The following is a 1,153,433-nucleotide window of genomic DNA, read 5'->3' on the forward strand; positions in this document are numbered from 1 at the left end:
CACCCCATCTGCCATGGGCCTCTCCTTCGTGCAGCTGCTCAAATGACAATTCCATATTTGTTCTTATATTATTGAAATTAGGGGCACCTGGGTGGCTCAGTTCATTAAGCATTTGAGTTTGGCTCAGGTCATGATTTGCAGCTCGTGATTTGGAGACCCATATTGGGCTCTGTGCGGACAGCTCAGAGCCTGGAGCCTGCTTCTGATTCTGTGTCTCCCTCTCTCTCTGCCCCTCCCCTGCTTCTTCTCTGTCTCTGTCTCTCAAAAATAAATAAACATTAAAAAAAATTAAAAAAAAAAAAAAGAAATGAATGTCTCTTCTCCCTCACTAGACCACAAGCTTTATGAGGGTAGGGCCTTGCCTATTTGACTCCATATTATCTATCTAGCAGAAAGTTTCACAAATACTTTTCGTTGTAGGAAAAAAAATCTCTTCTTCTCAACACATCTCATGTGTGTGATTTCTGCTGTCCTGCCTCACTTGCCTCCAGCTTCTTCAGAAAATAAAAATTCAACTGGTAAGCTCTCCCTTCTTTTCTCCCCAGTGATTTCCAAAGAGCCTCTTTCCCATGAGCTCCGTTTCCAAACTGACGTTATGACTGAGGCACCACACGCATCCTACGAGGCCCTTTTCACAGAGACTGCAGTGTGCATGGCACCCCTGGGCCGGGCAGGGCCCTGTGAGCCAAGACTATTCGGCCTTGTCTTTATTTCTGTCTGATTTAAGTCTGACCCAGAGCTTGGGGTTTGGGGGCTCCCATTCCTGTCCCGAAACCCCACCCCCACTGCACTTGCACAGAAATCCACTCAAGCTTTTGCTTGGGTCCTTTGGGGGAATTGGGGTGTTTTCTTTTTCTCTTGCTTGCTCTGGTTGGTTTGATCCTCAGGTCAGCCCCTATCTTTCCCAACTTCAGGCCTTAGTGCAGGCTGTTTCTTTCTGGGAGGGCCACCCCACCCAACACCTAACCTCCTTTCTTGCTATGGTTGAACTCCCACTCATCCTTCAGGCCTCAACTTACATGCGGCTTCTTCAGGGTGGTCCTTGCTGACAAATCAGTTTTAGGTCACCCCGCTATTCCCTCTCGTGGCATTCCACACTTTTCCTTCAAGACGCTCATCCCCGTTTGTACTTCCATACCGTGTATGTATTTATTCATTTAGCAGTTATCTCCCTGCTAAACCATCATCAACCCCTTAAAGGCAGGGCCAGTGCCTATTTTTCACGAACCCTGTGCTCAGCCCAATGTCTGTTTATAGAGCAGACCTTCCCTAAATGTGTGCTGAAAGAAAGACAACAAATTAACCAATGAATGTAGTTGCTCTCAAAACAGCTTTTGACCCTTGGAAATCTGCCTGGCTTGAAAACAACTTCGAGCCCAAGCAAAACTGAAGGAAGTGTAATTTGAAGAAGCAAATTGTGTCTTGAACTTGTCAATGCCAGTTTTCTATTTTGATTTATTTTTTTCACCTCTTGGGTTCCGAGGGACCTTGCCAGTGTGTAATCTCCGGGGTCACGTACTTCCCTTCTGCCCTGTACTAATAGGCCGCCTGGGGGCTTACTGGCCTGGGGTTTAAAAAGTCCACAGGTGGCTTCTCTCCACAGCCAAAGGGGATGTTCTGGAAGGCAGGACTGGGTATCCCCCTTCCCGTGCACCCTGGCCCTCAGAGGCAAGGCTGGGTACGTGTGCCTTCTGTTTTGTAGAAACAGACTTGTACCCTCTTGGTTCTCTGTTTGGGGCCTGAATTCATTCTTACTGTGAGAGCAAAGCGACTCCAAAAGCATTTCTGTAGTAAAGCTGGTAGCAGAAAATGCCAGTGCCCCACCCACACTCACCCCCCCCCCCCCCCCCCCGATCCTTCTTACCATGTCTTGTGCGCCCAGGCCTTGGTATGCTTTTGCTTCAAAGCGAGCCCTGTGGTTCCTTCTGACATGGTCCTCAGGGCTCTGGAGCTGCCTTAGCTGCGTGGAGGGAGGGCCCAGAGCACACTTACAGCCCATGGGGTCAGGCTGAGGCCACCCTCTGGGAGCCTTGGCCTGCATTCCTCCCCAGTCCTGCCTTGCACCCGCCATTCCCTGCCAGTATCCTTGTATTGCGTGCACACAAATCCTCACCTGGGGCCTGCTTCGAGGGCCTAACCTAAGACGGTTGGTGTCAGGAATGGAACTGGGAAGCAAAAGCACACTGAAGCCGGGAGTGAACAAAAACCACAAAAAGGACTCCAAGAGGACCTGGCGGAGCATAGACATTGCCCGCTAGCATCCCACATTCAAATTCAGAGTCTCCATGATGGAGATTGACCACAGTTTATGGGAAAACTTACAAGAGGAGGGTTGGTCGGACAAGTTACGGTCCTCACCTGCTGCAGCTGGTTTGGAGAAGAAATTGATCTTCTCATAGCCCTCTTCTACCCCTCACCTTTGGCTAGGTGGCACTGGTACTGGTTGTTCCCTGGCAGGGTGACCCGGCCCTTCATCCTCGAGGAGTCTGAGTCCCTGGTTACCATGGCGGTGCTTGCTAGAATTGTCAGGTCATAGTTACACTGGGCATGGAAGTAACCTGGAGCTGCCCAGAGTTCCACACCTACTCCTGCCTGGCCCGTGGTAGAGGGACAGAGACTTCCCTTAATTATTCCTGCCAGGATGGGAGCTCCTTTCTTTTCCCAATGGTTTCCCAGTATGCGAGGCCCCCAAATGACCAAGTGGTTACATAGATTTTGGTTTAGTGGAACTCTTTCCATGTTTCTTGCTGAAAGTGTGGTCTCTCTTGTGGAAATTAGTGTCTCCAGACCCACAGATCCGGGGGGATTGTGGCCAATGGGAAACACAACTTCTCCCAAGTAGATCACCGGGAATGATGGTGAACAGAGCCATGCCCACTTACCTGTCTGTACCCCAGGCTCCCTTCCCCTCAGGTGGGGACAAATCATATGCTCCAGGTCCCCCTGCAGGGTCAGTCTAAAGCTGGCCTCTGTGGAACTGCTGAGACCTCACCCTTGTGTGGCCCCCTTATTTCCCCTGTTCTGATGCCCCTACTCCCTTAAGGTTACCTCTGGGAGCACCGACTTGATGAGTTATTTGCACTCAAAGTCTGCTTTCTGGGGAAGCCAACCTAAGACAGGCCTGGAGGTCATGACAAAGTGGGAGTGGACAAAGCACCCCCATTTTGAAAAGACAAAGTGGAGTGAAGTCAGGGCGAAAGGAAGGAAGTTTGAGCTACTGGGTAGAGCCTCAAACTGGAAGGTGGGGGTCACACCACTATTGTCACCTCAGTGAAAACCCAAAAAATGGGGCCTCAGCCTTATCCCATGTCTGACAGGGATCATGTTTAACTTTGAGCAATACAGAAAAACTATTCTCATAAAGTACTCATGGCACATTTATTTAAATGTCATGAATTTTAAGCATTTAATCGTTTGCAGATAATAATATTTAATAATATACAGTGGACCCTTGAACAATGTGAACATCCCTTAAGGACATCCCACCCTCATGGGGGAATATTCATGTATAACTTTTGACTCTCCCAAAACTTAACTACCAATAGCCTACTGATGACTGGAAGCCTTACCAATAACATAAACCATCGACTGATACATATTTTGCACGTTGTATGGATTATATACTGTGTTCTTACAATAAGGTACACGAAAGAAAAGGAAATGTTATTAAGAAAATTGTAAAGAAGAGAAAATACATTTATAGTACTACATTGTGTTTATTAAAAAAAAACCCACATGTAAGTGGACCTGTCCAGTTCAAACCCATGTTGCTCGAGGCTCAACAGTAACATAACAATATTATATAAGATAACAAAAAATATCGGTGTATTTCTCTGGCTATGCACTGTGCTGCATACTCCACAAGAGCCCCTCCTGTGATCCTTACATCCAGCCCATGCAGAAGGTATGATTACTGTTTATTAGTCCCATTGACAGATGTGGATACTGAGGGATAGAGGGTGATTTGGCTGCAGGAGCTGAAGGCCGGGGTTACATCCAGGCCTGTGCTCTGACCTGCCTACTATACCATAAGCAGAGACACATAAATGTTCCATCTCTCCCCCAGTATATCTGTGGGGTGCAGGGTTTCTGCCATTCTGGTTTTTAAGTTTGCACACACAGAATCCATGGGTTATTTGAATTGACAAGAAAATGCTACTTGGCTAGGCCCTCCAGGGAAGCCACAGGGCGGCCCCAGAAGCTCCACCGATTCTACTCCAGTGCAAGAATTTGGCTGATAATAGTATCACTTCATTTTACTAATGGCTTTCCTTAGTTCTTGGGTCAATAGGTGGGCCCCTCCTGAGGAGCACTGCAGTGACGTTAAGGGCTTCCGGCTTCCGCATCCTTTTGAATGTGCCAAAATCTCTTCCAGAGTCCAGAGTCACCAATAAAACACACCTAAGCTTAGAGCTGTTTTCTTCAAAGAAGATTAAATTTTGGCTCCTGAGAAGTAGTTTGTCAGGAATCTTGACCACCAAGTGAATTTGAATTTGGTTTGGCAGTTTGTGAGTCTTAGTTCCCACTCATCCTGGTCTGCTCTCCCCGACAAGACACGTATGGAATGAACATCCTTGTTAGACTAAAAGCCTTGGTGGTGAGGGTTGTGTTTTATTCACTTCCTGGGATGGAGCCCTGCCACATAGTAGGCTCTTTATAAATGGTGTTGACTTAACAAACAGATTGATAAATGACAAAAGAGATCCCGTATAGTTCAGGGTTAAAAGCTCAGATTCTGGAACCACAAGCCTGGATCCAAATCCCAGGACCTGTGTGACCACAGGCAGGTGACTTAACTTCTCAGGAGCTCGCTTTTTCCATCTGTACGATGGGTGCAACATCCCTCAAGATCGATGAGAGGATTAAATGAGTTAGTATTAAATGAGTCAGTAAAGTACCCATAACAGTACCAGCCACACAGTAAGTATTATTTCATTGAATTTCTTACAGGCTGTGACATCAGAGTGTGGCACTGGGGTTGGGATACCCTCCTCACGATTGTTGCCCTCCCCTTATACCACACTAGAGGAAACAAAACTAGAAAAAAACCTAAAGTTTTGTCGTGTCTGCATTAGCGTGAAACCCCCTCATTCTCATTCTCCGCTAAAGTGTCTTTGTAGCTGGAGGTGGGGTTGGTGGGCTGCTAGATCTCACTGTTTGCACAAAAAAGTGCTGAGATCCTTAAAAATCTCCCCGGAGAGGATCGAGAAGAGATACATTCTGTTTTTCCTGAAGCAAAGCTGACAGTTTATCACTGCCTGCCAAAATCTTCTGCTAAGCCATCACTTCTCAAACTTTGTAAACCCTCTCCCTGACAGCCCCACCAGAACAACAGGGCCCAGAGTCCTTTGAGAGAAAGGAGTTGACAGGGTTGGATTGGCGGCCTGAAGCCAGGTGCATCGTGCTTCGGTGAGGAGGGAGGGACAGCTGTGACTACGGTGCACAAGAGTCTGCAAGCTGCCAGAGGTAGGAATCGGCAGTCTGCTAATGGCTACCATGGTGGGCCAATTGAGCTCAGAGGGACTGCTTTACACGTGCTTAGAAAGCTAGCATTCCTTTCTTTGTTTTGTTTGCTCTTTATTTCCTTGTTGTTCTTTTCTTTGTTCACTCAACAAATCTTCTAAATCTTCTAAGCGCTTACTGTGTGCCAAGTGCTGGGGATGGAGAGGTGACCAAGATAAATGTCTCAGCCTACAGGGAGCTTACATTCTATGATCAGTAGATATTCACGCCTATGGATTCAATACCTACTGAAAACACTGCTCGCGGGGGAATGGTTCGTGGAACCATAGCAGATCCTCAGGGATTCTCTCTGAGACTAAGTTGTAACATGTCCAGGGATTTTAAGCAAGTCAGCAAGAATCACTTGGCTTCTTTGGTCGTGGAGAAAATGTGACAGGAACTATTGTTATCATGTGTGAGTCTCAATCCTGGCATTGGGAGGCCCAAGACTCCTGTCAGTCTGTGTAGGACTCCATGCTCGTAAGTTAGGGCTCCATACTTCACACCCATCAGGATGATCACAATAAAAAGCAAAATCAAAAACAATAACAGAAAATAGCAAATGCAGATGTGGAGAAATTGGAATCTTTGTGCACGATCTGTGGGAATATAAAATAGTATCACGGCTATGGAAAGCAGTATGGAGATTCTCAAAGAATTAAAAATAGAATTACCATATGATTACAACAATCCCCACTTTTGGGTATACAACCAGAAGAATTGAAAACAGGATCTCAAAGGGATATTTACACACCCATGTTCATAGAAGCATTATTAACAATAGCCAAGAGACAGAAGTCACCAAATGTCCACCAAGAGATGAATGGATAAACAAAAGGTAGTATATACAGGCCATGAAATATAATTCAGCCTTTAAAAAGGAAGGAAATCCTATCACATGCTCTCACATGAATGAACCTTGAGGACATTATGCTAAGTGGAATAAGCCAGTCACAAAAAGATAAATATTGTATGATTCCACTTCTATGAGCTTTCTAAAATAGTCAAACTCATAGACACAGAAAGGAGAACGGTAGTTTCTACGCGTTGGGGAGTGGGAGAGTGAAAAAGAGCTGCTATTTAATGTGTGTGGTTTCAGATTTGCAAGTTGAAAAAGTTCTGGAGATATGTTTCACAACATTGTGAATATACTTAACACTACTGAACCATAGTCTTAAAAATGATTGATGTTAGGGGTGCCTGGGTGGCTCAGTTGGTTAAGCGTCTGACTCTTGATTTTGGTTCAGGTCACGATCTCATGGTTTGTGAGTGCAAGCCCCACGTTGGGCACTGCGCTGGGAGGGAGGAGCCTGCTTGGGGTTCTCTCTCTCCCTCTCTCTCTGCCCCTCCCCCACTTGCGCGTGCGCGCGTACTCTCTCTCAAAATAAATAAACTTAAAAAAAATAGAAAATGGTTGATGTTAGATTTTATTATACACATATATATTTATCACAATTAAAGAAAAAGAGTTAAGGCTCTAGTGGCCAAAGGCTGTGGCTGCTGCCTGGACCCAAATGGAGGAGCGAGGGTGTGTGTGTGTGTGTGTGTGTGTGTGTGTGTGTGTGCAGGGGGTCGGTGCGGGGGGAGGGGTGGGAGTGGGTTCTGCTCTGCTTCCATCCTGTTCCAGAGGTCCTAGATGTTGAAATTAACTTGGTCACCAGAGAGTCTGGGGTTATTTTTACTCGGACTAGGCCCCAGAGGGAGTGAATCAGGGCCCACTGCCTGGTGGTTGTCCCTGCCAGGTCTCAAGGTCCCCAACTTTCTATCATAAGAGAAGAAATAGAATACAGTGCAGAGCAAGCTTTCAAGAGTCCACATCCCGCCTCTGCCATTTACGGCTACGTGGCCTTCAGCACAGTACCTAAGCTCTCAAGTGCCTCAGTTTCTTCATCTGTAAAATGGGGGCAGTAATAATACATCATAAGCAAAGAGTGAGGACTAAATAGTCATCCTATGAAAACCCTTCAACTTTTGCCTAGTGTGTTATGTTACTGCTTAGAAAGGTCAGGGATTCTTGGCCAGGTTAAAGCATGTATGGGAGAATTCACGTTGCATCTGAAGAAGTGGGCCTCTGGGTGGATGGACATGGGTTCAGTGGGAAGAAAGTGTGGCTACTTCCCAGGTTGGAAGGCATGCACTATCCAAAGCCACTTTGTTCAGTCTTGGGAGGCCAACCTAAGGGCAGGTTGGAATGAGGGCAGGAGGGAGAGGCGGCCGGTGCCCTCCCCAACCGTGCCTCCCCTGGGCATATTTCATTCCCCTTCTGGGCTCAGAGGAGGCGGCCCAGGTGTGTGGGAGGTGATAGGCCACACGTGCAGGAAGCTGCCAGCCCCTCAGGCGGGGGCGGGACACATGCCATTTCTGGGGCTTGGCGCCTCCCATCCAAGCTCCAGTCTCCTCTGAAGAATCACCCAGACCAGCTCCTGAGGGCGCATCTTAAAACCGGTTCTCCCAGCTATTCACCCTGCAACTCCTGACAAAACACACACCCAGGTGGAGCTAATTAGGGTGAGATGGGCCATCAGGACTCCTAGGGGTTTGGTGCCAGCTTCCCCGAAGGTCACTCAGGGGTTGGGGCCTTGCCACACAACAAGCAGGCCCCACCTCTGTGTCTGGGAGGCAGCTCCTTTCACAGAGCCCACGGCCTCCTCAGGCTACCTCAGGGGGATGCTCCCTGGTTTGGGGGAGCTTCAGAATCCTGCAAGGAGACCACCGTGTAATCGTTAACACCTAAGGATGAAGGATTTGGATAAAGGACCACACCTTGAGCACTTTGCCTCTGGAGCCAGGCACTTTACAATTGGCTCCAATTGGTGGGTACAATGATTATGCCCATTATACACATGAGAACACTGAGGCTCGGGGATGGCAGGGTGCTTGGTCAAGGCTCCCAGCCTGTAAATGATGGAGTTGGTACTTTAAACCCAGGTCTGTCAGACTGCAAATTCCACTCATAGCTGCTTCCTCTTTCTGCCTCTCCCTGAAGGTAAAATGATCTGATGCTATACACTTGGCTAGTATGTTTTGCCCTGCCTGTCATATGCTTATAGGCAATTCTAGTGTTAAATGTTAATGCTGAGAGCAGTGCACTCAGGATGTAAAACAGTCAAAATTTTAAACTTTAAAGCTCTTCACCTAAGGTAGGATCACATTAGTCCTGTTTTCAAAACTCTTCGACGACTACTTACCAGATCAAGCCCAAACTCTTTGGCCTGCAGTACAAAGCAGTAAAGAGACCATGAACTCCTGTTGCTCTTTTCACTTTCAAGAACGATCTTCGGTCTGGAAAGGGAAAAATAAGCCTACTGAGTTGGATTTGGAGCCTGAGGTTGGTGCGAAGATCCCAAGACAGGGTTGGAAGAGAGTCCAGATTCCCTCCCACTGCTCGTCAGCCCCAGCGCAAGGTGGAGACGGGAGCCCCGCTTGCTCTGTGGCTATTGTTAATCTTTCATAGATTGTAGCAAATGTGAAAGCGATCCAAAGACTGGGGTGGGCAAAAGTCCTTGTTTTCAAAAGGGACAGTACTTGGATTCCGCAAACTAGATACCTACAGGCTTGAGGGGGAGTGCCAAAAAAAAAAAAAGAAGCTGTGGGGGTCCACTCGAAACAAATCATGCTGGCCTCACTTCATTTCCTGCTCTGATGGGGTTGTTGGGCTGGTAGGTCAAGGAGAAGTGAATGATGGTATATCCAGAGTTAAGCAGGACAGCTGGTAATATCTCTCATGACTTTCTTGTAGGCAAAATTGGGATATTGTGAGCTAGATGTGCTTTTATTTAGAAGAACTCATAGCCAGTTGACTATGTAGCCTGATGAACGCTGACTAATGTAACTCAGAGGAAGTCTGTCGTGGTGGGCCACGAGTCTCTGCCCAAGGCTGTGGTTTTGGATAATTTTATCAAGAACAGAAAGGGAAGGTGATGCAGCATCGGCAAGGATAATTAACAGCCTGGATGCAGAAGTAGGATCCAGACCTCCTGAAATCATGGGCAGGATCTAATAGGATGACAGTGAATTGGAATAAACGAAAAGTTTTGGAGTTTGGTTTAAGTAATCAATGACACAGGGTGAAAGGACTTAAGGATTTTAGTGGACTAAAAACTCTATGAGTTAATAGAAATCAAGCCATAGGAAAAGGCGTGAGGCTCCCCTCTGCCTTCAGGGTGTCAGAGACCTCCATAGGATCAGATTGAGATGGGTTCTGACTACCATTTATTCAACAGATTCTGGAATGGGCCGTGGCCTTGCCCACCTCCCTACCTCTGCACACATTGTTCCCACTTCCTTCTCTAGCTCACCTGATGGGTTCCCTGTTCACTCTTTAATGTCCATATCCCAACCACACCTGCCACAGAGCACTTGCTCCTCTGGGCTCCCTCATGGCACTCACATTCATTTTGTTCCAATGACCCATTCCCCTGTCTGTCTGCTTCACTGGACTATCTACTCCTTGAGGACAAGGGCTTTCTCATTCACAGAGTGAGTGTTCAACAAGTGTTTATGGACAGGGTCTCGCTAAGGGCTAATCCTATCTTTTGCTATATACAAAACAAGAATGATGGGCAGAAATGATTTCCTAATTCTGCTCACACATAGAAGATCAGACAACTTGAATATGGATTTCAGTTCTGGGTCCCACTGTTCAAAAAAGACAATGAGATGGGATGGAGTGACCCCAGGCTGAGGGGTAAAGGATTTAGATGATCTATCACATGAGGAAAAGCAAAAAGATGGGAATGTTCAGCCAGGAAAAGAGAAGCTCTTGGCCAAGGACACAGGAATGTCTTTCTTTCAATGTTTGGGAGAATGACAGAATGGCCCCTCACTGTCTTGGCAGGTGGGGGTGTCAGAGACTTCTTTAAGCACTCAGTGAAGCTCTGGACACGCGTGCGTGCGCGCGCGCGCGCACACACACACACACACACACACACACACACACACGTGCTTTCATGGAATGGGAAGCAGTTTAAGGTGTGGTTAAGGGCCCAGCTTGAGACTCAGACTTGTGGATCTGAATCCTGGTTGTGCCTTGGGCAAATTGCTTAACCTCCTTGTCTGTTTCTTTATCTGTGAAATGGAGATAATGATATTGATCACCTCATAGGAGGATTACATGTGACAATACGTCAAATGTGTTTAGAACCAAATATGCCAAAATTCCATAAATGTTAGCTCAGAAATATCAAAGGGTGTGCTGTCCTGCAAAGTCTAAAGGAGTTTGCTCAAGAGTGCTGTAGATACCAGATTCAGAAGCCCCGGACCCACTGCCTGTGTGGGTATAGAGCTCTTGTGCATCCCGGGCCTATGAGTATCTTTTCTCCCTGCTTTGCCTGAGCCCCATATTCTCCAGAGCCCAGCCTCTGGTTAAAGAACTAGCCCACTTCTGGCCCAGGTCTGCACTTAACAAGTATGGCAGCCCCTAATATATGAAAGTTACAAGTCAAGCTAACAACCACTAAATAAAATATGTTCTATCCTTACAACTCAACAGTTACAGGCTCAAACTGAGAACTCCTTGAAATTCTGTGCCAGAGTGTCATGGCACGTGGAGAGCTGACCCCAACACCCAACTCCTGGAAGGCAGCGTGTACCCCTTCTTTGTACACCCCCAGTTATATCCCTCAGCATGAGGAGCTTCACATGCAGGTGTGTGGACACACCAGGAGTGTGGTGTGTAAGCCGTGTTTTTAACCATAATCCTTCTTTCCCTCCTCACTCCTCCATGAATGGTTGCCCCTCACTAGCACTGTAGGCATGGCCCTCCCTCAGGTGGGGCAGAGCAGGAGGAAAGACCAATGAGGCCCTGTAAATGTGCTCCAGCCTCCTTGGGTAGGGAATTTGATGTCTTGATCACTGAGAGCAAGGTGGGGGATGGGAGTTGCCAGTTCCCCTTGGCTCTTAGAACCATGGCCTTTTATTATTATTTTTAAATATTTATTTATTTTGAGAGAGAGCGCATGTGCGCATGTGTGAGAGAGGGTGGGGCAGAGAGAGAGAGAGGGAGAGAGAATCCCCAGTAGGCTCTGCACTGCCAGCACGGAGCTCCATGTGGGGCTTGATCCAACAACCATGAAATCATGACCTGAGCTGACACCAAGAATTGGAGGCTCAACCAACTGAGCGACTCAGGCGCCCCAAGAATCAGAGTGGGGGCACCCCAGCCCAAGTCCGAGGGCAGCACTGTGCCTATGAATCCTCAAAAGCCTGTGTGCTTCCAGTCTAGCTGCACCCTGCCCATCCTGCCCAACATGATGGGTTTAGAGTGGGGCCACATGTTTGCCTCCAGGGAGCATTGCTTAGAAAGAGGAAGATAAATCTATTTACTGTGGGGTCAGTTTAGAGAAGGATATAAGGTGGTGACACTTTGGAGAGAGGGACAGCAGGGGCAATGCCTGAGGCCTTGGAGACAGCCAGGGAGATGGCAGCCCTGAGCCCGGAGAGGCCTCTGTGTGGCAAGAGGTGAGAGAGAGCTAGGGATGGGAGGAGGCAGGGCATTTCCTTCCCCTCCCCCTCTGCCTTGGGTGTCATCTCTGGTGGCAGCTGTCTTCTCGAATGCTCCTGGCTCCCCTGTGGCCCCACTTTCCTTCTAGTGACCTTCGTGCTTGTGCTTGGAGAGTGCGTGCTTCCTGTGACACTCCAGCCTCAGGCAGTGGTGGCTTCCAACTGTTGCTGCTCCCTGGGTTGCCTCACTGTCCCCTGGTTGACTTCCTAACCTTTCCAATCATCTCGAAATCAATTCCTTGCATTAAATTCCTCCAGTTTCATATGCTCAAAAGTCAGTTTCTGTTTCCCTGAAACCATGCACTGAGCACTATTATGTATCAGCTGATTTCATATATCGTCAGTTTTAATATTCAGACTCAAATGAATGCATGTAGCATTTATATATAGAGAGAGAAAACTGAGTTTGAAAGATACAACATACATGTCTAAGCTACATACATGTCTAAGATTACCAGCTAATAAGTGGTAGAACAGCTAGGATTTGAATATAAGTTTGCTTCACCCCCAAGTCTATTCTCTTTGCAATAGGCCTTACTGCTTTCTTGGACAACGTGTCGGGAAATATTTGAGGCAGTGTGGGAAGCCAGTAGAAGGAGAGTTTTGGGGTGAGGATGGCTTTTGAACTCCCCAAATTACTCCAGCAGACACCTCTTTGATGTTAGGGAAAGCATAAACAAGTATAACTTTAAAAATTCTCATTTTAAGTCCCCCAGGTGGCTCAGTTGGCTGAGCATCCGACTCCAGCTTAGGTCTTTATCTCATGGTTCATGAGTTTGAGCCCTGCATCAGGCTGTCCGCTCCCAGCATAGAGCCCACTTCAGATCCTCTGGCCCCCTCTCTCTGCACCCCCAACTTGTTCTCTCTCTCTCTCAAAAATAAATATTTTTTAAAAAGTTTTTTAAAAATTCTCATTTTAAGTATTTTCAGGATATCTGAATAGCAAGAAATCCCACGGAGTCCACCCCAGACTTCCATTCAGACTGCTGGAAATAGATGTAAATTGTTAAGCTGAATGGAAAGCTGGGTGAAACACTATGATTTTTTGAGAAACAAGAAGCCTGGCTGAAAGGAAATGCCTGCTATCATTAGACAGTTTTAGATTTCATCCATTTAATACACATGGAAATAATTCTCCCCCCTCCCCTTTCTCTCTCTCTTGTTTTTTTTCCTTCAAACCAATGGCTCCCAGCTGATGCTGGTGCATCACAAGCCAGATTGGGGTGATTTTTTCCTGAGGCAAAGAACCTGGGTCTTTTCCTAATTCATGGGGGGCTGGAGGGGGTGAGAGGGGGAGGAGAAAGTGGGAAATTCAATTCCTGGTATAATTTTCCTCAATTTGAAGAATTTCCTTATTTAATTTTTCTTAAAAACGACCTGAGATGCTTATGCAAGCCAAAATCTAGACTCTAGTGTGAGGTGCCATTTGATTTATCAGGAGTGTACTTGGGAATAATGCCATATGCAAGTATGCAAATATGCCTCAGAGTGGCAGGGCCGCAGTCACGCTGCCCTAAAAACAACCTCACAAACCACTGCGTTCAAAGGCACGCCAATATGGCCGCCTGCCTGCATGCACTATTCGGATTCCATTTTAGGAGGGAAGACATTGTGAGGTACAGTTATGGTGTCTCCCAGCTTCCCGGACTAGCCCGGCCCCAACTCATGTGACCCTCCGAATCTACTGTTGCACACCAGACCAGGAGTCCTCCCAGCCCCCATTTTGGTTCAGAAAATATCGCAGTCCCAGGTAGAGGAACCTGCTCCAGGTAGGATGACCCACACACATCTTGGAGGGCATTGTTCTGGAGTGACCTAGAAGCATTGAAAGGACTTAGGAAATGCCTTCCTTGCTGAGGTATGGGGAAAGAGGCTCTGTTGTTGGTCAATGTCTTTCTCTCCATCACTCCTTGCACTGACCCAAAAGGTGGCCACGACCTATGAGTGGATTGGTAAAGCTTCAGTTTCACCTTTTGAGCCTGGTGAGTCTGTGTCAGGTCCATGGCCTGGAGAATCCCTGAACATTTCCTTTGGAGCCTGAACTTCTCCCTCCCCCAGATGTTTGCTGATGACCCCCTGTGTGAGGGAAGAAGACTCTTGTCAAATTAAACACAAGGAATTCACAGCTTATTTTGCTGTGTGCTTCGCCAAGGACAAAATCAATTCCCACCAATCAATAGTTGGTGGTGTTTGAAGAGCCTATCCCAAACCCCATCTCAGCAAACCAGGGCACTCTGTTCAATATTTGCACCACATCCAGGTAGGGGTCAATGGGACTTAAATCTATCCTGCAGGCGATTGTCTTTTATCATTCCTAATAAGTCACAAGAATTGGCAGATGGAAGGACAGTTTTTCAGAACAGCCAATATTTAATAGACTACCTCGGATGATTAAGTGAAATGATTTCTTGGAGTGGTCCCAGAGATAGCTCTAAAAGTTGTCTTGGCTAATTATCTCAAAACTAAAGGAGAGAGTCATAATGCCACTTGCCAGTTAAATTTGGTTTCTGCCAAGAATAGGGCTTCTTAATTTGGTATCTACATGCCCAGAAGGTCCATGGTGAGGCCACAGACAGACAGTGCCTTGGGTTTACATAAAGTTCTGTGCATTTGTATCAATCATCATCAGATTCCCACCGGATCCACGACCCTACAGAGGATAAAACTGCCTACCTGGGGCTTTGGTATCATTCATTTTACAGAACCATTTCTACAAGCTCTGATTAATTTTCCATGTTTATCTCTGCTTTTATCCGCTTACCCTGGGTGGCTTTTGTAGATGGACCCAAGAAAACTGCCGGATGATTTATCAAACTGTTTTTGCAGCTAAGTAAGAAACTGCATCACTTGTTTGGGAAGCTAACACCTCACTGCCTGTTCCTCCCTTCCCCTGCCCAACATTAAAATGTTCACATCTAAACCTGGAATAGTGTGGTAATGTTCAGCGTCTTCAAAATAGAGGCAAACCCGAGCTCCCCCCTCCACCCACAAATTACATTTAAAGTCAGATTTCCAAACATCTGAGGACAGTGTCTGTTTCGTGTCTCAGTGGGATTACTAAATTACGCTTAGCTCCCTCTGATGAGGTCTTTCCTTCCCACACCCTGGCAATCACTTGCCAATTAATACAATCCAGTAACCACTGCATGAACAACTTTTAATTTTGAATATCAGGTTGTACATTTTCTTCACTCTCTTCCACCCACAATTTCCTGAATTTTCAAGGCCTGGGCTTTCCTCTCTCTCCTCTTCATATTCAGCTGAAAACCGGGCAGGGCTGGGGTAGTGAGGAATGTTCATGCGAACATCTGGGCAAAGGACTTCTGCCTACTTCCTTCCGCCGTGTAGTAGTCATAGAGGCATAGGCAGTGAGGTCAACAAGGGCTGCATAAAAAGCCTCACAAATCTGAGAGCTGGGTCGGGTTTGTGAGCCTTGAATTGCGGATCAGAGTGACGGTTTTCTTGCTACTCTCTGGTGTCTCCAGAAAACAAAGCCCCCTTGTTCAGGTAGCTCAAAGCTCTTTAACACCAACCTGTTCATTCCCTCTTCCCCTCAAAGCCCCACCTGGGAGGGATGCCGAGTGGGGGTGGGTCATTATCACCTGCACGGTGCTGTCCTCCTGAGGGACTTCCACCTGTGTCTGTGTCCGTTTTTGTCCCAGTGGCCGGCTCACCTTGGGTGGATGGAGGTAATGATGACTCCCTTTCTTTCTCTCTGCCACTAGTTGTGTGACCCTGGACAAGTCACTTAATTTCCTTCCACTACTGTCAAATGGCAATAATGATGCCTACATTACTGGGGTGCTGAGGTGATTAACTTGCATGAAATGTATCAAGTGGTTAGCATTCTATGTTAGGTTTCTTCTCATTTGTAGAGTCGGGATGATAATACTTGACAATAATATCATCCTATGTATTAATAGCCTACGAAGGGTTGGGTTCTGTGGAAAGCTGCAAGGAGTGAACATGACTGAGTTTTTCTAAAAATGTTTGACTTGGAGGTTGAAACTTTTGAAGTCTAATGTCACTAAGACATATGTAAAATTGCCTCCCTAAAGCTCGTACCTTTGGAACCGAAGAGACCGTGATTGTGAAAGAGTTCTGAAATCAAATGTGGCATTTGGGAGACTCTATAGCCTATGTATTCCTCTTGAAAGTTCACATTGTGCACTGGTATCTTAAAGTCCTGTGATTTAAAAAGAATGTTTAACTATGATTAACTCAGTGTTTGCACATTGATTTGACCACTTAATAAAAAGGACCCTTTTATTCGTGTCACACTGTTCATGTCCCTGATTTGATGCAGCGCTTTGAGATATGCTAAATTACCCCACTCCCAGTGTAAGCTATTCCGAGGATTGGATGACACTAATTGCTGTGATAATTTTAAAGATAGATCTTAAATTGAATTGGAAATCCAAAACGGGGGTGTTCTGTGACTGTATATTTAGTCATCAGGAATTTTTGTTAACTATGATTTTGAAAGACGGTCTTCTTACAAAAGATGGGTTTTATACCTTCTGGATTCAGATACGCCAGCATCTGAGCATTTTGTTCAATCAAAAAGCAATGGGGGCGCCTGAGTGGCTCAATTGGTTAAGTGCCTGACTTCGGCTCAGGTCATGATCTCACAGTTTGTGAGTTCAAGCCCTACATCGATCGGGCTCTCTGCTGTCAGCACAGAGCCTGCTTGGGGTTCTCTGCCCCGCCCCCCACCCCGCCCCTCCCCTCTCATGCACTCTCTCAAAAATAAGGAAACATTTAAAAAATGCCATTTGGGGATGTATATGCCTTTCTATCTAATTGGTCTGCTACTCGGGATCATCAAGGCACACAGGAAAGAAGTAGAGAGGCCTTCATCCAGATATTCACATGAGTTATTTTTCTCCGCCCTGAGTAGAAGTGGCATTGGGGTGTTTGTCATCACCGTGGTGAGCACTTTGTCTTCACTCTCGAGGTCCCACACCAGAGCTTCAGGTCTAGCAGTGTGTGCAATGGTGTCCACCGTTCGTACTTGCTAGACACGACATGGTGCACTTTGACCCTCACCACAACTGTCCCACGTGGGTATCATTCCCTCTATCTTACATCTGAGAAGACGGAGGCCCGGAATGGTTCTGTCACCTTGCTGATGGTCGGATGTATAACTAGGTCTCAAAGGCCACATCTGCTGACTGAAAAGCCTGTGCTCTTTCTAGTCCTTAGGATACTTTGACACCTCTTCCCCCGAGAAGTCTGGAGCCTTCCGTGATGGCAGGATCTCATATGCCACACTTTTTCTTACCTCCATGAAACTATATCTCTCTTAGGGCCACAGACTGTATGTGTCCCCCGGCGCCACTCCCCCAATTCGGATGTTGGAGTCTCATCCCCAGTGTGATGGGATTAGGACGTGGGGTCTCTGGGAGGTGATGAGGTCGTGAAGGTGGAGCCCTCATGAATGGGATTGGTGGCCTTCTAAAAGAGGCCCTAGAGAACTCCCTCGTCCTTTCTGCCATGTGAGGACACAACAAAAAGACAGCCATCTGTGACCCCAGAAGTGAGACCTCAGCAGACATCAAATCTGCTGGTGCCTTGACCTTGAATTTCCCAGCCCACAGAACTTTGAGAAATGACTTTCTGTTGTTTATAAGCCAATCTGGTATTTTGTTATAGCAGCCTGAATGGACTAAGACACTTAGTAAAGAAGGAAAACCATTTCACCATTTCAATCAATACAGAAAAAGCATTTAATAAGAGGCAGCACCCATTTATGACGGAAACTCTCAGCAGGGCACCTGGGTGGATCAGTCCATCGAGCATCTGACTTCAGCTCAGGTCATGATCTCACAGTTCATGACCTAGAGCCCCACAGCGGGCTCTGTGCTGACAGCTCAGAGCCTGGAGCCTGCTTTGGATTCTGGGTCTCCTTCTCTGTCTGCCCTTTCCCTGCTTGTGCTCGCTCTCTCTCTCTCTCTCTCTCTCTCTCTCTCTCAAAAAGAATAAATAAACATTAAACATTAAAAAAAAAACCTCTCAGCAACTAGAAACCTCCTCAAGTCGATAACGAGTATTTACAGAAAACCAATACTTAACGTCATACTTAATGGTAAAAGATTAAGTGCTTTCTCCCTCAGATCAGAAACAAGGCGAGGATAACTGTTTTCACTTTTATTTAATATTGTACTGGTGGCTCTAAACATTGCAATCAGGCAAGAAAAAGACATGAAAGGCATAAAGATCCAGAATGAACACGTAAGGGACACCTGGGTGGCTCAGTTGGTTGAGCATCTAACCCTTGATCTCCGCTCAGGTCTTGATTTCAAGGTGGTGAGTTCAAGTCCCGCATTGGGCTCCATGCTGGGTGTGAAGCTTACTTAAAAAAAAAAAAAAGGAAAATATAAAATTTTACCTTTTTGCAAATGTTGTGATTGTTTATATATAAAATCCCAAGGAATCTACAAAATAACTAGAGGAACTAATAATTGAATTTAGTAAGGTCACAGGATACAAAGTTATTATAGGAAAATCAATTATATTCTTAAGTACTAGCAGCAAAGAATTTGAAAATGAAACTTCAAAAAAAATTTTTTTAACGTTTATTTATTTATTTATTTAAAAAAATTTTTTTTTCAATGTTTTTTATTTATTTTTGGGACAGAGAGAGACAGAGCATGAATGGGGGAGGGGCAGAGAGAGAGGGAGACACAGAATCGGAAACAGGCTCCAGGCTCTGAGCCATCAGCCCAGAGCCCGACGCGGGGCTCGAACTCACAGACTGCGAGATTGTGACCTGGCTGAAGTCGGACGCTTAACCGACTGCGCCACCTAGGCGCCCCTTAACATTTATTTATTTTTGAGACAGAGAGAGACAGAGCATGAATGGGGAAGGGGCAGAGAGAGAGGGAGACACAGAATTGGAAGCAGGCTCCAGGCTCTGAGCCATCAGCCCAGAGCCCGACGAGGGGCTCGAACTCACGGACCGCAAGATCGTGACCTGAGCTGAAGTCGGACGCTTAACCAACTGAGCCACCCAGGTGCCCCTGAAAATGAAATTTTTAAAAAGCAATTCCATTTATAACAGCACCACAAAACATAAAATTGTTAGAAGTTAGAAATGAATCTAATAGAAATGTCCAAGTCTTCCATGCTGAGAGCTATAAATCATTGCTGAGAGAAATTAAAGAAGATATAATTACATGGAAAGCTATACTGTGTTCATTGATCAGAAGATCCAGTATTTTTCCTGAACTGGTCTACAGATTCCACATATTTTCAATCAAAATCTTAGGAGGCTCTTTTCTAAAGATTGACAAGCTTATTCTAAAATGTGTGTGGACACGGGGAGCCTGGGTGGCTCAGTTGGTTGGGTGACCGACTTCGGCTCAGGTCATGATCTCACAGTTTGTGAGTTCGAGCCCCGGGTCGGGCTCTGTGCTGATTGCTCAGAGCCTGGAGCCTGCTTTGGATTCTACCTCTCTCTACCCCTCCCCTGCTCACGCTCTGTGTCCCTCTGTTTCTCAATAATAAATAAACGTTAAAAAAAAAATTAGGGGCGCCTGGGTGGCTCAGTCGGTTGGGCGTCCCACAGGTCACGATCTCGCGGTCTGTGAGTTCGAGCCCCGCGTCGGGCTCTGTGCTGACGGCTCGAAGCCTGGAGCCTGCTTCAGATTCTGTGTGTGTCTCTCTCTCTTTGACCCTCCCCCATTCATGCTCTGTCTCTGTCTCAAAAATAAATAAACATTAAAAAAAAAATTAAAATGTGTGCGGACATGTAACACACATAGGACAACCAAAGCTAACTTTAAAGAGAGCTGAGTTGGAGCACTTACTCTACCTGAGAGGTCATGGGAGGAGATGACCCAGCCACCTTGAGCTTGAGCAATAAAGAAAGGAAGTGAGACTGATATACTCACCAACACTCTATTCAAAAGCTTGATTTGACAGGTACACATAAGAGAAAAAGCATGGAATTCTAGGAACAGCGAGAAAGAGTGAGTATAGGGAGGACTCAGGGAGCTAGCCTTGGACAATTTGGACTTTGACTCTGAGAGCAGAGCAGCAATGGGGGATTTAGAGCAGGGGAGTGACATAGGTGGGGAGTTTTAATAGCCTTCCCTGGACTCTGGAGGGGAGATAGTGAAGGCAGAGGAGGCCGGTGGTCCAGAAGAGAGAGGATGGGGCCTGTGTTGGACAATGTGTTCTCAATCCTGTCCTTGGCCCCTATCACAGTAGCCTGTGACACTAAGCGGTCTCCCAGGAGGATGGAAACGGTAGGTCTCCTACCCTTTGTCTCCACACCCACCCCTCCCGCTCAGGCGTTCTGTATTGCCATGAGCATTGTCCGTCTGAGCTGATCTCTGAGAGCCTCAACCTGTGCCCCTTAAAAACATGTGTGGGTTTTGGTTTTGGCCTTTCCTCAGCTTTTGCCCCATTGAGTTGGAATTGCTTTCTGGCCTTCGACTTTTGGGACACAGAGGCAAATGATAGGAAAACTAGACAATATTGGACCTGTTAAAAATCAAACAACCTTGGGGCGCCTGGGTGGCGCAGTCGGTTAAGCGTCCGACTTCAGCCAGGTCACGATCTCGCGGTCCGTGAGTTCGAGCCCCGCATCGGGCTCTGGGCTGATGGCTCGGAGCCTGGAGCCTGCTTCCGATTCTGTGTCTCCCTCTCTCTCTGCCCCTCCCCCGTTCATGCTCTGTCTCTCTCTGTCCCAAAAATAAATAAACGTTGAAAAAAAAATATTAAAAAAAAAAAAAATCAAACAACCTCTAGGGCCAGGATTCTCGGGGCAGTTGTAGGGCCGCGTGCAATCACACTGTTCAGTTAGGATGAGCACGATAGAGTCTCCAGGTAGAGAGGTCCTCGTGGCCCCCACAAGTGGAAGAGGAAAGCAGAAGTATAGATCCTCTCTCCTGCAGGAGGACAGCTGTCCCATTCCAAGAGACTCTCACTTAGTGGTTTGCGACCGAGGGCAAGTTTGCCCTCCGAGAAACGCTTGCCAATCTCTGGAGACATTTCATGGCTATGACTAGGGGTGCTACTGGCATCCGGTGGATAGAGGCCAGAGATGCCACTAAGTATCCTCCAATACACAGGACATCCTCCCACAACAAAGAATTCCCCAGCCCCAAATGGTAGTAACGCCAAGGTTGAGAAACCCTGGGCTAGTGAGAAAACTGGGTACAAATTCCAGATCTGTCATTTATAGCTGTGTGACACTGGGCAGGTCAGTTACTTTTCTGGGCTTGTTTCCACAATGAGGATGATAGTGGTTAGTACCCCATAAGGCTGTTGTGAGCATTAAATGAGTTCTAGCACGTACAGTGTTCAGATCAGTGACTGGGCCACGTGGAAGCCCTATCTCGGAGTTTGTACTGAACCATCCCTCATTAGAATCACATGGATGATTGTGACCCGGAAGAGTCCTAGCTCTTCCCCCAGGAACTACCCCATCCCCAGATAAGTCCTCTCTTCTCTGGGCTGTACATGTCCCTTCTCTTCAAATGACTCAGCTCCTAGGTATTTTACCATGCTGGCCTCTTTTCTGGAAGGATTCTAATGTGTCAGGATTATAATAAGCCTCCCACAATTGTACCCAACAAACCTGATCTCCTGAAAGTACAGAGGGACCACGCTATTACCTCACTCTGTTAGATGAACCCTTTGATGGATGTGTCTAAGTGGGGTTGGCTTTTACTATCAGAGCTAAGTGCTGCAATTGGCTACTTAAACTTTGACCAGCTGGGGTTTCCATGCCATTTTTCTGCAGAGGAGGAGTCCCAAGGTAGAGAGTGTTCTGGGCAGAAATCGCAGAGAACATGGCTCTCTCATGACAAATGCTGTACCTAAAAAGAATTTCCCACCTCGCCTGAAAATTCAGTAAAACAAAACTCTGCTTTCCTTGAGGTTAAGTGCAGTGTTGTTGAACTGGAAAGAACCTCATGGAAAAGGCCTATCACCAGGAAGGAGACCCTGACACCTGCATGCCTTGTTGGTCCCCCACCATTGCCTCCTAGGTTGGTGCATTGCTCTGATTTACTGTTTTTATCATTTCCTAACACCTCAGAGAATAGCCTCTTCTAGAGCAGGAGCTTATAAAAGATTTTCCTTTGTCTAACAGCTTTATCCTACAGCATCCTGGAGAGTGGCTGTTTGACCCAAAAAATAGACTCTGCTACTGTAAATAGCAAGAGCAAGTTCACTTCCAAACTTTCTGAAGTCTTGGGGGAACCCACTTAAGCATTCCTCCCGTAGGCTTCTGAGAGGGTCTGTTAAGCTGTAATGGCTTCAATTTGGTCCAATTAACCTCACACTGAGCTAACTTCTGCCTTTAGCTGTGTGTTGGCAGCTACTGCTGATTCCAGGTACAGTAGTGGGCAGGGAACAATGGAAACTTAGTGTATCACAGGAAAAAATACTAACCATGTCTCCAAGCACAAGAGAACAAACAACCTGGCTGAGGCAGCCTGATCAGAAGTGCACAATCCATCCAGAAATCTTCACAAAAGCCAAATCAAGTGGAAATGAAGTACATGGCCAACTTCAAACATGAGCGAGATTTGTTTGTTTCATATTGTCAGTCGTCTTTTACTTAGAATATGTTGATTGGCTATTATTTCCAGCTCTCTGTGATTAAGGAAAGTCTGAACCAATTTCTTTTGCTTAAAAAAAAAAAAAAAAAAAAAAAGCCTTTTTCTTTTTTTATTTTTAAAAAAAAATTTTTTTTCAATGTTTATTTATTTTTGCGACAGAGAGAGACAGAGCATGAACGGGGGAGGGGCAGACAGAGAGGGAGACACAGAATCGGAAACAGGCTCCAGGCTCTGAGCCATCAGCCCAGAGCCCGACGCGGGGCTCGAACTCCCGGACCGCGAGATCGTGACCTGGCTGAAGTCGGACGCTTAACCGACTGCGCCACCCAGGCGCCCCAAAAGCCTTTTTCTAAAAACCCAGTTTTCTTTGGGTATCCTTCACTCTAAGCTTAGGCATTCTGTGTAAGGCTGCCCCACCCAAGCAGGACCCACAGCTTTTCTGTGGGAGACCCAGAGTCTGTTGTTTCCTTTCTCACTCAGCATCCTTTGTGGTCTCCTCCACATCCAGGGTGAAGGTCTTCTTTGCACACATCTGAATGGTGGTTTTTAACTTGAGGGCTACGGTTTATAACTTGCTAATGAGAAGTCACAATAGAACCGTGGGCACAGGGCCTGGAGGGCTGAAGGCCTCTGACCCAGCCATTCACCTTCTATAATGTGGAGGAATCAGGACCCAGATTCTTTTTTTTTTTTTTTAATGTTTATTTACCTTTGACAGAAAGAGAGAGAGAGAGACAGAGCGTGAGTGGGGGAGGGGCAGAGAGAGAGGGAGACACAGAATCCAAAGCAGGCTCCAGGCCCAGAGCCATAAGCACAGAGCCCGACACGGGGCTCGAACTCACGGACTGAGAGATCATGACCTGAGCCAAAAATCAGATGCTCAACCAACTGAGCCACCCAGGCGCCCCAGGACCCAGATTCTAAGTGGGGTTCTGCAGAACCCTGGGATCCCTAGGGAGTGAAGGGGAGGGTGGCGGTGGGATAAGGCTGAGCAAATCCCAGCCCCCTCTTCCTGTCCAACCAGAGCATCTCCACTTTGATTTGTAATTTTTCAAGTTTAGCATATATTAAGAAAACTGCACGGGTCATAAATGTAGAGCTCAATGAGGCTTTACAAACTGCACCTACCTGTGGCACCAGCCCAGCTCCAGAAATAGAACATTTCCTGGTCCCCTGGAACACACAGGCTCCTTTTCAACACTGCCCCTGAAAGGGAGCCACTCGTTCTCCCGACTTCTAGTAGCATCACATCGATGTATTTTATATATCGGGGCCCCACATAGATATTTTTTTTTTTTTTACTTTTTATTTTAAAATAATTACAGATGCCCAGGAAGTTACAAAGAGAATACAGAGAGGCATTCTTTTCAGATGTTCAAAAATCTTTTTTTTTAAAAAGAAGTTTAAAAGCCAATGGCGTAGTAGAAGAAAACGGATGGGTTTTGGAGCCAGGCCTCATGGGACTGAATCCAAATTCTTTTCCTGACCAGCGTGTGACCCAGTGTGTCCCTTATCTGTCCTGAGCTGCAGAGAAGTGTTCGTTCTAGTTTCCTGCAGTTAGGAGGAATCAAGGTGAGACAGTTTGTGAATGTGTACACATAGGGCACTAGCTGAAGGTCAGGCCTCCCCGGGGCTCCAAGTGGAGTGATGGATGGAGCGTGGACGTTCCAGCAAGGCCTTGGCATTTTTTGGTTTCCGATCAAGTATCACCGAGCACTCAGCACCCCAGCTCTTCCACCATTCTTCTGCCTCCCACAAATGCAACAGTGTCTCCCTGTAGCTATTTGGGCAGGTGGGGTGTGTAGGAGTTACTGCCTGGGCAGGAAGGCGGGGAGGGCTGACCAAGCAGGCCCAGGAGGCATGTCCCTCTGAGACTACTCCTGCCAGGCCTGTCTTTAGTCCCTCACCTTTGGGCTGGCCATTGTGAAATCAGCCCTGCTCACGTGCCACCTGGAAAGGCCACCCACCCCCCATTTCTGGATGGGGGAAGGGTGTGGCTCACTGGTAATTAAAGGAGAATTCCCATTGTGGATGAGTGACAAAAGACAGCCTCAAGGAGTGTCCTTACTAAATCCAAAGGAATCTGACCTCTCATTATCGGGAGGGCAGCTGAGGGCGACTCTTGGCCTGCTGGCCCTGAGTCATCTCAGGGAAGACAAGCCAAGCCCACATGACCCATCTTAGAGGCCTGAACCTGGGCAGACAGGTGCCTGGAGCCACCCAAGAGATAAAATCTGGGCTGGCCAGATCCGCCAGTGGTTAACAATGGACAAAGGCTGTGGTTCGTCTCCTGTCCACTTTGCCCACCTCAGGCTGTACCTGCCACACCTCCAGACCAGGAAAGGGGATGGACATAGAGGAAGAACTCTGTTCCTCTGGTAGCCTGCCATCTTTCTGGCTTCAAAGTGTGGCACACAGCAGTGCCACCTCTGGAGACCAGCGCGTGGCTCAGTCTCCCTTTGAGGCAGCCAGGCCACTCTGGGAAATACCTCCTGCCTCTTCCCTTCCTTGGCAGTTAACCTTTCCAGGATATCTTAGGGTGGCAGTCTTAAGTCTAAGGTCATGGGCCTGTGGGGCGGAAGGGGTGAGGATGTTGATGGTGATAATGACAGTAATAGCAATAATAGGATGGTTGGGAGAGGCAGTGAGCAACAAGGGAGAGAAGAGGGGTCCTGGGTGGAGCCTCAGGTAGCCTGGATGCCCTGCTACTAATCATGGCCGCCATCACTTATGGAATGCCTTCAGGGACGGTGCGTTGCGCTGAGAACCCTGCATGTATTGTGTCCTTCAATCCAAGAACACTATGGAGGTCATTGTCCTAATTATGATGTCCTTCAAGTAACTCGCCTAAGGTCGTGTAGCTGGTAAGAGCTGGAACATGACTGACGTCTGTGTGGCTCCAAGCCCTTTCTTCCTTCTCCCTCCTGGCTCCTTATCCACCACACAGAAACTCTCAACTTTTCCAGCTTTTTCTTCTGGAAAGGGTTTATTCTTAACTAACTGCCTGCTACACCTGTTGCAGATGACTGACACCTGTTAAAGCGTAACAGCGCGTTTTTTAGGAGCCTGGGTGATACAGCAGCGACCAGCATCTCTGTAGGGCTGTGGTTCTCAAAGTGAGGATGTTGGCATGTGCAGTTTGCAGACCCCTTTCACAATCATTATCTCCTTGCTCAATAGCAGTGCTTCTCTGACTCCACAGGGCGTTGGAATCACCTGGGGGACCTGTTCAAACACAGATTAGCTTGACCACAACCCAGAGTTTCTGATTCTGGAGGTCTGGGTGGGGCCTGAGGATTTGCATTTCAAACAATCTCCCAGGTGCTGCTGCTGCTGTTCCGGGAACCACGCTTGGCAAATCACTGCCTTGTAGCAATCCTGTAGGATTAGAAGCGCAGGGATTATTGTTTCCATCCTTTATTTTTTTTTTAATTTTTTTTAACGTTTATTTATTTTTGAGACAGAGAGAGACAGAGCACGAATGGGGGAGGGGCAGAGAGAGAGAGGGAGACACAGAATCGGAAGCAGGCTCCAGGCTCTGAGCCATCAGCCCAGAGAGCCCGACGCGGGGCTAGAACTCACGGACCTCGAGATTGTGACCTGAGCTGAAGTCGGACGCTTAACCGACTGAGCCACCCAGGCGCCCCAATTCATCCTTTAGATGAATACATTGACTTGCAGGGAGGTTAGGTGACTCGTGATTGGGTGACAGAGTTTTCGAAAAGCATAGGAGGAACTTGAACCCAAGATGTACACTACTTCTCAACAGGTCTGTGCAGTACTGAGATTTCTGCAGTTATGATCCCTCCAAACGATAGGTGTCCTTTCTGGGTCATCTGGGTGACCACCGAGGCCTGGGTGCCGCCGGCTCTGTGTTTGTGTCTGTGAAGGCATTGCCCCTGGTGAGGGACACCTGGGCCTACCCAGAGCACGTGGCAGGAAAAGCTTGCCAGACTCAAAAGTCCACATTCACATGCCTGCAGACACGTCTCACACATCTGTATCTTTACCTTGTTTTTTATCTAACGGCTTGCAGCAAGTTCTGGCCAGCAGGATGTGAACCGAACCTTATCTTCAAGTGGAAAAGGCAGAGGTTTCAGATGGTCGCGGTTAGAACTGGCTTCAAGGCTCTCACGGCTTGCTCCTGGCAGAGCTTTGGCTAGGCATGAGTCTGAAGACCCAGAAGTGGCCAAAGAGCCCTGAGGTTATTCATAATGCTGTTTCCCCACAACGTGTCCAGAGCACAGCACCACGAGCTAAATAAAAGTGGCGCGAAGGCCAAATGCAGAAACAGACGCGGACCCACACATTTAACCTAGCATTGGCAGTTTAGTTTCGGCAAAGCCAGACGCTAACCTAAGAGCCGTGAAGTTTAAGAAGTTTCTTATGACATTTCGAATTTAGCTTCCGTTTAGTTTGGACACAGTCAAGAAACATAGTGAAAATCATTGAAATCAATACTGAGGGGCTTGAGGGTTTGCCGCTGTTGTTTATTAAACAGAGATACACACTTTTTTCTAAGTTTAAGAAATTCTCTATTCATGCTTCCCCCTTTAAGTCTATATAGTAGGATCTCTAGGGATGGAGAAGGCAAATCCAAAGTGCCACGACTCATCTTACAGAGGTGAAATTGAGCTACAAGAACACAATGGGAAGCTTTGATGAACGGAATCAAAGAACATAAATTATAATAAACTGGGGTAAAAAGGCATTGAAAAAGAAAGAAGGGGGCGCCTGGGTGGCTCAATTGGTTAAGTGTCCGACTTTGGCTTAGGTCATGATTTTCCAGTTCTTGTGTTCGAGCCCTGCACCAGGCTCGCTGCTATCAGCACAGAGCCAACGTTGGATCCTCTGCTCCCCTCTCTCTCTGTCCCTCCCCCACTCATTCTGTCTCTCTCTCAAAAATAAATAAACACTTAAAAAGAAAGTATGAAAGAAAGAAGAAAGAAAGAAAGAAAGAAAGAAAGAAAGAAAGAAAGAAAGAAAGAAAGAAAGAGAGAGAAGTGTTTCCACAAAGCACCCTGTGGCCTGGCACGGTGCAAGGTTACTAGCTCCCCAGGGACCAGGGTGAGGGGTTTTATGTCTGGAGAGTCAAAGAGTAACTTAGCAAGTCTTCCTGGCCCAGTGAAAAAGGACATCAGATCTAACCGCAGGTTTGGATTGTAGACTCTGCCCTACCATTTTCTAGTCGCATGACTTAGAATAGCTCACATAGTTTCTGAGCCTCAGTTTTATGATCTATAAAATGGGGATTGTACTCAAAGTGCTTCTCTACTTTTAAATGAAATAATGTAAATGAAAGCCTGACTTAACTGTGAAAGGTCATACAAATGTTCATCCTTACTGTTTTCTCCCAGCTTTGAGATATAATTGATGTATAACACTGTATGAGTTTAAGGTGTACAACACAGTGGTAATTTTATACACACACACACACACACACACTTATATTGCAAAATGATTACCACAACGAGGCTAGTGAAAACATCTAACACATCACATAGTTACAATTTTTTGCATGTGTGGTGAGAACTTTTAAAATCTACTCTCGGGGCACCTGGGTGGCTCAGTCGATTGAGTGGCCGACTTCAGCCAGGTCATGGTCTCACGATCTCTGAGTTCGAGCCCCGTGTTGGGCTCTGTGCTGACAGCTCAGAGCCTGGAGCCTGTTTCAGATTCTGTGTCTCCCTCTCTCTCTGACCCTCCCCCATTCATGCTCTGTCTCTCTCTGTCTCAAAAATAAATAAATGTTTAAATTTTTTTTTTAAAATAAAATCTACTCTCTTTTAGCAACTTTCAAGTATATAATAAGGTATTATTAACTATAGTCACCACACTGTACATTACATCCCCAGAACTTACTCATCTTGTAGCTGGAAGTTTGTACCTTTTGACCGGCTTCATCCATTTTCCCCACCCCCACCCTTGGCAACCACCAATCTGTTCTCTGTTTCTATGAGTTTGATTTTTTTAGTTTCCACATATAAGTGAGATCATCCAGTATTTGTCTTTCTCCCTCTGTACTGTTTTATAGGTCCATTTTTAAAGCTCTTATTGGCTGACCCACCGACTTCTATAATTCTGCCCTTCCCCCTCACTGCCCCTCTGCCACATTCAGAGAGTAGGACCAGCCACTCAGTCCCTACAGCCATGAGGGGTCAGTTTTATGGAGGCCACTTTCCAGAACTCTCAAGGGAGGGTAGATTCTATCTTGCTAGACCTGGGCGGGGCCTTGGAGGTCTTCTGGTCCAATACCTCCTTGTGAGAGATGAGGAAGTGAAACCAGAGACACTGGACGTGACCTTCTAAATGCCACAAGGGAGTTAGTGGCAAGCCAAGAATGTACTCTCTGGGATTCTTTTTCAATAAATTCTTTTCCCCATTCTTCCTGTTATACACAAGAATGGAAAAAGGTGCCAAATTTTCTGAAGGTTCAAGATCCCTTTGTCAGAGGTTGAAGTACACAGAAAAACCAGAGAACCCTGCCTGGCAGGATGGAAGATGCCAGTCAGGACTCCTGTTGTGTCCAGGAATAGAGGGCAAGATGGCAGAGAGTAGACATGGAATGAGCCCCTGGAACTGTTCCAAGTCCTTAGAGGCTTCAGAATGAAGGCTGAGGTATTTCTGTTAAGGATATGCTGAGAAGACTCTCCCTGTTTTGGTAGAAAAGTTCATTTTTTTCCTTCTATTTATATCCATTAAAATGGTAATTTCAAAGGATCACTTGTGGGGAGGGGAGGAGGAGGGCCTGTGAGGAGCAGGAGAGTGAGTCATTCCAGAAAACCTGAGGGGCCCCGGGATGGGGGGAGAGGCTAAGGATCTGAAACCAGAAAGGTCAGGCCCTCCTTAGTTACAGGATGTGTCAATCATTTCAGCTTGGCACATGGAAGTGAACTTACAAGGTCTTTTCTTTCACGCTGAAATCAGGAACCTAAGACTTTAGGACATAGTGAATTTAAATAAAAATTATTTGGCTGGAAGTTGAAAGAAAAGTGAGTTAAAAGGATAAACACATTTAGAATATGTAGAATCCAGAGAAGTTAGGCTAGGCAATACCTTACGAGGGAAATGTTTTCTTTCTTTTTTTTTTTTTTTTTAATTTGTAAACCATTCTATCAGAAATTCATATGTGGAAGATGCTGCTGAATGAAATGTTTCTCTTTTTTTTAAATTTTTTTTTAATGTTTATTTATTTTTGAGACAGAAACAGAGCATGAGCAGGGAAGGGGCAGAGAGAGAGGGAGACACAGAATGTGAAGCAGGCTCCAGGCTCTGAGCTGTCAGCACAGAGCCCGACGTGGGGCTCGAACTCACGGACTGTGAGATCATGCCCGGAGCCGAAGTCGGACACTCAACCGACTGAGCCACCCAGGCGCCCCTGAAATGTTTCAATAGTAAATGGTTTTAGCTATTCAAAGATGTAGATATTTATCAGAAACACAAAAACTGTCCAAAGCACTTTTTCAGGTCATATTATACAGTTAGAAGCCTAGAATTAGTCTTGAATCAGATGTGGCCAAGAGATTATTGGTATTTAGAAGACTAAACTATCCTCAAGAACTATGGGATGTATTCAGTAAAAATACATTCATTGTATTTTTTGAAAAATACATACATACATTGTATTGTAAAAATACAATAAAAATACCTTCAGTCTCAATTCTGAAGGTAGATTTCTACTACTAGTGGTGACTTTTAACTTCATTCTGATTTATGGTATACGTGAGGCTTAGAGTTTGGCTCATAGCAGACAATTCAAGTACTGTTTATTCTCCGATGTATCTCCAAGCTTCTGGAACTATCCTCTCCTCTAGGTGGTCAATCCAATGAAACTGAGTCATCCTCATGGGGCAGATGCTTGATAATTCAGCCACACCCCCAAGTTTAAACTCCAGAGGCGGGGAGAGAAACTTACGCATGATTCACATCACTTAATCTTTGACTCTCTTCTTAAATTGTGACTTCATTTCTACCAAATAGCTCTGCAGTGGTTCGAACCTGTCACTTTGTGGCACCCAAAACAGTTCAGGAATGGGAAAGAAAGGCTGTTTCTGTTTGCTTTCCAAACCACATGCCCACGTGAATGTGGAAACCTATATACTCCCACATTCACATTAGAAATGCTCGCTTTCCCCTGGCGGTGTCAATTCCACGTGCTCAGCTAATTTATATCATTGTAGGCAGGTACAACCCTGTGAGCCACATCAGAGCACGTTAATGCTAACAAGACCTGGATCTGAGGAAGCCGCTTTGTAGATCTCTCCAAGTTTCTGCAACCCAGCCATTTGCCTGTAATAAAATAAACTGAGTGTGCATACTCTGCTTTAACTTCTTCCAAGTGTCCCACAACCGGCTGCACTGGAGGCCAGGAGTGTGAAGGAAACTCACCACCTTAATCACTTCCTTAACCCTTCATACCAGCAAGGAGCCTGACTCACCAGGTCTCCAGGTCTTCTGATGAGACTCCAACAGGAAGTGGGCACAGCTGTCTTCTCCTTGAATTTGAATAAACCGTTCCTTCTGCATCAGGTGGGCTCCCTTTTCACGTTGAGACCAAATGTCTCAAAGTTCTTTTTTTTTTTCAATATATGAAATTTATTGTCAAATTGGTTTCCATACAACACCCAGTGCTCATCCCAAAAGGTGCCCTCCTCAATACCCATCTTATAGGCAGGTAGTTAGTCCCCGACTAATTCATATGCACTAACTTGGTAAATGTTAAGATTTGCTAAGAACCTCAGGCCGGATGCACCCTGGCAGAGGAGTAGGGACAAGAAAGACAAATGCCTATCTGTCGGACCCTTAAGATAAGAGGCAAAGAAGCCAAGCTTTTACTGCAAGGTGGATGCAATCTTTGTAACTGGCTGATGAATGTTTCTCACTCGGAACACCTAGGGTATGTGAGAGGGTGGGACAGGAAGGAAAAAGAAGTTTAACTCATATGCCTTATACTTTTTTTTAAAGTTCATTTATTTATTGAGAGAGAGAGAGGGAGAGAGAGAATCCTAAGCAGACTCACACTGTTAGCACGGAGCCTGGTGAGGGGCTCGAACCCATGAACCATGAGATCATGACCTGAGCTGAAATCAAGAGCCAGACGCTTAGATGACTGAGCCACCCAGGTGCCCCTTATGTGCCAAATCTAAAGAGCTGCTCGTGGCCACTTATAGCACTTGTTAAGAGGGATTCTGGGGCATTGTCCAGACTCCGTAGGAAACAGATCTGTGATTGTTTCTTTGGGTCTGCTGTGGGCTCCAGATGAAGGTGCAGAAGTATCTAGCATCCTGGGTAGGTGTGCCTTAGACAATGGCCAAGAATTCTCCTGCTCAATTTTTCCAGCAGGGAAGCCAGATCAAATTTAACTTGGCTTCCAATTCCACAGGTTTGCCCAACACCCAACACCACCTGAAAGAAACTCCTGGAGGCTGCATAAAAAGGAAAAAGTCAGGCTCCAATCAGGGACATGCCTTGGAGAGCTGAGGAGATTCCTTAAGCTGTTGTGGCTTCCTCATGCTTGTTACTTTGGGCGCCCACCATCAATTTCCATAGCGGGATTAGCTGTAAGTTCTTTAATGGGGAATTTATTGCTGATTTGCTTGTTTTGAGGAATGAGGCAGAAAGGAGTTGCTAGGGAGACTGTGCCTTGCCCAGAAGCTGGTCATGGAGGAAGAAAAGTGCTCTTTGTCCGGTAGCAGCTCTGGAATGGAAAGAAAAGCAGCTCAAGTGCCTGGGGCCTGTGTCCCAGGAGACGTGCTGCCCACCTGGGCAGACAGGTGATGATGAAGGGGGTGGGCAGGTGAGAAGAGGGTGACAGGGAGACTGAACAGGTAGGAGTCCTGTGTGATTTTTTTTTTTTTTAATTACAATCATCATGCTTTCTGACTTTTATAAGGTGATGGTTAACAGGAAATATTGATAGTTTGGGTATGTCTGTGGCAATAAAAAGAGCTGACTTACATTTTGGGCAAAGAGGACATCCATGTAGGTATGAAAATATCAGCTTCACAAATGAAGACTTTGCTTTTCCTTCTGTAGAAATAGCTAATTCTATAAATTTATACAACTATGGAAATGAACTATCGCATGCTAAAGAATTTTCTTCCTGTTTGTTTTTTGTTTGTGAATATCAGGGTGGCGAAACTGATTTCTAATTTCTTTTTTTTTTTTAATTTTTTTTTTCAACGTTTATTTATTTTTGGGACAGAGAGAGACAGAGCATGAACGGGGGAGGGGCAGAGAGAGAGGGAGACACAGAATCGGAAACAGGCTCCAGGCTCTGAGCTGTCAGCACAGAGCCCGACGCGGGGCTCGAACTCACGGACCACGAGATCATGACCTGGCTGAAGTCGGACGCTTAACCGACTGCGCCACCCAGGCGCCCCTGATTTCTAATTTCTAAATCACAAAAGTTTATATCCCTATCAAACTTGCTTTTTTTTTTCACCATTCTATATTCTTTCAAAGACACTGGGGGCATTGCCCAATTAAGTCTTCTAAGGTAACTCAGTATGAATTCTTTGCATGGCTCAAATATTGCTTAAAGAACGAATGGGAAACAAAGTATGTTCATTTTCCTTGGGAAATTAGCTGGGGCTATTTTATGAATTGAAATTCTTAAAATTAAATCATTTCACTTGAAAGAAGCCAGAACTCATATTCAGTCTTGATGCTTCCTGCCTCCTGGTGAGATGGTAGACGTTTCCAGAAAATTGCCATGCCAGAGTTCCACAAGTCTGGTCTTTAAACCTGTTTTCCAAGCCTGCCCTCCAGTTGTTTGTGGAGAAACATGCCTTTCATGGTAAATGGAAACATATCCAGTGTCAAGTTCCAAGCTCTTAGCGCTAAAATTAGAAAGTATTTCAGGGAAGGGGGGTGTGGTGACGAGTGTAGGACTGATGGTAGTTACTCAGAAACTCAAATTAGATGGGATTGTACAGATTTGTGTAATGTGTGTTTTGTTTTATTATTCTCATAAAGGCCAGGGACTTTCATAAGAAGAGTAAAGTGGGGTGGGGGTGGGAGGAGATGTGCTTCCAGGGAGAGTATGAGTAGAGAACTGTGGTCCTTAATTTAGTTTATATTAAAGTAGGAAGCTCTACCCCCTGCCCCAATTCTTCCTACCTGTCAAATACTCTAGTTCTCTAGTTTCTTTTTATTTTTACTTCTAAAAGCAAAAAGTGATGGATGGACGGATGGACGGACGGACAGGCAGACAGATAGGTGTGTGTGTGTGTGTGTGTGTGTGTGTGTGTGTGTGTATTTAACCTTGGGAACGTTCTAAAAATTTGCCATTGGGCCTCTGAATTTTCTCTGCCAATGAACTTCCTCCTGTCTTCTTCATCCTAGTGCACCTATCTCCAGGACACTGGACTGTCCTGACCTTTCTGTGCTTCTGAGCAAAACCATGATGGTGAGTGTCCCGACTGCCAGAGCCACAGAGATGATATGGGAGAGAGGAAGGGGCTGTTGTCCAGAAACATTCTCCTGTTGGGGCTAGAATGTGGTTCTCTTTTCCCTTTGGCTCTACCAAAAGGGGGAAGTAAGTAGAATAGGTCCTTGCCCCCAGTCCCAGGTAGCATGAGCAGTTTTTTTGCCCTGCCAATCAAAATTTTCCAGATGCATTCTATGCCTGCTCATTTGTTTACTTCCTCCTTTGTGGAAGATCTTAGGTCATTTTATCTCAACGTTAGCTCTCCTCTTCATCTCTGACATGATTAGAGAGCCATCTGGAGTGCAGGGACTGGGCTTGATTTACCTAAGTCTGTCTTCAGGGTTTGAGGCAGCGTCCAGTACATAATGAGGATTCAACAAATATTTGAACGAGCAAATTCTCTTTAGCACATGGTTACTGTCCTCAACTGTATGCAAGGCCCATACTCAGGCCTGTGTGTGTCGGGGGAAGGAGTGCCCTGGTGACTCGGCACCCACACCTTGCAAGGTCATAGTCAAGTGAGGGAGAGGAAAGGCATCTACTGTGGCTCTCAAGGCAGAAATAGCACCTGCTGACAGGTGCACATACACATGCACATAGCAATAAGATGCTTGTTGGTTAAGTTGGCATGTTTTAAACCCAAGATTTCTGAATGGTGTTTCAGCCTTCTAACCTCCATACTCCTAAAATCAGCCAAGTCACTCTGGAAGCTGCACTTTGATGAGTCCCTTCTCTTTCCAGTCTTTGTGGGGTCTTTGGCTTGAATCTAAAACATGCCCCTTTTATCCTCCCCTAGATTCTGTGGCACCTCTTTCCCATTTCCAGTGGCCCTTGCCCGGGGATACTTAGCCCACAGCTCTAGAGGCAGAGGTCTTCTAAAGAACAAATGTGTATACTGTTTGCAACAATGGGTAGCGGTTGTAGTAAAACAGCCAAAATTAATCTCAGGTGGGGTGTGGGCTTTGTTCTGGAGAAGTCCATCACTACTGTGGGTCTATAGAGCAAGGGCATCTGCAGACAGGATTTACAGCCTGGCCAGCTGAGGAAGAGCTTGAGAGGAGCAGGGTGAAGGGGAGGAGGCCCATTTACTCTCAGGAAAAGAAAAATCCAAAAGGCCTGATGGACTTCTGTCGGTTGCAAGCTAGTGGTGGTGAGGGCAAGGGCAGGAGGAGAGGCTAGGGTCTGGTTCGGAGCTGCTGGAGGAACTGGAAATCATGGGTGGAGTCTGTTGCTTCGTTTTAAACAATTAGGATGATGTTGCCAAAGGGGGAAAGTTTGAAATCTGAACCTTGTGGCAGAAGTTATTCGGGAATTCTCCATTCGTTTGGCATTAAAATGTGGTGTAAATAAACACCCTTGGGTAGTCTGGAAACCCAGGAAGTCCCAGAGGCCCAATGGGGCCACCTGCATCTGGAATGCCCCCAGGTCTTTATTTTCATGGCTAATACATGTCCAAGGAGGGAGGGCATGAAGTGACTTTTGTGCCCCTCATCTGGGCTGAGGATGGGGAGCGGGGGAAGAGGGTGGTAGTGAGACTCTTCTGAAGCCTGGCCCTGGAATGTGGCCTCAGAACAGGGAGGCCTTTTGAGAAGCCAGGGAAAGCTATAGACTTGCCTTTGTGTTCACCCACACATACCGTAGACAGAGGCTCTCCTGGCTCCCCTGAGCCCACCCAAGGGCCCTGAGCACTTCATAATTCTTCTGCTCCCCCAAATTTGGCCTCCCTTCACCTCCAGAATCAACTCTTGAGTCTTCATCGTAGTGTTCAAAACCTCCCATGGCAGGGCCCCAACCTCCCTCCCCAGCCCCTCCCGTAGCTCATTTGTTATGGCCACCCTCAGGCTCTGGGCTGCTGTTCCTAATACCTGCTCTCCCCGTCAGAGCCCCAGCCACCTCTCAGTTTTCCTTTGCTACCCGCTGTTTAAATGAGGTCTTCCCCAGCCCTTTCAGAAGGAAGTACTTGCTCTCTTCTTAACAATCTCTGCGTGCTCGGACTTTAGTATATTTGTCATATGATGTTGGCTATTACTTCACTGTCTAGGTGCATCATATGACATCTATCCATGCCAGTGGAGGATGAGCCGCTTGAGGGCAGGCAGTGTCCTCAGGCTATCATGTGTTCCCCGTGTGAATGGTACTTAGGGTCCAGGGTAATGGCCAACTTTAAGGTTTGAGGGGCTTAGGAGATCGGAGAGAATAAATGATAATGGCAGAAAAATCTTAGCTACCTCAAGATTGGCAGGGCTGTGGGCAGGGATGAGCCTGTTAACTACAGATGCCTGGAGTCCTACAAAGATGCAAGAGGGGGCGTGGCTGTGTGTGCTGGCAGGACCCCCCACCCCCACCATGGCCAGCAGAGCCCCAGATCCTGACACCCTGTGCGGGACTAAAAAGCAAAGGGAAAACTCACAGGATGCAAGATGGCATGAAATGGATTTTGCTTTTTTTTTAAGATCGTAATATACATTCTTTGCATATTGCATTGAGTAAAAAGTTTTCTGGCAAAAAAAAAAAAAAAAAAAAAACCAAAAAACAAAACTACCGTCGTCCATATTTCATGCGAAGCTCCAGGCCTTTACAGCATTTTTGACTTACAATCTCCCTCTCTTTTTCTTAAACCAAAGGGTTCTTTGCTCTTTACCAAACAATTTAGGCCTTGTTCTCATTTTTCACTTGGGATGTTTAAAATGCTCTCGGGAAACAGTCCTACCATTCAGAAATTCCAAATATATCCGTGAGCCTTTATTATTCTTCAAGGTTACGGGAATTTTCCTTGGAAACTGTTTGAATTTGAGTGCAAGTTTTGCCTTTCACGGCTCCTCTTGCTTTCAAAATGAGTTTCAGTAAATCAAAGTCTCTGAACTTGTATTTACTTATTTGTTTATTTTGCCACATTCCGTCTGTCTAAATATGCGTGGTCATTAAAAAACAAACAAGCACAAAGTAATTTCAGGCCTCCCCCTAAATTTCCTTTTAAAAATTAACCGGGCCTGCCATTTGTTACCTTCAGCATTAAGCTGGTATTGACATTAAAAGATGAAGCCAACTGAACATAAAAAAGACATCTTTTGGCATCTTTTTTAAACAGTCTGAACAAAACCTCGAAAGCCGTCCCAGCTTTGCAAATGAGACCCCTGACTATGCCAAATTTCGGGAACTGTTTTTATGCCGAGACGCTCCTCCGAAGAGAAGGCGATCCTATGGGCTGTTGCGGGGAGAAACAAAAGCATGTGCATCTGAGGCACCAAGGGGAGAATGCTGCCCGTGTCACTCCTCACCTGACATTTTGGAGTGGAAAATGACAGTGTTGGCACAGTAGCCTCTCCCATACGGCAAGTGTGTTGGCTCCAGAGCCACTTCCGCGTCCCAGCAATCTGTCCTGCCCAGGCACAGCGCAAGCTGTGGAGGCCCGGCTTGGAACCAGTTTCTGCAAACAGGCTCCTGGGCTACGACAGGGAGCCAGGAGGAGGGACCAAGTGCAGCTCTCGCTGGGAAGGGGGGCACTGCCTGGCTGTGCTCCTGAAGGGGCAGACTCGAAGGGCTCCTAAAATGGGGGAGACCCAACACTGGCCTGTAACCGGAAAGGGCAACCAGTGGGGCCTGCGATGTGCCCTATGCTCTCGTCCTGTTGGGTCTGACCAGGTCTGGTGAGAAGCTGACCCACGAGGTCATCATACTTCCTCCTTTACTAGCTGTGTGTCCTTAAGGACACCATTTAAACCTCTCTGGGCCCGTGAAATGTGGATAATAATGTCAGCTCTACCTCCCTCCAGATTGCTGGGAAGAGTAAGACAGTCTGTGGCTAGGAAAGCATTTGGTAATTTGTGAAATGTCATTAAACAGAGGTGGCGTGCCATTATAACTGTCTGGGGGCTCTGTGCTAAGAATCTGTGCTCTGGTAGAGGGCCCTGGCCTCCAGGCAACAAGCTTTTGGCTTGTGTTTACTGAGACACTTACCTTCATAGTTATTTTTCAAGGCCCATCCACATATTCTAGTCTCCCCTGCCCTCCTGCTTCATCTGGGGCCTTGGCCAAAACACCCCACCTGTCTGTCTGTGCCTCAGCTACTCCCCCTGGAATATGGGTGTGCTCTGTAACTCCACCTGTCTTAGGGGAGACCCATCAGAACGAATCCCGTTCATTCGCTGAGCTAGCACTTATTGAGGGTCTACTTTGTGCCTGGCGCTTAGGGTAGGGTTATGAATAAAAGAAAACTTCTGCCCTAGAAGAAGAGCCAGAATGATGGGTCAGCTCCAGGGCAAGGCAGTTAGGTTACAAAGAAACGTGGGGATGATGCCATGGAGGCCACCGTGAGCCCTGCACTTAAATAGCGGCCTTAGAAGGGACCTTCTTGCCTGCTTAATTTCACTGACCCCTCTGCAAAAGAACCTGTGCCGTGCTCGTTAAGGAGCAATGGTGAAAGCGGGAACCATTTGCCCTTCTCACATGGGATTGGTCTCCACAACACGCAGAGCCCCAGGGAGGAGGTTACTACACTTCTTATAGGGTTGTCAGGCCTATTGTACAGAGACTGTCCTGAGCAAAGTGCACCCGACGTAAGGCGATGTCACACATGGGCACTTTGCTAACTTACCTGCTGAAAGTCGTTTCTCACTGGGGCCAAAGTCACACTAAGCAGTTACAGTGTTTGATAAGGTGGTGGTGAATGATCAACCCACAGCGCACCTGGGAGAAGTCAGTCAGCCTTCCCTGAGTCACTGACTTGGTGACTTTTCCTGGCCACATCTCAAAGTTTGTGGAGAGGTCATCTCCTGTCCTTTGCCTGAAGCTGAGGGGAGGATGCTGTCTGGATATAGGTTGAGCAGGGCACTTGATGGTGGCCATAGAGTCAACCAAGTTAGAGATGCTTTCTTTCGTTCATGCATGCATGCATCCTTCCATTTGCTTATAACTATTATATCAAATGGGCTGGACTTGATGGGGTTAACGGGAAACAGCTTCTTCTTTTTTTTTCTTTCATCACTGTCCTTCCAAACTGCTCTGTCTGATCTTCCACTGGTCAGCATCTCAGGCAGATCCCATACTTTTCAGTCCCTTGCTCTCTCCCAGCTCAGGCCTGACCCAACCTCAGAAAGCTTGCACAGCCGGTCTTTAATCTTCGTGTTATCTCTCGCCATTCATTAGCTGCTCCTGACTCCCCAAGGCAGGGCAGAGAGTGGGGAGAATAGGAAAAGAAGCAAATGGTCTTTTTACTTAGCTGGGCCTGCTGTAATCTAGCCGTTGGTGTCCTCTAAATACAGATGCTCAGATACTGCTTTTTTCTCTCGAAAGGCACCTTAATGGGCCCCATGGACCTGTCCCACCCAACCCAGGGCCTATGTCTTGAAGTGTCTGGACCCGGAATGATGCCCCTCTGGCTGACTCTTATGACTCCACCCTGGTTCCAGTGCCAGTGGGATACTCCACATGGCCATCTAATGCCAGGTTCACCTCTCTCTGGCAGTAAGGCCACTGGCTGGTCCTACTAAGAGGATTTAAGCCTAGCTACCAATGACAGGGTCCACGTCGTCCACAGAGAAGTTTTTCACCTGTTGTCCCAGCAAATTCTGGAAGTGCAGGCCTCGTCTGAGAACTTTTTGTTCCCAAAGATGGTGGCAGCCAGGGCAGGCCTACAAGGCCATGCAGTTCAGCAAGCATCCACCAGAGATTTTAATCTCTGCTCCTGGCACACTCCCCATTCTCTGAATGGTCCTTTTAGGGCCATCTTTACTTGATTCAATGATAGGACAAGCACTCCCTCCCCTCCTCCAATGAGACGAAAAGGAAATAAAGCCATGATACTTCTTACTAGAACTCCCTTACATTCAATCCAAAACTACATCTAGGTTCACATCTATTGTTTTGGTCAACTCTTTTTTTTTTTTTTTTAAGTTTATTTATTTATTTTGAGAGAGAGAGAGAGCAAGCAGGGACTGAGCTGTAAGTGTAGAGCTCGACGTGGGAGTTTATCCCATGCACTAGATCATGACCTAAGCTAAAATTAAGAGTCAGATGCTCAACCGACTGAGCCAACCAGGTGCCCTGCCCCAGTTTCGGCCAGCTCTTAACAAGTCTTGCAGGGATGAAGGCTGCATCTCTCTTTAGAATATGGGGTCACCTATTATCCATCTCAGCTTTGGGTATCAGCAGAAATTCTCAAACCACAGAAGCATTCCAATTTAACTTTCTGTTATTCATTAATCCATTCATTCATAATATTTATTCATCGAACACTTACCCAGCATGTACCATGTGCCCAGGTATACCGGGAAGGAGCAAAACTGGCCTGGCCTTGGCCCTCTTCTTGGTATGCTAGGTGGATATACCAAATGCTGGCCTCTTGAAACCTCTTAACATCTAAATGTGATTATCGCAACATCCTACCAACTGGAACTCTATTATTCTTCATGGGTGTGTGACTACAAAGACAGAGAGATCTTCATGTTTGTAATAATGGTCCCAATTGCTGCAAGATCCCAAAGTGCCTTTGGAGTCATTGCTAATAACTTAATCATTGGTGTTGAGTATATGTTGTTGATATCTGATTCTTTAGCAAGTATAAACTTCCCTGTGCTTCTGTCTTAATACTAAATAGATGCATGCTCCAAGGCAGAGGTGGTTCCCTATAATCAGAATATATGCAAAATCCTAATACCCCATTATTTGAGAGACTGAGTTCAGTTTTCCTGTTTATTTATAAAGTAGTTTGTAATTCAACAAAAGACATATATATATATATATATATATATATATATATATATGTATTTGTAAATTGTTCCCACTGTTTGGTGTATTTTCTTTTATTAGATTGAGTTTTCCTGGTTGAAATTTTCCCTTTTATCAAAAAAAAATGGATAACTCATTGAAATAATTAATTTAACTTGATTTTTTAAAGGCAAAGTCCTATGTTTTTAAAACACTGCTTCTGTTCCTGGGCCTGCCACTCAAAAACATTAAACTTAGAATGTCTGCCTTGTTCCTGAAGTTAGATTCTATGTGTTTTGATTTTGTGGGATTTTTTTTTTTTCATCTCATTAAGCCTCAGCAGAGATGAAAAGTTTTGATCTCGTACAGGGAAAAACACCAGAGAATCTTTATTGTCGCCAACCATTACATTTTAAAAAGTCTTGCTTTCTAACCCCGGTTCCCTGATGTAATATATAAATCTTGTTAACCTTATAAATATGACTTTTCAAAAGCAAGGAACTTCTCCTTTCTTCCTTTATTATGTCTAATTTGCATACCAGCACATAGTCCAAGTGTTGGCAGATAATAATATTTTAAAGGGCATCGAAGTATAAGAATAACTACATACTTGCAGATGTGTTATGAAATATACCCCATTAGTCACTTTATATTTGAAAGGCAGAAAAATAGGCACCTAGCAACAGCATGCCATCATTCAGGATTAGAGAAAAGCCATTTTACATCTAGGAGATATTACCCCCTCTTTTGGGGGCTGTCAGGCTAGTACATTTAATTACACAAAAGATCCTCACAAGAGACTCGGCTGTTGATTGTCCATATGCACGGTGAATGGCAGTAATGACATCCCCCAAAGGATGGCTTTTGGCAGGCAGGGGGCTTATTGGGAGGCTTCCAGACAGGTTCACAAGTGAGTTCTGTGCAGAGAGACTTCGAGGCTCTGCTTGAGAACGGTGCTTTCCCTTCTGGAAAGCCACCATCCTTCTTCCCTCTCTCCCCCTCTGAGTAGATTGACAGGAGGGAGTGCACCACCCCCCCCCCCAACCCAGAACCCAGAAATAAGGATCCAGCACCAAAGACCCACCTTCCCCCATCAGCCACAGAGCAGAGCATCAAAATGCTGAGCCCACATTAACATCCAACTAGACTATATTTCCGGAATGTTCTCTTCTCATACCAGTTAGGACAGGTAAGAAGTAACAGGAGGCAAGTAAAGATGTTGAAGAGAAGAAAGGTCAAAATCTGACATTCAGCTGGGAAGAAATTCCTTCAGGAATCTCTGTAGATGCTTGTATCTGTGCCACACAGTAGAGGGGAGAGCTTCAGGGCCCCAAAGGCCATTCAGCAGGCATTAATAAATTTAGGGGTTCAGACTGAAGATACATAGCCCTGCCCTCAAGCAGTTCCCTTTTGGACAGAGGAGCTCGGCATCAGAAATGTCCCAGAAGCAGTATGTTCTCTCTGCATCATGGAGACTTGGGAGCTGCAGAAATTCACATATGATCAAGTCAGCATCTTGCCTTCAAGTCTTGGCCTTTGTTGGTTCAGTAGAAGAATGGAAAGTGAAGCAGTGCAGTGGAGATTCACATGCATGGAGAAGCCAGAGCTTGGGGGAGATGCACTTCCTTCTCTACTTAAAGACAAAAAAGGAAAGAAGAAAGGGAGAGAGAGAGAGGGAGAAAAGAGTGCAAGAGCAAAAAATGGTACCCTTTAGAAGTAGACACTGGTGATGGTTGCCCAACATTGTGAATGTAATTAATGCCACTGGACTGTACACTTAAAAATTGTTAAAATGGGGCACCTGGGTGGCTCAGTCGGTTAGGCGACCGACTTCGGCTCAGGTCATGATCTCACGGTTTGTGAGTTAGAGCCCTGCGTCAGGCTCTGTGCTGACAGCTCAGAGCCTGGAGCCTGCTTCGGATTCTGTGTCTCCCCCTCTCTCTGTCCCCTCCCCTGCTCACGCTCTGTGACTCTCTGTCTCTCAATAATAAATAAACGTTAAAAAAATTTTTTTGTTAAAATGGAAAACTTTGTTATATATAGTTTACCACAATTTAAAAAATACTGTAATATACGAAAACTCTTTGAATTGTACATGTTTATTTTAATTTTTAAAAACTTTTATTTTTATTCCAGTATAGTTAACATACAGTGTTCTATTAATTTCAGGTGCACAATATAGTGATTCAACACTTCCATACATCATCCTGTGCTTATTACAATAAGTGCACTCCATAATCTCCATCATCTATTTCACCCATCTCCCCACCCACATCCCCTCTGGTAACCATCTGTTTGTTTTCTGTTGTTAAGAGTGCTTTGTTATCTCTTTCTCTCTCTTTTTCTTTTGTTCATTTGTTTTGTTTCTTAAACCCAGATATGAGTAAATTCATATGATATTTGTCTTTCTCTGACTGCTTATTTTGCTTTGCATTATACATTCTAGCTCCATCCATGTTGCAAATGACAAGATTTTATTCTTCTTATGGCTGAATAATATTTCATTGCATATATATATATATATATATATATATATATATATCACATCTTCTTTATCCATTCATCCATCAATGGACACCTGGGATACTTCCATTATTCAACTATTGTAAATAATGCACAATAAACATAGGAGTGAATATGTCTTTTCAAATTAGTGTTTTCATATTCTTTGGGTAAATACCCAGGATCATAGGATAGTTCTATTTTTTTTTTTTTTAATTTTTTTGAGAGACTGCCACACATGTGCCTGGGAAAGAGGGAGAGGGAGAGAAAAAGAGAGGGAGAGAGAGAATCTTAAGCAGGTTCCACACACAACGTGGCTTGGACTCACAACCATGAGATCATGACCTGAGCCGAAATCAAGAGTTGGACACTTAATTGACTGAGACACCCATGCGACCCAGGGTAGTTCTATACTTAATTTTTATTCTTTTTTTTTTTTTTAATTTTTTTTTCAACGTTTATTTATTTATTTATTATTATTATTTTTTTCAACGTTTATTTATTTTTGGGACAGAGAGAGACAGAGCATGAACGGGGGAGGGGCAGAGAGAGAGGGAGACACAGAATCGGAAACAGGCTCCAGGCTCTGAGCCATCAGCCCAGAGCCCGACGCGGGGCTCGAACTCACGGACCGCGAGATCGTGACCTGGCTGAAGTCGGACGCTTAACCGACTGCGCCACCCAGGCGCCCCTCAACGTTTATTTATTTTTGGGACAGAGAGAGACAGAGCATGAACGGGGGAGGGGCAGAGAGAGAGGGAGACACAGAATCGGAAACAGGCTCCAGGCTCTGAGCCATCAGCCCAGAGCCCGACGCGGGGCTCGAACTCACGGACTGCGAGATCGTGACCTGGCTGAAGTCCGACGCTTAACCGACTGCGCCACCCAGGCGCCCCTATACTTAATTTTTAAAGGAGACTCCATACTGCTCTCCACAATGGCTATGCCAATTTGCATTCTCACCAACAGTGCACAAGGGTTCTTTTTTCTCCACATCCTTGTCAACACTTGTTGTGTCTTGTGTTTTTAGTTTTAGCCATTCTGACAGGTGTGAGGTGATATATCATTGTAGTTTTGATTTGCATTTCCCTGATGATGAGTCATGTTGAGTATCTTTTCATGTGTCTGTTGGCCATCTGGATATCTTTTTGGAGAAACGTCTGTTCACGTTTTCTGCCCATTTTTTAATTGGATTATTTGTTTTTTGGGTGTTGAGTTGTGTAAGTTCTTTATATTTTTTGGATACTAAACCTTTATCGAATATGTCATTTGCAAATATCTTCTCTTATTCAGTAGGTTGTTAGTTTTGTTGATTATTTCCTTTGCTGGCAGAAGCTTGCTATTTTGATATAGTCTCAATAGTTTATTTTTGCTTTTGTTTCCCTTGCCTCAGGTGACATATCTACAAAAACGTTGCTATGGTTGATGTCAGAGAAATTACTTCCTGTGCTCTCTTCTAGGATTTTTACGTCTTTAATCCATTTTGAATTTGTTTTTGTGTATAGCGTAAGAAAGTGGTCCAGTTTTATCCTTTTGCATGCAGCTGTCTAATTTCCCAACACAGTTTGTTGAGTGGACTTTTTCCCACTGCATAGTCTTACCTCCTTTGTCGAGGATTAATTGACCATATAATCATGGGTTTATTTCTGGGCTTTCTATTCTGTTTCATTGATCTACAGGTCTATTTTTGTGCCAGTACCATACTCTTTTGATTACTACAGCTTTGTAGTATAACTTGAAATCTGTAATTGTGATACCATTTTCTCTGGTTTGGGCTTTCTTTTTCAAGATTGCTTTGGCTGTTTGGGGTCTTTTGTGGTTCCATACAAATTTTAGAATTGTTTGTTCTAGTTCTGTGAAAAATGCTGTTTGTATATTGATAGGGATTACATTAAAACTATAGACAGCTTTGGGTAGTATGGACATTTTAACCATATTTGTTCTTCCAATCCATGAGCATGAAATATCTCCATTTGTTTGTGTCTTCAATTTCTTTCATCAACATTCTATCGTTTTCAGAGTATAGGTCTTTCACCTCCTTAGTTAAGTTTATTCCTAGGTGTTTTATTATTTTGGGTGTAATTGTAAATGGGGTTGTTTTCTCAATTCTCTTTCTGCTTCTTAATTATTAATGTATAGAAATGCAACGGATTTCTTTACATTGATTTTGTGTCTTGCAACCTTACTGAATTCATTTATCACTGCTAGCAGTTTTTTAGTGGAGTCTTTCAGTTTTTCTACATGTGGTATCATGTCATCTGCGAATAATGAATGTTTTAATTCTTCCTTACCAATTTGGATCCCTTTTATCTCTTTCAGTTTGTTGTCTGATTGCTGAGGCTAGGAACTCCAGTACTTTGTTGAATAAAAGTGGTGAGAATGGACATCCTTGTCTTGTTCCTGACTTTACGGGAAAGTTTTCAGTTTCTCACCATTGAGTGTATGTTAGCCATGGGGTTTTCATATATGGCCTTTATTCTGTTGAGTATGTTCCCTCTAAACCTACTTTGTTGAGCATTTTTATCATGAATGGATGTTCTACTTTGTCAAACGCTTTTTCTGCATTTGGTTTGAAATGATCATATGGTTCTTATCCTTTCTATTATTGATATGATATATCACATTGATTGATTTGCAAATATTGAAGCACCCTTGCATACCAGGAATAAATCCCACTTGATTGTGGTGAATTATTTTTTTAATGTGCTGTTAGATTCAGTTTGCTAATATTTTGCAGAGGATTTTTGCATCTATATTCATCAGAGATATGGGCCTGTAGTTCTCTTGTTTGTAGTTTCTCTTTATCTGGTTTTGGGATGAAGGTAATGCTGGCCTCATAGAATGAGTTTGGAAGTTTTCCTTCCTCTTTTATTATTTTTGGAAGAGTTTGAGTGAATTGTACATTTTAAATGGGTGAATTATATGGTCTCTGAATTTATATATCAAAAAGGCCTTTTAAAAAAATGGCATCCACAACCAGTGTGTGTGTGTGCGTGCGCATGTGTTTGTGTGCACACACATGTGCCAACTGCCAATTTCTGAATTAGTCTACCTTGGGTAGAAAATGTCAGTGAGGACCAGACAAAGGCAGGGAGGAGAAATGTAACCTGTCTGCCCATTGTTTACAGGCGCTCTAGAGGAGGAAAGAAGTAAAATACAATAAATGCTAAAGTGATATCATAATAGTACAGGCTCCACATATTTTTATAAGAGGGAGGATTCCACACCCAAAGTCCATGCCCAGTTCTTCTTTCTGTATGTACTTTGTCTTCAAAGTCAGAGGCATGGCCAGCTGTGCCTGCATAGGCTCATGAAGATGTAGTAATGGTCATGTGGTGGTGACCAAGCCGAAGCTCCTAGTTCTTTTTGAAATATCTGATTGTGCTTAGAAATGCAGCATATCACCTTTGATTATACCTTGGGGCCAGAGTTCCTGTTCTTGGAAGCACACCACCAAATGTCAAGGGCTCAAGGTAGAGGTGATGCTGGGTCTGGGTCAAAGACCTACCTCCCTACCTGGGAGACCTTGAACTGTCCTCACCTGGGATTCTTTGGCCATAAAATGCAGATGATGATACTTCCCTTGCCTTCTCCCTGGAGTAGCATGAGAAACAAAATCCAAACAAGATAACATGTGAAAGTGTTCAGTAAACTGTGAATCACGCACTGCCTTCGTGGAAGTTTTTCTGGATGCATGTAAGAGAAACCCAATAAATAAGCAAAAAGGAAGGCACTGAGTTGAAGGATACTGGAAAACCTCTCAGAAACCATGGGCAGGAAGTGAGGCTGGATCCAGAAAAGGAGTCTGGAGAGCCGGGACCACAAGCATCCCACCCCCTTTGGCTCCTCTGGTTTTCATTTCTCTCTCTCTCTCTCTCTCTCTCTCTCTCTCTCTGTGCAGACTGGCTTTTATTCTTCTAGCTTGTAGGGCCAAATGTAGTCACCCCATGGCACTATGATTACACACCCTACATTGAAGCCATGAGCCCATCCGTTTATATCAGGTCCTAATTCAGATTGGTTCAGCCTGGGCTGGGGGTTCGCTCCTTGTCTGATGAGTTGTAAGTGTGGGCAGGAGTCACATAGGATAAACTCAGCCATCCTTTGTCCATCACTGTGGGAATGAGCTGGGCAGGTATCAGGAGAGGTACTGTCTACAAACATTATGACAATACCTAGTGATATGATTCCAACAGTCACTAGAAGAGTAAGATTCGGTTTTGAGAAACTCCTTTCATAGTGTCCCGGTCTCTGCTGTCTTCTGTGAGTTCTAGCATATGAGCTCTGTAGAGGCTGGCCACAGCTGGGCATTGAGGCCAAACTGAACAAAGGTGAGGTTGGAGGGCCCACGGGGTGCCTTTGGGGTCCTGCAGCCACCTCGATGGGTCCTGAAGCTCCCTCAATGTGATCAGGCTATTCTGCTCGTGCCAAGGGGTCTGTGTTGCATTTCTCACAAAACGTATTACAAAGAAGAGTGGGCACAAGTCTGAGAAACTCATCTTAAGTTAGCTTAAACAAAAAAGGAGATTATTCAGGGGCTCCTCTTCCAGATCCCTCTATCTCTTCCTGACTGCTGTCTTCTGAGCCATCCTATTTTCCAGCTCTCCACCAAAGACAGACACGGCAGGCTCTGCATTGATCTCCCATGAAAGGACAGTGGGAAGATGCTAAACCAAGGGCCGCTGATTCTTTTTTTCCCCTTCTTTTTCTTTCGTTGCCTGTGGTCTGCAATTACCCATTCCCCTCTTGGCCTTCATAGCTGTGAGAGGGTGAGCAGGTGTTGAGAGCAACTTTGTTCTTTTTGAGTCAATCTCATTACATGGAAAAGATCCAACTCTCTCTGGGTAGCTGGCAGCTCCTCCAAGGCCAGACCACTGGGCAGGGCTCCCAAGAGCAGTGCTAGCCTGGTTGGTGTCCCTGCCCCCCAGAGCAGGCTGCTTTTCAAACAGATGCACAAATAATTGGATGGCCCGGATAGACTGCAGTGGTGTGAGGTAGCGACTCTAGGAGGCTTGCAGAAAAGGAAAAAAGAAAATCTCAGCTGAGGACCCTTCTTTTATCCCACTCAGTTCTATGCTAGCCCTCAGTCTCTTCTATCCTCCTCTGCTGTTGAGCACAGGTGAGCCAGTGACTTAACCCTGGCCAGGAGACCTGCTCCGGCTACTGTCAAAGATGTTGGTGACGGGAAGGCCAAGTGGAAGAGTGAGGCCAAGCAGAAGACTTTTCCTTGCCCAGGATCAAACTGGGCAAAGTTCCCTGCAAGACTTAACCCTTAAGAAGCCACAAAGGTAGGGGGCGCCTGGGTGGCTCAGTTTGTTAAGCATCCAACTCTTGGTTTTTCTACTCAGGTCATGATCTCACAGGTCTTGGTTTCAGCTCAGGTCACAATCTCGCAGTTTGTGAACTCGAGCCCTGCATCAGTCTCCGCACTGACAGTGCAGAGCCTGCTTGGGATTCTCTCTTTCCCTCTGCGCCTCTCCTGTTCGCGCTCCTCTCTTTCTCTCATTCTCTCTCAAATAAATAAACTTAAAAAAATTTTTTTTTAAAGAAGCCACAAAGTTAAACAAGTAAATGATTACATTCATGGCTAGTTACTTAAGAATAGTAACTGATATCTGGTCCTTGCACCAGTCAGTTTACATTGATCGGTTCATTTAATCCTCATAGTGCTTTGAGGTAGACACTTTTATCAGTCCATTTTACAAATGAGAAACTGGAGGCAGAGGTTGATTATATAACATGCCTAATTTCACCCAGCAAATAGGTGGCAGAGCCAGGGTCTGAACCCAGAGAGCCCACCTCCAGAGTCCTACACAAACTCCCTCCCACATTATCAGCCTCCCAGGATGCAAAAAGAACACTGCGGACAGGACAGGATGGAATCAATCTTTGCTCTTGTGGGCCTGTGATAATTTGCTTGATTAAAAGTTGCTACTAGAGGGGTACCTGGGTGGCTCGGTCAGTTAAGTGACTTGGCTCAGGTCATGATCTTGTAGTTTGTGGGTTCGAGCCCCGCGTCGGGCTCTGTGCTGACAGCTCGGAGCCTGGAGCCTGCTTTGGAATCTGTGTTTCCCTCTCTCTCTGCCCCTCCCCCACTCATGCTCTGTCTCTCTCTCTCTCTTCCTCTCAAAGATAAATAAACATTAAAAAAAAATTTTTTTTAGTTGCCACTAGAGAGGAAAATTATTTTAAAAATCTAACCATTGGAAAAAGTACTTTTAGTGGCTGAACATTTCATGACCTATCCAAAGCTTGGCAGTAAGTTTGCCATTCTGCTAACTTCCCACCAGGGTACAACTGGCCGCTCTCACTGCCAGTAACGGAGAAAGGCTGTGACCTTGATGTACAAGAGGAGGAGGAAGGCCGGGTCGTTATTTGAGCAATGTGATCTGAGGGGAGGTGCTGGAACATGAACAAAGGTGGGAATTATTCCCTAGCAGCTCACTGACGTTTATTGTGACTTAAAAATCTGTGAACATATGGTAACTGCTGGAAGCACAGAACAGCAGTTGGAAATGTGTAGACTGGAGGACAAAACCAGACACCCCCCCTTCCCCACTTGGCCGCTGCCTCTCCCACAAGCCACAGAATGCTCCCAAATCTGAAGGAAGCCCAGGAAGAAAGTACAGGACAAAATATCCCCTTTTTCTCAACACCCTATGCATCAGTGTAAGGGCTTCCCCGCTCCTGCAGAAAAAGTTGGTGTTTTGGTTCTCAGCTATGGTGTTTCTAATGTACTGTGCCCTTCCCTGGATTTTGTTCAATCTTGTTAAGGCCACTTGTTTGCCTCACGTGGCTGGATGGGGAGTTGGAAATGTAGGGATGGCACTTTGTCTAGAATCTATGGTGGCCCTTGGGAATTCAGGATAAGCACTGTTTCTCTTGCCAGTTGAGGGAGCCCTACTGTGTGTTAGGCAACAGCCTTCGCTCCTGGTCCCCTCCCACTCTGTTCAGCCAGCAAACCCTGCATCTTCCTGCTCCTCTCGGACACCTTCGGGAGCATCCTGGTGATGATAACCACTCCCTTCTCTGTGCCTGCGGCTGACTCCATTTAGCGTCTGTCTTAGTCTGTTCAGGCTTCTATAACAAAAATCCCGGAGACTGGGTGACTTATAAACAACAGAAACTTATTTCTCACGGTTCTGGGGGCTGGGAAGTCCAAGATCAAGGTGCTGGCAGATTCCACGTCCAGTGAGAGCCTGCTTCCTGGTTCACAGACGGCTGTCTTATCGCTGTGATCTCACATGGCAGAAGGGCCGAGGGAGCTCTGTGTTATATGCACACATATATGTACATGCACTAATTCCATTCATGAGGGCTCCATTCTCATGTCCATGACCTCATCACCTTCCAGAGCCCTCCCCACCACCTCCTAATACCATCATACTGGAGGAATACATTTCAACTTATGAATCTACATGTTTTGTCTCTCTCTTCTAAATTGTAAGATGATGGAGGTTCAGAACCATGTTCTGTTACATCCGCTGCCTGCCCCACTCCATCAGCAAGTAGTGCCTACCGTGTCTGTGAACACATTCATCTTTGTATGCTCTGTGCTGAGCACACTGTCTCTGATCAGGGAATGAATCCACCACTTTTCAGAGACTTCCCTGGTTTCTGAATACTTTTTTCCTATATAGGTGGCCTTGGGAACTAGGGGCACTTCTAGAATGGAAGCCAGTTTTGCCCCTGTCAGAGGGAGAGGGGCCTGAAAGTCAGTATCGTGGATAAACTAAGGCTCCCCAGACACCTACCCTTTCATATAACAAACCATCCCAAAGGGATCAGTCCAGGCAACAGTTTCTTGTCTAAGCACACCTCCCTAGGAAGTCCCACACAGAGAGTGCTAGTTTCTTATGTGATTTCCACTCTTTCTTTCTGAGTAACAGAGCCCTAGTACCTTTGCTGGATGCCTCCAGCGAAAAGACTGTTTCTCTGCCTCTCTTGTAGAAGATGAAAGCAGAAATCATTGGATGGGACTTCTGGGAAAGCTTTTATTGCCATTCTATCCTACCTGCTTCCTGTTGTTTGGGATGTGGCTATGATGGCTGGAACTGCAACAGCCACATTGAGTGAGACCATGAAGGAAAGACTGGAAGAATCACAAAGACTCGGCCCTGATTTTCCTGATTTTTTTTTGATTGACCAGAAATTACCCATGTCTGCATTTCTCACGACTGAGGAGAAAAAAAAAAACAACACTTATTTGTCTGAGCCACTACAGTCAGTTTTCTGTTACTAGCGACCAAAAGCGACTCCTAATCAATACGCCAAATTAGAGAGAAGGTAGTTCAGTGATACTCAAAGGCCTTAGCTACAGGGAATCGAGCTCTTACGAAGCCACAGTTCTCAGAATTTTTTCCTTTGCTGACAAGTCCCAGCGTCAATCTTCTCTGGGTGAAGTGACATCCTTTTCGGTGTTCCCAAATTTAACTTCTTCAGTGAAAGTGAAACATGAAAGCCACTGGGCACCCTCCCGAGAGGCAGTTTTAGGAAAGCAAGTCGTCTCCCTTTGACACGTAGTCACCTGCGAAAGCATTGCTGGTACCATGCTCACGCGCTACACGCTGAAGTTCGCCAACATCTGGCAGCTGAGATGCTACTTGCTTTTTTAAGCACAAGTAAAACCAAGCATTCAAATGTTCCCAGTTTAGCCTGTTAAGCATAATGTTGGGCGCCTCTACCTTGGCCCACAGCTGCCAGCAATTCAAAGCTCTCCCTTCTACAGACATTTTTAGTGTTTTTAAACACTGTGCATTCTCTTCACCCCCAAGTAAAGAGAGTGGTTGGTGAAGTCACATTGGAGGAATTTTTACAGAGGCAGTCTGTTGTGTCTCACCAGGATCAGGTGTCCAAAAGCTTTCTCTGAGGCGGTGGGAAGGTCCTCAGAAGAAGGAAGAAAAGGTTGCCCATGAAACCAGAAGCCCCATTTGCTGTTAGCCCCCCTTTAAAGAGACTACTCCTCTCTGTAGCCAGGCCCTCGTCTCCAGCAGCCAGTTTCCATGATAGTGGTACCATGGAGGTGGTGGTGGCAGAAATAGGAAACCCCACCTTCTTTCTGCTTCATACCTGGGTGGGCTGAGGACCCGGGTCAGAGAGAGGCAGAGCTCTGGAGCAGATGAACTCCATCCTCAAAGACCAGCCATAATTATGCAAATCCTTTCAGCCCCCATGGATGCAGCCCAGGGCCGAGGGGCTCTTAGACCACCCTTCGCCCCCCGACATTCTTTTTCTTGTCATGCTCCAGGTTAGTGCCACCTTCCGCAAAAATGGGTGGAACCAGAGAATATCCACTGTACAGGGGGCCTCAGAGATTGCCTCATCTTGCCTTCTAATTTGACACTTGGATAAACTGAAGTCTGTGCCAGAGAGATGACCTCAGGGCACATCACCAGATGGTGGCCTCGCGTTAGGTCCTGGCCCACATGTTTGGCCCAGTAACAAATGATAACTAAGTCTTCTATAATGTTTAAAATGGGTAAGGTCCGTTGTAAGACGTGTGTACACACACAGGCATATTTAGTCTTTCCCATTTTGTGCATGAAGATTATAAAGCAGAAAGGGGTTAGTAACGTGTCCAAAATCACAGCTAGGAAGTCGTAGGGTCAGGATCCAAACTCAGGCAACCTGACTCTGTTCTCTACCAGTATATTACACTGACATACTAATGTCCAGTCTTTGAGTATTCACTCCAAGTCTGGATGAGTTGTCTTTAATAAGTTCCTCGGCCAGAGGATGACTGGTTTAGTGTCTTAACCCTGGAGGAGCACTTCTCAAAACAAAAACAGGAATAAATTCCATGGTCGAATACATTTGCAATGCTGTATTAAACCATGTCATACAGGGTTTTGTTTTTGTTTTTGTTTGTCTTGCTACCGAACTTCTCAGAGCCTTTAATATGCTAGTGGACGTTGTGAATTCTCTAAGAGTATCTAAAGGCACTTGCTAAACTTTTGGGACCACAGAATCCCTTCTGATGAGATGATGTTCATCACACATCACGTGGCCTCTGGAAACCTCAACTGAGTGAAACACACAAATTGTGTCTTATTATTATGAAGATAGTTTTGACCTCAAAGATGTCCTAAAAGGGACTAAGACCTCTCCCACTCAGAGTTCCCTGGAACACACTTTGAGAACTGCTCTCCTAGAAAAATAAGACTTAAAAAATAAGACTTGAAGCACATTATCATGGAGCTAAATAGCATCTTGCCCCTTGCAAGGGACAAAAGAGAAAAGCAAACAAAAGAATATAGATGTGTGTTTAAGAATCACTCGTTCTACTCATTCCTTATTTATTGTCCTTTTTTCTTTCTTCTCTTCCCTTGTTTCTTCTTGTCATATAAAAATTCCTTGCTGTCTCATAGGATTTAAAGTAGCTGACTCTTCCAGTAAGTCAATATTCTCGTTGACATATTTAAGTAAAGTGTTATTGTTTTAGGGAGACTCCTGACCTTCCACTCTACCCCCTAAATTCTTCTTAACTAGCACCCTATTGGTCAACCTAAAATTCTATCATTAGCATTTTGTTTATTTGGGTAAGTCACATCTTTCTAGAAAGAGGCCTGAGCTCAGATACAATTTCAATATGGTGAGAGGTGTGAACGTGTTGGGCTGCTACCTGCTCAGCATGTGTGTAAGTCCCTCAGATTAAGGAGCCCATCCAGGGAGAGAATCCTCAGGGACAGGGAGTCTGGTTGGGGAAGCACTGCAGTGAGTAGCTGCATGCAACCCTGGAAAATGAGGTTCCCTGGTAAGAAGTAACTTCTCTTTCCTTTTTAGGAAGATGTCCAAAGATACATTTTGTTCATTTAACAATTTTATCTAGGGCCTGTCCTTGATCGGAGGTCACTGTGTGTTTATCTAAGACCAGAGGTCTTTGAACCCGATCTCAAAGCTCAGGTCAAAGCTACTATGGCATTTTGGGTACTGCAGTCAAATTTGACAACCCATTTTTCCAGGTGGGAAAAATGAAATCTGCTTAGGCTGGGTGTGCCAGGATCTCCCTTTGTTATACTGGCCTGCAGCAATGTAACATTGCCCTATGCTCACAAGGCAGGTAAATCGCAGGAGGATGTTCTGGTCCACACAATCTGGGCCAGACGGAGAATCACAGACTAGAGGGGACACTAAGTGTCCTCTCCCACCTGGGAACACCACCGCTGCCTTCCACGCTTCTTTGCCTTTCCCATCCTCTTAGGTTTTGGGGCTCTGTCTGTAACTGGTGCGTGAGAGGGCGTGCCTGTAAGGCAATGCTAACTCTGAGTCACCAAACTCTTTTACACTTGCCATTGTTGTGCACCATTTGCTGGCTTTAAGCTCCGGCTGTGTGTGAGGGGAGTCCTTTGCCGTTTTGTCTCGTGTTGTATGGTTGGTGTGGTCCTTATCAAGGTAAACTCATCCAACTAAATGCTTTATAAACAACGAAACAAGTTTATTAGTTTTTCCACATACGTTAATACACACGTAAATAACATACATTCCTTTTAGAAAATTTAGAAATTACACGTAAGAAAATGGAAAAGTCTTCCATAACCTTATTACCCAGATAGCCATAGCTGATTTTAGCTCTAAATCCTCCCTGCCTGTCCTTTCTGTTTCTAGCTCTGACTTCATACCCAGCTGCATACCCGCGTGAAGGTCCCAGATGGGATCCATATGTGTCCAGAGTATAATTGGCCACTACCCCCACCCCCACCCCCTGCACTGATTTGCAGCAGTGGTCTACATAGGGAAGAGGCCAGGTTTTGTGTTTGGATTCTCAGGCCTGGAGGGTAAATGGAGTGGACAGCGTGGAGTCTGGCCCCCTGAGGCCTGAGGGGTGTGTCTGACCCTGGAGGAGAGGGGAATGCGCTCCTCAGTTCTGGGTGGAATTCACTGTGGCTCCCTTCCAGTGAGGACCCAAACTACAGCTCCTCTCCGACAAGTAAAGGGAGGGAGGATGTTCATTCTCCGTAATATTTGAAGCTGCTCTTTTCTGTCTTGGCACAGCAGGGTCATGGAGCAGGTCCTCAGGTGGGGACACCACCCTCTTGGCCACGTGCCTGCCACGGCAACTCACGGTTCCTCCAGTGCTCATCACGGACGCTACTTTGGTATTCCTTTTAGATTTCTTAATTCAGCGTCTATATTTAGTCTTTTCTGCACTAGAACACACATAGTAGTTAAATATGAAATCTAAGACGTCACAAACTAGCAGCCTACTACTCCATAGAAAACGTGTGGAGGACATGAGCGTTCCCGGGGAGTGATGAGTCACTGCAGGTTCTCAGGATGCCACCATCACTCTTCATTCTTCAAATGAAGCAGAGAAAGAGCTGAGGAAAGCTGGGCTCTTTTAAGGCCAAGACCAGTCAGCTAGAGTGAGGCTCCTCTGCTGGCTCACCGTCTCTCTCCAGGCAGCCCCTGCTGGTTTATGTGTTTATTTTGCAATTAGTGCTAGAAGGAGACTCATGGGGAAATTTTTGCTTGGGGGCCCAGAATTTATATTTTAGAACTCTTCCCCCTCCTTAGATCACCAGATTCTGTAGGATGGTTTGAAAACAATAGCTCTCAGTACTCTTTCCAACAAGAGTTGGTACCAATCTTTAGTGGTTTCAGTATCCACAAGCACAGTCCTTCTCAGGCCTCCCTGTTCTTTGACTTCCTCTCCAACAATCTTGCCCTTTATGGCATTGTGGCCACTCACACCCATGGCCATGCCCTTGACCTTATCATTGCCAACAATTGTGCTCCCTTCATCATCTCAGTTTCAAGTATCCTGCTCTCTTGTCACAATCCCTCAATCCTCTGCTCTCTCTGATCATCCTTCAACCTCACTGAGATCCACAATTGATTGATTTCCCACATTTTCACTGTTCCTTACTTTCCCACCACTGGCCTCAAGTCCTCCCTGTCTTCCTTACCACTTGGATTCTGTGGTCCCTCATTACCCTCATGCCCATTAATATATAGTCAATATCCTTTGACCCTTAATTGTACCTTCCTGGCAAAACCATGGCCTTGGCTGAATCTACACTCTGCCCAATATGAGTGTACCTGCACAACTGGGTATGGCTGCTTGGTCTTTTTTTTTTTTTTAATTTTAAAGTTTATTTACTTATTTTGAGAGAGAAAGAGAGCACACAAGCAGGAGAGGAGCAGAAAGAGAGAGAGAATCCCAAGCAGACTCCATGCCACCAGTGCAGAGCCTGATGCAGGGTTCAAACTCACAAACAGTGAGATCATGACCTGAGCTGAAATTAGGAGTCAGATGCTTAACTGACTGAGACACCCAGGTGCCCCCCTGTTCTTACTTTAAAGTCAGTATCACAGCGGCAGGTCGGTCCTTGGTGCTCAACTGCACTTCTATTCACTTCCCTACACCGCTATTCCCCCATTCTTCAAGACGATGATTTCATATTTTCTCTTCCCTCTTTAAGCCCTCAGTCTTCCTCCCCATCTTCATTTTCAGCCTTGTTTCTTCATCCAGAAAGAATGGCCTTGTTTTCTGATCCACTGAGATAATAGAACAATGAACTGAGAAATTCCATGTTTCCACCAACATACCCACCTGCTCACCTTCATCTCTGCCTGCCCATTCTGCCTTCCCTCCTAGGATAGGATGAATTTCCCAAGCTTCTTTCAGTGGTACAATGTGGTCCACAGTCCTGACTGGCAACATCAGCATTACCTGGGAGATTGTCTGAAATGTAGATTTATCAACCCCACTCCAGACCTGCTGGATCAGCCTCTCTAGGGTGGAGTCTGGGAATCTGTGTTTCAACTGTTTCTCCAGGTGATTCTTGTGCATGATGAGGTTTAAGAAGCACTGAGCTAGATCCCTTTCTCTCACACCTGCTCAAGGATATCCCTCCAGAGGTTGCCACCTCTCTGCAACATCATAACACTTTGCCCCTCTTTTCTGGATCATTTTCTATTATCATATAAATATCCCGGAAAAAAAAAACCCTCGACCCTAAATCCCAGTTTAGCCACCACCCCATTTCTCGACGTTTCTTTTTTCCTTGAACTCCCCTCAATCAGTCTTCTGCTCCCACCAGACCCCAAAACTGATCTTGCTAAGGACATTATGATAGAAATTGGCCAGATGGTCACAAAACTGTATCCTCTCCCTGGGCACACAAATAAATGATGTTTCCTAATTTCTTTGCATCTCAATGAGGCCATGTGACAAGTTCTTGCCATAGAAACATGAGTGGGGGTAATGTGCCAGCTTCAGGCTGAGACATTTGAGTATGGGAGTGCTCCAGTATGGACCACCTCTTCCCTTTCCAAGGTGAGCTGGGAGCCACACGCTGAAGATGGAAAGAGGTTGAGTACCCAAGTTACCACACAGAAAGCCATCCACCAAACACTTGGTTGGACTACAACATGAGCAAGAAATAAGTTTTTATTGTGTGAAGTCAGTGATTTGGGGGTTATTTGTTAAAGAAGTAAGCCTATCCTAATAAAATTACCAGTGACCTTGAAATTTCTAAATCTAATAGTGAATTCTCAGTTTTTTTCACATGTGACCAAATAGCAGTGATCAGCAAAATTAATCAGTGGTTTCTTTTTGAGAAATTTTCTTCACATACTTTAGGCCTTTTTTTTTTTTCTAATTCTTAACTCCATTTAATTTCCTTTGCTAATCTTCCTTTGTGTTAGCTTACCCCAGAGCTCAGCCCTTGTACCTCTTCTTTATTAGTACTCACTTTTCTAGTAATATCCTTGCTCTTGGCTCTAAATACCATCTCTACAAAGATACTCCCAAGTTCACATCTCTTGCTAGGACCCAAGACTTGCTTGTCCAACTGCCTGCCAGACATGTCCACTTGGCATCTAACAGACACTTGAGACTTAGCGTATATGAGACCATACTCCTGATGCCTTTCATCCTGCTTCACCCACAATCTTCCTCTTCTCAGAAAAATGTTAATGCCATTCTTCCAACTGCTTGACCCAAAGTCATGGGCAAATCCTTGATTCTGTCATTTCCCACATCCTATTACTCTCAATTCCTATAGGTCTTGCTTTAAAAATATCCAGATCGGGAGCACCTGGGTGGCTTAGTTGGTTTAGCATCTGACCGTTGATCTCAGCTCAGGTCTTGATCTCAGGATCATGAGTTCAAGCCCTGTGTTGATCTCCATGCTGGATATAGAGCCTACCTAAAAAATCCAGATCCTCCCCTCCATCTCCCTATGCTCTGCCATAGTCCAAGCCACCACCATCTTCTCTTGCTTACATTTTGCGTTATCTTCCTAATGTTCTCCCTGTTCACATTCTTTCCTGCCTACATTCTGTTCTCAGCAGAACAGCCAGGAAGAGCTTTGTACATATAAATTATCTCACTCTTCTGTTCCAACCTCTCCCCTTCCTACTCAGTGTTTTCCCAGATCACTCAGTATTAAAACCAAAGTTCTTAAAATGGCTCTCAGGCCCTATGTGAACTGGTTCCCGATTACCTCTCTGACTTCATCTCCTCTGACTCTCTCCTTGGCTCGCTCCATTCCCATAACACCATCTTCTCTGCTCTTTCAGGCATGCTCTTGCCAGGAACACACTCCTCCAGATAGTCATAGTTCACTGTCTCACTTCCTTCAGACCTACCTTAATGGTGTCACCTTCCCTGATATAAACTCAAGGTCACCCACACCTACTCTCCTTGTACCTCTTAGCACTTACCACCAGCTGGCACACTCTATATTCACTTATTTATCTGTTTATTGTTTGCCTGCTCCCACCAGAATCTAAGGAGAACAGGAACTTTGTTTATTCTGTGTCCCAGGACATAGAACCATGTTAGACATATAGTAGATGCTTAGTAAACAATTGTAGAATAAAGGAAAGGACGAATAGCTAAATGGCCAGCTATAGCCTCATTGGCACAGGTGAGGAAACAAGCTTCACTAATTGAGTTTTGCATGTGTGCTTTATCCCTGGAGAATCTGGAACCCTTTCTTGCTCTCCCCAAAATTTTCATCTTAAGAATCTTGTCTTCATAGCCTCTTGGGTATTCTACTTTGAGTTGTCCTGGGAGACGTGTCCACCTTCTCCCAGATTAGGATTCACAGACATTTGTGACATCCTGTGTGAGCCTCCAGCACAGATTCTTGCTCACGAGGCTCCAGGGCTCCATTTTACACCGGGTGGGGTGGTGGTGGGGGAGATGCTGATTCCCCAAGCTGTTCTCCTGCCGGGAGTACCTTAAGATCTGACCGGAAGACCAATGCGTGGCACTGGGTTCTAACTTTTGAAAAAATGCGGACAAGAAATCATGAAACTTTCAGAAGAGAGGATGGAGGTTTGGAGGCCAATTCAGTCACAGCTGAGCAAGACTGGGCAGGTTTCTAGGTGCTGCTTCCTGGTCCTCCCTGCTCTGTCTCTGGGAAAGGTTGTTGGAACCAGAAAACACATAGGCTTGGTTGATGAAAAGCCTGTTTATTCCTAGTACACTGGACACTTTGTTCAGGAATAGTTCATCCATTTGAAAATATTGCCCTTGTAATGGTGCCAAGGTCGTTGCCTGCTGGGGTTATCAGCAGAGTACGTGCCAGCTCTGACTGGGGTATTTTAATAGGTGTATCATTTCCCTGCCAAAGTGACTACAGAACATTGCATAGCTAATTTGTATTCGGTGCTCTCCCTGCATGCATTCTTAATATTCAGTTTTTGTTGGGACTTTAAGAGAAAAAGGAGAAAGAAATGAATAAATAGGTTAGGATACAATGAACTGCTTTAAAAAGGAACTTTAAGAGGTACTGACTCATTTTGGAGTTCTCTGTGCTCATTTGATAATAATAAACTTTGCAAAGCATTGGATAGCTTTCAAAAAAAATTTATATTCGTTCTCTTCCTCTCGTGTTCAAATCAACCCTGTAAGGTAGGGAGGAGTGGCCCCCTATTTTAGGTGAGAAAACTGAGACGATTAGAAATTAAATGGCTTATATTGAACAAGGTCAAGGAATTCGATATGGTGCAATGAGCATTAGGGCCTGAGTCTCTTAATACCTAGGTCAAATCGTGTCTATTCCATGTGGTGACCTGGGCAGGTATAGGGGGGTCCATGGAGGGGAAGGATCTGGCTGGGTTTGGTCAGAAACTCTTGAAGTCTAGAAGCAAAAGTGAGTAGAAAGAAACTTTGTTATTGACCATTAGAGCTCTGTGTCAGCCAACACGAGGTAATAGATACAGATTCTTGTCCTGAAATCTATGTGGAGACCCCACCTGCTGAATGGATAATGGGCATCCACTCAGGTATAGCAGGGCCTGTGGGAAGTAAGCATCCCCATGGTAGCCCCATGGCACTGTGGGAAATTTTCTGCCCTGGGCTTCAGGAGACTGGAATTCCAGTGCCAGCTCCACAGTGTGTAGGTCAGTTGTGTGACCTTGAGCAGACCCTGCATGAGAGAAATTTGATCACATCTGCTCATTCCCCTGGTTTATTCAGCCAACTTTTATTGCAATGTATCCGTGGCTGGAATAAAGAAATAAAAACCGACCCATCAAGTTTGTGAATGCCACACAGCTGGAGAGTGTAGCTTATAATGAATGACACATGAAAGATCAGGTTTCTAGATGATCTTGAGACTGGTTGGAACATTAGGATGAAACCCTAAGGTAAATGGGCAGAACCACACTCAAGTTTAACAATAACTGCACCAGAGGGAGCATTTGTTATTGATCCACACCTTTCTTACTCTTAGAAAGGATTTGGGAGGGGCACCTGGCTGGCTCAGTCAATAGAATATGCAACTCTTGATCTCAGGGCTGTGTGTTCAAGCCCTGTGTTGGGAAGGAGCCTACTTAAAGTAAAACAAAACAAAACAAAAAGGATTTGGGAAAGCAAAAGTCACATGCTTGGGCTGGAGAATATTGATGAGTTTCGGTTGATGACTGGAAGCTCAATATGACTGGGGTTGACAAAGTTAGTGCAACCATAGGCTCTATGACAGAGGTGCAGAGCCTAGGAGGACTCACCTTGAGCTTGCATGCACAGCCATGTGGGCATTGGGCTCCAAAAGAATGCCCTTTGAGAAAGTCTTTGACAGATTGGAGATGGGGCAAATGGTGGGGTAATCAAAGTCTATGTCAAGGGTTATATGGCCTGTAAAGGGGAATACTCAATGGGGTGACTTGATGGTGGTCTTTATATAATTAAATGATCACGAAAATGAAAAAAACAGAGTCTATGCAGAAAGCTGCCGGATCAGAGCTAGGCCAGTGAATGGAAACTAGAAGGTTTCAGGGTTTAGCGGTAAAATTGGGGGCAGGAGGCCCTGGGAGGAGGCAGTGAGCTCCTTCCCAGCACATGTGCAGCCTTCCCGGCAAGGACTACCCTGTGTGGGGTTGGAGCTAAGGGAGGTCACTTGACTGGCACTAGCAATCTAGGAAATGAGAGAATGTGTGTGACACGACATATAAATGCTCTTGCCCAGGTTGTACTGTCTGAGAGAGGAGCCGTAGAGGCTGCCCATGCCTGCCTTCATCAACACACACTATTCTCAAGGCAAGAGAGAAGTATCTGTCTACACTTACTCATCACTAGTCTTAGAGTCAGTCTCTATGCTCTGCCCACCCCTCTGAACGTGCCTGGAGACAATAATGTCGTCCAGACCAGACTTTTGATCATGTTTTATTTCCATTTAACAACTGAGGATACTGAAGTTCTAAAACCTTCATGATGGGGAAGAATTCAGAGGCAGCTCCTAAAAGAGCTCACCCTTGAGTGTGAGTCCGTTCTAAGTAAGTCAGGTGGGTTGGAAGCTTTGTGAACATGAATTTATTGGGGTATCTTTTTTTTTTTTAATTTTTTTTAAACATTTATTTATTTTTGAGACAGAGAGAGACAGAGCATGAACGGGGGGAGGGCCAGAGAGAGAGGGAGACACAGAATCTGAAGCAGGCTCCAGGCTCTGAGCTGTCAGCACAGAGCCTGATGCGGGGCTCGAACTCACGGACCGTGAGATCGTGACCTGAGCGAAGTCGGACGCTCAACCGACTGAGCCACCCAGGCGCCCCTTGGGGTATCTTTTTTTTAAGGGAGTGATATAATTAAGGGTTGAGATTTTTCTGTTTTTCTTTTTAGAGGTTTTTTGGTTACCTAATAGATCAGCCTAATGAATCTAGAGAAAAGAAATTTATCTTTCAAACAGAAGTATTTAGGTGCATGAGTAATGAACTAAATGCTATTGGCACAATGAAGCTTACCTCTTAGGCTGAGAACAGTGTGGAAATCATGCCCGAAGCTTCAGGGATGAAACCAGATAGGCTTCTGACTGTGGGACCTTCCGGAGCGTGTATTTGCATTTTGGCAGGAAAATATCTGTGGTATGCACACCCCTGCTGTTTGTTCCTCATAACCCACAGTTGGGTTTCATCTGGATTCCCCCCCCCCCCACCTCTAGCCCATCGTCTCTTGCTCTAAGAATTGCTACTGCCCCTGCCCAAACCCACAGAGGTGTGCTTCTGAGGCAGGCTTACATCAAAAGGGCCTGCCCCACTCTTGACTGGGGGAAGCCATCTTCAAATTGGGCTGGACCAAGCAGAGAATGTCTCCTGGAGAATGGTGTTGGGCCTGGCCAGTCAGGTGGTCAGTGGCTGGCTGGAGCCAGGCATGAAATGGAGCCAGGGTTGAACCAGACATTTCTACCTGTGCCTTCAATCAAACAAAAATCTCCCTCTCAGTTATAAGAGCTAAGAGAGAACCTGATATGGACCAGGATGCCTTCCTTCTTCCGCTCAGTAATTGTGATTTCCCTAGGGTGTGACTGCTAACAACTGAATTCTACCACAATAAGAACCTGGATGCTATTGGAATTTATTAGACTCCCTGTCACTAGAAGTACATGTAGGCGGTTTTGAGTTCAAGCTGATAGTCACGAACAGGTGTTATAACCTCGAATTTTGTTTGAGACAGGCTGCTTCCTCAGCCTTTTAGAAGAGAGGTACAAGTAGGCCAGGGGCTGTGTTAGTGACTAATCTCACAGGGCTCCCCAAAGGCTTCTATTCAGGTTTTTTAAGTGATAGGCTTGCTAACAGGGCTGATGCTTATTACTTTGAATCAGGTACTAATGCCTTATTCTTGTTATTACTTTCACAAAACATGAAAACTCATTCTGAGATTAAAGGGTTTTCATAATTTTTAAGATAATGGTATATCAACGAGAAATTGTACTTGGCTGTGAGTAACAAAGACATGAAAAACAGACCTACAAAATTAGAGGCTTTATTTCTCACATTAAACAGAAACCTTAAGGTGGCATCCAGGGCTTGGTATGGTAGCTTCACGGCCCAGTTTCCTTCCATCTGCCATCCTTAGCATGTGGTTCCCATCCTCGTGGACATCAGATGGCTACTGGAACTCTAGCCATCAGGGCCACATTGCAAATGGAAAAAGGGGAAGGGCCAAGAGCAAACTATGCATGCCAGTTAGTTGGGTCCCACCCAGTAGCTTCTACTTATATCTCATTGGCTAGATTTAGTTCCAAGGTCATCTGGCAAGAGAGGCAAGAATATAGAAATACTCAGCCTGGCTCATTGCTGCCTCAGACAAAATTAGAGTTCTATTAGCAAAAAAGAAGCGGGGAGGGGTTATCCAGCAGTCTGTGCTCTGTGTCTAAAGAAATATTTCTGTGGGAAGCATTCTATTGGCTTAACATTTTATAGTCAAAACCTATGAGAATTTCATATAAAATTTTCACATAATATTGTAAAATCTCTGATAGGGTTTCCACAGCTGACTTACTGTCATTTCGAATTAAAACCATGCATTAGATTCTTAATCGTCCCATCCAGACATCCCTGTGTCTGCCAGTTCTCCAGACTAAAAGCCATAGTTTTCTCTTTCTTACCTTTTATTTTTCATGTTAAACCACTCCTTAATGTTATCTGCCTACTATCCAGAGTATCTCTTAGATCTATCTGTTTCTTTCCACCCCAGCCATCAGTCCAATTTGACATCCACTATGTAAGGCACTGTGCTAGGCTCTGTGTATGCAAAGATCATTAAGGCACTTAGTTGCAGGACTTCAGTTCTGGGTTATGCACTCACACCAGCTGAGGAGCTAATCTTCCTGTTTTTACCTTCAGACCTGCCACTCCTTGTGCATGCAACCCTTAGTCAGACATTTCTTCCCCATCTTCCCACAAGTTGTGTGTCAAAATCTGTGTTTTTCAGTTGCCCCACAGCCTGCATCCATTGTGGTTATGCAGTCTTAGCTTCCCGTGGCCATGTGGAGTTAGGGCAGATACTGGAAAGATCCCTGTCCAGCCATTTCATGGCACCGTCACATTCATCAAAATGTCTGGCTCCAAGTGTTGTGTGTGAACAATGGTGATGGGTAGCAAGGAACACTTGAGTGAATTTGTCAGAAGTAGGAACAGCAAGAAAATTTGAAAGGGCCTCCTGTTTTCAGAAGGCACTTGACTACCTTTGGATCAATTCAGAGAGGCTTCAATGACTCTTAAGAGGATTAGGCCAGAGGACTTCAGTGAAACTTTTGTGCTTTTGTTTCATAGAATGGAAACCCTTGACAAGTGTTACATACAAACAACACTTAAGGTGGAACAAGAGCTTTTCAATGACCTATCTGGGGCGCATCATACAATTGAGCATCTCTTAAGAGCTTTAGAGTCTATAAACATTTTCAAAATATTTCATTTCACAGTCATTGACATGCTTGAAAAATCCCACATTTTAAGAAGTTTCTATCAGAACTATCACCAGGAACCTCAACAGCCATTCAAAAGGATGAAGTCTCCAGACCTGTCACTCTCTTCCTCTTCCTCTTCCTCTTCCTCTTCCTCTTCCTCTTCCTCTTTTAGGCAACTTTTTTTTAGAGAAACTGCCTCAAAAGAGGTAAAGCAAACATCACCAACCCCATTTGCAGTTGTAGACATTGAGATTCAGAGTGGCGAAGTGAGGTTTTTGGAATTACAGCAGTAAATGGCAGAATTGTGGAGCTAAATCTGGTCATCTGACTCTTGTTCTGTTGAGAAGATAGTGAGAGAAAAGGAAAATGGTGACAACGAGGTAATAAAACCATGTCATCATCCTAATACCCCTATCTCAATTCTTGCTAAGGCTTCAGAGTAACCAGGAAGAAGGGATCACACAGGTTAGGGACATGCTACCATTGGAAGAGCTGTGTGTGTGTCCTGGAGAGGATGGGTGTAAAGAACGCGGCAGTGTAAAGGGAGTGGGGTCACAGATCCAGAGCCAGGATCATGGAAATGGCGTTAGAGGACCAAAGCAGGAAGACTATGTTCTTCCAAGTAGCTTTAGGCAATGTGGACTTAGAGACTGGATCTGGCCAGGAAAGTGGACAATTGTTATTTCAGTTGTCCAATATCAGTTCAATTTTCTCCTGGGAACCACATTCTAACTTCCTGCTTGGGAACTACCACTAACTCCATCCTCAGTCTATGGATTTCTGGAGGAACTGAATTTAGCCCTGGCCTGGGAATCAAGGAAGTGACCTGGGCCTAGATTAATCACTATCAAATTTCCCTGGGCAAAGTGATTGGTTTAGAAATGGGCAGTGACCCAACTAGAGCCAATGAGATTTTCCTAGGTATGCCAAGACAAAGACATTCCTTTTTCTGCTGAGTGTGGACCTGGAATCGTGTAGTTCAGGGAGTTCAGGGAGTTGCTGACTCTTATGGTCATAACTCCAGCCATCTTATGGTCATAAATTTGTTTAAAAATGGCTTTATCATTATTCTACATGAAGCAGAGCAGAGATGAAGATAAAAGTGAATCCTGATAAACTTCATTTGAAATCTTGTATACAATTATCTTCCTCCTGAAATTTTCAGTTATATGAGCAAAAAATTATTTGTTTGCTTGTTTGACCCAATTTGGGTCATGTCTTCTCTCAACTACAGTCAAATGGATTCTGCTTCATGAAGTAAGATTTTCACTTTACATATACTCTGCACAGTAAGTGTTTGTCATATAGATTTCTTATAATAAACTTCTGTTTTAAATGGAATTGTGTTAGGAAGATTTGCAAAGGGCTTCTGCTTCTGGCTATAAGGGAGTGGCTCCTAACAGACTACCTTCCTGTCAAGAACAACCATAAAAGCTGTCCTTGAAAATACAGCTGTCTGTCAGCAAAGAGAAATGTCAAGGCAACCAGGACTGGAGGGGATTGGATCTCCGAGAGAATAAAGTACAATTCTAGATACAATTCTAAGAATTATGAGTGGATGGTGAAATTCTTCATTGAGTTAAGGAACATGGTAGGAAGCATGTTTTGGTGGAAGGGTAAAATAATGAATTTTATTTTGGGGCACATCAGTTTTGAACTGCTATTGGGACCTCTTATTGGAAATGTAGGTCTAGGGATAGGGAGAGAAATCAAAGCAGAGATGTAGATTTGGGAGTTACCATGTATATGGGACATGCATATTATGTACCTCCTCAGATTCTCTTGGTACCACTGCCTATTTAGGACCCTCAACCACTTGTTCTGCTCCAAATGGGGTCATCACCAGTTGACTGAATCTGCTCACACTTAGGCAATTATGCCAGGCCCTTCTCCTTGGCTGCCATTGTACAGTAATGCTAAACAACAACATACTTATACTATAGCTTATGGCTTCCCCCCAACACTTCCAGACTTGGATGAAATGGCTCATCATAGCTCATGGGTCCTGGCATTCCAAATGGCCACCAAAGAGGTCAATGATATAATCTGAAAATATGGGGGAGCTAACTCCCCATGGAGTAAATGATGACCAAGGGGTAATAGGAGAGCAAAGGAAATTCTTTGGTCCTGTGAACTAATATAAGGCATAGTGTGTCTAGATAGCTTGTTTGGAAATATCCACGTGGTCAAGCAGACATACTTGCTAAGAACCTGTGTGTCTCTTCACAGTTCATTGTGAAGCAATGACTGGTGTGGTGATGCATCATCTTGCATTTGCTTCACATCCTTCCCTGTCTCACTTCCCAAATAAAGTATCGGTACTTAATCCTTGCCTCAGGCTCTGTTTTTGAAGAAACCTGATCAAAGACAGCAGATGATAGGTAGTAGTTGAGGCTAAGGCTATTGATGAATGAGCAGAATATGAAGAGAGGTGAGCCTCACAAGAACCATAAAAAATACCACTAGGGAAGGGATGATGGAAAAAGAGGAAACAGAGAGAAAGACAAACACATAAAAGTCAAACACACATGAAGATCCCATATTCAGGGATGATAGGCTCTTTCTCACTGGATGCAATTCAAAATCTGAGGACATGGGTCCTGGACACTGTAAATGGTAATAGGGAAGTTAAGGACAAACTGCTCAAACTGCTCCATGCTTATCTTCTGTATTTTTTTTTCATTGTCATATATCTATTTTTTGGTTGTTTAACTTAATTCTTTTTGAGACAGAAAGCTACATTTGTCTCAAATAGGTATTACTATAAGACCCCATAAGCTCGAGCATCCTTATTAAAGTGGATCATATTAATAGTGTGTTTTGATGTCTTTGGGATCAACAGCCTCCATCAACCAAATGGCAAAGTCCCTCCTTCCCTTGTATGGCTCCAAGAACCCGCAAGCAAGAAGAGGAGTGGATCACATTAAACTTCTGCCACTTGTAGGGTCCCAACCATTCCTCTGCTCTAGCTGAAGCCTTCCCTTTGCTTCATAGCCATTGTTTCCATCCTTTTGGTTGCTCTATTGATGCCCACCTGCCCCATCGACCTCCATGCCTTGCTAACTCTTCCTTATCTACCATTTGGGGGTGTCTTCCACTAGCAGAACCCCAACACCAGCTGCCTACAGATATCCAGTACTCTAGTATAGCCGGGCTCTGTCTACCTGTCATTCGGTATCTATTGCGGAGATTGGCACGTGGTCAGTGCTTGATAAATGTCCATTGAATGAAGCATCGAGTGGGAGAAGCAACGTAATAATAATGGATGGTAAGTTGGTGTGGGTACAGCAAGGGTAGCAATCATAGAATAACAGAGAGAAAATACCGCGTCCGTCTCGAGTACATTTTAGCAAAAGATACACAATTTCCTCAAGGAAGAAAAAGTCCTGGTACATTTGAGGAAAAAGTTAATGGGGGTGAAGCCAAGGAGGCTCTGAAGCCAGCCCAGCACATGGAAAATTAAAAAGGAGGCTTATTATAAAACTCTTGTGATGACTCTGGCCTTTTATCTTGTGTAACTTCATTTAGAATTTCTGTCCTTGTATTTTGTAGGTATTTTGGGAATGGGAATAATATTATATTTGTTATTAGTGAATAACCAATATATTCCATTTTTTGGTGTTTTTGCTTACAAAGTACCACAACAACCACTACTGTTTAGTTACGTATACCGATAGCTAGTGCTAATAAGCAACTGTGTAAGTTTGTGCGTATGGGTGTGATTGTGTGTGACTGAGAGAGAGAATGAGAGAGAGACAGACAGAGGGACAGAGCCCAGCGATGAGCAGTGCGAGTGTAGTGGATTTAAAACATGTCTGAAGGGGCGCCTGGGTGGCTGAGTCTGTTAAGTGGCCAACTTCGGCTCAGGTCATGATCTCGCAGTTCGTGAGCTCAAGCCCCGCATCAGACTCTGTGCTGACAGCTCAGAGCCTGGAGCCCGCTTCAGATTCTGTGTCTCCCTCCCTCTCTGTCCCTCCCCCACTCACGCTCTGTCTCTCTCAGTCTCTCAAAAAAAAAAAAAAAAAAAAAAGGAATAAACATTAAACAACAACAAAAAAAACATATCTGAAAATTTTTTGATGCTTATCCCATTGAGAGGTAGGGTGAGTATCCCCTCCCCTTGAATCTGGGCCTTTGTGACTTGTTGATCAACTTTCGTGGCTGGTTGGCTAATAGGATAAGGCTAGAATTATACTCTGTGTCTTCTGGTGCTGGGTCATAAAAATCAATGAAGCGCCTGCCTGGTTCCCTTGGGATTCTTGCTTTTGGAGCCCTGAGCTGCCATGAGGAAGTCCAAGGTCATCAAGCTGTGAGGCAGTCCCAGCCACACTGAGAGCCCAAGCGTAGGTGTTCTGGCTAACAGACCCAATTGAAGGCCCACCAGACAAACGAGTGACGATGCCTGCAGATGATTTCTATCTCTAGTTGCTGAGTCGCTCCACTTCCCAGTCTTTCCAGCTGAGACCACAGACATTTTGAAGTGGAAACAAGCTGTTCTTCCCCGGCCTTTTCCAAATTCCCGATCCACAGAATCTTTGAACATACTACAATGGCTGTCTTTTACTGCTGAGTTTTGGGATAGTTTGTTACACAAAAGTAGATACTTGAAAACAGTCCTAGAACTTTTATCAGAGCATAGTTTTCAGTAACTACTCTCACCATGAACAGACATTTGCTTTTATGCTTCAAATACGTGTCTATTTAGTATCTAATAGTTTTATTTACCCTAGGTAAAGTGATGTCAATTTCAGTGGCTTCTCAAATGGAAATCTCCTAAATACAACATCCCTTCCAGGGTTTCTACCCAAAATAGCCAAATATGTGTACATTTGTATTGTATTGTTTATGTAAACATTACTCATGAGACTGAAATAGGAGCATACACATAACACATTCATTCTCAATTTTCAAGTAAGTGTTCTGCATTTTGACTTAGGCTCAGAGGGTGTTTATGGTGGTCTAGTATGAAACCCATAGCGAGCGGGGCTGACATGCTAGTTCACAAGGTAGCAGGATAGAAATACATTAAGAAAGGAATATAGGGGAACTGGTGTTGGAGGCAAGGGGCAGAAAGCTGGGAGGAGAACATCCCAGTGGCTAGAAATGGCCAGGCTGAACTAAATATTAAAGTCAAATGCCCCTATGGGATATGTATATGTATATATATGAAACACACATGTCTTTGAAACTTAAAGTGTGTCTTTGAAAACTTGAAAGCAGAAAGACAGGTAAAATCAGACAAAGACAAATAACAGGAAAATAGGCTTCATATGCCCCAAATCAAACAAGGTTGAATTTAAGGCAAGAAGCACTAAGTTCAGCATTAAAGTAAGCATTAAAGCAGAGCATGCTGTTTTAGAATGTTAAAGTTGTAAATCACAATAGAGATCTAACAATTATAAATATGTAGTTAATAATATAGCAACAAATTCATGAAGCAAAGGCTACAGAACATAAAGAGAAGAGAAAGAAAAATATTAATGGTAAGAGATTTCAATTTTTAAAAATCTGAGCCCAGACAGATACATAAAAATAAAATAGTAGGGGTCCCTGAGTAGCTCAGTCGGTTAAGCGTATGACTTTGGCTCAGGTCATGATCTCAAGGCTCCTTGAGTTCCAGCCCCATGTTGGGCTCTGTGTTGACAGCTCAGAGCCTGGAGCCTGCTTTGGATTCTGTCTCTCTCTCTCTCTCTCTCTCTCTCTCTCTCTCTGCCCCTCCCCCACTTGTGCTCTGTCTCTCTCCTTCAAAATAAATAAACATTTTTTTTTAATAACGTTTATTTCTTTTTGAGACACAGAGAGACAGAGTATGAACGGGGGAGGGGCAGAGAGAGAGGGAGACACAGAATCAGAAGCAGGCTCCAGGCTCTGAGCCATCAGCCCAGAGCCCGACGCGGGGCTCGAACTCACCGACCGCAAGATCGTGACCTGAGCTGAAGTCAGACGCTTAACCGACTGAGCCACCCAGGCGCCCCAAATAAACATTTTTAAAAATTTTAAAAATAAATAAAAATAAAAATAGTAAAGTCCTATATAACATAATTAATAAGACAGAGCTCATGAATATATATTCATGTATTAGAGAATACATATTCTTTAAAGAACCCATGCAATAGTCACAAAAATGTGACTCAATATTAAACTGAAAGAATATTTCATTTACTTGAAAAACATATATTCTCTAACAGCATTTCAATTAAATCCATTTTTAAGTAATTACAAATCTAAAAACCTTACCATTTGGAGATTTTAAACTCTCCATCAACCCTTTGATCTAGGAGGAAATTGAAGCATAGGAAATCTACAAAGTAATGATAATGCTATATATTACATGTCAGAAGTATGGAGTATAGCTAAATCAGTGAATTTCAGAAAGAAATTAAAAGTCCTAAATATTCATATCAGTAAACAAGAAAGAATAAAAATAAATGAAAAATCCAGTACTAGAGGTTAATGAAAGAGCAGTAAAACCAAGGCAAGCAGATGGAAAAACACTAAAGATCAAAGCCTAATGTTTTACATTAAAAAACAGAAACATTGTAATACCAATGAATAAATGAAATCTAGAACTGTTTCTTCAGTGGAAAAAAATAAAATATATATAGATGTCAGGTAATCTAATCAAGAAAACACAAACATACAACATTTTTAGATGAAATGGAATCATAAGTGATAAGTTTGCTGAACTCTATGCAAATAAAATGGATACGTGGATGTTTTCCTAGGAAATATCAATTGTCAAAATTGGTCAGGCCAGAAAGAACATCTAAACAAAGCAATTAACACGAAGGAATTACAAAATTGTTAATGAACTAGCCCACAAATAGCAACAGGCCCATATACTTTCTTAGGCAAGTTCTATGAAATGTTTAAGGAACTGGTAACTTCAATGCAAGCTAAACTGTTTCAAAAAAAAAGGAAAAGAGCCAAAGGTGTATATTCTTATGAGACCCATGGAACATTGGTATTAAAACTCAACAACAATGATGGCCCCAAATAAATAAAATTATAGCCCAATCTTACCTATGAATATTGATGTAAAAATTCAGAATAAAAGAAACAATTCTATTAAAGCCAGGAAATAGCTAAAAATGTGTATTGTTATCATTATTTCACAATTGATTGGAAGCATTAGCCAACATAATTGAACAAGATGAAAAAAATTAGGGGTATAAAAACTTGAAAGTAGGAGGTAACATTATCACTTTGAAAATAATGTTGTTTACCTAAAGAATCCAAGAGATCCATTTAAAAATCTATTATAAGTAATAAGAAATTTTATTTAGGAAGCTTGGTACAGAGTTAACATTAGGATATTAGTAATCTGATTATGTAGGAGCAATAACCAGTTAAATATGTGATGGAAAAAAAGACCTCAAGTGCAATAGAAACAAAAACATAAATTGAATAAATTTTAAAGGAAATTGTGCAAGGACTATGTAGAGAAAACTTTCAATGCAAATGAAGACCTTGAAAAAATGGAAAAATGTATTATGTTCATGGATAGGAATATTTGACATCATAGAGATGTCAATTCTCCCTGAGTTAATCTGTAAATGTCAAACAATGACAATAAAAATACTATCAGAATAATCTTTTACAGTTAGATTAGCTGGATTATATAGTTTATCTGAAAAAATTAGTAACCAGAAAAAAATTCTAAAGAATAGATGTAATAGGTGTATTAGTTTTCTATTGCTGCATAACAAATTGCTACAAATTTAGTAGCTTAAAACAACACCTACTTATTAGCTCACAGTTCTGTAGGTCAGAAGTCCAGGCATGGCATAACAGGGTTCTCAGATCAGGATCTAGTGAGACTAAAATTCAGATGTCCACCAGGCTGCATTTCCTTCTGGCGTATGGACTGGGGAAGAATCTGTTTCCAGTTTCCTTCAGATTGTTGTGAGATTTTAGTTCCTTGTGGTTGTAAGATTGAAGACCCCATTTCCTCACTGGCTATTAGCCAAGAGCTCTTAGCTCCTACAGACCTCCCTTTTACTGGCCACAGAACTCCTTCCATCTTCAAAGCAAGCAGTGGGGAATCTCCCTGATAGTGATTTCCTTTCATGTTCTGACTCTGTTTACAGGAACAGCCAAGTCCCACTTAAGGTTTCACCTGATTAGGTCAGGCCCACCCAGGATAATCCCCCTTGCTTAAACTAAACTTATACCAAACAATGTAACTTAATTATGGGGGTGACTAGCCCATCATTCACAAATCCTAGGGATTATAAAGGATATATATAGGGAGCAGGAATCTTGGGGGTCAATTTAGAATTCTGCCTACCACAGGGAGTAAGAAATCAATAATAGTTAAAACAGTGTGATACTAGTGGAAATATAGGTCAATACTGATTGATTGATGAATAAATCTGAGTTGAAAGTCCAGGAATAAACCCTAAAATATGAATACATAGGACATGAGAAAGGTGATTTTCAAATAACTGATGAGAATAATAGATTATTCTATAAGTCGTATTGGAACAAATTGGAAGCCAACCGGAAAAAGTAGATTAGGATCCTATAGTAGTTACATAAAGTCATCCTACCTGCTATAACAAACCCCAAATTCTCAGTGACTTAACACGATTAAGGTTTGTTCTTGTGTATATAAAATAAAATTGGCTGTTCTACAGTTTTCCACATGGTCATTCAGGGACCCACGTTCTATTCATGTGGATATTCTCTAGAGCTGAGCTGCCCAATATATTGACCCTTAAGCTCATAAGACTGTTGAGCACCTGGAATGTGACCATTGTAAAGTGAGATGTGAAGTAAGTATAAAATACACATCATATTTCAAAGACATAGTACGAAAAAAAAAGGAAAAACTTCTCATTAATACATTTTATAATGATCGCTTGTTCAAATGAGTGTATTTTAGATACATATTCGGTTAAACAAAATAGATTATTATAATTAACTTTGCCTGTTTCTGTTTACTTAATATGGTACTAAGAAAATGTACAATGATAAATATGTTTTGCTCTTATGGCTCACATTTATTTCTACTGGACAGCACTGTTCTGGATCCCCAGTCTTCACCATGGTGAGTGGACATGGCAGATAGAGAAAGAGAGAGGATGAGGGGGTCTCATGACTCCCTTCACATTCCGTTAGCCAGGACTCGGTCACATGTCCACACCTAACTTCAAGACAACAGGGGAAATGTAGTCTAGTCTTGTAGCCAAGAAGGGAAGATGGATTTGGTTAATAATGAGTCAGTTTCTTGCACAAATCCCTAACTCATACCTTATACCAACATTAATTATGATGAAAGGGTACAATATTTAAAAGGAAAGGAGAGAGAAGGAGGGAGGAAGGAAGGGAAGAAGAAGAAAACATGGAAGAATTTTTCTAATTAAAAAAAATCAAAAAATAAGCTTCAGAAATATTTTTTGGAATTATTGTAAAAATCTGAGAATGAAGACAGCCTTTCTAAGTATGCCTCCAAATGTAGAAGTCTTAAAAAGAGTGACATTTTTTTAAGTTTACATGTTTATTTTGAGAGAGAGAGGGAGACAGAATCCCAAGCAGGCTCTGCACTGTCAGCACAGACTCCCATGCCGGGGCTCGAACTCAAGAACCATGAGATCATGACCTGAGCTGAGATCAAGAGTTGGACCTTAACTGACTGAGCCACGCAGGCACCCCAAAGAATGATAAATGTAACTAATTTTAAAATATTCTTCCTTCCCAAACAAAACACAACACCATAAACAAAGTAAAGACAGGTAAAATTCCAACTGGGAAAAACCTAGCGTGTTGAAATCGTAACCAAAGTGTAAATTTCCTAAAGTATAAAGAATGCTTACAAATCAATTTTAGAAAAGGCAAAACACTCAGTAGAGTACTGAGCAAAGGATAGAAACCTACAGTTCGCAGAAAAGGAATGCAATGGTTCTTAAAGGTAGGAAGAGATTCTTGACTTCACTTATGAGAAGAGAAATGTAAAACTACATTTTTAACCTGTCATACTGGCAAAGAGGAAAAGTTTGATAACGTGTTGGCAAGAGTGTGAGGTCATGCTGGTGAAGGTATAAATTGGTCTAAGCTCTGCAGAGAGCAAGTCAGCAGTAAAAATTAACATATCCTTATCTTTTGATCCAGTAAGCCCATTTCTAGACATTTTCTATAGGAATTTACATACAGATAAACTTGTACATAAATGAAAAGACAAACTACAACAGTACAATAATCATGGTGAAAGATTGGAAACATTTAAATGTTCATCAATGTGGTAACAGGTAAATACAATGGAATCAGGTAAAACGATAACAAGAATGAGGTGTAAAATATTTTAGTCATAGAGCATTAGTTAATATACACTCTCAAGTGACTAAGGCAATGTAAGAATAGTGTATATATAGTGTGGAAAAGTAGAACAGAGACTGACTTCTGGGAGAGGAATGGGAAGCGAGAAGGTAATTAGGTGGCTTAAGGAAAGGGATGTGAAAGCAACTTTCCTTTTCTTCCTTCTTTCCTTCCTTCCTTCTCTTTTCTCCTTTTTATTTTTGAAAGAGACAGCAAGAAAAGGGGAGGGGCAGAGAGAGAAGGGGACAGAGGATCTGAAGCAGGCTCTGTGCTAACGGCAGAGAGCCCGATGCAGGGCTCAAACTCACTGCGAGGTCATGACCTGAGTGGAAGTCAGATGCTCAACCTACTGAGCCACCAAGATGCCTCGCGACTTTCCTTTTCTAATACACCCTCGTAAATTTTGTGTTGTTTGAATTTTGTAAAGTGGGTATGGGTTGCCCATTCAAATAAGTAAATAATATATGTTTTTAAAATTTGGAAGCAAATGCGTTATTTGGGTCCGCTGAGAAGCAAACTCCAGATGAGATAAGATGCTCAGGTGATTTACTGGGAAAAATGGGGAGGGAGCCAGAGGCATCAAGGAGAGCCCTCAGATGCTGATGAAGTTCTGACCCCTGAGAAAAAGAGAGGGAGGGAAGGGAAGAAGGGAGGGAGGGAGGAAGGGAGGAAGTTAGTTAATTTCTGGCAAGGCCAATGGGAGTCCTTGAGCTAAAACCCCAGTCAGAAGAGTCCCACTTCGTGCAGGAATGGGTGTGCCTTAGTCTACCCACTGCACTCGGTCATTGGCCAGAAGCCCCTGGAAAAGCAGCCTCAGAACTTGCGGTGGATTCAGAGACAGCAACTGGAGTTCTTGATCACTGCACTCCTTGCAGCAGATCCGGTGGCCACAGCGGCTCCAAACTCCGTTCTAACCATTCCTGCCCATGTTTGCAAATACTTCTCTTATATGATGAGTTACTTTGATTTTATAGTTGTGTGATTTGGGCTTTTCTGGCGTTGAATGCTTTTTTCTTTAATCATTCACTCGTTCATGTGTTCATTAATTCATTAATCCATCCACTCAATAGTATTTATTTAAATTTTTTTCAATGTTTATTTTTGAGAAAGAGACAGAGAGAGAGAGAGAGAGAGAGAGAGAGAGAGAGAATGAGTGGGGGAGGGGCAGAGAGAGAAGGGGACAGAGGATCCAAAGCAGGCTCTGCACTGACAGCCTGATGTTGTGCTAGGATTCATAAACCGTAAGACCATGACCTAAGCTGAAGTTGGAGGCTTAACCGACTGAGCCATCCAGGCAACCCCAACCAGTAGTTATTAAGTACTTACTATATATTATGCATTTTGCTAAATGCTGGGGACACAAAGGTGAGCAAAACAGACATGGGTCCAGACGCCTGGACCTTATGGTCTGAGCAGGCTGACGTGAATCAGATGATCAGACAGCATGTAATTTCAAACTCTAGTCAGTGCCGTACGGAAGAAGTAGAGTAAGTCGTGCATGCATCTAACACCAATTTGGGAGGATGGAGAAAGCTCCCCAAAAGAAGCGAAACACTAGAAACATAGGCTTATTCAGAAAACGGAGGACAAGAGTCTAAAAAACCAAAGTAAAATCACCTGTAATTCTAAAACCCAGAGGTAACCTCAACCAGTAACTTTGTTCATTTTAAAAAATGCAATTGTCTAATACAGCGCGGTCCAAAAGAAATAGAATCTGAACTGTATGTGTAATTTAAAATTTTTCTAGCAGCCACATTTTAGAAAAAGTAAAAAGAAACAGGTGAAATTAACAATAGAGTTTATTTAACCCAATGTGTCTAAAATACTATCATTCATTGCATAATCAGCATAAAGATTATTAATAAGGTACTGTATATTATTTGTTCATATGAAATCTTTGAAATCTGATATGTATTTTACACTTACAGCATCTCTTACTTTGTAGTAGCCAAAGTTAAAGCACTCAATAGCGACACGTGACTAGTGGCGATCATATTAGATAATACAGGTTATATGCACATATATAGATACATAAATATACGTCTGCATAAATATGTAACATCATAGCTGAGATCTTAAGTATATTCAGTTTTCTGTCTTATTTTTTCAGTTAACACTACATCACATGCATTTTCCCATGATAATAAGTGTTTTTAAAAAGCGTCATAATGTACAGCAGCATTCTATGGTACAGATTCACCATCATTTATTGAACCTTTTCCATAGTGTTGGGGATTTTGGTTATTTTCAACTTTTCAGTACTATAAATCATGCTGGCAATGAACATAATAATAAACACAAATCTTCATTTGCATCCCAGCTTGCTACCGTACAAAACATTCTCCTTGGAGTTACTGGATCAAAGTGAATGGAGATTTTTAAGGCTCTTGCGACGTTTCGTAAAATTACTTTGAGAAAGGCTGCCCTCGCTGTACCGCCAGCAGCCCTGACAGTGTGGGTCTCACTGTGACTCTGGCAACAATGACCACTGTAATTTCTTCTAAATTTGTTAATTTGATTTGCCAAATTTGGTATTTCCTTATTTTCACGGACAAGTCTTTGAATTTCAGGGGGACTGAACATTCTTTGTCTTTCTCTTCATTAGCTAATTCATTTTTAGCTTTAAATTACTGATTTTCTTCCGCTAAAAGTGAATTAGTGGTGCCTCTTACATTGAATAGGGAAGGATTAGGCCTGACATTTGTGTTTATTTTTATAAGCTAACGTGGTTTGACTGCAAATTCCACCAACAATTGTTGAGCTTTTCTAACTGGACAACATTGGACTGGGTATTAGAGGAGATACACTGAGACATGGACGACCCTCTCCAAGAGCTTAAGATTGTGAAGGAGAAATGCCACGTGCACAGCCTGCTCACCCGCCAGGCTGTGTGCACAAAAGATTCCAAGGGCCCTGGAGAGCACAGAATAGGGCTGGGTAACTTACTCCAGAGGGATCGGGCTTCAGGAAGGAAGTGAAATTTGAGACAGGCCTTGAGGAAGAAGTAGGATCTTGGCAAGTGAAGTAGGGTGAGAGGGCCCAGCAGATACGTATAGGTGTGGAAATGCTCCTGGTATTTCAAGAACTGGGAAGACTCTGACAAAAGGTCAGTGGTAGGAGATGAAGTGGGAATGCTGCTGGGCTCATGTTCCAGCAGAATATGAATACCCAGCTAAGGCTTTATTTTATAGACTTTGAGGATTGGAGGTGCTTTTAAGCACTTCTTTTTGCACATGAGAAAGAAAATCTGAATTCACAGAGCTTTTCAAAGGAACGGGTCTAAAGGGAGGGAAGAGTGTATGCTCTTAGATCTTCCGCATTCGTTCCGCATGTTGACACGCACCCCCAAGGTCAATGGAAAATGCAGAATGGTAAATCATCATGGAGGTATAATCAACCAGGGTCTGATTTCAGAGAGAAGAAATTAATCTGAAATCCTGTTTTGTTTTGTTTTGTTTTGACAACATTTTCATCTACAGCATCTGTGCAATATTGGTTTCATCCAATGATTTCCTACATCCTAAACGAATATAGCCACTGAGACAATGGACCTCCCTGATAGAATCTCTCTTGTAAATAACCAGATCTTTCCATCTCAGAAATTCTCAACTATGGTTGAAAATGAAGTCACCGCAGCCCTGTGGATCTTGTGTCTAGAGGGCAGCACTCCTGACTGGCTGCCCCTCTCACAGGCTTCCAGCCAACACCACCAGCTGGACTATGGGGACCTTCTCCCCTGAAGTCAGCCTAGCAAGAAGAGATTGGCTTTGGTTCCTCAGAACCATACCCATTGAGTCCAAGTCATGCCATAGACTGGCCAAGTATCTCAGACACTATCCTAAAAGAAGACTCCTGGTGGTGGCAGAGGCTTCCCCGTCATGGCCACTGCTCTGTCACGTTCCAACTTGAACCAGGTTTCTGCCAGGCCTCTTCCACTCTCTCTTTTAACCCCTGCCCCTTTCTATCTTGACCCCTCCACCTCAACCATTTCCACCTCCACTACCCCTCCATGTCTATCCCTTCTACCTTCACTTCTCCACCAGCTCCTCCACCTCCACCACCATTGACACCCCACCAACCCAGGCTCTAGTCCTCTGGAGAAATATGAATTTGCTCCCCTTTAGAAGAGGCTGACCACCAGCTACCTCCGATTCAGGGATGCTCTCTCTAACACTCAGGACTTCCAAGTGTAACTTCCTTCCTCCAAACCTAACCAACAATCTCTGAGCCTACCCACCCCTGGAGAAGTAGGAGACAGGGTATCTAATTAGGTTTCTAGTCTGGGGAGAAGAAGCACCTAGAAGGAGAGAAATCCTCCTTCCAGCATAGACAAGGAAGTCCTTTCGTTAGCAGTGTCTTTTTCAGAACCCAGGTGTTAATAAGATTAAAAAGATATTCTGTTTGTTAATTCAAGTGGAATACACAAAACCCACCCCAGCACTAGGTTCTGATTTTTGTTGAGGCGAGTTTTACAAATGCTAATGAACCACTCCATTTGGCATCTTAGACAAGCACAATCCTCAGGCAATTTGACTGCTTGCTAATGATTGAAACTCCCTTTGGCTCCATAAACAGTGGGGGTGGGGGGAAGACAATTGGTGCTGGCTGATTAGAAGCCCACTGGGCAGGCTCTCCTAGAAAGGCCTAGGGCTGGTTTAGTATCCCAGCTGTCTTCTCTTCTTGGGTGTGGAGTGAGTGGGGTAGAATGAAGGTGAAAAGGTGGTGCCCTTTCTTGATCTCCCGGTTTCCCTTGGACTCCCTATCTGCTAGAATTCTCTGCAAAGAGGGGTAGGAGGATTCTTAACACACACACACACTCCCTTCATCTCTGCTTCTGACTCTTCTCTATTTTGTCAGATAGGCTAGGTGAGGGCTCGGGCATATTTGGGGAAGACTGTCTGGTCACAACCCATTCACAAAGATTAATCCCAAATCTGTGGGTGGGTGTTGGCAGAGAGGTGAGGGACAAGACAAAACAGGGAGGATAAAGACTTGTATTGGCATGATTGCTTTTTAAAAATTATGACCTTTTGAGAAGGCTTTATTTTCTGTTTGGAGTGAAAGACACTCCTTGCCATTTACAGAGCAATTCTGCAAGAGGGCTCCGCTGGAGATCTAAACCAATCCCAAAGAGGAGGGCACAACCGGTCCTTCTGTCTTTGGCGGGATCCAGATGAAGTTTCTTTTGTCACTGCTGCACTCCCCAGCTGTGGGCTCTACCCGCTGTGGGGAGGAGGGGGGGTTGGTGGGGGCGGGGGGAACATTAAATATTAGGAAAACGGAAGAAAAGAGCAAAGGAAACCTAGATTGCAGTCCGCCCTTCTGAGGTTTGTGGTCCAGGAACGATGAAGGGAGACTGCCACCTATGGGCCAAGTCCTGGAGCAGCCCGCACATGGGGCTCGGCCAGGGGCGATCTCCCCGTAGAAGTGGGTCTTCTTCGTGGCACAGTCACCGCACCCTCTCTGCAGACAAAAACACTCATTTGTGACAAAGGAGCATTTTCCCGAGTTAAGGAAAATTCTTTTCCTGCAAGAGTATGATCTTGTGAGTTGAGTTCTGTGTATAAAGAAAATAAGATAACAGATACCTCTAGAAAAAATTGCGCAGATGTTCACATCATTTGGCTTCTAGATGCCCCAGCAGATGCCACTCCAGCACAACACCTAAAATTTTATGGCTGCTTAATAAAAATGAATCAGTAATGAGTCAGAGATAAACATCATCTTGCTGTGCCATCCTAGTAGACAAGCAATAGGATAAGTAACGATCGAGCAGACATCAAACACATTACAGAGGATGCATGTGAGGGACGGGAGGGACGGAAAAGTGGAATCAGGCACAAAGGGGAAAAATAAAGTAAAATAGAACTACAGAGGGGCCTCACATAACGGTCATGGTAATGGGGTAAGAATTGAAGAATATAATTGAATCGAGTCTGCTCCCAAAGTGAAAAAGAAAAGAAAATTCACAGGATTTGAGCTTGTATAAGAGGATGGGTCTATTGTGTCATAATGGTTTCAATGGTATCATTGATACTTGAGATCTATGCGTTCGCGAATAGTAAATTCTATTATTCCCATTGTGTTCCATTATAAAATCAGATCTGCCACACAATACCTACACAAGATTGAATTTGAGTGATTAAGCAAGCCCAACTCCTGTTGCAGAGAAAGGAGTGGTGTAGGTATGTATGTGTGTGTTTCTTTGTACATGCAAGTTTGTGTATGGGTGTGTATATGTATAGAAATGTGTTTGTGTGAATATGAAAGTATGTGTGTGCACATGTTTAATGGAGGAACTCAGGAAGGATCACGGCTCTGCAACTCCAAGCCAAAGGGAGTTTAAAGGCCCTCTGCTGATCGTTGTAGCTCAGGAAAGGTTGGCCAACCCAGGGAAGCAACACCTCCCCTGAAAAGCTCAAGCATAGCCCCTGGGCATGGGTCAGAGGTAGAGCTAAGCTATGGAATCTTCTGTAGAAGTCAGCACGTAAAACTTGGAGTGTCAGGCTGTACTTCTGGTGGATGTCTAAGGAAACACAAGAAGGAAAGTTCCCAGGGCAAACCAGGCTGGGTGCCAGAGAACAACCTGGAGTCTGCAGGAGAAGACAGGAGCTAGGCTAGAGCCATTCTCTTAGCCCTGCTCATGGAGGGTTATTATCCTTGATTCCTTAGTGAAGAGGAACTAGCCATTGATACTAGAACCCACCAAATGTCTTTACGGTTCTTTGTACATGAGCACATAAATAGTGCTCATTAGTGGCTCAGTTCTAAAAAAAAAAATTCCTCTTATCTTTTATGGTAAATTCAAGGACCTCTCTAGGTGTTGTAGTCGCAGGACACCTGGATTTAGAGGCTCCTCTCTCTCCACCTCAGAGGTGTGAATAACAACCAGCAAGAGTTGGGTATCTTCAATGTATTTGTAAATAATAGGTACTATTATTTTTACTTATTTTCAATTTTATGTAAATGACATCACATATAAATACTTATCTTGCATCTTTTTAGCTTATCGTTATACACTTTGGGTTTATCCATGCGTATGACATAGAACTAGTTCACTCATATTAGCTGCCGTGCAGTATGGCATTAATATAATGCCATTGTAAATAATGCACACTTTATTCCCCTATCTTACCTGGGAAGGTCAGGTACTTGTTTCCACTTTTTAAGCTATTGCCTGGAGTGCTGAAAAGAACGTTTTTTTGTTTGTATCTCCTTGGGCCCATGTATCTCTCAGGAACTTCTAGATACATAAAAGTGGAGCCATTGTTCATAGGTTATACATTAACTTTACCAGGCATTGCCAGATTGCTCTCTGCAGCGGTTATATAATTTTATACTCCCACTAGCAGCAGATGAAAGTTTTTATTTCTCTGTTCTCACCAACCTGTATTGTTGGTCATATCAGTGTTAAACATTTCCCCCCACTCTAATGGTTGTGAAATAACGTCGATCTGTCTCCTCGACTGCTAGTGAAGTCGAGCACACTTCCGTGTGTCTCTTGACCATTAAATGTCCTCCTCTGCTAATTGCTTCTTCATGTCTTTGCCTTTTTGGTGTTTCATTATTTCTCTTCTTCTTGCTTATTTTTAGGAACTTAATATAGATTTTGGGTACCTATCTTTGGTTGGAAATGGAGGTTGCAGATAGCTTCTCTAAGTGCTTGCCTTTTTACCTTGTGATTGTTGTCAACTGTCATTGAGAGGTTTTTGAAGATTATGCAGTTCAATTTATCCCTTTTCCATGATTTTTTGCTTTTTGCCCTTCTAGGATATCACATGTATTTTCCTACATTTTGTCTAAATGTTTACAACTTTCCCTTGACATATCTGAAATTGACTTTTGTGCATGATGTGAGGTGTGAATATAATTTTTCCCCTTAAGAATATTGTTAGCAAATAGTCTCCATGCCATTTATTAGTCAGCCTTCCCTATTGATTGTAATGTCACCTCTGTCATATTCCAAGTTCTATTTATATGGTAATGTTTCTGGGTTTTCCAGAAAATCTGTCCCATTGATCTGTTTATTCAGATACTGATACTAGAGTATTTTAATTACTATTAATTTATGATGAGGCTTGATACTTGTTAGGGTGAATCCTTTCTCTGTTTCAAAATTGTTTTGGCTATTCTTCTGCATGAACTTTATGATCTGCTTATCCAGGTCAGTGAAAAAAAACCTCCCCAGGGATTTTTAATAGAATTTATTAAATTTATAGTGTTAACCTAGGAGAACACTTGCTGTTAAGCTCTTGTCTTCCCATACATGAACATGTCCTATCTCCATTTATTCAGGTTATCCTTTATGTCTCTCAATAAGCTTTTAGAGTTTTCTTCACAAAAGCTTTCACATCTTTTGTTATATTTACATCTAGGTACCATCTAGTTCTTTTATAGTGTTGCATTCTTTTGACTTCAGCCTCATTCTCGAGTGACAGTTTAACTGTGTATAGAATTCTAAGTTGACAGTTATTTTGTCTCAACATTCTGAATATAATTTCTCTTAGTGAACTAAGAATTGAAGGAAAACTCCTTAACCTGAAAAAAGAGCATCTACCAAAACCATAAACAAATATTATTCTTAATGGTGAAATGCTAAGAGCATCCCATTTAAAGTCAAGAACAAGACAAGGAAAAATATTCAAATGCAATTTCATCCTAATTACCTGGAACAGATGGTTAGAAAATGTAATTTTTAAAAACCTGCTACAGGGGCACCTGGGTGGCTCAGTTGGCTAAGTGTCTGACTCTTGGTTTTGGCTCAGGTCATCATGATTTCATGGTTCCTGAGATCAAGCTACAGCACAGAGCCTGCTTAGGATTCTCTCTCTCTCCCTCTCTCTCTGCCCCTCCCCTGCTCATTTTCTCCCCACTCCCCTCAAAATAAATAAATTGGCATTTCCTTTAAAAACCCACTACATACAGCTGGACTTATTTAAATTAAATTGGAGTCTCAGTCTCTTTACTGGCATATTTAGTCCATTTATTTATTGTGATTACATACTGTGATGGATTTATTCTTTTTTGTGTGCTTTCTGTTCACCATGTTGGGTTTTTTTCCTCCTTTTCTGCTGTAGAACTGATCTTTTTTTTTTTTCAAGTGATTCTATTGCTATTTTTTCCTGTTTACTTTTAAGTTTAGCAAGTGCACTGTTCTACAATGTTGTAGGTGGATCAGTAGCTCTTGCTTTCTTTGTAAACAAAATAAGGATGTTGGAATGCTTTATCTCTAATCCTTCATCTGTTCTCACATATTATTGTTTCAGTATTTTAGTTCCATCTTTTTAAATAACTTCTGTTAGTGCTTTTATTACTATTTCATCCATTCAATGCTTATTTAGATTTGACTACATACTTACCAATTTCTTTACTCTCTGTTGCTTTTTAAAATTTTTTTTTTCAACGTTTATTTATTTTTGGGACAGAGAGAGACAGAGCATGAACGGGGGAGGGGCAGAGAGAGAGGGAGACACAGAATCGGAAACAGGCTCCGGGCTCCGAGCCATCAGCCCAGAGCCTGACGCGGGGCTCAAACTCACTGACTGCAAGATCGTGACCTGGCTGAAGTCGGACGCTTAACCGACTGCGCCACCCAGGCGCCCCTCTGTTGCTTTTTAAAAATCATCTTTACTGAAATATATAAGTTGACTCTTGAACAACATAGGGGTTAGGGACACCAACCCCCCACACACTCAAAAATTCACATATAATTTTTGACTGTCCAAAACTTCACTATGAACAGCCTACTGTTGACTAGAAGACTAGTCAGTAATATAAATAGTCAATTAACACATGTTGTGTATGTTATTTTATTTACTGTATTCTTAAAGTAAGCTAGAGAAAAGAAAATGTTAAGAAAATCCTAAGGAAGAGAAAATACACTTACAGTACTGTCCTTTATTTATATGAAAAAAATCTGTGTAGAAGTGGACTCACACAGTTCAAATCCAAGTTGTTCAAAGGTCAACATTCTATACAATTCACCCATTTAAAGTTTACAACCCAATGGTTTTTAGTGTATTCACAGAGTTGTGCACCTACCAGCAGAATCAACTTGAGAATATTTTCATGACCCCAAAAAGAGACCTCATATCCATCAGGAGTCACTCCCCATTTTCCTCCCAGTCCTAGGCACCCACTAATCTGCTTTCTATATCCACAGATTTGTCTATTCTAAACATTCATAGAAGTGACATTATTAAATACATGGTCTTTTGTGTCTGGCTTCTTTTGTTTACCATAATGTCTTTAAGGTTTATCCATGTTATACAATGCATTAGTGCTTCATTCCTTTTTATGGCTGAATAATAGTGTTTGGATATATGACCTTTTATGTATCCATTCATCAACTGATGGACATTTGGGTTGTTTCCACTTTTTAGCTACTATAAATAATGCAGCTATGAATATGTGGACAAGTTTTTGTGTGGACACATACTTTAATTTCCCTTGGATATATATCTAAAAGTGGAATTACTGGGTCAAATGGTAACCTTCAGTTTAGTCTCTTGACAAACTGCCAGGCTGTTCTCTAAAGAGGCTGTATTATTTTACATTCTCACCAGCAATGTATGAGAGTTCTAATTTCTCCATATCTTTACCAACACTTGTTACTATCAGTCTTTTTATTATAACCTTTCTTAGTTTGTATAAAATAGTATCTCATTGTTGTTTTGACTTGTATTTCCCTAATGACTAAAGATGGTAAGCATCTTTTCATGCATTTATTGGCTGTTTGTATATTTTTCTTTGGAATTCATACCCATTGCCCATTTTTAAATTAGGTTACTTGTCTTTCTATTGTTGAGTTGTAAGAGTTTTTGTATGCTCTAGATACAAACCACTTATCTGATATATGATTAACAAATATTTTTTCCCATTCTGTGGGGTTTTTTCATTGCCTTAATAGTGTTCTTTGAAGAACAGTAGTTTTTAATTTTGATGAAACCCAATTTACATATTTTTTCTTTTTTGCTTGTGCTTTTGGTATCATATCTAAGAATGTTTTGCCTAATCCAATGTCATGAAAATATATCCCTATGTTTCTTCTAGGGATTTTATAGTTTTAGCTCTTACATTTGCATCTATGATTAATTTTGAGTTAATTTTTGCGTATAGAGTGAGGAAGAAGTATAACTTCATTCTTTTACATGTGGTTATCCAGTGCCATTTGTTGGAAAACATTATTCTTTCTTCATTGAATATTTTGGACCCTTGTTGAAAATCAATTGACCATAACTATAGGGTTCATTTTTGGACTATTTCATTGATCTATATGTCTATTCTTAATCTAGTATCACATTATATTCATTACTTTAAGTTTGTAATAAGTTTTGAAATCCAGTTTTCCAACTTTGTTCTTCTTGTTCAGAGTGCTATTCTGAGTCTCTTGTACTTAAGTATGAATTTTAATATCATCTTAATTTCTGCACAAAAATTCAGGTGGGATTTTGGTAGCATTGTATTGAATCTGTAGATGAATGCAGGAGTATTGCCATCTTGACAATAGTAACTCTTTCAATCCATGAACATGGGATGTCCTTCCATTTATTTAGGAATTCTTTAATTTCCTTTCAAAATGTCTTCAGTTTTCAGAGTACAGGTTTTGTACTTTTATACTTTTTTATACTTTTTTTAAATTTATTCCTAAGTATTTTATTCTTTTTGATACTAGTATAAATAGAATTGTTTTCTTAATTTTATTTTTGGATTGTTCACTGCTAATTTATTGCTTATTAAATCCCTTTTTTATGGGTTCATTTTTCCTATTCCCTGAAGTATAACTTTATGTCGTTCTTTCATATAGATTCTGTGAGTGGAAAATTCTCTTAGTCCTTGTTTGAAAATATCTTTATTTTTGAGTCCCTAGGTGGCTCAATGAGTTAAGTGTCTAACTTCAGTTCATGTCATGGTCTCATGGTTCATGCGTTCAAGTCCCGCATCAGGTTCTGTGCTGAACCTCCGTGCCCCTCCCCGGCTCTCTCCGTGCCCCTCCCCGGCTCATGTTCTGTCTCTCTTGTCTCAAGATAGAATTCTAGGTCAGCAGTTCTTAAAATGTTTTCCTATTTTATTTTGACCTCAGTTTTTGCTGCTGAAATGTCAACTCTCTGTTTAATTGTTGTTCCTTTGTAGACATTGTGTCTTTTTTACCAGCTGTTTTTACATTTTCCTAAGATTTATTTTTTTAATTTTTTAAAGTTTATTTATTTGAGAGGGAGAGAGTAAGCGAGTGACCAGGGGAGGGGTAGAGAGAGAGGGAGAGAAAGAATCCTAAGCATGCTCTTGTGCTGTCAGCACAGATCTCTAAGGTTTATTTTTGATATTCCATAGTTTCACCAGATATACCTAAGTAAGGTTTATTTTTTTTAATTTCCTTTATAGTTTACTTATTTTGAGACAGAGAGAGAGAGAACAAGTGGGGTGAGGGAGAGAGAGAGAGAGAGAGAGAGAGAGAGAGAGAGAGAGAGAATCTCAAGCAGGCTCCATACTGACAGCACAGAGCCCAATACAGGGCTCGAAATCACAAACTGAGATCATGACCTGAGCCGAAATCAAGAGCTGGACACCAACTGAGCCACCCCGACGCCCCAGGAAGGTTTATTTTATTTATTCTAGTCAATATTTGTTATGCTTTTTCAATCTGAGGATTTTTTTCTTATTATTTCTTATTCTCAGCTACTAGTATTTGAATATTGCCATTCTCTCTAGTCTCCTTCTAAAACTCCTGTAAATATTATACTTCTCCATTTTATTCTCTCATTGCCTTTATTTTTGTCATTAAAAAATCTCATTCTGAATTGTACTTTGAATATTCTAGTTCTTTCTTGTGATTTTTGACTTAATACAAAGTAGGGGAACTCACTCTCCTAAAAAAGAATATTAAATCTGAAAAGGAGAACTAAAATCCGGGGGGGAAAATCCATTGACAACACTATACCTTCTCCAGTTATACCTTTTAAAAATAGAGTGGTCCTACAGTGGCTATAATTTTTTTAACATAAATATTTGTTAATTATTAGATCTATGCTAGGAGAATATCTCTGAAAATGATTGGGGGAAAAGACCACATGTTTTATACTTATAGCTGTTGAACCTGAGAGATCGGTAGAATGCTAAAAAGGCATACATACACTTTGGGGTCAGCTGGACTTGGGTTTCATTATTTTGCCATTAACCAGGTATGGGAGTTGGACAATTCATTTTAACCTCACTGAGTCTCTCTGAATCTTAATTTCATTATCTGTAAAATAAACCCATCAGCATCAACACGAGAAGCCAATGATAAGGTATGTACAAAATGCCTCGTGCAAAGTCCAGCTAATGGCGAGTTCTTCATAAAGGGTTATTATTATTTCTTGCATGAGAATCTTAATCAGAACTGGTGCCATTATGTGGGTTATCCCCATTTAGTATTTGAGATCATCTCATTAGTCATGTCCCATCATAACTCCTTTGCTATAGCTCTGATCTCCCTAAAATACACAGATTAATAATTAATCTAGGTGAGGGGTAGAATAATTGCTTGTGGGAATGTCTGTGGTTAAGTGATGTTTCACGCACTTTTCTCCTGGAGCAGCCCCCTTGGATAGCTATTGAAGGCCCAGGATAAAACATTGTGGGTCCTTTCTTGCAGCAGATGGTGTCATGCAAAGCCTATCTGGGAGGCACACCCTATAAGCAAGACCTCTAGGACTCCTAAAAGATAAACGCTTAGAAAATTGATTCCATCAAAATGGAACTGCTATAAACACGCTTTCTTTGTAATTTTTCAAACTAATGTATTTAATTCTGTCTGGCAGCGTCCTCTAAATTGAATTCACATTAGATGGATGAATCCATTGGAAGAATATAATATATTGATGCAGGAATCACTCTGCCTTTGGCGGGGGCCCTCAGTATCTCCAAAAGCTGAGGCTGCTTTCTGCTCAGGGTGTGACGGCAGATATTGCCTTTACTAGGCTGCTCTCATGAATTCTTTCTCTAGTGATAATTATGACAGGAAATGGGATTTTTCCTGCTAGCACATTTTAGTGACTAACATCCCTATATGTGTAGTGTATTCAGGTCTTTTTATGGATGGGATTCTTGATTGTACAGCCACCAGAACATAGAATAAATCCCATTTTTATTAAACAAGATCAATTAGCCTATTATCTGCAACCCACTATTGCACATGTCATTGCTACCTGGAACCCAGAGAATGCTTGACCTTTTGCCATTGGCAAAAGGGTGATCCCATTGTTCATATTACTAAGCTATTTAAAGTGGGGAAACTTTAAATAATTTAGTGATATTAGTAATCATAAGAGTTAATACTTATCGTATGGTCTCTATGTATCTGATATTATGCTAGGCATATTAATGTGCTAAGCATATTAATATGTATTTATATGTATATAATAAATATTAAATTTAGTCTTCATAGTCACTCTGTGAGGGAGGTACTATTATTAGCCCCATTTTACAGATGAGGAAAACGAAGCACTCAAGTCAAGTGCTTTGATTAAGTGCTCAAGGTTGCACAACTAAGCCGTGGTGAAGCTGGATCCACCAGGAAATTTGCCTTACCTTTTCCATGTGGATGTGGGGAGACTCAACAGTGCGGAGGGCTGGCCTCTCCATGTTCAGTGATTCCTGCAGCCACCTCCATGCTTCTACCTATTAGTCTAGTGTATAATACCTCTAGATATATTGTTCCAAAAGCTGAAATTCAGAAATTTTAGCTCTGCTTAATTTCAATTTTGTACTTACCTTACCTTACACTTAACAACTCCACTGGCACTTAGGCAATAGTTCTTCTCCCTCCATCCTTCCTTCCTACCTTCTTGCCCTTCCCTTCCCTTCCCTTCCTCTCTCCCTTCTTCCTTCCTTTTCCTTTCTTCATGTTTGCTGAGTGCTTATGGATAAAAAGGGAAGAAAGAGGAGGAGGAGGAGGAGGAAAAAACTTTTCATTTGGGAAGCTTGCATTGTAGGTTAGGAGACAGGCTGCATGAATGTGAAACAACTAGAGAATGACATGTCAGTGTTTGGTCACAAGCTGATCATGAGTCAGGTAGCTCGGGCAGGACCATTTCAACGTCTCCAGCCTCTTCTTCATGCAAATTTGGCCTCTAGCCTCATCCCTCTCCGGTGGTGTTAATGCACCATGTCCACGCTCTGTAACCTTCCCAGCCCCATTGCCTTGACTCGCCAGAATCCTCCTTCCTTTTCTTGGACCTCATAGGGTCTTCTTGATAGAGCAGAGGCCAAAGTATCCTGACCAAGCTGGTATCATAAATTTCAAACCACTTGAAGTGAAATGGAATTCTACCTCCTAAACTGACAGGAGATACAATAAGAACATGAAACTGGGGGGCACCTGGATGGCTCAGTCAGTTAAGCATATGACTTGATTTTGGCTCAAGATCATGATCTTATGGCCATGAGATTGAGCCCCATGTTGGGTTCAGTGCAGAGTGCAGAGCCTGGTTGGGATTCTCTCTCTCTCTGCTCCTGCCCCTCTTGTGCTCTCTCTCTCTCTCTCTCTCTCTCTCTCTCTCTCTCAAAATAAATAAATAAATAAATAAATAAATAAATAAGCTGAAAAAAGATTTTAAAAAATAAAGAACATTAAATTGGTTTTAGCCAGGGCACCTGGGTGGCTCAGTCGGTTAAGCATCCGACTTCGGCTCAGGTCATGATCTCACAGCCTGTGAGTTCGAGCCCCGGGTTGGGCTCTGTGCTGACAGCTCAGAGCCCGGAGCCCGTTTCAGATTCTGTGTCTCCCTCTCTCTCTGCCCCTTCCCTGTTCATACTCTGTCTCTCTTTGTCTCAAAAATAAATAAAAACGTTAAAAAAATAAAATAAAACAAAATAAATTGGTTTTAGCACACAGACTAATTTGCATATATCTTTAGAAGGATCCGGAAACATTGGGCCATAAGGCAGCATTTCAAAAAGACCTCTTTATTTTTTAAAAAAAAAAATGTTTAGGGGCGCCTGGGTGGCGCAGTCGGTTAAGCGTCCGACTTCAGCCAGGACTTCAGCCAGGTCACGATCTCGCGGTCCGTGAGTTCGAGCCCCGCGTCGGGCTCTGGGCTGATGGCTCAGAGCCTGGAGCCTGTTTCCGATTCTGTGTCTCCCTCTCTCTCTGCCCCTCCCCCGTTCATGCTCTGTCTCTCTCTGTCCCAAAAATAAATAAACGTTGAAAAAAAAATTTAAAAAAAATTAAAAAAATTAAAAAAATGTTTAAATGTTTATTTATTTTTGAGACACACACACACACACACACACATACACACACACACACACACACACACACACACACACACACAGAGCACAGTGGGGGAGGGGCAGTGAGAGAGGGAGACACAGAATCTGAAGCAGGCTCCAGGCTCTGAGCTGTCAGCACAGAGCCCAATGCGGGGCTCAAACTTGTGAACCACAAGATCATGACCTGAGCTGAAGTCAGATGCTTAACTGACTGCCCCACCCAGGCGCCTCAAAAATACCTCTTTAAATTTTGATACGCTGATTATAAAATAAGGAGATTTCTGGTCTCATCCTCTGTTCTAGTTTGTATTTCGTCAGCTGGGGCCGCCATAACAAAATTCCATAGACTGTGTGTCTTAACAGAAATTTACTTTTTTGTTTCAGAGAGGGAAGCGAACCATAAAAGCCTCTTAAATACAGAGAACAAACTGAGTGTTGATGGGGGAGAAGGAGGAAGATGGGTGATGGGCATTGAGGAGGGCACTTGTTGGGATGAGCGCTGGGTGTTGTATGTAAGCAGTGAATTATGGAAATCTACCCCCAAAGCCAAGAGCACACTGTTTACACTGTATGTTAGCTAACTTGACAGTAAATTATATTAAAAGAAATTTGTTTCTCACAGTTCCAGAGGCTGGAAGTCTGAGATCGAGACGCCAGCATGGTTCTGGTGAGAGCCCTCTCCTGGTTTGTAGACAGCCACCTTCCTGCTGTGTCCTCACAGAGCACAGAGAGAAAACTCTGGTGTCTTTCCTTCTTTACATAAGGGCAGTAATGACATCATGGGGCTCCACTCTCGTGACTTCATCTAAAACTTAACACTTCCCCAAAGCCCCACCTCCCAATACCATCATATCAGGGGTTAGGGCTTCAACATACGTGTTTGAGAGACACAACCATCCAGATCATAACATAGGAGGAGGTACTTTTCACTCTTAGAAGTGAGAGCAGCCTTCTGGCTTCTCCTCGTCACCTCCCCAAACCTGCCAACCACTTCCCCACTGTCAGGGCCTCCATGCTTTCTCACGTGGTTTACTATCATGTGGGACACTTACCTAGAAGATCAGAATAACTGATCTTCCCAAAGTGGCCCCCGTCTGCTACTAGTTCACAGAGCAAAGAAGGTATCTTATGTAAATATTTTATTCCATAGAAATTCCGAAGAACCTAACTCAGATATTTTTCCTCAAAATTATTTTTTGTAATACATGCACAAAGTCAAAGAGTACAAAAGAGCATAACATTCATTTGTAAAACCTCATCCAATGTATCTCAATGAAGGTGACTTAAACTGGAAAAAAAAACCCTGGTTATGATATTAAAGCAAGTTCCTCTCACATTCCTGTCACCCAGACACCCTATGCCTCCCTGGAGGCCACAGCTACATATTTGGGGGTGGGGGGTGGAGGGTGGGTAGGGACTGGGGAATAGCCTTTCAGAGATATTCCCTGCACACATTTAGAATCTTTTGTAACAACAAAATATACATGGCAGTATTTTATATGCTCTTCTCCTCGCTTTTGTCTTTTTAATAATGAATTCTTGATATGATTCCCTGTCATACAGTCAGTACTGCCTTGTTCTTTTGACAAAGACATTGTTTTCCCCTCTATAGATATAACACAGCATCCATACCCATTATTATTTTTTTAAAGTAAGAATACAAGCCTAGCACAGAGCCCAATGAGAGGCTTGAACACATGACTCTGAGATCAAGACCTGAGCTGAGATCAAGAGTCAGACACTTAACCAACTGAGCCACCCAGGCACCCCCATACCAGTTTGTTTTAAAGAACTTTTAGGTTGTTTGCAATCTTTCCTTATTTCAAACAATGCCCATATATATAAGCATATCTATAGACTACATTACTTTAAGTGGAATTATTGGATCCATGGTATGTATACTTCAAGAGCTGCAAAATTGTTGAAATATACAAGAAGATGTAAAGATTAATGTGATTAATCTACCCAGCATTATTTCATCTCAACAAGGAAAATGGGCCTCAGTGATGTCCAAAGTAGATTATTTTTTTCTAAATCATCACCTGTGTGTTCCTCAATATAATTCTTTGGTGTGCTTGGCCCTACTCAGTGGGAGTATCTAGGCCTGGCCTGACGATGTGTAAGGCTGCAAAGAGACCTGAATTAGCTAAAAAGTGACTTGGGCCACATAGAGTCCACCCCCAGAGTCCAGCCATAGCAGTAAGTGACTTTATGGGAATTAGTTTTATTCCTTATAAAATGAATGAGTTTTCAATTTTATTCTTATCTTTTAAATTGATTGTGGCTGAATCTCTTTGTAAAGGTGTGTGTGTGTGTGTGTGTGTGTGTGCATGTAATTTCCATTATACTTGATGGCAGAACTCATTTCTTCTACAAAGATTTTGATAATACTTTTCTGAATAGGAAAATAGGAAACTAGGGGTTCTGTCTGTCCCCATCTCTCCTACTATGTTCACTTTACTGGCAGGTTGAATGGATAGGGTTAAGGTTTTCCAGTTTCCTTTTGAATGATGATTGCTGTATTAAACACAGCCTGCTAACTTTCAGCCTATTATTTGTGTAGATGGCACTCCAGCGCTTTTAAATTTACTTAATTAAAATTCTAGAATGATATGATTCCAGTGGGTTACATTAGTCTCTCTCTTACCTTCTTCAATCATTTTTCTCTTACAGCCTTTTTCTGTGCAAGTATTCTTATTGAAGATGATGATAGCCTAGCAGACTGCTTAACTCATAATTCATTACTTTCAAAAAAAACCACTAAAATAATTAAAAGTGTTCATTGTTGAGTACAGTGAAGTTAAACTCAGCTTGATATTTATGCAGTGTCTTACTGCTCCAAGGAGGTAGCTAACTTATCCTTAAAATGAAAAGAGAAAGGCTGTAGTTTCCAGAGATTTCCTATCCGTCTTTTATTTCTTTTCCTTTTTTTTTTTCTTTTTTTGAGCTAAAATTATTCTATCCATTCACTACCAGGTTTGATTGTATTATCTGCTTGCAGTTCAACAGGAGGGAACAAAGGATGTGCATGATCCTCTCCTTTTATACCCAGGATATAGTAAGATTAACACAACACAGTTCATTGTCCAGGCATGCAAGTATCGCCATGCACAGACAGACCTCTTGTGCCTTTATGTTTTTCCCTCCCTTAGTGACAGAGAACCCATTGGACTCTAGCAGCAGCTGAGCCGTGACAGCCATTGGCCCCAAAGCTCTACCTCCTGCATTTCAGTAGCTAGAGGCCAGCTGGGGAGGTGGCCAATGCCTCCCTTGTATCCAGGAGAACATGGCACAGTTGGCTATTTACGCCCAAATGGGGTGATATAAGCAAACAGAGCTGAAGGGGCTAGGAGAAAGGGTAAGGGAAAGGAGACATTTTATCAGGCTGCATGATTTAGAGAGCTGTGCTGAGGCTAAGCAGAGACTAAGGCACCCCACCACCTGTGCACTGAGCCAAACTCCTAGCCCTACATGCTGCCTCCGTCTAGCGTCCAGAAAGGAGGGATGGCTGTACAAAATAATCCAATGCTAAATTGTGTGGGGAGGGTTTAATTCTTACATGATTTTTTGTCAACTGGAAGAGCGGGTCTCTGGTCTGCAAATTGCTTTAGTTTCGCAGGAAAACAGGGCTGACTTTCACTCTGATAAGAGAAAAGCATTTGCTCTTGCTTCTGGAAGTCTGTGGTCCCAATAACTTTGTGTGAAACTTGCAAAAAGGGTTCTCCGCTTGGCTGTTGTTTTGCAGCACGAGCAAATGTTCAGGCTCAGGAAATGATGCTAAAGACATTTTGAAAAATGCAAGATGGGCTTGACACGGCGTTGGCACAGGATATGTGACGGGAAGCAGCGTGTGAATGGAGATAACGGTCCCCTGGGGCCAGGCAGGGAGCTGGTTTCACACCCAGCCCGAGTCCCCACAACAGGAGCCTCATTGGACTGCGGGGTGAGAACGGAAATCTGGCCATGCCCCTGGGGGGCTGAGGCAGGGGACAGGCCACGAGGAAGGAGGCTGAGGCCCCCGGAAGGAGGCTGAGGCCCCCGAGAGCACCTTCTTACCAATAAGGACTCGATCTTCCACCGGTACACACATCACGCTTTGAAAAGTTGTTCCGGGTTTGGTTGTTTGGGGCTCTGCTAACACCTACTTTGCCAAATCACCTGCTGTAGACAAAGCTGGCTCGGGAACAAAAAGAGATGGGAATGCAGTGTTTGTCCTTAGGGTCCCTCTGGGAGAGGCTGCACAATGCCACTTACACAGGTGCTCAAAAAGAATTAGGTGGAGAGGACACACTGGTTACTCTTAATCACCGGGTAAGTTAATAGCGGCAAGACATCTGTTTCTGGGGAAACCTGCCCCACTGTGCTGGAACCTGCCACCCATCTGCTTAGGAGGGTAGTTCTTCTTCCAGATGGCCATGGCCTTTGGTCAGAGAAGGGCTTTCCTTCAAGGTCTGGTGCTCCAGGTTGTGATGCAGATTAGGAATCCATTTTTACTTGCCACTCTTAAAACATAAACATGCTGGGTACAAGAATGGGAGCTTTGCAACCCTGAGAGGGTTGAGTGTATTTGCGTACATATGACAAGACCCCGTCTTAGGTAATTAGCAAGTGCTCCTGGCTCTCCACATTATTCCATGCTTCCTCCTCCAGCACTGTTCCCACATCTCTATTCTTTTTTTTTTTAATTTTTAGTGTTTTATTTATTTTTGAGAAAGAGAGCGGGGGAGGGGCAGAGAGAGGGAGACACAGAATCTGAAGCAGGCTCCAGGCTCCGAGCTGTCAGCACAGAGCCCAATGTGGAGCTCGAACCCACAGACCGTGAGATCATGACCTGAGCCGAAGTTGGACACTTAACCAACTAAGCCACCCAGGCGTGCCCTCACCCCCAACATCTCTATTCTTAAAGGTGAGCTACTATTCATTTGGTAACTTTTGCTGCAGAGAGGAGATGGGAAAACTTGATGATGATATGAATTTAGAGCAATTATTATGTTTTGTTTCTCCAGCACTATTCTTTCTTTAAGAGTAAGAAGGGAGGCATTAGTATCTATTTGCCATTTTGTTTCCCTTAATGTTGTTATTGCTTCTGTAATTTTAACAAGTGTGGGAAGGCAGAACTATCCAAGGACCCTTCTAGCCAACAAATTCTGCATGAATTCTTCAGTGGTCACTAAATTTAAATGATACAAAAGAACCAGTTTAGGATACTCAGAACTCTGTCTGAAGTGACAGAGATAGCAAGGAGTACACAATATTGCAAAATCAACAGACAGTATCTCATCTCTGTCAAGCATGCCCAGGCACAGGAAGATAAAATCTTTATCTCTAGATCGACACAATTCCTGCTTCAAGGTGCTCAAAATCCGGTGAAGGAAACAGACACATATACAAATGACTGTAAGACAAGGCATGTACATGACAAAAGTGAAGCATAAACTAAATGCAATAAGAGTTCTAAAGACGCAATGATTCATTCCAGGACTGAGGCCTCTGAGTTGGACCTTAGAGATAAAGAGGGTTTCAACAGGCAGAAAGGAAGATTTCTCATATGAAAATCTGCAGCCTTAAAAAAAGGGTACTCTAAGTCTATATCAACACGTAGAGCACGCTCTCTGATATAGACGACATATCAAAGGAGATTACTCAGCAATGTGTGTAGAATTCTTACTTTTAGAGTTAAAATACACACACACACAGACACACACACACACACACACACACACACACACACAATAGTGGAGCTTTTAAGCTCCAGAGGCAGACTGTGTTAAAAAGTAAGCTCAGTACTTTCAATGAATTGTGTTATTATTGAAAATATTTACTGTCTCTCCCTGGGGGAAGGTTATTCCTTTCTGTTCATTGATAACAGGCTGCTCATGTGACCTGCTTAGGCTAATGAAATCAGAAGCGAGGTGACGTATGCCCCCTGTGAGTAGGCACTTTAAGAGCCATCCTGTTCTCTTTTCTTTGTATTCTGGCGATTGGCTGAGTTCCCAATGGAAGGTGTCTTTTGGGCATCACCCTGTGTCCTGGAATGAAGACAACACGGAACAGAGCCGTGATTGACCCGGTTCATGAGCATAAGCAAGAAACACACCTTTGTTAACGTCAGCCACTGAGATATTGAAGATGCTGTTACCATGGTATAACAGTCTATATTGACTGCTAGATACCTTACAACCTATGGGATCTTATTTGACCTTCTTAAACCTCAGCTTCCTTATAAAATGGAGATGATAATAGTACCTACCTTGGAGGATCATTGCGAGGTGAAAACGAGTTAATTTTATTTATTTTTTTTAAACATTTGTTTATTTTTGAGACAGAGAGAGACAGAGCATGAACAGGGGAGGGGCACAGAGAGAGGGAGACACAGAATCGGAAACAGACTCCAGGCTCTGAGCGGTCAGCACAGAGCCTGATGCAGGGCTCGAACTTTAGGACCGCGAGATCATGACCTAAGCTGAAGTCGGACGCTTAACCGACCGAGCCACCCAGGCGCCCCAAAACGAGTTAGTTTTAAAGCACGTTGTATGGTGTCTAGTCCATAAGAAGAATTCAGTAAGTGTTAGTTATCTTTAAGTATGCACAGAAATCTGTCTGAAGAAGTACACTCCGACTCCTTAACGACAGTTTTTTCATGAATGTGAGATTATGTGTGACTTATAGTTTCTATTTCACTTATTTCTTTAATCAAATTGTTTATAATGAACATACTCTATTTTTTGAACATATGCTATCTTAATCATAAAAATGGATATTTCCACTTTGGAGGAATGAGCAGTAGCATCTTGTACACAGTAGCATCTCTATCACAATGCTTAGTCATCAAACTTGGCTCCTTGAAGGAAGGGGCTATGTGCATTGCCCGTGGTACTAGGGTCTGGCCTACTGCATGGCACAGTATACGTACTCACCTGTTTACACAAGTGTAACTGATCAGTTTCTCATCTGGATACCAGAGCGAATGGCAAACAATGAGGCCCTGTTTCTGAGATAAGAAGTCTGAAGACAGTACTACATGGAGTACAAATTCAGAATATGGGCATTCTGAGTTTTTCATTGATACATTGAATGGGCATTGAAGATATGAGTTTGGAGATCAGAGATATAGATGTGAGGGCCACTCAAATAGAGGTGATTGGTTGAACATGTGGGTGTAGGAGAAGAAGCATAGCATGGGCTTTGGGCTTCACTCTAGTCCCCCGGCCCCCAATTGTCCTAGAAAGACCAAGTCCAAACATTTATTCCAAAATTATTTATTGAGCACCTACTAGCGGCCAGGTACTCATGGTACAGGAGTAAATAAGAACATAAATTATCTCTACCCTCAAGCAGTTTATGTTTGATGGTAGGAGGCAGACATTAACCGATATCAAAATAAATAAGTAAAATATGGGTCTATCCTATAGTGATAAAGACAAAAACAAAACATGAAAAGGGAATGCGATCACTGGGTTGGGGGTGCTGCAATTTTCAACAGAGTAGGCCTTGTTGAAGACATGACATGTGAGCATAAGACCTTAAAGAGGGGCAAGGTATCTGTGACTGCTGGGGGAACAGTTCAGATAGAGGGAACAGAAAAGGCAGAGGCCTTGAGGGGGAAACATGCTTGTATTTAGAGGAACAGCAAGGAGGTCAGTGGCTGGAGCAGAATGAGTAAGGAGGTCAGTGGTAGAAAAGTTCAGAGAAGAAATGAGAGGTGGAAGAGGGATGCTGGACAGATCACATATGGTCTCACTGGCAGATCTGGAAGGAATTTTGACTTTTATTCTAAGTGCTACGGGAAGCTCCTGAAATTTGATGAGAGAGGTAATGTAATCTGACTTGTGTTTGAAACAGACCAGTGTAGTTACCATATTGAAAACAGATGGATAAAAAGCAAGTGTAGGAGCTGGGCAAACATAAAGGAAGTTGTTGCAGAATTAGGTGAGGTATGGCTTGAGCTGACAGGTGGCAAAAACGATGAGAAGAGATTGGATCCTGGACCTATTTTGCAAGTGCAGCCAACATGATATATTCATGGACTTCATGTGGCCTATGAGAGAAAGCGAGGCATCAGGGATAACTCTATGGTGTTTGGCCTTAGCAGCAGGAACAATGGAGTTGCTGAGATGGCAGAACTTTAAGAGGAGCTAGTTTGGGGTCAGAAGTTAGGAGTTCTGTTTTAGGCAGGATGACTTGGAGATGCCCTGAGACATCCAAGCAGAGATATGAAGTGGGCTGTTGGAAATGTGAGCCTAGAGCTCAAGGGAGTGATCCAGGCTGCGTGCATACATTTGAGAGTTCCCTGCAGGTGAGTAGTATTGAAGTTGTGAACATGGAGAAGATCACCTGGGGAATATGTGAATCAAGAAAGGGAGTCTGGGCTCTGAGCTCTGGAGCTCCCAACACTGACAGCAGGGGACAGAAAGATCAATCAGCAAGGGAGAGGAAGGGAGTAGGCAGAGAGTGAGAGGAGAACCAGAGGTGAGCAGTGTCCCCCAGATAAGTGAAGAAAGTGTTTCAAAGAGGAGGACCTGCTACCACAGGGTCAAGTGTGCTGAAGACAGAGAATTGTCCACTGGCTTAGCCACAGGGAAGTCACCGATGACCAGACAAGAGCAATGTAGGGAAATGGGGTGGGTGGGTAGAGAAGCCTGACTCTGAAGGAGGCTCAAAAGAGAATTGGAGGAGAAGAATCACAAAAGAGAGACGAGACCAAGAAAGTATTTCTTCCCTTTTCTTTTCTTTTCTTTTCTTTTCTCTTTTCTTTTCTTTTCTTTTTTCTTTTCTTTTCCTTTCCTCTTTCTTTCTTTCTTTCTTTCTTTCTTTCTTTCTTTCTTCCTAGACAGGAGAAATCATAGTGGTTTGTATACTGATGGAAAGAATCCGTTGAAGAGAGACAAAGTGGTGATGCAGGAGAGCTAACGGGGATGTTAGTGTTATGGACATGGATGGATGGAAAGAAGTGGGATCTGTTGCAGAGAACGAGGCTGCTTTTACATGAGGTCTCCATCCAGAGCTGGGAGAAACAAAATGAGGAGCAGCACATGTGGACATAGGTGCAAGTAAGTTGGCAGAAGCAGTGGCATTCTCTACCGATTGTTTCTTTTTTCCTCTGGGAAGTCAGAAGCAAGATCACCAGCTGAAAGGTAGAATGGAGGAAGGGGTGTTGGGGGTTTGAGAGGGGAGGAATACATGGGGACTAGGGAAAGAGACAAAGTGTCAGGCCAGCCCCCACGTACCCTGAGTCCAGTGGCCGTGAATTTAAATGATCATCAGGATTGTAAGTTAATCTCCACAGTGGGTGTGCAGGTACAGCCTGGGTGGGGATGTGGATTTAAAGAACTCAGAAGCTGGACAAATAACCTGAGAGAGAGAGAGAGAGAGAAGGGAGTAGGATCAAGGGCAGATGTGGATGGTTTGGGAGCTGGGGAGGAATTGGAGGGGGGCATTTATGATTTTGAGAAAGGAAGGAAGGAAGGGTGTATTAGTTATTTTCTGCAATGTAACACATTACTACACAGGTAGCAACTTAAAACAATGCACATTTATTATCCCATTGTTCCCTTGGGTCAGGAATCTGGGCATGGTCCTCTACTTCAGGGTCTCTCACAAGACTGCAGTGAGGTGTCAGGCAGGCCTGGGGTCTCACTGAGGCTTGAATGGGGAAGGGTACACCTCCCAGCTCCCTGGCTGTTGGCAAGATCTGGTTCCTTGTGGGCTATGAAACTGAGGGCCTCCCTTCCCTGCTAGCTGTCAGCTGGAGACTTCCCTTACTTCCTTGCCATGTGGGTCTCTCCATATAGTGGATTATTTCCTGTAAAGGAGAGTCAATAGAGTCAGCAAGCAAGAAGGAAGTTGCAGTGTTAAGTAACGTGATCATAGAAATAACATCACCTTTGCCATATTCTACTGTTGGAAACAAGTCAGAGGTCCCACCCACACCCAAAGGGAAGGCAATTTCACAAGGGTCTGACTACCAGGAGGAAGGGATTATTGGGACCCATTATAGGGTCTGTCTGTGACAGGCAAAAATGAAGAAATGTATTTTTGAATACAAAGAAGGGAAAGTGAGGAAGCTAAAACAAAGTAGAGGGCCTCTCTCCCAGTGAAGAAAGATGAGGTCACCCCTTGAGAGGGAAAGTGTCAAAATGGAAAAGAATGGGGAAAAATGTATGTGACAAGGAAAGGGTGAGGTGAGTAGGTGTCTCCTGAAAGGCACCACAGGGCCAGCCAGGTGAGGAAGTGTGGATTTGCTGAGGCACCTGGGTGGTTCAGTCAGTTAAGCATCTGACTCTTGATTTCAGCTCAGGTCATGATATCATGGGTTTGTGGAATCGAACCCCACCTCGAGTTCTGTGCTGGCAGCGTGGAGCCTGCTTGGGATTCTCTCTCTCCCCGCCCCCTTCTCTCTCTCTCTCTCTCTCTCTCAATATAAAAATAAACATTAAAAAAAGAAGAAGAAAGTGTGGATTTGCTTTAGGGCCAATTGGCGGTTAAGTTATTTGCTTTAGCAATAGATGGTGCCCTATTTTCAGAAAACTAATGGATGGAAGGATTGGCCCAGGGTTGGGTGTGTCAAAAGGTCAGAGTCAAGAGTCTCTATGGTGTTGCTAAGAAAGAAACTCAAGTGACTCAGAGTCATTTTTTTGCTTCCTACTTCCACATTTCTACTTCACCAACTATTCCAAAGTAAGTCTGGGGGTTCCTGGGATGGCCTGGCTCTGGGAAGGCCAGCAGTCCGCCATGATGCAGGATCAGGTTGCTGTGGGGCTTCCAGGCAGCCTCTCTGGGGACACTGCCACACAGAAGCTTTTCTGCGGAGCCAGGATCTCCCTTAGAGGCCCTGAAGTCCCCTCCCTACCTCTAAGAACCTCCTGGTGCTTCCAGTGGCTCTCACCAACCCTTCCTCAAGTACCAAGACCTCTCTCACCTTGACCTCTTCCTCAGCCTTTACCTCAGCCAGTGTGTCAAGCTCCTTTGGGTGGTTGGCCCCATTCCAGACACAGTTTAAAGTGAGTTATTGACAGTTCACTGACCTTGAGTTCACAACCGGTCAAGGACATTAAAATGCGGAAGTTAAGTAGAAGATACTGTGATTAGTTTGGCAAATAATTTCTTTCTCAGTTTCCTGGATTAACTTTGAGCAAGGATGGTAGCAGAAATAATAATCCTGTGTGGGATGACTTCAGGAGGAGTACGTAAGCCCTGGCTACATGTAATTCTGATGGTTGAGAAGTGTTTCATTTAAAACTTAGAGTCAATGTAGAAGTTTTCTTCAGAAAATTCTTAGGGAATGGATAATTATCTCCTACATGAAGAGAGCTACTCTGGGTCTCATTCATCTTGGTACCCTTAGCACCCAGCCCACCCTAAGCCCTGATTACTCCTTCAATGAGCATTTGCTGAACTGATGAGATGATCTAAGGGTAGACACTGGCAAATATGAGTTATCCGTGAATGACGTTGAATAAGTGAAAATCCTGGTGCTTCTCATACTGAATATTAATATGTGGTGATTTGCTGCTCTGTGGATTCCTTTACTGTCTTCCTGCTTTAAAAAGATACCGCTTTTTTTTAAAGACGCAGGGTTAGGCTTTATTTTTAAGAGAAAACTTTGGGTTGAAAAAAAATTTTTTTAGACGGGGTGCATGCACATGAATGAGCAGGGGAGGGGCAGAGGAAGAGAGAGAGAGGATCTTGAGCAGGTTCCACACTCAGTGCGGCACCTTTTGCGGGGCTCAATCCCAGGACCCTGGGATCATGACCTGAGCCAAAATCAAGAGTTGGATGCTCAACTGACTGAGCCACCCAGGTGCCCCTGGGTTGAGTTATTTTTTAAGTTTAATTATTTATTTATTTTGAGAGAGAGAGAGAGAGCAGGGAGGGGCAGAGAGAGAGGGAGCGAGAATCTCAAGCAGGTTCTGCACTGTCAGCACAAAGCCTGAGGAGAGGGGCTCACACTCAAGAACTGTGAGATCATGACCTAAGCCGAAATCAAGAGTCGGACGCTTCTTGGACTGCGTCACCCAGGCACCCCTGAAATGTTTTAAAGGCACGCAGATATAGAGACGAAAATAGTAATGACCCATATTCTTTTTTTTTTTTTTAATTTTTTTTTCAACGTTTATTTTATTTTTGGGACAGAGAGAGACAGAGCATGAACGGGGGAGGGGCAGAGAGAGAGGGAGACACAGCATCGGAAACAGGCTCCAGGCTCTGAGCCATCAGCCCAGAGCCTGACGCGGGGCTCGAACTCCCGGACCGCGAGATCGTGACCTGGCTGAAGTCGGACGCTTAACCGACTGCGCCACCCAGGCGCCCCAATAATGACCCATATTCTTAATGCAGAATTAAGTACTATTAACATCTGGACGTATTTGCTTCCTGCCTTTTCGTTCAGTACTCTGGTTTTACAAGCTACAGGAGTGCCATGATGCCGGAAAAATACATGTGTGCACAGTGTGAACTCACAAACTCGTGCTCACACATTTGTGGCTTTTGCTTGTAATTCCCCAGAGTTTCTGAATTGGAATGTGCTGTGTTACAAACTGCTGTGGCCACAATGGAGTAATGAAGCCAGGACTTCACATGTCAATGGAAGGAATGTACTATCCAAATGATTCGTTTTTAAAACATGAAAACTGTAAATAATCCATACACACAGGAAAAAAGTTTAACACGACCCTTCTGGCCTTCGGTCTTTTCAATTTTTCTCTCCAGAGGCAACCAGCATTGCCAGGCCCTTGTGAATGTTCCCAGAGATATTATTTGCAGATACAAACCTATATTTCCTATCTCCCTACACAGCTGGTACCATGCTATGTAGTGTTTTGTGCATAAGCATAGGGGTTTTAAAATTTTGGCAAGTGCTTCTTAATGGTGAACTTTTTTTTTTTAAGCTTCTTGATTTATTTTGGGGAGAGAGAGCAAAGGCAGGGGAGGGGCAGAGAGAGGGAAACACAGAATCTGAAGTAGGTACCAGGCACTGAGCTGTCAGCACGGAGCCTGATGTGGGGCTCGAACCCACGAACTGTGGGATCATGACTTGGGCCGAAGTCAGATGCTTAACACACCGAGCCACCCAGGTTGCCCCAACCGTAAGCCTTTTTTTTTTTTTTTTAAATCCAGTTTGTTGAGGTATAATTGACTGACATATAAAAAGCAAGTTTTTTGGTTGTGAACATTTGTAGTCACAGCTTTCCTTCTTCCTCGGTCTTAACTTGGGTGGTCAGAGAAGGTACTCCACTGGCTGGACAGGCCCCTAAAATCACAAATTCCCATGTCAGCACTAGACAGTCCACTTTTACTCTCTCTGATGGAACTTATTCACTTAAAAGCCCACAAGGAAACCCGTCATATTTTTGATAGCTAAACCCAAATCCTGCAGAACACAATAAAGCCAAACAGAGGGAAATTTGGGGCTCAGCCTAAAATACAGCTGGGCAAGCCCACACTTAGCTGCTGGAATAACAACCAGCTGGGAGGGCTAAATTTAGCTTGGAGCCTTAAATATGGTCAGCTCTAGAATGTCCGTAGCCTCAACACGGAGAACTCTTACCCCTCTTTAGAGCTGGTAGTCAGAAAGGAGCCATGTTTGTCCAAAACGCTGATTTGTGAAAACGACCTAATCGATCTGGTGTGATTTAATAGGCTGTAAAAGTTTTGATTTACAGCTGATCAATAGGCAAACAGTGTGATTTGTTGTTGGGGAATAGAGAGCACAGGACTAGGAGGATGCCAAACAGTGGAAAAGTTAATTAACATTGTAAAGTTCATTGAAAAAATTTTTAATGTTTATTTATTTTTGAAAGAGAGACAGAGTGCAAGCAGGGAAGAGGCAGAGAGAGAGAGGGAGACACAGAATCCTAAGCAGGCTCCGGGCTCTGAGCTCTCAGCATAGAGCCCGATATGGCGTTCTATCATGACCTGAGCCGAAGTTGGACACTTAACCGACTGAGCCACCCAGGTGCCCCTGGAAAGATCATTTTAAATTTTGATTAAAAAAAAAAAAGAAAAGCTGGGGCGCCTGGCTGTGGCTCAGTTGGTTTAGTGTCCGACTTTGGCTCAGGTCATGATCTCACAGTTTGTGAGTTCGAGCCCTGCATCAGGCTCTGTGCTGACAGCTCAGCGCCTGGAGCCTGCTTCAGATTCTGTGTCTCCCTCTCTCTGTCCCCTCCTCCCACACTTGCTCTCTCTCTCTCTCTCTAAAAAATAAACATTAAAAAAAAAAAGAAGAAGAAGAATAACAAGCTGGAACTGGAAGTAGGTCCCTGGCTTGAAGGGAAGTAAAAGGTGGACAGAATTGGTCTCCTCCATATGACCCTCCTGGGAGGCCACCACTCATGCTGTGTCCCATATCCTAGGGGAGGGCTGCAAAGGACTGGGAACCCCCAAACATGGGCTCAAGTCTTGATTTTACAATTTGGTTAGCCTCAGTTTCCTGGTTCTTTTCAAGTGAGAGGGTTGGAGATGAGCTCTGAGCTTCAGACCTCTAGGTTTGGGATTTCTAATGCTTTTGTGTCCTACAACTAACTGCCTCGCAATCTGGCATTGCTCTATACCCTCTACCCTAGCCCTCTGGAACGTCCAGTGCTGAGCAAACCAGAGGCCTTGGTGCCTCAAGATGAGACCATGTGTTGGGGCACCTGGATGGCTCAGTCGGTTAAGCATCCGACTTTGGCTCAGGTCACGATCTTGCAGCTTGTGAGTTTGAGCCCCGCATTGGGCCCTGTGCTGACAGCTCAGAGCCTGGAGCCTGCTTCAGATTCTGTGTCTCCCTCTCTCTCTGCCCCTCCCCGACTCATGCTCTGTCTCTCTTTCAAAAATAAATAAATATTCAAAAAAATTTTTTAAAAAGTTGAGACCACGTGTTGAAAATATAACTTAGTAAGGGGGGAGCATAAGGACACTGAGAGAGCCTGGCATCTACCCTGATCCTGAAGACGGCACCAAAGAAGACCTGACATCCCACACCAAATTCCAGATGGCATCCGGGCTTCCTCTAGGAGAGGCGTGTGACACAAAATAATCAGGATGAGGTTGCCAAGTACAGCCTAGGTAGTGCCCAGGGAGCAATAGCAGTGACTTCTGATCTACTTACTACACTCACATGTGCAAAGAAAATGTCTATCCTCGTCCTCCTGAGGCCTCTACTCACTGGATGGTGATAAAGAGAAGCTGATTGAGTTTGACCAGTTTAAGACTTAGATGCAATGATTTAAATACTGTCTTTGGGGTTACTTCACCTCCATGGTTCAGTTGGTCAGTCTTCTAGACTTCTCTTCTCCCTCTTCTCCTCTCCTGGAAGGTGTCTAGTGGAGGGGGTGGCAGGAGAGGCTTTATAGGCTGTCATGGCCTTGGGAATAGGGAGGGTCCCCTGGTGTGTGTGAACACTCTCCATGACCCCCAGGCTGTGGCTGGGCTGCTTTGGTGTTCTCTTGATCTCAGCTGCTCATGAACTCCCGGCGCATTCTTTCTCAGCCAGTTTGAGGTCCTGCTGCCCCTTGCCGTGGATCTGGGCTCCTCTTGCCTCTTTTTGTCACCACAAACACCTCTGAGTCTCTGTCACCCTCTCCCTCTGGGCCCTGGCCAGGCTGCCCACCACAGCGTTGGCTCCAGAATGACTTTGCCCCAGCCATATTGGGGCCCTGGCAAAGCTCCTGGCTCAGGGGAGGAAAAAGATGTTCAAGATACAAGCTAGACTCTTTCTCTGCCTGTGAGCTAAACATCTTGGGGGTGGGGTACAGGGCGCAAATGTCCTCCCAGAGAGGCTGTGCTGCTTCCTCAGGCTCTGGAAGAACAGTGGAGGTCCTGGCTGGTGGGGAGGGGGTGCTGTGGTCAGGACCATGGGTTCCACATTCTCACAGGCCTGGCTTCATCCCCATCTTTGTATTTAGCAGTGGTGTGGCTTCAGGCCAGGACCTTGACCACTGCCTAACCAGAACAATACATGCTTCACAGGGATGCAGTGATGGTCCATAAGGCTTTTGTCAAAGCAAGCATCTCCTCTCCTTCGGGAGGCAGGAAAGCTGGGGTGGAGAAGAAAGAACTACCCTTTGCTAGTGAAGCAGGTGTGGCCACATTGCTCGCTAAGAGTTCTCACCCCAGCCTGCCCCATCCCCATGCAGCACCCTGAACGGGCCATGTGCCTAATTTTCTGCTCTTTCTGTATCTGTTTGTTAATGTTTCAATGACTGAAATACCCTACTGTGATCGGCCAATAAACCATTTCTTCAAAGAGTAGATTTTATGCTACCTCAATTACTAAATCTTCTGGGGACAAAGTCAATTTATACAGTGATTGGTTGATGCTACAATAAAGGGGTCATTTCTTCGCAGAACTCTGAGACAGCTTGCAGAGACATGGCTGAATGCACCAAGGTCTGAATCGTCAGCAGACACCGGACTGGTTAGGGCATCTCTCTCAGGAAAATGGTGAAGAATATTGAAATCAACCTGCACACCCAAGGACACTTGCTCCTTCTGTAACAAAATCAAAATGAAGAGATGAGAATCCTGCATGAAACAGCAGCCAGTGGGGCCTGGATCCACACTCCCAATTCTGCCAACCCAGTGAAGTCTGCCATCAGGTGACTGAAGGAATGGAAAGACCAGTAGAAGCTCGCCCATCTGAAACATGGCTGGCTAGAATAAATGGGTGAATTTATGTAACCAAAGAAAGGGGGGTCATGTGACCCAGCACTGCCTTCTTTGGACCAATCCCAGGCACAGCGTGTTCTGTCTTGGGTCCACTGAAGGTAACAGGGGACTCCCCAGAGTCATGATACCTTCCAGGTCTCCCTCCAGAGGCAGATTCTTCACTTTGCAAATGTTCCTCCTCTCTGTGGGTAGTCCACCCCTCGGTGAGTCTCCAGTTCCCTGCCGCCACCTTTGGCTACAGGGAAGGATACAGTAACCTGCTTATTCATAAGAAGTGTTGTCCCTGCAGGCTTTGCATGTTAAGGCTTCTATCATTAAATGAAATGAAAGCCTTTTCTTTCCTTAATGGGGTTTTAGGTCTCAGTAGGCAGGGGAGATGTTCCATATTAAGGGCAATGGCCCTGGGTCCACGCGTGCTCCTGGAATTTTCCCTCGCTTGTGTGGTGATTGGTTGGCCCGTAGGGAACCTTGTCATAGGGAGCCAGAGCCTAAGGGTCCTCTGCTTCCTCCAACCAGGTGGCCCAGGAAGGATGGGGCCTGGCCCCAAAAGAGCCAATGAGAGAATTCTCACATTCACTTCTTGACCTAAAGGCGGACCCACCTCCTTCCTGTCTCTTCACATCAGTCCCTGCCTTGCTGTCTTTGACCCTGAGACTCCTAGATACATGCATTATCATACAAGGGACAGCTTTTTAGATCATATATAATAACTTCTTTGTACCAAACTTCCTGGCCTTTTTTCCTGTACCTTACCTCTCCTCTCCTTCGATGTTCATTTTTCTTCTGCTAACAAAATGTCTGTGATGGGAATGTCATTGAAATCATCATTTTTCTTAATAGCGGTATTATTTTATAGGAAAATCATGGAACCATTATGGGTACATAAAATGCCACATCAATAATATAACTAGAACAGGGAGCCTGGGTGGCTCAATCACTTAAGCGTCCAACTTCAGGTCAGGTCATGACCTCATGGTCTGTGAGATCGAGCCCTGTGTGGGGTTCTGTGCTGACAGCACAGAGCCTGCCTGGGAATTTCTCTCCCTCTCTCTCTCTGTCCCTCCCCTACTTGTGCTCTCTCTCCCTCTCAAAAATAACTAAATAAACATATATATATATATATACATATATATATATATATATATATATATATATATAAAATATATACTAGAGCAGAAAGTCTGGCTGGAGAATGAGAACCCAAAAGAGAAATTAGAAACATATTGTGTCCTTAACTTTAGGGTGCAGAGAAGTGAAGGAAGCAATTTAATCTAAGGGCAATTCCTGACAGGGAATTCAGTTGTGTCAGGAAAGCTGCAAATCAGAGGAAGAATTTGGTAAAATCAAAGGAGGCTTGTTGTGTAACAATGCTATTAAAATGTCAGCACTCTTCTTGGAAGTAGACTGAAGCAATCCAAATGAAGGCAGGCAGGTTAAAATGTCACGCTGCTTGGCTAAGGGAAACTGCCCTCCCGAACATGCTATTTGACTTCTGGTTACTTTTCTCCATGATTCAAGTTATTTACATACTGCGTTGAATCAAAACAAGACCATGATAGCTCAGGAATAAACTGGTTCATTATCAGTTGGCAGAAGTGTAAGCTGGGACTTAGGCTTTTCATTCCATTTCTTCTTTTTCTTTTTTCTTTTTTAATAGCTTTATGGTTTTGTCATAAGCGACCACAAAACCTAATCTGGAAGTATATAGTGTCTAAATAAAATTAAATGATTTCTTTGCTGTCAAACACACAATTCTCCAGTTGCAAAGTCTTTAGTGTCTCCTCCCCACTACTTACTGCAAAATTGAGAATAAATGCTTTTATCATAAATTCGAGGATCTCTATGGCAGGTCTCAGCATTGATCCTTTCTCCCTGTTCCCCAACTGGAAATAACAACCTCCTTCTTCCATGAAGCCTGTGTGCATCCCAGCTCCCAAACCAGACCTTCTCCTCTTCTACATTCACAAAGGCTTGTCTTTCTTCATAGCATCTTTCTGATTTTGTCTGGCAACGCATGTATTTACTTCTCTTTATGTCTACCTCTCCACCTATAACACCTCCCAACCCTACATTGTAGGCCCTCAGAGGGCAAGAACTGAAGTTACTTATCTTCGCAATCCCTTTGGATGCTGAGAATAATACCTTGAACGTAGTTAACTCTTGATAAATATATGTTGATTGATGGTGGGTCCAACTTTTTATAAGGACATTGTCAAGAAAGTGGCACCTCGACTGTTGATGGCAATTGTCTGTGCTAATTGTGGAAGGCACATGGGATAGAATTCCACAGCCTACTAGATAAGCCTACTTTTTACATTAATCACTTTTCACAACAGGCTTTTATTGTTTTGGCAAACTGGAGTAAGATGTTTTTGCAATTTTTCTTATTTTCTCTCCTTTCAACTTTCATAAAGTTAGATGCTAGTTGACCCTTTATAAACTTGGAGCAAGATATTAAATCAGAATTTTAAGAAGCTAGGAAAGCAATTTAGTCTGAATAAGAAGGAATCAAAAACCCTAAAGGACACTGGGCTTTGAGATGGGCAGGAGACCATTGGGCACATTTAAAAATTATTTTCCTACTTTGGGGCACCTGGGTGGCTCAGTTAGTTAAGCGGTTAACCAACTTCGGCTCAGGTCATGATCTCATGGTTTGTGAGTTTGAGCCCCGCATCGGGCTCTGTGCTGACAGCTCAGAGCCTAGAGCCTGCTTCTGATTCTGTGTCTCCTCTCTCTCTGCCCCTCCCCCACTCGCTCTCTCTCTCTGTCTCTCAAAAAAAATAAGTAAATGTTAAACATTTTTAATAATAAAAAAAATTATTTTCCTACTTAAAAGCAAGGCTTACTCCATAACTCATTTGACAAAAGCATACCAAAAAACTCTAGTCCTTTTGTGCCAAATAATGATGCATACTAAGGATATTGTCAGACAATCTAAAGAAGACTTATTTATTTCTGCCATCTCACTCGCCTAAGGATCTCAGTTGACTTTCTATAAATATATACAATGTAGCGAACTAAAAATGAACAGAGATAGGGAAAAGGAAAATGAAGGAAAATGAATACAGAATTGTAAGATAAAGACAAGGATAAAGTTAGTATGCAGACATGTATGCTAAAAATTCTTGAACTTCTCAGTTTGGATCGGAGTTTCCTGGGGACCAAAGCAAAGAAGGGAACACAGTGGGTAATGAATTTCACAGTGTGTTTAAAATCAAACCTACTTCTTCTGTGTTTGCATGCCAAATACTGCATACCGCTTCTCAGCGTTTTTCTCCACTTAGGGTTAGTTAATCTGATACCTGCCATGGTGGATCACAAGTGTTTGAAACTGTAGTGTGGAGGGGAGCCCTCAGGTCAGTCTGTGGAGCAGCTGTCCTGTGTATAAGTACCATGCCCATTCTTTTCATGAGTCACCCCAATGAGGTTAGCTTTTTGAGAAAGGTCGGAGAGAGAAGAACTCATTCTCCATGACGGTAGCACATACAGGGTTGTCACCAGTGGTCACAGACATGAGAGTTACTCCCAAAAAAACCCAGAAAAGTTGAAAGAGGCAAGAGTCTTTAACATATCCTTTGCACTTGACATCTTTCCTCTCTCTGCCTTTCAGAAACTAGGAGATTCTCTGGTGCTGAAAGTCCCAGTGGGCTTCTCTCAGAGTCCTCTGCCAGGTGCCCGTGGCCCCACGACTGCCTCTCTTCCTTTTCCAAAGGGGGGAAAGATGACACATTCTCTGTCAGATGGCTGGGAGGAGGAAAGCCATGTAAGCAAAAACAATTAATACAATGATGTGCATGACTGATACATAAGCCTCCCGGGAATAGATTTTATTTTTTAAGAGTGGCTTTTTAACCCACTTACAACTCTAATTGACTGACTAGAAGGTTGATTGAGTAATAGATTGTGAGCGTGTAGAGCAGAGTTAGAGACCGTAGAACAATGGCATCTTCTCTGTATCTCTCACACATTTTAGTGACCATTTTGTCATCCGTCAAAGGCAAAGCATTCAGCAACTTGAACTCCAATGTCTAAAAATTTATAGCTATTGCCCTAGTGGTACATGAAATATACTGGGGTCACCTAAGCCAGTTACCTCACTAAGCTTTAATCTTATTTATAAAGGGGAATAATGATAGAATCATTTTAGGAAATTTGGACATGAGAGTAATAGGAATACTGTCTCTTCCCTCTTTTCCTATCACTTACCCTACCTCCCTCATGCTGTTGTCAAATGTAAACCTAATTGGGGCGCCTAGGTGGCTTAGTTGGTTGGGGGTCTAACTTCACCTCAGGTCATGATCTCGTTGTCTGTGGTTTCCAACACTGCATCAGGCTCTGTGCTGACAGCTCAGAGCCTGGAGCCTGCTTCGGATTCTTTGTCTCCCTCTCTCTCTGCCCATCCCCCACTCATGTTCTGTCTCTCTCCATCTCTCAAAAACGAATAAACGTTTAAAAATGTTTAAATGTAAACATGATTAATAACTGGTTTCAGGCTTGAAATGAATGGCCTTAAAAGCACTTTTATCTTTTCTACTTTTGTTTTTTGAGAGAGAGAGAGTTTGCATGAGAGCAGGGCAGGGGTAGAGAGAGAGGGAGAGAGAAAGAATCTTAAGAAGGCTTCGAGCTGGGCAAGGAGCCCATTGTGAGGCTCGATCTCATGACGGTGAGATCATGACCTGAGCCAAAATCAAGAGTCTAAGGCTTAACTGACTAGACCACCCAGGCACCCCAAAGCACTTTCCTTTATACCATTCCTAAAGTTGCTCTGCTTCTGGAGAGTATACCATTTCTGCTCATGTATGACTCCACTGTCCAACTTCCACATAAATCATTCCAATTTGGTGTTGTCTTGCAATTAAGGCTATAATCCTGATGGTAGGGTACTTGTGTCAAGGGGTTAGATGTGGGGTACTCACTGCTTACCACTCAAGGTGGCCCGTGCCACCTACCCCAGACTGCTCTGTCCTGCACCACTTGCCAATGGAATTGTCAGCAGCAATTATCAAGGGACAGTACCTTGTGGAGATACATATATTCTATGCAATTTTTTGTACTGAGGCCCAAATTTTGCTATAGTTTGTCCTATATATATAGCTAGGTTCCAGAGATGTGCAATTGGGGTCATTTTGAACTTCTCAATAAACAATTTCCAATATTTTGAACACACTCTATTTATTATTTTTAAATTCCAGTATAATTCATGTACAGTGTTATATTTGTTTTAGGTACACAATATAGTTGATGCAACAATTCTATACATTACTCAGTGCTCATCACAATAAGTATAATCTTAATCTCCTTACCTATTTCTCCTATCCCTCTACCTACCTCCCCTCTGGTTACCAACAGTTTGTTGTCTGTATTTAGAGTCTGGTTTGTTTGTTTGTTTGTTTGTTTTTTTGTCTCTTTTTCTTTGTTCATTTGTTTTGTTTCTTAAATTCCACATATAAGTGAAATCATATGGTATTTGTCTTTCTCTGACTGACTTATTTCACTTAGAATTATACCCTCCAGGTCCACCCATGTTGTTGCAAATGACAAGATATCATTGTTTTTTATGGCCGAATAATATTCCATTGTATATATACATATACCCTCTTCTTTTTAGATTCAACTATCGATGGAAACATGGGCTCCTTCCATAATTTGGCTATTGTAAATAACACTGCTATAAACATATGGGTGCACATATCTTTTCAAATTAGTGTTTTCATATTCTTTGGGTAAATACCCAGTGGTGGAGTTACTGAATCATATGATTAATCCTATTTTTGATTTTTTGAGGAACCTCCATACTGTCTTATACAGTGGCTGTACCACCAAGTGTGCATTCCCACCAAGAGTGCACAAGGTTCCTTTTTCTCCCTATCCTTGCCAATACTGGTTGTTTCCTGTGTTTTTTATTTTAGCCATTCTGACAGGTATGAGGTGATATTTCACTGTGGTTTTGATTTACATTTCCCTGGTGGTTAGTGATGTGGAGCATCTTTTCATGTGTCTGTTGGCCATCTGGATGTCTTCTTTGGAGAAATGTCCATTCATGTCTTCTGCTCATTTTTTAATTGGGTTATTTGGGGTTTTTTGGTATTGGATTATGTGCTATTTATATATTTTGGATACTAACCCCTTTTTGGATTTATCATTTGCAAATATCTTCTCCCATTCAGTAGACTGTCTTTAGTTTTGTTGATTTCTTTGCTCTGCAGAAGGTTTTTATTTTGATGTAGTCTCAACAGTTTATTTTTGCTTTTGTTTCCCTTGCCTTAGGAGACGTAGCTAGAAAAATGTTGCTAGGGCCAATGTCAGAGAAATTACTTCCTGTGCTCTCTTCTAGAATTTTTATGGTTTCAGGTCTCACATTTAGGTCTTTCATCATTTTGAGTTTATTTTCATGTATGGTGTAAGAAAGTGGTTTCATTCTTTTGCACTTAGTTGTCTATTTTCCCAATGCAATTTGTGGAAGAGACTCTTTTTCTCATTGCATAGTCTTGCTTTCTTTGTTGATGATTAATTGACCATATAAATGTGGATGTATTTCTGGGCCTTCTATTCTGTTTCATTGAACTATGGGTCTACTTTTGTGCCAGTACCATACTGTCTTGATTACTACAAGTTTGTACTATATCTCAAAATCTGGAATTGTGATAACTCCAGTTTTGTTCTTCTTTTTATTTTGAACATATTTAAAAGTAATAGCCAGTAGTGACAGAGTTCATTGGTTAAAAAAGCCTTCTCAAATACTAGTGATATCTGGGAGAAATTTTTTTTTTTATAAAAATGACTATTAGAAAGCACTGAAGAATAACCAAAGCTGAGAGAAACTGGACAAGAATCTACCCTGGTGAGATTCTCTATTTGCAGCAGATTTTTGCTTTTGATAACTTTTCTTTTTTTTTTAATTATTTATTTAAATTACAGCTAATTAACATATAGTGTCGTATTGGTTTCAGGAGCAGAACCCAGTGATTCATTCCCTATATATGACACCCAGTGCTCATCCCCACAAGTGCCCATTTAGCCCACCCCCCCAGCAACCCTCAGTTTGTTCTCTGTATTTAAGAGAGAAGACTCTTAAATACAGAGAACAAGAGAACACATACAGAGAACAAACTGAGGGTTGCTGGGGGGTTGGGAGAGAGGGGAAAATGGGTGATGGGGATTGAGGAGGGCACTTGTGGGGATGAGCACTGGGTGTTGTATGTAAGCAATGAATCATGGGAATCTACTCCCAAAGCCAAGAGCACTCTGTACACACTGTATATTATCCAGTTTGACAATAAATTATATTAAAAAAAGAGTCTCTTATGGTTTGCCTCCTTTTCTGTTTTTATCTTATTTTTCCTTCCTTCCCCTATGTTCAACTGTTGTGTTTCTTAAATTCCACATATGAGTGAAATCATATGGTATTTGTCTTTCTCTGACTGACTGTGCTTAGTACAATACACTCTAGTTCCATTCACATTGTTGCAAATGGCAAGATTTCATTCTTTTTGATCGCCGAGTAGTATTCTATTGTATGTATATATGTATACACACGCACGCACACACACACACACACATACACACACACACACACACACAGATACACACCACATCTTCTTTATCCATTCATTAGCATTCATTAGTCAATGGACATCTAGGCTCTTTCCACAACTTGACTATTGTGATAGCACTGCTATAAACATTGGGGTACATGCATACCTTCAAGTCAGCATTTTTTGTATCCTTGGGATAAATTCCTAGTAGTACAATTTTCTGGGTTGTAGGGTGGCTCTATTTTTAATTTTTTGAGGAACCTCCGCACTGTTTTCCAGAGTGACTGCACCAGTTTGCATTTCCACCAACAATGCAAAAGTCTTCCCCTTTCTCCACATCCTCACCAACATCTGTTATTTCCTGACTTGTTCAGTTCAGCCATTCTGACAGGTGTGAGGTGGTATCTCACTATGGTTTTGATTTGTATTTCCCTGATGATGAGTGATGTTGAGAGCATCTTTTCATGTGTCTGTTAGCCATCTGGATGTCTTCTTTGGGAAAGCATCTATTCATGTCTTCTGCCCATTTCTTCACTGGATTATTTGGCTTTTGGGTGTTGAGTTTGGTAAGTTCTTTATAGATTTTGGATATACTAATCCTTTATCTGGTATGTCATTTGCAAATATCTTCTCCCATTCCATCGGTTGCCTTTTAGTTTTGTTGTTTGCTTCACTGTGCAGAATCTTTTTTATCTTGATAAGGTCCCAAGAGTTCATTTTTGCTTTTGTTTCCCTTGCCTCTGGAGATATGTCTAGTAAGAAGTTGCTGCTACTAAGGTCAAAGAAGTCACTGTCTGTTTTCTCCTATAGGATTTTAATGGTTTCTTCTCTCACATTTAGGTCTTTCATCCGTTTTGAGTTTGTTTTGTGTATGGTGTAAGAAAGTGGTCCAGGTTCATTCTTCTGCATGTTGCTGTCCAGTTTTCCCAGCACCATTTGCTGAAGAGACTGTCTTTGTTCCATTGGATATTCTTTCTTGCTTTGTCAAAGATTAGTTGGCCATATGTTTGTGGGTCCATTTCTGGGTTCTCTATTCTGTTCCCTTGATCTATGTGTCTGTATTTGTGCTAGTACCATATTATCTTGATTACAACTTTGTAATACAGCTTGAAGTCCAGAATCGTGATACCTCCAGCTTTGGTTTTCTTTTTTAACATTACTTTGGCTATCCAGGGTCTTTTGTTCAATTTTAGGGTTGAATTTTAAAATTGTTCTAGCTCTCTGAAGAATGCTGGTGTTATTTGATAGGAATTGCATTCAATATGTATATTGCTTTGAGTAGTACGGACATTTTAACAATATTTGTTTTTCCAATCCATGAGCATGAAACGTTTTTTTCCATTTCTTTGTGTCTTCTTCAATTTCTTTCGTAAGTGTTATATAGTTTTCAGCATTCAGATCTTTTACCTCTTTGGTTAGGTTTATTCGTAGGTATCTTATGGTTTTTGTTGCAGTTGTGAATGAGATCAATTCCTTGACTCTCTTTCTGCTGCTTCATTATTGGTGTATAGAAATGCAACTGGTTTCTGTACATTAATTTTATACCCTGAAACTTTGCTGAAATCATGTATGAATAGCAATTTTTTGATGGTCTTTCAGGTTTTCCACACAGAGTATCATGTCATTTGATAACTTTTCAATATGTGCGCAGCTTTCTTCCAGGGGCAGCAGACAACCACAGTCTCACTAAGTTGAGGAGTCAAATGGCTGGGTTTGGGGGAGAGGAAAGATTTAGGAAGGGAAGGAGACCTAGATACAATGAATACCAAATCTGTAAAAAAAAGAAAAGAAAATCTTAGACTGACCATTAGATGATATACTTGTGAAGAAATCTTAGGGCCCTGATGGAAAAACAGCAGCTGGAAATAAAACAAAATTAACAGCCTAAATCTCAGCTGCTTCCCATTACAGGGAAAGCAAAGCTTGAAGTTTGATCCAATAATGTTAACTATTTGCTAAAACAAAAATCACTCTTTAAAGTAACACAACAGAATCCAGAGACCCTGTTTTGAATCATTTATAATGTCCAGTGTGCATTTTTAAAAAGTCACATTTTAAAAAGTGAGAGAAACAGGAAAATGTAACCCATACTCAAGAAAAATAAAATTAATAAATTCTAATGCTGAGAAGTTGCAATAGTAGAAAAGGACTTTAAGTAAAGCAGCTATTATAAATATGTTCAAGGAGTGAAAGAGAACAATACATAATAAACAGGCGAAGGTGAAACTCAGCAGAGAAATTAGCTATACAAATAAAACACATAGAAATTCTAAAGGAGAAAAGTGTAACAATTAAAACAATAAATTCACTCAATAGATTTAACATTACATTGGAGTCGGCAGAAAAACGAGTTAATAACTGGAAGGTAATTGAATAGCAATCCAATCTGAAGAACAGAGAGAAAAAAAAATTGAAGAAAAATAAATAGTCATAGACTTGTTAGGATAATATCAAATCATCTAACATATCATTGGAGTCCAAGAAGGAAAGGAGAGAGAATCAATAAGAAAAAGTATCTGAAGAAGTAAGTCAGAACTTTCCAATGTAGTTAAAGATATAAACTTACACGTTGAGGTAGTTGAACAAACTTTAAGTAAAATAAATATACATCTAGTGGGATAGAAAACAGATCTAGGCATATTATACAAAATCTCATGCACCATAAGAAAGTTTTGAAAGTTTTCAGAGTAAAACAATACATTTCATATGGGGGATTAACAATACAAATTACATTTTTCCTGTTCTAAGAAACAATAGAGGCTAGAAGACAATGGAATAAAATTTTTAAAGAACTGAAAAAAGAAATAAACGCATTCACTATTGAATTCTGTCAGACATTTAGTGAAGTAATAATACCAACTCTATACAAAATCCTTTAGAAAACAAGAAGAAAAATACTCTTTAGAGGCCACGATAATCCTGGATCCAAAATCCGACAAAGGCATTAACAGAAAAGAAAATTAAAGATCAACATATCTTGCGAATATAAGACACAAAAATTCTTTTAAGTAGGCTTCACACCCAGTGTGGAGCTCAATGTGGGATTCAAACTCATGACCCTGAGATCAAGACCTGACCTGAGATGGAATGTTGGATGCTTAACCGACCGAGCCACCCAGGTGCCCCAAGACACAAAAATTCCTAATAAAATAATGCATTATCACAAAGAAAATTTTATCCAAAGAATGCAAGATTGGTTACCATTTAAAATTCCAATAAATATATTCCGTTGTAATAACAGAGTAACAAACGGATGATCAATAGAAAAGTCGGTTGACAGAATTCAACACTCATTCATGAAAACTTGAAATGAAACAGAACACCCTCAATCTGATGAAGGGCACCTATGAAAACCCTACAACTAATACCATACCTATTGTTGTAAGATGAATACTTTTCTCTAGGATATTGGGGAATATCTGCTCTTATCATTTCTATTCGACATTATACTAGAGCTGTTAGCCATCGTTATAAAGCAAGATGTGAAATTCAAATTAATAAACATTAGAAAAGAAGAAGCAAAACTGTCCCTATTTGTAGATGTTCATAAAAATCTATAAACAAAGATAATTTGTATTTCTATATAGTAGCCAAAAATAATTGGAAGAGACAATGAAAACCTCAAATGATGTAATTTATAAAGGTAACAAATTATAAAATGTTTCACATTAAATTTAGCAAAAGACCCTTTATGTGGGTACAAAACCTCTGCACTGCAAACTCTGTAACACTGCTGAGGGAAATTAAGGGACACTTAAATGAATAGAAAGGTATATTATGTCCACATGTTGGGTGATTTGATGTTTTTAAGGTGAGTATTTCCTCCAAATTAATGAATAGGTCCAATGGATCCCAACTGTAATCCCAGCAGGATTATGATTTTTGTGATAGTAATTGACAAATGGTTCTAAAATGCATATAAAAATGCAAAAGACCTGGGGCACCTGGGTGTCTCAGTCAGTTAAGTGTCTGACTTCAGCTCAGGTCATGATCTTGCAGTCAGAGAGCTGACAACTCAGAGCCTGGAGCCTGCTTCTGATTCTGTGTCTGCTTCTCTCTCTGCCCCTCCCCCACTTGCTCTCTGTCTCTCTCTCTCTCACAAAAAATAAAAAACATTCAAAATTTTTTTTAAAAAATTGAAAAGACCTAAAATAACCAAAACGTTCTTGAATAAGATCAAAGGACTTACCTACCGTGGTGGGCTAAATAATAGCCCCCTAAAGATGTTCATGTCCTAATCTCCAGAACCTGTGAATATGCTACCTTATTTGACCAGAGTCTTTGCAGACGAATTAAGAATTGTGAGATAGGACAATATTGTAGATGGTTCTGGCAGGATGAATCTGAAGGTTTGTGTAAGAGGGGCAATAGGATTAGAGTCAGAGAAGGTGATATCATTTCAGAAGCAGAGATGGGAATGCCATAGTCATGAGCCAAAGAATGCTGGCAACCTTTGGAACCTGAAAGAGGCGAGCAATGAATTCTCCCCTGGAGGCTCCAGAAGGAACCAGCCTGGACAGCATCTTGATTTTAGCCCTTAGCACTCACCTCAGACTTCTAACCTCCACAACTTTAAGAGACTAAATTTAGTGTGTTTAGCCCCCAAGTTTGTGGCAATCTGTTACAGCAGCATTAGAAACTAATACAGCTACTCTAAAAGATATACATTAGAAAGCTACATAATAAAGACAGTGTGGTATTAGCATAGAAATAGTCATCACAATTAATGAAACAAAATAGAATCCAGAAATAGAGCCCCACATATACAGTCTATTGATTTTTCAGAAAGGTGCCAAGGTAATTTAATGGAAAAAGGGTAGTATTTTCAAAATGGTGCTGAACAACTGGATATGCACACTTGAAAAATGAACCTTCACTTCACATAATACACAATAATTATTTTGAGATGGACTATAGATAAAAAATAAGAGCTAAAATAAAAAATACCTATAAGAAAATGTAAGATAATATCTTTACATCCTTGGATTTGGCAAAAATTGCTCAGATAGGAAATAAAAGTCATAACCATAAAAGAAAATAATTAACAAATTAGTCTTTATCAAAATTAAAATATTCTGCTTGTCAAAAGACATCATTAGTAAAGTGAATAGACAAAGCACAGACTAGAAAATATTCATAAAATATGTTCTGACAAAGGTCTTACATTAGAATATATAAAAGAATCCTTACAACTCCATAATTTAAAAAATGAACAACATAATTTATTAAAGAAAAGGCAAAATACTTGAACAGACATTTCACAAAAATGAAGACACACAACAAATAGCATGTGAAAAAGTACTTAACCTCGTTAGTCACCAGGGAAATGGAAACTAAAACCACAATGAGATACCACACTATATCCATCAGAATGGCTAAAATTTAGAGGATCAATAAAGCTAAATGTTAGCCAGGATGTGGAGTGACTGGAACCTTCATATGTTGATGTATAATGTTGGATATATATGTTGGACTATAAAATAGTACAATCACTTGGAAAATGGCTTGACAGTGAGCTACGCTTTTACTCAGCAATTCCATTCCTACATATTTATTTACCCAAGAGAAATGAAAACTTACACACACACACACACATACACCATTTGTACAAGAATGTTCACAGCAGCCTTTTCCTCAACAGTCAAGCTGGAAGCAAATCCGTGCCCTCAATCAGATAGTAAGACCCATCTTACTATGGTTCTTCCACTGTAAGAACCAATATTCTCACCCTGAAATACTGCTCAGCAATAATAACGAAGGATTTACTCAAAAATATGGATGAACTAGGGCACCTAGAAGGCTTAGTTGGTTAAGCGTCCAACTCTTGGTTTCAACTCAGGTCATGCTCTCACTGTTCTTAGTTCCAGTCCAGCTGATAGCACAAAGCCTACTTGGGATTCTCTCTTTCCTTCTTTCTCTGCCCTCCCCCTCCCTCAAAATAAGTAAAAAAGAGTAAAAAAATATAGATGAATCTCCCAAACATTATGGTAAATGAAAGAAGGAAAATTCAAAAGAGTATGGTTCCATTTATGTGAAGATCTAGAACAGACAAAAATAACCCAAAGTGGAAAAGCCAAACCAGTGGCTGTCTCCAAGGAGGAGACATGAGGGAGCTCTCTGGGGGAAATGAAATGTTCTCCATTGTGATAGAGATGTAGGTTATGTGGGAGTATTCATTTGTCAAAATTGTACAGTTAACATTTGTATATTTTAATGTGCTGAAATTACTTTCAAAAATGAACAGCAAAAATTATAATAATTGGTGGAGTGGGGGATAAAGATATACATGAAGCAATTTTGGCAGAATATTAATAATTGTTGAAGCTGTGGGTTGAGAACTTGGGGGTTCATGATACTGTTCTGTTTGCTTTGTATACATTGGAAATTTTCCATAACAAAGTTTAAAAAATATAATAGTCAATGTGTAATTCCTTTTGGCTATAGCAATACCCACTGAACATTCTCTAGTATTTTTTTTAATTTTTTATTTTATCTTATTTTTTAAATAGGCTTTACACCCAGCATGGAGGCCAACATGGGTCTTGAACTCACGCCCCTGAGATCAAGACCTGAGCTGAGATCAAGAGTCAGTTGCTTAACCGACTGAGTCACCCAGGTGCCCCTCTATTTTTTTTAACTAGCTGGAGGTTAAAAATAAGAAATTAAGTGGCTTGCATCAGGAATGCATTTCTCTTTATTTCTTGCATCATCTTCATTTGTTTCCATGTTCAGAAATAGAAGGGATCACAGGAAGGCTGGAACTCTACAAGAAAGTGTATTGAGCTTTATAACTAACATTTCCTCAGAGAGCAGACTCCAGAATCTGATTTTATCAGAAAATTCACAAGTCTTTATGTTAGCAAACTGCATGAGAATGTATTTAATAAACCCAAAACATTAAATTTTCTGATTTTAAAAATTCCACTGAACTACAACACTTAAAAGTGGTTAGGATGTTAAATTTTATGTTATGTTATGTTATGTTTGCCACAATTTAAAAATATTTATGCAAGTAAAAGTTCCAAATGAAGAAATGAAATGTTTTCCTTTTTCCTCCATATACTAAATATTTATTTCTCGCGCCCTTAGATGTCACACGGGACTCACTGTCACCGTTCCTGGAAATAAAATACTTAAAAAAATATTTCAGATAATTGTCAACTTTCCAAAAAAGATCTGGGATACCAACATTCCTTGAAATTTATAAACATAAATGTTTCATGAATAGTTGATTCGTCTGTTTATGCTTCTTGATGATTTTAAGTTTAGCAGTTTGTTTTATACCAGTCTTTTTATTTCATAATTTACAAGTCCCAATTTTGGGGTGGGAGCAAGTAGAAGAAACAGGATGGATTCCATGTATAAAGAATATTTCCATATAAATTCACTGAAGCAATCCTTAGAGAAAGAGGTAGAATTGTCGAACTGACTTTTCACAAGGCTCTAATTTAGATTTTCTTCAAGTGTGTAAGCTTTCACACTGGAATGTCTCTGGCTGGGCTGCTGGGGGTTTTGAAATCTCTGTTTCCTGGGAACGTGGTGGTTTTAGAAACAGAACAGATATTCCTCCAGGGCAGCTTTGGGTAACCAGGGATCAGGAACAACTCAGCAGACCTGGCCGGATAGTAGCCCTGGAGTGGGAGTTTTCTGAAATGAATAAACACCCACTGCTATATTCTGTCCTTGAGTCACTTGGCTGGAGATGTAAAGTCCTGAGGGAAAGAGTGTAATTGACTGAACTTAGGTCTTGAGTCCGCCCCTGGCTGCTCTGGAGAGTAACAGGAGGTTTCTGCCAGAAAGAACCTCCAGGAACTCCTTCAGCCTTCTTCGTGATAGGATAGGCTGTCTCCAGTTACTGAACATAATGGAGGAAATGAAATTTCACAAAAGGAAATACGGTGCTGTTGCAGAAGGGGTGTGGATACTGAGTCTACTTCTGAGAGGGAAAGCTGTTTAGAAGGAACGCTTTTAATGTGGCCACATGTTACCTATCATTTCATTTTCACTGGTAACATCCTCAGGCTCCGCCAGCCCCCAAAGATAGTCATGACTGTGTTCCTGTTTCTCTCAGCCATCCTTGCAACACTGGACAGAGTGGGTAGATCAGGGTCCTTGGAGCTGCAAGGAAAGCCTCAATTCCATAATACGGAAAAGTATTATTTCACATAACAAGTAATCTGGAGATAAGATGGGTTGGTTGAGTCAGTAGCTAAGTAACATTATTAAGGATTTAGATTAATTCCATCTTTCGGTTCTGCCATTTTAATTATGTCAGTCACTAGATGGCTACAGTAGCTCCAGGCTTCAAATCCTCACACACCACTATCCAGAGGCAGAACAAGGGGATTATTATGTCCTTGTGTCTCTTTTTAAAAGCTAAGAAACCTTTTTCAGAAGTCCCTCAACAGATGTCTCTCCATGCCTTATTGGTCAGAATTGGGTCATATGCCTCTTTTGCATCAAGGAGAATGGAATTTCCACAACTGGCTTAGTTAAAAAAGGTTTTTGTCCACCTAGACAAAGTTGGGTAAAGCTTTATGGGCACTTGTCATATTTATGGCTCCCTGCATTTGAGAAATTTCCCCCATTAAGAGTCCTGCCTACCTAAGATGGAAGCAAAACTCACCGGTAGGCAGGTATGTTTGGGTTACATGTATGCTACCTGAACTCCACTAATAAGACACACCTACATAAGTCTTAAATTCAGAACAGAACAAAGTAAGGAATTAGGTGCCAGCCAGGATCCTTTTTCTAGTGAAGGTGAAGGAGCATTGCAGAAAGGCAGCGTGTTTTTCAGAGACAACTGCGTGGGAACATTCTGCGCATCGCATCCATGTTATAGGCAGCAATGGCCCTTGGTCTCCACTGCAGCAGTTTGGTGGTTTAATTTGGGTACTATTCCAGGTTATATAGCTTTCAAGCCTGAGTTTCCAGCCCTCCTTGGGATTTCATAAGCTCCCTACGTTCCTAAATAAATTCCTTTCCGGCTTAAACTAGCTTGAGTTGGTTCTGTTGTTCGCTACCAGGAACTCTGCAAGGAAGAAGTGAAGGATGCTGTTGGGTGGGCAAAACCATGTCTACTGCAGTAGGGGACCAATATGTGCTTGGCATTATAAAATACCAGCGGGCTATATTCTGTTGGGGATACCCCACTTACAGAGAAGGAAAGGTAAACAACGCCCCAGAAGTGGTGTCCTGCTGCCCAACCTGGCTTCCTTTGGGATGACCCGAGGACTTTTACCTTTCTCTGGAAATCTGCTCTTCCTACTTCTCTCCTTAAGTGTTTCCGATGAATGGCTTCACACCCTGAGAATTTTTCCCCTTTGCCTAATGGGTAGGTGTAACTTAATCCCAAAGAGATCACAGACCAGTCTAACCAAGTCAAGCCAAGCGTCAATTTAAAAAACTGAGGTACTGTATATGCTCAATTTTGTATCCTCTTGCAAATAACTAAAAGGAAATGAAGCTCCCTTGCAATGTATTTCACATTTTTATTAAGAAAAAAAAAATCATGGAAGCGAATGCAACTTCCAGTAACAGAAGGAACCGCTTTTATGATTCTGTCTCCTGGCCTTGACAGGGTCACCTGTGCCTCTTAACATTGCATTATTTGCATATCCCCACTGGGCCTTTATATTCACTGAGTTCAACATAGTTTACCTAACCACCAACTACCCCTACTAGATATTTAGGAGGCTGCCAGCTTATAAACATTCTTATTTTAATTTGATATTAAACAGGTATAAAGCATTGTCCTCCTTTCGGATAATGCAAGTCACTGAATCACATGACTATTTTGAATGCATTTGCCTAAAGTTGCTGTTTTGCATTGCCATCAGAAATGTACGTGTAGAGGGGCACCTGGGTGGTTCAGTGGGTTAAGCGATCACTGTCAGCTCAGGTCATGATCTCGCCGTTTCTGAGTTCGAGCCCCGCATAGGGCTCTCTGCTGACAGCTCAGAGCCTGGAGCCCTGAGGCTTTAGATTTTGTGCCTCCCTCTCCCTCTCTTCCCCTTCCCCACTCATGCTCTGTCTTTCTCTCTCAAAAATAAATAAACATTAAAAAAAAATTAAAAAAAAAAAGAAATGTACGTGTGGACAGGTTTTACTACACCATCTCCAGCAATGAGTATGTTTTAAATATTTCACTAATTTAATAGAAGCAGAATGGAACATTATTGCTCTTCTATTTTGTAGGTTTTAATTATTGTTGAGGTTTTCCTATGATTCCAAGTGTAGAGTCCCTCATTCAATATTGTCATAGAATGTTCTAAGACAGAGTGAGCACCAGGCTCGTGGATTGCAAATATAATAAAGATGTGCACATTATCAAGAATGTTTCAGACAGTGCCATGTGGTTTTTTTCAGGAGCTGGTTTTAGGCAGAATTAATCCTTTTAGAGGGTTATTATATTGGATTGTCCTACTTATGTCAAAGGATGGCCTGGGGGAGGGGATTTCTTCAATTTGTCTGAACATTGCTGTACATTTAATTTCAAATTTTCTGCTTAGTGCATAATGGAAAACATTCACCGAATTCATAGGAGTGAACGCAAACTGTATTTTTGGCATTTGAAACATTTAAAATAGATTAATATTACAGAACTACATAGGTTCTCTCGGACATCCCTTCCCAAAAATAAAACTGCTCTTTTCCAGATAAATTACTCCTCCTTTTTTTTTTTTCTTATTTTCTCCACTATAGACATTAGCAGTCACTTAAAAAAAAAATTGCCATTGAAAGAAATTTATATTCTGGCAAATGTGGCTTATTTTTGAATGCTTGTATAGAATTTCCCAGGTCCTGGAAACAGAATGTTCTTTTTTGAACCACATTTTGAAAAGGGAAATTAATTGTAACTCTTGCTTTTCCAGGCTGTGCCCTCTTGGGGGCGGACAGGCAAAAAGTAACAAAAATAGTTTTTGGCTCCGAGGGTCCACCAGTGGAAATGCTGAAACTCACGTCCTCAAAATCCTTCCTTCTCCTAGGAGAGGCCCCTCTGGGTAAAACCTGCACAGTGGTGACCTGGCTGTTTATTATGCTTCCACTTAGAATCCTCTTCAGCTCCACCCCGTGGTGGCCTCAGGCTACCATTGCTGCTGCTTCCACTCAATTTGACCTTGTTGCTGTGCAAAAGCCACCAGTTCTCTGTCACTGCCCCCACCCTCCTGCCAGCCTCAGGTGTCTTGCTGAAGCTGTTCTGGCTGAGGGAGGAGCAGGCTTTGTTTCTTCAGTGTGTTATGCAACTCCAGTGGAGGCCCTCTTTGATAAGCTCACACCCTGAGGATCTTACAGCCCCTTTTCTTGAAACGCTCTACTCAGGTGGTTCCCCTGGCCCTGGATCAAAGGACATTCAAGTGGCACAATGTTTTATAGCCTCAAAGCCTTTCCCCTTCCTCAACAGCTGGGACAACTGGATAACCACTGTAAAAGAATGAAGTGTGACCGTTACCTACATTATATATAAGAATGAACTCAGAATGGGTCGAAGACATCTAAAAAAGAGCTAAAACTAGAAAACTCTTAAAAGAAAATAGGAGAGGGGCGCCTAGCTGGTTCAGTCGGTTAAGCATCTGACTTTGGCTCAGATCATGATCTCAAGGTTTGTGAGTTGGAGCCCCACATTGGGCTGTCTGCTGTCAGTACAGAGCCTGCTTCAGATCCTCTCTCTCCTTCTCTGCCCCACCCCCATTCACAGACACACACTCCGTCTCCCTCAAAAATAAACATTTAAAAAAAAAAGAAAAGAGGAGAAAATCGTCATGACCTTGGATTTGGCAATGGATTCTTAGGTATGACACCGAAAGCACAAGCAATAAAAGAAGAAAAAAAAAACAACCTGGAGTGTGGCCAGCCATCTTGTATGACTGCACAAAGAGCCACGTCTGCTCTCGCACCTGCAGAAGCTCCTGGAAGCTGAATGGTGAACCTCCCCTAAGAGGTGACTTTGACTTCTACCTCTGCACTTGGCTACGTAAGCTGCCGTGGTTAGCTTCTGGGTGGGCTGTTTCCACTCAGTGCCCAGAGGAACGAACCCTCCTGACATGCCTTTCTTGGCTAACCGTTGATTTCCCACCACTCAGTCTCCTTTCTGTGCTTTTGTCTTCACTTCTCTCTCATATATCCCATGGGACCATAGACTGATAAAACCCATTTTATTTAGCAGACCCAGGAACTGAGGGCCACAGAGCTCCCATGCTTTCTCCCACATTACCAAGTGGTTGAAAGAAAGAAAGATGTGAGGCTTGCCCTTGGACCCCAGGCCCTGAGCCCGGGGCTCTTTCCTGGATAGTTCATACCGGCACTCTGCTGAGTATAGATCTGGGAGGCTGGTGGCCAGGTACTTATTTGCAGGAGCATCACTGGCTCTGGCTGGTGTAAAAGGAAGGAGTTTTTTGGTGTGGAGAGGGGAAAAAATGGAGTGAGAGGGAAGTGAGAGAGATGGAGGAGAGTCTGACCCTTAGCCAGGCCTGTGGACTGGTTTTGAGCTCCTCGAGGGAGGTGCAAGGGAGAAGCTGAGGGTGCTGCCTGTGAGTGGCTGTGTCAGACTCTGGGCAGAAGCATTGCTGCCCCAGGGCTCTGTGACAGGTGTGCACAGAATCGGGGGAGCCTGCCCCACCCCAGAGTGGCACCAGTGGGGAAGATGGCAGAACCATACTTTCCTGAAGGAAGGGCTCCCGTGGCTGGGGCAGCAAGGGGCCCTTGAGATGATGGGAGTTGGGGAGCATGAGCAGGCTTGTTCCTAAGCACAGGTGAGACGGCAGAGCCATGGGCATGCCTAGAAATAACTGGCAGGAGGCTAAGGGTGACTGTCAATGGAAAGATATCCTGGCTCATAAGGGCTACATATTATGATATTCTGACCCTGAATATCATGTTCTCAAGCCCACATTCATTTGTTCACTTATTCAAAAAATATTGACCATCCACATGCTCCAGCCACCATGCCTGTAGTGAGGATACCCAAAAGTGAGCAAGAGGACAAGATCTCTGCTCTCAGGTGCTTACCCGAGCTTAGCATTCCTATTCTACTCTTCTCGGGGCTCTCCTCTCTGTGACCCAAATGCACAAAAAGCATAATATAGGGTGAAAAACACAGTAACCAAAAAGACATGGTTTGGAGCATCTCTTAAAACATTCTGCAGAGGCATGGATCTTTCTTCTTGGTAAGGTGCTTGAAAGCAAGGACTATGTGTCAGCATAGGACTCCTGTACTGAGTGCTTGGGGAGCATGAAATGATGCTGCTCCCTTCAGGATGAGCTTTCCTCGAAGCCAATCATGACCTCAGGGTGGCTTCTGGCTGGAGAACCGCAGTGCCCTCCGTCTGGAGCTGCTCTAGGAGACCAGCTGGTACAAGATGCAGTCACATGGCTTAAGAACTTAAGCCACTTAGTGCAAAGCCTGGCAGCGCTTTAATGTGGGTGCTAGGCCGAGGCAGGAGGTGGTGCGTGGAGTGGTGAGCCAGGGTTGACTGGGGGCGTGGTCCCAGCAGCTTAAGAGGGACATAGGACCAGTGTGGGGCCTGGAACAGCTGCAGCCAATGGGCAGAGAGCAGCGGGGGGCCTGGTGGAGCCAGGGAGGGGGTCTCCACTCCTGATAGAAAATGAGTTGCTTTGAACACTGCTGTCTATGCCAAAAATTCCTTCTCTTCGTTTGAGTCTGAACTCCCCAAATCAAACATGGTTTAAAAATTGAAAAGTTTGTTTCTTTCTATACCCTAATAAGAACTGTGACACTGATAATAAAAAAAAAAATTATAAGCCAATTATAACTCAATAAAGCTGAAAGTTTTAAAAATAAAATTAAAAAAAAAAACCCTGTGATTGACACACTGTTCATTTTAACAATCTCTGGGTGTGAACTTTGAAAACGTCAAGAAACAATAATTTCACTGAGGTTTTCAGTGCTGAAATCCACTTTTCTTGGTCAGTTGAGGCCAATCCACCGCTTTCCAAGTTCCAGACAGAAATTGTTTTATCCAGACTTCATCGTGGAATAATCCTCCTGTTTATTTCCCGATTTCTATGTCCTCTACGTTGGCATCTAGGAGCCTTGCGGAAATGACATAGGAAGTGAGAGTGAAGCAGCTTATTTTAAACTTTTTATTTTGAGATCACTGTGGATTCACATGCAGTTGTAAGAAATAATACAGAGAGGTGCTGAGAAGTCCCACACACGCTTTGCTCAGCTTCCCCAAAGGTGCCCTTTTGCAGAACTACATAGCACAATATCACAGCCAGGATATTGACATGGATTCAGTCCATCACCATATTCAGATTTCCTCTGTTTCACGTGTGTGTGCGTATGTGTGTGTGTATTTAGTTCTATGAAATGTGTTTTGAGCTCTGATGAAGAAAAGCGTTTTGTGAGTGCACAAGTGATTATTATGAGGTTTTAATTTTTTTGTGGCTATTACTTTTGCATTCTTGGTAGATAATATTTATATACCTATTTATCTAATACCTTCTGCTGAATAGCATAAAGAATCGTGACTATTCTCTTCCCAGTGAACATGTGTGCTTAACATCTTTAGCTCTTAAAGATGTTGCTATCAGAAGTCCAAACACTTTTGAGGCGACTGGGTGGCTCAGTCGGTTCAGTGTCTGATTTCGGCTCAGGTCATGATCTCAAACTCATGAGTTTGAGCCCAGCGTTGGGCTGACTCTTGGAGCCTGGAGACTGTTTTGGATTCTGTGTCTCCCTCTCTCTTTGCCCCTCCCCCATTCACACTCTGTCTCTGTTTCTCAAAAATTAATAAACATTAAGGAAAAAAAAAAAAGAAGCCCAAATACTTTCAGTTAGATTTAGGACCTTCTGGAATTCCTCCTGTCTGAATATTTAAACCTCAAGCTGGACTCCATATTTCCTTGACCACCCGAATTCCCACAGTTGAATTACACTTTGTTTTCCTCTATTTAAAGTTCCTTCTTGTCATATTGCCAAGAGAATATATTCTTGGGCTGATAACTCAATAGTGTGTAAGCATATTGTTTTTTTTTCAACTTTTTTTTGTTTATTTTTGGGACAGAGAGAGACAGAGCATGAACGGGGGAGGGGCAGAGAGAGAGGGAGACACAGAATCAGAAACAGGCTCCAGGCTCCGAGCCATCAGCCCAGAGCCCGGGACCGCGAGATCGTGACCTGGCTGAAGTCGGACGCTTAACCAACTGCGCCACCCAGGCGCCCCGTAAGCATATTGTTTTAAGAAAAAAAAAAAAAAAAAGCTAAATTTGCAAGCTCCAAGAAACGGCAAAATCAGTGTCCTGGGTGGCCCTCTCTAAGCCCACAGGGTCTCCACACTAGTTAGAGGGTTCCTTCTCAGGGCAACCCACTGCTGTCATCACCCAGGAGAAACAGGAGGCCTATCTCTCCTGGAGTCCCAAGCCCTGGGGGCTGAAGGCTCTATAGGGTGGCCCCAGTACACAGGTGTTAGCATAGCACAAGAGTCTTGAGGAGCACACTACTGACAGGTCCGGTTCTTCTCTTCCCCTGCTCCCTCTCCATCAGTGCCTCCCATCACCCTGACTTTCTCCAGGGCAGCGGCCAGCCAGGCCACACCTTGGACCTCCTTTGGCTCTCACAACTGAGCCACCTCCCAAATCTCTCACCCTCAGTCCCCTCTCTGACTATAGCCTGTCCCATTCTGGAGAATTCTAGAGCTTGGCTGTCTCTTGGGGGTCGTTTAGTTCAACCTCCATATCTCACAGGTGAGAAAACTGCAGCTATTAGGTGATGCGCCCACAGTCACCCAGCTGAATGACGGCAGAAGCAGCAGTTGAATTAAGGTCTCCTGACTCTCAGCTCAGGGCTCTCTCTACCAAAGCACGCCTCTCACTGCCTGCCTCAAACCGCCTTATCTGCTCTGGGCCCTGGTGTGGCCTCAGTCCTCCACCCTCTCCCAGACCTCACAGACCAGCATACTCCCCTCTCACTCTACTTCCCCGTGCAGCCCAGGCTTTCTGCCTTTACCCTCTGAGCCATCCCCAGTCCTAGGTACTGCTCTTCTTTCTGGGCTGTGGGGTGTTGTATAGAAAGCCACAGAAGTGTCTTGACTGGATCCACCATGAACTTGACCGGTGGAAAACAGGAGGCAGGAGGGAATGGGCAGATATATTTCATCTTCTTTGTCTCTCCTATGGACTACTCCAGGGTAAGTGCCTCCTTGCAATACTTCCGATGTTCCATGAACATCATGGCTGAGTGCCTGGGGTTTCGAAGAGAGAGGCACCATCCAAAGCCAAGGCACAAAGGTGGGGAGATGCAGGGAGAGTCCAGGCAGTGGCAGTAGTCAGTCTGGCTGAGCACATGGTGTGTGTAGGGATATGGCCTTCAGAGTCAGACCAACTGGGCTTGACGCCTAGATCCACCATTTTTACTACCCATGTGACCGGAGCAGGTGAGGGCACTAAACCTCAATTCTCTTGCATGTAAAGTGAGGATAATACTTGTGCTTTTAGTTTTGAAAGATTTACTGGTTTAAAGTCATCAAAGCACCTAGCACAGGGTCTGTTAGAACCGTCAAAGTAATCCTAGTTATCATAATAAGACAGAAGTATAGGCTGTAGTACAGATTTCAGAGGATCTGGGATTTAATTTGGTGGTCAGCAGGCAGACACTGAGAGCTTGTGAGCAGAGACAGGCACATCCAGGAATGTGGTTCATGACAGTTACTTTGGTGGTGGAGTGAGAGAGGGGGAGAGAGAGAGCGGGAGACAGAAGTCTGAAGCAGGCTCCAGGCTCCAAGCTGCTAGCACAGAGCCAGATGTAGGGTGGCCTTGGAGCAGGTGGAGAATAGAGTGGGATCAACGGGGCCTAGTTGGAGAGTAGATCTAAAAAGTGCCCAAGACGGCAGTGAAACAGAAGGGAGGGATACCGAGGATAGCATGAGAGTCAGTGAGACCCATTCTTTCATCTCTGGGCATGCTGAGTCCTAATCTTTTTGCTCTGAAAGCCAAGGATTCTTTTTACATCCCTGCTTCTTCTTGGGTCCTGGCTGAGGCCCTCAGGTAGGAGAGCTCTGGTCTTCCCTAAGGCTGGGTTTCTCCATGCTGGCTGCTGCACATTCCAGCATTTTCCACGGCCCTAAAAACTGCAAAACCCATTCCCCTGTGCTCCCTTCTCCTGCAATGGAATCGGAAAATCTGGGGTGCTGGGCGGAGATGGCTTTGGAAGCTCCCAGGGTAATTTAAACGGCAGCTAAGATTGAGCAGTGGTGAGACCAGGGACCATGGCCTCACTTTGGGAGTTAACACCAGACTAGGGTATCCGGCCTTGGTGTTACTTTCAGCTCTCTCCTTCCAATCAGAATGAGTAGCCTTCAAAATCTCTTATCAGGAGATACTCTTGGGGCACCTGGGTGGCTCAGTAGGTTAAGCTTCCAACTGTTGATTTTGGCTCAGGTCATGATCTCATGGTTCATGAGTTCAAGCCCCATGTTGGGCTCTGCGCTGGCAGTGAGGAGCCTGCTTGGGATTCTCTCTCTCTCCCTCCCTCTCTCTCAGCACTTCCCTTGCTTGTGTTCTGTCTCTCCCTCACAAAATACTAAATAATAAATTAAAAAAATAATAAAGTTAATTTAAAAATTAATTAAAAAAAAAAAAAAGGAGACACTCTTCACTAGGTTAAGTTCACCCAGGCCATTGCAGCTGATGTCAGCATCTAACCCAACAGATGCTGGAAAGAACTCCCATTTGGTTCAGGTTGTGGCAGCAAAGTGTGCAGAGAAGATGGAATCCCCCAGGAGGCCCCAAACCCCAGGGGATGAACATGGACTGATGTAAATCAATCATAGTAATAGTGATCCATTTGTCTCTGGCAGGAACTGGCACTGTGGGCATGTGACACAGTTCTGAACAGCAAGATGTAAGGACAACACAACTAAGAGGCTTCTGGGAAAATTTTCCCTTCCCCCATGTAAAGAGCTGTACATGGAGAGGGCCGTGCCCTGCCCCTACTCTGTCTTCCCTGTTTTGAGATGCTATCATGTGAGAATGCACAGCTTAGTCCTGCCACAGCCATCTTGTGACCATGTGGGGAGGCATTACTGATAGTTTTTAATGCCATCCCTGAGTTGCAGGAACAACACTGAAGCAGCCTGCTTTGAGATTTATTGTTTTTTTTTTTTCGTTAAAAAAATTTTTTTAATGTTTATTTTTTGAGAGAGAGAGAGTGTGAGCGAGGGAGGGGCAGACAGAGAGAAGCAGAGTGAGAGTGAGGGAGGGGCAGAGAAAGAGCGGGAGATAGAAGTCTGAAGCAGGCTCCAGGCTCCAAGCTGTTAGCACAGAGCCAGATGCAGGGCTTGAACTCATGAACCATGAGACCTTGACCTGAGCCAAAGTTGGATGCTTAACCGATTGAGCCACCCAGGATCCCTAAGATTTATTGTTAAAATAATAAATGTCCTTGGTATTTAAGCTACTTTGGATGGGGCATTCTGTCATTTGCAGGCCCAAGCTCCCAGGCATGCTCACTTAGTAATCTTAGTAATCTAAGCAGTCTCACAGGTGAGGATGACCAAAAAAAAAAAAAAAAAAAAAAACGCTGGTTTCTGGTCTTAGTAGGTCTCTTTCAACATATCAGTCGGCAATTTATGATGAAGCCATTCAGACGTAAGACTCCTACTGACTCAGGGGCGCCTGAGCGGCTCAGTCCATTGTTGATATTGGCTCAGTTCATGATCTCACAGTCATGGGATCAAGCCCCATGTGGGGCTCCACGCTGAGCATGGAGCCTGCTTGGGATTCTATCCCTCCCTCTCTGCCCCTCCTCCCTGTGTGTCCACTCTCTCTTTCCTTCTTTCTCTCTCTCAAAATAAATAAATGAACTTAAGAAAAGACTGACTCCTACTGACTCAATCCCTGAAAACTAGAACACTCTCTCCTCCAATGAAATCCCAAGTAGTTAGAAATTCTTTGTAATAAACTGGTAATTAAATGAACCCTCATTCATTAGCATCCCCAGCAACAATTTGACTTGACTACTTCTGAGAACATGGCCTAGGGGGGTAGGGCTGCTCGGGTGGGAATGATGTGCTTAAAGGCAAAGTAACACTTAAGATGCACAGGTAAAAGCTGAGCCCCATTAAACAGAGAATTTTCATGTAGTTTTTTTTTCAGCTGATAAATTTTAGCACCATTCCACAGTCTTGTAGTTATGCAGTTCCACTGAAGTTAGTTAATTTTCATTGCATTGTAAATTTCCACCAAGTTGCATTTCAATGTATTTGTACCTTGAAATTTGTATGCAGAGATTGCACAGGCTATGAATTTGATGAACTCCTCACAGAAATTATGTGATAAATATAATTAAAGCACCGAGATACCATATTGACAACAGCAGAAAGTGTCTTGAAGTGAATGTTAAAGTTCTAAATTGGTGATTTTTATTCCATGCCAGAAGCAGTTCCCCCACCCCGGGAGTCCATCTCTGTTATGTCATAAAAATCACTGGGGGAATTGTGAGCATCAGGGAAGTATTTATTTAACATGCATCTTTTCAAGAATATACCTAATATATAAACCAAGACAAACTTACAGATATTAAATATGAGATGTGTGTGATGGAAACTATAATATAAACTATAAAATCCACTGGTAGCCTGTGGATAAAAGCAGGAGTTCAATATCTTGTTGCATTTTTGCATCGTAGAGTGTGTAAGATAACATTATTACCCATCCCAACACCTGTGTAATTCTCATCTTAACTCAAAATCCAAAAGTCCAACAGGCATTTTCAAGTGAATGTAAAGATTCTTAAGTTCCTCTTGATCCCTATAGCCCTACACAGGATGTACTCAGAGATAAGTGAAAGGAGAAAATGAACAGCACATCTTAACTGTTTCAGCAGCCTAGGAAGTACCTCTCAGTGCCTCTCAGAGGCGTCAGCCTGAAAAATTGCATTTATCTGTGTACAATGACAGGTGGCACATGGGACTGGGCATCAAAAACACCAGGTCTTAGGTCACTTTACTAGCTCTGTGGCAGTGGGCAGATCAGATCACTTACCTTCTCTGAACTTCAATTTTGGCCAGTTTCAAATTGGGATAAGAATCCCAGAACTAATCACCTCTCAGGCTAATTGTAAACTCCAAATAACGCAATGAAAATGAAATGCTTCAAATAGATGCAATTTGGAAATTATAAAATGCTTTATAAATGTCAGGTACTTACAGTTAATATTTTGTTTTCCCCTTTAATCTTTCTAAGGTGTAAAAAATAGCAATTTTGTGTCTAAAATAATTCCACTTGCAAATTTAATTATGTCAGATTCTGTTAAATAGCCATCAGGTAGCCATGTAGGAATAGCCAGGTCAGTATAACAGTCCATTGTTATGATAGCCTCAATATTTTCTCATGTCATGTCTTTCAGTGAGATAATCTGGGCAGCTTTATTGCTTTAAATAATTTCTTCCTAAAAGTCTTCCCTTGTCACTCTTTTCAATTGTTCTAATCTGTCTGGCAGACATTTTCCTGGCTATCTGAGTTGGCTGGCTTCAGGGTCCAGGAGTGAGCTTTCTTGTGTATTTTAGACCAAGACCCTGGGTGCAAAACCATAGTTAGCAATTGGCTGCACCACAGATTTTTAAACTGCAGTTTCAGCTGAGATGGTAATTGAATAATCACCAGTCCCAAAGTAAAGGTAAGACAGAGTCTCCATAGGGCAAGTTATAGGGAATTATATAGACTCCTTGGACCCAAGTGTCCAGGCTGAAGCTAAACATGAGAAGCTAGAGAATGTGTGGGGAGGATGGGTGAGGAGATTTCTTTGGAGAATAGTGTGGGGTGCCAACTCCTTCACCTCAAACCCAGTGTGAGGACTTCCCAGAGGGGTCTACAAGAGACTGCAGTTAGGTAGTCTAGAAGACTGGAGTCTGACTTACTCAGGGAAAGCTAAAGCTCCACCCTATGACAGCATGGGGGGCCACAGGAGGCTGCATTAGGATGTGCCTGCCCTCTCACTCTCAGAGTCACCGGGGAAAGAGATGTCTGTTGTTTTTCTTGGACAAGATGTGGTGCTGTCTTGGGACCCATCTCAAGGGGCTGGAGTAAACCCTGGATTTCTAGGGTCAGAGGAGGAGTTGTAAGCAAGCGGTGGATATCTCTGCATCCACCTGAAAAGTTCCCTTGGAGAGAGATCTTCATTAATGGGAAACTATGAAGAACCCAGGAGTGACCTGCATGGGCTGCTTTAATCGTAGCCCAGGCACAGCAAGCTCAAGGCTATTCAAATCCCGGAAGAAGAGCTCCATCTCCTGGCTTCTCTTCTCCCCACTTCCTGCTCACCTCCGTCCAGGTGGTGTCTTTTTTTCCTTTATGTTTATTTATTTATTTATTTTAAGAGAGAGAGAGAGAGAGAGAGAGCAGGGGAGGGGCAGAAAGAGAGGGAGAGAGAGAATCCCATGCAGGCTCCACATTGTTAGTGCTAAGCCAGATGCCAGTCGTGAGATTGTGACCTGAGCCGAGATCAAGAGCCAGACAGACAATCACCTGAATAAGCCACCCAGGGACCTCCACCCAGGTTGGGTCTTAAAGTAGCCTCTAGTGAATGGGGGAGTGGAGCCTAAGCCAACTGCATCCCTGCTGGGAAAGTCATCTGGAGACCTGTTACTGGAGAGGGGAATGAAGGGGGCAACTATCAGGTATCTAAAAATGAGCAGAAAATACAAGGACTTGACCCAACTTTCCATGTGGGGTCAGGGGAAGATAACCAACACTGAATATATCTTAAAACAGCTGTGAGACACAAAAATATAGTTGCATTTTAATTACATGTCACAAGTTGTGAATTCAAAACATTAGTTATGGTTTTATATTAAGTAGTCAAAGTTCCCTTTGCACAATGGAGTCCAGTGGCAGTAAAAGGGAGTTGATGATGTGATAAGTCATGTTGACTCACCGGAAAAAAATTCCAACCCGGAAGAACACAAATACTTCGCTTCAGATCTTAAAATTACCCAACCAACTAAGTGTGTATTGTCTGCTATGTGTAAAGTCCTATTGGATACTTTGAAGAATACTTACATTCCTTTAGTTTTCAGTTAGTATTTCCCAGCTAGCATGATGCCTTACACATAATATGCACTCAAGAATATTTTCAATTTAATTATTCTTTACAAGATACTTACCACCAAGGCATGTGGCATTTTTTATGTTGACAACACTTCAGCTGAAAAATCCCCATATTTATAAAACGCAGTGCAAACCTGAATGGAGTGATTATGGTCTCACTTGTATTTAACACTGTAAATAAAGTGTTGCTGAATAGTCTAAATAGGAGAGAACAGAATTTAAACCAAAAACATATAAATGGGGTACTTTTTGCCAATCAACGGTAATGGCGCAATAAGAACAAAAAATGTTTGTCTATGGGAAGCCAAGACTTGAATCTATCACTGTCACTCACTACACCCTGGAACCCTATTTTGTCTCCTGTGAATGGGGACACCAGGCTTGCTAGGTCAGAGTGGCAGGGACGCTTCAAAAGAAAATATACAGTAAAACACCCTTTGTAAACTCTAAAGCGCTGCACCCATGCAAGGGCTTAAAAATAGCTAACAGTTCAACATTCATTCCTTGCTACGTGCATAGCGCTTTGTATCTATTTTCTCATTCAGTCTTGCCACAGCCACAAGACCTAGGTAGGTACTCCTAATTCCTTTCATTTTACACATGAGGAAACTGAGAGGTTAAGCAACTAGTTCAAGTCTATACAGCCCTGCAACTTGAATGAGTATACCCTGACTCTTAACCCTAAAGCACTAAGCTGCCATCCTGCATATTGTTACTTAATAGTGGTGCTGAGTTCTCGTAGGGTCTCAACAAATGTGGTTCCTAAGCTGCTAATTTAAAAGGTAACTCCTCGCCACCCGTCTTCCAGGGCGATGCAGCGCACTACGGCTCGCAGCTCTCGCCCAGGATCCTCCCGCCAACGCACTGACCCGCCAGAGCCTCAGCATTTCTACGCATGCGCGGGGAAGGGCGGGGGCGGTGGTGGTGGGGGGTGGGGTGTTGTGGGTGACCCGCGCAGGCCCAGTGGCCGAGCGACGCCGGGAGACCTCCCAGTCTTGCCTCTCCGGGCCCCGCCCCGCCCCGCCCCACCCTGCCCGCGCCTTCGCGGCAGACGCTGCCTCGGGAGAGCTCGAGGATGAGCTGAACCTCCGCAGCTGTTAATGTCACCAGCGCTAATCACAGGGACTTCGGGGCTGGCCGGAAGCCCCCTTCCCTGCGCCCACTCCCAGTTCATTTCCTGTCCCGTTCCGCCCGCCCAGCAGCGACCTGGCTCAGCAGGCAGGCGGCCCAGGCGCCCCGGGTAGGTAGTTTGTGTACGGTTACCATGGAGACGCTGGCAGGCCTAGTGGAGCGGGCGGGCTAGCGGGCCGGGAGGAGGGTGGGCTGGCAGGCAGGGTGACCACGCTGTACCCTGGCCTGAACCCGTGGAGGAGGGGGCATTGCCGGGAGTGGGGAAGCTGCTGTCCGCACGGGAGGTGAGGCGTCCCTCGTGGGTTCACCGGGGACCTCTCCTGCCCTGGTCCGCCTTTCTGCCCCCAATGTGGGGAGAGAGGCCCTGTGTATGCTCTCGGGGTCGGTTCGCGGCTGTCCTTATTTCTTCTGTACACTGCTCATTTAGCTAAGTGCATGGCGCTTAACAGAAGCTTGGAAATACTTGTTGGATGCCAGAGTGGTAAACCAAGGGGCTTTGTCTAGACAGCGACCTCGCCACCGTCACACAGATTGTACCCTTTTAGGCAACAGATAAGGAGGGCCCCAATAAATAAAAAAAGGTGTGTGTAACAATATACAGTAAACTATATCGTATGTACATATAATGCCTCTTATTATCAGTTCCCACGACTATCACAGCAGGCCTTCCATCCCTAGAATTGTTTTAACTTGGTAGAAAAGCAAGTAGCACTCTGTTTGTATCCTATTTTGTGAGTCTACAAAACTGATTAGTTGTTGATTTGGCCTACCTGATATTCGATAAAATACCTATTAAAAATTCTCCCTTTTCATAAAAAAACACTCCTCATTTAAACTTGAACTTGTGAAATTTTTGGAAACACTGAAGAAACATCATTTACTTTCATTTTGCCATTTCTTATTTTAAATGCATTTTTTTTTTTTATTCATGGGAGAATTCTTATTGTATCCTTTTATGATATAGTGCCTGGGTAGTAGTTAACTCTTCCTTAAGGGCCAGGCACCATGCTAAAGCACTTTACATGAATTATGTCATTTCGTTATCAGAACAATCCTATGAGGCAATCAATTATTGTCACCATCGTCGTTTTACAGATGAGGAAAAGGAAGCTTAGAGTCATTACAATCCTTGCCAAGGTCACCTAGCTGTGAATTGCCAGAGAGTATTTGGGCCCCTGTTCCAGCACTGCACTTTAACCACTACCCCTCTGGGTGCTCAGATCAACAGAAAAGTATTTCAAAATCATGGAAAGGGTCTTGAGTACAGATGGCCCTGACTCACAGTGGTTCAACTCAAAAAATTTCAGCTTTACAACGGTGTGAGAGCAATATATATTCAGTAGAAACCATGCTTTGAATTTTGATCTTTTCCCGGGCTTGCACTATGTTCTACGATACTCTCTTGTGATGCTGGGTAGTGGCAGCCAGCGGTAGCCCTCCAGCCAGCCATGAAATCATGAGGGTAAATGATTGATACAACCATCCTGTACTCATACTGCCACTCTGGTTTTTATTTTCAGCATAGTATTCAATAAATTACATGAGCCCTTCAACACTCATTCTAAAATAGGCTTTGTGCTAGACCATTTTGCCCAACTGGGGGCTAATGTAAGTATTCCTGAGCATGTTTAGGCTGTGCTGTCCTATGATGTTCAGTAGGTTAAGTGTATTGAATGAATTTTCAACTTAATGATATTTTCAACTCACGACGGGTTTTTCAGGATGTCACTCTATTAGAAATTGAGGATGATCTGCATTTGATTTGCAAGGAATAGAGGGGTGGAGATGGTCAGCCTTTCTCTTGTCGCCGACATCTTGATAGTGCAGTGCTGCGTTTAGCAAGAAGGCTCTGGTTCAGGTGACTACTGGCAGCAAAGGTAAAGACAGGTCTTTATAATGAACTATGAATTTTTACAAATAATGACTCTGAAATGTTCCCCCAATGAGTGAGAAATGTTTTGTTAAAAATGAAGGTCTCCAGCTTCAAGTGTCCTACTGCTGGTGGTGTTCATCCTCTAGGGATCCTATGGACGTCGTAAACTCAGGACAATGATGCAAGACAGAACGCAACCTTTTTCTTCTTTCCCTTCAAAGTCTACTCCTGTTTTCTTTTAAAAAAGATCCCCTTGCCCTCTGATCCCACCCCTTCAGGTTTGCATAAAGTGTCACCTCTGGCTCCTTCCTGTCCTCTCCGACACCAAATCCTATTAGTTCTTCTGTTCTTGTTGTCCCTCACTTATTCTCATCTCTCTTCTTCCCTTTGTTTTGCCTTTACTCCTTTATCTCAGGCTTTCCATGCTGCATTCACAGATCACCCCGTTGATCAAGTCTTACTCCATGCCAGGCAACTTGAAGTAAAGGCAAGGAAGGAAGAGGCGACTGAATTTGATCTCATATCACCACATGGCTCAAGAATCAGATACCATTTGAGATAAAGTCCCATATGCCTTTCTAACCCATTGTAACAAATGTCTCCAATGAAAGAAGCCATATTGCCTTCAGCTGGATATTTCTTAGATCTATATTTGAATATGGAGTTCAGCGATTCTACGAGTGTTGACCTCCACACCTTCAGCTGTGCCTCACATAAAGAATTGTGGCTCAGAGTCTGGTGAGGCAACACCAGGAGCACAGTGGGAGGGTGTACTGCTAGAGGCCAACCAGTGACCTTGCAGAGTATGGAGGAGGAACACCTAACTGAGGCTGGAGGAGGGGGAGAGGCATGTCCAGGAATGCTTCCTTGAGGACCTCTAAGAGTTAGTTGGCTGATTACACAAGAACTACCTGATTTTGTCCCTTCTAGTCTTTTTCCTTTTCGTCCTACCCACCCCTGCCGGATCACAACATGCCTCAAAATCTATTAATTAATTTGCTCAGCAGATTTTATTTATTTTCTTGACCTGCTATTCCATTCTCTCTCTGGTCCAACTCCAGTTTATATTTCCAGAGCTCATTCTTGTCCAGCACACACTCCATATGTTCTTGGCACTCTGCCTTGGCTCACCCATTGACTTTCCTGGAAATTCCTTCTCTACTGCAGCCCTGATATCAGCCATTGCCGCATGCTTCAAATTCAGCATTTTTCAGAACCCAGCTCAAGGACCAGCTCCTCCAGGAAGTCTCCCTGACACCTTCTCCCAGTCAGAAATCCCTTCCTTTTTTTGTAATAACATGGGAGTTATCTCAGTTTTTTTCATTGACCCCATAGTTTCTACATTGTATTAAGATTATTTGGAAGCAAGGCTGACATTTAACTTGTACACTCCAAGAAAGCTGCTCCTGATGTGAAAATATTGGCATGTCTCTATATTGGTGCATAAATAGCTGTAGCCCCAGGGCCTCTGACTGCCCTGCTCCTCCCACCCCATCTCATGAGTAACAGTTTGAATATCATCTCTCGGCATATGTCATAGCTTTTGTACTATTGTCTAAGACTCCCTCCCTCACAGAACTGCTGTAGGGATTAACTGAGAGGATGTACTCGAGACTGTTTAGCATAGTGCTTGGTATTTAATCCATACTAACTGAATGGATTTGTTCCAATTGTTAGGAGAATTTTTATAAAGTTAAAATTTCTGTGATACTATTGTCTTCTAGTTCAGGTGTACTTTACTATAAACAGACAAGCTTTCAAACTCTGAGTGATTGTTGAAGTTGGCAAAAATCCTCTTTGATAAGAATTTGTAATTTAACAAATATAAAGAAAAAAAATACTTCCCTACCCCCCCAAAACAAACTTCTAACTCAGTTCACTTATATCACTGAACATTTCCATATTTGATTTAATGACATATTAACATTAATATAATAATAGATTAACTGTGTAGATCTTACATTATTGAAACTGCTTCTCACAATGTAACTGTTAAGGTTTGGGAGGAGGAGAAAGGAAGAGGGAGAGAGAAAGTTGTGTTAGAATTAGTGGTAAAATTTTTGTACAAACATATTTTTAAGCCCATTATCTATATTATTTCCTCCAATATTTAATCAATTTAAATTCCTGTGTGCCCAAATAAAGTACAAAATTGTTAGCATTTGACCTGAGTAAATATTCCTGCTTCCTTACTCCATGAAAGAATATAGTTTTCCATGCAAACTAAAATACAAAACCTCAGTCAGGAATGATGGTCCATTATCACTCATCCAAAGCACTTTCTCTAATCTTTATTGTTTGCCAGATTACCTTTGATATTGCTAGACTTATTAGTGCTATGTGGGGCCAAAGGAATCACAAACCTGATTTGGGCTCTGGGGGACACCTGTTCATTATATAGAACTTCTCACTGAGTGGTATACTTTCTTTACTGCAGTGGGCCTTTTAAAAAGTGATATGGCCACTTGAATTAGATGTGATGGGACTGAATTTATATTATTTTGCATCCAGAAAGAATACAGGTATGTCCTACTTCTGAAGATTCATGTTATATCACTTTGCTTTTATGCAAGACCTGCATTAGGGCTTTCTTTGTAAAAGTGAAAATCCTCTTCAGATTTCTACTGGTGAGTGAAAACAGGTTATTAATGTAGGTCTTTTGTAAAAGCAAACTGGCAGAAAGTGGGGAATACGGTGGGGAATACGGTGGCAGAAAGTGGGGAATTACGCCATTTCGGCTTACCAGAATTTTCATAGGAATGCTCTACTTTTCGATAGCAGGGGAAACATGTATATATGGCTCTATAAAAAACACTTTAGCGGTGCCTGGGTGGCTCAATCAGATAAGCATCCGACTTTGGCTCAGGTCATGATCTCATGACTTGTGGGTTCGAGCCCCGCGTCGGGCTCTGTGCTGACATCTCAGAGCCTGGGGCCTGCTTTGGATTCTGTCGCTGTCTCTCTCTGCCCCTCCCCTGCTCATGCTCTGTCTTTCTGTCTCTCAAAAATAAATAAACATTTAAAAAATTAAAAAACACTTTATACATATTTTTAATAATTAACATTGAATATTTTAAAAAGAAACAGGCAATCATATCAGAAGCATTAGAAGCAAAATGTACTTGGCCTGTCAGTTTTTTGTGTTTTATTTTTAAACTTTTTTTATTTAAGAGAGAGAGTGAGCATGAGTGGGGGAGGGGCAGATGGAGAAAGAGTGTGAATCCCAAGCAGGATCTGTGCCATCAGGGCAGAGCCCCATGTGGGGCTCAATCATATGACCCTGGGATCATGACCTGAGCCCAAATCAAGAGTTGGATGCTCAACTGACTGAGCCATCCAGGCGCCCCTGGCCTGTCATAGTTTTTGTTATTTGTATTAATCTACATGATTTTGGAGACTTTGCTTAAATTCAAAATCCTAGATCAAAAATTCCTAGAATATGACTGCTGAAAGTAATTTTTTACTGTTTTACCTCACTGGGCCTTTCCATATGAAAGGAATGGCATATTGTTTGTGGTTTTCATCATGCTCTTTTCCTCAAAAACTTTTAGGGTAGGGCCTGGGTAGAATGAAACACATGTTCTTGTTGTCTGTTGTTATATAACAACTTAATGTATACAATCATAATATAGTAAATCCTCTTTACTTGTCTAAGGAATCATCTGTTGACTCTACTTATGGAAATGAAGTCTTTTTAGTTTCCTTGGGCATATGTCACAAAAATTTTTTTCTTTTTTGCAGAAGTTATTCTAAAATTGGGCACTGAAATATAGGAATAATTTCCAGTCCTCTTTCTCCTTAGAGATATAACATTTTCAGGACATCTGAGTTGTTACTGTTTTTTTTTTTAATGAACACCTATTACCATATACTAATTAGAGTTATGTTTTTAAAATCCCTTTTTAAAGTTTAGAGCTGTAGAGGTGTCTTGCCATGTTAACCAGACCTCCATGGGGACACATCAGCATTTAAGAAGGATCTGCATTCTCAGGGTGTCTGGGTGGCTCAGTCAGTTAAGCATCCAACTCACAGAATCTGAAGCAGGCTCCAGTCCCCAGCTGTTAGCACAGAGCCTGACACAGGGCTCAAACTCATGAGCTGTGAGATCATGACGTGAGCTGGAGTCAGATGCTTAACCGACTGAGGCACCCAGACACCCCAAGCATCCAAATCTTAATCTCAGCTCAGGTCTTGATCTCAGGGTCTTGGGTTCAAGCCCCGTGTTGGGCTCCATGCTGGGCATGGAGCCTACTTAAAAAAAAAAAAAAAAAAAAAAAAAAAAGAAGGATCTGCATTCTCATTGCCCTTGGACATGACTTTAACTCCTTAACTGAGAGAGTGAGCCTGGAAAAGGATATTTGATATTGATATTTAGCATTTATTCATCTAAGACACTATCTCAAATTGAAGGGGACTTGAATCAATTCATTCAAATACATCATGGGCAAAGGTGGGGCAGAAACTTAACCTGAGTTTACAAACTACATTTAGAAAAGCAAATATAGCTTGGAAATAGGACTCATCTGCCTAAATCTAACCTTATACTAGCAATTTGTGTGGAGGACAGTGGGGGGGAAAGGAAACTTTAGTTAAAATTTTAACAGATCCCCCCAGTGTTGTTGTTGTTGTTGTTTTAACATATTAGAGAATATGAGATGATTTTCTCTTCCTAGTCTGTCTTCTTTCACGATCTATTGTCTTTCTCTCCAGGTTTAGCTTTCATCTTGACTCTCTTCCTTGAACATCATTTCCCTCGAGTAAGTATATTCCCATAGGCATAACTGTGCACATCAACCTATATTGTTGAAAGCTTTTTTTCCACCCTGATCTTGTAACTGTAACTGTCTGGTAGATTTTTAATTAAAAAATGTTTGTGACTTTTTCTAGTTTAGTTATAGAGGAATGGCTTAAGCATGTGTGGATGAGTTTAAGTACTCCTTTCTTTCTTTTTTTCTTATATTTTAACTTTATTTTTTAAAATTTACATCCAAATTAGTTAGTATATAGTGAAACAATGATTTCAGGAGTAGATTCCTTAGTGCCCCTTACCCATTTAGTCCATGCCCCCTCTCACATCCCCTCCAGCAACCCTCAGTTTGTTCTCCATATTTATGAGTCTCTTGTTTTGTCCCCCTCCCTGTTTTTATATTATTTTTGTTTCCCTTCCCTTATGTTCATCTGTTTTGTCTCTTAAAGTCCTCATATGAGTGAAGTCATAGGATTTTTGTCTTTCTCTGACTGACTAATTTCACTTAGCATAATACCCTCTAGTTCCATCCACGTAGTTGCAAATGGCAAGGTTTCATTCTTTTTGATTGCCGAGTAATACTCCATTGTATATATATACCACTTCTTTATCCATTCACCCATCGATGGACATTTGGGCTCTTTCCATACTTTGGCTATTGTTAATAGTGCTGCTGTAAACATGGGGGTGCATGTGTCCCTTCAAAACAGCACACCTGTATCCCTTGGATAAATGCCTAGTAGTGCAGTTGCTGAGTTGTAGGGTAGTTCTATTTTTAGTTTTCTGAGGAACCTCCATACTGTTTTCCAGAATGGCTGCAGCAGCTTGCATTCCCACCAACAATGCAAAAGAGATCCTCTTTCTCCGCATCCTTGCCAACATCTGTTGTTGCCTGAGTTGTTAATGTTAGCCATTCTGACAGGTGTCAGGTGGTATCTCATTGTGATTTTGATTTGTATTTCCCTGATGATGAGTGATGTTGAGCATTTTTTCATGTGTTGGTTGGCCATCTGGATATCTTCTTTGGAGAAGTGTCTATTTGTGTCTTTTGCCCATTTCTTCACTGGATTATTTGTTTTTTGGGTGTTGAGTTTGATAAGTTCTTTGTAGATTTTGGATACTAACCCTTTATCTGATATGTCATTTGCAAATATCTTCTCCCATTCTGTCAGTTGCCTTTTATTTTTTTATTTTTTTTTTAATTTTTTTTTTCAACGTTTATTTTTTTGGGGATAGAGAGAGACAGAGCATGAACGGGGGAGGGGCAGAGAGAGAGGGAGAGACAGAATCGGAAACAGGCTCCAGGCTCTGAGCCATCAGCCCAGAGCCTGACGCGGGGCTCGAACTCACGGACCGCGAGATCGTGACCTGGCTGAAGTCGGACGCTTAACCGACTGCGCCACCCAGGCGCCCCATCAGTTGCCTTTTAGTTTTGCTGATTGTTTCCTTCGCTGTGCAGAAGCTTTTTATTTTGATGAGGTTCCAATAGTTCATTTTTGATTTTGTTTCCCTTGCCGCTGGAGACGTGTTGAGTAAGAAATTGCTGCGGGCAAGATCAAAGAGGTTTTTGCCTGCTTTCTTCTCTAGGATTTTGATGGCTTCCTGTCTTACATTGAGGTCTTTCATCCATTTTGAGTTTATTTTTGTGTATGGTGTAAGAAAGTGGTCCAGGTTCATTCTTCTGCATGTTGCTGTCCAGTTTTCCCAGCACCACTTGCTGAAGAGACTGTCTTTATTCCATTGGATATTCTTTCCTGCTTTGTCAAAGATTAGTTCCCATACGTCTGTGGGTCCATTTCTGGGTTCTCTATTCTATTCCATTGATCTGAGTGTCTGTTCTTGTAAGCACTCCTTTCTAAAGTCCTGGATGAAAACAGTTAATATTTTGTACCATATGTTTGCAGAGTGGGGTGTCTACCTGAAGAACATTTTATTTTAAAAGGAAAGATGCTATCTCCAAATGATAAAAAGTTAGAAAAGCTGGATCCATTTTATCGACCTTCTATGTCCAAGCAGAAGACCAGCGCAGAGATCATAAGTGAAGCACGAAATGCATTAAGAACAGTTAGGACCCAACGACCATTTACACCACGGGAAGACCAAAGAAAGCTATTTGGGCCTGCATCTTCAAGAACACCAGAAAATAGACCTCCTTCCTCCTTTAGGTAATGACATTTCTCTTGCCTGTTCACTTGGATATGTAAGCTACCAGATGACATTTTCCCTTAATTCTAGTTATGGATAGTTGCTTTCTAAAGTTGGATGTCTGCTAATTGCACCTCTTGTATCTATTCAAGATTCCTAAATATTAAGTCCAGACCTCAGGTCCCAGAAGTTGCTTTGGTTTAAAATGGTAAATAGTGGTTGTCATAGCAAATCTGTAAAGCAATATGAACAAAGCTTTTTTAAAAAATCACTGTATACATTTCTTCTCTTCCTTATTCGGTAACTTGTAATCCCCCTAAAAGTAATGAAAAGACTTACTAATAAAATGTTCTAAGTACTGTGATTTTTTTAAATTGTTTCTTCCTCAAGGCTTATGCATTAAATGCTTTTACTTGTTTTGGGCTAAAGTTAACTAACATATACTAGAAATAAATGATTCTTCACAAACTAATATTTCTGTTCCATCTCCTCTGCTAGCCTCCATGCATCCAGTTTTGAGTCATCTGATTCCAGGCCTATCTCCAGTGCTCGTCTCAGTCCACTAGAGCTTGTGAGTACTTTATATTTAAGTGCTGTGAAATGGAATTGGCCCAAAATACTTGGAATCAGTACCTATATATGCTAAGAAAAGGATCACGTAGACCTAAGTATACTAATAATTTAATATGAAAGCAATTTATTTTTTTTTCAAATATATTTCATGTCTAATGAAACACTTCTATTATTTATCTATAATTTCATAATAAAGAAGAATTTAGAAATATACAGTGACCTGGCAAACAGAATGTTTTGCAACATTTTTTTGTTTTTCACAATTTTGGGGGTTTTTTAAAGTTATGCATGTATATTATTTTTAATAGTTATGTATACAAATAAATTATATGTATATGTACATAAAGTTTCAAAGATTTGTTACCCAAAACATTCCAGTGGTCTCCTGTCCTCTTATTCTTCATTTTATCCTTCCCATTGGTTCTCACTTTAAACTCTTTTAGCACATTCTTTTGGTATATACATCCAAAATTTTAAATAACAGTGTCTTGCTCCTCTCTGGCTTATGAGATTGAGGAATTATCTAATGACTTCTCACTAAGGAAGATGAGGATTTAACTCTTGTCTGTCCTCCCACACATCATTACAACACATTCATCTTTTCTGTCCCCACTGCTACTCTCAATATAGATACATCATAATTTTGGTTAATCTCTTTTCTCTATGATTATATAAACCCTGTTTATAACTGAGCCTTGAACTATTGATGATTACTTCTCCTTCCCTGTACCACTTTTTGTTTTCCCTGGTATTAATAATTGCCTTGCTTTTTTAGTTTTGTATTATTACCATTTCAACCCTAAACTCTTCTCCAAGATCTAAATCTCCTTCATATATCCAGGTACGTAAGGTATTTTATTGATTAATCTCTTTGGAGAACTTTCCCCACTTTCTCTCAGACCATTTACCCTGGGCACCTGGCACACATGTAGCTCTCCTTCTTGTGATAGCTTTCTTGTTTTCTGTATCCCAGATTTTTCTCTGTCTTGATTTGCTTTTGGAATACTTGCTCCAGTAGCTTCTAGAGAAAGAGTGTATGGGAAGTACATTATTTGAGATCTTGATGGCTGTTTTTGCTCTCTAGAAGTTTGTAAGATTTTTCTCTTTGTTTCCAGTGTTCTGAAATTCCATGACAATGGACCTATGTCATGATGGGTATTCTCAATGGAATCTCATGCCCTTCAACTCTGGGAAAGGTCCTTAAATTATTTTGGTGTCTCTTCCCCTCTTTTTTGTTCTGTTTGCTCTTTCTGGAATTTATTATTCCAATATAGGATTCCCTGGACTTGTACTTTAATTTTCTTTTCTTTTTTTAAATTTTTATTTCCCTTCTCTTTTTGGAAGAGACTTTATCTTCTAATCCTTTTGTTGAGTTCTTTTCATTTCTGCTATCATATTTTAAAGATATTTATTTTTAATTTTCCAGAAGCTTTTCCCCACTCTTAAGTTTTTTCTTTTTTTAAAAAAAAATTTTTAATGTTTATTCATTTTTGAGAGAGAGAGCCAGAACATGAGTGGGGGGAGGGGCAGAGAGAGAGGGAGACTCAGAAACCAACGCGGGGTCCAGGCTCTGAGCTGTCAGCACAGAGCCTAATGTGGGGCTCGAACTCACAAACTACGAGATCATGACCTGAGCTGAAGTTGGAAGTTTACCTGACTGAGCCACCCAAGTGCCCCGGTTATCTTTTCATATGTATATATGTATGTATGTGTATATATACATATATATATATATATATATATGTATGTGTGTGTATACACACACACACAAACACACACATACATATACATATACGTATACATATATATATATATACATGTATATAGTGTTCTTGTGTTTCATGGTTGTATCATCTTGTCTGAGTATATTAGTGATAATTTTGGTTTTTGAATTGTTTCCTTCTCCCTTTAAAATTTTTGCTGTTTGTGTGTGCGCATGCATCTTAAACAAGAGAAATTTATTTTCTCACAGTTCTGAAGATTAGAAGTCCAAGATCAAGGTGGCAGTAGGGCTGATTTCTACTGAGGCCTTTCTCCTTGGCTTGTAGATGGCCATCTTCTCCCTGTGTCTTTACATGGTTTTCCCTCTGTGTCTCTGTTGCATTTTTATGTTTATTTTGCTCTCTGTTTTTCATATCAGAGGCTCTCCCCTGATAGCTCATGCTGCTTGTTTGGCTGCTCTTATTTGGAAGTAGAAGCATGTGGAATGGGTTGATCAACCGGTAGGTGATACCTACTCATATCAGGGAAGTTTAGCTGGGCTGTGTTGTTTGTGAAAGCCCCAGTGGCGGTAACTTTAGGAATTTTCTGTGGCTAGTTTATTGGAAGTATCTCAGAATATCTTCCAAGCTCTTGCCTACAGGATAAAAGCTGGTTGCTAACTTATAAGAACCAGCTGGAGGATGAAGTTAGGAATGTCTACCATTCAGTAGGTAAATATTCAATTAATATCTATGTTTATAATAAGTACCCTGACACTCAACTCTGGAAGGCAGCTATGCTTAGCACTATACCACCAATGCCTGCTGTGACACTCAACTCTGTATGATTAGCCTGATGAAGAGACCCTCTGTTTTACCTTCTCTACAGAACAAATCTCCCATCCATGTGGCCTGACTTCATGGAACTGGGAGGGAAGGAGTTACACAGATTTTTACCCACTCGTCCTTATTTCAGTCACCTCCCCTTATAGCCCTGCTGCATAAGTACCTGGTGATACCAGTCCTTTAGACTTTCATGGAATTGGGGTGTTAGTCAAGCTACTTTTCAATTTTTTCTAAAGTTTTATTTATTTTTGAGAGAGAATGAATAGGGGAGAGGCAGAGAGAGGGAGAGAGAGAATCCCAAGCAGGCTCTGTGCTATCAGCGTGGAGACCAATGTGGGGCTCAAACTCATGAACCTTGAGATCATGACCTGGGCCGAAATCGGGAGTTGGAGGCTCAACCAGCTGAACCACCCAGGTGCCCCTGCTTCTCGATTTTTATTACTATGCATGTATGCATATTTGTGTGTGTGTGTTTGTTTTTGATGAACTATTTGTGGGTTTTTTTGCTGAACTATTTGAAAGCAAGTTGCAGATCTTTTAAGACTTCATCCATAAAAGTTTAATTTGCATGTCATGTGAACAAGGACAGTCTCCTACATCACCACCACATTATCATCACAGCTCAGAAAATTAACATTACTCGGTAGTATCATTTAATGCACAGTCCATGTCCAAATGACCCCAACTGTCTCAAAATGTATCTTATATTCTTATGCTTCTTCTTATATTGCAGATGGCAAAAATAGGGTTCCAAAATAGTAAGCATGAGCCGATATGCAATAAATACTTTTGCCAGCCATTTATTTATATGTAGTTTCTTACACTTACAGTCTTGGAGACCACTTGGGTTCTGGGCCAGCTACAACAAGAGGGAACCCCTGTTTGGCAGCCCAGTGGGTCCACCTTATCGTAAAGTGGCTCTCTATTTTATGATTCTGTCATTGGACTCCTATGAATTGTTTTTAACATTCTGTAGTTGTGGGTGATTCACTCAATAGGCCTATTGTTTTCTAAAAATTTCTAGTTGTAGAGTTAACCTGGTCCTTGTTACACTGGTACAGTCTTTAGACTGCAGGATTAGATGTTAGACAAAGATAATATGGACATTTGCCTCTGTTTAGGGTCATTATAATTTCATTATAAGTTTAGGGTCACTATATTTCTTTACTGCAGAATGTCTAGGTGCTATGTACAAAGTAAAAGTGGACTCAGAAGTCCCCATGTCAAGTAAAATAGCTCTTTTAGTTTGAAATCTTTTTGTTATAGCAGACTATGTGAGGGTCTTAAGTATATTTCATTTTAAACATAATTAAAGTTTGGAGCCCCCAGTCAAAAAAATCCTAAAAGTGAACTTATGCTATTGCCCCTCCACCTTCTTTCCTCTTTTCCATCTCACCCCTGAGAGAACCTCTACTCTGGGGACTACTATCCTGGCAAAGTGGGGAAGTAGGAATGGAGGAGGAAGGAGTGGGGAAAAAGGAGGCAGCTGGAGGCTGGGGCTGGGGTAGCTCACAGATAAGGGGCTCACTTGTGGAAGGAATCTGTGAATACCTAACCAACAGAACCTCAGTACTTTCTGGCTCTAGGTTCCTTTCTCAGGCTAGTTTGGCTTTTAATGATGCCTTGACTATCAGTCAGTCGAGGAAGAGGGACCAAGAAAGCAACCCATTCCAGCTCCTACATTTAACAAATCAGCTCTACTTCTTTGAGCGTAAATGTTTCCCTTCTCCCTGTTTCTACCCCCCCACCCCACCCCTCCCCCCGGATCTGGCCTGTGCTCCTCCCACTGCCCATCCTCCTGCAGGTGGTGGACTGTCTCTACTCAGGGGCACTCTGGCTCCTGACCACCCAGGCCTTGACTGCCCATTAGCACCTGTAATCCTATAAGACAGGAAGTAAACATGTATACCTACTTGCTATATCAGTATGCCCTGGTACCCCTGTTTTCTTTTGTAGCAGCGCCCCACGTTCCCACGACAACTCGACATGTGGGGCTGCTGGGTGGTGGTTGTTATGGCTGCTTTCATTCTGCTCCCCTGGTTATAGCTGGTGTTCAGATTTATATTTATACAGGAACAGCTGCTCTCTTACTTTGGATTGTATAAAGTAGGAAAAGAGATGTGGGCCTGTGCATAAATAGGAAGTTTTGTCTTTCATCATTATTATTGTCAAAACTGAATTCTCTTGTGTTTCCTAAACTTACAAAGTCTAGTTGTTTAAACCCCAAGTGTTTTTTTATTAAACTTTTTATTGCCACACTAAAAAGACACAGATCATGAGTGCAGCTTGATAAATTTACACAGACTCAACATACTCTGTAACCAGCATTCAGAAAGGAAAAATAGATCATTACCAGCATCCCAGAAACTGCCTCCCTAGGGTGAATATTGTCTTGATTAATCACAGCATAGATTAACTTGAGCTATTTTTAAAATATTTTATAGGAACCATGCTCCAATTATTTGACAAGGAAAACAATGTGGTTTATTTTTAAAAGAAAGGACTTGGGGGGCGCCTGGGTGGCTCAGTCGGTTGGGCGTCCGACTTCGGCTCAGGTCATGATCTCACGGTCCATGAGTTCCAGCCCTGCATCGGGCTCTGTGCTGATGGCTCAGAGCCTGGAGCCTGTTTCAGATTCTGTGTCTCCCTCTCTCTCTGCCCCCTCCCCCGTTCATGCTCTCTCTCTGTCTCAAAAATAAACGTTAAAAAAAAAATTAAACAAAAAAAAAAGAATGGACTTGGAATCCCATATATACCTTGGGGATAGGAGAGATCCAGGGTAAGAAAAAGAATGAGAATGAGAATGTCAAAGCAATGTTCTTTCTGTCACCATTTCTGAATGGGAACATTACAACAGTGAATCACATGCTGAGAGTGACAGAGGAGCCCAGCGTACCTGTGGAGAAAATCATAGTAATAGAGGTGCACATACAGTTACCACATCCAAGGGTTATAGGCTTGAAGGAATTGTTTTAACAGCTTTACCGAGGTATAATTTATCTACAATTGTATCAAGACTCGGAGTTTTCCAGAGAAAAAGACCAGTAGATAGATAGATAGATAGATAGATAGACAGACAGACAGACAGACAGACACAGATAGATATATAGAAAGAGATTTATTTTGAGGGATTGGTTCACATGATTAAGGAGCCTGAGAAGTCCCCCTCGGTCTGCTGTCTGCAAGCTGGAGGCCCAGGAAAGCCAGTGGCCTAATTCCACTCAAAGCCTAAAGGCCTGAAAAACTGGGAGGGGTGGGCTGGGGGGAGAGGGTAGCAGGTAGCCAGTGGTTTGAGTCCCCATCCGAATGTGAAGGCTTGAGAACTGGAAGTATTGGTGTCCAAGGGGAAAAAGATGGATGTTCCTGCTGAAGCAGAGAGGGCAAAAACACCCTTCTTCATTTCCAGGAATTTTTAATATTTGCTTTCTAACTTCCAAGAGGTCTTGTGTGTGTGTGTGTGTGTGTGTGTGTGTGTGTGTGTGTGTGTGTTTTGTTGCTCTGCAAATTAAATCATAGCAACTTCCTGAGGTGGGATATGGCAGATTCCCCTTCCTGTAGAATAGGGGAGACCCTGCCTTTCCATCTGGTGGTCCAGAGGAGCCGTGCCAAAAATTGGTCAAGGCCCACAATACTGGGAGAAAAGTCAAGGCCAGGCAGATTCCTTAAATGTTCTAGGAATTCTGTCTTTTTCGATTGGGTTATTCTATGAAAATTCTTTTTTTCTTCAACAAACTCTAGCAGTTTGAACAGCCAGAACAGAGCTTAAAATCTGACTTTATCAGTGTCCTTGATTATATTCACGTCACTGGTTAGTGTCATGACACACAAAGTGACTGAGGTGAGGTTCTCAAGTGAAAATTTCAACTTACTTACATTGTTCTCTGAAATTCTAAAATAAAGTGAATCTTATAAGAAAAAAAGTTCTTTTACTGTTTTGCTTCATAAAAGCCAGTTTGCTCTACAAAGTGGAAGAACATTTTGTAGAACCTGGCAGGATAGAAATTGATGTCTTGTTCAGTGGTTTTCCCTTGAAGAACTAAAAACACTTACATGTATTACTTATACTTTAAGTAGTCCAGTGAGGTATATGTTTAAATGGGGTACATGATTTTAGTTAAGGACAATAGTCAAATGGGACTCATTTTTCACTATACAATGACTAATTTTGCACTAGGAAAATGATATCTTTTATCAACGGGCAGTTAAAGGGATTTATCTTGCCATGCAGAGATAATTGAGTTATTTTCCTTTGGATAAAAATTAGCTTTGCATATTTTCCCTTTTTATAAGATCTTTTACTTAGTACCCAAAACATTTATAACTGTTAGGGCATCTATCAAAGAAGTCATCTACTTTATTTACATTATTATTAATTGGCAGACTTCTCAATCTTTGTTTCAGATTCAGGGTACCTGCAGAGCACTGGCATTCTGAGATAAGAAAACCTCCTATCTACATTCAATATTAACATTATCCTTATATACTTCACCTTTCATAAAGCTCTTATTTTCCTATATTATAGTTTTTGCTTTTTTTGTTACTATTAGTTTCATGACCTAAGTGGCATTCTTATGAATATTTTGTAACAATTAGACTAAACAGTAAAGGGACTATTACGTAAATATAGCATAATTTATACAGACAAATGAGTGTTGCCCCTTCAGAAGAGACCCCTCTGAATTCAAAATCTCTTTTTCCAGCCAAGTTGTGTCAGAGGCTAGGGCCTTGACTTTTGAGACTTAAAAGTAACTTGGAACCAAATCTGGTTAATAAAGGGTGAGCAACTTACATAGGGAAGGGAGCTTCATTTCTTGAGTTTCCATAGAGGGAATTGTATGTATGTCAGCGTCCCTGAAAGAAGAGGCCTCCTATCTCCATTTGGTAGCTGGGCAAGTTCAGAGAAAGGAATGGCCTGCCCAAGTTCACTCCACTACTAGTAAATCGACTGCACTCCAGTTTGGGTTTGATCTCAGAGTCATTTACTCTTCCCCTATATTAGGCTGATTATTTTATTTACCTTTAGAGAAGGTTTATTTACCTTCTTTATTTAAAGCCGCTTTATTTACCTTTAGAGAGGACACACTTCTCTAAAGTCATGAAGCTAATATTTTTCTATCTGGCTTATGGGTTGATTCTAATTGCAAATGAATGAAATGATACAAAAAAAATATTTTGAAAAATATCATCAGTGTTGAAAGAAGCAACTTATTGGAAGGAGAAGTCTAATATAGATGTCGAGGCTCTATTAATGTATACGAGAAAATGAGTGTTGGGAATTATGTGCCATATATGATAGATAACCTCACTCATTTTTCCAAATTGTCTGACTTAAATTTCACACTGGATTTTTAAGAAATTTGTTGATTAACCTACCAGATTGAGAATCACTCATTTCACATATTACATAAGTAGCTTCAGGAACTCTAACTCAGTTGTTTTTGGTTAGAGAGCTAAAAGCACCTGCTGCCATAAAATTGCTCGTTCATAAGCAGATGATCTTGTTAAGGTTGGAGGGAGGCAGGGTGGATCACCAAGCCACACCAGAAGTGGGAGTTGAGGCCCACGTGAGGTTCTGGCGCTGGGCTGGGCGCTGGGCTGGAGGGCACCACCACCTGAAAGTGGGACCGCAGGGTGCTCTGGGTGGCACAGTGCTTGGTGCTGGTATTTCTATTTATTTATTTTTAAATGGTTGATTTATTTTTGGGAGCGAGGGAGGGAGGGAGGGAGAGAACGAGCAGGGGAGGGGCAGAGAGAGAAGGGGACAGAAGATGCAAAGCAGGCTCCATGTTGACAGCAGCAAGCCCAGTGTGGGACTTGAACTCATCATGACCTGAGCCCACGTCAGCCGCTCAACTGACTGAGCCACCCAGGCGCCCCGTTGTGCTGGTACTTTTAAAAGTCTTTAAGGAATTGGAATGTTGCCCATAATATTCCTTTTCAAGGGGTATCAGCATAGAATTCTGAGAGGTAGAAAATAAAACATTTTTATATCATAAGTCCAAGACAACTTCTTGCTCTTAGGTTTTATGACTTTATAATCTAAATTATTCAAGGATATTTATACTCTTAAAAAAATACTTTTCTGGAGTCCAAAATATGTTAAGGCAGTATTTATATTCCCCATAATTCTTGACATGTATGGGTGCCAAGTAACTGTTTTCTGAGCTGGCAGGAACACAAAAATTTACAAAGCATTTTGAGTATACTGTGTCAATATTACAGTCTCTTATACAGATACCTGTTTCCTAGCGTGCATAAATTTTTTTTTCGAATATGCTAAGCCCGATAGAGGATTTAATACAATATATTTGACAAAAGCAATGGGAAGTTGCTATACATACACATACGTGAGATAAAATGGCCCGTGAGGTGTAGAATTGAGTGGCGGGGTGAAGCGAAGCTGGAAGCCCCCCTGGAGGTGTCAGTGCCAGTGCCAGGGTGGGGGTCTTATTTGAGACGCGGAAACTCATGCCAATCATTTGAAAAATCTCTTTCCAGAGACCGAAAGCTCCGGCATCTCCCGCCCCGGAGGAGGACCTGTGCTTTTCCTTTCCCAAACCCCCAGTGGACGCTGCAAAGATGAGAAGAATAAGCAGTGCCCGGGCGCGCTTATTCAGGGCGGCCTCCCAGGGGGCTCTTCTGCCTGACAGGACGCTTCCTCCCGCTGAGTGTAAGGCTGGGTGACATCCTTTAAACTGGGGGGTGGGCAGGTGATTTGAATTTGCACATACAAGTTATTTTTACAGGACTTTTTTTCAAACCCCACAGGATTTTTACAGTAACACTTAGTTAATATTATGCAAAAGCTGGTGAAGAAACATTGTTCATATATTTTTCTGAGCATTCATGAAGAGTACCTAAATATCACAGTTTTTCTAAAAAAGTTACTTGGTAGGAAAAGAGTATTAGGGTTAAGTGTTTTCTAATGAAGGAGTTCACCTGTATTGGAAACAAGTGATTTTTTAAATTAGTTCAAACAGTTGTTCGTTTCATTAGGCACATTTAAAGATTCATACAATGTGCCCTAGGCTTAGGTCTTTGAAGATACCTTTCCAATCCCATGTGACAAAGTAAGCTAAAGTTGGAGGCTTTTCCAGTTCTTTCCCACAGAATTGCTGGCAGGTATCTACACCTGGAGGCAGAGGTGCTACAAACCTCAAGCTCTAATGTGTGCCCCAAACATTGGAATCAACCCCTGTCCAGAGTACACTAAGAGTTTTTCAGATTCTGCAGGAAATGTCTCTTCAGTGGGATGACAATGAGTCTAGAGCATCACACCAGTATTGAGAGAAAAAAAAAAAATGAAATAGAATAGAATGGAAGACATCAGGGCACATCACAGATCGTAGGGCAAGTATTGCTTCAAGGAGACCTTACTGTGGTCACGTACATGTGTGTTCAGGGTCATATTATTAATTTATTATATATTACACTTAATTTATATTATGAACTTATTTTTACTGCATGTAGTCCAAAAAGTTGGAAAACCACTTTACTAGGGGCTGCAGAACGGGCCCTCCTTCAATCAATAAGATGAGTAGGGGTAGGTGTACAGTCACAGAGAGGAGATTATTTGAAGATGGATCCCAAAAGTTACAAGTCACTGCCTGAGGATCCTACTTGTTTGATATTCAAGGGTTTTCTTTTAATGAGTCACCAACACTTAAAGGTAGAAGATCTCATGGAAGCATCCAGATTTATGACTTCTTATGAAAAAATTAGAAGATCTGGCAGTCCTGGGCCTTTGTTCCGTGTGGCACCCATCCACTCCCATTAGCCCGGGGTATGGGCTGCAGTTCCCTATGTCTCCCCAGCCCACTTTACTCATGTTCTGGTCCCTCTGATCCCTGTAATCCCTGACATGGCCAAAGAGACTCATGAAGAAGTCATGAAGAAAGGGAAATAGGCAATCCAGGGCACTCATGTCACACGGTAACAGATGCTGTCACGGGATATATAATTAGGCAACTTGCTTTACCTCAATGTCCCAATTTGTTTCCTTCTAACAGTCAGTCAATCAGATATTTATTGAACCCCTTCTAAGTGCCAGATACCATTCTAGGTTCACAGGGTCCTGCCTTCAAAGAGCTTGTGAGGGGGGATAGACAGTAAACAGGAAAACAAAGAAATAAGATAATTTGGGTCCGACGAGGGCTATGAAGAAGATACGCAAGATGACAGGATGGAGAATGTCATGGCGGGAGTAGCTCAGGTGGCACAGGAATGTGCTTGAGGAGGTGACCCCTGGGTTGAAACGTGACTAGGGAGAAAAAGGCAGGTCTATAGAAACCTGTGGATGAGGTGCCCGTACTGAGGGACAGCGAGGCCCGAGACGGGGGGGAGGCTCGGATGGTGGAGGCTGGGAAGGCCAGTGTGGCGGGAAGGTGGTTAACCATGGGAACGTGAAAGGAGCGGAGGCCACAGCCCGGCAGGGCCAAGCTGTGGAAACCAGCCCAGACTTTACTCTGCTTGCACTGAAGAGCCAGGGCAGGGTTTAAGTGAGGGAGAGACCTCATCTGACTTCAGTTTCTCAGCTATAGCCGCACCTTAGGATCACCTGAGGAACTTTTCAACCGTTCCCCCACCAGGGCCCCAGTTAGACCAGTTAGATCCAGAAGGATTGGTAATTGCAGGAGCAAAGCCCCTGCCAGCAGGAGAGGGGATGGGATCTGGAGTCCGGGGTCAGGGGTTGAGGTCAGACCTAGAGAGCAACAGCGTCTCTCCTTGTAAACGGGTGGTAGAGCTGGTGTGCCGGTACTGTTGTTTGCTAGATGTCTTGCTATCAAGCCTGAATGCCGCCTCCGCGGCGTTTAACTCCTGGTTGCTCACCGTGGGAGCCTTGCTCCTTCCTGAGCTGTTCATGTCTACAGGGGAGTGACTGGAGAGACAGTGCTTCACCCACCATTCCCATCTTCTTTGCTTCCCTTGTGGCTCTGTGCCTTCCCTTCGAGGCCACCTGGCCCTTGACTGTGCACCCACAGCACACCTGTGCTTGGGAGGTGCCATCTGCGGGTGTCATTTCCCAGCACCGAGGCCGTCCCCACGCCTCCGAGCGGTCAGAAACAGGTCTTTGTTGCCGTCCTTTTATCCACCCTGTCTGCAGGTGCTCCCTGCTCATCAGCCCTGGGGTCTGTGTCAGCACTCAGGAAACAATGGCAGTAAAAAGTCAGAGTCATTTTAAAAGCACCATTGCCCAATTAAAAAAATATGTTATATATTATTATATATGGTATACATGTATATTTTAATGCTGCAGCCTTGGAATTATTGTCATTTGTGCAGGAGCTCCCTGGGCTTTGCGTCAGAGACTCTATTGTTTAGTAAAGGTGTCTTTCAGTGGGTGACTGGGGTGTAAAGGCAGCCGTGCTGGAGACAGAGGGTGTGCCCCTTCCTTTGATGTGAAGTCATCTGTAGCCGACTCTGCCTCGGGCAGGGCTGGGGGTGTGGTGGCAGGCTTGGAATTCCTGATTTAAGAAAATGAAAGGGGAAGACAGGTGTGTAGTGATCTTCACAGGACCAGCAGTTTAATTGCTCTGTGTTGAAATAGGCTTTTCGCCTGGACATGGCAGTGATGCTAAGGCCGCCTCAGTTACTCTAGCTGGACAGAGACCTCAGGGCAGTCTCCCCACCACCCCCCCACCCCCCCCACCCCCCCTCCGCCCATTCCCTGCCCTCTTTGCCTTCACAGGGAGAGCCCTCGACAGGCTTCCTAAATGGGCTTCCTAAGCATCTTCTGGGTCCGCATTTCCCTTTCTCACCACTGCTGCACTTCTGTTCTCACCTCTTGCCTTGTGCTTGGCCTTCTAGGCCCCTTTCTCATCCTCCCTCAGCTCACTGATGACCCTCAGCCCTTAGAGCAGCCAGAAGAGCCTGGAGAAACCAAGCTGCCAACCACACATGGCTGTGAGCAGCCGCCTTCTCCCTTCATCCCAGTGGACCGTGAAAATGATTATTTTCTGTGTGTGCCATATGGGCCAGGAAGCAAATAAAAATCAAATTGCATCATCTTCTTGCTGAAAACCCTTTGGAGGGCTCCCTGTGCCTTAAAGGAGTGTTTGCCAAACTGAGTTCCAGCATTCCCTTGGAAAAGTGGTTCAGCACTCAAATCAATCTGCCTGCTTCCTCTCCCTCTTGGAGAGTCCTGGCGCACATGGGCATATTTGAGGGTCAGTAAAGATGCCTATTTAATTTTAATTCAACCCAGCATTTTACAAATGTACTTGACTGTGGAATCTATCTTTTGAAAAATGCAGTTTGGGAAATGCTGACCTAGCACAGAAGTTGGCAGACTTTTTCTGTAAAGGGCCAGAGAGTAAATATTTTAGACCTCATGGGCCGTATAGTCTCTGCTCAACCTACTCAACTCTGCTGTTGTAGTGGGAAAGCCACATAGACTGATTTATGGCCACTGAAACTTGAATTTCCTGTAATTTTCACATGACACAAGATAGTGTTCTCTTTTTGATTTCTTCCCAACCATTTAAAAATGTAAAAACCATTCTGAGTTTGTAGGCAGTACGAAAACAGGAGGCAGACTAGATTTGGTGGTTAGTTTGCTGACTCCCGGCCTAGGGGATAAAATCTCTGCTCCTCATCACGCACAGCTCCGTAGTGATCTAGCCTAACATTCCAGGCCCTTCTTTTGACTCTCCTTTCCCTACCCTCCACAGCCTGTGCACCAGCGGTTTGGAACTCCTTGCAGTTTCCCATCCTGGTCCTGCTGATTCAAGCCTCTTGCAGGAGCTGCTCTATAATTGCTGGACCCAGTGCAAAATGAGAATGTGGGGCTCTTTATTAAATTATTGGGAATTTCAAGATGGTGACAGCCAAGCATAGGGCCCTTCTTTGTGTGGGGCCCTGCTTGACTATACAGCATGTATGCACATAAAGCTAACTCTGACTCCAGACTTTTGTTCCTTTTTCACAGAACTCCTTTTTGCCTCCTGTTAATCCCTGAAGAATACTTCTCAGGCTCTGCCTCCTCTATGAATCTTTCCCTGACCAACTTCCACACCCCTCAGGACTCTCCTGTTCTCTATACCACCCTTACTGGCTCAGACTATGCTGTACTGCATTTCTCTCTTTACATGTCCGCCTCTCTATCTCCCCTACTAGACTGAGCAGCTTCAGTAGGAAGAGAGGTTTTCTTTATTTCTTTCGGTAGGAAAAGAGCCTGAGAACCTAAAACAGGGTCTAATATATAGTAGGTGCCAAAGCAATATCTGTGAAATGGAACCGTTCCTGTATAGTAATACTATTTGTTGTAGACTTCTTTTTTTTAATATTTATTTATTTTTGAGAGAGAGAGAGACAGAGACAGAGTGCGAGCAGGGGAGGGGCAGAGAGAGAGGGAGACACAGAATCTGAAGCAGGCTCCAGGCTCTGAGCTGTCAGCACAGAGCCAGACGTGGGACTCAAACTCACGAGCCTTCGAGCCATGAGGACATGACCTGAGCTGAAGTTGGCCACTTAACTGATTGAGTCACCCCTGTTGTAGACTTTTGAAGTTGAGCCATGATCCATTACAAAATTAGTAAAATGTGCTACAGGTATTTACCAGGGACACACAGGGCATTGTTACGAATGCTCAGTTTAATGGTGGACATCCACCATCCACCCTGGAAGACTGAGCCCCAGGGCAGCTCTTCGCTGTAGTAATAAGTGACAGCTCACCCCAATAGATTGTGAAGTTAGAGGGGGCCGCAGCAACTCCCCCTATGAGTATGGGTGTGTTTCCCCTCTAGAAGAGAAGCTCCCTGACTGCTGGGACTTCTTGGTTAGACCGCCAGCACCTGGAGCAGCACCTGGCATGTAGCGGTGAGTGCCTAGTAAATATCCATGGAGTAAATGAAGGAAAGAAACAGATGTTAAAATACAGGAATAGGCTAAAGATGCTTTGTGACCTAAAACAAAACACGTGCTTTGTTATTCAGTAGGAAAGATATTTAAGGCAGAGTGGTGCTACTGAGCGTGCCCTGGACCAGAAGTCGGGATTCTTGGGTTCCCTTAATGATGATGAAATAACTTCTGGGTTTTGAGTAAATCACTTTGCTAGGCCACATTGTTTAATTCTCACCACATCCCTAAGAGGCGGGGACTACTGAGAAAGGTGAGAGAAAGGTTGAGTGACCTGCCTGCGTGGGTCAGCCAGTACTTGACCCCAAGTCCGATGGAAGGGCAAAGCCTACGCTCCTCCTACTGTATGGTCCCAGCTCTCCCCAAACTTGCTCTGTGAACTGAGACTGGTCACTTAACATTTGGGTTTTCAGTTTTCTCATCTGAAAATTGAAATTTGGGCTAGCTGATCTCTAAAGTTTCTTGCAGTTTTGAAATGCATTGTTTTGAAAGCAGGGGGCTTGGTCAGAGTGGACCAAGTGGTTTTGTTGGTTTTTATTGGTTTGCTCGTTCAAGTGCAGAAAAAGACACTTTGGGTGTTTGCAAAACAGTGTTTTTCTATAAAATCTCATCCCTCCCTGCCCTTTTGAAAAAAACATTCTCTCAGAGATTCAAGCATGGTAGCAGCATCACAGATGAACTATGCCTAATGGCCATTTGTTGATAAACACTGTTGTATCACAAGTTTAAGAATCTGCCGTCGTAGACACAATAGACGTTTCAGTTTAGAGACTGGACTTTTTGCAACTCTTATTATCTTACTCCTCTTTAGAAAGCCTTATAAGCCAAAGCTGTCTTCCTACCACCTAGCAGTGGTGTGTAAGGCCTCCACCATCTGGCTGCTGCCCCTCTGATCACCTCTCTTCTTCTTCTCCCTCACATACTCCACTCCTATTGTGCCTTAAGCATGCCAGGCACACTCCTGCCTTAAGACCTCCATACCTGCTAATCCCTCTGCAAGGAAGATTGTCCCTCATCAACTGATAACCAGATGCCTTGCCTCCATTAAGGGTTTGCCTACCATACCCACCCTGTTCAAAACTGCTACCTGCCCCCATCCCCAATCCTCTTTAGTTTTCTCCATTTTTCTACTTATGCTTTGTTTTGTTTTGTTTTTTCCGTAGCAGTTATTCTATAATATACCTCATTTATCATGGTATATTATTTATTATCTCTTCATACCTATTAGGATATAAGCCCTAAGAAGTCAGGGATCTTTGTTTTGTCACTGCTACATCTTGAATGTGTAGACCAGTGCCTGATATCATGGAGGCACTCAAGATTTTTTGAATGAAAAATTATTAACATGATCAAATTCAGGAAAAGGAGTCATCACTCTGGGATGCAGATGTATGTAAATGTGGGCGGAGTTATTCATAAACCTAATTTGAGTGTTTGTCCTCTGGTAGACTCAGAGAGTCAAGAGAAGATCCCACTCGTTTCTGATGAATTGGTGCCACCAAGCCTGAAATAGTGGTGAGGTATTGTAGGTGTCCAGGTAGGCTTTGGCCGTACAATTCCAGACTTGGTTATAAGTAACATATAACTTTTGCATTGTACCAATTCTCAGACTGAAAAAAAAAAAAAACATTGAAATAGTGATTCTTAAAGTAAGAAATACTTTGACGAAACATTTCCTTGATTGTTACAGCAAAGAAGACAGTGGAATCCAAAGAAACCATTGTGAAGGGGGACCCTATGGTGAAAACAAATGGGATTTATTTAACAGAATCAAACGCCATGGGCCACTTAAAGAGTCACCCACTTCAGCTAACTTACGACGGAGGCTTCAGTGAAATTCAGGAGCAAGAAATGTTTAAAGGGACAACATCCTTGCCATCTCATCTCAGAAGTGGAGGGTCAGTATTCTTTTGATTTGATTTTCTGGTCTGGATAAGTGTCAATACCAGTTTGTTTCCTTATCTTATGGAGATGATTGATTTGCATTTTCCCTTTTACATAAACAAATTTTTCAGTTAATGATGCATGAATAGGAAAGACTTTTTTTCTTCATGGCTAGATGGAGTTGATTTTACATCATTCCCTATTTAATTCTTGGGAAAACGTTTGTTCATACCTGCCAAGTGCTGCATTGATAGGACTGTCAATAGTCTTTGCTTTAGACTGTTCCAGCCAGCCCTTGAGTGATGAGTGATTGTTCTGTTTGTGCGTTATTTGGGATTCTTGCCTGGCCTGGAATCTCTTGTTCCCTCCCTTTGGACTAGTTCACTGTTGTTAATTCCATTGAAGAGTGGACACTTATTTTATTCTCCAGTAGATACTTGGATTTAAACATTCATTTTGTCAATGGGTAAACAGTTAAAACAGAAGAATCCTATAGATTTCTGTTATCCATGGTATCTGTCCACTAATACCTCATAAAATGAATTATTGGGAATTACTTTATTTCATACCACGTTCCTAGGCAGGGCTTTCTAGGGCTTCCCCTAAAAAATTGAGGAACAATTTTCTTATCATATTAAAGATTTGTGGAGAAATGTTCACTGTACAGACCATGTGAATTCTCACCCTGGTGTTTTCCTAAAGAAGCCTTGAATAACTAGGGATGGGGGTCAGGGGTGGAGTTGGGAGAGAAGCCTCTGTTCTCCAGTCCCAGCCAATAATGATGCCAAGATAGGCAGAAGGTCCTGGACTGGACAGGGTCATTCAGTTAGAGATATTTTTCTTTGACTTTCCATTGGGTCATTATGGACAATTGCCTGGTTCAAATTTGCTTAACAAGATTAAATTCCATGGGCCATTTTAAGACCGAGTGCTTGTTGCCCTCACTTTAGATTTTGGGTCTGACTTTGGCTTGTACACACGCAGCGTGCTTAAAATTTTCCCGGAACTGGCTGCTTGGCAGCTGGTTAGTTTAGCTAAACTGACCTTGTCTGCTGACACAGCCTGAAGAGTGTCGCGCATGTGGAATTTATATTAGGCAACCCAGCGGTCCTTGTAATGTTGCTTTGCGTTCAGAACATTTTTTAAATTAAAGGAAAAATGAAATGTCTCCTTAAGTGGAAGAGAATGACTTCCAATTGGGACTTTGGGAGCTGAGCACAAAACATCAAACTGGCCATTGCAACCAATCTTTTCCAGTCGGTGAGTAAGAATAGGCTGCAGACCTCAGAGCTTGCACATGAAAGACTGCGGGAGAGCTCGTGTTGCTCCAGCACTGAAGCGAAAAGGAAACATTTCTCTTGCTGCACCCATCCTTATAGTAATTAAAGTTGACGAGGAAAAACCAGACAAGAGCTGTTTTATTTTATTGTACTTTATTTTATTTTGCAAACCTTCAGATGTTGCAGAATAATCTGGCAAGCCAGAGTTCATTATGTCTTCCGTCAGGGACAGCAAAGGCATTTTCAGTTACATATTTGATCCCACAAACGGCAAAGGAGAAATCAATTAGGGACTGGAATCACCTCTTCCTGACTGTCCAGAATTATGAGGTGTTGGCAGCGGCACTAATTGTTTTTTTTCTGTTTTGTTAGGATGGCTTTTGCGTCGTGTAATGATTGTGTCTGAGTTGGGTTTGCAGTGCACCCTGGCAAGTTTAACTTCCAGTAACATTTCTGCTTTATGAATCTGTACCTCCTTTCATCATCGATGGGTTTTTGGTGGAGTGGCGCCAAAAAGACAGTTTATACAGTAGAATTAAAACAAACCGGAAAATGGAAACTATTAGCAATTCCTTCATTAATTGCATTTGTGAATCAGTCTGGGACACTTGATAATTGTTTCTTGTAAACATTTAAGTGAATAATTCCAAGAAATGATCTTTGCTATGCAGTGGAGTATTCCCAGTTTTGATGCTAAAGCCTTACTCAATTAACATTTTTCCATCTTTAAACCATAATGTGGAAAATGAAGGCTCTTGTCAGTGAGCTGGGCTGGCAGGAGAAGGGAGGGAGGGGAATGCAAAGTAGAAAAGGAGGAGGCATGAGATGACTCCGGCTTGAGGAGACCAGCAGATCTCTTCAAGGGGACAGAGGAAGTGAGCGCCTGCTGCCCGTGCACGGTCCTTACACCGTGAATGGGGGAGCGGCCCTTCCCGCTGAGTGCTTCTCAGCTGGGGAGTAAAGGGTCAGTTTGTTCCAGTGAACGAGAATTCACTTAGAATATGGACAACTCAGACCTGGGATGGACTGGAGTTTCACTTTATGCCGGTCGTGATGGAAAAAGGATTTGCTAAGCAAGGCATCATCATAAACAAGATCTTGGGGGACTATTTAACGTTCCAAAAGAGAACATACTCTCAAGCACTTATCAACCTGTCATCTTCAAACAGCGGTGCAATTACGCCACTCTCTGTGTGTCCATTTAAGGATCCATTTAAGGTTTGGCAGGCCTGCCCCGTAGCAACACTACACTGTCTCTTACTTTGAGTTGGCATGTGGATTGAAAATAATAAAGCTTCCATTAAAATACATATGTATATATATCTCTGTCCATCTGTCCAACCATCCATCTATCCATCCATCCAGTGGTTCAGTCTGATGAACCCTTTCATATATCTGCTTAAAAACCTTTTAAGGCTTTCTGTGTAAATATTCAAACTATTGCGGTTTGGAAATGCAGTCTTCAGGAGGAAAGCCCAAGAGCAGTCAAGAACTCTTTGCTGGGAGCTGTGATCCTTGGATTTAGGTTCACTTCTCTCTCTCAGCCATTTGATTTATCTGCATGCTGGGCTCAGTTTTCTAATCTGTAAAATGGAAACAACTGTGCTCCTTCATTCCCATCTCCTCCCAGTTTTCACTGTAGGTGGTAGAATGATTATTAAGGCTTAAAAGCCTTATTTGTAAGTTGTCAAGTGCCAGTGGTGTTTTGGGAGTCAAACATAAGAAAAGAGGAGGGCATCGGAGTGGCTTATTTGGTTAAGTGGCCAACTCTTGATTTCGGCTCAAGTCACGATCTCATGGTTTGGGGATCGAGCCCTGTGTGGGCTGTGCATTAACAGTGCACAGCCTGCTTGGGATTATCTCTCTCCCTCTCTGTCTGCCCCTCCCCAGCTTGCATGCTCTCTCTCCCTTTCTCTCAAAATAAATAAATAGACATTAAAAAAAATAAGAAATGAGGGCTTCTGGTTAAAGATGGTAAAGCAAAGGCATTCTGCAGAAACTGAACAAAAGCAGCAGAGAATGAAAAACACAGAAATAAATGCCATCAATGAAATAGAGAAATAGTTCCAACCCCAAACTACAAAACATGGAGCAAACTTTACACTGCATATGGGCTTGGTTATTTTTGTCTACCTAGCATACTTCTTTTTGGAGGGCGAGCCGCCTTGCGTCGTATAATAAGTCCTGCTCAGTCAGTGTTTAGAGAGGGACTCTATGTTCCCTAGATACCTTCCCAGGTGTGATTATGAGGCCCCGGACTGGCTATCAGAGTTCTCCAGCCCACCAGTCACAGCAGTTGGTCTCAGGGTGTGCACATGATCCCAAACAGGCCAGCTGAATTCCTCTCTGGGCCTTTTGCCAAAGCCTTTGAGGAAAGTGCTCTTTCAAGTTCATAAGTGGTAAAGATGATGTGGTCTTAGAGCCAACAGTGGCCATTTCATTGCCTCGTGGAGGATAACTCTGAGAGGGGAAGTGATGTGTAAACAGAGCCAAGGAAATGGAGCTACTGATCAAGTTTAAGGATGATATATTTATATACCCCTAGATCTAGCTGTGCCTGAGACCACCATATCCACATTGTAGATAGCTCTGTTTTGTGAACCAATGTGTTCGTTCGTTCTTTCTTTCTTTCTTTCTTTCTCCCTTCTTCCTTCTTTCTCTCTCTCTTTCTTTCTTTCTCTCTTTCTCTCTCTCTCTCTCTTCTTTCCTTTATTTATTTTGACAGGGACGGCTTACGGTACTTTAGGTTTTTGTCACTTGGAATATTGCAACCAGAAGAGTCTAGTTAACCTGCCAGAGTCTATGGAATGTAGATGAAAACAAGGGGTAATTTGAGAGCAGACATTGACCTCCTCAGACATAGAGCAAGAAACAGATTTCCCCAAGAGTGAGTCTCTTAGTTCAGAAAGGTACATATCCAATAGTCTTTAATTAAAGAAATGAAACCTAAGGATGTGGGCCAGCCACAGAAGAAGGGGGGATGCCCCTGTTAAGACCCCATTCAAGATCCAGATGGTGAAAAGACAGGAGAACAGTGCTGAGGGTGATGGTCTCCTCCAGCTGGTGCGCGTCTGTATACATGGGGAAGAGGGTTTGCTAGATTAGAACTCAAGCAGCCTATCATGTAACAGGGCTTTTCTGTGAGTCACAGAAACTTGCTACACACAGACCAAGGGAACACATGCTTCAGGTTAAGAAAAAAAAACAGAAAATGGATTGTTCAAGAAAGCTAACTGAAGTTGAAGTCACAGAACATCCTAACTCTCTGCCTTGGTGGATCCTGTTCATTCTTCAACAAATAAATTGTTCTGTTTAAAGATAAATAATATGAGGACAAGCATTAACAGAGGACTCAAGCATAGATATGTAAAAAACATAACAAAAGACAGATGAAGAAAATGGATCACAAAAGGAACTGCCCTTTAAAAACAAGAGTTAGAACAGTTTCCCATAGTGTCAAAAATTTTTTTTAAAAAGGAAAAAGGAGCTCTTCTTTGGGTTATAAGAATTCAAATTAGAGATTCTAAGCCAACCTAAAGAGATGAAAAATATGTTTTCAGTTCTCAAGAAATGAAAGAAAAATGTGTAAACATGGAGAATAAAGTCATATTAGAAATAAAGTGAGAATGAAAACAGTTGAAAATGTAATGAGACATGGCGTACAGGTTAGAAGGAACCACACAAAAAGAAATGAATGAAAAGGTATGAAATGAGTGGAGCAATTGAAATTGATACGGGAGGCATGGCATTGGTGTTCCTGAAGGAGAGGGTCCTCTTCCACACCCCCTCCTAGTACTATCTTACTTTCAGCTAAGTGCCAGCCACTCTTCCAAGTGATTTACATACATTAACTCCTTTGGTACTCACAAGAACCAATTGAGAATGGAAGAGACCACTTTCTGCAATAAAAATTTGAATCTGAACCTCAATGGACACATCCTGTCCCAACAAAGTTTGAGGCGGAATACTCCACACTGAGATACTTCCGACGGTGTTTGGCACTAGAATACCCGGGACGTAGTACACACTCAATTAGTAACTGTTGATTGGGTGGATAAATGGAAGAAGGTATCCTATGACCATTCAGGCTGCACAAGTGAGTCACATAGAAGGAGGAAGAGGCAGGCTGCCTCTGGCTTTATTAGAGCACCTCTGAGTGTCAGAAGACAGTGAAGTAGTGTCAATGAAGTTCTAAGTATAAGAAGGATAACCCAAGACTGTATCGCCAGCCAAGTTGTTTTTGAGTACAAAGGCAACAGATAGACATTTCCAGATGTGAATGAACTTGGGGACTATAGTACACATGCACTTTCTAGGAAAGTCTTGACATCAAAATGATGAGTCAAAATTCTGAAATGAAGCTGTGGTAAAGGCATTCATGGTGAGTATTGACTTTATTTTCATAGTGAGTTAAAAGTCTGAAAATGATGGCTATGGAACAGAAACGTTAATGATGTAATAGTCATGTAAATAACCGAAACCAGTACTTGGGAAGAAGTGTGAGTCCTAATTATTTCACTTCATGAGAGGAAATAGATTTGTCAGTAGCTACAGTCTGGAAGTGAAATATAAATTTAAAAAAGAATACTTCAGCATCCTAATGTTTTTCATTATTTTTTTTTCTTAACTTCAGAGAGATCTTTTAGAAACTAATATCTCTTGGGAAGACCCATCCATCTGAAGTTCTACAATTCCTTCAGTTTCATCTCAGTTTCTGTTTCTCTGTTAAATTTATACTTAATACTTTAGGGGCGCCTGGGTGGCGCAGTCGGTTAAGCGTCCGACTTCAGCCAGGTCACGATCTCGCGGTCCGTGAGTTCGAGCCCCGCGTCGGGCTCTGGGCTGATGGCTCAGAGCCTGGAGCCTGTTTCCGATTCTGTGTCTCCCTCTCTCTCTGCCCCTCCCCCGTTCATGCTCTGTCTCTCTCTGTCCCAAAAATAAATAAATGTTGAAAAAAAAAAATTAAAAAAAAAAAATATACTTAATACTTTAAAATTACAATGACACGTATGGTATGATCCCATTTATATGTGCCCTTTACTGCCCTCCCTCCAAGTCCCTCTTCTTTCTTTTCTCTTTTCATCTGAATATATGCAAAATATGTCTGGAATGATGTTTACCACATATTAATACTTATGGGTGGTTGGGTTCTGGATGGTTTTTTGAAAAATCTTCTTTGTACTTTCTTATATTGCCTGGCCTTAAAAATTTAATAAATGAATCATTTTTGTTTTCAAAAATAATGAAGTCATTATTATTTTAAGAAATTAAGGGTAATGTGCCTGAAAAACTGTTTCCATTTGGAAAAAACAAGCACTGGCCAGGAGGATTTTGTAGAGTCCCACCTTACTCCACCGTTTCCATTTGATAAGCATTTCTCGGTAAGCAAAGCTGAGGGGTCGGGGTTGGGGGGGCGGTGGTGGGAGACAGAGAAATGGACCCTGCCCATGAAGCGCTTGCACGGCAGCAGGCTGGCTGCTCAGGTGTGGGCTCTGGAAGAGCAACGTCAGCATCACCTGGGAGATAGTTACAAATGCAGAATCTCGGGCCCCATCCCAGACCTGTTGGATTGGAATCTGCATTTTTAGAAGATATCCAGATGATGTGAATGCACACAAAAGTTTTGGAAGCACTGTTCAGTGATGAACTCCGATGCTGGGGGAACGGAAGCAGAGCTGGAAGCTGTGCCCTGGGAGTTTAGATGTGAGAGCACTTCATTCTGACCTGAAGATCAGGGGAGGCGACCTGGGGTGCGTGGTTTTGGGATGCCTCTTGTGGCTCACTTTCCGTCGGGGTCGGACATTGTGCTTTTTGCTAACAGAACGGCAGAAGCTGAGGATGTTTGACTTGGTGGCAGCAGGTTCAAAGAAAGGCAGGTGGCCCGGTGCGGCAGGAGCATGGGTCCGGAGGCTGTAGACTGCAGGGAGCCACTGACAGGTTTTCAGCAGAAGACAAGACGGACTCTGGCAGCAGAGTGAAGGGCAGGGAGAGGGGAGAGCCTGGGACAAAGGAGCCCACTGAGAAGCAGCGGTTGCAGCAGTTCTGGCGGAAGATGGCCGTGTGTCAGTACCCCACTAGGACGTGAGGGAGGAAACAGAGAGCGGAAGGTGCAGGTGCCCAGAACCAGCATAGGCAGTGACTTGCTCTGGAAGAGGGCAGCCACAGCTCCTCTCCTGGACGAGGGAGCCCCCATAGCTACCACCGTGGGAAGTCACAGGCTTTTTGCCTGAGGTGTCTTGAAGCCATGGACTTGTACTCTAAGCTAGGGGAATTTGAGTCTTATAGATCTCCCTTTATATGTTAGGGCACGTTTATCCCTTGCTGCTTTCAGAATTTTCTCTTTATCCTTGTATTTTGCCAGTTTCACTATGATATGTCATGCAGAAGATCGATTCAAGTTACGTCTGAAGGGAGTTCTCTGTGCCTCTTGGATTTCAGTGCCTTTTTCCTTCCCCAGATCAGGGAAGTTCTCAGCTATTATTTCTTCAAGTACCCCTTCAGCACCTTTCCCTCTCTCTTCCTCCTCTGGAATACCAATTATGCGTAGATTATTTCTCTTTAGTGCATCACTTAGTTCTCTAATTTTCCCCTCATACTCCTGGATTTTTTTATCTCTCTTTTTCTCAGCTTCCTCTTTTTCCATAGTTTTATCTTCTAGTTCACCTATTCTCTCTTCTGCCTCTTCAATCCGAGCCATGGTCGTTTCCATTTTATTTTGCAGCTTGTTTATAGCATTTTTTAGCTCCTCCTGACTATTCCTTAGTCCCTTGATCTCTGTAGCAATAGATTCTCTGCTGTCCTCTACACTGTTTTCAAGCCCAGTGATTAATTTTATGACTATTATTCTAAATTCACTTTCTGTTATATTGTTTAAATCCTTTTTGATCAGTTTGTTAGCTGTTGTTATTTCCTGGAGATTCCTTTGAGGGGAATTCTTCCATTTGGTCATTTTGGATAGTCCCTGGAATGGTGCGGACCTGCAGGGCACTTCCCCTGTGCTGTCTTCAGTAACTGGAGTTGGTGGGCGTAAGCTAGGGGAATTTGAGCTTCACTAAGTTAAGCTAACATGGTTAGCTATGAAGCCATGTCTAATCAAGTTTATGCAAGTACCACTCGAAGAGTAACCTCTTAGTGATTACCGAACAGGGTATTGAGATTATATGTAGAATTTCTAAATATGTGCTTTTTAAAGCTTGGGCCACAAACCTTGGAAGACTTAAAATTTTGATCGTATGGGCATTTCTTTAAAATCATGTTTTTCAATTTTGTTATGTTTGTATGTAGCTGTTTAAGTAGAATTCTATTTTTAACATTAGTTATTAAGACAGAATGCTAATGGGGCGCCTGAGTGGCACAGTCAGTTAAGCGTCCGACTTCAGTCAGGTCACGATCTCACGGTCCGTGAGTTCGAGCCCCGCGTCGGGCTCTGGGCTGATGGTTCCGAGCCTGGAGCCTGTTTCCGATTCTGTGTCTCCCTCTCTCTCTCTGCCCCTCCCCCGTTCATGCTCTGTCTCTCTCTGTCCCCAAAATAAATAAATGTTGAAAAAAAAAAAATTAAAAAAAAAAAAAAGACAGAATGCTAATATGTCTGGAAACTGTATGTCTGGGGCTTCAGGCTATGAAAACATGATTAAAGCCCCCCCCCCCCCCCCACCACAACTCCTTGGTGATGGCCTTCTCAAATTGCAGTCAAAGAATCTAAAGAGATTACAAAGCAGGGGTAAGCAAACTGAGCCCCGTGAGCCAAATCCAGCCTATTACCTGTTTCTGTAAGTAAGGTTTTATTGGAACACAGCCACACCCATTCATTCACCTATTGTCTGTGGCTGCTTGCCCACTTCAGCAGCCAAGTTGGGTAGCTGTAGAGACTGTGTGGCTGCAAAGCCTAAAATATTTACTTCCTGACTTGAATCTATACAACTTGAGTCTAATTCTAAAAATGAAGTGTCTTTTTCTTAGGGTAAGGAAAGTTTAGCTCAAAATTTGCTAAATTTTCTTTTTATCGTATGCTTATGATAATTAGCACATTTAAAATTTAAATAGGCTTTAAAATTTTAAACATACCTTTAAAATTTTCTTTCCCATTTTCTTACATGTGATTTTTTTCCAAATGGAAATAAATGTATTGCTTTTTTTCCCCTCGCTTCCAAATCCTTCTTAATGTCTTTATAGTTCTGCTTTAAAGCAGGAGTCAACAAACTACAGCCCAGGAGCCAAATCTGGCCAGCCACCTGTTTTGTTTTGTTCTGTTATACAGCCCTTGAGCTAAGAATGGTTTATACATCTTTAAGTCATTACACTTAAATGGTTACAAAAGTACTTACATAATAGCTTCTATTTTGCCATTTGGCCTGCAAAGTGTAAAATATATACTGTCTGGCTCTTTAAGAAAACGTTTGCTGAACTCTGACTTAATCAAAATAATTGAAAAACCTGTCTAAATAATAGAGAAATCTGAGTTTTAGAATATTTTTAAAGAAATATACTTTATTTCTTCAGTGCATATGTGGTCCAGAAGTAGGTGTTGCTATTGTGACTGATTGGTGGATGAGCAGTCAGCCTGTGTGTGGCATTGCCTTGACGACAGAACTTGGTTCTGGTGTTCAGAGTGAAATGTAGGACTCCGGTCAGTGACTGGGAAGAGAACACCTTACTTTTGCTCTGATTGGTAGTCGATCAGAGGCCTGGGAATGCCATATAGCCATTTCACCTTCTTCACTACTCCAGCCTGATTACAAAACGAAGGAAGGGCAGAACCGATAGAACTGCAGAAAGATGGAGCCAAAGCCCTGATCACACCACACCTAAAACCCACCCTAGTGTTCAACTTTTAGATTATATGAGCCAGTATATTCCATTTTTGAGGTAAGTCTGTTAGAATTAGGTTTTTGTTGTTGTTATTGTTATTTGTAGATGAAGATACCGTAACTAATTAAATGGTGTTATTCTGCCTCCTAGAAGAATTTCACAAAAGAGCTTTAAAGAATGATTTTTGGAATTGTTTTATTATTGGACATCAAAAATCATTGCACGAAAATTAATTATGGTCTTTGACAACATGGGACAGGAAACTGGGAAGAAGAACAATTATACTGGATGACTGAATCAAAATACAGAAACATCTGATAGACAGGAACCCTTTGCCAAATATAACTGTGAAATTTAATGAATCCACCATGGATGGAGAAAATCTGCATTTGCTGCATATGTGAGAAAAAAAACAAGAATTGACCAACACTGTGATGTGACCACCAAAACCACTAATGTAGCTCTAGGCTGCATTATTTAGAATCTCTCTTCTTTGTTCCTCAGGCCATACCTTTATCTCAGTGCCGGGTTCCAGACTCTAAATGGGTCCCGACAAACTGCCACTCACTCAGAGTAACTGAATAGGCTGGCAAGGAGATTCGAAACCACGTCCCATGAGGATGCATTGAGGGACTGGAGAAATTCGTTGCTGACATCAGTGATGGCAGCTGTAATAACAGTAAACATTTACTGGGTACTTACTAGGTACCTGGAATTCTGCTAGCAATCCCACATTGGATCATTTAATTCTCATGACAACCTTATATAGAGGGTTACTATTATTTACCACCCCCTCATATATAGATGAGGAAACCAAAGCTTTCCTGGTTTGGAAAACGGACCTGGAGTCACACAGCTAATTAGTATGATGATAATTAGCTAATGATGTAGCTAATTGAACCATGGGATTTAAACCATAGGAGATGATGTTAAGTGGTCACACCACATTTTTAAATATGTGAAGGATTGTCAAGAGGAAGAAGGATAAAGATGTGTTTCATATGGCTCCATTTAGTACATAGAACCAGGAAGTTACAGGAGAACAGATTTCCACTAACTATAAGGCCACCCATTCTTCTCTTCTCTGGCAGGGAGAGGATTTTCTTTTCTTGATGCCCCTCTCCCCACCTCACTCCTATTGTGGGACTTCTGTACTGCTCCCCAGAAGCCCTGTAAGGCATACCCTGGCCAGACTAGACAGTTCTTCCTCAGTTTTCGTCTTGTTTGACCTGAGTTAGTCATGCCTGTCTTCTCAGCATGCTTGAGATGCATGAGAACATATTTTATTTCTCTTCTTCCTTTGCACTCCTTTTCCCCTTGCGATCCTTTATATGAGTATTTGACAAGGCCTTGTCCTGAGATTCTGGTCTCCAAGCCACAAACCTGATGACTCTAGTCCCTATATACCACTCTGAGCTTTAACAGAACTCTTTTCCTGATTTCCACATCTTCTTTGCCGATACTCCATTTTTCACCAGAAATCAATATGGCAAACCTCACGTGTGCTTTACTCCTCAAACCCCCTAACCTTCCCATTTCTGTTGATGGCAACCCTGCTATCCTGCTTCTCCAAGTGCGCTTTCTGTCCTTTCTTCTACCTGAAATCAACCACCAATCCTATCAGCTTTTCATTTACAGAATCTCTTCAATTTGTTGTTTTCTCCAGTCCCACTGGCGCCCCCGAAGAATTAGTTCTTGTTACCTGTCTCCAAGTCTCCTAAATGTTCTTGGCACCACTCCAGATCCCATTACTTCCTTGTGATAGAACCTAAGACAGCTCCTTACTGCACAACAGACCAGCCCATTGCCTCCACCCAGAGTTTCAGGCAGCTGTTCCCTGTATGTCCCAGCAGAAACCTCCTATTCCTTCCTTGCTGGCCCTGTGCAATTATCCCTTACTCTGAGTACCAGGCTGTTCATGCTTCTCTCCTGAGAGTAGTGTTATCACTTGCTGGTTCAACTTTTATTCTTTAAGACCCACTTTGTGGCCCACATCTCCCTCTCACTAATCACTTCCTTCTCAGCATCCCTCCAGTTCTTATAAACTGCTGACTTTCACGGTCTAGTACTTGATTAGAGACTCCATTGGAATTTTCCATTAAAAAAAAAGGTGCTTAATTCCTTCAAGTAGATTTTAGACTTCTTCAGGGCAACTCTTCATATATTCTTTATCACAATAACATCCAGCATTGGATTATTCAGACAGGTGCTTGTTGACCCAGAACAAAAGAAAATACTAACATTGACTGTGAAGTTCTTCAAACGTACCAGTCACTGTACTAAGGAGAGGAATTGCCCTCATATTGAGATTAGAAAACCAAGGCTAAAAGCTTAAGTAAGTGGCCCAAATCCACATAGCTGATAAGTGTTGGACCCAGGACCCAGGGAGTTTGGATTCAGAGCCTGCAAACTCAATCACTGTATACTGATGATCACGGAGGGTATTAGTAAATCCCAACCCATGCTCTTTTTGAGAATTAGTCAGACCCAGCACTGTTGAACTTTGGTATATCATAAGAAAAAGGACCCTTCTTTTTTCCCCCCCACCCAGAAGTGGGGATACATAAATGTGGTATAATTTAGGGAGGCAACCTCATCACTGGCCATGACTCAGAGGGAGTGGACCAGTGACTTTGGAAAGCTATTAGTTGAAAACTGTCCTGCTTGGGGCGCCTGGGTGGCGCAGTCGGTTAAGCGTCCGACTTCAGCCAGGTCACGATCTCGCGGTCTGTGAGTTCGAGCCCCGCGTCGGGCTCTGGGCTGATGGCTCAGAGCCTGGAGCCTGTTTCCGATTCTGTGTCTCCCTCTCTCTCTGCCCCTCCCCCGTTCATGCTCTGTCTCTCTCTGTCCCAAAAATAAAAAATAAAATAAAACGTTGAAAAAAAAAGAAAACTGTCCTGCTTGATTTCAGTAGTTGCTTAGGACAATAGTGAAAAGAAGGACTTGCCTCTATTGTTCTCAGACTTTCTTGTTATTTCTAGGAGTGATGAGTGTGAGAACTTCCTTGGCCTCACATCCTGTCACACTCTTGGTATTTTACCTTCTCATAGGGTAGGTTTACTTTATTTTTGTCTTCTTTGAGATCTGTTCCATTTGAATCTCAACTCTTAGAGTGTTGACAAAGAAGATCCATCTCAACCCACACTCTTTCTTTGATTCGCCAGGGAGATCTTGCTACCAGATCTATGTTTTTCCACTGAATAAAAATAAAGCAATAGTCTCAGAGTATGAAATAATTAGACATTTTGAGGAAGATTAGCTTGATCTTTAGTCTACTAAATGATAAAACGAAGTGTCAAATGTTTTTAAAAAAAGGACATTTTATGGCAAAAAGTGATATTTGGAGAAGCTAATCTTTAGGGCAGCAGTAAAAGCCAAGGGCCAGGACGTAGCATTGAACATTTCCTAGGAATCTTATTACACAGGCACACATTTGGATGCTTGTCAGTGACCCTGGCCACAAGTATATCCATTCTTTGTGATTTTTTGATAAAAAAAAAATGTTGTAAAACTTGCTCTCAGTGTTTTTTACCTTGGAATTTTGTACAGATGTTTAAAATAAGTGCTTTTAAGTATCACTGTAGCTAAAGAAAAGTTGTATCCTTCCCAGATGGTCTCTACATTAACTATAACCTTAAAAAGGCGGGGGGGGGGGGGGGGGGCAATATAATCCTGCTATTGGCCAGCCACTAGTCTTTTATTTGGAACACAAAATATTATCATCTGGGGGCTTCCTGAATTTACCTTCAATTTTTTCACATTTAGACTGTTTCTAAAAATAAAGCATTTTGAGGAACACTAATGAATTTTTTAAATGGAAACAGGATACTCTGTGATGAAGTAGAAGGAACTGTGAATTGGAAATTATGAGACCTGGGCTCCACACCTGACCCTGCTTTTTGACCTTGGGCACATCTGACCAATTTGGGAATAATTTTCTTGTGTGCAGGGAGAGAGAGGAAGGGCCTCTTATAGCTCCTGAATGCTGGTCTTTTGTGATTCCTGCATACCAGAGTTCTTTCTTATTGTAACAGTGACCTCTTGTGGTATATATCCTTATCAGTTTTTTGATTTGCAAAGTAAACTTAGGATGTATGTCTGTATGGCTGTATTTATTTATTTACTTACTTTTTGGTGTTTCTGGTAACTATATTTAATATTTTAAGCAAATCTGACTTGTTTTTCGATCAATAAATCTTAGTTGGAAATCAGATGTTATAATTAAAGGGGTATAGAGTATCAAACCACATCTTATAAACAATTCTCTGTGGTTTCTTGACAAGCTACATATAACCAGCTCTACACTTATAGAAAGAGAAATACTTTGGTTTTTGTGCTGAATGGTGTGCGTATTCCTCTTCCTCCTAGGGAGCAGGGGAAGAGGTGTTCGAGAGCCTCATCATATTCCAGCAGCTCAGACGTGAGCCGACTGGCAGCCAGAGCAGGTGAGGTGCTTGTGTTCTTGAAGGTCTCCAGTGGTCCTTCCTCATCAGCATCTCCATTTGTAGGAAAGACATTTACACTGAACATGTCTGCTGTCGGCTCTCTGTTTGAAAACTCTAGTAACTTCGTCCAACTTGGTCTCACATCAACATTTGTTTTTATACATTTTTTATTATTTTTACAAGTCTTAAAATTCCTACCATTACCCAGTTCTAGTGCCCCAAACATTTATAGATTACAGTATTAGTGATTGTACGAGAAATTATTTTGTAAAAGCACTTGGAAAATTGTAAAACCTGACACTGACATAGTTCTTAAGTTCAAAACCTGAGTTCAAAATCATTGCTCACTTAAAGGAAACTATTAACTGTGTGAATTCAGCCTTTTGGGGCTTTAATCTGAGAAAAAAATATATGACAATATAAATCACAGACTAGAAATGATGCAAAATGTATTCATGCAATGAAATATGGCGGTTAGAAACATGAATTAGACTACACTTATAATATTGACTGAAATGAGTGCACATAATATTACATGAAAACATTAAGTTGCAGAAACAATGACATTATGCTGTTTATGGATGCAGATCCAGGTGGTGACATGTGAAGTCAAACATCATAAAAATAACCACCTGATTTAAAATGGCAGTGACCCGGGATGCTGGGTGGCTCAGTCAATTAAGCGTCTGACTTCGGCTCAGGTCATGATCTCATGGTTCGTGAGTTTAAGCCCCTGCGTCAGGCTCTGTGCTGACAGCTCAGAGCCTAGAGCTTGCTTCAGATTCTGTGTCTCCTTCTCTCTCCGCCCCTCCCCCACTCACACTCTTTCTCTTTCTGTCTCAAAAATAAATAAACACTAAAAACAAAGAAATTTAGAATGGCAGTGACCGTTGGAGGGAGAGGAAGGAGGGGGAATGGACAGGGGGAGGCACCTATATCTGTAATGTTTATTTCTTTGAAATAAGGGAGAGGCTAAAAATACGATTCATATTTGACCAAACTATTTGTGGGTACACAGGTGTTTGTTATATTCTTCGCACTATTTTTATGCACATGAAATTTTATGAAACCAAACTATCAGGCTAGAAAAGTATTTTATTACTTTCACAACTAACTTCTTATCAATAAAATGACTTTTGTGGCCAATGGGAATTTCTGTAACACTCAGGAAAATCTTAGACTGATTTCCACATCAGAATTGTTGCTAAGGATTTTACACTTACTTGCTAAAAACATCAGCCAATAAACATTGTGTCAAGTTTTTGTATCCAGAACTCAAAGCTGTGGTTAAAACCTATAACCACTGAGACAGCAAAATCGTCAAAAACATGCTGAAATTTCTGCTTGACTTACCCAATTTCCTGTTGAATCATAATTTTTATATTTAGCAAACTGTGAACCTAGAGGAAAGTGCTTTCTAAAATATTAGGTTGTTGCCCAAGACTGAGGCAAAGTTTATTTATTTAGTTTTTGTAAATCTTAAAGAGTAATCACAGGATTCCATGCTTCAGTTGCTAGAATGGAGACTGGTTAAGTATATAAAATGGGATTTCTGCAGAAAGCAGAGTTGGGGGAGGGGCACAAGGGGGGGAAGACGTGGAAAGGCTGGGGCTGGGCACCACTCCTCACACTGATTCTTGGGAGAGGGCTGAACCCTTACGCCACAGTGTCTGGTTCACTTCTCTGAGAGGAGACAAGTCGGAAGGGCCTGCAAGAACCTTTCCCTTCCCAAGGTTAAACAAACTGTTCTGTGATTTCTGGCTCCCCCCTGTAATTCAGTTCTTCCCAGGGTGAGCATGTTATTGATTTTGTTTGTCCTGAGAAGCAGATTGATAATCATGGTTTCTCACAGAGCTGTTTTATTTAACAGCATATTGCATGGGAGGTAAAAATGCTGATTTGGACTTACTGGACTTGGAGTCTGTATTTCTAGTAAACTTAAGTATGTCATAAATATTTGGTGATTAAATTATTTGTCTGAGTTATTATCTTCTGGCTTTTCACTTGCCTTGATATATGCTGACTTTATTCACATTCTTTGGACTTTGTGTCAGATACTTGGGACTATGAGCAGCCTTGTATTCTGCTTGAATATTCAGGTTTACTTTTAGACTCCGTACCTGTAATTTATCAGGTTAGGGTAGGCTCATAAAAGTAATGACCCAAAAGATTGAGATGGTGGTCTAGCATCCATTACCTACGGTTCTGAAATCCCAAAGCTGCAGCTTGGGAATGCTCTGAAAGCTGAAGTATTTTTCAGACTCATTTAGTGGCCGTGCCAGACCTGAACTGATGGTAGGCCAAGATTAGTCTTTCTTTTATTGGTGTGAATACGCACATATCTTGCTGCAGGGTGCTGCCGGAAGACCCTACTGGGGGTGGTGTGTAATATGCGGTGCATGTACCATTTTGCCTTACTAAGGTTCGAAACTTTTTGAATCCCAAACCACGTCTGCTCCAAAGGCTTTGGATAAGGGATTGTGAGCCCGTACTAACGTGGACCGATTTTGTCCTAAAGACATTGCACCTTTGTGTATTATGGTGAATTTTTCTTTATGGGTTAGACAGATTATGTGAAGCTGTGCTATGCAAACTGTTGACAGCACACCTACACTGTTTAATTATAGCTTCGTTGACAACCCCTTTCTGTCTACTTTTTCTGCTCAAATGCTCTTCAGACCCAGTGTACATCATCCCCTCTTCGTATCAGGAAGCCTTGATAAGAGGCAAGCCTGGACTCACTGCAACTGGAATGGCTATTCCCAGGGTGGAGCGGATTAGAGGGGGCCTCCATGCGCTGGGAGGCATGGGTAAATTGCATAGTCTCCCTGCTTCTCCTGGGTGACATCGTCACCGTGCACCCGGGAAGTTTAGACTGTATGGTATATTTCTTTTCTTCTCAAGAGTAATATAAATACAGGAGCACAAAAGAAATTAACCCCTAATCCTAACTTGGAAATGACCCTTGTTACCTCATTTTACAGAGCAAAGTGATGCGACTTGCCCACAGTCTACCAGCTAGTAGGTGGGAGAGCTAGGATTCAAACCCAGACAGTGAATCTAGAACCTGTGCTCTTAACAGGCCTCCCTGGTCAGCTGGTTGTTTGTTTTGTTTTGTTGCCCAGTTAAAACAACCTAAAAATAAATAGGCCATACACCTTTTCATTGCTCTCTCTCTCTCTCTCCTTCCTCTCTATGAAACCCTCGTTGTACTTATCATTTCTTTTCTTTCTTTGTGTGTTTATTTATTTTTGAGAGAGACAGAGCACAGGCAGGCAAGGGGCCTGGGAAGGAGGGAAGGAGACGCAGAATCTGAAGCAGGCTTCAGGCTCTAAGCTGTCAACACAGAGCTGGGTGCGGGGCTTGAACTCATGAACTGAGAGATCATGACCTGAGCTGAAGTTTGACACTTAACCAGATGAACCACCCCATCTCTATCATTTCTAAGTCTTCATGTGATATATGTAGGATCTAGGCACCCACTGTGGACACTTGACTGATCGGTACCGGGTCCACTCTGAGCGGGCACAGACTCTAAACCAGTATAGACTGGGCACCGTGTGAAGGCCTTATGGGGCAGACATCAGAGAAGGGAGGCTAAGCACTGCTCCTGAGGGTTCGCACAGCAGTGCCTCCTCCAACTACACTGTCTTGCTTTAGATAGTGAGATATAGCCTGTGTGAAATGTAATCATGATTTGCAGTTTCTAATATGATTCACATTTCCCTCCTACCTTTCAGTTTACCGTTTTTGCTGTAGGGGTGGAATAGCATAGAGAGAGGTCAAGTGCAAGGGCTATGGAACTATATGACCGTGGGCAGGTAACTTAATACCCCTGAGCCCCACTTTCTTCATCTGGAAATGGAGGCAATTTGGGCACCTCCTCATAATGTTGTTACAAAAATTAAATAGAGGCATGCTGCATCTTAAAGTACCCAATCAATGGTAGCTATTACTCTTCTACGGCCTTCATTCACGGGCAGCATCTGTTTTTGATAATTCGCTGGTATCATGCAGCTGGATAAACTTCAGACAGCAGTGGCCTGTTGCTTTTTAATTAGGAAAATGAAATTCACATTTGTTGTTGCTAGACGTTAGGCACTGGGCTCTGAGCTTTACCTGTATCATGTCTTTTAATTCTCATAGCCCTGAAGGCAAAGATTTTCGTCTTCTGTTTCACCGATGAGGCTCAGAAAGGGTGAAAAACCAGACCCCGGTCACCCAGTACATCTGTGATGAAGCTGTGATCTGAACTGACATCTGTCAATGCCCAAAGCACAGGCTTTTCCCACCACGCCGCACAAAATCTCAACAGCCCCACAATGATGTGGACATTTTATTTTCTATAGGAAAGAAAGTTTCTGCAGGCCTTCTTCCTTTGAGAAAAATTTTCATCAAACATTTTCAAAATCCTTATTCTTTACATATCTATAGTTTTCTATTTGTTCCATATTACGGAGAGTGCAGAGTGGTACATTTAAAATAAAAAATAACTGAAAACTATCTGCCTTCCTGGGCACCTGGCTGGCTCAGTCAGTGTAGCACGTAGCTCTTGATCTCAGTGTCATGAGTTCATGCCCCGTGTTGGGTGTAGAGCTTACTTAAAAACAAACAAACAAACAAACAAACAAAACAAAAACCACCTGTTTGCCTTACAATAATTCCAACATTGACAAAGCTTAAGACATTACACAATGTCCCAGCCAGAGTTTAAAGTTCTAGTTTCTTTACATGATCTTATCTTGAGTTTGATTTGAGGTGATTTTATTAAGAGACACATAGTTCTAATTAGAATTAGTTGGGCTTAGGGGGCGAGGTATAATTTAATTACAGAGTTGGTTAATTTTAGTGATGAATAGCAGACCTGGGATGGTGCTCTAGGTACAACTCCTTTTTCACAGCTTTCTCCTGATCTGGGTTTCTTTTGCAGTCTCAAAAGCCAACTTGCAAGAAAAGGATACAGAAATAGAAGTAGACGAAGTCTTTTGGAATACAAGGATCGTACCGATTTTGCATGAATTAGAAAAGGGTAAAAAAAAAAAAGTTTGTTTTAAATTGAGAATGTCTGTAGTTATTTATATGTTCCCCATTGCACTGATATTTTTAGTATGCTTTGACTACCATTTCTGTGAACATGTTCAAAAACAAATGGAGTTATCTCTTTATTCACCTAATAATGTATATATGAAGTACATGCAAACCTAATTTTTAGTGACTAAAAATTACACTTTAAATGCTGGGAGAGAGCTTACTTCTAAAATCCCCCATGGAATATAAATGAATTCATCACCTTCTATCTGCCCAAGGAAATGCTGGTTTGAACTCTCCACGGTGACAGTTAATACATGAAAGTGAAAGATTAAAACAGACTTCAGGCCCCTGAAACTTTGACTAACTCTCATAGACTGGCATCTGTGGCAGGTGTGCCGATGGTTTTCTAGATCCAAAGGTGTATTTCCTACTCTTGTAAGGCTCCCACACCTGTTGGGAATGCCACTCAGAGCTGGAAGCAACCTGGAGTGCGCCCAGCCCTCACACTCTGAAGTGTCCCAGCAGTAAAGGCCAGTGATCAGTGGGTCTCTGCAAAAGGTGACCTGTGGAAAGGTTGTCAGGAGCATGACCCCTGCCGTCTCTCCTTCGCGGCTCCTTAGGGATTCCATTTCTGTAGTGAAAATGGGCTCCCTCTGGAGCTGTAGTCACGGCTCTGGGCTAAGCTCAGCAACTGGCACACACACACAGTAGGCCCTCACCAGGCATTGTGGAATGAGTGCTCCATGGAGGAGCAAACCGCAGGATAGCCTTGGGAAGAGGACCTCAGAGAAGCAGGGTAAGTAAGTCCTCCCCAGCAAGCAACGAAGTCCTGTAAAAGACCTACTTCCCAAAAGGTTCGAATGGCCTCACGGCTCCTTGGCTCCCTGTTGTACTTGGCTGTGTTTGTGGTTCATGCGGGAGCCCTGGGCAGGGTTTCTGGCTCCGGTGTTGCTACTAACTAAGCCTGTGGCTGTGGGGGAACCACCTAATCTCTGCACGGCAGTGTTCTCATGCCAGGTGATGGTGGCTTAGACTGGACCATCATCTCTGTCCACTGCAGCTCAAAACCACTGAGTGATGACTTTCCTCCCTCTGCAGCTACTAATTTTCACCCTCAGATTAGCGAGCCAGCTTAACTTTGGGCCCTTTATTTTAGGAGATGTGTGCAAAAACTAGTGACAAGAGCAATCAGTCTGGGCAAAGGTTAACAAAGGAGAACATGCTAGGGAGAGCACAGTAGGAAGAGTGGTCTGGGGCACGAAGGCCTGTCTCAGAGGAAGTCTTCAGTCTGAAAGATTTTACGAGAGTTCTGAGAACACCAACAGAGAAAATTGAACTGGAGTTTGGGATTTGAAATGTGGGTGAATCTGCCTTCTCGGAGGATTGTTGGCCCTGAAGTATGGCATCTCTCCCTCTCCCAGATGCAACTTTAAGAACAGTACATGGGGGAAGGACTGGGTTACTTGAGCTTTTGAGCATCTTTCTTTCTTCTTTCCCCTTCCATCCTTCCTTCCTTCCTTCCTTCCTCCCTCCCTCCCTCCCTCCCTCCCTCCCTCCCTCCCTCTCTCTCCTCCTTGCCCTCTCCCCCTCCCTCCCTCCCCCTCTCTCTCTTTCTTTTTCCCTCCCCTTTCCTCCTCTCCTCTCCTCTTCCCTTCCTTTAATTCTTATTTTCCTTTTTATTTTTCCATAATTTCAGAGTTATAGAAAAGTTTCAAGAATAGTACAAAGAAATCCTGTATGCCCTTACCTCAGATTTCCCAAATATAAATGTTTTACCACATTTACTTCATTATTCTCTTTCTCTCTTCCCCCCTCTTGCTCTCTTTTTCTCGGTATCCCCCCCCCCACCACCACACACACATAGGCATTGTTTTTTTTCCTTTTTTGAACCATTTGAGAACAAATTGCCAACGCGATGCCCCATATCCCTAGGACTCTGGCACACATTTTAAGAAACAAGGACATTCTGTTACATATCTGCAAATTATCCTACAACGCTATACAAACCATATTCAGATTTTGCCAGTTACCCTAATAATTTCCTCTATAGAAAAAGCAAATCCCGGATCATAAGTTCAAGTTATTTGTCATAGCTCTTTCATGATCTTGACATATTTGCCAATTATGTTATAGACTGCCCCCACAAGCTAGTTTTCTCTGGTATTTTCTCACAGTTAGACCCAGACTAGGCATCTGGGGAAGGTGTGTGGCATGAGTACTGCTGTGTCCTTCCCAGTGCATCATAGCAGAAGGCACATGATGCTGACCCGGTCCATTACTGGGGGTATGAACTTTGATCACTTGGGGAAGGTGGTATCTAGGTCTTTCCACTGTGAAGTTACTGTTTTCTCCTTTGCAATTAATAAGTATCTCATGGGGGAGAAGTTACTTTGAGGCTACATTGCTTTCTGTTACTTATCAAACTTTCAGCCACTAGCTTCAGCCCTGTGAGAATCTTGAAAGCTCTTAAGTTCAAGTTGTCTTTTGAGGCTATATGGCATTTATTACAAACCAACTGGTGTAAAGTTAATTTGATCAACAGTTTAAAATTTGACCCGTGAGCCTTTCCTTTTTAACTTATTTTAAGCTAAAACAGCTACTCCTAGTTGAATGCACCATGCTGAAGAGTTTGCAGAGGGAAGTATTAGACAAATGCCTTGAGGTGTACCCTCTACCAGAGAGTGGTCCACGGCCTGGACTTGGGGTTTGTGAAGAAACTGCCAGTAACAGAAGAATCAAACAACAAAACAAAAGCGTTCTTACAATAGAGCTCAGGTTTTCCTCTTTATTTAAAGTTAGTCTAAGTCATTTCCCAAAAATTCATTTATTTAAGTGCATAACTGAAAGGCATTGAAGGTTACTGAGCTATTGAGGTTTAAAATTTTTTCTTAGATGTTATTGTTGAAAAGAGCTAAAAATGGCCTGAGTCATTTCCTTCTTCAGGCACACACTTCCTCTATGTGGGCTTTTAAGAGCACATTATGGTATTTATTTAAGATCGGTTTCCTAATTTTAAATTCTGTGATGGAATCTACCAGATAATATTTTTCAACTGAATATCTTAGACCTTGGATTCTTATATTTCCCCTCATATTCCATTTTGTGTGGTAATTTTCTTCCTTTATGCCTATTGGTATGGATACCACTTTCAAAAATTGTTGCCCTCAGACTTCTACCTATAAAACAAGATGTTCTAGGTTTCTCCTATTTTCCAACTAATGCCTTTTTTTTTTTACTCTCCCCTCTCTTGTAATAACCACCTGTAAATAATGGTGGGTGAGGTGACATTTTGAGATTTTGTTCCATTTGAGCCCTCTTTTCTCAGATAATGAACATTGTTCTCAGAGAAAAACATTGATCATTGTTTTCATCAACAGATATATTAGAAAGCCAGTATATATGAAACTATGTTATAGATTGTCAGTACAGTATTCTCATTGTACCATGCTCTGTTGATGCAAAGATATGTACAGTATTCTCATTGTACCATGCTCTGTTTGATACAAAGATACAAAGACACAATTCCTACTCACTTAGCATGGCATCTGTTTGAGAGCACTGGGCATATAACACAACACTCGTGTGTATGTGAAAAAAAAAAAAAAAACAGGCTACAGAGTAATGTTTGTTGAATGTAGAAGGCTGCGACTTTTCTGGAGGAGCCAGAATATAAACAGAGCCTTAAAGGACCAAAATCAGTAGGAATGAAGATGAGGAGAACATTCTAGGCCAGTGGAACTATGCCACAAAGGGTTGGAGGCAGAGACACAGTGCCGTGCCTCGCTGAGACTGAACCAACCAAGCACTGTGAGGTGGAAAGCATTTGGAACAAAGCAGACCCAACTGGAATAGGTGCAATTCATTCTTTACCGCACTCTTTGAAAGACTGTGTGTTCTAGATAAGCTGACCGATGCGTAAATAAGTCAACATTATAGGGGGTGGATCAACAAAAAGGAAAAACAAAAGCAGGTCGATGGAAATTACAAGAGAAGGGGAAAAAAACATTCAGGGATTTGAAGATGTTCTGGGAAATAACAACGGGGTTTTACTTACACTGTGTTTGACACACTTGAAAGCTTGACCTTAATTAGTAAGTGCCGCTTTACTCTCTTTGCTCTGACAGAAGAAAACATTGAAACAATTTGTGCTGCTTGCACACAACTTCATCACGCTTTAGCAGAAGGAAACATGCTTGGAAATAAGTTTAAGAGAAGAAGTATTCTCCTGAAGACCCTATATAAACTAGTTGATATTGGTTCAGACTTGCTCAGCCTTAAACTTGCAAAACTTATTCTAGCAGTAAGTTTTTCTTTCCTCTGGTCTAGTAGACTGTAGCACTTAAAAGTTTTATCTAACGCTTTGTTTGTAAATATTACAAAGAAGATTAGAAATGCAGTGTGTTCATTTAGAAGCTTGAAAAGAAATTAAGGTAATAAATTGACATCTCAGAATTTGGGAAGTACTATCTAAGGAACTAAGGCTGAGTACGTGGAAAATGCTCAAATAAACGCTAACATTTGGACTGTGGCTAAGCTTCAAAAAAAGGTGACAATAGGCAAATACATGCAAAACAGCTTGTCAAGTAACTTGAGATCAGTATCGGAGCATGCAGGCTGTGGTTTCTGCCCCATGGTTTCTGCTCGGTGCTTGATTCTGCTACATGATTTAATAAATAACTTAGGATAATGTGGGCCATGGACACAATGGCCAGGTGCTTTATGAACCAGTATGAAACAGAGAAACAGCTGCATGTGGTCATGGGAAGGTGGTAACAGAAGGCTCCCGTGAGGTGTTAGAAGAAAAGGCCAGACACCAAATAAAAGTCTGTAGAAACTCTGTCTCGAACAAAATGATATCATTGTTTGAGGGGAACGCTTTGTTGCCACAGCCATAAACAGTTGGAAACAAAAGATAAGCCACAGTTATTATAGAATGTTCTAAAAGAGCCGCTAAAACAAATGAATGAAGCTTTGTTGACCTAGTTTCATAAAAGTGATAGCTGTTATGTTAACACCCATAATTCATATAATTTAAAATCTGAAAGTACACAGGGAAGGTAAGCATTGGCATACTTACTCAGAGTTTAGTAAGAGTGCCCGCTGTTCCTTAGTTTGATGTCTTTGATGAAGCAGAATATTCTGACTACGTACTCTATGTAATTTTTTTTTAAATTTTTTTTTCAACGTTTATTTATTTTTGGGACAGAGAGAGACAGAGCATGAATGGGGGAGAGGCAGAGAGAGAGGGAGACACAGAATCAGAAACAGGCTCCAGGCTCTGAGCCATCAGCCCAGAGCCTGACGCGGGGCTCGAACTCAGGGAGCGTGAGATCGTGACCTGGCTGAAGTCGGACGCTTAACCGACTGCGCCACCCAGGCGCCCCGTACTCTATGTAATTTTTTGAAGAAGCTACATTCTTATTCAGCTGTCATCAAAAACTATTCACCCTCTTGTAAAAAAAAAAAAAAAAAAACAAACAAACTGTAATATGTGACTCAGAAAGTAGCATTTCTTTGAAATAGTGATTTTAGCAGTATTTTAATCCCTTCATTGAGGATAACTGGTCAATCAGTTTTAATGAAGCAAAAAGAGCATAAGCCACAGAGATAATTCAAGTCAAAAGTTGTAGGTAGACTATATATGTTAACTAACTGGAATTTAAACATAAGCTTGAAAAAGAAAAGAAAAAGTTGTAGGTAGAGGCAAAAAGATATCTGCCTGCTCACCCTGTTTCCTCTCTGACCCTGGGTTTGGGGTACTCCCTTGGCCCAGAAGAGCCCCTGTGAGCTGGAAGCCTCTACAGTGTAGCTGCCCCAAGATGCCAGCTGCTGAGGGATTGACTGCCTTTGGTTTTTCATCCTGATCCTAGACGTTTTGCTCCAAACCAAGCCAAAAACTAGAGAGAGGAGGAGGAAAATGCCACAAATTAATCAGTGCTTTGCCGAGAAAATATCATTTTGGTTATAAAAGGTGCCATTCAAATTAATTATACACATGACACAATTTATTTTAGGGTAAAGGGCTAAGTGATTGCCAGGCAGCGATCGATCGCGTTCTGAACTAAATTTGATTAGATAAGGCTCTCTCTGTGACATTGACTGCCTTGCTGAATCAGAGTCAAGACTGGCTAGGCTGCACTCCAGAGTGCAGAGATGGGCAGGTTGTTCCTTCTGATTAACTATAGAACCAGGTCAGGAGGGACTTCCAAGGCCATCAATCCCAACTTCCCATCTGCTACCTGAATCTCCCCTAATGTTCCAAGCAAGACACTGTTTTGCATGGGCCTTGGTGTTGGAATTCTATGTAAGTTTTAAAAAGGCCACATCATAAAAAGCTGTCGAAAAAGCAAATAATAGTAATAATAATAATAGTAATAATAATAATAATAATAATAAAAAAAAAGCAAATAATAGTAAGATATATGGAACCAAGATGTTTTTAATATCTTCTCTAGTGTCTGCCAATATTTTACCTACCAGTGTAGTGTTACAATTCAGACATTTAAAATTATTTATAGTTAAAAAAAACTTGGTGAGCATAATGTCAGTTTTTCTGATTTCTTGCCTTGTTTTTCTTTTTGGTTAAGTAAGTTGGGGGGTTTGCCAGACAGCGATTTTAATTTTAACTTTTGTGTCAAAAGATCTTTCTGGGGCGCCTGGGTGGCTCAGTCGGTTAAACGTCTGACTTTGACTCAGGTCACGATCTTGCGGTCCCTGAGTTCGAGCCCCGCGTCGGGCTCAGGGCTGACGGCTCAGAGCCTGGAGCCTGCTTCCGATTCTGTGTCTCCCTCTCTCTCTGCCCCTCCCCTGTTCATGCTCTGTCTCTCTCTGTCTCAAAAATAAATAAATGTTAAAAAAAATTAAAAAAAAAAAGATCTTTCAAAAATTTATCAGTCTACATTAAGAGATTTTTTAGGGGCACCTGGGTGGCTCAGGTTAAGTGAATTGGTTAAGTGTTTGACTTTGGCTCAGGTCATGATCTCATGGTTCATGGGTTTGAGCCCCGCATCAGGCTCCTCACTGATGGTGTGGAGCCTGCTTGGGATTCTCTCTCTCTCTCCCTCTCTCTCTCTCTGCCCCCCCCACCCCCAAAATAAATAAATAAACTTTAAAAAAAAGATATTTTTTAGTACAAATGTACACACAATGAATGCAGCTATATTCAGGAGGGGGGAAAATCTAGTTCTCTGTACAGGGGGGAGAAACAGAAAAACAAAAACAAAAACCAAAAAACACCAATATGTCAACAGTGATTATGCATAGTAAGTAGAATTATAAGTGTTTTTAAACTTCTCTTTAGTTTTCCAAATTTGCTTTATAGAGAAAAGACTGCAGTCTTGAATGTAAGAAATAAACTACCCACTGTAAGAACTTACTTTGTGCCAGGGGCCCTTGACCCTGGGGATACAAGTGAATGAAGTAGCCTCTGCCTTCCTGGCTGGCACTGTGGCAGGAGAGATTCTGCTAAACGCAGAAAATGCCCAACGGGGAGGATGAGTACTGGGGGCCAAGTGCACTGCACAGGAAAGGGGATGGACAGTGTGGGGGAAAGAGCTGTTTCATGTGAGGTTGTCTGCGCTCCTTGCATGCAACTTAAGATTACTTTTTCATGCCCCAGAGTCATAATTTTACAGTGATCAAAAGAGAAGGTATAGGAATGCGCTTTGAAAGTAATTTGACCTTAGAGCAGACTTGGAAATTGTAGACTGACTGTTTGATTGATTTTTTTAATGAAAACCCTGACATGAGTTGTTGTCATTTTTCCTCTGTCACTTTTCACTAAAAATGTAAGACTTGGGTGGGGGGCGGGGGTGAGGTTAGTTGTATTCATTCATTCATTCATTCATTCATCAAGTTTTATGTTTTTTGTTTTTTTTGTTTTTTTTTTTGGGACAGAGAGAGACAGAGCATGAACGGGGGAGGGGCAGAGAGAGAGGGAGACACAGAATCAGAAACAGGCTCCAGGCTCTGAGCCATCAGCCCAGAGCCCGACGCGGGGCTCGAACTCCCGGACCGCGAGATCGTGACCTGGCTGAAGTCGGACGCTTAACCGACTGCGCCACCCAGGAGCCCCATATGTTATGTTATTTTTAAGATTATTTATTTATTTTGAGAGGTGGGAAGGGGCAGGGAGAGAGAGAATCCCAAGTAGTCTCCGCACTGTTAGTGTGGGGCCCCGCGCAGGGCTCGAACTCACCAACCACGAGATCATGACCTGACCGGAAATCAAGAGTCAGACGTTTAACTAAGCCACCGAGGCGCCCCTGTTCAACAAGTTTTATTAAGTACACAACACGTGCTACATATCACAGTGTCATAGGGGACTGTTAACTGATTAAAATATATTCCCCTTGTTATGATGAGCACTGGGTGCTATATATAAGTGATGACTTGGTAATTTCTACACCTGAAACCAATTTTATCAAATTTGTTAACTAGAATTTAATTCAAACCTTAAAATACATTCCCAAATATCAAGGACAATATATATTTCCATTCATTTAGAATTTCTTTCTATTTTCTTTACTCAGTTTATTTTCTCAGTTTTTAAATAATTTTTTAAACACCTAAGCATTAAATTTTTTTGTTTAATTTCCATTTCCTTTTTCCTCCTGAGAACAGAAGGAATCCCCATGCTGCCATGTGTTAACAGTTTGTGAGGCTTCCACAAGGGAGCTTCTCAGACTTGCATGCGCACTGGATCCCTGGGCAGCTTGTTAAAATGCAGATTCTGATTCAGCAGCCGCTGGGTGGGGACTATGAGTCTGCACTTCTAATACCCAGATTCCTCAGGTGCCAGATGGAAATGACAACACCTAAAGTGCAAGGTGGCTCTGAGGTAACGTGTGGAGGGGCCCAGTGCAGGGAGGCGCATGGAGGCCACTCTCTGGATAAATGCTTCCATCCCTCTGCCCCTCCGGCACAGGGCTGGCCATGTTCGTCCTTGTGCTGGCCATGTTCGTCCAGTGAACAGCACTGTGCTTGATACACGGTAGGAGCCCATTAGTATTTGCGGATCAAGCTCACAATGAATCTTTAAAAACGTGTCTGACAAATCCCATTATCTTTTTTTTAACGAACTGATGTTGAAGACGATTTTAAGGATACTTTTTAATGATAAAATAATGACCCATATGCCATCTTTTTCACACAGATATTTATTTAGATGACCTCATTCCTACTAACATCTTTTACATTCTTGCAATGAGGGCACATAATGTTTCCATTTTGCAGTAGGTTATAAATGTCTTTTTTTAACATTGTGTTCACAGTTACACTTTTTATGACTGCTCAATATGAGTAGTATTGATGTTCCACGGTTTATTAAGCTATTTCCTAATATCACTTAGGATGTTTTTTATTTTTAATTTTCACTACTTTATTTTTAAATTTTTTTTTTTTCAACGTTTATTTATTTTTGGAACAGAGAGAGAGACAGAGCATGAACGGGGGAAGGGCAGAGAGAGAGGGAGACACAGAATCGGAAACAGGCTCCAGGCTCCGAGCCATCAGCCCAGAGCCTGACGCGGGGCTCGAACTCACGGACTGCGAGATCGTGACCTGGCTGAAGTCGGAGGCTTAACCGACTGCGCCACCCAGGCGCCCCAAATTTTCACTACTTTAGAGAGACATACAGCTGATTGAGACCATTCGATGTACTTAGTCCCCCTCTACTGTGCTTATTTGACGTATACTTTATTTCCCCTGTGCTTAACTTACTTGAATATTTTTCTATGATTTAGAAGGTAATTTTAAGCTTTGAACGTTACACGCCATTATCTCAAAGCATTACAGGAATAGCCTTAACAATGAATATATAGGTATTATCTAATTAAAGAGTATTACTTTTTTGGTTTTCTTTTATTTAAATGATAAGAATTGTACTTTCTCCCGTCTAGGTATTCTTTTCTAAGTTAATTCAATCTGAATTTTGGTATCTGTGTTCCTTTACTCTTGTACGTTAAAGCAATCGCCCCATTTAGTTAAGTTTCTCAACATCCTCCCCGCTGTTATCCTCACATACTCTTTAAAAAGTAACTAATAACCACACGTGTAAGGATGAGACTTCATGAACTGAGAAATAAAGGCTTATCATTAAAGCATGCTTACGCTAAAGATCATTTATATTGTATTTACCATAAATGAGTTAATGAAATACTATAGTTGGCAAGTTTGTAGCCTAAACTTAGAATTCTTCTTTACATTTTAAAAATACTCCTACAGCACTTTTAAAATAGATGTGCGTGTTAAAAAATTACGGCGCGTCTTTATTTCCCTGTGCGATAAAAGCATAAGCGTTTCCTTTCTCCGCAGCTTAAAGTGAGTAGAAGGAATCTCCTTAATGTCTGCAAACTTATATTCAAAATTAGCAGAAGTGAGAAGAATGACTCTCTGATTGAAAATGACAGCATTCTGGGTGAGTATCAGTCAGCACCACCACCGAGTGAATGTCGCACTTGAGTGTGAATGAGAAGTTTGGGGAGCAAAGTTCTCACTAATGGTGGCTAGAATATCTTTATTTTCTACTAATTCCAGAAGTGATGCGATGCCTATTGTTGCTCTGTCCGTCTCTGTGTTTTCCACATTCCTTTGAATGTATCCTTGTTAGCTATTTGTTTTCAATGTCTGTATTAACATCATGTGACTATCAAGTGTTGCCTATTTAAAAATTCATCTCCTGGTCTTGGATTGACTGTCAGACAAAATACACTTAATGGTATTTAACATAATTGACATTTAACATAACTTTTGGTCTTTTGATGTAGTAGAAATGTCAAAAACTTGGAAGACAAACTGGAAGACAGGTGTTGTAGGCATTTGACATCAAAGTGTCTCAAATGTGTTTCAAATATGTAGGTAGAGAAATTTTATTGCCCTGTAGCTAGCTACATAATGTTTAAATAGCTAATAATGTTTAAATCTTAAACATTAAATAATTAAGATGCTTCAATAGTTATCTAAATAGAAATCTTTTATGAATTAGTATTGCTGATCGAAGGGAAGGCAGCGGAGTTCTTTTTTTGCAACATAGGATAAATGACCTCTTTTTTTGACCTCAGCAGACAGTTTTTGAGAGAGACAGAGACGGAATGTGAGTGGGTTAGGGGCAGAGAGAGAGGGGGACACAGAATCCGAAGCAGGTTCCAGGCTCCGAGCTGTCAGCACAGAGCCTGATGCGGGGCCCGAACTCATGAGCTGTGAGATCATGACCTGAGCCTAAGTCAGATGCTCAACCGACTGAGCCACCCAGGTGCCCCAAGAACATGTTCTTATTTATATATTAATTATCCCATCCTTTTGCTGTCACTGTTATTACAGAGATTTGTCTTTGCTACACGTAAGCTTTCCTCTTTACATCACATGAGTAACCCTTAACAAGCATCTGTGTGTAGGTTCTCACTAACATTTTAGAAATTATGTTTGGTGTTCACATGCAAGTGCTTTAAAATGTCTCTCTCCAGCTGTTATACATTTGTCATAATTCATCTTGACAGAATCATTATTGGAGGTCCTGAGAAATGAAGACCTGCACACTAACACTGAAGCTTTTTTATACTGTATGGGGGCTATCAAATTCATTTCTGGAAACCCAGGATTTCTCGATGAAATGATCAGCAAAGGTGCTGTGGAAATATTGGTGAATTTGATAAAGCAAATCAATGAGAACACCAGGAAATGTGGCACATGTCTGCCTAACTCAGGCCACTTGTTAGTCCAAGTGAGTATTTTACTTGAAAAGGTTATATGTGTAAAATTAGTTTTTATGTTACCTAACGCTAGTTACCTGCCAGGTGTAACAGGTAACAAGGGGGCTGTTACCTAGTCAGGTGGGGGTGCCTGGCCTTGGGGTTCAAGAACAGCAGCCACTGCTCCACCTCTGCCCCCGTGTGTGCCCATTTTCCCTGGAAAGGCCACTCCATGGCTTTTCACCAAACAGCTCTCTGTGTGGCTTTGAAATCCATTTCCGCTACCCTGCAGAGAAAGTAGGCCTGAGACAATAAAAAGTAGCCTCTCTCTGCAAAACAATTGCATGCTATTACCAGAATTTTAACATGCAGAGTTTTAACTTTTAGAGCTTCAAAGACTGAAGATTGTTCATGGTAGCTAATGTCATGGATCTCGTACCTCCAGTAAAAAGCAGAAGTTAACAATACTGGGGTGTGGAGATGACCCACAGGCCTGAGACTATAAGCATGAAGGTTAGCAAAACTAGATCTGTTTAACATGACCAGGGGCAAGAAAAAAGAGATTTGGTCCGTGTTAGTTTTATTACTTCTTTTGTGGCAGATTAAATTTCATAGTTAAATTATTTTCATTGGAGCTGCTTCAGCTCTCATGTTCATTTTTAGATGAGATTTTACTTTTTAATAGGATTTGTATATCAGATAATAGCATCTTTGATGTAATGCTTCATGAGATTTGAAATGTGCCTGCCAATTAATGAGGATTGATTGAGCACTCAGGGTGCTGGCAGCTTTGGGGAAAGTGTGTTAAAAATTAGATTTGAGCCCTGCCTTAAAGATGCTTAAAGTGTTTGTGATGATCATTAATTTTGGACTTTGTGGTCTGTCTCCATTTTGAAAAAAGATTATGAAAACCCCTTTTAGTCGTGAATGATTCAGAATTATATGGGATGAGCCATCTTTTGTCTAGGGAGGCTTAGAAACATTATTTTCTTACTGCCAGTGTTATTGAGTTATTCAAAAGTTTTCCTCAATGAAAATAATTACTTTGGTTATATAATTATTATATCTCCTTATTAAAATGCAAAAAAAAGTATAAGGAAGAGTGTAAAATTGCCTGAAATATTTTTACCCTGAGATAATACACCTCCAGCATTTTAGCAAACATTTTCCCATGCATTTTATGTATATATACTTACATATGCATAACTTTATATAATTCTTAACGTTTTTATCATGAACCATCTTATTTTTAATAGCTATTCTCACTTATTTTCCCTTATTTTCCATTACCCTCTTCCTTCCTCATTTCTCCTGTTCCAACCAGTTATTGTCCACACTGATGTGCTCAGCACCTTTTAATGCAATCATAGGTTTTCAAAAATGGGATATTCTATGCACTTCTCTGTTCTCATTTAACAATACATTGTAAGAACCCCTTGGAGACTTATTTTACTTTTTTTTTAATGACTGCACAATATTCTGTGTTAAGGATGTACCTCAGATTCTGAACTGTTCTCCTTTTGGGATATTCACTCTTTTTAATTTTTATGCAATGGCTTTTAGAATTCTTGTCTGATTAAAAAATCTCTTTCCAGCCCATTTATATACACATATATAAATATATATGTAAATATACTATACTATAATATATGTTGTAATATACAACAAAATAAAATATATGCAAATTTATATGTTTATTTATATTTATATTTATTTATATATTTATATACTTATATATGTTAAAATATATGCTATATAGAAGTAGGATCAGTTGGTATAAAGGAACACTGACCGTTTTTCAAAATATTTATGTATTTATTTTGAGGAGGGGGAGGGGCAGAAAGGAGGGAGAGAGACAATCCCAAGCAGGCTCCAGGCTGTTAGCGCAGAGCCTGATGTGGGGCTGGAACTCACAAACTGTGAGATCACGACCTGAGCCAAAATCAGTAGTCGGACACTTAACCAAATGAGCCACCCAGGTGCCCCAAGGAGCACTGGGTATTATTGTAACCTGGATCGCCAGTCCCGAACTAGGACCAGTGTATACCAGTAAGTACAGTGTAATCCCCATGTTCCCCTTCTTTCCCTTCCACCTACACTCAACATCCTTAGGTTCACTAGGTTAGATGTCTTTTTCCTTTCCTGGCATCCATGCACCCCGCTAGGTGGTGTAACAAGGGGCACTCTAGTAACTTCTTCCTCTCTGCCTGCCGCTGCTCACCAGGCACTGTCATTGTCCCCAGATCCCTCCTCTGAACCTGTCTAGGATCTGGCATAGCCAGGGCTTACATGCCTGAGGTTTCTCCCTGGAGCACAATCCAGCAGGAGAAAGTGCCACCACCTGAGAATGCACTCCTGCGATGGGCACCAGGCCCCATTTGCACCATCTGTACAGTGTCACTCTGTGTGTGTGTGTGTGTGTGTGTGTGTGTGTGTGTGTTTACAGATCTGGGAGGAAGGAGATCTTGTTTTAGGCTATTTTATCATGGGACCCCCTGAACTAGACATTCCCTCATATTTAATTAAAAGGAAGAAAAGCTGTTGTGTATCATACAGTTGATAAAATGTAAGCAACATGACTTCATTATAGGAGCAGATGAAAATCTCTACTCCTGTGAATGTGTAACACTGACTGGCTGTTCACTAGCCAGCCCATGTGCAAATTCAACCAAACAGATCTGGCCATGCACAGAACTGTTTGTTCATACTAGTTTTCAGAACTTGGTAACTCTAGCTCATGAGACATTTTTAAAAAGCAACTTTGTTCAATAGAAAAAATAAGTTGATTACAGTGGCTGTACCAATAAAATGTCTGTAAGCCAGAGAGAACGTGGCAAGACCAAAACAACAAGGGTAGGTAACTGTGACTACAAGGGTAGTCACAGTTGTGACTTCCTCTTTTCTATGACTTTCAACCCGGAGAACCTCAGTAGCTTCAGCACACTTTCTGGGCACCTCCTGTTATAGAACTATACGTTCTAGCATGTGGCCCAAATGCTGGAGTCATTCTGTTTCCCCAAAGCTGCCCTCTTGGGCACCCAGAAGCTGGAGCCTGAAGCTTGTGTAGGATTTGGGAAACTGGAACGAAGGGAATGGGATAAGGTGTGTTTGGGGAATGCCAAGCAGGTAGCTTGTCCAGAGCCGAGAGGTTCTGTGAGGTTCAGAGGCCACAGCCCTGAGTCTCGAACACCAGGCTATGGAGTGTGGACTTGGAGGAGCCGCTGGAGGTGGGGGGCATGGGGAGGAGGAGGGGAGATCAGAGTGGCAGAAAGACGAACATGCACGAGACAATAAATTGGAAAAGACCAAGAAGCTGACAAGCGATGGGAGGGGACTGTGTCAATCACACAGACTGGTTGGAGGGCAGAGCTCTCACACACAGCAGCCCCAGTTACAAGGCATTGCTGCAGTTATTAGGGTCGGGGCAGATTATAATAGAGCTAACGGGAAGAGGTCAAGGAGTAGGTGTGGAAGGAAGACTCCTCCACAGCATCTGGGCTAAAGCTGCTTACAGGAAAACACGAAGTTCTGAGATCTTGAAGGTTTTCTTTATGTTGTTTCTCACTTGTATATATATATGGAGAGGGAGAGGGGTATATATATATATATATATATATATATATATGTATATATATGTTTATGTTGTTCACTGTGTGGCTGAAATCAAGAGACATTGATTTCACAGGTGTTGCTCTGTGCCAGGCGTGTTCTGGGTGGGGTAAGGAACACAGTTGCCAGTAGGGGCCTACCGTCTGGAGATACCCCATGTCCAGATAATAGTATTCTGATGCCGCATTTTTCTACCATGGAAATCATGGTATTTACACACGTTCAATGCTGCATTCAGTTCTGCCTACCATATACTTAATAGCATTTTGAGAGGGTGACTGTAGCTGCTCAGAGGAACCGAGGCATCGCTGCCTGTGTGCCAAGTACAAGTATTAATACAGAACTGGAGATACGACTTTGTAAAATGGCAGGAGTAAAGAAGTTTAAACTGTGTATGTTTACTGAATTCTAGAGTGCTAGGATTTCAGGAGAGCCCTCCAAAAGTTGGAAAAAGACAAATATAGGCCAGACAAAAGGCAAGGCCCCCTAAATGCCAGTAGTAAATTGTATCACCCAAGGAGGTGACAGACAGAAATAGGGATTTGTCAATGTTGGTCTTAAATGAATTATCAGGAGGTGTTAGGTCCATGTCTGACTTCTAAAGCCTAGCATTTGGGAAGGTATAACATGGGAGTGGAGGTAGACTGCTAGAATCACCTCCATCATAAAGTTTGTTGTGGTCTCCATCATACCCCCTTCCTAGGGAATGGGGAAGAGTCTTCTATATATGTCATAATCACAACCCAGCTCTGATTGCCCTGGTGTCTTGTCTGTCCTCTTGCATTTTGAGAACATCATGTACACAGCTGCTTTACTGTAATTGAAGAAATCTCAAGGTATCACATTTATAGTTAGGTAATTTATAGGTATATAATGTAACTATTTTTTAACCTTTTTTTTTAAGTTTATTTATTTATTTTGAGAGAGAGAGAACACAAGCCAGGGAGGGGCAGAGAGAGAGGGAGAGAAAAAATCCCAAGAAGGCTCCACACTGTCAGTGCAGAGCCCGACCAGGGCTGGATCTCACCAACTGTGAGACCATGACCTGAACCGAAACCAAGGGTCAGTTGCTTAATGGACTGAGCCACCCAGGAGCCCCTATAATGTAACTGTTAAAACCCAGATTGTCTTGAACTAACATTCCTTCTTTTTCTTATTCCTTTGTATTTCCACCCTTTCTGCTTTACAGCTTGACCCACTTGATTTTGAGTTTAATCCATAGAGAAATACATTCTTTCCCTGCTTCAGATACAACATTTTTTACTGTTTTGTGACATCCAGATAACATGGTTTGCTTCCTTCCCTTCTTCTCATGTCCGCTCACTTCTCTGGCCTCAAAGCCTTCAAGGTCACCCCAGAGGGTCCTTCACACCCTAGTCGCCTCCCTCCTTTGCCCAGTGCATCTCCTGAGTTATCTTCTTCCTTTTTCTCAGAGAAAATTTCTTAGTAATGTTAGTCCTCATGGCCCTCGTCATTCCCTGCTCCATTCCTTCACTTTGGCTTGCGTTTGGGAGAAGGAAAGTGAATTAAACCAAGAGAGATGACTCAGACATTTTGAGCCCGGATGGTTCAGAAAATGATACTATCATCATTAGAAATTAGAGAGTTATACAAGGAACTCATTTGGTGAGAGAAGGAAATTAATTACGTAATTAGTCTTAACTGAAAATTTTAAAGTGCCAGCAGAATAGCCAAGTGGGGCTGTCCAGTAAGCGACTGCAGTTATGAACGGGTGCTTAGCAGAGAAAGTAAAGCTGAGAAAACAGATTTAGGGCCGTCTGCATGGAGGTGATAGTTGAAGTCAAGAAAGACCAAGGGGAGGGGTGACTGGGTGGCTCAGTCGGTTAAGCGGCCGACTTCGGCTCAGGTCATGATCTCACGGTCCGTGAGTTCGAGCCCCACGTCGGGCTCTGTGCTGACAGGTCAGAGCCTGGAGCCTGTTTCAGATTCTGTGTCTCCCTCTCTCTGACCCTCCCCCGTTCATGCTGTCTCTCTCTGTCTCAAAAATAAATAAATGTTAAAAAAAAAAAAGAAAAAAGAAAAAAGAAAGACCAAGGGGAGAGTATAGAAAGTTAGTAGAGGAGGTCAGAGAACAGATTCTATAAAATGGCCACATTTATGGAATGGGGGAAGAAAAGAGAAAATGCAGAGGCCCGGAAACTAAGAAAGGACCATGTACAGGAGAGTAGAGATCTTAAAAGCACGGACTGGGTTGGTCAGCTCCGGGAAATGCTGTGGAGAGCACCCACGGGAAGAGGACACGTGTTCTTCGTGTGGGGAAGTTGGAGTAGGTGGGTGTGATGGAGTCATGCTCCAGTGCTCCGTGCTGTCTTGGAAGCTTGTAGGAGTTCTTTATCCCTGTTTTTTTTGTTTTTTTTTTTTTTTTGTTTGTTTGTTTTTTAATGAAAAGGTGTTTTGATGTAATTGATTTTTTTAAAAAAATGTCTAAGCCCCAGAGTAGACTCCCTGCTTTGAGTCATTGGAGTTCACTGCTGTATTCTGTGTGTGGCCCTCCTCCACCCCGTCTTCAAAAGCCTGAAGGTCCATTTGGCTTTGTACCCAGCGCTGGGACAGGACTGTCTAGTGAAGAGAGCACACGCCTGAGCTGGCCTTTCGTCTCTGACGCTAGCAGCGCTTCTCAGCCTCTGAGCCCCGCTTTCCTCGTGTTTAAAGGACCAGCGTAACGTGTAGTTGGGAAAATTAATGAGCTAATCAAAGCACTAGAATAGGATACAGCACATAGTTGGTACTCAGCAGAAATTTATTAAATAAAATAAAATCAGAGTTTCCAAAACCTGAAGTTTTAATTGAATAGCAATTTCTTCTGGTGAGAAAAAAAAAAAAATTAATCACAAGAAATTAAGATGATAGAAGTAGATTCCAAATCTTGGATCTTTTTATGTTCTTCCGTCTTTGACAAGCTCTGTGGAGAACCGTGCTGAATAGAAACTAAAATCTGGAAGGGGGTGCTATATTGGCAACGTAGGATTCTGGGTACTTCACGGACCCCAAATTCTCAGAGTCAACTATTCTCTGCTTCAAGGATTTAGGGAATTTAAGTGATGCCTTTGTCTGAAGGCTGGAGATTCAGTGAAGCGGTGATTTACATTATGTTAGTAATTAACAACTGTACCTGTAAATCTTGCTTGGGGTCCTTTAAATCTCGTGTTAGTTATATTTAGTCATTTTAAGATGTATTTAGGTAGTTAATTATTATGAGTATGCACACTTAACTAGGAAAGTATGTTAACTCCCTTTCTGTGGCTTACCCTGCCTATGGGAAATCTACCTCTCAGGCCATAAAATCAGAACCAAGGCAATAACTTCCACCTGATGGAACCTTGTTCTGGTTATTGGAGGAAATAAACTGCATACCTATAAAAGGAGAGCAAATATTCCCATGCTTATATTTCTTAAATTCTTATAATTTTCTTGGAGATTTGATGATTAAGCAGAAATATTTTTAAAGCATCTTTTTTAAAGGTTTTGTTTGAGTAGGAAGAGGCAAATGAGGTCATTTATTTTCTTATTGTTTTAATTGAGGCATATAATTTACGATCCAATGAAATGCTCAGATCTTATATGTTTGATGAGTTTTTTTATATGTGATTTCTTGTCAAATTGGCTTCCATACAACCCAGTGCTCATCCCAACAAGTGCCCTCCTCAATGCCCATCACCCACTTTCCCCTCCCTCCCACCCCCCATCAATCCTCAGTTTATTCTCAGTTTTTAAGAGTCTCTTATGGTTTGCCTCCTTCCCTCTCTGTTTATAACTTTTTCCCCTTCCCTCCCCCAATGTTTGATGAGTCAAAAGCATACAGGGGGGTGGGAGGGAGGGGAGGGTGGGTGATGGATATTGAGGAGGGCACCTTTTGGGATGAGCACTGGGTGTTGTATGGAAACCAATTTGACAATAAACTTCATATATTGAAAAAAAAAAAGCATACAGCCATGTAATCCACACCCTGTCAAAATTCAGAAGATTTCTATCACCTCAGAAATTTCCTCCCACCGCTTCCCAGTTAATTCTCATTCTCCTACCCACAAAGGGAACCATTTTTCTGATGTCTTTCACCATAGATGAGCTCTGCCTATTCTAGAATTTAACAAAAATGGAATATATGGTGTGTGCTTTTTTGTGTCTGGCTTGTTTTCTTTAACTTTTATGTCGAACCAAATATAGGTTCACAAGATGTTGCAAAAATAGTACAGAGGAGTCCTGTGTACCTCTCACCCAGCTTCTCCCAGTGGTGACATTTTACATAACTATCGTACATTATGAAAACCAGGAAATTGAATTGTATAGTACAGTTAACTAGAGTACTATTTCTGGCTCAATTTGCTTATCAGTATATTGTTTTTGAGATGAAATGAAACTTTTTTTGTCACAATCTTTGGTATTGGCCACTAGGCTTGCTAATTTTGTAACGATGTATTTGTTAGTGGAGAGGGGACCAGCATTTGCTACTTAGGAGGCTTCTTTCCTATAAGGAATACCCAGTATAACTAAAAAACCTAATCAGCCAACTGGCATGGGGGGGTGGCAGTCATAGCCCTGGCCCTTCCTCTTCATTTCTCCTCCCTTTCTTGGGAAAGACCTATGAATAGGTAACTCTTGCTCACCTCAGATTCTCCAGGGATAGCATACTAAAGATTTGGGGAGGGGTGCCTGGGTGGCTCAGTCAGTTAAGCGTCCAACTTCAGCTCAGGTCATGATCTCATGGCTCAGGTCATGATCTCATGGCTTGTGAGTTTGAGCCCCGCATCAGGCTCTGTGCTGACAGCTCAGAGCCTGGAGCCTGCTTCAGATTCTGTGTCTCCCTCTCTCTGCCCCTCCCTGACTCATATTCTGTCTCTCTGTCTCTCAAAAATAAATAAACATTAAAAAAAATAAATAAAACAAGTAAAAAGATTTGAGGAGACTCAGAGACTCCAGACATGTAATGTAGTGTCTTGGGTTTGAACATAGAAATAAGAGAAAAACTAAGGCAGATGGGGATGGGGAGAAAGTTATCATCATGGTTGGAACTTATAATTTATAGGTGAGGCAGACATACATTCTCAACCTGAATCCCTGAATTAGACCATCACAAGCTGTATCTGCCTCAGAAGGAGCAGAGGAGAGCATCCTGTGCTCCCTAGTCAGGAAGTAAGGGATGGAGATGGGTCGGGAGTATTATGCTAGAGAGTATCTCTTCACAAGGAAGGAACATCAAGAGTGGGAAATAAATATTCCTGTGCCTACTGTTTCTGGGAAGAAACATTTACTTCTTTAAAAAAAAATTTTTTTTTATGTTTACTTATTTTTGAGAGAAAGACAGAGAAAGAGCTTCAGTGGCGAAGGGGCAGAGAGAGAGGGAGACACAGAATCCAAAGCAGGCTTCAGGCTATAAGCTGTCAGCACAGAGTCCAACCTGGGGCTCGAACCCACGGGCTGTGAGATCATGACCTGAGCCTAAGTCTGTCACTTAATCAACTGAGCTACCCAGGCACCCCTAAAAAAAATGTTTTTTTAATGATGATTTACTTTTGAGACAGAAAGAGTGGGAGTGAGTGAGGGGCAGAGAGAGGGAGACACAGAATCCGAAGCAGGCTCCAGGCACTGAGCTGTCAGCACAGAGCCTGACGAGGGGCTCAAACCCACAAACCGTGAGATCATAACCTGAACCGAAGTCCGGTACTTAACCAACTGAGCCACCCAGGCATCTGACATTTGCTTCTTAATTACTGTCATATCTGCTCAGCCTCATCTCTTCATTGTAGACATATCAGTTCTGGCAATAAAGAAATGTCACTAACTTCAACATGTAATTAGGAAAATTGGTGTTATGGTCGTTCTTGGTATTACATTATCTTTTTCCGATTCATTTTCCTCATTTTACCATATTGACATAGTACATAGTTTATACAACACTCAAAACTTCAAGCATGCTGATACATGTAATAGCTGCAACTAGCGGAATCAGCTACCTCCTCATTTTACCAAAGTAACTGACATAGAGACAGTAAGTGGAGAAACAATCACGAACACAGGCGAGTGTTAGTCTCTGAGCACGGCATTGGGTGTTGGAGGAGGACGGAACCACTTCCTGCTGAAGTAGGACACCCATGATAGGAATGTGCCAAGTGGGCTCCATAGCCAGGCACCAAGCATTATCAAGGATTATGAATTATTATCACATTCATGTGCATATATCTTAACTCCAATAAAACGCTTAGGAATTTGGGTGCTGGTGGTTTCATGTGTAGGTGGCATCATTGATTTCTCTCATCTCAGCCAGAACTGTATTAATCATATATGAGACAATATGAAACTTCTTGGGTTACCACAGAGGCTCTGGGTTAGGCATATATTGTGGTCGCAATTGGGCACAAATCCAAAAAATGAGTGTGCTTTTATTAATAGAGGGAGATGGTTTTGCTGAGGTTGGAAAATGGTGTGGCTTTGGCTCTTAAATCATTTTACACTGTCTGTGGTCTCTGGCGGCTGTGTTTATTCTTTCACATCATCAGCGGGAAGTGAACCATTTTGCAGTTGGCAGTTAAGTCGAGATAAAGCTCGAGGGATTTTGGTTATGGATATTCCAGGTGATTGAGAAATAAAATGAATGCTTTTAGAGATAGCCAAAAGGAGAGGGGGAGACAACAAACAAGGAGTCAGAGCTTAGGATGTTCACCTACCTGGTAGCAGCCGGTGGGCTTTCTGAGCCTCAGTTTTCTCATCTGAAAAGTGGGGCTCATAATACCTTTCCTGTCTGCCTTAGGGGGCTGGTATAGGGAGCAAATGAGATCACGTTCACAGGATAGATTTAAAAACCATAAAGTAAGCTGCTCAAATTCTTTCATGATAGCATTCAATATAGAAAAATAACTAAAACTGAATCTTGATGCCGATTTTGGTAGAGGAAACATAATAATTTTCAAATTAATGGTGCAGTCTTCAGTTGTGTTGTGTTCAAACCGTTTCTTTGAAACCTGGTTTTTTTGAAATAGGGAAAAGTGTTTCTCCAAGGAACAATACCATGATTGATGGTGAAGTTCCAGGGCCAGCCAAAAAGCCTGTTGAACTTCTGCTGCACCGCAACGGGAGTTCTGTGGTGGACTGTGATCTGCAAGCCCTTCTGCTCTGGAGCAGTCCTCAGGGTGGAATGTCTTCTAGGGCAGAGGCTGATTAGTCCCCTGGGGGCTGAGGATTCTGATGGACAAAGGTCCAAAGGGAAGAGAGAAGGCTGTCCTCTCTGGAAATGCACAGTGCGTGGAGGCTCAAGTCAACCAAACAGCCCACCCTGCCATGTGCCCCCCTGCCCCTTGCCGCTGCAGGAGAGGCTGCAGGAATGAGGCCCCAGCTGCTGGGCCTATGCTGTCATTCTTTTAAATATTTTTTTTAATGTTTCTTCATTTTTGAGAGAGAGAGACAGAGTGTAAGTAGGGGAGGGGCAGAGAGAGAGGGAGACACAGAATCCAAAGCAGGCTCCAGGCTCTGAGCTGTCAGCACAGAGCCTGACGTGGGGCTCGAACCCATGAACCGTGAGATCATGACCTGAGCCGAAGTCGGACGCTGAACCGACTGAGCCACCCAGGTGCCCTATGCTGTCATTCTTAAATCCTGTGATGTAAATCAGGAAGGCCTCATATTTTAAGACAATGATTTCTTGTGTTTGCTGAAGTATTTCAGTTAATAGTTAAGAACATAATTTGAAATTGATAATTAAGTGCCTATAATGAAAAAGTGCCTATTTGAAAAAAATAGGTGCTTTTGAATTCTAATTTTACTGGGCGCCTGGGTGGCTCAGTCGGTTGAATTCCAATTTTACTGTACTAAAATGCTGTTTATAAATTATAAAAGCTTCATGAATCATCTCATCACTTCTCCATGTAATCTTTCCCTTTAAAATGCGTCTCCCATGGAGCACCTGGGTGGCTCAGTTGGTTAGGCGTCCAGCTTCGGCTCAGGTCATGATCTCACAGTCTGTGAGTTCGAGCCCCATGTTGGGCTCTGTGCTGACAGCTGAAAGCCTGGAGCCTGCTTCGGATTCTGTGTCTCCCCCTCTCTCTGCCCCTCCCCCGCTCATGCTCTGTCTCTCTCTGTCTCAAAAATAAGTAAACATTTTTAAAAAATTAAAAAAATAAAATAAAATGCATCTCCCAGTGTTGACTACACAGTGAGAACGTTCAGTGCTAGATAGGACAGCTTTGCCAAAGCCATCAGGCGTTTTCTTGGAGATTCTGATGGAGGGTGAGGCCCAGTACCTCTTATGAACAAGAAATTTGGGGAAACTGGAGAGAAGAAGCTGCCTCAGAAAAAATGAGCACCATAAAGTTGTAGAGTGTAGCTCTGTCATTTTTCAGGAGTAAATTAGTAACGGGAATCACACCAGAATGTTTCTTTCTTGATATATACCAAAAATGTGGGCGATGCCTCAGACATCATCTAACCACTACTAATAAGCAAGGACGACTAAATTCTTATTAATCATCTTGGGAGACGATCAGTTCTATATTCTTCTCCTTTTTCTTCTTCCCACTGCTTGCCTCGCTGCCCCCATGCAGTTGCACTGTTAGGAGACAGGAAAAAAAGAATCGAAACTCATGTTCTTTGGTTTGCTATTTCTTTGTGAGATGACACCTGGGAACTGCTCCTTTAGAAGCTCAACAGGCATCTATGTAACCATGTCACTTGCGCTTCTTTTTTGTGTCCCAAAATAAAACAGAAAAGTACATAACTAGGGTTAGGAACAATATAAATTACAATGGAAAGTTAAGAGATGGATACACTTCCACGAGCATAAAGCTTGGATTTTGGTGAACTCCTGTTTTAGGGACAGGCCCATTGGGTGGGCTTTCCAGGGGGGATGGAAAACTCATTAGTGATTTCTGCAAATATATCTCTGTTAAAAGTTGGAGCAAGGCTGAGAGTTAAGTGGGTTGACTAGAAATTTGCCTTTACTGTCACGGCAGTATTTAACTAGACTCTCCTCCCACCGATCTTTTACATTTTTCCCAGAAACAGCCCCTTGTCTGTGCTCGGTGGTCAGCCCCACCCCCACCCAGCAGTGAGATTGGTGGCTCCCTGCCAGCCTCTCAAAATGGGGGGCCTGCATTGCTTCCTCCCCCTGGTGACCTCCTCCTGATCTGCAGCCCTCAGGGCTTTGAGCTCTGGTTTACCACCAGGCCTCTGTTAATCCCCTGCACTTTTTTGCCAGACTCTTCTTAAAGGGGAAGGTCCTCCTTTTCTGCTCCCTTGTCCCTTCAGCTCCTTGTCCTCCTTTTCTTCTTTCTCCTGCTCATCTCCTTTTTATCCCCTTCTTCTGTGCTTCATCCTGCCAGCTTTTTGTGGGCTTTTTATTTACCATCTTCATAGTAGAAAGAGTAAGAAACCATTTGTATACAAAGGAGCTCACAATGGGAGAGAGGGTGCATGAAACCGTGGCTTTGCTTCTGTGCTGGGCATGGTACAGGCATGAACAGGATGGTCTGTTAGCCTAGAGGAGATCGTGACCAGGTGCCAAAAAGTCTGCACAGAAAAGTAAGCCTGAGCTGGTCCAGAGAAATGAGCAGGGGATGGGCAGGCTGGAGAAGAGGTGGGAAAGGGATTGAAGAGGCCATTCTGGACTTGTCAAAGGATGTGAGTGTGGTGCAGCATTTGAAAAGAGGAAGGGGGACAAGAGGTGAGCTTGGAGGCGTGAACTACACTGTGAAGAGTGAGCACCCTTAAGATATGCATTGTGCCTGATAGGCCAGCAGAAGTCAGAGGAGGCCTTTGAACAGGGAAGGTTAGAGTTTGAGATGCTTCCTGTGGCCACAGGGAGTCATGTGGAGAGATGACAGGGGAGAGGCTGGAAAGAGCCTGTCGAGAGGTCTGTAGAGTTTGGGAAGGAGGTGACACAGGCTTAAATGGAACCAGCAATCCCGGCGATGGAAAGAAGAGGAAGAACAGGTGACCCTTAGGTGTGAAGGGGGAAGAGTTTAGCTCCTAGAAAGGAGCTGCTATAATCAATAAGATGGAATAGAGAATGCACAGAGAACTGGGCCCCCTCCAGGAAGTCCATTTTTCTTTCATCCGTTATTTTTTATTCCTCTGCTCCTTTAAAATCACCTTAGAATCTACTTCAGAGATATTGTCTGATTAATTCGTGGCTTTCTGATATCCTAACCTTTCTATTTATCCCAGTCTTTCCTTTATAGGTATTCACCCATTCAGTCATTCCATCCACAAATGTTTATTGAGGACCCACTGTGTGCCAGGCACTGGCTTTGGGCATAGGGGCACAATGATGAAAAGACTGTGCATAGGCCCTCACTAAAGCTTCGAGTATAGAGGAGTGGACAGACAATAAAACATAATACTAAATAACCTAACATTAAACAGCTTGTGGGGGGGTGTAAGGTAGGAGATGAAGTTTGAGGGGTTGGTGAGAGTCAGATCATACAGGGCCTTGTAGACCATGGTCTGAAGATGGAATCTTATCCCAGGAGAAGTGGACAAAAAGCTAGTAGGGCTTGTGGTGACAGAAAGCAGAAAGACATGGTTCTGGGATGCCACTGAGGTTGGGGCTTGAACAACCAGGTTGACGGTAGTGGCATAGATTGAGGTGTTACTGTGTATTTTTCAAGTATGTGGCTCATGTTGCACTTAAGTTATTCTACCAGCATCACAGCTGACACACCTGGCAATACTTGATGTCACAACTCACTCAGCTCTGCACACTCCCCACAATGTGACACGTACAGTACATGGCGAGGCCATGTCACATGTAAACGTGTGCCTCCACTCTTGACTTGGGCCATTGAATCAAAGCTGCGTTTGGGAGTAGAAGAACCTTGAGCTGTTTTAACTTTTTCTAATGAGGTAAGAAAAATGGTCGAGAGAGGGAAAAACTGAGGCCGAAACAAGAAAATAAAAGCTCCTGGGGCGCCTGGGTGGCGCAGTCGGTTAAGCGTCCGACTTCAGCCAGGTCACGATCTCGTGGTCCATGAGTTCGAGCCCCGCGTCAGGCTCTGGGCTGATGGCTCAGAGCCTGGAGCCTGTTTCCAATTCTGTGTTTCCCTCTCTCTCTGCCCCTCCCCCGTTCATGCTCTGTCTCTCTCTGTCCCAAAAATAAATAAACGTTGAAAAACAAATTAAAAAAAAAAAAAAAAAAAGCTCCTAAGAAAACTGTTCCTTTTGCTGACAGCAGAGGCTGGATGTGGGGAACAAGAGGATGGTAGTAGATCGAGGTGCCCAATCCGTGAAGCCTTAGGGACCAGGCAAGAGGACATGTTTCTGTGCATGATGATTAGAATGCATGTTCCCTGGCGTCTGATGGCCTGGCTTCAGGTCAGGATTCACATGGGCATCTGAGCTCTTTGGACTCTGAGTTGGGAAAGCTTGTGAGTCATTCCTCGGGTTGATATAAACAGCGGTGCTTGAGTGAGTGCCTGGGCTGTCTCTGGAGAAGGAGAACAGATAGAGCCAGGGTCTGATGATGAGAATTTTCCATTTTATGGTGGTGATGGCCTGGAAAGCCTAGAATGATTTATTAGCCTTCACACAAGACCATTCCTTAGCTTAGGAGACTATATTGTATAGAGCCACAGTGAAGTGGAATGCTCAAGTGGTTTGTTTTCCCCTCCAATGTTTTGGATGCTGAAGCTTTCAGGGAATACTTTACTGAATTGCTGTGTAATTGAATTGACTTCAAAAGGCTTGAACACATTTACTTGAAGCATTATTTTTATTTTCTCTGATTTCAAGGTAGTTATATTTTAACTAAATCTTTTTGTTGCTGTTGTTACAAAGGAAAACTAATCAAAGATATGTACCTTAATAATTGTTTTTAAAGTTTATTTATGACTATAATGAAGCCTTATATTTACATAATGCTTTACAATGCACAAAAACATTGTCCCATGTTTCCATTTTATACACACAACCACCCCAAGAGGTGAGCAGGGATTGGAACCCCTTTTCACAGATGAAAGGATGGGGAAGTTGTGCAATGAGTGGGTGCCTCAGTCACATAACTAGAAAGAGATTTGGGACTTGAGTCTCTACCATTTGACTCTAAGGACAGGTATCTCTCTTCTGTATTTTGGGTGTGAAGTCCCACAAAAAAATGTGGGAATGGGACACACGATGTTTGAACTCCTGTTTGGTGATGGGCATTGGTAATGCCCTTCACACATCTTGTCTCATTGAATCCTCACAACTCTAGGGCAATTATCACCATCCCCACTTTATTGATGAGAAAAAAGTTCCCCAGAAGGTTCACAAACTAACCAAAGCTAGTGAGTGGTGGGGCTGGGATTTGACCAGGAATCCAAATCCTGAGTTGACTCTTCTTAACCAAGAGCCTGTCTGTACTGTTCCATGAGGAAAGATCACACTGCATCAAAATCCTAGAGGAGAACACAGGCAACAACTTCTTTGATCTTGGTCACAGCATCTTCTTACTAGACACATCACCAAAATCAAGGGAAAATGAAAGCAAACATTATTGGGACCTCGTTAAGATACAAAGCTTCTGCACAGTGAAAGAAACAATCAATAAAACTAAAAGGCAGCCTAAGGAATAGGAGGAGATGTTTGCAAACAACATATCTGATAATGGGTTCATATCCAAAATCTATAAAAAAGTATCAAAGTCAACACCCAAAAGACAAACAACCCAGTTAAGAAATGAGCAGAAGCCCTGAATAGACAGTTTTCAAAGAAGACATCCAGATGGCTAACAGACACATGAAAAGATGCTCAAGATCACTCATAATCAGGGAAATACAAATCAAAACCTTGATGAGATACCACCTCCCACCTGTCAGAATGGCTAAAATTAACACAAGAAACAATAGGTATTGGCGAGGATGTGGAGAAAGGGGAACCCTCTTGCACTATTGGTGGGAATGCAAACTGGAGCAACCACTCTGGAAAACATTATGGAACTTCCTCAAAAAACTAAAAATAGAACTACTCTATGACCCAGCATTTGTACTATTAGGTATTTACCTAAAGAATACAAAAATACAGATTTGAAGGGGTACATGCACCCCAGTGCTTACAGCAGCATTTTCAACTGTAGCCAAACTGTGGAGAGAGCCCAAATGTTCATTGACTGATGAACGGATAAAGAAGATGTGGCATATATATACAATGGAGTATTAGCCATAAAAAAGAATGAAATCTTGCCATTTGCAATGACGTGGATGGAGCTAGAATGTATTATGCTAAGCAAAATAAATTAATCAGAGAAAGACAAATGCCACATGATTTTACTCATGTGTGAAATTTAAGCAACAAAACAGGTAAACATATGGGAAGGGGGGGAGAGAAGAAGGGGAAACCACAAGAGACTCTTAATGATAGAGAACAAACTGAGGGTTGATGGAGGATTGTGGGAGATGGGCTAGATGGGTGATGGGTATTAAGGAGGGCACTTGTTATGATGAGCACTGGGTGTTGTATGTAAGTGAAAAAGCACTGAATTCTACTTCTGAAACCAATATTGCACTGTATATTAACTAACTAAAATTTAAATTGAAAAGGAGAGACTTAAAAAATAAACGTATTAGGTAACAGCAGCATTAATTTTACTAAACTTTACTAAATTGGATTTACTAAATTATTCTCTTCTTCACTTTTAGACAAAGATAGCTCTCCTAAACATTTTTTATAAAATAAGACGAATATGCAAGAAATAAATACTTGTCTCTTGGAAGAGAATGAAACTAACAGTCTTAAATATCCTTCGGTCACAGCAATATTTGATGCTACTCTTAAGACTATGGACTGAGGGGCACCTGGGTGGTTCAGTCAGTTGAGAGTCCGACTTTGCCTCAGGTCGTGATCTCGCGGTCTGTGAGTTCAAGCCCCGCGTCGGGCTCTGTGCTGACAGCTCAGAGCCTGGAGTCTGATTTGGATTCTGTGTCTCCCTCTCTCTCTGCCCCTCCCCCACTCATGCTCTGTCTCTGTCTCAGAAATAAATAAACATTAAAAAAAAAAAGACTATGGACTGAGAGGTTTCTTTTTTTAATATTTTTCAAAAAGTTTATTTGTTTTGAGAGAGAGTGTGCATGCACATGTGTGCATGTGAGTGGGGGAGGGGCAGAGAGAGAGAGAGACAAAGAATCCCAAGCAGGCTCCCCACTGCTAGTGGGGTCCAATACAGGGCTCAAAGTCACACCGTGGGATCATGACCTGAGTGGGAATCAGACGTTTAACCGACTGAACCACCCAAATGCCCCTGGAAATGAGATTTCTAATCTGTGGAACTGATGTCACATGTCTCAGTGTGAAGTGAAAGTCTTATTATGGACAGCTAACAAACCCGGATGATGATCTATTTAACCCTAGGGTTTTGGTATAATAATTGCTTATTAACATGAATTTCTCATTCTTCACCTTTGAACCAAAGTAGGCTCTCTTTGTATCCATTTTTTTTTTTTTTTTCATGCTACTTGTCCTTAGGCCCATGTTCTCTAGTAGGAGATGCTTAAAAGGGGCTTGGTTTTGCTACTGATTTAATGAAGCTTGTAGGATGAATCGTGTTGTACTGATTAGTATTGCTGTATTTTCCAATTAAAAACAAAATGGCGCAAATGTGCTTTTATCCCAGATGACTGCTACACTGAGAAACTTGGTTGATTCACCACCAGCAAGAAGTAAGTTGCTAAGCATCAGTGCCCTCCCCCAGCTCTGCGCGGTGATGGGACAGTACATGGCTGACAAGGATGTCTGCACCAATATTGCCAGAATATTCAGGTAGGTGGACTAGGAAAACAAAGCAGCCTTACACAAATGCTAAGGCTTAAATTTGGGGGGGTATCTTTAATATTTGCGTGTGTGTGGCTGGCAAGGAATCCTATTTTGCTTCTTACTTCACCTAAAAAAAAAAAAAGTAAATCTAATGGCCTAAGTTCAAAAAAAATGATTTAAACTGATGACTCCATTTCATGTGGTTTTCTAATGCGATTCTAAATTCATCCATTGTAAGTCACCTTAGTTCTTTGGTGAGTCAGGAGTTATCCTAGGGTTTTTACGCAAACAAAAATTCCTCTTAGCTTATTGGAGATAAATAGCTATATCACAAAACATGGTAAACTTTCTAGTACACTTGGAAACGGTACTTAAGGGGAACATTGCTTAGAAAGTCTCATCTGACCTGATTTGTAAGAGAAGGTTATTTTATTTCAGTTGTTTGACTGAACTTTGGCTCACACATTCACTAATCATGTTCACACTTCACTCCAGGAGTGATGACCATCTGAATCCAGGTTGCTTTAAAGCAAGATGTTTAATTTCAGAACAGTCTTTAAATTATTATATTTGCTCCCTCACTGCTCCTTGAGCCAATGTTTTAACATAATTATCCTTCTCAAGAGACCTGGGCATTTCTTGAACTTCACTGTAATTGTTTAGCAAAATAGAAGAGTTCCCGAACACTGAATTGGTAATTGACCACACTATGAGGATGAGTCCAGATTTGATTTTCAGCACTGTGCTTTCCTGCCTGGGTATTTAATTTGGGGTACTTATCACTCTCATTTTGAAGCACTGTAAAATCATAAGTTTTGTGTTTATCCATGGTGGCATGTAGGGATCCAATTTTCATTTTTTTTCCACGTGGATAGTCGGTTGTCCCAGCACTTTTTATTGAACATGGCATTTTGTTTTTGCACTGATTCTAAATGCCTAGTTAGTTAAACACAAGCAAGTTTCCTTATACTTGTAGGTCTGTTTCTAGGCACTTTGTTCGGTCCGTCCTCAGACCAGTACCACACAGTTTCCAGTGTTATAGATTTAAGTCTTGCTATAAGGTAAGATGAGTCCTTTGCCTCTTTTCTCCTTTAACGTCCAAATTCTTCCCTCTTTCTCATGAATTGGAGAATCAGCTAAGGTCTGGGATAGGAACTTTAGCATTTTTCAGAGAACAGCACTGAGTATGCAGAGCAATTGGGATGCAAGAGTGGAGAATTGACACCTTTATGATACTGAGTCTTCCACCAATAAACATTTATGATGTCTTCTTTTATATTTTTCCATAAAATTTTATTATTTTCTCCAAAAAGATTTTGCACATCTTTTGTCAGATTTATTTTTTCATGGCTTTTGCTGCAATTATGAATGCAATCTCTAAACATATTTTTAAGGGGACTAAGAGGTACAAACTAATACTTATAAAATAAATAAGTCATGGGGAAGAAAATACAGCATAGGGAATACAGTCAGTAATATTGTAATAACTTTGTATGGTGACAGATGGTGACTACACTTATCATGGTGAATATGTTATAATGTATGGAATTGTCAAATCACTGTGTTGGAGACCCGAAACTAATGTAATAGCACGTGCTGACTATAAAATATATATATATAAAATATTTCCTAATAGGCTGTTGCTGGTGTACATAAATAGTATTTAATTTTTGCTTATTAATTTTAATCCAGGAATCTTAATGAAATTTACATCTAAGCATTAGTCTATAGATTGTCTTGGATTTTGTATGCAATTTGTCTGCAAATAAGAATAGTTTCGGGTTTTTTTCCCCATCATTACAACTCTTCCCTGCTGTCCCCACCTCTTTCTAATTGTATCACTCAGGATGTCCCATACAAAGTTGTAAGAGTGTTGGACCTGGTGCCTTTCTCCTGCAGAGAAATATTTGAAAGAAAATATTTGAAAGAAATACTTTTGTGGTTTTACCAGTTAAAAATAATATTTACTGCAGGTTTTTGTAGATACCCTTCAGAAGGTTAAGGAACAATTTTCTTGCACTAATGGATGTTAGATTTTCTTGAATGCTTACCTAGTATCTATTTTGATTATGTAGATTTTCTTTTCTAAATTCATTAATATAGTAGATTACAGATTAATAGGTTGTCTGACGTTAAGCTGCTATACATTGCCAGGTTGAATTGACTAATATCTTGTTTAGGATTTTTCATCTATGCGTTAGATGAAACTTGTACTTTTCCTTTTGCATTGTCCTTGTTTGGTTTTAGTGGCAAGTTTATACCAGCCTCATAAAATGAGTGGGGAAGTGTTCCCACTTTTTCTCTATTATCGAAGAATTCCTGAAAATTGAACTTATCTGTTTCTTGAAAAGTTTGTAGGACTTGCTTGGAAAGTTCTTTTATCCTGGTGTGTGTGTAAGATTTGTGTGTATCATTGACCACAGATTCACTTTCTTTAGTGGCTATGTATCCAGGCATATTTCCTCTTGGGTTAGTTTCAAAAAGTTATGTTTTTATAGGAATCTGTAAAAATCTACAGCACTACTAGGAATTTACCCAAGGGATACCGGAGTGCTGATGCTTCGGGCACATGTACCCCAATGTTTATAGCAGCACTTTGAACAATAGCCAAATTATGGAAAGAGCCTAAATATTCATCAACTGATGAATGGATAAAGAAGATGTGGTTTATATATACAATGGAATATTGGCAGTGAGAAAGAATGAAATCCTGCCATTTTGCAGCAACATGGTTGGAACTGGAGGGTATTATGCTAAGTGAAATAAGCAGAGCAAGATAGATATCATATGTTTTCACTCATGTGTGGGTCTTGAGAAACTTAACAGAAGACCATGGGGGAAGGGAAGGGGAAAAAAATAGTTACAAACAGAGAGGGAGGGAGGCAAACCATAAGAGACTCTTAAATACAGAGAACAAATTGAAGGTTGATGGGGATGGGGGAGAGGGGAAAGTGGGTGATGGGCTTTGAGAAGGGCACTTGTTGGCATGAGCACTGGGTGTTGTATGAAAGCCAATTTCACAATAAACTATATTTAAAAAAAAATAAAGTAACCCTATGTGTATTTGAGCTTTCTGGAAACCAAAACAAAACAAAACAAAAAAACCAAAGTTTATTTTTATTTTCCCATTTGGCATTTCTGCAGCAAACTTACTTCTTACCATGACTGCTGTGCAGCCTTGGCCAACTGTTCCAGATGTTATGCCTTGTTTTTGAAAGTGATAAACAAATACCAGAAGAAACAGGTCAGTTCTTCATGTATTTAATTCTTCAGTTTGTCTTTGCATTGGGGTATTTGTATAAGCCCATGTTAAATGACCTTATGTTTTGAACGTACAGGTTTCTATCAGAAGCTTCCATTTGATGTGTAATGGGCAGTCCCAGGAGTCAGAGTTATCTGTAGGAGTTGAGGAGAGACTAGTTGGAGGGAGAAATGGCTACCATGGGATGTTAATGCGGTAGGATCCCTGGTTTAGGGAAGAGGATGGATGCACAGTGTTGTTGCTGCCAGTGATCCCTAGACACTTAGACGAGAGTCATCCTGGGGTGGGATGGGGGTTTTTTGCAGGCCCAGTCCCAGGCTTGCTGAGTGGGTGGGAAGGGGCCTGGCCATCCACACTTGACTGAGAACCACGGGGACTTCTGATGCAAAGCACAGTTTGGGATCCCCTGCACGGGTATACTCTAAAGATTCTTCTAGACTGGAAATTCTCTAATTCTTTGACACTTTAGTATTTAGAAGATGAATCATTCCAAACAAAGGTAAATATTAGAAAGAAAACAGAGGCGCCTGGGTGACTTAGTTGTTGAGCGTCTGGTTCTTGATTTCATTGCAGGTCATGATCTCACAATTCGTCAGATCGAACTCTGCATCAGGCTCTGTGCTAGCAGCCCAGAGCCTGCTTGGAATTCTCTCCCCTCTCCCTGCCCCTCCCCTGCTTACTCTCTCTCACTCCGTCTCTCGAAATAAATAAATGAACGTTTAAAAACGTTTTAGAAAGAAAATAATTTGGTTTTAATGAATTGGGTAACAGTATATAGAGCTATTTAAAAAAGGGAAGATGTCACAAATGACTCCGCCTTAATATAATCATAATAGTACAGACATTAAGTTTTATTATGAGTCTTTGAATATTCATTAAATGCAGTTTATTCCGATTTATAAATGATTACAGTTACATCAACTGTTTAGTGACATATTTTATACATGAACACAATATATATTTCAAATATGGTAAACTTTCAGAATCGCACACTAAGTTTCATCAGCTTTAAACCAAATAATTTATATGTATACTAAGAACATTTTAATATAAAGCTTTTGTGTTTGTTTATATTGGCCATCTCAAAACCACCTCAAAATATAACCCATGTTTCCACAAATAGCGCTGAATTTATTTTTACCCAGCCAAGTACTTCTGCTGAGAATAACTAAGTTTGTCAGATTTTATGCTATTATTAGCTTATTTATTAATATGTTACTAGTCTCTTTTTGGTTATACAGATGACAGAGAAGTATCTATGCTCATATTACACTATTACTACATTTTATTTTATTTTTTTTAAATTTTTTTTCAACGTTTTATTTTATTTTTGGGACAGAGAGAGACAGAGCATGAACGGGGGAGGGGCAGAGAGAGAGGGAGACACAGAATCAGAAACAGGCTCCAGGCTCCGAGCCATCAGCCCAGAGCCCGACGCGGGTCTCGAACTCACGGACCGCGAGATCGTGACCTGGCTGAAGTCGGACGCTTAACCGACTGCGCCACCCAGGCGCCCCAACATTTTAAAGATGGTAAAACCTTGCTTAAAGTGTTAGTAATTTTTATTTGGCTTTTAAACACTGATTTACAAATGCGTACTTGAGTTTCTGATTCTGAGAATTTGGGTTACAAATGCTTTCACCTACATATTTTGTATTTTTTCTAAATTACATACTTTGAAAGATTTCAAGGTATAAGAATTTGCTACATCAGGTGAAGAATGATTTGATTAATCTACCTGAAAGATTCTCCATTGCTGTTAAGTGTCCATTAAGCATTTGTCTAGATCTTGGCATAATGTATTATCATAACTGTAATCTTAGGGCAAGTGAATTAATCTGGTGAAAAGCTTAGGCACTCCTATTCCTGGTTTTCTTTTTAAGTAAAGGAATAAAATGGCAGAAATATATTTTACATTAAAAGAATTCTTTTAGATCTTATACTTTAAAAGTTTAGTTATGGATTTTGTTTGTAAATGTGCTTTTATGATTTTCATTGTAATTTTATTTTACCATCATTATTCTTTTTTGCTTTGGTGTTTTGATTTTGGATGATTTAGATAACTATAACCAGAGAAGGCATCTTTGCTTGCACTAGAATTTTCAAATGAGGGTTAAAGAATGCATTTTGGTTTAACAACTTGAATTCAAGTTATGTCATAACCTGTAAATTTTTAAAAAGGAAGAATACACATCAGTTCAGTACTGATAAATAGTCCTATTGTTTTGTAGCATTACTAGTAAATAACCGTTTGTTTTTCTGATTATAGCTTGGATGATGGCCGTGTTTAATAAACAGACAAAAATCCTGGTATCTTGCCAATATAAGACATTTGAGATGTCAACACAGCTAAGGGTATGCTTTTGCTGGTGTAAGGGACTATATATCTTAAAGTTTAATCTGCATAAAATTTTACTGTGGCTCTTAGCAAACTACTTTTCACCTTGGACCAAAAGTTCTCATAAAGCAAAATTGGTGTTTCAAAGCCATCTTTTTTCTCTATTGATCTATATGACAATTTTGTGTTCCTATTAAAATTATTTTGGTTACAAGAAGAATGAAGAGCACCTTGCAAACTATGTACAGTTCATGTTGTTTCCAGAACCATCAAGGAAATGCATAATTTATTAAATTATTTTAATCATTGCAGTGAAGATCATATTAAAATATATTACATATTTCCTTGCTTTCTTAGAAGACACTAAGAATAATTTAATCTCTTCTTGATGCCAAAGGTCAATATTACAAACATTAATTATTGCTCTAGAAGCTATTTGTCCCATAGTGTGAGCATGAGTCTGTTGATGAGATTCTTTTTTTTTTTTTTTTTTTGAGAGGGATACAGAGGGTGAGCGGGGGAGGGGCAGACAGAGAGAGAGAGAGAGAGAGAGAGAGAGAGGCACAGACTCCGAAGCAGGTTCTAGGCTCTGAGCTGTCAGCACTGAGCCCCACGCAGGGCTCACAAACTGTGAGATCGTGACCTGAGCCCAAGTCAGACACTCAACCGACTGAGCCACCCAGGTATCCCTGATGAGATTCTTTAAATGTTTTTGTCCTTTCTGTAGATTTCTCTCTCTTCCCTTTCTATTGATTGTTAACTCTGTCCTTGGTAGTCTTTACTTGTCTTTACTTTCCTTTTGCAATTATTTGCTTGCAATTAGTAGGAGAACCTCATAATGAAACTTGTTAGAAGTATCAGCTAAAAGGGGCACCTGGGTGGCTCATCCGTTAAGCGTCAGACTTCGGCTCAGGTCATGATCTCACAGTTCATGGGTTCAAGCCCTGCGTTGGGCTCTGTGTTGACAGCTCAGAGCCTGGAGCCTGCTTTGGATTCTGTGTCCCCTCTCTCTGCCCCTCCCCACTCACACTCTGTCTCTCACTCTCAAAAATAAATAAAACATTAAGAAAAAGAAGTCTGTTTTTATTTATTTTTGAGAAAGAGAGTGAGCATAAGTGGTGGAGGGGCAGAGAGAGAGTGGGGACAGAGGATCCCAAGCAGGCTCTGAGCTGACATCAGCAAGCCTGGAACGGGGCTGTAACTCATGAACCTTGAGATCATGACCTGAGCCAAAGTCAGACGTTCAAGTGACCAAGCCTCATGTCTTCTGCTTTTTGCGTCAATAGCTGGAGCCTTTCTTAGCTAGAGAAAATGAGATGGTTTATTAGACTCTTCCGTGAATTTTTTCTGCCAGACTTGTGTCAAAACAAGTAGTCCTGGAAAAAACAAGACAAACAAAAAAACTCGTCCTGGGACCAAACCCGGTGATAACACTGATAATGCTTTGATAACACAGCCAGTCACACTGATGAAGCTTCAGGCACTGGTCAGAATGAACCGCTTAGATTCATTCAGGTGAGTTCAGGTCTTCTCCTGCAGGACCCTCAGAATGGCTTGCAAAAGGCAGGGCTCATTAACCTCAGTTAGCTAGACAGACCATGAGTTGCTGATTCGTAATTGGTGAATTAATCCCCAAATTTTATTGTTAAAATAATCACCAAATATTCCTACCGATGTCCTGCTTTGAGAAAGTTCAGTATATACCCATATTGAAATTTTGTAAGTTTGCAACAGATAAATTTGAGGAAGATTAGTGCATATACAATCAAACGATGGCCCAGTTTTTTCCACCCCTCTTTGCACTTCTGTGACGTGGGCCTGTGTCTGAAGGCTGTGCTACCAGCCAGGGTTTCTGGTTTATCAACAGTCTCAGAGAAAAGGAATCCACCCCTCCCAGCTCTTACAAAGGACTTCCTCAGGGAGAACAAGGGAAACTTCTTTGGCTCCTGTCTGGGAGGTTAATTGGTCCAAAATCCATGGTACGACTAATCACTCCAGTTCCCATACACACAAAAACGGAGAGCGAAGCACAACGTTTCGGTCAGCTCGATGCAGTTTGAAAGCTAAGCTTTAGCATTAGGTAAAGCCTCTATTAAAAATGGTAACCCAAATTCAATTAAATGACAAATCTCATTTAAGAAATGTGCACATATTGTATGCTCTCTGGTGTAAACTACATTTGGTACAAACCAAATGTACAAACAGATGGGCCTAGTAACGCAGGGATGAGCAGGGTCAGTATCAGCCTTGCAAATCAGGGCCTGCCCTAGGAGGTGCCTCTGACGTCACCATTGCTGCATTTAGCATCTCCGCAAAATATGCTTGGGTTTGTTTTTTGGAAGAACATGAAGGGATTTTCCCCATTTCTTCTGTAAATATCTACTGGGCAAGAGATCCAGTAAAATGCCTCAAATGAGATTTGTATGATGGGCAATTTTTTACGGAGGTCATGGTCTAAAAAGAATAACCTTTATCTACATTCCCATCACATGCCCATTGAGCAACTGACTATCTGACTCTCTCCATTTGAGATATGGCCAATTTCTTGTTTTTTTTTTTTTATTGTTGTTTTTGTTTTTGTTTTTAACAGAACATCCAGAGGTAGGACCCTCATCAGAGCCTTCAAAAACACTGTCTGGGAATTGCCCGACATGTCCTTGCTTGTGCTGCTTTTAAAGTCATGCCTCTCTCATTCCATTTAGACTTCTTTTAGGGTAAGCGATCATGTTCGGCCACGTACGCACAGCGAACACTGTCTGATTTGGAATGCTCAGGCATCGTGGTGTTGACAGTGAGACCTGGAATGTCTGAAGGGTATGGGCTGAGAGCACAGACATCTGCCATTTTTCTCGCTGTTCCTCTGTGATGCAGCCACAGCCATGCAGCAGTCCAGAGATAACGTGACCTCTCTCTCCCCTCCATCTTTTTTGGGGCCAGTGAGGATTTGTTAGGGAGGTGCCTCCACCCCTTCCTCTGGAGCCTTTATATGGTAACTTGGCTCCTGGCTCACCCTCTTCCTCCTGCCTGGCAGGAGCATGCCCTGTGGCTGTATTCCCAGCCCCTCTGCAGACACATTCCCACTGCTAGCATTTGGCTGAGCTTGCTCCTTTTTTCAGCCTTGGCCTTGGTCTGCACCCCTGACTGGGCGGGCAGCACAGTAAGCCCTTAGCTTGTTCATTCTTTCCAGCTCCTGCTGCTTTGCCCTTGTGGAACTGGCTCTACGCCGCTCAGCACGGAACCCAAACGCCTGACTTATGTCTGCAGACTTAAGAACAGAACAGAGCACAGTGAAATTCTAGCCTCGCCTGGTGCTTTTGAGGGATAGCCACGTCCAGAAGCATATAGTTGGTGCTCAGGAAATGGCTGCTGATGGAATGGATAGATGAATGGAGGCATCAAGTATAATCCCTGCAGGTTTTTAAATGCTCCTCTACTTAGATTCTGGGTATTGAGTCACCAGCATCCCAGATCCTGCCATTTTGTATGGTTCAGCACTTATGCAAACTGCTGACCCACTTTCAGCACCGCAGGGTTAATTAGCGTTTTTGCCGTGGTGCAGTGTGTGTTCCAGATTGGTAAAGTTTATCTGTTCTTCAGCTCACCTGTATGTTCAATTCATGTTGAGGTTTCGTTCGAAGGTGGGAAGTTGGGTAAATGTAAAATTGCAAATCGTGATTCAGCTCTCAGATCCAGATTGCATGAGAAGTTCCTAACCACATTTTAAATGGGGCATCTTGAAAATCTTTCTAAAATGTTTTCTTTTACTTAGTAGAAGTAGTTCTCTCCTAAGTAAGTGGAGTCTGATGAACATAGTTTATTCTTTCTGTGATAGTTTGATGTAGTTCCTTCCCTATGGTCAACATTATACACACCAGTTATTTTCAGGCCAGGTGGGAAGGGTGTGGGGAATGAGGAGGAATGTGTTCACCTTGGCTGGCTATGTGCGGGGAGTAATAATGTCAGGTAATGCAGAACTGGTCACATGGGGCTGGATGGTGCATTGGACACTGGCTTTGACATTTAACAGGCAGTGGATGTTTTTGAGCAAGGAAATGATGTAAGAGCTGTGCTTCAAGAAGTGGTATTGACAGTGAGGCGCCTGGTTGGCTCAGTCAGTTGAGTGTCTGACTTCGGCTCAGGTCATGATCTGACGGTTCAGGGGTTCAAGCCCTGTGTCGGGCTCTGTGCTGACAGCTCAGAGCCTGGAACCTGCTTCAGATTCTGTGTGTGTGTCTCTCTCTCTGCCCTTCCCCTGTTCATGCTTTGTGTCTCTCAAAATTAATAAACATTAAAAAAATTGTTTTTTAAAAAGAAGTGGTATTGACAGGGGCATCAGGGTGGCTCAGTCAGTTAAGTGTCTGACTCTTGATTTCGGCTCAGGTCATGATCTCAAGGTTTGTGAGTTCAAGCCCCATGTCGGGCTCTGTGCTGACAGCACAGAGACTGCTTGGAATTCTCTCTCTCCCTCTTTCATTGTCCCTGCCCCACTCATTCTCTTTCTCTCTCTCTCTCTCTCTCTCTATCTCTCTCTCAAAAATAAACTTTAACAAATTTTTAAAAATTAAAAAAAAAAAAGAAGTGACATTAACATTGATCACAGAGGGAGGATCCCACCAAGGGTCTGTGACAGGAGGCTACAGACAGATTAACCAGAACAGACATGGGAAGAAGGTGGTGGGGGGAGATTTTGAGATGGCAGAGCAAAGGGAACTCAGTGACTGGTTGGTGAGGGGAGTGAGTAATCAAAGATGCCTATAGGACCAAGTCTGAGGGATCTGGCAGATGAGGGTTATGGTGAATGAGGAGTTTCGGAATCTGTCTGTAAGCACAGATGGCCAAGGTCCTGCCTCTTTTCCTCACCAGGGTTGGACTTTGGGGTCAGCAAGCCCCGTGAAGCCTGAGTCTCCACATCTCTGGGTAGAAGGAGAGCCTCCTTCGCTGACTTGAGGCCAGTCTCTCTCACATGGACAGTCACATCGACAACTGCTGCTATGGGAGCTTCCCGGCCGCTCAGCAGTGTCCTGTTCCTGGCTCTGTTCCAGTTAAAGCAATTTCACTTACAGCAGTGAGGGGCCCATTGAGACCGAGTAACGTGCTGGCTCCCAAGGGCACAATATATTTGAAACTAAAGAGAATATCCCACCGGCTATAACTGGAGGGTACAGTTGGGGTCAGGTTTCTTGCAATAGGTGTACCTGTTTGTCTGAGTTCTGGTTGGCCGTAACTGTTGCTAGGCTGACTCCATTTTTATGCAAAATTTGAAAGTCAGTATGAACTAGTTATACTAGACTGACTTCTTAAAAAAAAAAAAAGTCTCCTGATTCATCTTCATTTTGCTGTTTCCAAACTACAAAAGCTGTTGCATATATATATATATATATATATGTATATATATATATATGTATATATATATATATATATATATATATATATATATATGCAACATTGTATTAAATTTGATAAAAATGCTCTAAAAGTTCAGGGGTGATTTATAGGTGGCTGTCAGATACTGTCAGAGAATAAAAGAGAGTATCTGTATCTCAATGGAGAATTGTATACCGATGAAATAATTTCTGCTATGGAGTCAGTCAGTGGTCTCTACAAATCGCTGATGTTGGCCTTTGTCTAATTTTTTCAAGTCTGTATAGAATGTTTAGTTAAGTGGCGTTTGGAGACTTGCAAAAGATTGGCAACAATCCTTAATCTCTCTTTGTGGACCAGTGAATAAACCTCTCTATGACACTGTCCAAGGCGGTCCTCTGCACGGCGCGGGCCGCCCACGGTGAGCCATGGGGCCTTGCAAAGCCCTCTTGCTCAGCCGGTGTCCTGGGGCCTCCAGGTGAGTTAAGATTGGCACTGGTGTGGGGATAAGGAAGCACCACCTCTGCCAGCCTCCCGGGAGACTGCTGCTATTTTGGCCTGTTCCACGTTCCCTAGATTTGCAGAGAATAGATTTGTGAAAGGGGGTGGGGGGGAACGAAAAGACGCCCGAGCCAACCCTGAGAAAGAGGACAGAAACAGTGAGCGTAGCAGTTGCTGGAAGCTTGGTGCTACAAACAGCGCAATCTGCCACCCCCATTTGTTGATCCCGCGTGCCATCCTTCAGTTGGCCCTGCTGCTGCCAGGAACCACCCCCTCCTTTTTCCATCTGAAGGCAGGGAGAGAGGTACTGTGGCAGTGTTAACTCTTCCTGCCCTAAAGCCTAGAGTTTCTTCTTCGTGCAGCGTATGCCATGGTAGGATCCACACAGGTATTAGAATAAAAGAACTGCGGAAGTCGAAGGGGCTGAGGGAATTTTCTGAGAAAAGCAGCACTCAGTCTTCCCAGATTAGACCACATGTGACCGTGGAGGGAGGAAACTTGAGTTTGGAAGAATGATGATCTCTAAGGAAAGCTGCCTTCGCCTCCAGCCTGGGATCTGGTCTGCATACCTGGCAGACCAGCAGTGATGGGTAGAGATGGTACAGGGCCAGAGACACCTGCTGAGTTCTGCTAAGGAGGAAAATAAACATAGGAAGAAGAGGCCTAGGAAGAGGGAGAAGGGAGAATAGTGTAGCATCCTTCAGAAGGCAGCTGTGATGTTTTACAGGGTAAACTGATTAGTCCTCATATGAATGAGCAAAGAGGATGCAACCACTTTTTAAGTTTTTAAGGAAGTCATTCAAAATCACATATAACATCTTTCCTGTCTTGCTTCACATGTTCCTGAGGAAATGAGGGAGGAGCTCAATCCGGGGAATAGCATGAGGTCCAGCAACATCAAGAGACTACTGTTAAGTGCCTGAGGGAGGTGACTACGGGTAGAGATTGGGAACACTTTGTTCAGATTAAAGGGCTACAAATTATGACTTTTAACGAATTTGCATATCGAAATGCTTGGGACGGGGCCCGGCACGTCATAAACACTGTGTGTTCATTCCTGCTGCTGCTGCTGCTGCTACTGCTATTATGGTTGATTATTAGAATTTTTCAGAGGTAGGAGTCATGTAGAGTGTCTTTAATCAGAAATTATATTATCAGAGTTTATGCAAAAAGCTCATATTCCTCAGCTTAGAAAATATAAAGTGGAATATCCTTCGAGGAGCCTAATTCTTAGAAATACCCTCTGCCCTGGTTGGAAAGGGTTCTGCTTCTTCTCTGTGGGTGTGTCCAGTGTGGAGGAGGGCTTTCCGTCCAGAGCCCAGGGAGGAACCTCTACCATCGGGAATTAGGTGAAGTAACCGCCACCTTTATGTGAAATGATGAGTGTCATAATGAAATTGTGTGTCCTTATTTAAGATTTGAGAGCCACAGACTTCAGCATTTTTAGGGAACTGCCTGGTGATCAGAGACAGACAAGGTGAGCCCAGTACCCAGGAAGGGGACTGTCCCAGGTACTTTCTCAAGACCCGCTCCTTTTCACCTGGCTAACCTACTCCGTCCTCCCCTCCATATATCTGCATTTTATACATTTTTTAATGTTAGACTCAGATTCGTTGGAGGTCATTTTGCCAACCCCCACCACTGTTCTCTGGGCATCCTCTGATCTAAATTTCTCGGAGACTGTCGGGTCCGTCCCGCACAGTTAAATGCCACTAACATGTTACTGATGGTACATGAAAGCGGTTCAGAGCAGTGCCTGAATCATTCCTCATGATTTGTGCTTTACCTGTTTTGTCTCATTTACCCTCAATACAGTACAATACGATACAATACACTACAACACAATATTTCCCCCTTTCTACGAATGAGTTAATAGAGGCATAGAGAGGCTAAGCAAAGTCACATGTATGAACCAGACTGCCTGGCTTTCAAGCTGGAGATTACAATCCCTTTCCGTGTCTAGCTTCCTGCTTGGCCCTTTTAGTCTTTGCTCTTCCCCCACGCTTGTTAGCCTTGTCTTCTCAAATAGATTCGGAGCTCTTCAGAGCATGGTGCCTCACCCTGTTTCTTCGAGTGTATTCTCCCAGGCTCCCAGCATTCAGAGTTCCCTAAGGGCTTCAGGCGCGCGGTGGGCCAGGAGCAGGTTCTCCTGACTGGGATGACTGGGTGCCATTGGTTGCAGGCTGAGCTGAGGTTTTTCCCAGTGTGAACTCTCTCCTGGACCCGCTCCAGTTCTTGCTGGCGTGTCAGCCTCCGACTTTCTTAATGTTGACAAATGGTTCCCAGCTGCACAAGCAGTGGCCTCGCTTCTTCTCGGCCAGTGCCAGGGAAAACTTTTCTTTCAAGAACAAGCAGCAACAAGTTGGTATTGGCAGAGGAGCCCCAGGCAAATCCCATTTTGTCCTTTGCCTGTGACCTTCCACTCTCTGCCACTGACAGTCCCTGTGCTGCCCAGCCCCCAGCCCCAGCCCCAGACCCACCTAGACCTGGCTCCCCCATTAAAACAGGTCCGGGCCTCTGCCCTTTGTCCCCAGTCCTTAAGTCTGCTAATTACTACAGATCTGATCAACAAAGTCCAGTTTATAGGGAATCCCTCCTGGTGGCATATTTGGGTTTTAAAAGGAGATAACTCCTTGACTGCTCCGCATATGGCAAGGCAAAGGAGATCCTTAAATGACAGGCCATGTGGGAAGCAGGGCTTGGCTGCAGAAATGACTCTGGATCAGGAGAATCCTGGTTTCCAATCCTGACTCACCTCTCACTAGCTGTGTGACCAGACAGCTTGTACGAACCCCAGTTTCTTGCCTGTCAAATCGCACAGTGCCTGGCACAATGAGAATTAGCACCCAGGTCAGTGGTAGCCCCTCAGTGAGTGTCTCTGTAAAGTCTCTTCCTCCCACAGGAGTTTCCTCACTCTCCGTGGGTATGGGTGAGGCCAAGAGTACTCATCTGTCTGTCGTTGTCGAATTAAGAACATAATTATTTTTGCATTCTGCTTAGTTGTAAATTGTTCTCAGCTTGGGACTTTAAGAAATATTTATTTATTGTGAAATATAGTTTATACACAGAAAAGTACATGAAACACACATGTGCAATTTAGCAAATAGTGATAAAGGTGTCTCCCAAGTAACCACTACCCTGATCAAGAAAAACAAGTGATGAGATTTTGGGGTGATAGTGGGCCAATGGCCAAAAAAGAATTCTTGGCGACGTCTTTGGTGCAAAAGGGTGATTTTATTAGAGCACGGGGACAGGACCCACGAGCAGAAAGAGGGGCGCTGGGGTTGTGAAGAGTGGCTCCTTATATGCTATGGGGCTGGGGGAGGTAAAGTCAAAAGGGAACTTTCCAAAGAGATTTTCATATTCTAAGGACTCACAGATTACTGGAGGTCTAGCTATTGTCAAGCTAAGGCATTAACATTAAGACAGTAGGGAGTTCCTGGAGAAAGGTTTTACTCTGCCTGCCTTAAGTGTGTGTCAAAGGGCTGCAGGTTATAAGGAAATCTAATTTTATCTGCCATTTCCTTCTTGCCTTTGTTTCCCACATCACTATGGAGGGGAGGTTGATGCTGGGGCTCCAGGAAACTCAGTCTATAGGTTTCTGGAGATTAGGCTGTTGATAAGATTGCCTTTGTCTTCTAATTTACTAAGATAGTTGTGAACTGATGGAGACTTTATCAGTTTAACCATTTGTTTTTGGTCCTTTCCTTTGTCCTTGGGCAGCCTGGAGTGCCTGAGGAATGCCACACACATCCCACCTAGGAGGGCTGGGTGATGCTAGACTGTGTGTGGCCCTCAGTTTGCCTTATGTTCCCTCATCACTAAGTGGTGGCTTTATATAACACAGTGATTTGATTCTCAGCTGGGGCTGATTTTGCCCCCAGGGGACATTTGAGCCTTTTTGGTTGTGGCATCTGGGGAGGTGCTCCTGGCACCTAGTAGTAGGGGCCAGGAATACTGCTACTAAATACAGCCCCCCAACAGCAAAGATTATCCTGCCCCAGATGTCTGAGTCAGGAAAGCCTGCTGTAACACTATCTGATTAGCCATTGTGTAGAACACCCGATTTTTAGAAACACAATGCTTCAGCAGGAGGTGAACTTTTAGGAAAAGATTTGGGTGCTCAAGAAACCTGTTAGTATCAATACTTAGATTTACATAACACAATATCAGTAATCCTATGCCACTCAACTAATTGTTCTCTAGGGGGTTAAAAAAAAAAAAAAAAAAGCCGGCCAGAATTTCAGATGAAGGATCTGAAGTTAATAGCCCTTGCTAATAGTATCAATCGGTTTGTATTCTTTTGTTGTTGCCAAATGCTTTTAATCTCCTCTGTCAATTTGCACCAGTCTTGGGACTCAAATACTAGACAAGTGAGTAAAAGCCAGATGTTGTTCCATTTTGCTATTAAGTCGTGAATAAATTAAATACTGTACCCTTTCCAACAACTTGTCCCAGCCCCTATGCACTTGTAATGGTCTTCCCTTTATTGCAGGATTTAGTTGTCCGTATTGTCTTTATTCTTGGCAACCTGACAGCGAAAAATCACCAGGCTCGTGAACAGTTTTCCAAAGAGAAAGGGAGCATCCCGACCTTGCTGTCGTTATTCCATACATTCTACAAACTGGACCTGTGTGCTGAGGAGCAGATGGGAGAAGCCCAGCAACCCAAGGTGCAGAGGCCGCGGGCCCCCGCAGAGGACGTGCTCATCAAGCTGACCCGAGTACTGGCCAACTTAGCCATCCACCCTGGCATCGGCCCGGCCCTGGCCACCAACCCGCACGCCGTGGGCCTGCTCCTCGCCACGCTAGGTAAGGCTGCTCCCAGCAGGGGAGACAGTTCTGTGGCTCCGGTGCCCCTAGGGGTTTAGTGGCACCACTGGCTCGCTTTAATGAGCCTTCACAGCTGCAGGAAGGAAAATTCCTCCACTGTGCAGAACTTCCTCAAAGGTAATACAGGTAATATTTTTTTAAATTTGCGAAAAGAAAAGAAAGAAAGAAAAAATTGTTACTGAATCTCATTGAATTAATTGTATACCTGGAAAGGGTGAATTTTATGGTATGTGAATTTTATCTTTTTTTTTTTTTTTTTAAGTATACTGGAGGCGCCTGGGTGGCTCAGTTCTTTGAGTTTCCAGCTCTTGATTTCTGCTCAGGTCATGATCCCTGGGTTGTGGGATGGAGCCCCACATCGAGCTCAGCTCTGAGCATGTAGTCTGCTTGGGATTCTCTCTCTCTCTCTCTCTCTCTCTCTCTCTCTCTCTCTCCCTCTGCCCCTCTTCCTCACTTGCGTGCTCTCTCTCTCTCTCTCTCTCTTTCTAAAATAATAATAATAAAGTATACCAATCAAATTACCAAAGATTGGCCAAACTAACCACAAAGAGTTTAAAATCCTTAATTTTTCCTTAATTAAAGTTTATTTATATTTTTATTTTTCAGGCTTTCATGGTATCTATAATTATGGCCCCCAATCATTTGTGTCCCATTTCCCCCCTTTATTAGCCATCTCACTCTTCCATAACAAAATACCACAGACTGAGTAGCTTAAACAACAGAAATTTGTTTCTCATGATTCTGGAGGTTGAAAGCCCAAGGTCAAGGTGCCTGCCAGTTGGGTTCCAGATGAGAGCTCGCCTCCTGGCTCGCAGACAGCTGCGTTCTCACCCTGTCTTCACATGGCATTTCCTCAGAGTGTGCACTCAAGAAAGAGAGAATGATCGCAATCCCCACCCCCCTCTTTCTCCCCCTCCTTATAAGACCACCAATCCTATGAGATAAGTAGTCCACCCATACGACCTCATTTAACTTTACTTCCTAAAACCCCTATCTCACATACAATCACGTTGGAGGTTAGAGCTTCAACATGTGTATTTGGGGAAGGGGCTGCGTTTCAGCCAATAGTATTCTGCTCCTGGCCCCCTGCCCAAAATTCATAATCTGTTCTCATAGTAGGATTAGTACCTTATAAGAAGAGACACCAGAGAGCTTGCTCTTGCTGTCTCTTCACCATGTGAGGACACAGCAAGAAGGCGGCCATCTGCCAGCCAGGAAGAGTTCTCACTAGAACCCAATCATGCTGGCATCCTGATCCCAGACTTCCAACCTCCATAACCGTGAGAAAATAGATTTCTGTTATTTTAGCCCCAAATCTGTGGTATGTCATTATGGTGGCCTGAGCTGACTGAGACAGATGCACCTTTTGAGTATTAATTATTGTGGGTTCAAATGCTTGTAAGCACATTTAAAGCATTATTAACTATTTACTTTTGTGGGGCTAAATGCACATAAAGTGCTTGGTGCTGTTCATGATATATGCCTCATAGCTGTGAATGCCTACCCTCTTGCCCCTGATGTCAGTCACTATTCCTTCTGGCCAAATGTGTAGTCCTACAGAAGGTGGTGATACAGAAGAGGTACCCCCCCCCCGCCTTTTTTTTTCTGGACAAGCTAATGAATTGTCCTACCAAGGCAAGAGACAAAAAACAACAGATTCCCAAACACTGCCCATGGTCTAGCGCCATCAGTGGGGGGTAGCAGGAACCAGGGCTCCTAACTGGCATTGCTACATCCACCAAGAGATGAGTCTGAAGGCTGAGTAGAAGGCAGGGACAAAATGACTAAGGGCCTTATATGCTAAATACAGAGTTAATTCCTTCACTCATTCTTGCATCCAGCAATTATTTATTGAGCACCCCTATGTGCCAGACTCTGCTCTAGGTGCTAGGAATGCAACAGTGACTAAAACAGATACATCCCTAGTCTTGTGGAGCTTCCATTTTAGTCCTAGAAGACAAACATTAAACACTGAACAGGTCAGGTGATTATATGTGCTATGGAGAAGATAACAGTAGGGTAAGGGGAGGGGTGCTTGGGAGATTCGGTTGAGTGTCCGAGTTCGGCTCAGGTCATGATCTCACAGTTCGTGTGTTTGAGCCCCCTGTCTGGCTCTGTGCTGACAGCTCGGAGCCTGGGGCCTGTTTTGGATTCTGTGTCTCCCTCTCTCTGCCCCTCCCTCATTCATGCTCTGTCTCTCTCAAAAATAAATAAACAGTAAACAATTTTTTAAAAAGTAAGGTAAGGGGAAGAGAATAATGGATGCTATTTTATATAGGGTGATTAAGGAACGTATGCAATAAGGTGATGTCTGAGCAACAACCTGGAGGATGTGAGGAGTGAACCAAGTGAATAACTGGAAACAGTATATTCTAGACAGAGGGAGTAGCAGCAGTACAAAGGTTCAGTCAGGATCATGCTGATATGTTAAAAAAAAAAGGGGGGGGGCAGGAAGACCAGTGTGGTTGGCACTGGGGACCTGGGGGCTAGAACACCAAATGAGGCCAGAGATGTCAAGATTAGGGCTGCCCAGGTAGGGCCTGATGCTCATGTAAGACAAGTGACCTTAGCTGACTTACTATTCAAGGATCATTGTGTTAAGGATGGGCTCAGGGAGGAAGCTGGAAGAAGAGTAGCTAGTTAAGAGGTGAGGGATGGGCTAGGTGGTACTAGAGGAGGTGAGAAGTGATCAGAGTCTGCGTGTTTGGAGGGCAGCACTGATAGGAGTTATGGATAGAGTTTGCCCCCAGGATCGTTCTGTTGCGAGGTGGAAGGGTGGGGAACAGACTGGAAGTGTGGGGAACAGACTTGCAGGGTGGAGCCCCCAGAGAGCTCAGGAACACGGCAAACCAGTGGGGGTGAGAGAAGCTCAGCTTGCTGGTGTGTTGGCACCTCCACTTTACTACAAACACAGGGCCTAGATCAGCCCAATTTGTCCAGACCCCCTGGCTGGAGGGACTGAGCTTAGAGTGTTCTAAAATCTGGCCAGGAGTGGTCCTCTGCTTTGGATGCACTTCCACGCAGGAAGCGTCCTGGGAAATAAAGCAGCAAACAGTGCCCTTGCACAGACGTTGCCTGGGACAGTGGCTTGTCCCTGGGGCTGCTCTTGCTGCAGTTAGGATGTCGTTGTTTCTGCCCCTGCAATGAGCCTTTGATACCCTTTTCCTTACTGTGTTTCAGAATACAAGTCAATTGAGGATTGCGAGGAGCTGGTGATCAATACTACAGCCACAATCAACAACTTATCTTACTACCAAGTGAAGAATTCCATAATTCAAGACAAAAAGCTATATATTGCTGAATGTAAGGTTCAGTGTTGGGTTTGGGTGGATGAATATTTAACATTTTGACTCTATTTGCTAAACACAGACCTGGTGGCATTCCTATTTTCCAATTTCTGGTACAGATATCAAAGAGCCTCATTCAATTCTAAGAAACTGGAATATGGGGAAAAGTTAGTGCCCAAGTTCTTGCTAAAGTCTCTTACAGTTTGTGTTTTATTATTGCTTTAAGATTTTGAGTTATCAGTATTTAGTATAATACTGGAGCCTAATAGCCTTTAAATTAAAACTTAAATTCACTGGTTTTATTTCTCTGGTCCCCAAACCCAGTGCTCATAAAGCTTCTTGTGAGTAATAACATGGATGGAATCCTTGAAGCTGTGCGTGTTTTTGGAAATCTCTCCCAGGACCATGACATCTGTGATTTCATTGTGCAGAAAAATGGTGAGTTAATGATACTCCGTGTTCAGCATGTACTTCTTGCCAATAAACAGCTAAGCAGTTCTAGAGCTTGGGTCATGACAATGTGATGCTTGTTTCTGCTTTGGGATGCGTAGTGCTTGACATACGTTCCATGCGTGTGGAAGGCTCTCCACTCGATATGCCAGGATAGATCTGGCCAGTGTTCTCAGGGTTCCCCTTTCCCTTGCGCATGGTCTTCCGAGTTCTCAGATGGTGTGTGTGTGTGTGTGTGTGTGTGTGTGTGTAAGGGAAACAATCTATAGTCATTATTACTGTCCATGAGAATGGACTCAGTTGACATTCTCCTTCACGTACTAGAATGTCCATTACAGCCCTACTTGTAATAGCAACAAATGGAAAAAACCTAAGTGTGCATACATCATGATATGTTCATGCAACAAAAAGTTCTACATCAATTAAAATAAATGAACTAGAGATTCGTGGATCAACATTGATCAGCCTCAAACATAATATAGGAGCAAAACAGCTAGTGATTGGAGGGTATATACAGAATAATGCCATTAATATAGGTTTTAGAACATGCATAATGATTTTGAGTATTGTTTATGTAATGTATAGTCATGATGTAAAGGTAGAAATTACATTTGGAAATTGTAAACTCCACACTTAAGACAGAAGTCACCGTTGGAAGGGAAGGCATGCCCAAAGATATGAAATTGGATCTGTAACATTTTTTTTTAAGTTTATTTTTTTTATTTTGAGGTCAGGAGGGGCAGAGAAAAGGAGATAGAGAATCCAAAGCAGGCTCTGTGCTGTCATCCACGGCTCAATTCCAAGAACCATGAGAGTATGACCTGAGGTGAAATCAAGAGTTGGTCACTTGGGGCACCTGGGTGGCTCAGTCAGTAAAGCGTCTGACTCTTGATTTTGGCTCAGATCGTGATCTCACGGGTTTGTGGAATTGAGCCCCTAGTCCAACTCTGTGCTGACAGCATGGAGCCTGCCTGGGATTCTCTCTCTGCCCTCCCCTCTCTCTGTCCCTCTCTCTCTGCCCTTCCCCCCACTCATGCTTTCCCTCTCTCTAAATAAATAAATAAACTTAAAAAAAAAAAAGTCCAGGGGTGCCTGGGTGTCTCAGTCAGTTAGGCTTTGGCTTTGGCTCAAGTCATGGTCTTGTAGTTTGTGAGTTCGAGCCCTGTGTCAGGCTCTGTACTGACAGCTCAGAGCCTGGAGCCTGCTTCAGATTCTGTGTTTCCCTCGCTCTCTACCCCTCCCCCACTCACACTCTGCCTCTCTCTCTCGCTCTTAAAAATAAATAAACATTAAAAAAAATTAAAGAAAAAAAAGTCGAATGCTAAACTGACTGAGCCACCCAGGCACCCCTGTAACATTTTATTTCTTAAGCCGGGTGGCAGGTACACAAGATAACCACCTCTATACATCTCAAATATTTCATGTAAGTATAATACCTAAAACTTCCTGATTATCCATGGTAGCAAATTTAGGTAATACAGATATTAAGGGGAAAAAGCAGCAGCAGCAAACTGTCACCCATAATCTCACTCCCCCAGAGATAACTGTTAACGTTTTGGCGCATTCTTTAGACTCTTAAACACACACATGTATGTGTCTGACCCATCAATGGGACCAAAGTCAGAACAAGATGGCCACCTCTTAGGTGATAGGGTGGAGGCAGAACACACTTTATCCAACCTCCCCCAATCTTTTGCCCAGCCCCTTCTGGGGGTATAAGAAACCAGGATAGATGGTTCCATTTCCTAGGTGTAAAGGAAAATGGTTCCTAGAGGTGGGAAGCCTATCTTGCCCTGAGCTGCCCCCTACCCTGGAAGTCCTGCCTTGCTACAGGCCAGTTTCCAGCCATCTGAGCAGTTCTTTTACAAGCCCTGGAAGACTTTAGAGATCTCAACAGGAGCCTACTTCCCCCCCCGGGGTTCTGTATTTAATTTTTTTTTAATGTTTATTTATTTTTTTTTGAGAGAGAGAGAGAGAGAGAGAGAGAGAGAGAGAGGACCAGTGGTGGGAGGGGCAGAGAGAGAATGGGACAGAGGATCTGAAGCAGGCTCTGTGCTGACAGCCCTTTGCAGGGCTCGACTTACGAACCACAAGATCATGGCTTGAGCCCGAGGCAGATGGTTAACACTCTGAGCTACCCAGGCACCCTCAGGGGTTGTGTATTTCAAGAAAATTGCTGCAAAGGTTCAAAGGGGCCCTTGAGAAGAATCAGATGTTAGAGATGAATGTCACCTGTGTGGTTGGAATTTGTGATTTTTTTTTTCCCCCCCTTTCTACTGGAAGGGACTATATCATTGCCCTGGGGAGGGAGCTGCTGCCTGGGTCAGATGCAGCACTGCTGGGGGACCAAGGACTTGGGGGATGGGAGCAAGTTCTAGATGCAGTGGATGTTGGCAAACCCACAGCTGGGCATGAGTAAAGCCTTAGGTAGAATGGATTAAGTCCCCTAGCAGAGTTTCCGGTTTTTTGAGCCACTCCCCATTTCCCCCTTTGCCATTTATAATCTAAGGTACAGCTGGGAACCCAGAGCCTTATTGGTCCACATTTGTTCTCTGTCCTCCCAGTACACAAGTTCATGATTGCACTGCTCGATGCTAAGCATCAGGATATTTGCTTTTCTGCCTGTGGCGTTCTCCTAAATCTCACTGTGGATAAAAGCAAACGTGTCATCCTAAAAGAAGGAGGTGGCATTAAAAAGTAAGTTTCAAGGCATGGAGTCCTGACTCTCAGATGTCAGAGGGAATGGTTTCCCATGGAGCTGGGCCCCTCTCATCACTCTTCTGGGGTGGAGGTATTTCAGCATTTGGAACTGCCAAGCTACGGGCTGAAGAGGAAATTTAGGTGCCACTGGACTCTTAAAACCGTTCAGAAGTAGGTTATTGCTACTTTGTAGCTACTTAAATTTATACATGTGAAATGTTAAAAAAAAACCACTGAATTACATATAATACATATTAAATAATACAGGATGATCGTCATTATGCTAAACATACAAAAATTAAAGAGATTCTGACCAATAACTTTTCTTTTTTTTTTTTTAACTTTTTTTTTTTATTTATTTTTGGGACAGAGAGAGACAGAGCATGAACGGGGGAGGGGCAGAGAGAGAGGGAGACACAGAATCGGAAACAGGCTCCAGGCTCTGAGCCATCAGCCCAGAGCCTGACGCGGGGCTCGAACTCCCGGACCGCGAGATCGTGACCTGGCTGAAGTCGGACGCTTAACCGACTGCGCCACCCAGGCGCCCCTAACTTTTCTTTTTAAGTTTATTTATTTTGAGAGAGACAGAGACAGCTTGAGTGGGGGAGGGGCAGAGAGAGAGGGAGAGAGAGAGAATCCCAAGCCAAGTTATGCACCGTGAGATCATGACCTGAGCCGAAACCGAGAGTTGGACGCTTAGGTGACTGAGCCACTCAGGCTCCCCCCTAACAACTTCTTAATTTGACTTTTATTGACTTAGGTTGGTGGATTGTTTAAGACATTTTGGTCCTACCGATTGGCAGCTGGCCTGCTTGGTTTGCAAAACTTTATGGAACTTCAGTGAAAATATCACCAACGCTTCATCATGTTTTGGAGATGAAGACACCAACACATTGTTAGTCCTGCTACCATCATTTTTAGGTAAGACTCCAGACTGTGAGTCTGTGAGTTTTATCAGAGTAGGAGAAATGTTCTTTTCTGTGACCAGCATGGGTAAAGATTGGTGTGTGTTTGAGTAGCTGTGTAAATTTGGAAATATCTGAGAAGAGGCAGAATGTTATTTACAATGGGGACACAAGGACTCCAACTCATTGGATTCTGTCATGGTTTTTTCTGTGGCTTTTCTCATTTTTTTTCTTTTCTGAATTTTTTAATAAACTGCCTAAATACCAGATGTGAGCATAAATTATTGGTGTTGTTTAAAAATGTATAACGTTGGAATTGATAAAATATGGCTAAAAGTTACTCTCAAGTCATGGTTTTAATGGAGCTATACATTTTAATTAGCAACTATATTATGTGGAGGAGGGTCTGTGAAATTATTTGACATTGCAGTGGGGTTCAGACCATTGAAAGGGAAGAAATCACTGATACAAATCAAAGGAAAGGATAGTTTCTTATGTTAAAAAAAAAAGTTTTTTGGGGCGCCTGGGTGGCGCAGTCGGTTAAGCGTCCGACTTCAGCCAGGTCACGATCTCGCGGTCCGTGGGTTCGAGCCCCGCGTCGGGCTCTGGGCTGATGGCTCGGAGCCTGGAGCCTGTTTCCGATTCTGTGTCTCCCTCTCCCTCTGCCCCTCCCCCGTTCATGCTCTGTCTCTCTCTGTCCCAAAAATAAATAAATGTTGAAAAAAAAAATTAAAAAAAAAAAAAAAAAAAAAAGTTTTTTTAGGAGAATTTTTTTCATTCTGGGTTAGGTCTAAAAACAATGATTTAAATAAGTGAATGTTTTCAATAATCCTTTTTCTCAAAATGGAGACCATGTCTGTACCATTGCCCAGCCACCGTGTTGCATCTGCAAGGCCATGTGGAAGCTCTCAGTGTGGCTCAGAAGCTGTGGATTCCAATGCTGGTGTTTTCTTGTGGTGTGATTTGACCAGAGAATTTCAGAACCTGTCTTTTCATCTCTGAGATGGGGACATGATAACCCTAGCCCTGCTCTGGGGAGTAGTGAGGATCAAATAAGCATCTGAGTGCATAATGGAAAGACCACAGGGCCCATAGCACACCGTTCTGAGTTTAAGCCCTTGCTTTTGTCACATATAAACTTTTAATGTTGGGCTTAACCTCTCTGAATTTATATTTTTTCATCTCTAAGCTAGGGACCATTGATGGCCACTTTGTGGAGTTGTTAGAATATAAAGGAGGAGACATTGTACAGAGAGCCTGATAGAGTACCTGACACACAAGGAGTCCTCAAAACAGGGCTGTGAAAGTGCTTTGTAAATGCTAAGTGTTGTAACAATGTTATTAAACAGGAACTCAGAACCAGAAGTTACTTGAAAGAATCAGGATTGCTAGATGGATGTGAAATTTGCTCTTTTCAGGTAAATATAATTTTGTGGGTGTAGGAGTAAGAAAAAAAAATGAACATGATTTTAAATCACTGAGGTTCACAGTCTGCTCTGGTAACACTGAGCTTTCTCAGGTTGCCAGGAGCAGAAGTCTGTGCTCAACTTGCCTTAATTCAGTTCTCAAGTGGGGCAGAACATTGGAATTGGGTGTGGAATTTAAAAAACACACACTCTTGTCCTGGCCCCATCCCCAGGCATGCTGATTGAGGAACTCCAGGGTGAGGCCAATTGTCTGTGTTTTTTTTCAACGTTCCACAGGTGAGTTTGCTATGCAGCCAGGCTTGAGAACCCCTACCTGCTCAGTGAAGGAGTTTCAGGGAAGGGTGCACAGGGAAGAAGGAGGCCAGGAAATAAGCACATTGCCCAAAGCCTGCTGGAGGGGCACTCAGGACCTAGAAGGTCATTCCGGATGAAACCAGAGTCCCTGAGTGACCCCTTCAGTGGCAGGCCATCATCTGCTCCACCCTGCTTGAGACTCTGCTCGGTCTTCGCTGTGATGCAAAAAGTCCCTAGAGGCTCCTGCTTGGTCACGCTTCAACTCTCTCGAGGCTTCTTAGTGCTGCCCTCAGCATGTGTCTTCTCTGTTGTTGGCACGTCTTTCTATGTGTCTCCTGTTTGGGGAAGAGGTGTGGTTGCTTTCCTGAATCACTCACTTGGGATGTAGGGCTTTCAGGGCTAAGGCAGCAGCTGTCTGTACCACAGCCTACCTGTGGCTTCCTTCCCTGGCACATAGGTCCAGAGCGGTCAACCATAAATAACAAAATGGTGGGGACATGTTACATATGGGCCCCTTTGAATTTTTTTTTAATTAAAAAAAAATTTGTTCTGAAGTTTATTCATTTTTGAGAGAGACAGAGTGCAAGTGGGGGAGGGGCAGAGAGACAGGGAGACACAGACTTCGAAGCTGGCTCCAGGCTCCCAGCTGTCAGCACAGAGCCCGATGTGGGGCTCTAACTCACTAACCGTGAGATCATGACCTGAGCCGAAATCAGGTGCTTAAGTGACCGAGTAACCCAGGTGCCTCACATAAGGGCCCCTTTTTTTTTTTTAATTTTTTTTCAACGTTTTTATTTATTTTTGGGACAGAGAGAGACAGAGCATGAACGGGGGAGGGGCAGAGAGAGAGGGAGACACAGAATCGGAAAGAGGCTCCAGGCTCTGAGCCATCAGCCCAGAGCCTGACACGGGGCTGGAACTCACGGACCGCGAGATCGTGACCTGGCTGAAGTCGGACGCTTAACCGACTGCGCCCCAAGCATAAGGGCCCCTTTAAACCCCGTGTGGGCACGGGCAGCTTCTCAGCAGAATGCAGTACCCGGCAGGCACTTCATTCTAGTAGCCCCTCCCTCAGGCTTCCCTTAGAACCAGGGCAGGCTTCTCCTTGTGCTTCCCCAACCTCTGAGCCTTTGCATGTGCCTATCCCAGCCAGGTGCTGCCCGTCCCTGCAGACCCTTCTCACACAGCTTTTCAAGCCCACAGTGTAGTCATAGGAAATCTGTACTTCTTAAATAGCAATCGTGAACTGTGTAACTTCTCCTGTGTTATTGTTTTGTAACTTTTATCTTGTTTCCCCACTCCAACTGAACCACTTTAGGGAAATGATATTGCCTCATATGAAGTAGGTCCTTGATAGATGCCTGTAGATTGGCTTGCTTGCTTGCTTGCTTGCTTGCTTTCTTTCTTTCTTTCTCTCAAGTTTTTTTATTTTGTGAGTGAGAGAGAAGGAGAGAGCATGAGCAGGGGAGGGGCAGAGAGAGCAGGAGAGAGAGAATTCCGAGCAGGCTCTGTTCTGTCAGTACAGAGCCGGAGGCGGGGCTCGGTCCCAGGAGCCATAAGATCATGACTTGAGCCAAGATCAAGAGTCAGATGTTTAACAGACTGAGCCACCCAGGTGCTCTGATTGACTAACTTTGTAAATCCTCACCCAAACCCATGGAAGGGAACTGTGGTGTGGAGAGCAAAAATAAACACATTTGATCAGGGAGCCACAGTGTGTGAGGGATTTCTCACGTGGTCACTAGGCCCTCCTTACAAATTCTAAGGACTGAGCTCTTTCCTGGTGTTTGCCTGTGCGGTGCCAGCCTCAGACCCTTACCTCTGACAGGGCTGTAGTATGTCGGACCAGCCAGGACGCAGCAATTAGTATGGATAGGTGAGTGAGAGTGTACTGGAATTCCAGTTGTTTCACACAGATAGCTAAAAAGCTGGCCATTTTGAAAACAGAATGAGCTGTTAAATCACAAAGCCCACACTGAAGTGTGCACTGCTTTTAGAAGTAACAACAAGGCAATTGATACAGTAATAGAAGTTAGCCAACTTTTTTTTTTTTTATGGGTGACCGAGGAAAGACAAAAAAAGGAGAAAGTAAGGGTCCTTAACATGGTTGGGACATTGGGACGTTGATGTTCTTTTTGGAAAGTGGCTTAAAAAGAAAATTGTCTGAAACGTCTTGATGTATTGCAGTCACTTCTTATAAACTCATCAGTAGTGTGTTTATCTTGATGTTTATCTTAAGTGATGTATACAAGTCTGGCACACTGTTCTACCGTGAGCTTCTCTCAGGAGAGCTGGTAACTGGTGATCAGTGTGTGCAGTTTACTAACACAAAGAACACAGGTTATTTTATGTTCATCGTAACATATGTTCAACTTAGCACCTAGGTTGTGAGACAAGGGGTAGAGTGAGGCCTGGTGTTCAAGTTAAAGGATCACATTAAAGGGGCTCCTGGCTGGCTCAGTCAGTGGAGCATCCGACTCTTGATCTCAGGGTTGTGAGTTCAAGCCCCATGTTTTAAGTAGAGATTACCTAAAAATGTTTTTCTAAAAAAATTAGAAGAAAATAAAGGATGACATTAACACGTCCACACTGAAGAGCATGGACTGTGAGGACTGGGCCTTATAACAGGAAAATAACAGAAAACTGGGAGATAGTGAAGTAAGAGAAGCTTTAATTGATGCTGCAGGATACTTAAACTACAACAGAAATCGTGATATAATGATCACTGAGGAATTTATTGTTTTGGGTTCTTTACTCCTTTCTATACCTTTCTAAAACTTTCCTTTAAATTCTAGTATTAGAAGTATGCTGTTCACACAGAAAGCTTAAGAATGATTGGTTATCAAAATCAGTGCTTTCCATCCTGTGTCCAACATCTTTAAAAAAATGAGGTGGTAGCAAAGAAAGAAAATAGCAGAATATATTACATGCAGTAAGACTAAGTATTCTATTGTGAAATGGTTGTTAATTGTAAATAAATATGTAAGTCATAATGTACAGTCCTGATGTATGTTTCTTTTAGGTCAGTCAAGAGTTTGAAAATCATAGATATAAATTGTTCTTAAATTTGCCTCTGCTATTGTTTCTTAAAAAAAATTTTTTTTAGGGGCGCCTGGGTGGCGCAGTCGGTTAAGCGGCCGACTTCAGCCAGGTCACGATCTCGCGGTCCGGGAGTTCGAGCCCCGCGTCGGGCCCTGGGCTGATGGCTCAGAGCCTGGAGCCTGTTTCCGATTCTGTGTCTCCCTCTCTCTCTGCCCCTCCCCTGTTCATGCTCTGTCTCTCTCTGTCCCAAAAATAAATAAACGTTGAAAAAAAAAAAAAAAAAAAATTAAAAAAAAAAAAAAAAAAATTTTTTTTAATGTTTATTTTTGATGGAGAGAGAGAGCATGAGTGGGGGAGGGGCAGAGAGAGAGGGAGACACAGAATCCAAAGCAGCGTCCAGGCTCTGAGCTGTCAGCACAGAGCCCAATGAAGGGTTTGAACTCGAGAACAGCAAGATCATGACCTGAGCCAAAGTCAGACGCTCAACCGAATGAGCCATCCAGGCGCCCCCTCTGCTATTCTTTACTGCAAAGACTACACATTCCAAAATATAATATCTAGTGTAGTAGGGCACTTTCTTATGTATTTGCTGTATTTACTCTCAAACTTCAGACTGCTTTTTGCTTTTACTTGTAGCTGTTGGGCCACTTTTGTTTCCTTGTCTAAACCAATTTACAATTAATAGGGTTCGAGTGTGGATTAACTAATCATAGGCCAGACCTCAAGAAAGGTAACACAGTCTTGACATTAGATTGAAAAAAGCCCAAAAACACCCAAATAGAGATTTGCTAAATCCACTAAATCCAACTAAAACCTGTGCAGAGGAAGGAACTGCCAAGTGCCTGGGCAGCCGGCAGCCCTAAGCCTCTTTGGAAAGAAGGGCATTAAATAAGAGAATTCATCGTCTGACATGAGTTTGTGCTCAGAAAACCTGGAAAAGAGTGAGCAGGAAGAGGACCGAGAAATCTCTTAGGCTTCTCATGTCTGGAAGTAGCTCAACATTGGCTTTGAAGGCCCAGAAGGCCGTAGGCATTCTCCTCCCCTCGAGGCCCTGGTTAGCTTGTGGGTGGGGAGGTCCAGGTTTGCCTACAGGAGCTGGGAGTGCCTCAAAGGGAGTGCCTTGCTGAAGTGTTTGTGTCTGTCCAGAACTTATCTCTGAGCGGCACGGCTGTCCTCTTGGTTGGAGGAGAGGTGGGGGAGGTCCAAACTGGGATTGCAGGCTGCCTCATCTTACTCAGGGTACTGACACTAACACCAACAGTGCCAAGGTACAAAGGATATATGAAGATACACAGTGCAGACAATTTGATGTAAACAGTAATGAAGCATTTGATAATGGGATTTTAATTGGCCCTATTAAAAAGTTTGCAAGTTACGTAAGTAGCAATATTTGTGGTCATTTTAGGGCTTGGTGGTTACCACTTACCATGTCTGCCTCAGCCACAGACCTAGGAAGTGGAAGAGCCAGTCTTCTGACCAGCAGGCCAATCCATTTTCCTAAAATCCTTCACATACGGGGTGTGAGGCCCAATATAAACAAGCAAAATATTGGCACAGAACGCTTAGTGGCCATTTATCTTCCTATTTGGGTTGGATAGACTTTCAGTGTTTACAGAATTCAGGGTGCCCTTGGAATAAGAAGCAAAGTAAGGTTGTAATTTTTTTTTTTTTACTAGTGCTTTTCTACATTATACGTGGACTCACTTGGGATTCTAATACTACTTCACTACTTCAGATTCTCAAAGTCTCCCACTTTTCACTGTTATTGGTGAGAGCATAGGGGCCTTTACAAAGAAGTACACTGAGGCTGCTTTAAAGCCAGCAAAATTGATTTTCAAATCAATTGTCAAATTCAACTGTGTTACTTTCCGAAAAGATTTCCTGACTCGTTTTAGATCTGTCAACCACTGAAGTAATTCACTTTTCTAATGTGCAGATAAGGAATATCTATTAATATTTTGTTTCTCCTGAGAAACTGTGATCTGACTTTTGGATGTGGATATAAACACTTGGGGATTAGTTGAAATAAGAGCTCAACTTAATCCAGGATTTTTTTTTCTTTTGAGAAGATTATTGTCCTTTTTATAGTGAAGAACTACTTCTATACTTTTTTTTTTAATTTTTAAATTTATTTATTTATTTTGAAAGAGAGAGCGAGTGGGGGACGGCAAGAGGGAGAGCATGAATCTTCAGCAGGCTCCACAACCAGTGTGGAGCCCAACTCTGGGCTCGATCTCACAAACCGGAATGTCATGATCTGAGCCGAAATCAAGAGTTGGGCACTGGACCATGCAGGTGCCCAAGAATTACTCCTATAAAAAACAAATGTAACCCCCAAATCATATCTGTGTTATATTGAGATTAGAGATGACCCAGGATGAATTTAACTTATGCCATCAAAATTTAAACTTTAACCAGTAGGATTACATGCCAAAATAATTGCTGTAATTTTAATTTTTTGGGTGCAGATGAAGAACTAGCACTGGATGGCAGTTTTGATCAAGACCTAAAAAACTATCACAAACTCCAGTGGGAAACAGAATTCAAACCTGTGGCCCAGCAGCTCCTGAACCGAATTCAGAGTCATCATACCTTCCTGGAACCACTGCCTATTCCTTCTTTCTAACATGATGTAGATTAACAACAGAAGCAAGAAGTCAGGTCTCCTTCATTCTTACGGAGTGGTAACATGCATGAACATTTGTTTTTCAGTATGGACAAATAGTGAAAGTTTTTCAGATACTGATTTTAGTGAGTAGTTTAAGTATCTTAGAAGAAATAGGCATTTCTTCTCGTTAGGTAGGTATTATGGAAAAATGAATATAAATGTGCTCTCTGCTATGAGAAATGTAAGATGAAAATATATTCACAGTTTTTCAAAGTACATGACTTCTTCTTCTATTCTGTATTAAATACTTCGGTTCCAGTCTTAAAATCTGGATTTAACAACTTTGGAATTTAAGTGTTTGTCAGTTCAGTAAGTGAACTGTGCAATGAAGACTCCTAGATTTTGTAACTGGGCAGAACGGTGATCAACACTGTGAGGACCACATCACTACATAACCGTCTGTACTAATTCTTTATCCTCTAATAATAATTTTCTGGTCAGGTACCAGTATTTTTCTTGTTTTCATGTTAAGAGTGGGAGTAAGCAGAAAAATTTAGAGACACCTGCTTTGGGCAATCTACTCTATTAAATAAGTAAAATAGATGAAAAAGGGAGTATTTTACCTCTTTCTTTTCATTTGAAATAAAATGACTAGACCACACAGTCCTTCTAGTTGTAACTCTCTGTGATTAGGGAGGTGATAGAACATCCTCAAAAGGGTATAGGCTTAGGTAAATGGCAGATCTCAGCTTGAATCCTAGCTATCTCCTGTGTGGACCTTGGGCAAGCAACTTAATTTCTTTAACTTCAACTGTAAAATGGGAATAGTAAAATAGGAATGTTTTATTCTAGTGCAGTTTGGGAAAATAACAAAAACATTAAATGGGCAAGTTGCCTAGCATAGTGTCTGATGTGTAAGTAGGTGCTCAATAAATTATAGCATGGTGATGGTAATTTTTTAGTTTACTATTCTTTGCAGGGTAAGTCTGGCCTTTGAAAAAATGATAAAAACCAAAGAAATTGAGATTATTATTCTATATTAGCCAAATGAAGATTTGGAAATAAAAGCAGATGCACTACTCTGCTTGGAGAAAAGCTGTTATGAATGGCTCATCTCTCACCCTACAAAATACCAAGACTAATGGGAAGAGGGCATGTACTCCAGACTGGATGGGCTCTCAAAGACCATTAGAATATAATATCTAAATTTTCAGGAATAAATAGACTTTCCAAGGGCCCTTCTAGTCTGGGCCTAGTCTCTGACAAGGGCTCAGCAAAATCCCCCAGGGACACTTATTGTATACCTTATTGTATAGTCTGAGGGGCTGATCTCTCAAAACCATTTAAGGGTCTAAGTCTTTTTTTTTTTTTCTTTTTTTTTAATCCATAGCAGGCCATATATTCTACTTTCACTGAAAAAGATCAAACTATTTCTCCCCCCAAAACAGCCCCCTCAGTATTTATAACTAATATAATAACTCATGGTGGAATACCATTATTCCTATTCTCCATATAAACTCTCCACCCTCACACTCATGTGCAAGCTGGACCTTTTGGAACCACCTATCTGCCTTCCCCTTCGCTTTTTAAAAATATTTTTTTAGGGATCTCTACACTGTACATGACGCTCAAAATCACAGCCCTGAGATCAAGAGTCACATGCTCTACTGACTGAGCCAGGCACCCTTGTTTTTTTGTTTTTTTGTTTTAAGTGATTAAAAAAACACATAAAATTTACCATACTATTTTTAAGTGTGCAGTTTGGTAGTGTTAGGTATATTCACATTGCTCTGCAACAGAGCTCTAGAACTTTTTCGTCTTGCAAAACTAAAACTATATTCATTAAAAAAAAAATCCCCATTTCCTCTTCCCCCCAGCTCCTAGCAACCACCCTTCTACTTTCTGTTTCTATGAATTTGATTAGATACCTCACATAAGTGGAATCATATGATACTTGTCTTTTTGTACTGGCTTATTTAACTTAGCATAATGTCCTCAAAGTTGATTCTTGTTGAAGCATGTGACAGGATGTTCTTCCTTTTTAAAGCTGAATAATATTTCCTTGTATGTATATGCCACATTTTGTTTATCCAGTCATCCATCAGTGGATATTTGGGTTGCTTGTACCTCATAGCTATTGTGAATAATTCTGCTGTGAACATGGTGTGTAAATACTCTTTGAGATCCTCCTCCTTTCAACTCTTTTGGGTATATACCCAGAAGTGGAATTACTGGATCGTATAGTAGTTCTATTTTTAATTTTGGGGGAATATCTATGTTTTCCATTGAGGCTCCACCATTTTACATTACCACCAACAGTGCACAAAGGTTCAAATTTCTTCATATCTTTGCCAATGTTTGTGATTTATTTTTTATAGTAATCATCATAATGGGTGTAAAGTGATAATGTCATTGTGGTTTTTATTTGCATTTCTCTAATAGTCAGTGATGTTGAGTGTATTTTCATCTGTTTGTTGACTGTTTATATATCATTCCTGGATTAATGTCCATTCAAGTCCTTTGCCCATTTTTTAGTCGGTCTGTTTGGGTTTTTTGTTGTTGAGTTGAAGGAGTTCTTTATATATTCTGGCTATTAATCCCTTATCAAGTATATGATTTGCAAATATTTTCTCTCCTTCCATAGGTTGTCTTTTCACTGTTGAGTGTGCCTTTTGATGCACAGAAGTTTTTTGTTTGTTTTTATGTATGCCTGTCATGGGGCTCAAACTCATGACCCCAAAATTAAGAGTCACATGTTCTACTGACTGAACAAGCCAGGTGCCCCATTGATACACAGAAGTTTTTAAGTTTGATATAGTTCCATTGGTCTATTGTTTCTTTTGCCTTTGCTTTTGGTGTTATATCCAATAAATCATTGACAAACCCAATGTCCTGAAGCTTTTTCCCTATGTTTTCTCCTAGGAGTTTTATAGTTCTTATATGTAGGTATTTAATACATTTAATTAATTTTTGTGTATGGTATAAAATAAGGGTCCAACTTCATTCTCTTGCATGTGGATATCTAGTTTTCTGAGCACCATTTATTAAAGCGATTGTCTTTTCCTCATTGAACAGTCCTGGCACGCTTGTGCTTAATTTGACCATACACATGAGGGTTTATTTCTGGGCTCTCTGTTCTATTCCATTGCTCTGTATGTCTGTCTTTATGTCAGTACCACACTGCTTTGATTACTATAGCTTTGTAATGTATTTTTAAATCAGGACATGTGAGACCTCCAACTTTTTTTTTTTTAATGGAAGTATAGTTGACCTACAATATTATATTAGCTTCATGTGTACAACATAATGATTCAACAATTATTTACATTACAAAATGCTCACCAAAATAAATGTAGTTACCATCTGTCATCATACAAAGTTATTAATAACATCATTGACTATATTACCTCTGTTGTACTTTTCATCCCCATAAGTTCTTTATAATTGGAGGTTTGTACCTCTTAATCCCTTTTACCTACCTTGCCCATACTCCCATTCCTCATCTCTGGCAGTTGCCAGATTGTTCTCTGTATTTATTAGTCTGTTTCTGTTTTTTATTTGCTTGTTCACTTGTTTTTTAGATTCCACATATAAGTGAAATCATACAGTATTTGTCTTTCTATGTCTGATTTATTTCACTTAGCATAATACCCTTTAGGTCCATCCATGTTGCTGCAAATAGCAAGATTTCATTTTTTTTTACTGCCCACTAATATTCCATTGTGTATATATACCACATCTTCTTTATTCATCTATCAGTGGATGCTTAGGTTGCTTCCATAACTTGGCTACTGTAAACAATGCTACAATAAACATAGGGGTGCATATATCTTTTCAAATTAGTGTTTTCTTTTTCTTTGAGTAAATACCCAGTAGTGGAATTACTTGATTGTATGACATTTCTATTTTTAATTTTTTAAGGAACCTCCGTACAGCTTCACATAGTGACTGCACCAATTTACATTCCCAAAAGTGCATGAGGGTCCCCTTTTCTCCCCATCTTTGCCAACACTTGTTAGTTCTCGTCCTTTTGATAATAGCCTTTCTCTGTGGTATGAGGTGCTATCTCATTGTTTTGATTTGGATTTTCCTGATTAGTGGTGTTGAGCATCTTTTCATGTGTCTGTTGGCCATTTGTATGTCTTTGGAAAGATGTCTGTTCAGGTCCTCTGCCCATTATTGAATCAGATTCTTTGTGTTTTGGTTTTTTTTTTGTTTGTTTGGTGTTGAGTTGTAGGAGTTCTTTATATATTTTGGATATTAACCCCTTATTGGATATAGCATTTGCAAGTGTCTTCCCCAATCAGTATGTTGTTTTGTGTTCATGGTTTCCTTCACTGTGCAAAAGCTTTTTATTTTAATATAATCCAACAGTTTATTTTTGCTTTTGTTTCCCTTGCCTAAAGAGACCAATCCAGAAAAATATTACTAAGACTGACATCCATGAGTTTACTGCCTATATTTTCTTTTAGGAGTTTTATGGTTTCAGATTTTACATTTAGGTCTTTAATCCATTTTGAGTTTATTTTTGTGTATGGTGTAAGAAAGTGGTCCAGTTTTATTCTTTTGCATGTAGCTGTCCAGTTTTCACAATACCATTTATTGAAGAGACTGTCTTTTCCCCACTGTATATTCTTGCCTCCTTTGTCATGGGTTAATTGACCATATAAGTGTGGGTTTATTTCTGGGCTCTCTATTCTGTTCTGTTAGGGTCTAAGTGTCTGTTTTTGTGCCAGTTCCACATTGTTTTGATTACTTTGTAGTGTAGTTTGAATCTGAGGTTGTGATACCTCTAGCTTTGTTCTTCTCAAGATTGATTTGGCTATTTGGGATCTTTTGTGGTTCCACAGAAATTTTAAGATTTTTTTTCTTCTAGTTCTGTGAAAAATAATAGTTATTTTGATAGAAATTGCATTGAATCTGTAGATTGCTTTGGTAATGTGGACATTCTAATAATATCCTTCCAGTTCATAAGCATGCTATGTCTTTCTATTTATTTGTACTGTCTTCAGTTTTTTTCATTAACATCTTAGAGTTTTCAAGGTACATATCTTTCACCTAGGTATTTTCTTTTTTTTTTAATTTATTTTTTTTAATTTATTTTTTTTCAATATATGAAATTTATTGTCAAATTGGTTTCCATACAACACCCAGTACTCATCCCAAAAGGTGCCCTCCTCAATACCCATCACCCACCCTTCCCTCCCTCCCACCCCCCCATCAACCCTCAGTTTGTTCTCAGTTTTTAACAGTCTCTTATGCTTTGGCTCTCTCCCACTCTAACCTCTTTTTTTTTTTTTTTTCTTCCCCTCCCCCATGGGTTTCTGTTAAGTTTCTCAAGATCCACATAAGGGTGAAACCATATGGTATCTGTCTTTCTCTGTATGGCTTATTTCACTTAGCATCACACTCTCCAGTTCCATCCACGTTGCTACAAAAGGCCATATTTCATTCTTTCTCATTGCCACGTAGTATTCCATTGTGTATATAAACCACAATTTCTTTATCCATTCATCAGTTGATGGACATTTAGGCTCTTTCCACAATTTGGCTATTGTTGAGAGTGCTGCTATAAACATTGGGGTACAAGTGCCCCTATGCATCAGTACTCCTGTATCCCTTGGGTAAATTCCTAGCAGTGCTATTGCTGGGTCATAGGGTAGGTCTATTTTTAATTTTCTGAGGAACCTCCACACTGCTTTCCAGAGCGGCTGCACCAATTTGCATTCCCACCAACAGTGCAAGAGGGTTCCCGATTCTCCACATCCTCTCCAGCATCTCTAGTCTCCTGATTTGTTCATTTTGGCCACTCTGACTGGCGTGAGGTGATACCTGAGTGTGGTTTTGATTTGTATTTCCCTGATAAGGAGCGACGTTGAACATCTTTTCATGTGCCTGTTGGCCATCCGGATGTCTTCTTTAGAGAAGTGTCTATTCATGTTTTCTGCCCATTTCTTCACTGGGTTATTTGTTTTTCAGGTGTGGAGTTTGGTGAGCTCTTCATAGATTTTGGATACTAGCCCTTTGTCCAATATGTCATTTGCAAATATCTTTTCCCATTCCATTGGTTGCCTTTTAGTTTTGTTGGTTGTTTCCTTTGCTGTGCAGAAGCTTTTTATCTTCATAAGGTCCCAGTAATTCATTTTTGCTTTTAATTCCCTTGCCTTTGGGGATGTGTCGAGTAAGAGGTTGCTACGGCTGAGGTCAGAGAGGTCTTTTCCTGCTTTCTCCTCTAGGGTTTTGATGGTTTCTTGTCTCACATTCAGGTTCTTTATCCATTTTGAATTTATTTTTGTGAATGGTGTGAGAAAGTGGTCTAGTTTCAACCTTCTGCATGTTGCTGTCCAGTTCTCCCAGCACCATTTGTTAAAGAGACTGTCTTTTTTCCATGGGATGTTCTTTCCTGCTTTGTCAAAGATGAGTTGGCCATACGTTTGTGGGTCTAGTTCTGGGGTTTCTATTCTATTCCATTGGTCTATGTGTCTGTTTTTGTGCCAATACCATGCTGTCTTGATTATTTTATTCTTTTTGATGCAATTGTAAATAGGATTGTTTCTTAATTTCTCTTTCTGCTATTTTGTTATTAGTGTATAGCATTGCAACAGATTTCTGCATATTGATTTTGTATCTTGCAACTTTACCGAACTCATTTATTATACTAGGTTTTTGGTGAAGTCTTTAGGCTTTTCTATATATGGTATCATATCCTCTGAAAATAGTGATAGTTTTACTTTTTCCTTACCAATTTAGGTGCCTTTTATTTGTTTTCTGATTGCTGTGGCTAGAGACCTCCAGTACCCTACTGAATGAAAGTGATGAAAGTGAACATCTTTGTCTTGTTCCTAGTCTTGGAGGAAAAGGTTTCAATTTTTCACCATTGAGTATGTTAGCTGTGGGTTTGTCATATATGGCTTTTAATATCTTGAGGGATGTTCCCTCTACACCCTCTTTGTTGAGAATTTTTAATCATGAATAGGTGTTGAATTATGTCAAATGCTTTTTATGCAGCTATTGAGATGATTGTATATATATTTTTTTATTGTTCATTTTGTTAATATGGTGTGTCATGTTGACTGATTTGCAAATATTGAATACCCTTGCATCCCTGAAATAAATTCCACTTGATGGTGATAAGTGAGACTTTATAAATGTATTTTTGAATTCAGTTTGCCAAAATTTTGCTGAGGATATTTGCATTCATGTTCATCAGGGATATTGGTCTGTAATTTTATTTTTTTTGTAGTGTCTTTGTCTGGTTTGGGTATAAGGGTAATGCTGGCCTTATAGAATGAATTTGGAAGCATTCTTGTATTTTTTTTGGAATAGTTTAAGGTATTAGTTCATCTTTAAATGTTTGGTAGAATTCACCTGTGAAGCCATCTGGTCCTGGACTTTTTTGTTGTTGTTGGGAGTTGATTACTGACTCAATTTTGTTGCTAGTAATCAGTCTATTCAAATTTTCTGTTTCTTCCTGATTTAGTCTTGGAGTATTGTGTTTCCAGGATTTATCCATTTCCACTAGTTTGTCCAATTTGTTGGCATATAGTTTTGCATAGTAGCCTCTAATTATCCTTTGTCTATCTATGGTGTCAGTTCTCCTCTTTTATTTCTAATTTTATTCTTGAGTCCTCTCTTTTTTTCTTGATGAGTCTGGCTAAAGGTTTATCTTTTCAAAGAACCAGCGTTTAGTTTAATTGATTTATTTTTAAGTCTCTACTTATTTCCACTCTGATCTTTTTATTTTTTCTTCCTTCTATTAACTGTGGGATTTGTTCTTTTTCTGATTCCTTTAGGTGTGAGGTTATATTGCTTATTTGAAGTTTTTCTTGTTCCTTGAGGTAGACCTGAATTGCTATAAAACTTCCTTCTTAGAAATGCTTTTGCTGCATCCCAAAAGATTTTAAACCATCGTTTCCCATTTTCATTTGTTCCAGGTATTTTTTTATTTCCTTTTTCATTTCTTCATTGACTCATTGGATGTTTAGTAGCAGGTTTAGCCTCCACTTATTTGTGTTTCTTCTAGTTTTTTTTCCTTGTAATTGATTTCTAGTTTCATACTGTTATGTACAGAAAACATGCTTGATAGGTTTTTAATGTTAAATTTACTGAAACTTGTTTTGTGGCCTAACATGTGATCTATCCTGGAGAATGTTCCATGTGCACTTGAAAAGAAGTGTATTCTGCTTTGTTTGGATGGAATGTTCTGTATGTATCTGTTAAGTTCACCTGCTCTGTGTCATTCAAAGCCACTGTTTCCTTATTGACTTTTCTGTCTGGATGATCTATCTCTTGATGTAAGCAGGACATTAAAGTCTTCTACTGTTATTGTTTTGCTGTCAATTTCTTTGTCTGTTGTATTCGTTTTACATATTTATGTGCTCCTATGTAGGCGTGCATAGATATTTATAATTGTTACATCTTCTTGTTAGATTGATCCCTTCATCATTTTGTAATGCCCTTCTTTGTGTTTTGTTACAGTTTTTGTTTCTAAAGTCTATTTTGATATATAAGCATTGCTCCCCCTGCTTGTTTTCTACTTCAATTTCATGGAATATCTTTCTCTATCCCTTTATTTTCAGTTTCTATGTGTCCTTAGATGTGAAATGAGTCTCTTGTAGGCAACATATAAGTGGATTTTCGTTTTTTTTAATCCATTCAGTCCTTTGATTGGAGTATTTAGCTCATTTAATTATTGGTAAGTATGTACCTGTTGCTATGTTGTTAATTGTTTTCTGGTTTTTATAGTTCTCTGTTCCTTTTTTCTTCTCTTATACTTGTCTCTTGTAATTTGATGACTTTCTTTAGTGTTATGGTTGGATTCCTTTCTCTTTATTATTTGTGTATCTATTATAGGCTTTTAGTTTGTGGTTATCATGAGGTTCATATTTACCATCCTAGATATATAGCAGTCTATATTAAGTTGATGGTTGCTGAAGTTCAAACACATTTTATTTTTTATTTTATTTATTTTTAAACATTCATTTTTGAGAGAAGAGTGCAAGCAGGGGTGGGGCAGAGAGAGAGAGAGAGAGAGAGAGAGAGAGAATCTGAAGCAGGCTCTAGGCTCTGAACTATCAGCACAGAGCCTGATGTGGGGATCAAACCCACAAACCATGAGATCATGACCCGAGCTGAAGTTGGATGCCCAACCAACTGAGCCACCCAGGTGCCCCAGTTCAAACACATTTTAAAAGCACTACACTGGGGCGCCTGGGTGGCTCAGTCGGTTAAGCAGCCGACTTCAGCTCAGGTCATGATCTCGCGGTCCATGAGTTCGAGCCCTGCGTCAGGCTCTGTGCTGACAGCTCAGAGCCTGGAGCCTGTTTCAGATTCTGTCTCTCCCTCTCTCTGACCCTCCCCTGTTCATGCTCTGTCTCTCTCTCTCTCTCTCAAAAATAAATAAACGTTAAAAAAAATAATAAAAAATAAATAAATAAAAGCACTACATTTTTACCCCATGCACGTTTTACCCCATGTGTGTGTATGATATCATGTTTTACATATTTTTATTTCATGTATCCTTAACTAATTTTTATAGATATAATTGTACAACTTTTTATCTTTTCACCTATATGCTAGTTTTATAAGTGATTGATCTATATCTTTATATGTTTGCTTTTACTGGTGAATTTTTTTCTTCCATAATTTTCTAACTTCTAGGTATGACCTTTTCATTTCCATTTAAATGTGCCCTTCTGGGGTGCTTCAGTGGCTCAGTTTGTTGACCATCCGACTTCAGCTCAGGTCACGATCTCACGGTTCATGGGTTTGAGCCTTGCATGGGGCTCTGTGCTGACAGCTCAGAGCCTGGAGCCTACTTCAGAGTCTGTGTCTCCCTCTCTCTCTGCCCCTACCCTGCGCACACTGTGTGTCTCTCTCTCAAAGATAAATAAACATTAAAAACAAAATCAAAATAAAATTTAAAAAAATTAAGATGTCCTTTTAACATTTCTTCTAATGTTCAGTGGTGATGAACTCTGACTTTTGTCTGGGAAACTCTATCTCTCCTTCAATTCTGAATGATAACCTCGCCAGGTGGAGTATTCTTGGCTGTAGGATTTTTTCCTCTCAGCACTGACTATATCATGCCACTCACTCCTTTCTGGCCTGCCGAGTTTCTGTTGAAAAACCAGCTGATAGCCTTATGGGATTTCCCTTATAACTATTTTCTTTTTTCTTGCTGCTTTTAAGATTCTCTCCTTATCTTTAATTTTTGACATTTTAATTTTTATATGTCCTGGTATGGACCTCCTTGGGTTCAACTTTTTTGAGGTGCTCTGTGATTCTTAGACTTGGACGTCTGCCTCCTTCCTCATGTCGGGGAAGTTTTCAGCTATTATTTCTTCAAACAAGTTTTCTGTTCCTTTATTTCCTCTCTTCTCCTTCTGGGACCCCTATAAGGCAAATGTTATTATTTTTTATGTTGTTGCAGAGTTCCCTTAGCATGTCCTCATTTAAAAAAAGTTTTTTCTTCTTGCTGTTCAGCACGGATGCTTTCCATTACTCTGTCTTCCAGATCACTGATCCGTTCTTCTCTATCCTTTAATCTGTTGATTTCCTCTAGGGTATTTTTCATTTCAGTTATTATATTCTTCAGTTCTGATTGGTTCTTTTTTTTTTTTTTTAATATTTTCTATCTCCTTGTTGAAGTTCTCACTGAGTTCATCTATTCTTGTCTTAAATCTGTTAAGTATCTTTATGACCATTCCTTTGATTTCTTTATCAGATAGATTGCTTACCTCCATTTTGCTTAGTTCTTTTTCTGAGCTTTTTGTCTTATTCTTTTACTTAGAACATATTCGTCGGTGTCCTCATTTTGTCTAACTCTCTGTGTTTGTTTCTATGTATTAGGTAGGTTAGCTACATCTCCTGGTCTTGAAAAGAGTGACCTTATATAGACAGTGAGTGTCCTGTGGGGCACAGTAGCACAATCCTCCCTGGTCACCAGAAGCAGGTGCTCTTGGGTGTCCCCTGTGTGGGCTGCATGTGCCCTCCCATTATGACACAACTGCTGTGTGCACACTGGTGGGCAGGGTTGGTTCCCGGGGTGGGTGACTACAATGACTGGCATAACTATTTACAGGTACACTGGTGGACAGACCTCCCCCCACCAGAGTGACTGGCTGCAATGACTGGCATGACCATTGTGAGCATGCTGGTGGGTAAGGCTCTCCAATTTCTTAGGGAAGGATTTGCTTTGGAAGGGTACCAGTCTTGCCAGGGCTACCTACGGGGTTTGGTGGGGCACTAGTGACTCTGGGGGGATACTGGTCCCAACTCAGGTGTGGTGGGACAGGAGCCAATTTCGGAGGGGTGCCTACTTGAGGTGGGTCCTCAGAGAAACTCCAGGGCACCATGAGCAGTGTTAGCAAGGTAGATGGAAAACAATAGAACTGGCTCCTCCCAGCTTCTGGCCAGCTAGGCTGAAGGTAGGCAAGAAAAATGGTGCCAATTTGCATTTCTGTTCCTGGAGAAAGCTCCTACATATGCCTACCTCTCTGGCACATACCATAAAATTAGTTAATCTCCTTCATGTATAATCCAAGCAATTTTAAACTGCTGTTTTTGTGCTGGGTTTTAGAAAGAGTGATATAGCACTGGCCCTTTAAGAGCCAAGTCTCTGTTTCCTATAGCCTTCCAGCTCTCCTGGAGTTAAGCCTCACTGATTTTCAAATCCATTTGTTATGAGTGCTTGTTTCCTTAGTGCAAGTCTTCAGGGCCGGGATGTCCAGTGTGGGGCTTAGTCTTTTTACTCTTCAGGGAGGACATCTGCACCTGTGATATCCCTCCTGCTATGGATGGCTGTCTTGGAGGTTTCATTCCTGACCACGTCTCTTCTCCTACCTTTCTTACTGTGGTTTCTTCTTTATGTGTTTAAGTGTCACAGATGTATTCTGCCATTCTTCAGGTTGTTTTGAGGGTGAGTTGCATTATATGTAGCTATTGCCATGATATGTCCACAGGAGGAGGTAAGCTCCAGACCCCTTCACTCTGCCATCTTCCTGGAATAAACCGACTTTGTTCTTTCTCAAGAGTGTTTTGGCTTTTGGGGGTCTTCTGAGACTTCATATGAATTTTAGGATGGATTTCTCTATTCTTGCAAAAAATGGCATTTTTGAAAAGATTACATTAAATCTTTAGATTTAACAATATCCTGAAGTCTTTCAATCCAAGAACACAAGATGTCTTTCCACTTATTTGTGTCTTCTTTAATTTCTCACAGAAGTTTATTGTAGTTTTCCATGTACAAATCTTTCATCTTGGTGAAACTTCTATTTATTCTTTTCGCTGCTATTGTAATGGAACTGTTTTCTTAATTTCCTTTTCAGATTGTTCATTTTTAGTGTATAAAAATGCAACGGATTTTTGCGTGTTGATTTTGTATCTTGCAACTTTGCTGAATTTACTAGTTCTAATAGGTGTGTGTGTGTGTGTGTGTGATCTCTAGGGTTTTCTGCATATAAGATCATGTCACTTACAGATAATTTGACTCTTCCTTTCCAATTTGAATACTGTTTCTTTTTCTTAACTAATGGTCCTGGCTAGGACTTTGAAAACAATGTTGAATAGAAGTGGTGAAAGTAGGGATCCTTGTCATATTCCTGATCTTATAAGAAAAGTTTCAGTCTTTTCATTGAATGTGCTGTTAGTTATAGGCCTTTCACATATGGGTTTTATTATATTCAGATAGTTTCCTACTAATTCTACTTTGTTGAGTGTTTTTAATCATGAAAGGGTGTTAAATTTGTCAAATGCTTTTTCTGAATTAAGATAATCTTTTTTTTTTTTTTTTTGGTCCTTCCTTCATTCTGTTAATGTGGTGGATTGCATTGATCATTTGTTGTATGTTGAACCATCTTTGCATTCCAGGAATAAATCCTATTTCACACTTTTGATGTGCTGTTGAATTTTTTTGCTAGTATTTTGTTCAGGATTTTTGCATCAGTATTCATCAGGGATATTGGTCTATAGTTCTCTGTAATGTCTTTTTTTTTTTTTTAATTCCAGTTAGTTAACATACAATTTTATATTAGTTTCAGGTGTACATAGCGATTCAGCATTTCTATACATCACCCAGTTCTCATCAAGGAAGTGCACTCCTTAATCCCCATCACCTATTTAACTCATCTGCCTACCCATCTCCCTTCTGGTTTGTTCTCTATAATTAAGAGTCTGTTTCTTTTCTTTCTTTTTTTTTTAATTTAATTATTTATTTTTTTAAATATACATCCAAATTAGTTAGCATGTAGTGCAACAATGATTTCAGGAGTAGATTCCTTAGTGCCCCTTACCCATTTAGCCCATCCCGCCTCCCACAACTCCTCCAGTAACCCTCAGTTTGTTCTCCATATTTGTGAGTCTCTTCTGTTTTGTCCCCCTCCCTGTTTTTATATTATTTTTGTTTCCCTTCCCTTATGTTCATCTGTTTTGTCTCTTGAAGTCCTCATATGAATGAAGTCATATGATTTTTGTCTTTCTTTGACTAATTTCACTTAGCAGAATACCCTCCAGTTCCATCCACATAGTTGCAAATGGCAAGATTTCATTCTTTTTGATTGCCAATACTCCATTTTGTGTGTGTGTGTGTGTGTGTGTGTGTGTGTGTGTGTATACCACTTCTTCTTTATCCATTCATCCATTGATGGACATTTGGGCTCTTTCCATACTTTGGCTATTGTTGATAGTGCTGCTATAAACATGGGGGTGCATATGTCTCTTCAAAACAGCACACCTGTATCACCTGAATAAATGCCTACTAGTGCAATTGCTGAGTTGTAAGGTAGTTCTATTTTTAGTTTTCTGAGGAACCTCCATACTGTTTTCCAGAGTGGTTGCAGCAGCTTGCATTCCCACCAACAATGCAAAAGAGATCCTCTTTCTCCGCACCCTCACCAACATCTGTTGTTACCTGAGTTGTTAATGTTAGCCATTTTGACTGGTGTAAGGTGGTATCTCATTGTGGTTTTGATTTGTATTTCCCTGATGATGAGTGATGTTGAGCATTTTTTCATGTCGGTTGGCCATCTGGATGTCTTCTTTGGAGAAGTGTCTATTCATGTCTTTTGCCCATTTCTTCACTGGATTATTTGTTTTTTGGGTGTTGAGTTTGATAAGTTCTTTATAGATTTTAGATACTAACCCTTTATCTGATATGTCATTTGCAAATATCTTCTCCCATTCTGTCAGTTGCCTTTTAGTTTTGCTGATTGTTTCCTTCGCTGTGCAGAAGCTTTTTATTTTGATGAGGTCCCAGTAGTTCATTTTTGCTTTTGTTTCCCTTGCCTCTGGAGACATGTTGAGTAAGAAGTTGCTGTGGCCAAGGCCAAAGAGGTTTTTGCTTGCTTTCTCCTCGAGGATTTTGATGGCTTCCTGTCTTACTTTTAGATCTTTCATTAATTTTAAGCTTATTTTTGTGTATGGTGTAAGAAAGTGGTCCAGGTTCATTCTTCTGCATGTCGCTGTCCAGTTTTCCCAGCACCATTTGCTGAAGAGACTGTCTTTATTCCATTGGATAGTCTTTCCTGCTTTGTCAAAGATTAACTGGCCATATATTTGTGGGTCCATTTCTGGGTTCTCTATTCTATTCCATTGATCTGAGTGTCTGTTCTTATGCCAGTACCATACTGTCTTGATGATTACAGCTTTGTAGTATAGCTTGAAGTCCGGGATTGTGATGCCTCCTGCTTTGGTTTTCTTTTTCAAGATTGCTTTGGCTATTCGGGGTATTTTCTGGTTCCATACAAATTTTAGGATTGTTTGTTCTAGCTCTGTGAAGAATGATGGTGTTATTTTGATAGGGATTGCATTGAATATGTAGATTGCTTTGGGTAGTATCAACATTTTAACAATATTCTTCCTATCCAGGAGCATGGAATTTTTTTCCTTTTTTTTTTTTTTTTTGGTGTGTGTGTGTGTGTGTGTGTGTCTTCTTCAATTATTTCATAAGCTTTCTAGTTTTCAGTGTATAGATTTTTCACCTCTTTGGTTAGATTTATTCCTAGGTATTTTATGGGTTTTGGTGCAACTGTAAATGGGATCAATTCCTTGATTTCTCTTTGTCGCTTCATTGTTGGTGTATAGGAATGCAACCGATTTCTGTGTGTTGATTTTATATCCTGCAACTTTGCTGAATTCATGAATCAATTATAGCAGTGTTTTGGTGGAATCTTTTGGGTTTTCCATATAGAGTATCATGTCATCTGCGAAGAGTGAAAGTTTGACCTCCTCCTGGCCGATTTGGATGCCTTTTGTATCTTTGTGTTGTCTGATTGCAGAGGCTAAGACTTCCAATACTATGTTGAATAACAGTGGCGAGAGTGGACATCCCTGTCTTGTTCCTGACCTTAGGGGGAAAGCTCTCAGTTTTTCCCCATGGAGGATGATATTAGCGGTGGGTCTTTCATATATGGCTTTTATGATCTTGAGGTATGCTCTATTTCTACTTTCTTGAGGGTTTTTATCAAGAAAGTATGCTGTATTTTGTGAAATGCTTTCTTTGCATCTATTGAGAGGATCATATGGTTCTTGTCCTTTCTTTTATTAACATGGTGTATCATATTGATTGATTTGCAGATATTGAACCAGCCCTGCATCCCAGGTATAAATCCCACTTTATCATGGTGAATAATTTTTTTAATGTATTGTTGGATCTGGTTAGGTAGTATCTTGTTGAGGACTTTTCATCCATGTTCATCAGGGAAATTGGTCTATAGTTCTCCTTTTTAGTGGAGTCTCTTGTCTGGTTTTGAAATCAAGGTAATGCTGGCTTCATAGAAAGAGTTTGGAAGTTTTCCTTCCATTTCTATTTTTTGGAACAGCTTTAAAAGAATAGGTGTTAACTCTTCCTTAAATGTTTGGTAGAATTCCCCTGGAAAGCCACCTGGCCCTGGACTCTTGTTTTTTGGGAGACTTTTTATTACTAATTCGATTTCCTTACTGGTTATTGGTCTGTTCAAATTTTCTATTTCTTCCTGTTTCAGTTTTGGTAGTGTATATGTTTCTAGGAATTTGTCCATTTCTTCCAGATTGCCCATTTTATTGGCATATAATTGCTCATAAGGAGTCTGTTTCTTGATTTGTCTCTCTCTCTCTCTCTCTTACTTTTTCTCTTTGCTTGTTTCATTTCTTAAATTCCACATGAGTGAAATCGTATTTTTCTTTCTGTGAACTGACTTATTGCACTCAGCATTATACTCTCTAGCTCCATCCATGTTGATGCAAATGTCAAGATTTCATTCTTTTTAATGGCCGAGTAATATTACATTGTGTGTGTGTGTGTGTGTGTGTGTATAATGTGTATGTATATATATATGTATATGTATATGTGTATATACATATATATGTACACACACACACACACACACACACACCACATCTTTATCCACTCATCAGCCAATGGACATTTGGGCTCTTTCCCTAATTTGGCTATTATAAATAATGGTGCTATAAATATAGCGGTGCATGTATCCCTTTGAATTAGTGTTTTTGTATCCTTGGGGTAAATACCCAGTAGTATGATTGCTGGATTGTAGGGTAGTTCTATTTTTAACTTCTTGAGAAGACTCCATACTGTTTCCTCGAGTGACTGCACCAGCTTGCATTCCCACCGACAGTGTAAGAGCGTTCCCCTTTCTCCACATCCTCACCAACACCTGTTATTTTTTTTATGTTGTTGATTTTAACTATTCTGACAGATGTGAGGTGATATCTCTTTGTAGTTTTGATTCCATTTCCCTGATGATAAGTGATGATGAGCACTTCTTCATGTGGCCATCTGGATGTCTTTGGAGAACTATCTGTTCATGTTTTCTGCCTATTTTTAAGTAGGATTATTTGTTTTCTGGGTGTTGAGTTGTATAAGTACTTTATATATTTTGGATACTAACCCTTTATCAGATATGTCATTTGCAAATGTATTTTCCCATTCTGTAGTTTGCCTTTTAGTTTTGTTGATTGTTACCTTTGCTGTGCAGAAGCTTTTTATTTTGATATAATCCCAATAGTTTATTTTTGCTTTTGTTTCCCTTGCCTCAGGAGATGTACCAAAAAGAAGTTGCTACATCTAATGTCAAAGAAGTTACTACCTGTGTTCTTTCTCTAGGATTTTAATGGTTTCCTGTCTCACATTTAGGTCTTTAATCCATTTTGAATTTATTTTTGTGTATGGTGTAAGAAAGTGGTTCAGTGTCATTCTTTTGCATGTTGCTGTCCAGTTTTTCCAACACCATTTGTTGAAGAGACCACCTTTTTCCCATTGGATATTCTTTCCTGCTTTGTCAAAGATTTAATTGACCATATAATTGTGGGTTTATTTCTGGATTTTCTGGCCTGTTCCATTGATCTATTTGTCTATTTTTGTGCACTGTATTTGCCACCAGCTTTGCTCTTCTTTTTCAAGATTGCTTTGGCTATTTGCGGTCTTTTGTGGTTCCATACAAATTTTAGGATTGTTTGTTCTAGTACTATAAAAAATGCTGTTAGTATTTTGATAGGGATTACATTAAATCTGTAGATTACTTTGGGTAGTATAGACATTTTAACAATACTTAACAATATAGATATTTTAACAATATTCTTCCAATCCATGAGCATGGAATGTCTTTCCATTTCTTTGTGTTATGTTCAATTTAATCAGTGTTTTATGGTTTGTAGAGTACAAGTCTTTCACCTCTTTGTTTAGATTTATTCCTAGGTATCTTATTATTTTTGGTGTAATCGTAAATGGGATTGTTTTCTTAATCTTTCTGCTGCTTTGTTATTGTTGTATAGAAATGTGATAGATTTCTGTTGGTTGATTTCGTATCCTGCAACTTTACTGAATTTATCAGTTCTAGCAATTTTTTGGTGGAGTCTTTGGGTTTTCTATATTAGTATCATGTCATCTACAAATAGTGAAAATTGTACTTCTTCCTTACCAATTTGGATGTCTTTTACTTCTTTTGTTGTCTGTTTGCTGTGGCTAATACTTCAATACTATGTTGAATGAAGTGGTGACAGTGGACATCCTTGTCTTGTTCTTGACCTTACGGAAAAGGCTCTCAGTTTTTCCTCATTTTTTAAAAAGTTTATTTTTGAGAGAGGGGTGGAGCAGAGAGAAAGGGAGAGAATCCTAAGCAGGATTCTTGTTCTGACAGCACGGAGCCTGATGCAGGGCTTGATCCTATGACCCTGGAATCATGACCTAGGCTGAAATCAAGAGTTGGACGTTTAACTGAACCATCCAGGTGCCTCTCAGTTTTTCCCCACTGAGGATGATGTTAGCTGTGGGTTTTTCATGGATGGCCTTTATTGAGATATATTCCCTTTAAACCTACTTTGTTGAGGGTTTTTATCATGAAAGGATGTTGCACCTTGTAAAAATGTTTTTCCTGCGTTTGTTGAAATGATCATGTGGATCTTATCTTTTCCGTTATTGATGTGATATATTGCATTAATTTGCAAATATTGAATCATCTTTGCAACCCAGGAATAAATCCCACTTGATTGTGGTGAATTATTTTTTAAATGTGTTATTGGACTGGGTTTGCTAGTATTTTGTTGAGGATTTTTGCATCTATGTTCATCAGAGATATTGGCCTGTAGTTCTGGTTTTTTGCGGTGTCATTATCGGGTTTTGGTATTAGGGTAATGCTGACCTCATAGAATGAATTTGGAAGTTTTCCTTTCTTTTCTAAGACTATGGAATAGGTTGAACAGAATAGATATTAACTCTTCTGTTTGGCAGAATTCATCTGTAAAGCTGTCTGGTCCTGGACTTTTGTTTTTTGGTTATTTTTTGATTACTGATTCAATTTCTTTGCTGATTATCAGTTTGTTCAAATTTTCTATTTCTTTCTGTTTCAGTTTGGTAGTTTGTATGTTACTAGGAATTTATCAATTTTTTTCCAGTTTGTCCCATTTGTTGACACATAGTTTTTCATAATATTCTCTTATGATGTTATTGTATTTCTGTGGTGTTATTTCTCCTTTCTCATTTGTGATTTTATTTGGGTCCTTTCTCTTTTTTCTTGCTAAGTCTGGCCAGAAGTTTATCAATTTTATTGTTTTTTTTTTCAAAGAATCATCTCCTGGTTTCATTGATTGTTCTATTGTTTTTTTAGCTTTTATATCATCAATTGCTGCTCTATTTTTATTTTTTCATTCTGCTGGTTATATGTTATTTTTTAATTTTTTTTAATGTTTTATTTTTGAGACAGAGCATGAGTGGGAGAGGAGCAGAGAGAAAGGGAGACAACAGAATCCGAAGCAGGTTCCAGGCTTTGAGCTGTCAGCACAGAGCCCAACATGGGGCTTGAACCCATGAACTGTGAGGTCATGACTGGAGCCAAAGTTGGCGCTTAACCAACTGAGCCACCCAGGTGCCCCTGGTTTTATGTTTTGTTCTTTTTCTAGCTCCTTTAGGTGCAAGGTTAGGTTGTTTATTTGAGATTTTTCTTGTTTCTTGAGGTAGGCCTGTATTGCTATAGTCTTCCTTTAAAAACTTCTTTTGCTGCATCTCAGAGGTTTTGGACCATTGTGTTTTCATTTTCATTTGTTTCCATGTACTTTTTCATTTTGTCTTTTACTTCCTGGTTGACCCATTCATAGTTTGGTAGCATGTTATTTAACCTCCGTGTGTGTTCTTTCTCAATTTTTTCTTGTGATTGATTTCTAGTGTCATAGTGTTGTGGTCAGAAAAAATTTTCAATCTTGAAATTTGTTCAGGTTTGTTTTGTGGGCTAACATGTGTGATCTATTCTGGAGAATGTTCCATGTGCACTTGAAAAGAACGTGTATTCTGTTTTAGGATGGAATATTCTGAAAATATCTGTTAAATCCATTTGTTCCAGTGTGTCATTCAAAGCCATTATTTCCTTGTTGAGTTTCTGTTTAGATCTGTCCATTGTTGTATGTGGGATGTTAAAGTCCCCTACTATTGTATTACTATTGATTAGTTCCTTTATGTTTTTTATTAACTGTGTTATGTATTTGGGCACTCCTATGTTGGGTGCATAAATATTTACAATTGTTATGTCGTCTTGTTGGATTGCCCCCTTTATTGATATATAGTGTCCTTCTTTGTCTTTTGTTAGTTTTATTTTTACTAAAATTTTTTTAACATTTATTTATTTTTTGAGAGACAGAGACAGAGTGTGAGCCAGGGAGGGGCAGAGAGAGAAGGAGACACAGAACCCAAAGCAGACTCCAGGCTCTGAACTGTCAGCACAGAGCCTGATGTGAGGCTCGGACCCATAAGCTGTGAGATCATGACCTGAGCCAAAGTTGGACACTTAACTGAGCCACCCAGGCACCCCTGTTACAGTCTTTGTTTTAAAACAAAATCTACTTTGTTGGATATAAGAATTGCTATCCAGCTTTCTTTTGACATCCTTTGGCATGATAGATGTTTCTCTATCCTTTCAATATGCAGGTGTCTTTAGGTTTAAAATGAGTCCCTTGTATGTAGCATATAGATGGGCCTTTTTTTTTTTTCCTTTATCCATTCTGTCATCCTGTGTCTTTTGATTGGACTGTTTATTTACATTCAAAGTAACTACTGATTTATTGATGTATTTGTTGTCATTTCATTACTTGTTTTGTGGTTGCTTCTGAAGATTTCTCTGATCCTTTCTTGTCTTTCTCCCTTTCATGTTTTGCTGCTTTTCCTTAGTGATATATTTGGATTTCTTCATCCTTTTTCTTTGCATATTAGTATTTTTTGATACATAGTTACTATTGGGTTTGTATATAACTTCTTCTGCATATAGCAGTCTATATTAAGTTGATGGTCATTTGAACTCATTCTTTTCTCCTCCCCATGTTTTAGGTATATGTTATATCCTTTTTTCATTAGTTCCTTGACTGATTTTTTACAGAAATATTCATTTTTATGGCTTTTGTGTTTCCCACCTCTACACTGTCACTTTTTGTCCCTCCCTTTTTTTTTTTTTTTTTTGAAAGAGCCCAAAAGTGGTGGGGAGGGGCAGAAGGAGAGGGAGGGAGGGAGGGAGAGAGAGAGAGAGAGAGAGAGAGAAAGAATCTTAAGTAGGCTCTATCCGGAGCATAGAGCCTGATGTAGAGCTCAGTTCCACCACCCTGGGATCATGACCTGAGCCAAAATCAAGAGTCAGATGCTCAAACGACTAAGCTACCCAGGTGCCCCTTGTCTCTCCCTTCCAAAGAGTCCCTTTTAATATTTCTTGTAGTGCTGGTTTAGTTGCCATGAAGTTCTTTAGTTTTTGTTTGGGTAACTTTTTATGTTTCCTTCTATTCTGAATAACAGCCTTGCTGGATACAGTATTCTTGGCTGTAGATTTTTCCCATTTAGCACTTTGAATATACCATGCTACTCCCTCTGGCTTACAAAGTTTCTGTTGAAAAATCTCCTGGTTTAAAAAAAAAAAAAAATCTGGTAGCCTTACGGGTTTTCCCTTGTAAGTTAATGATTTGTTTCTTTAAAATTTTCTTTCTTTATTGGGATGTCTGGGTGGCTCAGTTGGTTAAGCAGCTGACTTCAGCTCAGGTCATGATCTCACGGTCCATGAGTTTGAGCCCCACATTGGGCTCTGTGCTGATAGCTCAGAGCCTGGAGTCTGCTTCAGATTCTGTCTCTCCCTCTTTCTCTCCTCCTCCCCTGCTCACACTCTGTCCCTCTCTCTCCCTCTCAAAAATAAGTGTTAAATTTAAAAAAACTTTCTTTAAATGCTGTATTTTGCAAATTTAATTATGTCTTCGTGGGTCTGCTTTTGTCGATTTGTTGTGGGTACTGTATGCTTCCTGGATCTGGGTATCTGTTTCCTTACTTAGTTTAGGGAAAATTTCAGCTATTATTTCTTCAAATAAATTTTCTGTCCCCTTTTCTCTCTCTTCTTCTGGGACTTCTATAATATGAATGTTGCTATATTTGGTGCAATCACTGAGTTCCCTATCTGTTCTTGTTTTCATAATTCTTTTATCTCTCTTTTGTTTAGGTTCCCATTACTCTGTCTTCTATGTCATTAATTCGTTTCTCTGCTTCTTCCATCCTGCTGTTCATTACCTCAAGTGTGTTTATTTGGTTTCTTGTGCCCTTTATCTTTGCTATGTTTTTCCTTATCTCTGTGTTAAGGGTTTCATTCATGTCTTCTACTCTTTTCTCAAGTCCAGTGAGTATACTTATGCCCATTAAGTTAAATTCTCTACAAGGCATGTTACTTTTATCTGTTTTGCTTAGATCTCTGACTGTGGTCCTGGCTTGTTCTTTCATTTGGGATAAATTTCTCTGTCTCCTCATTTTGTCTTGCCTCTCTGTGTCTATGTGTCAAGAAAGTCAGCTGTGTCTTCTGCCCTTGAAAGTTGTGACTTTATGAGGAAGTTGTAGAGCTTAACATAACCACAATATCATGACCTGAGCTGAAATCAAGAGTCAGATGCTTAACCAACTGAGCCACCCAGGTGCCCTGATCTTCTATTTTTAAGAAGTACAAAGAACTAAGCAAAATGAATAAAATTTTAACTATGTACAGTGTATGTAAACTTGTTGGGTTCACCTGTATTGCTATAACTCTACAGTAGACAGAAAAGGGCAAAGGCATGATGTAAATTCAATGTGTAGGACCATGTATATATTATTGTAAGCTAATTAGAAATAAACTTATGTGGGGTGCCTGGGTGGCTCAATCAGTTGGGTGTTCAACTTTGGTTCAGGTCATGATCTTGCGGTTCATGAGTCTGAGATCCACATCAGGCCCTGTGCTGACAGAGCCTGGAGCCTGCTTAGGATTCTGTGTCTCCCTCTCTCTGCCCTCTCAAAAATATTTAAAAAAGAAACGGACTTATTATCAATATATTTTATATTTAAAGAAACTTAATAGTCTTGTCTTCTCACCAGGATATAGAACTTTGAAGGTAGGAACCATTTTGCCTCCCTACTCTCACCCACACATTATAAATTACTAGGTACTAGACTGAGCTAAAATGTTTTGATGAGTAACATTATAACAGATTTGATTAAATCTAGATTTTTCCCTTGTTGGACATGAATATTTTTATTACCTGCTACATTTTTTTTTTTAGTGTCCTCTGAAGTAAAAGCATATCAACAATATTCACCTGAAGAAGTTAAATATGCATTCCTAACCAGTAACGGTAAATTAAGCTTATAAGTCTACTAAATGTAATGATATATAGATTAAAAGACTATAAAATTGTTTATAAATATGTTAAAATTAAAACGTACTACAAATTAATAAAGTTCCAGAATTTAAACTGTAGCTATGTATATGTACTATACAATATTTGGTGGCAAATCTTTATTGTAAAGACAAAGTCACAATTTGCTAAATCCACCTATGCTACTTGCAGGGCCTTTCAAGCAATAACATGTGTTTATTACCATCAAACAAGATGTTAGCACCTCCCCCCCCCTTTTTTTTTTTATTTCAGTAATAGAATTTAATGATTCATCACTTACATATAATATCCAGTGTTCAACAAGTGTCCTCCTTTATGTCCCTTGTCCATTTAGCCTGTCCCTCCACCCAACAACCCTCAGTTTGTTCTAAAACTAGAGCTATTTCTACTTGACAGTGCCATTTTCTGTCCTGTTGTCACTCTAGTCCTTGTTTATAATTTTTTTAAAAAGGATTTTAAGTAATCTGTACACCCAGTGTGGGGCCTGGACCTGAGATCAAGAGCTGCATGTTACATACACCAACTGAGCCAGGTGCCCCTGTTTCTAATTCTTATTTGAACTCTAAAACATCTCCATTCAAAAGGGACAAGGCATGGGGCCATAAAAGTCTTACATGAGATCATGAAAGTCCACTCTTTGTAACCTTTAAAATGGCATTGAGAGTTTGCCATTTAATAGTCTCTTATCTGATTACAGCATTATTTGTGAATCTGCTTGGCTATTAAAAGTAAACGGAACTTCAGAATGGTAATTGATTGTGAAGTCATAATTTTTCATGAGATTGAGACAGCACATAAAATTGGAGAAAAAATGATTTATTGAAAAATACCAATAATACTGACAGACTTCAAAAGCAATTCACACTTCCAGAATACAAAGTACTTAATACATTTTTTCCCAAAGTTAGCATTTTTGTAAATCAAATTTGATAACCTGACTAAAAATATTTTCCAGCTTTATTTTTAAAGAGCTGCACAATCTTTAAAGTGGGGACCACGAGGTGGGCAGGAGCAGAGGGGCAGAATGCACCTGGGACTGCGCAGCAGTCTACAGCAACATTTCCCACAACTTCAGTGCTGGAAACAAAATACTGCACAAGACAGCTGCCCTCCAGTGTCAGAGAATCTTGGGAAACAGCATATCAAAAGATAGCTAGCTTTTCTTATAATTTATACACTTTCATTTAAGATTGCTTTTTGAAGAAAATCTTTAAGAATGCCACTGTAATTTAATGTCATCCAATAGCTGAATTAAAAAAAAAAAACTATAATGAAAGAAATGAACTGTTACCATCGAAATGGTCTTTGCCGAGCTGTAATAATTCTAGGCTTTTTTAGATGCAAAAAAATTAACACATATGCAAGTTTAATTTGAAACCACGCAAATTATGTATGTAGGCTCAGATAGTAGCAGTGTTCACTTTTATTACTAATAGCTTAACTGGAACAGCCACTCTATTCATTCCACCAGCAGAAATAGCAGCACCAGGATCTAAATAAAATTCTTTATGTATAAAAAGCTTATGTCATTATCCAACTCCCATTCTTTGCATGCTCCAATTCTTGTTATCTTATTTAACATAAAAGCAACAGGATTTGGAGAGTTACTATTTGCTGTATTAAAACAGTTATACAGCATCTTGTACTGTCAAAAAGCAAAATACTGTGAATACTGTGAATGGCAGCCCTTCTTCACAGCTCTACACTTGAAGCTGCCAAGCATTCACTGCTCGTGCCAGCAGTGGTATTTCCACAGTAACATAGCAGAAACTAAAGGAATCATGGCACAATGGATTTCTGAATTCTTTTATCTACCATTGGTCCTGGGGCTTAGTACCTTCCCCTTGTAGACTATATCTGCTGATCATTCCATTATCTTTAATGGAGGAAAGGCATCAGGTCATATAGCGGGTAATGGCTCTCAGAGCGTAGAGGAGTTCTGCTTGCATCCTAGCTTCTATAAGAAGCAGATTAACATGAACCTGAATATAAAACACATTATTTAAGGTACAGTTGTAAGCATTCCCAGCTTTTCAGTGCTAGTATCCCCCCAAAATAAGTACATTTTCTGTGTGCCACTGAATAACTTAGAAGTCTTGAATTTGTCTCAAAATGAAAGCCATCTGATGCTCTTTTTGGATAGATACGGAGCTTATATTTGATTACATCTCTTCTTAGAGGTTTGTTATATTAGAAAATCTAGACATTGCTTTATTAGAATACCAACCTCCCCTGCCAAATCATCACTTAATAATTTAATAACCAAGATGGTTCAACGACCAGACCATTTATATCTATAAACAATTCTCCCAAGCAGTGACAGCCACGCCAGCACTTCTGAAGTGGGGCCCTGGATGCCCTGTCTTTATTCTTTTACTCTAGCACTACAATGAGATTCCCTTCCAAGGGACACCAGAGACAGCTGTGCTGGAATGTTCTTCTCTTGGTTGGAAAAGATTTGAGAGTCATTAGATTAGATGAAGGAGAGTAAGAATCACTGCTAAGTTACAGGGCAAACCACAATAGGTACATACCTTCTCAGAGTGCTTAAACTGCCTCCAGAAGCTATCATACATTCTTTTGGTAACCTTTTCGGGAGTGCAAACAACAGTCTTGATATAAACTTTAAAGCTACGATCCAATAACTGGTTAATTTCACCATAGTCATAGTCGTCATATCTGTTAAAAGATAAAGTGAGAATTATATATTTTCAATTTATAGTTTGATTTCTTTTGAAAGTATGGACATTAATAAATGCTGTATTCTTCTTCCCTCCCTGTGTAGGCAGCTATCTCTCAAAAACAACTGCTTTATAATGTTTAATTGGAGGTGAATGAGTGAATATAAAGGGGATAAGAAACAGAAGTTAGGGAGATGAATAGAAAATTTGCCAGTACCCAAGCAACAGTATATATTTATGATCAAAGAAGCAATCACACTGAGGAAATTGTGGAAACAATTTGAGTATTGTTAAAATTAAGAAGTCCACAAATTAATATTTCTGGTTACTACTGCATGATATATAGATCATAATCCACTTGTGTAAATGAAAACAATAATTATTTTTTTTTCCCCATGTTTCCAGGAGTTTCTGGGATCAGATGAGGAAAAAAATGGTGGGGGATTGGAAGATGATTATTCCAGAGGGAAGGATGATTTATAGTCAGCCTAACAGTGTCTACACTTAGGATAAGCTGTTCTGCTTTAAGCCAAGATGGTTACAGTCACAAGTGTCTGCTCTGCTCCACTGAGTTATAGTTTCTAGAACATCCAGGGACTCAAGTCTCTTGTGTTTCAGCTCTTGCAAAGCTGGTTCTACTACTATTCTGGAAGCTAATAGTCCAGTCACTGATAAAATGAATAGCAAGAGAAAACCTGATTTTACAGCTGAAATAATCAGAAAACCCTATAGCATAGTGTTTATGTACATCTGTTAGAAGGTGGTATATAATGGCTGCATTTCCTGTATAACATAATATGGCTGAATATCTAACAGGACATGGAAGTTTTGCATTTTGATGAAGTATCATGGGAGCAGGTATTCTTCAGAAGGAGCTTGAGAATAGCCAGGAGGGCACTATAAGGGTACTTAGATCCAAGATGACAGGAGATGATACAAAGAGAAAAGATATCAAAGATGTCTGGTGACAAACTTTTCCTCTATGGGCCAGAGGCAATGTCCCTAACTTTCCCTTCTGCCTAGCTAGGAGAGAGGAAATAAACCAAGCTGCATTAAATTGGTTCTTTGACTCATAAGTGGCATAAAAATAAGCTATTGGGGAAGGGATGGTTTATGAATATTATATTATACATATATGTAATATATATATACATATATATAGTGCATCTCTGTGTATATATGTTCCAAGCACTTGAATAATTTAGCTCAAAGGAAAATATTTCTTTGTAAACATAAGAAAACAAACTAACCTTATTCCAAACATGCAGTGAATATAGTTCCAAATAGCCCGTCTAAGCATTGAGGTATCAACATCTTTGTGCATTGCCATTGTATTATAAGTAAGATTGTAAGCAATGTGAAATTTTTCATCAATCAACTGTCCCACATCTGGATAAAGGCGATTTACCAAAGAATAACCATGGTCTTCCCAGCAATAGTCCTAAATACAGAGAACAGAACAAATGTGAATAATTAAAATGTGGCCAAGTATAGTTCATATGGAAAAGCAGTAGACCTAGGTGAGATTACTGGCAGTTGGAATCCACTGCCTTTCTAGTATGTTCTCTACAGCATGCAAACCTTTTGTAATTCAGTGAGCTTAAAAACCAGTGGAATTCTTCTCTCCTAAACACAGGCCACCCATTTTTAGCTCTCTCTCTCTCTCTCTCTCTCTCACCGTCTCCTCACTCAGCATCCAGAGATGACCCATCTTGGAAGTCCTCTCTCCCTTTCCATTGCTGCAGCTATTTAAATGGTCCTCAAAGTTTGTAAATTTTCAATTCAATACAACCATCACTCATTCCTTTTCCTCCTACCTCCTAATTCTTAGCATAATTAACTGAATCTCCTAATTAGTTTTCTTAACACTAAATCTCCCTGCTTCCTTTCTTTCTACCTCAAGCAAAATAAGCCCCTATGCTACTTCTACGTTGCTCTCATATTTATTTTCCTGAAACACCTCTCTGACATGTTATTACTATGGTTAAAACCTACAAACCTGACCGATTTTAAACTAGCTTCACAGTAATCAGAAGTAGGAATCCTTTGCTTGAAGCACTCAGCAGCCCAGCCAATTTCTTTATGATCGCTTCCCTCAATCTAAGCTCAATTATTGCTTATAGTCTCCTCTGCTTTACAATGCCCATGCTTTTGGATCATGCAAATCTCTCAAATCCTAACTCACACCATAACATTTCCAACCCACATGATGTCTTCAATTCTAATTATTGTATTTCATGACACAATTATACTATCAAGTAGAAATATTCTGTAACTCTTCCTTGTGCCTAATTTTTGTCCCTTTAAACATCTTCATCCCTTGAGCAAAGAAACACAATTTTCTAGTTCCCAAAAACACTGGACCCTCACAATAACTGAGGAAGTTGGGAATAACAACTCATCTGAATTAAATATTTACCTAAATTTTTATACAATAGGCTATTTAAGAAATACAGTTACGCTGATGTTTCTATTAATGGACTGGATTGAGAGCAGTCTTACAAAGCTTAAAGAACAGAATAAACTGATGAATTAATCAATCAATAATTGATTAACTGATGATTCTTAACTTTTACTGTGGAAACAGAGAATATAGCTACTGTTGCTCCTGAGATATATTTGCAACGCACTTTTAGCATAGTGCCTCCTACCAAGCAAGAACAAAGAAGGAGCCTAGTAGTATCCTAGAGGACCACTAGGTCCCTAAGTTTCCATAGACTCAATAGATACAGAATTATACAGAGGAAGTTTTAATGTATATTTCAGAGTTCATGATTTTGGAGCTAAAGAAACTGGGTCTACCAAAAATAATTCTACTCCCCACATCACTATTTATGTGAATCCTCTCAAAGTTTAATTTAAAACCCTCAAAAATGTTCATTGCTCCAAATAACATTCAGTACATATTTCACAGTGAATTAGGATACTGTAATTGTCATGGTTTATTGTCTGTGCTATCTGTAAGAACTCATCCAAGTTATAAAGAAAACAAACCAAGCAAAAGCTTACTCTCCCTAAAAAAGTAAATAAAGCACATCTTTTACTTTTGAATTTTTCATCCTCTTTCCCTCTACTCACTTTTACATAATGCTTGGGATGCTGGGGACATTTCTCTTGTTACTCAGGCCTGGTGCATATCAGGGCCTCACTTTAATGCTGGGGCTCAATAGGAGAGGAGGAGAAAAACCAATGCTATAAATGCTAGTATTATTCATTGTTTAGATATATTATGAACTTGAGTTTTGGCACACCATCTGGGAACCTAACCCATTACTGTAATTTAGTTTTATGGGTGAATGTGTTTTGATATCTGATTTATGAACTTCAACAATAAAATAAATATATTTAAAGGAATTGCCTGATAAAAGTTACTTCTTCAACATTCTAGAATTCTCAAATCCAGGGGGCTTTTTCTTATTTTAAGTCAGACGGAACTATTTCTAACTAGTCATGTGCAATTTTACCTGTACTCGAAATGTTGGAACATGCATCCCGTGTCTAGAGAAATCCTTATAGCCGTAACTAGTATCCTCAAAGTGACGAGATACATCTCTTGCTGGTGTAACTTCTTCATCATCTAAAATAATTAAAAAAAAAAAAAAAAGCCACTTAAAGCTTTTTAAAAACAGAATGCTAGTTAAAATTCATTTTACCTATAATAAGTAAAAACAGGATAGCCCTCTGACAGTGAGTAACCAACTTAAGTCTTAAAACCATAAAGTAGCTTACTTACCAATAAATGGAATGTAATTAGATTGTTATAAAAATATTCATGGTTGAATTTTTTATGCCTTGCATTTTTCTCTTTCCTATACCCTCTGTGTTCCCAGTTCTACTTAAAAGCATATACTCAAAGTCTGAACACCCTTTTGGATAATCTTTATGGTGATAAATCATCTATGCTCTATACTTTAGCACTTGAATGATTTCTGGTTAAATATTAATGTCCTACAATATATAATATGATCTAACACCTCAAAGGGTCCTAGAAACAATACTGCAATGGTGAATCATTTTTACAGTGTTTCCTGAAATGCTCTAAAGCCTTTCTGGATTGCTTTCATGTTCATTTGAAGTAAATAGAAACAAAAACTTTTCCTCAAGGAGAAACAAGATAACGTCCAACCTTCATTTATACAAATTTGATATAACTTTTTCTGGGGCGCCTCGGTGGCTCAGTCAGTTAAGCATCTGACTCCTGATTTTGGCTCAGGTCATGATCTCACAGTTTGTGAAACTAGGCTCTGTGCTGACAGCAAGGAGCCTGCTTGGGATCTCTCTCCTGCTTTCTCAAAATAAACTTGAAGAAAAAATGTGATTTTTTTTGTTTGCTATTAGGAAACTTGGTATTTAACACATACACTCTTTCGCTCTGTTATCAAAATACATTTCCTGTAAATTACCTGATTTATATATTAAATTGTATAGCCTGTATATAAAGGCCAAACATAAAGAATTTACATTTGTCATCAGTTGTCTAACAACTGACAAATCATTTCACAAATCATTTTATTTTAAAGCTAAAAAGTAATCTCAGGGCTTATAAAATTTCCTAATTTTATTTAATATCTTTAATGTTTATTTATTTATAGAGAGTATGTGAATGGGAGAGGGGCAGAGAAAAAGGGAGAGAGAGAATCCTCAGCAGGCTGTGCAGAGCCTGACTCGGGGCTTGATCTCACAAATTGTGAGATCATGACTTGAGCCAAACTCAAGAGTCAAACGCTTAACCAACTGAGCTACCCAGGCACCCCCAATATCCTAATTTTAAAGAAGAGGAAAAAGAGAGCATTCATATGTTAAGTGCCTTACATTCACAAAGTTTATTAGCAGTGATTTTAGTATAAAAACCAAATCAAATGTCCTCTTTTAGTGTAGTGCTATTTATACTATAACTTCTTTTTCTAGGTTGCCTGCTTTATTTATAGGTAGGAACACCTATGCAATAATAGCTTATCTAAAAGGAAAAACATATTTGGATTTAGGTTTTAAAACTATTATTTAAATTCTCTGATAAAATTAAAAGATAAAAGTAAAAAAAAAAAAAAAAAGATAAAAACTTATCTAAATTCTCACCCCCACTTGGGTGGCTCACTCTGTTAAGCATCTGACTCAAGTTTGGCTCAGGTCATGATCCCATGGTTCCTGAGATCAAGCCCCAAGTTGGGCTTTGTGCTGATAGCATGAAGCCTGCTTGGGATTCTCTTTCTCAAAAATAAACAAACGTTAAAAAAAGTGGGGATCTTTTTTGTAAGCAATAGAAATTTTTTTGACTATGTAATGATTGCTTTTACCTGAAGAGAAGACAAACATGCTCTCTCTTTTTTCTATTTCAAAACGTGAAGCCATCTCTTCCTGACTTGCCTCTTCTTCATCTCGACATTCCTGTAACTGCCTCATCTTTTCCATCAGGGCTTCGACCTCAAAGAACGAATCACTTACCTGAAGAGAAAATATAATTAATGTTGTATATTTCAGACAAAGGATGAAATTTAAAAATTTTCTTTTATTAAGATACAAATTCTTATGAGACAACAGAATATAGGAAAAATAGATCTTATAATTTTAATGTACATTAATGAATAAAAAAATGAAAATATTTTGGTGTACATATACAGGTCTACAGATTTTAAAGTAAGTTTTTTAAGAACACAATATTTTTACCTTAAAAAATTAGTAATAATGTCATTACTGTTAATGCTAAGTTTTAAGAATTAAAATTTAACACTAATCATCAACTTACAACGGCTTAAATAAGATACAAAGTTTAAGTGGTTTTGCTTCAACTATGCACATTTGGGCACACTGTCAACACGTGTCTATCATCTTCAAATTATAGTAATCAGCTCGAATTTACCAATTAAGAATGAAATGTGTCCTTACAGGGCTGGAATTCTCCACATGACCTCTGCAAATGGGGTTGGCAGCTGTCACTTGCTGGGATGACTAGAGCAGTGACATCTGTATTAATAGGTCTGACAGACGCAGGAGGACTGGCCAGTGGACTTGAACTAGCCAAACAATACCCTGCTGCATCCTTACTATGGAACTGGGATCAAATCTGTGGAATTTATCTTATAAAATAGTAAGAAATCTTCCAATTTCAAATCTCAGTGTTCAAACACAAAATTAATGTTTTCCTCATTATACATATCTTTTGCTAGGAATGTTCTTCCGCTACTCTTATACTCTTTTCCTGGTTTACACCCATTGGTCCTACTCATGTCAGCTTACTTGCTTTTCCTGTCCTGTCCCCCCATCCCAAACCTTGCCACCCTAATTATTCTCACACAGCATTCTGCTCATTCCTTCAGAGCACCAGATACAATTTGTAATAGTTACTGCATGATACTGGTTTAATGCCTGCCTCCCTCAAACCAAACCTTCATAAAGACAGGGGACCTGTCTAATTTACGAGTATATATTCAGAGCCCAGCATAATACCTGGCACATAGTGGATATTTGCAAAATATTTGTTGCAGAAAGCTTGTAAGGATAATTCTACATTAAGAGACAAAAAATCTATACTACTGGTGCTTTATACTTTCGTATGATCCTAACAGTTATACCGAAGCACCCTATAGTGAGTACTTCCTCTCACAATTTCATGATAGAAAGTGTTTCTATGATGTATTAAAGGTTCTTCTGGTACATAGTTCTCCTTAATTACTCCTAAGAGAGAGTCGGTGGCCAAATAAAGGGCTGAAAAGAATGACCCAAGGTTTACCAAAAAAATATATATATAAATATATTAAGGTTTTTGTCAACTCACATTATCCTTCATTATACTACCTGTTCTGTGTAGCTACCTTCTCCTAAAACAGCCCAAATTTTAAGTATTCTTATGAAAGACAATTCTTGATTGATTTAAAGTGAAGAAGTAAAGGAAATAAAGTACATTTCTTTTGCTCCTTAAAAAATCTATTAAAGTTGTTAGTGTAAAAAAAAAAGGCATTTAATTTTGATATTAAAATGTTAATATTGTATGAGGAAATTCTTTTGGTTTTTTAACCACTTGTATCTGAATTGAACTGAGTCAGACATCTGATACGTACCTGAAGAATAAACTATATTAGCTCACTGACAAGTGCCCTCAGTGTGGGCCATAAACCTTTTAAATAGCAAACTCAGGGACTAGTAATTTAAAATTTCTATTATTTTACTACTAACCTCATGTAACAGAGGAATAACTAGAAACAATCAAGTACTTTTTTAGCCTTGTGCTATTTTTTTTTTACCCTTTACCCCAAAAATTTTATTAGGGAAAAACTACAGAACATTTACAGTACAATGTTTACAGTCACAATGTGTACTGAACTGATTTCCCAAAATATATTACAACTCAAGTTGACTTGTTACATTCAAAAACCTACTTCTAAGTAGTCCAGAGTACATACATACCTAGTGCTCCAACTGTACCTACATACAAACAAACTAAAGCTACTGCTAATTCATCCGTTGTTCAGGAAAGCATTCTTGCCTTTCTACACTCCCACACAAAAAGTACAAATTTTGGAATTTTCTGTAATGAAAGAAGGCGTGTTCATGTACTACATACCATTTTAGCACTAAGAGGTGGCCTCTTCACTTCATATTAAAAAGAAGTGGTAAATATCTTTTCCTTTTGTGTAGTTGAACCCATCCTACATTCAAATTCTCTCAAGCACTAATACATGAAATACTTATGTGGTTGAGGAAGATTTAAGGCAAGTTCTGGCCCTTCCAAAGGCACTGTAAGACTACCCCCAACCCCATTATTTTCTTCAGCCTTGTCCTAAATCAAAGGTGGGGAAGGACCACAATCCAACTCCAAGCCTCCTAACAACTAATACATATATTTTCCCTTAGACCATCCCATATAAGTTTTAATAAATGATCAGTGGCCAATATTACAGCCTATAACATTAATCCAGGTGGCTCAACAGGGTGAAACTGATGGTCTTGGGCCTTGTGATCAGCTCACAAGTGATCAATCCTGGGAAAATTATTTTCCTTCATGTGCTAATCTCACCATATGTAAATGCTACTTTTTATTTAGCACCTGATAAATAATACCAGCTGTACTAGGCCTTTTATTTCTTTAGAGACATTTCATTTAAACCTCAAATAACCTTATGTCTGACCTCTATTTAGACATGAAAGAACAGAGGCTCAGGGAGGTAACCTGCCCACAGTCAAATATATACATTAAAGGTAATTTGACCTGTTCAAATCTGTTTCAAAGGAATAATATAACCGAGAAAATGTATGCATGCAAAGTATTCAGAAGACTGTGATGTTGTTTCTGTGATTTCTCTTTGAAAATCTTTTCACTATAGCAAAAGAATGCAAAGGGGATTTTGACTCATTGTATTCAGGAATTAAAATCTGCTTATAGAACATTCAACTTGTTCTAATCTGTTTTAAGGGAATAACAAAATTGAGAAAATATAAAACCCAGAGAAGGAGTAGAAAACATTTTAATAAATTTACTTTCACTTATATATATATTTGTGCCAAGTTAAACATGAAAAAGAATTTTAAAAGGAGAAATTTCTAGATAAAGGCTGATTAACTCTTCTAAAAGATAATTAAGAAACCAGCCTGTTTCTTTTATGCAAAAGAGAGGAAAAGAATGTGATCAGCATCAGGGAGTCTCCACCACTAACTTGCATGGTCTCAGCCTCCCCTCATCTTACTGCAGCACCCATTCAATACTAGCTGGCTCTCATGGGGCATATGCTGGTGGCTCCTGATCCTAAAATTACACTTGAGTGTAATCTCCTAAAGGGTCTTATAATTTTATATGTCCCTTAGCACTAAACTGCTGAGCATTTATAGGCAGTCAGTAAATACTTGCTGAATGAACAGGTAGAGGGGCTTAACAGGGTAGGTTTTCTAAGAAGTCACATGAAAAAATAATATAGCAGCAATCATTATGATTAGTCTTAAGATAATCCTGTAACAAATAATAGATACTTACTGAAACATTTCCTGCTGAGTTGACCTGCATCTCATCCACACTGTGATTGCCATTTGTAATGTCACAGATGCAGTAGTTACTAACAGAAGGAGGTCTGAATGTGTGGCCACCATCACAATGAATTTCTGGACTGATTCCACAGCCAAATGTGAATGAGGCAAGAGAATGATAGTGTGTGAGGAGAACCACTGCATGTACCAGTTCTGCAAGGGACCAGCTGTGCTCTTCAGCTTTTAAAAGTCCCTTAAGAAAAAAAAAAGAACATATTTTTACACCGGTTATGGTGTTGGTAAAAGTAAATAGTTCATCTTGGTATTTAATCTATTTAAAACAGGATTAGGAGGCACCTGGGTAGCTCAGTAGGTTAGGCATCCATCTGACTCTTGATTTTGGCGTAAGTCATGATCTCACGGTTCATGGGTTTGAGCCCCACATCAGGCTCTGAGCTGACAGTGTTGAGCCTGCAGCGTTGAGCCTGCTTGAGGTTCTCTCCCTGCCCCTCCCCTGCTCATGTGTGCAGGTGCACGCATGTGCTCTCTCTCAAAATAAATAAATAAACTTAAAAACAGGAGTAGTCACTGTATAAAACCTAGGGTACAATTATAATTTGAGACACATAGAACCCAGAGTTTGCTAATATAATTTTTTATGAATTATGTATTTACAAACAGAGCTTAACATAACCTGATAATGACATATTCATTATTATTTTGATTTTCTGAAATCCTGATTTTAAAATGTAATAGAATGCTTTTTGTTTAAAAGCAGTTGCCATATTTCAGATGCCGGATTCTGAATGCTTTCACTGTTAGTTCAAAGTCTCAATCTAAATGTAATAAATCTGTATTTAAAGTGGAAGCTACTGTATAAAATATGCCTGTGTTTTTATTATCAAACTGTCTCAAGGAATTTTAAAGGCAGTAGTTTGAACTTGACTCTGCATATTCCTAAATCATCAAAATTATTTAAAAAATTATGTTCAAGGTAAAGTCTACGATTCTTCAAAGTCTTGCATATCATATCCCTTCTGCTTCATTATTTGTTTTATAATCCTGTGTAATTTTGCATTACCAGACAATATAATAGATACTACATTAATCAATTTCAGATCTTATATCTTAATAAGATGCTTCAATTATATAATAGTATTGAAAATGTTTTATGAAATAGAAAGATAAGCCCAAAAATATGTTGTATGTCTACTGCATGGTAGATACTTTTAGGGAATGTCAATCTACCTAGAACCAGAAGGCACTAATTTAAATGGCATTTTGAAAAGATACACAAGATGCCACTTTACACCTATCAGAATGGCTAAAATCCAAAACACTGATACACCAAGTGCTGGTGAGGATATGGAGAAATAGGAATGCTCATCCACTGCTTCTGGGAATGCAAACTGGTACAGTCACTTTGGAAGACCTTTTCCCAGTTTCTTACAAAGCTAAACACAGGCTTACCATGCAATCCAACAATCACATTCCTAATTATTTACCTGTTTTGAAAACTTATGTTCACCCAAAAACCCCTGCATGTGAATGTTTATAGCAGCTATATTGTAACTGCTCAAAACCAGAAGTAACCCAAGATGGCTTTCAAACAAACTATGGTAACTCCATACACTGGTGTATTATTATTCAGTAATAAATAAAATAAATTTTCCATGGGAAATGCATGGAGGAACCGTAAATGCATACTGATAAGTAAAAGAAGCTCGTCTGAAAAGATGACATACTGTATGATTCCAACTATGTAACATTCTGGAAAAGGCAAAACTATAGACAGTAAAAACATCAGTAGTTGCAGGGTTTCAGGGAAAAGGGGAGGGAGATGAATAGGTGGAGCCCACAGGATTTTTAGAGCGGTGAAACGACTTTGTATGATAGTGTAATGGTGGATAGATGACATTAGCATTTGTCAAAACCCATAGAACTATACAACACAAAGAGTGAACCATAAGGTAAGCCCCAGATTTTAGTTAATAGTTAATTGATCAATATTGATTCTTTAATTATAGCAAATGTTATCATACTAATGCTAGATGTTAATAAAAGAGACTTGGGGGGAGTCTCAGGAGGGTAGAATATGAGAATATTCTGTGCCATTTTTCTGTAAACCTAAAATTGCTCTAAAGATTAAAGTCTATTTTAAAAAAAATCTTTTTTTAAGTGACACCTTAGATACATTACACTTCTACTTACCTCAATATGTTCTTTGGTAATAAGCCAAGGTCTATGGGCTAACACTTTATTAAGTTCTCCTAAATTTTGTAGTTTTTGAGGAGCATTCTCTAAACCATTAAGCCATTTGGGGTCTCCACCAACATGAAGGAAATCATTTACATGGAGGTTCACTAAGTAGGAACACTGATGTCTTGCTGCAGCCTTAAGAGAAAACAAAAAGATCAATCTAACTATAAATATTAAAATTTTAAACTATGAATATTTTTCCTTTATAATGGGTAAAACAGCAAGTGTTTGATTAGTCCGTTTGCAAATTTTTCATAAACCACAGAAATGCAGTTTCATATAAACATTAAAAAAAATCACACACACCATAGAAAGACCTCAGAAATATCCCCAAAACAAACTGAATAGCTGATAAAAGTATTTGAGCCTTAGGAATTGTATTTATATAACTTTCAGATCCTCAGATTAACAAACTTCAATTAAGGTGCCAACCATAAAATAATGGAGTATAATTTACAAATCGAACAGGAGTAGTACCACTTATGTCAATGTGAACTATTTGTAACAGTGGAATAGATCCTGTGTTCTTCTTTATTCTCATTTAATGGAAAATGGTTCTTAATAATGTATAAACACTTGTTTCTTTTTACAGATACATCTGAGAGTATACTTATTTAGTAAGAGGAAAACCACATACTACCTAACAGGAATCCAATTAGAAGTCAGAATATAAGTATTCATCCCTGTGTTTAAAGCATTAACCATCTCTTAAAACGATTAATAAAGGAGGCAGAAGGAATTTTTCATTTAACGTTTACAAACCATTATTCCAATGTAGTGCCGATAATGTAGGGGCAATGGCCCATCCATTTGCAGTAGATAGTGTTGAGTCTTTAGGAAACTTTCTAGATACTGTGGGTGAAAAACCATCACTAATGTAATGTTATCCAAACGACCCAAAGCAGCAAAAGAATCTGCAAATAAAGCATGCATCTGTGCGTCTTCACTTCCCACTTGGAGGATCTGTATGAAAGAGAGGAAAACCATGGTTACATAAATTGTAAATTGGTGTTAGAATGCAGTGCATACGTATTTTTTTTAAGTGTCATCTACAAGCAGGTTAAATTTGGCTTGAGAGAAAGGTTATAATTCTGAAACTTTAACTCAACTAGCAGCAAGACAGAAGAATAAACAGTTGAATATTATGTAGTAGGTAGTAGATAAACAACAAAGGCCGAACATTAAAGGCCACCTAGACAGGCTGCTTGCAGACTTGGCCAGAATCCAGATAAAGAAGCAGATTTAGATTATCAAATTTGCAGAGCTTGCAAACGGACTCTAAAGACTTTACCCTTTCCTTATAACGCCTAGTCTCAATTTAAGGAGAACCAAAATTTAAGGAGATCTAAAGCATAGGAGTTTTACATATTTAGAATTAAACATCCAATCTAGCATTGACACCAGCCTGTGGAGATGGTCAAGACCAAGTAACTCAGCTTATGAGCATGCACTTAACTAAACATCTAAATATAAAGAGATGGAGTATTATTGGTCAAAAACAAGTCTTGCCTTTCCTAGATTAAATATGGGTGTTAGAAAAGCGTCATGAAATACTAGAAATCAACATGACTATAACAGCTTTCTAATCCCACAGATTCACTGCCAAAGCATGATGATTAACTGCGATCAACTCTGCGTAAAACATGTTGTTGTCCAACAGTTGTTCAGATGCCAAGATGTGGGTCATGAGAGCTTTTCCTTAAAAGCATTCAGTTCACTATGTACTTTCACAAACAACATACCTCCTTTTCTGGGATGAATCTGCTTGGTCCGTGTCCTAGTGGTCGAGGAATTCTAATTCCAAGTTCCTAGAAAAGAAAATTACACCATCTCAGGCCTCTCAGCAGTAAACAACATGAACTGAGGCTACAGGAATGGGAGGAAAAACAACCAGTTGAACAGAGACAGGCTTGTTTTAGTGGTTTGTTTTCATGGCCATATATACATACCAACTCCTCTGTTTGCATCATATGGCTGACAAGAGCTTATAATACGACACAGACTAAAAACAATAAAACCTGTTTCACTAAAACCAGAGTTTTGCATAAAGTACTTGGCAGAAAGTCTAGAACAGAAAGTTCAGCACATAGCAACCAACCCTGTGGACTGTCACTGATACAAAATAAGACCAATGTGTTTGTACATCCAAAACTCAACCAACCAAAACATCAACCCCTGTGTATCTTGTCAGGAAATGAAAACTCACTAACCTCTGCCTAGATGTCTTAAGTCGAAAGGAGTGTTAATTATTATTACATCTACAATAACACTTCACAATAGGAGAAGAAATACTATGAAAAATAAAAAGTAGTTACTTAAATCCATAAAAGAAAGTACTGCAGGGCATGTTTTCTCTGTGGCTGAGTAAAACAATCTTCGAGAAACTAACTTTGCGAGTTTGCTTTAAATCTTTTATTTATAGTATGTTATCAATTTTGCTTATATTTTAGAGAAGCCCAACTGATTAACAAATAAAGGTTTTCTGCCCTTTGACATAGTAAATCTAGAACCCTGTACTTGAGAGTCTACTAGAAACCTATATTTGATGTGACAGGGTAGTGTGGTTAACAAAAAGTGACAAGTACGTATTAAAGGTCCATCTTTTCCCCAATACTGTGTGATTAGAGAAACAAAACTAAAATAATAACTTTTTGTTTTTTTAGGCTCATGTCCTATCAATCTGGTTTCTAAAAACAACAACAACAAAAAAATCCCCCCCCAAATTCCTGAAGTTTACACATCTAAATATTAAACCCTTGCTTATATAACTACATACAAATATTATTTGTACCCTCTACTGCTTCCAAAAGTCCTTCAGGATGTTCCTTTTAAAGAAAAAAAAAAGGGGGGGGGGTGGTTTGCAGACAGAGAAGGATATGTGGCAGCAATTCAAAAAATCTGGTCCAAGTGAATGAAAACCTTTTGAGCAGAGTGGATTTTTAAAAATTAAGCAGGCAGGACAAAACTGAAGAAAATCTTTATTGGGATAACTTAAGATGTCGATTCAAATACACTTGCCAATACACTTACACTGAACACAGCAATGCTCTAACTATACCCTTCACTAGAGGAGGCACTCAATTCACTGGTCTGGCCACAGGCATGTCTTAATTTTATTAGCCCGTAATAAATGCAAGAAAAAAACCTCCACATTCCTTCTATTCAATACATCATCTTAACACAAATGCAGCCATTTATATAAAACAATGACTCTATTAGCCTTTCTAACTGCTGAATTTCTGATCCAATTACATAGATATCAAGAAATATTGGGCAAAATGTTAAGGTTACATTCAATATTTACCCCTCTTCATTTCTTCACAATATTATTTAAATAAAATGCATTTTAGGAAAATGCCCATTTCAAGAGTTTATCACTCTTTTTATACCCGAGAGACACTACTATTCTTGAGACTGTACTGTGTTAAAATGTAGTATTTCAGATGGAGGAGAAATGGATTATTCAACAAATGATCTTGATACAACTAGATAGCCACTCAGAAAAAAGTAAAGTTAGAACCATAAATCATACTTAAATTAGAGGTAAGTATTAAAAAAAAAAAAAAAAACAAACACCCCAAACCAAAAAACATAAGTGCTGGAAGAAAACACTCATGGAATGAAGTTAGGCCTAAGAATGTCATAAAACCCAGAAGTCGTAAAATAGAAAACTAGTAAATCTGATGACATAAAAATAAAGACTTTCACATGGGAAAAATAAACATAAAAAAGTCAAAAGCAAACAGAAAATCGGGAAATCTATTTGCAGTTTCTATATCAAAGGGGCTAAATTTCTTGAGTACATGAAAACTCCTACAAATCAGTAAGAAAACCTACAACAACCTGATAGAAAAATGTACAAAGGACACGGACAGTTCAAAGAAATGGCTGAAAAATGGTCAACCTCACAATAAAACTTTAAGTTAGCTACACTGAGATACTATTTTTCACCTAAAAGATTGCTGAAGATCAAAAGTTTAATAGTAGGCTGTGAAGAGGAGGTGGATAAATATTTGTTACTTATACATTTCTCATGGGAGTGTTGTGAAGTGTGAGGAAGTAAGATCAAGGAATACATAAGAAGTGTAAATCACTACAACTTATAGAGAGGGTAGTTTGTAATAATGATTGAAATGAAAAAGTCACAAATCCTTTGAGTCAACAATTTCATTTTAAATGCTGACCTGTACTCATAGACATGCCATAGGTAAAAGGATAATCACTGCAACATTGTTTGTAATAGTACAAAATATAAAACAACCTGAGCTCTCATCAACAGGACTGTTTTAATGTAGTATGACCACAGACTAGAATTACATGCAGTCCTTACAAGGAGAATGAAACAATTCTGTATGAGTTGGCTTTAAAAGACCCCCAAGATACATATTGAGTGTGCATCAGGGGGGTGAGGTAGGGGAGAGCAAAGTGCGTAAGATGCATGTATTTTGTTACTATCTGTAAGGAGAGAAAAAAAACTTAGCAATTCCATTTATAGGACTTTATTTTAACTAAATTAGCAACATGTGGGTGGCATATACATATTTTTAATAACAAGACTGATAGCACATGGACCTCAAAACAAAAAGGTTGAATTATATTATTTTGGTTTTGTTTCTATACCAAATATATACTTTACATACTGAACTATCATAAAACAATAGTTTAGAGTTCAAAGAAAGTGGCTATCAGTGTTTCAGAATGGAGTATTTTCCTATAAGTATAGCAAAGACCTTTCCCAATGGTCCTATATACTTTTCATGTCTTTGAAAGTCTACCCCGACAGCCAAATTTAATGGTCATACTTGTATCACTGTCTCCCCTATTCCTTCCCTTCAGTGGGCAAAACCTTCCTTCACAGTTCCTTTAGACAAACATTCTTTCAGAGTGAAAAACTACGTGTTTTAAAGCAGGATGTTAACTAAAAGTAAACATTCTTGGGAATGGATTATAGACCAATTATGCTAATAATCTCTTATTGTTGAGGTTACATTAATTCCCTGATGAGGTACCAGTCTGGCAAGAAAACTGGAGATGGAAGAGAAGATAAACTGAAGAAAGGAAAGGAGTGGAAAGAAGTCTCTGACATTCAAGATTCCAATTTCATTATTTTACCTAAGTCTAGTTCCGGATAAAACAGAATTGTACCCAGCTCACATCCAGACTACCAGGGTCAATTTCCTATTAAGATGAAGAAGTTGTGAGAGGTCTGTGCCATTCCTTAAGGGCAGAAAGGGAAATGGCAGGAAGGAAAAGGAGAGGAAGTGAAAGAAAAGACTGGGGGAAGGGAGATACTGATATACTTAAAAAAAATAAAGTCTTTCCCAAAAAGGACTGATCGACTAATTTAATGGGAAATATAGTGAGTGCTATTCTAGACTCACATCAACTTATTCTCCATATTTGAAGGCTTACTCAATGTCCTTTGTTCTGTTTCTTAATAGATTAGGTACAGGAGAGAGATACAAGAATATCAACTGATGAGCTCTAAGACTCCATTCCACCATATCCTAGTCCAGATTCAGGCAGGAAGGAGATGATTTTATAAATTATATATATTTCTATATATATCAAATTCTATATAATGTTTATGTAACATACAATAATTATAAACATAAAATAATCACATATAATAATTTATAAATTATACGTATATATGTAATTTGAAATCAAGTACCTAGCTCAGTTAGTATTAGTGAGTAATGCAGACAGGGGTTGAATCTAGGAAATCTGGTTCTAGAGTTGTCATTATTACTCTTTTGAGCCTCTGTAAGAGTTTTTGACACCTTAAAGGTCCTTTTGGATATCACTGTTGTTATGCAATAGTATTCTTGGTTTCTAAAAGGCTAATTTTCTGGAAAACTCATTTTCTGAATACTTCTTTTCCTAGTCAACATGACAAATTAGCTACTACCCTATCTTCTAGCAGGTATTTATTTTAAAAAGCTACTACAGGTCTTCAATAGGGTGATCATAAGCCAAACTAACTGCATTTCATAATTTCCTAAACGTTATTTCAATTATGCCTTATCTGTTGCTGTTGAAGAAAATTAATTACAGACTTTGAATACGTTTTGGCCAATCCAGATTCTAAGACACAGAACTGCCGATAGCAAATGGCCTTGTTTAAAAAGCAGATGTAGATGCTAATCACAGCACAAACCTCACAGGCCTTTGGTGAAGGTGTGGCTGGAAAAACGAACATGGGAACTAACAGTTCTTTCCTCTCAACAATTCTCCTAATCAGCATTTTGAAAAAGACAGCAACAGCCTCTGCCATGACAACACCGCTGCAAATCTGACATAACATCTATTTCTTCAGTAGCATGTAATACTAAGACACTCATTTTCACAATATGAAAATTCTTAGCAAATGTAGACAGTACCACAGAAACACTGTATCTGTATTGTATCACATAAGGAATCAGTGTTGGCATGCTAAAAGTACTGCTCTGATCATTTCCAAATTGGTCAGAGATACATTTAGGAATCTACAGCAATACCCTCCTTTAAGTGAGACAGTGATGTGCCACAAATGCAAAATAAAAGCATTCCTTGGCTTCTAGTGCCTACCCACTTGCAAAACAAGTGGAAAAGTAAATATGATTAAGTCATTTGAATCATTTTTCTCACTGGGCTTGGGGCACTTTTAAAAAACTGTCCAGACGTCTTATGCCAATAACCACAATGCTCGTATTAATTTTGATTGAAAAAAAAAAAAAACTACAAAAGCAGTATGTGTTTCAACTAGGCAACGATAAATTGTGTAAAAAGTGAAAGCTCCCACCCCACTCTCCCTTCTTTAGGAGAATCATTTCCTAGAGCTGGTGCTAGGCTTCTGACATTCAAAAATTTTGAACAGAAATGAAAAGATGTAGAAGGAACAAAAATATATTCCTGCTATAACAAATGTACTGGTGCTTCTTTTAACATTGTCATTACCTCTGCTTGGGAACTTGGAAATACTGAAAGTTCAGGTACCTCTTTTTCCAGTCTCTGGTCTTCTATAAAACATATTTAAAAAAAAAAAACAACCTCAAAAAAACTATAAAACAAAAAACCAAACCAAAACAAAAACCTCACTGACTTCAAAGTACTGGATTTGTAAGGCTGACTTAGGCCATGTGTGTGCCCTGTATTTTAGTCAGGAGTTCCATCCCTGAAAAGTGTTTCATTTTAAAGCATTTTATTTGGAGGCATGCTACTTGAAAGAGTCATGTTATTAATTCTTTTGTAAAATGAATAGTTTTCCTATAAAGCACTACTTCCTGACTTATTTTCCCACATGTCGGATGTGTTAAAAGTGATAAAATACAACTCCGCAAGGCTTCCTAGTTTCCTAAACACAATCCCACGGGCACGGAAACCAACCAGCGAGCTACAATGTATCCCTTCATCTTCCAGTTTTCGCGGCTATATTCAGAGACTCTAGATCTGGGCGAGAACCGGGATTCTGCACCCAAACACCATCAGAAATGACAGCTATTCAAGCTCCGCGACTGGGGATCGCCTCTAGTCAGAATGAGAAAAGATCTGTTATGGCCTGCAAACGGAAACCAGAAATGGGATGTCAACACTTCCACAGGGTTTTGTTTCTTTGATAGAGTTTCCAAAGCAACAGGCAGCGCAAGTTTTGTTGGTGTTTAGGTTGCTGCATGATGTGTACACAATGGGGAGCGTATCATGTACCCACTAACGTTAAAATCCAGGAAAGTGCGTCCTACAGCCCCCACGAGGTCTTCTCTTCAAGTTGCGTGAATCCATGCAGTCCACTCGCCACGCAGTCTCCACTTACGAAACAACAGAAACACTAGAACGGAGTCCCCTAAGTGGGCAACGCTGCGGAGACATTCCTAGATTTCGTGACCGATGGCAACCCAGCGTTCTGAGTTCAATTCAAACTTTAATGACTGTTTCTCTTTCTCCTTTGTCACCTTTTGAACGAAAGCCTTTTAAAGGCTCAGATTTCGGTTAGCTGTACTAGCAACTTTCAAATGGGGCCGTTATTCACAACCCCTTGGGAAAAATACAAAATGTCACAACTGAACCGCTTTCTCCTGAAGGCCGTCTCAGGCGCAACGGGGATGGTTAACAACCAGGGGTAAGCGCGGTGCATAACGTCATAGAGCCGGCAGAACATACGTGTTCCAGGCGGCAGCAGCTTTTAACCGACTCAAATGTTATTTCCCCCCCTTTTTTTGAGTAGGAGGCCAAGGGAGGGGGGGGTCACCGATAATGTTCTGACAAGACGCCGAGGGGAGAAAAATCCACAGGCTGTTCTACCCTAAGACTGGAGCTTTGTTCGGTTCTGACTTGTGGAGACTTGCACACAGGACGACGTTATTTACGTTTTGGAGACTTCCATTTAAATGACCGAGGCAGCTGTGTCTGCCAGCCTCAGCATTTTCTCCCGGGGCCGGCTCGCGGTGGAAACCGTCTCCCCTCCCACCACAGGCCGCCCCTTCAACCTGAGGGGCGCGGGCCGGCCCGAGACGCCCCCCGCCGGGCAGGGCGGCCGGCCGGGCGGTTGCTCCCGGGGCACTCTCCAATGCGGAGCGTTCTCCGCAGCTGTTAGGTACGAAGGCGGGGAGGCATCGCGACCTCCGTGCAGCCCGGGCAGCTGTGCCGGGTACCCGCCCGCCCGGCCCCTCGCCCGGATACCTCGTCCTGGCCGCGGCCCCCGCCGCACTGCTTGCAGCCCAGCAGCTCCGAGACGGCCAGCGAGGCCGTGTACGCCTGGTTCGCGGTGGTGGCCAGGCGCATGTCGGCGCGGGGACCGGCTGCGGACGCGCAGGAGAAGCCCGGCGGCGCGGAAAAGGCGAGCGCTGACCTGACGGCCGGGCTCCGGGCTGCAGCGCCTCAGGCAGCGCGGACCTCGGCGGCAGCGCGGCGCGAGCAAACAAGCCGCGCGGCCCCGCCCCCGCCGTCACTCCGCCGGCCCAGCGGCTCCCCGCGCCAATGCCGGCCCGCGGCGCCGCGGAGCCCCGCCCCCTTGACGCGGAGGGGCGGGCGTTGGGGGGCGGTCCGACGCGGCCGGGGAAAAACAACCTCGAGCGGCAGAGCTCTCCGCCAGGAGCTAATTCTCGCGTCCAGAACTGGCTCGGTGGGCTTGCCTTAAGGCTGGGGTGGGGCGCGAGCACTCGGGCGTCAGGGAAAGGCGAACGCGCCCCTGCCCCCAGCTTCAGCAGCGGAGAGACTGCCCTTCTTCCCACCCACTCGGATTCATTTACCTTGAGCCGAAGAGCAGCCCACCTCTAAGCGGACCCTGCACCACCAGGAATAAATAACCAAGTTCGCTTTACATTTTATAAACTGTTGAAATCCCCTTCAGCCTTTCCAGTAATGCGCAAACAACGCTGAATGGGCCCGGAATGCTGCAACAAGTATGGGACCATGGCCTATATTCAATATAAAATTATTTTTGGTAAGCTATGTAGAAACTATAAATATCACACTCTTCTACACAGATAATAAGGCTTGGTAGCCAATGTCTGCATTTCCCTTTTCCTCGCAAGTATATTCCAAGGCTTTAACATTTCTAATATTCTCCCATAAGTGCCCTGGGTTCTAAAGAAAGAATTTCTCTGAAATCCGATGGGGAACTTGAGACAATATAGGTTAAAAAGGATCGTAAATAACTGACACTGTTGGACCTGGGTCGCAAATCTCTCAAATCCTGTGTGAACACTATTTCCTTAAATGGATTCATTAACTTCTTTTAAAAAATCACCTCCTAAATTAGATCTCTTTTTGCATGTTTGCTCTTGTGTTTTCAAAAGCTTACATGTCCAGGTTTAAAAAAAAAAGTTGGAACATCATGACAAAAGGAAAAAAAGCGGAGTTTAAATCAATAAATACTGACAGACACAGAACCAGGACTCCTAAATGCAAATAAGTTTCAGTCTTAAGAGTGGAGGTTACAATGTCTCAGAGAAGATTTACTCTTAGAGCTCTTAAAATGTATTTTAAAAGGAAGTTAAAATGGTTATTTTTTAAATCTTCTCCAGATAAATAAGATAAATACTGTATATTCTCATACACTGTTTTTATAAATTGCTAAAGCACACAAAATATCTTTGCTGTCAAGAAAAGCAATTTTGGGTTAATAATAACATAAAAGAAAAGGCTACAGAGGCTTCCAAGCTTTCTCTTCTTCTGAGCACAGCCACAAAAGCAAACAGGATAATCAAATGCCCACTCAGCCACAAACCAACAAGCAGCAAAAATAAGCCCAGTAAATCATCCAGTTTGCAGCAATAGGACATACCCTCTAAAATAAACTGGTTGTAGATGAATACCTTGGAAACATAAATGGACTTGATATATGAGGTTGTGAGCTATAATGCTAGATAATGAGAAATAAGTGAAAATGATGACTTTGCTTCTAGAAGAGTTGAGCTGTGATTTTTATTTTCTGGAAGGAATACAACAATGGGGCTGAGTTGTCTAGTAGGGCATAACCTTGTTTATGACATTAAAATTATGTCATTTGCAAAATGGAGAATGCTTACCTTTCTATTTTTTAATGAGAGACTAGCATTTAGCTAACCCAAAAATGGTTCAAAATAATTAAATACAAATCAAAACTACAAACTATATATAGTGTTTGATACTTAGAGCTTGATAAATATTTATTGAAGAGGTATACACTGAAATTGTATAGGAAGCCGCAATTAGGATTTTTCCCCCCAGAAAATTCCAGTTTATGTACTTTGATGCTGCCTTACATAAAAAGAAAGATAATTAAAAAAAAAAAAAAAGATAATTTTAACTCATAATTCTATGGTTTACTGAGGACCTTTAAGCCATTAAATGTCAAGATTCCTTTATGGTCTCTAAAAAGACTGACATAATTTCTTCAAAGAGTAATAATTTCTGCTCTATTACAATAGAGCAGCATGGTGAATTAGTCACTTTATTCTCAACATAAAAGGGTTGCCTCCAAATAAATCTATAGTAACCAAGAATTCCAACCAATGTATTAACCTGAAAATATCATTGTGTCACTTCTTGAGTAGGCCAGATGTCCTGAAGGTGTTTCTCCTAATGAACCCCTAGTGTTAGGCATGTCATAGGCATGCAATAAACATCTGCTAAAAAAATGAAAACTGAGCACGGAACAGTAACTGGAAAGGACTAAATTTTGATATTTACCACAGGTTATCATTATAGGCCAGCAGTTACTTTACAAAGTCTGCTACTTAAACATTTCTAACATTATTTATTTCTAGGAAGAAACCTGATACTTAATCCAAGAAGTAATAGTAATTCTGAAATATTTCCTTTCCTCTAAAAATCTTTTGGTAGACTTATGCAGTTGTATCAAAGTGAGGTTTTTGCATTTGTCATTAGTAGTAATGGTCTCAACTCTAATTTTCTCAAGAATAAGCTGATATACTACGTAAAAGCAGAGTGGTGTTAAGTGACTTTATCTGAGCTAAGAACTATGATGTATTAGAGAGTCTGGACTTGAAGCTGTGCTTTCTGAAGGAGGAACATCTGAGCTGGGACTTATAGGATTAGTGGAGAGGCTTTGGCAAGAAATTGGGGGTTGGGGGAGGTAGGAGAGGGGACTTGAGAGAATAGAGACAGAGTTCTAAACAAAGGAAACAGCATGTGCAAAGGCCCAGAGGCCAGGGAGAGAGACAATGGTCCAAATAGGGAAGCAGAATAAAGGAAGTTTATTGGGTCTGGAAGAAGACAGTGATAGAGTTCAAGTAAAAAATCAACAGTAAGGAGGGACCTTGTTCAAGCTTTATTTTAAAGAATGTAAATTTCATTGTTAAGAGTACTGTGGAGTTCTTGCAAGTTTTAAATAGTAGAAAGACATCAGACTTGCATTTCAGCTAAGGTTTAAAAAAATATATTGGAAGGGACAAAATTAGAGGCAGAAAGATGGTTAGGAAGGCTGTTGAGGCAATTCTGGCAAGGCAACAGGGAGGTCTGAAGAACAATGGGAATGAAGCAAAGTGTAGGGATGAAGGTAGATTTTGTCTCTCCAACATAATACATTTCTCGAGAAAGGAACTCATGCCTCATACTCTTATTTTTGAAACTGAGGAAATAAATTTCAAATTAGCTGTTCTCCTAAGTGACTTCCTTACATCCATTAGACTTTTGAAATATAGTTAATTCATGGAAAATAATAGATACGTTTTAGTAGAATGAATACTTATCAGGCCAAAAGGCATAATCACACTTCCATGGACCAGATATTAAACCTTGAATTTTCCTGTTAACCAAAGGAATTATATTAAAGTACCACAGATTTGTAGATCTATTCAGTAGAAAGGAATTATATTTAGTAATTGGTTAGAAAACACACATAGCAGTGATTTCATCCATTAAGCCAAAGAACTCCTTTAAGAGTGGGCTTAAAGCATTATTGAAAAATGTCCTATTGTCATTTAAAACATTTTATTTAGAATGAATGCTGGTTTATAAGATTACTTCTGCTTACTAATTTTGTCAAGATTTTTCTCCTCCAGCTCATATCTTCCTGTTTTTATATATATAGCTTGTCTGCTAAGCACTTTTTTTTCCTTTCGACATGTTTTGAGTACATTGAGATCCTTTTAGCACTGAACTTTAATTTTACATTGTTCTCTTATTTGTCCTCTACTTTTCTCACTTCTTCAATTTAATTTTTAGAATTTTATCACTTATAAAGGAGCAAGAATGTTGACAGATCTTTGCCTTATTCTTTTCTTTAGGGTTTCTTCTTTTAGAAATGCACAATTTTAAATCTCTGATAGGGTTTTAGAAACATAGGCCATCACCCACATTTGTAAACAAGCAGTGTTCCAAACAATGTCAGTAGCTTTAAATTAGAAAATCACTTTCCCCTAAAGAACAAGCATGTTAAATTGTGGTCAGGTTTTCCAGGTTAATCAGACCAGTAACTTACTAACTCCTACCCATTAGACACTGAAACAATTGACATATATAAAGCAGATAATTATTCCTATTTTCAAATTTATAAAACAGAAATTCATAAAGCATGGGTAAATCATCCAAGATTATAAAAGTAGTAAATTGCCTTTAAGGATTAGAACCCAGGTCTATCTGAATCCAAAGCAGCAGAAGCTGGGTTGCTTCTTTTAATGAATAATTTACAAATTTTGATAACTATGTATTAGTCTCAGTTCTTTCTTTTTTAAGCCCTCACCATTCTTATTTATTTAAAAAAGTTAAAAAAAATTTAATTTACATCCAAGTTAGTTAACCATATAGTGCAATAATGATTTTAGGAGTAGAATCCAGTGATTCATCACCTATATATAACACCCAGTACTCATCCCAACAAGTGTCCTCCTTAATGCCCATTGCCCATTTAGCCCACCCCACCCCCACAGCTCCTCAGTTTGTTCTGTGTATTTAAGAGTCTCTTATGGTTTGTCCCTCTCTCTGTTTTTATATTATTTTTGCTTCCCTTCCCCTATGTTCATCTGTTTTGTATCTTAAATTCCACATATGAGTGAAGCCATATGATATCTTTCTCTGACTGATTAATTTTGCTTAGCATAAAACACTCTAGTTCCAGTATTAGTCTCAGTTCTTGATTCTGAGGACAAAAAAAGAGGGAATGAAGAAGAAAAAATTTATCTTCCTTTCTTATACTCAGGATGAGATCTCGTTAAAAAATAAAATCATGGAATGAGTGAGCTTGGTCTTTGAGAGCTCATCTCCTCTACTCTATCCCTGTCCTCCTGGTGTCTTTTCCCAGGCCTTTGGTGACCTCATGTTACCTAGAGCTCCTTCTCTACAGAACTCACCTAAATCTACCCTAAGACTCTACCTAAGTCTACTAAAAGGTCCTCATACCAACCCTATTCCTCTTAGAATAACTGGTTCAGTGCTAGGAAGAAAGCAGTCTTCCTAAACCAATTCATACTATTCATTGTAGGAGGTACTGATATCTCATAGTAATTTATTTAGTCTGACTCAACAGAATATAAGCTTTGTAAAATCAGAATGTTTGTCTTTTTTGCTCACTGCTGTATTTCCAATGCCCAAGTGCCTAGCACATGGTAGACCCTCAATAAGTATATAATGAATGAACTTCACAGAGATTTTTCTATTAAAAAAAAAAACTTACCTCAATAATGATATTAAGTTTATGAAAGATTTGGGCCATCTAGACAAACATTTTTGGAGGTTTGGGGTCCACTATCCAGGCAGGCAGGCTGTGCTTGGGAATCAGCTTGTCCTTGGGTTCAGCTTTGCTAAAGCAACTACTGTTTTTCATAGTTTCTCCTCATCTTCTTCTTGGGAATCCACAGATATTCCCAAGCTTCTTTGATTTTTCTTTGCTTGCACTGCTAAGCTAGCTATATAGGTTTGGGCAATGGAGTATTTGGTTCATTTGTTAAGTCAGGCAGGTACTTACAAGTCAGATGCTGCCTGAATACATACCATTGTTTGACAAGATTCATGAGCATTCTGTAACCAAATTTGGCTTAAACACCTTTAGGCCTAAGGTGAAATGACAGAAAAGAAAGTGTCTGTTGAGATCTCAAAATTAAATGGGAGAACTCATACAAAAATGCTACAATTTTTACAGGTGAATTACTTTTCAGCATTATTGTTGAGTTAAATAAGAAGGAATTGGTATAATTTGGAATAGGTTGAGGTTCAGGTGTGGTGGGAAATTGAGAGTTTGGACTTTATCCCATATGTATGTAGGAACTACTACTGTAGCTTTAAAGAAAGAGAAAAAGGAAGTGATACAAACTCAAAAAAAAAAAAAGGTAACCAATGATACTAAATATATGACATATTCAAGTGGAAAATATTTCTCTGTGCACATATACTACTGTATTGTATAATTTTTAAAATGCTTTTTGAGGAGCTGGATTTCAACTCTACCTAAAAACATATGTGAAAAAAATATATATATATATATTTTAATTCTCAAAGTACTTCTGTTTGTAGGCACAAGGCAAGAACTGGTTTTAGTATGTAACCTATAATTTAAAAAAAATTTTTTTTCTTACTAGTCTCTACATCCAAGAGATCAAGAATCATGTGTCAGATGCTCTTCTGACTGAGCCAGCCAGGTGCTCCTAAAATCTTTTTATCAGGTTATTTTTATTTTTTTATTTGTAACAACTATCCTGACCTCCCTATTCCTGCCCACCCCCACCATGATTATTACTAGCATGTAGTGAATAGGGATCTACATATGTGCTTTTCTTATAGAACTCAAAGACCCCCACTCAGTTCCTCTGTAATAATCTTTAATTTTTTTTAACAGTTATTTATTTTTGAAAGAGTGAGATACAGCACGATCAGGGGAGGGGCGTGGCGTGGGGGGATGACACAGAATCCGAAGCAGGCTCCAGGATCTGAGCTGTCAGCACAGAGCCCAACGTGGGGCACGGGGCTCAGACTCATGGACCGTGAGATCATGACCTGAGCCAAAGTCAGATGCTTAACCGACTGAGCCACCCAGGCCCCCCATACCTGTAATAATCTCTAGTTGTGGGTCCTTTAATCCTTTAAATTACCTTCTTTCTTTGCCTTCTTCTGAGATCTCTAGTTTTCCAAGAGGGTGTTAAATTGTAAAACCTGGTCGCAACGTACAAGGCCACATCTAAAGACTACCTGCATGTTATTAAGCATCTTAGAAATAAAATGCCATTCACTGAACTTTCCCGTCTGTTCTTCTGCCCTCCAGAATCCTCACTGCACCTCTGGGCCATTGTCCCCTTTGTACACAGAATACGTATATGTTCAGGCCAATGTAGTTCAACAGAGATGTTTATTTTTACTTATCACTACTATCTTTGTGTATAGCTAAAAATACTAAAAAACAAAAACAAAAACAAAAAACCCAGAGAGAATGCCATTTTAAAATTGTTTTTACATGAGCTTGAATTTGAACATAATTCAAGAGCATTTGTAATAACAGAAAAATATGGTTTTCCTAATTTTTGGCAAACAATTGAGAAATACTAACACAGGATTTTATTCAGATATTAAAAATTGGAGAAGGTAGTATTCTTTCTTAATTTGTTGTAACTCTAATCTGAAAAGTACATTTTGGCATAGGTTTATGTACAGAGGTCAAGGCTATTATTTTAGCAATTAACAGAAATCTTAATAGTATGTAAGCACTTAGCATTCAATCATTATTTATAGATATTTACTGAATGCCAAATTATATGCATTTAATTTCTTAAATCCTATGAACAGGCAGAAATATCTTAATTTGAGTTTGGGTGTCTATTTTATTTAGACTTACACCTCTCACATAAGTCACACAGACTGGCAGACAGCTTGGGACTCTGTTAGGGAGCATTCAATGGGGAGTCATCTAGTTTACTGCCCAGTCCTGAAACAAAGAGACTAACAAAAAACAGAAACCCAGTTTATAAATCTCTTAACAGCCCTTCCAGTTTGAGCCCCCTCAAATTTAAAATGAAGGGCAGGTGAACTTCATATTCTCTCAAACTTTTATTTCAGCTCTGTTAATATAATTCCTGATTTTATCAAGAGTTATATGCTTTAAGCTAACTAGAATCTGGCCTCCTCCTACACCAGGCTTGTTTGTTACATTATCAGTGGTTTTCAAATTGTTTTTCTTAGGATCCATTCCTTACAAGTTCTTTAGAGTTATTATTAAATATTAAACTTAAACTTTCTTTTTCAAGGCAAACTACAAATGTAAATCAACATTAAATGCATTGGAAACCACCCTAATAGTAATTTGTTTAATAATTCAGTTCCTGGACTAAGTAAAGTTTCCTTCACCGTCTCTGTGAGCATATGTTTGAACATTTTTGTAAATGTGTGATTAGAAAGGGTATAATGTGTTCCAGCCTTTAAAAAAATTCGTGCGTCTCTGCATCTGCTGGAGTAAAACTAGCAGTGAGTGGACTGCTACAGCGAAGGTACAGTAAGGGTGCTTTGCTGTGTGAATCCAGATTACCTGGATATTATGCATACAAGAAAATACAGAGGGGCGCCTGGGTGGCTCAGTCGTTTGAGCATCTGACTGTGGCTCAGGTCATGATCATACAGTTTGTGGGTTCGAGCCCCACATCAGGCTGGCTGCTGTCAGCGTGGAGTCAGCTTCAGATCCTCTGTCCCCCCCTCTCTCTGCCCCTCCCCCCACTCATGCTTTCTCTCAAAAATAAACATTAAAAAAAGTACAGAAATAATACTGCACTCATAATCCATAGCCCTTAATTTCAAATTTGTTTAAAACATAAAATAGCCTCACTGTTCTCACTGACTTGATAAATAATTTAACTTTATTTATTTGAACTTAAAGATGTCATTAATAACATGCCAGTTTTATATATTGCATATATCATAATTCTGGTAATACTGTTTGACTGAAGACTATGCTGACAAAAAAAAAATTAGTAACGCATTTGAATATCACTGCCTTATATATATACCATATCTCTGGATCGGCCCACTAGAACTCATAGTGGGTTTGGAGGATCCATGCTAGTCTGGTAGCTCCCTACATTATTCCCCCAGGCTTGGGTCAGGCTTTAAGGTTCAGAGAATGATACATGGATTTCTGCTGATTCCAGCAGAATGCAGGGGGGAGTTAGCTCAAAGTCTCATTCCCACCAATGTTAAATAGAGCCTTAAAGAGAAAAGGCTCTTAGAATCACAATGGTTTATGACAGTCCACTGAATTACAAACCAAACTTGCCTTCCATTAGAACTTACATTTAGTCTGTCCTGGATCTGGTCTATAACTGTGAAAGGATTATCAATCCTTCTAGCCCTTCTCCAAAAAACATGAATAAAGTCAATCTTATCCTTCAGTGACACACATGCCAGTGTGACCAATAGCTTTTATCCTAAATCACAAAAATTTGACCTAAGAAATGTCCAATGAAGCAAAAGTACAATGAAGTACTTTGAGACGGTTTTTATTAACAATGAAGATACTACATCTTTTGTGTTTGTAATAGGCAAGTTCTTAAATAATACATGTGTTCTTTACAATAAGAACTTACTTTTAGGTCAGAAACTTCAACTTTCAAGTATTCAACAAAATTTTAAAAAACTAAACACAATACTTTAACTTGAACATTACAAATATACATTAAAACCTTAGAACCCTAAAATAATGTATATTAAATTTACAAATTTGTGGGTTTGAAAAATATATAAACTTCAAAAGACATCAGAAAAAAAAGTATGTGGATCCAGGAAAAAGAGCAAAGCAGAGTCAAAAGCAGGGTGCATTTCAAATAGGTCACACTCAACTTTTAACTCTAAGAACAACAACAAAAAAAATAAGCTTAGCAACAGCTGTCAGCCAACCACAAAGCAGACAGATCAGGACTCAACCACTCCAGATACCAATGAGGTCCAACCTTCAATGTTTTTTTTAAAAAGTTATATAGTGTCAGAGCAGAGCACTGTGATAAGACAGGATATACTGTCCTGAGTTAAAAGTAACAAAGATTTAAAATCTTTTCACCAATCCTTAAAAAAATAGATTTTAATAACAGTGATAATTTTGTTTTTATCCTTACTGTGTCAGATACTGTATACATTAAAGTCACCTTTAAAATATTAGTGTAATAAAATATAGAATTTTTTGGGAAATTTTCTTTCTTGTTTGTAGATAGAGGATAAGGGTGGAAATATCCATAAGAAAAAATTCTTCTGTTTTTAAATTCCCTAATACTCAATTTCCAAAATTCATGGGGCGGGGTACAGCCAACAACGAAATGTTATTGTCCAAATCCAAAAATATGAGCATGACAGTCACATACAAATAAATATAACCTTCAAAGCAAGCAAGAAAACAGACCCCATAGTGCTATTCTATGCAATGTTTCCTCTTTATCACTCAATACATATTCTCCTGAGAAGAAAATTTTCTGAGGATTTAGAAGAGATTTTCAAAGACTTACATACTTCATCACTGTAATGTTTAGTGCTAACCTCCGTTATTTGTTCAAACTGAGAGTGTTACTTGCAATAGAGACATAAACATTGTAAAACGATACTTGATAGTTTTCTTCATTTTGCTTTTGGCTTGCTAAATCTATATTCTAAAGCAGTTACCAATATTTTCTGTAAAAACCTTCAAGAACCACCTTTTGTTTTTTCTTCAAGTGCTGCTTAAACCATTTGCTGGTTTTAGTTCCCTAAAAAATAATTATTTTAAGTAGATCAGCTTGACTTGTCATATCAATTGTTTCCTGTACTGTAAGACATAGGAGGTTTGCTACTAATACTGTAAGATGCTGTCCAAAATGTATGTATGTATACTTCCCCTCAACAGTTCATTGTATTCTGTATACTTAAGGAAGGTGTGTGTGGGGGGATTAAATAATATTTGAAGACTAGTTCTGGGTTTATTGGCGATACCCTCACTTCATTCTGTTCCTCTATCCTCAATTGTCACAGATAACAAAGCTATGTTGAATCAAGAAAAAGGTAGTTTCATGGGTGGGGGATGGACTAAATGGGTAATAGGTATTAAGGAGGACACTTGTTATGATGAGCACTGAGTGTTATATGTAAATGATAAATCACTAAATTGTACTTCTGAAACCAATATTATACTCTATGTTAACTAGAATTTACATAAAAATTTGGAAGAAAAAAAAATAAAGATGCCTTCTGCAAAAAAAAAGAAGAAAGAAAGAAAAAGGTAGTTTCAATACATTTGGGAAAGACACACTTTTACATCAAGCTCATATTTTCCTTGAACTCTTAAATCTTAGTATTTTTAAACAGTACCCACCCAAATGTTACTGAAAGTTTCATCAATTACTTAACACTCATATTTCTATACACCAGGGATTGGTTGTGTATCTTTTGGTTAAATTCATGAACCTCTATATGTATGAATATATTGGACCAGTTTATTCAACATTCATTCAATCAATATTAATTAAGCATTATTAAACAAGTATTTTTCCCCCTCGGTTGGTCTTTGAGAACAATATCCACATCTTCCTTTTTCCTCCCTCTTCTTTTTGTAATTGCTTATAGTTAGACCCACTACGTCTTTTTGCTTCTAAAGGGGCACCTGGACTGAAGAATGCCTTAAACTACAAACGCAAAGAGGTCAAAAGGCTTGGAAAGCAGGATTGTGTATTATGGTGAACATTTGATAGTTAATTTAGCAGTTAGGTAATTGTGTACCAATTGATGAGGAGCTTTAAAACCAATAACTCAGATTTTTAGTCCCAGATTTGGTTCTAGAAGCAGATATATGCTATACTTCGTGGTTTCAGATTTGATAATATTAACAGAATAGCTAACACATATTGTTATTAGTATGTATCAGGTACTCTTCTAAAGCATTTTACATATGTTTTAACTCATTTAATATTTAATTCATTTTAACTTATTCAACCCTCATAATAACCCTTTTGGTAGGTGCTCTTTTCATTTTTGAAACAGGAAACAGAGAAAGTATCTAACCCAAGGTCACATAACAAGCAAGCAGCTTAAGTAAAGATTAGAATTCAAGCCTGACTCCAAAGGCATATTCTTTCTACTATACCATGATGCTGCCTGATAATGGTTTTAGTTTTTTTTTTTTTTTCCACTGTTAATATTCCAGTGATTGTGTATCCATTAGGAAAGAGGTCAAGGGACCATAAACTTTTCTCTTAATCCCTTCCTACCTTACCTGTAATCTCTTCTCTATGACTGACTGTTCATCCCACCCTCTGTGGACTGCCCCCACCCAAAAAAACTTTAGAACATCATTCTTCTCCAGGAAATCTGAACTGGCTCCCGACTGAGCCTACTGCCAAAATAGGATATGCTCCATAGCATCTCTCAATATCCCTTCTCCCTGGCTACTGCCTTTCTTATATATGTAAATCAGATCCCAGTTTCCTTTATTCCACTTACCTACTTCCAGTCCCCTCTGAACCTTTACAAAATTTTGTAAATTTTGTCATGCTGAATGAGGAATATCTTCTACCACTTGACAGTTTACCACACTAATACTGTCTCTTAATCTACAAAATACCATGCACTATGTTTTGGATATAGTTTATAATTACTATTTGTGGATGTACTTATGTTGTGTTCACTGTTTTAAAGTATAACCTCAGAGTATTTATATGCCCCTTTTGGGCTATGTTGAGAGTACATTCTGTTCTAGATGCAAAGGTCTGGGGAGTGGAAGTATGTTAATCATGCTTTGAAATTATAGCTACCAGCACATGACACAAGTATTTGAAAACACATTTTCATTATATTGTAAGATTTGTACACATGACACCAAAGAGAAAGCTGTAGGCTTGAGTCTAACTAAAACATCATCAAAATAGTTAAATGAGTAAAATGATCTTTTAGCATAAATTTAACATTTTATGTAAAAGGAAAAAAACAAAAACATAAGTGAAGACAAATTGGCCCATAATCATTATTAAAGTCACTTTATTAACTAGAATTTAAATATAAACTTAAAGACTTTTTCAAGTAAAAAAGGAATAGACACTTTAATCGACCTAAAACATAAGAAAATACTGCAGTTTTTCTCTTTGGCTAAATACTGTATTGCCTACTCAAAAAAAAAAAAAAGAAAGAATTCACAGTGATTTGTGTGGTAGGATTAAATCCAATGCTTGCTTAAGACACACACACACACACACACACACACACACACACACACACACCCCTCGCGCTGTTTCCTCCCACATTTAAAACTTTGGCCAAAATAGCTGATGATTATAGACTTTTGATATAGAAATACTTCATTATAACCAAACTGACTTTTTTGGGGGTCAATCTCAAGAACAGAATCTAGAACAAGCAAAAAAAGACATAAAATAGATGCCACAGAGTTTATACATTAAAGAGTATGTACTATACTCAGAGGAAAACCTTTGGCCCACCTCTCTTAAAGACAATTAACTTTTACTTTGTGCAAAATTACAACAAGCTTATTTATCTAGTTTCTAAGTCCACAGTAATTTAGAAGAGAGTAGGGACTACTGTTTAAATTGATAGCAGAGGAAGTATGATGGTCAACCATTTAATCACAAGGGAATAGTCATAAAAACTCTAAAAAGCAGAAATAAGAACTTGGACAGCATGATAGTAGGAGGCCATTTACTATAAAGATTCTTAGTCCTAAGCCTTAAGGAGCTCTGACAGCACCACTCTCTGACAGATTAGGGTAATAACTAACCTCCATAATAGTGATTCTTACTCATGTTGAACAAAACACCTACCAGTATTTCTATAAAAAAATATAGTGGCTGAGCTGGCAAAATAACAGAAATCCTTAGAAGTAAAAAATGACCAATAGGAGGAATCCAGAGAGGTAACAATTACTGGGGCTGGTAGTTATGGATCCCGTAACCTAGCAATAGCATGGGAAGAGAAGACAAAGCTTAGGACTTGGGAAACTGGGGGGTAAACCAGAGACTCGATTATAAAGCCAAACCCCAAGAAGTTATACTACCAATGAACAAATGAACTAGGAAAAATACCCCATCTATAAAAGGAGATAGAAAATTTGCCTGTTTCAACTTTTGTTCTTGGTGGGATGAAATATCCCCTGAAAATTCATAAACACACAATGGTTTGCACATGACAAGTTGGGGCTTTAACTTACTATTACCCTTCTGGTCTTAAACAAAAACTAATGCAAGGATTCAGTTAAAGGGGGTTGGTTATGTTCCCAAGCTCCAATCAGATATATAGATCATCCCAGGAGATAAAGTTCTAATGAATAGGAGCTTACAGTAATAAAATATACCATGAAAAAGGCACCATTGGTAAGGGTCAGAAGAAACAATAATCACTTAACTCAGACCTGTAAGACTTGAGGTGTTAGAATTATAGATACAGAATACCAGTTTTATATGTCTTTTATTATTTTAAAGGAAGTGGAAAGTATGGGTGAGGAACAAGAAACCATCAAAAAATAAGCAGATTTAAAAATGAATCAAATACAGATTTTATAATTATTAAAACTTAAAACTCAATTGATATTCAGAATAGCTAAAGAGACAATTATTAGCACACTAGAAAGTAAATCTGAAGAAATAACTCAGAATGTAGCATACAATGCAAAGAGATCAAAAATATAAAAGAAAAAGACATGGAGAATGAAATAGAAGGTGTAATGTATACATATAATTACATAGTATATATGTAGTAATGATATATTGTATACATATATTTAGAAGGAGAAAAGCAATATTCTAAGAGATGATGACTGAGAATTTTCCAGAACTGATTAAAGATACCAATCCTCATTTTTTCCAGGAAGCACAATGAATCCCATGCAGAATAACAGAAAGGAAATTCATATCTTGACATATAGTAAAACTGAAAAATTCCAAGAAAAAGGGAAGACCTTAAAAGTTATCCAAGAGAAAAGTCAGATTATCTACAAAGGGATACTAAATGGACTATTTTTTAACAATGGAAGTCAGAGGACAATGGAATAGTATCTTCAAAGCACCGAGAGAGAAAATGGCCACTCTTCAATTGTATTAATATATGAAACTGTCTATTGAGAAAGCTAATGCAAGAAACACATTTTAAGAGATAAAAAGTAAGTTTACCACCAATAAGTCTTCATTGAGGGAGCTTCCTTTCAGGAAAAAGCAAAATGATCCTAGAAGGAAGTGTGTAAAATACTATATAGTCAACAAAGAAAAGGTTCCTTGTACTTGAGATTTTCATTTCATGGGTAAAATTCTCACCTATGTAGAATAAAGAGTACATCCTCTAAGGATTCTGAACAGCTTTATGTGAACATATGCTTTCATTTCTCTTGACTTGGAGAGAAATGGCTGATTCCCATAATAAATATAGGTTTAACTTTTTAAGTAACTGCCAAACCATTTTCTACAGTGGTTGTACCATTTTCATATTACTACCAGCCGTCTGAGAGTTCCAGTGGTTATACACCTTCACCAACAGTTAGCATGATAAATATTATTTTAGGCTATCTAGTGGTATAGTGTGGTGGTTCTTACCTGGGGATGATTTGGCCCCCTAGGAAACATTTGACATCAGGTTGCATTTTTCATTTTCACAACTGGTGGGTGGGTGGTTTGCTACTGGCATGTAGCTGGTAGAGGCCAGGGATGCTACCAAATAGCCTACAACACATAGGGCAGCCCCTCACAACAGAGAATTATCTGGCCCAAACTTTAAGTGCTGAGGTTAAGAAGCCCTAGTGTAGTAATATCTCACTGTGGATTTAACTTGCCTATCTTGGGTAACTATTAATAGTGATCACCTTTCAATGTGCTTATTAGTCATTTATATATCTTCTTAATGAAGTCTCAGTTCAAATCATTTGTCCATTTAAAAAAATTTATTTTAATGTTTGTTTATTTTTGAGAGACAGAGCACAAGCGGGGGAGGTGCAGAGAGAGGGAGACACAGAATCCGAAGCAGGCTCCAGGCTCTGAGCTGTCAGCACAGAGCCTGATGTGGGGCTCAAACTCACAGACCGCGAGATCATGACCCGAGCTGAAGTCAGATGCTTAACTGACTGAGCCATCCAGGCACCCCTCATTTGTCCATTTTTAAAAATTGGGTTGTTGGGGCGCCTGGGTGGCGCAGTCGGTTAAGCGTCCGACTTCAGCCAGGTCACGATCTCGCGGTCCGTGAGTTCGAGCCCCGAGTCGGGCTCTGGGCTGATGGCTCAGGGCCTGGAGCCTGTTTCCGATTCTGTGTCTCCCTCTCTCTCTGCCCCTCCCCTGTTCATGCTCTGTCTCTCTCTGTCCCAAAAATAAATAAAAAAACATTGAAAAAAACAATTTAAAAAAAAATTGGGTTGTTGTCTTCTTGTTACAGAGTTGTAAGTATTCTTTATACATTTTGAATACAAATTGTTTGATACATATGGTTGTGAATATTTTCTTCCAGTCTATGGCTTGTCATTTCATTTTCCTAATGGTGTCTTTTGAAGAGCATAGATTTTAAAGTTTTTAATTTTGGTGTAATCCAATTTATCAATTTTTTTTCTTTAATTTTTTATGCTTGTATATTCTAAGAAACCTTTGCCTGCCCCAAGGTCACAAAGATTTTTTTTTCCTGTTTTCTTCTAGAAGTTATACCTTTGGATTATATAAATTTTATTACATCTGAAAATCAAACTGATAAAGTGTTTCTCTCCAGGAAATGGGATTATGGTGGGTGGTATTTACTTTCTTACATATCTATTGTATTCATCTTCTTGTATAATGATAAAAAATTCCACGTACAGATAACTTTTTGGGATGAGGGGAGAATGGGAGGGAGAAGCATAGCTCTAATAGCAGGGCTAATTTGTACTTTTCTGTTCTAGGGACCAGATCTGACCCTGAAGTCTGCTGGTACACTGTACATATATGCATGTTAAATTAAGTACTCTGATGATGTTCTACTACATAAACACCATACAGCAAAAAGTAAAATGGTCTTTCTTCCAGAGACTCGAGCAGGCAAATACTGGAGTAAAACAGGGTTAAACAGCATAGTTTTACTTACAGTATCCTTGGGTCATAAAAAGGCATTTCTTAAAAGCAGTATTAATTGATGCCACATGGAAAACTGGGCAGCACATACCACAGAAACAGAGAATCCACTACCTAAAAATGATTTTCTCAGTCCTAGGACCTCACACAGGAAAAGGAACAGTCCATGGGAGCAGTGTGTTGGACAATGAGATCCTTTTAAAAAGTCCCCTAAACCATGGCTATTTGTATAAAAAAATAACCCCCCAACCATTCCAAAAGATCTGCAGTTGAAGAAATGAAAAATGATGCTGGAATTGCACAATGGTGCATATTGGTGACATTAGAGAAGGTATCTTTGGGGCCGCCTGTATGGCTCAGTTGACAGAGAGTGACTTCAGCTCAGGTCATGTTCTCACAGTTCGTGAGTTTGGGCTGCACATCAGGCTCACAGTTGTCCACAAGGAGCCGACCTCGGATCCTCTGTCCCCCTTTCTCTCTGCCCCTTCCCTGCTCATACTCTCTCTCAAAAATAAACAACATTTAAAAAAAGAAAAGACATCTTTGGGCGGAGTTTGAAGATTACTTTGAAAAATGTACATTAACTATCTCATGTAGATTTAGATTCTAAATTGTTCACTTAATAGTCTAAAATTCTTACCATTTCATGCCTACTCCGAAACAGAGATTTAGTGTATAAAAATTATGATTTCAGGATACTTTTCTGTCTTCTCTGCTTAAGAAAATTGTTTACTACAGAACATCTGCAATAATATAAGCAGTAAATGGGGGAACTAAAGTAGCAAGAAAGGTCCTAAATGCTACAAGGAATTTCAGAGAGCTACTATTTCTAAGGATAATAGAGCTGTGTGTCCTAGAAAGACTTTTTCCTAGCCACTGATGACTAAAAGTAAGATTCTTAGATACAGTCAAAGAGTGACAGATAACACAAGTTCTTAGACATTAACTACCCTCAGAATGTTGGACTCCCCTCCCCCCATGCCATCCTTCCCATCCCACCCCAGCACGGGTGGCAGGTAAACATTAATAAAATGGCCTTTTAACTTGGCTGTAGCTCTTCCTGATAATTGGGACTTAGACTCACATGTCTGCTTCCTCTGATTCTCCATTCTTTGGTCTTGTATTAGCATGAACAAGATCCCTAGCTCTGGAACTCTCAGAATCTAAGCATTAGTACTTGACAAGAAGTCATTGCTAGGGTCCCTGTGATTGGAGAATCAGGTCTAATGAGAGGTATGAAAATCAAGAAGAAGAAGAATAGGTTCTGGAGAAGCAAGGATATCAGAAAACTACTTAGGACTATGAAATGTCCACGGAGGCATGAACAGTGCTCTATGTCCAGAGCATTTATATAAAGATACAGACTACTAATAATGTGTTCTTATGCATGCAGAGTATAATGGGAAAAAAGACAGTGGGAGAATTCTTTAGTGTTTCTATAGATGAGGCAACTGAACTTTTTTCATGTCTCAAAATATTCTTTTCTTAGTTGCCTAAAATGATTTCATCCATGAGTTTGAGGATAGGGTAGGTAAGAATAAGTGAATGAGATAAAAAATAAAAATAACCAACGTGGATTAGAAAGCAATAAGTCACACAGGAAAAATGTATGTCTGAAGTTCTCAAGATCCTCAAGTCTTGGAAAGAACCATAAAATCTCATGTTATATACTGAATACGACTCTACATATGGACTGTGGAATAAAAAGTAAAACGTGTATAGAATTTTACAGTCCACAAATTTCACATAGAGTGATTGGCAATTTCTCACAACAACTTTGTGAGATGGATCTCACTCCTGTGTTACCCAAGAAGAAACTTGTCATGAAACTGAAAAGTGGCAGAGCTATGGGTCAAAAGTAAGTCTGTGTGCCTTCGGATCTAGTGCCCTTTCCTTTCCATCTCTCAACAGTTACAAATGCAACTACAGAACTTTAGTGCATTGTCCAGAGTGAGGACATATTGCTCTGGACTCCGGAGACACTGCTGGAACTTTGCGACAACTTGGGGCTGAGACCAGCAGAAGGAAAAGGTTTCCTGTTCACAGTCCTGACAGCTGAGGAAGGGGCTGTCATGAGCTTTCTACTAGACATTTAAAAAATAGATTGTTTCCATGGAGGAGGCCTGAGGAAGATTTACAGACAGGGGAGATAGGTATACAGTTCTGGGACCTTCCAGTTGAAGTATAACCAGTGTCTGACCATGGAAGGCAGATGCTCCCTTATGTATGATTTTAACACTTGCCTTATTGATTCTTTTCCCATGACAATGATGTAATTGAAAATGTATTAAAAACTGAAGAGATGTAGTTTAAATATTTAATTTTTACCAAAGCCACTAATGATTTTAATTTACTGTTTTTTAAACTTCTTTAATTTTCAAATTCAGAAAATATACACATATGTGTTGTTAAAGTTTTACATTCATTTAGCATACTTTCAAATTTACATTCATTGGTTGTAAAATGAAAACAAAACATGTAGTAATCATGCTGTTTTAAAAACTGTCAGAAGTTCTCAGGGGAGTGTTCAAATTGTGAGGAGAACTCTAGAATTTATTCTATTTGCTCAAACTATCTTACACTATCATTTGAGTGCAATTCTGTAATCTTTTTGCGTGAAGATGCTATTGATTTCAGCATAGTGTACTTCCTCATTTAACATTCCATATATAATTGAGTAATGTTATTAAAAATAAAATAAAATGAAATGTAGTTTCAGAGCCAGACCTCAGGGACTTACAATCGAGTTGATAATAAAAGACTGAGAAACAGAAGACAATACTGGGCAACATATAATTATGCATTAAATGACATGCCACAAACTGCAAATATTCAGGAGTAGAAACTATCAGTAAAGTCTTAAAAGGCAGCTAGAGGGGAATGGAACTGAGGAGAAAACAAGCTGCAGGAACTCAAGAGACTATAAGGAGACTATTTTGGCTCTGGCAGGAGGATAAGTTAGTAAGCGGTGGGAAATAAGTTAGAGTCGGTTGTAGGGAGCCTAGAAAACCAGTGAAGGAGGAGACTGGACAAAGTAGGAGGCAATAATGGAACCCTAAAAGATTTCTGAGTAGTGGCAAAAGTGGTGAAAGCACGGACTTTCACAAGTGTGCAAGATGAACACAGCAAAGGAAACTGTACATCTAAGGAAGAGGTAGTGAGGCTAACCGCTCCCCTTCCTCTTCAGCCTCACAAGTTTACCTAACTTGACAGTCACCCAAAGGGATCATTCTTGGACTTCTGTACATGCTCTTCCCTCTGACCCCGGCCCATGTCTCACCTTCAGTCTGAAGTTAGAAGTCATTGCTTTAGAGAAGCCTTCCTCAACCTCTCTCTGCAGGTTAGATGTTCCCCTTACGCACTTCCTCTGTCACAGCACTGATCTCTGCACTGTCAGAGCTAATGGGCTAGCCAGTCTCCTTTATTACACCAAAAATTCTAGGGGTAAGAAATGGCCCATCTTTTCCAGCACTGCATCCCTTTGGGTGAATTATAAGAATTAAGGAGGGGTATAAGATCAGTAAACATTTCCCTAAAATTATATCAACAGGTGAGAAGACAGATACATATGTAGGCATGCTAAAATAGAAAAGAATGTTATTTGGAAGATGGTCTCAATCTTAGTGAAGAGATATTGCAAACCTTTTCTTCTATCTACCCAAGCCCCTTAATGAAGGGGAGAGTTGGATTAGGGTCATGGCAAAGGTAGGAAGAACATAAACTTTTTATAACCACTGTTTGAGGATAACAGCCCTATAATTTTTTAAAAACCACATTTTGGCATTAACAGGATCAAATAATTTAATAATTTCCATTTAGCAACTATCTACAGAGAGCACAGTGCTTTGCAAGAACCCACACAAAATAGTTCAAAGTATTCAAAGATTAAAGAAACACAATTCCAGTCCTAAGGAGCCTTATAATCCAATAAATACATACAGTGGAGTTATGTTACAGGTATAGTAGGGCTTTGAATTAAGAAAGGAAGAAGTCAAGGAATCATTAAAATGTTTCAAGCAGGGAAATGAGGTTACTGAGATTTGATTTCAGAAGATTAGGAGAATTTGCCCAGATGGTTTGAGTTGTGAGCGGAAGCTAAAGGCAGGTAGGCTAAATTTAAGATAATGCAATGATCTAGTCAGGAGGCAACTGGGGTATAAACCAGAGAGATGACGGTAGAAATGGAATGCAGTAGACACATTCAGTAGATCTAAGACAGCAGACTCTCAAGAAGCCTATTGCTTCCTTCTACTTTATACCTAAACAAATACAAGGCAAGGTGGTGTTGTCAAAGATGGTTTTGATGGAGATGCTTATAGACAGATTAGTTTACTCGTAACTGTGCACTTGTGGATGGATGCCTCTATTTGTTTTCATTCCAAAATGTCCTTCTGCATTATCTCTAGAGCTTAAAGCAGCACACAATTAAATGAACAGAATCTGAACTTAAAATGAAAAATCTAGATTCCAACCCCTGCACATTTTATCTTCTCATGTCTTAGAATTTTCATCTGTAAAATGAGTTACTTACTTGATGGGTTTGCTATAAGAACAAGATATGATAAAATGAAAACTGCTAGAAATAAATAATTTACAATATTGACTGCCAATATTTTGACACCTTCATACTATCAGGTTGCCATCTGGACAGGAGAAACATTCATAATACATAAACAAGCATTTAGTAAGCATGGTCTTCTCACAATTGATTACAGCTGTGTTTCTATGCAGATACAAAATGATACTCAGACTATACTATTAAACATTTATAAAGCAAAAGTAAAGTATAATGACTAAAAACCCTTGTCATTAGAGTCCAACAACCCTGGGGTCCAAGGATAAATTAAATCTCTCTTACCCTTGATGTCCTGACCTGTACAATGGGAATGATAGTATAGCAACTTTAGAGGGCCACAGGATTACATGAAATCAAGCACAGTGGCTATAAGTGGTCAGTAAATAGTAAATGATCAGTAAATATTAGCAGTGGGAACTACATAGTAAGAGTTACAATACATTGAACCAGCAGTCTTGTCATACTCAGAATATAAAGTAAACAACTATTCAGCACAGCATTTGTGAAATATGCAATTTTTTTTTCTTTTGGTGTTTTGGGCTTGAACAATGTGTATTTAGGATAAAAATTATTAGATATTGATGTAATTTTAATTTTTTATTTATTTTTATTTTTTAATGTTTATTTTTGAGAGAGAGAGCACACGCACACATGCATGTGTATGAGCAGGGGAGGGGCAGAGAAAGAGGGAGAGAGAGAATCCCAAGCAGGCTCTGTGCAGCACAGAGCCTGATGCCAGGCTTGATGCCAGGCTCACAACCGTGAGATCATGACCCAAGCTGAAATCAAGAGCCAGACACTTAACCAACTGAGTCACCCAGGCACCCCAGGTATTGATGTAATTTTAAAACTCTAGTATGTGTGGGACACCTGGGTGGCTCAGTCAGTAAAGCGTCCAACTTCGGCTCAGGTCATGATCTCAGTTTGTGAGTTTGAGCCCTGCACTGGGCTCTGTGCTGGCAACTCAGAACCTGGAGCCTGTTTCAGATTGTGTCTCCCTCACTCTATTGCTCCCCCACTTGCATGCGCTCTCTCAAAAAATAAACATTAAAAATTTTTTTCTTTTAAATAAAATTTAGTGTTTGTATAACTCTTCTAGTTATAATATTTACCATGTATCTGCAGATAATTTTAATGTCAAGCATAACCTAGCCTCAATGATTTTACATATTAAGTAGAATATATATTTTATTCTACTTAATAATACAAGGGGCACCTGGGTGGCTCAGTCGGTTAAGCGTCTGACTTTGGCTCAGGTCATGATCTCATGGTTCATGGGTTCTAGCCCCGCTTTGGGCTCTGTGCTGACAGGCTCAGAGTCTGGAGCCTGCTTCAGATTCTGTGTCTCCTTCTCTCTCTGCCCCTCCCCCACTAGCACCCTGTGTGTGTCTCTCTCTCAAAACTAAACATTAAAAAAACTAAAAAAATTAAATCAGAATGGTGAGGATGTAGAGCAATTGAACTCATAACTTGCTTGCAGAAATATAAAATGGCACAATCACTTTGAAAAACACTTAAAATGGCACAATTAGTTTGAAAAAACAAATACAATATCAGGGCACCTGGGTGGCTCAGTCAGTTGAGCGTCTGACTTCGGCTCAGGTAATGATCTCATGTTTTGGAAGTTTGAGTCCCGCATTGGGCTCTGTGCCGACAGCACAGAGCCTGGAGTCTACTTCAAGTTCTGTGTGTCCGTCTCTTTCTGCCCCTCCCCCGCTCACGTGCGTGTGCGCGTGCTCTCTCTCTCAAAAATAAACATTAAAAAATAATACGATATTGAAAATCTTCTCTAACAATTCTTTGGTAACTTTTTATTACTAATATTTTTCCAAGAATATCCATTTGTCAATGTGCTAGAGAAGGCTAGTTGTCCCTAGAGTCTGTTCTTTGTTTCTTCCATGGTTAATAAAGCTCTAAATCTTTAGCTGGGCATATTGCCACTTTAAGAATAAAGCTAGCTTTCTCCTCTAGGGTTTTGATGGTTTCCTGTCTCACATTAAGGTCTTTCACCCATTTTGAGTTTATTTTTGCATATGGTGTAAGAAAGTGGTCTAGTTTCATTCTTCTCCATGTTGCTGCCCAGTTCTCCCAGCACTATTTGTTGTTAGAGAGACTGTCTTTTTTCCACTGGATACTCTTTCCTGCTTTGTCAAAGATTAGTTCGCCATACATTTGTGGGTCCAATTCTGGGTTCTCTATTCTATTCCATTAGTCTATGTGTTTTTGTGCCAGTACCATACTGTCTTGATGATTACAGCTTTGTAATAGAGGCTAAAGTCCAGGATTGTGATGCCTCCCACTTTGGTTTCCTTCTTCAATGTTACTTTGACTATTTGGGGTCTTTTTTGGTTCCATACAAATTTTAGGATTGTTTGTTCTAGCTTTGAGAAGAATGCCAGTGCAATTTTGATTGGGATTGCATTGAATGCGTAGATTGCTTTGAGTAGTATTGACATTTTAACAATATTTATTCTTCCAATCCATGAGCATGGAATGTTTTTCCATTTCTTTGTGTCTTCCTCAATTTCCTTCATAAGCTTTCCACAGTTTTCAGTATACAGGTCTTTTACATCTTTCGTTAGGTTTATTCCTAGGTATTTTATGGTTCTTGGTGCAATTGTAAATGGGATCAGTTTCTTTAATTCTATTTCTGTTGCTTCATTATTGGTGTATAAAAATGCAACCCATTTCTGTACATTGATTTTGTACCCTGCAACTTTGCTGAATTCATGTATCAGTTCTAGCAGACTTTTGGTGGAGTCTGCCAGGTTTTCCATGTAGAGTATCATGCTGTCTGTGAAAAGTGAAAGTCTGACTTCTTCTTTGCCAATTTTGATGCCTTTTATTTCATTATATTGTCTGACAACCTCTTTGACCTCAGCCATAACAATTTCTTACTCTACACATCTCCAAAGGCAAGGGAATTAAAAACAAAAATGAACTATTCGGACCTCATCAAGATACAAAAGCTTCTGCACTGTGAAGGAAACAATCAACAAAACTAAAAGGCAACCGACGGAATGGGAAAAGATATTTGCAAATGACAAATTGGATAAAGGGCTAGTATCCAAATCTATAAAGAACTCCCCAAACTCCACACCCAAAAAACAATCCAGTGAAAAAATGGGAAGAAGACATGAATAGACACTTTTCTAAAGAAGACATCCAGATGGCCAACAGACACACGAAATGATACTCAATGTCACTCATCATCAGGGAAATACCAATCAAAGCCACACTGAGATACCACCTCACACCAGAGTGGCTAAAATGAACAAATCAGGAGATTATAGATGCTGGCGAGGATGTGGAGAAACGGGAACCCTCTTGCACTGTGGGTGGGAATGCAAACTGGTACAGCTGCTCTGGAAAACAGTGTGGAGGTTCCCCAAAAAATTAAAAATAAAATTACCCCATGAGCCAGCAAAAGCACTATTAGGAATTTACCTAAGGGATACAGGAGTACTGATGCATAGGGGCACATGTACCCCAATGTTCATAAGCAGCGCTTTCAACAATAGGCAAATTATGGAAAGAGCCTAAATGTCCATCAACTGATGAATGGGTAAAGAAGATGTGGTTTATATATACAACGGAATACTACTTGGCAATGAGAATGAAATCCTGCCATTTGCAACAACATGGATGGAACTGGAGGGTATTATGCTAAGTGAAATAAGTCTGAGAAAGACAGATCCGTATGTTTTCACTCATATGTGGATCTTGAGAAACTTAACATAAGACCATGGGGGAAGGGAAGGGGGAAAAAGTTACAAACAGAGAGGGAGGGAGGCAAACCATAAGAGACTCTTAAATGCACAGAACAAATTGAGGGTTGATGTGGAGTGGGGCAGAGGAGAAAGAGGGTGATGAGCATTGAGGAGGGCACTTGTTGGGATGAACACTGAGTGTTGTATGGAAGCCAATTTGACAATAAATTATATTTTTTAAAAAAAGAATAAAGCAATATTATCCAGTTTTCCTTGCATCTAGGTGTGACCAAGTTAGTAAGCTTTGGCCAGTGCAATTATAAAAGGAAATGGAGTATGCACAGTAAATGTCACTAAAATGAGGAAGCATATGTTCATTCTCCTTGTAAATTCTTCCACTGTCTGGAATGTGGATGTGATTCCAGAACTGGAACAGCCAGCCATCTTGGGCATCGGTCTTAAGAGATTGCAGCCTCATCTTGAAGTTACTGGAAAAATATCCAAGGACTTTGGGTACCTGATTATATGGAGCTTCTAAATCAGTATCAGACTGCCTTCCTTTATATAAGAGAGAAAGAACCTGTCCTGTATAAGAAATCTATTGGGTTTTCTGTCATTGGCAACCTAATCTAATTCAAGCCTAAAAATATAGACAAAATGAAAGCCAAATTTTAAGTTCACTTATTTTCTTAATAAGTTTGTTCTCAATTTACACATGCCTAGTCTTTTTATATCTCTTTTTGATCATATTCCCACTGTGGACTTCTGGATTCCTGTAGACATTACCTTTGATTCATTTCCATGGTGCTAAAGGAGGGAGACAGAAGGGGTGAGTTCATTCACTTGCTTCACCACTGTCATAATTCATATCATACTCCTAATCTATCCTTTAATCTACCCCTTTAGGGTCCATTTTGCTCTTTATCCTAGAAGCTCAACTCTGTAACTGTCCTCAAAAACAGCATTCATTTGTTTATTATTCCCTCAACAGATTTTTGAGTGCTGTGTGCTAGGCATTCTGTTAGGTAATAAAACAGATCCTTACTTCAGAGAACTATGTTAGGCAATATTTTTAAATGAAGATTGAATTATGTTCTATTATTTGTGTACTACCCATCTGTGGTCCCAAATTTTCCTGACAGATCAAAATGAAAGATAAATGAATGTAAAAGATTGAGAGAAAGCTGGATATATGGAGAGGAAGCAGGGACTCAGGAGGTGTGGAGAATGACTCTCAGAGACAAAGGCAAAGGCATAACTAGCAAAGGAAGAAGGAGGGAGAACAGAAAGAAACATACATTCATTGAATTTTACTGGGCTTCATATACCATCACAATCTCTTTCATGTATTAATGATTAATAGGGACAAGCTTATTGTTAGACGTCTGGAACTTCTAGAGCATAGCAACTGCCCTCATTATTATATCTGCCTTTTGCAATGCTAAAAGCAAAGACCTTCAGAAACCCTCAAAAGGCTCCTATTATTTCCCAATTTTAGCCCCCATTCAGGACTTCTACCCCATCCTACCTCTCATTGGAATCTTCTACCAGTGTCTCCTGAGGGAAGAGGTGGTTCGGAAGAGAGGAGGAGTGTAGTTGAAATCCCCAGTTAAAATTTGAGTTGTTTAATGATCTCATGGAAACACTGCTATAATAGAATGCAAACATCATTTATGCTACCAAATCTATAGTTCAGCAACCTTATGTGGTTAAAATTGGCTTTTATGGGTTGTCTCTAAGATTTACCAGAGTGAGAAAATAAGTTCAAAGTTTCCCATCAAGATTAATTTAAACTTTGGACTGTAGTCCCTTAGTGAGACACAGAAAATCTGAAGACCATTCTTTGTCTCAAATATGAAGACAGTACCACTGCTGTTAGACACATGGCCCCAGAAGAATGAAAACAAAAACAAACAAAATACAAGCAACTCAGCATCTTATTTTGGGATTTGGTGCTTTTTGTTTGTCATTGTTGTTTTTCTCTTAGGTGAGGGAAAGTGTATTTATTACATATTACTAAAGCAGTTTGACTATGACCTTTAGTTCTTCATACTCTATAATATGACATTATGAATTTTTTTTCTTAGATTGTGGTTTTAACACATCACAAGTAGTTTCTTTTCCTGTTAACTTTCAGACAACTCTGTTTAATCTTGAGCTAAATACCTGGAGGAAGTGCTACCACAATTTTAGCTTTCTTGTTTCCAGTTGAGCAATATTATTCTCAGCTTTTCTCCAGTAGGGAAGTATCATATGTTTGCTTACAGTTCTCTTTCTAACAAAAGACAAATGCTCTTAAAAAATAATCATAGCAAGCGACACCCCGGTGGATCAGTCAGTAGAGCATGCGACTCTTTGTTTTGGGGTCGTTGAGTTCAAGCCCCACGCTGGAGTGGAGTTTATTTAATAAAAAAATCATAGTAAAATAATAAGACAATTACAAATAAATTGTAATTTATTTGTAACAATTATTTGTAACAAGACAGATAAAAAGAGGAACACTACCCCATCAGTACTAGAAAAAAGGCTTACAGGATGCTTAAAAACTTTCTTTGGTTTTTGTTCAGCACCTGAGTCCAGAGACTCTTACTGATCACAGTCCCTTTTCTTTTTCAACAAGGTCCCTGACCATAACGTGCAGCCAAAATGTAAATAATTGTTATATTCCTGATATGGCATAAAAAAGCATGAAAACATTCTAGGCAGTAAATACAATCTTCCCCTCCCCAGTGGACCGTAAGTCCAGAAAAACAAGTTACTTCATTTATGAACCATGCTATTTAAGATTCTGTGATGCAACAATATTTAACTATTTTCTATAAAAACATATTCTTTCAATCAAAATCTCAGCTCAAATGTTGTACAAGAAAATCCTAAAAATCTAGGTTTTTTTTCTCTTATTCTTTCAAATTGGACTTAAGGCACATAAAAAAAAGTATGTTTTTATTTCACATAGTAAAATCACTAGGCCCTAAAACTATAATTCTCTACCAATTAGTATCTTTTCATAGCAATAGTATGGCAAAATTAATTCATGGGGATGACCCTGAAATACAGCAAAGTGTTAAAACTCCTCAGATAAAACAGTGCAATTATATTCATCATCTAGTTCATACTTGATGTAATAATCATAGAATTTCAGAGCTAAAATAATTATAAAATAAACTGAGTAAAGCTAGGATGGGAATTTGGAGAGTGTCTAAGTGGCAATGTTCTCATTCTATAGATGAAGAAACTAAGAACTAAAGGTTAAATAGTTTTTTTATTTTTATTTTTTTTATTTTTATTTTTATTTATTTTTTATTTTTTTTAACGTTTATTTATTTTTGGGACAGAGAGAGACAGAGCACGAACGGGGGAGGGGCAGAGAGAGAGGGAGACACAGAATCGGAAACAGGCTCCAGGCTCTGAGCCATCAGCCCAGAGCCTGACGCGGGGCTCGAACTCCCGGACCGCGAGATCGTGACCTGGCTGAAGTCGGACGCTTAACCGACTGCGCCACCCAGGCGCCCCTAAATAGTTTTTTTTTTATATATTACCATAGTTTTTAAGAAACTTGGAAATTTGTGTGTAAAATCAGGGCTGCCTCCAGGATTTGGTAGAGTAAGTGGCTGCTTATTTGATGTAAATTTAGAAATGCTATTATAAAAAAACATATAAAAACTTGTCATCCAAGTTCTTCCTCAGAGATGAAAATGGTAAAAAGATACATAGTTGTATTTCTTTTACATATTTGAGGTGTAAATAGGGTCTATAATTTAATAATCTGATTAATTCTATTATTTCCTGTTAAGATGCAAACACTCAGCAAAAGAGAAAGCTCACTGAACTATATATAATGGATTCAAACCTCGCATAGGCATGTGAGGCTAAAATCATGCAGATAAAATTATCCCTGAAAATCTCTTTGGAAGGTACCAGACTGGAGGCTGATAAGCCATTTCTTAGTAAGTCCAAAGTAGACATTTAGTCCTCCAGTATTAGAACAAACGACTGTTTATTTGGTTCAGCACTAGTTGGAGTCATTGGCTTGTATTTAGGTGCCTTGTGTAAAAAAGCACATGTCTTTAACATGTGAAATACCCTCAGAATGGTGAGATGCTCACTCTATGAGAAGCAAGGAGTAACTCAGACCAATGGAGAACACTACAGCTTCTGTTTCTTATTTCACACTCAGTTGGTATATATTCATTGAGTAGGATGTCAGGCAGAATTGCCCATGATGTTTACATTAAAAATATTTTCTGCCTCACATTTAAAAATTTTTGATGAGCAATAATAGTTGTATTTGTGTAAGTTAAATGTATAAGTGATGTTAACTCCATTGTAGGGTCAGTTCCTTCCTTAAAAGTAGGTTTTGACGTGCATCTTTTCTGACCACAATGCAATGAAACGAGGAGTCAAAAACAAGAAAATATCTGGAAAGACCACAAATACAGGAAGTGGGTCAACCAGGAAACAAAAGAAGAAATAAAAAAGTACATGGAAACAAATGAAAATGAAAACACAATAGTTCAAAACCATTGGGACATAGCAAAAGCAGTTCTAAGAGGGAAGTTTATAGCAATACAGGTCTACCTAAAGAAACAAGAAAAATCTCAAACAACCCAACCTTGCACCTAAAGGAGTTAGATAAAGAATGACAAACAAAAGCTAAAATCAGAAGGAGGAAGGAAAGAATAAAGATTAGAGCAGAAATAAATGATATAGAAACAAACAAACAAAAAAACCCAAAAACAAAACAAAAAACAATACAACAGATCAATAAAACCAGGAGTTGGTTCTTTGAAAAAATTAATAAAATTGACAAACCTCTAGCCAGACTTATCAAGAAAAAAGAGAAAGGACCCAAAGAAACCAAATCATAAGTGAGGAGAAATAACAGCAAACACCACAGAAATACAAACAATTATAGCAGATTATTATGAAAAACTATATCCCAACAAATTGGACAACCTGGAGGAAATGGATAAATCCCAGAAACATATAACCTACCAAAACTGAAACAGGAAAAATAAAAAATTTGAACGGACGTATTACCAGCAAAGAAATTGAATCAGTAATCAAAAAACCTCAAGAAAAAAAAGTCCAGGACCAGATGGCTTCACAGGCAAATTCTACCAAATATTTAAAGAAGAGTTAATACCTATTCTTCTCAAACTATTCCAAAAAATACAAAAGGAAGGAAAACTTCCAAATTCATTCTACGAAGCCAGTATCACCTTGATACCAAACCAGGTAAAGACACCACAAAAAACCAGAACTACAGGCCAATATTTCTTATGAACATAGATACAAAAATCCTCAATAAAATACCAGCAAACCCAATCCAACAATACATTTAAAAAGTCATTCACCCCATCAAGTGGGATTTATTCCTGGGTTGCAAAATTGTTCGATATTTCTCAAATCAATCAACATGATACATCACATGACTAAGAAAGGATAAGAACCATGTAATCATTTCAACAGATGGAAAAAAAGCATTTGACAAAGTACAATACCTGTTCATGATAAAAACCTTCAACAAAGTAGGTTTAGAGGGAACATATCTCAACATAATAAAATCAATCTATGAAAAACCCATCCTCAATGGGGAAAAACTGAGAGGAACAAGACAAGGATGTCCACTTTCACCATTTTTATTCAACATAGTACTGCAAGTCCTAGCCACAGCAATTAGACAACAAAATAAAAGGCATCCAAATTGGTAAGAAAGAAACTAAAACTTTCACTATTTGAAGATGACATGATACTATATAGAGAAAACCCTAAAGATTCCATCAAAAAACTGCCAGAACTGATACATGAATTCAGTAACGTTGCAGGATATATAAACAATCTACAGAAATGTGTTGTATTTCTATACACCAATAATGAGGCAGCAGAAAGAGAAATTAAGAAAACAATCCCATTTACAATTGCACCAAAAACAATAAAATACCTAGGATTCAACTTAACTAAGGAGGTGAAAGACCTGTACTCTGAAAACAATAAAACATTGATGAAAGAAATTGAACAAAAGCAAAAATAAACTATTGGGACTTCATCAAAATAAAAAGCTGCTGCACAGCAAAAGCAACAATCAACAAAACTAAAAGGCAACCTATTGAATGGGAGAAGATATTTATTTGCAAGTGACATATCTGATAAAGGGTTAGTATCCATAATATATAAAAATTTTATAAAACCCAAAACCCAATTAAAAAATGGGCAGAAGACATGAATAGATATTTCTCCAAAGAAGATATCCAGATGGCCAAGAAACATCACACAAAGATGCTCATCATCACTTATCATCAGGGAAATGCAAATCAAATCAAAACCACAATGAGGTATCACTTTACACCTGTCAGAATGACTAAGATCTGTAACACAAGAAACAACAAGTGTTGGTGAATAAAGGTAGAGAAAGGGGAACACTCTTGCACTGTTGGTGGGAATGCAAACTGGTGCAGCCACTCTGGAGAACAGTATACAGGGTCCTCAAAAAATTTGAAATAGAAATACCGTATGATCCAGCAATCACACTACTGGGTATTTTTCCAAAGAATACAAAAACACTACTTCAAAGGGATCATGGACCAGCATTATCTACAATAGCCAAGAAAAGGAAGCAGCCTAAGGATCTATCAAATGATGAATGGATAGAAAAGATGTGGTGTATACATACAATGAATATTACTCAGGCATAAAGCAGAAGAAAATCTTGCCATTCTCAACGACATGGATGAAGCTAGAGAGTATTATGCTAAGTGAAATAAATCAGTCAAAGACAAATACCATATGATTTCACTCATATATGGAATTTAAGAAACAAAACAAATAAGCAAAGGGAGTGGGGAGAGAGAGAGGCAAACCAAGACAGACTCTTACTAATAGAGAAGAAGCAGATGTTACCAGAGGGGAGGTGGGTGGAGGGATTGGTAAAATAGGTGATGGGGATTAAGGAGTGCACTTGTCATGATAAGTGTTGGGTGAATAAAGTAAAAAAAAAGTTAAAAAGTTTATTAAAAGGTAGGGTTTGATGGCATATTAGGGCAGAAGGAAAAGGAATATAATCTGAGAGCAAGGACAGTGGGGGTGGGGAAAAACCATGGCCAAAGATGCCTACTTCACAAATTAGAGTATAGATATGCGTATGTTGCATAAAACCTATAAGTCTTAATAGCTTATTAACCTAACATCCCACATTCTCAAACATGACAGATAACCAAGTTTACTGTAATTTCCCTTCACTTTTGCAAATAGTAACGATTAGTGTCAAAGTGTCATCTTTATATTTTATTTCAGTTCAAGATGAGGTCCAATTTACAGTAACTTGGAAGCAAGAACATCCAATTGCAAACCACAGAGCTATCTTATGAACTTTTCTTATTCAGTACTGCCAGCAAATGCCAGCTATGTTCATCTTGATCAGTACTGCTAGAGTACCTCAAGTGGCGAGAACATAGTCCTTTGTCTAGTCTTAAAAATCCTCAGACACCAAATTATATAAAGACAATTTACACTTACAGATTCCAAACTGGTTGACCATAAAGCAAAATAAAGTTAGAAATGGGAACAAGTATTTTCACAAATTTACAAACTAAGTTTCTATTAAGAGATATTTTGGCTACAAGTTCAGTTTTTCAAAAACTGTTGATATTTTTTTTTTCCTAACTATGGTCTTGTTCATGAAGAAAAGAAGTCAAGTGAATTATTATGGGTTCAAATCTGAAAAGAAAGCAGGGATGGGAGAGAAGAGAAGGCACAGTTGAAGGGGGTTATTTCATGGCCACACACTGCACCACAGTTGTAGCTGGGTTTTCACAAATGTGTGTATATACCATCAGTCCGAAGGAGGACTATGAGAGAATATGGATGGCTGAGCTCACTTAGGAACCATGACTGGGAAAACAACTAACTGGAAACACATGGCCTATTGATACCAAGTATTATCTTTAGCATGTATAAACTTCAGTCATGGGATTAGAGATTATTATTTGAATTGCTGGTCCTCAGCCATAGCACTAATGAAAGTTATTTAAGCAATAACAACAAACAACTTCCTCTTTTTTTCACAAAAGAAATAATTCAGTTTGGCAGGTCTCCTCTCATTCATATAGGATATCGCTTTTTGTTATACTTAAACATGCTTCTTTAGGCACAAAAGTAGCAGGTTGAAGGTTTTTAAGGCAGTGAGGGGTATTGAAAAAGGATGAAAGGGTTGTACTTGATGTTTAGGCTTTTGATTTCTCCACCAGCTTAGTTGTTAAATGTGGGAAAGTTATTAGGAATTTTTCAATTTAGTCATGCCACTCTATTCTTTGTGTAAATATTTGTCCAAGGACTCATGGGGAAACTGTAGCAAATTACATCAGGTGTAACTTATTATGATTAAATTAAAACAGGAGACCTTGGTATCACTTCCTTGATTTTGACTTCTTAAAAACAAAATTTTAACATTTATAAGATAAACTATATACACTTTTAAATAACATATCCTCAGTTGGCAAAGTGTGCATCATTTTAAGCTAAAACATAAAAATAGGAGACAACATTTTACCATTTCTTCTTTCTAAGAGCAACTCAGCATTAACCTGTACAAATACTTGGGCCATTAACAAGTAATCATTGAGCCAAAGGAGGGATTTTTTAACTTTTTTTAAATGTTTATTTATTATTGAGAGACAGAGCATGAACAGGAGAGGGGTAGAGAGAGGGAGACACAGAATTGGAAGCAGGCTCCAGGCTCTGAGCTGTCAGCACAGAGCCTGACGCGGGGCTTGAACTCACAAACCGCAAGATCATGACCTGAGCTGAAGTCAGACACTTAACCGACTGAGCCACCCAGGCACCCCCCGAAGGAGGGATTTTGAGGGCAATGAATAAGTGATAGAAGTTTCCAGAACACAGAATCAAAGTTCAATTACAAAAATTCCTCACGTCATGAGAAAACAATAGGGCCCATAATTAATATGTGAATAATAGATTTTAATAATGTAGCAATGATCAGCTTAGAATTGATTATGTCGCTAAGAATCCTGGGATCTCTCCTTTCCTAAGCCATGTCATAATTCCTGAAATGTTTTAAACTTTCATAGCAAAATATTCCAACATAGCATTGAGAAATAATATTTTAAATAACAGCAGTAAGAAAAAGGCATTAGATCGAGTAAAGCTAATCAAATTAATAGAGTCTAGCATATAATTTTCCATATATTTAAAATCCTCATACTCAAGAGCTTATGCAAACCATTTAGCATACTGAAGATCGAATATATGAATGCTTAGAAAGGTAAATATATAAATATATCTATTTGGCTTAAGTACCACAGAAAAATGGGATGATTTCTGGTGCATAAGGTATATCTTATTAAATACACATACCAGATAGGAAATCTACCACAAATTATATATTTGCAAGTATTTGAACTCAGTATGCCTGTGTCTTCCTACCACAAAAGTTGAAACAATATAGACACTATAAATTTGGACCCATCTGGAAAGGATTTTTTTCGGGATAGAATCGGCAAGATGGCGGCTTAGGAGGACGCTGGGCTCACCGCACGTCCTGCTGATCACTTAGATTCCATCTACACCTGCCTAAATAACCCAGAAAACCGCCAGAGGATTAGCAGAACGGAGTCGCCGGAGCCAAACGCAGACGAGAGGCCCACGGAAGAGGGTAGGAAGGGCGGCAAGGCGGTGCGCGCTCCACGGACTGGCGGGAGGGAGTCGGGGCGGAGGGGCGGCTCGCCAGCCAAGCAGAGCCCCCGAGTCTGGCTTGCAAAAGCGGAGGGGCCTGACGGACTGTGTTCCCACAACAAGCGCGACTTAGCGTCTGGGAGGTCATAAGTTAACAGCTCTGCTCGGAAAGCGGGAAGGCTGGAGGACAAAGGGAGGGAGAGCTGCTGAGCCCCCGGACGACAGAGCTCAGTTTGGTGGGGAACAACGGCGCTCGCCAGCGCCATCTCCCCCGCCCATCCCCCAGCCAAAATCCCAAAGAGAACCAGTTCCTTCCAGGGAACTTGCTCGCTCAGCGCAAACACCCAACCCTGCGCTTCTGTGGAGCCAAACCTCTGGCAGCAGATCTGACTCCCTCCCGCTGCCACAGGGCCCCTCCTGAAGTGGATCACCTAAGGAGAAGCGAGCTAAGCCTGCCCCTCCTGCCCCCGTGCAACTTGCCTACCCACCCCAGCTAATACGCCAGATCCCCAGCATCACAAGCCTGGCAGGGTGCAAGTAGCCCAGACGAGCCACACCACCCCACAGTGAATCCCGCCCCTAGGAGAGGGGAAGAGAAGGCACACACCAGTCTGACTGTGACCCCAGCGGTGGGCTGGGGGCAGACATCAGGTCTGACTGCAGCCCCGCCCACCAACTCCAGTTATACACCACAGCACAGGGGAAGTGCCCTGCAGGTCCTCACCACGCCAGGGACTATCCAAAATGACCAAGCGGAAGAATTCCCCTCAGAAGAATCTCCAGGAAATAACAACAGCTAATGAGCTGATCAAAAAGGATTTAAATAATATAACAGAAAGTGAATTTAGAATAATAGTCATAAAATTAATCGCTGGGCTTGAAAATAGTATACAGGACAGCAGAGAATCTCTTGCTACAGAGATCAAGGGACTAAGGAACAGTCACGAGGAGCTGAAAAACGCTTTAAACGAAATGCATAACAAAATGGAAACCACCACAGCTCGGCTTGAAGAGGCAGAGGAGAGAATAGGTGAACTAGAAGATAAAGTTATGGAACAAGAGGAAGCTGAGAAAAAGAGAGATAAAAAAATCCAGGAGTATGAGGGGAAAATTAGAGAACTAAGTGATACACTAAAAAGAAATAATATATGCATAATTGGTATCCCAGAGGAGGAAGAGAGAGGGAAAGGTGCTGAAGGGGTACTTGAAGAAATAATAGCTGAGAACTTCCCTGAACTGGGGGAGGAAAGGCATTGAAATCCAAGAGGCACAGAGAACTCCCTTCAGACGTAACTTGAATCGATCTTCTGCACGACATATCATAGTGAAACTGGCAAAATACAAGGATAAAGAGAAAATTCTGAAGGCAGCAACGGGTAAACGTGCCCTCACATATAAAGGGAGACCTATAAGACTCGTGACTGATCTCTCTTTTGAAACCTGGCAGGCCAGAAAGAATTGGCACGAGATTTTCAGGGTGCTAGACAGAAAAAATATGCAGCCGAGAATCCTTTATCCAGCAAGTCTGTCATTTAGAATAGAAGGAGAGATAAAGGTCTTCCCAAACAAAAAATGAAGGAATTTGTCACCACTAAACCAGCCCTACAAGAGATCCTAAGGGGGACCCTGTGAGACAAAGTCCCAGAGACATCACTACAAGCATAAAACATACAGACATCACAATGACTCTAAACCTGTACCTTTCTATAATAACACTGAATGTAAATGGATTAAATGCGCCAACCAAAAGACATAGGGTATCAGAATGGATAAAAAAACAAGACCCATCTATTTGCTGTCTACAAGAGACTCATTTTAGACCTGAGGACACCTTTAGATTGAGAGTGAGGGGATGGAGAACTATTTATCATGCGACTGGAAGCCAAAAGAAAGCTGGAGTAGCCATACTTATATCAGACAAACTAGACTTTAAATTAAAGGCTGTAACAAGAGATGAAGAAGGACATTATATAATAGTTACAGGGTCTATCCATCAGGAAGAGCTAACAATTATAAATGTCTATGCGCCGAATACCGGAGCCCCCAAATATATAAAACAATTACTCATAAACATAAGCAACCTTATTGATAAGAATGTGGTAATTGCAGAGGACTTTAACACCCCACTTACAGAAATGGATAGATCATCTAGACACACGGTCAATAAAGAAACAAGGGCCCTGAATGAGACATTGGATCAGATGGACTTGACAGATATATTTAGAACTCTGCATCCCAAAGCAACAGAATATACTTTCTTCTCGAGTGCACATGGAACATTCTCCAAGATAGATCATATACTGGGTCACAAAACAGCCCTTCATAAGTTTACAAGAATTGAAATTATACCATGCTTACTTTCAGACCACAATGCTATGAAGCTTGAAATCAACCACAGAAAAAAGTCTGGAAAACCTCCAAAAGCATGGAGGTTAAAGAACACCCTACTAACGAATGAGTGGGTCAACCAGGCAATTAGAGAAGAAATTAACAAATATATGGAAACAAACGAAAATGAAAATACAACAATCCAAACGCTTTGGGACGCAGCAAAGGCAGTCCTGAGAGGAAAATACATTGCAATCCAGGCCTATCTCAAGAAACAAGAAAAATCCCAAATACAAAATCTAACAGCACACCTAAAGGAACGAGAAGCAGAACAGCAAAGGCAGCCTAAACCCAGCAGAAGAAGAGAAATAATAAAGATCAGAGCAGAAATAAACAATATAGAATCTAAAAAAACTGTAGAGCAGATCAACGAAACCAAGAGTTGGTTTTTTGAAAAAATAAACAAAATTGACAAACCTCTAGCCAGGCTTCTCAAAAAGAAAAGGGAGATGACCCAAATAGATAAAATCATGAATGAAAATGGAATTATTACAACCAATCCCTCAGAGATACAAACAATTATCAGGGAATACTATGAAAAATTATATGCCAACAAATTGGACAACCTGGAAGAAATGGACAAATTCCTGAACACCCACACTCTTCCAAAACTCAATCAGGAGGAAATAGAAAGCTTGAACAGACCCATAACCAGCAAAGAAAGTGAATCGGTTATCAAAAATCTCCCAACGGGGCACCTGGGTGGCGCAGTCGGTTAAGCGTCCGACTTCAGCCAGGTCACGATCTTGCGGTCCGTGAGTTCGAGCCCCACGTCGGGCTCTGGGCTGATGGCTCAGAGACTGGAGCCTGTTTCCGATTCTGTGTCTCCCTCTCTCTCTGCCCTTCCCCCGTTCATGCTCTGTCTCTCTCTGTCCCAAAAATAAATAAACGTTGAAAAAAAAAATTAAAAAAAAAAAAATCTCCCAACAAATAAGAGTCCAGGACCAGATGGCTTCCCAGGGGAGTTCTACCAGACGTTTAAAGGAGAGATAATACCTATCCTTCTCAAGCTATTCCAAGAAATAGAAAGGGAAGGAAAACTCCCAGATTCATTCTATGAAGCCAGTATTACTTTGATTCCTAAACCAGACAGAGACCCAGTAAAAAAAGAGAACTACAGGCCAATATCCCTGATGAATATGGATGCAAAAATTCTCAATAAGATACTAGCAAATCGAATTCAACGGCATATAAACAGAATTATTCACCATGATCAAGTGGGATTCATTCCTGGGATGCAGGGCTGGTTCAACATTCGCAAATCAATCAACATGATACATCACATTAACAAAAAAAAAGAGAAGAACCATATGATCCTGTCAATCGATGCAGAAAAGGCCTTCGACAAAATCCAGCACCCTTTCTTAATAAAAACCCTTGAGAAAGTCGGGATAGAAGGAACATACTTAAAGATCATAAAAGCCATTTATGAAAAGCCCACAGCTAACATCATCCTCAACGGGGAAAAACTGAGAGCTTTTTCCCTGAGATCAGGAACACGACAGGGATGCCCACTCTCACCGCTGCTGTTTAACATAGTGCTGGAAGTTCTAGCATCAGCAATCAGACAACAAAAGGAAATCAAAGGCATCAAAATTGGCAAAGATGAAGTCAAGCTTTCGCTTTTTGCAGATGACATGATATTATACATGGAAAATCTGATAGACTCCACCAAAAGTCTGCTAGAACTGATACATGAATTCAGCAAAGTTGCAGGATACAAAATCAATGTACAGAAATCAGTTGCATTCTTATACACTAACAAAGAAGCAACAGAAAGACAAAGAAACTGATCCCATTCACAATTGCACCAAGAAGCATAAAATACCTAGGAATAAATCTAACCAAAGATGTAAAGGATCTGTATGCTGAAAACTATAGAAAGCTTATGAAGGAAATTGAAGAAGATTTAAAGAAATGGAAAGACATTCCCTGCTCATGGATTGGAAAAATAAATATTGTCAAAATGTCAATACTACCCAAAGCTATCTACACATTCAATGCAATCCCAATCAAAATTGCACCAGCATTCTTCTCGAAACTAGAACAAGCAATCCTAAAATTCATATGGAACCACAAAAGGCCCCGAATAGCCAAAGGAATTTTGAAGAAGAAGACCAAAGCAGGAGGCATCACAATCCCAGACTTTAGCCTCTACTACAAAGCTGTCATCATCAAGACAGCATGGTATTGGCACAAAAACAGACACATAGACCAATGGAATAGAATAGAAACCCCAGAACTAGACCCACAAACGTATGGCCAACCCATCTTTGACAAAGCAGGAAAGAACATCCAATGGAAAAAAGACAGCCTCTTTAACAAATGGTGCTGGGAGAACTGGACAGCAACATGCAGAAGGTTGAAACTAGACCACTTTCTCACACCATTCACAAAAATAAACTCAAAATGGATAAAGGACCTGAATGTGAGACAGGAAACCATCAAAACCTTAGAGGAGAAAGCAGGAAAAGACCTCTCTGACCTCAGCCGTAGCAATCTCTTACTCGACACATCCCCAAAGGCAAGGGAATTAAAAGCAAAAGTGAATTACTGGGACCTTATAAAGATAAAAAGCTTCTGCACAGCAAAGGAAACAACCAACACAACTAAAAGGCAACCAACGGAATGGGAAAAGATATTCGCAAATGACATATCGGACAAAGGGCTAGTATCCAAAATCTATAAAGAGCTCACCAAACTCCACACCCGAAAAACAAATAACCCAGTGAAGAAATGGGCAGAAAACATGAATAGACACTTCTCTAAAGAAGACATCCGGATGGCCAACAGGCACATGAAAAGATGTTCAGCGTCGCTCCTTATCAGGGAAATACAAATCAAAACCACACTCAGGTATCACCTCACGCCAGTCAGAGTGGCCAAAATGAACAAATCAGGAGACTATAGATGCTGGAGAGGATGTGGAGAAACGGGAACCCTCTTGCACTGTTGGTGGGAATGCAAATTGGTGCAGCCGCTCTGGAAAGCAGTGTGGAGGTTCCTCAGAAAATTAAAAATAGACCTACCCTATGACCCAGCAATAGCACTGCTAGGAATTTATCCAAGGGATACAGGAGTACTGATGCATAGGGCCACCTGTACCCCAATGTTCATAGCAGCACTCTCAACAATAGCCAAATTATGGAAAGAGCCTAAATGTCCATCAAATGATGAATGGATAAAGAAATTGTGGTTTATATACACAATGGAATATTACGTGGCAATGAGAAAAAATGAAATATGGCCTTTTGTAGCAACGTGGATGGAACTGGAGAGTGTGATGCTAAGTGAAATAAGCCATACAGAGAAAGACAGATACCATATGTTTTCACTCTTATGTGGATCCTGAGAAACTTAACAGAAGACCATGGGGGAGGGGAAGGAAAAAAAAAAAAAGGTTAGAATGGGAGAGAGCCAAAGCATAAGAGACTGTTAAAAACTGAGAACAAACTGAGGGTTGATGGGGGGTGGGAGGGAGGAGAGGGTGGGTGATGGGTATTGAGGAGGGCACCTTTTGGGATGAGCACTGGGTGTTATATGGAAACCAATTTGTCAATAAATTTCATTAAAATAAATAAAGAAAGAAAGAAAGAAAGAAAGAAAGGATTTTTTTTCTAAGAATGTTTTATTTATTTATTTTTTTTTACTAAGAATGTTTTAGATCAATTATTATACATGAGAAATATAAAAGCCTATTCTCTCTAGCCAATGGATAAGGAAACAGACACCCTAGCAAGACAGAAGGCTTTTAAACAATAGCCACTCTACTGGAAACACTAACACCACCACCACCACCACCACCACCACCACAACAGTAACAAAACTATGGCCTAACTCCTATTCACACCAGCAAAGACTAAGTGGGAAGATTAATCTTTTACCCTCACCAGGCTGTAACAAGGTATCCCCTGCCAGGATACTGTCAGAGAATGTCGAGTTTTCAAAAAAAAACCCTGCAATTTTCATCCCCACTGAACAGTAATGCTCCTCACTATATCTCACAACTGGCAATGTCAGCAGAGGAGACCTCATGGGGAACCTAGATATCCATTCACACCACAAGAAATGAACATCCCTCCTTCTCTGCTAGGGTAGGGTCAGAGGAGGCCTAGAGGAAAGTCAGGACTCTCAACATAGCCCACTGGTCATGAGGTTACCCCCACCTTGTTGTGCCATGGGAGCAGTAACAAGGCAATCCTACTGTTTCCAGCCAGGAAGGTATCATTGGAGATCTGGTAGAGAGCTGGAACTTGTACCTTTTCCCACGAGTAAGAAAGAGGTCCCCTTCGTCCTCTGCTTGGGTGTTGATGGAGGCCAACTGGGGACCCTGGATTTCTACTTCCACCATGGAGGGGAAGCAGTGCCTGCTCTTTCCCTTTCTGGAGAAATTTTAGACAAAACCAACTAAAATGGGATATTTAAGCAAGATGAACCTACAGATGTTTTATACTTAGTGACGAAAGACTGTCTTTCCCCTAAGACTGGAAACAAGGCAAGTGTATCTACTGTCATCACTCCTACTTAGCATGGTACTAGACATTCTAGTCAATATGATAATGTAAGAAATAAATGAAATAAAAGGCATAAAGATCATAAAGGAAAAAATAAAACTGTTCCTATTTGCAGATGCCATGATTGTCTATACAGAAAATCACAAGGAATCTACAAAAAAAATCCTCTTAGAATAATTTTTAAGTCTCAGGTAACTTTAATGAAAGCATCCGCAGTCCTTGCCCCCATGGTGGTATATGGATAGCTAAGCTCAAAACAGAAATGCAGCTGCTGAGACCAGTCACTGTGCTGAGGCAGTTGAGCTTAATGCTCCAGATTCAGGGGCCAAGGCAGGAAAGTATCACTTCTCATGGCAAAGTCCAGCAGCCAGGCCAAGTAGAAGGTCATGTCCGGGCTCTAGGCTTTTACTGGCCCTAGGCTCGCTTTACCACCCCACAGACCCATGTGTGAGATGGGACGACAGAGGCAGTCAGGGATCCAAAGTGACCATAGCCACTGTGGCCCGGCGAAGGAGCACTTTTAGAGCTACACAAGAAGGAGTGGTCATTCCATCATTAAAGGTCAGCAAGGTTGCAGGACATAAGGTTAATATACAAAAGTCAATTGCTTTCCTATATACCAGCAATAAACTACTGAAATTTGAAATAAAAAAAATTACACCAGCACAGGAAAAAATAAAATACTTAGGTATAAATCTAACAAAATACATATGGGATCTATACGCTTAAAACTACAAAATTCTGATTAAAAAAAAAAAGATCTAAATAAATGGAGAAATACTCCATGTTCATGGATTAGAAGATTCAATATAGGATCCAATAAAAATCCTGGCAAGCTGTTTTGTAGATACAAACAAACTGATTCTGGGGCACCTGGGTAGCTCAGCTGGTTGAGCATCCGCCTTCGGCTCAGGTCATAATCTCGCGGTCTGTGAGTTCGAGCCCCGTGTCAGGCTCTGTGCTGACAACTCAGAGCCTGGAGCCTGCTTCGGATTCTGTGTCTCCCTCTCTCTCTACCCCTCCCCCGCTCATGCTCTGTCAAAAATTAATAAACATTAAAAAAATAAACTGATTCTAAAGTTTATATAAAAAGGCAAAAGACCTAGAATAGCCAAAAGAATGGTGAAGAACAGTCACACTACCTGAGTTTAAGACTTACTATAAAGCTACAGTAATCAAGACAGCATGGTATTAGTAAAAGAATAGACACGTATTTCCATGGAACACAGCACAAAACTCAGAAATAGACCCATACAAATAGTCAACTGATCACTGATTGACAAAGGATCAAAGGTAATAAGGATAATCTTTTCAACAAATGATGCTGGAACAATTGGACATCTGCATGCTAAAAAGAAAAAAAAAAAGAAAGAAGAAAAAAGAACTTAGACACAGACCTTACAGCTCTCACAAAAATTAACTCAAAATATTCTTGTTTTTAAATTTAGGATCACAGACCTAAATGTAACACAGACAGCCATAAACAATTTTATAAGAAAACAGAATATCTAGATGACTTTTAATTTGGCGATGACTTTTTAGATACAACACCAAAAGTATAACGTATTAAAAAAATTGATAAGTTGGTCTTTATTAAAATTAAAACCTTCTGTTTTGTGGCAGAAACTTAAGAAATGAAAAGACAAGCCACAGAATGGTAGAAAATATTTGCAGATCACTTATTTGAGAAAAGATTTGTATGTAAAATATATTTTAAAAAACCTTTTAACACTCAACAATAAGAAAACAACCCAATTAAAAAGTGGACAGAATACATAAACATATACCTTACCAAGGAAAATATAGACATGGCAAAAAGCACGTGAAAAAAAATCATTTGTCATTAGAGAATTACAAATTAAAATGACAATGAAGTATCATCAAATATCTATTAGAAAAACTAAAAATTTTAAAAATTGACAAATGCTGGTGAGGATGTAGAAATAAGAACTCTCATTCATTGTTAGGGGAATGCAAAATGTACAGCTACTTTGGAAGACAGTTTCCTAATTTCTTACAAAGCTAAAAATAATCTGGCCATACAATCCAGTTATCATGTTCATATGCTTTTACGCAACTATTCTGAAAACCTGCGCATGAATGTTTATAGCAGCTTTATCCTTAATTGCCAAACACTGGAAGCAACCAAAATGTCCTTCAATGGTGAATGAATAAACAAACTATGATACAAATACCAATGGAATATTAAGTGATAAAAAGAAAGAAGCTATCCAGTCATAAAAGGGCATGGATGAACCTTAAATGTGAATTGCCAACTGAAAAGAACCAGTATGAAATGGCTACCTTCTACATGTATGATTCTACTTATGTGGCATTCTAGAAAAGGCAAAACCATAGAGATAGTACAAAGATCAGTGGCTGCCACAAGTTTGGAGGAAGATGGGAGGGTTGAATAGGCTGAAGTACAGGGAATTTCTTAGGTGGTGAAATTATTCTGTACAGTACTGAAATGACAGATATATATGACATTATGCATTTGGGAAAACTCAAAGAACTTTACAGCACAGAAGTAAAACTTAACACAAATTAAAAAAAAAAAAAACATTTAGAAGGTTGGGGGAATCCCAGGAAGCAATGCAGACTGTGAAAAGATAACCTAACTGAATTAACAAATGCATGAAACAATTTTACTGACAGGGGTAGAGGAAAAATGTGTTGACCTAAGCAACTTTGAAAGTGAGTAGAGTCTGTAAGACTAAAACAAAAGGAAATGCATGTAAGAACTATGCTCTCATTGATGAAGTCGTTTCTCATGGGCATATGGGTTAACAATTCTATACTGCTATACATTTATGATGAAAGCAAGTAAGTGGATGGTGGATGATATGAGCCAGATATCTCCTGCTGGAGTGGGAATTTACAGATAAGTAAGAGGAGGAATATAAAATGATCCTTGTGGTAATAGAGTTAGAGATATCATTCAGAGTCACGCTTAGCTTACATAGAGATGGTTACATATATAATATTTATAGATATATGCATATATATTGGTTTCTACATATATATATTTCCTTGCTTTGTCTGCTAAGAGGGCCTCAAATCAATGAATGACACTCTACTAGCAAAAAAGCACACCTAGCTGATGTCTCTCTAGTCATTTTGGTAGTCTAAAGCTCATTCTTAAGTAGATTCTACAGAAGTGTTCATAGGAAATAAATTCTCTGAGCTCATACATATTGATAACTTGTTTTTACCTTAAACTTAGAAAATTCTTGGCTCACACTTTAAGTATCTTAAAAATGTTGCTCTGTTTTCTTTTGGTATTGCTGTTGAAAAATCTAAAGCTGATCTAATTTTCCCTTATAAGTTAGTATGACTATGTCTTGGTAATGGTTGTTCTGGGTCAACGTTTTTAGGCCACACAGTATATTCTTTAAACATACAGTTTTTTTAATGTTACAAAGTTTTCTTGAACTGCGGTTTTTTAGCATTCGTTCTGTTCACTTGCTCTAATTTTTTCTTCATTGCTTTCTATTCATCTGTATGTTGGATATTCTCTGCCTATCCTTAATATGTCACTTCTCACAAATCCTTTCCATTTTTTTTGCCATTTTTCTTCAAGAAAAATTTTTTTAAGGTTTATTCATTTTTCAGAGACAGAGACAGAACATGAGGCGGGGAGGGGCAGAGAGAGAGGGAGACACAGAACCTGAAGCAGGCTCCAGGCTCTGAGCTGTCAGCACACAGCCCGACATGAGGCTTGAACCCACAGACGGTGAGATCATGACCTGAGCTGACGTCAGATGCCTAACTGACTGAGCCACGCAGGCACCCCTTGCCATTTCTTGTCTATCCTTTTCTTATTATTTTAAAAAGAGTTTTAATGTTTTATTCATGTTTTGAAACAGAGTGTGAGCCAGGGAGGGGCAGAGAGAGAGAGGGAGACACAGAATCTGAAGCAGACTCCTCGCTGTCAATGCAGAGCCTGATGTGGGGCTCGAACTCACCAACTGTGAGATCATGACCTGCGTCATAGCTGCACACTTAACCAACTGAGCCACCTAGGTGCCCCTCTAGCCTTTAAAAAAAACACAAAGTTTATTTATTTATTTTGAGAGAGATAGAACGAGTGGAGGAGGGACAGAATCCCAAGCAGGCTCCGTGCTGTCAGTGCAGAGCCTGACACGGGGCTGGATCTCACAAACCATGAGATCATGACCTGAGCCAAAATCAAGAGACAGATAGACACTTAACCAACTGAGCCACCCAGGCACCCTTCTTTTCTATTCTTAAAGGTTTCTTCTTTTCTTCCTTCAATTTTTCTTATGGCATTATTTATTTGGACTTGTGTTCCTTCTAGTTTAATTCATTTCTTGTTATTTTTTCTTTTACTTCCAATTATTTGCAGTTATGTTACCTCACTTCTGAATTTCTCTAATTCTGATTTTTGTTGTTCATTTGTTAAATCATTTTCTTAATGTATTTTAACTTATTTAAAATAGGTTACAGTATTTGACTAGTCTTTCAAACATGCTTTCATTTTCTGTAGGTATTATTCAATTTTTATTTTTTTCTTATAATAGCATATTGCTCATTTTTATGTGAAATTTGCTTTCTTGAACTTTTTGAATGAGATTGGGTCAGCATAGATTTTCTAACTTCACAGAATTCCCTCCTCTGTTGTTTTTGTGTAGTGTTCAAAACTAAAGCAGTTTGCTTTCAGCAAGTGTTTGGGCTCCATTCTCTTCTGCCATAGACTTTCTTTTCCTTTCAACTATATTGCTCCTATTCTACTCATTTCTATTCCACCCCCAGCAACTGTTCCTTAATAATAAGACCCTGTCCTAGAAAGAGGCCACAGAAATGTGGGTTTTAAGAGTTCATAAAAGCTGTACCACTCCAGCCTTTTTGGTTCTTATGGTGGATATTTTGCACTTACCTATTTTTGGAATGAGCAAAATTCCTCCCAGTGTCAGCCAGTGTTTGCAACTTGGCCAGCTGTATTTTCCAATAAATATCTGTTGGCTAGTTCAGGGTTTTCCTCTTCTTGGGTCTTTCAGATACTGCCCCATTGTTTCTTTCTTTTACTTCCATCCCAAGAACTGATACCATAAAGGTCTTGTCTTCATTTCTTTCACAATTGACAATGTTGACCAATTTTTTCTAAAGTCTCTCCTCCCTTACTATCCTGAAAGATCCTCTTTCAAGTTTCATCCTCTGTTTCTTGCTACTCAATATCAATCTCCTTTATGGGTTCTTTTTCCTCCACTGTTTTCTTGTAATAGATGTTATAGTAGATGTGTTACATCTATCCTCAGCCGCTTTATTATGTATCTTGTCCCTGGTGATCTCACTTTTGCATAACTTCAACAATGAATGCTGATCAAGGCTATAATTACATCTTAGTCCTTTCTCCTGAATTTGAGACCCACTTTTCTAGCTACTTTTTCTATTTCACCTTGCTATCCCACAGCCATCTGAAATCTAACATATTAAATGCCAAACTCATCACCTTTCTCCCACTCATGCCGCTACAGTATTATTTGTTTTATTCTCTCCATGAAGGCGTCATTGTACATCTGGTTGTCCAGTTGCAAAAACCTCCAAGTCCTTATCTAGGCCTCGAGGTCTCCTTTACTAATCTCTTGCCAAGTTCTAAATACTCCACAACTGAAAAACTGTCAACTCTACTCTCTTACCCTCAACCTGAACCCCATCAGCGGGGTCCCTGTCTGTGTCTCTCCTGGATTATAACAGCAGCCTCTTTTCTTCACAATCTTTCTAAATTGCAGATCTATGATATTGCAGTTCTTCATAGGCTCCCCTTAACTTTCAAAATAACATCCAGATTCTTCATATGGCACACAATTCCCATCTAGATCTTGTCTCTGCCTGCCTCTCCATTCATACTGAGTACAACCTACAGTTTCTCAGACATGGCAACTCTCACAATCCTGTGCTTTTGTGCATGCTGATCTCTCTGACTGGAGCCCCTTATCTTCTACCTCTTTAACTGGCTACTCCTCACTCAGGCTTTAGGAGCCAGTTGAGGCTTTTACCCTCCTACAGTCTTTCCTGGCATTCACTTTCTGTGTTCCCTTATTCCAACCATTCAAAGCCCACAGTAGAACATTCCTTCAGAGGACTTATTGCTATGTATTACAACTGTCTATTTACCTGTCTATCTTGCCCTCTGTGAGCTCCTCAAGGGTTAGGCTTTTGTCTTATCTGTTCCCCCAGTGCGCAGGGTAGATAAGAAAAATGTTCCTTAAATAAACAAGTTAATGTGAAGCATGATGTAGAGAACTCAACAGAAATAAGAATTTGCTTTTGAATCTGTATAGATTGAAAAAAATGTATCCCATTATTTGTTTTTAAAGAATGACCAATTCCTAAACATTCAATAATTCACACACTGGAACACAGGAAGTAGAAAATGTTACATTCACAAGATTTAAAAACTCTAAAGTGACATTTTTGCTCCTATTAACATTCAGTGAAACAGTGGTAAGAAAAGTGTCCTTCATAAATAACCCCCTGTAAGCTTTTGTCTTTTAAGATCATAAAGACTTAAATAAACATTAACCACCCCCAAATGGCTCTCCTAATAGGTGTTGTAGGCAGTTTATCACAGATGAATGATTTGAGGATCCACCTTCCTGAAACATTCCTCCAATGACCTTGCCTATTTACCTTGAGATCTATACCGTCAGTATTGCTTCACTGGGTTTAGTCACCAAAGCAGTTAAGACTACTTCTCAAGGGCTGCTGTTACAATATAGCAACTACCAAGGAAATAAGGTTATGCTCTGAAAGGTGGCCACCTTCTCTAGTCTCTCCCTTTAACACAAACATATTTGTAAGATCCAGTAGGAAGGGCCTGTCAAAATTTTCCACAGAAGCATCTTAATCTCTGAGGGGAGAGAGCTCCCTCCACGGGCGATAAAGTGGTGATTGACTCAAGAGTAACTGGCCACAAGTAGGACAATTATTTATATCAAATTTTGTATCTCAGTGTTTAATATAGGCATGCTTATTTTTTAACACAAAATAATGTTTTTAATTACTTACCAGTTGAATTACCTATCTCATCACCAGACCTGCCCTTCTTTTCTCCCTCCAAAGCCCATCCCATTCTAAATTCCAGGAAGGTATGTTGTATTTATTCTAGGTGAAAAGAGGATATACAGATTTCACTACAAGGTGCAAGAGAAAATCATACTGGAAAGGACAGCACAGCTGGCATAAGCGTGGCAGTAGCAGGATTCCAAACATGTTAGACAACAGCACTTCATCTGGGAGAAACTTAAAAGTTAAAAGCTTCACAAGGTAAAAAAGAGGTTAGAAAGGGAGAGAGCCAAAGCATAAGAGACTGTTAAAAACTGAGAACAAACTGAGGGTTGATGGGGGGTGGGAGGGAGGAGAGGGTGGGTGATGGGTATTGAGGAGGGCACCTTTTGGGATGAGCACTGGGTGTTGTATGGAAACCAATTTGTCAATAAATTTCAGAAAAAAAAATAAAAAAATAAATAAATAAATAAATAAATAAAAGCTTCACAAGGTAAGATATATTTTAATTTAAAACACTAAAAAGTAGTACCATCAATGAAAAGGAAATCTACTTCTAAGTGTACCAAAAAGGTTGTAGGGCAAATGAAGGAAATTTGCATTTGTTGAGATACAAACAGGAGTGTTCTATAAGAGGGGTATTAATTATTATGAATGACAAACTCTGCAAATACAAAATAGAACCCAAATCACTGGTTGCATAATTCAAAATTTACATGTAATAAAGTCAAGGCAACAGATTCAAGTCATGGCTTGTCAAATATTTACTTCATTAATATATAGCCATTGACCTCAGGCTGTAATCATATTCCAATTTATGAAATTGAGCCTATAAAAAGTGAAAGGGCGAGTACTCAAAACATTTTAACTGTTTACTTCTCTATTTCCTCTACTAAACAGCCCTTATCTCTTGAGGACAGGGGTGGGATATAGAATTTCTATTCCTTTTGCTTAGCATACTTTTTTGCACAAAGCTTACTTTCAACAAACATTTGTAGAATGTATGTATATATGTCTATCATTCATTCAATCTCTACAAGACCTGGAAAATATCTTGGCACATCAGAAGAGGGAAAAGTGGTATCCAAAAAAGAAGAGCGAAGATATTTATTATTTATATTAATATATTTCATAACAGTATCTACTTATATATCACATCTATCATACTGAAGTAAATTATATATTATGTTAATGTATATACTTTAATAACATAAAACTGAAAGGAAGTTAACTTATGTAAAACTTTTTGAAAACATTTTTTAATGTTTATTTATTTTTGAGAGAGAGAGAGAGAGAGAGAGAGACAGAGTGCAAGCAGGGGAAGAGCAGAGAGAAAGGGAGGCACAGAATCTGAAGCAGGCTCCAGGCTCTGAGCTGTCAGCACAGAGCCCAACGCAGGGCTCGAACTCATGAACATTGAGATCGTGACCTAAGTCGAAGTCGGATGCTCAACCGACTGAGCCACCCAGGCACCCCTTACATAAAACTTTAAAGGTGGTGTCTAGGGGCGCCTGGGTGGCGCAGTCGGTTAAGCGTCCGACTTCAGCCAGGTCACGATCTCGCGGTCCGGGAGTTCGAGCCCCGCGTCAGGCTCTGGGCTGATGGCTCAGAGCCTGGAGCCTGTTTCCGATTCTGTGTCTCCCTCTCTCTCTGCCCCTCCCCCGTTCATGCTCTGTCTCTCTCTGTCCCAAAAATAAATAAACATTGAAAAAAAAAATTAAAAAAAAAAATAAAGGTGGTGTCTATCTGCAACAGCACCTACTAGGTAGCAGTAAACACATTCCAAGCTTAGAAAAGACATGGATTTTTTTTTTTATCATTGAAAAAAAAACATTTCAACTTACAGTGAGTTACAGAGTTACTATTTGGCTAAGGAAAGAAACATACACTAAAAGCAGACAAAATATATAAAAATTATTGCAAGAGGAATAAAGTTATTTGGAATGGTCTAAAAATTTGGTGAAATTAGCTTCCTAAAAGAAATAAACACCCAATCAATCTCCAACTTTCACAAAACCTATCTATACAAACGGACAAGCAGAAGTTACCTCCCATTATCCAGATCATAACACCAGACTTACACAATCCTTAACCAACTTCTCTAAGCCTAATGGCAAATGTTCTGTTTTCCAGTTTGACCACAGGAAGGGCAACTTTCCAAGAGACCTATCTTCTCTTAGTAAGCATGCAGAATTTATAAAGTAGTAGTGCCAACAAATAATTACTCACTACTAGCCTCCCTTCCCAGTCTCTGGATCCCAGTCGAGAATGAGGAGACAAGAAGGAAAAAACATCAAGCTTCTACTGCTTAGATAGGGGATATGTGGTGCTTAAAATACACATTACCATAGGAATATTGTTAGAAGCGGTAGTTTATTATGGTAAACATTGTTCAATCAGCATAACAGCAAATAAGAATGGGCTGAATGTTTTTTTGTGTGAGCTGATCCTTGAAGCTAATCACCAAGTATTAATACTGCTTATACACAGACATATAAGCGGCAGTCCTAAATAACTGATATACAAACTAACTTCTGGAACAAACAGGAAACCTGTTAAGACACAGAAAAACTCATTTTAGAGATTAGTTTCACAGTGGTTTAACAATTCTTTTGGATGAGGAGCTTTAGAGTTGGTTTTACAAAATATCAGGGTTTCACAAAGTTTCAAAGAGAATTAGAAAGATTTAAAAGTTGTTTACTGAACACTTGAAATGAGTCAGACTATAATGGTGCCAACTTTAGTGATAATGTAACAAGTCAGCTGATTATTTTAACATTAAGGGAGTAGGATAAGCGGCAACATTGTATATTGAGTAACACCATGTGAACTGACTCTGAAAGAAAAAAAATGTAACCCTTTACAGAATGTTTAAATCCGGTCCCCCTTATCACCTTTGTGCTGGACTATTGTCAAAGATAGGAATCTAAGGTATGAAAAACATTAGAAGAACGGTAAAATTGCACAGTCTGGAAATCATAGCTACTGGTTTTCTTTTTTTCTGTGACATTTCTTTTTAATGTGATATCAATAGTTTTGAGGAAAGATGTGGAAGAGAAAGTCACACAGATAGCTGTAATATCTCAAAATGGAAATTCCATTAAGACGGGGATTTTTGGCTATTGATTTTTGCCTCATCCCTTTGGGCCAGGATAGTGCTTGGGACTTAGCAGCTGCTCCGTATATACTTGTTGAATAAATCAATGAACAAAAAGTACAGTATCCCCCTATAAAGTTTAGAAATACTTAAAGTTTTAAAGATAAGTTTTGTTAATATAAAAGTTTTGCTGTGAGAAAATATTTTATAAACATAGGATGTCCTTATAGATATAGATCAATTTTAATTGATCACAATTCTACCACTCAGAGATAAAAAGTCATTGTTAATATGATACACTTCTAGTTTTTTCTTATGCTTATTTTTACATAGTTGAAATAAAAAAATTGCTTAAAATAGTCTAGCTAAGCTTCATTGTACAAATGGGCATTTTACATTGCATTTGTACATTATATTTTTAGTATAAGTCTTTTCCGATGTTATTGAAAGCAAGGATCTTCTTTAATACTTTTTAAATGTTTACTCAAACATTCTGAAACACTTGAAAACAATTTTTAGGGACAAATCAGTTTTATATAAGGTACTTGTACTAGGTTATTCTCTAGCCATTGGTACTGAATTTGTGATCTAGAGGCTGAATGCAAGACTATCCTATAGGAAACATTAGTATTATGTATGCTGTTTTGAGAGGAGACAGGATATGTTTCTAGTTCATTCATTTGTTTAACCACTCAACAAATATTTATTATGGGTTTACTATGGGTTATAGAGTTTATAATCTAATGAAGGGAAGGGAGACCAACATTAACTGATCAACAATTTAATTTAAACTCACAATTGTGATAAGTTGTAAATGTCAGGAATAAGAGGTATATGGTCAGATGTCTCTATATAATAAAAGTAGTTGGCCTAGACATTTTGGTAGTGGTGTGTGCGTGTGTGCGTGTGTGCGTGTGTGTGTGTGTATCAGAGAATTGGGAGCAGGTGGTGGGCTGGAAGTAATTTTAACATTTATTGAGTAGCTCATCAATGGTAGTCAGGCCTTGTACTATGTTGTATACTTTACACAGTTTATCTCATTTTCTCATTTAATAATCACAGTATCATATGAATCAGAGTGATTTGCCCCCATTTTACAGATAAAGAAATTGGGGCTCAGAGAGAAGTCAAATAAGCTATTTAGGATTATATTGCCAGTAAATAATGGCCTGGGAGGGTGAGCCAGACAATAAGGCAGCAGGGTTTAAAGTCATATTATATGTCATATATTCCACTTTCCAGCATAATTGACATTTATACTGAGATGTAAAGATTAGTAGATTAAGTTAATATAGCATGAGGGGTGGGGGTGGGGGAGAAGGGAAGAACATTCCTTGCAAACTGAGAGACATGAGTAAAGCTCTGAGATAGGAGGGACTGCAGTGAATCAAAGAGGGAACAAAAACAGTTCAAAGCCAGTGAACTAAGCAGGAACACAGAATAAGGGGAAATATGGAGATGAGACGAAGAACAGACAGCACCTGGGCAATGAAAACCCTCATGGGCCACATCAAGGATGGTGACTTCAGTCCTAAATGTAATGAAAAGGCACAAGATGCTTTCACTGCTTTTATATGAAATTCAAAATTTTGAGGGGAAGAAAATTCACAAAGTTGGATTTAATGAAGGGACAGAAAGATGAATATTTGCTCATTTGAAAATATTTCCTGGGATCTACTGTATCTGTATCAATAAGTCTGAATACTTCAGAAACAAAAGTGGTGGCTTTTAAATACCTTTTAAAATACACTCAAAAAAATAAAAAATAAAAGAAATCAAATGAAGATAAATTAAAAAGAGGATTCTATAAAGAGAGAGTACTAGAAAATGACTTTGGGCTAGGTTGCAACAGATGTAGCTGATATTTAATCAGTTGATATTTAATGCAGAGGCATATGGAGGCCCCAGGGATAAGCTAGAAGCAGAGAAAGTTGACAGCAATTTCACACATAGTAGTCCATGAATGATGATATCACAGAGTTATGAAAATGAAAACAGTAAACATACCATAGAGAATAAGCTGAAAAAAACTAGGCTATTCATCAGGCTTTGAGAGGTGAGGCCAGAGGGGAAGTCTCCAAGATATGGTCTTAAAATATCCTCCCTATAGGCCAACAATTCTAATACAACAAGATTGTATGTTGTGTAGAAACTGTTACTTCCAATGGATTTGACCGCTGAGTAATAAATCTTTTGTGATCTCTGTTAACATGCAGATGTTGTGATATGCATTTATGCATTCATTCCAATCCCATAGGTTCAGTATGTTTTCACTTCCATTTTTCTGAGTTATTATGAATTATGGCAATAAAAATGCATTTCATCTAGAAGGTATTTTTTATAAATGATAAAGCTTTATTTATTTATTTATTTATTTATTCATTCATTCATTCTGAATATACATGGCACCTTCATTTGATAATATTTACTTATTTTTAAACCTTTTCTATTTATTTATTTATTTTTAATTTATATCCAAGTTAGTTAGCATAAGTACAATAATGATTACAGGAGTAGAAGCCACTGATTCATTCCCTACATATAACACCCAGTGCTCATCCCAACAAGTATCCTCCTTAATGCCCATTGCCCATTTAGCCCACACACCCCCCATAACCCCTCCAGAAACCCTCTTTGTTCTCTATATTTAAGAGTCTCTTATGTTTTGTCCCCTTCCCTGTTTTTATATTACTTTTGTTTCCCTTCTCTTATGTTCATCTGTTTTGTATCTTAAATTCCACATATGAGTAAGTCATATAGCTGTCTTTCTCTAATTTCGCTTACCATAATACACTCTAGTTCCATCCCTGTTGTTGTAAATAGCAAGATTTCATTCTTTTCATTCACTGAGTAATATTCCATTGTATTTATATACCACATCTTCTTTATCCATTCATCCATCGATGGACATTTCCATACTTTGGCTCTTGTTGACAGCACTGCTATAAACATGGGGGTGCATGTGCCCCTTCAAAACAGCACACCTGTATCCTTCAGATAAATACCTAGGTAGGGTAATTGCTGGGTTGTAGGGTAGTTCTATTTCTAATTTTTGAGGAACCTCCATATTGTTTTCCAGAGTGGCTGCACCAGTTTGCATTCCCACCAGCAGTGCAAAAGGGTTCTCCTTTCTCTGCATCCTCACCAACATCTGTCAATGTTTAGCCATTCCGTCAGGTGTGAGGTGGTATCTCATTGTGGTTTTGATTTGTATTTCCCTGACGATGAATGATGTTGAACATTTTTTCATGGTCTGTTAGTCATCTGGATGTCTTCTTTGGAGAAGTGTCTATTCATGTCTTTTGCCTATTTATTCACTGGATTGTTTTCTGGGTGTTGAGTTTGATTAAGTTCTTTATAAATTTTGGATACTAACCCTTTATCTGATATGTCATTTGCAAGTATCTTCTCCATCTTTGCCTTTTAATTGTGCTGATTGTTACCTTTGCCTTGCGGAAACTTTTTATCTTGATAGATTTTTGCTTTTGTTTCCCTTGCCTCCTGAGATATGTTCAGTAAGAAGTTGCTGCGGCCGAGGTCAATGATCTTTTCGCCTGCTTTATCCTTGAGGATTTTGATGGCTTCCTGTCTTACACTGGAGGTCTTTCATCCATTTTGAGTTTATTTTTTGTGTATAAGGTAAGAAAATGGCCCAGGTTCATTCTTCTGCATGTCGCTGTCCAGTTTTCTCAACACCATTTGCTGAAGAGACTGTCTTTATTCCATTGGATATTCTTTCCTGCTTTGTCAGAGATTCATTGGCCATATGTTTGTGGGTCCATCTCTGGGTGCTCTATTCTGTTCCATTGATCTCAATGTCTGTTTGTGTGCCAGTACCATACAGTCTTGATGATTATAGCTTTGTAATATATCTTGAAGTCCAGAATTGTGATGCCTCCAGCCTTGGTTTTCTTTTTCAGGATTGCTTTGGCTATTCGGGGTCTTTTCTGGTTCCATACAGATTTTAGGATGGTTTGTTCTAGCTCTGTGAAGGATGCTGGTGTTATTTTGATAGGGATTGCATTGAATATGTAGATTACTTTGGGTAGTATTGACATTTTAACAATATTTGTTCTTCTGATCCATGAGCATGGAATATTTTTCATTTTTCTTTGTGTCTTCTTCAATTTCTTTCATAAGCTTTCTATAGTCTTCAGTGTATAGATTTTTCACCTCTTTGGTTAGGTTTATTCCTAGGTATTTCATGGATTTTCATGCAGTTGTAAATGGGATCAATTCCTTGATTTCTCTTTCTGCTGCTTCATTATTGTTGTATAGAAAGGCAACCAATTTCTGTGCGTTGATTTTATATCCTGTGACTTTGCTGAATTCATGGATCAGTTCTAGCAGTTTTTTGCTGGAATCTTTTGGGTTTTTCAGATAGAGTATCACGTTGTCTGCAGAGTGAAAGTCTGACTTCCTCCTTGCCGATTTGGATGCCTTTTGTATCTTTGTGTTGTCTGATGGCTGAAGCTAGGACTTCCAACACTATGTTGAATAACAGTGGTGAGAGTGGACATCCCCTGACCTTAGGGGGGAAAAGCTCTCAGTTTTTCCCCATGGAGGATGATATTAGCGGTGGGTCTTTCATATATGGCTTTTATGATCTTGACGTATGATCCTTCTATCCCTACTTTCTTGAGGGTTTTTATCAAGCATTTTGTCAACCGCTTTCTCTGCATCTATTGAGAGGATCATGTGGTTCTTGTCCTTTCTTTTAACATGATGTATCATATTGATTTGTGGATATTGAAACAGCCCTGCATGCCAGGTATAAATCACACTTTATCATGGTGAATAATTCTTTTAATGTATTGTTGGATCCGGTTGGCTAGTATCTTGTTGAGGACTTTTGCATCCATGTTCATCAGGGAAATTGGTTTGTAGTGCTTTTTAGTGGGGTCTCTGTCTGGTTTTGCAATCAAGGTAATGCTGGCTTCATAGGAAGAGTTTGGAAGTTTTCTTTCCATTTCTATTTTTTGGAAAAGCATCAAAAGAATGGGTGTTAACTCTTCTTCAAATGTTTGGTAGAATTCCCCCCAAAAGCCATCAAGCTCTGGACTCTTGTTTTTTGGGAGATTTTTGATTACTAATTCAATTTCTTTACTGGTTATGGGTCTGTTCAAATTTTCTATTTCTTCCTATTTCAGTTTTGATAGTTTATATGTTTCCAGGAAATTGTCCATTTCTTCCAGATTGCTCAATTTATTGGCATATAATTGCTCATAATATTCTCTTATTGTTGTTTGTATTTCTGCAGCATTGGTTGTGATCTCCCCTCTTTCATTTTTGATTTTATTTATTTGGGTCCTTTCCTATTGCTTTTTGATCAAACTGGCTAAGGGGTGTATGAATTTTGTTAATTCTTTCAAAGAACCCGCTCCTGCTTTCACTGATCTGTTCTACTATTTCTTTTATTTTTTATTTTTATTTTTTAAATTTTGATAGCATTGATTTCTGCTCCAATCTTTATTATTTCCCATCTTCTTCTGGCTTTGGGTTTTAAAATTTTTTTTTTTTTCCAACGTTTATTTATTTTTGGGACAGAGAGAGACAGAGCATGAACGGGGGAGGGGCAGAGAGAGAGGGAGACACAGAATCGGAAATAGGCTACAGGCTCCGAGCCATCAGCCCAGAGCCCGACGCGGGGCTCGAACTCACGGACCGCGAGATCGTGACCTGGCTGAAGTCGGACGCTCAACCGACTGCGCCACCCAGGCGCCCCTTCTGGCTTTGGGTTTTATTTGCTGTTCTTTTTTCCAGCTCTTCACGGTGTAAGATTAGGTTGTGTATTTGAGCCCTTTTATCATTCTTTAGGAAGGCCTGGATTCCTATATACTTCCCTCTTATTACCACCTTTGCTGAATCCCAGAGGTTTTGGGCTGTCGTGTTATCATTTTCATCGGCTTCTATGTATTTTTAATTTCCTCTTTAACTTCTTGCTAAACCCATTTATTCTTTAGTAGGATGTTCTTTAATCTCCAAGTATTTGTTTTCTTTCCAGATTTTTTTCCTGTGGTGGATTTTGAGTTTCACAACGTTGTGGTCTGAAAATATGCAGATCTTGATCTTTTTGTACTTGTTGAGGGTTGATTTGTGTCCCAGTATGTGATCTATTCTGGAGAATGTTCCATGTGCACTCAAGAAGAATGTGTACTCCACTGCCTTAGGATGAAATGTTCTGAATATAACTGTTAAGTCCATCCAATCCACTGTGTCATTCAAAGCCATTGTTTCCTTGTTGATTTTTTGTTTAGATGATCTATCCGTTGCTGCTAAGTGGGGGTGTTGAAGTCCCCTACTATTATGGTGTTATTATCAATGAGTTTATGTTTGTGATTAATTGATTTATATATTTGGGTGCTTCCACGTTGGGAGCAGAATGTTAATAATTGTTAGATCTTCTTGGTGGATATATCCCTTAATTATGATAGAATGCCCTTCTTCATCTCTTGATACAGTCTTTATTTTAAAGTCTAGATTGTCTGATAGAAGTATGGCTAATCCAGCTTTCTTTTGTTGACCATTAGGATGACAGATGGTTCTCCATCCCCTTACTTTCAATCTGAAGGTGTCTTTAGATCTAAAGTGGGTCTCTTATAAACAGCATATAGATGGATCTTGTTTTCTTATCCATTCTGTTGCCCTGTATCTTTTGATTGGAGCGTTTAGTCCACTGACGTTTAGAGTGAGTACTGAAATATAAAAATTTATTGCCACTGTATTGTCTGTGGAGTTACAGTTTCTGGTGGTGTTCTCTGGTCCTTTCTAGTCTTTGTTGCTTTTGGTCTCTTTTTGTTTTGTTTCATCTTTTCTCCCCTCAGAGAGTCCCCCTTAAATTTTCTTGGACTGGTTTAGTGGTCACAAACTCCTTTAATTTTTGTCTATCTGGGAAACTCTTTATCTCTCCTTCTATTTTGAATGACAGCCTTGCTGGATAAAGAACTCTTGGCTGCATATTTTTCTGATTCATCACGTTGAATATATTCTGCCATTCCTTTCTGGTCTGCCAAGTGTCTGTGGATAGGTCTGTTGTGAACCTGATCAGTCTTTCCTTATATGTTAAGGACTTTTTCCCCTTGCTGCTTTCATCATTCTTTCCTTAGCTGTGTATTTTGTAAATTTGACTATGATATGCCATGTTCATGGTCGGTTTTTGTTGAATCTAATGGGAGTTCTCTGTGCTTCTTGGATTTTGATGTCTGTGTCTTTCCCCAGGTAAGGAAAGTTTTCTGCTATGATTTGCTCACATAAACCTTCTCCCCCTTTTTCTCTCTTCATCTTCTGGGAGTACTATGATTTGGATGTTATTCCTTTTTAATGAGTCACTGAGTTCTCTAATTCTTATATACTGTTTTGTCTTAGTTTCCCTTTTTCTGCTTCATTATTCTCCAAAATTTTGTCTTCTATTTTAAAATCTAGATTATCTTCTGCTGATTCACTTCTTTCCTTCATCCATCCTTGCTGCCGTGGCATTCAATCAAGACTGCATCTGTTATAGCATTTTTAATTTTGCCCTAATTAGATTTTACTTCTTTTATCTCTGCAGAAAGGGATTCTGTTTTTTTTCAACCCCAGCTAGTATTCTTATTATTGTGATTCTAAATTCTAGTTCAGACATCTTCCTTTTATCTGTGTTAAGTCCCTGGCTGTCATTTTTTCTGTTCTTTCTTTGGGGTGAACTCCTTCATTTTGTCATTTTGGGGGAAGAAAAAGAATAAAATTAAAATTAAAAAATTAAAAACAACACAAATAAAATAAAGGAAGCTAGATCCTTGGTGTGTTTTGGTCTGGTGTTTGAAAGCAGCTTGATAGAATAGAGAAAATGGGAACGAAAAGGAAAAAAAGTAAGAAAATGTGTAAAAAATTTTAAAAATGTACACAATAGAATAAACTGAAGACAGTAAAATAGAATTAAAAATTTACAAGAAAGTAAAAAATACAGTAAAAATTAAAAAAACAAAAGAAAAATAATTTTTTTCTTTCTGTATCCAAGAATAAGAAAAAAAGAAAAAAAAATAGGTGGAAGAGTAAACAGTGAAATCCAAATGAAATTACATCCAATTTCCCTAGAAGTCTAACAATTATGAAGCACTTTATAGTCTATATACTAAGTAGGCGGAGAGACTTTTGGTGGACCTCTAGGGCCTGAGCGTGGTTGGTGCAATTGGATAGGGCTTGGTGTAATGGCTCCATTATCCACTAGGTGGCATTGCTTAGCTTACTGGGATGGATCATTGTGACACACAGGCATGTTTATGCGCATGCTGGGGAGGGGTGAAAATGTTATCACCCAGCTTCCCAGTCTCCGGCCCCAGAACTCTGCGCTCTCACCAACCAGCAATTAAGCACACCTTCTTTGTCTCCAGCTTCGATCGACTCCCCACTTCTACACTGTCAGTGTCCAAGTTGTCAGCCTGCCGGGCGGCACCTCCCTCCTGAATTATATCTCATATGGAACTGTGCTTCCAAATCCCTTGCTTCTGAGAGCCCCTCAGCTTAGACCTGCTCTGACTCTCTAGGGGAGGTCTTGCCAGGCAATGCCTGGATGCTGGCTTGCCCCAGGAACATTTGTGAAGTCTCACTGCTGCGGGGGTTCAGAGGTTGTGGCTGGGTGCCCGTTTGTCCCAGAAAAAGTTGGTGCAAACGTGTGGCAGCAGATGTTCAGAGATTATGGCAAAACATAACACACAGCTGGTACCAGATTTCACTGCACCCTGGCATCTTTGTTCCAATACCAGCAAACATGGCTGTTCTCCAGGCCCACTGAAACCTTTGCCTGTAGGTAGGCTGTGAGGCCTCTACCAAATGCCCTCCTCGCAGGGGAACCACTTTTCCCCATGTGGCCATGAAACCCTCAGATCTCACTGCCTGCTCCTGGGGATTCGCCCTTCGCACCAGGGCACCGCCAGGTATTTAGCTGTGGAATTTCCGACTCTGCTCTCCCCTGTTTATAGAGTCCTAATGGTATTGAAACCCTTTCTCCTTTCTCCCTTTCTTGTTTGGTCTCTTGTGGGTGTTTCCACTCTTTCTCTCCAGCTACTTTTGGGGGGAGTGCTTTTCCTGCACTCTTCCCCCTTTCTCTGTCCCTCTCTGCAAAAACAGCTCCCTACCTTCCACAGCTTTTCTCTCCGCTGGTTCACCTCTATGTACCATGTACCTGCTGAGTTCTGTGGCTCAAGTTACACAGATTGCTGGGTTAATCCTCAGATCAATTTTCTAGGTATGCAAAATGGTTTGGTGCTGATCTAGCTGCAGTTCAGGGATGAAAGAAGTAGAGAACTTTCATGCTGCTCCGCCATCTTGGCCCCTCCCCCCTAGAAGGTATTTTCTGAAGCAACTGAATTCTACAATCAATCATCTATACAATATAATTACATCATATCTAATTTCTTTCAATTTTCAGTTTTCTTAAGTTACTTTCACTGAAATAAATTCTTTGCCCATATATCTTACAATGAAGACTCGATTCATCTGTCATGTTTTTGTCCATATCAAATTTTATCATTCATATCAAATTATAGACTCTACCACATTGAGTTTTCTTTTGTGGCCATTATTTTGTGGCCAAGTCTAATTTTCTCAAATGTGACAAGAACACTGCTTTTCTTTTGTTGGTAAACTTACTTTGTACAGTTTTAGTAGTTTTCATCTTTATTTTGGGATTATCTCTTGTCCCAGTTTTCCCTTGTCAATTTTCCCATTTTTAATGTTACCAGCAAGATGTTTCTTTTCTTTTCTTTTCTCTTAGGTTTTTTAGGGGGTGGGGTATGTGTGGGGAGGGGTGTGTGTCCTGACTAAAACTCCATGAACACAATTCTAAGTTATTCTCAATTTACCTTTCTGTTAATTATTTATATCAATGATGAACCATAAGTTCACCTAAATATAGAACTAAGACTAACTCTGGCAATTTTGCTCATGGAATAGAATTTAAATGTCATAAATATTAAGAATATAAAATAATTTGACTAAAAAGAAATTGAGAGGTAGTTCATTAATTTTCTCAGTTTAATAGAGTACAGTCTAAATTTCAAACATATACAAATTTTAAAATATTTTTTATATCTGATTTTTACAATCCTTTAAAAATACAATTAAAGCATTCTGTTAGAGATCTGTGGTAAATACTATTTTTGTTCTAAGCAGAAGTACTGAATAAAAAGATTTGGAAGAATAGTGATTTTACATCAATTTACATGAAGTATATCCTGACCTATCCATGAACTATCACTTAAAAATATTCTTCTACTATTATGAAGTTGACCTTGCACGTTTGGTAGCAATTTTATTTATAACTTATCTATTTTTGTCTTTTGATTTTTCTTACTGATTTTTAAGAGCTTTTAATGCATTAAGAATATATTTTTTTCATACATAATTCAAATTTTGTTTCCAATTTGTGGTTTATATTTTAATTTTAGTTTTTTTTTTTTTTTTAATTTTTTTTTTCAACGTTTTATTTATTTTGGGGACAGAGAGAGACAAAGCATGAACAGGGGAGGGGCAGAGAGAGAGGGAGACACAGAATCTGAAATAGGCTCCAGGCTCTGAGCCATCAGCCCAGAGCCTGACGCGGGGCTCGAACTCACGGACCGCAAGATCGTGACCTGGCTGAAGTCGGATGCTTAACCGACTGCGCCACCCAGGCGCCCCTAATTTTAGTTTTTTGATGTATTTAATTTTTAAGCAATTAAAATCATCCTTTCTGTTAAAAATTTCTTCTCTTATCTTTACGTGTAAAGGACCCTCCCTAATTTGAGGTCAGATTATATACCAGTTATATTTGTTAGTGTGGCACAAGTGTAAACTGCATTATTTTCCCCAAGAAGTAGAAGAGCTTTTCCAGCACATTTATGGAACAAACCCCCTTTCCCAATGGGATATGTTTTTGATGCTTTAGGTACTGATCCTCACTTCTACCTGCCAATGGCTAAGTGGTGCATTTCCTCTTCAGGCTTATTTTCTGCAGAGAAAAACCTCCTTCCAACCTGGTCTCTGGGTGAAAAGAATGAGAGTAGGATAATTCTGGTCTTAATTTCCCTTTAATTTATTCTTTGCATCCAACTCTCTCTTCCTCTCCAATCCTTCTTGGATTCTACTCTCATGTTTTCAAGTTGTACAGTATTTTTCAGAAATGTAATTAAATTAAAATGTATTGACTATAGGGGCCACCTGGCTGGCTCAGTCTATAGAGCATGCAACTGTTGATCTCAGGGTTGTGAGTTCAAGCCCCATGTTGGGCATAGAGCTTACTTTTTAAAAAAGTATTAACTATGTATTAGCATTGGAAGAACCAATATTGTGAAAATGTTGATATTACCCAAAACAATGTACAGATTTAATGCAATTCCCATCAAAATACCAACATTTTCCACAGAACTAGAACAAATACTACCAAAGTTCGTATAGAACCACAAAAGACCCTGAACAGCCAGAGCAATCTTGACAAAGAACAACAAAGCTGGAGGTATCAAATCCCAGATTTTAAGGTATACTCCAAGGCTGTAGAAATTAAAAAAATGTGGTACTGGCATAAAGACAGACACATAGATCCATGGAACAGAACAGAGAGCCCAGAAATAAATCCAATAGTTTATTGGTCAGTTAATGGTCATGGTCAATTGATTGTCAGTTAATCTATAGGAAAGAAGGCAAGAATATATATACAATGGGGAAAAGACAGTTTCTTCAACAAATAGCGCTGGGAAAACAGGACAGCAACAAGCAAAAGAATGAAACTGGACCACTTTCTTTCACCATGAACAAAAGTAAACTCAAAATGGATCAGAGACCTAAATGCGAGCCCTGAAACCATACAACTCTTAGAAGAGAACATGGGCAGTAATTTCTTTGATCTCAGATGTAGAAACATTTTTCTAGATATGTCTCCTTAGGCAAGGGAAACAAAAACAAAATTAAACTATTGGGACTACACCAAAATAAAAATCTTTTGCATAACAAAGGAAACCATCAATAAAACAAGGCAATGTACTGAATGGGAGAATATTTGCAAATGATAATATCCCCATAAGGGGTTAGTATCCAAAACATACAAAGAACTTGCACAACACCAAAATAAAAACAAACAAAAACAGAACCCACAAATAATCCAATTAAAAATGGGCAGAAGACCTGAACAGACATTTTCCCAAAGAAGACATGGAAAAGGCCAACAGACACATGAAAAGAAGCTCAACATCACTCATTATTAGGGAAATGCAAATCAAAACCACAATGAGATATCACTTCACCCTGTCATAATGGCTAAAAACAAAAAGACAAGACATAACAAGTGTTGGTGAGGATGTGGAGAAAGGAACCTTTGTGCACTATTGGTGGGGATACCAATTGGTATAACCACTCTGGAAAACAGTATGACGTTCCCTCAAAAAACTAAAAATAGAATTACCATATGATCCAGTAATTCCACTACTGGGTATTTACCCAAAGAAAATGAAAACACTAATTTGAAAAAAATACATGCAACCCTCTGTTTATTGGAGTATTATTTATAATGATAATAATGAAAATAATGGAAGCAACCCATATCTATTCACAGATAAATGGATAAAGAAGATGTGGTGTGTGTATGTATGTATCTATATTTATATATATGTATATATATAATGAAATATTACTCAACCACAAAAAAGAATGAAATGCTGCCATTTGCAACAACATGGATGGGACTGGAGAGTATAATGCTAAGTGAAAGAAGTCAAAGACAAATATTCTATGTAGAATTTAAGAAATGAACAAAAGAAAAAAGATACCAAACAACCCCATAAAAATAATACAGAGAACAAACTGGTGATCGCCAAAGAGGAAGTGGGTGGTGGTGGTGGGGAATGGGTGAAATAAAGGGTATTAAGAGCAATCTATCATGGCACTGAGTAATGTATGGAATTGTTTAATCAATGGGTTGTATACCTGAAGCTAGTGTGCCACTGTGTTTAATTATACTTCAATAAAAAGTGAATACATTTAAAAAATAAAAATAAATAAAAATGTTTTAAATGTATTAACTACTGAAAAAATACATGGGAGAAAATATGGTTAGTCCAAATAACAATCTGGTTCTCAAAAATTTCATAATCATCAGAAAGGAAAAGATCACCAAGTGAAATTGTGCCTGGAAGAGATTATTTCAAATTTTCCAAAAATTTTGTAAGTTACTGCATGTGATATATAGTAGACCCTCAGTAAATGTTGGTTGTAGGGAAAATATATCTTTTTAGGTCTGAAAATATAGACATTGAGCATAATTTCAAGTTTCTGAATTTTTATGGTCAGAATTTTTTTTTCAACTTTTTTAATTTATTTTTGGGACAGAGAGAGACAGAGCATGAACGGGGGAGGGGCAGAGAGAGAGGGAGACACAGAATCGGAAACAGGCTCCAGGCTCCGAGCCATCAGCCCAGAGCCCGACGCGGGGCTCGAACTCACGGACCGCGAGATCGTGACCCGGCTGAAGTCGGACGCTTAACCGACTGCGCCACCCAGGCGTCCCTATGGTCAGAATATTTTGTGCAAATATAAAAGAATATAGAGAAAATAACCTAAAATTTCCTTATAATAAACTATATTATGATTTATAAATAAGTAAACTTCAGGTTTTTTCTGGTAGCTAGCCACCAGTAAGAGCTTATCCTGAACTAGTGGAATCACTACATTTAAAACTTTAAAAAAATTTTTTCAGGGTCCTCTTACTCACACTTTTATTGATGAAATCTTCTAGAAAGTTATTGTTAACTCTAATAATAGGCAATACAGGGAAACTAAAAGTAGTTATAGTCATCAAATTCCCTGGTAGTGGCAGACAAAGGAAGGACCTTTTCAGGCCTGTCCAAACTCCATTTTTCACCCTCTTCTCCCCTGCCTGTCTCTACAACAGGCAGAAGCTGTAAAAGGTAAACACTTGATTTCCCAGCTTCCCTCTCAATTGAGAGGCCATACTACACAGCTCTGGCCAATGAGACACAAGCAGGAGTGTATTAGCACTTTTTCCTTTCCTTCTTAATGACAGGAACGTATTTGTGATGTGTATAAGGAACCTCCAAGATGGCTCTGGTGATCCTTGCCTGCTGTTATTCAAACCTTTGTGAAGTCCTCTCCCAACTGCATCAGTGTGTGTGACCAATAGAATATGGAAAAAGTGATGATATCTCACCTCCAAGACTAGGTTATAAAAGACTAACAGCCCTCCACCCCCTGACCATTTGCCCTGGGAAAAGCCCACTGCCAGGTCATAAGCAGCCCTAAGAAGACATCCATGTGGTGAGGAACTGAGGCCCCCTGCCAATAGTCATGTGACTTAGCTTGGAAGCAGGTCTCTAGCTCACCCTAGCCTTCATTGGACTACAGTCCCAGTTGTTATCTTGAATGCAGCATCATGAGAGACCCTGAGCCAGAACCTCCCTGCTAAACTATTCTCAATTCTCAACCCTCAGAAAGCATGTAAGATAATAAATGTTCATTGTCTTAAGCTCATATGTTTTGGGGTAGTTTGTTATGCAGCAATAGATAACAAGATAATTACTGCATATTGTTATGCAATAATAGATAATATATGCCTTAAGGTATAACACCTATTTGGTGATCTCCAGGATAAGAACCACATTCTAAGGATGGTGGAGGTCATTATTGACATAGTTGAGCATCAGTTCTGGACTACCTACAGTAGGATTTCTCTTGTAATGGGAAACTTCTATCTTTTTAAGCCACGTAATCAAGTTTTCTGTTATTTGCAGCCAAACACATTCCTAACTGACATACTCAATTCCCAAAACCCAATTTCAGTTTCCAAAGAACCTGAAATTTCTTTTATTCAAAGATCTGCCTCTGCTCAGAAGTTCATATTTCTCCTATCTTCTAGAACCCAGCTGTTCATTTCCTGCTACAGAAAAAATACCCAGGTTGTCCTGCAGGCATTCCTGGTATTGAAAGGCAAGGGCTAAGATGATCCCTTTCATTCAGCAAGTAATCACAATTCTTTTAGTAGAAAGCCTACTTCTTAAAAGAGGTTTCCCTTTGAGTATCCTTTTAAAAAATGCATTTGGCTATATGATGAAACACAAAAGAATTCAGGAATGGATTATGAACTGGATTATATGATCTACAGGAAAATGGGTTTCTCTTGATGATACTTTATCATATGGATTCTTGGAACATGTTTCAGCCAAAAAACAGAAACTGGCTGTCTCTACCCTGAATGAAATGCAGAAAAAGTAAGCTTCAGTTCCAAAAAAATGTCTCCTACAATCTTCACGCCCCCCCCCCTTAATTGCAAATCTCTCTCTAGATGCCAAAAGATGCCAGAACTGTAACACATAACAGAAGGAAAGTTTCATTTGGCATAGAAGTAAAAGTAATTTAGATCCAGTGACCTTGCTTTGTTTTTTCATTCCAAGTGTACAATTGCTCAGAGATAGAGGCAACACAGCCCCAGAAGAGGAAGAAAAATTACAGGAAATCCTGACCTACGTTTGTCCAAAATCATCAAACAATCTGGGTAACTGGTATTCACTCATATGATAGCTTTTAAGTTGTCAGCAATTCTTGGCAAATATAAGAATAGAAAGTAACTTTAGCAACTCTGAGCTCTAAAAGGCTTAGTTTTCTCATGGGTCTCTTGTCCTTAGTAAAAAGTAAAGGGGCGGGGGGGAGAGGAAAGGATCCATGAAAGGAAATTTAGTCAGAAAGTAAACCTTCTGCTCTAAGAGATAACATGATCCAAGATACCAGGCATATTATATTTGAGGAAACATTAAGATAGGGTTTTCCAAAAAAATTATGTAAACTTCAAATATATAAAATTTATAGATAATGACATCTTAACATTAAACCAACCCAAGGAAGCCATTTCTTAAAATTTAATTTTAGAAAAACTGAATTTTAACTTTGAGATATAAAAAACATTCTAGGATCTTTGAAGGCAGCTGCAGCATACTCCTAAATTCTAATGGTAGCTTAGTCAACAGTCAGGCAGGCACAAAAATGATATTTTGCAGAAACGTGAGAGTTGCTGTTCCAATGATGAGGAGATTTACTTTTAAAGCGTATTCATTGCATATGTTCAGAACCAATATGACATGGATTGATAAATCTGGAACAGCAACTTGATTCTAAAACATAGCCACTTCCACAATAGCTACATATAAAAAAGCAGACCAGGCAGGCAAAATTTACAATACTATTCCCATCTCACAGAGACCCACACAGCACTCCTTAGAGAAGCTATCATATTTATGCACAGTTTTGCTTTTAATCTGTAGAATTTAGGATTAACTTCAGTTCTAATTTTTCTCTCTCTTTCACTGCCCCCATCAACCCTCCTAATAACTGACAATAACATATTGTTCTAAAATGTTACTTATGATAATATTCCCGAGACTTTTCTGTATTTGACTGTGTCTTCCATTCACAGGAAGACAGGCCTAGACTGTAACAATGAAAGTGAACTCCACCAGAGGCAAGACAATGTGAGTCAACCCAGGGACTTCCCCTTTGCTATACTGTGGTCCTCTTTGACCTACTTTGGTTCTTTACAAATCACTCCCTTCGTTCTCAGCCTGAAAGCACCAACGCTAGGCCTCTGTTGAGCACTGTGCATTCATGAACAATAACAACAACATGCACATACATTTGTATTAAGAAGTAAGCATCGTGTAATCTGCAGAGAAAGCCACACCACTAAAGAAAACATTAACAAAGGATAATTTGTTGTTTTTCCTGAAATAGATTCTAGAACACTTAAAAGGGGACTTTTAAGAGAAGTATTATAAGAAATGCTGTAACAGCATTTTTGTTTACTTTTATTATTTATTTATTTTTTTTAATGTTTATCTTTGAGAGTGAGAGAGAGACAGAAAGTCAGCAGGGAAGGGGCAGAGAGATAGGGAGACACAGAATCCGAAACAGGCTCCAGGCTCCAAGCTCCAGGCTCCAGCACAGAGCCTGATGTGGGCCTCAAACCCACAAGCCATGAGATCATGACCTGAGCCGAAGTCAGACATTTAACTGAACCACTCAGATGCCCCTGTAATAGCATTTTTAAACTAAAAGCTTCATATATGCATTCCCGATCCATATAGCCCATCTTTTGCCTCAAGAGTCTGTTTACAAAACTTTACAATTTCTAATTACGATGGGAGAGATCTAACCTGCCAAGTCATCTGTCCAATGGGAGAAGATATTTACTGCCTTTTCTATGGACTACTTCAGTACTGTGGAGTTTTATAAAGATTCTAGAAAAGCGTCATGTGAAAATAAATAGCAATGACAGCAAACTGATCTCTTTTAAAGGGAAAATCCCTCAAAGGTAAAGATAATTCCTTCCCTCACTTACCTTTTTGGATCAGAAAAAGTAGGTCATTAATGACTAAAATGAGTACAGCATCTGTAAGATGCTCCATTCTATTTTACACAGAATAAATTAATATTTAAATTATGATTAAATGAAATCAGTACTGATGATGTCATTGAGCTATTAGTAAGCCTCCGAAAAATTTGTTACTGGCAGATAGCAATTTTTTCCCTAAGACAAGTGACCAAGAGTATTAGGACTAATCACAAGATTTCCCCTTCCTCTTTGTTAAATTTATGCCAAGTACCTTTCAATATCTCAAGGGGCAAGTATATACTACTTGCTAACTTTCCCTCCTGGTGTTTTCATCAGAATAGACTGACTTCAAATCCAATCAATTTAAATGGTTAATTCAATAAATGTGTATAAGCCTTGATTTAATTTGTGATTAAAATTAACAGAAAGTTAACGTTTTGTTTAAAAATGCATTCAACCCTTGGGAAATATTTTACCCATATTATTCATAACTCAGATGTATACCTGATTTTCAAATGTGCATAATCTAAAAGCAACAAGTTTTGGGGGAACCTAGGTGGCTCAGTAGGTTAAGGGTCTGACTCTTGATTTTGCTCAGGTCATGATCTCATAGTCATGAGATCAAGCACCACATGGGGCTCAGCGTGGAGCTTGCTTGGGATTCTCTCTCTCTCTCTCTCTCTCTCTCTCTCTCTCCCTCTCCTTCTCTCTGCATCCCCCACCTCATGTTCACTCTCTCTCAAAATAAATAAACTTAAATAAAAAGAAAAGCAACAAGTTTTTTCTAAATTAAGGTTCCCTTAGGAAAACAGAACAGTGAACTAATACAGATACTTGTGAACCACATCTGATTCCACAGATTGAACCTAAATAACAGAAAGGCATATTATATAAGGAAAAAGCAGGCTTGGCCAAAAAAATTTTTTTCAACAAATTTAGTGAGTGTTGTAACTTTTTATTTATAACATGTAAAAGCGAAAAATTTTTAATTTTGAACTATTATAAATATAAATGTACTATTAAAAAATTAAATGGAACATATCAAATTGATTTCACCTAGATATTTTGGGTTATACGGTAAACTTGATCTCTTCCTCTTTTAAATTAATCTAACAGATATTTATTTAGCTTTCACTAGGCACCTCCTGAGTGATGGAGAAATAAATGATGAGAAAACCTGGCATGGTCTCTACCTACATGCAACTTTACTCTAGTGGAAGACAGAGGTTAATCCAAGAACCAACTAAAGGTATAAAAGTATGGTGCTCTCAGGAATGAGAAAGAGAATGGGTCTAGTCAGGAAAGTCTGAGGGGCTTACCTGAGGAAGTTACAGCTGAGTGAGATCTAAAAGATGAGTAGGAGGAGTCTTTAGGTGAAAAAGACAGAGAGAGGAGAAGCTCTTCCCAGGGGAAGGGAAAAGCAGGTATAGAGGCTTTCTTGTAAGAGTAAGCACTCAGAAGCACAGTACACCTGAAAAAGGAACTCCAGCCGGCCTGTGACTGGGCCACATGGAGCAAAGAAGAGTACTTTGCAAGATGAGGCACAGAAGTCAATGGCAGCCAAACCACACAGGGCCTTACAGGAAGAGTGACTATTCATTCTGGCTTACTTTTGTTGACCTGGCATCATAATCCATACTGTCAAAATGAAGGTCTCAGTTAAAAAAAATTTTTTTTTAACTTTTATTCAGTTTTGAGAGACAGAGAGAGACAGAGCATGAAAAGGGGAGGGGCAGAGATAAAGGGAGACATAGAATCCAAAGCAGGCTCCAGGCTCCAAGCTGTCAGCTCAGAGCCTGACACGGGGCCCAAACTCACAAACGGTGAGATCATGACCTGAGCTGAAGTTGGACGCTTAACCAACTGAGCCACCCAAGGCACCCCATGAATATCTCAGTTTAAATGACAAATTATGTGAGGCCATATACAGAATTTTGCTCTTGCCTAAAACACCACTGTAAATCATATAAAGGAATGTTTTTTAAAGATTTTATTTTTAAGTAATCTCTACACCCAATTTGGGGCTTGAACCTACAACTCCAATATCAAGAGTTGCAAACTCTATGAACTGAGCCAGCCAGGCAACATTAAAATTCTTTAAAATTCTGTGTGTGTGAGAGAGATAGAGACACAGAAAAATAGCCATATTACAACATTAATTTAAACATAAAAGTAAGGGGCGCCAGGTGGCTCAGTCGGTTAAGCGTCCAACTCTTGATTTCAGCTTCAGGTCATGATCTCACAGTTCATGACGTCAAGCCCCATGTTGGGCTCTGTGCAGACAGCACAGAGCCTCCTTGGGATATTCTCTCTTTCTCTCTGTAAAATAAATAGATCCTCCCACCTGTAAACTCTGAAATGCACTTCATAGTTGGTTTCAGGGAAAACAAGAATCTGAAATTATGCCCAGTGAATGGGCAACAAAACCTTCCAGCAAAGAGAAGCTGCCCTTAGGTACATAGTCACTGACTGTTCCAGTTCCTCACTGCCCTTAGAGGGTGTGTGGGCTTATGGCCTGAAGATGAGGGATACGAATATGTCAGTCAGCTGCAGTGATGACGCTATATACATCTATAAGAAACAGAGAAGAAGACTGCCAGGACAGGCTCAAGAGTAATTTTTTAAATAGAAACAAGTTGTTGGGGTGGGGGTGGGGGTGGGGGTGGGGGTGGAGGAGAGTGGGGGGAAGGAAGGAGAGAGAATATATAAAAGAGACAAAGCCTAGGGTGGGGGAAGGCCAGCAGGCTGCAGGAAGTAACAGACCAACAATTTGCCCCGAATTCCTCATGGGCCTTACCCAGTGGACAGTTGAATGACAAAGATGCAATGGGAGGAGATGAAGGTAAGATGGAAATAAATGTTCACAAAGGAGATGACAGCAATCAAGAGAAAGTTTGGAGAAATACTGCTGAGGAATTATGGGTCTTAAACTCACTATCATGACATCTGCCTAATTGTTGAATCCTAAAGTCCTCTCTGAGATTAATACCATGACCATTACTGTTTTCCTTTTGCATTTTTCTGGAGTACATTTGCTGATTTACTCTGTATCAGGTGAGTCTTCTGCTGTATCTTTTAATCTGATTATCTTTCTATCCAGTGTACAAAATCCCCAGCAGGGGAGCTTTACCATTTGCATAGAAAGATGTTTATCTTGGGGCGCCTGGGTGGCGCAGTCGGTTAAGCGTCCGACTTCAGCCAGGTCACCATCTCACGGTCCGCGAGTTCGAGCCCCGCGTCGGGCTCTGGGCTGATGGCTCAGAGCCTGGAGCCTGTTTCCGATTCTGTGTCTCCCTCTCTCTCTGCCCCTCCCCCGTTCATGCTCTGTCTCTCTCTGTCCCAAAAATAAATAAACGTTGAAAAAAAAAAATTTAAAAAAAAAAAAAAAAGAAAGATGTTTATCTTATATTGTTAAGTTAATAAAGCATTTTAAGGATGGGGGCAGGGGGGGAACTTCCACAAGTCATTTGGTATCTAAAAATATATAACAGTGACACTTTTAAAGAGGAAAAAAAAAAAAACCTTGAAAACCTAAAAACTTTAGGTTTCCCCCATTTCATCCCAACTTTTGGCCTTTTACTTTACTCATATCAATGCTAAATTAAACAGAAGAAATAAAACTGAGCCATGTGTGTAATTTTGGATCCAAAGAATTAACTGAAATTAAGTACATGGAAATTAACAATATATGGTAAAATCATGATAAAAATAAATGGTCTTAAAATCTTAGTGAACTAATATTTAGCCTTGTCACTAAACTGGCTATCTGTCAACCTCTAACCCTCCCCCTACGCCACTTGCCCCTGCTTTTTTCCTATACGTTATGATCATTCCAAATCCCCAAACAGCCATACTCTTATGTTCTTGCATTATATACCAATATGATAGAATATGGCTTATGGATGACTGCAGAATTAGCTCAGAGTCAATAAACCTGAAGGTGACTCAGGCCACCCATCAGGCTATAATGGGAGGTAGTATACTTGACCCTCCCAAGCATCATGGATTCACCTATACTGACAATACTCTGCCCCATGATGTACTGACACCAAAATAGAAAATAATTTAAGGACAATATGTAGTTGAGAACAACAGGCAAGATCTGAAAGCCACAAGGCATTATCAATCACCAAATCAAAACATGGGTCATAATCAGTTGGTTTTTTTTTTAAACCATCTTAGACAATATCAAACATTAGAAAGAAAGGATAAAAAAGGAAAGAAAATCCCACAGAGAGCTATCAAGTGTAAATAAGTCTACATCACTGATACAATGTTGGCAAAATCTGTGTGGTGATAAGGTGGTAACACTTCAACAATCTCTACATACGTAGAAAGGCAAAAAAAATAAATAAATACAACAGCCAGCCCTATTTTACACTTGCTACACCAATCCATCAGCCTGCAAACCTTCAGATTACCAAATAAATGGTGACAATTTAAAAATAAATAGTTTCCAATCATAGTCCAGTGTGTCCTCAGTTTTTTCATCAAGTGCATCAAATAGGTTACCTTTCACCTAAGAAATTGTACTATCTGAATAAGACACATGAAATAACTAGGGTAATTTTTTACCCTAAGTTTTACCCCAACTACTTTTGCTATTGGACCAAACTCCTAATCAGCCAACCTTACAATTTTATACTTATTTTTGGTATCTCTCTCCTTCAGTCACCAAATTTAACTCATTAACTTTTTATTCTCTTTTCCTATTATTTTCACAACTATTACCTTAACTTTCATATGCTTATATTTTCTGTAAGTATACATTTAAGTATATATTTCTATATTTAAGTAGTAGCAGATTTGAGAATCATTATCATTACTGGTATTCTTATAGGTTTATAAAAAATATTACTTTCCCTTAATGCAGTTATTACTTATTATGATGCTTTTTGACTTTATAAGAATGTTGTTATTTAGTTTCTCTTTCTCCTATTTCCATTTACTCATTCGATTTTCAGGGATGTTTCTTTTTATTATTCAATTTTAAAAGAAATAATAATCTACTGTGCCTTAAATAACAAAAATATAAACTCATTTAGTTTTTAAAATCACTCAACTGTCCCTCTCACACATTCCCTTCTATTTGATCATGGAGACATGAAGAGGAAACTCTGAAGCAGGGTCGTTCTTCTTTCTGAAGTAGCTTCAAAGGTGCAATGACATGACCGGAAGATCAAAAAACAACAAAAAATAACAACAAAAAAAAGAACAAGATTATTGGGCCTAACAGGGACAAGGCTGCAAGCCAAAAAATAAACTACATGTGTATTCAGGTGTAGAAAAGGGTCTGGATCACATTTGTCTTTCAGACATTTGTGGACAGAGTGATATGCCATAGCAATAGTTTTTTGTGCCACAAAATATCGTCCATTTATTAAGGACAGAAAAATACAAAACATAAAAAATAAATTTTCTCTAAAATACAGTAATACCTTTTTCTATTATAATACAAAATACTATCTAAAATTAAAATACAATATTATAATTAATTATAATACAAAACACTTCAACAGATTGAAGGAGTTTTTTTTTTTTTACAACAACAATTAGAACTTTTAGTCTAATGTAAGATAAGAAGAGCCTGACATAGCAAAAAATGAGACCACCCTAAAATGTTAAAAGAGGCACATTTAGGATGGATAAAAGAATTACTACTATAATACAGTGGAAAGTAAAACTGTAAAACTAATATAATAGTCTCCTGGTTTTGCATTCAAATTAATTCTCTCCAACTAATAATCATATTGATAGGTAGTAAGAATCTTTTGCTTGATCTGTATCTTGATTTCTAGCTTAATAATATATCTGTAAACTAATAACAAAAATACACAAAGTGACAATTTCTATTAATACCTCTTTTTCCCCCCAAGAACCTTGCTATAGCTTCCTAATATAAGAAGAAAACACAAGCCTGCTTAGGAATCACAGATTTAAATTGCTATGGGTTTTTTTTCTCTTTTTTGTTGGGGCAGGGGGTGGAGGGTCTATTTCTTTTTTCCCCTATAGTGAGGGTAAGGGAGGCAGTGAATCCTTTTAGGATAGGATGAAAAAGAAAGTAAGCAGAAATCATATGTGGGCTTATTCTATTTCCCTTAGGAAATTTTGACCAATTTGAGCAACTAAGATCTGGACAAGTATGACAGTACTGAAATTATCTGATGGCATTTAAACTTAATAAATATAAGATAAACCCAAAGAAGTCAAGCAGATAGTCTTCTATTTTCAGTAATGTGTGATATGAAACAAAGAACAGGAAACTCATGTTGGAGGAGACTTTGAAGAGCTACATGATGGCAAAGTGTTTAACCCAGTGACAGAGTGGAAACGCAATAAATTTAACAAACGGTTATTTAACTTTAGGGAAAAAAAAGCTAATGGGATTTCTAGGAAGATGATGGTATAAGCTAAATGATTATTCTTAGGAAATCTACCACAGAACTGAGCTATCAGAATCAATGAAAAACAAAATAAAAAACCTAACATGATAAAGTTAAAAACATGACACAACTCTAAATTAGTTAACTTAAGTCTAATGAACAAGTATTAAAACCAGAAAGAGGAAGGAAGACTATAAGGGGTCCACAAAGACACCTAAAACGGTGCAAATAACTAAACCACTTGAATAACCAACAGATATGTTATTTTCAAAAATTAAAGAAGAAATAATTACTACCACCAAAATGAACACATTACAACACAGAAATACAGTGTTAAATGTTTTAAAGAATTTGTGCAGAGTAAAATTGATTTGCCTGGGTCAAGTGTCAATGAAGACTTGTAGTACAGTGGACATGAATCACATTTGAAGTAGCAAAAAGATGCCCAGAACACAAAAGAAACATTTAGATTTGGGGGAAATAAATGTAAAAATCTATCATCATCTCATTACCTCTTTGGACATGGTTATTTCTGGTGCAGCATTAACAAAATCAATTCTGTTTCCTTAGACAGTTTTTTAAAAATGCCTTCTTTTTTAACCCTTCATTCCACTACCACTTCATTAAGTTGCCTTTCTGATGAATAAAGGATCATATAAACCCAAGAGCCTACAGTCTGGATGTCCCACTGTCCTGTAGCCCTTATTATTCAACAAAATACTTTGAACCCTGATGTCTCCCCACTCTCCACAACTTCCCTTTCCCATCCACAGAGATCTAGTCTATCTGGGTACAAAGGGATTGTTGCACCTTCACTGTGGGCTCCTCCTCACTGTAACCCAATTCCCTGAGCTCTCATGGCACTCTCCCTACACAGTGCCCCTGCACCATCATTCCCCAAAGCATCACTAATATGTAGCCATTGAGTGAAGAAGTCTATTATGGACATTTTGTAAGTAAAAGAATTAAAATATGGATAGAATAAATCCTCTAAAATTGGATGCCAAATATGATTTTCCTCCAAATTCAAAGAAAACAAGAATGAACGTAAACACTTCAAGGTGATCCATTTCACCTTGGTGATCCAGTCATTCCAATGGCTATATCCCTATCTTCTTCCTCTCTCCAGACTTTTCTCCCCCCCCCTTCCTTCTTTCTTAGTTCTTACATCATAAAAAACTCCCTCCCCTGCAATGCTCTCATCTTGACTACTCAACAAGAGCAATTTATTTTTGCAGCTGTCTTCTACCAGATCAGCCCAAAGTGCTAATCTTTTTACAACCCCAAACCACCCATCAAGAGGTCTTCCTAAATACAGGCATACTAGATATTGTCTATTTGTTTCTCCAAAACATCTCTCTGACCTACTCTACTTCATTGTGTGTTTCAGAACGCTCATCTCTAGGGACTATATCATTGGGTTCCCTTGCCATCTGGCTTATAATTAGGTTCTTTCAAATGGAAGGTACAAACAAACTGAAGGGCAGAAGGAAGAAGGTCAGAGTACTTGTTACCCCACTTCCCTCTCTCCCAGGCTGACGGTCAGCAATAGGTATATTCCTCTGCTGAAGGTCACAAAAGGTATACTCCTCTGCAGAAGGAAGAAGGTCAGAGTACTTGTCACCCCACTTCCCTGTCTCTCCCAGGCTGATGGTCAGCAATAGGTATACTCCTCTGCTGAAGGTCACAGATCCCGTTAGGCAGGCAGCTTCTTAGATAACTGTAATTCACAGGGTTCCAGTAAAAACCCCCAACTCTTGCCCCTTGAGGTTTGCAGCTGTTACTAGTCCAAAATGCTTATCATCCCTTTTTGGTTTCCCTTAACTCTGCCCACACCTTCATTGAACTCTTCAGGTACCCCATTTGAGTGTGTCATCTATTTCCTGCCAGTATCCTGGCTGACTTAGCATGGAGGAAAAGAAACTAAAAGTTATATTGACAGCCTCAGAGAGATTACAGAGAGTAAAATACCAATTATACAAGAACTGGGTGTTCTGAGAAAGGATCAGAGAATGAAAGAGTTCTTGAAAATTAAAAACATGACTGTTGAATAAACATGTCAATAGAAGTACTGAATAACAGAACCAGGCTGAAGAGCAAATTTGTAATTTGGAAGACAAATTCAAGGAACTCTTCAAGGTGTAGAGTGAAAAGACAAAGAACAGACATATGGCAAAAGTTAGATGGAAGGGCTCCTGGATGGCTCAGTCGGTTAAGTGTCTTGACTCTTGGTTTTAGCTCAGGTCATGATCTCACAAGTTCATGAGTCTGAGCCCTTGCATAGTGCTCTGTGCTGACAGAGCGGAGCCTGCTTGGGATTCTTTGTCTCTCTCTCTCTCTCTGCCCCTTCCCCTCTCCCTCCCCCCCAAAATAAACATTTGGCAAAAAAAGGTAGATGAAGGTATAACACTAACAATAGGTCAAAAAGGACAGATATAACAAAGATAATGGAAGAAAAGAAATAATACTTTGAGATTCAAATCTTTGTACTGAAAGGGCCCATGTGCAAAGGATCAATGATAAAAGGTACATAGGTAGAGACACACACTCATAAAATAAAATTTCAAGATTTAAAGCATAAAAACATCTTAGGCTCCAAGAATGTCCTTATTCTTAGGAGATATATGATAAAGTATTTAGAGGTGACATGTTTGTAACTTTCAAGAGGTACAGCAAAAGAGAAAAAAATTAGAGAAAGTGGCTATGGCAAAATGTTAATATGTGAATCTAGGTGAATAGTATGTGGTATTTAACTGTATTATTCTTTGAATTGTTCAATAGGTTTTTTTTTTTTTTTAAAGTTAGAGAAAAAAGAAAAAGAAGGTTTTCAAAGAGAGGTAAAATAAACAAAAATAGGTTTCATAAACAAAGAATGAGACTCAGACTGCCTATACAGATTTCTCAGTATAAATTCCAGATGCGATAAAATAGTGAAACAGTGTCTTCCAAGTTCTGAAAGAAAATGATTTTAACCTAGAATTCTAATGAACTATAATGAAAGCTGAGGACAGGGTAAAAACACTTTCAACTATGCAAGGGCCAGAAAACTCCCACACACTAGGAAATAATAATTAATAACAGTGAGTATTTAAATGAAAAACTAGCTGAAACTACATTTTCATACTCAACCAAGCATTATATCAGTTATTGCTGAAACACTGACATATTCTTTTAACTGGTCTTTATGCCTCCATTGTTGTACTCCTCCTATCCATTCCCACAGGAACCAATGTCATTTTATTTTACTGTTCCATTTTATTTTTCAATGTAGGTAATGTATTCACATTGATCAAAATACATTCACATGATTTGAAAACAGAAGGTACAAGAAGGCAATACATCCCTAAGACTCAGATCATGGGGTCCATGGACTTTAGAGGGCTCACTATAGGCCACTTCTAGCTGCACTCTTCCAGTAGGCAAAGAGTCCATAGAGCCTAGGGCATATAACCACCCAGACCATGCTCCAGGTGCCTGAACCCTGGGAGCCTCTACCCAAATGGGCTAAGCCCACTCCCAGGGCCTGCACATGGGTTGTTCTCCCTATGGCCTAACAAAGGGCCCAATGGCACACCCCTAATGTCCTGGGAGTAGGCAAGTGGTAGCTGTATGTGTGATGGGCACAGTCCTGATGTGAGGTCAGGTGTCCATCCTTCATGGTAAAGGTCTGAGAGTGGGGTTGAAGTGGGAGGACAGGGTGGAGAGGCCACACACATGCTGGCCAGGGCCCACCATCTCAGAACGGGCCTGGGAAAAGGTACACAGCAAAAAGCTTCAGTCCTATTAATGTCTCCAGCCAAAAAAGTTCCTTTCCCAGAGACAACCACTGTTTCGGATACAAGAGTGATCATTTTGAATGACAAGTCTGATAATATAATTTCCAACCTAAGATATTTTAGTGGTTCTCCATTACCATTAGGATAAAATCCAAATTCCTTAAAATGATCAACATGGCGCTTCTCAAACTGTAATAATGTTCATCATGGTCACCTGGGGATTCAAGTCTGATTTTGCATTTCTAACAACCGCCTAGGTGATACAGATGCTGCTGATCTGTAGGCCACACCTTGAGGAGAGACAGCCTATAAGAGATTAATATCCCTTTTTAAGTTGTGATGTCAGCTAACCCAGTTAGGGAAAGAGACTTTTCTTTCCAGCCTACCAACCTTGCCTAAAAAGAAGCTGCAGTTGGTCCGGGCAGATGGGAGGGAGGGTAGACAGAAATTGTCAAGTAACGATAATCGCTAACATTTATTCATTCACTGAACAAATACTTGTTGGATGTCTACTTGTATGTACTACCACTGGCCTAGAGAACCCAGTAGTAAACAAGAAAAAATGCCCATTTCATGGAATTTACAACCTAATAAGGTAGACAGAATCAACATGAAAATAAATAAGGTCAGGTAGTGTTTGGGACTAAGAAGAAAAATCAAGAAGCTAGAAGAACAGGTGTTATCTTAAACAGCTAATGCATATACAAGAATAAATTTAGTTTTTTTTTTGCTTGTTTTGCCACATTAAGTACTAAGGCAGGCACTGTGTTAAGTACCTTAAAGAGATCAAGGCACTATTAATCTTCAGTGATATGAGGTGCTATTATCTTATTTTGCAGATGACAAAATGAAGCTTAGATATGCTAAGTAACTTACCCAAGGTTAGACAGCTAGGCAGAACTAGGATATGGACCCTGGCAGTCTGACTATTACCAATTTCTGTATTAATTAGCTTGCTAAGGAAAAACACAACCCCCAAATCTGTGGCTTGCATATATATTTCTTGCTTGTGCTATGTGAGGGCTGAAGCTTTACCATGCACAGCTGGGCTCCTTGTGTTCTAACATTCTTGAAGCAAGGCTTGAACTTGTTAGCTCTAGATTGTCAGGGGCCTACCAGTTCATGACAAATATCACAAGTAACTCAAGTACAAATACCACTAGGCATGCCACAAGAGGATCAGCAGACCAAAAGGGATAAGCCAACACTGAATCAGCAAGATTTTCCCCTTTGTTGATTTAAAACTCCCTAATTTCAATCATTTAATTTTTCTCTAAAGTTTAAGGAAAATTAAGTTTAATATATAGTAGGTCACTCTAGTCTTGGGGCTGTCTTTTGGTCACAATCTCTTTGATAATCTGATAAAATGTGGGCTTTCTCCTAAGAAAAATAAAATGCTCATTAGTTTACACAATTTTGCATTCAATTAAGGGGCACATATGCTCCTAGAAAAGCTATAATCCTCAATGTGAGAAACCTTAAATTGTCGCATTTTCCAAAACAAATCTCTGCTCTGAAAACTTCCTTCTACTCTCTGGTAAACAAGAGTGATTCTTTTTTCCTAATTATTTTATTTAATTAAAAGACAGTTAATTCTAATTATTAGCATAGCAAATACATAGTTCTGTTATCTAAAACAGTTCTATAGCAAAAAAGAATAAGGGTCTAGCTAGCTGTTAAGAACTACTTATTTCAGCTTCTCTAAAGGCAAGTTTTACGTATCTATTACCTGGGTATAAATTAGTCATCAATATTTTTATTCTATGGTAGCTGATTTTCCCTCTATACTCAGTAGCTTACAATAAGAATGTTGTTCAATACAACTCTGGTTGTTGAAAAATACAAGTATAATGTAAATTATCCTAAGTTACATATAATAGCTTTTATTTTAGAGGAAGATAATTCCCCCCGCCCCCCCCCCAAATCATGAAGTGCATCTCTAGACTACTAAATGATTTAAGGTTCTATATCACTTTCAAGTTTCATAGTGTATCATTGACTTTGTATTTTTTAAACAGAGTATTACTAAAATGTAAAACAACACAATGGAGCAAGCAGGCAAGTAAAATAGTAACTTTTGATACTTGTTAAATCAATGTCTCATTATACAATAACTGAATTACAATCTGGTAGAGCTCTCATTAATACATCATATCCAAATTTTTACATGGCTAATAAAAGGAGCTTAAGGTAAACAGGACTATAAGGATGTTTAAATACATACTTAAACAATGCAAGTTGTGTTTGTGACTTGACCTACATGACCTCATAAGAGCACGAAGGCTATGATAGTTGACAATAGAATCGTTTAAAAAAAGTAGGCATTTGACACCTGAAACTAATATAACACTGTACATTATACTTCAATTTAAAAAATAGACATTTTATTTAGTTTTTTTTTTCAATAAAAAATTGTAAAAACATTTGAACTGAATGGATTAGGAACAATTATAAATAAACAGGCAAATTTGGGGGCCCCTGAGTGGCTCAGTCGGTTGAGCACCAACTGTCTCAGGTCATGATCTCATAGTTCATGAGTTCAAACCTCACAACTGGGGGTGGGGAGGTGGTGCTTTGTCAGTGTAGAGCCCACTTTGGATCCTCTGTCCCCACTCCACTTGTGTGCGCACACTCTCTCTCAAAAAGAAACATTAAAAGTTTTTTAAAATAAGAAATAGGCAAGAAATAGGCAAATGTTATTTGCATTTAACAAATTAAGTAATAAAATATTCTTAAGTTTTGAAAGGCAGTAGAGTGTTGAGATTAATAGAACAAATTCTGGAAACCAAATGCTGGAGTTTGAATCCCAGCTCTGCTGTGTAGATGAGCTAGGTAAACAGGGACAGTTAGGTAACCTGTCTCAGCTTCCTCTTATTAAATAGGTGAGTTAATGGGTGAATGCAAGTATGGGGGGGGGGGGGGGGTGGGAATCCAAGCACTAGAATATAAGCTCTAGGAGGGTAGACTTTTACCTTCTTTGCTCACTAATGTATGTAGTGCCTAATGACAGCCAGTAGGTCCAATAAATATTTGTGGAATGCTCAACATTCTTATTATTAACATGGTGATTTTTGCACAGATGGAAAAACTAAACCAGTTAAGCTCAGCTGTCTAAACTTGGAAATTTTCCCTTTCTCCCCAAACTCCCTTCTTTAAAACAAAATGGAAATATAAGCATTCTTAAGTTGCACACCCAACTCTTCTAAGGCCCATAGCACCAAAATATGATTAATAAACTAGTTTTCAGTTGAGCAAGAGTGCCATCTAGTGTTCATAAAAACTATAATAAACTGAAAATTTGGAGTAAATTTTCATCCAGGCAGAGAGGAAAAAAAAAAAAAAACAAAAAACAGGAATACAAAATCCATTAGGATAAAATCTGCTCTATCAACAGCCAAATCCTCTGAAAGAAAGGTAATTCTAAAGGAAATTAAAGAACAACAGCTTTTAAAATCAGTATATGCCATATTAGAAAAAATTTATTTCAGAGTATACTGAAGTTGTACTTACCATAAAGGTAATTCTCCTATGAATAGAAAGTGGTATTATTGAACTTATTTTCTCTTTAATGACATGTATTTTTTGTTCTTATTAGAAAAAATAGAAGTACTCATTATAAACATTTTGGAAAATGTAGAAAAGCATAAACCATGGCCTAGAAGTAGCCACCGTTATCATGTGGAAATATATTTTATATGTTTTATACATATAAATATATAGATCCTAGATTTATATATATATGTCCTAGATTTAAAATATATATGGGGAAAATATTTTAATTTTAATCAAATATTTGGCCAAGATATTAAAGATGAATAAGAGAAAATCATAATGACAATGATTTTTAAAAACCGAAACCAAGAGCTTTCCCTACAAATGAAAAGACCTAGCCTCAACTAAACATTATATTCAGTGGGGTAAAATTGTTTTTAAACTGCTATCAGTTATGTAATCATTTTGATATGGTTCTGCAACAGCCAAAATCCATAAGGAGCTGGAGCTTATAAAATAAAAAAAGATAAATTATTTCATCTGTTTCCTTTCAGACACCACTAAATTGACATAAAGTATACCAACTTGAGTTTCAGAGATTTGAATAAAAATTTAGGTTTACAATTATGGGGTTTTTTTAATTTTTTATTTATTTATTTATTTATTTATTTTTTCAACGTTTATTTATTTTTGGGACAGAGAGAGACAGAGCATGAACGGGGGAGGGGCAGAGAGAGAGGGAGACACAGAATCGGAAACAGGCTCCAGGCTCTGAGCCATCAGCCCAGAGCCTGACGCGGGGCTCGAACTCACGGACCGCGAGATCGTGACCTGGCTGAAGTCGGACGCTTAACCAACTGCGCCACCCAGGCGCCCCGGTTTACAATTATGTTTAATCTCATTCATTATTCATTAGAGAATGCTCATAAGTTTGGGGCTTTATTTCTAATTCCTTTTCCCCCTCAAATCACGGACACAGCTGAGATTTGATTCACAGCTTATTAGACAGTCACTGAATGATGAAAAGAAAGCTGTTTGCCACTTTCTACTTTTTGGACTAATGCTATTTTACTTTTAGTACTTTTTACTTTTAGTACAAAGAATGAGAAGTAGGGAATTTCCTAAGATTGCACACAATAATGCAGTAAGGTGGGGGGCGGGGGGGAGGCATAGAAGAGTTATAGGGGTCAGAGGGGATGAAAGAGAAAGATCAAAAAGCTGCTAGCGGAGGTGGGCCTTGGTGTCCCAGCCACTGAAGGGACAAGGCCTAGGGAAGGGCATCCAATGGCCAGGCTGGTGGTATGAGTCTCCTTTAAGTGGAGAATGTTTGCAAGGGTGGGGAGAGGACAGATTCTGGGCTCATTTATCACTTGCTTGACCACACTCTCTTCAAGGCATTAAATAGGTTCTTGGGCATATGATTTAACACACAACTCTCTTCACAGTATACAGGAAACCCCACTCTTCCCAACTCCTAGCTTCAGGAGATATGTTGTTGTGAAAGGCTGATTATAAAATGATTCTCAATGATCCCTGTCTCCTGGTATTCACTCCATTGTGTAATCTGCTCCCTCTGAGTATGGGCTGGACCCAGTGACTTGCTTCTAATGAACAGATTGAGGCAAAAGTGATGGCATGTCTCTTTCAAGATTAGGTTGTAAGACAGTGACTTCTGTCTTGCTGGTTCTCTCTCTCTCAGGCTCCTCTCAGTTGCTTTTCATGAGGAAGTAGAGAAATCCACATGGAAAAGAACTAAAAGCAGCCTCCAGTCAACTGCCTGCAAGAAACTGAAGTTCTTAATCCAAAAGCCCTTGAAGAACTGACTCTGATCAAGTGAATTGAATCCTGTGAGCTTGGAGGCACATCTTTCTCCATTTGAGCCTTCAGATAAGACCACAGCCCTGGTTAACACCTTAAATGCAGCATGGGAGACCACAAAGCAGACATCCTAGCTAAGCTGTAGCCAGATTCTGGACTCCCAGAAATTGTGAGATAATAAATGTGTATGGTTTTAAGCCACCAAATTTGTTATGAAGCAGTAGATAACTAATTCAATTATTAAACCAAAAAAAAAAAAAAAGCTGCTCCAGCCCACCTGACTGACCACACCCTGACAGTCTTTGCTTGCTCCCCCCGCCCACTGCTTGTGGCAGTCTCCTTAGTCACCACCAAGGCCTGGACCTTGTTTCTCTTTTTGGCACAAGTGGGCACTTCTTTTGCGGGTTTATAGATTAGGGTCCCCTTAGTTCACCTGCTTAGTCTCTCTCTCCCACCCAAGGGCTTCTGTACCTTCAATATCGGAAATAATAGGACATCTGAGCAAACTTTCTAGCTCTATGCTTCCGTGACCAGACCATCTTGGAATCTAAGTGCATGCATGGCTTCTAAGCTAAACCACCCATCTTGACTATGTATTATAATTTTACTGCTTTTTGAAGTTTCTCTCCACCATTTACCAACTGGTCTGAAAATACATCAGTGTTTTAACAAGTATTGTGGTGCCAATGCATCCTGGATGAACACCAACCCTGGTTTATGCTGTAAGGTTAATTCCCCAGACAAGATTCAAGATCATAGTTCTCCTTCCTTTCAATTTGTTTTTAAATATAATTAATTAATGTAATTTTTACAACTTCTTTTGAACATCTCAATCTTTAAATTATAATGGTATTACCACATGAAAAGTGCCAAGCTGGAATGGTTTTATTTATAATGCCCAATGCTGTCCTGAGAAGGAGCTTTGACAAAAGTCATAGTTACATGTTCATACATGCACTGACAGATGGCAAAAGAAAAATAAAAGGGGGCCACAAAAGGAAACAAAAATGAGGCCAAAACTTAGTCTGCAGGAAAGTACAATAGAGCATTAATTATTTCCAGCCAGTCATTGGAGGTTTGGTTTGGGCATGTTGGGGATAGAAGGAATGTATACTTGTGTCAACAAACAGAGGAGTTGAAGAGAAAAGTTAATTATTACATTAAAATTTATATGCTCCAATAAGCTGCCTTTATTATCCTAACCTATCCTGATCTTTCCTTGCTCTGAATTAACACTCTCTATATAATTTTTACATACTTATTTTAAGTCACTTTTCAATATAAAAGTAATACATACTCATTGCAAAAAAAAACAAAAACAAGCAAACAAACAAAAACCCAAAGCTATAGGAAGACAGATTAATGTTTAAGAACATAGACACTCAGGGGTCAGACATGCCTCCTGCTCTCCCAGTAGTGGGGAGACATGCCTCCTCCATTCCAGGAGGGGTCAGACATGCCTCCTGCTCTCACTACTTGAGCTAAGTTACTTAATCTGTTTCCTCATCTCATCTATAAAATGTAAAATTCACCTCACAGATTGTTGTAGGTATAAATACCTACAAATAATTATTAGATATTATTTTAGATATATATTTAGATATTATATTAGAAATAATATTAGATAATATAGGGAAATGAGCCTTCAAACAAAGTGCATAAATAGTTTGTATAAATTCTTTCAGAATGTGGGTATAAACTGCAAATATAAAAAAGCAACAGTACAGCAAACTTTGGGTTTTGCAGATCTGGTGTGACCCAGAGAATGTCTCCAGCAGCTGCACCCCCTTAGGAACCATGGGGGCCAAGGAAAGCCGTATCAGGGCAGATTAAAACCGTTTCTTAACGAAAAAGCCTAGATTTTGAGAAGTTCCTGTTTCCTTGGCTAAATAAGTCAGAAACTTAATCTTACAACAAGTGGGTGCATTCATATTAGTATATTTATTTTAGGAAGATATCATCCTCAAAACCTATAATCCACTTGAAACTTTGCAAATGTTACATATAAAATGTTTATAACAGTGCCTTGCACATAGTAAGCACTCAATAAAATTAAGTATTTAACTATTATAAAAAGAAAAACCAAAATTTCTAATAATCCCACTCTAAATTTTTTTTTATGCTTAATTATTTTTGAGAGTGAGAGAGACAGAGCACGAGCAGAGAAGGGGCAGAGAGAGAGAGAGAGAGAGAGAGAGAGAGAAAGGGAGACACAGAATCTGAAGCAGGCTCCAGGCTCTGAGCTGTCAGCACAGAGCCTGGCGTGGGGCTCAAACTCATGAACCGCAAGATCATGACTTGAGCCGAAGTCACAAGCTCAACCGACTGGGCCACCCAGGCGCCCCCTAATAATCCCACTTTAAAAGAGAACTATAGTTCATATTTGGTGCACATAGGTTTCCTTTCCCCCCTCTTTATAAAATATAATTTGGCACTACCTTAAGAATTTCTTTTCCACTTAAATACATAATCTTTTCTAATAAATATATTTTTAAAAGAATTTTCATTAACTGTGTAATAGTCCTTTATAAAGATACAGCATAATTTAATTATCCATAATTATTGGATATTCAGATTATTACCCACTTCTATAGAAACACATATAGATGATACACTGACATTGCACATAGCACTGCAGTGATCATCATACATAAACCTTTCAGATGGTTTCCTAGATGTGGAGCTATTATGTATACATTCTTTCAACACCAGCACTGCTGTCAACATACTATCATAAAATTTAACATTTTTAGTCACAGCCTTGATTTGCTCTTAAATTTTTTTCTCTACATCATCACAAAATTCTTAAGGGTAGTGGTTGTTCCTACTTTTTATATCCCACCACAGCACTAGAACAGTGTCAGGCACAAAGAAAAATTTTAAATGAATGCTTACTTTTAAAAAGTATACTCATTTCAGCCTTATGTGGAGAGGGAGGTCAGCTGGAGGTGCTATGGGGTTCAGGAGGAAAAACAGTAACCCTGTCATAAAGTGTTTTAACAAAGGAAAAGGCACTAACTATAATTAAGTTTCATTCTAACCAATCAAAAGCATTTAATATAAATATATAGTACAAAAATAACAGAATATTTATTTTAAGGTTTGACTCTTCACATTTTACAACACATTAACTCCCAAATTCAAAGAGGCTGTCATTAAAAACTGGGATAGATTGGAATTAGATACTTCTTAATCTGAATAATTACCACTAAGGAGATAATAATATAATGCTCTAAAGGGAATAATAGAAAATAAGGATTAAAACATTCATTGTGTGTTGGAAAAGACAAAAGTAACTCTAACTTGGGGTCAAATTTTTGTTTAGAAAATTACTTTTATATGTTAAACTGAAGAAAGAAAGAACAGGGCTTGCCTTACATCCATTCGCCGATACTCAGTACAGGTGCAACTGTGCAAACTTTGTTTAGATCTTCAGCATCTAAGGAAGATGAACTAGACTTTTAATGGAGCATTTAAGAGAAAAGCAAATGGAATTATTTGTTAGTAGTTGTTAACAAATGAAGTATATAGTATTTAGATTTTCCATCTTCTTCGACAAGATTTGTTGTCAAAATCATTGATTCATCACGCTATACTAGATTTTTAGTGCACATACCATAGATACCAAAACTCTGACCTAACAAGTGGTATACAAAATGATAGAAAACGGCAGGCACTATAATGAATTTGAAAATATTGTGTGCTTAACAGTACAGTTATGATGGGATTTACAATTAGAAAATATCGATAAAGTATTTTAAAATTTAATTTATAACATATAGGCAACAAAGATAAAAACACCTCAACAATTATGTTAAGTATGCAGTTCAAATTGAGTAATTTCTTAAAATTACATAACTTTAGTTACTTCACAATTTAAGAAATCAAGATTAAGATGTTCCATTTTGATCAGATAAATGTTGAATTATGGAAAGAATAAGAAAAAAGTACTTTCTACACTATTTAAACACAATCCTTTATGGTTCTAATGATAATTTTCCACAATAATGGAATAAAAGAATCCAAAAACTTTAAAGTATGCACGGGAGACATACAAATGGAAAAATGATTTCTATATGAGCTCAAAGTAATGATAAAATCTGGGCTTGATTTCTAAAAAGACAATTGAGGCCCCTTTTTAGCTGTAAACAACTTGCTGTATGTAATGCAATACCATATTTTGGGAAATTTCAAACATTCACAATCCACAGGAAAAATACTCAACACTCCTACACTATTTTTTTTTTAAGCCCACAATAGTTCAGTCTTTCAGCTACAAAGCCAGAAGCCAGTTATAAAACCAGTACTTTTCCACTAGAGTTACTTACAGGGCGGGGAAGGGGATGTTTGACACTGCAAACGTTAGGGTCTAAAATAAGATCATTGCAAGGAGTTACTACAACACTCACACTGCCAGCACTGTCATGGCAACAATGAACTAGCTAGGAGAATGCTCTTTTAACATTCAAAGCTAACCCAGAGTCTATTACTCATGGAAATATACCAAATTTTCTTTTAGGCAGTTCACTAAAGAAATCATCTTACTTAGTAATCTCTTAATGTAAAAACAAACCTTTCACACACCATATTTCCAAGAGCCAGAGCCTCCATGCAATCAGCTGAAATTTATAATGACAACACAATAAAAATTATGCACCACAACGAAACATGAAGATCAATCGGGGTCCAAATGCAATTTCAAGATGGGTCAGGGTTTAAATAAGAATTTGGTATGCAATTTATTAACATCTAAGAATGTGGTTTCCCCTAGAAACACCAAAGTTTTACATTTCATCCTGAAGGAAAAATAATTTGGAACAAAAAGTAATATATATTTTCACTGCTAGGAGTCTTACATTAAATTTTTATCCAGAAAGTGTAGTGTAGTGGTGAAAAGCATGGACTCTGGACTCTCAATGCCTGGGTTTGAAATCTGGTTCCTCTTACTGGCTATGATACCTTGGGCAAGTTATTTAACCTATCTGGGCTCTGATTTTTCTTCATGCATAAAATAGGGATAATAATATCTACTCTTACAGTGTTGTGAAGACTGAATGAAATAATATACAAAAAGGGCAAAGAATTAGGCTGCATATAGAGAATGCCTATTCTTATGACATTCAAAAATATACATTCTGCCAAACAAGAAAGATTAAAAGACTACTGACGATGATTTAAGATGACTTGGTTCCAACGCCATGGCAGATTATAAGGGGGGCAGACATGGCAGCTTAGGAGGAGCCCCCAAACACACCCACACATAACCAAGCAAATTCAAGAAATCTAACATGGTACATACAAAATCTCTTCAAGCCTTGTTACTTTTGCTGAGGTAACTTTCTGGCAATGTATCTTTGCTTAGTTACTTTGTTTTAATCATACCAAGCTGTCTAAGCTGGGCCAGTTACCAGGCAAGAGTGAAAGGCCTGGGGGACTTTCAGTTTAAGATGTCAGGCTCCCACTGCAGTGAGCAGAGTAGGAATACTGACAGTGCAGCTCTAATCACCTCAGTAGACCTTCAAGGCTAACAGTCTCTGGAGTAGATAACTTGCCTAAAGTATCAGGCATGAATCGACCAGGCACAGAAGATTTAGTTGCTTACTGACAACACCGGTGTATAAGCCATGATTTGCTTTTCCTATATCATGTGTACCTGAAGATGTATTTGAAAGTCCAACGTTCACAAGTGGAATAACAGACTAACATATCAAAGGAGGAATCCAGTTCCCAGATGGCTAAAACAATATTTATACAATCCTTAATTTGGTTCCTAGAGGTGTTATTTTCTCTAGAGTGCTATTTCCTGAGTCAGGGAACCTGGAAAGTAAGTGAAAACTTTCCCAGTTGCTCAGAAACTTGGGAGTACCCTAAGAAGTGTATGGTGCCACAGGGCTCAATTTCCCATCCCTTCTCTATCGCACTATGGGGGCAGAACAGAATATTAATAGTTAACATTTACTCAGTGCTTACCAGATTCCAGTAAGCATTGCGCATGTTACCTCATTTAATCCTTTCAACTCTGTGAGGGAACTGAGGTTTAAGGAGGTTATGTAATTTGCCCAAGGTCACAGAGTTTGGCAGAGCAAGACTGAAAGCCAGGTCTGACTCCAAAGCCCATGATCTTGATAATTATACTCTAATGCTGTCCAGATACTGAAGCAAAGGCCTTGGCCATGGACCTCTCCATGTACACTTGACCATCTGGATGACACAAGTAACTGCCCGCCTGCAACTCCTCCCTGCTGGTGCCATATTGACATAGCAGAATGGTGTTGGACTCCAAGGAGGGGATGGATGCTACATATCTGCCATCACATCTAGGGCAAACCTCTGGGCAGGCCAACTACCCTGGGCAGTGGCTGGTTAGAGACATCCTCTGCTAAAGCTAGACGTCAGCATTAATCAGCTTATATACGAACATTCAATGTACAAAAGGCAATTAGGAGTGTCAATATATGTGGATAAAAGATGTGGGATGTATCAAAGTCAAGTACATAAAAATCCTAAATTCTAAACAGAAAAATCCTAAAGCAATGCCAGTTTGGAGTACGACTTATTAAGTAAAGCACCAAAAGCAAGCTTATCATCAACATCACTGCCAATATTTGAGCACTTACTATGTACTTCTGCATGCTTTACATGTTCATTTAAGTCTCCGAACTACCCTGAGTTTGGTATTATTATTACCTTCATCTTACAGATAAGTAAATAGTATCAAAGAGTTATTCATAATTAAATTTATAGGTTACAGGGAAGTCTGGGTGGCTTAGTCGGTTGGGCATCCCACTGTGGTTCGGGTCATGATCTCACAGTTCATGAGTTCGACCCCCATCACTGCCCTGGGCTCACTGCCATCAGTGCAGAGCCTGCTTCAGATCCTCTGTCCCCCTCTCTCTGTCCCTCCCCCTCTTGTGTGCTGTCTCTCAAAAATAAAATAAATTTGTAGGTTACAAAATATTGAAGATTACAAACTAACTGCTTTACCAATATGATCTTTATAATCACACCACAGGGTAGATAATAAAATTATGTAAATTCACAGATGAGGAAACTGAAACTACAGAGATTAATTTATTCATGAGCATATTACTGGTAAAGAAAATCCAGTAAGGTCTTTTTTTTTTTTTAATTTTGTTAATGTGTATTTATTTTTGAGAGAGAGAGAGAGAGACAGAGAGAGATAGAGCACAAGAGGGAGAGGGGCAGAGAGAGAGGGAGACAGAATCTGAAGCAGGCTCCAGGCTCTGAGCTGTTAGCACTTCGAACCTCTATCATCAACAAAACTGAATCAATAAAGATTATATTTTATAACTTAGGTCTGCCAAAGCATACATTACTTTTTAGGTAAAAAGGTTAGGTAAAAAAGTAGACTCAGCTTAATTTGGTGAGGTATATCAACAACTCTGAGAGACCTTATTTTGTGAGAAAACTCTCCCTATCATTTAAATCACTTTTTACTTTTGAAAGGTTTCTCTTAAATATGTCCTTCAGTACCATTGAACAGACCACTCCACCTCTATTTTGCAAGGCTTGGTCTTTATCACATGATTGGAAGAATATCTTACTGTGTTTAGGCTATGAATAGCATTTGAAAAATCACTCAGTTATAATTATAGACAGCTAACACCTGCCAACTTGCTAGAAAATGAAATCATGTAAAATTTTAAGACAAGTGTGCAATGCTTGTCAAACACTGAAGTATCAAAACAGTAAATGCTTACTTTTAGTGGGATAAACGAAGATTTTAATTAGACTTTACTGAATATTACATATAATTGACAAATTGCCCTAATTTTTAAAAAGCATATTTATTAGCTTGTCAATCTAAACAATTTTTAAGTTAAAACACTAACTGAATACTATTCAGTTAATGAATATGCATATATGACAGTTGATTTGGAAAAGATAACTCACAAAATTCACATCATAAATGTTACTTCCCTTTAGTATGGTTTAAAAGCTTAGGAAGTTGTTTTAAGGTAACTTCATAAGTAATAATTTATAAATCGATGAAGCTGTTTCCCTTTTAAAATTAAAAACAGGGGAAGAAATAAAATATAAAACTAAAAGTGTCTCATTTTTCTAAGGTAAGTACATATTTCATTGCAATCTTATAAGATTTTCCTATTTTGTTATATAAAAGAGATTAGAACATGAGAAGACGTAATTTTTGTGTTGCCAAAGTTCACGAGTTTTTTTCCTTATAAATTGAAAAATGTCAAAACTGTGGCAGTCTACTAGTAACACAAAGACTTTTAACAACACAATGCCAACTGGGAAGATCCAATAAATGGTCCTACTTGTTATCCTACATAACTCCCTAAGTATATCCAGTAAAAAAAAAAAGCATTTTTTAAAAATAAGCATCTTTTAAAAGACTTTTTTTTAATGCACATTGTGGTAAATGCATCTTTATCAGCACTAGTTTAACTCAGTGTAGTAACCAAAAGGAAATAGAAAAAAAGCAAAACATGAAATGTTCCCATAGACTGCCTATCTAGCTGAGGTTTTCATACTGAAATTTCCAGTCTGCCCAATGCCCCCAACAATACCATCATCAAAATTCTGAAGAACTCTCAGATGCCCCTGAGTATACTGTGCCTGCATAATTAAAGTACTAGGTAATTTCATCAAGGTCAATGACGGTCTCACTTAATGTAATAAATGTGATCTAGGAAAGTTGGGTCAAAGTAAAGCCTATCTTCCATTGACTTCCATTTAAAAAGCAGGTATTTTACCATGGTACGAAAAAAATAGTCTGATTTGAGAAACTGTGACAGAGATTAAAAATTGGTGGTAAGGCTTGCTTACCTTACTTGCTTACAGGACTTTCTTCCTTCCGTGCACTTTAAGCACTGCCTCCCCTCCCCTAGCACCTATCTCCCTGTCCTTCCACAAGTTCTAAAAATTTCCCATTTCTATGGTTCCTCCATTCCATGTTAATTTGCTTCTAAATAAACACTGCCTGTTTTCAAATATGAATATTCTTTATGATTATGATGTGACACCAAATAGGACCCTTCTGTATCAAAGTTTAAGTGATTGATAATCCTTTATTATACCCAAGATTCCATGCTATTTTCTGTCAGGTCAAAGTTTCAATAAATCCTTAAGTTGGTTCTTATTAATTTATTTTCCACTGAAATGGATAAAAGATATTCCACAAATTTCTAACAGTCACCAAAAGGAAAAAATAACTCTAAAACAAAAAGAACATAAATGTTCTACTTCATGAATGATCTATACAGCACTTAAAGGGCACGAAGTGTTAAACATGAGAAAGTAATTTTAATTAAGCTAAACTATTGTTTCAGAGGGTCCTTCATGACGCCATGAGCAACCCTTGACCTTAAATTGAAATCTAGTAAGTGTTTAACATCTCATTTTCCTACAAAACACTACATCCCATTTATAAATTAAACAATGTACTAGAAACCATTTTTTAAAATAATCATTCTGTTTTTTGTTGTTTTTTTCCTCATGGTAGTAGAGACCATCTGGGACACTGTAATAGGAATTAAATATTTGAAATCTGAAAACTTAAAAAAAAAATGTGTCCTTGTTCGTTTCAGTCTTTCTGAAAAGTCAGAACAAAGGAAGAGGACAGGATGTATTTATATATTACAAAGAGGACACTGAGGACAGATAGTACAGATATGATTCATCCTGTAAGCCAGTGTTGGGGAAGGGGGTGGGGTGGGGGGTAAGATAAGCTCTTACTTTGTCTTCAAACCATTTAGGAAAAAAAAGTTAATAGTTGCTTTCAATTTCTTCACATTCTCTATCCAAAGAAACACGGACAACCCGAGGGTAAATAGCATTCTCCTCCGAGTTCAAAAGCTACTAAAGAAAGTGGTCAAAGGTAGGAATGAGAGGAAGCACTGAATAGAAAAGGCAGGAGGCTTTCCTAAGGAAAGGGACTGAGTTCTCAGTGTATCAATAAAATAAGGCCAGAAAATAGTGGATATGGAAGAGAGACGTTTAGTGCAAATACTGAAAGTAGACTCGTATTTGCTGTGGCTAAGAGTAGCAGTGAATTGTTTGAAATGCACCACCTTAAACTTTTGGTTTTGACTAGGAATAGCAGTAAAAAAGAAATCAAAACAATCAGTTCAAAAGGCCAAATCTGCTTCTAGAATGCTCCTAATCTGGTATATTTTATAGCATCATTATAAATTATGTTTCAACCTAATAGAATCTAAATTATAATAGACCAAAGCAATATTTTATCTAGTTAGATATAAGATCAACTTTTATAGCTTTTGACTAAACTTAACTGCCTTCTTATCCCCATTCTTCCTCACCAACAGAAATTTTTTTGTTCAAGTGATGGGGCTCTCCTGGCTCTTAATGGCTGAATGCAGATTAGTTCAAATCAAAACCAGAAATGCCCAATTTCCTTGCCAATGACTGGCTTAGAAAAGGGCATGTGACCCAACCCTAGTCAATAAAAATGGACAGGAAGTCTGCTGGAGGCTGAGAAAAGCTTTTCTTCCCTGATAAACACATGTGAAGAAACTCTTCTCAGCTACAAGCAGTCATGACTACACATGGTGCTTGGAATAAGGCAACTTGCAACCATGAGCAGAGACAGTACTTGTTATGCTGAGGAAAGGAGAGCAGAAAGAAGGCAAAAATGAATATAGTTGAGCTAATCAATCAATCCATGAAGCTTGAAATTGCCCAACCTCAAGATTTATTATACTAAATAATAAATCTCTTATTGTTAAACCTACAAACTATATATTACCCAAATTGGTATCAAATGGATACTCCAACTGCAGCTTTAACAATTGAAATGTGCATCATGCCCAACAGCTAAAGTTTCACTCCCCGCCCCCCGGGGGGGAGGGGGGGTAACAATCACTTCACTAAAGGAAAGCCTCCTCCACCCCACTTAACAAACATAACTTTGTTACTTAGTCTAAATTTTCTAAAGCCAAATTATTTTCAGACAGGGTTAATTGCTGGCAATCTTATAAAAAAAACTTAACAGATTCCGTTTTTCACAGTACAGAAATGAAAATCATCAAATGACTATTCTTAGAAAAGTACTTGACTATTTTGAACACTCTTCATAATCTTTCGATGAATATTTACACACTCACATTCCTCCTTTAATTACCTGCACCCTAAAACTACAGTTCACCAGTGGACTATAATAGTGTATCAGGCCAGTGTTAACACTTCTGTTCCTTTGTTCAGAGAATCAAGAATATCGAAAAGATACTATGGGGTTAAAAACAACAACAAACCCAGCATAAATAAGGCCTATTAGAAGACCTTCCTCCAAAGAGGGAACAAATCTTACTGATCTTCCAGTCTGAAGTACAGTGCCTGGCACAGAACAGTTCTCAAAAATGTGTTCAATGGATTTACGTATGTTGTTGTGAAATCAATAAACTGAGAACAGGAATACAGAGAATGCTCTTTCCCAATGTGCCATTTTTTTTTTATATACAGGTTTAGCCATTTTGAGTTGATCCATCTTATCCCTGTCCCACCAGCTTTGCTCCTGATTACAGTCCTCTGAGCTGACCTAAAACAATCAAGAGCAGAACAGCTGTAGGGATTGCAAATTCAGTTCAGCTTTTGCTGATCTACCAATGAATAACAGAAAGCATTATGGAGTACCACATTTAATTATTTGGTTTCTCATGGGAGGCTGGAGCAGTATGTGGAAGCCAGATGATGCTGGACATTATGTGACATTCTCAAGCAGTTTAAATTCTATCCTCAAGGATTTTAGACAGGAGAGTAACATGATCAGATTTCATTTTAGATAAATGACTCTGCAGTTATGTGGAGCATGGATATAAAGGTGGAGGATGGGTTAAGTCTGGAGAAGTGACGGATAACAATAGCAGAACTACAATGGTAGTAGCAGGGGCAAAAATCCCTTCGGGAGCTATTTCTAATCAGGTGCATCACAGGTAACTTAATCTCAACATGTCTAAAACAAAACTCACCGCTCCTCCTAAACTGACCCTTTACCACTCTTCTGTCTCAGGAAATGACTGAACTAGTAATCAAGTAGTTCAAGCCAGAAACCTGAGAGCATCCTTTATTTTATTTTCTTCATCTCCTATATCCAATTCAATACTATCTCCTGTTTCTAACTCTTAGCTATCTCCCAAGCCCATTCACTGTTTCCCACTTTTCCCACTACACCCTAATCCAACCATAATTTTGCTTTGGACTGGTGGAATTATCTCCTGATGCTGCATATCCACTCTTCACCCCTGAAATTCATTCTCCGCATCGCTTCCAAAGTAATCCTAATACACCGTGGATCATGTCACCGTCTTGCTCAAAACTCCTCAGTGGCTTCCCATTATTCCTAGGATAAAGTCCACAACTCTTTTATTTATTTATTTATTTATTTATTTATTTATTTATTTATTTTTTAACATTTATTTTTGAGACAGAGAGAGACAGAGCATGAACGGGGGAGGGGCAGAGAGAGAGGGAGACACAGAATCGGAAGCAGGCTCCAGGCTCTGGGCCATCAGCCCAGAGCCTGACGCGGGCCTCAAACTCATGGACCACAAGATCGTGACCTGAACTGAAGTCGGAGGCTCAACCGACTGAGCCACCCAGGCGCCCCAAGTCCACAACTCTTAACTTGGCCTTCAAGATCCTGTTATCCAACTTCTGCTTAAGAACAGTAAGAATTCCTAATATTGCTGAGCATGTCTTATGTGCTAGGCACTGTGCTATGTTTTGCAACCATTATTTCATTTTATTCTCATTGTGAGCAGAAACTGAATCAAGGAGAAATGTATTCAACATTGTAGAGCTAATAAAGTATTAGAGCTAGGTCTGACTACAGAGGATGTGCTTAAGCTTTCACTCTCCCTTCAAACATATGCTCCAATCACATTGTATTACTTTCCGGTCCTAGACCTCATCTGCTCTCTCTTGCCATGAGGACTTCACACACCTGTTCCCTATGTGTGGAATGTCCCCCTCACAAATTTCATTTTTGCCTGGATTATATTTATTCATTCACCAAATCTCTGCTTAAATGTCATCTCTTCAGGGAAGTCTTCCCTTACTATCTAAAATTATATTATTTGTTTATTGTTTATGGTCTCTCTCCAGTAGAATGTCAAAGTTGTTTACCACTGGTTCTTAGTTCTTAGAATGGCATTCACCATGGATTCAATAAACAATCGCTGAATGAAGGCATGAATTAAGGATGTGGGGATGGAAACTCCCTAATCTGGTGACTTTATTCAGGCTGATAAAAAATAAAAAGAAGCCAAATATAAATTTGTTCAGACACTGGATATTTATTTAGTAGCTTCCAGGTCCCAGTCAATACTCTTGAGAACTTACAGCCCTCCGAGGAGACAGTCACATAAACATGTGATTATAGCACAATATAAGTAAAGTGCCTGTTATAATAGTAGCAGGAATTAAGTGCAGTAGATGCAGAGATGAAAAGTATAAATTTATGGAAAACCTTCACTGTGGAGGCGATTCTTGAATTTTTGCAGGATACATGAAATAAATATGTATCATGTAGTCCGTGTCTTTCACTTACGATAAAGGAGAGGAGCATCCATTATGTACTGGGGCACTTTACATCTCATTTATCTCACAACAGCTCTATGTTATTATTCCCATTTTATAGATGTTGGAAATCCAAGCTAAGAGAGAGTAACTTAACTTGTCCAAGGTTATGCAGTACGTTAATAAAGGAGGAGAATTTGAGCTCAGGTCTGGCTCCAGTACCCATTTACTTACCAATATACACAGTCCTTTGACCCTGCACTCCCCAGAGCTTAATTACTTTTGTTTTTAATATAATTCTTAACCAAATTGGTTATCTGGTTTCCCATTTGGATATAAATAAGCAGCAAAATTAAAGATTCAGGAAGAGAACAAAGTGTACTGATAGTAAGGGAGGGAACAAAAAAACTATTAAAAATTGAACACAAATTCAAAAAACGTGGATCCTATAGTCCTATACACTCTACCCTCACCTATACAACAGTACTTGATGTGCATAATGATGACTCTATTATGAAAAATGATTGTTGTAGATGCTACAGTCTAAGAAATAGAGAAATAACTTTGGATGCTTAAAAGGGTAAACATCAGGAATCTAGAAAATTAATTCCTCTCCGATAACTCTGGATAAATGAATTGTAATGATTGTTCCCAAACTGTTAGTGAGAAAAAATATCCCAAGATTTTAAACAGAGTCTTCATTTTATGGACATGATTATTTTTCTATTGCTTCAAACTAACCAAAATAGAAAAACTATTAATCTTAGCTGACATATATACCCAAGTAAATTAAGAACTTCTCATAAATGACTTCGATTCAGTAACTTAGACATAGTGTCACTGACCATTCTTAGTATATAAAAACCTTTCTCAAACCAAACCAAACCCTTCCTAATAAATCTTCCAATAAAACAGGAGAGTTTGATTATGTATAGAAGAGGAGGAAAATTAACATTCTTAATTGGTTGCACTCAAAACTTAAGTAGGTATATATGTGAAGAAAACAATTGAGGCAAACACAGAGAAAACTAAGTAATTTACCACAGGAGTGTTTCTATCATTCACTTAACCTGGGTTCAACTTTCAACTATAAAGCAGCTAGCTTCTTTATAATATAGACTTATTATTTTATATAATTCATTTTTTTTAAAGAAAGGTTGCCTTTAGAGAATAGACCCTGATTTTTTTGTTTTGCTTTTAAGAACAAGAGAAAAATTGTTTCACCATTTATCTTGAACAAGCAAAGAAACATTTATCATTTTAGAGGCTTTTAAATGAGAAACTTTCCACACAATATTGTTAGTACTGATGTGAAAAGTACACTGGCTATACTTCCTAACAACATGTAAAAATGAAAAAGCAAGTCTTTACTTGCCATTAACTGTAACTTTCTCTTATTTTTCCAGGAGGACTGCAGCTTCCAAAACTCTCTAGAAAGACAATGCTTATTTACTTATATTTGAAAATTGCTTTCACTTTAATTCACCTTACTCAATTTTGGTCCCAAATTCAATGTTTTACAAGCCACTCAATAAGATGTAGAATGAATTCGTAATGAGTTCACTTAACCACCTCTTAGAAGCAAATACAACTGCAAGTAAAACTGCGCTTTACTAGATGGACAGTTGTAATTACAATGTTTTCTTACCTGGACGCTCTTCAAAATAAACTCACTTTTCTCTCTTACATCTTTAAAGGGACATCTCTTAGAAAGCATAAGCAGATGAGCAAGAAGCTTATTCAACCCATCCAAAGAAACAGCATTTGAAAGCCCGTCTGATGGACGAAAAGGTGTCTCTTTCACCGAACGAAGGTACTCGGTTCTTCTTAAAATGGTTTGCCTAATGTTTTCCAGTGCTGTCTCTCTAGTAGTTGAATCTCTACTGCACAGTCCATCCCACCTCACTTCATTCTCTCCTTCAGCCATCACAACTGGAGATTTTTCTTTGCAGTCTTCAGTTACCCTTCAGCATGTCCCCAAAAGCACTTCGTATTTTTAAAACGAGGAATGTAAGAATAAAATCAGAGAAACCGAATCGTCATGAAAACACAGATGTCTGGCTGACATTTGGAACAAGAAGTGTCTTTTATATTGATGGCTTTCAAGCGATCTACAAGACAGAACTTACCCTCTCCTACATGAAGGGGCAAGCCTTGTCAGAGACTGAAAAAAGTTCGAAAGTTGAAACCCTACAGCGCTGGCTTTGCTGGACAGGCAGTCTCAGGGAAGTGCTCTCCTCTGTCTCGCGGGGTCAGCGGATATCCTCACGTTGTGGAGCTGTCAAATCCGTGCTCTGCCCAAAAAGGCTGGTAACAGTTGAACGCGCTCCAGCCATTCGGGTTTTTTTGGTCTGGGCGGCCACTGGGTTCTCAAGAGCATTCCCACCCCGCCCCTCCTCCGGCACCAATCCCCGCCCTCCGCAGCTCCTCCCTTCGCCTCAGCGGCCGGCCAAGAGCTAGTGGGGAAATCTCGCCAAACGCTTGCTCACTGGCCGCCGCGGCTGGAGACCCAGGCGCTCCTTGGGGACGACAGCCTCCGGCAGCCGCTGTCTCGGCTACAGCGTTGGAGGAAAGCGTCTCCGGCCCCGACGATTCTGGACTCCCAGGCGGACGCCACTTCTTTTCCTATTCCTGCGTCTTCGCCCACCTCCCACTAAGCCTGCAAGGCAAAGGGCTGGCCCAAAATCCCTAAATGCCGGGCTGCGCCGCGAAGCTGGCGGAGCAGCGAGGCCTGAAGCGCAGAGCCCGCCCCTTCGCCCAGCCCCATCGGTGGGGCTCGGCCCAGAGGGCGGGAGCAGGGAGGGGAGATGGGGTCCTCACCCCACCAGCCCCTCCCCTTTCTCCGCCCGACATAAACCAGGAGCCGCCCCTGCCCCAGCGCCCTCTTCCCCGCCCAAGCAGACGCGACCCGCAGAGGCAAAGCCATTGGAAAAAGCCCCGCCCTCCCGCTGGCTACCTCCAGACCCTAAGTCCGCGCGCGGCCTCCCACCGCTGCCGGCTGCTACGCATGCGTGATGGCAAGCCGGGCGCAGGCGCTTAAGGGGCATTTTGCGTCGGGGGCGTTTTCCGTGCCCTGACGTTTGGATTCTCTGGACTGGAGTAGGGGAAAGAAAAGTAAGGAGGCGTTGAAGTACACTGAAACAATTACAGACAAAGCAAGCACGGAAAAGAAAGAGGGCGTAGACACACACCTGGAAGAAATTGAATCCAAATTTAAGATTAGCCTGAAAATAGCGACGGTCTATTACGCCAAACCCGCGGTTTGAGGAGACAGGGCTTCCTCGCATTGACTTCTGGGGAATGTAGTTTTGATGCAGCCGACGCATTCTGTTGGCGATAGAAACTACAGTCCCCAGGAGCCACTGCGACGTTGTCCGTAGCGGCCTTCAAGCCAACGGTTTGCGCGAACGGAGGTTGAGAGCGTCGACTGGGTGAGCACTGTAGAGTTGCCTGCCACTTTTCCTTGGACAGGATTTTTCCTTCCTTCATTTCCTCAGGGATTTTGGAGACGACGCCATCTAGGGCTATCCTCGTAGCCAAGGGACTTTGTCCAATAATCTGCGTGGGAAGGAGTAGTCCGGGTTCCCAAGGCCGAGGGCGCGTTTGGCGCGGGAAATGGTCGCAGTCCCGAGGGTCGGAGGGAGCGGCAGAAGGCCAGGCAACAGAGATGCTGTGAAAACAAGTGCACCTTGCTGCGGACTAACGCCGAGGGATTAGGTATCCCTGTGCTGTTGCACTTTTGTTTGCCATCGTGTAGGCGAGTTCGGTGCTTTATGCGTCCGAATGAAATCCCAGGCAGGGCTTTGAAAGCGAGTTTTCAAATCCATTTTGTATGAGACTAAGGGGAAAAGAATCCCCAATATTCCTAGAAATCAATGTTTGCAGGGTTTAAGGATACTCTATGAAAGAAGACCTATAAAAATATCCAAAATTTAGTATATTTAAAGGATTCAGTCATTTGTTTTTAAGTTACTGTTTTTAAAAAGTCATTCCTTATGAGAAAAGTCAAGATGTGAAAGGCAGTTAATGGACTGAGAACCAAATTAGATTTTAATTCTAAACGTTGCAGAATAGATGTGTTTCTAAAAATATAGCCTTGTTAGGTTCTGAGTATACAACAGTGAAAAAGACACAGCCTCTACCTAGTTACAGAATCTAGTGGCTAAACACACAATTATAGTATGATGTCATATCTGGCTATCTAGGATGGCTAGAAAGAAGATAACTTAGCTTGATCTTGGAAAGTCAGGAAAATCTTTATACCAGAGAAAGAGGGCCAAAAGAATAGCATGTGGTGAGTCCCAGAAGTGAGAAAGATGAGATATTTTCAGGAAAATTGCAGTAAGCCAAATCGTATATATTTTGGGAAGGATAATATCTGTGTATTGATGTATTTTGACGTTGCAAAGAGACAAGTACTGTGAATTTATCAGATAGTTTCTGAAAATGACCTGTCCTTCAACAGATTTATAGTTTTGATGAATTAGTCTAATGTAGCCTTGCTACATTCAATGCTACTGGTTTAAACCAGATTTTGTTTTTAAACGTGAACTTCTTATAAGTACGATTTTAAAAATAAAAAAGACATTCCTTTTTTGTCCTTTTTTTGACCTCATCTTCCTTTGTCCAGCCCACAAAGAGTAGGGTCATTCTTAAATCTATGTCCTTTTTTTTACTGTGTAGTTGAATATGATCTCATCCATACCCATGGTTTCACTACCACCTATGACTTTTAAATGTATAGCTCCATCCAACTTTATCTTTCCAGCTTTCATATATTTATTTCCATTATATTTCTTTTTGGAATTATCAAAAGCACCTCGAGCCTAACATGCCTAAAACCAAATGCATGGTTATCTCTAATGAACCTGATTCTTTTCCAGTGTTCCCCATTTCAGTTAAGGATCCTACCATCCACTTGTGAAAATTTGAAAACTACACATTATTCTTGATTTCTTCTGATCCTTTGTACCTCTATAGCCAATTATTACCGAATCCTATCAATCTCATTTCCCAAATACCCTCCAAATCCATCCTTTCCCCACCATCTACAGAAGCACAGTCTTTTCCAATCTGCCATAATCTCTTGCCAGGACCATTGCAATAGTGATTATTCACTCTGACCTTTATCCATTAGTTCTCCACACAGGAGCCATAATGATCTTTTTGAAATGCAAATCTGACCAGATTTTCTCTTAAATCATTCATTGGTGTCTTAGTATTCTTAAGGCAAAGTTTCTTTGTAAAGCCTAATGTCATCTGGTCCCTTTCTACCTCTCCAGCCTCACTTCGTATACCTACCACTCTCCACCTATCTCCGCTTCAGCCCTACAGATCTTCAGTCATTGGTTCTCATATTCCCTTTCATCCATTCATACACTCAACAAATATCTGTTGAGTATCTAGTGTGCAATGGAACAACGAAGATATATCATTGAGCACAATATACACTGACTCTTGAACAACAGGTTTGAACTGCACAGGTCCACTTACGTGTGGATTTTTTTTTTTTTTTTTTTTTTTTTTTTTGGTAAGTACAGTACTGCAAATCTATTTTCATTATGGCTTTCATAATAACATTTTCTTTTCTCTAGCTTACTTTATTGTAAGAATACCGTCTATAATATACAAAATATGTGTGACTCAACTGTTTATGTTATCGGTAAGGCTTCTGGTTAACAGTAGGCTTTTAGTAAAGTTTGGGGGGAGTCAAAAGTTATATAGATTAAAAGTTAAGGGATTTTTTTTACTTCCTGGTGGAGGGTCGATACTCCTAACCCCCACATTGTTCAAGGGTCAACTGTACAGCTGTGCAAAAGTCCCTATTCTCCTAGAGCTTGCATTCTGTTAAGGGGAAATCAACAATAAATATGTGATATATGTGGCAAATGAAGACAAATGCAGTGGAAAATAAACCAGGAAAGGGACTAGGGAGTGCCAGATTGTGGGGGGCAAGGTTCAATTTTAAATAAGGTGGTCAGAGAAGACCTAATCAAGAAGGGGACATTTGAGGGGATCTGAAGCAGGAGGAATAAGCTGTGCAGATACCTCGAGGAAGAACATTCCTATGCAGAGAACAGCCAGTGCAAAGGCATATGGGCAGGAGCAAAAAAATAGCAGTGTAGGCTGGAGCACAATGAGTGCAGGGGAGAATAACATGATGTTACAGAGGAAGGAAGTCATGTAGGTGATTGAAAGGACTCTGCTGACTTTTTAACAAATAGGAAGCCACTGAAGGGCTTTGAGCAGATGAGTTGCATGATCTGACTTTTTTAAATGATTACTTATTTGAAATTGTGTTGAGCATAGACCACAGGGAAACAGTTTAGAAGTTTAGAAGTAGAGACACTAGTTAAGAAGCTCTAGTAATAATCCAGGTGAGAGAGGATAATGGTAGCTTGGACCAGGGTGATAACAGTGGAGGTAGTGGGAAGAGACCACAGTCTGGATCTATTATGATAGTATAGCCAACAGGTTTTGCTGATTGGTCATGAGGTGTGAGCATATAAGAGTCAAAGGTGAGTCCCGAGTTTTTAGGCTGAGCAGCTAAAAGGAAGGAATTGCCATTTAATGTTGTGAGAAAGTCTCCAGATTTGTGTACAGAGGTAAAGAGGTGGAAATCAAGAGTTTTGTTTGGCCATGTAAAGTTTGAGATGCCTCTAAGCTATTCAAGTTGAAGTACAGAGTAGGCAGTTGTATAAATGAGTATTGAGATGACGGGAAAGATCTGGTTGTAGATAGAATATTGGACTTCACAGTAGTGTTTTGACAGCAGTTACAGCCTGAGAATAGTTGGTGTCACAGAAACAGGCACTACATAGAATTTGGGTTGATTTGGAGTTATCTGCAAAGGGCACTGTGCAGGAGCAGCCAGTGAACAGAGAGGAACACCCACAGAGTGTGGTGTCCTAAAAGCCAAGTGAAAGTGGTTAAGGAGGAGGGAGTGCTAAGTATGTGAAGTGCTGTCCTGGATCAAATGAGATAAGGATTGATTGACTGACCACTACATTTAGTAATGTGGAGGTCATTGAAGATCTTGAGAGCAGTTTTGGTGGAGTAAAGAGTATAAAAGTCAGATGGACATATTTAAGAGAGAATGGGAGAACTGGAGACAGTCTGGATACAGCACCTCTGGTACTCTTTTGTTTGTCCAGACTGTTTTAGCCTGTCTTTGACTCCCCTTCCTGTAGATGTTAGGTCAAATCCACTTTTCTCTGAGTTTCCCTTATCTTGTTGAATGTCCCTATCATAAATAACTTTTATTTTACCATATATCTTTACTTGCTAATAAGTTACAAATACAGTTTTCTAATGGTGTGTGAAAGTTTGTCTGCTTCTAAAGTTTAAGCACAGAAGAGCAGTGATTGTACCGATTTTTGCTCATCATCTCCAGCTCCAACTACAGTGCTTGGCATCTAATATGAACTCAGTACATATTTGATGGATAAATGGAAGACTAATGTCACAAAATTTTCAAAGGCATTGCGTATTTACCTGTTGTTTACAAAAACACAAGATAATTGATAGAAGTGACTTCATAACGAAAACATTTTTGAAAATTTGTCTTAAAAGAGCAGAATTTCTGTTGCAAGTGAATTACAGTGCTCACCCTTGTGAAATTGAATTTGCTAACATTTTTACTATATTCCTGCATACCTCATGTTGTTGCAAGATAGTAAAGTATATATATGTAGAGTGTAGTATATGTAGAGAAGTTGTTGCTTTAAATGAATAGTGCTTTAGCCCAGGAAAAAGCTGACTGGCTGGTCTCCCAAGAGGCCTTTATTATGAAATTCGTTGATGAATTTACTATAAAAAAATCACTCCTAAGTCTTGTGGTCTTAGAAACACAGTCTTGCTAAGTGTACCAGAGTTCCTGGGTTGATTGCTATCCAGATGGTGAAGAGTAACTCCTTCCATTAATTAGAGTAGGGAATACACTATGAATTCGAGTCTTGGGATGGGAAGATACTGCGTCCAGGTTTGGACATGTTGTTAATCATCTTGTTTGAAGGACTTAAGAGTCATGCAGGTGAACAGTACCTAGTACTGCTTCTGGACAACCTTTCTCCACGGAACCTTAACTGTCATTGAGAGATGTAGCTATATATTCAAATAGTGAGAAGAGCATGGACCTCAGAGTCTCAGAATCTTGGCTTTGGACCCCAAGTCTGCTTTTTATTAGTGTGAATTTGGCCAATTTTTTTCAACCTCCCTAACTTTGGATGTGGGAGATGAGATAGCCTTGGTGTTCTTATGACTGTTGTGAAGATTTAATGTGATAACATATATAAAGCTTTTAGGTTAGCATCTGGCATATATTGGTATTCAAGAAACCGTATCTTCTAAAATAGTCATCGATATGTAAAGTAATATTTGTCCTTCAGTTTGATCGAAATTAATGAAATGTTTATAAAGTATTTTGTAGTTGAACTGAAGGGTGCTATTTTGTATAATCGTATTGCTGACATTCTGTAAGAATGAGATCCTTGAATTATATTTCATTTTTCTCAAATTTTCAATTTGTTTTTAATAATATTTTGTGTTTTAAGCTACTTAATTGGGAAAAGTTACAATAAGTAAAAATATGGCAATTATTTTTCTCATAAAACAGCATAAATAGATTACATTTTTGAGCAAGGAATTCATGTCCAGCTTTATTACAAAAATTACTAAAAACACCATATTTCATCAATAACATGTCTATATGATATAAAACATTTAAAGAACGTATACCTCAAAAATGAACTATAGGGACCTCATGAAGATAAAAAGCTTCTGCACAGCAAAAGAAACAACCAACAAAACTAAAAGGCAACCAATGGAATGGGAAAAGATATTTGCAAATGACATATCGGACAAAGGGCTAGTATCCAAAATCTGTAAAGAGCTCACCAAACTCCACACCCGAAAAACAAATAACCCAGTGAAGAAATGGGCAGAAAACATGAATAGACACTTCTCTAAAGAAGACATCCGGATGGCCAACAGGCACATGAAAAGATGCTCAACGTCGCTCCTCATCAGGGAAATACAAATCAAAACCACACTCAGATATCACCTCCCGCCAGTCAGAGTGGCCAAAATGAACAAATCAGGAGACTAGATGCTGGCGAGGATGTGGAGAAACGGGAACCCTCTTGCACTGTTGGTGGGAATGCAAACTGGTACAGCTGCTCTGGAAAACAGTGTGGAGGTTCCTCAAAAAATTAAAAATAGATCTACCCTATGACCCAGCAATAGCACTGCTAGGAATTTACCCAAAGGATACAGGAGTGCTGATGCATAGGGGCACTTGTACCCCAATGTTTATAGGAGCATTTTCAACAATAGCCAAATTATGGAAAGAGCCTAAATGTCCATCAACTGATGAATGGATAAAGAAGTTGTGGTTTATGTACACAATGGAATACTACTTGGCAATGAGTTAGAATGAAATATGGCCTTTTGTAGCAACGTGGATGGAACTGGAGAGTGTTATGCTAAGTGAAATAAGTCATACAGAGAAAGACAGATGCCATATGTTTTCACTTTTATGTGGATCCTGAGAAACTTAACAGAAGACCATGGGGGAGGGGAAGGAAAAAAAAAAAGTTAGAGAGGGAGGGAGCCAAAACATAAGAGACTTTTAAAAACTGGGAACAAACTGAGGGTTGATGGGGGGTGGGAGGGAGAGAAGGGTGGGTGATGGGTATTGAGGAGATCACCTGTTGGGATGAGCCTGAGTTTTGTATGGAAACCAATTTGACAATAAATTTCATATTAAAAAAATAATGTATAGCTTAGGGAGATCTAAGTGTCACTCATAAAATTTTATTTAACAGGATATAGTTTTACACTGTTTAATTTACAGTTCTTAATTTCATAATATCTACCTTTTGCTACAACAAATAAACAGATGTTATGGAATTTAGAAGAACTGCTTCCAGTTGGTAAATTTTCATAAGTACATTTAGAAGACTGTTTGAGAAGCAGGATTTTTCCATGGCTGAGAAAATATTGAGATGTTTTGCTCACTTTGGGGAGAAGCAGCATAGCATTTCTGCAAGACCATTGATTTTGAAGTTAATACCTTCAAGTTCTTCTGCCATTTACCTCATACAGGTTGCTAACCTTTCTAAAACCCCATTTTCTTTGTCTATAAAATACAGAGCATATTATTATCCATTTCTGATCTTTGAATATACCAAATTTAAGATCCTTGTTTTTTTCTACTCACAGTGCCCTTACCAAATATTTTCGCATGGCTGCCTTCCTCACTGTTTTGGATTCATCTCAAAAGCCCTATCTTCAGAGAGACTTTACCTGACCATTTTAGCTAAAGCAGACCACCTGTTTCCCTGTTTAATCTTCATCACATCAATTCAGTTATCCACTTGTATATGTTTGTTTTATGCTTATTTTGTGTTCTTCTGCATGAAGGACTCTTGTGTACTACTATACTCTCAGTGCCTCAAACAGTGATTCACACATGGTAAATGCTCCTCAAATACTTGACCCACTGGCTGACTCTCCTTCATAGACTTATTAAGAAGAGTCCATAAAATAATGTATGTAATGCGCGTATATGCTTGGCACCATTTTCTCTGTATATTTTGTATATTTGTTTTCCTATGTCCTATCTAATTCTAAAATTTTTGAGACATAGGCTTAACACACACACATACGTAAAATCTAATAGTTATAACTATTATTATTAATAGTTAATATTCATAATGTGTTCATTCTGTGCCTGTATTATGCTAGCTGATTTATATGGATTTTCTTTCCATTAACTCTATGAAGTAGATCCTATTATCCCCATTTTTATAGGTAAGGAAGCTGAGGCCCAGAGAGTTTAAATAACTTGCCTCAAAACACATAAGGTAGTAAGTAAATGGCAGAGCCAGAAGTGGAAACCATATCTGACAAAACTCATATTCTTAACTTCTTTACAGTGCTTTATCACTTCCCCCAAAAGGGTAAGTATTAAGTAAATGAGAACTTTTGTGCAGTCACTCTTTTCTCATGACAATTTAGGGAGTGGGGAGTGTATCAACTATAGAGCTTAAACACCAAGTTAGAGCTCAAATGTTCATTCTTCTACCTTCCCCAAAGAAAGGCTTTCTGCCTTCTTGCTGTGCCATGTCATCAGCTGCAGTTGCTCAGCTTCTTTATATTTGTATTGAAAATGGAAGAATCAAAATTTAAGCCAAATTCTTAAATTTTGTTTTTACTTAAAAAAATTTTTTAATGTTTATTTTTGAGAGAGAGAGAGGGAGGTGGGAGGGGCAGAGAGAGACAGAGACACAGAATCCGAAGCAGGCTCCAGGCTCTGAGTCAGCACGAATTCTTTATTCTTTGTACCCATATTGTATTTAATGTCTTACAGTGTCAGAAACCCGCAAAGGTCTAACTTTTAAAGGTAGCCTGACTCAAGTATGAACAGGGTTAGTATTAACAACTCCCAATATCCATCACAGCCCTATTTTTGCCGTTTATTCAAAATAACAGATTGCAGCTGTGGCTTTTAATTTTCTGTGTAACTTTTGTCTAGTCTTTTGATCTTTCTGGGCCTCAGAGTCTTCATCTGTGAAATGAGGGCAGTTGGAGTAGATTTTCTTTTTTTAACTAAAGCCCGTAATTGCATTAAGGTTCACTCTTGTGTTGTACATTCTAAGGGTTTTGACAAGTGCATAATGTCCTGTACCCACCCATGCAGGATCATATAGAATAGTTTAATACTCTCCAAAATTTCCTGTGTTCCATCTATTTATGCCTCCCTCCCTCCCCTTGAAACCCTGGCAACCACTGATGTATTTACTGTCGTATAGTTTTACCTTTTCCAGAATGTTACATGGTTGGAATTATACAGTATGCAGCCTTTTCGTACTGGCTTCTTTTACTTCACAGTATGCCTTTAAGTTTCCTCCATGTCTTTTCATGGCTTGGTAGATCATTTCTTTTTATCACTGAATAATACCACAGTTTATCTAGTCACCTTTTGAAGGACATCTTGATGACTTCTAGTTTTTGGCAGTTATGGATAAAGCTGCCTGATTTATTTGTACAGGTTTTTTTGTAGACATAAGTTTTCAGCTTACTTGAATAAATAACTAATGTCATCATTGCTACATTGTATGGTAATCTTTTTTTTTTTAAGTTTATTTATTTTGAGAGAGAGCATGCACCTGCATGCCCAAGTGCAAGTTTGGGGGGGGTGCAGAGAGAGAGAATCCCAAGCAGGATCCAAGCTGTCAGCACAGAGCCTGATGTGGGGCTCAATCCCATGAACTTTGAGATCATGACCTGAGCCAGTATCAAGAGTCAATTGCTTAACCCAATTGAACCACCCAGGTGCTCCACATTGTATGGTAATCTTATGTTTAGCTTTGTAATAAATTCCTAAGTGTCTTCCAAAGTAACCATACCATTGTGCGTTTCCATCAGCAATGAATTACAGTTCCTGTTGCTCCACATCCTCACTAGCTTTGGTGTTGTCAGTGTTTTGTATTTTAGCCATTCTAGTAAGTAATGGTATCTCATTTTAATTTGCAATTGCCTAATATAGTGTTGAGCATTTATTCATATGCTTATTTTCCACCTGTATTTATGTTCTTTTGGTGAGGTGTCTGCTCACATCTTTTTCCCATTTTGAAGTTGGGTGGTTCCTTTTTTTTTATTATTGAGTTTTAAGAATTGCTTGTATATTTTAGACACAAGTTCTTTATCAGATAAGCGTTTTGTGGATATTTCCCAGTCTGTGGCTTAACTTTTTATTCTCTTGACAGTGTCTTTTGCAAAGCAGCTTTAAATTTTAAATAACAAGGCAAACTTGTTAGTGTTTCTTTCATGGATTGTCCTTTTTGGCATTGTATAGAAGAAGTCATTGTCAAAACCAAGGTCACCCACATTTTCTCCTATGTTAATCTAATAGACGCTTTATAGTTTTATGTTTCACATGTAGGTTTATGACCCATTTTGAGTTATTTTTTGTGAAAGCTATAATGTCTGTGCCAAGATTTATTGATATTTTCATTAATAAAGTTTCTGCTGACTCTGAAATTATTATTTTGATCAGTAATACTAAAAGGTAAAAAACTTTAAAAAATAGTATACTGAATATTTATAACCATATAAGTGTTATCCTTCAAAACTATTCCTTCAGAGGGAGAGGCTTGAAGTCAGCCCAAAAATATGGTCAAGGAGAGGAACATATTAGGAAATGGGACTAACGGTTCCATTTCAGTGCTGCTTTACTGTTAGATGTTATTAACAGCAGTGGTGTGAGTGTTAGAGGTGTAAACTGTCAGGGAGACTGCCTACCGTTAGGAATATTGAGATACCTGTTATTTGTCCACATTGCCATTTCTTTGCTACTTTTCTGCCTGGTCATACAGTTTTGGAAAAATCCATCAATGATTTCTCCCCAATAGTTTCCCTTTCTGTACCATGAAACACTGAAGCCATCTGAACCTTAAATATCTCCTTATATAATGACTGACTTAATTTAAGTTTGTAAAGGAAATTATCCTAATTATCTTCTTTTTAGTAACATGAACAGTTTGTCTCCAAATGCTTAGTCTTTCTTTTCTTTCTTTTTCTAAGTAACAGAGGAAAATGGAATTTTACTATTTTATATTAGAGTAAGATTACTGCATTGCACATTATGATTTTAGAGGTAGACCTGCCATGAGGGATTGATGATAAAATTGTTGACCTTCTTAACATACATTTACAGTGATCACATCAAATATAAGAAGTACATATTCTCGTTGTGTTATCATACATGTGACTTGAGTTGCATATTTAATCAAAAGCCCAGCCTGATATTATGAATTCATAGGAAGTGTGTACTATTACCTAGGAGATTAATAACATTTCTTAAATTTTCTGTTTATTACCTTCTACTGACTTAGATTTGTAAAAGACTATAAAGGTAATTAAATTAGATACTAATTTGTGACTGCTGTTTTACAGTCCTATCACAAAATCACTCCCATTTCATGGAACAAAAAAAGAAGGAGAAATAAAGGGAGAGTGATGAAGAAGGGGAGTCTCAGCAGTGAAAGAAAGGTCTTTTTTTTCTTTTCCAGAAATTAATTTTATAATTGAAAAAGAAATATATCCATTATGAATCTTTAGATAATAAGTAAAGGAAGGCTTTCACTAAGTGAGTTCGATCCCCATGTCTGGCCCTGTAATGATAGCGTGGAGCCTGCTTGGGATTTTTCTCTTTTCCTGTCTCTCTTCCCCTCATCCACTTGCTTGCTCGCTCTCTCTCAAAATAAATAAACATTAAAAACATTTTTTTTAAAAGGAGACTTCCTTTTTAAAAAAGTTAAAAGATTGTAGTGTTCATATATTTAAGCTCACGAACTGTGAGATCATGACCTAAGCCTATATCAAGAGTTGGGCGCTTAATCGACTGAGCCACCCAGGCACCCCATAAAAGAAGTCTCTTTCTTTTTCTTCCTCTACCCTCCTACACTGGGAATATGAATTTCTGTTTGTAACAGGATGTTTTAGACAACTTTCTCTTTTTCTATTGTCACTTGTTATTTCATATTATTGATTACATACCTTGTAATATTTTGATAGTTGTCTCCTCTGTAGAACTGCTTTGAAGATTCTGTAAATAGATATTGCCTGAAATCTGTTCTATGAAATGCTAATTTCTCCAGGAGATCTCCCAAAAAGGTTTCTGTTGCAAATAAGTTTGGGAAGTGCATGGTTTATTGCTGGTTGGAAATTCACAGTGATAGTAGAATATTAAATATACTGACAAAACTTTCAGGTTAAGAAGTTGGCTAATTTTGTTTTACCCATTTGCCCAGATTTATTTGTCTGGAAATCTGTTTAAGGAGTAACCTCAATGAATATCTTTTGAAACTAGTATTTTGGTAAATACTGTATAATAGTATGAATCTTCAGTGAGTCGTAGATCTATAATCTTTAAATATTAGAATAAGTATATTTATTTTTCTTTAAGTCAAGTTATCTTTATCATTTGGTTTTTTTCTTTTACAGCACAGGTCATCCCCTCTACCCCAATCATTCTCTTCCCCAGACCAAATGTTTTTAGTCATTTAGCTCACTTAATTGAGCACATACTAGAAATATAAAGATAAATAAAATAAAGTTCTGGCTTTTGAAGACCAAGCACTCTGATTTGATAGAGCAGGGGAGCCATCTGTAAGGGATACCCCCTCACATCTTTAAGTAATTTTAGAGATCCATGATCAGCACTTTGCACTTAATTATTTAATAGCATGAGAAAAGTATTCTTAATGTATAGTTTTCTAAAGACTTTATTCATTGAACCTAAGATGCCAAAGATTGTAAGGCACAGCTTTACTTTATGTACCACAATGAAAGAAAACATGTTGCCAAATATAATTTAAAGGTGAATTTTGATACCAGAGATGTAAAATGTATGTAGTACATTTGTGAATGTTAACTGTTAGACTTAAATGTATTTTGTTTTATGTATTTCTACTACATTAATTGATTGAAGGGCAACAAATGTTTATTCAATGACTACCATATAAGTCCAGTGGTTAATAGAATAATGAATAAAATATAGTCCCTTGTTCTTAAGGAACTACAGAGGAAGACAGATGTGTGCAGACATTGCTAAAATAAAATTATTTTTGCTAAGGCAACTAAGTTAAATCACAAACTGTAATAAGTACACCGAAGATATTGCTAAATTAATGACAGCTGATAGCTTTGTAACAGTTCTACATTACCAGCTTCAAAAACCATCTAGTGTTAATTTTTTATTCTTTTGTTGTCAGAGGCAGTTGAGGGGTTAGTGAATAGGAGGGAGAAATGTAAAGAAATGTTTATTTGGGAGTATATATGTGTATGTTTTTCTTAAAGGAGAGAATAGAGTTTGTTTTAAAGATGTTTTTTGTTTTTCTCGGTTGTTATCTCCACAGGAGGTCTATTTCAAGGGAAAACAATTCTGATAATGGTAATGTTTGTTTGCTTTGGAAAATTTACAAATTGAATTATACTCAGCCAAGCATGTTTCTGTGTGTGTGGATTTATAGGAGGGAAAAGTGTTAATCTTAGGTTGGCATCTGTCTGCTACAGCTATTTTGGTTGGTCTGCCCACTTTCAGTGGGTGCACTTAGGGAATGCAAGCTTATTTTAATTTTGGCTTGAATAAATAGCATTAAGAAAATTAATCTATTAATTTTTTTTACCTGAGGCTAAATACAGGGAAAGTTGGATTTACTATGATTTATGGAAAGCAGTGCAGAAACAGAAAGGGCAACACATTTAGAGTCCAGAGACCTGAGTTTGAATTCTGTTTCTGCCACTTATTAGACATGTGACCTTAGGCAAGTCACTTAATCTTTTCGCCTTGGTTTCCTCTTGTTTTCAAAAATGACTATAATGATAGTATACTACTTTGTAAGGCTAAGTTAAAATTTGATGTAGGGCACTTGGGTGACTTACTCAGTTAAGTGTCCGACTTCAGCTCAGGTCATAATCTCGCAGTCCTTGAGTTTAAGCCCCACATTGGGCTCTGTATTGACAGCTCAGAGCCTGGAGCCTGCTTCAGATTCTGTGTCTCCCTCTCTCTCTCTGCCCCTCCCCTGCTCATGCTCTTTCTCTCTCTCTCAAAAATAAGTAAAGGTTAAACAAAAATTAAAAAAAAATTTGATTGTATAAAGGTTTTATAAATTATAGTAATTTTCGAGTATTAGTTGATATTGCTTTTAGTAGTGATATGAGGAATATACAATGTAAGACTATACATTTTGCAGAATTGACTTTTGATTTGTCTGTATTTATATGAACATTAGTCAAAAAAAGTGATGTAAATTTCTTTGAGATATTTCCTAGAATCTCATTTTCTCTCTGTTAAGCATTTCAGAGATACTTCTATTTACAATGTAGTAGGGATATTGATAAATATATTATTATCTTTATATATGTACAGTTTTGTTTTTGTTTTTATTTTTTTATCCAGGTCAGATTGTTACAAAGCTTTAATAAGTTAACTAAGGGAAACTTTGTCTGAAACACAGTATTATAGACTGGAAAAATACTCTCAAGATCTAGTGAGGTTTTTGAACTTTAGGATCTTTGTCTCAGTCTAAGCAAAGTTCCAGTAATGTCTGAATTTAAAACAGCTCCAGGCAATTTAACAATATGTATCAGAACTGTTAAAATTGTCTTCAACCTAAAAATATCATTTCTAGACTGTATCCAAATGAAAAAAAGTGGTAGTTTACATGAATATTCACTTACCGCTATTAAAAAAATACTCGAGGGGTTCCTGAGTGGCTCAGTTGGTTGAGCAACAGACTTTGGCTCAGGTCATGATCTCATGGTTCGTGGGTTTGAGCCCTGCGTCGGGCTCTGTGCTACAGCTCAGAGCCTGGAGCCTGCTTTGGATTCTGTGTCTCCCTCTGTCTCTGCCCCTCACCCTCTTGTGCTTGCTCTCGCTCTGTCTCTCTCTCTCTCTCTCTCTCTCTCTCTCAGAAAATAAACATTAAAAAAAAATGAAATAAAAAATTAAAAAATACTTTAAAGAAACAATAATACAAGAAAATGTTTATCATGTGCTATTAAGTAGAAAGGTAATTTCCACAAACGTTGTGTGTGTAATCCTAATTTTTGTTTAAATAATAAAAAACTGATTTATTTAAGGGGCAACAAAATACTAGTAATTCTAACAGTTTCAGACTGGTAAGCTTTATAGTGATTTTTATTTTCTTCTGTAATTCCCAAATTTTGTAAATGAGCATGTATTACTTTTGTAATAAAGAAATACATATATATAATATAAAAATAAAAATATATTTTTTCAGTATCAAGTCTCTTTCTAAATACTTTCACTCTTTTCAGCTAGCACAGTAAAGTATCATAGATTTATATATAATATAAGTAAAAGTAGTTGTATGCAGTATTCATGTACATAAGAGTATTATCAGTGATTGAAGTTACCATTGGAAATACCTTCAGCTGTACCTTTTGGTTTTGCCATGCTCAAACCCTTCTCTATCTTTTGATGGGCTGTAATTTGCAGCTGATAGGAAGTTGATCATATTAAAGGAGGCTAGGTCTCTTAGCCAGGCTTGTTCTTGGTTAGACTGGCAAACTTGGCCAACTGTCATGATGAAATCAGCACTGAATGGTCAGCTGCACTTTTTGTGAGGCACCAAATTTATACGAGGTTAAAGCAAGTTCAAAGCCCTGAGTTGTTGAGGCATTTCATTTATTTCCCCTGAGACTGATCTTTTTCTCTTTTCACTTCCATCTCTTAGCAAAAACTCTGGCACAAGTTAGATACTCAGCAAGTACTATTGGAATTAAAATGGAATGAAAACTGAAAATTATGCTGATTCTTAACATTAGCTTTACTGAAAAGTCATCTCAATTTTAAATGAAGCAAATTATGCAGACACAGTCACAGGCAGCCTCTGTTTGGATGCAAGGGAGGTTCATAGGAGTAATAAAGATTCCATGTTTAGCCATCATAGGGTCTTTTCTATGCCACTTGTATTCTGGCTGTTAGGGATACATTGGAAGGTCTGCAGCACTTTCAGCATTTAGCACTGTCAGCTAAAAGTAAAGTTGGTACATTGAAAACTGATAAAGAACTAGAACATTTAAAAGGAGGCTAATACCAATTTTCATAGGTGCATTTTAAGTAATATATATTTTGATTATCTTAGTTAAGCTTCTACCTCAGCTAGGCAGGAAAATCAGGTTTTGTCCTTTTGCCCTCTGTGCTGTTCAACAACATATGCTATTTCTCATGTTAAGACCTTAGCAGCTGTGCCAACAAGTCCGGTTTGAAAAAAAGTAAGGGCTTAGTGGTGTGTCTTTATCTATCAGCCTGTCAGCAACTCTGTCCGTCAGTAGATTACTTCAGCCCTTTAGAACAGTTGTTCACTTCAGCTATATGGATTAGGTATGTGGTATAGTTAAGATACTGCAGCTTGCTAATAGGAATAAGGATTGGAATTATGGGAGCACCTGGGTGGCTTAGCCAGTTAAGTATCTTGATTTCCGCTCAGGTCATGATCTCACGATTCATGAGATCGAGCCTCGCGTTGGGTTCTGTGCTGACAGTGTGGAGCCTGCTTGGGATTCTCTCTCTCTGTCTCTCTCTCTCTCTCTCTGTCTCTCTCTCTCTCTCCCTCTCTCTCTCTCTCAAAATAAATAAATACTTTTTAGAAAAAATTGGAACTATGAATATGGATTTCTGAATGCCAAGGAAAGCAATGTTAGGACAAACCTAGGTGTTTGTGTTGCTTTTTGAAGGAATAACTCAGACACTACTGTTAGTGACTAGAACCCACTTTTGTCTGAATGGCATGAACAGCTTCCTTTTACTTTTTATTGAAATGACTTGTCAGTAGGATTTATCTTGGAGCTCTACATGGCTTTTAATTCATTTCAGTTTAACAAGTCTTTATTAAATATTGAATTAAGTGCTAAGGTTACAAAGATGAATGAAACCTGATTCCTGTCCTTAGGGCCTGCCATTTAAGGGAAAAACATGAATAGATCATTTCAATATAATATATTAAGCATATAGATATGCAAGAGGAGAGTTAATTATCCCAGCCATAAGGAGCCAAGAAAGGGAAAGCTCCATGGACAGATTAACTAATAAACTACTGTGTCTTGTATGATGAGTAAGACTATTCTAGGAAAAGAACAATATGAATGCTAGAAACATGTATTCACTCAGTAGAAGAAAGAGAAATGAACTGGGTCATGTAAAGCCTTATATGCCTTAAGAACATGCTCGATCTTTATTCTGAAGGCAGTGAGGAGTCACTGAGGAGTTTTAAGCATTAAAGTGGCTTACATGCCACTGGGTTGTAATTTTAAGATCACTCTGGAGGCAGAGGAGAGGATAGTTTTCGTGGGACAGAATTCGTAGCAGGGAGATCACTTTAGAAGGCCATTGTAATAGTCCAGGAAAAAAAAAAAAAAAAAAATAAGGGCCTAGTCTGGGGCACCTAGTCAGTGGTGGTAAAGATGGGATAGCATAGTTGATTGGAGAAGCGTTTTAGGTGTTGAATCCTTGGGACTTGAGCATTCGAGAGTAGGGGGATGATACTATTAACTGATTAAAAATGAAGGAAGAAAAACAGTTTTTAGGAGGAAGATAATATCTTTAATTTTGGATATAAGTTTGAGGTGCTTTTAGGACATTCAAATGGATATGAACTCTTAAACTTCAGAGAAATGGTAGCCAGTACTTGATTTAAAAAAATAATCATCTTGTGGGGCACCTGGGTGGCCACATCGTTTAAGCATTCGACTTCACCTCAGGTCGTGATCTTATGGTTTGTGGGTTCAACCCCCACGTCGGCCTCTTTGCTGACAACTCAGAGCCTGGATCTTGCTTTAGATTCTGTGTGTCCTGCTTTCTCAGTTCCTCCCCACACTCTGTCTTGCTGTCTCTATCTCAAAAATAAAGAATAAAAAAATTAAAAAAAAATCATCTTGGGCAGAAATAAAGAACAAATAAATTAGAACAGCCCCCAAAGTAGTATTGTCACTGAGAAGGGCTGGGCATGGAGAAGGTGTTAGTTTTACAAATTGGGTTTGTACTGTAGCAGTGTAAAGTTACTGTGTAAGTAGGTTAAATATTGTGGGGAATATTTATGAATATTTATGAAAAGTCATCTTGTATGGTATTTATGGATTACCTATTTGGAGACTTTAGTACATAATATAGCATAATCTTAAGACAATACTGGATATAATTTAGGTTTTGATAGTTCAAAAGGATTTTAGGATTTTGTGATTTCTCAGTATCATTATGCATATCAGTGATTATACTGGCAACATTTTGGATGTGATACCCAAAGTATAAAGATTTTTAGATATCAGTAATAACTAAAATTTGACAGACGATAACTACAGTTGTGGTGAACATAACATAATGTACAAGCTTGTTGAATCACTATGTTGTACATATGAAACTAATGTAGTATTATGTGTCAACTATACTAAAAAAAAAAAAGGCAGAAAGAAAAAAAATAACTAAGCCTTATTGAGTGCTTGCTGTGAGCCAAGCTGTTTTCTGAGAACTTTCTATTGATTCATTGTATATAACTCTATGAAATAGACAGATAATCTTAATATTCCCATTTTGTAGATGGGGAAAACACAGACATTTTCAGAAACTTGCCTCAGATTACATAGGATTCATCCTTAGGGTGTCTTGCTGCAGACCCCACCCCTTAATCACTATATTATAAAATAATATAGATTATAGGTACATTTGCTTACAAGAGAGAATGGAAACATGAAATGCATTATGTGAACAAAAGTGCCTATAACGGTAACATTACTAGAAATGTAAAGTTATAAGAACTTAAGGAATAGTTCATTGTCAAGAATATGTATTTTCTTTAAAGAGGAATTTTATTGCAACCTGACAAGTCAGAAAAATTAGGGAAATATAAATACAGAAAGTTGAAGTATTACAGTAATGAAGGGAAGAGTTTACATCAGAGATTAATATTTGTAAGGAATAATGTGTAAGGAAACTGAAACTCCAGGAAAAGAATGATTTTTTTATTATCACTGCTACTTTCCACTACTGTATATTTACGTAATACTGTATATTTTTCAAAACTAAGAGGAAGGAAATGATATAACTAAGATTGCCTGCCGTATAAGTGTCAGAAACAGGAAAAAATCTAGGTCTGCTGATTCTATCCAGACCCCTTTCCATTATGTCATATTCCTTAGTGAAACCATGCAGATTCAGTCTAGTCCTCAAATCTATAGAAATGGAGGGGGAAATGCCTAAGAAAAAAGTTTACTCTCATCATTAAATCCAAGAGAATATCAAGAGTTTAAAGGGATGTAATGGTAAAGAATGAACCAGTGGTGTCGTAATCAAAAAGATTACCATGCTTCTAGAATCTGATGAATCTTTTCCTCTATTGCCTGCTGATTGATGTACAGGACAGGAGAGTTGCTAAAGAAAAGTGTGTAGGTATATAAATAATTCTCTTTTCTTTCTGATCTCAAGACATTGTTGATATTTGTTATCTTCAGAGAGGGAAAAGCAGTAGACATGGTTGGGAATCAGGAGTCTAAGAGTAGATAGAAAATATTTTACTTTTTATTTTGTGCTTTTCTATGCTGTTTAAGTTTTATTACCTGTGGATGTATTACCATTTAGAACAAAACCATATTAATAGGAGCTTCTTTATGGTGGGATTATAGTCCACTTAAAATTTTTTAATTAAATATTATATAGTACACAAACTATACTAGCAAGTTTCATCTGAAAAGTGACTACTAAGTAGGCTGACAATGACAGAATAAGATTTTCCATAAGATCCACCTAAAAACTCCTTTTATCATAACATGGTTAGGACAGCGGTGCCACTATAAAACCATTATTCCCTTGTTTCTGTGGAAAAGGGAATATTAAATTATAGATAAGGATGTGAGATACTTCATTTTCCACAGTCTTAGAAAATCCCTGTACTCACATTCATACATACAAGTCCACGTTTGCTCCTGGGGTAGGGAACAGTTTTCCTGAGTGAAAAAGATGCTCTGCCAGAGTGTGGCAAGAGTGGGAATCACATTTGAATTCTTCTGTCAGTTGCTCTAGATAGGACTGTGCTATGAGAGGGACTTTGAGGACTTTTACCCACTAAAAGTAGGGAGAAGCTGGCAGTGGTTGGTTGAATAACTGGTTTCTTTATAAAAAAAGTTTTTGAGGGGGCACCTAGGTGGCTCAGTCGGTTAAGCACCCAACTCTCAATTTCAGCTCAGGTCATAATCATGCAGTTTGTGAGTTCAAGCTCTGTGCACAGCACATAGCCTGCTTGAGATTCTGTCGTCTCCCTCTCCCCCTCCCCTGCTTGCTCGCTCGCTCTCTCTCTCTCTCTCTCTCTCTCAAAATAAATAAACATTTAAAACTTTTTAATTAGGAACTCCTAACAGTGATCAGTTAGTGCTTATTGTCTAAAGCCATTTTAGTCTTCTATTGATGTTTAGATAATATGCTTGCTATGTAGTGAAATTGCAGTTTTATAAGATCCCAGAACAAACATGGTGTGTGATTTGTGCAGTGTTTATCCCACCCTTGGAAAAGATGGAAATTACATGTCTGAATAAGGAATACACAGCTTTTCAGGAAAATTATAAAAGTGCTGAAGGAATATTTTTTATGGTGGCATTGTTGAAAAGGGATTAATTTTTCTTAAAAATGGCCAGAGTACCTGCATATAATGAAAATATTTAGTGTGTTTGTGGCCTGTGAGTAGAAGAAGGAATACCGAGTATTGGAATGGGACTGTACATCATCATCACCCTTGGCAGGAGCAAAGTTTGCTCTTCCTCCTGTTGTGTCTGGACAGATCCCAGGGCCTGCGGTGAACTTTGCAATCTAGTTCTCAAAGTCCCAGAGAATGTTAAAACATTTACATGGAGTCTGGGGTACTAGTGGTCTGATCTCACTTGTTTTGTTTTCTAGGTTTTTATGGGTGAGACTTTTTATATTTGAGGAAATTGTAAAAGATGGTTAAATATGGGAAGGAAAAGGATTTTTTATAATTTTTAACAACCTGTCTTACATAATTCTTATTCTTACTATATAATTCTTACTACTAAAAAAATTCCTACTAGTACTAATGACCTATATGAAATTATGCATGGAATACATTTGAGAACCAGAAAATAGCCTCTCCATCCTAGTTTCTAGGCATTCAGAATACCTTGGTATATATTCCATTTACTGTGATTGTAAGACATTTTTTTTTTCACATTTAAAAAAAGTTCTAGGGGCGCCTGAGTGGTTCAGTGGGTTGAGCGCCTGACTTTCAATTTTGGCTCAGGTCATGATATCACGGTCATGGGATTGAGCCCTGCATCAGGCTCTGTGCTGAGCATGGAGTCTGCTTAAGCTTCTCTCTCTCTCTGTCTTCCTCTGCCCCTCTCCCCTACTCAAGCATGTGCTCCCTCTCTCTTTTTCTCTTCCTTAAAAAAAAAATTCTAAAATAGTGATAATGTCTTATAATTGTTATTGGCCTGGAATAAAGTCGGATTACTTCAGAGAGGATTTGCATTTGCCTCTACCGTAAGTCATTAGCACTACTACCAACCTGAGGCCATTTTAAATTAAATTCTCTGTTTAAGAGTTTGTTTTTAATCTCACCGGTAGTATGAATTCAGAGTAGAAAGTTGTGTAAGAACTGTCTTTGCGATAAAATTCCCTCTCCTTGGTGCCTGGCACTTGAAAGATAGAGACTTTCAAGTTTCCTTGCTGTCTCTTTCTGCATACATAGTGCATTTATTTCCCATTTATCCTTCTCTTCATTTGTAGCCTTTCTTTTGTTTCAGCTTTATTTAAAAAAAATTTTTTTTAATGTTTATTTTTGAGAGAGAGAGAAAGAGAGAGAGAGACAGAGAGAGTACGAGCAGGGGAGGGAGACACAGAATCTGAAGCAGGCTCCAGGCTCTGAGCTGTCAGCACAGAGCCTGACATGGGGCTCAAACCCACAAACTGCAAGATCATGACCTGAGCTGAAGTTAGATGCTTAACCAACTGAGCCACCCAGGTGCCCCTGTTTCAGCTTTACCTGATAGATGTCCTATTTTCTTTTCTTGTGGTACATAAAAGAGCAATGCATCTTAATAATAAGGTGGTGGCTTAGATTTGAGAAAAGACCCCTCAGACACTTGGTTAGGCCTTTACTTACTATCCTTTTTCGGAACTTGTTTATTCTTAAGGTAGACACACTTCTGATAAACTTAATGTCATTGTTACACATTTCTTTGTTCATTTCTCTTTGGTGATCTTCAAACTTAAATTTGCATTGGAATTGGTGAGTGAAAACTATATATTTCTGGGCCCAGAGATTGTTTCTGTGGACCTGGGTGATGCCCTCTAATCTGTACTTTTAATAAAAACCCACAAGGTATTCATACCTAAGTGACTGAAGGACCACACTTAGAGAAAAACTACCTGCATACTCTATAACTACGTGAATACTCATGGTTTCAGCTTCCATCTGTATTTATTGATGACTTCCACATTTTTATATTTAGTCTAAACCATTTTTCTTCTAGGCCAAATTCATTTATACAACTGACATGTCTCTATTAAGGCAGAATTCATTCTGACCCAGGCTACCTGGGTTCAACTCTCAACTCAACCACTTAATAGTTGTGTGACCTTGGGCAAAGTTACTTAGCTTCTCAGGTATCAGAGGGTCACTGTGATGATTTTATAGATCCATATATACAAAGTTCTTTGACCAGAGTCTGGTACATGATAAGCTCAGTTTAAGTGTTAACAGTTTCTATGTTGTTATTATTCCACAAGCACCTCAAACATGTCTAAAATGAACCTTTTTTTTTTTAACTTAAATTTTAGTTAGCATACAGTGCAATATTGGTTTCAGGAGTAGAGTTCAGTGATTCATCACTTATATACAATACTCAGTGCTAATCAAAACAAAGTGCCGTCCTTAATATCTGTCACCCATCTAGCCCATCTCCCACCCACTTCCCTCCATCAACCCTCAGTTTGTTCTCTATCATTGAGTCTCAGGTAGTTTGTTTCCCTCTCTCTCCTTCCCTCCCTTCCCATATGTTCATCTGTTTTGTTTCTTAAATTCCACATATGAATGAAATCATATGGTATTTGTCTTTCTCTGATTGACTTATTTCGCTTAGCATAATACATTCTAGTTCCATCCATGTCATTGCAAATGGCAAGATTTCATTCTTTTTGATGGCTGAGTAATATTCCATTCCATTTTGTGTGTATGTGTGTGTGCATATATATATATATATATATGCATATATATGTACATTTATATATACACACACACTATAAACATAGGGGTACCCCTTCAAATCTTTTTGTATCCTCTGGGTAAATACCTAGTAGTGCAATTGCTGGATCATAGGGCAGTTCTATTTTTAGTTTTTTGAGGACCCTCCATACTGTTCTCCAGAGTGGCTGCACCAGTGTGCATTCTCACCAACAGGATAAGAGGGTTCCCCTTTCTCCATATCCTAGCCAACATCTGTTGTTTCCTGTAATGTTAATTTTAGCCATTCTAACAGGTGTGAGGTGGTATCTCATCGTGGTTTTGATTTGTATTTCCCTGATGATGAGCGATGTTGAGCATCTTTTCATGTGCCTGTTAGCCTTCCCTATGTCTTCTTTGGAAAAGTGTCTGTTCAGGTCTCCTGCCCATTTATTAACTGGGCTGTTTGTTTCTTGGGTGTTGAGATTGATAAATTCTTTATAGATTTTGGATATTAACCCTTTATCCGATATGTCATTTGCAAATATTTTCTCTCATTCTGTAGGTCACCTTTTAATTTTGTTGATTGTTTCCTTCACTGTGCAGAAGATTTTTATCTTGATCAAGTCCCAGTAGTTCATGTTTGGTTTTGTTTCCCTTGCCTCTGGAGACATGTCTAGAAAGAAGTTGCTACAGCCGAGGTCAAAGAGGTTGCTGCCTGTATTCTCTAGGATTTTGATGGTTTCCTGTCTCCCATTTAGGTCTTTCATCCATTTTCAATTTATTTTTGTGTATGGTGTAAGACAGTGGTTCAGTTTCATTCTTCTGCATGTCACCATCCAGTTTTCCCAACACCATTTGTTGAAGAGAGTTTTTTTCATTGGATATCCTTTCCTGCTTTGTCAAAGATTAATTGACCACATGGTTGTGGGTTCATTTCTGGGTTTTCTATTCTATTCCTAAAATGAACCTTTTACACCACCTTCACCACCATCCATCTATTTTCTGGCTTGACTACAGCTTTGTTTAATTTCTCCCTCTCCCTCATGATTTTCCTCATCTAGGTCATACATTCTATGAATTCAACATCCTATTTGTCTCTAATTTGTCCTCTCCTTTCTATTCCCTCTTCTATTGCTTTGGTTCAGGTCTTTATCACTTCTCACGTAGAGTTTTGGAATAGCCTCCTAAATGGATTTCTAGCCTCTGGTTGTTTTTATTCATTCAGATTTCACAGAAATCTTTATCAAAGGGAATCTGATCTTACTATTCCTCTGCTGGATGCCTCTTGTTGCCCATGGTGTAAAATCCAAACACATGTGGCTGGCATACAGACCCCTTCCTAGCTAGTTTTTGCTGTCTTGTTCTGCAACAGTCAGACGCATTTGTAGTCTTCCAGCTTTTTTATTATTGTAGTAGATTCCCCCAAACAGCAGATTCTCTCTTGCCTTCATAACTTTGCATAATTAAGCAAGATAGCATGGTGGTTAAAAGTGTGAGCTTCAGAGCAGACTGCCTAAGTCCAAATCCTGGCTTTGTCACTTAACTAGTTGTGTGAACTTGGGCAAAACACTTTTTCTGTGCCACAGTTTCCTACTCTTTAAAATGGGAATCATTATGCATCATAGAGTTGTTATAACAATTTTACTAATTTACAAAAGTGTTCAATAAATGTAAGGTATCATTATTTTTATTACTATGTGGTTTCCTTTGACTGTATACTTGATCTTCTCTGCTACCCATTCTCTCACTTTCTTTGCCTATCAAATCTTACTCATTCATCTGTCATATCTCACTTTAAGAACTATCTCCTCCAGGAAGTCAACTCTCTTAGATGATGATCCTCTGGGTTCCCATAGCACTCTTTGTACTATAATTAAACTGAATATTTTAAGAACTACCCAGGACTATATTTTTCATCTCTAAATGGCCAATGAATGAAAACTTTTATTGTCTCTTACTTGCTATAGATTGGGAAACCCAATTAGAAAGGGGAAGGATATTCTATTAGAGACAGGTAAACAATCATAAGGAGACTGGAAAGCAAGATATAGCAAGAGGTGAAAAGGCAGAAAACAAAATCTGTAAGTCTGGAACATTTCAGTGAAGGGACAAATAGTCCAACACGTTATCAGTGCGGTTCTCTAAGTATCATAGTATATAATTAAAATGCTATGTGATATCCTCAGTCATCCCAAAGGTTAAGTTATGTTGAGTGTACTTGGCCTAAAAGGAAGGAAAGTAGGTTAAACATTTAAGAAATATTTCTTTTAAAACTAGTTGAAATAAATTTTGGCAATTAAATAGGTGAGCTTTAGTTATTTATAATTGTCCAACAGTTCATCCCCCCTTGGTCTGCCTGAGTAATCAGTGCACTCAGTTAATTCTGACTATTGAATGTGTTCAGTCTGCGTTTGTGGACACTGGTGGGGCTGGGTGTGGGGGGAGATTATAGGCTAAGGAAGTGAATTTGTAGCAATTAATAATACTGTTAACTTTAAAATTCATTATTTGTTGATTCAATTTAGAAATTCTTTCTACATTTAATAAGTTTGCCATCAACCTTTCTAAAGAGAAATGGTTAGAAACAGTTACGTTCAATGGATAAATATAATAAACATTAAAAGAATGTTGAAATTCTTTCAAAATAACTTATTAAAAAGAAAGAACTTTCTGAAGAAGTATTCAGCAATATTTTAAAATCCTAAGATTTGTCAAGTGTTTATTATTTAACATTTATTTGTTATGTATTGTTATTTGTCAAAGATTTACTTGAATAAAATGATATTATAATAAGATATTGTATGCAAAATTACACACCAAAGTACAATATGTGGTTATTTTGAAACTTAAAATAGTATTTACAGAATTGTTAAGTTTAGCCATGACAAATATTAGCACAGGGAAGTAGGGAAAACTTGTTGATCTAACAAATTAATTTCAGGGGCTTCATTTTACAATATTTTTTTATTAGGCCCTGAGGATACAATGCCCCTCTGCGGAACACAGCAGTTTGGACTGCAGAAACTTAAAAAAGAAATTAACATAATTGCCCTCCCTGAGTTTATATTGATATAGGAGGCATAAGACCCTTAAAAAGGAGATGTAAGTGTCCCAACAGATATTTGTATAAATAATTGATACCATATATCTTCAGCTGTTTATCTCTGCAGAAATCTAGTTAAGAGGAAACTATTTTAGTAAAGATATTTGTTGCTTATTAGAAAACTGATAGGTGTTTATTGTAAAGAATGTTTAAGAAGGTTGAAATCAGAAAATGAAAATCTCCTGTTGTTCACCTATTAACATTTTAGTACACTTACTAGTCTTTTATATATGATTATCTTTATTCCTTTTAAAAATTGGACTATAATTATACAATTTTATATTCTTCTTTATTCACTTTATATTAAATCAGAAGCATTTTCTTAGGAACTGAATATTCAAGGTAAACTACAGGTAAAGCTGATGAAGTCTAATCATTTAAGTAATCAGACATTGTTAGGTTCTAAACTTACTTGATTCAAGTTCAGTAAGGAAAAATCTAACTTTCTAATTATTAGATAAAATTTTCATGACACTAGGGGCGCCTGGGTGGCGCAGTCGGTTAAGCGTCTGACTTCAGCCAGGTCACGATCTCGCGGTTCGTGAGTTCGAGCTCCGGGTCGAGCTCTGGGCTGATGGCTCAGAGCCTGGAGCCTGTTTCCGATTCTGTGGCTCCCTCTCTCTCTGCCCCTCCCCCGTTCATGCTCTGTCTCTCTCTGTCCCAAGGATAAATAAACGTTGAAAAAAAAAAATTAAAAAAAAAATTTTTTTCATGACACTAGATGTTTTAAATTCAGCAATTGATGAGTTTGCTTGGAAATCAATTAGTTCTTATAGCATGGCATTGAGTTGAATTAACTGTGCACATAAAAATTAGATGCTATATTTTAATTTATAGTAAAAGACTGGCATAAAAAAAAAACCTAAGTATTGTTATACTCATGTAATCATATTTCTCCTACTCAACCTCATTTAAGATAACTAGTGTGAGGGGAATGCACAAGAATACCTCCCCAAAGCCATTGGCTGAGAAAACAAAAGGGATGATTTTCATAAGTAACCAGCAGGGCTTGAAGACTGGAATTTCAAAGGTCTGTGTGCTTAGCCCTGAGGGCACTGTGCTGCTCCAAGAGAGAAGGCAGGCAAACAACCTGGGGGCAGAAACAGTGATCTGACTAATGCCTAGGACACATAGAAAGATTATTCTCCCTTCTTGGAGTACTTCCCTGAGGGCAGCAGGCATGGAGACCCCTCTCCAGGGTCAAAGGAGCAGGTTGGCACTATTTGCCTCTCCTGCCCCTCAGCATAAACACAGAGCCACCTACAGTAAACAACATAGCAACAATATTGGATGCCTAGCCTGCTTATACCAAGTCTCACACCCCTGCATTCTGTTGGTACTACTCTTGTTGGTCAAGTTTGCCTCGGTCCAATCATGGTGGTCACCTTCCCCAGAAGACCAGCAGAAATCCCTGCCCACATCATGTCTCCCAACCAGAGAGTTATGTAGTGCTTCAGTTCTAGTGGAAGTAGTATCAGGTCTCATTTAACAAGCAGACCAGAACACATCTAGTTAAACACTCCACATTCTGGCCAAGGACCAAACACAGCCCACTGTAGACAAGGAGAGCCATGCAGACAACTGGCCTGAAGGATAGAGCAGCCAAAAACAGCAGCAAAGTGCACACAGAATTTTCTTATGAAGGGCCAGGCCCTGGACACTATATGACCTTTTCCTTCATAAAGCCATTATGCTCAGGAGCAGGAAACATAACAGGCTTTTTTAATACAAAGAAGACGGAGATTTAGACAAAATGCCAAGATAGAAGAATCCATCCCAAATGAAAAAACAAGTTAAGGTCAGGGCCAGAGATCTAAGTGAAACAGATATAAGTAACATGCCTGATCAAGAATTTAAATTAACAATCATAAGGATATTGCTGGGCCTGAGAAAAGAATGGAAAACTTCAGGGAGGCCCTTACCACAGAGTTAAAAAATAGAAATGAAAAATATAACTGAGACTCAAAATGGTCTTCATGCAGTGAGCACAAGGATGGAAGAAGCAGAGGAATGAATAAGTGATGTAGAAGATAACGGAAAATAATGAAGCTGAACAAAAGAGAAAAAGAGCTATGGAACATGAGAATAGACTTGGGGAACTCAGTGACTCCATTAAACAAAGTAACATTTGTAGTATAGGAGTTCCGAGGCAAGAGAAAGAAAAGGGGGCAGAAAATTTAATTGAAGAAATAATAGCTGAAAACTTCCCTAATCTGGGGAAGGAAACACATCCAGGTCCATGAGACACAAAAACTCCCATCAAAATCAATAAAAGTAGAGCAACAGCAAGACATAGTGTAATTAAATTTGCAAAATATAGCAATAAAGAAAAAAATCCTAGAAGTAGCAGACAAAAGAAGTCCCTGAGTTACAAGGCAAGGCCCATAAAGCTAGCTTCAGATCTCTCAACAGAAACTTGGCAAAACAGAAGGGAGTGGCATAATATATTCAATGTGCTGAATTGGAAAATTCTGCAGCAAAAAAATACTCAATCCAGCAAAGCTATCATTCAGAATAGGAAAGATAAAGAGTTTCCCAGACAAACAAAAACTAAAGGAGTTTGTAACCACTAAACCAACCCTAAAAGAAATAATAAAGGTGACTCTTTGAAGAAAGGACCCAAATAAAATCACGAATGAAAGAGGAGAGATCACAACCAACACCACAGAAATACAAATAATCATAAGAGAATATTATGAAAAATTATATGCAAATAACCTGGGCAATCTGGAAGAAATGGACAAATTCCTAGAAACATACAAACTACCAAAACTGAAACAGGAAGAAATACAAAATGTGAACAGACCTATAACTAGTAAAGAAATTGAATCAGTAATCAAAAACCTCCCAACGAATGAGAGTCCAGGACTAGATGGCTTCCTGGGGGAATTCTTCTGAACATTTAAAGAAGAATTAATGCCTATTCTTCTGAAACTGTTCCAAAAAATAGAAATATAAGGTAAACTTCCATATTCCCTCTACAAGGCCAGCCTTACCTTGATTCTTGATTCCAAAATCAGACAAAGACCCCACTGAAGAAGGAGAATGAGAGGCCAATATCCCTGGTGAACATGGATGCAAAAATTCTCAACAAGTTACTAGCAAATCAAATCCAACAGTACATTAAAAGAATTATTCACCATGACCAAGTGGGATTATTTATTCCTGCGCTGCAGGGGTGGATCAATATTCACAAATCAATCAACTTGCTACACCACATTAATAAAAGAAAGGATAAGAACCATATGATCCTCTTAATAGATGTAGAAAAAGCATTTGACAAAATCCAGCATCCTTTCTTGATAAAAACTCTTAAGAAAGTAGGGATAGAAGGAACATACCTCAAGATCATAAAGGCCGCATATGAAAGACCCACAGCTAATATCATCCTCAATGGGGAAAAACTGAGAGCTTTTCCTCTATGGTCAGGAACAAGACAGGGAAGTCCACTCCCACCATTACTATTTAACATAGTACTAGAAGTCTTAGTCTCAGCAATCAGACAACATAAAGAAATAAAAGACATCCAAACTGGCAAGGAAGAAGTCAAAATTTCACTCTTTGCAGATGACATGATATGCTATGTAGAAAACCCAAAAGACTCCACCTAAAAATTGCTAGAACTGATATATGAATTCAGCAAAGTCACAGGATATAAAATCAATGCACAGAAATGTTGCATTTCTATACACCAACAATAAAGCAGCAGAGACAGAAATCAAGGAATCAATCCCATTTACAACTGCACCAAAAACCATGAGATACCTATGAATAAACCTAACAAACGAGGTAAAAGATCTGGTTTCTGAAAACTATAGGACATTCATGAAAGAAATTGAAGAGGACACAAAGAAATGGAAAAACATTCCATGCTCATGTGTTGGAAAAACAAACATTGTTAAAATGTCTATACTACCCAAAGCAATCTACACATTCAGTGAAATCCCTATGAAAATACCACCAGCATTATTCACAGAGCTAGAACAAACAATTCTAAAATTTGTATGAAACCAGAGAAGACCTTGAATAGCCAAAATAATGTTGAAAAAAAAAAAAGCAAAGTGGGAGGCATCATGATTCCAGACTTCAAGCGTATATTACAAAGCTGTAATCATCAAGACAGTATGGCACTGGCATAGAAACAGACACATAGATCAATAGAACACAGTAGAGAGCTGAGAAATGGACCCACAACTGTATGGTCAACTAATCTTCAACAAATGGTGTTGGGAAAATTGGGCAGCTACATGCAGAAGAATGAATCTGGGCCACTGTGTTACACCACACACAAAAATAAATTCAAAATGGATGAAAGACCTAAATGGGAGACAAGAAATCATCAGAATCTTAGACAAGAACACAGGAAGCAACCTCTTTGACCTTGGCCATAGCAACTTCTTTCTAGACATGTCTCCAGAGGCAAGGGAAACAAAAGTGAACATGAATTATTGAGACTTCATCTAAATGAAAATCTTCTGCACAGTGAAGGAAACAATCAACAAAATTAAAAGGTAACTTATGGAATGAGAGAAAATATTTGCAAATGACATATCAGATAAAGGGTTAATATCCAAAATCTATAAAGAATTTGTCAATCTCAACACCCAAGAAACAAACAGCCCAGTTAATAAATGGGCAGGAGACCTAAACAGACACTTTTCCAAAGAAGACATAGGGAAGGCTAACAGGCACATGAAAAGATGCTCAACATCGCTCATCATCAGGGAAATATAAATCAAAACCACGATGAGATACCACCTCACACCTGTTAGAATGGCTAAAATTAACATTACAGGAAACAACAGATGTTGGCTAGGATATGGAGAAAGGGGAACCCTCTTATCCTGTTGGTGAGAATGCACACTGGTGCAGCCACTCTGGAGAACAGTATGGAGGGTCCTCAAAAAACTAAAAATAGAACTGCCCTATGATCCAGCAATTGCACTACTAGGTATTTACCCAGAGGATACAAAAATAAAGATTTGAAGGGGCACGTGCACCCCAATGTTTATAGCAGCACTAATCAACAATAGCCAAACTATGGAAAGATCCCAGATGTCCATCAGCTGATGAATGGATAAAGACATTGTGGTATTTATATATAATAGAATACTATTTAGCTATCAAAAAGAGTGAAATCTTGCCATTTGCTATGATGTAGATGAAGCTAGAGTGTATTATGCTAAGCACAATAAGTCAGAGAAAGACAAATACCATGTGGTTTCGTACATATGTGGAATTTAAGAAACCAAACAGATGGACATAAGGGAAGGGAATCAAAAATAAGATAAAAACAAGGAGGGAGACAAACTATAAGAGACTCATAAACATAGAGAACAAACTGAGGGTTGCTGGTGGGGTGTTGGGCAGAGGGATGGGCTAGATGGGTGATGGGTATTGAGGAGGGCACTTGTTATGATAACTTACTGAACCACCCAGGTGCCCCGCGATTGTATCTCCTAAGTATCTTTCATGTTTATCTCATCTACACCAGTCTTAATTCAGGCCTGTATTTTTCCTTGTCTTAATTACTTCATCAACCTCTTAATTTGTGCCCCTGCCAGTAATTCTTCCCCCTCCAGTCTGTCTATCTCAGAGCTATCCGGATAACCTTGTGAGAATGCAAACATGATCATGTTATTTTCCTTTATATGTTTCATTGGCTCCACGTTGCCTGATCCTACAAAAGACAAACTCTAGTGTGATGCACAAAATCTTTTGTGGTTTGGCCCTTGCATACCTTTTTAGCCATCTGTTACTGCCAACATTTATTTACTTTGCTCCAGCCAGATTCACTAGGGTCTATCATGTCCGTCAGTTGTTTTACATTCTATCTCTACTAAGTCAGTATATCCAAATTTTGTATTCCTGGTAAGCCACTGTTTGCTTGTTTTGGTCTCCGTCTTTCACATTCTTCCTCAATGTCTGCTAAGCCTTGATTAAACAAACAACTTCTACCTCAGAGTCAGGCACTAAAAAACTGATTGGAAACTCTAAATCCATCCAATCCATTTATTTTATCATCTTTAGTATCTTTGTTAACTTGAGCTAGTCATATTCTGTCCCTAAGGATCGTCCCCTCTCCACTTAAGTATATAGAGTACCAATATTCTCAGAGCTGAATGTTCCTGCTTTGAGTCTATCCTACCGTCACCTGTGCTGAGTGTCCCTCAATCCAGATATACTCTGTAATTCTCTCTTCATAGAATAAAAAAAAAGAAAAAAATCAGTCTCCCAAATGGGGGTAAAGGAGTCTTCTGGCTCCATAAAGAGGTGAAGGGAGTTTGGGCATATAATTTACTTCTAAACTAAACTTTCATCCTGTTTCCTAGTGTTTGGCTGTATCTTAACTCTTAGAGAAGTACAGCTGATTTCTGAGCCATTTGGAGGTTCTGCAGGGTAAACTTAAAAAATCACTTTTCTTACTTGGGTTAGGAGACTGCCTCTTTTGCATTAGCTAAATCTGTTACTATTTGTACATCTGTTTTCTATTTTTCCAAAATTTTGTTATTGTCCTTGCAGTTTATATCTTTTTTAAAAAAGCATTTTAATATTATTTTAGTGTGTTTTCAAGAGGGAGCAAAAGCTAGTGTGTATGTCCACTCTGGCATATTTACCTAAACTCCTCTTTCAAAACTGTTTGGAATTTTAAATTATTTCTGGCTTTACTTATTTTTCCACCAATCAGGAAGAGTTAGATGATCTCTCTCTTCTATTCCCATGACACTCTGTGTATGCTTTTGTTACGGAACTGATCCCATTGAGTCATATGTTGTTTTTAACTTGTCTCCCCTACCACACATTGTTATGTAACCAATCTACAGAACTTTTTCATCTGGGAAAACTGAAACTCTAACTCCCTTTATACACCTCTCCTCAGCCACCATTCTACTTTCTGATTCAATGGGTTTGACTACTCTAGACACCTTTTAGAAGGGAATCATACATTATTTGTCTTTTTGTAGCTGGCTTTTTTCATTTAACATCTGTCCTCAATGTTTATCCATGTTTTCATATATGTCAAAATTTCTTTTTTTAAGGCCAAATTCTATTCCATTGTATGTGTATACATTTTGTTTAGCCATTGATGGGTATTTGGGTAGCTTCTACCTTTTGACTATTGTGAATGATGCCGGTATGAGCATGGTTGTACAGATACATTTTCAAGAGACCCTGCTTTCAATTCTTTTGGATGTATCCAAAAGTGTGATTGTCTTTTAACATATTAAAGACATATTTCTTTTTTAAAGAAAACAGTTTCCCCCTTTATAAAAAATAGAATGTTTTTCCTTTGGAGCTTTGATGATGTTTTGTTATGTTGAGATTCAGGTTATACATTCCTGGCCAGAATACTGCTTAAGTGACATGTCTTTTTCAGAGTTTCACATTCAGAGGCACAATGTCCCTCTTAACCTCTTAGGGGTTATGTTAATTTTAATCACTCAAAGTGTTCTGTTTCTTTATTATATAGTTACTGCTTTTTTTTTCTTGCATCTTATAAGCAATCTGTGGAAGAGACGCTTAAGACCATGCAGATATTCTAGTTCTCATCAAAATTTCTACCCTTGAATTTAGCATTAATGCTTCTTGCCTAAATCAGTCTTTACTATGAAGGCTGAAAAATGATGTTTTCTTTTCAAATTTTTATGTAAATTCTAGTTAGTTAACATATAGTGTAATATTGTTTTCAGCAGTAGAATTTAGTGATTCATTACATATAACACCCAGTGCTCAACACAAGTGCCCTCCTTAATACCCATCACCCATTTAGCACATCCCCCATCCACCCCCTCCCTTAATTCTCAGTTTGTTCTCTATTGTAAAGAATCTCTTATGGTTTATTTCCCTTTCTTTCTTTCTTTTTTTTCCCACCTTCCCATATATTCATCTGTTTTGTTTCTTAAATTCCACATATAAGTGAAATCATATGGTATTTGTCTTTTTCTGACAGACTATTTTGCTTAGCATGATACACTCTAGCTCCATCCATGTTGTTGCAGATGGCAAAGTTTCATTCCTTTTGATGGCTGAGTAATATTCCATTGTATGTATATACCACATCTTTATCCATTCAAAAATGATTTTTCAAATCCAATAAGGGCTATTTAATTTAAAGTTAATTATGAATTGTGTTAAATAGATCAATTGGAATGTCAAGTGGTCAATATATTAAATGTAAGATTTGCTGCTACTATTAAATATATATATTATACATGATAATCATTGAAGTATAATGATTAAACTGCTTCTGAAATTTTAGAATATAATAATTATAGTATTCCTATAAAGTCATTACATATTTTTAAAATTTAGATATATAGTGTACTTTTTTTTTTTTAAGATTTCACTTTTAAGAAATCTCTGTACACAACATGGGGCTTGAACTTATAACCCCGAGATCCAGAGTTGCATGCTCTACCAACTAAGCCAGCCAGATGCCCCTATAGTGTGCTTTTCTTATTCTCAGTTTACAGATTGTTTACCAGGAACTCTACTGTCTGAATCCTCTTAGTGAACTCTATTTAATTAATGAGTAGCCAAGTAATAGTCACCTTCTGCTATTGAAGAAAAACAAACTTTACAGTATGGAGTAGCTTTGAGGACTTTAGCTGAATGGAAAGTTATAAACTCTTTTTCTTTTTTTTTTTTTTTTTTTTTTTTCAACGTTTATTTATTTTTGGGACAGAGAGAGACAGAGCATGAATGGGGGAGGGGCAGAGAGAGAGGGAGACACAGAATCGGAAACAGGCTCCAGGCTCTGAGCCATCAGCCCAGAGCCCGACGCGGGGCTCGAACTCCCGGACCGCGAGATCGTGACCTGGCTGAAGTCGGACGCTTAACCGACTGCGCCACCCAGGCGCCCCACTCTTTTTCTTTTTTAAAGCATAAGTCTCATTCTGTGTTTGTCTAAAACATTTAGCATCTCTTAAGTAGGTCTAAAGCTGTTACAGTTTCAAGCAATATGACAGATTTGATGTTCAGAGAAACCTCTGGTAAAGAACACGGAAATGATATATAAAATGTTAAAACATTTATAGGTTAAAACATATATATATATGGGTGAGTTGGAAGCAAAGTAAGTGGAAAATATGAGGCTGTATGCAATGAGCAAGCCCAGTTCCATGGGGATAAAGGAGCTCTAGAACCCATTTTATCCTTGAGGTCACCTTCTGATCCCTCATGGCCCAACACCTGGGCATTAAGGAGGTGTTTCTGCTTGCATGGGGCAGGAGATAAGTTCTTATGGGCATGCTCAGAGGTAAGTCTGGACACTGCAGTGTAAAGCTGGGATCCCCAAAGGATAAAACTTTCTGTTAATGACGGGAAAATAACCGCCTTTCAGAATGACACCATTAGGGGACCTGGGTAGCTCAGTTGGTTAAACCTCCGACCCTTGATCTCAGCTCAGGTCTTGATCTCAGGGTTGTGTGAGTTCAAGCCCTGCATTGGTTTCCGCACTGGGCGTGAAGCCTACTTAAAACAAAAACAAAAACAGAATGACACTGTTTGTTTCATCCTTGGCTGTGAATGGAGTGGACAAAAAGAATCTCTCCTCATCACAGTTCTACTCCGATGTGGGTTTGGAGTTGGAATTCACACTGGCAAAAACAAATCTCAATATAAAAGTTCAGTTTAATGGTGCCTTGGGTTTGGGTGCCCTAAGATGGAAATCTTCTCTGAAGAAAAGTGCTTTAAATACTGGCTTTGAAGTATCCCCATAAAGTTCTAAGCATATACCTTTAGAGAGTGTTCTTGGGATCAACACATGTGGTAGGGAGAGGAAGGAAGCTCTTTTAGGCAAAGAAGTCAAGCTTCATTGAAGACCCAACAAAGGTTTTACTGATACTACAGGAAGCTCTGGAGATGGGGTGATCCTTCAGAGTTCACTTGAGTTAGGACAAGAGGGTTAGGCCTTTTTGGATGAGCAGCCCTCATTGGATGTGGGCTGCTCCTGGAAGGAGCCTTGACCTTAGGTGAGATAGTATTCTTTAGACAAAACAACCCCAAAGAGGGCCAATAGCCAAGAGCCACTTTCTGGCAGGATTCCCAGCAGCTGTGGAAAAAGTTCACATTCCTGAAAGGGAATCCAGGTAGTTCATCATAATGTGTACCACAGTGAGCAAAGAAAACTTATAGGTGAACATAGCAAACACTGACTTTATAAATCAAAATAATATTGTCTATTTTGTGTAGTTAAAATAAAAATAGAACTAAAAATTTCAGAATCATAGTATTTGGAGGGGAGTGATTGGAATTAATGCCTTCTAAGATCTGTTATATGGTAGAATACTATACAGCAGGGAAAAACGAATGCCATACAGCTTCATGTTCCAGCATAAACAGCAAGATTCTTTGAATGGAAAAAGTGTGATATCATTTATGTAAAGTTTAAAAACCATCAACACCAAACAATATATTGTATATTAAGGATACATACAAATATGATAAAACTTAACAGGTATTAGAATGAGTAACACAAAATTCAAAGCAAGAATTAGGGAAGACACACAGAGGGCTTCCATAGCACTGTAACACTATTTCTTAATCTAGGTGTGGATATACAGAAATTTTTTTTATTGTAATTCCTTTAACTATACATATATGTATTATATATGTAGTAAATTATTTTTTAAAAAACTCTATTAAAGTAGAGTTTAAGGTATTTAGAAGGGAGAAATCTGCTGGTTTTGGTGACCAAAGTATGCTAAAGTTATCTCCTAGGTTAGTATTCAGCTGTGCTAATCTGGATCCAGTCAAGTCTACTGAGAATTAACCAGAAATGAATGGTCAGTTATATGATTGAGCCATCTCCATTTGATTTATCAAATTTGCCCTCAAACAGGGGATGGGATTGCTCTTTTACCGGCCTTTCAGATCCAGTAAATGATGAAATTTGAAGTTTGAAAACGATTCTAAATTCTGCAGTAAGTTTTTGTTAGATGAATTCAATATATAATAGTTATCACAGTAAATATTCAATGCAACATCTACATCAATAAATATAGAAGCTCTACTTTTTTCTCTTAAAATCTGTATCATCCAGAAAATCAAAGAAAGCAGCTTTGAATTCATCAGGAAGATAGTGAGCTCTGTTTCTCTGGAGACATACAGTCGAGCTTAAATGACCTGTTAAAAATAGTGTGAGAATAAGTTTGTATTGAAAGAAAGGGTTAGAATAGATAGCCTCTAAGATGCTTTTAGACTTTACTAAGATTACATACCTTTATGTTTGATTCAGTGTTTCTTACTTCCCATTTCTCTTCAGGAGGCGTTTTCCTGATGACTCTCCATTAGGGTAGTCTTTGTTTAATAAATGTAAATCAACCAGAGTTCTTAAGAGAGAATATTTTTCTCTAGTGTCATGGATTTTTGAGTGCAGGAAACTTGAGCTGTGTGACTTTAAGCATATTAATTAGTGTCTCTGGACTTTGGCTCATACATCTATAAAATGAGAAGATTGCAGCTGATATAAGTTTTAAATGGATATGTGAAATTTTCCTATCAATTCTAGAACTCCCAAATATTTATGACTTATACAGACTTATGGTACCATGGCCTTCTCCATATATTCTCAAACATTTTGAATATAGTCACTACTGTGTCAGAAAACTAAAAAACTTGAAATAGCCTTTGTTACCTCTTAATACTTTTCAGAGGAAAATACAAGATAATGTTTTTTTAAAAAACAGACTCTATTTCACTGTGTTCTGAAATTGATTGTAACTTAACCTTCAGATTAGTTATTTTGAATATCCCTGCAACGCAAATGTCTCATATTTTTTTAATTTTACAACGCTATAATTTTTGAATGACACTTTAATTCTTAAGTCTATAGCAGTATTCTTGCACTTTTAATATAAACTATTAAGGGAATATTTTACAGTATATTAGGTAAAAATGCTAATATTTGGGTCAAAAACTAATAAAATTACATATAAATTAAATATGAGTCAAAAGCATAATTTTAGTTTTATTCTCCCATTTGATTATGCTGGGAAATTTTTAATTATTTTAAATTGCATACAGGATAGCCCATTAATAACTTCCCATTCAATTTATTAAGGTTAAGAAGTTACTAAAGGTCAATTATAGAGGAAAATAAATCAAGGCAGAATTACATAATTGTTTCACATCTTATCAAGCAGGAAACTCTAAATTGCAAATAACTTTATTACATCCTCTAAATTGCATAAACCTTAGGCTTCTGTTATTATGTCCTTGTCACTATTCTTAATGTTTCACTGTGCAACAAAATTATGAGTTGCAGTCAGTGTATTAGCTTTAATAGAGCTTTCAAAACAAATACCACAGGCTGGGTGGCTTAAATAAAGAAATTTATTTCTCACAGTTCTGGATGCCAGAGGTCCAAGATCAAGATGTCAGCAGATTTGGTTTCTTCTGAGGCCTCTTTCCTTGACTTGCAGATGGTTGTCTTCCCACATGCCTTCACTTGGTCTTTCCTCTGTGTGCACACATCCCTGATATATCTATTTGTGTATCTAAATTTCCTCTTTTTATAAGGACACCAGTTAAATTGGATTAGAACCCATCCTAGCAGTTTTATTTTAACTGAATCGCCTTTTTAAATGCCCTACTCTAAATATAGTCACATTCTAAAATACTGAAGGTTAGAGATTTAACATATGAATTTGGGGGGTACAGTCAATGAAATTGTATTTGGTTTTCTTACCTGCCATAGAAGTTTTCAAGAATGAAAATTATTGATTCTGTGCAAGTGGTTTGCATGCTCTGTATAGTTGTTTGTTTGCACTGTGACTTACGGCAGGTTAACTCAGGATGAATGATAGGACGCACTTTATGAGTGCTCTGTGATTTTAAGTCAGGTAATTGAAGTTCTCTTCAAAAAGACATCGTAATTTGAATCAAATTTGTATGTCTTTTGCTAATTTATCTTCCTCTAGTTGCCCTTTTAGTATGGGGCCCTTGGAACTATCTTTAGTTCTTACATTATACCATCAGTGGTCTCTTCCTCTTCAAAATCAATTGACTTTTTTTTTTAATCTAAACTACTTTCTCCTTCTTGAAACAATCTCTTCTTTGTTGTTGTTGTTGTTGTTGTTGTTGTTGTTGTTGTTAGTTTATGTCTTTTATTAACCCATATACAATTACTTGTCTTCCAGGGGTAACTGGGTGGTTCAGTCAGTTAAGCATCCGACTTCGGCTCAGGTTGTGATCTTGTGGTCTGTGAGTTCAAGCCCTGTGTCGGGCTCTGTGCTGACAGCCCGGAGGCTGAGCCTGCTTTGGATTCTGTGTCTCCATCTCTATCTGCCCCTCCCTCGTTCACACACTCTCTCTCTCTCTCTCAAAAATAAACATTAAAGTAAAATAAAACAAAAAAACAATTACTTGTCTTCTGGTTTGTTGAAGCAACAGTGTAACAACATTTGCCACAATAATGTCTGTCAAAAGTGACTAGTCATAAAAGTGTCTAGTCATTAAAACTCCAGCATCACATTCATCTGAAGGGCATTCCTGACAAAGGTGACTGATTTTGCCATTCTCATCCACCTTATAGTATTTCAGGATGGCCAGTTTAACCTTTCTCTTATGCTTATTCTTCTTGGGCATGGTGTAAGAGACTTCTTCCTTTTCTTAGCACCACCACAGAGTCTCAACACAAGATGGAGAGTGGACTCTTTTTGAATGTTTTAGTCAAAGTACATCCATCTTCCAGTTGCTTGCCAGCAAAGATCGGTCTCTGCTGATCAGGAAGAGTTCCTTATTCTGAATCTTGGCCTTCACATTTTCTATTGTATTTGAAGGTTCAACCTCAAGAGTGATGGTCTTCCCCATAAGAGTTTTCACGAAAATCAACCTCTTGGCAGTGGTTCCACCACAGATGGTGGATCAGAAAGTCCTCTCTTTGTTTTGACATCATAGTTTTCTGGTTCTTTTCCTTCATAGGTTTCTCTTTCTTTTGTTTTCCTTATCTGAAATCTTTTGTATTTAGACTCTTCCTTTAGGTGACTTCTATTCTATGGTTTTATATATCATCCGTATGCTGGCAATGTCATTGTTTATATTTCTGTACTAGAACTCTCCTCCAAGCCTTAGACTCTTCTATCAAACTACCTATTTCTTATCTTAACTTGGATGTCTCACAGTTAGAATAGTGTTTGACACATATCAGTACTATATGAATATTATTATCTTTGTTTTCTTTTTAATAAATGGCACTATCATCTATCCAGTTATTTAAGCTAGAAACCTTGATTTCTCCCTTTTCTTCTCCTCTTAATCCAGTTCATCACTTGTGTCTTCAGGATACATCTTGCTTGTATACACTCTCTTCATCTCCATTTTCACCACCCTAATCCAAACACAGCATCATCTCTTACCTGGCTAACTGCAAATATCCCCAAACTATAGGCTGTTTAACATAATGATTAAGAACCCAGGCTTTGGAATTGAACTGGCTAGGTTTAAATCCTGGCTCCACCACTTACAAGTTGTATGAACTTTGGTGACCTCTATTTCTTTATTTCTTCTTAGTGCCTCTATTTCTTTATTTATAAAAAAAATAGTAACAACAACAACAACAACAACAACAATAATCCTTATCTCATAGGATTGTTACAAGGATTAGATGAGATACTGCATGTACAGGGCTTAGAATCACAGCTAAAAATTCAATATAAGTTGGCCATTCTCAGATTTGCACAGGAGCAAGAGTGGTCTTTATTCAAATTGCTAACTTCTAACATTTTAAAAAATAAAGTCTTTCAGTTATATAAAAAGATTTACTAAATTATATAACAAATACCTGTATACCCCTCTGTAATCACCTGTCTTTTTGCATCCTCACCCACTTAACTACCATCCTGAGTTTGGTATTTATTATCTCATACTTGTCTTTATACTTTTGATGCATATGAATATATCTCTAAACAATGTATAATATTTTTTTTACATGCCTGATAACATATTGAACATATTCTTTGCGTCTCCCTTTTTTTCTTCAACATGTTTTTAAGATTTGTCCACGAGGATGCATGTTGCTGTTTCATTCATTCTTTTTTACTGCTGCATAGTAGTCCAACGAATAACTTTTGTCCCTTTCTTACTGGTATGTTATCTTTAAAGATTTAATTTGTGGGGCTTTATATCTTATTTTGTTAATAATTTATTAGCTATGTGCATGTAGGTACCCTCTCTCAGGCTATGGCTTTTCTTTTTACCTTTGTAATGGCATCTTGTGATGTATATTTTTTATGTTAAAATAATCAGTCTTCTAACTTACAGTTAGGGATTTTATGTCATGTTTTCAAAAGCCTTCAAAGCCCAAAGTTGCTAAGGACATTCTCCTATATGCTCTCCCAGACATATTTCTTTGTACATTTTGGTTTTTAACACATATGGATTTAACTTTTGATACAGTTTTGAAATAAGGATCCAGTTGTTTTTAAATTTCGAGAATCAGTTTTTCCCTCACCAATTATGAATAGCCTAACTATTCTCCACTGATAAGAAGTTCCCTTTTTGTCATATATCAAGTTATTATACAGGGTTTGGTCTGTTTCTGAGCTGTGTTCTGTTAGTCTGTTAATCGCTCCTGACTGTTTCACTGACTTAATTATTTTAGTTTCATGGTAAGTCTTGATAACTGACAGGACAAGTTTCTTCATCTTATTGTTCTTCAAAAATCTTTTGACGATTCTAGGCCTTTTACCTATTTTCTTGCCTTTAAAAGAGCTTTGAAATGTAAAAAACGATATTTCCTTGTTTTCTTTTAAAATAAATGTTTGTTTACCTTTACCACATGAGACACACTCTGTTTCCTACTAGATTTAATTCTGTTCCATTCCATTGTACTTCATCTGAAATATGTTTTCTTTCAAAATAAATATGGCTACCATTTATCAAATACATATTTTGCTCACAGTGCATACTTGCAGACATAAATTCTAAGTGCTTTATATACATTATCATATTTTGTCTATAGCACCCCTATGAGATACTACCATCCTAATTATGTAGAGAAGGAAATTGAGACCCAGAAAAGTTTAAAAGTGTTTCTAAAAGTCAGAAAGATGGTAAGTTGGAGATCAGAATTTGAACTGAGTTCAAACTCCAAAGGTTACTTTTATATCTGGATACAACTGGTTTTCTTTCATTATTGTTAAGGTTTATTGTTTATTAGCTACATTTTTCTCTAAATTGATGGTTTATAATCATTTGACATTCTTCTGTTATGATGCTAGTATTTTTCTTCTGATTTATAAAAGCTTTTTCTGTATCAATGATATTCCCCTTTGTCCTTCATTGCATATTTTTTTTTCTGCGTTCTTTTGCCTTTTGATTTTGTGCATAATTTTTATATGGTATAGTTGAATTTTAATGTAGCCTTTGTATCTTTTATTTTTACCATAGTTCTAAACATAAAACATCTTACCATTTCTATGATTATTTTAATTATTCAGATTTTTAAAATAATTTTTAAAGTTTTTTAAAAAATTGACTCTGTAACATACCTGAAATTTGTATTGATATATGGAATGAGATAAAGGTTTAATTGGATTTTTTTCCTAAAATTTTTCTAACACTGAATGAACAACAAATGCATCATTTGTTGAATCCAGTGGAAGTATTTATGTTAAATTCTTATATGTACTGGTTTCCATTGACCAGTTGGTTTTTATATCATTGTCTTAACATTTTAGTTGTATACTATAAATAATAGATTGTAGTATCTATTAGGGCATCTATAAGGCAAGTTCTTTAATCAAAGTTATCCAACTCAATTGTTACAGTACTTTTTAAAATGCTATATATTAAAAAATAAAATAGACTTAGTCCAACCTTTTATTGAGTTTGCTCTTAAGGTAAGTTAACCTAGGTGCATTCACAAAGAAAATCAGGTAAATGATACAGCTGCTGATATTTTTCTTTAAGGAAAAACCTAAACCTGAAAGAATTAGCAGTATAGGAAACAGAGAGTATCCCATTCCAAGAACCCATTGTAGTATCTCTGGCCATCTCCTAATGCTGTCTCCCTAACAATCCTATGGGATTATGCAGAGGTGATGGCACAGTCAGCCACTAGCTGGAATAGACATTGGTTGTTAAAAAGGACCGTTTTGGAACAATTGCTTCCCTCAAGAACAAGTAAAACTACTTTTCAGTACAGTATTTGTATCTAGCACAGTTTTTTGGAGGGAGGTGAGGGTGTTTCTGTATGCAGTGGCTCCTTAGTTGCAGCTCATGAAGGTGTCTTAACTGTATTTACCATAGAGAAAATGGATAATTTTCCTGGTTGTTTGTAAGCTGTCAGGAATAGTTCCAGGCACAACTTGAGTTTCCTTATGCTTTACCACGCTCTTGATGCAAATGAGGTCTACAATTCACAGCCTTTTGCCCTCGCTTGCAGATCCTCTAAAATGCTCTACAGGATTTTCTGAGGTCTTTTCAATTACCTACAGCGATGCTCCATACCCGATATGTCAGAATCCTTGGAGTTCGGGGCTTAGGCACCTCTCTGTATTCTCAGAAATTTTTACTCTAGAAATTTCTGTCATACATTCCCATGAATATATCCCTTCCTGGTGCGCTCGCTCTCTCTCTCTCTAGCTGAACAAGACCACCAATGCACCAGAGCCCTCAAAATGCCAAAACTGTGAGTGATCTCTAGCAACTTCCCTCTTCATTGGAATATAACATCCCATACAAAGCAGGACAGCTAATGTTCCAATCTTTTGTACAGATATTGGTGAAATGTTTCTCAGTTTTTACTTAACAACCCTCTCCATTCCCAACACCCATGTTGAGTCCATGAGACTGGGTCAGAGATGAATTAGAATGTTTACCACTGTACTTTACTCAGAATTACTCCTCTCTTCCTCCATCAAGTTAGGCTTTGACTTTGGATCAAGCTTTCTGTATTTCTTTCATCTTGCCTCAGAGTGAGTTTTTCTCCTAGAATGTCACAGTTCTTTGCGTAAAGAAACTTTTAGTGGGTTTATGCACTTGTTTATAAAGCAGAACTAGATTGTACAGGTTAAGCTGGGACCTCTATTACAATGAAAACCCCTGAGCTCTGTGTCACATCATAGCATGTCTTCTCATTTTTTTTACTGTTTCCTTTCTTTTTCACCACCTATCAGTGTATTGCTATTCTGCTTATGCCCACTTTAAGATGTATTTACACATTTAATTTAAATGATCTTTAGTCTAATTTTTTTTTAATGTTTATGTTTTTGAGAGAGATAGACCAGGAACAGGAGAGGGGCAGAGAGAGAGGGATACAGAATTGGAAGCAGACTCCAGGCTCTGAGCTGTCAGCACAGAGCCCAATGCCGGGCTCAAACTCAGGAACCGTGAGATCATGACCTGAGCCGAAGTCGGACACTCAACCGACTGAGCCACCCAGGTGCCCCCGTTTAGTCTGATTTTTAATTTAATGCCATCTTCTTTTTTTTTTTTTTTTTAATTTTTTTTTAAATTTTTTTTTTTTCAACGTTTATTTATTTTTCGGACAGAGAGAGGCAGAGCATGAACAGGGGAGGGGCAGAGAGAGAGGGAGACACAGAATCGGAAACAGGCTCCAGGCTCCGAGCCATCAGCCCAGAGCCTGACGCGGGGCTCGAACTCCCGGACCGCGAGATCGTGACCTGGCTGAAGTCGGACGCTTAACCGACTGCGCCACCCAGGCGCCCCTAATGCCATCTTCTAAGGAGTCGTTTCATTTACATTAAAAACCTCCAATTTAAATTTGTTTTTTAACTGATGCAAAATCCAATTTGTAAATAAATATTATATTTGGTAAAGAGGAAGCAGACAGAGTCCTCCCAAGGACTTCAGGGTATAGTGACTAATGTTAAAATTTCATTCTTTTTATTATTAGAGAAACTCACCAGGAGCCAAAAACTGAATTATCTTGAGTAATTCCAAGGTTTTTGGGATAGTTTCAGCTACACACCTCTCCCTGAACACGTACAACCATGTTCAGAACTTTTGTACTTTGGTGTCCTACCTCTACTTCATTGTGAGCCAATGTGTGACTAACTTTGCTCTCTTGTTTTTTGAGGGAACAGCAACTTAGATAGATGCAGTCTCCCATGGGGAGCAGACAGTGTCTGAGCAGCAACAACCCCAAGGGATGGAGACATGGTTAGTAGCCGTGGATGGTAGTCGGTGCTAATAATAGTAGCAAAAAATGATTGCTTCTGGAGAGCAAAGGGCAGCAAGTATTCTAGGAAAGCTTCCTAGGCTATATAACTTTTAGAATAGACCAATCAGAATGTCCTGAAAGACAGCCAATCACAGCAGTAGGTAAGGTAGAAAATCCTACTGAGTTAATTGGGTTCTGTACCCTGCCAGAAATTACATTCATGGGAAGTATCTACTTTTGCCTTATGAATTGGGAAGGTAGTGAAATCACTGAAAATTTGCAATTCTCAAAAATTAAAATAGGCTAATTATATAATGGAATTCTAAGTTTACATTTTAAAATGAGTTTTCTTTCTTAAAATTGTGCTTATGAATTGTTTTGCATGTGTGTATGAACAGTTGTTACCTGTTTCTTCCAATGTAGCTATGAATTAACATTAACTAGAATCTGTTAAGTAGAATACATTTCTACAGTCTTTAAATTACAGAAAGGAAAATAAATGATTTAGGAAAATTAGACAAAAAATTACCTGCTGAAATGGTTAAAAGGGCTCTCCTAAATAAAAAAATTGAAATTGAAAAAAAAAAACACCCTCCAGAATAGCAAAATAAAGCTATTTTAGATTCTTCAGATTTGGAACCATTGTAAACTATGATTAGGATGCTGGTGCATTAAGTGGAGTTGTGTCTTATTCAAGGATATATACAGAATTGATATATACAAAATCTGATATATACAAAATTACCCTTGAAAATCCTTTAGGAAGCCAGGACATTGGAGTTCCACAGTTAGGATTCAAGGACTGTATTAAACGGGTGGCTTGTGTTTCAAAGCTATGTTGTCTTTTAGAATATATACTTCCTCTAAGAACCCTAGAGTCACACTATTTGTAGAATGGTGCTCAGATGATGAGGGTATATGAACTTACGATCAGCTGAGAAATGAGCACATTCACACCACTCACTCCAGAGCATATGCTCACTGAAAATCAGGTAGAATTATCTATACTATTTATATGGTAAATAGTCATTTTTCTTTCTTGTATTACTAAGCTTCTTGTAGTTGAATTTGTGATAATTAACTTCATAAAGAAACAACTCCACAGTATATGAGTATGTGTTTATGTTAAGTTTTACCTGAATTTTTGCCTAATCTTTTTGTCATTCAAGTAAGAAAGAATGATGCTATACTGTATTATTCCTTTATTGTCTACAGATAATGGATTCTGAATTAATGCATAGTATTGTAGGAAGCTATCTTAAACCTCCAGAAAGAGTGTTTGTTCCATCATTTGCCCAGAATAATGAATCATCCCAGACTTACCGCTCTGCGAACTTAGAAGTTACCTCTCCTAAAATGCTTCATAGTCCAAATGGCCAAGGTAATTCTGTGTTTTTAATGTTTATTTATTTTGAAAGAGAGAGAGAGAGAGAGTGGGGGAGGGGCAGAGGGAGAAGGAGAGAGAGAATCCCAAGCAGGCTCCATGCTGTCAGCGCAGAGCTGGCACAGGGCTCTATCCTATGACCGAGCTGAGCTGAGCCTAAATCAAGAGTCAGATGCTTAACAAAAACTGAGCCACCCAGTGCCCCAAATAACCAAGGTAACTCTAATTTACAATCTTATATAAAATTGGGGAATGGTATAAAACATGTTATGTAAAATTTTACATCAAAAAAAATTTTTTTAATGTTTATTTTTGAAAGAGAGACAGAGTGCGAATGGGGGAGAGGCAGAGAGAGAGGGAGACACAGAATCCGAAGTAGGCTTCGAGCTGTCAGCACAGAACCTGATGCAGGGCTCTAACTCCTGGATGGTGAGATCATGACTCATGGTCATGACCTGAGCTGAAGTTGGATGCTTAACTGACTGAGCCACCCAGGCTCCCCTAAAATTTTACATTTTTATGTAGAAAATAATATTATGTGTTTAATCTTAATAAAACTATTAGTTTTGACTCGGTTGCTTAAAGTTTCTATAAACATAGATAAGTTATTTAATATTTTTTATTTTGGCTTCTTCAGCTATAAGGTGAAGATTAACCAGCTAGACACATATTACAATTTTATCCTAAAAAATCACTATAAAATAGGAAAATACTCTGAAGAATAAAAGGTCATATTTGGAATCCTTGTAAACTAGGTGATTAGAATAATAGTGAATTGAGTAAAGTTGTGTCTGATTCAAGGATTAAATTCAGAAATTGCCTGTTTCCAAAATTGTCCTTGAAAATTTTATGGGAAGTCCATACATTATAAGTACATTGTAAGTATTGTCTTTTAAAATATAAACTTAGGAGAATCTCATAATTGAATTAGGAAAACATTTATGAATTTAGGCATACCTGTGCCATACAAATTACCTGCTAAGATGCTATCACCTTGTTTTTTAATATTCTGTGATTATAGTTACCATTAATAAATAGACTAGCAGTGTGGTATAAAAAGCTGTACGAAATATTCCAAATCAGCAAGCCAGGTATTGCATCTAAAGAGCAATAAATGTAATTTCTTGATCTCATTTTAAAAAACAAAACAAAAAACAAATGGTGATCTCTAGCAAACATCGTTCTAATTGGACATAAACTACAGGCATACCTTAGAGATATTGTGGGCTTGGTTCCAGACCACTGTAATAAAGTGAATATATCACAATAAAGTGAGTCAAATGCATTTTTTGGTTTCTCAGTGCATATAAAAGTTACATTTAGACTACACTGTAGTCTATTAATTTTGCAGTAGCATTGTCTAAAAAACAATGAACTACATATCTTAACTAAAAAATACTTCATTGCTAAAAAATGCTAAGCATCATGTGAGCTTTCAGTGAGTTATAATGACTGAACACAGATCACCGTAACAAATATAATAATCATGAAAAGTTTGAAATAGTACAAGAATTACCAAAATGTGACACAGAGACATGAAGTGAGCAAATGCTGTTGGGAAAATGACACTGGCAGATTTAATCAACACAGGGTTGCCACAAACCTTCAATTTGTAAAAAAAAAGAAAAGAAAAGAAAAGAAATGCAGTATCTGTTAAGTGCAATAAAGTGAAGCACAATAAGACCAAGTATGCCTGTATGTAAAAATTAACCTATAACCTATAACATTTACCTATATTCCATTCCCCTCTAGTTGTATACTTTGAAGTTATAACTGAATAGACATTATTACTTGAAATTTTTATTAACTCTGAACTTACCTGAATCATCATATTAATATAGCTGAATAAAAATCACAGTAGTATATGTGTACCACTTAAAATCTTTCGAGCCTGATATGAATCAAACCACTAGGGTATAATTTTTTTTCTAGTGGAAGAAATTGTGTTCTAACTCATATGTTCTGATTATTAGTACTGTAATCTTAGACAAAGAATCATAACGTGTTTGTAGTTTAGCTAAACTGAACATATCAAGAACTGAGAAAAACCTTTAACATTAAACCTAAATTTCCATGTTAGTTAGTGGATACTACATTTACATTTTCTTTATCCATACTCAGACTCTTACGCCTCCTAGACTATATCTTTTTTAAGTCTTTTTATTTGAAGATATATATTTTATTGAACTAAATTGTGATTATTAGCTGTCTCAAACCTAGAAAATTACTACATACAATCACAAATATACTGTTTTTATAAGATATGTTAGAAAAAATTTGTCTCTCTTTAGAGTTGTAGTGAATTTTTTTGAGGAATATACATTACTTGTACGTTTTTCTGGCTTACTAACAAAAATATACTGTTCACTTTTATATGATACTGTGTAAGTGTTCAAAAATTCTCATTAAAATAACAAGCAAATTTTTTTTTCAACAGCTCTAATTTTAGCCTTAAAAACTCTTCAGGAAAAGATTCATCGTTTAGAGTTGGAGAGAACACAAGCTGAGGACAACCTGAACATTCTTTCCAGAGAAGCAGCACAGTATAAAGAGGCCTTGGAGAAAGAAACAAATGAGAGAAATCTGGTACACCAGGAACTGATAAAGCAGAAAAAAGGTAAGAAAATTCAATAGTTCTCAAAAACAAGGGATTATCAGAGTTTACAACTTGAAAATAATAAGCCCAGTCTAACATTTACTCAAATATCTTTGTTCTTATGTATATTCAAACCTTGAGGGCTTGTTCTCAATTTGATAATTTGCATTAAATGGATATAATATTGAGCTTACATATATTATCCCAGTTCATAAATTATTGAGGTTAAAAGAAAAAATTAAGTTTTTAGACAAATTGTGTTTAGAAATTAGGACATTTTCAGAATACCAAAAAAATCTAGTTTTACCCATAAGATAATTGAAATACTTTATATTTTCAGTCAACACTGATTTTTTAAATTTGAAAATATAAAGCAACACTAGTAATTAAACAATACAGAAACCATAAAAATGAATACAATTCTTTTATTAACTTGAAAGGTTAATTAGAGGAAATGGGCAGGTAAGTAGAGATTTCTGTGGAAATTACAAAAGAACATCAGGACATAAGTTTTTAAATTTTAGAACATAAATTCTTTAGGAGCTCCTGGATTAAGTGTCCAACTTCAGCTCAGGTCATGATCTCACGGTCTGTGAGTTCAAGCCCTGCGTCCGGCTCTGTGCTGACAGCTCGGAGCCTGGAGCCTGTTTTGGATTCTGTGTCTTCCTCTCTTTCTGCCCCTCCCCTGCTTGCCCTCTGTCTCTCTCAAAAATAAACATAAAAATTTTCAAAAAAAAAAAAAAAGTAAGTTATTTATATAAGTTTACTTCATAATGTGTAACTTTCTTTTCCCTTGTACTACATTCACCATCATAAATAAGGTTCAAATTTGTGTGTCAACTTACAAAAAGAGTGACGAAATGAGAAAAATTTTTCTGAGGTAATTGGACAAAAGTGGAAGAAACTGCTGAGGAAAGTAAAAAATTAAAGGATTAGAAGGGATTACTTCTTAGGACATTAACTATGCTGTCAGTAGTCAAGAGCAGAGGAAATGGGAATGGTAAAATGCATATACCCGAGTTTCCTGAAAGAGAAAACTATATAGATAAGAAAGAGACTTTAGGTCCTCTGTCATTTCACAGGAACATCCAGGATTTCTATCATCCCACAACTAAGTCACTGACATCTTACTCTTTCATAAGTGTACCCTGTCGATCTTTAGGGGGAGACAGTGTTAAACTAGTTATATGTACTTAATGAGAAATTCACAAAATGTGTGTCCATAACTCTTAGAGAGCCAGTATTAGAACTAAAGATTTCTTGAACTTCTAGGTCTTGATTGAATTTACATAATGTATTTCTCATGATAACCAAACCTGTAATCTATGTGATAATCAACACATTATTACTTTTTCTTTCTCACAGATATTACTATACAGTTAAATTCTGCCCAGGTTCGCTGTACTCTTCTAGAGAAGCAACTAGAATATACAAAGAGAATGGTTCTCAATGTAGAGCGAGAGAAGAATATGATCCTAGAGCAACAGGTGAACATATTTTTATATGAATAAAATATAATTTAATATGTTTGGGGAGAATAATGTTATGGGAAAATTGTATTACAATCTTAAGTAGGATAAAGAGCTATATTGAGATTTCCACTTACATTGAAGCTGACTGGGTCATTGGACTAAGCTTTGTGTAGAAGGAAACAAGAAAAACTAGGCAAGATATTAAAAAAGAAGGAAAGAAGGGAGACAGGGAGGGAGGAAGAAAGGAAGAAAGGGAAAAAATACATAAAGGCATTGGAGAGTTAACTAAGTGATGAAATATCACCAATTAAAAATTAATGGGTGTAGACTTAAATCCAAAGTGGTTGGCCTCCAAAGAGGTTGGCCTCTAGAGAGGCTAGTTTCAGGCCCTATCCTTCTTAGGGCATTTCTGATTCCAGAGATTCAACTGAGTGGCCAGATAATGCTTTTCAAAGCTATGGAGCTAAAGAAATTGAAGTTAGATTCCAGGGCCTAGCAAGAGTAGGAACCCTGATAGATCCATTGTGCTCCGAATGCGTTGTAGGGATGAACAAGAAAGAAAACAACCCAGATAAATCGATCAGAGTAATCCAGGAAATCTTAGTCTTTGAAATTGGATTGAAGTCATCCTGGATAGCTAATGTTTCTAGGGATCTGAAATTATTTCTACAAACCTTTCTTTGACACAGTGAAAAACTTTCAGTCAAACATAACCAGGCAGAAGGAATTAAGACACTATGAGAGTTTCTTTCATTAGTGTTTTGTAGTTTTCAGAGTACAAGTCTTTGACCTGTTTGGTTAGGTTTTTTCTTAGGTATCTTACTGGTTTTGGTGCATGGTGATGGGATTGATTCCTTAATTTCTCTTTATGCTGCTTCATTATTGGTGTATAGAAATGCAACAGATTTCTTCGAATTAGTAATCAAAAATCTCCCAAAAAACAAGAGTCCAGGGCAGGATGGCTTTCCAGGGGAATTCTACCAAACATTTAAAGAAGAGTTGACACCTATTCTATTGAAGCTGTTCCAAAAAATAGAAATGGGAGGAAAACTTCCAGACTCATTCTATGAAGCCAGCATTACCTTGATTCCAAAACCAAAGTCCCCACTAAAAGAGAACTACAGACCAATTTCCCTGATGAATATGGATGTAAAAGTCCTCAACAAGATACTAGCCAACCAGACCCAACAATACATTAAAAGAATAATTCACTATGACCAAGTGGGATTTATACCTGGGATGAAGGGCTGGTTCAATATCTGCAAATCAATTAATGTGATACATCGCGTTAATAAAAAGAAAGACAAGAACCACATGATCCTCTCAATAGATGCAGAGAAAGCATTTGACAAAATACAGCATCCTTTCTTGATAAAAACCCTCAAGAAAGTAGGGATAGAAGGATCATACATCAAGATCATAAAAGCCATATATGAAGGACCCACCACTAATATCATCCTCAAGGGGGAAAAACTGAGAGCTTTCCCCTTAAGGTCAAGAACAAGACAAGGATGTAGGATGTCCACTCTCACCACTGTTATTCAACATAGTGTTGGAAGTCCTAGTCTCAGCAATCAGACAACACAAAGAAATAAAAGGCATCCAAATAGGCAAGGAGGAAGTCACTTTCACTCTTTGCAGACAACATGATACTCTATCTGAAAAACCCAAAAGATTCCACCAAAAAACTGCTAGAACTGATCCATGAATTCAGCAAAGTCACAGGACATAAAATCAACGCACAGAAATCGGTTGCATTCCTATACACCAATAATGAAGCAACAGAAAGAGAAATCAAAGATTCAATCCCATTTACAATTGCACCAAAACCATAAAATACCTAGGAATAAACCTAACTAAAGAGGTGAAAAATCCATGCACTGAAAACTATAGAAAGCTTATGAAAGAAATTGAAGAAGACACACCAAAAAATGGAAAAACATTCCATGTTCCTGGATTGGAAGAACAAATATTGTTAAAATGTCGACACTGCCCAAAGCCACCTACATATTCAGTGCAATCCCTATCAAAATAACATCAGCATTCTCCGCAGAGCTAGAACAAACAATCCTAAAATTTGTATGGAACCAGAAAAGACCCCGAATAGCCAAAGCAATCCTGAAAAAGAAAACCAAAGCCAGAAGCATCATAATCCCAGACTTCAAGATGTATTACAAAGCTGTAATCATCAAGACAGTATGGTGCTGGCACAAAAACAGACACTCAGATCAATGGAACAGAATAGAGAACCCAGAAATGGAGCCACAAACGTATGGCCAACTAATCTCTGACAAAGCAGGAAAGACTATCCAATAGAATAAAGACAGTCTCTTCAGCAAATGGTGCTGAGAAAACTGGATAGCAACATGCAGAAAAATGAACCTGGACCACTTTCTTACACCATACACCAAAATAAGCTTAAAATTAATGAAAGATCTAAAAGTAAGACAGGAAGCCATCAAAATCCTCAAGGAGAAAGCAGGCAGAAACCTCTTTGGCCTTGGCCGCAGCAACTTCTTACTCAACACGTCTCCAGAGGCAAGGGAAACAAAAGCAAAAAAGAACTATTGGGATCGCCCTCATCAAAATAAAAAGCTTCTGCACAGCAAAGGAAATAATCAGCAAAACTAAAAGGCAACTGATGGAATGGGAGAAGATATTTGCAAATGACCTATCAGATAAAGGGTGAGTATCCAAAATCTATAAAGAACTTATCAAACTCAACACCCCAAAAACCCCCACAAATAATCCAGTGAAGAAATGGGCAAAAGACATGAATAGACATTTCTCCAAAGAAGACATCCTGATGGCTAACAGACACGTGAGAAAATGCTCAACATCACTCATCACCAGGGAAATACAAATCAAAACCACAATGAGATACCACCTCACACTGGTCAGAATGGCTAACATTAACAACTCAGGCAACAACAGATGTTGGCGAGGGTGCAGAGAAAGGAGAATCCTTTTACACTGCTGGTGGGAAAGCAAACTGGTGCAGCCCCTCTGGAAAACAGTATGGAGTTTCCTCAAAAAATTAGAAATGGAACTACCCTACGGCCCAGCAATTGCACTACTAGGTATTTATCCAAGGGATACAGGTGTGCTGTTTTGAAGGGGCACATGCACCCCAATGTTTATAGGAGCACTATTAACAATAGCCAAAGTATGGAAAGAGCCCAAATGCCCATCGATGGATGAATGGATAAAGAAGATGTGGTATACACACACACACACACACACACACACACATATGCACACACAATGGAGTATTACTCGGCAATCAAAAAGAATGAAATCTTGCCATTTGCAACTATGTGGATGGAACTAGAGGGTATTATGCTAAGCAAAATTCGTCAGTCAGAGAAAGACAAATATATGACTTCACTCATATGAGGACTTTAAGATACAAAACAGATGAACATAAGGGAAGGAAAGCAAAAATAGTATAAACACAGGGAGGGATAAAAACATAAGAAACACTTAAATATAGAAAACAAACTGAGTCGCTGGGAGTGTTGTGGGAGGAGGGATGGGCTAAATGCCCTTCTTTAAGGGACATTAAAGAAGACACTTGCTGGGATGAGGTCTGCATGTTATACATAGGGGATGAATCACTGGAATGTACTCCTGAAATCATTGTTGCACTCCTATGCTAACTAACTTGACTGTAAATTAAAAAAATAAAATAAAATAAAATAAAACCTGAAAAAAAAAGAAATGCAACAGATTTCTATACATTGATTTTGTATCCTGTTACTTCACTGAATTTGTTTATCAGTTCTAGCACTATTTTCATGGAGTCTTTTCAGGTTTTCTATATAAAGTATTATGTCATCTGCAAATGTTAGAAGTTTTACTTCTTCCTTGATGAAACACTGATGAAAGAAATTGAAGATGACAGAAATAAATTGAAAAACAAACATTGTTAAAATGTCTATATTACCCAAAGCAATCTATACATTTAATGTAGTCTCTAACAAAATACCAACAGCATTTTTCACAGAGCTAGAAGAAACAATCTTAAAATTTGTATGGAACCACAAAAAGACCAATGCAATCTTGAAAAAGGAAAGCAAAGCTAGAGGCATCACAATTCCATACTTCAAGTTATATTACACAGCTATAGTGATTAAAACAGTATGGTACTGGCACAAAAATAGACACATAGATCAATGGAACAGAATAGAAAACCCAGAAATGAACCCACAACTATATGGTCCATTAATCTTTGCCAAAACAGGAAAGAATATCCAACAGAAAAAAGATAGTCTCATCAATAAATGGTGTCGGGAGAGCTGGACAGCAACACACAGAAGAACCAAACTGGACCACTTTATTATACCATACACAAAAATAAATTCAAAATGGATTAAAGACCTAAATGTGAGACAGGAAACCTTTAAAACCTAGAGGAGAACACAGGCAGTAACCTATTTGACATTGGCCATAGCAAACTTCTTTCTAGATATATCTCCTGAGGCAAGGGAGACAAAAGCAAAATAAACTATTGGGACTTCAACAAAATAAAAAGATCTGCCCAATGAAGGAAACAATCAACAAAATTAAAACGGAGCCTACAGAATGGGAGAAGATATTTGTCAACGACATATCTGATAAAGGGTTAGTATCCAAAATATACAAAGAATTTATAAAACACAACACTACAAAAATGAATAATCCAATTAAAAAATGGATAGAAGACATGAATAATAGACATTATGTCAGAGAAGACATCCAGATGGCCAACAGACATGTGAAAAGATGCTCAACATCACTGATCATCAGGGATATACAAATCAAAACTACAATGAGATATCACCTCTCATCTGTCAGAATGATTAAAATCAACAACACAAGAAACAGGTGTTGGCGAGGATGTGGAAAAAGGGGAACCCTCTTACACTGTTGGTGGGAATGCAAACTGGTGTAACCACCGTGGAAAATAGTATGGGGTCTCCTCAAAAAGTTAAAAATAGAACTATTCTACGATCTAGCAATTGCACTACTAGGTATTAACCAAAGAATACAAAAATACTAATTCAAAGGGATACATGCACCCTATGTTTAGAGCAGCGTTATGTACAATAGCCAAATTATGGAAAAAGTTCACACACACACACACACACACACACACACACACACACACACATGCACACACATGAAAAATGGATAAAGAAGATTTGGGTGTTTGTGTGTCTATATATATAATGACATATTACTTGGCCATAAAAAAGAATGAAATCTTGCCATTTGTAATGATATGGATGGAGCTACAGAGTATAATGCTAAGCAAAGTAAGTCAGAGAAAGACAAATACCATATGATATTACTCATCTGTGGAATTTAAGATACAAAACCAATGAGCAAAGGAGGGAAAAGAGAGATACTAATCAAGAAAAAGACTCCAAACTGTAGAGAAAACTGATGGTTACCAGAAGAGAGGTGGGTGGGGAGATGGGTCAAGTGGTGAGAATTAAGGAGTGCACTTGTTGTGATGAGTACTGGGTGTTATATGGAACTACTGAATCACTATATTGTACATCCGAAACTAGCATACTGTATATTAACTAACTGGAATTTAAATAAATTATACTTAAAGGAAAAAAGACACTATGAAAAGAAATAACATACATAACAGACTATATAAGCACTCTTACAAGTTAGCACCAATCGGGTGCTGGCTCTGAAAGACAAAAACACAGACTTTAAAATAATTATACTTGCTATGATCGAGGAGATAAAAGATGATTGACATTTTCAACAAAGCATTGAAAACCATAAAATGACAGAGCAGATTTGAGAAAGAACCAAATAAAAATTATGGAACTGAAAATTATGGTATCTGAAACTTGAACTGAATGGATGGATCCAGCAGTAGATTGGAAGAGATAATCAGTGAATGGGAAGGCAAAATCATCCAGATCAGCAAAGAGACAAAATGAAAGTAAATTCAGAAAATAGATCAAGAGGCATAAGTTAGAGTGTGAAGGTCAAAATTATGTGTAATTAGAGTTCCAAAAGGAAAGGAGAGAGAATGGGACATAAGCAATATTTGAAAAGATAGTGATAGAATTTTCCAAAAAGGGATTTTAAAAAATCACACCACAGATTCAAGAAAACCAAACCTATAAAGCTAAATCAGGAATAATAAAAATAAAAAGAAATATATACCTAGACACCTCATAATGAATAATAGGCATAAAATCCTAAAAGCTGCTGGGGGATAAAAGATTACATTCAAAGGGACAATTAAAGTGACATCTGACTTCTCAACTGAAAGTACTGAATTCAGAAGACAGATTGTGCGTGCCTGTGTGTGTGTGTGTGTGTGTGTGTGTGTGTGTGTGTGTATGAATAAGTCTAAATGAATATTGCATACAAGCAATTATAATGTTTTATGTGGCTTAAAGTTATATAAAGGATTAAAATTAATGAGAATGATAGTTTATAAATTAGGAAGGAGTAAATGTAGTTTAAAGTGTTGTAAGGTTTGGGGCAACTGGCTGGCTCTGTTGGAAGAGCATGCAGCTCTTGATCTCAGGATTGTGAGTTCAAGCCCTATGTTGGGTGTAGAGATTACTTAAAAATAAATTAAAGACTAAAATATAATATTGTGTTGTAAGGTTTTTGCATTGTTATGGAATGGTTCACATTACCAATCAATACTGTATTTTAATGGGTCAAGTATTTAATATTTTTCAAGGAACTATAAAAGTTGACTCCAAAATTTATATTAAAAAGTAAATGTCCTAGAATAGCCCAAATATTTTGAAGAGTAAGGTGAGGTCTTGCTCTATTACATGTTGAAACACATTGTAATGCTATCAAAATTTACATATTTGTATGGATGGACAACCAGAATAAAGGAATAGAATAAACTCAGGGACAGACTCACTTACATGGAAATTATATACAACAAGGGTGCCATTGCAGATCACTGGAGAAAAGATAGACTGCAATGAGTGGTTTTGGGAAAATTGATTAGCTACGTGAGAAAAAAAATGAAATTGGATGCCAGCCTTACATTATACACAAAAATCAATTCCAGATGGATTTAAGATTTACATGAAATCTTTGTAATTTTTAGAAGCAAATGCAGAACAATGTCTTGGATTTCTTAAACAAGACAAAAAAGTAACCAAACAGCAGAAAAATGGGCACAGTATAGGAAAAAGGAAATCACAAATGGTCATACATTTATAAAAGAGTTATCATTCTCATTAGTAACTAGGAAAATGCAAATTAAAACCACAAGATACTATTGCACATCCACCAGATTGGAAAAAAATGTAAAAGTCTGACAATTCTGAGTTGTGTAAATAAGGGTACAGCAACCAGAAGAGCAACCACTTGAAGTTCACTTATTTTATCTTCTAAAATAACCTCAAAATTCCTATTGTAGCTAAGTATTGTTGATCAGTGACTTTTAACAGTTTTAAATGTTTTTATTGAGTTATAATTTACATATGAAATGCACAGATCTGATAAATAAGTATATAATCCACAGCCCTATCAGACAATAGAAATTCTCTCCTATCTCTGTCAAGATATTTCCTGCTTTCTCCCACTACCAACAAGACAACTACTATGCTGATTTATTCTACCTGAGAGTTTTTGCCTGTCTCAGAATTTCATATAATTGGATCATAGGAAATGTACTGTCTTGTTTAGCATAAAATTTTTTATTAATCCATGTTGTCTGTATCATAGCTTTTGCTTTTAATTGCTTATAGAATTTATTACATAGATGTAAGCATGATTTGCTTATTTGTTTTTGTTTTGTTTTTAATTTACTATTATTATTATTATTTTTAATTTACATTCAAGTTAGTTAGCATATAGTGCAACAATGATTTCAGGAGTAGATTCCTTAATGTCCCTTACCCATTTAGCCCATCCCCCCTCCCACAACCCCTCCAGCAACTTTCTGTTTGTTCTCTGTATTTAAGAGTCTCTTATGGTTTGTCTCCCTCCCTGTTTTTACATTATTTTTTTAATTTTATTTTTAAAATTTACATTCAAACTAGCATGTAGTGTGCTGTTTTTATACTATTTTTGCTTTCCTTCCCTTATGTTCATCTGTTTTGTATCTTAAAGTCCTCATATGAGTGAAGTCATATATTTGTCTTTCTCTGACTGACGAATTTTGCTTAGCATAATACCCTCTAGTTCCATCCACATAGTTGCAAATGGCAAGATTTCATTCTTTTTGATTGCCGAGTAATACTCCATTGTGTGTGCATATGTGTGTGTGTGTGTGTGTGTGTGTGTGTATACCACATCTTCTTTATCCATTCATCCATCGATGGGCATTTGGGCTCTTTCCATACTTTGGCTATTGTTAATAGTGCTCCTATAAACATTGGGGTGCATGTGCCCCTTCAAAACAGCACACCTGTATCCCTTGGATAAATACCTAGTAGTGCAATTGCTGGGCCGTAGGGTAGTTCCATTTCTAATTTTTTGAGGAAACTCCATACTGTTTTCCAGAGGGGCTGCACCAGTTTGCTTTCCCACCAGCAGTGTAAAAGGATTCTCCTTTCTCTGCACCCTCGCCAACATCTGTTGTTGCCTGAGTTGTTAATGTTAGCCATTCTGACCAGTGTGAGGTGGTATCTCATTGTGGTTTTGATTTGTATTTCCCTGGTGATGAGTGATGTTGAGCATTTTCTCACGTGTCTGTTAGCCATCAGGATGTCTTCTTTGGAGAAATGTCTATTCATGTCTTTTGCCCATTTCTTCACTGGATTATTTGTGGGGGTTTTTGGGGTGTTGAGTTTGATAAGTTCTTTATAGATTTTGGATACTCACCCTTTATCTGATAGGTCATTTGCAAATATCTTCTCCCATTCCATCAGTTGCCTTTTAGTTTTGCTGATTATTTCCTTTGCTGTGCAGAAGCTTTTTATTTTGATGAGGGCGATCCCAATAGTTCTTTTTTGCTTTTGTTTCCCTTGCCTCTGGAGACGTGTTGAGTAAGAAGTTGCTGCGGCCAAGGCCAAAGAGGTTTCTGCCTGCTTTCTCCTTGAGGATTTTGATGGCTTCCTGTCTTACTTTTAGATCTTTCATTAATTTTAAGCTTATTTTGGTGTATGGTGTAAGAAAGTGGTCCAGGTTCATTTTTCTGCATGTTGCTATCCAGTTTTCTCAGCACCATTTGCTGAAGAGACTGTCTTTATTCTATTGGATAGTCTTTCCTGCTTTGTCAGAGATTAGTTGGCCATACGTTTGTGGCTCCATTTCTGGGTTCTCTATTCTGTTCCATTGATCTGAGTGTCTGTTTTTGTGCCAGCACCATACTGTCTTGATGATTACAGCTTTGTAATACATCTTGAAGTCTGGGATTATGATGCTTCCGGCTTTGGTTTTCTTTTTCAGGATTGCTTTGGCTATTCAGGGTCTTTTCTGGTTCCATACAAATTTTAGGATTGTTTGTTCTAGCTCTGTGGAGAATGCTGGTGTTATTTGGGTAGGGATTGCTATTTGTTTTTATTTTGATTGACATCTGGCTTGTTTTCTGTTTGGGGATAGGATGAATAAAGCTATTATGAATATTCTTGTACAAATCTTTTGTGGATGTATGTTTTATTTCTTTTGGGTAAATATCTAGTAATAAAATTGTGATGCCACAGGTAGGTGCATGTTTAACTTTATAAGAAACTTCTAAACTGTTTTCCAAAATATTTTTCTTTAGAAGTTACTGGTTTGCATTTTTCTGTGTGCTCCATCTGGAATTTTTGTATGCCGAGAGAAAATGTTGAAGGTTACATTTCTTTTCATGTGGATGTCCAGTTGTTCCAGCACCATTCGTTACAACACTATCCTTTCTCCCATTGAATTGTATTGGCAGCTTTGTGTATAGTTGATTGACTATATAGATAAAGTCTGTTTCTGGGACCCTGTGTACCATGTAGCTGTAAAATAAGTCTTGAAATCAAGTAACGCAAATCTTCCCACTTTGTTCTTTTTGAAGATTATTGTGGTTATTATAGATCCTTTGCACTTCTATAAACATTTTATATTCAGTGTGGCATTTTCTAAAAAATAAGTCTTCTGGGATTTTGTCTGTGGTCTTGTTAAATCTGGAGATCATTTGGAGGAAAATTGACATCTCAAAAATATCTAATCTGTCAATCTATGAGCATGATGTAATTCTCCGTTTATTTCAGTCTTTACTTTCTCTTTGTTGTGGTTTGTAGTTTTTAATGAGGTCTTATATCTCTTGTTAAATTTATCTCTAAGAATTTAATGTTTTCTTAATGCTATGATGAACAGTATCATTTCCTCCCATTTTTCTATTACTAGTAAAATTGATATTTGTGTGACTTTGCATCCTATAGTCTTGCTAATTTGTTTGTTCCAGTAGTTTTCAATTTTTTAGGGATTTTCAGTATACATAATCCTATCATCTATGGATAAAGACAGTTTTATTTCTTCTTTTCCAATCTTTATGGCTTTTATTTCCTTTTTTCACCTTACTGCACTGGCTATTACAGCTAATACACTTTCAAGTAGAAGTAGTAAAGACTGTCATCCTTGCTTTGTTTCTGATCTTTGGGGAAAGATGCCAATCTTTCACTGTTAACTATGATATTATCTATAGGTTATTCGTAGCTCTCCCTTATGAAGTTGTGGAAATTACCTTCTGTTCTTAGTTTGCTGAAAGTTTTTGTCATGAATGAGTATTGAATTTTGTTAATTGCTTTTTCTGCATCTCATCAGATGGGTCATATGATTTTTCTCCTTTATTCTGTTAATATGGTAAGTTACATTATTTGATTTTCAAATGTTAATCGATGTTGCATTCTTGGTATGGACCCCAACTGATTTTGATACATTATTCTATTTCTACATTCCTTGATTCAGTTTGCTAAATTTTTGCCAAAGTATTTTTGTGACTGTATCTTTGAAGGATCTTTGTAATTTTCTCATAATGTCTGTCTAGTTCTGGTGTCATGGTTTTGTTACCCTTGTAAAATTACTTGGAAAGATCTCTTGTTCTGTTTCCTGAAAGACCTTGTATAAGACTAGTGTTATTTCTTCCTTAAATGTTTGATAGAATTAAAATTTGATAGAAGCCATCTGGATCTGGAGTATTCTTGTGGACAGTTTTTAAATTATGAATTCAATTTATTTACCAGATATAGGGCTACTTGGATTTTCTGTTTCTTTTTGTGTCTTTAGAGATGTCCCTTCTTTCATTTCTGATATTACTAATTTATAATTTTACTCTTTTAAAAATTATCCATCTATCCTATCACTTCTATAAATTTTATTGATTTTTTCAAAAAAAGCAACTTTTTTTTTGAGAAAGCATCTTTTTTTCATTTCTTTTTTTTCCTTTTGTTAATTTAAATTCCAGTTAGTTAACATACAGTGTAGTATTGATTTCAAGAGTAGAATTTAGTGATTCATTACTTACATATAACACCCACTGCTCATCTCAGCAAGTGCCCTCCTTAATGCCCATCACCCATTTAGCCCACCCCCCTCCAGCAACCTTCAGTTTGTCCTATGTATTTAAGAGTCTAATGGTTTGCCTCCCTCTCTGTTTTTATCTTCTTTTTCCTTTTCCTTCCCTTCCCCTACATCTGTTGCAAGAAAATAACTTTTTATTTATAGTTTTTTGTTATTTCCTACATAATTGATTTCCATTTTATTATTTCCTTCCTTATTGATTTTAAAACTTTTATTCTTTCTCTTAAATATTGCCATTTTATGATGAAAGCTACTGAGTTCACTCTTAACCGCTTTACTTGCCTCCCACAGAGTTTGATGTTTTGTTTTGTTTTGTTAATTTTAGAGAGAAAGCAAGACAGGGAAGGGGGAGGAAGGGTGGGTGGAGAGAGAGAGAGAGAGAGAGGGAGAGGGAGAATCTTAGGCAGGCTCAGAGCGGAGCCCAATGCAGGGCTTGATCCCTCAACCCTCGGATCATTTCCTGAGCCGAAATCACGAGTAGATCACTCAACCAACTGAGCCACCCAGGCACCCCAGATGTTTTGTGTTTTTCTTGTCATTCAGCTAAAAAATATTTTCTAACTTCTCTAGTGATTTCTTTTTAAATTTTATTGACTTCTCTTCCTCCTGATACTTCTCTCCTCTTTGTAGTAGCTGTTGTACAAGTTAAAATATGTGTTTTTAACTAAACCAGTTGGCCAAGAATTAGTATTAAAACATTTCAATATGATGTACAATCCTTACTACAGTGTGATTCCACTTGTCCCCTTTGTGCTACAGTTTTCATAATTTTATTTCTGTATGTGTTATAAAACTCACACTACATCATTATTATTTTTGCTTTAAAAGGTTGTCCTTTAAAGAAAATTTAAAGAAATAAGATGGCATACGTATCTATTCACATTTTTACCATTTCCAATGTTTTTCTTTCTTTGTGTAGGTATGATCTTATGTCTGGTGTCATTTCCTTCAGTCCAAAGTACATCCTTTAAAAGTATGCTGAGAATTCTCTTAGCATATATTTTTCTGGACAAGTCCTTCCTTCACTATTATTGGTGAAGGATATTTTCACTGGATATAAAATTCTAGTTGGCAGCTTTTGTTCTCTCAGCACATTAAAAATGTGATCTCAATTGTCTTCTGAATTTCATAGCTTCTAATGAGAATTTTTATCGTCATTCCTCTGTGCATAATGAATCATCACTTCTCAGACTGCTTCTAAGGTTTTCCCTTTATCACTGGTTTTTAGTAATTTGATAGTGATGTGCCCAAATATGGTTTTCTTTGTACTTACTCTGCTTGGGTTTTTTAATTTGTTATTATTATTCTTGGATCTGTCCAGTAATATTTTTCATCAAATTTGGAAAATTTTGGGGGCTTCTGGGTGGCTCAGTTGGTTAAGCATCCAACTTTGGCTCAGGTCACGATCTCACAGTCTGTGAGTTCCAGCCCTGCGTCAGGCTCTGTGCTGACAGCTCAGAGCCTGGACCCTGCTTCAGATTCTGTGTCTCCCTCTCTCTATGCACCCCCCCCCCCCCATCTCACACTCTGTCTCTTTCTCTCTCAAAAATAAACATTTTAAAAATGGTAAATTTTTAGCCATTATCATAACTTCAAATAATTATTTTTGCCTGAATAATTCTTCTCTCCTTCTCTCCCTCTGTAATGCCAGTTGATATTAGACCACAGGTCACTGAGACGGTTTATTGCTTGTTTCAGTTTTTTGTTTTTTAATATTCTTTATTCTTTAGAGCAGTGTTAAGTTTATAGAAAATTGAGCAGCCAGTATAGAAAGTTTTCATATACCCCGTGCCTCCTCACAGTTGCCCCTATTATTAGTACCTTTCATTAGCGTGATAATAAATAACCATTACAAAACAATGTATAGATGTGAAAATATATGTATAACTTTCCTTTTCTCCAGTTTCTCTATATACTTTATTTCTCTGATAGCTGATTTTCTGTGTTATAATTAAAAAATATATCAATGTGTAGGTTTGGTCACCCTACCAATAACAGTTTATTTAATATATGTTTCACTGATGATGTTTTCCTTAGTAGAAATGTCATATAAACATACATAGAAGAGTTTGTTTCATTGATGCTAATATAGCTCATTTTTTAATATTATGTTTGTTTTTTAAAAGTATTTTTATTTTCCTGTTTTTTACTCATAAGCACCTATGTACATGTATATACATGTTTCTTATGACAGATTTATTGTGCTTTAATTCTCAGAAGTTGTATTATTCTTGAGCCATTGGCATTACTTGCCAAATTCAGGTTTTGTTTTTATCCTTTCCAGGCCCAGCTTCAAAGGGAAAAAGAGCAAGATCATATGAAGCTGCAAGCAAAACTTGAAAAGCTTGATGTCTTAGAAAAAGAATGTTTTAAACTTACAGCAACTCAGAAAACTGCTGAGGTAAGCTTCCATTTGTTTCTTTGAAGTGATGATGCCAGGAATAAATCTTTAGTATTAAGCATTATTGGCCCTATATGTGAATATACAGTAAATCTGATTTATAAAACTTCTTTAACAGCTCTTAGTAATCCAGATATGATTTTCTGCCTGTGGAGATGAAAAGTTAATGCATTCTGTCATGGCATGAATGAGCTTGCCTTTTGATGTAAAATTGTAATTTGGGCTTCTTCTGAAATGGCAGAACATTTTCATTAGTCAGATAATTTGCCTAAAGGATATTGAAAAGATTGACTTTCACCACTTACAGTCAAGTCTATCCTATACCCCATCCTGAAATGCCCTCTCCTTTCTCCACCCAAATTTTCTTCATTTCATAAGACCTTCTTCAGGTCCTGCTTGAGTTCTTCAATTCTCAGGAAGCTCTCCCTTTGAAATAGTACTGTCTTCACACTCTGAACCATAGCATGGATATAAGATGAAATACATATGTATATTATATATAAAATACATATATATATGTATGAGTGTGTATATAGTCTGAGTCAAATTATATTCATTGTTTTGTTGTTTAATTGTTTTGTGTATATTACTTTTGTTTCCTTACATACAGTGTAAACTGTTAAATAACAAGGAACATATCTTATGCTTTTTTCATATTTTAAAAATTTAGTTATAACTAAAAAAAACATTATATTAGTTTCAGGTGTACAACCTAATGATGACCACAATAAGTCTAATTAATATCCCTCACCATACATTGTCACAAAATTGTTTTTCTTTTTTTTTTTAAAGGTTTTATTTAAACTTCAGTTAGTTAACATACAGTGTAATATTAGTTTCAGGTATGCAATATAGTGATTCTGCAGTCCCATACATCAGCTGGTACTCATCACAACAAATGTGTTCCTTAATCTCCATCACCTCCATCCCTCCCCCCATCTCCCTTCCGCTAACCATCAGTTTGTTCTTTATAGTTAAGAGTCTTTTTTTTTTAATTTGTTTTATTTATTTTTTTAGAGAGAGAGAGAGAATGCTAGCAGGGGAGGGGGTCAAAGAGAAAGAGAGAGAATCTTAAGTAGGCTCCATGCTCAGCTCAGAGCTTGTTATGGGGCTCGATCCCACAACCCTGGTATCACAACCTGAGCCAAAATCAAGAGTCGGGCGCTCAACCGACTGAGCCACCCAGGCTCCCCAAGAACCTATTTTTTACTTTATCTCTCTTTTTTTTGTTGTTCATTTGTTTTATTTATTTATTTTTTAAAAATGTTTATTTATTTTGAAAGAGAGAGAGCAGGGGTGGGGCAGAGAGAGAGAATCTCAAGCAGGTTCCACACTGTCAATGCAGAGCCTGACGCAGGGTTCATCTCACAAACCATAATATCATGACCTGAGCCGAAATCAAGAGTTGGATGCTTACCCAACTGAGCCACCCAGGCACCCGTTTTATTCCTTTAATTCCACATATGAGTGAAATCATACAGTATTTGTCCTTCTCTGACTTTTTTCACTTAGCATTATACTCTCTAGCTCCATCCACATCATTGCAAATGGCAAGATTTCATTCTTTTTTTATGGTTGAGTAATATTCTGTGTGTGTGTGTGTGTGTGTGTGTGTGTGTGTGTGTGTGTGTGTGTACATGCCACATCTTCTTTATCCATTCATCAGTCGTTAACCCTTGGGCTGTTTCCATAATTTGGCTGTTATAGTAATGCTGCTATAAACATAGGGGTGCACGTGTCCCTTTGAATTAATATTTTTGTATTCTTTGGTTAGATACCTAATAATGCAATTTCTGGGTAGTTCAATTTTTAACTTTTTTTTTTAAATTTTTTTAATGTTTATTTTTGAGAGAGAAAGTGACAAAATGCGAGCAGGGGAGGGGCAGAGAGTGAGAGAGACACAGAATCCAAAGCAGGCTCCAGGCTTTGAGCAGTCAGCACAGAGCCCTACTTGTGGCTCAAACCCATGAACTATGAGATCATGACCTGAGCCAAAGTCGGACGCATAACCGACTGAGCCACCCAGGTGCCCCTATTTTTAACTTTTTGAGGAAACTCCATAGTGTTTTCCAGAGTGGTCGCACCAGTTTGCATTCCCACCAACAGTGCAAGAGGGTTCCCCTTTCTCCACATTCTCACCAACACCTGTTGTTTCTTGTGTTGTTGATGTTAGCCATTCTGACAGGTATGAGGTGATATCTCATTGTAGTTTTGATTTGCATTTCCCTGATGATAAGTGATGTTGAGCATCTTTTCATGTGTCTTTGGTCATCTGGATGTCTCCTTTGGAAGAATGTCTATTCATGTCTTCTACCCCTTTACTTGGATTATTCATTTTTGTGGTGTTGAGTTTTATAAGTTCTTTGTATATTTTGAATACTAACCCTTTATCAGATATGTCACTGGCAAATATTTTATCCCATTCTGTAGGTTGCCTTTTAGTTTTGTTGATTGTTTCCTTCACTGGACAAAAGCTTTTTATTATGATATATTCTATATATTATATTTATTATATGTCTTCCTATGAATTCCCTCTGCCAACAACTGCACCCTTATAATATGCACACAGTAGAAATTTATTGTGATTTGTCTATGTTTTGAATGAAACACTGAGACCCAAGCTATAATTGTTTGACCCTCTAGACCTCAGAAGTTTCATCATTACAATTTTGTTGCTGGAAGTTAATGTCTTTGCATGTACATTCTTTGCTTTCCCTTTGTTCCTCTTATATGTAATAGCAGATAAAGAAGCATAGGAAGGAAGCCAGGAAAAATCTTAGCATCTTTTGCCCTTTATTTTTCTTTCTTTCTGTTTAATTTGCTGAACTATTAAGAATCAAGACTCCAAACACTCTATTTGGAAAAAGAACAAAGGATATTTGACTCTAGGTTTTATATAACAATCCCAGGTTTTTTTGTTCTTTTGCAGGGCAAGATTAAACATTTAGAAGAAAAACTTAAGGAAGAAGAACATCAGCGTAAGCTATTTCAGGACAAAGCATCAGAAGTAAATAGAGCATTATATTATTTATCAAAATAAACCACAGATTATTTATTATACTTATTTTTCATTGTCTGAAGCCTATAATTTCTGCTTCATTGCTTGTTAGTTTTGCCTCTTTTTGCTATACTAATGAAATTCTTAGTAAGTCAGCCAGGATATTTATATACTTGGATGCACTGCCAAGAGAGGTCTTGTAGTCTTGAAATTTTGACATATATCTACGAAAGAATTCCTGATATAGATTTTCAGTTGATTGGTATACGTGTATTAAGTAATGCATTCTCTCATAAACAGAAAATGGTTGTAATTATCAATAGACTTAGTAGCTTTCACATACAAAAAATAATATTTGGAGTTTTCTTCCTCAGAAAGCATTTTTGTCTTTATAAACTGAGACTTCATTTCTCATTATAATATCTTTGAAGAGCTTATTAAAAATCAGTTTTATAAAGCTTGTTCTTTAATATTGTAGCTTCAAACTGGACTTGAAATCAGTAGAATTTTAATGTCTTCAGTATCAAATAAAAAATGCTCCAAGGAGAAGAAAAAATCTTCAAAGGTAGGCAGATACTTTATTCTTATTTGCTAATGTCTATTTCTTTACTCTTCTAATATTTATATCTACCCATTTCCAAAAAGAATTTGAAGAGATTTATAATAAAAGACATGCAATAATGCTATGAAATGTGGATTAAAACATAAGTTGAGTGATGATGGTTTTAGGTTTGAGGATAGAATATTCTATAAAACCTAGGTTAAAGAAAGTATCCATAGTTGAGCACAAAACCTAGTTCCAAGCTTGCTTGACAATCAAAGCAAAAAGGAGCATGTAAAGGTCAGTATATCTGTCTTTGTGAAATAACAATAGCATTCCAATTTTTCCAGAGAGACAGACATTTTTCTAGTTCTAAACTCTTTTTTTTTCAGTTTGTACAACTTTATTGAAAAAAAATAAATCAGTTACTAGCAGAGCTATTAGTTGATTACTCATCCATTGACAGCTTGTATCATTTATTTAATGCTGTATTAAATGGTGTATTGGAAGATAGATTAACGAATAGCTCCAAGTCTCCTAACAATTTAAATGAAAATTTAAAAATGTTTGAGACCCCATTTTGGAATACAAAGGGTATTTGGCTTCCAGTTTCCATTCTCTATAGAACAAGAGCATGTCATTCCTATATTAACATGCATAAAATACATCACATTTTCTGTTCTGCTGATGCCATAAATTAATACCAATTCTCTAGTTACATCAGTTTTTTTTAACGTTTATTTATTTTTGAGAGAGAGAGAGAGGCAGAGTGCAAGTGGGAGAGGGGCAGAGAGAGAGAGAAAGAGACACAGAATCTGAAACAGATTCCAGGCTCCCAGCTGTCAGCACAGAGCCCTACGCTGGGCTTGAACCCAGGCACTGCAAGATCATGACCTGAGCCGAAGTCGGACCCTGAAGCAACAGAACCAACCTAGGCGCCCCCCCAGTCACATCATTTTTGAGCATAAAGTATCTCTAACAGTAGAAGGTTTAAAAAAAGAATGGGTACTTGAATAATGCTGCTTCCTTTGATGTGACAACCGAGCATCCACCTCCCTCCCGCTCAGGTGATTTCTTCAGTGTATTAGATAGAGCAGTGCAGGATGGTTTTAGTCTCATAACCAAGTTAGAGTAAAGACACTGGCCACATAATACACATGCTCCTTTAAAAAAAAAACAATTCTGAATCTTGGGCAACTGTTCCCTTATAACTACTTTTTAGTTTCTAAAAGCAGTTGTTGTCCAAAGCTGGTCTTTGTCAGATGAGTATGCAAATGAATGGAGGGAGATAAACAAAAAATAACATTTTAAAAGATGAAGTCTGATAAGGGAGTAGCCAGATAAGAAAATCAAAAAAGGAACAGTAATTTAAAGTTTATTCCAGCTATAATGCAGGCTATTCTGACTTTAAGGTAGTATCACATAGCATACTTCTGAGCCCATTTCCAGGATACTCTGTTGTACTTTATTTTATAGATCCATGCAGTCTCTGGCACTAGGGTGTCATCTGGGTTTGGATCATATAGCAGGGAACAAATGGATAATTTAGAAATAATTAAAGCAGGAGATCACTGTGATCTTCGAATATCAAAGCAAATGCTACCAATACTGTAATATTTGATAAATATTGATTGATAAATTCTTCTTGTAAATGCAACCTTCGGTGGTTTCAAGGAAGAGTCTATAGGAAAACGAATTGTCAAAAAGAATACTCTGCCTCAATATGGGCCATCATTAGGTCCCATAATTGTGGCTTGCTGATGAAACATATCTTCCCCAACTGGACCTGCAGAACACTGTGCTAGAGGGTCATGGGCCAAATCACTCTTATTAATCCATTTCAATCCCATAACTTGTGCTTTTTGTCTGGCCCCTCACTTTCTCAATGGGTGCTCAAAGACTGGACCAAAACTCTTGATTATCTAGGCACAGGGAAGGGTTGTCTTTTTGTCTCCCACTGGCTCTGCCAGACACAGGCACAGAGGGAGGGGCCAGGGCTTCCCTCAAGCTGCCCCTAGTACTAAACTCAGAGAAACATATTCTGCAATACTTTATAAAGTGGCACTAAATGACACAACAGATGATAACAATACAGTAGATCCTGGAAGCAGTTTTATATAATCTAAGGTCACCAGAACCCATTTGTTAGAAGGACAGTAATAATTGTCTGTCAGTTCAGATCTTGGGAACACAGAAACTCCTCAGATTGGAAAAGTAGTAATTATACACAGTTGAAAATTTAGTACTATCAATAAATACAATAAAAAATCAGTGACAACTCTGCAGATGAAAATAAATCCCAATCTAAGCGAGGCCTTTAAGATTTCATAAGTGACACTGTTCTTAAGACTGAGAAAAAAAAAAGATGCCTACGTATCTTGCTACTTCTGATAAAGAATAAAAATACTTACATATTTATTTGGTCCAGCTCATCCTGCTTTGCTATCAGTGATTAAGCTGTAGTACATCTATAACATGAAATACTACACAGAAATAAAAAGAATGTGTTGATATTTGCTGGATCCTATTGAAGGAGATTTGGATCGTTTTCAGTTTTTGACTCTCACAAATACAGCTGTTATGAACATTTGCATATAGGTTTTTGTGTGAACGTAGGTTTTAATTTTTCTGGGATAAATATCCAAGAGTATAATTGCCAGGTCATATGAGAAGTACATGTTTAGTTTTACAAGAAATTTCCAAATTGTTTTCCAAAGTGGCTATATTATTTTGTATTCCTACAAGTGATGCATGAGTGATCTGGCTTCTCTGTATGTTTGCCAGCATTTGTTGTTGTCACTGTTCTCCATTTTGGCCATCCTGTTAGCTGTGTAGTGATATTTCATTGTAACTTGCATTTTCCTAATGGCTAATGTGTTGCAGATCTTTTCATGTATTTATTTGCCGTACATATGACCTTTTCAGCAAAATGTCTGTCCATATTTTTTGCTTCTTTCTAATCAGATTGTTCACTGTTGAGTTTCGAAACTTCTTCATATCATAAATGTCTTAAAAATTTTTTTTGTTTACTCTTTTTCCTTTGTTAATACTTAGAAAACTAAATGTTTAAAGAGAGGACCACGTCAGCAAATTTATTCCAAGTTTGAATCACTGCCTATTATGGCTGAGAAGGTAAGAGAGGAAAAAATGAAGATACTTGTTCCGACACACTCCTGTTTTGTTGTAAGTGCTATTTAAATGCCATGAGTCATTTAAAATTGTTCTCAGCTATTTCTTTTCCCCTAAAGTCTGCCAGTGCAGGCCATTCTGTGAATAGAAGTATGCAAAGCCTCCTGCAGATGATGCAACATTATGAGCCACATATCCTTCAGAAACCTACTGAAGTTACTGAGCTTAGATGTCTCTACAAGCCTACTAGAACAAGTGCCCAGTGTAAAGCTGAACCTTCTGACTCAAAAAATTCCCTTTCTATTTGTGACAATTTGTCTGAACTTTTGATGGCAATGCAAGATGAACTGGACCAAATGAGTATGTAAGTATTTTTATTCTTTATCAGAAGAAGTAGCAAGATATGTAGGCATCTTTTTTCTTCTCAGTCTTAAGAAAAATGCCACTTATGAATTCTTTACCTTTTTTTAAACTTAAAAAAAATTGTTTTAATGTTTATTTTTGAGAGAGAGAGACAGAGCACAGAGGGGCAGAGAGAGAGGGAGACACAGAATCCAAAGCAGGCTCCAGGCCCTGAGCTGTCAGCACAGAGCCTGATATGGGGCTTGAACTCACGAACCATGAGATCCTGACCTGAGCCGAAGTCAGACGCTTAACTGACTGAGCCACCCAGGCACCCCTGCCACTTATAAATTCTTAAAGGCCTCACTTAGATTGGGACTTAGTTTCATCTGCAGAGTTGCCACTGATTTTTCATTGTATTTACTGATAGTATTTAAATTTTCAACTGTGTATAATTACTGCTTTTCCAATCTAAGGAGTTTCTGTGTTCCCAAGATCTGAACTGATAGACAATTATTACTGTCCTAACAAATGGGGTCAGGTGACCTTAAATTATAACTCACAAATGCTTTTATAAGAAATATTCTCCTTTTGCTTTTTATAATCTTTTTAATTAAGTGGCATTTCATTAGACAAGTAGGAAAGCAGTTTCTTGTTTTAAACTCTGTCTGGTCTGCATTATAAGTTTTGAAGCATCCATAGTAAACAAGATTCTGTATAGGATACATATTTTAAGCCCCAAGTTTAAATATATATTCAACAAAAATCCCAGACAATACGAGATTTGGGTAGCCAGCTAGTTGAAATAAGACCACTGTAGAAGATATAACTAGTTCTCTTGACAGTATCTCTTTCAGTAGGCAATCACCAAATCTAGGGATTTCTCAGGCAAATACTTTTATAGCTGGAATTCTTCTATGGAATTCTATGGAATTCTAAATACCCTATATTAAGAATTCCAAAGTTGGAACTAAAGAGAATCCTTTAATACTTTTAGCTAAGGACATCAGAATGTTTTATTACATTTAGCCATGAGTATCAAAAATTTGGACTTTATTCTAAGGTTCTTTAAGACCCTAAGTCTAGGATATTTCTAAATTTATCTAATCTCAAATCACAAGAGCCTTTTATATTTACTGTAGATTTAATTAAATAACCCTACATAAAGAGACTGTCTTTGAAGATTAATATTTAACTGGCAAAAATTTATGATTGAACAGAATATTGTTTAATTATACCAAAGACATATAACATATAAACCATAATAGTACTTGATATTTGCTTTTCTTTCATAGGGAGCACGAAGAACTACTAAATCAAATGAAGGAGACTGAAAGTCATTCAGTCTGTGAAGACATAGAATGTGAACTAGAGCATTTAGTCAAGAAAATGGAAATTAAAGGAGAACAAATTTCCAAACTGATGAAACATCAAGATAATGTAAGAAGGCTTTAGTTAAAGATTTTAATAAAAAGATAACATATTTGGAGTCAATGTTACATCTCTGCATGATCTTTCAAATTTGAGGTCTGTATATGTGGTTTAGTGAAAAGATGACAGATAGAAATTAGGCTTATTATAGAGCCATCTGTCCCATTGGAATAACATGGCCTCCATGAAGAGTTCTCCAAGATAATTGTAAAGTAAGGGGAACAAGAATGTTTAGTTATGTATTCAGAAATGACCTTGGGAAAATTTTGAGGGAGGCTAAGTTTGCTTTGCAGCCCTCCTGGTTACCCTTTTAACATTCTTTCCCTTTATTTTTCCTGCCCCTTAATGCTTTAATGAAGACTCTTATGTTGACAGGTCTCTGTTTCAGTACCCATATGTAACCTGGCTCCTCAAGTAGTACTCTAATGCTAAAACCATTGTTTGTACTTTCCCAGAACAAGTTAGGCTGTGTTCCATTCCCTGGGGACCTGTGCTTAACTAGCTATAGTGTGGTGGTAAGGGGGACTCTGTCCTTGCATGCGAATGCTTAATAACTAAGAATGGCATAGCAATTTTAATATTTCAACAGAAGAATCATGGAATATGATAATATTTTATCCCAAGACAGTGATTCCATAGGTTGGATTATTAGCACTATTACCCTGCTGGAGCAGAAGGCAGAAGAAGTCTTTCCAGGAACCCTCAAATCACATCATATAGCTATCTGCCTATATAGAATAGTCAGCATTCATATAAGTTGGTGATATATTAACCTCACAACTCAGCCTTCCCTGCTTTTATAGGAAAGTAATAAAGGATTCAGAATTTTACTGCCTTTATTCTTCTATGACAAATAAAGAGAAAAAGAGGAAATGAAACTTTTAAAGCAAATATCTTCATTTTACTGGCTTTTAAAGCTATAGTAAGTAAATAGTAAGTATAAAGTAAGTAAATAGTATATAGTAAGTAAATAGTAAGTATAAAAATTTACTTTATAGTAAGTAAATTTTTTGTATGATTGTGTTAGGGTGAAGATTATATAACATACACTTTCTTAGAATTGCATAGGAGAAATTTGAAGGGAATACAAAAATAGTCGTATTTTTAACATACATAAATTAATTTTGAAAAATATTATTTCTACTCCATAATAGCTATAGCAGTATAAATTTTCAAGCATTTTATCATGATAAATTTAATTTCTGAAATTTAAATGGCCTTGGACACATACTAGGTTCTTAGCCAATATCTGGATCAGATCTACAAATTAGGCCCATGCATAAGTGAAATAGACTAAGTAATGGACTGGGTTTGGCAGAAATAGGTTTTGGCTAGTTGATAGGTTTTGTTTCATTTAATTCCATCAACTGTTACCAGATACCACCCAATGAGACATCTTTTAACTGGCATTCAGTAATACTTTAAATTCAGGAATACTTTTAAGTAAAATATGTATATGTACATTCAACTCTATAAATTCAGTGCTCATTCCTGAAAGGTCTTTTTCTCTTGTCTCTGTTCTCCAGTTTTTACTCGTTTCATATCCCTTATAAATCTTCTTGCAGCTTCTCACTGATCTTCTCAGTCCACATTGATCTTGTCCTACTTTGGCCTTCTCAAATAAACACCTTTTGTCCCACTCAGAGTTATCCCAGCCTGAATTATTCTCTACTTGTCACATTTATGCTTTTCTTTCACTAATAAGAGCTATAAGCTTTTTGAGAGCAAGGTTTGTTTTATTCATTATATTTCTACCTAACTGGCACAGTGTTAGGCATATGATAGGTATTCAGTAAAGACTTAATGAACTTTTTAATTTCATGTAACCTTTAAACCGTCAATCCAATCCATTTTAGGGTATATTTTTTATATCTTTTTTTACTAAAATGTTAGATTTTTTTCTCTCCAGGTCCGTAAACTGCAGCAAAAAATTCAAAACTCAAAGATGACTGAAGCTTCAGGTATTCAGCGAGAAGATAGCAGCCCTAAAGGATCAAAGAACATAAAAAATAGCCCCAGAAAATGTTTGCTAACTAACTCTCTTCAGAAGAACAGCAACTTTCATCCAGTACGAGTCCATAATCTTCAAATGAAATTGCGAAGAGATGATATCATGTGGGAACAGTAATAACACAATAGTAAAACTATCACCTTACATGAACTCTTGTCAATGAGATCTTGAATTGTCTAAAGTGGTTTTAATTTAATATGCCTTATGAAATTTTGAATTATGTTTCTAGTCCTTATAAAGTGTCAAGTTGTAGTATTTTTAAATTAATGCATAACAACCTCCTAAGAGTCCCGAATAATAAATGACTGCGTTTTTGTTTCTCTGACTGAAATACCTAATCTCTCCATGTGTTAGACACATTGCTCATTTTGCAGACCTCTTAAGCTAAATCTAAGAAATTATACTGGATTGATGGTATTTAAAATTAAGTTAAATTTGAGATACAAGTACCATTCCACTTTTTTATTTAGTAGGCTTATAACCTTAAGAACCAATATAAAATGAACAGAGTAAGGAAAGGTCTTTTACCTTTCCTGGTGCTTCTTCCCTATCTTATTTTATGAGCTATGAAATGTTTTTCTTTTTTGTAAATGGAAGAGCCCTGTAAAGAAGCCTTTAGCCCAAGTTTTTATGTGACAATTATAAATAGGAACTCATGGTTACTTAATTTTTAGATGTCAATAACTTAACTGCAGAAGCCGTTTTCTGCAATTCCTATTCTCTTTTACAAATCCAGTGCTGCTTTTTAACACCAGTGATCTATTTATCTTATTCCTTTATCACTAAAACTTTTGATGAGTTTTAGTCTTTGCATTATGTATAATATTCATCAGTATAAATTGAGAATGTAAATTTCCAGGACCCACTTTTATAGGAAAGTACAGGAAAATGAAATTGGATGTTTTATTACCTTATCCAGTAACAATTCAAAGAAATATGATCTTTTTTTTAGATATTTTTAAGTCAGTGATGTCATAAGCAATGTCTTTGTATATGTATGCTTTATAATAAATTTACACTTGTTGACCTATCTTTCCAGAAACCTATGGAAACTATTATGACTCTTTTGAACTTTTTTGTTTTTTTCACTGAACTCCTTTGGGCCAACTAGAGAACTGAAGTCATCAGTTGAAGTAGAAATAGAAGACTGACAGAAAAGGCATAATAGAAAGGAAGAACTCAGAAGCTAGGGTAGCAGTTTAAGAGATGGTGATTCCAAAGGGTCAGAATTGATGGTACATTTATCTACAGCTGGGGGAATGATCAAGCTATAGGTATGAAAGAATTTTCAGGTCAAGATCTTGGGGAGCTAGGAAAAGCAATTATGTTAAAGCCAGTCCTCCTAAGAAATTCCCTAAAAGTGTGTGTGTGTGGCGGGGGCGGGGGGAAGGTGGTAATTGTAGATCTCTGGTGAGGGAAGAAGAAAACCGATTCATTCTCACTGAGAGCAGAGGTGCTAAGTTAGAAGAACTTTCCAAACCTGAAGTGCAAAAATGACTGAAAATGGGCAGATGGATACTTGAAATTATCCTTGAAAGTGACTAATGATGGAGATGAAAGATTGTCTCTGGTTTAAATACTGCGTGTGTCCTTCACCCACTCTTATTCCCTCTCCCTCTGCAGCTTCTTCAGCCCCAGAGACGTTCCACAGAGCGCTTCATCTAAATTCATTTTCATCACCTTACCTACTTTTCAACTTTGTCTTTCCTCCTTGAGAATGTGAGTGCTGTAGTTTAAACTTTGCAAAAAACTCACCAGGGCCGTAATGCAGCCCTGTCTCTTTCTGTGCCTTTGTTTTCCATGCATTTAGGAAAGTGGCTGACTACACTTAGCTTACCAGTAGTGAAGTCATCACTTGTGAAACTGTATTGGTAAAACAAAAACAAAGTCATTCTAGGAACACTTGAATATTTTAGTTAAGAATTGAGAATTTTCTTGGAAAATCAATGTAGCGTAGGAGAAAAACCATAAGATTTCAGAATTAGAAGACTTGGGTTCAAGTTGTGACTCCACCATTTAGTAGTTTGGACAATCAAATAACTTTCAGGGCCTCCATTTCTTATTTGTAAAGTAGGGATTATATTGCTACCTAAATGAAGTAACGTGTCATAGAAACCACCCAGCAGAAGGGTTGGCATTGAGTAAAAACTCAATAAATGTTAAATCTGACTGCCCTGCCCCACCAAAAATTGTCAGACAACCTGAGTTTGCATGTGTTAAAGCCTGAAAGCAAGAGCCAAAACGTATTCTTTGTAAAAGTGGGAATATTCTAATTACTTGGGGTTTTTTTTTCTTCTTTTCTGTGTCTGAGAGGAAATTGTTCTGGCTTATTCCCTAGCTCAGGTTTCTAGTGAGAGTGGGTAAAGAATATAATCTTACCATGGCGTAGAAATATATAATCACACATGGCAACTTGATTTGGAGTCTGTTTTGGTTGTTGGGTGACATTTATTATGGAGAAACACTAAAGAATTGTCTCTTGTTGCTCCGTCACAGCTACTGAACTAGAAATGTGTCCTGCTCACAGACTGCTGCTTACCAGAGCCTTTGACTCCTCAGGGGTGGAGCAAATGATTTCCTTCTTGGACAGGGGCAATCTGTGGCCAGTGTACAAGAGTTGCCATGGCAACCCTGCAGCTGCGCTCTGCCTAGCAGAGACTCGGTAGGATATCGTGGATTTTGTTCACTTAAGTGAAAAACAGGTTTGTTTGTTTTTTATTTAATCAGAAATTGAAAAAAATGGAATTGGAACTGTCTAGCCAAGACAGGTCTCAACTTGGATGAAACTGTGAAACTAGAAAGTGAGTGTTTAAAACAGCAGGTATTGTGAATATTCTGATTCTGGAAATAGCAGTTCCTGGAATCTTGAGTTAACTGTACTTGTATGGGTCATTGGCAGCCTAGCCATTTTTATTGGGTATTAGCTGAATATAGAGGGGTTGAAGGGACATGCTCATTTTTCAGCAGTATAAGGTAAAAGGAGATACTTAAAATAGGGAGCTAGCTAGTGGTGGTGGTGTACTTAAAAGTTGTTTTTGAGGGACGCCTGGGTGGCTCAGTCAGTTAAGCATCCAACTCTTGATTTTGGCTCATGTCATGATCTCAGGGTCATGACATCAAGCCCCAGGGTGGGGCCTGCTTAAGATTCTCTCTCTCCCCTTGCTTTTCAGCTGCTCATGCACACTAGTGCACATTCTCTCCCTCTCTCTCTCTCTCTCTCTCTCTCTCTCTCTCTCTCTCTCTCAAAAAAAGTTGTTTTTGAGATTTTTATATAGCCTTTTTACTTTAAAAATACGACTATACAGGGGCGCCTGGGTGGCTCAGTCGGTTAAGCTTCCAACTTGGCTCAGGTCATGATCTCGCAGTTTGTGAGTTCGAGCCCCATGTCGGGCTCTGTGCTGACAGCTCCGAGCCTGGAGCCTGCTTCAGATTCTGTGTCTCCTTCTCTCTCTGCCCCTCCCCCACTTGTACTCTGTCTCTCTCTATCAAAAATAAATAAAATGTAAAAAAAAAATTTTTTTTAAATATAACTATACAACTGAAAAAATACAACTTTTAACTATAAAGGAGTAGTCTTAATCTGTAACAGGACATCAAAAAATTAAATTAAAATTTGATTGCAATGTGGTGAGAATCAAACTAAGGGGGAGAGTCTAGTTGGTTATGCACAGTGGAAGGACTGCTCACCGTGGCCAAAAATGTGCCAGCTGCCATTGTTGGTGTAGAGTAAATAGTGAAACTCCTAATGGGGTTTCCTGGAACTCTATTCAGCTGTAACTAAAGCTGTCTGCACTGAGAACATTTAATTGTATGTGAAGTTTAGATAACTAAGCTGACTCCCAGATGTATAATAAGACAAAACTCTCTACGGCATAATAGCATCTGTGAGGGGGAAAAAAAAACTCATTATGCGTTCCATGGCACCTTTTGATGAAATGAAGATAAATAAAATTATATTGGCTGTCATTGATGTAAAACTAAATTTACTTCTTGGTAATTAAATATACTTGGCCAATGCTTCAGCCTTTTTCTTCACAATCTATATGCTTATTTTCATGTAACTTCTTTAATTCCTTTTTCATATTTTGTTATGTAAGGAGAATTAGTCATAACAAAATTGTAAAGTTTAAAGTTTTAAAATATTGTCTAGGTCAGAGTTTTGTTTTGTTCTTGTTTTTTTATTGTAGTTGTGAGTCATTTGAAGAATCAGGTGGATTTTTTTTTTCCTGGTAGAATTTTTGGGAGTGTTCTCCTTATTGGTATAGAGTCATTGAATTCTCACTTGGTGCAAGATCCTGCTAGATGACATAGGCAATTATTAGAACTATAAATTAGCACACCCCACTGAAGAAGTTTATTTTTTACTATGTATGTATGGTTCATTGTGTACCTATGTGCTTTGATAGTTTCACCAGAAAATAATAGAGAAGCAAATTGTTACTTTATGCTCTAAAGCAGTTTTGTGACAATATAGGTCTTGTTAATGATCAGTTCAGCAGTCTGCAGTGTTGGGAGACTGAATCCAATGTGCTTGGAGGAGGAACGTTGGGAATTATGAGTTAGCTGTCAAAAAAGATACGTAAGTGATGAATCACTGAATTCTACTCCTGAAATCATTATTACACTATATGTTAACCAACTTGGATTTAAATAAAATTTGAAAAAAATTTTAAAGATAAAAAGTTCTGTACATAATCATCTTTCTAGAATAATCTTTTAAAATCAAGGTGAATTTATCCATCATACTCTGTGCCTAGATTTTTCCTGCATAGATATTGCTTGTCTAGCCTTACCTCATTCTTCAGGTCTCAATTTACTGCTTCCTCTAGGAAGCTCTCTTTAAATCTCCCCTTAATACCCCCCGCCTTCTACCAAATCTGACTCAGCTGCCTCTTCTTGGTATTTCTCCTTTGTTTGCACTTAGTATACTTTCTTGTTATCGTTTATTTGTTTGTCTTTCCCATAGACTGAAATCTCCCTAAGGGCATGATCCTGCCTTGCTTACCACTGTAGCCCAGCACTTAGCACAATACCTAGCCCATAAGTAGACCTCTCAATAAATATTTGATAATTGCTTGTCATGAAACTTAGTTAACCTTCTTTGATGGTCTCATCAGAGTAAGCATAATGGGTCAGGTACTGCTGTTTTAGACACCAGTTCAATTGTGCTGCTGTTTCATCTTTCAAGGATATGTGACCCAAGTTTTACATAACCATTGGTTAAAATATTCCAGTATTTTGTTGTTTGTTTGGGTGTACAGACAACAGGCACTCAGAATTGTGCTTTCTTTGATTTTATAATGCTAAGAGGAAGAGATTAGAGAACAAAGGTAGTTCTTTATTTGTGTATTGGTGTGTTGGACATGTTCATTCAGGAAGTAGTTACTGATCTCTACTCAAGTATTTGTTGATCTCCAGGATACTGTGCTAGATGCTATGGGAGATTCAAAGACACATTATACATGAATTCTCTCTTCACGTTGCTTAAAGTCTGATAGAGGAGACTGTACAGAAATATAACAGAAGGAAGAAAACAATAGTTGACATAGAGGTATAATGACCATCCCAGAGAAGATGCTTAAATATTTGTCTACTAAATTTCTCATCTATTGATAGATAAAGTTGGCCTATTCGTATTTCTTCATTCTTTTTCTTGATATATACAGCTTTCATTTGCTTTTTCACCTCATGGCAGTATTGGACTAGGATTCTTAATTCTTGTTGATTGAAGATACTAGTTCACTTAATATAAATTTAAAAGATGTATTGTCTACATAACCATGTATCAAGACACGAGTAGAAAAAATGGGTATGAAACACTGAAGTAAAATAAGGGAGTAGAGAATAAAGAAGATAAAAAAAATCAAGCAAAAATGACTGAGACTAAAACAGAAAAGTAATAGTTTTTGACTTGCACAGAATTATGCAAATGATTACCACTCACTTTTCTTATGAATTTAAGCCACTCAATTCTGTCACACTTCAGCTTCCCCATAGGTTGGACCAAGTCAGTGTTTTTCAAACTGCAGGTCCTATCCTACTAATGGATTGTGAAATCCATTTAGTGGGTCACTATGAACACTTTTTAAATGATATTAGAATAGCATTGAAAATATCAGGGTACATCACACACAGAGAAGGTCGTCAATGTTTTTGTGAAACTCTGTGAGTACTGGATAATAATTTAAAATGTAGTCCTAAATGTTATTTAAGGAAGAAGAAGTTGGCTCTTAATAAATCTTTAAAAGGAATGTATTTGAAAGATGTAGAGGAAAGATAGCCAGTTTAAATTAGGAATACTCCCAAATATCCCTTATGGTTTGTGGCAATCTACTATTTATCCCAGAAATACTATTACAGATGTGTTTTCTATATTTTACAGATAGATGTCCTGTTTTAACACCATTACATTTACTGGCCTATAAAACACTCTTTTCAAATACTAACCAACCTATATTAGAGAAATGTCACTTTTCTAATGTGGGCCCAAATAAATCTATTCAAAGTGAATCCCTTAACAAATGACCTCATTATTCTTCATCCATTGTTTCTATCTAGTCACTGCTTCTGTGCAGTCTAGCAAAGCATGGGCCCTATGGATAGGAAAGAAATTTGTTCTGCAGGTGCTTAAGACATTTTGGTGTGTGTGTGTGTGTGTGTGTGTGTGTGTGTGTGTAATTTTAATTTCAATTTTTTTTTAATTTTTAACTTTTAAAATTTTTTTGAGAGATAGAGTGTGCATGTACATGTGGGAGAGGGACAGAGGAAGAGGGGGAGAGAGAATCCCGAGCAGGTTCCATGCCCAACGCAGAGCCATGAGATCATGACCTGAACTGAAATCAAGAGTCGGACACTTAGCCAACTGAGCCACCCAGGCGCCTCTGGGTAGTTTTTAAATTCATAAAGGTATGAGATTTATGAGAGAAAAACTGTGTGCATGTCAAATCTGAACATCAACATTCAACAGCACTGAAAAAATTAAAAATTGATATACTATCAATGTGGTGCTGTTTAAAGTTATGTCATTTTACTGAGCGTTAGACCTGATAGAATATTTTTAAATGAGTGAGTGGGTGAAGTATATAAATATCTTACCTGGAGGGGTGCCTGGGTGGCTCGGTTGGTTAAGCATCCAACTTCAGCTCAGGTCATGATCTCACAGTTTGTGAGTTCGAGTCCCGCGTCAGGCTCTATGCTGACAGCTCAGAGCCTGGAGCCTGCTTCAGATTCTGTCTGTCTGTCTGTCTCTCTCTCTGTCTCTCTCTGCCCTTCCCCTGCTTGCACTCTGTCTCTCTCTCTCCCTCAAAATAAATAAACATTAAAAATTTAAAAAAAAAAAAAACCTTACCTGGAAAATAGCTTCATTAAATAAAGTACTACTAAGAGGCTGTATTTCTGTGACTTTTGATATCCTCTTCAATGTATTTCTTTGTAGCCATATCAGCTCTGGGTTATGGTTAGAACATAGGGAGAAATGCCATAGGGAAGTGAACACTGGAATGATGTTCATTATAATGGGATTCTACCTACTTGTAAAAGTTTATTCATTACAAATTATTAAATTTGCTTAAATAAAGAGATCTTAAAAGGAAGATTGTAAAATGAACAGACCTTCTAGTCATAGCTAAAATAATACACTGTTGACCTAATTTAAGTTGGTCTGATTAAGTAAATTTTAGGATAAGTTCAGAAATCATTGAAAGGTATTTTTTTGGTTAGTTTTCTTTGAAGTTAAATGTACATTGACTTGTATTTCTTAGAAAAATCTATTACTGAACTAGTACAGAATGTGAATCATTTCTTGTCTGAAATATAAGATTGATGTTTACAGAGCAGTTGTCCAGAATCTTCTTGCTGAACTGGAAAGTATTTCACTTTTTTTCACTGTAGGTCCTTTCAACTTTACAAATGTGTTATTTAAAACATAAATCATACTGGTACACAGGAAACCCATTTAAAATTAAATTTAAAAACACTCCTGAGAATTCCATGGAACATTTCTGGTTTTATAGTTTATAATTTCTAGCAAAAGAAAAATGTTTAATACCTTAAAAACATCTTTTCAGAGACAGCCAAATCTAAAATATGTAATACATGTGAGAGAATAATGCTATTAATATCTTAACTACTGAATGCTTGAACACAACATAAAAAGCATCATTATCTTTGCTTTTCCCAAAATAAACTGAGCTAACAAATTTAAAGCTGGGAAATTCAGTACCAGAGTTAAAATAAGTTATTTTTAGGTATGGAATTTCTACTTTTACTTTAATCTCAAAACTAAATGGTATGTTAAAAACTTATTCTATATTTTTATGTATATAACTTATCTGCTTGAGAATTTATATCAGTTAATACATATCTTGATTCTCTCTTATGATATGAGCACTGAGCTAAATTTTCAGATAAAGTACTTTTCTTTTTGTTCTTTTATAGCATAGGTTTCAAGTAGATGGAAGGCTGTGCCTTTGGTATTTGGGTAGGATATTTGCCTGTGATTTCAAATTCTCAGAGCAACTTCCTAACATTCCTATGAATGTTCCAGAAAAAGTAGAGTTTCTCTTAACGAGTCTACTAAAATGCTATTGATTCAGACTTCCACCTGCTGAAATAAAACATAAGCCACTTAGAGACTAAAGCATTTAGAAAAGAAAAGGAGTTCATATGCAAAGAAGATCTACAAGGGAGACCAAGCTTTAGAAGGACAGCCTTAACAAATTAGAAATATGACAAGCATTTAGAGGAAAAAAGCTACCTGCAAACTTACCAAGGTCACCAAGTTTGTATGCACTGTCTTTAAGGTGGAAAACAGCACTTTTTTCACATAATTGCCATATCCAAAAAGGTCATCGCATATCTTCAGACATTTCCAAAATCAGAGATATAGTTGTTTTAATTAGAGAGTAACTTACAAGAAAGACTCAAGATTTCATTTACTTGAGGAGCAAGAACTAGACAGGGTGATTGTTTGCTGATGTTACTTTATCTCAAGGTTGCAAAGTAAGTTTGCAGGGATTCCCCAAGACCACCTTTGTGTTCAATGATTTCACTAAAACAACACACAGAACTTAGAAAAGCTGTTGTACTCACAGTTTTGGTTTATTACAGCAAGAGAATACAGATTTAAATAAGCAACTGGAAAGGGGACATTGGACAAAGTCCAGGAAACACCAGGCGTGAGCTTCCAGTTGTCCTCTTCCAGTGAAATCATGCAGACAAGCACTTAATTCTCCTCGCAATGATGTGTGGTGATATGCTTGCAATATGGCCAAGCAAGGAAGCTCTTCCAAGCCTTGGTGTTCAGGTTTTTCGGTATGGACTGATCACACAAGCATCGCTGACTGCCCATATGGCCAACCTTCAGTCTCCAGCCCCTCTGTGAAGGTCAAGCTGATACTGCATGGCCTAAGGCCATAGTGGACCATAAATCACATTGTTAGCATGAACTATCTGGGAGGCCTGCGGTCCCTAGGTAAACAAAAACATCATCAGGCAGGATATTCCAAGGCCTTAGATGTCATCTCCTGGGAGTTGAGTAAAGACCAAACCTTTCTTTGGAATGTGAAAGGTTTGCACAACTTAGACATGTTGTGTTGACCCTTTACACTGTTGTTTCATTTTGTTTTCTACTCTGGAATGTGATGTGCATTGCTTACCCATCTGGTTAAGATGTAAATGTTGCCTCCAAATTTCCTCCTAAAGCATGGCTCTGACCACATAAATTTGTCTACTGATTTTATGATACAGTATCATTACTTTGATATTTTGTGTTATTTGGTCAGTTTTATTATATGGATGTGATAAAAGGTGAAGCTTAATGCACAGAGACCTTTTTATAATCTGGTTAGTGAAACTAGAGACATGTGATACTACAATTTAGGGGTTAACTTTGGAGACTTCGTAAAGTCTTTAAGGCTGTCATTCCTTTATATGTAAGATACTGCTCCCATAAGCTCTTATACTGAAATCCGAAGCCAAGAGCCATTCAGTTCACCTCAGTCAAGTTACTTGGAACTTGTTTAGTAATGGGCTTGCCGTACCTACTTTAATGGGATTTGAGGCATAGCCACAGACAGTAAAGCAATTTTTAAATTACTACTTGGTAGTAAGGAGAACAGGTTTTGATTGAACTTATGCTAAATAGCTACATGGCTATGAAAAGGAAGGAAACTTAGTAAAGGCATTTTGTATCATATTTAACAATTTTTACCATTTTGTGGTACATTGATATATGATTTTCTCCAGAATCATTCTTTTTGTTTTCCTGCCAGTCTCTTACTTATAAATTCCATTAAGTATTTCCAAATATTTTTTTTTCTGTAATTCTGAAGGGTCAGTTGGAACATAATACCATTTAAGGAATGTTTCTACCAGTTTATATAAGTGTAGCCAATAGATCAAAATAATGTATGTCCCTTAGAAAGAAAGCATTCACAGAATTAACTCATTTAGTCCTAGGTGATAAATTCTTGTTTTTCTGATTTGAGGTGAAGCACTCAATTTCTTGAAGTCATTTGCTTCTGGATTTAAAGAATCCTAGAAATCCTGACTCTATCTTTTGATAGTCTGACAGGTATCTTTTTGTCATGCTGATACCAGTTTACACTGAAAAATCTGTTTCCATGAGTCCGCTCCCTATAGAGTCAACAATTACGAGTATGGTAAAGTGTTTACTGAGGCTTTCATTCTTTTCATGTTTGTTCCAGAAGACTCCGTTTTTGCTCTGTATCTTATCATGGGGACTTGATGAAAAAGCAGAAACTGTCCGTGGATGACAAGACTCAATGGCTTAGGTTAATTTTGTAAAGGCCAACAATACTAGAATAGTGGGGAGTAGAATCTTTTTTCTGAAGTAACACATAATCATTTTATAAGGATTTAGTCAATTATTATCCTGAGAGGATAATTTATGGATTGAGTGGGCATTAAAAAGTCTCCAGGTTCTTTTATCTCAAAATATTTTTAGGATTGTCAACTGCAAATAAAATATTCCTTTAAAAAAAATCAATTTGGGGGGTGCCTGGGTGGCTCAGTTAGTTAATGCATCTGACTCTTGATTTAGGCTCAGGTCATGATCTCATGGTTCATGAGATTGAGCCTCACGTAGGTCTCCATGCTGACAGCACAGAGTCTGCTTAGAATTCTCTCTCTCTCTCTCTCTCTCTCTCTCAAATAAACTTTAAAAATAAATAAATAAAGTTTAAAAAATAGTTACTGTGGGGGCGCCTGGGTGGCGCAGTCGGTTAAGCGTCCGACTTCAGCCAGGTCACGATCTCGCGGTCCGTGAGTTCGAGCCCCACGTCGGGCTCTGGGCTGATGGCTCAGAGCCTGGAGCCTGTTTCCGATTCTGTGTCTCCCTCTCTCTCTGCCCCTCCCCCGTTCATGCTCTGTCTCTCTCTGTCCCAAAAATAAATAAAAGTTGAAAAAAAATTTAAAAAAAAAAAAAAAAAATAGTTACTGTGCCAATCTTTGTATAGAGACATGAGTATGCTTCTGGCCAACCTGAAAGTTACACAATTGCTAAAAATATCTTTATTTTATATTTATAGTAATACATTTACTTAAATATAGTTAACTTAGTTTAAGCTCCTCTGAACTGCTGTGCAAGTTCTTTTCATATGTAGGACTCAATAAGCAGGATGACTTTTGCAATAGTTTTGAGCTAATAAAAATCTGCAGTATACCAAACATATCTAATGATTTTTAGTATTCCTCCTTTTATAGGATAAATTAGCAAAACTTTGGAGCTGTCTAGCAACTGTTTGGGAAACCCCAAAGAAAATTTTATATAGAAAACACAGTAATAGTTTATTATTCTGAATTTGGGAAATGCCATATCAAAAAAAGTTATCAGAATATAAAAGATATGATTAAGTGACTAAAGAAGTTTACAGGCAATTTGAAACATTTCTTTCAAAAAAGAACATGTATACCAACATACCTCAGTTTTTGATACATATCTTTTCAACCTACTAATTAATGGTCACTTAAAATATGTAAAAATAAAAGGCAAGTGTATGTAAAAACTGTTTGTTGACCTAGTATTTATTTTGTTCTGTACAAATGACTTGCTTAGATATAATTTATATCCAAAGATTACTAATTAAAGTAACTCAGTTTAATATTCATTTAGGAATTAGAAACGTATCTATAAAGTATAATTATTTAGGCTTTCCATGAGAAAACAAACCTGTCTTGCATAAGTTAGAAGAGTATACAACATTTTAATTCTCACTGTAATTAAATCACAAAGGAGACATCTAAAACAGCATTATTAAACCAGTCTAATTTGTCCAACTGCATGCTCATTAGGAACATGATTACTTAAATTTTTCTGTTTTTCATACTAAATATTTAGGAAGTCTTCAAGTTTTGTTTAAAGGTACTAAAGTTTTCTTTCTATTTTTGTCTCTGCTGTCAATTTGCATCTCATTACTTATCTTGTCAACTTGTAAACAAGGCTATTTTTGTAGTAATTTTCCAGTCAGATTGTGGGTTGAGCTAGAAGCACAACTTTAGATTTATTAACACCTTATTTTGGGGCACAAAGCTCTTTTGTACATCTTTACCTGGATTATTCATTTATTTATGCTTTCCTATTTTCTTTTGAGAGGAGAGAAAGTAAAAGTTATACACCCAGAACTTTTTAGATATCTTGCAGGGATCATTAAGCTCTAAGCAAGTCAAAAGCAATCATTCTCTCTCCATCACAAATTCAGGCTTATTTGTAGAACGCTTGTACCATTCAAACAAAACACAAAGTCTCTACCCTTTGCTCTAAAACCGTTTAAAGCAATTTCAAATTTTATTCATTGTGTATATTTTGTCCTCTCTTATGGTAAATTTGTCTGTTGGAATTAGATATCCTTACATAGTGTGTTCAAATGACAGCTGTTATGGCCTGTTAGTCTCTAATAGTATCCCAAGGGACAGAGAAAGTTTATAATTGTAAATAGACTATTGTAGAAAGCTGTACCTTCCTTTTTGAGGAGGAAAGAAGGCTTTTAAAAAAATACACTAAAAGAACCAACAGCTTGGTTTTATAACATCAGCCACAGATAGATCAAATGTAATCCACGTACAAAATCTCACTGGCTGATACAACTCCAGATTTCCAATATCTGCTCTTCACTCCGGTGGGCACGAAAATATTTTTATTTTGATTTGAATCAGAGTGGCACACAACATGAGAACAGCATAGAGGGTTTCACCAGTGGTAAGGCAGCAATGAAATAAATGAGTACTATGGGGAGTAATATGAGCAACTTTCCAACTTACTAGTGAAACCAGTCATCAGTTTGACTAAATCAAGCTCTCAAGACCTAAAGGCAAAGAACGATGTATCTCAATGACAGGAGCTAACAGAATGCTTAAGACAAATGTAAAATACAATCAAATACACTGTCATATGTTACCTCATAAGGACCAGACAGACCATTAAAAACTGTATTGCCAACATTGCTGCTGCCAAAAGAGAAATAGTGCTTGTGTACAAATCAGAACTAGCATGAAAACCAGACTTAACCAGGAAACAAAAAAACCAAATAGTTATAAAAAAGAAATAGAATCAACTAAATTAAAACCCTATTTCCACAGAAGATTCACCCTAGGACTGGAAAAAGTTATAACTCAAAGAACCGTTAAGTTACAGTTTACTTGGTTCTGGCTGGCGAATATTTACCCCTGGTAGATAAATACATAAAATCTTGGTAGAATCTGTAGAATTGTCAAAGAGATACTCAGAGACAAAGCACTTATTAAGGAAAAGTTTACTTTTAAGAAAATTTTGTAAGAAACTCCCAAGTATAAAAGGACTGGTTCACCAGATAAAAAATACAAGAGTTGGGGATGGGCGCCAGAGTGGCTCAGTTGATTAAGCGTCCGACTTTGGCTCAGGTCACGATCTCATGGTTTGTGATTTTGAGTACCACATTAGGCTCTGTGCTGACAGCTCAGAGCTTGAAGCCTGCTTTAGATTCTGTGTGTCTCTCTGTGCCCCTCCCCTGCTCACGCTCTGTCTCTCTCTCTAAAATAAATAAATAATATTTTTTAAAATGTTAGGAACAACCCCACAAAATTATCAATACTATTAGCTTGTAGTTAGTCCGCTCATGATAGAAAAGAGCAATTTTATCAAATGGCTGTCATAGCTACAAAGGTTACCACAAATCAACATTGTAAAAGTTGATAAAATTGTGTTTATGAGGGAGTCAATACTTATAAACAAAACTTAAGGATTCTTTTATTTTGGGACAGTGAACTAGACACAGTGACCCTGTTTTTGTTTCCTTGTTTTGTTTCTCTCAGGGTGCAAGTTGTTTTATTTTCTGATTATGATGTATACACACACTGACGCAGCAGAGCAATGTGTCAAGTTTTGCTTCAACACATGCTTCTTTTGGTCCTTGGTAGTTGAAAACCCGTTCACAAACAAATACTGAGGTAGTTAGTATAACTTAAAGGAAAAGAACTAACAATACAGCGGGAAAAGGCCAAGTTTAAGGGGGTAGTTTGGAGAGTAGGTTTTTTTAAAAAGAAATTGCCATATCTCTGTGGACAAAATAATAAAAACTTTGGATTAATGGGATTATAATACTAATGACTAAGACAAATCATAAAAATTTGATTTTGATTGAGGAAAAAGAGAGAAGGGGTAGAACAAAATTAAATTTGCCAACCCTTTCAGTGAGAAGTTGAGTCTGACTTTGTCAGACTCAAGGAAAAAATACAGGTAGAATTCCATACTTAAAGAATTTGTAAATACTAAGAGGATTGAGGTTCATTTAATCCATATCCCTTTGATGAGCCTCCTCTTCCAAACAGCCAGACACCTTGGTTTTTCCCAGACACTTGTTAGACCAGCTTTTCTCAGGATGGAAGCTATGAATCATTAGTGGATCCTGACGTTGATTAGTAGTGAATTGTGACCAGAAGTTTATTTTTATTTTTTAAATTTTTTAAAAGTTTATTTAATTCCAATATCTAATAAAAGTGCTCAAAATAAGTACTAACCATTTAACCGAACAATTCCATGTTTAGAAATTTGTTCTAAGGGATTAAGGAGGTCTACAGAGACTAACATACATGGCAGAATTATAAAAATTTGGATGTTACAAAGCAAAAAAAAAAAAAAAAAAAAAAAAAAAAAAAAAAAAAAAAAAAAAAAGTTTATTTAATTCAAGAGAGAGAGAGAGAGAGAGAGAGAGAGAGAGAGTGTGTGTGTGTGTGTGTGTGTGTGTGTGTGTGTGTGTGTGTGAACAGGGTAGGAGCAGAGAGAGAGGGGAGAGAGAATCCCAAGCAGGCTCTGCACCGTCAGAGCAGAGCCTGATGCAATGCTTGAACTCACGTACCATGAGATCATGACCTGAACTGAGACCAAGAGTCAGATGCTTAACCAACTGAGCAATCCAGATGCCCCCATTTTTTAATGAAATAGAGTAGAAAATATCAGAAATACATTATGTGTGGTACTTCTCAAGTAACTATTGAGACTTCTACTTTAGGTAGGATTTAGTAGAAATACGAGGCTTCCACTGAAACAGATAAATTATGAAGTTATATGTGTAAAGTTATGGACACAACAAAGCCTAGATGAACTAAATTTCTAGAAAAGGAAGAGCTCTCATGAGTGAGCTGACAATCCCTGGATGTTTTATTCCTTAGATCATTTACCAATTCTGGTCATATTGACTCTGTTTTTGGCACAGAGACTCTACTGGGACAAAGAGAAGCCAGGTGAGTTTTTGAAGACCTTGGGTGTGAACATACCAGATTTGAATCTAAAGAAGTTGGAAATATACCATGGATATTTGCTGAACGTTGGAGTTCAGCAAAAAGAGCCTGGAGAACTGGCCCAGAAAAATCTTCAATTTTTTGGTGCTTGGGAGGTAAATTCCTTCTGGAAACAGGGACTGTGTCAGACATGACAGATCTCTCCCTCAAGTTTTTGCCAGATATTGAACTTGATGTTGTGGGGAACTAAGCTCAAAACCTTTGAAGGACAGAATGCCAGGGATGGAGAGAAAGAGAAAAGCCAGGCTATCAATCAAAAACCTCAGGAGGCCATACTCACAAAGGAAACTGGATTGGAAGGGCAGAGTTAACTCTGTCCACAATGATTAAGAGACAAAATCCCACCAGAGACAGAAAGGTAGCATGAAATACTTGGCTAGTTCTCCCTCTCAAGACATTTGCCAGATTTTGAAGCTGCATTGAAGTAGGAGGCTAATGAGCTAAATTAAAATTTCTAAAATCATAAACACTATGATTCTCCCATAGTGTTTAAGGGGTGAAGGAGAGAGACTTGCCAAGTTGTCAATCAGAAGTCCAGGTGAGCCACACCTGAAGAAAAAGGACAACGAAGAGGCAAACTGAGTCTAACTAAAACCAGAATCCAGCCCCAATCTAATTCCATTCCTGATGGGATTAAGATGACTAGCCCTTCAAATTATGCATCTAACAGAATAAAGGGAGAAACTTTATGGGGGGGGGCAGAATAACAACACTATCAGTCCCATTGGTTCTTTTATACACCAAACATAGCATATAATAAACTATAAGACTTGAGAAGATGTGGGAAAGTATGAGTGATGAGAGAAAAAGCAGATAGTAAAAGCAGACCCATAGATGATCCAGATGTTAGAATTAGCAGACAAGGACTTTAAAATAATTACTATGTACATATGTATATACATATCATGCACATATGCACACATACACAGTAAAAGAGGAAAAGATGGGAAAATTGGATAAAGTGATGCATAATTTTGACAGATTGGAATCTATAAAAATATGCATTATAGAACTTAAAAATACAACAGCTAAAATTGAGAATTCACTGGGTAGTTTTAAGAGCTTAGACTGAGCAAAAAACAGTGAACTTTAAGACAGGAAAATAGAAAATATCTGAAAATGAGGCACAGAGACAAATAGAATGGGATGAATTAAATGGAGTAAAAGAATATAGTGAAGTAATCAAATGTATGTTTAATTAGAGTCCTAGAAGGATAAGAATGAAAGAGAATGGAGCAGAAGCAATATTTGAAGAGATAATAGTCATGAAAGTCCCCGAACTGATGACTCTTATCAGCCCAAACATTATAGCTCAGTGAACCCCAATACACAGGGAGGATATATACAAAGGAAGCCACAGTTAAAAACATTACAGCTGAAATGCTGAAAGACAAACATAAAATCTTCAAAGCAGCAAGAGAAAACAAGACACATTACTTTCTAAAAAAGGAACAATAAGACAGATGACTGATTTTCTGATTGAAATTATGGAAGCGAAAAAAGAATAGACGTTTAAAATTCTACAAAAAAAAGTATCTGTTGTATACCTAATTAAAATATCCTTTGGAAATCATGATAAAATAAATACTTATTCAGACAAAAGCTGAGAGAATTCATCAGCAGCAGACCCGCACCATAAAAAATATTAAAGGTAGTTATTTTTAGATAAAGGAAAATTAACTCAAATGGAAACATGGGTCCTCAGGAAAAAAAAGAGCAGCGGAAAAGATAAATATGTGATTAAATTTTTTAAATTGAATTTCGAAGCAGCAAAAATAAAATGTGGAGTTTATATGCAGAAGTAAAGTAAAAAAAAAAAACAGTTGCATGAATTGTAGGAAAGAGGTAAATGGACATAAACCATTGTAAGGTTTTTATTCTTTGGACAGTGGTTAAAAAAAAATACTAGTTTAAGGTAGGCTGTAACAAGCCAAGGATACATATTGTAATCTAAAGGAATGATTATCAAAGTATAAGTATTATCAAAGTAGCAGTATAAAGCAATATAAATATCATCTGGGAATTTTTTAGAAGTAAAAATTCCTCCCCCAGACCTACTAAATTATAAACTTCAGAGGTGGGGCCCAGAAATTGTATGTTTGAAGAGTCCTCTAGGTGTTTCTGATGCGCACTAAAGTCTCAGAACAATTGCCCTGGGTAATAACCAAAAGAAAACAAACAAGTATAATTAAAAACCTAATAGAAGAGAGAAAACAATAATAAAAAACTTGAATAATCCAAAGTAATAAAGGAAAAAAGGAATAAAGGAAGAGAGAATATATAGGACAAATAGAAAAATAAAATGAATCAAATACATAGTAAGATTGTGAACTTAAACCCAACTATAATGGTACTCACATTAAATGTAAATGAATTAAATGTTTCTATTAAAAAGATTTTCAGGGGCGCCTGGGTGGCGCAGTCGGTTAAGCGTCCGACTTCAGCCAGGTCACGATCTCGCGGTCGTGAGTTCGAGCCCCGCGACGGGCTCTGGGCTGATGGCTCAGAGCCTGGAGCCTGTTTCCGATTCTGTGTCTCCCTCTCTCTCTGCCCCTCCCCCGTTCATGCTCTGTCTCTCTCTGTCCCAAAAAAATAAATAAACGTTGAAAAAAAAAAAAAAAAGATTTTCAGATTTGACTCAAGAGACAAAAAGGCACAGATAATTTGAAAGGATTAAAAAGATATACCATGTAGGGGTTCCTGGGTGGCTCAGTAGGTTAAACATTGCACTCTTTTTTTTTTTTTTTTTTAACGTTTATTTATTTTGGGGACAGAGAGAGACAGAGCATGAACGGGGGAGGGGCAGAGAGAGAGGGAGACACAGAATCGGAAACAGGCTCCAGGCTCTGAGCCATCAGCCCAGAGCCTGACGCGGGGCTCGAACTCACGGACCACGAGATCGTGACCTGGCTGAAGTCGGACGCTTAACCGACTGTGCCACCCATTGCACTCTTAATTTTGGCTGGTGAGATCCAGCCCCACATGAGGGTCTGCACTGACAGAGTGGAGCCTGCTTGGGATTCTCTCTCTCCTCCATCCACGCTCTTTCTCAAAATAAATAAACAAATATATGTGTGTGTGTGTGTATATATATATGTGTGTGTGTGTGTGTATATATATATATTATATATATATACATATATATGTATGTATATATAATATATACCATGTAAACACTACCCACCCAAAATGTTCTGTGATTGTATTACTAAGACATAAATTTGACTTTAAGGAGTATTACTAAAGGGCGCCTGGGTGGCTCAGTCAATTGAGTGTTGGACATCAGCTCAGGTCATGATCTCATGGTTTGTGGGTTCAAGCCCCCCATTGGGCTCTGTGCTGACAGTTTAGAGATGTCAGATTGGGTGTCTGCTTCTCTCTCTGTCCCTCCCCCACTCGCACTCTGTCTCTCAAAAATGAATTAAAAAGTTAAAAATTTTGCAAAAAAATATTACTAAAGATGAAGATGTCATAATGACAAAAGTTTCATTTAATAAAAAAAAAAACCTTACAATCCTACTAGCAGCCAATAATAACTTCAGATACGTAAAACCAAAATATCAGAACTAAATGGAGAAATACACAAAAACCAGTCATTGCCAAAGATTTTAATGTACATATCTCAATATCTCATTAAAAGTCAGACAAAAAAATCAGTAAAGATATGAGATTTAAACAACATTATGAAACAACTCAATCTGACTGATCTATGTAGAGCACCACTCGCAACAACAGAATATATATTCAAAAGTACATGACACATTTACCAAAATAGACCATATGTTAGCAGAAAGCAAGTTTAAAATATTTTCAAAAATTGAAATCATGCAGACTATGTTCTTAGGCCACAATGGAATCACATTGAAAACTGAAGCCAAAAACTGGAACCAATTCTAAATGATTTACATGTCAATGAAGAATTCTCAGTGGAAATTAGAAAATATTAAAATGAGTGGGGCGCCTGGGTGGCTCAGTTGGTTGGGCATCCGACTTCAGCTCAGGTCGCCATCTCGCGGTCCGTGAGTTCGAGCCCCGCGTCGGGCTCTGGGCTGGTGGCTCAGAGCCTGGAGCCTGCTTCCAATTCTGTGTCTCCCTCTCTCTCTGCCCCTCCCCCGTTCATGCTCTGTCTCTCTGTCTCAAAAATAAATAAACGTTAAAAAAAAATTAAAAAAAAAGAAAATATTAAAATGAGAAATAATGAAAGCGCATCTAAAATGGTGATGTAACTAAAGCAATGCTTGGAAGGAAATTTATAGTTTAAATGCATGCATTTAGGAGATAGGTTAAAAATTATTGGTCTAAAACTTTAATCTCAAGAGCTTAAATCCAAGATACTAAAAAGAATGTATAATAAATGATTAGGAATAAAAAACATGTAAATAATAAATGAATAATAATTCAATATAATTGGTATTATTGAATTAATTGGTATAGTAAATGAATGTAAATAATATATGAATCATAATAAATGAGCAGAAATCAGTGAAAGATAAAGCAGACATAAACAGACATTTAGAATAAAATAAAACTTGGGGCACCTGGGTGGCTCAGTTGTTGGTTGTCCGACTTCAGCTTGGGTCATGATCTCACGGTTTGTGAGTTCAAGCCCCGCGTGGGGCACTGTGCTGACAGCTCAGAGCCTGGAGCCTGCTTCAGATTCTGTCTCCTTCTCTCTCTCTGCCCCTCCCCCGCTTGTGCTCTGTCTCTCTCTCTCTCTCAAAAACAAACAAACTTTTAAAAAAGAAGAAGAAGAATAGGGAAGCCTGCATGGCTCAGTCGGTTAAGCGTCTGACTTAGGCTCAGGTACTGGTCTCACAGCTCACTGGGGCCCCGCGTGGGGCTCTGTGTTGACAGCTCAAAGCCTAGAGCCTGCTTCAGATTCTGTGTCTCCCTCTCTCTCTCTGCTCCTCCTCCACTCGTGCTCTGTCTCTCTCTGTCTCAAAAATAAACAAACATTAAAAAAAATTTTTTTTAAGAATTGTTAGAATAAAATAAAACTAAATATGGCTCACTTAGTAAAATTATTAGATCTCTAATAAGACTGATCAAGATAAAATAACAAGTACAGAAATTATCAATAGTAGGAATGTAAAAGGAGACAACACTATATATCCTACAGATAATAAACTAGTAAAAAGATTCAAAGGGCATTAAGAAAGTGAAAAGACCCACAGAACAGGAGAAAATATTTGCAAATAATGTACCTGATAAAATATGTATCTAGAATATATAAAGAACTCTTGTAACTCATTATAAAAAAACCAAAAAGCTCAATTAGAAGAATGGCAAAGTGGGGTACCTGGGTGGTTCAGTCACTTAAGCATCCAACTTCAGCTCAGGTGATGATCTCATGGTTCGTGGGTTCAAGCCCTGCATTGGGTGCTGTGCTGACAGCTCAGAGCCTGGAGCCTGCTTCAGATTCTGTGTGTCCCTCTCTCTCTGCCCCTCCCTCACCTGCACTCTGTCTCTCTCTCTCTCAAAAATAAAATAAATAAATAAGTAAAGATGTGCAAAGAATCTGAATAGTCATTTCCCCAAAGAGGATAAACAAATGACCGACAAGCACATGTAAAGATACTCAGCATCATTGACATTAGGGAAATGGGAATCAAAACCACAATGAGATACCATTTCACATCCACTAGGATGATTAAAATAAAAAAGATAATAACAAGTGTTAACAAAGATGTGGAGAAATTGGAACCCTCACACACTGCTGGTGAGAATGTAAAATGGTGCAGCTGCTTTAAAAGACAGTCTGGCAAAACTTTTACATGAACGTTCGTAAGAGCCTTATTCATAATAGCCAAAAACTAGAAACAACCCCAATCTCCTTCAAATGATGAACTAATAAACAAAAGGTGGTATAGCCATGCAATGGAATATTATTCAGCCATAAAAATGAATGATATATCTGTATGTTAACTAACTGGATACATGCCAAAACAGAGATGAACCTTGAAAACATTATGTGAAATAAAAGAAGCCAGTCACAAAAGACCACATATTGGATGATCCCATTTATATAAAATTGCCAGGATGGGCAAATCTATAGAGATAGACAGTAGATTAGTGGTTGCCTATTGCTAGGGGTAGGGTGACTCAGAAAAATGGGGAGAAACTACTAATGGATATGGGGTTTCTTTGGGGCGATGAAAATGTTCTGAGATGGATTGTGGTGGTGGTTATGCAATACTGTGAATACACTAAAAATCATTGAATTGTACATTCTAAGTGGTTTAATTGTATGGTGTGTTAATTATATCTTTAAAAAGCTATTCAAAATATGAAAGGATATTATGAATGAACAAACTTATGCCAAAAAAATTATCTGCTTAGATGAAATGTTCTTTTAAAAATTTATTAAAATAAACACAAAAAGGAATACAAAATATGAATAATCATAATCTGTTAAAGATATTGAATCTGTAGGGGTGCCTAGGTGGCTCAGTTGGTTGAGCGTCCAACTTTGGCTCAGGTCATGATCTCACAGTCTGTGGGTTCGAGCCCCGTGTTGGGCTCTGTGCTGACAGCTCAGAGCCTGGAGCCTCCTTCAGATTCTGTGTCTCACTATCTCTCTGCCCCTGCCTCTCTCTCTCTCTCTCTCTCTCTCTCTCTCTCTCTCTGTCAAAGACAAATAAACATCAAAAAAAAGAGAGAGATTGAAGCTGTAATTTAAAAACCTCCCATAAAGAAAATTTCAGGCTGAGATGTTTCATAGGTGAATTATTCCAAACATTTAAGGAAGAAATAATACCAATCTTACTTTGATAGATGGGCTTAATCCATTTACATTTATTATAATTATTGATATATTTGAACTTATCTCTACCATACTTTTTTTCTTTTTTCTCTCTTTTCCTGATTTCTGTTGGATTTATTAAACTCATTCCTACCTCCCACCTCTACTTGTTTGAGAGGGTCTGTGTTGCATTTTTATTCTTTTAGTAGTCAGTCACCTTGAAGTTTTTGACACAGTATTTTCCTGAAGAGTCTAATTACTCAGTATTTCTCTTCTAAACATGCCTTGTTTAAGTCTATCAAAGCCCACCTTAACCACCCATTGAACACCCACAAACACTGCTCAAGCTAATCTTACTATCTTTGTCTTAGAGCTTAGATTTTACCACTTGTTAAAAAATTTTTATTTATTCTTGAGAGAGAGACACACACACAGAGTGTGAGCAGGGGAGGGACAGAGAAAGGGAGACACAGAATCAGAAGCAGGCTCCAGGTTCTGAGCTGTCATTGCAGAGCCTGATGCAGGGTTGAACTCAACAAACCACGAGATCGTGACCTGAGCCAAAGTTGGATGCTTAACTGAGCCACCCAGGTGCCCCTAGATTTTACCATTTTTAAGCAGGTTTTTTATTTGTTACAATCAATAATTAATTAAATTTACTTATTTTTTATTATTTTTTTAATGTTTATTTTTGAGACAGAGAGAGACAGAGCGTGAACAGGGGTGGGGCAGAGAGAGAGGGAGACACAGAATCTGAAACAGGCTCCAGGCTCTGAGCTGTCAGCACAGAGCCCGACGTGGGGCTCAAACTCACGGACCGTGAGATCATGACCTGAGCTGAAGTCAGACGCTTAACCAACCAAGCCACCCAAGCGCCCCTAAATTTACTTATTTTTTAAAAAGCTTTTGAATAATTTTGAGACTCTCTTTGTGGGAACTTTAAAAGAGGGCCCAGTGCCTGCCTGATACAGAACAGGTAGGTACTCACTAATGGAATCCACCCTATCCCGCCTTCCAATACACAGAGCTGTTTGTCTCTTTGGCGCTAGATGTGTGCGCTCAACAGGCATGGATTCCTCTGGGTTGGATCCATCTCATGGATAGTTGTCAAAGACTGACCTCTCCTGATGTTAATTTTGTGAATACTTTACTTCACCGTGCAGTGAGCTAAACGATGCAGGATTAAATGTTCTCATTTCTGAGCTGCGAAGTGTTGAAACTGATCAGGAAATGAAGGCAGAATGTCCATCCTTTGGAAGAAGAATCAGCCAGCCTGTGTTGCTGTCGCTCTTGGCTGCTGATTGGAGTGCAGCTGTTAAGGCAGCTGTTTCACTGTTTGCCCAACTTGAAAGGACACTGCCAAGTGGCAAATATTTTTCATAACAACATTTTACTTTTGCTAGGAAAAACAATGCATTTTTTTGAGCTCCAGCAGTGTGCCAAACATGACAGATTTATTACCCAGCAGGTTCACAACCTAGACTGAGCATGGATGCTCATTTCCATTCCTAATATTTATAAAAAGAATAAATAAGCCCCAAAGGAAGCCTCTACACAAAACATCTCTACAGCTTAATTATTTGTTGGAATGACAGCAGATTAACTTGTGAAAATGAGATATCTCTGAAAGAAAAAATGAAAATCTAGAAATGTCAAAGCAAAAAGGGAAGGGTTAAATATTTTAAACCTGTCTAATGTGACCCAAGAATTAGTTTATCCCACATATCCAGGACAGTAGCAGCAGTAGCACAGGAAACACATCATCTTCTGAATCCCCTACAAATCGTGGGTTCCATTCTGGGTCATGCAGTTAATTTGTGTTGTAATTAGAATTACTGACTAAGTTCTTAGTAAATAACTGTGTTGTATTTGACAGGCTGTGAACTGGATGGGGTAGGGCTGAGGCATTATCAACTATTTTGTTTAACGGTAAAAGCAGTATGCCAAATATAAGCATTCAAAGTTAAGAAAGCACATTTAAATGCATAACTATGATTTTCTTGCAAATCCCAAAGTGCAAAGATCATGATCATATTAGGTTGCTTTCCATCCTCAATATATTCTCCCTAGTCAGAAGTCCATGGCTTCAAAAAAGGCTTATGGAGAAATGCTCTAGGCATGTAGAGGGATCCTGTACCCACCTATTGTTTGTTCCAGTTGAAGTGATACTAGAAGTCAACCTTAACCACATTAACCACCATTAATAACATTTAGTGTGTAATTCCCACAAGCCTTTATGAAGACTGCAGAGGTTGGGCCAGAGGGAGGCATTCTTGTTTTAATACACCACCATCATCAGAGCTCGAGTAGGGATGTTTCTGAAGGTGAACTGGGCTGAACATAGTCAATGGAGGTTCTGATTTCTGTTTTCTCTACTATTTACTAAATGGTAATTAAATCATAAATGACAACAGTCTAGTCAGCCTGTTTCCTCAAATTGCAAAAGCATACATTATCACAAAGTTGGCATGACTTCTTGAAGAAAGAGGGACAAAGTTTCATACACTGGATAAAGGTTACCAAGGGAGTCAGTCAGCCACAGAAACTTTGTACTCTTGTTTTTCAGGATATGGTAAAACAGTAAATGCAAATCATGGATGAAATTTATAAGATCGCCTCCACAGAAAGGATCCAGCAGTTAGAAAAAGAACTGGCTTTGCAACTGACTGAACTAAAGTCTGAGATAGAAGAACAGGAGACTCATCAAGCTTACAGGTAAATAGTAGTAGTGAGAAGGCATGGTCTTCAGGGGCTTCAGCCCCCACTTTCACCCCATAATCTCTATCAGCTCCCTCTTATTGTTTATATAGACAATTGGCATTATCTCAAGCTCAGATTTTACAGCTGGCCATGAGTTTTTCCTGTATTCTAGTATTGCTAAGACATTTAGAGGCAATATCCTACCAAGGAAAATAGAAAAGTGCTCACAAATACCATTGTTTTAAAGTTCCAGATCCTATGGGGCGCGTGGGTGGCTCAGTTGGTTGAGCGTCCGACTTCAGCTCAGGTCATGACCTCATGCTCCGTGAGTTCAAGCCCCGTGTCAGGCTCTATGCTGACAGCTCAGAGCCTGGAGCCCGCTTCAGATTCTGTATCTCCCCCTCTCTCTGCCCCTCCCCTGCTCATGCTCTGTCTCTATCTCAAAAATTAAAAAAAATTAAAAAAACAAAAATTTAAAGTTCCAGATGTTATTATACAAATCATGCTAAGTGCAAAGAGGTCTCATTTTTTCCAAAAATATTTTAATTGAATTTGACCTTGATTTTGATGAGGCATATAAAAACTGAAATAATGCTAGATATTCGGTAATGAATTCTGCAAATGGTATTTTATTAGGAGCTTTTCTATAGGTAAATGCATCCAATGATAGCAATCTCTTTTGAAGAAACAAGGTAAAAAGATCAGCCCCTAAGTGGCAAGTCTCATGGGCTCAGGATCTTCAAATCCCTCTCTTTCTATTATTGCTACAATTGGTCAAGAGGAACAATATGAGGTCCCTGTTAGGTTGAATAGCCAAGTAAACACAACGTGGATGGTGAGGGTTGGGGAAAGAAGATCAGGGGAAGAAGCAGTAAATATATGCATTATTACCTCATTCCAAAGATGATTCTGAAGAACTAGTATTTAGTGTGTTTTATAATTTGTATTTGAAGCCACTGGTTGTAGGAAGCAGATCAAAGATTGTATGATGAAGCGAAAAGGTAATGGAATCACGCAAGTCATTATTTCTCTCAACTTTGGTTTCTTTCTGTGAAGAATAAGGTTACAAATCTGTACCTTGCCTATATTATAAGGATCAAGTGAGGTAATGCATGTTAAAGCACTTTGAAAACTAGAAGACACTGTACAAAGATCAAGTGTCAGTATTGTTACAGCTTCAGTGTCTCAGGGTCAAACAAGTGTCTCCTCTTTGTACATTGTGTTAGAAAGTCTTCCTGGGGGGGCGCCTGGGTGGCGCAGTCGGTTAAGCGTCCGACTTCAGCCAGGTCACGATCTCTCCGTCCGGGAGTTCGAGCCCCGCGTCGGGCTCTGGGCTGATGGCTCAGAGCCTGGAGCCTGTTTCCGATTCTGCGTCTCCCTCTCTCTCTGCCCTCCCCCGTTCATGCTCTGTCTCTCTCTGTCCCAAAAATAAAATAAAAAAAAAAAAAAAAAGAAAGTCTTCCTGGGGCGCCTGGGTGGCGCAGTCGGTTAAGCGTCCGACTTCAGCCAGGTCACGATCTTGCGGTCCGTGAGTTCGAGCCCCGCGTCGGGCTCTGGGCTGATGGCTCAGAGCCTGGAACCTGTTTCCGATTCTGTGTCTCCCTCTCTCTCTGCCCCTCCCCCGTTCATGCTCTGTCTCTGTCCCCAAAAAAATAAATAAACGTTGAAAAAAAAGTTAAAAAAAAAAAAGAAAGTCTTCCTGAAGTCTCTTTTATTTTTTAGAATAGAGTGATGGGAAATCTCTGGACACTTGTATTTCTCTACTCCCCCCAAACCACTTATCACTGCACCTGGAAGAATCTACTTATTAATTCAATCAATACTGAGCACCTTCTATTTGCCAGGTGTTGTGCTAGGTTCTGGAGTCCAAGGAAAATGGAAAATGTACACTTCAAATAATCACTTTAGTATTCTCATTACCCACTAGATTCGAAAATGTATTAAGAACTGTAGTATAGTGGTGCCTTGGTAATTTTTCTTTTTTTTTTTTTTCCTGGTTATCTATTATCAGTTTACCCCCAAACCCAGGTCTTTGTAGTGGTTAAATGTCTCATAAGTGCTTGGCTGAGTGAATAGGTGAACGACTGTATGCTGAATAAACAATACTAGATTGAACACATGGGTGGATTTTTATGGGTTCAGGTACACACCACTCTTTTACGTCATTCATAGACACTTGGAGATGAACTGAGATGAAAAACATGATTTGAATAAGAGAAGGTTTAGGCAGCTAAGCCCAGGACACTGCTCAATCTTCCAGCATGCCAAAAAAATCAGAAGACAAGAGGGCAGGAAAGGGATGGGTTTCTTCTGTTTCCCTGACTGCCTGTTCCCTTTCTAGTTGGTTACTGGTTCTCCACCTCCATGAGGTTGCAGCCAGGATTCAGGCACCCAGTAATCACAGAAACTACAGCTTTGATTTATTAGTGCTTTTACTCTTAAGGCTTTTTCAGAGCTTGCCTCATTTTTTTCATCAAAGCCAAGATACGAGGAGATAGGGAGGCATTATCTCCAACTTCAGTTGGGAATTCAACACAAATGGCTCAGTGAGTTGCTTAGACTCATGCAGCTGAGGGACCTCCTGTCTGGTCTTTTCACAGGACCACTGCCTATAGTGGGGGTAGAGGGCCTGCTGACAAGGATACAAACTAACAGTCTATTTTCATCTTTCCTTAAAACTTACCCATGGGGACTAATAGGGTCATATGAACAACATTAACCTGAATTTCATTGCCTACAGTCCCTCTCAAATCTCTAGGTGGTTTCTCACATGTGTTTCACAGCTACCTGCTGTGGCTTCCTTGCCAATGTCTGCAAAGTTTTATCTTGAGAAAGTGATGTCTATACCAGGGTTGCTGTACTCTGATGTTCCCAAAGCTGCCAAGCCTTGGAGTGTATCTTACCCCCAATGAGGAGAGCTCCCTTCTTCCTTTCACAGGGTCCCCCTTCATTACTGGGCCCCACGGCTGTGCTACTTGTGCCTTCCCATGTCAGAGCCCATGGTGCAAACAACTCCTTCGTGACTAGGTTAAGACAGTACAACTCAGTTAAAATAATTTTCAAAGTATTTCATGTTTAATAAATTAGCAAGAGCACAACAATAAAAACATCTTGTTTAAACTGATACTAGTTTTGTGTAGGGTGAAAGAGATGTCTGATAAGCATAGTACTCGTTAGAGATGAGGTTACTGGAGGAAATATGTGTGTGTGTGGGGGGGGGGGGGGAATCTTAATCATTGTGCTTCTTCCGGTACTCTGGAATTGAAAATAGAGAGGTAAATCAAGGAGAGTAGGGAAAAGCCATGTTAGAGTGAAGGAAAGGAAAATTGGCCCATGGAAAGGCTTAGCAAACATGAGTTAGACACAAGAGAGATTCAGACTAAGACAGAAGCACATGGTCTTTACATGCTCTCAATAATCCAGTATAATATGACATAGTTATTTAGAAATGAGCAGTTCTGAAGAGTAATCAGGGCCTATCTATAATTTGGTTTATTACAGTTTCTATAATTACAGCTTCTGTTGCATAAATCTTTCTGCAGCTCTATTCGAATGCCCAAGGACATTTCTTACTTTCGAAGAGAAAGGGAATTGGCTCTAAAGAAAACTTTACAGGTGAGTAGGAGAGTGTAATTGTAATACACAATTGTACTGTAATACAACAATACACTGGATTTTGCTAACTTTTTGAAACATTTAGCAAGAAAACTTTATTTTCAGCAAACAACCAGCTGATGTTATTGACAGTGTTATGAGAGCAAAACAGCCCAATGCTCACTGCTAGATCAGAGTAGGCCACTACTTCTTTGGAGATACCTGTTTTTTGTGATGTTTTGAAATTTTACAGTTTCTTGACTTGTGCTATTACAATTCGTTATTTGGAAACCGAAGTATAACAGTATAACATGTTGTGTAAAAACTATCAGAAATTGAATATCATTTGCTGTCGTAAACAATGGTAATTTTTCCTTATTTCTTTGTTTGCCTGTTCTGCTGCCTGGGGTTCAGGTGGCTGAGTCAAAGCCCCTTGTTGTTCAAGCAGATGTCATGCAGAGGGAGCTAGAGAGCTGCCTAAGAAGAGAGTACACTCCTGAAAATTTACCTTTGCTTCTGTTGCAGGTAAGAGTCACGCTGCAATTTGAAAAACAGATCTGGAAATTAATAGAAGTTTAGTTATCGTCACTAAACTATTGACTAAGTTTCTATCAATTACTCCCTGTGCTGGTATTATGAGGCAATACAATACTAAGAAAGTCTCAGCCCTCAAAAAGCTGTTGACTTAGCTAGGGAATATATTTCTGAAAATGTATTTTAAGAAAATAACTCAAAATATGATAGAAAACATTTTCCATAAAGATTATTATTGCAACATTACAATAAAAGTGAAAAAATCAGAATTGCCTAAATATCAAACAATAAGAGAGTTAAGAAAAATAGCATAATACTGGATAGAATACTGTTCTACCATTAAATATTTTTTAGCATAAGAAACTATTCTGTTATTATGTAATATTAGTTGACAAAAACTAAGGTGTGTGTGTTTCATAATAACGGTCATATAATATATAGAAAAAACACTTGAAGGACATAGACCAAAATGTTAGCAATCACTGTCTTTGGATGGCAGAACAATGAATCTCTTCTTTTTACTTTTATATATTTTCTAAATTTCTTATAATAAGCATGTATTGCTTTGGTTTTTAAAACTCTTTGTTCTTTACTCTTATGTTATGAGTTATATTCTCACTCTGCATGCAAATTAGTTCATTAGCAACTAGCAATTAATGAATAAATTAATCACAAAGAAATAAAAGATGTTGAGATTCTATTTGCCACCTAAACTTTTGTGATTATCTTCATCTAAGATTCACTTTCCTACCATTCTGGCACTCTTCATTCTTGTGTGTATATCTGTGATTGTCAGCGGAGAGAAGGGGAGACTGGAGATGGTGGACATCTGGCAGCGTCTAGAGACAGTTTGTCACAATTTGGGAGAGGAATGGATTCCTACTGGCATCTAGTGGGTGGAGGCCAGGGAGGCTGCTACATATTTTACTATGCACAGAATAGCCACACCACAAAGAATTATCCAGTCCCAAATGTCAATAGTGCTGGGTTTAAGAAACCTTGGTGTAGCCTAAGCTTCCATATGATATAATTTATCTTCTGCCTAGAGAACAGACTTTAGGGGCGCCTGGGTGGCTCAGTCAGTTAAGCTTCTGACTTCAGCTCAGGTCATGATCTCACCGTTTGTGGGTTCAAGCCCCATGTTGGGTTCTGTACTGACAGCTCAGAGTCTGGAGCCTGCTTTGGATTCTGTGTCTTTCTCTGTCCCTCCCCTGCTTGTGTTTGCTTTCTCTCAAAAATAAATAAATAAACTTAAAAAAAAAAAAAAGAACAGACTTTAACATGTCTTGTACTGCCGATCGGCCATGAATAAATTCTCTGTCTTTGCTTTTTTTTTTGCAAAAATCTTCATTTTGCCTTCATTTTAGAAAGGTATTTTTGTTGAATGTAAAATTCTAGGTTGATAGTTTTTCTTCTTTGTCACTTTAAAGATGTTGCTCCACTGTCTTCTGGCATAGATAGTTTTCATTTCCTAACACAATGTGTCCTTTTGTTCTATGGGTGCTTTTAAGATTTTCTCTTAGGGGTGTCTAGGTGGCACAGTACATTGGGCATCCAACTTCGGCTCAGGTCATGATCTTGCTGTTCTCAAGTTCAAACCCTTCATCGGGCTCTGTGCTGACAGCTCAGAGCCTGGAGCCTGTTTCAGATTCTGTGTCTCCCTCTCTCTCTCTGCCCCTTCCCTGCTTGTGCTTGCTCTCTCTCTCAAAAATAAACATTAAAAAAATTTTTAATTAAAAAAAAAGATTTTCTCTAATGGTTTTAAGCTATTTGACTGTGGTATTCCTTGATGAGTTTTTCTTTATGTTTCTCTTGCTAGGAGTTGGTTGACCTACTTGGATTGTGATTTTTATCATTTTCATCAGTTTTTGAAAGTTTTCAAATATTATTTCTTTAAATATATTTTCCATCTCCTTCCTTCCTTCTGGGACTCTGATTAGACATTTGTTCAATCACTTTGTATCATTCTGTAAGTCAACGAAGCTCTGTTAATTTATTCTCAGTCTTTTTTTTTCCCTCAGTGCTTCATTTTGTATAGTTTCTATTGCTATATCTTCAAGTTCACTAATCTTTTCTTCTGCACTAAGCTGCTGTTAATCATATCCAATGAATTTTTCATTTCATATATTGTAGTTTTCTTTTGTACTTCTATTTGATTTTTTTGGTATTTTTCATTTCTCTCCTTATTATGTTCACATTTTCCTTTAGTCATTCTTATAAAAAAATGATTATTTATATTTGAAAGAGAGAGATAGAATGTGAGCAGGGGAGGGGCAGAGAGAGAGGGAGACACAGAATCCAAAGCAGGCTCCAGGCTCTGAGCTGTCAGCATAGAGCCCGACACGGTGCTTGAACCCATGAACCATGAGATCGTGACCTGAGCCACAGTTGGATGCTTAACTGACTGAGCCACCCAGGTGCCTCTTCCTTTCAGTCCTTGAACATGCTGTGCATATTAGTATATTAGCTCTTTTAAAGTTCTTATTCGCTAATTTCATCACTGGTGCCATTTCTGGGTCTGATTCTCTTCATTAATTTTTCTCCTGCTTTTGGGTCACATTTTCCTGCTTCTTTGCATGTCTAGTAATTTTTTTTGACACTGGACATTTCAATCTTACATTTTTGTATGCTGATTTTTTTTAATTTACATCCAAGTTAGTTAACATATAGTGCAATAATGATTTCAGTAGATTCCAGAAATCCATTCCCTATGTATAACACCTAGTGCTCATCCCAACAAGTGTCTTTCTTAATGCCCCTTATGCTTTTAGCCCACCCCTCTCACCCACAACCCCTCCAGCAATGAATGCTGGTTTTTTAAATTCCTTTTAAAGAGTATTGGAGTTTATTCTGACAGGCATTTAAGTTGTAGATCGGCTTCATACTTTCAAGGCTTGGTATCAAGCTAGATCAAGTTTAGACTAACTTTCACTCAGGATCATTTATCCTTATTACTAAAGTGTGACTCTTCTGGTGTCTCCACTGAACGTGTCAGGTGCCAATGAGGACTCTTCCCTTTAACTGGAACTTGAACATTTCTTGTCCCTGTATGAACTGTGAGAACTATTCAGTTTATACTTCCCTAGTCAGTTATTCTTTGCATGGCCTCATGGAGTTTCACCCTCTGTATGCATAGTTTAATAGTCAGCAAAAAGCTCAAAGAGATCTCCATGCAGATTTCTGGAGCCCTTTCTCTGCACAACATCCCTCTCTCCAGTACTCTGCCCTGCAAATTCCAGCTGACTCAGCCTCTGAAGCTTCAATTTCTCTCTCCTTAACTCAGAGAGACTGCCGTGCTCTGTTTGGGATTTCCTCTCTTATTCTGTGGTTCAGAAACTGGCTTCTTCAGGCAGAAAACCAAGGTGATTGTAGGGCTCATTTCATTTGTGTCCTTCAAGGACCACAGTCCTGCATTGTGTGTTGTTTTATGTCAGAAAATAGTTGTCCTGTTTATTTTGTCCTATTTTCTAGTTATTTATGATGGAAGGATGAGTCTGTTCCTACCTGTTCCATCATGGCCAGTATTATATTTATTATCATAAATAAAACATTAAAAATGGTTGGTTTATTTGACTATTTTTAAGTATAAATAAAATTTCTGGTCTAAGATTAAAAGCTATAATCTTACCTATAATGTGCTTTGTATTTTTAGACTTATAACTTCAGTTTTTAAGAACTTTTCAGTGTAGCCTTAGACAATTGTACAGGCTTTTATGTCACTTCTCAAATTGTTGACTAAATGATAAAGTACCATCTGTTAGATTGGCAACATATCATATAGATTTAGAAATAACTACTTGCTTCATTTAAAGTTTAATGGTGTCTTGAGCCAGGTTTCTTAATTTTATGATCTTCGAGTAGGAAAAATCCATCATTCTGAAGCAACCAGAGAGTGATTTTCCTATTGTTAGTGTTCTTAAGACTTAATTCAGTCTTTCTACTATAATTGTATTCTAAGTGTTAATTTTTATCATTGTTTTTGTTAAAGTATTATACAGAGAGAATTACCCAGCTGGCCCAGAGTAAATATTTACACATGCTTAGATGGAAGAGGTTTTGCCAGCACAGTAAGATTATGGAGCAACTTTATCCTCTTTACAAGGTAGGAATCTCAAGAACAGAACCTATGGGCTCTTTTTTTTTTTTTTTTAGAGAAAGAGTGGTGTGGGGGACAGAGAGAGAGAGAGAGAGCGAGAGAGAGAGAGAGAGAATATTTTAAGCAGGCTCCACACTCAGCACAGAGCTTGACACAGGGCTTTATCTCACAACTGGAAGATCATGACTCGAGCCAAAATCAAGGGTCAGATGCTTAACCATCTGAGCCACCCAGGCACCCCTCTTTTTTATAATGAAACAAAATGATCAATAAGCTTGTCAATACACATTATGAAGTATGGTCATCATACCTGTACATTAGATCTCTAGACTCATTCATCTTGCACAACTGCCAATCTATACGCTTTGACCAATATTTCTCCACTCTCTAGTCCCTGGTAACCACTGTTCTACTCTCTGCTTCTATGAGTTCAACTTTTTTAAAAAAATCATCATGTAATCATACAGTATTTGTCTTTCTCTGTCTCAGTTATTTCACTTAGCATAACATCCTCCAAGTCCATCCCTAACGTCAGTCACAGGTGTTAGGATTTCCTTCTTTCTCATTACTGAATAATATTCCATTGTGTGTAATATACCACATCTTCTTTATTCATTCATCCATAAGCAGACTCTTAGACTGTTTCTGTATCTTGGCTATTGAGAATAATGTTTCAGTGGCCATGGGAATACAGATATCTCTTTGAGATATTGATTTTGTTTTATTTAGATATGTCCCCAGAAGTGGGATTGTTAGATTATATGGTATTTCTATTTTTAATTTTTTGAGGAATCTCCATACTGTTTTTCAACAGTGTAGCTTTTCAGTTTTTTTAAGTCATGGCTAAAGATGGTAAAGGAACTAATGGATGCACCTATTTACCTGTTCTGCCTGTGGCAGAAGATAATGGCAACTATTTTTAAGGATGAGATTTAAAGGAACTTTTGTATAATAGAAAATGCATTTTTCTAAGCCATACAGAGAAAGACAGATACCATATGGTTTCACTCTTATGTGGATCTTGAGAAACTTAACAGAATCCCGTGGGGGAGGGGAAGGAAAAAAAAAAAGAGGTTAGAGTGGGAGAGAGCCAAAGCATAAGAGACTGTTAAAAACTGAGAACAAACTGAGGGTTGATGGGGGGTGGGAGGGAGGGAAGGGTGGGTGATGGGTATTGAGGAGGGCACCTTTTGGGATGAGCACTGGGTGTTGTATGGAAACCAATTTGACAATAAATTTCATATATTGAAAAAAAAAAAAAGAAAAGAAAATGCATTTTTCTTCATGGATTTGGCCTCCTGTGCTCTAGATAAAAAGCTAAGAAACCCCCTATAGTTACCAAACATCCATATGCACTGACTCTTTGCTTCTCTCTCTCCTAAGAATATGACTGCTGCCCTTGTCAGTCAAATTCAGAATGTGAAAGAATTTTGATATTCTAGGAGCCTCTTATTTGGCCCCTAAACAGCATTAGCCTATGCTTGGAAGCAAATGACACAAGAGAACAGCTTGCAAATAATCGTGTTCTGACTCTGCCTTCCTCTTAAACAGAAACAAGTTGCCTACATTATGCAGGAATACAATGATGCCCTTCAGAGAGCTGAAAGATTGTCTGTTGCACGAGAAAACTTCCTTCTGGGAAAAAACAATCCTTCTAACTTAGTGACACAAGAAGACCTGACTATTTACACAAAGTGGATTGTGTGTCACCTACACTCGCTCAGGACTGTTCACCACTACCTACGGGTATGTGAAACATAGTTATATGATAATATAGTGCCCTCCCATGATGGTCAGCATTGTTTTTTCACACCTGTCACCTACTTTTGGATTGTCACTGCTTCTGTGTTCTCCTTGCCCTACGAATGACAGGAAAATAGTCATTAGCTTTATTCTTTGAAACCTTTGAAAATGTTTTTTTTTTGAAAACTTGCTCTAATGAAACCACTCCATTAATTTAGTTTTTTCAAACATGTGTCTGCTGTATTATTGCATATTCACTCTGCAAGTTCTTGTTCTCATCATCTTGTTCAGAATTTATGATGTCCCATTTAGATCTGCTTTTTTATTCAGCAGTATCTAATAAGGGTCTAATACATGCCAGGTACATGTCCAGGGCCATGAAACAACAATATGGGCTTTGCTGAAAAAAGTAACTGGGTCCCAGGCTGGAAGGGAAATGAGCAAGTAAATATTCAACTGAAATACCATGTGGTAAGAAAGAATAGGATGGAATAGAAAAGAACAGAATGAGTATAATCACAGAGTAAATAGAGTCACCAATGAGAGGCTGTAACCCAGGCTAGAGGCATCAGAAAGGAGTGATGTGATCATATGTCTATTTTAGGAAGATTATTATTTTGCTACCTAAATCTTTTCCTACTCGTCTATGGCTCATCTCAGTGATAATACCATCCACTGAATTACCCAAACCAGAAAACTGGCCATCATCCTAACTTCAGTCCTTCCCTAGTTGGTCACTATGGTGTCTACCTGTGAGTCCTCTCTCCCCAGTCACATGACATAATAACACTGTGCTCATAAGTCTTTGTCCCCCCATTAAACTGTGAACTCTTTGAGGTTGGTCTATGTCTTATTCTTTTTTTTTAATAATTTTTTTAACGTTTATTTATTTTTGAGACAGAGAGAGACAGAGCATGAATGGGGGAGGGTCAGAGAGAGAGGGAGACACAGAATCTGAAACAGGCTCCAGGCTCTGAGCTGTCAGCACAGAGCCTGACGCGGGCTCAAATTCACGGACCATGAGATCATGACCTGAGCCAAAGTCAAGATGCTTAACCAACTGAGCCACCCAGGTGCCCCAAGTCCATGTCTTATTCTTGTTGGTATCCCTAATACCTCACACAGTGTCTTGTCCATAATGGATGCTTGATCAATGTAGACCCACTTAGAGGTTCAGGTTGCTTAGTGTTGGTGACCACAACAAGTCTCCCAGATCCAGATTTAGCACCCCATGTTTGAGCAGGTTACTAAGACCCGCCTCTATCTCCTCCTCCTCTATCAAAGCAAAGGGCTGCTCCTGAACCTAAGTCTGGAAGCTTCTGTGAGAATTGAGTTGACATGTGGCCTCTTGGTTGTGCCCTTCTATAGTCCCTCCAGTATTTGCCCATCTCCAAAGTGCTGAGTGTAGCTATTGATGAATTTCCTGAGGCTTGTCAGGAGAATGAAAATGTATGTGTTGATGACATCGACCCTAATATCCAGAGTTCTGGATCTCTAGACCCTGTGGATACCAGCATTTCAGGTAAGAAATCAGTCTTCTCTCTCCTTGGGTAATGTGGAGAAAGAAGATTGTGGTTTTGCACATGTGTTGTTTTATGGCATTGATCTTGCTTGACATTTTTCTATAAGCCAAGAAGTTATATCTTCTTAATAAACAAGTATTAATTTAATATTTTATGATGGAAAAAATAAGAAAAATACTTTTCTTAGACATTATTATCTCCCTCTTTATAACTGGCAAATAAAGAGAGAGGGAGAAAAGCAATGAACTTGAAGTTGAGAGTACTAGGTTCCAGATATATTTCTGTAGTGCCCTCACCGTGGGCCTGTTTAGGTCATTTCATCTCTTTGGGCTTCAATTTATTCATCTCCAAAATACACCTTTCAGATTAAGTGAAACCTAAGGTCTCTTTCAGTTTTACTATTACATGTTTAAAAAATAAGTTCCTTATCTGAATCAATTTAATGGTCCTCCTGCCCTTACCTTGTGTTATAGATAACTAAGAAACCTAATCAGGTTTCTACTCTGAGTGGCATATTTGCTTGGGATATGTACAGGGTGACACAGGAGCACCTGAAGTGGCAGCCATCTTAGTTGTAGGGAATCAGAGAAGGCGTCTCAGAGGAAGGCCGTATGAACTGGGTCCTTAACAATGAGCAGGAGTGAGCCAGGCAAAAGGAGATAAAAGCTCTCACTTTCTTCTAATTTGTGGGTTAATTTATAAATCATAATCTTTGTTTACCACAAAGGACTATAGTTAGTTCTCCCACTAAGTCATTCTTCAAAGGGTCTGTTGGGTTTCTCCTACAGGCTGTGTGAAGGTGAGTGGTCCTTGCTACCTCCCCCAGAAAGCCAGCATCAAGGGTTTGTCAGATAGGCATGGCCCAGGATGGCCTGGCCTGTAAATTGTGCCAGAGAAGCTTGGGCAAAGAGCAGAATGGGCCTCCCTGTGAACAGAGAAGCTCCTGCCTCAGTTATCTCGCAGAACACTCCATTTTCCCTCCCTGATTAGTGTTTACTGGTCTTAGTGTTCTTGGTTTTGGTTTTTTTGTTTTGTTTTGTTTTGTTTTGTTTTGCTTTGTTTTAGGGCTGACAAGAACAGAAGCTGCTTTCTCCCTGCCCCAACACATGACTGAAAGAGAAGGACTGAAACCCCAGCTGAGGCTCCTGCTCTCCCATTTTAATATCCCATATGACGTGGAAGAGCTAAGGGATGCTACTAAGGAAATGGAACTCTTTAACCTGGTACTTGATGGACTCTTTCTTAATACAAAGATAGGTGTTCATGAAAGAAAACACTACTGTTTGCCACAAAGTTGGATATTTATGCTGCCTCAATTGTTTCTAGAGTGATAAAATTTAATTGTAATAGGTGAGATTTAGATTAGCACTTGAACTTCCCCTCTGTAAGAGTACTGGGTCTCTTGAATATACAACACAGAGGGATCACAGGATTTATTTTTCTGTAGAATTTAAAGAAAGAGTAGTTTATAGTCCATAGTAGATGGTATAAAAGTAGCCAAGACTTGGAAGATTTGCATAATGGAGTTGTCTAGTGTCTTGAGCCCTTCGATTCTCGGAATGTGTTGTAGTAGCTCTCCTATTGGCAAAAATTCTTTAAATTCAATAGAGTTTTATATTATGTAGTGATTTTTTAAAGTCATGCAGTCTGCTGAACTAGAACAGTGTTGCACTTCCTTTAAAAAAAAAAAAACTCGTTGGGGCGCCTGGGTGGCGCAGTCGGTTGAGCGTCCGACTTCAGCCAGGTCATGATCTCGCGGTCCGTGAGTTCGAGCCCCGCGTCAGGCTCTGGGCTGATGGCTCGGAGCCTGGAGCCTGTTTCCGATTCTGTGTCTCCCTCTCTCTCTGCCCCTCCCCCGTTCATGCTCTGTCTCTCTCTGTCCCAAAAATAAATAAAAACGTTGAAAAAAAAATTAAAAAAAAAAACTCGTATTAATAGAAACCATGTTAAAACTCATTTCAAAGGGAAAAAATAGAATTATGTATGGATAGCTTTAAATTTAGAATATAAAGTTTTCAGCCAAAGCATCAATAATAAAGATATTACTTTAGGTCTGGGTGTGGAATTTTGCAAGCATATGTATTCGCTAGGGAAAAATAGTAAATTGATTGATCCAAACAGGCAAAACTAAAATCTGAATGTGTTTGAATGCTCTTTGTGTAAGAAGGAGCCACTGTCCTCCCTGTCACCATTTGCCTTGACATTCAACTTTCACTTCCATGTGTGCTTGTTCCAGCATGATTTTACTAGGATTATTTCTGCTAATATGTAACATGGTCTCTTTAACCGGTCCCTGAAACCGGTGGTATCACATGTCCTCTGGTTTCTTTGAAGGTGATGATGTTTCAGCTCTTGCCTTTCTTTGCAGCAGAGCCCTTCTAGGGAGTACCTTACCCTCATTATCAGCAAGCATAGTGATAAACAAAAACTGGAATTGGAATAAGACGGTGTTTTTAAAAGAGTCAAAAAAAAAACAAAAATAAATGATAACACAGTAGCTATCATCAATGATAACAAACCAACCAACCAACCCATGAAGCTGCTGAGCAGACTTGTTCCAAAAGAACAGCTTGTTTCCTTTACATAGCAATAGTTTCCACTTCTGATTATTTTGAACGTTTTTTTCTAATTTATTTTTGAGAGAGACCAAGTGTGAGCGGGGAGGGGCAGAGAAAGAGGGAGACAGAATCTGAAGCAGGTTCCAGGTTCTGAGCTGTCAGCAGAGCCAGATGCGGGGCCTCAAACTCGTGACCCACGAGATGATGACCTGAGCTGAAGTCAGATGCTTAACCAACTGAGCCACCCAGGCTCCCCCTCCACTTCTGATTTTCTTATAACAGTGTTATGTGCAGTGCTTGTGCTCACAAGATAATCACATTACAACAATTTTTTGTTCGTGTAGGAAGAGTTCTTATATTTGGGTACTGTTTATTCTGGTTCTCTAATTCCTTAGAGCAGAGTCAGCAAATGACAGCTGCAGGCCACCACCTGTTTTGTTTTGTTTTTTAATAAAGTTTTATTGGAATTCATCCATGCCCACTAGTTTACATATTACTATGACTGCTTTCATACCACAAATGCAGAGTTGAGTATTTGCAACAGAGACTATATATATGGTCTGCAAAGACTAAAATATTTACTATATGACCCTTTAAGAAAAACTTTGCCTTCATCCTGTTTAGGTTTCCCAAAAATTTCAAAGCATCTTTATGGAGCAACAGAGAATGCAAACATTTCCAGACTATGATGCGAAGATAGCTACTATGGAGAATTTGGGTTTGGCAGGACCTGGTATGGCCTTGAAAAAGAAAGCTAACTGGATTTCCTTTATAAAGGTAAGGAGACCTGTAGTGATAGTCACCTGTCAGTGATGTCAGCATGGTAATAAAGTATCCTACAAGCAGGCCAAGCAACCTGGTAGCACCAGGTCTGTCTAGTCCCTATTTTTCCCTCACCTCAGTGCCCTAAGCAAACTGTCCCATAGGACCAACGGTAGGTACACCAATCTCCCCCAGCTCCTTCCTGCCTTGGGTCCATGTTGAAGTTAGCCATGTTGACCTGCCTTCTCTGAAAAGCCCCCATGATCCTGTACTCTCTATTGGGTCAGAACTCTCTTGTTGTTAGTGGTCTTGGCTACTTGGCTAGAACAAAGAAGAACGTTCAAAGGTATAAGTGAGCTGTGTAAATCCAGCTTTTTAGTCAAAAACTATTCATTGAGTATATACTATGTGTGAGGCGTGACCCTTGGTGCTGGAGATACACAATTTACAAACAATACAGAAGCAGATTAAACAAGATGATTTTGGGTAGTGGTAAGTATAGTGGATTCTCATTGTTTGGGGTTACTATGTTCTATAAAGTTGCCACAAACACTGAATTAACAAATACAGAACCATTGTTCGTAGGGAAAATACAAGGTTTATTCATCAACTGATCAATACATTACTTTGATTTATGTGTGTTTCTGTTTAAAGACTAATATATGTTTTTGATTCATTAACATTGAACTCGTGGCCAATAGCAGTATAACTCATGCCTGAAAAAAACTTATCAAACATATGTATATCTTCTATAACATATATCACAGCCTTCCTGTACTTAGGAACACTTATGAATATTTCAGCACTATACCTAGGGGCCATTTCAAGCAGTGACATCATTAGTAAAAAACATGAAAATGTAGAAACAAAAAGAACTTGTTTACAGTATGAGAACTGAAACAAGAAGGCAGAATGTCACCTTGTTTGACCTCATCTGGGAATGTGGGGTTGGATGACTCAAATTTTTCACCATCCTTTGCATGTCCATGAATAACCTGGATAGATATGCTACTATTGGTTTGGGTTTTAAAAATAAATTTTAGTGAGTAGAAAAATTTTCAAATACAAAATCCATGAATAATGAGGATCAACTAATTGTGAAAGAAAGAAAAGTCTTGTATGGTAAGATGGGCAGTGGGAAAGGAGAGAAATCTCCTGGGGCTTGAGCAAATAGGTGGTTGGTGTGGGAAAAGCCAGACTTTCTGTTTTAGATTGTTACATTTGCCTTCCAACTATAGATAGCAAGGAGATAGTTGGATATAATAGACTGGAGCTTAGAGCTAGATATAAATTTAAGAGTTATGAGTATGTTGGGGCGCCTGGGTGGCTCAGTCGGTTAAGCGGCCGACTTCGGCTCAGGTCATGATCTCACAGCTTGTGAGTTCGAGCCCCGCATCAGGCTCTGTGCTGACAGCTCAGAGCCTGGAGCCTGTTTCAGATTCTGTGTCTCCCTCTCTCTGACCCTCCCCCGTTCATGCTCTGTCTCTCTCTGTCTCAAAAATAAATAAACGTTAAAAAAAATTTTTTAAAAAAAAGAGTTATGAGTATGTTGATGTATGTACAGCTATGGGTCTAGTTTTTGAAATATACCCTATTAATGCAGAAGGTAAATTTTTACTGTGGAGTATTTGTGGTCACACTTTTCTTGCCCCATAAATCAAGTGTGGTGCCCAACACTGATGGATTTAGGGTCCCTCCTGCTCATGGATGGTGCTGTGTCGTCCCAGTTGAAGCTAGTAATGTATCTCATAGGCCAGGCACCAACAGGAATTGCTGCTGCCATCTCCCTCCATGGATCTGTGAACCCATGCAGACCCTTTCCAAGATGTCCCATGATCTTGGCAAACTTTCTAGCACCAAGATTAGATCCTATTTCAGAAGGCCCTTGAATCTCTTTGCTTGCAACTTTTTTTAGAACCATTCTGTTATGTTGTAACTTTGTATGAACATGTTTGTCCGTTAGATTAAGCCAAAATGTGATCCCTGGCAAAAGAAGATGTTGACCAAACTAAAAGAACGGAAAAGAATTGATGCATTAATGCAAGTCCAAGCAAAGTTTTTGAAGGTAAGAAAATAACCATGTTCCCTTGTAGATAAAATTCTTGCTAAAATCATTCTCAGAAAATTGAATTTTCTTTCCCTTTTAAAGAAATATTAGCCATGGATTTTCTATGAAAGCTTTATTTGGAACGTTCTAATCTAATTGCAAAAGTTTTATAGCCCTGTTAGTTTTCAGTAGAAAGTAACAATTGTCAAAAGAGCTGCATTTCAGTCCAACTTCAGCACTAATACTCTGTGTGACATTGGTCTAATCACAAAACGTCCTTGAGTTTGTTTCCTCATCTGTGAAACAGAAATACTGGATAAAGTTATCTTATTTTTATTGTGGTAAAAATCACGCAGCATAAAATTTGTCATAGTAATCATGTTACGTGCACGTAGTAGTGTTCAGTATATTCACATTATCATGAAACAGATCTCCAGAACTTTTTCACCTGGCAAACAGAAACTCTGTACCTATTAAACAACAATTCCCTATTTCCTCCTCCCCACAACCCCTAGCAACCACCATTCTATTTTCTGTTTCTAAATTTGACTACCTTTAGATACCTCTTATAAGTGGGACTCATATAGTATTTGTCTTTTTTGTAACTGGCTTATTCCACTTAGGGTAATGTGGCTTCATCAAGATTCATCCATGTGGTAGCATGTGGCCAGATTTCCTCTCCCTTTTGTTTTTCACAAACATTTTATCAGCTTTATTCACAATAGCCAAAATCTAGAAACAACCCAGATGTCTTTCAGAGGGTAAATGAACTAGTTGTGGTACATCTGTACCATAGAATAGCAGTCAGCTGTAAAAAAGAACAAACTAATGATATACCCAAGAACCTGGATGAATCTCCAGAGAACTATGTGACTGAAAAAAAGTCAATCGCATAAAGATGGTATAAGTCCATTTCTACAATACTCTTTTTTTTAATTTTTTTTTAAGTTTTTTTTTTTAATGTTTATTTTTGAGACAGAGAGAGACAGAGCATGAACAGGGGAGGGTCAGAGAGAGAGGGAGACACAGAATCCGAAGCAGGCTCCAGGCTCTGAGCACAGGCTCTGAGCCTCAGCACAAAGCCCGACGCGGGGCTCAACCCACAGACCGTGAGATCATGACCTGAGCTGAAGTCGGACGCTCAACCAACTGAGCCACCCAGGCGCCCCTCTACAATACTCTTGAAATGACAAAGTATAGAAATGGAGAATGGATTTGTGGATTGTAGGGGCTAAGGAGAGGCTGGTGAGGAAGGGAAAGAAGTGTGGTTATAAAAGAGCAACATAAGGGATCCTTGTGGTGATGCATTTGCTCTATAACTTGACTGTATCAAGGTCAATATCCAGGTTGTGATATACTGTACTATGGTTTTGCAAGATGTTAACATTGGCAGAAATGGAGTGAAGAGTACATGGGATCTCTTTACATTATTTCCCCCTCTTTTCTTCGATTGTAGTAAAATAGACATAAAATTTACTATTTTACCTAGTTTTGTTTGTCTCAAGTTTTTATTTAAATTCTAGTTAGTTAACATATAGTGTAATATTGGTTTCAGGAGTAGAATTTAGTGATTGGTTATTTACATAGAATACCCAGTGCTCATCCCAACAAGCGCCCTCCTTAATGCCTAACACCCGTTTAGCCCATCCCCCCACCCAACACCCTTCCATCAACCCTAACCACCTCCCTTCCACCAACCTTACATTTGTTCTCCACTGTTAAGAGTCTCTTATGGTTTGCCTCCCTCTCTTTCTTTTTCCCTTCCCCTATGTTCATCTGTTTTGTTTCTTAAATTTCACATAGGAGTGAAACCATATGGTATTTGTCTTTCTCTGACTGATTTATTTTCCTTAGACAAGAAACTCTAGCTCCAGCCACATCATTGCAAATGGCAAGATTTCATTCTCTTTGACGGCTGGGTAATATTCCATTATACACACACACACACATACACACATTTTCTTCACACACACACACACACACACACACACACACACACACATATACATATATAGATACTTTATTCATTTTGAGAGAGAGACTTCATGATGAGCAAGGAAGGGTCAGAGAGAGAGGGAGAGAGAGAATCCCAAGCAGGCCCTGCACTGTTAGCACAGAGCCTGATATGGGGCTTGATCCCACGAACTGTGAGACCATGACCTGAACTGAAACCAAGAGTTGGATACTTAGCCAGCTGAGCTACCCAGGTGCCCTGTTTTAACTATTTTTAAGTGTACAGTTTAGTGGCATTAAGTACATCCATAATGTTGGATAATCATCACCACTGTCCACCTCCAGGACTTTTCATCTAGCAAACTGAAACTGTAGACCCATTAAACAATAACTCCTCATTCTTCCCTCTCCCTATTCCCTGGAAACTACCATTCTAATTTCTGTCTCATGCGTTTGACTACTCTAGGTACCATGTATTAGTGAAATAATACAGTATTTGTCTTTTTATGACTGACTTATTTTACCCATCCACATTCATCCATGTTGTAGGAGACATTAGAATTTCCTTCCTTTTTAAGGCTGAATAATATTCTCTTGTGTGTATCTACCATGTTTTTAAAAATCTATTTGTTGATGGACATCTGGGTTGCTTCCACCTCATGGCTATTATGAATCATGCTGCTATGAACATGGATGTGTAAATATCTTTCTGAGATCCTGATTTCTATTCTTTTGGATATAAACCCAGTAGTGGAATTGATGAATCATAAGGTAATTCTGGTTTTAATTTTTATTTTCCATAGAAATATCAGCATTTTACAATACTACCAACAGTACACAAGAGTTCCAATTGCTCCACATCCACATCAGCACATGTTATTTTCTTCCTTCCTTCCTTCCTTCCTTCCTTCCTTGTTCTTTCTTCCTTCACCTCCTCCTCCCCTTCAATGCCCCATCTGTCTCCCCCTCCCCCTCCTTCTCCTCCTCCTCCTCCCTCTCCTCCCCAACTACCTTCTCTCCCCCTTCTTCTTCTCCTTCTTCCTGTCTTTCTTGATATTAGCCATCCTAATGGATGTGAGGTGATATCTCATTTTGGTTTTACTTTGTATTTCTCTGATGATTAGTGATTTTGAGAATCTTTTCATATGCTTATTGGCCATTTGTATATCATATTTGGGAAAATGTCTATTGAAGTCCTTTGCCTATTTTTAAATTGGGTTATTCTATTTGTTGTTGTTGAGTTGTAGGAGTTCTTCATATAGTCTGGATATTAAACTCTTATCAGATATGTAATTTGGAAATACATTCCCTCATTCCCTAGGTGACTTTCACTCTGTTAATTGTATCCTTTGATGCACAAAAGTTTAAAGTTTTATGTAGTCACATTTGTCTATGTTGCTTTTTTCTTGCCTGTGCTTTTGGTGTCATATCCAAGAAATCATTGCCAAATTCAATGTTATGAAGGTTTTTCCCTGTTTTTGTCTAAGAGTTTTATAGTTTTAGGTCTTATGTTTAGATTTTTAATCTATTTTGGGTTAATTTTTTTGTGTCTGGTATAAGATAAAGGTTTAACTTCATTGCTTTGCATGTGGATATCCAGTCCTAAAACAATTTGTTGAAGAGACTGTCCCTTCTCTGTTGAATGACATTGACATCTTTTGATCATCTGACCACATACTCGAGGGTTTATTTCTAGATTTTCTATTCTATTCTGTTGGTCTATATGTCCAATTTATTCCTGTACCACACCATTTTGATTACTGTAGCTTTGTAATATGGTCTGAAATCAGAAAGTGTGAGTCCTCCAGTTTTGTTCTTCTTTTTCAAAGTTATGTTGGCGATTTGGAGTCCCTTGAGATTTTGTATAAATTTTAAGATGAATTTTTCTACTTATGCAAAAAACGCCATTGGGATTTTGATTAGAGATTGGACTAAATGATATTTGAAGTTCCTTGTGATATTAAAATGATTGAAATTCCATAATACTTGTATCACTGCAGTAGGAATTCAGCGTTGGGACTATTATTTGATTCTTTACTTCCGGAAAAGAAGGAACATTTATGCAGTACCTACTACATGCCAGGCGTTCTTGCAGCAATCTGGGGAGATATATCCTAGTGTTCTTGTTAGGACAGAACAAGAACAGGATTCCAGCAGAGATGCAAGCCCAAGTCTGCGTCCTTACAAAGCCTGTTCTTCCCTCACACTACCCAGCTGCTTCTTCCTCCATCTCCTGTCAGCTTCCTAATAGCAAACAGGGTTTGTACCCAAAATGATGGGTGTTCATCTTTTCACTCGTCCCACAACACCTCTAGGGGAGCAACCTGCTATTGTGTTTAGAGGGTTGTCACACAATTTTAAATGAGCTCCTATGTGTATTTGAATACTTACAATGTTACATGGATGGACATATGTAAGGGAATCGTGATGTTTGAGTATGATTTTATTTTTTAACTGAATAAAGCCCCACTTGGGACTGCTTTCCTATTCGTGTGTACATGCCCACATTCTTGCTGAAAAGAAGGGAATAACGCTTTTCCCAACCATTCATTTCCCCCTTGTACTCCTTGAGATTTCCAGCCCTGAGCGAGTGATGCAAGTGCTCCAAGACCACGCGGCGAAGACAGTCATGCTGGCTCCATCTCATCCAGCTTTCGTGGCTTCCCAGAGTTCGCATCAGTGCAACTATGACAGTATCTGGGAGGACATTTATAGCAACACCAACCTGTACCAGGTACAACAGGAAGAAATAACCAATGTGCCTTTCTGTTCTACGTACCACCTGTGTGTATGCCTTAGAAATTTACTTTGGTAGTTTTGCAGAGACCCTCCCCCTAAAAGCTTTACTACCCAGCCAGGCTTGTTTTTATTTCATACACACACACACACACACACACACACACACACACACACATTTATATACACACACACACACATATAATTAGCATTTAATACACTTAAATGCTAATTAAAAACAGGCATATAAAGAAGTGTAATATAAGATGTTGCTGCTGGGACCTATACTCAACCAATACATACAAATGCAAAGCTTCACACTTTAGTGCTTAATGGACGAAGCCACCCAGGGGCCCCCACTCCTTAGTGCTAAACACCAAATGAGTTGGACAGTTGTTAAATATTGTTTTAGAGGCAAAGTGGTGTGTTTTAGAGGCAAAGTGGTGCCCCCAGGGTTGGTTCTTTTGGGAGAAACCCTCTGGAAAAAGGAGGAAATTGAGCCTGGACTTGACGGAATCGTGGGGCTCGGGGAAGTGGTGCTGGAGAGGGAATCACATTCAGGAGGGAAGCATGAACAACAATGCGGAGGAGATACTGTGCATGGAGTGTTCAAGTCCAGTTTGGCTGCATGAAAGATTCATGTGGAAATAAATATAGGGAAGAGAGGTGTTTTTAAGAGGGGGAGAGAGTAGGTTTTGAATGCCTCTAAATTTCCGACCAAGGAATTTGTACTTTTCCTGTAAGGGAAGTGATATATACGAAGCTGTATTTTGTAGGAAGGTTAATTTAGTAGCAGGTGTTAGTTGGATGGGAAGAGGGAGAGATTGGAGGCAGGGAAGCCAGCCAGATAGCTACTACATAAGATGGGCCTGGAGCTTGGCAACGAAAATCAGTTTCTACACAAAGCTATTGGATATTTGTCTTCACGGTGGTACTATATCACTTTTGAATAATCTGCTATTATTTCTCTGTTGCTCTAAGGGAAGAGTTTTGTTTCCTTTGCTTATTTAAGATGGGAAGACTCAATATGTTCATTGTCTGAGAGGAATGAGCAGTGGAGAGGAAGGGATGGAAGATACGAATTGTTAAATCTGAGAAAAGGACCCTGGGGAAAGAGGAGGGAATGGAATGAAGAAACCAGTCCAAGGAGTAATTTTGAGAAAGGGAGAATGGCATCACTTCCCTTGAGGTGAATGAGGTATATAGAATTGTCACCTGCCAAAAGATAAGGTGTGGTAGCTTGTAAATGGCTCTGGCTGTCTCCAGGAGAGAGAGAAGAGGGAGAGGATGTCTGCATTAGTGAGGTGGGAGGTGAAAGTGACAGGTGAGGAGGTATATCACTTCTGGGAACACCACAGGGCCACCAGTGAGAAAAGAATATAAGGATGACCATGTAGCTAGTGGGTTCAGTTGAAGTAAGAGGGCCTGAATTTGTCTTGGGCCCAATCTGCATAATAATCCTATTATTTTCACCCCTAAAGATTAATTGTAGAGTGACTAAAAATTATACATAAAGTCGAAGGTAGGGAGAAGTTTAGTAGAATGCTAGAGAGAGCACTGTCATGGTCCATCATCTCAGACTGTGTATGGGAGAAAGCGAAACTTGAAATGAGTTACAGATTAGCTGGAAGCAAACCTGTAAGTGCATGTATGTATATACACACACACACACACACACACACACACACACACACACACACCACAACTTCTATGCACTTTTCAATCTGTTTAGGTAAGGATCTAGAGAACCTAATAAAAAATGATTTGGTCACACAGATCAGGAACAGATACAGCATATCATGGCATGGATCTCCCTGGCCTCTGAATTCTCTGATAGGGCATGACTACCAATGGTACTCCTCAGCTAGCATCCTGCAAGAATTGAGAAAGTAGTCACATTTTTCCTAGTCCATTGCCATTTCATACTGAGGTATATGTCACCTTGCAGGAAGACCTTATACTAACAAGGGGACATTTAAAAACATCTGGCTCTTTTGTTTCTTGAACCAAGCTTGAAGGAAAGGAGGTAAGGAGTAGGAAAGAAGGGAGGGGGCGAAGGCAAAGTCAGCCCAGGTATCTCAGAATAAGACCCCTGCTCCTAGGATCCTGGACAGTCTACCTCTTGATGTTGATATAATCCTCCATTACCTGAAATTCTGGTATTAATATTTGAGGGCCGTTAGCACTAATATTCTTTTCTCCTTGACTGAGAGAATGGGGCAATTAAATTCCTGGGGGCCAGATGAGGGTGAAAAGAGGTGAATATGAGTAAGGGAGTGGTGAGAGGCAAAGGAAGAGGGAGTCGGAGGCAAAGAGCTTCATGTTTGAATTCATGGAGAATGGTCCAGGGTCTGGCTGGACCAGCAGACCAGAGTTGTAGCAATGCCTATGGGTATTTAGGGGACAAAGGAACTTACCAGGGAAAAGCAGAAGGTGCATGGTGACAGCAAGAGATGCTGGCTCAAGTAAATGTTGAAAGGCAGAAAACACTAAGAGGTGCCCAGCCACCCAGTGGAGAGAACTAACACTTCTGCCATTCTCTGTTAACTGCTTTCCTCCATTTGCAGATGAGGTAGAAAGTCAAGCAGGGTATGATGAAATGCAGTCTGCTTTCACCAAAATCTGTTGTGAATGCAATTGCCTAGTGTTAAATAGGAGGGAAAAAAAAGAAAAGAAAGAAAACCACTTCCTCTGGCTATTGACTGACTTGTAAATGTTGTTCTTGGAATTAGCCAAAGGGAGAAAAATGTGAGCACCTCTTTTCAAGTTGATATACACCCTAAATAGACTTAGAATACCTATAGATTTTAGAGGTGGATCCTGAGGGGAGCCATATAACACACATGGATTAACCTGCATGTTAGTGTCATGCAAGTTTCTCATTCATTCATTCATTCATTCATTCAATGATTATTACATGGATGCTGCCTTTGTGCCAGGAATTGTACTGCTCAGGGAATGAAACATGCAATAAACAAGTGAACAAAAAAGTAAATCCACGTCTCTAACTTGTGGGTTCCATGAAGAAAACCACAGGAAAAGGGGCAGTAGGGTAGAAAGGAGCACTCTCGGAATGATGAACCAAGCTCTTTCAGAGTTGGGGACATCTGAGCTGAAATCTGATGAATGAGAAGGAGTCAGCCATACTGGAGAAGAGTTTTCCAAGTATAGAATGGAAAATAGCACAGTGTCTGAGAAAGGAAATTCTGAGGCAACAATCAACAGTTTTCTACTTTTCCTTCACAGTTTCCTGTGGGTGTTATTTTGTGACCTCCTTGGGTATATCTGCTCTGGTCAAGAGTCACTTTATACAGTATCAGGGGACCAATAGTAGTGTGATGCCATTCTGAATGTTGAATACTAGTCGGATGAGATTAGAATTAAGTGGAAGGTGGCAGCTTGGAGGAGTCATAGGAATGTGGGTATGAATTTCAAAGCTCTGTTACTATTTTGCAAGCATGTAGCAGTCAAGCATGAATTTTAGCATCTATATGCTGGTCAGTATTCTGATTCTGAAGTTGGCAAGTGATAATAGCCCGTGAAAAATGACTTTCTTAAGCGCCTTCTGCATGAAGGAAAGCAAACCTGGTAGGACTGTCCATTTTAACAGCTCTGAAGGAATATAAGCACTAATTATGTATAGCACAACTGCAGAACAATTTCTGATCAATTTTCTGTGAACACTATTCACCAGCAGCCTTTCCTTAGGGATTTTTTTAAAGAAAATAAATGTTTTATTTTAGAGTAGTTTTAGATTTACATAAAAGTTAAAAAGATAGTGTAAAGAGTTCCCAGGAATCCCTGTCCAGTTTCTCCTGTTATTTAAAAAAAATTTTTTTTAACGTTTATTTATTTTTGAGAGAGAGAGTGAGCCAGAGTGCAAGCTGGGGAGGGACAGAGAGAGAGGGAGACACAGAATCCAAAGCAGGCTCCAGGCTCTGAGCTGTCAGCACAGAACCTGATGTGGGGCTCAAACCCACGAGCTGTGAGATCATGACCTGAGCCGAAGTCGGACACTCAACTGACTGAGCCACCCAGGTGCCCCTGGTTTCTCCTATTATTAACATCGATCTTTTATGTTACTTTGTCACACCTAAGGAACCAGCATTGGTACATTACTGACATCTAAACTAGACTATCTTTGGAATTCACTAGTTTTTCCATGAATGTCTTCTTTGTGCTCCAGGGTACCACGTTATCTTTAAGTGTCCTGTTTGCCAGTCTCCACAGGTCTGTGTCCATTTCTCGGTCTTTCCTTGTTTACCATGACCTTGACAGTCTTTAGGAGTACTGGCCAGGCAACCTGTAGAATGTTCCCTAATTTGAATTTGTCTGATGTTTTTCTCATGGTTATACTGGGGTTATAAGTTTGGAGGATGAGCACCTCAGAGGTGAAGTGCCTTTCTCATCACATCATATCTGAAGCAGATGCTATCAACCTGATTTATCACTGGGGATGTTACTCTTGATCATGTGGTTAGGCTAATGATGTTTGACAGGTTTTTCCACTGTAAAGTTACCATTTTTCTCCTTAAGAAGTTGTTAGAAATTAATTTTAAACTACAGAAATAATAAATAAATGTCTCCTCCTAGTAAAAAGTGGAAACATCACTGAAAAGTTAATGCTTTAACTTTAGCTAACGGGAACTCTAATACTGGGTCCCCATTCTACTTCCTCAGAGGTTAACATGGTTATTGGCTTCAAGCCTTTTTAATGCATTTTCATTTAGTATATGTGCTGCCGAAGCGAGCACTAATGCATTTTCATTTAAACGCATGTTCTCGTTAAAATATATACATATAGCATAATTTTGTGTTTTAGTTTTGTATATAAATAATCTATCATTGGGGGGCCTGGGTGACTCAGTTGGTTAAGTGTCCAACTCATGATTTCTGCTCAGGTCATGATCTCAAGGTTTGTGAAATCGAGCCCTGTGTCCAGCTCTGTGCTGACAGCATGGAGCCTGCTTAGGATTCTCTCTCTCTCTCTCTCTCTCTCTCTCTCTCTCTGCCCCTCCCTCACTTGCTCTCTCTCTTTCAAAATAGATAGAAATCAACTTTAAAAAATTATTTACATGATCTGTCATACGCCATGGATCTTTGTGCAACTTGCTCTTTTTTGCCCAATAATATGTCTTAGAGATCTGTCTCTGTTGTTCTTTTTAATGGCTGCACTATATTTTATTATATACCACAGATCACACAGACACCTCCCTGTGGATAAGCGTTGCCATTTTTTATTCCATTAGAAACCATTCCTACTGAATTTTCTTGTACATGCCTCCTTATGCGCGTGTGTGTTTCTTTAGGGTAGATATTTAGAAGTGGATTTCCTGGGTCACAGAATGTGCACATTCAAAATTTCCTGCTAAAGTGGTATATCGTTTTTCTCCCAACCAGTAACTTATGAGAGAACCTGCTTTCCCACGTCCATTTTAACACAGAATGTGTTTGTCTGAACATTGATAATATTTGTAATGTTTCTATCACAGTTTGAATTGGCCTTTTATTTACTATCAGCATGGAAGGCTGGCCACTCTTTTCTTTATACACAATTCTATTTCCAAATTCACTTAAAGATCTGGGTTTGGGAGATAAAGAAAAAAATACCAAATCTTCTTAGAATTGTTAATTGAAGATAATTTATAACTAGAAAGAGGTAATTCTGGTCCAAATGGACTGCATTTTTTGATAGCCTTCTGAAAAAACTTAAAAATAATTTAACTGTAGTCCTAACCAGGAGAAGGAATAGACCAGGCAGCCCTGTGTGGATCTTCCCAAACCTTCCAAACTTGTATCATATCAAGTTACTTGTATCCAGTGCTTTTCCCCAAGAAAATCCCTGTTTACTCAAATGGTTATTGATGTACAGACATTCAATACTACTATTGACCATCATATCTCTTTTTTTTTTAATTTGCATCTAAGTTAGTTAGCATATAGGGCAATAATGATTTCAGGAGTAGAATCCAGTGATTCATCCCTCACATATAACACCCAGAGCTCATCATAAGTGTCCTCCTTAATGCCCATTGCCCATTTAGCTATCCACCCACCCACAATCCCTCCAGCAACCCTTAGTTTGTTCTCTATATCTAAGAGTCCCTTAGACCATCATATTTCTAAAGGTATGGTTTAAATGGTCACTGTTCTTTAACTTTATGGAATGCTGAAGGGGCAGAAAACACTAGATCAACTTTGCCTCTTCTTTTGCTTCCTTTTAAAAAAAATTTTTTTTAATGTTTATTTATTTTGAAGAGACAGAGACAGAGCATGAGCAGGGGAGGGACAGAGAGAGAGGGAGACAAAATATCTGAAGCAGGCCCCAGGCTCTGAGCTGTAAGCACAGAGCCCGATGCGGGACTCAAACCCACAAGCCATGAGATCATGACCTGAGCCAAAGTCGGACGCTCAACTGACTGAACCACCCAGGTGCCCCCAACCTCTACTTTTGCTTCTTCTTACTGGCCATACGGAGGAGAGGAGAAGGGACAGCTGTTTTCCCCTGTGTTACTGCTCCCCTCCATTGCCAGAGATATTATGAGTACATGGTGTGCCCTCGCAAAAGTGTTATTGTATACAGTAGCTCCGGTGTGCAAGAAGTTCAGGGACACATAAAACACTTCTTTTCTGGTTTCCCTCATCAATTCAATAAGGCACTTTAAAAACAAACATTTTCAGTTGACACTAATTACATGTATTTATCATAAAAAATTTGGGAAATATAGAAAAGTTCAAGGAAGAAAATAAAAACCAGCCATTATTTTACCACCCAAATATAACAATAGTATTGTTAACATTTGGTATACATTTATCCCTCTAGTCTTTTTATTCTGTAGGTATACACAAGGAAGCTGCAGGGACATTTAGGAGGTGGGAAATACATAATAGACATATTTTCCTTGTAGTTCTTTCCCCCTCCACTCCCACTCCATTGCCCCTGCCAATTTCCCAGAATAAAATGAGATTTGCAATCAGTAGAAGTCTCAGAACTGTCCAGATACACGAACTCAGCCGTGCTGGCAAAGACCCAGCCACCAGGGAGAGTAAATGTCAAAGGGTGTACCTGCCTCGGAAGAAAGTACAAACGCAGGTGGTGTTGACATTCTGTTTTCCGGTCAGCCCTGCTGCTTACCTGCTCAGTGTCCAGCCTTCTTAGGGAGATACACTCATGTACCTTTGGTATTTCCTAAGCAGTTTACTTCTGTGGGCTGTGGTTGTTCTGTTTTTCCAGTGGGTGCTGGGCTCTCTCCTGTTACTCACCCTACCCTGTTGTGCCCCCTTCCTCTCTTCCTGGCAGTCTGCTGGGTATTTTTGTGGCTTGTTCAGTCATTCCTTCAAAGTGTCTTTCACTGTAACTTGATGTCACTTTCTGTTCCTTCCTATGTAATTCTGGGTAATTTTAGAAGCAGCTGAAAAAGTCACAGTCCCATCAGAGAAAGGCTGTGGTTCTGAGCCTGCCCTCTGGACCTACGCCCAGCAATGCTGAACTGCAACATAAGAGCACCATAAGGCTGGGGGGCAAAAGTCTTCAGTAGAGCCCCTCTTACCCAAAATTCTGGGCCAAATAGAAACTGTCAAAGTTCAGCTTTCCTCATAGAGTACACTCTTCCCTACAGATTTTCTTAAAATAACAGAGATTCTCTTAATTTGGGGTAATGATCTTGTGTTTCTGTATTCAGGAACGCAAGTACACCATGTCGCCTCCTAAAGCCTTTTCCATTCCCAGGGTTGTGGGATGTTTACACAGAAATACACTGATGTGCATACTTACCCAAAACAGGCAGGAGTTAACTATCCACAGGCAGAATGGGAAGCTACTTAACGATACTCAATTAGACCATTTTCTTTCTCACCAGCTCTTCCTAGTATCCCTGCTCCAAATTTTCTCCTCCACTGCCCGTCATAAAGACCAATTGTGTATCTTTAGAATCTTAAGTACTGTATTAGTTAAAATTATATTTGGCTGTTGGTCATAGTTAAACACAAAATAAGAGAGGGTGAAAGGAGATGGGAATTTCTTTCTCTCCCTCATATTAACATCCAGGGGTAGGAAGTACAGAGACAGTGTGATGATTGCTCCCATGGAGTTCTCAGGGACCCATGCTCCTTCTGTCCTGGAGTTCCAACAAATGTGAGCTCCATATCCAAGATCAACACCTGGTCTGAGATGGAGCTCCAGCTGTCACATTCATATATAAGTGGCAGGATGGGCAATGGGGGTGAGGAAGCTGCCACTTCAAGGAAATTCCCAGAAGCTGCCACCTGACATTTTCACTCTCATTCCATTGGCCAGAACTTAGTCACATAGCTACGCCTAGCTGCAAAAGAGGCTTGGAAATGTCATCTCCATCTGGGTGGCTATGTGCCAAGATAAATATTCAATTACTATAGAAAAAGAGGAAAGCGGATATGGGGGAACAACCAGCAGTCTCTGCCATAGGGCCTTATTGGAATTCCAAGAACTATTAGACGATAAGTAACCCAAAGAGTGGGGTTCCAAATTAACTCATTGCCACTCAGAATTTTTGTGGGTATCAGCACCGCTACGAAAAAAGAGTGTCTTATGAGAATGGCATTTATGCCCAGGGGCAGGCAGAAAGGACAGCTAAGAAAGGGGCTGCTCAGAGGGCCAAGGACATGATCATTCATCAATACCACCTTCTTCACAATTTTTCCTAGGGCCCTTTGTGTGTGATCTCATCCTGCTTGACATCAGGAAAAATGCCTGTGGATTTTTTAAGTATAAACCACGAGTTCTGTGATAGATCCTACAGGGCTAACTGACTATTGCAATCCATGGCCAGCATGTAATTGAGCACCTATGATGTGCTAGTCACTAAGTGTTAATTCTCACAGCAGCTTATTTTGTATCATTATGCCATTTTACAAGTGTGAAAACAGGATCAAGACTTTAAACAATTAAATCATATAGGTCAAAAGTAGAAAGAGGTGTTTAATCCACTGATCTCTCTCAGCCTGGAACAAGACTAGATTAGAGACGTTCATGGTTTCAAGCATCTACAAATGTGTGTATCAACTTTTCATAAGTTAATCATGTAAAAGGTGTGTGTGGGGTGGCAATTTTTAAAAGCTGTGAAGAGTTTTATAAAACAGAGACTAAATAATAAAAACGGTGCCTTCCAATTTATTTTGGAAATCCACATTTTCATATGTCATGTTGCAATGGACCAAGATGCTCTTCTGTTTGCTCATCTAAATATTCCTTGGATCATAGGATTTAATTTTGTGGTGACCCAGCTCTGATTTTTGTTAATAATACTGCAAATGTTGATGTCATTCAACTGATGCTACTTTTTTGATAGAATGAAAATATGAAGGAAGATGACCTTGCGATGGAACAAAATGCAAATGACCCAGCACAAATAAGTCTCTGCCAACATGCTGATAAGCCTGTCAAGCAGAAAAAAGAGAAAGGGTAAAATGAAATCATTTTACTAGGGACTCAAGGAAATGGATTAAACACTGTGGAGGAAATTGAGTGACTGAATAATAAGTAGGTTACATGTTAACTCAAAAGTATTTAAAGCTGAAATAAAAGCAAGACTGTTAAAACAGGTCAGACAACTAAATTAATGTTTCACCCTAGGTAGGACTGGGTTTTTAACAAGAGTAATTGCTAAGAGAAATTTCTTTTTATATTTATACATAGTAATTATTTTTCTTCTAGTTCATTTTTAAAGAGTAGCCACTGTGAAACTCCCTTAAGTTAAATAAAGTGACTTCAATTTGGTGTAGATGAATTTTCCGAACCACTTTGAGGTGGAAAGCGTTTATTCTGTTTTTCCCGCCTGCTAAAGATACAGCTATGCAATGGCCCTACAACTGCTCGGCTTGGACGATGGGACTGGGACCACCGATAGGGATCCTGTCCTGACGAGGGGGACCTACTTGTCCTTTCTATATCTGCGCCACCTGCGAATCAGGGAGCTACAGGTATGTGGATGGCATGGCATGCTGGCTTCAGGTGTCTGAAATGTTGGGTTGTCTCCCAAGGCGGCTTTCCTGCTTTCCCAGTAGCAATGCATCCTTACACCTGTTCTTTGTTTGGATATTTTTCCACAAAATCAGGCCATTCTGGGGGTGGTGTGTTTTTCAGCAGTAGGGTTGACCTGGCAACCCCATTCAGTTTTACTCTGTTGTGTGGGGCCAGCAAAGGGCAGGGGCCTAACCTGGTCTTTCTTTGTTTCAGCGCGTCTGTTTAGGAATTCTGAACTATTTCAGATCTGTTGAACGAACGCTGACAATCAACACTTCAGGCCTCACCATGGTTGCAGGGAGTCTGGTCCCCACCACAGAGGACAGTTCCCGGGTAAACATGGCAAAAGGAGGCTTGGGCATCTTGCAAGGCCTGGGAGCTCACCACTATGTCCACGGGACATCTGCTGAGCACAAGGTGAGGTCAAGATTCGAGATTTTTTTTCTCCCTTGATTATCCTGTCTCCCAAGCGCCCTTCTTCTTATGTAGCACCTGGAATCAGTTAACGTGATGGAATGACAGGTGGGGGGTTCTTAGGGATATGCTTTTAAAAAAAAAATTTAATGTTTATTAGTTAAACATTAATTTAAAATAAAATATAATAATAATAATTTAAAATAAAATTTAATGGTTTTTACTGTATTTTATTTTTTAAGTTTTAATATAATTTATTGTCAAATTGGCTAACATACAGTTTGTACAGTGTGCTCTTGGTTTTGGGGGTAGATTCCCATGGTTCATCGCTTACATACAACACCCAGTGCCCATCCTAGCAAGCACCCTCCTCAATGCCACCACCCATTTTCCCCTCTCCCCTACTCCCCCATCAACCCTCAGTTTCTTCTCTGCAAAATTTAATGTTTTTTAATATTTATTTATTTTGAGAGAGAGAGAGAGAGACAGAGAGAGACAGAGTGTGAGTGGGGGGAGGGCAGAGAGAGAGAGAGAAACAGAATCCAAAGCAGGCTCCAGGCTCTGAGCTGTCAGCACAGAGCCCGATGCAGGGCTCGAACCCACGAACCATGAGATTATGACCTGAGCCGAAGTCAGATGCTTAACCAACTGAGCCAGCCGGCGCCCCAGGGATATGGCTTTTTAGAAAAATGCAGTGTCCACTTGAGAGTAGGCAGAGAGCAGTAAAAGCAGCCCTGGAGGACACATGAGGAAGGAAGGCATTTCAGCTGCAGGTTTGTTGACTCTATAGTGAGCAGAACATGAGGAGGCCTTTATGTTATCCTAGCCTGAGAACCACATGTCTTTACAGAGACGCTCTCATAAGACCCTTTTTGACATTGTTAGAGGTACCCTTCTGCCTCTTTCCTGTTTTGCAAGCCCCAAGTGAAAATACAGATTAGAAAACAAAGGTAGAAAAAAATTGGAAAGAGCTGGACAATTAAATATCGTTCATCCCTGTAAAAGCGTGTTTGCCCGTTGGTACTTTTAATATCTCTTGAATATATTTTTCTATAGTCCACAAAATTCATATCAACTCCCTTTCTTTAGGAATAAAATTAAAAGTGCCTACAGTTTCTTGGAATATGGCAGACACTCTTGCAATATTTTCATTTCAATCTCTAGAAATTTTATTCCTGAAGGTAGGATTTTATAGGAACTTAATCTTCTTAAAAGATAGTTTGACAAATGTGAAAAATAAAATCTAATTTGCTACGAAGCAAGTTGAATTTTAAGCTCATATGACCCCTGACTTAAAGCTCGTCATGTCTATAAGGCTGAGAAATCTTATTATCAACTGTCATCCATAGGCAGTCTAGAGTAGCTCTGTCCAATAGAAATACAACACAAGCCACGTGTATAGTTTACAATATTCTAGTAGCCACATTTTAAAAGTATAAAGAGGGGTGCCTTGGTGGCTCAGTCGGTTAAGCTACTGACTCTTGATTTCAGCTCAGGTCATGATCTCACAGTTCCTGAGTTCAGGGCCCTCATTGGGCTCTGCACTGTGACAGTGTGGAGCCTACTTGAGATTCTCTCTCTTTCCCTCTCCCTCTCTCTTTGCCCCTCCTGTGTACTCTCTCTCTCTCAAAATAAATAAATAAACTGGGGACTCCTGGGTGGCTCAGTCAGTTAAGCATCCAACTCTTGGCTTCACCTCAGGTCATCATCCCACGCTTTGTGAATTTGGGCCCTGCGTCAGGCTCTGTGCTGACAACTCAGAGCCTGCAGCCTGCTTTGGATTCTCTGCCTCCCTCTCTTTCCGCCCCTCCCCTGCTCGCACTCTGTCTCTCTCTCTCTCTCTCTCAAAAATAAATAAACTAAAAAAATTAAAAAATAAATAAGTAAACTTTTAAAAATTTTAAAAATAAAATAAAAAATAAATGCATAAATATGAAATTAACTTTAATCATATAATCTATTTAACCCAATATATCCAAAATATTATCATTTTAACATAAACTCAATATAAAGAAATAATTGATGAGATACCATACTTTTTTTAATGCTTATTTATTTTTCAGAGAGGGAGAGAGAGATGAGTGCAAGTGGGGGAGGTGCAGAGAGAGAGAGGGGGAGACACAGAATCTGAAGCAGGCTCCAGGCTTCAAGCTGTCAGCACAGAGCCTAAATCGGGGCTCAAACTCACAGACCACGAGATCATGACCTGAGCTGAAGTTGGATGCCTAACGAACTGAGCTACCCAGCCACCCCTAATGTACTTCTTTTTTATACTAAGTCTTCAAAATGTGTTTACCTTATATATACAGCACACGTCCACTCAGACAAGTCACATTGCAAGTTCTCAATAGCCACATGTGGTTAGAGGCTACTGTATTACAGAGTAGAACAGCTCTAGATACTGAACAACATTTTATTTTTCCATCCAGTCACCTAGGGTCCAAGCTTCACTCAGTATATGGGAGACTTCTCTTTTTGGTCTCCTTCGCTAACAAGTACCATCCCCCATCCGCTCCTCATACACACTCTCTCACTTGATCCTAGCTCGTTAGTCAAGTCCAGTAAGTATGCCCCTCAGTGGAGCTAGAGGGCAGGGTAAGATGCTTCTGAAACGAACACACCTATAAAACAAACACATCTTTCTCTTGCTAATATTGAGCTGACCTCATACCATAGCTGTGCTGTTATTTGCTAATAGATTAAAAAAAAAAAAAAAAGAATTTTTCTTACCACTGAGCTCTCTCTCAGTTTGTTTGTTCTGGGATGGAGTTTGGGGGTAGACACAAAGGAAGGGAGGGGAATCAAATCCTATTCTGCCCCATCAATGGTAGGAGGAGCTTCTGAAGGGTGTGCAGTATTACTGTTCTCTGCTCTCATAAATGACAGGAATAACAGCTCCCTTGGAAGCTGCCAGAAGCTACTGCTATATGTGAGAAACTCCAGGAGGTGGCCTTTTTTCAGGGTCTTTAGTATGACCATGTGGTTTAGCTCCATGTGTGTGGCCTTGTCAACATTTAAACTGGAATGTCCAGGCCTAACTATGTGATTCTTTCCCCTGTTGGGGATGGGAGGCACAGATGCTAGTTTGTTGGGGGTGATCCCACAAGGCCCAGGGCCAAAACTGGGGCCAAGATCATTGCCCTTACCAGCCTGGGGAGCTGACATTGGAGAAACCCCTAAGATGGAGACCTCTTCTCTGGATGGAGGAAAATCTTGAGCTAGTATTAATAAGTGCTCACTCTGTGACAATACCCAAACAGGCAAGCACCTACCACCCATCATGGGCACTTTATGAGTTTACTTTAAGCATGTGGCAGAGTAGAAGGAGCCCCCAAATGAGATGTAACAGGCTTTTCCTGCACATCTGACCATAAGCAAGTCTCTTTTGACAGGGAGGTCTGACATCCCATGGCATGTTCAGGATCTGCCTGGACTTGGCATGCTAGTAGCAGAGGCTGTTATGAGTAAGTGGAGGGAATGAGGAGGCTGCAGAAAAAAATCAGGCCAGTCCATTAAAGGCTAGGTGCTCTTTAGGATAGGGACCAGTTCCAAGGTTGGTGGGGAGCAGAGAATTTTAAATAAGAGAATGGCCCTCTTCATCGCTTTGTAAGTCTCTCACGATCTTTGCCCAAATGTGATCACGTTCATTCCCTTGCCTGAAGGCCTTCAGGAGTATCCTGTTTCTCCTGAGATAAAGTTCAGGCTCCTAGGCATAGTCTTCAAGGCCAGGCACAATCTGGCCCCCAACCTCTTGGACCTCATTTCCCTCCACTGTCTCTATATTTCCATTCTTCTGGATCTGGGCCTGGCCCTCCTCTCAATGGGCAGAGCTGTTCATGCCTCTGGGCCTTGTACATATTGGCCCTTCTGTCCCTCACTTCCTCTTTCCTTGGTAAGTACCTACCCTATCCAAGAGTCCATTCAAATAACACCTCTCTGGAAGCCTTCCTTATATCTCCATGCAAAGCTGAATGGTTCTCCCCATGGTCTAACTCCGTTATAGCACTCAGCTCATTCATTGCTTCATTCATTCCCTCATTCATTCCACAAATGTTCTGATCAGTTTGCTAGGCACTGAGGATACAGCAGTAACCAAAACTGGCACAAATCCCTGCCATCATGGAACTCTTTAGTGGAAAGAGACAGACATTAAATAAATAAGCGACATATATAGAACGTCAGATGGTTTGGCACCAAAGCTTCCTCAGACTTCCTAGTTCCTTGCAGTTGGGGCCTAGTGATGAGCTTTGGCCAGTGGGCTGTGAGCAGAAATGACATGTCACTTCCAGACCAAAGTATTTAAGAGCTGGTCCTTGACCCTCGAGCTCTTTTCACTTGCTGTAGCCATTGGAAGGCACTTATTGAGCCACAAAATAGAAACATCCTGGACCACTGGGTCACTGTTGGAAAATGGCTGCCTAGAAAGCAACATGTTCTGCAGTGGACTCTGCATAAGTGAAAAATTAATTTTAACTGTAGGCCACTGAACTTTGGAGTTCTCACGGAATAACCTAGCCTTTGTAGACTAGTGAACATGGTGATAGGCACTGTGGAGAAAAATTAAGAAGGAAAGGGTGATAGAGGTAGAGGCTGGTGATGGGATGTTGAAGCTGTAAGTAGGGTGGTCAGGGAAGGCCTTACTAAGAAGGTACTATTTGAGTAAAGACCTGAAGGAAATCAGGAAGGAAACCACATGACTGACTGGGAGAAGAGTGACAAACAGGGGAAAGCCAATGCAAAGGCCCTGAGGCAGAACCGAGGATAGCATTGTTGTAAGAACAGCAAGGAGTTCAGCACAGCTCGAACGCATGAGGGGGAAATTGGCAGAAATTACAGTGGGGAGATTGGAGGGGTGGGGAACAGGTTGTGTAGGACCTTGTGGACCATTTCAAGGACTCTGACTTTGAGTGAGAATGGGAGCCACTGGAGAGTTTTGAGCAGAAGAGTGATGTTATTTGATTTACATTTTAACATCTATGCTGCTGCATTGGGAATAGACTGAAGATACTGTAGGACTAAAGTAGACTAGTTAGGAGGTTATTGCATTAATCAAACTGGAGGCAATGTGTCTGAGAAGACAGCACGGTGAGAAATGGTCAGATTCTGGACATATTTTGAAGGTACAGCCGGTATGATTTCCAGGAAGATAGGATGTGGAATACAGAAAAAGAGAAATCAAGATTGATTCCAAAGTTTGGGTCTCAGCATCTGGAAGTTTGGAGTTGCCATCATCTGCCATCTTAGAATGGGTTTATTAGGAGATCAGGATCTCAGTTTAGGATTTAGAAATTTTGAGATGCTTATTAGATGTTCAGGTGGCAAAAAGAAACAGAAAGTTGGATATGTATCTTTCATACAGTAGGCATTAAATAAATATTTATTGGGCAGAAGAAAGGCTCTGTTCATTAACAAAATAGTTGTGACATCACAAAAAGACAGTGTACATGAAATTGCAAAGTATATCATGCTGTTCAAATGAAGAACAATTTGCTACAATAACAATATTATACTTATCAGGGGAGACAGAGATAGATTTTTAAATTTTCTTTTAAAAATATTTGAAAGATTATAGCCAATGGGTTGAGTCATTCATCTGGCAATTTTTGGTGAAATTCTTATACCGGGCTATTACTATCTGCAATCAATGTAAAGATTATCTAGAAAAAGGTAAGCTGGTCAGAGAAATATTGTCTAATTGCCAAAAGGCCTAAAATTCATATTAACAAGTGATGGTAGAAACCAGTGGAATGAAGAAAACAAATGATGGGCCACCAATTCTACTATATTTACTATATATTCAAATAGTTATCTTGGCATCAGTTAATTTGCAGTCTTAAAAACATATGAATCTTTCCAAAGATCAGATTATTTCTTACCCAAACAGATAATTATTGCCTTCCCCTTCCTGCCACTCCTCTAAGCATAATATTGAAGGACCAACTGTCTAGACCACAGAAACTTTAGAAGGGGCAGCCTTCCACATAGTTGTGGAAGAAATTAGAAAGGAAATATGATAATGGCTGAGACATAACCCTGCATGAAGTAATTTGTCCATCTAGTCTTTGAAATTCATCTCCTATGGAAATAAGCACACATTTCAGAGACAGGAACTGAGGGAAGAAAAGAGAAGGAATATGTATGTCTATGTAGAGGGCTTGAACAATGAGGCGCTGGTGGGGAGAGTGGAAAAAAAGGCAATTTAAATAGATAATGGTAGTACAGTCAGCATCTTGACACTGCAATGCTTTCCATCAGCTTCAGAAACTCAATCTAATAGCTGTTTCTTTAGTTTTAGAAAATGCCCCAGCACAAGAACGTTGGGAAAGTTTTTCTCCGATAAAGTGGATAAAGGACTCCACACTAAGTTGTCCCCTTTCTCCTTAAAGAAGAGCCCAGTTTGCATAACAGGTGATAGGAGCTAAAATGCCAACAGCAAAAGCCAATATGCTAGCTTATAAATCTAAGCAAGCTGTTTAATTTTTGTATGTGATGTCGTTTTCTCAGCATGTTTTCTGTTTTTCATTGGTGCTTATCATTTTATAAGAAACAATACTTTCAGTTTGGGAACTCCTAGTCAAAGGAGGCACCTAATTATTAATAAGTTGTATGCCTAGGTGTGCCTGGGTGGCTCAGTCAGTTAAGCACCTGACTTGAGCTTGGGTCATGATCTCACAGTTTGTGAGTTCGAGCCCCGTGTCAGGCTCTGCACTGACAGCATGAGCCCACTTTGGATTCCCTTTCCCTGCCCACTCTCTGTCTCTCCCCAACTCACTCTCTCTCTCTCTCTCAAAAATAAATAAACTTAAAAAAAAATTGTATGCCTAAAGAATAGCAAAAAGCAGAAATTGGAGCCCTTGTGTACTGTTGGTGGGAATGTAAATCATGCAGCCACCATTTACAGAAGAACAGTATGCTTCTTCAAAAATTTAAAGATAGGGGGGCGCCTGGGGGGCGCAGTCGGTTAAGCGTCCGACTTCAGCCAGGTCACGATCTCGCGGTCCGTGAGTTCGAGCCCCGTGTCAGGTTCTGGGCTGATGGCTCAGAGCCTGGAGCCTGTTTCCGATTCTGTGTCTCCCTCTCTCTCTGCCCCTTCCCCGTTCATGCTCTGTCTCTCTCTGTCCCAAAAATAAATTAAAAATACGTTGAAAAAAAAATTAAAAAAAATTTAAAGATAGGAATACCATATGGTCCAGTAATTCGACTTCTGGTCCAGCATTGAAAGCAGGGATTCAAAGAGATATTTGCACACCTATGTTCATAATTATTATTCTATTTGCCTATTATATTTGCCTATTATTTACAATAGGCAAAAGGTGGAAGCAATTCGAGTGTCCATTGACAGATGGTAAACAGGATATATACATAAAATGGAAAATTAGTCAATCTTAAAAAGGAAGGAAAATATGACACATGCTGCAACATGGATAAAACTTGAGAACATTATGCTCAGTGGAATAAGCCAGTCACAAAAGGACCAATACTGAGTGATTCCATTTATATGAGGTATCTAGAGTAGTCACATTCACTTGAGACAATATGGAGAATGGTAGAGGCCAGGAGTTGGGGGGGAGAGGGAATAGGGGTTATTGTTCAATGGATACAGAATTCCAGTTTTGCAAGGTGAAAAGAGTTCTAGAGATGGATGGTGGTGATGGATGCACAACAATGTGACTATAATTAATGCCACTAAACTGTAAACTGAAGAATAGCTAAGATGATAAATATTATTTATATCATATTTCATGTATATATGAAAAACTGGGCCAATGTCTCCTAACCTTTTTTTCATTATTGCTTCCCCCACAAGGACTCATTTTAGACTTTTTTCCCCAACAGTATGTATATCTGTGCTTTATACCATAAAAAAGTAAGATTTTTTTGTCCTCCAGGAAATACTTTTCTTAAAAAAATGTTTATTTATTTTTGAGAGAGCACAAGCAGAGGGAGGAGCTGTGAGAGGGGAACAGAGGATCCCAAGCAGGCTCTGTACTGACAGGCTGACAGCAGCAAGTCCGATATGGGGCTCAAACGCACAAACCACGAGATCATGATCTGGGCCAAAGGCAGATGCTTAACCGACTGAGCCATTCAGGTGCCCCTCCAAGAACTACTTTTTACCCTGGACATTATCACCCCCATTGAGAATGCATTTATTAGGTGTAATGACATGAGGTGAGAATCCATGAGGGCCAAATACAGGATTTCTGACTGGTATATGTTAGAAGTACAAGTAAGCATCATAAAATCATAGACTAAAAGAAATCTGTGTACAAAAATATAAAGAACTATCTCTTCATCCATTCTTTTACTTATTTTCTAACTTTTTATGTGTTAGGCCCTCTAATAAACACTGAGGATACAATAATGAACAAAAATATACATGTTCCTTACCCTCATAGTACTTAAAATCCAGTGAGTGAGACAAATATTGATCAATACTCACACAAATAAATGTAAGACAACAACCTCAGTAAGTGCCTCAAAAGAGATACTTGGTGTTATAGGGAAGCCAGCAGGAGTTCCCTGTGAAAGTAATGATAGAGCTGAGGTTGGAAGGCGAAAAGGCTTTAACTAGGCAAAGGAGGAAGGAGATCTTTCAATGGAGAGGAGATAGATTGTGCAAAGGACCTGTGCAGAGAGAGAGCATGGCACTCACAAGAAACCAAAAGACATGAATGGCTGGGACACAGTGATCCAGGTGGAAAGTGATGCAAAATGAAACTAGCCCAAAGTTTCTTGAACTTGGCACTATTGGGGTTTGATAATTCTTTTGTTGTGGGAGGCTGTCCCAACCATTACAGGATATTTAGCAGCATTCCTGGCCTTTACCCCCTAGATGCCAGTAGCACCTACCTCCAAGTTGTGACAACCAAAAATGTCTCCAGACATGGCCAAATGTCCACTGGGGAGCAAAATCACATTTGGTTGAGAACCACTGGAGAGAGTTAGGCAGGGGCCAGACTGTATAGGCCCTGTTAAGGAGTTTTGCTTTATTCTGTAAGTGATGGAATGCCTTTCAGGGATATTAAAGTGGAGGAAACAAGACAATCAAAACTGCATTTCTTTGTTTTTAATAATTTTTTTAATGTTTATCTTTAAGAGAGACAGAGCATGAGTGGGGGAGGGGAAGAGAGAGAGGGAGACACAGAATCTGAAATAGGCTCCAGGCTCTAAGCTGTCAGCACAGAGCCTGATGTGGGGCTCATACTTGTCAACCGTAAGATCATGACTTGAGCCAAAGTTGGAAGCCCAACCAACTGAGCCATCTTGATCACCCTTCAAAACTGCACTTCTAAAAGATCTTCTGTCAGCAGTGAGTAAAATGAGGGAAAAGAAACTCAGGCCAGAAGCAATGTGGATAGACCAATTAAGAGGCTGAACCAGGGGCGCCTGGGTGGCGCAGTCGGTTAAGCGTCCGACTTCAGCCAGGTCACGATCTCGCGGCCCGTGAGTTCGAGCCCCGCGTCAGGCTCTGGGCTGATGGCTCGGAGCCTGGAGCCTGTTTCCGATTCTGTGTCTCCCTCTCTCTGTGCCCCTCCCCCGTTCATGCTCTGTCTCTCTCTGTCCCAAAAATAAATAAAAAGGGTTGAAAAAAAATTAAAAAAAAAAAAAAAAAGAGGCTGAACCAGTTTAGAAGCTCCTAGACTTTCCTGGTGAAAGCTAATTACAGCTTGGAACTAGGATGGTGGGTGGTGGAGATGCAGAGAAGTGATGGATTGGAAAGATAGGAAGTCAAATCAACACGAGTTGGTGATAGACTAAACATGTAGGGTGAGGCAGAAGGAGATGGCAGGAATGATTCATGCTAGAGGAAGTGACTGGGTGATGGTGCTGTTGACCAAAATGGGCAAGTTGGAGATGGCCCAGGTTTGTGGGAGAAACACAATTTTATCATATTAAGTTTGAGGGGCCTTTGAGATGCCCAGGAACAGATGCCAAATAGGTCATTGGATATGTGGGTCTGGAGCTCTATGAGGCCTGGATTACAGATACCAGGGAGCAAATCGTCTAAAGAAGGTAATCTCAGCAGTGAAAGTATACTGCCTCCCAAGGAAGGAGTATAGGAGGAAAAGATGAGGTCCTAAGACTGGGTCTTAAGTGTGACTCCTGTTTAATGACCCGATAGAGAAAAATACACCTCAAGCATCAGCAAAGGGATGGCTGGAAAGTTGGTGAGACCAAAGAGAAGGTGGGGTCTCAGGAGGCCAGGGAAATGAGTGAGTCAAGAAGCAGGGAGTGCACAATGTTTACAGCAGCACTATCGACAATAGCCAAAATATGGAAAAGAGCCCACATGTCCATCGGCTTTGGAATGGATAAAGATGTGATGTATATATATATATATATATATATATATATATATATATATATGATGGAGTATTACTCGGCAATCAAAAAGAATGAAATCTTGCCATTTGCAACAATGTGAATGGAACTGGAGCATATTATGCTAAGTGAAATTAGAGAAAGACAAATATGACTTCACTCATATGTGGAATTTAAGATACAAACAGATGAACATAAGGGAAGGGAAGCAAAAATAATACAAAAACAGGGAAGGGGACAAAACATAAGAGACTCTTAAATATGGAGAACAAACAGGGCTGCTGGAGGGGTTGTGGGTGAGGGATGAGCTAAATGGGCAATGGGCATTAAGGAGGACACTTGTTGGGATGAACACTGAGTGTTATATGTAGGGGATGAATCACTGGATTCTACTCCTGAAATCATTATTCCGCTATAAGCTAACTAACTGGGATGTAAATTAAAAATAATAATAAGGGGCGCCTGGGTGGCGCAGTCGGTTAAGCGTCTGACTTCAGCCAGGTCACGATCTCACGGTCCGTGAGTTCGAGCCCCGCGTCCGGCTCTGGGCTGATGGCTCAGAGCCTGGAGCCTGTTTCCGATTCTGTGTCTCCCTCTCTCTCTGCCCCTCCCCCGTTCATGCTCTGTCTCTCTCTGTCCCAAAAATAAATAAACGTTGAAAAAAAATTTTTTTTTTAAATAATAATAATAGGGGCGCCTGGGTGGCTCAGTCGGTTAAGCATCTGGCTTCAGCTCAGGTCATGATCTCGCGGTCCGTGGGTTCGAGCCCCATGTCAGGCTCTGTGCTGACAGCTCAGAGCCTGGAGCTTGCTTCGGATTCTGTGTCTCCCCTCTCTCTGACCCTTCCCAGCTCATGCTGTCTCTCTCTCAAAAATAAAAAACATTAAAGAAAGAAGAAAGAAAGAAAGAAAGAAAGAAAGAAAGAAAGAAGCAGGAAGTGTAAAACTGTGTCACATGCTCCTGAGAGATTACATAAGATGGCTAAAGAAAGTCTGCTGGATGTGGAGAAAAGGTCACTGTTGGTCTTAGTGAAAGTGGTTTGCTTTGATGGAGACAGGAGTCAGATGGAGATGGGTGAGGAGTAGGAGATGAGGAAATGGAGACAGTGAATGCAGATCACATCTTGGGAGGTTAGATTGTAGGGAGGAGGGGAGACAAAAGGTGGGACCTGGGGAAGGACAAGAGGATATTTTGAAAATGAGACGGATGTGAGGGACACATGAGTGGCCCAGCCGGTTGAGTGTCTGAGTTCGGCTCAGGTCACAATCTCATAGTTCATGGGTTTGAGCCCTATGTCAGGCTCACTGCTGTCAGCACAGAACTTGCTTTGGATTCTCTGTCCCCCTCACTCAATGCCACTCTACTGCTCATGCTCTCTCTCTCTCTCAAAAATAAATAAACATTTAAAAAATTAAATTAAAATAAAATAAAATAAAATAAAATAAAGGAGAGGGATGTGAGCATGTTTCAGTTTCAGTTGGGAAAATAGCTGGCTGCAAGGAGTTGGGTATCCAAGAAAAAGGGAAGCTTCAGAGATGGGAGGGAATGGTCACAGAGAAGGGGAGCAGGGTTGTTCCCCGTAGAACAGAAGGAAGTGGAGAGGAGGGTGTGAGCCAGCAGGTCTGTGTGAGGGGAGGTGGAGAAGCAGAGGGGCGTCTGCTGAGACAGAGTGAAGAGTGGGCATGAGGTGGGCTTGAGAAGAGTGAAGTTTGAAATTGTAAGAATCATTATCAGAAAAATTATTCTCAGGATGCAACAGTTCCTCAGTCATCTGAGAGAAATTATGATTGGAATACCCAGATTACTTGCACTACTTTCCTAGAGTTGCCATAACAAAACACCACAAAGTGAGTGGCTCCTAGCAACCAGGAGAGAACTTTATTCTGTCATAGTGTTGGATGTTACAAGTCCAAAATCAAGGTATGAGCAGGGCCATGCTCCCTCTGAAGTCTCCAGGGGAAGATCCTTCCTTGTGCCCCCTAGCATCTGGCAGTTGCTAGTAATCCTGGCTGTTACTTGGCATCCTTGGCTTCTAGATGCATCACTCCAATCTCCACCCCTGTCCTCACATGGCTTTCTCCCCTCTGAGTCAGTCTCCATGTTTTCCTCTTTTTATAAAAACATCAGTCATTGGGAGCTCCTGGGGGCCTCAGTCGGTTAAGCGTCTGACTTCCGGCTCAGGTCATGATCTCACAGCTGGTGGTTCAAGCCCCACATAGGGCTCTGTGCTGACAGCTCAGAGCCTCTAGCCTGCTTCAGATTCTATCTCCCTGTCTCTCTCTCTGTCCCTCCCCTGCTTGTGCTCCCTCTTTCTGTCTCTCTCTCTCTAAAAAAATTTTTTTAATTAATTAAAAAAAAAAGAACATCAGTCATTGGAGTCACCCTACTCCACTATGACCTCATCTTAACCTATGTATGTCTGCAAAGGCTCCATTTCCATATTAGGTCACATTCACAGGTTTCAGATGGACATGAATTTTAGGGGAACACTATTCAATTCAGTATATATATTACTAAGACATGAGATTGTGTTAATGCATCTTTAAAGTATTTGTATAATTAAAATGAAAAAGTCTTTAACAGCTCATGTGTATAGATCTCAAGTGCTTCATAAGCACAGTGTCAACGTGCCCCCTGTAAAACTGTTGTGGTATCTCCATTGTCCCCGTGTTACAGGTGAGGACACAGAGGCCAAGAGTAGCTGAGTGACTTGCCTAGGGTGAGATCCTGGCAGAGCTAGGCCCAGAACACAGGCACCCTGACCAATAACACTCAGCTCTATTGCCTGCCTTTTTCCAGGTAACCTGGAGTTAATCAGAACAAAACTTAATCAGCTATTTATCTATGTCACTACCCTTCCCCGCCAACATTCTTTGCTCATATCTCTTTCTCTACATACAGTGCTTTATGCATTCAGCATGTCTGCAGCTCCATACTGACAGCCCACTGCATGAGAACAGAAGCCTACTGTTTGGCCCATTTGGGCTGGCAAAATATAACTCTTTCTTTTCCGGTAACTTCTGGGCTTGGCTTTCTTTCCCCAGGTCCACAGCATCCAGTTCATGGAGTTCTCAGAAGTGGAGAACCAGGATGACTACTACAGCATAGACGCGGGTTACGTCTACACCCAGGACCAGCGAGGAGTGCATGTCATGTATGATGAAGCCTTGAGTGATCTGAAGGAACTGGAGGCAGAAATGCTGCTTGTAGCCAGCCAATACATTGAGAAAGAGAAAGGTCAGAAGTCAGATTTTAAAAAATCAACCAGCCAAGCAAATAATAAACACTAAGGGCTCTGTTTAACACCTTCCACCTGGAAACATACATGCATATCCAATAGTATCTGAAAACTCAGTAAGTGCATACACCTCCCCTGCTTTAGAGAAGATATGGTTCTGCTTCTAGCTCAACTCCCTCTTCTTGTTGGAGACTGTGACTCCTCTTTCAAAGCGTGGTTATAATTCTGACTGTTGTTTAGACTCTGTTCCCCACCAGGTGAAGGGGGTGTCATGCAGGGCCCCGAGGGAAGCAAAGTAAGGGAGTGAAGGTAATAATTCTTTTTTCCTAAGTGACAAAAAAGTGATTGACCTTGGGGAAACAGCAGTTAGAAGCAGAGACACCCTAGAGTTCCTAACAAAAATCCAGCAGGATAAGCACCAAAAGGAGAAATCATTACTCAGGGTAATCAAATAACCTATACTATGGGTTCTCTTCTTCCTTCTGGCATCACTCAAATGTACGCAATTCTAGAAATAGGTGAGGAAAGAAGAATCCTTTTGGAATAATATGATGACATTAGCATTATATTTGGAAAGAGCTTAGAGTTTCTAGACATATTGCAACACCTAAAAGGAAATTTAGCAAGGGTTTGTGCTATTTTGTAATATATGTGGTTGGTAATTAAGAATAATTCATTTTGGGGCGCCTGGGTGGCTCAGTCAGTTAAGTGTCCGACTCTTGGTTTCTGCTCAGGTCATGATCTCACAGTTCATAAGTTCAAGCCCCACATTGGGCTCTGCATTGCCGGTGTGAACCTGCTTGGGATTCTCTCTCTCTCTCCTCTCTACTCCTCCCTCTCTCTCTCTCTCTCGAAATAAATAAACTTAAAAAAGAGAATTTTAATATTGATATAAAATACTGCTCAAAGAATGTTTGACAACTAACCTTTCAGAGCCTGACAGAATTAACATTGGGTTGAACTCTGCCCTCTTTGTTACAGACCATGGGTGTCTGAATCATGGGATGCAGTGATGGCATCCAACATTCTAGGGCATTTAATTTCAACTTTTAGCTTTTATCTTTACCAGTTATTCTACATACTGATGGCATCATTTTTATTGATATTAATTTATAATACTGTGCAACTGTTTCAAGCTGTTAAGAATTTAATTTGATTGAAACAGTCAGCAGTTATTTAGCCACATGAACAAGACCATTTTTCAACTGAGCTAGTGAATATGTAGTCATCTGTCGTGGAATGATTTCCTAACCTCTGCTGAAGAAATTCCTGATCAAAGTCTTTTTCTTGTTCAGTACCCATCATATACGTGATAATTATTGAACTCAAAGTCCAGCACCTGAAACTCTCTTACTTTTTGATATTTCAGCCTGAAATAGACCACTCAAAAATTGAAAGCAATACTCATGCTGGTATTGAAAATTTAACATTAATATAGTGGGAAAATATTTTAGCTGAATATAATGACAATGATTACTTACCTTTATTGATTTAAGTTAGGAATTAACATAATTAAGGAATATCTTAGAAACTTCTCTGAGAAGTTTTTACTTGGCTAATATCACTTGGAAGAGCAGGGTTAACCTGGGTTTGTGGTTAAACCACCAGGGACCTATTTTTAGAGAAGGTGAAATGTATGTTTTGCCTTTAAATTACAGGTTTGAGGATATTTTCGTGAAGATTTCATATTAACTGAATTTTGGTTGTATTTCTAAAATTAGCCTTTAAGACTAAAATTAAAAAGTGGAAACAAAAACCTCTACTGACTTAGAAGTCAACAAGTGTGAACTTAGGTCCTAGTCTTGGCCAATGGCTCTCCAACTGATTCTTAGGAACCCCTGTGCCTGACTCAGTGTTTTCATTCCTGAGATGGAGCTGACAGTTCAAGGGCTGCTTTTCAAATGAGAATAGCCCCGTGGAAAGGCCTGTCTCTGATCATTCTCATCCCCCTTCTCTCCCAGGTCACAAAGAGGGCAGCAAGTCAAATACTGGCCAGGACTGGGGATGGGCCCATGCAAGCGTGGACAGATTTGCTGTGCTGTATGACATATGGACCTGGGAAGCAGTTCTTCTAGAAAATAAGCGCCAGGTATTTCTCCCTAGAAAACAAAACATCTGTTAAGCTTTCTTACAAAACCCAGTATTTAAAACAAACAAAAAACCTGTCTTTTGGGGCAGCTCCTAATAAAGTATGTAATTATTCTATTTAAATAATCTCAGCTAGTTGTAAGGGTGTGAATAATAAGTTTATTTTCTTGTGGTTCCTTGTTAACAAAAAATAAAATGTGAAGGGTACTACTTTTTCTTATAGGCATAATTTGTTAGAGAGCTGTATAATTTAGGATCTTATATATATGTTTTTAGTGAGGATGGGTGACGATTCCATTCACATTCATTGTCCTGTCAGGGACGAGCCTCACTTTGCTACACACAGACACCCTGACTTTATTATGGCCTTTAGAAATACACCACATGTGGGTGGGGCAGGCAGTTGGGCAAGGTATGCTCAGCGCAGCAAGTTACGAGGGTGAGTTTAAAGCAATGAGATGGCATCTTGCTAAATTCATCATCACACCATCAATGGCTCATATCCTAGTAATAAATGAGACACTGCTCTTCATTTGTATCCACAGCATGGATTATTAGCCCTTCTGATGGTCACCAACTCTTGGGAGTTTATTCATCAAACATTAAGTATCTCCTCTGTCTCAGGAACTATTCTAGACATTAGGAACATATGGATAAATAAGAGAAGATAATCTCTGTCTTTAAGGAATTCTAGTCTATAAAATAGTTGACCCAGTCTCTAAGTAAAAATTACAGGTGACTCACAGCTTGCAACTGAGGCACACACAAGATCCCCAGAGACCACCGCGGAGGGAGGAATTTGTCCTGTGGGGGGCTATTGGAGTAAAGGAAATATTGGCAAGTCTTCTCAGAGGAATAGATCTTTATTTAATCCTGTTACTAAGAGATGTGTAAGATGTTGTCTGTCAGAGAAGGGAAAATCCTTAAGCAGAGGAAACAGCATTAGCGATGTCAGGGAGGTGTAAAATGAGGATGGTGAATTTGGAGAACAAGAGGACTTCTATGGCTAGGCTGTAAAGGCATGATGAGAAACGAGCTGAATGTGTTTTGCGTGCAGCCTGTGAAGGGCCTGCTAATCCATACAACATTTACAGTGTATTTTATGAGCAAAGAGGAGCCATCGGTGAGTTCCAGTAAGGGAGAAATACGACCACAGCTCCGTTTTCACCAGTTGCTGGGGTATTCGTGGGGAGAATAGATTAGAGTGGAGCTCGTGCAGAAGAGCAGTGCAGTTATTGCAACAGTGACCTGGAGAGGGAAGACGGGACCTACACCAAGGATGGAACAGTGAGAACAGGAAGGAGGGCAGACTTGAGAGCACTTTGTAGAAATGGAGATGTTGGGATTTGAAGACCAGACGCTGGGGTGAGAGTTTAATAAGGGTGGAATTAAAAAGGACTTTCTCAGGGTCAGGGAGGAGGCTATTAACTGAAATGGAATGCAGGAGGAGGGGCACTTTGGAGGGGAAGGTAATACCGAGTCTGCCACAACAGGCATGTGAGGAGAGTTTGCTAAAACTCAGGTGTGAATGTTTTGTGGGAGGTATAGGTTTGAAGGTCAGGAGCAGATATGAGCTGAGGTATGAAGGTGAACGTTGAGCCACAGTAATGAATCAAATGACTAGGAAAAGCCAGAGATGTCTTAAATGCAGCCCTGGGTAATTCTTGAATTTAAGGGGAAGATCACAGAACAAGAATCCTTGAGGGGAACAGGAAGTAGCCAAAGAAACTAGAGGACAAAAAAGAAGGGATAGTGTGATAAGAGCCAATGAAGGGGGGGTGCTTTTAATTAGGAGAGGACAGTTACTAACTAGTGTGGCATGCAGCGAAACATCAAGAAAGAGGACTCCTAAACACCAGGCAGTGGGGTCAGTCCCCAGGGTCATTGCCAGCTTCATAGGACTCTCAGAGGAGGTATGGGGGTGGAAGGCAGCTTACAGTGCACTATGATGTGGTCAGAAGATGGGGAAGTGGAAATGTTTTCTTTGAATTGTTTTTCTAGTAGATTAGATGGTTAACCATTTCATCTACTCTCTGGTCTATTACTCACAGAGATGTAGGTCACCCAATTTTTGTAAACACCTGGCTGGGCTTAAAGGGTGAGAGCCTCGGGCTTTGAAAACCGTTCCTCTTTTCAAAGGGAACTGGCCTCTACAGAGTTTGCATCTGCACCCTTCATCTGCCAGTTAGAAACTTCCTTTGATCAACTAAGTGAGAGATCTAGACTCAGAGTGTAGCGACTGAAAAGGCTACATTAAATGTAAATAAGACAGAATCCCTGAACTCAACAAGTTTATTGTCGAAACATGAGTTTTAAGCAGCCCCCCTTTTCTGGGCTCTCTCTCCCCACCTTCCCTTTCAGTGCTTCCAGGCCTCCATAGAAGAGGAGTCCTCCAGGCAGGACTCAATGGCAATAGAAGAATAGAAGGGCAGAGAGGACTGAAAAATCGATTTCTCCACACTTTGGCATACACTTCATTCTGTGCTAAGCTACCAGGGCTGTTCACTAGTTTCCTCTATGGTAAATGAAATTATTTTAACTTAAAAAAATCATTGAAAACGCCTCCCCCCTTTCTACCCTGACAATAAGTTCTCTATAGAAACTGAGCTATCTGTGCCAAAGCTGTGAAACGTGGCCTTCTAAATCAGAAATTCTGTCAAAACAGCCTATTTCTAATGGATAACCCTTTGTGTTATCTAGAGTACAACTGATTTCTCCCAGTCCTGATTCTACTGTTCTACTGCCAAATATATTGGAATCCCTAGAGTTAAGAATTGCTCAAACACACTGGGCTGTCTTAAATCCTGAAAGTAACCATTTTGTGTGTAAACTCTCATAAAATTAGGGCTGATGTGAATTCAGGTGAATTAAGGAACTCAGAGAAGCCAGGCATTAGCTGTCCTGGCTCCTAAGTGACGCTTGCTCCACATGCTAATTCTCTCTACAGCCACCAGAGGACACATTTTCAGGGTAATTTGAATTAGTGTTTGGAGAACTAAAATAAATAAATAAATAAAAACCCGTGACAGTTGTGGCTAGCACTGATTTTCTGTTTTGTACTTGCATTGGATCTAAAATGTTATTTTTTTAAGTTTTTTAAGTCCCAGAAATATAAGACACTTGAAGTAAAAATAATATAAACACAGAAAGGTTTGAGATTATTTGTTTTGTTTTTTTCCCATTTTCTCTAATATTTGATGCCTACCCTCAGTGTGTACCACGCATTATTTTGCCTGAGAGTTGGCCCTTGACACACACAGGTGACATTTGACAGGCGAGGAAGACTTCTTAGACAAATAACCAGCCCAGAGTTTAAATGGAAATGGGCCAGTTAGCAAACAGATAATACATAGAACCTGTGAGGCAGAAAGATCCTGGTCTTTCCCCTGTTGGGAAAGTATTAATAATAAAATTATGCAAGGGTCCATCTGAGAGTTTCTTGAGGTTGAGGCCAAAGCTTAAAAAAGCCTAATGAATTTTTAAAAAGAGCCACGTTTTCCTTTTCAACAACTAGTGTTGCCAATTAAACTATGACAATATGCGGGACATACTTATACTCAAAAAGTGTTTGCTGTTTATCAGAAACTCAGATTTAACTAGGTGACCTCTATTTTTATTTGCTAAATCTGGCAATCCTGTAAACAACACAAGCGAGGTTGGCAAATTAGCACCAACCTCTGCAACCTGGTATCAGCAGATTGAAATCACCAGCAAGAACCCTCCCCACAAACTTCTACCAAATAGCCAAACAATAGGGCTCTTTGTACAAAAAACAGGTCAAAGCGTACAAATACTATAAACCAGCTCCTGGGATTGCCTTGGCTCAGTCAAAAAGGTTCAAGTTAGTCCAGAATGATTTAGGGAAGTAATTGTTTCTTTCCTAATCTCCTCACCTAGGCTATTAAGTGACACCTTTCTTACCTGTCACTCCCTCCTTTCTGCTTTGTCCTCTACTATTTAATTATTGAATGTTATTCTAGACTAGAGCTCAGCAGAGGGAACAGGTAACTTAGATAACCCTGCTTGTTCAATTTTCCCCAAGGCTCACTTACAGGGCGGGAGATCTCCACCTTTCTTCATTCCTTGCTCTGAGATGTGTGAGTTCCTAACCTACGAGTGCATTGTGTGTTCTGAGATTTTAGCCTCCTTTGGTGCTTTCCCTTTCATGCTAAGGTTGACCTAAGGTCCCTGAGTCCAATGTTTCCCAAAGGGCATCCTGCAAATCCAGATGCTAAATAAAGTGCCCTAGGATCTCCCTCCTTGTGCTTTAGCATTGAAGCCCAGATACTGCACATCTGTTAATAAGACAATGTTTGATTCCTACTCTGCTATTGATTCTTGAGTGTTTACCTCTCTAGGGAGTCTTGGAAGCCATGATTAGCAAGATGGAGACACTCCTGGATTTTCCTGCCACATATTCATGTAGTGCTTGCACCTTCTCAGTTCTTTCTGGTTTTGTATTCTTTTCTTAGCTATGGACTCCACACAAAGAGAAGGCTTTTTATCACCTTCAGGGAAATTTCTTATTTTGTTAAGAAGAGGGTTGACTTCCTGCCCCAAGCCACCAGGAAGACCAACACCCAAGGAAACAAAACACACTCTTTCTCTGATGCATCTCAAAGTGTGCTAGGCTGTCAGATTGGTGGAAATTGCAACCTCAGCAATTCACTCCTTTCTGCCAATTAAATGCACACACTGGGCAAGCCTGTGTGTCTTTAAAAATATATATATATATATATATATATATATATATATATATACATGTCTGTATGTATATATGTATTGTTTTAGCTCAATTTTAGCTAATTTATTGTCAAGTTAGCTAACATACAGTATATATACAGTGTGCTCTTGGTCTTGGGGGTAGGTTCCCATGATTCATCACTTACATACAACACCCAGTGTTCATCCCAACAAGTGCCCTCCTCAATGCCCATCACCCATTTCTCCCACTCCCCCCGCCCCATCAGCCCTCAGTTTGTTCTCTTTATTTAAGAGTCTCTTATGGTTTGCCTCCCTCTCTGTTTGAAACTACTTTTTCCCTTTCCCTTCTCCCATGGTCTTCTGCTAAGTTTCTCAAGTTCCACATATGAGGGAAAACATATGATATCTGTCTTTCTCTGACTTATTTCACTTAGCATAATACTCTCCAGTTCCATCTACATTGTTGCAAATGGCAGGATTTCATTCTTTCTCATTGCCAAGTAGTATTCCATTATATATACAAACCACATCTTCTTTATCCATTCATCAGTTGATGGATATTTGGGCTCTTTCAATAATTTGGCTATTGTTGATAGCACTGTAAACATTGGGGTACATGTGCCCCTATGAATCAACACTCCGGTATCCTTTGGATAAATTCCTAGTGCTTTGGTGATATGACTACAATGGGAGCTGACACCTTCCAGAAGAGTGAAACCTCCATAAGAGGAGCTAGGGAAAGAAGACTGGGAAGGGACATCTTGAGCTAAAACTCTGAGGGAGGAAGTGTTGGATTAGATCAGCAGAGGAAAGGAATCTGTTCTGTTGTGAAATGAATGGAATAAAACTTCATAAGCTTCCAGTGAAAGCTGATTTATCCATCAGGCAATGTGGACTTGGTGTTTAGGATCTAAGAGCTTTTCAGGTACCATTGAAAATGTTTGGGATTTGAGAAAAAAAAAACTTATGCATTACTCTGAAACATGAAAAGAAAATGCAACATAGAAAGCAGTAATGCTTAATCACATGTCAGTAAAATGTAAAAACATTGTTAACTGAGCACTTATAAACATTTCTTTTGCATCTGAAAATTTCTAGATCAGATCTTCTCACTTCTTAAGAATCTCTGAATATATACTGCCCAGAAATCATAGCCAATCATTAACTCAAAGTGATGTTTGTAGCCAAATTGAAAAGCAAAATTCTAAATATCATTTAACATTTTTACAGAAAAAAAAAATTTTGAATGGGATGTGAGTATGTCTTAATGTAGTTGATATAATGTGGGACAGGGTCTCCAAAAAAAGATCGTTGAAGCCCTATGAAGGCCTGAACAGTAATCACACTGTTCAGAACTGCTTAATTATCTTGCCCTTAGGTCCCTGTTTGGGATTCCAGTCCAGTGATCTCTCAAGAGCCTTTTCCTGATTAGCACCATGACTAATTACACACAAATAGAATTTACACTCAGAACAGAAATTTCTTATGCTCACAGACAAATGTAAAAGCAAAATAAAGAACATCTCTCTGGATTCTCACATTAGGAACCCTCTTCAATGGTTAGTGTCTGGAAGCTTTCTTTGGTTTTTAGGAAAGGCTTGTGACCTCCACTGCAATTAAATTTAATTTAATTTAATTTAATTTAATTTAATTTAATTTAATTTAATTTAATTTAAATAAATTAAAAAATTAAAATAAATTAAACAATTTAAAAAAGAAAGTAATACAAATAATTTTTCATCAAATTATCAATAATCAAAGTATATAAATGATTTTATACACTGCAACATTCCAATAAAATTACTAATTCTCACTTCTAAAAAAAAAAAAAAAAAACAGAAAAAGAAAAGAAAAGCTCCCCCAAATGCCTTTCAGAGTTCTGTACACCAGGCCCTTCCTAGCAATTTCTAGGTAAAATTGAGCAAACTGTTAAAGAAAAGGGGTCAGAAACGAGGATAAGGAGAGGAGGCCACCTGCCTCCATTTGGTGAAAGAGTAAAATGGAGGCAGGAGAATGAGCCTGTGGAGAACGGTGTTACAGACAAATATATTTGATGGAGTGACATTGCACGCACCGTCTCATTAGAGCTTATCATTATCACATGTTATATTATTCATTATTTAAGGCTCCTTTTATTTGTGGAGAGCAGGGGAAGAGGGGACACGGGCAAAACTAGTGTCCCTTCCTTTGCCCTCCCTCCCTCTGTGGGTTTACTAATTGCTCTGAGTCGCTTTGGTGCTGCAGCTGCCCGAACCAGGCCGGGGTACCCCGCGGTACCCCGAGGTTCTGAGCGGTTTCTCTCCTGTTGATGCCCCGGGGCTTTCCAAAGCATGGAGTGGGTGGGGCCTCCCCTCTCTTTGCTGGGCCCTAGGGCTGCCTCTGCTGTTCCCTGACTAGAAACCTTATTTGCAGCTTCTTGACAGTTACTTTGAGGCCTACCAGCACGTGTTGGACCCCGAGGAGAGGTTTGCCTTAGCACAAGTGATCACTGACATCATGCACAGGTGCCCAAGGTTTGATTTCAGCCACCCTTATTTCATTAAGGCCTACAAAGATGAATGCACCTGCCTGAGGCTTCACTTGCAGCTGGTGAGGGGCATCCTCAATCAGCACGTAAGTACATTTGGATTTTAAAATAGTACATGTGCCAAGGTGTTTTCCTTTCATTGCAGGTTCAGAATCCAGGTTTTCTAGGGCAGCACGTTGAGCATGTTTATTTGTAAGCTCATTTGCATTGTTGAATTCCAAGCATAACTACAGTCTTAAATGGAAGTTTCCAACCCTAATTACATTTAATGGTCTGCAAAGAATAGACAACTTATTTTCACTAGATGATGGAGTTTATTGGTACTGAAAGGAGGACTAAACATACCCCTTTACAAGCCATTAATGTATAAAGTTGTGTTTATTAATTTGTTTTTAATGCTGTGGCTATTTTTAGGACACTAAAGGAAAAATTAGTGTACATCCTCTGGGGAAAAGCCAGTGGCAGGAAGTAAGCAAGGGATAAATTGTTGCAGTGCGTTTACCTGAGACCTGGTTAGATTTTTTTCCTTGTAGTCAATCATTTGACAAAGAGAAGTTTTCCTGGGCCTCTTAAGATTGTCTGAACTTGGTTGCCTTTGTTTTTATTGGCTGATCCCAGGCTCAGACTGAGACACCAGCATGTCTTCGTGTGAATGGATCCTCAAAACCACGTCTGGGTGAAAATCAGTCAAATAATGAAGGGATGCAAAGGACTGCTGTTCTTCTCATGCCAGGGCTCATAATTCACACCCATGGGAAAGTTTAAGTTTTCTAATTTTAACTTTTATGTTACATTTCTAGATAGAGCGCCAGCGGGAGTATGTCCAGAGGCTTTGGCAAAGAGGCCATCCAGATGATAGCAGTAACTTTGGACTTCCCCTTAACATAATTTGCAAACAACTTATTTCCATCAACAATAGCTGGTATGGTGCTATTGTCTTTAGACATTTTACATTTAATCTTTTAGATAAGTTAAAGGGTATGATGGTAAGTCTAAATACTATTCTATAAAGTACCTTTCAAGTGTCTGGGGAGATGAGACAAGTAGATATAAAAGCCACGGAAGAGGGATTTTCTTGCGTACTCAATACCCATTTGCTTTGTAAGTAATAAAGAATAGGAGGCTAGAATTTAAAAGTTAAAACACTGGGTGCAGAATCTTTATTCTCTTGAGAAGCTCTATAAGAAAGAAAGAACTTGCTCTTAAAAATGCCATCAGAGGACTTATTCAGAGGTGCCACACAAGCGGACATGCATGAAACTTGGGTGTGCTTAAAAGTTTCTCAAAAAGGAATTTCTTTACTCTAGTAAGTGTCACCATTTCTGCAAACTCGCCTTGTGATCCTCTACCCCTTTAAGGAGCAAACTAAATTTCCTAAGATCACTCAGAGAAGGTATACCCCCATGACATGCATGCAGTTTGAGCCACCCCCTCCCTGCCATTCCTTCCTTGCCTTTGAGAGTGGTAAGGGAATAAGGAAGTGGGTTGCAAGCCCCAAGTTGGTCTGTATGGCCCATGATCACAATCTCTATTGCCTTCAAATGGGTGGAGAAATCATCCAGCTCCTTTCAACATGTCACAAATATCTGCTGAGCCACCTACAAGTACCAGGCGCTGTGCAAGGAGGTGAGGACACAGTTGTGAACAATAGAGGCATGGCCCTGTGCTCCCGTCAAGTGCACAGGTCAGCAGTACAGGCGCACTTTCACTAGGATATGGCCACAATGGGCTATGGTATCTTCTTGGGGAGTAGCAGGATGCCGTGGGATTTCGTAGCTTAGATTCTTTTTTTTTTTAATTGTTTATTCCTTTTTTGAGAGAGAGAGAGGCACAGATCATGAGCAGGGGAGGGGCAGAGAGAGAGGGAGACACAAAATCTGAAGCAGGCTCCAGGCTCTGAACTGTCAGCCCGATGCGGGGCTCGAATTCATGAACCGTGAGATCATGACCTGAGCTGAAGTCAGACGCTTAACCGACTGAGCCACCCTGGTGTCCCTCGTAGCTTAGATTCTAACCTTATCCCTTGAGAAAGAGCCCTGGGAGTTCCAGGCACAAGACTGCATTTTCTCCACAGAACTTTCTAAGGACTGATTTCTTCTCTGTCATAAGATTGAGACATCAGCTGTCTGTGTGCGGCTCACTATGGCAAGAATCTACTGTTGAGGAAATGGTTCTTGGCGGAACATGCTAGGACTGTATGGATACCAAGACCTGTCAGAACAGTCTCAAAAGCAAATGTTATTTGCTTGATGAAATTCCTTTCCAGCCCTAGGGTTGTAATTTTTAAGATCTAGAACTAAGAGGAATCCCATTTGCATAGATTTAAGAAGTATTTATGTTCTTTAGTTCTATGTAGGTATAGAAAGGCCCTTGACTTGTGCTGTATCCTCTATTTTCAAAGGAATACCCACAGACAAGCACTGTGTTATTTCTGGCTTCATCCATTTATAAAATAGAACCTTCTTATGGCAAACGTGAATGACTCTAGCAGTTGTGTACAGAATTTAAAATGTGTCTTTGTTCATTAACATTTTCAGGGAAAAGGATAAAGACTCAGGTAGAAAAATAGAAAGCAATTATGGAAATTATTTATTTTATATTTAGTCACTGATAAGTTATTTTGTTTTCAGATATTTGACTAAATGTTGATTACTGGAATGTTTATAGGTTTGCCATATACAGTTTAAGAATCAGATTGGGCTTTTAGAATAAATTCTTATGGCTCCCAATTTTAAAAGGGTTCACATTAAAGCAAAGGGCATGTTGCATAATCTGGTGGCTTCCCTGGATGGCCTCTGAGGCCCCTTTAAGCTTCCAATTTTTTATAATGTCCTGGATTAAAACAGCTGTTTTATTGGTCTTAAAAAATGTAAAATTCAAATGTCTTTTGAAACAGATCAAGTTCTTCACTGTGTAAAATTGTCATTGATCCATCCTCTTTTCAAGCCCGTCTTTGAAAAACATGTATCTCCTGGAGTTCCACCCTTCCCTGGGCCTGGCATCGCTCATCCCCCGATCTCTTGATCACCTTCTCCAGGAGGCCCGTCACACCTGCAGACCCACATCAGCCAGCAGCCTCACCTTGCTGGAGAGACGCGTGCTGCAGCTGGCCCTGGATATGTGGCTCACACCGGCCCAGCCTGAGTCCTGGTACAGCACACGTCTCCACAAAGATGTAGGTTCTCCGAAAGGGGAGATGGGGGAGCTCCTTGGCCAAGGGAATGTTTCCAGGCAGATGTTACTACTTAACTTTGTTTTTCTGTTTGGCTCTATTCCTCCCCTATTTGGCCAGAGACAGATCATAGTGCTGGGCTTTGCCAACATTTTTATGTAATGGTTTTTTCATTTTCGGTCAAAGTTTCTATTTTATCAAAATACTGCTACAGTTAGAAGGGAGATATACATACGTATGTGGGAGATGTTTTCTGGATTATTTATATTTCAACAATACACATTTTTAATTTAAAAGCTATGTGTTTTATTTGCACTAAAGCTCTTCCTGAAATTCCCTCTTTTTGTCCTGACCTGAGATCTGGTATGAGAGAGAGAGTGGCTGAGTGAGGAGACAGGGACCTGGACTCAAGTTCCGCCCTGCCATTAACTTGCTGTGTGACTCTGAGAAAGTCTTTGAGCCTCCCTGAGCTTCTTTTTCCTATTTTGTAACCTTATGTTTGTGTATTTGAGGGGAGGGAGATGGAAGTGAGCCTGATGGTCTCTAAAGCCCCTTTCAGCTTAGAACTCTATGGTTCAAACTATGGCCTAATGATTTACTTAGTATTTGTAGTTAGATTTTAATTCTCTTCTTTTTCTGTTAAGGCCAGCACAGTGGAGCCTATATTTCCAATCTGACCTTACTCTGTGTGGGTACATGGTGTATGATGAAGGAACTTTCAGCTACCAAAAACCTCTCTTCCATGCATCTGCCTTGACCTCCTATTCCCTCCTAAACTAAAATTTTATTTTATTTTAATTCATTTTAAATCGATCAAAATAATGTAATACAGAATTTTAGCAAATGAAAAAAGCAAAAGAAAAAAATTACCCTAAATATAATCACTCAAATGCATTCACAATACTTTTCTGAATTCAAGCATTCTTCATATGCGTATTTTACATAGTTACAATCACATCCTTCATACACTGCTTTTCATACACTTAATACACTGTTTTTCTCAGTTAACATTGTATTATATGTTTTTCCATTTTGCTAACTAGTCTTTATACTCACCTTTATGGTTATAATTCCCTTAAAGAATGATCATAACTTTTCCACCTCTTTCCTTATTGTTGGACATTCAAGTAATTTCTAATTTTTCATTGGTATTAAAATTGTTATAATGTATGTTTCCATACTTACAGATTTTTCTATATTTTAAATTTTTTTTTCAACATTTATTTATTTTTGGGACAGAGAGAGACAGAGCATGAACGGGGGAGGGGCAGAGAGAGAGGGAGACACAGAATCGGAAACAGGCTCCAGGCTCTGAGCCATCAGCCCAGAGCCTGACGCGGGGCTCGAACTCACGGACCGCGAGATCGTGACCTGGCTGAAGTCGGACGCTTAACCGACTGCGCCACCCAGGTGCCCCGGATTTTTCTATATTTTAAATCAGTTCCTTTGATAGATTCTTAGGAGTGGAATTACTGAAACAAAATTTAAGTCTTTGGATGCAAGTTGGCAGATTGCTTCTCAAAAGAGTTGGGACAAATTATAATGCCACCAACAATTTGTAAGAGTACTAATTCTGCCACACTGTACAGTATTAGGTATAAGCATGTGTGTGTGTGTGTGTGTGTGTGTGTGTGTGTGTGTGTATATAAATAATATATATATGTATATGCATATATTTATATATAAAGCATATATACAGACATATGCTTTATATATATATGTATAAAACAGGTGGCATTGCCTTGTTAATTTGCATTTCCTTGGTATTTGTTGAGACTAAATATCCTTCCAAATGTCTTGTTACAAGTTGTATTTTTTTGTGAATCTTCTGTCTTTCCTTTTATTTATCTCTTAGAATCCTAATGTCATTCCTATTCACTTCCATGAGCTCTCTTCAATAAAAATTTTAACCCTTTGTCCATGATATTTTCTGCAAATATTTCTCCCAATTTATCTTTTTCTGTTTTATTTTCATAGAGTAAAATCTGTTGATTTTTTCCTTTGTGATTTCTTTTATCTTCCTAAATCCAGAAAGCAAATCATCTTCCACATGTTTTATATTTGTCTTACTTTATTCTAATTTCTTAAGTCTTTATTTTATTTTAAAAATATTTAACTTCTTTAGTATTTTACCTGGAGGGAGAGAGAAAGAGAAAGAGACGGGTATGAAGATGGCTCAAAATTGAATTTTTCCTGGGGCACTTGGGTGGCTCAGTCAGTCAAGCATCCAACTTCGGCTCAGGTCATGATCTTGTGATTCGTGAGTTCAAGCCCTGCTTTGGGCTCTGTGCTGACAGCTCAGAACCCGGAGCCTGCTTCAGAGTCTATGTCTCCCTCTCTCTCTGCCCCTCCCCTGCTTGCTCACTCTGTCTCTCAAAAATAAATAAATATTTTAAAAATTTGAATTTTCCCCCAAAGTACCAGTCATGTATCTACTACCATTTACTGTAGATTCTTTTCACATTGTATTATGTTACCAGATTTTTGTAATGTATTTTAAATTCTCTTATAACTCACAGTGAGTATTTGAGATACCTCCCTAATTTCCCATTGATGCCATATGCACTTTTAATTATTCTTACTTTTGAAATGTGTTCAAATTTGGATCTAGAAATGGTAAATACTCAGATTAATCTTTTGTATCAGGCCAAAAAATGGGGGGAGACATTGTCCTTAGAAATGAGTTTCTAATAGGAATTAGTTTAATAAAAAATTTTTATCACTTTGGAAGACTTCAAGAATCTAGAAATTGCATCGTCAAGTAGAAAAGGCCTTTGGTGGATCAGTGGACAGATAAGGGAATCTGTGATAGCAAAGGCAGATAAGAGAGATAAGGCAGAAAAGGTAGATAAAGGAGCCAAGCCAGCAAAGGCAGATTTGGGGGTCCCCAAACTGGGTCCTTGCTGGGAATGGTATACGAGGGTGTAGCAACGATGTCAGAGCAGAGGAGCCCCCCGTGGCAGGAGGGCTGTAAAGAGCAAGGAGGTTATTTCAAAAATTGCCCGGAACATGTAAAGGCAGTTTAGCAATACTATAAAACTACTGGACTGGAGTTAGGAAGTGTAAGTTTATTCTTGGTACTGCTGTGTGACCTTGGAAAGTTTCAGTGTTGCTTCAGATTTCTCACTAATACAATGGAAATGATGGTATCTGTGACTCCTACTTCATGGGGATCTTGAGTTCATGTACACGAAAACACTTTGAAATTTTGAAATTGCACTTAGAAGAGTTTATAGGAAATTATTCTTGTTATTGGCTTCTAAAATACTTGGAAAACATCAGATTGCTACTTCTATTCTTTATTTTGGCTTAAAATATTTATAATAATGATAACAGCAAATACTATGTACCAGGCACTTTTGTATATATTAACTCGATGAACTCTCTCAATAACCTATTTAGGTAATTATTGTCTACTTGTTCCTCTTAGGTATTGTTATTATTCTTATCCATCCTTTACAGACGAGGAAACCAAGAAATAGCAAAATTTCGTAGCTTTTAAGTGGCAGAGCAAGGACTTGAGTCCAGGAAATCTGGATTCAGAGTCTGTGCCACTGAGAGTGTTTTTTCTTAATATGTGAAATTTCTTTTTTTATACTTTAAAAAGTATTTTCTTTCAGCTGTTTTCAGCTAAAGTAATGGGAGATCCCTTTCTCATGGAGGAGATAGGTCTGCTTGCACTCAAGTCCGCAGCAGACGAAGGACAGAACCAAAGCCAAGATTCTCACATGCTGCTCCTGGAGACATTTTCCAAACTTCTGGAACTCGTGACCCTCCGCCACCGGCTGATAGAAATGAGTCTGGAGAGTGTACACTTAGCTCGGTCAGTAGGGAGACTGAGGATCCAGATGGGGGAGAACAGACCATAGGTGTCCCTGCCTACAAGCCTTGCTCCCTCTGTGCCCCAGAGCAGTCAAAGCAAGCTTTCTAAATGGCTGAAATGACCACCTTCCCCACTTTTTCATTCTCCACCCAGGCTTCCCCCTCATGTCTCTCTGACCACTCAGCTAGGCTAGGCCCTCCTCCTAGACCTGGGCTTCCTCTCTATTCAGCACATTGCCTTTCAGTTAGATGCTTAATACTGGTTTATCAGTTTTCCTGCTAGTGTAAGCTCCCTGATTGCAAAAGCACTGTCCGTGTCGGTTTCCATGGTATCCCATCACCTGGTATGAGACCTGACTTACACTCAACAAGTATTTACTGGATTTGCTCTTAACTATGATGAAGTTGAATAGCAGAGTAGAAGCAATAGAAGGATTAGAGAAAGGAGAGGGATGAGTTAGTGACAGTATCCAGGCCTTACAGAGGTTTGGAAGGTTAAGCAGGTGGGGGTGGGGGGGATGGAGAGAGAGAGAGATAAATGAGTTAGGTTTTAGGTATGAGTGTGAAGTGATGCAAAGACATCCAAGTGGACATGTTCCATAAGCAGGAAAAATATGGAATTAAAGGGTTTGTTGCAAACATGTATGAGTTCCCTTGTGTTCTAGTCCCCCACGACAGTCCCTATATACCTGAAGAGTGCAATCATCTACCACAAACCATTACCAGGGTCTGTGCTGGGGACTTTATGTGTACTCATTCGTTTAATTTCCAGAATATTCTTAATAAGTAGCTTACTAATATTTTACCAGCAAGGAAGTGGAGGCTCAGAAAGGTAAGCTATTTGCCTAAGATCACATACCTAGAAAGTAGTAGAAACAGAATTCGAACCATGAGTCAAGATATTTATTAACCTTTATGATACTACCTCCTCATAATCTTTGATCCTTGATCTCAGGGATCTCACAATTTAAAAGTTACTTCTACTATAGTTTAATATGGTATTTTAGTCATATAACCAAAATACTATGGGAACTCAGAAAATGGAGTGTTTCATTCTTTGTAAGTAGGTCAAGGAAAGCTTCATAACAGAGGCACTATTGAGGAACAAACTGTGTCCTCTGGCAGGTTCATATGTTCAAGTCCTCAGTCCCAATACATCAGATTGTGACCTCATTTGGAGGTAGGGTCTTTACAGAGGGAGTCAATTTAAAATGAAATTATTAGAGTGGGCCCTCATCCAATATGACTGGTATTTCTTATAAGAGGAGAAGACTTGGACACAGACACACACAGAGAAGGAAGATGATGTGAAGACACAAGCAGAATGTGGCCATCTATAAACTAAGGAGAAAGGCCTGGAACAGATCCTTCCCTCATGGCCCTCAGAAGGAACCAACCCTGCTAATACCTTGATCTCAGACTTCCAACCTCCAGAACTGAGAGACAAATTTCTGTCTATAGTACTTTGGTACATCAACCTAGCAAATTAATGTAGGTGCCTTTTGAGTTCAGCCTTAATGCACCAATTTCTGAAAATGGAGAAATGTGTGAGGATGTGGGTGAGAGAGGAGTGGAAGACATTCTAGACTCTTAAGGCTGAAATGCCAGAGGTGCATCTGAATGGAGCCTTGCTGCAAGCCATGTAAATGTGGGAGTAGAGCTCAGAGTTGGGATAGGACACAGGTATGGTCATAGGCTCTTATACTAGGGGGCTATCATTAGGCCATGTAGTTGGAAGACAAACTCCCCAAGAAGGGGACAGAGAAGAGGAGAAGAGGACCGGGTTTGGAACCCCAGGAAATACTAGAATTTGAAAATGAAGAGGAAGAGAAGCCAGTGCGGACTGATAGTGGTCATGAGGTGGGAGCATGGAGATCCTGGATCCAAAGGAACAAAGATGTTCCTTGAGGAGAGGACAAAGACCAGCTGTGAAGTGTTCTGAGAGAAAATAGTGAACCTTGTATTGAAAGCAGTATTGGTGACCTCATGAGGGCTCTGAGGATAGAAGCCAGCAGGAAATGAGAGTTGAGGAAGTGTCCAAGCACATCTCCTCCTACTTTAACTGCTATTTTTAACTCTCATAGTGTAGAGTAGACACAAGACCTTTGTGACTCATTGACTTCATTCCGGACTTGGCTTACTATTGTTTTGACTTTTGCTTTTGTGCTTATTCAGATTTTTTGGGTTTTCTTACCACTTACTTTCCTTCTAGTGGAAAATAATAGCAAATGCTCTTGGTTCTTTATCCTCCCCCCTTTAGTCTCTATAAGGAACTGGCATGGGAGATGGGTTTTGAAGAGTACCATTTGTATCTGAGGCCTGTTCATTTTGAATTTGCATCACACAAGGACAAAGTGGACCATCCACCTCCTGTTTTTATCACCTCTCTGCTGGAGGACAGTGATCGAGTGGACAGGTGAGCCTTGAGAAGGTCCAAGTAAAAATAATGTAATGGTAGAATGAATGGCCAGTGAAAAATAATTTCTACCACCACTGGACTCACAAATGCAATTGTATTTCTAAATCCCCCCTCTTATATTCTATCTACTATGATGCCATTCTTTTTTCCTTTTTCTTTCTTTCCTTTTTTAATAAGGCAGGGGAAGAACTCAATGAAGGGGGATAATTGAATTTAAAAACAGCAAGTAATGGAAGAATCGGATCAGGGAGCTCAAATGAGATAAGATCACAGACTCAGCAGCACAGGTTGACTGTGTTGCTTCTAGGTAGAAAGGGGTGTGAGAGTTTGTCTCATGGGGCAAGAACCATGGATCAGAAGTCCAGATCCCTTCTCTCACTTTCCCTGGGACCAGGAAGAAGTCAGTTAAATTTTTTGAACAGCTTTTTCCTTGAAACTCTAACACAATGTACAAATCTAACATGTATGGCAGTATCTCAGTCAGATTCTTTTGTTGACCAGCAACAGAAGTGGACTCAAACCCTTGAAACTTCTTCATGCCCCATATGTTCAGCCCATTGCCAGAAAGAGAACACTCTTACTAGTAACAGATCATGAGTCTATAAGTCAGGGAGAGGAATCTTTTTCTTCCATGCAGGATCAGCCTTTGATATGTGCTGAGGAGAAACGTCTGTCTCTCTCTTCTTTCCCTCTTTTCTAGTCTGCCCTTCCCCTGAGGGTCCTTTCTTTCTATCCCTGGAGATTCGTGGTACTGCCCCCCACCCCCCAGGAAAACAAAGTTGATTCCAAGGAGGAAAAGTCACCTTTGTTTTGCTAGTGTGGATTAGTTATCAAAATTTAACTTTGACGTGTTGATATGTTAAAGGTCTCCTCTTCTCCAAAGAGACTTTGGGCTGGGTTAGGATGACAGAATATGGTATCCCAGAATTTCTCAACCTTGGCATTATTGAAACTTGAGGCTGGATAACTCTTATAGGGGGCTGTCCTGTGTATCAGAGGTTGTTTATCAGCATCCCTGACCTACCAGATGCCAGTAGTACCCCTTCTCCCCTTTTATAACAACCAAAAATGTCTCCAGACATTGCCAAATGTCCCCTGGAGGCAAAATATTTCTTGCTCTATCCTGTCATGCTAGCTAAACAAAAACAATTTGTCATAAGTATGTAGAAATGTCTCACAGAAACTGAAGGCAGGAAGTGTGAGCAGGCCTCAGGTGAGGCTGGATCTCCAACCTTGAGCCAAGTTATTCTCTGGGTCTTTACGGGCCTCCTGCAGGAGCTGGTATTTTACACTGATGTAAAATAGGGCATATTTTTGTTCAAGTGGAATCAACCAATCACCAGAAAGTGCCCAAATGATCTGTGGCCTGGCCAAGCTGTGACTGGTTCTCACAACAATGACCCAAAGATCTTGCAAGATCTGAGGAGCCTTCTGAATTACCAGGGGAAGGTTTATGCACCCAAGGATCTTGTCTCTTGAGTTTGCATTTATTTTATGTATGTTAACTCCTTAGAGTTGCCACTTTGGAGTGCTGTTATAACAACATATATCAAACATGAGCATAGTGACTTACATTTTAAAAAGCACATTTGTTCATATTATCCCCCTTAATATTTGCCATAACCCTATGAGATAGGTGATATCTCCATTTACAGATGAAGAAACTAAGATTCATAGGTATTAAATTACTCAACAAAGCCTCATAGGTATGGACAAAGGACCATATCCCAAGGCATAAACATGGTTGCAAAGAACATTTAGATGATTGTTGGGGCAATGGAAGAGAGCAAGAACTGGAAAGCCTTTAGGGAGTGGAGGAAAGGGTTCAAGTCAGTGAAGAGGCTGAGGACATGAGGTCGAACGTAAGAACAGAAACAGGATAAAACAGTGGAATGGGGATCAACAGAAAAGAATTTGGAGTAGGTGGCCACCACAATGAAACTGAAAGGAGATCAAGTCCAGTAAGGACTGAAAAGACCTCTGAGCCCTTCGGTCTTTGGGCAGAAATATCAAGTCTTGTATAACATCTGCACTCGGATCACCTAGAACTGATCACATGCCATGCGGTCCCATCAGAATGGGCATCTCTTCACTAAAACATGGTACATCAAGACAATGTCATGTTTCTTCTTGCAGATATTCTTCTACTACTCTTGTGTTAGCCATCTCTGAGGTGGATGATAACCAGGTTGGCAAGTTTAGCTTTTATACAAAGGAAGCCATCCTTAAGGTAAATTACTGTTTTTAAAGAAACTAAAGTTAAACAATTTGCTCATGTATTTCTTTAAAGAAAATAATATTTAATTTATATAAGTTCAGCTCCCCTGTGTAAGAAAAGCTTCTAGCCTTACCTTATTTGATGTGCACATTGGCCTGGTTTAAACCATAGAGACTGCAACACCCCATGCAATAACCACTGCTAGCTATCTTAAAGAAGCACATGTAGTGAACCATCTTTGTACCAAATTTTTAAAATATGTACATGTTATTGGAGATTTTATTTGATCTTCTTGAACTTGGTGCTGTTTTTTCCCCCTTCCATTCAGATGGATTTCTTTGCTTCTGTGTGAGTATGTGTAGGTTTGTATTTGCATGTGTGTGTTTTAAACATTAATCTAATTTTGGCAGTTTTAAAAGTTTGCCACTGAGCACATGTTTGCTAGTTCATCAGAACCTACTCATCCTTTTCTGACCCGAAACCTGATGGTGTCCAGCTATAGAGCAAATCAGGCCTGCAGGCTGCCTTCATGGGATGAAATGGTGCTTAGAGAGAGACTAGGTTCAGTCCCATGGGACTGATCTCAGCACATCCGTCAGTTTGATTCATATGTTTACATGTTAAATAAGTGTTGATCTCAAACCCTCAACTTCAGACAGACATTCCTAATATTTCACATTTTCTTCCTTTAGCTCTTATTCCATTCAGGAGTGGAAAACATGCAAGTGACCCTTGCATGCCAAGCTGCTCAGAAAAATGCTTTGATGGTGGCTGTCCAACAGGCATCCTTCTATCACACGTCCCGATGGGGCTGTTCTGCTGATGTGAAGGTCAGCTTGTAAGATAGAGAACCCTGAGGCATGCTACTATATGCCAGCTAATGCTAGGATACCCCTTCCATTCCTTCTATCCTTTAGCCTGTCCCCTTCCGTCTTCCCTTCTTTTCTTCCTCCCCTTCTCCCCTTCCCTCCTCTTTCTTCCTTCTTCCCCTTCTTGTCTATCTTTTTATCTTCTCTCCTTCCCTCTTTCCCTTCTTTCCTTTTTTTCCTAATGTGAGTCAACACATGACCAAATCCTTACAGGGTCTCTTAATTTCTCGTGATTTGCTAACAGTTTTTCTCTTTGTATGTAACTCTGTAACATTGACTAGTTAGAATCATCCAACAGAAAATATTGTACTTCTACCCCTACCCTTTGTAGAGATATGATTTTATTTGTTTTCTGTTTTATTCTTCCTGCATTTCTTTTTGTAAAAGTCAACAGAGACATTTGTCCCTTCTTTTTTCTACAAAAGGTAACAAACAATGCATACCCCCTTTCCCCCCTCCCCAGATTTCGTAGGTTGTTTTTGAGATATAATTCGCATAACATAAAATTTACTCCTTTAAAGTATGTAATTCACAAGATCATGCAACCATCACCACTATCTAATTCCAGAACATTTTCATCATTTTCAAAGGAAATCCTATACCCATTAGCAGTCAGTCCCCATGCCCCCCTGTTCCCTCAGCCCCTAAAAAACAGTAATCTACTTTCTGGCTTATAGATTTGCCTTTTCTGGACACTTCACATAAATGGAATCATTCAACATATGGACTTTTATATCTGGATTTTTTCACTTAGCATGTTTTCAAGTTTCATCCATGTTGTAGCGTGTATCAGTACTTCATTCCTTTTTACTGATGAATACTTCAGTATATGGATATACCACATTTTGTTTATTCATTCTTCAGTTGACAGACACTGGGTTGTTTTTACTTTTTGGCTATTATAAATAATGCTGCTATGAACATCCATGTGCAGGTTTTCGCAAGGACATACGTTTGGAGTTTTACTGGCACTTGTTATTGTCTCTTTTTTATTTTTGCCATCCTATTAGGAGTGACATGGTATCTTGTTGTGGTTTTGATGTGCATTTCTCTAATTAGTAATGACACTGAACATCTTTTCATGTGCATATTGGCACATGAGAGAAATTTCTACTCAAATTCCCTGCCCTTTATGTCAAATGGAATTTGTCTTTTTATTATTGAGTTGTAAGAGTTATTTATATATTCTGAATACAAGTCCCTCATCAGGTATATGATTTGCAAATATTTTCTCCCATTCTGAGGGTCATCTCACTTTCTTGATGGTATCCTTTGAAACAGCTGTTCATTTTGATGAATCCAATTCACCTATTCTTTCTTTTGCCACTCATTCTTTTGGTATCATATTTAAGAAACGACTGCTTAATCCAAAGTCACAAAGATCTACTCCTCTGTTTTCTTGAGTGTTTTGTAGTTTTAGCTCTTGCATTTAGCTCTTGCATGTAACTATTTATGGCTGATTTTTGTATGGCGTATGAGGAAAGGGTCTAACTTCATTCTTTTGCATGTGGTGTGCTGTCCCAGCACCATTTGTTGAAAAAACTGATCTTTCCCCCATTGAATTGTCTTGACACCTTTGTCAAAAATGAATTGGCTTGAAACGTAACATTGTATTTCTGGACCCTGAATTCTATTCCATTATACTATATGTCTATTTTTATGTTAGTACCACTGTTGTTTTGATTGCTGTAGAGTTGTGTTAAGTTTTGAAATTAAGAAGTATGAGTTCTCTAACTTTGTTCTTTTTCAAGATCACTTTGGCTATTTTGAGTCCCTTGAATTTTCATATGGATTTTAGGATCAGCTTGTCAGTTTCTGCACACACACACACACACACACACACACACACACACAGCACCATTTGAGATTTTGACAGGGATTGCATTGAATCTGTAGATCAGTTTGGTTGGATACTATTGCCATGTTAACGATATTAAGTCTTCTGATCGATGAACATGGATGTCTTTCTATTTGTTTAGGGTTTTTTTTTTATTTTTTTCAACAGTATTTTGTAGTTTCTAGTGTATAAGTTCTGTACTTCTTTTGTTAAATTAATTTCAAAATACCTCTCATTCTTTTTATTATATTGCTGGACTTGTTTTCTTAATTTCATTTTCAGAGTATTTATTGCTAATGTATAGAAATACAATTGAGTTTTGAATATTGATCTTGTATCCTGCAAGCTTACTAAACTAGTTTATTAGTTTTAATAGTTTACTTGTGTTTATGTATTACTTAGGATTTTTTATACACAAGATTATGTCATTTGCAAATAGAAATAATTTTACCTTTTCCTTTCTAATCTGGATGTCTTTTATTTCACTTGCTTGACTAATTGCCCTAGGTAGAACTTCCAGTACAAGGCTGAATAGAAATGGCAAGAGTGGGTATTATTATCTTATTCCTGATCTTAGGGAGAAAGCTTTCGATCTGTTACCATTAATTATGATATTAGTTATGGTTTTTCCATAGATGCCTTTTATAAGGTTGGGGCATTTCCCTCTATTCCTAATTTGTTGAATGATTTTATCATGAAGGGGTTTGGGATTTTATTTACATATATACTCTTTTGGATTTTGTTTTTTCACTTAACAATATATCCTGGGAATCACTCCAAATCAGTTCATAGGGATTTTTACCCAATTTTTTTAAACAATAGTATAGTTCTCATGTGTATGTATATTCACCAGTAAAGTTAAATATAGTTTCAGGAAATCAACTTTCCAAATGGCCTTAAACATTCTTTAAGTCTTATAGATTCTATATAGCTGCCCTAAATATACCATATTTATCCATTATCACATTTGTCAGCTTCTATCTATTTCTACTCTTCATGTTAATAGGAGAGTACAAATTTATGAGTATGGCAAGAATACTCATTCCTTGCTTCTACTGCTAGATAATAATCCCCATAAAATTAAATACTGAAGTAGGAAATAAGGATAGAGTGAGTTATATTGATTTTTAAAAATTCAACCCCCAAAATCTTAATTCAGTACATCCTGTAAGTTAGGTTCATCAGATAATACTGAGGAACAATTCATGCTCTTAAGGAACTTATAGACCAGTGTATATAAGACTGACAGACTCACAAGGGGTTTAAGCTCAAGGTATAAAAGAGGTTCAACAAGCTATAGAAGAAATTTAAAGAAAAGAGAGGTCACATCTGGGGAACCAGGAAGGGCAGCCTAGAGAGGGGGCATTTGGGAAAACCCAAAGGATGAGCTTTTTGACAGGCAGAGAGAACAGCTTCAGATAACACAGGCATGGAAACAAGAGAGGGCAGATGGGTACTAGATAAAAATGAGGAGCCCAGCTTGACCATCACTGGTGGTTTTCATACATAGTTGACATAGGAATTCTCTATTCAATTACTTTAATCTTATAAAGAATACCAGTATATAAAACAAATATAAGTGGAGTTATTCTTGTTGAAATGGAGATTGAGAGGATTATGAGTCACTCCTTAAGATCTATTCAAGAAGCAAATGTTGAAAGTCACTGGATAGGGCACGGGGCATGGGTGTAATGACATTAGGGATATCTATATCAATATCGGTATTGGATATATGTATAGGTATTATAGGTATATGGATATAGTAATATATGAATATATAGTAATATATGAATATGTAGAAATATGTGTGTGTCTGCTTATATGCTTTCCTATAAGTGTGGGACAGAAAGACAGCTGATGGTATAATAAGAAGGAATAACAATGGAGACAATGAAAAGGAACAAGAGGAAATGAGGGAAGGGAGGAGGGAAGGAAAAAGACAGAGAGACAGGGAGGAAACAAAATTGTGCATTTCTACCAAAGCCAAAAGAGGGGAATGTTTCAAGAAGAAATGAGTCACCAAATAAGATGTACAGATGGTAAATAAGCACAGAAAAAAAGTGCTCATCACCATTAGTTATTAGAAAAATGCAAATTAAAGCCTCAATGAGAAACTACTACCCACCCATGAGAATGGTTAAAATTTAAAAGACGGGCTGTTTTGAATGTTGGCAGGGATGTGAAAGGTATGGAATTCACATACACTGCTGAGGGAAATGTAAAATGGTCAATCACTTTTAAAGACAGTTTGACAGTTTCTTAAAAAGTTAAACATACACTTACCATATGATCCAGCCATTCTACTCCTAGGCATTTACTCAAGAGAAATGGAAACCCATGTTCATACAAAAACATACACAGATGTTTATTTAAAATAGCCAAGAACTGGAAATAACCCAAATGTCCCTCATCAGGTGAATAGATGAACAAATTGTGGTACATCCATACAATGGAATACTACTCAGCAATACACACAAATGAATTATTGAGATATGCAACAATATGGGTGAAGCCATACAAAAAAAGAGTACATACTGCATGACTCCATTTACATAAAATTTAGGAAATGCATTCTAATCTATAGTTGCAGAAAGCAGAGAGCAGTGGTTGCTTGAGGAAGAGGGCTGGATGGGAGGGATGGTCATTATTTTGATTGCAGAGTTGGTTTCATAGTTGTATACATAGGCCAAAACTTTCTAATTGTACACTTCAAATATGTGCTGTTTATTAAATGTCAGTTATATGTCAATGAAACTCTTGTTTTTAAAAGAAGAGGAAAAAAAAATAACAAGTTGAAAGTTGATAGAGTTCAATGTAGAGGGAAGAACCAGAAGAGCAGGGATGAAGATGAGGTTATTTGACATCCTCAAAAGCTCATTGCCAACTGAGAGAGAAGTTCTAATGGGGCTGAAAGCAAGACTTGCTTGAAAGCAAGACTGTCCAGAGTTAAGGACTGAGAGGGTGATAGACGTATAGAAGCAGTGTGTGTTTACTGCTCCTGCATCAGTCCACCTATGTTGCCACAACAAAATACCACAGAAAAGTTTTTCTTCCACACCCTCCCTTCCCCTGCCCTTTATCATTACATTGTGCATGACAGCATATATCCCACCTCCATTTGCTTATGCTGAACCACAATGAGTACCCTGCCTCAGTTTTTCAGACCTTGCAGCCATGAAATCTATCAGCAGTATTTCTTAACAGGCCACTCTACACAGAGCACTCCAACTAGCTAACTTGTAGAATGAAGAACTTTTTTCAGGGCAATTTAGACAACTGCACTTTATTCTGGAAAATAGTTACACTTACTCCCTCACCCTTAGATTGTACAAAATCTCTCTTCCCTTCCTTCTCTTACTCTCTCCTCTTCTCCCCTCGGTTTCCCTTCTCTTCTCTCCCTTCTACTCCAACCCGTCCCCACCCCACATACTCAAGCATTTACATGTGTTTGGGGTCAGTTGCGGCTGTGAGATAATTTCACAGCCGGTACTACAGAGCTTACAAATCCAACAAACTTAATAATTCCATTCTCTTCGGTTTAAAACATTTTAGGAAACAAGTTCAGATCTGAGAAATCATGGTGGAATGGGTCCAGCCAGAAAAAGAAATTCCAGAATTGTGAATGGCATAGAAAACTTGCAGTTAGCCCCAACTCCTAAAGTTCCAGACACCCTCACTCATCCTTCGGAAAGATTCCAGGCTACCAAAAGGTACTTCACTAGGGATTTGTTTATAACAAAAGTGTTCTCTTTTAAATCAATTAATAACATAGTATTATAGTATTGAAGGATGCCTAAGTTCCCAAAGTGACTAGCACGTGTTTAATTTTTAAGACCTTGTGATGAAGACCTTGTATGAACACTAAGTAGGCTCAACTTCTTCCAATATACAGTTTATGAAAGGCAATTATCAATGGTTCCTTACTTCAACCCCTTTTCTCCTCTTTTCTCCTTTTTCCTCCTTTCTCTTTGTCTTCCCTCTCTCTATATTTTTCAAATACAGAGACACAAGGATCTCGGCCTCTCCAAACTTTCCGTGTTTATCTTAAACTGAAAAACACAGAACTAACCTTACTATTCAGTGGTTTTACTATTGCTTAGAATAATACGGTGCTGCATTATCAGAAAGGCACAGCCTCTACAGAGAGATGGCTGTAAATCAGGGAAGTCCTATTATGTCTTGACCTCTTTTCACTAAGACAGAGAGAGATACTTGTATTTTATAATAAATATTCTGACTATTTCCAATGATAGTTTAATTCTGGAAGATTTTAAGTGGAAAAAATAATAAGCAAAACTGCTCTATTACCCAAGATGCCATTAATTTGACACGTGGCCAGACTTCGAATAGAGTTCACAGTCCTAACATGTGGATGGAACATTTAAGACCAATATGTCTAGCCAAGAGGACCCTTGAGAGTCCTCTTCAGTCTAGGGACCCCTGCAGTAGAGGCCAGGAGGGCACAAAGGGACCTGGGTAGTAAAAACACCGAGCCAGGCAATGAAGTTTGGAACAGAGGAGGGATTGCTGACACATGCTTCAGGCACATGGGAGCCCCAAGGAGGGTGGGGACACATCAGCATCCCCAGTGGCTATAACTGTAAACATTTGAAGAAGATGAAAAGCATGGAGACAGAGCTACCAGCTCTTCTGTTGCAAGGCCCAGTATCATCCCCAGGTATACCTGTCCTCCAGCAAGCTATTGAGTTGTCTTTTTATAATATGTCCACTTACTTGCTGCCTTGGGCTCAGATGTCTCTGTTCACTTGTCAGGGCGCCAGAGGCTTTTGTGTCTATTCAACTAGAAAAGGTGGGGCTGCGGGACATGATGCTGAACGCCTTCCTCCTCAAGAAACAAACGTTGGCTGACAGAATGAAAAACCATGTGAGTTTAGTGAGAAGGACACATTAAATGAGTATAAAGCTCTCATTGTGTTTTATATTTGAGCAAATAAAAATTCTTAACTTGTAATCTGTTGCTTTCAGCCTATTTGGATAGGACTATTGAAAATATAAAGAACTATAAAAAGGGAATTCAATAAGAAATAGAGAGGAAGTAATTCAAGGTAATTGCAGTCTACTTTTAAAAATACGTACACTTTTCCAAGACCACATGTTATTTTGTCACTTTCTAAACACAACTAGTTTCAACACCTGCTCTGGAACATTAGCCCACTCCTGAATAACCCACAGGTGTTCAGGGGTTTAGACAGGTGAGCAAGGGCTCTTACTATCGAATTTATGTGTTATCTGGTTTTCCAGATGTTAATGCATGTTTTTATTTAAGGGTTTTATGCTAGCATAATCTATTGGAAAATATTATAAAATTTAAGGCTTTAATCAGTTAAAAGTATTGCTTAATTTTGTGAATATCATTTCATTACTCATTAATTTTTTTGAGGAGGAAGTCATTAGACTAATATATAGTTATTTGGGAGATAAATCACAAGTCTACAACTCTAAGCTTTTTCCCTATCTGTGACTGAAAAGGAAAGACTTAAATTTCCCTAATCCAGTTCTACAAATGGGATGTAAGGGAGGCCAGACTTCTAGATTACTGCTGAGTAATAATGGAGGCAAAGGACTCCTTTTAATAAGTAATTGAGATATTCAATTGTCTTTTTTACTACAATATTCAAAAAATATTGACCAAGGGAAAAACGTTATAGCTCATTAACTGCTCTTCAGGATTATCCAATGCCTGTCAGATTAGAAGACACAAGACTCCTAGATCAGAGACAAAGAACTTTATGACTCACAGTAGAACAGGTGACATGAGCTTCATGTTTCTATCAGTTCCCTCTGCCTCCCAAGTCCCAAGGGGGCAACATGGAGGAGCCTAGATTCATGCACTGGGTTTTTGTCACAACCAATGGGTTCATGACACTGAGCTTGAGTTGTCACAACTCATTGGGTTCATGACACTGAACTTGAGGAATCCACCTCTTTTTAAATGGCAAGCTTACTATTTTTCCTGGAGGGAGACATTCCCTTATCCATCGAGGTTGTTCTTTACAAATAGAACCCTGAGAAATGGCCCAGGTAAAGACTAGTCAGGGTCTTGTATTCTTGGCATACTCAGCAAGGTCTACAAGAAGGAGAGAGAACCACAGAGGCTCACAGCAAGTTGGCCTTCAGAAAGAATATCTCAACCGCATGGGCTTTTCCTGCCTTAAGTTTGCTATAAGTATGTATACATGTAGTAGGATGGAGAGTTTTTATAGCCAACCTTCTAATAGAAGAACTGTCATTCTCTTTTATCACAGGATGAAATTGGTAAACTCAAGAGGGACGTTATAGTTGAATATTGTCAGAAGTAAGTATAGTATATATGAACAACATATGCTGATTTCTCTGACTGTGAAGTCAATAAACTGCAGTGTTACACAGAAATCCAGACAATGAATCAGGTGGTTGGTTTTTAAATAAACACACAATTCTCTTGGGTAAAACCAAACCAAACTATCCTCTGATACACAGAAGAGCATCAGAAGCGAATGCTAGGAGGTGCTTTGAAGAGGTCCATGCCTCTGCCTTCAGGCAATAGCAACCTGACCCAGATAGAACTTTCTTCTGGATGAGGTCCTCTATTCTCTTTGAAAGGTCTTTCAGGGAAGTAGATCTTTCTGGGAATGACGCAAAAACTTTGGTTCACCTTCTGGATATCATCTCTTCTGACTTTTCAGACTGAACTGCCGTATGTCTCACTATGCTCTTCGGGGTCAGATCATGGCATACTGCAATAGCCTGAGAGCCCTGCTGGAAGATTTCCCTGCTATCAGGGACACCTTTTTCATTGTGGGGCAACCACGAGAAAAGAAAGGGTTGAGAGACTCCAAGGAGGGCCTCAAGGCTGACCCCAGGTGTGTAAATTCCTTTAGAGCTCTTTACTCCAAGCGGCACCCCACCCCCTGCCCCCACACACCCTATGCCTCCCAGGGAAGAAGGAAGAGACATGTTACATTTGGTATGGGAATTGCTTTCTTTACTGCATTTGACCTTGGTCTTTTGGTTCAGAAGGGCAGAAGAAAGAGCTAACACTCCAAGAATAACAGTATCTTTGTATTTGAACCCAGAACAAGTTCTCTGTTTATGGGCTATTTCACTGCTTTTTCAATCTATGTAGTTTTGTTTTCCCCTGGAGATCCCAGAGATTTTCATCAGTCACACCCTTTTACATAAGCCAGCATCTAAAATGAGCAAACAAATAAGTAAAGTTGATCTTGAGCTGTCCTGGCTTCAGATATTTTTCCCAATGGAGCAGAAGGAATAAGAAACACACCCCCACCCCCCCACCCCCCACACACAACATTGATACCCCAGTGCCTTGGATAAATCTGTCCTTCTGTATTTCTCTTACAGAGGAAAAAAATGCATGTAGAATGATATTAAATGATAAGAGCAGAGCTGCTCCCATACTTCCTTTTCGTGCCTTATCCAGTTTCTCAATTATTCTTAACTCACCTTGCCTAGAGTTCACTCAAGTAGATGGAGGAGTTAGCATACCTGTGCAGTCAGTGACCACATTTCCTTTAAAAAAAAAAAAGGTGGGGAGTATTACACGGTTATGCAGCCTCCAAGGGGGAGCAAAACATCCTGTAGGGTAGGCTTGTTTCCTCCTTACTCTTTCCCATAAGGTACAGAGCTTAGTGCCAAGTAATAGTGATATTCAATAAATATGATCATAGAACAGACAGATAAAGGGAATTGAAAGAACATTTGTATCAGACCACTCTTTCGCTCACTTATTTCTTCATGCATTATTTAACTACTACTTATTTAGTGCTTACTTAGTACCAGACATTTCACCATGTGCCAGGGTTACGAAGGTGAGTAAGTCACGGACTCTGGCAGTAAATTCAGTCTAGTGGGGGAAAGCTCTGTGAACAAAAAAGTAACTTCAAAGATTTTAAAGATAACCTGCTAGAGTTATGCGAAATGTTCTGTGAGGACGCACAAGAGGGAGTGTTTAACTGTAGCCCAGGGCCTCAGGGAGAAATTCAAAGAGGAGGTGACAGGTAAGTTGGAACTCACCAAAAAAGGGGGAGGAATGGTAGAACAGGCTAGAGAGTACTGGAGAAGGAACAAACTTGAGTTTGTAAGCCCTTGACTGACAGCTGGCTACCAAAATAGCGACCAGGCCTACCTTATACTTATAAGGCACCCAGTTTGTGGATACCAGTGTTTGTCTCATGAGCTCAGCCAGTGCATTCACCTGGGTAGACTTGAGGATTTACCTAATGGGAGAATGCATTTAAGGGAGGGGTAGGACAAATATACCTCAGCAGACTGACTATTTTGCTGAAGGGTTTGACTGGGCACCTGTTTCCCAATGAGGCTGAAGTGTGTCTTTCTCTCATATGAAAGATCACAGGATAATCCCCTAAGATTTCTTAGTTTCATTATTTCATCTACCCACTAGCCAAGGAAGCCATTTGTAAGCCTAATCTATGTTTGGGATCAAATTTTTAAAATAGTTTCCAGAACTCTAACCACAAGTTCACTACATTTGTGTTTAGGAAGTCTGTTTTTGTTTCTGATCTGTTTTATTTGAAGCAACCAAATGAGGTCAGGAAGTAGAAAAGAAAAAAAAAATCTCTCTAACTTGCAGGTCTTGCTCTATTCCTTTATTGTTTATTTTAGATGACTGTGTGTTTCCTAAAGATTAGGGGAAACAGTCATTTAAGGGGGAATGAGCCTAGCCAGTTAGTGTGTGGTAATTTCATGGCAGGGTTTTGGTCAATAAAAGTGTGAGCAAAGTGAGCACACACCCAGAGTCCAAGTCATAGTCAGGCAGTGGATGAGCAGTGACTGATAAAGATTCAGTATTTTTCCACTATACCTGTGTCCTGCTCCCTAAACTATCTAGACTTTAACATGTCCCTTTTACTGCACCTCAGAAAATGGAGCAATAGAGAAAGGAACTTCTGTCTTTTGTGGAAGTTTTGTAAACTTGAAGTAGTATAGAAGATTATTTCTAACTCCAAAGTCTGTGGTTCCAAGTACCGAGTATTCATAAAAATGGACATCAGCCACAAGGAGGTAGAGAGAACCATGGCCTGGGAGTTAGAATATTTAGGCTTTACCCAGCTTAGTCATAGGTGCCCTGAGGTCTCAGGCAAATTGCTTCTCTTCAATCTCTGAACCTCAAACTCTTCATCTGATGAGTGAGGAAATGGAAGCAGCTCTCTGAAGTTAAACATGCTAAGATCTTTAGTGTTAGGGTGTCTAGAGGTTGATTCCAAGGAATGGAACTGCTATGGAAAGACTTCCCAGAAAGGGACCATTGAAGAAAGTTCATGAAATGATAGATGGGGATCACCCCAGGCCAAGTTTAACTAGAGATGTCCCCAGGACAGGGTTGGGGAATGAGGGTCATGGAAGACAGAGGTCCTCACTCACTGCATTCCTAAAATATGGAGTTGGATTAGGTGGAAGATAAAAAATAAGTTTTCTTTTAAATATCAGTTCTAACAATTAATGCCCTGCTGAGGATTCTGAGATGTTCCAAGCTTATGAGAGTGTTGTAATTGATTGGCGATGTCTGCCATGGCCAAAGACAAGGGAAAGGTGGCTTCCCTGCTTGTGTTTGCCATCCCTTAACCAGAAGAACCCCATGCATTTGGTAGGTTTAAAATTGTAAGATGCTACTTAATCCTTTAAAGGCTGTAATGTACCATGTTTAGTTTTAACAAAGACTACCATATCCTCAAACCAAAGTCTCTCTAGAAGAGGAGCCAGAGGGAGTTCTCCTCCCAAGAAAGATGTCCGTTGAGGGCTCCTTGCTCTTCATGGCTCCAGAAGAGACTAGAATCTGAATACTTGGATGATGCTTGGCCACTCTCCAAGAGCAGTTGGCTGATGGAGGAGTGAAGAAGGGAGAGAGAGAATGCTAACATTAATCGAACCCTTACTGTGTGACAGGTAGAGCCACCGTGATCCCATATGGTGCTTTATGGACATTAGAAGAAGGCACTCCTTCTTCTGGGCAGGGCGTAGAGCTTGGCAAGCAAAAGATAGGCTGGATATTGACCACTGCTAGCTGCCTCAGGACACAACCTGAACAGCAGTACATGGCAACCTTGGTGCCAAGTGCTGTACAGCAATGGATAGACATGGTTCTTGCCCTTCAGACAAGGGGAAATAGGTAATTACAGTACACTGTGATAAAGAAAAAGATATGATAAGAGTATAATGAAAGTATCCATCAGGAAATGTTCAGTGTTATCTAAAGGATTGGGGAGGTGGGGATGGGGAGCAAGGCAGGCTGCAGGGAAAAGGGGATACTAAACCTGGGTCTTAAAGGGTGGTTGGTGTTTCAAGTGGACAAGGAAAAGAACTTCAGTTCAAGCTGGGAGAAAGCACAGAGAGGTGGACTCTTGAGTGGCTCCCACCCAGGGTATGGGAGGATGAGCAATGGGAAGTAAAATGTACAGAACAATGGGCAAGATCCACAAGTCTGGTGTTTGTCTTTCAACAACAGGAAAAGGGGAGCAAGCTAGTGACACTGTACAGACAGGAGATGTTTAGGAGGTGAAATCAGTTGGCCAGGTGCTGGATTTATGGGAGGCTAAAGGAAAAGGAGGAATCTAGGGTGTCACCCAGAGTCTCTGACTTGGGTAAAAAAAAAAAAAAAAGATGGCAGTACAATTATTATTTAATTGGTACAGAGTTGCCATTTTGGAGGATAGAAAAAAGTTCTGAAGATGATGGGGATGACAGTCACACAACAACGTGAATGTACTTAATGCCACTGAACTGTACCCTTAAAAATGGTTACAATGACCAATTTTATGTTATGTATATTTTGCCACAATTTCTTTAAATGGGGAAAAAATGGCAGTGCCATTAAGAAGAAGAAATGTGGAGAGGGAGATAATGAATCACAGCTCAGAAGCCTCAGCTGTGAATTCGTCCGATAATCTCCCACTAGGTCTCAGATACTTCCTATTCTGGATGTTCACTGCACTTTCTTATACAGTTGACCCTTGAACAACACAAGTTTGAATGCAAGGGTCCAGTTATACATGGATTTTTTTAATTTTTTTTAACGTTTATTTATTTTTGAGACAGAGAGAGACAAAGCATGAACGGGGGAGGGTCAGAGAGAGGGAGACACAGAATGTGAAACAGGCTCCAGGCTCTGAGCTGTCAGCACAGAGCCCAACGCAGGGCTTGAACTCATGAACCACGAGATCATGACCTGAGCCGAAGTTGGCCGCTCAACCGACTGAGCCACCCAGGCGCCCCTATGCATGGATTTTTAATAAATATATTAGAGTACTATAAATGTATTTCCTCTTCTTTATGATTTCCTTAACATTTTTTCTTTCTCTTCCTTTGTTATAAAAATATAGTATATAATACATATGACATACACAATATGTGTTCATTGACTGTTGATGTATCAGTGAGGTTTCTGATCAATAATAGGCTATTAGTAGTTAAGTTTTGGAGCAAAGCTATGCACAGATTTTCACCTTTGAGGTGGGTCAGAACCCCTAACCCCTGTGTTGCTTAAGGGTCAAGTGTACTTCCATTACACCATGCTTCTATCATAAATCATGCTTGCATATCTAGCTGCCTCAGAAATGGAAGAACCTTGAGGGCAGTGGCTGCCTTCATTTCATATCCCAGGTGTGTACCTCCACCTTTGACGGGAGGATGGGGGTGGGGAGGGGCCCACAGGAAGTGGGGGGGGGGGGTTCCAGCCAGTAGCCTTTAATTCAATTATGTAATAACAGACCTTGTCATCATCTGCTGGCAGGAGTTTGGTATGAGGCTGAAAGAAGACTTGGAATTATTAGAAAAGGAAATGGGCATAAAAGCTGATCAAAAGAAAGAATAAGGGTTGTCCTAGGGTGACACTGTTCAGGCTGGAAACCATTTACTTGTTGTTGTATCAGTGCAATTAGTGGTATGGTCTCCTCCAGCTGTGCTCAGCAGCATGCAACTAGAAGCAGAAAGCATAATAGCTGGTGGGATTCAGAGTTGGGGTTTTGCTAGGTAGCTGGGTAGTGAGTACAAAGAAGTAGAGACTGGAAGGTTCCTGTGCTCGACTGCAAGACCCAGTCTGGGCAGGGAAGGGAGTGAATTCAAAATGGAACTGACAGATGGAAGGGCTGAGGGAAGGACCAAAGGGCTGGATGACATCACGGAGCATATGGTGGGGGGATAAAGGAGGTTTATTGGGAGGGAGGGAGTGAGTGAGTGAAAAAACAAGGATAAAATGTTGATATGGGAACTTAGGATGTTGAGTTTAAGTCTTTGGAGGTGATGTGGTCCCAAGTAATGACAAGGTCTGGAATGTGGCCCCCAAGTGAGTGGCTAAATTAAGTTTAAGGGGGATGATATTGAGCAGGTCAAGGAACTGGCAGGCTGGGGAATTGATGGGTCATCTACCAGTAAAGGGAGGAATCCTCCTTGTAGGGCTGAAAACCAGGCTAAACTCCTGAACTTTGCAACCAAAACTTCCTGCTACTCTCTCTGCCCTTCCTCAGCTGCAGGCAGGGGTGGAAATGGAAGGACATAGTGGATGAGAAGTACAGGATAACACTTGGAAGAGGGCCCTGCAGCTCCTGGGATCTATATGCTCCTCAGAGGCTAAGGACTGGTTCAGCCATGCTGCTGCTGCCAGCCCCTTGGCCTGCAACCTCTGTGTGCTCAGCCACAGGCCTGGTGACTTTTTATTGTTGATATTCAATGTTTCTTTGGGGCACCTTTGGACATTGTGAACTGAACAATAGAGATAAGACTGGATTACACTGGCTTTGATCTGCTGCAGGACAGGATAGTCTGACTTTGTGGTTGCTGAAATAAGGGAAATTCTCCAAACTAACACCATCCTTTGTTCCCAAGCTTCAAATTACCTGATTAAAACGCTGAGACTTGAAAGGTAGGTTTAAAGCCAATGATTCACCTCACGTAGAGTTGTAATGATTTTCAAAGTCTCACACTCAGAATGTTTGATATTGAAAACATCCAGCCCTCAGGTAAAATGAATTACATTTTACTTCAGTAAGTGGAAGGGGTCATCTGAATCTCTCCCAGCGACCCAGAAACGGTAACAAGAGCCAAAAACCACCCCTATGGTTTCCAAAATGTCCCATAGAAGGTGAGACCCTCCCACTGAGAGTCCTTGCTATCGACAATGGAAGTGGGAATGAAAATCGGGTACAAGTATGTGGGGATCATGAAATCAGTAGGACCTGAGGAGTAAAGGAGGAGGGAGGGTCTAAAAATGACTCCTTGATTTCTGGTTTTTGGGACTGGGGGTTGTGGTTCTTTTAACATGGGAGGAGACACAGAACTGGGGTGGAAGAGGGTAAGGAGTTCAGTTCTTGCTTTTTTTTTTGCTTGAGATGACCTGAAGCACTGCCAGCCAAAAGGAAGCAAGTTGGAAGCCTGGAGCTGTGGAGGGGACCAGGTGTGCAAATGTGAAGTCAGATGTCACTGGCGAATAGATGGTGGTTTCGGCCAGAAGAGTGAACACAGCTGTCCAGGACTAGGGGGAGAGTAGAAGGCTGAGGTGGACCCCAGGGGCCCTGGGCAGGGGACGATGTGAGGGTGGGGGCTCCACACCCACTGCACACCTCCTTCTGCTGTCTGTCTGTGAGGGCTGCCTTGTCTAGCGTAACCAAGACAGGCCTGAGGTGGCACTAGTCTCTGGCCTTTCCCTGTCACCCTCAATTCTACAACATCCTCTCATTAGCATGGACAGGTTCCTACTTCTTAACAAATAACCCTGGGGGTTCCTATGTGTCTCTCTACCAGGGCACAAGCATCCCTTGCTCCCCACCCAGCCTTGGCCACTTTGCTAGACAAACTTGATGTTATAATATAAATTATGATAACAAACTTTGTATAGCACCTCACAATTTATAAAATACTTTTCACAGGCTTGGCACTCTTTTTTATCTTTAGTTTGTTTTTTGGTACTTAAAAAAATTATTCCTTACACCAATCCTGTGAGTTAGGAATCATTATCCCCATTTTATGTATGAAAAGACTCAGATGGTAATGCATCTAAGGCCACACAGCTGTGGGTGATGGAAGTTGGTCTCAAAATGGGGTCCTCTGATGCTAGAACCCACACCTGTTAACTGCCCATAGCACCATTTTCACACCAGATGAACACAGTTAGGCATAAAGGCATCAAATCCATTCAAATGGGAAACCACTCCCTCACCCCACCCTCTGTTACAGTGGGCCACTTAAGTCCTGAGATGATATAGAAACCAAGTCAAGATGCCAGCTTCCTCCAGTGGGTATAATACAAAGATCACGAGCTTCCATTGGTATGAAGGTCGAAAACAGGCAAAACCCAACAAGATAATCTTTTAATGGTTTATCCACCTGTGGTAAAACTACAAGGAAAAACTAGCATTGGTTAATGTAAAATTTAGGATGGTGATTTCTCAGAGGGCCATCAAAGGAGCTGGCGACATTCTATTCCTCAGGCCAGGTAGTAGGTAGCTGGGCTTGTGTAAATTCTTAAACCAGACATACGTGAATTATGTGTTTGTACATAAACCTGCAACAAAGAGACAGCTATACTGCTGCCTACAAATAATAAGGTATTCGGAGGAAGAGGAGAGCACAGAAGGAAAAGAAGGAAAAGAAGGCAAGAGTCTGGAGAACCTGGCAAAAAACATGGCAGGCTAGGAAGGAAAATAGAGGCTGGTCTCTAGAGCCTGGATTCTAGACCCAGACAGATCTGCATTTAAATCTCAAACTTCATCTCTTAGGAGCTGGACAGGCAAGATCTCAGAGTGCCTCCGTTTCCTCATCTGTAAAAGAACAAAAGAGGTACATTCCAAGGTTGTCATAAGAATTAAGTGAGATGTAGCACCTAGAATGGTGTTAGCCACCTAGTTCACGTTCTCCCTTTGCTTTCTTACCTCACCTCTCCCTCGCTCCGTGCCCACTCCTTCCGCCAGCACAGCTGAGTCTAAAAGCAGCCCCACTGCTCTTCTCCACAGTTATTTATAGCCAGGGCCACCTGTGAGCGGCCTGGAAGGGAGGCCTGCTGGCCCAGGCTCCGACGCCCGGCTCATGTGTCACCACAATCCAGACTCTGGCGCTGCGGCTGAAGGGCAGTGATATAAATAGTTCACGCTGGGGCCACCTCTTTTTTAGAGAGAAATGCTGTGCCTACCCAAACTTTCTTATAATGCTGCAGGAGTTTTCAGCCCCGGCCACGATGTTTGCTGTCTGCTGACGGGAAAGTCTTCCTCAATTTATGGTTCATACCCCATCCTTCTGAAGTGCTGGTTATGTTCAAAACTCTGCCAGAAAAGGTTTGTATTTTTTTTTATGTGTACCAGAATGAAAACTGGCTGAGTTTTTTGTTTTGTTATTGTTGTTTTTTTGTTTTTTAATGTCTTGCGGTTAATAAGCACATCAATTTCAGAGAACATCTCTTGTTTTTTTCCAGGGATATCTAATAACTGAAATCTTCACACAGCCCCCCAATATTCTTGCCTGTTTTATTATTATTTCTCTTAGCCCTTATTATTTTCTGAGTTCTGTTTCTCCCTGGTCATTAATGAACACAATTCAAGCTTCCCACATTCCTTATTAATCCTCAATTTCCTCCCAAACCCTTCATGAAAACGCCACTCTGATGCCCTAAAGCTAATGACAGGTCAAGATCACAATCCTGGTAATCAGCCTATTTTTTGAGGGGTTGCTCTGTGTGCCTATCTTACTGGTAACCATTAAAAAAAAAAAGGAGTAGATCTAGAAATACACAGGGCACTCAAGTATTTACTAAGTACAGTGTTGAAAAATGGCGATTTGGAAACACTCTAATTTTTCTATGTAAGTGGACACCTATTTAACAACCTAGGTTTCTTACCCTTTCTTTCCCCATGCCCCAGCTTTATTGAGATATAACTAATAAATAAATTGTATATATTTAAAGTGTACAATATGACATATGTGTACAATGTGAAATGATTACCATAATTAATGAACATACCAATCACCTCACATAGTTACCTTCTTTTGTGTGTGGTAAGAACACTTACCTGCTCTGCTAACAACTTCCAGATATGCAATACATTATTATTAACTATAGGTACCATGCTGTACATTAGATCCTCAGAATTTATTCATCTTCTAACTGAAAATTTGTACCCTTTGACCAACACCTATCCATTTCCTACCCCTTGGTAACCACCTTTCTATGAGTTCAACTTTTTGTTTTTTTAGATTCCATATATAAGTGAGATTGTGCCACATGTGTCTTTCCTATCTGGCTTATTTTACTTACCATAATATTCTCCAGGTTCATCCATGTTGTTGCAAATGGCAGGGTTTCTTTTTTTTGTTCATGTCTGAATAATATTTCTCTGTGTGTGTGTGTGCGCACACGCATGTGTGTGTTTCACATTTTTTAATCCATTTATCCATCCACTGGGCACTTCAATTATTTCCATAGCTTGGCTATTATGAGCAATGCCGCAGTAGACATGAGAGTGTAGTAATCTCTTTGAGATACTGATTTTGGATACATACCCAGAAGTGAGAGGATCATATAGTAGTTGTACATGCCAAAGAATGAAACTGGACCCCTCACAAAATCTTTCACCTCTCACAAAAATTAAGTTGAAGTGGATTAGAGACTAAAAATAACATCAGAAACTCTCGGAGGAGAATGGGAAAAGCTCCTTGACATTGGTCTTGGTGATGACTTTTTGGATGTAACACCAAAAGCATGGGCAACAAAAGCAAAAATAAATAAGCAGAACTACCCCAAACTAAAAAGCTTCTGCTTAACAAAGGAAATAACAAAAATAAAAGGCAACTTACAGAATGGGAGAAATATTTGCAAACTATGTATCTGATAAGGGGGTAGTACCTAAAATATGTAAGGAACTCCACAACTAAACAACAATAAAATCTGATTTTAAAATGGGCAGAGGCCCTGAATAGATATTTTTCCAAAGAAGACCTACACATGGCCAATAGGCATATGAAAAGGTGCTCAACAGCACTACTCATCAGAGAGATGCAAATCAAAACCACAATGAGAGATCACCTCACACCTGTTAGGAGGGCCATTGTCAAAACACAAAAGACCACCAAGTGTTATCAAGGAAGTGAAGAAAAGGGAACACTTGTATACTGTGAATGGGAATGTAAGTTGGTACAGCCATGATGGAAAACAGTATGGAGGTTCCTCAAATAATTAAAAATACAACCACTCTTTCTTTCACTGAAGAATTTTATGTGTTTTTAAGATATACAGAAAAATACTACCTTCTTTCAGTTAGATCATATGTTTCTACTTTTTCTTCACTTGAACATTAATATTTAAGATCCAGGGTTTAGGTTGCATGTTTAAAAAACATTGAAAAATATCTATGCTTTGCTTATAGGTATTCCCTCAGGGCAATGTTGTCTGAATATGGGTTCCTGCTAGGAATTTATTTGTGATCCTCGTAACCTATCAGTGGTCATACAAACACATTGTGCTGTGTTTATGGTCACCGTGGTTTTAAACAAAGAGAAACACATTGCTTTAAATGCCTCACTCCAGGACTTACCTTGTCCAAAGGCATAAACCCTGGTTCATGAATAGTTTTGTTGTTCTGTTTTTTTAGATATTAACCTGTAATTATTATCCTATATTATATCGTGAAAATGTTTAACCAATATTCTTATTCAAAGATATTATCCCCATCAATGCTCATATATTTTTATATGTGTCTTAGAAACTTCTTAATATTTCTTTGTGTTGGTTATACCCACAGGCAGCTTTTCAAGCCTTAAAGCTAACTCTACAGCTGATAGCCCCTCTCCATGATATTGTGGCCTACCTTTTCAGTTTTGCTAAACTTGGAAATTGCTCAACATGTTTTAAATTTCCTCTAAGTGCTAACCCTTTGAAAGGTGACTGGGGAGGAACTGAGGGCATTGGTAAGTGATTAAAGGTGATTCAAATCACCTTCAATATTCGCTTGAAATTCTATGAAGCTCTTCCTGCACCCCCACCGCCCCAACTTTACTGCAGTATAATTGGCAAATAAAATTGTAAGCTATTTAAAGTGTACAATGTGATAACTTGATATGCTCACACATTGTAAAAAGATTTCTCCCATCTAGTTAATTAATATGAAGCTCTTAATACTTGGAAAGACAACTAAAATATTTTTTCATAAATGACAGTGAGAAGAAGGACAAAGGGCAAAACGTCATAATATAGTGTCTCCAAACTAATTAATTCCACATTTATAGGCTAATCCACAAGGTAAAGCAAGTCAAGAGTGGCAAGCCTGGCTTTTTACCCTGTATCGGCCACTTGGTTACTGGAAGCTGGACATTTTATTCTGTGGATCTTTGTCCATCTATAAAATGGGGATGATAATACCTGTTTCATGGAGATGTTCTGTGGATTAAAATCTCTGTAAAATTTCTACAAGAATGTACATCCCCCTACTGCACAATAGTTTTATTTCATTCCCTTTCTGGCCTATGTGAGCTAACGTGGCAAGGTCAGAACCAAGCATTTATTGTCAAGAATTCTTGCAGACAGCCCTCTGTGAGCTGACAGTAGCCTGATGGTCCTGAAGTAAGAATGATTGAGGCTTTAGTTTTATTTGCCAAGTGCTAATCCATAAACCCTAACTAAGCACTAAGTTCTAAGATAAATGCACAAGGTAAATTAAAGACTCTGAAATGCTTAGTAAACTGGGTTAATCAAAAGTAGGGAAACTGATCTTGTTATTTTAATAATTTGACTCCCAGTCAAATTATGTCATTAGTTAATGTAAATGTGATAACATATTGTAACAGAGTAGCCAAGGATTTTAATATTTTTGACGTTTATTTATTTTTGAGAGACTGAGAGAGAGCACGAGCAGGAGAGGGGCAAAGAGAGAGGGAGACACAGAATCTGAAGCAGGCTCCAGGCTCTGAGCTGTCAGCACAGAGCCTGCCGCATGGGTTCATTCAAACCCATGAACCGTGAGATCATGACCTGAGCAGAAGTCAGACGCTTAACCCCATGTAGCCAAGGATTTTAAAGGATGAGAAGAGCCAACAAAATGAGCTAATAATATGCCTATTCTAACCTAGTGGTCTTCAAACAAGTGTAATATACTCTGAATCTATTCCTCTCTGGCCAGTGTATAAAGGAAATATGTTTGTGGGAGACCCTGATTTGTTTGCTGGTAGATTTGCATTGCGCTAATGAGCACGGAAGGAATCTGTAAACATTCAGATAGGAGACTCTAGGGGAGCGTATGAGTGGTGATCCTGGAGGAAGATTGATGCCTGTATCTGAGGACAGGCAGCATGAAGAAGGGATGGAATGGTGCTGACTCAGCAGAAAACACAGAATTTTCACAGGCTAATGAGACTGCAAAACTACTAGCAAATCTTCCATGTAAGAATCAGGAGAGAAGTTCCAAAGCATGCTTAGAGCCTTTCCTTTTACTAATTCCGGGACTGTTATAAAAGGGGTTTACTCAGAAAATAAACTAAGACACTCTTAGAGGAGCTGCTAGGTTTGGGGAAGGTATGGGGACCGGGCTTTAGATGAGGGACAGGAGAAAGGATGCCATCCCTGTCCTTGAGACACACGGAGATGAGATAGAAGCCTAGATAGAGCCAGAGTCATCTTTCCATAGAGGCTGCATAGGAACTTCTACAGCAGCTGGGAGGGCGGAGCCTGCGGGAAAGGTGATGTGGGGGGTACTTGCTCTCACTAGAATAAATGGAGAAGACTAGGAGGGATGGTCCTGGTAAGACAAGAAAAGGACTCTGGCAAAGGTGACAGGCAGACTGCACATGGCCAGTCCAGAGAATGGTGTACCTACTGGTGTGACACTGAGGAACAGTAGGAAATGAGGCCAAATTGTTGAGGACCTGGAATTCAGGATGAAGGAAATTGGTTTCTTGCTATTTATATGCTTATGAACCAGAAACCATTGAAACATGTGGGGCCCAGGCTTTCCAAGGTGTGCAATTAGAGGCATGCACCCTGTCATGTTGCCAGCAAAAACATTTGTGCTCCAGGGAGAATGTGCAAAGTTTTGCATACTCTGCTGAAAATAGATAAAGAGCAAACTGAACTAAAAAAAGAAAAATCCCACTCTGTGATAATCATCTTTTTAAAAAGCCTAGGTTGCTCAGTTCCTGGCCTGCTTCCCAGAGGAGACAAGGAGAGCTAAGGTGAAAAGAGATGGGTCTGTTCATATCCTTGCCCACCTCCTCTTGGCTATTGCCAAGCTATTTGGAGTTTGACTTCTGTGGGCTCATATGCTTTAAAATAATTTCTAAGGGGACCCTCCAGATCTCAGCTTTGGCCCTGCCATTTGACTGAGGAAGCAGCTCTTAGACACTGTGCACCAGCTCTGTGGACCTGCCCAATCCTTTCCTTCCCTGAAAGTCAGCAACTCCCTTTGGAGTCAGCAGAGGATGTAATCAGCCTGTGGGAGTTTACACTGTGATTTCCTTGTAAAGGTTTAGGAGGCCAATTAAAGCCCAAATACTGTCCACTAAACTTAGAGTTTCAGGAACTCTAGAGACAAGCTGAGAACAAAGTGTGCTGGCTCTGAGTATTCACATGGAGACAGGGCCACTATGATTTCGACCTCACCCCTCCCCCCTGCCCCCACTTCTCTCTCTCTCTGATTTCCCAAATAAGACCCTCCTGGGGAAGTCTCATTTGTTTCCTGATGTTTCCTGGCTCAGGGTCTCCTCCCAACCCCAACACCACAACTACATGGTAACCATCTGCCCCATCCTCACAGTCAGGCTTTCTGCCCTGCCCGCCAGCCACCTCCCCTCCCACCAAGCAGCTGCTTGATGCCATGAGGCAAGGGAAGCCTAAATGAGGATGGTAAAGTCAGTTAATAACAAAGAAAGGGTAGTCCCCACCTCTGCATCTGTGTTTTAATGATAATACTACCTATCAACACAGAACAATTTTGCTGGGAAGTGATCATATAAACATGCACACACATCACGTATATGAACAACAATGGAAATAATGAAAAGAGAACGATTACCTGCAATCCAACCATTCTAACAAGTGAGATATTTTTATTTACCTTCACTGCCTTCTAGCCCTTGTCCAAACACACTTTACATTTCACAGAGCTTTAATCACGGGGTATATGCAACTTTATATTCCTTTTTCATTGTCAAGGCAGAGGATTATAAACCGTTCCCCCCTGGTTGCTGCTTCACCTGACAGCATGTAATGCTTGCAGACAGTCCCACTAGGCCTTGAACAAATAAGGTTCACTGATTACCACTAAATAGGGCTTCCATCCACCACCAAAATTCTTGTGCAGTTCACTCTAACATGACCCCTCTTCTGGAGGAAGTTTCTTTTCAGTCCGATATGACCATCAGATTTATAGAGGAGTCATAAAAATGTTGGTGATTGGGTCCAATTTTGCAGCGGCTGGAAAAGTACCTAAAAACCATTTTTCTCTTCTATGTAAAGCATCAAATGGATATGAAATCTGGACTTCTCATGTTTTCCTAAAGCCAAAAGCATGTATCACAAGTGTTAGCAACTATTCTCAGTCCTGGTTCTGCCCTGGTCAGGCTCTCATGGACAGCTTCCCCATTCCCTCAATTCCTCTTTCATCTAGAAATGTGGGAAGAAATCCAATGCCAGGCCAGATACGGTAGAAGGCTGCTCAAGACTGGACAAGCTATTGAGAGAGTAACTCTGCAAATGCCTCATGAATATCCCATCTGTCTTCTGCCTTGGGCTACATATCAGGCACAGAGATCAGTTTCCATAGTCTTCTTCCCATAACTGTGATGTCCTCTCAACTAGAAAGCTATCACTGTCCTCACTGGGAGTTGGCAAACATTTCAGATCAGCTGACATTCCAATAGCCCTGGAAGTGTGGGCCCACCTACTACCCTACTAGTGCTCCCTAAGGACTCATTATTTTCTTGCTTTGCTCTCCCATTCTGACTAACTCCTCTCCTGGGCCAATAATAGAGATGGTATTAAGTCATCTATACCCAGGCCAGTTTCTTCAACCCAGTACTGAGTGTTGCAAAAGGTCCCTAACTTAGATTTCCATTCAAAACACATGAAAGTCTACTTATGTCCAGTCCACTTTTGCAGTAAGGATCCAAGAAACAAATCAGTTTAGGATCTCTCACACCTCCTAAAATGATGATAATCTCCTAGAAGAAGGTGTGTGTGCATGTGTGGTGTGTGTGCACACATGCACACATATGGGTGTGCATATTTCTTGCTTGCCTTAGATGGTCTTGAGTCTTCTTTAATCCATGAGCCAGTGAGAGAATGAGCCAGTGACAGAGAGGCTGATTTGTATGGCATGGTTGTGGGAAATGAATGCTGGTTTGTAATCTATAATAACTTCAAGCCCCTAACAGCTCTACTGAGACCTATATTTTCCCATTCCTTGTCATTCTTTTATTCAGTCTAGAGGCTATAGCCTTGTAAAATTTAAAACTTTCATTCAACAGCATGTTCTTATTCTGAAAAGCAAAGCAAATTTTTATCTTATTGAGGGAGGAAGGAAGGAAGGGAAGATAAATCAGACCTTGGGCTCTACAATATAACTTTGCTAGTCTTGCAAAAACATATAATTAGCATGTTCACAAACAAAGAGAAGTACTTTAGGTAAAAAGTTAGCTTTGGAGGTGAATGATGGCTCATTAGGTTAGCCACGGTAGCCTGTAGGTCACACCATCTGACGAAAATGTCATCCATCTTCCAGGGTCTGAGCTTCAAGAACTGCAGAAAATGATTGACAGCCTTCAGAGCCCCCAGGACCCTGTCCACGTGTCCCAGGCACTCCTCCTTCGAAGGGAGGTTATATTTTTGCAGTTTGATGCTGCGGTGCGGCACCTCATCCGGTAAGGGCTGGAGCGCCGGATCCTGTCCAGTTCATTGTGTAGGGCAGGTGCTTCTGAGCAACCACTGGGGGAGGCCACTCTTGGCAAGATTGAATACCGAGCTTAAAATAGGGCACAACCTGAGCCAGAGAACTGTGGCTACCGAAAGCATTCTGCTGCAAAGGCTGTCCAAGCAGCGTGTGTTCTTGTCCGATCATACTATTCTCAATTTTATTAAATGTGCCCTAAATACAGTTAGTTTGCACAACAATCACTGCTTTCAATGTTCAGGTTGTTGAATTGGGAATGATGTTTTTCATACCTCTGAAGATGATTCTAAGAGTTTTGTTTATGTTTTTCAGCCCTTAATCACCTTTCAAAAGAACAGAATTTTCACTGCACGTGTGAAGCCAGTGGAACTGGCTGAGTTAAATTTATAAATTCAAATAAATAAATTGTGGGTATTAAGTGTTCTGCATACGAAAAAGAATGTCTGTCTGGTTAATTAATCATGACTGATGAGAAAATTAGTTGGGACTGAGAGTCACACTGTTTCTAGGATAAATAAGTTTTGTATGGGAAGGGAAGAGGTCAGGCCTAAGGGTCTCTGCTTACTCTTAAATCGTCAATATCAATTAACTTCTTTTGATTAATTCCCAGTATAAGTATTTAGCCAAGGAGGAAGACCTCAGGAGGCTGTGCTCTTACCTGTGGATTATAATCACATTTCACTGCTAGCATGGGTATCCATAGAGGATGTAAATGTAGGGTTTGAACTGAACTGTATTTTCTCTTCCTACTCTGCATTTTCTTTACTCTGACCATCAAGGATCTCTGTATTCAAATTAATTCAGCAGAAGAAAACAATTGGACGAATTGATTTCTTTTTTATTGATAAACAACTTTCTGAGCTGTAGCTTAGTTGAGCAGGTAGAATATAAAGGCTCCAATTTTTTCAGGATGGCCATTCATTAGTCCTCTGACTCTGAAACCCCAGGTCAGAATTTGGAAGGAATTCACGTAGGGTGAAGACAGAACTATACCCCGGAGGTTCTGTTTGGATTCCAGCTGTGCAGGGTTCAGCTTGCTACTGTTCTCCCAGAGGAACCATTCTGCTTCCCCTAGGAATTCCTTTGAGGGGCTTCCTTTGTCCTGGCACACTCAGTGCTCAGGAATAGAGGGCACTGTGTTCTATGTCTGGTTTCAGTATATTCAGTATATTTTTCAAAAGACTTTGGAGGGAACCACTCGGGACGGTATGTCTCCACTAGGCCTTTATTCATCACATTTCCTCCAGCCTTTATCTTCAGAGCTCTTCCGGGCTTGTGTGTATTTGGAATCGCACAGTTAGTAAGTGGCAGACTAGAAGTAGAACCTAGGTGCATTTGACTCTAAAGTCTTAGAACTAGGATGGATGCCAGACAGCAGTGTGGATCGAAAAATAGACTCTGGAAAGAAGGCAGGGAACAGGAGGAAAAGAGAAGTAAGGGATAAATGTCATCCCACTTGATGATTTCACGGCTAAACCTGCAAACAAGGAAAAGTCCTTAGATAATCAAGAGGCAGGAAGGACAGGGAAGTTCCCTCACCCTTCCCCAGAGTTCATAACTCTGAGCAAACATGACTGTTTACCCAAGGGAAGTTTTTGCTTATAGAAACTCAAGACTTCTCCAGAATTTGAAAAGAAAGAACTGAACTTTTACCTGGAATGAGAGTAACATGCTTCTATCGACTGGGGGAAATTGAGGAAGGAGGTAGCTCAAGGACATCAAGATAGTGGCCCATCAATCACCTAATATCTGGCTCCTGCTTCTATGTGGCATAATCAGCTCTGGTTGCAGGGTAGATGCAGTCTAAGCACAGAAGTCTCACTCTGCCCCTGTCAACCTGCCCTCTGATGTGGGAAACAAAGGCAAAAGGAAATGGCAGATAAAATTAAATTTCCTTATGACCTGCAGCCCTTTGATAAATACTTGAGGCAGGCAGAGTATAACATTTCTCCAGGAACTCCCTACTGTCTTCATGTTAATACTTTGCTAGGAGGAAAAACAACCTTTGCTTGACAACAGCTAGGCCTCCAGTATCCATGAGTCTTCTTTACCATGTGAAAATACCTTTGGAAACTTCCCCTGGACTTTATCTCTCCCAACTCCCAGGTGTATAATCAGTCTCTCCTCACAATCCCCGGGCAGCTCTTCCTTCCCACAGGTCCTGTCCCCCTGCTTTAACAAAACCACCTTTTTGCACCCAAGTTGTCTCAAGATTTCTTTGTTGACCATTGGCTCCGGACCCTACCATCACTCCAAACCACATCACCTACCAAGCTCCTGGCAGAAATTGGTATTGTCCTCTAATACCATTGGAACCACGTTGCCCAGGGCCTGTCACCTCTGCGCATGTCCACCAACCTGTAGAAGTTATTTATTAGCCAGTGCAAGAAATGCCTGAGAAGTGAGCTTATCTTTAATTTCAGGTGATATAATCATTTGTGTTGAAAGTAAATGCTTGGGTGGTACAGTGGTTCTAATCCATCTTAACTATTTAAGTCAGGGGTCAGCAAACTTCTGTCATAGGCCTGATTTTTGTATGGCCTGTGGGCTAAGGATGGCTTTTATATCTTTAAATGGTTGGAGGAAAAATTTCAAGAAGAGTAGTATTTTGTGACTCATGAAAATTATATGGAATTCAAATTTCAGTGTCCATAAATGAAGGTTTTTGAAACATAGTCATGCCTATTCATTTGTAAATTATCTTAGACTGCTTCCACACAGAACTGAGTAGTTGCACAAGAGACCATATGATCCACAAAGCTGAAAATGTTTACTATCTGACCTTTTAAGAAAGATTTTGCCACACCCTGATTTAAACAGCGTTTCCCTGTTTCTTGAGTGCTATTGGGCAAGTTGTGCTGGTCAGACCCACCCTAGCAGAAGACACAGGCCAGGGTTTATCAAATGAGGCGTCTGATTGAGTTGTGATGGGAACCCATGACCTGTTATCAATGTTTCGAAAGGCATGATGAAAAAGACACATTTGCCCCAAAGCTTTGCAAGTAAACAAAATGTCAAACTTCTTTCTTTTTAAAATTTTTTTAATGTTTTTATTTATTTTTGAGACCGAGAGAGACAGAGCATGAGCAGGGGAGAGACAGAGAGAGAGGGAGACACAGAATCTGAAGCAGGCTCCAGGCTCTGAGCAGTCAGCACAGAGCCCGACGCGGGGCTAGAACTCACGGACTGTGAGATCATGACCTGAGCTGAAGTCGGACACTTAACTGACTGAGCCACCTAGGCGCCCCACTTCTTTCTTTTTTTAAGAAATTCTGGAATTCTAAGAACTGAGATAAGGGGGAGAGGAAATTTGCTCTGGTTGAGTTCTCACCATGTGCCAACTCTGTGGGTAGAAATAATTTCCCCCATTTTTACAGAGGAGGAAATAAAGACTCACAGAAGTTGCATAACTTGCCCAGGGTCACACGGCTTATTGTAGCAGAACTTGCATCTGTGCAGTTTTTCAGACTCCGGAGCCCTATTCTTCCTTTATATCATGTTTCTTCGTCTCTTCCTGCAGCTTGGAGCTTGGTCTGGAGGCTAATGTGGTATCAAGTTAGACAGGAAAATATTTACTGAACATTTGGTAGAAAAATCTTTCAAAATATGGAGTCCATGGAAAGGAGGGAAATAAAAGAGGATTTAGTGCTAAAAGTATTGAGTATCATCTTGAGACCCTTTTTTTACACGTGGCATTAGACACAGTTCTATTGATAGAGGGGAGATGGCGCCTACAAAGCATGGTGATCTAAACTAAGGAATCAGGAAAGTAGGGAAAAGAATACCGATGATTTGGTCAATGGTGGTGCCTATAATTTGACTCTGGCCTCTCTAGAAAGTATACCATATTCTATGATTCTGTAGCTTAGACTAGCAGCCACATTTACATCTGAACTGCATTGTATTTTTGAACAGTCTCCAAGCATCCATAAATTAATAGGCTTGGTATGTGCAAAAAGCTATGTCTGGGGCTCTAGAACCATGCCAGGAATTGTGTTCATTTGTGGCACTTGGTAGTTACAAAGTTCTGCACAAACTTGTCAGGGTAAGAGAGCACGTCGGTGTTCTGTGTTCTTTTATGTGATGACCAGTCAGGTATAGCCACAAGAAGGGAACAGAAGGGACCTGGGAGAACAAAGTTTATTATATTCACAGGTCCTAGAAACAAGATGTATGCCATGCCACACAAAGCCACATGGGAAAGCATCTGTGTGGGCCAGGAGCAAGGAGAGTGCTGAGACCATACCCTGAAAGGCATGGCAGGGCTGGGTTGAATAATTCCAGTGGGCTTTGGGTTGTAGAGGTGATCTCTAGTAGTCTATTAACTAGCCCTGGGATGAATAAAGCAGAGGAATATTCCCTCCTCAGGTGCAAGGGTCTGGATGGTTGGTTTGCATATCAAAGCCATGCTCCCTGCCAAGTCCTTTGCTATTTCTAGGAACTATCTAGCCCAAGGAGGAGCAGTATCATCCTTAGCCAGAAAGGTCTTTGAAGATGTCAAAATATCCATAATAAACAGAAAATGAATTTTAAGATATAAGCACTGTAGTCAAAGATTGAACTAGTAAGACATGAGCAAAGCGGGACCCAGAGACTGAGAGAAAGAGAAATCCTTCTATAGATTGGTGGGAGAGGAGAGCAGGAATGATAGGAAAGGAGCCAACCAGGAAGAGGTTGTACAAGTTCCTAGACTTCTGTGCTCTTGGTTTGGGCTGAAAATAAATGTTTCTATTAGAGTATTCTGCTATTTGGTACCACTGTTTTAAGTAGATCTATATGATCTATATGTGCCAGAAGACAGATGTGGGTGTGGAAAGTACCATGGTCGTTTAGAGGAAGGTCAGAAGCAGCTGTAAATGAGCTCTGCCTCACTGGGGCTCCTACTAGGCTGAAAAGTCAAACACATTTTTGTATTTGGGACAGTTCCTGCACTTTGCCTTGTGCATAATTGGTGCTTGATACATCACTGTCACATGGGTAGCGAGTGAGTAATGTGTCCCTGGCAGGGCCCATTGAGAATCATTAGAAAACATGTGAAAGACATGAGCAACAGGAGAAAATGTTCTCATTGAGCAACTCCAGGCTCCATCCTTGAGCTATCAGGATAAGTCAATGATTGTATCTAGTCTCTCAGTACAAAACATTTATTCAACTATCTTTTGCTAATTCTTATTAAAATGTGAAAAGGTGGTGTGATTTTTGCGGTTTGATGTAAAAGTATGGAGCTCCCTTCCTCTGTCTTTGAACTTAACTTCATAAGCCCCTTCTGCTGATGGCAAAAAAAGATGAAACTTCCTAATTCCACCTCATCCAGCCACAGGTAGAGCTTAAAAGTGGTCGGTTGGAGATTTAAAATAAGTCAATTTAAGAATAATTAATCCCCATTTCCCTTTGTTTTAATGGCCTCCTATTCACCCTGTTGGTAAGTGAGGGATTCTGCGCTAGTGTTCCAGGGACACTAAACGCTGGGCAGAGGAGATCAACAGCAGTTTACCAGTCATCTACATCCCAGGGGAAGAGGACACTGTGGCCATGCAGGGCCACAGAGGAACTGCACCCGGGGAACAAAGTGAACAACCAGGGACTATGGGAGACAGGCTTTGTGGTATCAGGAGTGTATGATGTCCTCTCATTTGTGCAGGAGGATGTGATTGGTTCATTTGAATACTTTCATGGTCTGGCAACAGACAGAAACCACTAAGGGGGTAAGCAGGGATTGCCCTAGGTCCCTTCAATAAGAAAGATTATTTGACTAAGGGACCTTATCTGTGAGAGCAGAGTGGAGAGGAAACTTTTGGTTAGGCCATTCCAGGCCCTCCTGATTTTACCATAATATTGGACCTAAATTTTAGGTCTTACACTGTACTTTTCTCTTCCTTCATTCCTCTCAGAGATGATGTAAGCTCCTGGGGGTGCTTATAAGTCATCCTAGCAGTTGAGGAGGAAAGGCTACATCACCTACCCATTCTGGATTATCTTGTTCAACCTCAGATCTCTTCTGATTGGCCTGATGCTCAGCATTCCATGTAGATACCCTTCTGCGGGGGCTCTGGCACTCCTCAGGGCTTTCCCCAACACTTTGATTGTCTGCTAGTCTCTGGGAGGCTACCTCATTTCCCTCAGGGCTAGTATCTTCCTCGGTCATTGCTAATCTCCTTTTTGATGCCTGCTTTATGCAAGACTTGAGCCAAGCCCATGGAAGATCCAGACAAACGGTCCCTTCTGTTTTAGGATATCCTCTCCTCAGTTTACCCTATGTCAGCATCTTTTTTTTTTTTTTTTTTTTTTTTGGTATCCACTAGACCTAAGTTCTAGAAACTGTCTTTCCTTGCTTACTAAATTCTTATTTCCGTTTGGACAAAAAAATGTCATTGTAATTTATCATGCATACATCCTTCTCTACAACTTAATGGTATAAATTTCATGCACTAGTCTTCAGGATTTTTGGTTCTTGATATGCAAAACCAAGTTTTATTCAAAACAAAACAAAAATCTTCCTCTCTCAAACCCCAAAGTTTTATTATTTAATTTAAAATTTGGTTTGCAGGGCACCTGGGTGGCTCAGTCGGTTAAGTGACCAAATTGGGCTCAGGTCATGATCTCGTGGTTTGTGAGTTCAAGCTCCACATTGGGGTCTGTGCTGACAGTTCAGAGCCTGGAGCCTGCTTCAGATTCTGTGTCTCCCTCTCTCTCTCTCTGCCCCTCCCCCACTCACACTCTGTCTCTCCCTAAAAAATAAATAAACATTAAAAATTTTTTTTAATTTGGTTTTGCATATCAAAAATTGTCTCTGCTATTGTCTTAAAATAATTCAACAATCCATATCTTTGTTCTAGAGCTACAGCTGAGTTATCCAATGCAGTAGTCACATGTGGCTATCTAATTTAAAGTCTCAAATTGATATTGACTTAGATGAAGTAAAATTTAAAATTCAATTCTTCAAATCACAGTAGCGACATTTCAAGTGCTCAACAGTCACATGTGGCTAGTGGTTACCATCCTGGACAATCAAACTCAGAACATTTCCATATTGCAGGGCGCTTGCTTGGGTAACTCAGTTGATTAAGCATACAACTCTTGGTTTCGGCTCAGGTCATGATCTCACAGTTTGTGGATTGAGCCCCAAGTTGGGCTCCACACTAACAGCACGAAGTCTGCTTGGGATCCTCTCTCTCCCTCTCTTTGCCCCTCCCCTGCTCACACATGTGCTTGCACTCTCTCTCTCTCTCTCTCTCTCTCTCTCTCAAAATAAATAAATCAACTTAAAAAAAAAAAAAGAACATTTCCACATTGTATAAAGTTCTATTGGACAATGTTAGTCTATAATATATCTACCTTTCCCTTTAAGGGTTGTGAATCATGAGAGTGAAAGGCAGTGTGTAAAGAAAGGAGGATGAGGGATGAGGTCATTGAGGAGGAAACCTGTGTTTATCTCAAAATGTTATCTTGCTATAGTAACTTTGAAGAAAGTTTTGAGCTTCAGAAGCTTAAGTAACTGCTTTTAATGAGATTCCCTCCATGTTTTGGTAGAAGAACATTTTTGGCAACTGGAAATGCTTCTGCCTACCAGTCTGTTACAGACGGCATGTACCATGGATTGCCACCACTGAGCAACTCTCTCGTGAAGAGCATTTTTGCTTCACAGCTCAGCGTGCCTCAGCCACTAGATCCACAGAGCCTCCAGGTATGTTGAGAAGTATTTTTATACCTAGAAACGATGTTGTACATAGGGAATTGGCACTTTGTTTCCATTTGGTTTAAATTTTGCAGGGGTTCTCCATGTTTTAGTGCTCTTTAGTCTTGCTTGGCTCTCCTTCATTGACATGGTAGAACAGCCTGGGCCCCCATAGCCAGCTGTTATTCCCAGTCAGAGTCTTTGCCTCCAAACTGCTTAACAAGCAAACGGGGGCAATACCTTATCTGCTCCCAGCTGGTAGCAAAACCAACAGTTGATCTTTTCCATTTAATAAATAATAATAGCAATTACAATACAAAAATTAGGTCAGCAGCTCAGTTTTTAATAGCCCTGGTTACAGCAGGTATTATCATATGTAATCCTGGCAATTATTATTTTCCCTAGGTACCAACAATATTACCCACCCTCTACAACTAAAGACTGTAAGGTTCTGGCAGGTCAGAGATCAGACTGCTGGGCAGTCATGACAGCACTAGATCACAAACTGTATTACTTATCTATGGCTGCATAAAAAATGACCCCAAAATTTAGCAGATTAAAACAATACATATTCATCATCTCATACAGTTTCTGAGGCTCAGGAATCTGGGAGCAGTTTACTATGTAATTCTGGCTCAAGATCTCTCGCCAGTCTACTATCAGGGTATTGGCCCAGGCTGTACTCATCTCAAGGGTCTACTGGAGGAGAATCTGTTTCCAAGCCCACTCATGGGCTTTCGGGAGGCATCAGAAGATCCACTTTCAAGCTTATTCATGTGGGCTTTTCCACAGGGCTTCTTCACAGCATGGCAGATGGATTCCTCCAGAGCAAACAATTCAAAAGAGAACAAGAAACAGAACCCAAGGTGGAAGTCACAGTCTTTTTATTACCTAATTTCATAAGTGACATCCCATAATTTTTGCCATATTTTATTCATTAGAAGTGAGTCACTAATTTTAGCCCACACTCAAGGGGAAAAGAATTAAACTCCACGTTTTAAGGGAAAAGTATCGAAGAAGTTATAGACCACCTATATTTAAAGCCATCTCATGGGGCGCCTAGGTGGCTTAGTGAGTTAAGTGTCCAACTTTGGCTCAGGTCATGACCTCACAGTCTGTGAGTTCAAGCTCCAAGTCGGGCTCTGTGCTGACAGCTCAGAGTCTGGAGCCTGCTTTGGTTTCTGTGTCTCCCTCTCTCTGTGTCCCTCCCCTACTCACACTCTGTCTCTGTCTCTGTCTCTCTCTCTCTGAAAAAAAAACATTAAAAAATATATGTATTAAAATAAAATAAAATAAAATAAAATAAATAAAATAAAACCACCTTACAAACCCAAGTCTTCTGACTCCAAAACCTCCAATGCAATTTTTTTTATGTTACAAAGCTAAGCCAAGTAATGCCAACACCAACCCCATGTAAGTCCTACCATTTTACCTTCCCTAGCAACAAGGCAATGACTCTTGGCCCAAACCTTGACCCTCATTTAGTCCTAGAATACAAGATTGACCATGACCATGAGTCCTGTTCCTACTGCCTTTAAATGTTGCCTGGGATTAGGTAGATGGAAGTGTCCTGGCTTCTGGCTACCTGAATCAATTCCAACTCTAGAAATTGTCCGAAGCCAGTACCAAATCTGCAAATGTAGAATGGAGTCAGATGGATAGGTCCACTATGTCCAGGCCTGCATGTGATGCCACAACTAGTAGGGGATGCCTTGACTGTTGGACAGTGATATGGAGAAGACAGAGGCCCACATATTAACATTGTGGCATTGGCTTTGAATTGTCACCTAGAATTGGAACACAATGGTGATGAAGGAAAACATTTTAACGTTCCTTATGTCTAAAACATTTGAATAAGTTTACTTTTGTTGATTGTAACTGTGTCCCATTATTATTATGGTATTCTGGAACTTCCAAACACTGGTGCTGACTAGTTACACTGAAGTCTTAATTAAGTACCCTTCTGTTTATCCAGATTTGGGGAAAAAAAAAAAAAAAGAATATTACTCTCTCCTCTACATCATCAGAGACTTTCTATCCATAACTACTTCTTTTTTTTAATGTTTATTTATTTTGAGAGAGAGAGAGAGAGAACACACCAGCAGGAGAGGGGCAGAGAGAGAGAGGGAGAGAGAGAATCCCAAGTAGGCTCCGCTCAGTCAGCACAGAGCCCGATGTGGGGCTTGATCTCATGAACCATGAGATCATGACCTGAACCAGAATCAAGAGTCAGACACTTGACCAATGGAGCCACTTAGGTGCCCCAGTAACTATTTCTATATAATAAATAAATCATCCCACATTGTTTTGGAGTACAGACACAGAAATCCTGTTCATATAAGATATTTATTATTTGTGGACAACAGTACAACATTATCATGTTTCTCCTTTGGTTCTTTTAGGCATCTGTGCTATTCCCTTGGAGAGCATTTCTAGAAGATGGAGGACTGTTTCCAGTTATGGGTAGCAGCCCAGATACCCTAGAGTATAATATGCAGGTAGGATAGTTCTTCCCACTCATGGCAGAAAGAACTGAATGCAGACTGCAAAGCAGGTTTCATTGGGTCCATAGGTCAATGGTGAATAATTTATGAGATAAGCAGGATGTTTGATTATGAAGCTGTAAATCCAATGCTACCAGGTGAGTCATGTTTTCTTATGACAGAAGAGAATCATGGTCTCAGCTGGTATGGGCCTTGGTTGTAGACTCAGCTGCAATTCTCATGGCCAGTAATGACCTGGGAGAGTGACCAGCCATCTCCAGTCACTCTCTGCACCTCTTAGAGAAACACCCAGGCTGGAAGCTCAGGGGTATGTAACTCCCGGTCTGCCTGTGAATGGTGGTAGGAAGAGAACTCTTTAAGCAGGATTCATAAGGAGAATTTCTTTCAATTATGTGTTTCCTCCCTGATTACCTAAGCAAATATTGTGTTTTCATTTTTAAAAATAGAAAATATGGAAAAGTATTAAACATGAAAATCAATCATAAATTTGCTCCGAAATAATACAGAAGTGGAGAGTGATGAAGATAGGGGCAGGATTGGCCACAGGCTGATGGTTCTTAGGGCTGGGTGGTGGGAACTCTACAGTTTACTTCTGTATAGGCTCAAAATTAAAAAGGGTTGGGTGTTTTAAAGTAACATAGTAAGAATGGTTAAAAATAAATAAATCATATTTCCCCCAGTAGGAGACAATCACCGTTCACATTTTGGTTTATTTTTTCTAGTACTTTCCCTATGCATACATGTGTCTCTATCTGTACTTTCAAAAGAAAATTGATATCACACTATGCATTCGCCATATACAAATACCACTCGCTGTAAAGTGCTGGGAAATGGACTTCCATACAAGGCCAAAAGTCTGATATGTTCAAGGAGGACTTTCAGCTAGAAATGTTACTCTGATTTTTACAGATTTTTCTAATAGTGGAGAGGGCGGGGTTTATAAAAAACAATTATTCCTAGTTTTCTCCCCCAAAATCATGTATAAGGGATACATAGAAATCTTCAAGATGGGTGTTTTGTTTCATTTTGTTCTTTATTTTGTTTTGTTTTTAGCTGTGCCTCTGTAGGCTGAGTGACCATGATCTGAAGGTGGCTCATGGAGAGCTGGTGGGCATTCAGCTGCTTTTGGAAGATGTGCTTCTGAGCAACTATCATATGATCATGGAGGATCATGGAGGATCCCCCCAGCAAGACACACTGGACAAAAACACACAGGTACTCTTGGTGAGCAGTCTTCCTAATTGGTCAGTGCTGTAGTGTACTGAAGGACCTTCCCCCCCCCCCCCCTTTGTCTGACAGCCTCTTCCAGTGGGTCCCAAGACTGGGTTAATGCCACATGGGAGCAGTGGATTCATTTCTTTTCGTTTTAAAAACAGAACAAAGGTTGTAAGAGGTCCATTGAAATCAAACGGGACAAATAATCCAACTGGTTGGGTTTCCTTGTGAGTCATACACATTTAGGACTGGAGTTGGGAGAACTGGAGGGGTAGGACAGAGACCCTGGGTGAACATCTCCACCCCGGGCTCTCATCTTCGTTACTCAGCTAGCCTTATGGACTCCTAGGTGAGCACTCCCTCCTCTGGACTTATCCCTGAAGCTCTAAGGCAGCAAGAGCCCCTGGCTCACTTGGTGTCATAACTGGAACCAATTCTGCACATATGTGGGAACCAGACAGAGACTTGTCTGGACATAAGGTGAGCTAGCTGGTGCTCCCATTTAAAGAGCCTCCTTTTGAGAGCCCAACTTTCTGAGAGATGTCTGCAGCAGCCATCTCCATTTCCTCACCTTCAACGCACTCCTCAGAAACTGTGCTTTGTCACCACTGAGACCACCCTCATCAAAAGCACCATGGTCCTTGTCACTAAATCCCCTGGATACTTTTCAGTGCCCCTCCAACCTGACCCTTGTCAGCATTTGACACAGTGTATCCTTCTTGCAGCCTCCCTGCTGCTGGCTTCCAAAGCACAGCTCCCTTCCTCCTTTTCCTCTGGCATCGGTAGCCATGCCTTCTCAGACTTCCCCGTAGACTCTCCTCTGCCTCCTGCCTCCCTTCTTCCTCTGCCAATCCTCAAAGTACTGTTTTTTCGGGTTCTGTCCTGCTACTACCACCAGCAGGGCTGCATTTTGACTTCCACAACGCTAGCCACTTCTGTCTTTGTAGGCCCTTTCCTCCATAAGAAAGCATTAACAGTTATAGTTTACAACTGTGTTAATATACAAAAATTAATATCATATATTAAAACACTTTATTCAGCCTCAGTATCCTTTTCCTCTGATTTTAAAAGAAATTAAGGGGTGTCTGGTTAGCTCAGTTTGTTGAACATCCAACTCTTGATTTCGGCTCAGGTCATGATCCCAGGTTCGTGGGATTGAGCCCCACATCAAGCTGCATGCCCAGCGTGAAGCCTGCTTAGGATTCTCTCTCTCTCTCTCTCTCTCTCTCTCTCTCTCTCTCTCTCTCTCCCCCGCTCTGCCCTTCTCCCTCACTCACACTCTCTCTATATAAAATTTAAAAATATAAGAAATAAATTAAAACATTCTGTGGGCCCTGGGCACTGTGCCTTCTGTGTCTAATCAAGAAGTTTCCCCTGAATACTATTAATACTACTGTTGGCTATGACTGAGATCTTTTCAGAATGCTTTAGTACTTATTAGCTTCTTTAATCTTCCCAGTAATCCCATGAAATAGATGCTTTAATTATTCTCATTTAATACTGAAGCTCAGAAAGGTTAAATGATGTGTCCGAAGTCACATGCCTATTGAGGCAGGAAACCCACATTCCAACTTGACAGTCTGCCCTGGAGCTTCCTTCTACTCTTATCTGCTACGTTGTTCCACTCCACAGCCGCTCCCTAGGCACGCTCATCTGCTGATGACTTTCCTGGCTATAACTCATGCGATGACCATCTACCTGTCTTGTCTGAATCTCAATCCTGTCAGATTCATGCGTTCAACTTCCTTGTTCCACCCCAGAGACACTGTGTCCCCAGGTGAGCTTGTTTCACAGCCCAAAACTTGCTCCTCTTTCCATATTCCCTCTCAGTTAACCACCTGCCCAACTGCCCAAGCCAAAAAATCTGGATGCTCATCTTTGACTTCTCTCTATCATACCCCATAATCAGACACTGAGTTTTACTATCCTGTTATTTTAATATCTCTCAAGTTTGTCTCCTATTCCCCATCTTCCATCACCACCCCCGAATCAGCATCATCTCCTACTATTAGGTTATGTGCATAACCTCCAATTAGATCCTTATATTCACTCTTGCATTCTTCCAGCCATTCACCAGGATTATTTTATTTTATTTTATTTTATTTTATTTTATTTTATTTTATTTTATTTTTATTTTATTTTTTAAGTTTATTTTTATTCTGAGAGAAAGAGAGAGCAAGTGGGGAAGGGCAGAGAGAAAAGGAGAGATAATGCCAAGCAGGCTCTGCACTGAAAGTGTGAAGCCTGATGTGGGGCTTGAACTCACAAACCATGGGATCATGACTTGAGCCAAAATCAAGAGTCTGACGCTTAACTGAGCCACCCAGGCACCCCTTACCAGAGTAATATTTTAAAATGCAAACCTGATTATGTCCCTTCGCTCTTTCAGCCCTTCAGTGTCATCCATATGTCCTGAGAATAGGATCCAAATGCCTTAACCAGCCCTTTACTACCTAGCTCCTGCTGATATTTCTACCCTCAACTTCTTTCATTTTATCAAATGTACCGTGCTTTCTTTCCTCAGTAACTTTGTGCAAGCTAACCCCTCTGGTGGAAAATTTCCTTCTCCTACCTCTCTATGTCATCATCTGATTAATTCCCACTTATCCTTCAGGTTTCAACTCCCACGTCACTCTTTCCGAAGCTTTTTCTGATTTTTCCACCTTTGAGGTGATTGATGCCCTTTTGTGCCAATTAGGGTGCACCTGCTATAAGTAACAGGTTGTCCTACTAGCCATGAATTAAATTAGCAAAAGGTATTAATCTTGCAAAGCAAGTCCTTAGACTTGCCTCTTAAGGAGGCAGTTTGGGTTGGTGCAGTCACTCAGGTTGGTTTATGCTCCCGCTCTGCCATTATGGGTATGTCAGCAAAATGTCTCCTTCATCCATGTAAGATGAAAACAGGAGCAAAAAAAGCTTTCTCCTTAAAGGGCTTTATCTTTTTACCAAGAAAGAAAATCCTCTCCAGAACCTTCTAATAGCCCTGTAATAGATTTTCCTTGTGTCTTACTGGCTACAATTGAGTCACCAGCCTACTTCAGGAAAATTCGTGGAAAAGCAAGAGTGTTTAGATGTGCCATCTAAATTCCACAACAGAATTAGATGTTTCACTCAGATGGAGCATTTGCAAAGCAAGCGTTGGCACCAAGTAGTACCAAGATCAAGAAGCATGTTGGGCCTTTGGGCCCTCTGTTGACTATTTCTTAGTCCTGTTTTTGATGGATTGCCATCCTTCCCTGACACCCCCACTGTCCCCCACCTTTGTTCTTTACCTTGTCTCCTGTTCCTTCTTCCATCCTTTAAAACACTTAGGAAGAGAAGACTTCTCTTAATATGAATATATTAACAAGGGAAGTTTGCTTTAAAGTTATGGTTTATTTTAACTAGTTTAATGATATGATTTATTTTATTTAAGAGTATTTAATATTCATAGATAACAGGAGACAATGGAATATATACTGCCCGTGAGATAGGACCCTGGGTTTCCTGGCCCCGCTGTGCAACCCGTGCTGTGATCTCTTAGACCTCAGTCTCTAAAATGGAAGTCATGGGCCTTTAAAACTGTGGTCCCAGGAGCCCTGGGTTCCTCAGAGGCAGCTTGGAGGTTTTTTGTGTATTTTTTATTTATAAGGCCTTTTTAAATTGAGATGTAACTGACATACAATACTATATTAGTGTCTGGTGTATGCATTGCAAAGATCATCACAATAAGTCTAGTTACCATCTGTCACTATACAAAGTTAATACAATATTATTGACCGTATTCCCCATACTAGACATTATATCCCCATGATTTTTTTTTAATTTTATGACTGGAAGTTTGCACTTCTTGATCCCCTTTACTCATTTAGTCCCCCAAACCTCCTCTCCTCTGGCAACCACCAATCTGTTCTCTGTCTCTATGAGTCTTGGTTTTGTTTTGTTTTTTAGATTCCACATATAAATCAAAGCATGCAGCATTTGTCTCTGACTTATTTCACTTAGCATTATACCCTCAAGATCCATCCATATTGTCACAAATGGCAAGATTTGATTCCTTTTTATGGCTGAGTAATATTTCTATGTGTGTGTATAATCACATCTTCTTTATCTGGTCATCCATCAATGAACACTTGGGTTGTTTCTCTGTACCTTGCCTATTGTAAATAATGGTACAGTGAACATGAGATGAATATATCTTTTCAAATTAGTGTTTTCATTTTCTTCAGGTAGATACCCAGTAGTAGAATTGCTGGATCATATGGTAATTCTATTTTTAAGAGGAACCTCCATACTCTTTTCCATAGTGGCTGCACCAGTTTACATTTCCACCAACTATGCACAAGGGTTCTCTTTTTACCATATCCTTGCCAATGCTTGTTATTTTTTTGTCTTTTTGATAATAGTTATTCTGAAAGGTGTACAGTGATATTTCATTCTGGTTTTTATTTGCATTTCTCTCGTGCTTAGTGATGTTAAGCATTTTTTCATATGCCTATTGGCCATCTGTATGTTTCTTTGGAAAAACACCTATTAGATCCTCTGACCAATTTTTAACATGATTTTTCTCTGTTTTTTTTTTATTATTAAGCTGTATTACTTCTTCATCTATTTTGGCTATTAACTCCTATTACGTATGTGATTTGTAAATATTTTTTTCCCATTCAGTAGATTACATTTTTGTTTTATTATGGCTTCCTTCACTGTGCAGTAGCTTTTTAGTTTGATGTAGTCCACTTGTTTACGTTTTTTCCCCACCTGTTTACTTTTACTTTTATTTACCTTGCTTTTTCTCTTGCCTTTGGAGTTAGATCCAAAAAATATCACTAAGACCAATGTTTTGGGTTTTTTTTTTAAACCTTTATTTATTTTTGAGACAGAGAGACAGTGCAAGCAGGGAAGGGACAGAGAGAGAGGGAGACACAGAATCTGAAACAGGCTTCAGACTCTGCACTGTCAGCATAGAGCCCGATGTGGGGCTTGAACCCATGAACAGTCAGTTCATGACCTGAGCCGAAGTCAGAAGCTTAACTGACTGAGCCACCCAGATGCCCCTTACTGAGACCAATGTTAAGGATCTTACTGCCTATGTTTTCTTCTAGGAGTTTTAAGTTTCAGGCCTTATATTCAAGTCTTTCATACATTTTGAGTTTATTTTTTATATGGTGCGAGATAGTGGTCTGTTTTAATTTTCACATGTAGTTGTCCAGTTTTCCCAATACCATTTATTGAAGAGACAGTCCTTTCCCCATTCTATATTCTTACCTACTTTGTCACAAATTAATTGATCATATATACATGGATTTATTTTGGGGCTCTCTGTTCTGTTCCATTGACCTATGTGTTTATATTTATGCCAATACCATGCTATTTGATTATTACAGCTTTGTAGTGTAGTTTGAAATCAAGGAGCATGATACCTCCTCTAGCTTTGTTTTTCTCAAGATTGTTTTGGTCTTAGGGTGCTTAGGTGGCTCAGCAGGTGAAGGCTCTGACTCTTGATTCCAGCTCAGGTCATGATTTCACAGTCGTGAGATTGAGCCCTGAATTGGGCTCTATGCTGGGTATGGAGCCTTCTTAAGATTCTCTCTCTGTCTCTCTCTCTCTCTCTCTCTCTCTCTCTCTCTCTCTCCACATCTGTTCTTTCCCCTACTCTCTCTCTCTCTCTCAAAAAAAAAAACAACAACAACAACAACAAGATTACTTTGGTTATTTGGGGGTCCTTTGTGCTTCCATATAAATTTTAGAATTATTTGTTCTAGTTCTGTGAAAAATGCCATTGGAATTTTGATAGAGATTGCATGAATCTGTAGATTGCTTTGTGTAGTATGAATATTTTAACAATACTAATTCTTCTAATCCATGAGCATGGAATATCTTTCCACTTATTAGTGTCTTCCTGAATTTCTTTTAACAACAACTTATAGTTTTCAGTGTACAGGTCTTTCACCTCCTCAGTTAGGTTTATTCTTCAGTATTCTTTTTGGTGTGATTGTAATCTCAATTTCTCATTCTGATAGTTTGTTATTAATGTATAAAAATGGAACAGATTTTTGTATATTAATTTGGTACCCTGAAACTTCACTAGATTCATTTATTCTAATGTTCTTTTGTGGAATCTTTAGGGTTTTCAACATATAGTATCATGTCATCTGCAAACAGTGATAGTTTTACTTCTTCTTTTCCAACTTGTATGCCTTTATTTCTTTTTTTTCTTGCCTAATTGCTCTGGCTAGGACTTCTAATGCTATAATGAATAAAAGTGGGGAAGGTGGGCATTCTTGTCTTGTTCCTGATATTAAAGGAAAAACTTTCATCTTCTCACCATTGAGTATACTAGCTGGGGGTTTGTCACATATGGCCTTTATTACATTGACAAGCATTTCCTCTCTACCTACTTTGTGGAGAGTTTTATCATAAATGAATGGGAGTTTTTTCAAATATTTTTTCTGTGTCTGTAGAGATGATCATGATTTTTATCTCCATTTTATTAATGTGGTGTATCATGTTGATTGATTTGTGGATGTTGAACCATGCTTGCATTCCTGAAATAAATCCCATTTGATCATGGTGTATGATCCTTTTAATGTATTGTTTAATTTGGTTTGATAATATTTTGTTGAGGATTTTTGTATCTGTGTTAATCAGGGATATTGGCCTGTAATGATTTTTGGAGGGGGTGATGTCCTTGTCTGTTTTTGGTATCAGGTAATGCTGGCCTCATAAAATGTGTTTGGAAACATTCCCTCCTCTTTAATATTTTGGAAGTGTTTGACAAGGATAGATATTAAATCTTCTTTGAATGTTTGGTAGTATTCACCAGCTGTCTGGTCTTGGACTTTTCTTTGTTTGGAGGTTTTTGATTACTGATTTAATCTCCTTACTGGTAACTGGTCTATTTTGATTTTTTTGTTTTTTGGTTTTTTTTTATGATTCAGTTTTTGAAGATTGTAAATTTGTAGGCACTTGTCTATTTCTTCTAGGTTGTACAATTTATTTGTGTATAATTGTTAATAATTGTCTCTATGATCCTTTGTATGTCTGTGGTATCAGTTGTAACTTCTGATTTTTATTTCTGATTTTATTTCTTTAAGCTCTCTCTTTTTTTTCTTGGTGAGTCTAGCTAAGGGTTTGTCAATTTTGTTTATCTTTTCAAAGAACCACCTCTTTATTTTATTGATTTTTTAAAATTATCTTTTTAGTCTTGATTTCATTTATTTCTGCTCTGATTTTTATTATATCTTCCTTTTACTAACTTGGGCTTTCTTTCTATCACTTAAGGCCAATGTATCCTTATTGATTTTTCTGTCTGAATGATCTATCAATTGATGTAAGTGGGATGTCAAAGTCCCCTACCATTATTGTACTGCTGTCAATTTCTCCCTTTAGGTCTCTTAATATTTATTTTATATTTTTGGTGCTTTACATTGGATGAATATATATTTAGAAATGCTTTTCCTTTATTATAGTCTTTGCTTTAAAGTCTATTTTGTTTAAAGCTACACCAGCTTTTTTTTTTTATCTCCATTTGCATGGAATAACCTTTTTCCATCCCTTCACTTTCAGTCAGTGTGTGTCCTTACTTATGAAGTGAGTCTCTTATAGGTAGTATATAAATATGCCTTGCTTTTCTGTCTATTCAACCACTCTATGTTTTTTTATTAGAGAATTTAGCCTATTTGCATTTATTTTAATTATTGATGGTATGTACTTATTGCCATTTTGTTACTTGTTGAGTGGCTGTTTTTGTAGTTCCTTTCTGTTCCTTCCTTTTTTTCTTTCTTTCTTCCCTTCTGGCTTGATGACTTTCTTCAGTGTTATGTTTAGTTTCCTTTGTCATCTTCTTTTATGTAGTTAATACGAGTTTTTGCTACACAGTTATTTTGAGGCTTGCATATATCATCCTATGTATATAACTATCAATTTTAAGTTGATAGCAACTTAAATTTGACCATGTTCTAAACTCTATGTTTTTATTACCACACCCCTTCACATTTTATGTTTTTTGATATCATATTTTACATATTTTTATTTTATGTATCTCTTAACTAATCATTGTAGTTTTAGTTAATTTTACTTTTGTCTTTTAACCTCCATAGTAGCTTTATAAGTGATTAACTCATTATCTTTACTATACATTCACCTTTTCCAGTGATATTTTTACTTTTGTATGTATATTTGTTATTAATTAGTGACATCTCTTTTCTGCTTAAAGAAGTCCATTTAACATTCCTTGTAAGGCCAGTTTAGGAATGATGAACTCCTTTAGCTTTTGCCTGAAAAATTCTCTCTCTTCTTCAATTCTGAATGATAACCATTAGGTAGAGCATTCTTGGTTGGAAGTTTTTGCCTTTCAGTACTTTGAATATATCATGCCACTTTCTTTTGGCCTGCAACGTTTCTGCTGAGAAATCTGCTGATAGCCTTATGGTGTTTCTCTTGTAAATAATAAATTTTCTCTTGCTGCTTTTAAGATTCTCTCTTTAAGTTTTGACACTTTAATTAAAATGAGTTCATCTTATTTGTAACTCTCTGGTATTCCTGAACCTAGATATCTGTTTCCTTCCCTAGGTTAGGGAAGTTTTCAATCATTATGTCTTCAAATAAGTTTTCTGCCCATTTCTCTTTCTTTTCTCTTTCTAGGACCTCTATAATGCAAATGTTATTCTGCTCGATGTTGTCTCATAGGTCCCTTAAGCTATCTTCATTTTTTAAAATTCCTTTTTCCTTTTGCAGCTCTGTCTGGGTGAATTTCATTACTTTGTATTCCAGCTTGCTGACCTGTTCATCTGCTTCATCCAGTCTGATGTTTAACCCCTCTAGTGTATTTTTCAGTTATTATATTCTTCAGCTCTAGGACTCCTGTTTCATACTATTATATTTTCTATTTCTTTGTTGAAGTCCTTACTATGTAAATCCATTCCTCTCTCAAGTTTGGTAAGCATCCATTACCCTGAATCTTTATCAGATAGAATCCTTATCTCCATAGCATTATGACCTTTTTCTGAGGTTTTATCTTATTCTTTCATTTGGAACATATTTTTCTGTTTCCTCACTTTTCTTGACTCTCTGTGTTTGTTTCTATGTATTAGGCCAGACAGTTACCTCTCTCAGCCTTGGCAAGCTCTTGTGCAGTTGATGAAAAGTTCTCATTCAACCTTGCCCTAGCTCTTGGTTGTTTCTTGCGACTTTGTGATTGTCTGATCAACTTGATTTATTATTGATATGTCCTTATGGTCGAGATGTACCAGAGCCTGTCAGTGTTCTAAGGGGAGGAATTTCATTTAGCACCAAGTTTCAGGCTAATCGAAAGTCAGACCCTCAGGTAGCAGCTTTTAAAATATGCAAATATAGTCTTGTGGGGCCACAGTCATAATCCCTGCTGCCTCCAAACCAAAAGATCTGAAGGTGTCCTTGGGTGACAGTTGCAAAATGTGGGACTCTAGACGAGTATATAAACTCCTTTCTGTGAGGTCTTACTGAGCTGTATCGAGGTGAAGGGGGTGCACAAGGATGGTGTCTTCCTGCTTATGTTCCCTAGGAGCACTTCTGTAGCCTCTAGATGTATGGAAAACTTGAAGCCTGTTCCTCAGCCTGAAGTCCCAGGATAAGTAAATGGGCTTTTGTCACAGGAAGGCAAGGTTGTGTCTCAGTTGGCTGTCTGCAGTGCCCTGGAGTGGTGGCCTGCCAAGTACTGTCTTTCTGATTCTTATATTCCCTTGGAGCTCAGGAATGTCAGCCCCCTTGGCCGTGAGGGCCAGGCAGTCAAGGAGCATCCTCTGTATGGATTGCACATATCCACTGGCTTAACTAAGCAGCTAGAGAGTGTAGGGGGTGGGGCACATTCTCCAGCTTAGAAAGGCAGCAGGAAAGGGTCTTGACTGCATGTGCCCAGGGGTTTTAGGAATGCAGCAGGAGAGTGCCTTGTCTGGGTGCATATTCTGGCTTTAGGCTCAGAGCAGAAAAATGCCAGGACTGCTCACAGTTGCCAGCCCCAACCAGTGAGTGGGGGAGTGTTGCAGCCACCTGTGCTCACCAACCAGCTTTAGTTCGGGAGTGGGAGACTGCTGCTACTGCTTGCTCTTGCCTGCCCCAGCTGGGGAGCAGGGAAGTGTTGGCACTGGTGCCTGCTCTGGCTTCAGCAAGGCAAAGGAGATAGTGCCACAGTCCATCGCCCCGCTTGTCTTAGCAAGGTGGTGGCGGAGAGGATTTTGCATCTGAGTTCACCCACCTGTGCTAGCAGGATAGGTGGAGAGTGAAATATTGGCATCTGCCAGTGGCATCCTTCATCTCTGGGGAAAGTCCAACTGCCCCTGCTCCTCCAGCAGATGCTTTTAGATCAGCAAATAAATCGCCTTCACATATAGTCTAGGCGCTTTTTAAACTGGCATTTTTTAACTGGGTCTTTGGGTGAAACTGCACACAAGCCCTTTAAAAGGAGCATACTAGGGCTTTTTGAGCAGAGGGGGCCAATTACATGGCCTCTACGCTGCCCCCTCCCAGTCACCATGTTCACCCTTGGTCTGTTGAATATTTTTGGCCACTGCATAAGATGTCATTTGGTGAAAATTTTCTGAGGATAAAGCAAATCTGGAAGTGCCTGGGTTAGCTTGCTGTTGAGTAGGTAGGTCACTTGAGGGGTTGTCAGCTGTGTGCAGGAGCTGCTGGCTGTCCCCTGGGTCTGGCTGGCCAACTCTGCCTCTGACCAAGCCTCTTTCTGGCAGCCACGCCTTTCTTTAGATATGTTACTAGTACTGATCTGGGATCCAGTTACACTAGGTGGTGGTTCTTCCTGTTCTGAGCCAAGAAACTTGAGTGTCTGAGGTGCTGTTACCTGAATGTTCTCTGAGGCCCTTCTTGTCATAACATTATGATCCAGGTTTGCCACCTTTTCTGCAAAGGAATATTCCTTTTCCTGTGACTGAGACACTGTCATCAGGCTGAGGTTCCTGGACACAGGTCCCCATTTTGTCTTTCACTCTCTGGGTGACCCTGGACCTCACACTACTGGCTGCCGGAGAGGGGACCTGAAAACCTTGTTCCCTCTAATTCTCCAGGGCTCATAGCAGTCCCTCAACAAACACTTAAGGAAAGCACCAATGAATGAATGAACAAATAATCCTAAAGTATAATTGCCTATTGAATAATGAATTCAAATTAAGAGACATGTGAAGTTTTAAAGGATGGGAGAAGGAATAGGAGATAAGGTAAATTTAAGTTTCCATTTCTTCACCCACAAAATGAGTAAAATCCCTTATTTAAGGTTTTATTACAGCTCCACCGTGATGGGGAATTAAATCTCAAGTGTGTTGAAGGGCACTTTCCAGAATGCAGAGGCTGAACATGAAAGGCTCTGTTTTTCAAAGGCAGATAAAATGTTAGTACCCAAGTAAAGAGTTTTTAAAATGAGTGGTTCAAGACCCAAGCAGGAAGCTGAAATGGAGACATTTCCCTCTTTTCTGTATACTGTCTATTTAGGAAGAATGCTTACTCTCTCTAAGCTTTAAATGTGCTATAGGCCTGCAAACCATTCCTTCTGGGGAGAACAGACCTTCTCCAAAATGTTCATTCTGCATGGGCTGCATGTAAAATGTCATCGCATATTGACCTATGATCAATAAAGAAGAATTTCTATAATGCTTTCAGCCAGATTTGTCCAGAGTGCCAGGATTCAGAAGTCAGTTCCAAAGCAGCCCCAAGGTCTCCGAGCTGCTGAGGGGCCCATGCAACACGATGATGTCTCTTGCTTTCCTGAGATCATTTCTGGTGCTGTGGAAGCAGCTGGAAGTGCTGAAGGACCACTGGGGCCAGCTCAAACTGCAAGGCCAGGACGGCAGTTCTGTCTCCCTCCACAACCAGTTCTCAGAACTCTACGGGTAAGTGTTGCTAAGGTGGAAATTCTCATGGACAAGTGGAATCTGAGGCTTGGCACATTCCTGCCCCTTGCTCTGAGGGAGAGATTTGGTCCATGAATTCTGGTATGCCCAGCCCCACCGAGCTCAGAGGAAGCTGGACAATATGTCTCTATAAACAGTGCTTTACAGGAAAAGCTGGGTTCTACTGAATTCAGGGACAGTGCTGGGTTCCACTAAGCAATACTGTACATCATTTACCCAGAGTTCTGTCCCTGGGAACTTGTGCTTCTCAAGTGTTCCCATGGTGCTGACTCTAAGCTTTTTTAGTTCATAGGATCCCAGCAAGCACTGGGTAGGGAGATGCTGCTGCTGTGAACTCTTCCCTACTTTCTACCCCATTAGACCCAAGTGCTGAGTCTCTGAGAGTTTCACCCACTACGGCCAGAGGTATAATATGGTGCAACATGAGATCTTAGGTCTGTGGGATGGTAGGGTGTTTTCACACTTCAGGCTCTGCCTGGGATGAATTAGCTGTCAGAAAAGATATGTTGCCTCTTCCATGTGTCTGTTATCAAACAAGCATTTACCATCCTTGGACCTTACTGGGCATAAGAAGATTCTCTTTGGTGCCATAGTCCTTGTGGTCTATTTTATGAATTATCACAGTCAGCTTTCCTGGTAACTAGGGAATGAGAAAACTTATCAATTTTTTTAAAGTTTATTCATTTATTTTTAGAGATAGCACAAGTGGGGGGGGGGCATAGAGAGAGAGAAAAAGAATCCCAAGCAGGCTCTGCACTATCAGTGCAGAGCCTGATGCAGAGCTTGAACTCACAGACCATGAGATCTTGACCTGAGCTGAAATCAAGAGTTGGCTGCTTAACCGACTGAGCCACCCAGGTGCCCCAAAACTTGTCAATATTTTGAAGACTAAATGAAGACTAAAATTAAATGTGCCCAGTGGGAAAAGGCCTAGGATTTAATATTGACTAAGGGTGCAACAACTATAGTGAATTTAGATGTCGATGTGAGTATCTAAAATGGGTTGGGAGGTTTATACATGATGACAGGAGACAGAACATGAATGAAAATAATTGTCAGAGAATCTGAATGAGAAAAAATATGTTTGTTTACTAATTTTGGTCTCTCTTCTTTAATAGAACTGACATCCTCTACCCCAGCATGAAAGCTATAGCTAGGCGGATGGGGAAAGAAGATGAATTTGAAGATCTCATAATAAGTAGTCAGTCTATTCTTCCCCCTGAAGGAGCTTCAGAAATTGAAATAAAAATTCAACAGGTATGCAGGAGCCATTTTGAATTTGACTTTGAAAATTTGCTTTATGGCATAAGCATGTAATACTACAGATACACCCAAGTGGTTTTTTTTCTAAGACATTAAGTGTAGATTGTAGGTGTGTAAATCACTGAACAGGCTCAGAAGGAACTAAGTACCTAAAGGCATGTAGGGCTTTGATTAAGCAAATAACTACCCCTAATGTTCACATTTTGTAAGTCTGAATCTTCATATTTTGATTTTCCTCAAATTAAGGTGGACTACCACACAAAAAAAGACTGTGATAGAGAACATAACCACTAGCATCTTAAACATAAAATCTAGGGGTACCTGCGTGGTTCAGTTGGTTGAGCGTCTGACTCTTGATCTCAACTCAGGTCATGATCTCACAGTTCATGAGTTCGAGCCCAACGTGGGGCTCTGCTCTGACAGGGCAGAGCCTGCTTAGGATTCTCTCTCTCACTCTCTCTCTGCCCCTCCCCCACTCGCACTGTCTCTGTCTCTCTCAAAACAAATAAATAAACTGAAAAAAAACCCATAAAATCTGGCACACAATTATCTGCCCCCCCCCCCACACCCATGGCAATGGAATGTATTTAAAATAGCTCCTGTGATTTTTTTTTTCTGAGAGTAAGACCACGCAATTTATGCACTAATCCATTTGGTGTATGCTAGATGATCTATGTGAGAGGCTGTTTTCCCAAGTGTTTGTTTACCTTTGTCCTAGGACATAGACCCAATGTGGCTGTGCTCACTGTCACAGGCAAACAAAACCTCTAGCTGTTTGAGTGTCAACGCAGAGATTCACGTCCCCTGAACATCAAGGAGAATTCAGCACCCCCGCCTCCAACATACACACATCCCAGTCCCGAATCCCCTTGCCTACCCTTCTGAATCCTGGTTCTCTCTAGTACCTGGGGTCCTCTGACAGGGAGAAATGTGGGCCCAACAAGCATAATGGATAAAGTAAGGGTTCATGGTTATTGGGAAAATTTTCTATTGGTCATGTTTAGAATTTTAATCTTCTCATGAAATCCCTCTGGATATCTAAATCAAGTTTCAGGCCCAGGGGTTTCTCTTGTAACAACAGCTCATGAAATTCCTGGCCACATTTAGAGACCCCCAAACACATGAGGTCACCTCAGACATTGAGCACTTTGCAATTTAGCAGAACTTGGTTTAAAAAAATAAAATGAAATAATAAAAATAAATAAATAAAAGGTTATGTTTTATCAGTGGGGATGTGGACCAGGAAAAGATGCTGATCCCCAAAGAGGTATATCTACGGTCACAGAAGTACTTAGAAATCCAAGAAAGGAACCCTTTTGTCTTCCCCGGGAGAGAGTAGCTAAGGGACAGCACCTAATCCCAGACCCTTCTGCAGGAATGTGACTTGGGAGCTTAGAGTATAAGCTGAGTGTAGAAAGTGACTCAAACTTCTTACTCTAGCTTCAGAAGCTTCTGGAAAATCTTGAAATTCATATGATCCAGGAAGTATTAAGAAAAGTTAAGAGAGAAAGAGCACTGGTTGTATCAGAAAAGTCCAAGGACCAGGGTACTCTCCCTACAGGTAAAGTATGTTTATTTTATTACTTTACAAAATAGCATTTATTGGTTTTTTCCTAATTATGAAAGCAATCCATGTGTCATTTTCATGGTAAAAAGGTACTATAATGTCCACACAATGATATAAAAATTACTTTTTAATAACTTGGCCCAGAGAGAACTATTAACATTTTGACATATTTCCTTCCACTTAAAATCTTTTAAATAGAAAACATTTGTTAAGTTCAGTTTCAGCTCTGTTGATTAACTCATAACTGAAATAAAGTTGAAATGGGGAAAACATATAAGCTTTTCTTACTTGTAATATATTTAAGTGCACGTATGTATTATACATATATATAACATATAAATGTCAAAATCTTACAAACACATGTATTTGGGGTGGGAAGGTAATCAAAATTATTTCCTTTCATTTGAGCTCTAAAGTCAGGGTCACTTCATGGACATGTGATCTTCACACTCACACAGGATTCAGGGGTACTTGGGGCTTAATGTTCTATGGCTGCCATCTTGAAACTCTTAATTTTGACTAAGAGTTTGTGTTTTGTAAGTGGAATCCAGGGAGTCAATGGAGAATGCACCAAGACTTGGAGCCTTGCCTTACATGAAGTCCTGCTTCTTACTGCCTCCCCACCTTGCCGAATGGCTCTCAGCTACCTATTTGTCTGCTCTCTAGTACCCTGGGCGCCCCTAATCTCCCCCTCACCATCCCCACCAGGCCATTGCTGCTGCCCTCCACTCCGGGGAGGGGGGACGGTTGCTGAGCAGGAGGAGAATGGGGATATGTGTACCTAGTAATATCTCAATGACCCTAGTCTGGCAACACCATGGTACATCTAATGGGTGACTCGGTGGGAGCAAGCCTATTGCCTATCCTTAGATTTGTACAATATCCCAGGACAGAGGCTACAATACCCTTGGGATTGCCTGTCCACAGTGGGCCCCTGGGAAGGAAAGATGCCTGGTTCAACTTCTCCACCCCTGGCCAGGGCACAGAACCTCAGTTCAGTAGCTACACAGGCACTCATGCTCCTAGTCACAGGGTAGAGCTCCTCGGAGTGAGTGTCTCACTCTCTTCACAAGCATTCCCATGCCTAGGGAGTACAACATTAAAAACAAATAAAAACACCATGACAGGTCAAGAAAGAGACTGCAGAAGAAAGAAAACACTATATATTAGTGCCTGTAATGGTGCTTTTCTTCCCTGCTTTTTGGAAAAGAGGCCCTGCATTTTTATTTTGCACAGCGTGCCATAGATTACGTAGCTGGTCCTGTCTGAACTGTCTACTCCTAACTCCTACTAATTCTGTAGGAAAATTCACAACCTTTGAACCATGGAGGGGTTGTTTGACTAGCAAACTAAATTAGATTTTCTTCTTGAGACAAAGTCCACAGACATTATAATGTTAATTAATAACATCTGTCCTCACCTAAGACATTGTCATTTTATCAGTGCTTCGAGTAATTGAATTCTATAAACAGGGCTTTGGCAGAAGGCTGTGCAGTGAGAGGGCAAGCCACTTCTCGGCTAGGGGTGTCACCAGAGAGCTGAATGTCACCAGAAAGCTGAGTGTGGTTGATCTTCATTTACAGAACATTTAACAAGACACAAAAAGCACGTGTTATTGTGCTGTGATGGCTGCTTCCAGGCAACTCCCCTCTGAGTCTTGGGAGAAAATCCACAAGTGCACAGCAGGTGCAACCATCTTCATGTTTCAGGCTGTGGTTTAATGAGACACCCAGATGCGGGGCAAGGGACAAAGCTTTTTTGCTTTGTGGCTCTGTGTGCTGCCTTGTGCAGGGTGCTGTCAGCTGTGCTTGGAAAGAGCCTCCATAAGGGGCTGGTGGGAGTTAGGCAGAGGGGCAAGGTAGAGTTGTATTTATTTATTTATTTATTTATTTATTTTAATATATGAAATTTATGGTCAAATTAGTTTCCATACAACACCCAGTGCTCATCCCAAAAGATGCTCTCTTCAATGCCCATCACCTACCCCCCCCACCCCCCATCAACCCTCAGTTTGTTCTCAGGTTTTAAGAGTCTCTTATGCTTTCGCTCTGGGGTGGAGTTATTTTTAACGGTGCTAACATTGATATTATCAAAACTTAGGGGCGCCTGGGTGGCTCAGTCGGTTAAGCGTCCGACTTCCGCTCAGGTCATGATCTCGCGGTCCGTGAGTTCGAGCCCCGCGTCGGGCTCTGTGCTGACAGCTCAGAGCCTGGAGCCTGTTTCAGATTCTGTGTCTCCCTCTCTCTCTGACCCTCCCCCGTTCATGCTCTGTCTCTCTCTGTCTCAAAAATAAATAAACGTTAATTTAAAAAAAAGATATTATCAAAACTTACTTTGGCTTGAGTGTACTGGCCAATTGTAAACTCTTGTTCAAATTCTGTACTCATGTACATGTAAATGCCAATAGTGAGGGTGTTTTCTTATTGTTGACTCAATGTGAGTATCCTCCTGTAGTGAGTTCCCTCAGTGCAAGTGATGGCGTCCCCACTGTGTGCCCGGTGTTCTTCAGTGTAGTCTTCCTGAGACCTCTGTGGGCTAGGAAACTTCGAAGAAGGCAATAAAACCTTGGAATCTCCACCTTCCTACTGCTCATCTCAGTGGCAAAAAGCAGTCATAGTGGATGGGGCTTCCGACACGGGCCGCCCTTTGAGGTCAAGGTTACCTTGGGGTTAGGGATTTCTACAGAGGGAGTTGGGAATGGAGACTATTGAGATCCAGGGGACATGCCAGGCTCTTGTCCTTCCCTCAGGGTCTCCTCTTTCCCTGTTGGACAACTCTGGTGTCTATGTTTGTGCCTGCCAGAAATCAGCCCTCTAATACTTCTCTATCTTTTCCCTCTTTCCCACCTTGTCTTGGAGCTTAGTCTTCTTCTAGAGCTTCTGAATGGGTTTCCAGTTTGTCAGTGAGCATCCGAAAATGCAGCAGCCACACCTGGTCCAGTGTTGGTTTGTGATAGCTGAACTAGTGCTCCCCTGGGAGCTTTAAAAAGCAGCTCCAGACAATCTTATTCAGCCTCAGGGCTTGGCTTAGCATAGAGATGGGTTCCACTGATTCAAAAAGGCTCTGCTATTCTCCATATTTAGCATTTTAGCATTCAAGTCATTTTTAATTGATTTTCTCAATTTCTCTGAACATTTATAAGGTCAGCAGTCTCCAAAGTGGAGTGCGTATATCCCAGGAGTGTGGGAAGAAAATATTAAAACTTCTAAGTAGATTAAATCCATATGTAAGAAGTCACATGTCACACTACACACTGAGGTGTCCTGAAGTGACCACTTGGAGGCAATCCATAAGCAAGCACTAAGAAATAGTAAAGACAGGGGTGCCTGGGTGGCTCAGTGAAGCATCCAACTTCAGCTCAGGTCACGATCTCATGGTTTTGTGAGTTCGAGCCCTACATCAGGCTCTGTGCTGACAGCTCAGAGCCTGGAGCCTGCTTCAGATTCTGTGTCTCCCTCTCTCTCTGCCCCTCCCCCACTCACACTCTGTCTCTCTCTCTCAAAAATAAAATAAACATTAAAAAATTTAAAAAAAAAAAGAAAAAAGTAATAGTAAAGACATTTCTAATCCTGGTACATGCTTATCTTCAGCCACAGTATGAGGTTAAAAAAGATAAGTTAACCACATCTGATAAGAAGTCAGACAAAAAATTTCAAAAGGTCAAGAAAACTCTAGGAATGTAGACTGAGCTCCATTCTCATTGTTAATGAGCCTGGCCCTGAGTACATCATACTATACAGTATTAGCCAGTGATAGTGTTGTAGGTAGTTAGAAATACACAAATATACATATGTTAACAGTGAGTGGACAAAAATGTTTTGCTTAAGGGAAGCACAATCCAAACACTTAAAAGAGGGTGGCCGAGGCCAGCATTCCCAGCAGTGTGCCCTAGAACACAAGTTCCCCAACATTCTAGGGCAGGAGTTCTCTCATGCACCTTGCACTAACAGACTCCCAGGCTGCCTGAAGCTTCCCATTCCCTTCTTAACACAAGCCAGCAAAATAGTCATTAATCACAGTCTTTGGATTGCCTGTGTTTACCTAGCTTCACTGATCATTGTTTGCTTCAAACCGGTTTATGCCACTTTTATTTGTCATTGTGTGTGGGTAATTTAATTAAGTATTATATAAACCAATGAAATGGGAGTACAAAAAGAGATCTTCTCAGTAAAAATCGAGTTGAGGGGTGCCTGGGTGGTGCAGTTGGTTAAGCGTCCAACTCCCGATCTTGGTTCAGGTCATTATCGAGCCCTGCATCAGGCTGTGCACTGATGGCATGGAGCCTATTTGGGATTCTATCTCTCCTCTCTGCCCCTCCCCTTCTTGTTCTCTCTCTATCTCGCTCTGTCTCTCTGTCTCTCTCTAAATAAATAAACTTAAAAAAAAAGACAAGTTGAAATGGATAAACTGTGGTACATCCAGTCAATGGAATATTATTTAATGCTAAAAAGAAATGAGCTATCAAACCATGAAAAGACAAGGATAAAAATGCACATTACTAAGTGAAAGAAGCCCACCTGAAAAGGCTACACATTGCATGATTCCAACCATATGACATTCGAGAAAAGGCAGAACCGTGGAGATAGCAAAAAGATCAGTGGTTTCCAAAGGGTTAGAGGGGAGAGAAAGATGAACAGGCAGAACACAGGGATTTTAGGGCAGTGAAACTATTCTTTATGATAATATAATAGTGGATAGACGCCAATTATACATTTGTCAAACCCATAGTTTCACCAAGATTGTGAACTGTAATGTAAACTATGGACTTTGGGTGATAATAACATGTTAGTGTATGCTCATCAGTTATGACAGACATAACACACTGGTGTGGGATGTTGATAGTTGGGGAGGCTGTGTGTTGGAGGTGAAGGGGCCAGGGAATATATGGGAACTCTCTGTACCCATCTGCTCAATTTTTCTATGGACTTAAAACTGCCCTTAAAAAATGACACATTTGGATTTTTTCATGGTCTTTTTATTTTTTCTTCATAAAAAGAAAGAAACAAGTAAACAAGCAAACACAACAAAACACACACTAGGAGTTGTAGACCATGTACTATGTGTTATGGTTTATAAAAGAAAGATAGTACAGAACTCCAATGTGTGGGCACATACAAAGGAAAGACCTAAGTTCTATATTAGAAAATTGGCAAATGTTTGTATATTTATGTATTTTTAAGTTAAATAAAATGTTTAAGGTACTACATGTCATTTTTTAAGCATTCTCTGGTTTATCAGACTTCTTTTGATCAACCAACTCTTAGTCTTGATTGGATAAGAGGATTTCTACTGCGTTTTGCAGGGGTTGTGGGGGAAAGGTTTTATTTGTTGTCAAAGAAGTTTGGGAAACTTGTGGTAAATAATGCTAAAAAGATTTCTTTGCTCTAGACCTCAGAGCCTTTACTATCCTACTGTGCACTGTAAATCTCCAGGAGAGAGAGTATGAAATGTTCTTTACCTTTATTTGACCACAGAACCCTTTTCTCCCCTTGGGAATATCTATCATCAACTCAACCGTTCTGGGGAGCAGTTTGAGAAACACAGGAGTACAAAATACATTGCTTAAAGCAATAAGGTTTCAACCTACCCACCTTCTGAGAGAACCCTGGTGGTCAGGAGAACAACCTTGGTTGGCAGTTGTGTGCCTTCAAGTTTCAGTTCTGCTTGGCTCAGGACCCAGGAACCACTCAGGCACAGAAGCTGGTGGTTGTGTTAGAGAAGTGAAATGCTACCAAACCAAGATACGCTTCCTAGAGGGAGGAGGCTGCATAGGGGTGGGGGGAGCATTCATAGAGGGAGAGAGGGGAAGTGGTTTGGCGAGGAGGAAGTCAAAGTTTCCTCCAGCCAAAGGACCTGGGCACAGAATGAGAGGAAAGAACAAAACCCTAATTTGACCCCCAGTGTGCTGTCTCTTTCCCACCTCCATGCTAGTGTCAAAAACTGCTTCATCTCAGAGAAGCCACAAACACAACACACAATGAAAATGAGACACATTTAGAGACCACCAACTCCGCTTGGCCAGAAATTACTTCTCTTGGATGAATTCTATTCTCCCTGGCTTCCCCTGAAGCCTGCCTACAGATGGACTTGTATGTCTGAACTTGAACTCATGAGGAAGAAGCACGGTGGGAAGATTTCCAGCACTCTGGTAAAATACTTCCCCTTCAGCTGAGCCCCAGAGCTAAACCCAAACCAGCTCTGTGGGCATTTGCCAGCTGACAGTCCCCAAACCAGAAGTATGTGGCAGATGTGGTCCCTTGCCAAGCTTTTCCGTAAGCCAGAGACCTACCACTCAATTACCCTGGAAAAAGTATCCAATTCTGTGTCTGAAAAATTTCTGAAGCATATATGAACTACATTTTGTCAAAGCTTAGACGTACAAAAGTCTTAAACATCTTAAGAAGTGTGAACTTCGGGGCGCCTGGGTGGCTCAGTTGGTTGAGCGGCCGACTTCGGCTCAGGTCATGATCTCACGGTCCGTGGGTTCGAGCCCCGCATCGGGCTCTGTGCTGACAGCTCAGAGCCTGGAGCCTGTTTCAGATTCTGTGTCTCCCTCTCTCTCTGCCCCTCCCCTGTTCATGCTCTGTTTGTCTCTGTCTCAAAAATAAATAAACGTTAAAAAAAATTAAAAAAAAAAAAAAAAAGAAGTGTGAACTTCTAGGCACATTAACTTTTTTTTAGATTTTCCACTTCAGCTGTACCAGGACAATGGTGTTATGTCTAATCACCTTTATTGTCCTAAAGGAAAAACAAAGTCAGATTTATATGTTCGTGATGGAAAGTAGCCAATTGTAGAAGCATCGTGGAACCCCATTTTCAAACTCAGGACCACCCAGTAAACAACATAATTGCAAATACCAGGTACTCCTGCATTGTCATATCCACATTTCTGAGAGGATTGTGCTGGATGTTTCCTCTTGTGTGTACCGAGTCTCCTGTCAGAAAAATGAAAGTATGAGTATGAAATCACGTCTGAAATTAGAAACAGCTGGCGACAGGGAGTGGCCCTGTGTGTACTCTTGCTGATGGCCAGAACCCCCATAGCAGAAAAGGGAGTGGGGCAGGGCTTGGCTTCTATCTCTGACTCCATAGGTTTCTCTTTGTTTCAAGACTCCCCCGGGGCCATGCACAAGGAAGTAGGCTCTACCCAACGTAATTAAACGTACACATGTGCTTTTGCTCTTCCATATGGAAGTTAAGGAGTGTTGACATATTTCCACTGCTCCAGCACCGTCCTGTTGTTTTTAAGTTTGATTTTTTTTCAATATATGAAATTTATTGTCAAATTGGTTTCCATACAACACCCAGTGCTCAACCCAAAAGGTGCCCTCTTCAAAGGTTTGATTTTTTTTTAACAGCTAAAACATTCACCTGGTTAAAACTCAAAACGATACAATATACATATTTAGAGATCAAGTTGCTACCACTGATCCCCTTTTGCCACCCCAAGTAGCCATTTTTATTCATTTTTGATATATCCTAAGGGTGCTTCTTTATGCCTACACTAATTCATTCTTTCATTCAATTATTTATTGAGCACCTAGTATGTTACACACTACTGTATTTTAGACACCATTTTGGGGTACAACCTTACTGTCATGGAGTAAAACTCCTTACTCTTGTGGAGTTTATCATCTAGAAGGGGATACACAGATAATAAGTAACACAAGAAGTAAGAAAATAATGGAGTAAGGAGGATGGCGTATGGAGGTTTGAAGGCGTATGGAGGTTATCATCTAGAAGGGGATACACAGATAATAAGTAACACAAGAAGTAAGAAAATAATGGAGTAAGGAGGATGGCGTATGGAGGTTTGAAGGGAGCGCATTGCAATTTTAAATAGGACGGTCAGGATAGACTTCAGGGAGAAAGTGACATATTGAGCAAAGTTTGAAGGAGGTGAGGGAGTTAGCTATGTGGGTATCTGCGGGAAGAGCATCCCAGACAGAAGAACAGTCCATCCAAGGGACTTGAGCAGAGTGTGCCTACCATGTTTATGAAGCAGAAAGACCCGTAGCCGGAGTGGAGAGAGAGTGGGAAAGAAGGAGGAGGTGAAGTCAGAGAGGAAGGGTGAAAAGAGAGAGAGTGGATCATGCAGGGCCTATTCTTAGTGTTTGCTCCGAGTGTGAGGCAGTGCCTGTCCCAGATTTTGATCTGGCATATGTTAATGGTGTGTCTCTGGCTGCTGTGTTGAGAATGGACTGTAAAGGAAAAAGGATGGAAGAAGGGAGAGGCTGCTTTGGAGGCCACTACAATAATCCCAGCAAGGGGAGATGGTGGCTCAAACAAGGTTGGGAGCAGTGAAAGTATTAAGTGGTCAGATTCAGGGCATGTTTTTGAAGTAACTACTAATGGATTGTGTGTTGGGTGTGGGGGAAAGAGAAGAGTCCATGATAAAACTCCCAAGATTTTTGACCTGTGCAATTGGGAAAATAGAATTGCCATTAGCTGAGATGGAAAATTAGGGAGAGAAGTTCAAAGATTAGGGCGCCTGGGTGGCTCAGTAGGTTAAGCGACCAACTTCGGCTCGGGTCATGATCTCACATTTCGTGAGGTCAAGCCCTGTGTCAGGCTCTGTGCTGACAGCTCGGAGCCTGGAGCCTTCTTTGGATTCTGTGTCTCCCTCTCTCTCTGCCCTTCTCCCGGTCACACTCTGTCTCTCTCTCAAGAATAAATAAACATTTAAAAGAAAAAATTTAAAAAAAATAAAGAATTTAATTATGCACAAGTGATGTTTGAAATGCCTTTTAGGGGTGCCTGGGTGGCTCAGTTAGTTAAGCATCCAACTCAATTTTGGCTCAGGTCATGATCTCACAGTCGTGAGATCAAGACTGCTTAGGATTCTCTCTCTCACTCTCCCTCTGCCTCTCTCTCAATCTCAAAGTATAATTAATTAATTTTAAAAAACTAAAAGAAAACCCTTTTAGACATCCGAGAAGAGATGCCAAGTGAGTATTAGATCTCAATTTGAAGGTGGTCCGCATATGGATGGTATTTAGCTATGAGACTACATGAGATAGCCAAGGAAGTGAGCGTAGATAGAAAAAAAGGAGGTGAACCAAGGGCTGAGTCCTAGGACACTCTTATGTTAAGTTCCGGGGTGGGGAGGGGAGCCTGGGTGGCTCAGTCCGTTAAGTGTCTGACTCTTGATTTCGGCTCAGGCCATAATCTCACAGTTCATGAATTCGAGCCCTGTGAGGCTCTGCACTGACAGCATGGAGTCTGCTTGGAATTGTCTCTCTCTCCCTCTCTCTATGCCCCTCCCCTGCTCTCTCTCTCTCTCTCTCTCTCTCTCTCTCTCTCTCTCAAAATAAATAAACTTAAAACAAAACAAACAAAAAGAGAGCTGGGGGAGAGGACAAGGAGAACCAGCAAAATGGACTTAGAAGGAGCAGACACTGAGGTAGAGGAAAACTAGGACAGTGGTGTCCCAACATCTACTGATGAAAGTTTCTCAAGCAGGAGGAATGTAACAAATTGTGTGAAATGCTTCTGGTAGTCAGGTAAAAACAATGTTTTTAGTCATGTTGATGTCACTGGTGTTTATAACAAAATCAGGTTCAGGGGAGTGATGGAGAGAAAAGCTGGGTGAGTGGGCTTACGAAGGATTTGGAGAGAAGTCACAGCCAGCCAGGATAGGCCTTTCTTCCTGAGAGTTTTGCTAAAAAGGGAGCAAAAAAAATGAAGCAATAGCTGACAGGGAAAGTGGGGTCAAAAGCAGGATTTTCTGAGGTGGGAGAGATAACGTGAACTCTGGTGAATGATCCAAGAAAGAGGGGAGAAGTGATATTGGAGAACACTGGCATTCTGGAGCAATAATCTTGAGTAGGCTTGAGGGGATATGCCCTCATTTAATATTTATCATGTCTTTCTTATAAAACATAACATGTTATATTCACTTTTCTTCACCTTGCATTTTTCACATAGAAATCAAGAGTTCTTAGGGCACCTGGGTGGCTCAGTCGGTTAAGTGTCCAACTTCGGCTCAGGTCATGATCTCACGGTTCGTGGTCTCAAGCCCCGCATCAGGCTTTTTGCTGACAGCTCAGAGCCTAGAGCCTGCTTCAGATACTGTGTCTCCCTCTATCTCTCTCTCTGCCCCTCCCCTGCTCATGCTCTGTCTCTCTATCTCTAAAAAATAAAAATAAACACTAAAAAAATTGGAAAAAAAATTTATGGTTCTTTTCCTATTAGCACATGGGGAGGTTTCTTTTCAGAGATGCATACTATTCCATTGGAATACCATAGTTTATATGTTGCTTCCAAGCTTCTGCTGTCCTAAACAATGCTTCTCTGAATAATTTCATATATGCCTCATCTTGTATGTGTCAGCCTATTGCTGCTTCAATCCAGGAGCTAAAGTTCATAGGCTGTCAGCCCTCAACATTTCTAGTCTGTAGCTGTAACTATAATAGCTCTTCATTTATTTATGTTAACTATATTAGGCCAAAATAATTGTTCAGATACTTAATGACTTAGTGAAAATAGATATCATGTAGGATCAATAATAACATTTGATTCGGGATCATTAGTTAGGATAACAGAATATTGTTCATGGGGCTTCAGAGATACTTTTCCAAATCTTTTCATTAGGACTCTTGTTGTAGATCTTCCTTATTCCTATGTTCTGGAGGACCCTGTGTCCTCAGCCACTTCCTCCCCTTCCCCCTCCTCACCCGTTAAGTTTTGTGGATTTGGAAATAACAGCTTCTTGTGTCCAGTGTAATGCCATTAATCATTGTTCAGTGTTTCATGATACTAGCATCATTATGTTTCTCCCCCTAGACCTTTGGAAGCACCATGTCATGAAAGAAAACTTTTCAGTTATCAGACCACAAATAGTTGAAAAATTTGTACAGAGATTAATGGAAAATTACCAGGATGGTGGACTAGAGGTATGTATTGAAAGTTAGTCATTTTGGAGTGTATTTTTTTTGTAACATTAACCCAAGCAAAGAAGACTTTCCCCTTGACCCATTTCCCAATGCTTCCCTTATTCCCTTAGAATGAATATATGAACACTCAGGCTTAAAGTAGCAATCACTTGTTATAATTTTAATTTTGGGGAAAGACTGATTTCTAATAAATTAGAAGAGAGAAATTCGAATATGCATGTTGACTAATTTCAGATTCAGCCAACTTTTTAAAGTAACCTTGGAGTTTGTTGATGAATGAGTTGTTTTAGCAACATTTCCTGCATTGATTTTTTTTTAATTTTTTTTTCAACATTTATTTATTTTTGGGGGGACAGAGAGAGAGACAGAGCATGAACGGGGGAGGGGCAGAGAGAGAGGGAGATACAGAATCGGAAACAGGCTCCAGGCTCTGAGCCATCAGCTCAGAGCCCGAAGCAGGGCTCGAACTCACGGACCGCGAGATCGTGACCTGGCTGAAGTCGGATGCTTAACCGACTGCGCCACCCAGGCGCCCCCCCTGCATTGATTTTTTAATATTCAAAACTTAAAAGAGAGAAACTAAAATAGCCAATAATTCCACTAACTAGAAAACATTTTTAAAATGTACAAAAAAAAAAAAAAAAACCAACAGAAAGGTAACATTTCCAACCCTCCTTATTCCACCATCCCGTTTCCTCTCCACAAACCAAACCAGTTTCAACAATTTTTGGTATATATCTATTTGAATCCATAACAAGTCTATATAATATATATTTAACAATAATATGTACTTAATACATACAATATACATACAGTCCTTAAAGTTTTCAACTGTTTACTCTTGACTATTCCTAAATAGTGCTGAAAAGGCAAGATAAGAGAGTGTATGTGGATATTTGGCCATAGCAGAGCTTTTAGGATCATTAACAAATTAAACATAAGTACATTAGGTAGAAACAAATCCAGTTGCCTTTGAAATTCAACCATTTCTTTAAAAACCTGATTTAGCAAAACATACCTAATTTTTTAAAACAACATTTCCCTCAAATTTATATTTTTCTAAGTTCTTCAAATATTCCCCGTAATTTTATTAACAACACTTCAGTTTTTAATTACGAGACAGAGAATTCACTAGCTTGGTTGGGGATACATTTTTCCTCAGAGCTTGATGATTTATTTACATGTATTTCATTTAAGCTTTCAATGATACCCAAATGTAGTACTGTGTATTCTGATGAGTGGGTGAAGTGGTCCCTTTTGGTCTCTGCAGCTCAGAGATTCTCAACCAGAGATACAGAGGTGATTAGGGCAGGGCATGCTCAGAAACGTGTTTGAAGCACAGACTGTTGTGCCTCTCCTTTAAAAAAAGGAAGGCAACCCTGACACATGCTTCATCATGGATGCACCTTGAAGACCTTATGCTCAGTGAAAAAAGCCAGTCACAAAAGCATAAATTCTGCACGATTCCACTTATATGAGGCACCAACAGTGGTCAAATTCATGGAGACAGAAAGTAGAATGGTGGTTGTTAGGAGCTGGGGGGAGGGCGAATGGGGAGTTGGTGTTCAGTGGGTATAAGAATTTCAGTTTTGCAAGCTGAAGACAGTTCTAGAGATCGATTGTGCAACAGTGTGAATACCACTGGACTTTACACTGAAAAATAGTTTAAATGGGGGTGCCTGGGTGGCTCAGTTGGTTAAGCGTTTGACTCTTGATTTCAGCTCAGGCCATGTTATCAGGGTTGTGAGTTCAAGCCCCACATTGGGCTCCATGCTGGGTGTGGAGCCTACTTACAAAAAGAAATGGTTTAAACGGCAAATTTTACGTTACATATATTTTACTACAATAAAAACAAACAAAAAGTTTGTAGCTCAAGATCTGCTCCCCTCCTATGCATACACTTTACTCCAACACTGAAGATGGGGTCATCTAGGAAAGAAATGAGAGTATTAGGACAAACCCATATCAGGTGTGACTGAAACTCAAGGCACACTGATCAGGTTGGTACCTGCCTGCCAGTGTCTTGGAATAATGAGACGCCAGGACGTTAGACCCCCTCCAAATTCTATGCCTGGTGGACTTCTAGCCTTTTCTGAATGATCTGCAAAGACAGGGAACTCACTCTCTTCCAAGCCCACCCCCTATCCCCAGCCATTCCTGGCAGCTCATATTTCAAGCAGCTTTTACTGAGCTGGATTTGGCCTTCCACCACCTCCATCATGGATCCTAGTTCTGTCCCTGGAACACCACAGATCATGGTTCTGACCCCTCACAACAAGCCTTTGGATATCTAAAGGCAGGTCAGTCAGAGAAGCTCAATTACTGCCACTGCTGGCATGTATGAAGACTCCGTACAATTACAATGAGGGGCCTGCTCTAGTAGCACAAACCCAGACAGGTGCACCTCTGCGCGGTGGATTACAAATAGTCACCCCTTCCTCCAGACGGGTGCAGTCCAAGCCAGGGCACATGGACTAGGAAAGAGAGCAGGTGCCGCGCTCCTCCCTAACCTGGGTGCTTCTGTACCAAGTACAGACCGCACATGCATACATTGAGGACCTGAGCCCAGCCTTCTCTTCTTCGACTAAACTGCCTTCCTTTCCTTTGATCACTTTATGTGAGCAACTCTACCATCCTGGTCAGTCCCCTCTAAATTCAAGATTGTCTGACCGGCAAAGAGTGCACTTGTCCTGTGTGCCCTTTGATTAATGCCCATGAGTGTGCCTGGTATTGGGAGCCACGTCACAGATGACTTATTAGGCTGACAGTCACCTGAAGCCCACATTGCCTTCAGGCATCCTGCTGCTGCCATATTATTAGCCTTGGTCTTGTTCAACTTGGTCCACGGTGAACTTCTTAAAATCCTTAAAAATCTGGATTTTTATCATTCAGCACTGTCTCCCTCTCCCAGGTTCTTGTCAGCCTGCCCTCAGTATTCTCATTCAGGTCATTACTAACCGTGTATGCCAGGACAGGTCCCAATCCTTGTGCTACCCCCTATGGTCACCTTCAGGCTGACCACACTCTTTGGACACAGTCTTTCAGTGGTCAGAAGCCCATCCAGTTGTACTGTCACCCAGCCTGTGTTCTCCACTGGTCCACAAGGTCCAGTGGAGAAACCTTTTAGATGTCCTGCTGAAATCCAGATACACTTCAAGTGCTATATATTTTCTGAGGAAAGGTTAATCTGACCTGATTTTTCTTGAGTCCATATTGGCCTCTAGTGATCTTTGCTTCCTTCCCCAAATTCTAGAAAAACAGCCTTTCACCATCAGTTCTAACACCTTGCTCAAATGTCATACTAAACACACCGACCTGAAGTTAGAGACTGACCCTTATGGAAAATCAGAACTATAATAGTCTGTTGTGTGGATTCCAGAACCATCTCCATTCATATGTCAAAAGTCATTCACTCATTTACCAAGTATTTATAGATCTCCTATTTTTTTCTAGGCACTTTGTTAGATTAAAGGCAAAAGGTACAGTTCTTGCCCTCAAAGAACTTATGGAACCAGGTGACCCAGGAGTGTCAAGAAAAGGCACTTCATGTTAAATGCTTTGAAAGAGGCATACACAAGGGATATAACCCAGCTAGCAGGTAGGGAAGAAATGGGGAAGACTTCCTGGAGGAGGTGTTGTTTGGGCCAAGTCTTAAGGCACAAATAAGAGTTGGCCAGATGAAGAGGGGTTGAAGAAGGAAGGCAGAGCAATCTAAGAAGGGAGTATAGCAGAGTTCAAAAGAGGACACTGAAAAAGTGGGCAGGGCCAGTTGCTGAATGACATTGTAGGCAATCCTTAGGAGTTTGGATGTTATCCTAGAGTCAGTGGGAAATCATTGAAGCATCTTGTCAGCAGAGGTGGGTTTTATAAACCTTGTATGTGCCTGATAGATACTAGATGAATTATGAGGGGCTTCAAGAAGAAGCAAACCACAGAAGGGCAATTTGCTTCCAGCAGAGCCAGACTTTTGCCATAACAAGGCCTAGCACCTGCCATGCTTCACCCCAGGCTGGCTCTCTAGATCAGTCTATGGGGCAATCTGGTGCTTTTCCAGCCAGTGCCATTCATCATAGCTCAGATTTAACTGTTGGTGAAGGAATCAGGCCACTGGAGAACATGATTTTCACTCTGTAGTTTTTATGGAAGCCAGGGGCCTGCCTTGAAGGGGAAGTTGGCAGATGAACCCACTTCATGCTGCATTTTGGCACAGAGCTGGCATTTAGTGACCTAGGAAGGCAAGAGTAGGCTACAGAACAGCTTTTAAGAAACAAATTGCTCTGGGGGCACCTGGGTGGCTCAGTAGGTTGAGTGTCCCACTTCAGATCAGGTCATGATCTTACAGTTGGTGAATTTGAGCCCCGCGTAGGGTTCATAGAAAAAATTATGTCAATAGAAGCCACACAGGCTGTAGTCCCACAACAGATGCTGTTCAGGCAGCTCCAAAGGCTGCCTCTGGAAGGCTGAGTAAGTCTGCAAAATCAAAGTTCACTTGGAGAGAGAGACTCCTAGGAGCTTAGGAGTCTCCCTGCAACTCTCTGTCACCTGTCAGTAGCAGTTTCCTGTCTGCCCCACCTCAGACTTGCTCCCCACTCCATGTCCCCACCGCAAATGCTCTGGCTGGGCCCTTATCCCCTCTCCTTGCCTTCACACTCACCCTCTATGCATCATCCCCCTGAATTGATCTTTCAGCTCAATCTCCTGAGGCCCCAACAGAACCACTGAGGGAAGGAAGTGACACAATTTCTCTGGCCTCCAGGGGTGCCCAAGGGGGCTCCTGGCCATTCCTACCTCTGTGGTGTAACACAGAGACTCACCCAGAGGTGCCTCACCCTTACTAGGTAAAATATCACACTGGCTAAGAGGGAATGGTAGAGGGCCATTGTGGTTCAAGTCTGCATTTCTGTTTGTTTGGGATCCTATATCTACTATGGTGGCTATAATGACATTAGTTTGAGAAGTGTTTGCCCTGCTAAAAAGCCGTTGGAGGCCTGGCTGGCACAGTCGGATCCAGACACTGCTGTCCAGGACAGCAGGGGGTGAGTCACTGTGGCCGATTCCAAGCACTGGGTCCAGGCCACCTGGAAAGGGTCACCAGCCTTGATGGCCTTTAATGTGGTTTCGCAATGTCTCAACGTTTCAGGCTTTCATCATACTTTGTCTGGGAAGTATTTCCTTTGTCGTTACTAAGTTCACATAGCCTTGACCCTTTCACCATAAAGAAGTCAAGGGCCATCAAATCTTGATTCCCTTTGCCTTGGTGTCAGAAACTAAATCCAACTGTCTTACTGATCACTTTCCAGAGCAGGTTAGATTGCCCCAAATCCTACTCCACTAAAAGGGGCTCCTTGAGGAAGCCCCACAGAATAAGAGAGGGAGGCTATGTGTCCTCCTCTGACTGCCTGGCCCTGCTCATGAAATCCCCCATGAGCAGAGGTGTTCATCCACTGTTTCCATTCTACATCTCTTCAGTGTGCCTTGCCAAGCTGCTGTGGATCATGATCTTTACAAAAGCTCTACTATCTTTTCATTAGGTTATACATTTTGTTTATTTGTATATTTTATATATAATTATCTTCATTATATAAACATGTTATGATTATATTAGAAAATAGAAATATGATATATTAGAAAATACACTCATTAGCTTACCCTCATTGATAACTACTATTAGTATTTTGGCATATTTCCTTCCAAACTTCATTTATAGTTTTTTTTCATTCATCAACATTTTTTAAGCCAAGTTAGATTATTCTATATGCCCTTTTATTGTAGTGTACTTTTTTTTCACTTGAGTACGTTCCCCTGTCAATAAACATATGTCCACAGCATAATTTTTGGTGGCGGTTTGATATTTCATTGTACAGATGGATGAAAAAAATTCAACTTGTTTCCCTTTATTAGTCACTTTTGGTTGTTGCCATTTCTCTCTTCTGTTAGAAAGATCAAGGACATCTGTTTACATATATTTTTGTGTATCGCTTTTACCATCCCCTAAAGATAAAGTTCTAGAAGAGGAATTACTGAGCCAAAGGGCATGAACATTTTAAAATCTTTTCACAGATACAGCTAGTCTGCCCTCCAGAATGCCACATTGATCACCCTTGCCATCAGCAGTGGTGAGCAGGCTGTTTCCCTCCATCAGTACTGCATTTTATCACTATTTTCCATCTCTGCTACTTTGCCTCAATAACTTGCCTTGACAAAGCCTGTCTGCGCTTTCTCTGAAAGTCAGTGGGGACACTGAGGTTGCACTGATAGGACCATGAACTGGGGCTCACTGGGCCACAGGACCCACCCCAGAAGGACAGCTTAGCTTCTGTGGCAGACTGCCACTAAGCCTGGAGCCCTCATGACCCTGAAGTATCACAGATAAAGCTCATGTAAGCCTACAGGCTGGGTCTTGGATTGAGCCCCCAAAGACCCCCAGATATACACACAGACACACTCAATGATACACACAAAGGGTCACACATAGACACAGAGATATATATAGACATTCACAGAGACATACATGAGAGACATAGATACACATGCACACATACACTAATGCATACAGACACAGGCGCACAATCATATCCTTAAATGCACTCACTGATACAGACACATAGAGACACACAAAAACACTCATAGACATGCAGGCCCTAGTCAAGGTAGGTTGGTCCTATCTTCTACATATTGGTTCCCATTTCTCTGCACAGATTAAATCTAACCTTGCCTTGGAGGGGTGGACTTTTCTTCTTTTCCTTAATGGTTATCTCTTCAAAAGGATGCCCAATTTCTTAGAGAAAGGGGAAGAAATGGGACTGCCAAGAGAATGAGCAGTATGACCCTTCAATCAGAGCTAGAGGGGTCCCTGCCAGGTGCTCATACTTCAGAGAGCCCCTCTGGTTTTTCTCCTTTCACTCTTCCTCACAGGATTAGAAATACCCACAGCCAAGGGGACATGCCCACTCAGACCCCTGGCCCTCCTTCTAGACCACACTTCAGGTACCTGGGACCCTGGAATTCTCCCTGGAAAGTCCCCAGATCCTGCTCCCCAGAGGGAGAGTGGACCTTACTGCCAGTGTGCATACCCTGGCCTAAGGAGTAGTCAAGGGTGGCTGTGTAGAGGCACAGACAGCTGACTGTCCATTTACATGCATGTGAGGGCCCTCTACAGTATGATGTGAAGCCAGAGGTAGAAAGAGAAGGGTGTCATGCTGTAAACTCTAGGTTGGTGACCAGCTCACTCCACATCACCACATTTCAGCATAGAACACAGACGTCCAAGCCTGACCTTCCAAACAATTTTGAAGATCTGTTTTTCAAAGTAGGAGAATTAATAGTTTGTTAGTTTGATTTCCAACCTTTAAGCATCTAGAATACTTAGGTATGTGGCAGGTGGGCCTCCATTTGTACTCTTGTCCCTGCCCTGCAAATACTAAGAGCAGACTTGAAAGAGAGACTTGGAAGCGTAGAGCCCATGTTTTCTATGGAGGAGAACTAGACATGGGTCTGTGAGCCAAGGCAACGTGTGCCATGAGCCCTGGCACAGTGAGGCTGTCCTGCTGGAGCTGCTGTGAATGATGCCCCTTCCTTTTCAGATCACTTTCAGGAAAGAGCACCTTGAGGCCTGCCTCCTTTCCCTGGGTTGTGATGTGATGGCAAGAGAACGCAGCAACTTCGAGAGCTACTCCATGTATTATGAGCATGTGTTGGAGCATGCTAGGCAGAAGCTCTGCCAGAAAGAACAAGTACGTTCCCAGAGAGACAGGAAGTGTGATGGCAAAGGTGTGGATAGGAAAGCCTGGGAGTTACTCCAAAGAGAATAGAACAGAGGGTAGGGGAGGTGTTCTTATGCAAGAACTGAGAATGATTGGTACTCTCCAATGTCTCTTCTCACTGGCTCATTTTCTTGGGCTCTGGTATTATCAGCTGCAAAAGTGATGGCTCAGAAACACTGGGTTGTGTGCTTTGGAGGCGTCTAGTGGAGAATATAAAAAGTTAGCGACAAAGGAGCAGGTCACCACCCCACCCCCGCACCCCCTTCCCTCCCCCAGGGAAGATGCATAACTGACCTTCCCACCTAAGCAACCCCAAAGTACCTTGTGCTGTCCATGGTCTAGCCTAGAAGCCAGGATCCTTGAATAAACTCTGTCTTCAGGATGCACTTCATGGGTCTCATTAATGAGACTTCCTTAAAATGAGATCCCACTGGTGGGATCCAAGGGTCACTTCTCCTGTCCTAATTGCACACCGTTTTAAAATGGATTGCTTCAGAAGTTTGGTGTAATTTTACTTTTCACCTAAGAAAAGTGCAAAAGCCTGAAAAAAAAATCAAATGAAGCATTCAAATATCAAACGAGTCTGGCCTCACCCCCAGTTTGGCTTATCCACATAGCCAAGTCTTCTGCATTAGTGTGGACACCTGGAAGTTCATGCTGCCTTTAGATCTCATGTTGGGCATCCTAAAATCCGATGGGACCACAAGCACAGTCCTGACTCCAGGTGGAGCTTGAGGAGCTCAAAATGAAGCTCCATTAACACAAATGGGAAGTGTCTGGAGCATGGTGTCCTGAACTGAGCCATGGTTGGAAGAACAAATGGTTGAGTTTGGTTGTACATTCTTTTCTCCTCTTCAGGAATTAGATCTTATACGAAGAGGTTCGGGTCCTCCTGAAGACAACGCTGGTCAGGTAGGTTAGTTATTACCAAAAAGTTTCTCTTCTCCACCTCACAGATCCACAATCTCAGCAGTAGGAAGACAGGAAACTTCCTAGCATTATTTTCTTGTGCCCTGTAGAAGTCCCATCAATGAAGATCCACTGCAGAAACATCTAAGGAGTGTGTTTTCACTTTTTAAGCAATAAGGGCTTTCTTTTTCTTAGCTTTTTGGTGGTTGTTGTTTTTTGTATTGCTTTGACTTATATTTTTCTTGCTATTTTTTGGGTTGGGGCAGAGGACTTTTCCCCCAAACAAGAGGCATTGAGGCTGAGGTGTCAAGAAAGGCCAATTTGCAAATGGAGACCAAGAGAGCGGAAGTATTTTATCCGATTAAAAAGTGCTTAAAGGGGCGCCTGGGTGGCTCAGTCGGTTAAGCGTCCGACTTCAGCTCAGGTCACTATCTTGCAGTCCGTGAGTTCGAGCCCCGCATCGGGCTCTGGGCTGATGGCCCAGAGCCTGGAGCCTGCTTCCGATTCTGTGTCTCCCTCTCTCTCTGCCCCTCCCCCATTCATGCTCTGTCTCTCTCTGTTCCAAAAATAAATAAACGTTAAAAAAAAATTTTTTTTTAAGTGCTTAAATATGCCTCTTCTGGGAACACTTATATATATGCCCTCATATAATAGGCAACCATTTATTGAATACCTATTATATGTCTGGCACTGTTCTGAGACCCATAAACCAACCACCCATATTTGTACAACAGGATGTTCACCTCTTTCATCAGCTTCAAGGTAGAAGAGCAAATTCGACGCTGATATGCAAAGAACTATTTTGTAGTGACAGTTTGGAATTTTTGAGTTATTTTCCATTAAACAATATTTGTGCTGTTAGGTTGCAGAGCTCAGTCATAATATGATCATGGAAATCACTGCTCTGAGAGCTCGACTCACAGATTTGGAAGAAGAAAATCTGAATCTCAAAGAGAAGATTAGAAAAGAAGTCCAAGAAGAATATGAAGCATTAGTTCAGGCTCTGTTTGTGACATGTTTAGACATAAAAGTAAGTGACCTGTGTCGGACGTCTGGACAGTCCTGTGGGAGCCAAGTGTTAATGACCTCCACAGCCACTGAACACAGAGTGGTCACAATGACAGAATGGGCTTTGTGGTAACCAGAGCCTGTTGGGCCCAAGAATTCTCTGGCTCTGAGTGTTCACTGCAGAGAGGGGGTCAGCGATGGGTTCTCATTATTTTACCACGATAGACACTAAATTTTAGGTAATTTAGTGATTTGCTGTTTTCCTCATTCTGCTGCCAAGGGCCGTTGTTGCCATCTGATTGCTGTGAAGGACAGGTGGGGGGGTGTCTTCTCCAAAACCCCCAATGGTTAATATCACTGTTTGTCTACTGAGTGTGACCATCCAAGCAGGAGAGTGCAGTGCCCTAAGGCAGGACAGACCCTGGTGTAGGTAGCAACTGGCACCTCCTGAAAGCTCACTGGACAGATTCAGAATTTGAATTAGCTGTCAGTGATTTTTTTCTGGCCTTCAAATGCCCACCAGTCTTTCTCTCACGTCCAGTGTCGGGCAGCTGCTGACCTGTAAGTGAAGGTCCATCCAGAAAAGGAGCAATGGGGTGCCTGTGTGCCCACGGCACTGTAGAAGCCTGTCACTTTCTTATGATGTCTGAAGAGCTATAAGATGGAGGCCCCATGCCTAAAATGGGCCATCACAGAGCCTGGTCCAGCTGCCCCAAAATTGTGAATTTCACTACAAACCCGCCCCCTCTCTTGCTATTGGATGTTTCCCAGAGCCAGCCCCCAGTGGGTCCTTACTTCGCTGTCTCTCCTGGAGGATTCTGGGTCCCTGAAGTTGTTACATTGACAGGAGCTTCCACCAGAGCTCTGCCTTGGCCTGGTCATTCCAGAGAGGACCAGAGATTCCTCCTCACTTATGAAGGGTCCATAAAACACAAGTGCTTACAAATATTAAAGAATCGAAACAAAAACACATTGGGCCTGGTATTACAGGAGAACAGACAGTGAAGTCTGGAATGGCTAAGTCATCTTCCAGGTATGAAATTATTGAAAAATTTCTTAATTTTTTTTTTTAACTTATGCCAGATTCCTAGACAGAAAGTGGATTCTCTACTTCTCCCAGGCTAACCTAGTTCTGCAGGCCACCTGAAGCAGAGACTCTCTGTTCTACCCCAGACTCTTAAGTAGGTGGGGAAGCTTTCTCTGTGTGGCCAGGAGCCAGACTTCCTGCCATGGCTGCCCAGCTGGGCACTATCTTCCTGCTTTCCTCTCCAGGGAAGTGGTTCAGAGATGAGAGGACACCCAACTCTACCCTTCACTGGAGGATGCTGGGTCTGTAGTTGTACTTAGCAATGATCAAGCTGTTCCACCAAAAGCTGTTATCCACAAGCCATTCAGAACAGACTATTTCATAATGAGACTTCTGCTAAAACCGAAATGGGAAAGTAGCCAGCCTGATTCCTTCCTCTACTGTATTTTTAATGTAGTTCCTCATTAGTGGCTCATCTATATAGTGTTTTATCTGGTCAGATTCTGCTGAGTCAACCTGATTGCAAAAACCCCTAGGTTCAAATTCTCAAGTAACCCTTTGGGGGAGGAGGAGTGACTCAGTTTTCCACCTGTGACCTTCCACTCTTCTATCCATTCAACTTAACTTGGCATCTGGTAACTTAGGCTCTAAGACATGTAGGGTCTATCTGATGAAGCCCTGTGGACTGAAGACAATAGTAAAGGGGGCTGATAGGGAGACTTCCAGATAATACCTGATAGAATAATTGGGTGGATGATTTTTTTTTCATGTGAAATCATTTCTGAAAGTTAGCTTTTAGAAGGCAAAATGACTCTTCCTCTACTGTTCTTCCTGAACTTGAGTCTGCAATTTGCAGGAAAAACTGGATGAGAATCAGATGAATTTGATCCAGAAAGTGTGTGAGCTCATTGGCGAAGTAAGAACAGAAGGGATTGACAATATGAAGGCCCTAAAGAAAAAATGGGGCTCTGCCAGACCTGATGAAGGAATGAAAGAAAACCCAGCCAAAGTACGTGATTTCATTTAGCGATAGGATATCAGCATTTCATCTCAGCATCTGACCCTACCGCTCACTCTGTATGCATTCCAGGCTGGTTTCCCTGAGAAAGCATTGCATCAGACATTTTAAAAGGGCACCAGGGCTCACAGCACACTTGTGTTATCTTCTGGAAGGCACGTTTCTTTTTTTCTTTTTAAAGTTTTTATTTATTGTGTGTGTGTGTGTGTGTGAGAGAGAGAGAGACAGAGACAGAGAGAGACAGAGAGACAGAGACAGAGAGACAGAGAAAAAAAATATGTGAGTGGGGGAGGGGCAGAGAGAGAGGGAGAGAGAATCCCAGGCAGACTCTTCACTGCCAGCACAGAGCCTGACACGGGGCTCAAACTCACAGACTGTGAGATCATGACCTGAGCCAAAACCAAGAGTCAGACACTTGGGGCGCCTGGGTGTCTCAGTCGGTTAAGCACCCGACTCTTCGACTCTTGATTTCCACATTTCCAGTCAGGTCATGATCTCACAGTTTGTGATATCAAGCCTCTCCACCCCACCCCAGGGCTCTGCACTGACAGTGTGGAGCCCACGTAGGATTCTCTCTCTCCTCTCTCTGCCCCTCCCCCACTTGCACTCTCACTCTCTTTCAAAATAAATAAACAAGCATCAGAAAAAAAAAAAAAAAAGGCTGAGCCACTCAGGTGCCCCAAGGCCTGTCTCTGATGTTAGAATCTGTGCCCTTCCCATGGGGGCAGACTCTTCTGAAAGTAAGCCTTTCTCAGCAGGAGCAGCTGCACGCCTTGGAGCAAGACAACTGCCGCCTGTCTGCCCTGGTGTGCAAAGTGAGGAGCCTGGGCCACTGGAGGTTGGCTGTGCAGCGGGCTCGCTTCCAGGGCCAGCTGAACAGGGCAGAGAAGGTGAGTGTTAGGAGAGGGAGGCCCGCCCACCCCGCACAGCAGGGAGTGACTGACGAGGTGGGGGGCTGGCTGACCTGGGGGGCTGGTCTTGCCCTGGTGTTGGCAAGACCAACCATCTTAACGGATCTGACAGTCGACAGTCGGGGAGTTTTCCAGGGAAGTGACTGAATGTCAGAGCCCCCAGAGAAATAGGAAAGAGCCAGAAGCCAATGGCAAAGAAGCAAATGGGAGAACAGAGAGTCTAGCACGAGAAAAGGGGAAAAATGGAGGGAGGACATCACCAAGGGTTTGAGGCAGCTTCATCCAAACACCGTAAATCTTTGAGTTTTCAGACATGATTATCTGAGGAAAATGGAGTAACAAAATAAGTGGAAAATCGGCTTCAAGGCAAATTGGAACCAAAGCACATAGAAATAGTGGTTTGGAAACTTTCACTTAGTGTTTCTGAAAGTCCCTATTTGCTCTGCCACACTGTTCTTCAGTGAGGACACAGAGAAGGCGACTAGAGCTTCTTTCTACCAGAAGTGGGTTTTTTTTTTTTTAATGTTTATTTATTTTTAAGAGAGACAGAGAACAAGAACACGAGTCAGGGAGGGGCAGAAAGAGAGGGAGACAGAGGATCTGAAGTGGGCTCGGACAATGACAACAGTGAGCCTGACCTGAGGCTCGAACTCACAAACTGTGAGATCATCCCTGAACCAACTGAGCCACCCAAGTACCCCTCTACCGGAAGGTTTTAAAAATGATGGATAATGAAGTGGTTTAGAGACTCTTCTGAAATGAAAACTATGGAAAGGAAACTTATTTCCTATCTTACTGTGTTTGGGGGTGTTCACAGGAAGCCATGCAAAGTAAAAAAGAGTGTTTGAGCGTCAAGCTGATGGCAGAACAAGAAGCAGTTTTACTTCATCAGCAGTTAGGGGTGCTACGGCAGGCCCTGGCCGGGGCTCAGGCCGCCAACACCAGGATGCGCAAGCAGCAGGATAACCAGGTATCTGAACACCAGAACCCCTCTTCCTCCCTCCCTTTGAGCTCGCTCTGCAAAGCTGACTGTGGCCCTGGAAGCAGCACCCTGCCTCCTGCAGCAGTCACCGGGACTCCACAGCTGAGGCCAAGCAGGAGGCACTGCCAGAGAAAGATGGCCCAGACCTCAGCTTCGCTTCTACTTCCTTTCTAGCCCTAGACACCAAGGAGAGTGGCCAAAAGTTGGCTAAGATGGTGAAATACTACCCTTACACAAAAGATCGTTCTTCGGTGTGTATGCGTATGTGTTTCTCAGAGGATCTTTTTGCCTAGAGGGCATCTTGGGATGTAGGTCTCTGCCTTTAGCCCAGTCCTTTCATCTCCAAGCACGCTTTCCATCGATAGTGACCTTCTGCACGTGGAGTGTGGCCTAGCCATCAGCATTATTCCCCAAACAGAGTCTTGCATTCTTTCCTGATGACCCACCCATACTAAGTCATAATTTCAGAAGTCACGGCTGCTCAATAAGGGGTGGGCACCAAAATGAAGGTGTTTCCAAGTTTAAGCTCTAATAACTGGGCCAACTCTCCAAGCATGAATGAAGCAGAAAGACCCTAGGTTTAGTTTTCTTATTTTTATTTCTTTTAACAGTTTTGTATCTTTTTTTAAGTTTATTTGTTTATTGAGAGAGAAAGAAGAGAAAGAGAGAGAGAGAGAGAGAGAGAGAGAGAGAGAGAGAGAATCCCAAGCAGGCTCCCTGCTGTCAGCACAGAGCCTGATGCAGGGCTCAAATCCACGAACTGTGAGATCACGACCTGAGCTGAAACCAAGAGTCAGATGCTTAACTGGCTGAGCCCCCCAGGTGCCCCAGAAAGACCCTAGGTTTAGAGAGACAAGAGTTGAGTTTAAATTTTTTTTTTTTTTTTCAACGTTTATTTATTTTTGGGACAGAGAGAGACAGAGCATGAACGGGGGAGGGGCAGAGAGAGAGGGAGACACAGAATCGGAAACAGGCTCCAGACTCTGAGCCATCAGCCCAGAGCCTGACGTGGGGCTCGAACTCACGGACCGCGAGATCGTGACCTGGCTGAAGTCGGACGCTTAACCGACTGCGCCACCCAGGCGCCCCAAGAGTTGAGTTTAAATAAGAGTCTGGGAAAGCTGGGCATATTTAAAACACGACATATAATTTGTTCCTTTTGGACCTGACATCCTCTGTTATTGTGCACCAGGTGAAGAATGGAGTATAATTATGTAAACTGTAACATCACCATACAAATATTATTAGTATTAGTATTATAAATGAGGATTGGACATCTGGTACTTATGGTGCTACTGATTAGAAAAATTTCAAAACAGAACCAAATTATCACTACGCTTTTCCTTCATTAACCATCTGGAACCTGGCTTCCCCAAAGCTATTTTGGAAGTCAAAACAGAGGCAAGATTAGAACCTCCCTTCTCCACTCCCAGCTTTGTATTACATCACTCCTTTCTCCCCAGGCAAACCCTTCCCTGCTATGCCATGATAAATGCTCAATGACAAGGCAAATGTAGTTTGTGGTGGATATAACTATGTGGTTAATAAGTTAAGTAACATACATACTATCATCAAGTTTGGGCATTAAAAGACCCAATTTCTTGACCTGTACAGTGGCATTACCACTTGCCTGGCTTTTGCTCTTTGTTTCCTTTGTTCTCCCCCTGACTGTTGCCTCAGGGCTTACAGTCCAGGCCGAGCTGGCCTAGGTCCTGGTAGTCTTGCTGCCTGCTAGCCCAAACAGAAAGGCCAGCCTCTATTACCCTGAGCCCGGGAATATTCCACAGAGTTGCGCCCCTGCGCCCTACTGGAGGGGTTGGCTATTGTGCTGGGCAACTTCTTCCCCACCTTTTGGTGAGAAGAAAGACTCTGCCTTCTTCGTTTCCTTTGGCTTTTCCTGCCACAGTCTCGATTGCTGAGAGAGCTGCAACACAAAGTGACCGAGGAAGCTCGCCACAGGCAGCAGCTGGATCTAATGAAGGCCTCCGGCATGGAGAAGCTCTTGGAAGATGTGCGGCAAAAGGACCAGCACCTGCAGCTTCTTACTGAAGAGGCAGAGAGGGCTTCGAAACTGGGCCGGCTTCAGCAGAAGAGAACTCAGACAGAACTCCGACAGGTAACTCCAGGGGGAGGTAGCAGCCACTCGAAAGCCAATCGGGGTGCACCAGCCAGAGCTGGCATTCTTCTGGCATTCTCCCTGCCTCTGGTGTCCTCCACCTTTGTCATTTCTAGGCCCACAGGAAAACGGAAATATTTCTGCCCATGTTGGGTGATGCTCAGGTTGACTATGGTGAGAGAGGACAGTTTGACTGCCTCAAGGCCCAAAATCTTGGCACCTTTAGAACCCATGTGGGAAACATGTTTCCATCTGGCTACAATTTCTGAGCTAGGGAATCCTTTAGAAAATTCCAACGGTAATCTGGAAAAGCAGCAAGCATTATGGAAGCTATTATAAGAGGATTTTAGTCAAGGTGTTTCTGGAAATTTAGAGACAAAAAGGAAAGGCAAAAGTGATTTCCAGACACAATATATTTTTGTTAAATATACCCCTACAGCAAGAAAAGAAAAAAAAAAAAGAAAAGAGGAGGAAACGATAGATGTAGATATGGATTAATGCAGGTTCCAACACAGGAGAGCACAGAATGTAATCCAATACAGAAGGCAAAAGAAATAGCACCTTCCAAAGCAGGCACTTCTCATGTATTCACTGAAGGAATAAATCACTTCATTCACCAGAGATATTAGGAAAGAGAAGTTGGAAAGTTAAATTAAATGATTGGCCGGGGCACCTGGGTGGCTCAGTTGGTTAAGCATCTGACTTCGTCTCAGGTCATGATCTCACAGCTCGTGAGTTCAAGTCCCATGTCGGGCTCTGTCCTGACAACTCAAAGCCTGAAGCCTGCTTCAGATTCTGTGTGTGTCTCTCTCTCTGCCTCTCTCTCTCTCTCTCTCTCTCTCTCTCTCAAAAATAAATAAAAACATTTTAAAAATTAAAAAAAATTAAATCATTGGCCAAGTGTTTCAAGGAGGAGATCAATGGGGAGAAGTCTGCAAAAACAAAGGACAAAATTTTAAAAAGGCTAAAAATTGAATTGAGGCAATGCTAGAGAAAATATTTTTGGAGAAATGGAGAGAAAATGAGTAGCTTTAGAATAAAAGAAAAATTAGAATTTCACATTTATTTCATGAAAAATAAACGAAAATATGACTTGAATCCTTAGAAACATTTGGTGTCACATATTTATCTTTCAAATTAGGCTTTTCTAGAAACCAGCACAAAAATAAGGAGTTCATCTCTCTAGTTAATAGCTAATTTTTGTCTAACGGCAGAGATTCTAAAAGCAGTCAAAAACATTTTGAGGCTTCTCTCAACAAATACATGTCTTTAGTGTATATATGTAAAAACGATCACTGGCTGTTTCTAAACCGCCCTCCACCTCTGCTGGCAGCTCCTGTCCCCTGGGCTTATGGTCTCACTTCTCACCAACTAGCAATCCACCTTCAGCCAGCAAGAGCCCCTATGGCCTACAGTGACTTCTTTAGTCCATCTCCAACCTCCAATTCTGAGGGCAGATTTTGACTCTCTGACCTTGGAGAGCATGAATGTCCTTGCCTACCTCCCGTTCCTGGGGACGCTCTAGAGTCAGACTTCCTGATTCACACCCCAGGGCCTTCCACCGCGTAACTTTAGGCTAGATCTGTGGTCTCTATGTGCTGTAGTCTTCTCGTTGGTACAGCGGAGAACGATATACTCATTTCACGAGATTTTTGGGAGGATTAAGGTAATTCAGATGAAGCACTAAGATCAGAAACTAATACACAGCTCTTGATAAATATTGACTATATGTCTTTTGGCTAGGAATATGAAGGTGAACACTTTTGGAAACAGACTGACCTGGATTGGTTGTGGGATCTCGGGCACATCTGTGATGTGGGGTGGGGTCCTTTTTAAGGTCCTAACACAACACAAGGTCCTTACTAAGCATGTTTCCTTCCTTTGTTAATATTTTTCCAATTGGTTTAGCCCCAGCCTGGCTCAGAGGTCTTGATAATGTTTTTCTTGATATGGTTATGATATAGTTTGATAAGTTTTGATATGGTTCCTGTCCATGGGGATCGAGGAGCCTACACCAATCCCTGCAGTGCATAGAGGCACCTTGGGCCTAATTTGTATTAGGAAGTTTTCCTAACTCTGGGGATCTGATCTTCTACTGACAGTTACAGTACACTTGAGAGCATCTGCACGCACAAGAAACTGCCCCTTTAACTTTTGTAGGATGAGCTGTAGGTTATAGCGTCAAAACCTCACAGGCCTTTTGGTTGGGTCTATGCAGACAAGAGTGTGCTGAATTTTTGAGATTAGCCTGTGGATTAGCTTGCTGGGGCTACTGTAACAAATTGCCACAAACCAGATGGCTTAATACAACAGAGATTTATTCTCTCACAGTTCAGGAGTCCAGAAGCCTGAAATCAAGATGTTGGCTCTTCCTGGGGGCTCTGAGGAAGAGTCTGTTCTATGCCTCTCTTCTGGCTTGTGGTGGCTGCCTGTAGTCTTTGACATTCCTTGGCTGGTGGCTACAGCACTCCAATGTCTGCCTTCCTCATCCGATGGCCTTCTCCCTATGTGTCCCTCTGTGTGTCTGTACCCTTTCCTCGTATAAAAGCATCAGTCATTGTATGTAAGGCCCACTCTTAATCCAGTATGACTTCGTCATAACTTAATTACATCTGCAAAGACTATTTCTAAGTAAGGTCTCATTTTGACGTTCCAGGTGGACATGAATGGGGGAGCACTATTAGATCCACCCTACTATTCTGACTTTTTTACAATTATTACCTTTTTATACTTTATAATTTTATGATATCATTAGAATCATATTGCTTTTTTATACTTTTGAATAATTTTTATAATTCAATTACTTTTTATAATCTATATCCATTTATATTTATATAAATAAAAATAAATTTCAAAAGAAAAGACACCTCCTGTCTATACAGATGAGGAGCACCTTGGATCCGGCCACGTGGGTCAGCTGTGCTAGCAGAGAGCCACCCAGATAAACACAAAGATCACCTCTCTGGGGCACCTGGATGGCTCGGTCGGTAGAGCGTTCAGCTCTTGATCTGTGTTCAGGTCGTGATCTCACTGTTAGCAGCACTGAACATGCTGACAGCGTGGAGACTACTTGGGATTCTCTTTCTCCCTCTCTCTCCCCCTCCCCGACTCATACTCTCATTCTCTCTCTCTCTCTCTCTCTCTCTCTCTCTCTCTCAACGTAAATAAAAAACATTAAAAACAAAAGCTCGCCTCTGAGTATGGGCCTTATATAAGGCCAGGGAGATGGTGCTCAGGGCATCCCTGCAGATGATGAGCTGCACTGAGCTGAGCACAGAGATCTGGAAGAAAGATCAAGTCTTTCCTTTGCTTGAAACTGTCCAGAGACTTCCTCCTGTCCTTGGAGTGGTTTTGTGGCTTGGCCTACAAGGTCCTCTGTGAACTGAGGGCCCTTCTCCATCTCTTCTCTTCCCCTCCCCTCTGGTGAAATAAACATAAAGGATATAAATTTTGTGAGTAAACTCCTGGCTATTATGAGGTAATAAGGGGGTCCAGGGGCTGCCTCTGCTCATCTTTGGTTTAAGTTCTCGGCCTTCTTGGAGCTCTTGATTTTCAGAAGGCTGAGTTCAGCCTGACCAGGACTGTGTGAAGATTTATGTTCCTGGGGTGGCCTGGACCCACACTCTCCTAGTAACCCCAGGAACTAAAGTGTGCACCAAAAAAGCATCTCTGCTTCCTAAGCACTTTTCCCCTCAGCTGAGAAGCCGGCTTGTCCAGGAACGCAGTGTGAAGCTGGATGCTTTCCAGCGCATAGAAGAGCTACAAAGTCAGCTTAATGACGCTGAGCGATTGTCTGTCCAGATGAGCTCACCAGGCGGTAAGCATGTCCCCGACTCTAGCTAGAACAAACCCCCAGGGTCTGGGGTCTGAATTGAAGGAGGGTCTCATGGGCCAGCCATAACAACCCAGTGGTTATTGCATAGGTGCTCCATGATGTCTGTTGAATGAATGAATGATACATGAATGAATAAAACTCAATTCTGATTTGCAGTCATAACTTTCTACTTTAGTAGAAAGGTGACTCCAGTCACCTTGGAGTACTGACATCCAATCCTAAAAGATTTCAGTCATAAAAACTGGTCTCAGGAGGGTGTAATGTACCACTTAAAGCACACTGGGTACTTTACTATATTTTGAAGCATCTTAATGTCTTGGGACATCAATGACCACGTTTCTCAAGTGTTATTTATAAATATATTATGATTCTTGGGTGCTGGGGGCTTGAGGAGTGCTATGGAAATGGCAATCAAGATAGCCCTCTGGGCAATGTAGCATAGAGCAGAGGCCAAACCCAGGATGTCTCTAAACTGGCTTCCTTCCCTATAAGTTGAGGATGAAATTAATTCCAAGTTCTTTTCTAGATCTGACTATCAAAAATATCACCAAATACCAATAACCAGGACTGAATAACTGCATATGTTGGTTACTATACTTTGACACTTTCATACTTGTGTGTCCTTTATGTTTGCTTTTGGCTCTTTACCAGTTGAATATATAAGATCTTTCACAAACAGAAAGATCAGTGTCAAAGATCAAGCAAACAAAGATTGAGTTACTTTGGGTTTGCTGAGAGCAGGGCTGGGCTCGCTGGTAAAGCCCAGGGCTCTCCCCTCTGCCTCTGTGCCTATTGCCTGGGCCCTGACCACAGGGGGAGGTTTCCCACCCCAGCTGTGCTGTCCAAAGAGGAAGAGCATCAAAAGTACTCAAGGGCCCTATTTTGGCCACTGACACTGAGCAGTTCTGCACCTTGAACTCTCCTCTCCACACTCCATGGGATTTTCCTGTCTATCCCTTGCCCCTCTGTCTCCAGCCCAGCTAAGCACCCTTTTTTTTTTTAAGTAAGCCCTACACCCAACGTGGGAGTTGAACTCAGGACCCTGAGATCAAGAGTCTCCTGCTCTGCTAGCTAAGCCATCCAGGCGCCCCAGCCAAGCATCTTTTTAACCTCTTTTTGGGTTAACATGTCCTTTCAAACTGCCCTCCATGTCCTCCAACACCTGCACATTTATGAAGGAGAAGCAGAGTGAGGCATGAGACAGGTGCAGGGTGGGGCAGAACCCTAATTCCCAAGACTGGGGATGTGGCAGGAGTGAAAGAGAAGTCTCTTTCCCAGGAAGCAGAGCTAGAAGTTTCTCCTAAGCCCCGGCCCCCACCTGTCCCCCACTGCAGTGACTCATTGGAGGGGAAGGACTGGGTTGCACCTGTCTATTTAATGCCCAGCACTCCAAGGGGACAGCTATACTATTAATGTGACAAGGTAGAAGTCATTCCCACTCCTTTCTCAGCTGTTGTCCAGATGAAAGCATGAAGTGACCGAGGTCTCTCCTTTCTGTCGTGGTGGTAGCAGCAGCCACCCTGATCCCTGCATCAGAAGCATCAGAAGCAAAGGCAGACTTAAGGAGCAAGCTCTCCTTACTTGGCATTAGCATGGTGTCCCCTTAGGATCTTGCACCTCTTGAGGAACTGTAATATGCTCTAGTGCAGTTAGTCTTAAAATGCTTAAGGAAAAAAAATGAAATCACTTGGCTGACAAAACTGTGAAATGTTCAGAGGTAGACCAGCTTCAGTTTGCTTGATCCAGGTCTGACATACTTCCCCGGGGCCTGACCCCTCTGTCTGCCCCTCTGAGCTCCAAGAATGCTGGGAGCAGAAAGGAAGTGGAAGTAACCCCTCGGGAAGCGAGATGACTGCCACTGCTGTAACTTCCATCCTCTGTTCCAGCTCACATGGCAGGAGTGAGTGTAGAGATGGGACAATTAAAAAGGATCAGCCCCTGACTGGGCTGACTCAGGTCATATGCCCGAATTTGAACAAATCACGGAAGCCAGACACTAAGATGCTTGGTGGGTTTAGGCCCTGCTCACATGTCCCTCCTCTGGAGCTGAAGATGGGTCAGCTCACTCTCTCCTCTTCCCAGAAACTATTTTATATCTTCCTGGCCTCTTCAGATCCTCAGACGCTGTCCTCCTCCCCAGCCAACACTTTACCTCCAGTTTCACAGAGCCGTTAAAAGCCATCATGTGGCAGAGATGGCTGGGTGGCTCAGTCGGTTAAGCATCTGACTCTTGCTTTCCACTCAGGTTATGATCTCAGGGTTTGTGGGTTCGAGCCCCACGTGGGGCTCTGCGCTGACAGCGTGGAGATTGCTTGGGATTCCCTCTCTCCCTCTCTCTCTCTGTCCCTCCCCTGCTCATGCTGTCTCTCAAAATAAATAAATAAACGTTTAAAAAATTTTTTTTAAAGCCATCACATGGGAAACCCCTCTATTTTTTGACCCCAGCCCACCTACATTAGGTACTCAGCTGCTTCTTGGTCCCTTCTGGTAAAATGGAAAATGTGCCCCCTTTCTTCCCTGGGCCAGTCCCAATGCTTGAGATTCCATTTGCTCCTAGCTTTTCAGGGACTCTGAACTATTATTTATCTGCTTTCTCTATATATACTCATATTTCCTACCCAACTAGCCTTCTAATCTTGGAAACAACCATTATTATTGAGTATATACATGCCAGGATCACAAAATCCACCCTAAACTAAAATTAAGCATCTACCCAGTTGGTTGAGGAATCTGGGAGCTATACTTTGTCACCCTGTAAGTCCAGTTAATTACCAAGTCCTATTAACTTGAATATCCCTAAGTTTGTCCACTCCTACCCACCATAGTCCAAGTCACCTATCATGTCCTTCTCTTTCACTTGGTCATGTGACCCGCAGGCAAATGATTCCATGCAGATTTTGACATCTTCATTCAAAATTGACAAAGTTGGATTAGATGCCCATTTCAAGCTTTTCTAAAATTTTGTGGATTAAATCTAGGCCCATATATTGCAACCAGAGATATAATTTAACATTTTCAACATTATAGGACTTATATCTCGGGCTCAGTACTCCCTGAGTTCTGCTTCCACATCATTCAGATACTCCCAGCAACACCTTTTAAAGACTAATCTTATGAGCAGTAAAATAACAAGAAGGATTCAAAGGCCAGAAACTGTAAGTAAAGATAAATTTGATTATATATGTGAAACAATGAAAAATGTAAATATGAAATTATGGTTTTAGGTTAGGTTTTTTCAAACTTACATTAAAAAATTATATATCAGGGCACCTGGGTGGCTCAGTCTGTTAAACATCCAACTTCGGCTCAGGTCATGACCTCGCGGTTTGTGGATTTTTTTTTTTAATTTTTTTTTAACGTTTATTTATTTTTGAGACAGAGAGAGACAGAGCATGAACGGGGGAGGGTCAGAGAGAGGGAGACACAGAATCTGAAACAGGCTTCAGGCTCTGAGCTGTCAGCACAGAGCCCGATGCGGGGCTCGAACTCACGGACCGTGAGATCATGATCTGAGCCGAAGTTGGCCGCTTAACCGACTGAGCCACCCAGGTGCCCTGCGGTTTGTGGATTTGAGCCCTGCTTTGGGCTCTGTGCTGACAGCTCAGAGCCTGGGGCTTGGTTTGGATTCTGTGTCTCCCTCTATCTCTGCCCCCTCCTGCTCATGCTCTGTCGTTCTGTCTCTCTGTCTCTGTCTCTCTAAAAAATGAATAAACATTAAGAAACATTATATACCTGGCTGTTATCTAGATACTTGGGTCTAGATAATAAAATTCTGGATTTCTCCTAAAAAGGCTTTGTCCATGAATTGTTGCCAAATCGATGTGTTTGTGGGAAGAAGGATGGTGCAGGGTTTCCTACTTTGCCATCTTGCCAATGCTACTCCTCAATAATAGAATTCTGATGTCAAAACAATTCAGCTCAAAAGCACTTACTCAATTACATTTATTTACTTTTAAATATGTTTTATTGTCAAGTTAGCTAACATACAGTGTATACAGTGTGCTCTTGGCTTCAGAGATAGATTCCCGAGATTCATCATTCACATACAACACCCAGTGGTTATCCCAACAAGTGACTCCTGATTTCAGCTCAGGTTTGAACCCAGGAACTGTGAGATTGAACCTGAGCCAAAATCAAGAGTCAGACACTCAACTGACTGAACCACCCAGGTGCCCCATTTCTCACACGTTTTTAAAACTTTCTGCTGTGCCAGGGAACTCAGATAAGAGATCTGATGCTGCTAGTTAAAAAAAAGTGTTTATTTAAATAAATGGACGTGGAAGTCAATGTCCACACTTTGCTGTGTTCTGTGTCTGAATTTCTTCTTTTTCTTCAGTCATCTACAATAATTACCTAGCAGTTCTCACAGTTCATGGGTTCAAGCTCCGTATCGGGCTCCATGTTATTGGTGTGGAGCCTGAGAGCTTGGGATTCTCTCTCTCCCTTTATCTCTGCCCCTCCCCCTCTTGCTCTGTCTCTCAAAAATAAATAAACTTAACAACAACAACATGTGAGAAATCTACCCTCCAAAGAAATTCTTGGCACACAGATTAGGTTCAGGTATAGCATGTATATGAAGATTTTTTTTTTTAACTTTTCAGCTTTTAGTGTATGTAAAACAATCTTTACACCCTCCTCTACTGCATAAGTACTAACCTTTGCCCACTTGTTTTTCAGAATCCCCTCCAGACATTTCCATGTCAACACATTTAAAATTCTTCCCTTTTAGGAGGCAAACCATAAGAGACTCTTAAATACTGAGAACAAACTGAGGGTTGATGGGGGGTGGAGAAGAGGGGAAAGTGGCTGATGGGCATTGAGGAGGGCACTTTTTGGGATGAGCACTGGGTGTTGTATGGAAACCAATTTGACAATAAATTATATAAAAAATAAATAAAAATAAATAAAAAATAAAATTCTTCCCTCTTGCTTTGAGAAAAATTAAGAGGAAAATATTTAATCATTCTGTCAGAGAAATATGCCATTCTAAAGTCTCTTTTGAGGGTGTAATTCTGCAGCTGATAGTCTGGCTATTGGACCAAAAATTTGCTTCTAAACATGCAGTTAAAGAGTCATACACAGAAAGAGAAGAAACAGGTCAGGAATGTGCATTTGAGATCCTTGACCAAGTAGGGCCACCTTATTAATGCCCATCACTGGCTCAACTTACCAGTCTCTGTGCAGTCATCTTTCACCAAAAGGTAAGATTCTAGTATATGTCTATTTGTTTCTGCAAAAGCCTTTTCCAAAAGGAAGCAATATTCAGTTGGTGTGTATGGAACCACAAGGGCTTTTAAGACTCCCTCCATCCCCATTTCACTCCCAAAAGCAAATGTTGCTGTTGTGGGGGAGGTCTGCGATCACAGCTCATGGTTGAGAGGCTGCTTAAGTAGCCAAATGCGTCAGAGGAGAGCCACTGTATTTGAAAGATTCAGAAGGGTGATGGTCTAAATAAACCCTAATAAATAAGGGAGTGTTTTGTGGGCCCATTGGCATGTGAATAGAAACCCCAACCAATAAACCTAAGATCCAGGAAAGGCACAAAAGAATTGGAGCCTCTTCAAACCTATCTAAGCTCTGACTTCTTAAGGCCTAAGAGACAAATCAAATAAATGCATATTGAAGAATAATTTATACATGGCTGGAATGTAAGAACACCAATGATTTTCTTAACAAAACAAAACAAAACACTGCACTAACACAAATGATAAAATATTAAGGAATTTTTAGATTACTCCACATATGGGATATCTTTTTCTCCTTAGCTGGAAAAGGCTTCCTTTGATAGACTAATTCTTGACCAGTTCACTTTATGACATGTGTCAAATATAAGAAGGCACACTAAATGGCCTAACCCAGACTGAACCAATGATCTCAGTCTTAGTCGTAACGGTGACTTTTAATGATATCTCCAATATCTATTTAATCTTTATATTTCAGGTACCTATTAAACACAAAAAAAGGATTGCCAACGTCTTTCTACCCAGTGTGGTAGAAAATGTTCACCTTTCAGCTTTTCAAGTTCACACGGCTCCATCCATAATCCCAGAAGGACCCAACTGGTAATCATATACCCTCCAAGTTTTCTTTCTTTTTTTCTTTTTTAATGTTTATTCTTGAGAGACAGTGAGAGAAAGAGCATGAGCAGGGTAGGGACAGAGAGAGAGGGAGACACAGAATCCAAAGCAGGCTCCAGGCTCTGAGCTGTCAGCACAGGGCCTGACACAAGGCTCGAACCCACAAACTGCGAGACCATGACCTGGGCCAAAGTTGGATGCTTAAGCAACTGAGCCACCCAGGTGCCCCTCCAAGTCTTATTTCTTTGAGCATCTGAATGAATAAACATGATTCGAACCTCCATTAAACCTTTATCTAATTTTTATTATCAGTATCAGAAGATATAGTATGGAATGATTGAGATGATAACATCCGAAAAGTTCCAGGTGAAGTAGGATTTGGCCTTACATCCTAAGACAGAAGAGTTGATTTGCATTTCTACAACCTAGAGCCTTTGGTCAACAAGCAGCCTCACATTATGGGTTCTAGATTACTGATTAGGTGTGTTAGCCAGGAGAGATGTCATTGCTGCTAAGCAGTATTTATTAACAGTGAAAAACCAGCACAGAGATACATCTAAACAAACTTCAAAGCACTTATTGCTATTTGTTTCACTTAAGAACATCATCCTCTCTTAACAGTTTTTTTTATTCTTCCTACAAATACTAAAACCCTCTTTAGACTTTTGTAAAGTCCTAATCCAAGTCTTTTTGTTCAGACAAGAAAATGTATCTTGGGTAAAGGAATAAATAGGTAGATGAATGAACAGAGTAGGCCAGAGAAATATTTACATACATAAATTTATACATGATATATGTAGCTTTTTAAATTGAGAAGGTTGAGTCTATTCGAAGTAGATTAAATTATCACCTTACACCATACATAATGAATTCTGAATGGATTCCAGATATATATGCGCACACACACACACACACACACAGACATATATACAAACGTATTTCTGAAATAGAACATGAAAAACAAAAGCCAAAAGGAAGATTGATGACTTTGATATCAAAGCTAAAAATTCAGCATGACAGGTGCCTGGGTGGCTCAGTCGGTTAAGTGTCTGACTTCGGCTCAGGTCATGATCTCACGGTTCATGGGCTTGAGCCCCACATTAGGCTCTGTGCTGATAGCTCAGAGCCTGGAGCCTGCTTCGGATTCTGTGTCTCCCTCGCTCTCTGCCCCTCCCCCGCTCATGTTCTGTCTTTCTCTGTCTCCCAAAAATAAATTTTAAAAGGGTTAAAAAAATTAAAAAATAATTTTGTTTAATGTTTTTATTTATTTTTGAGACAGAGAGAGACAGAGCATGAGCGGGGGAGGGTCAGAGAGAGAGGGAGACACAGAATCTGAAGCAGGCTCCAGGCTCCAAGCTGTCAGCACAGAGCCCAACACGGAGCTCGAACTCACAGACTGTGAGATCATGACCTGAGCTGAAGTCGGATGCCCAACTGACTGAGCTACCCAGGCTCCCCCCCAAAAATTTTTTTTTAGTTCAGTATGACAAGGTATGGTGCCAGTTATCAACTTGTGAGCTCTTAGCTCTAAATTCATCCTTGTCTGCTGTGATGTAATTAATATGGACCATGAAAATATTTCGTCTTCGCCAACTACAAGATATTAAGCTTTGTCAGTAGAGAGTACTGGAGGGACACTGGAGGAGGGTTTCTTTTCCAGATTCTGGGGTGCTTCTCTAGGCAGGCTCCTGCCGCGGGTGTGGCTTCTGCAGCATGAGGTTTCCGTAGTGGATGCGGCTTCGTGGTGGATGCCATTGGCAAGAGGCCCTCCGTGAAGGGCTTTCTCCTCCTGCCCCTCCTTTTGTGAGGTCTGCTTCACAGCCTCAGTGAACTTCTCTGCCATCCAGTGAGCCGTGGTCACACCCTGTCCAAGGAGGGCACACCCTCTCCAATGGATGTCAGCCCTGGAGGGTAATGGCTGCTCACTATATCTGCTCTCCCTATATTCTTCAGAACTCTCTTTATTACTGATCAGCCATTCCTCCCATTACTTCAATCTCTTGTTATAGTTAATAAGTCTTTATATTAAACTTTCTCCAGTTTGATTACTGTGTGTGTGTCTGTCTTCTAATTGGCGCATGAATAATACAGAACTGATACCAGTAGTGGAGGGTTCCTAGGGGACAGACTCACAAAGGTGGGATTTGAGGATTTGTTTGGTTGCACCCTTGGGCTTGAACATGGTGCTGAGCTCCTTGACAATAGGAAATGGAATGCTAGTAATCCTTTGCATGCAGTGCCATGACAATTAACCAAGCTGTTATCCACGGTAGGTTGTGATAAAGTACCTACTGAAGTGTGTGCTTTGGGAGCCCAAATTGCTACCACACTGACTCTCAGGGCAGTAATGATGACCATAAATACTGGGGTGTGGGATGGACTTTTTTGGATGCACTTCAGCACTTAAGAAGAAAATGACAAGTACTGGTCCTTTAGGCTTCCACGGTAGCCTTTTAAATCTATTTCTTGTAGTCACAGGGGTAATACTGCTAAAAATGAAACACACATTTTAATTGTGCAGAATGCTGAATTACAATGACAGTTGAATTCACAGTCCTGTCATTTCTCACTGCTGTTGAGATGGGCTCTCTCATTTCAGTGGTCAGGATGCAATCCCAGAATAGCAGCAGGCAATTGCCAAGGACAAGGTGGGTATGTCTATTATAAAAAGGGCAGCAGGGACATCTCAGTAGTCAGATTACAGACCTGGCACAGAGAGATCTTTTGCTGGTCAATGTGTTCCCCCAAATGAGAACATATGGGCAGCCAACTAGAATACTACTCCATCTATATAGGAGGAAAAACTCTGGTAGCCTAAGCCTGGCCTGAGTCAGCACAGTGGAGTGTCACAGTCTCTCACCCAGATTCCATACCTAAGTCAATTCACAGAGCAGGGCCCCTTGCCTGCAGGGGAGGCTGGATCCCCCTTGAGAAAGGACCCTATACCACTGCTGCAGGTACATTGTAAATCTTCTTCCAAACATTTTACTAAGGGATCTTCCATCATTTGCTAGAGTTACTGTTCATCAGAAAGGAAGAACATCCAGACCATTTGGTGAAGAATAAACACTACGTCTAAATTAATTCTAATTCCTGGGAACCCAAAACACACTGTGGCTCAGCAAACTGAAGGCTTACAGTGATGTAATAGAAGGAGTCACATGTTCAAATTACAGTGGACTCAGTTGGTCCACAGACCCACCAGGTGGTTTTATGTCCGCAGTTTGTGAATGTGTAATTGAAACAGACATAATTAACAACTGAAAGGACTCTTATATTGGTTCTCTAACCCATGAGTTGAAGTCTCATTATAGTAGGAAGGGATAATTGGAAGCCCCTGGAACTTTCCCTGTCAAGAAAGCAAACTAGAAGCAACGTTACATCCCTGGGGAAACTGCAGAGATTAATGCCACCATCAAAACTTGAAGGAAGCAAAGGTGATGATACCTATCACATCACTACTTAACTCACCACTTTGGCCTGTGCAGAAAATAGGTGGATATTGGAAAATGACTAGGGACTATCAAGTTCACACCTTAATCAGATAGTGATCCCAATTGCAGCTGCTATCTCAGATGTAGTATCTTACAGGGGTAAATGAATATCCTCCTGGTATTTGTTATGCAGTTATTGACCTAATTTGCCATGCCTTTTGCTCCATAACAAATTGTAAGGACCATGAGGAGCAGTTTGCTTTTACCTGGTAGAGCAGCAGTATTCTGTCAAAGTCTTGACTTAAGGCCTTGTCAGTTCTGTTCCCTGCCATGATATAGTCTGTAGACACCTTGATCATCTGATAGTCTACAAAAATCACATTGGTCCACTATGTTGATAACATTATGCTGATTGTGTATGATGAATAGAAGGTAGTAAGTGCTTAGGTGCCTTAGTAAGACCTACAAGAACTAGAAGGTAAAGGGCAGAATTCCACAACACTTTAGGCCTATTAATCCCAATGAAGCTTCTTGGGGATGCAATGGTTTGGAGCATGTTAAATATCCCCTTCCAAGAAGAAACAGGTTGCTTCATCTCACACTATGTACCATGAAAAACAAAATCATGATGCGCAGTAGGTCTTTTTGGATTTTGAAGGCAACATGTACCATATTTGAGTTTGCTATTTCAACCCACTCATAAAGCAATATATAAGATTACTAACTTTGAGTGGGGACCAGAGCAAGTGAAGGCTCTGTCATGAGTTTGAGTTACAGTATGAGCTGTGCTGTCATATAGGTCCTAAGATCTATAGGTCCAAAGCTAATGATACTAAAAGTATCCTGGCATGTATGGAGTCTTTATCAAGCCGAATCCCAGGGCAGAACCCTAAGATTTTGAAGCAAATCTATGCCCTCTGCTGAAGATAACTATTCCACTTGTGCCTTGCTTGAGACTTATTACCCAACCATGGGATAGTAGGTGAACATGTGGCCTGAGCTTCACATCATGATTTGATGTTGGAGTATCCACCTTGTCATAAACTTGAGCATGCACAGCAGCAATCTATCAATGGAAATAGTATACAATTGACCTACCCTGCTTGAGCAGGTCTGAAATGTAAAGATAGCTTCCGTGAACATGTGGCTCAGACTCTTTCAACACCAACTTCTGTTGCATCCTCTTCCTCAATCAATAGTTCTAGCCTTAGGTGTTTCTAACAACTAGCTAGCCAATAAAAAATTTAAGCCTGGTTTATAGACAGGTCTGTATGACATATTGGTTCCACCCAAAAGAGGGTAGCTGCAGCACTATGTTCCACTCGGGGGTGAACCAAAAGGGGGTGAAAGAAAACCCTTCCCTGTGAGAATTGTGAGTAGTACATTTGGTTGTCCACTGTGTCTGATCTGAGACATGGCCCCAAGTACATATCCACACTAATTCCTGGGTAGTTGCTAATGGTCTGGCTGTGTAGTCAGGGACTTGGAAGAAACATTAAAGGTTGGTGACAAGTAAATCCGGAAAGAAGTACATGGATGGATCTTGGAATGGGAACACACTGTGAAGGTATTTGTGTCCCATGTCAGTGCCCAGCAAAGGGCATCTACAGCAGAGAAGGCTCTTAATTGGGTGGATAATATAATGCACTCTATGGGTATCAGTCTAATTCCCCAGCTACCCCAGTGCTTGCTCAATGGACCCATGAACAATGTGGCCATGGTGGCAGAGCTAGAGGCTATGCATGGTCTCAGCCAACAACATGGATTTTCCCTTATTAAGGCTGTCATGCATTACTGACAACTGCCTAATCTGTGAAGAGCCAAGACCAATACTGAGGTTGCAATATGGTATTACTCCCATGGGTAACAGCCATCCACGTGATGGCTATTAAATTGGGCCTTTGCCATCATAGAAGAGATTCTTCAGTAGAATAGACATATTCTGGATTTGGATTGCCTTCCTGTGTCTATAATGCTTCTGCCAGCACTACCATCTGATGCACATACTCACAGAATGTTTTATCATGGCATTTCCTATAGCATTGTTTCTAATTAAGGAATAAACCATTTCACAGTAAAGGAAATGTTGCAGTGAACTCATGCCCGCGAAATTAACATCCCTGGACACATGGAAATGGCTGGTCTAATTGAAAGGTGGAATAATTCACTGAAAACTCAGTTGTGACAGTTGGGAGATACCACCTTGAAAGGATGGAGCTGTTTCACAGGAGGTGACATATGAATCCAGGAATCAAGGGGTGGAAATGGGAGGGACTCCTCATGATTATACTTCTCAACAATCTCAAGCTGTGCTGGTTTGGAGGTCTTAGTTCCCAAGGTATGTTTCAACCAGGGACACAACGATGGGTCTGTTGATACAAGATCTAAGATGAGACTGCCATTTGGCCATCTTGGGATGGGATTCATAAGCTGCTAAACCGATAGGCAGCAAAAGGTGTTACTCTACCGGCTGGAATGGTCAATCATGATTACCAAGGGGAGATTGTACTGCTGGCACACAATGGAGGAAAGACCACATCTGGAACACGGGATTCTCTGGGTGCCTGAGTACTTCCATACCCAATAGAAAAGGTTGATGAAAACTATTAATCAAAGCAGGTAGAACAGTGTGACTCAGACGTTTTGGTAGTAATATTTGGGCCACCACCAGGAAAACAACCACTTGAGGTTCTCAGCAAAGGCAAAATAAATATTAAGTAGTGGGAGGTCATAATTTACAGAAACAAGGGCTTTAAGGTTTGAATCCTCCTGTTGCCTGCTCCACCATTAGAATGAAAATGGAGCTGAACCATATGAACGGGTATTTCTTAGCTAGGTGGTGTGTGTTCTGTCAGCAGACGGTACTGGAGGGATTTTTTTTTCCCCCCTGGTTCTGGGCAAAACTCGAGCAGTGCACCTAGCTTAGCAGTGGAGTATCACTGGTGTGGTACCTCCTGTGCCTGGTTTACCCTGCATCCCCTTGGATGACTTCAGATTACCACTGGGATAACATCCCCCCAGGCATAGCTGCCTAGCAGTGGATTTGCAGCTACCACTAACTTCATCCACAGAGCCAAGGTTGTATCCTGAAATTATTTCTGGAATTCAGCTTGAGGAGAACAGTTAGTGGCCACTTCTTATACTTGCTATGCCAGTATCGTTGAGAATTCTTTACTGCTTGGCAAATTATTTCTTAAAATATTACAGATAATATGCCCCATCACTCCAATCCACTCTTATAGTTAATACTTTATGCTGAACTTTCTCTGTTCTTATTATGTGGCTTGTCTCCTGATTGTACTCTGATGATAAAGACACCACAAAGACTTGAAGAAAACATTGACTGACGAAAATCCACTGACCACAGATTAGCTCCCAGCATATTTCAAGATAAAAAACCCTCCAATTGTTAAGAAAAGACAAAAGAAAAACACAATTCACAGAGGAAGTACAAATAAGCAAATAAATCATTTCACTTACCAGAGTATTAAAATTTAACTTTGCCAATATCGGAAAAGATACAGAAAACATCCTGCTACCCCAGCTTGTGGGAACTGGAAAGCAATCTCAGTCTGTTAAAATTTTCAAAGTGTAAACCCTATGATGCAGATTTCCACTTCTCTGCATTTACTCTAGAGATATATTCACACATAAACAAGGGGGAGGGCGCAAAGATACTCTCTGCAGAAGTGTCAGTAAAAACTAAAAATTGCAAACCTACGATCCTTCAATAGATGCTTATGATACTCATACTACATATGCCGACAGAGAATTTAAGAATTTGGTGTGCGACATACACTAACTTGTAAAGATCTGCAAGTAGTAAGCGAAAAGAAGTTGCAGGATGATGTTAAAATAAAAATCCACATTATGTATTTTCTAAGGGTACGTAATAGTACATAAAAAATGCTGGGCGGTGGGGGGATTGTTTCACACCAGACCAGTTCCAGTAATTACTTCTGCAAAGTGGAGGGCAGGCAAGGGAAAGGGATTGGGGGATGGTCAAAGCCGACATACTTCTGTTGAATAGTTTAAGGAAAAAGAATTTGAGAATATGTATTTACATATTCCTTAAATTAAAAATTAAGACTTTAAAATGCTCATCTTGAAAATAGAATAAAATAAAGTAAAATCCTCATCTTGAACATTTTCTTCCGGCAAAGATGAAGAACCTGTACTTACCCTCACACTGAAAAACGGGACAACACACACGCAACAGTAGTTTCCAATACATTTGACTTTGAGCAAAGAACAGTGATCCTTGAAAGACAGGGAACGATCAACCCAGCTTACTGCCTTGCATTTCTAAGCAATGATGTAGGGAGGACACCCAGACAGAGCCCAGTGGACTTCCTGAGTTCAGATGAAGCTAAAGTCAAGGCAGTTGAAAGCAGCTGGAGTTCCCAGAGCAAAGGACCAGGGTGGCAAGCCGCGGAAAGAGGAGCTCCAAAGATCTGCAGAATGTAGTCTCAGCAACATATTGGTCAGCACATGCACAAGCTAACTACCAAAGGCTGGGGAAGCTTTCCAGGAAAAAGTATCTGGGAGCCTGCCCCAGGCTAGGAACAGAGTCTGTTCCCACTAGCCCAGACTAGAAAGCCCCATAATACAGGGACAACTGGGTATACAGAAAGGTCTTGCCTCAGAACTGGGGAACCCTAGAATAAGCGCTGCTCTGCTCTCACCTAACAAAACTTAAATGCAAGACCTAGAATGATCATACTGTTTGTTTTCTGTGTCCCAGAACCAAAATAACCAGCATCAAACAGCTCACATGCAAAGAAACTTACATGCAAAGAAACTTACAACTTACATGCAAAGAAACAGGAAAAGTATGACCCATAATGAACAAAAAAAAAAACTGACCCAGTATTAGAATTAGCAGACACAGGCATTTAAAAAAAGCATACCACTGTATGATCAAAAACTAAAGCTTGAGTATGTAGACATGGAAGATAAAAACCATGAAAAATGAACTTCTAAAAATGAAGACACCTGAAATGATAAACACACTGGATGAAACTATCATTAGGTTTAGACTGTAGCATTAGTGAACTTGAAGACGGTAATCTGACATGAAACAGAGAAAGATTAAAAAACCGAATAGTGCATGGATCAGCTGTGTGTCAACTTCCAGCAGCCTCTGTGTCATCAGAACCCCTAACAAAGAAGGGAAAGGACAGAAAAAAATATATGAAGAAATAGTAGTTGAAAAATGCCCAAATCTGATGAAAGGCATATATCCTAAGAGACCCAACAAACCCCAAACAAAAGAAATGATAGCACAGCATGTCATAATCAAACTGCTCAGACCAGCAATAGAGAAAAAAATCTTAAAAAGCAACAAAGGAAAACAAAGATATGTACTGAGTAACAGAAGATGAAGATGACTGATTTCTCAGAGAACAATGCAATTGAGAAGACAATGGACCAACATCAGTAAAGTGCTGTAAACACTAAAGCACTAAAAATTTCTAAAGCTCTGTCCTCCACTGGCGAATCCGTATCTTAGTTACTATCTGCTGGTCTTGTATAACAATAGAGTAGACAACCCATCTCCAAACAGACTGATAGGTAAATTCACTGTCATTAAATTTCATAATCAAAATGCAAAAAACACTTAATAAAAAATTGAACAGATTGATTCAATAAACATGTAGATTTATTTTAAATCAGTTTGGTACATGATACAGGTTGGTTTTACAGTTTTTAATGAACTGAAATAGAAATTTCTAAATACAGCAGTGTCTGCCTGTGCAACAAATATCTGTAAGGTAAAGTAAGGTGTTTTGATAGAACTACATCCGCATGAACAAATCAGAAGAAAATCTGAAAAGGTTTCTATATACCTTCTGGATTTTAAAAAAAACAAATTTTTAATGGCTCAAGATAGTAAATTGCTAAAGGAAGGGGGGAAAAGGCCGTGAGTTCTGTTGTAAGAGCTCTTCTTGCAAAATCTAACTGGTTTCATATTATGGTTTTGTTATTAGAGCAATATTCAAAATTACAGAAGATGAGAAGGCGCCATCAGCTACATTTTCACAAAAACTGCTGTATGGACATTAATGTGTGATAAGGTATTCACATCTACGTAAATGATAATTATACCACTGTAGCTAAATTTTGCCACTTTGGGAGGAATGGAAATTCTGTATATTTTCAAATGAATCTTGGATCTTCTAGCACTCACTAAAAACTAACAGCCATGGCACCATAATAAAAGTTCTTGTGAGGTTCCTAGAACTAATTACTAATGAATATTACTAATGAAAACACAAAAATGTGAGGTAAACCTACCTTTTCCCAAAAACCTTTGAAGCCAGAGATTTTAAACAATTAAGGCACTTGAAAAGATTAGGTGTATGTACAAATGTGCAAGTAAAACAAACTTTAGCTGTACCAGCAAGTAACAAAGAAACAGTAAATCTTCATTTTAAGAACCTTGAATATAATCTAAATGCAAGGAATTTTGGCTAATGAAATGGACCAAAGCAACTTGTCATCTCCTACTACAAAATACTGAAAACCAAGTGCTAAACTCAACCCTTAGAGGCTAAAGAAACTAAAAACCTTTAATGACCTAGAAAAGCAAAAACTTTCTTAAAACTAATGTAAACCTCTGAACTAATCCAATATGTCAAAGGCAGGGGAGAAGTCTCCCTCTAAAACTGAAAAAAACTAGTGCTGCCTAAGAAAACTAAAAAAAAAATTAAAGTATGCATGCTTATATTATACTACGGGAACAGAAACTAAAAAAAGGACAGGAGAGAAGGACAAAGCAGGAGAGAAAGAGAGAAAGAAGAGAAAGCACAATCTGTCTATCCTGGGCAATCATCATTAAAAACCTACAGTAATCCAATCAACCAAAAATCCCTAGATTTTCTAAAATTACACTGGTCACATTTCTGGTCTCAAAACTTAAAGTGATTGTCTCATTAAAGAACTAGTAAATGACTCTAAAACAACTTCCTTCCTTCTTGCCTAATAAAAATAGTTACTTTTCAAGAAAGCTTGGCGAAAATCCTTTCATGGTACAACAGTGTTGAAGTACAAAGGAAAATATAATTAAATCAACTTTAGCTTTATACTTTTTAACAGCCTAAGAAAAATGCTGGGAGGTTCAATATGTGAAGGCTTTCAGCTTTGTGGAATATCTTTTAGCTTAACTTGCTCGGGTCTGAAATCAAATAGTATTTAGTTAAATACTAACAGTATGATATCTAAAAGCAGGCTTACTACATCTTGTCAACAGTTACATCATCAGACCAACCTTTACCTTCCTTAATGTAAAAGAACAAATCACAAACATTTTAAGTTACAGTCTACCTTTCAGTCTGTCTTTTAAGGCACTGTTCTTTATTTTCTCAGTGATATAAGGTGCTTTACAAGGATGAACAATAACCTGCTATTCTTTAATGGTTTGTATCCTTTCCATTCGTTCCTTTAAATCTGGAATGTAATTCCCTGTGTGGCATCTTATTTCTAATGTAGAAAAAATAACTGCTATCGAGCACAAAATTTTACTCTAAAGATACAGTTTACTCTAAGGATACTAAATTTATAGATTTATTCCACTTTTGAAAGGACAGCCAAAAGTCCACCCGATTGATGCTCATTTGGCACATTCTTCTCAATTCTGGTCACTAGACTACATCCTGAGTTAGGATGAAAATAATGCAGCTTTCAGGCTTTAAAATGACTAAATTTAAACTGCCAAAAGAGTCATGAGGTTGTCTGCGCAGGACAATGTTTTCCATCACTTACAGAGTTACATTTGGTACGTCAAGAAGAGAGAACATAATCCCACAGCAGCAGCCATTTAAAATAAAAGAAGACAGCCACAAGGATTCATGCAGAATATTTTAAATATTCCTGTTGAGCAAAATGATTTAAGTGATTTTTCTTCAAGGACGATGCTCCAAAACATCCTATATGCATCCTTTGAAAATTTAAAGATCCTGGAATAGCGTCTTCCATGTGGGACATCTTGAAAGATAATATTTTGGTTTCAGTGAGTTATACACCAGTCCTTGTTAATTTAATGGGTCTGTTTACAGAGTGTGGTAGTTTCGTTCTTTCGATTTGCAGAATTTATAGAGAAAGAAAATTACAGCCTGCACACCCAAGACGAGGACAATTCCTCCAATGAAACTGGCTGCATCAAAGGTAGACTTCCGTCCAGGTTGTGAAGTCGGAGTTAAAGTGGTATTAGTCGTACCTGTTAAATAAGAGCGGAAAAATAACACTTGGTAAGTCTCACGATCCTCTATCATAATTTCAAGACCCACCTGAGCTTCTACTTGGCCATGTGCTCAATTCTATAAAGCATTTGCTCTTGGGTCAAGTCTTTACAGCTAGAATCTATTCCTAATTAAGGAAAACAACCATTTATCAATCCCATTCACTCCATCCAGCAGTATCAAGCAGTCAATGCTACCATACAAACCCAAACACAAAACTAACAGCAAAACATTCTCCTGGTACATAAATTATGCCCTGGGAACATGTAGAGCACTTTAAAAATGTGCAATTTCTTCAGACTACATATATTTTTACTTAATTATTACAGTAAATATTAATATTTGTTACGGTAAATACCTGAACATTCGTACAACTTTTGAATTTTACTAACTACATAAGGTAAGTAAAAATTTGGTTGCAATTCTTCAAATCGCAAAAATTACCTTAAGTATCTACAATTTATAATTCCAACAAGCAAAAAACCTCATTATTAAAGGTACCGTAAATCTTGCTCGGCAAATTTTATGAGAATTACCAAACCATATGGCAAAAAAGCAAAAAAGTTTGAATTCCTTTTCCAGAGAGTAAAATGTTTCTAGAGAAACCAAAACATAAATTTCTTTTCAGGGAGTAAAACGTTTCAAGTGGAACACCACCCATTTTACTAAAAAGCAATTTCATACTTAAATTTTTCTTTTTTCTTAAATCAAATATCAAATAGACACTGGTTGTAGTGGCTGTTTGATAAGTTGGCCACTTTAAAATTAATTACAACTGTTCCGTATTTCTTCCTGTGAAGACAAAATGGCTTCCTTGAAACCAAGAGAAAGGTAGCACAAGAATAAGCGAAAAGAACAAAAAAACCATAAAAGAACAGTATTTTAAATACAGAGAGGAGGATTCATAACCTACAATGATCTGTGGCATAAATGGAATATGATTTCATTTATAATACAAATTATTAATTAATAAAGTTACTCTTCAGATGCACTTTTAGTATCCAAAATCTATGAAGAGCTCACCAAACTCCACACCCGAAAAACAAATAATCCAGTGAAGAAATGGGCAGAAAACATGAATAGACACTTCTCTAAAGACGACATCCAGATGGCCAACAGGCACATGAAAAGATGCTCAACGTCGCTCCTCATCAGGGAAATACAAATCAAAACCTCACTCAGATATCACCTCATGCCAGTCAGAGTGGCTAAAATGAACAAATCAGGAGACTATAGATGCTAGAGAGGATGTGGAGAAACAGGAACCCTCTTGCACTGTTGGTGGGAATGCAAACTGGTGCAGCCGCTCTGGAAAACAGTGTGAAGGTTCCTCAAAAAATTGAAACTAGATCTACCCTATGACCCAGCAATAGCACTGCTAGGAATTTACCCAAGGGATACAGGAGTGCTGATGCATAGGGGCACTTGTACCCCAATGTTTATAGGAGCATTTTCAACAATAGCCAAATTATGGAAAGAGCCTAAATGTCCATCAACTGATGAATGGATAAAGAAATTGTGGTTTATATACACAATGGAATACTATGTGGCGATGAGAAAGAATGAAATATGGCCCTTTGTAGCAACGTGGATGGAACTGGAGAGTGTGATGCTAAGTGAAATAAGCCATACAGAGAAAGACAGATACCGTACGTTTTCACTCTTATGTGGATCCTGAGAAACTTAACAGAAGTCCATGGGGAAGGGGAAGGAAAAAAAAACAAAAAAGAGGTTAGAGAGGGAGGGAGCCAAAGCATGAGACTCTTAAAAACTGAAAACAAACTGAGGGTTAATGGGGGGTGGGTGATGGGTATTGAGGAGGGCACCTTTTGGGATGAGCACTGGGTGTTATATGGAAACCAATTTGACAATAAATTTCATATTAAAAAAAAAAAGAATTATAAAGGAATGTAAAGAAATGGTGAGGGGGCGCCTGGATGGCTCAGTTGGTTGAGCATCCAACTCTTGATTTTGGCTCAGGTCATGATCCCAGCGTCATGGGATGGAGCCTGCCTGAGATTCTCTCCCTTTGTCTCTCTCTCCTCCTCTGCCCCTCCCCCACGTGCGCTCCATGGGCACACGCTCTCTCTCTCCAAAAAAAAAAAAGAAATGGTGAGAAATATGGCTGAGGTACACATTTGGCAGTGCTAGCTTGGCTTTTTAGACCTTTCCTCAAAAAAAGATGGCTATATTATCTTCACTCTAATTGCCATGATCTAACACAGCACACAACTAATCAGTGTTTAGTAATTTAATTTGTAAGTTATAAAAAATTAGATCTCGCCTACAAGTTGTACTAAAAGGTTTTGGAGAAACATTACCACATTTAACTCTAACATGTCATGCCAAATGCGGTTACACATTAACAAATGAGAAGGACTCTCAGCAAACCTACCATTACTGCTCTAACAGCCAACTGTCTTGGTCCTCCAAAATGTAAGAGATGAGTTTTACTCACAACCATTCATGAATAAAACTGGAAAATGGTGGCAGAAACAGTACAAGGCAATGTTGCACACACATCCTACCTCACTGTTAGTTTAAAAAACCCTCAATTACCTGATGTAGTAACTGTGGTGGTAGTTGTAGAAGAGGAAGGCAGAGTTGTGGTTTTAGCTGGAATGTAAACAAAACTTATTAAAAACGTAAATTTCCAAACCTCCCAATATCTAACAATTTGTCTTTAAAAATAATGCTACCAATTTCACATGCTTTCCATTTTTTAAAGAATAAAGGCCAAGTTTCAGTTAATGGTTCACTAACTTATCTACGTAGCCAGAATACTAGCTTTTAAATGCTTCTGAAAACATCAAGCAAGCACGAAATTGTATCCATGTTAACATCTATGTACATGTTTAAGTATGGAATTTACACAGCTGGATAAAATTCGCAAAAAAACGCACAGAAGGGCAAGAATTAGTGTTTAAGTAAGGGAACTATATAGGTTTGTTTTGTTTTGTTTTGTTTTGATAAATAACCTTGCTTCTGTGGCAAAAACTATTAACTTAAAAAGTCATCGTAAGAAACAGGTGCAACTCAGTACTTCTCCAGTAGGTATCAAGATAGCCTTAACTTCTTTCTTTCAAGGGGATGGTAAACTTTTCTTAAAGAGGCGGACAGTAAATATTTTAAGCTTTGTACACTGTGTAGTGCAAAAGCAGCCCAGGACACCATGCATCTGAACAGGCATGGTTCTGTTTCAATAAAATTCGATTTATAAAAGAACAGGTCCTCAGGAGTCAAAGACCCCCAATTTAAATTATAAGAGCCCAAAGGTAAGCTCTAGTCTACCATACTACATGAATTCCAATAATTTTTTTATCTGAAAATACCTATAAAGAAATGAACACTTGTGAGAATTAACCTGAATGTAAACACATTTTAGGAACTAAAGCAATGTGTTAACAGACCTCTGTTAATACTAATATTACTAATAGTACTCTGTTAGTACTAACAGATTCTAATAAAAGATATGTTAACAATACTGACAGGATATTCTCATACAAGTCTGTATCCCTTTCTCTCAATATGACATTGCTGCATACATTTTCCCTACCCTGCTCTTGGAGAGACAATTAGGTCATCTCTCATTTCTCCATACTACAAACATCTTGCAGGGAAATACTTGATCTCATCTCTGTTAGGACTGATTCTTATACAGAATTCCTAGATTAAAGGGTATGATTATTTTCAGACTTTTAATCCTTTAAAAGTTTCTGTTGCTTATACATTCTGTGTAACACACTAACACTTTACAAATTAGACATATATTCCTTTCAATCTTAAAACAACACTATCAACAAATTTTGTCTGACAATGGATGGTAGAGAAAGAAAGTTTACACATTTTCTGATTCTCACGAACAATCCTCTGAACGTGGTACAAACTAATTCTTTTTTTATAAATAGGCAAAACATTCACACACTTTTACTTTTGACTGAAATAGGGAATATACTTCTATTGACCCACAGTTCCTTTCATTAAAAAAATAATTCAGCAGTTACAAAAGTTGCTACTGGTGATGGAAATATAGAAAATACAGTAAATTAAGTAATCTCATGCTGCTTCCAGCCAGCCACTTCTCTAGGCATGTATGTAACAAAAAATTTAAAAATGTGCTAAAACTTAATAGTTTGTCTTCCACTTAATATATTACAAATATTTTCGACCACATTTCTAACGTAATTTAGTCATTCTGTTATGGTATTATTTATTGACATTCATATTTATTTATAATATATATACGTCATGACAGAAGACTATTATAATTAACCCCAGTGAACACCTAAGTAAATCAGATTCCCTTTGAATCATTTCTTTAATAATCCCTTAATTTTTCACTTGCTCTCTTTCCACAGTAGGTATGAAAAGAGACCATGTAAAGGTTTGTTTTTCAACCACTAATTGCCATGCAATTGGTGCATTTTCTATAAGCAAGCCCTGGCTTCTTTCCACTTTACAGAACCCAAAGAGACAAAACAAGGAAGACTCCATCGTAGTTCGCTGGAGAACCCAGTGCAGAGCAAGCATGAAAACTACATCAAGATCCATGGAGGAGAAATTAAAAGTGAACCCACAATGGTTTTAAAGAAATTGATTCCCCCGCTCCTGCTTCTGGTTTACATCCCACCTTTAGGAAACGAATTTTCCCTCAACGTCTCTGCTTTCATCAATCTTTAACATCCTCCTAGTCAGTGACTTCTAATGGTGCTACTACTGTGTGCTCTCCACAAGTTCTGTAGCATTTGCAGATCTCTATGGCATGAATACTTCCACTGTAATTCAAGCCACCAACATGGTATCACTGAATGTGTAGCTGGGAAGAGCTATGCACAACTGGCAAGCAAAACCTGGTAACTAGCTAGCTCACCACTGCCAAAGTCTTTCAAAATGAGTTCTGGCCCTTACTACAACATCTGACCACTTTTTCCTCTGAAAATAAAAGGTTCTTGGACACATTTCTCTGCCCATCCCTACTCAGTTTCCTCTCTAGTCCTCTTCTTCTCAACTCTTACATGTTACTGTTCCATAGAGTTTGGTTCTTAAGCCCTATTCTCCTCTCTACAAGCTGCTCCTGTGGACACTACTACTGCCTACTGATCAGGTTAATCTGTACTGTTAGCAAAGAGCTGTGCCATCACCTCCATCAAGTTCTATCACTTCTAATTCCTAAGTCTATTTGCATACACCTGCAACTCTTCCCCTAGTAGTTCCCCAGAATTCCCACCACAGGTTATCTAATCTCCATGTGTCCACTCTTGTCTTCCTTCCAATCTGTCCTCCCAATCTGGCTCTTGACCTGTTACTGTCCAGCTCAATTTTCCTCACCGTGTACTCCAAATGCAATTCCCTGACCTCATTACACTCTTTCTCATCTCCTTCACCACATACGCCGTTATTCCACATACACACCTTCCTACAAACATCTCAACACACTGGGCTTACTTACCCTTTTCGTAGTTCCTACCGCAGACAAAATGCTGTCTTACTTCTATCTCCAATCCCAATCATCTAAGCCTAGTACTTTCCTGGAGTAGACTTTTTTTTTTTTAATGATTTACTCCTTCTATCACTTTGGTAAAGATTTTTAGAAGGAGAAAGAAGGTGTAGTGAACAACTTTCCAGCTGTTTAGGCTGAAAAGCCTATCTTTCTGGAAAGCAATCAGTACTTAAAGCCTTAAAATAATTCTATCCTCTGACCTAGGAATGCTGTTTGAATCAATCCTATCAGAGTTAACAGCACATATTCTCCACTGCATGGAGAATGACCGATGACCTAACTATCCAACCAAGTGCAGCATGGTTAAAGCGCATACAACAATGTTTAAGTAAGAGGAAAAACAAATTCAAACATGTATGAACATACCATCCAATTTCATAGTAAGTATATTTATTTAGATATACCTACAGAAGAGACTGGAATAACTTTATCACTGAAAACATTTTGGTACCTCTGGATGATGGGAATTATAGGGAATTTTAATTTCCTTTAGGCTTCTGTATTTCCCAAGATTTCCACAAAATCCACAAAAAGCAGTGTGTGAACTCAATGTCCAAAGATACAGCAAATCCTCCCATGTACAATGAATATGAAACACTGGAGTTATGTGTCGCTGTCACAGACAATTCATATTAATGTAATTATGGTCCAAAACTAAATACATCTACTAGTTTTTTAAATTATACTAAACTTTTAGGTACTTAATTGCTAACAAATTATCCATCAGAAGGCCTTACAAATCCTGAAGAAGAGGAAAAGAATCAATTATCTTGTATTACCTGTAGAATTGGTTGGCATCGGAGTGGGCTCGGGTTCTATTTAAAAGAAACAAACATTAAGTCCAAGCAATCTCAAATATCACAATCTATTATACTATTTTCCAAATTGCAGTCATTTAAATACCACTTTTATAATTTTTGCATTTAAGTACCACCTTGCGGAGGAGACTGACAGTTGCTCTGAATACTCATCTCCCCTTCTTTAGAAAGGGAAGCACCAATCTAAGGTTGACACTTCCCTCCCCTGAGGAAAGACAGACATTTTTTTAGCCTCCCCTGCAGCTAGGTAGTCAAGTGTAACTTCTAGAAAGCATCTGTAAGGTAGGTGTGGGCCTCTCTCTTTCCTCTTCCCGCTGGCAGGAATACTAATTGATGGCTGGAATAGGAGCACTCACCTTGGAGAATAAGGTCAGAGATATTCTTGAGGAATGACAGTAAAGAGTCCGAGTTCCTAATGCTTGTAGAGCTGCTACTCTAGCCCTCTAGCTACACCTGAGCCCAGACTTCCTTTACATAAGAGTGAAGCCTGTCTGTTGCTTAAACCACTCTAATTTGGGTTTTCCTATCTTTCATAGCCCAAACTAATTCTAACTGATACATCCTCAAATAAGTATAATTACTTATTTGATTTTTCTCTAAATTACTATCTTTTAAAATGTTTTACTTGGGGCACCTGGGTGGCTCAGTTAAGCATCTGACTCTTGATCTCGGATCAGGTCATGATTTCACAGTTCATGGGACTAAGCCCCTTGTCAGGCTCAGCGCTGACAGCTCGGAGTCTGCTTGGTCTTCTCTCCCTCTTCTCCACGCACCCCCTCCCCACCAGCATGCACACGCGTGTGCTCTCTCTCAAAATAAACAAGCATTTAAAAAAATACTTATTTCTAGAAAGTATTATCATGAAATCACAGGTCTGATTATAGTTATTAGTGTTTTCTAATATATATCAAAATAGATACTAAAATTGTTTGCTCTTTTACCACCTAAACCATACTATATTCACTGTACATAAGGGATAATGGAACTCACACTAATGAAATTCTCAGTCACAAAGTTCAAGTTCGAATGGGAAAATGCCTACTAAAAGTAAATTGTTACAGGTAGTCATTCAAGGCTACTGACACACTCCAGAAACCTCTTTTGCTCTATTTAATTATTACCTATGCACCAAATTACAAATTGACTTCCCTATCCATTTGTAATCTTATTTAAAAAATCAGTTGTTTCATCTAGGAATTTAAACTATTTCCTGAGCAAAGAGTTATGGTTAAAGAGTAATCAATTTCCTCAAATTAAAGTACAAATATGAGAAAGAGAGGGGTGGCCTGGTGGCTTAGTAGGTTAAGCGTCTGACTCTTGGTTTCAGCTCAGGTCACATTCTCACAGTTTGGGAGTTCAAGCCCTGTTCTATGCTGACAGCACAGAGTTTCCTTGGGATTCTCTTTCTCACTCTCCCTCTCCCCCTACCCTGTTCGCTCTCTCTCTAAATAAATAAACTTAAAAAAAATGAGAAAACAGAGGAATACAGAAAAAATTCAACCATTAACACAAACTATGCTAGAGAATGTGACAATCACCAGCACCACAACCAAGAAAAGTGCCAGAACAAGGTTGTCTACACCTGTAAAATGCAAATAAAGAGAAGGTCTAAAATGCAGGGAGTTTCCAGAAGAGTTAAGAAAAAAAAAAGAAAAAAAGTAAATGAGGAGGTATCTCTCTACCTGCAGCATTCCACAGTGCAGCCAAATCACTAAACTAAGATTCAAAACACTGTCCTTTGTATCAGTATGAATGTCATTTATATCCAAATTTCTAACAAGATTAGAATTATGGAAATGGCAAACCAAATACTGAACTAAGGCTTCCTGAGGCAAAGATCTTCCTCACCTCTCTGGCCACTTTCCCCGGCAGTCAATGTGAATACTTACCAGAACAGAATTTTGTGCCATTCAACACCTGGCAATCACTAGCTGTTGAATTATGGGAACAGTAGCTTTTGTCTGTTACAGGGAGGAAAAGACACAGAGCACCAATCACTTGCTTATATTATCTTTGACTTTGTTACTAAGCTCCAGAATTGCTTCCAAAAATCAAACTCAAGGATAAATACTTTATAAGTCCACAGACCGATAAAATAACTTTTATTTTCTTTTCCCCACTGTTTAAGAAGTAATACATAGGATCCCTCCAAATATTCTTCTAAACTCATCATAAATATACTGAACAGATAAATCGGAAAACACTCAGATCACAGAACTGTGGCATGACTACCACACAGGGAAGGTTGCTAGAATCTACAAATAGGGCTGAGTCAGTAGGGAGAAACAGTCAAGATCTTTAATAAAGGCTTAGTCACCACAGGAGATGCCCGGATAGCAGCAGCAGGACCTCTGTTCCAGATCTCTGCTTTGGTCATCTACACTTTCTAAAACTGCTTTCCTAGATGGTTAGACTTGTAACAAGAGTAAGGGAGACCTTTCCCCAACATATCCTACAGTAAGGTATTGGAGCCCCCAAAAATACGCCAAGTCCCAAGGAGAAGAGGCGTGTGCTCTTCAATTCCATTTTATGACTTTAAAAAAAGGGACTCTTAAACAACAAAAAATTAACTTTACCCCAAACTAAGCTAATACCTTAATTTTAAAAGAAGTTTTTCAACTTTTTTATGTAGTGATATATCCACAATTCTTACATTTTTTTTAACGCACAAAGAAGCTTAACATATAGTGTTAGCTTTTTCTTTTATATACATATAAACCAGATAGACTGTTTTACTGATAAGAAAAAAATGCAACTACCTTCCATTAAAAAAACAGAATATGCTATAATTCCACAGTCCTAACAAAAACCTTATTGATATTTCAAAGTATCTTCAAGTAAGCTCTTTATCCCTCAAATTAAAGGTTACTCTCTTCCCATGTCATTCTTCTTTCATATTTAAGTATCCAACAAAGTTTTATAAGGTCTCCATAGTTCATCTAGTAGGTGACAGAAGATAAATGCCTCCTTTTTCTAGACAACTATTTTCAGGGGAAAATTTTACAACTTTCTTTCACTGCTAATTTCAGTGTACCTGTACCATTCCATCTTCCAAATCTTTAAAATCTCTCTTCCCTTGGGGCACCTGGGTGGCTCAGTCGGTTAAGCATCACACTCAACCTTGGCTCATGTCATGATCTCACAGTCCTTGAGTTTGAGCCCCATATTGTGCTCCGCGATGACAGCACAGAGCCTGCTTGGGATTCTCTCTCTCAGCCCCTCCCCAGCTCACGTGCTCACACACATTCTCTCTCTCTCTCAAAATAAATAAATAAACTTAAAAAAATAAAAACTACTGAACCTTAATTATCCCTCTAAGGAATTAAAGGTGTGGGGACAGAATGGGAGACCAGAGTTTTGGGGGGAAATGTGAAGCAACGGGCACTTTAACGAAAAAGTATTTGACTTGCAAAATAAATAGTAACACACTATACCAAATTTTCTACATAATTTTCAAATGTTCAGGAATGCCCCGTAGAATACCTTAAAAGGTTAAAACAAAACAGTTTGCAGTCTCAAAATTGAAGCAATCTTTTCTTACCTTTACATTCTATCCAAAAGCAGGTAGTAGCATCAAGGCTAGCATTGAAACAGGAAACACAGCTGTTGCGGTTTTCACAGATATCTGGTGGGGAGGGGCATATAAAACCAATCAATTGATAACTCACTTTGAGTTTGTATCACTTACCTTTTTTACACAAATGTGAGCATTATATATGATACTAAACTTACTAATTCAGAGAAGTGGTAAAACGTTATACAGCCCATTGATAGATGAATGGATTTAAAAAAGTGTATACATTTTGCAGTATTTTTCAACCACAAAAAAAGGAAATCTTGCCATATGCTACAACATGGATGAACTTTAAGGGCATTATGTGAAATTAGACATTCGAAAAAGGACAAACACTGCATGATTCCACCTATATAAAGTATCTAAAACAGTCACAGTCAGAAGCAGAAAGTAGAATGATGGCTGCGGGGTGGGGAAATGGAGATCTGCTGGTCAAGCAGGGTATAGTTTCAAGTAGGATGAAAAGTTCTAGAGCTCCTCTGTATAACATCGCGTTTACAGTTAATAATGTACTTTACACTTAAAAATTTGTTGGGTTGGTAGACCTCATGTTAGATGGGTTTTTTTTTAACCACACACACAAAAACACTTCATAAATTGGCTTAATAAAAATTTCCTATCATTATAAACGACTTAAGAAGCTGAAATAAACTCAAGAGAAAGGGAAGAAAAAAACCCCACAAGCTAGTGAGAAGGCTCAGTACCTATCTAGACAACGAACGCTATTTCACAGACACTCAGGGTTTCTTGAGCCATTTTAAAACATCCATAAAAAATAAAAATATTGGGAAAAAAGGCTCTTATAAGGCCAACGCCACACACAGGGAAATCACTGCCCTAAAACATCAGCTGAGACACTGGAATTTTTAATAGTAATAAAGATTTGTTACAGATTGAACCCAAGCTCTGATGATGCCCATTCTGAAAACCTCAAGAGATTCGGAACTCATAAACGGCCTGGTCTTTCCAGGGTCCTCCATGAAAGGAGGGTAAGAAACAAGACCTGGAAGGAGCAACATCCATGTACACGTAATTTAACAAGTTAGCAGGGTTTTTGTCAATAATTTAAACCAAATGACCAAAAGACTTTAGAATAGGGCTCTATCCATTTTCCTGGAAGGTTGATGCCCCCCAAAACATTCATATTTGCTTTCCCCATGCCTTAAAAAAAACAGTTCTGCATAGAGGCAACGCATTTCAATATTTTATGACTAGTATTCATCAGGGACTGGGACATACATAATACCCTGAATAAGGGGTTCACAAAATAGAAAATAAATTCTGTAGACGTTTGTATACTGATAAAAAAAAAAAAAGCTAGTTGTCTAAAATCTTTTGTTCCTGATAATTAATGTTTGAATAGCATAATCAATGTTATTTACAATGAACTAAACTTGCTACCTTTCATTTTAGACTGAAGCTTATCCAACTACTATTTACAGAAAACAAAACATCTTTGCACAACTTTCAATTACAAAAAGGCAATTAACGGGAATCTCCAAGCTTCTCTTGGAAAAATACACACAACACTCCAAAACTACAATTCTGGGAAAAAACTGCAAAATCAGCAGGAGACAATACACATTGTGCTCTATCCTCTTAAAAACAGTGCAGTCAGAATGTCCAGTATCATACTGCAATTTACTTTCCTCATTTAACAATTTTTGAATTTTACTATTACATCTTTATAAACAATTATACATTTTATTAAACTTTCATGAAACAAACCAAAGGAAGACACTGGAAAATAGTATCATCAGTCTGAGGGAATGGGGCGGGGGGGGGGGGGGGGGGGGGGGGGGGGCGGACCACGGTAAATATCCTGACACTGCACGGCAATTCTTTGGTCAAGATGCCAGTTACTCCTTACTCAATATTAACTACAATCACCAATTATACTAAATTGCAGGTTTTAAATATCTAGGGCTCCTTCACCTTTCTACCTTAAATTTATCTTTCCCTCTCTTTTGTGTTGTAAAGACATTGCCAATTCAATGTACGCCTCAACCAGTACCCAAGTCTACTGCAGAGCTTAACAAAGGGTGTGTTCCTGATCGGGTTTTGGAAAATCAACAGACCTGGGTTCCAATCCCAGCTTCACAATCAACTAAATTTACCTTCTCGCAGTTACTTTAACTCCATCTTCCTCCTAGATTTCACTGCCTATCTTCTAGTTTAGCCTTAAATACCAAAAAGGATATGTGAAGCACTGAGTACACGAATGGTTACTTTTTTTCTTTGCACATAACAAAGTTTTAATTAATCGAATGCCCAACCCTCGAGTATATCTCATACCTATCCGCAGAATCAATATAGTTAGATCCCAGGCAACTTATTTTCTCAGACCGAAGTCGGAGACACTAGCAGCATTAACGTCTACGGTTTCTTTCCCTCTTTCGCCAACTTCCGGAGAAGCCTCCTCTCGGAGGCAGGACCTGGGTGGGCAAACGGCTAACCCCAAAGAGAGGGGGGTTCGACTTCATCAACAACTTTGGAGGCGAGTCGCCTCGCCCCATGATCAACCCCACTGCAGCCACCGCGGGAGGAAGCCACGTCCCCTCTTCCGAGCGTGAAGTGAGACTGGGGATTACGAGGCACTTTTTAAAAGCATGTCGGCGTGGGGCACTCGGGGTGGCAAAGGCCACGGAGGCTCGACCGCCCCTTCTCCCCGGGGCGCTCCCCCACCCCCGCCACCCCGAGCCGGGCCCCGGCTGGACTCGGACGGGCCGCCATGTTGCTGGAGCGCGGCCCGCCCGGGCCCCGCGCGCACCGCGGGCAGGACAGGCGGCTCGGCTCGGCGGGCGTGCCAGTGCGGGAAGCCCGTTGGGCCGGCCCCCACCTTGTGCTGGAATGGTGACCGGCGTTAGAGTCGTCACCGACGTCGGAACTGACTTGGTGGTCGCTAAAGTCGTAACTGCAGTCACGTTCGGGTCCGGGGAGACGTCCTGAGCCGCGGTCAGCACACAGAGGGCGGCCAGGCAGGCAGCGGCCCACGGCAGCTGGCGGGAGAGCCCCGACATCACGTCCTCCGCGCTGATGTTCCGGCGAAAGCTGCGGCGAACTCCGCTCCGTCAGTCCCTCTGTCCCCTGCGGCACCGCCTCGGAGAGTCTGGTCCCCCGCGAGATCGCGACGGGGTCACGTGAGGGGCCCCAGGCCACGGCGTGCGGGGGCGAGGCGGAGCGGGGGCGGACCGCGGACGATACCAACTGGAATCCTACGGGAGGGGAAACGGGCATCGAGAGGAAATCGAGGGACGCTGTCCCTCAAAGCAACTGAAATATAGCGAAGAAGCTCGGCAGATGCAGTAAACTATTTCCTTTGCCTTCAGGTTATCGTCCAGGACGCCGCTGGGCTGTTCTAGTTCCTGCGATAGGGTAAGCTCCGACCCTGGCTTGAATGGAACAACCTACATGAGGTGGCGCTCGGCGTCCACCCGAGCGACCAGCCAGGCTGTAAATGCGCGGTCCCACGTGACTTTCTGGGCCTTGCCTCCAGGATCTGTGTCCGCCCGGCTGTGGTTTTCGTGGAGTGCACTTAGAATCAGGACGTGAATTAAGTTTGTGGTGTGTTCCCGCATTCCGAGGGTGCTTGCACAGAACTTTAGTGGGACCCGCGCTTCTGTCCTTTGAAAATTGGTTTTTCTGGAAATAACCCCGTGTTGGGATCCCCCAGGGAAATGAAGAAACCACGTGGTTGAGTTTCTGCTCCGCCGCCCACCTAGGGTGAGCGGCTAAAACGCCGAAAGCGTCCTGCCTTAGAGCCGGAGCCGAACACCGTCTACCTCTATCACACTTGCCCAACCTGTCTTTTCTGAATTTCTTTTTATTTCAGCCATTGGTAGCAGAAGCCAGTCAACGCCACCACTACACAGAGAATCAAAGACAAGCTGGGTTGGAAATCCGTCTGGTCCGTTCCCACCCCCACTTTGCAGGTGAGGAAACCGAGACTCAGAAAAAGTGACTTGACCGAAAAACGGTGCTTGGCAACAGGGCTGAATTTCGAAATGCCTGTTAATGTTCTGTCACTGCTCAGGTTTTTAGTAAGGGTGAGCGCCATCTGACGCCCAGTCTCACAAAATATTCACAATTGCAGCCGTGCTTATATTAAATAGTAAAATTGGACTATAAAAGGTATTTTAATGCTGTTTTCAGTTATTTGTACTTATAGTGCAAGTTCAATTATTCACATTTAACCCTAATAAAATAGCGCGAACGTTATTTGCTTTTTTTGAGATCTGCTTTGCTATGAAAAACCAAAAAAGTTGACTCCATAAACATTTTACCATTTTTTCCTCAACTTCAAATCTTCACTACTTTCTAGGATCTAACCAGTGGGGCTCTTTTGTACCCTGATGACTATGAACATTTGTTCTATTGACTACACTAGTTGGAGATTTGCTTGGATGTAAATAAGAAGCTGATGATGGTTGATCCAACCTATGGCTGGAAGAATGAGAGTGCAGCTAAGTACTTAAATGAGGTCCTATTATCGGCCTTTAGTGAACTGGCTGCTCTTCTCTTACGGTATGTTTCCCACAGCATGTATATAGCATATGACCGTCTGACACCCAAAGGAAGGCACTAGTAAACTTTTTTTTTTTTTAAGTTAAAAATATAATAGAAGTCTGTTTTCTTCCTATACTCCAGTGGATCAACTTGTTTACATCCTAGGATGAACACACCCCATTGTGGAGACCATTGTTTTATGATTTGTCACCTGGATGTTCAACTCTAGTCTTCAGATTTTTGATAAGAGAACATTTCACTCTCTTGTTTTAAAACTAGAGAAGCATTGGCTTATTTTATTTTACGTGGCATCTGTTAAGCTAGCTCAAGGAAGATTTTCAAAGTCATTTCAGTGTTCCGTAGCAAGGAATGGCATCCGTAGCAAGATGCCGTAGGAAGGACTGGCATCTGTAACACAGTTTTTTTGGTTTTTTTTTTAAGTTTTTATTTTGAGAGAGAGAGAGAGAGCGCGCGCGCGCGCGCACGCGCGAGCTAGTGGGGGAGGGGCAGAGAGACAGAGGGAGAGAATCCCAAGCAGGCTCTGCACTGTCAGCACAGAACCCCCGTGGGGTGAGAACCCTGAGATCGTGACCTGAGCTGAAATCAAGAGTCTTTTTATTTTTTTTTTTTTAACATTTATTTATTTTTGGGACAGAGAGAGACAGAGCATGAACGGGGGAGGGGCAGAGAGACAGAGGGAGACACAGAATCTGAAGTAGGTTCCAGGCTCTGAGCTGTCAGCACAGAGCCTGACAGGGGGCTTGAACCAATGAACTTCGAGATCATGACCTGAGCTGAAGTCTGCTGCTTAACCGACTGAGCCACCCAGGCACCCCTGTAGCACAGTTTTGATAACATATATTAAACATTGTAATATTTAAATAAGTTTCAACAAAGAAGATTGTAATAAATTAAAGATTAATAGTAAGCTAAAATTATAGATTCAATTTCTTATTAACACTGTGATTAGGATTGATGATAAACTAGAGATCCTGTCATTAGGAGGCTCTCCACTTTGGCTATGGATATGTCTTCCATAACTATTCCAGGGTTTCAGAAGGGAGCATTATACTTGACAGTTATTCTTAACCTTGACTGAACATAGAAATCACCTGGGAAGTTTTGAAAATTCTTGATGCCAGAGTACCAACTGAATTAGTCTGGAAAAATGCCTGGGCTCTCCACGTGTTTTTATTTATTTACCTTTTTAATGTCTTTATTTATTTTTGAGGGGGGGTGGAGGGGCAGAGAAATAGAGGGAGACACAGAATCCGAAACAAGCGCCAGGCTCTGAGCTGTCAGCACAGAGCCAGACGCGGGGCTTGAACTCGAGCTGTGAGATCATGACCTGAGCTGAAGTTGGACACTTAACCGACTGGGCCGCCCAGGTGCCCTTCTCCACATGTTTTTTTTTGTTTTGTTTTTTTGTTTTTTAATTTTTTTTTTCAACGTTTATTTATTTTTGGGACAGAGAGAGACAGAGCATGAATGGGGGAGGGGCAGAGAGAGAGGGAGACACAGAATCGGAAGCAGGCTCCAGGCTCTGAGCCATCAGCCAAGAGCCCGAAGCGGGGCTCGAACTCACGGACTGCAAGATCGTGACCTGGCTGAAGTCGGACGCTTAACCGACTGCGCCACCCAGGCGCCCCTTGTTTTTAATCTGCAACTTAGGTTGGAGTGCCTGGGTGGCACAGTCGGTTAAGCAGCAGACTTCAGCTCAGGTCATGATCTCGAAGTTCATTGGTTCAAGCCCCCTGTCAGGCTCTGTGCTGACAGCTCAGAGCCTGGAACCTACTTCAGATTCTGTGTCTCCCTCTGTCTCTCTGCCCCTCCCCTGCTCACACGCGCTCTCTCTCTCTCTCTCTCTCTCTCTCTCAAAAATAAATAAACTCCCTCTCTCTCTGCCTCTCCCCTGCTCTCTCTCTCTCTCTCTCTCTCTCTCTCTCTCTCAAAAATAAACGTTAAAAAAATTTTGCAACTTAGGTTGAAAACCACAGCTTTACTCTTATTTCTCGAAGTGTGGTTCATGAACCCAGTGCGCTCATACCTCCTGAAAATGTTTTAGAGATGCAAAATCTCAGGCTTCACCTCAGACCTCCTGAATGATAATCTGCATTTTTTTCAACATCCATGTGTACGTGTGTTTTAAAGGTTGAGAAGCCTGCTTGATATAACCTGTGGAGAACTATTCTAGGTATCTAAATTGCTGCAGTTCCTGATAGTGAATCATCTACAAGATGACATTAAGCAAACGTTCTGTAAAGTTTTTATTTGTTTTGTTTTGCATTACAAATAAATGTAAGGTCAGGGTACAAACACAAAACTCTTGGATATGGGTTCTGTCTAGGCTAGCACCTGAGATGTATTTATTTTTATTTCTATTCTGCTTCAAACCTGGTCTGCTAGAGTTTTTTTCCATTATATGCCTTAGTCCTTTAGGAAATGGAATCCTTTTTTCTAACATATTCCTAAGGAACAACCCCAGTTCAAGCTAAACTACACCCCAGGCAACTTTCTGATACCCTGCACTAGCTACTGCTTCCCTCTGTGCCCAGGTATTCATTGTGTTCCTCCTGATCCTCTCTTGGAGAGCTGATTTCAGCCAGAACACTCCCAGATGGACATTCTGGTTATTAAAATATTCAAGTGATTTTGTACTGACTGCTAACAGGGCACTGCCCTGAGCCGCCCAAGTGTCCCAGTCCCCCCATCCCAAGATGGCTCTGCCTGTTGCCTCTCCTGCGGCGGGAGGCCTGAGCTCCAGTCCAGCAGGAGCTCCAGGACCCTGAACCAGGCCTCTAGTCACTGTCCCTTCTGATCGAGCAGTGTTGGCATACCTCTATGCCATCTTCATCTACCTTGACAAAATCAAAGTTTCTCGTCTCATCGTTTTTCCTCATTCTATTCTGTGGTCCATTTTGTAACTTTTTCTTCCACATACCTGCAAGGCACAGGTCTCGTAGATCTATGTCTTTAATACATCCTGGAGGTTCTCAACGTGTGGTCTCTAGACCAGCAGCATGAGTCTCACTTGGAAAGTGTTAAAAATGCAGATTCTCTGGCCCTCACCAGACCCAATGAATCGGAAATGGGGGTGAGGCTCAGGAACCTGTATTTTGTTGATAGGCTCAAGCATTTCTTATTCATACTGAAGCAAAAGAACCTATGATTTACATTTTCAAAGCCCTCTCTAATCAATTCCACACTTCGTACCTTATGTGGTATATGTTTCTGTTGAGTTTGTTACAGACGTTTTGTATGATATAAAATTTATTTGAGATATGGACTGACTAGATTGGCCCATTTAAGATTCCTTTTTAGGAAGGGTGGTTGATAATATAATTACTATAGTACTTTAAAAAATGAGTTTCCATAGGGAGAGCATATCACTAGGTGTGATGGAGATCCATTAAAAATAATTTTTTTAATGTTTATTTTTGAGAGAGAGAGAGACCGAGTGTCATCAGGGCAGGGGCAAAGAGAGAGGGAGACACAGAATCTGAAGCAGGCTCCAGGCTCTGAGCTGTCAGCACACAATCTGAAGGATGGAGATCCATTTTAATTTTGAGTATATGCCTTTTAATAAATTTAGTCAATTGAAAATGAATGTGATGTTAGGGACAATAGCCAAGACTGAACATAAGAGGGACTTGATGTTTCTTGAAGTGATGATGATATTTTTTGTCAGTGGCAGCTTGACTGGCTTTTGCAGGTTAACGTTCCAGAAGGGAAACTAATTTTTATCAAATAGCTGCTATGTGTTAAGCATCAGCAGAAGTGTCTTCACATATTATCTCAATTAATCATCAAACTGCTGTGAGATACAAGTACCCCTATTTTACTAATGAAAATGAAACCCAGAAGTTGATAGAGTTGTTACTGATTTTATAAATTTAGTCAGAGAATCACTAAAGTTTTAGAGGCAGAGGGAGCTAATATCTTCTTTACTTCTATCTTTTCTTTCTACAACTGAGGAAAATGAAAGGCTAAGTGATTTGACTGCCACATTGCTAGGCAACTGGGACTAAAACACTCCTAATTTAAAATATGTACAAAATGCAAAAACTCAGAATATGGAACCCTGAGGTTGCCAGACTATTCATTCATTAACAGATAACTGGCATGGTTTGCAGTTGAAGCAAACAAATTCTTTAGATAGAATTTCATTTTTTTTATTTTTTTATTTTATTTATTTTTTATTTTATTTAAATCCAAGCTAGTAACATAGAGTGAGTATTGGTTTCAGAAGTAGAACACAGTGATTCATCGCTCATGTATAACACCCAGAGCTCATCCCAGCAAGTGCCCTCCTTAATGCCCATCACCCATTTGGCCCAATTCCCTACCCACCTCCCCTCCAGCAACCCTCAGTTTCTTCTCTGTATTTAAGAGTCTCTTATGGTTTGCCTCCCTCTCTGTTTTTCTCTTATTTTTCCTTCCCTTCCCCTATGTTCATCTGTTTTGTTTCTTAAATTCCACATATGAGTGAAATCATATATTTATCTTTGATTTATTTTGCTTAGCATAATACACCCTGTTTCCATCCACGTTGTTGCAAATGGCAAGATTTCACTCTTTTGATTGCCAAGTAATATTCCAGTGTGTGTGTGTGTGTATGCCACATCATCTTTATCCATGCATCAGACAATGGACAACATTTGGGCCCTTTCCATAATTTGGCTATTGTTGATAGAGCTGCTATAAATGTTAGGGCACACGTGCCCCTATGAATCAGCATTTTTGCATCCTTTGGATAAATACCTAGTAGTGCGATTGCTGAGTTGTATGGTAGCTGTATTTTTAATTTTTTGAGGAACTTCCATACTGTTCTCCAGAGTGGCTGCACCAGTTTGCATTCTCACCAGCAGTGTAAAAGGGGTCCTCTTTCTCCACATCCTCGTCAACATTTGTTGTTGCTTGAGTTGTTCATTTTAGCCATTCTGACAGGTGTGAGATGGTAGATAGAATTTTTTTTTTTTTATTGGTGGGAAATATTTATTCAAACTAACATAGGTAAAGACTTAATGTCTTTGCTATATTGGAAAAATATTTACATTATTATAGAAAAATAGCTAAATTTCCTGAAGTAATTCACAGAAGTGCATATGGTTAGTACACTTTTTTTAACTTTCCACACTTTTTTATTTTCATTTTTTATTTTTTTAAATTTACATTCAAATTAATTAGCATATAGTGGAACAATGATTTCAGGAGTAGATTCCTTAGTGCCCCTTACCCATTTAGCCCATCCCTCCCCCCAACCTCTCCAGTAACCCTCTGTTTGTTCTCCATATTTAAGAGTCTCTTATGTTTTTCCCCCTCCCTGTTTTTATATTATTTTTGTTTCCCTTCCCTTATGTTCATCTGTTTTGTCTCTTAAAGTCCACATATGAGTGAAATATGATTTTTGTCTTTCTCTGACTAATTTCACTTAGCATAATACCCTCTAGTTCCATCCACGTAGTTGCAAATGGCAAGATTTCATTCTTTTTGGTTCCAAGTAATACTCCATTTGTGTGTGTGTGTGTGTGTGTGTGTGTGTGTGTGTATGTGTGTATATATATACCACATCTTCTTTATCCATTCATCCATCGGTGGACATTTGGGCTCTTTCCATACTTTGGCTATTGTCGATAGTGCTGCTATAAACATGGGGGTGCATGTTTCCCTCCGAAACAGCACACCTGTATCCCATGGATAAATGCCTAGTAGTGCAATTGCTGGGTCGTAGGGTAGTTCTTTTTTTGTTTTTTTTGAGGAACCTCCATCCTGTTTTCCAGAGTGGCTGCCCCCGCTTGCATTCCCAGGTAGATAGAATTTTAAATGTTTATCTCAAATTTCCCAAAATAAGAAAAATGTCCAGATACCACACTCCCCTTATTCACATGGCTTAATGTAAGACACGGCATACATGTTAGACTTTGCCATACTAGCAATTAGGGAAAGGTCACAAAATTAACATTTTGTATATAAGTCCCCAGAATGCCTTTACTCTCTTATTTGTAGACATGGAAGAATCTAGAATTCCTTCTGTTTAATCAAAGGGAGAGTCTTAAAAATTTGTTATATTAAACAAACTTTGGAGTTAATTGGGGTAAGCTTTTGAGTCCTTGAACCAGTTTCTCCAAATGACATGGCTAAACATACACATCATCCTAATACAGAATACATTTTTTTAAGTTTATTCATTTATTTTAGAGGGAGAGAGCACACCAGCACAAGCAGGGGAGGGGCAGAGAGAGAGGGAGAGAGAGAATCCCAAGCAGGCTCCGCACTGCCAGCATGGAGCTCGGCATGGGGCTCAAACTCAAGAAATGTGAGATCATGACCTGAGCTGAAATCCAGAGTCAGTACTTAACTGAGCCACCAGACACCCCAATACAGAATACATTTTAATACAGAAGTATTACTGGGTATACCTTTATTAATTTTTTTTAATGTTTATTTTTGAGACAGAGACAGAGTGAGATCAGGGGAGGTGAGAGAGGGAGACACAGAAACCAAAGTAGGCTCCAGGCTCTGAGCTGTCAGCACAGAGCCCAACGCGGGGCTCACACCCACAAACTGCAAGATCATGACCTAAGCTGAAGTCAGGTGCTCAACCGACTGAGCCACCCAGGAGCCCCACAGTGTGTACCCTTAAATGGTGGTAATAAGAACCACTGCATACACAGATTTGTGATTAAACTTTCCACACAGCCTGAGAGTAGGAAGTGGAAGCAAAGAAAGGGACCATGAACTTGCCATCCTTTAGAAGGTTGGCAGAGTTCTACCTTTACATTTCAAGTGAGTTGAAAAATAAAGGGAGGTGGAATCCGTTTCTTAACCCATGCGGATACCACAATTCTTTCATATCAGATAAAATGCTTAATTACCTAGTATATGGGTTCATTGCCAGTAAGAATTGCTCTGCTGCTTGTTATTACATGACTAATGCTTGTAATTTGTTTTAAGCAGGATCTCTGCAAAGCATCAGTTTCATTCATCACATGCTTCACTAGTTGGTGAGAGTCTCTGTGGCAGTCCTAGCCCCACTTTGAGATGTCACCAGTGTGACCACAGGAACCCATCCAAAGGCCCAGAGAGGATCTGGGGACTTCATACAAACAGCTTAACCTCTCAGGTTGGCTGAAACTCTTCAGAATAGAGGAAGAGGAGGTATCTCCTCTTCACTGTTTCCCAAATCTGGCTATTAATCAGTCATTGAGGAGCTTTTAAAAAATACAACTTCCCAGGCCACACCCTGAAAGTTCTACCCAGTAATTTGTCAAGCATACATTTGATGAGCATATACAGCATAAAAGGTCCTATTCTAGGTCCTGCATACAAATTATTGATTCTGTGAACCCTCACAACAACTCTATGTGGTAGGTCCTCTGCTTTGACATGAAGAAATAGAGACACATTGAGGTTCTTGCCTGAGTCCATGCATCCAGGGGATGGCAGAGCTAGGATTCAAACCCAGGCTGTCTGGCTCCATAACACACATTCTTAACACTATACTGCCTCTGGGTCACTTGAGAATGTGCAGCATGCCTTCTCCCCACCCATCTCCGATCTTAGTATAAAAGCATATACCAAATAACAATAAAGCTGTTATTTAAGAAAAAAAAAAAGGCAAGCATATTCCAGTTGTCAGGAGTTAGGGATGGGTGGTGGGGAGCAGGGGAGTAGGTATAAAGGGGTAGCCCAAGGGAGGTCTTTTTGAAAAGATCTGTGTCTTGACTGTGGTATCAGTCACATGAACCTACACATGATAAAATGATAACACACATGGTACCAATGTCAGTTCCCTGGTTTTGATATTATACTATAGCTGTGTAAGATAATGTCCATTGGAGAACCTGGGTGATTGGTATACAAAACTGCTCTGTACTATTTTTGCAACTTCCTGTAAATGTATAGTCATTTCAAACTGAAAAGTAAAAAGCATATGCCTACTTTTGGCAACCCCCAAGTCAATTAGAGGTCTGCCTCCTTAAGATTGGCTTAAAGAGAGATCATTCTTGGAAGACAGACCTTCCACTAAGGGTAAGAAAAGCTCAATCAATGGCTTTGGGCAGAGCATGAATGCACCGGCGGTGGTGGTGGAGGCAGCTGAGCGAGGTCACCACTAACAGAGTCACGCACTTCAGTGACTACACAGAAGGGGCTGAAACCAGTAACTTACGTTTTGCAGTGAATCCCAAATGACTAGTGCCCAGCTGACTTAGGAAGCTCCAGGTTGAGCTGAATGAATGCACAGAGTCCCTATGCCATATTTAGAGACTCTGACTCAGTAGATCAAGGACAGGGTCCAGCAGTCTCTGTTTTAAATGTTCCCCAGGTGATGGGTTTGAGAATCGTAGATTAAGGAGCAGCTGATAAAGCTAGATCCCCAATAACATCTCAGGAGTGTCAACCACCACAGGGTTGATTTGGGTTGGGATGAACAGTCCAAGCTCTTGGTTTTCATATGGTTGGTATGGTCAGAGACAACTATTCTCTTCATGTCATATAGAAACATCGAAAGTATCTGCCCTTTTCTGCATGCTGTGTATAAACAATGAAATATTACAATGAATTTATCTATTGCCTCTTTTCTATTTGGTCATTTACCAAGTTTCTCAGGGTAGAAAATGTATTTTATAAACAACATAATTCTGTTAAAAATGTTTTAGGATTGGAAGGCCATTAGGTACCCTGCTAAATTAAGAATGGTTTGGGTTACAAGTAGCAAAATAATCAACCAATAGTAACATAAGCAAGCAGGGGTCTATTTGTCTCACAGGAAAAAGTCCAGAGATAGGTGCTTGCTGGAATTGGTTCTGCAGCTCAAGAGCTGGGACTGACATCTCTAGTTTTCTTGACCTTTCCTTCGCAGCTCCATGCTGTCTGCGTTCAAGACTGGATGAAGGGAAGGGGCAGGACCACTGGCATTCTACTCCTGTCTCACTGGCCAGATGGTATCCCATGGCCATGACTAGCTGCAAAGGAGGCTGGGGAATGAAGTGTTTTGCTTTTATAGTCTCTATGGCAGAGGCAGGAAGGAAGAATGGGGAGGGGTTAGGTGTCGGGTGGGCCAACCTACAGCGGTCTGCAAACCTACAGCGGTCTGCACAGCTTTCAAATTAAATTTTATCAGGCACTGTTTAATTAAATACAGAAACAGCTTATCAGACGCGTAATAATAAGTTGTCAGAAAATATTGTATGAAAATCAGGCATAAAGATCTCCACTGTCAACAATCATACAGCGTTGTTTTGGTCTTTCATTCTCTGTTGGAACCAATTCTAGTTTTTGAAGAACTTGTGTTCCTTCAATCAATTGCCTATGTAGGAAGAAAAAATGGAAAACTTAGTCATAAATTTTCACACTTAGCTTCCATTCCTAAATTGAGTCCTATCTTGTTTAGCTGAGGCTATTTTGTATGAATTAGATTAACATCTGTCATAAATATCATTAATAGCTGTAGATGTGTCCACTTTGCCATGGCTCCTTCACATCTGTTCTGGGATCAGAACAGACTGAAATCTGTCATTCTCACTGCTGTCAGAATGATCTCTTAAAAATGCAAATCTAGGGGCGCCTGGGTGGCGCAGTCGGTTGAGCGTCCGACTTCAGCCAGGTCACGATCTCGCGGTCCGGGAGTTCGAGCCCCACGTCAGGCTCTGGGCTGATGGCTCAGAGCCTGGAACCTGTTTCTGATTCTGTGTCTCCCTGTCTCTCTGCCCCTCCCCCGTTCATGCTCTGTCTCTCTCTGTCCCAAAAATAAATAAACGTTGAAAAAAAAAATGCAAATCTAAAAAAAAAATGCAAGTCTGATCTCACCTCCCTGTTAAAACACTTCAATAATTTCCCATTATTCTTGTGATAAAGACCAAAAATGTCTACCATGGCCTGCCATGGCCGGCCTCTCCACTGCCCTCCAGTGCTGTCCTATGGTGTGCTCCCTTCGTTCTCTGCCTCAGCTGGACTGGCTTCAGTACCTCAGTATCCCATGTTGCTTTCCAGCCACATCTGTCTGTTTTGCTCCTGCCCCCCACTTCCCTCAATATCACTCCACAGGGAAGTTTCCCAGGGCCCACCTCTGCTTATGTCAAGCTCCCAGTCTTATGGGAATTATCAGGGTTAACTTGACATTTATTTGTATGATTCTTTGATTAATTTTTGATTCTCCCATGAAGACATGGTTCATGCTTTTACTTAATACTCAATGCCTAACGTAATGTAGGCACCTAATCAACATCCACTGAATACATGACTAAAAGTTCAAAGCCACGGTAGTTTGGATCTCCAGACATTCACCAGCCATGAGCTGGAATTTCCCTGAGTAGAGCTAGACTTCTGATGGTTCTCTCAATTGAAAGAGAGCAACATGGACCAGAGAGTCAACCCTAAACATAGGACTAATGCCCTTTGCCAGTGTTTGGGCGGAAACAGTGGCTGAGGGGGAGGTGAGGTTTCCATTTCATGAGCCTTTATAAGGACATGGCCGTGCTGACACTGATCACCCTCTAGTCATCTCTTTGTCTGCCTCTGGCAGAAACCGTGACACAGAGCCTGACACAAGGTACAGTCTGAGGATGAAGAGCAAGGGATAAATGGACAGATTGACCTCTGACTAAAGAGGATGTGAATGAAGCCTGTTCTACAAATTGGTTTCACAAATATTGAAGGAACACCTACTGTGTGCATCTCTCCACTGTGACAGGTGTTAGGACAGAAGATGCATTTTTTTTTTTTTTTTACACTGTGCCAAAGAGGACAAAGAAGCAGTTTGATTTGGGTGATCAGGAGGTTTCTGACCTAAGCCCTGAACAGGATTTTGGCAGACTAGAGGGAGGTAGAAAGGAACAAGATAAGCAAAAGCCCAGAGGCTCTTCTGGGAGTGAGGGTACTCTGGCTGGCTGTGGTTCAGTTGCCATGTTGAGTTTCCAAATCTCCATTTCCAGCCTTTGCCCAGTGTGAATAACCACTTCTGGTATTCCAGAGTTGCCACCTGCCTCTAGTGTAGGTATCCTAATCTGAAACACAACTTGTCCATCCTGAATTCATGACCTCTCCCATATCCTCCTTGTATTCTCTATCTTGGTGAGTGGCACCAACCATACAATCAGTTCTAAAATCCTAGTTGTTTTTCTAGACCTTCACTGCCCAACATGGTAGCCACTGGCCACATGGGGCTATTTTAATTTAAAATTTAGTAAAATTTAGTTCCTCAATTTTGCTAGTCATATTTTGAGTGCTCAATGGCCACATGTGGCTGGTGGCTATCATACTGGACAGCACAGATTATGGTATGTTTGCATCACTGCAGAAAATTCTGTTAGATACCACCACTCTAGACTCTTCCCATGACCTCACCACGACCATTTAAATGGTCATAAAGTCTTGTTGAATCTAACTTCCAACTACTTCTTGAATTTTCTGTTCTTCCCTTGCTTACCTGTACTGCCAGTGCCTTGTGGCCCAGGACTTCATTTATGGCACTATTATCATCGCTTCTTAACTGGCCTTTCCGCCTTCATTTTCATCCTTTGCCAATTAATTCCTCGCTTCTTCTAAAAAGATTTTTTTCAAAATAAGAACCTGGTCACGTTGTTCCCAATTAAAAATTCTTCCGTGGCTTCCCATCCCCTTTGGGTGGGGAATCTCTGCTCAGCAGAATGGCATTTATAGCCCTTTGGGACCTGGGCCTAACTATCTCCTCTTCTCCACTCTCCTTTCTCTCCATTCTCCACTAGGTACTAAGCTCTAGCCAGATCAAATGACTTGTAGATAAGATGCTCTCCTTACTTCTTAAAGCCTTCTGCCAAAGCTCTTCGCTCTTCTTAAAATTTTATTTTACTCATTTTGATGCCAGCCTTCTCTGCCTAACTTCTATGTGAATTTCAGTACTCATCTCACCTTCTCATGAAGCTTTCTATGACCCTTCCCCCATTTGGGCATCCCCTATAAAGAAATTAATTCCCCCCACCACTGTCCCCAACATACACCCTTTCTACTTACGCATGTATGAATGGAGATTTTACAGCTTTGTATTTTCATATTCTTTCCCTGTGAAACCACTGGGGTAAGACTGTGGGTTGATACAGTCTCCTCTGAAGGCAATTCCTAGTGTTATCCATCTATCTGAAGGGGCAAGTTGATGTATCAGAAACTAGGGCTCAAAAGGAGGGGAAACTTCTCTTTCTGGACCTTGCTAATCATGTCTGGGCTTCCAGAAGGTCAGATAAACCTGGGAATGCTCTGAGATGATAGGAAGAGAAAGCATTAACCCTAGAGGCAGTCCTATAGTGGGGAAGGATGGTACCCCTGAAAGAGTTACACTTTGTTGGAGTATCTACTTGCCTATTATGGTATTACCTGTCTGCTTCTGCCTAGTGTTCTTTAAGGTCTTGTTTAAATGTTTCAGTTCAGACTCCGCTGTGATTTGGAGATTTCAGGGATTAACTGAGCTCATACTTGAGCTAGAACAATAAAAGAGGTGCAGTGCCTCCCTAAAACCAGTGTGGTGGTAACAACAAAAATGAGTGAGCAAGATTCCCCTGGAGGATGGTGAATCCCATGGAAAACAGCAATCATCAAAAGGAGATCACATCCTCCATTCCACTGCCACCCTCTAGGGATCTGCGTTCACTTTTACTGATGGAGTTGGAGGGTGTTGTTTTCTCTCTCTCTCCTGTATCCCTGGTGCACTCTTTACAGAACGGGCATAGCCCAGGTTTGACTGACTTATAGCTGTCGGTTTTCTAATACACTGGAGACTCCCTAAAGGGCAGACATTGTGCCTCTTCACTCTTTCCCCAGGACTGAGCACCATGACTGGCATATAGTAGGTATCTAATAAAATGCTGGTTGAATGAATGAATCAGGAGGCTAACAGAAGTGAAAGCTGAAAAAATATGTGGGGCCAGACAGTTGCATTAATATAAAATCATCTCTTTTTTGAAAGAAATCTTTGGATGAAAATATACTTTCTGCTTTTTCAATCTAGAAATATCACTTGCATTACAGTGAAGGAATAATTGTGGTTAAAATTAAAACTGCTATGAAATTTCATGGGAAGAAGAGTCAGCAATTATTTCTATGGAGTGGCTGGAATAATCTAATACTTATTCAGAAAAGTTCTAATGCTCTGCATCATTTCAGGGAAGACCAAGTAAACTTCAATTTATATTGACTTCACTAATAAGACATCATTAGATTGATAAAGAGTACATTGTCATCCATTTTAGGTCCACATGCCTATAAGCAACTTGATAATATATTCTAATAATTATTACCTGAGATGTTTCCATATTTTAAATTGTTCAGTTAAAAAAGTTACTTGTAATTTGGAGTGTTCGTCTATCTCTTCAAAATGTTCATGTACAGTATTTAAATGGCTTCACCTCATTTTTGCATCTAGATATATCTACATTATTAAGCACTATGGTATTATTCATAATAGGAAGATAATATCCTTGAGGCTGAAGATAGAAGGATGGGTGGATGGATGGTCAGAACATTATAATGGCTGTGCCTAAATGGTTTCTGTGGTTTGTATGTTTTTAAGTAGGCTTTGCAACCACACAGAGCCCAAAGCGGGGCTTGAACTCACGACCTGAGATCAAGACCTGAGCAGAGATCAAGAGTCAGACACTTAACCAACTGAGCCACCCAGGTACCCCTCTGTTTTTTAAAGATAGCAAGCTTGTTATGAAATATTCATTCTAAATGTTTGTCTATATTTATATTATTTTTGCTTTAAAATTCTATCCTCAGTTACTCATAAACCATATACCAAATCTTTTGGAACCACGTTTTTACATATGTAAGTATTATAATTTTTTTGTTTAAAGTTTATTTGTTTATTTTGAGAGAGAGAATGAGCAGGGGAGGGGCAGAGAGAGAGAGAGAGGAGAGAAAGAATCCGAAGCAGGCTCCGTGCTATCAGTGCAGAGCCTGACACGGGGCTTGAACCCATGAACTGTGAGATCATGACCTGAGCCGAAACCAAGAGTCAGATGCTCAACTGACTGAACCACCCAGGCACCCCCATATATGAGTATTATACAGACAAATGTACAGCACACATACCCAAAAGCCACATATTTTCTGTCTAGATAGGGCGTTGGTTGTAGTGTGATGTAGAATTGTGACCCATTGCTGTGACGGCCTTTGTTGACCATTCCAAGAACTCCCCTCTTATCATGAGGAATTGAAAAGTTTTCATCTAGAAAATACAATAAATAGTAGGTCATTAAAATATTTTCAAATTGTGAATATTCTGTTTCATACTTCACTCAACTGGGCTGTTAAAAAAGATAATATAAAGTCTTATTAGAACTATTTGAACATTTCTTTACCTTTAGTTTATCATTACTGTAGCTAAAAACAAGTGTGCTAAGAAAATTAATAATGTAAAAGGAAATACTTTAAATTAATAATGTAAAAAGAAGTACATTACTGAGGAATAAAGGTCAGCAAATTTTCTTGTGCTGTTTTGGCAACAGGACTTCATTCAGCCTACCAGCATGATCATTAAAAATATCCCCTTTGAGAAGGCTTTCGGATATGACCCTTCCCCTCATAGCATCTTATACAGACCTCTGTGGTAGTATTTATAACACTGTGTGATTGTTTACATGGTTTTTTCTTCTCTAGTATGTGCAGACAGGGACCTTGTCTCAATATAGCTTAACTCCTAGGGCCTCCTACCACCTTATCTGGCATATATGTGGTTTTAAATGTTGATGATGAAAGTAATTCATGCTGATTTTTAGTCTTCAAATAAATTTTAATCTCAAACCATCTATGGACCAAGTGGAAAGTGATTTTTTTTTTTTTTTTTTTTTAGTGTAAGGTTAACAAGTAAAGAGAATTATATGATGGTAAATTAGGTTACCATTTTCAGGAAGTGCCATTTTTAGCATGAAATAAGATTGACCTCCAAACTCAAAATACAGAAGGAAGTAGTAGAAGAGGAATTCACTAAAAGTTTTCAGTCAATAACGTTACAAAATTCTGGGAATGATTGAGAGATATGAACACTAACTGTTAATAAGCTTTTCTGAAACTGCAGTTGCTAAGTATTTAGTTTCAAAGCTAAACCAACTAAGCAATTAAGCCATATTTATGGTAGTTACTTTTAGCTTGTTAAGTTGCAAACTGAGTAAAAACCTCTGAAATCTTATGAAATGCAAATAAAGCATTTTTGTGTAAATGGTTCTATATAATTACATTGATGCTCCATATTCATTTCAGGGGAATTGAGAAATAATCCATTAATTTTACAGAAAATCGCATGGAATAGAAATCTGCCCAAAGAGTCAGAGTTTTACCAAAATAGCATTTGTCATTGTTCTTAGATATTATGACAAATTTTTCTTTAATTCTGTAAGCAATAAGAAAATTTGTAGGGTTGTAACATTTTTACATTCTGTGATTATGGGAGAAATTTTAAAGCTTAATTAACTTAATTAACTTTTTAAAAGTTAATGTATGGGTATAGGCAGCCCCTGACTTACAAATTTAAAGTGTGTTCACCTGAAAAGATGTGCGAAAATTAAATAACTATGTTAACAATTGTTTTAACAGAATGTTGATGTGGAATGTAGGGACCTGAGGCTATCTATGTTGCTTCCAAACCCCTCAGTGACGGTGCCACAACCAAGTAAAGTCCTTGGGTAGAATTTGACCTGCTCCTGCTTCTGGAAAGCATCCCACTGAGGGGAAGGGAGCCAACACCCCACCCCCCACCCCCTTCTCTACACAGTTACTGATGGAGGCCTTTGCCATGAATAATAAGCTGTAGTGACCCTTCCCATAACTTGGCATGAGATGCAGCTAAGACTGTTGGTATCTGCTTCACAGCTCACTTGGGGAATGACTGGCCCCCAGCCATGCTGGAGCATATTACCCACTTAAAGATGGGAGCCAGTGGCATAATAGAGTTCAAAATAAAACTTTGTCCTTAGAGAAGCTTTCCTGAGAAATGGATATCTGAATAGTATTTTTACATTAATAGGGAGAGATTTTCCTACAAGTAACAATATTAAGATGAAGAATGAAAATCCCAGGTTTAATTCAACATTTGTTCATTTGACAAATATTTTTTGAAAATTTTTAAGTTTATTTATTTATTTTGAGAGAGAGAGAGAGAGAGTGTGTGTACAAGCGGGGAAAGGCCAGAGAAAGAGGGAGAGAGAGAATCCCAAGCAGGCTCCGCACTGACAGTGGGCTCGAACTCACAAACCGAACTCAAACCATGAGATCATGACCTGAGCAGAAATCAAGAATCGGTTGCTCAACCAGCTGAGCCACCCAGGTTCCCCTTGATAAATATTATTTGAATGCCTAGTGTATTCTGAGTGCTAAGTAGGAACTTAACGCTTTTGATTTACATTTAAAAAAATGTAAATTGGGGCGCCTGGGTGGCACAGTCGGTTAAGCGGCCGACTTCAGCCAGGTCACGATCTCGCGTTCCAGGAGTTCGAGCCCCGCGTCGGGCTCTGGGCTGATGGCTCAGAGCCTGGAGCCTGTTTCCGATTCTGTGTCTCCCTCTCTCTCTGACCCTCCCCCGTTCATGCTCTGTCTCTCTCTGTCCCAAAAAAAATAAATAAACGTTGAAAAAAAAAAAATTTTTTTTAAATGTAAATTTAGTCTGCTCACATTTTTTTGAGGACAGGAAAAACAAAACTACTGATCATTAAGTCAACCAAACCTTTTTTCTTTTTCCCTTCGCTTTGTCTGAGTGGGTTAATTAACTGCTATAGATTATTTTAACTCTATCGGTAGCCCTGAATAGAAAAGAAAAATTTCAACAATATACAAAAAAAAAAAAAAAAAAAAAATGCTTTGAAGTAGGAGGAACAAAAAACATGTTTAAAATAGGAAAATTTTTAAATTTGAGTGCAGCTAACAGCATAATTAGTAATAGTTTTATTTTTAGGTCATGTTAATTGAGGCGTGGAAGGAAGTTTAAAAGCTATGTTAGGAACTCCAAACCCTTTCATTACCCTGCCTGTGACTCAGGAGTTCTTGCCTCTGCCATTTATCATAAGATATGGAAGATATGGAATCTAGTTACTGCTCTGTGGTCAAAACTGGCATCATTTGTGATATACAACATTAAGAGTAAAATGTAACTGAAAGAGAAATCAGAAATTTATGTACTGAAGAAAATCAGTTTCTGAATTTGTTTAAAAAAAAAGCTCATTCCGATGGTTATAAAGGAAGCAAATACTGTTAAGTCTGGGAAAACTGCCATGCATTCTCTCTGGTAAAAATATCATCAGACAGTTTAGGACATTTCCATATAATTTGCTGAAGGCAATAATATCAAGTACAAATCTGACCTGAATCCAGCAATATCAGTTTTGTAAACCCACTGTTCTACTTTTACCATTCTATTTAAATAATAATAGTTATTCACTAATTATTTGTTATATAAAAGTACATGAAAGTGTGCTACTTAGCTGCTAGGAATTTACCCAAGGGATACAGGAGTACTGATGCATGGGGGCACTTGTACTCCAATGTTTATAGCAGCACTTTCAACAATAGCCAAATTATGGAAAGAGCCTAAATGTCCATCAACTGATGAATGGATAAAGAAATTGTGGTTTATATACACAATGGAATACTACTTGGCAATGAGAAAGAATGAAATCTGGCCTTTTGTAGCAACATGGATGGAACTGGAGAGTGTTATGCTAAGTGAAATAAGTCATACAGAGAAAGACAGATACCGTATGTTTTCACTCTTATGTAGATCCCGAGAAACTTAACAGAAGACCATGGGGTAGGGGAAGGGGGAAAAAAAAAGTTAGGGAGAGAGCCAAACCATAAGAGACTCTTAAAAACTGAGAATAAACTGAGGGTTGATGGGGAGGGGAAAGTGGGTGATGGGCATTGAGGAGGGCACCTGTTGGGATGAGCACTGGGTGTTGTATGGAAACCAATTTCATATTAAAAAAATTTTAAAAAAGGAAAAAAAAAGAAAGTATGCTACTTAGTATGTTTTAATTATTGCTTTCATGAAGTACTTATTTATAAGCATGTTGACTGTGTGTGTGACATTAGGAATGAATAGCCAGCATTTATGAACACTTGAGTGGATAAATACAGTATATTTATAATATTACATTAGTGAAAATGAGAGAATTCCAGCTATATAGACAACATGAATGAATTTCATAGGCAGTGATGAACAAAAGAAGCAAGCCACACAAAGAATGCCTATAGTATGATTCCATTTACATAAAATTAAAAAATAGGCAAAATTTAACTATATTGTTTAGGAATATATACATGGGTGGTAAAACTATCAAGAAAAGCAAGGAAAAAGGCTAGTGGTTACCTCTGAGGGAGGTGGAGTTATTGCTGAGGATGGACAAATGGGGTGCTTCTGGCATGCTGGCAGTTTTAATTTCTTGACAAGGGTGATAATGTGGGGGTTTGCTTTATAATAATGTTTTAATTGTACATATGCACTTTCTATATATGTGTCACAATTAAAAAAAAAATAGCCCTTAAGTGGCTACCCAGACCATACTATTTTCAGTTCTCATTTCTAATAAAAAATACTTTTGTATAACTTTTAGTTGCATTATTGAATATTGACAGTACATCAGGTTCTTTGCCTTTTATTAATGTCCACTTTCATTTAAAGATAAGGAGATCTAAGAATTGGACAAATGGATCTTAACTGCTGTATCTGTGAATTAGGGCACAAGCTAATAATGTAACAAGGATAATACAGTATTTTAAAATATATACCTTTTTTCTTTTGTCTTTTTTTTATAAATGACATTTTATCTAGTCAGCCCAAACTACCTAGTCGCCAATCCTTGGCCAGTGGGAAGGATTAGGAATATTATACAAGGAATGCAAGGAGAAAAAAAGGGGTTAATATTCAGTTTGTAACATTAAGAATCGGATTTGGGAAGACGATTTAAGAAATGGTGATTCAAAACAAAGCAAAACAGACTTTCTTTAAGTTAAAAAAATGATAAACCAATTTATAAAATAATCATCCAGTTAAATTATTATTTATTTCATTCTTTTTAAATTCACTGTTTTAACCTTAATAAAAGTGAGTTTTGTGGTTGTAGGTTTTGTGTTTTTTTTTTTTTTAGCAAGCCCTTGGTTTCGATTCTGCAGCTCGTGGTAATAGGGTTCAATGAGAGAGATGCAGAGGAAGGCCTGGCTGTCCAATGTGTAAATATCCCACAGGGCATGAAAGAGGGAGGGAAACCTATGTTTTGCTGTTCTGAGCACAGTCCTCATCTCTCCCTCAGAGGCATCTCTCATTCTCGTTTGATGGGTTGCTGAATTTCTAATTCTGCACCTGCAGACATACTGAGTAATGGAGGCCTCCGTAAACACACTGGGCCTCCCCAGGCACCAGAGGACAGCTAGGCCTCCATCTGGAGACTAAATCTCCCCAAAAGTCTGAGCATAGGAGTGAGGGATAATCAACGGAGGCACAGGGTTGTCCCGGGAGCAGGCAGGGAGTTGAGCTAAGAGATCCGTCTCCTGCTGGACAGAAGGCCCACGTTGTCTGAGCCTCTACCTCCAAACAGGAGTCTGGGTGATCTGACAGCAGCTGTGGGGTGGAGAGAGATGGTGGATTCTCATCAGGGATTAAGGGTATCAAGAAAGCTTCCAGGAATGTCCCTTCCCCATCTGCAATGTTTTATTTTAAGACCCAACTCAAAAGCTACTCTGGGCCACCGCCCCCAACTCTCCCAGGCAGCTGTCGGTTCTCTCCCACAGCACTCCGTTCTTCCTCTGTAACAGCAATTGGCACAGTGCCTGTAGCTAATCTGTTGAAATATCTGTGTGCACCAAACCTAAAATCCTTGAGGCCGGAAACTTGGTCGTATCATCTTTCTTTCCTAAGGCCCTGGCACCATGTAGGCCCCTAACTAGGAGTTTAATGTTTTATTAATGAGTAAGTAAATAAAAGGTGTCACTTGGATGGCTTCATTTAATAAAGCTGGCTCCACGTGAATTTAGAAGAAAAATGACTTCTTTTTCCCTTCACTTTGGTATTCCTTCAATATTATTTAAAAAAAAAAAACACCTTTTCATTGTATTAAAATATGGACACAAAAAGCTATAGAAAACTAGTGTATAGTTAGAATTATTATTAGTTATTATATGGCAAACACCCATTTAATCCCCACTCAAGCCAAGAAAAAACTTTGCCAGCTTCCCCCAAAGTGCCTTGAATACTTCAAAAGTAACCACTCCCCTGACTTTTACATACTTTCATACTTAATGTTTCCGTATACTGTTGGCCCTTAAACAACACTGCTTTGATCTGTGGGGATCCACTCATATGTGAATGTTTTTCAATAAATACAGTACATAACTCTAAATGTATTTTCTCTGCCTTATGATTTGCTTAACATTGTTTTTAAGTTTATTTATTTATTGGGGGGGGGGGGGTTGAGGGGCAGAGAGAGAGGGAGAGAGAGAGAATCCCAAACAGGCCCTGCACACACAGCCTGACGTGGGGCTCAAACTCACAGACTATGAGGTCATGACCCCAGCCGAGACCAAGAGTTAGACAATTAACCCACTGAGCCACCCAGATACCCCAGTTTTCTTAACATTTTCTTTTCTCTAGCTTTTTCATTGTAAGAATATGGTACATAATACATAAAACATACAAAATATATGTTAATCGACTTTTATGTTTTTGGTAAATCTTCAGGTCGACAGTGTTAGCAGTTAGTCAACAGCTATTAGTACTTACCAAGCAGTATGGTTTAGTCTTCACCATTTTAAAATTGTTGTTATCCCTTTTAAGTCTCCTTTAATCTTCAAGTTCTGCCCCTTTCCCCTTTACTTACTTTTATCTGTTAATGAACCTGAGCTGTTTAACCTCTAGAATTTTTCCCAGTCTGAAGTTTGCTGATTGCACGTGCAGTTCAGTATGTTTCTCTGCTTTGCATCCTGTCCTTTGGGCTCTAATACTTCTGTTGAAAATGCAAGTTTGTTTCAACTTGATTGAAAGATTAGGGAACAATTGAGCGTAATGAATCTCAGCCATGTTTATGTGCAATGTCTAGGAGAAACACCAGGGAAATGTGGAAAATGGCACCCAGCTGAACCGAGCTGCACAGGTACACACACACCTCAGACATCTCACAGGTCACCACGTATGAGCGGCATCCACCCACATCTGATGTTACAACTTGCCTCCAGTTTCAGAGGACCCTCCTCCTACCACTTCACAGTCATTCACAAGCTGCGTCTCTTCCCACGTCACTTCCAGGAACATCAGAGAGCTTTCAAGGTAGGGTGCCAAATTTATTATAGTATTTATGTGTTTCTTGACCATAAAATATATGTAACACTGTGTTACTATTTTTATCAGGCTGCTATATATTTCAGTGTGTCACTGAGGAAGGGATTTTTTTGTACTTCATTTTTGCCATAAGTCCTATAGTTTTTATTGCATGATTTTGCATCGTGCAGAGATCTTTAAGACCATATTACATCAGAACTGGTTTTATTTCCTGCAAATTGGCAGCTGGGTCCAGAGCCTTAATCGGACTCATGCTTTGTCCCTTTGGTGATGTGTTGTCTCCCCAGAAAGCTCATAATATCTGGTTTTCTCTGTTTTTGTGAAGTTAGTAGATACCAATGCAGCAAAAACCTAGATCCATTATTTCACTGGGGGCAGCAAAATGGTGCTATTCTATTATTTCCTTCTCACTTATTTATTGGAATGCTTTTATAACTAGCAATTTTATCTACAATTTGGTATAGTTCATATAGGAAAGGCAAGATAAATGCTTGATTCTTTGCTCATATTTATCCATTTTTAAGATAATGAATTTGTTTCTCATCATTCCCCCAAAGATAAATTATTAGGCTTTATTTTATGATATGATATCATTATGAACTCATGGATTTAAAATATTGGTTGGGTTTCAATTATTTGCAATTATGGTTCTTTTTGAAGCTCAAATCTTTGGCCAGCAAGAGCCTCTTCAAATTGTCTCCCAAGGCCTTTGACATGACCCTAGTAAATCTTTAATAGCTTTCTTGCTATCTGATGATAGCATGACTGAACATGAGGTTCCAGGCTCATTTTGTAATTTCCTGTCCCGGAACTGGAATCTGCCATTTCTCCCAGGAGCCCTGGTTTCTTTAAGTGAGAAGTGACATTTCAAAACAACAATCTAAATGCTAGGAATGTAGAAGGCTACTAGGTTGGTCATTGTAGACCAGTTCAGTGGACAGACCTACATATGTAGATATGTACTGCATGATTTTAAACTGGTATTTCCAATACAGAATATTTTACTTATTAGCCTCTATGAATATTTCACATATTTCATTGTGTCTCCCTTCGTCCACATTGAAAATCCTAATTCTCAAGGACATACAAAACGGTGAAATTAGAGTATTCTATAATTACTTACTTTTTCCATATTATACATACAACAGTCTCAGAATAACAATATTAATAAATAATACCATCACCAGTATAATTACTGAAAATAGTTAAAGCAGTTTTTTGCATATATTCTCCCACTTTCTTCCAGTTTTAAAAAGGTACACTACAGATTCAGTCATTATGTGTCATACTCTCACCCTTTATGCCTCACTAAATTTTAGTTTCACAAGTCGCTATGATTACTGCTTGTCACCAATCCTTATGTCAAGATCTCTCTTACAATTTGTTTGTGTGAAACTCATTTTACTGTCGATTCCTCAAGATCAGGAAGGGATTGTGGCAACATTATTCTCTAAAGTTTTACATATTGAAAAGTATGCGTGCCCTTTGTAATTCAGGTTGTTTGGCTAGATATAAAATCCTTAGCTCACATTTCCTTTCCTTGAACATCATATTACTCCATTTTCTTGTGGCATAATAATATGATGTCAAAGAATATGATAACCTACTTTGCTTTCCCTTGTAAATCACTTGCTTTTTTTGCCTACCTGCCCAAAGAATTTTTACTTTCTGAACTGTCCAATGATGTTAATATGTCTTAGTGTTGGTTGTTCTGGTTTAATATTACCAGGTGGCAATGTTCTCTTTCAGTAAGTAGTGTCAAGTTTTTATACATATATATTTTTTAAGTGTTTATTTATTTTTGAGAGAGCGAGAGAGAGAGCATGCAAGCGGGGAGAAGGGCAGAGAGAGTGGGGGAGACACAGAACCTAAAGCAGGCTCGAGGCTCTGAGCGGTAAGCACAGAGCCCCAGAGCTCAACACGGGGCTTGAACTCATGAACTGTGAGGTCATGACCTGAGCTGAAGTCAGATGCTTAACCAACTGAGCCGCCCAGGCACCCCTAGTTTTTATGTATATAGTTTTACTTGAAGTATAAACATACAATCAAATGCATAAATCTTAGATGTTCACGTTGATGCATTTTGACAGTTCGTTGTGTATAGCTGTGGAACCAACACCAAAACACAAGACAGAACATCAAATCCTTTTAAAATTCACTACAGTTTTTTCAGTATTAATTCTTAATATTTTTTCTATTCCTGTGTATTTGTTTAATTCTTTTGGGATACTTATCATCTGTATGTTGGATCCTCTTTATAGCTTTCCTTTTTGTCACTTTCTTGTGTATTTTTTTTCTTCATTTCTTCTTGTTAAAAAAAAAATCCCTCCTTCTACTTTTTACTTCTTTTAAGACACATATTAGTCATGTTTCTTTGGCATATGGTCCTTCTAGTTTGTTTATTTCTGAAATTTTCTTTTACTGTTAATTCTTTCCTAGTTCTGTAACCTCATGTCTAAGTTTTTCTAAATCTTATTTATGAGTTTTTCTGTCTTGTATCCTATTCTCAATGTTTTCTGGCTAATCCTAAAATTTTTACAGTTTTGATCTGTTTTTTGAGCATGTTTTTCCAGTGTATTTTTATTATCCGTAGTGATGTTCCTTTACTCCTTATTCTCTTTTACTTCTTCTAATAATCCTGAAATTTCTGTTGCCTATTTTTATGTAAAATTAAGATTCCTAAACGTTTAGAAGGAGGCGTGGTTTTAGAAGGGAGGTAGCTTTTCTACCTTCACAAAGCTCCCTCTTGTGTTGTTTTCATGTAGTGTTCAGAAGAATGGCAGCTTGCTCTTTGACATTTCCTGGCCCTGTCCCCGTTGTCCCTGTATCCTGCATGACTCTGATTCCATTCATGGCACCTCCTCCTCGTTGTGGACCTGTCCTGGAAGAGTGCCCTTCCAGATCAGTTTCCAGAGTTCAGAGAGGTTAGGCTGCTCCAGCCTCTCAAATCTTACTAGGGACCCCTTGTACTCACCCACTGCTGGCTATTTTGGGGTTCTCCTGTTTTCACCTCTATTGGATGTCCTGCTTTCTCCCACACAGACCCTGACGCCATGCAGATTTCGTAGCTGTTGGTAGTTTGTCCTCATCTGTTTGTATTTAAGAATTCATGTGGATACATTGTCACCTAGTTTTGTTGTAAGTGTTATCCATGGGTTTTTAGTTTTTCTATCTACTTATGTGGTCTGTTTTTATGTTGGAATTTCAAAAAATTCAAAAACTATGCCATCACCATTACCATCTTCCCAGGATCCCCAGTAGCAGTCTTAATGGGATGATTATCAAAGTACCAAATTCTGGGTATGAGCATGGCAAATTACAAGCCTTAAAAATTATAAATTCCCTTTGACCATACAATACTGATTCTAGGAATTTGTCCTAATGGAATAATATAATTTAGCATGTTACCTCAAACACCATCTTATTTGGAGTTTGAACTGTCCAGTCTTGTTAGATTTGAATTATCAGCTGATACATGACTGACAGATTTAAAGATACAGACCTTCAAATGTTGGTCCATAAATTGACTCGCCATCATCTCCTTTTCCAGCTACTATATCTGAGAAATAACAATAAACAAACATCAGAATTTTGAGACTAAAATAGAGCAGAGTAATGGTGGGGGTGTGCTTTAAATTATGATTCCACTTATACCAGTGACTAGAGTAAGTTATAATATACTTAACTGTTCAATACCTACACCATGAAAATATTACTATAATATTGTAAGCATTTTAACATTCGTGATCTTATTTTTTCCCCTGATAATAACTCTCTGAGGTAGGTTAAATTATAATGCAAAACCTTTGAAATGATGAAGTATTCAATTACAGTTGTGGCCACAATTTAAAAGGAAGCGTGTTCATAGAAATTCTGCTTGCTCCACGGGTTATTCCACAGTTCCATAGTCCATCTTGCTTTTAAGGAAAATGGAAAGATGAAACTGAGAGAATGGAATAGGAACAATAAGGTCTTTTTGGAACAGGAATAAAAGTAGTTGCTGTGAAAATAATTAGTGTTCAAATTTTCATTCCTTGGAACCCTAGAATGATCATTCATTTATTTAGCCAGTATTTTGGAAATGAAGTTCCTTTATAATATAATGAAGTGGGTATTTTTTAAAGTATTTGTTATGTCTCATTTTGCAGTATATGTACCATGTACATATTTTGCCTTAGTCAGCGCTCCTGCTATAAACATCCTCCATGCACAAGTTACTTTTTCTCTATTTACAACTAAAAGGGAAACAAAGCTGACTAATGCAAATATCAGACTCTTGGTGGAAATAAAGTTCTCTGAGCTCTGCATATCCAGCTCCCCCATCAGCCCCTCTTTACTTCTTCCCCTCTCTCATTCACCCTCCTTGAGTACAGTGTACAATACGTATCTGTTGAAAGACTGTGCCATTTTAACTCAGTGTGAGTGATTTACCTGTATAAAAGCATGCTGTTTTTTTAACAATCAGATGCAACAGCAAGCATATGGAGATAATTTATTCAGTACAGGCATGCAGCATTTAAATTACATTCACAAAATGGGCTCAGAAGTTCACGTTAAGCCTGAAGTCTTCAACTTTCCTCCGTCTGATACTCCCCTCATGATTCACTCCAGAGCCCTCAGTACCTCTCAGGTATCTCTGAGAGTATCTCTGCAGTGGCTGAAGGCTAAATCCAGAAATGGAGAAGTTGAGGGTCCCCCAGCACCAATTCCTTCAGATCTTAGAGTTTGCTTCGCTCAGACAAATCTGCGTGTGGTTCCCCACCCTTACTAATCTCACTTGAACATCCTTTGCCCATTCCTCTTGCCCTTTTCTTCACATCTCCCAGGTAAATATTTTATATTGACACCACTTTAGTCAATACTTGAATTCAGCCTTATATATCTTATTGTATTTCTGTACTTCTGACAAAAAATTCAGCGATGCAGAGTAGTGATTCAAAGTAAACTTTATTTTATTTTATTTTATTTTATTTTATTTTTTTTTTTTAACGTTTATTTATTTTGAGGCAGAGAGAGACAGAGCATGAACGGGGGAGGGGCCAAAGTAAACTTTAAAATCAGATGATGGGGTTCCTGGATGGCTCAGTCAGTTTAAGCAAAGCATCTGACTCTTGATTTCAGCTCAGGTCATGATCCTGGTCGTGAGATCAAACCCCACGTTGGGCTCCATGCTGACATCGTGGAGCCTGTTTGGGATTCTTTGTCTCCCTCTCTCTCTGCCCCTCCCACTTGCTCTCTTTCTCTCTCTCTCTCTCTGTCTCTCTCTCTCTCTCTCAAAAAGAAAAAATAAATAAATAAAATCAGATGATTTTGATTTAAATCTTGATGTTACCTTTTCCAAGCCTGTTTCGCCATCTGTATAGACAGGAATAATGGTAAGTGCCTCCCAGTTAATTCTGAGGACTAAACAAGTACATGTTCTACTCATAGCACTTAGTGCACTGCCTGGCAGAGCATCCTGCTCATTCATCAGTGGCCATTATTGTGCAGCCTTGCATGCTAATGGGGTGCATTTTCTCATTATCATCATCTTCTCCATCATTATATTTAATATGATGATGATGACTGTGATGATAAAATGTATTAAACTATATCTCAAGAGCTCCTTCGGAAGACAGTGGGCCTTATGGGAGCCACAGAGAATCTCCCCCAAAGTGGCTTCACAACTGATATCTTCTCTCACTTTGTACTTTAGAAATGAATAGAATGTATGCTTCCAGTTTATCTACTCATTTATTCATTCAGTCTTTCAACAGATATTTTTTAAGCACCTATATATAGTATACCAGGCCCCAATCTGGAACCCAGGGATAGAACAGCGAACAAAATAGATAAAATCCTCTGCCCTTATGGAACTTACTTACAGTCTAGTGAAGATAAACAGACACTAAACAAATTGTCTAGGAAATATGTAGTAGTATGTCCAGTGATGAAAAGTGCTATGAAGAAAAAATAAAATACTTGATTGTAAAAATAAAAATAAGGGGCGCCTGAGTGGCTCAATTGGTTAAGCATCTGACTTGGCTCAGGTCAAGGTCTCACGGTTTGTGGGTGAGAGCCCTATATCGGGGTCTGCGCTGACAGCTCAGAGCCCTCTTTGGATCCTCTGTCACCCTTTCTCTCTGCCCCTCCCCCACTATCTCTCTCAAAAATAAATAAAGATTAAAAAAACATAAAAAGAGGCTAGGAGAGCAGCAGGGAAGGGGGTGCAGAGACCTGTGTGGATTGGAAAGTGGCCATTCTAAATAGGATGGTCAGGTAAGTCCTTGCTGAGATGAAGTCTGGGCAAAAATCCGAAACAGATAGGAAATTGAAGCAAGGGGCCATCTGGAGGCATAGTTGGGTGGGCTGTGTCCCAGGCAGAAGAAACAGCAGAAGACCTCAGGCACAAGTATCCTTGATGTGCTTAAGAAACAGCAAGGAGGCCAGCGTGTGGAGCAGAGCCAGGGGAGATGTCAGAGGATGGGATGAGGCTGGGGGCAGTGCAGACCATGTAGGCCCTGCTGGTCCCATCGGGCAAGCTGTAGCATCGGGAAGCATGCTTAGGCACAGCATAAAACCACATTTAGCTCCCATATTCCAAAATTCTCTGCACAGCCCTCTGGGTATCCGATATGTGAAAGGACAACGTTTATAGAGCTTGGTACTCCCGATATACCATGTCACTGAATCCTCACCACATCCTGTGATATTATAGTTTTCCCCATTTTATGATTAAGAAACTGATTCAGAGATGCTAAGTGGCTAAGTACCAAGTGGTACACAACTTGTATGTATCAGGTGGATTTGAATCTAGTAAATCAGCATTTGTTTCCAAACGTCCTTAACATTGCTGCCTCATTATTTGAAATCATGATCTGTGCATTTTACTATTTGGAAATTGTATTTCAAATAAGTAAACAAACAAGTAACATGACCTACATTTCCCAAATCTTGCTCTGGGGCTCAGGAGCGGGAGGGGGCACCTCTAACCAAAACCCAAAAATAAAACAACAAAGAACATAGCATCTGAGAGCCCAGCACATAATAGGCAACACTAAATTAAGTTTCAGGAGACCCAGATATTAAGACCCACTTAACTATTAATAGTCTACCGTTGACTGGAAGCCTTGCTCATAATGTAAGCAGACAATTAACATATATTTTGTGTGTTATATGTGTTATATGCTGTATTCTTATAATAAAGTGAGTTAGAGGATACAAAATGTTAAGAAAATCATAGGGAAGAGAAAATATATTTATAGCACTGTGCTGTAAAAAAAAATCTGTGTTTAAGTCGACCCCTACAGTTCAAACCCCTTACTGTTCAAGGGTCAACTATAAGTTGGTATAGCAGTATGATGAAAACTTAGGTAGACCCTAAAAACTGTATATGTTTATGTTTATTGACATAGGAAGGTATATACCATAGATAGATAGATAGATAGATAGGGAGAGAGAGGGAGGGAGGGAGGGAGGGGAGAGAGGCAGAGAAGGAGGGAAAATAATGAGGTTAGATAACAATATGGGTGATGTGATTTCATTATAGAGAAACTGAGGGAAAATAGTTGATTTACCTACGAATGCTTGGATTAAATCTAAATTTTTCTCATCAGTCTCAGAATGTTCCAGATTGTAGAAAAATAAACATTATTAATTTAAGCCTCTGCGTATTTCATCAAATTCAAGCAAATGTCCTTACACACTAAGCCAATTATTTTTAAATTGCTGCCTGATTGTTCCCAAAAGGATACCTCCCAAAAGGCCTCGAAAATTTAATTTTGTGCTGTTAGCCAGAAACCTAGTCTGTGTGAAGTCAAAGGATTGATCTGAAAAGAAAGCAAAAATGGAGACCAAAATGCTTTCACTCTTAATTTGACTTTGTAACAACATAACATTTTTGATAAGAAAAAATTTGTTTTCCTTTCTTTTTTCAAATTCCTACCTTTAGAATGTCTTTTAAAATCACTGTATTTTCTAAGTACTCCTATTAATTTAGGTGAGCATTTAAAATTATATTTTGATTTTTTAAGTAGTACCCACTGGGCAGTGTGGGGCTTGAACTCATGACCCTGAGATCAAGAGTTGCATTCTCTATGACTGAGCCAGCCAGGCCTCCCTATATTTTGATTTTAGAAATGTTCTCTTCCTGGGGCACCTGGGTGGCTCCCTTGGTTAAGCCTCTGACTCTTGATTTCCACTCAGGTCATGATCTTGTGGTTCCTGAGATCGAGTCCTGTGTTGGGCTCTGAGCTGACAGTGCAGAGCCTGCTTGGGATTCTCTTCCTCTCTCCCTGCCCCTCCTTCTCTCTCTCTCTCTCTCTCTCTCTCTCTCTCTCTCTCTCTCTCTCAAAATAAAAAAAAAATATTTTTTAAAAATGTTATTTTTCTTATACCACTTTTTTCTAAGTGTATTTATTTTGAGAGAGAATACTCACATGCACATGCATGTGCAAGTTGGGGAGGGGCAGAGAGAGAGAGAATCCCAAGCAGGCTCCACACTGCCAGCGAGGAGCCTGATGTGGGGCTCGAACTCATGAACCCATGAGATGATGACCTGAGCCAAAATCAAGAGCTTAACCTTAACCCTTTTAATTTGGAATATTCTGGGTGACAAAACTTTAGATTGGTTTATTTCAAAACTTGGGGTATTTTTAAAAAGAATATGAATATCTTAATCATTTGGCCAATAAAATACCCTTTCAATATATACAATGTCTAATATTAAATATATCTAATTCTATATGAATTTCACAAAGGTAGGTAAATACAACTTTAGACATTCTGATTTCACATTGCAATTAAATTGCATTTAAGATTTTAAACTTACCTCCTCCTTGTATCCAACCATTCTGTACTATTCGATGAAAAATTGAACCCATGTAATGTAGCTTGATGCCACGCTGAGAATACCCTGCTTTTCCTGTGCACAAGACCTGAAAGTTTCTACATGTTTTGGGACATGCATCATAGTATAGCTACAAATAAAGATACAAGGTTTCAAAGATTAAATATTTAATATTTTGACAGTGACAGATTCCTACATCCATCCCCCACTTATTAAAAAATCAACAACAAAAATAAAGAAAGAAAGAACAACAAAAAAACCTCTTACCTCAAAAACCAACCTTCCAATTGGATGAAAATCAATAGAAATGTCCAAGAACACAAAACCATGCTATTAAAATTAGGGAGAAAAAGATAACGCAGGTCAATGTCTTGGAAGAAAGTTTTAGAAATGACCAAAAATACCACAAAATAATGCTTTCAGTGATAAGATTTCAAAAGCATTAACAGTAGAAAGGTAACAGCAAAGTTAAAAGAATGACTCAAAGAAGTTTCTTTTTTTTTTTTTTTTAGAAGTTTGTTTCATTTGATTACATCAAGTCTTTACAACCTAAATAATACACTTGTTAAAACCCTTTGGTAGGGAAGCTTTGTGTCACATTAACCTGTCACACCAGACTGAGAACATGTAGCTTAGATATCCCCTACTGTGTAAGCTAGGTGGAGGAAGGAACGCTAGTTGGTCCCTTTGGAAAAAGAAACAGACTGGGAATTTTCTATTCTGAGTAATTTTGGGAAACATCCAATGTGATTGCCATGGATTTGGTTACTGTATGTTCTGGATTTCCAGAGTCAGCACAGATTAGCTAACCAAAGCCAGAACACATCCTTTCTGAGTGGGAAAACAGAGGCACCATATACATAGGAGGTATGGTTATCAGGGGAAGGGAAGAGAATATGCTGTGCTTTCTTTGGCGTTATTTCAGTCCTGTCCTTATGTTCCCAGATGCCCCCAGCTCTTATTTTCAATTGACATCCTTTCTGGTAGAGACAGCTAACATTTGTGTGACCTTGTCTAGCTCTACAACGGAGCATCTAAAATGAAAACACCAGTCTCTATCGTGGTAACATTAATTTGCAGAGCAGAGCACATCTAATTGGATACATTCTAGATCTTGGGCACCATTCTCATGCACAAAAATGCCACCTGATTTAACAAGCTACATAACTTACCCTACCCTATTTCTTAAGAGTCTAGGAAACATAGATGAAATCAGTTTTTAGGATATCACTGTCACTAGTTTATGTCATTTTAACCTTTTTTTTTTAATTAAAAGACTGCATTAATATTGTGCTGGCATCCAGGAATGAAGTATTACATCCATAGCAATTATAATTTTAAGTTTTTTGTGCCTCCCAGCTTCTGTACTACAATTTATGAGTTATAAAAGAATATTATAACTTTATTATGAGGCATAATATAGCAAACTTCATGGGCTTGGGAGAAAAGATGATATATTGGAAATTACGATTGATTGATGAAATGGGTAAGTCCATTCAGGCATCACTAAACTTCCCTCTGTGTCACTATATTATCTTTATGCAGTTGTCAACAGTAGATAATTCTGAAAATTCTAATGAAAGAGCAAATGAGCACACTACCAGGTAATGTCACCTAGCAGCCAAACATGCAAACATAATTGTCTCCTATATCATTCCAACCCAGAACTAAACAAGTCCCTGCAGCATGAAAAACTCACCTCTGCACAAAAAATTTAAGGATTTTCTCTGGAATCTAGGTCCTCCTTCCTCACTGCCATTAATTCAGGCTGTTATTATCTCTAGCCCACATTACTATAGCAGTGTTCCAAGTGGCCAACCTGCCACCAAACTTTCCCCATTCCGCCCCATTTTTGCCCTAAAACTTTTTCTTAAAAAGCAAAGATTATGTCATACTCTATGAAAAGTTCTGTTGGCTCAACTTTCTTCTAGAAAAAAATCTAACTCCTTAGTTCAGAATGGACAGTAAGTTCAACCTTTCTTTAGTGGATGTTTTGTTTTTTTCCCCTCCTTAACATTTAAATACCTTTCCTATTTAGGGAATGTCTTACAGGGACCCACTATGCCCTAAAGACACTGAAGGGGCCAGATTCTCCCTCTCCTCACTCTGTGAGAGCTGAGCTATGGGGATATGATCTGGGCTGAATTAGTCAGGTGCTCCTGCCTGGGGCCTTGGATCTCAGGGAGTGATGCAAAGACAGCAGTTGAGAAGTAATTCTCCGTGAAGGTGGCAGTGTGAACCCAGGGCCAGTCGGGATGCAACTGCATCCAAGTTGCACATTTCTGGGATGAGACTCAGGCCACGTTTTCCTGTTGTTTCCCAAAACCTGGTTCTCTGGCTTTCCTGCCAATTGTGAGGTTACCAATATCCTTTCAAGGCATACCTTTTTTTCCCTTAAGTTAATCAAAGTAGTTTGGTATTGTTGGTGACTGATACTCTCATTTTCCCAGCCTCATTTCCTATTAATCAGGCCTCCTTGCTGTCCCCTGCCATTCCCTGAATATACCATGCACTTTTAGAACTTTGTCCTTTGGGACACTTGTCCTGCTGTGAGCATTAAATTCCTTCCCATAACCCGCAGTTTCTAGTATTTTCCAAGTGCATTGTTTGTTCAGCCAGACATTCCCTGAGCTTATACTATGTTTCAGATTGTGTTTGAGGCAGTACAGTTAAGTGAGGATAAACAAAACAAGGTCTTTGCCTTTTTACAGCTTGGCACTGTAAAATCCTAGCACTGGGCCTTTCTGTGGGCACAGGCATCTATGAGCATGAAATGATCTTCAGCATGTAGTGCTTGTTGCTATAACAGAGTTTCTGAGCAAAATTACCAAGTGCTTTTACCTCTGTTGTCATTCCACCCTGATGTCTGTCTCTCACTCTCCTGGACCTTAAGCTTCATGACTGTCCTTTGCCATTGGAAACCCCCCTAGGGCCATAGCCTGCCTGGTCCAGCTCTTGCCAACTTGTCATGCTTTAAAATGTCACCTTTCTTCTCAAACTTCCCCTTCTGTTAGTGTAGTACCTCTCAGGTGTTAGAAGGTACTAATTAAATTTTTTCATACTAAGCGTGAATGGATGGTAAGCTCTACCTTCTCTGAAGCGGGGGGAGGTGTCTTTATGTTTTAAAATGGATAATCAACGCATATAAATCTCTAATGCGGAATAGAAATGTTTGAACAGGGATGCTTCCCCCGCACTCCCTGCAGTTTGCATGCTGTAAGATATGCTTGCTTTACACACCGCTGAGCCAAACCCTGTAATATATATAATCCTTTGCAGTTGGATTAGAGGTCATTGAGAACTTAAAACCTAGTCTCCTACTGTTTATATTCCTTCGTTAGGATATCAGTAATTAGTGCTGAATCAATATAAATGGTCAAAGATTCCACTATTTTTCTTTAAAAATTAGTGTAACTTGCCTTGGTGTCTCTTAAGAATTTAGCAGAATAATCCACAGTAAGTGCCTCATAAAGTGCAGGGGGCTTAAAATCAACTACATCCCACATCTTGTGAGCCCATTTCTGAAGATCAAATGCATCACCCAGGAACTGATCATTAACAAAACACATCACGTAGGAAGAATACTCCCAGATCTCATTCTTGAGTTCCTATAAAGAAAAAGGATAAAAAGCTGTATTGGCAGAGGGGGAGGGGAGGCAACCAACCTTGCTGAACCCATAAGCCAGAGCTTGGGATTGACTCTATAGCCTAATCTTTAAAAAAATAATTTTTTTGCCATCTTTTAGAATTTTGTTCTCAAATAGAACTTAAGAACATTTTTAAAAATCTGACATCACTGAAAGCAAAAAAATGGCCTAAAAGTAGTGTTAAAAATGGTACAGTTAAAAAAAAAAAATTTAACAGCACTTGGGTGGCTCAGTTGGTTAAGCATCCTATTCTTTTTTTTTTTTTAATTTTTTTTTTCAACGTTTATTTATTTTTGGGACAGAGAGAGACAGAGCATGAACGGGGGAGGGTCAGAGAGAGAGGGAGAGACAGAATCAGAAACAGGCTCCAGGCTCTGAGCCATCAGCCCAGAGCCTGACGCGGGGCTCGAACCCACAGACCACGAGATCGTAACCTGGCTGAAGTAGGACGCTTAACCGACTGCGCCACCCAGGCGCCCCTAGCATCCTATTCTTAATTTTGGCTCAGGTCATGATCTCACAGTTCGTGAGTTCAAGCCCCGCACCAGGCTCTGCACTGACAGCATGGAGCCTGATTGGAATTCTGTCTCTGCCCCTTACCAGCTCTCTTTCTCTCTCAAAATATATAAACTTTAAAAAAAAATTTTTTAAATGGTACACGCATAGAAGGTAGATTGTTATCTGGTAATAAAAATCTATGTGCATAGCATACTTGTTATGTTAACTTGAAAACAAAATGCAGTCTCTGGCTTCATTTGTGAAGTACATTTTACTGTGTGTATACTTGGAAAGGCTTGGAGCTCTGAGTAATACATGATTTTCAGTATCAAGGATGAAAAGAATGCTTTTTTGAGGGAGAGGGGTCAGGGTGAGGAAATGCCTCCTGGGGGGATTTCTGGTGCACCCCAGGGGCACTGAGGGAGAGAGCCCACCTTTGCCAACACTTTGAAGTGCTAAGCCCCTTAAAATGAAGCGCATTCGTGTGTTCATCCGCACACTAACGGTCAACCTCCTAAATTCCAGTGTGTGGCCACTGAGTAATGCTCCCTCTGAAGAGATCTGGTTTATTATTACCCAGGGCCAGTCCTGGGAAAAGCATAAATAATTTGGGACAGCTTTTCTCAAATTTTAGCAGTCAAGCAGAATTACAGATTCCTGAGCCCCATCCAAAGTTTCTGATTCTGGAATGGGGCCCTAGAATTTGCATGTCTAACGGCATCCCAGGAGATGCTGACGTTGCTGGTCTGGAGACCACACTTGGGGAAATGCTGTTTGGGGGAACAGCTTGCTTCAGCTTGCCAATTTGCTGCACTCCCACGTCTTCTCCCAGATTTCATATCCTATTCCTGCGCCCATATCAAAACCTGGTTTGAGGAAAAGAATAAACTTGTTCATGCTGAACTATAAATTACTCATAGAGCCTGTAGGTCAAGAGTCCCTAAACTGTTTAGATTTATCAGTTATCACATATTATAGAATGCAGAACTTTAAAAAGGGATATTTATTTAGCCTGGGTATGGCTAATGTGGATATTTAGTTAGCCTGGTGGGAGTAAGGCAGTAGAAGGAGCACTTTACTCAGAGGCTGGGGGTGCAGATGCCTTGTCTTTGTGTGTTTTCTGTACATGAGGAGGCCTCCTCACCTGCTTCAAGTCAGTGGGCTGGACCCAGTGGTTGTTGCGCCTTTCCAGCACAGAGATATAAGATGCTGCCTTTTTTTGGAGGGGAGAGAAAGGGCTTTCCAAAGTCCCAGAAGCCATCACTCAAGGGTGGCATTACATTCTGCTGAAGCATTAATTAATTCCAGCTCAGACCTAACCTCAAGTGTGCTAAGTAAGTACTACATATAACCTTCAATGCTTACATTGAAGGACAAAAACTGGCCTGAAACAACAGAAGGTTAAGGTGACAAGTATCCAAGAGATGAGGGTGGGACATGGGAGAAAGGAAGGATAGGCAATAAAGAATAGGTGGAAAGAAGCAGCAGTGATTATGGAGAAAGCCTCATTCAGGCCTCGTGAGAAAAGCTGGAGGAAGAGAACACAAAACATCCCAAGGTTAGTAACCCAGCCTAAAATGGAGGGAAACTATGGAATGAAATCCACACCTATCTTTAAGAATGCAGTGGGACTCTATAAGAGGCATGGGTGCAGACCACGGAGCATGAGATCATGGCTTTCCTGTAGGTGGAGAGCATGATACTGGTAGGCAGTATAGGTAGTTTGGTGATAGAAATTTAACAACATAATTGTTTTATGTCAAGGTGACTAACTGTCCTGACCAGCTGTCCCAGTTTGTCTAGGACTGTCCCAGCTTTAGCACTGAATTCCTGTATCACAGGAAACCCCTCAGCACCAGGCAAACCGGGACCACTGGTCGCCCTAATTGTTGTAAGGATTGGAGTTAATATATACATAAGTCAAGAGATAGTGCCTGGCATATGACTGTGTTGGCTACTATTCTATCTGAATCCCAATCAAAATGTATTATGGCTATGAAAATGGCATGAGACTTAACAAATGGTATTCTTGACTCAGTCCTGCAGCATTTCTGTGACCGCACAGTGAAGTGGTCCCATAAAGCAACACTATGTGATAACCACAGGATCACAGGACATCCTTGTGCAACAAAGAACAGAACAATCAAAACTGCCCTGGTCAGGGGAAATGGGATTTCATCAGCCACTGGGGAGATGGAGTGGGGCAGGGAGACCAGGCGGGGATGGCAAGCAAGAAGTGTGCCCCATTTCGGGCTCGCTCCAATATGATGTATTGCTGGGCCACATACCACCTTGGAACCCTTCGTGTCACGTGTTCCAGGCAGCATTACCAGATGATCAGTGTTGGCACCCAGGAGGAAACTGCTGTCCCAGGACAAAGCCTGTTAGCCCTGGGGCCTGAGGTTCTCCAAGGGCGCTGTTAGTGGGGAGAATGCAGAGAAGAAAGCTTGAATTAGGACAAGGCTGCCCTGTGGGGTCCTGGTGCCTGTCATCGGAGCTCCCGTAGGCCACGGCCCCACACCAGCCCTCGGCTGTGTCTGTGCTGTCCACCACCAAAACCTTCCACGGAAGGGCCAAGAGTGCCAAGGTGTCACGGGCAGTGTGAGTATGTGAAGCGCAGGGAAGGAGGCTAACCATCAGCAGGGGTAAATAGCAGCATTGAGAGTTTAAAACTCGCCTCTATCACCTGTCTTTCAAAAGAAAATCCTGTGAATGTTTTGCTCTCTCTTACAATCAGCCCAGTACAATGATTGAAATGATCTAGGGAAAGTGTACGATTTAGAGAAATCAAATCTCGTTGCTCTAAAATTACTGCTTCAGTTTTTCCCAAACAATGCGCAGATAAATAATTTAGGCAAAACTTTGCTCATTTCCCATATCCCAAATATCCTTTACCCTTTTTTTCTCCTGTAGATATTGATCCCATGCAAATTCTTGAAGAGGAACTATTATAGGATCTTCAAATTTGGTTGGATAATTACTCTTCAGACTCTAGGTTTCAAAACAGAATAATTATAGAGTAAGTTCTCTTTTAAAGTAGAAATAATTTTCCCCCAATTTTTATGGGGACTTCAAGAGGTTTTATACAGTGGATACCCAGGCACACAGTCCGACTTCGATGCCCCCTGCTTGCTCCCAGAGGCCCCTGTGCTGATCTCCAGTAAGTCACTACCCAGTTCACACTGGGGCTCTGGTTTATGTGTCTCACTTCTAGAGTATAAGCTTCTTGAGGGCCAAGACTACATCCTAGTTTTCCTGTACCCCCACTGGCCTTGACATCTGGCATATAGTAGACCATCCACACATAGCAAATGAATGAACAAAAGAAAAAATAAATGAGTTTATGCCAATAGTTTTGTAATTTGCCATGTTCTTTTAGAACCAGTTTTTTCCTAAATTAAATTATTACTAAACCTCAGTGGATCTAAACTTTTTTTTAATGAAAAGAAAATGTTACTTTATTTAACTGCAGTGTTTTATTAGTTTCAGGTGTACAATATAGGGCTTCAGCAGTCCCATACATCACCTGGTGCTCATCACCTATTTCACCCACCCCCACCTCCTCCCTCTACAGATACTTTTAACTAAAATAAATAAATGTTATTATTTTAATTTATTGATACATAGAGAATGACCAAAAGGATATTGTTGTGGTTACACCCCACAACAATAGAAAATACTAAATATTAAATATTTTAGGTATTGAGCACGTTTATTAATTTGTCTATATGAATCAGAGAAAGTTCATACTGGTTAACAATTCCTGTCAAAAAAAGTTTTGAGTCCTGACATGTCGCACTTTGCCTCCGGGTAAAGCAAGAGAAGGCAGGTAAGGCAATACCAATTAGGCCTCACCTTGCTGAGTGGGTCTGAGTAGATGTGTCCACTAGGGATCACCTTGCTGAGTGGGTCCGAGTACGTGTGTCCACTAGGGAAAAGGGACAGCTGGCTGCTGCACTTGGCTCCTTCTCCACTAAAGAAGGTGCTTAGAGGGGCGCCTGGGTGGCTCAGTGGTTGAGCGTCCGACTTCAGCTCAGGTCACGATCTCACGGTCCGTGAGTTCGAGCCCAGTGTCGGGCTCTGAGCTGATGGCTCAGAGCCTGGAGCCTGCTTCCGATTCTGTGTCTCCCTCTCTCTCTGCCCCTCCCCCGTTCATATTCTGTCTCTCTCTGTCTCAAAAATAAATAAATGTTAAGAAATTTAAAAAAAAAAAAAAAAAGAAGGTGCTTAGAGGTCCTTCTGTGGTCTAAAAGAGGACACCGGCGTGGCATTTTTCATCTGGGGTGGATATTCCAAGGGGCAGAGAGCCAGGGCGTGAGTGTATCCTGCCTTTGGGACCAGGGGGAGCCAAAGAGGGCGATAGCAATTGGGTCATTTCCTTCTTAGGCTATTGCCGAACCAACAGATGACGATGTGTCCTTTGTTCCAGTGTCCATGCTCAGTTTGAGGCACTTGTGTTTCTAACTGGGGGACCACCTAGAATAACTAATAAGCCCCATAGTTTTCAAATTAAGCATACTTAATCATACTTTCTTCATAATTTAGTGTCTAGAACAGACTACATCCAAAACAGAATCTATGTGATACTTACTCTTCACAAATCTAAATCTCTGGCAGCATATTAGGTATTCAGGATTGCTCACCAAATGATCATGTTGAGAAATTATTCAAGGATCCTTTATTAAGATAAACTAATAGAATTTACATCCATATGTTTTCATATTCAGATAGGGGTACAGTAGGCAAAAGCTTAAGAAAGGGAAAATTAATCTTATTAATATAACAAAGACATTGTTTTCTCGACTTAGTATCCTCTACAACAGGGTGTGGCAAACTGTGGCCAGCAGGCCAAATCTGGCACACTGCCTGTTTTTGTAAGACTTGAGAGCTAAGAAGAATTTTTAGATTTTAAGCAGTTGAAACAGAATCATTCCATGTCATGTGAAATCATATGCAAGTCAAATTTCAGTATCCTTAATTAAGTTTTATTAAAAGCACCATTCATTTACATATTGTCTGTGGCCGATTTTGCACAAGGACACAGTCAAGTAGTTGTGACTGAGAGCCTATGGCCCTGAAGGCCTAATAATTTAATATCTAGGCTTCACAGAAAAAAAAAATTGCCAACACCTTCTCTACAGTGTGGAGCAGGCACAGAAAACATGTGCCTTCAGAAAAGGAGCTAAAGAAAAACAAGGGAAAAAAGTCCCTCAAACTCCTTAAATACAACTTAAGCCATAAACTTTATAGATCCCCTCAGCCCAGCTAACAGTCCATAATTTCTATTTATTTTGATGATCCACATATCATTTAAACAGACTTCTCACTTGTTCTCTTCCTCTTGATGTAAACTTCACCTTCTCAAATTAGTTTCTGTGAAATTGAATGAAGGAAGCCTCATTTAAAATGGAGTCAGAGGGCACCTGCATGGCTCAGTCGGTTGCACATCCCACTCTTGATTTTGACTCAGGTCATGATCTCCCGGTCGTGAGATGGAGCCCCATGTCGGACTCTGTGCTGAATATGGAACCTGCTTGAGATCCTCTCTCTCTCCTGCCCCTTTCCCCCTTGCGCTCTCTCTCAGAAAAAATAAATTGAAAAACTAAAAAAAAAATTTTTTTAATGGAGTCAGGAGGCCAGAAGAGGGAGCTCTCATGCCTTACCACCACTCAATTGCAGACCACAGTAGGTCAGGAAGAGATACACCATGCATTCCCTACAGGAAGAAGTCTATTTTACTATTCCAGCAGAAGGAAGGGAGAATGTCTCCATAGTCTGCAACAAGCTTGGCCAATAGGATAATACCACAACTCAACCAGTGAGAAACCCTCACCACCCTGAACTCTCACCTTTCTATCAAAGCAGCCCCTACCAGCTTCTTCCTTTTATCTATGTCCCTCTCCTTTGATCTCCCATATTGCCCTTGGTTTGCCATAGCTCATTATGTCTCAAATTGCAATTCCTGTGTTATTACCAAATAAGCCCATTTTACTGGTAAAATAACCGGCTGTTTTAAGGTCAAACAGTTACTGTTTCTTGATTTGATGCAGTTACAAACTTTTCTTAACTGTGGACTTACAGCAGGCAACAAGGCAGGAATTGCTTAAGATTTCTTCTGTTTGAGAACATTTTGTATCAGGTATCTGGCTGGATACTTTGAGAGATGCAAACATAGTGCATGGTCCTGGAGTCTAGCAGGGTTTTGAAGGAGACGATTTTGGCATAATCCTACAGTGGCATTCCCGGAGCAAACCCCAGAGATGTGCTGAATTCTGCATTTCTATATTTAAATACTTCTGCATTTGCATAATAGGTGTGCTGCACCATTACTGACCCAGCCAAATTCTTCCAGTTGTTTAAAGTGTTTTTCCTTTTATATCGGTCTGTGTGTTTGCAAAGTAATATCTGGATTCTCCAAAGCACTTGTGGGTCATTTGTTAAGAAATTTCTTAAGCACCTAATTCGACTGGAATGCAGTAACTGCTATAGAAAATTTAAAGGAGGGAAAAGAAGCCTTCCCAAATGAAGTTTCCAAAAACTTGGGAAGGGAGTTCATAACAAAATCTGTAGTTATGCGGTATCACTTATTTTTAAACATTTTTTCATGAATTTTAAAAATCTATAATTCACGTAAAAATGTGGAAATAAAATGTGGGTCTATAGCAATTACCCTCCTTCCAGCAAGATTCTGAATTTTCCTTTGCTCGGATCCCCCTTTAAAGGTAGCCCTTCTGGTAGTGGAACGTCCGCCCGACCCGACCCTGACTCCTGTCCTGACGCTGCCCGCCAGGGACACCTCCCTACGTCCCCGAACTTCGACCCGGGTCACCAGGAAGCGCGAGCCCCAGGAGACGGGAGAGCCATCCGCACTTGTGGTTTTCTCGCGGTTACCTCGGCAGCGCTCTTCGCGATGTGAAAGCTGGAGTTTTTGAAGAGCCCCACCACCTTCACCTGCAGCGGCTGCTCGGGCGGTGACTTCGAGCAGTATGCGGCCGGCCTCGGCCCGCGCTGCAGCTGGCTAGCCATGGCGGCGCTGGGGGACTGCTCCGAGCACAAACACTGCGCGTCGCCAGGGCAACCGTGCGGCCCCGCCCCCGTCGCCTGCTGGGAGGAAGGACGCGAGGGGGAGGGCGGCGACGGGCGGGTCTTTTCTCAACTTTGCGCCTGTTGCTGCTGAGCCGGGCGAGAGGCGAGAGAGGGCTCGCGGGCGGCTGAGGCCAGGGACGGAGTTTCCGCGCGAAGGGACGGAGAGCTCCGTGTCCCGTGTGCCTCCACTCGGCTGGCCGCCCGCCCGAACTCCTCTCTGGTATCCCCCCTCAGGGACCTCGCGCGCGGCCCTCGCCTCCCGGCAGCGCCCAACTTCGCAGCAGATCGCCTTTCCGGGTGGGTTGGCAGCCAGTGGGGCGGTTGCCCGGGTAACGTGGATTCGGACCCGGGCCCAGGGCCTGCGCGGCGCGGGCTGGGAGGCCGCGGCCTTCGAGGGAGCGCGGGGCGGAGCCGACCACCTGTGCGCGCCGCCCCGGGAGGAGGTGCCACCCGCTCGCCCCCGCCCCCGCGGCGGCCGTCGCCGGGGAGGCAGCGCCGTCCCGCGCCCCCGGACCGCTCGCCATGAAGCCCAACTTCTCTCTGCGACTGAGGATCTTTAACCTCAATTGTTGGTGAGAGCGCCCGCGGGGTGGGCCGGGGGCCACAGCTGCATTCGCACCCACAGTCTGAGGGAGGAGGCCTTCCTCACATCCGGGCCACGGCTCCACCGTGCCCTAGGGTATTCGGGCCCGGGGGGCATCCGCATCTCCAGGCCCGCAACTGGTCCCAGCTCCGGTGGTGCACGGAGAAGCGGAGCGCCTCCAGCCGTCACCTCCCCCCACCCTTCTCGTCCTCAGGGGCATTCCCTACCTGAGCAAGCACCGGGGTGACCGCGTGAAGCGCCTGGGAGACTTTCTAAACATGGAAAGCTTCGACCTAGCTCTCCTGGAAGAGGTGGGCAGGGCAGAACTGGTGTGGAACACTGGCTGGGACGGGGGCGGCTGGGGGCGCAGGAGAGGACTTTTCCCCGGGGTGGGGGAGGGGGGGGAGACAGGCAGGCATCCTCACCCCTTCCCTCAGGTGTGGAGTGAACAGGACTTCCAGTACCTGAGACAGAAGCTGTTGCCTACCTACCCCGCCGCACACTACTTCAGGAGGTGAGAAACCTTCCTGTCTGGAAGTCTGTTCTCAGACCTGGAAGCTCTTGGCCCTGCCAGCCCCTCCCTATCCCACCTGCACCCTCCTCCGACTTCCCGAGTCCTCTCCTCTGTGTGGGTGCAGGGCTAGGTGGAACCAGGAAGATCCTATCTCTTCAGCCCATCCCAGCCTTACCAAGTCACACTCCATTGTATCACCCCACAAAGGCTGTTGCTTTGAGATTTCCTCTGGTGCTGAGCTCAGCAACAGAGTGAGGAAAAAGTAGCTGATACAAGCTGGGTGACCAGGGAGAAGAGAGCTGGGTATTTCTCTTCCTGCTTTTCTGGCTGTTAACCAGAACTTGGTTTACAGTGGCGTCATTGGCAGTGGCCTCTGCGTCTTCTCCAAACATCCAATTCAGGAATTCACCCAGCACGTCTACACCCTCAATGGGTACCCCTACATGGTAAGCCTTAGATCAGATTTCTTCCACCACCCTCTCCCACCCCCCAGTACCACACGGTAAAGGAGGCAGCCTTTCTTGGGCTGCAGGAACGGGCAGAAGGAGGGTGGCAGTGCCCTGAGTTCTAGCTCCCTCCTGCCTGCAGATCCATCATGGAGACTGGTTCTGTGGGAAGGCTGTGGGTCTGCTGGTGCTTCATCTAAGTGGATTGGTACTCAATGCCTACGTGACCCATGTGAGTGAAGCTGGCGGGGCTGGGACAGGTGGCCTGGTCCTGGGAGGGAGAGATGGGACTCCTCTGGTTGGGCTTCCTGGGGGTGAGGTGTGGGGGCAGGATCTCCTAAGGTCAGTAGGCAAGGTTTGCCCATCTTTTAACCAAGTATCATGCCAAGTAACAGACACCAGCATGATTCAGACCTGTCTTTGGGACCCCCTGTCTCAACTGCTATAATCTGACCTATCTTGCTCAGCTCCATGCCGAGTACAATCGACAGAAGGACATCTACCTAGCACATCGTGTGGCCCAAGCTTGGGAACTGGCCCAGTTCATCCAGTGTGTGAGCCTGGGCTTGACAGGGGAAGTGGGATGGGGTCAGGGGTTGAGGGGTGGCCAGGGCCCCACTTCTAGGTGGGCACAGCTGGTCAGGAGAGAACTCCTGCCTCACCAACCTGGTTCCCCCAGCCACACATCCAAGAAGGCCGATGTGGTTCTATTGTGTGGGGACCTTAACTTGCACCCGAAGGACCTGGGCTGCCGCCTGCTGAAGGAGTGGACAGGGCTGCATGATGCCTACCTTGAGACCCAGGACTTCAAGGTGAGGACCTGCCTGATTAATTTCCATGTCTACACCCCCAGCTTCTCTCCTCCTCCTCCCCTGTGTCCTAGCATGAACCACTTATTCGCCTAGGGCTCTGAAGAAGGCTGTACGATGGTACCTGAGAACTGCTACGTTAATCAGAGGGAGTTACAGCCATTTCCCTTTGGCATCCGCATTGACTATGTGCTATATAAGGTCAGGCCTCTCCCATCAATGTGTCTTCACCCACTGTGTCTCTGTCTTTCACCAGCTTGTGCTAATCTTTTGTCCGTCTGGTCTAGTCGTAGATTACTAATGGCTTGAGAATGGGAAGAGGGCCTCAAATGTTTCTCTCTGGCCTTTACTTTTCCTAGGCAGTTTCTGGGTTCTACATCTCCTGTAAGACTCTGAGAACCACTACTGGCCGTGATCCTCACAGTGGCACCCCCCTCTCTGATCATGAGGCCCTGATGGCTACTCTCTGTGTGAGACACAGCCCCCCCCAGCACACCCCCAGCCCTACTCACGGTGGTAAGACATCCCCACCCTCTCCCCAGGTCCCTCCCCACCATAAGGCGGCTCCTCCACTCTGACCCTCTCTCTCCTGCCCCACTACCCTGCCTTGTTCTAGGACCAGCAGAAAGGTCGCGGTTGATCAGTGTGTTAAAGGAGGCCTGGGCAGAGATGGACCTTGGCATGGCTCAAGCTCGCTGGTGGGCCACCTTCACCGGCTACGTGATTGGTCTAGGGCTGCTCCTTCTGGCATTGCTGTGTGCTCTGGCAGCTGGGGGAGGGGTCAGGGAGGTTGCCATAATGCTCTGGACTCCCAGTGTAGGACTGCTGTTGGGGGCAGGTGCAATCTACCTCTTCCACATGCAGGAGGCCAAGGGCTTATCTAGGGCCCGGGCTGAGCTCCAGCATATGCTGGGAAGGGCAAGGGAGGCCCACGACCTGGACCCAGAGTCTCAGGCAGCCCTGTTCCTGGGACAGCAGGAGGGGGACAGATCTGAGGAACAATAAAGCTTGACACTTTTGTGGCTCTGTGTTTTTGTTGTAGAAGCAGTGATTGGGGTCAAGGGTCGGTCAGTGTGACTGTCATAATATAAACTGTCAGGCTCCTATACATCTGCCCTCCCTGCATCTCACCTGCAGGCAGCCTTAGGCCTGTGTGTGACAGGAACATTTTTATTGTAAACAATGAGGCCCCTCCCAGGCAGCCCAGATGAACAGGGTGGCATAGTCCTCGGGTGAGGTGGTCTTCCTCATAGGGAAGAGGGCAGGCAGCACCCCCACCCCCACCCCCCACTTCTAGCCCTGGGCCCCCGGCTCCGAGGCCAGCTCACTGAGCCTGCATTCCTCCTGGAAGCGGATAAGTGCATCTCGCTGGTTCACCACATCCAGCAGCTTCCTCAGGACCTGGTCCTCAGCCTGCCGGTCAGCAGGAGTCTTCAGGAATTCTGAAGAAGAAGACAAAGCTTAGAGAACAGGGAACCGGACAGGGAGGCAGGAGAGGCACAACCTAATACTGGCCTTATGTGACTTCCACAACTAGGTAGGGTAAGTTTCCTCATCTGTAAAATGAGGAAGAGCACTGTAAAAAAAAAACAACAGTGGTTTTCTAGCCTTGTTTAGTAGTAGCACCATTTTTATTTTAGTTTAGATTGATTGGTTTGTATATATACATATATATGATACGTATGTATACATGTAATATGTAATTGTATATATGTGTGTGTACACATATACATATGTATGTATGTACATATGTAATTTCCATACTCAACGTGGGGTTCAAACTCATGACCTCGAGATCAAGAGTTGCACGTTCTTCCACCTGAGGCAGCCAGGCACCCCAGCAGCAGCACCATTTTTAAAAGCAATCTTACATAAAAGCCTAATTGTGCAGCCCTGATTGAACTGAAGGCAGAGTAGGGGCTTGAAGCCCCATTCTCTGGCTTCCTCCTGAAATGTTTCAGAGGCACTCAGACTAGAGGACCACATTGCTTGATCAGTGTCTGAGGTCACAAGGCTGCAAACACCAGCCTCATGATGTCCGCCTCTCTCTACACCCCACCTACCTTCCCGGTTCATGTAGCCTCGTAGCTCCTGGTCCAGCTGCCACTGTTGGTCCTCCAGTTTCAGCTCCTGCACCCTGTGGAGGGCAGAGATTGAAGAGGCACGGCTGTCCCAGGTGCCCAAGTTGCTGGCTGGGGTCTGGCTACTGCCACTGTCCCCACCCCCTTCCCCTTACGTGATCATGAGCTCAGCCTCCTCCGCCACTAGGCTGTTTTTCTTCTCAACGAGCTGTAGCAGCTGTTCTAGCCACAGTGTCTTTTGCTGTTCTGGGGATGCTGATGGGAAGGAAGAGTGGGGGGTGGTGGTCAGGCAGTCCCTAACCAGGGTCACAGGTGTCAGGGGCATGAGGAGTGGAGTCTGCTGGAAGCAGGGCCTGGTGGTGTGAGGGACTGCTGGGGCTGAATGCACGGCTAGGAGGCAGAGGGGTGTCCCAGCTTGTTCTTCCTATCTTTACTCACTGCTCTGGCTTCTCAAGGCCAGCTCCAGCTTCATGCCCTCAGCCTCCAGCTCCCTTAGAGCGGTCTCAATTTCATTTAGTCGCCGCTGGACAGCCTGAGGGGTGCAAGACAGGAGGCCCAGGAGTCTTTGGATTGTTCAAGAAAGAGCACCGGAGAAAGTCTGATCCCATGTCAGAACTCTGACCCTATCAGAAATTCTGCAAACCCCTAGACCCCTCACCTGGGCCTTGCAGAACCGCTTCATCTCCTCCTCCCTAGCACGGCGCAGCAGGGTCCGACGCCATGTTGGGTACTTGCTCATGGTGCCTGAGTTCTTGGCCAAGATCTTCAGAGCCTGTGCAGAGTCAGGCCGGTCAGGGGTAGGGCCTGGCCCCACTGTTGGATAGGGGCTGGGGAAGCTTTGTTTGGAAGGGACCAAAGCTTCCTGAGCTGGAGGTAAGTAGGGTAAGTTCTGGTAGAAAAGATAAGAGGCTTAGAAACTGTGGAGTCACACTGGGTGAGAAGACATTCTGAGAAACTGGCTCAAAGGAGGGGGCATTCTATAGGTTTTTCCTGTGGTGGGCTGTGGGGCATATTTGGTGGATGTGTGCTGGCTTCAGTGGAATAGGTGGCCAGGTTCCTCCTACTCACCTGCTCTGTGTCTGAGTCCAAAGTCACAGTTTCCTCTTCCTCTGTTTCTTCCTCACTGGAGGAGGGACTCTGTTCCTCCTCTTCCTCCATAGCCACAGGAACTGAACAGAGTAGACATGGCGTGGGCCCCACACCTCCCTTTCGATTCCCCAGCATTCCCCTTTCAGGAATCCCAGTACCACCCACGGCATCCCCACCCTGGGTGTGCGTGTCTGGGCAAAGCAGTCACCTTGAGGGCTCTGGACTGGCATTCCCCAGCCTACGAAGCTGCCTTCCAGGGCCTGGCGGGCCACGGCAAGGCAGGTGCGGGGAGGCTTGGGTGGGGGCTCCAGTTCCCGGTCAGGGGTGAGATTAAGGGAGGACAGCTGCTGGCGTTCCGGGCTGGAGAGGCGGATCCGCTGACGGGTAGGCCGGCTGGTGCTTGGGACAGGACCGGTCCCCTCCTGGGGGGTGACAGAAGCTGAGGGCCCTGATGGCATGCTGTTTTCATCAGGTGTGGGGAGGTCCTGGAAAAGCCACCATGTAGTCTGGTCAGTGATCTGCCCATTGTGGAGTTGAGGCTGCCCCTTTAGATAAATGTGGGTTCTGGCATTCATTCACTTATGCCATTTACTGCAACGGGTCAGGCAGTGTTCTAAACATTTCAGATAAATCAATAAGTAAAATAAAAAACCCTACCTTCATGGAGCTTTTTTTCTGGAGAACATCCAGTTACCCCCAGCAAAGTTAGCTGGGGCTTAGATCCCTTTACTGTTTCCCACACTCCCAACAGTTTCACAGCTTTTACCTGATTCTCAGGGCCTTGGTCACTGCCATCCTCTTTGTGGCCTGTCTGGGGCAGGTGCTGGAGGCAGTAGAAATGTCCTGGGAAAGGTGGAGGAGGGGAGAAGACATAAGATGTAGGCAGCCCAATGCCCAGATACTCAGTTTATCAGGGAAGGCGGGGGTGGCAGGACTCTGGATTTGCAGGTGTGGATTTGCAGGTGAATTTCTGCTGGTGTCCTGGTTCCTTAGAACCCCACATTTAGAGATTTGGAGGGGACAGAAGAGACCTTAAACCCAGGGGAACTCAAGTGCCATCTTGAGCCTGTTGCCACCTCATGCCCAGTACCCTACTTCCCCTGCAGTTTCAAGATCCTTGCCCTCAGGCAGGGACAGGCCCAAAGTGTCTGTGGAGATCTCCCACGCCAACTTACCATCTCCTGGGTGCTGCTCATAGCCCCCTGGCCACAGTGTGGCCTCACAGGTATGGCAGCGGAAGCAGCTCCGATGAAAGAAACGGCCGTCAGCACAGAGGCGTTCCAGGATGTAGAGGTGTTCCCCACAAAGTGCACACAAGTCCCCAGCACCAGCCTGCACCAAACCCCAGACCACAGGGTCAGCTGGAGTCGAGGCCAGCAGCAAAGATCTTCCCGATCCTTGAAACACCCCTCCTTGCCCTCCCCAGGCCTCTGCCTGCAGACAGGGCCCCCTTTCTCACCTCTTGGTGTTGGGGTGGGGGTGTCAGGGGTACACCAGCCTCTGGGACAGGTGGCTCCTCAGTACTTGGGGTCTTAGCATCTACCTAAGGAGGTAAGTGTTCGGGCAGGGAGGTAGAGGGGCTGGAGAGTGGCTGTATGCAGAGAATAGAAAGGGCTGGAAAAGAAGCAAGACAGGAAGGGAACCCAGATGTGGGGGGGAGGTGGAGGTGGGTTACAGGGCATGGGGTAGGGAGCAAGACATGGGGGGACAGAACATAGGACAGGACCCAGGGAATACAGCAGGGGACTGTCTAGCCCCTACATGCATTTACCTCCAGGCGCGGCTTCTTGCCACCAGTATCCTCCCCATTTTCCTGCAACAAGTCCTACACTCTAAGCATGGGAGCTCTGAGCCCCCAGCCCTCCCCCGATTCTGAACGTCCTCCCATCACCCCAAGGATTCCCACTAGCAACGCGCTGCCCAGCTGCAACCCTGCCCAGACTCCCCACCTGGGCACGGGTCCGCTGCAGGGTCCTGTGCAGTTTGCCAAGGAATAGCACAGCACTGGAAGTCCCCAGAGAGCTTTGAGTGACAGAGCCTGTCAGCACGGATGGGAAACCAAAACTGGACCTCCGGAACAGACCGTTACAGTCCAGTCCAGGGTATGTCTCCCAGCTGTCCCTCGGAGGGTGCCTTCCCCACCTCCTTCCCACCCACCTACCCTCCAGGCTACCTGGGTTGTGGGGCATGCTCTTGAAGGCACTGTGGAAGTGGCTGAGGTAGGCGATGAGGCCCAGCGGGTCGCTCCCTGTCACCACTGCCTTTGCGGACAGCACGGGCGTGATGCCCAGCTCATGTTCTGCCATCCTCAGTGCCCAAGCAGTTGCTTCCAGGGCCTCCAACCCCTGCAGCTCTGAGGGCTCCCTGTGGGATGTCGGGGAGAAAAGCCAATGAGAGACCAGAACCTGACCCCATCGAAGCGGGAGAGGGCAGCAGGCAGGGGCTGATGGGGTGTAAAGGGAGCATAGGGCATGGGGGGGATGATTCTCTGCTGTACACACCCCCTCCCGCTCCCCACCCGCCCAGTGACAGCTTTCTGGCCTGGGTGGGGGGGTGCTCCACCACTCACAAACCTCCCCTACTGAATGCACTGGACTCTCACAAGACTCAGGCAGGGAAGTGACGTGAGCAGAAGGACTACCAGAAAGTGGCGGTCCTGGGACTCAACTGCGTAACTCCTACACAGTGGTCTCCCCACCAGTCCACACTGCCTGAGGTGGAAGGAGGAACAGAGGTATGAAAGAGGGATGGCCTGCCAGGGACCCCTGAGCCCAATTTGCAACTCACAGCAGGCCGGGCCGCAGCCGGTGCACCAGGGCACACAGAGCCAGCCCGTCAGCCCAGGAGGAAGACAAGTCGGTGACATGGACACCTGGGTACCCAGCCGTCTGCTCCTGGCACCAGCGTAGCAATTCCTCCTGGGTGCCTGTCGACCCTGAGAGAGGAGGCTGTGCTGTGCTGAAGGGCCCTGGCTCAAAGGCAACCGGGGTGATGGGCACGGGGGTCAGTATGGGAGGTGGAGGCAGGACCCACCCCTGCAGGGGCACCAACTTAGTGCTCACTGAGCATCACTGCTTTCCTCCCAATTTTCTCTTCTTGGAATAAAGTGATGAATTAGGTGCAATCACTGCTAAGCACAGAGGGCAGGAGGCTACAAACTGGGGGACAAGGGGGGTCCAGAGACTCAAAGGGAGGGCAGGTCTGGGTCTGCAAGGCTGGAAGGGCAGCACGGCTACCATCAGCCACTCTGGCTGTCGGGGCGGTAGCGGTTGTTGAAATACTGATATCGTGCACACAGACTGGCAAGCGGTTACTGCTCGGTGCCCTGCTGCCTCTCCACCCTGCAGGAGGCCCCCAGACGTCCCCACCATCGGCCGTGTCCCAGGGCTCTGCTCCCAGCCTAAGGCTGCAAACTGTGCTGATGGCTGGTGCTTTCACCACACTGGGTGGTAAATATTTGGGACACTGCCTCCGGAGGAGAGCTTGCTCACCTGTGGCTGGCTTTCCTCCATCTATCTTGTCACTCTTCCTCCTCACAGGCTCCTTGGCCAGCACGTCATACAGGTCTCGTACCTAAGGCAGCCCCTTTCAGGTCTCAAGGCAGGCTGACAGTCTGCCTCAGCCCAGTGGGGAGGGGCCTGCTTGGGGTAGGGCTCACCCACAGGGGCAGTGACAGGGCAGGCCTGGAGTCTGGTAGGTGCCAGGGGGTCTGACCTGATTGGGAGTCACGGCCCGGAGGTTCAGGTTGGGGTAGCGGGTGGCTGGGTCCAGCCCATACTGGGCCACGTTGCGGTGCATGTTGTCTGGGGACGTCTGTGAGAGGAGCTGGTACAAGCTCTCCCTGGGGGAGTAAGTGCAAAGGCAAGGGCACAAGCGGAAGCACGAATCAGCACCCATCTCTCGAGAACTACCAGGCCTTTCTTTATCCTCTTGCCCGTGCCCCCCACCCTATTCGCCCAGCACCCCCACCCTCTTCCTGATCCTAGTCCTATTTCTACCCCTGCCCTTCCCACCCCCAACTCAGGCCTCACCGCTCTGCCAACACTTCTAGGGGTCCAACACCCTCTGCCCACCGCTTCACCATCCAGGCGGCATCAAAGGCTGCCAAAAAGCCCCGAGCCACTCCAGTGCCCAGGGGCCAGAAGGGCTGCAGGGTCAGAAAGAAAGGAAGTGGTTCAGTGAGAGTCCGCTAGGAGTCCCAAGCCCAGGTGCCCCCAAAATCATAGCTGAGGGGACCACACATCACATCAAGCAGCCCTTGCTCCTCACCACAAAGAGCAAACCTTTTTTTACCCCCTCCTTCCCAGGAGGCAACCTTCCTCTCCCAACCATGGAGCCCCTGTGCCTCCTTACAAGGAGTGGCTGTTTCTGGAAGTCCCTCCTCCTCCCCCAATCAGGGAGCCCTGACCTCCTCACCTCCACCAGGCAGTCCCCCACCAGCCCCAGCAACACGCGGGCACCGTGCTTCTCCTGCACTCGAGCAGAACTCTCTGCCCGCATCATGCTTGTGAAGTCAAAGGCAGAGATGTCAGGCCGCCCGTGGGCGTCCTTGGCAAACTCCAGCTTCCCGAGCTTGCCATTGGTGGCGAAGTCAGCAGCTGCCCGGACAAAGTGCTGCAGAGCCTCGGACACCACATTGGCACTGCCCAGCAGGCGGTCAGTGTCTGGCCAGTCCTACAGGACAGATCAGAACCGGCAGGGTCAACTGGGCAGCCCATCCCCTTGGGCGGAGAAGGTGCACATACGGAGGCCCTAAGACAGTGCTTCCTCAGACTAGTTCATTCAGCAAATATTCACTGAGTGCTGACTACACACCAGGCACCCTTCAAAGCCCTAGGAATCATCAGCAAACAAAAAGGACAAAGAGACAAAACCCCTGCCCTCATGGAGTTTACACATGTAGTTCCATGACTGGTACAGGGGATGGGAATAGGATTCAGGTTGCCATGGAAATCCCAGGGGAGAAGAGCTCGTTGTGGAGAAAATGTCAGGGCACAGGCAGAAGAGGACAGGCTCCCTCCTCCACACCAGGGGGCAACACTGTGTCCAGGGCTGGCCTCTACCTCTCAGGGCCCACTGCCCAGACCCTCCCTTCCAGGGCCCGGGCCCCACCTGACGCAGCACCCCCAGCCGCAGCAGGCACTGCTTCTTGGCTGTCATCACAAAATAGTGGGTGTCATCCTTGTAGTACACAATGTTCTCCAGATCAATGCCTGTGGGTTGGGTCGGGGGGAGGACAAAACAAAGGGAGGTGTGTCTCCTTATCCTGTGTCACCTCTCCAAACACCTCAGCCATGCTTGACCTCTGAGAGCTGGGATCACAGCTTAGACTGCAGTGGGTGTCCCCTGCACACGGGCCCGTGAGTTCTGGTGGCACGATGGATGAACCATCTGTCCTGGGCCTGGGAGGCCTGAGGACTTGGGAGTAAAGAGAGAAACTTGAACGGGTGGCAGCTAGGAGACCTGCACCATGCTTGCAGATGAGAGCCAGGCTTCTCAAACCGGGGTGTGTACACCCCAGGGAGGCATGGCATTGCAAAGCCAAAGTACATCTAGAGCATCTTCTGGAAGCACCACTTTCATTTTTAATCTATATCATTTTTATGTTAAATCATACATGAAGAGGAGCGCCTGGGTGGCTCAGTCAGTTAAGCATCCGACTCTTGATTTTGGCTCAGGTCATGATCTCACGGTTCGTGAGTCAAAGCCCTGTGTTGGGCTCTGCGCTGACGGCACAGAACCTGCTTGAGATTCTCTCTCTCCCTCTCTGCCCCTCCCCTGCTCATGTTCTTTCTCTCTCAAATAAATAAAACTTTTTTAAAAATTAAAAAAAAATCATATATAATGAAGCACAAAGCAAAAGCCCATGCATTTGTGAGAGATTTCCGACTTATCATGCTGGATGGCCAAGCGGGGCTATGCCTACTGAATCACCCGGGGCACAGGTTCTTTGCTGCCAAGACCACAAAGTTGGAAAGTGTGGGATTACCTGGACTGAGAACAGGGTGGGCAGGGAGAGGAAGGAGCCAGCCCACAGACAGCCAGAGGGAGGGGAGATCTTACAGGGGGAGGTCCCAACCTGTTGCTTTGAGCAGGCTCTGGAAGAAGCTCTGGTTGTAGATTCTGGCCACACCGCTGATCTCGGGCACCTGCGTCTCTTCCACCGTTCGCCCGTTCACAAAGTTGGCCGTGATGCCAATGGCCAGTTTGCCACGCATTTCCCTCACTGTGAAGCCTAGAAGTGGACGCAAGTGGAGGTAGGTGCATATTGGCAACAGAATGAGCAGTATGATAGCCTAGAAAGGCCCAGGAGGAGCCCAAGATGCTGACTTCTTTGAGGGAAAGGACCACTCACCTTCAGGGACGAATTTACCTCCAGCAGCAGAGATGAGGACATCAAATTCATAGTTGGCCAGTTGGGCTGGGGGGCTGGGCTGGAGCTGGGCACGCCAGCCACAACCTGGGGCAGGAGGTATGAGAGGCACAAAGGTGTGGAAGTCTGAAGGGGCCCCTACATTTCCAGGACAAGCCAGTGAAACAAATGCATAAGGTGCTTTGCAGTTCATGGTTTAGCAAGCAATGACACGCTATCAAATTACACCTTTACAACAATGTGGAAAGTAGCTGAGGAAGGACATATTGTACAGATGTTCAAAATGAGGTTCAGTGTGGTTTGTACACGGCCACACTATAGCAAGGGTGACCCAGTGACTCTCAACCCCATCCTTTTTCTTCCATAGACCAAAATACCCTTGGCAGATGGGAGTCTTGGGAGCAGAGAAGTACTTACCCTTTTTGGGAGGGGGCTGGAGGCCAATGAAAGTGACACCCCAATGAATTTCCACCCCCAGGAGTAATGCCACTTTCAACAAAAGCAGCTGAAGCTGTCGGATGCCTGGAAGAGAGAGGAGATTAAGACCAGAGACCCCAGGGCCACACAACCCCACCCCCCCACCCCCCAGCACTAGTGTTCTCCTGGTCAGAGCTGGAAAAGTTCTTGGAGATCACTCAGTTCAACTGCCCATTTTACAGATGAGGAACCTGAGTCCTTCAGGTCACCTGGCTGAAGTGAATCTTGTCCACTCGGCCTCTTGGCTGTCTGTCCCAGCAGCCCCCCACTGTCTCTAGACCCAGGCTCACCCGCCCCTCTAGGCCACCACGTGGTGCTCACTGATGTGGTCCAGGGTGCCTGTGCAGAAGCGCCCATAGAACTTCTTGGCGCCGAGTGCTCTCAGGTCATGGATGGTGAAGGGCCAGAGGTGGAGCACATTGTGGCGAGAGAACTTGGTGCGCTTTTCCACCAGCACCACACGGGCCCCCAGCAGTGCCAGCTCCACGGCAGCCCGCAGCCCACAAGGTCCCGCGCCCACCACCAGGCACTGTGAACACACAAGGCAGTACAGGCACGGCATCCCATCTCCCTCCTCTGACCCCCCCTTCCCCAATTGTCCAAACCCCTTCCCTGGCAGCGCATATCCACCTTGGTGCTGGCACAAGCCCGGCCCTGCTGGTAGTCAGGCTGGCCCGCTCGCTTGTCCAGCTTGGCCCACAGCGATTTGGCACTCCAGTAGTTGAGCTGGGCCTTGATCTTGTGATATTGGGGTAGCCCCCCACCAGGCTCTATCCCTAGGGCCCTGCAGAGCCCCTGGAAGCTGCTCAGCACATCCTGGCACAGCTGGGCCTGCAGGAAGCTCTCGAAGTGGGCATGTGCTGGGTTGGTGGAGGGGGGTGAAGCCATGAGGCCCCTGACGCTCCCAGGGACCAGAGCAGCTGAACAGAGGCAGGCGGCTGCTGGAGAGAAGGAGGGAAGAGAAGGGGAAGAGGCTGGAGGAAGGACGAAAGGAGAAGGATGGGGAGGAGAAAAAAGCAGGCTGATGTCCTCAGGGGGCTCTGGGTCCACCCCTGATTGGCTCTGCTCCTTTCTCCCAGCCCACTCCCAATCTGCTCCAGAGACAATTGCTATCCTTCCACCCCAAGGATTTCACTCCAAGTGAAATTTGCCAAATTTGGAAATGAGAAATCAGCAGTCTTAGGCACAGCGGGCGGGCGGGAAGACAGGGAATCTTCAGCTCAGCTTTCCTTTCCAGGGAACTCCAATCTCCCCTCCATCTCTGGGGCGCTGGGAGCAGGAATTCTCATCCTGCCTTTATGAGGCCCTGCAAGCTGGGCGTGGGAGAATTTCTCCGACGTGGAGAGGGCAGGCAGCCCAGAGGGAGAGTCTTCCTTGCAGACAGGGACAAACCTAATACCTGCCATCCCAGCCACAGAGCACACCGACTGCCCCATCTCACCCCTTGCCTCCCTGTGCGGGCGCCCCTCCATGACCTCAGTGTCTCGCTGGGTTTGGGGTGTGTCTTATGCCAGGAACAAAGTTTTCCTCCTTAGCACTCGTGATTGCCTCCTGAAGAGGGGGAGGCAGCCTCTAACTGCGTAGGTTCCACTTTCCTCCCCGCCAAACCACCTCAACAGCCGGAGGATGTTGCGACTGACTGGGCTGAGGGAAGATTAGGTCTATTTGACTCACTGTGGTCAAAACACTTCCCCTGTGACTGGCTACTGCTCCAGTGGGCCTCGCGGCCGGTGGGGGGTGGGGGTGACAGCCGGATTCCCTCTTCCCAGCTTCTTCCCACTCGCACCGAGGCCCCGCCCCATTCCCCCGTGCGCCCCGGGCGCGCTCTCCCAGGAATCTCCCCAGACAAGGCCTCTCTTTGTCCCCCTCTCCCTCGCTCGGGCCCCCACACAACTTGAAGGATGTCGAGGGGGCCTTCTCACGCTGGGACTAGGAGAAAGAAGAGGGTACAGAGGACGGGGCTGCCCCCGGGGAAATTAGGTGGCATCAATAGGGGCATGTCCTCAGAGATGATCCCCTCCCCCGAACCCACTCGGCCACTCTACCGGTCCCAGCTTGAGCCCAGCGGACCAGGCCGAGGCAGGAGAAAGAAACTAAAGTTACCCGCTGCGTGTCACCTGGACGCGGGCAGCCGGAAAAGGCAAAGGTCTCTCTTGGGGGTAGGGGAAATGGAAGGAGAAAGATCTCAGCAAATGCGTATAGAAGGGGCGACTCAGCCTTCAAACGCCAGGACAAAGGATGTGCCAGGGGCGGAGCAGTGTGGAAGGATGGAGAGGGAGCTGGACCACTGGCACTGGGGGGGGGGGGGGGGGGGGGGGGGGCATCCACGCTCTGGACGATAAAGTCTGGAGAGGAACTGAGCAGGGCGGGGGGCGAGGGGAGACGGCGGGGACCCGCCAGGTGGAGTTCCCGAGCGCCCAGGAGCGTATTTCCCCGGAAGCGAGCCCCACCCTCACCCCCCGCGGGCAGGGGGCGCACAGCTGGCTCAGCTGGACAACTTACCGGGCCTCTCACGAGCCGGGAGGGGCCGCTTCCTGCCCGGCGGGCGTCCCGGGGGTGGGTGGGACGGCGGGGGCGGAGGAAGGGGAGGTGAAGGAGACGCAAGGGGAAAGCGGCGGACGCGGGGCGGCGCGCCGGCTGCGCGGGGCCGGGGAGTTCGGCGGGGTAAGAGCTTTGGCGCCGGGCGCGCGGCCCGTGAGCCTTTATTCGCGCCTAATTAGCATCTCATTACCCCGCGATCTGGGGCCCGGGCGGCCCAGGGCCCGCCCACGCCTGCAGGGTGGTGCCCGAGGGCGTGGCGCTGCGGATGCCCCGTTCCGCTTGGGGGTCGGAGACCCGGGCGGGGCTGGCTGGGACTGAGAAGTTCGGGGTCTGCGCCGCCCGGCGCCCGACAGCGCACCGCGGCCTCCATCCCGGTCCCCGCGTCTGCAGAGCTAGCCGTTCCCGGGCAGGCGGTACCCTTGAGCGGTACCAACTCTTCGAGCGGCTTCTGAGCGCCGGGCGGATAGGGCGCTAGGGCTGGGCAAGAAGTTTGCAGAAGCTGGCGGGTCCGTAGGTGGCGCCGGAACGTCTGTGCTCTCTTCACCTCTCCTACCAGGAGAGCCATGGCCCGGGCGCCCCACGATGGATCCAGGCTTAGGGTCCGCCACGCCCTGCGACAAGTCTGTCCCAAGACCCGGGCTGAGGACAATGGGCACGGATTGAAGTCCGGGGAACCTGGCAGTCTGCAGCTTCAACAAGCGGCTTGAGAAGTGAGAGGGCAAGAGGGTTTTGGTGGGGGGTGGGGGTGTCGTTAGACCACTACTAAAGGGGAAAAGGAGGGGTGTGTGGGAGAGAGGCTAGATCCCCACTGTTAAAAGCAGGCTTTGGAGTGAGGACCTGCAGAACTGTCAATGCTGAAAAGGGCTTGAGAGTCCTTTGGGATCAACTTCCTCATATTCCTGATAAGGAAAACAGGGCTGAATGTGAAGGCACCCGCGGTCATCCAACGAATTAAATATACATCAATTCTCATTTATTGAGCAGCTACTATGGGTATAACCATAATTTCAGTGATCAAAACAGTCCCATTTTACTGGAAAAGAGACTGAGGGTCACAGAGATTCTTTGTCCTGCAACATGTTACACAGCAAGTAACAGAGCTAGTATGGGGCCCAGGTGTGTTTGGGCTCCACCACACCAGTGTGGATGCAACGTGACAGATGAAAGCCTGGCATCATATGAAGCTGTTTCTTGTTTAGAAGAAATGACACGGTTATGTGAGAAATACTCATAAAACAGGAATAAATGGGAGGGTCCCTCTCCTTGAGATCCAGGGACCAGAAAGAGCTGGGTGCCCTGTGGTTCTCCCTCTTTATTCTCTCTTTGCTTTCCTCTGGAAACCCTCAGAGACCCAGTAAGACCTGAACACTCACTGCTCCCGGCTCTAGCTAAGAGGCAGCCAAGGGAAGGGAGGCAAGGGGAAATGCCTGCTCTCTGCCAGAAGAGGCAGGGAATTCAGCCAGGTCACACTCAGGAAACTAGGGCAGCCTCCCAGCCGGGCCCTTCCTAGCTCTTGAGTATGACTCGTTATTTGGCTTGAAATGAATGTGCCAAAAATTAGACACACCCATATTTAAATACACAGTGTAAAAAGTATTCTTAAGTCCACTATAAATGGGTTACCAGGCTTTTAGAACTGTCCCATGTCCCTTTTATTAGCAGATGGTAAAAAACTGGTCGCTCCAACTTAGTGTATTTGCAAAGGCCCCACAGGATCTAGCCCTTAATTCAATGACTTTGCTGTTGCAGCCAGAAAGGATTATGTGGCCCTCTGAATGATAAATGGTAAAATTTGTCTTTAAAAGATCACAGAACAATAATGACTCCAATGCTGAAAATCTGCTGACTCGGAGTTTCACTTTCTGCTAATTAAAGATACACACTGGAGCATAAAGCAGTGGGTAATATACTTACTGATCTGTAATCCAGAAGCTCTGGTCAGATTCCAGCTTTGCTTCACCAGCTTAGTGTGACCTTGAAAAAGTCACCAACCACCATGCTTCAGCCTTATCATTTCTAAATGAAGGCAGTTTAATTACTCAACCTCCTCGGCTCATTTCAATTCTAAAATGTTGGTGACCCTAAGAAATGTACAGAGACTAGAAGGCCCAGACTCCAAGCCATGAAGACAGGATCTCTTTCCTCTAATCCGTATCATGTTCTGTGTCCCAGCAGTGCCTTCCCTCACACTGTAGGTGATGTACCTCAGCCACCTTGTAATATGACCTTGTACCTATAGGTCTGTGAGGTCACACAACACACCCACGGTCCTGGGCCGGGAGCTATGGCTGCAGTGTGACAGGCAGACACATTTCCTGATATAAACATAATTATGAACTGGGTGCAAAGTGTAGAGTGCTGTGAACAGATATGACAGGGTGGCTTGATTGAAATTAGAGTCAGGGAAGGTCTCCCTGAGGAAGTGACACACTGAATTCAGACAGCTGAGCAGACATCACAGTAGGTGCAGAAACCTTTCAAGGCCTGAGAAACCACCCGCCTCCAGCTTTTAAGGCAGGAAATTGGTGAATGTTTGGGGAACAACAAGGGAGACAGTGGCTAGAAGCGAGAATGGGGAAGAGGCCCAAGAGGAAGCTGCATCTCAGATTTTATTCTGAGTGCAGTGGGAAACTGCAGGAGGATTTGAAGCAGAGACATGATCATATTTGCCTTAATAACACAATATCCATTCATTGACCGAGACGCTGCTAAAGGCACAATGGTAAGCCCAAATAGATCACCACCACTCCCAGTGGAGAAAGCGGTGGAGGGGGAGGAGCAGAAAGAGTCAGTTAGGCCGTGGCAGGAACCCAGGCAAGAGGATGGGACGGTACAACAGGGGGGATGGGAGCAGTGGATGGATTCAAAACCGTTTGAGGCAAAACTGACTTATGTGGGGATGGCTGGGGCATATAGCAGGAGACGAGGGCCCTGTCAAGAATGGCTTCCGGCTTTCTCTCTCAGCTGACAAGAGTGACTGAACCGCATATTTGGGTCCCTCATTCATTTCTACTCTTCCTTGCAAACTTGATTCCTCTATATGCTGCTTTCTCTTCCGGTACGGTCTCCAGAGGGGAAAACATGCTGATTTTATACACCAAGATAACACAGGGGACAAAGGTTAAAAATACAAACAGGCTCAGGATTAAATATTTTCCTGTGTTTTTGTTAATGAGCACTTTTATACTTCAAACACTAAGATTATAGATAAAACTTGTCCAGAAGCCATTTAATCATGAGAGGGAGATTTAAAAAATGTGGAGTTTTAACTCCAATTTAGCCTAAGAGAAGCTTCAGTTTAACCCTGCATCCAACAAGGATAAAAGCAACATGAACTAAGACCAAAAGTCAAACTATTCTTTAGGAGTATCTTCAAATCTGTATTTTAAATGATCCAGTGGACATGAAGATATTAATCTATGGATACTAAAATTCAAAATAAATGATAAATCCATACTCTGAGACCAACAAAGTTAGTTCCCTGACTTGACCCTGGCTCCGATTTTTCCCTTTCTTTCAGATGTTAAAAAAAAAAAAGGCTATGATCTCTTGCTAATGTTACCTAAAATGTGTTCAAGTTCCTACATTTTGTGTTGAAAGTATGACTGACCTTTAGTTTAAAAGCTCTCCCAGTGTGGTACCTTTCACGTGAAAATGATTCTAAATATAGTGTGTGTATGTGTATATACATGTACATACTTAGTATGTGTATGTATATATTATATATATATATATATATTATAGCCAACAAAAGTGTTTGTTGCTTAATTACATGCAAAAAATTTGAAAGTTACATCATCTATCACAGTGACATTCCTGTTTCTTTTAGAGGTCATTCCTTGACACCTGATGTTTACAAAAGGCAAGGGGAATTTTTAGAGGTCACTCCAAGCCTGCTGTTTACAAAAGTGAAACCAAGAGTTTTCTTTCAATGTTTAAGAATTTAGGCTTATTTTAGGAGCCCCTGGGTGGCTCAGTCAGTTAAACGTCTGACTCTTAATTTTGGCTCAGATCATGATCTCATGAGACTGAGCCCTATGTTGGCTTCTGTGCTGACAGTGCAGAGCCTGCTTGGGATTCCCTCTCCCCCATTTTCTGTCCCTCCCCGACTTGTGTGCATGTGGTCTCTCAAAATAAGTAAACATTAAAAAAAAATTTAGTCTTAATTTAGTCTGAAAAGTGAGGGTGATAACTCACCTCAATACTTAACAAATAAGGGTAGCAAAAAGTCAAACAAGTCCGCCCTACACATAAACTATCCTTAGTCAGGAGTTCGAAAAAAGGACTCACGGAGGCTCATGTTAGTTAAGACATTTTCACATCAGCAGTAACTTTCATGGACTTGGTAAATTTCTATTAAGTTTTTAAACCAATAGTGGTAAAATACTAATATAAGTATTAATGTGGTAGTCGTTTCTATAGGAGAAAGACTATACACCTTTTACAATTATTGTTTTATGCAAAATGTCTGATCGTGCTAAAACGTCAGACACAGATCAATTTTTAAGTAAGTTCTACACCCATCCTGGGGCTTGACCTCATAGACCCCAAGATCGGGAGTCGTATGCTCTATCGACTGAGCCTGCCAGGGGCCCCAGATCCTCAATTTTAGCCAAAACCCTTCCATTACATCAAGCAGATCGTACGTGAAGAGAAATTCAGCTTCAATTTCAAAAGACTGGTGATAGTTAAGCCCATCTGGCGGAAGCAGCGTAGTGCTGTGCAGCAGTTCTGGCTTTCCCAATTACTGTGTGACCATGGGCAATGGACTTCATCTATTAGGGCCTCTATGTTCTCATCTGTAAAATAGGCATAGTAATATTACTTAGCTCATACAAATGTCATGAAGATTAAGTAAAATAGGAATGTTGCTTCAGATAGGCGATAGGTGCATCCCAGACACTGCTCATTCCAGGTGCCAATTATTTTGGGCTGAATTGTGTCCCCCCACCAAATTCACGTGGATGGCCTAACCCCCAGTACCTCAGAACGTGACTGTGTGGGAATAGGGCCTTTAATGAGGCAACTAAGTGAAAATGTGGTCATTAGGATTAGGGTGGGCTCTAATCCAACACTGACTGGTGTCCTTGTAAGATTAGGACAAAACACACAGAGGGAAGACCATGCAAAGACAGGGAGGAAAAGATAGTCAGGAGGCCTCAGAAGAAACCAACCCTGCCCACACCTTGATCTTGGACTTTTAGCCTCCAGAACTGAGAAAATAGATCTCTGTTGCTTTAAGCACCCAGTCCGTAGTATTTGTTATGGCAGCCCCAGCAAGCAAATATGCCAGTCCTGGCCCGAGGGCACTGGAGTCCCCTAATTGCAGGGTGCTGCATAAATCCTACTTTGTGAGCCACGACACAAAAGAACGTTGAGGAGCACCAAGGTACAGACCTAAGACACTTGGCTTCAGTCCTGGCCTATAGTATAAAGACTCAGTATGTGGCAGATATTATCCAATTCATGAAAACCTAGATGTAAGCATCTATAACGGGAATATCACTATATTCTTCAGCATTATGTGACTGGTTGCTCACAGTTCCTAAACACAGGGAACTGACTGCAGAAAACAGTAGAGGTAGAAAAATGTTCAAGAAGCAGACACAAGCACATGTGTAAATAACTGATTTTGATGGCAGGAGCTCAAGTCTTCCCAAAGCTAGCCCTCTAACTCAGAGAAAACCAGAGACTCACTTCTGAAAGCGATAAGGTGCATCTCAGTAACCCAAAGCATAATGTTCTACTTCCTAAGAAGTACACTTTGTATTTCCGCACTTCTTAAAACAATTTTAAAAACTGTACAAGTTTAATACAAAATAAGTTGTGAAACACAGCCAAAAATTTCTCAAACACGTAAGAGACATTTTTACGTGCATGACATTTCCTTTGGATACAGAGTCACTGAACTTTAGAATTTGGGATTTCAGAGGGCAGAAGGTGTTTTTGGGACACAAAAGAGAAGCTAGATTTATAAAGCTATCATTTTCTTCTTTCCCTCTGACAGACAGGCAAATAAACCAGAACTCTTCCGGAAGATATTTTTATGGCTGAAACTGGCTCTCAAGTTAGAAGCAGGCAGGCCTGTGCCATGCAGAACAGGAGCCACCAGCCACACGTGGCTGTCAAGAACTTGTATTATGGTGGGGCGCCTGGGTGGCTCAGTTGGTTAAGCGTCCGACTTCGTTCAGGTCATGATCTTACAGTTTGGGAGTTTGAGCCCCACGTCGGTCTCTGTGCTGACAGCTCGGAGCCCGGACCCTGCTTCAGATTCTGTGTCCCCCTCTCTCTCTCTGCCCCTTACCCGCTCACACTCTGTCTCTGTCTCTCAAAAATAAATAAAGATTTAAAAAAAAAAAAAAACTTGTAATATGGCTAGTGTGACTAAGGAACCGGTGGTGGGCTTTTTGTTGTTTTTTTAGTAATCTCTAATGCCTAGTGTGGGGCCTGAACTCATGACCCCTGAGATCAAGAGTCGTATGCTCTTCTGACTGAGCCAGCCAGGCACCCCAGATCTTAATATAAATTTAACTGATAATCATTTCAGTTATTGAAAAAAAATTCAGTGTGCAACTACTTGTATGTCAATCTAGGTTTTCAACTGTAAATTGCATGAATTCTAAATACAGGTCAAGTATGTCCAAAGAATATTAGCATTCAAATTGAGTGTATACTAGATTTTGAAGACTTAGTATGCAAAAAGGAATAAAAAAATATTAATACGTTTTTATACTGAATACAGGTTGAAATATTTGGAAAATGTAGTATTAAATAATTTTACTCAAATCAATTTTCACCTTTTTGTTTTTAATGTGGCTACTAGAAAATTTTAAACTACATGAAGCCCACATTGTATTTCTCCTAGTGCAGAGGTAGACTGTCGTAAAGCTAGTTAAACTTGACTTATGTGACTGTATTTCCTGAATAAATTCTCTAGCTCTCCAGAGTGAGTAGCTAAAAATTCATTTATATTAATACTCTGTATCTCAAGAAACTGTGGGCCAGTAAGCTTTGAAAAACTGGCAAAAACTTTGCATTTTAAGAGTAAGATTGAAGTAGTTTAAATGACTAAGAATTTGAAATAATATTTAGGTCATAACTGTATTTGTAAAAATTACTATCTTGGCTCTAGTCAGGCCTGACTTGAACATTACTTGATTGATATACATAAGATATATATCATTTTAGAAATTTTGTGAATTATATATACTAAAATATAGTTTGGCAAATACGTTTAAAAAAAAAAAAGCTTTTATCTTCTCTCAAACCTGAAGAATTCCATTATTTTAACCTCCAAAAAAACGTTCTTGACTCAGGCGGAAATCAAAGATGTCTACAGAGAGAAAATAAGTAACTGATGTAATGATCCTGTTAATTTTAGGGTAGATTACCCCTACGCTCCACCAGCATTATGTTAACTTAGATTAGTGCCCATTTTCTTCTCTCCAAAATCTGCTATCAGTTTACTTAAGAGAAAGCAATCAAAGTCTCCAATAAAGTACACTGGGCTTGAAAACCTAACCCAAACATAACTTCAACTTTTGACAATTATTTAAAACTGTACAACAATTACAGATTGGCTACTATGGTTTGGAGGCTCAAATTATTTTTAAAAGTAGAAGATATTTACTTTTTAAAATGATGCGTCCATTTTATGAGATTTAACCTACTTTGCAATAAAAGTAGACTATAAGGTCCCATCTTCAGAAAGTTATCAGACATAATACACAGATCATTTTCAGGATCAATTAGAATTCAGGAGAGTATATTTGATACTTAAAATACACTGAATACAATTTTATATTCCAGGATAACTGAGAAAGCTTTAACTTCATCAGAAAGAACAATTATCACTGCTGACAAAAATTTGTAATTTATGGGTTGAATGTCTTGATCCGTTTCACTCTTTAATTAGACTTTTAAATTAAATTTTCAATAACCTTCTTTTAAAAAAATATGTAAATCCCCTCAAAAATATGTAAATCCATGTTTCTCAGAAAAATTGAGTTCAGAATTTTTAAAATAATCCTGTACTTTTTGGTTTTCTTGTTATATTCATTTTGATTTAAAATAGACTTTTAGTTTATATGTCTCTGAATCTACCTCAAACCTGACACGAAGAGCCCACCGTACCACAGAGATTAAATGTTGAGTTACTCTGTTTTAGGGGATTAGAGAGTATTAAAAGGACAGATTCTCCAAAGTTGTTATCTGTATTCAGCCCTGACTTGTCTTATAGAAGCAACCAGGTTGCCTAAGAGAAATAAAGAAGAAACCACTCTACCCAATTCAACCAACATATGACTTCCTTTTTTCTAAAAAATATAAGTGGAAAGGTCACAAGGCCATAAGCTGTGGCCATGGACATTCAAGACTTAGAGAAGTCTAAATCAATGCCCCCAAATAAAAATCATCCAAGACCTTAAGAGATTTGGATGAAAATGAAAACCATTCATCAATAATGAATGCTAAATCCAAATCTGGACTACATACAAGATACGACACACACGTCTTGTTGCCTGGATGGAAAGCATCAGAACTAGCAGCTAGCCATCACACCTCTGGAAAGACTTGTGAGTGCTTCAGAAAGCCTGCCTTCCGGCACAGTTACAGCTGGCTCACTGGGAGGAGACCAATCGATCACACACGTTTACAGGTCAGCTCTGCTCCTGGCTAAGTGGTGGGGGTGGGGGCACATGGTGGGTGGGTGTCGGGGGAGCAGGCTCCGTCAGCTGCAGGTGTTGAGCCGGATCTGAAGCACTTGCTAAATGGAGCTCCCCTGTTTGCTCTTGATGGGCGTGAAGATGTTCCAGGGTTTCCTTGGAGAGTGTGATTACATGCACTGGCTCGGTCTGTGCGGGTTCCATCTGGCTTTCGATCATATTGAGGCTCTGAATGTGTTCTGTTTGCTCCTGTTGGGCTGAAAGAATTAAATTCTGCAGTTGTTCTGGCTGCTGCGTGAGCAGGGTGAGATTAGCGGCCTGGTCCGCGGTCATGTTCTGAGAACTCTCTGCTGTGACAATGCTGATTCCTTGGCTAGGACCAGGCATGAAATTGATGTTATGTACAGAATTGGTTACAAGAAGCTGAATTTCTTGCTCTCCAGATGCAGACAGTTGATAGGGCTGCAGCTGAAGAATATTCCTGACCTCTTCAGTGTTATTATTGCCAGAAACGCTGCTGGCATCTGATGCAGGTTTCTCTTTGCTATGGATTTTCAAGTGAGCCTTCAAGTTGTCTAAGCGAGCAAACTGTAAGTTACACTCAGGGCAGGAGAAGGGCTTTTTGCCTGTGTGCAGAATGCAGTGTCTCCTCTTGGCACTGGAGTCAGAGAAGGATTTGCCACATATGCCACAGGAGTATGGCTTTTCTCCTCTATAAGAAAATACACGTTTTATCTTAAAAACAGATTTGCTACTTCCTGATCATTTAGGGAGAAGAAGAATAGAGGAAAAATTAACTTGACTGGGAGTCATAAGTCATGGGTTCTTCTACTAACTTAAGGAGTCACAGCAAGTCCCAACTTTCATGGGTTTTAGTTTCTAATCCTAAAAGAAAAAGAAAAGGCGGGGATGGTATCTGAGTAAGGGTGGTGGATGGGGCTGGGCTAGATGTGATAAAATTTTATGATTCCATAGTCTATATTTCAGATAAGAAAGCAAATATTTACATATCACACAGAAAGTTCCTTTTTGGTTTTAGTTCTCATTGCAAACTTTATTTCTTTTTTAAAGATTTTAATTTTAAGTAATTTTCACACCCTATATGGGGCTCGAACTCACGACCCCAAGATCAAGAGTCGCGTGCTACACTGACTGAGCAAACCAGGCACCCCCTCATTGCCAACTTTCGGACTCTTGTGGCCAATTAAGTATACATGATGGACTTCAATATTAAACACTTGAGTAACCCTTAATTATTTGCCTTAGAAGGACTATTAAATTGGGGCGCCTGGGTGGCTCAGTCGGTTAAGCGTCCTACTTCGGCTCAGGTCATGATCTCGAGGTTCCCAGGCTCTGTGATGACAGCTGAGAGCCGGGCGCCCACTTCGGATCCTGTGTCTCCTTCTCCCTGTGCCCCCTCACCCACTCGTGCTCTCTCTCTCTCGAAAATAAACATATTTTAAAAAAAGTATTAAATCAAATCTAGAAGCTATGTGAACAAAAACATTTATTCGGAAACATTAAATTTAATATTTATTTTTGACTGAAGAACTTAAGCTTTGGATCAGTCCCCAGCCGAAAAATAAAAATTCAAGAAATGAAATCAATCATGTAAACTTTTGCTGGCCAGAGCCAGTTTTCCTGATTTTGCTTAAGTGGGGAACTGCTTTATTGAAAAGATAACTGTAAACTACACAAAAACTTCTACCCGTGTAATAATTAGGGAAAAGGACTGTATAGGTAACATGTCACCCAACTGAATGCCAGGGTTGAATGAGGACTCCCATACGACAAAAATACCTGCAAATCTTTACCTGTGGATTCTGATATGGGTCTGAAGAGAACTCTTTGCTGTGAAAGATTTGCCACAGATTTCACAAGTAAATGGCTTCTCACCTAAGAAAGGGAAAACATTTAGAAATACACATCCAACATAAAGGAAAAAGGAATAATCACCCCACAGTTCACAGTATAAAAAACAAAAGGGAACAGCACTTGACTCCTCAGTGAGTACAAATGAATTTAAGCCCTTTCCAAGCACCTGTTGTGTACCCAAGCACTGAGTGCTAAGTACCAAGAGGATGCAGAGAAAGTGTAAGATATGGTTCCTTCCCTTACAAAGGGAAACAAGGAGATACATGATTATACGCAGAAAACAAAAGGACACACACCATTTACTCCTGTAGGTCCACCCTGAGATAACGCACAACTGTCACACTTTCCTGCTCGGTGAGGTAGCCCTCCTGACACCTCCCCAAGGACCCCGGGGCACTAGGGTGACTCATGTATTATTGACATCTCTATCTACCTTCCAGTGTATTCAGAATCTGACCACCTGTAACACCTCCACTGCCACCCCTGGTCCAGGCCCACCGTCTCTGCGGCAGCCTCACAGGTCTCCCCACTTCTGCTCTAGCTTCCCTGCTGCCCACAGTAAGTGCTGCGACCACGGTGACCCTGCAGGCAGTCAGATCATTTCACACTTCTGCTGCAAACACTCCAAAGGCTCCCTGCTCCCACCCAGAGATAAAAGCCAAAGCCCCAAGCCTACGAGGCATCGCAGATCTGTCCGCCCACACCAGTCCTCGCTCTAAACTTTTCTGACCTCACCGGGCACTCCCCCTTTGCTCGCTGCTCAGCAGCCCGGACACGCTGGAGAGTCACTGGACACCACACCCTGAGCGAGTGGGCTCCACAGGGGACTCCTGCTCCCACCAGTCATCCCCCAGCACAGCTCCCCTCGGGGACTCCCTCACCCTCTGCACTGCCTCCAAGTCCCTGCTCAAACGTCACTTTACCAGCGAGGAGGCCTCCTCACCACCGAAAGCCCTGTCCCCCACCCCTAATACTCCTTAGTCCCCTTCTCCGAACCCATTTTCTCATGATGCTATCCCCACCTCACACACTGTACTTGTTATTTATCACCTGTCTCCCCCGTTCTTAGGAGAAGAATTTGTGGGCTTGTCCACTCCTAGTACCCCAATGCCTAGAATTGGGCCTGGCACGCTGTTCCAGAAATCCCTGATGAATGAATGAACTGCACAGGATGCAAACGAAGGCCCACACATGACTGCTGCAGACTCCATGAGGAATTCACAACGCTTCAAAAGCATTCATGCAGTGTTAGCCTGTATGCTGCACATACTACCGACAGACTGTCCCATCCTCCAGAAACAAAATTAAGTGATCCTAACGCAGGCAAGGGAACTGAGTTTAAAGAAAAGAAAGAACAAAATCCCACTGAAGTAGGTAGCAGCAAGGGATGGGGGCAACCTGGAGTGCAGCCAGGCAGCTTCCCTTCTACAGCATTTACTGGAAGACGCATGCTACGCATCTCTTCGAGCTCCATCTGGGCAGAGGACACTGGCGCCAGCTTGGGTCAATCTGCATCTTTGCATGATCAACTCCCACCACTCCAAAGGTGAAAGCCAGGCCACTGCCATTATCTTTCCATAGCTTCTCAAGGTCCCACCCTGTTCCCAGTTTGTTTCCAGATTCCAAGACTGACTACCTGCTTGTCAAGTTCTGTGTGGGAAACATTAACAATGTTCACATTACCATTTGATGCTATCTGGGTTTATGACATCTCAGAAAGTCTTTCTGTTGACATATGTTTTAAACAATGGAAATTCTTTCCAGGAACATAGTCCTTCAGAATACATCTGGACTGGACCACCTGGACCACATCCACTGCTACCACACGTTGCAAGCCCCTGATTAGTACAACAGCCTCCTAATGGGTCTCTCCACCCTTGTCTCACCTCACCCCACAGAGAAGCCAGAATGATCCTATTAAAATTCTAAGGCACCTCCTATCACTGCTCTTGTTAGTCCTCTGGCTCAGAATAAAACCCAGTCTTCACTGTGGCCTCCAACATTCTGAAGCCTGAGTGCACATACCAGAATCACCAAGGAAACTTTCACAAATACTTTCAAGGCTCTACCCCAGGTCAGTTCAGTCAGAATCTCTGGGGTGGGGACCAGGCTTTTTCTCTTTTAAAGCTTCTCAGGTGACTGAAGTATGCAGCTATGCCGAGGAACCCTGTGTTATACAAACTCCAGTCACCTCTGCTTTCCACCTACCCGAGCCCTCCTACCTCTACTGCCCTGGCTTAGCCTCAGTCACAACGGCCTCCTGGTATTTCTCTGGCAAGTCGGAAACTCTTGTGTTTCAGGGCTTTGCACCTGCTGTTCCCCCTGCCTGGGATGCTCTTCTCCTGGACAGCGACAATGACTGGCTCACTCCCCATAGCATTCAAAACAAAATTTTTTTTCTTTTAAGCTTATTTATTTAAACAGTCTCTACACCTAATGGGGGTCTTGAACTCATGACCTTGAGATCAAGAGCCGCATGCTCTACTGGGGCTCATCAGTGAGGCCTTCCCACACAAGTCCCCATGTAAAAGGGCAGCTCACCTTCCCACATCCTGCCCCCTTACCCAGTATTTAGTTCTTCACAGCACTGACCCCCACCTAACATGTTATATAGTCATTTGTTCTTTGTCTTCCTTGGTCAAATGGTAGCCCCTCAACAGCAGGGGCTCTGGCCACCTCATTCACTGTTGTATCCTCACGACCTAGGTAGAGCGGTGCCTGGTACCCAGTAATTGTTCTGTAAATATGTGTTAAACGAGCGAATTAAACTTCACAGAACCTGTTCACGATAATATCTATTGAAAGAATGTATGGAGGGGCGCCTGGGTGGCTCAGTTGGTTAAGTGTCCAACTTCAGCTCAGGTCATGATCTCGCAGCTTGTGAGTTTAAGCTCCGAATCAGGCTCTGTGCTGCGAGCTCAGAGCCTAGAGCCTGCTTCAGAATTTGTGCCTCCCTATCGCTCTGCCCCTCTCCCACTCACGTTTTGTCTCTCTCTCCTTCAAAAATAAATAAACGTTAAAAAAAAAAATGTATAGAGCTCCATTTTCACAGAATGCCTACCCTATGAGACATTTATTTTAAGAAAACAAGTTAAGGAGAAAAACTTTGTGTTTGAAGAAGAAAATGTCCAAAGCAGCATAAACCAATCTGATATACCTGCCCTGATCAATCCTGCCTCCTCTTTATCCCTGGAACAGATTTTCCTGGAGGTGGCGATGCTTGTGTTATAACCACTGGTACTGGGCAGGAAATGGGAGACCCCCATGCCTATGCTACCCTTGTGTTTGTTTCATTTTGTTTCCTTTTCTAAAAACAACGATCACCATCTCCCACGATGAACTACACTAAGACTGAAACACAACCAAACTCAGACTTGTAAGCCATCTCTAAGTTGCTGAGCTATTAGAGAAGGGATCTCCCCACAGAATGGTGTAGACAGCCTTCCACCTTGATCTCATAAAATCACCATCCAATTTATAATAAATGGAGCCTGAGGAGGACTCGACCTCACTCTTCTAAAACCATGAAGTGTACCAGAAAGGAGGGACGAGATGGTAGTTTTACCTGTGTGTGTCCGTAGATGTTTCTTTAGCTGAGACACATCCATGAATTTGCGATGGCAGTGGTTGCATTCCGGTAATGAGTGGCCTTGTCGCAACAATAAAAAAAGTGTCAGTGCATGTATGCGCTCTCTCCCTGCATTTCTTCAGTGATTTGTGTTAAAGCACTTCCCTGAAAAATAATCACTTTAAATATGGTACTTTAATAACACAACAGTAATTTTATTAATTTGGTAACAGTTAATATTTTCCTATGCACCTCAACACACTGCTTGGGAGAGCTGGGACTCTTCCAACCTCCCTAAACATAATCTCCTTCTTCCCTTGAAGCACTGGTGTGACTGTGGCCAACTGGTCTCAAATGTCACTCCCAACCCCTCATTTATTTCTTATCACTTGGCAGGAGAGGAAAAAAAGACAATGGACAGAGCTAGGTGGGAGAAGGCCTGGACGGACAGCTATGGGGTAAAGATACTTCTGTCTAGGCACCATTAAAAACAGTCAACTGGCACCCTCTTAGGCAAGTTGCACTTCTGAAAGATGCCAATTCTGCTGGGTTTCTGTGTGTGGTACCAAAAGTGTAGTACAAAATTTTTAAATATAAATCCCAAGGTAGTGGAGAAGAACACAAGGAAAAGACAACTAATTTAGATCTTTTTAAGATTCTTTCCTTACATGCTAATTTATCTTCCACAATATGACCCTAGTGTTTCAGAAGTAATTTGTATTTGCTTTTCTCCCCATCAATCCAAATCCAAATTTTCTCTCACTTTACTGTACCTGTGTGAACTCGATAATGGCTCTTTAGTTGTCTTTTCTGGCTAAAATATTTGCCACACTGATCACAGGTGAAAGACTTCTGTCCTGCCAAATAAAAAAATAAAGACACTAAAACACACAAAAACTGGAAAGAACTAGAATGTTCACTGATAAAGTAAGTAACACAGTGGGCCCAGGTTCCCATTTTCTATGAATGATTTGGGTTTGCCTACAAACCCAAATGCCTTCAGAGTCCACCAGAGTAACATAAACGTGCAAAGGTATGTAAGGCAGTAGGGAGTGGTGGAGACTGGGGTAAAGGTGGACCGCTCAAGTGTCCCCCCAAATCACCAAATTCTTAAACAAATGTCTGCACATTGAGCTCCCGAGAGCCGGTTTATAAGCCCTAGTTTTAAGACTCAATGCTGTGAATTCTAACCTACAGTCTGGCAAAGGCACAATTCTGCCGTTCAATGACACCAGGTGGGAAGTGACATCAGGCTGAGAAAAGCCCCTTTTGATCGCGGGTAGCGCCCACCCCAGAACCCGGTGGCAGGTGGCCCCTGGTGCTTCCCCAGCTACCTGAATGCAGACTCATGTGCTCCAGCAGGGAGTGCTTGGTGGTGAGAGCCTTGCTGCACACCGTGCAGGTGTAGGGTCGTTCGCCAGTGTGCATCCGGGTGTGGACCTGCAGGGAGTGCTTCTGGGCAAAGCCTTTTCCACACTCATTACATTTGAAAGGCCGCTCCCCTGGAGTTAAGAGCCCCAGAAACACAGTGTAAGCAAGAATATGCACATCTTTCTGTTTCCTACTAAATTAAAATGACAATAAAGGGATTTCTCTTCATAGCATACATCCACAAGGCCCAGCACTGGAGAGAAAACAGCAGCAATAAAATCTGGCAAGCTGGAACAGATGAATCCGATGCCAGCAGTGAGAAGGGCTGAGACGGAACCTAAGACACAGCCTTCACAATGCTCAGGAATTGTCAGCCCCTGTTACCTCTGAAGATGGGGGTGGAGATCAATGACAGTCTGTTTCGAAGGTAGTTAGACCCCCCCAGAAGACTGGCCAGCTCCCCAACAAGCCCGGAGACTGTTCTCTGAAGAGGGTAAAACAGTCTCTGCACTGTGGGTCTCCAGGCACAGTGGAAGGGGACTGTCCCAGGGACAGCAAGTCCAAGTTTACTTTTGAAGTGATGAGACTATAACCGGCCTTCTTCCCTGCTCCTGCTCTAGACACTGGCGGGAAGCCTGGGAGGGTGGACTGTTTTCTTCTGGAATGTGGCAGGCCGGGGTAGGGGGGCTGCAGATGCCAGGTGTCAGTGAGGAGGTGGGGTGCAGCCACACCACCCCCAGTGAGGCCGTCGTCTACAGGCCCTCTCCATACCCATGGGAACTTTCAGTCAACCGTTCCAACATAAGATTAAATATGATTTTTAATTAATTAATTTTATTTATTTATTTTTGAGAGAGAGAGACAGAGAGTGCCAGCAGAGGAAGGGCAGAGAGAGGGGGGCGGGGAGAGAGAGAATCCCAAGCAGGCTCCACACTGTCAGTGCCGAGCCTGACTCGGGGGCTCAAACTCATGAACTATGAGATCGCGACCTAAGCCGAAACCAAGGGTCGGATGCTTAACAGACTGAGCCACCCACGCACCCCAAATATGATTTTTAAAAAACCACCATTCAAGGAAGGCTTTTAGTAGTTGAAACAGATACCAAAACAAGTAAGAAAAAAAAAAAAGCAATTTGCAAAAAACAGAAGTTGCCCAAGGGGAAGAAAACATTAAAAACTAACAAAGAAGAGACTGCTGTTATTAACGTGCTCGCCATGAACCAAAAAGAGGATTCACAATAATTTTTAAAAAAGGGGCACCTGGGTGGCTCAGTCGGTTAAGAATCCGACCTCGGCTCAGGTCATGATCTCGCAGTTCACAGGTTCGAGCCCAGCCCTGGGCTCTGTGCTGACAGCTGGGAGCCTGGAGCCTGCTTTGGATTCTGTGTCTCCCTCACTCTCTGCCCCTCCCTCACTAGCACTGTCTCTCTCTCAAAAATAAACAAACGTTAAAAATTTAAAAAAAAGAATCTAGAGAATAAAAAAGGGCTTCTAGAGGTAAAACAGTGAGAGTAGAAATAAATCTTTAAGTGTTGAAAGATAAAGGGGAAAGTAGAAAGTAGAGCCAATAGTGATGGGAAATAGGAGATAAGGACATGGGAGGATGGGTCTGGAGGTTCAACATCCAGATAGCAGGGAGTTCCAGAAAGAGAGAGCATAGAAAACCAACAGAAGAAATCATCCCTGAGATACTTTCCAAAAATTTTCTGGAACTGAAAGACAGAGTCTCCAACCCGTGTGGATCTGCTATTAGCCACCAAAATGGATGAAAACAGACCCACACTAAAGTGATTCACTGCAAAATTTGAGAACACTGGGTGCAAGAGGGGACATACTACATGCTGTTTTCCTTAACAAATCTTACAGAACTACTTAACTATTTAAACCATACTGTTACAGTTCAACAAATATTTCCCAAATGTCTACTTTGTTTAAAGAACCAGAATTCAAGGTTGTCAATCTATCCTTCGAACCAAAGCTCCAATTAAATCAGAAGCTCTGGGGCTGGTGCCCAGTTGCTGGTAGTTTTAGAAGCTCCCTAGGTGATTCTAATGTGTGGCCAGGGAGCACCTGGGTGCCTCAGCTGGTTAAGCGTCCAACTTTGGCCTAGGTCAGGATCTTGCCGTTCCAGAGTTCGAGCCCCGCATAGGGCTCTGTGCTGACCAACTCAGAGCCTGGAACCTGTTTCAGATTCTGTCTCCATCTCTCTCTGCCCCTCCCCCACTCACATTGTGTGTGTGTGTGTGTGTGTGTGTGTGTGTGTGTGTGTGTGTGTGTGTCTGTCTGTCTCTCTCTCTCTCAAAAATAAACATTAAAAAAAAAATTTTAATGTGTGGCCGGGGTGAGAACCATGGGGCTAGATGCTGCTGGGTCAGATGACAGCAAGCTGAGGGATGAGAGGAGACTTAACTACTAGTCCCTATACTTAAGCTTACAATTAGGTTTAGGGGTTATTTAACTGGTAACTACAGCCCGACCCAAAAGAGAGTTAAGTGTGTAAGAGAGGACTCAAAGGAGGAAGGGATTTCTGCCAGGGCTGCACTGTCCAATATGGTACCATTTAAATTAACTAAAAAATTCAGTTCCTCAGTCACACTCACTACACGTCAAAATCACATGTAGCTAGTGGCCACCATATTGGACAATGCAAATACAGAACGTTTTTTCCATCCTCACAAAAGGGTCTATTGGCCAGAGCTCGGTTAGAGGGACCAAACAGGAGAAGACATTCACAGCTAGATGGCTGAGTGAGAAAGCTGTCCAGACAGACCTGGGTAAAAGCACAGCCGTGGTCAAGATGAAAAATGTTCAAGACTCAGAAAGAAGAATAAATCTGGCTAGAGTGTGATACCTGGGCATGAAAGCCTTGAACCAACAACTCTAAGTAAGAGCAGGGTTCTACAATCAGGCTACCTGGGTTCAAATCCCAGCTCTGTCTCTACATGGATGACCTGGGCCCATTATTTCTAGGACTCGGTCTCTTCATCTGTACCATGGGGATAACATTCCCTACCTCATAGGACTGTCGTGAGAATTAAATGCAGTAACATGTATAAATGCCTTATTATAATGTCCATCACATAGAAGTTGCACAATAAATGAAAGCTATCATTATCATCATTACTCCCAAACACATTCCAGCAAGCTGCGAAAAGTATAATTACCCGTGTGGCTCCTCTGGTGGATTGCCAAAAAGTGATTGTACTTAAACACTTTGCCACAGTCCTTACAACAGGCCTCAGGGCCACCAGGGCGCTTTCTCCTTCCACAGACCCTTCTGGCTGAACTCTGGTCATCTTCGTCCCCAACAAGTTTGTAATCTTTAAGTTTGACGGACCTCCGAATCCTCCGCTTGCTGTACCGACTCTGGCTGTCCTGCCCGTCCTGGGTCTTGGGATCACAATTCTCATCTTTTTCAGCAGGCACTTCCTCCCCTCTCCCTGGCTCACAATCTTCTGTGTCTTTTGCTGGAATCTGTTCATTCAGTATACCGCTGTCTCCCTCTTTTACCACAAAGTTATGTCTATTTTGAACCGAATTGTTTACTCTCAGCTGTATTTCTTCCTCTGCAGGCAGCTGTGATTTCCCCTCCTGCAAACTGTTGACTTTTCTTGGCCTTCCCCGTTTCCGCTTTGGAGGATCATTTTTCTTATTAGAAATAACAACCACTGGGGCACCAGCAGTGCTCAAAGTCGTTGGCTTTGGGGAGCTATGATTATTTTGGAAATCCGTGTAAGCCTTTACCAGGTCATAGACTTTTAAGAACTGAGCGGTAGCCAGGACCTGTTCCGTACTCTTCTCACTGGCCTGGAGACAACCCGTGTAGATAAATTCCAGCAGCATACCAAACGTGTCAGCAACCATGCCTTCCAGCATATAAATGGACTGACCAATCTCCCCCTCTTCAGCAAACATCATGGAGAAGTATTCACTACTGGCAGCAAGTAAGGCTTTGTGAGCCCGGAAATGCACATTCTCCACGATTAAAGTGATGTCACAGAGAAAGCCTTTCTTCCGCTGATCCTCAAAACTGGCCAGAACAGTGTCACTGTGAGTGTCTGAGTGTACAACAAGCTGCCCAGAAGGCTCTGATGATGTTTCTGCCATTTTCTTTAGAAGCCAAGAAGCATAAAGCCTGAAATAAGAAAATAATGATTAAAAACGAGGAAGCATCATCTCACAAAGTTAATCCTAGCCCAAACAAACCTAGTATTCACTTCACATGGTTATCTGAATTTTACCATTTGCCACTTGCAGAAGGTGATTTAAAAAACAAAAAACAAACAAACAAAAAAAAACTTAGGTTGGAATTGTCATTCTTGTACTGTTACCTAGTTGGGTGAGTCTCCAAGATCCCTGTTGCCTCTCAGGGTCTGTTTTCTCCTCTGTAAAATGAAGGAACGGGAATCAACCATCTCTAAAGTCCTTCCCCAGCACCAACTTTCCATAGCTGCGCACACAATCAGAATGGGAACCACAGCGTCTCGATTTCACGCATTATTAAACACTGCGTCTGTGAAAACATATAAAAGGGGCCAAGAAAATGTACGAAATGAATTTGGGGGTAGCTGCAATGAAATAATAACCTAAGGCTCATCGGGCCTCGCTTCGGAAGCATAGGCACGGTGGGGCGAGCGGGCGATTCCTCGGAGACCCGGGCCCGCGGAGCGGTGAGCGGGACGCGGGGGAGGCCCCCCACTCCCGGCCCGGGGCCCCTCAGGCGGGACAGGGGAGCATACGGCTGGGCAGCACTCACCACGGCCCGGGACCGCGAGCTCGGGAGGACCTACCCGTCGGGGCGCCCGGCGGGGTCCGGATCGCGGCCGTCCCACCTGGCGGCCTGGATGGCGCACCCGTGCCAAGGCCACCCAGGCCCCCTACTCTGCAGAATCCGCCGCCGGGGTACCTGCGTCGTCCGGGCTTCTGTCCCTGCGCCGCCGCCGCCAACCCGGAAGCGCCGGCGCCGGGAGCCTGCGCGCGGACGCCGGACCACGTGGCCCGCGGAGGCGCCCGGGGCGGGGCTGCACCGCCCAGAGATCCCGGGCGGGTCCTGCGTTTGCGGTGAGTTGGGAGCGGAGGATGGGGCGTGGCGTTGTCATTCGGCAATTGCGGGAGTTTTATGTCATATTAGATATATCTCACCGACAGCTTAATCAGTTTTGTTTCTTCCCAGATGCCGAAGCTTGCGTTAAGGTCTCCAATACGTGAGGAGTGAATGAAATCGCCTTTACATTCAGTACCATTACCATCATTGTCATCGTGTAATGCTAATAGAATAATCATTATTATGTGCCTCTTAATTATTTTTCACATCTGTCTTTTCCTTTTCCATCCCACTTAGAATGCCTAGTCCAAGGGAGTGAAGAGAGGCGCCCTATCTAGTCAGATCTGAATACTGAGTAATCTTGGGCAGATTGCTTATCCTCTCAATCTTGTTTACCTTACCTGTAAAATGGAGATGTTAACACTGGTGTCAGCTAGGTTGGGTAGCTGTGGGGTAAACAAGATTAGGGAGGTAATGGATTTAGTGTCTGGTTTAATTCGTATCTATTATGATTAAAATGATCATTATCGCTACTCAGACTTTCATCATCTTTCTTCTATAGACTTTAAGGGCTTCTAACTAGTCTTAGTTGCGTGCTGTTCCCTCCAATACACAGAAGTAGGGAGATCTCATCAAGTGCAGATCACACCCAGAGACTGGAGGCATTCCCCTGATTAGAATCCACTGTGGCTCCCATGTACCCTCCTAATAAAGGCCAAGCTTCTTGACACCATCTACAAGCCCCAGCCAAATTCAGTCCCCTCCTACTTCTCTCTCCAACTATTTCAGCATTTTCACTCTCTCAGTCTAGGTTTCACCAATACCTAATTGCTTATACAGATCTTCCTCCACTTGCAATGGGGTGTTGTCATGATAAATCCATTGTAATTTGAAAATATGATAAATTAAAAATATCGTAAGTCATTTAATACACCTAATGTAATTGAACATCACAGCTTAGCCTAGCCGACCTTTTAACATGCTCACAACTCTTACATTGGCCCAGAGTTGAGCAAAATCCTCTAACACAAATCCTATTTTGTAGTAAATGTTGATTATCTCATGTAATTTATTGAGTACTGTACTGAAAGTGAAAAACAGAACGGCTGTATGGGTACAGAGTGGTTGTAAGTTATTTACCCTCACTACTGTGTGGCTGGCTGGGAGCTGCAGCTCGCTGCCGCTGACCAGCAGCTCGCTGCCGCTGACCAGCATCACAAGAAATGACCCCACTGCGTATCACTAGCCAGGCAAAAGATCAAAATTCAAAATTTGAAGTACAGTTTCTACTAAATGTGTATTGCTTTCTCATCATTGTAAAATCAAGAGATTGTAAATCAAACCGTCAGAAGTCAGGGACCATTAGCAATTTATCCCCTGCAACACCCACGTCCAGATCTCCAGCATGCCATCATATTAGCCTCCGAGAGCTTGAAACTGAAGATGTGATTACCAGCCCCTTTTAAAATTTTACCGTGAGATCATGACCTGGGCCAAAATCAAGCATCGGATGCTTAACCGACTGAGCCACGCAGGCACCCCTATCTTCTCATTATCTTGACAGGGTCTTTGCAGAGCACAAGTTTTTCATTTTAATAAGTCCAGCTTATCAATCATTTCTTCCATGGATCATGCCTTTGGTGTTGTATCTAAAAAGTCATTGCCATACTCAGGGTCATCTAGGTTTTCTCCCATGTTATCTTCTAGGGATTTTATAGTTTTGCATTTTACATTTTGATCTGTGATCCATTTTGAGGTGATTTGGTGAAAGGCGTAAAGTCTGTGTCTGGATGCATTTTTTTCCATGTGGAATGTCCAGTTGTTCCAGCACCCTTTGTTGAAAAGACTATCTTTGCTCTAGTGTATGGTCTTTGCTTCTTTGTCAACGATCAGTTGACTGTATATAATTATGTGGGCTCGCTTTTCTGTTCCACTGATCTATTTGTATATTCTTTTGACAATACCACACTGTCTTGATTACTGTAGCCTTGTTATAAGTCTTGAAGTTGCATGGTTATTTTCCTTCAATATTATGCTGGCTCTTCTGGGTCTTTTGCCTCTCCATATAAACTGTAGAATCCACTTGTTAGTGTCCATAAAATAACTTCCTGAAATTTTGATTGGAATTGCACTGAATATACAGATCAAGTTGGGAGGAACTGACATCTTGACAACATTGAGTCTTACTATCCATGAACATGGAATATTTCTCCATTAATTTAGTTATTCGATTTCATTCAATTGAGTTTTGAAGTTGTCCTCATATAGATACTGTACATATTTTGCTAGATTTATACGTAAGTATTTTATCTGGATGCTAATATAAATGGTATTGTGTTTTCAAACGCATATTCTATTTGTTCATTGCTGCATATATGAAAGTGACTGACTTTTATATACTAACATCGTATACTGCAACCTCGCTATAACTTATTAATTGCAGGTTTTTTGCTGTTGTTGTTGATTCTTTTGTATTTCCTATGTAGATGATCATGTCATCTGTGAACAAAGACAATTTTATTTCTTCCTTCTCAATCAATATATCTTTCACTTCTTTTTCTTGTATTACTGCAATAGTTAGGACTTTCAGTATGATGTTGAAAAAGAGTGCTAAGAGGGAACATCCTTACTTTATTTTTGATCTTAGTGGGGAAGCTTCTAGTTTCTCACCATTAAGTATGGTATAAACTGCAGGTTTTTATAAATGATCTTTATCAAGTTGAAGTTGTCTTCTATTCCTAGTTCACTGAGAGTTTCTATTATGAATGAGTGTTGGATTTTGTTAAATGCTTTTCCTTCATCTATTTATATGACCATATGGGGTTTTTTTTCTTTAACCTGTTAATGTGATGGATTACATTAATTGATTTTTGAATGTTGAACCAGCCTTGCATACCTGGGATAAATTCCACTTAGTTGTGGTGTGTAATTCTTTTTATACTTGTTGGATTCAATTTACTAATATTTTGTTGAGAGTTTTTACATCCACGTTCATGAAAGATATTGGTCTATAGTTTTCTTATCTTGTAATGTCTTTGTCTGGTTTTGGTATTAGAGTATTAGGGTAGTGGTGTCCCCATGGAATGAATTAGGAAATAGCCTTCTGCCTCTGTCTTTTGAAAGAGATTGTAGAGAAGTGATATAATTTCTTCCTTAAATGTTTGGTAGAATTTACCAGCGAACCATCTGGGCCTGGTACTTTCTATTCTGATTCAAGTTTTAAAATAGATATAACCATTGAGATTGTCTATTTCTATTTTTTATATACCATAAAATTATCATAGGGAACAAGGACAAAATCAAAACAATGTAGGAGAAACAAAAATTGAAAGCATTAACCCCCAACAAACCCCTATTATAGGAAGGAAAATAACCCTACAAGGGAAGTCTGAGATGTAAGATGGAGAGCTCACAGAGAGAAAAACAGCAAACATGAGGGAAATCTAAACAAACACTGATTATGAAAGGAAAATGTTTAATTTGGATAATAAACTATATCCGAAATATTGAATAAAATAGCACTTAAGATGGCAAGTCGGTGAATAGTAGGAAACGTTTTAAGGACAGAGATATTACCTTCAGACTAAGCATGCATGTTAAGAGTAGTGACAGATACTCAGTGGATAGAAATAGAGTGCATACCTTTGAAAACTTTAGCAGAGACATGAAATTAAAAAGTTCCAGTCAGTCCAAAAGAAAGAGGGAACAGATAAAAAAGAATGGATAAGATGTTAAAAAGTTAGGCAGAGCTAGGTCATGCAAGGTGTTTTATTCTATATGAGCCAGAGTTCTCCAGGTAAACAGAACCAAGGGGATATATAGAGAGATTTACAATTATTGAAAGGAAATGGCTCAATGATTATGGAGGTTGGGGAGTCTAAAATCTGCAGTGTCACCTGACAGGTTTGAGACCCTGAGGATTTGGTAGTGCAAATGAAGTCTGAAGGCAGACTGCTGGAGAATTCCTTCTTACGGAGGCTGCACTTCGTGTTCTATTCTGGCCTTAAACTAATTAGATAAGGCCCACTCACATTATAGAGGGTAATCTTCTTAGTCTAGTTCACTGATTTACATTTGAATCTCATCCCAAAATACCCTCCAAGTTGACATATACAATTAACCGCACATATGACCAGAGAAAAGTGTTTGGATTTTACTTCAATTAAAGTGGGAAGCCATTGGAAGGTTTTTAAAAGGGAATGATGAAACCTGATTTATTTATTTAAAGACTGCTCCAGGTGCTAGATGGAACAGTAGATCTCAGAGGAACAGGAACAGAAGCATGGAAAGTTGGTGAGGGCAGTACAAAACATGAGAAGAGCCCAGACTCATGGACATAGTCTTTGATAGGACTTGCTGAGAGAGTAGATGTGGGGAGTCAAGGAAAGAATGCAATTCAGGTTCATCCCTAGGTTTGGGACCAAATCAACTGAGTGTACAGTATTACCATTAACTAATCTGAGAGAAAACTGGAGAAAGAGAAGCTGGGTGAATAGCAAGTATGGGGTGGACATATTAAATTTCAGATGTCAACTAGATAACCAAGTAAAGATATACAGTAGGCAGATATAGAGAAGAGTCTGGAATTCAGAGCTGAATGCAGAACTTGAGACATTAATATTAATGTTGGAGTTATCAGAGTATAGATTCTAAATTATCATAAGATCACTTACAGAGTGAATATCGATGCATAAGAAGCTATCCAGGTTTTTTTTCTCTTTCCCCTCCAAATTCAATCTCCACCCTTCTTCCCCATCTTTTGGCCCTGGAAGCTGCAAGGACTACAACAAAACCCGGTATCTACTGGCTTCTGGGTGCATTGGGTCAATGGAAAACCCAGCAGGAGTTTAAAGGAAGGAGAAGTTCATGATCATCTAGCAACTGGAGGTTGGTAGAAGTCCTTTGTCATTATGAAGGGCATCAAAACATCCTTGCAGGCTATACCAGTAGACTGTAGCAAGGCAGAAACTATAGTCCAAAGTTTATGTCGTAAATGGGTTTGAGGGGAACAGAAAAGTAATTGACATTGTTCAGTGCCAGTAGGGACAATATAGGGACAATATAGCACTTTACAGAGATTTTACAACACTAATTCAGTAGTGCTCCAGTTTCAAGGCCCCATTTCTTCTGCATCTGATAGGGGTGATGTGTACCTATTTACATTTTTATTTCCTACCCTTGACTGGGGAAGTTTCTTGTAAATAAACACATGCTTGTATAGACTGAGCAACTTTCAACATGCTTGGTTCACAGGTTTGGTAAATATACGTGTTTATTTATTCTTGGAATGTCTTTCACCCGGTGGTTAGAATCTCAATTTTTATTTTTTCTCTGTTTTTACCTGCCTTGATTCTGAAAGGTCAATTTAATTCAGATGTTACCCCTCTAAGAATTCTTCCCAGAACCACCCACAATTAAAGGCTTTCGGGCTTTGTAGACCTATCTCTAGTCAAGCCTTCATTTGTAAAAGCAAAAACAAAGATGAAACAAAAAATCACCGAACACTAGACAGAGGCATGCATATATAAAATATATCTCTCATTCTCTCTCGGTTCTTTAACTCCTTCCCCTTCACCACCAAATTTATGAAAATGTAATAAATGAATTGAGAATAAGTAAAATATACATAATAAAATAAAAGTTTATTATTTTTAATGTTTATTCATTTTTTGAGAGCGAGCGAGCACAAGTGGGGGAGAGGCAGAGACAGGGAGACACAGAATCTGAAGCAGGCTCCAGGCTCTGAGCTGTCAGCACAGAGCCCAACATGGGGCCTGAAACCAGGAACCGTAAGATCATGACCTAAGCCAAAGTTGGAGGCTCAACTGACTAAGCCACCCAGGTGCCCCAAAATAAAATGTTTTAAAACGACAGTATTTAGTGCTTTGCGTTTTGATGAATTTAAAACCACAGCTCCTATCATATCCCTAAATGAATTCTAGAAGCCTTAAAGAATTCAGTATAAACACATATACACGCAAGCACGCACCCAGTAGAAGAAAACAGAGTAGAATATTTATTAAATTTCTGAAGATGGAAGAACTTCTAGAGCTTAGAAAAATATTCAGTATCATAAAAGAAAGATGAACAGGCTTTACTTTGATTTTAAAAATAGGACTTATTTGCTGCAAATATGAAGGATTGATGTATATATTACATAAAAAGCTCATGCAAAAAATAAAAAAGTACGCCATGAGTAAGAGCCAAAGGGCAGGAAGAAACAATTCTTGAAAGACGAAATGCAACTGGTGATTAACATCTGTAAGAATGTCCAGTGTTGCTGTTAATTCAAATGAAAGCAACAGGGGCTGCTTTTCACCCATTTATTCTAATGGGCCACAATTCCTCTCACTAAACTGCCTTCCAAAATGACCACAGCCATTCATGCTGCTTCCAAGAGCACCCAAAGGCTCCAATTTTATTACTCCTTTACTATCATTTGGCATTATCTTCTTCATTTTTTAAATTCATGCCCTTTCACCTAGTACTTTTATTTCCCCAAATTTGTACCAGGCTAAGAATCCCAAATATGGGGGGGAAAGGTTCAGCACAGCGGTTCTTAATATAGTATGACAGCACACAGTCCAGCACCAGGAATGGTCAGATATAGTATATTTACTTGATGGATCTGACTGGAACCATTAAAACAAAGAAAGGAAAGGAAATACAAAAATCCTTTCCCTATTTTCCCCCCTTTATTTACTGTACTTATGTTATTTTTGTCTTAAGGTCTGTCAAATGGATACTATCTCTCTTCCCTGGGCGAAATTATGCATTTTTTTAGTTGTAGTGAAAATGACATCTAGACAACGCAGAAAAGCACAGGCTGGCTGAAGGGTGTCTCTTGCCCTAGTATGGGCACTCCCTCAGCCTTGGCCTGAAGCTGTCAGTTGAGGGTGGCAGCCTTCAGGATGGGAGTTTTGAGCCAATGTGAACACAGTGGGCTGGTCTCCCCCTCCTACTGCTTCACTCAGGGAAAAAAAAATTCAGGGACTCAGAACACCCAGTCAGAATATTCTTTCATCATATTTGGGGCACTGGTTGATAGATTTATAATGATATGCAAACATAATTTCTGAACAAAAGGAGGATTTCAATAACATGTCTTAAAATGATGCATGTTCTCCATTTTCATTGCAGAAATGCTATTCTCCCTTCATGGGACACAGACCCCTGGCTCTAACTTGCTAAAAAAAAAACAACTTGCAAACATTATAGGTGGGGTGTAAGTACACATAGAGGGTGGAGCTAGGGGGTTCTCGAGCTCCAGGGAGAAGATTTTCCTGAGTTTTCTATAATATTTTTATACCTTAAAGTATACACACATGCACGTGCACACGCACACGCATGCTTGAGTCTACAGAGGAATCAGGCCAGTGAAGGGCCCTAGGAACACTGAAATGACACCATGGCAGTGATTTCCAAGTTGTGCTCACAGTGTAGGGGATGTTAAGGAAAGAGCAAGGGTCTGGGGTTAGGCTAAATCTGGATTCTACTACTCATGCTATCTTGGGTAAGAACCTCTTCTTCTATGTATAAGTGCAGTGTGTAAAGAATTAAATAAGGTACGTAAAGCCAGTAGCACACCATCTGGCACCTAAGGAACAGCCTGGAAATGATAGCCCGGTCTGCAGTTATTCTAAATAGGGTCCTGTGTGTAACTATATTTGCATGTGAGTGTAGAGACCTAGAATGTCCAGAGCTGTAAGCTACTTGAGAAAATTTGATTCCCCCTGCCCTGCCCAATGCTCCTATCTGCTGCACTGCATTACATAGATTTACTCAAAAGAGACCTATGGAGAAAGGGATGAAAAGGGAGAATCACATGGCCTTTGGTCCCTGGCTCAGCTCAGGGACTAAACTTCTCCCTCCTCAGGAGAGAAGGCGCATTCACCCTACTTCTGTGCAGAACTCAGCAGCTCCAGAAAAAAAGATGACGAATTAGACCACCTTTGGGTTTATAGAATTCTTAGGGTGAAGCCATATCAGAGAACATAATCCCCAGATGCTCTCTGGAGGCCCCAAGAAATGTTTGCGGGCACTTTGCAGGGGCTGCTGCCCATCATAAAGGGGAGGATACGAAGCAATCAAGTTGGTTTTAATTGCTAAAGGAAACTCCTTACACCATAGGCTGAGGAAGACTGAGGACAGTAGTATCTGGTTAAGAATGCAAAAGTTCCCCTTTATCATGGAAAGATGGTAAATTAACTAGGAAGGGAAGAAGGGTGGGTGGGGCCTTACGTTGCCAGCAAAACTTGGTAGCTGCTGACAGCTCCCAGTGTCTTGAAAAGGTGTAGATTCATCTATGGGTATATCAGCAATAGTTCAAAGGCTTTGGGGTTTTATCTTAACTTTTACAATAGGCTTCTAGCTTTTAAACATCATTTTATTATGAAAATATACAAAAAATATACAGAACAGCCTTCTAGCTTTTAACATTGTTGAAATGATAGGGATCAAAGACAACATGGATGAATCTGAAGGACATTATACTAAGTAAAATATGCCAGACAGAGAAAGACAAATATTGCATGGAATCATACATGTTGTGGAATCGAAAAAAACAAAAAAAAGGTCAAGCTCATAGAAGCAGAGTAGAACGGTGGCTGCCAAGGGCTGGTGGGGGGTGGGAGGAGAAATGGGGAGATATTGGTCAAAAGGTACAACTTTCAATTATAATATGCATAAATTCTGAGGATCTAATGTACAGTGTGGGACTACAGCTAATAATGCTGTATTGTGTACTTAAAATTTGCTAACAGAGTGGCCCTTAGGGTTCTCGCTATATACACATAGAGACACACACAAAGTATGTGAGGAGTTGGATAAGCCGAGTTAACTTGATGGTGGGAAATATTTCACGATGTATACCTATATCAAAATCACCACGTCGAGCACTTTAAGTATATATAATTTTGTCAATTATATGCCAATAAAGCTGGAAAAAAAAGAACTAAATCACTCATTTTAGAGATTAAGAAACAAAGGCTCAGAGAAACCAAGATCTACCTAAGATCACACAGTTAATGGTTGTATTTTTTATTTTTTGAAGAGCCAATCTTGCCATTTCATATCCTAGGTTTCTTATACTGCTGCTGAAAAATTGATAATCTTATTTTTAAAATCTCATTCAAATTCAATCTAGTAAGTTCTCCTCTAACATACTTCTGGGTTAATGTCACATGATAAGACTCTAGATTTCATCATTCTCAAAATTGCAGGTGATTTATAATTACAAAATGATGTTTACAGCTTGCTTCTTGAATACTTAGGAAAAAGAAAAGAGGCAGCCATTTAGTTATCTCAAATGCATTTATTTTGTTGGGAAAATGATAACATGTCCTAGTTCATGACGTTTACAAACAGCTCTTTATGTTGAAAGTGTAACCAATGTTTCTATTTTATTTATATCAATGTTAATTTCATTTCTTGAAGCTTTCTAACACCTACTGAGCAATTTTCTTTAATGGAGACTGAAAATGTTAAAAAGGAAATTGAACAATAAATGTATTAAGTAAAATGAGTTACTTACTCTAAATGGAATAACTATTTTGTTAAAGGAAGAATGTTCAGGCAATAATTTGTAAGTTATATTAAGACTTATGCTTATAGAGGAAGGTGCACGCACTCCTGGCTGGCAGTGCTTTGAGTCCACCAGAAGGGAAAAGTGCTGCAGAGAGGGTCAGATTTTCAGCCTATTTCCTTCTATCCCTTTCAGATAACTCTTGACATTCTGGTTGCAGTCACCCAAGCAAACTATCCATTAACTGGGTCTATATTTTTAAGAGAGAGAAAGGTCTGTAATTTATGATCGAAGTCAATGGCTCTAAACTGAGGTTCCTTGTATTTTTTGGTCATCTTGGCACCCAGATATGTAATGAGTTCACATCTCTCCAAAAATTGGTCCATCTTCTTCTTATACTTCCTTTTTGTATATTCAGAACCATTGGGATTGTAGGCTGCAGAAAATTTCACAGAACTGTAAATGTTTTCTGTTAGGTTAGTGAGTCATTAAATTAAAAAGAAAGAGAACTACATGTGTGAGACAGTTGCACAGCTATAGCTGAGAAGATATTCAAATCACACGTAAGATTTAGGGATTAATCCATTTTAGATCATAATTGCCTCTATTCACCTTTCTCCGTGGCATGGATTATGGAGAGCCGATTATATTACTTGTAATCCTTGCTTTAAAAACTAGAAACTCAATTTTGATATTTTCATCAAAATATTTGCTATCAACGCACACACAGACACACACACACACACACACACACACCAATGCAAACAACCAATCCAGCTCAACAATCCTATGCATTTATCACGTATACTACAATTAATGTTAAATTAGTGCCAAGTATCATGTGATTAAAGAAGACATACCTTTTAGGTGAAAAGCTATAAATAGCAGTGCAGATCTCTTTACACTTAAGAAGGGGAATTTGGGCTTTAAGCATCCTGCTGCATTCATTGCTTTAATTAGTGAAGTTGCAATACCCTGCAGATAGGGAACAATGTAAATCATATGTATATTTGAATTTGGTTTCTTCTCTTAGTGGCAAATAGATAAAGAGGCTATTCTTTGCCTCTAATAGCCTCCTGGGGCTTATAAAGGTGGTTAGATGCCCACTTAACCAACAAGAAAGGAACACAAAGTACATTTGATTAGGAAGAATGAAAATTACAAATTGGCTGAATGTCAGGAAGGTGATGGATATATGGGCTTCATTACACAATTCTTTCTATTTTTATATTTGACATTTTCCATAACCGAATGTTAAAGACAAAAGAAGGGGTTCCTGGGCTCTGAGTTGTCTCGGCCCATTTTCTACTTCCATTGCCAGAGCTGACCAGATTGCCTCTGCTATCAGGACTCCTGACCACCTGGCAAGGAATTCCAGAGACCACAGTTGTCACTACGGTAGCTTCTGAAGCCCTGAGCGGGCAGAGAAGATGTGAGGCCCTCCTGGTGAAATGTGGCCTTTTATGAGAATACTCCTCTATGGGTGAGCCTCATCTTGCCTTTTGATACTAAACCAGATTGAAGGCTCACCATCTAGGCAAGTAAAAAAAAATGCTAAGAATTTGTGAGAAAGGTATGAAATTATTTATGCCCCAGGCATTAATTTTATAGAATTAAAAAAAAAAACTTTTAAAATAGTGGTTGATTATTAGTGAATTTTATTCTGTGTAAAAAGAGTTATATTTAGATAAATAAAGTGTGACTTGAGTAGCATTTGGGGGCATTTGCCCCTAGATTTGGGGCAAAATATGACTTTGGTGGTTTAGCTGTGGTGCTTTTGCAACTCAACACTTTTGAGCAGTGACTAAACCTCTCAGAGACTGAATCTTCATATTACAAATTTAAAAATAAGAAAATTTAAATAAGAATCTAACCACAAGTCAACCGTAAATAATTTCATGACAATCTACTCTGTCTTCATTTTCCTGCAGGTATTTGGGGATTAGCTACAGAACCAAGGGTTTTTCTCACTTCTTCTTTTCACAACCACCCATAATCAAAATAGGTTAAGAGTGGATTTACAGCTTAAAAATCAGAAAACTCTGCCTTCAGTTTCATTGTTACCAAAATAAAAATTGTTAAAAAACAGATCGTTGTACTCTACTAATACATGAACATAGACAACCATGTAACTGAACCTGTTCCAGATATCCAGGCAAAGGAAGACTTGTGAGGTGTATGGGCTCCTTTAACGGGGGCAGTTTGTATGGAAGCTTCTGATTCCAGTATTTCTGTGGCAACCTAAGAACACAAAGTTCATCAGATGGATGCTCACACATATACTCACCGTGAGGACATAGGGATGTGAATGTACAGGAGACGACTAAGAGGTACAGTTCAGCTGGTTTTCTCCACTGGGGAGAACGTGACAAGGGAGAAGGTAAGAGCTCAGAGCTCCTACAGGTAGGTGCCTTGTCACAAAGAGAAGCCATCTGAGTGGCACTTCCTCAAGTGCTCACCACAAGCAGAGGCGCACACACTTCCTCTTTCCGTGGGGGAGCTTACCTGCCATGTAAGAGCTGTCCCCACCCTCTCCACCGGACTTTGGATCCCCCTCTGGCCTGTCTCCAGGTTTCTTTAGTACAGTAATTTCTCTCTGCCTCCCACCTTTGGCATTTCCTTCTTTATTGGATCTTTCCCATCCATCTACATCTAAACATGCTCACACTGTCCCCATTGAAAAATACAAGGAGGGGCGCCTGGGTGGCGCAGTCGGTTAAGCGTCCGACTTCAGCCAGGTCACGATCTCGCGGTCCGTGAGTTCGAGCCCCGCGTCAGGCTCTGGGCTGATGGCTCAGAGCCTGGAGCCTGTTTCCGATTCTGTGTCTCCCTCTCCCTCTGCCCCTCCCCCGTTCATGCTCTGTCTCTCTCTGTCCCCAAAATAAATAAAAACGTTGGAAAAAATTTAAAAAAAAAAGAAAAATACAAGGAAAAAGAAAAACTACCTTCACTCCATCAGTTCTCTATCACTTCTAGCAACTTGTGTCTTTTCTTTATACACTTCTTCAAACAGTGAGCTTTAGTGGAGATCACAAACTACTGCACAAATTCCACATAGTATTTTCAGAATACTATATGATCTGATCCACATGTTAGTTTTAGAAATTTGTATCAAAATTTCAAAAAAAAACAAAAGTAAACAAAATTTAAAAAGAACTTTGGTTCCCAACTTTCTGTGAAACAAAGAAATGTCTGGCGGTAGATGAGCAGCTGCTACTCCCTTCACTTGGGGCATGCACGATCCAAGTTACAGTGTGCAACCATGTCCGGTGGTCTCACTTCCATCCCGCTGCCCACAGGTGCATCACCCTCTCAGCTGCTGTGTGTGTCACCTCGGGACTAGGCAAGGTCTTCATTTCTTCACCTTGCATCCCCTCTGTGGTACGCTGTAGTTGGCTTCTACTCACCTCACTCCACTGAAACCATTCTTGCCAGGATCACCAATGACCTGTTATAACCTAAATCTGACACACATTTCGGCTCTTGTCTTGCTTGATCTCTAAGCAGCATTTAAACCTGCTGGCCACCGCCCCCGCCCACCCCCCGGCTCTCTCCCCTCCTCCCCAGAGCCTCCCCAACCTGGCTCTCCTTCACCTCTCTGTGGGTTCTTCTTCATTCTCCTTGCAAGCTCTTCTCATATTTGTGTGTTGGTGTTTCTCGGGGCTTGGTTGGTCAGAAGCCCACTGCTTTGCCCACACTAGTCTTCATGGTCGACCTCAAACAGGCTGTATTATTTTGGACAGGATCATCCCAATAGCCTCAGCACTGGCATTCCTGCCTCCAAACCATTATCAACACTCCAATGATGGTCTCTCTCCAAAGCAGATTTGATTATAACAGGCAGTGTAGTCATTCTGCCTTTTGGATCAAGTTCCAATGATTTATGGTAACTTTACTTGACCTTCCACCCTCTGGCCCCACTCACCTTCTCCAGCTTCACCTCTCCATCCTTTTCTTCTCCACATCATGTCTAGTCATGCTGAATTTCTTGGCAGTTCTGTGACTCCCCTGGGCCAGGTTTGTTTGCTTGGAACCTGTCTCTCTTTCCCTCCACTCACTCAATTCCCACTCCTCATTCAGGCCTCACTTCAACAGACAATTCAATCAGAGTTTTGGGCCACACTTTTTCAGAACTCCTGGCATTTCCCCACCCTAAATGCCATCACATTCTTTGTTAATAGGTATGTAAAGTCTATCTTACCCTGGAGCCTCAGGCTTTGGGACAGCAGGGACCAGTTCTTATTCATCATTATACATGTATATATACATGTATATATGTATGTATGCATATGTGTGTCTGTACACAAAATATATATTTTGCTCACACACACACACACCTCCCCGAGCATGGTGCACCGAATATAGAAGATGTTCAATATTTGTAACTTAGTGAATGGTCTCACCTCAAAAATTTCTCGAGTTTTTCTCGACTCTCACAAATATATATACGATCACGATATTCTAAAGCATAGTTAATGTTCCCAGGTATTAGGGCCTCATATCTGAAAGATAAAAAAAAAAACCCAAAAACAAAAAAAACCCTGTTGTATAATTACTATGCAGTATCGTGTAAATAAAATGTCAAAAATGTTTAATTTTCTTCGAGGAAGAAACAGAACATTTTATAGTTAAATAATAGTGACCTTTTGACCCCAATATTAAGACTGTTATAGGAACTACCTATTCTGAGTAGAGATATCACCCTAAACTCCCACGAGGGTGAGGACCTGCCTGTGATTTCCATCCTGATAGGTCACTGGACAGTAGCCCTGGAGCTCCGCACACTTAGGGAATCGACTCTTCAGCTCCGACAGTGTCAGCCTTTTGGGGATCATGTCAGCAGGTGGTAGAGGATGAGGTGCTAACGGAGGCACATACAATTCTGGGTTCTGCAAAAATTTCTAAAGAAAATGATGACAGCAATCAGACCGTTTAAAACAGGAGTGCTACGCCAGTCAAAGAGACACCGAGGTTCTCCTGCTGTTCTCTCCGTTTTCAGCAGCAAACCATCTGAGAGCCACTTTCTGCACTACAGTAACTCGTTTCCCTGACTGCAAGATCCTTATAGTAATGCTCTGAAGTGATGACATCTAAGATCTCTCTCCTGATCTCACACTCACTCACATATAAAACATTTATTGAGCTCATAGTACGCGCCAGTCACCAAAGAGTGCACAGTCTCTTGCTGGCCTGTCTCCCTGCTCTGCAGTGTAATTAACTACTTGGGTGCTGCTCGGCAGGTGAATTAAGCCGTCTAGCTTCAGTTAGCACTCCGTAAAATGGAGGCGGCTGGCCAGATACATGATCTGCACTGTCACTTCCAGTTTTACAATTCTGTGATTGCCATTTAAATATGCAGGAAGAAATAAATGCCTCCTTAATAAAATTTTTAAAATTCTAATTCTTCAGGGGAAAGTAAAATGTCCAGAGGCATCTGATTAGTTTTCAGCTACCAACCTTTATCTCAAAAAATTACAGACATAATATTAGAACAGATTTGTATTCCATTGCATTAAACAGAAATATAAGGTATATAGGGAATTCTAGTGATGAAGAAGTTTCCACTGACTGTGACCTCCCTTCTGTACTCTAGGACCTTAATCCCTTAGCTGCCTACCTTTTTTCTTTTTTCACAGTACACAGACACATTTAATGATGGTTCCCTGTACAGAAGCTATGATGACTCCCTGTGGACACTTGGGCATGTCGGGAAGAAGCAGACTATCGGGACTGTAAGGACCTTGCAATCATCAGGAACAAGACAGATTCCTTCAGCTGTTGACTTGAACTCACTGTGACATATTGAGTGCCTGCTAACCAGAAGCAGCTGCCACTGGGAGGAAAGGGGAGGCTGCCACGGAGGGAATGCAGAGACCCCCCTTCTTTGCAGTGGGCCAGATTGCAGAGCATGGGAAATATTCCATTTGGTTCTCCTTCTTAGAGAGGATGTGCTGTGGAAGGGCTTGCTGTAAAGACTGATGCACATCTAGAGCAGTATGTTTTATGTCCTTTCTTGGCAACCTGACCTGATTGGGAAATATCTCCTGGATGGAGAGTAACTACTCTTTCAAAGGTGGTTTAAAATATACTGTTTATTCATAACCATGAATAAACCATAACCACAACCACAACCATAACCATAACCATAACCACCTGTGGGCTGGGTCCTGATGTTCAGCATCCCCACCACTGGTGGGAGTTGCTGTTGGGTCTCTCTACCTGTTAAGCTGAGGGCCCCTCACTGATCCTGAATCTCTGCTTTGTGCCAAAATATATCTTGGGGTGCAGTCTCAGGACTGGCCTCCGAGGTGCCTCATTGGTCTTAAAGTCACAGGTTCCAGTAATGGGGCTCCTGGTCTCCAGTTCCTGGGTGTTCCCAGCTGCACCCACCCTTTCCTATTTGATGAATCCCGACATAGGCATTTTCTTTCCCTAGTAAGTATTTGGAGTTAGGAACAAACTTACATTCAGATTTTCCTGAGAACTCATTTTATAATAGTGCCCTCTGAACTCTGCTGCAAATTTCAGTGACTCAGTTACAGAACAATCAACGAGCTCATACGATTCGGCCAGGCTGATAGGGCAGAACTGTCCAAATTCCCCCAGGCGAGAAATCAGTTCTTGAGGTGTGATACATAACTTGTCAATGCATGCAGCTTTTCCTATTAGTAACAGATTATTATTATCCTTTTTTTTTCATAGAAAACACAGTGATTTTAGAAGTTAAAATAAATGCAAGGACATATGCATCATACAAATGCATACACATTGTAAAATTCCAAACAATAGAGTAAAAACTAAAAGTTTCTCTTCACACTTTCATCTTCTCAATTCATCGTCCCTCCAGGGAGTAATCACTGTTGAGTTTGTATCTCTTTCAGATTTTTTTTTCTATATACTTACATATACACATTTATTTTTTGCATATAGTATGCTTATGCCACTATACTGTAAACGTTATTCTGCAACTTGCTTTTATCAATTAGTTGTGGTCTTTGACATCTTTTCATATCAGTTTATACGATTTACCTAATTCCTTTTAATTGATGCTTAGTATTCCATTGTATAAATATACATATAGTTTACTTAGTCATTTATCTGTTGATGAATGTTTTGGTTGTTTTTAATTCTTAACTATTATAAATTATATATATGTTATAAGCCATATATGTATGTGTGGATATATATGCATATACATATATATGTATAGATATTATACATATATATATCCACACATACATATATAATATCTACACATATATATGTATATGCATATATACATACCCACTTACACACACACACACACACACACACCATAAATTTGCTACATATTTTAAATTTTTCCATGGGGTAGATTTCAAAAGTGCCAATAGTTTGTTGACATGATGCTACTGACACAAACCTCCCGTGTGCTCAGATGAGAAGGGAAGAAACATTTTACAAAAGTGACTAGGTTTACCATAAAGAGTCTATTTTTTTTAAGTTTATTTATTTTTGAGAGAGAGAGTGAGAGAGAGAGAGAGAGAGAGCACAAGTGGGGAAGGGGTAGAGAGAGAGGGAGACACAGAATCTGAAGTAGGCTCCAGGCTCTGAGCTGTCAGCACAGAGCCTCACACGGGCTCGAACCCATGAACCATGGGATCATGACCTGAGCCGAAGTCGGACGCTTAAACAACTGAGCTACCCACGCACCCCAAAAGAGTCTATTTTATTTTATTTTATTTTATATTTTTTTAATGTTTATTTTTGAGAGACAGAGAGACAGAGCATAAGAGAGGAGGGTGTGCAGAGAGAGAGAGGGAGACACAGAATCTGAAGCAGGCTCCAGGCTCTGAGCTGTCAGCACAGAGCCTGACGTGGGACTCAAACTCACAGACTGTAAGATCATGACCAAGTCTGGACACTCAACGCCCTGAGCCACCCAGGCACCCCTAAAGAGTCTATTTTAAAAAGGAAGAGCCCCAGGTCCTTCAATGAACAGTTTTAAGAGTTTTCTCCCCAATACCGTACTGGAATGGGGATTCCAAAAAAATATGAGATGTTCTAGAAAATGAAATTATTTTTTATACAGCTTAGTTACAGTAAGTAAATTTTGACCCCCCCAATACATTTTAATGGTCCCTTTAACTAGTGAGAAGTTTTACCTTTTAAAAATTATTATTATGACTAGGACGGTCTTAAATTAACTATAAAATTATGAAGCATAACCCATACTTCATTATGTGACGATGTAAACATAAAATTTATCCTTAGGATTGAAGTGATGATCTATAAGCCAAGGAATGCAGAAGATTTCTGGAAACAGTGGAAGCTAAGAGAAAGACATGGAACAGATTCTCTCCTAGAGACTTCAGAGACAGTATGGCCCTGGTCACACCTTGATTTTGAGCTTCTAGCCTTCAGTACTATGAGAGAATAAATTTCTGTTGTTTAAGACACCCAGTTTAAGGCCTTTTGTCACAGAAGCCTCAGGAAACTAAGGCAATTGCAAAATATCATGACTTCTGTCTTGTTGGCATTCTTTCTTGCCTTCTCAGCTTGTTCACTCGATAAGACAAGCTGCCATGTTGGAAAGGACTACATGGGAAGGAACTGAAGGTGGTCTCTGGGCCAACAGCCAGCAAGGAACTGAGGCCCTCAACCCAACAATCCTCAAGGAACAAAATCTTGTCAACAATACACGAACGAATGTGGTGGTAGATTCTTTCTCAGTTGGGCCTTCAGGTGAGACAATAATCCTAGACAATACCTGGATTAGAGACCCTGAAGCAGAGAAGCCAGTTACACTGTGCCTGGATTCCTGACCCACAGAAATTGTGCATGCATGTGTGCATGCGTGTGTGTGTGTATTATATGCTGCTAAGTTTTAAAATAATTTGTTATGCAGCAATAGATAAACTAATACACTATTCACCTGTTGTTTATGACACAGATGAAAAGGCTAAGCCCTAATATTCCTTCCCTACAAAGGATATTAAACTATTATAATACTACAGTACTATGGTATAATAATATATTATATTATTAAAGAATATAGTATTACATAGTGCTATAATATTATACTATATGGTACTACAGTATTACAATCCTAGATTGCTCTTTAGCTCAGATGTGCTTAACCTCACCAATCCTGACAGGTTTCATGACAGGGACAGGGTAATTTAGAATCATATGACTACAAGTCCTAAAAGATACTCAATTATCTCTTCTTCTGATTTTGGGGTATTCTTGATGACATCTGGCAATAACTACGTATCTTATTCTGATGTAATAAGCAGAATGAGGAAGAGTCTCTTTAATCTTCTAGCCCTGACCTTGCTCCATATCATTAGAGTAAACTTTGGCTCCCCGATAGGAGATCATTTGAAAAGCATACAAAAGAAATGTGGAATGAAAAAACAAGTCAAGACTAATTTCAAACAATCAGGTACAGGTTAGATTATTAGGTGGAAGTTGAAGCAGAAGATCAACAGGGTAGTCTTCGATCAAACTATTCAAGGCAGAGGCATGTATATATGGAGTAATAAAGTGGATACCATGGTGCCTCATCCAGACCCCACTTTCAGGGCTGACGCGGCCATCCCCCAGATGCTAGAAACATCAGTGCTGATGGGTCACAGCTGCAATGGGAATTGCCCGTCTGTCATAGGTTAACCCCTCCCCCCACACCCCCCAGAGTGATCTGTGTTGAGTGGCAGGCCAATGGAGGGATACAGAACGTGGGTCCTCCCCTCAATTTGGGAAACTCTGAAGGCCCATCCTAGCTCCAGGGCTCCCCTGTCTGCTGAGGCTTCTATTTGCACCACACGGCAGGTCAGTTTCTCCCTCCGTCCAATTCCAGTGTCCTCACTCCCCTCAGGTGTATCTCCTGATTAGGGTTGCCAGATAAAATACAAGATGCTAAGGGAGTTTAAATTTCAGATTAGCAATGATGAGTTTTCAGTATTTTTTTAGTATTAGAGTATTGGCAATATTTGGGACACACTCACACTAAAAAATTATTTGTTATTTATCTGAAATTCAAATGTAACTGGGCATTCTGTATTTTTGTTTGCTTAATCTGACAACTCAAATCCTGAGAATACTTTCTGATTAAGCTTCTGGACACAACTTTTAATCTTGAATCTGTTTCCAGGGAGCCGAATCTAAGGCAAGGAGGGTGAAATCGGGAAACAGAAATGAATGATTCACAATTTTTGCTTTCAAAGTCTGCGATGTAGTGTTTTACTAGTGTGATGCTAGCCAAAACTCACTGCGAGTTGGTTTCTCAAAACTCAATTCTTTTTTCCCTGTACTCGTCATACCGTGTAATTCTCAGGGAAAAACAAATTCCTGGTCTGCAGAAAAACAGGAACCAGGGATACTGATTATACCCAAATAATGAAGCAAATCAAGACTAAATGATGCAGCATCCTCATTGCATTTTTCCTTGTACAAGATTCTCTTAGTCACGTTGCTCTCGTACCTCATTACATCTTCTCTGTTAAACAAAGTCGCTAACCAAATGTCTCTACAGATAAATTCCTTGGAGTCATCACTCTTTTTTTTTTTTTTAATTTTTTTTTCAACGTTTTTTATTTATTTTTGGGACAGAGAGAGACAGAGCATGAACGGGGGAGGGGCAGAGAGAGAGGGAGACACAGAATCGGAAACAGGCTCCAGGCTCTGAGCCATCAGCCCAGAGCCCGACGCGGGGCTCGAACTCACGGACCGCGAGATCGTGACCTGGCTGAAGTCGGACGCTTAACCGACTGCGCCACCCAGGCGCCCCAGGAGTCATCACTCTTTTTAGAGATATCAGATATAGATAACTTTCCTTGTATTTTGTGTATTTCTGGAGAAAAATCAAGTAACTTAGAGGAATATATTTTCTTTCATGGATTCGAAATATATATTAAAAGGCATTTATGCTTACATTTAGTTTTTTATAGACTCAACATTTATCTAATACCATAACGGATATAAATACTAAAAATAACTTTAATTCTAGGTTCATAAACAAAATTTTGCCAAATGTCATTCCACAGACCACTGCTTTCGTATGACTAGCCTTCTTGAAACTTAGCTTCTTATGTGGCATTCCAAACACTATAAACTCTTCTAGTGAGAGGCTTTGTATTACTTTTACGTGCTAGGTTCACACAGGAATTCAATAAATGATAGCCTGAGTAGTGGCAGTCATTTATTAGAACAGTTTACATGCTCCAGTAACTGGATAGTACCATATACTTAAAATGCTGATTAAGATCGTGGGAACAAATGTTCAAATTGAATGAATTATGGTAACAAGAGTCAGGCATGTGTAGACTTTAATATTTTATTATATTTTAATAACAAGGTGTTTTCTTACCTGCGTTTATTCTTTCCAGGTATGTCTGCATATATTTATTCACCATTTGAACTTTCTTAATGACTTCATTCCACACCCACCATTTGCTGTGAAATCCATCAATCACATACCAGTTCTGATGTTGTTCTTGATAATATTGCCTAATCTCATTAATATTTTTGCGGTGTTTTGAGTTTTTGACTGCCATAATTTGTGTGCTATTGTGCAGTGGATAAGGCAAACTAATAACGAAACAGAATGAATGGAAAAAGTTGTAAAAAACATACTTGTTTCTTGGATGATTAAAGTTCATTTCTTTATCATTGCTTTCATCACACACATTACCTTGGTTCCTTTTTTTTTTCCAGGAACAATCTTTTGAAAATCTCCTTGGAAGGCACATCCAGCTCAAAGATGACCATGGGAATGATTGACCTAGATTCCAGGAGGCTGATTTGATACTTAGTTACAGGATAGCCATCGATGACAACACTAACAAGGGGAAACATGAAAATAATTCCAGATTTCTTTTCTCTCATACCTTCCTTCCTGTTTTCTAGAAGCAGTCTATCTCTTTAGGAGTAGCCCCATGGCCTTCCTTGTGTAACTTGATTTATTGTCTTTGTACTTTGCCCTCTTTATCTCTATATTTTTAACTTCAGTCAGCCCAGGAGCCAGGTGTAGGGCAGCATACATACAGACACAGCTCTGAATTCATACACTTAGCATCACAGAGCTAGGCTTTGGCAGAATTCAAGAGAACACACATAATACCTTGAGCATTGTGTTATTCAATTGGCGCTATTATTTTAAGAAATGAAACAGTGGAAAGAGTATAGGTTTCAGAGGCAGACAGACTTAGATTTGAGACCTAGTTTGACCTCTCTGAGTGCCAGTTTTTAGTAAAATAGGGGAGATGATATTTAACCCTTACAGTTGTCTTAAAGACTTATAGACCTAGTATGTAAAGCAACTAGAACAGGAACTGGCACAATGAATAGTATCCTAGTAAGAGATTAAGCAAATATGGGAAGACAGTTGTGCTCTAAGCTTGCTTTTATACTAAAGTTCTGTGGGGAGGCCGGCGAGTGGGAGGAGAGACAGGGAGTTGGTGAGAGTAGCCCTGTGATATCTGAGAAAGAATGTTCCATCAGGACCCATCATGCCTCTGAGCAGAAATGACAGAGAATTTAAGTTAGTCCAACAGTCTGAGATAATGAGAGTATTACTATCAAACTCAGATGAGGAATAAAGGCTGTCCACAAATTCTGGGAGGAGTGACCCCCAAGGTCTGGAAACTCCCTCTGAGGTGGGAGCAGGCTGGGCCTGCCAGCTGGTGGTCTTCAAGAGGGGCTGGTTTAGAGGAAGTCACAGGACCCCCTCACTCCGTGCTCTGTGGCCAAGTCTCTAGGCAGTGGTTCTAAGTTCCATGGCAGAGAGAACTGTAAATTAATGTAGCCAGGCAAACCTAATAGAGAACGTTATGGGAGTGCCATTGATGTTTTGAGGTTTTTTTAATGGAGAGTAGCTCAATTTCTTTGCTTGTGAAAGGTTGCTTGAGTGACCGTCAGGATTAGAAACATTCAGGGTGATTAGGCAGTCACTATCCTGGTGTTAAGATGAAATAAAACATTTGTGACTCAGGGTTGTGTTCACTGAGATCCCTCGCATGCAAAGCTAAACACCAGGGAGGAGGTAACTCAGTTTGTGTAAGTCCCAGGGCCTTCCCTGGGGGAAAAATCTGACACCCCAGAATCTGCTCTTCTGTAACTGAAATTAAGAGAACCGGCCAAGGACTTGGTTAAAGAGCAGAGGCAGGGAAGGGCATAAAGACTCCTACTGTAAGACAACTGTAAGTAAATTGGTGGGATTCTAGGTCAGTGACCTGGGCTCATGAGCAGGGCCTTGGCTTGCCCTGGCTTCTATAACTGGGTTTGGCCGGTGGCTGTGTTGGGAGAGTCATGGTTGAGCAGAGAAGTGTAAACTAAAGAGAGAGCTCAGGAAAGGGACCTTCCTGTCCAGATGTAGCATTAAGGGAGGGGCACTGCTACCTGTGCAGAGAGCTGGGCCAGTGCGAGACCATCTCTGTTAGACCAGTACCGTCTGGGGGGCAGGGGAAGGCCACTCCTCCATCATTCCATGGGGCAGTGAGAAGGTCTACTAGGCTCTGGAAGTCACACTGGCCTCCTTTGTCAGCAGTGTAAGGCCAGAAACTTTTAGACGATACACAGGTTGCTACAGGGAATGCAGTGGCCAGCTTGCTATTCTGGCATATAAGTGTTCAAGCCAAGTTTTAGCCTGACAGAAAATTAAAAATATATAACCATGTAGGTGCCTAAGGTTTGAGAAGTAGATCTCACCCTTTACAAGAGCTTTAAACCTTGTTGAAGATAAGTGTTTTAAATTCTGTGAGTGATTTCTTGATTTAACTCCCTCCCCACCGCCCACTCCCACTTACCCCGCAGTATTACATATACTTTCCATCAGAGATATTTCTAAGGCTTGAATAGCCAGTTCATCAGGTGCTGTCATTCCTTTATGAAGATGCCAATTCAACATGAGCGCCAGCTCTGTTTCTGGTTGGCTGTTTAATACATAACGCATCGCCTCTCCTATTGACAAGCGCTTTAAGCCATATTCACTTGAAATTTTTTTGGCAACTGAAAAAGATTAAAACTTTAAACTTACTCCATTTCACAAATTCATCAGTCAACCTTATTTTTAATTTCTGGTTAATTGATGTCCACAGTGAGCTAATCTTCATATTCCCTGAAGAAATTTTGAAAGTCAAAATTGTTACATTTTATTGAACTAATACTGTCAAAGGTTAATCATTATTAATATTTCAGGTATGTGGCTAATGAGCCAACTCCGTGGGGTTTTTTTTCATAACCAAACCAATATTTAAGTGTTTTCTTCCTTCTGCACAAGGTAGCAAAATTTTTGAGAGCTTTATATGGCATCTTATGTGTACTATTTATATTTGGAATTATGTCCAAAATAATAATCTAATACTCTAATAATCTAATACTCCTGTATACTATTTCTATTTGGAATTATGTCCAAAATAATAATCTAATACTCCTGTGTCACCAAACACATGAAACTATATGTTTCCTCATCTATCTATTTATGGAATCCATGCTTCAATCAGAATAGCATATCCCTACACAGTTAGGTCTCAGTTAATCCTATAGGAAATAATTTTTAAGAATTATAATGGCATACCTGACATTTTAATAGTAATTTTTAACTCACAAGGCAATTTTTCTTCTGTGACTTTATCTGATATTTTCAACCATTCCATCAGGTGGATAGAATGAATATTGAAATTCTAATTTTATAGATGAGAGGACTCATGCCCACTAAAATGGAATAATCTGTCCAAAGTCACATAGGTGTCGCCATTGGTTGAAACAAGATCCATTTTGACCTCTGCTTCACCTAAATGAGACCATAGGCAATGGCTTTCAGTAACTACTAAATGTAGGCATGCTCTGTAATGGTCTATGTACCCTGCCTCATCGTGTCTGAAAACAGGAGAGTGTAGAGGACACCGAGAGAGCCCATCCTATCTCACGGGGAATGCAGATTAACTGACCACAGTTAGGGCCACCCCAAAGGGAAGCCCTTGCAAGAGCTACAGAGCCCTTAATCTTAGCTTTGCCATAAATGTTGGAATCAGACCTACTTTTTAAAGTTCTAATAATAATAAGGCTTTTATAATTTGATACCTTGTTAAAAGTTCACCTCTGTTTCAACAAAGAAATGGGAAATCAAAACAGTATGGTATTAACACAGAAACAGACACACAGATCAATAGAATGAAAGAGAGCACCCAGAAATAAACCTGTGTGTATATGGTCAATTAACATATGACAAAGGAGGGAAGAATACACAATGGGGAAAAGATAGTCTTCAATAAATGGTGTTGTGAAAACTGGACAGCTGCATGCAAAAGAATAAAACTATCACTTACACCATATACAAAACTATACTTAAAATGGATTAAAGACCTAAATGTAAGACCTGAAACCATAAAACTCATAAAAGAAAATATAGGCAACAATCTCTTGGACTTTGGCCATAGCAATATTTTTCTGGACATGTTTCCTTGGGCAAAGGAAACAAAAGCACAAATAAACTATTGGAACTATATCAAACTAAAAAGCTGTTGCAAAGTGAAGGAAACTATTGATAAAACAAAAGGCAACCTACTAAACTGGATATATCCATTAACAAAAGGCAACCTACTAAATTATCCATTGGCTAATTTCTAAAATATATAAAGAGATCAGCTAATAATACCACAAGTCAACTAATAATAATACTAAATACCAAAAATCAAATAATGTGATTAAAAAAAAATGGGCAGAAGACCTGAATAGACATTTTTTCCAAAGAAGACATAGAGATGGCCATGCAAAGATGCTCAACATCACTCATCATCAGGGAAATGCAAATCAAAACCACAATGAGATATAACTTCATACCAGTCAGAATAGCTAGTATCACAAGACAAGAAACAACAAGTGCTATTGAGGATGTGGAGAAAAGGGAAACTTACACTGCTGGGAATTTAAATTGGTACAGCCACTGTGGAAAATAGTATGGAGGTTCCACAAGAAATTACAAATGGAAATACCATACAATTCAGTAATTCCATTGCTGGGTATTTACCCAGAGAAAACAAAAATGCTAATTTGAAAAGATATATGCACCCTATGTTTACTGCAGCATTATTTACAATAGCCAAGATATGGAATCAACGTTAAGTGTCTGTTGATAGATGAATGGATAAAGATGTCACACACACACACACACACACACACACACACACACACACACAATGGAATACTAATCAGCCATAAAAAAGAATGAGATCTTGGGGCACCTAGGTGGCTCGGTTTGGTGTCTGACTCTTGATTTTGGCTCAGGTCATGATCTCACTGTTCATGAGTTTGAGACCCACATTGGGCTCTGTGGTGACATTATGGAGCCTGTCTGGGATTTTCTGTCTCCTTCTCTCTCTGCCTTTCTCTTTCTCTCTCTTGATAATAAATAAGCATTTAAAAAAAAAAAGAATGACATCTTGCCATTTATGACAACATGGATGGACCTACAGACAGAGAAAGATAAATACTATTATGAAATCACTTATATGTGGCATCTGAAAAAAACAAATGAACAAACAAACAAGAAACAGCAACAAACTCATAAATACGGAGAACAAACTGGTGGTTGCCCAAAGTGGGGTAGGGAGATAGGTGAAATAGTGAATGGGGATTAAGAGGCACACAGAAAAATAAATGAGAAATAAGAACGTTTATCCACATTTTCACCTTTGCTCTGGTTGTGGGATCCTATTTCAAATGTCAATGATTTGGTTTCTTTGGGAATTATTACGTTTGTGTACATTTAGAATGTGACTATTAAAGACTCATCATGTTAGGAGGTTAAATGGGCAAAACAAACTTTTCATCTGAAGAGCTGGAACACAAAACTCCCTTTTATTCTGCCTGGTGACAAATTTGTCTTTGACCTCTTCTTTCCCCTTCATTCTCGATTTAGTCAGTCATTAAGTCCTATTGTTTTCCTTTGAAATACCTCCTGTATCTGTCCTTTCCATTCAATTCTTATTGTGACCAACCATTGTTCATGTTGTTATCATGTTATCTTGAAAACTAATGTTTTGTTGGACTATTTGCCTTTAAGAAAAAAAGGCACAGTCCAAAGTTATACAAAATTCAAACATTATAGGAGTATAGTTTACCAAATGTCTTTTTCAGCAATGATAGGATAATGGATTTTTACTCTTTAAACTATTAATACAGTAGATTATATCTCCATCTTTTAAAATCTTATATTAAAATATCTTAATATAATTTTATGCTAACATAATCTTAATATGCTGTTATTTGACTGTAATTATAAGTGATACTAACTTATAATTTCTTGTATTATCTTTGTTAGGTTTTGATATCACCATTATGCTAACTTAAAAATGAATTTGTACTCTTTATAACCTTTTGATTATATTGACTATAATTCTGCCCATATAAATATTTGATTATATATTTTTAATTTTTTAAAAATATTTGCTTATATTTATTGAGGACCATACTCCTTAATAACAAAAGAAACTGGAAATAAATTGGGAAACTTATTGTCTTCTTTTCTCTGCTCTGAAAAAGCTTCAAAAACACAGAAATTGTTTGAGTTTTTAATTCTATGAAAGTTTGATACAATTTTTCTCTAAAATCATTGATTGATCCTGGACTGTTTTGGAATGGGGTTATATTTTTGAATGACTTTTCTTGAGTACTTATTATCCTATTTAGGTTTTCTATCTCCTTTTGAGTCAATTCTGAGAGTTGGTTTTCTGGAGAAGTGGCACTAGCTTTCAGGAGATTCTTTTATACTCAAGAATAACAAAGGACACATCAATAACAGAAGGGATAAAAACCATATGATCATTTCAATAGATGCAGAAAAAGCACTTGACAAAGTACAACATCCATTCATAATAAAAACTCTCGGCAAAGTAGGTTTAGAGGTAACAGTACCTCAACATAATAAAGTCCTTATATGAAAAACCCACACCTAACATCATATTCATTGGGGAAAAGCTCTCAGCTGAAGACAGGAACAGGACAAGGATGTCTACTTTCACCACTTTTTTTCAACATAGTACTGGAAGTCCTAACCACAGCAATCAGATGAGAGGAAGGAATAAAAGGCATCCAAATTGGTAAAGAAGAAGTGAAACTTCACTATTTGCAAATGACATTATACTATATATAGAAAACCCTAAGGACTCCACCAAAAAACTACTAGAACTGATAAATGAATTCAGTAAGATTGCAAGATACAAAATCAATGTACAGAAATGTGTTGCATTTCTCCATACTAATAATGAAGTAGCAGAAAGAGAAATTAGGAAAACAATACTACTTATAATTGCACCAAAAATAATAAGACACTTAGAAATAAACTTAATCAAAGAGGTGAAAGACCTATACTCTGAAAACTATAAAACATTGAGGAAACAAATTAAAGATGACACAAAGAAATAGAAAAACATTTCATGCTCATGGATTGGAAGAACAAATATTGTTAAAATGTTTATACTACTCAAGGTAATCTACAGATTTAATGCAATCTCTATCAAAATACAACAGCATTTTTCACAGAACTAGAACAAGCAATCCTAAAAAATTTGTATGGAACCATAAAAATCCTGAATAGCAAAGCAATCTTGAAAAAGAAAAACAAAACTAGAGGTATCATAATTCCAGACTTCAAATTATTTTACAAAGCTGTAGTAATCAAAACTGTATGGTACTGGCACAAAAACAACACGTAGATCAATGGAACAGAATAGAAAACCCAAAAATGAATCAACAATTACATGGTCAATCTTTGACAAAGCAGGAAAGAATATGCAATGGGAAAAAGACAATCTCTTCAACAAGTGATATTGGGAAGACTGGACAGCTGCATGCAAAAGAATGAAGCTGGACCTCTTTCTTACACCATATACAAAAATAAACTCAAAATGGATTAAAGACCTAAATGTGAGATGTGGAACCATAAAAATCCTAGAAGAGAGCACAGGCAGTAATTTCTCTGACATTGGCCCTAAGAACATTTTTCTAGATATGCTTCCTGAGGCAAAGGAAACAAAAAGCAAAAATAAACTATTAAGACTACATTAAAATAAAAAGCTTCTGCATAGCAAAGGAAACAACCAATAAAACTAAAAGACAACCTACTGAATACGAGAAGATACTTACAAATGACATATCTAATAAAGGATTAGTATCCAAAATATATAAAGAACTTATACAACTCAATACCCCAAAACCAAATAACCCAGTTATGGAATGGGGCAGAAAATATAAACAGACATGTCTCCAAAGAAGACATCCAGATGGCCAACAGACACACGAAAAGATGCTCAACATCACTCATCATCGCGGAAATGCAAATCAAAACGACAATGAGATATCACCTCACACCTGTCAGCATGGCTAAAATAAAATACACAAAACAACAAGTGTTGGTAAGGATGTGGAGAAATAGAACTCTCGTGCACTGTTGGTGGGATTATAAACTGGTACAGGAACTGTGGAAGACAGTATGGAGGGATCCTCAAAAAATTAAAAATAGAACTACCCATGATACAATAATTGCACTACTGAGTATTTATCCAAAAAATACAAAACTCTAATTCAAAGGGATACATCACCCGTATGTTTATTGCAGCATTATATACAATAGCCAAATTATGGTAGCAACCTAAGTATTCATTGATAGATGAATGAATAAAGAAGATGTGGTATATTTATACCATGTATATTTATTTATATACTTCATATATTTATACAATGAAATATTATTCAGCCATAAGAAAGAATGACATGTTGCCATTTGCAACAACGTGGATGGATCAAGAGATTGTAATGCTAAGTGAAATAAGCCAGTCAGAGAAAGACAAATACCATATGATCTTGCTCATATATGGAATTTAAGAAACAAAACAAATGAACAAAGAAAAAAAGACAAACAAAAACCAGACCCTTTAATACAGAGAACAAACTAATGGTTACCAGATGGGTGGTGGGTAGAGGGATGAATGAAATAGGTGATGGGGATTAAGAACACACTCATCTTGATGAGCACTGAGTAATATATGGAATTGGTGAATCACTATATTGTACACCTAAAATGAACATAACACTGTATGTTAGCTACGCTGGGGGAACAAAAAAGGAATAACAAAGGCAAACACATGCTTACCTGTAGTTTTCCCAGATTTTGGAGGCCCCAGAATTGCAATCCTAATGGGCATAGTAGGCTTAGGTTTGGGTTGGCGGATATATTTGATTGGGTTCTTCATAAATTTTTCTCTAGATTCCTTACTAGATAGAAAATAAATATACTGACGATGGATTACAGCATAAACTGGATTCTCTGAAGTTTCAATTGGCTTGATTGTCTCTCCTTCCCTTAGCTGCAATATGTACACAATTGAATTCATAAATTAGCTTTAAGTTATACAGCATTCCCCCAAATACATTTGAATACATTTGTAAAATAAGAATATCTTTCTTACAAAATAAGAAAACTAATTATAACTTAATCTTAATATTAAAAACTGTATAAAAAGAACAATTTATTTTATACCCACATGCAACTGATGAAATCTGAAATACACTTCAGTTTATGACCATTATAGTTCCCATACTTCCTCTATAATGTCTTTAGTGTATGTTTTTGCCAACGAATGTAAAGTTGTTTGCATATATTCATGGGCCAGTTTATCCTCACAAAAAGGTCCATTCCTAAGGTGGTGTTATGAATGAAAATGTGTTCCCCCAAATTCAAAGGTTTAAGCCTAATCCCCAAAGTGACTGTATTTGGAGACAGGGCCTTTCAGGAGGTAAAGGTTAAGTGAGGTCATAAGAGTGGGGCCCTAATCCAACGAGACTGGTGTCTTATATGAAGAGGAAGAGACACCAGGAGTACATAAGCACAGAGGAAAGGCCATGTGAGGACATAGTGAGAAGGTGGTCATCTTCAAGCCAGGAAGAGAGGCCTCACCAGAAAACTATCTCTGCTGGCAATTTGACCTTGGATTTTCAGCCTCTAGAACTTTGAGAAAATACATTTCTGTTGTCTAAGCCACCTAGTCTGTGGTACTTTGTTATAGCAGCCTGAGTAGACTAACACAGATGGGGTCCTGGGCTATGTTTGGGGACATAGTGGTAGGACAAATCCTATAGGCTTCTCTTCCACATTTTATATAGGCAAAATCCCACTCACGTAAACATCCAGAGCAGCCACAAAAGGGAAAAATACCTAAAAGGCAGCTTAAGGTACAGATATGGAAGGATTGGGAGGAGTGGTTCCACATCTGTTTATTTGTTCAAGATGACAAATGGGTCATTAGTAAAGTCAGGTTTGGATATCATTTTTATTTTTAAATTTTTTTTTTCAACGTTTATTTATTTTTGGGACAGAGAGAGACAGAACATGAACGGGGGAGGGGCAGAGAGAGAGGGAGACACAGAATCGGAAACAGGCTCCAGGCTCTGAGCCGTCAGCCCAGAGCCTGACGCGGGGCTCGAACCCATGGACCGCGAGATCGTGACCTGGCTGAAGTCGGACGCTTAACCGACTGCGCCACCCAGGCGCCCCTGGATATCATTTTTAGAGCATTAGATGGCTAAGTATCAGCCCATACTTGACAAAGTAGGTATGAAGCAATATGATTCAATTCATTTTCAATTCAATTTCAAGGAGCAATTGCTCCTTCCCCAAAGCTACACCAGGACAGTTGTCACACGTCAATGGTATTGTCAACATTATCATTCTTGGGCTGGAGTGAAGTTCATGGCTGGGAGTAAGTGCTAGGTATAAGAAACTCAGGGGTAGTGTAGGAATGTCTGCTCTGTCTTACACTTGGTAATAAAAAAAGCTGAAAGCTTAATGATTCTATTTCAAATTCCCAGATTAAATGAGAGTCCTTACAGCAGTTTCTGCTGTTGCTCAAAATATCTAGCATGTATCCTTTCTCCTATGTAGGTCAGAATACCCATAGTGTCATCAAATCAGAAATATCGAACTGTCATGCACCCAGAAAGATTCCCAACAGCCCTGAGAAATGATTATTTATATGCTTAAACCCTTCTTATGACCATGCACTCATTTCTCTATAACACATTTTTGTACAATTCTAATTATATTTAGACATGAAACCTTCCTCCCTAAATAGGGTTCTGACTTTGTCTGCTTCTTCCCCTTTCTCACTCATCTCAGAGAAAGGGCATGCCTATCTTTCAAAAGTTTTCCAGGCCATTCTAATGCTTAACTCTATCCAATTCTCTATGGAGGACACTGTCACATGTTTCTATATTCCAGCATGATATTTGAAAAGGTTTCTCTTGACATCCTATGTATGGTTAAGATAAAGAAGATAGCACAATTAAGTAAAATTGAAATTGATTGTGTCAATATCAGCCAAGAAGGAGGTTTCAAGTAACATGCACATGGCTCCTTTTTGGATCCCATCCTCCAAAATACTTTTTATCAGTGACCAATAATAGTAATATGTATTAATAACAATAACTTTTATTGAACACTTACAAAAAACAAAACACTGTTGTAAGCACTTTATAGTAATTAACTCATTTAGTCATTGTAACAATACTATAAGGTAGGAAACTATTCTTATTCCCATTATGCAAATAGGAATGACTGAGAGGTTAAATGATTTGTCCAAGGTCACTAATAAATGGTGGCAGAGGCCATGATCTTCACCACTGTGCTATATCATTGATGGAAATAAAAAGGTACACTGATCAAGTGAATAGGTGACTATCACATGACATTCTTTTATTGTCTTTATGGCACTTAATACTATCTTTCAAGAATATATTTTTCTGTTTATTTACTTATGCCCATCCTCACTCCCCAATCCAACTAGAATGTAAGCTCCATGACAAAAGAAACCTTTCGTTCACTACTCTGTTCCCAGGACTACAACAGTGGCTGGAATGGTCTTAGTTAAGATTTGTTGAAAATCATCCCACATTTGAGGCTAGTGAATTCCAACTGGAGTAAATCTGTCCACGTGCATAAAAATATTGTACTTAGAATGCTTGTTATGAACATCAATGTCACATTTCATATTGTGTCTCACACTGTATACTCTTTATACTCATTTTTGATCGCAGTGGCCTGTTGGTATTATTTTTTTCAGGGTCTTAGTACAGAACTAGGTCTTAGTACAAGGTCTTAGGCCTGGTTCCATTAAAGAATGAAAGAGGTTAAATGACTTGCCTAAAATTAGGTAACAAATTAGTACCAGAGCTCAGCTCTTTAGATGTGTCCTTTGAAAATATTTCTACTACCCATCTTCTTCTGCTACCAAGTTAAAACCAAGTTGGAATTGTGTTATCTCTCCAGATATACATGAAAGACATTAAACCCTTTGATTACTTTTCAGATGCCAGAAAATTAAAACAATCACGTTTTTATAGCTAGTTAAGAGTACTGTACAATGTTTACAATTTTTGAAATTATCCTGTCTTCTTCTTAGACATACTTAACGAAAATAAAAGAAAGAACACAACTTTCAGGTGCATTTGCTGACATTACCTTTACAGGGTCCCAGTAGCCAAATGCACTTATATGCTTATAGGTGTAGTTCAGCATTTTCTGGGCAAGGTGCGATGCTATTGGATAACATTTTTCAAAAATGCTCTCACGATTCTCTACCAGTGGTTTCAGTTTCATATTCAAATTATATTGTACAATATGGATTTTCCGAGCTCCATTAATGAGAATTACTGGTATCATAAGCTTCTCACATTCATCCTGATGAAAAACAAATAAAAAAAACAAATATTAAAAAAAAATTTTTAATGTGTATTCATTTTTGAAAGACAGAGAGAGACAGAGCACAAGCAGGGGTAGGGCAGACAGAGAGGGGGACACAGAATCTGAAGCAGGCTCCAGGCTCTGAGCTGTCAACACAGAACCCGATGCGGGGCTCAAACTCATGAACCGCAAGATCATGACTTGAGCTGAAGTTGGACACCCAACGTACTGAGCCACCCAGGTGCCCGAAACCAAATATTTTTAATGAGACCAAGTCTGGTCACAGCATATACACATTGCTGGTAACTGACCACTTCGGTCAAGAGAATAAATATTTTTCAGCTTCTGAGTGGCTGCATATTGGCAGTTAAAACTTTTGACTCTCTGTGGCTTCCATGTTGCCCTTGAGTTATTAATTTGTTTTCATAATTGCAAGCGGTGCTGGCAAAAGGGAAGCTAGTCCTAAGATACACATTTCTTTTGAAATGTCAAAAAGAAACCAAGACATACACCAACTACACTTCTTTCATTCTCAAATGTTACATTGTGAATTATGAAAAAAGGAAAAGTAATAACCTGTATTACTTGTAAATTATTCATATCTGTTTCAAATTTTTCTCCCAGTTCACCTCTCAGGCGTTCAAGTGCATCAATTTCCTGTTCTTCATCTTCCTCACTCATCACTTCCTCATCTTTTGGAAATTCATCTTCAAGGATGTTGTCAATATCATCTTCCTCTTCTTCAGGCTCTTCTTCACTAAAATCTTCATCTTCCCTATGTGTCTAAGGAAGAAAATGTTCTCTTTTACTATACACATAGAACATGCACCAAATGACTCTGCTAACTAATCATCTGGAATATTTTATGCCACTGGATATTGGTTGGTATGGAATGGCAACATTTATTTAGTAACATAGTAAAGTTTTAAATATCTGGCACCCAGAAGTTTAATTCCTTCAAGATTCTGACAACATACCGATCACATAGTAAATACATAAACAAGATATTAAATGTTATTTATGTCTATGGTTGCCAGAAAGTTCCGTTTCTTTGTTTATTTATTTAGAGTCTTTATTTTACTTGCAGTTAGGTAACAAAGTCATGTTAGTTTCAGGTGTATAATACAGTGATTCAACAATTCCATACATCACCCAGTGCTCATGACAAGTGCACTCCTTAATCCCCATGACCCCTTTAATCCATCCCTTCCACCCACCTCCCTTCTGGTAATCATGTTTGTTCTCTATAATTAAGAATCTGTTTCTTCTTCTTCCCCCCACCTCCTCAGGTGGTTGACATCTTTATTGCTTTGGAGGTGGGGGGCAGGTGCTCAGCAGTTCTTAGTGGGGTGCTTCCTTTTCACCATCACAGGCTTCTGGTGAGAAGGATGGCACTGGTCCTGCAAATGGCAGCCGTGTGCAGATCTGGACAGTACTTGTTTTTGCGGGTCATGTGATTGACGCTGCTGAGAGTGGCCCAGACATTCTTGTTAGTGGTGGTCCGCATGTAGGAGGCAGTGGGTTTTCGCTGGCCAAATCTCTACTTCATGACCATTACATCTTTGCCATAGGCTGCTGGCTCCAAACCCACAGTCTTGTGGTGAATCAGCCCATTTGGTGGAAGGTGTCGTGAGCCTTCAGGTTATTGGGCTGGGTGCTGGATGTCTGCATGTTCCTCTTGATCAGAAAACTGGAGCAGTTCTGCATGACCAACCATTCAGGTGGGCGGACAGGGCAGCAGCTCTTCTCACTACTGCGTGGGGAAGTCAGAAAGAGCCCGAGTCTGTTTCTTGATTTGTCTCTCTCTGTTTTTTCTTTGCTCATTTGTTTTGTTTCTTGAATTCCACATGTGACTGAAATCATATGGTATTTGTCTTCCTCTGACTGGTTTATTTTGCTTAGTGTTAGAGTCTCTAGCCCCATCCGTGAAGGTTACATGTATTTGAAAGTCACTCAAAATGGATAACTCAGTCACTAGCTGTTGTCAGTTTGGACAAGATCAGTTTCCTCACCTGTAAAATAGGAATAACAAAGTACCTATCTCACAGCGATGGTGGGAGCATTAAATTACTTAATACATGCAAAGCCCTTACTTAGAAAAGTGTCTGGCACATGGCAAGCATGAAATGATAGCTATTATTGCTATTATTGTGCCATTATAGCTATTATTTGTCACTTTGTATAAAGCACTGTATTAATAGAACAGTTACATGCCCTTTAGGAGTTTATAGTCCATCTGAAGAAAGGAGAATAATACACAAATGACTCTTAAAGACCCGTGGCAGGATATTGGTACTAAGTGGTGCCATATAGGCGTTAACATTTGCCTTTAACATAGAGGCTCCTGGGCCGCCTCCACACTCTTCTCCCTGAAGTATTCCTTGTATCAGTTGGAGCACTGCCTTCCAGTTGGAAACCTGGAAGTTTTCCTTACTCCTTGCTCTCCATTACTGCTCATCCAGTTTCCAAGGACTGTTATCCTAAACAACGCCCTACATTCTCTCCTTTCCAGTTACCCTCACCCCTGCTGTTTGCCTTTTCATTTTCTGATGCCTGCAATCTCCTGCTTATCCTGCTGTTTCCTAATCTTTCTATTGATTAGACCCTGGTTCCTTTATTTATTTATTTATTTATTTATTTATTTATTTATTCATTTATTTATATCTAATTTATTGTCAAATTGGCTAACATACAGAGTGTACAGTGTGCTCTTGACTTTGGGGGTAGATTCCCATGATTCATCGCTTACATATAACACCCAGTGCTCATCCCAACAAGTGCCCTCCTCAATGCCCATCACCCATTTTCCCCTCTCCCCTGCCCCCACCATCAATCTTCAGTTTGTTATCTGTATTTAACAGTCTCTTAGAGTTTGCCTCCCTCCCTTTCTGTTTGTAACAATTTTTCCCCCTTCCCCTCCCCCATGGTTTTCTGTTAAGTTTCTCCAGTTCCACATATGAGTGAAAACATGATATCTGTCTTTCTCTGACTGACTTATTTCACTTAGCATAATATCCTCCAGTTCCATCCACATTGCTGCAAATGGCAGGATTTCATTCTTTCTCATTGCCGAGTAGTGTTCTGTTGTATATATAAAACACATCTTCTTTATCCATTCATCAGTTGATGGACACGTATAGCTTTTTCCATAATTTGGCTACTGTTGAAAGCGCTGCTATAAACATGTGCCCCTATGAATCAGCACCCTTGTATCCTTTGGATAAATTCCTAGCAGTGCTATTGCTGGGTCATAGGGTAGTTCTATTTTTAGTTTTTTGAGGAACCTCCACACTGTTTTCCAGAGTGACTGCACCAGCTTGCATTCCCACCAACAGTGCAAGAGGGTTCTCGTTTCTTTACATCCTCCCCAGCATTTCTTGTTTCCTGAGTTGTTAATTTTAGCCACCCTGACCGATGTGAGATGGTATCTCATTGTGGTTTTGATTTGTATTTCCCCGATGACGAGTGATGTTGAACATCTTTTCATATGTCTGTTGGCCATCTGGATGTCTTCTTTGGAAAAGTGTCTATTCATGTCTTCTGCCCATTTCTTCACTGGATAATTTATTTTTGGGGTGTTGAGTTTGGTAAGTTCTTTATAGATTTTGGATACTAACCCTTTATCCAATATGTCATTTGCAAATATCTTTTCCCATTCTATCGGTTGCCTCTTAGTTTTGTTGATTGTTTCCTTTGCAGTGCAGAAGCTTTTTATCTTGATGAGGTCCCAATAGTTCAGTTTTGCTTTTAATTTCCTTGCCTTTGGAGATGTGTCAAGCAAGAAATTATTGAGGCTGAGGTCAAAGAGGTTGATGCCTGTTTTCTCCTCTAGGGTTTTGATGGTTTCCTGTCTCACGTTTAGTAGACCCTGGTTCCTTTAAAGAGCACCTGGAATTTGGCCTTCCAAGTTCAGGGAGGAGGATGAGAGGGTCCCTTCCTGCTCTGTGCCCAGGCTCCTCCCTCTCCAAAAGAAGCTTGGATATGGGGCAGTGTTTTTCAGTTCTGGTTCTTTTTTTATTTAAATTTTGAAGCCATTTGGTTCTTTTATCACTTTTTCCTTTTCCTTATCCTTTGACAATTAAAAAAAAATCTTCAGATTTGATTTTCTAAGGATTATTGGAAGTATGGTGGGATGAGTCCACACTGCAAATGAGAGATGTCTCAGTTGCAGAGCTTGGCTCAACTTAATAGCTCTTCCAACTTATTTGTTAATTAAAAAAAATTAAACTATGTAAGTTTAAACATAGATTCATTTTTGTTAAAAAGATAAAATTATACAGCATTGTATAGGGTAAAAAAAATCTCCCTTCACACTCCCATCTCTATTTCCACTTTCCTACCTAGAAATGATTTTGGTTAACAATTTGGTTAAGATCCTTTTAGATGTTTACACCCACACACACCCACACAAAATTATATTTATACATATTGTACAACTTGCTTTTTAAAAATATAATTTAGCAATGCATTTAAATTTATTTCCATATAAAAACATATATCTCATCATTCTTAGCCATTCTGGCATTTTAAAAAGGTTCATGGTTTTTTTGTTTTGTTTTGTTTTGTTTGTTTTTGGTTGTTATGGGAAAACCAGTTTAGGAAATAACAAAGTAAACAGTGAAAAGTAGACACTTTTGACCCCTGTGATATTTGTTTTCTCTCTTATATTAGTGGTGATGAGGGATTTGGCTAACTTACATTTCTCTTCTTTTCTTTCTCTTCTGCCTATCCCCCAGTGTTAGTCATATTTTTAATTCTTTAATTCTGCAACTGAGTGCCTATAACTTTAAATATTATCTCCAAATCTCTCTTGAGCTATTACTTCTAGATATATATTTGATTCCCCACAATTCAAGAGAATGTCCTTACTCTTCTTTCCTCTTTTCCCTCTCTTCAGTTTCTAAATTTCCATCTCCAGCATTACCACATTTACATTCCTGTCCTATGATTGTTTTTAAGTAGCACTTAGGTATTTAGTGCTTCATGCAAAAATTGATTCTAAGAATTGAAAGCAAATAAAGAGTGATTAATTCTGAAAATTGAAACCCAGTAAACAGCACCTGCCATATTTTAATTATATAACCTTTATTCACAACAGCCACAGATAGTGACAGAGGGGATGACAGGGGGTACAAACATGTACCATTCTGAGGAAAATGTCTAAAGTATCAATGTCAAACATTGTATTTTCTTATTATGCAAAATAATGCATAATTTAATTTGTCCCATATGTGGATAATGCTTTTCTTGTCCCCCACCCCCACCCCATATTTCTGGTTTGGTTTTGTTTTTTAGATGGAAGAAGCATTATTCATAAAAATCAATTGGCTACTTTTTTCAGGAAGAATATACAGAAGGCTAATTTTCAAAGATCTTAAATATCTAAAAGTATTTCCATTTCATCCTCATACATTATAAGTAGTTAAAAATCATTTTCATTCAGAATTTTGAAGGCATTGTTTTTGTCTTCCATCATCCAGTATTGTTGGTGAAAAATCTGACACAAAACTTATCCACATTCCTTTGTAGATATCTTTTCTTCATTTTAGAAACAGTTAAAATCTCTTTATAATTAGCAATCTCAAATTTCATGAGAGTGTGTCTAATGTACATCTCTTTTAACTTGTTCTGTTCAGTATTCATTGAGCCCTTTCAATTTGAAGATCCTCTGCTCTCTTCAATACTGGGGACATTTCTTTCAATATTTTAAAGATTATTTCCTCCTATATTAGCTCTCTTTTCATTTTTTTTCTTTTTGAATGCAAATTAGATGTTGATCCTCCTGGACTGACCTCACATAGCTCCAGTTTTTCTTTCATATTTTCTATTTCTTGTATTTTTGTTCTATATTTGAGAAACTTCTTTGGCTTTTACTTCTAATTTTTCTCTTCAACTTTTTAAGAACTGCTCATTTATTTTTGAGAGAGACAGAGAGCACGTGTGTGAGCATAGGCCATCCATGCAAGTTGGGGAGGAGCAGAGAAAGGGGGCAGAGGATTCGAAGTGGCCTCTGTGTTGACAGAGCTGTGCCAGGCTTGAACTCAAACTGAGATCATGACCTGAGCCTGCGTCAGATGCTTAACCAACTGAGCCACCCTCTATTAAACTTTTAATTAATTTAATTTACATTATACATTTTAGCTTCTGTGAACTCTTTTTTGCTTTCTGATTTTTCATAGCATCCTGTTTTTTGTTTTATGGATACAAGTTCTTGAATTTTCTTAGGGAGATTGTAATTTTTTAAATGTTTAGTAAGGTCTTCTGAATTGCCTATTCATTTTAGGGTCAGTTGTTCTGTTCATCTTGTTGCTCCTTTGTGTTGATAATTTTTCTCAAGTATATGGTAATCCTTGGTTGTTCATCCATTTTTATGAATGGAGGACCAAGTTGCTTAATTCAAAGCAACTTCAAACTCTGGGTGTGTGAGCAGGGCAGGTTGTATTGTGCTTCCACTTAAGATGTGAGAATGAGAAGAGGTGGGCAGGTTGGATCTTGCTCCAAAAGATGGAGGACACCAACCAATATCCCTGGCATTTATTATCTTCTAGGCAGATTATTTGCTTCAGAAATTATTTGCCTTTTTTATTCCCCATGGGGGCAGATGTCATTGTTACATAAGGAGATGGTGGGGCAGCCTTACATAATTTTTGTGCAGTTAATTATCCTGGACTTAGTAGATAATCAAATTATGTGCACATAATGAGTTCTGTCCTTACTTTTCAACATGTATGCTATTTCTTTTTTTTTCTTGTATTACTTTTACTAGTTTCTTTAGTACCATGTTGAATTTTTTTAAAGGTTAATATCCTAAAAATCTCCACAGGTTAATTCTTCCTAGGGAAAAAATTTTTATTTTTCCATAAATGGCAACTTGATCTTGAAACAGTGCTTTTTTTTTTTTTCTGATAAATTATACCTTTTAGGCCTTATGTTAGGAGATATATCTTCTAAAGTTCATGGTCTCAGAGATCTGCCTCTAGTATGAAGGAATAAGTTAATTTAGCCTCTAGCAGATAATAACCATAAACCATGAACACCCCTCCCGCCACCCCAACACACACACACACACACACACACACACACACACACCACTTTCTCCCACTCATTTAAGAAGCTCTGGAGAGTAAACAAAGGCAGATTTTGGAAAGCAGCAAAAATTTGGAGTGAGCAGTTGGTTAAAGGTGAATTCTCTGATTTTGTGCCCTTGCTCAGAGGGCAGCCTCCATTAGAGTGGTGGTGGCACAGGGAGACTAAAATTCTGATAGGAAACTTTAGTGTCTCTCCAGCTGGAGCAACCAGAGGAAGGAGACACAACCAGGATACCGGAGAGTGAGGGTAAACTTCAGAATTGAGAGAACCGGAGAAGGAAACAACAAATTAGTTTATACAGACTTTCCACATCTCTGAACCGTGCACATATGGACTGTTTGAGAACAGTATAAATTGAATTGTTAGTATGACAGAGTTTACAGGCTTAGTCTTACCAAATAAATTGCCTGCTAAAACAGAAACACTCGTGGAGCTAACAGAATTCAGAATCTACATAATATAACACTCATAATTCAAAAGTTATAATAATCCAAAATTATTCAAAGTATAAAGGATCATGAGACATGACCCATTCTCATAAGCAATGATATCAACAGGGGCGCCTGGGTGGCTCAGTCGGTTGGGCGACCGACTTCCGCTCAGGTCATGATCTCACACTCCGTGAGTTCGAGCCCCGCATCGGGCTCTGTGCTGACAGCTCAGAGCCTGGAGCCTGTTTCAGATTCTGTGTCTCCCTCTCTCTCTGACCCTCCCCCGTTCATGCTCTGTCTCTCTATGTCTCAAAAATAAATAAACGTCAAATAAAAAAAATTTTTTAGAAATGATATCAACAAATACCCACTCCAGGTACTAGAGTTACAAAACAAGAACTTTAAAGCAGTTGTTTATCCCTACGACGAATGAGGAAGAGGAGAGTACACTCATAATAAATGAAAAGATAAGAAACCTCAGGAGGGAAATAAAAACAAACCAAAATGTAAATTAGAACTAAAAAAATACAATATTTGAAATTAAAAAAAATATCAGATGGATTTAATAGACTGGAGATGACAAAGGAAAGAATCAGTGAATTTGAAGATAGATCAGAAGAAACTATCAAACTTAAAGAAGAGAGAAAAAAGATTGAAAAACTGAACAGCCCCAAGATCATGTGGCACAATAGTGAGTGATCTAACCTATGTGAAATTGATTTGCAGAAGGAGACAGAGAGCAAGTAGGACAGAAAAAGTATTTGAGGAAATAATGTCCAAAGTTTCCCCCAATTTAGTTAAAGACACAAATTTATGGATTAAAGAAGCTTAGTCAACCCCAAACTAGATAAATATAAAGAAAATGGCATGTAGGCATATCATAATCACACCATTGAAAAAGATTTCTTGGCTGAAAGCAGCCAAGAAAAATCATACAGGAAAACAATTCAGATGACCACATTCTTCTCATCCCTCTGATTTCCCTCACACCAGAGGAATGAATAAAGAACAACAGAAAAGGTTAAATATCTGGATAAATGTAAAGGAAGATTTATTTTCCTCTCAATATATTTAAAATACGTATGACTATTTAAAACAAAAACTATATATATTTTTTTCTTATGGAGTTTATAATCCACTTGGTTGTAAAACAAATGACCACTAGAACATACAGGATATTGGTGGGCGTAACTGGATTTATACAGTCACAGCTTTCTACACTATTACATGGAATAATATTGACTCTAAGTAGAGTGGGAAAAGGTAAGGATGTATATGTAATAGAGAGCAACCATTAAAAAAACACAGAGAGGTATAACTAGAAAGCCAAAAGATAAATAAAATGGATTCCTAAAATACATTCAACCAATCCCAGAGAAGGCTGGAAAGGGAAAAGAAAAAAGAAAGGGGACAACAGGAAACAAAACTCATGGTCGCTGAGAAACAGGGCTAGCTTTGGGGTAAACTGTCTCATAGCTTTCTAGCAGTACCAGAAAGTAGGGGCAAGGCTATAACTGAGTAGAAGGTTATGCCAGGAGGGTGGTGGAGGTTATAGTCAGAATGCTTACAACTAGGGAGGAAATGAGATAGGCAGAAATAGAGGAGAAGTGAAAGACTTGTCAGAGTTCTGAGGCTTCCCAATACAGATGCATGTTAGTCAGACACTAGATTCCCTTACGATACATGGCTGGGGGAGGGGGAGGGTGCTGGGGGGGGTGAGGTTGTCTTCTAAATCTGGATTTTGAGACACTATTCCAAACCGTTTGTTTTCAAAACCTTAAAACTCAAGCACTGGGAGATTATGGGAGTGCTGAATCACTATATTGTACGCCTGAAACTAATATTACCCTGTATGTTAACTAATGAGAATTTAAATAAAAACTTAAAAAGAACTCAGTCCCCAACCTGTACCCTCCCCTCACCCTCCTACCCAACCTTAGCTTTCTGCTCCATCCCAAAGTGCTCTCTGCACATAGACCTGGAGGCCTATACACCCTGCCTTCTCCCTAGAAGGCCTCAAGGATGGTCTTGGCCTGGTGCTTGGTCCTTAACCTTGTTTCAACCTCATTTGGACCCTGGCTTCAGCTTCCCCTTAGTACTTACGGTATTTATCTGAATTAACTATTTATCTGGGTGTAATCCCTCACCATTCTGCTGACTTGCAGCCCTGGCACACGATACTGGCTGTTTCTGGCTTTCTCCTGTCTGTGGCTACGCATAACTTGACAGAAGAGACTGAGGCACCAGAGAAGGAGCCAGCGAACAACAGGAAGAGAACCAAGATTCTGAAGCAAGAAATAGGAGTAGAAGCAAGGCCTCTGAGGAGCTGGAAAGTATGCAAACTAAACATGAGAAGGGTTGGCTTAGAGATTATTCATCAGTCACACTTGGAGACTAAAATTCCACAAGGTGGCAACATTTTCCTATGAAATTAATGCAAGTAGCCCCCTTGAGACTAAGATCATTTCTAATGTTAAAAAAACGTGCTATCTGTCGCAAAAAAAATCAGACAGTAAGGGCAATGATCTTTGTGAAGGATGAGAAGACAAACCTGGGAGGGGCTTTATTTGTACGTGGTTCCCCAATTTGTTATGAAAAGGTGAGTAATGGAGCTGCATATCCTATACAAAAGGCAAATGATGAGAAGGTCCCTGTTCTTTTGAAAGCAAGCCCCAGCATCTATGCAGAGTCAGGAAGTCACATTAACTGGTTATAGCAATCACACTGCGTGAACCTAGACATGCTACATTTTTAGTCTTTCTTTGTCTGAGGCAGTAGCAGGACATATAAAATTCTCATCAAAGAAATTTTAAAAGGTCAATACACAGTTTTCATCTTTGATTCATCAAAAATCTCAGGAATTATCTTCCCAAAGTTGGTTTGTGTAAATTAATTGTGTGACATACATAGCCAATTTTGTGAAAGATTGAGTCTTGGGAGAGCTAACTTATACAAAACCTACTTATGGGTGCCTGGATGGCTCAGTCAGTTAAGTGCCCAACTCAGGTCATGATCTCATGGTTTCACGAGGGTGAGCCCCCATCGAGCTCTGTGCTGACAGTGTGGAGGCTGCTTGAGATTCTTTCTCTCCCTCTGCCCCTGCCCCACTTGTGTGCTCTCTCTCACTCTAAATAAATAAATGAACATTTAAAAAAAACCATGATTTAATTTTTAAGATAGAATATTGAATTTTTAAATGAAAAATAGTAAGAAATCCCACCATTCTAATGTTAACAAATAGAAAAATGATAAATCAGGAACATTTAAAATTTATCCTGAAAACTGATTTTCTTAAGAAAAAGATTAATATTGTTGCACTATATGCTAACTTGGATTTTAATTAATTATTAAATTAAATTAAATTTAAATTAATTATATGCTAACTTGGATTTTAATTAATTAATTATTTAAATAAATTAAATAAAAATTTAAAAAGAGGGGCGCCTGGGTGGCGCAGTCGGTTAAGCGTCCGACTTCAGCCAGGTCACGATCTCGCGGTCCATGAGTTCGAGCCCCGCGTCGGGCTCTGGGCTGATGGCTCAGAGCCTGGAGCCTGTTTCCGATTCTGTGTCTCCCTCTCTCTCTGCCCCTCCCCCGTTCATGCTCTGTCTCTCTCTGTCCCCAAAATAAATAAAACGTTGAAAAAAAAAAATTAAAAAAAAAAAAAAGAAAAAAAATTTAAAAAGAGAAAAAGCAGATTTAATTAAAGAATAAGGGGGAAAAAGTTACAGAAAGGGAGGGAGACAAACCATAAGAGACTCTTGGATACTGAGAACAAACTGAGGGTTGATGGGGGGTAGGAGAGAGGGGAAAGTGGGTGATGGGCATTGAGGGCACTTGTTGGGATGAATACTGGGTGTTGTATGGAAACCAATTTGTCAATAAATGATACTTAAAAAAAAGAATAGCAGGGAAGGGAAATTAAAGTATTATTAATTCAGGAAACTAGATATTGTTAATTTTGTTCTATTTTACAACGAAAAAGCCTAAGCTCAGAGAGATTAAGAAACCTGCTCAAGGTTATACAACAGCAACAAAACAACTGGTGAGTGCCTACTATGTGTCAGCACTATGTGAGGCACTGGAGAGCCAGCAATGAACAAAGTCAGCAAGAACTGGAGAAAGGATACTAATTTAGGTATCAGATCATAGTCTTGAGAGTCAGTGTTGAAAAGATGGTCAGAAGGAAATGGGAGAAGGCAGGAAGCATCTCATTGTTTGCCTTGGTTACGGGGATTACTTGTAAGCTGACTATACATACGAGCCCCAGGTAACTTCACAGAACTAGCATGTCTCATCACACCTCCTCTTTAAATTCTATACCCCTGAGTGAGCTTGGCTGTAGCACTGGGGTAGGCTACGTCATTTTGGGAATAGTTCCTCTCCAAACAAAACAAAATCTACAATCTTCAAGGTTTATCTTTTCAAAAAATCAGCAGGTGGAGAAAAGGAGCTGTACTGAGCAGCCTGTACAATATATGAGTCTGAGGGTTCACAGGCGCTGTCTCATTCCATTCTTTATCTCGGCATAATGTATATTTTAGTTCCAACACAGCTTTACAGTCTCTCTGTCTAGACCTCAGTCCTAGGCTCCCAGCCTATCTCCCTGTGCGTGGACTGGAAGGCTGGAATGCAAAAATGAAAATCCAAAAGAAGCATAGGTTAATGTGGTATTATATCTTGAATTAGATTATTTAAACTTCTTTAGTGGTTTTCTTTCCTTTAAAAATGTTCAGTTTTCTGATTATAAAAATAATAAAGTGTCATTGTAAACAATTATGGAAAAACAAAAAGTATAAAGAAAAACAGTGATATATAATCTTACTTCTCATATGTAAACTCTGTGTACTTCTTTCAAGACTTTTTCTTTTTTTAATTTATTTTAATTTATTTTTTTTAGAGAGAGAGAGAAAGTGAGCAGGGGAGAGGGTCAGAGGGAGAGAGAGAATCTTAAGCAGGCTCCACACTCAGCATGGAGGCCAAAGGGGGGCTCTATCCCACGCCCCTGGGATCATGACCTGAGTCGAAATCAAAAGTCAGATGCTCAACTGAGTCACCCATATACCCCTCAAGACTTTTTATATGCATCTTTTTATTTTATATTGTTGATATATAAAAGCATATATAATATAATATAATATATATATAAACATTGTATTAGGGATATTCTTTTTTTAAAAGGCAGCGATTTTATTTACTTACCTCCCCTTTCTGTTTTTTCTCTCTCTCTGCTATAAGTTCAGCCCTTCTTTTAGAAATCATATCATCCTGTTACAGAAGGAGACATTAAAACATTTTAATGGATAAAATTATTTTTTGTGTATTAATATATATGTATATTATATATACATATATACACATATGTACATACACATACACACGTATACATATACATATATAAACATATAAAAATATATACATATATACATACATACATATACATACATATGCATACATATATACATACATGTGTATATGTATGCATATGTATGTATATATGTTTCTCAAGGTGGGAATAGCATTTGGATGGAAGGATGGTGAATTTCCAGAAAAGCATGTGATAGTGGTAATTATGCTACTATATCTTTGTAGCTCTGGAACTTTTGATCAGCGATTTCCCTCCAGAGGGATAAACAACATTTGGGGGCTGCCACTCTTCCTACAAATTTTAGAACACCTTTTTGAATTTATCATCTGTTAGTTTGCTTTGGTAATTAGGTAGATTATGTATACGGAGAAATAAGGAAATAGTTGGAAGTAATTTGTTAAAAATGTTTGATAATCTAGGGGCACCTGGGTGGCTCAGTCAGTAAAGCATTTGACTCTTGATTTTGGCTCAAGTCATGATCTCACAGTTTGTGGGTTCGAGCCCTGTATTGGGCTCTGTGCAATAGCTTGGAGCCTGCTTGGGATTCTCTCTCTCTCTCTCTCTCTCTCTCTCTCTCTCTCTCCCCCGCCTCTCCTGCTCACACTCTCACTCTCTCAAAATAAGTAAACTTAAAAACAAGTTTGATAATCTTTTATCATTATAATAAAATATAATAGCCTAATAATGTATTGAATAATTTAAGTCATATTATCTCAGAATTGGAATTAGTTGATTAGCTTATCTATTGACAAGTGGCTCATTACCTTCAATTTTGGGTTTTGTTTGTATTTTTTTTTTTTTTTGAAACTCTTACTAATAATGAAATACATCTCCCTGTACCTTCCTCCTACCAATAGTAGTTCCTCCCTGTGGCCCTATGGAACAACTAAGCTCTCTTCAGCATGAAAGCCCTTCAAATTATTTAACACTGCTATCATGTTGCATCTTAGTCTTCCTAGTTCCAGATTTGAAAGCCCCATCCTTTTCACCCCAGCCCAGATTTATAGATTCACTCTTTCAAGACGTGTCTTATAAACGGAATGGAATGAATCATATAGTATGTACTATTTATTTATTTATTTATTTTAGCCTGGCTCTTCTTTCGCTAAGCATAATGATTTTTATCCGTGTTGTAAGGTGTGTCAATAGTTCATTCTTTTTTAATAGTGAATAGTATCAACATTACTTAGATATACCACTTATTCATTCACTTCATTGACTTATTCATTCATTCATCCTGCCTCATCAAATTTTAAGATATTTAAAGTGTAAATTGTGACGATTTGATATATGTATACATAGTGAAAGGACTCCTCCCATTTAACTAATGAACACTTCCATCACCTCACATATTTATCTTTTTTTAACATTTAAGTTCTACTCTATTAGCAAATTTTGATTATACAATTCAGTATTACCAGCTATAGTCACATATTATACATTAAATCCTCAGATCTTATTCATTTTATAGCTGAAAGTTTGTACCTGTTACCAATTTCTATTTCTCCCACCCCTCAGCTCCTGGCAACCACTTTTCTTCTATTTCTGTAAGTGTGAATTTCTTTAGATTCCGCATATAAGTGATACCATGCCGTATTTGTCTTTCCCTGTCTGGCTTATTTCACTTAGCATAATGCCCTCAAAGTCCTTCCATGTTGTTGCAAATGGCAGGATTTCCTTCTTTATCATGACTGAATAATATCTTGTGCATATAAACACAATGTCTTTTTTATCCATTCATTCGTTGACAGACTCCTAGGTTGCTCTCATGTTTTGGCTACTGTGAATAGTGCTGCAATGAACATGGAGGTGTAAATATCCTGTTTTCATTTCCTATGGATACTTATCCCAGAAGTAGGATTGCTGGATTATATGGTAGTTCTATTTTAAAATTTTTGAGAAACTTCCAGGCTATTTTCCACAGGGGTTGTACCAGTTTACATTCCCACCAACAGTGCAAAGGGTTTCCTTTTCTCTATAACTTAGCCAACATTTGCTATCTCTTGTCTTTTGATGACAGCCATTCTAACAAGTATAAGGTGATATCTCATTGTGATTTTGATTTGCATTTCCCCGATGATTAGTGATCTTGAACACTTTTTCATGTACCTATTGACCATCTGTATGTCTTTTTTTTTTGTAAAAATGTCTATTCAGTTCATCTGATTTTTTTCAGATTTTCAATCTATTTTTTTAATCAGATGGGTTTTTGTTTTTTTTTTTGCATTGAGCTATACAAGTCCTCCAGATATTGTGGATTTCAATTCCTTATCAGATGTAAATCAGATGTGATTCGTAAATATTTTCTCTCACTCAGTAAATTAACTTTTCATTTCATTGATGGTTTCCTTTGTTGTGCAGAAGGCTTTTAGTTTGATATAGTTCCCATTTGTTGACTTTTGCTTTTGGTGTCAAATCCAAAAAACTAATTAAGACCAATGTCAAGGAGCTTACCCCCTATGTTTTCTTTTAGAAGTTTTATGGTTTCAGGTCTTATGTCCAACTCTTTAATCTATTTTGAGTTGATTTTTTGTATAATATATATAGGATAGTTTCATTCTTTTGCAGGTGGCTGTCCAGTTTTCTCAGCATTTGCTGAAGAGACTATTCTTTCTCTGCCGTGTATCTTTGGCTCTCTTCTTATAAATTAGTTGAGAGTATATGCATGAGGTTATTTCTGGGCTCTCTGTTCTGTTCCATTGATCTATGTGTCTAGTCTGCTATTGAACTCCTCTATTGAATTTTTCAGTTCAGTTATCATATTCTTCAGTTCTGTGATTTGTTTGGAACTTTCCTGTATTTTCTATCTCTTTGTTGAAATTCTCACTCTGTTCATGCATTGTTCTCCTGCCTCGGTGAGTATCTTTATGAACATTATTTTGAACTCTTTATCAGGTAGATCATTTATCTTCGTTTCAATAAGGTCTATTTCTGGAGTGTTTATTTAAAATATATTCCTCTGCTTCTTCATTTTCTTTGACTCTGGGTTGGTTTCTGCACATTAGACAAAGGGCCACGTTTCCTAGTCTTCACAGAGTGGGCTTGGGTAGGAGGTGAACCTTATCAGTCAGCCTGGACTGAGTTCTTGGCTGTCTCTCAAACCTGTATGATTGTCAGACCTACTTTCTTTGCTCTCAGTAGCTCCGAGTAGTTAAGGGTGGCTGCAACCTGTCAGTGTCCCAAAGGGGAGGAAAGCCAACAGCATAGGCTGATTGGAAGCTGGACTCTCAGGCAGCAACTGTTTTGATGTGGGTGATATGGGTGTTTTCTCATTTGCTCAATGTACAGGAGTCATTCAGCTAGTTTCCGAATTTCTTTCAGAGGGAACTGCTTCATGTGTAGTTGTGGATTTAGTGTGTCTGTGGGAGGAGATGAATTCAGGAGGCTCTTATGTTGCCATTTTGGGTGGGAACCCAGGGCACTCTATCTGGATGTCTAACACATTTTTTTTATCCAGTCATCAGTTGATGGATATTGAGTGGTTTTTGCTTTTTGGCTGTTACGAATAATGCTGTTATGAACATTCATATATCAATTTTTATGTGGATCTATTTGTATTTCTGTTGGATAGATTCCTAAAAGTAGAATTGCTGGATTCCCTATGACACTTTTGAAGGTTTTATGTAATACTCCTCAGATTATAGTTTCAGAAAAGATGTTCTAAACCAATATATAGATTTGTTTCACTAATGGCCAATATGGACTTGATGGATAGGTCATCATTCCAGGAACTAGTGAAAAAGCCAATGAAAAGTTTAATTATGATGCCTCTCCCACTTTGCTCCTGTGTCTGGTGTAGGGATACTTTGGTGCTACCACTATCTTGAATTTTATTTGCCTTGGAGAGAAAAGCATTAACACATTGAAAAATCACATAGGCCTCAAATAATTTTATAACTCTTTAATTGCAAATAGTCTTTTTTTTTTTAAGTTTATTTATTTTTTTTTGAGAGAGAGCAAGAGAGAGCATGAGTGAGTTAGGGAGGGGCACAGAGAGAGGGAGGGAGAGAGAGGATCCAAGCAGGCTCTGCCCTCAGCAGGGAGCCCTACATGGGGCTCAAAACTGTGAGGTCATGGCCTGAGCCAAAATCAAGAGTTGGACGTTTAACTTACTGAGCCACCCAGGTGCCCCTATAAATAGTCTTAATATTTGATAAAAAGTGTTTTCATATTGACTGTGGCATTAAAATCAGAAAACTACATTTTTATAAAGACCACTTTAAAACTGAATAGATTCTGAACAAATTTACTCCCATATTTTTTTTTATTGGATATGTACCTTGATTTTTGCCTTCATTTCTTTGATGAGTTTTTTCCTTTCTAATTTCTTCTTTTGTTTCAGTTTCCACTTTTCAATTTGGGAAGGAAGGAGGCGATCAGAAACATCTTGATCATCAACTTGTAGGAAAACAGCAGCATCTGGGAAAAACCCATGTTCCCCCAGAAACAGGGCCTCATCAGGATATCGTGGGAAACCATCTAATATAAAACCTGTGGAACTAGATGGAAATTTCATAATTTATTTGCTTAAAATGCTATTATAAATATTTAAAATGAAAAAATTAATAAATCACAAGTTTATATATGATATGCAATGAATAGTTTTAAAAGTTTAGTATAGTATCTTTTAGGTCTTTTGATATTTCTACTTGTGTAAACATGGTGTGTGTTCTAAATGTATTGAATTGGATTAAAATGGTAATATTTTGTACTTATATTTATAGTATAGATAAGTTCTCTTAAACTGTAAATAGCCTTAATATTTGATGAAAAATGAATAGAAAATAAGTTCTCTGCTTGGGAGGAATGCCCACCCTAATGCCGTGTCAACCTTTATGTGAAGGTGGGTTTGGCCAGCCCACCTTTCGTGGGAATCCACCTTTTTATAGTTTTTCTTCTAGTAATACTTCTTCTCACGAGACAGTTTGTATTCTCTTCCCTGGGTCCCCTTGTAATCAATGACAATTATTAATGTGTATATACTGGCTCATATGCGTAAGATGATTACATTCAAATAGAATTATAAAACTTGCCCAAGTATGATGAAACTGTAAGGATCAGAAAACTAACTGAAATGTGACTACATTTTCATTATGAAATATTTATAAAACAATCAGGCTTCAAGAACTTGGCTTTATTTGAGAGAGTATCGGTCCCCTTCTGAATGAGAGTTATCCTGTTTATCTAAAATTGGGTTTGTTTGGGGAGACTTGGTGGCTCAGTTGGTTAAGCGTTGGACTCTTGATTTCGGCTTGGGTCATGATCTCACGGTTTCGTGAGTTCGAGCCCCACATCAGGTTCTGCGCTGACAGTGTGGAGCCTGCTTGGGATTCTCTCTCTCTCTCTACCCCTCTGCCACTCATGCTGTCTCTGTCTCTCTCAAAATAAATAAATAAACTTAAAAAAAAATAAAATTGGGTTTGTTTTAGGTACTTATATTTAAATATATGTTTTCTTCCTAATATGAACAGGACTTTTAAGAACATTTGACAGTTTGAGGTCTTACCTGATATCTTTTTTTTTTTTTTTTTTTTTCAACGTTTATTTATTTTTGGGACAGAGAGAGACAGAGCATGAACGGGCGAGGGGCAGAGAGAGAGGGAGACACAGAATCGGAAGCAGGCTCCAGGCTCTGAGCCATCAGCCCAGAGCCCGACGCGGGGCTCGAACTCACGGACCGCGAGATCGTGACCTGGCCGAAGTCGGACGCTTAACCGACTGCGCCACCCAGGCGCCCCCTTACCTGATATCTTAAAATGTGTCCCATACTCTTAAGTGGGCAATTTTTTATACTTTGGCTGTAAGATGTATGCCTTTTTCTTTAGAGATGCCTTCAGCATAGTCTTTTCTGTGAGGAACATTTTCATCCTTACCATTCTAGCTGTCACACTTTTTTGTCAGTGACTTCGAAATCTCTACCTCTACACCCAGCTTCTTTTCTGAGTTTCAATTCAGGATTTTCCAAAGGCTGTTTAATCTCTTCATCGCAGTGCCCGTTAGGAAGCATTCGTGTATCATACTGTCAGAAATCGTACCCGTTGATACCCTTCCACACTGCTCTTGCTTCTGACTCACTGGTATTCGGGTGCCAACCGTCAGAGACATTTGGATGGCTCCTCCAATTCCTACTTGCATCCCACACATAAAGCCTTGATATGTCCTCTCTCTACCCACATTTCCATTTCTGCTATGACACCTAAGATCAGGCCGTTATTATCTCTCTCTAGGACTCATGCAATAGCCTTTAAAAAATATGTTGATTTTTTTTCCTGATTATAGAAGAAAAACATCTCACTTCACTATCAGCCAGAGAAAAACAGATATCATAGGATTTCACTCATATGTTGAATTTGAGACTCTCAACAGAGGAACATAGGGGAAAGGAAGGAAAAAGAAGATAAAAACAGAGAGGGAGGCAAACCACAAGAGACTCTAAAATACAGAGAATAAACTGAAGGTTGCTGGAGGGGAGGTGAGTGGGGGATGGGCCAAATGGGTGATGGGCATTAAGGAAGTCACTTTTCAGGATGAGCACTGGGTGTTAGTTACATGTAAGAGCTGAATCACTGGGTTCTACTCCTGAAGCCAAGACTACACTGTATGTTATCTGACCTGAATTTAAATAAATAAAAATAAATAAATATAGAAAAGCATGAAAAGGGCAAAATTATCCATAATCTCATATCCCAGAGATTACTGACATTTTGTTTTATTTCTCTGCGGTTTGTTCCTCATGTGTCCACCTTGCTATTGTAAATAACTTTGCATCCTTTATATAGTAACATTTCTTATGCTATTACAAATTCTTCATTATAATACATTTTAATGGTTGCATAATTAGCTATTTTATTTAGGCTTTTTACAATTTCACTTTTTACTTTTAATTCTTCAATCCATATGCTCTTTTAAATATTTTTTTAATGTATGTTGTGAGGCTAGGAGCTAAATTAACAAAGAACAACCCATGACTACATTGTTGCAGTCAACCTGCCTAAATTAATCACAACAAATGATCTAATTTAGGCAATAGGAAACTAAAATTAAAGTTGATGATTAATAATCTCACTCACTTATTTATGCCACAGATTAGGTGAAAAAGATTGCCCAGAGGTGCATTGGGAGTAGCCAGTTGTTTGAATTGTCTGTGATACAGTTTCCTTATTTTCAAAGTGAGATAATAAAAGTTTCTATTCCATAGGATAGTAATGAGGGTTAAGCAAGTTAATGTGAATAAAACATAGTAGAACTGTACCTGACACAAAGTAAGTTCCATGTAAGTGTTTGCTACTTCTCTTTCTTCTGGTGGATACCAAAGCAAGATATTCTGGTTAGGAAATTGAGGTGAAGTTTTAAACTGTGATGCCCTGGAGATTCCTAAACTTGTCCTGTTTGAGGTCAGGCTTGTTCCTGGCTTTTAAGAAAGGGATAATACTATGGACAGCTATTAAGTGGTCTTAAGTGTAATTGGTGAAAGGCTATAAGGAAAAGAGTCCAGCCCATCATTACTGTGAGTGAGTTTAGAATATGGGTAGTCAGCCACGCCTACACATTAGAATCAGCTGGGAGCTTTCAAAACTACTGATGCCTGGGTCTCAACTTCATACTCTCTTTTCTCTTTTTTCTTTTTTCTTCTCTTCCCTTCCTTCCTTCCTTCCTTCCTTCCTTCCTTCTTTCTTTCTTGCCTTTCTTTTTCTTTCTTTCTTTCCTTTCTTCTTTCCAATGTTTATTTATTTATTTTTGAGAGAGAGAGAGAGAGAGAGAGAGAGAGAGAGAGCGCACACACAAGCTCGTGCAGAGGAGGGGCAGAGAGAGGGAGACAAAATCCCCAGCAGGCTTTATGCTACCAGAGCATAGCCCTGCTTGGGGCTCAGACTCACAAACCGTGAAATCATGACCTGAGCAAAGCTGGACACTTAACTGACTGAGCCACCCAGGCACCCCTTACCATCACACTTCTAAAAATTTTGATTCAGTTGTTTTAGGGTAGGGCCCCTGGCATCAGTATTTTTAAACTAATTTCCCAAATGTTTTTAATGTGTACAATCACTCATTTACAAGAAAGTAAAAAAAAAAAAATTCTTAAATTTATGCTGGATTACATTTTTAACTTTTAAGAATAAAGAAAATGAAAGTCAATAATCGTATAATTCTATATAAAATAAGATACCGCATTGGTTCCTTAAGCCACCACTCAGAAAGAATTGTTTCAAGAATTTCGGGAGGCAGTGGCTCATTTTCCATTAGATTTAATCTGATTGCTTCTTCTTCTTCTGTAAATTGTACTTCTGGAGACTAAAACAAAAATCAGAAAACAAAACAAAAAATTTAAAACTCTGTATTAATAAATAATCTATAAATTACATAGTTGGTTAGGATGAGACCTTTTTTCTTTAGGTCATTTTTAACACTGCTACTTGTTAACATTTTAAAACTTGAGCCCTTTTCTTTAAATCAATATTTAATATGGTTTTAAATATTAAATTATATGTTATAGCTAAGAGGAGTTACTAGTGATTAGCATGACTGACTTTCACACATGCCCTCCGGATATCTGTCTCATTACTTTTTGCTAAAACCTTGTTCAATCTATATCACACACCCACAAGGCTTAACAAATTTTTGTCATTTATCTTATAATTATTCAACCTGGATCCTGATTAAAGGATGGGCGAGCCAGGCAGTCATCTGGAATACAATCTATATGGGTCCATTTACAGGGGATCATTTGAGAATCAAAGGGTCTAGCTATATCAGAAATGATTAAAAAGTGAGTTAGATATGGGGCTCCTGGGTGGCTCAGTCCGCTAAGCATCAACTCTTGATTTTGGCTTAGGTCATGATCTCACAGTCATGAGATTGAGCCCCGTGTCAGGCTCTATGCTGAGCATGGAGTCTGCTTAAGACTCTCTCTCTCTCCCCCTCCCTCCGTCCCTCCCTCCCTCTTTCTATCTCTCTCTGACCCTCTCCTCTTTTCTCCCATTCGCACGCTCTCTCTCTCTAAAAATAAGTGAGTTCGAATGAAGAATTTTCTCTTTACAACCCCAGGAAAAAAACATCTAAAAGACATAAAATTTCTTATGATGCATCATTAGAAATTAATATTTTGAGATCTCTGCTGGTACTGGGGCAGATTTTTGTATTTGTTAGAAAACAGAGAACATGATATTGGAAAACCTTATATTCTAGGTCAGACATCAAATAACATAGTCCCAAATAAATGCTATAAACAGTCCTGTCAGGGAAAGCTGTTCAGATTTTTACTGGAGTCATGCAAAACTTACTATTTTGTATCCTAGATGAGCAGTAAAATTTGTAAATAACATATGGGGAGGATGACCTAACTCACTTTATAGAGTTTTACACTGCTTATATTCTACTTCCAAAAGTAATACCAGTAAGCATAATTATCCGCAAATAGAGTATTAATGTTACTACCGGTTTCTTTGTATTTTCTTCTTCAATCTTGACATTGGCCTGAATGGCAAGTTCTTCAAGTTCTTGTTTTGCAAACTGTTCTTCCTCAGAATCTTCTTCAAATTCAGTTCCTATTTTCTTTTCAGTTTTGAGCATTAGTTTTTCTTGAAGAAATTCTTCAAACTGAATGTGAAAAATGCCCAATTTTTCTGCTAAGTATCTTCCACAGACAGTTTTACCAGAGCCATGTGGGCCCAGAAGGCATATTCTTATTGGAGGAGCCTGCCACAGGAGAGAGGTAGAGTAGGAGGAGAGTGAAGAAAAGGAATTTTGAGTAATTTAGAAAACATTAGGCCTATTGATTGCCCTCTCTAAGACTGAATTATCACGTCACAACACCAGCAGCATCAGAAGCCACAACCATCCACATATTTCAATGGTCTGCCTGGGTACCACATAAAAATTGAAGTTCATGGAAATGGACTTCAGAAGAGTTTAAATCATGATCTATATGTTACATATGTTCTATTTAAGAAAGTACTCGTGTCAGGGGCACCCAGCTGGCTGAGTTGGTAGAGCATGTGACCCTAGATCTTGGGGCTGTGAGTTCAAGCCCCACTGTGGGGGTGGAGCTTAATTAACTAAAAAAAGAAGAAGAAAGAAGGCATTGGTGTTCTCAAAAGTATAAGTGAGAATCTATTGTGATTTGTATATTTTGATCTTGTAATCCCATGCTAAGGAATTATACTAATAAAATAATTTAAGAGAAAAAAAGAATGACAGGCCCAAAGATTTCGTAATTACTATCCACAATGTCGATATCCAAAATGTGGAATTACTATCCACAATTCATATCCACAATGACAAATCACACTATGAAAAATACTGTGAAAAATGTCTAACAATTAGATGTTAAAATGGTATGTTAAATAATTAAGCATTATGAGATCTATGTAGAAATATGTAAACTTTCATTGATATAATGTTAAGTAAAAAAACAGATAATAAAATATTATATACACTAGAAAGAAAATACATCCATGTAGAATAGGGTGAGAAAGTAAAATTAAAAATGAAAGCTCTGGTCTAAACCTGGTGCGATTATGTGTGTGCTTTATTTTTTAAATGGATAAAATATCACCACAGTGTGCTCTTTTATTATTGGTGATAAACAAATAAGACTAAAAAGTGTTACCACAAATTTAGGAAAACATGGATTGCTTCAGAGCCATATAACAGGACTCTTTTTCAATCCAATGAACCAGTTCAGCCCTTGCTCCTGAGAGTCAACCAAGTCAGGCACAGACGTGCACCTATGATTATGCCTCTGAGTGTGAACTTGAGTAACCACACTTCTACAAATGTCAACCCACTGAAAGTCCACCAATCCTTGAATCCCACTCATCCCCTGTCTTTAAGATCAGCAGACTGCTCTGAAGTCTCTACACGGACTAACCAGCACAGCTAGCCCTTAACATATAAGCAATAAATTCAGCTGTGTCTTTTTACTTCCGCTAAAAAGACAGTCCGTGTTGGTTTGACACAAGGCATTACTATAAAAATCAAAACAGATAACTATTTTATGCATATTCCAAACAGTTCTTCTTGGAACTTAGAAAGTTTCACCATATTGTTAATATCAGATCGGGGACTTCAGTGTTAAGTAAAATGATGAAGGTTGGCAGGAAGTCCTTGAACAAGTACTCAGGAGTGATTATTGGGATAGGAGTATTGTTTTCACCTTTAATGGCTCATTATGAGCCACGTACTTCTCAGGATGCTCCAGAAACTTTTCTCTAGCGTCAGGACTTGAAAAGTAGTAGATCTTTTCTCGATATTTAGCTGCTTCTTCTATGCTGCCTGGCTGTAGGATGAAGTTTTCTTTGAGAACCACTGGACAAAAGTGCTTGCTATCCCCCAAATGCCTTCTCTTCTCTTTAATTCTTTCTTCATTCTACAAATATTATTCAGTTTGGAGAACAGTATTATAAATATTTTGATGCAAGACTGAAATGTAATTAAAAAAATAATGCATCTTGAATAATACTTAACCCATAATAAGATGCCTTTAAAACAATCCACAATTTTATGTGTATCCTTCCAGACCCCTTTTTCAAAGTACATCTTACTGATATACATATAAAACGAGACATATATTTAGACACAAATACAGTATTTAAAAAATACCAGCGGAATAATACTTTACATGACTACTCTACAACAGACCTCTTTTATTCTCCAAAACAAGATATAATGAACAACTTTCTGTAAAGGATAAAACATGAGACTAATCTATACGTTTCTTGCACCATTCTTGTTCAATTTTTGTATGAGAGGTATGTAAACTTTAAATGAGTTGGGAGGTATTGCTATTTTTCTGTGATGTGGAAGATTTTAAACAACATAGGAATTATCTGATCAACAAAGGTATATTAGAAATAATTTGTAACTCTCCTCTATTTTTGTTTCTTCAGCTTTTATCATTCTTCTTAAGCAAATTTTAGTAATTCATATTTTGAAAATCTTTTTAATCTTGATGTTAAAATTTATTAGTATAAAGTTCCTGTAATTTAAAACCATCTTGTTTTAAAATCTTGATTATATACCTATTTTTGTTTCAAATGTTATTTGCTTCTTCTTTTTACCTAGACTTCTCAGAAGTTTGTCTATCTTATTACTTTTCCCAGTGAACCAAGTTTTCTTTTTTCTTTTTTTTTTCTTTGAGAGAGAGAGAGAGAGAGAGCATGCACAAGCAGGGGAGGGACAGGGGGAGAGAAACGGAGAATCCCAAGCAGGCTCCATGCGGGCATGGAGGGGCTCAATCTCATGACGGCAAGATCACGACCCCCAGGTGCAATCAAGACTTGAATGCTTAATTGACTGAGCCACCCAATGTCCGCAACTTTTCATTTTTTTGAAATTAGGTCTAATGTTTTTATTTTCTCTTCTTTTTCTATTTTGTTAATTTTTGACTTTACTCTCCTTTCTACTTTCTTTTGTTGTACTTTTTCTTCCAGATTCTTGAGTTGAATGCTTAACTTTTTCCTGATAATAAATCCACTTAAATTAGGGTTGCCAGACTTAAAAAATAAGAATGTGGTTCCCAGTTTTATTTGAATTGCAGATAACAAATAATTTTTTAGTATAAGTATGTACCATACATAAAAATGATTCTTTTATTTGCAATTCAAATATAACTGGGTATCATGTGGGTTTTTTTCCTGGTAACTCTAATTTCTACTTCTGCCATACTGCAAAGCATTTATATGTAATCTTTTTTTTTTGAAGGGCTAAGGGCTAGAAAAAAGAATATATACATTTTTTATTTTGAAGCTGAAATGTATAATCTCTCAAAATTAAGGATTTTGATAAATCTGAGATAAGGTCACGTGACATTTAAAATTGTGTTGAATTCTTCAATGTTTGTTCTCACTTATATGATTTTTATAATGTATTCAATTATAAGATGCAATTTTATTTAAAAGCATTGTTGAATTTGCAGTAAAAATATATGCTCTCAAATGATACTGAAAGTATAAGTTCTGACCTATGTATATGTCAATATAATTTTGTTTCATGAGAATTTTATTTTACTTTTATTGTTTTTACTTAAAGCATTTTTAAGAATTTTATTTATTTATGTATGTATGTATGCATGTATGCATGTATTTATTTATTTAAATTCCAGTATAATTTAAATACAGTGTTATGTTAGTTTGAGGTATATAATATAGTGATTCAACAACTATATGTTTCTCAGTGCTCATCAAGTTGAGTGTACTCTTTTTTTTTTTAATTTTTTTTTAACGTTTATTTATTTTTGAGACAGAGAGAGACAGAGCATGAACGGGGGAGGGTCAGAGAGGGAGACACAGAATCCGAAACAGGCTCCAGGCTCTGAGCCGTCAGCATAGAGCCCGACGTGGGGCTCGAACTCACGGACCGCAAGATCATGACCTGAGCCAAAGTCGGACGCTTCACCGACTGAGCCACCCAGGCGCCCCAAGTTGAGTGTACTCTTAATCTCCTTAAGTTATTTCACCCATCTCCCTACCCACCTTCCCTCTGACAACTATTAGTTAGTTCTCTGTATTTAAGAGTATGTTTTTTGTGTCTTTTTTCCTTTGTTTGCTTTGTTTCTTAAGTTCCACATATGAGTGAAATCATGTAATATTTGTCTTTCTCTGACTTCTTCCACTTAGCATTATATCCTCTAGATCCCCCCATGTTGTTGCAAATGGCAAGATTTCATTCTTTTTTATGGCTGAATAATATTCCTCTGTGTGTGTGTGTGTGTGTGTGTGTGTGTGTGTGTGTGAATGTACCACTTCTTTACCCATTCATCCATCAATGGACACTGGCGAGTTTTTACTTCCCTGAATCTACAGGGCTCCTGCTGTTCCCCTTCCTGCTCTCTAATTCTTTTATTTTTTATTTTTTTATTATTTAAAAAAAATTTTTTTTTTCAACGTTTATTTATTTTTGGGACAGAGAGAGACAGAGCATGAACGGGGGAGGGGCAGAGAGAGAGGGAGACACAGAGTCGGATATAGGCTCCAGGCTCTGAGCCATCAGCCCAGAGCCCGACGCGGGGCTCGAACTCCCGGACCACGAGATCGTGACCTGGCTGAAGTCGGACGCTTAACCAACTGCGCCACCCAGGCACCCCTCCCTAATTCTTTTAAAATCCCTACCTACCTCTGTCCAAATCAGAGTTCAGTTCACACTGGACTTTTTTCCGTATTGATTAAAACCTGTCCTTACCACTTCAGTGCCCAGTTTTTCTTATCTTTGACAGTGTAAAGTATCTTGTTGTGTTATTTTAATGCATTTCTCCTTCAATTCTACTTTTACTGATATCCAGAATGCTTCTCTTTTTTTGTTAGCATTTGTTTTTTATATCTCAATCCATTTGAGTAATTAAAAAAAAAATTTTTTTTTTTTAGTTAATTGTAAATGGCTTACATTCATTGACTCCAGTTTTTCCTTATAATGGGTGGGTCCAGAATTATCTCTAAATAAATTTTAGAAATAGAATGTGAGGTATGTGTGTAGAGGCAATGTGTGGAGTGTCTTGGAACAAGGGATTCTGGGAAAATGGTGATATGAAGACATTCCCTTCCTTTCTCTTAAACTTAACTGCTGGGGCAGGCAACTGGTATCCATAAACATTCTAGGGGAGGGAACTGTATGGCATTATTTACCACTATGGGCTGGATGAGTGCATGGAGACAAACATCAGAGAGACAGAGTATTAAGATGTCAAGTCCTAGGAGGAATTTTGTTTTCCTGAATTTCTGGATTTCCTGGGGAATGTTAGCATCAGCAACGACCAGGGAATTGCTTGTGGTCTCTCTGGTCCACAGAAGACCAAGAAGGAGTTGTATGGGTGGGAAGAGTCCTCCCCAAACCTGAATCTGAGCAAGTATGAGGAATCTGGGTAACGTGGGCTTGTCATAGGCACACATAGCAGTCAATATATGCCCTATCTGCCTCTGTACTCCTGACCTATGGGGAGAGAAGTCACTTTGCCTTTTATAATTTTTGAGAATGTTGTCACCTAAAGCACTCCACCAACAGTTCTGAACCCTACTGAATACAAAAAGAAAAAGAAGAAAGAAAACCACCACCCATCTAAGGGAGCCTAGTTAACTGAAAGTTCAGTCAGATCAAATAGACCACAAAACTTTGCAACACAGATGGAAAGAACCCAATCTCTGAGGAGAAAATTGATGAGGACATTAACAGAAATGCAAATAAACAGTAGAAAGAGTTCATGGGCACCAACAAAATACATAAATGAGCCTAAGAGGAGAGTGACCACTTGTGGTAGAAAAATGGCCCCCAAAGGTCCCCAGAACCTGTAAGAACCTCATATGTGATTAAGGATGTTGAGATGGGAAGATTATCCAAGTGGGCCCAATGTAATTACAAAGTTCCTTATAAGAGAGAGGCAAGAAGGTCAAAGCAGAAGAGGAGATAACATGATGGAAAGCAGAGGCTGAAATAATGTGCTTTGAGGATGGAAGAAGAAGCCATAAACCAAAGAATGCAGGTGGCATCCAGAAGCTGGAAAAGATAGGAAAAGTTTTCTCCTCTATCAGAAGGAACATAGCTAATACTGATTTTAGCCCTGTAAGATTCATTTCAGAGAACTAACCTTGAGAACTGTATGATAATTTTGTTATTTTAAGCCACTAACTTTGTGGTAGTTAGTTATAACAGCAGTAGGACCCCAGTGAATGTCTTAAATGAGAAGAATGAATGGAAGACATATCTATAAATATGTGAACAAAAAAGTGAAGAGTTGGAGAATTTGAGGGAAAAGATACAGATATTTGGAGGATAGATCCAAGAGACCTAATTAGTATTAGGTATTATGGAAGAAAAAAAATGAAGAGATGGAAAAGAGGCAATAATTAATTTCCCACAGATACAGAAAGACATAATACACAGATTTAAATGCACCCGAAGTATAGGCAAGATTGATAAGACAAGAGAGACACTTGGGCCTATCTTGGTGTGATTCCTGAACTCTGGTGTAGCAGTAGAACTATTGTTTCTTTTTGTACTTTCTGTTTGGTAAAAGGGAAATATCTTTGTTGTTGATTTTTCCTAATGTGAAAATTATATATTTCTAGTGTTAAAAAATAAGATAATATATTTAAAAAATAAAAATTGCTTGTAAGTTCATCATTGAGATGTAACCACCATTAATACTTTTAACAGCTTGACTGAGGTATAACTAACATTAAAACACTGCACATATTTACAGTATAAAATTTGATAAATTTTCACACAAGTATTCATTTGTGAAACTATCACCACAACCAGGATAATGGATATATTCATGAATACCAAAAGTTTGCTCACACTTCTTTGTAAAATCTCTCCCTCCTGCTCCTATTTGCCTCCCACCTGCCCCATTCCCAGGCAACCACTGCTCTGTTTTCTAGCACTATAATTAGTTTTCTAAATTTTTATGTAAATGGAATCATACAGGATGTATTCTTTTTTTGTTGGGCTTCTTTCTCTTAACATAATTATTTTTAGTTTCAGCCAGGTTATTGCATGTCAATTAGAAGGGTGGAAATTTCAGTTCTACCACCCACCTTCCAGGTGGAGTGGGGGAGAGGGGATGGAGGGTGAATCAGCCAATGGCCAAAGACTTAGCCAATCATGACTATATGATGAAGCCTCCATAAAAATCCATGAGGACAGCTTTTTGGCCTTTTCTTTTAGAAGAGCTTCCGTGTCCTACCAAGCAGGGCCCCAAGCTCCACAAGGACAGAAAGAAGGTTCTTTGTTCACGACCTTGTCCTATGTATTGCTTCATCTGGCTGTTGATTAGTATTCTTTATCTCATCCTTTAGTAAACTGATAAATGTAGGTAAGTGGTTTCCTGAGTTCTGTATGCTGCTTTAGCAAAGTAATTGAACCTAAGGAGGTTATTGGAACCCCTAATCTGTAGCCAGTCAGTCAGAAGCACGGGAAATAACCTGGGGCTGTGACTGGCATCTAGGTTGGGAGGGGGGAGCAGTCCTTTAGGACTGAACCCTTAACCTCTGGAATCTCCAAGTAGACAGTATCAGAATTGAAGTGAATTCTCAGACCCTGCTGGTGTCTGAGAACTGCTAGGTGTTGTGTTGGGGAGGACCTCCTCTCATGTTGGAACTGGGTCTAGGAGCCTCAAAAGAATTGATAAAACCTATGGGGCTCCTGGGTGGCTCAGTGGGTTGAGTGTCCGACTTCGGCTCAGGTCATGATCTCGCAGTTCTTGAGTTTGAGCCCCGCATCCGACTCTGTGCTGACAGCTCAGAGTCTGGAACCTGCTTTGGATTCTGTGTCTCCCTCTCTCTCTCTCTGCCCCTTTCCCACTCATGCTCTGTCTCTCAAACATGAATAAATGTTAAAAAAAATAAAAAAAAAAAGAATTGATAAAACCTAAAATTAAAAGAATCACTTCTTATTTTATTATTGATAGATACCTGAATTGTGTGGCTATCAAATGAGAATGTTTATCAAAATTCTCTTGCTAAGGGAATAGTTTAATGCCTGAAAATGACTTGTTCCACTTGAGAATACTGCTACTTATTATCATACTAGCAGCCTCCCAAAGAGGCCATTGCTATCTGTTTTTTACATAAAACGCCCACTTCTGTTAAATATTTCTGTCTCTAATACCTATAAATGTTTTCGTGGAAAAAATTTTGTAAAGATTTTCCTTTTCTTTTTTCATGGGTGTAAAATATTGTCTAACTAGCCCTGGCATTTCAGGGGTCAAGCAAAGGTGGGTAGAGGCAAAGTGTGTTGAAAATGCTTATTTATAACATTGAGGATGCCTGCTTGTTTTCTTGGGGTCCAAAAGTGCTAGTTACCACTCTGGATATGTGCACTTTCAATGATGTGACCAATGTGAATGAGAGGTAATAAAGGAGTCATATACCTCTTCCTCTTCTTCCTCTTCCTCTTCTAGCTCCTCCTCAACTTCAGCGTCAGCCTGATAGTCTTCTGTTTCTTCATCATAATCTTCCATAGTTAACTCCCATCCTGCATACTGGAAGGGTTCTGTAAAAAAAAAAAAAAAAAAAAAAAAAAAAGACGTAACTTTTGGGAAGATATTTTTAGAATAAAAGGATATTAGCATAAAAAAGTAGTCAAAGATTAGGAAATTTGATTATAATGACTGATCTTAGTTTAAATGTGTATGCAAACAGGTCTTCACAAATTCTTTAAATGACAACCGGCCAATTTGGCCAGTGCTTTGTGCCCCGGAACTGTTATGATTGGCAGGTGCCTGCAAGATGAGGTTGCTAAATATTTTAAATATCAACCTTGAATATACTGAATGTTTTACTTCCTAAACCATCAAGAAAGACTTTAAACTTTTACGGTGCTTTTAATAATATTACCTGCTCTTGACAATAAATGTTATGATTGTGGCTCTTACTTTCCATAATCTCAACTACTTTTTGAAGTAGTTCCTCTGGTGTTTTGTCAGCAATCTCCAAGTTTAAAATTTGAACGAATGACTCATGGATTGCTGGTTCCAGCTGTTTCCAGCCAAAGTTGAAATTTTTAACCTTCTCTTTAATTGGCTCCATTTCAGGAACATCAGGATAAGCATCTTCTGGAAACTCAGGGAGTACAACTTTTGAGTAAAGGTTAAAGGAAAGAAAAAAGAATCTTCAAATATTGTATCTTTAGACATATTGTGAAAATAATTTATACTTTATAGTATTTTAAAAACATTTGAAAGAAATAAACTTAGTTTTCTAATTAATAATATTACACTCACAAATCATATTTTAATTATGCTTTGTTTTTTATAATGGCTTAGATGAATTATTAATAAAATCAAAATTATTTGGATAATTATTAATAATTTCATATAGCAACTTTAACTGTTAATGTATAAAATAAAATTTGATGAAAAACAGTACTATAAGTTGGCTACATATATTTTTAATGTAATAAGCTAAGTTAATACATATCAACTGGTATACAACATAGAAAAAAATAAGTAGGAAATTGGTACTATGCCTAAAATAAGGGACTACGCCCTTTGTAAAAGAATTTGAAAAGTACTTTCACACAGTAAGTACTTTTATAATCTAACCTGTTTCAGACAATTCTTTAATTTCCAGGGCCTCTTTGGATCCTTTTGAAATGTCTGTTCCAACTGTAGTATCCTCCCCAGGCTCAGATACTTAAAAAATAAAGCTAATAGTTAGTGTTTGAATTTTAAAACACTATTCCTTTATGAAATTTTTGGCACAAAGAAAATTTCAAAACACAGCTTAATTGTGTATACTATGTCTAAGTGAAAATACAGTTCCTGTTAGGTAAAGTATGGCTTAAAATATTTAATAATATAGAGTGAAAAATGAAGAATATTTAAAAATATATAAAAGGACATTGACCAAAATAATATACACATGGCACATATAATTCTGAGTGATAACTGTTGTTAAATATTATTCAGACTACTGTTCACATGGCATCAGACTAGGAGTTCCTGATATTTCTTTGAATTTCTTTTTTTTTTTAACATTTATTTATTTTTGAGAGAGAGAGAGACAGAACATGAATGGGGGAGGGTCAGAGAGAGGGAGACACAGAATCTGAAACAGGCTCCAGGCTCTGAGCTGTCAGCACAGAGCCTGACGCGGGGCTCGAACTCACGGACCGCGAGATCATGACCTGAGCCGAAGTCGGCCGCTTAACCAACTGAGCCACCCAGGCACCCCTCTTTTAATTTCTTAATCCACCCATGAAAATGCGTCAAAAAATCATAAAGTGACAATGAAAGACAATAATATATCAAAGTCCCAGCTGTGCGTGTATTGAAGATATAGATAGAACACTATTTTCCTGGATGTTATAAGACATGCATCACATACAGATCCAGCAGAGATGGTTCAAGGAAGGAAGAACTAGTTGTCTATCTTCTCACTTTATAGTCTCCCCTAGTTCTGAAACAGAAATTTTGTGTAGACCAAATATATAACATATTTATGTAATATTCTCTATATAGCTCCATTCTGTAACACTGGAAACTGTTTTCCAAGTTAAAGTAACAGTTGGGTCCTCTTTCTACAGAATTCTATAATTAATACTCAAGGGAGGGGCCCCTGGGTGGCCCAGTGGGTTAAGCATCCGACTTGGGCTCAGGTCATGATCTCATGGTTTGTGGGTTTGAGCCCCGCGTCGGGCTCTGTGGTGACAGTTCAGAGCCTGGAGTCTGCTGCAGATTCTGTGTCTCCCTGTCTCTCTCTGCCCCTCCTCCCACTCATGTTCTGTCTCTCTCTGTCTCTCAAAAATAAATAAACATTTTAAAAAAATAGTCAAGGGAGTAGGATATAGAAGAGGACAAACCTAGGGCTGGGCTGGTGGTGATATGTTTAATTTTAATGTGCTCACTTATCTAAAGAAAAGCATTATAAATCATGACGAAGATAAGAAGAACACCGAGAATATACAGGGACTTCTAAACTGTCTTAGCTTCTCTGGCTAATTACGGACTGAAATAGTCAGAGATGATGAAGATCCAGCGCAGTATAGGAGAGACAGATAAGATGAATATTTACTAAATATCACCACTTGAACTAGGCCAATGCACATTAACTTTACCTTCAGGTCTATATCTGAGAGTACCAGGCAAAACATTAAAGCAAAATGTGTGTGTGTGTGTGTATGTGTGTGTGTGTGCATGCATAAGAATGTGTGTGGATTGGGGGATGATTCTTATAAATATTCCACCTATTCTTCCTGTTGGTTTCCCTACTCTACCTGCTAGAGCTCAATATAATCTGCTCCATTCAAGGACAAGTCAACAACAACAACATAATGACAAGGCCCTTGAAAAGATGTTATAGTGAAGGGAAAGAGTTATTAAACCAAAGATTTAGATGAAGAATTTGCTTCATCATAAAATGATCTAAATCATAAAAGAAAAGGACTTCTTTTATGAAGCAGAGTAAATTTTAGAAAATACATGCTCGGTATACTCAAAAAGCACAGGAAGACAACATAGCTTATGAAATAAGAATCATGAAGCAAAAAAGAGAGACCAACCTAAGATAAAGGCAGGAATGCAAGAAAGCTAGTTCCAATAAGAAAGCAATGCAAGGAAATGTAAAATGCAATAGCAGATTCAAATATGCATCAGGATAGAGGCAATAAGAAGCAGAAAATAAATCTCAGGTGGAGAACAACAACCTTCCAAAGAATACAGAGAAAAAGAAAAAAGACATCAAAACTATCAGGGAAAAGATTAATGTGGTTGAGAAACAGAAACTAACCAAAAATAATAAAAAGTAATCCTGAAAAAGGAATCTGAAGCAATAAATGAAGGTATAATTGAAGAAAACCATTTTAAGCTAGACAAAGACTAGTATGAAGATAAAAAGAGCTCACTGAATTCCAGGAAAAATCACTCACATACTAGCAAAGTTAAAAAACATAATGGTATTGAAGAATATCTTCTGAGCATCTCTGCAGAAAAGAAAAAAGAACATGGGGGTGCCTGGGTGGCTCAGTAGGTTAAGCTTCCGACTTTGGCTCAGGTCATGATCTCATGGTTCGTGGGTTCAAGCCCCGCGTCAGGCTCTGTGCTGACAGCTCAGAGCCTGGAGCCTGCTTTGGATTCTGTGTCTCCCTGCCCCTCCCCCCATTTGCACTCTGTCTCTCTGTCTCTCTCTGTCTCTCTCTCTTTCTCAAAAATAAATAAACATTAAAAAAAAAAAAAAGAAATGTCCCAGAGAAAACCTTTCTCTTAGGCTTGAGTCCAATCAAGTCACAGGTCAAAACAAAACAAAATACCATGCTTAGGAAAACTGAAAGGAAATATATCAGAATATTAAATATTTGTTGCTTCTTGCTGGCAGGACTATGGTGATTTTCTCCCATCTTTCTATTTGTATGTTTCCTATAATTATCGTATCATGTCAAACTTGACTGGATATCTGAGTGATTTTTAAATACACAATTTAATGTCAATTATATCAGAACCACGAACACTGTCTGAGAGACATTTTCTAAATTTCAACTTGTCTATATTCTATTCGATATATCAATTCACTGTGACCTGTGGATACAGTATGCAGCTAAGTCACCCTTGAGTGTAAGTTTTCAGGACCACGTTTTTCTTAAGTACAATACTGACCTTTTTCCATGATGTAAGGCAACCATTAATAAAACTTTTCTTTAGCCTAATTTTTTTCCCCTATGACAGTTCTCAATTGTGAGCAAGTATAAGAATCACCTGAGGTGTTCATTAAAATATAGATTCCTAAACTCCATCCTATACTTGCTTCAACCAGGACTTGGGTGGAGCTTAGGAGACTTTAAAATAAGCAACTTAGCTTTAAAATTCATATTTATTTCAATTCCAGTGTAGTTAGTATACAGTGTTATGTTAATTTCAGGTGACCAATATAGTGATTCAACAATTCCATACCTTACTCAGTGCTCATCAAGATAATTGTACTCTTCTGTATTATGTTAAAGTGAAATAAGGCAGAGGAAGAAAAATATCATATGATTTCACACGTATGTGGAATTTTAAGAAACAAAACAGATGAACGTAGGGGAAGGGAAGCAAAAATAAGATAAAAACAGAGAGGGAGACAAACCATAAGAGACTCTTAAATACAGAGAACAAACTAAGGGTTGCTGGTGGGGTGTTGGGTGCGGGGATGGGCTAAATGGGTGATGGGCATCAAGAAGGGCACTTGTTGGGAGGAGAACTGGGAGGAGCACTGGGTGTTATATGTAACTGATGAATCACTACATCCTATCCTGAAATCATTATTACACTGTATGTTAACTAACTTGGATTTAAATTAAAAAAAAGATAATTGTATTCTTCATCCCCTTCACCTACTTCACCCATTCCCTCACCCATCTCCCCTCTGGTAACGATCAGTTTGTTCTCTATAGTGAAGATTCTGTGCTTTGGTTTGTCTCTTTTTTCCCTCTTTGTTCATTTGTTTTATTCTTAAATTCTACATGTGAGTGAAATCATATGGTATTTATTTTTTTCTCTGACAGGCTTATTTTGCTTAGCATTATACCCTCTAGATCCAGCCATGTTGTTGCAAATGGTAAGATTTAATTCTTTTTTATGGATGAATAATATTCCACTGTGTGTGTGTGTGTGTGTGTGTGTGTGTGTGTGTGTGTGTGTATGTGTGTGTGTGTATACACACCATATCTTCTTTATGCATTCTTCTATCAATGGACACTTGGGCTGTGTTCATAATTGCCTCCTTAAGTAACTTAGAGGAGAATACTTTATGAAGAAAGAGACCCTTGGATAGAAGAAGTAATCACTAGTTAAACCAGATGCAAGCCCCTCTGTGAAGTAAAATATGGTTTAATATGGCCAAAGAGACCCATTTTACAGAAGCAAACCAGCCCTGGAGAAGTCTAGTCATGTCAACATTGTCTAGAATTGGGCTAGAACTGACCCTAACTAGAATAGGATGCTGGCTTTAGAACATCCAAAGTAGTTTCTCTGGGGGGAATTAATCAGATAGAAGGTAACAACACTGAATTGTCCCATAGACCTATAACATCAGTAAATACTAATTGTGAGCTATTGTGGACACTGGAATTATAGGGATATGTTTGACATGTCATATTTGATGGATGTCAGTTTCCTATCTTTCTTTTGGTATTTTATGGCCTGTCTTCTTGTGAAAGGTAGGTGGGTAGAAGAATCATCAGTCAAATTGATTAGGTACTGAAGAAAACAAAGAAGTTTCTGGGTAGGAGCTGAAGTCAATAGAGGTGTGGGACTCCTAAAAGGAAATTGTATGTTTCATCCTGCTGGCTCCTCTGTTTGGCACAAGGGATCTGATTTTGTACTTATTGTCTCATAAAGCTAATGCCAATCCTGTAGTAAAAATGATTTATGTTGAACTTGAGATTTCTCACTGTAAAAATTCCTCTTAGTCCTGGTCCTTTTACAGCTAACAGCGGGTTCTCAGCCCTTAATTACTCCAGGCTGGCATGTAGCTGCAGGTATCTGAAGGCCTTTAGTTTGTAGGATTAGTTTCTAATCCAATACTAACCATGCTTGAAAGCATTTATATGCCTCATTCCCACCACAGTGGGGTCCCCTGTCTTGCTGCTTTAAGACACTCTCCTGAGAGTAACTTGCATTGTCCACAGACTCCTTCTTAGAGCCCTGCACGAGTCCACCAAACTGGACCTGTGAGGCAGGGCTGGCTCACAAGTGTGTGACCCGTGCACTTGCACAAGGTCTTTTGCTTAGAATGGCCTCACACTTAGATTAATGCTCTTTGGTTGTCATTTTGAAATTTTAGTAATTTTACCTTTGAATTGTTTTTTTAAGCAAAATCAAAAGGGACTCCAGGGGGACAACAGAAAGTGCATGCGAGTAGAGATACACACAATATGTGTTTCCCATCCCTTGCTCTCAAGTTCTCATGAACATTCCTGACGCCCCATCGTGAGCGTAGAATTCTAAGGGACCTATGTGTGAAGGAGTCATGTGATTGAGTGTTGTGGGGGGAGGGAGGACTCTGGCAGCAATGAGAGACCATGCTTTCCCTTGAACTACAACTTGCTTCAGATACTGAAAGAAGGTGATAGCATTCAAAGAGACGTGAATAATCAAGGAAACTTTCTTACTCATGTTACTTTCCTGTATTAGCTAAACATTTAGGCTGAAAAGGATGATGTAGAGGTAAAGGAAAAAACAGGGCAACCCAGAGTTCCCTTTCTTTCAGTCTTCCCTTAATCATTAGAAAGCTGGAGAGTGTTGATAGAATATATGCGCATATTAAGAAGCAAAATAAAAAGCTGAGCTAGTTTTATGCATGGAACTGATACAGTATTCTGTTAAGAATGAAATGCATATGCATGTACAAGCTGCAAAATACAAATTGTATAATTTTGGTGACTCTGCACATGAGTTAAATGCTCTTATATTTCCATTTAAATATGGCATTGTACGACATAAAGATGAACAGTAAAATCCATGCTAATGAATAAAATTTAAAATTTTTATTTAGTGAAAATGAGATTAAATAGCAAACCAAAAGCACCATGACAAATTGAGAGAGAGTCTGTGGAAGAAAAGGAAAAGCTTCATATTTTAGTACATTTAAAGGCACATTTTCCTGCTTTTTGAACCACGAGACTCACATTTTACATAGCTGGCCCTGCTCCTGAGTGCCAGTACCAGGGCAGAGAAGATTTGGCATTTCTATGACATTGTAACCCATGTGATTTGGACTAAATGGTTGCTCTCTGGAAGCTCATGTCACCATTCTTAGCCTGCATCCATTTTATTAACATAGAAAAGACACAAATACACACATGCGTGTGCACACACACACATACCCCGATGGACATAAGTAGAATCAAGGACATGGCCTCAGGAGAGTCTAACCTGATTCAGGTTCTGTTTCAGGGACCTCCGGCACTTGAGGTTCCTCAGGTAAGGATCCCCTGGTCTCCTCGGCTACTTCCAGGGCCTCAGACCCTTCCTGAACTTCAGACTCCTCACCTTCAATCTCCTCTTCAGTCTCTGGATCCGTCTCTTCTAGTTCTAAAAAAAAAAAATTAGGAGAAAAAAATTATTATTCGGTTTAGGTTAACAAATATTTAATTGGATGTCAAGGATTCTGATAAGTGCTGAGGCCAAAACAAAGAATAAGGAATGGCCTTGCCCTCCTGGAGCATGGGGTTTAATGAGGGAGACAGATACAATGTCTACATATTTTATCTATTAAAATGTAGTGGTAAAAGATGATAGTCATGTGCTCGGAGTGCTAGGGGAACATGGGGCTAAGGGTTTTAACAGTAAAAAACTGGAAACAGCCCAGAAGGCCATTCAATAAGGAAATGGCTAGAACTGCACTGATGTGGAGCCATTAGCTATGTGTGGCTGTTGAGCACTTGAGATGTGGCTAATCCAAATTGAGGTGTGCTGCAAATATAAAATACACAATGGATTTCAAAGGCTTAGTATGAAAAACTGAATGCAAAATACATTCAGAAATTTTTGCACTGATTACATGTTAAAAAATAATCTGTGTATATTAAGTAAAATATAATTAATGTCACTTGTTTCTTTTTGCTTTTATGTAGCTACTAGAAAATTTAAAGTTACATATGTGACTTGCATTATATTTCTATTGGGCAGCATGAGGCTAGATTTAACGTATACATGACAGATTTTCTTATACCTAATTGCAAATAATGGAATATGTTGATTCGTATGTCAAATGTAAATTTTGAAAGCATAATTCCAAGTTTTATGGAGTTGCATGTAAATCTTTCAGGAAGAAGATGCGGTGAACAGTGTCAGAAAACCTATCTCCTTGGGGTGCCTGGGTGGCTCAGTCGGTTGGGCATCTGACTTCGGCTCAGGTCATGATCTCATGGTCCGTGAGTTCAAGCCCCGCATCAGGCTCTGTGCTGACAGCTCAGAGCCTGGAGCCTGTTTCAGATTCTGTGTCTCCCTCTCTCTCTGACCCTCCCCCGTTCATGCTGTCTCTCCCTGTCTCAAAAATAAATAAACGTTAAAAAGAAAAAGAAAAAGAAAAAGAAAGAAAACCTATCTCCTCAATTCCTTTTAATATATTCATGAAATTAAAAAACAAGATATTTCTATGCAGATGATATGAGAAAATGAATGAGCCTGTTTTCTGGACTCTTGTGGAAATTTCTTCCTCCACTGATTACCTTCCAAGACTATCTGGTATGAGATACCTCTGGCATCTGAATGTTAATCTAAATCTGGATGATTAAGCACCCAGAGCAAAGCAACCCCAAGTGTTTTTTCTTACAGGTCTCAGTCTGTACCAGGACTACAGTGCATGTGGCTTCCAAGTAGGTGACTTACATTGTGGTGACTCTTTTGTGTTACATAGAGGAATTTATGGTGATGCACACAAGGAAGAAGTAGCATTTGCGGAATCTGACCAGGGCTTGGCATGACGTTATGTGCTGTACGGCCGAAACTCACAATGTCTTTCAACTGAGTATCTTCTCATAGTAAAAAAAATTATCAAATGCCTAACATGCATACATGTAGTTATTTTTAAGTTGAATTCTTTTTTTTTTAAGTTTATTTATTTTTTGGGCACCTGGGTGGCTCAGTTGGTTAAGTGCCCAGCTTCAGCTCAGGTCATGATCTCACAGTTTATGAGTTCGAGCCCATCAGGTTCTGTGCTGAAAGCTCAGAGCTTGGAGCCTGCTGCAGATTCTGTGTCTCCCTCTCTCTCTCTCTCTCTCTCTCTCTCTGCCCTTCCCCTGCTCACTCTCTGTCTCTCTCTCTCTCCCAAAAATAAATAAATATTAAAAAAATTTATTTATTTTTGAGAGAGAGAGAGAGCATGTGCCAGCAGGAGAGGAACAGAGAGAGAGAGAGGGAGAAAGAGAATACCAAGCAGGCTCTGCACTGTGAGTGCAGAGCACAATTTGGGGCTCGATCTCACCAACTGCAAGATCATGACCTGAGCCAAAATCAAGAGTTAGATGCTTAACCAACTGAGCCCCCAAGGTATCCCTATAAATTGAATTCTTTTCCATATTAGGTACTTTATAAAATATACAAATGAAGAGTTTATATAATGATGCTGAGAAGTGTAAAAAGTTCTAATACTTTTTCTAGAATTCTAGTGGCTAATCTGTGTACCAGATAAGTCAGGAATGGATTGAAAAAATGTGTTAAGATCCTTATACTATCTGCGATTTTATTAAGTATGTGTTGTATTAGTTGTCTATTGCTTCATAATAAAGAACTCCAAAATTTAGTGATTAAAACAACAATAATCACATGTTATCCTTGCAGGTCCTGGGGTCGGGATTTTGGGGGTAGCTTGACCGGTGGGTCTGTCTTTGGGTCTCTGATGAAGTCAAATGAAGATGTTGGTCAAGGCTGCAGTCTCTGAAAACCTGTCTGGGGCTGGAGGACTGACTTCTGAGGTGGCCACTCAAAGCCTGAACGAGCTTCCCAGGGAGCAGGGAGAGATTAGCCCCGAGTTAAGTCCTGACCCACAGAAACGTGTACGGAATACAAATGTGGCTCTTTTACAGTTTTGGGGTGGCTTGTTGCCAGCAAAGGAAAACTGAAATAGACACTTTTTACTCTTTTGAATAATGGACCCTTCTGGCAGTCTGATGAAACTTATGGGCCCTCCTTAGAATAATGCTTCCACACCCATAAAATAAAATTCATAAGAATCCAATTATATTGAAATGTAGGTATGAAGATATCAAAATAAATTTTGTGCTGTAGGAAATTTGTGAACTTTACTAATGCATTAAATAACAACAGGTAGCAATTGGTTTAATAACTACCATCATTTTGAAATAGTGATAAGCATAACCAGGATATATAAAACTGTAATGTGACATGAAAGTATTTTTGTTCCTATTGGTGACAAAGTCAAGATACTACTGATACTATTATGGTTTGTTGCCTATATTAATTACCAGTTGAAGGAAATATTAAATTTCAGATAAAGGTTAGGGAAAATAAAGTTGTAGTTACTTCCCCATTCAAGCTCACAGGCCTCTGAATTTTATCCATGAACCCTAGGCTAAGAGCTTCAGTCTTTTAAAAAAAAATTTGTTTTTTCAACTTTTATTTATTTTTGGGACAGAGAGAGACAGAGCATGAACGGGGGAGGGGCAGAGAGAGAGGGAGACACAGAATCGGAAACAGGCTCCAGGCTCTGAGCCATCAGCCCAGAGCCTGACGCAGGACTCGAACTCACGGACCGCGAGATCGTGACCTGGCTGAAGTCGGGCGCTTAACCGACTGCGCCACCCAGGCGCCCCAAGCTTCAGTCTTAAAAGAAACTTTTGGAGTAAATTCTTCTGTAATGGAGATAGAAGTTTAAGTTCAAAGAAAATAGGTATAGCAGGAGATTGGCTGTTTTCTCAACTTCCCCAGGAATCCTTCTACCAGAATTCCAGCAGCCGTGTGTCGTACATGACGAGGGCAGCTGTTTTAGGACATGCTGCATATGATCCATGTAGAGGGTGCACACGTAGGTATCTGTGTGGGAGCTCTTTTCCTATGACTCCATTACTCTAGTGACCATATAATTTATTATCTAAATTGGAACACTGAGAATGAAAAGGGATCAAATAAATATTTCAATACCACAGGCATAAACCTAGACTCTCATGGGCAAACAGGGATATATGGTCACGTTGTCTGTAATTCACTTGAAATACTGCAGTTTCCTGCAGTAACAACACAAAATTAAATGACACATTATTAGTGATATAAATCTGTGTTTGCCTTTTGCTTTCTCATTCATAGCTTCCAACAGGCTTTGGTTTTCTTGTATTCTCAATGCCTCTTCAGTGGCTTTTCTGAAACGAAAATGTCCAAAATTTAATCATCTTTGGAAATTCAGACATCTCACAATGTTACAGTATTTGAGGCTTATGATGGTAAAAAATAGAGTAAGTTGTGTATAATGTTCATTATACTTTTTAACTTTACACTGTAAATGTTTACTTTGCTGATATTGAAGTCAGTTAATTTTCCAGGTTTTTTTTTTCCCCAGTTTTTTTCTTTTTTTTTTTGGTAAGGAAAGTTGCAATGTTACACTTTAAAAAACTTTGGCTGTTAATTGGGAAATTTGTCAAAATTAATAAAGGATTGTCTTACTCCAATTTGAAAAGGTAAATGGGAGAAGTACCATTTTCCCTTCGGATTAAGTGGAAAATGTTCACAAAATAATGTTAAGTGACAAAAAAGCATAATATAAAACTATGTATAATCTAATTTTAATTTTGTACTTAAAATTTATATAAATGATCAAAAGATTAGAAGAAAACTAGTCAAACTGTTCACAGTAATTATTTCTGGATGCTGGCATTATGAGAATTTTTTCTTTTACTTATCATTTTTTGCATTTAAAAATTTTCTAGGGGCACCTGGGTGGCTCAGTCAGTTAAGTGTCCGACTTCGGCTCAGGTCATGATCTCACGGTTCGTAAGTTTGAGCACCATGTCGGGCTCTGTGCTGACAGCTCAGAGCCTGGAGCCTGCTTCCGATTCTGTGTCGCCCCCTCTCTTTCTACCACTCCCCTGCTTGTGTGCTGTCTCTCTCTCTCTCTCTCAAAGGTGAATAAACATTTAAAAAAATGATAATAGGGGCGCCTAGGTGGCGCAGTCGGTTAAGCATCCGACTTCAGCCAGGTCACGATCTCACGGTCCCTGAGTTCGAGCCCCTCGTCAGGCTCTGGGCTGATGGCTCAGAGCCTGGAGCCTGTTTCCGATTCTGTGTCTCCCTCTCTCTCTGCCCCTCCCCCGTTCATGCTTTGTCTCTCTCTGTCCCAAAAATAAATAAACGTTGAAAAAAAAATTTTTTTTAATAAAAAAATAAAAAATGATAATAAAATAAAATAAAAATTTTCTATATTGAATAGATAATTATCTTTGTAATCAGAAAAATTATTTCCTTATTTCCACTCAACACAGTAATAATGAAATTTGGAGACTTGAAATATAAAAATATAAATATCTGGAGGGAATCTGTTTTTCACTAGGGTTGAAGCACTAAGCCTGCCTTCATGATAAAGACAGGTATAAGGAAAGCTAGTAAAGTGATAAAGTAAAGCAATACTTGTTAAAATTAAAATTTATATACCTTTGACCTAAAATTCTATATCTAGGAATTAACTCTCGAGAATTGACATACTACTGTACAAAGACACATGAATAAGAATGTCGATTGCATTTAAAAAAACAAAAAACAAAAAATTGCATCAAGTATTCACCAACAGGGGATGAATTAAGTAGAGCCTATTCATACTGGTTGCCCACGCTGGGGCAGTTTTTCTGACTGTTCTGTAAATCTGTCCTTCTCCATATTCAGTGTTCTTTGCATCCTTTTCTCCATCTTGTGAAAATCTAATTATTTCTATTCTTTTCAAAAGACACTGCTATACTTCTTTTGCCAACAGACGTATTTCTTGTTACTAGGGAATGTTCTCTCATTTAGGTATTCTAAATCCTGCAATCTCGCTTGCAGTCGTGGTGTAATTCGAGTTCTCTTTGTTCATGACCCGGACCTCTGAGACTCCTGGATATTCTTTCTTCATCCCTTCCCCATTTGACTGCGTGCCCATCAGCAGTCATCCTGTTTATTTCAGGCAGGGCTCTTTTGTGAACCTTTCCTTGTCCACAGCCTAAATATAGTAAGCCACTGCTAAGAATCTAAGACTTGACAAGAATGAGGAAGAATTTTGCTGTCAGTTGTTAGTCACTTCTACAAAACCACTTGGATAAATGAGTCAAAGACAAAATGGAAGGACAGAAATTATCTTGGACTTGACTGGCACATCTGTAAACTGCTGCTATAAAAGCTGCAGAATTCGGGGCGCCTGGGTGGCACAGTCGGTTAAGCGTCTGACTTCAGCCAGGTCACGATCTCGCGGTCTGTGAGTTTGAGCCCCGCATCAGGCTCTGGGCTGATGGCTCAGAGCCTGGAGCCTGTTTCCGATTCTGTGTCTCCCTCTCTCTCTGCCCTTCCCCCGTTCATGCTCTGTCTCTCTCTGTCCCAAAAATAAATAAACGTTGAAAAAAAAATTTAAAAAAAAAAGCTGCAGAATTCAGTGTGTCTGTAGATATTTGGCCCAAGTTGTAATTTTTAATCCTGTTAATTTTATCTCCTTTCCAACTGAGATGCAAGGCCTGTAAATTACTTTTCTTTTTTCTTTTTAACAGTTTTAAATTTCATTCTCTCCAGCATATGAAAAAATGTTTGTTTAAAAATACTCATGTTGGGGCGCCTGGGTGGCTCAGTCGGTTAAGCGTCCGACTTCGGCTCAGGTCACGATCTCGCAGTCCGTGAGTTCGAGCCCCACGTCGGGCTCCATGCTGACGGCTCAGAGCCTGGAGCCTGTTTCAGATTCTGTGTCTCCCTCTCTCTCTGACCCTCCCCCGTTCATGCTCTGTCTCTCTCTGTCTCAAAAATAAAATAAAACGTTAAAAAAAAAAATTTAAAAATACTCATGTTGAATTTTTAAAATATAGAAATTAGAAAATATACAGAACATATAAAGATGCAGAAAAGCTTGTTTCAATCTGGGCAAATCTTTGCCTATAAGAAGTTTACAAAGATGTGACAATTTGGAATCAAAAGAGGTAACAATTGATTATAGAGACAGCTCACAGAGTTCCATAGGATAAAAGGGAAATGAAGGTAGAGTAGGGAGAAAGTGGAGTTCTCTTTTCCTTGTTTAAAAAAATGATACATGTGGGGCGCCTGGGTGGCTTAGTCAGTCAAGTGTCCCGACTCCTGGTTTTGGCTCAGGCATAATCTCAAGGTTGTGGGATCAAGCCCTGCGTTGAGCTCTATACTGACAAAGTGGAACCTGCTTGGGATTCTCTCTCTCCTCCCTCTGTTCCCCCTGCTATGCATGCACTCTATCCCTCCTTCTCTCTCTTTCACTCTCTCTCTCAAAAAAAAAGATACATGTATATGTAGTATGTATTCTAAATTATCTCCTTAAAATGTTGCAGACCTTCAGTCTAAAAACCACATGAACTTTGTTTTACTCTTGTGTTAATATCTTCATCTGTTCTCAAATATTTCCTTTTCTCATACACTGGGAAAAAATTAGGTAATCCCTTAAACCTTAGCAGATGGTAGCTCCATTTATAAGAAAACTTGTAAAAGTTGAAAGCAAATGTAATACATTTGTAATTATTGTCTGAATCAATATCTTGTACTCAATATATCAAACACTTTTATTAAATAACCTAACTAAATTATACTTCATATATTTTGGTATTGAGTTCTTAAAGGAATGGCTAACTTAGATGAAGAGTAAACACTGGAAAAAAAATCCCTCTGACATACACTTATCAGTTATCTGCCTCCCCTGCCCCTCATTATGTGTCTCCCAGCTTCATAATTTCTAGAGTTCAAAGAGGCTCCTAAATCCCAGCTCTAACTGCTGATATCTGAGGGGAAAAGGAAATAGCATTCGAGAAAGCTCCTGTCTATAGGTGTTGTCCTTAACGGCAGGAGCTTTGGTGGATTAGCATAAAGAAATTTAATTCTTACATTATCACTTTGAGAAGCAGGAATCCCAGTGGATGAATTACAATCTAAAGCACGTTTCAGCAAGAAAGAACAATTAGCAAATTAAGTCACTGCTTCTTTTCATATTTTATTCTCCAATCTGAAGAACCTGACAGTTTATTAAAGTTTAGTTCTTGACCCTGCCATGGACAAATAGATAGGTGCTCACATTTGTAAAAGCTCTTCATTGCACCCAGACTGGAAAATAAACTTTGATGTTGAGCCTGCCAACTATAAACAATTAGTCTTGTTTTCTCCTTATGTAGAACATAGTCAGGGTTCAGATTTTAGTTATTTCACACAAGTGTACTTTCATTTACTTTTTATCATGTTATTCTTCAATTTGTGGATACCAGTCAGCGAAATTATTTAAGTCACAGACAAATATGGTAAAAAAAAAGTCTTGCTTGTGCTCAGTTTTTTTTTACAGTGTCTTTTGAGAGTCAACATCTGATCTAGAGTAAGTTCGATTTCGGGCTGAGAAAACATGCCCAACTCGGTACTTTAGAGAATCTGAAAGTATTTGTAAAACTACTGTTTGTTTTGTTTTGTTTTTTAAGAATTGGATCTACTTAGTGGACCACTGTTTTGTTATTAAAGATATTTCATAAATGTAGCTTGTAAATAGATATAAAAGATTCGTTAACTTGTTTTATTAAGCCAGGCAGATTTTACCTTGCTTCTTCTTCCTCTTTTTTTTTCTTTTGTAGTTCATCTAATAATCTTTCTAAAATCTTAGAGTCAATTTCAGGTTTATTCTCTAAATACAGTCTATTCAGTAAATATTTTCCTGAAATATAAAGAGAATAACATTAACTTTGAAGCTCTATAAAATACAGTGAGATATATTTTGGAAATTAACAATGAAAAATTATTTCTGCCTAAATCCAAATACATTTTCCTTTAAGCATTTATTTAAGTAGAGCCCAGGTTCTTTAAAATACTGAGACCATCTCAAATCCTTTCTAAGAGATATATATTGGCATGTTAAAAATAATTAAAACATGAAAAGAGATAATATATTTCCCCCCCTTGAAACTCTTTTCAAATATATTTCCTTAAAAGGCAAGATGACAGAATATTCTTAGCCCCCATGTCAAAAATTAGTTAACCATATGTGTAGGGGTGTATTTCTGGGCTCTTTATTCTAGGGGTCAGTTTTTATGCCAGTACCACACTTCTTTGATTATTATAGCTTTGTACAAAGGGATGGAATAGTTAAAATTGAGTTCTTCTATCTTTATATACTTAATATTTCCCATTTGAGGTGAATAAGAACAGGTATATAGTCTCTACTCTCAGCCTTATATATTTCTCATTTAGAAGTTATAGTGCTGACTGGGAATGGGGTGTTAAACTGAGCACCAAAGAATAATTGTTCGGGCCTGATGGAACATCCAGGGATCCAGCACGCTATCCCTGGCCATCTACTTGGTGAATGGATGTCTCATTTTGTGTACCTCTAAGTCATGAAGGGATTGTTGGGGTGGAATATGTACCTAGGGAGAGTGGAGAGTTTTCCATTTTGTATTGTAACTAAACATATTATCATCAAGAAAAACTTCACTTTCAAATTTACATGATGAATATATACCAACCATTGTTTTCTGTATCTGATAAGCAGATTACTAAGTCAGGTATAATTCCTTTCTCGACTAAGACTATCCACAGTTCTTTTATAATAGGGCAGTTGTCCAGGATCCATCCTCCATGTTTTGGGGCGCTAGAAGACCTATTTGTGTTTTCTTCAACAGCCTGTTAAGAATGACACACTGGTATTACTATCACAGCCACAGAAGTCAAGGATACTCTTTGATGTATCATTTTTGTGGACCTTAACCAATTATCTTTCAAATTCTCACTGGAAAGAAAAAAAAGAATCAGTTCATTTTAAAAGGGAAAATTCTAAGGAAATCAACTAAGTTTTTTTTCTTTTTCTTTTTTTTTTTATTGTTTTTTCAACGTTTTTAATTTATTTTTGGGACAGAGAGAGACAGAGCATGAACGCGGGAGGGGCAGAGAGAGAGGGAGACACAGAATCAGAAACAGGCTCCAGGCTCCGAGCCATCAGCCCAGAGCCTGACGCGGGGCTCGAACTCACGGACCACGAGATCGTGATCTGGCTGAAGTCGGACGCTTAACCGACTGCGCCACCCAGGCGCCCCAACTAAGTTTTAAAAATTAAGAATGGGAAGCAAAAGCTTTTATTAAATACATAGAACAATACATTTTTGCTATATGCTATTCAGTATTATATATATATACATATATATATGTATATATATATTTTTAGAGAGAGAGAGAGCATGTGCATGCACACGTACATGAGTGGTAGAGGGGCAGAGAGAGAGAGAGAATCTCAAGCAGGTTCCACGCTCTGCATGGAGCTCAATGTGGGGCTCAATCCCACAACCCTGGGAACATGACCTGAGCCAAAATCAAGAGTCAGGTGCTCAATTGAGAGAGTCACCCAGGCACCCCTGTTATTTAGTATCATAGAATTCAGATCCTGACTTAGGAGGTTTTAGGTACCAAGGGTCCATGAGTCTGCATTTCTAACATGCTCCCAGGTGACAGTTGTCCCTGGGCCACCTTTTGAGCAGCAAGGGCCCAGTCCAGCTTGCCTGTTTTAGTGACAACACTCCTCATTTCCCTTTTGCTTTTCATCCCTCATTGTGAGGGCTGAGAATGTACTGAGATGGTTGCTAAAAGCAGTAAGAGGAATCGGGCAAAACAAAACTTGCAGGTGCTTAGGGAGTTCTGCTAAACTCTGCCCCCAACCCTCCTCCCTCAGTGCAGTAGCAACAGCCTCAACATGAGCATGGAAATTAGTGATGTGGATCTGTGAATACACCTACTCTGAGGGTTTCAAGTTTGTGTGTCACCAGGTAATCATAGGATGTTAGAAGTGAAAGGGGAAGAGATGTCACGAGGATGGGTATGACTCCCTGGCCTCTGCAGAATTTAAGATTACCTACTTTTCGAATCTCCATCTCAGTGAAGAGTCTTTTAAAAAAAGAATTTTAAACACTTTGAAATTCTTAACATAGAGAATTAGAGAAAAAGAGAAAGCCAGAAAAAAGAAGTATAAATGAAAATAAGTCAGACAGAGAACGACAAATAGTATACAATCTTACTTATATGTAGAATCTAAAAAGATGAACTCATAGAAACAGGAAACAGATATGTGGTGGCCAGAGGCAGGGGTGGGGGTGGGGGAATAAGTGTAGGGGATCAAAGGTCCAAATGTACCGTCATAAGATGAATAAGTCCTGGGGATGTAATATTCAGCATGGTCTGACTATAGTTTACAACACTATATTGTATATTTTAAAGTTGCTAAGAGAGTCAATCTTAGAAGTTCTCACCAGACACACACACACACACACACACACACACACACAAACTAAGTGTGTGAAGTGATGGGTGTTAGCTAAAATTATTGTGGTAAACATTTTGCAATATATACATAAACCATATCCTGATGTTATACACCTTAAACTAATACAGTGCTATATGTCAAATACAACTCAATAGGGGTGCCCGGGAGGCTCAGTCAGTTGAGCGTCTGGCTTCAGCTCGGGTCATGATCTCACAGTTTGTGAGTGCGAAACCGGTGTTGGGCTCTGTGCTGTCAGCTCAGAGCCTGAGCCTGCTTTAGATTCCGTGTCTCCTTCTCTTTCTGCTCCTCTCCTGCTTACATTCTGTCTCTTTCTCCCTCACAGATAAATAAACATTTAAAAAAATTAAAAAGAAACAAAAAGAACTCAGTAAAACTGAAAAAACAAAGAAATATAAATGGTTAATGAAAAAAATTATTTTTGTTTTTATTTTTGAGAGAGAGAGAAAGAGAGCAAGCATGTGAGTGGGGGAGGGGCTGAGAGAGAGAGAATCCCAAGTAGGCTCTGCACCGTCAGTGTGAAGCCTTGAACTCATGAACTGTGAGATCATGAGCAGAGCCGTAATCAAGAGCTGGATGCTCAACCGACTGAGTCACCCAGATGACCCAACGGGTAATGAAAATTTTGCTGTCCAGTTTCAAGATATGAAAAATAAAGCAACACCAAGAGATGCAATTTATAATTTCTCCATCTCACTCAATGGTTTTGAAAAAATTTAATACCTTCATAATATGTATTTTTTTTTATTTTGGAGAGAGAATGAGCACACGGGCAAGGGTGAGGGGCAGCGAGAGAGAGTGAGAGAGAGAGAATCTCAAGCAGGCTCCACACTCAGCATGGAACTCAACGCAGGGCTAAAACTCACGAACCATATCATCCCCTGAGTTGACATCGAGAGTCAGATGCTCAAATGACAGAACCACCCAGGCACCACCCTTCATAGTATTTTATCAAATGAATAGATCTTATTTTGTTTAATTATTCTCTTATTGTTAAATGTTTACATCACTTACAATTTTAATATAACACTGTGATGAACATCTGTATATATAAATCCTTGCCCAAATGTTATGTATTTCTTCAGGTCAGATTCCTTAGGTCAAAAGGCATAAAAGAATGAACATTTTAAAGGCTTTTCACACACACCGACACATTGCTTCCAAAACATCTGTATCAATTTTCACTCTCCCTATGTGACTATCTCATTATAGCCTCACTAGTATAGATTATTATGCATTTTAAAAAATCTTTGGCAATTTGACAGGTAAGAATCTGTATCCCACAGTTTTAAGTTTCATATTTTTATCAAAATTTGAACATGAAAATTTTCAATGAACCATTTGCATTTCTTCTTTGATGAAATAATCTGTTTATACCTTTTGCCCGCTTTTATATTAGGGTACTCTATTTTCCTTGATTTGTGAGAAATATTTATATTAAGGAATTAATATGTCATTATTTATTATGAATGCTTGCCCTAGTTTGATCTTTGTCCTAAAATTATGATTCTCATGTTTGTTTGTTTTTTCTTCATAGAATCACTATTAAATAGCCTCTTTGTTGAGATTTTGCTTGAAGAGTTTTCCCACTGTGTTTGCGCAGGTCCAAATGCGGAAGTTATATTTCTGACTTGACCTCAAGTGACTCTAAGGGAAGAGAGAAGTGAAACATTATGGGCACATGACACTGCTTCAGGAAAGGAAGTCACTGAAACAGGGCAGGGGGAAGGTGCTGCTGTTGCTGAAGTGGCACAAGGCACTCGGGCCTGGACATTTCAAAGCTGAGGGGAGGAAAGTTTCAGGAGACAAGGACCTGGGTGCCTGAGGATACACGTTTTGGATGTATAGGTAAAACAGCTTCGGTGTAGGAATCTGTTGAGGGAGATTCCCCAGTTGAGATCACTGTGGAGAGAAGGGGGAACCTGCCTTAGGATTTCATATCTGAAAGAACTCCTGAGTGTGCGGCCCAGCAGAGTGAAGGCGGGACTCTGAGCCTGGAGACTGCGCCTTGCAGGGCAAGTGGTAGGGAAGGGGCCCTTTGTGCTTGGTCTGTGTCTGGCCCCGCTGTCACCAGAGTCATGGAAGTGGGCTCTCAGGTGTCTGAGCACTGAAAATAGTGTCACTCTCTTTGGACATCCTCAGGGAAGGGGTGAATGAGAGAAAGTAATATTTAGAAAAATGATGTAACATTTAAATGCACTATTCATCTTTGTATCCTTTTGTGATTTTAACTTAATAAATTTTCCCCTGTATTTAATGCTTTTAGATTCCCTTATTGTATGTTATTTCATGTTTACTTTTAATCACTTGTGAATATATATATATTATATACACATACGTATATGTTTCATGCTTGTATAAACAAATATTTATCACTGTGAAAAATATCTAGAGAGAGAGAGAGAGATTGAGAGAAGGGACTGGGAGAATCAGAGGAAGCAGGACATGACACAGAGAGACAAGGGAGGCCCAGAAAAACATAATGACCATGTGACGAACACAGGTACAAGGGCAGAAATGGAGATGTTTTAGAGCAATAGCTGTGACCATGGAAGCAGAGCAAAACTGATGTATCACATAGAGAAGACTACAGTGACTAAAGAAATAGGTTGTGGATATGATACGCAGCCAGATAAGTCATGGGCTGAACAACACACAGCAGCAGGTTTGACGCAAAAGCCCCACTTCCCTTGACGTTGTTCTCGAGACATTTTTCTGCTAGGTACTGGGCAAATACCTTTGGTATAGTCTGTGTAACAGCTTCAGTTATCACAAGTGTGCAGAGCGATAGGAGCAGAAAAAAGTTCCCAGTGTTCCCCAGCCTCTGTTGTTGTGTGCTCTGTAGCCAGTCAAGACAGAAACCAGGGAAAAGTGCAAATGATTTAGCATGGAATAAACTTCTGTGCATTTGCCATTGCAAGGGGGTGACTCTTATTTCCCTTTGGTAGAAATGATACCTATCATTATTTCTGTATTTTTAAGACTTAAAATAATGTTAAATTATAACTCTAAAAGATTCTAAAAATACCGAGATACAGATGTGGTTTCAGAAGCCTCCTTAAGGGGCGCCTGGGTGGCGCAGTCGGTTAAGCGACCGACTTCAGCCAGGTCACGATCTCGCGGTCCGTGAGTTCGAGCCCCACGTCGGGCTCTGGGCTGATGGCTCAGAGCCTGGAGCCTGTTTCCGATTCTGTGTCTCCCTCTCTCTCTGCCCCTCCCCTGTTCATGCTCTGTCTCTCTCTGTCCCAAAAATAAATAAACGTTGAAAAAAATAAAAATAAAAAAAAAAAAAAAAAAAAAAAAAGAAGCCTCCTTAACCCATCACTCTAGGGAGCCATGCCTAACTGTTCCATTTGCAAATGAAATAAAACCTATTCCCTTTTCCTGGACTGGATCATCCGTTAGGCCCAAGTGCACCTGTTCTGCACATGGGCTGTGAGCTTCAGATAAGAAAGTGAAATTAGTGGGAAGCAAAATGGGAAAACAGGATACAAAAATGATTGCAGGAACAATTGGAAAATAAAATACAACCACGACGGTATCTAAAATAGCATCAAAATACATTAAATACCTAAGAATAAACCTAATGAGAGATACTGAAGACCTCTATCCTGAAAACTACAAAACAATGCTGGGAGAAATTACAGAGCTACAGTAGTTAGTATGTGTGGTACTGGAACACAGATAGACAAATACGTCAATGGAACAGAATACAGTGTCCAGAAATAGACCACACAGTTAGGGCCATTTATTTTTTAATTTTTATTTATTTTTAAAGTTTATCTATTTATTTAGAGAGAGAAAGAGAGCACGGGAGAGGGGGGGCAGAGAGAGAGGGAAAGAGAGAACCTCCAGCAGGCTGTTCTGCACTGTCAGTGCTGTTCCTGACACAGGGCTTGAGCTCATGAACCAGGAGATCATGACCTGAGCCAAAATCAAGAGTTGGATGCTTAACCCACTGAGCCACCCTGGCGCCCCAGGGTCACTTGATTTATGATAGTGGGGAAAGGTTGGTCTTTTCAATAAATGGTGCCAGAATACAGCTGGATATTTGTATTAGAAAAAAATGAACCTTGATCCTCATGTTGTGGGTTTAAAAAAATCCATGTAAAAGTATGTATGTATATATTTATTATTGTTTGTTACTGAAGTACAACTGACACACAATATAATATTAGTTTCAGCTATACAATATAGTGATTCTGCAATTATATACATTACAAAATAAGTTTATAATTATTTACCATGATAATATAAATGTAGTCACCCTCTGTCACCATACAAAGCTATTACAATAGTGCTGATTACATTCCCTATGCTGCACTTTTCATCCCTTTGACTGATTTCTTTTTTTATTTTTATTTTTTACTTTTAATGGCCTTAGTTTTACTTATTTATTTTTTTAATTTTATTTTTTAAAAACTTACATCCAAATTAGTTAGCATATAGTGCAACAATGATTTCAGGAGTAGATTCCTTAGTGTACCTTACCCATTTAGCCCATCCCCCCTCCACACCCCCTCCAGTAACCCTCAGTTTGTTCTCCATATTTATGAGTCTCTTATGTTTGGTCCCCCTCCCTGTGTTTATATTATTTTTGTTTCTCTTCCCTTATGTTCATCTGTTTTATCTCTTAAAGTCCTCATATGAGTGAAGTCATATGATATTTGTCTTTCTCTGACTAATTTCACTTAGCATAATAGCCTCCATTTCCATCCATGTAGTTGCAAATGGCAAGATTTCATTCTTTTTGATTGCTGAGTAATACTCTATGGTATATATATATATATACCATAGAGTATATATGGTATATATGGTGTGTGTGTGTGTATATATATATATATATATATATATATATATATATATATCACATCTTCTTTATCCATTCATCCATCAATGGACATTTGGGCTCTTTTCCATACTTTGGCTATTGTCCATTAGCTTCTATAAACATTGGGGTGCATGTGTCCCTTTGAAACAGCACACCTGTATCCTTTGGATAAATACCTAGTAGTGCAATTGCTGAGTTATAGGGTGGTTCTATTTTTAATTTTTTGAGGAACCTCCATACTGTTTTCCAGAGTGGCTGCCCCAGTTTGCATTTCTACCAGCAGTGCAAAAAGGTTCCTCTTTCTCTGCATCCTTGTCAACATCTGTCATTGCCTGAGTTGTTAATTTTAGCCATTCTGACTGGTGTGAGGTGGTATCTTATTGTGGTTTTGATTTGTATTTCCCTGATGATGAGTGATGTTGAGCATTTTTTCATGTGTCAGTTGGCCACCTGGATGTCTTCTTTGGAAAAATGTCTGTCCATGTCTTTTGCCCATTTCTTCACTGGATTATTTGTTTTTTGGGTGTTGAGTTTGATAAGTTTTTTTTATGGATTTTGGATACTAACCCTTTATCCATATGTCATTTGCAAATATCTTCTCCCGTTCCATTGTTTGCCTTTTAGTTTCGCTGATTGTTTCCTTTGCTGTGCAGAAGCTTTTTATTTTGATGAGGTCCCAATACTTCATTTTGCTTTTGTTTCCTGTCTCCAGAGACATGTTGAATAAGAAGTTGCTGCGGATGAGGTCAAAGAGGTTTTTGCCTGCTTTCTCTTCAAGGATTTTGATGGCTTCCTGTCTTACATTTAGGTCTTTCATCTATTTTGAGTTTATTTTTGTGTATGATGTAAGAAAATGGTCTAGGTTCATTCTCCTACATGTCGCTGTCCAGTTTTCCCAACACTATTTGCTGAGGAGACTATCTTTATGCCATTGGATATTCTTTCCTGCTTTGTCAAAGATTAGTTTGCCATATGTTTGTAAATCCATTTCTGGGTTCTCTATTCTGTTCCATTGATCAAGGTGTCTGTTTTTCTGTCTGTACCATACTATCTTGATGATTACAACTTTGTAATATAGCTTGAAGTCTGGGATTGTGATACTTCCAGCTCTGGTTTTCTTTTTCAGGATTGCTTTGGCTTTTCAGGGTCTTTTCTGGTTCCATACAAATTTTAGGATTGTTTGTTCTAGCTCTGTGAAGAATGCTGGTGTTATTGTGATAAGGATTGCATTGAAGGTGTAGATTGCTTTGGGTAGTATCGACATTTTAACAATATTTGTTCTTCCAATCCATGAGCATGGAGTAATTTTCCATTTTTTTGTGTGTCTTCTTCAATTTCTTTCATAAGCTTTCTATACTGTATAGTTTTCAGTGTATAGTTTTTCACCTCTTTGGTTAGATTTATTCCTAGGTATTTTATGGTTTTTGGTACAATTGTAAATGGGATCGATTCCTTGATTTCTCTTTCTGCTGCTTCATTATTGGTGTATAGAAATGCAACCAATTTCTGTGCATTCATTTTATATCCTGCCACTGCTGAATTCATGGATTGGCATTTTTATCTAGCAGTTCTTTGGTGGAATCTTTTGGGTTTTCTATATAGAGTATCATGTCATCTGTGAAGAGGGAAAGTTTGACTTTCTCCTTGCTGATTTGGATGCCTTTTATTTCTTTGTATTGTCTGATTGCTGAAGTTAGGACTTCCAACACTATGTTGAATAACAGTGGCGAGGGTGAACATCTCTGTTATGTTCCTGACATTAGGGGGAAAGCTCTCAGTTTTTCCCCATGGAGGATGATATTAGTGGTGGGTCTTTCGTATATAATCTTTATGATCTTGAGGTATGATCCTTCTATCCCCACTTTCTTGAGGTTTTTATCAAGAAAGGATGCTGTATTTTGTCAAATGCTCTCTCTGCATCTATTGAAAGGATCATCTGGTTCTTGTCCTTGTCCTTTCTTTATTAATGTGATGTATCACATTGATTGATTTATAGATATTGAACCAGCCCTGCATCCCAGGTATAAATCCCACTTTATAATGGTGAATAATTCTTTCAGTGTATTGTTGGATCCGGTTGACTAGTATGTTGTTGAGAATTTTTGCATCCATGTTCATCAGGGAAATTGGTCTATAGTTCTTTTTACTGGGGTCTTTGTCTGGTTTTAGAATCAAGGTAATGCTGGCCTCATAGAATGAGTTTGGAAGTTTTCCTTTCATTTCTATTTTTTGGAATAGTTTCAAAAGAATAGGTATTAACTCTTCTTTAAATGTTTGGAAGAATTCCCCTGGAAAGCCATCCAACCCCGGGCTCTTGTTTTTAGGGAGATTTTTGATTACTAATTCAATTTCTTTACTGGTTTTGGGTCTCTACAAATTTTCTATTTCTTCCTGTTTCAGTTTTGGTAGTTTGTATGTTTCTAGGGATTTGTCCATTTCTTCCAGATTGCCCAAATTATTGGCATATAATTGCTCATAATACTCTCTTATTGTTTGTATTTCTGCAGTTGGTTGTGATCTCTTCTCCTTCATTTTTGATTTTATTTATTTGGGTCCTTTCCTTTTTCTTTTTGTTCAAACTGGCTAGGGGTTTATCAATTTTGTTAATTCTTTCAAAGAACCAGCTCCTGGTTTCATTGCTCTGTTCTACTGATTTTTTGTTTTTGTTTGGTTTCGATAGCATTGATTTCTGCTCTAATCTTTATTGTTTCCCATCTTCTGTTGGTTTGGGGTTTTATTTGCAGTTCTTTTTCCAGCTCTTTAAGGTGTAAGGTTAGGTTGTGTATCTGAGACTTTTTTTCCTTCTTTAGGAAGGCCTGGGTTGCTATATACCTCTCTCTTATGACTGCCTTTGTTGCATCCCAGAGGTTTTGGACTGTGGTGTTATCATTTTCATTGGCTTCCATGTACTTTTTAATTTCCTCTTTAACTTCTTGGTTAACCCATTTATTCTGTAGTAGGATGTTCTTTAATTTCCAACTATTTGTTGTCTTTCCAAATTTTTCTTGTGGTTGATTTCGTTTCATAGTGTTGTGGTCTGAAAATATGCGTGGTAAGATCTCGATCTTTTTGTACTTGTTGAGGGCTGATTTGTGCCCCCGGATGTGATCTATTCTGGAGAATGTTGCATGTGCACTCGAGAAGAATGGTATTCCACTGCTTTAGGATGAAATTTTCTGAATATATCTGTCAAGTCCATCCGACCCAATGCGTCATTCAAAGCCGTTGTTTCTATGTTGATTTTCTTCTTAGATGATCTGTCCATTGCTGTCAGATCATGATCCCAGAATTGTGGGATCGAGACCCACACTGAGCATGGAGCCTGTTTAAGACTCTCACTCAGGACACCTGGATGGTGCAGTGGGATAAGCATCTGACTTCGGCTTAGGTCATGATCTCATGATTTGTGAGTCTGAGCCCCGTGTTGGGCTCTGCACTGACAGCTCAGAGCCTGGAGCTTACTATGAATTCTTTGTCTCCCTCTCTCTCTCTACCCCTCCCCCGCTTGTGCATGTTCTCTCTCTCACTCTCTCTGAAAAATAAACGTTAAAAAAAAGATTCTTTCTGTCTCTCTCTCCCTCTGCCCCTCCCCCACCACTGGCGCTCATGCATTCTCTCTTTTAAATAAAATAAATAATTAATTAATTAAAAAAAAATCTAATGTGACTTAAACTCCTCCACAATCCCAGAGTGGCAGTTTATCATCTAGTGACACTACATACATTCCTATATATATCAGAAATGCTTTGGTACTCCCTGTAGATTTGTATCCTCCAGAATAAACTCTGAAGAGAATGGAGAAATTTTTCCGTGAAGGGTCAGGATGGGGCTTCCATCATGCTAAAGACCTGCTTCACTTGTATGTCTCTCCTCTGGGATGCTCTGTCTCACCTTCCATGCAGAGATGACCATCTTGACCTTAGTGGGATTCCTACACCTTGCACATATCTACTTATCACTTAGTACATGATAGCTCATTTCATCAGCCTTCCCCACCTGACTGATGGCTCCTTAAAGAGTTGCGTTTAATTGATCTTCATAGCCCTAGAATCTAGCATATTAAAGGGCAAGCAGTAGGTTCTCAGAATGTTTCTTTTTTAAAAAAATTTTTAAGTTTATTTATTTATTTGGAGGTTGGAAGGGGGGAGAGCACAGTGGTGGAGGAATAGAGAGAGGGAAAGAGAGAATCCCAAGCAGGCTCTGTGCTGTCAGTGCAGAGCCCGATGTGGGGCTCAAACTCACAAACCATGAGATTATGACCTGGGCTGAAATCAAGAGCTGGACACCTAACCGACTGAGCCACCCAGGCACCCCTGTCAGAATGTTTCTGAAGGAATCAGTTGATGACAAAACAACCTGAAGACATGCAGAAGAAGTTGAAAGATCTCTATGGGAAGCTCAGAGGGGGACAGCAATTCATCCTGGGTACAGTCTGGGACTCAAGGAGCCTGCCCAGTGTGTTATAGAGTGGTGCTATACTCTCAAAATATTTTTTTTCTCCTCCCAACATTTAATTATATCACTTTCAAATTACATAGAAATACCAAAGAAATTCATTGAGAGTCCAAAACAGATTTGTTGTCTTCGACTGTTGCTCTGAATGCTTACTCAAGGTCCCTGTACAAAACAGACCCATATGGATATCTTGTTCTTTATAAACCAGAGATAAACCTGGTTTGCCATCAGTAAGACAAAGCATCCGAGGCTTCATTTTCCCCTTAGATTGGAAAATCATTTGTGTGTCCATCCATTTCCCCTATGAACACATGTTCAAGGTGGTTGGATGAAATAATTTAGCTATGGAGTAAAATTTGTCTTGGTTAACAACTAATTAGCTCATAGATGAAATATCTATTTTGGCACTGGCTTCCTATGCACCATATTTTAACCAACTGAACTCAGTTAAACAAAAGTTATTAAAGAATTAATTCCAAAGCTATGAAATTATATTGCATAGTTGTTGAAATTAAAAATTACTAAGCATAAACGTTTGGATCTGGATTTCTTACCTCTTTGATGATTTCCTCTAGGATTTCAGCATGTTTTTCATATGGATGTTCAAAGTTCATATCCTTTGTCATTTTTACAGTCTCCTCTATTATAGAAAGAACCTCTGGATGATCTGCAGTTACCTCTTCTATTGAGTCTTCTGTTGAATCTAAAGTAAAATAACCTAATGCCATTAATAATTTTAGTGGGCAATGCTATTTGCAATAGAACATGATAGTTAATACTTGACCCCCCAAAATAGTATCTTTGTGTTTATTGCTGTACATGCGCCAAGAAGGGGGAAATAGTCTAGGGAGGAAATGTTAAGTTAGGAAACACAAGACATCAGAGCAGTGGCTTATAGCTAGTGTTTTGGAACAAAAGTGAATGAGGTAAGAAGAAAATCACGTCCAGCAGGAGTCAAAACCTAGGAAGCCAGGTAGAAGAGGTAGAAACCAAAGGATTGTAGGGCTCAAGCTAAAATATGCGCATCTAGGGAATTAATGAGAAAACAAGATGAATACTTCCAATTATAAGCATAAGACCACATGAAACAGTAAGTGGATAAGAAGTAGGCAGGTTGGCAGAGATGGAAGAATGGGTGGCACAGGCTGGTTTTTCTAGTGCTATACTTCATTCTTGTCCTCATTGCATGCTGAATGCCTCCTCACACAGCTGAGTTGGCTCATAGACTGCATCATGATATAAATATTCATCCATTCCTCTAATCAGGCAAGAGATTGGCAGCTCCACTTGACTCCTCTACCTCTGCCTTCCCAGTTGTGCTTCCTGAGCTGCTGCCTTAATGCTCCATCCACCAGGGTCTCCTGCTAGAGCATAAATTATCCCAGCCCAGAAAAACTCCAAAGGGCTTTCAATGAGCAGCTTCTGCTGCCCTCTGCTGCGAAGTGAGGAATCTGTTCTTAGGGATGGGGAGAGCCAGCAGTTTCTGGGGAACCAGAGTGGAAGAGACAAGAACCCATGATGTTCCTGTAGCCTTGGGAAGGGGGCATGATGAGGCAGAAGGAGCCAGGCAAAGATACCAAATGCTCTAGAAGCTGCTACTTGTTCACTCATTATCCTTTCTTCTCGTCCTTAGTAACAGAATCCGGATTTTGTTGGGGTCAGCAATGTGTCCAGCTAAAAACACTACATCTCCAACTTCCCTTATAGCTTAGATAGCCCATAGGTAAGATGTGAGCATATTTTTTTTGTGGTGAGACTTCCTGTCACTTCATTAAAGAAGAATAATTCAAAAGAAAAGCGGTGGGGCGCCTGGGTGGCTCAGTTGGTTAAGCACCCAACTCTTGATTTTGGCTCAGGTCATGATGTCACTTGGGTCAGTGAGATTGAGCCCTGCCTCGCTCCTCGGGGGTTCCGTGCTGTCAGTGAGGATTCTCTCCCCCATCTCTCTGCCTGTCCCCCACATGCTCTCACTCTCTCAAAATAAATAAACTTTTTAAACAATTTAAAAAAATAGAGAGGAATACCTCAGCTGGGTGGAGTGCCAGTTTTTGTCCCTTACCTTTTTCCTCTTCCTAGCCATCTTGTAACTTTTTCTGGTAGCCACATGCCAGGGATGGCAGAACAGAAAGATAGAGTCCCTGTTTCACTAAAACAATAAATCACATTTTCTTTTTTTCTGTGTTCTTGCATGTCTAACTGTTCATCATAGAGTAGCCTTTAAGACAGAACATTAACAATGTTATTTTTAAATCACATCTTTCTCCTTCGAAATTCTTAAGAAATTATTTATGATTTTTAGATCCACAATCGAAGTGAACCAAATAACCCAAATATGAATTTACCTTTTTAGGGGTCCAACTTAAGATTTTTTAAAATATTAAATATTAGTGGCTGAGAGCTACTTTGTTTTAGGTATTTTGTTTTGTTTTGTTTCTTGTTTTTAAAGATGAATTTATTTTTTTTATTTTTTAAATTTATATCCAAGTTAGTTAGCATATAGTGCAACAATGATTTCAGGAGTAGATTCCTTAATTCCCCTTACCCATTTAGCCCATCCCCCCTCCCACAACCCCACCAGTAACCCTCTGTTCTCCATATTTAAGAGTCTCTTATGCTTTGTCCCCCTCCCTGTTATTATATTATTTTACTGCCCTTCCCTTGTGTTCATCTGTTTTGTGTCTTAAAGTCCTCATATGAATGAAGCCATATGATATTTATCTTTCTCTGACTGACTAATTTCACTTGGCATAATACCCTCCAGTTCCATCCATGTAGTTGCAAATGGCAAGGTTTCATTCTTTTTGATTGCTGAGTAATACTCCATTGTGTGTGTGTGTGTGTGTGTGTGTGTGTGTGTATATATATATACACCACATCTTCTTTATTCATTCATCCTTCGATGGACAATTGGGCTCGTTCCATACTTTGGCTATTGTCCATTAGCTGCTATAAACATTGGGGTGCACGTGCCCCTTTGAAACAGCATACCTGTATCCCTTGGATAAATACCAAGTAGTGCAATTTCTGAGTCATAGGGTGGTTCTATTTTTAATTTTTTTGAGGAACCTCCATACTGTTTTCCAGAGTGGCTGCACCAGTTTGCATTCCCACCAGCAGTGCAAAAGAGATCCTCTTTCTCTGCATCCTCGCCAACATCTGTCATTGCCTGAGTTGTTAATGTTAGCCATTCTTACAGTTGTGAGGTGGTATCTTATTGTGGTTATGATTTGTATTTCCCTGATGATGAGTGATGTTGAGCATTTTTTCATGTGTCAGTTGGCCATCTGGATGTCTTCTTTGGAGAAGTGTCTATCCATGTCTTTTGCCCATTTCTTCACTGGATTATTTGTTTTTTGGGTGTTGAGTTTGATAAGTTGTTTATAGATTTTGGATACTAACCCTTTATCTGATATGTCGTTTGCAAATATCTTCTCTCATTCCGTCGGTTGCCTTTTAGTTTTGCTGATTGTTTCCTTTGCTGTGCGGAAGCTTTTTATTTTGATGAGGTCCCAATAGTTCACTTTTGCTTTTGTTTCCCTTACCTCTGGAGACGTGTTGAGTAAGAAGTTGCTGCGGCCAAGATCAGAGAGGTTTTTGCCTGCTTTCTCCTCGAGGATTTTGATGGCTTCCTGTCTTACATTGAGGTCTTTCATCCATTTTGAGTTTATCTTTGTGTCTGGTGTAAGAAAGTGGTCCAGGTTCATTCTTCTGCATGTCGCTGTCCAGTTTTCCCAGCACCACTTGCTGAAGAGACTGCCTTTATTCCATTGGATATTCTTTCCTGCTTTGTCAAAGATTAGTTGGCCATACGTTTGTGGGTCCATTTCTGGGTTCTCTATTCTGTTCCATTGATCTGAGTGTCTGTTTGTGTACCAGTACCATACTGTCTTGATGATTATAACTTCATAATACAGCTTGAAGTCCACAACTTAAGATCTTGACTGGAGCTTAGAAACTTCTTTTAAATGTAGATGTTCCACTGGTTTCATCTGTGAATAAAACACTGTTAACACCTAAAGAAGAGTATTAATTGTAGGTGATTCCCAAAGAAGAGTGTGGTATGGGACCAGGGAGCCAGGACTCGTGTTCCTAATTTTTTTAATTAAATTTACAATCATAGTAATCAAATAGGTAAACAATAGGGCACATAATATCAGCAGTGAAAAATAAAGATAGTGACTTAACCTATAACAAAACAAGAGCAATTTTAGTTTCATATAATGCCAATGGATGTAAATTGGGAAAAAAAATCAAATTTGCCCTTCCTGATGTAACTAACAGTCTCTTACCTCCAACAGGTAAAGGCTGTGCTTAACTCAGACAGATAGGGCAGGGAGAATGCTTTTATATGTGGGCATACTGGCAAGTGCTGGCATCACTCCAGCAGTAGGTAGAGGCCCTGATGCCTGCTTCTACCTTGGACTGCCTCCCTCAAAGAGAAAACAGACAGTATGGGGAAGGGGCTGTCTTTGTGTATTTGTCCTAGGAACTCTGCAGCAGCTGAGATGGGGCTCCCAGATGCTACTTGACCAAAATTTTAATGTCTGGGGTCTTCCTGTGAAGTGTGTGTGTGTGTGCGTGTGTGCGTGTGCGTGTTGGAGAAGTGCCATACATAATTGTCTGACAGTGCCCGGTTCAATTTCTATGATACTAAAATATACCACAGCCAAGCATACATCTGTCTGAATCAGGAGGAATCAACCAACCAAACGAACAAAACCCCAGCTCTATATCTTAAAACACAATAACTTAGGATGCATTTTACTTATTTATTTATTTATTTATTTATTCATTTATTTATTTTTATGTTTGTTTTGAGAGAAAGAGAGTGTGAGTAGGACAGGGGCAGAGACACATAATCCGAAGCAGGCTCCAGGCTCTGAGCTGTCAGCACAGAGCCCGTCGCAGAGCTTGAACTCACAAACTGTCAGATCATGACCTGAGCTGAAGTCAGACGCTTAACTGGCTAAGGTACCCAGGCACCCCTACAGATGCATTTTAAAACTAAATACCAAAAGGTTGGACCAATAGAAAAAAAAGCATATAAGTATATATTAAATCTCTGTTTGAGAGGAAGGCTTTGTAAGGTGTGAAAGTAAATGGAAGAAATAAACAAAGTGAAAGTAATGATTTGACTACAAAAATATGAAAAATCCCTCTACTTTAAAAACAGCAAAATGATTTAAAAGACAAACCACCCAATGTGGAAAAAAATATAAAAAATAAGTTACTAATATAGCAAGTTATTGTAGAAACCATATAATTGATATAACAATTTGGAAAAATTAGCACAAGACCAAAATGGTCAACTCAGAAAAGAGGAAGTATAAATGGTTAACAAATATTAAAAATTATATTTCAGAAATAGTCAAATGAAAATTGAAATTATATTTAAAAGAGAATATATCAAGAAAACAATAGCACATATTTTGTATATTACTGTGGGAACATTATTTGGAATAACTTTTGTGCAAAGCAATCTGACTCTGTCTATAAAACTTCATACTCATTAAACTAGTGATTCCAACTACGTCACTATAAGTGTCCAATTTGGGGGATAATTTTAAGCTTCAATACAAACATGATAAAATATGAAATAAATGGAAATAAGATCCATAAGCATGGCATGAGTCACATTCATTTTGTTACCATCTTTACCAGTTTTAGAGGCTTGATCACCGAGGATATTTTCTGAATTCTTTTTGTCTTCACTGTCTTCTAAAGAGCTTTCTCTTTGGTATTCACGAGTGAACACTGCAGGAAAGAATAATATGCTTTATCAGCTAATCTGTTTATAGTGGGAAAGATATGGCTAAGAACATCAGCAATATATTTATTACCATCTTCATCAAATGAAGACTGCATCTCTTCTAAGCTCTTATCCACATCAGTTGGGAACTTGTCATACTCCTTCCTTTCAAGTTCTCTTAAAGTTGACTCTGTTGAAAGATAGCAATGGACTGTGTTAGCAAATATAGTCGTGGGGTAGGGAGACAGGTATAGTGATTAAATCCTCCGCTTTTTAAAGACAGACAGACTTGTGTGTGAGTTCTGATTCAGACAGTGTGGCTTTGGCAAATCATTTGATCTCTGTTTCAATTTCTATTGGCCAAAATGAGGATTATCAAACTGAAAGCACTGTTGTAAGGATTAAATGAGATAATAGAAGCAAACACTTAGAAAATGCTTGGCACACAGGAAGCCTAATCCATGTTGGCTGTCATTCCCTGTGTTATTATAGAATTTTCTATGTTAAAAGAAACCCTCAATTCTCCACTGACAAATTTTTCTTAAAAGTATTTTGGGAAAAAAGACAGTCTCTTTAACAAATGGTGCTGGGAGAACTGGACAGCAACATGCAGAAGATTGAAACTAGACCACTTTCTCACACCATTCACAAAAATAAACTCAAAATGGATAAAGGACCTGAATGTGAGACAGGAAACCATCAAAACCCTAGAAGAGAAAGCACGAAAAGACCTCTCTGACCTCAGCTGTAGCAATTTCTTACTTGACACATCCCCACAGGCAAGGGAATTAAAAGCAAAAATGAACTATTGGGATCTCATCAAGATAAAAAGCTTCTGCACTGCAAAGGAAACAACCAACAAAACTAAAAGGCAACCAACGGAATGGGAGAAGATATTTGCAAATGACATATTGGACAAAGGGTTAGTATCCAATATCTATAAAGAGCTCACCAAATTCCACACCCGAAAAACAAATAACCCAGTGAAGAAATGGGCAGAAAACATGAATAGACACTTCTCTAAAGAAGACATCCGGATAGCCAACAGGCACATGAAAAGATGCCAAATGTCACTCCTCATCAGGGAAATACAAATCAAAACCACACTCAGATATCACCTCACACCAGTCAGAGTGGCCAAAATGAACAAATCAGGAGACTATAGATGCTGGAGAGGATGTGGAGAAACGGGAACCCTCTTGCACTGTTGGTGGGAAGGCAAATTGGTGCAGCCACTCTGGAAAACAGTGTGGAGGTTCCTCAAAAAATTAAAAATAGACTTACCTTATGACCCAGCAATAGCACTGCTAGGAATTTACCCAAGGGGTACAGGAGTACTGATGCATAGGGGCACTTGTACCCCAATGTTTATAGCAGCACTCTCAACAATAGCCAAATTATGGAAAGAGCCTAAATGTCCATCAACTGATGAATGGATAAAGAAATTGTGGTTTATATACACAATGGAATACTACATGGCAATGAGAAAGAATGAAATATGGCCCTTTGTAGCAACATGGATGGAACTGGAGAGTGTTATGCTAGTGAAATAAGCCATACAGAGAAAGACAGATACCATATGTTTTCACTCTTATGTGGATCCTGAGAAACTTAACAGAAACCCATGGGGGAGGGGAAGGAAAAAAAAAGAGGTTAGAGTGGGAGAGAGCAAAAGCATAAGAGACTCTTAAAAACTGAGAACAAACTGAGGGTTCATGGGGGGTGGGAGGGAGGGGAGGGAGGGTGGGTGATGGGTATTGAGGAGGGCACCTTTTGGATGAGCACTGGGTGTTGTATGGAAACCAATTTGACAATAAACTTCATATATTGAAAAAAAAACAACAATGAAAGAAAAAAGTATATTGGGAGTGAAATTAGCAAAACTAGGAAATTAGTGGAACTAGCAAGAAAATTCCAATTAAAATGATTTTAAGAACCCTACTGTCAGATTTAGAATAATTACTGAATTTGAAAAAGGAAAGGAAGAGATTTTTAAGTTTGCAGTATATAAGAGATGGCCTCTGTTTCTAAATTCCAGTGGAAGAAAGCAATTTGTGGCAAGACCTAAAATCTATGATTTCATGCCATAATTTGATATGAAAGGAATCACTACAGACTCCAAGAAACGTTACTGATCACTACTCTTCTTAACTGAAGCCCAACTAGTTGCTCTCCTGATCCAGGTTTCATTTACATGTCCTCTCTTCCCTGCTCATCCTAACACTCCAGCACCCCTGCCTCATTACGGCCTGACCTACTACTGTGTTATATTTTTTCCATTTGTTCACTTGTTTCTTTTTTCCTCCTCTGTATTTCATTAAAATGTAACAATCACAAAGACAGGAGTTTCTGTGTCTTGTTAACTGCTGTGGCCCAGTGCCTAAATCATGTCTAATACACAGTGGGTACTCAAGTTGAGTGAGTTAATGAATTCATTTTGTCAAGCCTTAAATAAGTTGAGTAACATGCCATCTTGGTCAATATTTCTCAAGCTTTAGTTTGTGAGTTGTCCATGAATATTTTAAAAACTTTTGGTTTTTCTTTGAAGATAACATACTAAAATTTAAATTCATTCTGAATCATCTGGATGATCTTTTGGATGGCAGGTAATTTAAATACTGGTCTTTTTGCTGTCGTTTTTGCAATCCCCTGGGCACCGTGTTGGACTCTTTTACTTATTTGTAGGCTAATGAGAAAGGAAAGAGGCAGATTCGTTAGGCAAATAACCTGTTTTTTTTTCCTAGCAAAAGTTTAACAGTGCCATGTAGGAAGAGATAATTTCCTTGCTATTTAAATAATTTCAAGCATAGAAAATGACAGAAGCTTTCCAATTTATGTAAAAAGTTTTCCTCATCTGGAGAGTTACAGAACTGTGTTAATTGATCACTAAGGCTTCTTCCAGTTTCACTGTTTAAAAAATTTTTTTTCATATTTATTCATTTATTTTAAGAAATAGAAGAGAGCGCACACAAGCAAGAGAGGGACAGAGAGAGGGGGAGAGAGAATCCCAAGCAGGCTCCATGCTGTCAGCACAGAGCCCAACATAGGCTTGATCCCATAAACTGTGAGATCATGACCTGAGCCAATATCAAGAGTCCAATGGTAAACTGACCGAGCCACCCAGGTGCCTCTTTGTAACTGTTTTGAATTTGAGATTAAAATTCCCCAAATAGAAAAAAATAATTTTTAAAAAAGTTTATTTATTTCTTTTGAGAGAGTGAGAGGGCACGTACACGCACATGAGCGGGGGAGTGGCAGAGAGAGAGGGAGAGAGAGGATCCCAAGCAGGCTCCACACTGTCAGCATGGAACCCGATGTGGGGTTTAATCTCAGAACTGTGAGATCATGACCTAAGCCCAAATCAGAAGTCAGATGCTCAACTGACTGAGCCACCCAGGTGCCCCAGAAAAACTTAATTACCATGGGGGCTGACATACACACCTACATACTAAAGTAGCAGCAGCAGCAACAACAACAACAATGTAAACTCCACAAGAATCAGGCGGAGTGTTGTCACAATTGGTGTAAATGAAGGTATATAAATTCTACTCAGTCTCTGCCCAGCCAGCAAATCCATAATAGTAAATCCAAATTTGGAAGCTCTTTCTGATTCCTTTCCTTAGAAGCCTAGGACTGAAATCTTTTCTCTGTTCATGAATCAGGTTTATGTATATTCGTGTCTTCAACCCATTATTAAGAGGCTGCACCATACAACATGCTAGGGGATCGAGGCGAGCAAACCAGGTCCTAGCCCTCAGGCAGCCAGGCTGAACTGTTGACCTAAGCTTAGAACACGCATTTGAAAGAGATAGTTCACCTTGTCTTTTAGCTTGTAGTTTTGTGAGAAGCTGTTCTTTCACAGCTTTAATCGCTGCTTCGGTGGCCTCAGCGATAGTATCGCTTATTAATGACTGAAGGGCTTTATCAAAACGTGGTTGAACAAGTTCGGCATAGTCAATTACCTGCAAAGAATATTTGAGAAAAGCAACAAAAGCACAAATCACATGAATATTAAACACATTGTTCACTCGTATCTATTTCTAGATCTATACTTACCTATCTCAAACATCTTAATGCTGCTTGAAGTATGTTATTTTCGGAATTCAATGTTTTTGAGTACATGCTTTCATAGAAATTCAGTCATACTTTCCATGTAGTATGATGTATTTATATATGTATGTATTTATATATGTATGTATCATGTAATATATATTCAAGTTACGTATTTTTAAGTCAATTTTTCATGGATAACTTACATACCATAAAAGGCATCCATTTTAAGTATACAGTCTAATGAGCTTTGACAAATATATACACATAACAACTATAATCAATATATGGAACATTTATATCACTCCAGAAAGTTCCCTTATGCTTCTTTATAGTTAGTTCCTGGGTCCTGGACACTACTTTCTGTTTTCTGTCACTATATATTAGTTTTGCCTTTTCTAGAGTTTCATATAAATAGAGCCATTTAGTATGTAATCTTTCTAACCTTTTCTCCTTTATACACTGTTTTTGAGATTCATCAGTGTCATTGCATACATCAGTAATCAGTTCCTTTTTATAGTTAAGCAGTATCACTGAATGAATATGCCGCAGGTTTTTTGTTTTTTTTTTTTATTCATTCATCTATTGATGGACACTTGGGTTTTTCCTGTTTGGGGCTGTTATATAAATAAACTAGCAATGAACATTTGTGAGGAAGTCTTTTTGTGGTCATATGTTTTTATTTCTCTTAGACAAATACCTAGAAGTGGAATTACTGGGTCATATTGTAAATGTGTATATGATTGAAAAAAAATTTTTTTAATGTTTATTTATTTTTGAGAGAGATAGAGAGAGACCGAGTGCAAGCGAGGGAGGGGCAGAGAGAGAGGGAGACACAGAATCCGAAGCAGGCTCCAGGCTCCGAGCTGTCAGCACAGAGCCCGACACGGGGCTCGAACTCACGAACCGTAAGATCATGACCTGAGCCAAAGTCGGACACTCAACTGACTGAGCCATCCAGGCGCCCCAAATGTGTATTTGATTTTACAATAAGCCATTAAACCATTTCCAAAGTGGTTGAACTACTTTACTTTCCTACCAGCAAATGTATACAAATTACAGTTACTCCACATCTTCACCAACACTTGGTTTTGTGAATCTTTTAAATTTTAGCCATTGTAGCAGGTGTGAAGAAGTATCTCATTGTAGTTTAAATTCACATTTCCCTGATCACAATTCATTTTGACCTTCTTTTTTGGGTGCTGTTGGTCAATCACTCGCCTTCTATTTTTAATCATATGTTCAACTTTTGGCCATTTAAAAAACCGGGTAATAATTCTCTATATATTCTGAATATAAGACCATTGTAGAGTAGATAATATACTCTATATATCGGGATGTTAGAAATATATTTCTATATGCCTCTTAAGTTTATTATTTTTTTTTAATTTTTTTTCAACGTTTATTTATTTTTGGGACAGAGAGAGACAGAGCATGAACGGGGGAGGGGCAGAGAGAGAGGGAGACACAGAATCAGAAACAGGCTCCAGGCTCTGAGCCATCAGCCCAGAGCCCGACGCGGGGCTCGAACTCCCGGACTGCGAGATCGTGACCTGGCTGAAGTCGGACGCTTAACCAACTGCGCCACCCAGGCGCCCCTATGCCTCTTAAGTTTAAATAATACTTCCACACTTCTAGATTCCATTTTACTTTTCCTTCAATATGCTTATATTACTTTATTCCAGGCCAATAAATATACATCTTCACTGTCATTTTTAATGGATGCATGGTATTAGATATTAAATGAACATATTATGCCTTATTTAACTAAAATGCTAATAATATATATTTAGGTATACATGTTTTTACTATTATAATAGTAACTAGGCTATGATGAACACAGTTATGTATCTATCTTTGATCAGTTTCTTTACCAAAAATTTATAAAATAGGATTGGCAGTTCAAAGGATATGCAAAGGACTTTAGGCTCTTACATATTTCTAATTGCCATCCCTAATGGTTATGCTCTTACAAGCATTATATGAAAATGTACTTCTCCACATCCTAGCCACACATCAATATTGGGTATTAACAGTGATCTTTCAACTCCAACAGTGAGATTGACAGATCTCTGGGGTTTTTTGGCATCTCTCTGGTTATCAGGGAGGTGATAACCATTTTCTCATGATTAATGGTTATGCTGTTGTATCTATTATTTTGGGAATTGTTTGTTTGCTACTTTTTTCCATTAGAGCTTCATCTGCACTTTGGTTTGTAAGAGCTCTTTATATTTTAAACTTATAATTCCTTTGTCTGACACATACTTTAATATAATGTTTGTGGTTTGTAAACAAACCATATGTGGTAATGATAAACCACAGAGTGGTAGAAAATATTCATAATGCTTATTATCTAAAAAGAAATTGCATATAGACAATTTAAGGAACTCCTACCAATAATATGTAAAAAAAAAATTTTTTCAAATGCCCAATAGGCTTGAGCAAACATTTCAAAAAGAGAATATTTGAATGGCCAATAAACAAAGAAAAAAATGTCTAACCTCATTCATTTCAGGGAAATGCAAATTAAAACCACAGGGAGATACACCTATTAGAATGGCTTAAATTAAAAAGACTGACCATAACGAAAGTTGGAAGGAATGTGGAATAACAGAATTCTCACACACTGCTGATCAAGTTGTAAATGGATAGAATTCATTTGGAAAAGTTTGGCGTTCTCTACACAAGTTGCATACTCAATGTCCCAGGAATCTTACTACTAGATATATCTCCAAAACATATAAAGATACCATGTGTGCACCATAAGACATGTACAAGAATGTTTATAGCAATATTATTCATAACACTCAAACTGTAATCAATCCAAATTTTATCAACACTCAAGTGGATAAATAACTTATAATATAATACAATCAATATAATGCAATAAAAAATACATAGATCGAGGCTATATGCAGTAACATGTATAAACAACACGCATAAATATCATAATCATAATGTTAAGTGAAAAAAGCCAGGCACAAAGAACATAAATTGTCTAAGTCTAGAAAGTTAAAAAAAAAAACATGCAAACTAATCTATGGCATTGGATGTACACTTCCAAGGTAAAACCATAAGAGAAAAGAATAGGAGTGAATACCATCAAGTTCGGGGCAGAACTTACCTTTGTGGAAGGAATAAGAGGATCAACATTGGGAAGAGGCATGAGGGGGTTTTCAGGGTGCTGGCAACTCCATATTTGTCCTGGGTGGTGGTTATATGGGTTTTTTTTTTTTGGTGATAATTCACTGAGCTTCACTTTTCTGTTTGTTTGTCATATGTTAGAGTTAAAAAGTTAAAGCAAATAGAAAATGTCACCCCTGGGTTCAAAGGAATAGCACTTGAAATAAATCCAAACTCCTTCTTCTCAGGGCTGCAGTGTTCTGTCTGACTACATCTTCGGCCCTCATCATCTTCTGCCTTCCCCCTTGTGTTCTCTACTCCAGCACACTGCCCTTCGCAGAACTGCTGTCCATTCTAACCCCTCACCGAATCCTTGGGTTCTGCTTCAAATTATACCCTCCATCTGCCTACACCTTACCACCTCTACTGCTATCACTCTGGTCTAAACTACACATAATTTCTCTTCACTTTACTGAGGGTGGAGAACAAGATCTCTGGGGAGAGAGGCCAAGGAATGGACAGGCCAGGGTGTCTGTCACCACAGAGGGTCATCTTGGCAGATACTAAGGATGATGGCAGGAGTGACTGTATGGAGAGAGGGATGGTGAGCTAGGACTGTGACCCAGGAAACAGGAGATGAATGAAACCAAAACAGGTAATGGGTGGCACAGTCCACGTGACATAGCAGTCAAATCTGGGGGCTTTGGGGAAGCAGGGAAAGGCTGTGGACTCGGAAAGCAATAAGCAGCAAGGGGGAGGCTTTCCCCACACCAAACCCAGTGAAACAATTACCCAATTGACGGTGTGAAATAAAGAACACTAAATATAAATCTTGTGAATCCGAAAGTCCTACAAATTAGAGTCAAGTATAGGTAGGTAGATAGCTAGCTAGCTGAATGAGTACTTACCTTTCCTTTGTAATTTTCTGCAAGCAAATTGCTAAGTGTTGTTTTCCCTGAAGACTGAGGTCCAAATATGAATACTTTAAATGGTGGTGCCGGCATAGGCGGAAGAAGATAGGGACGTGGGTTCAATAAAAATTTTTTTAATGCTTCTTCTGATGAAAGACAGTACATTTTACCTAGAAAACTTAAAATATGCCATAATCATAAACAACTGAAAAGAGGTACGGACAAGTTTTAAATTTAAGTTGTGAAAATCTTACTTACCTCACGGAAAAGTCTGGTAGTCCTGGATAAATGTTACCTTCTTTTAAAGTCACAGGACATGTACGTCCCCATCTGCTTCTCTGCCATCTATACCTTGGTGCGATAAGTTTATAAGATGCAAGAGTACGGAACAGCTCATCCTGTTAATCACAAATACCGCACTAAAAATGTGGGCATCATTTTGCTAAAATTAACAGTATGAAGTATTTAATTTTTTAGTTGGTAGTGCTTTGCTATTTAAGAAAGAATTTATTAAGAAAATTTTGGCTTTTTTCTTAATTGCAAACATTCTGTACTTGTCCAAAATGTAATAAGACAAATAGTTGTCATTTCTATTATGACCCTGGTTTAAATTTTATCGAGCATTTTGTGCTATAAAGTAGAAAGACTATAATGTAGATAGAATGTTTTTTATGATCTTCTTGTATTACCTGATTTGAAAAAATTCTTACTGAAAAGGTTTGAAAATGCACCAGATTCTTAGTTTAACTAAATTTTTAAATAGTAACATGTTATATACAGGTTGCTTTTTTTTTTCTTTTTTTGCATTTATTTAGCCCTTTTGTTTTTAAAATAAAAAGTCCCCCTCAGTATTCCTCTGTTGGTGCCCTCCAGAGAAGTTAGGTCCACTTCTCCACAGACTGCAGATTGCTGAGGGGTTCACTGTCCTCATGCTACCTTAGCAGGGGACGAAAGAGCCGGGGAGAGAGAGCATGGTGAGCAACTGGCGGGGGGAAAAGGATCCAGGTATGCTCTCTCCAACCTTCAGATGTAGATCTCACACATATCTGCTGGCTCCAGAGTTGACTGTGGAGGACAGGTGAGAATGGGGTCTCACCTGGACCTCTGTAGCATCAGAGAGTAAAGAGGCATGCACACTGCGGGGGATGCTGCATGAATGTTGGAAACCGAAGGTTGAAAGAAGTAGCTAACTGTTAAGGAGACTGTCGTTGCTTAGAGGAGTTGCATGAGACGGAAAACCTAATCAGTGGGCCACATTAGGCTACCACCCTTCTCGATGGAGTCTACAGACAACGAACCAGGGACTGAAACGTATCTAGTTAAGCCAGGAGGTGGCCACTCTTTCCTTATCATCTCTACTTCCTGTCCAAACTTGGGAAAAGTATTTGAAAAGCAGACGCTGAGCATTCTCTCCAGGAAAGGGTGTTTGAATGGCAGACCACGCTCCTCTCTCAACCACTGTCACATCCATAATACAACAGTGTCAGGAACACAGTAGTTATTTGAAAAAAGGGTTCAATGATTTGAAGGAATAAATGAGTGTTTATAGAGCTGAGGGCTTTTATGATGTCTCTGCTTTCTTTGGTGTTGCAAGATTTTTAAAATGAACTTGAGTTTCTTTCTCATTATTCTTGTGGTTGTTTTGATTTTATTGTCTTTGTTTCAAGACTTTTGTGTTTACTTTTTTATTTATTTTAAAAAATATTTTAACATTAATTCATTTTTGAGAGACAGAGAGAGAGAGTGTGAGTGGGGGAGGGGCAGAGACAGAGGGAGACACAGAATCCGAAGCAGGCTCCAGGCTCTGAGCTGTCAGCACAGAACCCAATGCAGGTCTCAAACCCAGGAACTGTGAGATCATGCGACCTGAGCTGAAGTCGGACACTTAACTGACTGAACCACCCAGAACCCCCATCAAGAGTTTTGTTGTGTTTAGTGATTATTAGAATTTGTGTTAATTATTACAGCTTCTTCCTAAAAATCAAACCCATTCTTGTGAAAGGTATCCTGAAATTCCTTTTATACCTTGAAAGAATACATTAAATTAAGGCCACAACATATAGTGAAAAGATAGACTTTCAAACAGTTAAAAAAAACTTACATTGTCCATTATGTCATTAATTTCTTCTTCTGCACTCTGAAGTTTAGTTAAAACAGCTGCTCTTTTTAGGTTCAGATATTTAAGTCGGTCCATAACTGTCTAAATTTGTTAAAGAACAAATATTTAAATACATTGGCATTTGAACATCTCAAATACTCTGTAACAGTGATGAGCTTATGAGTAGAATACTTCCTTGCCTCCACCTTCTGATGGTTTGCTGGCAATGTTTGGTGTTCCTCCAGTCTCTGCCTTTGATGTCACATAGCTATCTTCTGCCTGTGTGTCGAGTCTCTTCTCTTACAAGGATACCAGCATATTGGGTTATGACCCACTCTAACTCAGTATGAACTCATCTGGACTTGATTACATCTGAAAAGATCCTGTTTCCAAATAAGGTTACATTCACAGGTATTGGAAGTTAGGACCTCAACATATCTTTTGGGGGTACACAATTCAATCCATAACAGTTTGCCCTCTGGTCCCCAAATATTCATGTCCTTAGAGATCTAGTTCTGTGGGAACTCTTCAGAAAGAGGGAATACAGCCATGTCAAGATGGAAGCAGATCTTAGAGTTCGCTGCCATGATCCAAGAGATGCCTGGGACCACCAGAAGCTGGAAAAGGCAATGTTGGATCATCCCCTAGAGGCTTTGGAGGGAGCAAGGCCTGGCCAACACCTTGATTTTTTTTATTTCTAACCTCTAGAACTGTAAGAAAATAAAATTTTTGTCACTTTAAGCCACCTAATTTGCTACAGCAGAATTAGAAACTAACAGGGACATTATGCAGAACAACATGAAACGTAGACTCTGAGATGAGAGATGGTGGACTGACAAAGTCCTGATGGTCAATGGTAATCTGTGGTGGATTGTGTTATTTGTTCATAATTTACCCTTCTCTCCCTTCCCTTTTTAATTCCCTAGTTCACCGTGGGTAGAATACACTTCCCTATCCCACTGATACTGAGCTTCTCCGTGTAACTTGTTTTGGCCAATGGAATAGGCAGGAAGACCAGGGTGCCAATGACAATTGAAGCCTTAACAGGCTTAGGAAGTTTCAACCAAGGCCTATTGGAGCTTCTGCCCTCTACCTTGAGAAAAGTGTCCTGGTTTGTAAAATCCAAATTCTGGATATGTTTTGAAGGGAAAGCCTGCTTGGGTGTGGGATGTGAAAAAAAAAAGAGAAGAGCAGATTGATTAGAAGAGCAGAGTGGATTAGATGCTTACTGAGAGGGGAAACCTGTGACAGGAGTGTATCTGGGGCAGGTGGTGGTGATGGTGGATCTGGGGATTTTTGTTAAATCTGAGATAACTACTAGACAGCCAATTGGATACACCGAGTAGCAGCTGATTATATAGGCATGGAATTCAGGGGAAAGGTCTGGGATAGTAACAGCACTTAGTAGGGCAGACAGAAGAGTGCAGAAGGAGCAAGGTCAGGGATTCTCCAGCTCTACAGATGAGAGAGTGTAGAATGTTCAGTGAAGTAGAATGGACTATACAGTGTGGAGTATATTCTTTATTTAAAAAAAAAGCTTCAGGGTATTGAGGAGGGCACCTTTTGGGATGAGCACTGGGTGTTGTATGGAACCAATTTGTTAATAAATTTCATAAAAAAAAAATAAAATAAATAAAAAAATAAAAAAATAAAAAAAAGCTTCATTGAGATACATTCCACATAAGTATAATTTATCCATTTAAAGTATAGCATGGCTAAAATTAAATGGTTTTTAGTATATTTAGATTTGTGCACTCATCACCACAATTAATCCTAGAACATTTTAATCACCCCAAAAAGAAATGCTTTATCCATTAGTAATCACTTCACATTCATCCCGAGATCTCTCCCATTGTGGCAACCCTCACCCCAAGCAACTGCTGATCTATTTTCTATTTTGATCGATCAGCCTATTTTGGATATTTTATATAAAAGGAATCATACAGGACCTTTTGTAACTTTTATTTTACCGAGTAGGTGTTCAAGATTCATCCATGTGGTAGCATGTATCAAAACTCCATTCTGTTTTATTGCCAAATAATATTCCACTGTATAGGTACACCACATTTTATTTGTCCATTCATCAATATGTGGACATTTGGCTTGTTTCAACATTTTGGCTATTGTGATTAGTGCTGCTATGAACCTTCATGGACAAGTTTTTGTTTGAACACCTGTTTTCAACTATTTTGGCTATAGATACCAAGGGGTTGATTGCTGAGTCATGTGGTAATTCCATGGTTAGCTTATTGAGGAACTACCAAACTATTTTCCAAAGTGGCCACACCATTTTCCAATCCCACCAGCAATATATGAAGGTTCCAACTTTTCCACATCGTCACCAACACTTACTACTTTGTTGTTTTTTTTTAAATGTTAGTCATTTTAGTGATGTGAAGTGGTATCTCATTATGGTTTTGGTTTGCATTTCCCTAATGGCTCCTGTTAAGCATCTTATCATGTGCTTATTGGCAGTTATTTGAGACACTTTTTGTCACACAGAGATTAAAAAAAATTTTTTTTAACATTTATTTATTTTTGAGACAGAGAGAGACACAGCATGAGCAGGGGAGGGTCAGAGAGAGAGGGAGACACAGAATTCGAAACAGGCTCCAGGCTCTGAGCTGTCAGCCCAGAGCCCGATGCGGGGCTCGAACTCACAGACTGCGAGATCATGACCTGAACTGAAGTCGGACGCCCAACTGACTGAGCCACCCAGGCGCCCCGTCACACAGAGATTTTAAATTCAAATGTACTTTTGATTTAAATATGGATAGATGAATAGATATAACATCAAATTTTTAAGTGTCAAAAGGAATTTTTCAAACAGACTAAAATGTAAATATATTTTTGATATTTATGAAGATAAGTACAATCCAGTCAGTAACTTTTTGATTTTCCAAACTGTGGGATATTCTTACTAAACATCGCACTTACCATGAAGAGCTCCTCTGGGGGCTTATTTCCATCGAGCTCAATGAGATACTGGGAATTGTGTTCAGCCATTACTTCCTGCGAAAAATAGAAAAGATCCCTTATAAGCCAGATCCCTGGCAAAACTGAATACAAGATCAGAATCTTAGTATACTATGAATAAATCTTTAAAGCTAAATTGTTTGCTTTATGCATGATATAATGTGTATTATTTTAAGTGCTCTTTTGTGAAAGCCTAAACCGATCTTCTTACCATGAATTTTATTTTCTTTCTGGTTTTTTTTTTCCAGTTTTTCTTTCCACCAAAGTTTTAGAGTCCTTCCAAATAGAAAATGTTTGGGGGCGTCTATCTCTCTGCATATATACATAAAATAATTTCTGCCAAACTGATAATTGTAAATGACATTGGTTTGTTCTACTTTTTATTCCCCTGGCTATGGGTGAGGTCAGTATTCAGATATCCATCTCTGAACACTGTCTAACCATAACATCTGGGCATTTTTCTATTAGATTGTTTCTTTAACATTCATGGGAAGTCTTTAACCCATATCGATTACAAATATTTTACCTTTATTTAAAAAAAAATTTTTTTTAATGTTTATTATTGAGAGACAGAGACACAGCACGAACATGGGAGGGGCAGAGAGAGAGGGAGGCACAGAATCCGAAGCAGGCTCCAGGCTCTGAGCTGTTAGCACAAAGCCCGACGCAGGGCTTGAACTCACTGCGAGATCATGACCTGAGCCGAAGTAGGATGCTCAACCTACTGAGCTACTCAGGCGCCCCTCAAATATTTTACCTTTAAAGGTAAAAAAGATTCATCTCTTAACTTTGCTTATGGAATCTTCTATAAAATAAAATATTTTTATAATAAAATATATCTGTTTTCATTGTTTCTGGATCTCTTGCTTAAATTAGATTTTCTCTATCTCAAGATTATATTAATGTTCTTCTCAATTTTCTTCCATTATTTTTTGTTTTTAATATTAAAATCTAAAATCTGCCGGATTTTATGTTTGTACATTGGCAATGATGAACTCTATTTGAGCCCTGCATTTCCAGGAAGTAGGGATGATTGAGAGGTAGGACCCATCTCTATCCTTCCTCAAGGACTCAGATAAGATCTGTCGTCATCCTTCTCCATCATTTCCTAAGACTCGAGGATATCCCCTTTGCTTACCTGCCTTCATCCATAAAACCCCAGGTCTCCCTTTCTTTTCCTTGATGAGAAGGTTCTCATTAATGAATGTTCTCCTCATTGCAATAATCTGAACAAATCATCTCCTTAATTGTGCAGGCATTTTGTTTTTCACAATATTATGTGAGGTTGGGTTCTAAGCCCTTCTTCTTCTTTTAGACAGCACATTATGCCAATATTATTTATTTAAACATAAATAGCCATGTTCTGAACAAGGAAGTACATAATGCTTTTCTGGATTTCAGATTCTTTTCTTAAGCAGGATTATTAAGAGTGGACTTACTAAGCCAAAGTATAAGACTAAAGATGCATGTACCACATCAGACCAGGAGTCAGGTTGGGATTCAAAGACAGGCAAGAATGAGGACTTGGCCTTGGTGAAGCAAGATATAAACCAGAAAATGATGCTCCCACTTGCTTTCCTCATGTCTTTTGGAGGAGCACTGAATTTTGGTGATCTTGGCCTCCAAAGTGAATTGACACCTGAGCCAGGTCAGAGGAGACTAGAATTGCAGGCTCCTACCTTTTATGGCTTTCCCCACTTTCCTCTACACACACCGGGACACTGGAATTACCATAAAAGGCAATTATTTTACTATTCAGCAAGTGTCATGTTGGCTTAAAGTCTAGTTTTGGTTTCCAGGATGGAAGACCTGGTCCTTATCCTTAAAAAGACTATCTCATGCCCATGAATGTAGTTTTCTAATTTTCTGAATCTGATTTTAATTATGCTTTATTTCACACCCAATGCCAGCCACTTAAGGAGTCTGCAGGATATTTCTGTTGAAGGAAGAAAGAACATGATAGATAGACATGCAAATTACTCTTAAGAAGCAAAATTTAAAGGCCAGGGATAGAAAAGGAGGTAGGGAGGAATAAGTCATACATAAGAAAACAATTAAATTTGGCTCCTCTTTTGGGGTGGACAATGAAAATGAAAACGATCCACTCATTTGCCTTTAAACACATATAAACTTCATAAAAAAGCATGAAATAGATTCTTTTAGTTTCTCTATCAGATGGGAAGAGGCAATGTGAGTCCTATTTTTTTATTTGTCTTTGTACCCTGTTGCTCAGCATGGTGTGTGGCCAAATACCCAAATCTGATGTTTGTTGAATATCTCCAACACAAATTTGGCAGAATCTATCCCGGACTTTAGACCATAATCAAATATGCTTTTCACAAATTGTAACTTTAGTAATCACATTTTAAAAATGCTAATTATTTTAATTAAAACTGTCTTATTCTAATATGTAATGGCCTTAATCATGTTTATATGTAATCAGCTTTGAATGAGATAACCATAGAAACCAATCTGGGGATAATTTTTTAGATTGCAATTTAAATAAACGAACAGTTTCTTTTAAAATGTACAGCTGTTTTGATAAATCCATAAATTATAGATTGAAAATGTCTTTATAAAATAGTCTCTTAACATGGGTTTTCCAACTTCTGACCATAAATAAATTCCTGTAGTGACTTTTGAAAAATGTGGTTCATATATCACTTTTCAACAATACTGCTGCTTATTAAGAGTAAAATAATATTGTCTTGTGAAACAGCCTTTGGAATGCAAGCTTAATTCTAATAGCATTCTATCAAACTAAGTGCTGAAGAATCAGATAGATAATACAGGGGGATGAAAAAATGTGAAAGCTATTTCATCAGTGATAGAACACAAATATCAATATTCCCATTTTCATCAATATATCTTGTTCTTACTTCTAAAGAATGAAGAATTAGTTCCTTGTAAAGTTTAACAACGTTCTCAATATTTTCCAAATAATCCTCAGGTCTCTGGACTACGTGTTGAAGAATTTCAGCCACCATCTGCATTTCTGCAATAAATGCCTAAATGAAAAAGATGAGATTTTTAACATCTTTATGTTAATGATTACTTAATCCACAAGCCATGTCATCCCTCCCTCCTTACACTTACAAGCCATTTTGGGGTGAGAGAAGCAGGTAGAAGGGAGACTGAGGATTTTTATTTAAGAGACACTAAATACCGTAAGGGGTCTTTATCAGATGGAATAAAACTTTAAATTAACTTGGATACTTATTTATTTATTTATTTGCTCCTCAAGAAGTAGGGAAGAGTAAGGGAAGAATATCTGATTTTTTTTTTCAACGTTTATTTATTTTTGGGACAGAGAGAGACAGAGCATGAATGGGGTAGGGGCAGAGAGAGAGGGAGACACAGAATCGGAAACAGGCTCCAGGCTCTGAGCCGTCAGCCCAGAGCCCGACGCGGGGCTCGAACTCACGGACCGCGAGATCGTGACCTGGCTGAAGTCGGATGCTTAACCGACTGCGCCACCCAGGCGCCCCAAGAATATCTGATTTTTAGAGAGAATGAAGAAATCAGATTTACTGAGCTTCCAGTTCGTTCGTTCATTCATTCATTCATTCATTCATTCATTCATTCATCAATTCACTCATTGATGAGTGCCAGGCACTGTTCTAGGAGCTTGAGATAAGACAGTGAACAAAATCAGCTAAGAGCCTGGGGCTCACAGAGCGCATATTCCAGCTGGGGAAGACAGAGCACAAACAAGTAGGCAAGTAAATACAAAATGTGTTGGGTGGTGATAAGGACTAGGGGAAAAAATGCAGGGTGGAGGAGATGGAGAGTGATGGGTAAAAGTGCTATTTTATATCAGGTGGTCATGAAAGGGTTCTCTGAAGAAGTGACATTTGAAGGCAGAGGGAATCATACACATTAAAGTTCTCAGCCCAAGGCCTCATTGGTGTTAAAGATCGTATTTATCCTACTATTTATAATTTGTTATCTAATTTCTAATTCTAGTTTTTACAAATGCACATACATCTGCATTTTATACTATTTGAATCATGTTATCTATCAAAGAAGCCACTTTATAACCTTTTTGTAATGTCTTACATACTGTTTTAATGGTCGAATAATAGATTAATATCCCTAAATACATGATTATTTGATCATTATTCTATAGTTGAACAAGAATATTTCAAATTTTTCATAAGTATAAATAACATTTCACCAAATAGTTTTGTAGATAAATCTTTATATTGTTAATATTCTTCCTTAGAAGAGTTCCTAAAAGTAGAATTACTGGACCAAAGATTACACATTTCAAAATGGCTTAATATACACTGACTTTTTCAAAAGATGCTATTTTTCTTTTCTCTCTAGCAGAGGGCTAGACAGGCACACTTGTGTGTCCAGTTAGGACACAGCTTATTAGGCACCTACTGTATGCCAAGCACTGTTACAAGCACAGGGGATATAGTCCTTGCTGCATAGAGCTTACATTGGGCGGACACATAATAAGCAAGTAAACAAAGAACATAATTACAGAAAGTGGTAAGTGCTGTGAGGAAGATAAAGCAGAGGAAAGAGGTAGGCCTGTGCTGTCCAGCACAATAGCTGCTAGCCATACAGACCTACTGAGCACGTGAAATGCGGCAAATGTGAATTGGAATGCACCACATTTCAAAAACTTAGCATGAAAAAGAGATGTCTCTCTCAGAATCTTTATGTTGATTATGTTTACATAATATTTTGGATATATTAGATTAAATAAAATATATCATTGAAATTATTTTCACCTGTATCTTTTTGCTTTTTAAAAAAAGTGTCTACTAGCACATTTAAAGTTACATATGGTGGGACTACATTTCCATCACAGTGCTGGGATATATGGTCTCTTCCTGGATGGTCTGTGAGGATGTTATCCATGGAGTGGGACCTGGGCAAGGAGAAGGTGCAGGCACACAAAGGTCTGGAAGAGAGCGTGGTAGGTAGAGGGAAGAGGAAACAGTAAGTGCAAAGGCTGGAGGTGAGGTTGAGTCCAGAATAGGTGACGACTACTGGAAGGCCAATGGAATAGCTGGAATACAATGAACACGCAGGGAGAGACAGCCAGGGAGGGATAAGATCAGGGGGCCAGGTCCATGGCCTTGTAAGCCATGCGAGGGTGTTTGAATTTTCCTCTACAGGTAATAGAAAGTCACTAAGGGTCATATTTTTATTTTTTTATTTTTATTTTTTTTATGTTTATTTATTTTTGAGAGAGAAAGTGAGTGTGAGAGGCAGAGGAGTAGAGAGAGAGGGAGACACAGAATCCAAAGCAGGCTCCAGGCTCTGAGCTGTCAGCACAGAGCCCGACGTGGGGCTCCAAACTGTGAGATCATGACCTGAGCCAAAGTTGGATGCCCAACTGACTGAGCCACCCAGGCTCCCCAAGGGTCATATTTTTAAAACAAGGCTCTGGCTTTTGCAAAGAATGGAATGGATGCAGAGGGTCAAGGAAAGTGGAAGCCAAGAGAACATATACAAAGCTATTACAGCAGTTAAGGCACATTGTTTATATTTATGTATATATAAGGGTGAACGCTTTCATGCCGATATTGGCCATCAACCCAAGGGGGGCAGCATGTTTGCATGTTTGACTTCTGAACATGGCTGTGCTTCTAGGCAGACATCGTAGCAAACCAGGCCCCTGGGACTGAGTTCAGTCTGAGGACATTAATTTGATTATATCCCACAGCATTGGCCTACATTGTGTTTTTGAAATTTTGGATTAGTTGCCAACTACTTTTATTTTTAAATGCTGATTTTGGATTCTCTGGAGAAACCACACCACCTGTTAAGAATAGGTTGGCATTCCCACCTGACAATAGTTGTCTGGGCTGGAGCTGAGAGGCAACTGTCCTCTGAAGAAGGGCATGAACCCTCTAGCTGTCCAGTGGAACTTCCTGCAATAATGGAAATGTTGTGTACCTGTGCTGTCCAATTTGGAAGACACAGCCATATTTGGTCATGAGCACTTGAAATATGGCTAGTGTTACTAAGAGAAACTAAATTTTAAATTTTATATCATTTTAATTAATTTGAAGTTAAATAGCCACATAGGACTAGTGGCTACTATATTGAATAGTGTAGCCCTAGCCTACCCCAGTCCTCACTCTTCCTGATTATGTTCCTGACCGACATCACAAACTGACATAACTGCGACCCCTGTAACTAAGTGGGCTGTGACTCCTCTATCTCACTATCTTTGATTTAAGATGGTGTGCTTTATTCATACTAAAATGACCCACTTTTATTCCCATTTGCTATGAGGTTTTCTTTTTTAAAAAGAAAATATAGAATAGATGTTGGCTATGGCCTAGTGCCTTATTTGCACAGGGAAGATTCTTTTAGCTTTTGAAATGGTTTTAAAAATTGAGATATGGGGCGCCTGGGTGGCTCATTCAGTTGAGCATCTGACTTCGGCTCAGGTCATGATCTTGCAGTTTGTAAGTTCAAGCCCCACATCGGGCTCTTGCTGACGGCTCAGAGCCTGTTTAAGAGTCTGTGTCTCCCTCTCTTTCTCTCTACCCCTCCCCCACTTGTGCTGTTTTTCTCTCTCAAAAATAAATAAAGATTAAATTAAAAAAATAAAAATTGAGGTATAATTGACATAGAATATTAGATTCACTTCAGGTGTACAGCATAATGATTCAATATTTGTATATATTGAGAAGTGACCACCATAATAAGTCTGGTTAACATTCATCACCATACACAGTTACAACTTTTTTCTTGTGATGAGAACATTTAAGATCTACGACTAAAGAACAATGTCAAAGATTCATTTAACCCACTAGTGAGGAAACCAACAGGATGACAAAGCTGAGGTATATCTTATCACTGAAATAAGACTGCAAAGTTGTGTATGAATGTACGCTTAATATCTTATGAGTCAATAAAATTGTAACCTTTGAGGGTTATCTTTTTTACTGGACAAATGATTTGCAATGTATCCATCTATAAGTTAATATCTGACTTTGCCCTAGTAGAAATACTATTTATTTATAATACATTTATAATAAATTGTAAATTGTAGCAATTACAAAAATATATGAAGGTCTTTAAAAATTATAAATTAATTTATAACAGAGATCACAGGTATATTTCAGTACAGCAGGGATTGGCAAACTGTGGCCCACATGCCCCGGTGGACCAAATCCAGCCCATCACCTGTTAACAGATTTCTTCACATCAAATTTTCCCTCATTAAGTCATGGTAGAAAATTCTTTTGATGCCCCATTGCATTATGCTGACTTTAGGATTATTATAATAACATGTATACGTGAATTGGGCTTTCGATTTTTGTTTCATGTGCTCTTTGCTAGACATTGGAATTGGGATTATGTTAATTTCATAAACTGGATTATGCCTGGGCTACTTGCTCCCCATATTACCCTTTGTTTTTTATTGCTCTGACTTCTCATTCTAGCTTGCATAGTGCTTGACACACAGTAGGTGACAAATCAGTCTCTGTTGCTATGACATGAAGCTGATTAACTGTCAGGATGTGGAAGGACTTCCATACTGACAAGAAGGTTGAACTTGATGGTCTCTAGATTATGATCTAATAGTTCTTAAAAACATGAAATATTTTTTCTATTTCCCCCAGACTTAATGAAAATTTAAAGAAAATGTAATTTTCTCTATCCTTGCTATTGTTTAATTTAATTGTAGCAAATTTAAAAGTGTAGTATATGGTATTGGGATGTTACCTCTTCTTCTTCTTGCTCTTCTTCCTCTTCCCCTTCCTCTTCTCCTTTTCCTTCTTTTTGGGCTTCTTTCCTCTTTTTCCTGCGATTTTCAATGACTTCAGGATCCCACTGATCTCTTCTGTATATGTACCCTGTACTACTGTGCTGCCTTTGCCCAGAAATTCTTTGGCATAAATCGTAGTCGGGGCACTAAGGAACAACATTAGTAATTTTAACAAGCATCTTCAGTGATTCTGATGCTGACAGTGCATGCACCACACTTTAAGAAACAAAGGAAGCAGGAAACTTTAGAACCTTCCTTGTTCATTTTCTGATTTCTTTAGGCCATCTCCATGTGGAGATGGGATGGGTATTTATTGAGGCCAGACTTCTACAGGCTTCCTAATTTTTCACAAGAAAGGTTTCAATCCACTCAGATCATCTTTATAATGTGTATTTGCCCTTCCTTACTCAGCAACCCAGAATAACCATACTGTGGGCCCTTGACAGAGATGACTGCCTTCAGCTGTCTCCTATTTTCACTTGCAGAAACTGACTACCATAAGGGTGAGTCTCAAGGACATGCCTCAGAGCAGTGGTCTTCAAACTTCAATGGGCATCAGACTCATGTAGAGGGCTTTGCAACACAGATAGCTGAATGCCACTCCCTAGAGTTCTTGACTCATTTTGGGGTGGTTTCTGAGAATATGTTTTTCTAACAAACTTCTGAGGGCTGCTGGTGCAGTTGGCTCTGGGACCGTACTCTGCGAACCACTGCTATAGTAGATCACTGGCCCTTTGCCATCTTTTTTTTTTTTTTTTTTTGTAATACAGACCCCTTGAGAATACGAGGAAAGCCATTGGCTTTTGCTTCAGAAAAGCAGACATACACAATAAAGCAATTTCATATTATTATAATTTATGTATTAATATAATTAAATGTTATTATTTCATAGATGCTTAAGGATTCATAGATCCCAGGCTAAGAATTTCTGCTCTAGAAATTCCAAGATTTATGCCCAAATAAGGACAAACCATCAGAGAAATGTGTGTTGTACTGAGCTCTGTCTCACATTAGGCCTCTGATGACATTCTAGTCATAGAAAACTTCCTTGGATACCCACTATCACACTTAAAACATAAAAACGGTGAAGGGCTTCATTCTCTATGTTAACAATCTTTTATATTGAGACCCATGTAAGATATTTCTCTTATTTAAAATTTTAATTCTAATTCCTCTCATTTTGTTTCTTCCTGAGGAATGGCTTGTCTTTTCATGGACAATGTGAATTTTATATAAATGGTCACATTTCCTCTTTCTACTTTGGCTTATCAAACTCAGAAGTTATGCCCCAAATTTAGTAAACATTTGGAGGGTAATGGTCTGTATATCTGTACACTCTTGTTCTATACAATCTATGTTTTCCAGGGCTTAGACTTTATATTTGGTTTTAGTTGTCTGAGATCTTTTCTTCTCTCCCTTAGACACACGTTCACATGTGTGACACTCTCAAGGTCCATGCAGGAATTCTGATTGGTCTCCAATCACGACCTGTGGCAGGCTGCAGATTATACCACGCTCAGCACTGCAATACCTCTTCTCTCTCACAGCTAACCCTAACACACTCCCGGGTCCCAACATCTGAGCTGAGAATCATCCCATTTATCTTGAGCTGTCAAAACTTTTGGGGAACCAGGCAGTTATGAATATAAAAGCTTATAATCAATTTTCATATAAACAAACAGACTTGGCCTCACTGAAGTCTTATCATTCTCACATAAAGCAGTTACTATTTTTGTAAAGAAGAAATCGAGTCTCTTAAATGTGATTTGCCAAATTCTGTTGATAGAGAGATTGGGGATAGGACTCAGCCTGACTCTTAATCAAGGCTGAATGATGTTCTTTAACATTCATATGACCAAATCATTTGCTCCTTCTTTCATTGTATTTAATTGTCAAACTTATCAGGTGTCTACTAGGTACACTATCTTGTGCTAGTTGATGTTTATATGAGTAAGACATAGTTCTTGCCTTCGAGTAGGGCAGAGTCCAGAAGAAAACAATTACAATATAATAACATATTATGATAAGGAGAGCAATGTGAATGGTCATCAGAGAAGTATTTAACTTTCCTGTAGTAAAGTATAGGGGACATGGAGGAAGAGAGAGGTAGAGGAGGTGGAGGGAGAGAGAGAAGGAGAAAGTGAGAGTGAAAGGGAAAGAATGAGAGAGAATGAGTTAGTTAATATGTGTGTTGGTGTGGAAGAGGTGGTCATCAGGGAAACAGATGATGCCTGAACTGACTTTCAAAAGATGACTATGATTAAGCCTATTGAAAAGGCCGGGAGGGATTTCCTTTGGATGGAGCTGCAGGTGTAAAAGCACAGAGGCATGAGAAGGAATAACTCAGTCCCTATGATTGATACATAAATTGTTATTTCCTTGGGGCGCCTGGGTGGCTGGGTCGAGTAAGCATCTAACTTCGGCTCAGGTCACGATCTCATGGTTCTGAGATCTAGCCTCACATTGGGCTCTGTACTGACAGCTCAGAGCCTGCTTAGCTCTCCTGCCCCCCTTTATCTATGCCCTTCCCTTGCCCGTTCTCTCTCTCTTTCCTCAAAAATAAACAAACATTTAAGACACTGGACACTTAAACAGTTATTTCCTTAACTACTTAGTATTTTTGAAGATACTCCTTGAATTCCACCACTGTTAAAAAGAATGGTTCGCTATGGTAGAAAAACAACTTACCTTAATATTGATTATTATATCAGGTTTCAAATTTAAATTTTTAATTAATTCTATTTGCTGCAAAGTAGTTATGGCATCCTGTGAAAGTGATGGTAGTTCAGTGACAATATAACCTGTTGAATAAAATATAATTTTTAAAGTTTTCTAATGCCACCAATATATGAGAGCATGGATTTGTTATTACTTTGTAAATCTCATTTGCTTATTGATGAATATTAATGTAGATCTTAAAATCATCTGTCAAATATTTTTAATTAATAGTTAAGTTTATTGCCACATGAAGTATAACTATGAATAATGTTTTTCTGATAATAAATAAAATCACTGAGCTGGGAGGAAACATCTTAAAAAATTCCAAATCAATTTCTTTTAAGCACATGAGGGGCCTAGGGCAGGAAATTCCATGCTAGTAATTCTTTGAACAGTTAGGAAAGCCCTGTGATGATGGTAAGGGTATACTATAGGGGTTGTGTAGTATATTCTTTTCTTTCTAAAGCTAGCATCTTAGAATATATATGTACGTAATATTTATATAAGTTATGGGGAGTAATGAAACACCAATGAACCTCCTCACACAGTTTAAAAACCAGAACATTATCAACATGATTTTTGCTTAGCACACTTACTGGCTTGCATTCCTACCCAGAAACCTAAATCTTCTCATGGAAATTCACCCTGTTTGCCATCATCACATTAATTTCCTTAATATATTTCTTTAATTATGTCACTCTCATGCTTGAGAAAATTTTCTCTTGTTAATAAAGTTTCAATTTTCTCAGAATTAAAGGACTTAGGTCAATTTTTCTCCTGTTTTAATAGGACTTTTTTTTTCTTGAAAGAACGGACAAAAATTATGGTTATTCAGCTTTGGATATTTGGCAGACATTTTATAAAAAGTGAATGGAGTGAGCTGGTCATTTCAACTGACAGTATTTGTTGCCAATTATAAAATTCAAGCAAAAACTCAAATTTTAGAAAACATGTATCTATTGCCATAAGCTTTACAACTTCCTGATTTTTAAAACTTTTCTTGATGATGGGGGTGCCTGGGTGGCTCAGCTGGTTAAGCACCTGACTTTGGCCAGGTCATGATCTCATGGTTCATGGGTTCAGGCCCTGCATCAGGCTCTGTGCTGACAGCTCAGAGACTGGGGCCTGCTTCAGATTTTGTGTCTCCCTCTCTCTCTGCCCCTCGCCTGCTCATGCTCTGTCCTCTCTCTCTCAAAAAAAGAATAAATATCAAAAAAAATTTTTCTTAAACTTTTCTTGATGAACTTGGTGGTGAAATTAACAAAAGTGATATTCTGGTATTGTATAATGAAAAGTGTTGACATTTGGAAGATCTGCACAACTCAGTGAACTAATATTTTCCTAATAATTACTGCATAGTACACCTCCAAATCATGCATGCATTCCAAGTTCAAGGTAGACCAATGGATTTTATTTATTTATTTATTTTAAATGGTTATTTATTTTTGATAGAAGGGGAGAGAGAGAACAAGCGGGGGACGGGCAGAGAGGGGAACAGAGGATCTGAAGCAGGCTCTGTGCTGACAGCAGAGAGCCCCATGCAGGGCTCAAACTCAGGAAGCCTGAGATCATGACCTAAGCCGAACTCAGATGCTTAACTGACTGAGCCACTCAGGTGCCCTTAGACCAACGGATTTTAATGTAACAGAGTTAGAAAATGTCCTTGATATGGTTTCAGATTCTATAATGTAAATAACCTTTAAGAAACTTACCCTTGGTGAGTTTTGATGTAGGATCAATTATTCTAAAGGCTATTAAAATATACTTTCCTTTTCTAACTACGTATCTGTGAAACTGGGTTTTCCTCATACATTTCAACAGAAACAATGAATTGCAACAGATTAAGCAGAAGGAGACAGGAGAACCCAGCCAGCTAGGTCTTCTCTTAAGTCAGACATTAAAGAGATTTGCAAAAATATAAAACAACACCACTCTTCTCACTAAGTTTTTTGTTTTGAAGATTACAATTATTTTTTTAATAAAATATGCTATTAATGCAAACATGTGATGTTTTGTTATGATTTTTAAACAAATATTTTAAACATTTCTTAGTTTTAATTTCTAATATGATAAATATTGATGTATATAACCCAAGTAAGCAAAAGCTCTTTTGGGGCCTCAACAAATCTTATAAGTATGAAGGAGTCTTAAAACTAAAAAGTTTGAGAACTGCTATGCAATGTCTAGAATAGTATGACTAAAGAAACAGTTATTAAGCATCTGTTGATAGATGAATGAATGTGTCTAATAAGCCAACCTCAAAATCCTCACTTGAGAACATGCTTACTACATACTCTTTTTTTCAATTTTACAAAAGCAGACCGAAAACTATCATGGCAATCCAAAATCTCATGAAATACTTAGGCATTTCTCCTAAGATTTTTCAAACACTATGTATTGGATGCTACCCAGAGAAGCAGTCCTAAGTAGTTTGACTTCAAAAGGCAGAAAGGGAGATTTATTATATTTAGTTTTGGATATATGAGCTATAATTATGATTCCCTCCAGTCTTGATACAATCTTTAATTTCCAACTTGGCTTATTCGTTTGCTTTTGCTGTTGTCTTTAAAAGACTGAAATATGGTCGTATTCTAAGGCATCCATTCTTTTTATTATTTTTTTATTCTCAAGTTAGTTAACATACAGTGTAGTCTTGGTTTCAGGAGTAGAACCCAGTGATTTATCCCTTACATATAACACCCAGTGCTCATCCTAACATGTGCCCTCCTTAATGCCCATTACCCATTTACCCCATTCCCATCAACCCTCAGTTTGTTCTCTGTATTTAAGACTCTCTTACGGTTTGCTAAGGCATCCATTCTATTCAAGGTTCCTTAAATGAACCCAACACACTCCTGCAAAAATTTAGCTACTACATGCATTGGCACTGTCTCGGGAACTGGGCCAGACCTTTCTCCACTTGCGTCCTCCTGCTGTTCTTGCTTTTTGTTCCCCTGGCTTCCTCCTTCCCTAGTTTGGTTTGGATTCTATTGCTAAATTATCCTCCACTTGATTAACAACCTTATTGGAACTTGTCAAGGTATTGAGATGTGATGGCTGGCATTAAGCCATCACATTTTGAGGGTGAGTACTGTGGTGAAGGGGACTGCATGGCCTAGCCCTAGGTTGAATTCAACTCTTGTCCAGATCATCTCTCCTGATCAGATATTGCCAGAGAACATCAGTCTCCAGAGTTCATGTCTTCCTCTTCTAAACAACAGGGGGATTACACAATACTTCTGTCCCTCTCATTCCCTCTGCTGGCAATGCTGCCCAACATCTGTGTATTACAAATGAATGATGGAAGCTTGACACTCTGTGTGCTCTGCTCATCAGCACCCTGTGTATTACTACAATCACTGCCAGTGCTTGAACAGCTTATCAGGCATTCCAAGTGCAACTGTTCGTAGGTATCCTAAACCTCAGGTGTACATGTATATTGGAATGAGTTTAAAACTTGGTCTCTTTTGGGGCACCTGGGTGGCTCAATCAGTTAAGCATCCGACTTCGGCTCAGGTCATAATCTCATGGTTCACAAGTTCAAGCCCCATGTCGGGCTCTGTGCTGACAGCTCAGAGCCTGCAGCCTGCTTCAGAGTCTGTCTCTCTCTCTCTGCCCCTTCCCTGCTCACGGTCTGTCTTTCTCTTTCGAAAATAAAATTTAAAAAACTTGCTCTTTCCTAGTGGAAGCAGCAGAAAAATGGGTTGTTTCCATGGTGTTTGGTTCTCACCTGATAGGCCAGTATTTGGGCTGCCTGAATTTTCTGAGTGATGCGTTTTAGGGCTTTACCCATTGAGAGGTAGCCAGTATCATAATATCCAGACCCTAGGAATGTATCTATGGAAGAGATGTGGGAGAGTGGAAGAGCTTAGTTCTCTAGACCCAATTCTGGAAAGACATCATGAGGATACTTCCTGATAGATGGACCAGAGCTGCCAACCCCACTGCCAACCTCTCTAACCCCAGAGACATGTGTGGAGATGGAAGCATAGATGAGGACTTCCCCTCCATGTCCCATATCTCCTTGACACCATTACCAAGCCCTTACCCTCAATGCTGAAGATGGAGGAATGAAAGACCTCACACCACTCCTTGCTACAAGGCTCTGATGTACTATCATGGGCAGAATAGACACTCTGCAGTCTAGTGCTCAGCCTATATCACCCCCACCAAGGAAAAGCTGAAATACTGTCCATATGGCTGCCCAGGGGAAACTGACTGGCCCATGCCATCACTTTGTCCTCACTTCCTGGTTCAGTAGAATGAATTCCCACTTTTGCAAAACTGAAGATGGCATGCTACTGCTTTCAGACTGAAGTGACGCGAGATTCAGAGACATCAGGTAACTTATGTCCATCCAGCCCTAATATATACCTGATGTCATGCCAGCCTGTTATGAGCGGATACACTGGTGACCAATGACTTCCAAGACAATCTACTATGTGATACACCTGGGGCAGGGAATGCCCAGATTAGGGCTGTCTATCACTTACTGGAGAAAACGAGTTTTCTGGAGTCCAGAAACAGGGAGCAGAAGGGACTTCTTAGGATGCCCAGGCATTGGCTCTACCTTTTTCTCTTGGGTGAGGATGTAGTTCAAGGAAACTGATTTTGGCCCAAGGCCAACACAGCATGACAGGTTGTGAATGAAAGGATTATAATTATAGATTGTGTAAGTTCCTTCTAAATAGCTATAAAAGTTCCCAGTATAAAAGGCTCTGGTATAGAAAAAAAAAAAAATAAGATTCAATCTGGCAATACTCTACTGGGCAGTGTTCCCAGCAGTGCACATCTATGTCTTTAGGGATTTTAGAGTCATCAATTACCCAGCCTCACCTAGACCCTGGCCAGAGTTAATATCCCTGTTTTGAAAGCTCTTCACTTCCAATTTTGTTTCAATTTTTGTTTCTACCAGGCTGTTGGGTAGGACTAGACATCGGAAAGAATTCTTGCTGAGCGGAGACTTTTAAACTGCATTTAGTAGAGTGCAAGGTTGCACAGAAATTCCTCTGGGGACGTTACACAATAGGTGAGGGGAGTCTGGGCAGAAGAGGCTCTAGGTCCTGCCCCCACTACAGCCTTTAAATGAGCCCAGTTGTGCATGCCTAGAGCACAGGCATGCAATTACATGCTGAGAGTGTGGCTCTCAGATTCAAGAAATCACTTACACTGCCAGCTCCCAGGACACACACCAGTGCACAGCATGTCTAGGGGAAAGAGGAATACATTAAATGCTACGAGGGGATGCAGTCAGCAAAATCCAGAATGTAGGAAACTCTTATTAAACACATATAACTAGCTTTTTCAAAAAAGAAAACACAAGGTGATAGAAAGAGGTAGAGGGCATTTATACATTAAAAGGGATTTGAGACATACCAATCAATTGCAATGCGTGAAACTTGGTTGGATCCTGCTTCCAAAAACAAAACACAACAAAACAAAAATAAAAAAAAACAAAACTCAAAAATCAGCTAGAAAAAAAAAATATACAAGGCAAATAATGACATCACAGAGTGATTAGTAGGTGATTTACTATTAATTTTTTAGGTATGGTAATGTGAAACTAGGTTTAAAATAGTCCTTAACTTTCTGAGATATATACTAAAGCATTTAAAGATGAACTGATATGATATGAATTAGTTTCAAAATAAAGTAGGTTTGGGACAAATGTGGGTAGGAGTTTACATAAAACAAGATTAGATGAGAGTTATCATTGAAGCCGGGTGATGGATACATGGGGGGAATTTTATATAATCTCTTTACTTTTGTTTGACATTTTCCATAAGAGGTTAAAAAGGTTATGACCATCATAAATGGCATAGCTGAGTAGGTTTATTTTTTCATTTTTTTCTTTCTCTTTTTGCCAATATTTATAAATTTATACCATCTTTGTGTTGACCATGTAAAATACTCTAAATTTTTCAAGAAGTAAGGTGTGATGAAGTGTAAACAAAAAAGATATTTGCTTACCTATCTGTATGATTGTGTCAGTTTCAATCATTATGATTTTTAAGGTCACTTATTGACCTGTGTTGGAATTCTGTCATTGTCCTTTTTACCTTTTTACTCATTTAACCTCCCACATTCTGGGTGTTTTTCCCAAGTTTATCCTCTTTATCACTGAACAACAGAAAGACTGATAGAGTGTAAGTATATATACAATACATATACTAGAGAGATGATATATGTATCTATCTATGAATGGATGGATAGATATTGTTCATTCCATACATCATCTATATGTAGAGAAATCTTTCTACCTATAGATACGAATGATACGTAGTTTGCAGTGACAAGTTGCTTTTGCTACTTCCATTATTGATTTGCTTCTGTAATCATGGTTTTTACTTTACTACATTTTATTTTTATCCCTCTATTTTAATAGTCACCATGTCTTCTCTATAACGCAGCTTTCTAAGTTTTTCTTCTTTCATTCAATAAATCTATTTCAGGTAGCTGATTTTCCTCCCAGCAAATCTTTATTCTTCTTCCTTCTTTTGCAGATGTCACAGGATTTGTTCTTTTCTGTTTAGTCATTCTGAGCTTCGGTAGTCTTTGTCTTGAGAAATTAGGCCCCAAACCCCTGCTGAGCATCTGTTTGAATGTAGAGAGACTTCTTGGGTCCAGAGTGAGAGGGTAGACTGGATAAACAGACTGAAGCCTGCCAATATCTGGAGCCAGAGGCTAAGCTGGTGCCATGCTAGTTCCCACTCCTGCCTTGTAAGTATGGGTTAATGCAGAGAAGCCTAGCCATAGACAGGACTTCGTAATAAAACTGAATGAATGGGAAAGCAGTCAGCAGAGGCTGTCACCACTGTGAGAAGTACCACAGCAGAGTGTCGATGCTTTCGCTGGATAACATGATGCTCGCAGAAGATTGAACAATTTAAACTTATCTATTTATTTACGTTACAAGGGTAGAATCTGAAGAATACTGAATAATTGAATTGAATCTGAATAATGAGGTAAACAAGCAAAGAAAAGCATCTAAACCGCTTAACTGAACTCAGGCTCTGGGATTCCTGCAAGAGGGCAAAGGAAAGAGCAACTCCAAAACTTATGTGTGCCTCAGCTAAAGCATGAATTTTAAGGCTGCTTTGATAGCCACCAATTTATAAAAATAAACATACCAAAGTGAGAAACTTCCAGGGAGTTGAGCTTCTCCAACATTAGCTTCATGACAAGTTCATCTGGAATGCTTTGACCACCGAGCAGCATTGATTGCAACTAAGAACATGCACAGATAGCACACATTAGAATATAATATATTTGTGATACAGAGCTTTTTTAAACAAAAATTCTAATAACTTTGAGACTTAGATTTACCATAACTCCTGATTCAGTTTCACTGGCAATCTGTTCTTCCAAAATTGGTAAAGCTAAAATATGAATTCAAAATGTTAGCACAAACGGATATTAGAATTGCCAAATTAAGAAACACGTTTGTGTTTATTTTTAACTTTATTTATTTTGAGAGAGAACATGTACATGAGTGGGGGAGGAGAGAGAGAGAGAGAGAGAGAGAGAGAGAGAGAGAATCCCAAGGAGGCTCCCTGCTGTCCACGCCAGCCTCCAACTCACAAACTCTGAGATCATGACCCCAACTGAAACCAAGAGTTGGACACTTAACCAACTGAGCCACCCAGGCACCCCATATTTGTGTCTTTTATAACTGGTAACAAAGATTAATTTTGTTAATTAAAGATTAGTTAAATATCTGTATATCACTTTAAGAGTTTACAAAACACATTTACATACATTGTGTCATTTAAGCCTATCCAAAGCATGAGGCAGCAGAAAGTATTCCACAGAGAACTTGTCTCTGCCCCTGGATAGCTAAAGGATCTTGAGGAAGCTAACCTCTTAAATACTTTGGGCCTTGCATGCTTATGCCCTGTATCATATGCAAGAGAATAGGAGGATGAAATAACATTGTGTGTATGACAGTGATTTGGAAATTATAAAGTGTTACTCAAAAGAATACACTAGTATTATTAGTCCAGTTCCTTTTTTTATGTCAAACCCTTTATTTTATGTTTTCTTTTTTTCTTTTTAAGTTTTTGTTTAAACTCTGTTTAGTTACCATACAGTGCAATACTGGTTTCATAGAATTCAATGATTCATCATTTACCTACAACACCCAGTGCTCATCGTAATAGTCCAGATAATTTTATAACCACAGAGTTATATCTAGAACCCATTAATTTTGCACTCTGATTATATGAAAGGAAAGAATGCCATCAAGAAATGTAAAAATAGATAAGCACTGATTAGAAAAAGGGGGCCTGAGGTTAGAATTCCAATGATTTGTTTCCTTTTTAAGAGGAAATATTCCATCCCTTGTGGAAGACATCCTGGGACAGAAATGACAGGGGCATGACCTAGGGAAGGACTCAGAAATTATGTTCTCAGCTGCTAGTAATCAGTGGATTGTGCTGTACCAGATTGCAATTTCATTAACAGCACATGGAATCCTCATTTCATACCATTCTTGCCAAAAATGGTTATAAGAACTTTAAAGATTCCTTGTCAGTTTCATAGGTGAATATGAATCAGTGTTATTTTAATTAGCATTTCTTTGAATAAAAATGGAGTTAAACTCTTTTTTCTTATATTTGTCTATTTTTATACTTAAAAAAAAGTTTATTTTGAGAGAGAGAGCATGAGTATGGGGAGAGGCAGAGAAAGAGGGAGAGAGAGAAAATCCTAAGCAGGCTCCATGCTGTCAGCATGAAGCCCAAAGAAGGGCTTTATCCCACGAATTGTGAGATCATGACCTGAGCTGAAATCAAGAGTTGGACGCTTAACCAGCATGCCACCCAGGTGCCCCTATTTCTACTTTTATGAATTGTTATTCATTCTTCTGCTTATTTTTCTATTAGGACACATAGAGCTGTATTGATTAAAAGAATATTTTATATAAAGATGTCAGTCCTCATTTTATATACTGCAAAGAATGCAAAACAAAATAAAAAATAAAATTTATCATCAAAAATATTAAGTCTTGAAACATGCTCCCAAGAGCAGCTGTGAGCGTTCCTTCTCTTCCCATCTTCCATAGGGAGACACTTAAAACACACATGTCCCCAGCAGGTCTAAATGAGAAAATTAGAGAATTGGAGGCAGAAGAGTGGAGTCAAAGACATTTCATAAACCATCCTAAAGTCTATGAACAAAACTAGGACTAACAGAAAGGCAAAATATGTCTGATGCTATGAAGATTATGAAGATGATATTATGAAGATGATATTCACTGGGTTCATAGTGACGTGTGATAAAGCAATTATGGCAAAATGTTAATAACGGAATCTAGATAGTACAATTCTTTACCTTTTTGTGCATATTTGAAAGTTTTATAATACAATATTGGGGGGGGGAGGTAAAATTTACCTTCTACACGAATACATTTCCATGCTTGTGTTATCTGACGGGCTAAGGTTGTCTTCCCAACCCCCTAAAAAAGAAAGATGTTATTTAAAACCCAAAAGAACAGTCATTTGCCAGAGAAACAGATATTCACATTTAAAAGATTATATTTATGGTTACAATACATGAATATTATCAAGTAAGTTTTTTGTCGACAAAAAAAAATGAACAGCAGACCTTAGATATTTATAGCATAATTTTTCTCTATAAGAGTCACATCTGCCACATTTTATGAAATGATTTAAAAATTTTTTTTTCTTTTTCAACGTTTTTATTTATTTTTGGGACAGAGAGAGACAGAGCATGAACGGGGGAGGGGCAGAGAGAGAGGGAGACACAGAATCGGAAACAGGCTCCAGGCTCTGAGCCATTAGCCCAGAGCCCGACGCGGGGCTCGAAATCACGAACCGCGAGATCGTGACCTGGCTGAAGTCGGACGCTTAACCGACTGCGCCACCCAGGCGCCCCTTATGAAATGATTTAAATAACATTTTTAAATTAAGAAAATAGCCCTGAAACCAGGAAGCTGTACCATTATGGCATTACAGGTACTGTCCTCTTTTGATTATCAAATTTTGTAATTTTGAATACATACCGTGATTCTACTGAAACCCGTCACTTTATTTCCTTTCTAAAGTTTATAACTATGAATGTTTTGACAGACTTCCATTTAGTAACTTCCAAGAGCAAAAAATTCCTTCTTAATGGACATCTTTGAAAAGTGTCATCTTTTAAAGAGAAAAGATCACTTTAATGAAGTAACATTTGTACCTGACTGCTCTTACTGTTGACTCTTAAAACTCTATTATATGTTAAGAAACATAATGAAAATTACTGGAACTATTTCTTGGTACCTGTCCCAGGGTCTACATAAAATTAAATCAAGGATGGGATCCAGCCTTCAGTCTCTGCTATTCTGGGGGGCCTCTTTAATTAACCAGCTCAGTTTCTCTAATGGTAACTACCAACTAGCTCAATGGCTAAAAATACCTCTCATCTAGAGTTCCTTACTAGAAATGCCTAGAAAGGCAGGCTATCTTATGACAGCCATTTTTGGTTTCTTTTTATTTTGTGGAAAGATAATATATAGGTCTGCTAATGCACTTTGAGTCAAGGTGAGGCACATTGCCTCTCAGTAGCTTCAGATATTAATGGGAGAGGCTCCCTGTTTGACTCCATAGTGAATGGCCTTCAAATACCCAGAGAGTCTCACAACAAATTCCACAGAAAATTTTATATGTCAATTGTGTCTAAAATAACCTGGATCACAGACTACTAACAATTTTCATGGTGCAATGTTTTGATTAATTAATTTCTTCATAATATAAAAACAAAGATAAGTACAATGTCAGTTCCTTTCCAATTATAAGTGCACAAGAGAAGAGAAAGCTATGAAATTACCACGAATATTATATTAGTTTTTAAGTCATACAACTAAAGTCTAACACTCAAAGAAGTCATCATACGATGTAGTTTTCATTCTTTTTTTTTTAATTTTTTTTTTAACGTTTATTTATTTTTGAGACAGAGAGAGACAGAGCATGAACGGGGGAGGGGCAGAGAGAGAGGGAGACACAGAATCGGAAACAGGCTCCAGGCTCTGAGCCATCAGCCCAGAGCCCGACGCGGGGCTCGAACTCACGGACCGCGAGATCGTGACCTGGCTGAAGTTGGACGCTTAACCGACTGCGCCACCCAGGCGCCCCGTAGTTTTCATTCTTGTATGGTAACATAATATTATGATTTTTAAAATAAAAAAAAATTAAATAATAAGTTACAAGAGATAACTTACTGGTTTCCCAAATATAACAAAGCAAACAGGTTTAGACAGCAAAAAGTTATATTCAGCTTCATCTTCATTAAATATATCTGCAAAAGGATACTCTTCTGTATTCTCTTCAGAATTCATAATATAAAATACTACAATAAGAAAAAATAAGATTTTTAGTGACTAATTCAGTTGGAAAAGGCAGGCAGGTTAGGGAAAATGAGAATATCCTGAGAATTTACTTAGCCCCAAAGCCATTCCACACCACTACACACAAGGATTTTCCCATACTGACAAAAAAGTTAAACTCATCTATTAAAACAGTAATAAGCTTAGTTTGAGACAAAAAGCAAAATCTAGTTATACATTGTACAAGACAGCTAAAACAAAATGTTTCAGAGAGATTAAATTAAGGGAAAAATACATACATGCAAACACACATATTTGTGTGTATTCAATTAAAGATCAAATTACATATGCTGTACACACATATATATATATTATGCAGTTACACACACATATGTATGTGTGTGTGTGTGTGTGTACACGTGTAGGGACTACTAATGGGTCTAACAGAAATCCAAATCCAATACGTAGAACTGAAAAAAAAAAAAAAGAACATATATATAACAATATTTATAAGATGTAGCTAAAGTAGTATTTAGAAGCATTAAATACATTAGAGCCAAAGAAAGTCTGAAAAGTACATGAAATAAGCTCACCACTTTTAAGATGTTAGGGGGAAAAAAAACCCCAGGAAAAATAGAAAAATATATTTTAAAAGTTAATAAAATAGAAAACATATAGAGAGAGGGTCACCAGAGCTAAACAGCGGTATTTTGAAAAAACGTAAAAATAGAAAACTTGTCAAGATTGTTCAAGTAAAGAAAACAGATGGCACAATTAAACAATATTAGACATTAGGTTTTTAGAAGTATGGTTTCTTATATCTCAAAATAGATTTGTCTATTTTTGTTGTTATTTCTAACTTTCGTTAGAGTATGTTCTCTGATTTCAATTTTTCGACTTTTTGAAATTTGTTGAGGCTTGCCTCGTGGCCTAGTGCATGGTAGTTGTTTGTTTTTTTTTTTTAATGTTTATTTATTTTTGAGAGACAGAGAGAACATGAGCGGGAGAGGGGCAGATAAAGAGGGAGACACAGAATCCAAAGCAGGCTCCAGGCTCTGAGCTGTCAGCACAGAGCCCGATGCGGGGCTTGAACCCACGAAACATGAGATCATGACCTGAACCAAAGTCAGACGCTTAACCGACTAAGCCACCCAGGCATGCCAAGTGCATGGTAGCTTTTTAAAAAGTTCCCTGATTCCTTGAGAAGGATATGTGATTTATGTCTGATGCAGTGTGCTTTAAATGGACTACAGAATAACAATGCTGCAGATATAATATAGATAATGCGAGGATACCACAAACAAGGTTATCCCGAATAAACTGATATTATTTCTAAGAATTGATAAATTCCTAGAAAAATCAACTTCTCAAGAAAAAAAAAGAGGAAACCCAAGTGGTTCTATAACCATAAGGAAACAGAGTCAGTAACTAAAAATCTTCCCACAAAAAGTGTCATTGGAGGAAAGTGGGTGGCAGGACCAGAAGGTGGGGCTTAGTGTGTTTCTCTTAGGGAGGCCTCTGCCCTGCCAGGGTCTTTACAGAGGCCCTGGGCCCCAATTTCATAGTTTATTTTGACCAAAGACTTTATGAGGAGGTGGAGAGCCACCTCTGTTCTGTCAGTTTTTGCTCAGGAAGGGAATGCGGGTAGCCAAAGTCTCCTTGGCTTCTTTGGTTTGAAAATAAATTGTGTCTTTGGGGAAAAAATAAAAGAAACCAGATGGTTTTTTGAAGAACTCCGGACGTACAAGCTTCCAGATACTCTTCTGGAGAAAAGATAAAGTGGAGACTTCTAACATTAGTTTACATATCTCATATAACATTTACCTAAACGAGAGAGAGTGTGAGAAAGCAAAATTATGTACCAATTTCATTCATGAACAAGATTTTAAAAATCCTAATCAAAACATTAGCTAACTGAATCCAGGAATATATGAACAAGGTAATAACATCATGACCAAGTTGGGCTTTCCCCAGGAACTCAAGGTTGTTGAGAAATTAATTTATCATATTAAAACAAAAGAGAAAAACTACATGATCATCTTAATAGATGTAGAAAAAGTGTAACACAATTCAACACCCTTTAATGATTAATAAAAATCTCTTAGCAACTAGGAAAAGAGGGGAATTTCTTTAATCTGATAAAAGGTATTAACAAAAGACAAACATATTTAATGATTAAATATTAAAAATGTTCTTTTCAGGGGTGCCTGGGTTGGTTAAGAATCTGACTCTTGGTTTCAGCTCAGGTCATGATCATAATCTTGTGGTTTCTTGGGTTCGAGCCCCACGTTGGGCTCTGTGCTTGATTGATAGTGTGGAGCCTGTTTGGGATTCTCTCTCTTTGCCCCTCTCCCACTTGCACTATCTCTGTCTCTTTCAAAAAACAAGTTAGAAAACTTTAAAAAAATGTTCTTTTCAGGTAATAACAAGACAAAAGAAAGAAAACTGTAATTATTCCCAGTTGATATGATTGTCTACATGAGAAACAAACATATCACAGATAAATTTTGAGAATTAGCCTGATAACCCAATTTGCTGGATTCAAAATTATACAAAATTCAGTTGCATTTCCCTTTTTTTAATATATTTTTTTTAATTTTTGAGAGAGTGTGAGCAGGGGAGGGGCAAAGAGAGAGATGGACAGAGTATTAAAAGTGGGCTCTGCACCGACAGCAGTGAGCCCAAAGCGGGGCTCAAACTCATGAACCGCTAGATCATGACCTGAGCCAAAGCTGGATGCTCAACCAACTGAGCCATCCAGGTGCCCTCAGTTGCATTTCTATACACCATTATACACCGCGACTTGCTAGAAAATGTAACTGAAGATAAAAAAGACATTTTTGCAGCAAAATAATAAAGTAACCAGGATTAAATATTATAAAACGTATACAAACTCTTTACGGAAAAATGACAAAATCTTATGAAATGACTTTAATGAGCAGAGTTCAAAAATGGAACCAGCAGTCTGAAATGCTGTTCATGAAACAATAAAAAGTGGATTATGGGGGCTATATGCTTCCAGGTAAAGGGATATGATTATATTTCTCTGTGGAATTTAAGACTATTCAAATGGACTTAATATACCAATATTATTTTATAGTGTCATTATGAAAAAAAAGACATAATAAGAATTATTACCAGTATCCTAAAAAGATTGAGAAGAAAACCTCATGACAAAAGAACTAAAATTTCAAGCTTTTTTTAGTACCAAAAAAACAAGTAATGCTACTATAAAATCTAATTCTAAAGGAGAAAATGCATCTAAACCTTTTATAGAGGTGGTGCATTTATTAAAGAGTCTCTTTTAAGTACACTAAAACCAGGGCCCTAAGGCCTGGGGTGGGGACATTTAGGTGGATATCTGAGTACTTAGAACCCTAAGATTTACGTGTGTGAGGCAGGAAGCTAGGCATGAGTGAGTGACAGGAGGATGGACCTTAGACGTCCTGATGGAGATGCCCAATGGACAACCGCCTGGGGACCACCCCATTCCACCCATCTAAGGTCACAACATCCCAGCAGAGGAAGAATTGAGTTTGTTGTGCTTGTTGCACTTGTGCAGACAGCACCCTGTTGTCCTTATTTGGTGTATGCCTCTAGAATAGAAATAATGTTGTTTTCTACCTAGTGCAGGCATTTTGAATACGTCTTGGGAAAGGGTATGTGCAGTTGGCTAATTATTATATAATCCAGGCCTGTTACCCAAATGTTGCTACCTTAGGACCGACTCAAAAAAAAAAAATTGATATAAGCCTACACCCTGGGGTTTCTGGGGCCTTTGTCTCTCTTGACTGGCCCGCTCCTCCCTTGGAGTGTACTTGAGTAAAACTTTGCTCTGCTTTACTTTCCCTTTGCTGTCCTGTAATTCTTTATTGTGGCAGCAAAAAGAACTCAGGCTTCTTCCCTTTTCCATCTAACACTCAGTAGCATCTGGAATGCCTTGCACTGACAGAAGTAGCTCCTCCCTCATCTCTGGAAGGATAGCAGCCTCTCCTTGCATCACCTGAGGCAGACACTTCAGAAAACAATGCTTACCCTCCACAAGATCTGCTTCAACTTCCTCATAGCTTTTAGACCAGTAACTGGGGTCAAGCATCAGCCCAGCCTGGCTGTGGAGGCACTGGTACAGGAAGAAAGGTATTGTGCACCTAAAGAATTGGAGGGCCTGGCTATGATGTACCAACAGGAATCAGGAGAACATGCCTACAAAAGGATCTTGAGGGTGCTGAGTGGGGGAATGGAGACTAGATGAGAGTTTATTGATACGTGGGCTCTCTCCCATGACTCAAGGTGTTAACATACTGACTAGGACACCTGGAGTGGGTCCTAATTCACTGCTGGTAAGGTTTCTTGAAGCTTGGAAAAGAACAACAGCCTGTAGTAAATGTGGTAGAAATGCTGGAACTGCCTTGGTAGAATATAGAGTAGTGTGTCAAAGGCTCGAGGAGGTGACATGTTAAATGGATTTCACATATGAGGCTAGAGAACTGATAAGCCAACTCTGCTTGTTGGGATGGCCAGAGGACACTCCCCTCATTAAGGCTATAAGGAATGAACTAGTAAGGGGGCACTAGTATCCTTAATAAGCTCAGTGGTGGCTGTTCTTTGTAGGCCAGGACTGAAGGTAGGGGAAAGGCTGCTACGATACTGGGGTTCCACGTTTCAGTGGGGATGACAGGGTCTTGAAGAGCAGAGGCCAGATGGCAGCACTTAACCATCAGAAACAAAGTAGGTGTAATTACTACAATGGGCAGGAAGTCCAGAATGGCAACAAGCAAGATCCACAGAAATCTATGGCAATGGTTAATAAACCATGGAATTTCTAGGGGGTGAAATGGATGAGCAGTGAATGAAAATGTTTATTAACTTACTTTTCTAAAAATGACAAAGGGCAAGTGAATCAAAGGCTGATGTCAGCAACCACAGTGGAAAATCATGATCCTTGCCTAGTTCTCAGCTCCAGAGCCCATTTATTGAAGGGGAGGCGAGGAGTCCTCGAGAATAGACCCTACAACACCGTAACAAGTATTTACAATAGGGATTCCCCAATTCTTCCTTCTCCAAGGGAACCTACAACCATTAACTGAGGAAATACACACTGTGGAAATGGGACTATCCTCCTCTTTCAGAGCCTACAGACATAGGGTCTGAGCTGACACCAACACCAGCAGATACAAAATGCCATCATGGCCTCCTGCTGGTGTGAAAGCAAATGGAGAACCAGTAATAAATGGAGTCTCGGCTCAAGTCAGTCTTACAGTGCAGGATCTGCAGGATCACCTCGTGGTTCTTTTCCTGGTCCCTGACTATGTGATGGGGATTGCACCTGGCAAAATCTTCCCAGTCGTTCCCTGCCTGTGGAGTAAGCACCACTGTGGTAGAAAAGCCAAGTGGAAGCTCATGAAATAAATAGTAAGTCATTCCAAATGAAATGGAAAGGTGATACCCCAAACTATCTAAAAGATAGCCCTGCTCAATTCTCCAGTGTGATTTTTTACAAAAACCAGATAGATCATGACAGATGATGGGGGACTACTGAAAACTTAACCAAGTGATAGCCCCACTCATAATTGTGCAGATGCGATCTTTACTAGTCAGACACAGCTTCTTGTCCTCGGTATGCAGCTACTCATCTGGCAAATGTGTTGTGTTTTTTTTAAAATCCCTCTCAGAAAAGAAGATTAGAAACAGTTTGTATTCACTTAGAACAGTCAGCAAGGAACATTCAGGCTTGCCCCAGGACTCTCCTGCTCTTTTAACAGCTATAGTACAAAGGGGTCTTTTTGATCCCTTGTTGATATATTATCAATATTGATAATATCAGAGCCTGTGAGCAGGAAGTGGCAAGTGTTCTGGATGGCTTCATAAGACACATGAGCAGCAGAAAGTGGAAGATAAATCTACATTTAAAGCCCTGTTACTTTGGTGAGGTTTTAAAAGACCAGTGGTCTGGGACATTCTGAGATGTTCTCTCCAAGGTAGAGGGCAAGTTTACTATACCTTATACCTTATACCTCTAAAAAAAAAAAGAGGTGCAGTATTTTATAAGTCTCTTTAGTTTTTGGAGACAGCCTGTAGCATACTTGGGAATACTGTTCTGATCCATATAATGGGTGACTTGGAAAGCTGTCAGTTTTGAGCGAAGCTCAGAGCAACAGAGAGCTCTGTAGCAGTTTTAGTCTATGGTACCAGAGGCCTGCTTCTTGGGCCATATACCTGGCCAGATCCCATGATGCTAGAGGGAGACACCTACAGTAGGTGAGAATACTTTTGGAGTCTTAGGAAAGCCACAACAGAAACCTCTCGGTGTAGATCATTGCTGTCTGCAGCAGAGAACCACTCCCCATTCAAAACGCCACTCCTGGCAATGCTCTGGGCTCTGGGAGAGAATGAATGCCTGGCCATGGGACATCAAGTGACTATGCAACTGGAAGTGCCCATCATGAACTGGGTACATTAGATCTAGTCCTAAAGTTGGGCAGGCACAGGAGTAATCCACTGAATGACAAAAATGGAACGCTGGGATCAGGTCCAAGCACGTCTGGAGGGTACAAATAAGTTTCATAAATAAGCAGCCCAGACACCATGTCATCTATCTTTTGCTTATCAATGTCTCTTTTTCAGCTCAGACATCATAAGGAATTCCCTAGGAACTTAAAAAAAGTCATGGATGAATCATGATATATTGGTGCAAACTGTAAATGGAATGCTTCCAGACTTTAATGCCACTCAGAGGCAGCCCTGAAAGATGATGATTAAGGGAAATCCTCCTTGTGGGCAGTTTTAGGCAGTGTTCCTAGGTCCTCAGTTTGGAGGACAGTATTGAATGGCTTGATCAAAGGCCTGGGAGGAGCAAGACTGAAAGATAAGAGAAAAAGAGTTCTGGGGAAGAGGCATGAGAATGGACCTATGAGAAGGGCACAGCAAACACACTCTATGGCAAGCCCTACCAAGTCACACCCTGTGTGACCCCATTCCCTAAGAGAAGATGGATTCTGTGACTTGCTTCTAAATCTAGCAAAGGTATTAGACATACCATTCCTGTGATTACATTGTACTATGTAAGATCCTATTTTAGCACATTGGAGAGACTTCCTGGTTGGCTCTGAATTAAGTTGCCATGATGTGAAAGGGCTGCTGGCAAAGAACAGTGGGTGGCCTCCAGTCATGGAGGGAGCCCCTGGACAACAGCCAGGAAGAAAAGAAACAACCACAAAGAGATGATTTTTGCCGACAATTTAAATGAGCTCAGAAGCAGATTCTCCCCTAGTCGAGTCTCCAGATGAAAATGCCGCGCAGCCAACATCTTGACCACAGCTCTGTGAGACCCTCAGTGGAGAAACCCGCTAAGCTACGCCTGGACTCCTGAACATGGAAACTATGAGATAATATATGTATGTGTTTTAAACTGCTAAATTTGTGGTAATTTTGTTATACCACATAGTAAAAAAATACAAGTGGACACAAAATATGTGGATTTTTGAGTCTCACAAAGCAGGTTGATTTTCCAGTAAACACTAGCCAGTCTTTATCCCTGGTCACCTCAATGCTTCCAAAATGGGCTCATAAATGGAGGAGGCACGGTGGTAGGGATGGAGGTGATGGAGGCCATTGCATAGGTTCAATGACGCATCTCCCTCTCAACAGGCTGATTTAGTTAATTCTATCACTAAGCATCTCACCTGTGTGTTACAGAGACTGAGGCTAAGCCCTCAAAATGGTATATCCATTCAGTGACAAACTGATTACATGGAATTCCTTCACCTTGGAGAATACAGCAGGTGACATGTGTCCCTGTATGGGTGTGCTTTTCCTACCCACGATGCCTTGGCCAGCACTACTATCTAAGGGTTTGGAGTGTGTCTCATTTATCATGAGATCCCATATAATATTGCCTTGGATCAAAAGACCCTCTTTTTAGTAAAGGGGGTATGATAAGAAGGATCCACTGATTCTACCACATACCTCTTCATCCAGAAGCTACCGGTCTGACAGAATGTTGGAATGGCCTCTTAAAGGTACAATGAAAATGCCAGTTAGAGATTGTGTGGGATTGAGACACTACCATCCCTCTCAGTGATTGACATGAGGAATTTGTACCATCCTTCCTCATGACTTCAGGCTCTGCTGGACTGGAGGTCCTGGTTTTGATTGAGGGGAGAGAGATGCTTCTATCAGGAGACCCCTTTAGGTGGGTTTCACTAAACCTAAAACCGCTGCCTGGTCCTCTGTGGCTCCACATGGCCATAAGGAGTTACTGCACTGGCAGGTGAGGACAGGGTTGCTTCTACTGCTTGGAGCAGGAGATGTATGTCTTGAACTCAGGGGATTCTCTGAGACTCCTCTTGTAATTGTAGCAAGCCCGGTCTGACAAAGACATGGTAACAAGAGGCTTACAGCCCTCAGGGATGAAGGCTGGTTACCCTACTGGGAAAACAACTGAGCTCAGCAGAAGTGCCAGCCAAGGGTAAGAGAAATCTAGAATGGGTGGTAGAGGAGGCAAGTGATGAATTATCAATTTCAGACCTCGGATTAATTGCAGTAGTGGATTCCATAGCTTGTCCCACTAACCATCTTTTGGTGAGTCCTTTTCTTTCAGAAATTGAGACCAACCACCATCGAGAAGAATCACTGAGGGGATGGTGTGAACTTAATGTGGGTCGGGGGGGGGGGGAGAGTGGAAATGACTAGTGCAAACGAGTATATCTCATTGGAACGTAGCAGATGCTATTAGTGCCCACGACCACTTGACATGTAACTTTTCCATGAATGGTCAGTCTGACTTCCAACTTCTAGCACGTGTGGCTCTTTGCCTAAGGAATGTTTCCAGCTGCCATACCTAGTCTGCCTGAGCACAGGCAAACCACAAGTTCCAGGAAATTAATGTTCCGCCATAGCAGGCCTCAGCCAATAACTGATGGGAGGTAGTGAATAAATGCCCCAGCTCCTTTGCCCTTAAGAGGGAATTACTCTGAGACAAATATCTCAGTATTCCGCAGTGAATTCAGCCCACAGAGAAATTTGCTTGATAATATTCCTTTTATCAGCTTCCTTCTGTTCCCTGATGTTTCCTGGGATTACTTCCTATATGAACCACTTGCCCTCAAATTTTTGTCTCAGGATGTGCTTCTAGGTGAACCAAACTAAGACAAGGTTCAAATGAAGAGCAATATTACAGTATAATATAATAATTGAAAACTAAATATTGGAAACCAGAATTCTACACATATTTTAAGAGTTGTTATCCTAAATAAAAACATAGTGCAGATATTTAACTCATATTCAGAAGAATTGGTTTCCACTATGAAAAAAACACAACTAAATATTCTTCCCAGTTGAAAGATCCAAGTCAATGTAAAATGCCAGAACTGACATGGCCATCTTTCTAGTTCTTAATAAAATAGGACCAAACTATGAAAGAAAATTAAAATACTAAATAATTAAACATTTATTTAATTTGGTAATTTCTCAATTTTAAATTTACAACATGATCTCTAACATCTCATTGTTATGTAATATAATCTCTAATATCACATTATGTTATAGGTTTATACTATAATTCAATAGAATGTTTACAAGTTCCCTCACCTTTTAAGCCGTTGAGAAACTCTCCAGGTGGGTTGTGCGGTTTACAGGGGGCCCATCTCCTGAGAAACCTACCACTTCTACTTAGGCGATGTCTTATACTCTCATAGTAGGTGCTCAGTAAATATTTGTGGAATGTCATCAGTGGTTTGAAGGGAAAATTGTTTTAAAAACTAATTTACTGAGAAATCCCGAAGTTTAGTTTTGTAGGAAAAGGAACTGGCATGGCGTCCCCGCAGGAGGTAAGGTTCCATTCAATAGACACAAAGCGCGTCGGGGAGGGGGACTACGACCCCTACTTACCTCGGCACAGAGGAGTCCCCAGGAGCCCACAGGACCCCACCTGCCGGTCCGCAGCCGCCTCTGGTATCGCTGTGTCGGTGCAGCGGTTGCCTAGGGAACCCCTGGCGGGGCTTCGCGCAGTGCCTCTTGGGGGACCGGGTCTTGTAGGTGGGGCTGTAATTTATTGATTTTTTAAAATAATTTTACTTATTCACTTTTTCACTTAACTTTGTATTTTTAATACATTCCTTTTGACAAATATAAAATGAATGATGATTAGAGAGGGCATGTACATTGCCCACTTGGGTTCACACATATCAAATGGAAGAGGCCTTATTTTAACCCAGAACTGCCGGTCTCAAAGTCGGTGCCACACCACACTGCACTAAACATTGCACGACAGTCCGTTTGTAGAATTTACAAAATCTCCAACTTTCGGTGATTTTTTTAAAAAGGTGATTAAAAAAAAATTCCTTGAACCACACAGCTTTCAGACAGCATGGATTTTGTTGACTCTCCTAAGGGTTAATACAGATAAAGAGACGCAAGGGGAAAAACACCGGCACACAGCGAAGGGCTATCAGATATATTTCCAGGAAAATAAAGGCAGAGGTAGGCAGAAAAAAAGAGACCAACTTCGAATGGATCTATCTACAACTCAGAAACCGATTCAAAAGAAGCAATCCAGTCGCAAACCCTACTCCTTTTCCAAAGAGGACTAGATGAAGCGCGAGCCCAGACTAACCTGTTCGCTTTTTCTCCGCCCACTTTTTCTCCCGCCCGCACCAAACATGGCGTCTTTCGTTTCCTCCCTAAGCAACGCGCAAGTTCTACGCGACCTCTCTACGGTATATCCTCCAGCTGCGCCCCCGACGTGCCTGGGGCGGGACTTGCCCGGAGGTGGGGATCCGGGATCCGGAAACACCTGAGCTATTCCCGGTCTTGTTTGTTTAGTGCACAAGGGGAGTATTTTCCGTCTGGATCTGATGTCCAGGGTGTGAGGTGTCTTCTCTCCCGGCCTCCTGGAGCAGCTTGGAGGTTGCCGCACTCTGGGCCGCGGCCTGGTGCCCTGTCGTGAGGGCCCCCATTTCTTCCGACCATGCCCGCGGCCGCTGCCCCCATCATAAGCTCCGTCCAGAAGCTGGTTCTGTACGAGACCAGAGCTGTGAGTTCCCTGCGCGGCGGGGCGCGGCGGGGCGCGCGAGGGAGGACGGTGACAGCATCTTCCTCCCTAAGTCCCTAATCCCAGCCGTGGGCATGTGTCTGAAGGGGCTTCGCCTTGTTATCGCACCCAGGGCACTGCTGCTTTTGCTTTTACATGTTTCCATTTAAAAGCCACAGTTGAAATACACTGGAAACAGGTGCTTGTGGGTGTATGTCAGAAACTGTTCATAAAGTTCTGAACGAGTATGGATTCTTTCCAACTTTCAGAGTCTGTTAGTTCTGTAGTTCGCTACTTACAGTACAGACAAGGGTATGAAAAAATATTTTTGACCTTTGAATGAGTAATTTGTGTGTTTTCCGATTCCATGGCATGCCAATTACTATACTGTTAATTACGTATGCTTTTATTGCTAAAATATTTGGTTCTCTTTATTTGAAAGGAAAGGAAAACTTGTTTTGCTTAAAGACTGGTTTGTTTGGGTAACATTATTTTGCTTTTTCACTTGACTTTTTTTGCACTTTTTGTTTCATTACTTCAAATGGCCGTGTAAATAGTTACTATAGAATAAGATCAGTTTTTGTGTTTAGATTACTGGGTCCCTAAGATTTACAGAATAGTGTTTATAGGAGCACATTGTCATTTGTGTGGTTGGAAAATAAAGTACAACTTTTTGAATTGGGGTAACAGTAATGTTAGAGTCTGCGTTTAAAATTACACTTCATAGTAATAAGATTGCTTATGCTGGAAGCCTGCCTGTATGCTGTAGAGTGTTTCATAGGGCACATTCAATGGAACCTGGGTTGTCTTCCATTGATAAAGTAGGTACTTAACAGTTTCTCGATTATAACCTGGTTCTAATATCAGGTCTCCCTCAGGTCACAATTAATGGAGAAGTATTGTTGAACCTAAGTTAATTTTTTTTTTTCAACGTTTATTTATTTTTTTGGGACAGAGAGAGACAGAGCATGAATGGGGGAGGGGCAGAGAGAGAGGGAGACACAGAATCGGAAGCAGGCTCCAGGCTCTGAGCCATCAGCCCAGAGCCTGACGCGGGGCTCGAACTCACGGACCGCGAGATCGTGACCTGGCTGAAGTCGGACGCTTAACCGACTGCGCCACCCAGGCGCCCCTCTTTTTTTTTTTTTAATTTTTTTCAACGTTTTTTATTTTTTTGGGACAGAGAGAGACAGAGCATGAACGGGGGAGGGGCAGAGAGAGGGAGACACAGAATCGGAAACAGGCTCCAGGCTCTGAGCCATCAGCCCAGAGCCTGACGCGGGGCTCGAACTCCCGGACCGCGAGATCGTGACCTGGCTGAAGTCGGACGCTTAACCGACTGCGCCACCCAGGCGCCCCAAACCTAAGTTAATTTTGTTGGCAACTTCATTTGATTAGATCCACGCCAGAGGAGGAAATTATCAAATATTTGTAGCTATCTTGTGTTGTTCTCTGAGGAGAGTCATACAGAAGTATCATTTTGACATTGAAACAAACAAAACCTTCTGCTTTCTGTACAATGTGCTGGTAAATGTCCCTGGTTAGAAACATAAATACTACACTCAAAACACAGAAACTTCAGCCCATTAATCAGCAGAGCATTCATTAGGACTGGCTGAGATGTTAGTATTACTTTCAAAGCATAACTCAGGGCTCTTCTGCTCACAAACCTTCAGTAGCTCCCATTCTGAGGAGAGTAAACACTTTATCCTTTAGTTTGGCATTGAAAGCTATATGTGATTTGTCATCATTCTGTATGATTTTATGTCTAATTTAATATCAATTCAACAAATATTTATTGAGGATTAACGCTGTGCCTTTATGTGCCTTATTCTGCGGTAAATCTGCATTGCTTTCAGTTCCTTATACCTACCTAGTGTCTTTTCTGCAGCTCGTTCCTAGTAAAGTCCCACCCCTTCTTGTCCTGTCATAACCTGTTGGTCCTCACAGCACACATGGTGGTACAGTGCCTTGTAAACAGTAGGCTTCCATTAGATACACTTGAGAGTGTCTAATATAAAGAGACGTATTCCAGAACTTGGTTGTGACCCCACTCAGTCATCTAAGCAATGCAAACTAACTCCAGCCAGCTTAGAGGTAAAAAGCGAGTTTATCAGAAGGATGCTAGAGGAGCCACTGCTTGGAATCACTGGAAAAGGCTAACTCCTCAGCTTCTGGAAAGGCAGGAACAGGAGAGCAGTATTAGAGAACCCACTCAGGGTGTTGCTGAGGACATACCATCGGCATTAGGAGAAGGAACATGATTGACTCAGCTATGATTGGGAATCTGCCCCTTGGTGGGCAAATCATCGTGGCCAGGATGGGGTCTGGCAGTAATGACTTTTGTTTTCAGGAATGGTTGGGCCAAGGCAACCACCCTGAGAAATGTCTGCTGAATTTAATTTTTTGAATCTCAGTTTCCTCATCAGTAAAGTATGTGATTCTTCTTTTTTATATTTGGATTTAAAGATTTAAGCAGAGGGCCACCTGGGTGGCTCAGTCGGTTAAGCGGCCGACTTCGGCTCAGGTCATGATCTCGCTGTCCGTGAGTTTGAGCCCCACATCGGGCTCTGTGCTGACAGCTCAGAGCCTGGAACCTGTTTCAGATTTTGTGTCTCCCTCTCTCTGACCCTCCCCCGTTCATGCTCTTGTCTCTCTCTCTCAAAAATAAATAAATGTTTAAAAAAATTTTTTTTAATAAAAAAAAAGATTTAAGGAGAAAGATTTATTTCAGTAATAAGTTCAAAGTTTAAGGGACATAAATAACTCAGAAAAAAAGCATAAAATTGCCAGTAAGTAAAGAGATCCTAGGACGCAAAAGGAAAAAAAAAAACCCAACTGTAGCGGGTTGTGTTAATGAGAATAATAGAGCTAATGCTTATGGAACACTTCTATGCCAGCCACTGGTCACAAAGCACTCCACATATATTTTGTTATTTAATCCTCATAAAACCTCTAAGAAGTAAATCTTGTTACTACTACTATTACTACTATTGTTCAGTGAAGAAAAGAATGAGGCAGAGAAGACCAGTAGTGCTACTGAGAGTGTGGTCTGACAATTGGTGCCCGACATAGATAGTTTGTTACTGGACTGGGAGGGATTACATACAGAAACAGAGAGTCAGTGATTAGAAACTTTTATAGCTATTTGACAGAGTAATTGTATATCTGATGAATCAGTTAATTTAGAACATGGGTTTGTGGTTTGTGTGTCTTTGGGTTTGTGTTTTTTTGTTTGTTTTTTTAGCTTGTTATGGAAAATTTGAGCAAATACAAAATAAACAGAGTAGTAAACACCCACATATCCACACCACATATCCACACCCACATTTCCATCACCAGCTCCTGAATTACCTTTATTAGCTATAACTTGTTCCACTCCCCACCTACCACTTATTGTTTTATAAGGTTCTTTTTTTAATTTAAATAAGTTGAAATGCACAAATCTAAACGATAGAATTTGATTGTTATTATTTTTTTATTTAAATTCAAGTTAGTTACATATATTATAGTATTGGTTTCAGGATTAGAATTTGGTGATTCATCACGTACATATAACACCCAGTGCCCATCCCAACAAGTGCCCTCCTTAATGCCCATTGCCCATTTGGCCCACCCCCCACCTACCTCCCCTCTAGTTTGTTCTCTGTATTTAAAGAGTCTCTTATGTTTTGCCTTCCTTTTTGTTTTTATCTTATTTTATTTTTCCTTCCCTTCCCCTATCTATGTTCTTCTGTTTTGTTACTTAAATTCCACATACGAGTGAAATCATATGGTATCAGTTTTTTTCTGACTTATTTCACTTAGCATCATATACTCTAGCTCCATCCATGTTGTTGCAAATGGCAAGATTTCATTCTTTTTGATCACCAAATAATATTCCATTGTATATGTGCATGCCTGTGTGTGTGTGTGTGAGTGTGTGTGTGTGTGTGTGTGTGTGTGTGTGTGTATACACACCACATCTTTATCCATTCATCAGTTGATGGACATCTGGGCTCTTTCCATAATTTGGCTATTGTTGATAGTACTACTGTAAACATTGGGGTGCATGTGCCCTTTGAATCAGCATTTTTGTATCTTTTCGATAAATACCTAGTAGTACAAATGCTAGGTAGTAGGGTAGTTCTATTTTTAATTTTTTGAGGTACCTCCATATTTTTTTTCGAGAGTGGTTACACTGGTTTGTGTTCCCAGTCAAGAGTTCAAAAGTGTTCCCCTTTCTCTGCATCCTTGCCAACATCTGTTGTTTCCAGAGTTGTTAATTTAGCCATTTTCACAGGTGTGAAGTGATAGCTCATTGTGGTTTTGATTTGTATTTCCCTGATAAGTGGTGTTGAGCATCTTTTCATGTGTCTGTTAGCCATCTGGATGTCTTCTTTGGAAAAGTGTCTATTCATGTCTTCTGCCCATTTCTTCACTGGATTATTTGTTTTTTTGGGTGTTGAGTTTGACAAGTTTTTTATAGATTTTGGATAGTTACCCTTTATCCAGTAGTTCATTTGCATATATCTTCTTCCATTCCATTGGTTGCCTTTTAGTTTCGTTGATTGTTTCCTTTGCTGTGCGGAAGCTTGTTATCTTTTTAAAAACTTTTTTAAATGTTTTATTTTTGAGAGAGAGAGACAAGAGTGTGAGTGGAGAAAGGGCAGAGTGAGGGAGACACAGAATCTGAAGCAGGCTCTAGGAGGTCAGCACAGAGCCTGATGTGGGGCTCGAACCCACGAACCGCGACATCATGACTTGAGCCAAAGTCAGGTACTTAACCAAATGAGACACCCAGGTACCCCCAGAAGCTTGTTATCTTTATGAGATCCCAAGAGTTCATTTTTGCTTTTGATTTCCTTGCCTCTGGAGACATGTCTAGTAAGAAGTTGCTGTGGCCGAGGTCAAAGAGGTTGCTGCCTGTTTTCTCCTCTAGGATTTTGATGGTTTCCTGTCTTACATTTAGGTCTTTAATCCATTTTGAGTTTATTTTTGTGTGTGGTGTAAGAAAGTGGTCCAGTTTCATTCTTCTGCATGTTGCTGTCCAAGTTTTCCCAGCACCATTTGCTGAAAAGACTGTCTTTTTTCCACTGGATATTCTTTCCTAAGATTAGTTGGCCGTACATTTGTGGGTCCACTTCTGGGCTCTCTGTTCTGTTTCATTGATCTGAGTGTCTGTTCTTGTCCCAGTACCATACTGTCTTGATGATTACAGCTTTGTAGTATAGCTTGAAGTCTGGGATTGTGATGCCTCCTGCTTTGGTTTTCTTTTTCAAGATCGCTTTGGCTATTCATGGTCTTTTCTGTTTCCATACAAATTTTAGGATTATTTGTTCTAGCTCTGTGAAGAATGCTGGTGTTATTTTGATAAGGATTGCACTGAATGTGTAGATTCCTTTGGGTAGTATAGACATTTTAACAATATTTGTTCTTTCAGTACATGAGCATGGAATGTTTTTCTATTTCTTTGTGTCTTCTATTTCTTTCATAAGTGTTCTATAATGTTCAGCATATGGATCTTTTACCTCTTTGATTAGGTTTATTCCTAGGTATCTTATGGTTTTTCTTGTACAATTGTAAATGGGATCGATTCCTTGATTTGTCTTTCTGCTGCTTCATTATTGGTGTATAGAAATGCATCTAATTTCTATGTGTTGTTTTTATATCCTGTGACTTTCCTAAATTCATGTATCAGCTCTAGCAGTTTTTGGTGGAGTCTTTCGGGTTTTCTACATAGAGTATCATGTCATCTGCAAAGAATGAAAAATGAAAAAGAATGAAAGAATAAAAGTCAAACTTTTATTTTGCATTTTATTTCTTTTTGTTGTCTGATTGTTGAAGCTAGGACCTCCAGTAGTATGTTGAAAACAGTAGTTAGAGTGGACATCCCTGTTGTGTTCCTGACCTTTGGGGGGAAACTCTCAGTTTTTCATCATTGAGGATGGTATTACCTGTGAGTCTTTCATATATGGTAAGCTGTAGAATTTATAGATCAATTTATAGACCAATATGGGGACAACTGAATCTTAGTAATATTGAATCTTTTTCTGAAATTGGAAGTTATTTATTATTTTTAATTGAAATGTTATCATAAAATTACTTATATAAAATGAAGATTTATTAATATTTGAATTATTAAGATATTTCATATTTGTATAATTCAAATATATAAAATGAAACTCCACACCCATGTCCTGCTACAAGAAGATTTTCTTCTTTTCATTTTTGCTTTATAGAGCACTTTGTTTTATAAAGAAATTTAATAAGCAAGCAAACAAACTAACAAGATTAAGCCAAAAACCTCTATTGTGATAGTAATAATAATGGAGAAAATAGGAGCAAAGAAAGAAAAACAGAGCATAGTAAACCTTGCTCTGGAAAAATAAAAATAAAGCTACCTTTAGGTGATGATATTCTGGAAGAACACTCAACCATGTGTACAGAGACCATTTTCTTTCAATCAGTTTAGAACACATGGACTTTGCTTTACAGATTAAAATTAAAAAAAAATTTTTTTTAATGTTCTTATTTATTTTTGCGCGAGCGAGAGCGGGGGAGGGGCAGAGAAAGAGAGGGAGACACAGAAGCCGAAGCCTGCTCCAGGCTCTGAGCCGTCAGCACAGAGCCCGGCGTGGGGCTCGAACTCACAAACTATGAGATCATGACCTGAGCTGAAGTCGGACGCTTAACCGACTCAGCCACCCAGGCGCCCCTACAGATTAAATTTTTAAAATGTTTGTAATTAGGACTGTCTAAAATTATACATTGCAGGATCGTATAATATTGAATCTTTTAATCCATGGTATATCTCTCCATTTATTAGGGGCTTATTTTCTCTTAACAACATGTGATAGTTTTCAGTGTTGAAATTTTATGTCTTTAAGAAAAAACCTATTCCTGAGTATCTTATGAGTTTTGATACTATTGCAAATGGGATTTTAAATTTGATTTAATAATTGCTTGTTACTAGCATACAGAAATTGAGTTGATTTTTGTACATTGACCTTATATTCTAAAGCCTTGCTAAAGTCACCATGTGGAGAAGCTGGAGCTGGTGTGTTGAATTAAGAATAATGCAGACTATGACCGGCTGAATTGAGGGGCACAGGCCACTCACATGGGGTTGGCAGATAGCTTCCTCAGCATCAAACTTTTAATTTGGGGAAGTGAAACCCACAGGGTCGATTGAAGGAACAGTTTCAGTACACCCACAGAAAGGAAGTAGGGCTACAAGACCTAGAAATGGCAGAGGTGGGAGTGTTGGGGGAGAGGAGGGAATGATCTGGGGGGAAAGCAGTCCTTTGTCCTAGGCACTGTGAGCAGGAGATAGAGAGCCCGGTAGCAAATACCGATGACCGAACAGGTGATAGGAGCAGAGGTCATTAACTTTTTGTGGGCTTAACTCTAAGTGGCTATTTTAAAAAGGTATCATAGGAAGAGCAAAGTGGGAAATTATGGTAGCAATCCTAAACTCAGGTCCTTATCTAAATGTTTAGACTTGGTGTGAACAGGGTTATCATACTGTCAAATACCTAGTCCTCAACACAAAATAGTCATTTTTCTCATCACACTCATTAGTTCTAGTAGCTTTTGGGGGGGGGGTCATTTCCTTAGCTTTATGCATTAATAATCATATAATTTAGGAAGGGGAACTACTTCCTTCCCAATCTGGTTGCCTTTTATTTATTTATTTTTTTCTTGCCTTCTGGTGCTGACTAGGATCTCTAGTACGAAGTTGAATAGAAGTGGCAAGAACAGACATTTTTCTTGTTTTGTTCCTGATCTTATGGGGAAAGCAGTCTCAGTATTAAGTGTGATGTTAGCTATAGGTTTCAGAGATGCCCTTTATCAGAATGAAAATGATTGTTTTCTTTTTAAAAAAAAATGTTTATTTATTTTGAGAGAGTGAGAGAGCACGAGCAGGGGAGGGACAGAGAGAGAGAGAGAGAGAGAGAGAGAGAGAGAGAATCCCAAGCAGTCCCTGAACTGTCAGTGCAGAGCCCGACACAGGGCTCGATTTTATGAACCTGTGAGATCGTGACCAGAGCCAAAATCAAAAGTCAGATGCTTAACCAACTGAGACACCCATGCGCCCCAGAAAGATTCTTTTCTATTCCTAGTTTGCTGACAGTTTTTTAAAAAATCATAAATAGATATTGAATTTTGTTGCATGTTTTTTTCTGCATCTACATATGACATTTACTTGTTTAGTATGGTGGATTACATTAATTCATTTACAGAGGTTAAAAGAACCTTGAATTTTGGAGGTATACCACACTCCATCATGCTGTATTATTGCTTTCATATATTGCCAGATTCTATTTACAAATATTTTGCTAGGGATTTTTACCTTTATGTTCAGGATATTAGTCTATCATTCTTTAACATCTTTGTCTGATTTGGGCATTAGGGTAACTTGGTCTCATAAATGAATGAGAAGTGCTCCTTCTTTTATTTTCTGAAGGTGGTTGTATAAGATTGGTATTATTTCTTTGCTTAAATGTTTGTTAGAATTTACTTCTGAAAGCATTTGGGCTTGGGGTTGTTTTGTGGGACAAATTTTGATAATCGATTTCTATAATAAATAATAAGGCTATGCAGGTTTTCAGTAGATCTTGAATCACATTTGATCAATTGTAGTTTTCAAGAAATTTGTCCATTTCATCTTAGTTGTTGAATTTATTGGCATTGAGTTGTTCATATTTTCTCATTAAACTTTTGATTTCTGGAGGATTTGTAGTAAAACTCTCACTTTTCTTTCCTGATATTGGTATTTTGTGTTCTTTCTCATTATTTATTGATCCATTTTGCTAGGCATTTATCAAATATAGTACACTTTTTAGAGAACCCACTTTTGATTTGGTTAATTTTCTCTATTGTTGTTTTTTATTTAATCAGTTTCTCTTCTTAGGCTTATTATTTTCTTCCTCTTAATGGATTTTGGATTAATCAGTTAAATTTTTCTAGATTTATGAAGTAGGAATTTAGACCATTGACATAATTTTTTCTTTTCTAATAGAAAGCACTTAAAACTGTGAATGTAAATAGAAAGAGTCAAAAGACTATGAAGAAAGTATTAGTAGCCTGAACAACAAATAATACTGCTTATTATTTTATGTCTGAAAAATAAAACACCCAACAAAAAGGACAAGGACACAAATAGGTAATCTGACAAAAAAGAAGTATGAATATAAAAAGATACATAACTTGCTAATAACTAAGGCAATAAAATGAAAATAGATTGCCATTTTTCACCTATCCAAATGGCAAAGATTGGAAAGATTGACCAAAGTCTTTGTTGGCAAGGTGTATGAGTCAGAATAAGTGCATTCTTTTTTTTTTTTTAATGTTTTATTTATTTTTGAGACAGAGACAGAGCATGAGCAGGGGAGGCGCAGAGAGAGAGAGAGCAAGACATAGAATCTGAAGCAGGCTCCAGGCTCTGAGCTGTCAGCACAGAGCCCGATGCAGGGCTTGAACTCACAAACCGCGAGATCATGACCTGAGCCGAAGTCAGATGCTTAACTGACTGAGCCACCCAGATGCCCCAGTGCGTTCTTAATTTGGTTGGTGGGAGTGTATTAATTGGTTATGAAAGAATTAGGGGAACAAAAGAACAAAGGAGACAGTGGACAAGATGAGCTGCCTCTTGTCCTGAGCCTTCATTTAGAAGGATAATTGGGCAGGATTGCTCCTGAGGTGACATTCAGCCTGTCATTGTTACTTGTGTTTGGAGGTAGATTTTGAGGACTCTGGAGGGGAAAGGGGGGTGGGTTGGTAGATAGCATGCCGGAGGTGCAGTTCTGGCCTTGTGAATGGTTGGCTTCCTCCCAAACTTACCTGTTCTCTCTGGCGCCCAGTGCCTTCACGCTGCCCTTTGGCTCCTGTGATGATGCCATCCATGGCCCTTGTCTGGCCTGTGACCCAGGCCTACAGGTAAACTGCGGTCAGATCCAGCCTTACTGCTCATATGGCCCAGTGCAATTGGAGTTGCCCACAGAAGATTTAGCAACCTGAAGTTATGCTGGATGAAACTGCAGTTTACATTAGATGATTTCCAATTTATAGCCCTTACTTAATATATAATGCAGTAGGGGTCTTACCATTGCAGCAAGTGATCAAAGAAATTAACACATAGTGGTTGAGTTTAAAATTGGTAGCTGAACAGAACTCTGGGGGATTTTTGTGTCTGCATGAGTAGGGGTGAGGATAATCTTTACTCTTGCTAGCTCAAAATTGTTAATATGTATGTATGTGTGTGTGTGTATTTATTTAATTCCTACCTTGTTCCAAAAGGACTTAAGGAAGCTTGTCCTTCCTTTCTACCCTGTCATACAAAATAGAATAATGTGAGTAAGAACCACATCATGAAGAATGCAGCTTAATTAGCCTTGATGGTAGCCTTGGTTTGTGTAATGAGGGAATGGGAGAGAACAGTGTAAGATGTGGTTGACCAAGGGATTGGAGCACGAAAGCAAATGATATAAAATGGGAGAGAGAAGCATAGTGATTACAGCAGATTTAGAAGGCGGGTTGAAGATGACCAAGTTTCCACTTCTTTCTATTGGGGATTTGAAGCTGCACCATCAGTAAAGCCCTGAAGCTGTAAAGAGTGAACTTGGAGACATCCCTTTTTGACTATTAGAGGCTTATTTCTTTCGAGCTGCATTACTGATTGTGGGATTGCTGGAATAGGTGAAGAGGCAGGCCTGCAATACTGTTGGATTGTGAGAAGTAACTTCATGGTGATCTTTAAAAATACCTTTATTCTGAAAGTTCAAGTGAAGTTTAACATTAATTGAAGCTGTCAGGCAACCTAAAATTTCTTCTCTTTGAAGAAAGCTGATTTTCTTCTCTCAGAGGAAAAGTGAGTGATTAATTAGCCTGTCATTATAAAAGGAGATAATAATGTTAGTAGATACTGAATTTCCTGTTAAATGGATTACCTATTGTGTTCCATTTGCAGTTCATGTATATATTTTAGAAACATTCATCTTCATACCAAGTCACCATGGTTACAGCCACATAATGAAATTTTCAGCTTTTTCTTGCACAATGATGCTTAACTTTTGGAAGACTATCTGAATGGGCATTGAAATGTAGCTTTGTTGGAGTATATTACTTCTCTACCCCGATTCCTGCTGACCCCACTCCCCCAACATGTCTACAAACACACAAACGTTTTCCCCAGCAGTGTTGAGTCCTGTGTGCCTGCGTGTACGTGTGTGTTCAGGCTGATGCAGTCCAGGCATCAGTCTAGCTGATGCAGGCCTGATGTATGGAAATCTTGTACACTTCAGTTACTGCCCTCTGTCCTTCCCTGTTGTTTTGGGCATTTCATTTACCTCGTTTTTCACCGTTTGAACTTCAGGCTGCCAATACTTTTCCTTCTAAGGACTCACGGTGAATTTAACCCCAACTTTCCCAGATAGGTAAACCTCTCAGTGCATTCATACACAGTAGGGAGGGAAGGAGGTGGGTGTTCTTATGGGTTTCATCTTCTTAAAACTGTGGCTCACATCTGGACTAGTTGCTCCCAAGGCCTGCAGCACCGCTGCTCTCCTGGGATCTTCCCTTACATCATCCTGTAGCCTCTCTTGTGATGATTTCCTTATTTTCCCAGATCCGGTGTCTTCCTCTTTCGTGATTTATGCCCTCGTTTTGGTGGTACACCTCTGCCAGTTGCTTCATGAGAAAGGGTGCACGGACAGTAACTTTCTTGAGTGCATGCATTCTGAGATGTCCATATTCCATTCTCACTTGATTGACAGATTTAATGGCAAAATAAAGATTGAAATGAATTTTCCCTTAGAATTTCGAAGACATTATGTTGCTGTCTTCTCTTGTGGCACTTGAGAATTTCTTTTTTTTTATTTAAAAAAAAATTTTTTTTTAACGTTTATTTATTTTTGAGACAGAGAGAGACAGAGCATGAACAGGGGAGGGTCAGAGAGAGAGGGAGACACAGAATCTGAAACAGGCTCCAGGCTCTGAGCTGTCAGCACAGAGCCCGACGCGGGGCTCGAACTCATGGACCGCAAGATCATGACCTGAGCGGAAGTCGGCTGCTTAACCACTGAGCCACCCAGCCGCCCCGCTCTTGAGAATTTCTGATGTTAACTCTGTTCTTGATCTTTGGTTTGAAGCCTGTTTTGTTTTTTTTTTCCCTCTTTAGAAGCTTGAGCTGTGTTTTACTTCAATTTTCTGAAATTTTACATTCCTACCTCCAGAGATAAGACATGCCACAAATTTCCACACCTTTTGGAGGTTCTGTAGTATAAATTGGATTGTTTCTTGACTTCCCCACCGCCAGTTTAGGATTCAGCTTTCTTGGGCATGCTTTTCAGGTTCAAATGATTTGTCGTTGTTGCTGTCTCCACTCTTCCCTTTGCCCTTGGGGCTTATGTGTAAGGAAATGAACATTAAAAACTTTACTACAGTTTTAGTAAGGTGTTTGGGAAGAACAGAGGTGTTCACTCTTCCATCTTTACCCAGAAGACCATTCGTCTGCTCTTCAAACAACTCCGTTGTGGATTTTGCCCCCACCACTGTATCACTGAGACTGCACACAGAATGGTCACTCACAAGATCCTGTTGTCAGAGCCCCCGGGCACCTCTGTGCCCTCATCTTACTTGACCTCTCAGCAGCATTTGATGTGGATGTGACTGCCCCCTCATTTTCTAACTGATCTCCTTTGCTTTGATGACTCCATGCTGTCCTGGGGTTTCCCAAAAACACTGACCCTTTTTTTTTTGTCTTCTAAACTGATTCCTTTTTTATATCTGGCCTTTAAAAATAATTTTATTTAGAGTGCTTCAGACTAGTTTTTTTGTGCTCTGTTTCTATCTTCATTTTTCCTACGAGGCTTAATCCAGTCACGTGACTTTAAATGCCATGTATGTGCTGCTGACACACACTGAGATCTCTCCTCTGAGCTCCAGACTCAGAAGTTCCCATTTGATCTCTTTGGGCATGTTGTAAGCAGAACTCTTGGTTTCCCCTCAAACCTGCTTCCCTGCAGCCGTCCCCACATCAGTAAGTGGCACCACCATGCCCAGACAAAAGTAATTGGATTGATTATTCTCCTTAAAAAATTGGTGTAAACTAACCCTTTATCCAGTAGTCATTTGCTAAGTGAAATAAGTCAGTCAGAGAAAGACATATGTTTTCACTCATATGTGGATCTTGAGAAACTTAACAGAAGACCATAGGGGAAGGGAAGGGGAAAAAATAGTTACAAACAGAGGGAGGGAGGCAAACCATAAGAGACTCAAATACAGGGAACAAACAGGGTTGATGGGAGGGTGGGGGAGAGGAGAAAACGGGTGATGGGCATTGAGGAGGGCACTTACTGGGATGAGCACTGGGTGTTGAATGTAAGTGATGAACCACGGGAATCTACCCCCAAGACCAAGAGCACACTTTACACATTGTATGTTAGCCAATTTGACAGTAAATTATATTTAAAAAAAAAAAAAAAAAAGCGTGAAAGTGGACAGGCAACTGCCCACCAGAGGGCAGTACAGGCAAGTGGTTCTGTCCACAGCAGGCCAACTAAGAGCTGTTGTTTTCCTCTCCCACCTAACTGGCTCCACATGAGGTCGCTTTTCTCTGCACAAAATATTTTTAGTCTTCTTAGACCACTTTAGAAGAGAGAATGTGGATAGTTATACTCCTTCCTGTTTCTTTTTCCCCTTTCAGGTCTGTTTGTAAATTCTGGGATTTTAGCTATTGGGTCCTCTGCTTCATGGAGTTTTTGGAAGAGCCTGGGTATGAGAAGTACAGATCTGCCCTCCCATGTTTGTACTCTATCGGCCAACAAGGCATAATACCTCCTAGCACTCAGGAATTACAACTGTCTTTTTATGACAAACTGCCAAATCATTGTCCTACTGCAGTTACTCTATAAATGTCCTAGGATCTATTAAAATTCTAGGAATTTCACGCAAGGATTTTACCTCTCTTAAAGCTGTGATGTGCTTCTTTACTGAGAGAATGACTTACCCAAAGAAGACGGGTTCGCATAAACCTTGCAGAAAGTTACCCGGAAAATTATATGATTCATCTGGGGTAGGGGGTGGTTTTTCACCTAGCATTTATTCAATGCCTGTGGAACCAGATTGTGCTACCAGACTAGAAACAACAACCACAGAGGTCAGGGAGTTAGCCCAAGTCTCCTGAGGTGCTTATAATTAGGTGAAGGAGCAGACATGTCCAAAGCAAATTTAGATAAGGCCTTCAACAGTAAGTGCTATAGATACAAAGGAAAGTGCTTTGGGAGGAGGCAGGTGGTGAGAAAGGATTGTTTCAGGTGGAGATGGTAGGTATCACTCATCCTATCATGGCTCAGTACATGGAGTCCTTTTGTGAGGTCCTTCAAGCCCAAATTCAGCGTCAGGACACCAGCCTCTGGATCGCTTGCTCTGACCCTCCCCAGATGACTGAAGTGCCCTTCCTATGTTGCCATCATCCAGTTCACCCTTCTCTTACGGCACGCTGTCCACTGTTGTTAATTTGCGTGCTACTCTCCTGAGGACAAAGACCGATTACTAATAGACTTGTGCATTCTCCCATTCTGGCTCCATTCTGGTCCTGCACGTGATTTTCGTTTTCTGGAGTACTCTCTTTTTTCTGTCTGTTTCTACATGCTATCTCTTTCTAAATGCAGTGGCATGGACTCACTGACATCTTAAAAAGTAAAGGAGAGAAAAAGAACTGTCATTGAGTGCCTTGTGTTGAACACTCTTTACTATGTTAGGTATTTTATGAGCATTTTCTCACTCAACCTTGTTCCTCTAATGCACCAAGCTTCTTCCCCTTTCAGGTCTTTGCACTTGGTATTTCCTCTCATGGGGACTTTCTCAAGTGCTCAAGAAGGTATCTTCCTTTTCTGTTAACAAACATGTAGAGTTTACAAACCATCCTTCTGAAGTTAATTTTTCAGATTGGTTATCCACCCCTCCTCTCAGAGGTGGGTAGGGTCTCAGAGACAGGAATTAGCTGAGGCTAGGCTGAGCACCTGCCATCTCCTCCCTCTCATTGTCTCTGCCCTTCTGGCTGCTCCCCCAGTACATCAAGTCCTGGTCACTGGCTGTCTCAAGTCAGTTTACTAATATTTACCAAAATTGCTTTATTTCTACTTCATTATAAGTGGTAGTGTTATTCAGACTGTACCTCTCCTAGGAGCTAAGGGATTCCATATTTTGGCTAGCTTTCCTCTTAAGATTGGGCAACCAATCATCTTTTAAAAAAAATTTTTTTTAACATTTATTCATTTTTGAGAGACAGAGACAGAGCATGAGTGGGGGAAGGGCAGAGAGAGAGAGGGAGACACAAAATCGGAAGCAGGCTCTAGGCTCTGAGCTGTCTGCACAGAGCCCCACGCGGGGCTCGAACTCACGGATGGCGAGATCATGACCTGAGCTGAAGTCAGACGTTCAACCAACTGAGCCATCCAGGCGCCCCTAACCAATCATCTTTTAATTGAATTCGTGTTTAATAATTACAGGTACCATGCTCCCCCTTTCCTCCTGTCTGGCAGCAGCAGGGATGGTGCAGGGGCTGGGGCATGAGCCCCCAGAACTAGTCCTATTTTAACGTACAGTTTTGTTCTATATAGCCTGGAAGTCTAGATCCAACCTTATAAATGGATTTATATTTAATAATAAAAACTCCACCTATTTTTGCCAATCTAGTGTTAAAACAGTATAACCAAGTGCTTATCTTCTGATACACACTAAAATCTTACTTTAAAAAATCTTACCCATCCTTTAAGGCTTAATTCAAGTCCTGACTCGCCTGACATTTTCTGCACCTGTAATAAGTACCCTGCATTAGTCTTTCCTGCTCTGAACTCCCATGGTCTTCATACTTCAGTTTGGCCATTAATCTAGAGGATCTTATTTGTTATTTAGTCGTTTTGTGTATCTGTTTCTTTTTTTTTTTTTTAACATTTATTTATTTTTGAGACAAAGAGAGACAGAGCATGAATGGAGGAGGGTCAGAGAGAGGGAGACACAGAATCTGAAACAGGCTCCAGGCTCTGAGCTGTCAGCACAGAGCCCGACGCGGGGCTCGAACTCACGGACCATGAGATCATGACCTGAGCTGAAGTCGGCCGCCCAACCGACTGAGCCACCCAGGCACCCTTGTGTGTCTGTTTCTTAACTGACCAATGAAATGGTAAGATGTCAGTTGATCGTAGCAGTATTCCCTTGATTTTTGCTATGTTGAAAAAGGCACCACTTTTAAAGGATATTTTTAGAGCAAGATTTTTTTAATATGAAATTTATTGTCACATTGGTTTCCATACAACATCCAGTGCTCATCTCAACAGGTGCCCTCCTCAATACCCATCACCCACCCTCCCCTCCCTCCCACCCCCCCCCCCATCAACCCTCAATTTGTTCTCAGTATTTAAGAGTCTCTTACGGTTTGCTTCCTTCCCTCTCTGTAACTTTTTTTCCCCCCTTCCCTCCCCCATGGTCTTCTGTTAAGTTTCTCAGGATCCACATAAGAGTGAAAACATATGGTATGTGTCTTTCTCTGTATGACGTATTTCACTTAGCATAACACTCTCCAGTTCATCCACGTTGCTACAAAAGGCCAGATTTCATTCTTTCTCATTGATGCATAGTATTCCATTGTGTATATAAACCATCATTTCTTTATCCATTCATCAGTTGATGGACATTTAGGCTCTTTCCATAATTTGGCTATTGTTGAAAGTGCTGCTATAAACATTGGGGTACAAGTGCCCTATGCATCAGCACTCTTGTATCCCTTGGGTAAATTCCTAGCAGTGTAGAGCAAGATATTTTTAAATGACATATTTTTCCTAATGCATTTTACTTTCTTAAATTCAACTTAAAAATTACTCCCCTTGTTTAAGTTTTCTTAAAAGCATTTTTCATTAGGGGTGCCTGGGTGGCCCAGCTAGTTGAGTGTCCAGCTTCTACCCAGGTCATGATCTCAAGGTTTGTGAGTTCGAGCCCTGCGTCAGGCCCTGTGCTGACAGCTCAGTGCCTGGAGCCTGCTTCAGGTCTGTGTCTCCTCCTCTCTCCCCTTCCCGACTTGTGCTCTGTGTCTGTCTGTCTCTCTCTCTCAAAAATAAATAATAATAATAAAATTTAAAAAAGCATTTTTGTTATCTTTAAGATTATTTTTTTACATTATCAATTAATTTTCTTCTGAATGTTTATTTAAGAAGACTAAAGTGTTTAGGTATAATGCACCAAAGAAGTATTTCAGAAAAAAAATAATATTTATTATTTCCTCCTGTAGCCTCAAAAAGCCATTTAGGAAACTACACTCTTTTAAATCTTTTATAGGACTTTGGGATTTTTATAGTTGCTATATTAAAGTCATTTTCAGTGTTGTACAGAAAGTTTGTAAAGATTTATTTGATAAAATTTCAATATTTGCATAGCTATAATTGTCTAAACATTACTAATTGTGTGTTGAGCTTTCTAATTCTTACTATAGAGCTGCTTCTTCCTGGCAAAGTTTAAACATCAGTCTCTAAATCAGGTTAATCTCTATATAATATGATTAAATTAATCTGACCTGGTTACCACATACATTTAAGATACCAGATTAATGTTTATCATGACATCACTAAGAATATTTCAATTTTAAAATTGAACTTTTAGAATCTGCCAGTTATATTTAACAGAAATATTTCTTTTCTAAAGTAACCTGACGTTATTACAGTATTTAATTTCAAAAACCAAAGTAGTTATAAAATGTGTATAAGGCAAAGCACATTCAAAAACTAATGGCATTTCTTTGTCATTTATAGAGATACTTTCTAGTTGGGAGCAATCATGCAGAAACAAAATATCGTGTTTTGAAGATTGATAGAACAGAACCGAAAGATTTGGTCATAATTGATGATAGGGTAAGTATCTTGCAAACCTGAATACAAACAGAAACTTTTGTACCTGTTGTTTAAAGGATATGAAAGAGCCTCACAGCTCTTAGTGATGTATACATATTTTTTTCCTTTTTAAATCAGGCATCTGAAAATTACAATTATTTCTTATGGTTGGCTGGAATTTAAATCTCTAATCTGGTTTCTAGAAATTACTGGTGTTAAAAAGTATGCTGGAATTGCGCTTTGATACATTTTGATTTGTTTCACCAAGCAAACTCTTTGGATAAGATAATGAGTATATTTTCTTTTAGAAGTGACATTTTAAGGATTTAATGTAACTCTTAATATTGCATCTACCGAAGAGATTATTTATTACTATGCTTTGATATGAAGCTACTTCATATTAAGTCTGGGCTGCAGACTTCTATTCTATTAAAAATCACCTCTAGGTGATGTTCTGATGCATGAGAGAAATGTTAAGCTGTTCTTTTCCAGATGTTATGTTATCTAGAGCATGAATACAGACTTCATTCAGGTGGCACAAAAACGTGAGACTGTTAGTCAAAAGTGAAATACAGTGTGGTGATATTGAACAGTTCATTGTAACTCTTTCAAATGAAAGAACCTAACTCCCTTTGTATTGAAGTTCTGTCTGTGAACATTTTGAATCCATGTAGATTGCCAGTTTCTCAAATATGTTGGTAGCTACAGTTTGGAACCCATTTTCACTAAGTTCTTTGTAAATCTATTTTCTGTGTTATAATAATTTTAGATAGATTGTATATTGTGATTTCCTGCATTCGTGGATATGGTTGTTCTTCACTCTCCTATTCTGGGAGTTTTTATTAATATACTGTATCGATTCTTGGTTTTACTTGGAGATAGAAGCGGTTGATCAGGGATTCCTTTGAGAATCTTAAGAAAAGCGATGGGCCTTATAAAAATAAAAGTGTATTTGTGCAATTAAACCTTTGCACACAGTCTTGAGGCGTTCATAGATCTCTTGAAATTTGTCTTGTGGAGCCTTTAAGTGTATGGTTTAGAAGATAAGGTTTTGACACAAGTTTTTGGTAAAGCAGCATGTGATCCAATAACTACCTGTAATTGCTAATATTAAAGAATTTGTTGGCTTTTAAAAATTATAGCTTAGTTGTGCACTATTATATGCTTCTCTATGAAATAGCTAGTGATTCTTATAGGCAATACATCATCTAAAGAATAAGTACAATCTTACAGATTGAATTTATTTATTTTTAGCATGTATATACTCAGCAAGAAGTGAGAGAACTTCTTGGCCGCTTGGATCTAGGAAATAGAACAAAGATGGGACAGAAAGGATCCTCTGGGTTATTTCGAGCTGTTTCAGCTTTTGGTGTTGTAGGTAAGAAATGTATCTCCTTCTTACTACTTTTTTTTTTCCTCTACGTAGACTACTAAAAGATAGTTTTATGTAGTTATGTAATTATAACCCATAATCTGTGGCTTTGGTTGTTTCAGTTTCATTATCCATCAATCAGATATCAAATAGCCGATAGCATCTGCTAAGTGCCGTTCAATTTCATATAGGATAAGCATAAATATAGAAATGGTTTGGGCCTTTAAGAAGTCTGTTGTCAGGCATGTTGAGGAATGAAAAAGTAAAAAAAAAAAAAAAAAAAAAAAAAAAAAAAGAAAAGAAAAAAGTTAGCTTGGACTATAAACATCTGCCCTGCCATTCATCAGCTGGAAAAACAGATACTGGTAAAACTGGTTTAAATTAACAGGGATTTCTGGGGCACCTCGGTGGCTCAGTCGGTTGAGTGACTGACCGGCTCAGGTCATGATCTCATGGTTCATGAGTTCAAGCCCCACGTCAGGCTTGCTGTCAGCACAGAGCCTGCATCCTTCCCCCAAATTCAATCATTACCCCTTTACTTCATTTATTCACAAACAAATGTAGATATACTTTTGGCTTTTATGGATTCTGCTGTCTAGCTTTGGGACAGTAGTGAGATGCCCCACGGTTCTGATGTGTACATCATCCCTTATTGCAATGAGTCAGTACACCTGTCTTTGCCGTACTATGGATTTGTCTCTGGGAATCTTAGGCTGACTACACTAGGATGAGGGACAAAATCTAATACATGCAAGACAAGTCCACTATTGTGGTTAAGAGCCAAGCTGTGTAGTGAAAAGTTACATGGGGGTGGAGATTATGTAAGAGGTAGATGACTTGGACCAGGAATGGCCAGGAAAGATTTCCTGGGGAAAGTGAGACTCCAGCTGGACCTTGAAGGAGGAACAAGATTTGGATGGATGTGGGGAAGAGGGGGAAAGAACCCCAGTAGGGACGATGGCAGGGGCACAGGCTTGAAGATGTCCCTGGGTCCTGGAATGTTGGCACGTAGTTGGGTGAGGCCAGACTGCATGGGACCTTGGAAGCCAGGCAGAGGACAATTGTATGGGATTGCTTCTCTGATGGCAGTGCCTTATTTTGAGTCTGCATTTTTTTTTAAACATTTAACAACTTTATTTTTGTGCTCTTTAAACCAGCTGGACTGTATGCAATGTTAACTGAGTGATTAGTATCTATAGATGTTAACAAAATTAATATGGACTTAACTGTGCTGTGTAGTTTCAAATGCTTATATTTTTCTGATTAGCACTTTCTATTTTGGGACACTATTTGTTGAAACTTTGATTATATTCTGCCATATTTGAAGTTTTTCTCCATGTGCTCTCATAGCTCTTCATATGTAATCCCTTCAGGTCCATTTTGTGTCTAAGTGGCTGTCAGGGAAGGTCAAGAGTGGTAGGTGTGTTTAGTTTCTTCTTTGGACTGGCCCCTTTTTTACACCTTCTGCTCAGTCTTGACAAGTATGTTGAAGTTACATGTTTAACAGATAAATGTTTATGGATGTTTGCACGTCTGTGTATGTCAAGTGAGTTCATGTGTTTAATTAAATACCATGAATGCCGTAAGTGTTAAATTCCACTTTAAGTGCCACATATATATTTTTTAATTAATTAATTTATTTTCAGAGAGAGAGCAAGTGGGATGGGGCAGAGACAGAGAATCCTGATCAGTCTCCACACTGTCAGCGCAGAGCCTGATGTGGGGCTTGACCTCATGAACTGTGATATCATGATTTGAGCTGAAATCAAGAGTTGGACATTTAACTGACACTTAACCCACCCAGGTGCCCCAGTGTTGCATATATTTTATTTTATTTTATTTTTATTTTTTTATTTAAAAAAATTTTTTTTGACATTTATTCATTTTTTGAGAGACAGAGGAGAGACAAAGTGCAAGCAAGGATGGGGCAGAGAGAAAGAGAGACAGACACACACAGAATCCCAAGCAGGCTCCAGGCTCAGAGCTGTCAGCACAGAGTCCTATGCGGTGCTTGAACTCATGAACCATGAGATTATGACCTGAGCCGAAGCCGGTTGCTTAACGACTGAGCCACCCAGGTGCCCCATGTATATTTTAAATTAAAGGCAAAAAAAAAAAAAAAAAAAACAACAACAAAAAACCCTGGAAATACAATGTGTCTTAAATATAGTAGGTTTTAATTTCATTACTAGTTACTTAATAGGTTAAACTTATTCCTTTCAATGCTGATACTTTTTTAAAACGGAAATTTCCTCAGGTGAATGTAATGTTGAATGCCTCATTAGCCAGGGTTTATTATCCAAAATTGAACCTTCCTCGATGATTAAGAGTAACGAAGTGAAGATCAGTTACTGAACTGTTTAAAAATAGCTACCCTTGGGTATTCTGGAGTTGAATTGGGCAGCTTGCCTTTACATTAAATGGTCTCTAGACCCGTTATACTGTTTTGTTTTTATGGTTCTTTAGTCATCCTTCATTGTTCTTGGCATATTTGCTTTTAGCAGTATTCCTTGCCTCGTTTTATTTTATTTATTTATTTTTTTCCTTGCCTCGTTTTAAAATGAGTTATCTATCGATAACTAAACTTATAAAACCAGAGCTTGATTTTTATCAATTGATAACCAGGTTTGTAACCAGCTAATTTATTTTATACACAAGTATTAGGAAACTTTGAGTGAAGGCTGAAGGTGTCTTCTTGTCTCTCATAGAGGTGACATCCGTAGGTGTTGCGGTAGCTGTTTCTCTTGCGGTTAGAGACCTCTTAAGATTGAGACTATCCTTGGATAATGAAGACACTGACAGACTGACCTACCAGTAAAGTGACACAATAATGTACTAAGTAAAGATGTATTGGTTTTATGGAAATATATTTTATGTATTCTTGTTCGACCATGTCAGTGAAGCTTAGGATCACTGAAAGAGTAAATAGAGAGTTAATGGAAATCTATGATTTGTCTCGTAAGTCCTGTCTTAGAAACCGTGAGGGATACTGAAACAGTGAAACGCAAAGTGCCTATCTTTGAAAAATATATAGTCTGGTTGTCAAAATAATACAAATGAGAAATGACTAGCATGGTTGTCTTCTGTTCTGTGACCAAAATATTTTCTTAGTTAACTTTTTCAGCATGTGTAATTTGTGAATAGTATTTTGCTGGAATGTTTTTAGACTGTTATCACAGTTAATTTAGTTCATCATCTATAAGAATCTAGAGCAGTGATTCTCAGTTGTCTGCAGTAATGGACCAGATTGTTTCTACAGAAATGTCACAGACCAACACATGATCCTACTGTGCATAACTAGTCTGCAGCTTGGAGCACATGTGACTCATCACACAAGTTCAGTAAGACCCAAACTAGTCTATGCCCTATTCAAGGCAAGTTCGTTGATGACGCACTTGGATGTTGTAGCAATCTCAAATTGCTCTAAAGTTTCTAAATCCTTGCTTTTTCCACTTGTTTTCTTGTCTTTTCATGGGCGTGGTACTCACGAAAAGCATATGGATCGTCGCTGGTCCCTAGATATGAGTCGATCTAGTCATATGTCTACCTTATACATTTCTGACCCACTCCATTGTTATTTGATAGCCAGCAGGAGGTTTGGGCAACCACTGAATGGGATCACTCCCATTTGAGAGCATTCCACCCAAAGTTGTTTTATTTGATCTTGGGGCACATGGATGGAGTTGGTGGCTAGTTACCTATAGTCTTTACTAGGCTTAGCTCTGTGACATCCCAGCCCCTTTTGCTACATAGCTTCAGGTCAATGTCCTTTTTCTGCCTGTCAGAGGATACTGTTCTAAGTTTCTAGCATATTGAAGGGGAGTAGTAGAATAAGTATCATTGTAGACTAAGACACAGTTGTTATTTAAAGCAACACACTTAGAAATGGATTTCAGGGTGACTTGGGCTCAGGTCATGATCTCACAGTTTGTGAGCACGAGCCATGCTGACAGCTCAGAGTCCGGAGCCTGATTCAGTTTCTGTGTGTCCCTCTCTTTCTGCCCTCCTCTCTCTCTCTCTCTCTCTCTCTCTCTCTCTCAAAAATGCATTTGATTAAATTAAAAAATTAAAAAAAAGAGGGGCGCCTGGGTGGCGCAGTCGGTTAAGCGTCCGACTTCAGCCAGGTCACGATCTCGCGGTCCGTGAGTTCGAGCCCCGCGTCGGGCTCTGGGCTGATGGCTCAGAGCCTGGAGCCTGCTTCCGATCTGTGTCTCCCTCTCTCTCTGCCCCTCCCCCGTTCATGCTCTGTCTCTCTCTGTCCCAAAAAAAAATAAACGTTGAAAAAAAAAATTAAAAAAAAGAAAGAAATGGATTGCAGATCCATGATAATAATGAAGATAACAGCAACATAGTGTGAGCCTCAGACCAGTAAGGGACCAGTAGATTTGGTGTTAGAGAGTCACTGGTTCTAGAGGGCTCTGTTGTGCCTAGATCCTATGTACCTTATGGAGGTTTTTCATGCTTCTCTGCCAGAGTGCTGTTCTCCCTAAAGGCTTTTAAGATAATGACTACCTGGCATGGTGGTGACCCCTGAGGTGGGATACTGCATTCTTCTCTGTTGGTGGGCTGGTGGGGTCCTCTCCAGCCACCAGAACTCCCACTGCATCCTTTTATACTGTCCTTTTCTGTATACTTTGCTCGGTGTCCATTTCAAATGAAAATGCCTTCTCTATGGGGAGAGAGAGAAATCACTTTTGCAAGATGACTGTCATCATGGCTTCTGAGAAGTGCTCAGTGAAATTGGTCTGGGGTCATAAGTACACAGAATGAAGATGAAAAAACTTGTTCTGATTTTGGTGTGTTTAAGTGGTGAATAGGCTAACTCCTGGCAGATGTTCTGTGCCTTTCTGAAGTCTTTTAATTGTTGGCTGTATTTGATAGGAACTTTTTTAAAATGAGAGTGACATTTCCAGTTGGTAGTAAAAAGGAAGAAGGAAAGAATTTCATTTATAATAAACCAAAGGCATTTGTGCTGGTAGAAGTCTCTTTTGTGCAATATATTTACTTCCCTGTATTCAGATTATGAAGAGAAAGGTAGAATGGTATAAATAGTCTTGAGCTAAAAAACATAAAATTAAAATTCAGTTGGAGTATAGATTGAGAAATTATTAGAGATCTTTTTTTCAATAAAAAGCAAATATATAGCAAGAATGAAAGGAAAACTCATTCATTTTGGAAATACTTGTTATAAACCCTTGAGTGTTTTTTTGCTGCTTCCAAGGGCTTTACTTTTATGAGTTTTATCCTTGTAAAAGGATAGCTTCTTTTTTCCTTGCTTTTAATGAGATTGTCATCAGCTCTTTTCCTCCCTATTCCTGCATCCTTCAGCTTTAGTCAGGGAATTTTTTGCCAGTCTCTAAGGCAAAGAAAGGAGTAAACGAACATTTTTTTTAGAAGCACTTTGCACTTTGTGGATCTCTAAAATATAAGTATGCTTCACTCTTTTAATGGTGTTTTTTCCTCAGTAGCTTTTTCTCTTGTATATTTTAGCTCATTTATGTTAATATAGTCAATTCCTTTTTTTTGTCAGCTGAGAATAACAAGACACAGACATTAGGTATTTGTCAATTCTAGAACAAAAAATTCATAGTATCAAATCCTAGCTCAGACGTTACAGAATATAACACTGAGAGAGAGAGAGAGATAGTGCAAGTGTGTGTGAGAACATGCACATGTACACATGAGAAAGTTTTGAAAGATAATTATGCTAGATATAAGATTCTTGGTTGACAGTTTTTTCTTTCTTTCAGTACTTTGATATATTATCCTACAGCCTTGTGCCCTCCATCGTTTCTGATAGGAAGTCAGCTGTATGATAGTATCTGACTCTTGCTACCAGTGAGCTGGGGTGAGGGCAATGGGGACCCTGTATTCTTGACCAGTCATGCTGGGGTAGAGTCTCTACAAGTAGGAGCTGGGGAGAAGAAGGAATTCCCCAATCTCAGCAGAGCTTACCTGGGAATAGAGCTCCTATAACACAGAACTGGAGGGGATGAGACATTCTGGTGGCCTGCACCTTCTGAGCAGAAACCTTGGCCTTAGACTGAGAACTAGGGAGAGAGGGAAAACACTATCCTCTTGGTTACACCTGCCCAGAATTGATATCCAGTCACACCAGACTGGGAGAGAGGTGTGAAAGGGAAGCAGGTTATGGTTCAGATGTCACACACTTGCTGTTCTTACCAAGGTTTAGTAGATTTTCTTGAATAAATATTTCTCCATTTGTTATATGCCATTAGAACAATTTCCAGAAACTTTAGAAGTTTTGTTTTGTTTTTATAAATTTTACCAGTTTTGTTTGTTTCACTGGAGAGAGGGTCTGCTGGTGTCCTCATTTTGCCATTTTGGAAATGACCCCTACCCCCCAAAGGGAGTTAGTTTTCACTCCCAAAGCAAAAGTTCTGGGAGCCAAAAAAAATTTAACCAAGACTATACAATAAGTAGGGTGTTGCTAAGAACTTAGTGCTACTAAACATAACACATATGGTCTTTAATCACCCATGTACAACATGTGCACTTCAATGATTTGACATAAAATATAGTTTTATAATGCTCCAACTTTCAAGCTTAACTATCACAGGTGATACCTGTGGAAGATTGCATGAAGGATATGCAATTTACTGGATATATTGTTTGCTGAAACCCTCCACTTTTTTTGGGATCTGGCTCCACCTCTCCCTGTCCCATTGAAGTCACCTCGTTATTGTATAAATGGCTTCCGATGCGGTGTGACTCTCTTCCTTGGCAACCATTGATTGGTCCAGGGCTGGGCACCCAATCCAAGTTGGGCCAGTCCACGTCCTTTCCTAGGGATTCTGGAATTGAACTTGATAAAAAAAAGTTGTTTTTTCCAGTGAAGCTTTTGGGTGTAAAACTTAGAGCTGTTAGCAGCTGTGTTTCCCACCACAGAGAAGTGGAGGGGGCTGGTCTGTGGAGGAGGCTAGTCTATATATAGAGAGAAGAATGGAGCACATGTTCAGGTCTTGACACTAGGTGTTTTTCAGAGGCCCAATCATATTGTTGCCCATTGGTGCCTTGGATCACCTCAGTACCCTTAATATAAATTTCTTTTTTTAAAGGTGGGTCCAGTTGGGTTTTGCTACTAGTAATCAAGAATCTATGAAGTTTATTCTTCCTTTTGAGCAACATGTCCCAACGTATGTTCCTCAGAACTTATCCTTTGGTTAATTTATTTTTATTTTTATTTGTTTATTTAAAAATAAATGTTTATTCATTTTTGACAGAGAGAAAGATTGTGAGTGGGGGTCAGGGAGGGGAAAGAGAGAGGGGGACAGACGATCCAAAGCGGGCTCTTCACTGACAGCAGCAAGCCTGATGAGGGGCTCGAACTCACGAACTGTGAGATCATGACCTGAGCTGAAGTTGGATGCTCAAGTGACTGAGCCACCCAGGTGCCCTGGTTAATTTCTTTTTAAAAAAGAGGATGAGGTTCTTAATCTTTATCCCCCATCGAGATTCACAGGTGCATGTTAGCACAGTACTGTAAGTTTCTGAAAACTTACTTGGTTTTCTGTTTGCTTTTATGTACTTTTTACTAATATATATATTGATTTAGTTTGCATATGTGTATAAATAAGACATAAAAGTTACAGTCTTAGCCATTTTCAAGTGTACAGTATAATAATGTTAACTATACATACCTTGTGCAACAGATCTCTAGGACTTTTCATCTTGTGAAATGAAACTCTATACCTATTAAATAACCAACTCCCCTCAATCTTGTGTATATTTTTGCTTAAAGCACATCAATCCTATTTGGAATGAGACTAAATATAAAAGAATGACTGAGATAAAATGGTTTAGAGTAGTATTTTTTAAGTGAGATATATGTCAGTATGGAGATTAATTATAATACCACTGAAAATGTGTATGGCTGTGAATCAGAAATAAAGTAGGAAATGTGGCAGAAAACTTTTGCCTTTTAAATATATATCTAGGGCACCTGGGTGGCTCAGTCGGTTAAGCAGCTGACTTCAGCTCAGGTCATGATCTCACGGTCCGTGAGTTCGAGCCCCGCGTCGGGCTCTGTGCTGACAGCTCAGAGCCTGGAGCCTGTTTCAGATTCTGTGTGTCTCTCTCTCTAACCCTCCCCCATTCATGCTCTGCCTCTCTCTGTCTCAAAAATAAATAAATGTTAAATATATATCCAAAAGCATTACTAAGTGTAGGAAACTTTATCTTTCTTTTTGTTGCATAGGTTTTGTGAGGTTTCTAGAAGGCTATTATATTGTGTTAATAACTAAAAGGAGGAAGATGGCAGATATTGGAGGTCATGCAATATATAAGGTTGAAGATACAAATATGATCTATATACCCAACGATTCTGTACGAATTACTCATCCTGATGAAGCCCGGTATGTAACAGTGGTAACTACTGTTTGTTGTTGTTGTTGTTGTTGTTGTTTTTAAATGTGGTAGACCAACTAGGAAACAAAATACAGTCAAAATATTATAGGTATTATGTTAAAGATGCAAAATACTAGCTCAGAATTCTGTAGTTTTGTCCAAGGTCTATTATTAACCTCTGTTACAACAGTTGATTCAGGTGAGGATCAACAACAGCTACTAAAGGCATTAGGTGAAATGTTATTGAGGGAAGAATATTCACTCAGTCTCAACATCTACTCCATGAATCTTTTTATTTACAAAGAAAAAAAAAAAAGAATGGCAAACATACTTAACCCAAATGTTCAAACTTAGCATCATGTAACAAAACTGACATTATCTGCCTCTCGGTGTGAAGCAATGGGAAGGACACAGATTACCTGCATAGTTTTCTTGCTAAAAATATATATGTATTTGTTTTTTTATGCTGTGCTCACCATGATGAGTGTGGTTCCTGTCTGTTGCCATATGACATTGTTACAGTGTTATTAACTACATTCCCTGTGCTGTACTTTTCATCCCTGTGATTTCTTTTACAACTGGGAGTTTATACCCCTTAATCCTCTTCACCTATTTCACCCATCCTCCAATCCAACCCCCTCCCCTCTGGCAATATTTAACTTGAATCTGAGCATGAGGAAATAATCAGACAAACCCATCTTGTGGGACATTCTGTAAGACAACTGGCCTGAACTCTTTAAAGATGACAGTGTCATCAAAGACCGAAAAAGCCAGAGGACTGTTCTAGATTTTAGAACAGGCATGACAACCAGATGTAGCACATGAATATCTGTTGGATCCTGGATTAAAACGTATGTGTGCGTACACAGGTGTGTGCATTTACACACAGAGCTGCAAAGAACTTCATGTGCACAATTTGTACATGGATTATATACTAGGAGGTACTGAATCAATATTAAATTTTAAGTGTAAAAATGATATTCTTTTTTTTTAATTTTTTTTAACGTTTATTTATTTTTGAGACAGAGGGAGACAGAACATGAATGGGGGAGGGTCAGAGAGAGGGAGACACAGAATCCGAAACAGGCTCCAGGCTCTGAGCTGTCAGCACAGAGCCCGACGCAGGGCTCGAACTCACAGACCGCGAGATCATGACCTGAGCCAAAGTCGGCTGCTTAACCGACTGAGCCACCCAGGCGCCCCATGATATTCTTTTTTAGGAGATTATCTTTGTTCATAATAGATATATACTAAAATATTTAAGAGTGAAGTGTCATCATGCCTGCTACTTACTGAAAATGCTTTAGGAAAATAAAACATACTTGTGTATTTAAAAAGAGGGAATGTGCATGTGTGTGTTTAAGGAGAGAGATCTAACAGTGAATTCAAACGAAGGACATAATGGGATTTATTGTACTATTTTTCCTTCCAATTTTTCTGTAGATTTGAAATCTTTAAAAAGTTTTGGAGGGAAATTAGAGCCTTGGGAGCCTTGGCAATGTGGGAAAAGGCTATTAATAAGTTGATAGAGAAAAGAATAGAATTGATTTATCTTAATACATAAATTTATTTATTATGAACATAATAAAGGTTAAAATGGAACAAAGTTAGGCATGCTTATTTGTTTTTAAGTTTAAATTTTAGTTACACTCTATACTTTTATAGTGTTGTTCTAGATACATGAGCCAAAATTTAAAGGTGGTGTGGCTCTGTTGCTTAAGAACCTCTTAGTGGATTTTGGACTCTCATGATTCTGTCTTTGATGATATATGGAAATGGAGTTGTCAAAAAATAATTGGTTTCAGATTATTTACCTATTCAGATTAAATAAGAATTTAACAAAGTAGTCCTTTGTCTTATACTAACTGAAAAAAATTATATCCTGCATATCTTACAGGAAGACATAGTATGTTGATTGAAAGTAAATTAGGTACTCCCAAAAGAAAACAAAAACACTGACTCAAAAAGATACATGCAACCCTATGTTTATTGCAACATTATCTACAGTAGCCAAGATGTGGAAGCAACTCAAGTATCCATCCATAGATGAATGGATAAATAAGATGTGGTGCATATGCGTGTACACACACACACACACACACACACACACACACACACACACACCATGGAATATTACTCAGCCATAAAGAGAATGAGCTCTTGTGATTCGTGACAACATGGGTAGACCTAGAAGGTGTTACGCTAAGTAAAATAAGTCAGACAGAGAAAGATAAATGCCATGTGATCTCATTTATATGTGGAATCTGAAAAACAATACAAATAACAAACCAAAACCAGAAACAGACTCATGAATACAGAGAACAAATTGGTGGTTGCCATAGGAGCAGAGGTGGGAGGATGGGTGAAATAGGTGAAGGGGATTAAGAAGTACAAGCTTCCAGTTATAAATAAGTCATGAAGATGAAAAGTACAGCATGGGGAATATAGTCAATAATATTGTAATAATGTTGTATCATGACAGATGGTAAGTACACTTACCATAGTGAACATTGAGTAATGTACAGAATTGTCAAATCACCATGTTGTACACCTGAAACCAATATAACATTTTTGCCAACTATACTTCAGTAATAATTTTCTTTTAAAAAGTGAATCAGACCAGCACATGTGAATCTAAGGGGTGAGAAAAAGTTGAAGAGGTTATTACTTATAAACCTCATCTTTATGATTCTTTAGCCAGGAATGGTAAAACAAATTATGTTGTTCTATATAGTGATTTGACTGTCTTTAAAGAGTGAAATTACTGGGGCACCTGGGTGGCTCAGTAGGTTAAGTGTCTGACTTTGGCTCAGGGCACAATCTAGCAGTTTGTGAATTCAAGCCCCGTGTTAAGCTCTGTGCTGACAGCTCAGAGCCTGGAGCCTGCTTCGGATTCTGTCTCTCTCTCTCTCTATGCCCCTCCCCAGCTCACACTCTGTCTCTCTCAAAAATAAATTTTTGGCACAAAAACAGACACACAGACCAATGGAATAGAATAGAAACCCCAGAACTAGACCCACAAACGTATGGCCAACTCATCTTTGACAAAGCAGGAAAGAACATCCAATGGAAAAAAGACAGCCTCTTTAACAAATGGTGCTGGGAGAACTGGACAGCAACATGCAGAAGGTTGAAACTAGACCACTTTCTCACACCATTCACAAAAATAAACTCAAAATGGATAAAGGACCTGAATGTGAGACAGGAAACCATCAAAACCTTAGAGGAGAAAGCAGGAAAAGACCTCTCTGACCTCAGCTGTAGCAATCTCTTACTCAACACATCCCCAAAGGCAAGGGAATTAAAAGCAAAAGTGAATTACTGGGACCTTATGAAGATAAAAAGCTTCTGCACAGCAAAGGAAACAACCAACAAAACTAAAAGACAACCAACGGAATGGGAAAAGATATTTGCAAATGACATATTGGACAAAGGGCTAGTATCTAAAATCTATAAAGAGCTCACCAAACTCCACACCCAAAAAACAAATAACCCAGTGAAGAAATGGGCAGAAAACATGAATAGACACTTCTCTAAAGAAGACATCCGGATGGCCAACAGGCACATGAAAAGATGTTCAGCGTCGCTCCTTATCAGGGAAATACAAATCAAAACCACACTCAGGTATCACCTCACGCCAGTCAGAGTGGCCAAAATGAACAAATCAGGAGACTATAGATGCTGGAGAGGATGTGGAGAAACGGGAACCCTCTTGCACTGTTGGTGGGAATGCAAATTGGTGCAGCTGCTCTGGAAAGCAGTGTGGAGGTTCCTCAGAAAATTAAAAATAGACCTACCCTATGACCCAGCAATAGCACTGCTAGGAATTTATCCAAGGGGTACAGGAGTACTGATGCATAGGGGCACTTGTACCCCAATGTTCATAGCAGCACTCTCAACAATAGCCAAATTATGGAAAGAGCCTAAATGTCCATCAACTGATGAATGGATAAAGAAATTGTGGTTTATATACACAATGGAATATTACGTGGCAATGAGAAAAAATGAAATATGGCCTTTTGTAGCAACGTGGATGGAACTGGAGAGTGTGATGCTAAGTGAAATAAGCCATACAGAGAAAGACAGATACCATATGTTTTCACTCTTATGTGGATCCTGAGAAACTTAACAGGAACCCATGGGGGAGGGGAAGGAAAAAAAAAAAGAGGTTAGAGTGGGAGAGAGCCAAAGCATAAGAGACTCTTAAAAAATGAGAACAAACTGAGGGCTGATGGGGGGGTGGGAGGGAGGGGAGGGTGGGTAATGGGTATTGAGGAGGGCACCTTTTGGGATGAGCACTGGGTGTTGTATGGAAACCAATTTGTCAATAAATTTCATATATATAAAAAAATAAAATAAAATAAATCAATAAATTTTAAAAATAATTAAAAAATTAAAATTATTTATTAAAATAAAGAGTGAAATTACTGTAGGATTAATACTGTGTAGCAGTGGACATTATCCAGAGCAAGATACAATTATATTAATAGTTTGTTATAGGTAGGCTGAAGTAGTAGTATTACTAGATAGGTAAAACTTGTAACGTATTTATAAAACTATCTAATGCAATAAGTCACTTAAGTTAAAAGATTTGGTGGTGTCCCTGGCTGGCTCAGTTGGAAGAGCATGCAAGTCTTGATCTCTGAGTCATGAGTTTGAGCCCCATGTTGGGTGCAGAGATTACTAAAAAGTAAATAAATAAACTTAAAAAAAGACTTGGTAAAATATTAGGAAATACAAATACAGTACAACTCAACATTTTATACAAAATGAGAAGTAGAGGTTATCCCTGCAATGCATGGTTGTATCAGCACTAGAAAATTTTGCTGGAGCACTTCACTACATTAAAATATTTTGGGGAAAACTATGATCATCTTAATATTTGTAGAAAATATGCTTAACAAACTCAGTACCCGTTTGTGATCAAAAGTCTTTAAAAAGTTGAAAGAATTTGAAAAAATGTTAACATGTATTAATCCTGAGGGACAGATATGCAGATATTTTATTTTGTACGTTTGGGTTTTTTTTGTTGTTTGTTTTGTTTTGTTTTGTTTTGTTTTTTTTGCAGTTGAAAAACTTTACAACTTAAAATCATGGTGACCCACGAACATTTTTGCTTGTTTTCATTACTCTCCTCTCTCCAACCTCAAAGCATTTGCAAAGCACATAATTGTAAAAACAAGAACAGTATTTACTTCTGTCTTGCCCTGAGTCTAAGTGCCCCACATCTCAGTACATGACTCTCCCTCTCTGTCACAATCAGGGATGAGGAAGTGGTCAAACTATAAAGTTAAGGGTCTCTGAAGGGACAATCAACAGACTTAGAAATTGCTTCAGATGAAATCCCTACTGCAGGTATGGATTGAATTCCCCAGGGTTTTTAAAAAATATTTTATTTTTAAGTAATCTCTGCACCCATCATGGGACTTGAACTCACAGCCCCAAGATCAAGAGTTGCATGCTCTACCAACTGAGCCAGCCAGGTGGCCCCTGAATTCCTCAGTTGTAATGAGAGTATTCACAAATATAAATGTATATGTGAGTATAATTAAGCTATGCAAAATAATAGTATTAAGTGAATGTAATATGCTTTTCTTTTTAGGTATCTACGAATCTTTCAAAATGTGGACCTATCTAGCAATTTTTACTTTAGGTAAGTCTAAACTTAGTTTTTCTCTTGTTAGTCACTTAAATGTTTATATTATTTTCCAGGAAGTAAAAACAAAATCAGAGGACACAATAGTACTTCTTTTATTTTTTTTATTGGCCAAATTATTTCATCTAAAAAAACATAAAGGTACAGGTATTTCTTCCCTTTAAAAATCTTATAATTGAATGGGCAAATTAAAGGGCAACTGTTCTCACTATAAACATCCTCTTTGTTTTAGGTGGAATTTTAATGAAATATTCTTATTTTGTAATTTTTAATTACAAAATGAAATTTGCATTCAGTTTCTAATACAGAGTTGTAACCATTTCACAGTTCAATGTTTAGTTAACCATCTAGCAAAATTAAAAACATATTCAGGATAGGAAGAACTATTGCAATACCAAGATACCGCTAATGGCATTGTAAATTAATAGTTTTCCTGAAGAGGAATGTAGCATTAAGTATTTGTGAAAATATATCCTAAGAAAATAAATTAGGAGAGAAAATATTAATTCCTGTTTATAAAGGGACACTTATAGCTTCTCTGTTTATGATAGCCCCAAGCGAGCAAGCCAGCCAATGCAGGGACAACCCAAATACCAATAGTTGAATGGCAGGCAAGTAAATTTTAACAGAGCATTGTGATAGAGTATTATACCACCACTGATGTGGCCAATATGTAGGCCTAGGAGATACAGGGTTATTGTGCTAAGTGGAAAATTCTTTCAACTGTAATATCCAAACTAAAAAGGTAGAACACAAAATAGCATGCACCAAAAAGGAACACGAGTGCTAAGGACTAAATGAGGGCCTAGAGTGTTGTAACTCTTGATGCCATGCACTGATGCATTATTTTAAATTTATTAAAAATTTTTTTTAACATTAGCCACTTTTTTTTGTTTATTTATTTATTTTGAGAAAGACAGCACATGTAAGTGTGAGCCAGGGGCGGGGCAGAGAGAGAGAGGGAGAGTGAGAATCTCAAGCAGGCTCAGTGCTATCAGCACAGAGCCCACGTGGGGCTGGATCTCACAAACCGTGAGATCATGACCTGAGCTGAGCTCAAGAGTCGGACGCTTAACTGAGCCACCCCAGCGCCCCTTTAAATTGTTTATACAGTTAACCACTTGTTTACCTATGAAATAAAGAAAAACGTGTTTACTATATAGAATGGGTTATGTCTTCATAAAACTGAAGGGAGTTCATTATTTTCACAGTAGTATATATTGAAGGGCTCCTAAAGAAAAAACTTTCACTTCCTCAAATGTTTATTGAATGTATATTTCCATTGTGTTTATCTCAGTCATCTGCTTCTCTGTCTTTGTTGCTTAATTTTATGTTTATAGCATCTGCAAGTTATCACTGCAACTTGGTGGTGCTGTTAGAAATGGTCCTCTGCTCCATGATTTCAACTTCGTTTGTATCCTGACACTGAGCTCTCTGGCCAAGTCATCCCATAAGTAAAATATGTTGGTTGAGGTTTTTGTGTCTGATAAGTAAGCTTCAAAAAGCATGTACTACATTCTTAAGATTCGGCTGGAATAAAGCAGTTACTCTAACTAGGAAAAAATTGATTTTTAAAAGTCGAAAATCAACATCCCTCCCCCCCAACCCCTGCGCGTATTGAGGTATTACTGACATATATCATCTATAAGTTTAAGGTGTACAACGTGATGTTTAGATACACATAAATAGTATGACATAATTACCACAATAAGGTTAGTCAACACCTCCATCCCCTCACATAATTATGAGGGTGTGTGTGTGTGTGTGTGTGTGTGTGTGTTGAAAACATTCCAGATGTGCTCTTAACAAATTTTAGGTTGTAATTCATTACTGTTAATTACAGTTGCCATGCTATGCATTAGACGCCCAGATCTTTTTTGTCTTATAGCTGGGAGTTTGTACCGTGTGACCAGTACACAGCTTATTTGGCTTTTTTAGATTCTGCATAGAAGTGAGAACATATGGAAATAATCAGACTTATTTCACTTAGTATACTGCCCTCAAGTTCCATCTATGTTGTTGCAAATAGCAGGATTTCTGTCTTTTATTTTTATGGTTGAATGATATCTGTGTGTGTACGTGCACCATATCCTTTTTATCCATTTACCTATTTCTGGACTCTTAGGATGTTTCCATGTTTTGGCTATCATGAATAATGCTTCAGTCAACATGGGTATGCAGATATCTCTTAAGATGATGATTTAATTTCTTTTGGCTATATACTCATAAGTGGGAATACTGGATCATATGGCAGTTCTATTTTTTTATTTTGAGAGACAGAGAGTGCGAGCAGAGGAGGGGCAGAGAGAGAGGGAGAGAGAGAATCCCAAGCAGGCTCTGTGCTATCAGTGCAGAGCCTGATGCAAGGCTCGAATTCACAGACCTTGAGATCATGACCTGAGCTGAAATCAAGAGTCGGCTGCTCAACCAACTGAGCTACTCAGGCATCCCTGGTAGTTCTATTTTTAGTTTTTTCAGGAACTTCCATACAGTTTCTACAGTGACTGAACCAATTTACATTCCCACCAGCAGTGCACAAGCGTTCTTTTTTCTCCATAGCTTACCCAACACTTGTCTCTTGTCTTTTTGATAATAGCCATTATAGCAGATATGAGTTGCAATCTCATTGTGTTTTTAATTTGCATCCCTGATGTGATGTTGAACATTTTTTCATGTGTCTGTAGGGCATTTTCTTTGGGAAAATGCCTATTCAGGTCCTTTGCCCATTATTTAATTGGATTGTTTGGTTTTCGTTTTGGTGATTTGTTTTGTGTTTTTTTGTTTGTTTGTTTGTTTTTATTTTTTATTTTTTAATTTTTTGCTCTTGAGTTATATGAGTTCCGTATGTGCTTTGGATATTAACCCCTTACTAGATACATGGTTTGTAAATACTTTCTCCCATTACATAGGTTGCCTTTTTATTTTGTTGATTTTTTTTTCTGTGCAGAAGCTTTTTAGTTTGCTGTAGTCCCACTTATTTATTTTTGCTTTTGTTGCCTGTTGTTTTGGTGTCATATCCATAAAAGCTTTGCTAAAACTAATGTCAAAGAGCTTTTCCCCTTTGTCTTCTTCTAGTAAGTTTACAGTTTGGGGTCTTACATTTAAGTCTTTAATCCATCTTGAGTTAGTTTTTGTGAGTGGTGTAAGACAAGAGTCCAACTTCATTGTTTGCATGTGGTTATCCAGTTTTCCCAGCACCATTTATTGAAGAGACTATCCTTTCTCCATGTGTCTTCTTGGCTCTCTTGTCAAATAGTTGACTCTGTATGCATGGGTTTCTTTCTGGGCTTTCAGTTCTATTCCACTGATCTACATATGTGTCTATTTTTATGCCACGCTACTTTGAATGTTGTAGCTTTGTAAAAAAGTTTGAAATCTGAAAGTGTGATGCCTCCATCTTTGTTCTTTCTTTTTTTTTTTTAATTTTTTTTTTTAATGTTTATTTATTTTTGAGACAGAGAGAGACGGAGCATGAACGGGGGAGGGTCAGAGAGAGGGAGACACGGAATCCAAAACAGGCTCCAGGCTCCGAGCTGTCAGCACAGAGCCCGACGCGGGGCTCGAACTCACGGACCGCGAGATCGAGACCTGAGCCGAAGTCGGCCGCTCAACCGACTGAGCCACCCAGGCACCCCTCTTTGTTCTTTCTTAAGATTGCTTTGGCCATTGGTGGTCTTTTGTGGTTCCATACAAATTTTAGGATTGTTTGTTCTACCTCTGTGAAAAATGTCGTTGGAATTTTGATATGGATCTGTGGATGACTTTGGGTAGTATGGACATTTGAACAATATTAATTCTGATCTATGAACATGGGGAATCTTTCCATTTGTTTGTATCTTCAGTTTATTTCATCAGTGTCTTACAATTTTTAGTGTAAGATCTTTCTCCTCCTTGGTTAAATTTATTCCATCGTATTTTATTTTTTGATGCTATTGTAAATATGATTGAAAAACCAACTTCTTAATACAACTTTTATCCCTGAGATTAGATACTAGTAAAATTAATGGCTTCATCTAGCAAATGTAGGAAAATTGAATTTCACAAATGAAAAAAATAAATTTCAATCAAATTATATGAATAAATTAAAGAAGAAATAATAATTGAAATAATTTGTGAGTCTTCAGACAAAATTGCAGCCATCTTTATGAATTTGGGTACACATGAATTCTAGATGACATTCTGTGCTAAAATATATAACTAGACATACTCTAAAAATTATTAATTATGTGAAATCAGAATTGTAAAATGGGTTTCTTATGGCCTCAAAGCCAAATTTTATTTGCAAAGACTGTGATAACTTTTTGGATGAGTATTACTCTTCTAAAACAAATTTTATCATAATGGCTTGTATTTTCTTTTTAAAACATTTTTTTAATGTTTATTTATTTTTGAGATAGAGAGAGAGAGAATGGGGGAGGGACAGAGAGAGAGGGAGACACAGAATCCGAAGCAGCCTCCAGGCTTTAAGCTGTTAGCACAGAGCCTGATGCGGATCTTGAACTCACTAATCATGAGATCATGACCTGAACCGAAGCTGGATGCCTAACTGACTGAGCCACCCAGATGCCCCTGTATTATTTTCTTATTCCTGTTTTATTATGAAGTCAGTTATGGAACTGCCACTAAAATTAATAGAATTATTTTTGTTCATAGGTAAACTAGAGTACAGACCGTGCACTATTGCGTAGATACTGTAACATCTATACAACTCTATTCAGATACGTATGAGAGTATGACCTCTTTGCACAAGGCTGTGACGTTATACTGATCTCACTGTAAAGCAAAAAATGCACATTGCAAGTCAGTGAATGTTGGTTTCTCGTATATTTCTAATTGTGCAAATGCCTAAGTCATGCAGTGATTTAAAAGGTTTTTTTTTTAATGTTTATCTATTTTTGAGAGAGAAAGAGGGAGAGAGACAGAGCATGAGTGAAGGAGGGACAGAGAGAAAGGGAGACAGAATTTGAAGCAGGCTCCAGGTTTTGAGCTGTCAGCACAGAGCCCAATGCGGGGCTCAAACTCACCTACTGTGAGATCATGACCTCAGCTGAAGTCGGATGCTCAACCAACTGAGCTACCCAGGTGCCCTATTTTTTAATTGAAGCATAGTAGACATACAATATTATATTAGTTTCAGGTGTACAACATAGTGAATTGACAATTCTGCTTATTACTCAGTGTTCATCATGGTAAGTATAGTCATCATCTATCATCATACAACATCATTACAATATTATTGACTATATTCCCTATGCTGTGCTTTTGATCCCTGTGATTTACTTACTTTATAATTTTTAGCTTGTGCCCCTTAATCCCCTTTATCTCTTTTGCCCATCTTGCATTCTCGCCTCACTGGCAATGACCAGTTCTCTGCACTTATGAGTCTGTTTCTGTTTTTGTTTGTGTTGTTTTTTAGATTCCACATTTGAGTGAAATCATACAGTATTTCTCTTTATCTGTCTGACTTATATCACTTAGTGTAATGCCCTCTAAGTCCATCTTTGTTGTTGCAAATGGAAAGAGCTCATTCTTTTTTATTGTTTTCAGTGGACGCTTAGGTTGCCTCCATATTTATATATTGGCTATTGTAGATAATGCTGCAATAAACATAGGGGAGCATATATCTTTTCAAATTAGTGTTTTTGTTTTCATTGGGTAAATTGAAAGTATTTCTGTTTTTAATTTTTTTAGGGATGCAGTGATTTTTAAATTTCCAGTTACATTCATGGTTTTATAGTGCTTGCTTGAATAGCATTGCTTCCAAGTAACAGAACAGGTGCTAATATAGTTGACAGTTTTTCATTCCATATAGGAGCCAAGACTGAAATATATTTTGCTTTTATAATTCTTACTAAGTTTCAGTTATGTTCTTAGTTACAGCTATGATTTGTCCCACTCACTTCAATATAATCTCACTGTCTTGCGAATGCCCCTGGAGATGTTAAAGTCAGAAACAACCCAGACTCGCCAGGAGAGTTTCGACATCTTTGAAGATGAAGGACTAATTACACAGGGTGGAAGTGGTAGGTGGTTTTCAGCACATCTAACGCATGTTAATACGGCATCCGTGAAATGGCATCTCATGAAATTAACTCACATTTCCCTCATAGTTCTCTATCCCTTATTGTTCTTTGTCCTTACATGAGGTTGTTTCAGATACATGAACTTAACCAGTTCATTTTTGGAGAGACCGTTAATCATGATGTGATTTCATTTGTGGGCCAGCCAGAAAATTGTGTGCTGACATTTCCTAGGAAATTTCCATGTACTTTTAATGGAATACATTTTAGGTCTAGACTTGTGGTGAAGTTTGAAAGGGAAATTGGTTTTTTTGAATATTGGAGAATACACCACTATTTTACCTCTTGGAGAGTTTTGGAAAAAACTCATCATGGGTTATCTGTTATATCCTAGACATTTGCTGCAGTATCTCTAATTCTCATAAAAACTCTGCTCAGTAGATATGATGCCACTTTTAAAGAAATAAATACTAAGTGGAAAACCTAGGTGTAGAGATTAAGATCACATGGCCAGTGTGCTGAGGAACCAGTACAGCATATCAAAAACTGTTCTTATTTTGATTGGTCCCAGCTTGACCCAAGAGTCAAGCAAGACAGGCCTTTTTATTTTATTTTATTTTATTTTTATTTTTTTTCAATATATGAAGTTTGCTGTCAAATTGGTTTCCATACAACACCCAGTGCTCATCCCAAAAGATGCCCTCCTCACTACCCATCACCCACCCTCCCCTCCCTCCCACCCCCCATCAACCCTCAGTTTGTTCTCAGTTTTTAAGAGTCTCTTATGCTTTGGCTCTCTTCCACTCTAACCTCTTTTTTTTTCTTTCTTTTTTTTCTTGTTTTCTTTTTTTCTTTTTTTTCTTTTTTTTTTTTCTTCTTCTCCCCCATGGGTTTCTGTTAAGTTTCTCAGAATCCACATAAGAGTGAAACCATATGGTATCAAGACAGGCCTTTTTATGTCAGGGCCACTGGAGGATCACTGCAGGACCTCATGTGACTAGTCTAGGGTCACCCTGGAAATCCTAGACCAACTGGTCACACAGCAGAATTGGTACCTTTATCCCTGGATTTTTGGGTTGGTCTAGAACTCTAAAGCCAGGGGCACAGCTAAAGTGAATATTGTGAAGGAATCGTTTCAGGCTTAAAGTAGTTTAGCTGAATTGGATTTACTATGGAGACATAGTAAGTCAATGATGTCTTGGTCACCTTGCTCTGTGCAACTTAAATAATGGTGATGAAGATGTGGGTGGAGAGGTAGAATGTAATCTAAATGTTAGATTGTCGGAAAGTTTGTCCTTGCAGGACACTCAAGAAGAGGCTGTGCCCTATTAACATTTTGCCAAAGGTTCTTGTTCACTCTAAGTAGACTTAGAGTGTTACTTAAACTGGATATCATCCCTGGCATTGCCCTTGACTATTATTAACCTATTAGATTGACTCTCTTATACTGAGGCCAAACTCAGTACACCCCACCTACCTCAGAACATCCAGACCACATAAATTTGCCCTGGTTCAGACTCCCAAATTGTAACCTATACTGCCAGACACAGGTGGAGGATAAGGCAATGTGTGCCTGAATATTTGTTTGCATCATTTCTTCTAAATACCATGCTTCGTAATAGAAAAGCTAAAGTATTACTAAATTTGCACTGTCATCCTAAATATGAATTTGAATATTTGTTCTGGAATCCTAATTAAGGATTCCACTTAATTTTTTTATTCTCTAAAAGCCACTTAATTTTTTTATTCTCTCTAGAGGAGTTCTACTTGGCAGATATGAATAACATTGTGTATTAGGTTTTCATAGCTGCTATAACAAATTACTGCAAACTTAGTGGCTTGAAACTATACAAATGTACTGTGTTACAGAAGTCAGAAGTTCCAAATAGGTATCAGTGGACTAAAATTAGGGTGTTGGCAGGGTTGCGTTCCTTTTTTGACACCCTGGAGAAAATCCATTTTCTTGCCATTTCCGTGTTCTAGAGGCTGCCCACATTCCTTGGTTTGGGGCCCCTTCCGTGTTCAAAGCCAACAATGGCCAGTGAGGTTTTTTTCCTACGTTACATCACTCTGACATTCACATTCTTGCTTTCCTCTTTTCCTTACCATGACCCTGTGATCACATTGGGCTCGCCTAGATAATCCAAAATAATCTCCCCATCTCAGGGTCACCTAATTAACAACCTGAATGCCATCTGAATTTCAATTTCTCCTTGTCATGTAACATAACATATTCACATGTTCTGGTGATTAGGACATACACATCTTTTGGTGGGTACACTATTCTCTTACCACAGAGGGGGAAGCTGATAGGAAACAGAGAGTAAGGGTAGAAGGTATGGGGTAGGTAGAAAACAAAAACAATAATACATTTTTTTTAAAAGTCTCTACTCTGTCAGGCAGTGTATTAGTTACTTTGGGTATGTTAATTTAATCTGAACATATCTCTGAGGTGAGTAGTAGTATCATCATTTCACAGTTCAGAAATGTTTAAGCAACTCACCAGGGGTCACAGAGTCTGGTAAGTGGCAAAGACTGGACTCTAGTTCATGTGTGTACTATTCATGCTTTGCGTAAAGCATTGAAAGGGCAGAGAAGATTTAGTTTTTATGAATCAAACCAAGTGTATTTGCCGTAGTATATAAACACTCTTAACATACCATGTTTTGAGAAGGAAAATAGCCTGCTACCCAGAACTTTTTAGTCTTTTAAGCCATTATCTTTTAACTATACTTATTTCTTATGCTGTACTTTACGTAAGTTTTATAAAACTTGTTGGTGTTTAATAAATGTATCTGGATATGCTGAAATCATGTTTGATGAAATTACTTTCTTCACAAAGAAAAAACCTGATGTGATAATAGCTATATCACTTACAGAAGTATCAGTAAGGCACTGGTCTGGTTCAAAGCACTTTATGTGTATTTCCAACTTATTTCATCTTTACAACAACCACATGACACAGGTACGATTGAGGAAGCAGAGGCATTGAGATAGTAAGTAACGCTCTTTGTCACATCTGTCATCCTGCTGATGAGAGGCAGAGCCAGTATTTGGACCCCGGCTGCCTAACCCTAGAGCAATGCTTCCAGCCAGCTTAAGTGCTGTCTCTTGGCCTTAGTCATGTATTTGTACATGTGTCCTTAATTACCCTATTGTTTTCCTTTCTCTTAGGTTAAAAGCTCTCACAAATCAGAAAAATGTGTTTATTCTTTTACTTTATACAGAATCAGCACAGTTCTGTGCTGTTCTGAGTGATGACGTGAATTATAGCCACTGAAAATGGCAGTGCTATTAACCAGGCATTTTATTTTGAAGTTAAAAACTTAAGAAGTCAAAAATGAGTGGAGCATTGACCCATTTCCTTATCTTTCTGATACCAAGTTTTATTTTTCAGGAGTATTTGGGATCTGCAGTGAGCCTTATATGAAGTATGTGTGGAACGGTGAACTTCTAGATATAATTAAGAATACTGTGCATCGTGACTGGCTGTTGTATATTATTCATGGGTTCTGTGGACAGTCAAGTATCCTTTTTCAAAAAAACTAAGATATATATTATTAAACTTATGCTGTGTCAATTTGTAGGAAACCATATATGAATTTTAAGATTATATTTACCATTCTGTGCACCCAGCAGGAAAACTTGCCCATGATACCAGGTAGTGGAAATACAGAGGAATGCAATCCATTTGAACAGGTCTATTTTGTACACAAAAGGATAAACAACAGGGAAGACAATGCTGCGTGCACAGTAAGGGATATAGGCAGTAAGTATCATTCTTATTTGAGAGGAGGAGCAGAATCACTGACAGGTGGGGAGGATGGGGCAGGCTTGGCCTGGGCTCTAAACAAAAGCCAGACCTTAGCAGCAAGCAGGGAGTGAGCACTAGGTGTGGGGGAAGCATCATGAGTGTAGGGGTAGAGAAGGTCATGGGAGTAGTTTCATTCTGCATGTAAAATCCCTGGGAGGTACAATGTCGTGGGTAGTGGGGAGTCAGATTGCCAGTCACCAGACTGCTTTGGTGGTCAGACTAAGCAAGCATTTTGGGTTTGGTGCCTGAATTTTGGAAAGTTTTTTCAAGAGGGTAATGTAGATGGGAGTACTTAGGAGGGTTGAGTTGACATCTGTTTTCAAGCTGGATTAAGAAAAATGAGACTAGAACAGGGACAGGAGTTAGGAAGAGATTGCAGTGGTTCAGGCATAATGTCCTAAAAGCCTGGATTGGGAAGGGACGTAACAGATTAAGTAGAAGTATGTTGAACCTTGGGTTAAGCTGATTTCAAGTTAAATGTTACAAATATTTTTTTTTCCTTTTACTTAATTTCTAGCTATGGTTGAAACCTTTCAAGAAAGTGCTATCATGCTACGAGGTTTAGAAAGGCAGTGTATACTTTCTAGGAGTGGTATTTAGGTTTTTCCTGTCCCTTTTCGATATCATGTAGAGCATTTGTACACTTAGCTTATTTTCCGGTTGACATTCTTGTGCCTTGGTTTTTTTTTAAGACCTAGAGTGAAAACTTTAAAGGACTTTTTTGTTTTGAGACCATTAAGTGGCTAAATGTAATTAATTAATATTCCTTCTTGCACCAGAGCATTCGGGAGGAGTGGGATCCAGGGGTATATCTAGAGAGGTTAGCCTTAAAGGCAGCCGGCGGTGCCTTCTTGATGGCAAATGAGGGAAGAAGGGAGGCTAGCTGAGGACATAGAGGAGGTTTGAAATGGGAATGAGTGAGATTTATGTGCCACACTTGAGATCATTACTTTATAGTCATTTTCAAGCAGTGAGTAGTATTATCTGCTTGGTGTATTCAGTGAATAATGAGATTTGGCTCCGAATTACTTTCTCTGTTTCCAAAAGTGAAATCTACCTGGAAAGAACACAAGGTTTTCACCACCAAGAGCGCACAAAGGAATGTGCCACAGTTTCTAAAGGCATCTTCTAAAAGGTAGTTCCAAACTTTTGTATTGCCAAGAGCTAACTCAGGGCCAGGCATATATTAAGCACAGTAAAAATGTTTATTTTTTTAGAATAAGGAATAGCACCATGGATTATAATTTTAAAGCCCATTAGTTTAGATGATGAATCTAGTTTCCTAGTTATCAAGCATGTAATGAATTTTGGAAGTCTTTATGATAATAAAAGGAATTGCTATCTATTCAGCATTTGCCATAGGACAGGCACTGGTTTACACACATTACCTAGCCTAGTCCTCCCAACCATCTAATAAAGTTAGTTACTTTGTTAGTACTTACACCAGTTTACAGAAGATGGAACTGAGGCTCAGAAAGTTAAATAAGGTGACATAAGCTGTATAGAGGTTAAACAGTTCACAGTGTTTAGTTTTTGCAGTTAGGTGACAAATTTGGGTAGCATTTATAGCATTAAGCATTTACTGTATTAAACTCATCCATCCCCTAAGTATCATATATTGCTTCATAGTTTAAACCCCCTGTTAAGTGAGATATGCTCTCTTTGAGAAGTATATGATCTCTGAAGACTAAGGAAGGATTAGTTGTACCTGTTGACATCCTTTAGCTGGCTGTAAGGCCAGGTCTTCCCTTGGCCACTAACCCTATACCTGATTACCATTTCCTCTAAAATTCATGGAAACCACTCCTTAGGTAGGCCTGTTTTTGCTTTAATACCTGCATAACTTGGAGGAACCGTTAGACCCAATGCTATTCCATTCTTGGGTGGAGCTTTTTGGTTTTGTTTAACCTTCTGGACAAGATATGTTTAAATGCATATTGAAGGTATAATGATTCTCTTGGTTTGGTGTGACCGTTCGGTGTGAATGCTCTGACAGCTTTAACTCGATTTCTAAGAGTTGTTGATCTATGGACGACCAGTCTATGTCACTCTAATAGCTAGAAGATCCAGTAAGTTTGCCGGGACCCGCTTTCTCAAGAGAGGCGCAAACTGTGAGGTAAGATGGAGAAGCAACAGTGCTGCTGACATTTTCACCTTTCACATCTGCTTTGCTTTCAGAGGAAGCAAAGTGGAATTCTAGAAGATGGCATTTGTTAGTTTGGGACATGATCAAGAGAATAATTAATTCCCCAGAGTGTCTGAAACTTGGGAAATATGACTAATATATACAGATGTTCTGGAAAATCAGCTATCTTAGAGCAAGTTATGCAATGCCTTGGGGAGTTGTGACAAGTCTCACGTTGTGGACAATGAGCCATTTCAGTAATATATGACAAAATGTAGTGCATATTTAGTGTAAAGACTAAAATAGCAAAGCTCCTCCATCTGAGGAATAAGTGGAGGGGAGCACTTGCTGGAAATGCATCTTTTTAAAAAATTTTTTTAATGTTTATTCATTTTTGAGAGAAAGACACACAGAGCGTGAGTGGGGGAGGAGCAGAGACAGAGGGAGACACAGAATCCGAGGCAGGCTCCAAGCTCTGAGCTGTCAGCACAGAGCCGGATGTGGGGCCCGAGCCCACGAATTGGGAGATCATGACCTGAGCTGAAGTCCGCACTTAACTAACTGAGCCACCCAGGTGCCCCGGAAATGCCTCCCTGATGAGAAGACAAAGTAGAGCAAGGCATGGAAACCCTTAATTCCACTCCCTCTGCTTTAGGTTGGCTCAAGGGAGGCTCCTTATTCAGCTGACCCCTGGAAAATAACCACAACAGAAATTCCGTCCTGCCATCAGTCATGTAATCCCCTCTGAGTGTTTCATCTCCATTTGCAGTAGACAGCTTGAGTCTTATGCAGATGTGTGTTTGAGTAGACAGATTGAGTGAGACACTGGGTTTTAATCTGGGGCAAAAATAGCAACATTGTTCTTAAAATTATATCAACACAATGAAAATATTTATAACTGGTGGTCTAAGAAAAATTGGAATTTTGCTACGTTACTTACTTTTGAATATTTTAAGGATAATCAAACAGACATGAAAATTATTCTTCATCATATCCTTATATACTTTTACAAGTAAAGCGAACTCAAGAACTTTTTTTTTTTGCTTCATTTGAATCTCACTGTTTTGTCCCTTCCATTCCTCCCCGGTCTTCAGAACTAAAGTTTTCTATTCTGCTGGTCTTGCTGACCTCCAGTATAATTTCATGTAATTGTTTTCCTTTTCTGTCCCTCTCTGCCGTTTATATCACTCAGGCTGTTCTCTGTCTGCTACTTGTATTATTAGCTATTTAATTTGATTTTTTCCTAGTCTATTCTCGGCTATTTTTAATTGCCTTTTTTGTTGTTGCATTTTAATGGCTTTCCTTTTCTAATGTGCACATTGAATATTGATCAACATTTACCTCTTTAAAATGTTCTAAAATGGGAATTATAATTTCATTATATACTTGGAAATTTGTTCCATTAAAAAATTCTGAGAACATGAAATATCTTTAAATGCCACCTTTCTTTCCAGGGCGATGTTGCAAATGAAGTGGAGACTGAACAAATACTCTGCGATGCTTCTGTGATGTCTTTTACCGCAGGAAGTTATTCTTCTTATGTACAAGTTAGAGGATCAGTGCCTTTATACTGGTCTCAGGACATTTCAACTATGATGCCTAAACCACCTATTACGTGTACGTGGAACAATCTTTTTAATAGTAACCCTTTTTTTAACCCACAGTTAGAGATGATGAACAGAAATCTCATAAATTCTTAGATTTTAACCAAGTTTTGCTACTGGAAGGTAGATAATTTAGAAGAAGGACATCTGTTATTTTTATTCAATAACTTTATAATTTTTCATTAATTTTGGCTGCTAGTAAATTGTATTTTACTTCAGAAATGTAAGAATCAGTCAGATTCAATAAATACGTGTAGAAGGAGGGTCTGATAAGCTCAAGAGGAATTTGGGAAGTGAAACTACTAGATTAATTGAATTCATTAATTGAAACTACTAGTTTTATTGCATTCTTTAAACATTAAAAAACAAAACCAAGCCCTATGCGTCTTTATTCTTGCTTTATAATTTTTATTTTGGTATTTATTTATTCATCCTTTTTATTCCCCTCAGTGGATCAGGCAGATCCATTTGCACATGTGGCTGCCCTTCACTTTGACCAGATGCTTCAAAGGTTTGGCTCCCCCATCATCATCTTGAATTTAGTGAAGGTATGGTGTGCTCATCTGTTTGCTTAGGAAATTCAGTCACACCAGAAAAATCTTAACTTGGCACAAAGGGGTTTAACAAGCTTGCTTTATAGACTTTCTGTGTTGTGACAGAGCACTGTGTCTGATTGTCGAAGGCATTGTCCTTTGGCCTTAATTCTGTGTGGCCTCTTCCCTGGGTAACTGGGAGAATCAGCAGTGTGTATTCAAGTGCTGTCTGTCTGTCTTCTGAGTTTCCAGGACAGATTGGAGAAGGAAGCATGGAGATCACACAGTCACAGCCTAGTCTTGATACACTCCATTCCCTAGACAATCCAGAGATCTCTTAGGAAAGCTAATATGTAGTAGTAAGGTCTAAAGGCTAGATTCAGAAATTGGGGTACTACTGTGGTTCAAGAACCAGGTGGACAAAGTGGTGGCATGGCCTTACAGTTCTGTGCTTCCTTGTGAGAGGCGTCTGGGCAACATACCTCGTGTATATAAGTAGGCACTCAGGTCATTAGCCTAGGATGGAGAGCAGGGAGAGCAGGTAATAAATTGTATCTATATCTGTTGCATTGAAAGAATCTCAGTCCAGGGGCGCCTGGGTGGCGCAGTCGGTTAAGCGTCCGACTTCAGCCAGGTCACGATCTCGCGGTCCGTGAGTTCGAGCCCTGCGTCAGGCTCTGGGCTGATGGCTCGGAGCCTGGAGCCTGTTTCCGATTCTGTGTCTCCCTCTCTCTCTGCCCCTCCCCCGTTCATGCTCTGTCTCTCTCTGTCCCAAAAATAAATAAACGTTGAAAAAAAAAATTTAAAAAAAAAAAAAAAAAAAGAATCTCAGTCCACAGCCACGAAGACACCGAAAGCATGAAGAGCAAGGGTTTTGTTATGGTCACAGCAGTGGCCAACAACTTAGTAGTGTCTGAGGTTATTCTGAGAGGTTGATTAAGAAATGTTAATTTAATCAACACCAAGGAATCCTGTGTCCATTTAGTTCATTATTTAACAAGTATTCTTGAAGGTTTCCTTTGTGCCAAGGCAGTCACAGAAACAATTCCTGCCTTCACAGAGCTAATAGTCTAATAGAGGAGATGGTGAAGTAATGCAGAGGTGCCGAGACAGGCTAAACGGTGCTATGAGAGCTTATAATGGGAGAGAAGTTTCCCCCAAGGAGATGATGAGTCAGCACAGACTGAAGGAAGAGGCATTAACTAGGCCAAGAAGAGAGGGAGTAATATTCAACTCAGAACAGCAGGTACCACGGCCCTCGGTCAGATATGGTATCTTTGAGGAAGGGAAGGCCTTATGGCAGGGGCCTTGCTGATGAGGACCAGAGAGCCTGTTGTGAGACGAGGCTGAAGAGATAGTTCTGGCCAGACCATGCAGAGCATTGTAGGGTGTGTTGATGAGTGTAGTCTTTATCCTGGGAGTGTGATGGAAAACCATTGAAGGTTTTGCATGATTGCGAGGATTGTGGTCTGGTTTATATTTTGAAAAGGTCATCCTGACCTCAACAAAGAGAATATGTAGATTGGCATAAGGTTAAAGAATATGTTGGAAGGCCACATAGGAGGTTATTCTACTTATCCAGAAAAGGGGTGACCCTGGTTTAAACCAGGGGGGTATGGTAGAGCTGAGGAGAAGTGTATGGAAGCAGTAGACTCGGTGATGGGCTAGATTTGAGATGAGGGAGAGGGAGATGTCAGGTTTGATCCCTGGGCTTCTGGTTACTCAGGTGGATGGATGGTGATGCCATTCACCAAAATAGGGAACGCTGGCTCTTCTTCATGGTATACAAAGTCCGTACAATATGGTTAGAAGCTATGGCTAAATGGACATTCAGTCTATGATGTTTGAAGTAATTCTGTATTCAATACGCAGATTCAAAAATAACATCCGATACATGTGATTGTAAAGTGTGCTTACCCAGATTTCTCAAATGTACATTTATTAACAAAATATATTTGTTAATATTTAAAGGTTAATCAGGGGACTTAAAAAATTGTACTCGTCCATCATTCCATTGTCCTAAAAATCCTGGCCATAATTAGAGATAAGTAGAAAATAGTTTGGAGATTAAGTCGCTATTTTGTGGAATAGAAAAAAGTTTTTTGTTGTTTTTGCCATTAGTTATTTTATTCATACGTTAAAAGAAGATGTTTATTCAGTTCATTTGGAAAAAGTACTAATTTGTGATTAGAGTCAAAGAATGCATTTGTGTGTATTGAATGATACTGAAGGATATTCACTTTTTTTTTAAAGTTTATTTATTTAGAGAGAGAAAAAGAGCGTGTGCACAGGAGAGGGGCAGAGAGAGAGAGGGGGAGAGAGAATCCCAAGCAGGCTCTGCACTGTCAGCACAGAGCCCGATGTGGGGTTCGATCCCACGAACCCATTAGATCATGACCTGAGCTGAAATCAAGAGTCAGCCACCCAGTCAGCTGCACCCCAGGATGTTCACTCTTTATTCTGCCTCTGTATGAAGTCACTAAAATGAAATGCTTTTCTTGATTTCTTTTCTTTTTTACCCTGTGTTGTAATTCCACCCCTACCCCACCTTCCCTAGTTGTGGAAGTTTGAGGTGCTGGTTGACATTTTGTAGCAATCCATGCACGGTCAGTACCACTACTGGGGAATCAATAGGAAGTCAACCTGGAATCAAGCACTGAACGTGTTTAGTCTGGGGGCCGTGGGTGACAGGCAGTGGGAGAGTCTCTGACTCTTGAAGTGATACTTAAAATCACTTGCATTTGTGACGTTTTCATCTGGTTGTAATAGGACTCTGCGACCCAAAGGAGGTTGACTAAACCCACTACCACTAATCCACGATGGACAGACAAGGCATAAAGCAGATTCTTTTTACATGGAGATGATCTAAGGTTGATTAAATAACCTTTTCTCTCCCTCTCATAAAATGTCAGATTTGATAAAAAAATTTCAAAAAGGTTTTGTTTCCCTAGTTGATTCAAAGTGCTTTTGAGAAAAATTCCAGGTACATAATTTAATTTTCTCAGATGTAAACAGCTAAATACATGTTCATCCTAAACTGATTTAACACTGTTCTTAATCAACTCTTTTCTAATTCCTCCATTTGACTTATTCAGCTGTGCAGAATAGATACCCTTTTTGTTTCCACAGTGGCTATCTAATTACATTCATGACACTTAATAACTAATACCATGACTGAAAACAGCAGAGACCCATTTTGATGCCAGCGATAGTGCCTCAACACCATGTTGGTGTCACTGTCACTGAATTGTTTTTCTTTGTTTCTAAGTGAAGTCCTGATCAGGATAACAATAAAAATGGCTGATTGTTATTAATAGTTCTCACATGACAGTTACTCTGATAAGAGATTATTGTGTTTTATCTCTTTTAAACCTCACATTATCGCTGTAAGGGAAATACTATTGTTACCCCATTTTATAGATGAAGAAATAGAGGCCCTGGAAAGGTGAGAACCTTGCCCAAGGCTATGTGGCTAGCAGGCAGCTGAGCCAGCATTCCAGCCACAGAGCTGTACTGGAACACACTAGCCTCTCTCCTTTTTTTAAAAAAAACATTTTTAATGTTTATTTTTTAAGAGAGAGAGAGAGAGACAGAGATAGAGAGCAAGTGGGAGAGGGGCAGAGAGATAGAGAGGGAGACACAGCATCTGAAGCAGGCTCCAGGCTCTGAGCTGTCAGCACAGAGCCTGACGTGGGGCTCGAACCCATGAACCGCGAGATCACAACCTGAGCTGAAGTCAGATGCTTAACCGATTGAGCCACCCAGGCGCCCCTGCATTAATGTCTCTTAAATGAGAGGCATGTAATATGTAAGGAGGTACAGCAGGCAGGGAGGCAGAAGGTAAGATTTGGTCCATGAACACCTCTCAACTTCAGTTCAACCACAGTGTTGAAAGGGGAGAAAGTGCCTCGCTTGGCTACCTCACAGGGTGTTTAAGAGTCAAATTTAGAAACACATGTAGGCTGCAAAACACTCTGAGCCAGTTTAGAGATTATCCATCCAGACCTAGTGGATTTCTGTCTTGTCCTTAGTGGGCTGGAGTTCAGGGTTTCGTTCTTCTGGTCCTTGGGGAGTTCTTTTCTGACAGAGTGGGGTGTGGAGGGTGGAGACGAGGCCTGGGAGGGTGAACCGAGCTTCTTGGAGCTGTAGGAGGTTATTAAAAAGAAATCTCATCTCCTTGAATTTTTGAAGCTAATTATCTGTTGACTTCAATGAAGTATTTATTTCTTTGAATTTATATTATTTTTATTTTAGGCTTTTTTGTTCCAGTATATTTAAGACTTAGGCTTCTTGCCTTAGCTGAAAAGTAAAAATGTTGAAAGTCTCTTCCTCTGACTTAAGGTAACTAGAACCCTGAAAATGTTTCATTTTTGATAAAGGAACGAGAGAAAAGAAAGCATGAGAGAATTCTGAGTGAAGAACTTGTAGCTGCTGTGACATACCTCAACCAGTTTTTGCCTCCTGAGCACACCATTATTTATATTCCTTGGGATATGGCCAAGTACACCAAGAGGTGAGTAGATGTCCGTATGTTTGGTTCTGATATTTTCCTTTTCTTGTGACATAAAGTAGCCGGAAGCTGCTCTCCATGGTAAAGTAAACGTTCTCTTTTAATTTCCTTCATGAACCTACTGAGGGGCTGTTTTGGTGCTGATGTATAATTTGAGTGCTTAAATTAATTGACCAAACTCTTTTCTTTGCCCACCACCAATACCACCTGCACATTCTCTTTTAAGTAACTAGTCACTTCAGGACATCTCTGCTCCACGCTTTCCCTTACAGCCATTAGTTTCACTGTGCCCTGTTTCATCTTGTCCCCATTTGGTCACCTTCTCAGATACCACTTTTGGCAGATCTGGCTTGTGGATGAACCTGTAGTGACTCCTGACTGTTCATAGGCAATTCAAACTCTTAGTGTAGTGTTAAAGCCCCATTCCAGAATGTAGTAACTTTTTCTTTATACCCGGGCTGTTCTCTTCCTAGAAGATGAAACTGCATGCCCAGCCTCCAGGGTGGCAGCCAGGGTCCCATTCCTGAGCCTTTTCTTCTGTGGTTTGACCCCTACCTCCCCGGGGTGCATTCCTACCTCTCCTTTACCTGTCAAGGACCTGACTCAAAACTCTGGTCATCCAAGGAACTTTCTTTCCTTAACCTTACATTGTCCTTTTACTCATTTACTAGGCGTTCATATTAACACTAAGTTCGTTCTGAGGTGTTGTTCATTTTTTTAATGTTACCGTATTGTTTTGTACTTTAACTCATTGTACTTTTTTCTAACTCATTTTGTGTAGTTAGATACCCATGCACACACACACACACACACACACACACACACACACACGCACACATTTTCCTAAAGTCTAAGACTGATTACAGGTTGGCACCATTCATATTTATTTTCCAGTGTTTTCTTCCCCTGCCACCCGCACTGTGCATTGTATTCTGCTCACATTTTATGAATGCGTATTGACTTGACTGATTTGACTCTTAAGTAGTGAAAGGCTTTGGGAGAAGCTCTCCTGGGGATGTAATGTGCCAAGGTTAAGGCTTGCCAAGAGTTGATACAGGCCCTTCATGTCTCTTGCACCAAATCTTGCTAGTTATTGAACACACATTATATTGCAGAAATTAATTGTTACAATGTTCCTGTTGAATACAAACCGGACATTTTAAAACTTAAATCCCAGGATCCACATAAGAGTGAAAACATGGTATCTGCCTTTCTCTTTATGACTTATTTCACTTAGCACAACACTCTCCAGATCCATCCACGTTGCTACAAAAGGCCATATTTCATTCTTTCTCATTGCCAAGTAGTATTCCATTGTGTATATAAACCACAATTTCTTTATCCATTCATCAGTTGACAGAAGACCATAGGAGAGGGGAAGAAAAAAAAAAAGAGAGGGAGGGAGCCAAACCATAAGAGACTCTTAAAAACTGAGAATAAACTGAGGGTTGATGGGGGGGTGGGAGGGAGGGGAGGGTGGGTAATGGGTATTGAGGAGGGCACCTGTTGGGATGAGCACTGGCTGTTGTATGGAAACCAATTTGACAATAAATTTCATATTTAAAAAAACCCTTAAATCCCTGTCATTACTGTAGACTTTATTTGCTTCTGCTGTAAAGATAAGTATACATTAGACTTGTCTCTTCTCACTTTTCTCATTCTTCCTTCTCTCCTCAGCAAGCTGTGTAATGTTCTTGATCGACTGAATGTGATTGCAGAAAGTGTGGTGAAGAAAACTGGGTTCTTTGTAAACCGCCCTGATTCTTACTGTAGCATTTTGCGGCCAGATGAAAAGTATGTATGCTGTAAAAACTTAAATCAAGAATTTTGCTCTTGTGGATAAAAATATTGTAAATACGAGCAGTTTGTATTACTTGAAAGATGGGTGAATTTATTTCTTTGGGGAGACAAGACAAGCTGCTCATGTGATTGTGGAATGAACTTTCACTGTCGGCATGGGATTTCCTCTGGCGGTTGTACAGACTTCTGATGGAAGCCACAGAATATCTCTTATTCATGGAATAAACATTACATCAGATGTTTCTGCCAAGTAAAATTTTCTGCAATGAATTCTATTTTTCAGCATTAAGGGCAGGAATTTTTTTCCATAGACTAAATACATTTATGAAATGTAAATTTTTTCCTATGACATTTTTATGAAAATCATGTTTATCACTGTATTATAGTTATTGTTCACAAACCTTTCTTCATTACTACTCTGTGAGCTTCTTCAGATCAAGGATCCTGTTTTATGTGTCTTTTAATGAACTAATGTTATACCTTCCCAGCATTTTATTTTCAGCTAACAAAGTTAATTATAATGGTAAAAACCTAAAAACCGCACAGAGCAAAAACCAACTGTTGTGTGTATGTCTTTAGAAATCACCCTTTTCTGGGGCGCCTGGGTGGCTCAGTCAGTTAACTGTCCAACTTTGGCTTGGGTCATGATCTCACAGTTCATGAGTGAGTTCGAACCCCATGTTGGGCTCTGTGCTGACAGCTCAGATCCTGCAGCCTACTTCCAATTCTGTGTGTGTGTCTCTCTCTCTCTGTCACTCCCCGGTCACACTCTGTCTCTCTGTCTCTCTCTCCCTCAAAAATAAATAGACAAAAAAAAAAAAATAATAAAAGCATCCTTTTGTTACAGTTTGAATTTTGGGATATCTGTGACGGTGGTCCTCAAGACCATCCCCAGGATCCTTGATTCATAAGAAACGTCAAAGCATTCAGCATATTGTTGTACTCATGGCTGTGATTTATTAATGTCAAAGGATACAAAGCAAAATTTGCAAAGGGAAAAGGCATATGTGGCAAAGTCCGGAGGAAATAGGTGAAACTTTCAAAGTTCTCTCTTATGGAGTCACACAGAACATGCTTAACTCCCCCTGCAACCTGTTGTCACAGCATGTGTGAAATGTTGCCAATCAGAGAAGATTATTAAATACTCAGCGTCAGGGTGTTTTATTGGAGGCTGTTCCCCTAGACAGCTCTGCTTAACATACCAAAATTCCTGACTCCCGTAAGGAAAGAGGTTGTTCAGCAAAACCATATTGTCTTTACAGACAGTTTAGGTACAGTGAGGCACTCTTGTCTGTTGGGGAATGGGAACACAAGTTCCCAGATGCCAGCCAAGGACCAACTGTGTTAGCAGGCCTTTCTGAGGAAAGCAGTCAGACCTGTTAACTCTTTTCTGTACTGCACCTTCTTTTAAATAATTAAAATATCTTGGGAGTCCCTGGGTGGCTCAGTTGGTGAAATGTCCGACTCTTGGTTTTGACTCAGGTTACAATCTCATGGTTTCATGAGTTTTAGCCCCACGTCCGGGCTCAACAGTGTAGAGCCTGCTTGGGATTCTCTCTCTCTCTGCCCCTCCCCCGGTCACACTGTCTCTGTCTCTCTCAAACTTAAATTTTTTTTTTAAATAATTAAAATATCTTAAGAAATTAAAGTGTTTTAAATAATTAAAATATTTTAAATAATTAAAATAAAATAGCAATTTCATTATATAGTACTTAGAACATACCCCCAGGCATTCATTAGCACATGGAGAAAAGAAGAAGGAGGGAAAATAATAAGGAAGTCTGCAAAAACAACCAAAGGTATGCAACAAAACTCCATGAAATAAAGCTAGAGGAGGTGGAGAATCTTAACACTGAGGGAAGGAGAATAAGGCTTGGAAGATTTTATTAGAAAGATCCCCTGCAATTACTATTTATGTCTGTAGAGACCAAAGAGGAAATAGGCTTAAATTAATGCAACAGGGATTTTGGTTGAACATGGGTGATAAATGCCTGAGTTGTGCGACACTGGGGCAAGTTAAGTTGCTTCTTTCCTGGGTTTCCCTGTGTTCTCCGTGAGGAGGGAGAGCGTGGATAGCATTCAATCTTGGTTATTTGCATATTCACTTACCAGAAAGAATGAAAGTAAGCAGAATCAGCTGGTCATTCTGGTGCATTCAGCCCTATTACTTTGATTCTTTATAAAGAGCTAGTACCAAAAATGAATATAGATTATGCTATTAAAATTTTTTTAAAGCATCTATTTTTAAACACAGGTGGAATGAACTAGGAGGATGTGTGATTCCCACTGGTCGCCTGCAGGTATAGATATTATGTTAATAGTGAATAGAGTCTGTATTCGCAGTGCATGATGTTTTCTGAAAGTAGTTGTGGAGAGAGATATACTTCTTATTTAATGAAAAATTATTAATCAGGATTTTTAAAAGCCTTACTGCTAGTGTTTAACTCTTACAAATGATGTGCAACTAAAATAATAATGGCCTGTGGATTTTTTCTTAAACATTATAATTTTTATTATTGGAAATTGAAACATAAACAAATGGGAAAAGAATAAATTCGAATCATTTTGAAAAATGACCCAGATACAATCACCATATATGTTAATCATGCTTTAATAAAAATAAGGCCCCAACCACTGAATATTTGGTTTCTACAATAAAAGAGATCTATCAGGGAAAAAGCAACATATTTTACTAATCGGTACATGTGGAAAATGTTAGTTATCTGTTTTATCTTAAACTCAAAAAGAAAATTCAAATATAGACTAGAAGGTATAGCAATGCCATTGCAGCAATATTAAGTGAGCAGCAAATGTAACCTTTTATAATGTTCTTCATTATTTGTGCAGGAATAATACCCTGCCTACAGCTTTTCTTCTGTTTTTTAAGAAAAGAAATCTAAAGTGGTATAGAAGCAGTTTTGGTCGTTAAATAATGGTTGGAAAATCTTAAGGTATTTCTCTTTAGACTGGTGTTCTTCGAACCAACTGTGTGGACTGTTTAGACCGCACCAACACGGCACAGTTTATGGTGGGAAAATGTGCTTTGGCTTATCAGCTGTACTCCTTGGGACTGATCGACAAGCCTAATCTACAGTTTGATACAGATGCAGTTAGGTAAATCTTCTTTTCTGCCTTTTGAGTGCTGGTAATGACAGAAAGCAAAACTGATTAGTAATAAGGAATTCTATGAACTTGTTTCTTCATTTAGCTTCTCAAAAATTATGTTGCTAAAACTATTCAAATTAATTCTGTAATAAATATTTTTATTAAAGACTTGTGTGTTATTGCCATGGTTTTTATTTTTTGTTGGTGTTAATTATCAGTAAACACTATGCTCTTTAGATAAATCCAAAGTGCTTTAGATGAATTCAGACTAGTGGTTTTAAAAAAAAATAAATTCAGACTGCATTAGAAAGAAAAACTAATGTGACTTCGTACATTTGGAATTAAAAATATAAGGCATATAAAAGATTGATTCTTCATTAAGGATTACTGTGTCTTCACTGCCCATTGGATCCATGGCACTGCGTGAAGTGCTGTTTCTTGAAAATACAATGATGGTTGTTATCGGTCATCTGATGGAGTCATAAAGGCTCTGTTGAGCAAAGAGATCAGCTTCCAAATGGCCAAATCCACAGATACTGCTGCACTGAAAATCTTAACAGGCACGTGAAGAAATACGAGTTTCAAACATGTTTTTAGGAAAGAATATGGTTTGTCCCAGAAAGGCAGAAAATTCTGTTGTGGGAGATAAATTGATCTGAAAAATCAATTAGAAAGATGAAAAATGTTAGAAGTCTTTCAATAAGGTTAGAACCACCGTGGTCTGGCTTTGGTGGGTTACGTTTTTGGTGCCCTTACTTCCTTTTCAGTGTTTTCTTTGATTTTGTTACTTTTTAGATTATTACTATAGTGTATATTTTGCACGTACATTTATCATCAAGAGTCTACTTGAAAGGCTTTTAGGAATTCAAAGGTGGCTAAGTGAAGAGCGTGTGTAACACTTTCAGTAAAATTTTTTAGTGTTTGTTTTTCTTTGGTTTAGGTTATTTGAGGAACTCTATGAAGATCATGGGGATACCCTGTCCCTTCAGTATGGTGGTTCTCAACTTGTTCACCGTGTCAAAACCTACAGAAAGATAGCACCATGGACCCAGCACTCAAAAGACATCATGCAGACCCTGTCTAGATATTACAGCAATGCTTTTTCAGGTAATTCTGGAATAATAAGCATTTCTACAACTTTACCTGATGTGCATTTTTCTTCTTATGCATTTTCCTTTTTTAAGCAATCTGGCTAAGTGAAATCAAAATTAAATATTTTGAAAGTTTAAATAAAATAGAATCTCACTTTGAAGGTGCTCAACAACAGATTTGTTGTCTCACAGTTCTGGAGGCTAGAAGTCCAAAATCAGGGTATGAGCAGGGCCGTGCTCCTTCTCCCTGAAGGCTCCAGGGGAGAATCCTAACTTGCTTCTTAGCTTCTCATGATTGCTGGTGATCCATGGCTTGCAAGTACGGCACTTTAATTTCTGCCTCTGACTTTGCCTGACATTTTCCCCTTGTGTCTGTGTCTTCATGGCACTTTCCCTGTGAGTCCCTCTCTTCATGTAAGGACACTAGTCATAGTGGATTATGGGCTGCCCTACTCTAGAGTGACTGTGTCTTTTTTTTTTTTAATTTTTTTAATGTTTATTTTTGAGAGAGAGACAGAGTGTGAGTGGGGGAGGGGCAGAGAGAGAGGGAGACACAGAATCCAAAGCAGGCTCCAGGCTCTGAGCTGTCAGCACAGAGCCCCACGTGGGGCTCGAACTCACAAGCCATGAGATCATGACCCGAGCCAAAGAAGGTCACTTAACCAACTGAGCCACCTAGGTGCCCCTAGAGTGACTGCATCTTAACTGGATCATATCTGCAAAGACTCAACTTCCGAATAAGGTCACATTCACAGGTCCCAGGGCTTACGACTTTACCATATCTTTTGGGGGGACACATTTCAACCTGTAACACTCGTGTAAGTAGTGTGCCAATATGTTCCTATCTCTCTGGGGGTGGGTTACCATGGAAAAGGTTGAAAACTGTTCTGATGGAAAGAGAGCATCCACTCTTCTGTACTCTGTTATCATTGTCCCTATGATGGGAATGATTATTGATATATAAAGACCAAGTAAAGTGTTTTTTAATAAGACTGGGGGACAGAGAGAATGAATGTGTAGCTGTACATTATTTAAAAAGCAAGGAGTACTATTGAAAGATAGAAAATGGTGGTGGAAAGATAAGACAAAACTGTCCACAACTGCGAGAAGAACTACTATGAAAGCAATTATTTTATGAATAATGTGGCTAAAACAGACTTTATTTTGAGAAGCATGGTGTCGTTGGGGTGTACAACTTATTTTAAAAATACAGTGGATATTATGTTAGGACAATATATTTATAGAACCATTCTCTTTAAAGCACTCAAGATAACTTTACAAAACTTAACTTCTTATGTTATTCCTCTGGGGTGGGCAGGAAGATGCTTGAAATTAAGTTGTTAGGAATTTTTTTCCTCTCATTACCAAAAAAATTTATATAGACAGACAAACAGCAAATTAAGTCAAAAGGTAAGCTACGGAGAATTTTGAAACCTACCATCAAATGCTAATTTCCTTTAGATATAAAGAGCCAGTATTTCCTTTAGATGTAATAAGCCAAAATAAAGAGACCAACAGTTTAAGAGGAAAAAATAGGCAAATGAAATGTACGGTTCGTAGGGAAAAAAATGCAATGGATTCCAAACACATGAAAGAAAGCTCAACTTCACTATCTTGGCTATTGTATGTAATGCTCCAGTGAACATAAGGGTGCGTCTTTTTGAATCAGTGTTTTTGTTTTCTTTGAATAAATACCTAGAAGTGGAATTGCCAAATCATATGGTAGTTCTTGTTTTAATTTTCTGAGGAACCTTTGCACTGTTTTCCACAGTGGCTGCACCATTTTACATTTACACTAACAGTGCACAAGGATTCCCTTTTCTCTGATTCCTGGCCAATACTTGTTACTTGTTGTCTTTTTGATAATAGCCATTCTGACAGATATGAAGTGATATTTCATTGTGGTTTTGATTTGCATTCCCTGGTGATTAGTGATGTTGAGTATCTTTTCATGTGTCTCTTGGCCATCTATATGCCTTCTTTGGAGAAGTTTCTCTTCCGGTCCTCTGCCCATTTTTTAATCAGTTTTTTTTTCAGTTTATTTATTTATTTTGAGAGATAGAGAACAAGTGGAGTAGGCGCAGAGAGAGAGATGGGGAAGGAGGGTGGAGAGAGAGAATCCCAAGCAGGCTCCACACTATGAGCACAGAGCCCAGTGCGGGGTTCAGACTCACAAACCATGAGATCATGACCTGAGCTGAGATCAAGAGTTGGGCACTTAACTGACTGAGCCACCCAGGTGCCCCGATTGTTTGTTTGTTTTTAATCAATTGTTTTGTTTTGTTTTCTTATGTTGAACTGTGTGAGTTCTTTATATATTTTGAATATTATCCCCTTATTGGGTATATCATTTGCAGATATCTTCTCCCATTCAGTAGATTATCTTTTCATTTGTTGATGGTTTCCTTCACTGTGCAAAAGCTTTTTAGTTTGATGTAGTCCCATTTGTTTATTTTTACTTTTGTTGCCCTAGGTTGTTAGGAATTTTGTTGGTTTGTGTAGACAGATTGATGCTATATGGGCAACCCACCTGAGTCTCTTTCAGGCTCATTTTAAAAATTGTTCTGAAGCTTCACATATTAGCATGCTCTGAGCTTTGTCTTTAAGAAGTACCTTTGGTTTCCAACATAGCTGGTTACATCAGCAGTTGGAGGATGCCAATAAGGAAAGAAGAGATACCTAGATACTCCCTTCAGGTGTTAGGAAGAGCTTTATAATTATAACTGTCTGAAGGACCTTGATAAGCTCCTTCTAAAAATTTTTTTTTTTTTTTTACATTTACTTTGGTAAGCTGAATTTTTTTGCTGAAGCTTGTTGAATTTAAATCCTATTATAGGAGGGTGGGTGGCTCAGTCAGTTAAGTGGCTGGTGAAATGGTTAAGCTGCCGGTTAAATGTCCAACTCTTGATTTCACCCCAGGTCATAATCTCACAGTTGTGGGATTGAGCCCCATGTCAGGCTCTGTGCTGGGCATGGAGCCTGCTTGAGATTTTCTCCCTCCCTCTCCCTCTGCCCCTCCCCCACTTGTGTGCATGTGCTCTCTCTCTCCCCCAAAAGAAAAATAAATAAAATAAATCCTATTATAAGAAAGAAAGAGAAGATATATGATACCTTCAGCAGTTAATAACAGATCTGTACACATGCATAAATACATACAGACAGGCACACATGTGTAATTTATAATTATTGTGTGTGTGTGTGTGTGTGTGTGTGTGTGTGTGTGTGTATGTGTGTGCATGCATGCATAGGGGAGAATCAGATCCTTCTCAAACAGATTTAAAAAAAAGAAAAGTTCACAAGATAAAGACCACAAAGCCTACCATACTTGGAAAACACATGTAGGTGGCACCATACAGCATTATGATAGTGCTGTAAAGTAGTGAGACAGTTTCTTTCCCTTTCTGCTCACCACTGGAACAGGGGCATACAAGGGAGAACATTTTAGTTTATCAAGACTAGTGAGACAGCCTTCTAAGGTGATCCTTCTGAGGTTCAGAGTGAATAAGCTGTGTTTGGCTATAGCAGGAAGAAGACACTTGGCAAAAATTTTTGTTTCAATAACATTTTAAATAACATTAATAACTATTCACCATTCCTGCAACCAAAGCAGTTAAACTTGGCAGAAGAAAAAGTTGCAACTAAGTACTCTCAGTTTAACCCCTCTGCCATGCTTTGAATCCCATCTCTTCATGCTTTCCCTGTAGCTTTCGTTGCTGCACATAATCCGTTTCCCCCTCTCTACTGCTTCATTTCCATTAGCACGAAAGCACTCCTTGGTATTTTTTTCCTTTTGACTTTTCCTTCCATCCTCAGTCCACAGTCCTTTTCCTTTGCGTTCCTAAGCAAAACCTCTCTAGTTATCTGCCTGCCTGTTTCCTCTTGTATCCTGTTCTACCTGTTCCACGGGGCATCCTCCCTATCATGCCACTGAACCTGTGCTTTTCAGAATCACCAGGAGTCTCCATATTGCCAAGCCAATGGTCACTTTTCTGCCTTCATCTTATGGGGCCTGTCACCAGCTTTGATCACAGTTGACCATTCCCTCTTTCTTGAAACTCACCTGTGTAATATCTCATTCAGTCTCCCTATTGATGTCTCCTGCCCCATTTCTAAACCCTCTTCTTTTCTTTCTGCACTTTTACCTTAGGGGCATCTCATCCAGCTCTTAAGTACCATGCATTTGACACTCACCTTTGTATCTCTAACCTTTGACTTCTCTGTTGAGTCCCAGACTTGTTTACCTAAAAGCTGACCTAGCTAACATCTCTTCTTGAATGTTTTCTGAGGTTTCTGTAGGTTCTATAACAAATTACCATAAAATTAGTGCCTTAAAACAACACCCATTTATTATCTCATAGTTTCTGTGGGCCAGAAGTCTGGGCACAGAATTACTCAGCTGTGTTATCCACCTAGGGTGTCACAAGGCTGAAGTAAAAATGAAGGTGATGAAGTCAAATGAAGCCAAGATTCAGTCAGTGTCGGGAACCTGGGCTCTTACCTGGAGGCTTCCAGGTTCATTCAGATTGATGGCAGAATCCCATGCAGTTAAAGGACTGAAGTCCCTGTGTCCTTGCTGGCTGTTGGCTGGGGTCATTCTCAGTTCCCAAAGGCTCCTTGCCTTCCTTGACTTGTGGCCTACTCCATCTTCAGAGCTAGCAACCATACACTGAATCCTTCTTGTGCTTCTAATCTTTCTGCCTTCCTTTCTACTCTCCTCTTCTGCCTTTGAAGGATTTTTGTGATTACAGTGGACCCACCCACATACAATACAGGATAGTTGCCCTATGTTGAAGTCAATGATTAGTAACCTCAGTTACATCTGCAAAGTCCCCTTTGCCACGTGATATAAAATACTTATGTGTGTGACACTAGAGAGAAAAAGGTCTTGTGGACCAGATTTCTTACTACCATGGATATCTTTTTAAAAATTATTTATTTATCATTTAAATTTTAGTTAACATACAGTGCAAATATTGGTTTCAGGAGTAGAATTCAGTGATTCATCACTTACATACAACACCCAGTGCTCATCCCAGCAAGTGCCCTCCTTAATACCCATCATCCGTCTAGCTCATCTCCCACTCACCTCCCTCCATCAACCCTCAGTTTGTTCTCTATCATTAAGAGTCTCTTGTGGTTTGTTTCCCCTCTCTCCTCTTTTTTCCCCCTTCCTATATGTTCATCTGTTTTGTTTCTTAAATTCCACATATAAGTGAAATCATATGGATTTGTCTTTCTTTGACTGACTTATATCACTTCTCATAATACACTCTAGTTCCATCCACATTGTTGCAAATGGCAAGATTTCATTCTTTTTGATTGCCGAGTAATATTTCATCATCTACATATACTGCATCTTCTTTATCCACTCATCAGTTGATAGACATTTGTGTTCTCTCCATAGTTTGGCTATTGTTGATAATGCTGATATAAATATAAACATTGGGGTGCACGTACCCCTTTGAATATGTATTTTTATCCTGTGGGTAAATAACTAATAGTGCAATTGCTGGGTCATAAGGTAGTTCTACTTTTAATTTTTTGAGGAACCCCCATACTATTCTCTCGAGTAGCTGCACCAGTGTACATTCCCATCAACAGTACAAGAAGGTTTCCCTTTCTCCACATCCTCCCTAATACCTGTTGTTTCTTGTGTTGTTCATTTTAGCCATTCTGATAGGTTCCGGTGGACTCTCATCATGGTTTTGATTTGTATTTCCCGGATGATGAACGATGTTGAACATCTTTTCATGTGTCTGTTGGCCCTCTGGATGTCTTCTTTGGAAAAGTGTCTTTTCATGTTTTCTGCCCATTTCTTCATGGGATTATTTGTTTTCGGGGTGTGGAGTTTGATAAGTTCTTTATAGATTTTGGATACTAGCCCTTTACCCATACGTCATTTGCAAATATCTTCTCCCATTCTGTTGGTTGCCTTTTAGTTTCGTTGATTGTTTCCTTTGCTGTGCAGAACTTTTTATCTTGAGGAAGTCCTAATAGTTCATTTTTGCTTTGGTGTACCTTGCCTCTGGTGATGTGTCTTGTGAGAAGCTGGTGTGGCCAAGGTCAAAGAGGTTGCTGCGAATGTTCTCCTCTAGGAGTTTGATGGTTTCCTGTCTTACATTTAGGTCTTTCATCCATTTTGAATTTATTTTTGTGTATGTTGTAAGAAAGTGGTCCAGTTTCATTCTTTTGCATGTCGCTGTCCAGTTTTCCCAGCACCATTTGCTGAAGAGACTGTTTTTTTTCCATTGGAGATTCTTTCCTGCTTTGTTGAAAATTAGTTAACCATGTGTTTGTGGGTCCATTTCTGGGTTCTGTGTTCTGTTACATTGATCAATGTATGTGTTTTTGTGCCAGTACCAAAACTGTCTTGATGATTACAGCTTTGTAATACAGCTTAAAGTCCAGAATTGTGATGCCTCCCATTTTGGTTTTCTTTTTCAACATTACTTTGGCTATTTGGAGTCTTTTGTAGTTCCATACAAATTTTAGGATTGTTTGTTCTAGCTCTGTGAAAAATGCACTAACTACCACAGGTATCCAGTAAGAATCTCAAGTGATCATTTTTGAGACTGACTCAAATGTGTTTCTCCACTTGGTTTTTCCACTTCAGCACCCATTGCTCAATTCAGAAACCTAGGAATCATCCCCGATTCCTTTTATTTTCCTTACTTATCTCCCCCTCCCCTCCACCCCAGCCCCATCTCTAGGCAACTCTCATCTCAACCTCCAGAATATATTGTAAATCCTTCTGCTGTGTTTCATCCTGACTGCTGCCATGCTGGTGCAAGCAGTCTGAACAACTGTTTTAGCTCCTGATCCACCTCCTGCCTCCCTGCTTCTGCCCCTGCTGTAAATAGCAGCCAGAGGGATCTTTTCACTGAAGTCAGACAGTATCACTTCCCTCTTTAAAATAAAATAAAACTCTCCACTGTAACCTACGAGGCCTGTGTGACCTGGTGCCTTTTGTCTCTAATTTGGCTGTTTCCCTGGTCCACTGCCCTCCACCCTCTCTGGCCTTCTCTTTATTCCCGGAGCTGCCCAATTTGTTACCCAAGCAGGCCTTTGTGTCTGTTTGTTCTGCTTGAGCACAAACCCCCCAGAGCTTTGTGTGACCACCTCTTTCTCATTTTTACAGTTCAAATGTTACTTCCTCAGACATTTCAGCCTCTACCCCTGCCCTGACTACCCAATCTAAGTGTCTCTGTCCCCTCCCTTCGCTCCCATATTGCTCTCTTTCAGTGTCTTCATAGAACTTACATCCCTTGAATGTACCTTATACATTATTTACTTGTGTATATTTTTATTTGCCAATTGGAATGTGAACCCCACCTGGAGCCAGAGTAAGTATTATACATTACTGTTTCCCCAGTGTGGAACATATAGGTTCTTGGATGAGTGAATGAATGGTAGTTCTTTTTTTTTAATTATGAAAGTAATTATAGAAAGTACAGAATAGCTCACAATAAAATCATATAATCTTTACCTTCCAAAGATAGCCACTTGTTCATATTTAGGAGAACATGACTCTTCCATACATGTAATATTTATATTCTGCATTTGCCCTTTTAGATAATGTGAATAATCTTTATGACCTTAAATATTCTTCTACAACATGATTTTTAGCAGCCTTATGGCAGTCTATCATTTAGAAACATCGTAACTTAGTTGCTATTACTTTGCATTTAGTTTCCTTTTAAACATACACTCTTTTTTGCCATATTTTTGATGTTAGGAAAGTTCCAGAAGCATATCAGGTCAGAGACTATAGATATTTCAGGGAAAGTAGAATGTTCCTGTGAAAACTTTGGTAAGCTGAAATAGCATAAAGTGAGTATCCCCCACTTTCCAGAAGTCTGAGTTACACCACTTTGCTTTTAGGAAAGTCCTACATTAGTACAGTAACAGCTATTTTCATAAAAGTTAAAATCCTCTTCAGATTTTTCTGTTAGCATTAACAGGCACTAATGTAGGTCTTTCCTAAGCCAAGAGGCATAATGCAAACTTTCAGAAAGCAAGGAATATCTGTGTTGCCAAATTGCCTTAGAGAATGGATACCGTCGAGCAGTTAATGTTCCCTCAGCAGAGTATGGGAGTGCCCATTTTGACAACTATTTGCCACCTTAAATAGGTAAGAAATCATATATTGTTTTAATTAATATTTGTTGGATAACTAGTAAAGTTGAATGTTAGTATGTTCATTGTCCATTTCTGTTTCTTTCGAAAATTGCATGTTTCTCTTTTTCTATTCCAGTGTTGATCTCTGTCTTTCTCACATTTAATTGGTATTTATTTCAATAAATAGTATGAAGTAGGGATCTAATTTTATTGCCCCTCCCCTGCAATAATTAAACAGTGCTATTTATTGAATAACATTCCTTTCCATTACTGATTTCAGAGGCTACTTCATTACAAACTTAATTTAGTATTAGCATAATAAATATTCTAGTTCCAAAATAATTTTTCGCTAATTAAAAATAATTAAAAAGGATTGTTATATTCAAGCCTCATCTGTTTCATACATACATAATAAACTGGTTAGTGTTTAACTGTTTGAGTGGAGTTTGAATGGGGTATTACTCTTTTTTTCCTTTAAAGCATGATTGAGTACAAAAATAGGTAATCATTGTCCTCTTGTTATCTACAACTACAGAGAACCTACCTGTTTTAAGCCCTTATCCATATCCAAAGTATTACTGTCTTCCTGAGGGTGATTGTCTTATTTGCAGTCAAAAGTAGGCAGGAAAAGAACCTCAGGCTCATTAAACCGGCCTTGGAGTCCTTAGGGACCATGTACACCATGGATATATTTTAAGTTATAGCAACAGCAGCACATTCAACAAGTATTCATTATGATCCTTTGAAGACATATCTTTTATTTGGTTATGTTTCTCACATCTCACATTTTATCATACTTGCTAAAAATTAAAGGAAGCAACTATCCAGTTTAAAAAATGAAAGACTCCTTGAAAACACAGCTGAAAAATGGAAAGCTTCTCTAGATAGTATTAAGATATTTTGAGGTCCTGCATAGTATGAGTTATTAAGTGCCATCAAGGCTATTCAAGAAGCATAAAGAATGTAATTACTATAAAAGCAGCTTGTTTACTTTTGTACTGTGTAAAGAGGGTGCAAATTGGGGCGGTAATGTCTGCATCATTTAATACTTGTTTTCTCTCAAAAGTGGCAAAAAGTATCCAAATATATTCAGCCTATGAACACATCCCTTTTATATATTACTTTTGGCCTGAAAGGTAAATGCTGCTTTAATGGAACACTTCCTGTCAAAATACTAGTAACGGGAATACATGTTTGATGTACCATATTTCATTTATTGCTTTTGCCGAAATGACCAAATAGTCCATGAGAACAGTGTTGCTAATTTCAGAAATATCTGTGTTCACTGTAGCTGTTGGAAGATTGATTTTATGGTAATGTTATCTTGTTTCAAAAGCAGCCCTTTCTACTGGGCTGTCTTTAGTTCTGTGCTCATTTTCAGAAAGAGGTTATTATTTATATTGTGGCTGCCTGCCCCAAACTTGAATATACAGGGCTCCGAGACAAGAATGGAAAGAAGGAAATGAGGGGAAAGAATGTAGGACGCCAGTGCAGAATGGGAAGGGTGTTTCATGAGACCCTTTCATGCTTATCATCATTTTTACCAAAATATAATTAGGAAAGGAAGGAAACACAATATATATGCATACATAAGTTAGTAATTTGGGGGTGGTTGAATAGTTAGAATGAGGCTGTTATCTATGTGCCCACTCTGCCTTCATTATCAAACACAGGAGGGAATGGGCCAGGCCCACAACTGAGGGGGACAGAAAATGTTGTAAACGTTGTCAGTACTAAAGAAAGAGTAGATACCTTTTCAAGGATTAAAAGTGGAAACTGTGCAAACTAACTTGTTCAAAGTTGTGCAACAGAATATGGATAGGAGTTGAGCCATCTTGTTTGTTTCTGACATCTCTCCTTGTCTTTGTAATAAAATGAAGATGTATTTGTTTCAGGTAGAATAACGAATAGCGAAAATATGTTCTTATCCTAAAAATAAAATCACTTTGGTATTATGGCGGTTCTTAAAGATTTTTAAGAGTCTCTCAAAATTCAAGAAGCAGTTTGTGTTCTGTCTCCTCCATATTGTGAAAGGGATGGAACAAACATGAAGCATTTTGAAGCAAGGTTTTAATTCTGCTCAAAATCTTGGTGACTATTTTAGATTTGGGGTATGTGTATAACTTTTGGAGTATAAATACTGTTGTTTTCAAAGGTATGTGTTATGAAATCACAGTTGTACCCTTTATCCCCCTGAGAAAACATTCTCCTGAGTTGTATATCTCAGTAGCGGATTTCCTGAAATGCCTATTTTTCCTTTTTAGATGCTGATAGACAAGATTCCATTAATCTCTTCCTGGGAGTTTTTCATCCCACTGAAGGGAAACCTCATCTCTGGGAACTCCCAACAGATTTTTACTTGCATCATAAAAATACGATGAGACTTTTACCAACAAGAAGAAGGTATTTTTCGTCCTAGTATTTTATGTAAACTCAGATTTGATGTTTCTTTGAATATAAGATACTTTCATTTTTGAGAAATAATCACATAGGCTAAAGTAGTCAGTCTTACTACATGTTTGCCATGAGGAATTCAGTATTGTTGGTGTCCTGATGGTAGCTTTGGGAACTTGTCATTAATAATTGGTGGTTTGCATTTTTCGTAAGATAGAAAGTTTCAGAACTTCATCATTGAATGTAAGTTGTAGCTCCACTAAAGCAAACTATCAACATTATTTCCGAGTGCTTCCTACAGATGGGGAACTCTGAAGAACCCTCACATGTAGGGAGTCAATCTTTGGTTTTCAAGTGAACATCACTTTGGAATTCCAGGGTTCGAATGTTCCAGTGCTCTTCCCTTCAGGAAGCATAACCAGCTCTTGGGTGATTCTGGTGAAGACAGGAAACCAGAATAGTGACTCTAGTGACAGATACTACTCTCATCACCCCTTTTACTCAGGGCTTTCTAGATTCATTAGCCATTTTGGGTTATTTTGATGACAGTTCAATTGATACTAATATTCTCAAAAGAAATGAAGTGTTTACCTGGTGTGTTTTGATAGGACACTGTGTGGTGTGGCCTCAGGGTCAGGTTGACTCTCTGTCATCATGTGACCTACGATTAATTATTTAACTTCTCCCAGTCTCATTTTCCTCATCTGCAAATGTAAATGATGGGACATACCTCACAGAGTCATTGTGAGGGTTTAATGAGAAGACTGTTTAGTGGTTGTGATTGAGGCGTCATGTACTAATATAGTCCATTTTGCCACATGAGCAAGACAATTCACACATATGAGGTTGGAGACTTGTGCATTCTGCTCAAGGGCCTACAATATCAAGTTCTCTCATCATGCCTTTCTCTTACAGCATCGGTTCAATATAGCTCTTACTTTGTGCAACAGTGCCTCCCAAACACTACAGGGGTCACTGCCAGTCTGTCTGTGTGACCAGACCACAAACAACTGGTGAATTAGCAAGTGCTGATGTTGCAGTTATTACCAAATTCAGTGTTGCTTCAGGAATGTTTAAAATAGTAGGGATATGTCAGAATTTCTGTTTCTCAGATTTGTTCCTGTAAGTGCATATTAGTGGAATAACCAACGTATTATTTGAGCTTACTTTCCCTATAAATGAAGCATTAAATTTACTATTAATAAATGATTGCCTCTGAATTTTTGCTGATAAACAAAAAATTTGGAACTAATTATGTTGATTTGGTGAGAGATGAGTGTACATACCTGTATTTAGCCTTGGTGACGCAATTCACTATGGGTATATGTGGGTGATTTTCCGAATTTTATATTACCTTCAAGTATTAAAGCTTTTTTTAAAATTTTTTTAAATGTTGTATTTAGTTTTGAGAGAGAGATAGAAAAGCACGAGCACAGGGAGGGGGGAGAGAGAGAGGGAGAAACAGAATCTGAAGCAGGCTCCAGGCTCCAAGCTGTTAGCACAGAGCCCAATGGGGGGCTCAAACTCACGAACTGTGAGATCATGATCTGAGCCGAAGTCTGACGCTTAACCAACTGAGCCACCAGGCACCCCAGGTATTAAAGCTCTTTTTAAAAAATATTTATTTATTTTTGAGAGAGAGGGAGCACAAGAGGGTGACAGACAGAGAGAGAGGAAGTCACAGAATCTGAAGCAGGCTCCAGGCTCCCGGCTCCCAGCTATCAGTGCATAGCCCGACGGAGGGCTTGAACCCACAAACCCGAAAGATCATGGCCTGAGCCAAAGTCAGATGCTTACCGCTGACTGAGCCACCCAGGGGCCCCTCCAGTATTAAAGCGATTAACATACAACTTGGGAACAACCAACACTCAATTTTCTGCTGCAGAAATTAGCTAGTGTATAACAAGTGTACCTTAAACGACTTGCTCACCTCGAGTTACATAACTGATCACTAAGACAGACAGTGGTGGAGCTTATTTATGGCAACAAAGGAAGCTGCTGTTATATCCCCATTTTCTATTAAAAAAAAAAAAAGGAAACTGAGATTGCAGAGAGAATGGAGAGAAATGTGTCTTAACTGAGATATTTAGCTAGTTAGATGATTCAGCAGGAATCATCTGCAAGCCTGTCACTGAAAATAAAGTTTTATCACAGTAGATAACATGCCTCTCTCCATTGGTTTGGTCTCCTGTTTTTGTGTTGTTGGGTTTTTTTTCCTCCAGAATGTCAAAATTCCAAAAATCAGGTAATGTTGTCAACAGTAAACACTGCTCAAAAACAGTACTTACAAAGTGTGTAAGGTAAATTTCACTGTTTTATTTTGGACTTTCTGTTGTCACCCACCTATACTGGTTATTTTGGTGACAGTTAAGTCAGTATCATAACTCTCAGATAAAAGGAACAGTTTAGCCGGAAGCAGTCAACTGGGTGAGAGTGTGGACTTCAGGGTCGGGTGGGGCCGATTTAGAATTTCTGCAAATGTGCGACCTTAGGCCTCTTCCTTAAACTCTGGAAACCCTTTCTGCTCATCTGTCAAATGGAGGTGACCATGCACAACTCACAGGGTCATTCTGAGGGTTCGATGTGTGAGAACTCTTTGGTACTAGGTCTGACACAGAATAAACACGATTCTGAAGCTGTCAGGCTCTGGAGAGATGGCCTCCAGTTAAAACCTGTGATTGTGGGCAAGTTACATAACCGGTCTAAGACTCCGTTGCCATTATGAGTGAAATAGAGATAATAGCACTATCCTAACTTGTACATGTTTCTGAGCATCAGATGAAGTAATATAAATGCTTAGCACATAAATCAAATAGGTGTTAGTACTGTTACTGTTCTTTAAAGGAGATTACATTCCCTAGTTGTAACATTTACTAAAAATCAAACAGGATGACCATAAAATCTGGAAACTTAGATAATAATATTTTATCACTTATGATAATATAATATCAATAAACACTTTATATGTATTTGCTTGTGTTTCCAAACTTGGTGACTATCCTATATTTTACACTGTGTTTACCAATGAATTATTCCGATATATTTTTATTGAATGATAAGGGAAGGGAAAGTAAACCTAGCTCTGACTAGAGTTCATCCAAATCAGGTTCTCTTGAGGTAACTACTTCTGTTATTCAAAGGGCTCACTTTCATTGATCTGCCTACAACCACTAAATGAAGCTTTGTTCTGCATTAGGTTAATAGGAGATACATCATCTAAGATGTTATTTATTGAATCAGTGTTTATCATGTCACCAAGATGTTTTTAGATATTAAACATTAATCACTTCATTGACTCAGAGTTGAGAGATTGCCCGGCTCTAGTCACTGTCTGATATGTGAGCTCCCTTGGTGTCTTCCCAGGAGAGGTCATCTGGCCTGTGCTTGACTAGTCCTGGTTTGTTATCTGGGATGTGTCTGGTTGAGGGGGCAGTTCTTTTCAGACAGTTCACAGTTTTTTCTCCTATCACGCTGAGATCTGCTTCTCTGTAACTTTACCTACTAATCTAGTTCAGCCCCCTGAGACCTTAAGAACACGATTTCTCTATCCACTTTATAGTCTTTTAAAAACCTGAAGTTCACACCATCTCAATATCTCTTCTTCTCCAGGTTAAATAACCCCATTGTCTTCTGCTGCTCCTCACATACTGGGTTTTAAGCCTCTTTGGGATTCAGAATGCTCTCCTCTTATGGATTCCAGTCAACATCAATATTCTTTTTCTTTTTCTTTTTTTTAATGTTTTTATTTATTTTTGAGGCAGAGAGAGACAGAGCATGAGCAGGAGAGGGGCAGAGAGAGAGGGAGACACAGAATCTGAAGCAGGCTCCAGGCTCTGAGCTGTCAGCACAGAGCCCGACGCAGGGCTCAAACTCACAGACTGTGAGATCATGACCTGAGCCGAAGTCGGACGCTCAACCGACTGAGCCACCCAGGCGCCCCAATATTCTTTTTAAATTGTGGTACCCAAACCTGGGTTCAGTAATGGTCAGAGTTTGATCTGATTTGTGCCAAATATTGTGGACCATTGGAGCCATTGCTCCTCTTGTCTTGGATACTCTGTTTATTATCAAGTCTAAGATTGCATTAGCTGTTTTCAGCAATGCCATCATGTTGATTCTCTGAGCTTCCTGTCTGTTAGAACTCCCAAGTGTCTTTAACATGTCCTGATACCGTGCCTTATCTGTACCATTCTTGTATGCTCATTTGAGCATTCTTGGTCTTCTGTGCTTTGCCTGCTTCCAAAAAGGGGGGTTAAATGTGTATCCTTTTTATTAAGTATTACCTGTAGCTTTGTAGCTTCTTCAGATTTAATCAGCTGGCCATCTTGATCCTGATAAAAATACTTGATGAAAAATGTTGAGTAGAATAAGGTAGATGGCAGAGCTGTATGGGGCACCACCAGACAACTCCTTCTACCTTAACCTGATTTTTGGTAGGACTTATTTAAATGGCTGTAACTTAATCTATTGTCATCATTTAACTGTACTGTCCTCCTGCCCACATTTCTCTATTTTGTTCACAAAGATTGATTGCTTTGCTGAAGTCCATATATATATATATATATATATATATATATATATATATATATATTAATTCAGAGAGCTCCCAAGTTAGCTAGGGAAATTAAAAAAGAGTCTTTTTTTAGTCCCCCTCACCTTCCTATGTGAGCCTGTGGAATTGAGTACTCAATTCTAGGGACTGAAAAAGAGCAGAGCAACTGGCATATTAGGTATTTTATGCAAAGGAAGAAGTGGCACCAACTTGCAGTCTCCTGTCTTCTGATCCCTGGTCCCAAAGCAGGTTCTACCTTGCTGCAGGACTCTTCCTCTGAGTAAATGTACTTGGAGGTGGAGGTAACCTCCACCAGAGATCCTCCCTGTCCTGGGCTGAGTCCTCTCAGATGCTCTCATCTTCCATTTGTGTCAGCTCTTCTTCCCTGGGGCAGGTGTTTCTCATGGGCTTCTGTGCTGAGACCTACCTAGAGGAGCTGGACTTTCCAAAATCCAAAATACTTTTCAAAAGTATTAAGTTATTTTTATCTTGCTTAGGGAATTACAGTTTAATAATATTCAGAAAAAAATCTATGGCCTGTTTCAAGTTGCTAAAACAGGACTGTCTCTTAATTCTTTTCCTCCACGTGGTATGTTCTGAGTTTAAACATATTCTTTATAATGTTTACTGCTTTATCTTAGATAAGCTAATTGTGAGCATCATTCTTTAGGCAATTTCTTATATACTAGCTGATACCTTCTTTATTTTCCTCCTCTGTGAAGATTAAGTGATTACAAAATGGAATTTACACCTGTGTACACATGCATGTGCATGCATGCACGTGCACACACACACCTTAATTAATCCATGCTTTCTCATTCTTCTGATCTGATAGTCTGATTCTCCTATGAGAAAAGAAAAGAAAATGAGATTAGATTGGTGTGGTTTGGATGTGGAGTCTAAGGATAGAAGTTATCTTTTTATCCTTTTAGGTTATTCACATCTCTGTTTAATACTTGATTCTGTTATCTTGCTGAAATTGACATCACATTCTTTGATGTATAGTATTTGTAATCTATTACCCTCTCATTTTGAGCATCAAGACTACATTTGCTCATTTTTAGTATAAGTTCCGTTCTTCACTCTTCTTGAAAAGATTATTGATCCCATCTATAGACCAGGACACTTGAATGCTCTTAAGCGATGCTCCACTGCTTCCTTCCGTCTCTTGGGCTATACATGCTTCTCTCTTCTCTCGTTTTTCTCTTTCTAGCATGAAACTTACCATGTCTGTTGAAGATAGAAACAATGCTGGAATTAAGTAGCTTTACTTTTCTCTGTCATTATTTTCAACGTGGCATTTCAAAGACACAGAATGGTGTTTGACACAGTAGGTGCTTACTAAATGTTGAAAATAAATGTGAATTATCTGCAAGCAGCAGGCATAACTCTTTTTTGTTCTTTTCATGTTCAAAAACCTTGCTATTCAAAAAGCAGCCCGAGGAATCACTGGGAATTTGTCATCAATGGAGAATCTCAGGCACTGCCTACTGAATCAGAATCTGTCTTTTAACAGAATCTCCTTAAGTGTTCGTGTGTGCACTGATTTTTTTTTTGCTTTTTATTTTTGTTTTTTTTTATATAATTTATTATCAAATTGGCTTCCATACAACACCCAGTGCTCATCCCAACAAGTGCTCTCCTCAATGCCCATCATCCACTTTCTCCTCTTTCCCACCCCCATGAACCTTCAGTTTGTTCTCTATATTTAAGAGTCTGTTACAGTTCGCCTCCCTCCCTCTCTGTAACTTTTTTTTTCCCCCTTCCACTCCCCCATGGTCTTCTGTTAAGTTTCTCAGGATCTGCATATGAGTGAAAACATATGGTATCTGTCTTTCTCTGCCTGGCTTATTTCACTTAGCATAATACCCTCCAGTTCCATCCACGTTGCTGCAAATGGCAGGATTCCATTCTTTCTCATTGCCAAGTAGTATTCCATTGTATATATAAACTACATCTTTATCCATTCATCAATTGATGGACATTTAGGCTCTTTCTATCATTTGGCTATTGTTGAAAGCGCTGCTATAAATATTCGGATACATGTGCCCCTGTGCATCAGCACTCCTGTATCCCCTTGGTAAATTCCTAGCAGTGCTATTGCTGGGTCATAGGGTAGTTCTATTTTTAATTTTTTGAGGAATCTCCACACTGTTTTCCTGAGGAGCTGCACCAGTTTGCCTTCCCACAGTGCAAGAGGGTTCCCGTTTCTCCACATTCTCGCCAGTATCTGTAGTCTCCTGATTTGTTCATTTTAGCCACTCTGACTAGTGTGAGGTGGTATCTCATTGTGGCTTTGATTTGTATTTCCCTGATGAAGATTGACATTGAGCATCTTTTCATGTGTCTGTTGGTCATCTGGATGTCTTCTTTAGAAAAGTATCTATTCATGTCTTCTGCCCATTTCTTCACTGGATTATTTGTTTTTCGGGTGTGGAGTTTGGTGACTTCTTTATAGATTTTGGATACTAGCCCTTTATCTGATATGTCATTTGCAAATATCTCTTCCCATTCCATTGGTTGCCTTTTAGTTTTGTTGATTGTCTCCTTTGCAGTGCAGAAGCTTTTTATCTTGATGAGATCCCAATAGTTCATTTTTGCTTTTAATTCTCTTACCTTTGGAGATGTGTCAAGTAAGAAATTGCTGCGACTGAGGTCAGAGAAGTTGTTGCCTGCTTTCTCCCGTAGAATTTTGATGATTTCCTGTCTCACATTCAGGTCCCTTCATCCATTTTGAGTTTATTTTTGTGTATGGTATAAGAAAGTGGTCTAGTTTCATTCTTCTGCATGTTGCTGTCCAGTTCTCCCAGTCCTATTTGCTAAAGAGATTGTCTATTTTCCACTGGATACTCTTTCCTGCTTTGTCAAAGATTAGTTGGTCTTGTATTTGTGGGTCCAGTTCTGGGTTCTCTTTTCTATTCCATTGGTCTGTGTGTCTGTTTTTGTATGCTCTGAATTTTGAGAAGCACTATTCTAAAGCATAACTTCAGTCTCAAGCAAAACTTGAAGAGCCTTTCCTGTTATCATCTCACTTTCTGCACCCCCACCCCCAGTTCATTAGGCATTGTGTTCCTTTTTCCCGTTATCCTTGGTTATATATTCTGCTTGCCATCTCTAGGAAGGTTCTCTTTGTTGCCTATTTCATTTAAATCCCCTATTCTTCATAATTGGGATTATTCAAGATTATAATGTCAGCATTTTATTTTTAGAAAGCTTTCATTTATTTAAAATTATCTTTTTAGCACTTTTGGTCATAGGCTTGTTTTTAATAAATGTTTTGAAAATCTGTGTTTTTAATATATTTTGATATACTGTTTCACATTACTCTCCTTCCTAGTGCTCATGAACTTTGATATAGCATTTTCCCCCTGAAGACCCAATTTATCAGAATTTGATTATCAGAACATATCCAATGTTCAGAGAGAGGGCAGTTCAGGGTTTTGTTGTTGTTGTTTTCAGATTCTCTGCTCACAGTAGATGAGTCTTCTGGCAGAAATCCAGATGACTGAAATTCCCAACCTTCCTCTAACTGGCCTCTGTAATCAAGTAGTGAATATTTATAGTTAAAGATTAACAGGGCCTATACTGTTTTCTAAGGGAACTTGTTCTTCAGGACTGTCCATTCACTTAATGATTTTGGTTAACTATTGCAATTAACTATACACAGACCCATACATGCAGAGCAGAGTGGAAGAAGTAATCTAATTCTCAGATAACCATGTGTAAGAGTCTTGGCCGTAGAACTTGGGTCAAGGTCCTGCTGCTCGCTGGCTTGCAGAGTAATGCGGGCAACAATCTGGGGAGAAGTAAACAGCAGCTCCGAGAGTCTGGCTTGGTATACCCAAATCTTTTTTAGCTAACAGTAATTAAGTAACATCAGAGCACTTGACTCTCAGATGTGTTTATGGAATTTTTGTACATCAATGACATAGCTGAAATAAGAAGTTTGGGAAAGTAGTAGCCATGTTGGAGACCTACTATGCCCCAAGCTTTACAAACATGTTTTAAAAAGAAAAAAAAAAAACAAAAACTAACCTTAAAGTAGGAGGCAGCATCTTACTATAGAACTTCAACCCCGTTTATCCAATGAATTGTAGAAAACCAGTATTTACAATTGGTTCACCTTATTCTTTAATTTTTTTTTTTTTAATTTTATAGTTACACTTACTGGTGGACACCAGAGGTAATAAAACATTTACCACTGCCTTATGATGAAGGTAGGTACACTGTTTCTCTTTTAGTTTTTATATAGTTTTTATACCAACGTATTCTGGAAATATTTCTAAATGAACTTGAAGCATTACATTATTTGCATATAATATTTCATTAAAAAGAAATTAATGACTACTCAGTTTTATGTTGCTGTTATTATAGGGGATTGTTAACATCTTAGATGACTTCCAGGGATTGTGTTATATTTCTTTTATTGTGTTTTACAGTTGTTAAGTATGTTCCTTAAATGTTTGATGGATGTAATATATTAGTTTACCATTTTAAACTAGTACTTATTATGTTTCTAAATATTTGGGGGTAATGGGAAGGAAGTTAAGACCCATTCATAAGGAAAAATAAAAACTTTTCCTGTGTCTAAACAGTGAAAAAATATATAGATATGTATATAAAATTACATTTTAGTCACTAAAGTTTAAATTTCATTTCGTATATTTGTCAGAAAGGCAAGAAATTTTTTTTATTAAATGAATAACCTCAAATATACAATACATTCAAATGATGTTTCCAAATTGAAATAATTTCCCAGTTTTAAATAGAGTGTAGCCCTCATTCTTTTACTGATTCCTCTGACCTTGAACAAGCCAGATTTCTCAGTTGTGAAAAGGCAGTAGGTAAGACTGACTGCCAGTCTGGAACATTCCAGTTGAGGATTCCATCTAGTCATGGTTAGGCATTCCAACTTTGATAGTAAAGGCCATGAACTAAGAAGATTGCAAATGATTTTTAGCTTTTAATAAATTATTAATTAATTTTTAAAAAGTATTTGTAACCTTGAAATTCTGGGAAAAATCATAATTCCTATTGCTAAGAAGATTTGTTGTTCCAGAAGAAAGGAAAGAACTATAGCAGTCTAACCTTGGCCTTAAACAAGATTTGAAATATAAATATGAAGGAAAATTTAGTGAAATAGCTGCACAATTTATATCTAGAAGGCAGAGGATATTTATTTCAAAGCAAAACAGAATTCAAAGAGCTGAGTTGTTTGATTTCTGAAATAACTCCCTGCTCCCACCCTTCCAGAGGCCTTCCTGCCCCCTTGGAGCTTATCACACTCGGCTCTGCACTGTATATTCTGTGCACATAGCTCATCTCTTTGTCAAGTGTCTGAGTGCTAGAGGCCGGAGCTGAACCTCGTTGGCTAGATGTAATCTAAAGACTTTTAGAGTAACAGGCATATCTCTCTTAGTTATCTGTGCCGCGAACTTAAAGAAGTTGATAGTGAAGAAATTCCACAAATATGAAGAAGAGATTGACATCCACAACGAGTTCTTTCGACCATACGAACTGAGTAGTTTTGATGATACCTTTTGCTTGGCTATGACAAGTTCAGCACGGTATGTTGTGAGTGCTCTGATACTGTAAAGATTTGGGAACTTTAGTTTTCCTAGTTTATATAGATAAGCCTTGCTTTGCCATAAGTCCATTCTGCAAGGCTGCTAGCAGGGATTGTACAGCCTCTGAATACCCCCTGTGATGAGTAGCCCACTACTTTAGGAGATAGTCCCTTCTAGTGTTAGATAACTGGAGTTAATTTCTTCCCTTTAGTAGGTTGAAATCTGCCTCCCATTGGTCCTAGTTTGTCATTTGGAGTAAACTCACTTTTTAAAATTGAACAGAAACTGAGAGCCAGCATAAATTAGTAGAATAAAGCATAGTCTTTGGTACTAGAAAAGCAAGTATGTGAATTGTAGATCAGCCACTGCCTACCTGTGTGACCTTGAGAAAATTATCCAACTTATCTGAGTCTCAGCTTCTTCTTTTATGTAGATAGGGGCATGTGTATCACACACATATATACACATACATGCCAAATGCCTTAATGGAGTGACCAACCTAGGTGGGTGACTAATAAATGGTGGCTATCATTATTTTATTATTCTTATTAGGAATAGGACAAGTCTAGTTCCTCTTCTGTATGACAGCCCTCCAGATATTTGAAGAAGCAGTATTAATTTTTTTAGGGTAAATATCCTTCATTCTTTTCATAATTCACATGACATTGTTTTCAGACTCTTCATCTTGGTATGTCACTTTTGAATATACTTCATTTTTCTGTGTCTCTGTTAGAGTTTTGTGGGATCTTTAGAAAAGTGATGGGACCTGGGGCGCCTGGGTGGCGCAGTCGGTTAAGCGTCCGACTTCAGCCAGGTCACGATCTCGCGGTCCGTGAGTTCGAGCCCCGCGTCAGGCTCTGGGCTGATGGCTCGGAGCCTGGAGCCTGTTTCCGATTCTGTGTCTCCCTCTCTCTCTGCCCCTCCCCCGTTCATGCTCTGTCTCTCTCTGTCCCAAAATAAATAAAAAACGTTGAAAAAAAAATTTAAGAAAAGTGATGGGACTAGAGTAAGAAAATTAGGCAAAGCAAATAACTTCTTGATTATCATTTTTTGTAATAAAGTTTATATTTGTGTATTTTACATTTCCTTCCAATGTGATATATGTATGCCTAGACTTAATGTACATGTAGAAACATATCCTGTGGTTTTGTTTCCTAGAAACCACTCCATATTTTGCTTTAGTTTCAGATGGAAAGTTGAGAATATTTACTTGGTTGATTCTGAGTGAAACTTATTAAAAGTTTAGAAGTTTTAACTGTGAGGTCATTGTCATTTCCAGAATATTTCAACTCAGCAAAGGATGAATGATGTTATGCATATGTGTATATATTGTATAGTTGATTATTTACTTGCATGAGTTATGTTCTATAAAGGTCCTGTAATAACTGAATTAAAGAATACTGAATCATTGCAATTCAGGTTTAGGTTCCTGGCAAGCCTCTGGTCACAACATTTTCATTAACCAGTCAATACATAACCATGTTGTATGTTTCTGTTTAAAAATGCCTTACTTAAGATATATTGCTGATTCATTAACATTGAACTCACAGCAAAGAGCACTATAACTCCTACCTGAACAAAGCTCCTCCAACACACGTATTTTCTTTCCAACACACAGCTTTCTTGTGCTTAGAAACACTAGAGAGCTTCAGCACTATGCTTGGGGCCATTTGAGACAACAAGGTCACCACCAAACAGCACAAAAAGGTGCAAAACATGGCAGTACATAGACTGTAAAAAGGACACTTGTTTATAGCATGACAGCTATAAACAAGGCAGAGTGCCGCCTTGTTCTCCATCAGCTGGGAACGTGAGCATTGGGTTACTCTAATTTTCCACTGTTCTGGGCATGCACATGTCCACAAGTGATCACAAAAGCTCTGAGTATTGGTTTTGGGGTTATGAATAAACTTTAGTGAGCAAGCAAATTCTCAAATAAGGAGTCCACAAGTAATGAGGATCGACTATATATGTTCAAAAATAAAGAAAAATTAAACCACTTACAATTTTTAAAAAATGTTTATTTATTGAGAGAGAGAGAGTGCTCTGGGGAGGGGGGGCAGAGAGAGAGGGAGAGAGGGAATCCCAAGCTGGCTCCACACTGTCAGTGCAGAGCCCGGCGTGGGACTCAGTCTCACGACTGTGAGATCGTGATTGGAGCCGAGATCAAGAGTTGGACACTTAACTGACTGAGCCACCCAGGTGGCCCTAAACCACTTACATTTTTTTTCAAATGTTTATTGATTTATTTTGAGAGAGAGAGTGTGTGTGTCTGTACCTGCGCACACATGAGCCAGGGAGGGAGACAGAGAGAGAGAGAGAGAGAGAGAGAGAGAGAGAGAGAGAGAGAGAGAGAATCGCAAGCATGCTCCGTTCTAGAAGTGCAGAGCCCGACGCGGAGCTCAATCTCATGAAGCATGAGATCATGACCTGAGCCAAAATCCAGAGTCGGATACTTAACTGACTGAGCCACCCAGGTGCTCCTAAGCCACTTATATATTTAAAACAATATTTACAAACTGTCAAATAGGCATTTTGGGTCAAATTCAATATTATTTTGTTTTCCTTCCAAAAATGTAATGGCTGCACTTGGAGCAGAATCCTTGCTGGAGCCCTAAGTCTCATCAGCATGAATCATGCACCTCTTGCCTTTTTGGCTTCTCTGAGGAGTTTGGTCTGGTTTCAGCAGTAATGGTGAGGTAGGCCTTGCACAGTGCCAGAGTAGCTTCAGCTTATCTTAGGATGTGGTGAACAAAAAGTTTGTATTTCAAGTGTTCCAATAGTGTTTTCATGAATTAACCCCAGCCTAATGAGGTAGATGCTGATACTTGAATGGATACTGCTGTGGTTTTGAACATTATGTCGGCATCCCTAGGTGGTATAGTGTAATAAAAACATTGTCCATAAAACTGAGCGGCTTAGTGTTTTGCCATGGGTTTTTATGAGTTTAATTTTACCTCAAAAGTAATTGTGATGTATAAACAAAGTGTATACATCTTAGCAGTAATTTAGATATCAACTCTGTTCCAGTAGAGAAAAATCTTAAATTCAAAACCATTGGGTCCCATAGTCATGAAGAAAATTCACAGTGAAGACTGATAACATTGAAGTTACCTGGTACCATTAATTCATGGGATTTTATGGCCTTTTGATCACCTGAGCTCCCCTGAACATTTGGCTCAGAATATATGTAGCTCTGAGGGCTAAGAAGGAATAGTGTAAGAATGTGAATTGAATGGAAACCAGGATGGACAGTGATTCATATGGAATTTCTTTCCCCTCTCTCCAGTGACTTTATGCCTAAGACCGTTGGCATTGATCCAAGTCCATTTACAGTGCGTAAACCAGATGAAACAGGAAAATCAGTATTGGGGTAAGATTTGCATATAGAATGAAATTTTAAAGATTTATGTAAAATAATATGGGACTTGCAGTATAATTTACACCAAAAAGAATAACTTCAAGTCACATCGTTTGGAGCACATTCCATTTATTGCATCTCTACAGGTAGTTTATTCATAGCACTGGGATTACTAAAGAATTCAACATTAAAGAATTTGTAGGAGTTTCAGAAACATGGTGCATTTTATTATTTTAAATTAGGAATATCACAGGTGGCATAGGCACAGGTAACAGATATTATGTGTTACATCCTATAAATAACTCAGTGTCCTCTGTTTCCCACGACATAAAATACTTAGGTAAAAAATTTCTATTCGTTTTCTTGTATTTTTGTTGGCATCCCAAGGAACTATTAAAGCAAATATGTTCAGGTAGAGAAATTAATACATATTCTGTGTATTACTGTACCATTGTTCTGGAGAAGACTATTTATTTACATCTTCATGCTTAGAAACTGGAGTGAAATGTGATGTGTTCTAGCATAAGAATCTGTCACTACTGCCACTGACCTGAATAACCCCAGTGATAAGATTTTTTCTAGACTCTGACCAGAAACCCTGGCCAGACTGTAGATACTGAGTCCTAATTGTATTTGGGAGTGTGAATGGGATCCTGGTTGGATTTTAGCTACGTGTGGTTTATGCAGTGGGATATATATTACTACTTCCTGATACACCATTTCTGTGGCTTAAATATGTGGTCTTAAATTGCTGTATGCTAAGCCTTAGACCAGAAACTAAGGAATTTAAAAGAAATGTCCTCAGGAGTCAGGATTCAAAAAGTTCCTGGAACAAATACATAAATGACCAGCTACATTACTGCATAGCACAGAAATACCATTGACTTTTAATTTTTACTTGGCAGAAAGTCAGAAACTGGTTTATTTTCTATAACATGTAACCCATGGTCAGATAGTATTTCCTTTTCTTTTCCTAAAACATTTCCAAATATTATGATATTTTAAGTCTTTTGTAGAGTATTTTTTGAAGAGTGAAATATTAAGTATTTTTCATTAAAGCCAAAAATATTACAATAAAATATTATCTGAGTTTAAAAAAAATAGTATTCTTACCACTCTCATGTTTGGAACTGAAAGTAAATACTTTCATAATTCTGAGTTTTTTGGGTTTTTTTTTTTTCATCTACTCCCTACTATTAGAAGGAATGTCTAGCAAATATAGTTATTTACTAACAATACAAAGACTAAAATTTAGTTTGTGTTCATCAGTTGCTCATTACTATGGTACAAATCATCGGCTGGTGCTATGATTGATAAAAATCATATAAGGGAAGGAAATTTACATGGATTTGGCTATTGACCTTTTCTTGAAGCTTTTACAGGTTACAGATAACATTACTAATATCCCAAACTTATGGTTTTCTATTATTGTACCACAAATTTTGAAAGTGTTAGTTTCAGTTACCAAAGGAAGGCACAGTAACCAAGTGGTGAGAAGACTTTTCTGCACTGGTTTACACCCACTTACTGGTTTATTTTCTGAATTTATAACAGGGCTTAACTTCATAGAAGGTCAGTACATGTACGTGGTAAAATGCTAAGGTTTTCTCTTAATCACAACTTGAATCCAAAAACTGGTTTTTCACAGCCATTTTCTTGTGCTTCTCTAGCACTAGGATTTTGGACAGTCATGCATAGTGAGTGTCAAAGGATCGATTTAAAGATGCTTTATGTCAATATTCATCTTTTTAAAGGAACAAAAGCAATAGAGAAGAAGCTGTGTTACAGCGGAAAACAGCAGCCAGTGCCCCGCCACCCCCCAGCGAGGAGGCTGTGTCCAGCAGCTCTGAGGATGACTCTGGGACCGACCGGGAAGAAGAGGGCTCTGTGTCTCAGCGCTCCACTCCAGTGAAGATGACCGACACGGGAGACAGTACCAAAGTGACTGAGGTGTGCAAGAGATGAGCTTGTGTGGTCTGGCATTAGGCTCTAGAGAATGATCTCTAAAATTCTACTTTCTGTTAAAAGACTTAGAGTCAGAAAAGGCCACATGCACACCATTCTAATATGTGGTGTTTGAGGCACTTCCAGAGATGAATATTTTTTTTTTGTTATTATTGAAGTATAGTTGACATACAATGTTTATTAACTTTAGGTATACAATATAATGATTTCACAATTCTGTACATTATGCAGTGTTCACCATGGTAAGTGTAGTCACCATCTGTAACCATACGACAATATTATTGACTGTATTCCCTGTGCTGTACTTTTCATCTCTGTGAGTTATTTGTTTTATAACTGGAAGTTTGTATCCCTTAATCTCCTTTACTATTTCTCATGTATTTCTATTACTCTTGCCCCTACACCTTCTCCTCTGGCAAGGTCCAGTTTTTTTTTTTCTGTATTTATGAGTCTGTTTCTGTTTACTTGTTTGTTAGATTCCACATATAAGTGAAATCATATGTTATTTCTCTTTCTCTGTCTGACATATTTCACTTTGTATAATACCCTTGAAATCCATCCATTTTGTTGAAAATGCCAGAAATCTCATTCTGATATTCCACTGTGTGTGTGTGTGTGTGTGTGTGTGTGTGTGTGTGTGTGTATACATACATACAAATACATACTTCATCTTTCATATCCATATATCTATTGATGGACACTTAGGTTGCTTCCTGTCTTGGCTATTGTAAATACTACTGCAGTAAACATAAGAGTGCATATATATCTTTTGAATTTGAATTGTTTTGGAGTTTTTGTTAGGTAAATATTCAGTAGTGGAATTACTGTATCATATGGCATTTCTATTTTTGATTTTTTGAGGAACTCCATACTGTACAATTTACGTTCCCACCAGCAGGGTATGATGGTTCCCTTTTCTCCACATCCTCACCAACACTTGTTATTTCTTGTCTTTTTGTTACTAGCCATTCTGACTGGTGTGAGGTGATATTATGGTTTAGGTATGCATTTCCCTGATGCTGAGTGATGAGTGACGTTGAGCATCTTTTCATGTGTCTGTTGGCCATCTGGATGTCTTCTTTAGAAGAATGTTTATTAAGGTCCTCTGCTCATCTTTTAATTGACTCGTTTGTTTTTTGGGTGTTGTAGATGTTCTTTACATATTTTGGATATTAACCTGTTGTTGGATATATCTTCTCTTATTCAGCAAGTTGCCTTTTCATTTTGTTGATGGTTTCCTTTGCTGTGCAAAAGGTTTTTATTTTGGTGGAGTCCCAATAGTCTATTTCTGCTTTTGTTTCTCTTGTCTGAGGGGACCTATCCATAAATATGTTGCTAAGGCTGATGCCGAAGAGATTACTGCCTGTGTTTTCTTTTAGGAGTTTTATGCATTCAGGTCTCACATTTTGGTAATTAAGGGATGAATACATTTAGCATAGATGTTATTGAAATGGTTTCATTGTGAAACCGGTATTTTTGCTCCCATGTATAACAGCAAATTTCTTATCACTTCAGAATTTTTTAAGAGAATCCGGTCTCATTTTGAGCAGCACATCCACTTGAGGTCCATTCATTTCCTCACTCAGCACATTGCTGGAATGTAGGGTTTGGACCTGAGCCTCACAATCTTTGCCTAGCCCTAGTGGGAAATTCACCTGCTCAATTTGACATTACCAATACAAGGGAACATAAGGGAAAGTAAACTACAAAAGAACCAAATCTAGCTTTAGGGACATGCAATTTCCAAAAATAGCCAAAAGTCGTAGAGATAGATATGGCAAATAAAGTGTGATAAGAACTGAATTCATTATTCTGGGAGTTGGCAAACTACAGCCAACTGTCAAAATCCAGTGTACTGCCTGTTTTTGTGAATAAAGTTTGATTGGAACCCAGCCACGTGTGTTTGTTTGCATGTTGTGTCTGGCGGCCTTTGTACTGTGCAGCAGAATTGGGTAGTTGCAGCAGACTGCCATGACCCAAAGAACCTAAAATATTTACCCTCTGGCCCTTTGCAGAAAAAGTTTTCTAATTCCTGCATTATACCAAAGAAACTAGTAATTATTTAATAGCTTTTGACCCTAAAACAAAGTTATTTTTAGTGAACTGAAATCAGATTTTTAAAAAACCATTAACTGAGAAGTTTAATGAATAGATTGAAGAAATACTGTGATTACTTTTGTGGGAAATCTCACAGGTTCATTTTCTTTACCTTTGGAAATAATTATTATGCTAGATGTCTAAAAATTCTGCCTTGTTCCTTGTCATTTTTAACCCCAGAATGTGGTCCAGCCCATGAAAGAAGTATATGGAATTAACCTCTCAGATGGTCTCTCAGAAGAAGATCTCTCCATTTATTCAAGGTAAACTACTTTCATGTAGAAATTAAGAAAATATGCAAATGTATTATTACAATAACATATCTAGTCTAACTTCTAATAAATGAAATTGGTGGGTGGCTCAGTCAGTTGAGCGTCTGACTTCAGCTCAGGTCACTACCTCGCAGTTCATGAGTTCGAGTTCCGCATCAGGCTGTGTGCTGATGGCTCGGAGCCTGGAGCCTGCTTCAGATTCTGTGCCTCCCTCTCTCTCTTCCCCTCCCTGACTCACACTCTGTCTCTCTGTCTCTCTCTCTCTCAAAAACAAATAAATAAACATTAAAAAAAGTGAAATTGGTAATACAGAAGGAAATGAATTCCACTTGCAATGTAGTGTTTAGGAGGTCAAATTCTGAAACACTGGTTTCTATTTGGAGTTAAAGGACCTACTACTGCCTGAGACTCTCAGTGCCCTAAATGATAAAAATTTACGACGTGTCCATGCATTTTCACTGCCCATATATAAGCTGCAAACTGAAGTGCACATACATTTCTCTATTCTTGCATTAGCAAAGTCCCAAGATCAGGTCCTTCTTAGAAAATGAACCTAGGATATTGACGATTGTGGATCTTGCATTTGCGTTAGCTCTAGAGTGCTGGTGGGAGTGGTGGCTGAGGAGGAAGAAGGAAGTGGTGATATAAGGGTGTCAAGTCAGAATGTTCTAGACCTTTTTTAGGCAGACTAAGCTGAAAGAGTCATCACAAACCCTGAGATCATGACCTGAACTGAAATCAAGAGTCAGACGCTTAACCGACTAAGCTACACAGGCACCCCAGCTTTCCATTCTTTTTTAAGAAGAGTATTTCATTTGCTGAATCCATAAAACTGGAAACTGACAGCTTTTTACTTCAAACTAGTAAGATTGGCTATATAATATGTAAAATATAAAATATAAACCAGTAAGATCAGCTACATAATATGTGAAACATAAGAATGCACAGCATTTCTTAACTACAAAAGCACTGGTACGACTCTGCATTACCATCTTGACAGAAGCCAACTTAGCCATTCAGAATTCAGCCACACTCTTCTCAGCCCTGGACACACAGGTGCACAGTCCCTTATCCATCACAGCTGTCCCTACAACATAGGTGAATTCCAGCATATGAAGTGAGCCTTTATAAGCAACATGGTCTGGAAGAATGAATTATCTGGGGTTCGTGACTGCATAATATGACTTTGCTTACTGCAGACAGTATGAGTGTCAGGGACTGAACTTATGGCTCACATTAATTGAGCAAAAAAGAAAGTGTCTCGTGCTTCAGGTGTGACTTTTGCTTGGAGCCTTTGTAGCGCAGACTGCCTCTGAAGCCCACTTTTCGTCCTCCTTTCTCTGGGAGTGAGATACAACCCTGTTCAGCCATAGTATTCCTGGGAAACAGTCTAAGAAGGGCACAAGGGTAGGCCCATAGGGAAAGGATTACTGCAGGGGAGGAAGGAATCCATGTCCTGGAATAAGATTCTGTGTTTGATATCCTGAAGATCAACATCTCCTCCTTTGATTTGTGTAACACTTTGCAGTGTTTTATTGTTCGTTAGACAACTCTGTAGTAGGCTGAGAAGATATTATTATCCCTCTTTAGAAGCTAACAGCATGGAAAGTGCCACTCAATGACTTATTCAGGAGATCTTCCCTGTGCTTTGTGGGTATCTGTGATTTTAGACTGTGTAGCCCTCTTTATTTTCTTGATAATATCAACTGCCCCTGCTTATGATGTAGACCTAGGGGGAAGGGGAGAAACAGAGGTCTGGTCATCTCTTCCCCTCTGTATGAGTAACCCTTGACCGTGGGCAGACTGCCCCTACTGGGGGCATGGGCATCTTCCATCTCTGTCTGTTGTGGGCATTGCTATGGCAGAGGAAGCCTCCCTCCATCAGTATCTGGGGGGTGGTGGCCAAGGATGTTCAGGAACTTTTTGCCCCAGCCAGGTTTTGGGTGTCTCTATTGTTATTATTATTATTATTATTGTTATTATTATTATTGGTTTCAGAAATAGAATATAGTGATTTATCACTTACATATAATACCCAGTGCTCATCCCAGCAAGTGCCCTCCTTAATGCCCATTGCCCATTTAGCCCATCCCTCCACTCCCCTCCCCTCCAGCAACCATAAGTTTGTTCTCTGTATTTAAGAGTCTCTTATGGCTTGCCTCCCTCTCTGTTTTATCTTATTTTTCCTCCCCTTCCCCTATGTTCATCTGTTTTGTTTCTTAAATTCCACATATGAGTGAAATCATATGATATTTATCTTCCTCTGACGGACTTATTTCGCTAAACATAATACACTCTATTTCCATCCACGATGTTGCAAATGGCAAGATTTCATTCTTTCTGTCAGGGGCTCTGGGGTCTGTTAATGCCTCCTCTGATCCAGATGGCAGAGCTTCAAGGGCAGGGCGAGAGCCCATGTAGTTCTTGCCTAAATTGGCCTAAAAAAGTTCTGCCTTCTCCCACTGCAGTTCTGCAACCAGTGGGCTAGTATCCACCAGAGACTGTGCATGTAAAGACAGTGCTCTGGCCTGGCCTGCCTGTCACAGCTCCCATCTGGGCAACCACAGAACAGTGTGGGGAAGGGGGGGAGGCAGCTGGAACTGGAGCCAACAGCCTGTCTTCTAGCTTCCTGCTCTCCTGCCTGTTTTTCCTACATTTGGTCTCAACCACCTTCAAACTCCTGAAGATTTCTTGGTTTTATAGTTTTGTTCTAATTGCTTAGCCCTGTTCTCTATGCCTTCCTTTGCCCTCAGCTTTCTGATATCTTTGGTGTGTTATCTTAACCAGGCCTGGAAGTTTTCTGCTTGCCTCCCCAAGCCTCAGGCCCGTGCCAAATCTTTTGTTTCTTTGTTTTTGTTTTTGTTTTGTGTTGGTTTTTTTTGTTTGTTTTTTATTATGAAATTTATTGTCAAACTGGTTTCCATACAACACCCAGTGCTCATCCCAACAGGTGCCCTCCCGACTGCTCACTACCCACTTTCCCCTCCCTCCCACCCCCATCAACCCTCAGTTTATTTTCAGTTTTTAAGAGTCTCTTATGTTTTGAGGGAGCCTAATCTTTTTAAAAACAAATTCTGACAGTGATTGTGTACATGATTAGGTAAGGTTAAAGTTCTGTACAAATAACAGGTATCATGTGACATTCTTCCCCCAAAATGAATCAAAAATCTTTACTTGCTGAAGATAAAAGTAAGTTATTTAAAAGTTTTCCAGTAGCATGTAATGATTTAGTTCGTAATTGTTAGTTCTGCAGTACTTTTCTTGACCTTCAAAAAAAGCTAATAAAAATTTAATTGTAGGGGCGCCTGGGTGGCGCAGTCGGTTAAGCGTCCGACTTCAGCCAGGTCACGATCTCGCGGTCCGTGAGTTCGAGCCCCGCGTCGGGCTCTGGGATGGCTCAGAGCCTGTAGCCTGTTTCCGATTCTGTGTTTCCCTCTCTCTCTGCCCCTCCCCCGTTCATGCTCTGTCTCTCTCTGTCCCAAAAATAAATAAACGTTGAAAAAAAAAATTTTTTTTTTTAAATTTAATTGTAAAAGTATCAATAATCAGAAAAAAATTTATATGATATATATATTTTTTTGAGAGAGTGCAAGCAGGGAAGAGGGGCAGAGGGAGAGAGAGAGACTCTCAAGCAGGCTCTATGCTCAGTGTGGAGCCCGATTCAGGGCCTGATCCCACGATCCTGAAATCATGACCTGAGCCGAAATAAAGAGTCAGACACTCAACCCACTGTGCCACCCAGGGGCCCTAAAAGAAAATGTTTTAAACAGTAGAAAAGTGGGAAGCCCTTTCATCATGTGCCCTAACCTTCCAGGGGCACATTAGAACAAAACTACAAGCCATGTCCCTGAGGGGAACATGAAGGCATGTAGCACAGATCACACTAGGACAGGTGTGCACTTGAGAAATAGTAGGTGGTCCTTGACCCATCAGCCCATTGGCCCATTGCTAGGTAGCCTCCTATCCTATGGAGCTGGCTGGGGGCACTTCCCTGTGACTCTTAGCTTCAAGCCTGGATTAGTGCTGTTCCAGTCTCCTCTAAGGAGGGGTGGTGTGGCAGTGAGGCTCAGCAGGTGGTCTCCTCAGTCCCTTCCTTCACAGTTCAAAGTATCTTAAGAGGGGCTGGAGTACACTTGGGGATTCTTGTGGTCCTGTGGAAACAGAATCCACATGCTAGGTTTTCAACAGTGTCCCTGCTTTGGGAGATGGATCCCTGGCCTGATCCTGCTCTTCCCTTGTCATTTGTCTCACTGCAAATACCTCCCCTTGTGTTCCCAGCTTCCTGCTGCAGTCACCCTTAGGTAAGTGAGGCCCTGAAAGATCATCTTCCTGGCTTCAGGAACACATTTAAGTAAATTGGGACACAGAATTCTTCTTCCTTCATTTGTAACAAACCCACTGTAAAATCGGGTACCCGTTTGTAATTACAGTCTTATGCTACATAGGGCACTCGTGTGTGCTTTTCTGAAATAAGCATACTACTGTCATTTGAAAGCTCATACCATTTTGTGTAATCTACTGAATTTATTGCAAATAGTTCCTTCTTTAGCTTACTTTTTATCCATTGTAATTTGTAGATTTGTTCAGCTGGGTCAGAGTCAACATAAACAAGACAAGAGCAGCCAGCAACTCTGTTCCAGGTGCCCAGATGGAGTTATAAAACTGTAAGTACTAGATTAGACCTTTAAAGAATCTTTGTATTCATGCCATTCATAGTACTTTTTTAAAAGACTTTTTAAGAAACTATTCAGTCTTACCACTATAAGCACTAAAGCATCTCTTCCTGGCGTGTTACCCAGGGAAAACTGGGTAGCTGTGGGCATGGGGAAGAGACTGACAGCTTTGACTTGAAATGTACCCTTTGGAGGTGGGATTGGAGTTGGTGGAAGCTTCCCTCCATAAACTCTGCTCTCCAGTGGGTAGAGGTGGGATGACAAAATAGCGCCGCCCCTGAAGACAGGCTCCTCAGGAGCAGTGATGGGTTTGTCATTTCTGCTCAATATCCCCACTGGTTCTAATAACTTTGCTGTAAGTTAAACAGGTGTTTAGTAAATTCTTAAACAGAATCAGGTTCACATCCTGGATCACAGCTCTGTTACTTCTTCTTGGTTTTTTTTGTTGTTTTTTTTTTTTTTCTCACCTTGATTAAGTTTGTGTGGCTCAGTTTCCTCATCTGCAAAATGGGATGGTAATACTCTGTAGGAGAGTGGTAGGCTTAAACACAATAATGCATTCAACGTACCGAGAACAATATCTGGTAAAAAGTTCTCAGTAAGTTGAGACCATCTTCATGTTCATCATTATCATCTGCTTGTTGGGACCAAACAAAGCAAAGGTTATGACCGGGAGAGGCTCCTAAAGCCATCTGCTCAGTTGAGTTTCTTCTAGAAAATGAGTCACTGTGGATATTAAATGACGTAGTATACGTGAGGTGTCTAGATTAGTGTCTGACATATAGCTGACATTTAGCAAATGTTCTGTTCCCTTTTCCTAGAGCAACTTTATCAGTTTGTTTAATAAATTATTTGATAATACTGATTGCCTAACTTCTCTGTGTACTGCATCTGCATGTTCTTGATTGATAGTTAAGAGGCTGTTATAATAATTTCAGGCAAAGACTGGTGGCTGGGAAGACTTAGGAAATGGAATAGATTTGGGGAATGTTTAGGAGGTGAAATGAGACATTGATACTAACTTGTCATGGAGGGAGAGAAAGATGGCCTTTTCCAGAATGGCCCTTAGATTTTTTGGTTTGTATAACAGGTTTGCTTGCTTGCTTGCTTGATACATTTATTCATTTAGCAGCTAGGTATTGACTACACCTATGTTAGAATCATTCAAAGCTTTCATTTACTAGCTAAGGAGTGCTATAGGAGAATCCAGTTTGCATTTAAAGTAGCATCAGAGTGGCCATGTTTAGGAGGCAGTTGGGTCAACTGATCTGGAACTTCTGGGGATGTAAATGGTGATGGTCATTTCCTTCTGGGGATGTACATGCATATGGGTGATAATTAAAGCCAGTGGCTATGGATGAGGCCACCTAGGAAAAGAGAATAGAGTCTCTTATGGTTTGTCTCCCTCCCTCTGTGTAACTTTTTTCTCCCCTTCCCCTTCCCCATGGTCTTCTGTTAAGTTTCTCAGGATCTACATATGAGTGAAAACATACGGTATCTGTCTTTCTCTGCCTGATTTATTTCACTTAGCATAATACCCTCCAGTACCAGCCACGTTGCTGCAAACAGCCAGATTTCATTCTTTCTCATTGCCAAGTAGTATTCCATTGTGTATATAAACCACATCTTCTTTATCCACCATAAGAAACTCTTAAATACTGAGAAAAAACTGAGGGTTGATGGGGGGTGGGGGAGAGGGGAAAGTGGGTGATGGGCATTGAGGAAGGCACCTGTTGGGATGAGCACTGGGTGTTGTATGGAAACCAACTTGACAATAAATTGTATTTAATATAAAAAAAGTAATGTATGCAAAAATAAAATAAATAAGCTGACCAAAAAAAAGAGAGAATAGAGTGAGAAAAGGTCTTCTATCGAGTCTTGAGGGGATCTAACAGCTGAGACAGAGAGAAAACTCCAGAGGAGGCAGAGATGGCTAATCAGAGAAGGGGAGGGAATGACACAGTGTTTATCACATCCTTATCAAGGGCTACTTATCCCTTCCTTCTCTCCCCTGTCACTATTTTTTTTTCTCTTTTTTCCCTCTTTTAAAAAAGAAAAAAAAAAAAAACAACATACAAACCCCTATTAATTTAGAGACTGTTTTTCTTTCTTAAGTCTAATTAGCTTAAGGAAGTTTGGGCTCCCAAATGAATTGATGTAGATGTGGCCCAAAAAGGAAAGTGTTTAAATGTGTTAGTAAAAGAATAGACTCTGTTAATGAAATTTATTATACAAATTGATTGTTCCATTAATGATATGGCACAACTTGGGAGAAAAAGATGAAATGAATATAGCTTTCAAAATAAAAGTATTTTGTGTTTTTTCTTCAATATTGCATCTCAGTTGGTCTTGCAGTTATTACTTTTAAATGCTTTTCTGAAAATATTTAGTATTTGTTTGTCTGAGTCATAGCCCATATGAAAACCTTGTGGATCTAGAGTTTTGTTTTGTTTTTTGACCTTTTCCACTTAATTAGTAAAGAATCTAACATGAGTGTCTTTTTGCACAGTACCTTCAACAGGATAACAGAGAGCCCGATAGGTTCCGCCTTGTGTTGTCATGGCAACTGCCCAAGAGGGTTGTTGTTTGGGAGTGTACGTGTCTTTGTGTGTGTCCATGGGTGCCTGCTGTAAATTGAAGTTCTCTAACTAGGTTCTTAAAATGTCAACTATTCATTTTTAGAGTTCTAAAGCTATGCCAAAACCAAGAGCAATTAGATTTATATGAGATTATTGAAGTTCTCACCTTGTTTTAGGTTCTAGTATATTTTAAAACAGTAATAATTTTAAGTTTATATTCATCTTCAGATAATTTGCAGTCTTACCACTTTTTCTTGAAATGTTGAGGCAAACCAGTATTCCCTTGCGAAATGTGAGGTAAATACAACACCAAATAGAAGAATTACTGACAGTAAACAACTGGCAAGGAGCCAGTATAGCAGGAGGCCCTGAGACAGAGGTGCAGAAATTTGGGTGGAGGAGCTGGACACTTTCACCCAAGGTTCTGGGCACATTTCTTAGAAGTAGATGTTAACTCCAAACTGGTCAGTGTTCTACACTGTTAGCCCAATACTCAAAGCTGTATTTCGTTTGAGTGTGACCCCTCCCTTCAACTCCTACCACTCCTTGAGTGTATGGGTGGTGACTAGGGGGAAGTGACATGAGCCAACATTTACTGACACTCAGCATGTGATGGGCATTGTTCTATGCACCTTTACCTGAATTAACTCAGTTCTCACAGTAACCCTATGAAGTAGATCTTTCTATCATCTTCATTTTACAGATGGGGAAACTGAAGCACAGAGAAGTTATGTAGCTTGCTCAAGGTCTAACAGCTAGCAAGGGGAAGAACCAGGCAGGATTCAAACCCAGACAGGCTGACTCCCCATCTCTAAGCTATAAATGCCTACTGTTACCAGCTGCTTTTATAACCACTGTGGTAGGAATACTGAGTAATTAGTGTGGACAGCCCTCACTTTGATCTTCTTACATCATCTGGGTTTGTAGACACCTCTGTATGCAGACATAATGTCTCTGCTCTGTTAATCTTGAATTTTGTTTTAATATTTAAATATAGTATTTAAAATAATATACCTTTATTCTTTCCCAGTACCCAGCATATTGTCCCTAATGCAGACATGCTTCTTGGACAAGCATACTTTGCTTGACTTACATTATGGCATGGAGGTCATTTAGTCACCATAGGAACAGCCACTGCTGCTGTTCACGATGACCGCTACCCTACTAGGTTCTAACTTTCTAGAGGGAAGCCCATCTTCGCGTCCCCTGTTGCGCCCAGAATACTTTGTTAAATTGTGTGCTCAGTAAATATTTGTTGAAATGTACTGAATCTCGTTCCCATTCCCTCCCATTTCTGCCAGAATCTGTATGAGGCCCCCTGAGCATCCCTGCCCATAAACCACCTCACCACCATCTCCCTGGTTTTCAGCCACACTCCCAGTGGCTCCTTTCTCCCCACATCCTTGAACATTCTTTACTTTTTCCACTATTCTCTTTCCTGCTCATAAGCCCTTTGCCCTCCTGTACTTCTTTGTTCCCTTCTGATAGAAGAAAAAAGTTAAGCACATGAGATTTTCAGCTTTTTTCCCCCTCTATCCTGTTTCCCCTTGCACCCGGGACCAAATGCAGAGTGAAAAGACCCGAGTGGAAGGACTGGCTGTGCCAGGGCAGGGAAGAGGTGTTGTGTGGCCCTGAAGTGATTCACTGCATTCATGCAAGACCAACCTGTTCTCGTTTTACACTCCTACCAGTTCTCTGGGAGTTTTTAACCAAGCAACAAATGCCAATCAGTGTAGGTTAAAAGGAACATGAACACACATATTATTAGTGCCTGCTATTCTGTGGCCTACCTATTCCAGGAAGATGTCTCACTCGTTTAGAAATTACCTCTAAGAATTTGTTCAAAATATAAGACCTAGAGTTTGGATAAATGCTGCCCAACTTACGTTTCTTCCAACACAGGATAGGCTGAAATGTAATATAAGGTAAATCAGTGTGCTTACTCTTTCAGAACCATCAGGTTGAATTTATTCCCTAAGTCCACGTCATAATAAGAAGCATTTACTGACCTGATGGTGAATGCCCACAGGTAAGGGTTTCTATTAGGGAAGGGCTTCACAAATCGCAGGGTACTTTCATCTCATCACATTTTCCCACTGATGAGATGAACATGACACAGTGGCCATGATTAATTCAGCTTTGTTTTCTTTTCGTGACTCGTTTTCAATGCTGTGTTCCCTATGTACGAGTCACTCTCTGGGGTCCCCCCGCACTGATTTCATCTAGTCCTCTGCAGACAGTGCTCTGGTCTCTGTGCTGCAGGCTAGTAAGTATTTCTACCTTCATGGGTAACTCTTGTTATCTTTCCTAAACACCCGTAGTACAGTCTCTAAAGGTTTAAGGATTTAGCGCAGTTAGGAGGCAGTGATCAATGGTTAATCAGCTAATTCCCTCCACAGGCGAGAGATGAGAAATGACAACACTCCTCAGCCCGAGGAAACTAGTCTGTGACCTCTTCCTCACCCCAGAAATTACCGCGACAGTCTTTTTTCCTCTTTTGTTCTCTTCTTTTTCTTTACCCTCTTTGGCTTTTCCTTTTTACCTTTTCTATTTCTAGATGACCCCTTTCTGTTCACTCCTTCCCCTTCTGTTTCTTTTTACTTTAGCTTCTTCTCTCCCTCACCATCCTCTCTCCATCCCTCCTGAGTATTTTTAATTGTTTTTTCTTTGTAATACAGTAATCTCTCCAAAACAGAAGTTTCCCTCATGTAGTTCCCTCATATCAAACTGTAATTCTTGACTCATTAGTGAGCCATGAAGTTAATTGAGTGGGCCCCCACACAGTGAAATAAAATAAAACCAAGCTGAATCCAAAAGAGAGTTCCAGTGCATGGTGAAAAGTATAGTTGTCTTGTTTAGTGGCATTTTATTTCTCTGCATAAATAAGCTATATATTGGTTTGCTGTGCAAAGTGCATTTCTTATTGTAGGTAGCAGTCACAGGTTGGATTTATATGAATGCACCTTTTCTAGAACCACATGACTTAAAAAATTTAGCTCAGTTCCTGGCATGTAGGTATTTAATAAATGTTTGTTGATTGAATGAAAGTGTGTTTGAGTGATTTCTCTTGGGAATAATTAGAAACAGAAAAGAGAGGTCAGCAAGACAGAAGAGTCAGGAAGAGATGAGAGTATTCTGTGGTATATCCATCATAGGTAAAATAAATGCAGGCCTTGAAAAATATACTCTTGTTACTTAAAATGAATCGAGAGCTGGGATGGGCATGTAAGGGAAGGAAGTGGCAAGAAGCCAAAGCTGAAAGAACGGAAGAGCCATTAGATATTTAGATAAAATGAATGCCTCTTTATTGGAATATTACCTACAATAGCGTCTGCATACTATGTTAAGATGAACTTAATGGAGCAAGGTGAATTTGTTGAAACTTTCAGAGAGGGCTATCCTGGAAGGTTTCTAGCATATAAAGAATAATAAATGTAAATTTAATTGTAGGTACTTGAGTTATTAACTTAAGGTATCAAAATGCCTTTATTATATATTTTTTAAATGTTTATTTTTGAGAGACAGCAAGTGGGGGAGGGGCAGAGAGAAAAGGAGACAAAGACTCTGAAGCAGGCAGTGCAAGGTCAGTGCAGAGCCCTGCGTGGGGCTCAAATTCACAAAGTGAGATCATGATGTGAGGTGAAGTCAAAAGTTGGACGCTTGGACACTTAACCGACTGAGCCACCCAGGCACCCTTATGTATTTTTTAATTGTGCATATTACCTGTTTTATTTTGGTAACTCCCACTTATGGGGGCTTTCACAGGTTCACATGAAGTCTTAAGTACCCCCTTAACATGGGTTTTGTTGTCAGTTTCAGGAACATAGCTCTTGTGTAAGGTAAGGTATACGGACCTTATTCATAGGGTATCAAAGGCAGTAAATGACAGATATTTAATGCGTGCTCACCATGTGCCGGTTTGATGTTTGTGGTACACAGTTGAATGGGTTATAGTCCCTGCCTCTGAGGGTTTGCATTGACCTGTGGGTTGGTGATTCTAGGTGTTAGGGAGGTGCTATGAAGATGACAGCAGAGGAGACTTTGGGGGTGTACAGAAGAACCCAAATCAGACAGAGATTCTTAGGCAGGCTTTATTCTCAGGCTAAATTCTAAGGGAAAGATGGAGTTATTTGGCTGAAGAAGACAAAGAAGGCTTTGGGCAGAGGCTCAAGACCATGGACCACTTTTGGAGATCCAGACGTAATCTTATGTCTAATGCAAGGGGATTGTCACTGAGAGACATAACACAGGTAGAGACAAAATTAGGTGGAGGTGCTAAGTGAGAGACAGTGACCCTGGTCCTATAAGCTTGTTTTAACCAGGGGAGTGATAGGCTTATATTTGCATTTTAGAAAGGTCACTCTGGAAGTAAGCCTGGAGAATGGATTGGAGGCAGGGAGGTAAACAGCGTATCTGTCAGAAACATCAGGACAAGAAAATGATTGGAGTGTGCTATTGACAGCTGAAATAAAGAAGAGGGATTATTTTGCAAAGATGGAATCTATAGCATTTCATAAAACTTGGTGTAGTGGATTGGGTGTGAGGAACATGTGAGAGGCTGGCACTTTCTGGTGTGGTTGACTAGATCTGGGTTTCCAGGATGAAGATACATGACATCCTTAAGTTTGGGGGCTAAGGTTGCATTCATGACAGTAATAGCACATACAAGATGATTTGTCTGGGATTCATGAGGTTTTAGATTACAGAGATTAGATAAATTTAAGTTTGGGGGTTTTATTGCTCTTGAGTTAAAAAGCAAGTTAAATTTCTTTCTCTAAAGGGATCCGAGTGAAATAGTTTATTATACATGCTTTTAAAATTTGCTGGAGACCCATGTTCGGTTTAGAGGGGGAAAATACTTCAATTCCTGACAGAGATGAAGAATTTATTATGGCTTTAAATGTATGTTTAGTCTGTAAAACACAGTCTAATTTTTTACGTGAGCAAGCAGGTTAATCCTGGGGGGACAGATTTGGATATCTGATATGGCCATGTGAGGGGTATTACTCATTGGTTTTCTTAGCTCTGTATGCAGGAATCACATTTTGTAACTGCTTAACCTTTTGTTATTTTGTTATTTTACCAAATTATCAACAATTTTGTGTATGTAAAGTGAGTGGGATGGTTTTGGGCAGATAGAGTGATTACTGAGCCTTGTGCTATGTCACCACGGCTTCCTAACAGCTATTACTTTTGCACAATGAAAATGTGTGCCCAGGTATGATGTGTTCATTGCCCTTGTCTTCTTTGATCATATATGAGAAGTCTTTTCAGTTAAGATAAATTTTTGGTTGAAAGACAAAAAGTACTCTCAATTTTATATTTAACTGAAGCTGTACTGTCCTCTGTGTTACGCAGAACCCCTTGGTGCTTTTACACATGATTTAAAAAATGAAGTACAAATCCCTTTAAGTCCTGATTGTGTTTAATATTCACCAACAGGCATCAATAGTCTTTTAATGATATATAAGTAACTTTCCTTATTTATCATTTTATGTTATCACTCATTTTCCTTATGGTCGTATGAAGAAATTTGAGGAGTACTACTGTAGAAATCAGTTGCATTATGTTTTCATAATTAGAAGTCTGCTCATATTTTATAAACATCCTTCTGCCATTCCCTCCCAATTTAATGGGAATAGAAAGCCCTCAGTAAATAGAACCCAACATGTGGTATTTTTAATCTAAAACCAATCTAGGGGGTGCCTGGCTGGCTCAGTTGGTAGATCATGCAATTCTTGGTCTTGGGGTTGTGAGTTTGAGCCCCATGTTGGGTGTAGAGATTGCTAAAATGAAATCTTAAAAAAATAAATTTAAAAATAAAATAAAAGACTATGAGTTACTTGAGGGCAGGGCTTATCTGTTTTTGTATACCCAGGTTATTGGGGATACCTGATACATAGCAAGCATTAAATAAATTATGAATGCATAATATTCAATATTTGATCATTTTACCTTTTTTTAGTAATATCATGCAATAGTTAGGTGTGAGGGAGAAATACCGAGGTTAACCAATTGGAGAAAACGGCAAGACAAATGACAAATATTCTTAAGTTTTTATTTGACTGTATGCTTGACCCTTAAACAACATGGTGGTTGGGGTGCCAACACCTCCTACCCTGCATAGTCAAAAAGCTGTGTTTAATTGTGGACTCTCCCAAAACTTAATTACTAATAGTCTACTGCTAACTGGAAGCCTTAGTAATAACATAAAGTCAAGTAACATATGTTTTATATGTTATCTACTGAATTCTTACAATAAACTAAGCTGGAGAGAAGAAATTATTAAGAAAATCACAAGGAAAAGAAAATACATTTACAGTATTATGTTTATAAAAAAAATAAAAACAAAAAACCCTGTCTGTAAGTGGATGTACACAGTTCAAACCGATGTTGTTCAAGGGTCATCTGTAGTTTATTTTCAGGTTTAGATATAGCAACTCAAACTTCCTGTCAGGTATCTCATCAATTTCTCAGTTGACAAATATTGCTATCCCTATTGGTTAACTTGTACCTTATGTTAGGACAAGCTAAAATAGGGCCATGATACTCTTTTTTCATTTTATTTCAATTCAGCTGTATTGAGATTTAATTGACATACAACATTGAGTAAGTTTAAGGTTTACAATATAATGATTTGATATATGTATCTATTATATAATGATTACCACAGTAAGGTTAGTTATCACACCTATCACCCCAGATAATTACGTGTGTGTGTGTGTGTGTGTGTGTGTGTGTGTGTGCGTGCATGTGTGGTGAGCATTTTAAAAAATTTACTCTCAGTAATTTTCAAATATACAATACAGTATATAACTGGAAGTTTGTAGCTTTTGACCACCTTCACCCACTTCCCTAGCCCCACCTTCTGCCTCTGGCAACCACCACTCTATTCTTGGTTTCAGTGAGTTCAGAGTTTTTAGATTCCACATGTAAGTGAGATCATGCAGTATTTGTCTTTTTCTGACTTATTTCACTTAGCATAATGCCCTCAAGGTTCATCCATGTTGTCACAAATGACAGGATTTCTTGTTTTTAATGGCAAAATAATATTCCATTACATACACACACTCTCACACACACACATTTCATAAATATATACATCTTGCATTTTCTTGTTTCATCCATTGATACCCATTTAGGTTGTCTCCATGTCTTGGCTATTGCAAATAATGCTACAGTGAACATAGGGGTACAGATAACTCTTCAAGATAGTGATTTCCTTTCCTTTAGCTATATACCCAGAAGTGAAGTTGCTGGATCATATGATATTGCTATTTTTAATTTTTTGAGGAACCTCCATACTGTTCTCCATAGTGGCTGTATCAATTTGCATTCCCATCAACAGTGTAAAAGGGTTCTCTTTTCTCCACATCTTAATAAACCCTTTTTATTTCTTTTTTTTTTTTATAAAAGCTATTCTAATAGATATGAGGTGATATATCATTGTGGTTTTGATTTGCATTTCCCTGATGATCAGTGATATTGAGCACCCTTTCGTGTTCCTGTTGGCCACTTTGTATGTCTTCTTTGGAAAAATGTCTATTCAGGTCCCTTGCCCATTTTTAATTGGATTGTTTGGGGGTTTTGTTTGTTTTGCTTTTGCCTTTGTGTTGTACGAGCTCTTATATATATATATTTTGGATTTTAATCCTTTGCCAGATGTGTGGTTTGCAAATATTTTCTTCCATTCTATAAGTTGCCTTTGCATTTCATTGATCGTTTCTTTTGCTGTACAGAAACTTTTTAGTTTGATGTAGTCCCACTTGTTTATTTTTGCTTTTGTTGCTTAGGCTTTTGGTGTCATATCCATAAAATCATTGCCAAGACCAGTGTCAAGGAAATTTTTTTCCTATGTTTTTTTCTAGGAGTTTTATGGTTTCAGATCTTACATTTAAGTCTTTACTCCATTTTGAGTTCCTTTTTGTGTCCAGTGTAAAATAGGGGTCCAATTTCATTCTTTCACATGTAAATATCCACTTTTCCCAGCACCATTTATTGAAGAGACTGTCTTTCTTCACAAGTATTCTTGGCTCTATTGTCAAATATTATTTGACTGTGTATGCATGAGTTTATTTCTGGGCTCTCAATACGATTCTGTTGGTCTATATCTTCTTATGCCAACATCATACTGTTTTGATTACTATGGCTTTGTACACAAGTTTGAAATCAAGAAGTGTGATGCCTTCAGTTTTGTCCTTCTTTCTCAGGATTGCTTTGGCTATTTGGGTCTTTTGTGGTTCCATGTGAATTTTAGGATTATTTGTTCTATTTCTGTAAAAAATGCTATTGGAATCTTGATAGGGATTATCTTAAATCTATAGATTACTTTGGGTAGTCTGGACTTTTTTACAGCCCTAATTCTTTTTTTTTTTTTTAATTTTTTTTTTCAACGTTTATTTATTTTTGGGACAGAGAGAGACAGAGCATGAACGGGGGAGGGGCAGAGAGAGAGGGAGACACAGAATCGGAAACAGGCTCCAGGCTCTGAGCCATCAGCCCAGAGCCCGACGCGGGGCTCGAACTCACGGACCGCGAGATCGTGACCTGGCTGAAGTCGGACGCTTAAACGACTGCGCCACCCAGGCGCCCCTACAGCCCTAATTCTTGTAGTCCATGAACATGGGATATTTTTCCATTTGTTTATCATCAGTTTCTTTTTTCAGTGTTTTACACTTTTCATTGTATACAATTCTTGGTTACGTTTATTCTTCTTGGTTACATGTAACATTCTTGGTTACATTTATTCCTATGTATTTTATTGGTTTTGATGCTATTATAAATAGGATTGTTTTCTTCATTTCTTTTTCAGATAATTTGTTTTTAGTGTATAGGAAGGCAACTGATTTTTGTATGTTGATGTTATATCCTGCAAATTTACTGAATGGATTTATTAGTTCAACAGTTTTTTGGTGGAGTCTTGTAGGATTTTCTATATATAAGATAATGTCATCCGTAAAAAGAGATAATTCTACTTCTTCCTTTCCTATTTGAATGCCTTTCCTCTCTTTTTGTTGCCTGGTTGCTCTGTCTAGGACTTCCAGTAGTGTGTCAAATAGAAGTGGTGAAAATGGGCATCTTTGTCTTGTTTCTGATGTTAGAAGGAAAGCTTTCAACCTTTCACCATTGAGTTTGATGTTAGCTACGTACTTATCGTAAATGACCATTCTTATGTTCTTCTATACACAATTTATTGAGAATTTATCATAAATGGATGCTGAATTTCATCAAATGCTTTTTTTGCATTTATTATTCTATTAATGTAGTGCATCATGTTGATTGATTAGCATATGTTGAACCATGCATGCATCTCTGGGATGAATCCCACTTGATCATAGTGTATAATCCTTTTAATGTCCCAGTGAATCTGTTTGCTAGTATTTTGATAATTTTCACACCTATATTCATTGGGGATACTGGCCCGTAGTTTCCTTTTCTTGTAGTGTCCTTATCTGTCTTTGATATCTGGGTAATGCTGGCCCCATAGAATGAGTTTGGGAGTGTTCCCTGATCTTCATTTTTTTTTTTTTTTTTTTTTTTTGAACAGTTTGTGAAGGATTGGCTTTAATTCTTCAGTAGAATTCATCAGTAAAACCATCTGGTTCTGGGTTTTTCTTTGGGGGCAGGTTTTTTGTTACTGATTCAATCTCCTTACTCATTAGTAGTTTAAGATTTTCTGTTTCTTCATGATTCAGTCTTGGTTGGTAGTATGTCTCTAGGAAATTATCCAATTCTTCTAGGTTGTTCAGTTTGTTGGCATATAGTTATTCATAATGGTCTCTTAAAATTCTTTGTATTCCTGTGATAATAGTTGTAACATCTCCTCTTTCATTTATAATTTTATTGATTTGAGTCCTCTCCCTTTTTCTCTTGGTGAGTCTAGCTAAAGGTTTGTCTATTTTGTTTATCTTTTCAAAGAATCAGCCCTTGATTTTGTCTGTCTTTTCTATTATTTTCCTATTCTCTGTCTCATTTCTGCTTCAATGTTTATTATTTCCTTTCTTCTGCTAGTTTTGTGCTTATTTTGTTCTTCTTTTTATAACTCCTTGAGGTGTTAGGTTAGTTGTTTATATGAGCTCTTTCTTTTTTTCTTCATGAATGTATTTATCTCTGTGAACGTCCCTCTTAGAACTGGTTTTGCTGCATCCCATAAGTTTTGGTATGTTGTGTTTCAATTCTTATTTGCCTCAACGTAGTATTTTTATTTCCATTCTGATTTCTTCTTTGATCCATTGGTTGCTCAGCAGTGTGTTAATTTACATGTCTTTGTGAATTTTCCACTTTTCCTCCTGTTATTGATGTTTCTAGTTTTATTCCATTGTGGTAGAAACAAAAAAGAAAAAGAAAAAGATACTTGATAAAATTTCAGGCTTCTTGAATTTGTTGAGACTAATTTTACAGCCTAATTCGTGGTCTATCCTAAAAATGTTTTATTATATGCTTGAGAAGAATGCTTACTCTGTCGCCGTTGGATGGAATGTTCTATATGTGTCTGTTAGGTTCATTTGGTCTATAGTGTTTTTCAAATCTGCTATTTCTTTATTGATTCTCTGTGTAGATAATCTGTGTGACACTGGGGTAGTAACTGCGTTGCTGTTTATTTCTCTTTTTAGTTCTATGAGTATTTGCTTTATATATCTAGGTGCTTTGATGTTGGGTGCATAAATATTTATAATTCTTATATCTTTGCAGTGGATTGACCCCCTTTTCAGTATATAATTACTTTCTTTATCTCTTTTGATCATTTTTAACTTAAAGTCTATTTTGTCTGATATAAGTATAACTACTCTGCTGCTTTTTCTGGTTACCAGTTACTTGAAATGTCTTTTTCCATCCCTTCACTGTCAGTCTGTGTGTGTCCGTAAAACAAATCCAGTTTCTTGTAGGCAGCATATCATTGGATCTTGTGTTTTATCCATTTAGCCACTCTATGTCTCTTGATTAGAAAATTTAATACAGTTGTTTAAAGTAATTAATGATAGGTAAAGACTTAGTGTTGCTATTTTGTTCATTGCTTTCTGTTTTGTTGATTCTTTGTTCCTTATTTCCTCTTTTGCTATCTTTTTTTGTGATTTGATGGCTTTTTGTAGTAGTAGTATGCTTTGACTTCTTTTGTGTGTCTACTGTAGTTTTTCCTTTGTGGTGAGCATGAGGCTTACATAAAATATATTTATAACATCCTATTTTAAACTAATAACAACTTCAATAGCATACAGAAACTGTACTTTTACCTATCTTCCTCTTACATTTTAGGTTACCAGTGTTACAGTTTACATCTTTTTATATTGTCTATCCAAAAATAAATTGTTATGTTTTTTAGATATGTTTTTTTTAAACTTTAGAGTTGCAAATGAATTACACACTACCATTACAGTATTAAAGGATCTGACTTTGATTACATATTTACTATTACCATTGAATATTACACATTCATATGTTTTTGTAATGTTAATTAGCATCCTTTTATTTCCACTGCCCACTAAGCCCCCTGGCCAGACAGGGCCGTCTGCTTGGCTATGCAGATGAGCACAGCCACCACTTAGGATCTCTGCAGGGGCGCAGCTGCAAAGAGAAATGTGGTCTGCCAAGACTGAGCCCTGGTTCCTATAAACCCTGCCTACCTTCTCAGTGGTCAAGCCCTGCAGATTTCCTGTGATCCCTGTGAGGCAAGATCCAAATGGGCCTCCTGGGAAGGGCCCTGCCACGCTGGGGGTGCTGGATGTCCACTTTGGGCTCTTTTCCCCCCAGTGTAGAAACCATATGCCCAGGGGACTCCTCTTTTTTTTTTTTTTTTAATATATGAAATTTATTGTCAGATTGGTTTCCATACAACTCAGTGTTCATCTCAAAAGATGCCCTCTTCAATACCCATCACCTACCCTCCCCCTCTCCCATCCCCCATCAACCCTCAGTTTGTTCTCAGTTTTTAAGAGTCTCTTATGCTTTGGCTCTCTCCCAGGGGACTCCTCTTGGTATGGCATTGTGCTGTCCTGGGAACGGGCAGTGTGGTCGGAGTGTAGCCACTCCTCTGAACCTTTGTAAGGTCATCCTTCTCAATCTTTGTTTTTCCAGGGGGTGCTTTAGCCTCATCCCTGGGTCCTGAGATTTTCACAGAGCTGTCTTGTCTATGGGTATTTGCCAGTTGGCCTTGTGAAGGGGAGTGGTCAGGAATGATCTGTGGCACCATCTTGATCCATACTTGCCTGATTTTCAGTTCCCTGCTGCTACCAAATTGCTGCAGCTCTTCAAAAGAATTCTTCAAAAGCATTCCTTCCCCATATGTAACTGGCTCTTAGAATCCCGTGATCAGCATGCGTAGAATAGAACCATGATTTCCTAATTTCCATTTGTCTGTTGTTTTCAAATACATGAAGCTTTAAAAGTTTTGCTTTGTTTTTATATTTAACTTACTCTTAGAGTCTTATGATTAAAAAAAAATTACAGCAGTTTGATCTCAGTTGAAAAGAATGAAAATTTTTCCATTTTTAAAAATCCTCTCAAACCCACGTTCCATTAGTGTGTAAAAAAACCCTAAGATGGTTTACATCCATTAGTAAAGGGTCATGGTTTCTACTCTCTATGTGTGATGTCACCAAAACACTAATTAAGCACCAAAGTACCTGAATAAAATGTATCCTGTCCTCTCCAGAAGTAAAAAGGGATCTTGACTTTCTTAACCATTTTGTTTTACTATGTATAATTGTGTTAGGAATTCATTACTTAATGTTAAAGTCAACCAGCACTGTACATCAAAGTAATATTTCTTTGAAAATAAAACTCTTTTAGGCTTATTTCAAAAGAGAATTGCTAAATTAATAGTTCCTTTATTATTCGGTTAGCAAATAGGAAAGTAAATTGACTACAGTTAATATGTTAGATACATTTATTTTTAACAATAGACTAGAGCTAGGAAAAACATTCTGATAATCTCAGAAGAGTCAATAAATGTTTAGCAGATAGCAAAAGAGCAAAATGTAATTTTCGGTATCTTTTTGGGAACTCTAAATAAAATTGCTAGCATACCTCAGCTATATTATGTGTTTGGTTCCAGACGACTGCAATAAAGCAAATATTGCAATGAAGTAATTCAAATGAATTTTTTGTTTCCCAGTGCATATAAAAGTTATGTTTATACTACAGTGTAGTGTGTAATAACATTATGTCAAAAAAACAATGTATAGACCTTCACTTAACAAATACTCTGTTGCTAAAAAATACTAACCTTTTAGCAAGTCATAATCTTTTTGCTGGTGGAGGGTGTTAACCTTGATGTTGAGGGCTGCTGACTGACTGTTCAGAGTGCTGGGTGCTGAAGGCTGGGGTGGCTGGGGCAGTTTCTTAAAATAAGACAACAATGAAGTTTTGCCGCATCTATGGACTCTTCCTCTCATGAATGATTTCTCTGTTGCATGCGATGCTGTTTGATAGCATTTTACCCACAATAGAACTTCTTTCAGAATTGGAGTCAAACCTCTCAAACCCTGCCACTGCTTTGTCAGCTAAGTTTGTGTCATCTTCTAAGTCCTTTGTTGTCATTTCAGCAATCTTCACAGCATCTTCACTAGGAGTGGTAGATTCCATCTCTGGAAACCACTTTCTTTGCTCCTCCATAGAAGCGATGCCTCATCTGCTCAAGTTTTCTCATGAGATTGCCGCAATTCACTCCCATCTTCAGGCTCTACTTCTAATTCTAGTTAGTTCTCTTGCTGTTTTCACCACTTCTGCAGTTACTTCCCCCACTGAGCCCCTCAGAGTCATCCTTGAGGGTTGGACTCAACTTCTTCCAAACTTTTGTTAATGTTGATACTGTGTTGTATCTCCATTGCAGCTAGCCTTTTAGAAATTTGTCAAGTTATGGTCGAATCAAAGACAAATATTTATAATTATCTGGAACAATGATTAAAATACTCCTTCATTTTCTAACTACATATCTCTGTGAGGCCAGAGTTTCTTCATATACTTGAATCAAAACAACATGTCGTGACAGATTCAGCCAGAAGCATATTTGAGAATTCAGTTGTCTAATATTAAGACATTGAAGAGATTATGAACATGTCAAACATTACTTCTTTTGTCACTAATTTTGTTTTGGGAAATGTAGTTATTTTTCATTAAAATACGTTATGCTAACATTTATTGGGTTTACTGTGGTTACTTTTAAATGAATAAATATTTTTTAATTTCTTAGTTTTAATTTCTCGTATGGTAAATATCAGTAGATGCAGCCCATATAAAGCAAAGCTTCTTGGGGTCCTCGGTAATGGTTTTAAGAGCGTAAAGGGGTCCTGCGATTAAAAAGATTGAGACCTTAATGGCATAGAATATTTGAGCATTTGTGTTAGTAGGCAGCATAGAGGCAACCAAAGCATTACTACATTATGGCCTTGCTCAGTCCTCGCCAGCAGAGTGATGTACCTGACTAGTTGAAGAAATGTTTATTTTCTGTGGGGTTTTTTTTTAATCGTTTAAGAAATCAAGAAAGCGAATATTTTCATTTTCAAGGTTTCTATCAAAAATGATTTGAACTTCGGGGCACCTCGGTGGCTCAGTCGATTAAGCTTCTGACTTCAGTTCAGGTCATGCTCTCGCTGTTCCTGGGTTCGAGCCCCATGTCGGGCTCTGTGCTGACAGCTCAGGGCCTGGAGCCTGTTTCGGATTCTGTGTCTCCCTGTCTGTCTGCCCCTTCCCCACTCACGCTCTGTCACTCTCTCTCAAAAACAAATAAATATTTTTAAAAACTTTTTTTAAGTGATTCAAACCTCTTAGGATACTTTCAGCTCCAAATAACAGCATATCTGACTCAGCTGGTTTAAATGATAAGTTATAATTTCACCCCACTGAAAGATTACAGATAGGGCAGGCTCCAGAGTTGTTGGTTGAGGGGCTTCATAAGATCCTGAACCAGTTTCTTTCCATCTCTCTGTGCTCCCATCCTCAGTGAAGCCTCATCCTCAGACTGGCAGCAGGATGGCTACAGCAAACAGGTCCACCATCAGACGTGATAGTGCCAGAGGGAGAAGAGCGACATCTTCCCTATGTCTCCTCCTTAGAGGCAGGGGGTCCCAGGACTCCTTAGCAGACTTCTGATGCCTCAATGGCCAGGATGGGGTCACATCCAGTCCTTAACTGTGTCCCTGCCAAGGATTATGGGCTTACTGTGACTGGCTTAAAAACAATCATTTTGTGGGACCCAGATATGAGGAAATCATCCACAGTGATTTGGTTATTAAAAACAAAACAAAAAGTCCTGTGTGCCTATTCAGTTAACTGGAAATTCATTTGTACAGCTGCCCAGTAAGAGAGGCAGCATGAATCTTTAGCAAGTGTCCGGAGCCTAAGACCCAGAAGCACTGTGGTCTGGTCCTGCATGTGGCACTGGTCGGCTCTGACTCCCCTACGGCCATACTTCCTTGTCTGTAAAAGGAGGGCTCAGACTACAGCTCTAGTTCTGAGACCCTCTGGTTCACTGGTTTCTTCATTCACTCTCACTCTTTCATTCAATAGTATTTATAGAGTGCTTACTCCCTTATGAAAGTCACAGGGAAGGGTACAGATACGCACTATGATGCTGCCCGTTTAACCACAACCATCTGTTCTTCCTCCTGCGCTACATACACACCGAAAGCCCAAAGGGGAGTAAGATCCAAACTGGTTTTTCCCTCATAGAATAAAATTGTTTAATTCCCTTGGCAAAGAGCCCTTGCCACGAGGCTCATTAACGAATAGTGACATCACAAGAGTTCTCTCTCACCTTCTTAAAATGTAAACTTTGTCCAGAGATGAGACCATAGAGCCACAATTCTGTTCTGACCAAGATGGGTCTTTGGTCATCTCGGAGAAGATGCTCCTGGGCCTGGCTGGCTGTGACTGCCGCGGTTCCCTCAGCACCGGGAAGGCTGTGATGCGGAGAAGCAGGCTGTTAAGACAACAGAAGGACAGTCATGAGAAATGAGGCCGTGTTCTCTGAACACTCAAGGGCACTCTCACGTTTTATTTTTCAGATAAGATGTCAGAAAGGTTTTGCTGTTTTAAAACCAAGTTGCTCAAATTTTGCAGGCCTTTCTCAGGTGCTATGTTGGTTCATTTTTCATGTCACATAAAGCGTTATCTCGGAGAGGAGAAGTAGGACTCATGTGATCCCTCCCTCAAGTAATATTTGAGTCACTGTCAGGTGAAGCAGGGCTTTTTTAAGTTGCTTTAGGGACCAATATAAGTGGAACAGAGAGGGAGGAAGATTTAGGGTCACTGAAGAGAAAATCCTTCCAACACATAGTGCTGTCAGCAATGACATGTAAACATTCCATTATGGAAAATCGTGAGTTCTCCCATTACTGAGAGTGCCCAAGCAGAGGCTGGATATACCCTCTGTCAGCAGTGTTGTGAAGAGGTTCTTCATTTGATCTGAGTGTGGACACGATGATTTGGAAGGAAGGTCATCCCTTAAATTCTGTGATTGTTATCATAGCCGTGAGACATCTGATGGCTTGAAATCGTTAGCAGTTTGAAACAGAAAGCAGGGGATTCATTTACTCACCAAGTATTTATGAAGCATCTACCATGTGTCAGGCACTGTTCTAGACACTGGAGACACAGTAAAGAACAAGACTGACAAGACACTCGGGGCACTTGTGTTCTAGGGGAGGCAGACAAGCGCTGAACTAATACGCGAATAAAGAAGACCGTTTCCTATTAAGATATGTGCTCTGAGGAACACACACCAGGGTGATGGGAGAGAAGGAATAGGGCAGGTAAGGGTGGGAATCTGTTTTAAATTAGGTTTTGAGGCAAAGTCTCTGAGAAGTTACCATGTGAGCTAAGACAGAACGCAGAGGAGGCGTCTGCCCTGAGATGACTGGGGAAGAGCGTTTGAAGCAGAGACCTGCCTGGAAGAGCAGGATGGGAACAAGCTTGGCAGGTTTGAGAAGCGAGCAGAAAGCTGAGTGAGAGGCCCAGAGGGACGCGTGTGGGGTGGAGTGGGCCTGGGTAGGGGCCAGATCTCACAGGACCTCCCCCAGGAGCTTAGCGTTACCCTGTCCAGTGGGAAGCCCCTGCAGGGCTCTCGGTTGAATGGCATGCTCCGGTTCACGTCTGTAGAAGATGACTGTGCATACTTTCTGGGGGATGAATCGTAGGGGGCAAGGATGCAAGCAAAGAGGAGAAAAGGAAACTCCAGAGAAATGTGGTTTCACAGAAGCCAAGAGAAGAAAATGTCTCAAGAAGGAAAGAGTGGGCAGTAGTGTTGAAGACCGAGAAGTCAGCAGGAAAGTACCTGATGGCTTTGATGAGCAACTGTTTATGGGTGGCAGCTTTATAAACCCATTTAGAGTGAGTTTAGGGGAAAATGGGGAGTAAGAGGACACGGGGAATAGAACCCATTCTTTCAGAAAATGCTGGAAAAGAGTGCAAAGAATAGGAACGTATCCGGAGGGAAATAGGAAATCAAGGGACTGTTTCTAAGGTCGGGTTTTTCCAGCAACTTCTTTGCGCTGAGGGAAGGGCATCGACAGAGAGGCAGATGCTAGGGATGCTAGACAAGGAGTGGGCTGTTGCAGAAGAGAGATCCTCGAAAGGACGCTGGGAATTGTTTTATGAAATTGAATTATTGAATTTCCATAATTGAATTATGGAAATGCATAATTTCATTATCTTTGATATTGATTAGTTCATTGTGATATTCTTGTGTTAGGTTGAACCATATGAAATTACCAGCATTCAGACATTTTTGACCTACAAAAACAGCACCATTATATAATTCTACCTACAGCAGAATTAGCATTTTCTCCCTTAGACACTTGAATTTGTGTCATCGGTTTTTATAATTCATGTACATTTTTAATGTGGAAACAACCTCAAACTTACCTAAAAGTCGCAATTACAGAAGAACATCCTCTCTCCCCAAACCATTTGAAAGCAAGTTTCAGACCTGATGTTCTCTCTCTCTCTCTCTCTCTGTCTCTCTCTCTCTCTCTCTGTCTCTCTCTCTCTCTCTCTCTCTAGCATTTGAGTGGGTATTTCCTGGAAATAAGAAGAACATTCTCCAACAAAATCACAATGCAATCTAGTAAAATCAGGAAATCAACATCAGTGCATTGCTACCAACGAATCCTCTAACCTCATTCAGGTTTTTGCCATTTGTCCCAATAATGTCCTTAATCACAAAAGGGTCTAGTTCAGTGCCGCCCATTGTATTTAGTTGTCACTTTAATCTCTCCTGCTCTGGAACAGTTCCCTATTCTTCCTTGATTTTCATCTCCTTGCCCATGGATTTGGGTCTGTCATGATGATCTTCAGATTATGAGCCTTCAGCAGTGTGGTAGCCAGCCTTCAAATTGGGCCCCACCTCCCGTTATTCCCACCCTCGTGCAGTCTCCTCCCACGTGATACCACAGTTGATCTTTGTGACCCAGAACATATAGTAGAAGTGATTAAATTATGAAGTGATCCTGTTGCATCCCTTGCTCTGTGGGAAGCCAGCTTCCATGTCATGAGCAGTTCTATGGATAGGCCAGCATGTCAGCTGAAGCACCTAGCCAACAGCCAGTGAGAAACTGAGGACTGCCAGCAATGTTGAATGAGCTTGGAAGTGGATTCTCCAGCCCTAGTTAAACCTTGGGTTGACTGTCATCTTGGATGACTACTTCACTTCAATCTTGTTCAAGACCTTAAGCCAGAATCACCTAATTAAGCCACTCCCAGATCCCTGACCCCCAGAAACTGTGACATAGTACATGTGTGTTGGCTTAAGGTACAAAATGAATATACACAGGAAGATCACAGAAGTGATGGTGGGTTCTTTCCATTGCATCCTAGCAGATGGCACACAATTTCAATTTGTCCCATTACTGATGATCTTTATTTCCATCCCTTGGTTAAAAGAGGTATCTTTTGGACTTCTCCCCTGTGAAGTTGCTCTTTTTCCTTTTAATTGATGAATATATTTGTGGAAGATACTTTCAAACTATGTACACTTCCCATTCTTTATCAAACTTACAATACAACTTTTTCTGTTATTTCTCTCAGTGTGAGATTGCAGCTTCCTAGTTTATTCATTGGGGAATAATCTGTTACACTCATTATTTATTTTGATGCTCAAGTTGTCCCAAATTTCACCTGAGCCCCTTCAACCTGGCTCCTGTGTTCTTTTGACATGTCCTCATCATTCTTTGAACACTTCCCTTGATTTTGGGCACAAAATGTTCTAAGCTCATCATGTTCTTTGCCTGCCCCAGCCCTGAAAGCAGTCATTTCTCCAAGGATCCCTGGTTCTTTTTAGTGGAAAATGGTATTAAAGCCAAGGTCTGGGCACTAGGTGTGTCTGTTGCTGGTGGGGGTGTTGCTGCTCCCAGGCCCACTCAAAAGACATGCACACATTTACATATGTATCTATGTAAATATGTATAGATAGACATATATGTATAAATACAGACTGCACAAATATACATATGTGCATATATAAGCATATAGTACATATGTTTTTATGTATTACTTAATCCAAATGCATATATTTGTAAATATAGTAAATTTAAATATACATATCTGTAAGTTCATACTGATATCTCTAATTGTAGGGTATCCAGGGTTTCTATCTTTCTTCTCCCTTTCCATGTTAGTGACTTCTTTCTTCAGTAGTGAGAAACTTGGCTTTTGTTACCCTTATTATATTTATTTATTTGATTAATCCCCTGATATCAGCCTTGCATCACCATTGCATTGCACCCCTCTCCCCACATGGACGCCCTCCATTCAGGCTCTGACTTCCATGGCAGAGGCACCCACCTTCATGTATACCCTCCTCATCCCCTTGGGCCCCAGGCCACCCCTCCACGTGGATACCCACGCCTGCCTCTTCCTGCCCAGGCCCTGACATACTACCTCAGGCTGCCCCTGCACATGGATGCCCTCCTCACCCACTCAGGCCTTAACTCCCCTCTGTCTGTCCTCTGTAGGGACTTACCTGCCTGGGCTCTGATTACCCTCTCCAAGCTGTCCCTCCCAGTGTGGGTGCCCTCTTTATGCCGCATGGGTTCAGACACCCCCCCAGGCTGTTACAGGTTGCCTCTTCGTGCTCTGCCCCCTCTAATGGCTTTAAGGCTGACTTGTTAAACAGGGGAGGAAGGGGAAGAGCGGGGCTTTATGATTTTATAAAAGATGTCAGCTGAAAGGGCCATTCTGTTCTCCCACAGCTGAATTGTGAATTTCTTCTGTTAGTGGGTTCTAAATTTCTGATGACACCAGAATATCTTGGGAAACTTGTTGAAATGCAAATCCCCAAGAAAACAAAAGACAACAAACAATAAAAACAGGGAGCAACCAAAATGTCCCTAGAAAATGGTTAAATGACTATAGGGAGGCATTGGACTTTTAGTTACTCTTTAAATTTTCTACATACATACTTCTATTTATTATTAATAATACTAACAGACTTTGGGCCATGCTTTATAATTTTGTATATTAAAAACATAATTAGCACTATTATTATTTTTTAAAAGATAAAAATTTCAGAATTTAAGACCCTGTTGGTAGAGATTCTGAGTCTGTACAACTGGGCTATGGCCTGAAAATCTATACTTTATGTAAAGTTCTCCATTTGAATGTAGTGATCAGCCAGGTTGGGGAGCCCCTGCTCCAGAGGAGTTCTCTCAGGAACTGTCTAAATATCCACTGGGCAGGTGCACCCAACACTCTGTCACAGATGAATATTGACAGAGATGAAGCCATAAGCCTGAGTCTTTCTAAAAACTCAGAACTGTTAGGTTTTCTTTTGAAGACTCATGATCCTACTGATACCTCCTTCCAAAACAACTCTGAAAAGATGTAGGTTAAGTATTCTTCAAAACTATCAAGGTCTGGGGTGCCTGGGTGTCTCAGGTTAAGTGTCCAACTCTTGACTTTGGTTCAGGTCATGATCTCAGGATTTGTGAGATCAAACCCCACCTCTGTGCTGATAGCACGGACCCTGCTTAGGATTCTCTCTCTCCCTCTCCTTCTCCCTCTCCCTCTCCCTCTCCCTCTCCCTCTCCCTCTGCCTCTCTCTCTCTCTCTCTCTCTCTCTCTCTCTCTCTCTCAAAACAAATAAACTTAAAAAAAATTAAAAACTCTTAAGGTCATCAAAGACAAGGAAAATCAACTGTCACTGCCACGAAGAACCTAAGGTAACATGACACCTAAATGTAATGTATCTTGAAAGGGACCCTAGAATAGAAAAAAGACATCAAGTAGAAACTAAGTATGGACTTTCAGTTAATAATAATGTGTCAAGATCAGTTCATTAATTGCAATAGATGTACCATACTAATGGAAGATGTTAATAGTAGGGGAAACTGGGTGTGGCTATGTTGGAACTCTTTGTATTCTGCACGATCATTGTACAAATTTGAAGAGGTTCTAAAATTAAAATTTTATTAGAGGAATGCCTTGGTGGCTTAATTTGTTGAGCATCTAACTCTTGATTTCGGCTCAGGTCATATTCTCACGTTCCCTGGGGTTGAGCCCTGCATTGGGCTCTGCGCTGACAACGTGGAGCCTGCTTGGGATTCTCTCTTCCTCTTTCTGCCCCTTCCCTGCTCACCAGCATGAGTGCGCTCTTGCTCGCTCTCTCTCTCTCTCTCTCTCTCTCTCAAAATAAATAAGCTCTAAAAAAAAGGTTTATTAGAGAAAAGATGCAGGATAAAAGAGATGTAACGATATGACATAGCAAACTCATTGATAGCATTTTGTAAATAGAAAAGGTAAAAATATCTGAGTGGGCGTGAAGAATAGAAGTTGGGTGTCATCACCTCTGTGAGGGAGAAAAGACACACGACCATTACTGTAACCCATTGGTCTGAGTTTCCAGGAGGGACCGGCCACTGCTGCTGCTCTTCTAGGAAACTTGAGGACAGAAGGGACAGATTGCTCTCAGAGGTCGCTGTGTAAGGTCAGATAGATGACTAGCTGCTCCAGAGTCTACACAGGCTGCACAAGGGAAAGGATGACTCTGGGAGGTGCAGCTACACTCTTTGCCCTTTGAGAACAGCTGTTATGTTCTTAATGCGCGACCTGTCCCTTGTTAGCACAACAGCCTTAGTGCTGTGCAGGATAACCAGTCCCTGTTGCCTGTGGCTCAAAGCCAAGTGTCCTTTCATTATACAACTGAAACGTTCAAGTTGTAGCCTGCAAAAACAATGCAGTCAAATACCGCCAGCCGCTCTTCCGATGTCTGAAACAGAAACACTGCACTTCTTTTTATACTAAGATAGATAATATGCCCTACAAACAGGAGGGAAGCCATGCAGTTTATAAATTGCATCCTAAATTGGAAGCATCTTACCTATGTTAGGTCTGAAAATCATCCCGCTTCATTTCTCTAAACCCAAAAGTTCTTTGAAAAACACAAATGACATTTTTGTTTTATAATTCTTAGAGAAAATGTACAGTGTCATTCTGCCAGACCTTGGCCAATAAGAATATCGATGGCTGTGGCCGAAACATGAAAAGGACCACCATTGCCACTCACATATGTGCTTGTGGTAGACTGTCGCTTCTGTCTCCTCTGGTGGCAAACACACATGCCCAACTATGTCCAACTGCTGGAAGCATCCCCTTTCTGCTAGGCCCTTCCAGGAATAGGGGTCACCTGGGAAGCCTGGCTGCCCGCCCCTGGGTAAAGCGAGAGAAAGCAGAGCCGCATGTGCTTTGCTCATTGGCTGGCTGTGTTGGTCAGAGTTCAGGTGCAGAAAACATCCATTTTAGGTAGATTAAACACAGAGTGATTCATTATAGGATTTTAAGTGACTTTCAGAATCACTGGAGGGCTGAAGAAGAAAACTCTAGACACAGCTTTTAGGAACAACTCCCCAAACCATATGGCAAACCCTCAGAATGGCTTCCACATTTGCCTTGATTGGGAAACTATCCCAAGTAGCTGCTGGGTGCAAAACCAGCCTCTTCAGCTCTAATTAGGAAGCTATCACTGCTGTGGCCAGTCTGCAGAACCGATACCCTATGTCTTGTTTCCTTCCATATGGCCCCATTCTAAATCAAAGCCTCCTGTGAGTACAAGGTGGTGGGTAGAACCTAAATCACATTTTGAACCTGAACTGCAAGGGACTATGGGATTTTTTCCCCCTGCTTTTCAGCCCCTGCACACTAGAAGGGGGTTTCAGGTAGATACTGGGGAATCTAAATGCTGTTATCTGTCACAGTCTATCCCTGTAGCCACCCATGGATCCATGCATACTCCTCTGCTATCAGCAGAACCCTCTCCCCCACAAGTTACTGCATCTCATTCAAAGCCCAGGATCTCTGGGTTTTGTGCAGCTGTCTTCATCAGGTCCAGATAAGGCTTCTGTAATCTACTGACCTATAAACAAAAAGACTACCTGTCTGTCCCAATATACAGTGCTTGCAAAGGAAAATAAAAAACCCTCATTTAGAAAGGGAGAGCATAGGAAATGTCATTTTTGCATTAGCAGTCATCACTCCCATCAGGCAAGAATGGTGAAGGCTCCCGGCTCAGGAAGCAGAGTGAGGTCCTTGGGCAGCCCTCTGGAAGGAATGTCTTACCCTTTAAGCCCCATGACCCAAATCCAGCGGGATACTAGCCGTCTCCCATCCACTGCAATGAAGTGTAGCTTCTAGGCGGTGGTTTTTGATTGTCCTAACTCTGCTGGAACTACTGCTGCTATATAGGCACCGCCTAGGGAGCCAGCTGCAGATGAACCACAAGATTAAGGGTTCCGCCACCTTCTGCCGACTCCCCCCGAGTCTCTGCATTGCGGAATAGCCTCCACATCTGGATGTCTGCAGCATACAGCTGTCTCGGAGGAGACCGCATCTTGACGGAGTGGATGCGGGCATCGAGCAGGAGACTTTCCCCCAGAGCACAGCCCTAGGTGTCGTGTCAGTGTCCACTTCAGCAGCAAGGACAGGATGGCCACACAGGCAAGGACATACCAGATTTAGGGATCAGCCTCAGGGATAGATGAAAAATATTCTTTTTAAGATAACTATGCCAAGTTGGTTCCAGGAAGAAGACAGCAACAACATAGTTTTAAACTCTCTGAATCCTCACAGAAAACAGAACAACTAGGTAGCAAGACCAAATACCCGTACGCATTTACCTCAAAACTATGTGATAAGGTGTCTCCAGAAATCCCTAAGTCTAATAAGCAGGTGGTGGAGGTAACCCACCAACAGCCACCAGACCTGCATTATGTCAGCATTTGTACAAGAGGAAGAAGTGGGGAGGGAACAGCAGGGTATCTGACACACCGGAATAGCCAACAGGAATGCACTGGAGATGACTGCAGGCCCGTTTGAGCACAGCCGCTGAGAGCGGGATGTTTTACCCAGTTCAGTACTAGCTGAGTGCAGGGGCTTCTGGGTGGGTTCTGAAGGGAGCTGGGGCAGTCTGGGCTACATAAACCCTTGAAACCAAACAGCCAAAGCTCCCTTCCAGGGCAGGGGACCCATCTGACTCTCCATGGACTCAAAATTGAGCAGGACCATGACAGACATGAAGGGAAGAGAGGAGGAGAGAAAGGAGAGAGGTGCAGGAGATCTCAGAAAGCAGTCTGCCGCGGTTTTAAATCCCTCACAAAGACAACCAAAGAAGTTCGGTCAAGTCAGTCAACCTCTCTTGAACCACACCTTCTAAAGGTTCAGGAAAACGAATTTTGTATAATGAGTATCAGAAAGGTATCAAGATCCAATCCCATATGAAGTTACGAGAACAGAAGAACACAGAGCAGGGATGTTTCCCTGCAGACTTTGCAGGAAGATGTCAGGAAAAGAGATTAAAACTGAAGCCTGCTATTTCAAAATGAGCTTAAAATACAAAACTTAAAAACTCAAAAAGAAATGAAGAAAAACAGGGGCGCCTGGGTGGCTCAGTCAGTTAAGTGTCTTTAGCTCAGGTCATGATCTCGTGATTCGTGAGTTCAAGCCCCATGCCGGGCTCTGTGCTGACAGCTCAGAGCCTGGTACGTGCTTGGGATTCTGTGTCTCCCTCTCTCTCTGACCCTCTCCCACTCGTACTCTGTCTCTCTCTCTAAAAAATGAATGAACATTTGGAGCGCCTGGGTGGCGCAGTCGGTTAAGCGTCCGACTTCAGCCAGGTCATGATCTCGCGGTCCGTGAGTTCGAGCCCCGCGTCAGGCTCTGGGCTGATGGCTCAGGGCCTGGAGCCTGTTTCCGATTCTGTGTCTCCCTCTCTCTCTGTCCCTCCCTCCCCCGTTCATGCTCTGTTTCTCTCTGTCCCAAAAATAAATAAACGTTGAAAAAAAAAATTTTTTTAAAAAAATGAATGAACATTAAAAAAATTTTAAAAAAAGATTTAAAAAAAAAAAAAGGGGGCGCCTGGGTGGCGCAGTCAGTTAAGCGTCCGACTTCAGCCAGGTCACGATCTCGCGGTCTGTGAGTTCGAGCCCCGCGTCAGGCTCTGGGCTGATGGCTCAGAGCCTGGAGCCTGTTTCCGATTCTGTGTCTCCCTCTCTCTCTGCCCCTCCCCCGTTCATGCTCTGTCTCTCTCTGTCCCAAAAATAAATAAACGTTGAAAAAAAAATTTAAAAAAAAAATTTAAAAAAAGAAATGAAGAAACACAAAGATTTAAGAGAAAGTGTCTATACTGGCAACAGGCAAAGATTTAACATGGATAATAGGAGTCCTGAAGAAGAAAAATAAAGCAAGAGAGCAGAAAAGAAATACTAAAACTGTAATGGCAAAAAAGAAAAAACCTTCTGAAATAAATAACTACTTAAAACTATATATTGAGAGAGCACACCATATACATGAGAATAGTAACCCAGAATGATACAATATAGTAAGTTAAACTAGACTTCATTTTTTTTTAAGTATGAAATTTGTCAAATTGGTTTCCATACAACACCCAGTGCTCATCCCAACAGGTGCCCTCCTTAATACCCATTACCCACCCTCCCCTCCCTCCCACCCCCCATCAACCCTCAGTTTGTTCTCAGTTTTTAAGAGTCTCTTATGTTTGGCTCTCTCCCTCTCTAACCTCTTTTTTTTTTTCTTCCCCTCCCCCATGGACTTCTGTTAAGTTTCTCAGGATCCATATAAGAGTGAAACCATATGGTATCTGCCTTTCTCTGTATGACTTATTTCACTTAGCATAACACTCTCCAGTTCCATCCATGTTGCTACAAAAGGCCAGATTTCATTCTTCCTCATTAATGCATTGTATTCCATTGTGTATATAAACCACAATTTCTTTATCCATTCGTCAGTTGATGGACATTTAGGCTCTTTCCATAATTTGACTATTGTTGAGAGTGCTGCTATAAACATTGGGGTACAAGTGCCCCTATGCTTCAGCACTCCTGTATCCCTTGGGTAAATTCCTCGCAGTGCTATTGCTGCGTCATAGGGTAGGTCTATTTTTAATTTTTTGAGGAACCTCCACACTGTTTTCCAGAGCGGCTGCACCAGTTTGCATTCCCACCAACAGTGCAAGAGGGTTCCCGTTTCTCCACATCCTCTCCAGCATCTATAGTCTCCTGATTTGTTCATTTTGGCGACTCTGACTGGCGTGAGGTGATATCTGAGTGTGGTTTTGATTTTAAACTAGACCTTAAAGAGGGGAAAAAAAAAAAAAACCTTTAGACATCTAAATAAAAGGGAAGACTTCTAAGGGAAAGAAAATTAGATTATCCTCATACTTTTTAGATGGAACACTTTATGTCAAAAAAATGGAGTAATATATTTAGGATTCTCAAGGAAAAAAATGTGAACTGAGAATATTATTTTGAAATCTCTGAAGTATAAAAGCAGAGACGAAGTGTTATCAACAAGTAAGAACTTGCTGTATGTACACATACAATGTTCCAGTAACAAGAAGAACCTCTAGTGCCCACTTTGTGGTCTTGAAATACCAGTTCATCACTAACAGGAACCAGGGCTCTGGGAGAAGTAGCTGATTCCAGGTCAGTGTACAAAAGGAATCTGGAGCATGTTTGTCAATCCAGATAGCAAGAAAGCTATTAAAGATTACTGGGGTCATATCAAGAGGACTCAGGAGTGAACTTGAAGAGGCTCCCACTGGATAAAGATAGGATCATTTGAACTTCAATAATAATAATAATTGCAGTGGAATGGAACTCATCAAATATGTTTAAACTCGTGAGTTTATAATTTTTTTTTTAATTCTGGTCACTTTGGAAGGATTATAGGGAACCATCATTATCTGGAAAACTAGAAAATAAAGGGAAAGAAGCATGTGACACTCTGAATCTTATGAATGGTACCACTGGATAACAAAATAAGAGGTGAGGGAAAGCATCCTTTAAAAAAAAAACAGTGTTGGGGCGCCTGGGTGGCGCAGTCGGTTGAGTGTCCGACTTCAGCCAGGTCACGATCTCGCGGTCCGTGAGTTCGAGCCCCGCGTCAGGCTCTGGGCTGATGGCTCAGAGCCTGGAGCCTGTTTCCGATTCTGTGTCTCCCTCTCTCTCTGCCCCTCCCCCATTCATGCTCTGTCTCTCTCTGTCCCAAAAATAAATAAACGTTGAAAAACAAAAAAAAACAGTGTTAAATGAAAAAGAAATAGGATAATTAGCATTGGCAATCTCCAGTGAATTAACAGATGTAAGCATTTAGCATTATTGGCTGTTAACATGAAAAACGATAAACAACTAGACACTATGGGCCTCCTGATGAAACAACTCACCCACCTCCTATAGTCTTGCCAAAGCAGATTCTCACCAAGCTTCTAGATGCAGTTGCTGACTTGCAGGAAATACAAAGGACAGAGGAACATTTTGAACTGCATTATGAATATGCAGTCAGCAAAATCCAGGCTGAGAGAAACCACAACCTGGATCCTTCAGCTAATAAATTGTTAGGAAAAGAAAGAGAATCTGTAGTTTAAAAAATCATATCCCACTTTTGAAAACAGGCAAGATTAAATGATAGCCTAAGGCTGCCCATGTGAATGAAAAAGTCGTTGTTTTTTTTTTAATTTTTTTTTCAACGTTTAATTATTTTTGGGACAGAGAGAGACAGAGCATGAACGGAGAAGGGGCAGAGAGAGAGGGAGACACAGAATCGGAAGCAGGCTCCAGGCTCTGAGCCATCAGCCCAGAGCCTGACGTGGGGCTCGAACTCCCGGACCGCGAGATCGTGACCTGGCTGAAGTCGGACGCTTAACCGACTGCGCCACCCAGGCGCCCCGAAAAAGTCGTTTTTAAAAGTGCAAAGAAGTGATTAGTATAGAAGTCAGGGCAATGGCTGCTGTGGTTGTGATAGGAATGGGGCACATGGAAGGAGCCCAGCTGCTGGAATTTCTGTTCCTTGACCTGGTGGTGTTCACCTTATCATATTGCCGTGTGTTTGTTTTGTGCAGTTTCCTGTATCTGTGTTTTATTTTACAATAAAAAGGTGAAATGCATTGATAATTCTGAAGCACAGTAGTTTGTCCATGGTAAATATTAGGGAAACATTGTTATTTTTTTATATTTAATTGACATTAATATATGGCAGTGATATAATGTAACCAAAAACTTTACCCTGACAAGCTTGTAAACAGCCTCTAAGGCCTTTATGTGTATTACATTGATTTCTTTATATATAACAGTGTAAAAAGTCACATTTTAAGAGCAAGATGTTCCAACTGTATCTAAGAAGTAGTGTTTCGATACGTTGTCTAGATTTATTGGCTCCATTACCCCAACCACTCATCAGCCATACTTTTGTTCCAGTATCTACACATTGTAAATGTCCACTAAAAGGACACGGTAAAAATGAGTTCACATGGACTCATTTGAAGTACAGAACTTTGGATGGCAAGTAACTCGCTCTGCGAGTGTCACACAAAATGAGCAAATATTTCTAATACATTTCTAAACGAGTGGTTTCTTGCAATACGAGTAGTACATGACACTGAACGTAACACGATCACAACTGAGCCAGTGGTTCTTGACATTCACTTTGATATCCAAGTGCTTTGGATTACAAGCATGTTTCCAGAATGAATTATGCTCACAAACCAAGGTTTTACTGTATGTCATTTTATGGGGAGGGCCGAAATGTATGAATTGCCCTTTCCTCGGCATTATGTTTAAGGAATATATATATATAATATATATATATTATATTATATATATATATTATATATATTATACATAATATATAATATATAATAGTTTAGTTAGTGTATATAAGCATAAATATATATTGTATATAAGTATTTTATCTATATATGTAGCGTGTCTGTGTGTAAACATACATTTGCTATTTTTTCATCTAGTGATCTGATGAGAAATGACAAATGAGTCTTCAAAACACAGGGTTTAGCAGCCTTAGACATTACACATGCATAACTTCCTTGAGATACATTAAGCTCATTGTGTTCTATAATTGTTCTGTGTTGTGGTTGCCTAAGCTTAGGCATAATATCCTTCACTTTTGTGACACTGCAGTGCCCTTCTGGTTGGCCTGTCATTGTCATGGCTCCCTGACAGATTGAAGGCAGATGAGTGTCTGGGAAACACACAATAACAGTTTTACTGTCCTCGTGCTCTCTCCATTACCAAAATGCCACCTCCTTCTCTCCAGTCACAACCTTAGTCTGCTCTGTGGAGTTGAGGTTCCTTATTGCTGAGCCTTTGAAGGGCCTCATTTACAGACAGCAGCCGGCATCTCTGGTTTGTGAGGTGGATATATTCTATGTTCCGCCATCACAGATTGTATTCTTCACTTCCTTCTCATCGCCCCTATTGCTTCTTCTATGGTGGGTTGTTTAGAGACTGGCATTATTGTCATCTTCTCTTGAAGGAATTTTAACCTGCCTGTGAGATTTCTAACCTCCCTTTCAGTGTTTCTGCTAAAGGACAGTCCAATCATCTTGTCATAATAGCAGCTATTAAAAGGATTTGGAAATGTTTGTACATAAAGAAATCAGATTTGTTCACTATTCTGTGTCATGTTCATTAGCTGTCAATGGCATAGGCTGAAATGATTGGACTTTGTTAGGGATCATGTGTTAGAGTCATAGCATTTCGTGTGTTAATATAGACTTGCTGTCTTTTAGTAGGAATAAAAAATTCCTACTAAATTAGGAAATTAAGTTTTCTTTATCTTGATAATGGTTAGAATGTCACCAGCAGCTAATAACATGGTTTAATTTCCCAGTACATGGGTAAGCGCTTGCCCCTGAAGCCTGTCACCTTTATTCTATCTACCCAAAGACATGTGAAAATGTCCTGGAGGGGCAAGGCAGCAGATAATGTGAGTGCTTACCTATATTTCCCATGTTGAACTTGGCATGACAGGTATGTCAGAGTGAGTATAGGCAGTGCCTGCTTTCTTGGATCCCAGAATACAGGGGTCTGTTTTGCTTTTTGTTTTATTAGAGGTGATTTGAAGATTGACACGTTCCTCTTGATTTCAGCCTATGTAGTAACTTTGTTAATCTCTCTGAGTCACTGTTTTCTCACCTCTAAAGAAGAATAAGGACCCACCCCTTTTGCCTCACCAGTGTTTTTTGAGCAACTTTGATAGCTTTATACCCCACTAGAAAGCACTCCAACTTCCTTTCAGTTTGTTTGTCCATTTATAGAGTATCTGAAGAAAGGAATTTAAGAGCAATCTTTTGATGGGAAATCTATCATTTCCCACCATCCTGTCAAATGACAGCTTCCCTATCATTTCAGATAATTCAAAACACACTAAATTCATGTTCTGCATTTAGAAACCCAAGATAAAATCTGATTCCGTAACCAGACATCATTCATTCATTCAATGAATAATTACTGAGCACTTACTGTATGCCAGGTGTTCTTCTGGGCATTGAAATTAAAGAGGTGATCAAAATGGGGGTTACATTCCTAGTAAGTATATAAATATATAAATAAAAGATCAGAAAGTGATAAATGCTAAAGATATGTTAGGATAATGGGCTTAGAAAGATATTGGGGCGCCTGGGTGGCGCAGTCGGTTAAGCGTCCGACTTCAGCCAGGTCACGATCTCGCGGTCCGTGAGTTCGAGCCCCGCGTCAGGCTCTGGGCTGATGGCTCAGAGCCTGGAGCCTGCTTCCGATTCTGTGTCTCCCTCTCTCTCTGCCCCTCCCCCATTCATGCTCTGTCTCTCTCTGTCCCAAAAATAAATAAACGTTGAAAAAAAATTAAAAAAAAAAAAAGAAAGACATAAAAGAACCCAAAATTCATGAGGAAAAAATAGGAAAAAGATTCTAAAACAGTCTGACCAAAAGAACTTTCTGTGGTGATGGAAATAATTCTATAGCTGCGCTATGTAAAACAGTGGCCATTAGCTGCATGTGGCTATCAGGCACTTGAAATGTGACCAGTGCTACTAAGGAACTACTTTTAAAGTTTATTTAATTTCAGTTAAGTTTAAGTAGCCACATGCGGCTAACGGCCGCCATATTGGACAGGTGCAGTTTGAGAGCTATGTTTTGGAGTTAGGTGTCTATACTTAAGCACAGAATGTGGTGTCTATACTTATGCACAGAATGTGAGCAATATGCAATGTTCTCTAGATTTTTAATGTGATAAAGCAAACACATTCTCTATCATCTTGGTAAAATAGATTCGTGACTAGGCTTCAATATATGAGTACCTTACTGGAAAGATACAAGCAATCTAGTAAGACAGCTAAAGAGAAGCAATGGACGATTATATGTATAAATATATATATATATATATATATATATATATGTATGTATATATATATATATATATATATATATATTTGTGGATACATATGTGTGGATGCCATATATAGATAGATAGATAGATAGATATAGATCCATATATATATATGGCATATATATATATATATATATATATATATATATATATCCACACACTGAAGGCTAAAGGCTCTGAGGAGTATTAAAGGCTATAAAGAGAGATTTATTTCACGGTGATGTGTACTATAGACCCCTCTGCTGGTTATGTGATAAAGGCTAGTATTTTCTAATAGAAATTCTAAAACCTGCAGAAAGACAAATAGACCAATAACCAAGGGCTGGTACTATTAAGACATTTGCTGAGGTTTTGTTCCTCTGAGACCAGAGCATCTGATCAATTTTGAATCTGCTCTTGTTATGGTTTTCCTCAGAAAGCAGAGGAAATTATGAAAGAAACGACCTAGTGCCCATTATCTGTAAATAAAGGGGTTGGTCAAGATCTTCTATAAGGTCCTCTTTAGATCTAGTAGTCTTTTGATACTGTGACTCAGTTATGACTAACAAAGAATCATATGGTAATGTGAAAGAAAGAACCTTGGGGAAAAAAACTTGAAGTTTGTGGTAGCAACAGAAGGGAAAGATACTTTGTGACCAGAACCATTACTAAATTTTCTGGAAATGTCAGATGGTGTTTGATGTATGCCAGAATGCTAACCATATGCAAAAGTATCACATAGATAATACTATTTAAATTATACAAATGCTGTCCAGTTTTTCAATCACCAGCCACAAATTATCATGACATCACTAAATTCAGAAGACGTTTCAATCTGACCAATTAAATGTTTTCTTGTCAGATCAACATGTTTATTGACTATTCAATATGTGTTAGAAAAAAGCCTCAACAGGAATTGAACTTTAAAAGGGACTTAGGGGGGCGCCTGGGTGGCGCAGTCGGTTAAGCGTCCGACTTCAGCCAGGTCACGATCTCGCGGTCCGTGAGTTCGAGCCCCGCGTCGGGCTCTGGGCTGATGGCTCAGAGCCTGGAGCCTGCTTCCGATTCTGTGTCTCCCTCTCTCTCTGCCCCTCCCCCGTTCATGCTCTGTCTCTCTCTGTCTCAAAAATAAATAAACGTTAAAAAAAAAATTAAAAAAAAAAGGGACTTAGGGCACCTGGGTGGTTTAGTTGGTTTTAGCGTCCAACTTGGGGTCAGGTTCGAGCTCATCAGGCTCTGTGCTGAGCTCAGAGCCTGGAGCCTGCTTCGGATTCTGTGTCCCTCTCTTGTTCTGCCCTCTCCCACTCATGCTCGCTCTCTCTCTCTCTCTCTCTCTCTCTCTCTCAAGAATAAATAAAATTAAAAAAAATTTTAAGGCACTCAAACATTAGTTCTGCATGCAAGTGTAAGATACAGTTGTTATCAGACATGGTCGTATTATAACCAAGCAAGTAATACAACATTTAAGAAAGAGCATGAGGGCGCCTGCATGGCTCAGTCGGTTAAGTGGCCGACTTTGGCTCAGATCATGATCTCAAGGTTCGTGAGTTTGAGCCCCATGTTGGGCTCTTTGCTGACCACTTGGAGCCTGCTTTGGATTCTGTTTCTCCCTTTCTCTCTGCCCCTACCCCACTTGCAATCTCTCTCTCTCCCTCTCTCTCTCTCAAACATAAATAAACATTATTTTTTTTTAGAAAGAGTATTAAAGGGCACCAAAGAAAGCATTTTCCATAAAAACACGTGGTGTGTCTTATGAACTTCTTCCTGAAGTGTTTCTCTTCTGTGAATGGGAACTGCAGTTAAGGCTAAATGTCATCAATCCTGGGTGTTTGAGCGCACTGAGCAATGTGGGTTAAGTAGCCCATAAATGAATGGGCAAATATATTATTTTAAATAAGACTTTAACATTCCTTAAGGGGAAATACAGAGCTTTTCTTGAGGATGGAACTAGGTCCTGTAGATAAAAAGAAATGAGCCTGCAAATTTGTAATTATAATATTTTATCTCCAGAAATACTGCTGGCATTTGAATTAGGGGCAGTAGGTTTTATCCCTTTGGGGGCTGTGAGGAGAACTTGAAAAAAAAATTCCCTGTGTTTATGGCCAGGAGGGAAAAGTGGAACCATTTTCTCCACCGTGAAAATGCAATAAAAGGCCAACTCTCTCTACTGGAATGAATAAAAGAAAGTAGTTTCACAATTTCCACATCATTTGGTGTTTAAATACTGGCCTTTTCATCTAGAAACAGATGGCATCGAAGCTAATAAAAAGACTATTCTGTGTAGTATTGAAAGCATTATTGGGTATTCCGTCTCTTTCCAGTACCCTCAGAGACAAGGTGCTGATCGGCAGCCCCTTGTGAGGGTCTTGGAGGTTTTTATATTTCTTTCCCACCTTGGAAATGTGTAAGCCAATGGAGAAATCAGAAGACGTTTCCTCATCAGGAAATGTGTGGTGCATCTAATATTACTGCTTGTATCTTGCAATTAAACGTCAAATTAGGGTTCTCGATGGAAGGTTAGCACGGTATATATTTGAAAGGGGAATTCTTGTTTAAACGTGTTCAGTACTGCTGACTGACCACAAGTAAGATCTTATTTAGCATTTTAGATCCATGCTGGTCTCCTTAGACCAAAGAGTCTCAAACTTTAGTGAGTGTCAGAATCCCTGGAAGGCTTGTTAAACATCTTTGCTAGGCCCCACCTTCGGAGATTCTGATTCAGTAGGTCTGGAGGAGGACGTGAGAGTTTGTATCTCTAACAAGTTCCCAGATGATGCTAGTGCTCCTGGTCTGGGGACCACACTTGGAGAACCACTGCCTTAAGACCATGGGGAGCTTCTTGTGATTGGCTTCTTGATGGCCAAGTAAAATGAAGAAACAAAAGTGTTTCCTGTGTTTCTGTTTCTTCTTCCTCATTTTTCTGATTATGCCAACAATATTGGGTATGTCTTAAGCTTCTTCATTATCATTTTGTTGGGGTTTTTTTCCACCATTTTGGCCTTGTATTTTATTATTTAGAAATTTCCAGCAGAACTATCATTAAGTATCTTTGTCAGGAGATGCCTATGAGAATCTAAATTGGAAACAGGGACAGGCAGGCCTGTCAGCTCTTCCTACAAAACCACACAACACAAGAACAATAACAAGCCAGGCCTCGAGGTACAAGGTGATCGACCACTATAGTCCAGTAGCCTCCATGTGCTGATTTAGGTGAACAACAAAAACTTTGCAGATGTAGATTTTTTTAAAAAAAATTTTTTTAAATGTTTGTTTATTTTTGAAAGACACAGAATCTAAGCAGGCTCCAGGCTCTGAGCTGTCAACACAGAGCCTGATGTGGGGCTCGAACTCACAAACCATGAGATCATGACCTGAGCTAAAGTCAGACACTTAACCGACTGAGCCACCCAGGCACCCCGTAAATCCAATTTCATGTACTCGTCCACAGCAGCCAAGCTACCAGGCACTTTGACTAGTTATGAGCTAGGAAATGGACTGAATTCAGTTTGAAACAATTCAACAGACCCTACGGGAGGGGACTGGCAGGGGTGGGAAGGACTTGACTGGGGTCAAGTCCTTGAGGATGCCCTTCCCTCACTGGGACGTCTTCAGTGTTTCCTTGTTCCTGCTGTCACCAACAGGGGGCGATGTGTGTAAAGGCTCAATCAAGCCCTTGCTAGAGAGCAGTTGTTGGCTAACAGCAGGATGGATCCACATGTCAGCAAGCAGAATCCGTCCACATGACTGGGACAGGCTGTACCCTGTGTCCCTGAAGTCCAGATGGGGGTCGCAGCCTAAGCATGCTTGAGAGGACCCTTCACCCCCAAAACCCTCACTACCTGTTGCTCTATGTGCAGAGTCCTCACTACCTGCTACATGCTCCCAAGTGGAGATTTGGTTCAGCTTGGAGCCTGGCTCACACCCGCTCTTCCCCTGCAGGACCCTTTGACCATGACCCTAACCCCCAGGACCTGTCACAACCTAGCCTGACATCCAGTCCAGCCTCGCATGCTACTGCATTCACCATTCTTGTCTAAGAGACAGGCTGTCTGCCTGCAGGCCAGAAGGGTGGGCCCTGTCTGTGCCTCCAGTAGACTTCCAGGCTCTCCTATTTGAGGAACTAGATTTCCATATCACTCATGGTTTTATTTCACAGATCATGGTGGTGAGTTTAGGATTTCTAGTCCTTGCTGTGGTTACCATACATGTCCTGACACCTTCTTGTTTTTTCAGGTCCGAAACATCTCCCCCGACATACCCTGGTTGTTTTAAACCCTAAATGACCCTTCTAAGAGCAACAGCGGATTCAGAGGATGCCGGCCACATGTGCTGAGCAAGTCCCCTCTACTTTGGTTGCTTCAAAAAAACAGGGCTTTGGGGCACCTGGGTGGCTCAGACGGTTAGGTGTACGACTTCAGCTCAGGTCATGATCTTGCAGTCTGGGTTCGGGCCCCGCATTGGGCACTGTGCTGACAGCTCAGAGCCTGGAGCCTGCTTCAGTTTCTGTGTCTCCTCCTCTCTCTGCCCCTCCCATGCTCGCACTGTGTCCTCTCTGTCTCTTTCAAAGGTAAATAAACATCAAAAAAAAAAAACCCACAAAAAACAGGGCTTCTACGATATCCCCAATTTACTTTTACTCAGAAGAGAAGTGCCCCCAACATCAAGGCACAAAGACAGCAGTCACTTGGGGCCAAATGACAATGAGAATGACCAGCGACCTTCATGAGGTCTGAGGCAGAGTCACTGGGGAAGACAAGTTCATTTTGACATGGACAGGCATCAGAAGGAAGGCTCAATACCGGGGTCTCCCTTTGGGCCCGAGCAGTCCTCAGAATAGAAAGAGACTTTGAATCTAGAAGCACAAAAAAGACAAAGGCAATAGTTAATGCATTTTCTGACTCCCTACTTGTTTTGACACCAGAGTGAGGTAGCGTTGGAGCCCCAAACCCACGTGCCACTCAATCTGATACCATTTCAGGCTGATGTTTGGCATTTCATATTGAGTGTTTGTAATAGTGCCCATTACTCTATGCTGCAGTGAAGCAGTGTACCAAGAAGTAGGTGAGGACTCCTGACCGATTTACTGGCAAGAAAGCAAAGGCACTGGGTAGAAGTGGCTGGTCTGTGACCCTTATCACGGTTGTCCGGGCCCTACATCCATGGGCAGTTGGCAGGCCCTGGTGCTGTTACCTCCCACAGCCTGCCCACCTGTATATTCAGCTGAGGTCTCTGAAGGATAAAACAATTACTTGGTCAGTTGGCATGTCCCCTTTCTCTCTTTTTTTTAATATGAAATTTATTGGCAAATTGGTTTCCATACAACACCCAGTGCTCATCCCAATAGGTGCCTCCTCAATGCCCATCACCCACTTTCCCCTTCCTCCCACCCCCCATCAACCCTCAGTTTATTCTCAGTCTTTAAGAGTCTCTTAAGGTTTGCCTCCTTCCCTCTTTGTAACTGTTTTTGCCCCTTCTCCTCCCCCATGGTCTTCTGTTAAGTTTCTCAGGATCCACATAAGAGTGAAAACATATGGTATCTGTCTTTCTCTGTATGACTTATTTCACTTAGTATAACACTCTCCATTTCCATCCACGTTGCTACAAAGGGCCATGTTTCATTCTTTATCCGTTCGTCAGTTGATGTACATTTAGGCTCTTTCCATAATTTGGCTATTGTTGAAAGTGCTGCTGTAAACATTGGGGTACAAGTGCCCCTATGCATCAGCACTCCTGTATCCCTTGGGTAAATTCCTAGCAGTGCTATTGCTGGGTCATAGGGTAGATCTATTTTCAATTTTGGGGGGAATCTTCACACTGTTTTCCAGAGTGGCTGCACCAGTTTGCATTCCCACCAACAGTGCATTCCCACCAACAATTCCTTTCTCAACTCATTAAGATTTAGTGCTCAGACTAGGGATGTCTGGTGTGATTCCTGCCAGAGAGGTCTTTGTTAATGCACAAAGGGTTCTGGGCAAAGATCCGGCTTCAAAGACAGGACAGAAACCAGTAGTCCCATTTTTAAATTGACTTTAAGCATTTCATCTTAAAATGGAGAGTATAATCCCAATGGTTCCTGCCTTCCAGGATGAGTGTGAAAATTAAGTAAGATTTGAGAAGGGAAAGAGACTAGACAGGTATAGATGGTGTGGTTCAAGAGTAGTTGCTGTGGCTGGTGCTTTGATGACAATCTCTAGAAACCCTAGTGGAGTCTCCATTTTTAAAATGGTTCAGGTTTAAAAGGTTTGACCCTGAATATTATCACCCACTAAAGAATTGTAGCATTTCAGTTTGACTTATGTAAATGACTGTAGAGTTGCTGTGCTTTTGTGAGGGAAGATTGAGGAGAATAGTTCACATATTAATCATCCTAATTGTTCATCATTGTAATGTGTTATCCACAGACATTAGAAGAGCTGTAATTTGTGTATTTTGAAGAACGCACTGAAACCAGGCTGGAGGACAGATTGAGATGCAGATGTCTCAGGACTCTTTCACCTTGGTCTTCCATTTTTTTAACTTTGTGTAAATCATTTTCCTTTGGTTTTTACTTCAATAAGGTTACGTTCTAAGATTGTGTGAAATTATTTAAGTGCTTTGAAAAAAGGGGAGTGTTTGACAAATGATATACCAGATTTGAATTGAAATATATTTACCTTGAAGTGAAAACCATTGAGGTTGGCTTCCAGAAAGAATATTCCACCTCCAGTTATATTTTATTTTAATGTAATTTAATGCATCTCCAGCCGTGGCAGGATGTGTAAAGGCAAAGCACAGTGAGCTTTGCTTTCTGGGTAAGAAAGACCCACATTTGATTGAAACGTATCCTTTGAGGATGGGGGCATTACAGTACAGCTCCTGTCTTCCACTGTGTGTCTGTACTTCAAGTGTCTCTTGAAATGCTGACGTTCCTAGTACAGACCTAGCTGGGGCTGAGGCCCAATTCTGCTTCTGATGGTAGGGAATCTCCCCCCTGCTTCAGGGGTCCCAGCTAACGCATCCAGGATGCCTTCCTGATGCCTCTGCTACAAGGAGTAAGGCTAGGTCCCAGCCCAGCACAGTAGATTCTTCAGATCTTGTCTCTGTGTTATTTTGGTTCCCTGGCAGAAGAAGTACCCCCCACCCCACAGGGCCAGCCCTGGGCTAAGTCCCTCACAAAACATTTTAGGTTTTTTTTTCCAATGTTTATTCTGAGAGAGAGAGGGGGCGTGGAGGGGAGAGAGAGGGAGGGACACAGAATCTGAAGCAGGCTCCAGGCTCTGAGCTGTCAGCACAGAGCCCGATGTGGGGCCCAAACCCACAAACTGCATGATTATGACCAGAGCTGAAGTTGGACGCTTAACCAACTGAGCCACCCAGATGCCCCAACAACATTTTAGTTTACTATCGTCCCCATCAGTAGCCCCCTTCTTGACCTTTCTTTCACACTCTACACACATACTCACTCTACATCACACCTGACTTGGTTGACTCATCCTTTGAGGGTTTGCTCTCAGCTAAGGATGCAATGACTAGTGGGTGCTCAGCCTTCAATGAGTAAAGGTTGTGTCAGATACCACGCTGCATTTTGACAAGGCTTTTCTGGAGACAGCACCTTCCCCAATGGATAGATGGAAATTTCAAGCATTAAGTTAGGCTAGGTGGATGGGAATGGAGGGATATTTTTGGATGAAGAGATTCTTGTGTGCTTTTCCATGCCCCAGAAAGGAAGGAAGCTGCCTGTTACAGATCCGAAATCTCTCATCAGAAGCCTGAGGCCAGATGTGTTTCAGAATTCAGAATTTTGGACTTGTTAGCATAACAAGATGGTACATCCCCAGTGTGATCTGAGGACTTGTCTGGTAATTAAACACATTAATATTCACATGAAGTGGGATCAGTATTGTTGGTTCAGGTTAGGATGTGCCACCAAATGAATTTCAATTGGGTCAGGTTTTACCACCAACGTGACATTTGGTTATTAAAGCTTGTAGGATTTCAGAATTGCAGATAAGGAATTACTATGCACCTGTAATCATTAACAATACTTCACATTTACTGAGCACTTACAGTTTGCCAGGCATTATGCTAAGTGAGCACATTATACATATAAACTTATTTGCTCTTCTTATCAATGTAAGGAAGAAATTAGTATCCCTTTACTGATTCCTACTAAATCTTCCTTTAAAAACTGTTGATGACTGTGAGAACAAATAAATGAACTCAATAAAGTTTCAGGGTACAAAATTAATATACAAAAAAAAAAAGTTTGGTTCCTATCGTGTGTCAAGGAGCAAAAAATTTATAGCCCCCACATAAAGTTACTCTAGTCGAGTGAAGGAGGCAGATGGGTGCACAGACATAGGTGTACCTGAGGCACAGGAACAGAGAAAGGTACCCATCCAGCCTGCGCTTCAGGGAAGGCTCCCTGGGCAGGCTCTGGCCCAGCTCTGTCCTCTGGGCAAGGGATGAAGTCAGCCCAGGGGAGGGGACAGGGGAGATCACCACCACCACTTATTATTAAGTCTGCATGTTCAAGGTCAGTGGCTCTTGAATGCTTTGCAGTCATAGCTCCCTGTGGGTCCTTTATTTTCTTTAATGTAGCCATGTCTCCTCTTCTCTTCTATAGAACACCTATCTCAGCTTTCTCACAAGACAACATCTATGAAGTACAGCCTCCAAGGGTAGACAGAAAATCTACAGAGATCTTCCAAGCCCACATCCAGGCCAGTCAAGGTATCATGCAGCCTCTTGGAAAGGAAGATACTTCCATGTACCGAGAATACATCAGGAACCGCTACCTGTGAAGAGAAAACAGGTCCCCCCATGAATTTGCCTACATTGTAATCTGTTTTATCTCCTCTTAAAAAGTTAATTTCCCGGGAGTCCTTTACATCTGAAAGTTTTTCCTCTTTTTGTAACTGGTGAACTACAAATTACAGGAAATAAAGAAATGCTTAAATATTTTGCTGTCAATGCCTTTGCTTTATTTTAGAAATACTTCTATAAATGCAGTCAATATAGGGACACCTGGGTGTCTCAGTCGATTGAGCGTCCAACTTGGGCCAGGTCATGATCTCACATTTACGGGTTCAAGCCCCATAGTCGGCTCTGTGCTGCCAGCTCAGAGCCTGGAGCCTGCTTTGGATTCTGTGTCTCCCTGTCTCTCTGCCTTCCCCCTGCTTGAGCTCTGTCTCCCTGTCTCTCAAAAAATAAAATAAAAAAATGTTAAAAAAAATTTCTTTAAATAATAAAAAATTAAAAAAAAAAAAGAAATGCAGTCAATATAGTATCACACCATAATTAAGAAATTAACAGGTATTTGTTGAGTATCTGCTGTGTGCTAGGCACTATGGTAGAGTCTGGGAGTATCACAGTAAGGAACACAGGCCAGAAAACCCATCTCTCATGTAAAATGAGGTCAGCTTATTTTTCTTTGTAGTTAACATATTTTTTTATGTATTCTGACTTTAGGTTAGCTTTGTGTTGTTGTTTTTTTTAATTTTTTTTTTTAACGTTTATTTATTTTTGAGACAGAGAGAGACAGAGCATGAACGGGGGAGGGTCAGAGAGAGGGAGACACAGAATCTGAAACAGGCTCCAGGCTCTGAGCTGTCAGCACAGAGCCCGACACGGGGCTCGAACTCACGGACCGCGAGATCATGACCTGAACCGAGGTCGGCCACTTAACCGACTGAGCCACCCAGGCGCCCCTAGCTTTGTGTTTTGATAAAAAAAATTGTATGTTAACTTTGTGTTTTTTGAAAGCTCTTGTCCTTCGGATCTAAACAGTGAAATATTTATGGATAAAGGGACGAGATGTCAACAAAGTGCCCTCCAATGGTTCAGGAAAAAAGAACAAATGGAGCAAAATCTTAATCAGTAAATCTGGGAAAGAGTAAATGGCATTTTTTGAACAATTCCTGTAATTTCTCCATAAATATGAAATGATACCAAAATAAAACATTAAAAATGAGTTTCCCTGCATAACTTTTGTGGTGTGCAGTTGTGTTACCCAGTGTGACCTTTGGTGTCCAGTCAGGTGACTTGTCACGTGCACATGGCTTGTTCTCTGTATAGTCAAATGTAACACGGACAACTTCCTGCATTTTCCGACAGTTTAACACAAATGGTGTGATCTCATTACACCTATGCTTGGTTGATAAGTTGTCTCAGTTCTCCCTTCTCATAAATAAAATAGGGAAGAAAACCAAGCTGTCTAATGAGAGAAGGAAAACTGACTGTCTAAATGACCTTTAAGGTGTCTCCAACCCTGAGATGCTGGAATTCTGTGGAAGGTTCTACACTGCAGGGAAAAAGCCCCTAACTAGCAGACATTTTGAGTTGATGTCATCATAAAACCAGGATTAGAGAGTGACAACAGGCAACAGAAAATTTGTATTGGCGTAGTTTTATTACCTACCGCGATAGCTTGCTGCTGCATGTAGGAGGTCACCTGAGTCTTCCCAAGTCAAAAAATATTCCCAAATTCCTTAAGAAATGTCAAGTTCAACCACTGACCTTAATTTTTCACATGGCTTCTTGGAAGTCTATCTCCTTATGATGAGAATACAGTCCTTGTGAAGATCTGGAATCAAAGTCTTCTTTCCTAACCTTCTTTAGCTGTGAAGTAAGGCTAAGAATGCCTACTTTGTTGATGTGGAGTTTAGAGATAATGTATGTGAAGCATGTAGCCACGGTTCCTGGCCTGTAAATGAGGCTCAGTAAATGGATAGTTGCTGTGATGCAGTAGGGGTGGCTGGTGATGGTGGCCGTGCAGACAGTGTTCTCCGCGTAAGGCAGCTGCTTAAACATGATTAACATGATTTTTAACATAACAGATTAACATTATTTTGACATAACAAAGATGATACCGAACTATTGATTTTGACATTAATTCAGATTATTTCAACTCTAGCTGTACAAGGGAGACCTTACAAATTGATAGCAAAGTAGACGTCACATTAAACCTCTGGAAAGAGGTTCATGACCCCAAGGAGCACGTAAATGAAGTGAACACACATACGAAGACACTAAAAAGCTAATACGTGAAAGAAAGTGTAGAGGCTGCTCTAATTTTTAGACCCAAAGAAAAGAAACACAGACTGGTGAAGAGCATGAGCTGTGACTCCTATCACTTACAAGTAATCCCCAAGCCTCAATGTTGTCATCTAGTATAGAGCGTAGTTGAAAGAAATAAGAGAATACCTATAAAGCATTGGGCGGGGTATCTATCACATGGTAAATGCTCAGTAAATGTAGCCAGATAAGATCACTGATAATGGGCATTCGCCACCACCTGCCAATCTGGTGGCCGAGCATCCTCTCAGAGCAAGACCATGTATCCACTCTCCCCATGCCATAGTCACTAAGACAGGAGAAGCCTTCCTACTTCCACCTGGCATTGTCGATTTTAATTCTTTAAATCAAGCACTATGAATGAACCTTGAAACACAGTAGATCGTCAATTGAAATATCAGCAAAGAACGATGACATTCTATGAAATAAAATCTTGTTGACCGTATTATCCCACCCAAGAGCAAACTAAAAACATTCACATTAAAATTCAGTGTGAACTTCTTAGGAGTGGTAGCAGGAGACATGCTCTCTTAAAGCCACTTTGTATCCGTCTAGACTCCACAGTAGAGGAAGCTATGTCTTACTTTGTCAAACTGAGAGATGCTTTTGATCTTGGTTGAGCTTTTCCAGCTTACATGGCTGCTGTCGTGCTGTTGAGAAGGCTGGAAGCATCAACTGCAAAAATGATCCAGCATGAAAAATCATTCTTTCATCTTGAGGCAAAATCCCTATGACTGTTACCTTTCCTCAGAAGAGTGAGATTTTAGATGTTGTGGATCCAAATTGAAATTATATTATGTGACTTCCATTTCTCCATAAAAAAAAAAAACTCCTGTCAGAATTCAAATAGATTTTATTCTTCTCTTATATGTGAATAAATCAGTTGCCACTCAAAGATGAGATTCCAACTTTGTTGGATTTCGGCAGGTGGAGAGTTTGAAAATCATACTGTATCTTATTATATGTTTCACAGTTAAGCTTTTGTCCCCAACTCCGTGAGTTTTCTCCTTCCTAGAATTTGCTGCATACTGAGTCAGAAGTGTTTTCTCCTTTTGGGAAACGATGTGCCTTACAGGCGTCCTCACACGTGCCGTTGGGCCTGGCTGGTCAGAATAAATTGCTCAGAGTAGCCAGCGAAGGCAAAGCTGGCCTCTCATCCCAACCATGTTTTTCTTGCAAGTCACGTTTTGCTTTTTTAAAATCGATCTAAAGATTCATTCCCTTTTTTCTGGTTTGCCCCCCTGGCATGTTTTATTTGTTCTTGCTGAGATCTGTACCGCCTCTCAGAATCTCTCCTGCCTGACAAACAATAGGGCTAACTGATTATTATTATGGCTAAATGAATCCTTTACTGAAGGAAAAATGATCTATTTTTACCTCTTTATTGAGACTTAATTCCCTCCCTTTGGAAGAGGTGATGGATCACTCTGGAAACTGCACGTGTTCTGACGTGCTCCTAGTGAAGGTCAGGTCTGCACGCACAAGAGCAGCTTTCTCCAAAACACTCTTGAGTCCCCCTTTCATTTTCACAAGCTAGAGGGTCATTTACTAACAAAGAACAGTAAGCTACCATTTAACTCTTGCTACCCACACACAAAATATTTTGTGGGTTCATTTCTTTAGTCCATTCATCTGAGTGGACTCCAATGTAATTGCCATCCAACTGGTAAATAAAAACTAGTCTGAACTGATTCTCTGTAATTGAAGAAGACTTTTCATAAATAAAATCACAAAACTAAACCACTTATATTAGTTTATAGAGAAAAAAAAAACAGGACTCAGTAAATGTAGGATTTGCTAAACTAGGCAGCAGCCAAGATGCTGATCAAAGCAAGAGAAACATGGCATGATTGTTGGTGGGAATGCAAGCTGGCAGAACCACTCTGGAAAACAGTATGGAGGTTCCTCAAAAAATTAAAAATAGAACTACCCTACGACCCAGCAATTGCACTACTAGGTATTTATCCAAGGGATAGAGGTGTGCTGTTTCGAAGGGACACATGCACCCCAATGTTTATAGCAGCACTATCAACAACAGCCAAAGTATGGAAAGAGCCCAAATGTCCATTGATGGATGAATGGATAAAGAAGATGTGGTATATACATACAATGGAGTATTACTTGGCAATCAAAAAGAATGAAATCTTGCCATTTGCAAATACGTGGATGGAACTGGAGGGTATTATGCTAAGCGAAATTAGAGAAAGACAAATATCATATGACTTCACTCACATGAGGACTTTAAGAGACAAAACAGATGAACATAAGGAAGGGAAACAAAAATAATAAAAACAGGGAGGAGGACAAAACAGAAGAGACTTATAAATATGGAAAACAAACTGAGGGTTACTGGAGGGGGTGTGGGAGGGGGGATGGGCTTAATGGGTAAGGGACATTAAGGAATCTCCTCCGGAAATCATTGTTGCACTATACGCTAATTTAAATTTTAAAAAACTAAATTAAAAAAAAAAAAGAAACATGGCATGACTGACCGGAAGAGGGTCACAAATCCTGTTGCCCCAAGGTTAGTTACAGAAACAAGGGAAGTGCCACCATCTGCACTTTCTTTGCTGCTGAAAGGTAAATCATTTCAGCACTCTCCCCAGTAACCATTTTTCCTTTTACAGTGGGAATTATAATTTAAATACAAAATTGTCTTCTCTTCCCTTGTCCCTCTCCTCACCCATCAATCATTATACTTAGGAGGTGATTAGGCTGATGATAAAATTTACCATCTCATCCCAAAGTGGCAGATTATCTAAGATGGGCATATCCCAAAGATCCAGCAGCCAGGGAACAGTAGTGTCATGACATCATCTTTGGTGACTATAGTTGGATGGGATTCTGGATGATTTCCCCTGGGGAGGGAATATGTAGGGATCTCTGGCTTATGTTAGAAGACACTTCCAGAAGTGTATAGGGGGAAGAAGAAGGTGTGTGTGTGTGTGTGCTGGACAGCTAGGGTTCAAGTGTGTGCCTATTCACGCCCTCTTCTGTGGAGTGCCTCTCCACTCCTCCCACTATGATCCTTCCTTCTGACCCAGAGTCGTCAGGGCAGGGCAGGAGAGTAAGAAGAAATTGTTCTCCGCTGCTCCTTTTTTTCTTGAATTTGTTGAACATCAGTAGTATGCTTGGAACCAAGCTAGCTGCTGGAGTTTGAGTTAAGGGTGAAGAAGATTGTTCCTTGCCCTGAGGAGCCTGCAGCATAGAGGGAAAGACAGATGCCTAAACAATCTCGTACAAAATGATTTCTCAAGATCACTGCTCTGTGCAAAGCCCCTGGTGACTAGCTTTGCAAGATAGTAAGGGGATTTTTTCTCTTTTTTTTCAGAGAGAGAGAGAGAGAATCCTAAGCAGGTGGGAAGAGGAAGAGAGAGAGATAATCCTAAGCAGGCTCCAAGCTGAGGGCAGAGCCCAGTTCAGGGCTCAATCCCACAACCCTGAGATCATGACCTGAGCCAAAAGCAAGAGGCAATGCTCAACCAACTGAGCTACCCAGGCGCCCCAATGAGGGAAATTTTTATTGAACCTGATTTTTTTAAGTTTATTTATTTATTTTGAGAGAGAGTGAGTGGGAGGAGGGGCAGAGAAAGAGGGAGAAAGAATCCCAAGCAGGCTCTGCACTGTAAGTGCAGAGCCCAGTGGGGGCTCGAACCCAACAAACCGTGAGGTCATGACCTGAGCCAAAATCCAGAGTCAGACACCTAACCGAATGAGTCACTCAGGTGCTCTTTACTGAACTTGATTTTAAATGAAAGAGTAGAAACCTGACAAGGAAGGATAGCAGAGAGGGCATTCAAAAGAACAGTAGGAGCAAGGAGAGCAGCCTATTTGGGGGACCAGAAAGTCATTTGGCATTGCTGGACAGAGGGATGATGGTGGAAGGAAGGGAAGGTGACGGGAAGGGAAAGGTCAGGAAAAAGGTTGGAAAGATAAATCAGGTGAGATTGTGAAGGGCCTGATAGGCTAATAGCAGTGGTTCTCAAACTTTTTATTCTCAGAACCCCATTACAATCCTAAAAATTATTCAAGACCTCCAAAGAGCTTTTATTTATATGGGTCCTATCTACCAGTATTTACCACATTCAGAAACTGTTAATTCTTATATGCTTATGAATTCACTAAAAATTGCAATAGTAGTGCCTGGGTGGCTCAGTCAGTTAAGCATCTGACTTTGGCTCAGGTCATGATCTCACAGCTCACGAGTTCAAGCCCGCATTGGACTCTGTGCTGATGGCTCAGAGCCTGAGGCCTGCTTCGGATTCTGTGTCCTACTCTCTCTCTTCCGCTCCCCCCACTCATGATCTGTCTCTTCCTCTTTCTGAAAAATAAATAAATAAATAAATAAATAAATAAATAAACAAACATTTAAAAAATAGCAATAATAGAACCATCCCATGGTAACATAAATAGTATATTTTTAATAAAAAAATAACCTTTCCAAAACAAAACAAAAAAAATTAACCCATCACATATCAACAGAAATGTCTTTGTGTGTGTGTGAAAAGTAACTTTTGCAAAAAAAATTTTAATAAAGATTGGCATTGTTTTACATTTTCAAGTCTTTTTAATGTCTGGCTTAATGGAAGACAGCTGGGGTCTACTACCTTCTACATTGAGTCTGTTTTAATATGTTGTTTTGGTTAAAGCGTATGAAGAAAATCCATCCTCACACAGACACAAAGTTGACAAAAGGAAAAGTAGTTTAATAATAGTCCTTTGGGATTATTGTGGATATTCTTTCCTACTATGCCCAAACTCAGTAAGTGGTAGTTTCTTATTAAAGGTTAGTTGTATTGTGAAATCTGAAACTACATCAAGGAACTTTTTCATTGTCTGTGACATTAAAATTGGTATATCCTAGAATGGATCTTTCACCCAAGCTTGATTTTGTGACATCACGCATTGGTCATTTGGAAAATTTTGGTTCACCGAGATAGGCGGATCTTCCAAACGTTGACATTCCGCTGTGTTCCGCAGAGTGTGTTAGGTGTCTATCTCCCCAAGAAGATGGAATGCTGGGAGAGCAGAGCTGAGACACGTTCCTCTGCATCTCCCAGCCCAGAGTCCCTCTAGCTGTCACTCAGTGCACACTGTCAAGTGAATGCTTGAGGGCGACTCTGGCAACCATATGACACAGTGGAGGCTCAGGACCAGCTCAGAACCAGCAGGAGACCTGAATCATCCTCTTGTCTTTGAGTGTCTAACCCATTAAAACAATGTTAATTCATTCCTCTTTAAAAGACGTCCAAGGGAGATTTGACTATATCTTCCTTTAAGCCCTCACTCCCTAACCTGTTACATGCCTCTATCTGCTACCACCAGGGGTGTGCTGTGTATGGACCATAAGTCTTGTCTTTCTGGAGAAAAGGGATTTATGTGAATACAGATTTTAGTTTTATTTATCACATCCAAAAGAGTCAGCTAGTGCTGAACCCTAACTTTGTTGGTTAAGGTCATTGTAACAGTAACAGTATTGATAAAGTTGAAAAATCTTCACTGTATATGTTTTTATCCTAGGTATTTACTTTTGATGGCTTCTTAGCAGCGAATGTACTCTAGAGATTATATTAATGTGCTTTTTTAAAAACTATTCATTGAACTATGGAGAATTATATCATAACTTTCCACTTCCAGATGAACTGTAAAGGTCTGGGTTTTTCCAAGAGATATGGACAATAATTTTGTTACATTTGGCATTGCCTCAATAAAGTCTAATGCCTCTGAAAAACCAATTTGAAAAAAGATACCACATGTTGGCAAATCACATGTGATAAAAGCTTTTATGAATCTCTCTTCCCTGATTATGAAGTCATCTTTAATTCAGTTCAATAAAACATTTAATTTTGTCCGTATCTTCAGAGAGAGAAATTCACAGGTCAGCTTGTTCACAGAAAACATTTAGTAAATGGAAGTATATGACCTTTCTAATCATCATTTTAGGTCAATTAAGGTTATGTAAAAAAATCTATTTTATCTTTTCCTTATGAAATCTTGGGGACAGGGATTGAAATCTTGGGGATAATGGAATTAAATTTCTCTATAAATCCTCAGTCTTCTGCATTAAAAAAAAAAATTTGTCTATTCAGGAAACTCAAATTACTACCTGCATTAAGGATTTCTCTTTTACATACTTATCAGGGTAAACTTAAGATTTTTTTTTTTTTTTTAACAAAATCAACCTGTAGGGGGTTGGCAGTGCTGTGAAAGGACTGGTCTGACTCTGAATCAGACCTGCTGTAAGTGGAAATGTCCCACTCACACTTACCCGGGAGCCTTCCTGTACTCCAAGGGGCTGGGACCAATCCAGGACAAATAGGAAACTACTTTTTCCTTTAATAGTGGCACTAATCTCCTTTTTATGCCCAGGGGTGCGGTATTTTTGATTCATGATCTTGGCTCATGGGGAGGGAGCCATTTTAAGGGTTTCCACTCAGCCATGCTTACTCTGAGTATTCTTTTTTTTTCTTTTTAATATTTATTTATTTTGGGGACAGTGCAAGTGAGGGAGGGGCAGAAAGAGGGGGACAGAGGATCCAAAGAGGGCTCTGCACTGACAGGCTGACAGCAGCGAGCCTGATGTGGGGCTTGAAATTACAACCCATGAGATCATGACCTGAGCCAAAGTCAGGCGCTCAACCGACTGAACCACCCAGGCGCCCCTCTGAGAATTCTTACCCTGGAGTCCAAGGATCCAGTGTGGAGATTACTCCAACTGCCAAGTATATCAGTTCCAATTACACACTCAAGGTCTGGGGAAGTAGCCACCGCAGACCCAGTGGGTCCAAGGTGAGCTGGACTATAGTGTAGTCTGCATTTATTACCTGGCCTCTGTGAGGGGCTACTCACTCTAACGGGGGGGGGGGGGGGGGGGGGGCAAGAGGGCAGGGGGACAATGACAGGTTGCATTTCCAGATGTCAGTGTCAACCCAGCTCCTGGTCTAAGAGTCATTGAAATGTCTGGGTCACTCTCTTTCCCCGGTGTCCTGTCACACAACCACATGGCCATAGGTAACTTTGAGGGAAGTCAGGGTGAACTGCCATGGAATATACCTGCTGTGTGTGGCAGTGCCCTTGTCTCTGCAGATGCAGCCACGTCCTCAGTCGGTGGGTACTAGCAATGAAGTCACTCAGGTCTGGGAACTGAGCAAGGGATTGTGGCTTTTTATTTTTACTGTGACCTTTTTTTTTTATTGGGGTGTCCTCAGCCTCCTGCTCCTTCACTCTTTCTCTGCTTGTTAAGTAGCATCCTTGCTGGCCGCCCATCTACTTTTCCCCCAAGGACATCATGCTTTCTCACCTTTACCTCATGGGGCGAGCCCCTTAGCTGCTGGTCCCACTTTATTGATCATCGCAGCAATCGCGGCCTCCTGGCTCGGGCAGGTAAGGGGTGCCCGGTGACCCCCACCAACCCCCTGGTTATCAGCAAGCTCAGCTCTGCGACCACTTCTCCTACCTATGTGAAGTCCCAGCCTGCCATAGGAGGCCTCTACAGCACTTCCCAACAATGCCAGTGTCCTTCTCACCAGCCCATTCCTGATGGCCTTGCTGACGGGTATGTCTTCTGGCCTCACAAAATAATAAATCCATTCCAGGATTTCCACTTCCTTGAGTCTCTTTATTCCCTCCTCTAATAACTACCAGGGCAATTCAAGCATTTCCACTTTGCTCAGCATGGATCATCACTCCATCCCTGGGCTTCTAAGAGCCATCCTAGCGGCAATTTTGCCTCATCCTATAGGCTCCCTGCCAGGGAACTAAATCCTGTATCCTGAGAAAGAGTCCCCAAGTCAGTGTATTCTTGCTTACCTAGTCTTACATTCTGGCCTATTGATCAAGCCCCTCGATAGATACAATGATTTAGGCATCAAAATCCAGTTCTAACGCACTCTCCTGGCTCCTACCACCCACTCTGACTAATTATTATAGCTCCTTTGGTGTAGAGTCGCTCTTATCCCTCACCTGCCTAGCACATCCCCAACCAGGTTATACTGGGATTTAACCCTGATTATAGGCCCGGTGACCAGGCCAGAAGCTGTAAGGGCAACTCCTGAGGGGTCGCCTGTTGCCTTGATAGGAACAGGCCTCTGCAGAACATTCTAGCATGAGGGAAGTGCTAGCTCTTCCTAACAAGAATTTTGCAAGCCCTGAGAGTTCAGGAGGTCTACAGAGCCAGTATCCACCCAGAGGCATCCATCCAGATGTTTCTTTCCCATATTTCAGAGTCCCAGAGTTTCTCAACCAAGTAGCATAACCAACCTGCCTTGACTGAGCACTTAAGCATTTCTGGAGCTCTGTGACTCAACTCTTTAAACCTCACTATGCTGCTTGGCTGTGTCTGCTCTTCCATTGTTGAAGGGAAAGGCCACTCTTCGGCAACCCAAGAGGCCCTCTGGCTCTCACGTTCAGCTTTTTGCTGGTTGTTCCTGGCTTTCAATTTCTCATTATCCCTTGTAGAGCATCAGTTCCACCCAGCAGTAACCAGCCGTCCCCACTGTTCTTGTGGGCACTCTTCTAGCCATGTCTCCCCTGTGCCTACGTCACCACACCTGCGTGGGCTTTCACCTCTACCAGGACATTTTGCCCAGGTCACCACCGATGAAATCTTCAGCAGTTGTGCACCACTTGGGTATGTGGAGCACAACGTCCCCTTTAGCCACCAGGATGTGTGTGAATTTATCTTAATGCCCGTTTTCTTGAGTTATTCCTGGCGAGGGTTTCCAGAGAAAATACCAAACACTCAGTTAAATTTGAATTTCAGGTTAACAGTGAATGTTTTTAGCATAACTGTATTCCATGCAAAATATGGGACATACTTACGCTTTAAAAATGTCTTATTAATCTAAAACTCAAGTGTCACAGGTTATCCTGTATTTTCATTTGCTAAGCCTGACAACCGTCCTCCCAGTACCGCTTATGTTAGTTCGGGTCTCCAAGAAGCAGAATAGGTTTACTGGGGATGTGTCTGTGAAGGATAAAGGAGATGGACCCAGAGAAGTCTCTGACACCTGTGAAGGGGAAGAGGGACGGAAAAACGATTGCATAAGAAGAGTCCCAGACTCCTGCACGGTTCAAGGAGGGTTTGGCCAGGCTGCTGGGGAGTCCTCAAGCCAAAATCACCCATCAGAGGGGTTCTGCATCACCCCCCACAACCCCCCCCCCCCCCCGCCGACCTTGTTCAGTGTATCTGGGAGCAGCCCGTAGGAATGTGGCCTTGGCAAATTGCAATGGTGATCCCAGAGGGGCGGTAGCTGAGGCTGTCAATCAACTATGCTCCCCGTGGAAGGAGATCTGAACAGCCTCAGACTGGTCACTGTGTGGAGCAGGATTCTCATAAAAAAGAGTCCTGACACTGAGGCTTTTCTTTCCAGGAAGCAACTTTATTCCTGCCGGCAATGATCCGTTGGGTCCGTCCCCAAACATCTGAGCCCCAAACGCCGTGTAGTGTAGTTTTTTAATATATTTTTTTTTACTTCTTTGTCTCCGGTATACGGTAACACAAACATGTAGTCTGATTCAAGTGATCTCATGTTACAAGGTTGTGAGGGATGTTGTCACATGTGCATATAGCCAGGTTGCCTTGAAGTTTTTTTTCTTTCCTTAGGGAGGGGACCCTGCCACACTGTCAGTTCAGGTCTGTAAGGCAGCAGCACCAAGTGAGGAATGTGAGAGGTTTATTGGAGGCAAGGCTGTGACAGATTGAAGGACAGAAAGCAAAACTGGGCAGTGAAAGCCTTCAGACTGCAACGTCAATCTGACCTCCATGCAAGGAAACGGTGAAGGAAGCAGAATTTGGCAGAGACTATGACCGTGATGCAGGTATGACAAAGTTCTGTCCAACCCGAAGGGGAGTTCCAGAGAAAGATTGCCCAGGAAGGAGCCCCATGTTGAAAAGAGATGACTAGACCCTAGTACCTTCACCTGCCCCATCATTGACTAGAGACTGTCCACAAAGAGCATCTCAGCTCCAACGATGTGCAGCTGCAGCTAAGGGCTGTCAGCCAACTGCACTCCTCACAGCTAGATGGCAAATTCTCGAAGGTAGATCTGAATGGTGTACCTGCATGGGTATCACAGTCACCACTACACAGAGTTCTGCACCATTTATTAAGTACCCGTGACTGTATCCACGCAGGGACTACCACCATGAGTAAGACCTGGTAACATCCCTGTCCTCAGGAGCTTATGGTTTAGCTGGGCAGGGAGGAAAACAGAAGGAAATAATTCTAATACAATGTAGGAAGGTAGCGGTGCTGACATACTGTAATTTCAGGATGTGTTATTGGCCCAGGCTCAGCCATTAGGTTGCTGACGACTTTCAAAAGGTATGATTACTTCTCTGAGGCAGCGTACATAGTGGTTAGGGTATAGGATTTAGAGTCAGAGATCCTGGGTTCAAATCCCTGGTCCCGTGCTTAGGGAACTGCGACTTTGGCCAGTGTTCAACCTCTGTGGGCCTAGTTTTCTGTTTCTATTACATGGCGTAGGAAGACTTTTACAATAGCATGAACCTCGTTTTCTTTACCATAAGGATTACATGAGACATTTCGTATAAAGAGTTTAGAATTCCTGGCCTGTAACAAGCACTTTAAATACTAGTATCATTACTAGGAAACTCAAGGCCATCGGAGATCCTTCAGCTGGGGAATACTTAGCTGAAAGTTTGAGAAGTCTAAGATTAGGCAGTCCTCTACAGCTCAGAACCCAGTTCCACTCTGATTTAAAGATGAGATGTGCAGTGGGAGGTGGTGAGAGGTGAAGCAGCTATCTCAAGAAAGTTTCTGACAACAGTGTGAACACACAGGTGCTGAGGAACAGGGGTCCAGACTCAGACATCCACCCATCCCTCCCTCCCTCCATCCATCCACCCATCCGTCCACCTATTGTTCCATCCCTCCACCCATCCCTCCATCCATATACCCATCCACCCACCCATCTATCCATCCACCCATCCCTCCCTCCCTCCCCCCCTACATCCCTCCCTCCCACCGTGGGTGTCACTAAACTTCTGCCGATTGACAGTGCTCTTGTCGAGTGGATACATATCCAAGAAAAGTGGGGCCTAGAATGGTTCTTTCATCCATACAAGCCTCCCAGACTCTTTTCTGGACTAGGAAATATTTGCAAAAGTAAAGGGTACAGAACTGCCAAGACTGGGATTTGGGGAAAATGTTACGGGCTCAGAAGGATAGCCTGAACTAGATGGGAGGCAACCTGTCCTTGCAGGGAGGGCATGATTGGTTGGCTTTATCCATATGCATAGAGCAAAGTGGAGCATTTTTATTCACTGCAGTTCCAGGGGGCAAATTCTCATGAGGAAAATCGCCAGAAGAAGATTATATACATGCTGGGAGCATGGAATGCATGAGCAGTGAGGCGTGGTGGGAAAGCAAACACGGAGCACATAATGGCAAGAGAAGTCTTCACTGGGGGATGGCGTGCAGGGAAGGAAGGCTGAGGTCGAGACTGATAGAAGAGTCTTAAAGGGATTGTCAAGAAATGAGTTCAAGAAGGGATTTCACCAGTTTTTAAGTGTATGTGTATTTTTTAAAATAAGCCTATTTTACAAAAATATATATATCTGACACTACTTTTTTTTTTGTTTAATTTTATTTTGAAGAGAGAGGGAGAGCATGAGTGAGGGAGAGAGGCAGAGGGAGAGGGAAGGAGATACAGAGAGAGAGAGAGAGAGGGAGAGAGAGAGAAAGAGAGAGAGAAAGTCTTAAACAGGTTCCACACCAACACGGGGCTCGATTCCATGATCCTGGGATCATGACCCGAGCCAAAATCAAGAGTCAAACACTTAACTGACTGAGCCACCCAGGCACCCCAGGGGACACCCAGGCGCCCCTCACTGAGACTGGTCCTAGAGGTAACCAAGTTGTATTTGGGTTACACACAGCTTCCCCAAAAGCTGGCACAGTAACAGGGGCTGACGCCTTGGGTTAGAACCTGTTTCTGCAGGGCTGCGGGGGAGGGGGAGTACGGCGGTGGTGACAGAAACCCAGTCTCTCCTTAGCCAGGCTGCAGACTTGGTTCAGTCCTCCTGGGCCACAGCACTGTGAAGCACAGCTGAGACTGCTTCTCTGACCAGACATGCAGCACCTTCCAGAACCACAGGAGTTAGACATTCTGGTGGCTGGACTGCACAGTTCAGGACAAATGACCCCAAGACTTTCCCTTAACTTAAAGCACACAGATAAGGATGGGACAGGATGCATTCTAGCCTTTTGGATACAGTCCACCCCTTGGGCCCTCTCCACCAAGAACTTCTCTGGGAGATGGGAACAGATAGAACAAGCCCCTAACCTCAGCTTAGCAAACGTCGGAATTCCAACTCCTGGGGATGGCATGTGTTTATGAAAGAAAGGGGGAAGTTTCTCTTTATTGGGGGTGGGGGCAGGGCAAGCCAGGCCCTGAGTAACTGGAGGAGGCCAACAGGACCAAGTTGCTCACTATGGCAGGCCAAGTTTAGAACAGCATATGCCAGTGAGGGCAGCAAAACTCCTCACCAGGGGTTGGATGCTTCCCTTAACACTTCAAAGAGACCATTTCCTTTTCATTTTAAGAAGTCATTCTGTTAAGGTCATGGATCAGCTCATCCGGCACCCAGAAAAACCCTATATGTGAACATTCTTAGGTCATTTTAAAATTATATATTCCCTTTTAAGCAACTGGAATCTGTCCAAATGGGAGGGTCTACCTCCAGTTCTACAAACATTTTTTGAGTACTTATCAGGTGCCAGACATGTGCTGAGGGGCAGATCTTGAAATGCAGTTTGAGGCCCAATTCTGACTAGAAGCTGCTCATTGTTAGAGGAGCCAGAGCAGCCTGGTCTATCTGACATGCAATTTGGGACTCTGAGAAGAGTGGAATCGGGGCTCTTGGTTGCCCCAGTTTTGTGACTGTCCCGTTTAGTACATGTCAACTCCATGGGTTTTGAATGAAAACGGGCTATGAGGCAGTTACTTTGTACGTAACAGTGCACTGAGGTCATTTTCAAATTTAGAAGTGCCTACATATTTGAAAAAATGGATATGCATTCCTCAACATGAGAAGGCTTTCTGAATGGAACTTCTGAGGCCAACAGTGTTAGCTCTTTCTTTGGGAAATAGGTCATGATACAGCATGTGGAACTTGGGGTGTGACAGACATTTCCTGTGGAGAAATACATAGGAGGACTCCCTTCTTCTGTTGGAAAGCAGCATTCTCTGGGGCCCATGTGGAATGGAGAGTTCTGCCCAGCTTCATGGGGTGGGGGGTGCCCGCCAAAGAGCATGAAAGGAGGAACACTGCAGGAAGGTGGTAGCCTAACTAGCCAAACCTGAACCCTGAATAACTCCTCAACCTTAGGAGTGAGCCACAAATCTCCCCTTCCAGACACACTTCCAGAGATGAGCATTCCCAGGGCCTTCTGAGCCAGATGCTTCTGGGCATTGGCCCTTCCCACCCCCTATCACACAGCCACTAGCCTTCTATGTGACTCTTCCTGTCTTAGGAGGTCCCCATCCTCCTCCAACTGAGTCCCCTAAAGACTATGAGAAGATGGCTGCCTCAGTCACATGAGTGCATCCATCACTTCTTAGCTTAAACACACCTCTAGCTAATTCATTCACCAAACTTTTTTTTTTTTTTTTTTTAATATATCTGCTATGTGCTACACTGAATGGAAGCAAAGACTGGAGCATTAGGGAACAGGTCTCTCCCAGTGTGTTTCCAGGTTCCCAAAAGGAAAAGGCAGCTCTTGCCATGTGGCACACGGTAGGACCATTAATTACAGGATTAGACCTGAACACCTACTATGCGCGAAGCTCTTTGCTAAAGATTGGGAATACAATGGCAAGCCAAACATTGCTTTCCTCAAGGCGTCTACAGTTCGATAGGGAAGACAGGTGAAGAAAGGGCACTTTGGAAGCAAGTGCCAAACATCATGATATCTGCTAAGTACAGGGCATCAGGGGAGAGCGCGCAGGAGGGCACCCAGGCCAGCACAATTTTGCTGTAGGTAGAGATTAATACTTAAAACAAGGCTTTGTGTGGACACATTATCCAGATGTGCAGGAATCCCTTCACAAATGTGCTGTTGGTTTTTACGCGGTGTGTAGAACTCATTTAATGACCGCTGAGTGTTCATACAGCAGGGCTGTGTTGTTAGAAGGGGAGCTGGGCTGATTGGGCCCGGGTGATGTGGAGCAGGTACCTCTGTTGCACAGGTAAGAGGTGAGAAGTGGAGCACAGTCAAGACCCCTCCGCAGAGAGGACTCCGCCTACTGGACCGCAAGAGAACTTGGCCCCAGAGCACTTGAGCTGTGTTGTGGTCAAAGGTTGTGTTGCAAAGGTTGTTGTTGACTGGTGTTGTATTGGTTGTCATCTTTCAACACCTTCGCCTATATCACCAAAGATTTTGGTGTCAGAATGTTGTGATCACACACACACACACACACACACACATACATATACAGTTGAGAATTACCACATTGCAGTCTAAACCACAGAGAGGCAAAGGTGTCACATTTTCTGCTTCCAACGTCAGTTAACAAGCAACAACCCAGTCTGAGCTCAGCATCTCACCTCTGACGAGCATCTGAGAGGGTAAACCACTCACCCAATAGAAGGATTTAGGCAAACTTTGGCCATAAATGACCAATTTCTCCACGCACTTTTTTTGAAAAATTGTTTTCATGATGAGAGTTTGACTTTACTCCCACTTTCTGAAGAGAGGGCAGAGGAGATATTAACTGACTCTTTGTCACTGCAGGCAACAGATTATCCACAGGATTTTCCAAGGCAGCAGCCGTGTGCAAACACAAACATCGGCCGTGTACTTCCTGTAAGCTGGCCCACCTGGGGAGGGGGAAGGGGGTCGCATATATTCTGAGCCTTATTGTCCTCAGGTGTGGTATCTAGCAGTAACCTCACAGGCTGGAACGCTTTGAAGCCTCCGCTCTTGGGGGACCGAGACGCTGAATTTGAAAAAGCACCACTCACCGCTAAGCCAAATGCCCCCCAAAGCGGGCTTCCCTGTCAGCTCGCACAGACGGTCTAGTCTGAAATGAGGAGCTGCCAGGGTGATTCTCGGGGCTCTGGGAAGCCGGTGAGTGGAATGGGCTCTGAGAGCCGGAGAGGCAGTTTAGAGCCATAAAGCGCCTTAGGAAATAGCATTTCCCTCTCCAGATGCTCTTGAAGGACTACTTATGAATCTCTACCATCAAGTCCAAGTTGATATTAATTCACTCTCCTCAAGTCAACCCTGCTCAGCAGCAGCAGCAGCAGCAGCAGCAGCTCCGCTCCTGGGCCATGCCCTGCGTGGGGTTGTCTCTGCAGGGAAAGGGCAGACAGGTTCAAGTTCAAGTTTGATTGCCAGGGCCTTGTGTGTGTTCTCACTTAAATTTCTTACAAGTCTCTGAGATCCTTTTTATTTTCCTTGTGGTGGGAGAATCTCTGCGGAGATACCCTCTTGTTCTCTCTCTCTCTCTCTCTCTCTCTCTCTCTCTCCTCACAGCCAGGTCATTTAGGGACCACAGCCATTGATTGCAAAGGGAACAAGAGGAGCATTTCTGTGTTGGTTTCCATGAGCCAGTGACAGAAGCAAAAAGAGAGGACTACTAGAATCACCAAAATGTTTGAGGATTAAAAAAAAGAGGAATCCTCTTTGCACCCTTCTCCCACCCCCTCACCCCCCACATACTAGAAAAAGATGATGGAGAAACAAGAAGAGAACCTGGAAGGTCCTGGAGGGGCTGTGGCAGGTTACAGTTTCCAAAGATGGTCACAACAATGTCCCCCATCCCACATGCTTTCCCTACAATGTAACCGTGACAGTCTTCTCAAAGACAAATGGGGTCTATGCCCCCTCTCCTTGAGTCTGGGCAAGCTGGAGGCTGCGACGGTAGTAGCATTACGTGGGTTCTGAGAGTCATCTTAAAAGGCCATGAAGTTCTGTTTGGGAGGCAAGATACTTACCTGTGGAGCCCTGAGCAACCATGCTGTGAGGAAGCCCAGATCACAGGGAGGTGCCGTGGAGATGTGTTCTGGCCAGCAGCCCCAGCTGAGGTCCCCGCTGCCATCCACAACCACACATGTGAGGGAAGAAACCTCCAGATGATTCCAGCTCCCAGGTGTCAAGTTGGGAGGCCTCAGACATCAGAGCAGAGAGAGGTAAGGTGTCCCTATATAGACTCCATGAACATAATACAATGGCTTCTTTAAGGCACTAAGTTTTGGGGTAATTTGTTATGCAGAAATAACCAGAACAGGGCCCAGCATTCTTTTTCCAGGGCTGAGGAAAGTCTGAGATCCTATTGGTGAGTTAGAGGATTCCAGAACCAAGGATCTGTGCTTCCTGAGAGCTTTGGGGGTAAGATTTCAGAGACAGATGGCTGCATGGTGGTAGATAGGGCTTTGGGCAGCCTCTCAGATTCTAGAACTTAGCATGCTCTGGAATCAGCAGGACAGTTCAATTCCTCGAGAAATTCCTACCCTCAAGGATGGCATAGATGGGAAGAGATGGAAAGAAATGGTCACCTGTGAGGGCAGATGACCAAGGTAAGACAGGGTTGTTTAGAAAAAGTCCTTGTGGTCAGAGGCCATGTGGTGAGACCAAATGCTGCTCTCTGCTGCAGCCCCACCAAATGCTTGGCAACATGTAAACCTCTCAGAACTGAGGCACAACTAAGAATCCTTGGCTGTGCTGCTCACACAGCACAAACCCCTTCTGGATTCCCAAGATTAGAGACTAGCAACAAAATCTTAGTCCCAGGGGAGAACCATTGTGCTGAGAAAAGGTAGAAACATTTTATATTTCAGTATCCAGCAGTCATCAGGATGGTAGCTCCTAGTTGGAGGTGATGCAAACATGCTTCTTTGGCTTTGCTTGTAGGAAAACCAAGAGTCTCGTGGTGGGCCATACCCATAAAGAGCCCACAGGAGGCCAAGGTGGGCTCAGGAGGAGTTATCTTGGACACAAGAAGGAACAAAGGTGGGAATTCTGAGTCTCCGTGAGTGTGGGCTCAGCCAGGCTCACTTCCTTCCCTGCAGTAGGCTACCAGGACCTGGAAGGAAAAGGCTGATGGGATGCATATGGAGTGTCCTCGATAGAAGGCCTAGAAGGGAAATGGCTACATGGTCTGCTTAGGCAGATTGGCCTTTTGACTTCCCCAGGGAGATTCCTGAACTCTGTTCTAGCAGGTCCCAAGTTAAGAGAGACTTAGAAGTCACAAACTGCCAATGGATGTGGACAGCTTGCAGAAAGGAATGGGAGAGTCTTAGCGGTGACTTGTGCCAACCAATGGCTGATCACAGAGGGTGTGACAGATGTTCTAGCACATTGAGAACCAAGTAGGACCTTCCCCAGCACATTGACCCACATGTTCCCCAGTAAAATGTGGGCAAGGACACAATTCTGGAAAATATGATTGGGCAAAGACACTGGAAGGGATCAGAACTTGCCACCCCAAAATATACCACTTTGGCATACTGGTAATTTTGACCTGAAGACAGCTGAGAAACGTCAGAGGCAGGAACGGCTCTCTGACCTCCCCATTTGTACCTAAAAGCAGGGCATAAATTTCCTGACCTCCTGGACCTCCTGGTGAGGTGAGTGACCTCCTGGTATTAGGAAGGGAAGAACACTCACTCCTGGTGAGTGACCTCCTGGTATTAGGAAGGGAAGAACATTCTTATCATTGGAAAATGGGGAGTCAAAGCAGAGATGAATTTGCATAAACAAGCCCACTTAAATAATCTTAATCTTCCATTAATTTCCCCCATATGTTTCCAAGTCATTTTCCCACAATTTCCTGCCCCACCCCTTGTCTTTTTCCCTTGTCTTGTCAGCTCCACAAAGTGTTGTTCTTTGTTAAAATGGTATAGAAGCTCTTAGGCCTACTTACTTCTTTTAGGTCTTCATTTCTTGTACATGAAGGCCGCCATGGACATATAAAAATATTAACATCAAATAAAACTAGTGTGCTTTTCTCCTGTTAATCTGTCTTTTGTCAGTTTAATTCTCAGGTCCAGTCACAGAACTTAAGAGGGTAGAGGAAGTCATTCCTCCCTTACAACACAAAGTGTTGGAAAGCAAGTTTTCAACAACTCAAAGGGATATGGGGACCAAATATAGAAATGGAGTTACAGGGAAGCAAAGAGATCTATTCCATACACACTTGAGTTTGTGGTCCAAGATCTGTACCATCACAAGCTGCCTCCCCAAAGACCCTCAAGAGTATCTGTTGATAAAATGAAGCTGAATTTATCTTTAACACAGTAGGAGAGAACACTAACTCCACATTGGTGGTGTCTCAGATGAGGCAAAGGTAAGGTCAGAATTTATTGAGAATTAGAAATTTTGCTTAAGATGGGTCTTACAATGTAGGAGCTGATTAGGACTGGGTAAGAATCGTGATATGATAGCCCAGGATTCATAGAAGGTGAGAATCTGGAGAAGAGGGCTTCAAGGGATCTTTTCCGTTGATGCTTTCCACTGAAGAGTTGATGAGTCTTACAGGAAGTTCCTGTAATGTGCTATCAAACTTTGCCTGAGCAGGAGGTCCTTAAAAAGTAAAGTCATGCTAACGAAGACATGCTCAAGATTTGGCAATGAAGACAGCAGACTTATGTTAACTAGACAGTAAGGGTGGTTTCAGTTCTGGGTGTGTGGGCTGAGTGTGGGAGTGGATTGTTCCATTCTCACCACCATAGAATATACCTGTTTTACAGTTAGGAAATCTTGGGTTTAGAGAGGCTTAAGTAACTTACCCAAATTTGCAAAGTGAGCAAGACTTAATAGTATAGTGGCTAAGAGGACAGGCTCTGAAATTAAACTGTGTAGGATCATACACAAGTTTAGAAAGTTACTTAGCTTCCCTGTACCTCAGTATTATCATCTGTGAAATGAAGGCACTAATGATAACTAGCACAGCGTTAAAGTGACGTCTGGAAAGCACTGGAAAGCAGTGCTCAGTAAATAATAGCTAGCAGTAGTAATAGTTGCACAAATAGTAAGAAGGGTAATAGTAATAACAAGAAGTGTAGATCAGAGTTCAAACAAGTTCTGATTCCAGAGCAGAATTGGTTCTGTAACTTACCCAGTGCAAAATTAGTAAGAATTTCCAGGCAGAGACAATAGCAAATTAGACCTAGCCCAGGGCCCTCATAAGAGTCAGGCTCTGGGTGCTTGCACAGGTCCCATACCCATGAAGCTGGCTCTGCTCCAGAGCTCAGTTGATGTAAATCTATCTTTTTAACTAGCACTGTGTTGTACCAACTAGTTTTTCCCACGTGATGGCTACCAACTGAAAAGTTTGGAACCTCAGGGCAAGGCTGCCTTCCTGCAAAGCATCTAGCTGTTTTACCAGTGCAAATCTTGCAAAGCCTGACGTTCCCGCACCAGATTAAGTGGCCTCAAGAAGCAAGTGTCCATGGCCTTTTGGACACTCTTCTGTGCAAAGGAAGGTAAAAGAGAGACTGGGAATGTTCCTAGCACCTACCCACATTCTGCCAAAGCACACCAAGCTCAGACTTCAAGTGTGCTTCACTAAATCTTTCATTTGAAAATCAGATTATGCCTGCCTCTGATTAGAGGAACTGTGGGTGAATCCGTTTTGAGATGAACTTGGTGAGATTGTTGAGCTCTGTTTGGGACAAAGCCGAGGGGAATGCTTATTGGGTCAAAGCCATTAGCAAGAGGAAGCAAAGCAAAACAACCACAGTAGAAGGTAGCCCCCAAAATTTGGTGTTTGACTCTGGCATGAAACTGCTCCCAGGGCATCTAAGACTTATGTAATGACTTTCCAACCCTGGCTTCACTGGGAAAGAAAATTTCAACTGTTACTTTACGGCATTAGATCAAATGAGGTAAGACTCCTTTAGGAAAAAAAATCTATTTGAGTTAAAATGTCATTGCTTTTCCTGATACTTGTAATGCAAGTCTATAGCCTCATTCCGGGGATGATGATGAGTTTTAATGTTTTTCAATGAATGATGCAGTGTGGGAACCAAGGGATAAGGAGGACAATGACGTTCACACATGATGACTGCCGCTTGCTTTTCCTGAGCACCCAAGCTGCCAGCTGCTTCTTCCCAGGAGCATATCTCTGTTTTCTAGATCCAGGACAGTGTTTCCAGATGTGTGGTCCAGTCCCCCACCTCCCAGCAGGGAAGATGAGGAAATGAAAGCTATACAGTTATAGCAGGTAGGTGGTGAAAGAGAAAGGCAAGAGGAGGAGAGGAAAGGGAGAAGGGTGGGGTCTTGTGGAGCCTGGACTAATGCTGATATTCTCAGGAACCACAGCTTGTCACCCAGATCACCGACCTCTAGACATGATGGTAAACATATCCCTGGGCGGAACAGGAACTATATGTGCAGTGGAATTTTGCCATACATGCAAGTAGGGTCTGAAAACTCCAGCTGTCCAAATGCTGGGTCCATGGAAAACTTTTTTTTGGTCTGTATTGTCACATAAAGCCCAGAAATAGAGTGAAACTTCCATACAACTGAGTGTACAAGGAACTCAAAGTCCTCAATAACTGTAGCATCCCTTCCCAAGGTCCCAACCCAGGCCCTGCCTAACTGTTGTCCTCCCCCCCGGGGAAAAGCATTAGATTCTTCTGCCCTTTGAGGACAGGGCTGCACAGAGAATAGGAGCCAATCACAGTGGAGCCAAATGTGAGTCTGATGCAAGTTGGCTTTACATTGGGTGTATGGCTGGGAGATTTACTGATGTAGGGGGTGACCTGAGCAGAGTTCTGCACTTCCTGTTGGCCCCTCCTCTCCTCTCCCAGGGCCCACCCAATGACTTTGAGTCTTTCTGGTGGTGCCACTCTGGTTGTTTTCCCTGTTAGCAGCTTTCCTCCATCCAGCCGGGGCTCTTGTTTGTTTTACTTATTTATTCATTAATTCATTTGTTCACCAAACACGCGCCTATCCTGTGTCAGGTGGGTGCTAGGCACTACAGATACAAACACAAATAAACACTTTGCAGAGATATAAACACTCTCTGCCTCTTTCATGAGAGCCCTGCGGTCTTTGAGAATCAGCCGTCTCTAACGGTGAAAATACAAGTATATATTGAGCACCAACTATGTACCAAAAGCTGTTCTGAACATTTGATGTGTGAGAACTCAATTAATTGTCCCAACAATCCTCTGAAATAAATAATGTTACCATCCCATTGATGCAAGAGGAACTGAAGCCCAGAGAAAAGTAATTTGCTTCTAAGGAGAGGAACCAGGATTTAAACCAGACATTTCAGCCCTGGATCCTGAGCTCTTAACCACCACGCCCAAACTGTAGCGTCTCTCAACAAACCTTCAGGCGAGACTGGGCTTGTGGCTGGGTGAGTGCAAGGGCTGGGATCATGAGCACATGGGAGACCCACCTGGGAATCCAAGCAATACCTGAGAGGGGTGGAGAAGAGCAAAAAGTTCACTTTCTTCTTTTTAAAAAAATTTTAAGGTTTATTTTATTTATTTTGAGAGAGAGAGAGCATGAGCAGGGGAGGGGAAGAGATAGAGGGAGAGAGCAAGGATCCCAAGCAGGCTCCACACCATCAGTGCAGAGCCTGATGTGGGTCTCGAACTCCCGAACTGTGAGATTATGACCTGAGCCGAAATCAAGAGTTAGACGCTTAACCAACTGAGCCACCCAAGTGCCCCTAATTTTTTTTTTTGACTGTACCATTTTTCGTATTACTTTTAGGCCAGTTTTTGCTATGGCATAGGGTTTATTCTTCCATTTCAGTGCTCCCTTCAAGTTCTTTTCCGAAAATAGTCTGCCCATTTAGCACTTTGAATCCCCCCTCTGTCCTGTTACTACAACACGTATCTCTGTATCCTTAAAAAATATTCTCTGTCTCAACTGAGGGTTGATGGGGGGTGGGAGGGAGGGGAGGGTGGGTGATGCTCATCCTTTTGGGATGAGCACTGGGTGTTGTATGGAAACCAATTTGGCAATAAATTTCATATATTAAAAAAATATATATTCTCTGTCTCAACTGGTGATATGGGCTGTAATCCCTCTACGGGAGCCATATTTATTTATGTCACAGAGGTGTTTTTCCTTCTTTCCCTGTTGGACAGTTTTCTGTTGCCATTAAGTACAGTTTTGTGATTTTTAAAAAAAATTTTTTTTTTCTTCAACGTTTTTATTTTTTTATTTTTGGGACAGAGAGAGACAGAGCATGAACGGGGGAGGGGCAGAGAGAGAGGGAGACACAGAATCGGAAACAGGCTCCAGGCTCCGAGCCGTCAGCCCCAGAGCCTGACGCGGGGCTCGAACTCGCGGACCGCGAGATCGTGACCTGGCTGAAGTCGGACGCTTAACTGACTGCGCCACCCAGGCGCCCCGTTTTGTGATTTTTTAATGTGATAGGATAGCAAGGGCTGGCCTGTGGCACCCGCCCCTCCTGCCATCCTTGTTGTCCCATGCTTGACTTCATCTCCCACGTAAGTGGACGCCCCAACCTGCATGTCCACACCTGTGCAAACAGCCACCTTTGGCTACCCTCAGGCCCAGGGATACAGGTGCCACTGTAGCAGTCAGTCATGGCTGATGGCCTGAGGAAGAGGCCCGCTCAGGGCCTAGCAGCGATCTCAGGGACACTGGAGTAGTCCCCAGTTAGTCTGCTTGGGCTGTTCTAACAGAATATCATAGACGGAATGGCTTCAAAAACAGACATTTATTTTTCACACTTCTGAGGCTGGGAATTCCAAGATCAAGGTGCCAGGTGATTCATCTCTTATGAGGTCCCTCTTTCCGCTTTATAGATGGCCACCTTCTTGCTGTGTCCTTACATGGTAGAGACCGAGATCATCTCCCTCATGTCTCTTATAAGAGTACTGATCCCATCATAAGGGCTCCCTCCCTCCAATCAATTACCTCCCAATACTGGGTACTACCATACTGGGGACTAGGCTTTCAATGTGTGAGTTTGGGTGCAGAGACTCAAACATTGAGTCCATAGCAGATAGAGAATGCTGGCTACTGGGGACTACAATACTGGGGACTAGGCTTTCAATGTGTGAGTTTGGGTGCAGGGACTCAAACATTGAGTCCATAGCAGATAGAGAATGCTGGCTACTGGGTACCTGGTGCCTGGTCCAGAAGAAGAGGGCTCTCAGGCTCTGAGTTGGCACATCCCTCTGACTCAGTGGATTCCTGTCCACAGGGAGAAGCATAGAAGGAAGACCAGAGGTAGGCCCTCTAAAGATCAGAGACTGAGATGGGCTCCTCTTTCCCGGTCTTATGGGGTATAATCTAACCCACCATGTCCCTAGGTTCTCACTGGCTGATCTTCAAAGTAAATTGAAAGGCCAGATGTGAGGCTGTCTGACAAAGATATGGAACAATTTCTTGGAAAGGCGCATCACAAGTAAGAACAGAGAAACTGAGGGTAGGGTCACTAATTTCTATTCTACTTTGTTGTACAAAAGAGTATCCTAAACTTGAACCTGGTTCGTCCAAGTAGCTATGAAGATATATTTGTCAAAATAGGAGGATAGAACATATATTGGGCAGTTTATTTAGCTTGATTTATATCTTCTTGAAAGTTAGACCTGTGGGTACAGGCCTTCCTTTGTACTACTGTGTGGAGTTTCCGGGTGCAATGCTCAAGTACACACAGACCACATGTACAAAATCCACAACCCACCTATCTTCACGGCAAGAGCCTTTCTGCATTTTTACTGGCTATTTTAGAGAACATTGTATATAGAGATCATTTCTACTTGTTGAGTGTTCTATTCCTCCCTATCCAATTTTCCATCGTTTGACTTGGAAATGCATTGTACTCTTACAGTTGTAGGAAAAGCAGTGACTTTATAAGCAATGTGTTGATGATAAAATCCTCTGACTGAGTTCTGAACAGTCAGGGGAATATTAACAAGTAAACGCTTTCTTCCTTAGTGGAAAACAATTTGAAAAGCACCTGCTTCCCAGCCTACAGTTAGTCACTCTTCCTTTGAGTCCAGGTAGGCACGTATTTCACAGCATTTGCAGAAATCTGTTTTGTTCCTGTCCGCTCCATTACATTCAGAGATCCTCAAAGCAAGCACCGTACCATCTTCCTTTTTAGATTTCCAGTAGATTTTGGAGTTTCCATAATAGCTGGGCATATTATGTTGTGCTATATATTTGCTCTTCTCTGGTTCCTAGCACTCAGTTCCTAAAACCCTGGGCATTTCCTGAGTAATAGGAATATCTTGCCAACTAATGACCTGACTCAAAGTGGGGCCTAGAAGGCTTCAGCATGGGGGCTGGTGGCCAGAAAAGCAACCATGTGATTAGAGAGTTGGAACTTTTAGCCTCACCCCCTAATGCCTATAGAGGGGAAAGAATCTGGAGATTGAGTTCATTCACCAATGGCCAACGATTTAATCAGTCAAGTCTAGGTAGGGAAGTCTTGATTAAAACTGAAACAACGAGGAGGAACTTCCATGTTGTAGAACACGTTGAAGTGCTAGGAAGACGGTACGCACAGAGACGGTATGGAAGTTCTGCATCTCCACACCGCTGATACCTTGCCCTATGCCTCTCTTCCATTTGGTTTTTCCTGAATTGTACCCTTTATAATAAACCAGAAATCATTAGCAAAGTGCTTTTCCAAGTTCTCTGAGTCATTCTAGCTATCAAATATGGAAGGGAGCAATGGGAACCCCCAAATGTGTAGCCAAGTTGGATGGGAGTGTGGGTAGCCTGGGGACTCTGGTGTTGCAAATGGCATCTGAAGTGAGGGGCAGACTTGTGGAACTGAGCCCTTAACTTGGGTCTGTGCTACTCTGGATACTCAGTGTCAGAACTTAATTGAATTGCTGGACACCCAATCGGTGTAAGAGAATTGGACGATGGTTGGTGTGAGAATATCATGTTTGTTGTTGGAGAAAAGACATCCCATATGTATACCAATCATAGAGAAAAGGCATGAAGCATAAATTGACTATAACTGTACGCTTTACTCCAGTTTCGTTAAAGATGAAGAACTCTGTCTATGGCAAGTTAACACGCCTTCTTTTGAGAGATGATAGGGTCCATGTCCCTCCCTTTTCTATGGGCAGGTTTGTAATAGCTTCGACCAATAAAGTATGGTGGAAGGGACACCATTTACCTCCAAAGCTACATCATAAAACATCATGCAGATTCCATCTGGTTCTTTCTTGGAAATCTTGCTCTGAGGATGTCCTTTCTTGGAACGTAGCTGCCACACTGTGAGAAGCCCCAGCTAACAGGGCCACACGAGGGTGCCCTGGTTGACCGTCCCAGCTGAGCCCAGCTGGCAATTGCTTGCCAGGTGCCAGCCACGTGAGTGAAGAAGCCTCCAGATGTTTCCAGCCCCCAGATGTTTGAGACACCCCAGCCATTCAACTTCCCAGCTAAAACTCCAGAATCCTGGAGAAGACACATGCTATTCCTGCTGTGTCTTATCTAAATTCCTGACCCACAAAATCCGGGAGCATATTCAAAGGGCCGTATTTATACCACTGTATTTGGGGTAGTTTTTCATAGCATTAGCAACTGGAACACAGTGACACTATGTAATGCCAGCTTTCTAAAACTCTTTCTTTAATCTGAGTTCTGTTTACTATAAGGGCTGTGGTATTACCACTGTATGTAATATCAGACCTCAGAATTTTGTTAACTCTTAGTTATTGAAAGAACAGGTGATTTTTTTAACATAAAAAATTATGGCTTTTCAGGATGTGGGGAGATACTTTTTGTGTACAGCAATTCTCTTACAAATAAATCTTTCCCCACATCTTTGATCATTTATTTTCTAAGATTAATTCCTAAAGATGGATCTGCTGGGTTAAATGACATGCATATTTTATTATTGATTATTATTATTGATCCACATGACCAGGTTGCTGTATCGCATCACTAACTCAACGCCCTCCCCTCCCCCCAAGGCCTGGAGAGCTGCTTGGGGAGAGGGCTTGAGCTGTTCCTTCATGCTCCTTCCTCCTCATTCTGCTGCTTCTAGGTCCCCTGGAGCAGGGTGTGGGGCAAGTCTTTATACTTGGTGTGCTTCTGTCTTGGGTTGCATGTCCCCTAAGTATTGGGCTTCCAGGTGATCAGTGTCTTGTCAAGCATGTGATAAATTATTTGGGATGCCTCCCTTCACGGGGGGAGGTGTGCCTCTATTGGACCTCATCCCCCCCTCCCTCAATTCCAGCCCCCACTGGAAAACCCACAGGCTTTTGCTGCCGGCCCTTTTCCCTGTAGCCAGTCGTCCTCTGAGCAGGGTGCCTGAAACACCGCACAGCCTGGCTTCCCGACATGGCATCCACTTGGCCACAGGCAGCTCAGGCCTCCTTATCACAGGAGATGGTAGGGTGGGGCAAGGTGGGCTGCTCCCTCTCTTTGCAGTTCCAGTCTAACCAGTTCCTTTCCTCCAGCTCAGTCAGACAAGGAGCAGATCAGCAATTGCACTCTAAGCACATGTTCGGAAGTAGGATGCCTGTCTCTCCCCGCAGACACAGACGTTCCCAAATCCTATGATCCATCTGGCTTTGGGACCAGGGGAACACTCTGCCCTAGGCCAGGAACTCCCTATCCAATGCCTCCTCCAATTCCCACATCTTGGGTTTATAGAAACTGGGTGGGGGGTGGCATGGAGGTTAGTGGAGCACTGTGGGGGTGAGTCTGGGAGCCCGCTTGAGGATGGAGAGATAGGGCCTCTGCTGCTCAGCACTGGGTCTTGCACCATGAATCAGACAATAGGAAAAGTTCCATTTGAAATTCTCTTGTAGTAATTGGTTAAATAATGATGGTCTATTCTCTTCACAAAGGAATAACATTTAGCCATTCAAAATCTGAGGGCTACTTAATGGGAAATATTTATTGCTATGTATTTATTGAGGTATATTTAACATTATATTGCTAAATGAAGAACTCAAACCCCAAAATCACATAATCCCTTATTTGTAAAACACACATTGTATATTTATACATGCATAGAAAGAATTCATTAGAATATTCACCACACCATTGTTTTCCCAGAGGGATAGAATTATAGGTGATTTTCTTTTCTTCTCTGGCTTTTATGGGGTTTTCACATTTCTGTGAGCACAGGCTACTTGGAGAAGTACAAAAAATTATTTCTGAAAAATGAAATTAAATATTAACCTCCCTCTTAGCCACATCCCCCTACAAATGTTCTTTTTCCTTATTAACTTTTGAGTGTTCGGTACAGATGAAGCTGTTCTCCTTCAAAGCAAATGAAGGAGAAATAAAATCCACACGTGCCGGTGCTAACTGCTCAGCAGTCGGCAAGAGCACACGTGTGCGAGACCCGCTTCCACAGAGGCCATCAGGGCTCACTCAGTAAGGCGGCCTTACCGCAGGTGTTTTGGGGACAATGCCTGGAGCTGAGGTCTGCATCTGGGTTGCACATTGGAACCACCTCGGATGCTTTAAAAACAACTGAGGCGGGGGGGCGCCTGGGTGGCTCAGTCGGTTAAGCATCAGACTTAAGCTCAGGTCATGATCTCACAGTTCACAGGTTTGAGCCCCACATGGGGCTCTGTGCTGACCGCTCAGAGCCAGGAGCCTGCTTCAGATTCTGTGTCTCCCTCTCTCTCTCTGTCCCTCCCCCGCTCACACTCTGTGTGTGTGTGTGTCAAAAACAGACAAATGTTTAAAAAAACAAACAAAAACACCTGATGCATGGCAGCAGGAGTACAAAGGCAGAGCGAGTCTGGTGTGCAACCAAGGTTAAGAGCCTCTGCCCAAGGGTGGGAGCCTCACCTGTAACGTTCATCTTCTTCATCTTCCAGGCACCTTCTCTGTGTCTTCTCCCACATCAGCTGTCTAAAAATACTCTGCTACAAATGTAGTCTCCAAAATTATAACTAGAAGTAGGAGACAGGAGGATACGGGTTTGGGGCCATTTTCTGGACTGAATCGGGTCTTCAAAAGATTCATATCAACCTGGAACCTTAGAATATGATCTCGTTAGGGTCTTTGCAGATATAATCAAGGTAAGCTGAAGTCATGCTGGATTAGGATGGACCCTAATGCCCATCTTCTTACAAGGAAAGAGAGATCTGGGGTCGCGCACAGGGGGAAGAAGACTATCCTCCCGCAGAGGCAGAGATGGGAGCGATACAGCTGCTGGCCAAGCAATGCCAGTTGGACCCCAAGTGGACTGCCAGCCACTTCCAGAAGCTGGGAAGAAGGCATGGCATGGATTCTCCCTCAGAGCCTCTAGAAGAAGGCAACCCTGGGGACTGATTCCAGACTTCTGGCCTCCTGAACTGTGAGAGAACAAGCCTGTTGTTTTCAGCCACCCTGTCTGTGGTGATCTATTACAACAGTCCTAGGAGACTCATACTGGCCCTTTCAGAAATCTCCCCCAGAAGCATCGCGATGATGCCCCATCACATCTCTGTAAGAGGCGAACGCTCTCCTCAGCACAGCCCTTTTCTGGGCCTCAAACGTCTCTCCCCTTCGTGCCCAGTTCTCTTTGCGCACACGGAAAAAAATGCATCTTAGATAATACATGTCAATTTTCTTTCAATTACGGGTAGCACAGGAGCTATTTGGTTTGCAAGGTGGGAAAAAATCCCCACTATACATTTTGTTCCATTGCTTTTCCTAGCTCAGTCAGGAGACTTTTCTTATTAGATTCACTCACCTGGTAACTAATGAGAATTGCCAGCCTTTGAAAAGCAATTACTTCTAAGTAAAATAAGCACTTCTCTGAACAAGACAGAAAATCTGTATATACTGTAAACAAGGCACTGTATGAGGATTTTGCTATTTCTGCTTCAGTCTGGAAAAACTTCCTTCATCAGGACCATCTTTAATAGAGGATGGGAGGATGGTGAGGCTTTATGTGGTCATTTACTTTATTTTCCAGCTTTCCAATGGGCAGCACCAACTAAATAAATAAATATTTATTTATTCCAGTTGAGTAAATAATGACTGCATGCCCTTTATGCTAGGGGCTGGCGAGGCAAAGGAGACCGCTGCCCTCAGAAAAAACACAGTCTACGGGGAAGGCAGGCAAGTAACAATGGATTAGAGACCGAGTGTAATGCAGAAACACTTGTGCGCTAAAGAGGTGGACAGAATGACCTTCCAATGAAACACAGTGAATTGAACATGAATGTTTATCTCTGCTTCCTTCTGAAAATGCAGTAAAATGAGAGTAACAGAAAAAATGTATGCGGGGCGCCTGGGTGGCTCAGTCGGTTAAACGTCCAACTCTTGATTTTGGCTCAGGTCAAGATCCCAGGGTTGTGAGTTTGAGCCCCGCATCCGGCTCTGCACTGACAGAGTGGAGCCTGCTTGGGATTCTCTCTCTTCCCTTTCTCTCTGCCCCTCCTTCGTTTGCACATACGCTCTCTCTCTCAAAATAAATATAGAAACATTCTTAAAAAAGAAAGAAAAAATGTTTGCATGCATCAAAAAGGGCAGAGACTTGGAAAATGGCCCACAACAAATGAGAAATGCCATCAGATTGGGCAGGATGGAAAAGAGAGGAAATAGAGGAACAGAGAACTGACCAGCAAGTGCCCACTGGAGGGTGGAGAACTAGCAACCCCAGAACTATGAAGGATGGGAGGGGGTGGTGGAGATGAGGTGAAAAACAAGAGGTTTGGTTGAAATTCTGTTTAAGGAGAAATTCGATCCCAGGTCACTCTCCATCGGAGCAGCAAGCAGGGGCCACACGTCAGCACTCAAGTAGGGGACTTCCTGTTGGAGAAGATGGCCAAGAGGGGCCACAGTCACAGCAGAGAGGCGACGGACAAAATGCTGTTCTAACAGGGAATGCTGGCATCCGACCCAGGAAGCTCTCAGCCTTGCCCTTTGTTCCCCACTCCCAGGAGGTGGACACCTGCATAGAGCCCTCAGGTAGGAGACTAGTACATTCTCTATGAAGGAAATGAATGGCCCCAAAGAAAGGGTATGAAGATAATAACATTTGGGGTTTCTGGAGGCAAAAGTGAAAAAGAAACCCAAGTCTTCCCTGAATCATCTTACAGGTCCTTGCCCTAAACCCTACACATCCATGGTCAAGTTCCTCCTTACCCTCACCACAGCACACAGAGTTCAACCTTTCAGTGGTCAGTGAACAGCCCAAGTATTCTCAGACGTTTGAGTAAAGTTTTTAACATGAAGAATAGAAATAAAAATAAGTAAACAGCAAAAAGCAAACTCAGAAGAAAGAGAAAAAGAAAACTATCCCTCCCCCCCACCCCCACCCCCAAATCCTATAGTTAATAGCTTTGGAGACAGAATGCTTCCCCAAAGAAGCAGCCTGCTATTCAAAAGGAATGTTATTCACAATAGCCAAGAAGTGAAAACAACCTAAATGCCCATAGACAGATAAGCAGATAAAGAAAATGTGGTAAGAACTACATACAATGGGATATTGTTCAGCCTTTTAAAAAGAAGGAAGTTCTGCGGCGCCTGGGTGGCTCAGTCGGTTGAGCCTCCGATTTTGGCTCAGGTCATGATCTCACAGCCCGGTGAGTTGGAGCCCCGCATCGGGCTCTGTGCTGACAGCTCAGGGCCTGGAGCCTGCTTCGGATTCTGTGTCTCCCTCTCTCTCTGCTCCTCCCCCACTCACACTGTGTCTCTGTCTCTCTCTCAAAAATAAATAAACATTAAAAAAAATTTAGGGGCGCCTGGCTGGCTCGGTCGATTAAGCGTCTGACTTCAGCTCAGGTCATGATCTCACGGTCCGGGAGTTCGAGCCCAGCGTCGGGCTCTGTGCTGACAGCTCAGAGCCTGGAGCCTGTTTCAGATTCTGTGTCTCCCTCTCTCTCTGCCCCTCCCCTGTTCATGCTCTGTCTCTCTCTGTCTCAAAAATAAATAAACGTTAAAAAAATTTTTTTTTAAAAAACGAAAATTCTGTCACAGGCTAAGCACGATGAACCTTGAGGACAGTATGCTAAGTGAAATTAGCCAGTCACAGACAAATACTGCAATGATAACACTCAGAGGAGGTATCTGAAGAAATCACGTTCATGGAAGCAGAAAGCAGTATGGTGGTTTCAGGAGCTGGAAGGAGGAGCAAGAGGAGGAGTTGCTGTGTAAAGGGTATAGCGTTTCAGTCACGCAAGACGGAAAAGCAAAGATTTGCTGTACCGTATGCATAGAGTTGACAATAGTGTAATGTACACTTAAGGGAGCAATTTCCTATTATGTGTTTTCTTACAATAATAATAATAATGATAATGATAAACAACCACCTCAGCTCTGGCACATCCTGGCTCAGGTTCCTTGCCTACCTTTCTGAAGGTCCTGCTCTATGTTACTCTGATCAAACCTCAGAAATACTCCTTTTATGCCATCGTTTGCTTTTTTGCAAGGAAATTATTTTATTTTATTTTATTTTATTATTTTCTTATTTTATATTTTTATATATTTTTTATATTTATATATATATTTATTTATTTATTTTTATATATTTATTTATATTTTATATATTATTTTATTTTTTTTTTATTTTTATTTTATTCTATTTTATTTTATTTTATTTTTTAAATTTTTTTAATGTTTATTTTTTTAGAGAGAGAGAGAGAGACAGAGCATGAGCACGGGAGAGGCAGAGAGAGAGAGGGAGACACAGATTCCAAAGCCAGGCTCCAGGCTCCGAGCTGTCAGCACAGAGCCCTACGTGGGGCTCAAAGTCACAAGCCGGGAGATCATGACCTGAGCCTAAGTCGGACGCCCAACCGGCTGAACCACCCAGGTGCCCCACAATGAAAGGATTTTATCTTATTTTACTTTATTATTTTTTTTATTGTTATTGAGTTCGTTTATTTTTTTCCACATTTAAATACTTCTTTTATTAATTGAAGTATGCCGATATCACAATAGGAGCAGGTGGAGTCATCTATAAAACTGCACTTATGTCAAACTTGCCAGATGATAAAAGCAAAGAAGTCCCACATTCAGGATGTGCTGCTACTGGGGTATATCATAGGCTCTCTCCAGCCACAGGCCCTTTGCACGCACTGTTTTCATGTTTGCCAGACTCTTTGTTCATCCCTCATATCTAAGTTCTGGCATCTCAAGGAAAGGATTTTAAAGGGATGTGTCTGGGTCATTGTGTGCCTCCAATTTAACAGATTGAAATAAAACTTGGTTTTAATATTGAAAAAAAAATGTGGTCCCTCCAGTTTCTCCTCAGGTTTTTTTTTTTTAATTTATTTTTTTACGTTCTAGTATAATTAAGGTATAGTGTTATATTAGTTTCAGGTATACGATATAGTGATTCAATCCTCAGGTATTTTTGAAAGGGTCTCCCAAACTTGGTTAAGTTCCTAATGAGACATTTGCTTCTAATCATGTGGAAATTTCAACTCGTTTTCTAACCGTCACTTTTTTTAATGTAAAAAAATGATCACTTAGCGAAGAGAAAATGATTCTCTTCAGAGGAACTACCTAACTACCTGTAATTCTATGAACTCAAAAGAGCTTTTTGTCTGAGGTGAGAAACAGAAACAGAAGAAAACAAACAAAATAGCTAATAGAAAAAAAAAAAAACCTTGGGGGAAATATTTTAAAAACAAAGTGTTTGCTCAACCAGAAAAGGAAGTAGTTCAACTCATTTGCAGCACAGATTTTGCCATAGATATGTTTTGTGAAGAATCTCCAAGTCAAGTTTTTTTGCATCAAACTACATTTTTGTAAGTTTTTTTCTTTTAAAAAATTATAGTGACATATACGTAACATAAAACTTATCACTTGAACTATTTTTTAAGTTTATTTATTTATTTTTGAGAGAGACAGAGAGAGCAAGCAGGGGAGGGGAAAAGAAAGAAGGAGAGAGAGAGAATCCCAAGCAGGCACCACACAATTAGCACAGAGCCTGATGTGGGGCTCGAACTCAGGAACCATGAGATCATGACCTGAGCCTTAATCAAGAGTCAGACACTTAACCAACTGAGCCACCAGGCACCCCCATTTTGACCATTTTTAAGTGTACAATTCAATGCATTAATCACATTTACAATGTTGTGCAACCCTCACTGTTATCCATTTCCAGAACTTTGGCACTATCTCGAACTCTGTACCCATTAAACCATAACCCCTGATTCCCCCTACCCCAGCCCCTGGTCATCTCTGCTCCACTTTCTATGAGTGTGTCTACTCCAGATCCCTCAGGTAAGTGACATCAGATAGTACTTGCCCTTTTGGGTCTGGCATTTTCCACTTAACAAAATGTCCTCTGCCTTCATTCATGTAGCATGAGGAGCTACATTGTATGAAAACCAATGTTTCAAAGATGACTAGGCAAGAAAAAGAAATCCTTCCCACCTAATTTAGCTGGTTCAACGGTAGCTGGCTCAACGGTCCACCTGCACCCTGGATGACCAATCTTACTGAGGTATGATTTTCACCTTTAGAGGACAGGGGTGCACTTTGATTTCCTTTGTATTCCTTTCATTCCTCATGTCATCAAACAATGTTAAGAGAGGCCCTTCCTCTCTCTGTTTATTAAGTCCTGGTATATCTCAATATATGTACTTTGGTTTCAGGGAAAGAGCCCCGGGCTTGACCTTGGGCAATTCAGTTCCAACTACTATGCTCTTCCTTTGTCCGTGAGATAAAGATAAAAGTCATGACCTGACAGAGTTGTGGTAAGAATTGAAGGACCTGCTAAAGTGCTTTGCACACTGTAAATTATTGTACAAATATCATGGCAGTCTGATCAGAGTGGGATCTTGTGGGGCACGTGAATAAATCTGAAGCAGCCCAAACTGTTTCAAATTCAATCCTTACTCTTTTTTTTTCAATGTTTACTTATTTATTGTGAGGAAGAAAGAGAGAGAGAGAGAGAGAGAGAGAGAGAGGGAGAGTGTGTGTGTGTGTGTGTGTGTGTGCGTGAGTGAGTGAGTGAGGGAGGGACAGGGAGAATCCCAAGCAAGTTCCATGCTGTCAGCACAGAGCCTGATGTAGTGCACGATCTCACAAATCGTGAGATCATGACCCGAGCCGAAATCAAGAGTCGGTCGCTTAACCAACTGAGCCACCCAAGCGCCCCCCAATCCTTACTCTTTAGGTCAGAGCAATGAGGTACCAGGATGGTCGTGGTGTCTGGTTTACTTTAGAGAGTCTTCCTTCTGCCTTTTCACCATTACATTGAGGATCACAACACTGGCGATTCATAGAGTTATTGTACTATATAAAGTGACTAATACCTTAAAAAATACTGTCTTGTTCATTGCTCTGTGAGACCAGCAGATAGTCAACTCTGGGTGACATGTGGATGGCAAAAGGACTAGATGGATAGCTGTGCCCCCAGAGAAGCAGACTCTAATTTTGCCAATGGGGTCAATCTTCCCACCAGTATCTGTCCAGAGTTGCTAATGAGTGGCAAAATTGACTGCTCTCACCTCTTCTCGCAGCAAGGGCTCGCCTCTAGTGGAAGTGCTAATGAGCCCTGACACTGTCCTCAGCAGGAGGCCAAGGAGGAGAAGTAAGAGTCCTGAAAAATCCAGTCACTGTTGCAGAATATTCCAGAACCAGCTATCAAAGGAGAACAACCATCTTCTCCCCAGCTTCTCCTGCTTGGTCGGATGTCTCCAGAGTCTGCTTTTTGCACCAGGGTCAACACAGGTATCTCATTGCATCAACCCTCACACCTTTGACAAGCTCAGACCAGAGAGAGACTCAATGACCCCATTTATTTGACCACTGGTCCCTCAGGAAGCAGAGAACACTGACCCAGGGAGCCCAGGACTATGTCTCGTCCACTACGCTTCATCCCATTTCCCCAGCAGACTGAGTGATGGCTACTCCAGAAACTCTGAGCATGGTAGAAATGCTTAGGAAGAAGAAAGGATTAAAAGCCTGGTTTCCAGCTGAGACGGTGGGAGAGGCCCGCAGAAGAGGTCAGAACTCGAGCTTTGTGCTGTCCGTGTAGGTAGGCTGGAATGCATGCAGACGGGCTTCTAGAATGGCGTGAAAGGATGCACACCAGACTAGGACACACCTGACTGCAGGTGGGGTGGGGTGGGGGTGGAGAGAGGACACCACTGTCGAATGTCACCTTCCTCCCTGTCTGATTTGTAATGACAAGCACGGATAACTTTTGTATTTAAAAAACTCAATAAAGTGAAGGAGAATAAACAATCTAGCAGCTTTCTTGTTGCACAACAGTATTTCATATCCTGTAAAACACTTCATTTTGTAGCGGAGATGAATCACTCCCAGTCTCCTAAGAGCCTACACCAAGAGCATGGGTGGATTTGCCCCTTTCTAGGTAAAGAAGAAAGAAGGAATTTCAAAAGAAAATTGGTTATTTCATGACACCCCAAGGTCCCAGTTATCTAACAAGAAAGTGTTGGAGATGGGAAGCCTGAACAGCTCAGAAAGTAAGGAGTGGTATGGCCTGTGGTTACCGTTGCCAACTGGCCGGGTCTGTCAGTCCAGAGGCATTGCACGGACATGGAGTTCATGGATGCAATAACCCAGACAGCTGTTGATACAGTTAAGTTGCTGCGACCTTTTGCAGATTTACAGCTGAAGGGCACTCTGAGAGCCAGCGATGACTTAAGCTTGGTTCATTCTGAGGAAGCCAAGGGCCCATTCTAAATTTCCTCCTGCGCAGGGATCCCCGTTCCTGGAAGTCACAGCCTTAGAACTTGCTATAAATTTTGCTACAAACCGAGCAGTGTGCACATATCTTTTGCCCTAGAGCCCATCTTCTCTGGCCTGTTGGAATCTCATAGCCCATCGTAACACTCTTTTCTATGCTCTGTGGAATCTGCAGGGAGACATAATGGTCAACAAAGTCATATTCGTAACAGAGATTTTTATAATTTAAGGAACGAACTCATGAATATTGTTGGATGAAGCATCCTTCCCACCAAAAATGATAACAAATACAAATAGAACAAAACAAAACCTACACTGATCTTTTGTTGCATGGCTTCAGAGAGTTCTGGGTCAAATTATGCCTCCCAAAGTAGAACAGCAACATCAGTCATGTGATATGCCAGTCCTGTCTCCCAACAACAATACCCAGGGAGTCCTGCCATAGATGTTAGCTCAAGAAGATAAAGAATGAGAAAAGAAAAAGTAAGGACTCCAACCACAGGGTAGTCGCTTAAATTACATATTAATTGTAAACACGGGATTAAGTTAATATAACACAAGACCCTTTCTGAGGTCAAGTATTATTAAACTGTGGATTGGACCACCCAAAACCATCAGAAACCCTCCTTTTCCTGGCAGTTAAATAGTTCCTTCTTCTTCTATGTCATTTCTTTTTCTAGATCATTCCTTGTCTGAAGGGATTAAAGGCACTGGGGTTTTAAGGACTCTTGTTTTGGTCCCTAAACTTTCTGACTTCCCAGTGTTCATCTTCCACTTGTTTGTCAGTGATTTGCATATGGCCTTGGCTTCCTGTAGGGTGAGGCATGCTCTGTCCTGCTCTAAAGATTTAAGAAAGAGTACAGGTTCCTCAGGGTTCCGAGAAGGTCCTTCATGATTTCTTTCATCCCCATCACAGGGATACGTTACCAAGATGTGGTCTTTTCAAATTTATCTTTCCTTTTTCCACTTTTCCCCAAAATACATTTTTGCCCCTTGAAATCTGCTTGGCCTGACATCACATGTTGAATGAGTCAGAGCTGTCTCACTTAAATGCAGCTAACACTAAAATTGTGTTATCGATTTCTGATGCTCTCTTGACTTTTTCCTTTTTGTTGGTTTGTAAAAGTTGGCTCAACAAATATGACTCTAAATATGTAATGCTGGCATTGGCCCTGTCTCTTTCCCCCCTTGCCTTGCTTACTGTCGTTTATTGGAGTCATTTGCGTCAAAATATTTTTTTTTAAGATTTCAAATAATGGATTTTTCCATTCTAAAATAGTTCCAAATATTATCCAGTCTCCTTCTGCTCATAATAGATTACATCCGTGCCAATATGGTATATTCCTTCTGACGTGCATAGGGTAATAGTGAACTAGTACTGATATATACATATACATACATGTGTGAGCATTGTAGACCTGGGAGAAATCCTGGCTCTATTACTTATTACCTGCATGATTTTAGACAAGTTGTTCAACTTCTTTGGGCCTCCGTTTCCTCATTTATAAGTTGAACTCTTTGCATTTATCCATAAGGTCTCATGAAGCTCAAATGAGATTATATAAGCAGGGGTGGGTTGTTAATATTTTTATTATTCTCTGATGCCCCATTCAACTCTCTCTTAAATTGAAAACACGGCCAGGTAAGGGCAGAATGGTCTTGTGAAGACCATGACAAGGACCCAGTTGTGAAAAGGACCTGATCTCCATCATAGTCTCCTGGCTAATATCATCTCTATCTTTCAAGACCCAGCTTAAAAAATCATCTCCTGAGAAGACACCTTTGAATGCCCCAGGTCAACAGGGGGTTGCCTTTCTTTGTTCTCCAATAGTATCTATCCTAAGATTTCTCTCCAACTATGTAACATAGGCATCAGAAAATCCCTAGAGAATCCAATAGTTAGGAGTTTAACACCTTGTATGAAAATACAAATTGGAAAGTAGTTTAAGTGACTCTATTTTGTTACATCTACTAAAATAAAATAATAAAGGTCACATCTTAGATAAAGAGAATACTAACGACATTTATACTTTCTGCATGAGTAGTAATGTACATTGTGTGATTAACATCCAGTTGTTAAGAGAAAAATCTTTAAGCTCTCCCTTCCTCGATGTTTCAGTGGAATGCTTAAAAGCAAAAATGTCACTTTCTTATAAATAAGTATGCCCAATAAAATGGATTTGCCTTCTGCCTGCTTTGACACCCAAATGTTCAAAGCTTTTCTGATTTTGTATTTACAGCTATTGGCTGCTGACATCCAGCTCTTGCTTATTCAAAATAGCTTGGAGAATTGAGAAGCCTAGCTGTGTAGATGTATATCAACTTCTTCCTCTGGTACACAAGATCATTTAGCCTTGGCTCTATGATAACTTCATGCACGTACTTTCTGGTAGCCTTTCTGATAAACATCTCCACTTCTCTCCCTCCTGAGGGAAGCTCCCAGTTTCCTTGTTCTCTCCCTTGGGACTGGAATTCCTAAGATAATATGCTAGAATTTTCATGTAGGGGAACTAAGGTTCTGGAGAACTGTCACTGTCATCATCTCTTTAGTGTCTGTCTCTCCCATGGCTTCTAGAGCCAGGATCAGGGGGCAGCACTTCCCTATGCTTCACTTTGTCTTTAGCACCAAGTACAGACTCCCACCCGTGGGAGGGCCTTGATCCATATTGGGTGAGGGGACACATGCTTGCCACGAGACCACTGTCTTTCTTCTTTCCTTTCTTCTTTTCTTCCTTCCTTCTTTTCTCTTTTCTTTTCTTTTCTTTTATTTTATTTTAATGCTTTATTTATTTTTTATTTAAAAAATGTTTTAATATTTACTTTCGAGAGAGACAAAGTACAAATGCGGGAGGGGCAGAGAGCAAGGGAGACACAGAATCAGAAGCAGGCCCCAGGCTCTGAGCTGTCAGCATAGAGCCCATGGTGGGGCTCGAACTCACAGACCACAAGATCATGACCCAAGCCGAAGTTGGTTGCTTAACCAACTGAGCCACCCAGGTGCGCTGCCAAGAGAACACTTCCGTGATCTAGTCTACTTGTCAATTTCAGACAGATAAACTTTTTTTAGAAGCTCTCTTCCCATTTATAATTCCAGCTACTAAATCAGAGAGCTGTACAAAAGAGGTATAGAAAGACAGGAGGAAAAGAAGACCAAGGAGCTAAAGAAGAGTTCGACTTATTTCTCCTCATTCTACTTAACTAAAGGGAGTAGGTGTAGGAGAACCAGGCTGGCCAGGGAGTCTTAGAGATTGGGAGCCCAGGAGGTTGGAAAAGCTCCCTTCAGGGGAAACTTTCAGAAATGTGCCACATGTTGGGGCACCTGGGTGGCTCAGTCAATTAGACCTCTGACTTCGGCTCAAGTCATGATCTCACAGTTTGCAAGTTGGAGCCCCGCTTTGGGCTCTGTGCTGACAGCTCAGCGCCTGGAGCTTGCTTTGGATTCTGTGTCTCCCTCTCTCTCTGCCCCTCCCCTGCTCACACTCTGTCTCTCTCTCTCTCAAAATAAATAAACATTTAATTTTTTAAAAAAAAATTTAAAGAAATGTGCCATATGTCTCCTGCTATCTCCTCTCACAGTGAGGACCGGCTGCGATTTGGATCTTCCTGCAGCTGACCTACCCATATTTAATGCCAAGGCTGTGCCCATGTATGAAAGTTGGAAGCCCAGGACCAATACATCTGCACGAACTGTACAGCCACGTCTCTCTCCAACCCTTCTCCAAGGTCCAGTCTCACAGCTTTTTGTGAAGCCATTACTATAAATGTTCTGGGTTCTGATCTACCCTCACCTGGGGTGTTCTCCTGGGCTGCCCAGTGTCGAGGTATGCACAGTTACAACCTGAATATACTCTGGGGGTGGGAGCAGACTGTTTTATGGGAACCTGGTAATACCGTACGTCTTTTTTTCTTGCATGTGAAAGAGGAAAAGGCCCAAAGAAGCCAAGCTTTCAGGACAAGCCAAGAAATCCAATGCCATTCCATCAGTAGGATCAGACTGTTCCAGGGTGGGGGTGGTATGCAGGGAGACAGAGATGGTGAGACTCTTGACCCTGAGGACAATGACAAACAAACTTTCAGAGAGAAACCACTTCTTCACTCTTTCAGGTCCTAAAAATGTCCCAATTAACCATAGCAAATTTATGGATATTTTCACAACAGAATTAATATGTGAAATCATGTTAGTCAAAGGCCTTAGAAAAAAAAATAACATCCCATAGAGTATAATTACTCCTGAACCACGTCAAACTGGATCTACTTTTTGAAATGCCAACTCAGTGAAACAATTGGCTTGACTCTTTTTTTTCTAATTAGTAGACTTTTATTTTTTTAATAATTCTTTTAATGTTTTTATTTATTTTTTGACAGAGAGACAGAATGCGAGCCGGGGAGGGGCGGACAGAGAGGGAGATACAGAATCTGAAACAGGCTCCGGGCTCTGAGTTGTCAGCACAGAGCCTGACAGCGGGCTTGAACTTGTGAACCATGAGATCATGACCTGAGCCAAAGTTGGGCGCTTAACCGACCGAGCCTCACAGACACCCCTAGGCTTTTCTTTTTTAAGTTTATTTGTTTCTTTTGAGGAGGGGAGGGGCAGAGAGAGAGAGAGAGAGAGAGAGAGAGAGAGAGAATCCCAAGCAGGCTCCGTGCTGTCAGCGTAGAGCCTGATGTGGGGCTCGAACTCACAAACCATGAGATCAGGACCTGAGCAGAAGTCAGACGCTTAACTGACTCAGGCACCCCAACTTTATTTTTTATAGCAGTTTTAGGTTTACAGAAAAATTAAGCAGAAAGTAAAGTCCTCAAATATCCCATCCCTCACTTCCTCACACACATTTTTCCCTAGTATTAATTGTTGCTTTAGTGAGGTACTTTTGTTACAGCTGATGAGCCAATATTGATATATTGCTTATATTATATATTTATAGTTTATTTTACATTTATATAAATATTATATGTTTATTATTTATTATTGTTTACAATTTTTATTATCTAATTAAGGTCCACATTAGGCTTATATAAGTTTACATATACAGAAGTTTACATTAAGATTTATTCTTTGTACTCTACATTTTATGGGCTTCACAAATGTATCCATCATTACAGTATCGTACAGAATAGTTTCATTTCCATAAACATCCTCTGTGCCCTACCTATTCATCCCTCCTTCTCTCCCCTCACCCCTGGCAACTATTGATATTTGACTGTCTCCATACTTTTGCCTTTTCCAGAATGTCGTATTGTTGGAATCATGCATTATGTAGTCTTTGCAAACCATCTTTTTTTTCACTTAGCAACATGCATTTAAGTGGCCTGCATATCTTTTTGTGGTTTGACAGCTCATTCATCTTTATTGCCGAATAATATTCCATTGTCTGGACGCACCACAGTTTACTTATCCATTCACGTATTGAAGAACATTTTGGTTGCTTCTGATTTTGGCAATTGTGAACAAAGCTGCTATAAACATCTCTGTGTAGGTTTTTGTGTGGACAGACGTTTTTCACACCTTGGGGTAAAAACCAAGGAATGCTCTTGCATGATCATAGGATGAGAGTGTGCTTAGCGTTGTAAGAAACGGACGAGCCGTCTTCCAAAGTGGCTTTCATTTTGCACCCCCAGCAGCAACAAATGAGAATTCCTATCGCTCCTTGTCTTTGCCAGCATTGCGTTGTCAGTGTTTGGGATATCGGCCATTCTGATAGCTGTGTGATGATGTTTCATGATCGTTTTAATTTGCAAATTCCCTAAGGATGCATGATCATGAACATCTCATCCTGTCCTTATTTGCCATCTGTATGTCTTCTTTGGTGAGTTGTCAATTGGTGAGATTTTTTTTTTTTTCTCCTTGACTATTAAGAAAAATAGGCTGGCATTTTAACTGCATGAGCTAACTGGCAGAATTGACTAGTCGTTGCCTCCTCCATTGACAGAGATTTGAAGCAACTATAACGAACAATTGCTTTAGAATAGAACACTAAGAACAGACCTGCTCTATAGAGGTATGTGGTTTCCATTTTGTGTTGTGTTTTTGGTAATTGCAGAACACCTAAACCTAGTTTTTCTGGAGGTGATCAAGAAAGATGCCCCCCTCTTTCTTCCCTTTTGTCATTTTGAGATACCACTTTCGTTTTTTCCCTCATTAACACACAAATACATTTTACAAAAGAAGAGGAAAACCCAAACAGTTTTTTTTTTAATTTTTTTTTAACGTTTATTTATTTTTGAGACAGAGAGACAGAGCATGAACGGGGGAGGGTCAGAGAGAGAGAGGGAGACACAGAATCTGAAACAGGCTCCAGGCTCTGAGCTGTCAGCACAGAGCCTGACGCGGGGCTTGAACTCACGGACCATGAGATCATGACCTGAGCCGAAGTGGGACGCTTAACCGACGGAGCCACCCAGGCACCCCCCGAACCGTTTCTTGAGTACTGAGTAGAATTTTTACTTGCAATAGCAAAGCATATGCCAGATTCCAGCTCTCAGAACAACGGACCCCCAGAACAAAGAGGGAAACCTTTGTAGTTCAAGTTGTGTGCATCAGCAATTTGATGGGATGCAGCTGGGTCATTTTGATAAATGCTAGATGTTCCTGACTTTGAGGCTCACTGAGGATGCAGAGATTTGTCCCCTTTTTGTCCTTCAGAAAAACTGTTATTCATGGCTTGTGCCTGAATGCAAGGCTTTCCGGAATGTGAGATTCCCCAGGCCACCTGATGTGCATTTGTTAACATTCTGATAAGTATTTCTAACTATCTTCCAGGAACATTGTTATAATTCACATGCCTACCTGGAGAATAAAGGGTACCTACATCTTTACCAAACCTGCATAGTTTAATGGTTTACAATCTCTCTCAATTTGACATATGAAAAAAAGCAACTTGTTTTATTTTTATTTTATTTTATTTATTTATTTACTTATTTAATATGAAATTTATTGTCCGATTGGTTTCTATACGACACCCAGTGCTCATCCCAACAGGTGCCCTCCTCTATGCCCGTCACCCACCCACCCTGCCCTCCCACCCCACCCCCCCATCAATCCTCAGTTTATTCTCAGTTTTATTTAAGAGTCTCTTATGGTTTGGATCTCTCCCTCTCTTTTTTCTTTTTCTTTCCCCTCCCCCATGGTCTTCTGTTAAGTTTTTCAGGATCCACATAAGAGTGAAAGCAACTTGTTTTCATTTACTTTTTTTTTTCAGGCTTCTTGTATCCAAGGCCCCTGGGCCCTTTCATGGCACTGGTGTCATCCACCATTTGGTGTTTTCTCAGAAAAGAAACTTAATTTTCATTTCTTTTAATGTTTATTTATTTTTGAGAGAGAGAGAGAGAGAGAGAGACCGAGTGTGAGTGGGGGGAGGGGCAGAGAGAGAGGGAGACAGAATCTGAAGTAGGCTCCAGGCTCTGAGCTGTCAGCACAGAGCCCATTGCAGGGCTCGAACCCACGAACTGTGAGATCATGACCTGAGCCGAAGTCAGACCCTTAACCAACTGAGATACCCAGGCGCCCCACCTTAATTTTCATTTTTAATGACTATGTTCAACATGTTCTTTCTTTCTTACTTCCTTTCTTCCTTCCTCCCCTCCTTCTTTCCTTCCCTCCTGTCTACCCACCCTCCTGCCTGCCTGCCTTCCTTCCATTCCTTTCCATTCTTTTTCTATTTTTTTTTTAAGCCAGTTCTCTATTTCTTTAGAGAACTGCCCATGTAAGACTGTGTAAATAAGAATATGTCTTTTGTGGCTTCCTGTGAGGAGAGAGGCAAACATAAATAAGGGCTAGTGGTGCATCATTGGGGGGTTGGGTCATAAATGTCTGCCAGTGAGCATCTTTCATACTAGGGTACCCTCCAGTATGAAAGCCCCAGTTAACAAGGGCCTGCAAAATGGACCCATTATTTGAAATGTCTAGAAACTGTGCCCCACCAAAGAAGGAGCTGGACTATGGACATCTGTCTTATCTAGAGAACCCACCATCAGATAGTAAGTGCACATATCAAATAAGGATTCTTTTGTTCCCATTTCTCCTCTGCCCCTTTGTACCAACCATGCACAATATGGTGAGTGAGGTGGGAAAAGGGGTAGCCAGTCAGGTGGGGAACTAGTGGAGAAACCAACTATGCTGCCTTCTACCACTGCAGGTTTCCAAGCTTGAGTTAAACCTACAATTGGAAAGGGAAGAATTTTTAAATGGGATGTGGACTGAAATTTTGGTATTAGACAGAATTAAACTTCTCATATCTCCAAATGGCCAGGAAAACTATGGGATCTGAGGTTTCATCAGGGATGGGCATGAATAGCCTAACAGTGTGGGTGTGGAAAGACAGGGAAGAGAATAAAGTTGATTTTTGCTTATACCCTACAGAACCCATGCATTGGTTTCCTTAGGCCGCCATAACATAGACATCCACAGTCAAGGGGTTGGCAGGGCCATACTCCCTCTGCAGCCCCCGAGAAGGACCCGTCCTCACCTCTTCCAGCTTCTGTGGTCCCAGATATTCATTCCTTGGCTTGTGAAAGCATAACTCCATCCTGTCTCCATTTTCACATGGAGTCTTTCCTCTGTGTCTGTATGTCTCTGTGTCTTCACATGGTGTCCCTGGGTGTCTGTGCCCAGTTTCCCTCTTCTTAGAAGGACACCAGTCATATTGGATTAAAGCCCACCCTAATCCCTTCATTTTACTTGATTGCATAATCAAAGACCCTATTTCCTAATAAGGTCACAGTCACAGGTACTGGGGGTTGGGACTTCAGTATATCTTTTTAGGGGGCAGGGAGGGGAGTGGTTACACAGTCCACTCACAGCAGTCCACCTTGTCAATAAACTGGTTCTTTCTGTGCCGACTCCTGGGCCAGCTTCCATGCGATGATTCTTTGTGGCCTGCTCATAAATGGGCTCATTGTTTCACCCTCTTTTCTTCTTGTTCTTCCTCTTGTTCTCTCAGGCTGTCCTCTGCCTCACGGTTCTCTTAGAGTGTAGACAGGGCAGAAACCACTCTGAGCAACTTTCAGTATCAGGTCAGTCGCAGTATTTCATGCACCGGGGGCCCTACTAAATGCATTTCAGTGGTAGGGTGCCTGGGTGGCTCAGTCAATTAAGCATCTGACTCTTGATTTCCGCTCAGGTCATGATCTCACAGTTCGTGTGATCAAGTCCCACACTGGGCTCCGTGCTGACAGCACGGAGCCAGCTTGGGATTCTCTCTCTCTGTCTCTGTCTCTGTCTCTCTCTCTCTCTCTCTCTCTGCCTCCCCCGCCTGTGCTCTCTTTCTTTCAAATAAATAAACCTTTTTTTTAATCTTTGAAAAAATAAAAAATAAATGCATTTCAGTTGTAACCCTGTGTCTTTTACACCTATCTCCCTTAAACACCCATAGGTAAGTTAGAATGGAAATGTCAGCCTGTAGACGGAATGCGACACAATTTTGAATTTCACAATCTACACTGCACAGTACCAGAATGCCATTCAGCAAATCTTATGTTCTTTGGGGAAAATATTTCTAAAAAAGCAGCATGAAAAACATTTTTATTTATTTTTTTTTTTAATTTTTTTTTTCAACGTTTATTTATTTTTGGGACAGAGAGAGACAGAGCATGAACGGGGGAGGGGCAGAGAGAGAGGGAGACACAGAATCGGAAACAGGCTCCAGGCTCCGAGCCATCAGCCCAGAGCCCGACGCGGGGCTCGAACTCACGGACCGCGAGATCGTGACCTGGCTGAAGTCGGACGCTTAACCGACTGCGCCACCCAGGCGCCCCTGAAAAACATTTTTAAAGTAATATTTCCAAAATGCAGAACTTTATTTCTGGGAACAGAAAAGGAAGCGATTTCCTCCCCTAAGTGAATCCTCTGACATAGTTTTGTATCACGGGGAAGGGAACTTAAAGGTAAGAGGGTGTTAAAAGTAAAGCCCAGCCCCTCTCTCCTGTAAATGGGGGGTAGCCTGGAGAACAACAGCCTCATCACGTGTGTGCTGCAACTGGAAACCCAGCCGAGCTTCCTTCTCCCAAACTGCAAACATTGGATAAAACGAATCATCGAGGGCGTGACATGTGTACAAAGATTAAAATCAGCAATCATCTGATTTTGCAATATTTCCACTTAAACACATGAAAAACGGTTACTGATGGAGGGATTTTGGAGATGATGAGTACTGAACCCAGAAACTGGAATGAAGAGAGCATGAGAAAGGAATTGCCTTGCTGAACCAAAAGACAGTATCGATCTTCAGACAGGTGCATTATCTTGTAGACTTCCCACAAGCCTTCGGCAGCATTTTCCAAATTCAATCGCAGTTTTTCAAACTCCTCATTCCTTTCCAGGTCCCATCCATCCATCTTTCCCTCTCTTCATCAATCCACTCAGCAAGAGTGCTTGGATTTAAATCCTGGCTCTCCCTCTCAGTGACCTTAGACAAGTAAAATAATCTTGTGCCTCAGTTTCCTCATCTGTAGCATGGGTCCATACTTCTATGGATCTTACAGGGATTTTGTGAATATTAAACCGATGAACAACTATCTGTCATTTAGCAACCTCTCAATAATTTTTGTAGTTGTTGTAGTTTTTATCATAAATTGTAAGAGCAGGTACAAATTAAAAATAAGAGGCTTGATTCCCCATGTTGAAAATAAGGAAAGAGATTTCTCTCTTCCTCACTGTTTTGTTTCTTTTGTCCTTTTCAAATGTATGTAAATATTTGTCATAACTAGATAAGTTATTTAGTAAGGTTTGTGATGTGTATCCTCTGGTGCTATCTCCAGGCTGGTGAGAGTCTAAGAATTGTCCTGCCTTTCCTGGTAGAAAGGGGAGGGCAGAGAGTTTTTCCTGGGTCTTCTTTTTCTCAATCGCCTCCAGCTGAAAGAAATCATTACGCCAGAGTGGCATAATTTGGGGTGGCATACTTTGAACCCCTTCAGTGCACATCACATTCTGGTTTAATGCTTACTCAACTACCTTTGTGGTATAGGTCTCTACTACCTTTGTGGAGAGGTTTTCCAGGTTTTATATTTCCCCAATACTATCCAATAAAACTTTACTAAGGACCAGCCCTGGGTCAGGCACAGTCTTCCTCTTCAGGTAGCCTAGAGCTGGAGTACCACAGGAGGTCACCTCAGCTCTTTTTCAGCCAATCTCTGACAGGACAACGTTCTGCTTGCTTCCAGAGAGCAACCCTGTGTCCTGCGGGGCCTTCCTCTCCTCTCTGACCATTGTACTTAGTGCTCTCATAATTAGATTATCCCACTGTTTTAAAGATTTCTGGTTGAGGTTTACCAAATGCTTGCCATATGCCTGCCACGGTGTTATGTTACATTATTTTATTTAACCTTCGCTAAGGCCCTGTAAACTAGGTACTGTAATTCTCACCATTTTATAGATATGGAAGCTAACGAAAACCGATCAAATAATTGGTTCATGGTCCCGACAGTGATGGAACTGAGATTCAAATCCAGGACCCTCAGGCCCCTCAAGCCACACCACGTTGGAGCAGATGTGAGTCGTGAAGGAGGAACAGAAGCTGGGGAGGCTCCTAACAGAGGGTAACCCCCAGGAACTGGGCCAAAAAAGGAGAAGAAAGGGAAATCTCTGCCCCATCTTAGCTCCCCAAGTGCCCTTTTCCAGAAAACCACAACTGAGAGGTCATCATGTCTTTCCACAGCCGGGGGAGGAGGGCCTGGGTGTCCCTCCCCAGGTATCCAGATCTCACCCACTAGTCTTGGGTGTAGTTGGACACTACAGGGGTGTGGAGGGTACGTACATATAATCACATTAGGATACATTAAATTGGTCAGAGAGCGAGCCAAGTCATGGGGGCACAGCCAGGGGTCATCCAGGGGGATGGAGGGAGGCACCTGGCTGGGATGTAGCAGTCCTGTTTCCAGGCTTCTGGCCTAAGGAATGGCTGTCTTGGTCCCCAACAAGGGGTGCTGGGGCTGCTGGCTCCAGAGTCACCACTGACCCACCCAGGGCTCCAGGGCCTTGAAGGTAGCTCCTAGTGCAGAAGCCTTTGCCAAGTTCACCCTCTTGGCTCTTTCCACCTGGCCAGCCCAAGACAAAGGAGGAAAATACAAGAACAAAGACAAGTTAAAACCTCCAATTATTGTTCAGCCACACAGGGCTGAACATATACATCTTTTTGTATTATACAAATAGGAACTTACTGCATGAGTTTTCTGCTGCCGCATGCCCCTTCTCTTTTTAAACAAGATGTCTTAGGGGCGCCTGGGTGGCGCAGTCGGTTAAGCGTCCGACTTCAGCCAGGTCACGATCTCACGGTCCATGAGTTCGAGCCCCGCGTCAGGCTCTGGGCTGATGGCTCAGAGCCTGGAGCCTGTTTCCGATTCTGTGTCCCCCTCTCTCTCTGCCCCTCCCCCGTTCATGCTCTGTCTCTCTCTGTCCCAAAAATAAATAAACGTTGAAAAAAAAAATTTAAACAAGATGTCTTAGAGCTATTTCCATATTGGTACATACAGTCCTGACTCATTATTTTTTTTTAATGGTTTTTTATTTTTTGAGAGAGAGAGAGAGAGAGAGAGAGTATGAGCAGGGGAGGGACAGAGAGAGAAAGAAACACAGAATCTGAAGCAGGCTCCAGGCTCTGAGCTATCAGCCCTGAGCCTGACATGGGGCTGGAACCCACAAACTGTGAGATCATGACCTGGGCCGAAGTCAGACACTCAACCCACTGAGCCACCCAGGTGCCCAGGTGCTTCGTTACTTTTAATCCTGGTTAATTTATTGAAAGCTTATCCTCCTGACAAACTCGTGAGGTGCGTGCATTCTTATTTGTATTTTATAGATGAAGAAACTGTGGCTGCAAAATCTTGAGCAATGAGTCCAGTCACAAAGACTATGAGTTCAGGACAATAGCACAAGCACAAGGGTTACAGGACACGATGGGTGGGAAACTCCCAGCTTGGAGTCTGATACGAGGTAATGCTCGATAGAGGCTACTTAAGAAGCTCTCCCTAAGAAGCATTCACTGCTGGGCTCTATATAGGAAACAGAATGCTGGGGACCAATCCTCAACCTTCAGCCATGATAATGTTGGACGTGGTTGGCTTTCTTTGGCTCAGGGAGCAGTCAGGGAGGCAGAAGGCAACTTGGGACAGCCTTCCCAATCATCCCTTTGACCCCCACCATGGCTCTGTTCTTACCAGCAGGCACTCTCAACACCTGTTGCTGGCTAGAAACTGTGTGCCCCTCCTTACAAATGGCTCAGGAACTGACAGTTTCCAGAAACTCCACGGATCTACCAGGTGGAAAGAATCTCCTCCTCCATCTCCCACTGCTGACAGGCCAGGGGAGCAGCTGGAGCAGGGGGTACGTGGGGTATGGGGGACTATCTGCCGCCAGCAACCCCCTTCCTCCGTGCTGCCCCATGGAGGGGTTAATGCAATAGACTGAGGCCAGGCCCTTGAGGCAAACTGCACTCTTGCTTTCTTCCTTCACAGATTTGCTTTCATGTCTTTGATTTTTTTCTCTTGGGATCAAAGGAAACATTGGAAAGAGGAGGCTTCTGTAGCCCTCCATGATGTACCCACCCCCCCCCCCCCACTACCATTTGTCTGAAGTTCAGCTGCCTGCGGAAGGGTCAAAGCTGTTTTGTGCACGAAAAAGGCAAAGGTATATGGGAACCTTGTGGGCAGAGGATATTCAGAGACTGACATCTTTTCATTCGGAGTGACCTCAACAGGTGAGGAATCGGAAAACCCACTATCAATGTGGCCACTGGCGCTCAATCAACCCCGGGGACGAGTGCCAGGCTGTGCGGCTCTCTGGAGGGCCCTGAAGAATTCCCGCAGAAAAAGCTAACACCATATATGTGACCAAGACTCAAGTATTCATTAGGTAAAAATAGACCATCCTTTGTTTTGAATGGAATTGTTTTCTTTTGGATGCAATCATTTTCAGAAACTCTGCTCAGTTGCCGGTAAAATCTTACAGGTTTGGATGCTCCTCATTCCCATCACAGTGAAGCAGGACCTCAGTGGGTTGGCCCCAGGCCAGTCCCTCCTGTGAACAGCCCCATGCATAGATGGCAGAGAGCCAGCAAAGATGACGGGATGCTGGCAAACAGGGGTTTGAAATCTAACCAGGCAGGGAACTCAGTCTGAGGGTGTTGCTTTGTCTTGACATCCTCTGTGAAAACTTGTTGATAAGATACACTGGGTTGTGTTCAAATCAGAAAATAAGTTAAATTGAAACCTGCCGAAAGTCCTCCACTCTGAGAATAACCACTAGGAGCGCATCCTTCGACGTTTCCCTCATTGTGTTAAATTGCCAGGACTTCCACAACCAAGGACCACAGGCTGGGGGACATAGAGAGGACAGAAATTTTTTTTCTCACGGTCTTGGAGGCTAGAAGTCCAAAACCAAGGTGTCAGCAGGTTTTGCTTCTTCTGAAGCCTCTCTCCTTCCCTTGCAGACGACCGCCTTCCCGTTGTCTCCTCACGTGTCTCCTCATCTCTGGGCTCATGCCTGTGTCTGAATTTCCTCTTCTTAGAAGGACATTAGTCATATTGGACTCAGATGCACCCTAATGACCTCATTTTTAACTTAATTACTTCCTTAGAGACCTTATTTCCAAATATAGTTACATTCTGAGGAACGAGGGGTTAGGCCTCCAACATAGGAATTTGGGGGGTACACAGTCCAGCCTACTAATCTTTATGTAAAAACATACCTTTCCCCCCAAATGGAAATCATGCTGTAATAACTATTTTGTAGCCTCCTTTAAAATTTTTTTCTCTTAAAAAATCTGTTGAGGTTTATTTATTTATTTTGCGAGGGCGAGAGAGAGTGTGAACACCAGCAGGGGAGGGGCAGCGACAGAGGGAGAGAGAGAGTCCCAAGCAGACTCCACACTGTCAGTGCAGAGCCCGACGTGGGGCTGAGATGATGACCTGAGTGGAAACCAAGAGTCAGATGCTTAACTGACTGAGCCACCCAGGCGCCCCCCAAAATTTGTAATAGGTACTCTTTCTATGCCAATAGACACAGAATAGGTTCTGGTTCAGATGGGCAGACTGAGTAGATGCATTTGCCTCCACTCTTTCCTAAGACAGCGTTAATAGCAATAGCACACATTTACTGGATGCGTATTATGTGCCAGGCACCATTCTGACCATTTTCCCTGTATTCGCTTGTTCAATTCACACAACTCTGTGAGATGGGCATTATTACCTCCCTTTTCAGATGCTAGAGGGTGAAGAAGGAGCCAATGGTGTCTCCTGAGGGAGAGGAGGTTCTTTCCTGCAGGGAAAGCCCAAAGTGTGTTTATTGATGCAGAGACATAGGGAGAGGGGGAGGTTCAGGGTTGGCTCCCCCATGGTCAGGGCCTCCTGTCTACACCCTGCAGCCTGGTCCCGCCCCACTGCAGGTAGCTGTGTGTCCTGACTCCCACTCTAATCCCTGGGTGCCCCCAATCTCCAGCACCCCGTGGGGGGATAATCATGCATCATAAGCTCTTCTAAATATTTGTTTGAAATAAATACACACTAATATGAGCATCCTGCAAGTCTCTCTTACATATTTAAAGGTTTTAAAACACATTTTTAAACTTCCCGGGGGGCTGGCAGCAAGCACTCTCAGTTCAGCAAGTTCCGTTTCCTGCCGCAGGTGAATGTAACACTTTTTTTTTTATTAAGTGGGAGAAAGGAACGAAAGAAGGGCAGAGACTCCCTGTGCTGCTTCTGCAAAAACAAAAGCAAAAAAAAAAAAAAAAAAAAAAAGCAGAAATAAAACCGTTGGCTAATAGCAACAGCATTAACATAGTTTCTTTACCATTTGCAAATCATTTTCAAATGGCAGAGTTCTGGGCCTAAAAGGGAAATAATTGCTTACCTAGTGTGAATGACAGCACTCTCACTGTCCCCCACCTAACACCATTCAAGACTCCTTGTGTCCCCAAGACTGTCGTCAGCTTGGATGGCACACCAGCCCAGCCAGCTTCGCCTTCTCCTCCCCTCCTCCAAAGATGCACCGTCAGCCCTAGCGCAAGCCGGGAAGCCCTCCCCTCCTCTTCCCACCACCCGTCTCGACTAAAACCCCACAGAAAAGTCACCTCCACCGTGAGGCCCTCCGAGCTCCACTCCCTCCCAGCTTCTGTTCGGCCCTATCCGTGCCCCCTGAGTCCACAGGTGCCTGAATCCCTGGATGAAAGAGTCGGCCACTAATTCTCCTCCTCCCCTTGGTGCAGGCACATGGAAGTCCCGGCACCTGTGTCACCAGCCCCGATGAATCCCTATCACCAGAAACGCAATGCTCACTGCCCCTGAGCCGCAGGCCGCGTGCCACGTTTACGTGCCGGAAAGATGCTCTGTCATGATGACTGATGAGCGTTGTCGGAGACGGCCGGTCATTGTCCCTGTCCTTGCCTTCTGTTTTACCCTCCTGCCTTCTAAGAGTTCCGACTGCTGCAAAGGCTCGCGTTCACCACCCTCATCGTAGTGACCAATATATCCGGATGCTTAGTTAATGGTTTTTCTTAACACATATGTTTCACACATACACACATTTACAGTTTTGTTTATAAAGGATGCAACTCAGGAACAGTCCAACGGGTAAGAGACGAGAGCCAAACGGAACAGGGCCGGGCCTGGGCTGGGGGTGAGGAGGTCCCCAGCATAGGAACTTCCATCCGTGGATTCAGATGTGCTTGATGCTTAGTCCATGTTTTAAGAGGCATTGTGTCACCTTCTTTTGTATCTGTCCCCTTACTGCATGGAATAAAAAGAAATCAAGAGGTGGAGGAGGAATGAGTGGCTGTGTCTTCCTGCAGCACCTCCCTCTTATTTTCCTATGGCTACTCAGGCTGGAAAAATTGATTTCAGTCACAATTGTGAAAAGACAAGCCTGATCACAGCACAAGCAATTTTCCCATCTACCTTAACAAAAAGAAAATTTCCAGATTCTGAGTGATTGGTCCAGGTGCGCGCGCCAGTGCGCGCGCGCACACACACGCACGCACGCACGCACACACAAAGTCACAAATTGTTAAGAGAACAAAATGTGCATAGCCCTCATTAGCATGGTTTCTCTATGTTCTCTGAAGAGGACATACTGTACAGGAAGCACAAAGTACTACATTAGGGGAGTATAAACAGGCAATTCTGAAGAAACGATTTTAAACAAATAATTGCCAAAAGAATAGAGCTTGAAAGTCTTAAAAAAAAAAAAAAAAAGAAAGAAACCCACAAGACAAATGATTGCCTGTTGTCAGAGGTTGCTTGTCCTTCAAGAAAACAAGGTTCAAACTTCCCTCTATTGCCAACCAGTGTGTGCAAAATGGCCATAAGCCACTATTCTCTTTCTGCCGTTCGGCCTCACTCCCTTCACACTCCCCTCCCAACCCCCATTCCCTTCATCCCTGTGTCATACAAGCTCTCACCTGGTATCCCCAGAATGGCGCCACCTACAGGACACTGTGCTGCTGGACAAGGGTTTTTCCCTCTCCATGATAACTGTGGTCTGAACCAATTTTGCCCCATGTGTGGGGAGCCAGGCAGCTCCCCAAGCCTTTCGGGAGAAAAATGGCCTCTTGTTCCTCCAAAGTCAGGGGTGAAGGGTTGTGGGGTGTGGGCTGGGGAGGACGCAGTGAGCAATGGGAAAGAGTTACTACAAGCAATCCCTGAGCCCGAGGTGGGCGGTGGGGTTCGCTGGACCCCAATTTCTAGGCACCCCGGCCAACCACAGGGTGAGAGAGGCACGTGGAAGAGAGCCAGCTGAGAGGGCCGCCTGACAGGAGCCAGGACCTGGCAGGGGCTGTGACTCAGCAGTGGTGAAGACATTTTCCTCTTCTCAGTCAGGAAGTACACGGTTCAGTCTGGCGACCACAGGGAACTCACTTTACCCCTTGGAGTCTCAGTTTGCTAAACTGGAAAGTGTGAGATTCATGTAGATGACACTGCAGTTTTGCCTTAAAGATAAAACGAGCTGATGTGTGTTAAGGACACTTATTAAACTGAACATACTCTTACCATGTGATCCAGCAATCCTACTCCTTGGTATTTACCCAAAGGAGTTGAAACCTATGTCTCCACAAAAACCTGCACACAAATATTTATAGCAGCTTTGTTCATCATTTCCAAAACTTAGAAGCAACCAAGATATCCTTTAGTACATAGTGGATAAACAAACCGTGGGACACTCATTCAGTGGAATATTATTCAGCAATAAAAACAAATGAGCCATCAAGCCATGGAGGAATCTTTTTTTTTACAATGTTTATTCATTTCAGAGAGAGAGAGCATGAGCAGGGGAGGAGCAGAGAAAGAGGGGACAGAGGATCCAAAGCAGGTTCTATGCTGACAGCAAGCCCGATGCAGGGCTTGAACTCATGAACCGTGAGATCATGACCCGAGCTGAAGGCCAACGCTAAACCGGCTGAGCCACCCAGGCGCCCCAGATATGGAAGAATCTTAAATAGCACTAAGTGAAAAAAGCCAACTGGAAAAAGCTATACTCTGTCTGATTCCAAGGATATGACATTCTGGAAAAGGCAAAACCATGGAGACAGTGAAAAGGCCAGGGATTGCAGGGGTTTGGAGAGAGGGAGGGTAAATAGATGGAGCACAGAGGACTACGGCAGTGTGACTATTCTGTATCAGATACATTTCATCATGCATTTGTCCAAACCCATACGATAAATGTACATCAAGAGTGAGCCATAATGTAAACTATGGACTTCCAGCGCTTACGATGTGTCCTTGTGAGTTCTTTTGTTGTAACAAAACTACCACTCTGCAAGGTGTGTTGACGGTGTGGGAGGTTGAAGGGGGAGGGGTATGTGAGAACGCTCTGTACTTGATGCTCAGTTTTGCTGTGAACCTAAAACTGCTCTAAAAAAACAAAGTCTAAACTATAATCTCTAAAAATATGCCTCATAGCATTTAAGAAAATTTTTTTTTACTCTGACTGGTGACCTCAGTTGTAGAGGAGGCTGGTATTGTTTGACAGAATCTTTTTCTCTTTCTTTCTTTCTTTCTACTGAATATTTAAACACAATCATATTGTCAGCAAGTTTTCCCTATACTGGAAACTTCATAATTAATAGTAACACCTCCAGGAATAAGGACTTTTAAAAAGTCCAAGTGTTACAATCTATAGTTTTGGCTTCCAAAGACCCTCTTGGTCTTCAATCTAAGGGTCTCCATGAAAGCCCTCGATGGACAGACAGCTGAGGTCAAATACTCAGCCTGGACCAATCAATTACGGCCCCAAGGCATGGCGATGTCATGTATTGCCGGGGGCCAAGATTTATTAACCTGTTGGGATTTCTGACTTTTCCTATCTTCTCCACCTACCTATGAAAGAGAATGTTGCCTTTATCCACTCAGAATTAAACTTGAAGGTATATGATAAAGTACTACATACATGTCCAATGACATTATTTTTATTCATTAGAAAACCTCCAGCCTGCTGCTAACCAGCTCTGGTCTACATCTTTTAGGAGGGAGAATAGGGTTCAAAGACACTGTATGGGAGAGGCTGCAAAGGTTGTAAAAGAGGTGGCGGTGGGAGGGAAGGAGAAGGGAAGACTAACAGGCCAGATGTGGGAGAGAGTTGGGTGGCAAGTCAGTTGGAAGAGGCTCTGGAGAAGCTGGGCTAGAGGAAATGGGGGGGGGGGGGAAGACAGGAAGTGGGATTTGCCAAGGACTAGGGTGGGCCATTGACTGGAATCTCTTCAATGTTCTTCAGGGAATGTGACTAAATATTGGAATACCTTTATATTTAATGTTGGTTCCTGGACAATATGTCTCCATGCAGAGAATAGGCCATGTGGGGCTTTATTAATGTCAAATACAAAAATGTACAGAATTCAGGGGGTAATCAAAATGTTGATGTTGGTCTTAGTGGTAGTGATGATGATCAAGAGATTCACTGAATGTTTACCATGCACCAGGTTCTCTGCCAAGTGCTTTGCACATATCTGGTGTCCCAATCAACACTACAGAGCAGGTATAATTATTGTCTTTCAAAAAAAATGACAGATAATGAAATTGAGACTTAGAGATGTTAAATAATAAATTGAGAGGCATATTGTTTAAGTGGTAGAGCTGGGATTTGAATTTGGGTAGTGTAATTTTGACTATGAAATGGATAGGTGTATGTGGTGCTGATTGGATGGGTATGTAAGTTGCCGCATGGGGAGATTAGGCCTTTCCTACAAAATGGGTGCTGGGCAGAAAACCCCACTCAGCAGCCAGGTAACTTGAACCCCAGCAGAGTTATTGCTTGTGCTGGCTTCTCTCAGCAGAGGGCTCCTCCTTGCCATTTGGGTCAGATTAAAATGTTCTTATGCGTTTTCAAAGTTCTTTGACAGGCTCCATTGACCTCCTTTCCTGAAACCCAAGTCCTGAGCTGGCCTCACCAATCAACACCGGCAAATGTGGTCCAGTGGCTCCTTGAACCTGCCATCCAGCTACCCAATCATCTTACGTGAATGCATTTCTCCAAACCAGCCAGCACCACCCATCACCCAATCTGCTCATTTAAAGCAACATGACATCAGAGGATTGGGCAGCATCATAGTTAGGGAAAGGAGGGGAGTGGCCTTCAGGAGGCTTTGTAGTAGCATTGGCACCGCTCCCTCTGGGCCAGCATCATAGGCCTGGCAGCAGACATGGTGGTGAGAACCCAGAGAGAGAGGAGGCTAATGCTGGCCACCACTCTGCGAAGAAAGCTGGGATTGTGAGACTGAGGGAACCTGGGAGTAACTGAGACAGTAATGGGTTCTAGGGAGCTGAAGTTCTGCAATTTCAGGTTGAGGTGAAGACAATGAAATATTCTGAGACTGATGTGGCCCCCGAATCATAGGTCTGTTTTAGGATGCTGTATTTTACCAACGTTACAAAATCCTCCTGCAGAAGTCCAGATTCATTGTTCTCAGCATCTTCAAGCCCAGAGTGGCCACTTACAGGGCAACTCACATGTTACATGTTACAGAGAGACTTATACCACGCAGCCCATAGTCAGGGGAAGAATTTGAAACACACAGAAATTTCCTCTCTAGCAAAAAGGCTACGAACTGGCAGACTGCCTAGGGTGCTAGTTAGTCCAGGCTCTTCTCTGAGAACTTCTTGGTGTATTAGCAAAGGACTCGTGTCTCTATCCCTGATTACCACTGACTGCAATGAGGACCAGACTTCCCTTGGAGCAGCAGGATGAGGCCGAAGGGAGTACCCCATGGGACCATTGATTCCCTCATCATTATGGGTCAAGGCAGTTGTTAACTATGACAGCCAAAGACCCATTAGTGATAATGCAGTCAAAATGGAAACTCAAAATGGCTCAAGTCTAAGACAAGAGCAGAATCTGTGAATTAAGAGATTGAGTCATCCTTTCTAAGCCTAGGAAAAATATATCAATTTATAGATTGTCACCTCAGTACTTGAGAGGAAGTTCAGAGAAACAGAAAAAGGATATGCAGAAGTTGAAATCGGCTTACCTTCTGCTTAGTCATTAATAATAATAATAATAATAATAATAGTAAATACTTAGACAATATTACCATGAGTCAGGCCCTGCTCTAAGCATTTTACATATAGAAAATCATTTCATCAGACCACTATGTGACCACATCACTAATATGCCCAATGTGGGGCTGCCCGTTTCTTAAAGTTTCTCCTTGATTTCTGTCCCTTATAGGTGACCTGGGCTCCTGTGCTATAAAGAATAGCTTAGTCATTAACCTATAGCGAATGCTTGAAAATCTAACATGAGCCACTAGATAAAGATATTGTCTCTGGTTAAACACAAATCCATCTATAATGGGATAACCCTTTATATTAAAAAAAGAAAAGTTGTGTCAAATATCATCTATGGGTTAAGCACTATCATAAACATTATTTCATTAATCCTCAAGGCAGGTAGTATTTGGTGGAAACTGAATTTTAGAGAGCACAAGAAACTCACTCAAGTTCTTGCAGTTAAAAAGTGGTGGGGCCAGGATGTGAGCCCAGCTTTAAACTCTAACTACACCCAACATATTCTTACTACTGTACCTTACAACTTTAGCCTATGTTAGCATATTTTCATTTATTGTTACTTCATTCTGCGCTTTCAATAAATGATGGATTTTTCAACATAACCACAATATGATTGTCATATACAACAAAATTAAAAATAATTCACAATAAAGCCCTGGTTGTCTCGTATATTTCTTTTTAAATTGGCTTGTTCAGGGTCTCCTGGATGGCTCAGTTAGTTGAGCGTCCAACTCTTGATTTCAGCTCAGGTCATGAGACCAGGGTTGTGGGGTCCAGCCTCGCATGGAGCCCCAAATCAAGCTACTTGTCAGGCTCCACATAGAGCCTGTTTAGAATTCTCTCTCTTTTCCTCTGCCCTTCCCCCCTGCTTGTACTCTCTCTCTCTCTCTCTCTCTCTAAAATAAAATAATAAAATAAAATAAAGTAAAATAACATAAAATAAAATAATAAATAAATTGGCTTGTTCAAATCAGGATCCAATTGTGAGCCACACACCTCATTTGGTTGATTAGTCTTTTTCTCACTTTGATTTAAACATTTTTTTTGAAAATTTGAAACCTACAGAAAATTTGAAAGAATAGTATAAATTAGCACCTGTTTATCTTTTTTAAAATTTTTTTAATGTTTATTTGTTTTTTGAGAGAGAGGGAGAGACAGAGTGTGGACAAGGGAGAAACAGAGAGAGAAAGAGAGAGAGAGACGGAATCCAAAGCGGGCTCCAGGCTCTGAGCTGTCAGCACAGATCTTGACGCAGGGCTCGAACTCATGAACCACAAAATCATGACCTGAGCCAAAGTTGGATGCTTAACCAACTGAGCCACGCAGGCGCCCCAGCACCTGTATATCTTTTAATAAAAATCTGTGGTATGTGTCCACTATGCATCTTGGTACGTGTCTAAAATATCTTTTCATCTATAATTGTTCCACTTCTCTTTAAGAAATGTCATTTATTTCTGGATTAAACTGAAGTCACTTGACCTGTAGAATTTCCCAGGTACTTAATATTTCTGGTTAAAGTACTCATGGTGTCATTTAACATATTCCTCTATACCCCCCTATTTCCTGAGAACTAGGTATTACATCTAGCATTTGATTACATTCAGAGTCTTCATTTTGGGGGAGCAGAGAGAATAAATACTTCATAGGTGATGTTGTATACTTGCTGTTGTATCACGTCAGGATGTGCATGACACCTGCTTCATTTATCCTTCATCTTTGGGTTCAGATGGTGTCAACCTGATTCATACATTATAGAATTCCCCATCAACATTTAACCTAATGGCTTTAGCAGCCATTGGTGACTGTTACCTCACCAGTTTGTTAGGGTTTGCAAACCAGTGAGTTCCCAATGTTATCATTCCTACTGCACTGACTAGTTGCACGTCTTCCGTAAAGAGCTTCCCCACAGCAGCTCTTTGGTTACCATGAGGTGCAGTTTGAGAAAGGCAGGAGAACTACTAGATTATTTTCCTTTATTTGTCAATTTTCGGAACAATGAGTTGGTGTTCTGGCAACTTCCAAAGGTAACTAAGGAAGGTTTACCAATTGTGGCAGTGGGGGAGGGGTGCAGGCATATGGAGCATCATGATGAACCCAGGACTTTTCCATATTTCAATCCATTACGGTACTTTTTTTTTTATGTTCAGACTGTCTTATCCTTGGTAAGTGGGGGGCCCTTCATGTTGACTGCCATGACATTTTGACGTGATCATAGTAATCTTTGACAGCTCCTTTTTTTTCAGGCATGACAAGATGTTCCAGCTCAAGGCGCCCTTGTTCCCTTCAGTGGGAAATGGCATCTAGAAACTACAATCTGGGAAGTGGGGTGTTTGTTGTTATTGAGCTACCACTGCTTCCAAATATTTTCAGTGAACATCACTAGGAAATACCAAATTTTTAGACAATGGAAAATAAATCATGGGTTAATACTGATATTTTCAATTTGAAGTAAGAATAACAGGATTTTGTTTAAATTTCCTGATTTTATTCATTTACATGTCTATGTTTTATCTCCTTGCACTGAAAATCTTGGTTTCTTTTTAATAAGATTAGGGCAAACATAGTTGTTTTATTCTATTTTCTGGTTTCAAAATAATATCAATATTACTACAAACAACTAGACTACAGAATGCAGACTAAAGTCTCTGGATATCTTTGTGGTTCTTTTTTGTCCTTGGGATATATACCACTAGGGGTGCAGAGTGCAAATACTGCGGTGTAATCATTTGAAATATGCCTCCTACAGGTAGCTATACCACCAACTAGATATACAAGCTCTTTTTGTTTTTCTTTTTGTTTTTAGTTCGCTGTCCACTTTTAGGGAATTCTTTTTATTTAATTAATTAAAAACTCAGTAAAACATTTACTGGTTCCAAAATCAAACAAAAAAACAAGGTACGTTCAGAGAGGCCTAGCCTCTATTCAACTCCCTTCTGTCCTGTTCTGTCTTGTCCCCAATGGTAACTTTTTTTTTTTAATTTTTTTTAACTTTTTTTTTTTAATTTATTTTTGAGACAGAGAGAGACAGAGCATGAATGGGGAAGGGGCAGAGAGAGAGGGAGACACAGAATCAGAAGTAGGCTCCAGGCTCTGAGCCATCAGCCCAGAGCCCAACGCGGGGCTCGAACTCACAGACCGTGAGATCGTGACCCGAGCTGAAGTTGGACGCTTAACCGACTGAGCCACCCAGGCACCCCCCCAATGGTAACTTTTTAAAAATGAGTGTGTGTGTGTGTGTGTGTGTGTGCGCGCATATCCTGGAGATTACTCCATAGCAGTTTGTGGCGATCTTTCCCATTCTCTGTGACAGCAACATGGTGTCCAATTTTAAGTATGTTGCATAGTTTATTCAACAGATTCTTTGTTTGGATATTTGGGTTGTTTTCAGTCTTTGCGCTTAGTGACTAGTTTCCTTCATACATCACCGAGTATTGCTTCCAGTGTGTGAGGTAGAATCCTAGAGGTGGACTTGACTGGGGCAAAGGGCAAATTCATTTGCAGTTGGGCTGAATACTGCCAAATTCCCATTGTTACTAGTGCCATTTTGAACAACTTGGAACTAATGTGTACTGAGTGCCCCTTGTATGCTCAACATTGTGCTAGGCTGTTTGTGAATATTAACATCTGGGAGATTCTGCTTCACTTGATCTTTGGACAACTTGACTGCTTTGCTAGTCAGCTAGGTTTTCAGCCAGGTTGGACCTCCTGCTTTCCTTCATCTCTCCTTTGAAATGGCAGTCCCGTTTGGTGTTATAAGCTCATGTCGGGGGTGGCAGGTATGAGCAGAAACGTGTTCTCTGGAGTGAGCTCAGAGACTTTGTTAAACTGTGAGCTGCAGCCAGAGGTAATGTGTATTGAATCTAGTGGAGATGGTTACAAGCACAAAATTCATTACATATGTGGAACTTATTCATAGCAACCAAGAATGAAAGAAAACTCCAAATTATGACTTCTGGGTGCAGATTCTGACAAAGTTTCTACTAGAGATTTGTAGTTGGGAGATGAGAGGAGTAAAGGCCCATTGACCTAAGTCCATGGCCACAAGGTCCATCCTATATTTGCTTTTCAAGTTCTTCTTCTATGATTAAAAGCTGCCCAAGGTGGTGGCTCCCCCATCCTCCATTTTTTGGACCCACCTTTGCATACATGAAGTTGTTGGTGGGATTGCAGGTCTTCCCCTGTACATGACTTACTTTATTTACCCTTCACAACAGTAATTCTATGAGGCAGGTCTTATTATCTGCACTTTCTAGGAGAGAAACATAAGGTTCAGAGAGGGTGATAGGCCCATTTTCAGATATTACATAAATAGTGAAGTCAGCCTGTGCTCTTAACCGCTGTACTGAGGTTCAAAGCCTGTGAGGGGGACAAAGCACACACAGAAGCTAGCTCCGAGAGTCTGGTAACTGTCACACCCCCTAATTCCCATATATTTTTTATTCTGAGGAAGGGGACCTTAGAAAGGATATTGGGCTGAATAATTACCCTGCACTGTGGGCTGGTGTTTGCTCACTGAGTTCCCAGAAGTCACCATTGGACTCTGTTCACCCTGGTGTCCAGCCACCCACAGACTCAGGCCTCTCCCTCTCCTGCTCCCAAATCCAGGAGAGACAGGCCAAGCAGGCCAATGCTTTTAGGGTGCAGAGGCTAGAATGCACCTTCATAACCCATGGCAGCCTGATAGCACTTATATAGGTACCAAGCTGCACCTTTTCTCCCTTACTTCCTGTCCTTCTCCCCATGTCCTTGTCTCTGATCAGATTCGTGGTCTTCATGCCATTCCCAACCAGAAATGGCCAGTTCCCTCCACTCTTCATGCAACTCCTAGATTGAACCCTATACAAATCTAGACAGCCAGTCCTAGGGTAAGGATGTACCCACCCACATACAGAAGCTGACCAAAGAGTCCAGGTTCTGGGCACCTCTTTCTATTGGGCCAATACTCAATGAGTGTTCATCATTACTATTATTGGTAGCAGTATATACATTCATAGGTTTGGTATGTGATCATTTCAAGCAATAGCCAGGACCTACAAACTTAGCTATAGGATTTCAAAGACCAAAGGGACTGGTGGGGAGAATGCGTGATCAAGTAACATCTGGAAAATCACTGCCTTGTGGCTTTTGATGATCATTAGGTCCTAAGCCACCAGCCAGGATATTCCTTTTGCTACTGTTATGGGGTGGCTTTTCTGGGCCAAGGATAATACCTGGCTAACCTTCTTTTAGTTTTTGGTGCCATCTGAGCATTTGGAGTCCGACAGGGTCTGGATTGTTGTATTTGTTGTTCCAGGTGGTATGACTTGCCACAAGCGTGTGGCAAATCCTGAGTAAACTCTGATTTCACACCCAAACTTCTGGAGGGATACCTTGACCATTTTCTCCCTCAGTGTGGCAGCAGGGTCCTGAAAGACTCATTAGGAATGATTCTAGCTGTGGGACTGGATTCTAGCTGTGGGTCTAGCTGTGGACTCAGCTATGGCTGAGAAACACTGTAGAAGAAGAATCTGGAAGCTACAACCTGTGGACTGAACCTTTTACTGGGTGTAACACTAAGCTCCTTTGGGAAGTTAACAGGGGGGAAAAAACAATGAACAACCTATCGTCCATACCTGTCCACTATTCAGAGTCCCGGTTAATATTGAAATTACTTATACAGTCACCTAAGCCAAAGACCAAAGAATATTCTAAATTCATTCTTCCTTTCCTTTTTCTCCATTTATATAAGTAGCCACTAAGTCCTCTAGTTTTACCAGATTAGCCTTCTCCTATCTCACTGCCATGGCCTTAGTTCAAGCCTTCAGTATTACTCAGCTGCTTCGGTCACCTCTTGACCAATCTCTGCCTTCGTCATATCCTTCCATGCAGCCACCAAACCTGATCATGTCACGCTTAGGTCCAAAGCACCTCACACATTTCTCCATGGCCCAGAGTACCCAAACTCTTTGGCACAGAGAGAAACTGTCCTCAAGTGTCCCACCCAAGATCTATCCCCTGCCAATCTCTCCAGTCTCACTTCTCGCCATTCCCCGCAGGTACTCTACAAGTCAGGATAGGTTGGGATATACTATAGTAACAAACAACTCCCCAGGTCTTATGTTTCAACATACCACATGCTTGCAAAGAAGGTAGAAAGCGTAATCTCAAACATGCTGGGAAAGAAAGGAGAACCAAATACTGCTGAACACTAGCAATGTCAGTTTGTGCCCCTAACGCCCCAGGTATTCCAAAAACCTGTGGCCACTTTAGCATACCCTGCCCTGCGATGCCTCTATGCCTTTGCACGTGCTTTCCCACTCTCTGGAATGCTTCTCTCCTCTCTACTTTCCCCTGTCTCCCAGCCTCTCTTTCTCTGTCAACACACCATCCAGAAAACTCTCTTTACTTGCTTTTCAGAAACCAGGCTGAGTGTCTCCTCTATGAAGCCTTCCTTGACAGCTCTTAGGCCCCAACGATGAATGACTGGCACCTTCTTTAGTGCCACAACGCTCTTAGGACATGGACAAGTCAGTGAGCTTCCCTTTCCATGCTGACATTTATTGATGTATCTGTTCTTCCTGCTTCCTCATGTCCCAAGATCCTAACACAGACCCTGACGGTAGCAGTTGCCCAGTAAATGTGTATAGAATTACACTGAGTGAATGAATGCAGCTCTTTCCTGGGGGGCCGGGGGGTCACGTCTTTCCTCATGGACCTCACTCACAAACAAACTTTCCAGGTCTAAGGAAATTGGACACAGCAGCCCATGTCACTGTGAGAAGGTAATCTCTTCTCTCCCTAAACTCTCTGCCTCTATGTCAGATGGTACTATGTCTCATTGGGCCTGCTAGGAAAGAGGTCTTACATCAGTTCTCCTTTTCTTCAACTGCTTCCTAACTTCTGCCACCAAGGCAGGCTGCTTCAACTGGCTTTTACTTCTTCCGGGGTCCTGCTGCCTGGACCTCAACAAACTCCATTTCTGTAAACATGGTCCCAAGCCACCTGGTTTCTCCTTCCTGCCCTTGCAAACTAACTTTCTAACCAATATTCCAGTCTTCTCTGGAGATCTGATTTGTGGGCAGGGCCATACTAGTTCCGTGTTCTTGGTGAGTTTTAAGACCAATAATTGGGATTTCCTTCTTCCTATCATCTTGCCGATAATCTATGCATCTAGGATATCTCCCCCTCATTTTCATTCTCTGTCGTCAAAGCTTATTTTATTGTTCTCATTCCACATACTTAAAAGCTCAGAGTGAGCTAGGGTGGGATCTCTGCTTCCCCCTGGCTAGCTGTGCCTCCCAGATTAGTATCCACAGTAGATTTAATCAGCACAATATTTACCTGTGTCTCTTGCTCATTAATAAAGATATCACAGCACAGCAACTCCCATGACAGCCCTCCTGAGCCACATCCAGGTGCATGAATGTGAGAAGAAGGCCATTTGATTATTTGTGTGATAATTGACATAATAATGTGTTCATGACCATGTTCCCAGAGGCTCAGCAGCCTCCTCGGAAGCAATTGTCGTACAATTATTAGTTACTTTCAAAAAAATTTTTTTAAATCAATAAAACACTTAAGAGATCTTTCAAAAATATTCCCTTCACTAGTTCACATATTCTCATTTATCCAGAGCCCTGAAAATGGACGAATAGAAAAAACCAAAGTCAAAGGTACAGAGCTGGAGAAAGAGAAGAGAGGTATTGAGCAAGCCTTCCACGGGGTCACTAGTGGCTACCTGCCACAGGTTGGAACACTCTTGGTTTGCTGTGCCTTGAAAGGTGACTGACTGACATTTTTGGCTACCTATTCATTTTCTCATCTAAACCAACTGGAATTCATGTCTGAGTAGCAAAGTTTCACAAACTAATTCAGAGACTTCTGTCCGCAACACTTACTGTGAACACTTCAGTTATTAATTCCAGAGCTCCAAGGTATTTGGAAAAGGCAAAAAAAAAATCTCTTTGATGTGCAATATTACCGTACTGCCACTGAACATGGTTGTGAGACATTATCAGTGTATATGGTGACAAAGAACGTAAACTGCCCTCCCACAGAGATGTTTATAAGACATCTGTGAAAAGGGCAAACGTGACACAGGACATACCTGGGAGTGGGACATAGAGGGAAGAGTAACAATAACTTACAGTTGGATAATGGTGGCTCTTAGAGTTGCATCAGAGGTTTATCCAACACCCCAAAGATTTGGATTCAGTTGATCAGGGACTGAGACCCAGACATGTGTATTTTGAAAAAGCCCTCCCTGGGTACCTATTCTGCACAAATGCTCCTTTGAAGAAGCACCATCGTGGTTTTCAAGGCACTTTTCCATTCCATACACCTGCTTGATGAGGCTACCTCCATTTTGTCAAATTCGGGGTTGCTTTTCTTATTTAATCACTTGGACACTCAGCCGAACCACTCAGTCCTTCTGGTCTGACACTTCTTTCTTTTCTTGCCCTCAAGGACACCACTCTTCTGCTTTTCCTCTGTGACTGCTTTACTGTAGTGACTTGTTTTTCAGTCTCTTTCGCTAGATCCTCTTCCTCAACATCATCTGAATGTTGGAGAGCTCCATGACTCAGTCCCTGCATATCCTCTCTCCTTTGGTGACCTCATATAGTCCATGACTTTAAGTACCACTTCTATTCCTCATTTCTACCTCCAGCTACGACCTGCCTCCTGAAATTTGGACCTTTATGCCTAACTGCCTAGATAATATCTCTTCTTGGATATTTAAAAGACCTACTGCAAACCTAACATGCTTAAATAACATGCTTAAACTAACATGCTTAAAATAAAATTCTTGGTCCCCCCAAGCCTGTTCCTTTCCTAGTCTTCCCCATTTCACTCAACTGGCTGTGCAAACCAAAAATCTAACCTACCCTCTATTTGTCTTTTCCCCACATACCCAAGCCATCAGCAAGACTCTGTACTATCTATCTGTAACACATAGCTCAGAAGCATCCATTTCTCTCTCTTCCTCCCCCTTTCTCTCTCTCTCTCTCCTATCACCCTACACAAGTCTACCATAATCTTCAGCCTGGACTCCTACAATAACCTCCTGTCTGCTTTTCTTGTTTCCACTTTCCTTAGAGTGACCAGAGAAATCTTTTAAAATTAAATATCTAGGGGCGCTTGGGTGGCTCAGTCGGTTAAGCGGCCGAGTTCGGCTCAGGTCACGATCTCACGGTCCGTGAGTTCGAGCCCCGCGTCGGGCTCTGTGCTGACCGCTCAGAGCCTGGAGCCTGTTTCAGATTCTGTGTCTCCCTCTCTCTCTGACCCTCCCCCGTTCATGCTCTGTCTCTCTCTGTCTCAAAAATAAACGTTAAAAAAAATTTTTTTAATTAAATATCTACTCATGCTATTCCCTACCCCACCCCACCCATTCCCAAAACATTCTAATGACTTTCTATCTTTCTTAGAATAAAATCGCAGTTCACTGCCTGGGTTTACAAAGAGTTACAGGACCATGTACCTGTGTCCCTCTCCCCTTCACCCACCATGCTCCAAGCATATTACTCTTTTTTTGTTGTTGTTGTTCCTCAAATACTCCAAGTTAGCTCCTTAACAGGGCTTTTGCACTACATGTGTCTTCTACTAAAGGACTTCCCACCTCATCTTTGCATGGCTGGTTCTTCCCTGCCATTCAGATCTCAGCTTTAATGTCATTTCTTCAGAGATACCTGCTCCGACCCCTTCCCCCCTTCTAAAGCAATCATCCAATCCCTTCTATCACACGTTTCTGTTTATTCATCTGCACACTATTTACTCCCTACTTATTACTTTTTCACTTATTTATGTACATTAGGATGAGAGCAGACACTTTGTCTCATGCTCATTTGAAATATCCCCAGCCCTAGATAACTACCGAATGAATAAATCAATTTACATAACTATATCAAGCTGGCTGTGAAGAAGCCTTGATTATCCTTCTTTATAGATGGGAAAAATGTCATCCAGTTGGGCTACATGACTTCCTCAAGGTCTTACTGCTAGATCAGTGGTAGATGATTCTTATCCCACTTATTTGAAGCCGCTTCCACATAGAGAATTTCACCTTGAGAAAAATGTCCTCATCTTCCTTGAAAAAATTAGATGCACCAGTGCACCAGTGCAAACTAAGAATGGTGTGCAGACTGTGGATATCAATGCAGGGAGAAGGAAGCTTTGCCTGAATCCTAAGGTCTGGTGGATTTCTGCCTACCAAATGTGATGTGACCTCCAGGAAAGGAACATGGTACAGCACAACAACAAATTGGTGTGTGTGTGTGTGTGTGTGTGAAAGAGAGAGTGAGAGAGACGTGAGTACATGCACACAACACTCCTCATCTGCATCTCCTTTGTGCTTGTACTGAACCAAGGCTCCTAGGATGAGTCATAGTCAACAGGATGCATTCCTTGAACTGAACCAACGGCATCTCCCTCACAATCACTGCTCACCTCGGAAACAGGCCCAAGGGGAAACTTGAGTGTACCACCGGGCAGAGTCTGAAGGCACCTCTATTATTAGAAATGGGATTGCCAGTTGGTTTTCAAGTCGAGAAGGAGGTCTTCAGGTTCTATCTCTGGTAGGTGATCACCTGGTCATTCTTTTCCAGGTGAACCAGTGGAAGCACAGGAATTGACAATGGCAGCGTTTACTCAGGCCTGAGTGTTTCAGAAAATGTGTAGGAAAGTGTTCCTATAGCAACAAGAAGATGGCAGTTCAAGTCCGCTGCTCCTGCTGGATCACAGAATACAGCAGCCACGTTCTTCCTCCTCAGACCAAAGCTCTCCTTGAAACAGAAATGATCACATTCTCAGGCACACCTTAACTTCCACTTGGCTTCCAGATCTACCCGTTCAGAAAGCACAGCCAGGGTCCTCAAGGCTGCATTTCCAAAATCTCCTAAGGACAACCAAGGAACAGAAAGGCTAGAAACCTGCTCACCTCCTGCTGGCTTTTCTTAAGCTTCCACCTTATTCTGGGCTCTCTGGTCAGTTCTATTTTGTTTGCCAGCTAATTGCAAATGTTAACACCTGGGCTTGAAACCCCAGCTGCCACCCTCCATTTTCCTCAGTCTCAATTCTTGAGCCACAGAGATTGTCATGGATAGCTGTGAGGATTAGCAAGACCCTGTTTGTTGCTCTGGGGACTCTACCCTGAATGGAAAGACCTGAGGAGCAGGGGAAGTCAGCTGGGGGCTTTACCAGCTGTGTGACAGAGAAAAAATCCTTTAATATCTGTGAGTTTTAGCTTTCTTGCTTCTCAAACAGGGTTTCTCTGTTACAGGATTATTGTAAAGATTTAATACAAAAAATAGAGAAAACATCTAGGGTAGTGCCTGGCCATTGGTGGCCCTCCATAACTGCTGGTTCTTTGCCCCTTGATCCACACTCCTGGGACCACAGCTCCTTCAGCAGGACAGACTTTCTAGACAGAAGCAAAGACTGTTGGGACGAGAGAGCGTCCTTGATGGGCAGGGAAAGAGAGAAGAGGGATGGTGGGTACCGAAGGATGCTGTCTTTTGGGGTGAGGTTGTGGGGTGTGTGTTGGGGTGGAATCCAGACAGAAAAGACGCAAGATGTTTGGATATATTTGGGAGAAATCTTCCAGTTGTTTTTTTAAAGGCTGCTGAACAGCACTTTCTTGGTTAATTGATATTTTCCTTAATCCTGTACACACCGGAGCTGTGCAAATGAGGTTTGAAAACTAGAGGGACGTGAGGATGTGGAATAAAGCAGGTGAAGCAGCATGGGGCAACCTTTGCAAGCTTCCTTATGGAAGCCATGCACCTCCTTTTCATAAAGAGGGAAAAGACTGAGGTAAGGGTGAGTGTGGGTTATTTAATACTTTACTTCTTAATTCTGTAACATGTTCATCTTTGACCATAGAACTGAGGAAGCTGGTTTTATTCATTTGTTGGTTGGGTTTTGTTTTGTTTTGTTCTGTTTTGTTTCACTCAATCAATGACACAATGCCTCCTGTAGGGAAGGGGGGAAAAACCTTTTTCCTCATCCTCCTGGGTTCTCTGGCTGGGACCCTCCAAATTAAACTGACAAATGACAGATTAACAAGAGAAAAAAAATCATTTTTATTATGTGTGAAGATGGTTAGAATTTGGGGCTTATGTACCAACCCAAAGGGGCACAGAAGGTGGAGAAGAGGTTAGACAAGGGAAAAGGGATCTGGGGCTTTTTTTTTAAACCAAAGGTATACCTATTTCAATTGTGACTCAAAACCAAAAACAATAAGCCTTTTTCTAGCTTAACCATGGACACAAGAGGTTTCCCAAAGAAGCTGCAACAGATGCAGCTCTCATGATCCAAAGTCACTCCCAAAGATATCCAAAAAGAAGAATGATTTAGATGAACCTTCTGAGAGCTGGAAATTGTCAGTAGGAAGTCAGCCACAATGAGGTACAACCCATATTTCTGTCTGGCTGTCAACAAAATTGTGGGGCCCCCAACGTGACAGTTGGCCACCTACAGACACTGGCCTACCAACCTGTGCCCGTCCAGGTAAGGAGCCAACCCAAACTCTCAGGATGTGGAGCAAGACAAACAGGAAAGCAGTGACCATCCCTGGGAAGGAAAGGACCAATAATGAATAAGTACTCAAAACCAAATTCACAAGAGTCATAATGCAGATAGTGAATCCTTATCAATGTTTTTCTCTTGTTAATCTAAATTTGGCAAGGGCAAGACAAAGAGGCTCTTAACTGCCCTCTGTCCATTGGACTCTGTAGGCCGAGATCTGTGAGGCTGACTTAGTAAGAGTTTCTACCCTTTGTCAGACATTCCAAGACTTTAGCTGCAGCCTCTGGAGTGAGTAAAGTGTCCCAGTTTTCCTTCATGGCTGCCAAAGCTGTAGGGAGGAAGAAAACTTTTCCTTTTCCTCTACCTTTGTCGATTCATTGGCTGGGACCCACAAAGCAAACTGATAAAAGACAGATTAACAAAAGAGAAAATTATTTAATTATGTATATATGCACAGGAGTTCACAAAGAAAAATGTGGCCTAAGGACGCATTTAGACTTTGGGGGCTTGGAGCCTAGGTGGCTCAGCAGGTTAAGCGAACCACTTCAGCTCAGGTCATGATCTCACTGTTGTGGGATGGAGCCCCGTGTCAGACTCTGGGCAGACAGCTCAAAGCCTGGAGCCTGTCTCAGATTCTGTGTTTCCCTCTCTCTCTGCCTCTCCCCCGACTATGATAGTTTATCCCCCCAATGCTCTGTCTCTCTCAAAAATAAATAAACGTTAAAGAAATTAGAATTTGGGAGCTTATACATCACCCCAAAGGGTGACAAGGTATGGACAAGAGGCCAGATAAAGGAAGAGAGATTGGGAGCTTCTGGGGAGGGGAGGGGAGGAGTTATGGGAAGGTAACCAGGAAAAGTATGGTAAGCAACAGTTGCTTAGTATAGTTTGCTAGGCGGGTTTAAGCCAGTGCCTTCTCCATTGGTAAGAGTTAATTAAGAGTCCCCCCCCTTCTTCCTCAAACTACTCTACTATGTTATAGCCATGATTTTATAACCACCTCCTCCTCAGTCTTCCAGACCCCACAGAAGCAATGATTCTCTCCCTCACCTTTCCGTACCTCAGGAGGTTCCCGGCTCTGAGCTGTCAGCACAGAGCCTGACACAGGGCTTGAACTCATGGAGCCTTGAGATCATGACCTGAGCCGAAGTCGGATGCTTAACTGACTGAGCCACCCAGGCACCCCTAAGGAGGAAAAACTTTTAAGTAACAAGAACAAAAGTTATGCCATGACACAATTTTCTGACAAGTTCAAGCGGGAAGGGGGGCCAGCCACTCGGCTGCACCTCCGGTAACAGAGCCCCCTTCCTGTTGGCATGTATGCTCTGGGCAAGAGGAAGGACATAGGCATAGTGTGCGGGGCCCCTGCTCCTCTTCTAGAACACAGCAGGGCCAAGGACTCCCCCCCCCCCCCCGCCCCCCGCCCCCAGCCGCCCTGCAAGGAAGTACTACCCAGCTCTTTGTAATTGCTTGGGTCATGAGAGAGCTCCCTTCACAAAGACAATTTCAAGAAAAGAAATTAGGCTAAGGAGGCAGGCAGAGAACAATGAAACACTTAAGTGGGATCTCAGCTTTGTCCAAAAACAAGGAAGAAAAATCTCTCGTTCTTGGGAGAATGCTGGCCTGCTGCTAATAAAGCAAGGCCAGCCACCGGAACGCTGTGAAACCAAAACACATTCTACATCTCACACCCCCTCCCCTTCCCTGGTGCATTCAGGCTTCTGAAGACATTCTTCACCCCCACTTCCACCCACATGAGAGAAGGGCAATATAACATCATTCAGCTGCTGCTGGGAGTTTGCTGTGTACCACATCACAAGGAGCATTTCTCGTGTGCCTACTGTGTGCCGAGCACGTGCCAGGAATAAGTGAAACGTGAACCGGACCCAGCAGTGAGCTAACCAGGGACCTGCCAGGCCCTATGCTGGGGCTCATGGGAGGCATGCTCACTGCCTGTGCAGGAAGGAAAGCTTAAGTGTGCCTGGCAGGAGTCTGGACAGGCTTGAGAGAGGAGGTGAGGTGGCCAGAGAGAGAAAAGTGGAACTCATAGAAACAGAATAGAATGGTGGTTGCTGACCTGGGGGGTGGGGGTGAGGAAGAGAGCTCCTGAAAGGGTACAAACTTTCAGTCATAAGATGAATAAAGTCTGAGGATGTAATGTATATAATATGGTGATTATGGTTAATACTGTGTTGTATAGGGGCGCCTGGGTGGCGCAGTCGGTTAAGCGTCCGACTTCAGCCACGTCACGATTTCGCGGTCCGTGAGTTCGAGCCCCGCATCGGGCTCTGGGCTGATGGCTCAGAGCCTGGAGCCCGTTTCCGATTCTGTGTCTCCCTCTCTCTCTGCCCCTCCCCCGTTCATGCTCTGTCTCTCTCTGTCCCAAAAATAAATAAACGTTGAAAAAAAAATTAAAAAAAAATACTGTGTTGTATAATTGAAATTTGCAACGAGAGTAGAATGTAAGAGGGAGATATGTGAGGTGATGGGTGAATTAATTTATTTTAGGATTGTGGGCATCCTTTCCAATATATTATTATTATATATTGTGTTTTAATTTTATTTGTCAGTTATACCTCAATAAGGCTGGGTTGGGGGTGGGAAGAATGAGGGAGAGAAAGAAAGAGGAAGGAGAAAATGCTGGCTAGAAAGGTGGACACCAGATCATAACAGACCTTAAGTGCCATCATGAATGGATTTGGAGCAGGAAGAAAAAGATTTTGTATGATCAGGTTTGCAGTTTAGAAAATGTGTCTCTGATAAAATATAGAGGCAAGGAAATCTATAGGAAGATGATAAACACCTAGACAAGGGATGAGGAGAGTCTGAACCAAGGCTGTGGTGACAGGACGTGAAGAGAAGGGGAATGGACACTTGAGATATTTCAGTCTACGACTGTGGTGAAGAATGTGGATGTTGGAGTCAGCTCCCATGAGTTCAAGGCCCAGCTCTGCTACTTACTAACTGTGTAGTGCTGGGCAAGTTGCATCATCTCCTAGTATTTTAATGCCTGCATCTTTAATTACCTGCCTCACAAGGCTGCTGAGATGATAAATTGAATCAACAAAAGTAAAACGCTTAGAGCAGCCTCCCTGGCACATAGTAAGCAGCCCACAGATTGGCTCTTATTAGTATTATTGGGGCAGAGGAAGAAGAGGCGTCTAGGAAAACAACCAAGTTTAGGAAATGGACTCATCTGTTTCAGTTTGTACTTTGTTTCAAGGCAGAACCCTTCCTCCAGGGCATGATTCTTTCTTTTAAGAGGCAGACTTTTCTTTCTCAGTTCATTACTTGTGGTTCTCAGCAAGTTTGCTCTGGTCAGACTGGGCCCAAACTCCTAGGTGCCCTGGCCTGTGCAGTCTTTGAAATCTCCACTCAGTCCTCAGCCCCCTGAGCGTTGCCTTCTTCAGGCCTCATGAACCACACCCTGCACACTGCACCCTGCACCCCCCAGGGCTCCCTGGCCAGGGCCCAAGGGGACTCCCCTGTGCACATTGTCCCACACATTCTAGCCCCCTCTGCAGCCTCTGTTTCTCATCTCTGTAAAGCTATAGCTTTCCACCAGACAATAGGAAGGAACACTTCCCAGTTCATTAGATGAAACCTCTATAATCTTGATACAAACATCTAATAATGGGGGCGCCTGGGTGGCTCCGCCGGTTAAGTGTCCGACTCCTGGTTTCAGCTCAAGTTTCACAGTTTCATAGGTTCTCTCAGTTTCATGGGTTCAAGCCCTGTGTCTGGCTGTGCACTGGCAGTGCAGAGCCTGCTTGGGATTCTCTCTCTCTCCCTCTCTGCCCCTTTGCTGCTTGTGCTAGCTCTGTCTCTCTCAAAATAAATAAACTTCTTTAAAAAATGTAATAAGGACGTTATATGAAAAGAAAATTGCAGATCAATAATCTTCATGAACCTAAATGCAAGCATGTATACAACAAAAGATTAGAAAATAGAATTGAGCAATAAATTAAAGGGAGGTTTCTCCTTTTTTATCCCTTTTATTGTTTATGATCAATATACAGTTAGTTCAACATTCAAAAGTACATCAAAAACTCCACCATATTAATAAAATAAAGGAGAAAAATACATGATTATGGCAACAAATAAAGAAAAAGCATTGTTAAAATTTGAACACCTATTCATTATAAAAACTCTGAAAACTGAGAAAATAAGGGAACTTCTATTTTGATAAAGCTTACACAGTACTTAATGGAGAAATATAGAACTTGTTCTCCTTATGATCGAGAACATAAAGAGTGTCCACAGCCTTTCAACACATTAGTAGAGGTCCTGGCCAGTGTAGTGCGGCAATAAAAAGAAATGTATACCACTGAAACTGAAAAGGAATGAGCAAAATGATATTCAAAGACAACACAGTTGTCTTTATAGATAATCTTAAGAAATCTGCAAAAAATTTCCTAGAACTAATAAGTGAATTTAGCTAAGTCACAAAGTAGCAAGGTCAACCATTGAAAAACGAATTTTTAAAAATATTCCGGTAAACAAAAGTTGGAAAATGAAAAACTTAGATGTTTAAAATAGCAGCAAAAACCATTAAAAAAAAACTGCAGAGTTTGGAAACTGCCAAACATTGTTGAGGGAAATTAAAGACCTAAATAAGCAGAAAGAGATACCATGTTGATGAATTGGAACCTTTAATATCATTAAGATGTCAATTCCTTCCAAATTGATCAATGGAGTTAATACACCCCCAATCAAAATTCCCACAGGCTTTTATTGTTAAGATTGAGTTTTATTTTAAATTTTGTATGGAAAGGTAAAGGGCCTAAAACTGTCAAAACCATTTTGAAAACAAGAATAATGTTGCAGGACCTATTCTACCTGAAATCAAAACTTACTTTAAGGCTATAGAAATCAAAAGAATGTGATACTGGCTTTAGGACAGGTATATAGGTAAATGGAACAGAATAGAGAGTCCAGAACCTCCCCCCCCACCCGCCCCACCCCCACAAAGGTATCAACCTAATTCAGTGGGGTAAGAAATCGTTTTTATAATAAATGGTACTGGGACAACTGGGTATTTACCTAGGGGCAAAAACAAAACAAAACAAAAATACTAAACTAAACCTCAATCACTGACACCATTACAGACATCAATTCAAATTGAGCCAAGACCTAAATGTAAAGTCTATAAAACATCTAGAAGAAAATATAGGAAAAAATCTTTGAGACTCTGAGGTAGGCAAAGATTCCTTAGGACTCAAACGGTGCCCACTGTAAATGAAAAAAATGGATAAAATGGACTTCAAAATCAATATATGTTCTGTTCTTTAAAAGACACATTTGAGGGGCGCCTGGGTGGCTCAGTCGGTTGAGCGTCCGACTTCAGCTCAGGTCACGATCTCGAGGTCCGCGAGTTCGAGCCCTGCGTCGGGCTCTGGGCTGATGGCTCAGAGCCTGGAGCCTGTTTCCGATTCTGTGTCTCCCTCTCTCTCTGCCCCTCCCCCATTCATGCTGTGTCTCTCTCTGTCTCAAAAATAAATAAATGTTAAAAAAAATTTTTTTTAAATAAAAAAAAATAAAAGACACATTTGAGAAAATAAAAAGTTGAGTCACAGATAGGGAGAAAAATATTTATAAAATATATACCTGAAACAAAGTACTTTACCTAGAATATTTAAAAAAAAAAAAACAACTTTTACAACTCAACATGAACAAGACAACCCAGTTTTAAAATAGGAAAAATATTTGAATAGAGACTTTACGAAAGAAAATTTATGAATGGCTATCCAAGCACATGAAAAATGCTCAACGTCATTAGTCATCAAAGAAATACAAATTAAAACCACAATGAGATATCACTTCACACTCACCAGAATGGCTGAGATTAAAAAGTCTGAAAATTAATAAAACTAAATGTTAATGAGGATGTGGAAAACTGAAGCTCTCATAAATTGGCTTGACAACTTTTTGAAAACTTAAACACACACTTATACATGAGCCAGTCATCCCACACTTAAGTATTTACTATGAAAATGATAACATGTATGCAAAAGACTCAGACACAAGTATTTCTAGTAACTTTATTCATAATTGCCCCAAACTACAAGCACTCCAAAAATATCTATCAGGAGGTAAGCAGAAAAATCATAATATATCAAGGCAGTTACTCAGCAATAAAAAGGTACAAACTATTGATTCAGCAGCAACATGAACGAATCTCAGAAACAAGATGCTGGGCGAAAGAAGCCAGATACAACCAAGTGCATACGTCTGATTCTATTTATATAAAGCTATTTATAAGGAGGCAAAACTAATCCATGATGGTATAAATCGGGGAGTGATTGTGTTTGAGGGCAGGAATTGCCTACACAACGTAAAGAGAACTTCTTGAGAGTGATGGAAGTCTTTTTAATTATTTTATGTTTGTTTATTTTTGACAGAGAGAGACAGAACACGAGCGGGAGAGGGCAGAATCCAAAGCAGGCTTCAGGCTCTGAGATCAGCACAGAGCCCGACATGGGGCTCGAACTCATGAACCGTGAAATCATGACCTGAGCCAAAGTCTGACGTTTAACCGACTGAGTCACCCAGGTGCCCCAAGAGTGATGGAAATGTTCAATACCTTGATTGGAATGTTGATTACATGAACGTATTGATTTGCCAAAAGACAGAGAATCATACACTTGATATCGGAGCATTTCTCTCTATGCGAAGAATGTTTTAGTTTTTAAAAGAGCAAGAAAAAAAAATTACAAAAACCACCCCACAAAACAAACCAGCAAACAATTCTCTTCAACTTCGAAAGATCTTTTAAATTTACACAAAGTAGTTAAAACCTTATATGCACACAAGCCTGCGCACAGACGTTTCTTATAGCAACTTTACTCATAATTGCCAAAACTTGAAATCAACCAAGATGTCCTTGTAGGTGAATACCAAGTAGGTGAATGGATAAACAAGCTGTGGTACATCCAAACAATGGAATATTATTCAGTGCTAAAAGGAAATGGCTATCAAGCCATGAAAAGACATGGAGAAAACTTAAAGGCATATTGCCAAGTGAGAGAAGCCAAACTAAAAAGGCTAAATTCTTTATGGTTCCAAATGTATGGCATTTTGGAAAAGGCAAAACTATGGAAACAGTAGAAAGGTCAGTGGTTGCCAAGGATCTGGAGAAGGGGAGGGGTGACTAGATGGAGCAATTGTAACAAATGAACTGCTCTGGTGGAGGCTGTTGATAATGAGGGAGGCTATGCTTGTGTGGGAACAGGGGAAATCTGTGTACCTTGCCCATAATTTTGCTGTGAGCCTAAAATTTGTGCTCTAAAAAATTAAAGTCTTTAAAAAAAAAAGGAGTATTTCTTAAACTCTGCAGCACCACATCAGGTTTGATATAACGATTTAAGAGGAAAAGAGCACAATTAATTTCAACATAAGAATATAATGTAACAACGTAACGTGAAACATTAAACTCCGCTTTCTGTCTCTTGTTTTGGGTGCAAAGGATACTAATGAACAATGCGGCTGAGTCTCTGGAGCCTGCAGCCTCCTGAAGAAAGAGCAAAACTGATTATAAATGCAGCGATGGGCAGGTCAGACAAGTGCTATCAAGAAAGAGTTCAGGAGGCGGTCAGATTACAAGTGGAGCGCCTAACCTAGTTTGAAGACCATGGAAAGATTCCCTAAGGAGGTGACAGAAGTTGAATCTGGAAGACGTATGAACAATGCAAAGATGCTGAAGAAGAGGGCTCCAGCCAGAGAGCCGCAGCAGAGCAGAGCCCAGGTGGGAAGGAATGTGGCCGGCCTGCCCTGAGCACAGACAAGAAAGAAGACAGGTTCTGGAGCCGAGGCTGACAGCAGGCCCAGCTCTCAGGGCTCGGGCTAAAGATGAGGTGTTTTGAAGCAGCAGGAAGTTATTGAAGGGAATACGCATGACACTGACATGGAGGATGTTGCCCTCTTAAAAGATTACTTTGGGTGCAGAGTGGAAAAGGGTGTATGTATCTCAGTGCTATCTATTAGAAATATAACGCAAGTTCGTGAGTTCGAGCCCCACATGGCGTTTGCTGCTGCCAGCACAGAACCCACTTCAGATCCTCTGTCCCCCCTCTCTCTGCCCCTCCCCTGCTTGCACACACTCTCTCTCTTTCTCAAAAATAAAAATGATAAAAATTATTTCTCAAAAAAAAATATATATATATATATATTTAAAAAGAAGAACTATACCGCAAGCCATGAATGCAAATCTCAAATGTAATTTAAGATTTTCTAGTAGCCACATTTGTAAAATGTAAAGCAACTTAAACGAGGTATAATTGGCCTGAATAATATGTCTTATTGAATTCAAAAATCCCCAAATCCTGCCATTTCAACATGAATCAATATAAACAATTATTAATGAGATGTTTTTACATCCCTTTTGTTGTTCTAAGTCTTCAACCTCCAGCGTGTGCTTGCTGTGCATCTCACTTCAGGCTGGACACCCCTCAGGTGCTCAGGAGTGACACGGGACGAATGGCCGCTGTGAGGTGAAGCGTGGTCCGGGCTGAGGCAGGGCTGGCTGAGGGGTGCCAGCCATTCCAGGGCCAGGGAAGAAGGAAGAGGGTGGGCCCTGAGACAACCAGCGGTGCAGCAGGGTTGATCTGAGAGGTCATTTGGAGAAAGAGCCACTTCCGCTCAAGAAACTTCTAGCAGCAGGGCCTCCCTGCCGGTGTCACCTGACACACAGCAGCATTTGGTGTCCTTGAGCAACTCCTCCTTGGAAGATTCCCGCCCTTGACTTCAAGCACATCGCACCCTCCCACTTTTCTTCCTGCCTCGCTGGCTCCTCCTTCTCAGGCTCCTTGGCTCTCTCCTCCACATCTCTCTGTCCTTCAACATAGGAGGGCCCCAGAGCTTGGGGCTGCACCCTCTCATTCCTCTGTCTATGTCCACCTGCTCCCCTGGTGAGCCCACTTGGTCCCGTGGTCTTAAATACCATCTGCAAGCTGGTGACTCCCAAATGAATATTCCCAGCCCAGATCCTGTTCCCAAACCCCAGTTTGTAAATCCAACTCTTGCTTAACAACCGTACATGGACGGACATCTAATAGACATCCTAAAGTTACCACATCTCGGACTGAACTCTTCATCTTCCTCTGCAACCCGTCCTTCTAGATGCCTTGAGTCATCCTTGATGTCTCTGTTTTTCTCTCACAACACAGGTAACCAGTTCTGCTGTGACTGCCTCCTACATCTCAGTCCCCCGGACCACTGCTATCAGCCTAGTCTATATGCCTAACATTTGCCGAGATTATTGCAAGAGTCTCTGAACTCGTCTTTCTGCTTCTACTCTTTCCTCCTCAATACAGAAGCCAGAGTAACCCTGTTAACATACGAGTTCGCTTCTTTTCTTTCAAAACTTTCCAAAGGCCTCCCAAACGGTGAAGCCTAGGTCTTCCTAATGGCTAGGAGTACCAATGCAGCCTGCCCCTTAAATCTCTGACCTTTTCCTCTTCTCTCCCTCTGTTCTCTAGCCATACTGGCTGCTTTGCTTCTCCTCAACATACCAGGAGTTGCCCTGCCTCAGGGCCTTTGCAATTACTATTCTCTGGAATGTTCTTCTCTAAGATAGTTGCTCCCTTCTTCATCTCTTAAATTTTTGCTCAAAAATTACTTTCTTAATGAGGTTACCTGATCACCCTATTTAAAATGGGAAGCTGAGCACTCTCTTTTTCTCTTGTATTTTTCTTCATAGAATTTATCACTTTCTAGACTATCGCTTTCTTACCTATGAGTTTTGTGTATTGTCTATATTCCCTCCCTAAGATATAAGAAATTGAGGGATTTGCTATTTTTTAAATATATCCCCAGCACTAGAATAGTACCTGGCACACAGTACAGTTAGCATTCAACATTGGATGGATTAATTAATTAATCAATTAATGAGACAGAATGAGATAGAATGCAATGAAATGAGGCAAAATAAAATGAAATGAGGAGAGGAGTCAGTCAAGGTCAACTCCCAGATTTTTAGCCTCTAATGCATGGCAAAGCCTCTGTAACCTGAGAATATCTTCAGATACACTTCAGAGAAACATTCAGGGGTCATGAGATGCTGCTGGCTTCAATAGCCACACTTGTGTGAACCCCCCGCTCACGGCTACTTCCCATGGAACAGAGAAATCTTGGCCCCAAGTGCTCCCAGGGAATATGTCATCCCCAGGTAGCTGAGTTTCTCAGTAGCTTCAACTCTAAAGTATTTTTACATGAACCATATTTGATGAGAAGTTCGAAAACACATAGCACACTCTCCAACCTCCTAAAAAATGCTCACATTAACTTTTTCTTGATGAGTTCCAGGTCATTCTCATAAGTGACATGAGAGGAAGCCCCCCAGACAGTCTGGAGGCAGAGGATATTTGCTCCTCCACTGGAGTCTCAGCTATGTTACTCTCCGTGTCTGTGTCTGGTTACGATAGTTCTTTTTTGTTTGTTTATTTATTTATTTTTGAGATGGAGAGAGCACACAAGCAGGGGAGGGGCAAGGAGAGAGAGGGAGATAAAGAATCTGAAGCAGGCTCCAGGCTCTGGGATGTCAGCACAGAGCCCGACGCGGGGCTCGAACTTATGGACCGCAAGGATCATGACCTGAGCCGAAGTCAGACACTTAACCAACTGAGTCACCCACATGCCCCCGGTTATGATAGTTTAATCATCTTTTCTGGTCAGGATACTAGCTGTCCTTTCTGAACATGGTCACAGGCCCTTTCTTTGCTTTCTCAAATGCAGCTTCAAAATAAAATTGAAGGTTATACTCATTGTGATGAGATTTAAAGTAGGTTCTAGAAAGAGGTTTGTCTATGGTTAACATGGAAGGACCGTTGTACATAAAATGTGGAGCATCAGTTGTCTGGGGTCGTGACAGATGAGCTTGCCAGACAGCTGGTGTGATATCGTACAGCTCGTAATTGAAATCAACTTTTGAGAAAGTTAGTGTTTTTTTCAGAAATGGGGGTGGGGGGATGGGGAGGATGATCCTCAGAATTTTAGTCAGCCTGTTGGTCCAAACTTCCAAAAGTAGAGGAAGGAGGTTTCTAGGACTCATTAGGGATCTGTCAGTTCCTCCTCAGACTCTGCTCTTCTCCGATACCATCTCAGTCCTCACTAATGTTTCTCACCATTTTCCACTTCTGTCCAGGGATTACCTTCTTTCTTGCTCCTTCCACACCTGAATACCTTAATCTGGCATCTACTCTGACCCAAGGCAGAAAATGAACTATTTTATATTTCTGAGCCATTTGGGCATGTAGAGGACAAATCCCCTCTTTCGGATCTTGCAAAAGACCTGTCTCGGGAGCGATCCTACAAAAGTAGGTAAAAAATTACCTACTTTTCTAGCCAGACACTTATCAGTCCCTTTTCTCCATGTCTATTTACCATAGCAATGGACAAGCCAAGGCAGATTTTGCTTTTTTCTTTCCCCTTTTGGACTTGCCCTTCACTAGGAGTCTGCCTACAAGGCACTCATTCTAGATAATTCCTGGCAGTAACTGGTTACCATGCCCAGACCCCTTTGCTGTTTCTTAATGATGTAGTGTCCTCCCCAGAACTGGCTGGAGCTCCTCACCTGTGCATTTTCGAAGGGTCCCTGGTGAACTTCAGCAACACTACATGGAGGTCAGATGGCATGTTCCTCCTAATAGAAGATGTGAAGCTGTCAGGATAGGAGGATTCTGTACAAAATCAATTGACAATATCCTCTAAAAACCTATCAATAGTTAACAACAACAACAAAAAAATACGGCCGTAGTTGGAGAAAATGAGAAATTGGGGTATATAGCTTTCTATGCACATAAAGATAATTTTATAACTCAAAGACAATCCTAATCTTGATGGCTGTGGCAGACAGTATAATGGCCCCCAAAGATATCCACATCCCAATCCCTGCAACCTGGAAATATGTCACCTTACCTGGCAAAAGGGACTTTGAAGATACAATTAAAGTTAAGGTCCTAGAGACTGGGAAAGTATCTTGGATGGTCCAGGTGGGCCTCACCTAATCATATGAATCCTTAAAAGCAGAGAATCTACAGTCTGCAGGAGATGTGACTACAGAGGAAGGGTCGGATGAGAGACACTGCTGCTCTTGAAGATGGAGGGAGGGTCCAGGAGTCAAGAAACATGGGGGAGACACTAGAAGCTGGAAAAAGCAAAAAAAACTCATATTATCCCCTAGAGCCTCTAGAGAGGAACGCAGCCCTGCCAACCCCTTGACGTTAGCCTAGTGAGAGCCATGTGGGACTTGTAACCTACAGAACTTTAAGATAATAAATTTGTGGTTTTTAAAGCCCTTTTCTCCCAACTAACCAATAGGAAACATCATGGAAATGGAGCCTTCTGCTACTCCTGTTACCCTAGAGCAAAACCTGTGCCAACATATGAAGCAAGCATCTAGAAGAAGTTGGATGGGCTACCAAGACATTCGGTCTGGTATCTAGAGATGGTCTGGAGTGATGGATGTTTTTCAGTGATGGAATCCATGAATGCTGAAGAAATTGGCCCTGTTCCCCTTCAGTCCCTCAGGCTATTAGAAGGCCACTGAACCAGAGAGTCATCTACCAATGATCCCCTTGGCTTGGAAAGAGGGGATGTGTTTCCCCCGTCTTGCCTCCTGACCATGCACGTCCCCTTGGCCAAGCCAACGTTTTCAGAAGACTCGTGGGTTTATATATGGTGCATTTCAGCTTTGGTCACTTCCTGGACAGCACTTGGGTGCTGAGCACCAGCATAGCTCCAACGTGAGGAGGCAGAAAGGGAGCTGCTTTGGAAAAACAGGGAGAAAAGCTCACAGCAGTAACCAGGTTTCCCTTATACATAGGCAGATAGATAGCCATGATAACAATCAACCTTTATGGGACACTTAAAATGCACCAAGCACAGTGCTAAGCATTTGACACACATTTCCTCCTTGAAGGCAGTCTGCATGAATAAGACAAAAATGGCATTTTCCAATAACCTCCTGTTCTTAGTATATTTATTTTAAAAAGTGTCCAGATGCAGTGTGAAGCTATAATAAAGTCTTTCCCTTTTGCAGAGACACAGTGATGGTTCAACCCAACTCTGCCTTCCTTGTGCAGAATACACAGGGCTTCCCACTAAGCCCAGGAATCTTTGTCAGCCCTGGACCATTGCTCATCTGGACTTTAATAGGCTTTGTGGAATCTCCACAAAGGAGAACATTTGTAGGCTGCAGGTTCCCCCCTCATTCACTCAGTAGACATTTACTGAGCCCATAGCATGTGTCAGGCCCTGTACTTGGTGCTTGGAATACATTAATAAATGATGCACTGATCCATGCTCTCTAAGAACTTACATTCTAGTGGGGGTGGGAGTGGGGGAGTGACAATAAATAATAACAATAAATAATTCAATTGTATCTTATGTTAAAAGTTGATTGGGACCATGGGGAAAAGGTAGAGCAGGAAAAGGTAGGAAAGGGGAAAGCAAGGGGTGAGAAGGCAAGTTGCGATTTTAAGTAGAGTAGTCCCAGTGGGCCTCATCGAGGAGGTGACTTTGAGTAGACTTGAAGGAAGTGAGAGAGTTAGACCTGATATCTATGGGGGAAAAGGGAATGGCCAGTGCAAAGGCCCTGGGTTGGGAGTATGTCTGTGTGTCAGAGGAAGAAAAGACTAGTAAGACTACAGTCAAGTCAGGGAAAAGGAAAGCAGTAGCTGTATTCAGAGAGGGAAGAGTGAGAGGCAAGCCAGTTGGAGCCCATGTGGCCACCGCAAGACCTCGCAGGATGAGAGTCACTGAGACTTTGGAACAGAGGCAGGGCAGAATCTAACTTTCATCTTAAAAGCTTTATTCTGTTGGGAACAAAATGAACTTGGTCAGAGTTGAGAATAGAACAAAGGTGGTGAGAGTTAGCCATGTGGAGGAGGAGAAGCATGCTCAGTTTCTCATTTTTTTTTGAAAGTAGAGCCCAAAGGGTGTCCTGATGGATTCCCGGATTACCTGTGGGAGCTGAAAGAAGCTTTTCTAGAGGGCCATGTTTCTCCCTATGTGACAAGTCAACATTTTAAACACTTTCCAGAAGTAAAAAGCATTTTCTTCACTTCATGAGATTTTTCCTAATAACATGAACAGCAACATCACACCAAGATGCTGGGCTGTTGGCCAAGTGCATTCATGAGCTAAGCCTCTCAGAACAGGTGTCAAGCCTATGCCTCAATAAAACCCCCTCTCTCCACCTGGCTCCTGTGTGGTCCCGGTTGCAAGTGTTTGGGAGGGAGCCTTAGTTAAAAGCAGAGTTCTGAAACCAAACTGCCTACATTCAAACCCCCCTCAAGTGCCCAACATGGACACTTACTATTTGTGTAACCCTGGACAAGGGACTTTCAACCTCAGTTTAAAATGTGGCTAACAGTCTTCCTCATAGGGTTATGTGCATAATGACCCATGCTAACAATCCTATGTCTACAGTCTGGACACATTTTCAGACATGGCCAAAACCAGCCAGGAGGAACATAAAAGGCTGTAGAAACTCTCCCAAAGCCTTCCCAACTCTACTCCCTCCTTATCTCAAATGTAGCAAGTGTACTTCCCAGCCAGTCCTGAACAGCACCACCTAGGGGTGGCCTGGCCATTCCCCAACATAACATGGAAATGCAGAGTCAGTGGGGGGCACTTTCTCCTCAGACACCCCCAAGGCCATGAGCACCTTCATGTTGTGTGTGAAAAAACTTCAGAAGGGCAATATGATCCTGTGGAGTCAGGCATCTCTACATACATAGAGATGTAATTTACAGATACTCACATGAGAATAGTTTTATCCCCCCTTTTATAGAGGGTCCTTAAGAACCCAGACCTGCTGAGGAGTGACAGCCACATTAGTAAGTGAACTTAAGAGCCAAAGATGATGGATTCTTTGTGGGGATATAGTGGTGATGCGTGGGATGCTAAAAAATGTTTTTCACACCAAATGTGTGAGAATAGCTGAAATGTCAACACTATGTTTCAGTGACATCTGCTTTTCTTCATCTGATATCTCCCTTTTATTTTGTTATATTGAGTATTCCTTATGTTTCAGGATAATTTTCCTTTCACAGTATAAACAAATGCCTGGAAAAAATTTAATTTAAAAAAATGACTTTAGTCATTTGGGGCGGCAAAAGCGAAAGTACCAGCTAAATTAAAGCCAATTTAAAACTGAATTGCTGGTACTTGCCTACGGTTTAGATAAGTAAATGTAATGTAAACATTGCATTATTATTAGGAATGAATGGGGACACCTGTGATCTAGAAATGTACGAGGGGGTGTGGAAGAGTAGCGATTCTTCTGTATCACTGATTCTGGCCCGGCTTCTAAAGCAATTGCAACCTTCTTCAGGACCCTGCAATGCTAGGTACCTCCTCTGTCATATAACACATCACTACACATGTGTGTGTGCGAGCGTGTGATCACACACAGAAACTTGCAAACACACACCAACATAATATGCATGCACACACACACCCATCCCAGTGTGACACAGGAGGACAGTACACATCCTTGTATGCACACACGCCTATACGATGCACAGTCTCAACAAACACATGTCCACAAAACACACGTGAACACACAGACACCTCTTGAACGTGTATATATCACCCATGTGCCAATAACACATGAGCACTACACACCCACATAAAGCACGTGTAACACACAGATGCACCGAACACACACACGTGCGCACACCCCCACACACACACACACACACAAACTGTGTGACTCTTGGTCCTCACAGGCCCTAGCCTCAAAGTCTTGATGGAAGCAGTTCATGTGGACAGGGAAAGGGCCATCTAGACCATCTCAGCTTTGGTTTTGCCACAACTTACGATGTCTCCAGTCACAGGGCAGTCACTTCAATATCTTATTCCCAGGACAGTTGTGAAGCCTTTTGAATCAAATTAAGACAACCTGGGGACTAAAGATTGGGCAACGTGTCTTTCTATAAAAAACTGAACATAGCACTAAGTGCCAACTTGATGCAATTGTTTGAGTGGAGTGTGAGAGCAGATACGAGTGAAATTTGGGACAAGTGGTTTCAATGAAAAATTTTGCAAGAAGAAAAATCATTTCATGTACAGGACTTGGACTTGAATTCTCAATATACCTTTATGTATTTCATGGCTTTAAAAAATATACAAATGTATTATCTGTGATTTTATTAAGCTGTCAAGTGATGGAAAACTCAAAATAGTAGTGACTTAAACAAGACAGAAGAGGAAAAATAATCCCACGTCATGTAGGTATAGGGTGTCCAGAGCTAGTATAGAGACTCCATGATCATCAAGGACCCAGGTTTCTTCTCTCTGTTGCTCCAACACCTTCAGCATGTGGCTTCCACTTCGGGACCCAAGATAGTGACTCTGCCTCCAACCATCGTGCTCAAATTCCAGCCAGCAAGAAGGAGGAAAGAGAAGGGAAGGGCATGCCCCTTCCTTTCAAGAACACTTTCTTGAAAGATGCCACATAACACATCCATTTATATCTCACTGGGCAGAACAGTTGAATGACCACACTTAGCTGCGCTTGATGCCTAGAAACATGCTTTATGCTAGGTGGCAATGTGCCCAGCTAAAATGGGAGGTTCCATTACTCCAGAATAAAGGGAGAATGGATATCGGAAGATAGCGATTGGTTTCTGCCAATGCATTAAATACAACATTAAAAGGATAAAAAATAGCCTCCACTCAGAGGTAATCACTGTTAACACTTTGATATATAACATATATATACATATTTATATACACACACATATTTATATATATACATATAATGTCTTTTACAAAACTGAGCCCATTCTTTATTCACTGTTTGGGTTTTTGTTTGTTCGTTTTCATTTTAGGAATGTCTCTTTATGACTACATATAGATATTTATCCTTTTTTTTAAAAGCTCAAAAGAAAAGTCTAATTAATCCACCTCCACCTAATAAAATAAGCATGTGATACAAGTCATTCAAATCAATTATTCCTGCTTAAAGCATCAGTCAGTTTGGGGTACAAGGTGGGGATGTAATCTACATCAGGTAAAAACCTGGCGGGTGTTAGAACCTACGAGAGGGCAGGGTCCCTAGCAGAAGGAACACCTGGGACTACAGAAATCCTGAGAACGCAGGCATAAAGAGGACCCTTGGTGAAGACTATCCTTTGTGCACACAGGAGGGATGTCTGGAGGGAGAGGGAGAGGCCAGAGCCACATTGGCTTCCTCCTCACTCCTGCCAAACCCTCAAATACTGCTGGCTCGATTATTCAGCTCATGACATTTTGGGAAAATTATTTTATGGATTCAGCTGTTTATGATACTTAGGGCTTTATTCCCTTAGCAACTCTCCTAGGTTTTAGAATCCTTCTCAAAAGATCAGGGGATTACATTTCAGATAAGCATCCAGAGCAGTGAGTTATCTTAGCAGCAACTCAAGAGGCATCAATTCCTGCTTGCTCTCATTGAGTAGGCCTGCTTTATTTGCTCGGTCCCCACAAGTGTGTCACAGAAAAGCAGCCACTTTCTGCCCTCCACTGCTTGCTGAAGCATCAATTCGAATCATCTCTCTGCTCAGAATCTGCTCTGAGTCCCTATTTCCTCTTGCACCAAGTCCAAATTCTTCCAGTTGACCCGTGGGACCCTCCAAAATTTGCCCATTGCCCCCAGATGATTCCCTTCTCCTCAGGCCACACATGGCAGGGAAGTCAAGACATCTCAGGTCTGCTTTCCAGACCTTCTTCTTCCTTCTTTTCTAAAGAAGTGAGACGTTATAAAAACACAATACTCTAGAACAATCGAAACTAAAGGGAAAAGAGGAAAAATTTCCCTCAAGTTTGACATGCAAAAGATGAATATCTTTCCCAGTGGACTTGATCAGCTATATAAAACCAGATTTAAGTCCAAAGAGAGGTTAAGAATAGATCATTCAAGTAAGAGAAAATTCAAATTGTTTAAAGAAAGAGAGACAAATGGTCTACCTTAGTAGAAATCAAACAAATATAATTTAAATCATTAATGAGGTACCACATATGCCCTTTGAATTGAAAGAATGTTTTGAAATTAAAAAAACTCAGTGCTATAAAAGCTGAAGAGAAGCTGGTATACTCACAGAGTGCTATTGGCATTGCAAATTATTGTAGTCATTTTGAAAAGCAATTTGGCAATGCATTTCAAGAGCCATGAAATGTTTCTGCCCTTTGGCTGACAATTTTCATGTCAAGATAATCATACACAATAAAAATAATTATGTGCATGAAAGTAATCTTTGCGGAGTTATCTACAATAGCAAACATATAAACAACCTAAATGTCTAACTGTAGGAGAATGGTAAATTAAACGCCACTCTATGTCTTTAATGTAATACTGTACAGCCATCAAAATGATAACTGTAAAGACCCCTTTCATTTACTATCTATTAACTAAGGTCCTCCTCCTCAAATTTCCCAAAGAATTAGAAGGCAATCACTTGATTTTATTGGTGACTTCGTTGAAAGTGCAGGACTGGCAGGCAGCCAGGCTGGAGTGAATGGGTTGTAAATGAGGGGTGAGAAAGGGGAGTGCAGTTTGGCTTGAAGGGGAAGAGAGTAATAGGGCAGAAGCTAGACAGAGATGTAAGTTCAAGGGAGAGCTTTTCCTTATAAACGGAAGAGATTTGAAGGGGAAAGAGATGGCTGAGAGGCCAAGGCTGATTTCAGAGAAAGTAGCTATTTGAGGAGGAGAGGTGGTCAGGAACAAAGATAGAGAGGGTTGCGAAGACAGGTGGAGGGGCAGGAATGATGAGGAGTCCAGATGGGGCCATCCTTGTGAATGTTAAAGTCATCTATAAACAGCTATTCACAGTAATATTGAAGTTATAAAATACAACCTGCATCATTTTGGATATGTCTGTCTATTCCAAGTAAAGCCTCTTTGAGTGTTGGAAGTTACACACCTTTGCACACATTGAATTGATGTTTGTTTTGCTTTCCCATGAGATTGCTGCTATCTTGTACATAATGTGCCTGCCAGTGTCCTGTGTGCCCTTGAACAACTCACTTCACCCCTCTGAACTTCAGTTGCCCCACTTGGAAAGAAAATAATGCCAAAACCCATGTAATTGTTTCAGAGAATGAAATAAGATAGAGTATGGACTTGCTGTGTGAGGTCCACGGCACCTTGAAAATGTAGGGCAGGGACTCCTGGATGGCTCAGTCAGTTAAGCCTCTGACTTTGGCTCAGGTTATGATCTCACGGTTTGTGGGTTCGAGCCCCGCTTCGGGCTCTGTGCTGACAGCTCGGAGCCTGGAGCCTGCTTCGGATTCTGTGTGTGTGTATCTCTCTCTCTGCCCCTCCCCTACTCATGCTCTCTCTCTCTCTCTGTCTCTCAAAAATGAATAAACAGTTTCAAAAAATTAAATAAAATATAGGGCATGACAGATTAGATTTCTTCTGTGTTACTTTCAAAAATACCAGTAGACCCAACTTTATCATTCTCATGTTCAGTAAGTCAGTACTAATATAATCTAACTGAATCTAAATTGTAACATTATACATAGCCCCATGAAACTCCATGAAAGTTATTTTTGCTCTTTATGAAAAAGGACATATGCCTTTAAATGCTATTTTTCCTCATTTGTTTCTCATGCAAAAAAAAAAATGTTGTCCACCACTGAATTAAATAAAAAAATTTCAACTGCCCTGCACAATGTTCTGCATCTTATGGGCATGTAATCATAATAATAGTGGTATGCTCCTTTTCTAAATTTGGTGGGAACATCAGGTTATGCTGACCTTCCAGAATAACAGCCCTTTGGAGTAAAGACCAGTCACCTGGCATAAAACAGGAATATCCCTAATGTGTTTGCAGTAGATAGGTACCTTGAACATTATGACACGCCTCCAATGCCTGGGGTGAGAAGAAACCCTAGGGGCAGGTGAAAGCAGAGAAATGGAGATATTTTGAATATCATTCATCCGCCTCAGGATGTATCCCAAAAAGATTACACTCCATCCAATATCCTGGATCTGGACAAACAATGTAGGCTATTCAATGGCCCTTTGTGATTGCTGCCTCTTTCAGCAACAATCTTCCTTAATAACAGCTTCATACATCTCACTAAACACCTGATCTCTTCCAAAGCTATCAGAATAAGTGTTTGTGTATCACCAAAGAGACAAATTTCCCAGTAGAAAACTATATGACTTGTCTCTAAGAACCATGTAGAGGGAGTGTGTGTGTGTGTGTGTGTGTGTGTGTGTCTATAGGAGTGTCTGGCAGATGCCCAGAGAGATAGGCCAGAATTGCTAACATGGGTCTTTCCAACCTAGTTTTATAAGGTTTAGACAGCTTGTCTGACTGTAGGTCTAATTTTGTAAAACAGAATTGATTTGCAAAAATCTGGGCCAGGAGAGGGCACACCTGGGAAATGGCTGTGAACTAAGAACAAGGAAGGGGGCAGATGCTGAGGTATACTGAAAGTTACAGAAAAATGGAGGGTCCAGAACAACCAGAGCTTAGACGCTGATGGGAGCCATTGAGCTCATCAGAGCCAAATGGGAACCAAGTGTCAGCATTGATCTTGGGCCATAAAAGAGGTTCGTGTGGAAAATCAAAGGTTTGCAGAGAAGATCTGGTTAGTGCCTTAAATCTGAAATTAAACTAAGTGACTGGATTGTTGCTATAATTCCTTTGTTCCAATTATTCCAAACTCCAGTTCACTCTTTCAGGAGTTCTCCTGCATGCTAAACTGATAAGAAAGGAGATTGAATGCTCACTTATGCGAGTGTTCTCAACCCTGGTTCTATTAGAGACTATAGAAAACCTGATGCCGAGCCCTCGCTCCAGGCCAAATGAATCAGAATCTTTGAGTGAGGGATCCAGGAGTTTTTTTTTTTAAGTTTTTAAACTTAAACAAAAAGTTTTTAAAAGCTTTCTAGGTAATTCTAATCCACAGCCAGTGTTGGGAACCACTGACTTAGGCTAAAATGGGCAAGAGATACCCAGGGAAGCCAGAGAAAGAGTTGTGATTGAGAGGTCGTAATTTCTGGGCATAACCTCTGACAAGGAAAGCATTCTCATGTTCATGCTTGGATAGTAACAGAATAGAAAGACACCAGAGGATATGATGGGCATGTCACAGGGTTGGCAAAGATGAGTTCAACCTGTTATTACAAGCCAGAAAACAAAATTTTGCATGCCCCAAAACATAACCCAAACCAGACAAGCTGGTAGATGAATAGTATATTTCATGAAGTATCAAGGATTTCAGAATAGGAACTCACTCAAAGTAGCTCAAGATTAGGAAGGTTTGTAGAAGAGACACAAATGTCAATTTCAAGACATCTAGGGATCCAGACTCCCAGAGTCAGGAACTAGACAATGACTAAAATCATCCCCTCCATCTCTCAGTCATTTGATCTTCATTTCTGTTCCTTTCTACACATCTGCTTTATTCTTTCATTGCACCTGGATTCCTCCAATTACTCATATCACACAAGGCTCAACATGAGTGCTCCAGCTCTAATCTGTTATGATCTCTTAGGTCCAGAGCCCAACACTGACTGACGATTGTCACAAAGTATGTTGGTTCAAATTTTCAAGAAGAGGAGTCTGGCCACTGGTCCAGCAAAGGATGGCTGGTCTTATCTCACCTTGGGTCAGGTGTCAATCTCCTCCCATAAACTAGGCTGAGAGTGGAAAATGTCATCTTGTTCATAGGCTGAACAGACTACTGGAAGGGCAGATACTTGAGAGGATCTGTTGGCAGAGTATATAATGAAGTACATGTAATATTCATTCATTACCAATGAACCACACACTTTTCTTCTTTCCCATCTTCTGCTTCCCAGGAGATGGACAGGCATGAGGGAGATAAGGAGGAGCCTGAAAGAACATGTTCTGTCTACTTTCAATGTTCAGCCTAGCATATGAGAGAAATAAACACAGACTGGCATGACCAAAAAGTAGCCTATGAACCCTCAACCAGCATTTATGTACATAATTCTACATGGGCTATCTTCCTCCTGAAACCACCAGAAAGTCCACTCTTGGCAATGATGAGCGCCTGAGGGTGTCCAAAACACAGGATCTCTGTTCAAGTTCAATCTCACACTTTCTGCTGCATTATGACATTCAGACGTTAAGAATTCCCCTCCTTTATTGGGCCTTTATCTAATTGTTTGGAAAATTTGTAATTAACATGTTATTACATGTGGTTTGGCAGTTCATTTGACAGCTCTGAAATAACATTCTTGGCTTTTACGTGAGAATCTTTTATTGAAACCCAAAATAGCTCTTTTCGGAAACTTAGAACTTCAGGCAATTTGGGGATTCGTGGAAACAGTGGCTGGAAAATTTTATCAACTTCCCAAAAGGAGAAAATGTGTATAAACTCATTCTGTGGTCCAACATTGGCTATTCCAGCAAAGAACTGAATGGTCCTATAGCTATCCTTCTTTCCTCTACTTAAGTTCAGCTGCATTAAGGCAGAGTGTCCAGGAGGAATCTGGACTCGGGCACTATGTTTAAAGGAAAAAAGCCAGAATAAAAATCTACCTCCCACCCCAGCCTATAGACAGTCTGAATTTTGTTTTATTTTGTTTTTTCCTTGTAGAGCTCATGGGGCTAGAGGCAAAGTGAAGCCAGGAAAGGGAAGAAGATACACAGGGAAAAGTAGAGGAAGCACCAATAACAAACATCTATTTTCACTTCGTCCAAAGCATGTGGTCCCTGAAAAGCATGGCTATGACCTCAGTATAATGCCATCATGCCAACGTGCAATCGTTTATTTTAGAGCTTTAGAAGGAGTCAATTATTTCAGCTTTTGCCTAAGTACAACTATTGGAGATTCTGGCTGATTGAATAAAAGAAGAAGTCTACTACTTGTATTTTACTGACAAAACAAAACACCTTTAAACTAAAAGGATGATTTATCTGGGCTGAAAATAAAACTCCTGCCTACTGAAGTCTGGTGCAGCTGAATTATCACTATTTTCATCCTGTAATTTGTTTTATAGGGTACTAATTAACAGGGCAAAGTCTGTTGCCAGGAAAGTAAATCACATTTTGCTGTTTTCTTCTTTTCTAACAAGACACAGACCTGGTATTTAATTGAAGAGCAAGTTCCAAGGGCACTATCAGCACTGAAACTGGGGAACACTGGGCTGGGAAATCATGGTGAAACCTGCTGTGTAGAGTACAGGAAAGACGGCGGGAGAGAGAGGAAAGAACAGAGGGAGAGAGAATGGAATTGCACAGGTAACTTCAAAAAAAAACCCCTGTTTTCCCTCAAATGTTCCATCTTTTCTGTTTCCCACAACTTTCCATTTCCCCTCTGGCTCCACTCAACTGACACTGTACCACAAACACCTTCTCAAAAAGCCCATCGCGGGCCCCACCCCCACCCCCAGTTCATTCATTCCTGTCCTCAACACAGTACTGTATTTTTTTTTTTTTTAAGGTAGCAACTCTGCCATTAGATCTCCCTGCCCCAACCTCCTCCCTCTCCAGGGCTCATACTTCGACCTGACCCTCTTGGTGGCCTTTGGCCCAAGGCTTTGCAGCCCGGCCTTGCAGCTCACACCTCGCCCCTCTCCTCCCAGCTCACCCTCCCTACCCCCAGACTTCACCCCTCTCTTCCTCTCCTCATTCCCTCCAGGTTCTGGACATTCCTGGAGGTTCTGGACAGGAGGTGGCCGCTCCGTCTTCTCCTCCCTCCTTGAACCTTCGGAGACGTACTTTGGGGGAGGAGAGACTGAGCTGGAGGGTACTGATGGGCGGTGGAGGGGAATGAGTGCCGGCTTGCACTCAGGAGCCGGGAGCCTGACGTCACCGCTCCCTGCCAGTCAGTCTTCCGCGGGCGCGCTGCTCGTAGCCGCCTTTTCTGCCTCTAACCGTGTCTCTCACTTTCGGCGGCGCCGGCACAGAGACAGGCGCCCCGCGCTCTGCTCCGCGCGGGCCCGGCCGCCCCGCAGGCGTAGAGTCTGTCCGCGCGGGGAGCGCAGCCTGCGCCCCGCCACAGCGCTCATGATCAGCGACTTCCTGAGGCCCTGACTCCCCAGGTGAGCACCCGACACCCGAGAGGAACTTTGAGGGTGTTGAAAAGGGAAGGGGTGAAGGATGGCCAGGGGGCTTCCCTGAAGCAGAAGAAATAGGGCCACGCTTGACTCCACACCCTTCCCCTACACAGACCCCCAGCTTCCCTCCCCCAAACCCCTTTCCCAGGGATCTCTGTGGCCTTCAGGGCCCGCTGGACTCCGCGACCTCTGAAACTTCGCTTTCAGCACCGCGGACAGCGACTCCGCCACCTAGTTTAGGAAAAAGCCTAACCCGGTCGGCCAGAGCCCGGGGCAGGACTCGCCAGGGCTGATGCCCCTACCTAGCCAGGTGCAAACGGGTGCCTGTTGCAGTTACGGGCACACTTACGGGACTGATCTGTGTGTATGCAAGCGCATGTTCTCTGTGTATATATATATCTGTGCAAAAACTCAGATATCCGTGGAGCAGTCGTGTGCGTTTCACTCACACGCTCACTCCGTACTCAACAGGTATTTATTAATTTTAGGTTCTCAGCCACTGCTTCCTTGCTCTGCTCTGGGGTCCTGGGGTAGGATGAGCAATATGAGCGAGGCACCCGCGCCCGGGGAAGTTCCTTGGCGGCGTGAACCACACACCTGACGCTCGCTCTCCCTTTTCCACGCAGGGGTGCAGCGTCAGCCAGCGATGAACGCGAGCGCTTCCTCGCTCAACGACTCCCAGGTGGTGGCAGTGACCACCGAGGGAGCGGCGGCGGCGGCCACAGCGGCAGGGGCGCGGGACAGCGGCGAATGGGGGCCCCCTGCAGCGGCGGCGCTGGGGGGCGGCGGCGCGGCTAACGCGTCCCTCGAGCTGTCTTCTCAGCTGCCCGCGGGGCCGCCGGGGCTGCTACTGTCGGCGGTGAATCCTTGGGACGTGCTCCTGTGCGTGTCGGGGACGGTGATCGCAGGCGAAAACGCGCTGGTAGTGGCGCTAATCGCGTCCACCCCGGCGCTGCGCACGCCCATGTTCGTGCTGGTGGGCAGCCTAGCCACCGCCGACCTGCTGGCGGGCTGCGGCTTGATCCTTCACTTCGTGTTCCAGTACGTGGTGCCCTCAGAAACGGTGAGCCTGCTCACGGTGGGCTTCCTCGTGGCCTCCTTCGCTGCCTCGGTCAGCAGCCTGCTGGCCATCACAGTGGACCGCTATCTGTCTCTCTACAACGCACTCACCTACTACTCGCGCCGGACCCTGTTGGGCGTGCACCTGCTGCTCGCTGCCACCTGGACGATGTCCCTAGGCCTCGGGTTGCTGCCGGTGCTCGGCTGGAACTGCCTAGCGGAGCGCTCCACCTGCAGCGTGGTGCGCCCGCTGACGCGCAGCCACGTGGCGCTGCTGTCCGCCGCGTTCTTTGCGGTCTTTGGTATCATGCTGCACCTGTACGTGCGCATCTGCCAGGTGGTCTGGCGCCACGCGCACCAGATCGCGCTGCAGCAGCACTGCCTGGCGCCGCCCCACCTCGCAGCCACCAGAAAGGGCGTGGGTACGCTGGCTGTGGTGCTGGGCACTTTTGGCGCCAGTTGGCTGCCCTTCGCCATCTATTGCGTGGTAGGCAGCCGCGAGGACCCGGCAGTCTACACCTACGCCACCCTGCTGCCCGCCACCTACAACTCCATGATCAATCCTATCATCTATGCCTTCCGCAACCAGGAGATTCAGCGTGCCCTGTGGCTCCTGTTCTGTGGCTGTTTCCAGTCCAAAGTGCCCTTCCGTTCTAGGTCCCCCAGTGAGGTCTGAAGGCTTTCTTTGTCCTCCCACCAACACCACACCCCCAACAAGCCAGCCTTCCGTGAGCTTCTCGGTGCCTGCTGATGAACTGAGACACCAATAGTGTGAATCTGGCTTTGGGAAGAGAAAGAAAGAATAAACATAAATACATCAAACTCACAAAGGACAAAGAGGCTCTTGGCACTTTACATATACAGTGTATACATGTGTACATATATATACAAATATTTGTATCTTCTGGAGGTGTTCAGGATGTGGAATTTCCTGTTCTGTGAAAAAACTAAGATGTGGTTGTATACTCAAATTGTACATCACATTTGTCAAGTGAAGACATCCCAATACTGCTTAATTATAGCACTTTATTTTTAGCTGCTGAACTGCCAAAACAGTGTTGCCATTTTCAGGGGCAGGGGAAGGAAAGTAAAAGGTGTATTTTTGTTGTATGTGATAGAATATTTTGCTGCACATGCGTCAGTAAATTACAACGTATTTTGTACACAAATAAACACATAATAAAAATGTAATTTTGGGCATGTGACTATCGAATTACTATTTAAGAGCTGAATTATCGGTACATTTACTTAAAAAGTTTATTATGTATCATCTCCCTCCTATGAAATCTTAATGTACAAAATCATGCATTTGCACATTGTTCATAAATTGTCAGAGATACCTAACACAGATTTGCAGTGAGAGGTTGAGAGGGAGTAATATATTCACATAGCAGTATTCATAGGACACTAAAGGGTTATTGGTGTTATCTGTGCAAATTAATCTGCCCCTTGGTTTCTGCGTTTGGAAGACCAACTCCAGAGAATGTCTGAAACCATACCTTCCTCTTACCATATGTGCAATTCTGAAACCTTAACTTTTAGTTGTAGCTTTTCCAAACTGGAAAGAATTTTAAATGTTTAAAATTCATATTGACTGAGTATATTTTTGCTGGCCAGTTCTTGTAGCAAAATGCACAGCCTTATGAAATAAATTCTTCAAAGACAGGATTCCAAGATACATTGTTCATGAGGTAAGTGAAGGTATGCTCAGCAGCCTTATCTTCAAAACACAGGGCATTAAGATTCCCGGGGACCAAACATTCCCATTCCACCAATGGATATGAGTCATAATTAAATGGCCCCCTCCCCTCCTTCTTAAAAGATGATGTGAGGATAAATAAGATAACACATATGGACATTTTGAGCATCTGTGAAGAAATATGCACACAAGCACAAGTTGTTACTGGTCTTAGACCTTAGGAAAATACCACAAACGAATTTTTTCATACGATCCACGAGTATTTATTGAGTGCCTACTATTTGCTAGACACAATTCCAGGGCTTGGAATACAGAAGTGAACAAAGTAGACAAAAAGTTTCAGTGCTCATAGTGTTACATTCTCATGGAGGAGATGGCCTACAAGCAAATAAACACACACACACACACACACACACACACACACACAGATATTTATTATAAAGAATTGGTTCATCAATGCAATTTTGGAGGCTGAGAGGTCCCAAGATGTGTAGTCAGAAAGCTGGAGACACAAGAAAGCTGATGGTATTGTTCCAGTCTGTTTTGAAAGGCCTGAGAACCAAGAGAGCCCATGGGCTCAAGATCCAAGAAACACTGATGTTTTAATTTGAGACCAAAGGCAAGAAAAGACCAGTGTTTGAGCTCGATACATTGGGCAACAGAAATTCCCTCTTACTTTAGCTCATCATTCTTTTCTGCCTTCAATTGATTAGATGAGACCTAAGACCTACCTACATTAGGGAATGCAATCTGTTTACTCAGCCTACCAAATCAAATGTTAATCCCAAACAGAAACAACTCAGAATAAGGCTTGACCAAATGTCTGCACATCCTGTGGTCTAGTCAAGTTGACACATAAAATTAACTATTACAACAAGAGAGCACAATGATACAAAATAAAGAAGGAAAAGCATTTATTGAGGAAGTAGTCAACTGTGTCAATGTTGCTGTGAGACTAAGGAAAATGAGGATTAAAAACAATGACTATAGATTTTTTTCATGTCAATATCATTGGTGAACTTGACAAGAGAAACTTCTGGAGAGTAAAAGGGAAAAATAGCTTAACTATAAAAGATACAAGAGAAAATGCATGGGCAACCTAGTCTCCAACATCTTGCAACAGAAGTATGACCTTTTTAACACTATAAAATATAGTACGCTTTATAGGCAAATGGTTTTATAGTGTCTGTAAATTGAGAGCCAGGAAGATTAGTGTTATTGCTCATTCATCAAATTAACATTTTCTAAAGAACTAACCTTCATAGACTATTCAGCGTCGTCAGACACTTTCAGGCCCTATCAGTATCCACAATGCATTCAAGCAGACTGAAATAACAAAAGCTCTGGCTGCAAACGTTTCCAAACATGTGGTGGAGAAAAAAAATAGAATTTTAGAGATGGAACAAAGAAGTCAATATTATTATACATTTTATAATTACAGAGAAAAATTTCTTGCAATCAGTGAATTAAGAAAGTTCAACACTAGGATAAGAGAGGGACCATGGATCTGACTTCAATCTATTTGGTATTAATATTCAACTTCAGCCCTAGTCCTAATCAAAATGTTTGAGAGAGCCAAGAACAAGGAGATACTAAACAATCAGGTTGTTAATATCCTGGCTTACGCAGTTGGCCAAGCTGTGTAATATCAGTAGACTTCATATTAACCAACTTGATGATGTGCAGATATAAAACTGTGAGTAGGTCTTGAAATATTTCTATGGAGGAATGTCACATATTCATTTGACGTATCCAATATTAAGACTCTCCTGTTTCTTTTTTTTTTTTTTTTTATGAAATTTATTGACAAATTGGTTTCCATACAACACCCAGTGCTCATCCCAAAAGGTGCCCTCCTCAATACCCATCACCCACCCTCTCCTCCCTCCCACCCCCCATCAACCCTCAGTTTGTTCTCAGTTTTTAAGTCTCTTATGCTTTGGCTCTCTCCCATTCTAACCTCTTTTTTTTTTTTTTCCTTCCCCTCCCCCATGGGTTCCTGTGAAGTTTCTCAGGATCCACATAAGAGTGAAACCATATGGTATCTGTCTTTCTCTGTATGGCTTATTTCACTTAGCATCACACTCTCCAGTTCCATCCACGTTGCTACGAAAGGCCATATTTCATTTTTTCTCATTGCCACGTAATATTCCATTGTGTATATAAACCACAATTTCTTTATCCATTCATCAGTTGATGGACATTTAGGCTCTTTCCATAATTTGGCTATTGTTGAGAGTGCTGCTATGAACATTGGGGTACAAGTGCCCCTATGCATCAGTGCTCCTGTATCCCTTGGATAAATTCCTAGCAGTGCTATTGCTGGGTCATAGGGTAGGTCTATTTTTAATTTTCTGAGGAACCTCCACACTGCTTTCCAGAGCGGCTGCACCAATTTGCATTCCCACCAACAGTGCAAGAGGGTTCCCGTTTCTCCACATCCTCTCCAGCATCTATAGTCTCCTGATTTGCTCATTTTGGCCACTCTGACTGGCGTGAGGTGATACCTGAGTGTGGTTTTGATTTGTATTTCCCTGATAAGGAGCGACGCTGAACATCTTTTCATGTGCCTGTTGGCCATCCGGATGTCTTCTTTAGAGAAGTGTCTATTCATGTTTTCTGCCCATTTCTTCACTGGGTTATTTGTTTTTCGGGTGTGGAGTTTGGTGAGCTCTTTATAGATTTTGGATACTAGCCCTTTGTCCGATATGTCATTTGCGAATATCTTTTCCCATTCCGTTGGTTGCCTTTTAGTTTTGTTGGTTGTTTCCTTTGCTGTGCAGAAGCTTTTTATCTTCATAAGGTCCCAGTAATTCACTTTTGCTTTTAATTCCCTTGCCTTTGGGGATGTGTCCAGTAAGAGATTGCTACGGCTGAGGTCGAGACTCTCCTGTTTCAAGGCACTATGCTAGTGGCTGGAAGTATACAGTCTTTGAAAAAGGCAAGATTCGCTTAAACATCCAGTTGCCTACCCACTTTGCTGTGTAATGGGCATCCAAAACGTAACACATTTAAAATTGGGCCACTAATATTTACCCAAAATCTGCTCTTTCTCCCTTCTTTCCTATCTAGGTTAATGGCAATGCCATCTTTCTACCTGTTCAGGCCAGAAACCTTGGAATTACACTTACCCTTCTCTTTCTCTCATACCTCCTATCAATGTATCAGCAAAACTTGTCTTTATTTTCAAAATATACCCAGAGTCCAGTCTTTTCTCCCCATCGCCACCACTATCATCATCTCATGCCGGAAGTACCATAGAAGACTTTCTCTGGTCTCCTGGCTTCAGTTCTTGTGCCCTTCATTCTATTGTCTACACAGTGGCTCACCCCTCACAAGCAGTTGCTCCTTTGACCACCCTTTGGATCCAGGCATGACCCCCACCAGCAGTGCAGTCTGTCTCAAAAGGATAAACGTGGGGAAAGAAGTATTTAGGCCTGAAAATAGGACTTGAGCAAGAATTTCCTGAGTAAAGAATTCTGAGGTCCTGGAGACCTGATGCCTGGCCTACAAGTGGGGACATAGACTTTGACCCCAAGAGAAAGAACACAGCTGGAAGAGTCCTAGGACAGGGGCCTGTAAGGTATGAAGGGCCCTACATGGCCCATAGCAGTTTTCTATTGCTGCTATAATAAATGAACACAAACTTGATAGCTTAAAACAATACACATTTATTCTTTTATAGTCGTGGAGATCGGTGTGAAATGAATTTCACTGGACTGAAATCAAGGTGTCAGCAAGGCTGAACTCCCTCTGGAGGTTCTAAGGGGAGAATCTGCTTCCTTGCCTTTTCCATATTTTAAAGTAGCATTCCTTAGTCGCTGACCCCTTCCTCCATCTTCGGTATATTATTTTGCCTAAATGGTCATATTGCCATCTTCTGTAGCCAAATCTTATGATTATATTAAGGGCCCTCCCAGGTAATCCAAGATAAGCTCCCCATCTCAAGATCCTTAATAACATCTGCAAAGCACAATGCAGGGAAGCAAAAAACAAAAAAAAACAAAAAAAAAACAAACAAACAAAAAAAGCAAAACAAACAAAAAAAACAAAAACCAGGAGACCAAGAAGAAGCAGCCAGGGGAGACCTTTGGAAAGTCAAGTGGAAAAATGTTTTAAGAAGTTAATGACCAAGTTGCATAAAGTCTGCCCAGAGGTGAAGTAAGAGAGGATTTAGAAAGTGTTAGATTTAGGAATATGTTGGTCATGGGAACCTAAGTGAAAGTAGTTTCAGTGGAAAGCGGGATGAAGTCTAGATGGCAGTGAACAGAGGAGGAAATGGAAAATTTCCCATTTTTTCCCAATAAATGTAGCTTAAACATTTTTTTTCTAATGTTTATTTTTTGAGAGAGAGATACAGAGAGAGACAGAGTGCAAGCAGGGGAGGGGCAGAGAGAGAGAGGGTGACACAGAATCCGAAGCAGGCTCCAGGCTCTGAGCTGTCAGCACAGAGCCTGACATGGGGCTCAAATCCACAAACCGTGAGATCGTGACCTGAGCCAAAGCCGGACGCTTAACTGACTGAGCCACCCAGGCGCCCCTCAATAAACTTAACTTTAAATGAAAGAAGGAGATAGAGTAGTCGCTAGAGAAAAATCAGGGGTCACAAGATAGTCTTTGTTTTGTTTTTTAAATATAGGCAAGAATTGAATACATTATTAGACTGAGAGGCAAGTACTATATAATTAGAAAAGCAGAGGATGGCAAAAAGAAGAAAGATGGCTGACAAAGTGAGGCTTCAGAGGAGGAGAATGGGATCTAGGGCACAGTGTCACAGGGAGAGAGGGACTTAGGCAGAAGGAGGTGGAGACAGAGCTCCCCTGCTCTGACAGGAGGCAAGGTGGGAATGATTGGTACTGATAGAGCTAAGTTTATAGGTGGTGGGAGGAAGTGCACAGAGTTCCTATCTGACAACCTCAATTTATCTGAAGGAGGAGTGCCAGTTAAGTATCAAGAAGTATCAAGAACCTGAGTTAACAACATTGGGAACAAAGCTATGAACTTGAGATAACGTTCATTTATTCAAAATTGAAGGTCAGACTATACCAAGTATTGTAAGGCTGTGAAGCAACTGGAATTCTCATATATTGATGATGGGACTGTAAAATGGTGCAACACTTTGGGAAATAGTTTGGTAATTTCTTAAACAGTTAAACGTATGCCTACCATACAACCCAGCCATTCCACTCCTGTAAGTATTTACCCAAGAGAAACAAAGCATATATGCCTGGGAGGATAGGCGAAAGGAACTAGTCAGGCCTGCAGACAAGGAGTCCTGCTGTCTCTACCACTCCAGTCAGAAAGAGACATCATCCACTTGGCAACTTACTAGATGGACCAGTTGGATCAGAACTCCTATCCAGGGGCAGAGAGAGAGAGGGAGACACAGAATCTGAAGCAGGCTCCAGGCTCTGAGCTGTCAGCACAGAGCCCGACGCGGGGCTGAGCTGAAGTCGGATGCTCGACCGACTGAACCACCCAGGTGCCCCTGTTGATATTGTTATTAATCAAGCTTTATGAATGCTGAATTTCACCTAGTCTAGATTTCATAGCCTTAAGTGCATTTTTGCTTCTCAAGTTTCCCTCTTTCCTATTTTTCTGTTATCTGTTTTCAGTAATGTATATATCTCAAAAATTGTCACTTCATTATCTTTAACTATAGCTCTGAAAATAATATGAATACAACATATGGATATTTGTATAACATTTTTGGCACATAGTGAAGATTTATCTCCAAAACAGCAATCCAAATCGATATTATGCCCACTTTTTCTGGTGGACTGAAATTAAGATCTACATATTTGCTATAAAATATTGGATCTTTGATTTTCAAATAGAACTTTGATACTTAGGCATCTTTGAACAGGATAACATTGACACTGATTATGTCACCTCAGCTTCCCATAAACCAGATTCTTTGTACAGAAATACAAACAAAAAACTAACCAGCAAACACACACATATTCTCTCTCTCTCTCTCTCTCTCTCTCTCTGTCTTTGTTGCTCTGTCCCTCTCTAACACACACACACACACACACACACACACACACACACGATGATTCCCAAGGTTCACTCACTAAGAGGATATATCCAGTGGTCATTCGTGTTCAAGGATGCTCTGCAGAACCGAATTATTTTCTAGAGAATTGCAGCCATAAGAAAGACATTTGTTAGGAGGATCAACCCCAGACGTGTACATAACCAGCAGAGCCAACATTCCCAGCCAGAGTGGTGGCTAGATGAATACATTTGAATATAGCCATGAAAGTGGAAGGAAGTGGGGAGAAGGACTTATCATCACTAAGAGAATCCTCTGAGCACAGTTACTTAGTCTGGGAATGCTATCTATGTTAGGGAGAAAGGGTCTATGTATTACAGGCCATTTGGTGTACAGGTGAGAGCTGCGTCCTGGAAGTCATGGTGTGATCAAATCCAAGAATGATTATAGTGCCTGATGGTGGGGTGTTACTGTAATATTCAAATAAGCCTTATATTAAAAGAATAATTGCCCCCAGACGTTATTATTACTGTTATTAATGGGAACACACAGTAAATAAGCATGAGACAGCATTTTTTCTTTTGCTGGAACTGTGTTAAATCTGTTTTGCAAATATTTTACACAAAGATGCTTATGAAAACCATGGCAGAAGGTAAAGACAGCTAAATAATCATTTGTTTCATAACATTTGATAAATCACATTTCCACCGCCGTGAATGCACATCCACTTTATTACTGAAATGGCAACAGCTGATAACATTATGTTTTGTTGCTGCGACATTTAATCAGTGACGGGTATCACTGGATAGGCTGGTACCAAACCAGCAGAACTTTCTATACCATGCAATGTGCACATAAAAACCAACCTGCCTGGACTTTGCAGATTGCATGTAATTCCAGGAGCCTGTGGCTGTCTCCCTTCCTCTCCATGTTGGGACCACCTTCTCTGTCCAGAGAGCCACTGGGTCTGCTGGCAGTTTGGGTGGTAGCATCAGAGAGGGTGAGGGCTGGAAGGGACTTTAGAGGACATTTTGTACAGCTTCCGTGAGTTTCGGATAGTGATATTGGGTCTCAGAGAAAGCGGGACGCTTACCCAAGATTGCAGCGCTACTAAACAGGGAAGACAGATCTGGAACTCAGTTTATCCAAGTCTCCTGGTTTTTCTTCCCTGTCACATGAGGTGTTTGGTGATCTGTCAACCATACAGACTCAGGGTTGCTCTCATCTTCTTGTGGGCTTTCCTTGCCCCTCCTTGTGTGCTCAGAGATGTCCCTTCCTTATATATTAGAAAAGCAGTTGGGCCAGGACACCCCACCAACCTCAGTGCCTGGACTAGGCTGTAAGCATTATAGGGGTGATGACCCAGGCCCGACCTTTGGCAGGAGGGCGCTGATGGAACTGTTTGCAAAGCCTGACATTCTCTCTTCCAGACTACAAACCTAAGGTCCCACCACTTCAGAGTGCAGGCTCTTTGATATAATGGGGGAAGGGAATTTTGACCCCAGACTCTGCTTATCATTCATTGAAAACTCAAAGATCGGCTTCTTCTTCTTTCCATCAGAGCCCACAAGACAGAATGATACCACCCAGGAAGCAGAGTTTGGTGGCAGCTTCCAGCTCCATTGTTGGGGATGACAATCTTTTTGGCTAAGCATTCGATGAGTTGGTAGACAAGCTGAGTCATTGCCCCCAACACCAGAGCCAAAGTCTCTTGTGCCCGGTCATTCAATCCAACACCTGTTCTGTGTGTCGTTTGGTGCTTAAAATGCCATCTTCAACAACTCAATCATGCAGTTGACTATCTCAGGGACTTTAGGTTAAGCTTTTAGCCTAATCACTCAAGAGTTTATTTACCTCCCCCAATTAAGTTTAATGTAGATTAATGAATTAAAAGTTAAATCTTTATTCTATTAAAAAATTAAAAGAGGGGCGCCTGGGTGGTGCAGTCGGTTAAGCGTCCGACTTCAGCCAGGTCACGATCTCGCGGTCCGGGAGTTCGAGCCCCACGTCAGGCTCTGGGCTGATGGCTCAGAGCCTGGAGCCTGTTTCCGATTCTGTGTCTCCCTCTCTCTCTGCCCCTCCCCCGTTCATGCTCTGTCTCTCTCTCTGTCCCAAAAATAAATAAACGTTGAAAAAAAATTTTTTTTTAAATAAAAAATTAAAAGAAAATATGCATACCTATCCATGACATATATAGAGAAGGGAGGGCTTTCTGAGTTTAAAAAGCAATGAGCAAAATTATAAGGTACATAAGAAATTGAAGTATGTGTGCTAAAACAAATTCTGCCATAAGCAAAATTAAAAGAAAAAGAACATAGTAAAGAAAATATTTTAAAAATATATGTGACAAAAGGATTACTCTCTGACATCTAAAGAATTTTTACAAACTGAGACAATGTTAATGAACCCAACAGGGAAATTGAGAAAAACACGAAAGGCATTTCACAAAGGAAGATAAACAATTGTTCAGTTATATTACCCAAAGAATGTAAATTAAAACGAGATGCCATTTTTCACCTGGCAAGTCAGGTCATTTTTAAATGAAATTATCAAATATTCACAAAACAATAATCACACGGTCTTATTGAGTTTACAATATACATAGAACTAAAATGTAAGACGGCAATCACATTTGGTTGTCTAAGAGCAGAAATTTGTGAATTAGGAAAAAAAAGCCGCATGATGGAGAAAACAGTCTTTGCATTGTTTGGGAAATAGTAAGAGTGCTGGATTAGTTTCATTTAGCTGCCATAACAAATTACTACAAATTAGGTGGTTTAAAGCAACGGGAATTTATTCTTCCACAGTTCTGAAGGCCAAAGTCAAATCAAGGTATAGGCAGGGCCATGCTCCCTTGGAAGGCTCTGGGAGAGAAGGCTTCCTTGCCTCTTCCAGCTTCTGGTGGTCCCAGGCATTCCTTGGCTTGTGGCTACATCCCTCCAGTCTCCGCTTCCATCTTCACGTGGCCGTCTAGAACCTGTGTGTGTCTTCTCTTCTGTCTCTGATAAGGACCTCTGTCATTGGATTAGGGCTCGCCCAGATAATCCAGGATGATCTCATCTCATGAGGTCCTTAATTACATCTACAAAGACCCCTTTCCTAAGTAAAGCCATATTCAAACATATTTTATATGGTTGTTCTCGGTGGAAGAAGTGGTTTCTCACGAGGTAGGTCTCTGTGATAGACATAGGCCCCTGATACGTTTTTAGTGAGGGAATGCAATGACTTGTCATGTTGTTTGGATGTATTCCTGCAGACTGTCTGCTTTCTATGCGGGTATTTTCATGTACAGCACCATGTACATTGATGGTGTTGTGCGGCGTCAATCACCTTGTGTTTCTTACCTGTTTCTCTCAGCGCCATGCCTTTCGGCTGTCATCGTGGCTGTTGTCGACTAAAGATTGTGCTACTTGCTGCTTCATCTCAGCTTGCACCACATTCCAGTCTCCCAGTAATGCCACTCGTGCTTATTGTTCTCCAAAGTGGCTTTATCTCTATGTTAGTTGTCCAGTATCACAGAAGTAGCAGCATTTGGAATTTTCCACGTAGCGGAATAGATACAGTAGTGACGCTAATCCCTGTGGTGTCGCCCGTGCCACACACACACCTGCTTGCTGCTCTGGCCTCCTTAGTTTCACCTCATGAACTGGCCCCACGGGCCACGGTTGCTTGAACAAACGTGGACACGAAGGCCAATCAGATATTTTCCACCAAGAATTTGGGAAAGACCCAGTTAGAGGGCGCAGACACTTGAATGGAAAGCTTCTATAAAGTCAGAGGTGGACTGGTTCCACCACCTTCAGCACGTTTTTTGCCCTGAGAGCTAAGCCAGGAGAATCGGCACAGAGAGAATCCGAGAATGGACCTGACCTGTGGCTCCACCAGAGGCGATAGGAGTAGTTTATCTCCTTGATTCTCTGGACCTGGTCCTTGCGGGTCTGCCTGTGTGTCATTTCCCATTTTGGATGTCTACAAGGTTAGTTCCTCGTTAAATCCTTAAAAACAAAAACTGACTTTACTACTAGTTTGAGTAGGCTAAGCGTCTAGCAACTGAATAGCTCCTAAGAAGGTATATAGCTTATTTTCCTGTCTTTGTAGACAGAGCACACTGTTTTTCTAATAGTTTTCTCGGAACACAGCTAAGTCGTTCATTTATATGTTGTCTATAGTTGTTTTTGAACTGCAAAGGCAGATTTGTTACTGTATGGCTTACAGAGCCTGAAGCTTTATCATCTGGACCTCCACAGGAAACGTTTGCCGACCCCAGCTTCATCTTTAGATAACTCAGTGGCATCATTACGAAAATTATCCATTGCAGTCTGCTTTGATACAGTGCTGCACTCAGGACTTCTTGGGGCACACAGAGGGCTCTTTGTGCCACACTGCATGTGGCCTGAGAGCTGTGATGCCCTAGCGACTGGTTGTCTCTCCCCCAGACTCATAGCCATTCTGCTCTCTGGGTGGGATGGCGGCACCGTGGCAGCTGTTCCTGTGTCTCTCACCTCCTCCGATGTCTGTTGGGCCTTCCCCCTTGCCCCTTCTTTCTTCCCTCTCTTCTGCCTGCAGCTTCTCACTTTGCATTTTTGCCTTTGAACATTGGCTTTTAGAGCCAGCACCAGTCCCCCTGTGCTCCGCTGACGAGCCATCAAGAGACACTGCATCTCCTTCAGTCTTCTTGGCTGAGGGTCTCCTGATCATTTTAATCACGATTTGGTTTTCTCTTTTGTTCAGACTCCTAACACCTCAACACTGGGGAAAGTGCCAGAAACAGAGCAGTGGAAAGGTACGAAAAGGACTCCAACAGTTCTCCGGGACACATTAGATACTAGGCATTGGAACAAATGTGGGGATGGGCCACGCTTCCTGTGCACCTTCACCTGGACTCTGCTTAGTCAACTCCTCCCACTCCCACACAGGGAAGGGCGGGGCCAGACTTCCAGATGGACCTCTCTCCTGATTGTCTAGGCACACAGAGCCCCCACCCTAGGCTACACCCTCCTCTTTAGAATCATCACTCTGGGCATCTTTGGGGTGAGGAACGTAAAGACAGAGGCCCTAGACACCCAGATCTCTCCATAGTCTTCAGGAGGCAGGTTTATACAGTAAGATCCTTGTACATCAGGGGTGTGCGATTTCTGCTCACTGGAGGATGGCACCTTGAACCTCCATGCTGGCTCTTCCTTTGAGTGGCTGTGTGACCTTGGATGAGACTCTCCACCTCTCTGGACCTCAGCTTATTCAACTGCAAAATGAGGGGTTCCGATGTTGATGAGCTCTAAGTTCTCTTTTACCCCTGCCACTCTGTTCTGAGCAGTTCACCAGCCAAGATCCTATCTGTCCTGGAGCATAGAGAGATGCCGTGTTGGCTGAGAATCAGCTTATTCCTCAGGATCTCAGGGGATCCCTTGCTTAAATATCTTGGGAGGGGGTTCACCACATCCAGTGGCTATTCTGTGCTTTCTGCCTCTGACTTAGGCAGAAATGCTTTGAAAATTGGTGGAATTTCATGTTCTAGAAGTTCACCATAAAGCTCCAACCACATTAGAGAAAGGTGTATGAAGAATAGAAAAGTGAACTGATCTTGTCAGCTCCTCTGCTTAAACCCTCATTTGCTCCCTATTGCCACAAAAATGAAGTCAAAATAAAGAGAGCGAGTGGGGGAGGGGCAGAGAGAGAGGGAAAGTAAGAATCCCAAGCAGGCTCCACACTGTTAGCGCAGAGTCTGACACGGGGCTTGAACTCACCGACCATGAGACCATGACCTCAGTTGAAATCAAGAGTCTAACACATATCCAACTGAACCACCCAGGTGCCCCACACAGTATTGTTTTAAAAAAAAGATGAAAACCATAGGTACATTGACAGCATTTGGGTTAAAACAAACAACAACTGTTTTGCAAAGGGTAAAAGACTGCAAGAGAACATACCAAATGCTGAGTGTTTATGTTAAGTTAGGGGTATGTTTGGGGCGCCTGGGTGGCTCAGTCGGGTAAGCATTCGACTTTGGCTCAGGTCATGATCTCCCGGGTCCTGAGTTTAAGCCCCAATCAGGCTCTGTGCTGACAGCTCAGGGCCTGGAGCCTGCTTCAGATTCTGTTTCTCCCTCTCTCTCTGCCCCTCCCTCACTCACACTCTGTCTCAAAAATAAATAAACATTAAAAAAAATATGGGGAATGTTTGATTTCTCATTATCTTTTCTGTATTCCAAGCTATTTATGATGTGGCACATTACTGATAGAAATAAAAAGGTATAATAAAGAAATTATAAAATGGGGGATATATTGTCTAGTATTAAAGACAATATAGTATTGTGACCTTCTTACAAAAGTTACAAATGTAGTACTTGGCCTCTTGTTCCAAATTTCTAGTTCAATTTCCTGCCAGTATTCTCCACACACAGTAGCAAGGTCAACTCTTAATCAACTCTTAATCATCATAGCGAGTGCTGGGATGGCGTGGGCTCACAGCAATCATCTCTCTGTAAGAACAACCACCCTGTAACACATTTTAGGACTAAGGATGAGTCACTCAAAAACACACTCGCTGGTGGAGTTTTACAGAAAGTCATACCAGCAAATAGTGGAAGCCATAGTCCATGGGAGTCCACTGAGGAGAAAGGCCAGCTTTTATCCACGGAGGCTTTAAGAAGCTTGAGAACATTTTCTTCTTTTAAGTTAATTAGTTCTAAATTAAGAATTCATTTGGAAACTGAAAAAGACAAGAAATCTCATGTTTACTGTTCTGTTTAAGAATAAACAGAATGAGGAAGGTAAAATCTGAGCTGATCACACGAATTTTGTGTTCAGTTAATGTCTGCTGACTTTTAAACTGGAGGTCTTTAGTACCTTTGAGTATATTTCCTACACATGTTAGTTTCCCATTGTGGCTGTAACAAATCACAAATTAGCAGCGTAAAACAACACATACTTATTCTTTTGCAGTTCTGGAGGCCAGAAGTCTGCCATCAATTTCCCGGGGCTCAAGTCAGCAGGGCAGGGTGTTTGCAGAGGCTGTAGGGGAGAACACAGGGCTTGTTTTTTCCACCTTCCAGAGGCTATCATTCCTTGGTTCATCATCCCGGCATTTTCTCCTGCCTTTTCCATCCTTACATGGCCTTCTCTGACTCTGACCTTCCCGACTCCCTCTTATAAGGACCCTTGTGATTATATTGGGCCCATGCACTTAATCCAGAATAATCTCCCCATCTCAAGATCCTTAACTTAATTAGAAAGTTCTGCAAAGTTCCTTTTGCCATATGAGGTAACACTCACAGGTTCCAGGGAATATGACACAAACAACTTTGGGGGGGGTGGGTGGGGGAGAGGACAGTCATTGTCCCACCTACCACACTATGTGTACCAAAATTCTCTATTTGGTTAAAACGAACAAAACTTCTGAAAATAAAGAGAGGAAACATTTTTGTAGTTAACAAAAGTATTTTAGTATCTGTTATATGTAATAATTATATTACATTGTGGCAATAAAAAAGTGCCCGAATTGGAAAGGACTCACATTTTAATAGCCTCATCCATTTTTCTGACAGAGATGGAAATTTTAAATAAAAGCAGCATTTGTCTCAGCTATGAAGGCCAACACTTTTTTTTAAATGATAAGAAAATGTATGCTTTAAAATTAAAGTATTGATTAAGTGGAGTCTTCTCGATTCGTAATGAATCTACTGTATCCTAAAATCTCGATATTTCTAACCATCACTACATCCTCTATACGTGCACTCTGACTTATGTGATAAATGTAAGATTTTGATCAGCACCCTTTCTGTCAGTCGAAGAGGAACCACGAGGTAGTACTTCCAGAACACTCCAGCTTGGAACACTGCTGCCTTAGCCCTTACCTATTTGGGACCCACTTAAGAGCTAGGAGGTGAGCAGGAATGACCTCTGAACCTCCAAAACAGAAAGTGCTAAAGACCCCCACTTAGCACCCTGTACTCAATTCTCAGGAGAGCCATCAGGCCCGCACACAGAGCCACACTACTTTACTTTAGACACCTTTCTAATACATGTGATCACCTAACTCCCCAAGGAGATAGAAGACGATAGGATTTACCGTCGGTGGATACAATGACCGCAGCAATAGTGAGGCCTGGGGATGAAGGTTTGTGTGGGGAAAGCTCACGGAGCACGCATGCACACACAGATACACTTCCTGAGTCTCGGTTCCAGCAGGTGAACAGCCCAGGCCCCTTCAGAGCACCCCAAACAATGGCGAAATAACTGCTGTTCAAAAAATTAGCCTTGAATAACCTAGAAAAGGAAAATGATGGTTGGCTAGCTCTCCTTAAGAAAACAGAGAAGTATTTGGATGATTTTAGAAAAAAGTCCTTAAAAACTCAGTTTCCCCTCCTCTAATTGTCTTGAAAGGATAAAGCCTCAACCACCCAGAAAACTTGGATCCCTGAAATGACTTACTCTCTGGTATCTAAGCAGCTATAATTTTTTTCGTAAATTTAAATTTTCATTCATTTGCATTCAATTCGTTCAGAATTTTTGGTAATTCTATCCCAGTTGAAATAACTAAAATTTTGCCGTAGTGTAACATACAAAGAAAGGGTTTGCCAAGCAAACTAATAGCGTAAATAAGACTTCAGCGAGATACATGTAGTTTGCCTATCAAAAAATAGAAATAAAATCCTTTGAAATCCTTCTGTACAAATAGAAGCTACTCAGATATGTATTTTCTGTTCATTTCTATTGATGTGGACGCATCTGAAATTCAGTTGCATTTTATGTACATAAAAAATAGTAAGAAAAAGTTGTATTTCTTTAACTATTTAGATTCATACTGACCACCTCAGTTTGCCAATGTTAATGAGAAGTTTTTCTCCTTCCCCCTGTGTATTTTATTACACTTAAATCAGTGATAACTGAATAGTTTAAAAACTATTTATGTAAAATGAAGATTTTTTAAGGGCATAATCACCATTTATGACATCAAGATATGAATTATATTTTAAAGGCTTTCTTTGTTAAATTCAAAATATCAAACAACATTTTAATTGAAAAATGTACCCCAATACATTCAACACCCAGCAAAGCTTACGAAAGCTTCACAAATGTTTGCTCGTTGTCCTAATTTTTCTCTTGTAGTCTTATTTTAAAACACTGAAAAAAACAATTTTCACATTCTGTAAATCACAAGCAGATGAAAAGCTGAAATTACAGATTGAAAAAAGTTTCATGTATCTTGTGGGATTACCAAGGACCTGGAGTTGCTCACACAAATGTAGACAGAAGCATATCTAGGAGACTCATCTGGAAGGTGAGGGTTAGTATTTAACATTTTCTAATCTAAAATTGGCTTAGTGCCTTATTACTTTATGCTCAGAAGAGTTTACAAACAGTGGTTGTATCTGACTACACAAAATATTTTGGAAAAAGAAGTTAAATTCAGCCCCCAAAATCAGTTTATTTCCCCTAGCAACTAGATTTGGTCACATCTAACGGTTTATAACTGGACAGCAATTCGTTAATACTTTTGACTCCTAAATGATTGATTATTTAAATATTGTTTTAGAAAACAAAAGGTTTGACTAATACCTGAGACTCGCTTTGCACTAATCCAGAGGAAGATGAAAAAGACTATGAGTTGAGAACTGCCAAGGCTGGATGCTGAGAATATAGGGATTGGTTACACTCTTCTCTCTGCTTTTAATATGTTAACTTTTTCCATAATAAAAAGGGAAAAGGAAAAACTATTTATGTTGAAGACAACTGAAAGAAAATAAGACAAATTAGGAGTTTAGCATCAGAAAAGGAAAAGTGAATCTGAACTGTTATTAATTAACCTCACTTTTTAAAAGTTTATTTATTTATTTTGAGAAAGAGAGAGAGAGAGAGAGAGAGCAGAGGAGGAACAGAGAGAGAGAGAGAGGGAGAGACAGAATCCCAAGAAGGCTCCACACTGACAGCATGGGGCTCAATCTCATGAACCGCACATGAGATCATGACCTGAGCTGAAATCAAGAGTCAGATGTTTACCTGACTGAGCCACCCCGGCACCCCTTAACCTCATTTTTTTTAATGACATATTCACTGTCCATACTGTGGACATCTACAGATGGTTCATACAGTTCAGGCCAGAACTGAGTCATCAGGCTTGCTAGACTCACCATATAAGCATGGGTGAGTCAGTCCCAGAATACTGGTGGCTTGGGGTTTCTTGTCTACAGCATCTGGGTGGTTTCTGGGCAGCCTCAGCCCACCTGCCAACCAGATGTGATTAGGCCCAAGGAATTCATGGGTGAACACTATGAGATTTCCATACAAAAATGATTCTGTGGTTTTCCAAGCCATCAGGCCCCTCATTGGTTTGACCATGATTCAATACCTGATTCTCACCGAAAATGGACAAATATGTACAAGCACACCTACACTTGCACATTTGAAAATGTATAATTATACCCCTACCTTGTTCCCAAAAGGATTTAAGATATTTGTGCACATGTGAAATAAAACTCAAATTAGTTTTGCCATTTTAAATTTCTCTCCCTAAAATAAAGCCCCATGAATATTTATCTTATATTTGCATAAAAAAGGCAAACACCTTGTCATGAGACCCTTTTGTTCAGTTGGCTCACATCACTCAAGCTGATGATGAGGAACTTTCCTATTTATATACAGAATGTTAGATTTGCTTTTAACTGAAATGTGGTTCAGATCAGAGAAGTTGCCCTGTTAAGAATTTTATGCTTCCTCAGTTACATACACTTCAAATTCTGATTTCAAGACTCCTCAGATCGGTCTTAGCCATGGAAATAGGTGCCCATGCCTTGCAAGGACACATGTAAGTACGGATGTTCTGATACCTCTTGCCTGGAAGGACACTTTCTGCTGGAGATTAGTCTGATTTCCTCTTTGTCATCTCATCACCCATCATCGCGAAGTCAAAGAATCAAATAGTAGGAGAAATTTTCTTGCAAAACTTGAGCAAAAGGAACCAAATCTCCAAAGATGACTTTGGCCATTCAAAGGCTAAAAAGTTGAAAAAGTGTTCTGCTTGAGCACCATAAGCAGGGCTATCACTCCATTACACCCACTTATAATCAGTGCATAGATGAAACCTCACTTGGCCAAAAGTCTCCTGTTAGTTTGCAGGCAATTAGAGCTTGACCTGCCTGGGTAACAGCAGGGCAGGACATGCTCCAGACACAGCCACTCCAGCCTGAAGAGCCCAAGGATCATGGAAACGGTGGGAATTCATTTCACACCAAGTTAAGCTGGATTAAGAAATTAAAATCACATTCTTTCCCCTTCAACATTATCAAACAGCTATCAGTGCTAGGTATTAACATTGTGTTAAGAATTCAAGGATGCCGGGGCGCCTGGGTGGCGCAGTCGGTTAAGCATCCGACTTCAGCCAGGTCATGATCTCGCAGTCCGTGAGTTCGAGCCCCGCGTCAGGCTCTGGGCTGATGGCTCGGAGCCTGGAGCCTGCTTCCGATTCTGTGTCTCCCTCTCTCTCTGCCCCTCCCCCACTCATGCTCTGTCTCTCTCTGTCCCAAAAAAAAATAAATAAATAAATAAAAACGTTGAAAAAAAGAATTCAAGGATGCCTACATCCAGGCCCCACCCTCATTGTGTCCCTGAGACCTGCAGTTTGTCCGTTAACTAAAGTAACTCTCATTACAGAAGCTTGGGAACATTTAATATAGTAACCAACAGGAGCAATGAAAAGTTAGTAAATGTGGTCGCAGATAAACAAAGGACTCTTAAAAGCCATTTGGAACAGCCTAGAAAATGAGTTTTGAGCACGCAGACAAAAGATGGTTCTCCAAATTATCTGTGAAGCATTGGCCATCAGTCTTGTCCCCAAACCCCTGCACGTAGGCCTGCTTGATTGTCCACTCAATGGTTCAGGCACCAACCAGGCTGCATGTGGAGTCGCCAGGATACCTCTTGAATCTCCTAATGGCCAGGTCAAAGCCCAGATCAATTACATCAGAATCTGTAGGGATAAAATCCAGGCTGAAGTATTTTTTAAAAATTGCCCAGAAGATTCCAATATGAGCCCAAGTTGAAAAGCCAGTGCTTTGCATATGTAATCTCATTTCATGTTTTAAAAAAAAAATCTCGTGAAGTGAATGTTTTCATTCCTATCCTATTCAGGAAGGAATTGCGCAGAGAGGTCTTGAAATTTACAGGTAGTTTATATCCTATATTCATCTGGTTCCGAGACTAACGTTAGAACAAGGGCTTTCATCCCATTATTATCTAAGGACAACAGCTATTCAAATGTTGATCCTAATGTATCAGAAGTCAATGACACATCAACATATTAGTTTATCAGCCTCAGAAACAAAAACAGGATTCTTAGTGAGTTGCCCAGGAAGGCAATTTTTCATAAGAGGAAAAGGATGGGATATTCTGGACTTTGGGTTATGATGACACAATGACTCCTTAGTCCCGTGGCCTGAAGTATGTCTCTTGTCTAAACATTGGGTTGAAATCTGGTTAGGGCCAGACGGATGGATACTATTCCCTTGAAGAAGAAATTGCCCTAAGCAACAAACAAGATAACTGTGGGAGAAAGAACTCTTAATCTCTCTTGAATTAGGTGTTCTAGTAATCCAAAACTCTCCAAGAATGGTCTGGGTGTTAGAGGGAAACTGGATTATGCCTTAGTGAAGCAGTCTGGGGGCCAAGCGGCAAGGTACTTTGTATTCTTAAACCTGGCTACACACACCGGTCCTGGGACAGACCTTTTTAAATATGTAAATTCCCAGGCTCCACTCCAGTCTTATGGGCCAATCTCTAAGAGTGGAATGGAAATGTCTTTTTTTTTTTAAGTTTGTTTATTTATTTTGAGAGAGAGAGAGAGAGAGAGAGAGAGAGAGCGAGGGCAGGCGCAGGAATGCATGAGAGGGAGAGTGAGCAGGGGAAGGGGAGAGGGACAGAGAGAGAGACAGAGAGAGAGAATCCCAAGCGAGCTCTGCACTATCAGCACATAGCCCACCGTGGGACTCAAACTCACAGACTGTGAGATCACAACCTGAGCCAAAATCAAGAGTCAGACACTCAACCAACTGAGCCACCCAGGCATCCCGGAAATGTCTTTTTTAAAGTTCTTCTAGGTGGAAATCACTTAGACAGAGGCACTATGGACTGAAGATGAATGCAGTGTATTTTATAAGTATAAAAAAACTATTTCGTCCTCTCTGTGTTTCTGTCCCTGTTGTCACCCCCCAGCCCATAGCATAGCTTTGTTTGAAGTTCTAGTCTACTCTATTGTGTCCTAGGAGTTGTGTATCCATGCTCGTGCCAACATATGAGAAGTGAAGTGACACCACCCCAGGCCAGTGTGATGGTGGATGTGGTGTCTGTGAGGGCTGCCCAGGAGCAGTTAAATTCAAACCAAAGAAAACAGGTTCAAAGTCTGGGAGTTAATGTAGGCTCAGAGATCAGCCTTCATGTCTCTGAGCACTGGCTTCCTCACCTGGTAAATAGGAAATGAAATAAAGAATGCATATAATGCAGTTAATACAATGCCTGTGGGTGCCCAACGCACAATATTTTTTTTTAAAAAACTAGCTGCCTTCCCCATGTGGCAAGGAATAAAAATTCTCTCATTCCTGCCAGCTTTTTGCTATGAAAGACAGCACTTTCTTCCCATCCCTGGTCAAGGAGAGCCATACCCAGATGGAGGATATTCACAACCAGTTGGGCAGTGAGGTCAGACCAAGGACACTGAACCCAGGTCATGCATTAGACATGTACATTGTATCTGAATGATGGAGGATTCATTATTCAATTTCATAATAGCTCTGTATTATAGAAAATGACAGAAAGTGGGATTTCTTCAATCTGCCAGCCCCCTGGTATGTAAAATAGAATTTAGTCTACACAAAGCTTTCTCAGGGAATCATCTCCAGCATTAGGCAAGATCCAGTACTTATCTTTCCGAAAGAGACATTTCCAAATGTAAAATCAAGTGCAAAGAGGAATGAATGATCAGCTGAGAGTTCTCCCAGCGCCCATTTTCCAAGTTTTTGGACTAATTCATCCTTTAATGTAGACCCAAACCACCAGAGGTTACCATTGTATTTGGCAACTATTATCGTATATATTATGGCCACGGCATTGTGCTAGGTGATAGGACCAGTTTGGGCAAGAGCGGGGGACTGTGATACATGAAGAAAAATAGCACACACCCCCCGCCAGAAGAGCCAGGCATCCCACTGCACTAAGAACGGGTGAATCCCCTTGTCTTGCTACTCCGAGGCCCCACGCTACCTGCTCTGTCCCCCTCTCCCCGCCCTCCCCCAGGCCCACTCTGCTCTGCCCCACTGGCCCCTTTGCTGTCCCCATCCCAAGCTTATTTCCCCTGTAGGACCTTTTCCACGTGGTCCCCTCCAGCTGGGGTGCCCTTTCCATACCACCTACTCTACACCGATGCTCCTTCCTCTTGATCAGAGGGAACCCAGTACGGCCACCTCTTCTGAAAGGCCCTTTCTTGACCGTCCAGTCCAAATTAGCATCCCCTTTCCTCTCCTCCCTCTCTCAGCCTGTTGCTGGATTCCTTCCTAGTATGATGTCTCTCTCTCATCATTTGTCATTTATTTATTTGTCTGCTAACTCCCTCACAAGAACTAAAAGCTGTGATATGGCACTACGATAGGCACTATGATATTCCCAGTGCCTATCGCTGTGCTTGGAACATAGTCGGTGTCCAATAAATACGTTCCAATACATGAATGAGTAACAAGTCATAGCAAAGCAAGAGGAACGATTTGAAATTCTAGAAATTAAAGCGATCTGAGTTCAGAGGGGAAAGGGAGAGCTGCGTGCTGAGGGAAGAGGGTTGTGGTCCCTATTCTGAGTGGTACCAGCTCACTAGTCTCACTAGACTTGTGGGACTGAGTGGGCTCCTGGTGGGCTCATGGCAAAGAGCCCCAGGAGTAGTCATCTAAGAAGCCACTGGGTGTTGGTGGGTATGTCGGCAAGATGCCAGAAAACAGGACAGTTTACCCTGCTCTATCAATATGAACTTCCCTCTGAGGGACCCAGGCTGAGTAACCCTGGAAGGCCATCCTTTAGATCATAACCAAGATCTTCTCAGTGCCTACAGCATTCTTGCTCTCACATTAACATTAACAACTCCCATTTGTGGAACTATGTGTTAGGCACCAGCTTTATTGTTTAGTGCTCATAGCAACCCTATAAAGCAGGTATTACTGAGAAAACGGAGGCAGAAAGTAGTTAAGTAACTTACCAAGGTCACCCGAACTAGGAAGCAACAATACTAGCATTCAATCCCAAGCATCTGGCTCTAGAACCTACTCTCTGAAACCCTGCACAACGTTGCCTCCCAAAGCTGTTCATACACACCGTTGATTGATTTTACTCCTAACCACTCTAGCCCAAATGGAGTTTGCCAAATATTTAAAAGCAGTTCCTGACAACCTATTTGGGGAAATTCTATTAACCTTCCCTTTTGAGAATGTGGGAGCTCAATTAATTTATCCATGACAGTAGTGTGATCTTTTCATACACTAGGATTTTTTAACAACCTGATTATTCAGCATCTTCCCCGCACAGGAAGAGATCCCAACGTGGTCTCGGCCAGCTTTGGGGCCACATGGTCAATCTGCTGACTTGTTGCAAGTCCTCAGAGGGGTCCTTCTATCATTTGATGAATCCTCCTCCTCTTCTTCCTCCTCCTCTTTCCCCAACAAGCTGCCTTTTGGATTTCTTCCCCATCTTGGCTGGTATACAATCCCAAATTAAAATGCCAGCTGGAAGACTGGCACACAGTCATGCGCCAAAAGCTCGCGTGGAAATGGTAAGTGCTGCTATTCCTGAGATGCTGCTGGTAGCATGCTAAGGGGCCAAAGCGCAGATCCTCCATCTTCTTCATCCAAAATGAAGCAGAGGCCAAAAAGCACAAGTTCCCTGAAAACTCAAGGTGGTGTTGGCTTTTTTCTTTGTTTGCTTGATGTTGGCCTACAGTTGTTGGAACTGTCCATACTGCTGGGACAGCAGTTCCTACACAGCAGTTCCTACACAGCAGTTCCTACACAGAACTGCCGTGTAAACCCATCCATGCCAATATCAACCTCTGGATCTATTAGGAAAGCGTATGGGGGGGGGGGGGAGGGGACAAGAACTCCCTGTTGTCCTTTCCCCACACGAGTGACAGCTCTCACAGGAACCAGGTCTGCCCAGGGTTCTATTGCTCTTTATATCGAAATTCTTTGTCCTACCAGAACAAAGGTTTAAAAGGGGCCGGTATAGTGTTCCACCCAGCGTTCCAGAACACCCCGTTGCCAGCAATGTGTGCTTTTTCTACCCTACGTCTTTTGCAATTCAAAACGGGATTTTTCCCCCCTCATCAGCCTATAGAAAAACATAAATTCACTTATGGCCAAATTTAAAAAAACCACTGAAAGACATTTTTAATCTTAGGTGAAGCAATACTCTGGTTTCTCTTCAGATCGAATAAATCTTTCGCCTTTTACTCTTAGGTGAAGCATTGAAGCATCAACTCATATGTTTTTTTTTTTTTTTTTTCTGGTTGCTTATTGTTACAAAGCCATCTCAACAAGTTCTTCTGGAGACATTTCTAAAAGCCTGTAATTAGAAACAGAGCTGAGTCTCCTCACTAAACAAGAATTTTCGTATACACCTTGAGATATATCAGTGGTCACCTGCTGGTGGTGCCCCTAAAATGGCATGACCAGTAATAAAAGATGTCAGATCCTGAATACCGCTACCTCACTGATGGTTACAGTTTCTTTGAAAACCAGTTTTGCTGGGACGCCTGGGTGGCTCAGTTGGCTAAGCAGCCAACTTCGGCTCAGGTCATGATCTTGAGGTCCGTTGAGTTCGAGTCCCAAGTCAGGCTCTGTGCTGACAGCTCAGAGCCTGGAGCCCGTTTCGGATTCTGTGTCTCCCTCTCTCTGACCCTCCCCTGTTCATGCTCTGTCTCTCCCTGTCTCAAAAATACATAAAACGTTTAAAAAAAATTGAAAAACAATTTTGCTACTAAAATATTTTAGTATTTTGAAAAAATAGTTTAGCTACTGAAGTTGGACATAGGTACACCCTGCACCCCAGCTATTGTCGTTGTCACACAACTGGAGTTTCCTAAGGTGGAGCCCGGGCATTGTGAGTCTATCAAACGCTTCAGATAGGCAGACATGTGCGAGAATATTCATAGCAGCACTATTCGCTAGTAGTCAAACAACAGAAACAACCACAATATCTGTCAGCATTAGAATGGATGACGTCTAGTCACAGAACAGATTTCTGCACAACAGTGAGAATGAAAAGCTATTGCTACATGCAACAACATGAGTGAATGTCTTAAACAATGTTGCGTGCAAGAAGCCAGGCACAAAAGAATATATACTGTTTGAGTCTGCTTGCACAACAAAGTTCAAAAGTCTCCAGCAATTGTGGATACACGGGGTCTGGCTTTGTAATCATGACGTGGGCTATGTATTTCGTGTTTGGTGTACTTTTCTGTATGGAGGTTATACTTCACAACAGCACAACAACAAAATGATCTTTTTAATGTTTATTCATTTTTGAGAGAGAACGAGAGAAAAAGAGCAAGTGGGGGGGGGGGGGCTGCAGAGAGAGAGGGAGACACAAAATCCAAGGCAGGATCGGGGCTCTGAGCTGTCAGCACACAAGCCGACGTGGGGCTTGAACTCCTGAACTGCAAGATCATGACCTCAGCCGAAGTCGGCGCTTAACCAACTGAGCTACCCAGGCGCCCCCAAAATGATATTTAAAAAAATAAATAAATAAATTGGAAGCAACTAAGATCAATGCATATGGTCCACGTTCTCCAACAATTTGGGGGAAAAAATCTGGCTTCACCTTCATCCTTTTGCCCATTCAGAGCGGGATGTATGAGGCTAGAAGCCAAAGACAAGAGACAGTCTTTCCAAGGGCCCTTATTAGTGCCCTAAATCAAATCAGCTCCCAAGTTCCAAGTGCCACTTGGGAAAGATTACCTAGTCTTGAACTCTGGAGTTTCAAATTCCATGTGACCAGCTTCCTAAAGGCTTTTTCTTTGATGAACAAATTGCACTGCCAAGAAAGCGTCAAAATTCTATCAAGCTTAATTATGCAATTTCTGTCTATAAATGACATACCTCCTGTACCCGGTGAGACCCACCCATGCACTAATAGGATGTGACAGCTGCATCACCAACAAAGCCTCCCCCGCCTTCAGTTCTCTTCGGAGGTGAATGTCTCTGACAGGCCTTTTGAGAAACATCGAGTTCAGCGAAGTCTCAAACTGGTACAGTGTGACCAGCGGGGCTCACCCGAGGACCATCCTGTGCCACCAGTGGGAGCACGTGGAGGCTGGGAAGGGGGATTCATCACATTTTTACCATTTCAAACCAAAATACATTCTTGATGGAAGTTGTGGCATTCTTTTCATGAAGGTTTGTTTTTTTTTTTTTTTTTTTTTGTCTGGTTGGGTTTTTCTTTGGTCAAGGTCATATGCAGTGTATTCTCGTTCAGAGGTCCTGGAACCCAAAGGCACCCTTCTCTGAGCACCCTGGACTGAGGACTCATACTGTTACCACCTCTAAGGCAAAGGAGAAAGTATTTGCCTCAAGGGTTTTTCCTTGTTACTTTACCCTCTTTGAATGAATGAACAAATGACTGAAAGCTTAGGTTTCTGACCTGAACAGAAATAATGTTCTTTCAGTGCTGGCTACAAACATATTCTTTCCGAAAATACTTGGTGGGGAAAGGAAACATCCAGTGAACTAGAAAGGAAAAGGGAATGGTCCCTCCCCTAACTCCCCTGAACCACACACCTGATCTCTCCCTCCATTTCCCACTTGCTCTGAGTTCAGTGGAAGATGCCGGAAGAAATTAGGTATCAGTCAACTTATGCACCCCCCATTCACTGTCTAGGAACTTCCATGGAAATACAGGTGCTAGTTAGGAGGAACTGGAAGGTAACAGGACTAGATGCTTATGTATGTTTCACTAGTAGTATCCCAACAACCTCTCTATCCAAAGATGTGAATTCCATTTTATCAGGCGGTACCGATCCTATTAAAAACATTTTGGTAATAATAATTTTAAAACTATTTTTCTGCAATGAGGCCCTTGTGAAATGTAAGTATCGGGGGAAGTGTGTGTGGATGGTTTTATGGAGCTAATGCAAAGAAAGGGACAGGAGCCCTGGGTGGCTCAATCGGTTAAGTGTCTGACTGGCTCCGGTCATGATCTCACGGTTCCCAAGTTTGAGCCTTGCGTCGGGCTCTGTGCTGACAGCTTAGAGCCTGGAGCCTGCTTGGGATTCTGTGTCTCTCTCTGTCTCTGCCTCTCCCTTGCTCATGCTCTGTCTCTATCAAAAATAAATAAACATTAAAAAAAATTTTTTTTAAGAAAGTAAAGGACATGTTCTTGACTTTCCCTGGTAAGTTTTTTTTTTTTTGGGGGGGGGGAAAGAAGAAGGAAATATCAGGAATGACAAAGGGGCAGCCAAGGGCTAGAAAATTCTCTAAATCAGTGGTTCTCAAAGTGTGGCCCTTGAGTGGCAGCCTCATGATTGCCTGGCAATTTTTAGAAATGCGTGCTCCCCTCCCCACCCCAGACTTACCTAATCCAAATTTCTAAATGTTCCAGGTTTCTTTTTTTAAGTCTAATTTCATTTTCACTCTCTTCTCTATGTAAAAATAACTACTAACACCTTTGGATTTCTTCCTAGTCATCATTTGGGGATACTTGTGCGAATGGACCCTGTCCTCTTCATTCTAAAGCGTATGATTTGACATTAATACAGAATAACCCAGTCCTGCTTTCCTATGTCATTAGGCTGCTCAGTGTGAACTGGGTCACTTCTGCAGCTCACTGATCTGGTTCTCCCATAGCTGGTAGGAAAAAAAGGCAAAATTACCCAAGGCAATTTCCCTTCAAGAATCAGCTTATTTCTCATCTTTAATTAATTGTTCCTTCCTTGCAGAAACTCTGCTAGAATTAAACCAGGACCCCCTGACCCTCTGTGAGAGAAAAAGAGCTATTTCCCTATCCTACAGCACTTGAAAAATCCTGGGGATGGGGGGATGGGCTTGGTGAGGAGTGGGAGGGGGCAGGGTGGGTTTTAAGGGGTGGAGTGGGCAAGGGAAGGTGGTAGTGAAGTCCAGAGAAGATCAGGGGAGAGGGACCATGAGATGCTCCACTGAGGGAAATAGATCTGGAAGCCACAGTAAGAGGAGGCCTGTCTGACTCTATTCAAGAGGTACTTTGTCTTTATAAAACCATTTCAGTGCCTTTTCTAAAGTAAATTCAAATAAATGAAGAAGCATTACATGACAATAGATGCTCTCTGTTCAGCAGTACTTCTGTCTTTATTCTATTTCATCACAGAACTATTGGTTACTGGATAGAGGTTTGTGATTTCAATATGGAGGATGACGATGTCAAGAAAGAAGACCCACAAAAAGTTGTGAGTTCTGTCAACAATTTCTAATGAGTTTGGGAAGGGTGGAAAACTGAAAACATTTATGAAACCAAGAACTGCTTTGGAAAACCCTGAATAATTTTCAAATGTCTCTAACAGATTTGTTTTCACAGAAGACAGAAACAAATGGATACACAAAGTGTGGTGTAGCCATACAATGGAATATTATTCAGCCACAAAAGGAATGAAGTCCCAATACATACGGACTAGCTTTGAAATCATTACACTAAGTGAAAGAAGCCAGACACAAAAGACTACGTATCATTGGATTCCATTTCCCCAACAAGGAAATCTATAGAGAAAGATCCGTGGTGCTCAGGGCTGGGGGCGTATGGAGATGGGAAACAATGAATGAGACATGGATCGCTAAGGGTACAGAGTTTCTTTTTGAGGTGATGAAAATATTTTAACATTGGGGTGACAGTTGCACAGATCTGTGACTACACTAAAAACCAATGAATTGTGTCTTTTGATTTAAGGGTGAACTGTATGGCATGTGAATTGTATCTCAAGAAAGCTATTTTTTAAAACCACGTGTTTGTAAGTTTCTAGGTTTTTGACAGGAAGCAAACCCAGGGTGAGAAGCTGAGCGCACCTTTATGAGACCCATAATTACTATTTCATACCAAGTACAGGGCTTGACACCACTCCCATAAAGTAAAATCCGAGGAAAATTGAACCCCAGGCTTCAGGGCATTGAGAGGAAATGATACAAGCCAAATGACTGTACAAGTAGCCAAAGGAGGTCACCTCATTACAAAAGTTACATGAAAATCCACATAAAGAGCCGACCTTGTGTGTGAGGGGTTCAGGGGTATGAAATCGGTGCCCGGATGAAGACTTCAGCCCCCCAGTGACTCGGAGGCCAGCCACGTGAGGACTGGCTGGAGTGAACAAACACTGGCAGGTAACTCAGCAACACGCACGCAAGGGGGAGGGGGCCCCCGGGGGCAGACTGGAGGTGGAGGCCAGGAGCAGTATGTAATATGGCTCAGCAGTAACCACCACCACCGCCTACGGGCCCATCTGCTGCTGGATGAAGTGCTTTTCCAGGTCACAGGCCACAGCTGGAACTCAGTAAAATACCCTCAGTCCCTAGAGGCAAACCCCAAACCTGACCAAGCCTAAAAGCAGTACCCGAGACAGACCTTGGCCAGTGTTCCAACCTGGAAAACAGATGCGTGCATCCTTTGAGAAAAACAACATGGTGCTGCATTCTCACGACTCCTGGGGAGCAAAGGGGCTGGGTGGTAATGCCGCTGAACGGGGAGGACCCTCCCCAATCCTCACCCAAGGAATAGTGGACAGCCAGACCTCACTGACCGGTTAGCACAGGCAGATACCCAGAGTCCAGGGATTTTTAGGAAAGCGGCCACCGGAGGGGCTGGAGGCCAGCAGAGAGCTTGAATCTCGAACCCCAGAGGTGAGGGCTCCTTAGATTCTCCAACCTGGTCAGCCCAAGGCAGTGGTTTTCAAAGCCTAGTCTGGGAACGTGTTAGAAACACACGTTCCTGCTAAATCAGAAACTCTGGGGGTGGGGCCAGCAATCTGTTTTAACAG

General features: G+C 40.4%; 12 protein-coding genes, 2 long non-coding RNA genes and 3 pseudogenes across 44 annotated transcripts; 8 read left to right on the forward strand and 9 right to left on the reverse strand.

Annotated features, from left to right (window-relative positions):
* The first annotated feature begins 138,704 nt into the window (after positions 1 to 138,704).
* Positions 138,705 to 245,302, forward strand: ARMC2 (armadillo repeat containing 2). Of its 3 annotated transcripts, XM_047860157.1 has the most exons (20): positions 138,821 to 138,914; positions 140,527 to 140,682; positions 145,389 to 145,435; positions 147,330 to 147,590; positions 148,069 to 148,141; positions 157,188 to 157,359; positions 164,236 to 164,443; positions 178,886 to 178,962; positions 183,893 to 183,991; positions 188,118 to 188,293; positions 194,308 to 194,410; positions 195,489 to 195,712; positions 213,880 to 214,025; positions 217,164 to 217,263; positions 229,977 to 230,292; positions 233,494 to 233,616; positions 233,925 to 234,038; positions 236,615 to 236,747; positions 237,511 to 237,671; positions 244,887 to 245,302. In XM_047860157.1, exons 4-20 carry the CDS (start codon positions 147,373 to 147,375, stop codon positions 245,042 to 245,044), a joined length of 2,601 nt encoding a protein of 866 aa, XP_047716113.1. In that variant the 5' UTR covers positions 138,821 to 138,914; positions 140,527 to 140,682; positions 145,389 to 145,435; positions 147,330 to 147,372; the 3' UTR covers positions 245,045 to 245,302. The 3 variants fall into 3 exon arrangements, with proteins under 3 accessions (XP_047716111.1, XP_047716112.1, XP_047716113.1); XM_047860156.1 differs by lacking the exon at positions 140,527 to 140,682 and having other exon boundaries at positions 138,782 to 138,914; XM_047860155.1 differs by lacking the exons at positions 140,527 to 140,682; positions 145,389 to 145,435 and having other exon boundaries at positions 138,705 to 138,914.
* A 10,797-nt stretch (positions 245,303 to 256,099) lies between these two features.
* On the forward strand, positions 256,100 to 272,111 carry LOC125165294 (uncharacterized). The gene is made up of 3 exons (XR_007152052.1): positions 256,100 to 256,184; positions 268,061 to 268,132; positions 271,264 to 272,111. It is a non-coding gene; the product is annotated as an uncharacterized LOC125165294 (long non-coding RNA).
* On the reverse strand, positions 268,973 to 391,678 carry SESN1 (sestrin 1). Of its 3 annotated transcripts, none has more exons than XM_047857990.1 (10): positions 390,489 to 391,678; positions 283,812 to 283,877; positions 282,832 to 283,032; positions 282,022 to 282,204; positions 279,821 to 280,063; positions 276,153 to 276,300; positions 274,323 to 274,435; positions 272,109 to 272,299; positions 270,712 to 270,856; positions 268,973 to 270,159 (listed from the first exon to the last, which is right to left on the reverse strand). In XM_047857990.1, the coding sequence occupies exons 1-10, from the start codon at positions 390,765 to 390,767 to the stop codon at positions 270,073 to 270,075; spliced, it is 1,656 nt and encodes a 551-aa protein (XP_047713946.1). In that variant the 5' UTR covers positions 390,768 to 391,678; the 3' UTR covers positions 268,973 to 270,072. The 3 variants fall into 3 exon arrangements, with proteins under 3 accessions (XP_047713946.1, XP_047713947.1, XP_047713948.1); XM_047857991.1 differs by lacking the exon at positions 390,489 to 391,678 and adding an exon at positions 290,728 to 290,965; XM_047857992.1 differs by lacking the exon at positions 390,489 to 391,678 and adding an exon at positions 289,764 to 290,635.
* A 517-nt stretch (positions 391,679 to 392,195) lies between these two features.
* On the forward strand, positions 392,196 to 467,667 carry CEP57L1 (centrosomal protein 57 like 1). Of its 4 annotated transcripts, XM_047857993.1 has the most exons (12): positions 392,238 to 392,271; positions 436,753 to 436,828; positions 438,045 to 438,210; positions 440,651 to 440,830; positions 442,175 to 442,296; positions 456,047 to 456,163; positions 459,093 to 459,170; positions 459,640 to 459,726; positions 462,757 to 462,834; positions 462,951 to 463,195; positions 464,469 to 464,613; positions 466,514 to 467,667. In XM_047857993.1, exons 2-12 carry the CDS (start codon positions 436,826 to 436,828, stop codon positions 466,730 to 466,732), a joined length of 1,440 nt encoding a protein of 479 aa, XP_047713949.1. In that variant the 5' UTR covers positions 392,238 to 392,271; positions 436,753 to 436,825; the 3' UTR covers positions 466,733 to 467,667. The 4 variants fall into 4 exon arrangements, with proteins under 4 accessions (XP_047713950.1, XP_047713949.1, XP_047713951.1 ...); XM_047857994.1 differs by lacking the exon at positions 436,753 to 436,828 and having other exon boundaries at positions 392,196 to 392,271; XM_047857995.1 differs by lacking the exons at positions 392,238 to 392,271; positions 436,753 to 436,828 and adding an exon at positions 392,278 to 392,557.
* Positions 431,065 to 436,661, reverse strand: LOC125166487 (ubiquitin-40S ribosomal protein S27a-like; annotated as a pseudogene).
* Positions 461,121 to 461,728, reverse strand: LOC125165293 (ubiquitin-conjugating enzyme E2 D3-like; annotated as a pseudogene).
* A 366-nt stretch (positions 467,668 to 468,033) lies between the features above and the next one.
* LOC125165943 (uncharacterized) lies at positions 468,034 to 646,661 on the forward strand. The gene is made up of 47 exons (XM_047859469.1): positions 468,034 to 469,317; positions 491,716 to 491,864; positions 495,392 to 495,464; positions 495,858 to 495,968; positions 499,966 to 500,079; positions 501,625 to 501,819; positions 503,185 to 503,338; positions 504,405 to 504,562; positions 506,522 to 506,674; positions 508,623 to 508,724; positions 513,232 to 513,393; positions 522,722 to 522,834; positions 523,217 to 523,352; positions 523,609 to 523,812; positions 537,180 to 537,372; positions 539,335 to 539,462; positions 546,578 to 546,778; positions 547,493 to 547,614; positions 549,639 to 549,867; positions 553,485 to 553,687; positions 555,947 to 556,102; positions 558,242 to 558,335; positions 559,016 to 559,153; positions 564,582 to 564,739; positions 565,803 to 565,914; positions 567,296 to 567,345; positions 567,716 to 567,892; positions 576,211 to 576,328; positions 578,789 to 578,954; positions 583,757 to 583,895; positions 591,455 to 591,608; positions 594,002 to 594,097; positions 595,157 to 595,318; positions 606,944 to 607,173; positions 608,313 to 608,451; positions 609,898 to 610,018; positions 620,810 to 620,919; positions 628,503 to 628,652; positions 629,541 to 629,594; positions 630,454 to 630,621; positions 632,483 to 632,635; positions 633,403 to 633,534; positions 634,373 to 634,525; positions 636,444 to 636,653; positions 640,350 to 640,470; positions 643,516 to 643,643; positions 646,429 to 646,661. Exons 2-47 carry the CDS (start codon positions 491,734 to 491,736, stop codon positions 646,552 to 646,554), a joined length of 6,597 nt encoding a protein of 2,198 aa, XP_047715425.1. The 5' UTR covers positions 468,034 to 469,317; positions 491,716 to 491,733; the 3' UTR covers positions 646,555 to 646,661.
* Positions 646,662 to 655,643: 8,982 nt separating this feature from the next.
* On the reverse strand, positions 655,644 to 671,286 carry CD164 (CD164 molecule). The gene is made up of 6 exons (XM_047859956.1): positions 670,971 to 671,286; positions 668,099 to 668,182; positions 666,447 to 666,518; positions 664,519 to 664,554; positions 660,799 to 660,855; positions 655,644 to 658,217 (listed from the first exon to the last, which is right to left on the reverse strand). The coding sequence occupies exons 1-6, from the start codon at positions 671,149 to 671,151 to the stop codon at positions 658,051 to 658,053; spliced, it is 597 nt and encodes a 198-aa protein (XP_047715912.1). The 5' UTR covers positions 671,152 to 671,286; the 3' UTR covers positions 655,644 to 658,050.
* Positions 671,287 to 681,747: 10,461 nt separating this feature from the next.
* PPIL6 (peptidylprolyl isomerase like 6) lies at positions 681,748 to 713,924 on the reverse strand. Of its 6 annotated transcripts, XR_007152386.1 has the most exons (9): positions 713,790 to 713,924; positions 709,794 to 709,889; positions 706,173 to 706,361; positions 703,021 to 703,083; positions 702,736 to 702,883; positions 697,429 to 697,485; positions 686,702 to 686,837; positions 684,066 to 684,180; positions 681,864 to 681,947 (listed from the first exon to the last, which is right to left on the reverse strand). XR_007152386.1 is itself a non-coding variant. In XM_047859951.1 (8 exons), the coding sequence occupies exons 1-8, from the start codon at positions 713,922 to 713,924 to the stop codon at positions 681,836 to 681,838; spliced, it is 936 nt and encodes a 311-aa protein (XP_047715907.1). In that variant the 3' UTR covers positions 681,748 to 681,835. The 6 variants fall into 6 exon arrangements, 4 of the variants coding, with proteins under 4 accessions (XP_047715907.1, XP_047715909.1, XP_047715908.1 ...); XM_047859951.1 differs by lacking the exon at positions 684,066 to 684,180 and having other exon boundaries at positions 681,748 to 681,947; XR_007152387.1 differs by lacking the exons at positions 681,864 to 681,947; positions 684,066 to 684,180 and adding an exon at positions 693,372 to 693,594 and having other exon boundaries at positions 686,752 to 686,837.
* Positions 713,925 to 714,420: 496 nt separating this feature from the next.
* SMPD2 (sphingomyelin phosphodiesterase 2) lies at positions 714,421 to 717,358 on the forward strand. The gene is made up of 10 exons (XM_047859950.1): positions 714,421 to 714,556; positions 714,782 to 714,878; positions 715,005 to 715,081; positions 715,434 to 715,527; positions 715,670 to 715,759; positions 715,995 to 716,077; positions 716,207 to 716,339; positions 716,433 to 716,537; positions 716,696 to 716,852; positions 716,953 to 717,358. The coding sequence occupies exons 1-10, from the start codon at positions 714,507 to 714,509 to the stop codon at positions 717,339 to 717,341; spliced, it is 1,275 nt and encodes a 424-aa protein (XP_047715906.1). The 5' UTR covers positions 714,421 to 714,506; the 3' UTR covers positions 717,342 to 717,358.
* A 128-nt stretch (positions 717,359 to 717,486) lies between these two features.
* MICAL1 (microtubule associated monooxygenase, calponin and LIM domain containing 1) lies at positions 717,487 to 729,112 on the reverse strand. 7 transcript variants are annotated; one of them, XM_047859940.1, is made up of 25 exons: positions 728,859 to 729,112; positions 726,987 to 727,294; positions 726,678 to 726,885; positions 726,297 to 726,401; positions 725,862 to 725,966; positions 725,586 to 725,741; positions 724,619 to 724,719; positions 723,923 to 724,180; positions 723,538 to 723,653; positions 723,221 to 723,347; positions 722,998 to 723,079; positions 722,294 to 722,474; positions 721,680 to 721,870; positions 721,456 to 721,544; positions 721,278 to 721,331; positions 720,966 to 721,049; positions 720,682 to 720,838; positions 720,273 to 720,349; positions 719,715 to 719,991; positions 719,486 to 719,586; positions 719,076 to 719,189; positions 718,856 to 718,949; positions 718,573 to 718,672; positions 718,400 to 718,473; positions 717,487 to 717,778 (listed from the first exon to the last, which is right to left on the reverse strand). In XM_047859940.1, exons 2-25 carry the CDS (start codon positions 727,242 to 727,244, stop codon positions 717,630 to 717,632), a joined length of 3,258 nt encoding a protein of 1,085 aa, XP_047715896.1. In that variant the 5' UTR covers positions 727,245 to 727,294; positions 728,859 to 729,112; the 3' UTR covers positions 717,487 to 717,629. The 7 variants fall into 7 exon arrangements, with proteins under 7 accessions (XP_047715896.1, XP_047715894.1, XP_047715895.1 ...); XM_047859938.1 differs by having other exon boundaries at positions 726,987 to 727,297; XM_047859939.1 differs by having other exon boundaries at positions 726,987 to 727,330.
* Positions 729,113 to 734,678: 5,566 nt separating this feature from the next.
* Positions 734,679 to 749,327, reverse strand: ZBTB24 (zinc finger and BTB domain containing 24). Of its 8 annotated transcripts, none has more exons than XM_047859946.1 (8): positions 749,164 to 749,327; positions 748,705 to 748,758; positions 747,538 to 748,508; positions 744,338 to 744,505; positions 743,777 to 743,860; positions 743,001 to 743,084; positions 739,375 to 739,456; positions 734,679 to 738,272 (listed from the first exon to the last, which is right to left on the reverse strand). In XM_047859946.1, exons 3-8 carry the CDS (start codon positions 748,478 to 748,480, stop codon positions 737,555 to 737,557), a joined length of 2,079 nt encoding a protein of 692 aa, XP_047715902.1. In that variant the 5' UTR covers positions 748,481 to 748,508; positions 748,705 to 748,758; positions 749,164 to 749,327; the 3' UTR covers positions 734,679 to 737,554. The 8 variants fall into 8 exon arrangements, 4 of the variants coding, with proteins under 4 accessions (XP_047715902.1, XP_047715901.1, XP_047715904.1 ...); XM_047859945.1 differs by having other exon boundaries at positions 748,705 to 748,886; XM_047859948.1 differs by having other exon boundaries at positions 749,130 to 749,327.
* A 9,398-nt stretch (positions 749,328 to 758,725) lies between these two features.
* Positions 758,726 to 892,598, reverse strand: AK9 (adenylate kinase 9). Of its 3 annotated transcripts, XM_047860268.1 has the most exons (41): positions 892,548 to 892,598; positions 891,824 to 891,976; positions 881,831 to 881,958; positions 880,003 to 880,066; positions 877,939 to 877,991; positions 877,743 to 877,839; positions 870,583 to 870,695; positions 867,852 to 868,040; positions 863,027 to 863,155; positions 860,109 to 860,183; positions 857,175 to 857,273; positions 855,332 to 855,471; positions 855,071 to 855,251; positions 850,807 to 850,951; positions 847,081 to 847,179; positions 846,899 to 846,994; positions 841,795 to 841,943; positions 830,153 to 830,309; positions 829,230 to 829,344; positions 824,754 to 824,827; positions 820,884 to 821,042; positions 814,578 to 814,667; positions 813,909 to 814,109; positions 813,405 to 813,526; positions 806,700 to 806,912; positions 804,980 to 805,240; positions 803,712 to 803,836; positions 799,824 to 800,043; positions 795,379 to 795,444; positions 783,233 to 783,439; positions 782,435 to 782,653; positions 779,072 to 779,285; positions 772,728 to 772,929; positions 770,615 to 770,761; positions 770,291 to 770,511; positions 765,406 to 765,602; positions 763,672 to 763,841; positions 763,344 to 763,442; positions 761,079 to 761,181; positions 759,801 to 759,915; positions 758,726 to 759,376 (listed from the first exon to the last, which is right to left on the reverse strand). In XM_047860268.1, exons 3-41 carry the CDS (start codon positions 881,945 to 881,947, stop codon positions 759,174 to 759,176), a joined length of 5,646 nt encoding a protein of 1,881 aa, XP_047716224.1. In that variant the 5' UTR covers positions 881,948 to 881,958; positions 891,824 to 891,976; positions 892,548 to 892,598; the 3' UTR covers positions 758,726 to 759,173. The 3 variants fall into 3 exon arrangements, with proteins under 3 accessions (XP_047716224.1, XP_047716225.1, XP_047716226.1); XM_047860269.1 differs by lacking the exons at positions 867,852 to 868,040; positions 892,548 to 892,598 and having other exon boundaries at positions 891,824 to 892,535; XM_047860270.1 differs by lacking the exons at positions 758,726 to 759,376; positions 759,801 to 759,915; positions 761,079 to 761,181; ... (24 more) ...; positions 850,807 to 850,951; positions 892,548 to 892,598 and adding an exon at positions 854,181 to 854,302 and having other exon boundaries at positions 891,824 to 892,533.
* LOC125166367 (uncharacterized) lies at positions 767,484 to 770,743 on the forward strand. The gene is made up of 2 exons (XR_007152438.1): positions 767,484 to 767,664; positions 770,638 to 770,743. It is a non-coding gene; the product is annotated as an uncharacterized LOC125166367 (long non-coding RNA).
* LOC125165557 (60S ribosomal protein L28-like) lies at positions 783,988 to 789,382 on the reverse strand (annotated as a pseudogene).
* A 78-nt stretch (positions 892,599 to 892,676) lies between the features above and the next one.
* FIG4 (FIG4 phosphoinositide 5-phosphatase) lies at positions 892,677 to 1,026,984 on the forward strand. 4 transcript variants are annotated; one of them, XR_007152207.1, is made up of 24 exons: positions 892,677 to 892,967; positions 910,751 to 910,849; positions 912,083 to 912,206; positions 920,419 to 920,575; positions 926,170 to 926,220; positions 932,098 to 932,246; positions 935,641 to 935,769; positions 938,073 to 938,173; positions 939,637 to 939,799; positions 940,237 to 940,334; positions 944,699 to 944,832; positions 946,507 to 946,623; positions 948,884 to 948,929; positions 949,595 to 949,743; positions 950,675 to 950,841; positions 961,208 to 961,346; positions 970,048 to 970,106; positions 971,309 to 971,456; positions 974,746 to 974,829; positions 976,572 to 976,767; positions 979,060 to 979,142; positions 983,729 to 983,815; positions 1,025,745 to 1,025,882; positions 1,026,650 to 1,026,787. XR_007152207.1 is itself a non-coding variant. In XM_047858994.1 (23 exons), exons 1-23 carry the CDS (start codon positions 892,902 to 892,904, stop codon positions 1,026,825 to 1,026,827), a joined length of 2,724 nt encoding a protein of 907 aa, XP_047714950.1. In that variant the 5' UTR covers positions 892,677 to 892,901; the 3' UTR covers positions 1,026,828 to 1,026,984. The 4 variants fall into 4 exon arrangements, 3 of the variants coding, with proteins under 3 accessions (XP_047714950.1, XP_047714952.1, XP_047714951.1); XM_047858994.1 differs by lacking the exon at positions 1,025,745 to 1,025,882 and having other exon boundaries at positions 1,026,650 to 1,026,984; XM_047858996.1 differs by lacking the exons at positions 1,025,745 to 1,025,882; positions 1,026,650 to 1,026,787 and adding an exon at positions 1,001,342 to 1,001,581.
* Positions 1,026,985 to 1,123,309: 96,325 nt separating this feature from the next.
* Positions 1,123,310 to 1,124,398, forward strand: GPR6 (G protein-coupled receptor 6). Its single transcript, XM_047860600.1, has one exon. It carries the CDS (start codon positions 1,123,310 to 1,123,312, stop codon positions 1,124,396 to 1,124,398), a length of 1,089 nt encoding a protein of 362 aa, XP_047716556.1.
* Positions 1,124,399 to 1,153,433: the final 29,035 nt, after the last annotated feature.

The sequence above is a fragment of the Prionailurus viverrinus genome, chromosome B2 (genome assembly GCF_022837055.1).
Source record: "Prionailurus viverrinus isolate Anna chromosome B2, UM_Priviv_1.0, whole genome shotgun sequence".
In the NCBI taxonomy this organism is placed as follows: domain Eukaryota; kingdom Metazoa; phylum Chordata; class Mammalia; order Carnivora; family Felidae; genus Prionailurus; species Prionailurus viverrinus.

Coding starts and splice junctions, on each gene's coding strand:
- ARMC2 (XM_047860155.1), top strand. CDS start 138,775: ATGTCACCAGCGCTAATCACAGGGACTTCGGGGCTGGCCGGAAGCCCC. Junction 157,360..164,235: donor GACGCTTCCTCCCGCTGAGT/GTAAGGCTGGGT, acceptor TGATTGTTACAG/CAAAGAAGACAGTGGAATCC. Junction 164,444..178,885: donor TCTCATCTCAGAAGTGGAGG/GTCAGTATTCTT, acceptor TCTTCCTCCTAG/GGAGCAGGGGAAGAGGTGTT.
- SESN1 (XM_047857990.1), bottom strand. CDS start 390,767: ATGGCTGAAGGAGAGAATGAAGTGAGGTGGGATGGACTGTGCAGTAGA. Junction 283,033..283,811: donor GATTCATCCCAGAAAAGGAG/GTATGTTGTTTG, acceptor TCTTTCATACAG/ATCCTCCAAGTGGGAAGTGA. Junction 270,160..270,711: donor AGTTTAAGCACTCTGAGAAG/GTATGTACCTAT, acceptor TTTTATATTCAG/GTTCATGTTAATCTGCTTCT.
- CEP57L1 (XM_047857993.1), top strand. Junction 440,831..442,174: donor ACTGATAAAGCAGAAAAAAG/GTAAGAAAATTC, acceptor TCTTTCTCACAG/ATATTACTATACAGTTAAAT. Junction 463,196..464,468: donor GAACTGGACCAAATGAGTAT/GTAAGTATTTTT, acceptor TTTCTTTCATAG/GGAGCACGAAGAACTACTAA.
- LOC125165943 (XM_047859469.1), top strand. CDS start 491,734: ATGCAAATCATGGATGAAATTTATAAGATCGCCTCCACAGAAAGGATC. Junction 500,080..501,624: donor AACTTTATCCTCTTTACAAG/GTAGGAATCTCA, acceptor CCTCTTAAACAG/AAACAAGTTGCCTACATTAT. Junction 553,688..555,946: donor GAGAGTGTACACTTAGCTCG/GTCAGTAGGGAG, acceptor TCCCCCCTTTAG/TCTCTATAAGGAACTGGCAT.
- CD164 (XM_047859956.1), bottom strand. CDS start 671,151: ATGTCGGGGCTCTCCCGCCAGCTGCCGTGGGCCGCTGCCTGCCTGGCC. Junction 666,519..668,098: donor CTTTTGGATAGAATGTAAAG/GTAAGAAAAGAT, acceptor TCCCTGTAACAG/ACAAAAGCTACTGTTCCCAT. Junction 664,555..666,446: donor TGGCACAAAATTCTGTTCTG/GTAAGTATTCAC, acceptor TCTTTTAAATAG/AACCCGAGCCCACTCCGATG.
- PPIL6 (XM_047859951.1), bottom strand. CDS start 713,924: ATGGCTAGCCAGCTGCAGCGCGGGCCGAGGCCGGCCGCATACTGCTCG. Junction 706,362..709,793: donor ATCTACAGGAGAAAAAAAGG/GTAAAGGATATT, acceptor TTTTCTTTATAG/GAACTCAAGAATGAGATCTG. Junction 686,838..697,428: donor TTATGGACCAACATTTGAAG/GTCTGTATCTTT, acceptor TGTATTTTCTAG/ATGAAAACTTTTCAATTCCT.
- SMPD2 (XM_047859950.1), top strand. CDS start 714,507: ATGAAGCCCAACTTCTCTCTGCGACTGAGGATCTTTAACCTCAATTGT. Junction 714,879..715,004: donor ACCTAGCTCTCCTGGAAGAG/GTGGGCAGGGCA, acceptor CCCTTCCCTCAG/GTGTGGAGTGAACAGGACTT. Junction 715,760..715,994: donor TCAATGCCTACGTGACCCAT/GTGAGTGAAGCT, acceptor TATCTTGCTCAG/CTCCATGCCGAGTACAATCG.
- MICAL1 (XM_047859940.1), bottom strand. CDS start 727,244: ATGGCTTCACCCCCCTCCACCAACCCAGCACATGCCCACTTCGAGAGC. Junction 721,545..721,679: donor GAGCATGCCCCACAACCCAG/GTAGCCTGGAGG, acceptor CCGTGCTGACAG/GCTCTGTCACTCAAAGCTCT. Junction 720,350..720,681: donor TGAGCAGCACCCAGGAGATG/GTAAGTTGGCGT, acceptor CACCTTTCCCAG/GACATTTCTACTGCCTCCAG.
- ZBTB24 (XM_047859946.1), bottom strand. CDS start 748,480: ATGGCAGAAACATCATCAGAGCCTTCTGGGCAGCTTGTTGTACACTCA. Junction 744,506..747,537: donor CCACCAGAGGAGCCACACGG/GTAATTATACTT, acceptor TCTTAACTCCAG/GGGAGCGGCCTTTCAAATGT. Junction 743,085..743,776: donor CCATTATCGAGTTCACACAG/GTACAGTAAAGT, acceptor TGTTGCGACAAG/GCCACTCATTACCGGAATGC.
- AK9 (XM_047860268.1), bottom strand. CDS start 881,947: ATGAATTCTGAAGAGAATACAGAAGAGTATCCTTTTGCAGATATATTT. Junction 814,668..820,883: donor TGAAACAGAACCTGAATCAG/GTTAGACTCTCC, acceptor TTATTTTTTAAG/TATCTGAGCCTGGGGAGGAT. Junction 814,110..814,577: donor TAAAGAATTGTCTGAAACAG/GTTAGATTATAA, acceptor TTTACTCAAAAG/TTGTACTCCCTGAGTTTCCA.
- FIG4 (XM_047858994.1), top strand. CDS start 892,902: ATGCCCGCGGCCGCTGCCCCCATCATAAGCTCCGTCCAGAAGCTGGTT. Junction 912,207..920,418: donor TTCAGCTTTTGGTGTTGTAG/GTAAGAAATGTA, acceptor TTTGTTGCATAG/GTTTTGTGAGGTTTCTAGAA. Junction 939,800..940,236: donor GCCTAAACCACCTATTACGT/GTACGTGGAACA, acceptor TATTCCCCTCAG/TGGATCAGGCAGATCCATTT.
- GPR6 (XM_047860600.1), top strand. CDS start 1,123,310: ATGAACGCGAGCGCTTCCTCGCTCAACGACTCCCAGGTGGTGGCAGTG.